The sequence below is a fragment of the Mustela lutreola genome, chromosome 4, assembly GCF_030435805.1.
Source record: "Mustela lutreola isolate mMusLut2 chromosome 4, mMusLut2.pri, whole genome shotgun sequence".
NCBI classification, from domain to species: domain Eukaryota; kingdom Metazoa; phylum Chordata; class Mammalia; order Carnivora; family Mustelidae; genus Mustela; species Mustela lutreola.
This window is the reverse complement of record NC_081293.1, coordinates 145,638,656-146,792,088: the sequence shown is the minus strand read 5'-3', so window position 1 is coordinate 146,792,088 and position 1,153,433 is coordinate 145,638,656. Positions and strand designations below refer to the sequence as shown.

Genomic DNA, 1,153,433 nt, shown 5'->3' with positions numbered 1-1,153,433 from the left:
AGATCCATAGAACAAACAAAAGCATATGTCTCGTACAAAATTAATAGCATCATTAACCTGTCTACAGGGTAAGACTAGTTCAGCTGCTAGAGCTTTAGTTAAAAGCATGTTAAAGTCACTAGGCATACAGAACCTAGAATTAGATCTACCAGTAGAGGATAATGGCCTAAATTCCACTGTAAGCTCTGTGTCCTGAGGAAGATGTTTAACCTTTCTGGAACTTTTGGTTTGAGCCTTGCTAAAATATGCTTTTTAAATAAGATTATAATGTTTTCTCTTTCTTTCACTGCATATAGGCATCATTCATTATCTCTTTCATGGATGAGGCAATAAAACTAAAGGAGATAAACTATCTGTCTAAAACTTAAATCAGTATCAAAAGTAAGACCAAAACTGGTCTCCAAGTTCACTACTCTCAAGCATACAACCTATTTGATCATAACAACAAATACCAACAGGTGAACACATTATATGAGGTTGTATCTAGAATAAAATTAGAGTGGCTACAAAATTGAATGTACATCTAGATCTGCTTTATTGATAAAGTCATTAATTACTACATTTCAACCACACTGAAAATAAGTCAGTGCAGGCCTGTATTTGCCAGGATTTGTGTCTGAAGCATGCCGGCAGACCCATCTAGAAAGTTGTATCTGTCTCTGTATATATCAAACTAGACTGACACAGTCAACCCTATTGTATTTTTGGCATATTCTAAAGGGTATTCTCCCTACACACTTAATCTGTTCTTTCCCCATCAGCCTGATAATATATGCATATTTGTTTACAGAGTATATTAACTGCAGTCGTTATGTTATATTTGGATGATGATGTACCAATACATAATGTAAAAGATGTGCTCAAATGCCAAAAAAGTAACAAGTTTGCATGGATTTGGCAGTCTTTGCATACAATAGCCTTCTTAAGAATAAAAAAGATATCCTTTGGATAGACTTAACAATTAATACTACTTATTTTCTTCTCATTTTAAAACATGATATAACTTTAAAAGTTAATTAATTAATTAAGAAAAGAGAACTTTTGAAATCCCCTCTGTCACCTATGCACTTCACTCTAAGGGCAGAGCTATGTACATTGCAGCTCTTTCTTGAAACAAAAATTCGCAAGGGCTATTCAGTGTAATTAAGGAGGAAAAAAAGTAGATCAACATTAACCCAAAGAAAAACAGAAAACTCGGAGAGACATCAATGATGGAGAAAGCTGCAAAATGTATTAACTAATCATTTGCGCAAAAGACTTCAAAGATACAAACTTCTACCAGTGACCTCTTTAGAAATGCAAGAAACATTTAATGTTTTGTTATGAAACTCTCTTGGGCTTTCTCAGTACATAACTTCAAATAATAAATTGTTTTTTCCTTTTTAAAAAAGGTAGTCTGGATAATCATTACAACTATGGTTACTGGAGTCAGACAGACCTGTTTTTGCATGTCAGTTCTACCATGTATGAGATGTGTAACTCTGGTCAATTAATTTGACCTCCCAAGTCACAGTCTCCTCATCACCAAAATTAGAGTAATAGTAATAATGGATTAAATAAAATAATTCACACAAATTTCTAATAGCACCTAACACATGGTGTCAGTAGATACCAAGTACTATTCTTGCTCATAACAATACTCATAAATATAATTATTGCCTAACTGGATATTCTGAATAATTCTAAAAGATATAAAATGGAAATAAAAGATATAATTAGAAGAGAAAAAATAAGTGACTATGCTTATTGACCAATATATAATTTATGTAACTGGAATTCCAAGAGAACTGAACATATCTTAGAATTATGAAAGATTAGAAAAGTGGCCAGGTCAATGAAGAAGTCAAACTCTCTCTCTTTATAGATGACATGACTCTTTATATGGAAAACCCAAAAGACTCCACTCCCAACCTACCAGAACTCATACAGCAATTCAGTAACATGGCAGGATACAAAGTCAATGTACAGAAATCAGTGGCTTTCTTTTACACTAACAATGAAAATACAGAAAGGAAAATTAGAGAATCAATTCCATTTACTATAGCACCAAGAACTATAAGATACCTGGGAATAAACATAACCAAAGAGGTAAAGGATCTGTACTTGAGGAACTACAGAACACTCATGAAAGAAATTGAAGACACAAAAAGATGGAAGACCATTCCATGATCTTGGATCAGAAGGATAAACATTGTTAAAATGTCTCTACTGCCTAGAGCAATCTATACTTTTAATGCCATTCCGATCAAAATTCCACCAGTATTTTTCGAAGAGCTGGAGCAAACAATCCTAAAATTTGTATGGAATCAGAAGAGATCCCGAATCACTGAGGAAATGTTGAAAAACAAAAACAAAACTGGGGGCATCACGTTACCTGATTTCAAGCTTTACTACAAAGCTATGATCACCAAGACAGCATGGTACTGGCATAAAAACAGACACATAGACCAGTGGAACAGAGTAGAGAGCCCAGATATGGACCCTCAGCTCTATGGTCAAATAATCTTCAACAAAATAAGAAAAAATATACAGTGGAAAAAAGACAACCTCTTCAATAAATGGTGCTGGGAAAACTGGACAGCTATGTAGAAGAATGAAACTCGACCATTCTCTTACACCATACACAAAGATAAACTCAAAATGGATTAAAGACCTCAATGTGAGACAGGAATCCATTAGAATCCTAGAGGAGAACATAGGCAGTAAACTCTTTGATATCAGCCACAGCAACTCCTTTCAAGATATGTCTCCAAAGGCAAAGGAAACAAAAGCGAAAATGAACTTTGGGAACTTCTTCAAGATCAAAAGCTTCTGCACAGCAAAGGAAACAGTCAACAAAACAAAGAGGCAACCCACAGAATGGGAGAAGATAGTCGCAAATGACAGTACAAAGGGCTGATATCCAGGATCTATAAAGAACTCCTCAAACTCAACACACACAAAACAAACAATCATATAAAAAAAAAATGGGCAGAAGATATGAACAAACACTTCTCCAATGAAGACATACCAATGGCTATCAGACACATGAAAAAATGTTCATCATCACTAGCCATCAGGGAGATTCAAATTAAAACCACATTGAGATACCACCTTATACCAGTTAGAATGGTCAAAATTAGCAAGACAGGAAACAACATGTGTTGGAGAGGATATGGAAAAAGTGGAACCCCCTATTGGTGGGAATGCAAGTGGGTGCAGCCACTCCACAGTGTGGAGATTCCTCAAGAAATTAAAAATAGAGCTTCCCTATGACCCTGCAATTGCACTACTGGGTATTTATTCCAAAGATACAAATGTAGTGAAAAGAAGGGCCATCTGTACCCCAATGTTCATAGCAGCAATGGCCATAGTCGCCAAATTGTGGAAAGAACCAAGATGCCCTTCAACGGACGAATGGATAAGGAAGATATGGTCCATTTACACTATGGAGTATTATGTATCCATCAGAAAGGATGAATACCCAACTTTTGTAGCAACATAGACGGGACTGGAAGAGATTATGTTGAGTGAAATAAGTCAAGCAGAGAGAGTCAATTGGACCAGAGAGAGTCAAATGGTTTCACTTATTTGTGGAGCATAACAAACAACATGGAGGACAAGGGGAGATGGACAGGAGAAGGGAGTTGAGGGAAATTGGAAGGGGAGGTGAACCATGAGAGACTATGGACTCTGAAAAACAATCTGAGGGTTTTGAAGGGGCGGGAGGTGGGAGGTTGGAGGAACCAGTGGTGGGTATTAGGGAGGGCACGGATTGCATGGAGCACTGGGTATGGTGCAAAAACAATGAATTCTGTTACACTGAAAAGAAATAAAAAATTTTTTAAAATAATAAAAAATAAAACAAAAACAAACAAACAAACAAAAAAAAGAAAAGTGGCCAGGTATAAGAGAAATGGATAAAAATAACAGCTTTCCTTAATAAGTTAGAATAGTTATTATAAAAATATTTCATTCATAAAGGCAACAAAATTTCCCCAGAAGAATAAATGGAAGAATACATATACAACAAATTTGGAAAGAAGAAAAAAGGTAAATTGATCTTAATATAAGGATGGTAATAAAGTTGTTTTAACAACTGACAGAAACTATTATCAGAAAATCTCAGTCTAGGGACGCCTGGGTGGCTCAGTTGGTTAAGCAGCTGCCTTTGGCTCAGGTCATGATCCCAGCGTCCTGGGATCGAGTCCCACATCGGGGTCCTTGCTCAGCAGGGAGCCTGCTTCTCTCTCTGCCTCTGCCTGCCATTCTGTCTGCCTGTGCTCGCTCTCTCCCCCTCTCTCTCTCTGATAAATAAATAAAAATCTTAAAAAAAAAAAAAAGAAAATCTCAGTCTAGGAATACATACTTTCAAGCACATTTATGAGTTTAATATATGACAAAACAAATATGAAAAAATCAGTAGCGAAAGGACAGAGCACCAATACTTGTGAGGAAAGCTATTTCAGAAATGATCAATTGAGGTCTTCATCTGTGTAATGACCACAAGCCTATTAACTGCCTCTGCAGCTCAAAATATCTCCCCTTCCCTGGTAACTACCATTCTCCTGGTTCTTTGATATGGAATCTGATCCACAGAGAATGAGCTCCTCGAAGCCAGGGTTCATCCAATGTGCCCTTGTTTCAGGGAAAACTGAAGTACCATATCCAAACTAGAAAAATAGGGTCACTTTAGTAGAATTTGGGTTGGGAGTATAGAGTTAGTCTTTCTCTGGATGATTCACTGGGAGAAGGAAGTAGAGAGAACACATGAGGAAGATGAGGAAATGCAATGAGAGCACAGGCCAGAGAAGAAAAACAGCAGAATCCCAATGGCATGCCCACCCCGGATCCCTGTCTCTGCCTGAAGTGTGACTGCATCCCAAACATGGGTTCTGTGAAACACCCCGCTATTAATAAGAAGCAATCTAACTTTTGAAAGCTCTAAAATTCTTGTGACTTGCATCCACATATTCATAAATAAAACTACCTTATCTACCAAAATAAATTCCAAAAGAAATACACACTAAATTTTAGAATGAAGCATAAGACAACCATAAAAATATTCATCTTGGGAAGGTAAAGAACATTCTAAACATAAAAATTCTACAAAAACAACAACAACAAACTCCATACTTGGTCTTTCATACGTATGCGATATTACTATGATTATAATCAAATAATGAACAAAGAAAATACCTGCAGCAAATATGATACAACTATACAGAAGATTTTTTATATTTCTGATGTAAAAAGAGCTCTAAAATATGGAAAAATATACTAACATCCAAAATTAAAAGCAGGCAAATTAGAGATGAACAGACAAATCAGAGGAGAAATATAAAAAGATCATTAAACACAAGATCATTAAACACATGAAAGATATTCTAAAAATGAAAAGGAATGCTTTCACACTTAAAATGCGTATTAGCGCTGGTTTCTCTTCAGATCATATAAATTTTTTGCCTTTTTAAAACGCATATTACTGTGTTAATATTGATATACAGAAATAAGTTCTCCATGGCTTGTAGTACTGTCAGAAAGTAAGTGGCTATATCCACGTGGACAGAACTAGAGGGTATTACGCCAAGTGAAATAAGTCAATCAGACAAAGACAACTATCATATGGTTTCACTCATAGGTGAAATACAAGAAGCAGTGCAGAGAATCATAGGGGAAGGGAGGGAAACCTGAATGCGAAGTCATCAAGAAAAAAGAAAGACTCTTTTTCTTTTTTCTTTTTTTTACATAAAATGTATTATTTGTTTCGGGAGTACAGGTCTGTGATTCATCAGTCTTATACAATTCACAGCACTCACCATAGCACATACCCTCCCCAGTGTCTGTCACCCAGCCACCCCTTCCCTCCCACCCTCCTCCCCTCCAGCAACCCTCAGTTTGTTTCCTGAGATTAAAAGTCTCTTATGGTTTGTCTCTCTCTCTGGTTTTGTCTTGCTTCATTTTTCCTTCTCTTCCCTTAGGACCTTCCATCTTGTTTCTCAAATTCCTCATATCGGTGAGTTTATAGGGTAATTGTCTTTCTCTGATAGACTTACTTCGCTTAGCATAATACCTCATTGCAAATGGCAAGATTCTGGTGTTTTTTTGAAGGCTGCATAGTATTCCATTGTATATATGTGCCACATCTTCTTAATTCGTTCTTCTGTTGATGGACGCCTAGGCTCTTTGCATAGTTTGGCTATTGTGGACATTGCTGCTATAAACTGGTGTGCATATGCCCCTCCAAATCACTATTTTTATATCTTTTGGAAAAGTACCTAAGTGCAAATACTGGGTTGCAGGATAGTTCAATTTTTTTAGGAAACTCCATACTATTTTCCAGAGTGGCTGTACCAGCTTACATTCTTACCAACAGTGTAAGAAGTTCCCTATCTCCACATCCTCACTAACAACTGTCATTTCCTGACTTGTTAATTTTAGCCATTCTAACTGGTGCTGTGGCCAATGTCGAAGAGGTTACTGCCTGTGTTCTCCTTGAGGATTTTGATGGATTCCTGTCTCACACTGAGATCTTTCATTCATTTTGAGTCTATTTTTGTGTGTGGTATAAGGAGATGGTCCAGTTTCATTCTTCTGCATGTGGCTGTCCAATTTTCCCAACACCATTTGTTGAAGAGACTGTCTGTTTTCCACTGGACATTCTTTCCCACTTTGTCAAAGATTAGTTTGCCATAGAGTTTCAAGTCAATTTATGGGCTCTCTGTTCTGTCCCATTAACCTATTTGCCTGTTTCTGTGCTAGTACCATACTGTCTTGATGATTACAGCTTTGTAATAGAGCTGGGAGTCCAGAATCGTGAAGCCACCAGCACTGGTTTTCTTTTCCAACATTCCTCTGGCTATTCAGGTTTTTTTTTTTCTGGTTCCATACAAATTTTGGGATTATTTGTTCCATTTCTTTGAAAAAAGTTGATGGTATATTTTATTGCAGTAAATGTGCTCTAGGCAGCATAAACATTTTCACAATATTTGTTCTTCTAATCCATGGACCATGGAGAAGACATGAAGACATGAAGACATGAAGACACAAACGAATGGAGATTCGTTTGTGTCTTCTTCAATCTCTTTCATGAGTACTTTATAGTTTTCTGAGTACAGATTCCTTGCCTCTTTGTTAGATTTACTTCTAGGTACCTTATGGTTTTGGGTGCAACTATAAATGGGATTGAATCCTTAATTTTTCATTCTTCTGTCTTGCTGTTGGTGTATGGAAAGGCAACTGATTTCTGTGCATTGATTTTATATCCTGACACTTTACTGAATTCCTGTATGAGTTCTAGCAGTTTGGGGGTGCATGCTGGTTAACCTCTTTATTACCTAACCCTGAGCACCACTGAAATATTTGAACTTTAGTATCTACATCAGCCAAGTGGGAATAATTACATCTGCTCTGCACCCCTCACATGACTATTATGAAAAACAAATAGCATAAGTCAAAGCACCTTTTATAAAGTGCTATAAACGCAGATCGCTACTAGTGCCTGGCACGCAGAAGGCACTTAACAAATGTAAGTTTTCTGTCCACTTTTCTTATACCCTATATATTCCCTCATTTGTAAAGTGTGCAATGGGATAAATACGCAGGGTGGAGAGGAGAGTTGATATCCAAGAACCTTTCCCCACCTTCCAGTTTGCATTTTTCCATGAAAGCCAAATCTCTTTCGCAGAACGGGGCAGTGGATTATGCAGTACAAATCGCCAAACCAGTAGCTTGACCGATTCAATGCTTACTACCTGGAGCAAGTGAGGCAGGTATCACAGGACACAGTACTGCCTCCCCTGTGTGCTGAGAGGGTAGTTATGCTTACATAAAGGACTCCTGGGAATTTAGAGCCTCCAACATACCTCTGCCCAGCTTGCTCCCCTAAGAAAACTGGGAACCTTAAACACACATGGATTTCAGATGGACCCAGAGTGAGGTATAATACTACCTGCTGTACTCCCATAGGTTTCCAAATGTCCAAGTTTAACTCAATAAAAAGGGGCCAAGAAATGATAAACTACTTGAGAAAGGCACAGGACCTTCTCAATTTTAAAACTGTGAGGTTCCCTCTTTTGTCATACAGTTCGGAATATCCCTGACTCTGTCTCACTCCTCCTCACCACCTAACCTCTGCCCCTCCTTCTCCTGCAGCCCCTGGGGAAGCATATGCAGAGTACAAGTTCACCAGTGCCCACACTTCCCGTGCTCTGGCCTTGACCCTGTAGCAATTCTTCAAGACTCAAGACAAGAGCCTGTTTCTTTATCCAAATTACTAGAGCCTGCTTAAAACGTTGGGCAGCTGAGAATGTAGCCTGTCCCCACAGGGTAGGAATGTATTAACCACCCTATAAAAGTTATTTTTAAAATTATATTTAAGGAACAGCAGCTGGAGAATAAAGAAAAGAAAGGCAAAACACAATTCCTTTATACCCAGGCTGCTGTCCCTCTCACACCAATCTCCCATGGCTCTCTGTGGGAAATGCATCCATGAAAATGCTTTAAGTCTGGCCTCCCAAACTGGAAACTGGAGAAACTAAAAATAAAACAAACAGGAAATGCAAAAAACCTTTTTGATCAGATTCTTGTAGTTATGTTGCTTAATTATATAAGCAACTTTGACAACCGGCTTAGAATTCTTTCTTTGGATTTGGAGGGAATTACCAAAAAATTAAAGAGATATTAAAATACCACCATATATAATGAGCTCACTGCCATTTGGGAATTGTTTCCTATCAACAAACTGTAGATGTTAATATGGAAGATTTTCCAGGAACTCCTATCCTATGGATAAGAGAGTAATCACTTGAGTGAAGCGAAAAAAAAAATTTAGCAAACTACAAAACCATGAAATAAGTGAATATTAATGCAGTCTATGTTTCATTAATCTCTAAATTGTGAGGAAAATAATTCCGCCTCTCACTGCTTTTTTACTAACACTGTATTTGCAATATATGATGGCGATTTGTTTGTTTTCAAGAAAACAATGCACTGCCAGTTTGGAATTCACCTCAATTCGACAAGATTTATGGAGAGCACCGACTGAGTGTGAAAAACAGTTCCCACTTCAAGGAATCTACACAATTATAGGAAGAAAACATGTGCATGCACACAGGAAAATAAATACACAAGATGCAAAGTGGTATGAGCTGGGAAAGGGAAAAACACCACATCCACCTGGAGATCACCTTGAGGAATGGGTAGAATTCTGACAGAAGAGGAGAAAACAGTAGAAGCAAGGGCAACAGTGGGAAAGGAGTGTGCATGTCCAGAAAAAAATAATAAGCCATCTCTCGGCAGCATGAGAAAGGGAGTAAAGATTTCAAAGGAAAATTTTTCAAAGGAAGGAAGGAAGGGGCGGGGGGCGAGAGGGATGGAGAGAGGAGAGAGAAAAAGGGAGAGAAAGAAAGGAAAGGAAAAAAGAAAAGAAAAGAGAAACAAACTGATATTAGAGAGTGGCACTGGTCTAACAGAATAGAAGAAGATAGAAAATAAGAAATTCTGTTGGGCTTATTGTATATGGTTATCCTTCATCTTTAAAATTTCAGTTTCAGTAGAGGGTTTAGAAGGGAAAGCTAGATTATAAATTGAAAACAATAAACCTGGGAGGTCCTAGAGCAACCATTTAGTGTGTTCCTACTTCATGTCAGTGTATGAAGCAAAGAATTAAGGAAAAAATAGTTTAATGTACATGAGTGTTAAGGTTAAATGAGTTTTATTGCATTTATTTAGGTTACTTATTCTTATGGAATGGATAACCTGAAAGCAAAAAGGAACCAGAAAGAAAGAAGAGGTATAGGATGATGGCAAAAGAAAAGTCATGTCTTAGTGGTGGCAAACTGAATCTAGAGGATTGTTAGTCTTGATTGACAAGGAGATACATCTCGTCTTGAGTGAAAGGTGTTGCAGTTGGTGGGGATACACAGATTTCTTGAGAGGGAGAGGATAATAGCTAAGAAAGGTCATGGCAGAAAGCACCCATCTCCTGAGCAGGGTTCCATGAGTGATTCCTATTAATGCTTGACACTCTGGAAGTAGGAGAGTTACCAATAGTGAAGGATCCCCAAATACTAGAGAAAGCCCTGTGAAAATGACTGATCATGGGGCCAACAAAGCACATGGAGACAGAACAAGGGTAAAAGACCAAGAGGATTTTTAGTCCACAGAGTAAAGCCTTAAAAGATCCGTGATTAGAGGGTACAAATGTAGAAGGCAAAACACTGAGATTAAGATGATTTAGAGTTTAAAGAGAGTTTTGGTTGGGCCCTCCCTTGCTGGAAGGGTCAGAGTTGTTAACACAGTGGGAAGGTCTACAGTGGATAGTGACATTCTTCTCATCTGAGGCTTCAGGGAGAAGCTAACTAACACCAAGGGATTAGAGAGAAGGCCAGCTAATGAACTGGGGGTAAGGGATGGCCTAAACTTGGATACCAAATGCAAATACTGAATGCAGAGGAGTAAGCCAGCATTCAGAGAGCCAATGAATTAAAGACCCTAGTGGGTAAAAAGCATTCCTGAGTATATGCTTGGAGGAACAATCAGTTATAGCACAACAGGAACAGAGGCCCACCAAAGAGGCAAAGTAGACTCAACAAAAACTTTTCTGTGCTCTAAAGAGGCTGAAGTAGGATGAAGGGAAAGGGTTTAAGTAGGCAAAAAGCTGTAAGATCAGAATGCTAGAAAGTTCACTGATATAGGCCTTATGACGTCTCCAAAGATGATAACTGAGGCATAGCAGAGGGACTATTTTAGCAGACTTAACAAAAAAAATAGATTTAAAAGAGCAAGGTTCCAGGGTGCCTGGCTGGCTCAGTCAGAGTAGTATGTGACTCCTGATCTCCAGTTCATGAGTTCAAGCCCCACACTGGGCATGGAACCCACTTAGAAAATAAATAAATTTAAAATTAAAATGATAAAAGCAGTGCTTCAATAAATATTCTTATTTTTAAAAAAGAGAGCTAGCTTGTGAATTTGAAAAAGGAAAAGAAAAAGAATGGTCACAGTAAAATAAAAATTATTTAGGTATCTCTATTTATAACAGAGTATTATATAATTATACACTATAAAATGTACTTTACATAACAATGTTTCTCTATAGTTACTGACATATCTATAAAATAATTAAGAAATAATGTTACTGTGAATTGCATTAATGAGGAGTGCCTGGGTGGCTCAATCAGTTCAGCTTTCTACAGCTTAGATCATGATCTCAGTGGTGAGAGATGAAGCCCAGCATTGAGCTCCATGCTGGGCATGGAGTCTGCTTAAGATTCTCTCCCTCCCCCTCTGCCCCACCTCACCCCTCCTCCCTTTCTAAATAAATAAATAAATAAGTAAGTAAATGTAGTCGTATTTGAGGACGCTAAGAGAAAATAAAATGCTGTCACTCCAAGGAAAACAGTAATTTCAAACAAAAAAATTTTGAATTGTGACTGAATTATTTTGATTAAAACATATAAAGCAATTATTCACATCGTCTGGGAACTAAAGAATGATTGCTTTTATTGATTTACTTTTTTTAAGAAAATAATTTATCTTCCTAAAGGTATAATATCCAAAGGTATAATAAAGGTATAATGTCTTCCTAAAGGTATAATATAGGCTGAAATGATTTTCAAAAATTGAACAGTTTTATATTTGATAAATTATACAAGATAAAATGTGGGTTATATGAATTATATAGCACACATACATTCAAAATTTAAACTGTAGGGCACCTGGGTGGCTCAGTGGGTTAAGCCTTTGCCTTTGGCTCAGGTCATGATCTCAGGGTCCTGGGATCGGGTCCCACATCAGGCTCTCTACTCAGCAGGGAGCCTGTTTCCCCATGTCTCTCTCTGCCTGCTTCTCTGCCTACTTGTGATCCCTGTGTGTCAAATAATTAAATAAAATCTTTAAAAAAAATTAAACTGTAATTATCAAAGTGTTTTAGGTAATAATGCTTGGAACATTTGCACATAATAACTCATCTCATCTCCATTGTGGTTAATGTTGAAGTGCTTACACTATTTTGTAACTGTTTCTCTTCCCTAGAAAAGCAGCCACAGAAGTGTAAATGACATCCTATGGGCATGTTGCACTATTCTCCAAGACTTAATGAATTTTTATAGTTATTGAATAAAACACATACTTCTACATATTTACTAAGTGCTACTGATTATATACTAGAAGTACCTTCCATGTTTCTGTTAAGAATAGGCTGAATTGAATTTTTTGAATTATTTTAAACTCTGCTGTTCATAAATTATCAATAGAAATGAAATGTTACAAACTGTCATGATAGAACATGTGCATTGGAATTAGCAGCATAGAACTAATGAGGGTAAAAACATATGTCCAGTTTAATAAGTAGAGTCTGGAAATAACACACATACTGACAGGCTCCAATAATTATCAAACATCAAATCTATACCAGATAGGTAGACTGGTAAGCCAGTGGGTCCAGAAGATAAGAGAGACCACAAGAACATTACTACAAAACAAAGTCAGTGAGTTACAATCCACTGACAGTAATTATTTCCTTCTTGATCTGCTCTATCTTATTGTAATAAGGTAGTGAAATAGCCACAAAGACAGAATACATAAACAAAATCTGCCTCAACATTGGACACATTTCCAAGTGATATGAAGATCTTCATCAGAACCTAAAGAATTCTAATAGCCAAGCATTGAGGCTTCTTTTCATCCCTCTTTCAGCTTGACATTTGACATTAGCAATCACTCCCTCATGATGCAAATAGTCTTGGCTTTATTTTTTGCATTTTTTCACACAAGTCTGACTACTTTTCCAAGTCCTCTTTCCCTGGTTTTTCTACTGTCAACTCCTATATCTTGTTCACAGTTTCTCCTTTTATTCATTCAACACATATTTATTAAGCTCCCATTGTGTGCCTGAAAGTGGTCAAGACACAGATATAACCAAAACATAAAATCTTTGTTATCATGGTCTTGACAGTCTAATTGGAGGGGGAGTGAGAATGAGAATGTGCATTAACAAATACACAGATAACTCATACTAAATCAATGTAGTACATTGATATATGCTCCACCACACAACTGCCAATATATATATATATGCCCAAGTCTTAATCCTCAGTACCTACGAATATGACCTCATTTGGAAAAAGGGTCATTGCAGATATAATTAAGGATCGAAAGATCAGGTCATTATAGATTGTGGGTGGGAAACCTCAATTAAATCATAAGTATCTTTACAAGAAGAGCTTATATAATGTAGTAAGTATGCATTGACCTGTGTTAACAGTGACATGATGGAAACAGAGATACTCTTCGCAACTCCATCAGTGTTAATTATAAGATGAATAAAAGAAAGTTCTTTGTTCAGCAAATAGCAATATGTGAGGTCCATTATTATAAGGTGTGACAGAGTCTGATGCTGTTCTGACATAGCTCAATAGGTTGTTTGGGAGAAAAGAAAGTTAAAACATAACATTTCATGACATGGCTATTAAAAATGTAGATACCTACACACCACCCACGCTTTCGGGTCATTTTAGCACTTTCGCCACAAAGCTAAGATCTGTGAATGAGATGTATTAAGAAAATCTCGTGCTCTCTCCTTTGAAAAGAGAATAAAAGGGACAAAATTCTCCACACACCCTGTTTCTCCCCATATTTACTAAATGCTATTGTGGCAGGGCAATCAAGACACTACAAGATCATTCGAAAGTAATTAATGCCATTGTGAGAAAAGGATGAGTGTCTTACAGTCTGTGCCTTGGCCTGGTTAGGAACACATCTAAATATGGAAAAAATAGCAGTCATTATTTCTAGGAGTAACCATCTTTAAAACTATACCATAGGTTCTGGTAAATTTATGGTATAGCTAGATTTGCAGTCCCCATTTCTTCGTAATTGGTCAAAAACAGCAAGAGATTGTTTTTTTTTTTAAAAATCATCTCAGCCAAAGTGAAATGAAAATTATATTGGTGATATGAATAATTTGCCCACAAATTTGTGGCCACATTTTAGGCACTCTATTGTTTTTAAAATGAATGGGAGAAAATGACTATTTGAAAAAGAGAGAACCATCACCACACAATCTCACCAGTGGATCTAAAGTCTACCAGCACAGAGTCAAAAAAATTGGAACTTCTTTCAGTTCAAGGGCTCTACTTTATATCTTAGGACTCCAATAATTCAATTTTGTTTTACTCACAATCTCATATGTTATTTTTTAAATTGCTGAAATTAGGGGTGCCTGGGTGGCTCAGTGGGTTAAAGCCTCTGCCTTCAGCTCAGGTCGCGATCCCAGGGTCCTGGGGTCGAGCCCCGCATAGGGCCCTCTGCTCAGCGGGGAGCCTGCTTCCACTTCTCTCTCTCTCTCTGCCTGCCTCTCTGCCTACTTGTGATCTCTGTCAAATAAATAAATAAAATCTTTTTTAAAAATTGCTGAAATTAAAAATAGTGAAAAGCTGATGGAAACTCTTTGTGGATAAAACATGTATTTTTATTAAGCTACTTTATTCCTGGCAACTGTTTCGTGGTATGGTGGTGGTAGCATTCCTTAAATGCCAACATTCTGCTGGTACCGAACATTGGCACTTTTTATAAATAACTAAGAACTCTAAAGCTAATCCATGTGAAATTCCCACCTCGTGTCTGGTAGATTGCATAACATCAGGGCAGCTGAATAGAATGCTAGGACCTCGTAATGAATATGCTGATTTAGAGGTAGATTATCAATGTACATGCCTGATAAAAGTTTAGTGGAGAAATCTGTTTCTCAGTGTCTTCGGGTTTAGTTAGTTAGTTAGCTTGCTAGCTAGTGACTTAAATTAGTCTCTTTTGGGAATATCCTCGTCTTTCCAATTTCTCTCCTTTCTTACCTTTCTTCATGATGTGACTGGGAATCAAGAAGGTGTATGTGACTCTGCAGCACCAGCCTCCTCAACAGCTCCTTTTTCTCCCCTGCAAGCAACCAGAAATTTGTAGGTCTTTCACATGGAATGAACAGATTATGACCAGGAATGTAGTTACTGGTTCATCCACCTAGTAAGCCTTTTCTTCCGATTGTAGCCAGGTTTTGAGCAGGAAGTTACGTTTCTGCTAGAGTCTGAAGCTTTTCTGGATAATCCTGAATGAGCAGACCCCTGATGCCAATGCATAGCCTCCAGTCATAGCTACATGTTTGCCCACCCCCTTCAATGCTTAACCCCAGTACAAGAACTTTTGCATCTGCTTTCCTCTTCCAAATTCCCATCTGTTCTGTTCTATGACATTTAGCATCCTGGATGTGTTGACATAAGTTTAAGGGATTTTGAAAATTCTTTAACTCTCTTAATAGTATATTCTTCTACAGATGTAAAAAAAAAAAAAAAATGTCCCTCACCATCCCGTCAGTCAAGGTAACATGCATCTAAAAATATAACTAATTGAATCCCCAATAAACAGAGAGATACTGTTTGTACTATATACTTGCTCAATATTGAGAAACTTTCCAAATTCAAAGAGAAGAAAAGCCTTGAAAATGTTCTTCCAGAGATGATCTATCACTTCTAGGGGTAGAAATGTGATGAATGGCTCTAGAATGTCATAGCACATCCCTTAAAACTGTTTCAAGGGAAACACTACATAATAATGACCAAGAGTTGATGATGATCATAATTAATAACAGCACAAAGATAAAAGACAATGTACACAGTCCCTGAAGAAACTCACTTTCCCTAGTAACATATGTGGAGCCTGTTACTAAGGCTGATTCTATGGCCACAGCCTAGAACCACTTGATCAGAACATTTTATTTATTTTTTTATTTTATTTATTCATTTAAGAGAGACAGAGATAGTCACAGAGATAGCAAGAGAGGGAGAGAGCGTGAGTGCATAGGAGAAAAAGAAGCAGGCTTCCCACTGAGCAGGGAGCTCAATGTAGGGCTCAATCCCAGGACCCTGGGATCATGACCTGAGCAGAAGGCAGATGCTTAACCAACTAAGCCACCCAGGTGCCCCTGGATTAGAACATTCTAGAATGGAAGCTGGTAATATCCATTTTCACAAGTTTCAGGGATGATTCTAACATACATATGTGAGTATCTCATGAAGGGTTAAAGACATTCTCCCTTCCCTGGAAAATTTATGAAGCCTGAACTCTACTCTACTGGACTTACACTGATTCAATTTTGGGGACCTTGCTTGTCAGAGATTAGAGAAAAGGGATACATATGTTGGATTCTAAATAATGATACAAATAACATTACTTTGCAAAACTTGGGCGCCTGGGTGGCTCAGTGGGTTAAAGCCTCTGCCTTCGGCTCAGGTCATGATCTCATGGTCCTGGGACTGAGCCCCACATTGGGCTCTCTGCTCCGCAGGGAGCCTGCTTCCTCCTCCTCTGTCTCTCTGCCTGCCTCTCTGCCTACTTGTGATCTCACTCTGTCAAATAAATTTGAAGAAAAAAAAAAAAAAAAAACCCTTTGCAAAACTTACTATATTGTGTTCCAAAAGCTCTGATTTATTATCCCTTGCCATGTAGCAAATCTCAATCACTAATGAGTAATCACTTATTGAATTATATTTCATTAAACATGAAGACTCAAAAAAAAAAAAATAAAATAAAAAAATTAAAAAATAAACATGAAGACTCTCCTTGAAGTTATTGATAATTTAAGTCTTTATGAACGCAGTTTGTCAAATTCATATAATGACCGAGTGGCAAAAGTATTTGCTTTCATGTTAACAGGCAACAGAAGGCTTCAGCAACTTTACCTTAATATTTTAAGGTAATTTCAACTATTGGGTTTTTTTTTTTTTTTTAGTTTTTATCTTTGAGGTGTAAGGAACAATGTTATATTAGTTTCAGGTGTACAACATAGTGATTTGACAATCTATACAATATGCAAGCTCACCATGATGAGTGTAGTTATCATTTGTCACCATACAATATTACTGCAGTATTAGTGACCATATTCTCTATGCTATATTTTTCTAAAAGTTTATCTTAATTTTTGATGCATCTGCCCACACTTACACACACAACTCACCTATACACCTCTTATCCCTATTCTTCAGGCTTATTCTAACATCTTTTTTAAGTATCCCAAGATCCAGTTTAATTATTTACTTTTGTTAATTTATTTACTTTTGCTTTAATTATTTACTTTTATTTATTTTACTTTTGAAAAGCCACCTCTCAGCATATCTCCCCAGAATTTAGTTTTAAGTTTATGTGCTGTTAGAAAGAAATATTTATCCCTCACTATTCAAATTTCCGTAAGATAAGACTTCCACTGAACATTTCCAGTCTCTCTCTATCCTCTAGGAGAGAAGCAGAGGATAGAAAGATGTACATGATTGAGAAGATGTGGAACAAGAAATTGACCAGGAGCAACTCAGCCTCCTCACTTCCTTTTGAAAACCTCCCTGTCTACAATGAGTACACATTCTGGTTTGCTCCTCCAAGCCACACATTTTACAAGACAAGAATTCTCATGGAGGAAAGTCTGTGGCTGTTTAAGGCTGTCTGTAACTTAGTGGGTAAGCCTAATTCTGAAGATCAAAGATAGGTATATCATCATTGCCACATCCTGCAACATATCATTTATCTGCATTAAGCTTATATTGTGATATCCATCTGTCTAAATGGTTTGTGTCTATCTCTAAATTGGCTTTAAACTCAGAAGGAAAACAAAAGTAACATTTATTGTATTCCTTCAAACCCCAAACCTATTACACAATTTAAGTAAATATATATCTAATTTGTAGCATACAGATACTCTTCTTGGCTTTTTCCTCCTATTCCTCTTTATCAACCTTCTAAGTAGACTCCACATTTACATTTAAGAAAAGCTAAGCAGGAGTCTGCAAATAGTAGCTAAAATATAACAGAGTAAAAGCCACATAATAAATTGGAAGGTTAAATGAGGCAGCAACATGAAAACATCTTTTTTTTTTAATCTTAGTCTAGGATTATTAGTAATATCATTAGGGGAGAATTTCCATTCCCCAGTTCTTTTGTTTCTCTGTGAAGAAGATACTATTAGAGTAAAATACTTTCCTCTGTCTGAAGGATGAAGTTATGAGGGAAAACCCAAGAATACATCACCCAGCCCTTCTGAATCCTGTCCAGTGTTCCTTGGTAAGGAATATTTGGGGTGGTGGCCTGTGTCTTTCCACAATCTCTTGTGCATGTGCAGGTAATTGTGCTGAAGATTGGGTACAGTGATATGAAGACTGTTATTTCCACCAACCTGAGCTATATTCTCTATAGTTTTGTCCAGAATTCAGGACACATTTTAATCTCCATTTTTCCCAACTCCTGTGCCTACTGGTTGTTTTCAAAGCAGTTGGGGAAGAAAGGGGAGTGTTATTTATTAGGTGTCCCCAGGCATCAACAATAATATTACTTTGCATTTAAGCAGGTATTTATTTTTTTCATTCCTATAGTGTCAGCACCTAAAATAGTGCTTATTGCACATTAGGCACTCAATAAATATTTGCTGGATTTGTTGAAAGAATTTGAATTTCATAATTTTCATACCTAAGGCAGTGACAGTGATATATGCCTTCAGTTTTTCAAGGGAAAGACTCAGAAAATATGAGGAACAGAAGTTCTTCTGGAGATATGTATATACCTTTGAGACTAAAAGCTTTTTAATCATTTACATTAACCATGGCCTTCATGGTAATTAGAACCCTCTCCTTATTTCTGAATTCTGTTCCTTTCCATTGATTTGTCTTACCCTCCTCGCCTGCTGCAACCTGACTTCCTCTGCCTTCCAGTCTACATGTCAGAAAAGGTTTGGTTTCCCTCTATTCAACAGAACAAGAAGTGCTGGCTGGAATCTGTTAATTCTAATTCCAAATATGCCAAATGAACATGTAGTTGGCCCTGGTTAGACCACTTACCCACCCTAAACAGCTGTGTGAGTACGGGGTCAAGGGAAAGGAGAGAAATAAAGAAAAGTTATATTATATGGCTCTAGACATGGGTCGTCTAGCCTCACAGGAATAGGAAAAATATATGTATGTATTTGTAGTTTGCCACCCAGCAATATCATATCCATAATACATTTATATCAGTAGAGATAAGAAACCATGGATATCAAAAAAGATTATCCTACTTAGGAAAACATGTAAAACATATCTAAATGCTAACCAAATATTATCTGGTTATTAAAGTGATAAGTAATTTTAATTTCTTTTTATTTTTCTATCTTTTCTGTTTTTATCAGTTCTATTTATTTTTATATATTTAAATTTTATAAATATGAATTACTTTTATGGTAATGGCAAATACATTAAAACAAATATGTCAAATAAAACTAAATAATAAATTACCAAAGATTACTAAATAATAAATTAACCTTCATTTATTGTTTCATCAATAGATGTTCTGAAAATGTGCATGCAAATTTTAAACTAAATTTAAAATTTAAGAGAGTATTTGCAAAGTATGTGCACATTCAGTAAAATATTAAATTTAGTATACATAAAGGATTTATATATATTATAGAATTAGAATATTAATCTGTTAACATTCACTTTGCTATCCTGTAGCAATAAGACAATCTTTAATTATTGAGAATAATTACTAAAGCATGATGAAAAAGAAATTTAGTTAATAAAGCATTTTTCAGATATAAGTACCAAATATTTTTTTCTAGGATTGTGATAATTACTATGACTAAAAAATTAATGTGATAATCATTTTAGGCTTATTTTTATGTCTATTTTTTAAACAAAACACAACATTCTCCTTAAAATCATAGAAAGTGTCTTAAAAGACAGTAAATAGGCAGTAAATATAGACTGCTATATGGAAAATATGTACATGGCACTATAGCTAGTTTTGTGCATTTTTTAATGAATTTCCATTGATGTCTGAATTAATTGTTCTACAATTGAGTATTAGTACACAGACTGAGGCCAGAACTCAGCTAAAATAAGACTGACTCAAAAAATGGGAAACTAGGTAGGATCTCTAGCTCCAGATTATTTCATATGTTTAAAATCAATTTCATAATCTTTATTCATTGATTTCAAAAATATAAAATGTTATTTCATATATCCATACCAATAAATTGCAACCTCATATTTCTTGATCGATAGAATCATAATTGAATTGCATTCAGTGAATCTGCCTTTTTAAAAAAATATTTTATTTATTTATTTGACAGAGACACAGCGAGAGAGGGAACACAAAAGGGGGAGCAGGAGACAGAGAAGCAGGCTTCCCACCAAGCAGGGAGCCCGATGCAGGAATGGATCCCTGGTCTCTGGGGTCATGACCTGAGCCAAAGGCAGACACTTAAGGACTGAGCCATCCAGGTGCCCCTGAATCTGCCATTTTGATACTCATAATTACTGTGGTTTCCCTCTTGACAAAATGGAGATTCTGCTTCTTGGTTGTCCATGAAACTCCAAATGTAAATTATCCTTAAAGCCTGTGATTGCACCCAGAAGGCCTATGCCACGTAGGTTTGATAAGGCTCCCACTCTACAGGGAAAGATTACATTTTGCCAGGTATAACTTGCATCCACGAGTAAAGACTTGCAGAATTAGGTCTTGGAGTTAGCAGGGACCACACCTATGTTTAACAGTTTTTACATCATCTAAGGGCTGTGAATGTCTCAGAAAAGCACTTCAGGGGGGTGCCTGGTTGGCTCAGTCAGTTAAGGACTGATTTTTTATTTCACCTCAGGTCTTGATCTCGCCGTTGTGGGATGGAGCCCTGAGTTGGTCTCCATGCTCAATGTGGAGTCTGCTTGAGATTCTCTCTCTCCCTCTGCCTCCGCTTCTGCCCTTGCTCATAATCTCTCTCAAAATAAATAAAATCTTAAAAAAAAAAAAGAAAAAAGAAAGGAAAGAAAAGCATTTCAGTTGTTTTTACTAAAGTCTGTAGGACAGCTAGAGTTAATGGTAATAAAGACAGATAGTCAGAAAAAAGGCAGGCAAGAGGAAACAACCCTTAAAAGGAAAAAGACCCCATCCTGTTATTCTAGACTTTACTCAATGCCTCAGCTCTAAGTCTTCTTACTGGAAAGACTTACAACTTGTACCTGACGGAAAGGAAAGGAAGGCAATGGCCTTGGTTGTTCCTATCCAGGCCTCTGAGGCCAGGTCAACAACCAGGAGCATATTTAAACAAAGACCTTGATCTGGTGGCCTGCTGCTGACCTGCATGTCTTACGGCAGTGGCGGCCCCAGCCTTCCTGGTCCCGAACACTAGGAAGCACCACCCTGGAAAAAGCCCTTCACGCTTTTCACGTGAACAACTACCTGATAGGTAGATAAAACCCCGACTGGGTGACAGGCACATGAAGGGTTAATCAGATTAAAACAGCCCACACCAAAGAGCCCATAAAAACCCCTAGATTTAAAGTGCCAAATTGGCAACCTTCCAGGTCCACTCCCTCTCTGGGAGCTTTGTACTATTGTTCAATAAACTTCACTTTGCTGCTCACCACTCTGTCTGGTCTACCTCTTCTTCCTTTGAGGCAGCCTGACAGAGAATTGCGGGCACCAAAGGAAAAGAAATACTGCGACAGGCCGAAGAAGGGAAGCGGGCTCTGACCACACACATTGCACGATGGGAAAACACACAGAGAACAGAGGGTATTCCCCACTCAGTCCTTCACAGTGTGTACCTTTGTGTTCAAACAGAGCCTTCCCAAGAAATAGGACAGAGCTTGGATCTGGGTGAAATCATGTATGTTCACTCTGCAGTATGGCACGATTCTATTTGTTATACCTGGGCTATGTTGCCAGTTTTCCTTCAAATTAGAAACCAAAGTAAAATTCTGAACTTACCTAATGGAAAGACATATTCAGTTGTGTTTTTCAAACTCTACTGCAACCATTTTTTTTTTCCATGCTCTATTCTGTCTCCTCCCCACCCCCACCCGGAGACTTTTTCTTCTGATGCTGGAGAGCAGGGGCAAGGAGTGCGGTGGTCCTTACACTTTTACACCTCATTAGTTGAGGGACCGCTACCCAGAAGTGCCAAAAGATGTCACTTTGATATCCAGAAGACAAGGAAAACTAAAAAAGTTGCATAGGGACACATGAAGCTAGAGGAAGGGATTACATAGATACTGAATTCAAGGTTTCTATTCCCTAGTCCAAAAGACAGACTGATGGCAGAGGCCCAGGAATCACTGGCCTTAAGCCCAGAGCTGAGCTTGTTAAAGGGTCCAACAGTGACCTTGAACACAGATCTAAAATCATGTGGGTTTGGGAATGGGAAAACACCACGGCCTTTTTTTCTTTTTCTTCCTCCCCCGCCGCCCCAAACTCCTAGAAGCACAGTTTGAGCTTCTCTCCCTGTGAGCTCCAAGATCTTAGGCAGATGTGATCCTAGACAATTTCTTTCAAAGAGTCTATCAGAGCGATAGCATTATTTGATATGGCAGTTTTGAAAAAAGAGTAATAATATGTTATTGCCCAACATCAGTTTTGTAAAAATTAAAAAGTAATAAGATGGAAATGCTAGAAATATAAAACCCATCTATTAAGTTTTATGCCTACCGTGCTTAAAATTACACATTAATCCAATTTGCAGAGTTGGTAATCTGATAAAAATAAACAAAGCTCATATTTAGATATGAACTAAATTCCTCCATCTGTCAGAAAGCAACTACCACTTAAGCTGCTTTTTCACTGAAATGCATCTATTTCAGGTCTTGCAACCACTAATGTGCTTGAATCATAAAATGAAAAAGCCTAAAATTTCATGTAAGATAACCTTTCCTCAGCATCCAAAATACTTTGCAATATGATCCTCTTTTTAGTTTAAAAATCAAACTTTGGTTTACATCAAAAGCAGTTATGAATAATGAAATTGCTGTATGGTAAGCTTGGAAACAGATCAGAGCAGAAGTGGGGGAAGTGGATGGAAGAGTGCCCTGACTTCACAACTTCAATCCTGTCTCCCCAGTAAGGCTGGATTAGTTCAGTGCTCTCCTTCCCTCCCCTATTCCTAATCTGTAGTTCCATCTTTCTCATCCAGAGGCAACGAAACTAATAAAGTTCATTAGGTAATTATTTCATGCAAATCATTATGTTAAATATTAATTAATTCTCACAAATCCCCCCAGGACGTAGGTGCTATTGCTATCTGCACTTTAAAGATAAGCAAATGGATACACCCAGAGCATTATTCACAAGAGCCCAAAGGTAGAAGCAACCAGAGTCTGTTGACAGATGAGTGGCTCAATGAAATGTGATACATAATACAAACACACTCTCTCTCTCTCTCTCTCAAATATTATCCAGCTTAAAATCTGGATTTGCGGGATTATCTGCCATTTGCTACAATGTGGATGAACCTTGAGAATATTATGCTAAGGGAAATAAGCCAGTTACAAAAATAATAATAATGTGTGATTCCACTTATATAAGGTACCTAGAACAGTTAAATTCTAGAAAGAGAAAGTAGAACAGTGGTTGCCAGGGCAGAGACTGGGGGGCGGGAAGGAGAGAGAGAGTTGCTGTTTAAGGGGTACAGAGTTTTAGTTTTGCAAGAGGAAAAGAGTTTTGGAGATTGGTTACGCAACAACCTGAAGGTAATTAGCATGAACTGTACACTTAAAAATCATTGAGATGGTAAATTTATTTTACTACAATTTTTTAAATATTTTTAAAAAAATAAGCAAACTGAGAGACACAGAGGTTAAATAACATTAACTTCACTTGAAAGTTTTGTGTTACTACAGATGCTATACCGAAATGGTTTTAATATTTTTTAAAGTAACTTAAAATTTTTTAAAGGATATACATTTCTGACCAACATCCAGTCACCCACTAATTCTTACTGATTCAACCAGTAAAATATTCTTTATTTCTAAAGAATATTTCTAAAAAATTTCTAAAAAAATCTCTTCCTTCCTTATTACCATTGTTCCTGCTTTATTCCAGGATGTCATCGCAGGGAGCTCCACGTCACTTCCTGTCTTATTTTCCTGTATCCAGCAAGACCCTTCATTCTAGACTGATCATCAGTCCCAAGACTGACATCCTTCAAATGAAGTTTAAAGTCCCTCATATGATATACATGGTCCTTCCTGCCAAGCACCTGCTTTCATCCCCTGTCTCATCTCATACCACGATCACTGTTCCATAAGCTCCAGACAAAACCAGCCCTTTGGAGGAACCAAAGATGCCACATTGCTAATCAACTCCTCTGTCTCTGAATATGCTCTTCCCTCCACGTGCAACTCCTCCTTACCTTTCTCACTGAAAAATATTTCCACTTATCCTTGAAGAATTATTTCACAAGAATCTAGTCTGGGAAGCCATTCTTGAAACCCAAGTCTACAAAGGACTCCCTCACAAGAGTTTTACAGAATGTAGAAAGTGGATGAGTTTTAAAGATGCTTCTATAATCTCCACCTCGTTAAAGAGAACAAATATTTGCTAAGCAGCACAGAAGAACTATTCAGTCAAAAGAAAGAGATTCTAAAAGAAAATAATTCAAAGTCAATCTCAAGGGTTGGTCAAAAGGAAAAAAAAATAATTTGACGTAGACCAGAAAAAGAGAAAAAATTCTATGCTACTGCAACAACACAACACATTTGAGGCTTTCCACAGAGGCTCAATTTTTGCAACAGAAAAGATAATACCCTTTTCCTTCAAGAAAGGGTTAAAAAGAATGCTGAGTCCCTGAAAATCCTAAGGGCATTATTAGTCCCAAAATGAAGAAATGCACATTAGCAACTGACAGTTTCCTGCTAAAAAATACAAAGACAGCATAATGAAGAACTGCTATGTCTAATTAAGAGCAAGATATATTTCTGGACCACATATATGAGATGTGAATACAAGTTAATCGTTAGTTAATCAAACTCACCAACTGCTGTCAACTGCTACCTGACTCACCCTGGGAGGACACGTGACTTACATGGGAGGACTGAACACAAAAGAAATGGAGGATGCATTTCCAATAATTTCAAAGTCCTTACTGGAAAAACTGGAGGACTTGAGGGCCTAAGTGGCATTTTCTTTCCCTCCAGTTGAAGGTCATGAATTTAGAAAAAAAAGTAATAATGAGGTTGAAAAGTAGCTTGAGTCAGATCATAGAGCAAAGAATTCCAACAGATTTGGAGTTTACCCAGTAAGTAATTAGGAGCCATTGAAGTTCTTTGCAGAGGAAAGTAAATTTGCATTCTACCTTATAAATTAGACTCGCATAAATTGAATTTATGGAATCAATTAAGTGTGACATAAATGTCTCCAGAATCTATTAAAACTAAATCATTTTATGAGACTTGAAAGACAAAGTATTAAATCCTGAGTGGCAATAACTCTGCTAAGCTTTATTGGACCTTGAAATCATTGGCCAAATATTCTTCAGTCCCCTATACATCACTTTTTATTATTTTTTTTTAATCTAAAATGCCTAAGGGTACTTACGACTAGTAAATGCACATCAAATCATACATGTCTTGCAGAAATGTGAGAACAATGCCCACCTCCAGTTCACTGTTCCTACTAATAAAGGTAATACAATAGGAGCAGTAACAATAATAGGGTAGTAACACAGCACAGGCACATCTACCTTTCCTGAATTATAACTCAGGAAATGGAGAAGTATCATCTCTTATACTTAGAGGGCATATTTGGGAAATGTCCATTAAAATATAGATTTATACCAGTCGCAGATTTTTCTATGGGCCTTGAGGAAGTAATAAGGTATAACAAGATGTTTATGTCTGCCAACTGGAAAGGATATGACATGTTTTAAAAGAAGCACTGGAAAAAAAATAAATAAGTAAGAGATACACTGACCATAAATAAGTATGAATTCATACTTAAAACTGAAAGTCTGGGGGCGCCTGGGTGGTTCATTTGGGTAAGTGTCTGACTCTTATTTCAGCTCAGTTCATGATCTCAGCATTGTGAGATTGAGTCCTATGTCAGGCTCTGTGCTGCGTGAGGAGCCGGTTTAAGATTCTCTCTCCCTCTGCCCCTCCCTCCTTCTCACTCGGCTCTCTTTCTAAACAACAACAACAACAAAACCCCTGAAAGTCTCAATAGTAACCTTTCTTAATTGCCGTCATTATATTTAATTAAACTGCTTGGAATTTGTACACGCTACATAATCTGTTCCAAGACCGTGAGAACAGGATTATTTTAAACAGTGTTTAACGATTCTCCAGAACAACCCCAGTGAGATTAGAATGTATAAGTAATCAACACACTGTTTCTAAAAGGATATTCATTATGGGACCCATAGATTCTTTATACAGAATCCACTGAAGCCAAGGAACCAGAAGGCCTGGGATTGGTGTTTATAAACTGTTTTCCAGTAGAAATATTACTGGCCTAAGTTTTATCAAAATAACAGCTCAACTGCTATATATACAGCTCTTGCTATATGCCTGGTACTGTACTAATACAGAAGATGACAGATAGATTGGTCGGCAGACATATATTCATTCCATCTCCACCTCAAGCAAGCACAATCTCCGTAACATCCTATGTACTAGGTACTTACTGCATTTATGTGAGAGGAAACAGAGACAAAGAGATACTAAATAACAACCACCACTACACAGGGAGGAAATGGCAAGGTTGAGATTTACGTCTAAGTAGACTGACTCCAGAGACTACTCCCAACCACCAATTTCAATGGTGCTTCTATAAAGTGTTCATTCCACTTCACCATTCTCTGTGCTTATATATACACCCTATACATACCTCCAGAGTGATGCTTCTCAAATAATGGTAAAAGAACAGTATATGTGTGTATATATAGCAACATTTTATTTAAAAAAATATATATATACTATAGTTATAGAAATATATCATCATACTAATATTAATGTAGAGATATAAGATATATCATTATTAATATATAAATAATATAAATGACTGACATATAGTAATATATTGATATCATTATTGTATAACTTTCAGTAATAGAATCCAAAATCCTCTGTGAGCCCATTTTGGGCAGAAAAGATCATTGTTTTACATCTCTTTGTACCCATATTCCTAAGATAATGATCAACACATCATATACACTCAAAGAATATATATCTGCTAATGAAAACCCATGTAAACAGCAGAGCTACTCACTACTGTCAGGTCCTTCCACCTGCTAGGTTGGCATTCGTATTGTCTTCATGACACCTGACTTTCACCTTCAACTTCTGAACTCTGATCCCTTTTCAAATTGCTATCCCTGGAACTAAAGCAGTGATAATGTAACACCTGCTATTTAAGGACAACAATGATAATAATAACTACAACAAAGACAGGAGTTAACATTTACTGGGCATCAACTATGATTTCAGTCCTTTTTACCATGGGATGTCACAGTGTCTGGGCTCTATGCAATACAGAAAGGAATTTTCTCTGAGTCTGGTCTGCATGGGACCCACAACTGCCATCCAAAGAGCTCTTGAATATGGAATGCTGACTCAGCATTTACTCAGCATTTACTCAGCATTTACTCAAGAAGCACCTGAGAGAAAACTGTAGTTCTTTGTTCTGTGAAAGAATCTACAACTTTTCTTTTTTAAAATCAAACCATCGTTCTTTCTTCTGTGTCACAGAGTATCATCTCTAGCCAGAGTGCATTTAATTGAAAGCAAAATCCTACTGCTTAGAATTTTAGCTAACAATTCAACCTACCTTTAGAATGCAATTAGAGGCAGTAACATTGAGTCACAATTTATCTCAGTGTAATGACTTCTGGCATATATATATGTATATATGTATATATATATATATATTTATTAAAGAATGAGACCAAGAGCTTTCTTCTTCACAATTAATATTTACTAAGTCTCCAGGGCTGAAACTACCTCAGTCTTTTCCTTCAAGTCTACAATCACAGCTGTAGTGTTTTTCCATTACTATAGCAACCACAGGAATGCAAGCATTGTGTTTCCTTCTCTGTCCAAAACATATAAAAGGGGCCAAAGTAGCAACAACCACCAGGAGACAGATAAATACCCTAAAAAATAGTCATAATTAAGAATTTACATTTATGGGAGTATTTTGAAAGCACATCTGACTTCAGAGTACTTAGATCATTCAACTATGACAAAATACATATTCATTCAAGTTTATTGAATCAAGATTCATTAGTCTCATTTACAGAGACTTTCCACAAAGGAATCCTAAATTTACCAGTTTTGTCTTTTTGTCTAAACAAATGATAGAAAAAAAAAAAATCCTGCCCATTAAAGTTATAGAGAACTTTCCAAATTACATAAAACAATGTCTTATTTATACCCAAAAGGGAGCTAGAATAGGACCAATGTATTAAAAAAGTTAATGGGTTGATCCCCAATTTTGTTTATACTTCAAAATCATAGTAATAGTAAGGACATTCCTTCATGCCCACAGTTGTATTTTTAATCTAAATTCATTATAAAATAACACAATCATGGTATTTTAAAAAAGAACTCAAAGGAACTTTCAAACATCTGACTCCCTTTCTGTATATCGATGGCTGTGACTTTAGAAGTCCTCAGCCCAATTTTTCTATAATTAGGCTAATTTTAAGGTGAAAGACCCTTGGCATAAATAACAGTATTCTTCGATGTAAATCAGTAACTTTAGGCTTTGGACATAAGCACATCTGTAGATTTCGTTCCTATATATATTTGGGGAAAGGAGGGGGGAGGATTTAAAATATCCTTCTCCATCACCTATTCTGATCTCTTGTTTCAGGAAAAAAAAAAAACTGATAAAAAGATAAAATGATGATACATAGGTAAATCGATAAATACCCCAGTTCTCACAAAAAAAGGTTCCCATTATTTAGTAATTGTGGGGCTTTTTCATTTCCAAGGAAGATGGCTACCCCAATTATTTTCTAAGGACACAAATATTAAATATGTATACTAGCCCTGCCAGTCTATGTAGGGCTCTTCCTTGGAACATAGACTCCAACACCAATGTGTATAATTTACTGAGATAAGTGCATTAATAGATGTACTTATAAAGCACAATGAAAACACACAGGATGGGCCCAACTTTTCCTGGAAAAGCTTCAGAGAGGGAGGAATGTTTTCTGTTGGGTGGTAAACACATTGCATTCACCAGATGAAGGTATGATTTTAGGCACAGAGAGCCCAGAGGAAGAAGTATGCCAGAAGTTGAAGCAGAAAGTGAGCAGGGACTGGGAAACTAGAAACTCAGTGACAAATTTAAAAAGGATAACTGGGGAGGGGCTCCTGGGTGCCTCAATGGGTTAAGCCTCTGTCTTTGGCTCAGGTCATGGTCTCAGGATCCTGGGACTGAGGCCCCACATTGGGCTCTTTGCTCAGCAGGGAGCCTGCTCCTCCCCTTCTCTCTGCCTACTGCTCTGCCTCTTTGCGATCTCCCTCTCTCTGTCAAATACACAAATAAATTCTTAAAAAAAAAAAAAGGATAACTAGGGAGTTGGACTGTAGTGAGGAGAGACTATAGAAAAAGAAAGCCATTACAGTAAACCAAGGAAGAAGTTAAATAATTTAGGGTAAAACAGAGGAGATTAATTATAAAGATATTTAGGAGGGAGACTTCACAGGACTTACTTACCTTGGATACATCTGTCAATAAAATAGACCAGTTGAAAATAACCATGATAACTTCTTTTTGTTGATATATAATTAACATATAACATTTTATTAGTTTCAGGTATACAATATTCCTGATACACAATATCAGTATTTGTGTATATTGAGAAACAATTACCACAATAAGCTTAGCTAAAATCCATCACCTCACATACTTACAATTTTCTTTTCTTATGAGGAGAAATTTTAAAATCTACTTTCTTAGCAACTTTCAAATATATAACACAATATTACTACAGTCACCATGCCATACATTATATCCCCATAGCTTATTTAATTTTACAACTCCAAGTTTACCTTTGGACCATCTCCATCCATAATAACTTTTAATTGGAAAAACATATATGGAAGTATATTAAACTTTGGACAAACTAGATTTGTCCAAAAAATTAGGTGTCAGATTCTCTACTTTGTAGTACCCTTCACTCATCCTTCACTCATTATGCTCTGTCTTTGCTTTCTATTTTACCCTTAAGATAGTTTAAATTCGAGTATTTAATACCTTCAGTAACTCACACTTAACAGAAATGGAAAACACATACCAAAGTAGTCTACGTAAAAAATACCACAGAAGGGACGCCTGGGTGGCTCAGTTGGTTGGACAACTGCTTTCGGCTCAGGTCATGATCCCAGAGTCCCGGGATCGAGTCCCGCATCGGGCTCCCAGCTCCACGGGGAGTCTGCTTCTCCCTCTGACCTTCTCCTCGCTCATGCTCTCTCTCACTGTCTCTCTCTCAAATAAATAAATAAAATCTTTTTAAAAATACCACAGAAAAGTAAACAAGTAATCTCTTGGATTCTCAAATAAACCAGGAACTTTAAATGTTTTATAATTATTTTTCCATAGTCCTTTGACTTCCATTCCTTCTCAGAGAGAAGAAAAATACTTTTAAATGTAGTAGTCTGGCATTTTTATAATATACTTTTAAATATTAAGGAAAGAATAGCATCTCACAATCACATTGTAGAGGGAAAAAATACTTATTTGTTTGTTTGTTTAAATAAATTCATTTTACTATGTAGTAGTTTAAGAAATAACTATAGGGGCACCTGGGTGGCTCAGTCAGTTAAGCATCTGTCTTCAGCTCGAGTTGTGATCCCCGCATCCTGGGATCGATCCCCAAGTCAGGATCCCTGCTCAACCTGCTTCTCTCTCTCCATCTGATCTTCATTGCCCCACAAACTCCTGCTTGTGTGCGCTCTTGTTATCGCTCTCTCTCTCCCTCCTCTCAGTTAAGCATCCAACTCCTGATTTTGGCCTAAGTCATAATCTCAAGGCTTTGGAATAGAGCCTTGCAATGGGCTTCACACTCAGCTTGGAGTCTGCTTGAGGATTCTTGCCTTCTGCCCTTCCCCCCATGCTTTCTCTCTCTCTCTCATAAATAAATCTTTTTTTTTTTTTTTTTTTAAGGAAGAAATGGGGAGCTTGAGTGGCTCAGTCAATTAAGCATCTGCCTTTGGCTCAGATCATGAGCTTGGGCTCCTGAGATCAAACCCCATGTTGGACTCCACACTTAGCAGGCTCCCCCTGGCTTTCCCACTTGTGCTCTCTCTCACTCTCTCTCTCAAACAAATCAATAAAATCTTTTTAAAAAAAGAAATACCTATAGCTTTGTAACATGACTATATAACATCACTAAAGAAGTTTCTGCCTTGCTAGGACAAGGTAAGACAAAACTATAATCATGTGATCTCACTAGTATTAAAGCACAAGAAAAAAAAACCAGCATATTAAAAAATATAAGTATGTATCACATTCTCTATCCTACCTTCATTAAATATGATGCTGTTATGATTCATATTATTGTATGCTATTCTAACTGCTGCCTTGCAATATGTCAGTCTATCACATTTCCGATGCAGTATGCTTGCATTAGACATCTAGTTTTCCTTCACCTCCCTGCTACCACCACAATACTGTAAGAAACAAGACTTAATTTTGCTAAGTACTGTAAGATTGCTTTCCAGATTACTTGGGTCTAGGCTTTAATTAGCAGTACAAAAAATTGGGTCTTCCCAAAACTTTGCCAATGTTTGCTAGTGACTCCCTGTCTTAATTTCTGCCATTCTGAGTGAGGTGAATGATGATTTTTGATATATTAATTTGTATCTCTTACATTGCTAGTAAGTTTGAGCATCTCTTCATACACTTGAAAGCGATTCATAGTTCCTCTTCTATGAATTGCCTAGTCATGGTAGTTACTCATTTTGCAATTTTGGTTCCCATTTTATATACTCATTACAGAAATTAAAGCCGATGTATACATAAAGGCCCCATGTTTTACATAGATAACTAAGAAGTTTAAGCATGTGACTATGTATGCAAAGTACCTGACCGTGAATAGGCTTGCAAAAGTGCTTTTTGTTTTCCTTTCTAACTTAACCTAACAATTGTAAAGCATTATTTATCAGAAACTTTATTCTTCAACATTCACATTGTCTGAGAATTTACACTAAGTGAAAAATTCAACTGAGAATCTACATACAGAGCACTGAGAATCTCTAAAGTTTCCAACAGCAGAATAGTGGAGTAAATTCTGTAATAAGTATATGGTAGAATATACTGTTGCCAATAAAACTGTAGTTACAAAGATTGTATAATAATTCATTTCAGAAGCATTTACTGAGAGCTTATGGAGTATCAAGTGCCACATTAGGTGCCAGGAATACAGACATTACATTTCAGCTCCACACAAACAGGCCAACATCTAGTGAAGAGAATACATATGCAAACAATTATTATAAATTCTTTGCATACTGTATAGACATGCTTTCATGCAATGTGCTATGAGAATTCAAACCAGGAAAACTCTGCTGGGTGAAAGGAAAGTGCTTTGAAGATGAGTCTAAAGTCCAGCTGAACTTTAAGGGATATACATTTGTCAAGTGCCCTGGCAGGGGAGGGAAACTGCATCCTGGGAAGAAAAGGAAAGCATATGCAAAGGCACTGAGGTGTGAAGGAGCATAGTCTGTTTGGGGAATTCTCCACTGTTCTTACTACTACAATCCTAGACAGGTATCCAACTCTTGCTGGAGTGAGAATGGCAGCTGGGAAGTACACAGGAGACATGTGTTGAAAGATTTTTGTGCCCTTCTTTGGAGGCCCCCAGACACTGGATACATAACTACCAGAGTCTTAAAAGCGCAGGTATCAGGCATGGGCCTGGGAGTTGGGGATGTAGTGGTGTACCAGACAGACAAACCTCTGCTGAAAAGTATGAAGTGAAGAACTGACAATCCCACCTAATATTTCAGTGGTTAATCTATCTAAGTGCACTGTGGAATAAAGAGCAGAAATTGAAGCATACAAGCTAGTTACATTACTAATAGATGTAATAAACCAGACCTGAACTACAGCAAAAAAGTAGTTCTGATATAACCATGCGAAGCAAACCTGCAGATACACACGTGCGGTAATCGGCACAATCATCTTATGAAGAGTACTTCACAACATAAAAACTTTCAAGTGAATGCTCTAATTAATTCTTACTGTGATCTCTGTGAAAAATACTATCATTGCCTCCATTTTTTAGGTGGATACGGAGCATCATTCCATTCTTTCGAGGAATGTTAGAACGGGGATGCTATCTGAATTCATTGATCCGATATTCATTCATTTATTCACCAAACACTTAATGAATAACTTGTGCTGTGATTCAGATACCACTCTGTGAGCTGGGTGAGTGGGGTGGAATTCTAACAAAATAAAGCCTTCTTCCTACAAGTGTCTGCAGTCTAGAGACAGAAACAGATAAGGGAACAGCCAATTACAATGCAGGGCAATGGGCGTTCTGATAAGGGCTAAGCCAGAACTCCTGTCCGCTCAGAAATGTGTGAAGCATAATAAAGACATAAAGCCAAACCAGAAAGGAAAACCCATTGTATGAAGGCTAGCAGGCCTGGAATTTATATTTTCTTAGAAGTCATTTAACATTGCTATGACGGCACTTCTACAAGGCTAAAGTCAGATAAGGAAAAGAGAATCATCCTCAAACACAGAGCAAAGATGACTTCATGGCGGCCATTTCATTTCTTTCCACTGACAGAGCTCACAGAAACAATATATGTAGTAACTCACAGATAAATATCTGAAACAAATGAGATAGCCATATAGAGTTTCCCCCAGTTTAAAGAGCTAAGTATTTAATAATCAATGCCAGTAAATAGACTGAAGAGGTGAAACACAGTAAAATATCAAGAACTAAGGAAACTGGATAAGGTAATATTGTTTACATTAAAGGATAAACATGTCAAATTGGACTTAATTACCAATGATGCCTACAGCTTTCCCAGCTTCATTATAATTGAAATCACTTCTCCACTTCTTAACCAAAATATGTTTGAGAATTTGTTTTGTGATACATAAGAACACCATGCTAAAAAGTGTCAATTCTAAACTGTATTAAAAAAAACAAATTCATTTTTCATATTACATGAGGATATTATCCACATAATTCTCAAGTAAATTAAGAATTAGAGTATTTTGCCTATTAGCGGTAAATAAAAAGCTTGGGGTTAAGGAAACTGGGGGAAGGGGTGGTTGGGATGATTGTCTGGAAGACCAAACCATTATTTTACTATTAATTTCACTATTAGGTCTTGCCTTAGTATAACACATATTGATGAGAATGTTCATCAATACAGGTCTGAGGGACAACATCTTTTTGTCTTTGATGAAGCCATGGTGGACTTTGAAGAGAACTGGAGTTGCAGCTGGAAAGTCCATGTTTGGGTCTACCTCTTGCCAGTTGTGTGTCCTTGGGCAAGCCGCTTAATAGCTCTGAAATTCAAATTCCTCAGGCAATTTCACATAAAGTTTTTGTGATGGTTAAGTGAGATAACATGTGCCAGAGTTTTCAAGACAATAAAATATCACATAAATATCAGTTATTTATTACCCTGTAATTGCAAAGGGCATTATTAAACTCTAATCAAAACCAAAATGGTTAAGTTTAAAAAAAATTCTTGACTAGATGCAGGCTTCATCTGCTTTCATTACCTTGTCACCTCATAATATTCATGTTGAAGATTTTTTTTTTTTTTTTGAAGATGTAGGGTTATAATTGATGGGGTCCAACAGAACACAATCCAGAACTTTGGAGAACAAGGAAATGATTAACATTTTTCAAGTACTACAGGGAAACTGTAGTAATTAAAGAGTATGTTTTCTGAGAATTTCGATACTCAAGACCTCTACATAATTAACTATTCCTCTGTCCCTTCTTGGTTTGGATTAGTAATTTTACACTCTTCTTAAGTGAGAGAAACAAAGGTTAAGTGACTGAGAGAAAGCTGAAGCTAGAAACAATCCTTAAATCTTCAGACTCTGAATCCAGACCTGTATTAGCTATGTCACAATAAACCTTTCAAGTTGCCACTGACTCAAATAAAACATCAGCCCATTTGTGCCATTGTTCCTTTATCTGTTGTGCCTATTTGAAATATTACCCTGTTTCATAACAGATAAAGAGAGTGACCTAAAGCAGGCACCTATTCCTTCCACTACCACCTCTGTACCTTCAGAGATATAAGCCACATCTAAAAAGCCTCCATGAGAAACCTTTCTGTGAAGAAAAAGGGCAAATAAAGTACCTGTAAGCACTACAAGGAGAAAAATTTTTAGGGGGAAGTTTTTCTCATTAGATAGAGTCTTATAATCAGCAAGTTGAAGTTCTAACAGGGGCAACACTAATTGTTCTTTTGAGTTCCATCATAAGCCTATTTCGGGGAAAATACATGCTCTCTGGCTGCTACATAAGTAGTTCCATTATAGGCTCAGAGATACAAATAACAACAGCAGTAATAATTACATAGCACAGAGTGTGTGTCATACACTGTCCTATGCATTTTATATATTACCCCATTTTCCCTACATATCACCAACACTAGGTCCAGGGTACCAAAAGAGTAACCAATGTTTATCCCACTACTACCCTTCAGTAACAATGTTCATCTTCAGGAAACTCTGAAGCAGCTCCTAAGGACCAGCTTCCTGATAGATACAAATTCTACCCTCCTAGCAAAACCACCATCTAGAAAACAAGCAGACCAATCTTGATCCCTTCTACTGAGTATTTAGAACCAAAAGGCAGGAGACATCCTGAGGAATAAAATTTTGTGAGAAATATAAGAAAGAAATTTCCTTCCAGGAAATATACAAATGAGAACCTAACTTTTCCTGCTCAAATTGAGGGAGGTCAATGAAATCCTACTTACCCCGAGTGTAAAAGGCTTTTTGGAGTACATAGATTTTTGCTAAGTGTTAGCAGAATCATTCACATTGAAAAAACATCTGTTTCCCAAAAAGTGCACTTATTTGTGCCATAGAAAATAGGAAGAGAAATAACTAGAGCCAGTAGAAATACAGGCACAATCGCTCAGCACTTCACAGATGGCATTTGAGCAATTGCAGACATAAACAAAACACTCTGCAACGAGGATATGGGCTCGGGTTCAAGGAAGTGAGCAGCATGGGGGTCTGTAAGATGTGTGGTCCAGTATAGACCCTGGAAGTGAAGATTCAAAGCCAGACTGATGACCAAAGGGGGTTCTGTATGACCCTGTTCCCTGACAATATTCCAGTGGGTGAGCAGGTAAACAGCTGTCTGTTTGCTGTTCTGTTTTGTTTTTATTTCTTTTAACTTAAAAGTCGAATTTGGTTGTTTAGAAAACTGTTGAGGGTGAATTCAATTCATCTCTAACCAGTCTTTGGCTGAACTTAGGGACTGACTGTCATATACCATCTTTGTGTCTTGTTAGGAAGAAGACTTTCCCAGCCTGTTGTGACCAACCAAAATTGTGGCCACTATTTTGAAAGGTCCATATGGGGCAGAGCAGGCAGTAGCCCTTTTGAAAAAATGGTTTTCTTGAATCAGCATACCCTTCTTGTTTATATCCTGAGCACAGAGTATGAAGAGAGAGGAGGGATTACTTGTACTAAGCCCATAACCCTTCACTGAGCAAGAGGCAAAAATTACTGCACAAAAGCAAATGCACAACAGTCTGACCTAATTCTGAAGCAGTTTTAATTAACTTGTAAACTAAACTTGAAATAACACCCAGCCTCAACAGAATTATAACTTACTTTTTTACTCCACGACACTATGTTGAATCTAGAAATAAAGGGATAAGGGCACAATTTGCCTTTTGAACTGGCCAAATGTGGCTGATGTGAACATAAAATAATTCCAAAACAGTAATCATAAAGCTTTTTATAATTATTAAAGGTTATATCAGAGGATAAAACTCCAGTTACTTAATTCCATGAAATATCTACTTTATAATGCTAAATGCAGGTGAAGTACATTATTGTTGCTATTTAAAATAAGACAAAATGTTAAGTTCTTCAGAGACTGCAATAAACGGTGGAACCAGATTTTCATACTTATAACTCAATATGACTATTTCTACAGAATAAGAATCTGGCTTAAGTTGTGTAATCATTTATAAGGTCCCAATGTCTCCTTCCTGGCTCTCTTCTCACCTCTCAAATGTCAAAAACACATTTCCTGACACAGCTGAGATGCATGCCAGCTCCCTGTCAAAGAAAAGTAAGAATGAGAACTTTGACACAATGGCCATCAACAGCTCTCTGTGGACCGCCACTGTTTGGAACCTGTTTCTCTCTCTGGTGATGAAACATCTTGATCTGGTGCCTCTCCTCTCGGTCCTATATCCTTTACAAGCAATAGTTTCTTTGTGGGATTTTTCGAGGTTCCAAATAAGCCATGCAATTTGTCTCTACTCTCAGCCACTACTTGGTTTTGGAACACAAACCCTTTCTTAAGATGATCAAGCACTAAAATAATCAAACCCTTAATTGTCTAGCATTCCTGTAATTCTGCAGTGACTGGAAACCTAAAAAAAATACGTACCCAAGGAAATAATCCCACTTGTAAATGTTAAGCTTAGTGAAAATTTAGGAATAAAACAATAAATAATGGGAAACTAAATTAGGAAAAAAGCAATGGGGTTTTATTTTCAGGGCTAAGTAGGGCTGTATCATTTTGCCTCGTCATTTTATTTAGTGAACTCAATGTTCATTTATTTACATAACTAACATATGACCATTCAATAAAAATTTGCTGTTAGTGACTGGGCATTCAGGTACCCCTAAATGGGAGTGAAAACAGAAGCAGAAGAATGGAGAAATACATCGTATTGTATATAATATAAAAATATTCAGGGCTAAGTAGTAGTTATTCCAAAGAGATATCCATTGGAAAAATGTACTGTGTGCATGCTACAGACGGTAGCTACATTTGTGGGAGCACAGCATAACTGTAAATAAAGATAATGAGTTGTTATGTTACACAACTGAAATTAATGAAACATTGTGTCAACAATACTCAAATTTTTAAAAATTTTAAATAATAATAATGAAAAAAACTGTGTCAGTGGAGAACTCCATGGAGAAGAGACACTGACTTCTTGTTCTCCGTTCACATCTGAATTAAGGGGAACACTGCCTGATACATGTAAGACCTTAAAAATACGTTGAATGAGGGGTGCCTGGGTGGCTCAGTGGGTTGAAGCCTCTGCCTTCAGCTCAGGTCATGATCCCAGCGTCCTGGGATCAAGCCCCGCATAGGGCTCTCTGCTCGGCCAGGAACCTGCTTCCCTTCCTCTCTCTCTGCCTGCCTCTCTGTCTATCTGTCTGTCAAGTAAATAAATAAAATCTTTTTTAAAATATGTATATATGCTGAATGAATGAATGCAATCACTCATACTAAAACTTCCCTGTGAGATTCACAGTACACATGAGCTAATCAAAGACCCTAAGAAGTCCTGCTGTTAAAGAAACCTATTTATGGGGCACCTGGGTGGCTCAGTTGATTAAGCATCCGCCTTTGGCCCAGGTCAGGATCCCAGGGTCTTGGGATGGAGCCCCACATCAGGCTCCCTGCTCATCAGGGAGCCTGCTTCTCCCTCTCCCTCCGCCCCTCCCACTGCTTGTGCTCTCTCTCTCCTTCTGTCAAATAAATAAGTAAAATATTTTTTAAAAAGAAACGAAACTTATTTACCTTCTTTTTTATCCTACAATTTTTAAAACTTCCTGACACAAAACACTTTTTGGGGGGGGGGTGGTAAATCATATTTCAAGGAGCTGATATGTTAAAAAATCTTTCTAAGGAACAGGAATTTATGGACTATCTATTAAGTGCAGCATACTGACAGAACATACAGACACAATTTGTATCCTCAAAGAGCTTAGTCACATGGTAAGACTGATATATATCAATGAGATATATACATGTATATCTCATTATGATAAAAGAAAGACCAAGGTGAAACATGTGATATTTATTATCACATTTAAAATATACTTATACACTTTATATATTATACTACTATAAATATATTAGCATAACATAGTAACGACTACTGCATCTTACTGTCATAATCTATTATAAAATAAATTATAATATTAGACAAATAACACATAAATTTTATTGAAGGCTAGAGGCTCTTATAGTAAAACCAAATTTACAGAGGGAGAGTAACAGGAGCAAAAAAAATTTTTAAATGAACTCTCAGTTTAGCATAAGATTTTTGTGAATTACATATATAAAATGAAACAAAATTCCATTTTCTCTTCTAAATCTTCCCACTTTTCCATTATATACAAAATCACCTTGAAATCAGATCATTCCAATGACATTTTTTAAAGATTGTTTATTTATTTATTTGACAGACAGAGTTCATAAGTAGGCAGAGAGCCAGGCAGAGAGGAGAGAGGGAGAAAGGGGGAAGCAGGCTCCCTGCTGAGCAGAGAGCCCGATGAGGGGCTCGATCCAAGAACCCTGAGACTAAGACCTGAGCCAACCCACTGAGCCACCCGGGCACCCTATTCCAATGACACTTTTAACACGTATGAGTCATAGCATCTTATTTTTGAGTCTGCAGCATTAGCTAGCCATCAGTTAGTATAAATTCTCAATCACAAGATGACACAAGATGACACAAGAAATGCCTGGTTAATTATCTTTTGCTTCCTTGCTCATGTTATACACAATATTGTTCTCAAAAAAATCGAGAAAGTTGACACAAACACATATATTACAATATGTACAGCTGCTCAGAGGTAAAACTGAAACTAAAAGTTTGAGGCATTCTAACTGCAAGCACTTTTCTGATACTCATAGAAAGAGCATGTCCCAATCATCTGCTATCTCTAAAGTGTTACTCTATTTTTTTTTTTTTTTTTTAAATACCACTGTTGAAAATCCTAATGGAACAACACCTCTATAAAAAGGACTCAGGGCTTGGACTTAGCCAAAAGTGAGAAGCAGAATTCTGGTCCTGGTGGCAGTAGACACACATATGGGTCATAATAACAAACACCAATGATTACGTCCACATAGCTTACAATACACGTCCCTAAAAAAATTCCCCCACAAGATAGAAGAAAACTAATCTTTGTTCATCCAGTGAGCAACTATATTCTAGATGCAGTGTTTGAATCTTTACATCCATGATACCATGTAGTCCTCCAACCATATTTACAAGTTCTCATGATACCTTAATTAAAAATACAACACAGAGGTGTGGAGAACATTGGTGACCATTTTCAAATCTCCTCCTCACCCAACCAAAATAATAAAATCAACAAGTGTTAAGAATTAATCCACACTAGACCCATAGCTTCAGCATTAGACAGACCGCACTCCAAGTTCAAATTACACATAAGTAAAAGAAAGAAAAAGACACATTCCAACAGAGTTTCTACCACGTGTCCACATTGCAACCACCCCACACTGTAACCAGCCTGTGGATACAGAGAACAACGGAGGGGAAACTGAAAAGGTTCTGTGAAAAAGCAGGGGGTCTACTTAGAAGAAACACAGGCCAAGTATCCCCAGGAAAAGCAAGTGAAACTATAAATGCAAAAATGATGTAAACAGGTGTGGAGCTGGTAGTTCATGGGCCTGGCAATGGGGAAGGAATATGGAAAGTCAAGGGAAGAGAAGTGGCAAAACTCGCAGGAAGTAACATTTCTGAAATTCTATAGGTAGGGGATGAGGATGGGAGATCATAGAGAGTTTGGGCTTTTTAATGGAATTACATAGTTTGGGTCATAAGGCCATCCACAGAAGGATACATTTTCAACTCGGGCCCCAATCAGGAGTCAGAAGCAGTGAAATATTCTGATACCTCGATCTTTCCAATCACAGCAGAGGTATATGATCCGAGAACAGACTCTCCAGTTAGAAAGTCGACCTGCAGTACGGAACAAATGAGGGAAGTCCATGCTGGAGAAAGAAATGGCTCAGGATGCTCCACAGGGCTTATGAAGGGGAGAAATAAAATAAACACTTCCACAGTGATGGTATTAATCAATATTTAGAGGTCTCAGAGCAGTTGCCGTAGTAGAGACCAAGTATTTTCTGCAAATAGAAATAGGATCCACTGAAAGAAGCAAAAAGGCATACAAGAACATGAGATTAACAAAATCAGGAACACACAGAACTAAGATCATAAACACCTGTGTAAGACCAGAATCGAACAATTCTCTTATCCATATTCTTTCTTGTGCATATCTGTTTTCATCGATTCCTGAATAAAATGACTTGAGGTTTGCAACATTTTTTCTCTAAGTTGTTATAAAATATTTGGTTAGCTGAATAGAAATCTATATTACTGGTCATTCTCAAAGATTATGCATATCACCTTCATGAAGTTCTGGATTAAAGAATGTTTCTAAATATTTACATTCATATGTCTGGGGTTGTGTGAATTCTACCTAATCACTATAAGCATATTTGGGGGCCCAAAATATGGGGTCAGGAAAGCCAGTTAAGTGACACCCTTCAAAAAAAATACCTTAGCCACATTTGTTTGTTTCCATGTGTTACTTGTGACACCTTGACTTGTTAAGAATTTTAACTGAAATGAAAAGCAGCTAGTTTTGCAGAATACAGGTAATGATGTGAACAAATTTATTTCCATGTATTTGCTATGCATATCCAATTACAGGCACCTATTTTAAGTTCATAAGATAAAGATATTTCTTTGTTTTCATCAAATAAAGTTTCATGCAAGACTGAATGAAGGGTCTATTTGCAGGAGACTGTTTTTGCCATTGAAAATTCTGTCTTCTTCAGGCATTTGCTGAATGATGCATTAGCAGGAGCTACAAGGGTCACATTGTTTCACACCAAATAGCCTCTACACTTTGATTCATATATCACACATGTTCTGTTTCTTACATTTCTGTTTTCACACCCACTACCTAAGTGCAAAGGGATTTGAAGACAAGTACCACAGTTTTCTAACTGTCAGCTGCTTTGGTTGTATTGATGGAGGAAGTTATGGAACATGTAGAAAATAGAATCAAGATTAAGGAGATCATATTTCTGGTTTATGCCCTGTGATGCAGTGAAGTTCACCAAGTAACAATTACTCAAAACGTTCATTTTAGATCATTCAGCTTCACTAAAAACCCCTTAAGTTGGCAAATACAATTTTTAAAAAATATTATTTATTCTAGAGAAGAAAGAGTCAGAGGTGTGACTTCATGGAAGGTGAAGGAGGCTATCAATAACAATGAATGGTTGTTACACAGAAGGAACTGATCGAGAAGTCTCCTTATCTTTTGAGAAAGTTAAAGCAAGGAAGTGAGTTTAAATGACTCCAGGAAAGTTTACTTCTTATAGATACTGAGATACAATAATGAGGATGGTAACATACTCTCTTAATGATGTTCAAAAATACATGTGCATTCTGCTAATGAGTCCCGAAACTTTTAGTAGTTATACTGCCTAGTGATTCTCAGATTCTAAAAAGTTAATTAAACAGATAACCTTAGGGAGTCTTGCCTAATACTATTAATTCACACTTTATAAATGAATTTAGATAAATTCCTAATCGACCAAATGAATGGGTTAACACATGTTCACCTCCCTAATTAAGGCTATAAAATTAAAATAATAGAACTAATTTTATAATGGAAAGGACCCTAGTAACCAAATAACCAAATAAGCCCTTTAATTCTGTAGAGGATGGAAGTGAAGCTAGAAATATTACAGACCTTTCCTATACTACATAGAGTAATAACTAATTCTGTATAGCTCAGGAATCCTGGTTTCCAAGTTCATGTTTTTTGCCACTACACCTCATCTGCTACTCTATCTGAAGCTACAAATTTATTATATGGACTTACTGTTCTTTATCCAATCTACTTTGGAGGCAACCTTCCTAACCTCCAGAGTGTCTGGGAAAAGACTTAAGTATCTGTTCTCACACCACTGCAAAACGTTTTTTGCATAATTTTTTAATGACCACCATGGAGCACCTAGAGTGAAACAACAAAAGCAGTACTATGTCGATGTTAACAAAATGAGCACGAGAAAAATCAAATAGAAAGGAGGTGACTTAGCCACAAATTAAACCAAGTTTATGATGGAAGAAAGGAGAGGGTGACCAGAGACCAGAGAGCACAATGCCAAAAACATAGGAAGCACTAAATAAATATTTTTAAATAAATTAAGAGAGCAATACAGAATAAATGGTATCTATAAAGGACAAATATGTGGATTCTTATACATTCTCCTTTTATCTTTCTATCCTACTTCACGATTCCTTAGCCACAGTTTGCTATCCACTGAACGTCTACTTACCATGTGACTCTGCTCTATCAGATTCTACTTTTCATTTCTCCTTAGCAAAAATAGTCAGGGAACACAGCTTAGTACTATTATCTCTATTCAATTAAATTCTTTTTTTCAACTTTATCAAAAATCTGAAAAACCTATCAAAAATGCTGTCTAGTAAATCCTCAGTTAGTTAACCTGTCCAATGAAAAAATGCTTTGCAAACATATTTTTGACAAAGTAGGAAAAAGTTCCATATATATTTTTTTATATATGTACATGCACATACATATGTGACCACCCAAAGTAGATGGAGAATAAAATACTAAATAACATTTAGCATACAAAGCCACTTCACCACATCTCGCCATTACATGTGGTTCTAAACATATATTGACATAAACAAAAATTCTAATTTTTCCAAACAAGGGTTTAATTAAAATAGAAATTTGGTGTTCAAAAATCATTGGCAGTAAATACTAGGGTTTTTGATGGCTAGAATATTTGCCTTTAAAGAAATACAAATCTAAACAGAAACTTTAATTTGTCAAAGAATAAAGTCAAAATCCCACTGTTATGTGGGATGAAATCCTTAAAGCGTTTTCTACACATTACAGGTAGATAGCCATGATGCTCCCTTCAAGCAATCACTGACCACCTGGAAAAGAAGGAAAACAATCACTCTTAAAACGTTGAGGATCTAATCTCAAAGGGAGGCCAACTGAAAGCTCTAAAGGACGGGAAAAGACTGTCAACATCAGCAAAGCTGTATCTAAAAGGCATCTCCATCAGTGTGGACTTGCCTTAGATAGTCTGAGGAGCTACACTGTTAGTGCCTTTCTTAGGCCCCTCAACAGGAGTTGGAGAGGATGCAGAGGAAGGGGAACCCTCCTGCGCTGTTGGTGGGAATGCAAACTGGTGTAGCCCCTCTGGAAAACAGTAAGGAAGTTTTTCAAAAATTTAAAAATAGAACTACCCAAAACCCAGCAACTGTACTACTAGGTGCTTACCAAAAGGATATAAACAATACAGATTCAGAAGGGTACATCAACCCTGATGTTTATACAGCATTATCAACAATAGCCAAACTATGGAGAGGCAGCTCAAATGTCCATAGACTGATGAATGGATAAAAATGTATTTTATTCATACATACACACGTGTGCACAAGCGCACACATACACACACACACACACACAAATGAAATAGTACCCAGCCATCAAAAAGAATGAAATCTTAACCATTTGCAATGACGTGGATGGAGCGAGAATGTATTCTGCTAAGTGAAATAAGTCAGTCAGAGAAAGACAAGTACCAAATGATTTCACTCATACGTGGAATTTAAGAAAAAAAAAAAAAACAGATGAACATATGGGGTGGGGAAAGAGGGGGGATAATACACCATAAGAGTCTTAAGGACAGAGAACAAACTGAGGGTTGATGGAGGGAGGTGGGTGGGGGATAGGCTGGATGGGTGATGGGTATTAAGGAGGGCACTCGTTGTGATGAGCCCTGGGTGTTGTATGTGATGAGTCCCTGGAATTCTACTCCTGAAACCAATACTGTACTTAATGTATGTCGACTAACTAGAATTTAAATAAAAATTTAAGAAGGAAAGAAATTTTGAAATTGAGTTTTTTAAAAGATTTGTTTATTTATCTATTTTTTTGACATACAGAGAGAGAGCGCGCGCACACAAGCGGGAGGAGTGGGAGAAGGAGAAGCAGGGAGGCTGATGCGGGGCTCCATCCCAGCACCCTGGGATCATAACCTGAGCCAAAGGCAGACACCTAACCAACTCAGCCACCCACGTGCTCCCTGAAATTGAGTTTTAGTGTTTCTTTTGTTTTTAATGTTTTCTGGTTGTTCAGAAAAACAGAGTACAGTGCACTGTCCCTCAGCTTCTTCCCCTAAACAAGCACAAGATCCAGACTGTCTCTGCAGTTGCCCAACACAAGAGATGAACCCAGACAACAGCAACTAACTACAAAGGAAAGCTCTTCAATGTTAGGTCATCTCAGATAGCACATGTCTTTGGAGGGGACCAATATACCAATATCTGTATTTTCTCTTGTGAACACTGACTGGCAAGTCTAAGCATACCTAGAGTCATCTAGCTTCTTTAGACTAATTTATTTTAAATTAAAGAGAGATTCCTCAGCTTCTGAGTCATTTGTATTAATTCATATATATCTCTCTCCCTATTTATATTCAACTAAAGAAGGTACACATACACAAAGAAATTTCCCTCTTGCCACTCGAAAAACCTAAAACCATCTGGTTAGAGCTATAAATTTAATTTATATAGGGCTCTATTCTAATTAGTATTTGGTGAAGAATTACAAACAGACATATCTAGCCTGAAAGATAATTCTTTGCTATGGTCTTTCCACATTTCACATGTCACCATTTTTCCTTATGCATAAAATACTTTTATTTATTTGAAAAACAGCACAATTTTCATAGGCAAAAAGTAGTCTAACAGACACCATGTAATTCATAGGGTCCAAGTGATTTCCAGAAAACACACATACCAATTGAATACCTGAAAAACAGATGACATTACCTAGGTCCTTTATCAAAAGGCTCCTCATTGATTTTTAAAAGGTATGCCCCCAAACCATCTCACAAGTAATAAGGCTACAGCAATCTCCTCTAAAATAGACACACCAAATCCTGCTAAATCCTACCTTTAAATCAAATATTTGCATTTAGCACACATGTTCTTGTCAGTGACTGTTCAGCTCTCAGAAACATAATCTAAATGGAATTCAGACAACTGATGACATATGTCTATGGAGGAACCTGTGTAAGTTCAGAGGACTTAGAGCAGTGCCTTCAAAACCACCCTGATGTAATCACCGGAATTATTATTATTTTTTTGCCTTAACAACATATATGAGATTCTTTTTTTAAAAATCAGACAGTGGAAGACATAATGGTTTATATACAACCTGTGTTCGAATGTCCCGTAGTTTTGCATGAGAACCATTCTTAAGGAGAAAAAAACAAAAACAAAAAACTGAGTGAGAAGAACTGATAGAATAAAGGAAATACAAAACCTTGATTCTTCCCCTCTGGGTATCCAGGATCTCATATGGTTCCACATTCTCCACAGGTTTTTGATTTTCAAAGAAAGGAATGTGTATCTTACCATGTGGTCTCTATATCCAGGCACAAAATTATGTTCCTATGTGATTTAATTAAATTCCCTTGAGTTAAAGATAACTGAAATGAATTTATATTTGCTTTTGACTTTTTCTACGGCAGTTTTTTTAGTAGTAAGAAAATGGAATTTTTGTTTTCTTATTAACATGGGGATGAGTTATCTACACCTACAAAGACCTCACATTCCCCCACAGAGTGAGTGGATAGCATTGGGTACCCACTACACCTTCTAGAAAGAAGCCACTGGGTGTTATACACAACTGATAAACTATTGGAACACTACCTCTAAAACTAACTGAATACTACATCTGAAACTTTAAGTTGGTTAATTGAAATTAAATTTTTTAAAAAGAGTCTTTCCAAATCCAAGTTTTGCAAAATCTTAATTTATTTTTTTTTAATATTTTATTTATTTATTTGACAGAGAGAAATCACAAGTAGATGGAGAGGCAGGCAGAGAGAGAGGGAAGCAGGCTCCCTGCTGAGCAGAGAGCCTGATGCGGGACTCCATCCCAGGACCCTGAGATCATGACCTGAGCCGAAGGCAGCGGCTTAACCCACTGAGCCACCCAGGTGCCCCCCAAAATCTTATTTAAAAATGTATAATCCCAAATAGGATTTACCTATTTGGTAAATAGGTAAATTTACCTTTTTCTCTACCTGCTTGGTCCCTGTTGAGCACAGTGTGTGACCTCAACAGAGAGAAAAATGGATTTTTTAAATAAAATTAACTAATCCAGATGCTGGCAGATACGTAGGAAGCTGATGGAAGGACTGTCAAGCTAAAGGCAAAAGGATAACATTTTATCACTGATGATAAAATGATGTTTTATTTTATGTTTTGTGTCTCTCTAACCTGCTCCCTAATGATATTTGTGCTTTTATCTTTTACCTACTCCCTCTTTAACAACTTTCATTTATCTTTAAAAGTGAGGATAGACCAAAAAATAAACTACTTAAATAATAAAATAAAACAAGGACAGACAAACCAATATTATGCAGCAAAAGCGTAAAGTGACATCATGGTCACAGCTACCGCAATTTTGAATGTGCTGTTAAGGTTTCCCTTCATTGAGACGTTTTACACACAAAGAAATTCTAAGTAACTACAAAGGAGAATCCAAGGAAGAAAACCGACCCAAAGATACGACATCGAGGAATTCTGTAAGACTTTTATGGTAAAGCAAAGAGGGGGTTTTGTTCTTAGCCCTTTAAAAACAATAAAGAGTAATCACATTCTGAAAGAACAGCATATCTAAATTTAGAATGTATAGTGCAAATGAAATACACTGGGAGGATCAACACATGTTAGGAACAGTATAAAATGCAGCTTGAATTAATAATGGTTTGGATCTATTTAGTTATGCTAAATTGAAATTTATCTACAAGGTGAACTCTGGTTTCCTAAGACTATGGTTTAGATGCATTAAATGTTTAAGCACATCTCGCACTTAAATCATGCTCCTGTGGCTTAAGGGTACCGATGCTCGTGTGCACATGCACGAAGCAGTGAAGTTAGGAACCACAGGTACACATTTATATTTTTAAATCAAATTTAAAACTGTGAAAAGTAACTTTTCTATAAATATTTTTTTCTCTAATTTCTATCTTTGCTGTTGTTGCTTCCCTCTCTCAATTATGGAAACTTAAGTGCAATTGTTGCCAACTTCAGGCATAGAAACCTACTCTCAGACTCACTGGTGTAGCCCAAGGTTGCCAAAACCTTATTTAAAAATAGATTATCTTGGGCACCTGGGTGGCTCAGTGGGTTGAGCCTCTGCCTTCGGCTTGGGTCATGATCTCAGGGTCCTGGGATCAAGGCCCACATAGGGCTCTCTGTTTGGCAGGGAGCCTGCTTCCCCCTCTCTCTCTGCCTGCCTCTCTGCCTACTTGTGACCTCTCTTTCTCTGTCAAATAAATAAATAGTCTTAAAAAAAAAAATAGATTATCCTGATGGTGATCCGAGCTTGCTTTTATGCACATCACAACATAAAACACGCTCATCTTTCTTGCGGCATGTGTGTGTTTGGGATGGAAAGTCCTCTGGAACAGGTCATTTCCTGTCACAATCACTTATATTTTGGCTTAGTCAGAGCACTAACATTTGCTTCACAGGCCCTCTCCCTTACCAGGCTCAACTGCAAGCTGAATGCAGTTCTTTTAGAAAATGCGGAGGGCACAGATTGCATGGAGCACTGGGTGTGGTGAAAAAATAATGAATACTGATTTTCTGAAAATAAATTAATTAATTTAATTTAAAATTTAAAAAAATTAAGAAAATTTAAAAAAAAAAAAAAAAAGAAAGAAAGAAAAAGAAAATGCGGAGTTTCTTCAGAGAGACCCAGTGGCGACTTACAGGATTGCTCCTACAGCCGGAATAATGTGTGGTGGGATTCTTATAGGCCACATCATGGCACCAGACAAGCAACTAGCAGTCACTGCTGTCCCTAGAAAACCACAGTGACAAAGCACTGTCTTTGTGGGGCCGTGTCAGAATGAATTTTGGTTACCAGTTCCTGCCTCAGATACCCACGATTCCTCATTTCACTCCTTGAACCTAAGCTTTACTATAATGTGATGATTTGGCGAAGAAGAAAGTGTCCCCACATGAATGGCATCCTGGGCTTACACAAAAATATCTCTGGTTACTAGAGCTTTGCCTTCACACTGGGATAACTTCTCCTACCTCTAACGTTTCAGTAGCACTCACTGAAATGTTGATACACTGAAAAGATGGCATCTCCTTCTCTGTGCAGCCCTTTGCCAGTCTCCCCAAAATTGCCATGCTGTATTATATAATACTTCCGTAGCTAGATTCCAAGAATTCTATAAGCTGTAATTTAATCCTAGGGAAACCAGAGGATATTAAATGATCTAAACTGTCTTAGCCAGAAATCTCTGATTTGGCTGCCCTTTGAAGTTTGTATCTGAAACTTTTTGATGTCTTAATATTGTTTTAGAAATTAGGGGGGAGAGTTGACTTTGTAAATCATTTTAGGATTGCAAAAACGACATTATGATGATGAATGGCATAAAGCTTTAAAAAAAGTTTCTCTGAATATTAAATTAATCGCAAACCAAGGCTGTCTAACATTAGCTCCTGATAACTTAGAGATCTTGTGGCATTCCAGATGCTCTATGAAACAGAAATATTCTGTCTTTATTATGAGCACCTTTCCACATCTGCAATTCTGTTATACAATAAAGTCTTGTTCTTTTGTTGCAAGATTGCCCTGGTTCATTTTTTTATTATTAATTTAAACCATGTGGGTAAAGGGTAATCCAGTAAGCCATAGGATTTCAGATCAGAGCTTTCATACAATCACATGTAACACCAAACATCTGGATATTTAGATGGATAGGCATAGGAAAAAAATTAAAAGAACCAAAGCATTGTCTGAATGAATAGCTATTAATTGTGTATAATTTTATACACTTTGAATATAACATATTCTTAGCATACCTAATACAAACAGTGGTTAGATTATAATAGAAATTAAAAATCATAAGCCAATTGCATCAGCCACATATAAATACATAATAACCAAATAGCTTTCAGTGAAAAGACCTTAAAATTATTATAAATTGCTTAAGTAACCTAGAATCACTTTTATTACATCTAAAAGCAAGTTTAACAATCCACTTAAAGAGAACCTAATATACGGTTTTCTTGGAGCTCTAAGTCACAAAGTTGTCTATTTAACATAAAACCTGACTCAAACAGTTTCCCTCCAAGGCACATTACTAATGACACACAATAATTAATATTTACCTTCGTCTATTTTTTGCCAACCCCTGTACTTTTCCTAACCCTACTTCCATAAGAGTTTTGATAAAAAAGAAATCATGATGATGTAGCATTGGGAAAAAATCTTCTTTCAAATTTCTATATTTTTTTCAAGGTACCTAAAACTTAGGAAAAATAAATAATATAAAGGAGATTTTTAAGAATCTCACTAACAAGTGATTCTCTCCTGTGTTTTAGAAGTCTGTTTAAAGCAAAGCAAGGAGGTACACTTAAGAAGCAAAACTTCTCATGCTTAGTAAAATACTAGGTTAATATTGTTTGTATTAAAATAAGACCAAGAATAGTAAAATGTCCTATTTAGTACCAAAGAGGCAGGCATAATAAAGTTAAAGCTAAAAATCATATAGAATTACATAAAGTGCCTATTGCAGTCCAGATCAATTTATTTCCAATGCATGATGCAGACACCAAGGCAGCTCTTCTAGAAGGTTTGCCTGAATGATGTTATTTGCATTCTGTAATCCAGATGCTGTGTATTTTACTGCATTTGCCAGGTGCGGACATTCAAAAGTAAAAAACCTAAAGATCAAAGAAACAAAGCCTGATCTTGTTGAAATGTTTAGCCACAAGTCATTCATACAAGTAGAGACTTTTTGTTTCATGAGGTGTTTACATCCTTTGTTGTTAAAGCTATTTATTACCTTTGAAAACAGTTCACCTTCCTTTTTGGAATACTATAGAGTGTGATAAGGTCTTAATATGTGTTAAGGGAACATCCATGTTTGCAAGGGCAACCACTACCACTATTACTACAAAAATAAATTCAATCTTTTGGGTTACAATATAAAAACAGGTCAATGTCTTAACAAAAAGGAACTCAGGCCCATTAAGTAATATGTGATAAATATGGAAACAACAAAGCTAAAATACATGAGGGGGGAAAAAAGTTCTAAAACTCAACTAGCTCCAAAGGTAGTTAACAAGAGGGGGCTGAAGCCACAGGTTATAATGTCTGCAGTAGCGTGCTCTTTTTCTGAGAGGTCTCAACAGAGTTGACCCTCTAAATCCAGCATCTCTTTATTCCTTAATTCAACAAGTACTTACTGAGTACCTGCCTTCTGTATGCCAAGCAATGTATACACCAGTGAAAACAAGCTCCCTCGAGGATCTTACAACCTACTGGAAGAGATAGATATTTTTTCAGCAGCATAGGAAAGGCAGGTGTTAGACTGAGCAAAGGTCAGGCACAAATATTAAGGAAGGATCTAACCTTCTAGTCCATCTAAGCAGACTTCCCAGAGTGATTTCTATTGACAGATTTAAAAAAATAAACATTGCATATTAGTGAGAGAAGGGGATGGGGTGAGGGACCCTGGCAGGAGGAAAAGATGGGCAACTTCCCAGAGATGAGGCAAGCCAACAAATACATGTAACCACATGCAGAAAATGAGGACTCTAAGACAAGCAATGGGGAGAGGTAATGTATGAAAAGAAAAAAAAAAAAAAAAGCAAACCTCCAAATCATGAAGAATTTTATTTCTTTTTTCATTTCTACCGTCCGAGGAAGGGAAAGTCATCTCAACTCACCCTGTACTGTTCCTTACTCAGCTCAACCTTAGGTAAGAAATTCTTAGGTATCATCTGAGAACTATACAGTCCTCAATACACGATACATCTGAGAACAGTACAGTCCAAAATGCACGATAAACATTCTTCCAAAATACAGACTTATTCTATTTTAAATGAAAGAAATACACATAGAACACTTTACACTAGCATTCAAATATTTACTACTTACTCAAGAAAATATGTATTTTTTTAATCTTTAAGACAATTGCAAATAGCAAGGGGGAAGGACTGGGATCCCATTGGACCCGTTGCTCAAAAATAGAGAAAACTATGAACTTAATCTCTCTGTAAATAAGCTTTCTACCTGTTACCTTTTATTTCCATTATTATTTATATGGTGATAAGATTAATATTAAGAATATGGCATTGGGCATCAAGCATCTAATATCTGCCACACACTCCCCTGAGGTTTTCATGAATTCTCTATTTGTTCTTCACAATAAAGACTTACAAACTAATTACAATCATTATCCTCATTTTATAGAGTAAGATATTGAGTGCCTGTGATCTAAGTAGATCACAGGTCTGATAAGTACAGTTCTAGGACTCAAAAGGAGGACAGTGGAAAGTATACAAATATGCAATTTTAAATTTCCACATATTCTTTTTTTTAAAGATTTTATTTATTCATTTGACAGAGAGAGAGAGAACACAAGTGGGCAGAGTAGCAGGCAGAGGGAGAGGGAGAAGGAAGCTCTCCAATGAGCAGGGGGCTGGACATGGGGCTTAAACCCAGGATCCGGGGATCATGACCTGAGGAGAAGACAGACACTTAACAACTGAGGTACCCAGGCACCCCAGTTTTCACATGTTCTGATAATACACACACAGTCCTAGGTAGATAAATGAATAAAGATTCATCTCACAAAACAAAAATTTCCCAGGTCTATAGGGTCCCACAGAGAAATGCTTACTGTTCTCTCGGGGATGATGAAAGAACTCCTAAGAGATACACACTCTCTGGCATCATAAGAATAGAATCATTCTCAGGCTCACCAAATTCATCCATGGTTGCAAATACATTTGTCTCTTTTTCTTTCTGGACTTCTTTCGCCAATAGGTCACTACAATAATTAGTTGCAAACTCAGTCCAATCCTTGAACATTCAGCAACTTATTATTTTCTGTTTTTTGTCTGAGTTGTCATAGATAGAAATAAACTATTTTAGTAAAAACAGAGTCCATATGGCCACACTGACACATTTTATTTTAAATAAAATTACCCGTAACACCCCATAAACCTGAGCAACAATTTGGAGATCGGGTGTTCCTAATATCTAGTACTGAATATTATCCACTTTCAAAACTTAATGGCTTAAAACAATTATTATTTCACATTGTTCTTTGAGCTGACTGAGTTCAGCTGAAGTGGTTCTTGTTTGGGGCCTCTCATTTGACTACAGTTAGAGAATGGCTGGGGCTAGGATTATCTCAAGGCTTCTTCACCCATGTGTCGTGTCTGGTGCCTATGCTGAAATGGTTGGAATAGGTAGGGGCTAACTAGATATCCGTCTGGCTCTCCATGTGGCCAGCTGAGCTTCTTCATAGCATGATTCTCCTGGCACGGTCAACCGTCTTACACGGAAGGTGACTGCACTCACACTGAGCATGCCAGGATGTTATAATTAGAAACTACCAGTTTCTTAAAAGCTAGACTTGGAAAGAGACACAAGGTCACAATGTTGTACTGTCCCGATCAAAAAAGACCCCGAGCTCACTTAGTTTCCAGAGGTGGGGATGAGACCCTACCCCTCAATGAAAGAAAGGTCAAGTAATTCGTGACCACCTTTAATCTATGATACTAAATTCTTTGCTGGAAATAAAGCCTTAATCTCTTTATATTCTTATTTTTAATTAATCTATTGAGATATTGAAATTTATTTTTTTAAATGTTAACTTCTTAAATGTCTAAAAGGAGAAAAACAAAAAGTATTGAAATTCAATATGCTTAGTCATTGTTCATAGGAATAAAGTAATTTATATTCTCTTAGAATTTTAAGTTTGAATTAGCTTATAACTAGCACGTACGGTTGACCAAGGGTTCAAATGCACTTATTCGTGTTAGTCTCTAGTCTGAAAATTTGATGGATGGTGTTATTTGGGGATTAAAACTTCAATTCAGTTCAGAAGAACTGGCAAAGATGCCAAGATTCAAGATCAGTGGGAAGAAAATGGCAATTCTTTCATAGTACTTAAAACTCTTTTGGAAAAGTAAGAATTTATGATAGACTGCATAGCAAATAATATGCTCCTTTTAAATGATTTTATAATGATAGTAACAATTTTCATACACTTCCATAGGAGAATTTTTCTTTCCGTAAGTATTTTTTAATGACTATTTAAACAATACTTGATATTCACACAGAATTTGAACCATGCTATAATGGCTTGATTCACTTCATTAGTAAGTCTGTGGGAAAACCAGTGGCCCCTTAATTTGGGACTAAAAGGTTTCTTCCTATAGCCTTTAATTTAAATTCCCAGGGAGAAATATAGGATATGACTCTTTAAAGTTACATATATGAAGTTAGGTTATCTCAATCCAGTTTTAACAGCACTGTTTTTATGCTGAATGCAATTTATGATCCAATCCACAAGAGACACTGTGCAAAGACTGTTGACAATAAGACACAGGAGCGCTATGAGTCCACCACTGGGAAAGAAGACAGATAAAGTGTATATATACATACTATAAACTACTGCATCACAATAGGGAACATATTGAATAGATATTTAAAAAGTAACATAGATCTTAAAATGTAATGTTGAATAGAAAAAGAAAATTATATCTATATAATGATAAAATTTATGTAAACTAAAAATCCACACAACAATATATGTATAGTCTTTGCAAGAACAAATACAAACACAAGGATAAACCTTAATCACTCTATAATTGCTCAAAGGGTGAAGACAGAGGAGGGAAATTGCAGATAAAATGGGGGAAATGACTTTTTTAAGTAAACAAACAGAGAAACTTTGTACTGGCTAATAACATGATTTGCTACAAGCTTGGTAGTTGTGCTTGATTTAGTCTTTTTCACCAAATAAAACAAGTTATGACCCAATTACTGTCATCTAGTTTTAAGTTACAAATTATTAGATATTATAGATTCCATTCTACAGACGGATTAAATACTACTACTTATTGGCTAAATGCCATATTGGACAAAGGAAACTATTAGAACATCACTGCATATAAAAATCAGTCATATTAAAATAATTTTTAATATGGAACCAAAGGGGAGCCTTCTAGAATCTTCCATGATCTACTCACACCTTCCCAGCCCAAGTTAATGGGCTCTTTAAGGCATATTTTAAAGGTTGGCCTATGTCCAAACAACTGCTTTAAGAGATTGACCATAAAGGTACATTAAGTTAGAGAGGATTCTCAGAATAGTGGAATAGTAAGCACCAGAAATCTGTCTCCCCACCAAGACTACAATAGCACTAGCAAAATTTGTCTGGTGCAACTATTTTGGGACTCTGGAGACCAAGGAGGGTTTGCAATCTTTAAGAGAAGGGAGGTCAATTGCGGTTAATTTTGGTCAATTTCAGCTCTTGGCACAATAGCAGCAACCTGGTGCCTACTTCCCAGCCACATAACAGGCAGCCATACAGGCATTCCAGGAACAGCTTGCACACAGTTTCTAAAAACCACAGTGGTTAAAAGGACTCTGTCGTCCAAAAATCAGGGATCAGTATTCTGATTACTGGCTGCTGCTTCTAATCACAAAGACACAGACAAAGAGGCAGGTGACCATTTCTGCTGTAACTCCCCCCACTACTGCAAGCCCTTGCCCTATAAAACTCTTAGAAGAAAACATAGGGGAAAAGCTTCATGGTATTAGATTTGGCAATTATTTCTTGGATATGACACAAAAGGTACAGGCAACTAAAGAAAAAGCAGACAAATTGCACTTCACGGAAATTTAAAAATTATGTACATCAGAAGACACTACCAGAAGATTAAAAAAGAAACCCACAAAATGGGATATTATATTTGCAGACCATATATCTGATAATTGATTAATATCCAGAATATGTAGGTAACTCCTAAAACTCAACAACAAAAACCCAATTTGAAAACCAGGGAAAGCACTTGAATAGACATTTCTCTACAAAAGATATACAAATGGTCTATAAGCACATGAAAAGATGATCAACTTCATTAATCATTACGGAAATATAAATGCAAATTACAATGAGATACTACCTCATACACCTTAAGATAGCTACTATTAAAAAACAAACAAAAAATAACAAGTGTTGACAAGGATGTGAAGAAATTGGAACCCTTGTGCACAGTGGGTAGAAATGTATAGTTGCTGTGGAAAGCAGTACAGTAGTTCCTCAAAAAGTTTAAAAGAAGAATAAATGAAACAAGATGGGATTGGGAGGGAGACAAACCATAAGTGACTCTTAATCTCACAAAACAAACTGAGGGTTGCCGGGGGGAGGGGGTTTGGGAGAAGAGGGTGGGATTATGGACATTGGGGAGGGTATGTGATTTGGTGAGTGCTGTGAAGTGTGTAAACCTAGTGATTCACAGACCTGTACCCCTGGGGATAAAAATATATGTTTATAAAAAATAAAAAATTAAAAAAAAAAAAAGTTTAAAATAGAATTACTATATGACCCAGCAATTCCACTCTGGGTATATATCCAAAAGAATTGAAACCAAGGTCTTTAATGCTCTCATTAAATGAAAATGAAATATTCATTTCATTTGTACATCCCCGTTCATAGCAGCATTATTTAAAGTAGCTTAAACATGAAAGCAATTCAAGTATCCATCAATGGATGAATAGATAGATAAAATGTAGTACATACATACAGTAGAATATCATTTAGCCTCAAACAGGAAGGAAATTCTGACATGCTACAAGATGGATGAACCTTGAGAAAACTGTGCTGAGTGAAATAAACCAGTCACAAAAGACAAATACTATAAGATTCCACTTAAATGAAGTACTCAGAGTAGTCAAAATCATAGAGACACAAAGTAGAATGAAGTTGCCATAAGCAGAGGGAGGGGAGAATAGGAATTTATTGTTCAATGGGTATCGTGCTTCAGTTGTACAAGATGAAACAAGTTCTAAAGCTAGATAGTGATGATCCTTGCACAATGTGAATCTATTTAATACCAGTAAACTGTACAGTTAAAATGGCTGAGACGGTAAATTTCACATTATGTATATTTTACCACAGAAAGCAGCGGGGTGTGGTGGGGGAGGAGGCAGGCTCATAGCAATCACAGATCTATTACAACTCTTGAAACACAGCTAAACACACACCAGTTCCTTGATTGAAGCCAGACCAGTTGCCTGAGAGTGATTTACCATGGCTATTGGCTTTGCCTTCTGGCCCGTTGTTTAGAGCTGAATAACTTTCTGTCTGCTTCATGTCTATAGAAGGCTGAAGACCCACAGACCTCTTTTCATTTTAAGGCGACTCTACTCTTAATGTTCTAGTATATGTTCTTTAAAAGCCAGGTGGGTTTCTTGCCTATCAAATTAAAATCCATACCACACTGCATAGGAATGAGCTAAAGCCAAATCACCAAGGAAAGGTAAAGCATATTTATGACATAGCTGGATAGGTGTGAGAATTTATGTTAAAATTGAAACTTCATAATATAGCCAATAATAAAGCTTTTATACATTTTTCTAACATGGACCTATATGCAGAAGATTTTAATTGTTGTTGATAGCATTATGTAAATTGGCTGTAAATCTAAAGGAATTTTGAAGAACATTTTGTTGATGTTGATAAATTCAAAGTTAATTTTACATTTTGCAATATTCTTGAATGCAACATTGTCACAAGAGTTATCACAAGAGTTAGTGAATTTATTTAACTTAGACACAAGTTTAAAACTGATGTTTTTCCTTTAAGTTCATATCAATTCTTCTAAAAACTATGAACCAGTTTTATCAATATGAATGTAAATGCTAAAGGAAAATGACTTGTGTTTTTAATTAAGTTTTTGGACAACTTTAAAGTGTATTTTAAACAATTTGGGTATATAAATCTTCTTTTTCAACTGGAAGTTTGAAAAAAGTCTATTCAGTGAAAATTTAATATCCAACTTGAGATGTGCTATAAGTATAAAATCTACATTGGATTTTAAATACTTAGTACTTAAACACTTAGAGGATTGGAAAGTATCTCATTAATAATGCTTCTATTGACTATTGAAATGATAATAATTTGTCAGACTGTATTAAATACAATATATCATCAAAACTAATTTCACCTATTTAATTTTACATGTGGTTATGTGTCAATTTCTTTCTTTTTTTTTTTTTTTTTGAGATCCAAATTTACTCTCCACTACCTGCTCTGTAAGCATAGACTGGATTCTTTTTTTTTCTTTTTTTAAAGATTTTGTTTATTTATTTATTTGAGAGAGAGAGTACAAGTGGGTAGAAGAGGGAGAAGCAGGGAGCTCCCCGATGAGCAGGGAGCCCGATGTGGAACTCAGTCCCAGGAGCCTGGGACCATGACCTGAGCCGAAGGCAGACACTTAACTGACTGAGCCACCCAGGCGCCCTGGACTGGATTCTTAAAGCATTTTGCCTTTACAGTCCACGTGCTTCCAAATTTTGTCTGAGGGTGTTAGACACTGCAGGATAAAGGGGACTCCTCTTCTTGAGGAGCTTTTGGTGTTTACCTTGCTCTTGTGGCACAGTTATCAAGAGTATGGGTGTTTGAGGACATCTGGTGGTGCACTGTCCCAGCCAAATTTCTAGAGTACACAATCCCTCAGCAACCTCAACCCTGAAGTAGCGCCCCCTGCTAAGGTTACCCTTCTTTGAGTACTCTCCCTCAGCTCTAGAGTACCTTTTATAGTTTTCCTTACATTGTCATAGCTACTCTTCTTTCTTAGCTCAATAATTCTTTATAAACTTTCCCTGCTTTAATTACCATGTGACTTGTGTCTCCTGATTGGACTTAAACTTTTGTAGGGTATAGGCACAGAATATTTTTAATAACATATGTGGCTTGTATTGTATTTATTTAAGGTAGTGTTGCTGTAGAGCATACAACTAGAGAAGGCAGGGGGAGAGAAAGTAGCAGAAAGTTTTGAAAACAATGATTTAAATTTTTAAATTACATTTAAATGAAATTAAGAATTAAAAAATAATTTCAAGCTTCAAAAGACAAATGAAGTGCTTAAATCGAAACTTCAAAATGGTACTAAAATATGAATCTACTTATTAAGATTCAAAGATTTTGATGGAAAAAGTCTGGAAGTCTTACCTTAGAAGTCACAGTATTTAGCCCACTAAAAGGAAGTTTAAGCCATACCTCAACTGAAGAGAAGAATGGAGAGGAAGAGATAGATATGAAAAAAAGAAAGGGGGGGGGGGTAAATTGGGAAGTTTTTATACAAAATAGATACCTTTCAAAAAGGCCAATGTTATGTCAAAAATAATACCAATCTGTACAATTAAACCATTGCCAAAACAAATATGAATATCTGAAAAAAATGGTTTACCCCTTACAAACTTCTAGTCCAAGTCTCAATTAGCAAAAATGAGCACAAATTAAACCACAAAATAAAACCACATTTTAACTTTCTAATGTGAATTTAAGTAAGCAACAAATATTCAGATATAAACAATCTACTGCTTAGAAGTCTGTGATATTCCTTAGAAAAAAGGAGTAATCATTATTGCCTATTAAGAACTGCCCCACCAAATGCAAGTTGGTGCAGCCACTTTGGAAAACAGTGTGGAGATTTCTTAAGAAATTAAGAAATTAATAGAGCTACCCTGTGACCCTGCAATTGCACTACTGAGTCTTTACCCCAAAGATACAGATGAAGTGAAAAGAAGGGCCATCTGTACCCCAATGTTCATAGCAGCAATGGCCACAGTTACCAAACTGTGGAAAGAGCCAAGATGCCCTTCAACAGATGAGAGGATAAAGAAGATATGGTCCATATATACAATGGAGTATTATGCCTCCATCAGAAAGGATGAATACCCAACTTTTGTAGCAACATGGATGGGACTGGAGAAGATGATGCTGAGTGAAATAAGTCAAGCAGACAGAGTCAATTATCAAATGGTTTCACTCACTTATGGAGCATAAGGAATAACATGGAGGACATTAGGAGAAGGAAAGGAAAAGTGAATTGGGATAAATCAGAGGGGGAGATGAAGCATGAGAGACTGTGGACTCTGAGAAACAAACTGAGGGTTTTGGAGGGGAGAGTAGTGGGGGAGAGGAGAGCCTGGTGGTGAGTATTAAGGAGGGTATGTATTGCATGGAGCACTGGGTGTGGTACATAATCAATGAATCTTAGAAACTGAAAAAATTAAATTAAATTTTTTAAAAAATTTAAAAAAGAACTGCCCCACTGAACTGTTTAAAGTTAGGCCAAATCTCACTGACTGTTCAGACAATACTTAATACTGTCTATATAAGCAATGTTATAATCATGTTGATTTCATGTTTGATGGGAGACATATCTAATACTATTTCTTAGTCAAAAAATCCTAATTAATTTTGTTCTGTGTGGTCTAAAAGTGCATTTAGAGATTTCAACGTAATAACTGAATATCTTCAGAACGTGAAATGAAGATCATCATATCAATCAATAACAATAGTCAGCAAAGGAACGGAAGGAAATTTTACAGGAATGTAAATTCCACAGCACTCCAACTATAATTTCAGTCATGCAAGGACCAGAATATTAAGCCATCAGAAAAATAATCCATAAGAAAACTGCTGATTCCATGTTTTTTGTACTGAATAAAGTCCTAAAATTATGTTTCAGAAAGTTTGTTTAGTATTATGTAACTACTTCGGTTATGTGGTTTTCATATTTTTTAGTCTATTTACCACAACCACTGGTCCTACATTTAATTGCTCATCACACAGAAAGCCTTCCTAAGCTTCTGAAATAATAGAATCACACAAAATTTCATCAAAGTTTAAGATGAGAATTGCATTAAGTTACATATAGATGATAAATGTAATCAAGATTTTTTTTAAAAGGATGCTCTGTGTGATCCACTAAAAAAACTAATTTAAAATTATGACATAAAGGTCTTTCCCAGAATTACCAAAATCAGTTAAAGCAATTACAAACTGGATTTCACAATGCTCTACCCACATTCAATGTTATATACATAATTTAAACAATAGTGTACCAAGCAATCTCAATGAGTTGCTGGTGGCACAAAACCAGGACACTGATTTCAAGGAATGTATAATGGGACATCATGGGCCAGAATTCTAAGCTGATAATACAACTTAAAAAAAAAAAAAAAAAGATTTTATTTATTTATTTGTCAGAAAGAGAGAGAGAGCACAAGCAGAAGGAGTGGCAGGCAGAGGAAGAAGCAGGCTCCCTAAAGAGCAAGGAGCCCAACATGGACGCTGGGATCATGACCTGAGCCAAAGGCAGATGCCTAACAGAATGAGCCACCCAGGGGTCCCTGATAAAACAACTTTTAAGGTTTTAGGAATTCCAAGTCTATACCTCAGGAACCCAGGTCCATTCTCAAGCCACTAACAGCCACATTGTTCAAACCCACTGGTCTGTAATTCTCACTTTTTGGTGTGTACCATCAGTATTCTGAGTAATCACACCTCCCATCAAGTAGCTCAAGGGGAGTTTTGCTTATTAGAGATACTCTATTATATGTACACGTGTGGGTTTTGTTACCTTTTTTTTTTGTAAAAGCTTTATTGAAATGTAACTGACATATAATTCACTGCACCTATTTAAACACAATTTAGCAAGATTTCACATAGCTGTACATCTATGTAAAACTACCACTGCAATCAAAATAATAAGCATATCTATCACCACCAAGTTTTATATTGTTTTCCAAGTCCTCTCTCCCAACCACATGCCCTCATTCACTGGCCAGGACTGACCTGCATCAGTTATTATAGACAAGTCTGTATTTTCCAGAAATTTATATAAGTGGAATCATAATCTATGTACTCTTTTTCGTTCTGTGTTTGCTAACTCAGATAATTAAGATCCATCGTGTTGTAGTGAGTATCAATAATCCATTCTTTTTATTACTGAGTATTATTCCATTGTTTAGATATACCACTGTTTGTTTATCCATTCATCTATTGATGGACATCTGGATTTGTCCACTTTGGGATTATTAAAGTAAAGCTGCTATGAATATTCATGTGCAATTCATATACTTTCATTTCTTTTGGGTAAGTACCCTAAGAGTGAATAGTTGACTCATTTGGTAAGCATACGTTTAACGTTCTAAGAAACTGCTAAATTATTTTACAAAATAGTCATATCATTTTACATTCCAAATGGCATAATATGAGTTTCAGTTTCAACTTTTTTTTTAATTTTTTATTTTTTATTAACATATATTATTAGCCCCAGGGTAAAGTTTCATCTTTCTTATTTATCCATTCTGATAGGTATATAGTATCTTATTGTGGTTTTAATTTATATTTCCTTATTGATTAATGATGTTGAGCCTCTTAGTTTTCCATCACAAATATATTTGCTTTATTAAAGTGTTTGTCCAAATTTTTTCTAGGTCCAAATTTTTTATTGTGTGGTTTGTTTTCTTAACAATTGAGTTCTGAAAGTATTTTTAATATATTCTAACTATACTTCCTATGTGTTTAGATATGTAGCTTGTAAATAGTTTCTCCTAGCCCTGTGGCTTGTCTTTTCTTTCTCTTAAGAATGCCTTTTGAAAATCAAAGGTTTTCATTTTGATTAAGTCTGATTTATCAATTTAGTATTTTTATGAATCATGTTTCTACAGTCAAATCTCAGAAATTTTTTGGATAACTAAAGATTACAAAGATTTTCTCTTACTTTTTTCTAGAAGTCTTGCAGTTTTAGGTTTTTACATTTAAGCCTAAGATCCATTTTGAGGAGCACTATATTTCTCTACACATAAATTAACTATACTGATGAAGAAATACATGAGGATAGGTCGGTGGCCAATGTTACAATCACAGGTTGTGTGATACAAAAATCTTGAGGATTGCTTTAAAGCCCTACCACCTGGGGCACCTGGGTGGCTCAGTGGGTTAGCCTCTGCCTTGGGCTCAGGTCATGATCTTGGGGTCCCGGGATAGAGCCCTCCATCGGGCTCTCTGCTCAGCGGGAAGACTGCTTCCCCCTCTCTCTCTGCCTGCCTTCTTGTAATACCTCTCTCTCTCTCTCTGTCAAATAAATAAATAAATAAACAAACAAACATTGAAATAAATCCTACCACCTGAGATGTTTCATATGTTTTTTGTTCATTTTTTGTTTTAACTAACTGAGCCACCCAGGCATCCCTCATTTTTTGTTTTAAATAGCAAATTCAGTCCTTATTGCTCCACCTTGCCCAAAAGTCCTCTACTATTTTTTTTTAATTTTAGTTATTTATTTGAGAGAGAGAGAGAGAGCACAAGCTGGGGGACAGAGGAAGAGAGAAGCAGGCTTCCCGCTGAGCAGGAAGTCCAATTCAGGGCTCAATCCCAGGACCCTGAGATCATGACCCAAGCTGAAGGCAGACGCTTAACCTACAGAGCACCCAGGTGCCCCTACTCTTTCTTTTTTAAGAGAACTAACAATATAATATCTGTCATTATTTCCTACCTGAAGAACTAGAGGGGGGGGAGGGAACAGAAGGATGTGGTACCAGGGGTGTGTAGAATATCTCACACCAAAAGAGCTAGAGGCTAACCGTGGTCTATCCCTGGAATTCAAAGAATACCCAAAGAATGTGCAGAATAAAGAGAAAAGGTAAGAGATGAGCCTGAAGAAGATGACAGAGATGAGATTAATAAAGACCTAAGTCATATAATGGATTTCTAATTCCCTCCTAAGAATAACTAAAGTCACTGAGAGGTTATAAACAGGATAGCTGTGATTAGATTTGCAATTTGAAAAGAATCACTTTTAGTTACAGAGTAAAAAATGACATGCATTATAGTGGGGTAAGAAATTCAGAGACCAGTTAGGAAATGTGAAACATTTGGAGTAAGACAGGGGTATAGGATGAAAGGTTCAGAGTGTACTGTGACCAAAGGCAAATAATCAGGAACAAAGAAAGCATATTCCTTACATGGTTAAGAGAGAGCATGTGAGGTTTAATGGTACATTAGAAGATAGAGGAATATGGAAAGTTTTCAATGGTACAGGGAATAGAGTTCATATTATATGAATAACAAAATTAAATATTGAGCAAATTGAAGGTTTTGTTTTAAAGAGTAATAATATGATAATAATATGGCCCATGGGCTAAAGGAGATGAGGGTGAATTTTAAGGACTTTGGAGATAACTGCAGGTATTGATTTAAAGCAATATGAGGTTTGGGCAGATGTGCTAAAATGGGGTTTGAAATCAGAACAAAAATCTCTTTATCTAGTTTTAAAGCCTCACAATTTATCCACAGTCAATCTATTAAGCCAACCCCATTTCTCAATTCGATCATAGTTATAGATGATTTTCTTATAAACTTAAAATATTACTCATCCCTCAAAATGTTTTATGTATTTTAAGTATGTTTACTATACTACTTTATAATACCTTCTATATTATGCAAGTCATTTCTGACTACATTTAGAATTATTTCAAGCCACATCATTCTGATTAAGTTTAGCATCTTAATTATAAAAATCTTATCCATCTATTGATTTATACCCTAGCCTATTTAAGCATTGAATAGATTAATGACAACAAACTGATTAATACTCAAATAAAGCAAATTAACATCTTCATGACTCTAATTATTTATCAATGAAGGCAAAATGATAAGAGACTGATGCATTTCCACTTCCCTTTATGGAGAATATTCTTATGATATCAAGCTCTACGGTGAAGAAAATATATTGTGTACTAAAATTTGAAATTTAGTTTTACCTATTTGATTCAAAAATTGCATTATAAAACAACTACTGATTTTTCCCCTCAGCCTAAATTAACATTGTTTTAAAAACCAAAAAGTTACATCACATCAATGAAACAAATGCTCAAGTTCAATAAAATTATCACCACCGACTTAAAATTTATAAACGACAATTCAGTAACTATACAAGTGAATATACATCCTTCAGTACACTGTGTGTGTATAATGACTGAAACCAGATTCCACTAAGAAATGATTCACCAGGGATGCCTGGGTGACCCAGGTGGTTAAAAGTCTGCCTTCTGGGGCTCCTGGGTGGCTCAGTGGGTTAAGCCACTGCCTTCAGCTCAGGTCATGATCTCAGGGTCCTCGGATCGAGTCCCGCATCGGGCTCTCTGCTCAGCAGGGAGCCTGCTTCCCTCTCTCTCTCTCTGCCTGCCTCTCCGACTACTTGTGATTTCTCTCTGTCAAATAAATAAATAAAATCTTTAAAAAAAAATTGATCTGGGTTGCAGCATGAAGCTCAGATTTAAAAAAAAAAAAAAAAGTCTGCCTTCTGCTCAGGTCATGATCCTGCGTTTCTGGGATCAAGCCCTGGGTTGGGCTTCCTGCTCACCGTGGAGCCTGCTTCTCCCTCTGCCACTCCCCCTGCTTGTACACACTTGCTTGCTCTCTCTCTCAAATAAATAAATAAATCGGGAAAAAAAAAAAAAAAAAACTAAAACTAAAAAAAAATAAATGATTCACCATACCCCTGAAAGTCATTTAGAGGATGATCTGATACACAAACATAGCACATTAATCTAAGTATTAATCATGTCTTGGCCATAAAAGAGTGAAAGAAAACACCCAGAATCAGTTGTGGTAACCAGGCCTTTAAGCATCAGATTCCCAACACTTGAAAGGTAGATAAGATGGATGTAAAGAATTTTTTTTTTAATTTAAGTGATACTTTAACCATTAACTTACAAAACTCAGGGAATCTTTGATGTTCATAGAAAGATGAATGGCTAAAGCAGACATGATAAATACGTACAATGGAACATTAATCAGGTGTAAAAAAAAGAATGAGATCTTACCATTTGTGACAATACAAGGAACCTAGAGGGTATTATGCTCAGTGAAATAAGCCAGAGAAAGAGAGCATATGATTTTTTAACATGTGGAATCTAAAACACAAAACAGACACAGAATCATAAACACAGTAACAATCTGATGATTGACAGAGGGGAAGGTTTGGGGGGATGGACAAATAGGTGAAGGGCATTAAGAGGTACAAACTTCCAGTTATAAAATAAGTCACATGGATGAAAAGTACAGTGTGAGGAATAAAGTCAATAATATTGTAATTAATGTCATATAGCAACAGATGGTAACAACCCTTCTCATGGTGAGCATAGTTTAACATAGAGAACTGTCAAAGAGCTATGTTGTACACCTGAAACTAATATAACACTGAATTTCAACTACATTTCAAAAAAAAAAAAAATAAAAATATTGAACAAATGTTAGCTGTTATTATTATTAAAAGACCTATTCCAGGGCACCTGGGTGGCTCAGTGGGTTAAGCCTCTGCCTTCAGCTCAGGTCATGGTGACCTTGAAGTCCTGGGATCAAGGCCGCATCCATCTCTCTGCTCAGCAGGGGGCCTGCTTCCCCCACCACCACCACCACCCCCGCCGCCTCTCTGCCTACTTATGATCTCTCTCTATCAAATAAATAAATAAAATCTTTTTTAAAAAAACCTACTCCATTTTTTAATACAAAATCTATCTAACTTGACTTTAAGATGATCACATCTTTATATGTACAACTTACATAAAGTTTCAGAGGCTAACAGTGCAACACAAATATTCCAGTTATGTTATTATGGATTCTAAATGCATCTCATCTTTCTTCTTGTTGACTGAACTATTCTATTAGGAATCTAACTTTGATTAAACTCACATAACATGTGGTCAGAAAGAAAGTAAAATCAAAGTAAGACTTCACTATTTCGGCAATATTGCTTTCCTAATCCATGAATTCAACTGTAAGTGCATTAGAGTCACCTGGGGAATTCAAGTGCTGATTTAATTTTTCTGGGATATTATCACATTATCAATCGCTTTCAATTTACAGCAATTCCGAGATGTAGACAGGATTGGGAACCACTCTCAGGTTTAACCCATGAACCAAAATCTTTAGCATATATAACAATATACCGGACAGGGCAACCTCTGTCTACCATTAGATACTGTCATTCCATAACTCAAGGGTGGGTCCAGAAATCTGTCTTTTAACGAGCAGGTCATTCTGAGATAGATGGTGAAGCTTCGTATTTTTCTGATACGTTTAAGGCCTGTCTTAAGCACAGATTCCCAGTCGCAGAGGAAAAATAAAACACAGAGTCAGGAGAGGAAAATCAGAAGCAGGGTGACATGTGAATGCTCCATAACTTTCATAACTTCCACAAAGAAAGAAAAGAAGAAGAAGAAACCAAAGTGAGCAGAAGTTCCATCTATGCAAGCTGTATCCACTAGGACTCTGATCCAATAAAATGTCATAGAATCTGCACCAGAAACTACTTCCCCTTGTAAAGTAAGATGGGGACTAGAGAGAGGCCTCGTGCTCTTCCTAAATACTAGTGTTTTCTTTGTATTACTGTTACTACAAAAAGTCTCAGTTGATTCCTTCAAGACTCTAGTAGCACCCTATGAACTTTAGTTTTCCATAACTTTAAATAAGATTCTGAAGATGGCCTATTTTAAGATATAAATGTAGGACTTCATTCCACAATGATTCCAACATTCATTGAAATCAACCTTCTCTTGTTAGAGAACGAAGACCCTAAAACGGAACATTCCAGATTAATATTGTACTAAGGTAAAAATAATCCACTGCTTTACTCGGGTACTACTCACCGCCTATCTTATCAGAAAAAAGAGCTTCTCCCTCTGGGTATTCATGAAAAGTGAAACTGACTACTTAAATGCCAGAAAACGCCTTGATCTGGACTGGGACATACTAAGAGAAATACTTAAGCGGGACTCGAACGCATACCTTGAAAGAGAAAAGACATAGACAAGAGGTAAACACCAGATGCACAATATATAGTAAGTTCTCAAAAGTATTGTACCATAGGATGACCGCTCCCTCACTGCCCTTCAAGGCGGGCTTCCACATCACGGAAACGGACCAATCCCGGTCCGACTCCTTCCGGCAGGTGCTGCCGCCACAGCCCACCGCCACGCCTAAAGCCCCGTGGTCTCCTGCTGTGCCGCCCCAGGCCGGCGCGCGCACGAGCAACGCGAACCTGCTTTCGCCCAGCGAGTTTGAGCACCGCAAAGCAGTGCCCATGGCGCCAGCACCTGCGTCCCCTGGAAGCTCCGTCGCCTAGTCCCGGGAGCGGTGTCCCGGGAGACTAGGAGCCGCCTCCCACGTTTGTCTGCGAGTCCCAATCCACCCTGTACCCCTCGGGCCCCCGCCTGCTGCCCCCCGGCTCCGCGGACTTGACCCAGCACGCGGAGGGCTTTGGGGTTCCCGCCGCGACCCGCGGACGACGTCTCATGTCCCGCCCCCCTGCCCACCCCGCCCACCATAGGCACGGGGGACCCCGACGGCGCGGTGCGGTCGCCGCCACCACCGGGGCAGGCCTGACCAACAGAAGCTCTCCGCCGTAACCGGAAGTCCCCAGCCCGTCTCGACCCCCGCACTTCCGCCCCCAAAGCCACCTGAAGACCCCTGCCAAAATCCGGGGGCTGGCCGGTGCGTACCGAGCGAGTCGACCAGTGTGCGGCCGGACCGAGTGCGGTCCGCCGGGAGGTGGGCGCCCCTGTCCAGAAAGTCCTCAGTCCCAAAACGGCCACGAGGCCCGGGTGGGTCGACAGCCCCGCCCAGCTCCCGGTCTCCCTCAACCTGGCTTACCTGCCCCGCGGGAGCAGCGCCTGCTAGGCGGAGGAGGAGCTCTTCCACCCGCGCGCGCTTTGCCCTACGAGCGGCGCCGAGACCAAAGCACGTAAGAGGGCATGCGCGGGCGTCCCAAGAGTGCTGCCCCCCGGGCGAGCCGCAGTGGGATTGGGACCTACAAAATTCAAAAGTGGGTCACCTTTTTTTATTTTAATATCATAATGCGAGCCATATATTGGCCTAGCGGAAAGGGATATTGATCATGAGATCTGAGAGTCCGTGAGTAAAAGTATGGCAAGAAGAGGAGCAAAATGGGTAGAAAGAAAAAAGGTGAAAAGGCATAATATGGAACGCTGAAAAAGTCTAAGGCCTTAGAGACCCAACCATTATAATATTGTGTGTGTTTGGCATGTTTCTTCACAGATGAGAGAACGCAAATTGACAATGGCTAACAACGTAAGATATTGCTCGCAGTGTTGTTACTTTATTCTAAGGGCAACACTGAACCAGCTCACACTTTCCATATACTTTCCATAGCATGCCAAGTTCAAACCTGATATCCAAACAAGGTCAAAGTTACCACACTGTGAGCTACAGTTAGAACAAAACAAATCATGAAAAAAAAAATTTTTTTAAGCTATAGAGTACAGATAATTGTCAGAAACTTTAAAAAATACTCGACCATTTTCCTTTTTTCCAGGATCTTAACAATTTAACTCTAGTTTCTGATCTTCCCTGCTATCTTCAATTGTCTAGCATATTATAACAGTACCTTGTAATGAACTGAAAGAAGTTTATCATACACTTCCTAGTGGATTCCAACTGAAGATAACCAATCTGGAGATAATGGTCCCAAGAGCCACTTCAAAGTCAACTGGCCATAGAGAAGAATAACAGAGCAAACCATAGTGCATAATCATAAATAAGCTAAATAAACCCAGGTAGGAGTAACAGAGAATAAATTTTAAAGCCTGGAGAAATAAAGAGATAAGCCGGGACTGTGTACATTTTTGACATAAGGTGTGAGGAGATTTGAGAATAGATCAATGGATATGGAGACTAGTGTGGCAACTTAATTTTAAAAGTCTTTAAGTTAGGGCACCTGGGTGACTTAAGTTGTTAAGCAGCTGCCTTTGGCTTGGGTCATGATCCCAGGGTCCTGGGATTGAGCCCCACATCAAGCTCCCTGCTCAAAGGGGAGCCTGCTTCTCCCTCACAAGCCCCCTGCTTGGATCCCCTCTCTCACTGTCTCTTACTGTCAAATAAATAAATAAAATCTTAAAAAAAAAATAAAAAAGTCCTTTAAGTTAGTAGTATGTGGGTGAGCCGTTATGGCCCTAAAAGACAAAAGTGAAACCCGGAGTGAATGTATGGATAGAGGTCTAGAAAGAAGAAAACAAAAGTGTATAACAAACCACTTTGCCAAATAAGATAACTGGTATGATATTAATACCACTTGGTTGGGATGAAAGAAAATTTATTTTAAAAATTGGAATTTTCTCTTGCCATAGATGAACACTTGTGAGAGTGCTCTGGAGAGTCATCATCCTTCAGGACCCACAGAGATAATGACAGTCATGGCTTCCACCATGATGATGGCTTTCTCCATCCATGATACTAACCAATATGGAGATTCCATAATCCTCAAATGATAGCTATAAGAAGCCACAAAGAGGCTAAAGACAGTGGCAGGATAACCAGAAAATCCTGCCCAAGGAAGGCTGATGAGTCAAGAAACAGGAAAATGGTTAGGAACCATTTCACTTCAAAGTTTCACTTTGTTAGTTTTGAAACAGCCAGCATTTTTAAGCTTAAGTAAATCACTTAAATTTAGAAGAGATAATATGGGACAGAAATAAATCTAAATGATACCCTTGGTATCCTTACTTAAAGAAAGTTATTTAATGAAAATATCTAGTGAACCCAATACAATATCCTTCACTGAAGAAAAAAGGTGATTAAAATCATCCAAACTCGGGGCGCCTGGGTGGCTCCGTGGGTTAAAGCCTCTGCCTTCGGCTCAGGTCATGGTCCCAAGGTCCTGGGATCGAGCCCCATACCGGGCTCTCTGCTTGGCAGGGAGCCTGCTTCCTCCCCCTCTCTCTCTGCCTGTCTCTCTGCCTACCTGTGATCTCTGTCTGTCAAATAAATAAATAAAATCTTAAAAAAAAAAAAAAAAAGACATCCAAACTCAATGCAAATGAAATTGAACATGCAATTCTTCGGACTGAAAATTATCAAAGAAATAATTGTGTTAGACTCTGTGCTGATATCAGAAATATAAAGACATGAGTTAGTGGGAAGCATTTTAGAGAGTCTTCTGCATAAGGCTCTTGTATCAAAGGAAATAATATACGCACAGCATTTAATACGTGGTAAGTATTCAAAAACATTTATTATTAATATTATTGCAAAATGGTGGGGGGTTTGTTTTTTTTTTTTTAATGGTGGGGTTTTTATAGTTGTCTTAGAGTTTCTTAGGAGGGGTAACTCCCCTTGATTACTCACAGGTGACTCCTGTGAAAGTTAAAGAGGGAGGGGGAACAGAATTGAGCTGCCAAGAGCTTGAGGCCATAATACTTATATGACATCTGTGGGGGGAAAGAGAGGAGGAATGAAGACAACACGGTAAAAACATCAAACTATGATGCAGACCTGAAAAAAAAAGCTCTGCAAACATACTAGGGAGCAAATATCATTTATTAGGAAGTCCCACATTAGGTAGAAATGGCCAGGATCTAGTTCCTTTTGTGCTGAGGCTAACCAGAAAGAGTATAGCCTCACCTCGAATGCTGCAGTGACTCCTAAGGCACCGAGGATGGAGCGTGTTGGCTAACTGCAGTCCTTGTAGCTGAAAAAGAAATGTAGTCCGTGCACTTCCATGGTTACCACTGGAGTTCATATTCTAATGAGGGAAACTGAAAGTACATAAGTGAAGAAATAAATACACACTGTGCCAGATGTTTTGTGTGCTTTGGAGAAAGATAAAGCAATGCAAGAGGGTTAGGGAGTACAAGAGAGAGGAAGTACTAGTTTATATAGGATGATCAGGAGTGCTTCTCTGATAAGCCAGCATCATCCAGGGGCCTGAAGGAAGAGAAGGTGAGAGTGATGTGGATATCTAAGAAAGGAGTTTTGCAGTCAGATGCAACAGAAATACAAAGTCACTGGGACAGATTATGTGCCTACATGTCTGAGGAACAGCAAAGAGACCAGCATAGCTAAAGCAGAGTGAGGAAAGGGGGAATATAAGAGATGAGTTCTCATGAGCATTCAAATATTTATTCAAATATCACTTTCCAATCAGACTGTTACATGATAACTATGTAAAAAACAACCTGTGGGGTGCCTGGGTGGCTCAGTTGGTCGGGTAACCGCCTTCCACTCAGGTTAAGATCCTGGAGTCCTGGGATCGAGTCCAGTGTTGGGCTCCCAGGGAGTCTGCTTCTCCCTCTGACCTTCTCCCCTCTTGTGCTCTCTCTGAGTCTCTCTCTCAAATAAATAAATAAAATCTTTAAATAAATAAATAAAATAGCAACCTGTCACTAACTTTCAGTATTCATGATATCACTTATACTAAGCAATTTTTTCCCATAGCACTTACCACCCTTAACACCAGAAAGAATTTTTTTGTGTTTCCAACTTGTTTACTGATACATATCAGATTCCTACATCAATGCCACAAGGGTCAAGCATGTTATAGGTATTCAATAAAAATTTGTTGAAAAAATTGTATAGTGTATTTTTAATTTAGTGTGCAATGCATTTAGTGTATAATAGAATAACAGATTATAATTTTATATATTGATGCACGTAGTACACTCTTATATGTAACATTAATTTTAAATATAATTCATTTTCTTATAAAGTAGGAGTGTCTTTAAATAAGTTAAGCCAAATCAAATTGTCCATTTTTTTAAGGTTAAAAAATGGTTTGATTTTTGGAAGTTACATATGTTTCAACTTAATATTTTCCCCATATCATAAATAAATAGTATAACATGAAAAACTTTTGAAAAATTATTAAATTGCAAAGTCACACGTATAGTCTTTAATCTCCAAATATACAAAGAACTTATGGAGTTAAGGATGACTATCAAATCTATAATGTTTATTACAAAAGAAAGTCGTATTTAAAAATAATGTGCAAAAATATAGTATAGGAAAGGAGATGAAAAAGGAAATTATTTGGGGTATTAGTTTATAACATCCTGAGGGATTTTTCTTCACACCTCTTTAGTTTTCCACATGTTTTTCAAAAAGACTTTGGAAAGGGTTCAAACAACAGCTAATGTAAGATCTAATATAATAGAAAATTTGGAAAATATATTTATTCCAAAGGCTAACCGTAGTGGAACTATTTTGTGTGAAGAGGAAAAACCTGAGACAAAAAAAATTAATATCTGACTTTAAGCCATATTTATAAGTGATACTTTAAAAAAGATATAGGGTTGCTTGGGTGGTACAATCGGTTAAGCCTTCATCCTTTGGTTTCCCCTCAGGTCATGATCTCAGGGTCATAGAATCTGTTTGAGTTTCTCTTACCCTCTCCCATGCCCTCCCCCTGCACACACACATTCTTTTTCTCTCTCTCAAATAAATAAATAAATAAATAAATAAATATTTTAAAATAGATATAAAGTAGCATATCACACCCAAAAAGCAAATAACCCAGTAAGAAATGGGCAGAATACATGAATAGACATTTTTTTCAAAGAAGACATACAGATGGATAACAGATACGTCAATATCACTCATCATCAGAGAAATCAAAAACACAATGAAATATCACCTCACACTGGTAAAAATGGCTAAAATCAACAACACAAGGAACAACAGGTATCAGTGAGGATGCAGAAGAAGGGGAACCCTCTTGCACTGGTCGGTGGGAACAAAACCTGATGCAGCCACTCTGGAAAACAGCATAGAGGCTCCTCAAAAAGTTAAAAAATAGAACTACCCAAAACCCCCAGCAATTGCACTACTAGGTATTTACCCATAGGATACAAAAATACAGATTCGAAAGGGTACATGCACCCTGATGTTTATGTCAACATTATCAACAATAGCCAAACTATGGAGAGATCCCAAATGTCCCTCAACTGATGAGTAGATAAGGAAAAGGTGTGTGTGTGTATGTGTGTGTGTGCGCGCGCGCGCGTGTCTATATGTACAGATATATCTGTATATATACTTATAAATATGTACACCCACGTACACACACAATGGAATGTTATTCAGCCATTGAAAAGAATGAAATCTTCCCATTTGCCAATGACATGGATGGAGCTAGAGTATATTCTGCTAAGCAGAATAAGTCAGTTAGAGAAAGACAAATACCATATGATTTCACTCACACGTGGAACTTAAGAAACAAAACAGATGAACATATGGGAAGGAGGGGAAGAGGAAAAGAGAGAGGGAAACAAACCATAAGAGACCCTTAATGACAGAGAACAAACTGAGGGTTGATAGAGGGTGGGGGATGGTTAAATGGGTGATGGGTATGAAGGAGGGCACTTGACATGATGAACACTGTGTGTTATATGTGATGAGCCACTAAATTCTACTCCTGAAACAAATATTACACTATATGTTAACCAGAACTTAAATAAAAATTTGAAAAAAAAATAATAACAATAAAAATAGCATATCTATCTGTTCAATCTTTCAAATCATTGTCTAATTTTTTGGGTATCAACAGAAAACACACCAATAAATAAAGAGCTCTGAGATACACTGGAAGTATATTTTTTTCTTATATATTAAGCTGAATTTGAGAGGTACAGCTCTATTCTGTTAGGGCATTTCAAGTAACAGCTTTCTGTTGCCCTGCATTACCTAGGGCAGGATTCAGCAACTACAGCCTGAGAATCAAATTCTGCTGCCACCTACTTTTGCAAGTAAAATTCCATTGGAGCGCTGCTACCTCCATTCATTTATGTATTTTCTGTGGCTGTTTTCACCTTACAGTGGTAGAACTGAGTAGTTGTGACAGAGATCACATAGCCTACAAAACCTGAAATAGGTACTATCTGGCCCTGTATAGAAAAAAGTCTCCTAGCCCTTGCCATTGGGTGTTGTCCTCATCTACATGGTCAGTGCTAGCTCTCCACCAAAGAACCCACATTCCAGGATAGGGGAAGAGAACAAAAGACCAAATGGAAGGGGAAAAGTTGCATTTCCAAAGACCAGCTTGAACTTGCACATATTATGTCTCATTTACTCTATGGTCATGGGTTAGACATGCTCAGCAAAAATGCAGTGGGTCAGAAATGTGCCCAGTTAACATATGTGTGGGTGGGTCTGTTACTAAAAGGAAAAAGGGTAAGTAGATACTGCAGAATGCTAAGCATTTTCTGCCACAGATATGGGGGGGCGGGGGAGTGGCAGTACAGTTGGAAATAAGAGTAGAAAGGATAAATTTCTTGAAACATCACCTTCATTGAATAAATATTGACGATTAGGAGCACATCACAAAGTAGAAGCCTGCCTTTCAGGAATTTTGCCTCTTCCTTACTTATTCCTAGTGAAATGTAATTCACCCCAAAACTGGTAATGCTTATATTTTAAAGAGCGATCATCAGGGCACCTGGGTAGCTCAGTCGTCAAGCATCTGCCTTTGGGTCAGGTCATGATCCCAGCGTCCTATGATCCATCCCCTCATCAGGCTCCCTGCTAAGCAGGAAGCCTGCTTCTCCCTCTCCCACTCCCCCTTGTGTTCCCTCTCTCTGTGTGTCTCTGTCAAACAAATAAATAACGTTTAAATAAATTAATAAACAAAAGTAAAGAGCAGATCGTCATATTTTATATTTGTTTTCTTTCAGTGATGAGAAATATGCCTTCAGTCTGGGCAAGGGTATCGTTAGCCTGGTATGTATGCCTCCTCTGCAGAGCCTCTTCTTACTCTATAACACACCTCAGTGTAATTGCAGTGATAGTATCTACAGATTCAGTTGCTTCAGGAGCATTTTTACACCTCCTTTCCCTCTTCCTGACACACATATTCAATGTAAACAAGATATGTGCTCACTAACTAGATATTCATTTACATGCTTGAATGCCTTATGTTAGCAAATCCCCATAAGAGGTATCCGAAGGAATGTGAAGACAGGCATATTAAATAGGGCAGAGTCAGCAACTACAGTTCAACAGTTAAATCCAGCCCACTACCTGATGTTGTAAATAAAGTTTCACAGACCACAGCCATTCTTTTTCATTTACATATTGTCTATGGCTACCTTTATACTACAAAAGCAAAGCTAAGTAGTTCCACAGAGATTGTACAACCTGTAAAAAGCCTACATTTCTATTTTGCCAATTAAAGAGAAAGTTTGCCAATCCCTAAACGACGGCATTCTGAGGAGTCCTTACTTTCATTTGAACTCAGGATTATAAGTAAAATAGCAAGAAATTAATTTGAAGGTAAGCAAGAATTTAACTCTAAGTATAGACAGACCCTAGAATTGATATTTATATTTCTTGAAATTTTTTCCTGGAGCTTCTAAGGGCAGAAAAGGTACTGATTTCCTTTGGAAATACTTTAACAAGATGAATAAGTTTAATGAGGATTAATGGTTCCTTCCAATGGGATGAACTGTTTCATGTCATTTATATAAACTTACTACATTTACTATGTATATTTACTGTGAAATCAAATATCCACAAAACCATTTTTTTAAATTTTTTTTAAAAACTATTTATTTATTTATTTATTTGCCAAAGGAAGGGGGAGAAAGAACACAAGCAGGCAGAGCAGTAGGCAGAGGGAGAGGGAGAAGCAGGGGGTCCCCCATATGGGGCTCCATCCCAGGACCCTGAGATCATGACCTGAACCAAAGGCAGATGTTTAACCTCTGGGCCACTCAGGTGCCCCTCCAAAAAAATTATTTGAAAATTAGAGATGTTTCAAAATAAGCAGAGAAAAACAATTTCACTTATTTCTGTTTCACATTTATAAACAAAAAATAGAGTGAATCATTACAACTTAGATTTTAACATTTTTGCTCTATCTGTGTCACCATGATTAGAACCTTGTAGGATAAACTGAAGTTATTGTGATATAAGCAGAAGTGTTAATCTTGGGATTTTTTTTAGCTTTTGGGGTATTTTTTAAAAATTTGGGGATGTTTTTTATTGCTACAGACATAAGACATTTTAAATAAATTCCCTAATATTTTAATATTGATATTTCAACCCAATCCTATGCATTGGGTGCCATTAATTTTGTTGCATTCTTTTGTGATAAGGTTATTGAAATATTCATACCTTTCCATAAAATCATGAAGAATTTTAGTCCAAGAAAAATGTTTCAAGTCCCATGATAGCTTCTGACACCTATTTTATTAAATTTTACTTTTAAATATCTCTCATGTTTCCCTTCAGTAATTGTCCTAATATATTCTGTTGTCAAACTAGATTCTTACAATATGAGGTATTTAATCCATTTACATTTGCATTTAAAAGAGAAAAGTCATGAGAAATATTTAACAACTAAAAATCAATGATAAAATATGTCCAAATACTGAATAACACATTAAGTTAAACAAGAACTAGAAAGCATGTTACTGCTTGTCAAAACAAAACAAAAAAAAAAATTCTCCCATTTAGTTATCCTTTAGCTACTGCTGAAATTCCAATTCATTTTTTTTTTAATTTCTCAGTCTTCTCTTTGAAAGAAGTTGAGTAAAAATCAATAGGTAATCGTAATCAAGGACCTCATATTCATTAACATCTTTCAGGAATATGTATTTCAATTCTTCTCTGCCTGAGTTATCACAATGCACATTGGAGCATAAAGAATAAATGCAAGAGAAAAGAAAATCAACCACAGGACAAAAGAGCAAGGGAGAACACAGACACAAATGGGTTAAAAGAACGAATGAATGAGAGAAAAGGAAAACTTCAAGACGATACTGCTTTAATAGTATCTAGGAGTACACAGGGGAAGGCTAGGAAGAAAATTGTGCTGACCTGTAAGAAATAGGCTGTTTCTGGGAGCTGTCCAATGTACTAACCGAACGGCTAGAACACAACTTACCTCCTTAGTAGGAATTGTCTTCAGGGATTCTTCCTTGAAACAAGGCATCTCTTTACTCATCTTTTACAGCTATTTCTTCTAAGCCATCTTTAAAACGATTTTCCAATATATTACTCTACCCTTCCGTGACTTCTTAAAAATCCCTACACCAAATAATTAAGTAAATATAGCCAGTGGCAAAAAAAGGAAACATGAACCCGTCTTTGTTAAAATATTAAAGATAATATGAAATCAGTAAAATTTCATTTTCTTATACCAAATTTTAAATTTCCTTTCATCTCAAAAACATGATCTAACGATAACTTTTAAATCTCCCTTAAATTGAACTCATATAGTTGCCACTCTCAAGTCCTGTAGGGCAGCACAAATCAATGAGGAAAACAAGCCAGAAGGACGTGAGGATTTATCTTTGTTCACAAATACCGATGGGCAATTTAAAAGTCGAAAGACTTCACAACAGAGGGCTGATCGACCCATTGGCCTATCAAAGGGTAAATCGCATTATTGAAAGGAGATTGAAGTTGTTTTGTTTGGGCGCGCGGGGGGGGGGGGTGTGTGGTGGTGAGGGTTTGCTTTGCCCCCCACGCTGGGGTTACATAGTTAAGTACATTCAGAGAAAATATTAGGACCCCCCCCCCATTTTATTGCCATCATAACTTTTGCCCTGAAGTAATTTCTTCCACTTTACATGAGTAGGAGATAAGTAGGGAAGGGAAACTCAAGTATCTGTTGTTAGGGTGATTACAACAAAACGGACTTTAGAAGTCGGGTTTGTAACACCGCAGGAGAGCTGTTTCCAGGCTCTGGAAGGAGAAAGCTGGTTCCAACAGCGACTCTGGGGAATGCGCTCTCCGCCCCCACCTACCGTGCTTACTTAAGCTAATGGAAGATCCTGCCTTTCAGTAGCGGCTGCACTGGGATACCAGACAAACAGCTCCCCTCGACCCCTGGCAGACAGGGCCCCTCTTCAGGACATCATTAAAAGCACATGCACTTATTTCACAGCCATTGGCAGCCTCCGGTGGCAAGACTCAGGACTCCTACTCTGAAGCCAAGGAGAAGCCAGAGTGGTGGAAAACATCCTCGCTTTGAAAATCCAAAGCTAAATTAAAAGAGCTACATGAGATAAGGAGCCTGAAGAATATTAGTTGGCTGCGGGGATGAGGAGAGGCACAAAAAGCACAGCAGGTAAGAGGCTAGGGGTTGTTGCCAAAGTGTCCCAGGTGGCTCATGGAAAAGGATCTCGGAATTGGAGGCCTGTCCCTTTGAGACTTCCACGCGTGCTCAAGCTTGTCTTCTTCTATCAGTTTCGAGACGACGACATTGTCAGAGCCTTCCCTATCGGTGCCACTAATCCTGTTATCATCTTGGTTATAAATATTAATTCCCCTGGCCTTTCGGAGATGGTGCCGCGTCAGATTCAGAGCTGTTAGGAGTCTCGCCCCTCGCTGCAAGAAACCGATGCGAGGCAAGTCCAAGCTGATGCGATGGCGGCCCAGGAGAGGTGCGTGGACGCCAGCGTGCTGGACTTCGTCGCAGACCTGTCCCTGGCCTCCCCTGGGCACCCTCTCCTCTGCGACTTCGCACCCGGGGTTCCCTTTGGGGACCCGGACCTTGTGCTCCGAGAGGGAAGACGCAGGAGGCTGGCACGCTTTGAGGAGGAGGATCCAGAAGAGGAGGGCGAAGTAGACGAGGGGGAGGAGGAGGAGGAGGAAGAGGAGCCTGGGAGAGGCGCCTCCCCGCTGGGCCGTCCCAAGAGGAAAAGGGTGATCACCTATGCCCAGCGCCAGGCAGCCAACATCCGCGAAAGGAAGCGGATGTTCAACCTCAATGAGGCCTTCGACCAGCTGCGAAGGAAGGTGCCCACTTTTGCTTACGAGAAGAGACTGTCCCGAATCGAGACCCTACGCCTGGCCATCGTCTACATTTCCTTCATGACCGAGCTCTTGGAGGGCTGCGAAAAGAAGGATACCGGCTGAACCGGAGCGGGAGAGAGGGGTCTGCGCCCTCCTCCCGGACGCGCGCGGGCTTGGCGTGCTTCGGGACCCAGCAGGGTGTGGCCGACAGGCCAGGAGGGACTCTTCAAGGCAGAATGTCTGGCCTTCTGGAGTTTGGTTCAGGGTTGCGAAATCCCCACAGCCCTCAAGAAGTGGCAGCCGTAGAGTTGATAGACACGCGAACGCTCTCAATTGGAGTCTGGGGCAGGGGCGGGCGGGGCGCCTTACGAGTTCGAACGCGCGGGGCTATAGACGCGAGCGCCGGGACACAGCTTCGGCCGGCCTGTTGGCGAGGAGCTAATCCTCTCCCCAAACTGCAGATTTCCGGGGCTTCTGTAGAGTCCAAACTCTTCTGTTTTCTTTTAAAAAGGAAAGGAAAGGAAAGGAAAGGAAAGGAAAGGAAAGGAAGGAAGGAAGGAAGGAAGGAAGGAAAGAAAAAATTAAATAGATGTTCTTACTTTTTTTTTTTCTTTTAAAGCCTCAAGAGTCAGTGTTGCCCAATCCCCAATCCCGGGCAGGCACGCCGCTCCCGCCCGCGCGTTTTTGGGGGGCACCTACAACAGAATCATTGGCAAAGCGTTGGGGTGCGGGTCTTCAGAGAAGCCAAGGGGCTCCGGACCTCGGGTCTGATCCTCTTTGGCTTGTCTAGAGAGAGACAGAAGGAAGGAGATGAGGACGGAAGGAGAGTCCAGGGGACAGGCGACCTCTGAGAAGGGACATTATTCTCGCCTCTCTTCCCCTTAATTTCCAGAACCAGAAACCTTGTTCGGGTCGCTCCAGGAGACCAAAGCTTGACCCCGGAGGTGGACCGAAGGAGCTCGGTCTCCGAGGGCAGGAATGCTCCCGGGCTTGCCCGGATCCTCGGCTCTCCGAACTTTGGCCACCGAGCGGGGCTTACCCCCTGCGCTTCCGGGAAAATGACCTGGTCTTCCCAGGTGCAGCGCAGTTTGAGTGCGCACTTTACAATTTTTAGCTGTAGGTAGAAAAGACAGCTTTCTTACTAGCTGCATCTAGGAACAGGTAAAGCAAAAACTCCATTCTTCGACTTTGGAAAATGTATATGATGGAGAGGAGGTTTGAAGCAGGACCTAGGCGAGAGCCTACGTCCAGTTTGGACCCTCTGCCACTCCATGGTTTTGCTTTGTGGGCGACCTGAACTGGGGTTGTTCAGATAGGAGTAGGTAAGTGAGGAGGAACCTGAGTTAACAAGTACCGCCTAACCATAAATTCAGAAGTTCGAAAGGATAAATCCTAATACTTTATTTTGCCTCTTCACATCGCACACCTTTGCACACACACATACACAATACACACACACAATTCTCCCTCTTTACCTTTAGGAATATAATACATTTTTATTAATAAGTACGATATACTCACCCTAGAAAGTTTGGAAAACATAAGTTAAAAAAAGAAAATTTAAATCACTTCACAATGCCATAGTTAGCATTTTTATTTCCTTCTACTTTTTTCTTTCTGTACAGATATAAATTGAATACGCTTAACAAATTTGAGATACTTTTGGATACAGATCTTTTTCCATTCAGCAATATAGAATGAGCACCTTTCCCCTGGCTTTAAATACTATTCATACATAATTCTGATTACTGTATTTTGTCATAACGACGTATCATAATTTAATGCCAGTTCTTTACAAGTAGATAGGTAAGATACTTCCTTTAAAAAAAAAAATGATGCAAAGAGCATTCTTTTAAATGTCTTCTCTGCCTGTGGTAATTTCCTGGTATTAGGTAACTAGAAGTAAAATTTCTTCATCACATGAACATTTAAGTTTGTGGCTACAAATGGCCAGATTGTCTTCCCAGGTGGGTTTTGCCAGTTCACACTCCTGCTCACCAGCACTGCAGTGACTTGCTTGTCTCTCAAGTGTCTTCATTTAAAACTTGTCCTAGTTCTTCTATCTATAGGAACTGAAATAGTTCTGAAATGACCACCCTACCGAAAACGATTTCATATTTTGACTGTGTCTTTTCACCAGGACTTTTTCTACTTCTACCATACGATCTGTATACACAGGTAAAAGGGAAAAAAATGTAACTAGATAAGATAAAAAAAAAAAAAAAACAGCAAAATCAGGGAGTACATTTTTTATTCTCTAGTGCCTTTAATAAAATGAACTGAAATTTGGATAATGACTCCTATGTCAGTCTTATAAAGTAAAATTACTCATTTTTCTAGACAACATTTTGGCTAATGAGACTAACATTTCTTTCTGTATTTTTAAAGATAAATTTAAAATTACTAATTTTAATATGTTGGAAGGACATAACTAATTACTTCTCAACTTTTCATTAAACAGTATTCTGTTTCCCAACTTCTTTTGGACTGCTAGTGGCTCCATCAATACTTCATGTTTATCCAGTTATTTATTTAATTGGTTTAAAAATGTGTTGATATTTTATGTATAGTGTGAATGGGTTCAAAATTTAACGATCTTGCAGACTCTCCCTTCTTTCTCCCACATAAAGTCCTCCTGAGAATTAAACATCATGTAAAAAAAAAGAAAGAAAGAAAGAAAGAAAGAAAAATCTATGAGTGTTAAGTTTTTAAAAAATGATTCAACGCTAGGAATCATCAATATTTTTTTGAAAACCAGAAATTAAAAATAAAAACTCTGTAGACAAAAGACCTCAAAATCACTGGGTCCTAAAGAGTAAATACAAGCATCCACCATCCTTAATCCTCTCCCTCACACTCTGAACCATACTGTCCTATTTTTAGTAAGCACTTGATATCCTACAGTGAATACCTCTTCAGTGTAGTAAATAATATCTAGAGATTGTAAGCGGAAAAACAATTTCATCATTATCACTAGAAGATTTATGTCCACAATTCTTGAATCTGTTAAAGTGCAAATGTTTTGCTCTTTGTAATTTTTTATATGTTGAGAAGCTGCTTTAAAATGTAAAGTCCCTTAATACATTTTCTTAATCATTGTACTGATAGAATAATTTGAAGCCAAATAAGGATTATAAACACTGAGAAATGGGTTGACTTATTTCTCACATGAAATCATCCATAGAGATCAGACACGATCGTCTGCATCTAGAACATGAATCTACTATACCTCCATGTCTTGACACCCAACTTTTATAAGCAATGTGACAGTTGTAGTTCTTTTTCAATCTTTTCATCTAAGATCCATAAATTTAGTGTACTTTTAATTTTTTTTACTGTAGTTGACACACAATATTCCATGAATCTCAGACGTACAACATAATGATTCAACAACTCTATACATTATGTTACGCTCATCACAGTTGCAGTTACCATCTGTCAGTGTAATATTTTTAAGATTTATTTATTTACTTACTTACTTATTAGAGAAAGAAAGAGAGATAGGAAGAGAGCTTGAGCGAACGTGGTGGGCACAGGGAGAGGGTAAAAGGAACCCAATCAAGCTGCTCTGGGGTGAGCACCAAGCATAACATAAGGTAGGGCTTGATTTCAGGACCCTGAGATCACAACCTGAGCCTGAGCCAAAAAAACCAAGAGTCAGATGCTTAACCAATTTCACCACCCAGGTGTCCCCAATGTACTTTTTAGTACAACTGCTTTTAGTATATAACACATCCTATGTTAAACTATATTATTCTTTATCTTTTAAACTAACATGAATAAAATATAAGTAGATATTGTTTTTTTAATACCTTCCACCAGTTAAAAAATCCTAATGTCAATTACTTCTGGAAAATTCTAATAATGTTTTTGAAATTTAAAAGTTATTTGGACATTTGAAATCTAAATATCATTTCAGATGCTGCTTGGAGGCAATTTTATTTATATACAATTCACTGACTGAAATCTGCCTTTTGGTCTCAAAGTTCCCCATACTTATCTGGTTACTATTAGTATTCAGACACGTAAAACAAGAAAAGATCTAAATGAAATCACATTTGAGACATAATCAGACTTTCCAAGGAAAGTAAAAATAATCAAAGCCTTTGCCATCAATAGGCAGCTATTCAGGGCGATCATCTTTTACGGCTGCCCAATGTGAAAGCAGATTTTGGCAAAATTAGCACTGAAAACTGAATATTATGCTAGTACGTGTAATTCCTGCATGAACATACAATTAAAACCCTTGAATTGGTATATATTATTGCATTTATCAGCCTTTCCATCACAAAAACACGATGGTGGCAGGTTTATAGCAAAGCTATAAAAATTCTGATTTGAAATCTGATAAGCAGAGTTTAGCATAACTCTCTTCTTAATTACAAGTCTCAAAAATAATTTCAAAGGTAATGAGGACACTTAAGTACATTTTACATTTGAGCTTCCAAACTGGACCTGCAGTTTGAAAAGCCAAGAGACTGTATTTAATACAAAAGGTAAATTATTTTGTTTTTATCAAAAATAACTGGTAGATTAATACTGAATTTAAGTACTAAAACCACTTTTTATAGGGTGATATTATTTCATTAAATTATCTTTAATATAAAGTAGAAAAATGTTTAAGTTTTATTATAGATATCTATCTGGGGGCAAGTTCACTCAAAGGTTCCTGAACTTTGCCAACATTCTGGGTGAAGTTAGTCCTAGTTTCTGGTCAGTGACCTCTCTTCCTGTGAATCCAGCACTAAAAAGGTTTGCAAAACAAGAATCAGCAGTTCTGACCATTTTGTTTTGACTTTGGGGTTTCTTTGAATCCAAAGCTCAAAACCAAACCTGGCAGAGGAGGATAAGGAAAGGAAAGAGGCCATGCAAACTGACATGAATAAAATACCAGAGAGATGGAAAAAACTTCAAGTCTCTATAAACCAAAGCCTATAAATTTCCACAAATTTCTCTGTGACCCCAAATTTTTAGTTCTGTGCCTGAAACATGTTCCATAAAGAAATATAAGGAAATGCAAAGAATAGTATGAATGTATTTTTACAAACTCTTTATGGTTAATATTTGGCAGAATCGCACCCTTAATCTTGCAGAAAGCAAGAACTTTTAATGCAAAACCAAAATTTAATAACTATGATGGAAATTATCATAATAAAATGACATATGGCTACTTAGTGCTTTATGGTTTTCAAAGCACCACTCACAAACCTCCTCTCATTCGATCCTCCCAAATGGATTTCAAAAGGATCTAGAGTCTCTCTATTAAATTGAGTCATCAGTGTACCATCTTAAAAATACATTCACTCATTGAAATCAGCATGATACTGAGATACCTAAAGAGGGCCAGTGGTCACATATAAGCAACACATTACTTTGAAAGATATTATTTCCAAAGATCAAAAGCACCTTAACACACTTTGTGGATGATAAATTGTACAAAAGGCTAGTAGAGTCCCGCTCCCTCAAAGGCCAAATTTTACCACCTACTATTTAGGGCTCTGTGAAAGAGATTTCCACCTGCAGTCAACATACGTAGATGACCTCAAAGCAGCTGTTACAGACAGCTTTTTATAATTTCCAGTCTTCAAAAGGGAGGAAAATATCTATGAGAATTTGGAAATAGATCAAACAGTTGGTGTACAATAAAAGGCAACAGCATCAAATACATGTGTTTGAATGAACAAATGAATGGAATATGATTATACAACTATTTTACTGCAGATAATTTTGTGATTTCTCCAAAACTTAGTAAAATCACAAGCTGTATTTGTTACCAATCATATCTTGAACTGATGATATTTAGTCCTGTAGTTTAGTGAAATGTTGGTTATATTTAATCCCACATTTAGTGAAATGTTAGAGAAGCTAGAAATGGTCTCAAGGAGAAAAACCAAATAACTGAATTATTAGGTCTAGATATAGTAACAATATCTATAATAAGAAGTAGTAATATCTATAATCCTATTTATTATATTGCTTACTTATATGACAACTCATGTTCTAAACACTGAGTTAAGTTCTTTCCATGACTATTAGAGTTCAAATAATAATTTTAGGATATAAACACTATGATTATCCTAGCAGTGATGAGGACAGTATGGAATAGAGAAGTTAAACAACTTTCCCGGCTCAAGCAGCTAACAAAGAGTAAAACTAAGATTTATATTCAGCCAAGGATTTGAGACCAAATTCTTAGGGATTGAGGTTATTTGTGAATGAGTATATGGTTATTGTTTTTAAATAGAAATTATATGGTAAAAATACATAAGTATTATTTATCTTTACTGAGGAGCAGAAATGTGGACATGGGTTTATCATGTAGTAAAGGGATATAGTTTCTGCAATTAGATTCGTAAGGTGGACTACTGGTGTAAGTTTTTGAAGAGGCCTTGAAATAATCTTCTATGGATATTTTAAAGCCAAAACTTTCCTCTAGTGGTTTCAGGGCAATCCTGCCAGAAGAGAAGAGACAAAATTCTTTTGGTGAACATAATGATTATAAAAACAGGCTTTGGAATTTGACAGAAGCGGGTTTGAATTGCAAGTACATTACATCATGTTATGGAAGCTAGTACAACTTATTTAGCCTTGCTGACCTTCAGTTTATTCATTTTTAAAATAGGAATAATAGGAGCGCCTGGGTGGCTCAGTCAGTTATGCATCTGCCTTTGGCTCAGTTCATGATCCCAGGGTCCTGGGATGGAGGCCCACATTGGGCTCCCTACTCAGCGGGGAGCCTGGTTCTCCCTCTGCCTGCCACTCCCCCCTGCATGTGCTTTCTCTCTCTCAAATAAATAATTTTAAAAAATAATAATAAAATAGGGATAATAATATTATTCCCCAGTAGGGCCCTTATGAGGATTGACTAAAATATGTATGCATAGTAAATGGTGTATCAGCATTCAGTAAATGGTACCTACTATGAAAATATTCATTGTCTTCAGCATCATCACCATCACCATCATATCCCTTCCAATTCTACGGCAACAAAAACTCTATGCAAGGCATCACCTTTAGCACCAATGGTAATATATGAAAGTACAAATTATGTAAAAAGCAGAACTCTACAAAGTACTTTTAAGTAAATTTTTTTTAAAAACGAGATAACATTTTTTCCTCCAATATTTTTTATTCCTGAAATACTTGAATGTCAGCATTTAGCTCTGGTCCATGCATCTTTCTAAGGGGAACAATACACACCCAACAGGAAAAGAGAGATCAGAACCCCCTCCTTTAACCCATTACTGCAACAGCAGATATATTATAAAAGAAAGGATAGGTAAGTGACTTTAAATCTGAGACAAAATGATTTGAATTCATTCAGAGAAGTTCTAGTCTATCAGCGGCCTAAACATTACATTTAAGTATGTGTTTTCTTTTTTTTTTCCAGGTACTATTTCTTTTTAAGTATGTGTTTTCTAAATAAGTGTACATTTACTCAAATCCAGTAATTTCTGATGGAATAGTTCTGTATCTTAATTGCAACGTAGTTGCGGTAACCCTATGTATGTGATAGAATGACATAAAACTGTATCTTCTTACACCAATGTTAATTTCCTAGTTTTGACATTGTAGCATAGTTATGTAAGATGTAACCAATGGAGAAAACTGAGTGAAAGCTACACAGAACTTCTCTACACCACTTTTGTAATGTCCTGTGAATCTATAGTTACTTTTAAAATAAAAACTGAAAAAAAAATCAGTTAATAACTATGACATTCATTTCAACATATAAAGCACCTAGCAAATTAAATTGTAATTATTTTAGGGAGACATTCACATGTGCTTGATTCTTATCCTGTTCTACAATTTTTCTTCAAGTGTTTCCTGTGAAAGTAAAGCCAAGTTTTGTGCATGGTATTATGTGTATCCTGGAATGAAAATCAGGACTCCACCCATGAAGGTCTTAGCCAAGAACTGATTATCTGATTCTGGGTTCCTTAGTTCATGCTGACTTCCTTGGCCAGATACATTCTCAAGTATGGATTTGAGTGGTGGAAGAGTTATATATCCTTATTCTGCCACTTACTGGATTAGATAATAACTCACTTAAAACATCTGGGCTTCAGTACCAGTCCTGGTCTGTGAAGTAGAAGTAATAAACACAGAGTTAAAGTATCAGAAGAGATCTCATAAAGTGCTTAGTACAGTGCCTCATACAAAGTAAACATTTTGTGAATGTTGTTATTGTTATTGTTTATGCTATTTCAATGTTGAATGTGTATATAGAGCAAAATGACAATTCAACCTTTTAGAAAGGCTCATGGAAACACATACAAAAACAGTATTAAATTGCTCCTCTTAAACAGAATCAGCTTTTAAATAGCATGGCATTTGTGCCAAATTTAATCTGCCACCACAATAGCAAATTTTGTTTTTAAAGTATAGAAAGACCCAGCTTCTGGTCCATAACATGTAATCACAATCTTTTATCTGTCAGGAAGGTCACTGTAAACCCTACATTTCTAAAATAACCTCTAAAATTTGCATATAAAGTTTTTTTTTTTATATGAAAAGGTGATACCAGAATTGGTAAATCCTCTGGGAATTTATTTTTGAGCAACTTCATCTTGAAAGTTGTGGTGTTGGTAATAGTAACTGAGAAGTGGTACTGCCTCAATTACTAAGCAGTTACGTATTCCTGACCTAGACAAACACGAAATACGAAAACCTGAAACTCAGCTCAGTCAACCAGGAATGGAGTACATAATCATGCTTTGTTTTAGGTTCCCTAAGGGACACAGGAGTCCCTGTGCACCAAAGAAGGTTAAATGCTACCTGCTTTCCACAGAGGAGACTCAGAGAGGAAAAGAGAAAAGGATCCTCCCTGGAGCAGCAGAGAAGGAAGTTAGGTCTCAAAGTGCACTCTTGGACATCCTGTGTTATTTCTGCCATTTACATTTTTTTGAAAATTTGGCACCTCGCTTTATTCTCTTTATCCAGAGATCTTTTTTTCACTGGCAAAAAATTATACCAAATCTTTAGAAAGTTTTGTACACTTTGGCCTTGATTTATTTGCAATTTACAAAGGAATTTTTGAAATGATGAAGTTGGTCTGAAATTACACATACTTTCTCAACATTTAAAAATGGGTAACCAAAAAAAAATTAAAATTAAAAAATGAAAATGGGGGCACCGGGTATCTCTGTTGGTTGAATGTCTGATTCTTGATTTCAGCTCAGGTCATGATTTCAGGGTCCTGAGATCAAGCCCCATGTCAGCTCTATGCTCAGTGAGGAGTCTGCTTGAGATTCTCGACCTCCCTTTCCCTCTGCCCTACCCCATTGCTTATACTAAATAAATAAATAAATATTTAAAAAATAAAAATGGTAATTCTTTTTTCATATCCACTATTTTAATTTTTTTTCTTCCTTACATAAAAAGATAATTAGGATAATTGTCACATCTTACTGCTTTTAAAAGCTTTGATTCAACTTCAGGTGGTTTATTTGAGGGATGGTAAACGGCCTTCTGAAATTAACTAAAATTTTTCTGACTTATGGAACAGACTTAATTTCAAATATTCTCACCATGGGTTCATACTTTTGACCAAAAAATGTGGTAACTGTAGCTAACAAGTATTTGACAAGAAGTGGTTTTGTTAATTGTAGATCTTATTGAACATGCCACACCAATTCTTTCATCACTATTCGCTTGCTTAATCTCACTGAAGTCCATTAAAATTAGAGCAAATGAGCTCAGTTAAAATATACATACTGAATGCCACTTTGTTTCAAGATGACACAACCACAAATTAAACTTCATACCCTTATTAGTATATTGCATTTACTCAAATTCAATCAACTGCTTCTAAAGTTAACATAAAGCAGGCTAAAAATATGCTCAGGACTCAAAGTATTACACAATGAATCACAGCAAAAATCTTCCCACATTATATCCACATGAAAATACGCATCATACCGCAATGCAAACCCCAAGGTCCTTACCCAAGACATCTCCAGAGGTTCTCTTTCTAGGTTATAATCCCATCCTTCCATTGTATGGTTCACATACATGCAAACATGCATACATGTAAATATATATATATCAGAATGCCTTCACTTGTATTTTAGAGTTGATGGTGCATATATATATTTTTTCACTGCTAGCTCCAATCTAAAAATGGTTTCAATTCGGGCACCAGGGTGGCTCAGTTGGTTAAGCAACTGCCTTTGGCTCAGGCCATGATCCTGGAGTCCCAGGATTGAATCCCCCATCAGGCTCCCTGCTTGGCAGGGATTCTGCTTCTCCCTCTGACCCTCTCTCTTCTCATGCTCTCTCTCTCTCTCTCTCTCTCATTCTCTCTCAAATAAATAAATAAAATCTTTTTTAAGAAATGGTTTCATTTTTCTTCATTTTCTTTCATACTTTGGTAGTTTCGCTTTTTTTTTAACTAATAGCCATCTCTTTCTTCAATATTTCCTACGTCATAATATTAATGATTATTGAACATTTCTAACTTTTTTAACCAAAATTCAGGGGAGCATCAGTGTCTTTACATATATTGAAAATAAGCCCAGGAATTACTCCAGTTATCAACTAAATATTAGCCCCATGTAAGTATATCAGACCTGAATATAATTACTAAGACTAGCAGCCAGTAAATTGTAGAAAAGAAAGTGTCTGGAATTGCCATTCAGGAAACCTACAGAACACTCATTGATTAGATGAGGGTCATTTACTCAATGAGAAAAACAGAATTTCCCTGGGAGCAGAGCTACTTCCTCTTGGAGAGATTCAAGACTATCTGAAGTTCAGGTAATTTACCGTATCAAGAAAGGTGTTAGAAAAGATTCAAGAAAGCTCTCTGAACTTTGGCTCTAGTTGGGAAGATCTAAGCCGAATTTTACAACATTAGGACATTTTGTGGATTGTTACAACTTGCTTACAGAAATTTCACAGGTAGGAATTTAGCCTAGGAAAATAATACTATGTATAAAGATGAGATTGCAAAAGATGTGTCTAGGTATTATTCATAATATTAAAATTGAGAAAATAACCTAGATAACTAAAAATATAAGTCCTTAAAAAAATGTAAGTCCTCGTTTTAAATTGTTGTGGTCAGTCAGGGGTACCTGGGGGACTCAGCTGTTTAAGTGTCTGCTTTCAGCTCAGGCCATGATCTTGGGTCCTGGAATTGAGCCCTGTGTTGGGCTCCCTGCTCAGCAGGGAGCCTGCTTCTCCTTCTTTCTCTGGCCCTGCCCCCAACTCGTGGGCATGCTCTTTCTCTTTCAAATAAATAAATAAAATATTTTTAAAAAATAAAATAAATTGTTGTGGTCCTTAAACAGATGAGGTATGAAAGAAGCTGGGCTGTGGAAAGATGATTCCAATAAATCATAAATGAAAAATTATAAAGCAAAATTTAAGGCATGATTTCATTTCTGTTTCATATGGGAATATGTGGAAATGCATATGGGTATGTATGCATATCTTTATGTATATAAACATAAATGTTCATTTTATACATGCTATGGGAGAATCGGTAATTTTTGTACTTGTATATATTTTTCCAGTCTTCTAACATTCTCTTGTAGTCAGAAAAAGAACATAATTATTTTAAAACAAGTGGGACCATATCAAACTAAAAGCTCTGCACAGCAAAAGAAACCATCAAAAAATCAAAAGACAACCTAAGGAATAAGAGAAAATATTTGAAACCATCTATCTGATAAGCAGTTAATATCCAAAATATGCAAGTAACTCATAACTCAATAGCAAAAACACATATAATCCAATTAAAAATGGACAAAGGAAGCAAATAGAAATTTTTCCAAAGAAGACCTACAAAGGGCCAACAGATACACGACAAAGTGCTCCACAGCACTAATCATAATGGAAATGCAAATCAAAACCACAACGAGGTATCACCTCCCCACCTGTCAGAATGGCTGTTATCAAAAAGAAAAAGGAAAGTGTTGGCAATGATGTGGAGAAAGAGGAACCCTTGTGCAATGTTGGTGGGGATGTAAATTAGTAGTATCACTATGGAAAACAGCTTGGGGGGGGTCCTCAAAAAATTAAAATAAAACTATTATATGAGCCAGCAATCCTACTTCTGGGTAAATATCTGAAGGAAATGAAATCACTATTTGGAAGAGACACCTGTGCCCCTCATGTTCACTGCGTTATTTACAATAGCCAAGACATGGAAACAACCCAGTGTCTATGGACAAATGGATAAAGAAAATGTGGGAAATATATACAATGAAATACAGTTTAGTCATTAAAAAAAAAAGAAGAAGAAAATCTTGTCTTCTACATAATGTGATGGGTTTTGAGGACATTATGCCACAGGAAATAAGTCAGACAAACACTCTATATTCTCACTTATATGTGGAATCTAAAAATGCCAAAGTCAGAGAAATAGAGTAGAATCGTGGCTGAAGGGAGTTGTACAGCAAAGGAAATGGGAAGATGTTAGTCAAAGGGTACAAACGTCCAGTTATAAATAAATTCTGAGGTCTAGTATACAGCATGATGACTATAATTAACAATACTCTATTAGAGACTTGAAAGCTGATGAGAGAATGTATATTGAGTGTTATCAAAACAAAAAAAAATAATAAAATTATTTTTAGTCAAAAATAGCCAGGCAATACAAATTGTGAATTATATTCTTAGTTGTTTGTCAGGATGCTATTACTTAAGTAAGAACTATTGCCTTCTAACTCTAAAATATTTAAAACTAGGTATTTAATGTGCTTTGGTAAGATATTCTGCAATATTTTTCTTTGGCTCTGCAGAGCATAACATTATCAACATACTAGAAGGCCCTCTCATGCTTCCCACCAATTATTGTCTTTTTCCCCTATAAGGATATCCAGTAACCTGATTTTTAACAGCCTTGATTAGCTTCCCAGTTTTTCTATTATTTTATATGAAGGAAATCATTAGGTTTTGGTAAAAGAGTGCTTTTCAATTATAAATCTGTCTTCAATAAAACAAGTATTCTGACATTCTTCCCAAACATACAAGAGAAGTTGAAATTAATTAGAAAGACAAGAAATAAATTTACCATTAAATACAGAGTTAAAAATTAAAAGGAAAGTACTTAGCAAATATGCATTTTAATTTTATTGACACTGAAATGGAAAATGCAAATGGAAATTTTAACAATGTTTTGAGCCTTCTTAAACACAGCTGAGTTCACCCGCAATTTACACACATACACACACACATATACAAGCCTAATAAAAATAACCATAGTAAACTACACTAATTTCTAAGGAAATTCCTCATTTTTAAACAATTAGCACCACATTTTTCTTCCTATTAGCCCCATAGGAATTACAATGCATGTATGAATGCATGTGCATATGTCTTGTGTGTATTTGTGTGTGTGTGTAAATTGCTTGATGTTTACTTCAACATTTAAAAGGATACATTAGAACCAGATAAGCCTGAGCCTCAAAACCACAGTCATATGCATATTCATTTTCATGTACTTTTCATATTCATGTTTGAAAACTGCTATATATTAAAAGAAAAAATTCATTTCTAATATAATTTCAAATTATTTCAAACTTGCACTGCTTTTAATAACTTTTATTGTTTTTAACATGTGACATTTTATCCCCATTAGCAATAACAGATGTCTAATGCATTAAAAAGGAAAATCCTGCACATATGTTGAAATAGAGGACTTTCCTGAAAGGAAAGCATGTGCTTTGATTTATATTAGTCAAAATTTAGATACTGTACTTGTGCTATTTCAGGAAATGAAAAGGTGAGGAAACAGTTATATACTAGTAAACCAGAGCAAAAGTCTCCATAGAAACCAAAACAGTTTCAGTGGGAGCCACACAAGCTAAGTTAATACCTAGACTATGGTCATATTAGCCCCTAGAGAGCTAATCCGTACAGAAGAAAACCCTGTCTCTTGGTTCGTTTGTGTTACATAGTATTTACAACTCTTTTGTTCACATTTAATTGTTAAAAACTCATCAGTCATCGACAGAATGAAAATCTGGGTGAATGCTAAAGAGAAAAGATCACAAGTGTTTACTTACTCTTCCCCAAATCCATTATCTTCACTACGAGTCAAAGGGAACACAAAGGGCAAATTGAAAAATAACAAAGGATAAATCCCATGTTATTTATTTGGCCGGTGTTTTGCCTCAGCTCTCACAAGCACTTCTGTGGACTTAGCTCCCCACTGCAGACAGTGCCATGTGACGAACCACAAGACAGCAGGGACAGCAATTAATTGAACAACTACTATGCTGCCTACAAATACTATGTCACCCAATCCTTACAAAATATTATGATAAATATTAATAAATCCATTTTAAAATAAAAAACCAAGTTAAATTAGATAAAATATCCTGTCCAAGCTCAGACAGTGGTGGAACTAGATTTGGACCGAGTTGTGTCCTTCTCTAGAGGTAACGGTGACAAATGTTGCTGTAATGGAGCTCTATGCCCTGTCAGTTAGCTGGAGGACAGCATACACTCCTTGCAAACGTGGCCTGGCATTGTCTGTGTGTCCAGTTTGGTAAGGAACTTTTGCAAGCATAGACTGAAGGACTCCTTTAAGAGTTACCATCAATTCCTATGGTTTCAATCTATACCAACTTTCAAGAGTATATTTTTTGCTAGTAGGATGGTTTGTATTTCATGCGATTTGTATTTTGTTCCCTTACTCTCATTTTCTGTATTATTATTGCTTTGTGTTCATAGAGTGTGAAAGAAATCATTTCTTGCATCTAAATTCAGCTGTTTTCTTAGATGCTTCAGAAATATGTGACACACTTGTACAGCTTCATACTGGCTAATACAGTAACAAAAAGGCTACCACCTCAAGACCACATAATCCTTGGTATTTCCTCCATGTGATGCATTTCATTAGTCTCTGGTTCATAATTAATCATAAGGTAGGCTGTCAGCTAAAGTGCCCTGTATGTGATATTTATTGTATTTATGGTGCTTGGGGAACAAAGGGGTGGTGTGGAATACATAAGCATTAGACAAATCTGTGTTTTGGCAGGTGTGTCCTACTAATCAAACTGAATATCACAACCTTTGTGCTACTGGACAGAGTTACTGTCCATTTTTTTCTTTTCTTGTTTACTTGATTTTCTTACAGTTTAGCAAAATTAAAACTAAATTGAGATGATCCTCTAAATGCGAAATGTTAACCTTAAAACGGAGAAAACTTGCTTGTAAGAGTGTCTATTTCATTATCTCCACAAAAAGAAAAACACAACTTACAGGCTGAAACTAAGTCTGGTTCATATAAGATATAATTTGTCAAGTTATAACGCCAAGAAACCCAAAACAATGTTAAGCGCAGCAGCAAGGTCAGAAATGCCAGGTCCTACTTATAAGAGGACAGTGTGGACAAACCCCAAGGAAGCATTTTTTAAGAAGAAAGGGTACTATTCAGACTACCCTAAACTATGAATCGGAGGGTGGCTGGAAACGTTTCATGGGGGCTGACAGCAAATTTACTACCGAGTGGATCAAGTGGCAAAAAGTGAATACAATTCTCAGATTTATGACATTTAATTCAAAAATAGAGGTTCTCCTGAAATAAAATTCAAACCATTGGGAGAATTTCCATGTCAGAAGATAAGATTTATAACATTTTCATCATCAGCTTAAAGTATAAGGCCATTCTTATGTCTCTGATTTTGTGGATGTTCTTTGGATTACTTCACTATTGCATAAATCTGTTTTTCCTTCATACTGACTGATTTGCACTAAGTCAGTTGTAGTTGCTTTTTAATGTTTCTATATCTTTAGTAATTGGCTTTCAATGTATGACACTGTATTCAGTTCTACTAGCTCTTCATTGATCATTCATGCCACAAGGATAAGTGGTTATGTATAACAAAAAATAAAATTGTTATAGATCAATCTTTATTCCCTTCACTTCTCTCTCCCCACATAGCTTCCCCCCTCCCCGGCCCTGTTCATGCTGTTACTCTCTTAGACTCACTGGCTGAATTTTACACAGTAGCATATAAAATTAAAAGTTTATTTTCTAGAGTCTTTCCTTCTGTGAAAATGCATGCAGATTATGTTTCCTATAGACATTTTAGAGAAAGAAACATGAAGACATATTTTACTCCATCAGTGAAGTTAGTGGGCTACATAAGTATCTCCTTTGGGGGAGAGAGGTTGACAAAATGATCAAGAAGGTGCACAATTTCCCGACTCCTCTTTCCCCAGTCAGTGTGCATGGTCATTCTTATGCATAGCCCTGAACTAGGTAAGCACACAAATGTCACAGCGAGCAGAGAGTGAAAAGCAGCAATAATGTAGGCTCAGTTTACATTGAAATTGGACTGGATCGAATTGTGTTTTCTTGCTCTATTCTGCATCCAGTTCTTGTGCTAACTTTCATTACTTACTTCACAAAAATCTATCAAATTATATATTGGATGCTTACTATGGACTTGGCTCTGTTTGCAACACCATTCTCTTATTTGGTTAAGATATCTTGCCTAAAATGAGTTCACAGTAGAATGTCCCTCATTCATCCAGCTTGTGCAGATACTGGATGAGATATGTGGGAGCCTTAGAAATACTAGTTGTTGTGATAGAATAGAAGATATGTAGCTAATATATTTTAAGTTCTGTTGTAGCTTACACTTCAATGCCCTTAGGTTGAGGCTGCTGGGAAGAGGTACATTGGCAGGCTGAGTGAAAGGGCCATACACCTAGCATGCAGACTATGATGAGGTCTGAAAGAGTAAATTCTCAGGTAAGAGCTACATTGAAGCCAAGATTCATGACTGTTTTTGTTCACTACTTGATAAAGAACCTGCTAGTTATCTAAAACTATCCATTCTCCCCTTCCTCCTTTAGCAATAGAAACTGTGAAGGTTGCATTTGATATGGCTATCCAGCTAATGACTCTATTTCAGAGGCTCACTTGCAATTAGTTGTGGCTATGGGACTATGATCTGGTAATGGGGTATGAGCAGTAGTCACAAGTAATTTCTAGATAGGGCTCTTAAAAGAGGGACATGTCTTCCCTTGGCCTTTCTCCTTTCTCAATGGCTGGAATCCAAAATTGAAATGAGACCTGGGGTGGCCTTGTGGTCTATGAGGTGGAAGTCATATTTTGAGGATAATAGAGTAAGAAGTTAAATCAACACGGCTCAGCCATTGAGCCAAACCTATAACACCTATCCAAAATTTTAATAAGGTAAATAAACTGTGCTGTTTAATCCACTTTATTTTTCAATTTCTTTATTATAGTGTCATATTCTACTTAATATATCTCTTCCGCCCAGGTGCCTGGGACAGTGCCTGACACATAATAGGGTCTCATTAATATTGTGCCCCATGAAGGGGCAGAATGAACTCACACTGCACAAGTTTTTAAGCCTGAGGCCCAGGAGTAAACACAGGCAAGGACTAAGCTAAAATTGTCCTAACCATAGTAAGTTGATATGAGAGAGGGAGTGCTACACATTATGCCTTTCCCTCACCTGTTTATAACACACCGCAGTTCCTCATACCCTAGTTTCATCTTACAAGGTATCATTCTGAGGGTTTAGAAGGGAAAAACACTTTAGCTCTACAAAATGAAAGAGGGAATGAAATGGAACAGAATAGAAATTAGCTCATGTACATTATAAAACACGACTCAAAGTATTATCATTCTGTGACAGTATAAACAATTTAAATTTGAATGCAATACAATGTTAAAAAAACAGTTATCTAAATTTAAAATTTTAAATCATAAGAAATTAAGCATGCTTTTAGTTCATCTGTCTTTTGTGACTTTCCCTTTGACAATGCAGATGTGGGCTAATAGTACTAAATTACAGAAAATGGTAACTGTTAATTGTTATAGACTTGTCTCCAAATAGGGGCAATAAAGCTTTTAAATTAAGTATGTTTTCCATTTAAGTTATTGTTGGGCTCAATGGTTTTTGCAACCTGGATTATTTCATTTGAGTATCAAGTTTCAGGGAACACAACCTCAAAATCACTTCTCAAGAACTGTCAATATCTCAGCTAAGAAAGACAGTATTGGGGCACCTGGGTGGCTCAGTGGGTTAAGGCCTCTGTCTTCGGCTCAGGTCATGATCTTAGGGTCCTGGGATTGAGCCCCACATCCAGCTCTCTGCTCAGCGGGGAGCCTGCTTCCCTTCCTCTCTCTCTGCCTGCTTCTCTGTCTACTTGTGATCTCTGTCTGTCAAATAAATAATAAAAAAAAAAATAAAAAATAAAAAGAAAGACAGTATTTAAGTATTTACAGAGGATAACCAGAAGTAGACATATTATTAAAGACACTCAAAAATCTATGACAGGACTAAACCACACAATTAGGAAGAAATTACCCTCTGGTAAAGTTATTTTTAGTTAATCATTTTTGTCACCATACTATCCTAAACCTATGTTAAATAACATTATTTTCAAAAAAGGAAGAGCCCTGTGTAACTTGTTGGGTATTTAATATACAGATACTGTCATATGAAACTGAATGCTTCCTTTTCCGATTAACTTAAGCAAAAAGAGAAAAAAAATTCTTTCAGGCAGGTCACAGTATCAGGAACAGTTAGACTTCTCTTGGAATGTGTGTGTGTGTGTGTTTCCCTTATGGACCCTAAGGATCTCACATTTTTTTGTGACACTTGTTCATATCATATACTAGATTTCTTAGAGCCAAGTTTTTGGATCCACCATTAAAAAATACACAGAACAAGATAACTAGCCTACTGGAATTCCTGACATCTTAACTGTAAGTAAAAAAAAAAAAAAACAAAAAAAAAAACAAAAAAAACACAGAACAATGCTTATATTTTACTTTATATCCTTGGTTTCTTTTGGTTTTTTGTTTTGATTCATTTATCTTGCTTATTTTTAATATAGGTCTTCCTACTGACTTTTTTCTTTTTTCTTTTTCTCTTTAAATCTTCTACCTCAAATCTTTTTCTGGAATTGTTACTTATAAATACACAATTTTTTTTTAAGATGGTCTTGTTTAAAAATTTTTTGTTTAGTTTCACAATTACTCTTGTCATTTCTATAACAACTGGCTGGACTTAGGTTGCTGTATTTCCTTGTATCATTGCTCACCACATTTTTGTATCATTCTTGGCAACTTAAGAATACACTTGACCTTTTGTTGTTGTTAAGAGGAAAATGGTATTTTCTGAGTCTTTCCACACTTGTCCATATGTTTAAGTGTGACTTTGGCTGGTAATGTGAACTTGATGAGCTATGACATTCTTTTGGCATGTGTTCTTATGAAGAAGACCTACATAGCCCTTCTTTTTTAAATGAATAATCTATGTTCTCCATCTGAATTCCTGTAGGATGGTTTCTTTATCTTCTTCAACATTTTTCTGAAAATAGTAATGGGTGTGGGCCCGTTTTCATTCACTTTGCTTGGAGTGTGCCATTCTATTCTGTGAACTGGGTTAACTATTTTTCCTACTCTGGAGAATTATTTAATGTCTTTCATTATTGATTATTGCTTCTTCTTGATGTGTCCTACTTTCTTCTTGGAAAAATGAGTTATCTCTAATTTCATAAATATCACTCTACTTAACATTGTACTGCCCCATCAACCCCCATTCCCCTTCTGATTATTTTTTTCTCTACAGAATAATTACCATCTTTGGTTTTTCCACTCCTCAGCTCTTCCTCACACATACTCCCATCATGATCTCCAGCATTACACAGCTTCAAAAGTCACTGATACACTGTTATATTCTGAATTTTACCTCCAGTCCAGACGTCTCCCACAAATCCCAGCTCACAAGTCCAATTGCCACCCAGCAATTCCACTTGGATTTCTAACTGACGTCTCAAACTCAACATGTCCGAAATGGAACTCTTTGCTCTGAAATGTGCTCCACCACAGCCTTCTCCATCTCAGTAATTGCCAATGCCCCCCTATTTTTTCTCAAATAAAAAGCCCTGAGGTCCTTCTTGATGCCTCCCCCACACACCTCATATCTTATCTTAAGCGAATCCTACTGGATCTGCCTTTAAAACATAGCTAGAATCCAGTCACTTCTTTCCAATTCTAACTCTACTGTTACTGTTAGGTCCTCCTAACCAGATTCTGTTCCCCTCAAAGAAAAGCCCATATACCCCATAGACCTTGGCACATTGCTGGGTCAGCATTATTTCTTCTACACGGGGATGTCATCAAGTGAACACTCCTGAGTTCTGACACCTGTGGTGGAGTGATATCTTCATATTGTGACCAGAATGGACCACTTCTTAAATGGCTGTGCCATCCTGAGGAATCAGAAAGAAAAAAGGATTGACGTTTTAGCAAAGAACTAACTATCCTCCCCATTTGAACTGCCACAGCCTCAGACTGGATACTTCCCTCACTACTTTCTAGCAAATATTTCATCATGCAAACCTCCAGCTCTCTGTAACAATTAGGCTGGAAGGTCTTCCTTGTCCTCTAGCTCAGGGTCAGCTGTTGCAACTTCTTCTTTGCAAAAGAAAATAAAACAGAGAATTTACAGATTTTTTTTTTTTTTTTTGCTTTACTGTAGTCTTTTACCTCCTCACCAGTATTTGTGCTAGTGATGCTATACAAAAAAAATGCTAAATATGTGTGGGTATAGACACATACACACACACATACATATATGGGGCATATATAGCTATAGCAAGACTAGATATGTTTACTGAACAACTTCAGAGTCCAGTTAGTGGCAATATTTGATTAAATATCTGTGGGAGGAAACAGTCTCCAAATCTGTTTATTTATTTATTTATAAAGATTTTATTTATTTGTCAAAGAGAGAGAGAGAGAGAGCGCACGCACAAGTGCATACACAAGCACGGGGAGCATCAGGCAGAAGGAGAAACAGGCCCCCTGCTGAGCAAGGAGCCTGATGCGGGACTCAATACCAGGACCCTGAGATCATGACCTGAGCTGAAGGCAGATGCTTAACCAACTAAGCCACCCACGCATCCCTCAAAATTAGTATTTTTAAACTAAGTGTTTGTAATCTCTGATTTTGGAGGAATACGTAATACTCCATTTTACTGTTCAAGTATATTAGCTCAAATATGAGGTTAAGATAACACTGAAGTAAATTAAGAAATATTTAGCCTGTGATAGTACCTGCATTTTTTGTACATTTCTAAAGAGAGTAATAATCAATAAATAAGTATTTATGGACTGCCCATTTAGCACATTATGGAGCCCATGAGGAATTTGGGAAGATTCTGGTTTCTTAAAACAATTAGGCATCTCAGGAAGAAAATACTAATAAATGAAACAGATTCCAATATGAGTCACTTAACACTAAGCTGTGCAACAGGTAGTCTCAATGGTGTGAATGCTGGAAATGCCATCTCTGTTGGAGTTGTAAATACACCGCACTCAAACTAACTTCCTACTACCGTGAGAACACCCAGTCTGTCAGTCTTGGTAGGAGACTGTACTCCACATGATCACTTGGATGGCAGAGAGGGTGCTCTGAGAGCAAGAGATGGATTAATGATGGGTCCTAGGTTTTTAGGCTAAGCAATGAGATAAATTACTGAGATTATGGGAGGAACAAATTATATGAGAGTGACAATAAGTTCAAGATGTCTGTGAGAAAGTGTCATATCAAGTGGACACTTGAGTATGAATCTTTAGCTCAGACAACATACCACCTACTATGGAAAATGGAGGTTATATGCCTCCTGTTACCATTTCTTGGTAGCAAGGGCATAGATAAATTATTGAACCTCCTCCAATTAGTGTCCTCACCCTGAACTTTGAGTCCTCAGGGAGTGAGACAGGAATATAGGAATAGTTCTCTTCAGACAGAACTGGATCATCAATTATTTTCCTCATTTACCCTTTAAACCCTTTTTTGCACTTAGAATTGATGTAGAATTGATGCTACATCAACATCTACAAGATATGCACAACTTAGTCCTTATTTAAAATAATAATATCAAACACATATCAAATGCCAGGCACCATTTTAAATACTCATGACAACCACTGATGATGTACATATTCTCTCTCCTTCACAGGAAGCCTGGGGGAGTAAGTAACCTATTTAAGGTTACATAGGTAGTGAGAAGGTGAGCCATATTTGAACCCAGGCTAACTGGCTCCAGAATCTGGGCTGTCATCTACTACACTGTTCTCCATGACTATTCTATTCTATTCTATTCTATTCTATTCTATTCTATTCTATTCTATTTTTAAGTGTTCCAAGATTCATTGTTTATGCACCACACCCAGTGCTCCATGCAATACGTGCCCTCCTTAATACCCACCACCAGGCTCACCCATCCCCCCACCTCCCCTCCCCTCCAAAACCCTCAGTTTGCTTCTCTGAGTCTACAGTCTCTCATGCTTTGTCTCCCCCTCCGATTTCCCCCAATTCACTTTTCCTTTCCTTCTCCTAATGTCCTCCATGTTATTCCTTATGCTCCACAAGTAAGTGAAACCATATAATTGACTTTCTCTGCTTGACTTCTTTCACTCAGCATAATGTCCTCATGATCATTCTTTCTTGTCAGAGAAGGGAGAAGTGCTCTGGACTTCTAAAATGTCTTCTAGCACTAGTAGTCTATGAGTTTACTGAAGTGCTTTTTTTATAAGTAGTTTTTCCAGTTATGCAATTGTAATGTTTTAAGAATTTTATAATAAATTAAACCAAAAATGATTATCTAATTTAATCTAAGGAAATGACATGGATTCTTAATCTGCATTCTATTCTATCCTATCCTATCTTATCCTATCCTATTCTCCACTAATACGATCCTCTGTCATGCCTATTAACTCAGGGAAATGACAAAAGCTAAAACACTTTGTGACTGAAGCTTCTGTTGCTGATGCATTCACAAATAAAATCCAACAGTCATTCTGTTTTACCAAAGCTGGCTATGAAATTCTTTCTCTCCCATTTAAAATGCATATTAAGGGGTGCCTGGGTGGCTCAGTGGGTTAAAGCCTCTGCCTTGGGCTCAGGTCATGATCCCAGGGTCCTGGGATTGAGCCCCACATCTGGCTCTCTGCTCAGTGGGGAGCCTGCTTCCCCCTCTCTCTCTGCCTCTCTGTCTACTTGTGATCTCTCTGTCAAATAAATAAATAAAATCTTTAAAAAAATAAAATAAAATGTATATTAAACAAAGTACTGTAAAATGTTTAATGAATCTCTATAAAATATCTGGGTGCCTGATTTGTCATGTAAGAATCAATATAACACACATAAGAGTGTATAAATGTTACATGAACCAAGAAGTGGAGTTGATTTTTCCTAATAATTCTATGAGAGTATAGGCTATTTTGGAGAATGGCCCTGTTGAAAAACAAACTAAACAGAACTCATTTGCAGTGTCTGTTCTTCAGATAGTCTGAGCCTGCCAATATGCTTCAATTTAACATCTCTGTCTTTCTCTTCAGAATATTTTTAACAATTATTTATCCCCGTCCCAAAAACTTGGCTGTGAAATTAAAATTGTCATTAAAGTTGCTTATGGGGGCACCTGGGTGGCTCAGTGGGCTAAAGCCTCTGCCTTCGACTCAGGTCATGATCCCAGGGTCCTGGGATCAAGCCCCACATCGGGCTCTCTGCTTGGCGGGAGACTGTGATTAATATTTGCTCTTAACACACAGCTGAGAGTGAAATAGAAGAGTATGGTTTCTTTGATAAACATTGTTCAAGGTTCTAAGACCTTGGCAGACACCAAGAAGATGAGACAAGACCAGTCAGTGGGTTCTTGTTCTTGTTTCCTCACTGTCTCACTGTGCTCTCCCTAGAACTGAATCCAAAAGAGAGAAGGGGACATCAGACACATTGAAGTGCAGGCATGGAAGGCTCAGACAGGCCTTGGAAAAACGGCAAAGGCCTTAGTACCACAATCATTCCTTTCTTAACAACTTTCTTTGACTTTCGATCCCAGCTTTCCAATTTGTCCCAGCGTCCTTCGTCTACCCTGGGGCCCTCCTTTCCTGAGGAAAATGTCATACAAACTATCATGTAAAGGTGTTAGTGAGTTAATGTGTTACCTCACCTTGAGGCCTCTGCCTTCTGATAGACTAATAGACGAGCCTGGAGAGGACAATGCCAAGCCCCAACTTAATGAGTTACCAGTGAAAGGCTTAAAGCATGACTATGGGAAGAATCAAGTGGTTTTGGAGGAAGCCTCTCCTGCTCCCCTTCAAACCACTTTTCTGCTTATTTTACTCGTTTTTGGTACAAAAGTTTAGGCCCACAGTTGGCCACAAGCAGTTTGCCGAAGGAAACTCATTCTCGTCACTTAGGAAAATGCTTGCAGGTTCCAGATATTGCCAAATTGTGGCGTTAAAAGCAGTCACAGGCAAAACTTTTTTTTATCTATAAACCCGTCAGAGGAGATAATTTCAAAAATGCTTTCAAGTTTATACATTTTTGAACTTTTTTATATTACTGATCCGATTCCTTCATTTGATAGATGAGGAAACTAATGTTTCCAAATCTCCCTGAATCCAGTCCTTTCCTCTCAGATTCATTCTCCTGTTCACATGCCCCATAGCTATTACCATGTGTAAGTTCTCATAAGTTAATTGATGTACTTACATAATGTATATTGTGAGTTGATGCAAGAATTTCCAAAATATAATCACATAGCTGTCTAACCATCCCCGTACTGTCTGTTCACAGGGTGATACTTCTAGAATATAAATCTGATCATGTCCTTTCCTTACTTAACATTCTTCAGTTTTCCCAACTGCATTTAGAATAAAATCCAAATTCCTTAGCATGGCACACAAAGTTAGTGATCTAAACTTTGTGTCATTTCCAGACGTCCTCACACCCCTTCCTTCTCCAGCCCTGTAAGACTCATCCCAAGCCCCCAAGCAGGTCACACAGGCTCCTGCACCCCTGCCTTTGCCCATGCTGCTCCCAGAGTCTTTCCTACCTTCTATCCAGGTGCCCGTCTAGAGTAAAGATGAGATAAAGGGTACTTCAGAAACATTGCAGTGTATGCCTCCTGTAATATTTATGAATATTCACTTCTGCTGAGGAGAATGGAGGACATGAAGCATAGAAATAAGGCAAAGAAAATAGATGACACTACGTATGGAAATAAGTAACAAAAGGACATCTTAGATATCACTAAAGTAAGTGGGAAGGGACAGAAACACCTGTAACATCAAGTAGCCATGGGGCTCTCAGGGAATTCCGTATTCATGAGTTCTTGGGCTCCCTGTTGGTAACGTCCTACCTAGGCCTCTTGTTCTCTGGCCCAGAAAGATTAAAATCCATAGCTGCTCAGAAGATAGGAGCCAAGTTCTGGCTGTGGACAAGACCATTTGCCCTCTGTAATAGAGCAAGTTATTTGACCTCCAGGCACCCTCCATCACTGCTCATCCTTACCTTGGACCTCTTTAACCATTCCATCAGCAAGGAAGGCTGACAGAGGCACAGAGAAGGAGAGATCACTGTGAACCTGAGTACTCCAGGACCTGGGGAGCATGGACCACCCTGCATGCTTGCAACCTATTCCAGTATATTAACTTACTTGACTTCCTTTTCTTGCTGTATGTTTTGAGTTAATAAACCATGTGACATGTGCCTTTTAATTTGGTCTGTGGGCTTATGTTTCTCTCTGGGACACACTTCCTGGAAGTGTAGCTGGAGGCTCCCATGGCAGAGAGGTAATTTCCCAACCCAGAAATCCATCCTGTCATCTCAGACCAGGTCCACATTCCTTCCTTGGCATTCTGTGAAAACATCTATGACAGCAGTTAGCTCTCCGTGTTACAAAACTGCTTTCATATTTTACTTCTCATTTGACTGGGACATCCTTGATGTCAGGTACTAAATCTTCTTACTACAAGCACCTAGCGTAATTAGAGACTGACCTCTTTTTGTTAAAGAGTCAAAAAACATGTTGTAAATAATTAGTGCCACTTGAAACCAGAATTCAGGTCTTCAGAATGCACCATCAGACAGAACCAGAACCTTACAGTCTCTCAAGTAGGGAGAAGTGAGAATAAAATGCATCACTTAAAGCTATGTCTTCCCGGAAGTATCTGAGGTGGGGAAGGCAAAGGTATTGATCTTGGCTTACAACAGGGAAAGACCGAAGTCAAATAGAAAACAAATGATGAGCTAGGATTTCTAAAATCCTTCCAGGGTTCAAAGCCTTTTGCACAGAGTAATGGCATCAGTGTCCCCAGATATCTTCCTCTCCGCCATCTTGAGAGGCAGGAATGACAACATATATCATCTTCACTCTAATTCTGGATAGACCATATCTGTTAGATGAACACTAACCTCAATTAAAAGTTTCATGGCCCTCCACCCAGTTCCTTATGTCTTGTTAGGACTTCAGTGAGAGTGACAGGGATTTTTAAAATTAAATGCCTATACAGAGGGAGAGGTAGCTACTTACAACAGTCTCTTTGAGCAGAAACCGAGGCCAATAATCTTGGTACTTTTCTGCTTCCCACTGAGTGCAATTCTTTCTGTCTCTTGTGATTTAAGCCTTTTATCATTGACCCTCACATATGAAGCCTCATTCTTTTTCTCTATCAGTCTCGGTCGGTTGTTTAGCTCTCTCTTGCACTCTTTTCACATTCTTTTCGCTCTTGATCTCTTCCTTATTTTCACTGTTCTTTCCTTCTTGTCTTTTTTTTCTCTTCTCTTTCCAGCTCTTTTGGTCCTCCAGCAGGGTCTCAGAAAACGTGATTAGGAAAGGATCTGCAAGAAGATACAAGTGCAAAGCAAAAGCATTGAGTTCCAGAGGACGCCTGGGTGGCTCAGTGGGTTAAGCTACTGCCTTCGCCTCAGGTCAGAATCTCAGGATCTCAGGATCTCAGGATTGAGCCCGGCATCGCATCGCAGCGGGCTCTCTGCTCAGCAGGGAGCCTGCTTCCCCCTCTCACTCTGCTTGCCTTTCTGCCTACTTGTGATCTCTGTCTGTCAAATAAATAAATAAATAAATCTTTTAAAAAAAACAAAGAAAAGCATTGAGTTCCAAAGGAAGCAGGGATTTCCCCAGCTGGGTTGGCACCCACACTCTACCAGAACCCAACCATAAAATTCTTCTAGAGAAATATCAAGACATGATTCATTTTAATGTATTATTAATTTACAAAGTAATTGTGATGCTCTGAAACTTTTTTCGAGAAGTAATAAGAAAGAAGAAAGTGATCTTGCATTAAACAGTGTGCATAATAATTTGGGGGAAGTGTTGGGAGTTGGTATCTTAAAAATGTTCTTTTCCCTATCTATGAAAAAAAATTTAGTTCTTAACCTACAATATTCATTAAAATATAATCGGCAACCATAAAACATAATTTCCGTGCAGTTTTTCCACGTAAAGACATTCTAAATGTTAAAATTAAAAATTCAAACTTTCAAAGGTATTTTGGAATAGTCACATATTTTTTTTAAAAAACTGTTTTACACTGCCAAACATAGTTCTAAAATTGAGAAAGCAAAATTCCGGGTCACTCAGTTTTGTACAAAATTCTACTAATGTAAAATAAACATTTTCCCTTAAAATGGTAGTATTTTGATATATTTTCATAAATGTTTTTCTTTTGCATTCTACAATAAAGAGAAAAGAGAGAATCTTCCAAAAAACCTAACGTTTGAATGCCAACTCACGTATATTTTTCAATTAATAAAAGTGACATAAATCAAACAGGCATACCCAAAATGACAGTCACAGATTGTGCAGTACTTTTGCTATTTTGTTAGTTTTCTTCCCTAAGTTTCTTTAAAAACAAAGTTCTCTAGGAAATTGTGTCCTCTTGTGGTCACTGGCAAAAACAACATGTTTTGTGCAGGAAGAATCAATCAAAACAATGGAAATAGGATTTAAGGCTTCAGGAAAAGCCATTTGTGAAAAAAGGAAATCCCTTGAAGTGCAGAGAGATGAAAGTTATGAGTAATCAGAAAAGCAACTTTATCTGGAAAAACACAAAATATAAACCATTAGATTTAGATTTAAATTGCTTGATGATGAAATAGAGAAGATAAAAATGCTTACTAAGCAGGAAGCCTGTGACCATGATACAAGCCTCCATGAATAACTACATATTTCTTCCATTATTTCTTTGGTTATTCCAGAAGCTCCTCAAAATAGGTGAGAGAGTATTTCACCAAGGTTAACCGGCAGCTAGGAGGGACACGACCTCTCTAGTCTGTACAGCCAATAAGCCAATAAAGGTATGTGTGTGGGGGTGGGTGCGGGAGGCTGTTGAAGACTCCGTTCTTTCCACACGCAGATTCCACTCGACGTGCAAGTTCAGCATATCATGCTTCTTTGCCTTATCCTCATTTGGAATGCAGAATGTCAGATATTTTAAAGATTAATTTATTTGAAAATTTGATTTGCTCATTTGAGGTGCTCTTTGCAACTCAATCTCTTATGCCATACTCTTTTTCATTTTATTTCTGGACTGAAAGTTTCCCGTTTTATAATTTTAGTTCCTTAAGGGGTTCAGAAAGAGAAATACAGAATCAGTTAAATTCATGAATTTAAACTATTATTAAGAGAAACAGAAGGACTTATTTAGTGCAAGGAGTTCAAACACCATTAAGGCTGCCTGTGTTGCTACGAATCTGCTCTACACAGTCAGAGAAATCACTTGTGCTGATACAAACTTTATATTCCGCTTTGATAACATTCTCTTACTTCACTATCAAACTAGGCAATCCCTGTGGAGTGTTCAAAACGAGATGAAATCTAAGATGTACACTCTAATTCAACTGCAGCCTTTTCCAATTTGCGCCCCCTTCTGTGTGAATGCTCCTGTGCTTTATTCATGCAATTCAGAGAAATTATTTCACAGAACTCTAAGCCATCCTGCAGGTGGTAGGTCATCCCAAGACTAAGAAGAAAGACTAGGAACAGATTCAAATACTCACCTTTTGTGCAAACCCAATTCCAAAATTTACTATCTTGCCAACAGTTCTATATAGCGTATAAATGTTTCTTTTCCTTCTCTAAAAGTATTTATAAATGATTGTTGCTAAGAGAATGCCAGTGCATATACATTCAAACTGGAAAAGTACAGATACGTACATACTTACTGCATATGCTCAGTATGAGATTCCTAACTTTGTTTCTTCTAACGGTATTTTTTTTTCCAATTTTTAACACAGCACACATTCCTCAGGAAGGACTGCGAACATGCCAAGTTTGCAGTTTTGAAAACAAAGCTCGTTTTGAAATATCCGAGTGCAAAAGAAAAACTTTTTTGTTTTCAGTTAATTTTTTTTCAGGGAATTTATTTTAGAAGTAGACAAAATGATTTAATTCCAATTAATCCAGTATTCCCAAAGAAGGTAGTTCTCCACTACTGTCCTTCAAGTCAAGCTGAGTTCAGCCCCAAAGGGAAATTTCTAAAACTGTTTTTAAGAGCCTGAAATTAGGATTCTCGAACTAAGTCTGCTTTCCCCAGCAAGTGTGGACAAGAAAATTGTTAGATAAAATGTTAGGTAGGATACAGCTACAGATGAACAGGGTGGGACAATCCAGCCACGAAATATTACAGTTTGCAAAGTAGGGAGTATCAAGCCCCAGACATTCTGAGAGGTAATTCATTTGGCAAACCACAGCCTTCTGCTCAAAAAGTAACATGTAGGCACTCAGAATCCCTCTCATTCTCATCCTCCACTCCTTCGAAGAGTTCAAGAGAAATTTCTTCTCAGAACTAAAGTCATTCATTGTGACTCTGTCAGGAAGATTCCATGCTGAGATGGTTCTGGTTAGGTCATTCATTTTAAACTCTCTTATTATAAGCATTCTGGCATCCAGGGCACGGCCTCAGCCCCAGGGGGATCCCTGGTACCCAGTGGCCAGGCAGGCACTCGCACTCTTCATCCCCTAGAAGTTTAGTGACCTGAATAGGGTTCCGTTCATTTGTTTAAGAACCAGTCTTGGAGACTGACGACTTTGCAAGTCCAGCTGGTTAATGATCTGGAGCTGCTGTGTTTTTGTGGACTCGATTTCTCCTCCAGCTCCTGCCCTCATTTCCATCCCCCAACCCCAAATCCCCTTGGTCAGGTAAGGTTTCCTTTTACACTTTGCCCACACTTTCCTGTCTTGCTTACCCATAGCCACAAAGGAAAAAGCCCAATTATTCAATCTCTTTAGTTTTAAGAATTCCACTAAAGGGAAAAGAAAAACAAAATTAAGATTTGGGATTGATTTTTAAAAAGAGAGAGAGGTGAAGGTGGAAAATTTTCAAGATTTCTGCAACCACCTTCAAATAAAAATTGTGGAATAATCGGCAATTCGGAGTTATAAAAGAGAACACTTTGTAGAGTGTGGCAGAATTCCTGCTTCCAAGAGATAAAATCCTGAAGGCGGGAGATGTAAACAAAAGGGTGACTTAACACAGTTCACTTGGTTTTAAGGATACCTGTCTGCATACTGGTAAGTGGAGCTATCCTTAATTTTCAGACAGGATCTCATTTTAAATGAGGGCAGAGCCTCTCCAGGCAGACCAGTTGGCACGCTGTGGTCATCGTTTCTGAATCTTTGTAAAAATGGTGATAAGCCAAATCCTGCAAGTTGCCTCCAAAGAAGGTACAACCCCCGTTGGCCCCCCACGGGAGAGAGGGATGCCTCTTGCCCTCACTTCCCCCGCAGAAGTCTGAGCCCTTCAGCCAGCTCCAGGCTCACCAGACCCCAGGGTTTCCGGACTGAAACTGTGAGCCCCAGCGGGGCACAGCCACATGGCCTGCCCTCCAGTCTCCTGGGCTCCGTCCTCCTCCTCCCCACACCCAAAGTCACCACCCTCGGTCAGGCCCAAAATGGGGCCTTTCGCTGAATTAATTCTCATCTGACAGTCCAGTCTGGGGAGAGCGTGAGTGGAGGGCGGCCTGCGCAGGGCACACAACTTCAGCACCCCTACTTCCCCCCTGAAAACCGACTACTGCTTTTGACCTCTAGTTTGCCTTGCAACTAACGGATGAGCACGATACGGTTATTCTATCCCAACTCGTTCCAAAAAAGAGAAACAAGTCTGGCATTGCAAAGAGGGGTTTCTCTTTCCAAGGCTTTCCTTCCAGCCCACCAACTTTTGTTGCCTCCTGTTTGCCAGAATCTGCATTAACACCCTCCTTAGGGCTCTGGGGTTCGTTGTTGTCAACGTATTAGATAGAATTGCTTAAAATATACAAGTGTCCAAGTAGCTGGAACGCGTTTGGGTCACACGCAGCGTAACTGCCCACCCCACCTCCTAGGAATGAGGGGTGGAGAAGGTGCCTCTCACAATCGTCAGCCGCGTGTGTTTGGGGGCTTGAACCCCATCTCTTTCTCTTACGAGCCTACCTTTAGAGATCACCATGTGGGGCTTTGAGAGTAGGGTTGGGATGAAATGCCCACAGGGTCCTCCACCTTGGATTGGCAGCTTAGGAGATCGGGGCCGCAGCGAAGACGCTGCACTGTTCCTCTCTGGCTCCGGTGCCTTCTCCAAGGACAGGACTACCTGCGGAGAAAGCACGAACTGTCGCTAGCACGGTTGGAGGTGTAGACTTTTGAGTGGTAGGAACCTTTAGATCGGGTCACTGTGGAGGGAAAAGGAAGGCCCCGATGCTTCTCAGGGTGGGGTGAGAGCAGGCCGGGGAGCAGATCCGCAGTCCCCGCGTCGCGGCCACGTCTTCAAAAACACCCACGAGCTCAGGGCCAGGCGCGGCTGTTTGGCCTCTGCGACTCTGGGGGCCCGTCTACCTGGCTCCTGGGGGGAGCTGGGCGGTTGCCAGTACTCCTGCCGCTGCCTCCACCCCAGCCATCCCAAAGCAGCCCCACGGACCTAGAGCGTACAGGGGCGAGATGAGACATCACCCACTGCGTAGAAGCTGTTGCTGCCGCTGCTGTCACAGCCACTCCGGGAGGAACTGACACCGGGCATCGGGGCCGAAAGGTCCCCTCCGGCGGCTTTCCGGGGCTGCGCTGGGGTGCGGGGGCGCGGCCCGCGCGCTGCGGCGCGGAAGGAAATCGCCCCGCGCCCGCCTGCGGAGGGCGGCGGAGAAGGAAGGGGGAGGGCAGCGAGGAGGCGGGCAGAGGGGCCGGCCGCCGGAGCCAGGTCGTTTTTGAATGGTTTGGGAGAACGAATTGTTAGACCCTGAGGAAGGGGGGGTGGGGACGGCGAAGGGGGGCTGGAAAGCGGAAACTTTCCTATAAAACTTCGAAAAGTCCCTCCTCCCCACGTCAGGCCAATGACACTGCTGCCCCCAAACTTTCCGCCCGCACGGAGGTATAAGAGCCTCCAAGTCTGCCGCTTTCGTCCAACTCCCAGACACCTCGCGGGCTCGCCGGCACCGGCAGCGTTTCCGAGAGGCCGAGCAGGGTGTGCTTGCGGCCGTTGGGCGCCTTCTTTTTGGACCTCGGGGCCATCCACACCGTCCCCTCCCCCTCCCGCCTCCCTCCCCGCCTCCCCCGCGCGCCCTCCCCGCGGAGATCCTCCCCGGCCCTCCTCCCGCTCCCTCCTCGGCGGGCCGCACCGCCCGGGCCGGCGCCGCGCGCGGGGGAAGCTGGCGGGCTGAGGCGCCCGGCTCTCCTCCTTTTCCCGGGCCGCCCCTCTGCCCCGGGCCTGCGAGGCCGCGCGTCGCCACCTGAGAGATGATGCAGGACGTGTCCAGCTCGCCAGTCTCGCCGGCCGACGACAGCCTGAGCAACAGCGAGGAGGAGCCGGACCGGCAGCAGCAGCCGAGCGGCAAGCGCGGGGGGCGCAAGCGGCGCAGCAGCCGGCGCAGCGCGGGCGGCGGCGCGGGGCCCGGCGGGGCCGCGGGCGGGGGCGTCGGAGGCGGCGACGAGCCGGGCAGCCCGGCCCAGGGCAAGCGCGGCAAGAAGTCTGCGGGCGGCGGCGGCGGCAGCGGCGGCGCCGGGGGCGGCGGCGGCAGCAGCAGCGGCGGCGGCAGCCCGCAGTCGTACGAGGAGCTGCAGACGCAGCGGGTCATGGCCAACGTGCGGGAACGCCAGCGCACGCAGTCGCTGAACGAGGCGTTCGCCGCGCTGCGGAAGATCATCCCCACGCTGCCCTCGGATAAGCTGAGCAAGATCCAGACCCTCAAGTTGGCGGCCAGGTACATCGACTTCCTCTACCAGGTCCTCCAGAGCGACGAGCTGGACTCCAAGATGGCAAGCTGCAGCTATGTGGCCCACGAGCGGCTCAGCTACGCCTTCTCGGTCTGGAGGATGGAGGGGGCCTGGTCCATGTCCGCGTCCCACTAGCAGGCGGAGATCCCCACCCCCTCGGCAGGGCCGGAGACCTAGGTAAGGAACCGGCGCCGCTGCGCCCCTTCGCCCCTCCGCCGCTCAGGTGGCAGACGGACTGACGGCCGGGCCGCGGCTCCCGGTCCACCTTGCCTTCCTCAGCTCCCTCTCCCACCCCGCTCTCAGCCTTCCCACCCAGCCGGGCTCCGCCACCTCCACCCCCGAGCTTCCCCGAAAAGCAGGTCGGTCCCGGCTAGGGAGAGCCCCCTCCTGCGCCCTGCTGAGGAGTGTACGTGTGCGTGAGTGTGCGTGACGGACAGCAGGGCGGACGGAGAGCGACTCAAGGGTCACGGGTGTAAGGGCGGCTTTCTTGCCAGCGCCTCCCTTTCTTCTGGCTCTAAAAGTTTTCGTTCTCCTTAAAACAAATGCTTCCAAATTCCACCTCCTCCTTCTTTCCGCCCACCCACTTCCTCTTGCCCTTGGGCTGAAATCCTTCCAGGTTGTTCAGCGTAATTTCTCAGTAGTGGTGATAAGAACAGTGCTCCCTAGTCTTAGCAAGCAGCCACGAAGACCTAAACAATAACCAACTTTCCCCCCTCTCTGGGTTTTTGCAGATGTCAATGTTTCCAGAGAAGGAGAAAATGGACAGTCTAGAGACTCTGGAGCTGGATAACTAAAAATAAATATATATGCCAAAGATTTTCTTGGAAATTAGAAGAGCAGAACCCAAATTCAAAGAAACAGGGCGTGGGGCGCACTTTTAAAAGAGAAAGCGAGACAGGCCCGTGGACAGTGATTCCCAGACGGGCAGCGGCACCACCTTCACACCTCTACATTCTGATAGAAGTCCGAACAGTTTGTGTTTGTGTTCCTTTTTTTTTTTTTTTTTTTTGACGAAGAATGTTTTTATTTTTATTTTTTCATGCATGCATTCTCAAGAGGTCGTGCCAATCAGCCACTGAAAGGAAAGGCATCATTATGGACTTTCTCCATTTTAAAATGGTAACAACCAGAGGAATTTTAAGAACATCTTTAGAAATAAAAATACGGGGATCAAACTGACTTGCAAAATCACAGTCAGTTGATTCCTTTTTACAGCCTTCCTCTGAGAGAAAAAAAAAAAAAACTTAAAATACAAAAAACAACATTCTATTTATTTATTGATGACCCATGGTAAAATGCAAATAGATCCGGTGTCTAAATGCATTCATATTTTTATGATTGTTTTGTAAATATCTTTGTATATTATTTTTCTGCAATAAATAAATATGATTGAAAATTTTAAGAACCTCAGAGTTTGGTCTATATTTTTAAAGCTCAGGATTAAGCTGGAGGTAAATACCTGCTTGTTTAACTCTGGAGGCACCCAGGAGGGAGGGGGGCACTAATATAAACAAAGCAGTGAAAAACGCAAATAAACTAGCTACTGACAGGCACAGGCATGTTATTTAGAAAGACAGCTTTATTATTATTCTAGTTTGGTGTTCAGTGGGCTTTGTAGCATCTATCCTTCATCTCTTATCATGTCCCCAAACGCAAAAACTTAACAAGTTTGTTACTCACTTCTCTTGCTTATATTTTGAGGAGGCAGCTGTAAAACAGTTAAACGCAAACAAGCAATATGAAGCCAGCACTATTTTCTCTTGTTACTGTGTATTTTTGTCAGGCCCTCTGCTGTGTGTGAGGATTTCTAAGTAATAGGTTCATTGCACTGAAAGGATGCACAAAGTTATTAAAATGATCTATTTCTGTACACGTATAAATCAGTAGGGATGCATAGGAAATAATAAAGTTTATTTCAGCAGTAAAGGTAATTCCATTTGCAAAGGAATTTGCATAACTTTTTTCATGAATGAAAATGATATTTAGCGTCTTGTTTCCTTAAAAGAAAAACCAAAGTTAATATTTTTCCATGTTGATGGTACCATTCAGGAAGCAGTCTCCTTCTTTATATATAAAGAACATACAACTATGGAGTAACATACAATAAACAAAGAACCTGAACTTTCAGTATCTTCAGTAACTATTGGAACAATCACAATTTTAAGTACTAGAGTTATTCATTTTCTCGTGAGCCCATTAGCAAATATATTTTATTCAAAAATGACACAAAATTTTTCCCTGGTTACTTATAAGTATACAAAACCCGAAGTTAAGTAAAACAGTAACAGCAAAACAAATGGGACTTGATTTTTATTGCATTCTGGTTATTTCTGAGCCAGGAAAATATTGGCTTTTATAACTCCTATCATTAGAAGTAGTAACTTTGTATTACTTCTTAACTTTTACATCTAGTTGACTGCATTCAGGTGTAATCAGGGAAGCTTTCAAACTTTCAAACTGAAAAATAATTTTGCTGTCTAATTCAAACAATGGCTATGGCAAACAACGGTGTATGAATTCAAACAGATCGTGTTTGCTCAACTCAGATTGAGGTTGTTATTGCCTGAAGGTTTTTGTTTCCCTCCCACACATCATCAGAGAATGCTGACATAACAATATTGTAAATTTACTATTCTGAATATCTTAGACCATGTTTTATGACTAGGAACCTGTAGCATTGACTTACACACTGAGAGATTAGTGAAGGCTTGGGGAATTAATTTTTGATTTTGATAGTCCTTTACCAAATAACTACATGAGCCGGGAAAGTGATTACGTGCAAGTGTACTTGTAGGGTGTGGGTATGTTTGTAGAGTGTGTGTGTGTGTGTGTGTGTGTGTGTGTGTGTAGGGTAGAAATGTAAGGTGGGTACCCTGGAAGGATGAGGGAGAGCATCAGGGTGGTAATTCTCTCTTCTGTGTGTATCATCCTACCACCTCCATTTTCTAAACTGTTCATGGAGGAATCTACTTGTTCACTAGCTTGGTATGACTATTTGATATTTCAGATTTCTTGGTGTACATCAAGATGGAGCTGACCATCATTGCTGAGAAGGTAATCTCTCTTATCTCTGATGATATAAAGCCCAGAAGTTTCAAAAAAAACTTGCCTTTAAAAATTTTTTTGGTGTTTATTCTCTTTACATTTCTCATAAGAGAAAACCCTTTGGAGAAAAGCAAATGCCATATTTATGTTGCTAAACTGAAGATAGTATTTCCCCCTAGATTTTCAGGGAAATAAATAAATGAATGAATGAAAGGTGATGGATAGCTTTACTTTGAATGAGAATAATTCATGGTGGAAATATTAGCTATTAGAATACCATTTTCAGCTTCCGTTTGTATTCCCAATGTCCTCCTCCATATATGTGCCAATAGTAATTCCTTTTTAGAAGAGAAATAAAGCCACCTGTGTTTCTCTAGCTCTACCATTATTTCCTGTTTTCAATTTATTTTTGCTACCTATTCTTATATAAAGGACAATTGGAATGAATTACCTCTGCTTCAGAAGTGAGAATTTAATGTGGTGGCTAGACCGGGGAGCTCTATCCTTTAGCCAGAATGCATTTACTGGAGAGAAGATGCTGTATAAAATTGCCTTGGGTGAATTCTAAACTACTGAGTAAGAATGTGCATCTATGTAATTTTTTAAAAATCTTTTTAATTTTGTTGCATTGACAGCCTTCCCTCATAAGAAAGCAGTACATGTTTGTCCTCATATGAGAACATATGCACACATTTCTAAGCACAACACAGATGATAATTCATGCACAGTTGCAGGTACCCTCCCTAAAGTGGTACATATTGTTAATAAAATAACGTTAAATAGCAGAAACTCACATACTGCGTGTACTTTTTTCCCACACTCAACAACGGCACAAACTTCTTGATCCTTCAGTCTTCAGGCTCATGTTCATAATAGAGCTTTTTAAGGGACACTTGGCCTCTTGCAAAAAAGTCGAGCATTTTGCACATTCCACGGTTTGGCAAACTCAGAACTGGTTATTTTCTCTAGACCGGTATCAAGTTCTTCTCAGGCATATGATTTCACTTGAAGTCCTGCCCAGGAATCCTTCAAAGTGAGCGTTTGTCCCGCTCTCATGATGTCAGGCGGTTTTCCCTGCATCTGTAATTTGAAGAAAAACAAACAAACCTGCGGGGAACAAACGCCACGGAAACCCAAACAGAACTCCGTGGGGAGCGGGAGTCTCACCTGCAGCGGGCGCGGGAGGGGGGCGCCGGCCCAGACTCCCCTGCGTGGGTGGCGGGCCGGTGCCACACGGTGGGGAGAGTGACAATGTTCGTGTCCTCCTCCAACTGCGTGGACGCCCCGGGTCCCGCGCCTGGCTGCTGCGCGGAGGCGGCGGTTCCAAATGTCAGCGGTAGCAAAAGGAGCAGCAGCAACAGAGTCAGGCAAAGGCCCAACCTCAAATTTCCAGAGACAGGCCTGTATTAGCGACAAACAGGGGTCGGGCGGGGGATCCCCAGGGGCCACTTTTCCAGAATTTTCTGCGTGTGTGTCGTAAAGTGTGCCCCACCCCCAGCACCAGCGAAAGTGGAAGGAAAGTGCACCGGCAAAGTGTAAGGAGAAATCGGTCACCTCATAATTTCTCAAAGCCGGCAACCCCACTCTATCCCAAAAAAACTTGGAAACCGAGACCTCGAAAATGCAGACAGGATTATTAATGATCCTTATTTACCGAACAGCAAAAGATAGACCCAGTAAACAGGGCAGGGGATACATTTGCCGTTTGCTTTTGTCCCAAGGCCCCAGGACGTGAGCCCACTTAATGTTCTTAGCAAATCAAAGCACGTGTCCTTTGAAGAAGGTGTGTAATTGGAGTTTAAGGCATGTATGGAATTCCCAGATGTCTATAAAGTAAGAAGGAGCATGTGGCAGGTCACTGGAAGGTGGGGCAGGTTAAAATCACTGGCACAAAAGTCCCCCCTTTATACTCTCCTTCTTTAGGAGGGCCAGGGAGATAAACCTTGGGGACCGGATGGGACAGGATCATAATGGATATCCAGCTTCTCCTATCAGAGTCCTAGTAACCATGGCAAAAAGCACATGGTCAGAAAACCTCAAAGAAAACACTCAATTATAGCCGGGATTTCGTGAGCGCCCTGCAATGAGATCGTTTGGGGTTTGCTGCAGCGCAGGCCTCCAACGGCTGTCCTTGTTTACGTGGACTGTTTTCTTTTCCTTCCATTCCCCAACCCCTCCAGTTTGTCGGTGTGTACTTATGCGTGAGCAAAATTCCAGATCAGGAAAAGAAAAAAAAAAAAATTTCTAAGACCATTCATCCCAAAGGCAGCCTTCTTGGGGGGAAGGGGGGGGGGATTATGAGCAAGTGAAATTAAATTTCTCTAAAACACGCAGTTTAAACATCTACCAGAGAGAGCGAACGTTCGATGAAAAGACAACCATCAGAATCAGCAGCACTCTTTTTTGCTATCACTGAAGAATGGAGAGATGTATAGGAGACTAAGCGCGAGTTTCAATATTGCTTATTGGGCAGTTTTGTTTTGTTTTGTTTTGTTTTTGGTCTGAAGCCGGAACCGAAGGCAATCTCATTTTCCTCCTTGGTTTCAAGATGGTGCCCTCATTTACCTGCACGGCGGAGCCAGAGGCGGGAGATGTAAGGATGGGGTCGCCCCAAAACGCTGGCCTTGGCCAAGGTTGGCGTTGGGAGGGGGCGATGTGGGGTTCCAGGAGGCTGGGGGCCGGAGCGTGGGGGCTAGAACAAAGCGCCACCGAGGCAGGCGGGGGGCGAAAAGGACCCACCGGGGGTGATGCGAGTGTGACAAGTGAAAAGTTAAGCAGGTACCTGAAGGAAGTTTATCTTGCCCAGATGTTAGGGCTTTTATGAAATGTCACGTGAAGAGAACAGATGTACGATTTGCAAATGGGGCCACGCCTGTAAATACAAGGAAGGAATATGCTTGGAGGAAAATCCAGGCATCAATCATCAACCTCCTTTTCTAGATATCTATTTTCTCCTTTAAATACTTGCTTCCGGAAAGGGAAGACACATCTTCAATCGTTAGGTGCCTCCTCCAGGAGAGGTCACAATCTTATCCCTTCCCCAGCGCCCGCTCATCCCCTAGATGAGCAGAGGAGCAGAGGGTTGGGGTGGCTGGCAGATTTCTTCCCTTCCCCCCCTCGCGCTAGCCTTCTTCACGTTCCCCATCCCCCACGGTTCTGTCTTGGCCTCTCGGAGACTTTTGATCCTGAGAAACGTATCGGGTCTCGGTTTGGAAAAGCTGAAACTAATCAATTGCCTTTTTGAAGGGGTAGAGAGTGATAAGAGGGAAGGAATGCCAGGACTGACAGACCCTAAACCTCCAAGATGCTCAGCTGGTTTGAAAGATGAGCGGGTGATCCCTTCCTCCTGGGGCCGGGTTCCAGGCTCTGGGGATCTTTGCTGCCATTGGGTAGGGCTTTTACGAAGTTAAATTATCGGTTTGATTGAGGATTCTTTAAAATCATGTGTACAAATAAGAGGCTCCCCCTTCCCCTGCCCTTCTATGCAAGAAGGAAGCTCAGTTCCTAAACAAAATTAAAATGAATTAGTAGTTGCCCAGTTGTGGAAGACAGTCCGATTCCTTTCTGTATTCTAAGAGAGATGTTCATAGAGGCTATTGTGAATATTAACGGGTGGCTCTGGCCGGATCTCTGCACATATTAAGGATTTAAATATTTGTTGACAATACCTTTAAGACTGTATATTAAATGAATGAATTGTTCTGTGGCTCTTCACTTAAATGCAACATTATTCCTAAATCACTGTTAAATTGACAATTGCACCTGGCTCATAGTTATTAGATAGCTGCCCATACAGCTCTGTACTTTTTTAAAATTAAAAGTTGGGGTGTTTTCTTACACAATATTAAATCTAAATATACTGTCGGAATTTATATTAATCTTTGGGTTTCTAAAGAATTGAAATAAATTCAAAATAATCACATTAGCTTTAAGGGTGACAGTTTTAAAAATGCGCAAGACCAGATAAACAGACACGTCTTTTCTCTAAGGGATTTAATCTAAATACCCATCCAGCCATCCCTGAAGGAACTTAACCTTGATTTATTACCTTTGGGTACATAACGTATCTGGTTATGGCCCCTACAGCGTCCTGGAGGAAGACCTCAGATCCTGCCACTCTGGGTTTGCCTAGCCAGGATGAATGTTAGGTTGAACTCCAACCCCCAGATTCTCATAAGTGTTGCTTTGGGGCTTCCAGACCTCCATTTCTAAACATACTACTGGACACAATAGTCCGAATTTCTTTTCCTCTTTTGTTTCCGAAACAACACCAATTAAAAGAATTGTTACTAATTGTTGAAAGCCAACATGCTGAGAAAGAGACGAGTCAGTACTGCACGTTAAGTAATGATAATGAACCCTTCAGAGAGGTGCGTTGATGAACCCCTACAACCGTGCTCCAATCCTGGGCAGAACCAGACCTTCCAGAGCAGCATTCTTTAAAAGTGTCCTTATAAATCCCTGTTCCATTATGACAGAAGGAAACTTCTGTTAGTCTCTTGCTAAGGTTGCCTCTCCCCTCATTCCGCCCTTGACTTCTCTTGCTACCCCCATCAACACACACCTTCTAAACCTTAACTTTGTAACATATTAAAGAGACCTGGAGCAGAGAATCCTTCTTCCTCTTCCTTCTGTCCAGGCCTCCACTGAGTGAAACTTAAAACACATCTCATAGATCAGTTTTCCTTCTCTGAAGTTAGGCACAGTCCACGACCCGGATTTTCAAATAGCCCAGGCTGGAGTCTGCAATATTTAATCCAGTCAGCTATTAAATGTCCTCCAGCTAAATCAAGAGTATAAGAATCCGTGGTGGGATAATGATACCAACCAAGAGCAGTTTGGTAAAGGAAAGGGGGGCTGGGAGGGGGCACGGACTGCAGGGATCCTTTGATTTGGAAAATCTGAACTCCCGTCAGAGTAATAACAAAGCAAAGAAACATGAAAGAGCAGCTCTTTGTTCCAGGATATGGTTTTAATGAAATACTACTAACACACACACACACACACACACACACACACACTCACGAAAAGAAAAGAAAAGGATCTACTATTAACAACCGCTTCTGAGACTCCGCTTTCCCTTTACCTATTAGGGACTAGCGGGCTGAGCAACGTGATCCCCCTCCCCCTTTTCGGCCGCCTCCTTCCCTCCCTAGTTAAGCCGAAGTGATTGTTCTGATGAGTCCCGGCCAGCACTGAATCCCGGACCACACTGCCCTCCGCATCCGGGCTCCAAGTCCCTTCTCCGAGCAAAGCCGGGCCCCGCGGGAACTTGACTGCGAGGGCTTTGCCTTCTCCCTTCCCAAGGCGGGCACCCGCACTTTGGGAGCTAGTTCCCCGGGTCCCTGGCTGGAGGCCTTCATACAACCCCAGCACATGTGGCACCAAGGGGATAGCGTGCCCCAAATCTGCCTGCCTTGGCTCCCAGCTGACCCTGCCCAGCGCTTTTTTGTTGACTTAAAACATCCGGAGGGACTGCAACTAATAGAGAGAACGGGGCTGGGGGCAGGGGAGGAGAGCGAAGAGGCAGGGGGTGGGGAAACACCAGAGAAAAAGCAACAGCATTTGGGAAGGGGGGAGCAACCTTTTAGGCAGCGGGAACGGGGCATTTTAGCAGCCGCGTCTGTCATCTGTAACAGTGGACAGATAAAAACCGTCCCAGATCAAAGAGGTTCGTTCATAAATCACCCGTAAGAAATGGATTGTGAGGAGTAAAAGACACGTGTCCAATAATCTCAGCCCTGCGGTCAGCTAGCTGCCAGCGCCGCTCCTAACTCCCCCTCTCGCGGCACCCGCGCAGCGAGCGCGTCTCCCCGCAGGGGATGTACGGGGAGGGGGGTATCTCCCTGCTAGTAGCACCCGGCTCCCCATCTGCCAACCTCCTGCCCTCCACCCCGCCGCCCCCTCGCTTCCGCCTTAGACGCCCGGCTGGGCCATCCCTGCTCCAGACTTGAGATTTCAATAAATCGGTGGACTAGATCGACCAAGGAAGTCATGGTAAAAATTGGAGTCTTCATTTCTGAGGCAAGAAAGTTGCTCTCTCAGAGTCTTAAACATCTACCCCTCGAGGTCCCTCTTAGTGTCCTTGTCCCTCTGCTGATTCCTCTGGAGAGAACTCGGAAATTTATAGTGTTACGGTGCAAACGTAACTCAGCCCGGAGAGGGAGTTCAGCGAGAGCAGGAATGGCCTGGGCGGGTGTTTTCTGTTGGGAGTTTTCGAAGTTTCGGATGAACAGTGCTTCGCAGTCAGGTTTGCCGCACTAGCGTTATCCGTAAAGAGGACTTGCTGTCCCTAAACTAGGACCCAGTGAGTCTCTCTCTCTCTCCCTCCCACCTCCCCAGCTCGGGACTCTCTCGCACCTGCTCCTCTCCTGGTTGAAAACACAAGCGAAAGCGAATGTCCAGCCCCGCGTTCTAAACTCTCCAGCCAGCTGTTCGGGCGACCCCAGAAACGCGTACTGAGCGAGCTTAGAAATGCTGTGGTTGGCCATCCCCGAAAAAGCAGCCGACAAATCTAAGACAAGATAGAGCTGGTGAATGTGTGCGGGGGATTTACACCGACAAATACCTCTTACTCCTTCCTTCTCTCTTAAGTTTTAGCATCCTCCAGATAAGTAGGATTTTGCTTATAATAGGTGTTTATGGTTCCAGGAATTGCACTTTGATCTAGGATTTTGGGGGTGGAGTGTCTAAGGGGTCTCTAGACGCTTGTCTGATTTGAATGCCTTTCAGGATGATTTATGGCAAAAGGCTCCTTTCTGACACTTCCAGATGCCAAAGCTCTTACCTTCCTGGAAGGGGTGAGGAAAACCTGCTTCCAATAGCAGCGAGGATGGGAGCTGGCGCGCCTACCGCGCCACCCTGCGGGTCACCTTCAACTGGCAGTGTGCACCACCAGCCTTCTTGAGCCCCTGATAACCTTTCCCCGCCTTCCAACTAAGGAGGAGGGAGAGATCTTCTTTTCTGATGACCCAGCTACAGAGGGAAACCAAGTCACCGTTGTAAAGTTAGTCTCTAGCAGTTAACTCTTTTATGCAATTAACCACCTGCTCCCGTCCCGTTGGTGGTTTGGTGTTAATGCGATTTGACCCCCAAATGTGAAGCGGGGCGGGAATAAGCTCTCCATTGGGACCCCTGGTGGTTTCACCCGCCGGCCTAAGCCTCTGGTCAAGGCCGCGTGGATCGAAATCTTGGTTCCCGCGGGGCGGAGGCCCCGGCAGAGCTCAGAAGCAGGCGGGGCCTCCGGGCAGGGTGGTTGGGGCGGGGTTGGGGGTGGGGGCGATGTCTTTCCGAAAGCTTCCCGCAGTCTCAGGACGGTGAGGCGAGGCCAGGAAAAATAACCCTCCCGACTCAATTACTGCGAATTCCACCGTGAAGCTGAAAAGCTGAAATGTGCGCCGCTGCAGGGGGGCAGGTCAGACAGGGCGGACGCCATTGCGATTTTAGGGGACTCCCTAGGGCCCGCGGAGCTGAGAACGCGCCGAAGACATTTGTCAACCTGAAGCTAAACGTGGGCCCGACCTGCAGTAGCCTCCAGCAGACGCTTTTCCCAGTGGAATCGACGTTTTCCAGCCATTTCTACCCCGAAATGTAGCAGACTGGGGACTGGGGAGGAGGAACTTTGTTTTCTTCTTTCCCAAGGTGAAGGGAAATTAAGGAAGGAATTAGCCGCGCAGGCTTAAAGACCAGCGGTGAAGAGGGTCGAGGCTAGGGCACCGCTAGAAAACGTCTGCTTACAGAAGAAGGTTTAGCCCTGAGTGATATTCTGGCTATTTGCTTAGAATCCCACAAGGCTGGGAATCTGTGATATTTGGGGGAAGAGTGTTTGACTATTTCAGTCTTGCTTTGACGAGTCTCCACACTCCCTCCTCCCCTTGAGATTAGTAACTTGAAGGTCAGCTGTTTGCTTTCCCAATTGAGAAGTAAACCTGATTTCCTGGGTGAAACAGAATGGATTAACTCAAGAAACTTTTTTAAAAAAGTATTTTCCAATATACAAGACTTCTTCATTCTTTATAAAATTACAAAACAAAGAACCAGATCAGAGTTTATTGGTTTATGCAGAAACCATCCTGATTTGATAAGCTTAATCATATGACAAAAGACATACCAATTATTCTTCTCCTCTCTAAGGGCAACCTGAGAATTCTTGAAAGTCACTGCCTTCTTCCTTGAGTCCCAGTCACTACATCAAAAGACTCAGGTCACCTCTTGTCTTTTCTGTATGTATATATTCAAGAGCATAAAAATATTAAATAAAAAACTTTTCCAACTTCAAACCTATCAAATGTTTAACAGCTGAGGGATATTCATCTTTAGGAGGCAGGCCAAAATGTCAATAAAAATTTAATTATTTCTGAAACATATGGGAGCACTTACAAGACCCAAAATGTGATACTAAGTATTGATATTGAGAGGAAACCAAACAATATACTTTCATATTTGCTGGTCAAGACCTTATACCCTGAAAAAGTTCCACAAGCCACAGAAATTTTTATTCTTCCTGACAGGGTTTCTAAAACTAGCATGAAAGACAGGTTGGTGGTCAAAGGGGTCATCTGTATTCTGTGTAAGGAAAAATTAGTGTTGAACTCTTATGTGTTTGGCATTTATTTTCTGTAGAAAACTGTCTGTGATGTCTATGATAGTAAATAGTATTCCAGTAGGTAATGCAGGGAAGTGCACACTGGTGTGGCCATTTTTTATTTTTAATAACTACCACGAATTGCTTTTCTGAAATGTTTCATCCAAAAATTATTTCCAGCTTACAATTCTGCCATATTGAGAGCTAGCCCTTTCTGCTGGAAGGTGACATTGGTGGTATTATTTCAGTAGTTGGCTGTGATGAACAAGACTGATATGAACTTGGAATAATCTCCGAAGTATAATTAGGGTCTCTTAGGTAACTACTTTTTCCACTGATGAGCTCTAGCTTATTTTTCACTTATAGCTTCCATAGGACTTTTGATTTCTAAAAAATGACCTCAAACTTCAGTTGTTGAATTGCAGGTTAATTTCTTGGACTTTTTTGGACCAATCCTCCGATAAACCCTGATAGCTGGTTTGATTTTGTTGTCATCATTTCCAGTTTCCCGTGGGGTTCACTTCATAATGCCTTTAGGAGTTTCTTTGGGTACCTGGTTTTCTGCTTCCCTAGACAAGAGGTTCTCAGTGTCAACATTAGCCTGGTGGTGATTTACATACCTTCCTTGACTGATAACCCATTTAATTTGCAGCGAAGGACTCTGGAGTTCAGACTAGAGTGTTTAAGGTATTTGCCCAAGACAAACTGGGCCTACTAAGTGCTCATTTCTCTACCTGGGAGCATGGTTTCAAAATTCCAACCAGGATAGTAAACTCCAGAATTGGCCCGAGTATAAGAACTACCCATTTTTTTCTAGCTGATCAGCTATTCCCCAAGACTCACTATTTTTCTCCTTTACTACAGTTTTGCGTAAACAAAGCAGATTACAGGACCATGACTGTCTGTTAGTAAGTGAGGCTGGATACCTCCCTGCATATAGATGTAACAGTTGGTAAAGTATAAAGACCAGCATCCTAGTTAGCTGTTTTATCCTTTCATTTCCTAAGAATGAAAATAGGTATGTCTTTATTTTTACTAAAAATTCTAATAGTAATATTATGAGTACAAATGTGAAATTACAAATTATGAATTACTTTATTTTGATTTTTACAACTACTGATACAAAGCCTTGTTTGTGAAAAAATGCCCCGAGTCCATTATTTTTGTCTCTTACAAGGATAGTTACCACTAAGAATACTCTTATGAATTCAAGACTGTTGGAAAAAGAAAGATAATTTAGCATGTGCAGAAACTGTTTGTTGGGCAGAAAAACCAGGAGTGTAGTTTGCCCCATGGAGTGATTATGGAATGAGACAGAACCAAAGGAGAGTGATCATAAGTGGGTTTTCCTATTCTGTGCAAATGATCCCAGAGGCCTTTTCAATTTGTGATCTGTGATGCTATTCTTATGGCTGACATGCTTTCTTAGTGGGTTTTATTTCATGAGTTACTGATGCAGGGGATAATTTGAAATCAAGTTGCCGGTAGCATCATTCTGGAAAGTAACTCCCTAGGTAAAAGAGTGTGAGAACTGTCTTGCGTGTAGAGCCACAGGTCACTCTCATTTACTCCTGTGAACGAACTACTGAATTGTCTGATCGTCCACCTTGAGTTAAATATCATGTAGATCTGCAGAGGCTATTTCAAAATCTTCACTCTTCCCCAACCAGCTGCGTGGCTGGCCACTACGACACTGCCTTCAATTAAACAGATGTGTGATTTTTCAGTCAACAAACATTTCTTTGGGCCCTCTCAAAAGTCTAAAGTCTATGTAGCAGTGACTGTGTCACGTTCATCATAACAAACAAAGGAATCTCTAATCACAGAAGGTTGGTCTCACCTGTGGATATTGGTTGCGTCTGTGCCAAAGGCCCCAAGAGGTTTTCTTTGATATTCTGGGGTGGTGCAGAAAATTAGGGCCCCCCTACCTGTGGAAGAACGGAAGTGGAGAAGCAAAAGTGGTTCACTCTGCATTTCACATTCTCAGAGTGGAAACTTTAGAACAGAGAGTAAAAGTGACGCTAGGAACATTTTCTTTTTGGCCTTTGCTACTTTTCTTTCTTTCCAGTGCACATTCATTATTCTGTAGCAACACCCTATAGAATATAGTTGCTTGTTAGACTAAGCTTTTTGTGCCTATCCAGCTCACTAGTAGAATCCCAGCATTTTGCTTAGCACCTGTCACGTGAGATTTTTGCTGATTTGAAAATCACCATTATACTATGAGAGAAACCAAGGCAGAGAGGCAGAATTCACATCTAAAAGAATGCCCCCCCCCCCCCCCCAACGTGACAATATGACAGTCCCGTACTACCATGGTCGGGTAATTCACATGCTTCTCTCTCAGGTTTAGAACGCAAACCCAAATAAGCACAAAAGTAGACATATATTAAGACAGTGAGGTTCAGGCATTCACTGTAACTTCAATATTTTAGAGTGTCTTTCTGTATGGAGTCCACAGCTGTCATTCGCCCGTATGATTTCTTTGTGTGAAGAAGTAAAGGAATCCCTTTCTTCCAGGGCTTCTGGCTTGCCTCTCAGAGCAGGGCTGACTTCAGGTCCCCATTACCCCATGGACCAGGTGCCCTTGTTCAATGAACATCCCTCCCGATGGTGGGTAGCAGCCTTGGCACCTCAAAAGCAGTAATTGTGAAATTTAATAAGAAATATGGCTTGCTTGTTATCAGTACATTTTCCTGTCTATGAAATTGATTTCACTGTATTTCTGTCAAAGACCCAAATACAGAGTCCCCACGTGTGTCTCTTAACCAAATGGGGGCAGTTTATCTAGAAGGCTCTCTTCTGGTCCAGCCAGTTAGAGTTCCATTTTCCTATGTTCCTGGGCTCTACAGAGCTCTACATCACCCCAGCACCTCCTAAAACGGTATGAACACTAGTAACTAAACAGTGCACATCAATCAGTATTTACTGAAAAACTGAAACTCCAAGTTACTTACTTATTGCGTATATATATATACATACATTATTCCAAACCCAAGAGTGGTGGTTTAGGGATTTAAATATAATTGATTATGAATTGAAAAGAGGTATTCTAAAACTATTTTAAATTTGGCATGATTCGTATGAATGGAGAAAGCTGCTTCTCCACCCCATTTTTCTCCTGCCCTCCCCCTCACTCCAGGGATGTGGTGAACTTGTGTAATTTAAGGCAGGTGGTCCACGCAGTAGGCTGACCACAGAGGATGAGAGAGTGTGCATTTGATACCCTGACTGCTGCTCTTTAATAGACTTTAAATACACTATGACTATTATTTGGCTTTTGGCTATTACATTTATTTTCACTTTCTTTCAAAGGCTTCTCTCTTTCATTTCGTCATTTTCCACACACTGAAATGCAACCCAGGTCCAATGGCACCAAATGCAGAATTTATCTATATTGTCATCAAATTAAATGCAAACGCAGTATCAAAGGGGGGCAGAGGGCACCACGATGTATGGCTCTTGGATGCTGACAGAAAATGCATGCATTTTTCTTTGCCTAGGTAATAACAATACTTTATTTTTATATAAAGCCTTTCATCTGAGAATCTCAAAGGCCTTCAAGATGTCTTTTGGGTCTGGCATTCTTCAATGGGCTGCCCTTTGTCTCTTTCAGTAAGGAAACACTCCTGCTAGACGCAGCTTCATAACGGAGCTTGCATTTGACTGTGCCCATTCAGGGGTCCAAGGGCACTGAGTGTTTCTTGAATAGATCAAACAAATGACCAGTTATGACATTCTCAAAACAACCCTGAGAGGAAGATGGTGGCAAAGGTGATTATCTAATTTGCAGATGGAGCAGTTGTGACACAGCAGGTTAAGTGACTCACCTGAGGGCACACAGTGGAGTCTTTGTTACTGCTGGAAACAGTAGTAACATCTACCAGACCATTAGTATGGCTGTGTTTTTTTGACATGCCACCTATCTGCTCCTTGCCCTTTCAGGATGAAAATCTCTAAGAAATGGCACTCCTGTGTGCATTAAAAAAAAAAAAAAAAGGTTCCAATGCAAGGAAGGAGACTAGAGTAGCAACTTTGGAATTGTTTAAGACAAAGAAATGTGTGGGCCTTCTTCAGGAAAATCAGTGAGTCTAAAATATAAAAAAAAATCCCTTGCACATAGAAAGTGGAAGTATGATCTTTAAATTCCATTCCTTATAAGTAAGAGAGCATGTGTTGATCTCAGCCGGGAAGCATCAATTTAATGTGATATGTGTTTCTGCATGTATATATGTAAATTCTTTAAGCTATTTGCACATTTTAACACTTCAAAGAATTTTTCATTTATATCTGATTTATAACTATCTTTTTCTTTCCTGAAATTTTGTTTTGCTCCTCATTTCAAGCATAGTCACTGGCTTCAACATCACAGTTATTAATCTGAAAGAGGCTTGAATCTGGATTATTCTTTGGCATCACTATATGATTTACTGTTAACTCCATGTTTGACAATTCTGACTGTGATATGCCAGTTAACACGTATGTTTTAATATCCTCTAGGGACACCATCTCATAATTTACTTTTAATTTTAAAATTCAGTGGGGCAGGGATCCCAACTCTGCTTTTGCAAGTAAAGCCGCTTCTGGATTTTATTCCAGAGGGAGTATGTATATGTATTTTTAACAGAGAAGATTTAATAATAAATGAGACTATAGTTTACACCTGAGCATAACTGTATATTTGAAACAAAATAATTTACTAAACAAAAGATTTATTTGTTTCATTTTTCTTTCCTTTATCTTATATTCCTTTTGAGTTTCTAACATGGAACGTACCTTTCCAAGTGAAGGATTATTACCAAAACAAAACAAAACAAAGTTCTGGAGCAATTCTAGTATCATACATCCCACAGCCAGCATCAGTCCATCTTACTGTCAATTATCTATAAAAAGAAAACTATCCTGGGTATGTATCTTTCTATTTTTCTAAGTTTAGAAATTTTCGGATCCAAGATATGTAATTCAGAAAGTTTAGAAAAAGCTGTTCCTTATATAACATTGGTTTGGCCATATCAGGGGTAGAAATCTCTGTGATATGCCCATTTCTTTATCTGTACATACCATCTAGGTTCTCAGCTTAGTTTTGATCTGCTCCAGAAGAAATATGCATAAACAAGCAGGAGTAATGATGAAAAGAAGTTAAAAACTCGATGATCTTAATTTGCCTGAGTTTGAGAGTCTAGAATCTGTACTGCATCTTGTCACTATCAGTCTCTGTCTTCCATGAAATCTCAATTGCTTTGTGCTCTCTCTACAAATGAAGCCACATTGGAGAAAGAAGGTGAAGTTTTAGCAACATGAAATGAAGAAAGATACTTAAGATTTTTTCCTGCTTTCTTAGATAATCTAAGAATGGTTTTTGCTCTTCTGTCTCTTAGAGCAATCAAACCCTAAATGCTGGTCTTTTTATTGGCATATGTATCTGTGTTTTGAGGTTATGAGGTCTTCTTGCATTATTGATTTGCCCTAAATGAAAGTTCCATGTGTGATGTATAGTTTAGTTAGCTTAGGGTATAAATGAAAAGAGAAGAACAAGTCTAGCCTAAGCTCCGCCACTTATTAGCTATGTTATTTGCCAATTAACTGAATTTATCTGGGCATCAGGTTCTCTAAGATTGGGGAAAATGGTAGATTACATCACAAGCATTATCTTTCTGTCATTCTATGATCTAATATCTCTGATGATGCTTCAGTAAAATACAGTTTTAAATTATCATTGCAAACTAACTTATCAAGACATTTTCTGTTAGATGCCAAATTTTAAATCTACAAGATTGATTAAAATGCTGTATTTTCTAAATAACTTTAACTTAAAAATTGTGAAATAAAGCATTATTTAAAAATCCAAAAACTCATTCTAAACCACAAATTACTAGACTTAAAAAACCAAAAATATAAAACTTAAAATCTGGGAGCAACTGCAAAAGCAGTGGTAAGTCGATAACATCTCTGCTTTTAAAAGTTGTTTGCTAAAAGCTTAACTATTATTTTCTTGTTGAAGGAAAACATTTGTTATTTATCCCTTAAATCAAAGATTATTTCTATCTTAAATCATTCATAAGATATCTTTACTCGTCAATATTAATCTTAGTCAGTAGTTCATAGCCATGGTATGTCCATGAGAGACAATGAGTATGTGTTTACGTACAATTAGCATGCTTATTACTGATAATGAAAATGATGAATACAGGAATGTATATTGGTTTCGAGGCTTCTTTAAAGTATTAGTTCACAATTCTTCACCAAAATTTCCTTTTTCACATATGACATCAAAGTAAGGGTTTATAACTTGAAACTTTTCTTGGGATTCATTCTCTGAAGTATTTCTGTTTCTTGTTTTGTTTTGTGGTCACTAACCACAGAGAAATTTGTCTTTTTTACATACGCTGGAAATAATTTACTGCTTTTAGAAATATTAAACCACACACACACACACAAAAAAACAATGTTAAAGAAACATTATGGGTCTGCCGAAGCCCTAAAAAACCAGGAAATTGAGAGTTAATGTGGAAGCCCTGATTTGGCTCTACGTCCAAGGGACTTTAGACCTCTGAAGAATGACAGGTATCACCCAGCCCACATACATGCAAATATTAAAAAAACAAAAAGCACAGTATTAACAGGAGAATGTGTTAGAGGGCACACATGATTAGTGCAATTTATCTGAGACATTAATATTCACATTGACTTACCATAAAATAATACTCTTCATAAACACCAATTCTTGCCTAACCTTAATCCATAGAGAAAAATCACAAATTCAATAGTCTTCTTGAATGCCAATGCAGATTTTGATCTGTGGTATTTAACGGTATGAACTTGACAAAAATTACATTCTCACGTACTGTTCACTTGTACAATCTTTGCATTTCGTGTATGGGGAAACAATGCTTTCAAGTGCATCTGTTTTACTGATTTCACTGAAGAGGCCAGAGATCCAGGTTATTCACAAAGATTAGGTCCCAGGAAATAAAGTCTCCTGTACGTACATAACACAGAATGCAAAAGTTCAATGGCAGTAGTGTGAATATATTTTTAAAGAGATTTTTTCAAACATTATCTTACATATAATCATGTAGAAACTGAAATTCATTAAGTCAATTCAGAGCAAATTTTTATTGATGAAAACACTTAATAACATTGTATTCAAATAAGTTAAATGATGTGACACTTTTCCTCAAGAACTTATACTTGCCTGTGGTTTCCATTTTAATATTTAATTATTATTTAGTGCAGAAAATGTATTTTGAATTTTTAATGAAAACATCTATTTTAAAATGGTTTTATTTAAAAAATATTGAGTACATTATTTATTATCACAATTAAGCCTAATTTATAGCAAATTACATCATTCTATTCAATACAATGCTTAAATTTTTAAATCTATAAATAGAGACTAATAGTTCCTGTATTATAGATATACCCTTGATGGTGTCATTCAAAATGAATTGTCATATAACAGTAATAGTACAGTTTTAAAAGTATTTCTGTTGCACTGGAGTTTTGTCCAAATAATTAGACAGTGGTAATTAATAAATTAATGTATTGCTTCATTTATCATCATATTGTTTGCTTTCTTTGTAAATGAAAAAGAAAGGTGGTAAGAACCGAATGTATCAGCTACTTAAAGTAAGCACATTTGGAATCTGAAAGATAAAGACCTCAATCAGAAAGCATAAACTGCTTCCAATTTTAATTAAGAAAAATAATTTTTGTTTTTTGATATAAACATTACCTCATCAAATGTTTTTTTTTTTCATTTTAGAGCTCAGTTTTAAAAGCAGATAGACTGTGAGAATGCAACACAATGGATGATATATTTAAGAAGTACTAATTTCTCAGTATACATTTCAATTTATTGAACACCGATAACTCGCCTGCCTACACTAGTGATTTCAGAACATACTGGTAAAATAACAATCCTTTAGTGAGATACATTTAACAACCTATTAAGTTGGAGTTAAATTATTTTTATACTTCTAAAAGGATTAACTACTGCAGTCTAAAAACAGTTTCCACAGGGATTGAATTTTTACATATTAGTTTAGATCTAAAGTCTTGCTTTCTGTACTTGAACATAGAAATGTTTAAGACACATTGCTGAAAAAAGATTCAGAAACACAATTATAATTTTTCACCTGATAAGTTCCAAATTATGGATTTGATTGGGCTGCAGTTCATGTATAAATAAATGAAATTATTCAACCTACTTTTTAACATAATTTCCCCCCATGAGCACAGGAAACACGTTACCAGGCAGAAAAATTAGTGCAAGAACAAAAGTTGTCCTAACACACTCCTAAAGATTAAACTTTGTGAGTGTAAAAATCACAGCTTTACAAATAAAAATCATTTTGCCTTTCTATTCTGGGTTTAGAGGAAGACATTTGACACATTTACATGGCAAACTTAGTCAATGTTTGGAAATGCTTTGTAGTGGCCAAAAGCTGTGCATTTCCTTCTGTTGACCCGATTTTTTTATTCCAATAAAGTTAATTAATAGAAGATGCATCAAACAGGATTATTGCAGATGTGCACATACTGCAGTGCTAATTGCTCTTATATTTTACAATCCAGTCCTGCACATGCTTTAATTTATATTTGCCTGAGTTAGCTTTTTAGAGTGAATTAGCGGCACTCTGCCACACACTGAATAGTAATGGACTTGCATCACTCGATTATCTCAGATGTGTTATTGTCTAGAATCCATGCTCCTAATTTCCTTACGACCCACACCCATCTCTTTCCTCTGGTTGGAAGGCTGATTTGTGTTAAGAAGGGACCACCAAGCTATTAACTCTAGGACATAACTGGCATTGTTCATAGAGAGCGGGGCTTATGATCATATCACATTTTAACTCTTCCACCAGCATTATCCTTGTTTCCCCAATGCTTTCAAGAGGCAATAACTCCAAATGCCTCGCATGGAAATGATAAACTGCCTGTTGTGCCTTTTCTTTGAAGGAGTTCTCCTGCAGAGTATCATATTTAAATAAATTGCCATTGAGTTTAGCAAGCAGCACAATCATGCCCATTGAGGTAGGGTCTTTTGATCATATTTTGTAATGCAATCAAGGATCACATGAGGATTCTCAATGAGCAGGCCAGCCTCGCTGTGTGCTAAATAGGCGACAGGAGAAAGAAAACATTAATTGCTCTGAATCCCACTGACATAACAAAGCACACCTGTGTCCCAGATACTCTAGACCTGAAGGCGGTGGTTACATACCAGGGTCACTCTTTTCACTTGATTGGTCAGTGATTTCAAACTACCAGGTTAAAAAAAATGCTAATATATTCATATTGTCAAAAAGGCTAAAATGTGTGCATGTAAGCACAGCATTTATGTACTTTTGGGTAAGGGAATGTCCTAGACAGGAAGCAGGAGACGTGGGTTCTAGGCCCACCTATTTGTTGACGTCTCTGCCACTGCCCGCTGTCTCACCCTCTCAGGAGTTAGCAAGACAGGCACAGTAACAGCCTACTTAGGAGAACAACTGTCTTGAGGGTTACATGAGAGATTGTTGAGAAAAACTTTAGAAATAGAAGGGACTTTACAAATGTGCTGTTCTGATAACTGTGTGGATGTGTGTGGTACAGACTGTAAATGAACGGTGTCCAATTCTCATGACCTCTTTGCAAACATTTTTACAGTATTAATGTTTCTAGAAAAGAAAAGAAAAAAAAGGACTTAGGGGTCTTTCATCTACCAAAGATAAAGAGGCACTAGTAGGGAATTTCTAACTGACAGATTAATTGAGGAAACTTGGGGACACTGTTGAACTTCAGTCAATGGATTTAAAAACAGGCAGCAGATGTGGAAGTGGGGGCTTGTAAGGAATTTCCTGCTCTGCTGGTCCAGCATTTCGACTTTCTGTTCAACTCTAAGATATCAATGAGAAAGAACTAGTCGATACCATTCCAAATCATTTCCTGCTGACAGATACTGTTTATTAACCTGTTACCTTCTCTGCTTTTTTTTTTTTTTTTTGATGGCACAGGAGTGAAATGAAAAATCAAGGAAGTTATTAATAAACAAACTTTTTTCAATCTCCTCTAAGATAGTTTTGTAGTTCAGATTTATCTCCACCCCCCAAAATAGGATATAACTTTATGTTGCGTTCCAGTGAGACCTCAGAAATCAAAATGGAAATGCCATTTTTTTTTTTTCTAGAATGTTTCTCTCCTTTCATAAAGAAGAAATGTGGATGTCTGGTCCTAGTCTAATACCTTACCTCTCTGCCAAAAGGGAATTAAATAAACAAGGGGATCGAAGTAGGAAAGCACATCTTTGGTCCTGAAGGGTGAAGACTGAGGCTCCTAAATAATTGTTAAAAAATATTTATAATTCTACCTCCTTATTATGAGTTGAAGTCACATAGCCTGAAAAATAAATGACTGAGAAGGCAAATAGGCTATGTGCCTTTCCTATTACTTTAGAGCCTATGTTAGTTAGCTGGGCTGCCATTAGAAAGGATCACAGGCTGGACTGAAACAACAAAAATGTATTTTCTCACAACTGTGGAGACTAGAAATACAAGCTCCAAGTGTGGCAGGATGGGTGTCTTCAGAGGTCTCTCTCCTAGCTCGTAGATGGTTGTCTTCTCCCTGTGTCTTCACATAGCCTCCCTTCTGTGTGCTCTTAGGGCCTAATCTCCTCTTCTTATAAAGACACTGGTCATATTGAATTAATCAGCCCACCCTAAAGACCTCATTTAATCTTACCTCCTTAAAAATTCTCTCTCAAAATACAGTCACCTTCTGAGGTACGAGGAGGTTAGGACTTCAACATGTGAATTTTGGGAGGACAAAATTTGGCCCATAACAGAGCCAAAGATTACTGAAAAAGAGTACTGGAAAAGTTTGCTTGAAATCCTTTGAAAAGAAATATCTTCCCTCAAGTCCTACTGACATTTCAGAAAACATAAAATGTATTCAGTTTACAATCCTGCCAATACAGGTGGGATTTCTGGGAGATACAGTAACGATTTTTGGATTAAAAAAAAAACAAAACAAAAACAAAAAACAAAAAAAAACCTCCAAAAAAAACCACCCAGCTGGAGAAATTAATCAAAACCTAAATTAAGGACACCTGGGTTACTCAGTTGGTTAAGCGACTGCCTTCGGCTCAGGTCATGATCCTGGAGTCCTGGAATCGAGTCCCACATCAGGCTCCTGGCTCCATGGGGAGTGTGCTTCTCCCTCTGACCTCCCCTCTCATGCTCTCTCACTCTGTCCCTCTCTCTCTCTCAAATAAATAAATAGAAGCTTAAAAAAAAACAAAAACAAACCTAAATTAAAATCAGAAGTGGATAATCCACTAAATGATAAAAATTTAAATAATCTAAGAAACATTTTTTCATTGTATAAGGGAAGAGTTACTTCAAACATCTGCTCTTTCTTTTAGATGGTTCCACACAAATAATCCACAGCCCCAATTATAACCCTGTTTTATATTCCCCTATAGCCTTTGTTTCTTGCCTCTCCAACCTGGTAGCTCTGTCCCTGTCATTCCCACCCCATTTTGCAAATGTAAATTTTATGGAGATAAAGTGTTGTCTGTTTTGGTCACTTCTATAACCCCATGATAGCCATACACTGAAAGCTAAGTAAATATATCTCGAATAAGTAGGAAGGTTGTTGCTAAACATTAGGGGCTAGGAATTTGGAGCTCCAAGTTACTCTCTATAGCATCTTATACTTTGTGCATTGCAGGAGCAACAAAAAATAATCTGGGTCTCCTGTAAGTGTTATCTAAAGCAGATCTTTATAAAGACTCAAAAAAGTCTGGGGCAGTCTCAGATCTGACTCGGACTTTTAGATTCAGTCAGATGGAATGTTTTGATTAGTAGATATACCTGTGAGCCAAACACTTTATCAGATTAAAAAAAAAAAATCAGTTGTTTATAAGACAGCAAATATCCCATCCATATCATATCACCTCTAATTCTTAAAGTAATCCACAGAGTGATGTATATAATCTTCATTATACAAATGATGTAATAAAGTTCAGAGAGGTTAAGTAACTTACCGAAGATTTCACAGCTATTAACCGACAGAGCCAGGATATCAAATTAAGTTTGTCAAGTTCAAGGCCCCATGACCCCACCCCTACACAACTTCGTTTCTACTCAAAATGGCCACTCTAATGGGGTTGGGGACACATAGCTAGTTAGAGCCTGGTAATATTTTTAAGTATCCTGCTTTCTTAGAAGGGTAAAAGAATCGTTAAAATACTTCTCTTCTCAGTACAGTCAAACAAAAATATTGGCTTGTTGTTATAAATACAACATGTGTAATTAAAAGCTGGGTGGTATTTTCTGAAAAGAAAGGAAAATTATCCATCCTTTCTCAACCGATTTTCTCATAACTTGACTTCAACTAACCTTATTAATCAGGACAATGAAGAAAAAAATTCACAAGACCCATGAGTCAGCCCATTTCAGATTCTCAGTGTCAGCATATGGCCTCAAAGCCCAGATGCAGTATTTTCACATGATGCATCTTTGACTATTTATTACAGGGGAGGCAGGAGAAGAGGAAAGCAGTCTGTTTTGTTATCCATCCAGGAACACAGTTAATTGTCTTCATTCCCAAAGGCAACTTGGCAGTTTTGGGCTTGATGCCCACATTGTTCAAGCTGCGTTTGTTCTCACGTCTCCAGAAGGGCTTTTAAAAAAATATTTTAAATATTCCTGTTTCTTCATGTCCCCTTTCCATCCTCTAGAGAAATCGTTTAAATCATATGATTGATCTAATTTAGGCAGCAACTCTGCTACAGCTCTTCAGCAGGGAGACTTTTTTTCTTTTAACTTTATGGTACTTTATATAGGACCCTTTAGTCATTTTTATATAATTTGTAGCAGTCTCCGATCCCAGAGTCTCATCTGTTTTTTAAAATGCTTTATAAATTGAATATTGTGTACACAACTGAAAGTCTTTTTTTCCAGCCATAAGCAAAGTAAGGTCTAAAATTTTTTTAAAAAAGGTCTAAAAATAAATTTTCTTTTCCATCTATATTTAATTCTAGTAATTGGATTTTAATATGGGGTAGAAACGATGTGTTTGGGGTCCATGTGTACACTCATTATATATAGAAGGTTTTCAGTCAATGGTTGGTGAGTTGAACTAATATGCTGGCCATGTGGCTGTTCACTTGCCCAGACCCCTCTCTCACTGTCACATATTTGTGAGGCCCATGGCCTCCAAAGTCTGTTTCCTTTGATTCACATCTCCCCTGTGGCTGCCCAGTCATATGACATTTTACAAGGCGCTCAATCTCTTTACACTTAGTTACCCCATTTGTTAAGTGGACAATAAAGGTATGTGTCTCGAGAGGGTGTGCAAGTTAAATACGATTACCTATCCAGGTAAAGGATTTAGACCAGGGTCTGTCACATCACACTCCCTAATAACTCCTTGGCTTTGTTATTATTGTGGTTACTACTATCACCACAGAAGATGTGGAAAAAAAAAATCACTCTTCATTTTTGAGGAAAGGAAGAAAAGCTCTCTATGGACTCTTCTCCGAGTGGTTCTGTGTATGTCTGGAGCTGAGAATCCCTCAGCTTTCTAATGCCAGCATGGCTGCCTCACATTTAGCATACAGACTTGCTACCCTAAATCTAAATTTGTTGTTAGTTCTGCCCACACTTTAAGTCCTGTCCCAGCCACTCACAAATGCAAAAGAAAGTGTATGCAGAGAGGGTGGAAGGTTGGACCTTCACTCCCAAATAACAACAGTTCACTGGGATGAATGGTTTTTCCTTCCCTTCTTCCCCTTCCCGCAGTAAATCTGATTTACTCACAGTAACTCAGGAGCAGTTGAGGTAAGGATGACTGTTCCTCAGCAGTGGAAAACTGTTTCTGATTTCATAATAATAGGAAGGTTCCTACTGGGTGGAGGAGGATGTAGGCTGGGTCACTTGATATCTAGGACCAAACATTATTCTAAAAGTCTACGTGGTTGATAATTTTCAAAACCTTAGTGACTACTCAAAGTTTAAGGGTAACAATAACCACAAAAAGCCCTATTTCATTGGTTACTGACCACACGATCTGTCCTGCCTCTCGTGGTAGCCCTTCTCAACCCCCACCAATGCCCCAGCCACAAGAAAGAGAACTAGAGCAGAGCAGGGCATGGGTGCTATGTGTTACTTGACATATGGCTAAAAACTTCAAGCGTTTGAACTTGCTATCTTGCTCATCAGTGTCACATGTAATCTACTTCATCACTCAAATCAGAGGAAATAATATGTTCCGCATTTTTACAAAATATAGGACTCCCTTGCAATTCCTGAGATCTGAGTTTGGAACTGGAAATGAACCTTTCCAGAACTAAGTTAAAACTAATGTTGTCAAGCACAGCATCATGGTTCAGAGGGAAAAAAAGGAAAACATCCAACTAAGGTTCACCATGTAAAAGATTTGCCAGTCCCTTTAGTCATCAAGGGCCTCCTTAGAAACCTTGTTGATGAGTTACATGTAAAGGAATTATAAACAAACGTATTATTAACATAAGACTTCAAAGGGAAACATATTGGGCCGTGTGTTCTTCAAATTTTTTAAATATTGTTCAGTTTTACAACTGGTTGGTTTGAAAAGTAGATTTTTTTTTACAGCATTATTGAGCAATAGTTCACAGACCATACAGCTCATCCACATGAATACAAGTCAATGATATATTCACAAATATATGTATATTCACAGATATAAGCTAGGATTACCACAATTTTCAAATAGTTTCACCACTTTAAGAATAAATTGTTTATCATTTAATGGTCGTCTCTCAGTGCTCCCATGCCCACCAGCCCTAAGCAATTAGCAATCTATTTTTGTATTTATTGATTTGTTATTCTAGACATTTCAAATAAATGGAATTATGTATTATGTAGTCTTCTGTGACTGGTTTCTTTCATTTAGCACAACATTGTCAGGGTTCATCGATGTTGTAGCATGTATCAATATTTCACTCATTTTTATGGCCAAATAATACCCCATTGTATGGGTGTACCAAATTGTGTTTTCTGTGCATCAGCTAATGGAAAATTGGGTTCCTTTACACTCTTTATCTATTATAAGTAATACTGCTATAAAAACAGACAAGTCTTAGTTTGGAGATATATATGCTTTTATTTTCTTGGGAATATAGCTAGGAGTGGGATTGCTGAGTATCATAACTTTAACTACTTGAAAACAAAGCAACTATTTGAGGAACTGCCAGAGTGCCTTCCAAAGTGGCCTTACCATTTTACATTCCCCCCAGCAGTGCATAAGGATTCCAATTTTTCCACATTCTTGTCAGCATTTGCTATAATCTGACTTTTTGATGGAGGCAATCCTACTGTGTATGAAGTACTATGTCATTGTGATTTTGATTTGCATTTCCTTAATGGCTAATGATGTCAAACATGTTTGCATGTACTTTTCTGGTCATTCATGGTATATCTTCTTTGGAAAGTTGGGTTATCTCTGTGTTATTGAATTTTATGTGTTCTTTATATATTGTGGATACAAGTCCTTCATCATATCTATGATTTACAGACGTTTTTTCACATTCTATGGGTTATCTTTTCCTTTCTTGAGTGCCCTTGAAGCACAAAAGTTTTAAATTCTGGTAAAATCCAATTTACCTATTTTTTTTCTTTTGTCGCTCATTCTTTTAGTCATATCTAGTAATTCTTTGCCAAATTCCAGGTCACAAGTATTTATCACTTTTTTTTTTTTAAGATTTACAACTTATTTTCAAGAGAGAGAATGCATACAAGAGAGCACAGGGGAGAGGGGCAGAAGGTGAGGGAAAGAGAGAATCTTAGGTTCCACACCCAGTGCAGAGCCCAACATGTGGCTTGATCTCATGACACTGAGATCATGACCTGAGCCAAAATCAAGAGTCGATTGCTTAACTGACTGAGCTACCCAGGTGCCCCTCATTATGTTTTCTTCTAAGAGTTTTATATTTTTAGTTCTTACACGTATGTTAATTTTTGTACTTGTTATGAGGTAAGGGCTCAATTTCATTCTTTATTGCATGTGGCTATCAAGTTTTCCTAGCACCATTTGTTGAAAGAATTATTTCCCCAGTAAGAGTCTTAGAACTCTTGCTGAAAATTGGTTGTTCTTAGACACATGGGATTATTTCTGGACTCTCAGTCCTATTTATTTGATCTCTATGTCTACCCTTATGCCACCACCATACTGCCTCGAATAATGTTACTTTGGAGTAAATTTTGAAATTGAGAAATATGAATCTTCCTAATTTGATTTTTTTTTCAAGATTATTTTGTCTACTTCAAATCCCTTGATTTTCCATGTAAACATTAGAATTACAATGCCAATTTCTATAAAGAAGTTAGCTGGGATCTTAATAGGGAGTGCACTGAATCCATACATTAATTTGGGAAGTATTGCCACCTTAATAATATGAAATTTTTCAATTCATGAACATAGAGATTTTTTTCCATTTATATAGATATTTTAAATGTCTTTCAACTACGTTTTGTAGTTTTCAGAATAAATTTTGAATTTCTTTTATTAAATTTATTCCTGAACACTTTGCTGTTTTTGATATTACTCTAAATTGAATTTTTCTTAATTTCATTTTCAGATAGCTCATTGCAAACTATGGAAACACTATTGATATTTGTAATGATGCTGCAAACGTAATGAACTCAGTTCATTAGTTCTTTTAGTTTGCTTGTTTTTTTTAGTAAACTTAGAATTTTTTATAGACAAGATCTGGATGTCTTTTATTTCTTTATAGTATCTAATTCCTGGACCCTCCAGTATAATTTTGAAAGAAGTGGTGAGTGGACATTCTTGTCTTGTTACTGATCTTAGTTGGGGGGGAGAATATCATGCTTTTTCATATTAAGCCTCATGTTAGTTGTGGATTTTAAGTAATGCCTTTTATCAGGTTGAGAAAATTCCCTTCTATTCCTAGTTTGTTGAAGTTTTTATCATGAAAGTGTGTTAGATTTGTCAAATGCTTTTTCTGAGTTTATTGAGATGATGTGTGGTTTTGTTTGTATTCTATTGATATGGTATATTACATTATTGATTTTCAGATATTAAAGCAACCTTGCATTTCTGGAATAAATCTCACTTTGTCATGATGTATAATTATTTTTCTATGTTGCTAGATAGCTAGTATTTTTTGTGGACTTTCATATACATATTCACCAGAGATAATTGGATTATAGCTTTCTTGTGATGGTTTGGCTTTGGTATCCAGGTAATAGCCTCACAGACTAACTTGGGAAGTACTTTCTCCTTTTACATTTTTTGGGAATACTTTGTGAAAATTTGATATGAATTCTTCTTTAAATGCTGGTAGAATTCATCAGTGAAGCCATCTGAGTCTGGACTTTTCGTTGTATATGAATTTTTGATTACCAGTCGAGTCTCTTTACTTGTTAAAGTTCTATTCAAGTTGTGGATTCTTGAGTTAATTTTGGTAGTTTGTGTCTTTGTAGGAATTTGTCTCTTTCAACTATGTTTTATAATGTGTCAGCATATAGTTTTTCATAGTATTCTTTTGTAATTGTTTTCTGTAACATCATCAGTGATGTCCCATCTTTAATTTCTGATTCTATTAATTTAAGTTCTCAGAATTTCTCTTGGTTAATATAGCTTAAGGTTTGTCTAACTTGTTGATTGTTTCAAGAACCAGCTTTTGATTTCATTGGTTTTTCTATTCTCTATCTCATTAACTTCCACTTTAATCTTTATTATTTCCTTTCTTCTGCTTATTTTAGATTTATTCACTCTTCTTTTGCCAGTTTCTTAAAGTGGGGCATTATTTTGTTAATTTGTCATTTTTCTTTTTTTTACATATGGGAATATACAGCTATAAATTTCCCTGTAGGCACTGCTTCAGTTGTGTTCCACAAGTTGTGGATATGTGTCTTCATTTGCTTTAACTCAAAGTATTTTTTACTTTTCCTTTTGATTTTTCCTTTTGACCCACTGGTTAAATAAGAGTGTGTTGTTCCATTTTTGTTTTTATGAGTTTTCCAAATTTCTTTCTATAATTGACTTACATTTTTAATTCCACTGTGATCAGAGAACATACCTTATATTACTTCTATTCTTTCAAATTTATTGAGATTTGTTCTATGACCTAACATATGGTCTATCCTGAGGAGTGTTCCATATGAATTTGAGAGGAATTAATATTCTGCTGTTGTTGGATGAAGTATACTGCAGATGTCTTTTAGGTCTAATTTGTTTATAGTTTTATTCAAGCATTCTATTTTCTCGTTCTGCCTAGTTGTTCTATTCATTATTGAAAGTGGGATATTAGAGTCTCTATTATTATTGAGTTTTCTATTTCTCCTCTGTCAAGTTTTACTTTATGTATTTTGGTACACCCTATATTAGGTGCATATATGTTTATAAAATGATTTCATTTTCCTGGCAGTTTTACCCTGTTAAAATGATAAAAATCTCTCTTTTTATCTCCAGCAATATTTTTTTATTTAAAGTGTATTTTAGGGGCACCTGGATGGTTTAGTCAGTTACGCATCTGACTTTGGCTCAGGTCATGATCCCAGGGTCCTGGGAACCTGACGTGGAGTAAGGTGCCTGCTTCCCCTTCTTTATATTTATAAATAAATATAATCTTTAAAAAAATAAAGTCTATTTTACCTGGGATATTATAGCCACTCCGGCTTTCTTGTGATTAATATTTACATGACATATCTTTTTCCAACTTTTACTTTCAATCTATTTGTGTCTTTGACCTTAATGAGTGTATTCTAAAAACAGTGTATAGTTGGACTGGGAATTTTAAAAAATCCAGTCTGACATTTTCTGCCTTTTGTTTGGGTTGTTTAATCTGTTCACACTTAATGTTATTATTGATATATTGCATTTCCATCTGAAATTTACTTTAACATGTCTCATGTAGGGGTGCTGGGTGGCTCAGTCATTAAACATCTGCCCTTGGCTCAGGTCATGATCCCAGGGTCCTGGGATTGAGCCCGGCTTTGGGCTCCCTGCTCAGCGGGAAGCCTGCTTCTCCCTTTCCCACTCTCCCTGCTTGTATTCCCTCTCTCTGCCAAATAAATAAATAAATAAAACCTTAAAAAAATTAAATTGTGTCTCTTTTACATCACTTTCTTTTGCATTAAGTAAAAAAAAAAAAAAAAAGAAAGAAAGAAAGAGAGAAAGAAAAAAAAAAACATCCCCCGAGTGGTTTCTTTTAATGCTACTTTATACATCTCAACTCCTCAGAATCAGACTTACACTAACTTAATTTCAGTGAGATATAGAAACATTACTCCTATAGAGCTCTATTCCCTTTCTTCCCTTTCTGTGATACTATTATTTTGGTTATTACATCTATAAATGTTACAAACTGACCAATATACTTTTATAATTATTATTTTGTATTGTTTTATGACCTTTGAAGAATCTAAGAGAAGACTAATAATGTCATACTATGATGATGATTTAAAGGCTTTATAGATTCTTACTTTGATCATGAACTGATTTGCAGGATGCCATTTTCTCCTTTGAGCAGCCCTACTATGATTGTTTGGTTGCTATGGTTCACTGTTGTTACCATTTAATTGCTCCATATCTCATATTGTGTGACTTCTAACAGCAAAGATTTAGGTACCAAGAAGGACTTCAGCTACTTAAATGCATCTTAATAATGATGGGTATAAATCCATAATGCACCTAATCATCAAATATAAATTAGTTCCTCAACCACTTGTCTTTTGTGGGTAAAAAAATAATAGAAATTGACAAGTTAGAGGAAACTTTGGATTTTTATTAACTTTTTGTTTTGTTTTGGAATGGGAATATCATACCAAGTATAAAATCTATCTTGTGCCTTTATGAAGCAGTGTAAGAAGGTAACTGTAAATTCTGTTTTCTGATTTCATATTTTTCCTTCTTAACTACCTTTACAACTTATGACACCTTCCAAATATTATTGTTTTCCTCCTTCCTCAACCTGAGGTATTATATTCTATTCATCTTGGCTCCTCTAGAACCTAAAAAAATCCTTAGCACATAGTAGATGCTCAGAAATTGTGTGTTGACTATTATGAACACTTTAGATTTTGATCCTTAAAGATGTGGATCAAAACCCAAGAGGTTTTGAGGAGATCCCAATTTTATGTCAAGGTTGATGCTATTTGAGAAAGTGCAAGATGATGCTTTTATTTCACATCTTCTACTAAATCTCAGCCATGTGATGACTATACTCCTACAGAAGCCAAGTGTATCTCCACAAAATTGATTCTATTTGGTGACCATATATGGTAAGAGGCACAAATGTACAGAACTGTCTGCTCAGCCTTCAGTATATGTGGAGAAAATGTAACAGGAGAATCACTAGGTAGAAATAATGGTCAAACTAGGAAGGTGTTCTGGATTCTGTAGTTGCGGCAGAGAATCAGGAAAAATGGCTAGTAATAATTAAACTTAAGAAGAGTGAGGTAATAATAGTGATGATGGTTGAAGACAGCACGTGGTGAAGTTCACAAATGGGAGAATTGAACACTTGCCCGGGTCTGTGCATAAAGCTTCTGCCTCTCCAGAGAACAGGAGCTTTATGAACAGATTGAGGCAAGAACTTGAACACTGACTGACACCACAAAGAGGTGTGAGTTTAGGATACAGATTTTAATCGCCATCTGGCATGTGTTTTGAAGACATCAATCAGAGCATTAAGGAACAATTTACATTTTACATACCATAAAATTCTGCTTTTTATATTTTTAAACTAATGTTTCATTTAATGAAATGGTTTTGTTTCGTAGTCACTTTTCTTGGAAGGAGGTAGAAAATTAACCTTTAGATGCTCCTCCTAGATGTGTTTGTTAACATATTTAATTCAAGAAGCAAAACAGACTAGTGATTTAGGTGTTTTTATGTCCTTTTTACTGATGAGGAAAAAGAAGTCCACCAAATTTAAATAAAGCAGTCAAAGTCACATAGCTAAGCATTAGTAGAGTTGGGATTCTCACCATTCTATTACACTACAGATAACAAAAATAGGAAATTCATAGACTTCAGCTTCTACCATGAAAAAGAAATTAGTTCCAGTTTTGCTTTATTGCTATAAACAACTAGAAAAGTCACCATAATATATGAAGCCTTCATTTTCAGATGTTGGAAAGCAGATAATACAGGACTATGATTTTTGAGAGAAGGGAAACAAAGCGCATCAGCTTTCTGCCTGAACTTTTCTAGACAATGAGGTAGGGAGGAGGAGCCCAAGAAGAAAGCAATAATATTCCCCAGCAGAGAAGAAAGGAAGTGAGAGTTCTGGGAGCCTGAGGCAGCTCAAAATACAAGGTACCAGAGTGGAGGTAGCTAAATGAAAAAAGGGCATAGGAGTCTGCATAGGGGGTGTCTGGAGTCTGGAATTATTAAACCATGCTTGTATAGGACAGAGCTTCATGAGGTCAGGCTTAGAACTACTGGGAAGTTGTAAGCTGAACAATTCCAAGAGTTTACTGTGGAGTGTTGGATATCTGGGTTTCAACTAGATAGAGATCTTGCTGAACACCTGGGGCATTCGGTTTAATGCCCAGCACTAAATATTAAAATACATTGCCTTAATAGTAAAGCTGAACCAGATATAAAGTAAAGGATGCTCTAGACCTTCCACAATGTAACTTAAAACAAAGATTTGAAATAAGCTGCCAAACAAAACAAAGTTCAAAACTCTTTGAAGAAAGACAATAAAATTCAATCAACAACAAAATATGTACAATAGGAATGGAAAATAGAAACAAAAAGCTGTAAAGCTTTTACTTTTTTACATGATGTGGTGTAATACTACCTGATGATAGACTCCAATGTTAAAGATGCATATTGTAAATTCTTGAGCAACTGTTAGAAAATTAAAACAAAACAAAACCTTGTCATGATCCCAGGGTCCTGGGATTGGGCCCCATAGCGAGCTCTCTGCTCAGCGGGGAGCCTGCTTCCCCCACCCCACCCCCTCCCCGCCCCAGCCCCATCTCTCTGCCTGCCTCTCTGCCTACTTGTGATCTCTCTCTCTCTGTCAAATAAATAAATAAAATCTTAAAAAAAGAAGAAAAGAAAAGAAAGAAAGGAAGGAAAAAAAAAGATAAAAGAAAAGAAACCAAAAACCAAAACTAAAAGATGTATACCTATTGGGCCAAACTAGGAGATAATGAATTTAAAACAAAGGAGGAAAAGAGAAAAAAAAATGAATAAATGAAAAAACAAAAGATAGGAAAAATAGGTAGGATGACAGATTTAAACCTAACTATATTAGTAATTATGTTAATTAGAGTCTAAACATTCAAAAGAAAAGGCAGAGATTTGGGGTGCCTGGGTGGCTCACTCTGTTAAGCATCTATCTATTGATTCGACCAAGGTCATGATCTCAGGGTGGTGAGACCTAGCTCCATACTCATCAGGCAGTCTGCTTAAGATTCTCCCTCTTCTCTTCCCCCCACAGTGCATGTGAATGCACACACACATGTTCTTTCTCTCCCTCTCAAAACAAAACAAAAACAAAACAAAAATCAAAAACTAAATAGGAGTGTTTCATTGGCTCAGTCATTTAAGCACTTGACTCTTGATTTTGGCTCAGGTCATGATGCAGGGTCCTGAGATCAAACCCAGTGTGGGTTTCCACATTCAGTAGGGAGTCTGCTTAAGATTCTCTCTCATCTTCTCTTCTCCCCTACTCACTCTCTCTCTCAAATAAATCTTTAAAAAAAAAAAACCACAAAAATTTATTTATGTATTTATTTTTAAAGATTTTATCTATTTGTCAAAGAGAGAGACAGTGAGAGAGAGTGCACAAACAGGGGGAGCAGCAGCAGAGGGAGAAGGAGGCTCCCCGCTGAACAAGGACTTGGGATCATGACCTGAGTTGAAGGCAGACGATGAACTGACTGAGCCATGCAGGCGTCCCCAAAATATATTTTTGGAATGGGACTCAGAAAAAGAAAAGGCAGAGATTGTAAGAATGAATTAAATATATACATCTAACTGTGATGCAAATTAGAAGAAAAGAATTATATGAAGAATTATATGAAGATTTTATGAGTTATATGAAGAATTATATGAAGAATTATATGAATTATATGAATTATATGAAGAATAATATAAAGCAAAAGAATGGAAAAAGGTATACCATGAATACACTTAAGCAGTGTAGTGATTGTATTACTATCTAATGAAGAAGACTTAATGACAAGGAGTGTTATCAGGGGTAAAGAAGATCTATTCCATACTAATAAAAGGGCTAATTCCATCAAGAGGACCTAAAATTTCAAAATGTGTCTGCACCTAATAACACAGCTTCAACATATCTGCTTCTACTATTGACAGAACTGAAAGCAGAAAAACAGCAATCCACAGTTGTAGTTGAAAATGTCAATAATTTACAGAAAAGGTTCATAGCAAATCAGTAAAGATATAGAAGACTTAAAAAACACTATGAACTAAGTGATGGTTAATAAAACAGAGTAACCATCAACAGTAGAACATATACTCTTTTTAAGAGTATATGGAACATTCACCAAGAAAGACCTTATTCTCAACCATAAAATAAGCCTCAAAAATGTAAAAGAATTGAAATCACATAGATTCTATACTTAATTCTTACCACAATGGAATTAAATTGATACTGAATAACAAAAACTACTTCAAAAATAACCAATTGTTTGAAAACTAAGCAATCCTCTTCTAAGTAATCCCATATGTCAAAGAACAAATAACAATTAGAAAATACTGTGATCTGAATAAGAATGAAAACAAAATATGTAAAATTTTGTGAGATCCCATTAAAGCAGTGTTCAGAGGAGAAGTTCCATTTTTCAAAAATTATTTTTGTAAAGAAATAAGATCTAAACTCCATGATCCATGTAAAGCAGACCAGAAAAAAAAGCAAACTAATTCCAAATTACGTAGAAGAGAGAAACTAGTAAAGAATAAGTATCAACAATACAGACATCAGTAAATAAAAAAATATCCAGTGTTTTTTATTTAATATTTCCTTCATTCTTAAAGTTTCCTTCTCTTTGCTTGCATTACCTTGCATGTCATCTGCTTTCTTCACTAGAGTCCTTATATATTAATTATAGTTACTTTTTTGTTGTTCATGTTTTCATTTTTTTAAAAAATTTTTAAAAATTTATTTTCAGCATAACAGTATTCATTGTTTTTGTACCACACCCAGTGCTCCATGCAATCTGTGCCCTGTATAATACCCACCACCTGGTACCCCAACCTCCCATCCCCCGCCCCTTCAAAACCCTCAGATTGTTTTCAGAGTCCATAGTCTTTCATGGTTCACCTCCCCTTCCAATTTCCCCCAACTCCCTTCTCCTCTGTATCTCTCCATGTCCTCCATGCTATTTGTTATGCTCCACAAATAAGTGAAACCATATGATAATTGACTCTCTCTGCTTGACTTATTTCACTCAGCATAATCTCTTCCGGTCCCGTCCATGTTGCTACAAAAGTTGGGTATTCGTCCTTTCTGATGGAGGCATAATACTCCATAGTGTATATGGACCACATCTTCCTTATCCATTCGTCCGTTGAAGGGCATCTTGGTTCTTTCCACAGTTTGGCGACCGTGGCCATTGCTGCTATAAACATTGGGGTACAGATGGCCCTTCTTTTCACAACATCTGTATCTTTGGGGTAAATACACAGGAGTACAATTGCAGGGTCATAGGGAAGTTCTATTTTTAATTTCTTGAGGAATCTCCACACTGTTCTCCAAAGATGCTGCACCAACTTGCATTCCCACCAACAGTGTAAGAAGGTTCCCCTTTCTCCACATCCCCTCCAACACATGTTGTTTCCCGTCTTGCTAATTTTGGCCATTCTAACTGGTGTAAGGTGATATCTCAATGTGGTTTTAATTTGAATCTCCCTGATGGCTAGTGATGAACATTTTTTCATGTGTCTGATACCCATATGTATGTCTTCATTGGAGAAGTGTCTGTTCATATCTTCTGCCCATTTTTTGATGTGATTATCTGTTTTGTGTGTGTTGAGTTTGAGGAGTTCATTATAGATCCTGGATATCAACCTTTTGTCTGTACTGTCATTTGCTAATATCTTCTCCCATTCCGTGGGTTGCCTCTTTGTTTTCTTGACTGTTTCCTTTGCTGTGCAGAAGCTTTTGATTTTTTTTTTAAATAGTATTTTATTTATTTATTTGACAGAGATCACAAGTGGCCAGAGAGGCAGAGAGAAAGGAGGAAGCAGGCTCCCCGCAGAGCAGAGAGCCTGATGTGGGGCTCGATCCCAGGACCCTGGGATCATGACCTGAGCCGAAGGCAGAGGCTTAACCCACTGAGCCACCCAGGCGCCCCATGCTTTTGATTTTGATGAAGTTCATTTTCACTTTTGTTTCCTTTGCTTTTGGAGACATATCTTGAAAGAAGTTGCTGTGGCTGATATCGAAGAGATTACTGCCTATGTTCTCCTCTAGGATTCTGATGGATTCCTGTCTCACATTAAGGTCTTTTATCCATGTTGAATTTACCTTTGTGTACGGTGTAAGAGAATGGTCGAGTTTCATTCTTCTACATATAGCTGCCCAGTTTCCCCAGCACCATTTATTGAAGAGACTGTCTTTTTTCCACTGTATATTTCTCCTGTTTTGTGAAGATTATCTGACCATAGAGTTGAGGGCCCATATCTGGGCTCTCTACTCTGTTCCACTGGTCTATATGTCTGTTTTTATGCCAGTACCATGCTGTCTTGGCGATCACAGCTTTGTAGTAAAGCTTGAAATCAGGTAACATGATGCTCCTCATTTTATTTTTGTTTTTCAACATTTCCTTAGCGATTCGGGGTCTCTTCTGATTCTGTACAAATTTTTGGATTATTTGCTCCAGCTCTTTGAAGTATACCAGTGGAATTTTGATCAGAATAGCATTAAAAGTATAGATTGTTCTAGGCAGTAGAGACATTTTAAAAATGTGTATCCTTCTGATCCAAGAGCATGGAATGGTCTTCCATCTTTTTGTGTCTTCTTCAATTTCTTTTCTGTAGTTCCTCGAGTACAGATCCTTCACCTCTTTGGTTAGGTTTATTCCCAGGTATCTTATGGTTCTTGGTGCTATAGTAAATGGAATCGATTCTCTAATTTCCCTTTCTGTATTTTCATTATTAGTGTATAAGAAAGCCACTGATTTCTGTACATTGATTTTGTATCCTGCCACGTTGCTAAATTGTTGTATGAGTTCTAGTAGTTTGGGGGTGGAGTCTTTTGGGTTTTCCATATAAAGAATCATGTTATCTGCAAAGAGAGAGAGTTTGACTTCTTCATTACCAATTTGGATACCTTTTATTTCTTTTTGTTGTCTGATTGCTGTTGCTAGGACTGCTAATACTATATTGAACAAGAGTGGTGAGAGAGGGCATCCTTGTCCTGTTCCTGATCTCAACGGGAAGACTGCAAGCTTTTTCCCATTGAAGATGATATTTGCTATGGGTCTTTTATAGATAGATTTGATGAAGTTCCGGAATGTTCCCTCTACCCCTATACTTTGAAGCGTTTTAATCAGGAATGGATGCTGGATTTTGTCAAATGCTTTTTCTGCATCAACTGAGAGGACCATGTGGTTCTTCTCTCTTCTCTTATTAATTTGTTCTATCACATTGATTGATTTGCGAATGTTGAACCATCCTTATAGCCCAGGGATGAATCCCACCTGGTCATGATGGATAATCTTTTTAATGTGCTGTTGGATCCTGTTTGCTAGGATCTTGTTGAGAGTAATAACTGCTATTTGTTTCGTATTTAGCACTTGCTTGTCACCTTGTTGACTGGTTTATAAGAATTCATTCATCTAATCGTCAAATCAATTCCATGAAATAAGAAGTTGAGGAAAATAGTAAGTACAGAGCTTATGAAACGGGTTCAAGGTCAACATGACCAGTAAATGCAATACCTTCATGTGGAAACTGACTCAGTTTCAGAGCTCAGCCTCGTAATCACTCAACTGTGTTAAGAGCCTGGAAAGAGGGGCGCCTGTGTGGCTCAGTGGGTTAAGGCCTCTGCTTTCGGCTCCGGTCATGGCCTCAGGGTCCTGGGATAGAGCCCCACATCGGGCTCCCTGCTCAGCGGGGAGCCTGCTTCCCCCTCTCTCTCTCTGCCTGCCTCTCTGCCTACTTGTGATCTCTCTCTGTGTCAAATAAATAAATAAAATCTTAAAAAAAAAAAAAAAAGAGCCTGGAAAGAAGGCTGAAGGTTAAGAAACTATCTAATGCCTTGCTCTTCTTTTTGTCAGAGATTGGACCTATCACACAAGAATTACTGGTTCATTCAATAAATATATTGTTAACAAATTCTGACCAATAAACAGGATCTCTATAGTGAGGTCTTAGAACACACCCAGTTTCACGCTGAAGAGGAAGTATTCATCATACAGGAAACACATGAAATCAGCTTGTTTCACAGGCTGTGGAATAGTGGAATTAAATGGGTTGATTAAAAATAACATGTGCAGTAAAATCACCTTAAAGACCTGTAGAAACGTACAAGATATGTCAGTCAGTGTGCTTGGTAGAATGAGATAATAGAAATATTATGGCCTGTAGAATACAAGTTATAGCTTTTCTTTACTCACATTGTGAGTTTTGACAAGGTACCCTCAACAATCCCTAATTTTTCACCACAGCATGGCTTCATAGTGCCTTTTGGAAGAGTTATTATGAGGATTAGTGACAGGGGTTTAAAACCTAACTGGCATAAAAGAAAAACCTAATTGGCATCTGATGCACAATAAATTTTGGTTATTATTATTTGTATTCTAATAGGCAACGGTACAATTTGCAGAATGAGGGCTCTATATAGAGTTCTAATATCAAGAAAAGATGTTTTGTATTACATTGGGCAAGGAGTCACAGATGCAAATGCAGATATAAGCATAAAAGGTGGTGATCCATATCTTAAAATGAACAATTTTCTCAGTATAGAAGGGTGTACTGATAATGTGTATATGAAAAATGACAGCCTTCCTTTCATCAATCATCCAACAGTTATCTAGAGCCTAATTTATTCATGGGGAAATTGTTAAGAGAGAAAATCCTATCTATGAGTTCTCATCACAAGGAAAATTTTTTTTCTTTTTTCTTTCTTTTCTTTTTATTGTATGTTAGTTGAACTGATTATTGATTATGGTAATCAGTTCACATTATATGTAAATTAAACTATCATGCTGTAAATCTTAAACATACACAGTGGTGTATGTCAACCATGTCTTAATAAAACTGGGAAATAAAGCCACATATTTAGCTCAAAAAAATGAAAGCATGACCAAATTAAGAATGACTTAAGATAAACAATAATATGGATTCACTCTAATTGTCTGCATGGTAAATTTTTAGAATCAAGTCTTATGATCATTTAAACAGGTAGCAGTTATGTTATATATACTCATACAACACATGTTAAATGAGTTAACTCAACTACCTCATATTAAATCAAAAGAAGTCAAACTCTGGATACTAAAAGATGCTACAAAAGGCCTTAACAGATTTGGAATGAAGAGTTTTGCATTCTAGACTTAGAGGTGTGGCTAGCCAACTGTTACCAGACAGAGTAAGTAAGCATCCTTGGTGGGACTGTTGGTGGCAATGTCTAGATCAGAGTTTCAAATGGGTTTTAACTCATGTGTTAGTCCAATGCAGATGTCTGGGAGTGTTGGATTGAGAATTCTGAACTTAGGCCCACTGGTCAGAAGGACCATGATCGGTAAGAGATGTCTGCCAAGGGTGGAAGCATAGAAAATACTTCCAAATGAGATATTTGGATATCTCAACTATATAATTTATCAGGCTCTTTATATTTCTAAAACAAGTGTTCTTTTGAAGGCTTTAGACATAACCATACTGAAGTATACCAAAGGGAGGATATGAGATAGGGTATGCATAATTAAACAGCAAAAACAAGGAAAATGGAGATGTTTAGAGAGTGATTTCATTTGTTTGATGAGAATTTTCAAAATACAATTATGTCCATGTTTAATGTTAGCACAAAACACATTACAAGTTTAAATGTCTCTTGGATTAGTCACCATTTTGAATTACCCACACCCTGTTTCTTTCTTTTAATGTGGGGAATCAAGTTTTTCTGGATAGTATATTGTACCACTGTTGTGACCTATTAACTGGAGCATGGAAATGAACGATCATAGTAATACTTGCGAGAAATAGTACTGCCATGTCTAAAAAAAGGAGTGTATGTAATACATTTAAGAGGGAAAAGTGACTTACACATTATAGGAAAAAATATCTGCAGATGGAATTAATGAAATAGGATTTAGGTTGCACACGCAGATGATGTTTGACATTCCTCTTTAAAATATCTCATATGGAAAAGCCAGTCTCTTCTGGTTAATCTGGCTCTGATGTATCCAGTGAATTTAATCAAGATTGCTGAACATTTACATTGGTCAAAACTATATTTTATGATTTTATTTTTTTATTTGAGAGAGAGAGAGAACATGAGCAGGGGCAGAGGGGCAGAGGGAGAGGAAGAGCGAGAAGCAGACTCTCCACTGAGCAGGGAGCTGGAGATGGGGCTTGATCCAAGGACCCTGGGATCATGACCTGAGCCAAAGGTAGACACTTAACAGACTGAACCACCCAGGCACCTGGGTCAAAACTATCCTGATAATTTAGTATGAAATGAATCTCTTGGTCTCCCCGGGATAAAAAATTTTAAGGTATAATTTTTTTTTATATTCCTAAAAACTACAGATGTTGGATATCTGAGTGGCTCAGTTGGTTAAGGGTCTGACTCTTGATCTCAGCTCAGATCTTAATCTCAGAGTCATGAGTTCAAGCCCCACAGTGGGGCTGGATGTGGAGCCTACTAAAAACCAAACCAAAACAAACCAAAACAAAACCTCATGCAGAGTCAAGAGTCAGAAAACCCAGATTCCAGTGTGAGTTCTGTCATGATATGGGCACATCTTCACCTGTGAAATTAGTTAATTCAAACAGATGCTACTGATACTCATGCTGTCCTATGTTTTAATCACAGAACACCAAGAACTTCCTGACTTGTGATTTTAGGTAGAAATTTTGAAAATCACATGAAGGCAGAAAGCTAGAGTTCAATAGGAATAGTTTGTTATTTTTGCCCAATACACTCAAGATGTTAAGCCAGAAATCCCAGAGCCATCTTTAATACTCCTTCAAGTGGAATCTATTTCTTCCTCAACCTCTTTGGACTTCATTTTTGGGTGTTTTGGAGTGACAGGCTCATTTCAGTAATTTTGGAGAAAATGTCTGCCAAATACTCATGTCTGAAGGACCAGTTTGTCTACAGTCAGTGAAAAAAAAGACCCCCATTTGTCTTTTCCTATCTCTTCTCTTGCCCCATAGACTTAGCAGAAAAGAATGTTTGTTCTTACACCCATTATCTTACACGGAACACATGTTCAAAATATGCCTCTGATTAAATACTGCATAATATTGTGATAGTATTGATATACCAGATCAATTTAGTCAGATGACCTTTGTCCTAATGCTGAAGAATACAATACAGAAAGTCACCTACTATCTATTTTAATTTACCTAAATGAACATAGATGTTTCTGTTTTACTTATCTATGAATATGTACATCTATCTATCTATCTATCTATGTATCTATCTAAATGTAATCTCAGCTGAGGAGAAACTGCATCTCCTCAAAGAATAATGGGACAATAAAGACCGAACAGCCAAAGCCTCACCCTGGTGGATTCTAATATTTAAAGAGGTAAAATAAGAAAAAGAATGTTTATAATCAAGAAGGTTTAAGCTCTCCTTGGGGAGATTGGAATAGATACAGGTGTGAACTTGGACACAGGGCAGTGACTGGAAGCTAATACCAATTCCGAATAAACAAGAAAGAAAGAAAATATATAATTTATACATACATATGTACACACACACACACACATATATATATAATTGTTTTTTTAAAAATATTTTATTTATTTATTTGACAGAGATCACAAGTAGGCAGAGAGGCAGGTAGAGAGAGAGAGGAGGAAGCAGGCTCCCTGCTGAGCAGAGAGCCTGATGCGGGGCTTGATCCTAGGACACTGGAATCATGACCCTAAAGGCAGAGGCTTTAACCCACTGAGCCACCCAGGCGCCCATATATAATTGTTTTTTTTAAAAAATATTTTATTTATTTATTTGACAGAGAGAGATCACAAGTAGGCAGAGAGGCAGGCAGAGAGAGAGAGGAGGAAGCAGACTCCCTGCTGAGCAGAGAGCCCGATGCGGGACTCGATCCCAGGACCCTGAGATCATGACCTGAGCCGAAGGCAGCAGCTTAACCCACTGAGCCACCCAGGCACCCCATATATAATTGTTTTTAAGCAACATTTATTTAAAGGAGTTGTATTTCTCAGAAAAATATTTTCCTATAAGAATCTTTGTTTGCTTAAGTTCTAAATATACCTCTAATTTTGCCAAGAGACTAAAACTTAATTATTCCAACCACTAAAAAGAAAGAATAACTACGTAATGTGATAGAGGTGCTAAATATTAATTCAATGACGATCATATTCACAATATAAGTATCAAATTGGCACACCATATACCTTAAATTTACAGAATGTTGTGTGTCGAATATATTCAGTAAAAAATATAAAGCTAGGAATGAACTAGAGAAAACTAATTAGGAATTCCAGTCCTTCTATTTAAATATTTTCTTATTTTGGATAAAGAGATTTAACATTTATTTTATGTTATAAATAATTTATACTATTTTGAAAAGCTTTCTGTTATAAAAACAAATAAATCTCAAGCATGACCCCGACATAAGTATTTTTGTTCAGCATTACAGAAAAGATTGCTTCCTATTATTTAATTTCCACAAAATCCCAAGTGAAATTCTTTAACAAAATTTGAGATTTCATATATTTTTTTGAGATTTCATATTTTTTTAATATAATTTTTTATTTTTTATAAACATATATTTTTATCCCCAGGGGTACAGATCTGTGAATCACCAGGTTTACACACTTCACAGCACTCACCAAAGCACATACCCTCCCCAATGTCCATAATACCACCCTCTTCTCCCAAACCCCCTCCCCCCAGCAACCCTCAGTTTGTTTTGTGAGATTAAGAGTCACTTATGGTTTGTCTCCCTCCCAATCCCATCTTCTTTCATTTATTCTTCTCGTACCCACTTAAGCCTCCATGTTGCAACACCACTTCCTCATATCAGGGAGATCATATGATAGTTGTCTTTCTCCGCCTGACTTATTTCGCTAAGCATGATACGCTCTAGTTCCATCCATGTTGTCGCAAATGGCAAGATTTCATTTCTTTTGATGGCTGCATAGTATTCCATTGTGTATATATACCACATCTTCTTGATCCATTCATCTGTTGATGGACATCTAGGTTCTTTCCATAGTTTGGCTATTGTGGACATTGCTGCTATAAACATTCGAGTACACGTGCCCCTTTGGATCACTATGTTTGTATCCTTAGGGTAAATACCCAATAGTGCAGTTGCTGGGTCATAGGGCAGTTCTATTTTCAACATTTTGAGGAACCTCCATGCTGTTTTCCAGAGAGGTTGCACCAGCTTGCATTCCCACCAACAGTGTAGGAGGGTTCCCCTTTCTCCACATCCTCGCCAGCATCTGTCATTTCCTGACTTGTTGATTTTAGCCATTCTGACTGGTGTGAGGTGATATCGCATTATTTTTTAATCAGAAAAAATATCAGGAGTAATCATGTGTATCATGAGAATCTAAAGTAGTCCATTACATATGGGTTGGGTTAATTGATAAATATAATAATTGGAGACAACATGTGTCATTTCTTCAATTTAAATTGATAGAAAAGTTTTGAAAATTTCGTTGGCTTACTTTCAAAAGTTTTGTAGACATTACACTGAGCATTAATATTGTTGGCTTTATTTGAGATATCTCTATGAAGGTAAAGCAAAATGTAGAACTAGGCACTTTACAGGGGAATTTGATCAATGCAGACAATGCAGAATTTTTTCCCCCAAATTTTTCCAATTTGGAAAACTGCCTCCCCCTTCCTTTCCTTCCATCTTTCCTCTCTTATCCTTCCTTCCTTCTTTCCTTCCTTCCTTAATTCTGGTAGATGAGCAGATTGCAAATGTCTAAATAATAGCTATTGCTTTGGGATAACTGGAGTGTAGAGTGGTGTGCATGTGTGTATAATCCTCAACCTAATTGTCATATTCTTCAATTTTCACTTTCATCTACTAAATTGAGTGAAAAGTTGGAAATGTGAACTGTTTCTATAAATAAATGAATCATCCAGGAGACTTGGTACTGTTAAGTGAAAAAGTGTAGGAATAGAATCCAAACTTGTTATTCCTCTTTATTCACCTTAGGTGTTAAAAAATGTGGATCAATGCTAACACCATACTGACCCTTGTTAAAGTCCAAAGAACCCATAGGTACAAAGGAAAACCAAATAGATTAAGGCTTGCAATTCACCTGGAAAAAATTCTATTCTATTTCACCTGGAAAAAAAATTCTATTTGCTGTGTAATCTCAAGCAAGTTACTTAACCTCTTTGAGCTTCAGTTCTCCATTTTAAAATATAAGTAATAAGAGCTTGTGAACATCAAAGGAAACATCATACATTTAAATACATAATATAGCCCCTGACACAGCATAGACACTTGGTGATTTTCATTCTGTTCCCTTATATTTTTCAAGATAATATTCCAGGTAAAAATTGTCTTAATTAAATTGGTCCGCTCTTATTAACTGGAATTACAAGGTAGCAGTGGGGCTAAAATAATAAGTATCTCCAGTATCATAGGAATTGAGAGTTTAGAAAAGTAAAAGTATAATTTGTGAACCTATAAGAAATTTACTTTTTTATTAGGAAAGCGACACCCTTCAATGGTTTTGGTTGCTTTCTGATATATCAGAATTACTCTCCCAATTAAGCGGCAGTTACTGCCATTATACATCATTATGTTTAAAAGGAGTATCTGGAAGATGTCTCAATTAGACAGTCCTCCCAATTAAGTGTGTCCTATAGGTTAATAGGAACCACTTCCTCTCTCTTGAATAGTGCTATTTGGGAAAAATACCTAAGGCCTGATCATTAAAAGGTCAAAATTATGCTTCTCAGTTAACACTCCATAAAATGAAACTGGAAAAATTGGCCATGACTGCTGTGGTTTTTGTCAGTCTGGCTGCAAATGCATCAAGACAACTACATTTGGAGTTACAGTAGGATGTACACTAGAGGCAAAATAATGCAGAGGGAGATCAGCAATACTCCATAAAAGGGCCCCAAACTGGCCACTGTTGGAATAATTCACCCCAGTATTTTTCTTCAGGTTTGATACAATTTATAAAATAATTTATGATTGAAAAAATAGGTAAGTTGGAGCAAAAAGCAAACTCTGAGGTGATGAAGTCTATAAGTAGAAATTCACAGATTGGGGCGCCTGGGTGGCTCAGTGGGTTAAAGCCTCTGCCTTCGGCTCAGGTCATGATCCCGAGGTCCTGGGATGGAGCCCCACATCAGGCTCTCTGCTCATCGGGGAGCCTGCTTCCTCCTCTCTCTCTCTCTCTCTCTCTCTGCCTGCCTCTCTGCCTACTTGTGATCTCTGTCAAATAAATAAAAATCTTAAAAAAAAAAAAAGAAATTCACAGATTAGTGAGTTCACAAATAATCCCACTGTGTTCAGTACAAAGCACTTTGCACTGTGACATTAACCATAAAGACACAGGAAAATATTTTCTGGCCATGAAATAGAAGACACTGAACACTCCTTGACTGGTATTACCACTAATGTCTACAGATACTGGTGATTCTTAAGTCAGAAACCTGAAATCTGGTGTACAAAATATATAGATTACAAGTGTCGAGGCTAAATGTTTTGGATCCACCTAAGAGATAGTGTTTCACTCGACTTATACTATCTTAAGCTGTTTATAGTCTGGGAAGAAGCCACTGAAGGCAAACATACTGTGCTTTTTCTGAGCTAAGCTCTCTATTCAACCTTTCATTTCTTTGACGAAGAGGATAAATAATTTTCAAAGACAAAGATGTATGAGAAAGACTTTAAAGATGAATCTTTCCCCTCTCCCTGCAATCGAGTCTCTTCAGTGCACACATACAACAAGAAAATATAAGAGGAGAACATTTCCCAGGAATATAATGTCATCTTGCCAAATATTCTAAAACATCACAGGATATTTGCATCTTTAAAATATCAGCACAACTGCCAAGAGTAGAAAATAGTAAAAAAGTCTAAAAAATAGTCATTTTCTTATTATGAACTTATAAAATTAGATTTTATATCATTATAAGGAATGTGTATACGTATTACATGTGACAATGACCTTTTTACCTATTCTCCTATTTGCCTCTCAGTAGCTCAATCTACTTCTTGGTGTGTTTATATGCATCCTGAATATGCTTGTAATAAATCTTTGTATATTCTGTGTAATTTTCTTATCTCAAAAAGCAGATGTCATTTTTCAGAGCTAAGGAATATGACAAAAATCTTGGTTTCTTCATTTGGCAAGTTCAATCTTTTCTGATTCATCAGGTAATTATGATTCTTTATTGGCATTTTGTTTCTTTGTCAGATTATACACACATGCATACTTGACAAGGAGAAACTAAATCAAGAATAATGCTGTACTGTCGATAAGACAGGACTAATATCCTGGGGAATCAGGGATTCCAATCTCTAGACCAGGTAAAATCTGGCAGTTAATGTGAAGCATTTTAGTGGATGGCTTACTAGAAAGCTTCAGGGATGTGAAAAATTAAACCAAAACCTGTATCCCTATCTTTTTAGAATGGTGTTCCAAAAATCATGCCCAGTGGCACCATCTTGGAGCCTAACCTGGTGTCAGGAGCTTGTTGGAGCCGTACGGTGCTGCTCAGACTTCATTTCATGGGACGACACTTAAGCCTGCTATCAGCAGACAGCCTCCAGTGTCAGCCCTTTCAAAGTTTTCTTCAGCTACAGAGGACTATCTGGGTTATCAGCCCTTTCAAAGTTTTCTTCAGCTACAGAGGACTATCTGGGTTATCGCCATATTTTTCCCCAGGCAGCCCACATCCAATGACTTTTCAAGGTATGATGATAAAAGCTCAATGCTAGATAATTCTGAAGGACTGTTCTAATTTCAGATCTCCTTGTAAGGTTGGCTTATGTTGTGTAGAGGCTACATCCAAGTTTGACTTCCCCTCTGGCCTGTTCTCCTATCTTCCTTTCCCTCCCCCAGGTATTAATCCCCTAAAATGTCATCTCAGCCTCTATTTCCAGAGACTCTAACCTGCAACAAGTACAATACAAACTTGTTGATTTTCTGGGTTTCCATATGTCTATTTGCTCTTTTTGTTTGATTGCTTATTTTGTGTTTAGTGACTTCTGTTAGATACTACCTTCCTTCTTAGAACTGTTTTGCCTGAAGATGTCTGTCCTTCTCTTTGAACCATGTAGCAACTCCTGTGTTCAGAGGCTAGACACTTTTGGTTCTATAGTACTATCCTTATCTGAAATGAACTAAGTAAGACCTGTGCCTATTGGCACTTACAGAATGATTATCAATAAAGTTACTTAACTCATTTTTTAAAAAGATGGATTAAACTGTACTTTCAGGGGTAAATTTTTATGTAACAGAACTTCTAGAATTCAAGTAAAACACTACATTTTAAATAATATTTTGCTATTTCTAATAAACTATTTTCAAAGAGCCAAAAATTAATGAATTAAACATCCAGCTAGAGAGCCCAGGGAAATAACAGAAAACTCCCAAAGAAAGTATAAATAATTAAAATAAATAAGAGCAGAAATTGCTGAAATAGAACAGAGGTCAGCAACTGTAGCCTGTGGGCCAGTTGGCTGTTTTTGTAATAAAGTTTTATTGGAACATAGCCACACCAATTCATTTAGTATTGAACATGGTTGCTTTCATACCACAATGTCAGGGTTGAGTAGTTGTTATAGAGACCATATGGCCCACACAGTTGAAAATATTTACTATCTGACCTTTACAGAAATAGAAAATGCCTATGATTCAGAGAAATAAAAAACAAAAGTTTGAATCTCTGAAAAGACATACATTGACAAACTTTTTTTTTTTTTAGTCTGATTAAGAAAATGAGAGAAGACAAAAATAAGCATTGTTAGAAATGATAAAGGGGTCATAAACAATGTATAGTAAGAGGAAATTATGAAGAAATGTAAGTCATTAAATGTGAAAACAGCAGCAGTGACAAATTCCTAAGAAGGTGTAACTAACTAAAACTGTTAAAATATAAGACATATGAATGGTCTTGATAACCATTACAAGAAACTGAGTTAGTAGTTAAAATATTTCCCAAATAGAAAACATTAGGTCCAGATGGTTTTCACAGTCAAGTTCTTAAGACACCAAAGGAACAAAAAAGCTGATATTATACAATTTTTTTCCAGAGTAGAGAAATAGAAAACACTCCTTTACTCATCTTAAGTGGCTTAAGTAATTATATTCCCAAATGTAGATGAGGGCACAAGAAAGGAAAATTATAGGCAAATCTCACTTAGAAAGATAAACACACAAAAACGTATTCTGCAATTAAATATGACTATTTAATGAGAACTTAATTCCTACTTTACCATGGATTTTTTCCTAATTAAATCTATTTTCTCTTTCTTAAAAAAAAAGATAAATGTAAAAACTTGATAAAATACTAGCCAAAACTCCCCTCAATTCTTGTATTTAAAAATAACCCATGACATAGGATTTAGCATTAGAAAATAAATTACCAGTCATCATATTAACACATGACAAAGAAAGTCATATGATCATCTCAGTAGATGAATATGAGAGCTAATTTTTTTACCTATTAACTTGACTGGGTCATTGGGTGCCCAGATATTTGGTCAAACGTTATTTAGGGTGTTTCTGTGAGTGTTTTGGATGAGATTAACATTTAAATCAATAGACTGAATAGAGCAGATGTCTTTCATAATGTCAGTGGGACTCATTCAATCCATTGAAGTCCTAAATAAAACAAAACGCTGACCCTCTGCTGAGAAAGAGAATTCTCCTGACTGATATAGTTCACACTGGAATATCAGCTCTTCCTCCCCAACATCAAACAGGTACTGACTTTTCCCGTTTCTGCAGCATTCTGTCACCTTTCAGACTCATACTTGAACTGTGATGCTGACTGCAAATTTTGGACTTGCCAGCCTTCCTAAGTACATGAGCAAATTCTTATTCCCAATTAATATATAATTTCAATTAGAAAGAACAGGGGTTGGTGAGGATGTGGAGAAAAAGAACCCTCTTGTGCTATTGGTAGGAATGCAAACTCATGTAGCTATTCTGGAAAACATTATGGAGGTTTCTCAAAGTATTAAAAATAGAACTATCCTAAAATCTAGCAATTGCACTACTAGTTATTTACCCAAAGGATACAAAAATACATATTCAAAGGGATACATGCACCCTAATGTTTTTGTCATTGTTATCAACAATAGCCAAACTATGGAGAAAGCCCAAATGTCCATCAACTGATGAAATGAATAAAAGAAGATGTGGTATACATATACAATGGAATACTACTCAGCCCCCCCCAAAAGAATGAAATCTTGCCATTTGCAATGATATGGATGCAGCTAGTGTGTATCATGCTAAGCAAAATAAGTCAGTCAGAGAAAGACAAATACCATATGATCTCACTCATATATGGAATTTAAGAAACAAAACTGGTGAACATATGGAAAAAGGAAAATAAAAAAGGAGAGAGGAAAACAAGACATAAGAGACTATAAGATAAACAACAAACTGAGACTTTTTAAAAAAAGATTTTATTTATTTATTTGACAGAGAGAGATCACAAGTAGGCAGAGAGTCAGGCAAAGAGAGAGGGGAGGAAGCAGTCTCCCTGCTGAGCAGAGAGCCCAATGTGGGGCTTGATCCCAGGACCCTGAGATATGACCTGAGCTGACAGCACAGGCTCAACCCTCTGAGCCACCCAGATGCCCCACAAACTGAGACTTTATTGAAGGAAATTATGAGGCTTGGGCTAGATGGGTGATGGGTATTAAGGAGAACACTTGTTTTGATGAGCATTGGGTGTTGTAAGTGATAAATCACTGAATTCTACTCCAGAAACCAATGTTGCACTGTATGTTAACTACCTAAAATTTAAATTTAAAAAATATATAGTTTCAATTCAATTACAATAAAAACTTCAGATGTCTTTTTATAGAACTTGACAAGTTGATACTAAAATTTATATGAAAGAGCAAATGACCAAGAAATGCTAAGATAAAACTGAAGGGCAAGTTGGTAGGACTTGCTTCGTAAGATATTAGAAGTTATTATAAAGCTACAGTAACTAAGATAATGTGATATTTGTGCTAAGGCTAGAAAAAGAAATGGAACAGACACATATACAATAGGAGAAATGCACAAGAATGTTTGCAACAGTACTGTTCACACTAGCAAAAATATGGGAACAATACAAGGGTCCATCAATTTGACAATGAATGAATGAAATACATTTATATAATGGAATATTATACATACAGCAACTGAAATGAATGAACTACTGAAACATAAAACAATATGTAATGTCAGCAATCCAATATCACATGAAAAAGTGTCAAAACTACAAACATTTTGTGCTTTTTACAAATTAAAAAAAGAGGGGTGCCCTGGTGGCTCAGTGGGTTAAAGCCTCTGCCTTCAGCTCAGGTCATGATCTCGGGGCCCTGGGATCCAGCCCCGCATTGGGCTCTCTGCTCAGTGGAGAGACTCCTTCCTCCTCTCCCTCTCTCTGCCTGCCTCTCTCTGCCTACTTGTGATCTTTCTCTGCCAAATAAATAAATAAAATCTTTTTAAAAATAAAAAACACATTATAAAAAGAACTAAAAAAAAGTATACCTCTAAAGATATTTATGGATGTACTAAATCCATAATAAAAGTAAGACATGGGAAGAGGGGGAGGACCAAGATGGCAGAGAAGTAAGACGCCTAAATATCAGGTCCCAGGAGTTCAGCTAGATAGTTATCAAACCATTCTGAACCCCTACAAATGCAACAGGAGATAGAGAGAAGAAGGACAGCAATTCTAGGAACAGAAAAGCAACCACTTACTGGAAGGTAGAATATGCAGAGAAGTGAATCCGAGGCAATGTCTGGGAAGAGAGACTGCGGGGGGAGGGGCCGGCTCCCAGCAACTGGTGGAGCAGCGGAGCACAAAATTGGAACTTTTAGAAGTCTGCTCCACTAAGGGACGTTACTCCAGATGCTAAGTGTGGGTGGAACTCTCATGCAGACAGTGTGGTCTCAGGTTCCTCTGGGTCACAGAGTATGGCAGAGCTCCCAGGTATCAGAGCAGGGAGGCCAACTACGGAGACGGAGCCGTGCACTGGGCTCTCAATTCAGGGTTACCTTAAACTGTGATCCAATGCAAGGTCAGATCCCTGCTCTTCTGGCAGGGACCGAAAAAGCAGTGAATTCTGGGAGATCCCCTCCTTCCTCTCTTTGAGAAGCGGTGTGGGAGCACGGCAGGAAACTCTGCTGGCTTCGGAGACTCCAAATGGGGCCATGCACCAGAGATAGAAATGCTCAGTCACAGGCTGGGTGAGCACAGAGTGCAGCCGGGAGACCAGGAAGACCGGAGGAACTGACGGCTTTTCTCTGAAGGCACATTGAGGAGTGGGGCCCCGAGCTCTCCACTCCTCCAGGCTGGAGATTGGGAGGCCGCCATTTTCATTCCTGTCCTCCAAAGCTGTACAGAAAGAGTTCAAGGAACAAAATCTCTGAGAGAAAAACCTGAGTAGATTACTTAGCCTGGCCCCTGGCAAGGGCAGTGCAATTCCACCTGGGGCAAAGTCACTTGAGAATCACGGCAACAGTCCCCTCCCCCAGTCCCTCCAGCCAAGATCAACTTCACAGACCAATGAGAACTACTGAACTCCAGATCTAGGGGAAAGCAACACTCAGAATTCATGGCTTTTCCAACATGATCCTTTAGTCTTTCAAAGTTAAAATTTTTTAATTTAATTTTTTTCTTATTTTATTTTTTAATTTTTCCTCTTTCCTATTTTAATGTTTTTAAAATATTTCATTTTTTTTTTCTTTTACAGATTTTATTTATTTAGTTGACAGAGAAAAACACAGTGAGAGAGGGAATACAAGCAAGGGGAGTGGGAGAGGGCCAAACAGGCTTCCTGCTGAGCAGCGAGCCCAATGTAGGGCTCAAACCCAGGACCCTGGGATCGTGACCTGAGCAAAAGGCAGACACTTAATGACTGAGCCACCCAGGCATCCCTAACTATTTTACCTTATTAATACATTTAAAAAAATCTTTTAAAATTCTCATTGTAGTCATATTTTATCCCTTCATTGTACTTAATCTTATTTTTTGTATACATATAGGCTTTTTAAAAAAAATTTTGGGATACAATTTCTTTCAATAGACCAAAATATATCCTAAATCTAGGACATGGCTTTGTTCTAGTCTCCAGCTTGATCATATTCTTTCCTTTTTTTTTTCTTTTTTCAACCAACTTCTTATCTTATCAATTCCTTTCTTAGAATCTTTTAAAATTTTCATCTTTACAGTCATATTCCATCCCTTCATCATGTTTACCCTTCTTTTTGTATATATATAAGTTTTTCTTTTGTTAAAATTTTGGGAGGTAGTTTCTCTAAACAGAAAAAAATACACCCAAAATCACACGTGTGGCTCTGTTTTACACTCCAGTCTGATATATCTATATATCTATATAGATATATACACACACATATGTGTATATATATATATAATATAATATATAATATTAATATATATTATATATGCATATATATGTATATGTGTGTGTGTATATATATACATTTTTTTCTTTTTTTCTCCCTCTCTTCTTCCCCCAGTTTTGGGTCTCTTTTAGTTTGTGTATACTTTTAGTGTATATTTACACTTTTAGTGTATATTTTTTAAAAATTTTTATATATATTTTTATATTTATATATAAAAATATATTTATATATAAAATATTTTATATTTATATATTTATATTTTTCTGGGGTTGTTGCTACCGTTTTAGTATTTTGTTCTCTTATTCATCTATTCTTATCTGGATAAAATGCCAAGGCAGAAAAACTCACCACAAGAAAAAGAAAAAGAGGCAGGACTGATGGCTAGGGACCTAATCAATACAGACATTAGTAATATGTCAAAACTAGAGTTCAGAATGACAATTATCAAGGTGCTAGCTGAGCTCAAAAAAGCATGGAAGATATTAGAGAATTCCTTTCTGGAGAAATAAAATCCATTTCTGGAGAAATAAAAGAAATAAAATCTAACCAAAATAAAATTTAAAAAAGCTACTAATACAGATGTAGTGGGGGAAAAAGAGCCATCTGTACCCCAATGTTCATAGCAGCAATGGCCACAATCGCCAAACTGTGGAAAGAGCTAAGATGCCCTTCAACAGATGAATGGATAAAGAAGATATGGTCCATATATACAATGGAGTATTATGCCTCCATCAGAAAGGATGAAGACCCAACTTTTGTATCAATATAGATGGGACGAGAGGAGATTATGCTGAGTGAAATAATTCAAGCAGAGATAGCCAATTATCATATGTCTTCACTTACTTGCGGAGCATAAGGAATAACAAGGAGGACATGAGAAGAAGGAAAGGAAAAGTAAATTAGAGTAAACCAGAGGGGGAGACAAAGCATGAGAGACTGTGGACTCTGAGAAACAAACTGAGGGTTTTGGAGGGGAGGGGAGTGGGGGGATGAGTGGTTGGTATTAAAGAGGGCATATATTCCATGGAGCACTGGGTGTGGTGCATAAACAATGAATCTTGGAACACTGAAAAAAATAAAATAATGTTAAGATGTTAAAAAAAAGCTATTAATGAGGTGCAATAAAAAAATGGAGGCTCTCACTGCTAGGATAATGGGGCAGAAGAGAGAATTAGTGGATATAGAAGACCCAATGATGGAGAATAAAGAATCTGAGAAAAAGAGAGACAAACAACTACTGGGCCATGAGGGGAAGATTCAAGAGATAACTGATACCATAAAATGAAACAATATTAGAATAATTGGGATCCCAGAAGAAGGCATATTGGAGAAAATTATAGCAGAGAATTTGGTGAAGGGAACAAGCATCAAAATCCAGGAGGCACAAAGAACTTCCCTCAAATCAATAAAAATAGGTCCACACCCCATCATCTAATAAACCTACAAGTCTCAGGGACAAAGAGAAAATCCCGAAAGCAGCTAGGAGAGGTCTGTAACATACAACAGAAGAAATATTAGATTGGCAGCAGACTTATCCACAGAGGTCTGGAAGACCAGAAAGTACTGGCATGTTATATTCAGAGCACTAAGAAAAATATGCAGCCAAGAATACTATATCCAGCTAGGCTATCATTGAAAATAGGAGAGACAAAAAGCTTCTAGGACAAACAAAAATAAAAGGAATTTGCAAACACCAAACCAGCCCTACAGGAAATATTGAAAAATGTCCTCTAAGCAAAGAAAGAGCCTAACAGTAGTAGACCAGAAAGAACAGAGACAATATACAGTAATAGTCCCCTTATAGGCAATACAATGGCACTAAATTCATATCTTTCAATAGCTACCCTGAATGTAAATGGGCTAAAGGCTCCAATCAAAAGACACAGAGTATCAGAATGGATAAAAAAACAAGACCCATTAATATGTTGTCTACAAGAAACTCATTTTAGACCCAAAGACAGCTCCAGATTTAAAGTGAGGGGATGGAAAACAATTTACCATGCTAATGGACATCAGAAGAAAGCTGGGGTGGCAATCCTTATATCAAATAAATTAGATTCTAAGCCAAAGACTATAATAAGAGATGAGGAAGAACACTATATCATACTTAAAGGGTCTGTCCAACAAAAAGATCTAACAATTTCAAATATCTATGCCCCTAACAAGGGAGCTGCCAATTACAAAATCAAAGAAACACATCAGCAATAATACAATAATAGTGGGGAACTTTAACACCCTCCTCATGAAATGGACAGATCATCCAAGCAAAAGATCAATAAGGAAATAAAGGCTTTAAATGACACACTGGACCAGATGGACTTACTGGACTTACTTACTCCCTTGGTGTTTTCCTCCAAATGTATGATTTCATTTATTTATTTTTTTACAGATGTTATTTATTTGTTTGATAGAGCATGAGCTGGGGGAGGGGCACAGGGAGCGGGACAAGCAGACGCCCCACTGAGTATGGAACCCAACATGGGCCTCAATCCCAGGACCCCAAGATCATGACCTGAGCTGAAGTCAGATGCTTAACCTACTGAGTCACCCAGGCATCCCCCCAATGTATGATTTTAAATAGCATCTGTATTTTGGTGACTCCGAATTGTATACTGCTGACCCAGACATTTCTCCCAGCTTTTACTAGTTCATGGGTGCCAGTTATTAAATATTCAGGTATTTTACAATCCATTTTTCAAAACTTTGGTAGCTTGAGATTAACCATAGTGGTAGTATTTTACCTGTTAATAAAACCTACCCTAATGAACCTATTTAAAACTGCAATTTTCATACTCTTCCTCTTTAACTCCTGATCCTCCATCTCCTGCTCTTTTTCCATAGTACTGTCACCTAATAGCTTACGGTTTAATATATTTGTTGCCTTTATTATTTGTTGACTACCTCTGCATGCTAGAATATAAATTTACTAGGAAAAAGGCCTTTGACTAATTTATTGTTATAACCCAAGACAATATCTGACACATAGTAAAAACTAAATAAATATTTGTTGATTGAATAAATGAAAGAAAAGGCAGGTGCTTTCTCTCACTGTGGGACAGGCATAAATAAAAATTACAAGTAACTCTCAATGTTTTGACATCAAAAACTTTAACTTGAATAAATGGCAAAGTGAGGGCAATGACTTTTCAAATTGTTTGAAAGCAGGGAGCTTTCCTAGTCCTGACCATTACAAAATTATAAAGAACATTAGAGTTGAGATACATCAAATTATACCTTATTTGTACATTTTTTTCATTGTTTCATTTCTTGGGTTTCCATTAGCAAAGACTGGACTAAGTATAATGTTCACTGCAGACAATTTCACTTAGAGGCAACCCAAAGAAAACTGTATGTATACACATGTTACATACCCCAAATTCCTGTACTCCATTTGATAACCCTTCCTCTGAAATTATGTGTTTATTTACTCATTGTCTGAAGCACCCATTTTCAGTTTGGTTAGGTATTTCCACCTAACACAGTGTTTAATGGACTTACGATTTTTGGGTCTTCCTAATGGGTAACTGAGCTTTCAAATGACTCCAGAATGTTGACCTTGAAGAAGACATTTGAAAATATAAAGTGATGACAAAAAAAAAAGCACCTCATAAATAATGTGATCATACAACTGTTTCTTGATCAGATGTCATTGAGGTATCTTATATGCTAGTGAAAGTGACTTTTCTTTGCAGTATGCTTTTAAGTGTTCCTTTATTGGTCTCTCATGCACTTTCTAGTCAAGGGATAGTATAAAGTCAATTTCAAATTGTGATTTGGGAGGCTGAAACACTAAATTATACCCACTTAAATAATTACATTTCGGGACACCTGGGTGGCTCAGTTGGTTGGACGACTGCCTTCGGCTCAGGTCATGATCCTGGAGTCCCGGGATCGAGTCCCGCATCGGGCTCCCGGCTCCGTGGGGAGTCTGCTTCTCTCTCTGACCTTCTCCTCGTTCATGCTCTCTCTCACTGTCTCTCTCTCAAGTAAATAAATAAAATCTTTAAAAAAAAATAATAATTACATTTCCCTGGCTGCAAATGATAATAAAACAGATCAAGTTCATGTACTTTGCTTATGTCCTTGTCCAATATTAGAAAAACAAATAACACTTCAGAAATATTAAGCATTATATTCATATTATTTTTTTTCTTTTGGGAAATAATAGTTTATATAAACTAGAAGTTTTACACAAAAGTATATCAAGCCAAATAGGAGGAAAGTCTTTTACAAAGTTAAACATCTATAAATGTACCTTACTCTTATTTCCAGGAACTTTGAAATTCTATTAAATAACTAAAATGCCCTAAAAGAGTCTTGAATGTGTCTCTCAGAAATTGTTCTTTTTCTCTCTTTTTTTTAAATATAGAGAAGATCCCTGAATTGTTATTTCTTTGGCTGATTACAATGTCTGTGGGGAAATATTACAGATTAATAAAGTAAAGCCTGGATTGAGAAGGGATTCATGCAAATCAGATGCATATCAGAAATAAGATTCAAAATGTTTTGTGATGAATACACTAAAGCTGTGAACCCTCTCATAAATCTGACACATTAACAATTTATAATCAGTCAGGGACCTTTGTTCAATGAGTCTCATGCTTACAGAATTCCACTGCTCCTAAGTTCTTTTTCAGACTATGCACAGTCATTTCTGCCAACATTACTAAGGACCCTTTACAAAATTGTAGGTATTTATTGTTCTAAAGTGTATCATAAAATCTTAAAGCAACCTGCTAGTCTAAAGTCCATGATATTTCATGACTTACGCAAATACCCCAGAGTTGCTGCAAGTCATTACTGTGGGCCCTCAAAATCCAAAGTCACTGAGTCTTGCTCAGGGTTCGAGCTGGATAAGATGGATCTTGCTGGTACCCAGCGGCAGGGTCAGTAAGGGTTTGAGGGCTTGTGATTTTTAATTTGGTAAATATATCGACAAAATTGTCTGCCAGTTATTATTGTATAGGTTGGGTTCTGAGACATTTAATCAGTTAGAAAGATATCCTGCTGCAGATAAGTGAAAATCTACAGCATAAAAATCATAGGTTTGGGGCACCTGGCTGGCTCAGTGGGTTAAGCCTCTGCCTTCAGCTCAGGTCCCGGGGTCCTGGGATTGGGCCCCAACATCTGGCTCTCTGCTCAGCAGGGAGCCTGCTTCCCTTCCTCTCACTCTGCCTGCCTCTCGGCCTACTTGTGATCTCTCTCTGTCAAATAAAAAAATAAAGTTAAAAAAGAAATCATGCCCCCCCCCTCCTTAACATGAAAGTCAGTGGTAGGCTGTCCAAGGCTGAGGCAGATGTTCAACAGCACTGTCCAGGATGCAAGCTCTTTCTGCATCTTTTGTGCATCAGTGTCCTTAGCATGCTTTCATCCTCCTGCTTGTCATTTCTTGGTGGCAACATGACTGATGCACTAGCAAGCATTATGTCCATAATCCTGGCAAGCTGAAACCAAGAGGGACACAGATCTATGCCAGCCATGTCTGCTCCTTTTTATTGGGAAAGAAAAAGCCTTTTTAGAAGCTCAGCCCAGCAGACTTATTCTTACAGCTTATTGGCTAGAAGAAAGTTGCATGACCACTTCCTGATCAGTAAGTGACCGAGGAGAATCAGACAACTACAATAGTTCAGACCAAAGAAGACTGGCTTCCTGGCTTAGGGGAAGAACTAACAGTTTCTGAGATCAAGGTACTGCAGGTATCACCTGAACAATCTAGGGTTCTGTCAGTAGGCAAAGGTTATTGGATAATTGTATAGGCAATGGGCAGATATTTTCATACCCACAGTTCTGCCTTATTTATCCTCAAATTAAACCACTAGCATAAGCAAACAAAGCCAAAGAACAAATTACAGCAAAGGTTGGCTGAGAACATGCTTAGGCATCCACTTTCATTCATTCCCTAGGTTTTAGGTATGAAGGGTTCTAAGTGATATTCAGATTTATTAATAACTTGACTTATAAGTATGTCTCAGTTCCACTGTATAAATAAAGTACAATATTCAAGACCTTGGCTTAGATGCTCCTTTCTGACTTTTATTAGCTATGGGGCTCTTTGAAGCATATTAAATAAACCTTAATGTTCTCATTTGCAAAACAGAAATATCATCATTTATTTGGGGAACTATATCATAGTTTGAGTATAAGGATAAAAATCTTTAATTGAAAAAATGCCACAGAGTCTGTCATTTTAAAGTGCCTAAAAATGTTTGTAGTGAGGATTGCTCAGTTATTAGTATTGCTATGTTCAGGACTTATTGCATGAATAAAGTGACCTCAACTCACCATCACTATGTGGTATTTAAAATGGTAGGAGCGTGGAGAAGCCATAGTATATCCATATCAGAAATTCTATCCTCAGTTAAGTTAGCAGCTGAACTTACTAATTTTTTAATTAGCCTATTGCTCACTTATCATGTAATTACAAAACTTAAGACCAAATAAACACTTCTCAACCAATTGGGGATCTCATTAGGAATCAGGGGTATTCCAGGAGATTTTAAAGACTAGAGGAAAGTGGGATTTTCTTGCATAATATATCAAGGCAATTGCAATGTACATTGCAGTGTAAAATTTAATGTGAAAACAAATTCCTACCAATAAATAAACAATATTTATGTTTATACATACAATATTTATGTTTCTACATATAAACCAAATTCTGAGCTATTGCCTATAAAGAAAAAGCCCATTTTTAATGATACTCTTATGGCAGTCATATTAAACCTGGAGGAGATGCCACCCTCAGCCCACTAAACAAGTCACTGGATAGTCTCATTTCCAAGTTAACATAGCAGAAATGATGTCTGGTCACCCATCATAAAAGCAAATCACATAAACTTACCATAGATCAAAGATAGAAAGAAAAATGAAATTCTTCAAAGAGCAAAAGGAGTTACATATGAAGCACAGAAAGCCTTGTAGGAATTGACATCGAGGGACTAGGACAGTACAAGCATTGGCGTTTTTTAAATATGATAAAAATAACCCTCCCAACTAAACATGATTTGCCACAGGGATTTCACTCACTACTACCAAAAGATCATTGGGAGGAGAGCCTAGACAACCAACAGACTATCCAAACTTTACTGAACATCTAAGTATAAGACATTATGCAAAGGTTGTGGAGGGTAAGTTTTATATTTGGTCATTTATTAAAATTTATTAACTAAAGTTAGTGCTGAAAACTGCTAAGTAATTGCTTTCTGTCTTTGATGCTAAAAATGTAAAATCTGTTATAGTTTTTATACAAATTTTCCAAAGGATTAAGAAAGGAAAACATTTGAAGTTACAGAACATTCCAAAGAGTGGAAGACAGCTTGCTTGGATTTTCTCTCAAACTTGAAAAATCTCCTTATTACATGTGGGAAAAGACATGTGGAAATAGTATGACAGGGCTTCCCTATGTTCACTACTTAGAGAAAATACACATCTTTATATAAAATGTGCTCCTTTCCTATTCTCCCCAGTGTTCATATAGTTTCTGTGTTCCCAGTTGAAAATCTTTCAACTTGTCTCCATCAGTCTGGATAAGAGTTCCTAGCTCATAATCCAGTTCTTTGGTGCAGTTTTACTAACATTCATTATGTCAAGAGAAGTTATTACTGCTTTCCGCTCTGTGACATCATCTTCCTCCAAGTTGGCCTCTCTAAACCAACACTTTGCAAATCCTTTTGTGGTAAAGAGTGCCAACAATTTGGGCTTACTCTAGTCAAAAAATTGGTCTTCTAAACCCTTCCATATCCAGCAGTTATTGCCCTTCCCACCCAGCACCCTAAGTAACAAACCATTCTGGCCAGTCATTCCTGTCTTCCAACATGTTTTCTTACCTATTCTTTCCATCCTCGAGCCACAACATCAAATTTCCTTCAGTGTTGGGGGCGCCTAGGAGGCTCAGTCCATAAGCTTTTGACTCTTGGTTTTGGCTCACAGGGTTGTAAGATCAAACCGCCTGTCGGGCTCTGCACATAGTGGAGTCTGCATGTCCCTCTCCCTCTGCTCCTCCTCACTCTCTCTTTCTCTCTGAAATAAACAAATAACATCTTTTAAAAAATTTCTTTCAGTGTTAACAACCAGTGCCTTTTTTTCTTTTTAAGGTATTATTTATTTATTTGACAGAGACACAGCGAGAGAGCCAATACAAGCAGGGGGAGTAGGAGAGAGAGAAGATGACTTCCCGCTGAGCAGGGAGCCGGATGTGGGCCTCTATCCCAGGACTCTGGGATCATGACCTGAGCTGAAGGGAGAGGCTTAATGACTGAGCCACCCGGGCACCCCAACCAGTATCTTAAATGTCTATCTTTTATGGTCGCACCTGATGGATCTGAGAACCTGAAGGTCTAATGACAGCATGTTGGAGAATTTCCCCATAGCAGCATAGGCTCTTTTCACTGAGGTAACACGGGAGTATTTACAGGATCCTATAGAGACTATGTCTTTTCCCTTGTCATCCAACGCAGGGAATAATCCCCTGTTAAGAAATACTTAATACCCGATTAAGTAGTACTTAATTTGCTAAATTCTTATTGACCTAACCATAAACTGTAGCTTATTTTTTCTTATCTTCCATATATAAAATTTTATGTAATTTCTTTTCCTTTTTTTCTTATCAATTTGCCAGAGCTTAAACATTAATTATCCATGTACTGGATGCTTAGGAGACCATTGAGTTTTGAAATGGCCGTAGGGATAAATGATCCCCTCATAGCCAAAAGTTGTATTCCTAACTCCAAAACCTCTAACCAAATAGTAAAGTTAAAAAAAAAATTAAAGTCAATATTTAAGAAGGATGTAAATTATGTAGTTGTTTCCTACTCATTCTAATTAAGTTTCCAATGCTATTATTGAATTAACATGCACTTACAAACTGTTTCAAATATCAGTTATCACAACTGGAGGTAGACCAATATTGGGGTGTCCTATACTAATTACTGAGGACCACTTCAAACTGATTTAAACCATTTCAATTTGTTTTAATATTTTATTTGATTTACATATTCAGCATTTTATTTAATATTCTTCTTTAACATTTTAAAACATTAACAGAGTTTGAGATAAACCAATTTTCTATTAATAAATTTCATCTTCATAATTAGGAATGTGTTACTTAGAAAATCAAAACGACATTTCAAATTTGAGAATATTTGAGATCGTTTTCATTTCACAAGTTTTCCATCAGTCGTTATTATATAGCATCAGTCGCTCATACTCACTAAAGATAGACATAATGTTTAAATTTATCTGCCCCACCCCCAGCCTCCATAGAGCCAGGCATACCCTATTTTTCCTCTTTTTTTTTTTTTAAATGATTTTCTGAACTAAATATATTTTTTTGGAGACAAATTAAATGGTTGCCATGTTCAAATGAAAGTATGAATCACCTGTTCCTGGTAACCTGGCCTGAGGCTAGTGACTTCAGGAAACTATGGCTTTGTTGGTTGCGGGAATTAGGACCTAGAGTGAGCGGCACCACAGAACCTACATGTATCTGTGGCAAAATTTTTCCATAGAGACAGGCTAGTGAGGGTAATGAGTGTGTTTTATTTCTACTCTGGGGTGCTATCTGTTTCAGAGAAATCAGGGCCAATTGACCTTTTGCCAGTTATGTAAGAAATCCCATGTGGAAATCTGTATTAGCTGGCATCATATTACTATTTTTTTCAGTGATATTTTAGGACCTTTTATAGTTGGCTTCCAAAGCAGCTGCCTAGTTAGACTACCCCCTAACATGATTCGGCTCACAACAATCATAGTTACCGAATTAACATTCTGGACAGTATTTCCTTCTAATGGCAGGAAACCCCCACTGTGGTAACTTCCAAGGGCAGAAGCTCTTTGTAGAGAAATCCCACAGTGGTGTTATATCTATCATACATTAATCTGCACAGGCTTCACAACTTCTTAGAACCTTGGAAAACAAGACTGCTTCTTTTTGTGTGGTTGGCTTCAAATGAAATCATTCAGTAGATCACAGATTTTCCCCCTATATGAATAGATGAGTTATCGGGATTTTTTTCCACTAAAAATTCTTGACTCAGTGCAGATGAGCAGGAAGAAAAGAGATTTCATTTTCTACTAGAAGAAAAGTTATTAATCATAGCAAAGAGTAACATATAGCTCCTCCTTTTGAAGATTTTTCTACAGTCATGCTATAAAGCAGGTTTGTTCTTAGCTCTTTCAATCTTCTTTTTGAAAGTGTCTTCTCCTCTCCTGGTGTTTTCCTTCAAGTATTCATAGGTATTTCTGCCTTCTAAGTTCTGTTTTTCCACAATACCCCTGTGGGTAGAGGAGTTTAAATTTAATGCACGGTTTTCTTAAGGGTATTTGTCTTTTTCCTTATGAAGTTAAAAACTTTCTTTATTTTAAATACATTGCCTGCTGTAAATGATTGGGGGTAAATTTAGGGCAGACGGCTGAATAGCTCTGATGACACAGTTTAGGAATGACTTTGGCACTGAGTCCTGTTTAAGAGTTTGCCAGATTTGAACATCACATTCTTACCGTAGCCTCCAAGACGGAAACCAGGAGACAAAGAGAAATGCTGAGACAAAGCAAAATGGTTTAAAATTTGGTGAGATATTTGAGAATATCCAGATATGCCAGTGGCTTTGCAAAGATTGTTGTGTGGGACACAGACTATTGATAGTGATACTTTTGATTAGGAATGTTGAAGGCACTCTCCTGGCCCCATTGATAGCAAGCTCTTGGAGACACTTACCCCGACTGGGACTATTGTTGCGGTTGGACCGGTCTTGTGCTTCTTACTATGAATGCAGGATATACTTCAGCAAAAATCAGCAGGATACTTAAAAGAACAAGATTATTACTCATAAGGGAATAAGGGACTTCTTATCCTCCAGGGAGGGTACCTGGCATGTCTGTGGTCCATACAGCAAGGTCATGAGTTAGAATGTGCAATTTTGGGGCTCTTCTTTTATTAGGGCCTGAGATTGGGATGTCTAAGCTTTTTACAAGCTCACTCTTTATTGATAAAAGCATGAAAGCAATAATTGGGGAGCAGGAAGGAAGAAATGAGGTCACTCAAGCGGTCTAAGTTACCCACGGTTTTGTGAAAGTAGGACCTTCAAAACAGGGGATTGGGGAGCTCATTTGTTATCTGGTTGCTTTGTTAGTAGCTGTGCCATATAGCTGGCAATAGGTCTGTTTAAGATAGATATCTTTTGCATTAGGTGCTTCAGTAATCCAATGCTTAATGTTTAGCATTTAAATACTGTAATCAAAAAGCCTAACATATAGCAGTACAATATACTAGAAGAACATCTTGCCATGTGCTTATTGGTCATTTGTATATTTTCTTTGGGGAAATGTCTGTTCAAGTCTTTTGCCCATTTAAAATCAGGGTTAATTTTGTTTTTGTTTTTGTTTTTGTTTGGTTCTTGAGTTAGATTCTTTATATATTCTGGATATTAATTCCATATCAGATACTGGAGTTGCAAATGTTTTCTCCCATCCCATGGTTTGTTTTCTCACTCTGTTGATAATATCCCTTGATGAGCAAAAATTTTCAATTTTGACAAAGTCCATCGTCACAATTTTTTCTCTTGTCTGTGATTTTAGTACCATATCCAAGAAATCATTGTCAAATCCAACATCACAAAGATTTTCCGTCTGTTATCTTCTAAGTGTTTTATGGGTTTAGCTATTATGTTTAGGTCTTTATCCATTTTGAGTTTATTTTCATATATGATGTATGGTAAGGGTCCGAATTAATTAATTAATTAATTAAATTTTGGTAGCACACATTTATTTGATTCAGCCACATTTTACAAGGTAAACTGAAACTAACACTCCTGTGTTACTTTCTAGCATTTACTTTTTTATTATATTAGTCACCATACAAGATGGCTATCCACTTTTCCCAGTACCATTTATTGGAAATATTGTCCATTCTCTGTTTAATAGTCTCACACCCTTGTCAAATATCATTTGTCCGAATATGTGCAGATTTAGTTCTGGGCTCACTATCCTATTCCATTGATCTATATTTCTGATGTCATGCTTGTACCACAGTGTTTTAATTACCAGAGCCTCATAGTAAGTTTTGATTTTAGGAAATATGTCACCAGTGACCGGATATCATTTTAATATCTTCTTTTCTAACCTGGTGTCTTTATTTCTTTTTCTTGCCTAGTTGGTCTGGCTAGTATTTCCAGTAAAATGTTGAATCAAAGTGGTGAAAGTGAGCATCTCTGTTCTGGATTTAAGAAGAAAAATTTCAACCACTGAATAATGTGGTGATTAATTTTAGGTGTCATCTTGATTGGGCTACATGATGCCCAGACATTTTATCCGTCATTGTCTTGGAGTGTTTTTGAGGATGTTTCTAATTAACAAATGAATCAGTAGACTGAAAAACTCAGGTTGTCCTCCCTAATTCGGGTGGGCCTCATCAAATCAGTTGGAGGCCTAACTAGAACAAAAATGCTGATGCTCCCATGAGTGAGGGGCATTTCTACTGCCTCATTGTTTTCACAAGGGGACATCAGTTTTTTTCCTACTTTCAGACTTAAGCTGAAACACTGGCTTTTTCTGGGTTTGGAACCTGTTACCTCTCAGGCTGGAATAACACCCTTGTCTCTCTTAGGACTTTAGCTTGCCAGATGCAGATATTGGGATTTGTCAGCTTCCATAATCCTGTCAGTCAATTCTTTATAATACTTTTTATATGTATATATCTTATTGGTTCTGTTTTTCTGGAGAAATCTAGTGACTAATGCCAGCATGATGTTGGCTATCATATATGATGTTGGGTTTTCATATATGGTCTTTATTATTTGGAGTATGTCACTTCTCTTCCTAGTTTGTTAAAATTTTATTATGAAGGATGTTGAATTTTGTCAACTGCATTTTAAATATGAATAGAGATGAACATGTGGGTTTTCTTTCCATTCTGTTAATGTGGTGTATTACACTGACTGATTTTTGTAAGTTAAAGTATCCTTGTATTCTAGGATTAGAACCCACTTGGTCATAATATATGATCTTTTTAACACTCTGTTGAATTTTGTTTGCTAATATTTTGTTGAAGATTTTTATGTCAATATTCAAAGGGAATATTTGTCCATAGTTTTCTTTTAGCATCTTTGTCTGGCTTTGATATCAGGCTGATGCTGGCCTCGTAAAATGAGTTAGGAAGTGCTCCCTCACCTTCATTTGTTTGGAAAAGACAGAGAAGGAGAGATGTTCTTTAAATGTTTGTTTTAATTCATCACTGTAGCCATTTGTTCTTGGGTAAAACACCTTATTGTTAGAAGGGTTTTGATTATTGATTCACTCTCCTTACTAGTTATAGGGCTATTCAGATTTTCTATTTCTTTATGATTCAGTCTTGGTACATTGTATTTTTAGGATCTTGTCTATTACTTATCGGTTATCCAATTTGTTGGAGTATAATTGTTCACATTACTCTCATGCTTCTAAAAATCGGTAGTAGTATCCTTTCTTCTATTTCTGATTTTAGGGTTTTGGGGGTCTTTTCTTTTTTCCTTTGTCAAGCTATATAAAGTTTTGTTAATTTTGCTGATTTTTCCAAAGAACCAACTCTTGGTCATGTTTGTTTTCTCTGTTTATTTTCCACCCCCTGTTCTCACTTCTATTTATCTCTGCATTAATCTTACTATTTTCTTCCTTCTGTAAGCTTTGGATTTAGTTTGTTCTTCTTTTACTTTTTGTTCCTTAAGTTATGCTATTGGTTTCAGACCTTTCTTCTTCTTCTTCTTCTTTTTTTTTTTTTAAGATTTAATTAATTTATTTGAGAGAGAGAGAGTGAGAATGTGAGTGGGTGGGAGAGGGATAGAGACAGTAACGCAGACTCCACACTGAGTGCAGAGCCCAATGTAGGGCTCCATGCTGTGAATGCAAGATCATAACCTGAGCTGAAACCAAGAGTCAGATGCTTAACCGACTGAGCCACCCAGGTGCCCTGAGACCTTTCTTCCTTTTTAATGGAAATATTTAAACTATAAATTTCCCTTTTAGCTCTGCTTTAACTGTATCCAATAGGCTTTCATGTTATCTTTGCTTTATATATTTATGTGCTCTGATGATTCATGTAGGTACATTTATAATTATTATATCTTCCAGGTGAATTGACCATTTAATCAGTATAAAATGTTCTTTGTCTTGTGACACTTTTTGACTTAAAATCTAATTTTTTCTGATGAAGATATAGCCATCTCTGCCCTCTTTAGGTTGCTATTTGCATGAGATATCTTTTCCTATTGTTTCACTTTTAGCCCATGTGTGTCCTTAGATCTAAAATGTGTCCCTTTAGTTGAAGATGACACAAACAAATGGAAAGATACTTCATGTTCATGGGTTGGAAGAATTAATATTATTAAAATGTCCATATAACCCAAAGCAATGTACACATTCAATGCAATCCCTATTCAAATAACAACAGTGTTTTCTATAGAACCAGAATAAATAATACTAAAATTTGTGTGCAGCCACACAATGCCTAAATAGCTAAAGAAATCTTGAGAAAGAACAAGGCTAGAGGTATCACAATTCCAGATTTCAAGATATACTACAAAGCCATAGTAGACAGAATGGTATGGTACTGCCACAAAAACAGATGCATAGATTAGTGGAACAGAATAAAGAGCCCAGAAATAAACCCATGTTTATACGGTCAATTAGTCTATGAGAAAGGAGGCAAGAATATACAATGGGGAAAAGGTAGATTTTTCAATAAATGGTTCTGGGAAAACTGTATGCAATACAGTTGCATACAGTTTCTGGGAAAACTGTATGCAAAAGAATGAAACTGGATCACTTTCTTAGACCAGATACAAAAATAAACCCAAAATGGATTAAAGACCTAAAAGTGAGACTTGAAATTATTAGACTCCTAGAAGAAAGCCAGTAATTTCTTGACAATGATATTAGCAACATTTTTCTAGATATGACTATGTAGGAAAGGGAAATAAAAGCAAAAATAAACTATTGGGACTACACCAAAATAAAAAAAAAACCAACTTTTGCATAAGGAAATGATCAACAAAATGAAAAGGCATCCTACTGAATGGGAGAAGACTCAAAGTGGTATATCAGATAAAGGGTTAATATTCAAAATATATTTTAAAAAACCCTATCAACTAAAAGTAAAAATACCACAAATAACCTGACTAAAAATGGGCAGAGGACCTGAATAGACATTTTTCCAAAGAAGACATTCACATGGCCAACAGACACATGAAAAGATGCTCAGCACAGTAATCATCAGGGAATTGCAAATCAAAAACATAATGAGATACCACTTACACCTGTCAGAATAGCTAGAATCAAAAAGGCATGAAATAACAAGTGTTGGAGAGGATTTAGAGAAAAGGGAATGCTTGTACAATTGGTGGGGGTAAAGACACTGTGGAAAACAGTATAGAAGTTCCTGAAAAAATTAAAAATGGAAATATCATGTGATCCGTAATTTCACTACTGAGTATTTACTGAAAGAAAACCAAAACACAAATTTGAAAAAATATATGCATCCTTATGTTTATTGCAGCATTATTTACAATAGGCAAGATATGAAACCAATCCAAGTGTTCATAGGTAGATGAATAAAGATGTGATATATATATATATAATGGAATATTACTCAATCATAAAAAGGATGAGATATACGTGTGTATACATATGTATATCTCGTGTGTGTGTGTGTGTGTGTGTGTGTGTGTATCCTGGGAAATTACTCAGTCATAAAAATATTACTGAGTCCTTTTGCAACAACTTGGATGGGCCTAGGGAGTATTATGCCAGATGAAATCAGTCAGAGGAAGACAAATACCATAAGATTTCATTTATATGTAGAATCTAAAATCAAACAAATAAACCAAAAAAAAAAAAAAAAAAAAGCAGAAACAGACCCATAAATACAGAGAACAAACTGATGGCTGCCATAGGAAGGGGGTTGTGGGGATGAGCAAAACAAGTGAAGTGGTGGGAGGTGAGAGATTAAAAAGTTATGGGGATGAAAGATATAGTGTAGAGAATTTAGTCAATGGTATAATTGTGTTGTATGGTAACAGATGGTAGCTACACTTGTGGTAAGCATAGAATAGAATAGTCTTGTCAAATCACTATGTTGCTATGTCGTACACCTAAAACTAATGTAACATTGTGTGTCAACTACACTTCAATTAAAATTTTTTTAAATAAAATAAAATGTCTCTCTTACAGACAGCTCTAGCTGGATCCTGTTTTTGTCTGTTTTTGTTGTTTTGTTTTTAAGATTTTATTTATATATTTGTCAGAGAGAGAGAGAGCACTCACAAGCAGAGAGGAAGGCAGAGGCAGAAGGAGAAGCAAGGATTCTGATGTGCGACTCGATCCCAGAATCCTGGGATCATGACCTGAGCCGACGGCAGCGGCTTAAGCAACTGACCCACCCAGGCATCCTAGGACCTTGTTTTTTTTCTTTTTTAACCCATTCCACCAATGTATATCTTTTGATTAGGAAGTTTAATCTTTTTACATTGCCAGAGCTGTACAATTTCCACTGTGCTCTTTCCAGCCCAAGGGAGGGAATTAGGAATTTGCCCCATTGTGGACTGAATGTGTCCCTCTCCCAAATTCATATACTGAATTCCTAACCTCCAAAGCATGGAATTAGAAGTTGGAGATTTGGGGAGGTAATTAGGTTTAGATTATATAGGCCATATAGGTGGAGACTTCATGATAGAATTAGTGCTTTATTAGAAAAAGAAGAAACAACAGAGTTTCCTCTATCCACCATATGAGGATATAGGAAGAAGGCAGCCGCCTTGAAGTCAGGGAGGAGGCCCTAACCAAAACCCAGTTATTCCGGTGACCTGATCTTAGACTTCTCCATGTCCAGATTTGTGAGAAATAGATGTCTGTTTTTTAGTCTATAGTATTTTGTTAAAGCAGTCTGAGCAAAGACAAGCCACTTCCTCCTGACCTGCGGAGAATTGTGCAAGGATTGCGAAGGAGCTGGGGCAAAGGTGAAGAGAAGCACCAGGAAATGTACTACCATTCTCTGGCTTTTTCTTGATGGGGCATTTGTTTGGTTGTTGTAATCTTTAGCTGTTTTCCAGAGTACCTATAAAGTTATGTTAGTCGGTCTGAGGATGTTTATTTGATAATTTGGTAAGGGAATGAAGCCCCGGAGCTCCCTAGTCCAACATCTTGCTGATAGAAACCCTCCTTTCCATAACTGAGAATGTTAATTTTGAGAAATGAGGGACAATGTACACTGAAACCAAGTATGATTCCAAAGTTTGAAAGTTGATCATTGTTAATACAATTAATATTTTAATCATGATTTTATAAAAATGCCTAATTTCTAATAATTCATAAATTTGATTCCATAGTTCACCATGTTCACTGTCAAATATTCTGAAGTATACATGATAAATAGCCAATTTTCATGCCTAAGTATATATACTATACATATATACAGACACATTCCTGAGCAGTTACAAAATATGGTTTTGTAATAAGCACTGTGTTTTTTCATATATAACAAATGCATTATTTCCTTGTGCCCAAAATGCAAATTTGCAAATTGCATCCAGGAACTCATCAAATCTGCTGGATGAATTATGTAATTCAATTTGGCAAAATTTTTGCTCACAGTACAAATAGTTTTCTTTGGTTTTCTTGGATTCTGTTCTAAGAAGGAGGTAGCTGGAAAAAAAGTGAAAAATTACAGGATATGATTCATAAAAATCCCACATCTTTTTTGTGTGCTTGTACATTCTTTTTTGAAGGAAAATGTTTTTGTCCCACAGCAATGATTTCTCTTCCTTCTCAGTAAGTACTCTTCAGTTGGAAAGATACCCATGCACAACATATCCAAGGTATTCAGAAAGGGGTAGCCAAAATGAGAGGAAGACGCATGCCATTTAGCATCTAGAAGAACATGTAGCATATTCATTAAATCCTTTTTTCACCAGAAAGGAATGTGAACTTTAACATGGCCACAGTATGTACTAGAGAGCAAAGAAATGAAACCTCAGCTATGTATATTCCTGCCAAGCATTAGCCCAAATGTGTTGCTCTCTGACATGTGACGGGTATCTATTTCCCCATCATTATTTGAGAGACAAGAAAATGATATCCATGTAACCCTATCCTAACTTCTAAGGTTCAGACAAGTGGAACTCACTACTATGCCATCCTCTTTACATTTGCTACCAACAGTGAGATTAAGCACATACAACCCAAAGACGGACTACCAGCACTGCATTGTCATGGGTAGATTTCAGAGCGCTGAAACAACAGAACATCAAAACAACTCCTAATTAATTAGGAGTAATTAAATCTCTGCGGATAGCATAACTGCTTCTAACCCCCTTTTCTCTCTTGAGGTAGTCTGCAAACTCTTTAACATTTTAGATTTGTGAAAACCCTTACATCAGTAACTCTACGCAGAGTGAGGGGTTCTCTTAAGCAATGGAAGACCAGCGGTTTCAGAAACCAAAGCAACAATTTCATGCGTATGAAGAATTCATGGAATAGCAGAGCTAAACAGAACTATGGAGATCAGATATCCAGTGCTCTCATTTCACAGAAAGAGCCCGAGACCATTTTCAGTACTGTCAGTGTGAAGGACCAGTTAAACAGTAGCAGTTCCTCCATAAAGATCAAGAAAAACCAAGTGAAGAATTCTTTTAAATGTAGAGATAAATTCGCCAAAGCCTGCTGGTGAACACCTCCAAGTACAAGTAAGGAAAAAAGCACTGAAAATAAGAGTGGCGTGTGGGTTGCCACGTGCTGATGCTGCCACGGGCTTGAGATCGGGTCATAGGGATTTGCCAGGGTAAGTAACCCAAGGGGTTATGCTTTAATACCTATGCAAAGATGAACACTTGGGACTTCCTGAGGCAAAAAAAATGGAACTGAAAAACCCATCCTGCACACACGTGCTCACAATTAGGGAGGATCTTTGAAAGGGCGGTTCCCTAAGTGGTAGGGTAGACTAAAAATTACAATCGCCCATGGACAACAGAAGGACAAGGAGGCCTGTAATTTCTTTGTGAACACTGGGTGGGAAAAATTTTTTCCTGATGATTAGTAAACGTGCACACAGATTTGAGACTTAAACTCAAATTAGTTATAAGATTAACAACCTACAAGCAGCAAAATGAACATCAAGATAGTCCTACATTGTAAAATTCCTGAGATCCATGCCAGAAGAAAATCCAAAACTGCTCAAAAGGGATATGTCCTCAATGCAGGTAATATGGAATTTCCACTGGTAAAAGCCCACTGAACATGAATTCACAACAAAACATTTTCAAAAGAATAAATAAAGCAATTTAAATAATTCCTGAGTACCTGAGATCATAGAGAACTCTGATAGAAAGAAATTTGGCAAACATAATGAAATATCAGTAATTATTGACTATTACTAATGTCCCAAATAGAAAAAACTAATAATGAGTGCATTAAAGCTATATTATAAATAAAATCAAGGTTCAAAAAAGTGAAATTAAATACATATATACAGACACATATGATAAGACATAAAATAAAATAGCATATATGGGAATCAGTGCAATTTAAGGCTTTTGTATTCTGTAAGAGGAAAGTACAGATGGATAATTAAGACTAAATGATGTTAAGTCAAATGGGTATTTTAATAATATAAGTAACCTCTAAAATGATAGAAATATAACGTGTAATTTCCCTAAAATAACAGAAGCATAATGTTTAACTTTCAAAGCATTAAAGAGAAAAAATAAATTAAGGCCATCAGATAGGGAATTTATCCAATATCACAAGCTAGTTCATGGTAGAAATGGGTCTGAAGACCAAAAGTTTGGATTTCCAGTTCTGCATTCTCTTCTCTGGGAATACTCTGGGAATATATCATCCGAACTTGAGAGTAAACAAGATTTATATTGTTGGCTACTTTTATAATTGTTTCTTTTTTTCTTTTTAAGATTTTTAAAAAATTTATTTATTTGACAGACAGATATCACAAGTAGGCAGAGAGGCAAGCAGAGAGAGAGAGAGGAGGAAGCAGGCTCCCCGCTGAGCAGAGAGCCCGATGCAGGGTCCTGGGATCATGACCTGAGCTGAAGGCAGAGGCTTTAACCCACTGAGCCACCCAGGCGCCCCTAAAATTGTTTCTTAAAGCTCTATATACCTGACTTTGCTTGATCTCAACAAAAAGGACAGTGATTTTATAACAGTGTATAGTATGGGGGCCCATATATGTTTCCATTCACTTTCCATTGAGCTTAAAGGACTAGTGAAAAGAAGGGACTATTTCACTGTATCTAGCAATCCTTTTATAATATTCACTAATTGCAAAGCAGTGTTTTTGACTATGTGGGATTGCTGGGTCTTGAGAGAAACATACATGTAACTATTAAAAAAAAGAAGTTAGAATGCATTTAGTTAAGTATGGGCTGAATTTTAAACTGGGGAAATTCAAATTTCACAGTGGCAGCCAAGTTTGTTGGCTTTTTTTTTATTTATAAAAATTTTTAATTTATTTATAAATTACTCTTTTTTCTGATGTACCACTCTCTTTGGACTGTATTTATACAGCACAGAGACTCTGTATAAATACAGTCCAATGAGAGTGGTACAGCCTATCAGGATTTGGGGTCTGATCAAAGAACTAAGAGTACCATTTATCAATATCACTGCTTTAAAAAGTGAGAGAGGTTGGAAATTATGTTTCGTTAAAGGGCAAATGAAATAAAGCAGAAATCGTTATTGAAGAACATGATTACCTGGGACTTGATGCATAGAAATTAAAATTAACTGATTAAAAAAGCAAATAATGACAAAAATCCAAATGCTTACAATTTAGGAAGCAATTTTTCTTTTTTTTTTTCTTCCTTCCTGCCTTTCTTTCTTTTTAAGATTTTACTTATTTATTTGACACAGAGAGAGTAAGCACAAGCAGGGAGAGCAACAAGCAGGGAGAGCAGCAAGCAGAGGGAGAGGGAGAAGCAGACTTCCCACTGAGGAGGGAATCCAATGTCCTGAGATCATGACCTGAGCCAAAGGCAGATGCTTAAACGACTGAGCCACCCAGGCACCCCTAGAAAGAAATTTCTGAGGGGATTTTTAGGGCCTCTACAAATTTAATCTCCTCGTTCTAATTCTCAACATTATGTACTTTTAACTGAATGTTAACATTAGGGATGGTAGACATTAGGGATGAAAGGGACATTAATAAATGCCCTAAATCATATCGACCCTTTTGATAGCTCTTTGCCCAAATCTTCCTGTGAATGTAATTTTATGTAATTTAGAGAACAAATATCTCTCCTATGTATTGTGTGTCTGCCTCTATGTCATAATTCAATGGAGAAAGGCCACACTTTGTTTAAAGCCTTAGTATCACACAATTCTAAACCCAAATCCATTCTTTGGTAGTATTTCTTTTGTAGCTATGTAAGAGGGAGTTCTCATGAAACTTTCATTTCTTTTATACAGTCATATTGCCAATTTTCTTGTTATTCTCCTTGCTATTATGAGAACAAGTACTGAATACATGTGACATATTGTAGGCATTCAGTGAATGCTGGTTACATTGAATATAATTGTTTGACTAACAGTAAAGAAGATAGGCTTTTCTTTCTGGCAATTAAGCCTCAATTTCCTTATCTATTAAATTATTACTCTCAAGGGAGCGTTTTGAGAGATAAATGAGAGCCCAGACTAAGGGCTTAATAACTGTTAATATATTTATTTTAAAAATAAGCAACTAAAATAAAATGTTTAGCGAAGGAGAAATCTTAAGAAGAGCACACTAAAAATACAGATTCTTTAGGGGGAAAACCTCATTTAAAATGGATATAAAATCTTCATAGCTAATCAAATCTTCATAAATGTATAATTTATTAAAATTAATTTTATCACATGATTAAATTGATTTACTTTATGACATCTTACTTTTTTAAATCTTAGACTTTTGGAATGATTATCTTTTGGGAAAAATCACAAAAATGTATGTGGGACTATATTAAATTTTACATGTACTTTATAAGCTTTCAATTAGAAGTTAATAGTCCCTTTTCTAAATATAGTAAGGACTCAAAAAATCTGACTTAACCTAAGTGCAATCTTTCCTTTATTGTATCTCTATCTTTTTAAATGCTAAAAATGGGAATTCATTCACCTCCATCTCTGAATCTTGTTCCCCTATTCTTATGACATGTGGAAGAGCAACTATCAGTCTTTTCCAAAGTACTTATTAGGATATGTGCAGAATCATCCAGTTATGGTCAACTGGAAGGAGCATGGGAATTGATACTGATATTACAAAGCTGTAATTATAATATTTGGAAGTATTTTAACTCAAAAAATTCCAAAAGTGTAAGTAGTCAAAGAAATTCTTTAGTTTCTATTTTTAACTACAAGCTAGTTTTAAAAAATAATACACTCATTCTCATTTTCAATTACTCTTTTTTCACCATGGAAACTTAAAAGAAACAAAGAACCATGAAGTAACATTTGCCATTTGATAAATCTCATTAAATCAAAGGTGTTTACCATTGAAATCGACTCTACCCACCCACTCCATCTCAAGTTTATTTTCTGTTAACAAAACATTACTATCTTTCCCCAGAAGGAGTCCAAGCCATTGTCCACTGGAAACAGTTATATTTTAGACTGTTAAACATTACAGGGGGTTATAAAACACAAAAATAAGTTTTGGTCTTGGAATAGATTTCAAGAGTTTTTGAAATATGTATTCCAAAGACATCTTAGGGTTGTAGGCTAGATTAAAGAAAGATGTTGAAATGGGGGGGGGGGACTGTTTTGTAACTTGCACTTACTGTACAAACCTAGCCACAATTACCAAATCCATTTAAAATGATAATTTAATAAAATCATAAGGTTAGCAGAGACTGAGCATATAGTCTATTCTGAAGGTCATAGTTAAAAAATATCTTTAGGGGACGCCTGGGTGGCTCAGGTGGTTAAGCATCTGCCTTCGGCTCAGGTCATGATCCCAGCGCCCTGGGATCGAGTCCCATATCGGGCTCCTTGCTCAGCAGGGAGCCTGCTTCTCCCTCTGCCTCTGCCTGCCTCTCTGTCTGCCTGTGCTCACTCGCTCTCTCCCCCTCTACCTCTGACAAATAAATAAATAAAATATTAAAAAAAAATATCTTTAGTATGCCATCTTTGCCATATCATGTATGCCATTTGGAGAGAGGAGAGACTTTAGGAGTAGACAGGGATTTAAGCCTATCTCTTACTATCTGTAACCATGGGTAAGTAATGAGTTAATCTTTTTCATGCTCCATGCCTCATCTGTAAGTGGGAATAATGATAACATGATGTAGGGGTCATGTGATGAATAATGTAATTCAGCAATAGTGCTCAGTACAGTAGAGTAACAGGCACGGGTTTGGGCTTAACCAGTATGAGCTATGATTCTTTATCCTGACCAGCATATTACATTCAAAGAGCAACTCTGTCTTAACCAATGTTTTCTTTTTTTATTAATTCTCCCTTAAAAGGGAGAAATAAAGGGGGCTTATTTGCAAAAAACCCTTGCAGTTTTTGAAGCCCTTTTGAAAGTGGAACAGTATATGTCACAATACTTTATAATTAATATTTTATTTATTCAACAAATACTTGTCAAATATCTAGTATTCAGAGTCTAATGGTGAACATAAGGAGGTAGACAAATAAGAACACTTTTATTTCAAACAGCTTTTATTCACACTAGGACTAGAGGAAAATCTAATTCAGTAGAAAACAGAAGACAAAGGGGGATCTTTCATCCTCTTTGAAGGAGAATCACAACATTAATAACATTGACAATAATTTGGAACACACCATTGAATTATCCATTCAATATTTTCAAATACAAAAAAGGAATCAGAAAGAAGGTAAACATTCCATGAGCATGTTCAACAATGGTATTGTTATTAGGTATTAATCCTTTATTAGATAATTATTTTTCACATCTGGGAAAACATCACTGGCAGCACAGTTTTAAGAAAAGAAGTTTGGCAACATGTATTTTTCTCAGCAGCTCTGGATGACAGATTTTGGTGAATGCTAGCCAAAAAAATTAAGGGCAAAACCACTGGTGCACAGAGGACAACAAAATGATCTTATTACAGAAACAGATATCAGACCACAATAGAAAAGACATTTTCATTTTACACAAAGCCAGAAACTCCAGATTATTGGCATACACATCAACAAGCCTGATCTAAAGTGTTTAATCATGAGAGTAATAAATATTGGTTTCCTGCCTGCCCTGCCCACCTTGTTTAAAAATACCAGGATCTTTGCTTTCAAATGACACAAAGTGACGAGGCTATAATCTACAAAATAATCATTCACTTGTAACAGAACTCTTCTTACGCCTAGCAACCACTGACAGGGCAATTTCATATAACCCAGCGTTTGTGGAGACAGGCACTGACGCTGCTCATCCAGAAAAAGTTTAAGAATCTTAAAATTTAGAAAAAGCATTGGTAGATTTTATCTAAAAACATTTTTTTTTCATTCCTAAGAAAGTGCACTTCCTCCTCAGATCTCAGAATTCCTATTTCCTCAGTTGTTTTATTACTTCGTTTCTACTCAATTTTAAGTTAATAAAAGCAATAGCCTGAAATTGCTGCAAGATATCAAGTGTCATAAAATGCCAACTCTAAGAAAGGGCACAGAAACGAAGCCTAAAGGACATGACTACATTGTCCCACAAAACATTTGACCCTCCTTATTTTCTTTGATGTTGCAACATTTGCCTCTAATGTGCCTAAGGCCCAAACAGAAAAATAAAAGAGCTCCAATTTTCTTTGAATAGTCTGGAAATAATCTTATTTCCAAATTATATTGATTTAAAATTACACTTCTGCCATTTTTTTTTTCTTCAAGTTAGAGTTTAGGCCTCTGAGTTTGACTCACAAAGGCATCATCCAAAGGGCAAGAGAAGTGTATATACAATTTTCTTTATGTGATTACTAGTACAACACAAGTAGGCAGTACCAAGAATGGCGGACAACTATATTGGAGACCAAAAGAAAAATTTTGTATTAATAAAACAAAATACCAGGTCCAAAATTGTAGACCAAAAGACAATAACTTGACCTATATTTTAAAATAAGCATAGTCAAAAAAGTCAAGTGGCTCTTGAAAAGGAAAAGGTAAAAAGGAAGATAAAGAGTATCCATCAGAGTTTACATAAATAGGCATGAATCAAAGCACACCTAGAAGTGTTCAGAAAATAAGTTGCCAAGGTTGTTTTTACTTAGAAAATATAAAGATTTAAGAGATTACTCTGATAGTTTAGATACGGCAATTTGGTATTGGCAGTTGGACAAGGGAAGGAGAGAAAGGTGGAAATGATTGGTTAGGAAGACTGGCACTGTATGGTGAATTCACCATGTATTTGCTAAAAGTTCCAGTTTGAGAATTAAGATGGTTTGAGAAATTGTTATGCCCCTATTACTCTATTATAGAGATTAAGCCCCCAAAGCCCCAGATCAATAGTCTAAGTTTCAACAGTCTGACCCAGCTATTTCCAGCATATTTTAATTGACTCAGTTGTTGCATAAACCATTATGTAAAACCATCCATGTATTTCATAAAAAAATAGACTGCAGCTGATTTGGAGAAATCAAGTTCTAGAGTCCTGTATGAGTAAACCATGTTCATCTAAAATATTTATACAATGGACCACATGACAAGCATGCTTTGTTTCATGAAGCAGTTGATGGAGTAAAAGTAAGGAGGCATGGGCTATGATTTTCAATGTAAATATGACTGGGAAAAGAAGACACACATAGGCACTTCCATATTTTACTGATGGTGTTAATTCAAATGATATAATACTCATAATACTTCATTCAAAAGGCAGTAAATAGTATAAAATACTGCTGGAGACCAAAATACAATTGTATCTTCTGGGAATACAAGAGATATTTGAAGAAGATAATGGCCATGTTGATGACCAGTTTTGAAGATGACAATAAAAAGCCTCCATTTCTTAGCTTAGATCATCTGGTTTTCATTTCTTTGGAGGTGAAAATGCCCTTTTTATGGAATAGCTGAATAGGTAGGCGTTGTTCCCTACTACTTCTTTTTTTTTTTTCTCCTCTAATTTTCTCAGCAAGTCAAGTGATTTCATTCCTAGAAGCACGAAAAGAATAGATGCCACTAGAAATGACGATGTCAAATTCTGACAGAGTGATTATTTCAATCTCAGAATGAATTGCTTTTAAGACAGAAACCGTTGGCTTGTTTGTTTTGTGGATGTTAGACATTTAATACTTTCACTGAGATAAACTGAGTGTAAACTTTCAAAAGAAAAATAGTAAGAAATATTTTAAATAAACCATACTAAAAACATAGATGCTGGTATAAAAAATAAGTATAAAAGTACTGATTGAAGAGAAATTTTCTCCCAGGAGACTTTCCACATGGTCATTCTATTTTACTTCCATATGGAGTCTGTGAAGAAACCCGGTAAATCCACAAAGCTTTTGAATGACCTTCAGAAACAAAATAGTACTAAACTGTTAGGAGAGACCAGCCCTACAGTTTCTGAAATTGCGTGAGGAGTTGTCCTGCTTTCAAATCCACTATACTTTCTTTCTTGGCTTTAAGTAATCTCTACACCCAGCTGGGGCTTGAACTTACAACCCCATGATCAAGAGTTTCACACTCTACTATCTGAGCCAGTCAGGTACTTCTGCTTATCTTCAGGGAGAGGTATGTGAAGGTTTTGCAAAGGGTTATAGTCAAAACTGAAGGCAAGGTTTCAATTCTTGTGATTGTTAATGAAATGTGATTTGTAACAGTTTTTCATGAGTATCTCTGTTTTCTCTAACAGTGGATTTCTATCTCTAATATCGATGTTGTAAATTTGTTAAAAATGTTTTAAAATATTTCATCTCAAAATGTTCTTCCTATTTACTAAGCAATAATTAAATAGCCTCAATTACCACTTGAAGTCCATTTTACTTATTATCCTAATAAAATTGTCTATTTTTGAATTCCATATGCAACCCTGGATTGTACTATATAATTGAGAAAATTTTCTTTCTGTACTTATTATCAAAACATTTTAAAGCCCTATGATTATTTACGAATTGGTTTCTAAAAATTCATCAGTGTTATTCATCATGTATGAGCTATGAGATTGTGAGAAAGCTTGTGTATTTAACCTTCAAAGTATGGATCAGAAAGATATATTATTGATAATATTTAGAGAGGAGTTCTAATAACCTCTTATTATTATGAGCAATAAAAATTAAATATATAAGTGAAGAAAACTATTACCACGTGAAGCCACCCTTTTAAAAAGTGCTGGTCTATTTCAAAAGAAGCATTGATATTCTCCAAAAGCCTCCATTCTGTCCCTGAGGGCTATGCTACAGCTTGTAACGGTCTAATCAAAAAGCACTGGCATTCTGTTCTTAGAACTACATTCAGCTGTGATTAATCCTCTCCATAGTTTATCTGCCTCTCTGAGTATCCTGAAGACCTAACCAATTGGGTACAGTATCACATGGGAGGATGTGTGATAAACTCATTAATGTGTCATGTATTAAATTTAAATAACCATGGAGATGTCCTAGCGATTTGGCTTTATCAGGTTGATGGTTGTGTATAGTAAGTGGCAAAATTATTATAGGCAACTTCAGTAAAATAGTATGCTTGCACTGTACAGTTTCATTTTCTTGCTCAACATCTAAAAAATATCTGGGAGGACTAGATTTGTTACTATCAAGTTGATTTTTAAAAGTCACAATTACATTCCTAATTAAAATATGATATAAGTTCCCTTGTTGGGGGTGGGGGTTCCTTTGGCTCCACTACTTGGTTTTCTGTAAGTAAATCTCTTCAAGCGATTACAGAAAATAGAAGAGCTAACAAATATGACTGGCACGAATTTCTCTGAAAATATGAACTTTTTTGCAAAAATTCATTACTATTATGAATCTAGATTGACCTTACCCTTATGCAATAAAACTAATTTTTACCTAATACTGAGTTACATACCATTTCAGATTTCCTATTTCAAAGGGTGTCTCAAATTTCTAAGATGTTAAACCAACTATTGAGCCATTTTTGTATATGTAATAAAAGTCTTTAAAATTAAAATGGTAATCCTAAGAAAACCAAATGCATGAAAAATATGGTCTGACTGTATAACAAAAGGGAGTTATATAATTCTACTTGAGTGAGATCTTTCATCTTTGATTTACAGGTTAGAGTCCTCTTTAACTAAAACCATATTGTTCTATATCTTTCATATCATGGCCTTCCCTAAAACCTTGTTTTAATTAAGGTTTCTTTCAGATTTCTGAATAAAAGCATGACAATCTTCCCTTATGGGTTTAATATATCCTTCGAGTTAGGAAAATATATAAAAAGAAACATCAACTCTTTCAAAAGCATTGTCAGATATTAAATACTGCGAGGTATTCTACATCAATGTCTTTAGGTGTTTGAGTTATATATTGAAATAAAATTTAGGGAGGCAGGGGCATAACCTACTTATATTTAGTAAATCGCTTTTCATCTCAGAAATAAATGTCCTTTATTTTTAGCCTCTGACATTAAGGCAACATGTGCAAAGGTTAAATATGCATTTTTTGCGTGTGTTTTCCCCCCACAGGAAAGCACAACTTCGAGGTTAACACAATTCAAGTTTACTTCAAATAGGCAATGCCTTCATTAACACATTTTGAAGATTTAGAAAATTCAGTGATATTGCTTCATCTTGATGGTGTCTCAGCTAAAAGATCACATCACACCAAGCAACTGTGTTAACGTGAAAAGTTAAAAATAATGAAATACTCAAATCTCCTGAATAGCCAGGGAGATTATGGGTAATCTTTAGCTTTTCTGTAAGGAAGGGAGGATGAAAGGTACGAAAAAGCATGTGCTAGAGGAAAGAAGATGGAAAGTGCAAACTAGGTTCTTGATAGATTTGGAAAAAAAAATGAAGACCATCCTCTGTGGAACATATGCTTAGTACTACTTATCATCAAAGAAAGGGACGTATGAGGGGGACCGGAGACTTCATCCTCAAATACAACTGCAAATCCCCCACGTGTGAGAACACACAGAGGGATGTTAAGGAAATAGGGTTCTTCTTCTAAAAAAATGGACATAAAATACTGCACCATTACATACAGTATGTGAGGGTCCTTTGGCATTTGGACTTTGAGATACAGGATGGTTTATTCTATTGAAAAAAGCCTCATCCCAGTTCTTCCATCTTGAACTCTTACTAGCAAGAAGTGAACCATGTGTTTAAAACAAAGGCCAAAACACAACACAAAACAAAACAACCCCTGCAATATGTCGGGAACTGCTGTCCATTCATAGCTGAAAACAAATCCTGTCAACAGTTTAAGACTGACAAAAATTATCCAATAAGAAACTGATCAGAATGTCAGGAATGAGTATTTTTCAGGTTTTGCCGAGAATTTTTCTGGCTGTCATAGCATCCATAATAATTAATAGTATCTAATGCCATACTGGATGTTATTAGTTTATACTTAGGGCCTGGCAGTGGGTCACCCAGCATATCAAAAGCATGCTGGAAGCAGTTTCTTCCAATAGTGGTTTACCGTAACTTGAGAATCACAGCGGTTACGTTTTAGGAATCTTTAATGCCCTTTCAAGTCCATCCAAAGAACAAGTGAAGCTGCTGTTCGGAATTTTGTGCCCAGTGTTTACGTTACATCGAATCTGTGCCACCCAGGCAGCAGACAAGACATGTCTGAGGGTGCTGGGTGGGGGATACACAATGATGTCACACACAGGAAATATGGGGGTGGGGGGCTTGGCACTTCACAGGGCTGGCTCCTCTTCCATAGGCTCACCAGCAGTTCTGTAAAAATAAACAGGCAATCAGAATACGGCATAAGAGTACACAATGACATTGTAGATTTTCATGCATAATCAAAGCTGATTTTTCAGCTCTCTCTGATGTTTATTTGTGTTATTCAGTTATCCATAAATAGAGTTTCTTTCCTAGGAAGTATAAACAAATGTCAAGTGGAAAAACATTTTAGATCCAAGCAATCATTGGAAATGTTCCTGTTTATATTAAAACATGTCAAAATATTTTATAATTCTAGATTCTGAAATGTACATGTTTTGTGTCTAGTACAGTCCAATAATTTATTGAAAAAATTAACTACAATATTTTATTTTAGAAGTAATCACAATGATTTCCTATGGAACCAGTTTGCTAATGAGAGCAAAGGACCCAGCTCGCTTCTGGAGGAGACTCACCAGGGCTCTAGTTTTTGCTTCTGTGCTTTCATAACTGGATTGGCTGCCTGCCGGAGGCATTTCAAATCAAATTCTGAATTTGATTAGCAAATCGCTGCTACAGACCCAACATTTTTACAAGAAATGCTCTATGGTAGTGTGTAAATAGTTTTTATTCGACATCATCTGTGTGGTGTTCTGCTCAGGCAAAACCAAAACTAATTGCTTGAAAATCTATACTTGATATTTAAACTTAATTTAGTAACACTCTGAGGGTGTTTTAAGGCAAACTTTTAGAATGATTTTTAATTTAGTCAAAGGGACAGATTGTAGCTGAAATACAAATACATTGAAGCAGTTGCATTGTTGAGGGAAGAGAACTGGGATTTGAGGTACTAAGAGAATTGAGTTTGAATCTGAGCTCTAGGATTTGCTAATGTTGCCACTGCTAACATTGTAAATATACTGTTAGTGGTGGCTTCAGTTCAAAACCATGGGGGAAAAAACGTTCCTAAGAGAATTAATGAAGTTAAAAAAAAAAAAAAAGGAGATAAAATTCACTTGTAAATAATAAACACTATGAGACATTACTTATTTAATATTTTGGATTTGTCCCTTTGTCATCTAACACATACACAAAATTATGTGAATGGCACAAAGACACAGAGTTATGTCTATGCTACCACAGGAAACTAAGGAAACACAGTATTTGGATGATGGTTCTCTTTGGGTGGTGGAATAATAGATAGATGTTTTTCATTTTCTTTTTCATACAATTTGTATTTTCCAGTATTCTATAATGAGTTACTTTCATATTAGAAAAAAAATGCCATGTTTAAAACATGGCTGTTTATGAAGACTAACTATTTAGCAATGTTTGTTTATAGATTTATAATGGAAAAAAAGCCAAGACTTCTATGCATCTATAAGTAGTTGCCATTTTAACTTGGTGTTTTTATAATAATTTAAAATATTGAAATAAAGTTTTTATCAATGAGATGGTAATAAAAAAGATTTTAATGCATTCTCTAAAGAATGAGAAGTATCAGTTATTCATTACTTAACATTACCCAGAAGAGGGAGTTCCACGAGTCCACGTGGAGAACAAAACAAAAAAATCATGTCTTAGGTAGTCATAGCCTGACCAAGAGTATACCGGATAAGGAGGCTATGAGAAGGTGTTTAGAGTTGCTATATAAGATAAAAGCTATTTAAATGAGTCATAATCCTACTAAAATCATTCCAAACTAAAGTTATCAGCATTCTGAGAAGAAAATTCTTAAAGAAAACGTTTAAGTAGCGAATTTATACGTAACATGCAAACTTATTTACATCTAAGAATATGTGGATAATACAGGTGTAGAATCCTCAAACTAGGTACTCTAATGGAGACTGAGTTTTCCTAATTTCTTTGAAAGCTTTGAGACCCAACTGACATACATTATATAAATTTAAAGTGTACAATGTGATGATTTGATACGCATATATTACAAAATGTTTACCACAAAAACACATCTTTCACCTAAGTACCATTTTGTTGTTGTTATTGAGAACATTCAAGATTTAATAATATAGCAACTTTCATGCATACAATACAGTACTGTTAACTATAGTCACCTTGCCTTACATTAGATCCCTGGAATTTGTACCCTTTAACCAACATTCCCTATTTTCCCTAACTCCCCGCTCCTAGTAACTATCAATCTATTCTCTGTTTAAGTGACATGTATCATTGTATAAGTTTAAGGTGGTTTCATTTACATTTATTGTGAAATGATTATCATAATAGGTTTAGTTAACATCCATCAACTTACATACATATCAAGGTCAATGTTTTTAGATTTCACATATAAGTGAGATCATACAGATAAGTATTTGTCTTTCTCTGACTTATGTCACTTAGTCTAATGCCCTCAGCTTCACTCACGTTGAATCTTCTCTCTTATGGCTGAATAATATTCCATTGTAAGTTTAAACCACATTTTCTTCATCCATTCATCCATCAATCGAGACAGGTGTTTAGACTGTTTCCTTGTCTTGGCTATACTGAGTAATGCAAAGAACATGAGACTGCAGATATCTCTTCAAGATAGTGATTTTGTTTCCTTTGGATATATACCTAGAAGTTAAACTGTGGTATCACATGGTAGTTCTACTTTTAATTTCTTGGGGAATCTCCACCACCACCATTTATTATCTCATCTTTTTTATGCAAGCCATTTTAACTGACATAAATGATGTCTCATTATGGTTTTTACTTGCATTTCCCTAATGATAAGGGCTATTGAACATCTTTTTATATGCCTGTTGGCCATCTGTATGTCTTCTTTAGAAAAATATCTGTTCTGATCTTTTGTCCATTTTTTAATCAAATTGTTATTTTTTTGCTATTGAATCATATGTATCATGGTTTACATATACATCATATATCACATACATACATGGTTTGTAAATATTTTCTATTTCATAGGTGGCCTTTTCATTTTGTTGATTGTTTCTTTTGGTGCACAGAAATTTTTAGGTTGACGTAGTTACACATGTTTATTTTTGCTTTTGTTACTTTTTCTTCTTTTAGTCATATCTAAAAAATCATGGCAAAAGACCCAAATCGAGGAGCTTTCCTCTATGTTTTCTTCTAAACTATAACTATGTTTATAGTTTCAGGCCTTTAAGTTTTCAGTCTATTTTGAATTAATTTTTGTGAGTGGTGTAAGATGGGATTCAACTTCATTCTTTGCATTGAATATCTAGTTTTCTCAATATTGTTTACTAAAGGATTATTGTTTTCCCACTGAATATCCTTGGCTCCTTTGGTAGATATTGGTTGAGGGTTTATTTCTGGGCTGTCAGTTCTATTCCATTGGTCTATGAGTCTGTTTTTTTACGACAGTGCCATACTGTTTTGATTACTGTAGCTTTGTAATACAGATTTAGCTCAGGATATGGGATGCCTTTGTTCTTTTTCAAGATTGCTTTAGCTATCAGGGTCTTTATAAAAAAATTATTTTTTATTAACACATAATGTATTATTAGCCCCAGGGATACAGGCCTGTGAATCGCCAGGTTTACACACTTCACAGCACTCGCCATAGCACATACTCTCCTCAACGTCCATAATCCCACCACCCTCCCCCACCCCCCACCCCACAGCAGCAAGCCTCAGTTTGTTTTGTGAGATTAAGAGTCTCTTATGGTTTGCCTCCCTCCCAATCCCATATCAGGGTCTTTTCAAATTCCATATGAATTTAAGGATTTTTAAAAATTATTTTTGTGGAAAATGCCACTGGAATTCTGATATGAATTGCACTGACTCTATAGATGACTTTGGGTAGTATAGATACTTGACCATCATTAAATCTTCTGTCTTTTTCAATTTCTTTCATTAGTCTTCTTTTTAGTATATAGGTATATAGATCTTATTTTGTATTTTGAAACTTTACTGAAGTGGTTTATTAGTCTTATTAGGGTTTTGTGTGTGTGTGTGTGTGTGTGTGTGTGTACTCTCTAGGATTGTCATTAGCAAACAGAGACAATTTTACTTCATCTTTTCTTGTTTGGATGCCTTTAATTTCTTTTTCTTGCCTGATAGCTCTGGGTAGGACTTCTAGTACTATGCTGAATAGGAGTAGTGAGAGCAGGTACCCTTGTCTTGTTTCTGATCTTAGAGGAACAGAATTCAACTTTTTACTGCTGAGTAAGATGTTAGCTTTGGGAATGTCATATATATTGTTTTTACTATGTTGAGGTATGTTCTTTCTATATCTAATTTCTTAAGAGTTTTTTTTTTTATTATGAAAAGATGTTAAATAATATCAGTTGCTTTTTCTGTCATTATTGAGAGGATCATATGATTTTTACCTTTCATTCTAGTAGTGTGGTGCATCACAGTGATTGAAGTGTAAGCATTCAACCATCTCAGGGATAAATACTGTTTGACGATGTTGAATTTTTTTTTTTTTTTTAGATTTTATTATTTATTTATTTGATAGAGAGAGAAATCACAAGTAGGCAGAGAGGCAGGCAGAGGGGGAGGGGGAAGCATGCTCTCTGCTCAGCAGAGAGCCCGATGCAGGGCTCGATCACAAGAAACAATATCATCATGACCTGAGCTGAAGGCAGAGGCTTAACGCACTGAGCCACCCTGATGCCCCATTCTTTTTTTTTTTTTTTTTTCCTTAACTTAATTTTATTTTTTCAGTGTTCCAAGATTCAAAGTTTATGCACCACAACCAGAGCTCTATGCAATACATGCCCTCCTTAATACCCACCACCAGGCTCACCTAACCCCCCACCCCCACCCACAACCCCTCCAAAACCCTGTTTGTTTCTCAGAGTCCACAATCTCTCATGGATTGTCTTTCCCTCTGATTTCCCCCAATTCACTTTTCCTTTCCTTCTCCTAATGTCCTCATGTTACCTTATGCTCTACAAGCAAGTGAAATCGTATGATAATTGATGCTCTCTGTTTGACTTACTTCACTCAGCATAATCTCTTATTCTTTAAATGCATAGCTGAAAGTGCCAGTATTTTGTTGAGGATTTTTGCATTAAAGTTCATTAGAGGTATTGGCTTATGATTTTCTTTTTTTTGTAGAATCCTTGTCGTATCTGACTGTGGGAATGAGGTAATATGGGCTACATTAAAATAGGTTTGACAGTGTTCTCCCCTCTTCAATATTTTTGACAAGTTTAAGAAGAATTGCTGTTAATTTTCCTTTAAATGTTCTAGAAGAATTCACCAGTGAAAAGATCTGGGACTGAATTTTCTTTGTTGAGAGGTTTTTGATTACAGATCCAATCTACTTACTCATTATTGGTCTGTTCAGATTTTCTCTTTCTTCAGGATTCAGTCTTGGTATGTTGTAAATTTCTAGGAATTTATCAGTTTCTTGCAGGTTATCTAATTTGCTGGCATATAACTGTTCCTAGTAGTATCTCATGATACTTGCATATGTATTGTTAGTTGTAATGGGCCCTCTTTTATTCCTAATTTTATTATTTGAGTCTCTTTTTAAAAAAGCAACTGAATTTTGTTTATCTTTTCTGTTTTTAAAAAATTCTTTATTTCCTTTATTTCTGCTTATTTCATTTGTTTCTGCGGAGTTTTGTCATCTTCTTCTGATAATTTTGGGCATGCTTTGATATTTTCCCTAGAAGTTCTTTAAGGTGTAATGTTAGGTTATTTATTTAGGCATTTATTGCTATAAATTTGCCTCTTAAAACTGCTTTTGCTTTATCCCATAAATTCTGTTATACTGTGTTTCCATTTTTGTTTGTTTCAGGGTATTTTTTATTTTCTTTTGGTTCCCTCCTTGATCCATTAGTTGCTCAAGAGTTAATTTCCACACTTTTGTGGATTTTCCAGTTTTCCTCTTGTTTTTGGTTCTAAATTTCATACCACTGTGGTCAGAAAAGATATTCGTATGTTTTCAGTTTTTAAAAATTTGCTAAGGTTTGTTTCCTGACAGAACATGTGGTTTGCCCTGGGGAATATTCCATGTGCACTTGAGCAAAATGTGTATTTTCTGGCTGTTGAATGAAATGTTCTGTACATGTCTGTTAGATGTATCCATTGTAGAAAGTGAAGTATTGAAGTCTCCTTTTACTGTATTGTGGTGTATTACTCCCTTCAGATCTGTTATATTTGCTTAATATATTTAGGTGTTATGATGTTGGATGCATAAATAATTGTTGTATTCTCTTAATAAGCTGATCCCTTTACCATTATATAATGGCCTTGTTACAGTTTTAGACTCATAGTCTATTTTTTCTTATATAACTATCCCTGCTCTATTTTGGTTTCCATTTGCATGGAGTATCTTTTCCATCCTTTCACTTTGAGCATGCGTGTGTCACATCCTAAAACTAAAGGAATCGTTTGTAGGCAGCATATAGATGGATCTTGTTTGTTTGTTACATCCATTTAGCCAATCTATGCCTTTTTCATGTTATTCATTATCATCCTTTCTTTTCAGCTTACAGAACTTCTTTCAGCCTTTCTAAGCCAGGTATTGTGGTGATGAACTAATTCAGCTTCTGTTTGGGAAAATTTTTATCTCGTCTTCATTTCTGAAGGACAACTTTGCTAAGTAAACTATTCTGGCTGGTAGGTTTTTAATTTCAGCATTTTGAATATATCATTATACCCTCTCTCCTGGCTTGCAAGATTTTTGCTGAGAAATCTACTGATGATCTTATGAGAGTTCCTTGGTATGAAACAATTTTTTTTCTCTTGACACTCTTGACACTTAAATTTTTCTCTTTATCTTTGATTTAAACAGTTTTATTATTTTATTAACATCATTTTGGATTGGAATTTTGGGCTGACCTACTAGCTTCATAAACTTGGGTATCTAAGTCTTTCCTCAGGGTTGAGAAGTACAGCCACTATTACTTTAAATAAATTTTCTGTCATCTTCTCCTTCTGGGACTCCAATAATTCACAGATTGTCTTAATGATGTCCCATAAATCCCTTAAGGGGTTTCTTCATTCCTTTTAATTCATTTTTTACTTTTTGCCCCTCTGACAAAATAATTTCAAATTATCTGTCTTTGACTTTATTGATTCCTTTTTAGTTGGTTCAGTCTGATATTGAGCTCTGTACTGAATTCTTTGATTCAGTTATTGTATTCTTCAGCTCCAAACTTTTACTATTTACTGTTTTCTCTGTTGAACTTCTCTTTTTTTTTTTTTCCTGATTTTTGTTGAATTGTTTGTGTTCTCTTATAACTCTCTGAGCACCTTTATAACAATTATTTATAATTCTTTTTCAGCCAGTTCATGTATCTTCATTTCCTTGGATCAGCTACTAAAAGTCTACTCTGTCCTTTGGTGGTGATCCCTGTGGCTCTGTGTCTGGGGCAGGAAGGCACAGTATTTGGTTGGCTCAGGCACCTCAGGTCCACAACACTGAAAGCTGTGTTGTCTTTGGTGAGCACTATGCTGGGAGGTGGGGAGATGCTGGAGTGACGGCAAGGGATTTTGGAGTCCTCAGTGTCTTCTTCAAGTATAGCACCTACGGACTAGGACAGGCCACTGTGGTGGCTAGAGTTGGTGGTGCACACCCTTGGCTGCAAGGACACTGGGTCCTGGCACCAACTCCTGTGACTGCAAGCCTTCCCAAGGTGCATAGCACTGGAAACCAGTGCTGGGACTCAGGCTGGTGGGGTGCAGGTACATAGGTGGAGGGGCTGATGCAGTTGAGCTCAATGGTGCAGGCTAGTCATAGGAGTCAGGGCTAGATGTGGGCTTCGATTTTTGGAGTATATTCCTATGGCTGAAGGGTCTCAACACAGATATGGGCATGGCATTGAGGCTAGAGATGTGAGTTGGCCAAGGGTGTGCAGGTGTAAGTTCGAAGGGCTAGCTGCATGTGGGCTCAGCAGATCAGGCAGTGACAGAAAGCAGGGCTGAATCCTGTCTTCTGGCAGCTGTGGGGGCCTTGATTGTCAGTATGGACTCCTATGGCTGAAAAGTCTTGCCATACGTGCATTCATGGCAATGGAGGCTGGTGATGGGAGTCCGGCCAGCATATGCAGGTGCATAGCAGGAAGGGCTAGCCCTGAGTGTTTGCATGGTGGTGGGTCAGTGGCAGGGTCAAGGTTGGCATCTTGCACTGGTGTAGACCAAGAAGCTGCAATGGGCTGCTGGTATAAATCCCAGGCTTCAGAGGCATGGGTGGCAGAGGGAGAAAAGAGGGAAAGACCTGGATAATTGGTGAGCATGTTGAAAACCTGTGGGGGAAAATCCTCAGTGGTAAAATCTGCAGGGGTCTGAAACAACTGTTTTGGACATTGGTTTCTTCATTGGTGAAAGCTGCTGGGGTCCTTGCAGAACATGTCACTAGAAACCATGATCACTCCCATTGCATATCTGGTACTGGTAGCCCCCACCCTTCTTCCTTGCTCCTAGCCATCTCTATATGTCTCCATTTTGCCAGTTCTCTGGGTGGGTGAAACTGAAGTGGTTTTTTTTTCCTGCAGTGTCCCAAAAGGCTGGGGATGCTGGTCACTCACTCTGCTCTTTCTTTCCCAGCAAGGAGAACTCTTTCTAGCTCAGGCCCTCTTGGTGCTGAGTAGTGTGAGTCGGGAGGATGGGATGACTCAGGCAAAATGAAACCGTTCTTCCTTCCCTTTTGGGGCAGTTATTCTGTTGTTTATTTTCCACTCTGTTGTTTTGTTCCACTCTGTTGCTAAAGTTTCTTGAGCGGACTTCTGAGCTCTCCCAGAGCTATATTTTTGCACTGATAGATGTCCAATTATTGAGCTTTGTTGGGAGACTAAAGCTCAGGTCTCTGCTCTCCCATCTTAGTGACATCACTCTCCTGGCTTGCATTTCACTATTTCTAAACCAAGGCAACAGCAAGATTATCTTTTCCCCTATACCCAGGACTCAGTTGTGGCTGGAATTTCAGAGAAAATAGTGTGTAGGGAAAATGTCCCAGGGGTCAGAGATGTACGTAATAAATATCTACACTTGGTGAAGGATCTGTGCATTCTCCAGATGTATACATGACCAGCCTGGGCTCTGAGGACATGAGTAGGGTAACTACTGTGCAGCCCACACTTACTGGCAAAAATGGATCCTCTTCTGTAGAAACACAGGGACTTTCAGGTACAATATAATATAATCTTTGCATCGGATGCTTCTCTTTCTTTTTCTCCCTTCAAAATCATTTCATACTGACCACTTTTTTGAAAATAGTCCACTTATAATCCCCACCTTCTACTGAATCAAATACACATCCACATAACTGACCAATTCTCTCGGTGTCTTGTTGCATAGAAATAGTGTTAGTAGCAACTAACACTGAAACTCCTAGATTTCAAGGTATGCTCTGCATTTAAGTCCCAGCTCTGTCACTTTTTAAAATTTAACTTTGAGCAAGTCCACACTTCTAGATTCTCAATTTTCTCTTTAAAAGTTGAAATGGTCCCTGACTTGCTCTTAGGCTTAACTGAATGAGGTAATTTAAGAGAACATGCTTTATATACTGTAAAGTGTTGAACAACTATAGAAGAATTGTATTATTTATATCTGCCATTGTGATGATTTATAGTATCATAGCTTTTCTCTTTATTGAATTCCTATTCTTATGTAACTATTTTATATGTCTACATACATCTTTAAAAAGATCATTTTTTAAGGAAATCATCTCATGAAACACTTAGAAAGTCAACTGGTGAGGAATGACCTTTTAATGGTTATTTTGGTTAAAGACTGAGAAGCAATGCTCTGGAAATGTGGGGGCTTCCCACTTCCATCATCTATGTACACACACCAAACTTACCTTGATTAACAAAAACAGAGTTGTGGAAAGAGTTGGGGAAAAGGAAGAGATGCAATTTTTACAGTTTTGAATTTAATTTCTTTTAAAATTAGGTAAGATGGAGACAGAGTAAGGTCAAGAATACATATAAAATAAAACCTACAAAGATAAATTTTAGTTCAATAGTTTAGCTAATTGAAGACATAAACTTCTATTACAGCAAGCCAACTTCACAGTGAACACTGATCATTTTTCATCAATAAAGGGCAAAGATTACACATATTTAAGAGATGGATCTGTTCAGTCCAGCAATCACAGGTTGAGAAAACTTCTATAAATATAAAGCAGAAAGAATTTAACTTGAGAAAAGATATAGCATAAAATTAAATTCTTGCATTTTCCTTAAATTCCTGTACATTTCCTTAAATGTATTTAATTTCTTATGATTTTTAAAACAGTATTTATTTATATTAATAATGTCATTTAATGACATGTTTTTTCTTGTTTTGTTGATTTAATCTCCTTAATATCTTACTTTCTCTTCCTCTTCCAAGGCAAGCAATCTAATGCTATATGTACATTATTTTGTTGGTAAGGTGTTCTTCAGAGCTTTATATTATTGTTTCGTGGGTATATATTTTTATTTTATGTAAATTCTATTTTTATACACATATATAGTTTCTGCTGCTTAATTTTCAAACTCAGTATTGTATTTATTAAATCTTTCAATGCAGTTATGTTTATCTAGTCTGTACCTGTGAAGAACTACATGGCATCTCCATGGTATACATCTGCCACGTTTTAATTACTCACTCTCTCAATAATGGATCCCAGGTTTGACTCCCTCTCTCTACCCACCATGAATACAGCTATAGTGAACAACCTAGTACATGTACTTTAATGACCCTAGATGAGAAAGTCTTCAGTATATACATATAGCATTGGGGCAGGATTACTAGGTCATATGTTTTGTGTATAGTAAATCCTACTAAATTGCTTTCCAGAATGGCTGTCATAGTTTTACCTTCCCATAGCCTCCAAAGTTCCACATATCTACTGGTTCTGACATTCCCCATGTTACTGAATTTTTCACTGACTCAAACAATAATAGACTGAGTGTCTATTATACACCCTGGCTCTGTTCTAGGTATTAGAAATATAGAGGAGACACAGAAAATATAACAGGGGTATCCGATCTAATTTTGGGATTGACAGTCAGTGAACATTAACCAAGAAGAGGAAGTGATATTTGATCTGAGACCTAAAGGATAAGTGGAAGAAAACAGAGAGGCTAGCATAGGGTCAGTGGGAGGTAAAGGAAGATAAGTATTCCAAACAGAGGGGAGGGTATTGCCAAGAGGCATGATGTGAACATGAATATGGGTCTTTGGAAAAAATGTTAAAACCACAAGAAGACACCATTACACACCCACTAGAAAGGCTAAAATTTTTAAGACTGATTTTATAAAGTATAGGTGAGGACATAAAGCAACTGGAATAGTCATTCATTGCTGGTGGGAATGAAAGAGGCACAATCATTTTGGAAAGCAGTTTGGAAGTTTCTTACAAAGCAAAACACATGGTTTCCCTGTAGCTTGGTGATTTCGCTCCCAGGTATATATCAAAGAAAACTGAGTGCTTGTGTTCACAAAATAAAAACCTGAACAAAAATTTCACAGAGACTTAGGTTCCTCAAAAAATTAAAAATATAATTACCATATGATCCAGTAATTCCAGTTCTGGGTATATATCCAAAAGAATTGAAAACAGGATCTTGAAGAGATAATTGCACACTCCTATTCATTGAAGCATTATTCGCAGTATCCAAGAGGTGGAGGCAACCTAAATGTCCATTAATAGATGAATGATAAAGAAAATGTGGCATATACCTACAATGGAATATTATTCAGTTCTAAAACGGACGGAATCATGTCATATGCTACAATATGGATGAATTTTTACGACATTATGCTGTGAGGTAAGCCAGTCACAGAAAGGCAAATACTTCATAATTCTACTAATATGAAATACCTAAAGCAATAAAATTCTTAGAAACAGGAAGTAGAATAGTGGTTTCCAGAAGCTGGGGGAATGGGGAAAAGAGAAATTGTTGTTCAATAGATACAGAGTTTTAGTTTTGCAAGATGAAAAAGGTCTAGAGAGATGTTGTTCAATAATGGGCATACAGTTAACACTTGGTCTATACACTTAAAAATGGTTCAGATGGCAAACATTATGTTACATGCTTTTCACCACAATAATAAAAAGTTTTCATAGCAGTTTTATTTATAAAGCCCTAAATGGCGGAGGACCTGAATAGATATTTTTCTAAATAAGACATACAGATGATTGACAGGACATGAAAAGGTGTCTACATCACTAATCACCAGGTAAATGCAAATCAAAACCACAATATGACACTATTTCATATGTGTTTGAACAGCGATTACCAAAAAGACAAGAAATAACAAGTGACAGCAAAGATGAGGAGAAAAGAAAACCCTTGTGCACTGTTGGTGTGTTGTAAACTGGCACAGCCACTATGAAAAACAGTATGGAGGTTCCTCAAAAAATCAGAAATAGAACTACCATAAGATCCAGCAATTTCACTTCTGGGTATTTATCCAAAGACATGACAACACTAACTCAAAAAGATAAATGCACCCCTATACTCACTGCAGCATGACTTACAATAGCCAAGACATAAAAGCAGCCTAAGCATCTATTAGTGATGAATGGATAAGAAAAATGTGATATAATGGAGTATTATTCACCCATAAAAAAGAAGAAAATTGGGGCACCTTAATGGCATAACTGGTTAAGCATCTGATTTTTGATTTCAGCTCAGGTCATGATCTCATCTTTCATAAGACAGATTCTTGCATGGGGCTCCACCCCAAGCATGGAGCCTGCTTAAGATTCTCTTTCTCACCCTCCCTCTGTCCCTCCTCTCCTACCCCCCGATCTCCTCTCTCTCAAAATAAATAAATAAATACATAAATACATAAATACATAAATAAATACGTAATAAAAGAAGAAAATCTTGCCATTTGTGAGAACCTGGATGGACCTTGAGGGCATTATGTTAGATGAAATAAGTCAGATGGAGAATGGCCAATGCTATATGATCTCACTTATTTGTGGAATCTAAAACAAACCTCTGAACTTACAGAGAAAAGACTAGTAGTTGCCAGAAGTGAGGGTAGGGGTAAGAGGTAGGTGAAGTGTGTAAAAGTAGTCAAAAGGTACAAACTTCCAGTTACAAAATAAGTAAGTCCTGGAGATGTAATATATAGCATAGTGACTATAGTTAATAATACTGTCATTTTTTGTTCGAAAGTTAAGAGAATACATCTTAAAAGTTCTCCTGACAAGAAAAAAATTTTAACTATGTGTGCTGATGGATGTTAACTAGAGTTATTGTGGTGATTATTTAAAAATATATACATATATCAAATCATTGTTTTATACCTGAAAGTAACACAATGTTATATATCAATTATGTCTCAATAAAAATCCCTAGCAAAATTAATAGCCCCAAGGGGAAACAAGCCAAACACTGATCCAAAGGTACATGGATAAACAAATTAGTGTGTGTTTATACACTGGGATAATCACAATAATAAAAATGAACAAACTAATGATGGACAGATCTCAAAAACATTATGCTTAGTGGAGTAAGAGAAGACAGATAAAAAGCTGTATAAACTTCCAATTCCTTTAAATGAAATTTAAAGTTTGGCAGAACTAATCTACAGTGTTAAAATGAAAAAAAAAATTACCTTTGGAGAAAACAGCACTGACTAAGAGGCATAAGGAAATTTTCCGGGTAAGGGAAATGTTTTTGATCTTGTTCTGGGTGATGTTCATTTGAGTACGGAATAGGTAAAAAATCATTTGGCTTGTGTATACTATTATATGTAAGGTATACCCTACTTTGAAAAAAAGAAGGGAAAAAAATTCAGTGTTGGAACACAGATCAGAAAACAAAGAGGAAAGATTTCAGTTATAATGTACAAAATCAAGGGAAGGGTTTGATCATGGAGGGCTTATGTGTCCTGTTGAGAATGATGGTCTTTATGCTAATGGAAATGGAAAGGCACTGACGGTTTTCAAGCAAAGGCATGACAGGATTTGCTGTCCAATTGTGTTTTGTTTTGTTTTTAAGAGCTCTCTGATTGCCTGTGTAGAAAATGGATTGGTAAGAAGGCAAAAGTAGATATAGCAACTGGTAAGAAAACTACTACTCTAAGAGTTTGGGTAAGCAAAGAAGGTACTTTGGACCTGCTGTCAGTAGAAGTTTACAAAAATGGAAGAATTGCTCAAGCTATCATCTCTATCTCAGATACTTTTACTCTTGTTTACTAGGTGAAGTTCTATATATTTTTCTACCCTGGCTCTGTTGTCCTACTCTGTGAATTGCTCTGCTTTTCTAGGCCCGTGATAGGTCTTCTTATATTCTAAAGCTCAATATAGCAAATTACTTGTCACTTATAGTTGGTTGTTCATGTCTACTCTTGTGGTAGGAAGAATAATAGCTCCCAACAATGTCTATGTTCTAGTCCCTGGAAGTTTTGCATGGCAAAACTGACACTGTAGATGTGATTAAAGTTAAGTACCTTGAGATGAAGAAATTAGGCTAAATCATCCTAGTGGAGCTAATCTAATCACGAGTCTTTAAAAGCAGGGAATCTTTCCCAGTTTGTAAGCCGGCTTGCCCAGCTTTCTTCCTTCAGTCAGAGAGAGACATGGTAAGTGAAGAAAGGTCAACAGGATATCAAGTTGCTGGCTTTGAAGACAGAGGAAGAGGGTCATGAGCCAAGGAATGCAGGTAGCCTCTAGAAGCTGGAAAAGACAAAGATGCAGATTCTCCCCTAGAGTCTCAAGGAAAGGACCCAAGCCCTGCCAACCTCTTGATTTTAGCCCAGAGAGACCTGTGCCAGCCTTCTGATCTTTCTGTCATTTTAAGTCATTAAATTTATAGCAATTTTTAGAGACACAGAAAACCAGTATATGAACATTTTGAGGACTATGAGGAAGCTTTGTGACCCTGCCTCTCAACAATTTTTAATCAGAAAGTGTTTAAATAAAGAATGGACTGGATATTCTCCTTCCTCATTCTGCAGGTTGGAGGATAATCCTGTAATGTCGGCATCACTGCCAAGATTTTCTCCCTCCCTATATACAATTCCTTTCTCCATTCAGACAGATACTTTGCCCCCCCCTTATTATGTTTATTCATTCAATCCATATTTATTACATGAGTACTATGGATTCTTATAATCTGAAAGTTGATATTGTCAATTAGTACTATAAAACAAAATAAATATAAAACATTTTGAAAACTCTTATAAGATATAAAAAGACTGGTTATCTCAGAAAATACAGTAAATCAAGAGACAAGAATTGCTCAGGTAATCATTATAAAATGTTATGTTACCATTTCAACAATATTTTGTCTTCTGTTTTTGGATTCATTCATTCATTCATTCATTATTTACTACCTACAGTATATTAGGCATTGTGAAAGTCTTGAGTTAAGCCAGCTAATTGCAGATTAATTAACTCAATCAATTTATTGCTTAGAGATTATTTGTCAATCTCTTGTTATTAATGATTGTTAATGATTTCACCCATGAACAGTTAGATGCCTAAGTACAGCCTCTATATTCTAATATAGATCACTGGATGATGAGCTATGTATTTAAGGAGGAAAAAAAATAAGTGGTGGAAGAATAAAAATGATGAAAAAATAATAAAACCAATCTTTATTGAGTACTTACTATGTATCAGGTTTTGTGTTAAGACATACTATTTTGTTTAATCCTCAGAACCTTAGGAAATTCTCCTTTCATTTTTAAAGACAAGGAAAATAAAGCCCATGGAGACAAGTAACTTGCCCATGATTGCACAATTATTAAGTTGAAGATGGGATTTGAACCTCTGCAAGTTGATTCTAGAGTCACACTCTATTCTTCCTTTGTAGTGGGAAGAAGATAAGAGTGAAGGAGTAGAGATGAAGATGAGAAGATGGGAAGCTAAAGTTATCATGCATCTTATTTTACTTATAGTTCTATTAAAATATGTTTCTTTTTCCTTATAAAACACTTCTTTAAAGAATTCAGAATGGAACCCTGAATATATAAATGGGCACTGGACTGAATCCCTATCATATTAAGTCAGACTTCATACAGGCCCCATCTCCTGACCACATGGTAGGCACTGAAAACAGAGATAACAAGATGGTCCCAGAAGGAGGAGGAAAAAGAAGAAAAGAAGGGATAGATTATCCTTCCTTTTATCAGGAGCTTCCAAATCTTAGGCCACTTAGCCCACTTTTCAACTGTGACTTTCTTGACACTGGATGAAAATTAAGAATAACGTTTATATTGGAATGTTTGCCTGGTTAAACAAGTGCTCAAAATAAAATGATCATAGAGAAAAATCAGAAACCTGCATAATTTATACAATATTTAGCTTTTAGAAGCCTTGGAGACACAATGGTAAGAAATGGAAAACAAAGTTGTGTTTCTAGGTATACTAGACATGAATGTGTATTTAATAGTTGTCTATATTTCTATATACATTTTCAGATACAGAAAAATGTGGTTATTAATGTCCTTGGCATACATTATAGGCCATTAAAAGTTAAGGTAGAAAATACCTGGGATTTTCCAGCATATCATTATACTTCTTTAATATTCACGAATAAGACAGTTACTCAAAAAAAAAAAAAAAAAAAAACCAACAACAACCCAGCTAGACTTGGAATCATATATTTTCTCATGCTTTTGTATTATATAATGATATGAAACCATCTCATTCATGAGAAAAGTTGCCAAAAGTTGAAGACAAAATGACAACCAGACTAGATTGTACTAAGAAAATCTAACATGATTCACACTATAATCAATAGGTCCAACTGACATTTGAAAAGTGTAACTTTTAGTTTTTGTTTTGGTTTAAAAAAAAAAAAGAGAGAGAGAGAGAGAGAAAGAGACAGGATTTCTAGAGTATATATGTGTTCCCAATAACACAATATTTGATCATCCTGAAGTTCTGATTTTTTTTTCCTTGATTTTCAGCAGAGCCTGAACTAATATTCAAGAATAAACCTAAATACTGCACTGACCTTTTCAAAGTAGAAGCATTTGAAATAGATATCCAACCAATGTAAACTACAATCTTTTAAAGGTGCGGTCTCCCACTAAACAAGAAAAAACCTAAACCTTAAAAAAAAAAAAATGACTTTAGGTCATTTAGAAGCTAAATGCTTCTAAGCACAAATATATATGCTATATGTGATCAGGTCTAATGTTTAAATATTCTTTGAACATATAAATGGACCCCATTTAATTATTTTGTCTTCTTTTTTCTGATCCACTAATTTTTTCTTTCTTGCTCAAGTCTTTGCCACCTGATAATTTGTTTTGAGACTGTATTTAAATTAATCATCCCCCAAATGCATCCCCACATATCAGCCTTTTTCAAACAATTTACTCTTCATGGTCCATCAGTAAGTTGTAAAACTGAAATGACTGTTTTCACTGTGTTGTCATCTCCCTCTTGCCACCCCCCCCCCAAGAAAAATGAACAAAAAATACTTACAATGGTTCTTAGCCAGGAGCATTTTATCCCTTATTCACTAGTGGTAAATGAGTCAGATATGAGTTGGCCAGGAAAAGAGCTGCTTTACCCAAAATCTTAGTACAAAATGAGTCATCTCACTCCAAGCACCAATATATCCTCCAAAATAATTGGCAAGAATTTCCTATAAAAAGAATCTTGCCTTCACTCTTTTCCATCCATTTAGTTTTCTGATTTTTCTAATTTTTAAATTTCCTGTGTACTTACAATATTACATTCATAACAAAGGCCAAGAACATTTCCACCTCTTTATCTCATTCTGAAAGTCTTTCCTGTATTGAGTAGGGGGACAATTTGAATAGCATGCTTCTGGAAAGAATAAATGTTCTGTGGCTTTCAAGGTTTCTCTCTCTCTGACTCTCTCTGATGAAATTCATGCATGGTTCAATAGACATGCAAAAGTCAATTTTAGAAGAATTTTTCTTTTCCTCTGCTGAAAAAGTGAGTACAAAGCCATAGAAAATAAATCAAGCAAAACTATTTTTCTTTCCCTAAGAAAAAATCAATCAAAACAGATATAATGTGTCTAATACTGATAAACAAATATGAATCCAGGCCATAAGCATCAACTCTGTTTCCCTACACATCAGAACATTCACATTCCCATTCTTTGCTACCAGAGGAAGCTTAAAAATCACTGTGAACAAAAAAAATAGATAGATAAATAAATAAATAATCACTGTGAACTGAAGCTGGGGTTAAGTCCCTGCAGATTATCAGAATTCAAACACACCTTTTACCTGACGATAAGTAAGCACGCTTATAGAGCCAATTCCTGCCAAAGTGCTGAGATTTTTATATTACTTGGGGTGTATAACAGAATTTATTATTCTTAATTATTCTAAGCAAAATTATTTACAACTCATTTCACTCAGGTTGGAATTTAGTTTCATTTCTTTATATTAAATGAATTCTAAATAATAGATATACTCCTTTTATATCCAGCACTAACAGATGTTAGTTTCCTCAGTTTTATAGCCCTCAGATGACAGACAACTAACTGCATTTGGCTTTGGGAATAATTGCAACACCTTTGGATTATGAACTTGGTTTGGTTCTTAGCTGGGAACGGCAGGGGGTTAGTCCATATTATCAAAGATGTAAAATAAGTTTTCCTTTATGTTCCAGATGCCCACATGAAGATGTCTTCTAATAAAATATTGTACAACTATTTTTTTCTATAGGTAATCTGGTCTTTAAGTGGTTATAGTAAGAAAAAAATACTTGCTTAAAAATGAAATCTCTTATTCAATGCATCTCCTGCTGTTGACCAAAGCAAGATGTTAAATCCATTAAACTCTGAGTATCCAGTAAAAGCAAGAAAGCTAAAACTGTTTAAATTGTGCATTCTTGGGAAAATTGCCAACTAAGTACTAGGTAGCAGGATCTGTGTAATTAATGGTGATGTTATTGACAGAGGGAATATGATTTCCTTCTCAGAGCAATTTCGAAGTGCAAGCTGGCAGAACTTCAGTAAAGCCTCACCTGATTCATTTTTAAATTGAGAAAATGTGACTTTGAAGACAGCCAGAGAAAGCACCAATGTTTATATATATGTACATTTGTGATGGCTTTGATTGTAGCAGACTTAAAAAAAATCCTAAACATAGCATTGTCTGTATGATAGGATGATGAACATCAAAATGCACAAACTGACAAGTATTTCTTAAAGGAGAACAAGCAAACCCAATCTTAGGTTAATATTATTTTTCTTTTCCTGAATGCTATATTCATATGAAGACTAATTGGAATCAACTTCTTCTTATCAGAAAGTGGAATAAAATCAGACTCAAGAGTCCATACATTCCTTTATACAAACTCCTGTCTCCGTTGGAGGCACCTTCTATCTTTACCCAGTCCTTGGACCACAAGGGCAGTCACAGAAAGAGCCTGTATGTATTTAGGTTATCCAACTGACTAGAAGTACTTCCAGCTTCCTCTCTCCTTTTTCCACTTTGTTATAGCAGTAATTTTGAAATGATGATAGAAGGAAAAAAATTATCTGGAAAAATAGAACTAAGGAAAGAAGTAAAGCACATAAGTAGCTCTTTTCTACAATGATTTGCATTTAAATTAGCCAATGAGGAGTGATTTCTCTCACCATGTATCTCATCCACTCTAATTCTCTGTGAACTGCAACCACATGCTCCATCTCTGTGTTTCCCATGAAGAATGAAACAAATGAATTCTTGGAGGCCTATAGCATTTGCTGTGGAATCTGTGGCTTTGAAGAAGACAAGTGGTGGAAGTGGAGGAGACAGGTGAAGGAAAGCCTGGAGAGAGGTTCATAAATGCTAATGATGAGCCTGGATGTTACTGACCTTAATGACTCCCCCATGTTGGATCCATACCTGCTATCTTCTGAAGCAAAGGGCTGTTCTACATCTACCGTCAGGGAGGCCAGGGCAGAAACAGTCTCGGTCTCCTCCTGCAACTGAGTCCCAGCCAAAGCACAACCCCTTGGCACAGCCACCATCCTTACTGACTTCCAGTACTTGCCTAGGAAAAAAAAATGCATCATACTTTAATAGGAATTTTAAAGCAGTATTAATCAGAATACTTATATAGATCCAACTCAGAGCAGTTGTTAAAACGATCTGTGTTATACACAGCTGTAATTTGGTTTCTTAAATGTTATGATTAAGTCTTTTTCTCAATCTAAGAATGCCAAGTTGTGAAGTACTCATCATCCCAAGCCCGAGTCTCTCCCTTGCTTAGAAGATAATAAAGTGAGGAACAGTCCATGGTCTAATGAACTCACTATCAGACTGATAGTTGTCTCTACAATTAAGTAATAATAAACAAACTCTGGGCATAGCGTCCTCTGGGAAACCATCAAGAGACTAAGAGGTAGAAGTCTTATGGAGAAATTGAATGAAATAATCATGTTAAAAATTGCTACTTGAGCTATTACCTTTTTATAAAAAAAAAAAAAAAAACTATGAGGGTAGAATATTAAAGAAAAAGAAAGGCCCAAAAATGCCAGCATGAATCGAATGGCAACTTTGCCAGAACAATCAGGTTTGTTAGTCCTGGATGTTCTTTCTTTCTCAACCCCAGGGTGTGTACTAGAACAATAATTGATTTAAAACTTTAATATATGCCCTGGCTGATGTTGGCACCCTTCCATATGTCAGACGGAAGTTTCATTTTTTGAGGCAGGGAAGGGAAGTAAGAGGAAAAGAGGAGGTCATTTCATGAGAACATGCCAGTGGAATAAACATGAAAGAGAGAGTCAACGGCTTTCTCGTAGCCTGAAGCTTTTTTTTTTGTGTTGAGTAGTTCGAAATCAAAGCAGGAGAATCTTCCTAGGTGGTGACATGACTTACTAGGTCAGAACTATCTCTGTAGCCTGACCAGTGAGGTAGGAATTTGACATGGATTGGTAAGGAAGATAACTGGGTTCTGGACCATGCTCTGCCACTGACCATCCTATCATGTAGGTAAGATTCTCTGGCACTTCATATCTGCTTCTCAAAATAGGGGAATGATCTCAAATCCCTTCCAGCTCTAACTAACATTTTGCATTCGGCCTTTCCTTATCTTACTGCCTTAAAACAGAATGGATGTCATATTAGTGAAGGAGACTCCGTCTCCTCAACTACTTCCCATGCCAACAGAACCTTCTGACAGTTGTCCACTACAACTTTACTTGCTGTAATTACCTATTCTGCCCTAAGTCTGAGAATCATAAAGCTTTCAATTTGGACCAAATGATAGCAATTATAACTGTGAATCAACTGTGAATAAACCCAATTACAACTGTGAATAAACCCACATTTTGAGGTATTGAGGACATAAAGATATTTCCCTCACACCAAGAAATTCATGGTCTAAATGACAAGACTCTGTGGAAAAGGCCCATGTGATCCTCAGAGGAAGTAAGTAGGACATATACTTATGATGATGGGAAAGTGAGAGAAGAGCTGGCAGAAAAAAATAGTACTTAACCAAGTATTTGAAAGACCATCAGAAGTTAGTCAACCTGAAACAGAGGGAGGTGATGGTGGTGAGATATTCCTAGCATAGGAAATAGTGCACATAAATGTGCACAGACTTGAGTCTCAGGTCTCTGTGGTCTTCCTTTTTGGGGAGCAGGGGGAGATGTGGGTACAAAGTCCACTGCTAGGAACTACTGGAATGTTTGAAAGTCTTGAGTGCGATGAGGAAGACTGCTGCAGCAAATATGTGCTAATTAACACACAATCTTGAATAACATGCGAATGATCTTGGACTTCAACTTGTAGGTATAAAGAGGGCAATTTTAAGCAGAAGAGGCTGGGAATCAGGTTTAAATTTTTAAAAGATCCCTCTGGACAGATTATGGACAATGAACTGGAAGGTGATGAGAGTGATGGCAGGCTCATAAAACTGGAGACAAGTGCTCACTGAAGAGGAGGAGTAAGGAGTCCATTGAAGATGGAGGCCTGAACTAAAAGTCAAGATTTCCAGATTGGAGACTACACACTGGACCCAAAGAAATCACTTGGATCACTCTGGGGCACAATTCCCACATTTGTAACATGATAGTGAAGGGCTTGATATAATGAAAGTGTTCTCCCTGCTGTAATTCTCAGTGACTGTGATTTTTCTGATCTCATGTTATCTTACTCTTGGATGTTAGAATGAATTTGTTTTGGAAGAAAATTTTACTTTTCTGTGAGTCCATAAACCCGTGAGGAGGTCAGTAAACACTTGCTTTTAGATAATATGGCACATCTAGAATAACCATGGGCTTTAAGTTTTAAGCATTGTATTTTTTCCTCAAGAAGAGAATTCTTGGCCATAGACAAAACAAACATCTTTACTCCCTAAACACAATTAAGACAGAAGGTATGAATCATTAATAATGATCTTCAGCAGAATAACTGACAATGATCCTTTAACATTTAGCCTTTATATATGTGAGTAGTAAGAAAGATTTTAAATAGCTAAGACCTTTTTGAATAAAATTTAATGTGTATAAAATATCCTGCTAAGTTAAGGTTAACTGTTGGAAGTTTGGTTTTTATCCAAATGTATGAGGTTTCTGACTCAGAAATAACCCAAAACTTTGAATTCAATATGGCCTCTGGTGAAGCCTATAAAAACAAAGGAAATATTCTACATTAATAATGCATTCATAGACTACTATCTCTACTTGTAAAGGAGAATAATTAAAATGAAGTGGGTATAGCATAGACTGTGCAAAATGCAGCCAATTCAAACTCCAAATTTATGGGTTATATTTTCACAAGATGAGTATTTTTTTTTCTTTCAGAAACATATGTGCTAGAAAATCCTATCTGTTGGCATGAGAATAATATGCTTATTAGCACACAAGAGAAATGAACCAAGGTTTACTGCTCGAGTATTTAGGAGCTGCTATTTATAGAGTAAGATATTAGAAACCAGCAACCACTGGGTTGCTCTCCTAAAGCAATAAAACTGTCAAAAGAGACTGGTTTTCCATTAAAACTGGTCATGCACACTCCTTTGGTCATATCCTCTATCCTTATTTGTTTTGCCCACTAAATCTCCCCACTTTTCAGCACTTTCTTTTATCTTTTCACTTTCTTCTTCCCTCCCTCCCTTCCCTTCCCCATCCCTCCTTTTCTTTCTCTTCTTTTTTTTTTTTTTAAAGATTTTATTTATTTATTTGACAGACAGAGATCACAAGTAGGCAGAGAGGCAGGCAGAGAGAGAGAGGAGGAAGCAGACTCCCTGCTGAGCAGAGAGCCCGTTGCGGAACTCGATCCCAGGACCCTGAGATCATGACCTGAGCCGAAGGCAGCAGCTTAACCCACTGAGCCACCCAGGCATCCCTCTTTCTCTTTCTTTCATTCCTTCCCTCCCCTTCCTTCCTCTTCCTTCTCTCCTTCCTTCCTTCTTTTCTTTTCTTCCTTCCTTCCTCCTCTCCTGCCCTACCCAGCCCTTTCTTTGCTTTTCTTCCTTCCTTCTCCTTCCTCCCTCCCTTCCCTCCTGCCTTCCTCTTCTCCCACCCTCCCTTCCTTCCTTCCTCTCTGACTACTTAGCCTACACTATTCTGCATTTTTGTTTTACCTGATAAAGGCAAAGGAAAGAATGAATCTAAAATAAAGGTAAAAACTAGGTAATGGATGCAGATGGTCAAGAATTAGAGGGCAGGCCAAAGATGGAGTTACTGTGTCAGAGGAGCCAGGAGAGGACCTCTTGCAGGTACTGAATAATCAGACTTCAGCATAAACCACATTGTTCTTGGTAATGAAAAATTTAGAAAAAAAAAAAAAGTATTTGCCGATGCACGAAGGTCTGTGTTAAAATTAACCCAACTGTCCAAAGTTTTACCAACCAAAGCCTCTGACACTGCAAAAGCCTCCTCATTCCAGAAACCTCACCCTTCCCCTCACCATTATGGGGGCTAAGAGTCACTTCTCAGACTTGTTCTTATGATTTGAATAAAATGTCTTTTGTTATTACACACCATGTTCTCATACGACAAGAAACTGGTAGTAAACCTTTTCCAAGCCCCAACAACTTCAGAGATTATTATCACCTGGGACTAACAAAACACCTCACTTCATGGATTCTCCAGAGTTCAGAGCTTCCTAATAGTTTTTTAAGATAGGTTTTTAAAGCTAAATGGAGAAACTTACTGCGTTCCAAAGCATTGTATATATGAAAAATAATGATGTTCTGAGAGTTGGTATATTAAGAGTGATCAGGTAGTTTTCATCCAAGTTGGGGTAATTTTAAGCTTAAAATGGGGCTAAAAATAAAAATTATATGTCACTGAAATGCTTATTTATTGGTCAACAAATTGTTTTCATCAGTAGATCTATAAAATATAAAATAGTCCTATTCAAAAGTTATTTTCACAACTAAAATTCATTCTAAAAAACCAAAAATTGAATAATTCATGTGTGCCACAGCATGATAACTACTTCATACTGATTATCTAAACATTAGAAAATAACATAAGCAGAATTATGATTGCGGATAAATAATCACGTTAGTAAATTTTGTGGCCATATTTCTTACTGACAGAATATCATTATATTTTTATGAAGAATGTTTCAATGTGGTCTAAGTATTTTAGATGTTTTCATAAAATTGCCTGCACTTCAAGGCAGAGTTTAACAGTTAATTATTTTTGAAATTGTGGCATCTTTAATTACTCTTCTTAAGAGACGATAGTGTTTTTGGTTGAGAAATACTGTCTTTAGAGGTGTAGTACTATGTGGTAATTTCTGCTAACGTGGAACATTTTCACTTCCAATTTTTAAAATACTGAAATGAGTGACTATTTCACAACAAATATTTTCATGACTAATGTCTTTTTCCTCCTTTTCTTTTTATTTTTTTTTAAAGATTTTATTTCTTTATTTGACAGAGAGAGAGAGAGATCACAAGTAGACAGTAGGCAGAGAAAGGGGAGAAGCAGGCTCCCTGCTGAGCAGAGAGCCCGATGTGGGGCTCGATCCCAGGATCCTGAGATCATGACCCGCGCCAAAGGCAGAGGCTCAACCCACTGAGCCACCCAGGCACCCCTTTCCTCCTTTTCATAGGTATCTTTCTTTGGCAAACATTTTATGTAAACCAAGCTTATCAAGAAAGTTGTCCTTATTTTTGATTCTACAAAATTTTGCTTACTAAATTTAGATGCTACAAAATCATATGACTTTTCAGTTTCATTTTATTCCAGAACAGAACATAAATTTATGCCACTAAGAACAGGAATTTTATCAATGATTCTATTAAGAAATAGACACCTTTGAAATTTGAAAGCCCAATTACAGATTTTCAAAATCAAATCCTATGGTTTGCATGTTTATCCTCAACTTGTTCATTTATTCCTTTGCTTTTGTAGGGATTAATTTAAATGTTTTTCTTTAAATTGATCAGAAACACTGTTTCTGTAACTGATATTCTTTTTTTTTTTTTTTTTTTTAGATTTTATTTATTTACTTGACAGAGAGAGAGAGATCACAAATAGGCAGAGAGGCAGGCAGAGAGAGTGGGGGAAGCAGGCTCCCCACTGAGCAGAGAGCCCAAAGCAGGGCTCAATCCCAGGACCCTGAGATCATAACCTGAGCTGAAGGCAGAGGCTTAACCCGCTGAGCCACCCAGGAACCCTGCAACTGATATTCTTTAAAAGTTTCAATCTAGTATTTTTCCTTCATTTCATAACTATTTTTTTTATCAGCTTTACTGAGTATAGTTTACCGTCAATAAAATTTACCAATTCTAAGGGCAGGTTATGATGCATATTTGACAAATGTGTGCAGTGATACATATAACGACTACCACAATCAAAATACAGAATATTTTCCTCAACCCTTAAACCTCCTTTTGGCCCTTTTGAGTCAAGTTCTTACCCTCCTTCTTGGCCCTTGACAATCACTGAAATTCTGCCACTGTACATTTGTCTTTTCTAGAATTTCATATAAATAGAACCATATACTCTGCAATCCCTAATATCTGGCTTCTTTAACTTAATGTAATACTTCTGAGATTTAAAAGATTCTTATCTTTTTCTTATCATCTCTATTTTTGTTTCTTTGTATGTAATATGATTTTTCTTTTTTCTGGATTCTTTTAAGATTTCATTATAATGAACCTCAATGTGATTTTATTCATGTTTATTCTGCCTGAGATTGATTGAACTTCTTGGATCTGTGGATTTGCAGTTTTCATCAAATTACAAAACCTTTTCCCACTATTTCTTTATTTATTTTCCCCCACTATTTTAAAAAATATTTCCCCAACTGCTGCCTTTTCTGGGACTCGAATTATAGATGTTATCCAACTGATGCTGTCCAATATACCACTGATATACTATTTTTCAGTATTTTTCTCTCTATTCTTCACTTCAATAGTTTCTATTACTTCCTCAACTTCATTTTTTGTTTGGTGTTTATTTTGTTTTGTTTTTGTCTTTTGTAGTATATACTCTGCCATTAACCCTTCCAGGGTACAAAATTTTTAAAATTTCCAATACTGTTATTTTTGATCTCTAAAACTTCCATTTGAGTGTTTTTTAGGTTCTTCATTTCTCTCCACATTATGCTTGAACTTTCCTCTTCATGTTAGGAATAACTACCATTCTTGTCTGCTAATTCTATCATGCCTTGAGTTTCTGAGTTAGTTTCTGTTTAATTAATTTGTCTTATATTTCTAGGCCATATTTTCTTACTTCATTGTATATCTGGTAATTTTCATTTGGATGCCTGACATTGTTATTCTGAACATATCTGGTTATTGAATTTTGTTGTGTTCTTCGAAGATGGTGGACTTTATTTCAGCATGTAGTTAAATTACTTGTAATTAGTGTGATCCCTTTGAGGCTTGCTGGTACTCTTTGTTAGACTGGCTCCAGAGCAGGTTTTAGGGTAAGGCTAATTTAGCCCTAAAACTAAGAGAAAACCATTTTGATATTTCTGCATGTTGCCTTATGTATTACAAAGTCTCTCCAGTTTGGCTATTAGGAATGCAAACTATTCCCAATCCTGTGTAAACTGGTTGAATTATTTAACCTACTGGTTTTCTCAGCCTTTTGGAGTTTCACCTCATGCATGTAAAATAAAACAAATGTTTAAAGAAACTTTTGTACACATACACAGAGTTCTTTCAGGGTGCAGGAACTTCAGCTCAAATATTCTTCTCATATAATATGATACTATATGTGGAAAAACTCAAAAGACTCCACTCCAAAACTGCTAGAACTTATACGGGAATTCAGTAAAATGTCAGGATATAAAATCAATGCACTGAAATCAGTTGCATTTCTCTACACCAACAACAAGACAGAAGAAAGAGAAATTAAGGAGTCAATCCCATTTACAATTGCACCCAAAACTATAAGATACCTAGGAATAAACCTAACCAAAGAGGCTAAGAATCTATACTCAGAAAACTATAAAGTACTCATGAAAGAAATTGAAGAAGACACAAAGAAATGGAAAAATGTTCCATGCTCCTGGATTGGAAGAACAAATATTGTGAAGATGTCTATGCTACCTAAAGCAATCTACACATTTAATGCAATTTGTATCAAAATACCATCCATTTTTTTTTCAAAGAAATGGAACAAATAATCCCAAAACTTATATGGAACCAGAAAAGACCTCGAATAGCCAAAGGAATATTGAAAAAGAAAGCCAAAGTTGGTGGCATCATGATTCCGGACTTCAAGCTCTATTACAAAGCTGTCATCATCAAGACAGCATGGTACTGGCACAAAAACAGACACATAGATCAATGGAACAGAATAGAGAGCCCAGAAATAGACCCTCAACTCTATGGTCAACTAATCTTTGACAAAGCAGGAAAGAATGTCCAATGGAAAAAAGACAGCCTCTTCAATAAATGGTGTTGGGAAAATTGGATGGTCACATGCAGAAAAATGAAACTGGACCATTTCCTTACACCGCACACAAAAATAGACTCAAAATGGATGAAGGACCTCAATGTGCAAAAGGAATCCATCAAAATCGTTGAGGAGAACACAGGCAGCAACCTCTTCGACCTGAGCCGCAGCAAAGTCTTCCTAGGAACATCGCCAAAGGCAAGGGAAGCAAGGGCAAAAATGAACTACTGGGACTTCATCAAGATCAAAAGGTTTTGCACAACAAAGGAAACAGTGAACAAAACCAAAAGACAACTGACAGAATGGGAGAAGATATTTGCAAATGACATATCAGATAAAGGGCTAGTGTCCAAAATCTATAAAGAACTTAGCGAACTCAACACCCAAAGAACAAATAATCCAGTCAAGAAATGGGCAGAGGACATGAACAGACATTTCTGCAAAGAAGACATCCAGATGGCCAACAGACACTTGAAAAAGTGCTCCACATCACTCGGCATCAGGGAAATACAAATCAAAACCACAATGCAATATCACCTCACACCAGTCAGAATGGCTAAAATCAACAAGTCAGGAAATGACAGATGCTGGCGAGGATGCGGAGAAAGGGGAACCCTCCTACACTGTTGGTGGGAATGCAAGCTGGTGCAACCTCTCTGGAAAACAGCATGGAGGTTCCTCAAAATGTTGAAAATAGAACTGCCCTATGACCCAGCAATTGCACTATTGGGTATTTACCCTAAAGATACAAACGTAGTGATCCAAAGGGGCACGTGTACCCGAATGTTTATAGCAGCAATGTCCACAATAGCCAAACTATGGAAAGAACCTAGATGTCCATCAACAGATGAATGGATCAAGAAGATGTGGTATATATACACAATGGAATACTATGCAGCCATCAAAAGAAATGAAATCTTGCCATTTGCGACAACATGGATGGAACTAGAGCGTATCATGCTTAGCGAAATAAGTCAAGCAGAGAAAGACAACTATCATATGATCTCCCTGATATGAGGAAGTGGTGATGCAACATGGGGGCTTAAGTGGGTACGAGAAGAATAAATGAAAGAAAATGGGATTGGGAGGGAGACAAACCACAAGTGACTCTTAATCTCACAAAACAAACTGAGGGTTGCTGGGGGGAGGGGGTTTGGGAGAAGGGGGTGGGATTATGGACATTGGGGAGGGTATGTGCTTTGGTGAGTGCTGTGAAGTGTGTAAACCTGGTGATTCACAGACCTGTACCCCTGGGGATAAAAATATATGTTTATAAAAAATAAAAAATTATATAAAAGTCTAAAAAAATTTAAAAAAATTGGCAGTTTGGCAGCTACAGTTTAAGGTTTGTTGCTTAGATTAAGGGGGGGGTAAGGGTAAGGTGGATAGAGGTTTGAGGACAGAGAAATGTGAAAGAGTAGTTTGAGAGATAGAGCAAGCTGACTTGAGAAACATAGCAGGATTATAATGGGTCCATTTGAGTTTGATGATCATAAAGTTACAGGAGGCCAAACTGCTATAATTCAGGACAATCATAAGCAGACATGTTTATTTAGGTCCAGTGTGGGAAGAAGTTTTCTGTAGAATATATCAAGGGTTTAGATTTTATTAGGTTGGTAAAGTAGAAAGGTAAGATTTTTAAGGCAGATTGAAAGGTAGAAGGGCAACTGAATTTAAGTGTTATTGTTTTCAAGATGGATGTAAAAGTGAAGAAAAGAAAGGAAACTGAATTAAAAGAAATGAGAAATGAAATGAAATGAATTGAAGAGTCTTAGGTGTGTGGGTTGACAATTCTATGGCATATGGGTCTGATGTATCCCTCTCTGGCAGAGATATGCCTGCCAGTACTGGCTTGGGATTTCTTTTTTCCCCTTAAGGTCTGCTAAGACAGTAACAGATGGTCATCTGCTCTCCAGGCTCCTACTATTTCCTTTTTCATTCTTTATTCCTATGAGTGTATGTCTGAAAAACAGAACAAAAACTCTCTTTTTTATTATCTTAGTGCAGTTCCATGGAGGAGTGAAAGTATATGAGTATTTTTAATCCATTATCATTACTTAAAAATAGTGCCCTTTCTCCATTTTAATGCCAAAAATAAGACTTATTATTTTCTTTTTTTTCTCTTTTCTGTTAACTTTCCCTAGCGGCCTGTGCCCTTGTGTACTTGATTTTATCCATTTATTTAAATATGTATATATTTATTTATTTGAATTCATATTTTGTTGAACTTGATCTCTGCATATACTAGGGTCTAAATTAGGGATACTTATCCTCCAGAAAAAAAATTGCATTTGCGTCCTTCAGAACTTGGAGTGGACCAAGATAAAACCTCTTTAGTACCCATTAAATTCATATTCCCAACTATGATGCAGACCTTAGGCCTTCTCATGCACTGATATTATCATCTGGCCCAGGGATATTCTCCCTGTTTGGGTTACTTTCTCTATTAAATTTCAGCTTATTTCTTTTCCCCCTCCTATTCCTTTACATTCTAGTAAGTCTAGTAATGTATTAAAATAGCCTGTTTTAATGTAGGCAGAATCTATCATATTTTAGGAGAGGCCTAGTTTAGTGTCTATCCTGGGATACCTGGGAATAGGAAATGTGGTAAAACTCTGTTTATATCTGTGAAGAAAGGAATAGGAAGTCATATGATTTAACAGAAAGTGGGCTTTGATAGCATAGTCACATCAGAGTTCAAATCTTAGTTTTACTGCTTGCCTGTGGAAAGACCTGCAAAAAGAGACCTAAACTTGTTTAAGCCTTAATTCATTAATGAACAAGATGAGGAAATTAATTATGCTATTTATGATATGCATATGACTAGATATAATATATATAAATACCTAGCAAATGATCTCCTGAACTTGACTTTCTAAACACGCCTTATCTCAGTGAATGGAATCAAATGTATGTGTGAAGCTAATCTGGGTGTTAACAGTTGACTATATAATCACAATGCATTCCTATTCTTAAATTAAAGAGTGTTCAGTCCTGGAAACATGCATAATTTTATTTATTTTCATAGTTTTATTAGTTTTGCCTTGGCAGAACATGAGTGAAAGAAAAATCATAATTACAGAAGCAGTTGGAATTTAAAAAAAGTCCAGACAAGACTCTATGTAGATAGCGTATTTTCCTTTTGGTTTTGGTACATTCTAGTATTAGTGCTCTACCAAACAATAATCAGAATCTCAACATTTCAAGAGAATGGTTACTTAGAAGTTCAAAATCAACTTTCAAAGACCCACATTACAAGTTTGACCTGGCTCTGATGCGAATAAGGGTTGGTGGGGTTAATAGTAGGAAAATATTTAATGCTGCTTTTCTTCAATGAAGGTCTGCCTGGCCTAGGTCTGCAACGTCAAGGCCTCTGTCTCAGCCAAAAAATCTATGACAAATAGCAGCTCACACCTGACAACAGTCAAGGTTTTAAACTCAACAGGGCAGGGATTTGAAATTCTGCCAATCCTTGCATTTTTCTGTGATTAGATATATTTTGCAAGTTTACAAGGGGCTCCAATGTAGATTCATAGCTCCATGGCTCCTTGTAATTTGGTACTACCCTTCTAGGACTAACTGACTAAACCTCAATTTACCAGAACTTCCAAAACTCCAAATCTTCAGTTAAATTAATTTTTATCCTAAACATGTCATTTTTTGAAGAAATGAAAAAGGTATACATAAAAATTGCAAAAAAAAAAAAAAAGAATTATTTGTGAGACAGAATAACATAACGGTTAAGACTACAGACTCTGGAGCTAGACGGCTTGATTTATGATGTTGCCTTTATCCACTTATTAAATATCGAACTTTGGGGAAGTTAACTAACCTAGATGTGCCTCAGTTTACTTGGCTGTAAACTGGAAATGAAAATAGTACCTACTTCATAGGGTTAAGAAGATTAAATAAGTTAATTTTATATTCGTAAGAGTGCTTAAAACAATACCTGGCATACTGAAAACAATCATAATTGTTAATTTTTTTGCTAGCAGCTTACAGGATTTGTGTTGTGTACTCTATGCCCAACATGGGGTGAGTTGCATGCTCTACCAACTGAGCCAGCTGAGCATCCCAAATTTCTTCTTCTTAAGTCTAATATTTCTCATCTTCCTCTTCAAACCATTTTTTCTTGCACCGTTCCCTATCACAGAAAGTGACACCACCATCTACTCAGTTGTCCAAGTCTGAAATCTAGAAATCCATTAATCCCCTCCATGTCAATTAATTACCATACCAACTCAATTCTACTTCTGAATTAAATTGCTCATCTATGACAATAAGCAATGCTAAATCTCCTGTCCTTACTGCAGGCATAATAATCTTTTGAAATGCAGATTTGACCATGCTCCTTCTCTGACTGAAATGAATCCCCAAATCCTTATGAGTTAAAAGTTCCTTCCCAACATTGTGGGTTATCTCTTATTCTTCTCCCCTGGATCGCAATAGGATAAAAATGGAGGAGAGAGGAAAAGAGAAAGAAGTAAGAAAAAAAAAAAAAAGATAGAAAATCAAAATAAAATAAGAAGGAACAAAAAGAAGAAAACTGAGTGTGGTTTAGGATTTGGATGTGGAGTCAAGAAGCTAGTAAAGCTTTTAAGATGATTCATGTAGCACATATTGCAATACAGGGGACAACTTTTTAATTGGTGTGCATAGCCCCATGAGGTCAAGATATTGGACAGTTTCCTTACAACAAGATATGTATACAAATTCCTTACAGCTTAGAAGCAATCTGGATTTTCTTCTCATTTGTCTGGTACAGATGCCCTTTCTCCTTGGTAAGGGGGTAGATAAAGGGTATTAGGCTAACGGGAGGAATGGTTGAGAATGGCATTTCACTTAAAAAAGACAATGGTTTTCTCCTTAGAACAAGTCTTACTTTAATAGCTTTGCTTCATTAATTACTATCTAGATCTCTTGATTGCCAAGAGAACTGAATACACTCCTCTGATTATCCACTTAGTAGGTACATCAACAATGCCTGTATTTTATTTTACCAACTAGTTATTTCTATTGGAAATAGAGTAGAAACGAAATCAACAAAATTAGCTTGCCTTTGTTTGCTTTTAACATCATTTGTTACTTCTTTTTCTTTTCTTTTCTTTTTTAAGATTTTACTTATTTGTGAGAAAGAGAGAGAGAGAGAAAGCATACCCACAAGGAGGGGGAGTGGCAGGCAGAGGGAGAAGAAGGCTCTCCATGGAGCAAGGAGCCTGATGCGAGACTCAATTCCAGGACCCTGTGATCATGACCTGAGCCGAAGGCAGACACTTAACCTACTGAGCCACTCAGGCATCCCATGTTACTTCTTAATTCATTGTGGTGCTTGAACTAGTGGATACTGACCAACTAAGTCAAATACCTGGTCACATGGTATATTCTGCTGCAATGAGAAAATTCTCTTTTCATACTAGCCTCAAAAGCTGGGTAAATTCAGAGGACCACAAATTCACTTCTCATTGACCTAAATAACTGTGTGTGTGTGTGTGTGTGTGTGTGTGTGTGTGAACGAGAGAGAGAGAGAGAAAGAGAGAGAGAGAGAGAGATTTAGCTATACTGACAAATTTTATATGCTGGAAAAATGGATGTTGTTTGACAAGAACATACATGACAAATACTCTCCCTTCCTCATTCTCATTCTGGCCTATGTAACCATTTTGCTATGATTGGCATAACAAGGAATTCTAAGAAGACCCCAATCCACTAAACAAAGGAAGAATCCCTAGAGTGGGGAAAAGATGAGTAGGGGCAGATGGGAAAAAGACCACAACTATTTTTTAAAAATGATCCTGATTCTTATTTCCCATTTTGTTGCCACAGTAGATCCAACTTAGTAGAGTAGGATGCCATTCCTCTTGAAATTTCTCAGAAAAGTTAAGTGGCTTATTCATCATGCCTTGTGAGTACTGAAGTTCCTGTCATTTTTAAATCCTCTACACTAGTGTTTTTCAACTTATCAGCTCCAAACCACTTGAGGGTTGCAGCAAAAATTTTAAAGAATCCTCAAATCCTTGTATACATACATATTTTTCTTGATCTACAAATCAAAAGATATTATGATTATCACTATTATCATGCAGGAGATCTAGAAAAGTGGTTGACACTTAAAAAGAGTACTCTTCTTACTAAACATTTAAATAAATAAAAGTAAACCATGGCTCTATACTTGTGGTTTTCATATTTTGGGGTTTCACAGATCAATATCAATATCATTCATTGTATGTTTTAGAATTTAAAATTATAGTCTTTCAAACTACATGAATTAAGTTTTATGGAAAACTCACTTCATGATTCCTCCCTTCAAAATCAGTGAACATGTTATCATGGGCCAAGACTGGTGTGAAAAAAGGCATTTGGGAACCTTGCTTCTCACCTTGCAATGCAAAAGAAGGGAAGAAGAGTATAATAGACTCTATAAGTTGTTAGGATGGGTTTTAGGAAAGGAAACATACATATGAGGATCATTTATCCTTCTCTGGGCTGACTCTTACCTGGCATCACTTGTTGGTGATTACAGTCATCAGCCAACAATTAATTTCAGCTCTGAGAATTGCCGCCTCAAAGATTAGAGACAGAAATGGTAGCTCACAAGTAATTCAAATTCTTTCTTAGAAATGATTCATCATTATGAATGATGGGATTGAATTTTGACAAAAAGACAGAAGACAAAAAGAGCTCACATATATTTTGCCCATTCTTCTTTATCTTTTCTCCACATGGGTTAGCCAAGGAGTATAATTACCTTTGTTAGTTAAAAAAAATCAACTTGGGCTAAGAAAAATAATGTGGCAAATATTGAAAGATAAGCTGTTTCATCTATTCAGTAAACATTTGCACAATGCCTACTATGTGCCAGATACTGTGCAAAGAATTCAGCAATTAAAAACAAAGAATATCAGCAAAAACAAGCCCTGCTATGAAAACACACAGGAAATGTACCTAATCTAGAATGACAATGAAGGGATATACAGCTTCCCAAAAGAAAGAACATCTGAGCTAAATCCAGTAAACTTAATAGGGATGAGGCAAAACACTTGCTAGAGTGAACAGCATGTGCAAACATGAAGCTTCTTGACCTGATCATCTCTTTCATCATCTCAAAAATGGCTGATCTTTGTATATATCCACCATCTTGAGATGAAACCAGAACCTGACCTGTCAGAAGGGGTCTTTATTACCTGTCAGAAGGAATGGTTGCCCTGCTGTACTGCCTTGTAAGGTCTTTTCTTCTGGGTTAAAAGAGTAAAACATAAACAAGGACAGGACAACAGGGATGGTCCTGCTGCCAAATATTCTCATACATGTGGCCAGGCAAAAGGCCAATGTTAATCACAGCCTCCAGCACCTGCATACCCTCAGTTGGGGGGCTCAGTTCTCAAAGAGAAATTCATATAAGGCCTGTCAGCACCTTGCTGTCTGCCTCAGGACAAGGCTATCTAGGAACTTGCCTGAATGTTTCCCACATGCTACAAATCCTGCTTCTCAACATTTACATAGTTTTAGGATACTGCAGTCTCAAACTGTAGCACAAAATAATCCTTCACAACCTGTACTAAGAGGTAGGCTGAAATTCAAACACCTCCCAAAGTTAAAAGGAGGCACCTGTGTGATGCTCAGAGACATATGTGAAGAGAAGGTTCTTCAGTTAACAAAGGCTACCTTAGAGGCAACCAGTGCAGCTGCAAAGGTCTTCCATGTACCTAAGAGTCCCCATGTTTGGTTCAATGCTCTGTGGTCACCTTCCTGAATTATGGTAATTTTTTTTTTAACATGGAAGCATTCACACATTTTCATTTTGCACTGGGATTCAAATTATGTGGTGAGTCTTAACTACTTTCCCCACCAAAGAGGAAATGGGGAGCCCAGTGAAGGGCCTGGATTCCTGTAAGAGCACTTAAAATGGAAGACTGGTTATAAAACAGAGAAAGGTAAAAGTAAGAGCACAGTTTTATAGTTTATAAGGAAATTTAGCATTGTTTGCTAGGCCAGAAGCCCATAATTTTAACTTCTCAAGCCATTATAAAATTTGGTACTTGGAAACACTGACTTTAATTTTATTGCTTTATGGACCTAATGCAGCCCCTTTCTGTTTCTGTAGTCTGGAAGAGTGGCCCCAAAGACATAGAATTAAATGGCCTCAAAAGATACACAATTCACAGAATGACATAAAAAATGTACCACATAGTGTCAAAGCCAAAGTCTGAAACAACTTTCTCTGTAGTGATTTCTACTCTATGTCCCAAATGACAAGAGATCACTCTCATATTTGTCTTTCTCTTTACCTCAACTCACCATTCTGTTCCTTCTCAACCACAACCTTACTTCTTCCTCCCTAGGGTGATGTTACTATCAGTCTTTTTTGGCAAGTATCTTTTCACATCACTAACCTTGAATATTATCAAGACTGACTGCATAATTTGCAGGGCTCAGTGCAAAATAAATGTGGGCCCCTTGCTCAAAATTTTTTATACAAATTTAAAGATAGCAATAGTAAGAGCATTAAACCATGCATAGGGTCCTTCTAAGTGTGGGGTCTATGTGACTACACAGCTGAACACCCAAGAAGCCAGCTCTGAGTCTCAGTGGCCAAAATTGCATCACGTACCCATTCCTTAACCAATCACTGTTAAGTGGGTTGTCTAGTTTAGCCTTAGACTAAGAACTGCTCTCCTGGAGCTGGGCATAAGTTCATTTTCCCCTGGTATCTGGTGACAAAGATTCACGAGGAAAACCAGGCTTCTTTTGAGTACAAGTGAGGAAGGCATTGTTGCTGAAAAGCCAACAACATTTACTACATTATATGTCCATGACTAAGAAAGGGGAGGTTTTCTTCAGAAACTCCCTTTGGAGCAAACTCTGGTTCCTAGGGCCTTGAAGATCAAATCCAACCTACTTAAATCTGCCTACACTTGAGTCCCAGGTTCCCATGCACTTCAAACCTCTCCTCTGCTGCCAACCCTTTTTACAGTTACCTGCAGGGGTGAAAAGATGTGATTCCTGTCCTCCTGATCATTATCCTCTAAGGAACCAAGACTAAGAGACTATAAAATACACAAAAAACTCAAATAATAGAAAAAATTTAAAGAAAAATGCTAATTAAAATCCACATGGTATTGCTAAGAGTTTGGGGGAATATTGGATTTACAAGTGCTAGGTACAATCCTCACTAGGAGTTAGTATTTGCAGGGGTGGGGGTTGGGTGAGCCTGGTTGTGGTATTAAGGAGGGCACGTATTGCATGGAGCACTGGGTGAGGTGCATAAACAATGGAATTTTGGAACATATACACATACAAAAAATAAAATTAAATTAAACTAAAAAAAAGAACATACTTCTCCATGAAATATAATATTCATAAATGTTAAGTTCTTCCATAATTTTACTTTACTAGATTCATAGAAAAATAAAACTAAATAAAGTTTTAAAAAAATAGGAAAGGAAGAAAACAGTAAATGATTGCTGAATTCCAACATCATTAGACGATAACTTATCCTTAGTTAAATTAGACAATATAATCAAAATTTCTAGATTATTTTATTGTTTTGGACAGACACTTAGTGGTAGTAATGAAAAAAAAATCCAAGTACTTGGAAAATATGAGAAATACAAGATTCTACATCTGGAGCCTCTGAGTTAAGGTGAGATCACCACATTGAGAGCAAGGTAGTAACACATTTAGGTGTGAATATATAATATGTGCAAATTATAATTCTAAATATGTTTCTCATATTTGGAAACTCAAATATGTTTTTCATGTGCTTTCATTTTCAGTATAAGTTTAATTAGTTGTACCTGATTAGAAATTAAAAAGAAACTTTAAAGACATACTTTGAATTTCAATGATCTTCTGTAAAGAAACAACAGCATTCATATTCGGGGTTTGGTGGAGAATATCTTCGGCAAGCGGCTCCAGCTGCAACAATAGTAGATAATAATGGGCAGAATATTATGACTTTATAGTAAATCTGAAAGAAGCAGAGCAAACTGAAACAATCCCACCCCAAAGCTTGCTTGAAGAACTAGTTAATATTTTCATTTTGCTGATAGCAGTTCTGAAAGTATAGCCAATTTTATTTTCTGTTTTGCAGCCATGTAATTGAATTCCAAGGGGCTTTTCTATTGGTCACAAAACTAATCTATGAAGTCCGTGAAGCAGGTGCATGTCTGTGTATTATTCATTAGAAATCTGAGTTATTTGTGTAATTTTTGTAGGTTCTTTACAAACCAAATTCCATCATGTCTGTATATGCAGCTGGGCCCTGCAAACAAAACCTCAGGGAAGTTGCAGTACACAGAAAGTGGGCAGTCTATTATCTGTACTTTTGCAGTGTTTTTATATTCAACCACTTTACACTTCTGGACACTTCACAATAGAAAGCCATGAGACACAGCTGCTCTTAGCCAACTGCTATTAAATAAATGGTAGAGAAAATGTTCAAACAAAACCAAAGCTAAATAACAGTGCATTTTAAAGGGAAAATAACTGTGCATTTTCATTTAACTTCTACTGTTCTTATAACTATGCAGATGTCCATGTGGAAACATGGGACGAATTCCTGCCTTGCAAATGTATAATGATCTTCTGGAATTACACTGATTTTTCAAGGACAAGCGTAGCAAACAGTGCTTTGCAAGAAATGAAGAGGAACTTTAAGTAATTTATGGAGTGTTTTGGCAGAACTAAATCTGATGATATATCCTGGGAATACCTTGATGATATAGCTTGGTATATAGCACCAGGAACTGCATAGCCAGAACATTAGCAAACAAAAGGAAAGTAATAATAACAAAGGTATTAACAAAAAAAGGAGCTTTCTTAGAAAATTTAAAGTCAATAGTCTCAAATTCAAACTGATGGTCAAATTATAATATGGTATGAAAAGGAACCGATGTCACCACACACTGTACTGAAATAGAAACTCATCTGTCTCTTCATCTGAAGAAAAGAACCTAAAAACTCAGGAATTCCAAGTTTCTACAGCATATGTGAGTGAATCTTCCCCCCAGGGTCTCTCTGAATTGATTATTCTATACTTCAGTCATGGAATCTAAAACAATAGCACCTTTCTTCCAGATGCCATAGGATAACCAACTAGCTTAGGGATATTTATACATGGGTAAATTCACTAAATACAACTTTCAAGAGTGTTTTTCTTAGCTGCCAAAGAAAAACCTTTAAAACATCAAAAGGTTATTTGCAATACAGTTTAGTGAGAAAGAAAGAAGTGTCAGTGTAAAGGCTCTGTAATCTCAAGTTCTTACAATTTTTAAAAATATTTTTGAAAAATCTGGTATTTTAGATAGTATCTTCAAGAATATGTTATCCTAGTAACAAGCTCTTAACTCAGAGAAACTAATGAATCATAGGCAGAATGATACTTGGAAAACTTATTCCAGAATTAGATAGTGTTGAGCTATCTTGCTTATAAATACTCTTTCCTTTCACTCTGTCTCAGAGATTAGAGAAAAATTTTAATAGGAATCAGATGGATTTTACTAATAAAACATTTTGAAACATCACTCAGTGTTCAAATATCTAAAAACAAAAGAACAAGGTGTATTTCAGAATATAGCTTTCAAAAAGCTTTTCTGAGACATTAGAGTAAAAACGCTGACAAACTGAAAGGTGCTGGCTACTGCAAAGAAAACTACAGGAAGATCATTAATGTAAAAACCTCACTTCTGGAACTCTCTTGCATTGAGGTTTGTGGGCTATTTTTAAGACATGGGTTATGCAGGACATAAATGTGATTCAGAGTACTGAGAGTAAAAATACAAACAATTGGAATCATCATTTGGATACGATAAAGTTCTGTCCACTTATAAAAGCAACCTAGAGAATTAAAGCAATTACACTGATAATTTAAACCTCCCAAACCATTTCCCTGCATGTTTTAGGTGAATGCCATTTAAACTTCAATAAATTGCCCCAATTTTCTTCATTTTTGAGGGTATACACACAGGGATGAATTCAGGAAGTTCTCAATGTAGGTTCTTTATTTTTTCTTTGGAAGCTCTGCAGAGAAGGTAATAGGTAATACTCTGAACTGACAAGAAGGCAAATGTCATTGAGAGTCTGTTTTCATAAAATTAAAACCTTGATAGAGGGACCACAGAACTGAGTTGTCTTTTCTATAGTGCTGATTTAATCATTCACAATTAATGTGCTTGCTTTGGCAGCACATATAATTATTCACAATTAAAAGCACTAAAAACATCTGATTAAAGCAGCTATTTAACAAATATTTATAAGTATTGGTCATGATTAGTAATCTAATAACTAACTGTAATGAAATAATGTTAAATGAATAGTCATTTTTCTTAAATTTGGGCAAAATCATTGCCTACTGAGGCTAATCAATGTTAGAGTTATTAAAAAATAAGGATGTATTTTATGTAAATCAGAGTACTTTTGTATTTAAAAAAAGATAAAACCGATGCAGATGTAGAAAATATCTCACACCCATCATGCTATTCCATCAAGTAATAATTATTATCACAGAGTAATAAGACACACTAGGTAATTTTAACACAATCTCTTGAAACATGAAGTTCTCATGCAGCTTTATTAGGTCTAAAGCTTAAATGCAACCATTACTTATAGAACTTTATAGAAATTTTCTGACTCAGTGACAGGGACATTTATTTTTCTCCATTTTTTACACAAAGTGGCAATACCATATTGATGTAGTTCAGATGTTTGGTAAGTTTTGCTTATCATGTAATTTCTAAGTATACAGCTATTTATTTTTTTAGACTTTAATTTTTTATTTTTTATAAACATATATTTTTATCCCCAGGGGTACAGGTCTGTGAATCACCAGGTTTACACACTTCACAGCACTCACCAAATCACATACCCTCCCCAATGTCCATAATCCCACCCCCTTCTCCCAAACCCCTTCCCCCCGGCAACCCTCAGTTTGTTTTGTGAGATTAAGAGTCACTTATGGTTTGTCTCCCTCCCAATCCCATCTTATTTCATTTATTCTTCTTCTACCCACTTAAGCCTCCATGTTGTATCACCACTTCCTCATATCAGGGAGATCATATGATAGTTGTCTTTCTCTGCTTGACTTATTTCGCTAAGCATGATACGCTCTAATTCCATCCATGTTGTTGCAAATGGCAAGATTTCATTTCTTTTGATGGCTGCATAGTATTCCATTGTGTATATATACCACATCTTCTTGATCCATTCATCTGTTGATGGACATCTAGGTTCTTTCCATAGTTTGGCTATTGTGGACATTGCTGCTATAAACATTCGGGTGCATGTGCCCCTTTGGATCACTACATTTGTATCTTTAGGGTAAATACCCAATAGTGCAATTGCTGGGTCATAGGGCAGTTCTATTTTCAACATTTTGAGGAACCTCCATGCTGTTTTCCAGAGTGGCTGCACCAGCTTGCATTCCCACCAACAGTATACAGCTATTTTGAAACACCATAAAATTATGACTGTTACAATGTAGTAAATAAGTACTTTTCATATTCTTTAGAATCAAATCATTTTAAATAATCAAAAGTCATTTTAGTTGGCTAAGATGCATTTATAGAAATAGGCAAGAGTATCCCTGGAGAAGCTCCTGAGTAAGAGTTTTAAAACTCACTCTGTACTCATGAGACATGAAAATCAACTTTATTATTTTCATGATTCAGAACAGAACAAAGCTAAATAAAGATTTTGAAAATCAGTACATGAGGATAGATGTATACGTTAATCAAGCAAAGGATCTAACTACTCTCGTTAGCTTTTATGTTTCCCAAATATATCAAGCATTTTCACACTTTTATGCCTTTATTTGTTCTGTTTCTGCTAAATTCAATTTTCTCTATCCTTATTTGAATTGGTGACACCTTACTAAATCATCCAAAGACCAACATAAACATTGCCCGCTCTGTGATATCTTTTCTAAAATTCTGATAGAGCAAATTACTTCCATCTCTGTGCTATCTTTCCACCAAATATTCTTGCTTACTCTACACATTATTGTGGTAAGTCATGTCTGTCATTTTCTATTTTGTTGTGAGCCATTTAAAGGCAAAGATAGAACTTGGGATGAGGTGGGTATTTTTAAAATGTTGAATGAATGAAGGAAAGATTAATTGAAAGAAAACGTGACCCTCCAGAGCTAAGAGACCTAAGTGGACTAGGTTCTCCCTCTTGCTTGCCTGCTATAGTTGGGGTATGGTTTAGAGTGAAAGACTAGGAAATACAAGTGATAATTCATTTTTAAATCAATAAATTGATTTTAATTGATTCTTAATTGATTTTTGAACTTTAACTGATTTTAAATTGAGCATCAATTTCTTTCTTTTTTAAGATTTTATTTATTTATTTATTTGACAGACAGAGATCGCAAGTTGGCAGAGAAAGAGGGGGAGGCAGGCTCCCCGCTACACAGAGAGCCCAATGCGGGGCTCAATCCCAGGACCCTGAGATCATGACCTGAGCCGAAGTCAGAGGCTTTTTTGTTTTTTGAAGTCAGAGGCTTTAACCCACTGAGCCACCCAGGTGCCCTGAGCATCAATATCTTTAAACTTATTAATTCCAGTAATGTATATATGAATAATCTTGTATAGACTTTCTACATACACAATTATATCATCCATAAAAAATAATAGATTTGTTTACTCCTGTCCAATCTTTTTATTTTTTTCCTACCCTATTGCACAGTCTAGAACCACTGTGCAATGTTAAAGCAATAAAAGTGAGCATCTTTGCCCAATTTTTGATTTCAATGAAAAATTTCCATATTTCCCCCTTAAATCTGATGCATACTGTAGAACATTTGTAAATATCTTTTATCAAGTTAATAAATTTTCCTTTTAGTTCCAGTTTTTCGAAAGTAGTTATCATAATGGGGTGTTTAATTTATTAACTGACTTTTAAGCATCTATTGAAATGGCATACTTCATCATTCTCTCAATGTAACAAATTATAATTACTTACTTTGGATTTTCTTTTGAAGATTTTATTTATTCATTTGAGAGAAAGGTGGGGAGAGAGAGCACAAGGGAGAGGGAAGAGGCAGAGGGAGAAGCAGACTCCCCATTGAGAAGGGAGCCAGGCTAGGGCTGGATCCTAGGACTTGGAGATCATGACCAGAGCAGAAGGAAGGTGCATAACCACTGGAGCTTATTTTGGAACGTTAATATGTTCCTGGCTTAAATACAACTTTGTTATGGGTTTTTGTTGTGTTTTGTTTTTAATTTTTTATTTTTTATAAACATATATTTTTATCCCCAGGGGTACAGGTCTGTGAATTGCCAGGTTTACACACTTCACAGCACTCACCATAGCACATACGCTCCCCAATGTCCATATGTTATGGGTTTTCAAGATACTGACAAATGGCTAATATTTTGCTTAGTGTTTTGGCTACTATGCTTACGAGCAAGATTTTCTTATGATAGTCCTTTCTTATAATGTTAAGTTTGAGGAATCATATAATACTGGTCTCAAGAAATCAGCTGTCAAGTGTTCTTCCCATCCTCTCCCTCCCTTTACTCTAAAACAGTATAAATTATAGAATTCACTGACAAAGCTATAGGGGTCTAATATTTTCTCTTGGTAAGTTTGGCATTCAAGATTCAATTTCATTAATAATTAAAGTGCCATTCAAATTTTCTACCTTTCTGACTTGGTTTTTGCAAAGTTGTATTTTTGTAAGAAATTTTCCATTTCAAGTAAAATTTCAACTGTTTTTTTACATAACAATTTTTCTTTAATACATTAAAATCTGTAATAAACCCCCCCCCTTTTTCATTTTGAGTACTGGTAATGCATAACTGTTCTTTGTCAATCAGTCTTCCTAGAGTTCTATCAATTTTGTTAATTATTTCAAAGAATGAAACATAGACTTTTACAAATCATATATTATACATTTGTTTTGTATTTTATTATCTCCTCTCTTTATACTTCTTTTGCTTCATTTTTAGTTTATTGCTTTGACTTTTTAACTTCTTCAGTTGTATGTTTCTCTCTTTACTTTTAAATTTTCTATTCTAATATACACATTTATAAGCTTTATATTTCCCCCACATTCACTTTATATACATGACACAAATTTTAATATTTTGTATTTTCATAATCATTCAACTCAAAATATTTTCTAATTTTCATTGTGATTTCTTTGGCTCATGAGGTACTCTATTTTGAAATTTCCAAATAAGGTTTTCCAATTATATTTTTATTTCAAATTATGTAACAATTTTTTTCAGTTTTGTTTTTATACTTCATTTTATTTTATATCATTGGTGTCTTACTTTTATTTTATTTTTCAGTAGCAAGAGCACTTACCATGAGATCTAACCACTTAACATATTTTTAAGTGTACAATACATTATTGTTGATATAGGCATAATGTCATAGAGTGGATCACTAGAGCATAATTATTCATCTTGCTTGACTGAAATTTCATGCTCATTTGATTAGTAACTCCTCATTTCTCTTCCCTCTGGTCCCTGACAACTACCATTCCATTTTCTGATGCTATGAATTTGATTATTCTAGATACATCATGTAAGCGGAATCATGTAATATTTGCTTTCTGCAACTGGATTATTTCACTTAGCATAATGGCTTCAAGGTTCATTCATGTTTCACATACTGCAAAATTTCTTTCCTTTTAAATGCTGAATAGTATTCCGTTGTATGTATAGACCACATTTTCTTATTCATTCACCTGCCAGTAAACATTTAGTTTGTGTCCACATCTTGTTCTTGGTAAATAGTGCTGCAATGATCATGGGAGTGTTATTATCTCTTCAAGATCCTGATGTTGATTCTTTTGGATAAATATTCAAAAGGAGGATTGCTATATCATATGGAAGTTCCATATTTAATTTTTTGAGGGCCCTGTATACTGTTTTTCAGAACATTTTGCATTCCCACCAACACGAATGCAAGGGTTCCTTTTTCTTCACATTCTTGCCAATACTCATCTTGGGCATTTTGGTTAACAGTCATACTGACAGATGTGAGGTGTTATCTCGCTGTGGTTCTGACTTGCATTTATTGACAATTGTGATATTAATAATTTTCTCATATACTTTGTGGCCATAATATGTCTTCTTTGACAAATTTCTGTTCAAGTTCTTTGCTCATTTGAATACTAGGTTATTAGTATATTTTCGTACTGAGCTGTTTAAGAGTTCTTATTTATTGTAGAGATGAACATCTCATCAGATATATATGGTTTGCAAATATTTTCTCCAATTCTACAGATTGCTTTTTCACTCTGTTCTTTCTTTTCCTGTAGAGCTTCTTAATTTGATGTAGTCCTACTTGTTTATTCTTGGTTTTGTTGCTGTGCTTTTGGTGTCATACCCATGAAATCACTACCAAGACAAATATCATGAAATTTTCCCTGGTTTCTTTTAGGAGTTTTTTAGTTTTGGATCTTACATTTAAATCTTAATACATTTTGAGTTCATTTTTGTGTATAATGTAAGATAAGGGTCCAATTTCATTCTTTTATAAATGGATATCCAGTTGTCCCAGCACCATTTATTCAAGAGACTATCCTCTCTCCATTATGTATTCTTGGGACCCTTGTTGAAGATTAACTCATCACATATGTGCTTTCTATTCTGTTCGCTCGGTCTACAAATTTGTCTTTATGGCCCTGCCATACTGTTTTAATTACTGAAGCTGGAGGTATGAGGACGCCAGCTTTGTTCTTCTTTCTCAAGATTGATTTGTTTACTTGTAGTCTTTTGTGGTTTCTTATGAATTAAAGATTTTTGTTCTATTTCTGTGAAAAATATCCACTGAGGTTTTGATAGGGATTGCACTGAAATGTTGATCACTGTGTGAAGTTCGGGCATTTTAACAATATCAGGTCTTCCAATCCATAAACAAGGAATGTCTTTCCATTTGTTTGTGTTATGTAATACTGATTCTGGTTTAATTCCTTGCGGTAAGAGGTTATACTCTCTATGAATTCAATTATTTGAAATTTATTGAAATTTATTTTATGCCCCCAAATATGGTTTGTTCTTGAAAACATTGTAAGAGTCCTTGAAAGGAATGATACTCTGTAGTTACTGAGTATGGCTTATTACATATTTCAATGAGGGCTAGTTTATTAAAGTATTTAAATCTATATACCTCATTTTTATTGTCTTCTTTCTCAATCAGTTTCTGAGAGGTGTGTTAAAATCTGTCATTATGATTGTGGTTTTGATTGTTTTCCAGTTTTTGCTGGATATGTTTTGAAGCTATGTTACTAGATATGTAACTCTTGAACTGTTTCATCTTCTCAGTTAATAGAATATTTTTAGCACTATGAAGCATCTCTATCTCTAGTTCTTTTTTGTCTTAACGTTCACTTTATCTGATATTAATATAGCTATATGAGCTCTCCCATTAATTTCTGTAGTTTAATTTTTTCTTCACTTCTGTATATTCAAACTTTATTATTATATTACAGAAGGTATCCCTTTAAACAGCACTTTTTAATTACAATGTGATAATCTTTGCTTTCATTGATAAACTAAATTCATTTATATGTCTTTTGTGGAACTGCACAAGCTGATTCTAAAATATTATATAAAACACAGAAGGGACAAATGTAGCCCCAAGACTATCTTGAAGACAAAAAATAACTGGGAGATTTGTTCTAACAAGTCAAGATTTCTTATATAACCACAGTAGTTAAGGCAATCTAATAATGTCAAGCAGATAGACAAACCGATCTGTGGAATAGAAAAGCATCACCATGAGTATACAGACGAGTAGACTTGTCTGTATAGGGGCCATAAGGAATAGATGAACTTTTTAATAAATGGTACAAGATCAACTGTATATCCACATTAAAAAAAACCTAACTTTTACTTCATGCTATATATAAATATTCAATTCCTGATAGACTGTGTAGCTAAATGTTGAAGTGAAAAACAAAGCTTTAAGGAAAGATTGAGGAGAATATTTGAATGGCTTTGGGTACAAAGAAAACTTTAGAAGAATGCAAAAAAAAACCCTAATCATAAAGGAAATTATAGGTTTGTACTACAATAAAATTACTTTTACTTATCAAAGGACATGATTAAAAGGATAATTAGATAAGATATTTCAACACATTTAACCAACAATAGAATCCATAAAGAACTGCTCAAATCAGTAGGAAAAATGACAATCTGAGAGTGGAGAGAAGACTTAATAAGTACTTCAAAAATGAAATATACAAATAATAAAAAAGTAAATGAAGATCTGATTTACTTCATTAGCATTTTGCCAAGACAAAACCATGTTGATATACTATCACATATCAAAAATAGTGTCTAAAATTTCAAGACTGACAATACCAATATATGGAACCAATAAACAGGAAATATACAGAACAATGAAACAGTCATATGCTACTGGTAGGAGTATGAATTGTGACAACCACTATGGAAAACAGTTTGTTATTATCTATAACAACTAAACACATGCAAATCTCACAACCCAGCAATATCTCTGTTAGATATATATTCAGCAGAAATGTGTGTACAAATGCATCAAGAAACACACATAAAATCTATTATAACATTGTACATAATGGCCCCCAAACTGAAAAATTCCCTATATTCATTAAAAGTAGAATAAATTTTAAAAATGTAAGTAGAATAAAGAAACTATGGTATTTTCCTATTCTTTTTTTTTTTTTTTTTTTTTTTTTTTTTTAATTTTTTATAAACATATATTTTTATCCCCAGGGGTACAGGTCTGTGAATCACCAGGTTTACACACTTCACAGCACTCACCAAATCACATACCCTCCCCAATGTCCATAATCCCACCCCCTTCTCCCAAACCCCCTCCCCCCGGCAACCCTCAGTTTGTTTCGTGAGATTAAGAGTCACTTATGGTTTTCCTATTCTTTTTATGAAGTGTAGTACTATACAACAGTACAAACGAATGAACTATAGCTAGTTGCAATAACATGGATGAGTCTCACAAACATCATATTGAGCAAAAGAAGTTATATACAAAGAGATATATATATGGTTTCATGTATGTAAAGTTAAAAAAATAGGTAAATACATTATGTTAGAAAACAGGAAATTGGTTACTTTCAGAAAAGAGAAAGGGAGTATTAATTGGGAAAGAAAATATGGGGCCTACTGAAGTGATGAGATTTTATTTCCTGACTTGGTTGATGATTATATATGTGCTTGATTTGTAGTATTTCATTGAGTTATATGTTCATACCTTATACAGTTTTCTGAATATTATACTTTACAGTTAAAGACATTTAAAAAAGAGAGTATGTTTTCTGACATAAGGGAATAGGGAAACTAAGTCTGGTTCTTGAGTCCATATTTTTTCTTCTATACTATTGTGCATTTTAGGAAAAAAGTGAGACTATGAGTGTTTCAGCAAAAACAACAAGTTGTATTCTTAGATACAGGCTATGAATTCACTTAAAAAGGGACTGAGAGATGTACTATAACATGCAAAGCAACATAGAAAAAATTCAGAAAGGATTTAGTTGTCAGGATCAAAGAAATTGCAGAACTTTGGAAGAATATGATGATCAAGACCAAGAGGATAAAGAAGTAGTTTGCCATATAGACCTGACCTTCCAGGAGGATGAACTATTATCAATTCCCCAGTGAGAAGGGATTGGGGGTTAAAACTCAACCTTCATTTAACTAATTGTCTTAGAGATGTTTGCAATTAGCTATACATGTTTAATTTGATTGCTTAAGTAAATCTGGTTATAATTTTATCTACATTGTGATTCATGAGTCACTTTCAAAATAATCCCTTTTATTCATTTGAAGTCACTGAAATCCTTGACCAAACAGATTGGGGGAAAAAAAAAAAAACTAAATGAGGATGGATTCCACTGGTAATCAAGTTACTACACTGACAGACTACTAAGATTATTCATACTGAGTCTGCCTGAATCCTACCTACATGTGGATAATGAAGGGTGATATCACATGGCAATAAAGAAACATCTCTGGCCAAGAGGAATGATATAAATCTAACAAGTCTTATGAGAGTATCAGGAAAACCAGGAAACAAAGGGTAAGTCATGACCATGCAGCCCACATAAGATATTAAAGGCAACTTGAACAAAATAAGAGGGACATGCAGGCTAAAATTTGAGATTATTATTGAGGTTATTGCTCTATTTAATGCTGGGGTTACCATAACACTGGGGCACCTGGGTGGCTCAATTAGTTGAACGTCTGACTCTTGGTTTCTGCTCAGGTCATGATCTCAAGGGTTGTGGGATGAGCCCAACATCAGGCTCTGTGCTAGAGGGGAGTCTGCTTGGGGATTCTCTCCTCAAACCTTCTCCAACCCTTCCCCCCATGGCCCCCACCAAATCTCTCTCTTTCTGTAAAGTAAATAAGTAAATACAAAAAAAAAAAAAAAAAAAAAAAAAAAACCTACCATGACACAAAATATCAGCTAATGAATGGAAGAAGGAAGATTATGAAAAGTCCCTCTATTCATTATCATATTCAAATAGTACCCCATAGTTTCTCTGATATTGAACTATGGCAAGTTTAGATTTAGTGGCATAATTAAACACCTGTAGCAAGAACTAGCTAAATAATTAAAAATGAACTTAATGGTGAAAAGGAGGCATAGTGGTCTACTGGAAAGAGGATAATGAATGCAATAAATTGGATAATTCACACTATCAATATTTTTAAGCCCTGAGGTAAGATTATAGATGTGCAAGACAATGAGAAAACATTTCAAACCACAGGTGAGTTAGGGAAATAAATAAATAAATAAATAAATAGGTGCATGTTAAAATGAAGTTTCAGTAACATTGAAGGGAAGTCTGCTCAGTGTTTTATGTGCAGTTTCCTAACACAATGCCCATAGTTTAGATATTAACTTTTATAACAAAGGCTTAATTCATTCTATATGCCAAAAACCTTGTTTTCTTGTCCTTGTTTTTCAAATAAGCTTAAATTTGATAGTTATACTTGGTAAGTAATCCTGTTTGATTGTCTTCGATCCTATTTTTTCCCCTCTGCATGTGTTTTTAAATTTTCTCTTCTTTAATCTGATTTGCATTTTTAAGTTGCTTTTCCTTGGGGTTTTTGTTTGTTTGTTTGTTTAGTAAAAAAGATTTGTCAATTTTTCTGCTAAGAAGACCTGTTTTACATCATGTAGCAGTGGTGTGCTGGTAAATGTTTAACAGAAATAGCTGTAATTTGTAGCATTTGCTGAATTCCATGCTATAAATATTCCCACAAATGCCTATTTCAAGATACCAGTGTGATGTGACTGAACTCAGATATGAGTAGAGATATACACACACTTGGCTTTCACAAGCCACTGAGAGCTCCAACATATCACTGATAGACTATTGTTCTGTTTATTGATAATCAGAGGAAAACTTTGCCTAATGATTATTTCCTTAATAAATTCTTTTTTCCTTACGTGAGAGTCTGTCTTTTTCAAAAATTACATACTTTGTTGTTATTTCACCCCAAAGTATGGTGCTTATTTGTTTAAGTCTTCCATATTTTCCACAGAAATTCCAATTCCTTATCATATTCCATACCACTGATCCAGCCTCATTATTTACTTTTATTCCATTCAAAGTAGCCTTTCCTCTGCTAAAAACAAAGCAAACCCAAAACAGAGCCACCCACAATTTCAAGAAGTCTTAATGTCTTTATCTATGTATTTTTACTATAACAGATAAATTCTTTCCTTTGATTTTTGCTTGTCAAAATCTCATTTTTATTTAAGACCAAGGTTAAGTGTTACCTCTATTAAAATATTCCTCCATCCTCATTTTGTATTTAACTAAATACAAAAGGTCCTATATTACATTCCTAAGGTATTTTGTTTATATTGTTTTTAATGTTACTCGTATTAGAACTTCTGGGGAAAAAAAAAAAAAGATGTCCAATAAAAAACTACTGAATGAATGGGAAGATAAATGAATGTTGAAATATGTCTGTTTCACCACTGAAAAGAAATGCTTTCTTTTATTGGTAATTGGAACCCTATGAAGTATATAGGTTCTCAGCCCACATTCCTTTTAACACCTTCTGGAAAGCCTAAAGACAACCAGTTATATAACATCTACATGACGGAGTTTTGAATTACCAGTTATCTTCTACTTTATTTGGCATTTGCTAAAACAGATAACAACAACAAAGTATCCCCATATCACTTTGGCTCAATTTCTTATAAACCTTATAGAATATAAGAAATGTAATATCATAGGCCATATCTACAACAGAAAGTATCTTTAAATAATATTTTCCAAAACATTTTTACTCTCTTTATTCCTACATTCTCTTTCAGAAAATAAACAGGATTCAGTCTAAGAAAGAAACCTTAGAAAAGTGTTTTCTGAATTATCATGCATTGTCCCTGTATTCAATTCTCCCTTTCTCTACTCATGAATTCCAACTATTTACGAGATTATAAGCTTTGCCAGATTCACACCAATTCCCCAATGGAGTCAGTCATACATAATCTAAAGGATGAAAAGATGGCAAAACTTCTTTATTTAAAATCTAAAGCAAACAAACCCCTGGTGGCCAACTTGGAGAGTACCATCTCCAGAGTTCACCTCAGGGGTAGTTGTCAACACCTATTATAGTTAATTCAAGGGACTTTTTCAGCATCCTTAGAGCAAAAAGTCACCTTGGGAGGATATCAACATATACAATCACTAAGTGTAACCACTGCTGCTGAAATCCAAGTCAGAAAAAAAGCAGCTGAGCCACTATACAGAAGACTGCAGTTATTATAAAGAGGAGGGGAAAAGAGAAAAAGGAACAGAGGAAGGCAAGAAGGGAAAGTGGGGAATAAAAAGAGATAGGAAGGCAAAAAAGGAGGGAAGAAGGGAGGGAAGGAGGAAGGAAGAGGGGCACCTGGGTGGTTCAGTTGGTTTAGAGTCTGCCTTTGGCTCAGGTTATAATCCCAAAGTCCTGGGATTGAGCCTGCACCAGGCTTCCTTCTCACTGGGCAGTCTGTTTCTCCCTCTCCCTCTGCCCCTCTTCTTGCTTGTGCTCTCTCTCTCTCTCAAATAAATAAATAAAATCTTGAAAGAGAGAGAAAGGGGGAGAGAAAGAGGAAGAGAGGAAAGAAAGGGGGAGGGAGAAAGGGAGAAGAAGAAGGAATGAAGGAAGGAGTAAAAGACAAACCTTAATAAGAGTGAAGGAGATGTAAACAAAGCTATAGTCGATATTTTAATAGCATCATATGGTGACAGATGGCAGTTACATTTGCAGTGAGCGTAGCATAACATAGCAAAAGGCTGAATCACTGCTGTACCCTTGAAACCAACGTTAACATTGTCAACGCTACTCAAATAAAAAACATTTTAAAAAAAGAAAAAACATGCCATAGACTCAAATATAAGGGCTGAACCTTTAGTACCAGAGGCTGTAGCATCATCCCAACAACTTCCACATTGACAGCATTTGTTTTTTTCTCTAACAAGCTTAAAACAGTCATTTATTCTGTTTTGACAGGTGGCCTTTTAATGGCCATGTTTCCAACTTACTACCCAAGGCTCTTCCTACTATATGTCCTCCCCTTTCTTTAACCTGCCTAAAGTTTTTCAATGTTTTCGTTTTAGATTCCATAGGAATGCCAACAGCTTAAGCTTTTCTCACCTCTTGGAAACATTTCCTTCAGGGGAGCAACCCAGGGTGCTGTTAATTGGCTTTGCATAACAGTAGGCAAATTTGTCCTTAAATTAACTGTGCCACTGTTTGCTGCCACCGCCACCAGCACAAATGCAGACTACCAAAATCATTTTCCCCGAGAACCTCACACATATTTCTATTACTGATTCTAAAAATGATGTAACTATTTGCATAAAGACCTCTGATGCCATTCCAAGCAGCCTAACTCTTCTGATTTAGATAGTCACTTCAATTTCTTGCAAACCCCAAGCTGGTTTCTAAGCTGTTTCTAAGTGCTTCACTGAAGAAGTTCAAAAATATTCATCATACACTGATTGGACTGATAAATCTAAGTTCTGATCTTTGCCAAGAAAAAGAAAAAAAAAATGCACGTATGGTATGTCTTCAAAGTCAGTTGCCTCAAGGAATTTTCTGTACCATGCTTAAACCAGTTTTAATCCAATACTGTATTATTTTGACTGACCTTGTGCATATTTCTTAAAAGGACAGGTAAAAGATGTTTTGGTAACTAGATCACTCTCATGATAAAAAATATTTAAAAGGAAAAATTCCTATTTTGGTTGCATCACTCAGATAACTTAATTTTTTTTAAATTAAGTTTTTTTGGTACCCATCTATATATTTACACTAAGATGCAGAGCCAAAAGTTCCTGCTGATTTTATAATTCCTTTGAGTTATGTAATACATATTATTCTGCTGATAATAAGTCATATGAAGCAGGATTTTGCTGTACTGACATGGCCTGGCCAAGAACAACAAGGAAAAGAAATAGCATTCAAAAAACTGGCAAAATGTTTATGAATTCTAATCTTCTACACATGAATAAATACATCTGACAAAGTGCAGAGTCCCTCAAAAAGGCCCTTCTTGACCTTCCTAATTTGAGTTCAATTGCACGTTCAGTGTTGAGAAGCCAAGGTAGGTTCTGCCAATGTTTTAAGCTAAAGCTTTACTACATTTTGCTATTTGTAAAAGTGAAATGCCAGATAATAAGTTATAATTGCCCTATTAATCACTTGAAAAGGGAGTTTGGAGGGAAACTGGGATTTGAAATTGCAATAATTGGTATTTGAAAGATTTTTAAAAAAATTCTTTTACCCAGACCTTACTACATAAAACTACTGTGAAAACTACATGTATGCACTTTTTAAAATGATGAGGTACATTCAATATGCCTTATTATATATTATTTTTTTCTAAAAGAATGAAATTTAAAACTTCAATGCAGTCATGCTGTTAGTCATGATGACCTTTGAACTGGAAAAAATATATAGAAAGCCAGACCTTGGATTATAAATTATATTGTCAATGAAAGTGAGAAGAACTCTTTGTTTCTTAAGTTGTTTCAAGTATTACATTTTCATTTCCTTTTTTCAAATGAATTATAATGCACAACACACATGTATTTTTCTTCCATTTTTCATTAACAACAAAAAAAATCTTTCTTTTCCTAAGCTTTGTTCCTCTGCATACTGATAGATGTGACACACCAAAATTTACCTTTCAAAGTTCAATATACCAAATCCATCTGTTTCCCTTAAAGTATTTTGTGGGGAAATTTATAATCTTATTTATATTCCAAAGAAACCTCAATGGGAAAAAAGATACAGAAAATCAAAGATCATTTAAACTTGTCTTCCCTTAGTTCATGATACACAAATTTTAAATTGTGCTTATGCAATTAAAGATAGTCAATGAAAGAAGACAAGGTGGTATTTAGGGTATTATAATAACTAAAGCAAATTTACTACAAGATGTCCAGATATTACAGTTGATTAAACTGTCAATATAGCCAAAAATAATCATTTCAGTTGTAATTTACTGGAATTTTTGGTGCCTACACATCCACATGGGCATGTTTAAGACCGACCAATGACATTTTTATCCCTTCCTCTATCTCAAGCCTGGTCTTTTAAAAATGCAGAGAAAAGGTACAGTAGGTTTGAGAATAGGGCCCAAACTTTAAATTAGGGGACACTGTTCTAAAGCAATGTCACTAATTACTCTACAAAAACAGTCTGTTTGAGCTCTGGGCATAGCCCGTATAATAAAATGACCACAGACATCCCAGTCAAAAGGTCATGTAGTGGAAGGAAGGTACAAAACACAACCATTTAGCTTTTTAGTATATTCAGACAAATTAAGAAAACCATGTAACTCACACAACTGACTAGAATGTGTTCTGAAATAAGTCATCTCTTAAAGAAAGAGACCACACCAAAAAAATTATTCCACTCTCACTGGAAATCCTCCCTTGGAAGAATAAAGTAGGCCAAGTGTAAAGATTACTAGCACAAAGAAATAGAATCTCATTTGAATGAATGTGCTCAAAGAGAGCCAGTGAAATCCATAATTTCCTTTCACATAGTTGGAAAAGTACTTGGCTTTTGCAACTGGGTAACATTTTTTTCTGAGCAGGTCAATCATCCATGGAGCCACAATCCACAACCTACTGTGATTTTCTGCACATCTGGCATAAGCTTTATAATGTAAATATTAAAACCAGTCTGCTTCTCTAAAATGTTTCCATATTTAAAATCAAGTAAGTTGAGACTGTAGGTGAATATGCAAAATATGTTTTCTGGTAGGCAAATAGAGCAGCTCAACATTAACTGACAAGACAGAAGTAGCATTTTTTTTTTTTTTTGCATTTCTTTATTGCCATACGTGCAAAAACAAAAAAAAAAATGCCCAGCATTATTTTTTAAATCATTTGTTCACAGGAAACTCAGAAGGACTCTAATATTTGGAAAATATTTGACATTCTGAACTTCGTGTGATCTGAAATAGCAATGCACTAATAATAATAATCATTAGATGGCAACAGCCTTGAGTTATTGTGCTGTCTAAAATTATACAACAGCGTAAAGACTTAAAGATTGCTCAAGTTTTCTTTCTCATCTTTTCCTTAGTACATATTTAATTCAATAGATAAAGCATAATAGTCATGTTGAAGTACTACAGATTTGTAAGATAAAGATGACAATAAAACTTAGGTGTTCAGCATGTAGAAGAAAAAAACCACTTTTTTCCCCCTTCATAAATACCACAGACAAAAGCGTAAGTCACTGTTAAAAAAATAATAGGCATGACAAATTTAAAAAATGATCTTATGTTTATTTTGTAAGTGGTCATATTGTAAGTTCATGAAAAAAGGTAAAATATATAAAACAGTCTTAACACTTGTATATATTCACTATAAAAAATAAAGAGTCACTCTGGAAAACCATATGAAATTTCCTCAAAAAGGTTAAGAAGAGCTACCCTATGACCTAGGAACTACACTACTAGGTATTTAGCCAAAGGACACAAAAATATGATTTAAAAGGGCACATGTACTTCAATTTTTATAGCAGCAATGTCCACAATAGCCAAAATATGGAAAGACCCCAAATGTCCATCAGCAGATGAATGGATAAAGAAGAACTGGTGTGTGCACACAAACACATTATATACAAATTACATATACTATATATAAAATGGAATATTACTCAGCCATCAGAAAGAATGAAATCTCACCATTTGCTGTTGGGGTTCCCTCAGAGGGGTGGAGGCGACCGGACCAGCCGGAGGCCCCTTCCCGGGGCTGAGCGGGATGGCGAGTGTCGCGAACCCGGACGCACCAACGGAGGACACCAGGCTCGGGGGATCTGTCGAAGCAGGATCTCACTTTATTGTGCGGGGGTACACCTTATATAGAGCAGCAGAAGGAAAGTGAGGACAGAGGGGGAAGAGCCAATAAGATCGGGCAAGAGGAGGAAGTGCCATAGGTTTCAGGAACCGAAACTGTGAAATTGGCGCCTTGTTGGCCGGAAGAGACGGCAAGCCAGCGCCATCTTTATTCTGGGCCGCACTCTGTGGAGGCACCTCTAGTTATGTGCCTTATATTTCCCCCTTTTGTTTTTGTAGGCATGACTTCTGTCTTAGGTTGCCAGTGACAAGACAACAGGCTTACCCGTCATTGAGGGTCATACAGCATAGGTATGTCCTCTGTCTTAGGTTGCTCTGTGTCTCTCATTGGTCTTACCCGTTACTGAATATCATGCTGCTACGGGGGGGGCATCTCCTTTAAGGCCTGTCTTAGGTTGCCCCAACCGATATGGGGTCTTACCCGTCACTGGCCAATAAAGATTAATGATAGAGTTCTTCATCATGGGTGGCCAGTCTCTGGTAATGTACTTGAACATTCATTAACTGAATGGCTTCCATCCTTTTTTGTATAAATTGAGTTAGCTTATTGATAAGGCAGGGGCCAAAGGAAACGACAAGAAGCAGAATAAAGATGGAGCCGGCTTGCCGTCTCTTCCGGCCAAGAAGGCGCCAATTTCACAGTTTCGGTTCCTGAAACCTATGGCACTTCCTCCTCTCGCCCGATCTTATTGGCTCTTCCCCCTCTGTCCTCACTTCCCTTCTGCTGCTCTATATAAGGTGTACCCCCACACAATAAAGTGAGATCCTGCTTCGACAGATCCCCCGAGCCTGGTGTCGTCCGTTGGTGCATCCGGGTTCGCGACACTCGCCATCCCGCTCAGCCCCGGGAAGGGGCCTCCGGCTGGTCCGGTCGCCTCCACCCCTCCGAGGGAACCCCAACAATTTGCAATGATGTGGATGGAACTAGAGTGTATTATCCTAATCAAAATAGGTCAGTAAAAGAAAGAAAAATACTGTATGATTTCACTCATGTGGAATTTAAGAAATAAAGTACATGAACACTGGGGAAGGGAAGGAAAAATAAAATAAGATAAAAACAGAGAGGAAGGCAAACCATAAGAGACTCTTAACTATAGTAAACAAACTGAGGGTTCCTGGAGGGGATATGGCTGGGGGGATGGGGTGATGGGCATTAAGGAGGATACATGATATAAGGAGTACTGGGTGTTATATGCAACTGATGAATAACTAACTAAATTCTATCCATAAAGATAATAATACACTAGACGTTAACTAAATTGAATTAAAAGAAAAAAAAAAACAGCTGTGACGATGGTCACTGAGATCAGGAAAGCAACACAGGAACGAAGTGAAAATGTCAAGAAAGAGATTGAGAATATTAAAAGGTACCAAACAAAAATCATAGAACTGAAGAATAAAATAACTGAACTGAAAAATTCAACAGAAGAGTTCAAGAGCAGGCTAGATAAAATGAAAGAAAAGATAAGTGAATTCAAAGACAGGTCAGTGAAACTCAACCCATCAAAATAGCAAAAAGAAAAAAGAAGAATGAGAAACAGTAAAGATAGCTTAAAGTACTTACAGGATACCACGGAGCAAATCAAAGGAATTACAGGAGTTTCAGGAGGAGAAGAGAAAGGACAGAAAACTTATTTGAAGAAATAGTGGTTAAAAATTATCCTCACCCTGGGAGAGAAACAGACATCCAAATATAGAAATCCCAAAGAGTACCAAATTAGATGGATCTAAAGAGACCCACACGAAGGAACATTAAATTTTTAAAAGTTAAAGACAGAGAGAGAATCTTAAAAACACCAAGAGAAAAGCAAATTTTCACAGAGAAAATCTCATTAAGTTTAAGAGTAGATTTCTCAGCAGAAACCTCAGCAGAGACCATAAAGGAGTGGCATGATATATTCAAAGTGCAGTAAGAAAAAACTGCTGATCAAAAATACCCTACCCCAAAAAAGCAGTCATTAAGAAGTGAAGAATAGATACAGTTTTGCAGACAAACAAAAGCTGAAGTCTTCATCAGAATTAGATTGCCTTTATAAGAGTTGTTAAAGGAAGTTCCTCAAGCTGAAATGAAAGAATACTAACTAATAACATAAAAATGTTTGAAAGCATAAAATTCACTGATAAAAGTAAACATGTAATTAAATTCAGAATACTCTAATATTATAATGATAGTGGAAAATCACTTATAACTCTAGTGTAAAGTTTAAAAGACAAAAGTATTAAAAATAGCTATGACTACAGTAATTTGTTAATTGAATGCACAATATAAAAAGTTATAAACTGTGATCTCAAAAACATAAATTGTGTGAGGGAAGTGTAAAAATGTAGTTTCTATATACATTAGAGTTAGGATGTTATCAGCCTAAAATACACTATTAGAAGGTATTTGCAAGCCTCATGGTAACCAAAAGCAAAAACCTATAGAAGTATGCAAAAGACACAGAAATCAAAACACAACACTATGGGAAATCATCAATGCACAAAAAAAGATAGCAGGAGAGGAAGAAAGATCTATGTAACTGCCAGAAAACAGTAACATAGCAATAGTAAGGCTGTACCTATCAATTCTTACTTCAAATTTAACAGACTAAAATCTCTAATCAAAAAACATAGAGTGGTTGAGTGAATACAAAAATAAGACCTAACTATATGCTGCCTACAAGAGATTAACTTCAGATTTAAGGATACACAGACTGTAAATAAAGCGATGGAGAAGATATTTCATGCCAGTGGAAACCAGAAGAAAGCAGGACTAAGTATGCTTATATCAGAAAAAATAGACTGTAAGTTAACAACTGTAATAAGAGAAAAAGAATGTTATATTATGACCACGAGGTCAATTCATCAAGAGTATATAACACTTGCAAATATGCACCGACACAGGAGCAGCTAACCTTATAAAAAAGCAGATATGAACAGATCTGAAGAAAGAAATACACATAAATACAGTATTAGGGGACTTTAATACCCCACTTTCATTAATGGATAGGTCAGCCAGACAGAAAATCAATAAAGAAATGCTGGACTTAAATGATGCTTTAGACCATATGGACCTAAAAGACATATACAGAACATTCTACCCAACAGCAGCAGAAAATACATTATTCTCAAACACATATGGAATATTCTCCAAGAAAAATCATATATTAGGCCATAAAACCAGTCTCAGCAAATTTTAAAAGACCGAAATCATTCCAGCAAATTTTAAAAGACCGAAATCATTCTGACTACAATGGCACAAAACTAGAAATCAATGCAAAAAGAAAACTGGAATACTCATAAATATGTAGTAATTTTTTTTAAAAGATTTTATTTGTTATTTATTTGACAGGTGAGATCACAAGTAGGCAGAGAGGCAGGCAGAGAGAGAGGAAGGGAAGTAATCTCCCCAGCGAGCACAGAGCCCGATGTGGCATTTGATCCCAGGACCCTGGAATCATGACCCGAGTCGAAGGCAGAGGCTTTAACCCACCGAGCCACCCAGGTGCCCCAAGGTGGTAATTGAACAACATGCTCCTGTACAACCAAGTCATCAAGAAATGAAAAGAGAAATTAAAAATCTTGACACAAATGAAATAGAAACACAACATGCTAACACTTATGGGATGCAGCAAACAATATAAAAAAATCAATGCAGGGAAGATAGACCCCGGGGGGAGGGGCCGGCTCCCGGCAAGCGGCGGAGCAACGGCGCACAAAATCAGGACTTTTAAAAGTCTGTTCCACTGAGGGACATCGCTCCAGAGGCTAAACCGGGGCGAAGCCCACGAGGGGTCAGCGTGGCCTCAGGTCCCGCAGGGTCACAGAAGGATCGGGGATGTCTGAGTGTCGCAGAGCTTGCGGGTATTGGAACAGGAAAGCCGGCTACAGAGACAGAGCCGACAGTAAGCTCACAGCTCGGTGTCACCTTGAACCGGTCGCAGGCTCGGTGAGCTCGGAGCAGGCTCGGTGAGCTCGGAGCGCGGCTGGAGGTCAGGCAGACGGGAGTTACTGGGCACTGTTCTCTGAGGGCGCACTGAGGAGTGGGGCCCCGGGCTCTTGGCTCCTCCGGGCTGGAGACCAGGAGGCCCCCATTTGTATTCCCGTCCTCCGGAACTCTAAGGAAAGCGCTCAGGGAACAAAAGCTCCTGAAAGCAAACCCAAGCGCATTACTCAGGCTGGCCCCTGGTAAGGGCGGTGCAATTCCGCCTGGGGCAAAGACACTTGAGAATCACTACACCAGGTCCCTCCCCAAGAAGATCAACAAGAAATCCAGCCAAGACCAAGTTCACCTACCAATACCAAGAGGAGTGCAGTTTAAATACCAAGGAGAGCAGCAGAATTCCAGAGGAGGAGAAAGCAAAGCACAGAACTCATGGCTTTCTCCCTGTGATTTTTTTAGTCTTGCAGGTAATTAAATTTTTTTCTTTTTCATTTTTTTTCTCTTCTTCTGCTAATTTTTTTAACTGTTACCCTTTTCTTTTTTAATGTTTTTAAACTAGTTTATCTAATATATATATTTTTTTCTTTTTTATATTTTTCTTTATTCATTTTCTTTTTTTAAATTCTTTTCTTCTTTCTTTCTTTTTGAACCTCTTTTTATCCCCTTTCTCCCCCCTCACGATTTGGGATCTCTTCTGATTTGGTTAAAGCATATTTTCCTGGGGTTGTTGCCACCCTTTTAGTATTTTCCTTGCTCCTTCATATACTCTTATCTGGACAAAATGACAAGGCGGGAAAATTCACCACAAAAAAAAAAAGAACAAGAGGCAGTACCGAATGCTAGGGACCTAATCAATACAGACATTGGTAATAATGTCAGATCTAGAGTTCAGAATGACAATTCTCAAGGTTCTAGCCGGGCTCGAAAAAGTAATGGAAGATATTAGAGAAAACCTCTCGGGAGATATAAAAGCCCTTTCTGGAAAAATAAAAGAACTAAAATCTAAACAAGTTGAAATCAAAAAAGCTATTAATGAGGTGCAATAAAAAATGGAGGCTCTCACTGAAAGGATAAATGAGACAGAAGAAAGAATTAGTGATATAGAAGACCAAATGACAGAGAATAAAGAAGCTGAGCAAAAGAGGGACAAACAGCTACTGGACCACGAGGAGAGAATTCGAGAGATAAGTGACAACATAAGACACAACAACATTAGAATAATTGGGATTCCAGAAGAAGAAGAAAAAGAGAAGGGAGCAGAAGGTATACTGGAGAAAATTATTGGGGAGAATTTCCCCAATATGGCAAAGGGAACAAACATAAAAATTCAGGAGGTTCAGAGAACGCCCCTCAAAATCAATAAGAATAGGCCAACACCCCATCACCTAATAGTAAAATTTACAAGTCTTAGTGACAAAGAGAAAATCCTGAAAGCAGCCCGGGAAAAGAAGTCTGTAACATACAATGGTAAAAATATTAGATTGTCAGCTGACTTATCCACAGAGACCTGGCAGGCCAGAAAGAGCTGGCATGATATTTTCAGAGCCCTAAACAAGAAAAACATGCAGCCAAGAATACTATATCCAGCTAGGCTATCATTGAAAATAGAAGGAGAGATTAAAAGCTTCCAGGACAAACAAAAACTGAAAGAATTTGCAAACACCAAACCAGCTCTACAGGAAATATTGAAAGGGGTCCTCTAAGCAAAGAGAGACTACAAGTGGTAGATCAGTAAGGAACAGAGACCATATACAGTAACAGTCATCTCACAGGCAATACAATGGCACTAAATTCATATCTCTCAATAGTTATCCTGAATGTTAATGGGCTAAATGCCCCAATCAAAAGACACAGGGTATCAGAATGGATAAAGAAACAAAACCCATCTATATGTTGCCTCCAAGAAACTCATTTTAAGCCCGAAGACACCTCCAGATTTAAAGTGAGGGGGTAGAAAAGAATTTACCATGCTAATGGACATCAGAAGAAAGCAGGAGTGGCAATCCTTATATCAGATCAATTAGATTTTAAGCCAAAGACTATAATAAGAGATGAGGAAGGACACTATATGATACTCAAAGGGTCTGTCCAACAAGAAGATCTAACAATTTTAAATATCTATGCCCCCAACGTGGGAGCAGCAAACTATATAACAAAATCAAAGAAACACATCAAGAATAATACAATAATAGTAGGGAACTTTAACACTCCCCTCACTGAAATGGACAGATCATCCAAGCAAAAGATCAGCAAGGAAATAAAGGCCTTAAACGACACACTGGACCAGATGGACATCACAGATATATTCAGAACATTTCATCCCAAAGCAACAGAATACACATTCTTCTCTAGTGCACATGGAACATTCTCCAGAATAGATCACATCCTCGGTCCTAAATCAGGACTCAACAGGTATCAAAAGATTGGGATCATTCCCTGCATATTTTCAGACCACAGTGCTCTTAAGCTAGAACTCAACCACAAGAGGAAGTTTGGAAAGAACCCAAATACATGGAGACTAAACAGCATCCTTCTAAAGAATGAATGGGTCAACTGGGAAATTAAAGAAGAATTGAAAAAAATCATGGAAACAAATGATAATGAAAATACAACAGTTCAAAATCTGTGGGACACAACAAAGGCAGTCCTGAGAGGAAAATATATAGTAGTACAAGCCTTTCTCAAGAAACAAGAAAGGTCTCAGGTACACAACCTAACCCTACACCTAAAGGAGCTGGAGAAAGAACAAAAAAGAAACCCTAAGCCCAGCAGGAGAAGAGAAATCATAAAGATCAGAGCAGAAATCAATGAAATAGAAACCAAAAAGACAATAGAGCAAATCAACAAAACTAAGAGCTGGTTCTTTGAAAGAATTAATAAAATTGATAAACCCCTGGCCAGACTTATCAAAAAGAAAAGAGAAAGGACCCAAATAAATAAAATCATGAATGAAAGAGGAGAGATCACAACTAACACCAAAGAAATACAAACTATTATAAGAGCATAATATGAGCAACTCTATGCCAACAAATTTGACAATCTGGAAGAAATGGATGCATTCCTAGAAACATATAAACTACCACAACTGAACCAGGAAGAAGTAGAAAGCCGGAACAGACCCCAAAACAGTAAGGAGATTGAAACAGTCATTAAAAATCTCCAAACAAACAAGGGCCAGACGGCTTCCCGGGGGAATTCTACCAAACATTTAAAGAAGAACTAATTCCTATTCTCCTGAAACTGTTCCAAAAATAGAAATGGAAGGAAAACTTCCAAACTCATTTTATGAGGCCATCAACCTTGATCTCAAAACCAGACAAGGATCCTATCAAAAAAGAGAGCTATAGACCAATATCTTTGATGAACACAGATGCAAAAATTTTCACCAAAATACTAGCCAATAGGATTCAACAGTACATTAAAAGGATTATTCACCATGACTAAGTGGGATTTATTCCAGGGCTGCAAGGTTGGTTCAACATGCACAAATCAGTCAATGTGATACAACACATCAATAAAAGAAAGAACAAGAACCATATGATACTCTCAATAGATGCTGAAAAAGCATTTGACAAAGTACAGCATCCCTTCCTGATCAAAACTCTTCAAAGTGTAGGGATAGAGGGCACATACCTGAATATTATCAAAGCCATCTATGAAAAACCCACCGCAAATCTCATTCTCAATGGAGAAAAACTGAAAGCTTTTCTGCTAAGGTCAGGAACATGGCAAGGATGTCCATTATCACCACTGCTATTCAACATAGTACTAGAAGTCCTAGCCTCAGCAATCAGACAACAAAAGGAAATTAAAGGCATCCAAATCGGCAAAGAAGTCAAATTATCACTCTTCGCAGATGATATGATACTATATGTGGAAAACTCAAAAGACTCCACTCCCAAACTGCTAGAACTTGTACAGGAATTCAGTAAAGTGTCAGGATATAAAATCAATGCACAGCAATCAGTTGCATTTCTCTACACCAACAACAAGACAGAAGAAAGAGAAATCAAGGAGTCAATCCCATTTACAATTGCACCCCAAACCAAAAGATACCTAGGAATAAACCTAACCAAAGAGGCACAGAATCTATACTCAGAAAACTATAAAGTACTCATGAAAGAAATTGAGGAAGACACAAAGAATGGAAAAATGTTCCATGCTCCTGGATTGGAAGAATAAATATTGTGAAAATGTCTATGCTACCTAAAGCAATCTACACATTTAATGCAATTCCTATCAAAGTACCATCCATCTTTTTCAAAGAAATGGAACAAATAATTCTAAAATTTTTATGGAACCAGAAAAGACCTCGAATAGCCAACGGGATATTGAAAAAGAAAACCAAAGTTGGTGGCATCACAATTCCGGACTTCAAGCTCTATTACAAAGCTGTCATCATCAAGACAGCATGGTACTGGCACAAAAACAGACACATAGGTCAATGGAACAGAATAGAGAGCCCAGAAATGGACCCTCAACTCTACAGTCAATTAATCTTCGACAAAGCAGGAAAGAATGTCCAATGGAAAAAAGACAGCCTCTTCAATAAATGGTGTTGGGAAAATTGGACAGCCACATGCAGAAAAATGAAATTGGACCATTTCCTTACACCACACACGAAAATAGACTCAAAATGGATGAAGGACCTCAATGTGCGAAAGGAATCCATCAAAATCCTTGAAAAGAAAACAGGCAGCAACATCTTCCTAGGAACATCGCCAAAGGCAAGGGAAGCAAGGGCAAAAATGAACTACTGGGATTTCATCAAGATCAAAAGCTTTTGCACAGCAAAGGAAACAGTTAACAAAATCAAATTGACAGAATGGGAGAAGATATTTGCAAACGACATATCAGATAAAGGACTAGTGTCCAAAATCTATAAAGAACTCAGCAAACTCAACACCCAAAGAACAAATGATCCAATCAAGAAATGGGCAGAGGACATGAACAGACATTTTTGCAAAGAAGACATCCAGATGGCCAACAGACACATGAAAAAGTGTTCCATATCACTCGGCATCAGGGAAATACAAATCAAAACCACAATGAGATATCACCTCACACCAGTCAGAATGGCTAAAATTAACAAGTCAGGAAATGACAGATGCTGGCGAGGATGCGGAGAAAGGGGAACCCTCCTACACTGTTGGTGGGAATGCAAGCTGGTGCAACCACTCTGGAAAACAGCAGGGAGGTTCCTCAAAATGTTGAAAATAGAACTGCCCTATGACCCTGCAATTGCACTACTGGGTATTTACCCTAAAGATACAAACGTAGTCATCCGAAGGGGAATGTACACCCGAATGTTTATAGCAGCAATGTCCACAATAGCCAAACTATGTTAAAGAACCTAGATGTCCATCAACAGATGAATGGATCAAGAAGATGTAGTATATATACACAATGGAATACTATGAAGCCATCAAAAGAAATGAAATCTTGCCATTTGCGAAAACATGGATGGAATTAGAGCGTATCATGCTTAGTGAAATAAGTGAAGCAGAGAAAGACAACTATCATATGATCTCCCTGATATGAGGAAGTTCTGATGCAACATGGGGGCTTAAATGGGTAGGAGAAGAATCAATGAAACAAGATGGGGTTGGGAGGGAAACAAACCATAAGTGACTCTAATCTCACAAAACAAACTGAGGGTTGCTGGCAGGAGCGGGGTTGGGAGAAGCGGGGGTGGGGTTATGGACATTGGGGTGGGTATGTGCTTTGGTGAGTGCTGCGAAGTGTGTAAACCTGGTGATTCACAGACCTGTACCCCTGGGGATAAAAATATATGTTTATAAAAAATAAAAAATTAGGGCGCCTGGGTGGCTCAGTGGGTTAAAGCGTTTGCCTTCGGCTCAGGTCATGATCCCGGGGTCCTGGGATCGAGCCCCGCATCGGGCTCTCTGCTCGGCGGAGAGCCTGCTTCCTCCTCTCTCTCTGCCTGCCTCTCTGCCTACTTGTGATCTCTGTCTGTCAAATAACTAAATAAAATATTTAAAAAAAATAAAATTAAAATTAAAAAAAAACAATGCAACTAAGAGCTGGTTTTAGGAAAAGATATACAAAACTGATAAACCTTTAACTAGACCAAGAAAAAAAGAGAAAAGCCTCAATTAATAAAATCAGATTTGAAAGAGAAGACTTATTACAGAAATCCAAAGGATCAAAAGAAACTACTATGAATAATTATACATCAATTAATTGGATAACATAGAAGAAATGTATGAATTCCTAGAAACACAAACCCTACAAGAAGGAATTTTGAAAGAAACAGAAAATATGAACAGACCAGTAACTGTAACTAGTAAGGAGACTGAATCAGTAATTAAAAACCTTTTAAAACAGAGAAGTCTAGAATCAGATGGCTTCACTGGTGAATTCTACCTAATATTAAAGTGCTAATATCCATCCTTTTCAAAACTGAATAGGTAGTAACATATCTGAACTCATTTTAGGAGGCCAGTAAATCCCGGTTACCAAAGCCAATAAAGGACACTACAGGGAAAGTAACTGTAGTCCTATATCCCTGGTGAACACCTTGTTGAGATGCAAAAACTCTCAACAAAAATATTAGCAAACTGAATTCAACATTACTTCAAAAGGACCATACATTGTAATCAAGATTTACTGCAGGGATATAAGAATGGTTCAACATACACAAATCAATCAATGTGAAACAATACATTAACACAATGAAGGATAAAAGTCATATGATCATCTCAACAGATACAAAGCAACTGACAAAATTCAACATCTTTCATGATTAGAAAATTTCAACAAATTCAGAATAGCAGGAACATATTTCGACATAGTAAAATGCCATATATGACAAGCCCAGAGCTAACACCTTACCTAAGATCAAGAACAGGACAACGATGCCTGCTTTCGCTACCTTTATTCAAGATAGTATTTTAAGTATGATCTAGAGCATTTAAGCAAGGAAAAGAAATAAAAGGTATACAAATTGGAAAGGAAGAAGTAAAACTATCTCTAATTGCAGATGACACTATATATATGTAAAACCCTAAAAATTCCACCACAAAACTATTAGAGTTAATAAACAAATTCAGCAATGTTGCAGAAGGCAAAATCAACATAAACAATCAGTTTTTATGTATCAAAAATGAACTATCTGAAGAAGAAATAAAACAATCCCATTTACAATGGTATCATAAACAATAAAACATTTAGAGATAAATGTATCCAAGGAAGTGAAAAGTCTATACACCAAAAACTACAAGATACTAAATGAAAGAAATTGAAGAAACAAGAAAAAATATGCTATGTTCACTGAGGAGAGGAGTTAATGGTAATAAAACATTCAAGTTACCCAAAGCAATCTATAGATTCAACCCAATCCTTATTAAAAGGTATTTTTTTTATAGAGATAGGAAAAAAATTCTAAAACTCATATGATACCACAAAGACCCCAAACACATGACTGGATCCTGAGAAAGAACAATAGTGCTGGAGTCATTACATTTTTTGATTTCAAATATACCACAAGTAATCAATGCACTATGGTACTGGCATTAGAAACAGACACTCAGATCAATGGAAAGAAGAAAGGGCCCCAAATAAACTCATGCACATATGGTGAATTAGTTTTCAACAAAGGATCCAGGAATATACAATGGAGGAATAGTCTCTTCAATAAATGATGTTGGTACAAAAAAGAATAAAAGTGAACTCCAATCTTACATCATACACAAAAATCAATTTAAAACAGATTAAAAATGTAAATGTAAGATTTGAAACCATAAAATTCTTAAAACATAGGGGGTAATCTCCTTGACATTAGCCTTGACAATGTTTTTTGGATCTGACACCAAAAGGAAAGGCAACAAAAGTAAGCAAACAAACAAACAAAGTGGGAGTACATCAAGCTTAAAAACTTCTGGACAGCAAAGGTGAGTAAAATGAAAAGGTAACCTATGGAACGGGAGAAAATATTTGCAAACCATATGTCCCGTAAGAGGTTAATATCTAAAATATACAAAGAACTCATACAATTCAACAGCCAAACAAAAAACAAACAACAGCAAAAAAAAAAAACAAAAAAAAACAAAAAAAAACAAAGGCAAAATCCCAAATAAGCCAATTAAAAATGGGCAAAAGGCCCAGTTAGATGTTTTTTTCAGAGAAGACATATAAATGGCCAACATGTACATGAAAAGGTGATCACTATCAGTAATCATTAGGAAAATGCAAATCAAAACCATAATGAGGTATTGCCTCATGTATTATCAAAAAGAAAATAGATAAATGCTGGTGTGGATGTGGAGAACAAAGAAAGTTTGAGCAATGCTGCTGGAAAGGTAAGATGTATAGCCACCATGGAAAACAGAAAGATATTCCTCAAGAAACTAAAACTGCATGTTTTATGCTGTATGATCCAACAATCTTATTTCCGGGTATATAGCTAAATGAAACAAAATTACTATCTTGAAGAGATATCTGTACTTCAATGTTTATTGCAGAATTACTTACAATTGTCAAGGTACAGAAACAAACTAAATGTCCATCACAGGGGTGCCGGAGTGGCTCAGTCATTAAGTGTCTGCCTTTGGCTCAGGTCATGGTCCCGGGGTCTTGGGATAAACCCCTGCATTGGGCTCCCTGCTCAGCAGGGGGGTCTGCTTCTTCTTCTCCCACTCCCCCTGCTTGTTCCCTCTCTCATTGTATCTCTCTCTGTCAAATAAATAAAATCTTTAAAAAAATGTCCACCAACAGATAAGTGGATAAGAAAATGTGGTGTATATATGTGTATGTATATATATATATGCACAATAGAATATTATTCAATCTTTCATAAAGAAGAAAATCTTGTCTTTTTTTTAAAAAAAGATTTTATTTATTTATTTGACAGAGAGATCACAAGTAGGTAGAGAGGCAGGCAGAGAGAGAGGAGGAAGCAGGCTCCCCACTGAGCAGAGAGCCCTATGTGAGGCTCGATCCCTGGACCCTGGGATCATGACCTGAGCTGAAGGCAGAGGCTTTAACGCACTGAGCCACCCAGGCGCCCCAATCTTGTCTTTTTTGATAACATGGACAAACATAGAGGGTATTACACTAAGTGAAATAAGCCAGACACAGAAAAAAAAAACATTGCATGGTATCACTTATTCTGACCACTCCCCCACTGAAAAAAAAGTAGCCGAACTTGTAGAAACAGAGAATAATAGTGATTGTCAGGGGCTGGGGGTTGGGGGGAGGGGAAAAGGAGATAATAAGATAAGGGGGGTAGTAAGGAGAGGTTGATAAAAGGTTTTAAACTTTCAGTTACAAGATGAATAAGGTTGGAGGATCTAATGTATAACATGATGACTATAGTTGATAATACTATGTTATGTAATTAAAATTTGCTAGGAAAGTAGAATTTAAGTGTTCTCACTAAACAAAAGAACAAAGGTACAAACAAAAAGTATGTGAGGTGATGAATGCATTAATTTCATTTCATGCAAGGAATCATTTCACAATGTATACATATATCAAATCATCACATTGTACACTTTAAATGTATTACAATTGTGTCGACCCTATTTCAATAAAGATGAAAAAAATTTTTAAAGCTTTATTTTCTCCCTTGAGCTAACACAATCCTATGGAAAATCTCAGGAGAAATTTTCTTTGAGTTGTTTGTTTTTCAGTGTTTCAGTGATTATTAGTTGGGTCAATATACAAAGCGTTTCTCCTCCCAAGAGTTATCTTATTTACTGAGCTCATGAATAACCTGACTGAGGGAAGTGATATGTAGATTAATTGGACAATAGTTATACCATATGGCAGGAGCACATGTAAACTTCTCCTTAAAAGCTTACCTTCTTTTTTAAAATTGTAAGAGCAACATTGTGCTTTCTGATTACATGGGATTAAAAAAAAAGTACATGCATATAATCCTAGTCCTTTAACCCTACTCTTGTGTACTTTTTAATTTTTTACCTCATTTCCTAGAAGGGCATTTACACAGGCTTCTGAGGCATCACAGATGGCTGTGAGATCATGTCCTCCTTCTAGAGCCAACACCACGTGTCCATCAGCCAATGTCATCAACTGCTTCGTCAAATGACCAAAGCCTATCATAACACAAAGAGAATATTTTAAAGTATTAAAAGAGAATATTACTAGAATCTAATATTGATTGAGCTTTTATTGTGTGTCCTTTCTCAGCATCTTCCATGGGTGAATTCATTTAATACTTACAATAACTTAATAAATCAGATTCTGTTATTGTCTATATTTTACAATTGTGGGAACCAAAATCTGAGATCCCACAGCTAAGACGTTTAACAACCAAAATTTATACCAAACAATATGGTTCATCACCAGTGCACAGTAATGCCTTTCACAGAACATTCTATATGTACCTGGATGAAAAATTTGATGGCATTTGGCAAGTGTTAATAAGGTAAATAATTACCTTTGGTTGATTTTTGTTTCTTGTCTCCATCATGTCTTACCTTATAAAAGGAAGTTGTTTTTTTTACCTATCACCTCAAATTACTTAACTATCACATTAGAATATTTTTTTTAAATGAAGCTTTTTTTTTTTTTTAAAGACTTTATTTATTTGACAGACAGAGATCACTAGTAGGTAGAGAGGCAGGCAGAGAGAGAGAGAGAGAGAGAGGAGAAAACAGACTCCCCGCAGAGCAGAGAGCCCCAATGCAGGACTCCATCCCAGGACAGTGGGATCATGACCTGAGCCGAAGGCAGAGGCTTTAACCTACTAAGCCATCAAGGCACCCCTATCATATTAGATTTTTATAGATATAATTTTTATTATAAAATAGTTGATAAATGGGGGCGCTTGGGTGGCTCAGTGGGTTAAAGCCTCTGCCTTCAACATAGGTCATGATCCCAGGGTCCTGGGATTAAGCCATGCATTGGGCTCTCCACCCAGCAGGGAGCCTGCTTCGCTTCCTCTCTCTCTCTGCCTGCCTCTCTGCTTAACTTGTGATCTCTGTCAAATAAATAAATAAAATCTTTAAAAAAATACTTGATAAATGTAAAAAATAAATAACACCTATATATATTATAAAGTATAATGATATGAGAAATACCTGTTCACTCACCTTTCAAGTTAAGGAAAATAATGTCAGTAATACTCTTGAAGCCCCTTGTGTATTTCTATTCATATCTCTCCTCCTCCCTGTGGGAAATTAGGATCTTGACTTTGTGTTGATAATTCCTTTGCTTTTTTTTTTTTTTGAACTTTATAAAAATGGTTTTATATTTTCACAACTTGCTCTTTTCATTCAATATCTTGTTAGATCACCTCTGTTGATAAATGTAGCTACAGTTCTGTGCTGTCTAGTAGGCCATATTATGAGTATAAAAGAATTTATTTACCCAATCTCCTGATGACAGATGCTTGGATTTTTATTACAAAACTCCAAAGCTTTGTTATTAAAAATGATGCCTCCAGAACATTTTTATAGCACTTCTGTGGTTCACATGTGCAACAGTGGACTAAAACCATTATGGCTTAAAATCTGCTAAATAATACTAGATTATTTCTTAAAGGCTATAAACTCTACTCTGAGAAGCAGTTTAGTCACATCCTTGCCAATGTTTGGTACAATTTGCCAAGCAAATGAGTCAATAATGGCATCTTACTGTGGTTTCATTCAGTTCTAGAAGGGACCTTACTATTTCTACATTGAATTAAAGCTTTTATTATAAATAGATGTTAAATTCGTTTACAACAAGATGAGATTTTTTTCCTATAATTTCATAGTTGTTGTGAGTCACATTAATTAGTATTTCTAATTTTAAGCCATCATTAAATTTATGGAGTATAATAAGCTTTATTGTGATGTAATTATCTATTTTGTACACAGCTGAAATTGTTTTACTACTGCTTTGTTTATGATTTTTTTTAGGATTTTTTTCTATGTTCATGAATGGGCCTAATCTATAATTGTCCAGTCCTGTATTGGCCATGTTGAATTTGATGTGGTCAGGATCACCTTCTTTTTATTATATGATCGTAAAAAGTTGGGTAGAAATCTCCTGGAAAACCATTTGAGTTTTGTGGATTTTGAGGAAGACTTTTAACTATTGATAGAATTTCTTTAGCAACTATAGGGCTACTTATGCTTTCTGTATCTTCATAAGTTATATTTTTCTAGAAATTTAAGTGTTCAAATTTATTGAACTAAAGTTATTTATTTATTATCTTATTTTGAAATTCCAATTAGATGTATGTGGTCATGATCGTTATATTCTCAATGTCTCTTAAGCTTTATTTCATATTTTTTGTCTCCTTCTGTCCTGAATTATAAGTATTGTTATTTCATATCTACCTTCCAGTCTTTCTTTCTCCACATATGTCTAATCTACTGTTTAACATTTCTATTGGTATCTTCATTTCAGTGATTATACTGTTGAATTCCAGCTGCTTTATTTGGTTAGACTCCATAACTTTTTAGTTATTTTATAGTTTTTTACTCTTTGCTCATGGTTTTAGTTCTTCCTTTTATTTCTTTACCCATAATTATTTTATATTCTGTATCTGTTAAGTCTTTATGGCTTAGTTATTACTATTTGTTGTTTCTGCTGATTCATCCTCATGATATCTTAATTCTCCTCTGTTATCTATCTATCTAGCTACCTATCTCATACACATGGAACTTCCAATGTGAGAAGTTTTTGAAGACTGAACTGAACTTGATATCTATTGTTGAAACCTGGATTGGGTGTCATTTTTTTTTTTGCCTCTACTGGATGGCTGGGATACTATCACTAGGAGAAATTTAAATTCTTAGATTGCAGGGACTTTGCTTTTTTAATGCACAGTTATTGTAAATGTGGACCCCTAAAAACCTGATTACAAATAATCATGTAAAAAATAAGATTTCCCCCCTTTTGTTTTCATTGCTTTTTCAATTCCCTCTATTCATAGCTCTAGCTTAGATATATTTGTTGTTTTTAGAGAATTTTTTTTTAAAGATTTTATTTATTTATTTGACAGAGAGAGATCATAAGTAGGCAGAGAGGCAGGCAGAGAGAGAGAGGAGTAAGCAGTCTCCCTGCTGAGCAGAGAGCCCGATGCGGGACTCAATCCCATGACCCTGAGATCATGACCTGAGCCGAAGGCAGCGGCTTAACCCACTGAGACACCCAGGCACCCCATATTTGTTGTTTTTATTCAGCAGTATTTCCTCTTCCATTAACCCTTTTTCTTAGAGTTGGCCCTTTCTTATTCCTTTCTTTATGCTGTTCTCCAACAAAACTTCTCCCTTCAGAGGCCCAAGGCTTTGACTCCCTTTTTCAGCAGTAGTCTATTAATAATGTCCAAGCTCTAGCCAGTAGAAGACTTTGTGATAGCCCAGGGCAGCCAACAGCCACAGTATTTGCTTACATTCCTTCATCTTTTTGGAAGTCATTCATAAATTTAAAAAGTAGTTTTGCTATTTTCATGTAGCAGTGTTTCAGGATGTATAGGCTGCCATATATAAATATCTCTCATTCAACATTTAAAAAATTTTAAAATTGCATCCTACTTGCCCAATTTCAAGGACAAGTGCAAAAATAAAAGATAAATGAAAATAAATAAAACTATGTGTTCAATATGGCATTTCATTTTTTTGTTGTTGTTTTGTTTTGTTTTGTGATTTACTTACAAAATTTCACCAAATAATAGTAAGTACCTTTAAAAAATTGGCATTAGTCCTATAAAGGACATTAAGGTAATTCTTAAGCCTACAAAAATTGCCTTAGTACCAATGTTCCTAGGCATATTATTTTAACTAAAATCTGACTCCAAAGCCCACATATAGTTTCTGATTCTACACATTCAGTTTGAAGTATAATCTAATTAGATTGACAGGAGGACCCAAGCAGTCCTATCAACGTCTATAAGAGGTATATATTAGGCCACTGATCACATCCCTCTAGCTGTACCACCATTTATTTATAATGGGACAACCAAGTTACTCTATTGTGCTAAAATATGATTCCTCTGGAAAAACAAGGAATTATCTAGATAAGCTAGACTGGTCAATAGGGTGAGGAAAAAGTGGCTGTCAGTAGTGGCTGTCAGTAATGAAAAATGGTTTCATTTCTTTGAACTTTTTCCTTTTCTGGACTCCTTATTTTTTTCTGATTTTGAAGGCTTTGAAGATTTGGGTTTTTTTTTCTTGCTCATTGCACCAGTTTCCATAGAGTCTTCATCAGACTGAGTGTCATCTTTATTTAACTCTTCATTGTTTTCAGAATCCAGTCTCTCGTTTGTCAGAAATTGGGATACATATATGTGGAATTGAATGCAAGTGACACTCTGGAGTAAGAATAGTTTCAAGGACATTGTTGTTGAATCAGTGAATGATACCAATATCACCAGCTTTTATTCAACCTCTCAACATGGGTCAAGTGGAGCAGCCCATTCAGTAAACACAAAACATATTCTCACCATGGTTGAAGTTGATGGAATGTCAGGAAATGAGGACAGGGAAGAATCCAGGAATTAATTGGTCTGATAAAGCATACAAAAATTCCCATTATTTGTATGTGCAATGATAGAAATCATCCCAAGATTCAGTCTTTGGTTCATTATTGCTTTGATCTTCGCTTTCAAGGACCCTGGATTGAACAGATTAAGGATGCTATAATGTCTATTGAATTTAAAGAGGGTTTGAAGATCCTCCTTCCAGCTATGAATGAAATAATTTTGGGAGCCAATCAACTTATCAGACAGGTTTTACACAATATGAGGATGTGGTGTGCATGAAGTGAGGCACTGACCTATGACCAGGTCAGGGATGATTCTCACAGAGCCAAAAAGGATATCAGACTGGGCTCATTTGATGTTGCCTGGAAAGTGTTTGTAGCGGGAGAGGAGACTGCTCATTTGCCACTTGTGGACAAGTCAGTTCTCTTTTTTCAAGATCATTCAACAACACCCCTCTTTGTCCAGAGAACTACATATGTGTGAAGCTTGCAGTTTCAGGGGGTAACATGAAAAAGCACCTGATGCTTTTAAGAAGAGCAGCAAATAGCATATGTGATGATAACCTAGTGGACCATCACATGCAGAGTAAGCAAATCCAGAGTCTTCTGCCCACACAGGCTATTTATGCCAGTGTTCTTCCTGGAGAGTTAATGAGGAGGTACATGACCCAGTTTCCTACCTTCCCAAGCTGGTTGGGGAAGCACTCATTTACCAGCAAACATGATTGTATTGTGAAGGACCCAGCACTGCACATGAGTCTCAGAGCTTATTCCAGAAAAAGGACTGTAAATGTGGATTATCTGTCACATAAAAGGAATGCACTTGTCCAGCCCATGCATGACCTCACAAGGGGTAGAAGGAGTACAGGATTATTATTGCTCTTATAGATTCCTACTACCTGATGAAAGAAGACTTTGAGAATATCATGGAAACTGACAGCTGGGGAGTCCTAGTCCCTTCTTCAAGCTGGATCACAAGGTGAAAGCAGCCTTCAAAAGAACTTACAATAAGGAAGTCTACCTTAGTCCATATTCACTTCAGGCAGTAAAGACACCCAGACACAGCACAGGCCTGGCACTTCATTTTTTTTTTTTATATGCTTGAAGAACTTGCAAGGGATAAACATTTAATTTTTAAATCAATTATATTTTTGATAATTAATGGACTATTTTTTAAGAAAGTTTGGGTTTAAAGAAAGTACAGAGAGTTCCCATGTACCTCACTGTCATTTCCTCTAATACTAATATCTTGCATTAGTGTGGTACATTTGTTACAAATGATGAGCCAGTATTGATGTATTACTGTTAACAAAAGCCAGTGGTTAGGATTCACTCTTTGTATTGTATGGTTCTGTGGGGTTTGACAAATGTATAATGTCATGTATCTACCATTATAGTATCATATAGCATAGTTTCACTGTCCTAAAAATCCCATTCTCTACCTATTCATCCTTCCTCTCCACCACCAAACACTTGCAAATTGATTACCTTTTTTGTCTCTGTAGTTTTATCATTCCTTTGTCAAATTTTTTAGCTTCTTGTTATCCATTCTACAGTACAAAGAACAATTTTTTCATTTTCCTTCATTTGTATGGTACTTATAATATTTAGAATATTTTAAATCCATGTAAATGTGAAAGAATAATCTTGAATATGGAAGTGCACACTCTGCAAGCCTGCCTGAGCTACTTTCACACCTGATCTCTGTTCTTTAAAACACTGTGGTCTTTGTTTGAAAAGAAAGGAATTCTCAGAACAAAGTTGATAGAACTAAATGAAAGCCTATCAAGTATTGAAATGACTAGACCTCCCAACCAAACTTAGTTTCTTTAATTTTGGAACAATAGAATAATATAATCTTCATCTTTGGAATGCACTGAGATATTCACCTAATAAGCTGTAACTTTCCAGAATTTCAGTTCTGCTCTAGCACTTGAGGTTAGCCAAAAATAGATTTCACTTCCCCACTGCCTTGAAGCACTTCATTGTTGATTCTATCCACTTAGCTATTTTGATAGAAGTCAAAACGGTCATTTTACAATTACTGTATGTTTCTAAATAGCTGGCAAAAATTATTCTAAAAAGTATTTTAAAATTAGATAAAAAACTTTTCAGGTATTATAATATTCCTCACTTTTTATGGACCTCATGATGATACCAATAGGAGTCTTTTCCATGGGCCACTCAGAAATGAGTATGGCCATACTAAACTCCCAATATTCTTATATGATTACTATAAAAAGAATGCTAAGCTTTCCGAAAACGTGTAATGCAAAGTTTTGTTATCTAATGCTTAGAAATGTTCAAAGCTAATGGCATGTAGTAACTAGTTCCATTCCAGAAAATTTAAAAAGCAAGAAATACTCAGAATATTTAGAGGCAAAAAGGCAAATATTTCTGCTAATCATATTGTTAAATATTCAGAAGGTTTTTACTATACTCTAAACCAGGGCTATAGTGAGAACTTAAAACACACAATAATAATAAATTGAACCAGTATGCCATATCTTTCATACTAAAGGGTCCTAACAATTGAGCATTTAGTTATCTAAAGTCATTACTGAGCAGATCAAATCACACGGATTTAGAAAAAGAGAGAGAAAGCCTCAAATCTGATTTAAGTTCACTCTTTCCCCTGGAAATAAAAAAAAAAAAAAGTCCCATAAAATACCAAATTTAGATGGGATAGTAAAAAGTGGAAGGAAAGAATGGAATGAAGCTAATCTTTGATCTCTATCCAAATTCCTCTTTCTTCTACCTACAGGGTTTATTTCCATTCACATGTTAGCCATGTGATTTTGAGCCACAGACTGAAGCAGCTGAACTTTTGAGTTATGCATGCACAAAAGATTCAAGTGAAATAAAGAAATGAATTTCTGTGCCCTCTCTTCTACTCCAAGTAAGGAATTCAAGAATAACTTTTTAGCCTTGTTAACCGGATTTCTACTGTGTCCATTACTGTTGTACGTATATATATATATATGAGGTACTTAAAAAGCCAAGTATGGCTATTAACGTCAAGGTATTATTTATCAGGACATGTGAGATAAAAGTTTCAGTGGTGTGCGTGTGTGTGTGTGTGTGTATAACATTTTTAATAGGCATAATCGCAAGTTGCATTTAGTACTTTCTACTCCAATCTTCACAAAAGCTCACCCAGCATGTTACAAGAAACTTAACCTGAACAGTTGAAAAATTATACTGAGACCATAACTAGCAATATAAAATATAATATAAAAACTATATTGTTTTTATAAGGGGGTTGGAGTGTCCTGAGTGTCAGGGCTATGGGAAAGAAGTGATCAAGTGGAAAAACGCATCTATATAACATGCTGCATCTCGGGCCCAAACCATCACCAGATAGGGTGATATCACCAGACAGAACAGGTTCTTAAGGTCTACATATATACCCTTAGCTTCTGGATTATTTGTGGGGGGGATTGGAGGTAGAGCTTAGGAGCCTGTGGAGTAGCAACATGGGCAGACTCAGGTTAGTTATTGAAATTGGTATATATTCACTGAAAATGAGACTTGACAGTCTTCCCCACTACCTTACTGCACTGACTAAAACAGAATTCTGTAAGTAATATTTTTTTCAAAGTGAAATTTGGCACCTTACACTCTTGAGGAAGTCTTCCAGAATGAGGCTTTAACAAAGTACTAACACAACTATACTACTTCTACTACACTAAAGAATCCTGCATGCAGCCTGGCTGAAAAGCATTAATTTAATTTAATCTAATCAGCATTAAATTACAAGAATGAGAATGAAGCTACATTGTAACAAGTCATTTCTTTTCATGACCAGACAGCTGAAGTGGTAACTACCAAGAATGAAATGCCACTGACAAGAGAATTGGAAGGACATTTTCACTTAGAAATCCTGTTCAGTTCTGTTGATTTACTAGAAGCAAATAAATTGTTTCCGAAAAGAACCATATAGTAAGTTGTAAATATGGCTGTGGTTCAAATTATCAGTTTCAATTTTATTTCCTGATATTCTATGGGTTATTACTCCTGGCTATATGTCATATTGTGTCAGCATTTTTATTAGTTCAGAAAAGTTGTTCGAAATGAAAAGTTGCTCAAAGGAGTCTGAACAATTAAACAATACAATTAAAGTGTATTTAATAACCAAGTTATAGGTCAAAAAAGGATTCATTCTTCAAAAGTATGTCTCAAACACTTCTAATGTTTCCCAAATAATTCCCAGATATAGTGGTAGTGAAAGGAAACACTAAGTAGCTTTATTTTAATTTCCATAAAAAACTATTTTGAACACCAATATTAATACAAGTTCATTGTAGAAAATTTGGAAAATAATAGAAAATAATGAATAAACAGTAAATAAAATAGTATTTTATATCTATGTTGTCTTATATTATATAAATGTATTATCTAATAATAAATAATAAATAAAATAGTAAAATAATTGTAATATATACAATTATAAATCCATAGTTCTACCAACCAAAGATTAGCCAATTCTACTTTTGTGGTATTTCATGTTTGTTGTTTTATTTTAAAAATAAAGCAGTATCATATTATAACTTTTTTAAACTTATACTCACAAATGTCTGTAGTGAGAAGCATTTTTTAAGTCCTTTACAATATTATTTTGAATGTATTAGTATAACAATAATACTCTGTTTTAGATATTTAAGTTGTTACTAGGTTTTCAGTTTTGTATATGATTGCAAATAATATCCTCTTATATGGTTAAAGTGACTACTTCATAGCATTTATTTGACACCAGTATTATTATATATTATTTTATAATGGAAAGAGACCTGTTCTTTTCACCGTCAACTTTTCTCTCCTTTTTTTAACTTTTCTTATCAGTGGTGAGATACACATTAATAGTAAAGCATATAAAGGAAAAAAAAAGAACAAAGTTCCCAAACTCTATATATACTTCATTTGTTTAGATGTATTCAGCAATGCCTGTTGTGGATAACTGAAACATTATTATCAAAGCCCAGGGAAATGAGATATACTCCCAGATAACCCGTTTCTTTTATGAAATTACAAAAACTACTGAATTAGAATTCTCTAGGGAAGTTAAGATGGAGAGAATTCCGTTGTACAATGAGGAACTCTCTCCAACCCACAATTTAGTTACCATTGCTATTCTGCCATCCTGTAATAGATTAGACTCTAGAATCAGCAACCAACTACCAGAGAAAGTACCTGGGTCATGATTCACTTGGTTATACAGACAGACTATCTGGTTATACAGACAGACAGACAGACACACGCGCGCACACACACATACACACACACACGACACAAAGTGATTGATTAGACAAGTAATTTTATTTCTACTTATATTAATCTCTTAACTTTACTGATGTTAGTCCCCACTGCAAGTGTTTCTCCACAATTATTTTTTTTTTCTGCTGAGGAAAGCTTCAAGTTAAAAAAAACAACCGGATGACAGAGGCAATCCTCACCCCCATATCCGTTCAGGAGAGGTAGTGGAGTACTGACAGCCTCTTTGAAATAGTGACAACCTATTATGTTATTGATTTATATAATTTTTGTAACTCTGATATAGTTAAAAAGTTTATTCATTTTTTCACACTTTAGTGTTACTCATTCATTTTTTAACAGTTTAGTTTCATTTGGGTCTGAAATGTTTGTGAAGACCTCATTGCAGATTCAATATCCTAGGGATCAAAGGAGACACAATTTTGTCCCATTTTAACTTGAAATTTAATTCTGCATATCTACTGGCATAATTTCTATAGTTAAGTCTAGAAAAGATCACTGAAGAATTACACACAGTTAAGTATAATTAGAGAATCTGTAGCCATTTTCCACTCTAAACCCCTTCATTATTAAGTTGCCATACTGTTCTTTGGGAAAATGCAGTCAAACTCAAGTTGAGAGAGAAGTTTGGGTAGCATGTGGCTGTCTCATGTATTGTGAGACTCTAGCAGGACTTCAAAGCAGAATCTGATTGTTACAGATGGGAAGTATGCTTTCCACAGAAATACCTTTTTAAGACTCATGGTGCTGTAATTCATATGGTAGGCACTTGTGATTTGTTCCTGATGATGTTGGGATCATTAAACTCACAAAATCATTGTCGCTACCATAAAATCCTTTCATCTATAGCCAAAAAGGTTTATTTCATGCAAATGAAAAATTTTCATTAAAGTATTACCTTAATAATGGGCAAATATATATATTTTCTGGTCATGTTTAAAATGTAAATTTATGAACATATTCTGAAGATTCATTTTATGTTAAGATCTTTATTTGATGTCCTCAGACTCTCTCCAAGTTCACTGAAACCGGAAATCAATTTTAGAAGAAATATGGAGATTATTATCATTAAATCTTTCAGTTGGCTTATTCTAAGCAGCCCTATAAATATTGCATATGTTTTAAAGAAGGTACTTTCAACTATTTCAGTCAAAGATAGTCTAGGAGATGAGTTTATACTCTCGGTATCTTTTGGAAAAAAAAAAAAAGAATAGTTGGTTTATATCTTAAAGTCTGAGACAATATAAAAACTTCAATGCCATTATTTCTGAAAAACAAAATTGGAGAACATTTATCTTGAAGAATTCCTGTAAATAAGATAGCAAAACGGTTGACTGGCATTTTGACTATCCATCCATCCATCTATCCATCCATCCATCCATCCTCTACCCATCCATCTCTCCATCTATAATAAACCTACAAATCAATAATTATTTACTAAATTCCTACTATGTGCCACAGTTTTATATATAAACTTGATATTTCAAATAGATATGTGAGTTTGTTTTTTTCACCTGTAAATATAACTAAGGATTATCTTACCTCACAGATTTGAAACGAGTATCTAGTCATAAAAAGGCACATAAAAAAAAAATAAGTACCATACATCAAACAGAGACTGGCACATAGCAGTTTTTAATCTTTTTTTAATATAAGATTTCAATCATGGAATTTTAGAACAATAAATGAATTTTAAGATTATATATTCCAGACTTTTCATTTTAAGGATGAGGAAACTAAGATCCAGGAAGGTGAATTATAAAGGTAACAGTTGACAATATAATTGGGTTGAGAACCCAAAGCTCTCGGTGAGTGTTTCTTACCATTCAGCCAACTCAATAGATATTAATACTGTCCATATTTTCAGACATGATCTTTACTTCAAAAGGAACTTTAAAAAGAGTTCCTAGACACCAAATTGCTTTTACAAATCACTGCTTTGGTGTGTTAAATGTAAACAAACCAGAAACATGTGGATTAAATTTCCCTTAAAATCACAAATAAAAAACCAGTGAGGGGGAAAAAAAAAGAGTCACTAGAAAATGCTTTTGGACATCATAGGGCCATTTCTTCCTACTCCTCAACAATTTTTTTTTTTTTTTTTTTTGCCAAACCCCAATTGTAATTTGATTTGCCAATCACTAGTTTTTACTGCTGTTTTAGATAATGCATTAAACACATGGGATTTATCCTCTCACCAATGCTCATGCATAACTGGCCAAGTGGGATGAAACAAGAGCAGAACAGACTCATGCTAAGCAATGATGATCCCATTACAGTAGTTTGCACTACTCAAATTCAACCCGTCTTTACTGAGCTCATACTGTAATAGTTAGGGAAATACATAGATTAATAAAATATAGTTCCTGACTCCAAGGAACTAAAATCTTAGAGGCAAGTAGAGATAAATAAAATTTAACATGAGAAAGATAATTGTTATAGTTTTTTTTTTAACAAAACTTAAGAGTTGGAAGATCCACATCTGCTAAGAGAAACTCAGAAGATAACAGGACATACTCAAATATTTACATGTTATACATTTGTCTATCTTTGCTTTAGCTTTTCATTTCTGATGCAAGAATAGTAATGTTGGTTAGTTTCAGAGAAATAATGTATGTAAAATGCATCCATCTAGTACTTGACACGTAGGCAGTATCAGTTAACTATTACTTCCTCACTCTAGGCCATTAACCTTCTCAATTATTTAACAGCTCTGTTAGATAAAGAAGCAATATCACCTAGATGGTATCATGTTTTTCATTTATTTAGTTTTTCAACTAGTAAATCTAGTTCTAGAATACTCAACTGTGCTTACAAAGGATCATATAGATCATAGTTCCAGTAAACAAAATAGGGACAGCAAAAATAAGTCTGGTGGACAGCAACTGATGTTTCTAGACAATCATGCTTTTTAAAACTTATTCAAAAACAGTAAATTGTCAAGAATTGATTGACACTTACAACATACAGCTTAGTACATGGTAGGTGTACAGTATTTGTCTATCGATAGAATGAGTGAATTTGGAATGAATATATTCAGGTGTACTTGATTGCACTGTAATTAGTAAGGTAAGCAAAATTCTCAGAATAACCACCAATAACTCTAATGACTCTTACTTTGTGTAATCCCTTTCTCTTTGAGTGTGGGTAGAACCTATGCGTATTATATATTCCTGTGGTATGGTAAAAGGATTTTTAAGTTGAATAAATAAACCAAAAGGAAATATGGGAAAGTGTTGAGCAGAAAGGGGGTGGATATATAACTTAATCATATGAACCCTTTAAGAGCAAAGAGTTTTCTCCAGCTGGTCCCATAAAAGGAAACTGGAGAGATAGATCTGAAGAATAAGAAAGACCTGATGTATCATTATTGGTTTGAAAAATGGAGGGCATCATGTAAAATGGAATGATGGTAACTTTTAGCCAGCAAGGAAATGGGGACTTTAATTCTATAACTTCAAAAGACTGAATTTCAGGGGTGCCTGGTGGCTCAGTTGTTAAGCATCTTCCATTGGTTCAGGTCATGATCCTGAGTCCTAGTATCAAGTCCCACGTCGGGCTCCTTGCTCAGAGGGAAGCCTGCTTCTCCCTCTCCCATTCCCCCTGGCTTGTGTCCCCTTTCTCGCTGTGTCTCTGCCTGGCAAATAAATAAATAAAATCTTAAAAAAAAAAAAAAAAGACTCAATTTCAGCCAGCAACCTGAATGAACTCAGAAGAAGTCTCTTCCATTAGAATCTTCAGAATAAGGAGCCAGCTTGGCCGATCTATCAGTCTTACGAGACCTGAAGCAGAGAACTCAGTTGTGTCTCTCTAGATTTGTGACCTACAGAACCATGAGGTAATAAATGGGTGGTGTTTTAAGCTACTAAGTTTTCAAGTATCTCTGAAAGTACCTCAAGTCTAAGAAAGTTGAAACTACAATTAGACATCCTAAAATATTTATCCTGTGCAAGTCCTTGGACTTTGCAGAGATATTTCATTCAATCTTCACAGCAACCTCATGAGGTAGCTACAAGAATATAAAACTTTGTATAGAGGAGCAAACAAAGAGAAGCTGAGTAACTTTTCCCAGGTCACACAACTAGAATATAGTAACGTTAGGACTCATCTCAGGCTTTAGAGTCTGAAGCCTTCTATGCTTAGATTACTGCCTGTTCAAAATAAGTGAAAAAAAAAACCCAAATAATTTTTTAAAAAATAAAGCATGTTTACTTATCACTTAGAAGACAAGGTAAACAATGTGTGTCACCACGTGCCCAAAGTATTCAACTGTTTTCACCAGTTCTTCACCTATTTTCTCCAGTAAATGCCAAGTGTTAGTAGTTGAGCAGTAAGACAGGTACCTTGATAGTGCTTGAACAAACTGTCTATTGGATCTGGGGAAGGTGGGTTGTTGGGAAACAGTAAGGTTGTGATCAGTTTTCGGTTGTGGTGAGATTCTACAAATCAAGTCACTGATGCAGATTTCCCTTATTAGCCTGAACCAAAGCCAAAATCTGGGGGTCATTCTATTTAAAAGAATGTGAGAACTCCACTCCCGGATGAGCCTAAATTTATGTAGATTAGGGGACCTTTCTCAAGCAGAGTGAGTTCTAGAATTGTGGACTCTTCTAAAGAACTGAGGGCTCTTTAAAGAGGTATGATCACTGGCCACACCTGGTTGGACACTGCAAGGCTTTTCTAATTAATATATCTTATATTTAAAAAGTCTGGGAGGTCTTACACGCCTGAAAGAGTATACAAGTAAGGAGAAGATTCTGATCATAGAGATAAGAAAGCATGACACCAGAAAACTCTAGGCTCACTCACATACAGCAGGGAGCTCAAAGTGCCAGTCACCCATCCACCTGTCATTAACTTTTTACAACCTTCAGGATTAAATACAAAGCCGTAAAGACATGGTTTCTCTCTCCAACCCCATCTTCTACCATTGACCCACATTTAGTTTTCCCTTGACTTAGAGATTATAAGCTATACAATTTGATGAATCAAATGTTGTCCACAACATTTATGAGCTTGTGCTGATGAAATAACCTGTCCATGTTCAGTCAACGCCTACTCGTCTTTTAAATTCAGCACAAGCAATATCCTAAACCTTCTGTGAAATGTAGAATTATTTCTACATGCCGCCTTATACATATTGATCTCTATATACTCCTAATTCGTGAGTTTATCCTACCAGGGTATAAACAGGGGCAGTGTCTTGCCTGGCTTTGTATATCCTTTCTCATAAAGTGCTGGGAACTCTCATGTTAATTAAATGGCTGATATATAAATAGTAGAGTGACACAAAGCTGACTTTATGGATCTGGATGCACATGTGATAAGACTTATTACAGGATAGGCTCTGTGATAAATACTTTAAAACTTATTTAATGCTCAACTCGCCCCACCCCTTCTCAACACACACATAGACAAAAGAAGTATTTACCGTTTTGACACTGTAGACATAACAAAACAAACATAGAGAGGTTAGATACATTGTACAAGGTAAAAAGCACAGGTAGGATTTGAACCCTCTTACTGTGGAGCCCCTGTTCTTAGACCATAATACCCAACCGTGTGTAATTAGAGTCTAGGATGATAAAGGCATACCTTGGAGATATCGTGGGTTTGGCTCAAGACCACTGCAATAAAGCAAGTCAAATGAACTTTTTAGTTTACCAGTACACATTAAAGTTATTTCTACACTATACTGTAGTCTATTAAGTGGGCAATAGTAGCATTTCATCTAAAAACACAGTGTATATACCTTAAATAAAAACACTTCATTGCCAAAAAATGCTAACGACCAACTGAGCTTTCAGCAAGGCATTACCTTTTTGCTGGTGGAGGGTCTTTGCCTAGATGTTGATGGCTGCTGACTGATGGGCATGGTGGTTGCTGAAGGTTGGGTGGTTTGGCAATTTCTTTAAATAAGACAACAGTGAAATTAGTTACATCGACGGGCTCGTCCTTTTGCAAATGGATTTCCCTGTAGCATGTGGTGTCTGATAGCATTTTCCCCAAGGAGAACTTCTTTCAAAACTGGAGTCAGTCCTCTCAAACCCCGTGGCTGCTTTACCAACTAAGTTTATGTAATCTTCTGAATCCTTTGTTGGCGTTTCAACAATCTTCACAGCCTCCTCACCAGGAGAGGATTCCATCTCAAGAAATCACTTTCTTTGCTCATCCATAAGAAGGCACTCCTCATCCATCAAGTTTTATCGTGAGACTGCATCAATTCAGTCCCATCTTCGGGCTCCACATCTAGTTCTAGTGCTCCTGCTATTTCTACATCTGTAGTTACTGATGTCTTGAACCCCTCCGAGTCTTCCAAGAGGGCTGGAATTGACTTCGTCCAAACCCCTGTGAATGTTGGTATTTTGACGTCTTCCCCCGAATCACAATGTTCTTTTTTTTTTTTTTTAATTTTATTTTTTAAAATTTCTTTTCAGCTTAACAGTATTCATTGTTTTTGCACCACACCCAGTGCTCCGCGCAATATGTGCTCTCCCTAATACCCACAATGTTCTTAATGGCATGTAGAGCAGGGCAACCCTTCCAGAAGGTTTTCAATTTACACTGCCGAGATTCATCAGAGAAATCACTATTTATGGAAGTGGCAGCCTTGTGAAAGGTATTTCTTATACAAGAACACTTGAAAGTTGAAATTACTCCTTGATCTACAGACTGCAGGATGGATGCTGTGTTAGTAGCCATGAAAACAACATCCATCTTGTTGTACATTTCCGTCAGAGCTCTTGGGTGACCAGGAGCACTGTCAATGAGCAGTCATGTTTCGAAAGGAATCTCTTTTTCTGAGCACTAGGTCTCAACAGTGGGCTTAAAGTGTTCAGTAAACCATGTTGTAAACAGATGTGCTGCCAGCCAGGCTTTGTTGTTCCATTTAGAGAGCACAGGTAGAGCAGAGTTAGCATAATTCTGAAGGGCTCTAGGATTTTCAGAATGGCAGGTGAGTGCTGGCTTCAACTTAAAGTCACCCACTACACTGGCTCCTAACCAGAGAGTCCACCTGTCCTTTGAAGCTTTGAAGCCAGGCACTGATTTCTCCTCTCCAGCTATGAAAGTGCTAGGTGGCATCGTCCTCCAAAAGAAGGCTGTTTCGTGTATGTTGCAAATCTACTGTTCAGGGAAGCCACCTTCATTAATCATCTTTTTTTCTTCTTCTTCTTTTCTTCATTAATTATCTTAGCTCCATCTTCTGGAGAAGTTGCTGCAGCTTGCACATCAGTTGTTGCTGCTCCACCTTGAGCTTTCATGTTATGGAGATGGCCTCCTGCCTTAAACCTCACGAACCAACCTCTGCTAGCTTCCTACTTTTCTTCTGCTACTTCCTCACCTCCCTCAGTCTTCACAGTATTGAAGACAGTTAGTCTTGCTGTGGCTTTGACTTCAGGGAATGTTGTGGCTGGTGTGATCTATCCAGAGCACTAAAATGTTCTCCATATCAGCAGTAAGGTAGTCTCGCTTTCTTATCATTCACGCGTTCAGTGGAGTAGCACTTTTAATTTCCTTCAAGAACTTTTCCTTTGCATTCACAACTTGGCCAACAGTTTGGCACAAGAGGCCGAACTTCTGCCTCACCTTGGCTTTCACATGCCTCCTTCACTATGCTTACTCATTCTAAGTTTCTGAGAGATGGCAACTGTTCCTTTCACTTGAACACCTGGAGGCCATCGTAGGGTTAGTAGTGGTCTAATTTCAATATCATCATGTCTCAGGGAATAGGGAGGCTTGAGGAAAGGGGGAATGATGGGAGAATGGCCATAGATGGCACAGTCAGAACCCACACATTTATCAGTTAAGTTAACCACTTTATACGGGTGCTGTTCATGGTGCCCCAAAACAATTATAATAGTTAACATCAAAAGCCTCTGACCACAGATCACTACAACAAATATAATAATGAAAACGGTTGAAAAATTGTATTAGCAAAATATGACACAGGAACATGAAATAAACATATGCTGTTAGGAAAATGGCATCAATATACTTGACAGTAGGTTGCCACAAATCATCAAGTTGTAATTTCACATTATTTGCTAAGTACAATACAGTGAAATATAATAAAATGAGGTACACATTTATTGGAGAGCAATTTTTGGAGAAAAGTGAAGAATTGCAAGGCACTGAAAGATGTTATGTTCTTAAAATACACCTACTATAGAATATCTATTGTCCTTTCTCTAAGAACATTAAAAAAAAAAAACAACCTATGGCCAATGTAAATAGAAAATCATTTAAAAAAACTAGTAAAGAGGAATACCTATGAAAGAAGTTCAGGTTCAAAGAAATGGAACAGACCAAAGAGAAAAGTCAAGTCTTCTTGTCACAGACTGTTTTTTACATACTGTAATATCCATAATGAATTTCATTAATTTATTTTTATAAAAAGTGAAACTAGAATCCATGTCTTCTAGAGGACTAAATAAAATAGTACAGCTGATCCATTCATTTCAGAAATATTTGTTGAGAAGCTGCTATGTAACAAGAACTGTGCTGACTAATGAGGATATAGTTCTGAGTACAACAAAGACAGTCCCTATACTCATATCATTTATTAACTAATATTAGTGAAAGCTAACATTACCAGGCAACATGCTATTTATGTGAAATACATTATTATCTCATTTATTGACCATATAACTACCCTAATGGGAGAATGAATTATAAAGAAATTAACTTGCCCAAACAACACAATCAATGGCAAAACTGTAATAAGATACTGGCTTGTAGAATCCGGAACTTGTAGTTTAAACCACTTGCCTGTGTTTAAACCCAAATAATACTGAAGAACCAGTTTAATGTATTAGTACTATAGAAATAAGCTTATAGAAAGTAATATTCATTGTGTATGACTATTGGTAATCAATTCTTAATGAAAATTAATCATCAAATAACCCTTTTATTCCACTCACGTTTTTATTTACATTAATAAAAACTAATTTTCAGAAAAAGAAATATCAACTTTGATTTTTCTGATATTATCAATTTGAAAAGAAATATATTACCACCCCCATCACTATCACTTCCTTCTTCTCACCCATCCCCACCAAAAAAAAAAAACCACCATAATTTCTTTTCAAACTAACTAAGCTGTGGAACTAAGCTTGCATTTCAACTTCAGTATAGATTAATTCATAGCAGTATTCCCCAAATTCTGCTCAGATAATGATGGCCATGGCAATATTTATAGCTACTATTGCCAAAAAGTTGATCTAGTAGTTTGTCCTACTTTGTGGTTACTTCATGACTATTTTTTTTTTAATTGATATTTTCAATGAGCACAGTACCTAAAACATAGTACCAAAAGTAATCTGGTCTTTACTTCAAACAATAAAACCTCCACTACTGAGTCTCATCCACAAATGGATGCCTATAAGTAAGAGAGATGATAGTTCATCATGAGTATCAGCTAAATTTTAAAGGTTTGTTAAGTGGTAGAAACCAAATAATTCTCTTCTAATGAATATGAGGACATGTAACTCATTGTCAAAAACATTCCTTGGAATTCCAATTCCCAAATGACCTAGGTTTTTCATTTCAAGACAAAAATGCCTAATTTTAAAAGATAAGTATCTACCCTCGGGGCCAAACTGATGATTTCTCATTTTTCCTACTATAAAAAGAGAATCAGGAACTCTCTAAATTACAGGTTTCAAGCAACCATTTAATTTAGATTAAATTAAGGAGCAATTATATGTTAAATAAATATGAAATGGCTCTGAGAGTATTTGTTAAAGATTAAGAATTCTGTAATACTTGGCTTCTGTTACACATTTGTTATTGCTGATTTTTAAAATAAATCACCATTTAATTGAAATACTTACAGAACATTTATAAATGAAAATAGCATTTGGCAAAATCTGTAAGAATCTAAAAAGCTCAAAAGAGTAGCTCTTTAAGAAGCAGCCCATCAACAGTGTGGCAGAAGGTCTGTGGTGCAAACCTGGCCAGGATTCTATATAATATTTACAAATGCCATGATTAAATTTGCCAATGTGGACCCAGTAAGGTTTCATTTTAGGTATCTGCTATAAAAAAATAATATAAATAATTATCTATTATCAAAGTGGTTTTGGTCTATAGGATGTCAGTCCCACTTGCCATTAAAAAATCATTGAATGAAGTAAAGGTAGATGAAAATATGAACTACCTTATAAATCGATCAGACACTTGAATATAACTATCATCCCTTGGGAAAAAAAATTAAATATTCCGGCACATAATGCATCATGGCTTTTATCTTGCATTTTTCCTGTTTTTCCAAGTTGGAATTGTGGGAAGTGAAAAAGGAGCTTTCCTTTGATCATGCTAGAAGTCTTGAATTTTAAGGCAGTTTCTTCGTTAATGAGGCTCACTATACAACTTATAGAAAATACTATAAAAACTTCAGCATTGCAAAGACAGAATATTTCAGGGAAGGCACTTAAGGGACCTGAAAGACGTCAAGACTGGAATATTCAGAGAGTGACGTAAGCAGAGGCCAGATTTAGTATGGGTAGATCAAAGATAAAGAGGAGTTGCTAGGACTTTTAAGATTAGCTGGGTATGTATAAGAACAAATGAAGGAGCATAATCTGTTGGTAATTCTAGAATTATTAGAGCTAGGAGGTCACGGACATCTTTCAACAAGAGTCTGTAATGGGATTAGGCAACTGATTTTCAGACTAAAGATAATTACAGATGTACCAGGCTAGAAGTCAAACTGGAATACACTTGGGATAAGCAGCTATTGGGTCTACGGCCCCTCCCTTAAAGTTTCAGTTCAAATTCACCAAAAACAGTTATAACTTCAGGATCTAGATATTAACAGCCAGCCCTAGAGCTTAAAAATTGTGGGAATTTTATTATGATGTAACCAGTGGCATTTTTCTTAATCCTGTCATAAGTGTTATAGCTTCAGGAATAAAAGCAACTAGGTACCCCAAATTGCCTAATAATAGATGACATAGAAATTTAAAGTAACTATTAAAGGAATATGGCTTTTATCATAACCATTAGGTCTCAAAAGAGTTGTGTAACTCATCGTACTTTCAACCTTAAATTCATTAAAGAGATATTATTTCTCTGAAGAGATAGCCAGATGTTCTCTGCCAGCTGCTTAAATCCTCCCAAGACATTTGCTGATTCTTACTGCCTAAAGAAGTTACCAGAAAAGATTACCTAGTCAGTCCTGTAAAGCATCAGTGATAGCATCAATGTGGCACCACTGATTATGAATTTGGAGAACCTTAATCAAAAATTTACAGTGGATATTATAATATAAATTATAGTTCAAGTTCTCTGACCTGCTGGGTAAAGCAAATTCTCATGTCCATGCTTTTATTTCTCTAAGGATCAAATAAAGGCCTTGGACTAAGTCAGTATCTCTTAAAGGTTAACCTCTGGCTAAACATAATCATATGGGTATTTATTAAAATGCAGATTCCTAAGCCTAACTCTCAATCAAGTTAGAATCCAAATCTCTGAGATAAGACCCAGACTCTGTATTTAAAATAAGTCCCTCAACTGAGGTCTAAGTGCTGTCTGACTACAAAATCTGAAGATTCCTTCATGCTCTGCCATTTGGGTTGATTTCTTGATATCTCTTACAATTTCACAGTAGTTAATGATTTAAGCCTACCAAAACCCAAGCAAAACAGATCCAGTTTATTTTGTTTATCAATAAAACAAATAGGTATAAAAATAATAGAGTACATTGGTGTTCCAGGTTTAGGCTTCCATGAAATAGTAGAAGAGGTAGCATTTCAACCTGCCCTTTCACCTCTTCCCTGCCCTGGGATGCATTCCAACCTCCCTTTTCTCACTAGTCCTCATGAAAGGCACTTTCAAGAAGGGCTCTCACAAAGTGAATTTATGTCAGTGGGTTATCCAAGATGCTTTCAAAATAGGGGTCCCAGCTCAATACTTAAATACTCAAAAAAAGTGCCATACTCAATATAAATTAAGTAACTGTTTTTTTCTAGAATTACAAAAGACTATTTCCATAAATAAATAAATAAAAGACTTTTTCCTATATTAGGAAGATTTCTCAAATGGAACTATGTCCTGGCTCTCCCAAACTACAGTCTTAAAGGAAACTGTTTTTTACTCATATTTAAGATCAAACCTCATTACTATCATTTTGGTTACTCTTATGATAAATTATAGAGTAAAAAGCCAACACAGAGATGAGTAGTTTAGATTATACTGATATAGTTTAGGTTATATTGATAATAGGCAGCTCTCTGGAAACAATCATTTGCAAAATGATACATAAGTACCCTTTTGACTTACATTTCTAAAGATAATAAAATGTTCCCTAAGCACATTGGATTTCCTTTATAATTAGGTCTTTCAATTAATCATGACTTATTATTTATTAAGTCAAAAAATGAGGAGAGTTTTCTGTGTGGTACTTGCCTCTTTATTACCTACTACTCCAAAGTGCAAGGCTTGATTTGAATAGAAGATCTGAGACAGTATATAATTAAACAAAAAGACTTGGGTTATGTCCAAACAACCAGAGAACTAGATTTAAGAGGCCATGATTCTCAATGGAAAATAACTTTTCAGCTCCTGGGATTAAAACAAAGCTTATTAATAGGAGAACTCTGGTGAATTTCAACTGTCATCATCACTGAACACATAAGGAAAAGCAGGTTCATAGGACCCTCATCATTTCAGCTGGTTGATTCAATCAAATAATCGGGTCTACTGAAGTTTTTGTTTCTGACTGAAAAAATGGAGGTAGCAACATCTTAGGGATAAATGGTCCAACTGGTTGTGTGTGACTATATTATGCAAGAATATGCTAACTTTTTAGTGTGGGAGAGACACGCAATAATTAAAAATAGTAATAAGAAGATGGCTATCTTAACTTCAGGCATTTTTAATGCAAAAAAAGCATACAACTCTTTTGTTTATTCTTAGCATAAACAAATGAAGAAAATTGTACATAAACAGACATATCATTTAAATACACCCACTTATAGAATATCTCTTGAATGATACTCTGGTTTTCTGTATCATTAGCCCCCGTACCCCCGGCTTTATGAAACTCTTAACTGGCCTTGTGCCATCATACTGTTAAGTTCTCCTCTATCCTCTCCTCCTCTGAATCTCCTAGCCAGCTCCTTTAGCTCCTTTACCTGAGAAATGGTTTCTCCCAATATTCTGCCCTCAACACTCCACCCTCCTTCTGCAAACATTGTCCGTGAGTGTATCTTTTCACTGTCATAGTTACATCCATTCACCAAGTAAAGAATGAACTCTCCATCACTACTCTCCTTTTCTAGATCTAATTCTCAATCACAAATTGCCAGAAGAGCATTTCTTTGTATATCTCAATCTAATCAACCAGGTCTAAATATTACCCATTATCCATCTTCTAGTTTCACCTCCAAAAATCCCCTTAACATATGCAAATGAAAAAAAAACATATGCAAATGATAATGCTCAAACGAAGTGGCTGGTAATCCAAGCCCCCAAATGCTATACTGTCAAATTGCTGTCCTAGATTGGTTTTCCTTATGGAGAGTGCATTGGATAACAGATTTGGGAGTTTGAATTCTATTTCTCTCTCTGTCACCAGTGTCATCTCAGACGTGTACTTTAATGTCTCTGAGTCTCCATTCTTTTTCTGTGAACTGGGGATAATAATACTTGAAGTTATGGTAAACACATGGAAAAATGTAGATATCTACTTAAGCACAATGTGAGGACGAAGTAAAGCCCAACAAATGGTTGTAAAGAACAAATGTGATACATTTGCTTGTGTCCTTTTTTCCATCTGCTTTCTCTCCTCCTCTCATCTGTGTGTAACTCATCACTGAAGAGCCAGCTCAACTTGGAGAAATTTCCTTGATCTCTACACACTTTGCCTACAGAATACCCTTAATCAGATACTGTCTTTTCTTTTCTTTTCTTGTGTGTGTGATATACACATATCAGCTAGTAAGCCAAAACAGTAGTATTGACTGAATAAATCAAATACCATTATTTCCCATACTAACTAAAGTCCAAAGGACATTTAGATTTAGCAGTACCCATGCTTAAATTTGAGTTTTCAGTCATGACTGACTGTAAACATTGGCATGTTTGAGCCAGGGAGATCAGTGCTTTGGGATTTTCTATGCTCTTTCCTCAGGAATGTAGGCAGATTTCATATTTGCGAACTTTCAAAGTATTTTATTTTAGGTTACCTTTACTGTCTCTTTTCTGTCTGCCACATGTGCTCATAGAACTTGTACGGGAATGTGAAATCTGAAGTGCACTGTCTCCTTCATTTGGGCACTATATAATCTCCAAATGTAATTTCACATGAACAAAGTGTGGACTCTACCCCAGCAATGCTCAGGAAAGCCTCTCAAGGTCCGGAAATAAACATTCTGGGATACTCTGCAGGCCAGATGTGCAGACTACAAGATGGCATGTGGGAAAGGGGAGAAAGAACCAAGTCCATTAAATCTAGCATATTCCCAGGGCGGCTTACTTTTCAAGGACAGGGAGGGGAAATCCTTTGTCCCTGGCTGCTCTTTGCCCACACGTCCTGGATGTTAATATAGTTTAAAAGAGAAAGACAGAGGTAGGTTTAAGAGTAATGGCTCTGATAAGTAGGTAGAAAGCAATCCCTAAGCAGCCCAAAGTGTTTATGGGCTTGTTTTTCTCTGAGGTTCAATAGCTTCTATATCCATTTCATTAGTGACATGATAGAATTAACCAAAATTCAATGACATTTTGCTGTATTATCTTCAGCAAACTATGCTGCCACTATGAGATGTGCTGTACTCACTACCTCATTTGTGAAACTAAGAAATAGTAAAAAGAATTGTTGTAGATAATATTGAAGTGCATATACAAGTCTCCCTTAGTGAAGGACTAATCTTTCCCCCCACATAACAGAGCTCTTCAAGTCAAACTCTAATTACTCTCTTTGGCACTTAAAGAAATGGCTGCCAAATTTCTGGCTGGTGACTGACATTTCATATCTACGCTAGTGCACTTTCAAACACAAACCATCCCGAGCCTTTCTTTGTTCTTTGGAAATGTCTGTTTCCGTCATCCCAAGAAAATGCAAGAACAGCCAAATGCAGGTGTTTGGGCATGGCCTAACAACTATGGTGCTTTGTCTTTTTAGTTTTTTTTCTTTTTTCTTTTTGAGGAGGGATCTGTTTTAATGTACAGAAGAAGTTGCAAAGGCTGATACCAAAGTCTTGACATCCCTCTGGCTGTCTGAAATTCCCTCTCAAGTTCATGGGGATTCTATACTCCATAGGCCCAGATCCATAACTGTTAAATGAAGAAATATCCAAAAGAAGACAATTTCAGTTAACAAGGAAAAAAAAACCCTTACTAAAGAAAAAGTGATTTTGTTGTTGTTGTTCCTGGAAAAAATGGGAATTTAAACAGAACATTTATTTCATTTTAATTTCTGGGCTGTCAGACATCAGCTCGAAGCCCTGATTCGGAACACATGCGAGGTCCCTTTGAAGTTCTCGCTGCCTTTTAAAAAAATGGCAGAGAGATATAAAGAAATTAAACTGCAACATAATCATGAAACAGAACTTCTGGACTCCTGATTTACAAATCATCATTAATACATTATTTCAGGACTTCATTTTCAAAGCTTCATTGTGGTGCATACCTTTTTATAATTTTCTTCCCGTTAAACTCAAGCTGCAGCTATACCTTTCCCATCCAAAAGAAAGCACTCTACTCTTATTTTAATCAACTAAAAATAGTTTATTGTGGTTTTCTGAAGACAAGAAAGGAACTGGAAAATTTACAACAATATATTAAATGGCATCTTTCTGATAAAGGCATTGCAATATAGAGTTTAGCTCTTAAAATACCCAATTCTCTTGGCATAGGACAAAAATGTACCTTAAATTTTTAGGCAGTCCAAAGAAAATATCGACTTTGTTTTCATGCTTTAATTACAAACGATCCTTACCAAAAATTTCAACTTTAAGGATCCTGAATAAAAACTGCATTTCAAATTTGGTCTGGTAGATGTCACATTTAAACACAGACAGACAGACACACACACACACATACACACACACACACACTGATTTCATACTGTCATTCGCTCACTGGTCATACATATTATTTGAACAAATTATGGGATCTTATAAATCAGTTGCCCCTCTTAAATCTATATGCAAGTATGAACAGGCTAAAAGATTCTTAGTCCCTAAAGTCATTTTCCTTATTGTATATATATTTTTTCCTGTAATCTCTTACTGGTTTTATTCTATTAAATATTCTAGTATTTATATTCCCAAATACTGTTGTACTTTATTCTACCTCTTTCCATTTTTAAAATGAAACTTTCACTCCAGGGTTTCTTCTGTGCTATAACATTAATAGTCAAAATTTCACAAATTCATGGTTTATATCCAATGTATTGGCTTTCAATACACTTTCAAGGAGTACTTGTCCTATATTATTTCAAGTTCCAACTCCATACAGCAAGGTGATATGGGACGTTGAAAGACCATCCTCATCAGTGATCAGCTCATACTGACTTGTGAGAACTGGCTGCCAAATTTTCAGAAACTTTGTAAGCTAGCCATTATTAAATATCAGTACAAACGTATTATAATTGAAAAATTACATTAAAAACAAAGATATTAATACTTAAGTTATCACTTGCTAATATTTTAGTACTTTTGCTATTGTTTATGCTCCTGATGTTATTTGCATCTATTGTATTGATAGGTGAAAAAAAATATATGATACTTTGCTACTGTAAATATCAGCTTGTGAAAGTGACTTCACATTGGTAGCTTAAATTGGCTAAGTTGGAATATTATAGCACAGACCTACTTGGTTTTTGTTTTGGAGAACTAGTTTTTATAAATTTATCTTTATAATATTAATTGTCCTCTATACCTGAATCATTCACAATAGCCAATTTAAAATTTATAATAATCACTTTATATTTTATCTTAAGTATTTTAATTAAGAATTGGAAGCTGGAGTTTATATTTGTTAGTCACACTTTTTGGGTAAGGATTGAAGGGGAGAATAGGAATATGTGAAACTATTTCTACTATTTCTACCTGCCTACAGCTTGAAACTCCTCATACTTCCTTAATACTGCCTATTATTCTTTAATCCCTTGACTGTAATTCAATGTATTGATTCTTTTTATATTTCCAACTTCTAGGATTTTAATTTCTCTTATGCCTAGAATAAAATTGCATTTTCACATCTAGTAAAACACCTCTTAAACCTTTAATGAAAACTTACAAACTCTTGATGTCAACAGTAATTAAGAAGGTTGGTATAAGATTCCTCTTATTTTCTGGCGCAGGATCAGGCACATGTGGTCCAAATGAAACATAAAGAAAACTGTACATATATAAATATATATTTTAAAAGGTGTGGGGAATAAAGTTTGTATTGCTATGTCATTACCTTAGAATCTTGGACTGTAAGTATCTAGAAGGGAGGTACCAAGTATGTCAAGTAGCCTAATCCCTTAAGTATTAAATAATCATCAGATGGGTTGCCAAACTTCCTCCCATTCTACTTTGACAAAGACCTCCATCTACAAATGAAAAACATTTCGATGTCAAGTAGTTTAAATTTTATTATTCTGATATGAATGACTGTCTTGAATACAAACAGATTTTAGACACAGAAAATTAAGATCTCTTCCTTCAAAAGGGATGTGGAAAAGATTTGGATAAGAACTGGAGAAAGTCTGACCATGGAAATTAGCCATGTGTTGAAAAGACTGCATTATTTATACATACTGCTATAGCCTTTAGTCTAGCTCTCAAGAATGCGAGATTCCCCTCAATGCCCAAAAGAGAATTTTTAAGCAGAGAAATTATTCATTTGTTGTGCTACAACTAAATACAACTTTTTCACTGAAAACTCCTCTTTGGGTAGTTTTCTAATAGTATTATTAGTATTATTTATAGTGCATGGTGGTAACATTAATCTACACAGGCTACCTGAGCTCTGGTATAACATTTTGAGGGAGCCACAAGCATATCCTTGATGAAAATGGAAGACCTAAGTCTCAGGCCTAACTAGGTTCAACACAAATCTGTCTCATCCTAAATGCTAGCAAGAGAATTTCTCTAGTTTTTATTAGAATCATTGCAAGCAGTATCACATACAATTTAACAAAAAGTTTTTAAATCAGACTAAACTGCACACTATCAACATTTTGGATCAGTTAATGCTTTGTTACAGGGAACTGTCCTGTGCCTTGTATTATGTTTAGCAACATCTCTGAGCTCTACCTACCAGATACTAGTAGCACCAACCAGCTGTGACAACTGCAATGTCTCCAGTATGACAAATATACTCGGGAATGCAAAGTCACCTTGAGTTGAGAACCACTGTAATAGACTTATTTTCAATGAAAATGTTAATCTGACATGGAATGCATTTTGTAAGTTTTTTATCTATTGATAAAGAAAAAAGTCCCATAATAATAGGACTTTCTCTCACTTATTGGGTATTTCTGTAGTTTCCAAAGAGTTTTAAAACATTATCTCATTTTTTAATTCTTACAACAACCTAAGAATATAAGTTTTTATATCCATTTTCGTAGATGAGGACACTGAAAATAACTTCGCAAAGATCACTCAGCGATTATCTTAGACCTAAATATATTTAATTCTAAAGTTCCTAGTTACATATTCAATGGAAAATTATTAAGATTTGACTATATAGAAGCAATGTAAGTGATAAGGTTCTTAGGTTTCATATTAGGCTTACTTCTAGATTATGAAGCTTTTTCTTTTTCCTGTTTTTTTTTTTTTTTTAAGATTTTATTTCTTTATTTGACACAGAGAGAGATCACAAGTAGGCAGAGAGGCAGGCAGAGAGAGAGGGGAGGAAGCAGGCTCCCCGCTGAGCAGAGAGCCTGATGCAGGGCTCCATCCCAGGACCCTGAGACCATGACCTGAGCTGAAGGCAGAGGCTTAACCCTCTGAGCCACCCAGGTGCCCCTAGAATATGAAGCTTTTAAAAGAGTATACATACATTTTTGAAGTACCAACTATTCCATGTAGCATCTAAGAATAGGTTCCACATAAAGTTTTTTATACTGCCTTTTAACATATAGAAGAAAAAAACTTGATAAAAATTATCTCTTCCTTTAGAATAAAATACATTATCATGAAAATAGCATTATAAAAACAACTAACATATACTGGGTGTACATATTATGTCTACACATTAATATATACTATGACATATATTCTAGGTATACATTTGCTCAGAACCAGTTCTACAGAAGTCACCTTTAACTCTCACTTTCAAGGTTCTTTTGGATCTGGATGATGCTGAAAATGACCCTACACTCTTATACTTACTCTGAAGACAGCACTATTCTAACTAATAGGTCACTATATTACTAAGAGTAAAAACTGTAGGAATATCTCATATATTACGCATGTTGCCCTTGGTAATTTTATTTTCTTTGTAGGATTACAGATTCCATGTCACTGGTTTGCAGGATACTGATGATCATTTGTCCATACTTCTCCAAGGAATTACCTAGCTATGACTCCAAAGGTCTGTGACCCTTCTCATAAGAATAGTATGCTAAGATATCATTGCTGGATTCTACTTTGCTATTTGAGGTTGTGATAGTTAAATTTTGCCTATCAAATAATATGGCATCGCAAAATCTGTGGGAGAATTCCTAAGCTGGCAGTATGACTCAACTGGTAATAACACGAATGATAGTATCTTGATATGCATCATAGCATCTTATGATGTGCCCCTTGTAAAAAACTTTTTTAGACAAAACTTCAACACTTAAGAATTAAGTAATTAAAAATTTCAACTATAAAATTTCCTATTATTCCTCACTTAGTGACAAATGTTTTTAATGTATAGTTAATCTGGACACTATTATTTTACCTGGGAAACATTTTCCAAATCAGAGTAGTCTACTGATTTTTATGAGAACCTCTTTCCTCTTCCTCTACGTTAAACTCATTTTTTCCCACTCAAACAAAGTTATAAAGAAAAAATCTCAACTTTCTATGTTCTGAAGGGCATTATGGTGTGCAGGATGGATTCCCCACCCTTGGGATCATTTGGCTTTTATTGGAACTTATTTCTATAGAACCCACTTGCAGTTTCTAAGCTTGGTGATGCACATGGAGTTGGGTTTCTTCTTTTCATGTGAGGATGCTCCAAATGTGAAAAGGAAAAAAGAAAATCTTCCTGCTATCCCATGTTCTCTCTTTCCTGAGGTTCATACACAAACTGTCTCATCTTTTGTACAAAAGTTCTGGTATTCTCTGATCCAGGTTAGAGCTTTCCAGTGCTTTAAAACTTTAAGACACCTGTTAAACTATAAATATCCCACCATCCTCACCATCTCAACCCTGTAGTATGTTGGAGAGAAAAACAGGCTTTCCAAAGTCTATGGAAAAGAGCTCTGGATAAATCTTCACAAGCTCTGTAAGAGACAAGGTAACCTTAGTGTATATCCATCTACTCCAAGATGTTATACTAAACCCTCAAATGCCTGGAAGCCAGTAAGAGACTTAAGGCAAGGTCATGGTTTTTAACAGGACAGAGAAAAAGGGATGAGTAAAAGAAGAGATTCCAAGAGTATCACAAGCTGTCAACAAGAGTAATTCCAGCTGGGAAATTAGGAGGCTCTTTAAGGAGCAGATATTTTATGCTGGAGCTCAAAGATCAGTATCGTTTGGCCAGTGAAAGTGAGAGAAAGAGCTCTGAAGGCGGAGTATATATATATTGGACAACTTAAAGAGGAAGAAAAAGCAGAGGATTTGAGGTTATTCTGCTAAGTATAAGGTCTTTATGCAGAAGAGTACAAACATCAAAGTAAGGGGAGTTTGTAAACAGCACAGGGAATCTCTTGAATGTAATTTTTTCCACAAACCTGACCTATATCTGACCATCTAGATTTGAAGTGATTTTCTGAAAGCCTAAAGCACTCACTTTTGTCAACCATTTATCAAACAAAACACATAAATTCGTAGAATTTTAGCAGTGGAATAAATCCAAGTATACAGGATGAAAATAAGAATAAGGTTTGGTTATTCTGTCTTTTATTACTTTAAAATAGAATCTATTTTTCCCAGAAAAACAATCTATTGAGATACTAACTAGTGCTTCTTCCTTTTAGGAAAATAAAGATTTTCTTTCCAACCCCTCATCCTCCCAGTACACACACACACATGCACACATTCTCTTATTCACAGGGAAATCACACACAGCCTTTGGGTTCTGAGTGTAGGTTCTTCAGTCTTCACAGGCTACTGATGACATTTGTTGTTCAGGGGAAAAAAAGAAGCTGCCAGGTACAATAATCTCCACCGGCATTTGTTTGGAAGTCCAGCCCTATTAGGACCATTTAATATAGATCATCACTGAGGGTGAGGAAAAGGGAGACTAGAGCTTGGTATAAAGTGAAACTCGCTGGGACAGTGGGGTGGCTCAGTCAGTTAAGCTTCCATGTGATCACCAGTGGTGATCTCATGGTCATGAAATTGATCCCCGCCTGGGGCTCCACTCTCAGCACAAGGTTCTAGGCTCAGCACTGGGCCCCAGTTCAGCATGGAGTCTACTTGAGATTCTCTCTTCCTCTGGCCCTCCCCTCCTCTAAAATAAATAAACAAATCTTTAAAGTGAAAGTGGTCTAATACCAAATACTGTTTCACATAGATGGAAGGGAGAATCCTAAACCTAAAATAGTCATCATGCCACTTTCTGTCAAATCACTTTAATTTTCCTTTAACCCTTACTGCTACCAGTATCATCTATTTTTGTTTGCTGTCTTAATCCCACACTCTTATCACTCCCCAAAAGTAAGTTCTATAAGGACAGTAAATATATCTTTTTATTTTCATACTTGCATCCCCAGCAACATTATTTGGGGTTTCAGTAGGAAACAGATGGCTCCTCAAAGAGTATGAAAAGAGAGTTTAATAAAGGGGCTTTTTACTGAGACAGAAGCAACACCTGAAACAAGGGAAAGCCATTGCAACATTCAAGCATGAGGGCAATGAAAAGAAGTAAGAGATCTGCAGCTGAAGGGAGCAAAAGGTCATGTGATAGAGGCTATAATGTTAGGCAGAAAAATGTAGCCCTTGTCCAAAGTTAGGTAGAAAGAGGAAGGGGTGCCTCGTCCTCTAGGCTCCTTCCAATATCCTCAGTGGCCACAGTCATCTAGAATCAAGGGGCTTGGTGCCTCCTAGGGCACCTAGCAGGTTGGAAAGTGGATATGGAGGGACTAACAGAGAATACTGCACACATTTAAAATGCACTAAATGAGGGCGCCTGGGTGGCTCAGTGGGTTAAGCCACTGCCTTCGGCTCAGGTCATGATCTCGGGGTCCTGGGATCGAGTCCCGCATCGGGCTCTCTGCTCAGCAGGGAGCCTGCTTCCCTCTCTCTCTCTCTCTGCCTGCCTCTCCATCTGCTTGTGATTTCTCTCTGTCAAATAAAAAAAAAAAAAAATTCACTAAATGAAAAACTAGGTTCTCCAAATGATAGGGAGAATTATCTTCTCTTATCAGGAAAAGGCAGGAGAGCATAAACATTTTGACATAAACAGAGCACCAAGAGTTTATAAAATTGGGAGCCAAAGGAGAACGAAAACGTCCCTGTGCCTTTTCTTAGCACAGAGTAAGTGAAAATACTTGCCTTCAAATGGCTCACATGAGTTGGACAGTAAACAGCAGCAACCATGATGGACTAAAGCCTGCAGACCCCTCCGAAACTTTTTAAGCATGTAACTCTCTTTGATTTCATTCAAGTCTAAGCATGACTTTGAATATGGTTAGAGAGCCTCCCACTGAATTTAGCAAGGGCGAAACTGTGAGCCAGATAAAATTTTATTTAGAATAATAAACCACTGCAGTATTTTATAAATCCAATGATTTAGAGCAATTTCAGTCCTGCTATATAGTCCCTCTTCTTCCAAATAGACTTTAATCTCCATCAGGGCTACTGTGGGTTGAATTCTGTCTCCCCAAAATTCATATCCCAATCTCTCAGTACCTCAGAATATAGCCATAGTTGGAGACAGGATCCTTAAAAATAGGTGGTTAAGTTAAAATTATACCATTATATAGGACCTTAATCTAATATTACTGGTGTTATTATAGGAGAGGGAGAAACATTTGCAAGCCAAGGAGAGTAGATTCAGGAGAAATCAGACTTGCTGAAATCTTAGTCCTGGACTTTGAGCCACCAGAACTATGAGAAAATAAATTTCTGTTGTTAAAGCCTATAGTATTTTGTTATGGCAGCTCTAGGGCAAAGGGCTAAGACTCCATCCTATGTTAACCATTAACTTTATCATCATAACCGTTAACTTTATCATCACAGTGGTGGAATGGTGCCCTTACCATGACAGCTACACTGTGAATTCTGTAACTTGTTAGCTGTTCTGCCTTATTCTTCTTTTCTAATATATAGGGAGTATGAAGAACACTGAATCTTTCATAATTATCTTCTACCTCCATTACATAAAGATGTGAGGTAGAAAATAAACCTTACTATTTTGGTAAATTTCTACTTCTTACTAAAGTAGAAAATAACCTTTATCTATTTAAAATAAATAGGGAAAATTATATTTTTTATCTAAAATATTTTAAATCTTGTGCTTATTCCAATTTTGGGGTATTGTTGGAAAGATAGGAACTGTGCCTGTTGTAATTTTAAGTATTTCAGCTTCAGACATCAGCTGAATCTCTGTTCCCAATCGTAGCCAGCATTATTCTGATTCTAGATCCTTTGCCAGTTGAATAAAGGTCACGTAGAGGTGAGCAGAATATAAGGTATCTGGCTCCAATTCTACGTAAAACATTAAAGTGACTCCAGATTGATAAAATAGAGAGAGGGAACAGCATGCTGCGCTACAAAGATACCAAACCAGAGTGAGCCAAACAGTACATTCTTGACTAATGGTGATTGGCAACGAAAGGGAGAAGAGCCCTAGGAACAAATAAAAGCTCCATTTTGATTTAAGATATAGTTAGGACATATGAGAGCATTTGGAAGAAAGAGGACTGAAGACATGAGAGTAAATAGTTAGCAAGAAGGACAAGTAAACAGTTAACATTTTCCACAAAAAAGGGAAAACTTACCTTTTTATGATTAATTACTAGAAGTCAGTGAGATAATGGTAAAAGAGAAAATTAAGAAAGTTAAATGAAATTCTTTATGGATGTCCTAAGAAATTCTAAGGAAGGAATATTTTGATGGTCATTTTGGAGGTCATTTTGAAGGAGTGACAAGAGTAAGAATAAATAAGCCCGAGAGAATTATTACAGATGATTATTACAGATTATCTATAAGCAAACCACGGATATATTGCTAGTCTGGTTCCAGAACTACCATCAGAAAGCAAACAACACAATAAAGTGAGTCAAAGGAACTTTTTAGTTTTCCAGTACACATTAAAGTTATTTCTACACTATACTGTAGTCTATTAAGTGGGCAATAGTAGCATTTCATCTAAAAACACAGTGTATATACCTTAAATAAAAACACTTCATTGCCAAAAAATGCTAACGACCAACTGAGCTTTCAGCAAGGCATTACCTTTTTGCTGGTGGAGGGTCTTTGCCTAGATGTTGATGGCTGCTGACTGATGGGCATGGTGGTTGCTGAAGGTTGGGTGGTTTGGCAATTTCTTTAAATAAGACAACAGTGAAATTAGTTACATCGACGGGCTCGTCCTTTTGCAAATGGATTTCCCTGTAGCATGTGGTGTCTGATAGCATTTTCCCCAAGGAGAACTTCTTTCAAAACTGGAGTCAGTCCTCTCAAACCCCGTGGCTGCTTTACCAACTAAGTTTATGTAATCTTCTGAATCCTTTGTTGGCGTTTCAACAATCTTCACAGCCTCCTCACCAGGAGAGGATTCCATCTCAAGAAATCACTTTCTTTGCTCATCCATAAGAAGGCACTCCTCATCCATCAAGTTTTATCGTGAGACTGCATCAATTCAGTCCCATCTTCGGGCTCCACATCTAGTTCTAGTGCTCCTGCTATTTCTACATCTGTAGTTACTGATGTCTTGAACCCCTCCGAGTCTTCCAAGAGGGCTGGAATTGACTTCGTCCAAACCCCTGTGAATGTTGGTATTTTGACGTCTTCCCCCGAATCACAATGTTCTTTTTTTTTTTTTTTAATTTTATTTTTTAAAATTTCTTTTCAGCTTAACAGTATTCATTGTTTTTGCACCACACCCAGTGCTCCGCGCAATATGTGCTCTCCCTAATACCCACAATGTTCTTAATGGCATGTAGAGCAGGGCAACCCTTCCAGAAGGTTTTCAATTTACACTGCCGAGATTCATCAGAGAAATCACTATTTATGGAAGTGGCAGCCTTGTGAAAGGTATTTCTTATACAAGAACACTTGAAAGTTGAAATTACTCCTTGATCTACAGACTGCAGGATGGATGCTGTGTTAGTAGCCATGAAAACAACATCCATCTTGTTGTACATTTCCGTCAGAGCTCTTGGGTGACCAGGAGCACTGTCAATGAGCAGTCATGTTTCGAAAGGAATCTCTTTTTCTGAGCACTAGGTCTCAACAGTGGGCTTAAAGTGTTCAGTAAACCATGTTGTAAACAGATGTGCTGCCAGCCAGGCTTTGTTGTTCCATTTAGAGAGCACAGGTAGAGCAGAGTTAGCATAATTCTGAAGGGCTCTAGGATTTTCAGAATGGCAGGTGAGTGCTGGCTTCAACTTAAAGTCACCCACTACACTGGCTCCTAACCAGAGAGTCCACCTGTCCTTTGAAGCTTTGAAGCCAGGCACTGATTTCTCCTCTCCAGCTATGAAAGTGCTAGGTGGCATCGTCCTCCAAAAGAAGGCTGTTTCGTGTATGTTGCAAATCTACTGTTCAGGGAAGCCACCTTCATTAATCATCTTTTTTTCTTCTTCTTCTTTTCTTCATTAATTATCTTAGCTCCATCTTCTGGAGAAGTTGCTGCAGCTTGCACATCAGTTGTTGCTGCTCCACCTTGAGCTTTCATGTTATGGAGATGGCCTCCTGCCTTAAACCTCACGAACCAACCTCTGCTAGCTTCCTACTTTTCTTCTGCTACTTCCTCACCTCCCTCAGTCTTCACAGTATTGAAGACAGTTAGTCTTGCTGTGGCTTTGACTTCAGGGAATGTTGTGGCTGGTGTGATCTATCCAGAGCACTAAAATGTTCTCCATATCAGCAGTAAGGTAGTCTCGCTTTCTTATCATTCACGCGTTCAGTGGAGTAGCACTTTTAATTTCCTTCAAGAACTTTTCCTTTGCATTCACAACTTGGCCAACAGTTTGGCACAAGAGGCCGAACTTCTGCCTCACCTTGGCTTTCACATGCCTCCTTCACTATGCTTACTCATTCTAAGTTTCTGAGAGATGGCAACTGTTCCTTTCACTTGAACACCTGGAGGCCATCGTAGGGTTAGTAGCTGGTCCAATTTCAATATCATGTCTCAGGGAATAAGGAGGCTTGAGGGAAGGGAAATTGGTGGAGTAATCAGAACACACACAACATTCATCAGTATGTTTGCCACCTTATATGGGTGGGGTTCATGGTACCCCAAAACTCAATAGTAACATCAAAGGCCTCTGACCACAGATCACCACAACAAATATAATAATGAAAAAGGCTGAAATATTGTGAGAGTTACCAAAATGCAACACAGAGACACAGAGCAAGCAAATGCTGTTGGAAAAATGGTGCCAAATAGTTGTTCTACATATTCAATCTATAAAAAAAAACACAGTATCTTGGAAGTACGATAAAGTGAAGCACAAACAATGAGGTATGTCTGTAATTTTGGCCTAACACTATTGCTTAGGTTCTATGCAATGGATTTACATGAACTATGAGCAAAGCTTAGTTGTTAGTTCTGTCTTATAAATGAGAAATCTGAGGTTCAGGTAAGTTAACAAGTGGCCTAAAGTCTCATATTTTACAATAGGTGGAGAGTCAGGACCTAAATCCAGTCAAGTTCTACAAGCCTTTGTTCTAATTAACCACCAAGCTGAAATTCTATCAGTTCTCGAACAGTTCCCTTTTTCCTACTGTGATCAATAAACTTTGGTCTGAACAGGTATGCTGTTTGCAAATAAGGTCACACAAGCAAATTACTGAATATATTTGTTCATTTCCCTATTAATAACTTTATATAATACTTTTAAAAATATATATATCACACTGACCTTTCCTACAAGGCAAGGGGTTCTCTGCAGAATTTTTTTTTACCCTATAGTATGATATCATACATAAATTAATGCTCTTACTATGGATGATTATACTTTTTAGAAAACACTACAAGGAATAATATCAGTGAGTCCTGGATTCAGAAAGCTTAAACTTTTAGGGTAGAGAAATGTTTTACTTAAAATAGTGTGAAGTTTCTTTTTCCCAACATTTTCTATTCCTTGGGTACTAAAATCAAAAGTATTTCTCTTTTGTTTATGTGCTAGTTTGATTACTTAGCCAACTAATTATATTCTATGAAATCCAACAACATGTTTAACTGAGCTAAGTATATTTTTATTTATTTCAGTGATGGAATTTATTCAATCAACTATTTTCCCCTGTCCTTGTCAATTGTTTCAGTTGCTCAGAGGCAATTCTATTAGGAATGAAATATTGTTGGGGGGGTTCTCAAAAAGTGCTTTATCTTCATTATATTAAAAATTCTATTCCAAACGAACCTTTGGGGAAATCTGTTTTACTGACATACTTTACTTTCATAGTTTTGTTTCAAACACAGGGAGTTTTTCCTGCCAAATCCTCATTTTTCTCCTTTTTGGCAAAAAGCTCTGTTCTGGAAACTGTTCATTTCCCCCCACCCTTCAGTGGATTTCACCATGATGATTCTCTTTAAGACACATTAGAGGGCTTTCCCCTAATCCATAATTTACTAAACAGCCCCAAGAGTGAGAAGGACCTTCACTAGGATCTGATTAAACAAATGTTTAAAGCCAGTAAAATGTTTTCAAGTTGCAAGAGAAAGCAGCATTAGTGCACATTCCCAAGGAGGGCAGACACTTACTTCACTTTTCAGTCATTGTTTAGGATGGAGTGTATTCTTTTTGAGATTAGTTGCAAAGGCTTCAGTCTCTAGGAATAGTCACCCATAAAGATAGCACAACACGACTGTGACTTAAGCTATTTCTACACATTCTAGAGCAATTTTATGTGTAACCTTCCTCTTCCACTTTAAAGCGTTATTGAAAGGGTAGAAGAAAATTAAGTAAGACCAAAAAGTTTGTGATCGAGTTGAATATGACTTACCCCTGGGAGAAATGAAAAAGAAAACTACTTGTTTAATATAGTAGATTAGAAATATATATGTGTAAGTCTAAGGATTAAAAAAGGTAAAATATATTAAAACAATTCATAGAGCTTATTTTTATGACTAAATAGTCTTCGTTATGAAAACAAGTCTATCAAATGTTCAGGAAATGGTTAAAATGAACCACATTGGTTGAAATACTGTTTGTTAATAGTCATATTTATATATGCCAAAATATCCATTATATCCAGTGAAGAGGTGGCTAGCAACGAAATGGTTAATGCAATCATTATCCACAATCATGGAGATTCATTTATTTAGGGAGGGAAATACCCTAAAGGCATGAGATTCTCCCAGTTGACTGATAATAACAAACAGGCTAGCTAGAAACAAATGGTCATACAATCTCCACTACATAATGTGTTCAATAGATGTAGTTTAAATATCAAGTCTAGCTTTTCTTTTTCCTAATGTCAGCAATACAGATAAAGAAAGGCCTTAAAGAAGGAGCTTTTAAAAGTTTGAGATATTTCAATTCTGCCTCAGCAAAAAATGAAGGAATTAAAAGAAAAAATATATTATTCACACACACTCTGACACACACACACACAAATGAGCATCTGATCTGCTGCAGTATGGGAGCCCTGGGAATAAAGCATCTTGTTGGGAATCTCTATAGTATTTTATTAAACAATCATGATTAATGTCACAAAATTTAAGTAATTTTTGAAAAAAAGTCAAAATGTGCCACAAAAATTCACTTGATTGTACCAGTGGTACTATTTCCTAACATAGCCTCAAACTTCAAAAATAGTATAAAGCATGCAAATGGAGTAAGGGGCAGAGTCCTTCCATTTCTTCCCAAGTATATTTGATTTATTTAACAGAAAAATGTTGGGAAAATTGTGATTCTCATTAACATAAGAAAGGAGCTTCCAATGGTGTCTATACACTGGGTTGTTCACATGTTGTTTTTCCCAGGGCAAGGGAGGTATTCAAACTTCTTATTGCTTCATGTCACCAGTCTAACCCAGATTGTAACTTTTAAGATGTTATCTCCTGGCTGCTCAGATAAACAGCCCATTATGTTTTTATGGTAGGCAGTTCTGAATCCTCAGGGGATTAGAAGATATTGGCTGGAGTTTGTGGTTCCCTGTTAGACTATCAAGGGGTTCATGGGATCTTGCTTGGACTGTATCTTTAAGCAAACACCTCTCTCATAATGGTGTCTCACACTGCCTTCTTGGCCATGGACTTCAAAAGCTGATTGCAGGGAGAGCAAAGAAGGCAATAACCCTTAATATAACAGAACTAGCCTAGAAGGGACAGACAGGGCAAAGGTAAGGCGTCTCTGAGGTTGGCATTTGTGAGTTTAGCCGCATGGGGTGAATAGAGGCCATCTGTTCTTAAATCTGCTAACTCATAGTTTTCACACCATCCCAGGATCAAGTACATTTCAGTGCTCAGTACTGTAGCACTTCGCCAATGTTAATGATACATATTTTAAGTTTATTTATCTTTGTTTTCTACATAAAGATAGTATGTGTAGGTGCAAGCATGTGTACGTGTGTGTGTATGTATATATATGTTTGGGGGATTTGAGTTATTCTTTCCAGACTTAAAAATAAGACTTATCACAATTATGGGCGCCTGGGTGGCTCAGTGGTTAAGCCGCTGCCTTCGGCTCAGGTCATGATCTCAGGGTCCTGGGATCGAGTCCCGCATCGGGCTCTCTGCTCAGCAGGGAGCCTGCTTCCTCCTCTCTCTCTCTCTGCCTACTTGTGGTTTCTCTCTGTCAAATAAATAAATAAATAAATCTTAAAAAAAAAAAAAAAAAAAAAAAAAGACTTATCACAATTAAAATGAAACTCAAGTATGCATTTAGAAAATGCATACATCCTTTGGGGAGGGAGAAAAGAAAACCTCTGAAATGCTGCAATTCTTTGCTTTCTTTTAAGTACATTGCGTGAAGAGGATTTTTATTTTATTTTATTTATTTATTTTTTTTATTAGAGAAACTCCATGTTTGAGATCCATAGACAGAGGAATCCCCTCTTTGGTTATCTTTCAAATAGTTGAGCATATTATCAACTATTTCAAAGAATACACATTTAAAAAAATTTATTTAAAATTTAAAAATTTTTTAAAATTTCATTTAAAAAATACACAAAACATTCTCACTTTTGAGATCTAGAAATAAGAAATAGGAACCTGAATTCTCCTGTTAATATTCCTTTATTTCTTTTTAAAAAGATTTTATTTCTTTATTTTAGAGAAAGAGAAAAAGAGAGAGAGAGTGCATATGTGAGCAGGGTGGGGAGCAGAGAGAGAGAGAGAGAATCTCAAGAGACTCCCTGCTAGGATGGAGCCCAATGCACGCCTTGGTCTCATGACCCTGAGATCATGATCTGAGCCAAAATCAGGAGTCTGACACTTAACCAACTGAGCTACCCAGGTGTCCCTCTTCTGTTAATATTTCAAACCCAATATAAAATCATTTTTTATATGTCAGGTCATGAAGAGTATGTAGCTTATTAAACATTAATATGATTTATATGGATATCTGCCTTTATCTGTACTACTCAGCAGATATAACAAATTATACTGAATAACTCAAGACTTATATATTGATTTTTTTTTTAAGATTTTATTTATGTATTTGACAGAGAGAGAGAAAGCACAAGTAGGCAGAGAGGCAGGCAGAGAGACAGGGGGAAGCAGGCTCCCCGCTGAGCAGAGAGCAGGACACAGGGCTCAATCCCAGCATCCTGAGATCATGACCTGAGCGGAAGGCAGAGGCTTAACCCACTGAGCTACCCAGGCATTCCTTATATATTAATTATAAATATTATTAACCTACTATACTTAAACTAATTATTTCATAAATTAGCTTAGCCACTATCTGTGCTTTCTCTTTCTTTTTTTTTTTTTTTTTTTTGCCTCTGTGTCTTCTAAAGTATTAATTAAAATAACACTAATGTAAATTTTAGATTAAAAGACATAATTAAAATTTCCATCCTCTGGAGCTTATAAAAGTATGATTTATTTAACCAAAACAAAATTAGCTGAAACTTGCTATTAATGAATGACTGTATTTTCGTATCAATGTCTTTAATATAATCTAGCCTAGGCTGCCAGATTCTTCATGAATCTCAGTAAATATAATGAAAAAGAAGAAAACAAGTTCATGTTTAGGTATAGGAAGCATGAATGACTTTCAGAAAAAGTGATGTCAGTGCTAACACCAAGGCCTGGGTTAACTCAATCATACTGATTGTGATTTACTATATCAGAACTCAGTTCAAATCTAAACACAACAAAGAAAGTGCCATCTATTAATGGGACACTGAATCAGCATTTTGATTCTGAGAGAGAACAGTCGATAGCTCATCCAAAAGTTGTGTTTTCAATCAGCAAAACCATAGCAAATATATTCTAAGATTAAAACATGATTTCTCATTAATAACAGTTTACATAGTGGAGATTCCAAAACCTAAGGCTTTGGAAACCTTCCCTACCCAATAACATCTAACTCAGCAATCTTCTTACCTTTTTGGTAGCATAATCTTAATTGAATGTGAAAAACTATATGCTCTCTTGCGTATTTAAAAGGGATGTCTAATATTTTTATGAACTAGTATTTTTTAAAAGGTGCATTTTAAACATACTATATAAATGCTTTAAAAATATTTCCTCAAGATATTGGACCACTTGATCCAGCTTACTCAAATTATGGAAAACATCCAGCATACAATGGAATTGGCAGTACCAGTCCTCTTTGTCATAAAAATCAACTAAATCAGGCTTAATTTTTTTCTTGCCAGGAAAAAGTTTTATTCCATTTTTCCATTCAAATATTGTGAAAGTGAATCTCAATATAGGTAGAAGGATGGCTGGCTGGCTGGCTGGATGGATACATGGATAAATAGGTAAGACACGTGCGTAGGTAGATAAGCAGATACATACATATGTACATACATACACACATATATAGAAGCAGCCTTCTTGTGAGTTTGCAACCTAAATAAAATGAGATGTTGCCTCCTTCAAGACTGATTACTAAAACTCACTTTGTTTTGTGGCCACAGGAAACCCCCTTAGAGATAATCCATTCCTTTAATCATTTTCCTTCTCATATTCCAAGTACTTTGTACATGAGGCCACTCATTATTTCCATGAAAATACAATGTACCTTAAGGATTCTTTTCATTTATGTGTCTGTCCCATTTGGCTGAGTACCACTGAACATTTCATGCCATACTTGAATTACCTTGTCATCAGTCTTTCCTCAACCAGGTAAACTGATCTACTTCCTCATCTGTGTTTCCACAGGTTACTCTAAGTATTTTATATTGCCATAGTTGAATACATGGAATATTAAGAGAGCAACCTTAATATTCCATGAACACTTACCATATTTTAAAGACTCAACTTTAAACGTTCTTAAATGAAACAAGTGAATCAACAAATGATTCAATAATTGAGAACTAGTTCTACTGAGACATGTCTGAAATAATGCTTTGCAAGGATAGTAGCTATGAAGATGTTCCTGCTCCAGAAGAGGTGATTTCTTTAAATGTACAAAATATATTCTGCTAATTTCTATACATACAAAAATCTAAATGTTATTATCATCCTTTTTTGTTTCTGAAGAGATTTTTTCATAGGATACATTTTAAGAATGACCATAAGAAGCTGTAATCTAGAAAGACCACACAGGGACATGGTCTTTTAGTAAAACTATTTCCATGACATTGCTCCCAGGTGGCAAAGTCCCTTCAGAGGAATGGGGGAGCAATATTAAAAGAACAACCAAATTTAAAATGATATTTGGATGCGGAACAAATACATTTGACTTATACTCACTTCTAAAATCTAACTGTACCCATTTAACATATGTAACAAATAACAAATTTTATTTTATTTTAAAGATTTTATTTATTTATTTACTTGAGAGAGAGCGAGAGAGAGCACAGTGGGAGAGTGAGAGGGAGAAGCAGACTTCCTGCTGACAGAGAGCTCAAAGCAGAGCTCCATCCCAGGACCCGAGATCATGACCTGAGCTGAAGGCAGACACTTAACTGACTGAGCCACCCAGGCACTCCGCAAATAAAATTTTTAAATGGAAAATAATTTTAAAATATTATACGGAGAAATATAGCTCAGCATTGATCTTTTCTGGTTGCCAAAGCAAGCAGCTTAATCAGGTCTTCTCCAGTAGAATATATTAAAATCAAATGTAAACTACAATTTGATCATTTGGTACTCTGCAGATGAATTTAGCAGAAGATAGCAGAGCCCCCATAGCATGCTTTAAACAATTTATGGTCAACGAGACTACTAAATTTTAGGAGGCACATGATATTTATCTATTCTTCTATAGATATACTCTAAGAAAACAAAGAGAAAGGGTGCAAAGTCCTAGGATTTTGAGAAACCATGAATTCTCCCAAGTCTTTGAGCATTTTTCAGATTTCAAAAATTACTCAGTAAATGAACATTTGACAGACCTTATTACTCTTTCCTCACAGGAGAGCCAAATTTCAATATACATCTAACATATGACTTATATTTACATATTTATTTATCAGCTTCTGTTATAAATAAGTATGTACAAAAATAGCACTAAAGCCATTTCTCAAAACTTCAGTCAGACCAGCTTTTGTTCAGCCAGCATATTTTTCCATGATTTAAATTTTAAAAGTAGTAAATATTAGTGAAAATAAGCTTTGAGGCATTCTAAGACATTACCAGTTATGATTTTACACTAGAAAAATATTAGCACCTGCATTTCCTTTTTTAAATTTTTATTGTTTTTTTCTTTTTCTTTTTTTTTAAAGTAAGCTCTACACCCGATCTGGATCTTGAACTCACAACCCAGAGATCAACAGCTGCATACTCTACTGACTGAACTAGCCAGGTGCCCCAGCATCTGCACTTTCTGTATTGAATGAATGCATATTGCTAAATCTTTTAGGATATCTTAGAATATCTTAAGTTATCTTTAAGTACAGAGGTAGTTTCTTTGTTCATGCTTGTGGTCTCAGAAACTGAGAATGAATTTTCCTCATTAGATGAGTTAGCTTAAGTTATCATCATCATTGTTTCTCAACAGATTTTTTTTCTTATTATTAAAAGTTTCAGTAATAGAATTTGTACTTCAAAGGTACTGGGTCAGAAGTTGTAACTCTGAACCAATGTTGTTTCTTCTTTAACAAGCCACAGGTACTGAAGAGTGACCGGGTGACCTGTTTTCACCATCACTAACAGAATGATTTTTTTGTACAAAAGATCTTTCCACTTAAAAAATAAAATCTTGTGATACACTGTGAAAATTATCTGGTCTGACATTGAGTTTTTATTATGCTTTGTGTTACTCATGAGAAACAAGAGAATCATGCTCAAGAATGAAAAAGAAAACACTTAAGGGGATCTGGGCAGTTTAAGCAGCATGAGTGAAATAAAACACCAAACAGGATGTCTCCACTCCCTTTGAACTTGAGGCATCCCATGGACCTTAAGCTACTGAATTCTCTGCTTAGTTATGTGGTGCCAGACATTCAGTGTCACTTAATGAAGATAAGTTTTTACCTTCTACTTTTAAAGGTAATGGTGAATGAATCCTGCCTAACCACATTAAGTGTTTTATCAGAGTCTTTGTAAAGTTAGAGAAAATGTGCACATTTTTGTTAGGTCTTAAAGTAAGCAGCTGTCCACTTTCTAGTTTGTAGGGTTTGTTTTATTTGGGGGTTTTATTTATTTATTTATTTTTTGTACTGGCTGCCAATAAATCCTCAACTCAGTAGGCAGAAATATTTTCACATTTATATTTCAAGAAGAAACAAAAATATTTGTTCATTTATTTTGGAAAATTAAGACTTTAATGAAAAATAAAATTTAAATTCAAGCATTAACTGATTTTATCTCATCAAATATTTGCTTTTATCATAAATAACACTTAGAATTTCCTACTTACTAGAAAAGTATCTTCTTGATTTTTCTCTTTGGCACTAATAAAACCTGTTCCTGCTCTTTTTTGAGATTTCCCTTGTTATACAAACTAATATACAGAAATATAAATATAAATATAAATATAAACTTGTTATACAGACTAATGGTTTCTTTATGGTAGTATATAGTCAAGTAGCATAGAATTGACACCTGAGACACAGTCTTTTGGAAATGAACTCAAAAGAAAGTGACTAAGCCCGATGAAGTAGTACTTAGTAGTACCACATTTGTATTTGGAATCCTTACATAGTAAACTTTAGGAAATTGGGTGGAACAAAAACTTTGATCAAAGATTTGACCAAAATTTTGATCAAATGCAAACCCTAACATTGCACTGTCTAGGCTCACAAGAGAATAGGCTGAAGAGATCTATCTGATATTATCTGAGGGGAATGTGCTCCCCTATTATTTTTTAGTTTTAAATTTAAGTATCAACTTACATCATTCATCTTATCAAATTTTTTGTATTTCATAAAGAGATAAAGAGATAACATTCTAAATCAGAGAAAATATACATTGAATCAATTAAAATTAAAATAACTCCCTTTGTGAAAAGATCTTTAGAATAGGATTCTCTTATCCTAGAGATCTAATCCTAGAATAGGATTCTCTTTAGAATACTGATTCTCTTTTATGATCATACCCTGGTCCCTTTAATCAGCAGTAAGTAGAACACTTCTACAATATCAATTCCAAGCATTCTCCTTTTTTATCATCCTCTCATATCTTTTCAGTTTACTCCTTCTATAACCTCAACTGCAATAGTTTTGGGATCTGCAATTCTTTGATCCAGTCATTTTTTTCATTTCTCCTATCCTCTTACATTTTTCATTTCTCTCTTTTAACTAGATGAAAATTCAAAGCAAATCAGACAAATGCTTCCTTGTCTCTTCCACTTTAATTAATCCTAGTTAAACTCTATTGTTCAGTGTGGCTGGTGAAAATGACACAGTTCTGCTCAACTGTCTCCCTTTGAAGTGAAGTCCATAAAACTTAGCCCTTAAAGTTGCTCTACGCCATCTTCTCCTAGTAGATTCCCTTTCCTGCTCTCCTAGCTAATTATGTGTATCTTCTCTTTGGTCTTCAGATCTCCCAAATTTCCTCCCCATTTTCATTCTCAGTGATATCCTTGGTTCCTATTTCACTATAGAAGTCAATCAGAAGTATATTTCATAAATCTCTTACAGTATGTTCATGAACCTGCCAGCATCTAGACCCATGTACTCTTCTTTCCTCCAGTTACTATGGATAAATTTTCCATGTAACTAAGGTCAAATCTTGTCTTACTACACTAGATCTCATCCCCTTCATAAATTCAAGGACATTTCTCCAGAAATTCTTTCCTCTCTCTACAACTACATCAAGATTTTGCTTTGTATGAAATAATTTCCAGCATAAATAAATATGCTGTTATTTTACTAATATTGTTTTTTTTTTAGATACTCACCTACTCTCCTCTCCCCACTCGTTGTTAGATTTATATAATCGCTTTAAAGCAAAATTCCTCAAAAGATGAATGGTCTTTCTAAGCAGTCAATTCCTCTCTCTCCTCCAATTCTCTCTTCTAATCAGGCTTTTAATTAATCAAATCCTCTAGTGATAAGGTCAGCAGTGGCCTCTGTGTTACCAAATTTAATGGCCAGTTCTTATTCTGCTTGCCCCACTGACAACATTTGATAGAGCTGATTACACTCTCCTTTTTGAAACACTTACTTCTGTTGAGTTCAGGACACCATGCTTTGCTAGTGAAAACCAGCCGCTCCTCATGTGGTTCCTTCTCAGGACTCAGATGTCATAATGTTGGAGTGGCCCAAGTCTCAGTCTTTAGATCTTCTTTCCCTGTACTTGCCCCAAGGGCATCCCACCTGGTCTCAAGGTTTTAAAAACCATCTGCATGCTGATAACAATTATATCTTTAGGTCTGACTTCTATCCTGAACTCAAAGCATATATATCCAATTGCCTTCTGGATAGCTGCACTCAAATGTCCAAGAAATATTTCAAATCTAATGTGTATAGTGCTGAATACCTGAGCATCCTTCCCCATTTCAATTAATATCCCTCCACAGCCTTCCCCATTTCAGTTAACATCAACTCTTTTTTATCTAGTGCACAGACCCAAGACCTTAGAGTTATCCTTTACTCCCCATCCCCAGATGCTAGCAGATGCAAATTCAGTTGACTTGCCTTTAAAATAAATCAAAATATAACCCCTCTTCACTTCTTCCTCTTTCCTTCTCCCTTGATGACCGACCTCAGTCCTACTGGCCTCCCTTGCTCCCTGAGCACTCTAAGGAACCCCTGTCTCAGGACCTTTGCCTTATCTGTTCTCATGCCTACAATGCTCCTCTCTATGACAGTCTCACAGCTTGTTTCCTCATCACCTTTGGGTTGTCATGCAAATATCATTTATGAGTAAGGCCATCCTTGATCATCTTTTTAAAACTGCAAACCATACTTCTCCTAGCATAACATGAACCTTTCCCTACTTCAATTTTATTCATAACATATAAAATCTTAATTACTATATGTTTACTTACTTTGTTTCATCTTTAACTACCAGAAAATGCTCTTCAAAAGAACTTTCTGTGATAAGGCAAATGTTCTTTATCAGTGCTGTCCAAGGTGGCAGCTGCCAGCTACGCATGGCTACTGAGCACTTGAAATACATAGTTCAATAAATTTAAATCACACTTAAACTTGTGTAATTGCCACATGTGTTGGGTACTTTATGACAGCATGGTTTGGGTATATAAGCTACATTGGTACAGGGAGTTGTGACTTATTTCGACTGATGTAGTAGCCCCAGGACCATGGTATTTGGTTGATGAATGGAGCAAAGGGTACATGTTAGCTCCCATTCGCAATGCCACCCCTTTGTGCAAAGCACTAATCACACAACTACAGGTGGTCACCCTGAAAAAGTGACTTGGTTTTGCAGATATTATCAGATGCAGCTTTCTCTCCTTTCTGATAGCACTACTGCTATCAGTGTCAAAGGGCTAAAACATGGTAGGAGAGTCCTAAATATGGAAGTATATGCCCATCTCTCTCTACTGTCACTGCCTTAATGATAAAGTTACTTAGAACTCCTTTATCTTTTTTTCCTTTAATCACTTTGACTACTTCAAGCCTTATGTAGGCTTTCCACAGAGCTTCAGAAGAAAAGTCAAACGTGAGAAGCATCAATTAACAGCCTGGGAGAAAAAAATATTTAAAAGATGGGACATAAACTTAAGGTCCTTAAACTCAACAGTAATTATCCTTAAAATAAATCTCATCTCTCCAACAAGAAAGAAGTTTCTTCAGTCTTACATGAGGAAGACTTAATAACACTGTATGTCTGGAACAAAATCAAATACATTTTCCTGGGCCCTCTAAATTTGTTCCTGTGAAATCAATCTCCTTTTCCCAGTTTGCTTATTTTTTCATAAAGCATGATAAGAGAATAGGTACACAGGGGCAGGGTATACCTCTTTCTGTCTTCACAGGAAAAGGCACAAGTCTTCATGGTGGAGAGTTTTGTGCTCTCAATATACAAAACAACCTTCCAGGAGAGAAGAGAAAAGAATGGAAATAGCAGAAAAGAAATGCAGCTATTTCAGCCAAAGGACTGAACTTAATAGACTTGGATCTCTATGATGATGTAAGTCCTAGACATGTCCTGTTCCTTGCCCCAACTGGTTTTCAAGGTCCATTTCTGATAAAAATATAGAAAGAAAAATATTTTTATCAGCTCTGAAACTAGGCCACCTGTGAATCCCAGCAGTAGCTCTTTTATAAATCAGACCATCTCTTCCCTTTTTTATACTTTGGTTTCTTCATCTGTAAAATGAGAATCAGAGCAATATCGCTTATCTGACAGTACTGCTATAAAGATTACAAAAGTAAATATAATGTGCTTACCGTAGATTATAAACACTTATGAAATGCGTACAGCTCTACTGTATATCTACATCTATATCTATTCCATATCTAATCTAGATAGTAAATTTTAAAGCATTCTATTAGTTGTTTCAAATGTTTCATCTTATAGGTGAGTACTAGGGACACCAACTTTTTTTTTTTTAAGATTTTATCTATTTATTTGACAGAGATCACAAGTAGGCAAAGAGGCAGGCAGAGAGAGAGATGGGGAAACAGGCTCCCTGTGGAGCGTAGTGTCTGAATCAGGATTAGAACAAAACTCTCCCACTTCCTAGTAAAATACTTTCTAATACACCACTCTAATTTTTACCATGTCCTCTTATTCCTTTTCTATTGTACACTCCTAAGAGTAATCACACCTAGGAATATTAGAGGTAGAAAGTGTGGCTTAGATTGCAAATAGGAAGCCACTTAATATTTCACTCTTCACGTTTTCTTCTTCTCCAATGTGGCAGTCATCACACAAGTCAGGTGGCAGTGTTCTTGCCACCAGAGGGAAGAGATCTGTTCATACAGAGACCTGCCAGGCTGTTTTAATACCAGTGCCTTTGTGCTATGTGAAAGGTAACTCTAGGGCTGCCCCTAGATAAATAAATGTGGCCAGTGTAAGGGATTTTAGTTTCCAGATGATAAAACTTCAAAACCTTTGGATGATCTACTTTATTGAAATCAAGAACTGACTGCAATTAACTTTCCTCTTGCCAAAAACCCAAGCACCACCTCTGAAGACAGTCATGCAAACAGCCCAGCAGCAAGCACACTGGAAAGAATAAGAAGCTGGACTCTCCAAAAACCTTAGGCTATTGCTTTGGACTGGCACTTACTAGTTATTAAGTCTGGTACTCAATGATTTACTCTTAAAATGCCTGCAGTAGTGTCTTTTCCTAATTGCTGATCTCATTTTGCACCCTAGTGCCAAATAGCTCCCCTGAGACTACTGAGTAAAACAACAGGAAAAGTTCCAATAACCATCACAATTCTTAATAAAACACAGCTCTTAAAGTAGACGACCTTCCTGGAACCATCGCAAGTAGCCTGACACTCCTCTGCTTTCTTTGGGCACGTCATGTGCCTGTCAGTTACTGAAGTTAGCTGCATTTAATAAATGATTCCCACTGCTAGCTACTTAGATGATAAGGTGATTTTAGGATTTCTTACACAGGAACTCTTATATAGATGATTACCCTAAAACAGGAAGTAAATATTGTGCATAGGGACAGTGCTATGAGGAGAAATCTTTGACTAGGAATAACATCTGAGAAAACTGTTTATAGTACATTCAGAAAGCCACAAATAAATGAACATAGCTGGCAACTCTTTTTCAATATGAGATAAGCAATTCTAAATGCACAAATATGTGCTATGAAACCCAGCTCAGATAAACCAGCTAAAATGTCCTACACCATTAGAATTAAGTAAGGGTTGACAAAAGAAATGAAATCTTCAGTACAATACCTTGGGCTAAATGGTCCCTCTGGCCTTACTTTTGTCTTTTCATCACTAGTTCCACCTATTCGTTTTCAGATTGTATTGTGGTTTCAGGAAGAGAACAGTAAACACAGGCGTGATCCATCATAGATGGTCAATGATTTGGTAAAATAATTTCTTTTCTAAAAAATTTATCTAGTTGATAGAGGAGTGAGTGAGTGAGAGAGAGACAAAGAGAGAGAGAATGACCTGGGGAGGAGCAGAGGGAAAGGGAGAAGCAGACTTCCCAGTGAGCAGGGAGACTGATGCAGGGCTGGATCCCAGGACTCTGGGATCATGGCCTGAGCCGAAGAAGGCAGATACTTAACTGACTGAGGCACCCAGGTGCCCAAAATAATTTCTGAAATAGGTAGTTGTTTCTCCAGTTTATACATAAATTCTACCAAATCAGAGATGAAAGGAAAACAGCCTGTATCAGGAGGCTCATCATAGAGTCTGAGATTCTCTCACTTTCCCTCTTCCCCTCCCCCTGCCTGAGCACATGCTCACTCTCTCACTCTCTCTAAAATTTTTTTTCCCAAATTTCAAAGTAACTAAATATTTTAGTATTTATTTTCATATAAGTCTGCAAAAGTATTTTGATATGTGAATTCTGAATCTAGTTCATGTGTGTGAAAACAATAGTATCCCCAAATTTAATGGGTACAATATCATTGATATTTCGTTACATTTGAAGTGTCATGTATTAGAAAGCATTTTTTTCATTTATTTCCATTATCTCATTTGATTCTCATAGTAGCCTTACATTTAGCCAAAAGAATATAATTCATATTATTTCTGTTTGAGAGACAAGAATATTAAGATACAGAAAAGTGAGCTGGTAGCCAATTAGATGCAAACTATAAATCAATTATCTCCAAATCCCGTGTTTTTTTCTTTCTGAAACTAGCCCAGTAGTTCTCAAAATTTGGTTCCTAGACCAGAAGTATCAGTATCACCTGGGAATTTGGAAATCCACATTGCAGGCCCCATTCCAGACCTAATAAATCAAATATTCTGGGAGTGGGGCCCAGCAAGCCTAATAAGGCCACCAGATGATGCTGATGCCTGCTAGTTTGGAAACCACTGTACTACATACACCACCATGGCTCTCCAGTTCATTTAGGAAGTGTGAGAAAAACTTCCTGTAGGTGAAGAGTACACTTTAATTCCCTATAATTTCTTTAATAACTTCATTACACACACACATGCTAGTAGACAATTCTCAGTCACATAGCTGTGGACCATATGCTTACAGTACTGGTACAGACCCTATGACATTACTTCACAAATTATTTGACTACCAGATTCTATTCTGTATTGATTTGTAAAATGTACTGGAAACCAACTGTTTTAGTTAGAGTGATCATCAAAATAAAGGGTCAGATGGAGAGGTGACTGGGTTTAACTGGCTCAGGCAGTTAAGCTCTGCCTTTGGTTCAGGTTATGATCCCAGGGTTCTGGGATTGAGCCCTGAGGAAGGCTCCCTGCTCAGTGGAGAGCATCTCTCTCTCTCTCTCTCTCTCTCTCTCCCTCTCTCTCTTTTGTCCATGCACTCTTGCTCTCTCTCTAATAAATATATAAAATACTTTTTAAAAAAGGGTCACATAGAGATTTCAGACCAAAGAAAGACAATTTTTGTCTAAGCTAAAAGCAAACTCATGTGAACAGAGTCTACTAGCATAGACTCAGTTTGAGATTCTCTGCCTCTCCCTCTCCCCTTGCCCATAGCCCCCCACCCAAAACAAATAAATAAAATCTTAACAAAAACAAAATTTGTCCCTATAATTTTTTTGTGCGTGTGTTTTGTATCCTTATTTTAATTTTTTATTTTCTTGCAATTATATTCAAGAAATATAAGGAAGAATATATTCAGGAAATACTGGAAGCCTAGAGAGGGAATATAAAAATGGATATCTAAGCTACCATTTTAGTATGGCCTTTGGGGTTTTTAAAACACCATATCAAAGAGCAAAATAATATGTTTTATTGAATCTAAGCTGCCATCAAATGCAGCACAAAATAATAGTGACCATTTTTTATATACCACTATGAAAATTAAAAAAAAAAAACAAATAACACTGCCAATCCAACAATGAAATGCCATCAAATATAAGAGGCATCACAATTCAGGAATGTTAAAATATGAAACAGTGCATCTTAGTACCAATGAAATACAGTCCACACTTTACAGCTGCAACTGGCATCCTCTTTCAGGACAAACTCTGCTTATGTATTTTCTTTTCAGATGCAATGCTGATCTGGCACCAGTTATGGTACAGTTACAGTAACTGTGCTCCTCAAAGTTAAACAGTAGTCATCCTAGCCCAAGGATTGTTTCATGACATCAGTAACTAAGCACTATAGATGGGAAATATGCCACAATTTGGTATCTGAGTTGTCATGTGGTGTAAGGGAACAGGAAACTGAATGAGAAAATGAAGGCAGGATAATAGTAAAACATGAAGCACTGAATAAATCTTTTGGCTATCATTTCAAAATACAATCATTCCCAAAACTAGTTTATTTTTTAAATATGCTGACATTGTCCCTCTTAATTAACTATGCTGTTTCTCTATGTTGACTGTTACAAGGAACCATGTTGCCTAAGACATTTATGTATATAATATAAATCTTCTGTAAATCCAATTCTCTCTCTTTGCAGGGGGCCATGTCTTTGCTCATGAATAGAACAAAGAGACTAGCATGTGGGAATTTTGAGTCAAAGACTAAGTCCCTGACTAATTCTTATGCAGAATATTCCATGAAAAATAGCAAATATTATCTACAAACTGGTTAGCTCCCATATATTTGGAAAGCTTTGCCTACTGTTTTGACTTGGAAAATTGTATACAAATAAGAAATTCACTGTTGGGAAAATTTCCTTTTATTTTCTGTATTTGATTCTTCAGAATAAGCTTCTACAGCAATTAAAAATCCTACTCATTTATTTAAGATATTTTTTTTAATTTAAGATATTTTTAATAACTTGTTGAGTCAAGTAGAAACTATGTTAAGCTAGAATTTAAAAGACATGAGATCAAGTTGTGGTTTTGTTACTTTTATCTGTTATTAAGTGAGCTAGTCACTTAACTTTTCTGTCACTTTTAAAAATTTAGGAATATAAATTTCTGCTAAATCATCTTAGTGATTTCAGGGTAATAAGGAGATCAAAGAATACAAAAATGCCAAAAAGTATGCTTTATATATTTATCCCATTTAATCATAAAAATGAAATGAGATAATGCAGAGTAGTGAGTAGTGTCTAACACAGAGTAAAAACTCAAAGATTGCCAGCAGGTATTACTTTATCATCTACTAACAACAACACACCAAGATGAAATTAATGTCCCTTTCCAGGGAAGAAAAGAACTTCAAGAAGTTGAGTGATGTTCCTGTGGTCATTCTAAGGGCCCAGCCAGGATTATGATTCATCTACTGGATGACCAGATTGTATTTTCAACTTCAGGGCCATAGTGAAGTCACTATAGGAGAGCCAACTGGGTTAACTTTGTGTAGAAGATCATCTTTTCAATTTCAATTTAATTTACAAAGTACTGTTGGAAAACACCTGAAAAAAATATTTTATTTATTTATTGCATGACTTCTAGTCCATTTTTTCCCTTAAAGTTCAGATTGGACTTGAAGAGTATTAGCACACAACAACATCCTCTCTGCCAATTTTAACTGGAAAGGAAGGGGTATGATATACAAAGTATAAAAAAGTAAAGAGAAGAAGCAAGATTAGTTGTTTGGGTATATGTCTGTCAAAGACAAGGGATGTGGAAAATGGTGTGAGGAATAGTTACAGAAGGTAGAAAGAATTCTTTCCTTACTTAACTATCTCCCTCCATGTTTATATGTATTACATACTGCCATGTACTTTTTGTTTAAGTAATCTCTGTGCCCAAGATAGGGCACAAATTTATGACCCCGAGATCAAGAGTCACATGCTCTACTGACTGAGCCAGCCAGGCTCCCCCAAGAGCTACATACTGAAAAAGAAACAGAAGTCCAACTTGACTAAAAAAAGTCATTGTCAGATAAAAGATCTGTGAAAGGATATTCACTTCAACTTTATTTATAATAGTGAAAATCTAGAAACATCTTGAAGATCCATTAATGGAAGAATAGACAAAATACATGATGGTATGTGTCCATACTGGCCTAATACAAAGAAATTAAAAGGATATATAAATATTCATGAGTGTAGTTCAAAACAATTTGAAAAGCAAAAAAGCAAGTTCCATAAACTACATGAACAGAATGATAGTATTTACCTTTGCAAGATATTGTAAATCTAAAACCATATTAACTAAAATACTATTTTATAGTGTGTGTGTGTGTGTGTGTGTGTGTGTACTGGAAAGAATACAGATTATGACAGTAGTTAGAAGAGAAGGGGAATAGGATTTAGGGGCAGTGATTAAAGTGCAGCTCACATTCATTTGCAAATTCTATTTCTTTTACAAACAAAAAGACTTGGAACAAATATAAAAATATTTGGCTAATATATTCTAAACAATAGAAGAACCAATGAATTTGTTATATAATTCTTTTTATTACTCTTCGTCTTTAAACTACCCAAAATTTTTTTAAAATTTTGAAAATCAGTGTATAATTTTAAACAAAATTTCTGAATTCCCAGATTGCATTAGTCTATCCTCTCTAAAAGGAAGATATATTAATATACAAATTATTGATGCAAAGCTTAGTAATTGTTTATAATGTCTGTTTGACTTCCAGGTACAAGACATGGAGATCTTGCAAAGTGAGACATATATGAAGTTTGTTTTACAGATAAGAAATCTTTGGATAAACCAGAATGCTCAATATTTTTTTCCAGGATTGCTTCAGAGATGAACTATATATAACAGAATAACTACACCAGGCATAATGTGAGAAGTAAATCAGCAAAAAGAAACAAACTACACTTTGCCTCAAAGTAATAAAAATTGTGTATGTATATACGTGCGCACGTGTAGGTGCATGTGTGTGTGCGCGCGCGTGTATATTCAAAGTAGAGCCTATGGATCCATTCTCGGAATGTTTTAAGTACATAAAATAAATGCAAAGTAACAAACAATACTACATTGAAAATATACCAAACTAACAAAATATGGGGGACAGTAATGGTATAATACATGTAATCCTATATTAATGCATCAAATAACTAATTGGGCAACATGTCTGATACATACTATCACTCCAAAGTAATGATGAAAGCAACTGGTCACTGGAACTATGTACAAAACAATAAAGTGATACGAAAATAGCTATCATTCCTACTGGTGATCAAGTCATCCACTTTACCTATATTATCATGGTTTGTTGCCTATATTTATAATGAAAAACACCTTCTTAAATTCATACAGCTAATAAGGGGCAAGTAATAGTTTTACTAAAAAACAGTAATGTAAGTTTTTTCATCTAAGCTCATGAGTCCTATGAGCTGTGGACCCAAATTTAAGAACCTCAGAGACAGGAGATGGAGTCAAGATGGCGGAGAAGTAGCAGGCTGAGACCACTACAGCTAGCAGGAGATCAGCTAGATAGCTTATCTAAAGATTGCAAACACCTGCAAATCCATCAGCAGATCGAAGAGAAGAAGAACAGCAATTGTAGAAACAGAAAAACAACCACTTTCTGAAAGGTAGGACTGGTGGAGAAGTGAATCCAAAGTGACGGGATAGACCCCAGGGGGAGGGGCCGGCTCCCTGCAAGCTGCCGGAGCAACGGAGCACAAAATCAGGACTTTTAAAAGTCTGTTCCGCTGAGGGACATCGCTCCAGAGACTAAACCGGGGCGAAGGCCACGCAAGGTCAGTGTGGCCTCAGGTCCTGCAGGGTCACAGAAGGATCGGGGGTGTCTGAGTGTCGCAGAGCTTGCGGATATTGGAACAGGAAAACCGGCTACAGAGACAGAGCCAACAGTGGCTCACAGCTCAGGGTTACCTTGAAACAACCGCAGGCTCGGTGAGCTCGGAGCGTGGCCGAAGGTCAGGCAGACGGGAGTTACTGGGCGCTGTTCTCTGAGGGTGCACTGAGGAGTAGGGCCTCGGGCTCTCAGCTCCTCCAGGCCAGAGACCAGGAGGCCGCCATTTGTATTCCCGTCCTGCGGAACTCTACGGAAAGCGCTCAGGGAACAAAAGCTTCTGAAAACAAACCGAAGCGGATTACTCAGCCCAGCCCCTGGTAAGGGTGGTGCAATTCGGCCCTGGGCAAAGACACTTGAGAATCACTACACCAGGCCCCTCCCCAAGAAGATCAACAAGAAGTCCAGCCAAGACCAAGTTCACCAACCAATACCAAGGAGAGTGCAGTTTCAATACCAAGGAGAGCAGCAGAATTCCAGAGGAGGAGAAAGCAAAGCACGGAACTCATGGCTTTCTCCCTGTGATTCTTTAGTCTTGCAGTTAATTTAATTTTTTTTTCTTTTTCATTTTTTTTCTCTTCTTCTGCTAAAATTTTTTTAACTTTTACCCTTTTCTTTTTTAACGTTTTTAACTAGTTTATCTAATATATATATATTTTTCTCTTTTATACTTTTCTTCATTTTTTCTTTTTTTTTTTTAATAATTTTTTATTTTTTATAAACATATATTTTTATCCCCAGGGATACAGGTCTGGGAATCGCCAGGTTTACATACTTTACAGCACTCACCATAGCACATACCCTCCCCAATGTCCATAACCCCACCCCCTTTTCCCAACCCCCCTCCCCCCAGCAATCCTCGGTTTCTTTTCTGAGATTAAGAGTAACTTATGATTTGTCTCCCTCCCAATCCCATCTTGTTTCATTAATTCTTCTCCTACCCTGTAAGCCCCCATGTTGCATCACCACTTCCTCATATCAGGGAGATCATTTGATAGTTGTCTTTCTCCGCTTGACTTATTTCGCTAAGCATGATATGCTCTAGTTCCATCCACGTTGTTGCAAATGGCAAGATTTCATCTCTTTTGATGGCTTCATAGTATTCCTTTGTGTATATATACCACATCTTCTTTATTCATTCATCTGATGATGGACATCTAGGTTCTTTCAATAGTTTGGCTATTGTGGACATTGCTACTATAAACATTCGGATGCACGTGCCCCTTCAGATCACTACGTTTGTATCTTTAGGGTAAATACCCAGTACTGCAATTTCTGGGTCATAGGGCAGTTCTATTTTCAACATTTTGAGGAACCTCCATGCTGTTTTCCAGAGTGGTTGCACCAGCTTGCATTCCCATCAACAGTGTAGGAGGGTTCCCCTTTCTCTACATCCTCGCCAGCATCTGTCATTTCCTTACTTGTTAATTTTAGCCATTCTTACTGGTGTGAGGTGATATCTCATTGTGGTTTTGATTTGTTTTTCCCAGATGCCGAGTGATATGGAGCACTTTTTCAACTGTCTGTTGGCCATCTGGATGTCTTCTTTAGAGAAATGTCTGTTCATGTCCTCTGCCCATTTCTTGATTGGATCATTTGTTCTTTGGGTGTTGAATTAGCTAAGTTCTTTATAGATTTTGGACACTAGACCTTTATCTGATATGTTGTTTGCAAATATCTTTTCCCATTCTGTCAGTTGTACTTTGGTTTTGTTCACTGTTTCCTCTGCGGTGCAAAAGCTTTTGATCTTGATGAAATCCCAATAGCTCCTTTTTGCCCTTGCTTCCCTTGCCTTTGGCAATGTTCCTAGAAAGATGTTGCTGTGGCTGAGGTCGAAGAGGTTGCTGCCTGTGTTCTCCTCAAGGATTTTGAAGGATTCCTTTCTCACATTGAGGTCCTTCATCCATTTTGAGTCTATTTTCATGTGTGGTGTAAGGAAATGGTCCAGTTTCATTTTTCTGCAAGTGCCGTCCAATTTTCCCAACACCATTTATTGAAGAGGCTGTCTTTTTTCCACTGGACATTCTTTCCTGCTTTGTCGAAGATTAGTTGACCATAGAGTTGAGGGTCTATTTCTGGGCTCTCTATTCTGTTCCATTGATCTATGTGTCTGTTTTTGTGACAGTACCATGCTGTCTTGATGATGACAGCTTTGTAATAGAGCTTGAAGTCCAGAATTGTGATGCCACCAACTCTGGCTTTCTTTTCAATATCCCTTTGGCTATTCGAGGTCTTTTCTGCTTCCATATAAATTTTAGAATTATTTGTTCCGTTTCTTTGAAAAAGATGGATGGTACTTTGATAGGAATTGCATTAAATGTGTAGATTGCTTTAGGTAGCATAGACATTTTCACAATATTTATTCTTCCAATCCAGGAGCATGGAACATTTTTCCATTTCTTTGTGTCTTCCTCACTTTCTTTCATGAGTACTTTATAGTTTTTTGAGTATAGATTCTTTGCCTCTTTGGTTAGGTTTATTCCTAGGTATCTTAGGGTTTGGGGTGCAAATATATAAACCAATTAATAACAAAATCAAATAAACACATCAACAATAACACAATAATAGTAGGGGACTTTAACACTCCCCTCACTGAAATGGACAGATTATCCAAGCAAAAGGTCAACAAGGAAATAAAGGCCTTAAATGACACACTGGACCAAATGGACATCACAGATACATTCAGAACATTTCATCCCAAAGCAACAGAATACACATTCTTCTCTAGTGCACATGGAACATTCTCCAGAATAGATCACATCCTCGGTCCTAAATCAGGACTCAACCAGTATCAAAAGATTACAATCATTCCCTGCATATTTTCAGACCACAATGCTCTGAAACTAGAACATAACCACAAGAGGAAGTTTGGAAAGAACCCAAATACTTGGAGACTAAACAGCATCCTTCTAAAGAATGAATGGGTCAACCGGGAAATTAAAGAAGAATTGAAAAAAAAATCATGGAAACAAATGATAATGAAAATACAACGGTTCAAAATCTGTGGGACACAACAAAGGCAGTCCTGAGAGGAAAATATATAGCAGTACAAGCCTTTCTCAAGAAACAAGAAAGGTCTCAGGTACACAACCTAACCCTACACCTAAAGGAGCTGGAGAAAGAACAAGAAAGAAACCCGAAATCGAGCAGGAGAAGAGAAATCATAAAGATCAGAGCAGAAATCAATGAAATAGAAACCAAAAAAACAATAGAACAAATTAACGAAACTAGGAGCTGGTTCTTTGAAAGAATTAATAAAATTGATAAACCCCTGGCCAGACTTATCAAAAAGAAAAGAGAAAGGACCCAAATAAATAAAATCATGAATGAAAGAGGAGAGATCACAACTAACACCAACGAAGTACAGATAATTATAAGAACATACTATGAGCAACTCTACACCAACAAATTTGACAATCTGGAAGAAATGGATGCATTCCTAGAGACATATAAACTACCACAACTGAACCAGGAAGAAATAGAAAGCCTGGACAGACCCATAACCAGTAAGGAGATTGAAACAGTCATTAAAAATCTCCAAACAAACAAGGGCCAGACGGCTTCCCAAGGGAATTCTACCAAACATTTAAAGAAGAACTAATTCCTATTCTCCAAAACTGTTCCAAAAATAGAAATGGAATGAAAACTTCCAAACTCATTTTATGAGGCCAGCATCACCTTGATCCCAAAATCAGACAAGGATTCCATCAAAAAAGAGAGCTATAGACCAATATCCTTGATGAACACAGATGCGAAAATTCTCACCAAAATACTAGCCAATAGGATTCAACAGTACATTAAAAGGATTATTCACCATGACCAAGTGGGATTTATTCCAGGGCTGCAAGGTTGGTTCAACATCCACAAATCAATCAGTGTGATACAACACATTAATAAAAGAAAGAACAAGAACCATATGATCCTCTCAATAGATGCTGAAAAAGCATTTGACAAAGTACAGCATCCCTTCCTGATCAAAACTCTTCAAAGTGTAGGGATAGAGGGCACATACCTGAATATTATCAAAGCCATTTATGAAAAACCCACCGCAAATCTCATTCTCAATGGAGAAAAACTGAAAGCTTTTCCACTAAGGTCAGGAACATGGCAGGGATGTCCATTTTCAACACTGCTATTCAACATAGTACTAGAAGTCCTAGCCTCAGCAATCAGACAACAAAAGGAAATTAAAAGCATCCAAATCGGCAAAGAAGAAGTCAAACTATCACTCTTCACAGATGATATGATACTATATGTGGAAAACCCAAAAGACTCCACTCCAAAACTGCTAGAACTTGTACAGGAATTCAGTAAAGTGTCAGGATTTAAAAATCAATGCACAGAAATCAGTTGCATTTCTCTACACCAACAACAAGACAGAAGAAAGAGAAATCAAGGAGTCAATCCCATTTACAATTGCACCCCAAACCCTAAGATACCTAGGAATAAACCTAACCAAAGAGGCACAGAATCTATACTCAGAAAACTATAAAGTACTCATGTAAGAAAGTGAGGAAGACACAAAGAAATGGAAAAATGTTCCATGCTCCTGGATTGGAAGAATAAATATTGTGAAAATGTCTATGCTACCTAAAGCAATCTACACATTTAATGCAATTCCTATCAAAGTACCATCCATCTTTTTCAAAGAAATGGAACAAATAATTCTAAAATTTATATGGAAGCAGAAAAGACCTCGAATAGCCAAAGGGATATTGAAAAGAAAGCCAGAGTTGGTGGCATCACAATTCCGGACTTCAAGCTCTATTACAAAGCTGTCATCATCAAGACAGCATGGTACTGGCACAAAAACAGACACATAGATCAATGGAACAGAATAGAGAGCCCAGAAATAGACCCTCAACTCTATGGTCAACTAATCTTCGACAAAGCAGGAAAGAATGTCCAGTGGAAAAAAGACAGCCTCTTCAATAAATGGTGTTGGGAAAATTGGACGGCACTTGCAGAAAAATGAAACTGGACCATTTCCTTACACCACACATGAAAATAGACTCAAAATGGATGAAGGACCTCAATGTGAGAAAGGAATCCTTCAAAATCCTTGAGGAGAACACAGGCAGCAACCTCTTCGACCTCAGCCACAGCAACATCTTTCTAGGAACATTGCCAAAGGCAAGGGAAGCAAGGGCAAAAAGGAGCTATTGGGATTTCATCAAGATCAAAAGCTTTTGCACTGCAGAGGAAACAGTGAACAAAACCAAAGTACAACTGACAGAATGGGAAAAGATATTTGCAAACAACATATCAGATAAAGGTCTAGTGTCCAAAATCTATAAAGAACTTAGCTAATTCAACACCCAAAGAACATGAACAGACATTTCTCTAAAGAAGACATCCAGATGGCCAACAGACAGTTGAAAAAGTGCTCCATATCACTCGGCATCTGGGAAAAACAAATCAAAACCACAATGAGATATTACCTCACACCAGTAAGAATGGCTAAAATTAACAAGTAAGGAAATGACAGATGCTGGCGAGGATGTAGAGAAAGGGGAACCCTCCTACACTGTTGATGGGAATGCAAGCTGGTGCAACCACTCTGGAAAACAGCATGGAGGTTCCTCAAAATGTTGAAAATAGAACTGCCCTATGACCTAGCAATTGCACTCCTGAGTATTTACCCTAAAGATACAAACGTAGTGATCTGAAGGGGCACATGTACCTGAATGTTTATAGTAGCAATGTCCACAATAGCAAAACTATGGAACGAACCTAGATGTCCATCACCAGATGAATGGATAAAGAAGATGTGGTATATATACACAAAGGAATACTATGCAGCCATCAAAAGAAATAAAGTCTTGACATTTGAGACAGCGTGGATGGAACTAGAGCGTATCATGCTTAGCAAAATAAGTCAAGCTGAGAAAGACAACTATCATATGATCTCCCTGATATGAGGAAGTGGTGATGCAACATGGGGGCTTAAGTGGGTAGGAGAAGAATAAATGAAACGAGATGGGATTGGGAAGGAGACAAACCATAAGTGACTCTTAATCTCACAAAAACAAACTGAGCGTTGCTGGCGCGAGGGGCATTGGGAGAAGTGGGGTGGGGTTATGGACATTGGGGAGGGTATGTGCTATGGTGAGTGCTGTGAATTGTGTAAACCTGGCGATTCACAGACCTGTACCCCTGGGGATAAAAATATATTATATGTTTATAAAAAATAAAAAAATTAAAAATTAAAAAAAAATAGAACCTCAGAGATAGAATGTGTCTACCAAGCATTCATCTACCTCTACTACTAAACAGTTTCTTAAGTCTGCTCCAGGTTGTAAAATCAGACAATCTAGTACACTAGTTTATATGTAAAAAATTAAGCACAATCTTAATAAGAACAAGAAGGTGGGTCTACATATTTATAAATGGGCTTTCTGCATCTATTTTTGCATTTCAGAAGTGCTGTTTATTTTCTGATTTTCAACTGTATTTTAGATAGTTCAATTGCTTAAAATGCATCACTGGACAACTTATTCTGGATCAGAGTATTAATAATGTCACAATCCAAGCACACCTCAATATACAAAAACAAAAAGCACAGCTTTTAGGCAGGGAGAACATGAGTTATCCTCATCACAAAATAATAACATGTTATTTTCTTTTAAACCATTTGTTTAAATGGTCTTAAGCCATTTGTTCCAGTCAACCCCAGATTTATTATAATAAAGGAATGCATATGGATATGGAAATAAGATGTTTCTTACCAAACTGACATTTGATTGAAGGGACCACCCACAACTATTTACCTAGAATCTTGCACAGCTTCCTAGGATATCTGTCTATCTTCCCCCCTTTTTGTTCAAAGATTTTATTTATTTATTTATTTGACAGACAGAGATCACAAGTAGGCAGAGAGGCAGGCAGAGAGAGAGGGGAAGCAGGCTCTCCGCTGAGCAGAGAGCCCAATGCGGGGCTCGATCCCAGGACTCTGGGATCATGACCTGAGCCGAAGGCAGAGGCTTAACCCACGGATCCACCCAGGTCCCCCCCCCCCCCCATTTTGTTCAAATAATAATCTCATACATTTTCCAACAAGTCACAGTATTTGTGTTGTATATTTTGTGTTCAAATACATTACCTAAGATCTTTGGTGAATGTTTAGAATTGTTGAAACAATATCACCAATATAATTTAAAACTTTCAACTCACAATGTCTCATTACTTATTCCTTACGTTGCTGGTATAATTTTTATCTCTCTACTCTCCCCCATTTTTTTTTCTGATTAGGAAACTAATTTGATTACAAAATTAGTAAGGGACAAAGTTGAGACTTTAACATAGATCTTCTGGCACCAAAATGAGTTATTCTTTACTCTCCTCGAATTTTTCATCTTTATTTCAAGTTTATTATTTAAAGGATTCACTCTCCCACTGTACTGCTTTTCTGAACAGAAATGAAATGAGTTACCTTACCATCTAGATTTTAGTAGGTATTAACAGCAGGAATTCAATGTTTTTGTCCAAAACCCATTGCTACAAAAAAACCATGACTTTCCCCTTTAATATTTATATTCTTTTTAATACTATTTCTACTAAAGGGAAATGTTGTACATGTGACCACTGTCAGAAACACAGGTTTGTGATAATTAAAATATTATAGGAGATAAGAATACTAAACCTTGGAAAGAAGTGGCAGTAATTACAAAAAAGAAAATCCTAAAACCCAATTCGAGTAGCATCAGATATAGAAGAAAGCCTCTGACTTGCTTAAAAGACAATGAGTTCATCTAGCTTTATTCATTTTAAAAAAGAAGTTATTTAGAAAGTGTGCCAGGCAGTGATCCAGCTCTGATGACACAGCACAGAAATGTGTAAGAGAGGTTAATCTGATGGTAGCTGGATGGGAAGATATTCTGGTTAATCAACTGTACATAATATTCCCCCAGTTTCCATCCTAATCTAAAAGAACTGAAACCCTTCAGCTTAAGGTTGATCTTTCATGAAATGGCATTTGGTAAATGTTTTCCAGACACTCCTTTTCTCCATGCCTGTTTGCTATGGTCTGAAATTCTATCATGAAAAGATAAAGCATTGATTTCACAATTACAGATAAATAATAAAAGATGCAACTACCAAACAGAACTATCACATTAGCTGAAATACACTCACTTTTAAAAAGTGTATAATTAGGTAATGACTATAACATACAAGTGAATGTGATCAGGTTCTTTCTAGCAGAGAAAATTAGAGACAGAGGATAGTTATGGACATATTAAGAGAGGGCTAGAATCATCAGTGAGAGAAAAAGAAAAAAGTTAACTTCAACAAAATGTAATTAATTCTGGCTCCATCTGCCTTCAACTCTATGGACAAATAAAATGTGCCAACAGAGGACATCTCGAACCACACACTCTGTATACACAGGAAGTTGAAGCACATATATCCATTATAAGCTGATGAAGTAAACCAACATAACCTCATACACCTAACAAGTTAATTTGTTGGAACTATTTGTTGACTGGCTCAACACTCAACTTTTAGAGACTTATTTTTGGAGGATTAACTAATCAAGGAATTTTTTGTACTTCCTCAGGAAAAACACAAAGCTAAGAACGAATTCATTTCTATAGGTACCTACTTCACAAGAGTGCTCTTTCCTTGTCAGACAGACATTCACAGTGGGATAAAAGGAATAAGAGGATAACTAAAAAGGATAAAACATTTTATCAAAAAGAAGATGGTAATTCAAGACTAAGATATGTTATTTGATTTTTTTCCACCAACTAATGGGTGTTTTTTACTTGTCCAAATAACATTTATTTATTTGCTGAGAGAAGTAGTTACTATCTCAAAAACTATAAAAATACCCTCTGAAAAAAGATCATTTTTTAAAAATCAGACATGGGGTCACCTCACAATGACTTCTGAATTATTCTAAAGAAAGAAAAATCATTTTTCACATGATAAAAGTAATTTGCATATAGTTTACTATGTGAAGCCAATGAAAGGAGAGAACATATAAATGTCTTGAAAAGGAAGAAAACATACATTTTTCTGCAAATTAACATGAACTGAAGAAATAATTTTTTTTAATGTTGACAACACCATAAGACCAGGGATGCTGCAATATGATGATTCAATTTTGTTTCATTTTATTGTTGGAACATGGCACTTGATTGTCATGTTAACCTTCTTAAACTGTAACCTAAAGATATCTAGATCTGAATGAGAATATTTTTAAAGGACACGCTGATAATTTCGTGGTAAAGTTTGATGTAGTATTTAGGGTAGGACATAAAGATACTTATTCCTTAGTTAATTGAATAAGTGGTTAGTCCTGGTGGTTAATTGAAAAAACAGATTTTAAATAATGAATTCAGACTATTTCAAACTTTGACATAAACAAATATGAATATTTTGTTGTAGAGAATATTTAATATGAAAAAAAATGAGGGGAGAAGAGAGGAAAGAAGAAAAATAGTACTAGCCAACAATCGACTTTAATTTAAATCACCTCTATGGCTGCACTGAAATTTTTGTCATAGTATCAAACAAGTCTTCAAAAAAAAAAATCAGATAACGAATTAGATATCTAAATACAAATATAAATGAAAACACTAGTTGTTTTGACTTAATTTATCTTTTACTTTTAGGACTATTAAAATTATTTTAAAAGATTTATTTGATGAGCTAAGACAGTAAAATTTTAGCATCTGTGACACAGTATCTAAAAACCACTCTCTAAAATCCTTAGACATTCTACTGGAGCAAGGGTGAGTTTAGGTGAAATGGGAAAACATTAGGTTATGAATTTTTTCCGTAATTTCTACCTATGTTTTACTGTAGTATTTAGCCCATTTCTAGCTTCATTTTGAGACTCCTCGGAAATGGAGACGACTTCTGGCATAGGACAGTGAAGGTCCAATAGTAATTGCCTATCGAGAACTTTCAGACCAAAGCAACATAAATGCATCTGCCACATGGTTAGAAAAAGAACAGAAAGACCTAGGGGTGAGCTATTTGGGGAGCAACTATACAGCTGTCTATTAATCCTAACCTCTACCTAGTTAGGGCGGCATCTCTAGAAAATATGGCTGGTAAACTCGGGCCTCCATGAGATAATATGTACAAACAGCCACCCAGTTGTGATGCTCTGTGGTTGTTCATTTAAGTATCACGGGACTAGTCAGTGTCTATCACAGCCTGCACCTGGGGAGTTAAGGGTCTGCATCCAACTACTCTGTTCTCAAGCACTTTACAAAACATTTTTCTCTTTAGTGGAAAAAATCCAGTGAAAGCCTCATACAATTTTATCTAAATATGAATTCAGAATAAATATTTTTAATTTAACCCCAATTATTTCAGATGGTAAAATGAATTAGTTTTCTCATCTATGCAATATGTGAACTGTTTTAGGTAGTCTCTACTACCTTTTCTTGACTTCTAGGATTTCCTTTCCTCATCGTGTATCTTTTTCCTAAACTGTAAGTACTCAGAGAGGGACAATTATTAAATCAGTTAAAATATATGTCTGTCTATTTTTCTTAGGAAACAAATCATCTTGTAAGGAAACATGGTCTGTTGAGTAGAAAAGACACAAGAAGGAAAAACAGATAAGTAGGGGTGAGGGATTGAAGAGATTATAGACAAACTTAACCGGAAAAATGAAGAGCTTACCCCCAAATGGATAAAGAAATACAACATAATAAAGGTCTCAGTGCCTTGTACTGAAGGTAAAAGGAGTAGAAACTATGTACCTTAGGTCTATGACTAAAAGAAACCACACTACTACTCCTCTTTCTATTCTACTTTCCAAGATGACATTTGATATTTGAACTCCACTTGGCAAAAAATGAACAAACAAACAAACAAGAAGATTAGTTCCTTCCAGCTAGTTCTGAGAAATGGACTCATTTGCATATGAGTCTTCCTTGCCTCCTTGGAAGGAAGAAAGACCCGAATACAGACAGTCCTCCTTCTTGAGGGAGAGTCTCGTATTTAATGGCAAGGAACACCGTTTCTAGATTTCTGTCTTTGCTCCATGTGTTTTCCATTGTCTGGGTATATATCAACTTGAAGTATAGGTCTTCTTTTCTCTTTATTTAGACTAAACTTGTCACCAGTCTTGATGTTAATTAGGATGCAGCAGGAAGACTGACTTCCCATTAAAGTGGAGAGGAATTCCATGAAGAAAGAAAAGGGATCATAAAGACATCTGATAAAACCAAACACCTCTCTATTCAATTTTACAAACTTGTGAATTATTATGTTTTGTTTGTGTTTGTGGAGTTGCCTCTTTCAATGTGTTTTCAATAGACGGCAAGGCACCAAAAACCATGGGTAAATAATAGAAGTTAAAAATAGTTACTACCTAACAATGTTACTGGAACAATTAGAGTGCAGAAAACTCTCTCATATGAGAAGCCAACTAAAAACAAAGGTTGGCATGATGCTGGTTCTTTGGTTCTTTTCAAATTAATAAAACACACTTGCTCTAAACTCATCTCTCTCAGTTAAAACTATTTGGGTTGTTTTGATTTGTTTCCAACCCCCACTAAAATACACAATAATGGATCCTTTGTGCAATTCTGCTTTTTTCCTTCTTCTTTTTTATATATATCCAGAGTACCAGCATACATTTGTATGCATGGGCTATACATATGCCTTATTTTCACACTCAGAAAACATGGGAATTATTTTTGAAGAAAGCCTCTTTCTAGCCAGATTCCATTAGGTCACATTATTCAAATGCAGTATAACATAAAATTCATTTGTTTTCATCTGGTGTCTAGTTGTTAAGGAACAGAGCCAAAAATTTAACCTTTGCAACACAACAGAAGAGGAGTAGAGAACCTGAGCATTGTCTATGGGCATGTACAGAGCTTCTGAGCAAGGGGAACTACACTTTTATATTCAAACCTAGAAGACGATAGCATATATTAGGAAAGAGCTATTTTTTTTTACCATATGTGCAATGAAATAAAAACAGTGACTTCCATTCTCTCTTCAAAAAACCCAGGAGCTTTTCTAGACTCATGACCTCTGAAGTCATTTAACATATTTTAAACAGAAGTCCTATCACTTCTGCCTTTAAATAACAAAATGGGACTCCTGAAAAGCATAAAGGTTCTGAAATGCCCCATCAAGTTACCAAAGGAAACAATTTAACTTTGTTTTTCTTAAGGGTGAACATCCTTACAGAGAGATGAATCTGACAAAGCAATAAACACAATCTGAATTATTTTCAAAAAGCCTTACCTCAGTTTACTAGACACATGTAAAAGGTGCTATCTATTTTAAAGACCTAAAAGAGATTATTATGTTTTAGCATTTCATAAATTTCTAAAAGATATACTCACATTTTGCTGTCACTTTGTAACCCCCCAGAGGAGGGGCATGGCCTTCTAATGCATCAAATCCAGCGGAAACTAGGACCATGTCTGGATCAAACTCTTTGGCCACAGGCGTCACTACAGTCCTGCACAGTAAAAAGGCAACCAGTTACACATGGGAATGGTGAATACCTTTAAAGATTGTGCAATGAAAATGACTTGGCACATCCTCAAGAAGTTCCCAAGAATAAAGAAAAGGGAAAAAGAAAATACTATTTGAATGGATCAAAAACTTATCATTTCCTTACTAGTGAATCACTGTTATTTTAGCATCCCAATTCAGTCTTTTTTCTTTCATCTTTTTTCTCTCTAAATTAAAAAAAAAAAAAAAAAAAAAAAAAGGTTTTGCAGGTACATTCTAAGCCCATCACATTACATGCACATCTGTGGCTGTTTTACCCCACTGCCTATAAAAAAGTGCTTCTTCCAAGGGAGTGACTAATGTTTTACAGAGGAAAGTCAAAGCTTTAGTGAAAACCCGGCTTGCTCCAGTTAGTGAGAACTTGGTGTAAATTTGAACTATAAATTTCTTTTGAGAAAAAGTTCCTTTTCCAACTTAAAAAAAATTTTGTTTTAAATATTTGTCATGGTAGGGGGTAATTCTTGCAAAGGAAAAATGCAAAATTCCTTTAATAAAATCCAGATTATAATGTTGAGTCCAAGGTCAGAGACACCAGGAGGAATGTGTTAGTCTCATCCATGACAGCAACCCCTGCTGGCCTTACTCAGACACTTCAGCATCTACCTCTTCAGCCTTCTCAAATCACCCTGACCCTTTTTCCTTACTGCTGGATTTGAGAGAAAATGACTAATGGATGCTACTGAGCTTTGTAAAATTAAAAAAATTAATGTAGGCTTCAAGACCAACTGTCATTATTATTTAGACTCAAATTTCCAAAGACTATTTAGTAAGAGTGGGAAAGTGCACACAATAGCAGATTTAAAGAGTGGTAAGGTCTCTGCTGTGTGTTTAGCAGAAATAACTGAACTAAATATCAAAATTGCTATCCTTGAGTAGTGACAAAATTGAGTTCTTTTCATTTTTTTATGTTTTTAAAGTGACCACATATTAGTTTTACACTTAAAAATTTAACAAGTTGTTGTTGAAATTATAAAACAAAAAAATACTTATTTGAAATTCATAAATGAATGAAAAGATAGTTCTCAATTTAGTTTTTTGAGGATTCTTCATACTGTTTTCCATTGTGGCTAGACCCAATAGACAATTCTACCAACAGTACATAAAGTTTCCGTTTTCTCCACACCCATGCCAACATTTGTCATCTCTTATATTTTTTATGTGGGCCATCTGACAGACCTTAGGTAATATCTCATCATGGTGTTAATTTCCATGTCCCTAATCATTAGTGATCTTGAGCATCATTTCATGTACCTGTTGGTCTTATGTATATCTTCTCTGGAAAATGTCTATTCAGATCCTTTGGTTCATTTTTAAAAATTGGGTTGTGTTGTTTCTATTGAGTTGTAGGAGTTCTTTATATGTTTTGGATATTAACCTCTTATCAGATATATAATTTACATTTTTTTTTCCCATTCCGTGGGTTGTTTTTTCACTTTGTTGATGGCTCCTTTGCTGGGCAGCATCTTTTTTAGCCTGACATAGTCACACTTCCTTACTTTTTGTTTCTTGCACTTTAGATATCATATCCAAGTAATTGTTACCAGAGCCCATGTTAAGAAGATTTATTCCTATATTTTCTTCTAAGGGTTTCATGTTTTCAGGACTTACATTTAAGTGTTTAATCCATTTTAAGTTAATTTTTGTAAATAGTATAAGATATAGGTTCAGTTTCATTATTTTATGTGTGAATTTCCAATTATCACAGCGCCATTTATTGAAGAGACTGTTCTTCCTTCACTGAGTATTCTTGGCTTCCACCTCAAATATTAGTTAACTGTATATGCTTGGGCTTATTTCTGGGCTCTGCATTCTGTCCCATTGTTCTATTTTTCTGTGTGTGCATGTGTGTGTGTGCGCGCGCACGCATGCTAGTACCATACTGTTTCGATGAACATAGCTTTATAGTATAGCTTGAAATCAGAAAGTGTGATGCCTCCCACTTTGTTCTTTCTCAAAGTTTCTTTGACTATTTGGGGTCTTTTGTGGTTCTATATACATTTTAGGAGTGTTTTTTCCATCTCTGTAAAAATTGCCTTGAAATCTTGATAAGGATTGCAGTGAATCTATATACGGTATTTTATTATTTTTCACACTATTATAAATGGGATTATTTCTTTTTCAGAAAATCCATTGTTAGTGTATAGAATATGCTACTGATTTTTGTATAGTTAATTTTTGTATCTTGCAACTTTACTGAATTCACTCATTAGATCTTTTAAAAAAACTATTTATTTGACAGAGAAAGTACAAACACATGGAGCAGGAGGCAGAAAGAGGGAGAAGCAGACTCACTGCTAAGCAGGGAGCTTGCTGTGGGGCTAACTGTGGGGTTTGATCCCAGGATCCGAGGATCATGACCTGAGCTGAAGGCAGACGCTTAATCGACTGAGTCACCCAGGCAACCCTGTGATGTCAGTTTTAACATCTCCTTTTGCACTTATAATTTTGTTGATTTGGGTCTTTTCTCTTTTTTCCTTGATCTAGATACTGTGTTTGTCACTTTTGTTTGTATCTTTCTGAAGGAGCAACTCTTACTTTGGTTAATCTTTTCTATTATTTTTTTCTGTTCTCTATTTCATTTATTTCTTCTCCAATCTTCATTATTTCTTCCATTCTGCTAATTTTGGACTAAGTTTGTTCTTTTTCTAGTTCTTTAAGCTATAGAGTTAGGTTGTTTATTTGGTATCTTTCTTGCTTCTTAATGCAGATGTTTATTATTTATTTATTTCCTTTAAAACTGCTTGTGCTGCATCCTGCAGAGTGTGATATGTTGTTTCCATTTTCATTTATCTGAAGAAAACCCTTTATTTCCCCCATTAATTTCTTCTTTGATTCACTCATTTTTCAGGACAGTGTTGTTTAATTTCCATGTGTTCATGAATTTTCCAGGTTTCTTCTTATCATTAATTTCTAGTTTCACGCCATTGAGGTCAAAGAAGGTAATTGGGATGACTTTAATCTTCTTGAATTTGCTGAATTATATGCGGTCTAATGTATGGTCTATCCTGGAAAATGTTCCATGTGCACTTGAGAAGAATGTGTATTCTGTTGTTGTTGGATAGAATGATCTGTATACATCTGTTACATCCATTTGGTCTATAGCATTTTTCAAGTGTATTCTTTGCCTACTGATTCTGTTTGCAAGATCTACCTATTTTTAAAAGTGGGGTATTCAAAGTCTTCAACTATTATTGAATTACCATTTATTTCTCCTTTTAGCTCTGTTAGTTTTTGCTTTATATATTTAGGTAATCTAAGGATGGACACATAAGGATTTATAATTATTTTATACTCTTGATATATTGACCACCTTATCATATATAAGTGACCTTCTTTGTCTCCTTTTTGCCATTTTCAGTTTAAAGTCTATTTTGTCTGATATAACTACTCCTGTTTTTTTATGGTTACCATTTGCTTAAAATATTTCTTTCCATTATTTCACTCTCAGTCTATGCATGTCTTTAAAGGTAAAGTGAATCTCTGTTAGGCAGAATATTGTTGATTCCTTTCTTTTTCTTTTTTTTTATTTAGCCATTCCACATATTTTAATTAGATAACTTAATCCATTATATTTATTTTTTTAAAATAAAAACATTAATTGAAGTATAGTTGACATGGAATATTAAATTAGTTTTAAGTGTTTAACAGTTGATTCAACAATTACATACATTAGGAAATGTTCATCACAATAAGTGTATTACAATATTATTGACTATATACCCTGTGGTGTGCTTTTCATCACCATGGCTTTTTTATTTTAAAACTGGGAGTCTGTGTCTCTTAATCTCCTTCACATATTTCATCCATGTTTAAAGTAAATATTGATAAGGCATACTATTGCCATTTTGTTCTATTTTCTGGCTGTTTTGTAGATCCACTGTTCCTTGTTTCTTATCCTGCTGTCTTTTTTTGTGTGTTTTGATATGTTTTGGAATCAGTATGCTTTGACTTCTTTTATTGTGTTCTTTTGTGCAATTACTATAGGATTTTCCCCTGCAGTTACTATGAGCCTTACAGAAATTATCTTAAACTTCTGACATTCTATTTTAAATCAATAATAATGTCAATAGATTTCATAAAATTAACACTTTTATTTCTCTTCCCCCTCAATTTCAGTTGATGTTACAACTGACTTTTTAAAATATATTGTGTAACTAGTAACAGAGTATTGTAGGTTTGGCTATTTTTACTATGTTTTTTCTTTAACTTTTAAGCTAGAGTTGTGAGTTATGTGCCACTATTAACATATTGCAGAATCTAATTTTGGCTATATATTTACCATTACCAAAGAGGTAATATTACCTTTTAATTTTTTTAGGTTGTCAATTATTCTTTTACTCCCACTCAAAGAACGCCCTTAAGCATTTCTTATACGGCAGGTCTGGTGGTAATGAACTCCCTCAGCTTTTGTTTGTTCAGAAACATCTTTATCTCTCCTTTTTTTCTGAATGACAGCTTTACCAGGTACAGAATTCCTGGCTGACAGCTATTTTCTTTCAATATTTTGAATATGCTGTTCCATACTCTTCTGGCTTGAAAAGTTTCTCTTGAAAAATCTGTTTATTGTCTTATTGGGGTTCTCTTGAATGGAATGTCTCTTCTCTTGCTGTTCTTAAAACTCTGTGTTTTTTACTTTTGACAGTTTACTTACAATATATTTCAGTTTATCCCTATTTGTGTTCAACCAATTTGGGGTCCTTTGGGCCTCATGAATCTGGATGTCCACTTCTTTCTCCAGGTCTGGAACATTTTCAGTCTTTATTGTTTTAAATTATATGTTCTGTCCCCTTTACCTTCTCTTCTCTTTCTAGAATTCCCATAATGTGAACATTGTTTCTTTTCATTGTGCCCCATAATTCTTACTGGCTTTTCTTTTCTTTTTTTTTTTTTTTTCCCACTCTTTTTGCACCTCTAGGTAATTTCCAATATCCTATTTGTTAGGTCATATATATTCTTTCTTCTGCAATGTGGAGTCTACTTTTGAAACTCTCTTTTGAGTTTTTCAGTTCAGTTATTGTGTTTTTCAATTCTAGGATTTTTTGGTTTTGATGGTCATTTCCTTGCTGACCTTCTCATTTTGTTCATGCACTGTTTTCCATAATTTCTTGAAGTTATCTGTGTCTTCTTGTAGTTCACTAACCTTCCATATGAGGATTATTCTGAATTCTCTGTCTGGCACTAGACAGATCTCCATTTATTTATAGAGACAATTATTGGAGCTTTATAAGTTTCGTTTGGTAGTATCGCATTTACTTGGATTTTTTGTAAGACTTGATTGCTTATGTTGGTATCTGCATGTGTGAGTAATGGTCCTCCTCTCTCAGATTTTATTGTTTTGCTTTGGCAGAGACTGTTCTTCACCAGTAAGCTCAGTTTCGGTCTGCAGGTATGTCAACTGGTAATGTCCATGGGCAGATGGGGTCTGCTATTATGGTCTGTTTTGGGGAAAGGCAACTGTTTGAGCTCTGAGGATAGGGATGGGGAGGTGTGCCACTGGCTGAGAACAGCTGGGTAAAACTGCTGCTTGGTTCCCCACCCATGTAAGGCTATAAGATGGGCTCCACAGTGGCCTGGATTCTCTAGCCCTGCCAAGGAAACATTATGAGAACAAGGGCCTGAATAGCTTGTTTGGCACACTGAAATTGTGTCCCCCAGGGTTAATGAAGATGAAACTGGCAGAAAATTTACAGCTTGGTTTCAGAGAACTGTTTCCCCCAGCTACTGTGCCTCTCAGACCCCACTAAAAATCCACTAGGTGTCTCTGTAGAAGCCTGGACTCAAGGTCAATGGATAGTATTCTAGCTATGAACATGCATTGTATGGCCCTGCATTCTTTACCCAAGATGAGCGCAAACCTTTTCCAGTTTATACCAGCTCTCAGAGCATAACCGTAACTCCTTCTCCTTGTCTTAAGATAACCTCCTGATGTCAAAGAGCTGAATTTTGCCTTGTTCTGATGTTAAGTGAACATGTGATGTATGTTACATCCGTTTACTAAATGTGCACGCTACATCTTTTCTTATGAATACTCATAAGTTTCCTTGCCCTTTTAAGTCAATATGTGTGTTGGGGCACTTGGGTGGCTCAATCAGTTAAGCATCTGCCTTTGGCTCAGGTCATGATCCCAGGGTCCTGAGACTGAGCCCTGTGCCAGACTCTCCACTCAACGGGGAGTCTGCTTCTCCCTCACCCTCTGCCTTCCCCTCAACTCAGGTGTGCTCCCTCTCTCAAAATAAATAAATAAAATACTTAAAGAAAATCAGTATGTGTGTGATCTCAACTTCTATAATTATAAAAAGAAACTTGTTCTCTCCCCCTCAGGGAGGTGGATTTGAGGCTTGCCCTTCCACACCCATCTCCTCATTTGGCTGCCTCTAAAATAAATCATTCCTTTGCTACATACCTGATATATCAGTGATTGATTTTGTTATGCATCGGGCAGATGGACCTGCATTCAGTTACAGAATCAAGCCAGAGTTTTCTCTGGTCAGTTGAATCTACCAGTTTTGCTCTGCAGATGGGGAAGCCATGGGCCATGCCCAAGTGCCACATTTTTAAGTGCTGTACTAGGGCTATTGAACAGGCTATGCAATTTCCCATGTGCTCTGGTTAGGTTAACTGGTCAAACAGGCTGAAGACTGCGTTCAGCTATAAGTAAAGATAAAATTATGTTCCCCACAATGGGGCAGAAGGAAAAGCAGCTTGAAAGCTAAGTATAAAACTCTTTGTTGTCTTAATATAAGCCAATTAGCAACCTCCAAATCCCTGATCATACATGGCCACTGGATTTGCTATGCAGACAATCATCTCTGCCCACCCATCTCATGGTTTAAGTGCCACTGTGCTGCACAGTCTCCAGGAACTATCTTAGGCTCTTCTCGCCAGATAGGACAGAAAGACACTCTCTATAGTAGGTGAAACTGTCTCAGCTCCCTTACCTGGGTGGCAGTGGGGGGACCAGGGTAGCTCCAGACAACTTTCAATTTCCCAGATAGATTCTATCTTTTGGAAAGGTCAGGGAACTATCCTTAGCCTTGGATATGAATTAATTCATCTTTCTGTCTGTGTATGATGGGAAAGCTCCACTTCTGGTACTGGCTTTGCTTTGGGGGCAATCAGCTCTGCCTGCCCACCCCTCAGGATAAATGCCTTTGGGCCATAACTTCCAGAAACTGTCTCCAGCTCTTCTGGTCAAATGGGGCCAGAAAATACTTTCTGCAGTGGGCGGGACTGCATGCAATTCAACTCCTTGCCTGAGCCTTGACAAACATGGCTTTAGGGCCTACAAAACTCCTTTGAGGATCTGAATCAGGTGGATCTACACAGCATCTTCTCTGGTCAGAGTGTACTCCTGACTTGGTTCTGCAGATGAGCAAAACCACTGGTAGGGACTACTACTTGGGTACTGCAGGTATGAATGTGGGCTGCGCAAATCTGTGTTGTTGTTGTTGCAAGACCCTCCCTTCTCTATCTACCACAGTCAGATTCTCAGTGGTTGTGCCCCACCCATCATTTCCCTATAATCCCTGTGGTGTGAGATCAGAGTAGGGGCTCCTGCAAAACAATCCACAGTGTTGAGGTATTGTCCCCTCTGGATTCTCTTTTCCCACTAAAGAAACCAGAGGCTTGGGGGAGACCTCTCTGTGTGGTGATGTGCCATCCTGGGTTAAGAGCAATGTGGTCAATGTGTAGCCACTTCTCTTACTTTTCTAATGCAGTCTCTCTTGGTCTCTGTAGTGCAGTGTAGTGCTTCAGTTTTACCCCCATGTTCTAGAATACTCTCAGTGGTGTCTTTTCCTTAAATACTTGTTAGTTGTTCTTGTGAGGGGGAGCAAAGTCAGGGACAACCTGTGTACCCATGTTGATTATGTCACTACTTGGGAAACTTGTCCAAATTTAGAATCTCCTATCCATCCAAACTGCTAATCAAAATTGAGAGTAGAATAATCAAGCTTCAGACATTCAAACTCTTAAAGAAAAATAGTATCTCAAAAACTTTTTAAAAAGGTGGGGGCAAGGGGTACCTTGATGACTTAGTTGGTGGAGTATGTAACTCTTGATCTCAGGGCTGTGAGTTTGAGACCAAAGTTGGGTACAGAGATTACTTAAAAAATAAAATCTTGGAGCACCTGGGTGGCTCAGTCAGTTAAGTATCTGCCTTCAGCTCAGGTCATGATCTCGGGGTCTAGGGATGGAACCCAGTATCCAGATCCCTGCTTAGCATGGAGTTTGCTTCTCTCTCTCTCTCTGGCCCTCTCCCCCATTTATGCTTATTCTCCCTCACAAATAAATACATAAATAAAATCTTAAAAAAAAAAAATAGGGGTGCCTGAGTGGCTCAGCTGGTTAAGCGTCTGCCTTCGGCTCAGGTTGTAGTCCCAGGATGCTGGGATGGAGCCCTGTGGTTGGCTCCCTAGCTCAGCAGGGATCCTGCTTCTCCCTGCCTGATGCTCCCCCTGCTTTTGTGTCTGTGCGTTCTATCAAATAAATAAAATCCTAAAATAAATAAATAAATAAACTTTAAAAAAATAAAATAACATCTCTCACAAATATTTTCATAGGAAGGTACTGGCTGATAAACTCCATTAAAATGAAGGCATAAACTATGAAATAATAAGACACAAACCATTCACGCTGTCAAAACATTTTTTAAATGTCAATTTTTGCCAAAATTCAAAGAAACTTACTCTTACTTTAGACAAAATAGGAGAAAGGTCTGTAGAATGGAGTAGGTTTCATTTTAATGCAACTATTTTGTTAATAAAGACATCTTACCCACTTACCAGAAAATTAGATCTATTTATCCATATATCTCAAAATATATAGAATCTACTAGCTTCCATCTGAAGAAAATGTGACTTTTATTATATACATCATTCCTGAATTCACAAAAATGGTTCTTGCAATTTCACACAGGCTTTCAAAATGCTCTATCTTGCAGGACTAATCCCATATACTTGAATTTACTACAAAGGTTTTTAAAAATGGAAAATGAGAAAAACATACATGCCCAGAATTGTGTCTGAGTGGTAGAAGTTTGCTGAATGAATTAATGATGCATAATTCTAAGAGCTGTGATGCTATGCTACCATATATGCTGTGTACTAAAGAAATACATGGTAACAGGTGTTTAACAGTGGTATTGGTAAGGTTCAATCATTTATTTCAACAAGTATATAATGAGTGTCTACTATGTTACAGACTCTTCTGCCTTAAAGACATGCTAAATTTTGAACTGAATCTTTATTTTCCTATTGTTGACTTCAAAGTATTTCATGCTCAGTTTTCTGATAAACTGATGAAACTAAGATACCACAGATCTCTTATTGTGGCAATTATTATAGCAATGTATGTGAAAATGTTTATGCTCTTCTGTTTATGCCAGTGTAGACTGATTTTTAATTCAAAAGGCCTATAACATCTGAAAGATTGATGAAAGATTAAAAAGCACATTTGGGTAAACATAAATAGGAAAAACTGTAATTTTTCTTAAATAGAACAAATCCTCAAAGGCATTCATTTAAAATTTTATCTGAACCATTAGGTTTTCTGGTTAAAGACAGCAAACAAAGTATATGTGTTTGTCTCCCATCTTTCCCTATATCCCACTGACAGGAAAGCATAAGAAAAAAATATATATATATATATAGAAATTCATGATTTTAAATATATATCAGGCAAACAGTGATAGAAATAGCTTTAGGGGGCGCCTGGGTGGCTCAGTAGGTTAAGCCGCTGCCTTCGGCTCAGGTCATGATCTCAGGGTCCTGGGATCGAGTCCCACATCGGGCTCTCTGCTCAGCAGGGTGCCTGCTTCCTCCTCTCTCTCTGCCTGCCTCTCTGCCTACTTGTGATCTCTCTCTGTCAAATAAATAAAATCTTAAAAAAAAAAAAAAAAAGCAATAGCTTTAGGTATGTGTGTATGCATGGGTTAGTATGTATTTCCTACAATCAGTGGCAGCCTAGTAGCAAAGAGAACCATTAGTACCCAGATCTTGTTTTCTAATATAGATCTCCAATAAAAGGATCCAAGGATCCTTGGAAAAGTGGTTGATTCCAAGACTGTGTTAGGGAAAACACCAGCTATTTCTGAATATCTTGTGGTGATAGAAAACAATGAAATGCTCAATTAAAGATAAGGACATGTCAATAGGGCATACAACTTAATGTGAAGAGCTCTCAATGGCCAAATCTATGAAAATCTGAGGAACAAAACAACTAATGACAGTATTGGACTATAATCAATAGAGTCAAGTAAGTATCTGAGTGTCCGCAGAGAGACTAAAAATAATGGAATAGAGAAGAAATAGCTCTGCCTTACAGAAAACTTTCAGGTAACAAGTATAGAAGAAATGAAGGAAATAGAAAATCACTGTTTGAATAAGACAGAAATAACTGGTGCAGGTAAGGGCCATGGAAGGATGCTGAAATTATTGGGTAATAGTTTGCAAAGAAAGATACTGTTTGCATCTACCAAACTATCTTTCCCAAGATATTCTAAAGGAAAAAAAAAACTTTAAAATGAAGAAATCTGCAGATACCATAATAAAGTGATCAAGGTTAATATCCCTTAGATAAGACATGTCAACCTCAATAGTCCTTGATTTGATACATGAGAAAGGCTGACCAGTTCTATAGTATTCTTGCAAAAATATACATAACCTCAAATCTAATAATGAGAAAACATCAGGCAAACCTAAATTGAAGGACATCTGACTAAATAACCAGTATACTTAAAAGTAATGGCTAGAAGGAAATAAGGAAAGATTAAGGAATTGGTACAGATTGGAGGAGACTAAGGAGACATGACATTTAAGTGAAGTGTAAGATTCTAGATTGGATCCTACAATAGGAAAAGGACATTAGTGGACAAACTGCAGTCTCGTGTGTAAACCTGGCGATTCACAGACCTGTACCCCTGGGGATAAAAATATATGTTTATAAAAAATAAAAAATTTAAAATCAGTGACCTAACAGTATTGTACAAATGTAATTTCTTGTAAATATATAACATCAGGGGTAACTGAGTATAGGATATATAAGAAGTTAGTGCTATCCTTACAACTTGCCTGGAAATCCAATAGTATTTTAAAATAAAATGTTACCAGTAAAATGTTACCAGTAAAACTTGTAAAATGTTACAAGTTTGAGGGGTGGAGAGGGAGAGACAGAATCTGAAACAGACTCCCACTGAGTGTAGAGCCTGATGCTCGCTGTACTCGGGGCTTGACACAGGACTGGATCTCAAGACTCTGAGATTATGACCTGAGCTGAAATCAAGAGTCAGACACTTAACTGACTGAGCCACCCCAGCACCCCAACAGAGATTTTTTAACAAATTTCTAGAAGAGAGAAATTGACTAGGTACACACTGAGGGGGAAAAAAAATGAAACAAACAAAAGCTACTACCCTGCATACACCCTCATGGGTCCCATTTCTTCCCAGAAGAAATGGGAGATACTCCCACCCAATGGAACTCAAGTAAAGAATAATGTGTGGTAAAAGAAAAGAGGAAAGACTGAAAAGAAGAGATTAAAGAAATGCTAGTTGGTTAAGAAAAACAGAACTGTATCTCAGCACCTTAATTACCTTCCCTCTCTTTACCAGCAACCAGTGTTTAATACCAGGCAGAACATTCAGATGATTCTCTTAAGAAAAGAAGGTGTGGGGAGAAAGCAAAAGCTTCTAGTGTAGATACTGTTGCCCCCAAATAGTCTTCTTTTTTTTGTCATTTAGGGAGATTCAGAGACCATGAACCATCTTTTGGAATGCTAACCCCAAAGTGGGGCTTGGCGGTCCATGTACTCCATCCCACACCAACTGACACAGAGCTCCCATTTGACCCATTTATACAACCACAGGAAAATCTGACACCAGTTACTACTTTCAAAAAACCATCAATGGCAAAGAAGAAATTTCCTGGCATATAAGGAGCACCAGTAGTATAAAGAAAAAAAAAGATTAAAATAAACATAAATATAAATAACTCTGAAGAAATCAGAGATAGTTCAAGCAACAGAAATAATAACCTCAAAGAGATTTAGAAAAATATTTTATCTTTAAAATGCAGACAGGCTGATATGAAAGAGAAACATCAAAGAACAAAGGAAGCAATTAATGATAAAAACTACAATTGCACAAACTAATAGAAGCTCTGAAAAAATAAAATTAAAGTAATTCCTCCTAAATGGAAGCAAACAGACAAAACATAAGTGGGAAAATATGAAACAAAAAGGATTAATGCAGAAGTCCTATCTTTAAACATCAGGATCCCAAAGAATGCTGAGAAAGAGGGGAGGAAATTTTCAACTAATAACAGAAGATAATTCTTAGGAACTGAAAAATGACTTAAGGCTACATATTTGGTAAGTCCAACTGATGCAAAATCTTATGCATAAAAGCATATACATACTTTTATACATATTCTCATGAAAGTTCAAAACCCCGGGGATCCTTAAGAAAGAAAAAAATCATACTCAAAAGAGATCAAGAAGGAGACTGACATCAGAGTCCCAATCAGCAACAGTGAATACCTTCACATCCTGAGAGAAATTATTTTTAAACTCTAATTCTGCTTCTAGCTATTACTACTAATATTCAAGTATGTTAAATTGAATAAGAATACTTTTAAGACATATAAGGACTCAGAAATCTAATTCCATGACACCTTTTCTGAATAACTTATTTAAGAATGTACTCCTGTAAATCAAGGAAGTAAACCAAAGAAACAGAGAGGCATAGGACTAAAGTAGTGTATATATCATAGGAGAATGATAGAGTCCAAGGACCTGATGAATTGTATGTGTATTTCTTTGCTAGAAAGCAAACTACTAAAGCAATAATGATAGCATATCTGCCTTCTCATCTCCAACTGACTACTGGAGATTCTGTCACAGGAGAAACAAATCACAAATCCCATTTTGGTTTTATTTCTGTGAACTGTGATTTTTTTTTTTTAAGATTTTATTTATTTATTTACAGACAGAGATCACAAGTAGGCAGAGAGACAGGCAGAGAGAGAGAGGAGGAAGCAGGCTCCCCGCAGAGCAGAGAGCCCGATATGGGGCTTGATCCCAGGACCCTGAGATCATGACTTGAGCCAAAGGCAGAGGCCTTTACCCACTGAGTCACCCAGGCGCCCTGTGAACTGTGATTCTAATTCAGAATCTCCCCAGTTGGAATCAGATCTCTGGATTTATTTCGTTTCTAGTCAATGGTAAAAGAATTGATTGCACTGACATTGAATCATGTGCTTTATTTAGGCTTAGTCACGCTAGTGATTTCCCATGATTCACTGAGGTATGTGTGAAGTAAACATACACAATGTTGTCCACTCAAAATGCATGCTCACTGCAGGGGAGCACAGATTTGGCTTTGAGAAAAACAAAAAAGTTAGATTCTTCAGCCTTAAGTGCAAAATTTAAAGCATTTCAAAGCTTTATAATCTACAGAATTATCAGTATTGCTGTAGACTTTCAGAAGTCTTTTATTGAGCCCCTGTTGTATCAGAGGCACTGGGACTGTGTTGAGATTCAAAGATAAGAACAAATTGTAGTTCTGCCCTAAAGGAGTTCATAACTTAGCAGGAAACATGTTTTTGCAGTATGGCATGGCACAAGCTCAGTCATAAACAATGTACCAAAAGACAGAAGGGCAGTCAACAGGGATAAAGAGTATAAAGAAAGTCCTCCAGAAGAAAAAACATGAAAAGTGAATTTGGACATTAGTGTAAGAGGTTGGCAGGAAGAAAAAAGTAGAGAGAGCAGTTCAGGCAGATGGACTAGCAAGGGAAAAGCTGTGGGCATTTGAAAGGTCATGGAGACTTGTGACAAATACTTTGATATGACAGGAGCATATTGTACATATGGGTAGCAGTAGAAGAGAAGATTATAAAAGGCATGCAGTACCCAGCCCTGGATGAAAGAGGACCAAGAGAGCTTGATGTTGAAGAAACCAGGGGCCATGAGATGGTGGTGACAAGTGTTTCAGGAACTGGAAAGTTGACTGAAGTATAAGTGTATCACACCATTCATTCAATTCATTTTCTTTACTCATCAAACCTTTACCAGCTTCCTGGGATATTCCAGGCACTACTGTAGGTAGGGTTTATAGCAAACAAAGTCCTGGATCTCTTGCCTTCATCGAGTTTACATTCTAATAGAGGAGAAAGTGTATAAATAAACAAGAAAGCACGTAAATAAGGGTTACGGTGAAAAATAAACATGAAGTCATGGGAGATGGTGCAAGTTAAGTATGGATACGGAGAAGGCCGCTCTGAGCTGGTGACAGTGGAACAAAGCTGCACTGTATGAAGTGAAGAGGTAGGTCAAGTGATTTATGGATGAAAAACACTGGCCTGTGGGAATAGTAAATGCACAGGACTTGAAGTGGGAGATCTTTCGTGTATTCACAAGGACCACAAGGAGGCAGTTATGGCTGATATCAAATGAATAAAGGAAAGACAGTTGGAAATGGGGTCAGAAAGGTGGCATAAAGCCAGTTCACACAGGTCCTCATAGGCCACTGTAAGGACTTTGAGTTTCATTCTGAACAAGAAAGGAAATTGAAAAGTTTTGAGTAGAACAGTGACAAGATCTGATTTGTATCATTTCTGTCCTCATCAACTAAGTATTTTAAAGTGTCTTTTAGAATTAAGAGGTGTTTTTGACTTCTGAGGCAGCAGATTCTGATCCCCTATATAATTCATAATGGCATATTATAATCATGTAAATATGAATTACAGGTGAAAATCCAAGCCTTTACTTTTCTTTGTATTTTGATTGTAGGTTACCACTTAAACGTATCAGATTATAAAACTGCACATTTTCTTTTTTTTTTTTTTTCAAGATTTTATTTATTTATTTGACAGAGAGCTAGAGAGCACAAATAGGCAGAGCAGCAGGCAGAGAAAGAGGGAGAAGCAGGCTCTCTGCTGAGCAGGGAGCCCGCTGTGAGACTTGATCGCAGGACCCTGAGATCATGATCTGAGTTGAAGGCAGCCACTTAACCGACTGAGCCACCCAGGTGTCCCCAAAACTGCACATTTTCAAATGTTACAAGGACTTCTGTTCCTTTTAGATTTTTCTCACAAAAACAAAATGCACATTACAGTGTGCCCACTTTTTCATCCATCTGTATATGTTTGTGCATGAAGAGCAGAAGAAGGATGCTCCCAAGAAAAACTCTTCATAACAGTTCATGCTTGGACAAGTGATGAAGGCAGCATATCAAAAACAGCTGCTGAACAGATTCTAGGCAGTGACTGTGCCTAGATTGTGCCTCCTATGCCTCAGGATATCCCTTAGCATCTCACTCATCACTAGACCAGCCCCCTTTGGGGGATGCACCAAGGGAAGGGATATTATGCATATTTGTGGAAGAAGGTCAGCTCTGGAAGCTCTAAGCACACCAGGTATACTGGTGTTGTCTACCAGACCCACCAGTCTCAACTTCAGTTAACTCCTGCTCTTCCTCCTTAATTTCCACCTTCCATTTCCTCACACACCCAACAAAGACACACTCACACATATATTGTCCCTTTCTATCACCACCTTCTGTTTTCTTTATTGCCTCAATTTTTCATCTTCAGTAGTTCCCTTTCTCTTATACCCATCTCTAGTCCATTATGAAAGTCTTTTGTCTACACATTCAAACTATATCCAGTAACCTACCACATCTCAACACTTCCTTTGCCATTACCCTGGCCTGTGCCAACACCTCTTATCTCAATTAGAACAACAGCCTCCCAGAAGGTACCCCTATTATCTCTTTTACCTACTTTGTACTCCATTCTCAACAGGGCAGCTGTTATGTTTAGCATATCAGATCCCAGCTATTTTTCTCAGGGTAAAAGTGAAGGTTTTTTAAGTGACTCGCAAGTCTCTGCACAATGAGGCTGCCCAGCATCAATCTGATCCCATCTCTTATAACAGTCCATCAGGACTCCATTCACAAACAGTATGGATATATTCTGGCCATCAGGATTTTTACACTGGCTACTCCCTTTGCCTGGAGTGCTCTTTCCCAGATGGTTAACTCCCTCCCCTCCCTCAAATCTTTGCTTAGGTATCATGAACAAAGGGCAGTAAGACCTTTTCCTGATGCTCTTCCCCACACTTACCCACCTCCTTCATTCCTAACTTTTATTCTGCTCTTCCCTCCCCCCCATAACACTTATTATCTTCCAAAGTGATACATGATTTACTTATTATGTTCACTATGTATTTTTTATTATCTGATTCTCCCCAGGAGATGCAAGTTCCCCAAGGGAAGAAGTTGTTTGCCTCTTTGTTGAAAGATGTATCCCACAGACCTAAAATAGTACTTCCCACATGGTGGGTACTCAATAAATAGTTGTTGAACGGAATGCCAAATGATAACCTCTCTGGTTTTTCATGTTTTTGGCTCAGGTTTTCTTAGTCCCTCACTCTTCTTCAGCATCTGCTCATTTCACAAATATATTTAAAATGCTTCTTTTAGTAAAAGGTCATCTACATTTCTTTTGTCATGTCATTGTATATGAACTTTGAGTCTAATCATCAAATAATCCCAAGTTCCTCTCTTGGCCAGCTGGTTACAAAACTGTCCAAGCATAAAAACAGAATAGGAATAATTATAAGAATATGTAAAAACCCATTTAATTAATATTTAATCTAGACATTATACTAATGAGAAAAAAAGGAAAAATGGGACTAAAAAGTCTTCACAACTTCAGAAGATATATGTGGATTCTATTTCCTCATATAATGTTCTGTTTTCCTCTCAGGGATCTATATGGCTTTTTCTGCCTCAAAAATTCTGCTTAATATAAATTTCCTCTTATCTTAACCTATTTTTGTTGACCAATTTAGATATGATTCCCAGTGTCTAATTGTTTTATTTTTGTACATATTAAGCATTAAAATAGGAACTCTGTCAGTGCAAAAGACATTATTCTCTGACCATCTTGCTTTAATGAGCACTATAACATTTCATGAAAGAGAGGGAGAAAGGGAAAGGTGGGGTTTCTACAAAAGCCTTCAAAAAAGGGGACCAAATTCTGCAATGTTTTCCACTGCATACTACCTCAAAATTGAATTATCTAGCTTTGGTGTACAACTTTAATGAAGTAGGAAGATTGATGGACAACCAACTCAATAATACCTGGTTTCTGTTCTTGCCACTGGTAATTGTATGACCTTAGTAAACTGTCTTTCCTCAGCTATCAGTTTCTTCAACAAAAAGAATGGAGCTTCACTTAGATGGTCTCTGAAGTAACATGCATTTTAAAAGAATGTTTTTAAAAGAATGAAATTTTGATGAGAACTATGTATGAACAGCACTTTCAAAAGCATAATAATAGGTCTAAGATCTCATATCACTTCATTTAAATATGTGTGTATATCATAATACCTCACAATATATTCTAACAGGAACATATATATTCTAACCAAATATGTGCATACATGTACTTAATGCAATAATATTTATATATTCCTAGTCTAAAAAGTTTATTCTTTTAATTAGAGCTCCAAATGTGACATTTAAAAAAAATATTTTATTTATTTTATTTGACAGATAGAGATCACAAGTAGGCAGAGGCAGGCAGAAAGAGAGGAAGGGAAGCAGGCTCCATGCTAAGCAGGGAGCCTGATGGATGTGGGGCTCGATCCCAGGACCCTGGGATCACGACCTGAGTGAAGGCAGAGGCTCTAACCCACTGAGCCACCCAGGCGCCCCCAAATGTGACATTTAATAAGTTTATATTTCTTCAGAATATTACAATGCCAATGCTAAGTTTAGAACTCAGTCATTAAAAAAGAATGAAGAGTTGAAGGGGCTAAGGGACTTTCCTTACCTAAGATGTGTCATATGAACAGTAATAGTTCTTACTGATTCAGATATTACTCAATGTGTCTTTGAACTGAGAGTTGGGAAGAAAATCTTTCCAAACAGTCTCTCTTCCTGGCTTTGGGACACTGTCAGTGAAGGTCATGTTATTATACTCATAGTACTATATTTTCTATTCCTCTGTATATGGAATGGTGCTGGCTTCCTAAGCAAAATCCTATACTCGGGCATAACAAGCTGGGCAAAATTATAAATTGCTAGTTTATCAAAATGGATAAAGTGAATCTTATGTAATTACCATACAGAAACATAGTGGTAATGGAATTAACAGATTTTGCTTTTGTTGAACTCTATGTCAAAACTTAGTCTAAAAAAAATTAACAGAGCAGAATTAGGAAACTCTGAGACAGGATTAGTTTGGAGTTTCTAGAAGTCACTTATGAGCTAATATTAAAATTTTACTGAAATAAACTTCTTTCACTTTGAAATATAAAATGAAATGCACGTATGTTTAAAAATGTCCCTTCCCAGTCACTATGAAAATATATAGATACCATGTATTTTAATATGCTAAAACTGTGGCTATAACTTTGCAATATTGGTTTTCAAGAAATATTTTTTTATTTATTTAAAGATTTTATTTATTTGAGAGAGAGACCGTGAGAGAGAGCACAAGCGGGGAAGAGAGGGAGAAGTGGGCTTCCAACTGAGCAGGGAGCCCCATGCAGGGCTAAATCCTAGGACCCTGAGATCACAACCCCAGCCAAAGGCAACAGCTTACCCAACTGAGCCACCCAGGTACCCCTCAAGATATATTTTATTATGATTCCAAATGTGGGTCTAGTAACTTGTGGATGATTTTAGGTGTTAATTTCCTAAGTATTGCTAAATCAGTTCTTCTAAATTTATAAAAGCTAGCACTCTGCCACATCCATTGAACAAAGGGCTGAGTCCTATGTAACCAATGCTGAGCCAAAACAGAAAGGACCAATAACTTCTCTAGGGTAATGCACTAGAACTACGGATTCCTTCTTGAACCCCTGCAGAATCGCCTGGGCTTTCCCAGAAATACATTTCCCCTTATGGTTACCATGACTACCTACAGTGGACTTTAAGCTCTAACTTCTCTTATGCCTACCTTATTCCTTCTCCCTCTTCCTTTCCATCTTTTCTTCCCTCTTCCCCCTTTTCCTCCATTTCTTTCTAATTTATTTTCTCTTTTTTAGACCAATTGGTTCTTAGGACACGGACATAATTTAAGAAGGCTTTGAGAAAAAAATTTACATAAATTGGAACAAAGAGTTTTCAATTTTGTCTCCTTCGGGAAAGACTAACTGGACAACTGAGGTAGAAAGTATATTTAGAGAACATAATCCACATATTCGGGCAAGAGAGCCAGAATAAGCCCCTGCATCATGTATCTTTCCAAATCTTTGTTTATTTTCATTTCTATAGCAACCTTGTGGTTGTAAAACATTGCCATAATGAATGGAAAATAGAACACAAATGACAGTAAAATGTTTTTATAACTCAAATAGCAGAGGATTGTTTAGAGAATTTAGAAAGACTTTTTTTTTTTTAATGGGCTCATAGCAGGAAAATTGTCTACCTAAGTCAATAGTAAAGTTCTCCTCCAGAGGGACAATAAGATGCTTGAGACACGTGCATTTTGGAAACTTAATTATGTGCCCATTTCTTGTTATTACTTTCTTTATCCAAAAAATCCCTAAAGAGATTTTACTACCATCAAATCAGTCATAGGGATTTCTCTGCTTTCAGTGGAGTGCAATGTGGAGCTTAGTGCACATATTGCATTTCCCATCACCTTATGAGCACAGAATATTCTTTCTGTAAAGTTTCAAATGGGCCTCTCTTTGGTCTTTGCACAAATGATTGCATTCCATAAAATATTACTGCATTAAGCCAAAGGGCCCTGGCTAAAAATTAAACTCAATATCCTAATAAAATCCAATCTAGAATATGTGTGTGTATATATATATATATATATACACACACACACACATACACACACACTTAAAACAAAATGTTAGCTTTTATATTTCTTCTCAAAAGACGATGAAGCTTTGTAGACATAAAAAGAAGGAAAAAGAAAGGTCAAACTTTACTGTAAGTAAATGTTCTGTGGTTTATAGAATTCACAAAACAAATTACAGCATGACATCCTTTTCAAGGAACTGTTTGTGTCTTTGGAAAAAGTGTGTATTATTTTTGGTGAAGTCTACCTTTTGATGTGGCCTTTCTGAGGAAGGCAGCATCATCAAGATTTTTTTCTCTTAATTGCGTAACAATACAAGATGAACAAGAAAAAAAAAAAGGCAAGCTCATTTAGTAATTTAAATCCCTCAGGCACAGCCAGAAAGAGACTGAGAAGGAAAGAACTTGGGAACTGAATGGAGTTCTGAAATATAGTGTGAGGATGTCTCCTCAATCAGGAGACTAGCCCCAAATCAAGAAATTTTAATTTTATTTGTATCAATGACAGGGGAGTAAGAGTTACCCCAAAGCTGAAGAAATAGTTCATTTATGGTGAAGGCAAGCTAACTCTTCTCTTCTAACAACAACAATAAAATTACCAGTCATTCTGACAACGCACCACATGCCAGGACCGGAATTACATAGCTTACATTATGTCTGGTGCTGGAATACCAAGAATAAACCTGAATTTATGTATTTTATTCACCCATCTTATAGATAATTAAACTGAGATTCAGTGAAGTGAAAAAGATTTTGTCAAGTTGATTTGGCATATAACTGCCATGAGTGGGATTCAAACCCAGATCTACCTTAATCCAAAGACCAGGCTCTCAGAAACCTGACAATCTCATTGTCTTTTAAATGCATTACTCAATGAAAAGTTATGTTTTTAAATGCCATAATTCTATGAAGAGATGAAGGCATATCATGTGCATCAAATTAATCATTTCAATGTTTCTGTGAATTAGAACGTATGCCCCATTTTATAGCAGATAGTAAAAATGAGACTGTCTGTGAACATTCACAGAAACTTATTTTCAGGCACAATTCCTTTTTATTTTTTAAAGAATTTATTTATTTATTTGAGAGAGAGAGAGAGAGAATGTCACATGTGTGCATGAGTTGGGGCATGGGCAGATAAGGAGGGAGAGGAAGTGAGCATCTCAAGCAGACTCTGTGCTGAGTGTGAGCATGACACGGGGCTCCATCTCATGACCCTGAGATCATGACCTGAGCCCAAACCAAGAGTCAGGCACTCAACCAACTTAGCAATCCTGGTGCCCCTTTTAGGCACAATTCTAACCACAACATTCATTCTACCAATAAATTTCGACTTTCCATGGTGCCTGATAGAATAAATGATATTTACTATATCTTTAGCTATGACAAAAAAATATCACCAATGACTGTCAATCGGATTAGCATGAAAACAGTTTTTAAGTATATACAAACATTTGACATACAAAGTAAAAAACACGATGATCATCTATTTTTCCAAATATCCAGAGGTCTGGTTCCATATACACAAATAGCTAGATATCTGACTAATTAATGACATTTAAAAAAAACTAGATGCTGTAGTGGCAGGGAAGTGCTGCTATAGTGATATAGTGACAACCTGAACACCTTGGTAGGACCCAAGATTCCAATGAATTAAAAACCTGAAAATTAATCATCCTTTGTGAGATATACTTATTTTAAACCAAATAAACCTCTATAGTCATCTACACAACAGCTGTACATGCTTTTATCAAAAAGATTAGGGTGGAGAGGAGTCAAGATGGCGGAGAAGTAGCAGGATGAGGCTACTTCAGGTAACAGAAGATCAGCTAGATAGCTTATCTAAAGATTGCAAACACCTACAAATCCAAAGGAGATCGAAGAGAAGAAGAACAGCAATTCTAGAAACAGAAAATCAGCCACTTTCTGAAAGGTAGGACTGGCGGAGAAGTGAATCCAAAGCGACGGGAAGATAGACCCCGGGGGAAGGGCCAGCTCCCAGCAAGCGGCAGAGCAACGGAGCACAAAATCAGGACTTTTAAGTCTGTTCTACTGACAGACATCAAGCCAGAGGCTAAACCGGGGTGAAGCCCACGCGGGGTCAGTGTGGCCTCAGGTCCCCCAGGGTCACAGAAGGATCTGGGGTATCTGAGTGTCGCAGAGCTTGCAGGTATTAGAATGGGGAAGCCGGCTACAGAGACAGAGCTGAGGAATGAGCTCTCAGCTTGGGGTTACCTTGAACCGGTCGCAGGCTCTGTGAGTTTTAAGCACAGCCGTAGGCCAGGGAGATGGGAGTTATTGGGCGCTATTCTCTGAGGGCGCACTGAGGAATGGGGCCCCGAGCTTTTGGCTCCTCCGCGCCGTTGACAGGGCGGCCGCCATTTTCATTCCTGTCCTCCGGAACTCTACGGAAAGCATTCAGGGAACAAAAGCTGCTGAAAAGGAGCCCGAGTGGATTACTCAGCCCGGCCCCTGGTAAGGGTGGTGCAATTCCACCTGGGGCAAAGACACTTGAAAATCACTACAAAAGGCCCCTCTCCCAGAAGATCAACAAGAAATCCAGCCAAGACCAAGTTCACCTACCAAGGAGTGCAGTTTCAATGCCAAGGAGAGCAGCAGAATTCCAGACGAAGAGTAAGCAAAGCATGGAACTCATGGCTTTCTCCCCATGATTCTTCAGTCTTGCAGTTAATTTAATTATTTTCTTTTCAATTTTTTTTTCTTCTTCTGCTAATTTTTTTTAAATTTTACTCTTTGCTTTTTTAACATTTTAAAACTAGTTTATCTAATATATATATTTTTCTTTTTTATATTTTTTCTTTATTCATTTTCTTTTCTTAATTTTTTTTTTTCTGAACCTCTTTTTATCGCCTTTCTCCACCCCCACCCCATGATTTGGGATCTCTTCTGATTTGGTTAAAGCATATTTTCCTGGGGTCTTTGCCACCCTTTTAGTATTTTACTTGCTCCTTCATATACTCGTAACTGGACAAAATGACAAGGCGGAAAAATTCACCACAAAAAAAAAAAAAAAAAGCAAGAGGCAGTACCGAAGACTAGGGACCTAATCAATACAGACATTGGTAATATGTCAGATCTAGAGTTTAGAATGACGATTCTCAAGGTTCTAGCCAGGCTCGAAAAAGGCATGGTAGATATTAGAGAAACCCTCTTGGGAGATATAAAAGCCATTTGTGGAGAAATAAAAAAAACTAAAACCTAACCAAGTTGAAATAAAAAAAGCTATTAATGAGGTGCAATAAAAAATGGAGGCTCTCACTGCTAGGATAAATGAGGCAGAAGAAAGAATTAGCGATATAGAAGACAAAATGACAGAGAATAAAGAAGCTGAGCAAAGGAGGGACAAACAGCTGCTGGACCATGAGGGGAGAATTCGAGATAAGTGACACCATAAGACAAAACAACATTAGAATAATTGGGATTCCAGAAGAAGAAGAAAGAGAGAGGGGAGAAGAAGGTATACTGGAGAGAATTATTGGGGAGAATATCCCCAATATGGCAAAGGGAACAAGCATCAAAATCCAGGAGGTGCAGAGAAACCCCCTCAAAATCAATAAGAATAGGCCCATACCCCGTCACCTAATAGTAAAATTTACAAGTCTTAGTGACAAAGAGAAAATCCTGAAAGCAGCCCGGGAAAAGAAGTCTGTAACATACAATGGTAAAAATATTAGATTGTCAGCTGACTTATCCACGGAGACCTGGCAGGCCAGAAAGAGCTGGCATGATATTTTCAGAGCCCTAAACGAGAAAAACATGCAGCCAAGAATACTATATCCAGCTAGGCTATCATTGAAAATAGAAGGAGAGATTAAAAGCTTCCAGGACAAACAAAAACTGAAAGAATTTGCAAACACCAAACCAGCTCTACAGGAAATATTGAAAGGGATCCTCTAAGCAAAGAGAGAGCCTAAAAGTAGTAGATCAGAAAGGAACAGAGACAATATACAGTAATAGTCACCTTACAGGCAATATAATGGCCCTAAATTCATATCTCTCAACAGTTACCCTGAATGTTAATGGGCTAAATGCCCCCATTAAAAAGACACAGGGTATCAGAATGGATAAAAAAACAAAACCCATCTATATGTTGCCTCCAAGAAACTCATTTTAAACCCGAAGACACCTCCAGATTTAAAGTGGGGGGGGGGGGCGGAGGACAATTTACCATGCTAATGGACATCAGAAGAAAGCAGGAGTGCCAATCCTTATATCAGATCAATTATATTATAAGCTAAAGACTATAATAAGAGATGAGGAAGGAAACACTATATCATGCTCAAAGGATTTATCCAAGAAGATCTAACAATTTTAAATATCTATGCCCCTAACATGGGAGCAGCCAACTATATAAACCAATTAATAACAAAATCAAAGAAACACATCAACAATAATGCAATAATAGTAGGGGACTTTAACACTCCACTCACTGAAATGGACAGATCATCCAAGCAAAAGATCAACAAGGAAATAAAGGCCTTAAATGTCACACTGGACCAGATGGACATCACAGATATATTCAGAACATTTCATCCCAAAGCAACAGTATACACATTCTTCTCTAGTGCACATGGAACATTCTCCAGAATAGATGAAATCCTGGGTCATAAATCAGGTCTCAACCGGTATCAAAAGAGTGGGATCATTCCCTGCATATTTTCAGACCACAATGCTCCGAAGCTAGAATTCAATCACAAGAGGAAATTGAAAAAAACCAAAATACATGGAAACTAAACAGCATCCTTTTAAAGAATGAATGGGTAAACCAGGAAATTAAAGAAGAACTGAAAAAAATCATGGAAACAAATGATAATGAAAACAGAACAGTTCAAAATCTTTGGGACACAGCGAAGGGAGTCCTGAGAGGAAAATATGTAGTGATACAAGTATTTCTCAAGAAACAAGAAAGGTCTCAAGTACACAGCCTAACCTTACACCTAAAGGAGCTGGAGAAAGAACAAGAAAGAAACCCTAAACCAGCAGGAGAAGAGAAATCATAAAGATCAGAGCAGAAATCAATGAAATAGAAACCAAAAAAACAATAGAACAAGTAACGAAAGGAGGAGCTGGTTCTTTGAAAGAATCAATAAGATTGATAAACCCCTGGACGGACTTATCAAAAAGAAAAGAGAAAGGACCCAAATAAATAAAATCATAAATGAAAGAGGAGAGATCACAACTAGCACCAAAGAAATACAGATAATTATAAGAACATACTATGAGCAACTCTACGCCAACAAAGTTGACAATCTGGAAGAAATGAATGCATTCCTAGAGACATATAAACTACCACAACTGAACCAGGAAGAAATAGAAAACCTGAAGAGACCCATAACCAGTAAGGAGAATGAACAGTCATCAAAAATCTCCAAACAAACAAAAGCCCAGGATCAGACGGCTTCCCGTGGAAAATTCTACCAAACATTTAAAGAATAATTCCTATTCTCCTGAAACTGTTCAAAAAATAGAAATGGAAGGAAAACTTCCAAACACATTTTATGAGGCCACCATCACCTTGATCCCAAAACCAGACAAGGGTTCCATCAAAAAAGAGAGCTATAGACCAATATCCTTGATGAACACAGATGCGAAAATACTCAACAAAATACTAGCCAATAGGATTCAACAGTACATTAAAAGGATTATTCCCCACGACCAAGTGGGATTTACTCCAGGGCTGCAAGGTTGGTTCAACATCCGCAAATCAATCAATATGATACAACACATTAATAAAAGAAAGAACAAGAACCATATGATCCTCTCAATAGATGCTGAAAAAGCATTTGACAAAGTACAGCATCCTTTCCTGATCAAAACTCTTAAAAGTGTAGGGATAGAGGGCACATACCTCAATATTATCAAAGCCATCCATGAAAAACCCATTGCAAATATCATTCCTAATGGAGAAAAACTGAAATTTTTCCACTAAGGTAGGGAACACGGCAAGGATGTCAATTATCACCACTACTATAGTACTAGAAATCCGAGCCTCAGCAATCAGACAACAAAAGGAAGTTAAAGGCATTCAAATCGGCAAAGAAGAAGCCAAACTATCACTCTTCACAGATGATATGATACTATATGTGAAAAACCCAAAAGACTCCACTCCAAAACTGCTAGAACTTGTACAGGAATTCAGTAAAGTGTCAGGATATAAAATCAATGCACAGAAATCAGTTGTATTTCTCTACACCAACAACAAGACAGAAGAAAGAGAAAGTAAGGAGTCAATCCCATTTACGATTGCACCCAAAACTATAAGATACCTAGGAATAAACCTAACCAAAGAGGCTAAGAATCTACACTCAGAAAACATAAAGTACTTATGAAAAAAATCGAGGAAGAGACAAAGAAATGGAAAATGTTCCATGCTCCTGGATTGGGAGAACAAATATTGTGAAAATGTCTAGGCTACCTAAAGCAATCTATACATTTAATGCAATCCCTATGAAAATACCATCCATTTTTTTCAAAGAAATGGAACAAATAATCCTAAAATTTATATGGAACCAGAAAAGACCTCTAATAGCCAAAGGAATATTGAAAAAGAAAGCCAAAGTTGGTGGCATCACAATTCCAGACTTCAAGCTCTATTACAAAGCTGTCATCATCAAGACAGCATGGTACTTGCACAAAAACAGACACATAGATCAATGGAACAGAACAAAGAGCCCAGAAATAGAACCTCAACTCTATGGTCAACTAATCTTCGACAAAGCAGGAAAGAATGTCCAGTGGAAAAAAGACAGCCTCTTCAATAAATGGTGTTGGGAAAATTGGACGGCCACATGCACGAAAATGAAACTGGACCATTTCCTTACACCACACATGAAAATAGACTCAAAATGGATGAAGGACCTCAATGTGAGAAAGGAATCCTTCAAAATCCTTGAGGAGAACACAAGCAGCAACCTCTTCGACCTCAGCCGCAGCAAAGTCTTCCTAGGAATATCACCAAAGGCAAGGGAAGCAAGGGCAAAAAGGAACTATTGGGATTTCATCAAGATCAAAAGCTTTTGCACAGCAGAGGAAACAGTCAACAAAACGAAAGTACAACTGACAGAATGGGAAAAGGTATTTGCAAACGACATATCAGATAAAGGACTAGTGTCCGAAATCTATAAAGAACTTAGCAAATTCAACACCCAAAGAACAAATAATCCAATCAAGAAATGGGCAGAGGACATGAACAGACATTTCTGCAAAGAAGACATGCAGAGGGCCAACAGACACTTGAAGAAGTGCTCCATATCACTCAGCATGAAGGAAATACAAATCAAAATCACAATGAGATATCACCTCACACCAGTCAGAATAGCTAAAATTAACAAGTCAGGAAATGACAGAAGCTGGCGAGGATGTAGAGAAAGGGGAACACTCCTACACTGTTGATGGGAATGCAAGTTGATGCAACCACTCTGGAAAACAGCATGGAGGTTCCTCAAAAAGTTGAAAACAGAGCTATCCTACGACCCAGCAATTGCACTGCTGGGTATTTACCGTAAAGATACAAATGTAGTGATCCGAAGGGGCACGTGCACCCAAATGTTTATAGTAGCAATGTTCACAATAGCCAAACTATGAAAAGAACCTAGATGTCCATCAACAAATGAATGGCTAAAGAAGATGTGGTATATATATACAATGGAATACTATGCAGCCAACAAAAGAAATGAAATCTTGCCATTTGCGATGGCATGGATGGAGCTAGAGGGTATTGTGCTCAGCGAAATAAGTCCATCGGAGAAAGACAACTATCATGGGATCTCCCTGATATGAGGAAGTAGAGATGCAATATGGGGGGTTAAGTGGGTAGGAGAAGAATAAATGAAACAAGATGGGATTGGGAGGGAGACAAACTATAAGTGACTCTTAATCTCACAAAACAAACTGAGGGTTGCTGGTGGGAGGGGAATTGGGAGAACGGGGTTGGGGTTATAGACATTGGGGAGGGTATGTGCTATGGTGAGTGCTGTGAGTGTGTAAACCCGGCGATTCACAGACCTGTACCCCTGGGGATAAAAATATATTATATGTTTATTTTTAAAAAAATAAACAAAATAAAAAGATTAGGGTGTGTGGCGCAATTCCGCCTCAGGCAAAGACCTTTGAGAATGAGTACAAGAGGACCCTCCCCCAGAAGATCAGCAAGGACATCCAGCCAAGACCAAACTCACTGATCAAGGAGAACAGTAGAATTCCAGAGGAGGAGAAAGGAAAGCATGGAATTCATTGCTTTCTCCCCATGATTCTTTTGTCTTGCAAAGTTAAATTTTTTTAATTTTATTATTTTCTTATTCTAATTTTTTTAACTTTTCCTCCTTCCTCTTTTAATGTTTTTTAAACTAGATTATTTTAACATACCTTTCTAAAAAAATCTTTTTATCATTATTATAGTCATATTTTATCCTTCATTGTATTAACTTTATTTTTTGTATAAAATAGGGTTTTTTCTTTTAAAAAATTTTGGGATACAATTTCTTCTAATAGATCAAAATATACCCTAAATCTGGCACAGGGCTTTGTTCTAGTCTCCAGCCTGTTAATTCTCTCCACTTTCTTTCTTCTTCTTTTTCCAACCAACTTGTCATATCAATTCCTTTTTTAGAAATTTTTTAAAGATTTTATTTATTTATTTGACAGAGAGAGAGATCACAAGTAGGCAGAGAAGCAGGCAGAGAGAAAGGGGGTGGGGGTAGTAGACTCCCTGCTGAGCAGAGAGTCAGATGCAGGGCTCGATCCCAAGACCCTGGAATCATGACCCGAGCTGAAGGCAGAGGCTTAACCCACTGAGCCACCCAGGAGCCCCTAGAATTTTTTTTTAAATTTTCATCTTTTATGGACATATTCTATCCATTCATTGTATTTACCCTTATTTTTGTATATATATAAGTTTTTCTTTCTTTAAAATTTTGGGAGGTAGTTTCTTCTAAGAAACCAAATACATGCAAAATCAAGTGGGTGGCTCTGTTCTACTCACCAGTCTAATATATATATTTTAATTTAAAAATTTTTTTGAATTTCTTTTTAGCCCCTTATTTCTCCCCCCAATTTGGGGTCTCTTCTGATTTGGTTAGTGTACATTTGTCAGGGGTCTTTGCCACCCTTTTAGTATTTTATTCTCCTGTTCATATATTCTTATCTGGATAAAATGACAAGGTGGAATAACTCACCACAAAAAAAAAAAAAAAAAAAAAAAAGAACAAGAGGCAGTACCAAAGGCTAGGTATCTAATCAGTACAGACATTGGTAATATGTCAGATCTAGAGTTCAGAATGAGGATTCTCAAGGTGCTAGCTGGGCCCCCCAAAAAAGCACAGAAGATATTAAAGAGACACTGTCTGGAGAAATAAAAGCCTTTTCTAGAGAAATGAAAGAACTAAAATCTAACCAAGCTGAAATCAAAAGAGCTATTAATGAGGTGCAATAAAAAATTGAGGCTCTTACTGCTAGGATAAATGAGGAAGAAGAGAGAATTAGTGACATAGAAGACTAAATGATGGAGAATAAATAAGCAGAGCAAAAGAGAGACAATTACTGGACCATGAGGGAAGAATTCAAGAGATAAGTGCTGCCATAAGACAAAACAATATTATAATAATTGGGATTCCAGAAGAAGAAGAAAGAGAGAGATGGGGGCACAAGGTATACTGAAGCGAATTATTGTAGAAAATTTCCCTAATATGGCCAAGGGAACAAGCATCAAAATCCAGGAGGCACAGAGAACCCCCCTCAAAATCAATAAAAACAAGTCCACACCCTGTCATCTAATAGTAAAACTTAAAAGTCTTAGTGACAAAGAGAAAATCCTGAAAGCAGCTCAGGACAAGAAAGTTTGTAACATGGGGCGCCTGGGTGGCTCAGTGGGTTAAGCCGCTGCCTTCTGCTCAGGTCATGATCTCAGGGTCCTGGGATCGAGTCCCGCATTGGGCTCTCTGCTCGGCAGGGAGCCTGCTTCCTCCTCTCTCTCTCTGCCTGCCTCTCTGCCTACTTGTGATCTCTCTCTGTCAAATAAATAAATAAAATCTTTAAAAAAAAATTTAAAAAAAAAGAAAGTTTGTAACATACAATGGTAAAAATATTAGATTGGCAGCAGACTTATCCACAGGGACCTGGCAGGACGGAAAGAACTAGCATGATATATTCAGAGCACTAAATGAGAAAAACATGCATCCAGAACACTATATTCAGCTAGGCTATCATTGAAAATAGGAGAGATAAAAAGCTTCCAGGACAAACAAAAACTAAAGGAATTTGTAAACACCAAACCATCTCTATAGGAAATATTGAAAGGGATCCTCTAAGCAAAGAGAGAGCTTCAAAGTAACAGATCAAAGGAAGGAACAGAGACAATATACAGTAACAGTCACCTTACAGGCAATACAATGGCACTAAATTCATATCTTTCAATAGTTACCCTGAATGTAAATGGGCTAAATGCCCCAATCAAAAGACATGGGGTATCAGAATGGATAAAAAACCAAAACCCATCAATATGCTGTCTGCAAGAAACTCATTTTAGACCCGACCCGAAGATACCTTCAGATTTAAAGTAAGGGGGTAGAAAACAATTTACTATGCTAATGGACATCAAAAGAAAGCTGAGGTGGCAATCCTTGTATCAGATCTATTAGATTTTAAGCTAAAAACTGTAATAAGAGATGAGGAAGGACACTATATCATACTCAAAGGGTTTGTTCAACAAGAAGATGCAACAGTTTTAAATATCTATGCCCCTAACATGGGAGCAGCCAACTATATAAACCAATTCATAACAAAATCAAAGAAACAACACTGACAATAATACAGTAATAGTAGGAGACTTTACACCCTCCTCACAGAAATGGATAGATCATCGAAGCAAAAGATCAACAAAGAAATAAAGGACTTAAATGACACACTGGACCAGATGGACATCAGAGATACATTCAGAACACTCCATCCCAAAGCAATAAAATACACACTCTTCTCCAGTGCACATGGAACATTCTCCAAAATAGATCACATCATGGGTCACAAATAAGGTCTCAACTGGTATGACAAGATTGGGATCATTCCCTGCATATTTTCAAACCACAATGATCTGAAGCTAGAGCTCAATCACAAGAGAGAAGTTGGAAAAAACCCAAATACATGGAGGCTAAAGAGCATCCTACTAAGAATGAATGAGTCAACTAGGAAATTAAAGAAGAGTTGAAAAATTCATGGAAACAAATGATAATGAAAACACAACTGTTCAAAATCTGTGGGACACAGTGAAGGGAGTCCTGAGAGGAAAATATGTAGTGATACAAGCCTTTCTCAAGAAACAAGAAAGGTCTCAAATACACAACCTAACCCTACACCTAAAGGTGCTGGAGAAAGAACAACAAAGAAAGCCTATACCCAGGACAAGAGAAATCATAAAGATCAAAGCAGAAATCAGTGAAACAGAAACCCGAAAACAACAGAACAAATCAATGAAACTAGAAGCTGGTTCTTTGAAAGAATTAATAAGATTGATAAACCGCTGGCCAGACTTATCAAAAAGGAAAAAGAAAGGACCCAAGTAAATAAAATCATGAATGAAAGAGAGAGATCACAACGAACACCAAGGAAATACAGACAATTATAAAAACATATTATGAGCAACTATATGCCAGGAAATTTGACAATGTGGAAGAAATAGAGGTATTCCTAGAGAAAAATAAACTACCAAAACTGAACCAGGAAGAAATAGAAAACATGAACAGACCCATAACCAGTAAGGAGAGTGAAACAGTCATCAAAAATCTCCCACCAAACAAGAGCCCAGGGCCACATGGCTTCCCAGGGGAATTCTATCAAATATTTAAAGAAGAATTAATACCTATTCTCCTGAAACTATTCCAAAAAATAGAAATGGAAGGGAAACTTCCAAACTCTTTTTATGAGGCCAGCATTACCTTGATCCCAAAACCAGACAAAGACACCATCAAAACAGAGAACTACAGACCAATATGCTTGATGAATATGGATGCAAAAATTCTCACCAAAACACTAGCCAGCAGGATCCAACAGTACATTAAAAGGATTACTCACCAAGACCAAGTGGGATTTATTCCAGGGCTTCAAGGTTGATTCAACATCCACAAATCAATCAATGTGATACAATACATTAATAAAAGAAAGAACAAGAACCATATGATACTCTCAATAGATGCTGAAAAAGCATTTGACAATTACAGCATCCTTTCTTGAACAAAACTCTTTAAAGTGTAGGGACAGAAGGTACGTACCTCATTATTATCAAAGCCATCCATGAAAAACCAACAGCTAATATCATTCTCAATGGGGAAAAACTGAGAGCTTTTCTGCTAAGGTCAGGAACACGGCAGGGATGTCCATTATCACCACTACTATTCAACAAAGTACTAGAAGTCCTAGCCTTGGCAATCAGACAACAAAAAGAAATTAAACGCAGACATATTGGTAAAGAAGAAGTCAAACTATCACTCTTCACAGATGATATGATACTTTATGTGGAAAACCCAAAAGACTCCACTCCAAAACTGCTAGAACTTGTACAGGAATTCAGTAAAGTGTCAGGATATAAAATCAATGCACAGAAATCAGTTGCACTTCTATACACCACAAACAAGACAGAAGAAAGGGAAATTAAGGAGTTGATCCCATTTACAATCACACCCAAAACCAAAAGATACCTAAGAATAAACCTAACCAAAGAGGCAAAGAATCTGTACTCAGAAAACTATAAAGTACTCATGAAAAAAACTGAGGAGGACACAAAGAAATGAATAAATGTTCCATGCTCCTGGACTGGAAAAACAAATATTGTGAAAATGTCTATGCTACCTAAAGCAATCTACATGTTTAATGCAATCCCTATCAAAATACCATCAATTTTTTTCAGAGAAATGAAACAAATAATCCTAAAATTTATTTGGAACCAGAAAAGACCTTGAATAGTGAGGGAATGTTGAAAAAGAAAGCCAAAGTTGGTGGCATCATAATTCCAGACTTCAAGTTCTATTACAAAGTTGTCATCATCAAGACAGTATGGAACTGGTACAAAAACAGACACAAAAAACAACAGAACAGAATAGAAGGCCCTGAAATAGACCCTCAACTCTATGGCCAACTAATCTTCGATGAAGCAGGAAAGAATGTTCAATGGAAAAATGTCTCCTCAACAAATGGTGCTGGGAAAATTGGACAGCCACATGCATAAAAATGAAATTGTACCATTTCCTTATACTACACACAAAAATAGACTCAAAATGAATTAAAGACCTCAATGTGACAGGAATCCATCAAACTCCTTGAGGAGAACACAGGCAGCAACCTCTTCAACCTCAGCCACAGCAACTTCTTCCTAGGAACATTGCCAAAGGTAAGGGAAGCAAGGGCAAAAAAGAACTATTGGGACTTCATCAAGATCAAAAGCTTCTGCATAGGAAAGGAAACAGTCAACAAAACCAAAAGACAACTGACAAAATGGTAGAATATATTTGCAAATGACCTATCAGATAAAGGGCTAGTATCCAAAATCTATAAAGAACTTAGCAAATTCAACACCCAAAGAACAAATAATCCAATCAAGAAATGGGCAGAGGACATGAACAGACATTTCTGCAAAGAAGACATCCAGATGTCCAACAGACACTTGAAAAAGTGCTCCACATCACTCAGCATCAGGGAAATACAAATCAAAAGCACAGTGATATACCATCTCACATCAGTCAGAATGGCTAAAATTAACAAGTCAGGAAATGACGGATGCTGTCAAGGATGCAGAGAAAGGGAAACCCTCCTACACTGTTGGTGGGAATGCAAGTTGTTGCAGCCACTCTGGAAAACAGCATGGAAGTTCCTCAAAAAGTTGCCAATAGAGCTACCCTACAACCCAGCAATCACACTACTGGGTATTTACCCTAAAGATACAAATGCAGTGATCCGAAAGGGTACATGCACCCAAATGTTTATAGTAGCAATGTCCACAATAGCCAAACTACGGAAAGAGCCTAGATGTCCATCAACAGATGAATGGATAAAGAAGATGTCACACACACACACACACACAATGGAATACTATGAAGTCATCAAAAGAAATGAAATCTTGCCATTTGCAATGACATGGATGGAACTAGAGGGTATTATGCTGAGGAAGATAAGTCAATCAGGGAAAGACAATTATCGTATCATCTCCCTGATATGAGGAATTTGAGAGGCAAAGTGGGAGGTTTGGGGGGTAGAAAAGGAAAAAATGAAACAAGATGGGATTGGGAGGGAGACAAACAATAAGAGACTCTTAATCTTACAAAACAAACTGAGGTTTGCCAGGGGGAACACGGTATGGAGAGGGTGTTGGGTTATGGACATTGGGGAAGGTATGTGCTATGGTGAGTGCTGTGAAGTGTCTAAGCCTGATGATTCACAGACTTGTATCCCTCGGACAAACAATACATTATATGTTAAAAAAATTTAAAAACAAAAAACAAAAAACAAAAACCCTCCAAAAGATTAGGGTCCCTGGGTGGCTCAGCGAGTTAAGCATATGCTTTCAGCTCATGTCATGCTCTCACAGTCCTGGGATCAAACCTTAAGTCAATGGGAGATTGATTCTCCCTTTGCCCCTTCCCCTGCTTGAACTCTCTTTCTCAAATAAATAAAATCTTAAAGAAAATATTAAAGTTACTTTTTAAAAACTTTACAAGTAGCATATATTTCATAACCATTTTAAAATTGGTTTGTCACATTTCCATTTGAAAACAAAGCTAAAGCTGGATTTTGACAAGGTTGTCTTACTCACAGATTTGTTTACTTGTTCACTCATGTACCCACCATGTATTCATTAAACAACTAGACTGAATCTCCTCGCCAAGATTAGGATTTCATACTATAAAGACAGGCTCCTATACTTGAGGAGCTCACATAGTGTGTGTAAAATAGATCTGTAAACAAATTTCCCTCAGTTCAGAATGATAAATTCTCTGATATGGATATAGATTTTTGCTCTTGCATTTCAAAATAGGTACTCTAAAAAATATAGCTATGCCTGTAGACACAGAAAAGGAAGTTATTAACTGTCCCTAGAATATAGAGTTAAGATTTTATAGATAAAATGACATTTCAGTTGGCTTGCTTAAGCAGTGGCTTGGTGTGTTTCAAAATTCTCAAAACACAACCAAGAGCAAAGAAAAAAAAAAATTTAACTTTGTAAACACACATACACATACAACTAAAAGTTTCATAAAACAATACTTACATCTTTACATTTTTCTACTGTGGTCTATTCCAAAAATGCTAGTCTTGACCCACAAAATTGACTTCATAATCTTTTAATATGTTGTACCTAACAGCTTAAAAAATACTAGTTTAGGGAAAGAAAAACAATTACCCATCTGAAGAAAATAATTTCAGATAAAGGGAACAGTTTGTGACAGTCATGAAATTACTGAAGACTTAACATGTAGAAAAATGGTAAAAACTTCAAAGAAGTTGAATTATGACAGGCATGGGAGCAAAGAGTTGAAAACTGAATTAGAAGAATCAAAGAGAGAGAGGAAAAGATAAGGCTGAGAGGGAAGAGCAAAATGTAGAACTAGACTGTGAATAACCACACTTTTATTTACTTCTAAGGAATATACAGTTTTCATGGTGTGACAACAGTGATCCAGCAGAGATCACTAAGGTGGAAAAACAGCATGCTACCTTTGGTCTAGGTAAAAGCAGTAATGTGGAAAAAAGAACAGAATGCAATGAGAGGAGACAGGAAAATAACACAGACCTTAGCCATGGAGATGGATAATAAGAAGCACCATTAAGAGCTACTTGTAGGAAGAGATTCCAGTTAAAAAACAAGATATTACAGCATATAATCCTAGTAGAGTTTTAACAAAATGGAATGGTGAAGATGAAATACAAACTAAAAATTTCTTTCATTTCCAAAATTTAAAGCAACCATGTATAAGGATTCATATATTCAACTAAATATTCTTAAAAATTCAAAGTTACCAAAAATAACTATTAAAAATTGGCATATAGGGCCATCTGGCTGGTTTAGGGGGTTAAATATTTACCTTCAGCTAAGGTCATGATCCTAGAGTCCTAGGATTGAGCCCCAAGTTGGGCTCCCTGACCCACAGAAAATCTGCTTCTCCCTCTGCCTCTCACCCCACTTGTATTCTCATTCTCTTTCTCAAATAAATTAATCTTTAATGATTTATGTAATGCATTAATAAATGGATTTGAAAAAAATCCGCCTTATTATTAGAGAAACATAAATTAACCAAAAAGTATGGCATTTCCCTCTTAACTCAATTAGAAAAGATTTATTTTTATTTTTAAAATATTGTTTGCTGACATATCAGATAAAGGGCTAGTATCCAAAATCTATAAAGAGCTTAGCAAACTCAATGCCCAAAGAACAAATATTTCAATCAAGAAATGGGCAGAGGACATGAACAGACATTTCTGCAAAGAAGACATCCAGATGGCCAACAGACACATGAAAAAGTGCTCCACATCACTCAGCATCAGGGAAATACAAATCAAAAGCACAGTGATATACCACCTCACACCAGTCAGAATGGCTAAAATTAACAAGTCAAGAAATAACAGATGCTGGCGAGGATGCGGAGAAAGGGGAACCCTCCTACACTGTTGATGGGAATGCAAGCTGGTGCAACCACTCTGGAAAACAGTATGGAGGTTCCTCAAAAAGTTGAAAATAGAGCTACCCTATGACCCAGCAATTGCACTATTGGGTATTTACCCTAAAGATACAAACATAGTGATCTGAAGGGGCACGTGCACCCAAATGTTTATAGCAGCAATGTCCACAATAGCCAAACTATGGAAAGAACCTCGATGTCCATCACCAGATGAATGGATAAAGAAGATGTGATATATACATACAATGGAATACTATGCAGTCATCAAAAGAGATGAAATCTTGCCATTTGTGACAGCATGGATGGATCTAGAGGGTATTATGCTTAGCAAAATAAGTCAATCAGAGAAAGACAGTTATCATATGATCTCCCTGATCTGAGGAATTTGAGAGGCAACATGGGGGATTTGAGGGTAGGAAAAGAATAAATGAAACAAGATGGGATAGGGAGGGAGACAAACCATAAGAGACTCTTAATGTCACAAAACAAACTGAGGGGGTAGGAGGGTAGGAAGAGGGTGGTGGGGTTATGGACATTGGGGAGGGTATGTGCTATAGTGAGTGCTGTAAAGTGTGTAAAACTTGTGATTCACAGACCTGTACACCTGGGGCTAATAATACATTATATGTTTATAAAAAATTTTTTTTAATTAAAAAAAATTTTAATTTAATTTAATTTAAAAATTTTTTAAAAATAATGTTTGCTTATTTATTTAGGTTTTTATTAAATTCCATTTAGTCAACATACAGTGTAATATTAGTTTCTGGTATACCATCTAGTTATCCATAAAGATTTTTTTTTAAACATATATTGGTAAAAGTGAGTTGAAATTGGTACTCATATATGTTACTGGTGGGGTATTTCTCAGGATCATTTTTAGGATTTTGGGGGGAAATCAATTGGTGGTTTGTAACAAGTACAAAAACTTACCACATCTGTTGACTGATAATTCAACTTCCAGCACTTTTTCTTTAAGAAAAACAACTAGATTTAATGGAGACGAACTTAATTCTGGTCAACATTTAAAATAATGACAGTGTGAAAGCAGCCTAAATGCTCACCCTTAGAAAACTGACTCAATAACATTATGTAGCTATTAGAAATTATATCTTAATTAAACCTAAATAATAGAAGGGTTTATAATCTTAACTTGAGTTTACTTATGGTTTTGTTTTGTTTGTTTTATTTTGAAGAGTAAGGACACAAGTAAAAATGGTTATATTGTTGACTTAAATGTCGAGGCACTTGGGTGGCTCAGTCAGCTAAGCATCCAACTCTTGATTTCAGCTCAGGTCACAATCTCAAGTTTGTGAGACTGAGCCTGGCACTGGGCTCTAAGGCTGGGTGTGGGGGCCTGCTTGGGATTCTCTTTCTGCCCCTCCTCCCAAATCTTTCTCTAAAAACAGACAAAGAACCCCAAAAACAAAAACAAAAACAAAAACAAAACCCACAAAATTTTTAAAAATGCAGGGGTCAAAATACATGTGAAAGATTAAAAAAATGCAAAATTATTATAGATTACACCTAGATTTTGTGATTCTAAGTATTTTTTATTTTACTCTTCATACTTTCATTTTCTACATTCTCTGTAATAAGTATTACCATCATAATTAGAGTATAAAAGATTTATCAGCATTAATTATAGATTAAAATTATAATCAGCTCATACAACATTTATTAATATGCAGAGTTTGTTATTCTGTTTTCTCCTTCATTAAATGGGGATGAAAAAAATACTACCTTCTGGAGTTTAAGGGATTAAATATATGAGATTAAATATATAAATACAAGAGATTAAATTTATGAGAAATTGCTATTTTTAAAGTATACATTTTTATGAAAATATTATATGTATTTTTTTCTATTATACATTTTCTAGGAAGGACCTTCCATTGGTATCATTAAAATGGCTTCTGAATAACAAAAAGTTCTCTAATCAGCATTTGCAACCAGAATCAAGAATCAAATACTGGAAGTCTTTTAAGGATCCCAATTTAATTTTTCCAAGAAGAACATAATTTTAATTAGACTTATTATTTACTCAAAATTATATTTATATTAAATATGGAAGATTTTTAATTGTCAAATCTATCCTAAAGTCATAATATAATTTTTTGTGAGAAAAATTATAGGTGGCAAATTCTGTGTATCTCCGTTTTCCAACTTTTCTCTAACGTAGTTATATTCTTATTAGCAAACCAAACAATGAATATGAAACTTTCTATTACTTAGATCAAGTTCCTATATACATAAGGAGCTTAAGAAAGAATGTTGAATACTTTCTGGGGAGAAGGAAGAATAAGAAACAAAAAGCAAAAGAGTATGAGCCCTTAAAATCACAGAAAGAGATCCAGGAGCCCACAATGCTATAAAAATCAGAAGGAGTACAGATTTCAAGAAGGAGAATGTCAAATTACTATGAAATTGAGAAGGATGATAATGGCTAAAAAAAAGTAAAAAATGAAAAATCATTGGCATTTTGGACTTGGTGAACATGTACTATCCCAAAGAATAGTTTTAATAAGAATGAAAGCAATTTCAGTAAAAGATGAAGACATATGAATAGCACATATAGTAAGTTATCTGCATTATAAAGAGAGTTTGACCTAAAACAATTCTACATCAACATTCATTTACAGTCCATTATAAGTGTATATTACATATATATCAGTCTGCATCCCCATGAGTTCTATAAAAGCCCCAGATGCCAGTCTGAGATAGGAATATGAGCAGGGAAATGTCCTGGAGAAGAGAAATTCTCTGAATACAGTCCTTTTGGGTAGTCTTGTCTGAAGTCTCAGCATTGTTCTTTGTCATCTGATTTCTAGGAAGATTTACATTTATGTGACAGAACTGTGATACACTAACAAGATATGTAACTTTTAGAATATATTATACTTCATAATGTACAAGGGTAGCTTTCAGAAATGTACTTGTGGTGATTTTCCATTTAGAACTGGAAATCAGGTCCTTTGTCAATTAGCATATGCTTTCTTGAAGAAAAAAAAATCTCTTTAGAACATTTTCTAAGATGAAAAAATATCCCAAAATGTAGGAGACCAGAAAATCTGTATTTGGCTACTGTTGTGATAAAAAGAAATCATAATTCTTACACAGAGGTGAAGTACTTAGTTGATTAGATCATTAAATGTATATTGATATTTACTATTAAAAATCATAAGTAATATAAAAGCAGAGTACATAGTAGGAAAACTTAATCTAAATTTTTCTCCGGTATTTATTGTAACTACAATGGCCTTACTACTTTGGGAAGCCTATTTCAAAACAGTAATGATAAACGCAAATGGCACTTAGCTTGTGTCAGGCCCTATTCTAAGTACTTTACTTAAATAAACTCACGTATTCTACACAGAATCCCCAAAAGTATATCTATTAACCTTTCCTAGTCTGTAGATGTGAAAAATTGAGGCACAGATGGCTTAACTAACTTGCCCAGGGTCAAATGGCCAGTAGTAAGTAAAGGAGGTATGAAACCAGGCAGTCTGGTTTCTGAGTTCAGGCTCTCAAAAATTTAATTAGGCAATGTGTTTTATAACACTGTGGCAAACTAGAAAACTGGTTCCCTGTATAAAAACATTTGTACCTGAACTGATGTTACATTAGATTGTACTGTTCATACTAATTAGAAAAAAAATGTTAACAGAAAACAAGGATTACATTGCTATGGTACTTCAAAGGAAAATGCACATGAAATTCTTTGTTTCCTGCATTTATATCACAAACTAATAAATTGAAATTAGGTTAAGATACTAATACATTTGCAGAAAATATAACTCTTTTGCCCATTCCCAAGTTCAGTTTAAGAAAAACAGAAGTTGTCCCAAACCATCTAAAGAGTTTCTAAAATCAATCAAATAGATGCCCTTTGGAGGTTGTTTATACGGAGTAGCCATGAGCGGTAGGAGGAGACTGCCATGTGGTCAACTCTGTCTGCTCCCTGAAATGACCAAAACAGCAAAACACATTCTGATTTTTAGGGTTAATTCAAGAAATGGATTCTGATTTGGGGGTTAGTTTAGGCGTCAGATTAGAAATCTAATCAGTTACAACTGTTTCTTGGGAGCTGTAAGCTTTATACAGCTTGAAACTATGATGCAATATCTCTCAGGATGAAAACTATTATAAAAGTACCTCCTTTTCACAACATACATTCTAAGAACAGCAGGATTCAGTCCCCTAACCAAGAGCCCCGGTTTGAAGATCCAACAGATGTTGGTCTGCGTGAAAAGCAGCTATCAGCTCCGCTAATGTGGTCTGTGCTGAATTCTTCATAATTAGACATTTATTCCAGTGCAGAGTCAAGGTCGTTAGAGTGAAAGGCTGTAATGCTTACAATTATATTGCCCCTCATGTTTCTCTGCATGAAGTCAAGGAAGAAAGCAGCACACAGAAGTAAAAGAAGGAATGTTTCTATTACTGCAAAGGTCTCCTGTATCTATAGAAGCTGGGAAACAGACTGAGTCAGTAGTGGAATTGGCTACCCTCTGGGTAGATAGCTGGACCTGGATTTGGCTTAGGATCCCCTTCCTCTTTTTTCTTCCCCCCTGTGCAAGGGAGACATTAACAACGACAGAATGGCAAGCTACAAAATAAGGCGCTAGCAACCACAGCCTAATTAAATTTAACATATTTAAGTAGTGAAACCACAAGCAGCTGAAAGGAGTGTTCAAGTTCAGCATGGCCACCATTTCTAAACACAGTGGGTGTGATAAACTATGAACAGTACCTTCAGAAGACAAGCAGGAAAGGAGCACTCATAGTGAAATCTTAGAGTACAACCATCTCAAATTAATAGGAATAAGAAAAGAAGAGCTGTTGACAATGGGCCAGGTTTAAGAAAAATTATTTCAACTATTTTGTCTAAATAGAGAAAATATGCATTTATGTCAGGTTCATGAGAACAGCCACTAATCAATTAGTTAAGCTTTCAAGCTTCTCTACAATAACATAATGCTGGGCAAGATAGATCTTTGGGGGATGTATATTTAGAAAAATTTGCTGTGTGTAATCTAGAGTTTAAAAAGCTCTGGCCTTGAAGTCAGATAATCTGTGTTTGAAACTTGGCTCTGCCATTCTCTCTGGCTGTGTGATGGAGGCATGTCCTTTTGCTTTAGATTCTGCCTTTGGAGAGTAGAGTGTGGTGGGATTAAAGATCCCTTCTAGCTAATTTCATCTACCTCTGAAATCTGACACCAATCACTTCAGCAACCAATTGTATCAGTTTTCCCATTACATTATAAAAGCATTATTTTAACCTGTGGTGACATTAGAAATATTTAACAATCACAACAGAAGATCTGACCAATTTGTATGGACACTGCCTTCTTTGGGGTTTTAAATGCACTGACAAATATATTGACCAAAAAAGCTAAAATGTCAATGACCATAAATTAGAGAGTTGATAGAATGGCATTCTCAATTTTTGTTTTTTCCTTACTGTAGTGGCTCCTTACTCCCATCCATGTTTTAAGAAGTACCCCTGAGTTGATTATTTACTCCTCTACTAGACATTTTATATTTTCCTCCATTAATGTTTTTCTTTTGGCATTTCATACTCAAGCCTTTACACTCTGTCCTTATTTCCTTTCATCTGTTTTTTCATTTGTCCTCATTTAGTCATTTTTATGCTTTCTTTACTCAAATAGTGACCCTTCTTCTAATCTCTTTTTCTAATTGATAATATTTTAAATATTTTATTTATTTATTAATTTGAGAGAAAGCATGTGTGAGAGCGGGAGGTGGGGGTGAGCAGAGTGGGAGGGAGAGGAAGAGGGAGAGAATCTAAAGCAGACACTGCATTCAGTGTGGAGCCCAATGCAGGGCTTGATCCCATGACTCATGAGATCATGACCTGAGCTGAAACCAAGAGTCTGCCACTTAGCCAAGTGAGCCACCCAGTTACTCGCTAATGGATAATACTCTCGAAGCATCACAGATTATTTTCTATGCTGTAGGATCAATAAGAATTTAAATCCTTTTTAAACGACCAGCATCAACATCACCATGATAATTATCACTACCATGAGACCCACAAGATTAATCACTTACTTAATATATATATCTAAGATATCTAAAATTAAACTATCATTTTTCAGTTCCTAATGTATGTAATGATATAACAACCAGAGAAGAGAGCTAAGCATTTCTCAGGAATGTGTTATATAGCTGCCACCTGACTTACTAAATACATATAGCTATATCACATTAGGCAAATTTCTGTTACAGATCTCGTGAAATGTGCCTACAACAATGGACAAAAGGATTTTTTAAAATAAAAATTTTACTCAGTTTTACTTTTGCAGTCTTGACTTTAAAGTCTCCCCAAAATAGATTACTGCTAACTTGTACTAGTGGAATTAAAAGTATGTCAGTATGGTCCTAGCAAATTAACTTTTTCGTTGGCTAATTCTGGTTTTCCTAAATGTCACAATCAACCGAATAAATTATAGTTCAATAAGTGGTAAAGATAACCAGACATGTGAATTATTCTTTGTCTAATTTTTTTTTTCCAGATAGGTAACTTCTGAGAAAAATCTAATCAACTGATTTTGAAAAAAAATCTATTCATCTGGGGGCACTGGGGTTGCTCAAAGTGTGATTCTTGATTTTTGTTCAGGTTATGATCTCAGGGTCATGAGATCGAGCCCTGCACTGGGGTTTGTGTGGAGCATGGAGCTTGCTTAAGATTTTCTCTCTTTCTACCCTTCCCCCCCAGCTCATGCTTGCTAGCTCTCTCAAAAAAAATTTTTTATTCTTCTGATTTGTTTAATTTCCATGAATTTTAATTATGTAATAGTGCTGTGTAGGGACAGGTATATATACAATAATGAAATCTAATAGTTGAAAGATTATTTCTGTAGCTTTAAGTTCTGCTGAAATGATTTGTTTGATATTTCCAATACCAATATCAGAACCTAAATTCTTAAATCATAACATTTCCTTTTTTAAAGATTTTATTTATTTATTTGACAGAGAGAGAGAGAGAGAGAGAGATCACTAGTAGGCAGAGACGCAGGTAGAGAGGGGCGGGGTGGGGTGAAGCAGGCTCCCTGCTGAGCAGAGAGCCCGAAGTGGGCCTCCATCCCAGGACCCTGACATGACCTGAGCCACCCAGGTGCCCTTAAATCACAACATTTTCAAAGTTACCTTAAAGGTAAGGATGACACATACTTTGTTTCCAATGAGGTCATAAGGAGAGCTAGTATCAGATTTATAATGATGTCCTGAATATATTTTGAGAATCATGGTTTCAGGATCAAATTTTCAGAAGCCAGACAAAAGAAGAGTCTAAATAACAGAATAAATCATCTTAGAATTGATGCTCACTGTCTGATCTTAATGGTTGTCCAGAATTTTCAGAATTGGTACAGAACCTCCAAACTTTTTTTTTCCTAATGGACTTAACCCTACTCAGGGTCACCTACACATTTATTTTGTAATGCATTAAAATTTTCCTTGTTTTAATAAATACATTCATATAAAAGTCCTGGACATGTTTAATATTTTTTAAAAGAGACTGGGGATGTCAAGTACATTTTCTGTTTCATTTCATTAATACAAATCACTCGGTTAAGATGAAACACCCTACATGTGAATCTCATTAAAGCAACACTACCCCTTCTAAGGAAAGTCAGAGCCAGAACAGCTCAGGGACCTGTTTCACTCCAGATTTTGGACATTTTCACAAACAGGTGCAGACTCCTCACACCAAAACCAAAAGAAAAGTGTGTACTTCCCATGCAAACATCGGTTGCTCTTACCACACCCATTTTGATTTGTACTGTTATATTTGAACTGATGTCATTATTTTCCCTTTATGGGTCCTTTCTATTCATTCATTCATTCTCTCATTCATTCATTCATTCATTCTCTCATTCATTCATTCATTTCAAATATACCTTAAAAGATACTGGAAAGAGAGGTAAAAGAGAAAGGGAAAGAGAAAAAAAATCCTCTACTTTGATCTCCTTAGTGCTTGCTCTAGGAGGAAAAATGTACCCCTGTTGAATTTTTATATCAAGAGCGTTCTCTGGCCATACAATTTCTCTGAGAAATTTTCCACACTTGTAGAATGTCTCTGCTTCCCATCACTGGCTAGCATAGCCACTAATTTTATCTAAGGCTCATTATGTGGTATGTTGCACACCATTTCATTCAAAATCATGTCAATCCAAGGTATTAGGGTTACACATACCAAGGCATATTTACTATAAGGCTTGTGAGGCTTAATTTCCAGAGTCCCTTAGTCACACAGACACTTTCCAAGGCCCTATACCTATTTTTGAATTTTTCCTTCGTATTCTTTTTCCGAGAATCCCCATGATTATGTAAGATTGAGATACATAAAACAGTGTCTGCCCCAAGTAGTAATGCTAACATGTCTGTGTTGTATGAAATTATCCTTCCCTGGATGCTTGAGGAAGTGGGGCCTGTTTATAAGGCTTAAGTTAGCAATCCTGTGTTCTTTTTCTGCATGGTCAATATCTCAGGCTTTGTTCATTCTCTTTGTTTCATAGTAATTTTCTCTCCCATCCAGGACTGTAAACCTCTCGGGAGGCTGTGGGGTACTTTCACATTTTCCTCCATAGCAACTAGGTTAGAGCTGAGCTCATATTAGGTCAGTTACTTATAAGGCAGCTTTCTGCACATCCACTGCTTATGAAACATGCTCCAAGCTCCCCAGGCTGAACTGAGACACTGATCAGGCAGTCAGAATAAAGCCATGCCATTTTTATATCACTGAGTAGCCATGTCAGGGAGAGCTTTGTCTGGGGACAAGTTTCTAATAAACCTCAATTTCTATGGTATTTTCCCCACAGGCATACCTCCTGCCAGAAAGGAAGATGACATTGTTGAGTGTTAGTCTTGTATTATAAAGAGGGAAGAAAGTCTAATGAATCTAAGCATTCAGAAAACCAACTTTGAGGGGGCCTGGGTGGCTGAGTGGGTTAAGCTGCTGCCTTCGGCTCAGGTCATGATCTCAGAGTCCTGGGATCGAGTCCCACATCGGGCTCTCGGCTCAGCAGGGAGCCTGCTTCCTCCTCTCTCTCTGCCTGCCTCTCTGCCTACTTGTGATCTCTCTGTCAAATAAATAAAATCTTAAAAAAAAAAAAAAAAAGAAAACCAACTTTGAGCTGATGTTTTTGTAAAAGAAAGAAAATGGAAAATAGTTTGCTTTCATAAATATATTTTAAAAGACAGAATTACAGACATTCCATGCTAACAGAATTGTGAAAAGCTGACTGGATGATGTAATATAAATCAATACACTGACTAACATTTCAGAGGAATTATATCCTATAAATCCAGGTCTTAACCTTTTACATGTACCCTTTGAAAATTAAAAGTGCAGTTTCATAAGAAGGCAAAAAAGGATAATAATTATCAAGAGATAATCATAACACCAGAGGAACTGTGGGCGGGCACTGCAGCCCAGCTCCTTGGTAGAAATGGGCAAACTGAAACACTGCAACCAGAAGTGGCTTCTTCTCAGTATACTTATAAATCCATTCAAGTTTATCTTGGGAGTCCACTCAGTTTCCCATTTTGAATTAATGGTAAGGGAACATTCAAGCTTTTTTCTAGCCCCAACACTAATTTCCTGTGTGATCTTATAAGTAACTTGTCCAATGTATAAAAATGTTTAAGGACAAAAAAAAAATATTTCATTAGATGCAGAGCTTTTGAGATAAAGGAGACACTTCTTTGTTATGCCGGGTCCAAGAAAAAGCTATTGATGGTTCATGGAAGGAAGCATTTTGTAGGTGTAGTCAATGAAAGAATTCTTCTCTCAACTGTCATTTTGGAGAGAGAATTGTCGCACATCTGCCTTTCCCAGAAGAAGAAGTACAAGAATCTGCATCACATTTGGAACATTGCGCCTTCCAGCCACACCATGGTTTCCTAAGCACATCCCACATCTAGCATATTGGAGTCAGGCTCAATTTAGCCAAGAAAGGCTACATTCTTTTGTAGTATTCAAGAAAAATATTTTCTTTCTTTCTTTTTTTTTTTTGGACTCTATTAAATGCCATAAAGGCTCACTGTCATAATACTATTTCATGTCTGGGGGCGCCTGGGTGGCTCAGTGGGTTAAAGCCTCTGCCTTCTGCTCAGGTCATGATCCCAGAGTCCTGGGATGGAGCCCCACATTGGGCTCTCTGCTCAGCAGGGAGCCTGCCTCCTCCTCTCTCTGACTGCCTCTCTGCTTACCTGCAATCTCTGTCTGTCAAATAAATAAATAAAATCTTAAAAAAAATACTATTTCATGTCTGAATTCTTTGATAGAAAAAAATACTTTTTTTATTTGTATTTTTTTATTTAGACTTTCCTTTCACTTATATAATTCAACTTACATGGACATCTTACAGACATTGGTTGAGTATCTATACATACAGTAAAATGAAAGTGCATTTTAAGCAAATGACTAAGGACTCTGTTGATTTATTGATTTGCTAACTGTAATATCATTTGAATAAATATCTGATAACCACAGTTGTGGATTAATAAAGTTCAGAATATCTGTACATCTAGAAACATTATCTTTAGAAACAAAATGACATTGCCACACCATGATACCACAGGGTCCACTTTCAAAGCCACTTTTTTTTTTTCAACCAGAAAAGTAGTATGTTTTAACATTTACTGTCTTATTTCAGGTGTGCTCTCTTATCATGAAAGATACTTGATTAAAACTCTCCCTTACTGACATAAAGACAAACTAATTTCCCCCCTTTTCCCTCAGCAAAACATAGTCATGAATAACAAATGAGGTCTTAAAACTTTGTAAGTCCATAAATGGATTTACCCATAAAACCAATTATATGTTCACACTGCAATTAGTTGCTATTTGTAAGAGTTAAAAAGAAACAAATCCATGTTTTTAATGTGTCATATCTGATCTAAAGTAAGCTTGGGAGATATGTGCACATATTTAAGCTGAAACAAAATATATACAGTGACTGTAAAATATAGCCAATTTGCTATAATTTTGAATGGCAGTAACTTTATCCTAAGAAAATTCACTGGATGATTTAATAGTGATATCAAAGAAAACTGACCCTCTTTTCCCTTTCCCTCGCTTGTTGATTCTCTGTTTCTCCTTCTTTCTTTTTTGGTGTTATGACTCTATGCTATCTAAGAAACACTCAGATACAACCAGAAGAAAATGGAGAATATGGGTCACCCAAGTGCTCAGTTTATCTAATAATGTGATATACTATAAATAATATAGAACATGTTATAGAATATATTGTATTTATTTTTAATCTGATTGTGAGAATTATAAGGGTAAATGTATTTACTTTTATATTATGTTAATTAGTAATGAACTGTTTACAATGTTGTTTGTACCCTGTATGTCAGAATTTCCCAAACGATGTTCTGTTGAGTGTTAGTTTCTGTACTATTTGTAATTATTTGGAGAGAAATAAACTGAGGAGCAGGGCATTCTATATTTAAATAATTTGAGGAAACAATACATTAAATAATACAAGATTTCCTTAAGATGAAAAATTATTCAAGTCTTAAATTTGCTTTTGCAAATTATTTATCTTTAAGGGGAGATTTTTTTTACACCACAGGATATTTTTATTGTTGAGAAACACTTCCTAGCATCCCCTGAATCTAGCGTTTAGCACAGTGTACTGTGGAAAATCCTTTTACTGGTATCTCAAATTTAGACCCATTACTGTGTTGTTTGGTCTCCCAAAGATCTTTGTGGTAGATGTCTTCTATCTGCTCAGGCTACCATAACAAAATACCATAAACTGGAGGCTTTAAACAACAGAAATTCTCACAGTTCTGGAGCCTAGCTAGCAATCTGAGATTAGGGTGCCAGCATGTGCGTATATGCACTTTCCTCAGTGCCTGCACACAGGGGTAGAAAGAGAGAAGAAAAAGCTCTATGGTGTTTCTTCACTAATCCCATCAGATCAGAGCTCTGACCTCACCACCTCGTCTAAGTCTAATTACTTTCCTCATCAACCCAACTTTAAATACCATCGCACTGGGGGTTAGGACATCAGCAAATGAATTTTGGGGAGAAAACTTTTAATCCAAAGTAGTGTCTAATGAAAAAACAAATATTGTCAATTAGCTGAGTATTCTAAGACTATTTTTTTTTTTTTTTCCTAGTGTGAGATGCTACCAGGTTCATCACTGGCAGAAGTCTGTTACGGACTCCTTAATTTCTTTTAGGAGAGATTAGGGAGTAGAGGCTCAGTTTTGTTTCCTAAGGCTGATTGCCCTGGGTTCTCCATATGGTTACCTAGATAGAGCCATATCCTTATGGAGAACTAGCCCAGTTAAGCCTGTGCAGAAGAATACTCAGAAAGGAGTACTGGATGAATGGTCAGCAGGATCATGCATAAAATTAGAATACAGTAATGTCAAGTTTACTTAAATAATGAAAAAATAATTAACTTTTTATTTCAAAAGGAGCCAAGTCAGTTGGTATCATTCATGAATTTCTTACCCAAAAAGTGATAAATAGGACAGGAAATAGGCCCTGATTCCATGTTCCTTGGTTTTTATGCCACGTGCAGGTCTCCTCACAGAGGGCTAAGGGATGAATAATTATTACTTCATTAAGATGCATAAACCATTTTTCTCAATTGGACCAAAAGAGGAATAGCAACAAGCTGCAGGAGGATGGGCTCCTTGGTGACACTACAGTCAACTCGTAAGAGGGAGACTACCTCGATTGTGCTTGCTTCTTGGTTTTGGAATGGATCGGGAACATTTTTGTGTAAGCTCTTTGTGAAAGACTCTAGAAGCAGGACTTTGTAGAGTCCCCCAAGGAATCTTTATTCCTCAGAGTGTCAGGACAATTCTCACACCATAGAAGGGTTCCTCACTTATTTCCACCTCAAAGGGGCATTAAGAATAATCCTCCTTTTAAAAGAATCCAACCAGACCTTTTTGGTGTGATGATTAACTGGGAGGTATTGTGTGTGTTTGTCTGTCTGTCTGTATGTGTATATATATATATATATTTTTTTTTTTTTTCTCACTATATCAGGTGCAATCATTTGAGCCCCTAAAAATAAATGTTCTTTCTGCAAAAAATAGGCACAAACAAAAATGTTTTGAAAAGTAATCACTTGTTTAAAAAATGGAAATTGGGCTTCTGTGTTGTAAGGAATGTATGTGCATAATGGTGAAATTCAACACTGGTAAATGATCTGACTACCTCAAAGTGAAGTTTTTGCCTTCCTACAGTGGCCTTTAACCCTGTCCTTTCCTCCAATCTGAGAAGAGCTGATGTTGATGGAACATATAATGGCCCCTTTCCTGTGTAGTAAAGTCAGCAATAAAGCTTAGTAATTAAGGGTACCAGGGAGGCCCAGCCCAGCAGGCTAGTGGTGTGGCGAACACTTTTAGAACTTCAAACAATATCAAAGTCACTAAGAAACGGGCCTAGCTCAGTTCTGGTTTGAATTAAGCCTCACTTCCACACGCACTTTTCAAATCCAAGCTCAGACAAGAAAGCCAAGGCCTTCTGGATTTCATTAGAGCCAATTATCTTATCTGTTTCATCTCAGGCCTGACCCTAAGGCTGGCAAACAGCTATTCAGTGCATTTGTGTGGTTGTTTGAGAAAGCCTCCAGTCAGCCAATGGCCCGAGGACCTGCTAATTAAAACACTGTTGCCCCCCTGCCTCTAGTGATTAAATATTTTCAAGCTTTTGTAAATAATTTTTCCATTCTTTGCCCCAAGCCTCAAAGGTCCAATACATGCAGTAATTTATTTAGTTTGTCAGAGAATACTGTTGGAAATAGGGTCATAATGGAACCTTTGGAAATTTTTATACGTCTTCGTACTTCTGAAAGTGACAGTTTATAAACCAGGCAAATGTGTATACTGTTTCTGATGTAATTATGCCCTAATGGCCTTTCTCCTTTTGAAGTGATATAGTGTATAACAGGCTTACATTTTGTCAATAATCATATTTCCTCAAATGTCAACATGATATCTAGCATCGGAATTTAATGAGATCATTTAAGTCCTAGAAATTATATCAAGGTATAGTGCCTTCGAGTTTTTTGCCTGAGGGTGGGTCACAGTCACAAAAACTAGTTTGGGAAGAAGACTAATCGAATTCTTGCTTGCTCTCTGTGGCAAGCAACAGCTAAAGAATACAATGAATTCTTTCCAGAACAAACTTCAGAGAAATCAGTGAGTGATAATATGATGCTGCTTCAGAAATGAAAATATTCAACAAGAATACCGAATTAAAAACTTTCCCTTAGACCTAATTTATATACAGTCACAGTGATCTGAGAATTTCAGGATGATACCTACCTCACAACTGCATTGTGGGGAGGAGGACATTAAGAACTTCCTTTATAGCTCTGACATGCACTAAAGCACATAGGATGCCACCACAGCCCTCCTAACACACGGACTTCCCTGTCTCTGTGTTCCTCAGGCTTCATATGGCCACAAGCACCGAAGTGCATGATGCTCCAGGCCAGCATGGACCAAATACCAACAGAGACTGTAGACACAACATACAGACACCTTTCTTCCCTTCTACCCTGGGCACAGCCATACAGACTCACAGCTCTTCTAAGCCAATCTAGTCATGTTTTATTGGAGAAAAATAAAAATTCAGGGTTTTGTTTGTTGTTGTTGTTCTTTTTGAAGTATTGTAAGAAAAAATGTCAGCAGGCTCATTAGCTGCATCCAGTGTTCACTAATATACCTATGAAAAAGAACTATGGCACTGAACAGCGCTGTTTCTGTTGTTCTTAAAATGACACTTCGGTCTTATCCTAAATAATAGGCTTTTAATAAAAACATCCACCAAAGGCAAACAATTAAACAATACATAAAGCACCAGGGGGCAACCTCGTGGTTTAGTTACAGTCTGGAGCCATTCCAGAGGAGAACATGTGGGTATTTTACAAGGAACAATGCACTTTTCCAAAGTTATTATAAAACAACAAAATTTTAAATTGGGCCTCATAAATCCTTCAACTTTGGTACAGGATTTCATGCTCAGCTCTGATAATGGGAGGAAATCTTTAAATAACGAATTTCTTTAAAACCATGTTTAGAGAACTGTGTCAAACATATTATACACAAAAACATACATACACACATACATATTTATGGCATATATGTATATACATGTCCATATACATACATTTATCTATATATAAAGCAATGATACATATGTATGTATGTATGTATATATAGCAAGTATTATTTATAATGCAATATTGATATAGATCACAGCCATTTTAGAAGACAAAATATTTCTTAAGTTGTAAAAAAAAAAAAGTTACACTAGTAAACTACTAGGTGAGTCATCCTTCTTGACAATTAATTAAATATTTTTCTCTTGGATTTTACATATAATTATTTGTTTTTTATCGACTATCATAGCCTCAAAAAAAAAAAAAAACAAACTAAATGGAATATATTAACAAACTTGGGCAGACTTTAATTCTCTGAAAAATTCAGAATGTACTCAAACAATTTTTAACTAAATCAGTAAAATATGACACACACCAGATTTTATTATTTCTAAACCTGTCTCTTTCACCTGCTATAAATTATACTGGTGTAATTGTGTTTATTGGCAAGTAGGCATCACTGAATAATTTCTGCAATGTTATTTTCAGTCTAGAAATCCTGCAGTATAAAAAGAAATTAACAGTATCAGAAACTCGCACAAAGGAGAAAACTTGGATGCACAGCAAAGTCAGGGGCCTAATGTGGTAACTTTAACAACTAAGAGACTTTTTCTGAAACTGAAAGCAGAGGGTCGTGACCAACTTTCTTTCTGTTACAAAACTTTTAAATTATAAATTTATGTCCACTCCATTTTTGCTCTGGATTGCAAATAAACTCCTCTTCACTATTTTGCCTTTGACTACTATTCAAGTAAAAATGTTCATTTGTTTGTGAAATTCAGTCTGTTATAATAACTCCAATATGGCTTTAATTTCAAGAAGTTATGAACCAACAAAAAATACACATCCTAGGTAACACAGTATTTTGTTTTCAAGTACAGCAATATGTATCTTTAATAGGTCAGATAATGTATAGATGCTCTTTTCTTGCTGGACTTTCCCACAACTGTCCTGGTATGTAAAATATCTCCAAATTGAAATGTAGGTGGATTTAAAATTCTGCTAAGATTGAAAGGTGACTCAATCATCCATTGTACCTCTTCTCCTACTCACTTTTTAAATTGCAAAATATAATGGCACAATATCATGGAAATGTATATGCAAAACATAATGGAAGTGTAAAGGCAAGAAAGTTATTTTGTTAAGACTTTCCCATTAGAAGTTATGTAGTTCATAAACCCACAGCCCTCCATAGGGTTCCACAACAGCAACGCTGCTCTTCAGAGTAGATGTTTAGACAACCAGTCCCAAGACTGTGGTGCCCACAAGAAAGATGGGCAGATCTGTAACAAATACAAGGAAAAGTCCTCACCCTCTAGAAAAGTGCCAGAGGAGTTTAAATGTCTGCATAAATGAGAACAGATGTTCATTTACAAGCTTCATCTACATGACATCAAATCATTGGGATGAAGTCCGGAAAACCGAGTCTATCATCCAGATGTCTGATGTCATGCAAAGACTTGGACTACTTTCTGAAAGTCCTACCTCCCAGAAAATGGTGTAAACTTCAGCCCTGAACCTCAAAAGTAGTATCTGAACAGATTTTCTGTGAAGAGAAGTTTCCCAAAGATGATTCCTCTATCTGGAAAGGTTAATAAGTGAATTTTTATTAGTGAACATTATATTTATCTCATTCTCAAAAAATGAACTATAAATTTAAATTTATGGCATGTTAAAAATTTTATCTCTTCTTTCATATTTAGTATCTCAAAAAATTTAGTTATAGCAAACTTCAGGTATAAAATCATGGAAATGAAGGGGTATTATTCAGTTTTAAGAAAACACATCTAAGGGAAGCCTGAGTGGCTCAATTGGTTAAGCAGCTGCCTTTGGCTCTGGTCATGATGGTCATGATCCCAGGGCCCTGGGATAGAGTCCCATATTGGGCTCCTTGCTCAGCAGAGAGCCTGGTTCTCTCTCTGCCTGCCCTTCCCCTTTTTATGCTTTCTCTTGCTCTTTCTCTCTCTCTGACAAATAAATAAAATCTTCAAAAAAAGAAAAATTTAAAAAAAGAAAACACCCAAAGGTATTGAAATTTGGTTAACAAATAGCTGTCCAATGAAATATAGAATAACTTCTATTTGGTTTTATCTTACCAGTAAATGAAGCATAATCTTAAATATTCACTAAAATTGTGAAAAAGTATGACTCCAGAGTTTAATTATACTTTTATAATAATTAAATGCATAATTCCATTTTTACAAAATGATATATTTATGCTAATGAATTGATCCGAGTTGTTCAACAGTGCAAAAGATCTGGCTTAAAAAGCTCCATAATATTTCATGGAAAGCTTTCATCTTTTGATATCTCTGAGTACTACACATATGTTGAAAGGATTCTGTGCAAGGCAAGAGTTTTATAATCCATTGTTCCATCTTGAAAATAAAAACAAGTCATTTCTAGACACACAAATTGCTGTCTTTCTTAGAACGGCTAGGGAAAAGATTTAATTGCACATAGCTACTCTTTTAATTAGTCCTTATTATTTGGAAAACTGTACCATTGTTACACAAATTCCTGGAAATTTTTGACTTTAAAATTTCTAAGTCAGAAGGGAAAAATGTTGTCTTAAAATTTTTACAGTGAATCTGACCTTTTAAAATAATAATAAAAACTATGTTGTAGCATTTGAACTACTTTAAATAGCTCTTCACTGCAGATAATATAATTCATCTTTCAAAACTTCAAGCACCTCAAGATACTTCCTGGACTTTTTACCTGAGCTCTATACTGTCCAATAATATCATATCTCTTTGATGCTCAGCTCAAAAATGAAGTTTGCAAGTTTTCTAAGGAAGACAGGTGTGCATAAGATCACTTTACTCCCAGGGTCAAAGAGCAGAATTCTAAGGGTATCTAGAGACACACACCTATAGAAATTGTAATTTTTTGATGAAAATTGGTACAATATGTTGCACAGATGAAAGAGAAAAAAAGTATTGTTAAACTATACTTGTTGCTAAAACTAAAGAGCAGATAGAAGTGACAGCTTTCTAAACTTTATTCTTATGGATCTTTTTCTCCTGACCTGTTCTGATAAAAATTCTCAAAACATTTCTACATGCTGAATATAAAGAAAAGAATCTGGACAATGAGTAAAACTGTTGCTCACACCAGCAATAAATTCATATACATTGCTCTTCATTGAAATAAAATACCAATAGATGAAAATCATTACTGCTTTGTTCCCAAGATTGATTGACAAGTTCGGATTTGAAGCCCACATCTTCTTTATTAGCCAAGTCTTTTAGAAAGAGAAAATGTGGGCTTGATTTGTGAGCTATGATAAATGGTCTGGGAAAGATGGTAGTAGGGCCAATTTGATATGTACAGTATTTCATATTGGCAAATTGCTTCAAGAAATTCCACCCTCTTTCCCAAAATGTCTTCAACATCCTTAGGAAAATACATACTATCATGAGCATAATATATGTGGTTGTCACTAACAATTGAGAATCCATTCCAAGACTGGGAAACATCAACCACAGCTCTTACAGACAAAATAAGACCCCAAATCATTTTGCAGTATTGAGTATGATTTTTAGATGACAACAAATCATTATTTATTTCAAAATTGAATCTAAATGTTCATTTATCACTCTATATTCCATTAAATTTTTATTTGGTATTTCTCCGGTTCAATTATATGCTCATTTCAAAAAAATCTAAATATATACATAAAAAGAAAATATTTATTTTAACAAAGAAGGGAAAAATATATTTCCCATTGTAAATAGTTTGGTTTCAAAAGGAAGAAAAATATATGGGTTTCATTCCATAGTCTCCCTTATTATTTCAGATGAGGTAGGAAGCACAACGAGAAGTGGCTTGGGAGTTATATGATACAAGGGTAGTGAAAATCTAGGGCTTATTTTCAATTTTAAAATAGTACTACCAATTTATATGTCCAAATGAGACGTTCGATAGATTAAATGCATTTGCAAAGAATTTTTCACTACATTATTGTTTTGTCACTCCTACTCTTGAAAGAGGAACTTTAGTTTTAGAGCTTAGGGCCAAAGGAGTCTGTCTCCACATTCACACTTGTTGCCACTGAGTCCCTGATCATCATTTACCAGCTGTGTGACATCAGGAAACCACTGAAACTCAAAAAAGGCTTGGTATCCTCATGTACCAATTGTAAGCACTCAGCTCAACTACTTGTAAAGATGAAAAGAAATGAGCTACTAGCAAATATTAAGTCTTCAGGGAATAGTCTATATTACTATGCTATTATTATCATTATGTTGTTACTTTTATGATGATATTACTTTCCCTTTTCTTAGCATTAAATTATATTAAAATATAAATAACAGACATAAAAATATTTACTTAGTTGCTATTACCAACAGAAGAGAACATATTTATTATGATCTCATCTCATTTCTTCTTTTTTTTTTTTAAAGATTTTATTTATCTAAACAATCTCTACACCCAACATGGGGCTTGAATTCCAATCCCAAGATCAAGAGTCTCATGCTCTACAAACTGAGCTGGCTAAGCACCCCTCATTCCATTTCTCAGACAAGATTTAGCAACCTCTTTTTCAACCTCTTGCATATGACAAGAACATTTAAATGCCAATGATCTAAAATTTATTAGAATATTAATGATATGTTTGTTAAAATAATGAATAGAGAAAATAAAATATTGTACTTACTAATGTTCCCTGACCAAAATTATCTCCAATCATTCCATGGTAAACTAGACCTGCTGATTAGCTAATGAACACTTGCTCTACAAATGATGACAATAAAGGGCTCAGTTCTTTGCTTTCAAGTTAAATGTATATTCTTCATTTGCCACAAGTGGGGTAGGAATCATAGAAAGCCATGATTCCTACTTTTTTATTTTTTTTTTTAAGATTTTATTTATTTATCTGACAGAGAAAGACACAGCGAGAGAGGGAGCACAAGCAGTGAGAGTGGGAGAGGGAGAAGCAGGTTTCCTGCCAAGCAGGAAGCCCAATGTGGGGCTTGATCCCTGGACTCTGGGATCATGACCTGAACCAAAGGCAGATGCTTAACAACTGAGCCACCCAGGTGCCTCCATGGTTCCTATTTTAAAGATGCTACATCTAGAAGAGAATCTAGTTTGATGAACTGAGGATAACTATGCTATCTGGCCAAGCTTCCAGTCAGTCTTGTTTTAATGGATTTTCAATTTGCTTTTATCATTAAAGTAAACAGGTATGAACCAAAGATAGGTGAAAAAGATACAGGCTATAAGCATGATGTATGTAGTCAAGTGATTGGACTGCTTTGATTATGTAACAAATATGTAACAAATTTTTAAACATTCTACTTTCTTTTTTTAAAGATTTTTTATTTATTTATTTGACAGAGAGAGATCACAAGTAGGCAGAGAGGCAGGCAGAGAGAGAGGAGGAAGCAGGTTCCCTGCTGAGCAGAGAGCCCGATGCGGGACTCCATCCCAGGACCCTGAGATCATGACCTGAGCAGAAGGCAGCGGCTTAACCCACTCAGCCACCCAGGCACCCTAAACATTCTACTTTTCTTATGTGGTTGAAGTATTTTAGCAAAGGCTACATTTGCAAGTACAAATATTTTGATTAGCGATACTTCGTAAGTCAATAAAGAAAAAATAGTTTATAAAAACATAACAAAAATTTCAACTAGATATATATTTTCTAGATTAGAAAACTCACTCAAATCCCCTTTTTCACTTGGCATACTAACAGTCCCAGAGAGATAGAGTCATTCAGAGTTTTCCCCTGAGGTAAATATTCCTGAATAACTGGTATTTACAGATCCTTTGCCTTTTGGAAATCTTCACCATCAATACATTAATTATGGTACTAAAGACTATAACACACTGGCCTGGAGAGTTGTTATTTTTTAAAAGATTTTATTAATTTATTTTGAGAAAGAGAGAGAATGTTTGCATGCAGGAGCTAGGGGGAGGAACAGAGGAAGAGGGAGAAGCAAGTTCCCTACTGAACAAGGAGCCCTAAAGTGCTGCTACTAGATCCCAGAACTCTAGGGTCATGACCTATGCCCTAAGCCAAAAGCAGACACTTAGCCAACTGAGCAACCCAGGCGACCCAAGAGTTGTTATTTTTTAAATCACAACTTGTTTGAATCTAAGGAACCCATACCAATAGTTCTATCCCACTATTTTAACTAGTTGTCATAGTGTGCCAAATGAGTCATTTATTATTTCAACAAAGGCTTCTGAATTTAAGGGGTTTGTATTTTATTTTTTGAAATTAAAAAGCCACAAAGGGATTGTCATTCATTCATTCATTGGATAAAATAGGCAAATTTCAAGAACTGCTAGTATCTTATTTCCACACTGGAAATTGCTACTCACTTTTTTAAACACTCAAAGATGCTGTCCTCATTAAATTTAATTAGAAGCATGAGCTATTGTCTCCTGTCCACTATGAAATATTTAAGTGCTTTTATATAAATGATCACTCCAACATTTGCAGAACCGTTAAAAAATTCATCTTTAGAAAAAAATGGTATGACCAGTGCTCATCTAGTCACTATAGATGAGATAGAACAATTGGAACTCTCTCTCTCTCTCTCTCTCTCTCTATATATATATATATATCCTTATAATGTCAGATATCTTCTCTTCATTCAATAAATATTTTTGTTGAATACCTTCAAAATATATATATGTATATTTCACTTCACAATATACATATGAATATATATATATATATATATATATATATATATATGATTTTTTAAGAGAGGGAGTGTGTACGAACACGGGGAGGAGTATAGGGAGACAGGGAGAGAGAGAAACTTAAGCAGGCTCCACACCCATCATGAAGCCTGATGTGGAGCTCCATCACGACCCTGAGATCATGACCTGAGCCAAAATCAAGAGTCAGATGCTTAACTGACTGAGGGGAACTCAGGTTCCCCTGGAAACAATATTTTGAAGTGATTGAAACAGAGAGTGCTTAGGAGGCATTCGACAAAATATTTATTGAATAAAGAAAAGACATCTGACATTTTAAGCAAATGAATGGGTATTCAAAGTTCCTTGTAAAGTTCTCGAAGGGCCAAGAGATAGTTAGGTTTTGGACTTTTGCTAGGTTTACTTAATACCAGGGGTTTCCAATGACACTGTAACCAGTATCATTCCTTCTTTCTTTGACTCATTCATTTATTCTTTGATTTATTCAGTCAATATTACTTAACAGCTCCTTTTTTGCCATGCTGTGTACTAAACATTTATGACTTAGACTTGGGATGAAGGTCTTACATTTTGGTAAAAGTTCATTGTGTTTTATTACTCTTTGGTCTTTTAAATCGTGAATAGTAGAAAAGAGCAGCAATGTGGTGTGAAAGATTTTAGAGATATAAACTGAGTTCACACCCTGGCCTTTACAATTAGAAGTTCTGTGCCTTATACAAAGCACTTAAGAATTAGCTATAATGTTTAATAATAATTTTTTAAATGATTTTATTTATTTATTTGAGAGAGAGAGAGAGAGAGAGAGAGAGAGAGCAAGCATGAGAGGAGAGAGGACAGCAGGAAAAGCAGACTCCCTGCTGAGAAGGGAGTCCGATGTGGGACTCGATCCCAGGACTCCAGGATCATGACCTAAGCCGAAGGCAGTCACTTAACCAACTGAGCCACCCAGGCGCCCCAGCTATAATATTTATAAAATTTCTAATCTAAGACTTGGCATGTAAGAATGTAAGACCTCAATCAAAATGTAATTATTTTATAAAATGGTAGGCTTGGTGGCAGGAAAGAAGGAGACCCCCAGGACTCCCTCCCCCCCTCCTTTATTTATTTATTTTTTTTAGATTTTATTTATTTGACAGAGAGAGAGAGCACAAGCAGGAGGAGTAGCATGCAGGCATGCAGAGTGAGAGGGAGAAGCAGGCTCCCTGCTGAGCAAGAAGACTGATGCAAGGCTCTCTCCCAAGACCCTGGGATCATGACCTGAGCTGAAGGCAGATGCTTAACCACCTCAGCCACCCAGGTGCCCCTAAAATGGTAGCCTTGGAATACCTTTTAGTTCCACATAAAAGATATTTGACATTAATGAACATTTTTAAAACTCAAGAAAAATCTTAAATATATCCTTCAGTAATTTGGGGGATAACTTATAGCAAACATGAAAACTTTTTGTTTGCTGCAATAGTCTTTTTGCTACATAAAAAATACATAATAGAAACAAGAATAATATACATGACAAATGTAGGCTGGTAAAATAAGCAGCCTCCTTACATCCCCCTATAGCTTCACAGAGAGAGGCTTTCCCTTCAAAGATACTTATCGCAGTACAGAAACAATTAAAAATTAAGAAAAAAGAAAAGGCACCATTTACTTTTCCCACCATCTCCATATTGTACACCCACAAAAGATGCCAAAAAGATCTCCAGTTTTAATACTGGTAAACAAGGTAACTACATGATATTACGAAGCATATGCTTATAAGGTAATACTACATCAAAAATTATATTGGAGTGTATTTCACTAAAGCCCCAGATTAGAAAAGAATTTATATATTCCCATTCTTTGCCAACAAAAGTTTATGGAGTATGATCTCTATGCCTGCCAGGCAATCCCACCCTTATGCTCTTAAGCCAAGATAGCAAGATCATTTCATGTGTAAATGCTTTTCACAGTCTATTCTCTCTATTATGAGTACCCCCCACTCCAATTCCTTTACCCCTTGAAAACCCCCACTCATCTTTGAAAGTACAGTCTGAACAATACTTCCTGAACAATACTTCCCTTCAGGAAGAGTTCATCATTTTATCCTCTCTATGTCTAATCATACCCATTTTCTAGAACAGTGAGTATCACTTCTTTTATGATTCTTGAGAGCAAGTCAGCTCAAAATTCCAAGTGCTTATCACTGTGCCTGGAATACAATCTGTTGTATGAATCTTTTTGAATGTATGACTTACTTTCTTGATTCCTCTATGAGAAGCTCCTAAGTACTTCTAGTCATACAAGTCGAACAGCAAACACAGTATAGTTCAAAATTAATTATTATGGTTTAAATCTGGTTCCTAAATAACTATGAACATTAAAAGATGCAGTTTTACATTTCTGCAGTCTATCTAAATAATACTGCCTCCTCTAATTAAGCTTAGAAATGGTAACTGCAGTGGAAACTATAGAAAAGTTTGCTAATATAAAGTGTCCACATTCAGGCAACAGGAAGGTACCAATCTTGAGGATATTAAGTCACTTTCAGGAGCCCTGATTCACTTAATTTTCATTCAAAAAACATAACATATACTTAATATATGTTAACATGTTACAATATATGTTATATAATAGATGTTATAATATGTTATATGTTAATATATACTTTATTATAATTAATATTAATACTTATTTAATTATTTAATAAAATTATTGTGTTCACAGGAGTTCTTTGTAAACATTCTTACCCATCATTCACTTTGTGATGTGCAAACAAGTAGTACAAAATATAAATTCTCCTTCCCTGCTGGGTATGCATAATTCATTTTTAAGTAAAGCCATAGTACCCCAAATAGTATTATGATAATAAAAAACTAAGGAAGATTGAGAACTTAATGTATCATGCAAGTTATCAAGTTAACTTGGTAAACAAATAAATTCATATGTGATATAATATTAAAGTCTATTATCCCGTTAGAGTTCCTCTAAGATACGAATAACATTTAAGTTGCAAATATAGGTAAACAGAATTTATAATAATGAAACTCTCTTAGTAATTAATATTTATTATTTATTATCATTTCTTAATAATAATGAAAGTATCTTAATGAAGTTTTTTTTAGTTTTATTGTAAATTAACCTAAAATATCTTCATAGACAACACAAGTCTTTAAGTAAAGTTATTTCAGCTATTTTTTCTATAAATAGTGTATATATTTGAATATAAATATATATATTTTCAAAGTAAAAATCTGGAATGTGTGTAGAATTTTCCTTAATATCCCAAAACCAAACCAAATATATTTACTTTCAACGTATTTTCTTGAAAAAAGCGATTTTCTATCATTTTTCCTAGGCCTGTTTTCAAATGAAAAATGACTCTCAAATGAGAAATTTTAAGTATGCATTATATATAGGACAGCAGAAACTCACCCACACTCACTTACTGAAAAATCTCCCTATTATTTCCTTACATTTCAAATGTATTAGCAATAGGATATTCCCCCTTGGGAACTTATAAATGATAAATTTTAAAATAATGCTTTTAAGGTTTCTTATGTAGTTGCTGGTTTTTGTTTTCAACTAAACAAAACACCCCAAAATCATGCATTACCAAAGGGTTAAAATCTCCTAAAATCTTGCAAGTGACTATGTATTACACAATCTGATATTTCTCTGTAAAACAGTCCTTTCCAAGAACTGAAAATATTTTTTTAATGCTAGACAATAAAATGTGCCTTTTTCTAAAAAAAAAAAATTCAATATTCAAAAAGAAAGCTTTTGATTTGTTGCATTACTTGCTTAATTTTAAAAGTTCTTTGTTTAGAAGGACCAAGTAGCAAAATACACTATATATATAAATATACATTTAAATTACTTGCTGCATTTTGTACAGAAACTGAAAACTACTAATTAATCAGTTGATGTTTAATGTGAGAGGTAAAATATTTTATGAAAGAGAAAAGTCATTTACTCTCCCATGAAATGAGATGCCTAAGCCAACATTCCAAAAGCAAGCTAGCTCTGCAGAACCAAGAATATTGAGTGGTGCTATATGAAAAATGAAATCTGTAGTCCAGTGAAGTTTGGGAAATGCCTGTTCAACAAAGTTATGTGGGTAATGAAGGCCTTATCGGAGCATCTAATATGCTAATGTCCATTCTACATGACAATATTGGTAGAATAGGCACGAGTTTCCAGAATTACTTAATAAATTTTTTCCCCTTCTCATTTTGGCAGAGAGGGCGTAGAATGCCTGGGCCATTGGCCAATATACCTGTACAACTACAAGTAGGTCTTGATGTACCTTTTTTCTTACACATATTCTTTATGTGGCTTTGGAGCTATATTCAGGTCCCAAAACAAAATGTTTTTTGAACGTTTAATGGAATGGCTCCTTTAGCCACTTTCCCTTATTTAAAGCTTACATTTCTCTTTTACATTTGGTGTCGTTTCAATGGACATTTCTTTTCTAATTTGCTAGTTTCAGAAAAAGAAGTACCAACCTGAATGCTTCAAGGTACTCTACATCTCCCATGGGGGGATCAAGGCCACCTGTCCAGGCAATATTTATATTGTATCCTTCCCCAAGGCCTGTTCCAACCTAGGAAGAAAAAAACAAAAACAAAAACAAAAACAAAAAACAAACAAACAAACAGAAAACCCCACAACACAGTGGGTAGAGGAGGGTGCAGGGAAGAAAGCAAAAAGAGAGGAAAACAAACACATGTGAGCTCTTGAAACAAACATCAAACAACATGTCAAATCAGCCCAACCTTGCTTGACAACCAGTGCTCTGGGTTATGCACTTGTTCTGCACTGGTTCTTGGTCCCATGGGACAATTCAGTAATCTCGTGTAATTTAAAACACCAGCAAAGGACAAGAAAATTAGGGGTAATCATGCAATGCAATTACCTGAAAGATAAAAATAAAAGTGGGGCTCTAAAGAAATAAACCGAACCTCATTTGGGGCTCCACTGCCAGGGAAAAAGTTCCCTTCATCATAGCGATGGAGTGAAATATACAGGATGCTGGGGTCAGCATAAAAGGCCTGCTGTGTACCATTTCCATGGTGAACATCCTACAAGGAAAAGAAAACAGATGACAAATACAGTCATGTTCACTGCGTGGAGACAACTTTTCTTATTTCTAGCTCCCTTTCTACCCCACCCTCCTTCTCATTTTCTGTCTTCTCACTATGTCCCTCCTTCTTTCTCCCGTTCAGCTTGCTTCCACACCACCCCCTTTACTTCCTGAACTTTCAGGCAAATTACCCTTTAATGCACTCATTTTTTAAACTGGCTTCTAAAAATCAGGAAACCACAGCGAACATGCCCTGGAGACTCCAGATGAGCAGTCATTGAGAAAGCCCAGTCCTTTGGTACAATTAGATATTTATACACCGGCCCTTTGTACTCTTTGCTTCAGTGATGGAATCTCGCATCCTGTTTTATGGAGGAATTTTATGACTTATTAACTGCCAACAGTTCATAACCCCTCAGGCTTAATTAACTAGCCTCATTGGCCTCTGAAGAAAGACTAATGTTTAAACTACAAACTAGTATTCTGCAGAAGGATCTATGGCTTACAGAGCATTTTCACAATTCTTGACAGAACACTAAACATACATGTATGCATTGATTTGCCAAGTCCCACCATTAAGGTCAAAGGCTTTGCAACCAGCTGAGTAAATTGGCCTTCTTGGAGCATTCAGTTCAGTTAGCAATCCCTCAGCAGTTAGAATTACTTCAAAAGAGACGCCAGATGCAAAAAAGACTTCATACTTTATTTTGGTAAAATCGTGATGGCAAGAGTTGAAGACACAGGAGCATGAGCTCATCAGCTATTAAATCACTTGGGCCACGCAAAAAGATGGCACAGAGCTTCATGCAAACTTGTCCAATCTACCTAATTTTGATAATCTATCATGGCTCTCCTCCTTAGCCTCCTTTCTCTTCTTTTTTGTCCCCCCACCTCCATACCACACCATCCCTTAAAAAAAAAAAAAATTCCTATAACATTAAAATGAATGAAAAAACTTTTAGGACATTTGTATATAATAATGATTTAACTCTTTACAGTTATTTGCTGGTTCTGTTGTTTTATGATATAGACATATACTAGAATTGCTGAAAGAGATATAAAAAATAAAACTAATAATAGCATTTTTGAAAATGTCTTCACTGGAGGACCTCAAGTGTTAAGAAGCTCAAGTAATATGTTTCCTAGTATCTCCTGAACAAAATAAAATAGAAATAAAATAAAATAGAAATTGAATCTATTTCTTACACTCAAGGCCAAACTTATAGCCATCATATATTAATTTATACTTAATATTCATTACCTCTTTGATCTTGTTAGCAAATCTGTGAAGTAAGGTGGTGGTCATCACTGCTCCTTACTGAGGTTTATATAACTTGTCTTCACCTCAATCTTTAGTCCAAAACTCTCTCACTAAATACCACCAAAGCCTCCCTTCATTGGATTCTGAAAGCCTGCATTGAACTTATTATCCAGTATAGACATACACTAATCATCCCCTCTTCTTACATTATACACATATCCAAAATCAGTTAAGGAATCATAAAATATTGGGGAAGGTATGCAACCAGAAATTTGTTATGGCTCAAGGCATACACATCAGGGGGAAAAAAAATAACTTACTGAAAATATACTAATGCCTGGATTTCTGAATGATCAAAAAAATAAAAAATAAAAAGAAGGCAGAATAGCAAAACTATTTTCCTTTACCTGAACAAAAATGAAACAAACTCACGTCTTTGAGTTTGCTGCTAGATACCGAGAGGGTGGACAAACAAGATACTATGAAAAACAACAAGGAAGAAATGTCTGCATTTTTACTACATGATAGAATTTTTAGTCAGCATTGTAAGAAAAATTTGCTCTGGCCCGTAATGGGTCTACACTTTGAAAACCAGAAAAATAATGCCTTGATTACTTATATTTCCGTAGTGATGCTGTGATGGTTTATTTAAAAAGGTCAAATAAAAGATGATGAATTGTCTTAGATATAAAATCATTTATTTTTGAAAAACATGTTGGGTACTCATTACATATACTTCTGAATAAGAAATATAATCTTGCCTATATTCTAGTAAAGGTTCAACAGACATTATTCATTAAAATACATAAATCCATTCTGAAAATACTTGGATAATCTTTGGTTTCATGTTCATATTCACAAAGTATTTAGGAATAAAGGTAAACCTAAATATGCCTTCAGTTTTGGGCAACAATTTATAGTGTAAACTTGAGAATACTTTTTCAGCTTTCTCTGCTGCAAAATATTTATAAAAAGTACTTACTACTCAGGTATGATCTCAGAATTTTCTCTCCATAACAACAAATATATACTAAACTAATGTAAGAAAATTGTTGGTGACTGTGAGGAATTACTACGGTAATGAGATGAACTGAAATACTAAAGGACTCAAACTGACCTTATTTCTAAAATATACTGGGAAATGCTGAAAAATCATTTCAATATTTTTATTGGTTAAAAATATACTGTGAAAATTTATTTTCTATAAGGATTTAGAGCCAATATATTCTCATTATAATGTTAAAAGAGCTTTAAATAAATCATCTATTTGACCAGCTACTTTGTCACTTATAATTATTTAGTATAGGCACTTTTGACAATTATTAAATTTGGTGCTTAACTAACAATGAATTTACCCCAAATCTAGGTCACATGATGTGACTTTTTAATAAATTAAATCTAAAAGGTATTATTTTCAACTGAAAGTCACATTGCATAAAGGCTACCTGAATCATACATGCAAATCCTACTTTCGGGGATGGTTCATGCCCCAAACACAATGAAGAATCTTTTGTGAGTTGAAAAGCAAGTGCACCTGCTCCCTTTCCTCACCAATCTGAATGTCTCTGGACTCTCCCCAGAAAGAGAACTGGAATGAATAAGCTCCACACATCAACTAGAATCATTCCTGCCCAAAATATTCAGTGCCCCTGAATTTGGCTGTCGCCCCAAATAAGCGGTGAATTAGAGCTCTGGCACTCTATTTACTAGGCATGTAAAAATGCTGAAACTAGTCGCTGGACAATGGAGTAGCTTTGCCCTCTCTTGGCCCAAGAATCTGTGGAGCCAATTCACACTGATGAGCTAAAGTATGTGACTTTGGGTATGCAGGAATTAAATTCTTTTGCCATTGAAGAACCTTTACTCCTCCTTTGCTAACTTGCAGAATAGACCTGTCAGCCAGGGAGAACGGATGTTTCTGCGCCACGTGGCATTTTAAAACTTCCTTCTCAGCAGCTGGAAGAAACAAGGGAATTTCCTCAAAGTATCCCTGCAGCTGCAGAATTTGGAAGACCTGAAAGTAAGAATATGCGGGCTGGTGGTGATCTCAGAGGCAACCCTTTGGACAGAACTTTTATTTAGAGGATTTGAAACAAAAACTTCTCCTCTACTACAGCCTGCTGGGAAATCAGTATCCTTAATGATTGGATAACAGAGCAAATTTACAATCAAAGGCCGGTAAGCTTACAGGACACTCCTTGGAGCTTCCAACCAACTTATTTTATAATCATATCGAATTAATCTAGAGCAGTCTTGTATTAATATATAAAAATATAAACATTACATATTTAACATAGATATATAATAAATATATATTAAAAAAACCTTTACAGACAAATCTATCACAAGCAAGCCATTTTAGCTCCTAAGACTGTTGTATAATTCATTACTTTAGAGTTTGGTTATCACAAATGTGCTTTCACAGAGACTCTTAACAATTGCTATCTCCATAGAACCATAAAATGACAGCAGAGTAGATTTCTTAGGAAGTAATACTAAAAGATTTCTAAGGATAGGACAGTTTACCAATCTCCTTCCTGCATAATTCTGACAAATTTAGAAAGCTTAGAAAAATTTCTCCACAATCCTTGGTCTTCATCTGCTATCCTTTCTCTAAGTTCTTGGCTTATGTTTCTAGCAGAAGTTATAGTACTAGAACTGTATTAAATTATTTTTTAAATTTACTATGTTAGAATCATACAAATCTATAAATACCAATTAATGAAAATGTCATTTTGTATGTACATAGGAATAGAGGTACTGATGTTCTCATTTTTATAAAATTTTAAGACCTTTAAAGACCTTGCTTTTGTAGTATATCTAGGCCCTCAACACATTTTTTTTAATGGTGAACTATGACCTTTAGTGAAACTCTACCATATTTGGAAAATACATGGAAAGTTCTTAGCACCAAAGTACTTGTGGGTAGCGACACTACAGTATGTGGAAAACATCCATTCCTACCAACCATTAGAAATGGTTATCAGTCTTTCATTCTTTTTATCTTCTTTTCAACTCAACTAAGTATTTCTTCACATGGCTTTGTTCGTACTTTCTAAAACCCTTTACTTTACTTGCTTAACTGAATCAGAGGGCTGGATGGTGAGGCCACGACTTCCCAATAAGATTTAATTATGAGTGCAGATATGAACAAGATTTAGACTATTAAGCCTTGCACTTCAAAAAAACTTTTAACATATTTTGCCTTTAAATCTTTTATCACCTGCAAAAATTAATTAAGTGCAGATGTAGCAGGTTCTCTTTGGATGCCAGGGTTCATTTCCTGTCTATGCTTTGTCAGACAACCTATTACACCTCCTCGTGAACTAGAGGCAAACCGAAAACGGGCTCATAAATCACCAGTCAGCTCTCTTTCGCCCTTTCCTGGGTTGGCCTTTCTGTATGGGGCAGATCTCCAGCTCATTATTCATGAATATACTATAGACAACATGCCAAGTGTCATCTGCATTTAAACAAGCCATTTGTTAAGCAAATTATAACTCTATTGTGTAAGAACGCATCATGTTAAAATGCAAGACTAATCTAATGCCTCTGACTTTTAATCACTCAGGGTTCCTGTCGGGAGTCATCCCAAACTGGCATACATGATCTCAGATCTTTTCAGAAAGAATGACATGCTGACTTGTTTTAATAATACCACTGTTGCACAACAAGCAACATGATTGCTAACCAAGGGAAATGGCCAATTGGTTACCAAAGCAACAGCATTCTTTCCAGCACATCTGACTATTTAAAGTCTATATTCTGTAGGGAAAAGTAAATTCAGGTTCTGTTGGGTTATTTTAACTGTGGAAGTATCAATTCATTTAAGGATCATAAAAGTTGCCCTGATCTGCGCCTTCTTCTCATTAAATTGCAGTTAACACCATGAAAGTGAAACGTGAATGTTTATGGTTTCAGAACTGCAATCTTGAATTTAATGAGTTTCCACATTCAAAGGAAACACACCCGTCAGTTGTTTGCAAGCGCTAAAAGCAGGACAACCTAACAGAGAAATACAAATACACTCCCTTTTATCTAGAGTCACTGAAAATGCAGCTCTGTCCAGGAATACATACCAGATCTACAATCAATATCTTGCTTATATTTAGTTGGTCTCTCAAGTATTTGGCGGTAATTGCAACTGAATTAAAAAAGCAGAAACCCCTGTGGAATAGAGAAGAACAGAGAAATAAGAAAGCAAATCAGCCAGGAAAACCATTATAAATAATGTTCAGAGCATTTTTTAAAATGCTATATGATCTCTGAAGCCATAAATCTGCTTCTGGGAGTACCTTGCAAGATTTTTCAGTCCATCTGCTAACAATTAGAGGCTTCAGAGACATGCACGGGGCAGGTGACCGCCAGGAACCGTGGTGCTTAGAGATGGGCAACAGTCCCTGGTACTTACATGGCTGTGGATTCTTCAGCATGATGGCCTGGGGGCCTTACAACAGCAAACCCATTCTGTAAAAATAAGACAGGTTTTCAATGCTCAGATATGGGAGGATTGCCTGGATCTCCATGTACTACAGAGCATCAGGTGTGCACAAAAAGATTCAAGTCTCTAAGAGGCCTTCAGAGCTTCTTTTCTTGACCCCACTGCCTTTTCTGAGAATGAACAGAAACAATATATATGATAACATTTTATCAGATCATGTCTCAAAAAGAAGGCTCCTACAGAGCAAGGGGAAGAACAGGGATTCAGGAGTTGTACCTAGCTGGCAAATATATATATAGCAGCTGTTATACTAGCATGATTCATTTTCAAGAACAACTTCTTATTTTATGAAAACAACATCCTACAGAGGAAGAAGAAATTTACTTTGGTGCAGGTTTGGGTTAAAATTTGGAAAGACCAGGGAAGATCCAAAGTGAAAATTCTTTAGCTGGATTTTCTTAATGGTTATTTCCACTCCATTGTCAGCAAAATGATAAATTTATACTCACACACTCACATACACACAAAAGAAACCCAGAAAGGTGAAAAAGAGAACAATGGAAGGCCCATATTTCTTCCAGTCTATAAATTTAGCTTGGATGACTGCCAAGACTTGCAACTTTATTGGATTCCCTAAGTCAATTTTTAGCCCATGTTCTGGAATTTTATAAAGAATTCCAGGGCTGAATAGCAATCAGATCTATCCATGATCAAGGAATGCCTTAACCTCCAGATTAGTTGGAATGCATCACGGAAAGCTGAAGTAACTCCAGCATGAAGGCAAGGAACTATAAATCCTTATAAAGCCAGCATGCTCAGAAAAGTTGGGTTGCTAGACATGAAAAAAAATCATTCATCAGATGGTTCACACCACCTTTCACTTAACTCCTAAGATCAAGTCCTCCTAAGATCAAGATTCAAGTAACATACACAAAGATATTTCTTTAATATAGAAACCTAAAACTTTTGAAATGATTTTAATATACCCCAGGGGTATTTTTTTCCTACATCTTACTATAAGCATAAAGATATATCAAGAAAAATAATCTATTCCCTAGGACTTTAAATATACATAAATTTTTCTAGGATGTATGGTAACCAACATACAATGATTAATTTGTTACACATTTTGATGAGCATATACATAATGATAATCTCAGAAGCAAACTAGAAGTCAAATAACACAATACCATTTTTAAATGTGGGAATCGTGAAAAACACATTTCCTATAACAGTTCTTAAAATACTATCTTTCTGGCAATAAACGACTAATATGAGAGAAACTATTTAATGAACCACACAAGACCAAACAGACTGAAATTTTAAGATTGAAGAGTGACACTTTAGTGTGCTAAAGGAATCCTGAGGATAGATTATTAAGTAAAGATTATGATAGGTGCAATATATCTTACTAGGAAGGTAACAGGATGAAATAAATATAATACAAGCAATATAATTAGCATGTAATGAATTTCTGTAATTGGATTCATAATACTAATGATCTTTTACAATTCAACTAAAACAAATACACTTTTTAAAAAAACTACTATGTTTTACAGCGAAAGGGCATGGAAAGACAATACAAAGAAGAAAAATTTCCAGTGAAATTTTCGTTGAAAAAATATTCAATGAAATTAATAATTAAATAAAAGTTGATGAAAATCCTAATGGAAAAACACTTCTTCACCCAGGAAATTGGATTTCTTTTTTCAATACTCTATGCTAACAATGCAACGGTACTTCATAACTCACAAATGCTGCCCAGGAGAAGATAATTTATTAAAGCATTCCTGGAAAATAATCCATCTCTATATATGTTTAGAGCCTTTAAAAAAACATTTACCCTTTCAATTACTAATATACTTAAAGAATTTTTGCCCTAAAGGTGTTACTATGCTTGTAGGCAAGCATTTATATAAAAGATGTTTTATTTACAATAGGAAAATTAGAAATTACATAAGTTAGCTAATACTAGGAGAATGTGTAAGTGAATTATGGTAAATCTATACCATGGAATATTAGTCAGCCACTAAAATTTTGCTATTATAAATACTGAGTAGAAGAGAAAGATATCAACTTTGGAAGTATTAGTGTTAAAAATAACAGACACATTATGATATCACTGAGTGATAGTATTGCATGGTTATTTTAAATTTATAATTTCATATTTTTTGAAAATGGTTTTACAATAAACACTAATTATTTCACAATGAAAATGTAAAACAAAGAGAAAGTTGAAACGTACATTTGAATTTGTCTTATAGGAAGAGCTGTGATCATAAAGGTAGAGAAAAATTTAAAAGGATATTCTGGGCAGGAGGGAAAAGTATGACATGGCTTGGACGAAAGGATTTTAGAAAGTATTATTTATGAATTTTATACTGTATATCAACTGGAATTTAACAATAACTTTAAAAAATAAAGAATTTATTTAAAAACATCAACCTGAATAGAAATCATGTTAAGAAACAACATGGAGGGGCGCCTGGGTGGCTCAGTGGGTTAAGCCGCTGCCTTTGGCTGGGGTCATGATCTCAGGGTCCTGGGATCGAGTCCTGCATCGGGCTCTCTGCTCAGCAGGGAGCCTGCTTCCTCCTCTCTCTCTGCCTGCCTCTCGATCTACTTGTGATTTCTCTCTGTCAAATAAATAAATAAATAAAAAGAAACAACATGGAAGTAAAAATCACATAAATAATTAGCTAGTTTATAGAGGGAAAAAAGTCAAATAGTATTTGATTTCTATTTTTCTCCTCTCTCTTATAGCCAAATTCCTTGAGAAAGGAGTGTGCCTTTCACTTTATAATTTTCCAAAGTAACCTCCACCATTCTGCTAAACTGCTTCTAAAACTGCTTCATCTGGGGCTGAAAATTATCTTCTTGCAATAACAAATCTTTTCCGGGTCATTATGATTCTGATCCACCCAAAGCTTCCACTGTGTTCTCATTAATGGCAAACACCCCTACATTTTCCCTGTCTTTTCTGAGTGCACCCCCTTTCCACAGCCAAAGCCTTGAAGAGGGCTGCTTCTTCCACAATCTGCTCAAGTGGTAGCTTCTTCCTCTCTTACACCATGCAAGCCTGCATTCAGAAAAGACGGAACTGGTGTACTCCTTGGGTCTCACTGATGCTTTGAAACGTAAAACCCAATGCACCCACCCTCCACAATACTTTCTTGTAAGAAAGGATTAGATCACACTCAGAGAGAAAAGATAAACACAGTAAGATGACTAAGACTGAGTCCTCAAGCAGTCCTGTTACACTAGAGGAAATGTTAGTCCTCCTAAGATCAATTTTACCACCTGCAGTTAGGATCCCATCCCCTCCTACTTTTCCACCATCATTTACGTTATGTTTTTCTCACTGACATACTAAATTCATATTAAAATTCCAAATTATATATATATTTCATTCAGATTTAAATAAGCTCATTTTCATCATCTTGAAAATAAAAATTTATATATATATATATCAAAACAATACAAATATATACATATGTATAATATACTATGTACCTCTATCCTTAATCCCACTGATCCCTCATTTCTACATGTTTCTTCCCCTTTAGTAAGCAAAATTCTTGAAATGGTGGTCTACCTTGCTGTCTCCTTTGGCCTCACCTCTGCCTCAATAACCTATCTCTGATTTATCTTCCACTTTCTTAGTTCATTAAGAAGTTTTTACTAAGGTCACCATGGCCTCCATGTCACTAATTTCAAAGACATTATTATGCTCTCAGACTATGGGACCCGTGGTCAACTTTAAACACTATGGGCTACATCTTCATTTTAAAAACACTCTAAAATAAATAAATAAATAAATAAATAAATAAATAAATAAATAAATAAATAAATAAAAATAAGAATAAAAACACTCTCTTCTCTTGGTTTCTGTGATTTCATGCTCCACTGGTTTATTTATCTCTTTCCACTTCCTAATCAGTCTCCCTTGAATGCTCCTACTCCTCAGCTTGCTCATCAATTATTAAAATTATTCATGGCCCAATCTTAGACTTCTCTTTCTCTTCTTTCCACACTTGCTTCCAAGGCAATGCCATCACTCTTGTGGATTCAGTTACCACCCATCATCAGATACTTCACAGATTTCTATTTCTAAGATAAGCCCTCCACTGAGCACTGGACCAAAATTATTAGCCCACCTACTCAATATCTTCACTTTAATATTCACTTGGAAGTTCACTTCAAATTTAATATATCCAAAATCAAACTTCCGATCTTCTCCCAGCCTTCTCTAACTTACCAATGATTCATCCAGTGGCTCACGTCAGAGACCCATGAATTATCCTTAATGGCTCCCTCGCCCTAACCTTCCTCCATTTCACTTTATTTTATTTAGTTAGTTATTTTTTCATGACCAATTCCTGTTGATTTGATTCTAAATATCACTCAAATCCATCTACTTAGGTCTACATCCACTCCTTGAGTATTTTGCCTTTTGAAGTTCTGCTTTTCTATCATTCCTCCAGTAATTATTCTTAGTGATTTCAATGCCATACATACAGACACTCCGTTCAATATCTTGATATTTCAGTTCTGATTCCTCGTCTTAAATGACTGTCTTCCACTTACAGTCATATTCCTAGGCCTTGCCATTTTCAATAAGACATCTATTCCATAATGTCAAACATCCTATTCTCTTACTATCCTAATTTCCAGTTAACGCCCCAACTACAACCAAGATTTCCAATTCATTGATCTTACTGAACTTTTGCTATCCATCACTCATTCCTATCACCATATTCCTTCCCTCTTTATCTGGTTAGACTTTAGGGTCCATCACTGTATTCACTTCCTTGCATATACTTTTAGATATCTTGTACTTTTCTCCCCCCAGTATACTCCCCTGGTATATTAATGCACTCAGGCTACTATAACAAAGTACCACAGGCTGGGTGACTTCAACAACAGAAATTTACTTTTCTAGTTCTGGAGGCTGAGATTAAGGTCTGAAGTTGAGATTAAGGTCTGGCAGAGTTGGGTTTGTGTTAAAAGCACTCTTCTCAGTCTGCAAATATCTGTCTTTTTCCTAGGGTCTTTATATGGCCTTTCTTCTGAGTGTACACACACAAGGCTAGGGAATTAGAGAATTCTTATATCTCGTCCCCTTTTATAAGAGCATTAGTCCTATCAGATTAGGGTCATACCCCTACGACTTCTTGTCACCTTTATCACCTCCTCCCAGACGAAAGGTCTTCAAATACAGTCACATTAGGAGTTAGAGCTTCAACATTATAAATTTGGGGGGCACATATATCCAGCCCATAAATACTTCTAGTCACTTTGTCCCTTTCTTCCTTCAACACATTCCTCTGATAAAATTACAAAACTAATTAAATATAACTCACATCTGCTCTCTTCCTGCAACTAAGCCTATATAAAAATGATATAACTGGTCTTCCTCTGAAGTCATGATTACAAACCTCAGATAGGCTCTTCAAGATGCCCAGCAATCGTACCACATTCCTTAGCCAATTAACTCTCTATTTTAGGAGAGTTATTTCTACTTTCTTCTCTTTCTTCAAATCTCCATTAACCCCTGCTCATTTTTCCCCTTTGCTGATGACCTAGCTTCTTATTTCAATTAAAAAATAGAAGCAATTAGAATAAAATTTCCTCATCTTTCCATAATCAGATCTAACCATCTACTTCTACCAGTCCCTGATCCTAAGAGCAATTAATTCCCTGTGTACTTAATCCCACTGTCTCTTACCTATTCAAAAACACCTCACCTATACTTTTCCCTTTCCCCCTGTAATCATTTGTTTCCTATATTGAATTGTTGCCTTGACAATAAAAAACATACATAAAAGCCTTTCATCTTAATAAAAACAAAATAAACAAGGCAAAGTGACAAATAATAGCGTTATACTATATTGCTATCATGTACTATATAGTACGTAAAATAATGCAAATACAAATGTGATAAATAATAAACTCTAATATTTTATTACTTATTTAATCCTAACATCATCTGAGGGCAGATAACATTATTATCCTCATTTCACGAATGACAAAATCAAAGCACAAAAAGATTAAAGAACTTGCTCAAGATTCATACCAGCAAGTGAGAGGGCTGGGATTCCATCCTAGATGGTCTAGGACCTGAAAAAAAGCATTGAAGACTAGCCACACTGTACAACCCGGCTTTGCTTACCTCTTCAGCTTCATCTTGCACCACCATCCACTTTCCTTTCTCCACTCCAGTCACAGTGGCCTTTTGGTTCCTCTAGCGTGCCTGTTTTCCTAGCCACAGGCCTTTCCACAGGCTCCTACTTCATAATGGAATTCCTTCCATTTCTATACCCTCTTCCTTTACCTGGATAACACCTCCTCATTTGCATATTTCAGCTCCATTATCTCCACAGAGAAACCATCCCTGAGCCCCTGCAGGTCAACATCAAGATCCTCTATAATACGTACTTAGCAATCTGCCAACACTTGTTTCTGAGAACTCCTCTTAGTTTATGATGACGTACCTCTTAGTGTGATTATTTGTTTTCATTATTTTCAATTATTGTGACTTATATAATTAATGTTACATCTATACTCCCCATAGTGGGATCACCCCTCTATGACTTGGCTCACCATTTTATCACCTAGACTTACATAGTGCCTGGCGTAAAGAATGATAAAATACATTTGTGAATAGATACTACTCTGGCTCTTATCCCTCTGGTGATTCCGTTGATTTGCTCTTGGCTGTAAGTTCTCCATTATCTCAAAGGTCCCAACTTCTGCATCCCAGTTTTTGTGGGAGTTCACCTATTAGAAACACATAAAATACTCTGTTCCTTACAATTAATGGAGATTTTGATTTGATTAACTATAGTGGGAAAATGTTTCAAATGAAATGATAATTCTTACAGAAATGTCTGACTTTCACAGTGGATTCTGAATGGAATTTGTTTTGTATTTTTCTGTACCATTGTCTGACATAATGGTTTATTTTATGGGATACCACTTGAACCAGTGTTTCCCTTGACTCAAGAATATATATGTCTTCAATGAATATTTTTCAATGAGCCTTTTTAATCATCAATTTACTGTATATTCCAAAACACTCAATAATCTACCAGCTTATACAACTATAAGAAAACCTATATACAATAAAGGACTCAGAGGCTCAGTTTATTATTTTCTCATTTAATGCTAATAATAATAATTTTCATTTTATGAGAAAAATTATTTTCTCAAACCTTGAGGTTTGTATGATGTTTTCACTTCATCTAATTTTTTGAGCATCTCAGAATGTGGTAGTAAAACATACCTATCTATATAACTTTGAATTTCTTTCTACTTTACTTCATAAAAAAACTCCCTGCTTTACATTTTATTCAGTTATGAAAAGTACTTAATCTAAGCAAATGAAAGTTAAAGTACTTTTCTGTGATTTTATATCAATTTAAGGGCAATGTAATTTTTGCCTTAATAATCTGATTTTTTAAATCTCTTTTCTTTCAAGTTTTAAATTCTCTTCAGTCATGAACATTACTAATCATAGAGCTTTGGCAGTATTTTAGCATCACTAACAGTAACAATGTTTCCAGGGTGTTCTCATAACCATATTTTTGTTGTGGTTGTTGTTATCTAGATCAGTATTATGGATGTTTCCTCTTGGTTCAAGAGGAGGATGTGTTCTCTGATGTCATCATATGGGGAAATGCAGGAGACTATTTGCTTCCCATACACAGCCATGGAAAGGGAATCTAGGACATTGTCTATATGTAAAAATGGATTTGAATGAGAGGGAAAGGAATCCAATCATTCTGGACTATACTCTATTTTTGTAACTCGTGAAATTTTCGTTTTCTGGTTAAATTTACCAAAATGTCAAACTTCATGTAATCTTTATATGCATAGTAAAACCCTCACCAGGCAAGTAAAGGGCTGGGAGTAAGCAAATCGCTAGAACCACTTTAAAGTTGTTTTTTTTTTTTTTTAACCTCACCTAAAGTAAAATTCTTCTACATAAGCTACGAAGTTCAAATTCTTCTACATAAGCTCAGATAACCATGGCACATATGAAACCGAAAATCTGGAGTGTAAAACAATCTGATGATTTTATTAGTTGCATTCATGAGGATGGTCTCATGGATAGGAGAAATGTGTATTTTCATTTTGCTAACATCCCCAAGTATGTATTCAATGGACAGTAAAGAACTACTACTAATTCCAACCTCTGTAGAGTAATTTTGGTTTCAGAAATCATGGAAAATAAAGGCCTAATCACAAATGACAGGAGTAACATAAAAGTCAAGAACACATTGTATAACAGAATTAGCCAATATATACAGAATCCAAAAGAGAAAAGCAAAGATTCATACCCATTCAAAAATATTAAGCAATGATCTGGACTTAAACTACATAATAGCCAGTAGTCCTGTTAGCAACTTAATAATTCTGATTTATTCTTTATAAAAACATAACTGCAGTACGTAGTACTAAAGTTCTCTGTGATATTAATAAACTGACAAGAGATTGTGTTTCTTTGTTAAAAGTAGTTTAATCAGGTATTAGATCTTTACTTAATCTTTAACTCTATTCTGGGACACTATAAGAACAAAATCAAAGAAATCTGTCCTGCTTAGAAAAATGTTTTACATATAATGTAACTGCATACTATCCAAAGACTAATTGAGCATGTCAAACCAGCTGACTGAATTCTGTTTTTAAAATTTCTCTTTTAGTGCACTGCTGGTTTAGTACTCAGTAATTACCTCCCAATGTCTAAATATTAACACTAAAGTGTTTCTAAGTGTATTTATGCATCAGTTCTCATTGAAATACTATGTATCAAAACCAAACACAGCATGGAAAAACTCTACAGCATGTATTTCCAAATAAAGATGTGATGGTTGAATTACTGCTTCTAATATAGTTGCAGAATTAGAAATTTATATGCAGTGGTTTACGTGCCCAAAATATTTCATGAGAAGCCAAAATCCCAGCTACCCCAGATCCATAATGCACCCATACTGATGCATTATCAATTTTGAAAATGACTTTAAGAAACATTCATTTATACAAACATTTTTAAATAGTTAGAAATATTTTAATCTACTTTGATATTCAGTAATAACTATAATTATCAAGTATGTTGGTGAATAAACTATTTAGCGCTAGTAAAAAGAAGTGCTGAAAGCAACTAGAATCTGAAATTTACTTGTCTATGCTAGGCTAGCACAACATAATCTCCCAACAAATCCGTATGCTTTTAAGTGCCCTTTTTAACATCTCAAGAAATGTGCTTGCCAAGTGTACACGTCTTTTATATGATGATCAAGAGTAATAAAAATAAAGCATGCATTAGCTGGTTTGACACACCTTAAAATTATTTATAGTAATAAATTTGGGATTCTTTATATTAAGTTGCATAGGGGGAAGAAGTCAGAAACATGGCAAAGATATAATGCTTTTGTAAGACTTCATTGGATAGAAGGTCCTAAAGTTTTCCTATTACAGTAAGTTTTTGTTTCTTAAAAATTACAATTATGTTATCTGTTAGATCCTGTTTTAGTTGTTGTATGGGCTTTCTTCCTTCCTTTGTCTCTCTTCCTTCCTTTCTTATTTTCTTTCTTTCTTCTCATTTTTCCTTTCCTTTCCTTTGCTTTTTTTCTGGTGAAGTGGGGTAATATTTGTTGTAACAGGATTTAAAATATAAATACTACTATTCACCTTGTCACATTAAGTACTTTATAAGTATTTCCTTCCCTCTGGTGTAAGTAAAGTGGAATAAGGCAAAAATGTCCATCAAAATTCTCTAGCACCTTGTGAAATACCTACGATGGTTTGTATGAATTTGCGGCTCTGCCCCTCATCCAAAATGGTGCCGGTTACAATCAATATAGTGGTATGAGGGTCCATTCTTTCAGCTAAAGAAGCTGAAAATTGTTCAATGGAAAGTTTTCACATTATCTTTGTTGATATCACTGGATGTTAAAATTTGGAGGGGAAGATCATACATAAAAGTTGAATGAATATTCCTTCCCTCCTACCACTTACTCCCTGATCTGGATTTAGGGATTTAGATTATCAGAAACCAACTCAGGAGCAGAGAAAGAAAAACAGTCATTCCACCTGCCTTGCTTTCCCCACTTCTGTTTACCTTGTAGGAACTTGTGAAGCAATTAGCTCAGATGCCCCTTTTCAGGAATGGCTCAGGCATAGGAGTGCTAAGAAGATGTTAAATACCTGCAATCTCAAGTTGAACAAGTTGGATATGATATAGTTTATCATTTGTTCAACATGACTTATACCAGCTCCCACTAAAAGCTCCTAATGAATAGTAACTGTGAACCTTTTGTGTATTCTGAGGTCTTCCTCTTCAGCTAACTAACATCTGTAATGAAAAATAGTCCCACATGATTTACAGCTTGGCAACAATAATGTGAATAGTAAATTCCCCTCCCAGGCTTTAATTTTTTAGAATAAAATTTTATTTAGAAATTTAAAAAAAAGGCATTAAGTCTTCTAAACACTGTAAATAGTTGGGTTTATCCTATTATCCCTACCTTTATGAGAAAGAGAGGATCAAATTATGTAATCTCAAAGACCTACTACTGACAAATGCTAGACTTCATCTACTTGTATTCAATTTTACAAGTCTTTGAAAAGCACAGTATAACAATTGTTAATTCTACATATAAAACATTAAATCTAGTTTTGTGATTCCTTTTGAAGGGAAGGATTAGAATAGGATAAAATACTATATTGCAGAATACTTGAACACTAAGTTAAGAGGTATCTCCTAATTATATCTAAACCACTTATAAAATTTGACATTGAAATTAGTAAATCAAGGTCAGTCTTCTGGTTGCCTTTTACAGCAATTCACTGGTATGCATAATATTTTGAAATATGCCAATACAGTCCTCAAAACCAGTTAACTTCAACTTTAAAAAGGACTTTCTAAAAAGACAGTTTGCTTTAGAATCAATGCTATTAATCTACAACCTCTGAGGAAAGGAAATTTCACAAAGAAAGTTTGTTTCTCACATACTAGAATCTGGGAGGTTAAAGGAGGCAGGGAGATTTGCCAAGAAAACAATAAGGGACATATGGGAATACCATTTTGTTTCTTTGAGTGAGCTCAAGGGAGCCAGAAAAACAGGAGCCCAGCATTAGCAGTTTAACTGAATGGTGGACCCCAAAGCATATGTGCAGCTGCCAGCCCTGCTCCCTGAAGAATCCAGAAGGAAGAAGCTTGATGACAGAACTGGAAAACAGTTCTTAGGAAGCCTGGCATCTGTGGCCCATAATGCCTACAGCCTTCATCCTGGCAAAGATGTAGCTACAGATAGGAATAAACTCAGTCATGAAAAACCAGTCTCCTGGTAGAAAAGAGACAAGGTATTTGATGGTGCTTATATTACACATAATTTAGGTTGTGCCTGGTACAAAAATAGTAACAATGGATCCACTATGAAGTAGTTTCTGTTGGGAGGTTGGGGGGATCATCAAGAGAGGCTTAGTAAGGCAATAATAACCCACCTAAAAGCTATTTGTTTAGTTTTTCAATCAGTGGTTTCAGCTGACACAAGATCCAACAATTCAATTCCCTGAACTTTTTGAAACATGACTAGTTTTTGGACCAAACCGACCAAAAAAATCAGGCACTTTTCATTATGTAAATAGAATCGCAGTATGAAAAACTGTTGAGAAAAAGGAATTAGGGCAAGAGTTTTTGGTTTAGTTTTGTTTTTAAGAACCAGAAAAAAAAAAAAAACAGTTTTTAAGACAGATGATCATAGCTTTCTGTGATAACAGCATAATATAATAATATGACATTATAATAATAATAATCGTTATAGGATATTATAATATTATATAATATATAAAGAATATAATATATTATATATAATATATATACTATATAATATAGGATATAATAATAATATTCATATAATAAGATAATAGTAATGAATACACCTGAGAAGAGATGACTGGGGGGAACTTCTGTCATTATACTTTACTTACATCTTACTTACTACAGTAGATTTTCATTCACTCAATGGTGGTTCTACTATTCTTGGTACCTTTTGGTACATACATATATTTATTCAGTTAAATACATGAAATTTCAAAAATTTTAAGAGTAGCAATGTACATTTTGTAACTAGTACCTAAATGTCTGGGTTTTTAGGTAGATTATTTTAAAATCTGGTCATATTATTCTAACTCTAATTGTAAATTTTCTTCTTTCATTAAATTCTAATTCTCCATGACCATATACTATAACTAGAACAGATAGCAGCAATTAAATTTGTCATTTCAATCAAAAGTAGACAATTGAATAAGAATTTCAACCAAAGGGGCTCCTGGGTGGCTTGTTGGTTAATTGTCTGACTTTGGCTCAGGTCATGATCCCAGGAACCTAGGATGGAGTCCCACGTCAGGTTCCCTGCAAGGGGGGAGCCTGCTTTTCCCTCTCCCCCCTCCTAATGCTCTTATGCTAGCTCTCTCAAATAAATAAATAAAATCTTAAAAAAAGGGAAGAATTTCAAGCAAAGAAATTAAATTATGTAGCATTATGTACATAACAGCATTGTCTGGAAAAAACACCTAATCAAATGACCACACTTCATTTTACAAGTTTTATGTATGAATATGAAATTTATTACCATATAAAATTACAAAGGTGTAAAATACTTATGTTCTCTAAATGTGTATAATACATGTGATTTGGACACTGGTATCAAAAGCAAAACAATGTCTTTTGCAGAGACTGAAAAAAGGAGGACAGTGAACATCTGTATGATGCATAAACTGGCAGGTATCAAATTTAATACTATCAGAGATTAAAAAAATAAATAAGTTAGAAGATTTTTTTTCTCATTATATGTTATTTGTGCTCTATTTTAAATATTATACTGAAATATCACAGTATAAAATGTTTTAAGTAAATGCACAATAGCCTAGAATTTATTTCAGGAAGCATTCTTTCCCATCTAAGTTATTTTTAAAATAACTTTAGGACTAACTGAATGAGTAAATAGGTGTCAGGGACTGAGAAAAGCTCAGGAAGGTTTAGAGGGGACAGAGATGTAGATAGTTAGAGTCTGAGGGCAGATGCAGCAATTTTTAGTCAGTATGAGCTAAACCACATACAAGTAATGAAATCTGGACAGTCCAAAGCCAAGACACAGATGGAAAGGCTGGAAATAGGTAGATTCAATTACCATGGAGCAGGCAGTTAAAATAACAAACTAGAAATTGAAATATTAGCCATCAGAAAAGCAGATGGGTAAAATAAAAACCTAGAAAGAAGCAGATTGTGTAGTGGGAACACCACAGGCAGTCCATCTAAGCAACAAGTCTTAACTCCTAAGTAAACAATCTAAGTAAACAGTAGGCTTACCTTTTACTTACTGTAAGGGTTTAAGTATTTGCATGTCATTTTTCAAAGCTGTAAATCATTCCATAAGGTCAAGAACAAGGTTGTTTCCCATAAAAGTAAACATGTAACTGCCAAGGGTTCTCCCTGTTTTTGATGTTTATATGTCCATTCAAAGAGGATGTGCTGAGAATATATTGCTAACATGTTTGTAATTTCCTTCATTTAAAGTTGAAGAATCAATTAGAGAGGTAAATTAATGGGACCTGTTCTAATTACTGACATATAAATCTTATGAGAATGAGAGATAAAATTTGTACCAGGAGAGAATTTCAATGTACTCTCAAAAATACATTTGTTTTGGAGAGCCAGACCTAATTAGAAGGAAGAAGGATGTACAAAAGGATGGCCTGCAAAAGTAATAATAAATCACTGAACAAACAAACAAAAAAGTATTTTTATTTCTTTCTTTCTAAGAGAGAGAGCACAAATGGCAGGGAGATGGGCAACGGGAGAGGAAGAGGGGGAGCAGGCTCCACACCCAGCCCAGAGCCCAATGTGGGTGTTGATCTCAGGACTGTAAGATCATGACCTGAGCCGACATTAGGAGTCAGACGCTTAACCAACTGAGCAACCCAGGTGTCCCATAAAACATACTCTTCTTTAAATCACTGAAGAGCTTTGGACACAAAGATTTTAAAAGAATTAAATCCTACAGAAAAAAAGCCCTTTCTAGTCTCTACTGATTTCTGAAACACAATGTCTACTATATAATCAAATATCACAAGACATGCAAAGAAGCAATATTAAAGCTCTTTATCAAGTAAAAAATAAGGTAATAGAAATATACCTACAAGGGACTCAGATATTAGAATTTTCAAATAAAGAGTTTAAAATAATTATAATAGGTTAAAAAACCTACAGGAAAAGATCATGGAGAGAAATACAATGGTGAAGGGGAGAATTTCAAAAGATATCTGGAAGCTGTAAAAGAGTACAAAAAGGAAATCTTAAAAGAGAATAATAAACTGTGTGAAATGAAAAATCATTTTAATGGGATTAACAGCAGCTTGGACACAAGAGAAGACAAAAACAACAAACTTGAAAACAGGTCAAGAGAAATTATCCAAATAGGTGTAAATAAGGAAGAAAAAGACTAAACGAGATCAGCACACACTCTAAGACCAGTGGGACAGTGTGAAATGATAAAATAAACATATAATTGGACTCTAAGAATCAGAGGATATAGAAAATGTGGTAAATAAAGTATTTTAAGAAATATTACCTAAAAGCTCTCCAAATTTTATCAAAAATTGCCAGCTAACGACACAATACACTCAATGAGTTCAAGCAAGATAAAAACAGAGAAAACCATACCTAATCACAAAACTACTAAAAAAGAGAAAAATAAAGTCTTGAAGCCGGAGAGGGAAAAAACAGATGCATTAAGTCATTAAATAGGTTAATCACCAAAGTGAGAGCTGATTTCTCATCATCAATTAAAAAAAAGGAAAAAATAACACTGAAAGGATATCTTTAAATTGTAAGATAATAATTAACATAAAATTTTTTATCAAATGAAAATATCATTCAAGGATTAAAGGAAAAGCAAAATACTTTCTTATAAACAGAAGATGAATCTGTTGTCAGTACAATTGTAATACAAGGAATGTTGAAGGAAATTCTTTAGACTGAAAGGAAATGATACCAGATGGAAGTCTGCATCTGCCCACATGAATACAGAGCACCAGAAAGATTAAATAGGCAGGCAAATATAAAAGATATTTTATAAATTATATTTATATTATATGTATACCCAACTGATTCTCTCTGAGACACACACACACACACACACACACACACACAGAAACATACACTTTAAAAATTTTTCAACTACTGAAGCAATAGAAATGGTAATTTGTTATGAAGATCTATACTATTCGTAAAAGTAAAATGTCTGATAAAATAATACTAAGGGTAGGAGGAGATAAAGAGAATAACAGTATTATAAATCTCAGTAAGTATAAAATGATTCAAGTCACACAGAGCCTATTTTTTCTGACTCTGACAGAACTGAATTCCACATCAATTAGAGAAAGATACACACAAAATCCCCAATTAGACACTAAGTAATACTCTTAGAAAATACATTTCGGGTCCTCTCCCCATAAGAAAAAAAAAAAGGGTCTGAGCAGATGAATTACTAGTAATGACAATGAATCAGTAATCAAAAACTTCCAAACAAACGAAAGTTCGGGACCAGATGCCTCACAGATGAATTCTACAAAACATTTAAATAAGAGTGAATACCTTTTCTTCTCAAACTATTCCAAAAAATGGAACAGGAAGAAAAACTTCCAAATTAATTCTATGGGGCCTGTATTATCCAGATATAAAAACTAAACCAAGTCACTACAAAAAAAGAAAACTATAAGCCAATATCTCTGATGAGCAACAGATGTAAAAATCCTCAATAAAATATGAAGAAACTGATTAATAACAATTTTTTAAAAATCACAACAATCAAGTAGGATTTTTCCAGGGATGCAAGAGTGGTTCAATATTTGCAAACCAATCAATGTGATATATCAAATTAAAAAGAGGAAGGATAAAAGTCTTATGATCATCTCAAGAGGTGCAGAAAAAGCATGTGACAAAATAGGATATTTATTCATGATAAAAACTCTCAAAAGAGTAGGTTAGAGGGAACATACTGCAACATAATAAAGGTCATATATGACAAACCCACAACTAACACCATACTCAATGGTGAAAACTGGAGAGCTTTTCCTCTAAGATTAGGAACAAGACAAAAATGTCCACTCTCACAACTTTCATTCAACAGAATACTAAAATTCCTAGCCACAGCAATCATCCAAGAGAAAGAAAGAAAAGGCATCCAAAATGATGAGGAAGAAGTAAAGCCTTCACTATTTGCAGATGACATAATATCGTTATTTCAAAAAAAGAAGAAAAGTAACCTTAGACTCTACCAAAAATTCATTAGAACTAATAAATGAATTCAGTGAAGTTTCAGGATACAAAATTAATATAGAGGAATCTGTTGCATTTTTCTATACTAATAATAAAGTAGAAAGAAATTGAAAAAACAATCCCATTTATTATTTCACCAAAAAGAATAATATGCATATCAATAAACTTTACCAAGGAAGTAAAAGAGACCTATACTCTGAAAACAATAAAACATTGAGGAAAGGAACTAAGGAGGACACCAATGAAAGTATATTATATAATTATGAAATGTAAGAATTAATATTGTTGAGATGTCTATATTACCCAAAGCAATCTACAGATTCAATGCAATCTCTATCAAAGTACCAACAGTGTTTTTTTACAGAACTGGAACAAGTAATACTAAAATTTAAACAGAACCACAAAAGACTCTGAATAGCCAAAGAAAACTTGAGAAAAGAACAAACCTGGAGGAGTCACAATCCCAGATTTCAAGATATAATACAAAGTTGTAGTAATCAAAACAGTATGGAACTGGCACAAAAGCAGACACATGGATCAAAAGAACAGAAAAAAGAGCCAAGAAATAAAAACTCATGCTTAAATGGCCAATTAATCTATGCAAAGGAGACAGGAATATACAATTAGGAAAGGACAGTCCCTTCAATAAGTGGTGCTGGGAAAACCAGAAAAGCTATATGCAAAAGGATGAAACCAAACTACTTTCTTACACCATGCACAAAAACCAATTCAAAATGTATTGAAGACCTAAATATGAGACATGAAATCACAGAATTCCTAGAAGATAACATAGGCAGTAATTTCTTTGACATCAGCCTTAGCAACATTTTTCTAAATGTCTCCTTGTGCAAGGGAAACAAAAGCAAAAAATAAACTACTGAGACCACACCAAAGTGAAAAGCTTTTGTACAGTCAGAGACACCATCAACAAAATAACAAGGCAACCAACCTAATGAATGGAAGAAGATATTTATAAATGACATATCTGATAAGGGGTTAAGATCCAAAATATATAAAGAACTTACATAACTCAATACCCCCAAACCAAATAACCCAATCAAAAACAGGCAGAAGACTTGATTAGATATGTTTCCAAAGAGGACATACATATGGCCAACAGACACATGAAAAGATGGTCAACATCAAGAATCATGAGGGAAATGCGTATCAAAAGCACAGTGAGATATCACATTATACCTGTCAAAATAGCTAGAATCAAAATGAAATAACAAGTGTTAGTGAGGATTTTGAGAAAAAGCAATGCTCATGGTTTGCTGGTGGGAATGTAAATTGGTACAGCTACTGTGGAAATTAGTAGAGAGGTTCCTCAAAAAAATTAAAAAAAAATCATATGACCCAGTAATTCTACTACTGGATATTTACCCAAAGAAAACAAAAAACATGAATTTGAAAAGACATATGCACATCTATGATTACTTTAGCATTGTTTTACAATAGCCAAGCTATGGAAGCGACCCAAATGACCACTGATAGATAAAATAATAAACAAGATGTGGAATACAGATATAATGAAATATTATTCAGCCCTCAAAATGAATGAGATCTCACTATTTGTTATAATATGAATAGACCTAGAGGGTATAATGCTAAGTGAAATAAGTCAGACAGAGAAAGTCAAATACCATATAATTTTACTTATGTATGAAATCTTAAAGATAAAGAAACCAACCAACAAACAAAAAATAAGCTCTTAAATACAGAAAACACTGGTAGAGGGGTAGGTAAACAAGATAAAGGAGTACAAACTTCCAGTTATAAAATAAGTAAGTCATAGAAATGAAAAGTATAGCATAGGGAATACAGTCAATAATGTAATAATGTGCTTCAGTGTCAGAAGAAAAATACCAATGAGTAATATACAAAATTATTGAATCAATATGCTGTACATGTGAAACTAATTACAATATTGTATGCTAATTGTACTTCAATAAAATGGGGGGGAAATGGGTAATTATTTGAGGAAATGGCCATATTAATTAGTTTGTAGCAAAAATTTCACTATGTATATCAAGTTCTTGTGTTCACCATAAATGTAGAGAATTTTTATTAAAAACAAGAAGAAAGAAATTTATAGCACTAACTGTCCATATTTGGGGGGGGGGGAGAAAATCTTGTGAAAATAAGTAGAAGAAATCTCACTTAAAATGGATTTGGGAAGCCCTGAAATGGGGTTGGGGGATGGTCTCACACACTACCACTAGTCCCAGGAAGCATACCTCACATTCCAAAATTGGAAGAAGCTTATTTTACATATCCCCGTAAGAGGAAGGAAGAATTTCTCCTGGCTCTGTAACAGCCCAGCCAATGAGAACACAGCAAAAAGCCCCTCCCAGCTTCCTTCTTTCCCCTATAAAAGCATCCCCCCCTCCTCTCTTCTCTAGATTTGCTCCTGGTCTGCCACAGTTTCACTGTCCCAAATTGCAATTCCTCTGCTAATCCTTAATAAATGAATTATGCTGGTAAAATAACTGGCTCTTTTGTATTTTTAAGGTCAACAGTCTCAAGTCTACGACCTCAGCTTCTTCCCCCTTAAAAAACTAAAACAAACAAACAAACAAAACTAAAACAAACAAAAATGAAGAGCAAATGAAACCCAATGTAAGTAGAATAAAAGAAAATAGTAACAATGAAATCAATGAAGGAGAAAACAAAACAAAACAAAAAAGAATATTAATTAAAACAAAGGCTGGTTCTTTGAGAAGATCAATAAAATTGATAAATTTCCAGCTAGGCTGATCAGGAAAAAAGGAAATGCAAATTATCACTCTCAGGAATAAGAGGGGACAAAATTATAGCTTCTATAGATAAAATAGTAATTACTCTGGAGAATAATTTGTCATTTTCTCATAAAGCTACACAAACATTTAATCTACAATCCAATTATTTCTCTCCTAGGCATTTACCCATGAGAAATAAAAAGATATATCCAAAAACAGACTTGGAAAAGTATCTTTACAACAACTTTATTCATAGTAGTCCAGAACAGAAATGAATTAACAAGTTGCATTATATTCATAAAATGGAATATTACTCAGCAATAAAGGTTAACAAACTAAATGATATATGGAATAACACAGATGTATCTCAAAAACATTATGTAAGTGATAAGAAATAACATAGGAGACATTGAGAGAGGGACAGGAGAAGGGAGCTGGGAGAATTTGGAGGGGAGATGAACCATGAGAGACTAAGAACTCTGAAAAATAATCTGAGGGTTTTGGAGAGGCGAGGCGGGGTGAGGTTGGGTGAGCCTGTTGGTGGGTATTATGGACAGTACATACTGCATGGAGCACTGGGTGTGGCGCATAAACAATGAATTCTGGAACACTGAAAAGAAATTAAGAAAATAAAAATTAAAAGAATTACAAATAAAAAAATATTTATGTGAAATAAACCACACAGAAAAGTCTTCATACAGTATACTGCCTTATATACAAAGCTCTACACAGGAAAAATTAGGTAGCTATGAGACTAACTACGATCAGTGTTTGTCTATACTGGAGACCAACTACCAAGGCATATGAAACTTTCTGATTCATTTTACAATTTGTGGTGGAAACAAGGTATATATGTATCATACCCTTGAAAATCTGTACATTCCATTCAATGTACATTATATCTTGATTAAAGAATAAATCATATTATCTATTTTTTAAATGTCAATGATTACTAGACATGAATCATAAACAGTGAGAATTTGAAAAAAGGAATCTGTCTGAATTTTTAATTGCTGTTTGTGGTAAGCAGAAGTCCCCCAAACGATGTTCATGTCCTAATCCCCAGAATCTTTGAATGCTACCTTAAAATGAAAAAAACACTGCAGATAGGATTACTGTCAAAGACCTTGACATGGAAAAGGCACCCAGCATTATACAGGTGGTCCCATGCAAATCATATGCATTCTTAAAAGGTGAGAACCTTTCCCACCTGTGGTCAGAGAGAGATGCAATGATAGAAAGAGAAGAGTTCTATGTAGGGGCTATGTGCAAAGAATAGAGAGAGGCCTCTAGGAGCTAAAGACAGCGCCCAGCTGACAGCTAGCCAGAAAATAAGAGACCTTACTGCTACAACCACATGGAAATGAATTCTGCCAATATCTGTTTAAGCAAAGTAACTGTACATGTCTCATTGGGCTAAAATCAAGGTGTCAACAGGGCTGCAGTGTGACCTGTATACTTTTTCTGACCTTTAGAGCTGAAAATAATAAATGTGTCTTGATTTAAGCCACTAAATCTGTGATAATTTGTTATAGTAATAATAGGAACTGGAGCACCAGGTGGCTTAGTCGGTTAAGTGGCTGCCTTTGGCTCAGGTCATGATCCCAGGGTCCTGGGATCAAGCCCCGTGTTGGGCTCCCTGCCCATTGGAGAGTCTGCTTCTCCCTCTCCCTGTTGCTCTGCCTACTTGTGCTCTCCCTGTCAAATAAATAAATAAAATCTCAAAACAAAACCAAACAGTAATAGGAGTTAACACTCTGGTATATTAAATGGGCTAAATTATACAAAGGTAACAGCATTATTTTTGTCCCAGTACTAACCTTTCTTCAGTCTTTGTCTGATATAGTTCACAGCTTTTCAGCTATAGAAACCATTTCATCTTTTTAGATATTAAAAAGTCCAGCTTAGTCTAATTAAACTCTCTAATGTCACATCTAATATAAAGCTATCCTCCACTGACCTGCTGACCCACAGAATCAGGGACCAGTAGTAGATGCAGTGTATACTGAAGGAGGAGGCTATATAATTTGTAGTTTACTTGTTTTCCTTTCATGCCTAGCTTATGGATCCTCCAGCTCTAGAGAGTGGGAGAATAAAAAGGATAAAGGCTGTGAATCAGCAGAGCAATTTGGAGATCTCTTTTGGTTCTTCAAAAGCCCTCTGTCATGGCAAGAATCCAAATGCTTGTCCTTCTTTCATTGGGAGCATTCACAGGTTCCTTAGAGTTATTGTCAGTGACCTCCACTCTGCAAGGTTCACTAATGGAGGCAATGTACTCATTGGCTGACCTTCTAAGCCTCATCAGCTCCTCCCCACATTTCCAGTCTTATTCTACTGGGCAAGGTAGTGAAGGAGGAGGGAGATTGGCCCTGGAAGGTAGACCTCTTTGGTATGATCCTTGCAAAATGATTCAAATTTGGCTTCCATCCAAAGTGTCCACTGCCCCACAAGCATAAAAAAACCCCTTGCCCCACCAACAGTGCCAAGTATCACAGCTGACCCCTTTTTCTTCAATCTGTCTGCATGGCAGTTTCAACCAGCTCTCCACTTTGCATTCTCCAGGAGACAAAACTTAGGCTTCTTCCATCCATATCCAGCTTCCAAACTCCTGATACCTATGTTAGGCTCTCTAAGGAATTTCTTCATTCCCCACTCTGGTGGTAGTGTAGAGTGATCCTACAAATTTCTGTAATTCAGCATGCATCAAGCTAAGGACTCTAAAGTCATTTCTTCCATTTGTTGATTTGGATTTCCTTTGACTCCTTCCCCAGCTCTTACAGATTCAGCTTAAGCTGAGGGAAGCCCAGGAAGGGAACAGAGCAGAGGAGTCAAAATACTTACAGGCCTTTTATTTATTTTTTTAAGGTTGTATTTACTTACTTATTTATTTATTCAGAGCGTGAGCAGGGGAAGGGGCAGAGGCAGAGGAATAGCAGATTCTGTGCTGAGTGCAGAACCCCACTTGGGGTTCAATCTCACAACCCTGAGATTATGACCTGAGCCAAAATCAAGAGTCAGACACTTAACCAACTGGCCACCAGGTGCTTCACTTACAGTCCTTTCAAAGAATTTTCCATTAATCACATCTCTGTTATCTAGTTCTTTGTTATATAAACTAATTGTAGGCCTATTTGACTATATTTTAATAAATTCATTTAAGTCTTTCTAGCATATGTAATTAATAACCATTGTCCTCAGCTTGGGACCTTGGACAAAATTGGAGTCAACACAATTATTGCATTCTATACTTTATTTGTTGTATGATTTCAGGATGGAGAGTATGTATTTTAAGGAATGCCAAACTGGGGGCACCACGGTGGCTCAGTGCGCTAAGCCTCTGCCTTCGGCTCAGGTCATGATCTCAGGGTCCTGGGATTGAGCCCCCCATCAGGCTCACTGCTCAGCAGGGAGCCTGCTTCCCCCTCTCTCTCTGCCTGCCTCTCTGCCTACTTTTGATCTCTCTCTCTCTCTGTCATATAAATGAATAAAATCTTAAAAAAAAAAAAAAAAAGCCCAAACTGGTAGCAAATTGAAGTGGCAATGCAGCTTTCCTTATCTATGATCAGTATTTAATGTAGTCACTGTCCTTATCCTGAAGCCCATCAGAAACATACTTCTAGTTTTTAATGCTACTATATATACAGATATATATATATGTATGCTATATAATATATATGTGGGTACATACTATTATTTTGCCTATGACTATCTCTCTAACATCATCTCCTGCAAGGACCTCTGCAGATAACTCAGATCCAGAAACATGGGTTTTCTCACAGTTCCATAAACAAGTTAAAACTTATTTACTCTACCTGACAAGAGAGATTCTATACTTGCTTTCTTTGTATAGAATATTCTTTCCCCACATCTCTACATGATTCTTCCCATTTTATTCAGCTCAGATCTCACTGTCTTGGTATTTTCAGTATTTATAGTAGTTCTTAGCACATAATAGGTGCTTAGAACATATTTATTTGATAAATTAGTAATTAAAATCAGCAACTTTCAGTTTGATGAAGCTGACTTATCACAAAGTATCATCATGGAGTTGCATTATATTTCAGTTTTGCTAATATATATTTTTAACAATTTGAGTCAGCAAAATCTACTACTAGATCCATGGTAAGCAAAATACAGAATATCAAAGCCAAAAAGAAGACATTATAAACAACCAGAGAGAAAAAGACACAATAGCTATAAAGAACTGCAACTGACTGGCAACTGATACTTTCCATATCAAAACTGGAAACAGGAAAAGCATGGAGGATCTTCAAAGTACTGAGAGAAATGGTTAACCCTGAAATAACTTTCAAGAACGAGGGCAGACAGATATTACAGATAAACAAAAAGTGAGAAATCATCACTAAAGAAAATACTAAAAAAATGTATTAGAATAAAGGAAACAACTCCAGAATAGAGGTTTCAGATACCAAGAAAAATGGCGAAAAGGAAAATGGTAACTATGTGGTCAAGTATAAAGAAACACTAATGGTTTCAAACAGTATAATGTCTCATTATTGATATTATTTTTTTTTTAAAAAGCTAAAATACTGAACTATAATAGCATATATAGTTAGGACAGGATAATTGCCTTTAAAGCATTCTAAAGTACTTGTACTGTTACTAAGGGGCATGGAGAGAATAATTAAGTTCAGGCTTTATTAAACAGGTTAAAATTTAAAAGAAAATAATGTGCATATTAAAAAAAAAACAACTAGAGGTTATACAGAATGAGAAAAAAAAATTAACTGAAAACAAAGCAAGGGGTGAAAGGCCAGGGCATACACAACACACAAATAATAGGGCAAAGAGAAAAATGAAATACAATGAAAAAATGCATTTGCTTATACTACTACTGATATTAAGTAAAGACTAATTGAGTTTCTTAGTTAAAATATAAAATCAGATTATGAAACAAAATCCAGTGATGAGCTATTTACAGGAAACAGACCAAGTACATATAAAAAAGAGAAAATTTATAAGGGATAAATGATGAACAAAGCAAATGCTAGGGGGAAAAAGGAAGTAATGTTATATTAATATTGTACAAGTATAACTGAGAACAAAACACCTTACTTGAGATAATTGTTAAATTATTAATAAAAGGTCTAAGAAGGATATAACAGTATTAACCTGTCTGTATCTATACCCAAACAACTATAAGGTAACACTTCATACCCACAAGATTGGCAAACATTTAAAAATCTAAAAATGTCAAACACAGACAAGAGTGAGAACAGTGGTAGGGTCTGAAATTAGCAAAATGACTTTGGTATTTGTTTTCTATGTGTTATCTTTTTTTTTGTTGTTTGTTTTTTGTTTTTCGTTTCCTCTATTACTGCTTCTTTTAAGTTAAATACTCTATAGTGTACAATTTTGTTATTCTTACCCATTTTCTTTTATAATCTTTAATATATTTTTTGAGTTGTTTTCTCACTGGTTGCCTAGCGGCCTATAATTAACATTTAACAATCTAGTTTGGACATGAGCCAAATTTCACCAGTATCAAAAAACATTGTTTTGGGGAGCCCGGATAGTTCAGCTGATTAAGCATCCAACTCTTGATTTTGGCTCAGGTCATGATCTCAGGGTCCTGAGATCAAGCCCCACATCAGGCTCTGCACTCATCAGGGAGTCTGCTTCTCTCCCTCTCCCCCTGCCCCAGCTCTCATTCTCTCTCTCTCTCTCTCAAATAAATAAAAATTTTTTTAAAGGAAGTTTGTTTTGTTGTTACATAACTCCGTTTCTCATGCTCTCCTTTGGGCTGGTATTATCATACAAATTACATCTTTATACACTGTGTGCGCACCAACACAGATTCATGGTTATTGTTTCATGCAGTTGCCTTTCAAATCTGAGAGGATAAAGAGAGTTAAAAACAAAAAATACAAATACACTAGCATTTATACTTATTTACACATTTAATCTTACTGGTGTTTGTTATTCAACCATACGAATTCATCTTTCTTTGCATGTCTCACAATTTTATGTTAAAAACTAGGCATTTTTCGGGACGCCTGGGTGGCTCAGTTGGTTAAGCAGCTGCCTTCAGCTCAGGTCATGATCCCAGCGTCCTGGGATCGAGTCCCACATCGGGCTCCTTGCTCGGCAGGGAGCCTGCTTCTCCCTCTGCCTCTGCCTGCCATTCTGTCTGCCTGTGCTCGCTCTCTCTCTCCCTCTCTCTGACAAATAAATAAAATCTTTAAAAAAAAAAAAAATAAAAATAAAAAAAAAAAAACTAGGCATTTTTCAACAATATAATATGGCAATTCTGGAAATCAGATTTTAATCCTTCCCGAGGGCTTGTCACTGTGTTTTTTTGGGGGGGGGGATTTTCTTTTCTTTTTTTAAAAGATTTTATTTATTTATTAGAGAGAGAGAGAGAGGACAAGCCGGGAGGAGGGGGGGGGAGCAGAAGAAAGAGGGAGAGGCAGGCTCCCACTGAGCACAGAGCCCAAAATGGGGCTCAATCCCAGGACTGTGGGATCATGACCTGAGCTGAAAGCAGACACTTAACCGACTGAACCACCCAGGTGCCCCAGACTTATTTTCTTTATTGAATTAGAATTATACTATGTATAAAATAACAACGTGTACACAGATTATATGTCACTGTTGTTTTGTTTATTGCCTTTCCTGAACTAATTCTATAAAATCTGTATTCTATCTTTAGTGTGGCACAGAAGTCTCTGCTTGGCTAATTTAGTGGTCTGTAAATGACTGGACAGAAAGTTCCTGAAATGCTTGGCACCAATAGTGTCAAGACTTTTTCAAGGGTGTATGCGTGTACATGTGCGTGGATGTGTGTAAAACACATTTTCAATATTTAGCCAGGCAGTTGGCAATTCTACCTTGGCCTTCACTTCCTCTTTGAACAGAGTCTGAAAATCAGACTAAGGTGAGAGCTGGCCTCTGGTCTTTCCTGAATGTAAACACAGCTCTATCACTCATGTGGCCATCTGGATTCCTAGCTATCTGATGGGGCTCTTTGTAGCCCTTAGCACATCTCATTTCCCAGTTTTTCCTTAGAAGCTTTTGGTTCTCCACTGTTATCTGCCATTTCAGGTAGTCATAAAGTTAACCAACTGCCTTTAATTTTTCAAGACTTGCTTCTTGGGAAAAGCCTTTTCATGTCAGGTGAACTCCAAGTCATGTCAAATAAAGACAGCCTTCCAAGCAGGGTCTGGTACAGAAGCTTCAGACAGGCCAGTAATGAAAATTCTCAGAGAATGAGGCTTTGAAGAAGCTCCAGGCCCATTCTGGCCCTTCTGGAGATTGCCAAGTTACTGGTTTTCACTGAAAAACGCAGGCTGTTATTTGTTAAGGCTACTGTGGAGCTGGAAAGGGTAAGATGAGAATAGGGTGAATTAAACCACCATAAAGCTCACTGTTCTTACCAAGGTTCAGCTGGTTTTGTTTTGAACACATGCTTCCTGAGTTGCTGGACACTTTTGGTTGATTTCCAGAGTTCTTAAAAAATTTATCTTGACAAATTCTGCCAGTTTTGTCAACAATTTTATGGAGAAAAGATTTTCAGAGGTTTAAACTGCCATTTTTTGCTGATGTCATTGTGGCAAATAACTCTGGAATTTGACTTTACATTACTTACTGAAATTTAATGTGTTTCTAGTGTAGGAGCTTGCCATTTTACTCTTAGTAATGCCACTGTGAAATAGCAGGCCTGTTAAAGACTATCCGTAGCATATTATTCAAAAGAACAAAAACCCAGAAATTAAAACGTCCAATAAAATAAACAAACTATGATATACAAGGGAATACTTCTCCACAATGAAAATGAATGACTCACAACAATATAAATTCATATGAATAAATCCTCATAACATGATTTTAAGTGGAGGGAAAGATATCTGAGGAATAATATATTTTATAATAAGATTCCATTTTTTACAAAGGTCACAACATATGGTAAAAACTATCAAGGAAAGGAAAAGAAATAATTTAAAAAATACAAGAGATTAATGATTATTTCAGAGTCAGATAGAAAGAGGTAAGTATTAAGAGAAGTTTAATAGGGTTAGCCAAGTATTATTTCTTAAGTTGGATGAAAGGCTCATAGGTGTATAGCTTATCATTATAGTCTGTAAGTTATTAGTATAACTTGTCTTTTTGTATATATCAAATATTTTATAGTAATAAGAAGAGAATCTAGACCATTTGAAAGAGATGGCTTCAACCTTTTATTTTCCCCCCTTATATATTTGTGCTACTTCTATAGGAAATTCCTTATAGAGTAGCTGAAAAAGAACAGAGGGTTATGAGATTTACAGGCTTTGCCATTTATTAAACTGTATACAGGATCTTAAAAAGTTACCTGATGTCTCTGAGCTGGTATCCTTTGGTGGTACTTTCTTTGAAGGCCATTGTGAGAATTAAGACAAATTACAGGTAAACTGCCCAACCAGAAGTAGGTACTCAATGAATAACAGGACTTATTAGCAACAAGACATTACAATATCCATTTAAACATTAAAGCAATCCAACCATCATTCAGATAATCAGGTGGGGGGTTTTTTGGGCAAAAATTTCCACAAAATAAAGCAATTTTTATTTTTATGATGATATTATAGTATTGCTAAAACAGCATCAAAATGAACCCTTATAGTAAAACTTGGGAACTTTTGGGAACTTCCCAAAGTTGGGAAGTGTTAAATTATCTTTTTCAGCCTTACTGGGGTATAAATGACAACACTTGTATATACTTAAGGTATAAAACACGACATTTTACACCATTTTTTTTAAACCAAGTATTGAACTATTTGTAACTTGAAAAAATACTCATCTCTTAGAGCTATATCTATTTCTAGACATAATTTCTTAAATGTCCCATAGAAAATAAAACCATTTTGAGGTAAGTATTCTTACAATTACAGTTTCCAATACACCTAACATTTCAGCATTTTCAGAATATTTGTGTTCCTTAGTACATTCTGAGAAATGGCCAATTTTCGCATCTATTGATTCCAGAAATTTCCACTTGTGTGTGTTATACATGAAGATATACATGTATATATTGTTAAAAGCCTAGAAAACTTGAAAGTCCCCATAATTTCCACTGAACTCCACTAGGCATGTCATTTCTTTGTAAATACACCAATTTACTGCCATAGTTTGCTGCACATGGTCTATTTAAGCATTAAAATGAAACCCACTTCCTCTGCCTGATTTATTCTAATTCCTTCAGGCCATCAGTACCTTCAGGAGAAAAACAGACAGAACCTGTCAACAGTTAGGGGTACTGTGATCAAGTTCAGTATGAAGCAAAAATTCCAGGTAATCAAATTTGTTCTCAGCATTTCCCTTTCTCATACACACTTATCTCCTAGGTCCCCTCTCTCTATGAGTTCAGTGACTTAAACCTCCAGCTATGTCTCACTTCGCAGGTCAGCACTCCACTCAGGACCACCCTATTTGAAATAAAGCTCTTAATTATTCTCTGTTTTCCAGGCAAAATTACTGCACAGTGTCACAAAATACAGAATTCTAATATGCCAATGTTGTCTCATGAAGTTACATTGATTTACTAGGACAATGGGGGTATAACATGTAAGAAATAAATGTAGATGCTGAAAACCAAAAATGAAACACTGAAGTTGTTTTCTTTTTACATCTCTTATCAGAGGCTAACTTACCAGTGTCCTCAAATAAGCTTCCCTGTTTTATTTGTAGATCTGAATGAAGTGATGACTTCATTCAGGCCATTAGTGTTAATGGTCCTGGCGAGCAAGTGTACCAGCCTTGTCATACTGGAATCTGGGACAGGTAAACACTGAGCGACATTTCTGGTTAGCCAGAAGTCCTTAAACATGGTTCTCTATATTATTCACTGTGGCTGCAAATCATTTGTCACTGTACCTTTCCCTTATGGCATTCCCATAGGCCTCCCAAACTATTTGCAACCAAGTGGCTCAGAAAGACAAACCAGCTGCTGTATCTCAAATATTCATGAAAATAAGTTGAAATTAACTTTAAAATATCTACTATTTGGTATGCCATAGTATGTACATTGAGAATCAGATGTAATTTTATTTGCAAATAGCTCAGAATATCAGCACCATGTACAACCTTCAACATTATAAATTACCCCCTGATGATTTTGCAGAATAAGAAACTGAAGCCCAGAGAAGTTAAGTGATTTGCCATCAATGACATACTTAAGTAGCAGAGTTTGGACCAAGATTTCTTGATTTTTAGGCTGGCTTTTTCTCTATTCTTCTCTTTTGAACTATACCGCTGATTGGTCAACCAAGGGGGAAAGAGTTTGCATGAATTCTTGTTCTCAACATAAATAACCAATGTTAATACAGCTGGTGGTCACCATGTTCATGCTGTATGTTGTTGACAATTTGTTTGGCTATTTTAAATAGCTACCTCCTAAAAAAAAGAATTAGGCTTCTGTTCAAAACTCTTCATATATACATTTGGCAATTCTGCATTCTGTGAAGCTAGTAACAAAGATGATTTTGAGTGTAATATGTGGGTATTCTACTTGAGAATGTTTCTGAATTATTGAATAAACTTCCACAAAATCACAACAGTTAGAAATTGTGCATGCTAACATAATCGTTTTGTTATTAAGTAGCTCTGTGCCAGTCTTACCTTTTAAAAATTATAATACTGTGGCTTAGCTGCTATATATATTTTTTAATTCTTTTGAAAACAAGACCTTCAAACATCATTTTTTTTAAATGCCAATTTATTGTGTTACAAGTGATATTTTCAAATGGAGGAATTATTGCCAAAATGCTACCAGGAGACAGCCAAAACCTCTCCATAAGGCTGATTCCTTTCCTCTTTCCAGTAGTTCATTACCAAAGGTAAAGACTGAGTAGTATGCACCATATTAATGACCCCATAAATCCCCTGAAATGAGCAGTTAATGTCCTGATGTTGAACAAGTCAACTACACAGAAGGCATGCATATATATTTTTAAAGTACAGCTCACGTTTTCAAAATTATATTTCTATTGGTTCTGACTTCTTAAAGAGTTAAACTAAAGGCTTCTGGGAAGACAGTATATTGCAAAGTGTACCTTCTTTCTGCGATTTTTTTTTTTAAAACCACAAGTGGAACAGTCAGATGTAACTGAATCAAAATTCAAAATCAAAATCTTAATTAGATTTTACTTTAGATTAACAAAACTTGTGGTGCCTATGCTGTTCACATTAATTTCCCATCCTTAAAATTGCTAAAAATACTAAATCAAACACCACCCAGATTTCCTTATGAAGTGTGTGAACTAATGCATTAAAAAGTCATGTTAGCACCAACAAAGTTTATAGGGGCAACTGCATTCAAGACGCACATGGCATACCTTTAAATAGCACTGTTAAAATACCAAATAAAATGTCAACGTCTGTCAGGTCTCTGGCTTTTATAAATTGTTTAGACTGGGAAACGCTGGGGTTTAGACATTGTTCTTTTCATATGATGTAGAAAAGAAGAGACCATAAAAAGAAAAGAACAATAAAGCGTAGATCATTTTTGAAGTTCTTTCATGGAAAAACATACCCTGGATCATTACCCTTCTAATCAACAATTTCCTTCTTCCTCCCAATCCTTCCCGTCTGGTATTTACCTTTCTCCCCCACCCCTCCCCTCCCCTCTCTCTGGGTGGTATTCTGAGCTTATACATAGTATTCAGTAATCATATTTTTTAAATTGCTTCAAAAGAGAATCCCAGGAGGACATGACAGACATGTATATACTGGGTATTTTTAACCTGGACCATAGTTTTACGCACCATTTCTGTACTCTTAAAAACACACCAGAGTGCCCTGACCACAGTTTCCACAAGAAGAGGAAGGCCTTATGAGCAAAATCCCCTACTATCTACCTACAGATGAGTTATTATCACACCTTAGCGGCCATCTTCCTGCCCTCTTCCCTCCGCCCCTTTCCTTTTATTAGCACACCACACTAACCACAATTCCCAAACAACAACATCACTGTTTCAGCTTCTTCTCTGGATTTCCCACACTTAATGCAACCCAGACCTCACCTTCAGCTCTCCTGAGGCCACTTTGGAAGCCAGCTCGATGACACAGCCAACAGCCATGCGTGCAGCACCGGACGAGTGCAGCTCATTCCAAATGGTGTCACTGTCCACCTGAGCAAACAGTCAGCACAGCCCCAAGAAAGAGAGAGGGAAAACAAGAAGGAGAACGAATAGATGAAACAGGAAAGGGGTGGGGGGGAGAAGGGAAGAGAGAAAGAAAGCAAATTTGTGAGGAAGGGCTGGCAGGGTAACAGCCTAGGTACAATAACATTAGTCTTCCATCCCGGCCAGCTGAAAAGACCTTCTGGACACGGCTTTGCTTATACTTTTTCTCTATACTGACTTCTCCAATGGAAATACATTCCTGCCATGCCTCACTGCCATTCCCTGTTTAGATTTCTCATTACAAACAATATTACATAGGCTGGATCTGGCGTAGTTACAGGCCTGCTAGAAACCAGGCCCCAGTAGTAGATAGAGCAAAAGCTAAGAGCACTTAGCTATACATAAAAATCGGATTTGCAAGTGCTAGAGGGGAAAAATTCAAATATCCTTCTGGCTGCAGGTTTACAGGGAGCCAAAGACAATTATTGGGCAAGTAGAAGTAGCAGTCAGGGAGTAGGAAGTAGCAACCACAGTTCAGGTTCTCCAACTGAATGGAAGGAGTGTGTGGTCCTCACACTTAAAAATATTCACCAAATTCAGCTGCAAGGATCAATGTGATTTTCAAAGTAGAAGCTTAAAATTTCTAACATTTAGTACAGTTTAGCAGCTGGTCTTAATGTAGACTGGTATTATTAAAATTGAGTAGGCCATTAAAATACATGGTTGCTTATATAAGAGAACATTCTTACTAAAACAGAGCACAAACCAATATTTTTGATTTACCTTTATAAAATGTTATTTACTCTTTTTCATGCATGCAGTAAGATAACATATAATAAGGACAGGAAAAGTATAATAACAGTGGTCTATGATAATCATACGTTACATATTTTTATGTATAAAATATTTCTTAATATAAAAAAACAGAATCAAATGTATGAAGTCTCTAAACTTATGACACAAATTACATGTAGCTGTAGGAAATGTAATAAAAAATTTGTGGCTATGCAAATAGCAAGACTTATTCAAATGGGTAAAAGAAGGGAAATCCCACACAAAATAAAAATTTTTTTTAAAGAATTAAGTTTAAGAAGCCTAATGACATGGAACAAATACAATAAATAACAATTATACATATTTACAATGCACTACACAATTTCCTAAGCATTTTAACATGACTTTTCTCATGAGATCTTACCAACTTAAATTCTGTCAAGAGCAATGAAGAAATAATAAATGAGAATAGAAAATAAATACATAAATAAATAAAAAATTAAGATCTCTTCAACAACAATAAAGTGGTGAAGAGAGAAGTTTCTGAATCAAATTGTCAGGGTGAAGTTACAGCTTCACTGCTAAAACCTGAATCATGGTGGGCAATTAATTAATGAATGTCTCTCTGCCTTGGTTCCCTTTCTAATGACACAGCAACTTTTTTTTTTTTTTTTTTTTTTTTTTTTTTTTTTTTTTTTTTTTAAGATTTTATTTATTTATTTGACAGAGAGAGATTACAAGTAGGCAGAGAGGCAGGCAGAGAGAGAGAGAGGAGGAAGCAGGTTCCCTGCTGAGCAGAGAGCCCGATGCGGGACTCGATCCCAGGACCCTGAGATCATGACCTGAGCCGAAGGCAGTGGCTTAACCCACTGAGCCACCCAGGCGCCCACACAGCAACTTTTTAAAGTCCCATCTGCATATGATTTTGGTGAGGATTAAATGAAAAAGTGATAAGCAAATCTTAGCTACTATGATTTCGGTTACTGGTATACCCATTTTATAATGCCTTATACAAAGTAGAGGCCTTTTAAGTGTTTACTGAATGAGCACACTATGGCTTAGAGAGGCTATTCACCTGGCCTAAGGACCTTCATACAGAACCCTGACACTAACATCACATGTCTTTCTACCACAACCCTGAAATAACCCTCAGCTTCTAAGAATATTAAGCCCCTGTCATAGTCAACATCATCAGGTCAATACTACCAGCTAAAAAGTAAAGGAATCATCAAATGGAAAATGGAATCTAATCATCTGCCCTCCAAATTAAGTTTTACTTTTACTGAACAATGTAAGCACTTATTTGAGCTTAATACAGACATATCCTTGAGGCATATGGTTGCTCAGGATGAAAAATGAACACCAACATTTACATTGTGTTGCAGTTTTTAGCCAATTTTCAACTATTACAGTGTTATAGGTGCCACAGAAAGTCTTCATTGATCAGATCTAAAATTATTGGGAAGGTAAGGAAACATAAATCAATAAATCCCAAAGACCTAATGGGTGAGTCAAAACCATATATAATTCCAAACCCCTTTTTACTTGACTTTGGAGTACACTCAAAGTTTTTTTTAAAAAAAGAAAGAAAGAAAGAAAGAAAGAAAGAAAGAAAGAAAGACCAATCAATCAATAGAAAATTTCCTTCTAAAAAGCTATAAACCTACACTTGATTAGAAAAATATTCCAACACATAGGAACAATGGCTCTTTAATCATAATACTGAGGGGCATTAGATAGCCACAAATAATTCCAAAATTCACCTTTTTATCTTTCTAGTTTCCTGGAAGTATTCTTATAGATGTAATATTCTCTGTCTATGTCATCAATTTTGGTGTATAAACCTCTACTAATCAAGATACTTATTTTAATTCAGATAACATTTGTTAGGTACCTACTATGTAAGAGATGCTAAGAGTTACAGTATATGGGAGTTATTTTTATCATAAAGATATGATTATTGATAGTATATGGGGGTTATTTTTATCATAAAGATGATTATTGATACATGGTAGGCACATAGATGCTCAATGGAATGGATACCTGAGATTTTGCCAAGTATCCATTATGGATTCCCAAAATTCAGGCTTATCTCTAAACAAGTGCTCCTTAGGAATCTATGAAATTTATCATCCACTTATTTACTTACACTTAAACATAAAAACATTTATTTAAATACTTCAACCAGTTTTATGTATAGTTTATAACTAAATGGTAATAATAGTCAAGATTTTGCATATAATCTATTCATAAACAGATAACTTATTTAATTCTAAATTTATTAACAGATGTTATCTTAGCTCAGCTGCCATAACAAAATACTATAAACTGAGCAGCTTAAACAACAGGATTTTATTTCTCCCAGTTCAAGAGGCTAGAGATCCAAGAAGGTGTCAGCCAGTTTGGTTTCTGGTCGAAATTCTGGTTCAGTTCTCATCCTGGCTTGCAGGTGTCTGCCTTCTCACTATGTCCTCACATGGCTTTTCCTCAGTAAGTGCACGTGGAAAGAGATCCCTCTCTTTTCCTCTTCTCATAAGATCACCATTCCTATTCAATTCAATTAGGATCCCACCTGTATGATCTCATTTAACCTTAATTACCTTCTAAAAGCCTTATTAAATTAAATCACATCAGAGATTAGGGCTTCAATATATGAATTTGTGGGGAAACAATTCAGTTCACAGCAAGGTTATATCCCAAAAATAGGTTTATAAGCCAATTTATAAACATGTTTTCCTAAGATATTATATTCAAAGTGTGTTCCAGGACCACTGGCTACCAAAATTAGTTACTAAAAGCTTCCCACATGCATTTACCATGTTATAGTTTAATAAGAACTCCAAGGGTAAGAAAGCATGCATGGCTCATGAACTCTCCTGACTATAATCTCTGTCACTAGAGGAGACTCCCAAATCTACTTCCTACTATTCTCAATGGCAAAAAAGTATTTCTTCTCCTGTTATGTCCCTCTCATTTGTTGGAGATATTGCCAAAACTTTTTCCTGCATTAGTGATAGTGTCAAGAAGGTCACTGTCATACGAAAAGCTCTGATTTTAACAGGTGTAAGACCTTCTGACAAACTCTAGGTAAGAAAGGATGGTGAAAGTAGAGACCAGAAGAACTTAGAACTGTAAAATAGGTGCTCTAGCATTTGAAAACTGAAGGTAGAGAAATTAGGAAAGTGATGCAGAGTTGGCTCTGGTTATGGAAAATAATTGTAAACAACGGAAACTGTTCAGATAGGTCCTGGAAAGAGGAAAGAAATGGTAGTGGAGCAGAAAGCAATCCTGCTAACTACACTACATGGTTATTAACATCTTGCTAAAGTTGTTAAAACATGCAAAGCCAATTCATAAAATCAAAACTACTATAATTTGGAAAAAAAAAAACAAACCTGGTGCTTGTATTTTTTTTTCTTTCTATACACCATATTTACTTCCCCTTGGCCTCTCCACCAATTTATTCTTCAGCCTGATATGTATTGTGTGTGTGCACAGGCACACATGTACACATATGTTAGGAGGCAACAGTATACAAACTAGGGGAGATTAGGATTGATACAAAAGAAATGTGAAGAAACTGACATTCAAAATGGGATTTTGCATCAGTACACATAAAATTCTGGATTTTGTGGTCAGAGGATTTTTTCCAAATTCTTTTACATAACAAGAATTAAGCCGATGGTCTCAGATTATAGTCTTACATTGTGACAGCATCAAGACACTCCTACCATTGCCTTCTGATATTCAGCAAAGAGATTCTTTCTACCTATTACAACCAGGCCTAGAGTTTATTGATTTAGGCTTTAGGATAGGATCCAATAAGAGGAAGAAAGAGCCAAAAGTAATCCCTTCAGGTCCAAAGAGATTGGAGAAAGGCAAACAATCCAAAGGTGCAGCAGAAGCACCCCACCAGGGAACCCCACCAGGCTTCATTTTGCAGTGAAATCAGGAGAAAATCAGCTGCTTCAAATGCTAGGCAATTAAGAACAATAAGATGGACCAGAGAAATCGCCACAGAAGAAATCGCCACAGAAGAAATCGCCACAGATTCAGAGGACAGCATAAGCATCCAAGAACCTCATCAGGTCTCCATCACTCCCTCAGATATCCAAAAGCCATCTTGGAAGAAGAAGCTCAGAGACTGAGAAATTACCTAAAAAAAAAAAAAACTGCATCCAATAATAGTAAGTTGATCTTGAAGAGATGAATATATTAGTAATTGTGGAAAAGATCAATGTAATTAGGAAAAATAGAGCAGATATATCACACTTGAGTGAGCATGACTAATTCTAATATTGTGTTTGATTTTTAAGGTCAGAAATTTACTCTGCTAGATGATAGGGAAAAGGTCTAATCAAGATACTGCACAGAAGTCCCAAAGGATATGCGGTATAAATGGCTAGTGGTGTCTAACTATATTTTAGAATTAATGTGGCAATATGCCACTTACTGCCCCCTCAGATTTCATCTGGAATTTCTACCAAGCTTTTGCTTACAGAGTATTCTGAAAAACATTATGCTTTCAAACTTTCAAATATTTCTGTATAAATGTACAAAACATGAAGGCAGCTTTAGTAGTCTGCTGAGGAACTATCCAAAGAGGCTTCATTTTACTGCCAGGATTAAAATCTATCAATTTGAAAATAGCCCTCCAAAAGTTCAACTCACTTATAAACATGTAGAGGGGTGTAGACCTAACATGTATCGAAAACTCTGGTTCAGAAATTTTAGGTAAGGCTGTCCCACAGTAAGTCTTTCTGTAGATGAAGCAAATGTGGTGAGAATAGGATGAAAATATACTCTAGAGTAGAAAAATGTACAAGCTTGGCTGAAAAAAAAGACTAAGCCATCAGAAGAGGAAGCACAATTCTGAAAAAACTACAGAACATGGAACTGAGATCCTTTTAGCCTATATTTCCAGAGCTTCATGTCTATTTAGTAGGTAGCAAGAGTAAAGAGATGAAAAAAGCTGTAAGTAACAACTGAAATAGGGAAAACACTTTATACGCTGTTAAAAAATGAGATTAATGCAAAATACTTTGGTATCAATTTGAAAAATTATGTTAGAAGATGGAGAATGTCACATTCTCTATTTCATTACTCAGAGAATCAAGGGAAAGAAGAAGGGAAGAAGAGGAAGGGAAAGAGGGGAAGAGAAGGAAAGGGAAGGGAGGAAGGGGGAAAGGGGAAAAAAAGAACAAGTGACAGGAAAAAGAGTCCAGCAATTTATAAGCGCATAGCAATTATTCATATTGGTTTCCTAAAATAGTTAAAATGCTGTCTCTATAGAGGCATAGAGTGGAAGAGAGAATAAAGGCCCAAAAAGGACCAGTTATATACCTACTCATAAAAAGTTAGCACTAGGTAATATTATTCACATCTGAAGGAAGAACATCATGTTGCAATCTCTATATCTATAGAAGAAAAAAAGGAAGATTGCTGAATCAAACTTGATCTATGAAACATGAATGGTGGAAATAATTCATTCACTTGGAGTCACAGCAGAAAGCAATTCAGGAAATAGAGGAAGTGAGAGAAACTTAAGAAGGACATTTCAGCTTTTTCATTTTTATTATATATTCCCTTATTCTATAAAGCTCTAGTCTATATTATTTATAAATAACAATGACAATAAAAATTATAATTATATTATGTTATGTTATGTTATGTTATGTTATAATTACAGAGAAGTTATTAAGATTTGGGCAGTATGCAAAGCTCACTGCCTAGATAAACTCATATAATTCTTACAACAAGCATTAGCATAGATGCTATTATTAAGCACTTCTGTAATGAAATTCAGAGAGGTTGTTTAGCTAACAATTAGTGTAGCTGGAATGAGACCTTGGAGAAGAAGGGTATAAATGCTTAATCCATATATATAGCATATTATTTTATGCTAGTAAAATAAAAATCTAAATAAACTAAATTAAAAATGAAAATATTCTAATTTTATTTATAGAATCAAAGGTCTTCCTAGTGAACTATATCAGCTAAGACCTAACATCAATATTTTATCTTTAAAGGTTTTAAAATTCTACTATATAAAATTGCTAAAATATTAAAAATATTCAAGTATCACAAGTTGTATCTGGAGTAGTTGGGCATTTTCTAAGTTGTTTGCCATTACACTAGAGCAGTAGTTACCATCTCTCCCCACTCAGGGGCCATTTGGAAATTTCTAGAGACATTTTTGGTTATTAAGACTGAAGGAGCAGGTAAGCTTCTAGCCTCTGTTGGGTAGAAGCCAGGAATGCTGCTAAACATCTTACAGTCTAGTAAAAATAGTAGCCACTAGAAAACACAGTTTAAATGCTAATCTCCGCCCTAGATCACTATATTTTCACTTTTGTATGATGACACCTACTTTGAATACACACATGTACACACACACCCACTTCATATTTGCTTTGAAAGCTGCTTTAAATCCTTTATAGAATATGGCAAGAATAAAAGGAAAATATAGAGAAAGAAAGAATAAAAAGCAAAAGAGCAGAGAGAGAGAAAGCCCAGAGACGATGCAGAGAAGAGGAGAGAGAGGGAATAGGGAGGAAATAGTTTTATATTTTCATTGTTCTTTTTTTTTTTAAGATTTTATTTATTTATTTGACAGAGAGAGGGGGAATACAAACAGGGGGAGTGGGAAAGGGAGAAGTAGGCTTCCTGCAGAGCAGGGATCCTGATGAGGGGCTCAATCCCAGAATCTTGGGATCATGACCTGAGCCAAAAGCAGACGCTCAACAACTGAACCACCCAGGCACCCCTCACTGTTAACTTTTTAAAGTTGTGTTTTATTTCTTGCCTATTTTTGGGAATACAACCAAAAATGGCTTTTATCAATGTTGTTCTTTTTCTAAATTTATCCAAATAATTCTGTCTCCTGAACAGAACTGACACTAATATAAACTTATATTAAAGGGTTGTTCTGTCCTTTTCAGTTTCTTCAGTTTCACAAATGGTAGTGACAGAACCAGGAAAAACCTTTCACAGGTCCCATTCTTTTGCTTCAATCTCAACGTATTTTTCCTCAGACATCAGTGAAATTTCTTTTAATGATTTCAAAAAAGAAATAATTACATATCAGTGATGAAAGAAAAGATCAAGGACATCATAAGATTATTGGCATCTATACGAAAGGGTGGGGGAAGAAACAGACAAGTTCTACCCATTAAAAATCAAGTCTTTGAGAAAATGTTTGTTGATGAGAATGTTGGATTTGTCCCCGCACACATGTAAGGATGGGAGTAAATGGATAGCCGGCTGCCTCTGAGTGGTCATGAGTCATTCTGTTTGGTGAAAATGTCTAAGTGCTATTTGTGAATATATCCACTCTTCCAAATGTTCACTTCCTTTGGAAACAGATTTTCAGTATCTGAAAGCTGGGTACAATATTTAAAAAGCCACTGCTTTCATAGTTTCTTTTACTTCACTCTGAATTAGGAGCATGGATTAAAATAACCAAAATCCACGGTCAGGATTTGGCAAGAAATCAAGATGTTTCCTGAGTGCCACTCCCTCCCCTTATTCAGAAGGCTCTGTGCATGTGCATATCCTTCCGGTAACCACTTAATTACTTTCAGTTTTTTCCTTTTTTAAGAAATTGTTTACTCTGAGACTGGCCACACAAAAATGGAGAGCAAAATAAAAGTGTGACACACAGTGCACAAAATAATCAGAGTTCCAAGTAAGCTAATTCTCCGAAAGCTCTGTCACTGAATAATATACAGAATTTGTGGTTTTAAATAATAACAGCAAGCTTCCCCCTAAATACTTGCTCAGATCTGCAGCAGCTATAATTTAAATATTAACTGAAATGTGAAGAACCTCTTTGGTGTTAAGGGATACTGGTGATCCTTTATATAGACAAATAGAATCCATGAATAGGAAAAAGCACAAAAACATAGCTTAGAGAGGCTTACATATAGAAGTGGTACAAATTTGGGCTCAAGTAGCAGCCACATGTTTAAAAGACTCCAGAGGTCAGACTGGGTAAGGTAGATGTAACATAATGTAAGGCAAATGAAAGGCAGGGCCCTTGATGTAATTTTTCAATCTTAAATATTGAGAATTCCCCTCTTAAAAACTCCCTGACCATGCTAAAAGAAACTTATCTATGTGCTAAATATGGCTTCTGGGGTATCAGTGCATAACTTTTGCTGTCTAGAGTGATTTACTTCTACACAAAGTGTAGAAAATTCTGAAGTAGGAAATGGAGAGTTTAACTAATCTAACTCCTAAGGGTGTGTATTTATAAAGGATTCTAGCTTTGCCTGAGGATAAGACCAGAGGAATGATGCTCAGGTTAACATTTCAACTAAATGCTACAAATACTCACAGCACTACACAAAGTTTCATTGCACATTAAAATTTGTTCCTTGAGAAAATATACAATGGTGAAACACACAGTTCAGCAATGTTTTTAAATTACTTTGAAGCTTATTAATCGTAGTAATGCCTACAGGCATTTAAAAATGTAGCCTCATATTTCTGACACATCTACCCTAGTAAAAAATGCTAAATAAATAATTAATTTGTTAACTGTGGGGGAGGGGTTTGGAGCTAAGGTCACAAGTCAGGCAAGTAACCTGAACAGACTAATAAGGGGTAAATGGATTCTTGTAAAGAGGAAAGAGAAAATAAAGCAGAAGAAATATTAAAGAGATAATGACTGAGAACTTTTAAAAAATAGTAAAATCACAGATCCAAAAGATTCAGATTATAACTAGAATAAAAATGCCATTAATTCATTTACACAGACAAAACTACACCTAGCACATCACAAATGCTAAATTCTTAAAAAAAAAAAAAAAAATTGAAGGCATTCAGAGAAAAAGACATATCACATAAAATCCTGAACTAGGACAGGAATTCTGGCACATTTCTTAGCAGAAACTATTTAACCCAGAAGACAATGGAGTGACATCTTCCAAGTTTGCAAAAGAAAAACAATGTCAATCAGAATTCTATGCTAACAAAAATATCTCAAAAAAAATCTTTAAAAGGTGAAATAAAGATTTTTCAGAAAAGTAACTGCTTAGGTATTATACTTCCATCAGACCTGACTTACAAAAAATGGTAAAGAAAATCACTGAGGAAATGAAGAGTGTTAAAAATGATAATAATGAAGGTATTCATGTAAAAGAGACCTTTTCCCTTATTTTTATTCTTTAAAACATTGACTATCTAAAGCAAAAATAATAAAACTTTTGTTGAATGGTTTATGGCATATGTAAAAATCAGATATATCACAACATAGTATGTAGAATGGAAGGAGAAGACACAAACTGATATAGGATTTTAATATATGAAGTAGAGTAATATTATCTGAAGACTAACTTTGATATGTATTAATAGGTATAATGCTAGAGAAACTACTAAAAATACAGACTAAAAAAACTAACAAGCCAGTCGTGGATATAAAAGATATAACTTTTTAAAATATTCAATACAAAGGGAAGCAGAAAAAGAAAAGTGAAAATATATGTAACAAAAATAAAACAAATGACAAGATGGTCAATTTAAATTCAACCATAGCAAAAACTACTGGTCTAGAATACTGCTACTCAAAGTGTTGCCAATGGAACCATGGTGGCCCCATTCTACAAGATAAAAAAAGCAAGCATTTAGCAACTTCTACAGCAATTGTTTAGAATTTTATACCTGTTCAATCCAATAAGAATGAGTATTTATTCTGTATTTTTTATATCATTTTTAGAAATTCTTTTTTATTGTATTTTATAAAAGCACTGCTTAATGACAGGAAATAAGTAAACAAAATCTTGTTCTTTACCACAGAATAATTTGAGGAGCACTGATTTCATAGAGAAAGGACACTCTTTCCAAACTGTACTCAGAACTCTATTTGAGTAAGAGAGGTAGAAAGAAAAGGTTAAGCCAGAGGTAAAATTAGAGATGTGTGTTAGGGAGGGTGTCTGGGTGGCTCACTCGGTTGAGCAACTGACATTTGCTATCAGCTCAGGTCATGATCTCACAGTCATAGAATCGAGTCCCACATCCTGCTTGGTTGGTGGGGAATCTACTGGAGAAAATTTTCTCTCTTCTTCTCCCTTTGCCCCTAGCACAACTTGTGCATATGCGCATGCACACACGCTCTCTAAAATAAATAAATAAATAAATCTTTTTTTTTTTTTAAAGAAATTTGTGTTAGTTTTTAAATTACTGCCCCCCCACCCTTTTTAAAAGATGGTAGTTATTTATTTGCAAGAGAGCGAGAGAGACAGAGGTGGAGGTAGAAGAAGGACTCTCAAGAGGACTTCCCACTAAGTGCAAACTTGACAAAGAACTCAATCTCTCCACCCTGAAATCATGACCTGAGCCAAAACCAAGAGTCAGATGCTTAACCAACTAAGTCACGTAGGCACCCCATGTTAGGAGTTTTATTAATAAATCATCCTGCACAAGATAAGTCATACACTAAGAGAGGATGACTACCAATAATCTGTCCAGTAATTCCACCAATAGCTTATACCTAAAGGCCTTTGTAACCCCAGAATTCGGAGAAATTGTCAGGTTTTCTGATAAGCTTCTTTAACAGACATTCCAAGGAGCCAGTTTTTGGATTCCTCTACCTTTTTCCATTCTTTTGGGTGCTAGCTTTAGCAATGGTTTCATCAATGTTTAGTGCAATATCTATTTATCTATTTATTTATTATAAATATTTATCTATTATAATATCTATTTATCTATTTGGCTGACTTTAGAGTTAGACCTTAAAATTACCACTTAACAAATTGTTCAAACTTTGACAAGTTTATTAACCATGCTCTAAATAAAAATGGAGATGAGCTCTAGGTAAAAACGGAGATGATATCACCCTCTTCATAGGATTATACTACCTTTGTCACAGGATTATTAGTAGCATTAAATTAGTCAATGCATTCAAAGTGCTTAATATAGTACAGTACAATAGTGAAAGCAGTAAGCTCTCAGTAAATGTCCAATAAGAAAAAAAAAAAAATCCAGGGTTTTGGTTCCAACATTACTTTCTATTCTGCCACACATCAAAAACAAAAAATCATCTGTGATAATGCTGCAAGCCAGAAACTACTTCTAATCAGAAAGCTACTTTTTTTTTTTTTTTTAAATTTTTTATTTTTTATAAACATATATTTTTTATAAACATATATTTTTATCCCCAGGTCTGTGAATCACCAGGTTTACACACTTCACAGCTACTTTTTTTTTTAGCTGCATATGGATCTAGTTCAACTGGAGTTTCCTGAATGAATGCTGGCCTTTTCCAAGCACATCCAGCGTAGCTCAATCATTGGCACCTGAAATAAAGCTATTGCTCTGAAATGTCGCACATGATAGAAATTAAGCTACCTGTACTGAAAGTGGATGTGAAAGTATTTAAAAGGAAAAGAGGATGACTTAGAAGAAAAGGAATTTAGGCACAGTTTCCTTTGTATAATCTAAATGCAGCTTGTTGATTCTTTTCAGAAATATTCCCAGAGTTAAATACAATACTAGTTTGCCCATTAACAGAACAGGTTTCATATGCACCATGCATGGTTAATGTGGTACAATGATTCTTCCACGGATGCCTTGAATATTTCACCCTGAAAGCTGGGAACTAAAACTCCTCAGCCAATACTATGCAGTTGAGTAGGCAGCTGCTGCTATGCTATGCTGCTGCTTGGGCCACGGGGCATTTCTGAATAATTGAGTTTAAGCTTAAATAATGATCAGATGCCCATAGGAACCTCATGAGAGACACCAGACTCAACAAAGAAACAGGTTTTCATCACAGTACTAATTCTGTGCCATTTTAGGCACACTATATAAAAGTTAAAACTATGAAAGAAATTAAGCATTTTTTTAACTTTTTTTATTACAACAGGTAAAGTACATCATTTAAATTATTCATCCATTGTGGATCAGCTATTTCTGAAGACAGTATCCTGATTTGGTAACTTAGAAATTATCTAATATTTTTAAATCACTGAAATCATTTCAGCTTGATTTAATTTCTGAGAAACTTCAGTTTTAATTTTTCTACACAGCTTATTCTGTTTAAGCTCTATACAGTATGTATAATGGCATCTGCAAGTCAAATTTCTTATTTGTTTGTTTTAGGAAATAGAATAATTACCTTTCTTAAAAGGTATTTGAGAAGTTCAATATTTTTCTATCCTCACGCCTCTACTCTTAGGGTCTAGAGCTGAAGATTCCAGTATATATTTTCTTCCCAGGAAGAGTAAAAGTGGGGGTGAGAGTAGGAAAGATTCAGAGAGAGAAAAGCCTAGTTTGTTAGTAGATTCAGTGAAAGAGATAATAAAATCAAATTAATTACCCAAAAAAGCATAAAGTAAACATCTCCGGTCAGTATCTAAAGAAAGATGTAGGAGACAGACTGGAGCACCAAGTAAGTGCTGGACACTGTCTTAATCATTTTAGAAACATTACCTAATTTATTCCCCATGATATTTTTAGTCTCTTTTACAAAAGAGAGCTTAGGTAACTAGAACAGTTACAGGGTTAATAAAGTACAAACTGGGATTTCAATCAAAGTCAATCATAGATATGGATATTGTTATGGATGGCACTGTGCTCCCCTAAAATTCAAATGATAAAGACCTAACCCCAAAGTGACCATATTTATACACAGGGCCTTTAAAAGAGGTAGTGTGATCGGTATCCTTAGAAGAGGAAGTAGAGGAAGAGACACCAGTGATGCTCGCACACACACACACAGAAAAAGTCATGTGAGGACACTGAAAAACTGGCCATCTGCAAACCAAGGAAAGAGGCCTAAGGAGAAACCAATCCTGCCTACAGCTTAATCCTGAAATTCTAATTTCTAGAACTATAAAAATACACATATGTTAAAACAACGTAGAGTTGACCAAATCTTAATTGCTGTCAAGGATAGGATAAAGGCACATATTTTTCTACCCTGGGCATTAGCATCTCAAGAAAAAAGGGGGAATGATTATTTAAAAAGTTAATCAGGTTTTTTAAGTACCTGTTTTTGTTTTGTTTGTTTTGTGTGTATTTGTTTCTTTTCTGTTCTCCCTGGATTTCTTTGCAGTATAGGCTAGTTACATGATGTTCCAAATGCAGGATGACTGTGAAGCTTGGAAAGCCATCCATTTTTACTTCATTGGGGTATTTGAGCTATTGTTTAGGAACACCTTATATTTATATAGCTGTTAGTAAACAACAATTTGTTGTTTAAGCTACCTAGTTAGTAGTATCCTTTTATGGCAGGCTGAGCAGACAAATACAGATATGAACTTTAAAAAAAGATTTTCTATAGTATGTTCTACAGAACTTTTCTTAATGATAATGTTAAGTGCCATTAGTGCAGGGCTATGGGTGCCTTCAGAGTCTGACACATAATAGATCCTTAACAAATGTCAAGTGAATTAATGAATGAATAAAAACAAGTTAATTCTGTGTAATATATTTGACAGGGTTTGACTATGGCTAAAAACTCTGAAATGTGAAATTCCCCTCCGTACTGAAGTCCCGCATTACATCACTACTTTAATGAAGAACACTTCTCTCTTCGTCAGTTAGCACCACACCTAGATGTATAGCTTTCATTTGCTAGCAATAAGTGCCTCCTTCCTCTGGCTTGACAAACAGCAACATCTGGGTGCCACTAGCGTCCCAGACCTCTGTTGTCATGGTTCACCCCTGCTCCTCATAGAAACTTCCATGTCTCATAACTATTTGCCCAAAGAAGACAAGCTACCCATGCAACTCTTTTTTTTTTTTAAAAAAAGATTTATTTATTTGAGAGGGAAACAGAGAAACAGACAGCAAGCAAGTGTAAGTGCGGAAGAAGGGGCAGAGGGAGAGGGAGAGGATCTCAAGCAGACTCCCTGCTGAATGCAAAGCTCGTTTCAGGGCTCAATCCAACAGCTCGGAGATCATGACCTGAGCCAAAATCAAGAGTTAAACACTCAACCAACTGAGCCACCCAGGCATCCCATCCCTTAAGTCTTAATCAATAAGATGTTCAGTATCAAACTAACTGGAGGCTACTATCTGATATTTCCAGAAAAATTGATATCTTTTAAAAAGTTGATTTAAATTTGGATAAAGTATTACCACACAGTAATGCTATATTTGATCCCCAAAAGTGATGAAAACCATGTTTCATTAATCACCTCTACTTCAGAGGTAATTAAATGGAGGCCCAGAAAAAATTAAATGATTTGCTCATTCACAGTCACATAGGATCTTGTCACTCAAAGTGTGGTCCATGGATCATCAACACTGACATCCTATATATGGGGTGTTTGTAAGAGAGCCGAATCTTAGGTCCCATCCAGTTCTACTGAATTAGAATCCATATTTTAGAGTTAGAGAAACATTTTTTTAAAGATTTTATTTATTTATTTGACAGAGAGAGAGTGAGAGAGGGAACACAATCATGGGGAGTGTGAGAGGGAGAAGCAGGCTTCCCGCTGAGCAGGGAGCCCAATTTGGGGCTTGATCCCAGAACCCTGGGTAAGGTAATGGCTCAAGTAATGGTTCAGGTAATGATCTCAGGGTCATGAAATTGAGCCCCATGTCAGGCTCTGCGCTCAAAAGTGGAGCATGCTTAAGATTCTCTCTTTCCCTCTCCTTCTGCCCTCCCCCTCCACTCATGAGAGCTCTCAATCTTCTGCAAAAAAAAAAAAAGAGAGAGAGAGAGAGAGAGAGAAAGAAAAAACTGAGATGCTCAGATAAGTCAAATCATTACCAAAAGGGAGACTGCAATGCTGATTTCTCTGACTCCAGGTCTGGACAGAAGAACATATCCCTTAAAATCATAAAACCACTCAGTGTGAGTTCTGCCATTATGTAGGTAGCAATACTTCAAAAACTCTCAAGAGCCCTCTATAACTCTATGTGACTTTCACTTTTTCCTCCCATAAGGTAATGCTGAGAGTCATATTTTTGGGTTAAGGACCTATGGTATTCTTTATTGTATTTTTTGGATGGCTCTGCAGCCTTTAACTCTGTGCATTCTCCCTTCTCCCATGTGATACAACATGCCAGTTCTTTGAATGTATATATTCATATGATGTTAGATGTTTTGCTGAAATCCTGAGACTTTTGAAATGGAGCTGGGATCGATTTATGATGACAATGGGTGGGTAAACTCACATGCTTTCTCTCTTTTGTTCAACACTGGGAGGAACGCATGAATGACAGCCCATTCCCTTGGGATCACTTGTAGGTTAAAATGCCCACACCTTAGCTTCTTTAGTCATGGTGAGATGAAAAAGAAATAGTGTGGCTATAGGAAGGACCTTCAGATTCCAAATAAAACCATGGATATGATGAATGAATACTGTGACCGATATTCCATATGGAAAGAAGGCGTGAACTATTAATGCAGCAGCTGGAAGAGACAGGGGGCATGCCATGTACGTTAATACTCTACCACAAACCCCCTTCCAGTATGATCAAATGCTTTCCGGCAGCCCTACTGACCTTGCATGTACAATTGCTAAGTCACTCTTCATCTTCAGAAAAGTATCCCTTTGCTGTTTATGTGCCAGTGATAAGAATAAGTACAGGAACATATTTTTTGTGACAACGTGCTACATCTTGAGACTCTAAGGATTCTTAAGGTACTTGTGGACTCAAGGATTTGCCAATAATGTATCAACTTTTGTGCACTATGTGGTCAATCAAGGAATCTAAGAGTCCTTATGATTGTCAATCACAGTAATCGCTGGTCAGTCTTACTAAGACTACATTAGAGATACAGCCAAGAAATACCACCTCTGTATTCTTTTTAATCTGACGAACATACTGTGGAAAGGATATTTCATAATATGCTAATCCTTGTAATCACTAGACAGTACAAGTTAGAGCCCTGTTCCTACCACGACAGCTTAAAAAAATTACCCTGACCCAGTAGATGTGTGAAATAAGATTCTCTTTAACTCTTCCGACAGTCGTTTGGTGCAAGGGCAGAGGTTTTTCACTGTTCTAGTTTGAATTAAAATGCTGTATAGAGGTTCGTAATTTTTACCCCGAATTAATGATGTCTGAGTGCATGGATTTAATATTTCATAGGAATTACAATAAAGAGAATGCTCTTGGTAAAAGAAATAATTGTGCTTTCTTACGGCTAGGATTATTCTCATTTGGGAAATGAGTGTTGATAATCATATGAGATTGACATTATGGTGAGTTGTGAGTGCATCGCACTGGGGTTAAGAGCTTGAGAATGGGGAAATTTCTACTTCACCACATAACTGTGTGACTTGAACAAGTTACTCCCCTCTCTGAGCCTCAGTTTCCTTTTCTGTAGAATAGGAAGCCTCCGTTACACCTTTAGTAACAAGACTTTTGGGAATGCTGTAAGGATTAAAAGATGTGAGGTAGGTTATCATTGGAAGCTGCATGTAAAGAATGGCTACTCTCTGATGTGAGACTGAATTAGTCCAGTTCTATGAAAACCAATAGGTATGCTTTAAAGTGTTCTCTGGCCCTGCTGAGGCCAGAACATCTCACCTAATAGATCATCCCCTCATTAAGTCAACCTCCTGGATCAAAGTTAAGCATTATAATTTTACTTAGATGTTTAGAGTATAGCCCTGTATAGCTTAGCTATAACTTTTTATTGATTCATTCCATTTAATACTGAAGATACTGACTATCACAAACAGAAAGTTAATAGAAAAATACAGGCCTGGACTTTAGACTCCAAACACTGTATTCCTTGTGCTATATAGCACACACACAATTGGTGATGAACAAAAGAGAAGTCATCATACTCTGCTTCATGCATCGAATGGGGTCAATAAATCAGTTACCCTGAATCTAGCAGCTCAGATATAAATCAGTAAGAACCAGCTAGAGATAACTGAGGACACAATATAATAGTGTCTGCTAAAGAGGCAGCTAAAATATACATGAAAAACTACTGGGAAATAGAACACAAATGTCACTGCATTTGCAATATACTTGAAAATGGGCAGGTGTTAGAGTATTGTATTTAGTTTTCAGCTGCACAATTTATATAGGAAATGATGTCCAAATAATGTTCCTAGGGACTGGGAACCCCCAAAATGCTGCTAAGATCCAGAGGTACCCAGATGTCTCACAGCCACAGCTTAGATAATTGCACCCTCACTTTCAAGCTCCTCCATACCTCCAAGATCAGATCTTAAAAGAGATTTCAGGATCTCAAGGTGTGACTGTAAATCTACCACACCTCAATCCAGGAGTCAAAGAGGAGGCCAGAAATTCTATGTGTTCTAGATACAGCAACCCTACTGCACAAGATAATCACATCTTCACAAGCACGAGTGAAGATGGGGACCCAGAACTCTGAAAAGTCTTAACAAACCTACTCTGTTGCCCCTATTATTCCTCCTTAAGTTAGAAACCACAAGAAGCCAGGACTCCCAGGTCATCCCTCACTCATCAGTGCTAAGCTCCAAAAGGGAACACTTCCCATTAACTACCATTTCTATCCCCAGATTCCATACCATCTTCCTTCCTTGCTTGCTTTTCTGCGGAACATTCATCATTTCACACATTTATTTGAACTAATTCATATTTATCTGTCCTCCCTACAAGAATGTTAGTTCCACAAGGATAGAATTTTTCTTCTACTGTACTCATTACTATACTTACAGTTCCTGGCTTATAATAATCAATCAATATTTATTATGTAAACAAGTGAATTAATGAGTGAGGTAGGTTCCAGTTGAAGTTGAGGTAGCTTCCGGAAGCTGTAAGTATATTAAGTCTAAAGCCAATTAGTATTGGGTATTTGACTTCTTGCATACTTGCTTTTAATAGAATAGTTAGCTGAACCTGAATAGTGCACTCACTAGCTCTCAAAATGAAGAAATGATGCCTCTGTCAAAGAAAGCTGAGAAAGGAAGACTGTCTTGTACAAATATTCTATTAGAAAAATGACTTTGGATCTTGTTCAATGAAATGACCAGATATTTTGCCTTCAGTCCATATCACCATGGACTCCCAGGTCTCTTTCACTAAAGGTCATGAATATAAAAGAAGGAAGATTAACACAAAGTGGTAAGTATAATAAGGGATATGACTGAGAACTGAAAAGAAAATAAGAAATTCAAAAGAAGAATATGCAGCTAGAGTTGCTTCACACTTAGCACATAGGAGTCTTTCAATACCTGTTTATTCAAAAATTGAATGTATAATGTTGAAATGTCTAAAGGAGAGGTAATAGATTAAAGGGAAAAAAGAGTAATCTCTTTAGCAGCAAAGAATTTCACTAAGTTCAGGCCTTGTTTTTTATTTCTTTGAATGGAAACACTTCAAAATGGTACAGGATCATTTTAAAGGATATCTACATGTGTCCACAGTAAATGCTAATTAGAGACCATATGCACCATATTATTTAGAATATGGTAACAAAATAAATTAACCAAATGATTTTGGACACATGTCATTCTCAAAGACAACAGTTTTTTAATAGTCTTCATTAAAAAATTTAAAAATATGATTAATGTATGCTTTGTTGCTAAGATAAGTCATTGTTTAATCTTTCAAGTCCTTAATTTTACTTGTTATTTTAGATCTTAAAATAAGACCTTGTATAGTAATAATGATGCTGCTAGCCTAGGAGTCAGGAGCTATCAGTTCCACCCAGGAGTTTTGAATGATTTAGTCTAAGGAAATCTGCCATGAACTGCTTGTTATGGCTCAACCATTCAGTAAACAAGATAAACTACATAAAATATAAACTATATTTTAGTTTATTTCAGTTTTGGATTTTGAAAGAAAATGATAGAATATGAAAATTTAGAAGTTACACTTTACTAAACTTTGTCTGTCAAAATACTTAAGACAAATCCAATAATGTACCAATATTCTGTATTAGATATTAGCTTATTATAGGGATGAATATCTGCATCAGGAAGTATCCAAGGTAGAAATATGACAAATGAAAGTATTAATGCAGCTTTTTCACATCAAAGTGAAAAGGTGAGATGGGACAGGATTTAGCATCATTCCAAGCTGCACAACTTAGAAGCTGACCAAAGATTCCTTTTTTCTAAGTAATTTCATTTCCTTTCTTAACTCTAAATGTTCATCTAAACTCAGGCCTTATGTTTTCTTGATGGCTGCAAGTGGGAACCAGTAGATGATTGTATATTCAAATTCATTCAGGTACTTTTTAATTTCTCGGTACTTTTTAATTTTTTGTTTCATTGAACTATAAATTTCTTGAATTCAAAGCTTAATGTTCATCAAATCCATTTACCTTTAGCAACAGCATAGTTTAAGTTGCAATTTCTTTAGAGAAATCAAATTATAGACCAGAGAAAAATTACAGAACAAGAAATTCCAGAAATGGATATATTTTCTTCTTCTAAGCAACTGAAAGACTTGCCATTAGAACTTTTTTTTTTCTTTTTACTGTTATTGGGCAAGACCCAATGTAGTGTAATGGGTAAAATAATACAATGATAATAATGTAGTAGAAAATAGCAGGCGACTTTCTTTTGGTTGACAGTATTGCTCATACAGTTTTTATAGGTGTTGTGGTCCTGAGAATGTAAAAAAACATGTGTAAAGCTTTGATGATGGCATTTTTAAATATCTCATGTTGACAAAGGAAGAATTTTAATAGCTGTCTTATATTCATGTGTACTCGAAATAAGAAAATGAAAATGGAATTTCAAAATGTGTCCTTTTCATAAAATCAAAGCAACAGAAATTTAATCACAAATGAGATACTACAGGTAAGTGATTTAAGAAGGAAGAAAAGGTTTTCATTTCTAATTGTGTCTTCCCTGCAATGAACATTAGACATTTAAAGATTATATAAAATTTTACATTTTGTAGTAAACATAGAGTTATGTATATATGTTTATATCTGTGGGACAAGTCATCTATTTCCTCACAACTATTATTGAGTATATACCATTAGCATAATCTACACAATATTTGGAAAATTCCTTTGTTATTTAGAAGGAATTTCCTAGCTTGCATAATATTTTGTACTGTATTTTCCTTAGCTGGGGCAACATTATCTTTTTGTAGAATCCACAATATGAAACAAAATTCTGAAACAATTCCATTAGGGCAGCTTCTTATGAGTTTTACTTTTTCCAGGTGCTATGCGGTGTTCCTGCTAGTATCATTTGCATTCAGTTTAAAACTAATGAAAATTCACATAGGAGAAGGGGAGATGGGGAAAAGACGGATCCTGAATCTTAGTTGATCCTATTTTGGAGGGTAGAGGGCTGCGATGCTTCTCTGATAGCAGGAGTGGAGGAAATGAAGCACTGATTGGCAAACCAGGTTTGAGCTGAGCATTAATACAAAGAAAATCAACATTATCCTGATTAGTACATGTAAGAAACACATGCCACCCCCACCTCCTTCTGCAGATGTAACAACAGGCATTGCGTCTGCTTAGGTTAACTGGGTGGGAATAGCACATAATGCATATACTTATGATAAAAGGAAGGGGCTCCAACGTACATATTTTGGCATAAACAGTAGGTTTTGTTGTTGTTGTTGCTTTAGGGAATAAAGATTCCTTACTAATCAGCAATACCTTAGTATGATTATTAAAAATATGGTGTTGTTATTATGGCCTAAACAATTAATGCCTAGATATACACCCCCCCCTACACCCCGCACATATCCCTTCCCACAAACTCATACAAATATGTTCATCTTGAAAATCATCTTGAAAATTTATTTAGCTTATGATTACTTAAATAGTCCCCACAATGCCCTTCTTTCTGTTCTGGAAGCCCCCTCTTCTGTGTTCCCATAGCACATGTGTCCAAATCAGCACAATGAATAGGCTATAAGCAACTGAGAAATGTGGTCTCATTTAGTCTTTGCATTCCCACACCTTATCTAATGACTGGCAAAAAGTCGTCTTTTTCCAGCTCTTCACTCTTCATATGATGGCATATGTTATGCCTTCTAAATTACTGATTATGGTTCAAAGAAGACCACTCTAAATAGCAGGAGAAGAATGTATTAATCAAATATTTCTGTTAATCAAATATTTCTGAATTTAACTGTATGTCTATAGATTTGGTCATAATTAATCATTTCCTGATATTATAATACAAAAGAGAAAGTCAGAGAGGTCCTTTAAAAGACTTGCCGTTAGAACTTTTTTTTTTTAACTGCTATTAGGGAAGACCCAATATAGTGTAATGGGTAAAATAATACAAAGATACAAATGTAGTAGAAAATAGCAGGCAGCTCTCTTTTGAATGTATGCATATAAAATATTTATATGTAAGTAAATTTTATATATCAGAGGAGAGAGCTTACATTTTTAATCTGACAGAATGAAAGAAAGCTTGAGACATTTCATCCAAACCTGCCTCCTGTACAGTAAGTATAGTTAATACATACCTAAAATGTCTGCTGAAAACCTCAGGGCAACTGAAATGAGCCTTAAATTACCTCCCCATAACCACCTAATCCTTCTCCCAATCTCCCCTTTTCCAAATCACAAAAATGACATCTCTAACCTCCACAATGTGTCAGATATAGCAATAATCAAATAGAATATAGGTAGAATAAAAGTTTGTAATAAAAAGCCAGTTTCGTGTTCACAGATTGACTGAGTTGCTGCTGGAGAAGGTGCCTTGACTAAACCTCGTAGAGCCTCATTTTTTGGCACATCTTTGACCAGTTAGGCGGTCCCAGATTCTGCCCATACTCAGCAATTCCTCATTCCTCCTAGGGAATTGTTCTGCCTCTTCTACAGCTCCTCCTCCACCAATTAAGGGGTCTGACACTGCCCATTGACCACGTTTATTTTTCTGCCTTTTTGGCACCAGAAGCTTGTCTTTTGTAGGATATAAGTGGAATTCTCTGCTGTCTGCAGGGCTTTCCCCAGGGAACAGAGCATGAAACCCAAACTTATATATAAAATCATATCCTGTTTGCAAACATCATATTCCCTTTGCTTCTCACTAATCTGGTCCTATAAACCCCAGCACAGCTTGAGAGCCCATTCCTCATCTAAACAAATGCCATAAGCTCCTTTATACTTTTACAACCATGTCAAAAAATAATATTGCCTGCCAATAGTGATGTGATTGGAGTTGCCTCCTCCGAGCCATAAAAGAAGTGCAGAGTCTGTTATCAATTTCTCTAAGTGTATCAAGGGAATTATGGGTCGATTCAGTTCCAAGTTATAAATGACAACTCAAAAGCCGCAGAAGCGTTTGAAGCTGGGAGCTGATGACGACATTATCATAAAAGCCTGCTCGTCCTTACTTTTGTGGGGTTTTTTTGTGGCCTATCAAGTGAAGAGGGAAAAGTAAAGCTGAGAAATGATTTCAAGATTTCTTCACACAGCAGCAGGTCAGATGGCCAGAAAAATGATCACTATTTTTAGTGATATACCCTTAGGAATGAGTACTAAAGTGGTCCTGCACTGGCTTTTATGTCCAGAGTCCCTTAATTATCTATTTCATTAGATGATGACTAAGTCCTGGGATTTGGTAAAATGCTCTCTGCAACTGATGCATTTTCTTGTACTGCAATCACACACTAATGAGAAGTGAGTCATACCATAGTAACTAACAAAATGAGAACCAAACACAAGGAATTAGAAATGCTTGTGAATGTTGCTCAAAATGCAATTCTGGAAAATGTACTTTAAAGCACCTTAAATACCATTTGCCCTTTGAGCAACTTAACCAACTACTGGCAAATTATCATAGGCAAAGAGTACACTTATCATGATGAGCACTGGATAATGTTTAGAACTGCTGAATCGCTGTATTTTACACCAAAAACTAATATAGCATTATATGTTAACTATACTGTAATTTAAAAACTTTAAAAATTATCACATGGAATTTTAGGAGAAAATTTAGTAAGTAGGGATTTTCTGATTTTACAATGTCCCTGGTAGTCTTCCCAAAAGCCAGTCAATCCATTAGCTTTCAGTAGGTATATAATTAAGCCATCCAGTAGCATGGTATAAATTCTAGAGACTAGAGTTTACTTATTGGGAAGCACTAGGTATTTTGGAATTTAAGTCAATCATGTGAACTGCAAGAGTACCTTAGCACAAGAGCAATATTGGTGTTTTCCAAGTTCTCCGAAGTGCCCCATGTTGTGAAGCTGGACCACTCTCACGTCATACTGGCTCTCTTTGTATATTTAATATGTCTAGGACTGTCCCCAAAGTAAAAATTTAGATGTTACAAATCTAGAGGATGCAGAGTTTCTCTGAGGACTTATATCAAAACCCAAGATCTGAGGGGCTAAAAGGTTTCTGAATACCTAAGAACACAATTTGGTTTCTGGGAAGAAAAAAGGTCAAATCAAACTTGTTCTCTAGGGTACCAACATGGACAAGCTTGTGCATGCACATGCACGCATCATGCATGTTCACACTTACTTGGACCTACATAAAACCACCAGAAGACCTTCAGAAGACTAAGAGGTCAATCTGATAAACAGAAGTGCCTCTCTCCAGCACTCTACAGAATTGAAGTCCAACTAATCCAGTCTTCCACCTTCTGCCTCTGCTCGCTGTAGCTAGATTTATATACTACCATTGCTGCCACCAAGGTTAAAGTCAGTGTTTGGGGACATTAGCAAGGACTTAATTTATGATACTGACTATGCTTTGTGTTGAACATACAGGGACAAAAGCAGTACTCACTCTTCATTCCTTGGGCACTTCAAAGTGTTCACTAACGCAGTTCCAGCTGAAGAATAAGAAGTTACCCTGGTACAGGTTTAGAGCAGTTGAGTAACAAGTACTTTGTGTTCAAAGACAGTGTAGTATAGGTACAATCCAAGTCAGACTTGGGAGATGGATCCTAAGGAGATGTCCTCATTTCAGGTCTGGGTCATGAATTAAGAGTAAAGGAGTGGGAGTTTGATGACCATCACTCATTTAAGAGCCATATCATGTATCTATCATATATCTCCCTAATTAGTTATTAGCTTTGTTTCATTTGCAGGTAATCAACCACTCTCTTAAAATGAGCACTTGGGATTTTAGAAAATAAGCCAAAAACCAGTGATACCTATTTTAAAGTCAGTTTATCCTCTGCTTTCACAAATGATTTTTCAAGTTCCTGGCTTCACAGTGGGTTTGCTAAAAATAAGGAAGGGTTTATGTAGGATGATGATTGTCTTGAGCTCAGGGTCAAAAAGTGAAGCTCACTGTTGAGCTGCTACAAAACAGACCATGCTATACCAGCCACACTGTTGCACTGTGAGGCTCTAGGGACTGTGGCCAGCCTGTTGAATATGAAAACCATGGAAGGACCTAAAGAACTCTTTTAGAACAGCTACACATGGACATACACATCAACTTCACACTTTTTTAGCATTTTACCCTTTCCTGTGACTTCAGGAAAATGACATCCATTCTCTGAGCCTTTAGTTTCTCATCTGCAAATTAGTATTAATAGTAAGAACTATTTTACAAAGCTCTTATGAACCTCAGTTGTATGTTAGTGAATTGTAAAATCCAAGCAGATATTGGTTATTGTAGTTGCCATTCTTATTTCTAGAAAGGGCAGAATCATAGGTGAAGGACTAGAAAGATAATCCTTGTGAAGTCTAGAATCACTAAAATGATAGAATTAACTTAAAATATGTGGGATTTCCCTGTATAAAATTTAGTTAAATTTTGCCTAAAATATGACGTACACAGTTCTTTCCCTTCAATGTCCAAGAAGCCTGCTTGAAACCTGATCTAGAATTATACAGTCCTAACATGACTTAACACTTAGTCTTTGTTACTGCTAAGGGTTAACTTTAAACAGATTGCAGGTTAAAGGATGTGTTCTAATTATCCACAAAAATGTAGACATTTTTCTTCACATGTCATTGGATTCAAACAAATTTGTCTTTGAAATGTGGTATAAATATCCTGGGTCAAAAAAGGCTTTGTTAATTACTCAAGATAAAAATGGCCCTAGGGGTTCACAAACAAAGTGTGCTACAATGCAAAGCACTTTGTGAAGATAATGCTATTTTCATCAGGAATATAATGTACTTGCATATTCAGTGTGATTCTATTGAGAACTGAATTCTACTGCAAAACTGCTAAACCTTCTTGTGTTTCCCCAGTTACATAAGTTTAGCAAAGCTAGCTTTATGGAATGTGACCTGTGCATTCACAAAGAACCCTAGAATTAGAAGGGCCCAACAGTTGGACTAATTCACTGTGTCGTCATCTTGGAATTCTTAATAAATTTTGAGCATGGAGATCTGCATTTTTACTGGGAATTGAGCTCTACAAATTACTTAACCAATCCTGAAGTCTAGGATAACTTTTATTGACACATAGCCTGAATAAATAAATCAAAAGAGATATTTTTGGCCATTTAAAACAGTAAACAAATTCATACTTACCCCAAGTCCACCACAAGGTAATGAGGAAAAAAACTTTTGAGAGGCATCACCTATACATTAAGAAGACATGTAAAAAATAAATCAATAGGGAATATAATTGTAATTTTAAAAATTTTAGTTTATTAACACATAATATCATGACACATAATATTTACCACTTGATTTAGAAGAAAATTAATCAAATTTTAAATAGGTACAAACTTAAAGCAAATGAATTATTACTATACATACAGTCTATTGCCCCACATGAACAAACATATACTTACAAATTTGAGTCTCAAAAAAATTTTAGGATCCCTACACATCATTTAATATATCACACATCTCATATATATATATATATATATATATATATATATATATATTTTTTTTTTTTTTTTACTTAAAATAACTCAGCCGGTCTCTCAGGATATCCCTCTAAAGTGATGTTTTGAGCTACAAGTTTTTGAAAAACACTGTCATTTTTAAAATGTTTTAAATATTAAAACATCTACTCAAATACACAGACTTTCAATTTCTACTTCAGATATAACTAAGACAAAGTATACTATAAGCCTCTTCAAAGTCCACATTTTTTAAGCAAGCCAGGAAACACTATAATAAGGATAGCCTTTTTGGGAAATCTATATAATATAAATAGAAATACATCTTCTTTAAAATGTATACCAAGGTCTTGCTTGTGACTGTCTCTTAGAATTGGCATTTCATGGAATTTTTAATCATTTTGTTTACCTACATTTTCATTTTCTACAGTATCTACATTTAATAGAGTAAACAAGAATATTCACTCCTAAACCTCCCTGCAAAGTAATTAAAGGAATAGACAATGATAATTTCTACCCCAAATCATTTGTTGTACTGATGATCAACAAAATGAAAAATAATGAAAATTGAAAATAGGTTTGTGGCAGACTTCACATGACATGTCAGCAAAAGTCTAGCTAGATTTTGTTGTCAAAGAAGAACATTTTTTTTAAACCTTTTTTTGTAAACAATAAATTGTGCTGATTTTTCAAATGGAATTGCTAATGGATGGGAAATGATAAGGAAAAATTAAAGTGCAAATGAAAACATAAGACATCTCATACAAATAAAGCTAGGAAAAAAAATAAGAAATCAACAAAAAAAAATAAGGAAACCATGGAAAAATTTTACAACTAGAATAATGACATCAATAAAAAATACATTAAAAGAATTTATGGATAGCCTGGAGAAGGGCAAAATTTCTGTAAGTGATTGTTGCTCATAACAATAGTTCTGTATTCCTGAATATTCTGCAAGAATGTATTAGTCACATGTGAAATTAAAATATATAATATTGTATATTTTAACCTTTGAACTCTGCATTCTACAGCCAGTGAAAAGGGATAAAGGTGATACTGCAATGTAATAAATTTAAAGTACTTTTTAAAAATCATTAAACTCTAAGAGAATAAAATAAATGATAAGCTGCTTAAGAATTTTTACTTAGTAATGTTTATAATACTATAAAACAGCCAAATAATCAATAATTTAAATTTAGTAATGTGTTAAAAAATTTTAATGCACTGAATTGACTGGATTTATTTTTTAATAATGGTACATTGCCTTATCCATGTTCTCAGATCTAGCTAGCTACAAGATAATGATAACTGAAACAGTTATCCTGAATAACAGGAATATTAATTCAAAGGAAAACCCTGCACCAGAAATGATTGGAGAAAATGTTTTTAAAGTGTCACCTTACAGGGCCTAGAGTATTTAAAGAGATAAATGGTGCCCATTTTCAAATCTACTCATTTTATAAGCTATAGATATCTCTCAAGATACAAAGACTGATAGGTCTGGTCATAACAAACTTTTATTTAAATCCTTCCTCCCTAACTCCAGAACATAACTATCAAAAACAGTAAAATCATTTTAACTCAGAAAATCACACAACTACATGCACAATGACAGATACCAACCCCTCTCCCTCTGTGCTGGGCAAGACTGGGGGAGAAAGAAGGATATATGAGAGTCAAAGAAAGGGTTAAAGAGAGGGAAAATATCTCAGTGTTTATAAATTTCTACATATTTATACATAGCAACTTTAAACTGGTCTTTTAGATGGAAGTACAAAGCCACAAAAATTCAAATTTTATAAAAAAGAAAGATAAAAAAATAAAATTAAATAACAACAACAAATTTCATAAGGAACAAAAAAAGGAGGAAAAGTTGAACTTTTAAAAGAATGAGATTTTTTAAAAATGAGATTATTCACTTAGAATTTGAATTAAGGAACACAGCTAAGTTTCTGGATTCACATGAGAAACTGAAGTAGTTCAGAGGTATTATCAAAGTTGAATTTAGGAGCACCTCCCTGCCTCAGTTATTTAAGCATCTGCCTTTAGTTTGGGTCATGATCCTCTGGTCCTGGGATGGAGCCTTGCTCAGGCTTCCTACTCAATGGGAAGCCTGCATCTTCCCCTTCCTCTGCCCCTCTCCCCAGCTCCCGTGTGCACGTGCATGCGCCCTTTCCCTCTCTCAAATAAATGAAATCTTCCCCCAAAAAGTTGAATTTAGTGCTTAAAATCAGGATGTAACAGTGCAACATCCCTATTCATCTTTACTCATGTAGCCTGCACACAATATTGAAATTGTTGCACCGATCCCTGAGAGGTACCTATGGAACTCCTCATGTGTATCTAAAGCTAACTTAAATCACCAACTGTACAAGTATTATCCATATTAAGTGCTAAAAACTAATGACATATATGGCCAATTTATTTAAATTAAAACTGTAAAAACTACCAAGATATGGAAGCAGCCCAAGTGTCCACCAACTAATGAATGGATAAAGATGTGGTATATATAAAGAATGAAATATTACCCAACCATAAAAAAGAATGGAATCTTGCTATTTACAACTCCATGGATGGAGCTAGAGAGTATAATGCTAAGTGAAATAAGTCAGTGATAGAAAAACAAATACCATATGATTTCACTCACATGTGGAATTTGAGAAAACGCCTTTGTGGCTCAGTCATCTAATTGTTGGACTCTTGATTTTGGCTCAGGTCATGATCTCAGGGTTCTGGGATTGAACTCTGAGTCAAGTTCCACTGTGGGCATGGAGCCTGCCTAAGATTCTCTCTCTCCCTCTCTGTCAGCCCCTCCCCTGCTCACTAGCTCTCATGTACATACTTTCTCTCTTTCTCCCCCTCACTCTCGTTCTAAAAAAAACAAACAAAAAACAAGCAAGGAGAACTAGAAACACACAGAGAGAGACAAAACATGAAACAGACTCTTAATTACAGAAAACAAACTGATGGTTACCAGAGAAAGGGAGGGAGTGCATTAAATAGGTGATGGAGATTAAGGACTGCACTTGCTATGCTAAGCACCTGGTGTTGTACAGACTGCTGAATCATCACCATATCATACACCTGAAGCTAATATTAACACTATGCTAATTAACTAGAATTAAAATAGAAACTTAAAAAAATGGGGATGGGTATAGTCCAATAAAACTTCATCAATGGACAGTGACAATAAAACCCTGTTAAAAACTCAACAACTGATATTTGGTGTTTTCACGGCAAACATACATGAAAAAGACCTTTGTCCAGGTTCTAATTATATACTGGAATTCACTTTTAAATCACCACATTTTAAAATGATATATTTGTTGACAATTTTGAGAAAAGCGGTTTTGTTCAAAAGTGTCAAATTTCATTAAAAATTTGTATCGCCATGTTTCATAAGTATAACAGTTTGGACTTGAAGTTTATTTCTTCATTTCTTCTATAGATATTCCTTTATCTCAAACACCTATGTGTAAGTTTATCCCAATTAACCCCAAAGTACCTACACCTATGCCTAGGTTGATTTATCATTTGAAATCATAATTAGAATAAAAAATTAGGAAGATTTTCTATTATGTTAAAAAATTATCAAAATGGACATAGCTTCTTTTCTTTAACTTCATGAGTATTTTTATCTTTTAAAACCATGAAAAGTTAACATTCAATTTACTTGATCTTTGTAGTAAACTAGATGGGATTATTACTTCATGTTAAAGTAAGGACACTGGGGCGCCTGGGTGGCTCAGTGGGTTAAAGTAAGGACACTTATTAAACAGTATCCAGAGCAAAAGAAGTACTTTATGTAAAAGATGTGCATGTTCAAAGGCTGATTCCTTCAAAAGAAATTGGAAAAAAAAAATAGATTATTTATGTTTGGATTGACTTGCCTTTACATTAACATATAACTTTAATTCTACTATACAAATTATTTCTCATGATCAAATTTTAACATGTTTTCTAAAAATTGAGTAATCTTTATGTTTCCATTTCTGTCATTTTCTCTCCAAGCTACAACTACCCACTCTACATGCATGCATATGCTCACATACACTCACCCATATACCTTTACTTCATCAATTTAGGGATGCCTGTCACTTGTTTTAAGAAGGCAGAATGGAAGCATTATAATGGTTAACTTTTAATTTCACTTTATAACTGCTTTACAAGATGCCTACCTACACATCATATACTTCCTTTTGTTTGTTTGTTTAAGATTATTTATTTATTTATTTATTTGAGAGAGAGAGAGAGTGCGCGCATGTGCACATAAACACTCAAAGTTGGGAAGGGGCAGAGAGAGACAGGAGAGAATCTCAAGCAGACTCCATGCTGAGTGAGAAACCCAAAACGGGGGCTTGATCATGACCTGAGATGAAACCAAGATTTGGATGCCTAACCAACGGAGCCACCCAGGTGCCCCCATATCCTTGTTTTTGAACTCTTTAGGGTCAGTTAACATAAACCATTTATAAACAGTACTGAATTAGGTGAAAGAGTCTAATATTTTGGATCTGATACAATAGATTTATTTGAAAGAAAGGGACAAGAAAAAGTCCTAAAATGCCTTTTTAGTTAAAATACTTAAAACATGATCCTTGTAGCATACATTGTCATGTCATGTATTATTTCATTATAAAAGATTAATGAATTTAATATAATTAGTATTAACTGTTCTGGCTAAAATTAGGTTTTGTCATAAACTTTTCTGAAATCTGTTGTTTTATCACTCATGTAAGTTTATGTCTGAAACATAAATTTTATTTTAAAATCTGATGGCAAATGTATGAGGATTATATATTAATTAAAATTTATATTTATTAATTTCATACTTTGCCATCTACTTTACTATTTAATTCCATAGTTAAGGCATTCATTAAATAGATTATACCAAGATTTAAAATGCAAGATGCCTGGCTGGCTCAGTTGGAAGAGCATGCAACTCTTGATCCTGGGATTGTGAGTTTGAGCCCCACATTAGGTATAGAGATTACTTAAAAAAAAATTTTTTTTTTAAATGCAATCTTAACTATAAAACACAGTGTTCTAGCAGAGTAATAAGGAGTTTTAACTTAAAGTAAGTTGGTTCTAAGTCCTTTGTTTGTTAAGATCATAGAAAAAACTGAAAGACACAAAAGAAATTGAAAAGGTGAAGATAAATTTGCATAAAAATGTGAAAACTTTTTTTTCCTTTTGTTTAGAACGTAAGCATTTAGTTTAAAAATGTAAGCAAACAAACTCAACAATGCAGCCATTCCTGTAGGCTAAAACATAGTGAACAAATACTATTCAAATAAAGATTAAAAGTAAACATCATGGAACTTGCATTATCATTTTTTCTAATGCGAGATTTTCTTAATCTACACTGGCTTTTATTGTAAATGACTCATTCCACAGAGCTGTTGGAAAAGCTGATTTTTTTTGTCACACTGCTTGCCAAGTATTTTGAACTGACAACAGCGTTGACTAATGATAGTGCTGGAATGTGCTGTTCTCAGTAGAATGGAGACCCATACAGACCTAGGAGTGTCCTGGGGTCCAGCTTCTGTCCATCCAGGGGGTTGGTGCCATACAACAGTGAGTGATGTTCAGAATGAACAAGCTGTATTTCCTCCAGGCTGGCTTTTCGACCTTGGATTCGCTGAAAGAAAATGGGAGAAGCCTACAGTACTCCACTGACAACATTTAGAAGAAAGTAAGACCTAAGTCACATTTAAGATGAGTAACAATGAACCAAATTTCATCATGCAGGAATGTGACACTGATTTGCTTAGGAAAGTACCATACTAATATTTGAAAAATGGAGTCTATGCAAGGTTCAGATCCTATGGATTGCTTATGCCTAACAGAGTAACTGACATAAAGCACAGTCTTCTTTGGCATAAAAAATAAATCTATAACAAAAAATCAATAGTTAATTCCTTCGTAAAGTATCTGCTTAAAAACAAACAGCAGATTAAAAAAATGAAAAACAACGACGACAACAAAAAACAAGGGCTACTGCTTGGCTGAGAAGTAAATTCATTAAAATATTATTTACACTCACCTGTAGAAGTTGTTGGAATAAATTCTTTATTACTTCTTAAAGAACATAAGTACCAATAGATTTTAATGTATTTGATTATCACCAAAATGCTGATCACTTCATGTGTGTGCACCTCACAGAGTTATTAATCTAGATCAATGTTTCAAAGTGTGTCTTATGGGGTCAGTAACATTTCAAGAACGGTTCATGAACGGTCTGTGAAGAGGTCTATATAGAAATTCAGAGTAAATATTTAGAAACTTTTATAGTAATTGGACAGACTATTTTTATGTCTATTGGATCTAACATAAATTTGGGTATCTTCTATGTTTATTTTATTTTTATAGTAATTTAATGTATTTTATAAAACCACTAGTCTGTGACAGAATAGAAATTTAACAAAAACAAAAACTGCTGTTTAGCCAGAGATAGTCCGACACACTCTAGACTCAGTCAATATTTTTATGCACATGCTAGGCAGAAACTTGAACTTCAACTAATAAAGCCTGGTCCCTCAATATAGACAAAAGTGTACATTAAGTAAAACCTCAGTTAGTCAATATGCAAAGTATTCTTCCTGGCCACATTTCTCAGCTGGCATATCTACAAGCCCAATAAATATGCTGGGTATGCCTCTGTGGCTCAATCGTTTAAGCATCTGCCTTTGGCTCAGGTCATGATCCCAGGGTTCTGGGATCGAGTCCCACATTGGGTTCCTTGATCAGCAGGTAGCCTGCTTCTCCTGCTGCCTGCCACTCCCCTTGCTTGTGCTCGCTTGTTCTTTCTTGTTCTGACAAATAAATAAATAAAAGCTTTAAAAAATTAAAAAAAAGAAATTTAAAAACATCATGCTGGCATATGAAGTTAATCAGCTGTGCTTTTGAAAATTGCTGTGCTTTCTAAATTAGCCGGGCCATATTAACATTTCACTTAAAATATGTATTACAACAAGGTACTTGTAATGTAATTCCTAGTATCTTATTAGTAGAGAACTACACTGAAATTCAAAGAGAATCCACTCAGGGAATGCTGTGCTCTCATGTTCCTGACAATGGAATCACCAGTTGACAAGGAAATATCAGGAGATAGCAACACCTCTCTCAAGACCAGGACAATTCCATACTCAACCTCCCTAATTTAAGGAGATATGGTTGCTGTTGATGTTAAAAAGAAGAGGCTGGAAAAATCTCAATATGCTAACACTTCCTAGGGGTTTACTAAGTAGAGGGCAGAGCTGTGCTTGTCGCAGAAAATAAATCATCATGTCACAGTGAGAGAGGATTGGTGGGAGACCGAAGGGGTAAGAACAAGGCAGTGGGAATGAGGTAAAACAAACTTTTTGACACTGTGCCAAATAAACAAATGTTTATGGAATTTTCTTTGTTATAGCATTGAAGTTCCCAGTTTTTGAAACCCAATTTACATTCCTAGGAATTTACATTCCTAAAAAAATTTTTAAATCCTTCAGAGAAATCATTTCCAGTTAGGTGTTGAATGATGAAATTAAACCAAAAATAATGCAGAAGATGAAGGCAAATTTAATGATGGCCACTTGGTCAACCACTGCTCTGATCAATAAACAAACATGTTACTAACATAGGTGGCTTGCCGGTAAACACCAAATTCAGAAGCATTTACGGAAGACCAGAATAAAGAAAGAGAAGTGGCAAATAATGAGATAAAATAGGCAAGAGAAAGTTCAAAGAAATATTAAAGGTTAACATTTTAACTGTGAGATTTCAGCTGGTGGAAAATCCCCCAAGATAAACAGTGGTAACTCCATGGTCTGAGTCATCTAAACTTGGAATGAGCACAGCACTGGAAACCAGACTGTGGTGACCAGTCTTAGTCTGGCTGAATAATGAACAACATGAAATAATAGGGCTTCCAACTCTCCTTTCTGTGAGTCTATGAAACTGACAGCCACTAACATTTCACATGCTGATACTGTGAAACATCTATATCTAAAACAATGTCAGTTCTATAGCTAACAATCAAACCCATGTTTTGACTACTACCATAAAGTTCTGTCAATTCTTTTCCCTTCCCTTTTTCTAAAGATATTTTTTCAACTTTAAATTGAATTTTTGCCTCTGGCATAACATTAAATACCATTAATAATAAACATATCTTTATGTTTTCAGAGACTAGTCACATATATTTACATACCATACACTTCATGCTTGCCCCAACTCCTTTCTCATTCTCCCATAATCCCACTAGCATTTATGCTGAATGCTCAATCACACATTTCAAAAATAATCTGCTAACAAGATTTAATTATTGATGGTAGCCCAAATGCTGATAAATCATAAAAGGACACCTGTTGAATCTCGGTCATCCTCTTGTGTAATATCACAAGATAGGACATCTGGTGCAGCCTATTTAGCACTAACTTACTCAGAAAATACTCTGCTCTAGTTTACACTCTTGCCCTACCTTTCACTATTAAAATGTAACACAGTTTCCAAGTTTGCACTTTGATTTCTTTGTGTCCCCTTTCTCTGCTCCCTTATGATTCCAAAGAAGTATTTTATACTTGTTCTTTTCATTATTTAGAAAAAATTTCTTAAAAATAATTACACCAAGTATTCTTATTCTTGATAATCACTGCTCTTCAATGGATGCTAGACAACAAGCCCTACAAAGAGGATGAACATGTTTCTACAAAAAGGGAGCAGTAAAAATCAACTCAGTATGAAAAATGTTTCTACCTGGAGAAATGATCTGGAGAATGCATGTTTTGAGATTTATATCTCACAGGGGGACTGCTGTGGGAACCTGGTGGATGACTAAGCTGAAAATTCTGAAATAGCAATAGTTTTCCTTCCTAACACACAGGATCTCTTGGAGTAGTTCCATTTTGTGTCACTTTTATCAGATGTCTTAAATTTGTCACATTCAACTTTTCCTCTCAAATTGAGGTTCCCAACTGTTCTCTTTCTGGTATTATCATCAGCAATTTATTGTATGTTTATGCTTAAATATAGATATTTTCATTTAAGCCCTTCCCATATTTTCTATTTCCTGTGTAGCCTTTATTCTTTCATTCCCCTCTCATGATGCTCTCTTGAGTCAAAAGTCAACAGCATAATGAGTCACAAAATAGGATAAAGTGCTCTGATAATTGTAATTTAGGGAGATACTGATTTCTGTTCTCAGAGATACTTAGCTTGCAGGATGTTTATCTAAAGTCATCTAAGATTCTGACCAAAAGGATTTTTGAGAATGTTTGAGAATATTTGAGAATATTTGAGTATATTCTGAGTATATCTGGACACTCAATGCATCTAAGGGATGGCATTCTTCTGGGTCTTTCTTGCTTGAAATCCAAATATAGGTCTTAAACACCTTACCAATATAGGCTTAGGAAAGAAAATGTACAGTTCTTCTTTCAATTTCCCAATAAAGAAGCCCTGTGATGTAGGATGTATTCACTATAATATTTTCATTCTCTGTGACTTGCATTCAAGCAGTTCTTCCCTGAGAGTAGTAAAGAAACTAATGTGCAGAGTACCTACTCTTAGTGCTAAGCACCTGGGTATCTGATCTTATTTAGTTCAGAGCCCCAAACAGTCTACATTCAGGTTGGAAGTTTGACTAAAGTTATGTAAAATGACCATATCATTGAGTCTCACAACACACCATGGTTCTTTCCTAAAGAAATAGTCTTTCTGAAATAAAGCCCGTTAATGCAACCTGATTATAAATGGAATGTTCTGAACATGAGCTACAAAGTCATACTGTGACAGGATAAAATGCAGCCTACCCACCCCACCCACACACAGAGCACACACACGGCATACATTCATATCTTTTTTTTCTGCCAAGGAGCAGGGGAAAAAGGAAACAGTTCTATTCCTTCCCCTCCTGTGTTCAAAGCCTGGATTGAGGCCAGTGTCCTAATCAGTTCTCATTGGCCCTGGAGGAATCAGAACCTTTTGTAAAATATAATAAAGGGCATAAAATCATGATAAAATGCATGAAAAAGCAGTGCCTTTGGTTAGGGAACTAGAAATAATTTAGCAGAACAGATGGATTGCATTGGTTTGGTATTATTGAGGACATGAAAGGGCTCATTTTGTGGCAGTTCCAAACTAAGAGAAAATGTCCAACTTAAATTTGACAAGTCAAAGTACCTGCCTCTGCTGGGGGAGACCCCATTTTCTTTAATCATTTTCAAAGTGGTGACATATTAGGCAACAATTTCCCCTGAAATATTTCATTTTCTGAAGATATTTCATCCAGTGTCCCTAAATATAGGGATGCTTTTTTATTTTTTTTTTTCTACAAAAATTCATCAGGTTTCAGACTTTGAAAGTTAAAGAATCATAAATGACATAGGAGAGTCAAAGTTACCTTCTGTTACAAATTCCATACTTAATATTTAATGGATCAGTTCACGGCCCGTTCATTTTTCTTAATACATTTCTCTCTCTTAAATGAATTTAAAAATCTGCTCTCATTTCTCATGCCCAAGTGTACCTACTGGAGTTTTCAACGGCTACAACCAATTGTTTCTTCGAATTTTACATAAATTTACTACATAAATTTTACTACATAAATTACATAAATTTACATAAATTTACTACAAATTTTACATTCAATCCTCTCCCCCGCAACTGTGTTCTTTCCTTCTAACATCCCTTGTGGTCCAATAACCTTTTCTTGTCAGAGCTTTTTTTACAAAGAAAGGGAGAGAAAGAAGGAAAAAGGAAATTAAGCAGACAGGTAGTCCAACAGCCTGTGGTTCTTCTGTCAGTCACATGGAAAGAAAATAAACTACAAGCCAAGAGCCCTGAGTTCTAGGTTCTGACTCTCACCTATCTTTAACATGCCCATAGCTAGCTATAAGACACTTTTCTGGACCATTGTTTCTCTATTTATATAAACATTAGGGGGTTGGACCAAATTACTTTGACATCCCCCTTAGGTCCTAAAATGGTAGGATTCTATGTGAAATAGTCTTAAACACAAAAACCCAACAAAATATCCTTTAATTTATAGATTTGTCTCAGGCAAGCAAACATAATAATCAGAGCAATAAATTACTATTGTTGAGGCAAGAGAGGAGATCTCACTATGAAGGTTTTCAAAGGAATACTAGCTATTTTTTGAAGCCAATTCTTATATGCTTAATCATAACTGAAAAATAAAAGTATTTCTTAGAATTCACATCACTATCCTATGATAACTTCAAAGTAATGAACACTTCTGCCAATTTTTAAGTTTGTGTATGAAACTTCTGAGTTAATACTACCTGTTTCTTAGATTTATAAATGCCAGCTTCTGTTACTCTCCCATCTTCAAATATTTGACTCCATTAACCTTTGTGTCTCTACTTCATTAAGCTTTGTTAAGAAGCTCAGCTTCTATTGCAGTGATTTTTAATATCTGCACCTCGGAATGAGCTGTGGAAGTTTAAAAGATATTGCTACCTGGGTCCTATTTCCAGAGCTTCCGATTAACTTTACCTGGGGACAGCCTGGGCATCAAGATAGTTAGAACCACCCTGTGGGTTTTAATGGGCATCTTAGGTACAGAACTACAGGTTAGATGGAACTGTCCATTCATTCTGCTCTTAAGTGAATTCAAGAAACTGACACTCTACTAACCCACATTTCAAACTAAAGAGTAGTTACAGTAAATGGTTATCACAATGAATGTTGGGAAGTAAAAAAGTTCTATCTGTTCTTCAAAACTAGTGCCTCCACTTGCTTGTAAAACTGTTTGTTTCAGTCATTACAATTTATGTAAAAATATTTCAGGGTGCATAGAGCAGTTGGAAAAGCACTTGAGAAAAATAGCAAATCCCATCCAATAATAAAGGTCTGAGTGGTAAAAAGTATATGTACTATATATTTTTTAATGTTTTCTTTTCACTCATTTCAAAACATTATGCTCATCAAAAAAGTAAAAAATGTTACCCTTTAGTGTCAACTGCTCAGTTTTGATGATTTCATGTAACTAAATCTCCTACATTTTAATTATCTTGTAAATAACTATAAATGAACATTTTATTGGTTTGAGTTAAACGAATGATATTTTAAATAGTAATTACATATGAAACAAATTTTATCACAATAAATATACTTTAGAACTGCAATTTTCAGATGGTTGAAAAACATGTAACTATTCATTTTTGTTAATAGGCTTTAATGCTGCTATTTTTAAAAAATCCTATATCACTTTCCAAATGGACTCAGAAGGGCAGCCTGTTTTTTTTCCTTTTGTTGGTTGTTTTCCACATTAATTCTTCCTTTTTTGCAAAAATAAAAATCAAACAAAAAAATTCTAAATCATCTTTATTCTGATTATAGGCTTCACAAGTAATTTTAATGTATTTATCTGCCTAGGTCAACTCTATGATTTACAAATATCTCTCAGAATAATGACATCATATACCATGGTTTACTCGTCACATCTAGATCATTTGTACTGCTTCTCAAGACTGCCATATCCTTTAGAAACAATTCACAAGACTCCCTTATTGCTTTGTGGTTAGATTCTAAGACACAAACACACACACAAAAAAAATGTTTTGCCAACTAAACAAAACAGTAAGCTGTTATGTGCTGCCATCTAGTTAGATTACTCTATAAAACAAATGTTTAATGAACTGAATTAAATTGCAGTATTTAGTGTTTCTGACTGATGTCAGAAAATCTCCACATTCCAAAAGTATTTCTCCAAAGAGTATTATATTTATTTAGATTTGCAAAAGGTCTTTTAAAATTACCTGTATGTGCAGGCAAAGCATGGGATATAGCCTTGAGTTTCTTAGCATCTTAAGATTTTACATTAAAGCTGCTCTCATTGGAACTGCTGAGGAAGTCCCAGAAGGGGCAACAGTAGCTTGGTTTCAGGTCCCAGAACTGTTTTGTAATTACTTTGTGTTGGCACTTGAATAAAAGAGTTAAACATTTCAGCACAGTATGTTGCTTATGGTTTTTACTTATGAATTAAGCGAAACAAAGTTATTCAATATTAGTCACAAAGAGCCAATGCAAATTCCACATAATATGTAATCCAACAAAAGCATTATAAAATGTTATTATTCTCAAAACAAATGTGAGAGCAAGCAAATGTCTGTGGGTGGCTTGGTGGGGCTAAGAGTCATGAACATTTCTGGAAAAACAACTGCAAGTGCATTTCTAACAGACGATGGGTCATTCTCTGCAATTTTTTAAGCGTAGAAAAGCACATTCTTTTTTTCAGAGCACACACATTTTGAAGCCTGGATACCTAATCAAAGGACTTGTTCCTAAAAAGGGCACCAAATGACCCCTCCAGATTCATTTCTCATGGTGATAAGAAAGCTGATGATTTTGCTTTTTGCTCCCAACAGAATCACTAAACTAAATATGAATGATTCAATAGGGGAAAAAATTAAATAGTACTGGCATGAAGGACTACTAACTACCTCAATTTAAAAGAAAACAACAGTGCCATGTCATGCCAAAAGAACTTAACCCATGTTACCACTGTAATCTAATATAATGAAGACTAATGTTTTCTCTGGCTAATAATCAGGACTAGTAAGCACAACCAATTTACACTATAGCTTACAAAATAAAAAAGCAATAGGTTTACTAAATATCCTAAGAATTTCTTCTACTCTTAACCAAAGAAAGTGCTATGTTCCAAATGAACTCCTTAGCCATCTAATTTCATATGATGCCAGAGTTGGAAAAGATCCTAGCAAATATCCTTCCTAAGAGCCTCATCTTACACATGGGAAAGCCAAAGATCAGTAAGGTTAAATGATTTGACAAAAGTATACAGATAATTAATGGCAGAACAAAGGTCAAATGTAATGTTGAACCATTTCCCTTGAAGGAATCCATGTTGATTAATTTTCCTAAATAAACTGATATAATACATAAGTCTGATTTGTGGATCAGTCTATTACTTTGAAACAAAGGACGACTTTAAATGTTTTCAACTTGCCATCTTTTCTATCATATCATTGTTTAATTGCAAAATTGACTATTCTGTTGGTTGAAGGAAGCTGACTTTTCTCTGAATGCCAATAAAATTGAGAATCCTTACCATTTTTCCCAGTGAAACAGTAATCCTAAAATGAATGTGAATAAAAACAGAAAGAGAACTAAATCTTTAACATTATAAGGTCTGGAATATTTCCCTCCTTGAATTCTAGGTCTATTATTTCTACTTCTATCTCTTGTTCAGATGGCGCTTCTGATGTTGTCAAGACTATGAAGACAACAGACCACAGCCTTTCTCATTTTATTTCTTCCCCAAGCTCAATCAGTAAGAGTCTTTAAAATCACTGCAACATAAACTAGTGACTCAAAACCCCTGGCAATTTTGTGATTATCTATTTATTTATGTGATCATTTGATTAATGTCTGCTGAACCCACCAGACAGTAACCTCCTTGGAGACAGGGTATGCATCTTTTCAGTACTGCTTTTCCAGCTCATAACACAGGAGGCTGGAAAACTCAAATTTTTGATATACTGTTTTTTTGAATGGATGCATCCCTTTAAAGCGTGGCGGCCAGATCAGCAGTCTCAGGATTACTCAGATACATGTTAGTAACATAAATTCGTAGACCTCACCCCAATAAGACTCCACTACTGCTGAATCTAAAACTCTGAGTCTGGAGCTCAGCAATCTGTGTCTTAGCATTCCCAATGATTCCCAATCATTCCCAATGATATACTAACACTTGAGCACCACTATAATAATAAACGAATACCACTTACCCAGCCATGAGTTTCTGCTTGCTGGCCAGCAATACATCCCTAGAACTCTGTTGATTCCTTCACTGAAAGCAAAGGCTAATCACTAACTATGGGTAGCTACACAAACCTGGCATGAAATAATGTTGGAAGACAGCAAATCACTCTCTGGATGTTGGGGGAAAAACCCAGCTTCTAGGTGTTGTATTCTTATTAGATTATATCCTTTTCTACAAAATCTAATAAATCCTCTCTCCTTTGAGACAACTGAGCTGAGTTCTTACTGCTCACAACCAGGTCAGGAATTTGTCTATACATAGCTTAGGAAGGAGTGATAACCTAGACACAAGGGCTGGTACTCCTATCTCTGGTGTCTTAGACACATAGATTTTACCCTCTCAGTAATGCATACTCTAGATATAATCAAGCGAGGGAAAAGCTGCACTTTAACTCCTGATAGTCTTACCTATGCAAATTTAGAAAGAAAGGTTTCATTCTCCTTAAGCCCTTCAGCCACCCTGGTAAATATTCATTAATATCCAAGCTGAAACCTAATTTTTTTCTTGGAGCAAGTCAAGTCCAACTGGAAGATACTGTCATTGGCCTTTCTCTTTAGAAGGTTCATAAACACTAACCAGAAAACCTGTTAGCCTATATAGGAAACTTTCTGCCTCTTTAGCTGGTTAATACACCCACCATATACCTAGCCACTTGCCACTTATAGTATACTTCTCTCCTGATTTTTCAACAACTGACTGTATTGAATTTCAGTGAATTGCTAAAAGGCTAGATATTTGTTTCTGTCATTTTTCTCTTCCACGTCATTGAAACTTTCAAAATAATTTGGCTTGAGACAGAAAGGTTAGCATCCTTGAAAGATGATTTAATAATATATTAATAAATGTGCATATTAGATTTAACTTGTCAAATCAAAAACTTCAAAAGAAAATCCACAACAAACATGTATCATTTATTTTATTTGCATTTATTAGAGAGAGTACTGGCTAAGGAAGTAGATTCTACTATTTCTGAGTAGGCTAAATTGGTTTGAAATAATCTCTGTATGTTCCCTTTTTATTTTTTCCCCAACTCATCCAATAGAAACAACCAGGAAAAAAAATAAGCCATATTTCTTGTGGTTCTGTTTTATCCCTTTTGTTACTTTGTTTTATTTTATTTTATTTTATTTTTATTAAATTGATTTATTTATTTTCAGAAAAACAGTATTCATTATTTTTTTATAACACCCAGTGCTCCATGCAATCCGTGCCCTCTGTAATACCCACCACCTGGTTTATATAGAACCTGAAAGTCTCTGGAAAAGGGTAATGTCTGTTTGTTACAGATCATTTTTAAAATTCCATTTTGAATATTCCTAAAAACATTTACACACAAAGATACATCAAATTCCTAGGTATATTAAATTGTCTTTTAATGGTTTTAGAAATCCCATTTATGATTAGGTCAGCATAAAGTCATAGATACCAGATAATATAGGAGCAAATAAATATATCATGGGCAACAATTTCATCACTTAAGAAATCAAACTGGTGAACTGTTTTCAGACAATGTTAGCAGGAAGAGTGTTTTACTTGTATTACTGTGAAGTTATGGATCATACTTATAAAAGCAAATCTGCTGATCTGGGCTTTCAAGTGCATTATCTGTAACTGTGTGATTGTTTACCAGAGAGACACTTATTTAGCTGACTGGGCTGAGGCTAGACTCACTCGTTCTCATCAGCCCCTCTATACTTGTGCCATTTCACCCTTGGACTGATATCACATCAGTCAGTGCTGTTTTGTAAATTGAATTTTATGCTTTCAAATAATACAGGACTAAAGTAATGTGATGAATAAGGAACTGAAAAAGAAGACTGATCAGAAATGGGTAACAGATTTTTAAACGTTAAGACTAGTGTGAGCTATATTACATTCCATTTATTTCAGCACTTTGCTCCTTTCATAACCAGTATTCCTTCAGGTAATACATTTAAGGAATACCATGATCTAACAATGCATTTGAATACTGGGATCTACCACTGTTAATTGAAGTGGCTGGGGTAAGGCTCCAGGATACAATAAAGACCTGAAAGTGAAAAAAAATGTAAACAGCAATGCCTTAGTTGGCAAAAGCACAGAAAAAAATGCCATGCTGGAAAACATCTATAGTTAATGCAAAGGTGAAACAAGAATGTTCACATGAATCAATGTTCATTAAGACCAGTTCACTACAGGTAAGTCCCCTTGCTGGTTTACTTTGTTTACTTCATACAGAATTGTGTAGACGACAGAGTGGTTTAGCCTCCAAACTGGTAAGAACTAGATTGGATTCCCTTCACTCATCTGCAAAGACTGACAACAAAACCAAAGAGCAAGATGTTAAATTGTCAGTCTGTAATAACAAGGACTCTATTTGTCTTGTGAAATTCTGTAATTCTAGTCCCTAGAACAACGTTTGGGACATGGTATAGACCCGGCAAGGGGGCGGGGAATACTTTTGATCAATAAATGTTAAAGTAATGTGAAAAAAAAAATGGGGGATATTTTTCTTTTAAAAATGTCTTAGACTAGGGACGCCTGGGTGGCTCAGTTGGTTAAGCAGCTGCCTTCGGTTCAGGTCATGATCCCAGTGTCCTGGGATCGAGTCCCACATCGGGCTCCTTGCTCGGCGGGGAGCCTGCTTCTCCCTCTGCCTCTGCCTGCCATTCTGTCTGCCTGTGCTCTCTCTCTCTCTTTCTCCCTCTCTCTCTGATAAATAAATAAAATCTTTAAAAAAATATTAAAAAAAATAAAAATGTCTTAGACTCAAACATAGAATGTTACTGGGTCTTAGGCAACAATGGATATTTACAGCAATTAAATCAAACAGCTGCTGATTGTTACATAATTTGCAAAGTTGACAACAGGAACCTTTTGGAATTGATACCATTTTTCCTTCTGAAGGTCTAAGAAATAGATTTTTCAAATGAAAAATGGGAGTCGAGGAATCTGCAAAAGTGAGTCTAAAGAAATACCAATAAAAAGTACTCAAACCTCTACCATAAAAATTTAAGAACATCAACCACTTTAATTAAAAGAAGTGACTTTTCTTGGTAAAAGGATAGTTAATCTTTAAATCCGGTCATTTTAATGGGCAAATTTGGCATATATCTGAGTTCACAATATAGTTTATAATAAGAAATAATAATTACTTAGCACTTGAGAGTTTGTGGAGTTTCTCAGAAAATTAACTCAGTAAATGACATGTATTTGGAAACAACCATGCTACCATGCATACCAAAAAATGCTACAGAGACATCATGCTGCTGTTCAGTCCATCAATTTGGACTGAATCCCTACTATGTGCACAGCCCAGAGTCAGAAGTGCTGTGCTACCAGGATCAATGATGGTTCATCCATGATGGTGTCTGTACGCCAGCATTAACATTTTCTGCTATCACCCAAATGAATACTGGCCTCTTTATGTGACATTTAAATAAGTAAAAGAGTATAGCAAATTGAGGATTACCTCACATTTATTTAGCAGCCCAGTTTCTTGTAGTCGTGACCAGATGCTCTGTATTCGTCCAGCATGCTCAGGATGGGTGGTGGAATTGCCACAAATGCACTGGTGTTTCAGCATCAGGGGGTCGTAGGCAATTCCTTCAGGACAAAGAAAACACTCGAGACTGAGTAAGGATACAAGGTAATGACACGTTAGATGACAATATGACTATTCCAAAAAAGATATTCTTTTAAAAATAAATTTACAAATAGCGAAATAGTACATATTTGCAAATTCCTAGCACATAAGAACTATTTAGTCCTGTGTATCTGGATATAAATGCAAAGAAGTTTAACCCATGGATTAATCAGTACTCAGACCCTAGCTTAGTAAATCTGTAGTGATGAAGATTATAATATTTTAAGAAACTTCATATTTTTTTAAAAACTATAATTTTACCAGTATCTTATGAAGTATGTTTAGACAGATAATTCAGTTAAGGTCAAAATTTTATCACTGAACCCACAAAATAAGCTGACTCTTTAAATCATGAATTAATTTCATGAATAATTCTAGCTTCACACTAGATCAGGCCTTGTAGTAAACTAGAAAACTTTACAACCACTTGCCTACTCTGCTTAGCAAGTCCTTCAGAGTTGTGCAGTTTCCTCCCTACTTATTGTGTTTTTCTCAAAATTTATGGCAATCTGTAAGCAATATGGATACTGTAGACCTTATAATATTGTGGGACATTTAAAGGGTTTCTCTAAAAAAATGAGAAAGTTCAAAAAAAAAAAAAACCAGTGAATAAATTAATTGTACTACCTTCAGTAGAGATTCCACAGATACTTAATTAATCAAATCTGCTTTTAAATTATCATGAGTTAACATTTCATATTTTAGTTAGACCCTATGATGAGAAAGATTTTTAAAACTCTGATGAAACAAACTATTATGGATACATAAAATAGGGCTTTTAAAAGCAACAAATTATATGATAATTATAACTCTGGTTAATTTTGAAAAGACTTCTACCCTTAGTCCAATTCCTTGGGGGAAAAACATGTTACTTACAAAACTGCCTGACATAAGAAATCATTTAACCAATCAAATATTCCAAGAAATTACCATAGAAATACATTATCTGGGGGCATGGAGTGAGGGCAGAAGAACTCAAGATCAAAATCAAAGGGCAAAAATAAGTATCTGTTTAAGAACAGATGAACACCAGTAATTTGTATTGTAAAGTAAGTTTAATTAATGCATTTTACTTACTTTTTGACTTACAATCTCATGTCAGAGGAATGTTACTCAAGAGGAGAAAATATTTATCTCTGAATTATTAAAATTATGCAGAATAATGACATTTGTATTTTGAAATGATGTAAAAATTCTAAGAAAAAAAAATGTTACTTTGCTGGTCCAAATAATATCCAATCCTAATACCCAAATGCCTTCAAAATACATCCCTATGCCACTGACTCACATTTTCATTAGTGCTGATCGCTCTTCTAAGCAGTACACTTGCACACTTGTCTATGCAACTGCCATCCAAAATCTCCATTTGGATGTATCATAGTTTTTATAAAGTAAGAATGTCTCAGATTTGAGTTTATGGATCTTAAGCCAAACACAGTGTCCCTCACTTAAGTAAAAGACATCATGAGCCACCGTTGCTCAAGCAAGAAACCTCAGTATCCTCTGGACAATTCCTCTCCAAAGAACCAACAAATAGTGTTTGTTTTCCCTTCAAAATACAGCTTGAATCACTCAATTATCTCTAGCCCAAATCACACACAATCCAAGGTACTATTATCTTTAATCTGAACTCCTAAAGTGTTGTAACTGGCTACTTGACTTTATTCCATTTGCCACACCACAGCTACCTTTGCTTAAATCCTTTGGTGACTTCACCGATAGACTATAATTTCTCAAGACATAGAAAGGCCCTTCCCCACTTCTTCAGCTTTATCTCATATACCTCCTCCCTTGATATCTCTTTCTCCCACAAAAGCCTACCTTCCATTCTTCAAAACTATCAAAATCATAACATCCTTGGGATCTTCATACATGCTGTTCCATCTAAGACCAAAATTCTTCCTTCCTGTCCCCCATAACTCCAGCCCTCATTTGGCTAGTTCCTATTCACTCTTTAAGGCTAAATGAAGGTCTCTAAATTAGATCTCCTACTTTATGTTATCATAGCATCGTCTAGGTCTTCAGAGCATTTATTACAATTATATAATTGTATAGTCTTGTTAATTGTACATTTTCTTCACTATCTGTTGAGCTCTATGAAAGTAAATACTAGAGTTACATTATTTACCTGTGAACTCTTAGCATCTATATACATGCTTAGAATACAATAGGTCCTCAAAAGTATTTTTAGTGAAATAAAGGAACAAATCTAAGAACTAGGGCACTTATCTCCATTATAAAGTCTTCCTTAATGAATCTAACTGGTAGATCTTCTTGGAATCCTGAAGTTTTTGTAGGCTTACTTCTTTAGTATTCAATCTTTTATTTTATATGCCTTACCTTCCTACTGGCAAGTGCCTCTATTACAGGTATTTAAGTTACTTGGCTTTGTATCTCTGCATGGCATTTTGCACAAAAAGATGAATAAATATTTTTTTAAGATTTTATTTATTTATTGGACAGAGATCACAAGTAGGCAGAGGCAGGCAGAGAGAGAGGGGGAAGTAGGGTCCCTGCTGAGCAGAGAACCTGATACGGGGCTTGATCCCAGGACCCCGAGATCACGACCTGAGCCAAAGGCAGAGGCTTAACCCACTGAGCCACCCAGGTACCCCATGAATAAATATTTAAAATAAAGTCAAAAGATGGGGCCTGGGTGGATCAGTTAGTTAAGCGGCTGCCTTCAGCTCAGGTCATAATCCCAGGGTCCTGGGAACAAGCCCTGCATCGGGCTCCCTGCTCAGTGGGGAAACACTTCTCCCTCTCCCACACCCCTGCTTGTGTTCCCTCTCTCACCATCTCTCTCTCTGTGTCAAATAAATAAATAAAATCTTTTAAAAAAAAAAGTCAAAAGGAAGACACACAGAAAAGGCAGAAGAGAAAATAGGCTGTTATAAAAGGTAACATTCAAAATTTAAAGATTTATAAGACATGTCTTTACAATTCAGATACATCAGGTATGTAAGTTGCTATGACATAAGAGGAACTGTTCAATACATTTTCTTCCATCCTTTCTCCCTCCCTCCCTCTCTTTTTTCACCATGATAAGTGTACTCTTTAATCCCTATCACCTGTTTCAACCATTTTCCCCACCAACCTCCCCTCTGGTAACCATCAGTTTGTTCTTTATAGTTAAGTCTGTTTCTTGGTTTGTCTTTTTTTTTTTCTTTTTTCTTTCCTTTGCTTGTTTGTTTTGTTTCTTAAATTCCACATATGAATGAGACTACAGTATTTGTCTTTCTCTGACTTATTTCGGTTAGCATTATACTAGCTCCATGCTAGTTGCAAATAGCAAGATTTCATTTTTTATGCTGAATAATATTCTATTGTATATATATATTCTATATATATCTATATACAATATACTATACAATGTATATATGTATTCAATACACAATATATACAATATATATTCAATGTACCATATGTGTGTGTATACATATATACATATACACGTATATATGTATACACACACACATGTTTTCTTTATCTTTTCATCTATTAACGGACACTTGGGCTGCGTCCACAGTTTGGGTATTGTAAATCATGTTGCAATTAACGGGTGCATATATCCTTTTGATTTACTGTTTTTGGTTTTTCCTGGGGGTAAATATCCTCTTGTGTGATTACCAGATCATAAGGTAATTCTATTTTTAATTTTTTAAGAAATCTCCGTACTGTTTTTCACAGTGGCTACACCAGTTTGCATTCCTACCAAGAGTGCAAGAGGGTTCCTTTTTCTCCACATCCTCACCAACAACTGCTCTTTCTTGTTTTGTTTTGTTTTAGCCATTCTGACAGGGGTGAGGTCACACCTCATTGTAGTTTTGATTCGCATTTCACTAATAATGAGTGTTATTGAGCATCTTTTCATATGTCTGTTGGCCATCTCTGTGTCTTTGGAAAAATGTCTGCTCATATTGTCTGTCCATTTTTAAATTGAATTGTTTCTGGGTGTGGATTTGTATTAATTCTTTATATATTTTGAATACTAAACCTTTATTGGATATGTCATTTGCAAATATCTTCTTCCATTTAGTAGGTTGCCTTTTAGTTTTGTTGATTGTTTCCTTTGCTGCACAAAAGGTTTTAATTTTGATGTAGTCCCAACAGTTTCTTTGCATTTTTATATTTCTCTTGCTTCAGGAGACAAATCCAGAAAAAAGTTGTCAGAGAAATTACTGCCTGGGCTCTCTTCAAGGATCCTTATCATTTCAGGTCTTACATTTAGGTCTTTAATCCATTTTGAGTTTATTTTTGTGTATGGTAAAACAAAGTTGTCCCATTTCTTTCTTATGCACAAAGCTGTCCAGTTTTCCAAATTATCATTTGCTGAAGAGACTTTTTCTTTTTTTTTTTTTTTAATTTTATTTATTTATTTGACAGAGAGAGATCACAAGCAGGCAGGGAGGCAGGCAGAGAGAGAGAAGGAAGCAGGCTCCCCGCTGAGCAGAGAGCCCGATGCGGGGCTCGATCCCAGGACCCTGAGATCATGACCTGAGCCGAAGGCAGAGGCTTTAACCCACTGAGCCACCCAGGCGCCCCATGAAGAGACTTTTTCCCATTGAATATTCAGTCTTCTTTTGTCAAACATTAATTGACAATATAATTTGGGGTTTATTTCTAGGTCCATTTTTTTTTTAGGTCCATTTTTAAGCCAGTACCATACTGTTTAAATTACTACCACTTTGTAACATAACTTGAAATCCAGTATTGTGATACCTCCGGTTTCATTTTCATTTCTCAAGATTGCTTTGGATATTTGAGGTCTTTGTGGTTCCACACAAATCTTGGGATTGTTTGTTCTAGTTCTGTGAAAAATGCTGTTGCTGCTTTCATAGGGATTACATTAAATCTGTAGTTTGCTTTGGGAAGTATAGGCCTTTGTGTTTGTTCTTCCAATTCATTAGCATGGAATGAATTGCATTCATTTCTTTGCATTGCCTTGAGTATCTTCCATCAGGGTTTTATAGTTTTCAGAGTACAAGTCTTTCACCTCTTTAGTTAAGTTTATTCCTAGATATTTTATTGGCTTTGGTGCAGTTGTAAATGAGACTATTTTCTTACCTTCTGCTGTATAGGAATGCAACAGATTTCTGTACATTGATTTTGCTTACTGAACTCATTTACCAATTCTAATCAATTTCTGGTAAAGTCTTCAGGTTTTCTATTTATAGTATCATGTCATCTTCAAATAGTGAGAGTTTTACTTCTTCCTTACAAATTTGGATTCCTTTTATTTCTTTATGTTATCTAACTGCTGTGGCTAATACTTCCAGTACTATGTTGTGTAAGAGTGGTGAGAGTAGATATTCTTCTCTTGTTCCTGACTTAGGGGAAAACCTCTCAGTTTTTCACCATTGAGTATGATGTTGACTGTGAGATTTTTTGTTTTTATTTTTTGTTCTATATTATTAATTTGAGAGAGAGTAAGAGAAGGGGAGGACCAGAGGGAGAAGCAGACTTCCTTCCCACTGAGTAGAGAGCCCAATGCAGGGCTCGATCTCAGGATCTAGGATCATGACCTGAGCTGAAGATAGATCCTTAACTGACTGAACAACCGAGGTGCCCCTTCTGTGAGTTTTTCACATAAAGCCTTTACTATGTTGACATATAATAGACCTATTTGGCAGATCTACTTGGCAAAGGGGTTTTTATCATGAATGCATATTGCACTTTCAAATGCCTTTGACACAGTGAAATAATTACATAGTTTTTACCTATTATGGATGTGATGCATTGCATTGTTTTGAGAATAGTGAACCACCCTTGCATCCTGTGATTAAATCCCACTTGATCATAGTATATGACTTTTTTTTAATGTATAGTTGGGTTCAGTTTGCTAATATTTTGTTGAAGATTTCTCCATATATATTCATGAGAGATACTGGCCTTTAGTTCTCTTTTTCTGTGATGTCTATCTGGTTTTGGTATCAGGGTGATACTGGCCTCACAGAATTAATTGGGAAGTTTTCTTTCCTATTCTATTTTCTTGGAATACTTTGTGAAGAATAGGTATTAATTCTTCTTTAAAAGTTTGGTAGACATTCTGACTGGTGTGAGGTGGTATCTCATTGAGGGTTGGATTTGTATTTCCCTGATCCTGAGTGATGTTGAGCACTTTTGGCAAGGATGTGGAGAAAAGGGAACACTCCTACACTGTTGGTGGGAATGCAAGCTGGTGCAGTTACTCTGAAAAACAGTATGACAGTTTCTCAAAAAGTTGAAAACAGAGCTACCCTACCACCCATAAATTATACTTCTTGGTATTTACCCCAAAGATACAAATGTAGTGATCTGAAGGGGCACATGCACTCAAATGTTTACAGCAGCAATGTCCACAATAGCCAAACTGTGCAAAGAGCCTAGATGTCCATCAACAGAGGAATGGATAAAGAAGATGTGGCATTTATATATGTAATGGAATATTATGCAGCTATCAAAAATTCAAAATCTTGCCATTTGCAATGACATGAATAGAACTAGAGGGTATTATGCTAAGCAAAACAAATCAGTCAGAGAAAGACAACTGTCATATGATCTTACTGATATGTGGAATTTGAGAAACAAGGCAGAGGATCATAGAGGAAGAGATTACTGATTCAATCTCCTTACTGATAAATGGTCTATTCAAATTTTCTATTTCTTTCTGCTTCAGTTTTGGTAGGTTGTATGTTTCTAGGAATCTACCCATTTGTTCTAGGTTGTCTAATTTGTTGACATAGAGTTTTTCAAAATACTCCTCTGCAATTGTCTTAATTTCTGTGGTGTTGGTTGTTATTTCTTTTTTATTTGTGATTTTGAGTCTTTTCTCTCTCTCTCTCTCTCTTTTGGATCAGTTTGATTAAAGGTGTATTAATTTTGTCATCCTTTCAAAGAACGAGCTCCTGGTTTCATGGATCTCTTCTATTGTATATGTTAGTTTCTATATCATTTATTCCTGCTCTAATCTCTATTACTTCCTTCCCTCTGCTGGTTTAGGATTTTGATTTTTGTTCCTTTCCTAGCTCCTTTAGGAGTAAGATTGGGTTGTTTGAGATTTTTCTTGCTTCTCATGGTAGGACTGTATTGCTATTCACTTCTCTCTTAGAACTTTTTTGGTGCACCCCAAAGGTTTTGGAATGTTATGTTGTCATTTTCATTTGCTTCCATGCAATTTTTTATTTCTTCCTAGATTTCTTGGTTGACCCATTCATTGTTCTGTAGCTTGTTATTTAATCTCTGTGTATTATTTGTGGTCTTTCCAGATTTTTCTTGTGGTTGATTTCTAATTTCATAAAACTGTGATCAGGGAAGATACATGGTATGACTTCAATCTTTAATTTCTTGAGGCTTCTTTTGTGGCCTAACTTGTGATCTATTCTGGAGAATGTTCCCTGTGCACCCAAAAAGAATGTGTATTCTGCTGTTTTAGAATGGAATGTTCTGAATATGTCTGTTAAGTCCATCTGGTAGAGCATGTCATTCAAAGTCACTGTTTCCTTGATTTTCTTTGGAAAATCTGGATGATCTGTCCTCTATGTAAGTGGGGTGTTAAAGTCCTCTACTATTATTGTATTACTATTGATTATTCTATTTTTGTTTTATGTATTTGGGTACTATCATGTTGGGTGCAAAAATATTTAAAATTGTTATATACTCTTGTTGGAAGTTTAACATTTTCAACTATAATTTCAAACTACATAAAAGATATATTAATGATAACAGACACAAAAAATACAGCATCTCTCATTGTGAAAACGTGTTTTCTTAAGACTAGAGATTTTAATCAAGTTGGTTAATTTTTATATTTCATCTCTTGACATATCTAACTTTAGCTCCATAACACTGTTTCTCTTTTAATAACATTTTCTCCATAAACCACTGCAAAAAATGTAATAAAACAGGTTATGGTAGCTGGAAGTTATTGCCAAGTATCTGGAGATTATAATACAAAGTCCAGAAGCTCTTGGAAAGACACCTGAATTTAAGGAGAAATAAATAAAGTGTGGAACTCTAAACATCCACTTACTCATCTTAATGATGTAACAATGAGGTGTTACCAGGTAGAGTGCAAGGTAAGACTTTAACCTCATCCTTCATCTCCATTCCTTTCCTCTATCTTTTATTCAGAAACAAAGATTTTCAGTGTGAGAAATAAGCCTGCCCTTTTCATTGGGATTCATATGGAATTCTACTTTTCTTTGACTCTTTCTGCCCTACTGGTTACCGTTTGCAACATAAGCCAATGGATCAATCTCTCTCTCTTGATAAATTTTAACTAGAGTTAAATAAGGATTTGGGAAAATATACACAGGAGTCTTATCATAAAGTCTTTACTGTATTTTAAAGCCTAGAAGTTTATTTTCCATCAAAAAAGATTTTACTACATTTTCTGGATATGCTTAGACTCTACTTTCTCTGGCATTCAGTTTTATTAAATGAGATAAGTTTTTGAAGCACCTACTATCTATTTTTTCCTTTTCTTAATCATTATTTGTAGTTAAGTCATTATTTATCCACAGAAACCATTCCTGTTTAAAGGTTTATACCCAGTGTCACATTACACTGTTAGGTTGGGTCTATTTCAGTCTAGGAGTTAAGCTGAGTCTAGAATCTTTATTCCTAAAACACCTAATCCTGATTCCTAATTCTTAACATTCAACTTCGTATTTTCTTTCTCGCAATTGCCTGAGGTTTTACACCTTCTCAAGGTATCTGCTCAACAACATTTATTTAATATCTTACAGGGCCAAAGGACAGAAATTTAACAGGATACATATAGATAGCATGATATCTTTCCTGAAAGATGTAAATGCAATAAATAGTCACTGGATGTTCATTATGATCTGGGTGCCAGAAAATTTTTTTTTTTTTTTTTTTGAGAAAGAGCACTCTTTTTATTGGAGAGGGCTTTTCATATGACCAACGGATGAAGGCAGCCCAGTGGGCATCCTGCATATCACACTCAAAAAGGAACATAGGAGTGGTCTACTAGAGACAGAGCTTCTCAAGTGTGCTTCCTTGTATTTTTTATAAGGAATATTTTCCTTATATTTTTTTTAAGTCTTTATTTGTTACTTTCTTTCTATGTTCTCTCATGGCCATCAGACCAGCTTCTATACAGATTGCCTTGATGTTGGCACCAGACAGGTCATCTTTAGCCATGATCAAGTCGTCCACAGTTACATTATCAGCTAGCATTATCCTGCTTGTGTGGACCTCAAAGATGTGCTTTGTAGTGTTTTCTTTGGGGAGGAAGAACTCAATCTTTCTGTCAATGCAGCCTGGTCTAATAAGTGCTGGATCCAAACTTCCTATTTGGTTTGTGGCCATGATAACTTTCATGTCACCCCTTGAGTCAAATCCATCCAACTGATTCAACAGTCCAAAACTGTTCATTGAATTCCTTTCTTACCACTGGCATTTTAGTCATACCTTTTTGTTCCAATTGCATCAATTTTATCAATAAACAGATGGATGGTACATGTTCTTCAGCAACGCAAAACAATTCCCAAACATCACCTAGGTACTTCTGAGTAAGTTCAGAGCCAACCACTTTCAAGTAAGGGGCTAAGGTTTGGTTTGCTACTGCTTTGGCTAATAAGGTTTTACCTGTGCCAGATAGATCATATAATGACCTCCTTTGGCGTATTTATACCCATTTCTTCATCAATATTCAGGATGAGTAGAGAGGAAGCTCCAGTTTCCTGAATTTCCTGGATTTGGTTGACCAACCCCCCAATATCAGCATAGGTTTCCTGAGGGCTCTTTTCTACCTTCATCACTGTGACCAAAGGATCCCTGTCAAACATGAGCATCCCAATGATGGCATGTAGCCAGTGGATGAGTATGACTGAGCAGCCTGGTTCCAGCAGATGTTGTCTTTTTCAAAGCAAAGAATGCTAACGTAGTGCTCTGAGCCCACAGATATAGACATGATGGCATTATGGTCACCAGTGATCTCTTCCAAGGTTCCTAGCAATGTGAGGGTCCCTCTCAGATCACCCATCTGATCTTTCCTCCTCTTACTTTTCTTCTAAAGGCTTCATTTTTTCCTGGTTTCTAATGAATTCTTCCTCCATGAGAAGGTAGTCTTTAATTCTAACTTCAACAATTTTAACAGGCACTGAGTATGAGGTGTCACCAGTGCCAGCTTGCTGGCAGCATCTGGTCCCTTTGTTTTCTTCTTCTTTCTCCCACTTTACTTGGTACAGGAGGTTTGGATTTCTTGGTTTTTTTTTGTCCTTGTCACGTTTCTTGCCAGCTCCAGGGCCATGAGCACCACTCTGACTCTGATCCATCTTGCTTCAGCCACTCGAATCCTGGGTGCCAACAATTTCATTTTATTACACTTAATTCATGATCTAATAGTCAAGATGAGGCATGTATAAATACATGACATGTTTCTTAAAAATTCCATATAGTAAAAAAGAAAAAAAAATGTACGGGGCTAGGAGGTCAACCTCTTAAAAATATTTTTTCAAAAACTTTAAAAAGACCTGAAATGGGTGGAATTACTAAAAGGATATTAAATGCTATCTTGAACCAAGAGTCATTTCTAATAACCTCGACTTCATACCTACAGTTAGCTATTACACTTTTTATTCATAATTCTAGTCTATCCATAATTCTAGTCTATCCATAAGTCTATCCAAAAGTCTATTATACTTTTTATTCATAATTCTAGTCTATCCACTTCATAGCTACAGTTAGCTATTATACTTTTTATTCATAATTCTAGTCTTGCCTTTTTGTTCTTTTTTCTTTTCTTTTTTGAAGATTTTATTTATTTATTTATTTATTTTACAGAGAGAGAGAGAGAGAGAGAGTGAGAGAGGAAAGAGAAGCCAGGGGACAGGGAGAGGGAGAAGCAGGCCTCCCACTGACCAGAGAGTCCAATGCAGGGCTCAATCCCAGGACCTTGGAACAATGACTTGAGCCAAAGGCAGATGCTCAACAACTGAGCCACTCAGGCACCCCTTGCCTTTTTGTTCTATATCTACTGTACTCTTTATATTCTAATATCTATAATACTTGTTATAATATCTTTCAACAGGCACATGTAAATGAAATTACCTGTTTAATTATTAATTGAGAAACTTGCTTTGTCCAGCAAAAAATAAAAAATATCCAAAAATGATTGTTTAAAATTTGCTAAACTATGTCTCTGAGTAGATAAAAAGAATTTCTAAGACTTATAATTTTTATGTAAATCATCCTATCAAGCGTATCAGACAGCTAAAAAGGAAATTGATGGAAGAAATCCCACCTTAGGCTTTCCAACTAATACTGTATGAGCTAATCTGTTGAAACCTAGGAACTGAACTAGTATTGCCATTCAACAGCATAGCCAAAGAGGAGATTCAACCAGCATATAATTGGAAAAAAGTCAAATCAAACAGATTCACTATACTTGCCTGCAAATACCTAGAAAGATTTCTCTATATTCAAGAATGAGTGAGCAAAGACAAACAAAAAAATACAAACAAAACCCAGGGCCTATGAGAATAAGCTACAGAAACTGTAAAGGGAACATCATTCCTACTAGTTAGATCACTGACTATGATTTACTATAGGAACCAAAATAAAATTTTAGAAAGCTTTTTGACATCCTCAAATGTCAAAAGACATTAGTCCTATAAAATCTACACTGCAGGCAACAAAACAGGAATTTACATTTCAAGAAACCAAATCACTGCTACTGAATATAAACTTAGAGATGTACATAAGGAAAGGAAAATACAGAAGTCAGAGAAGATGTAGCTGAACAAAAAGTTGTGATTTCCCTCAAGGAGGAATTCACAGTAATTAAATGATAGGAATAATTAAAGAATTTTTCCGTAACTAGAAAGAGACATGTATATGAGCATGTAACTGCAAATGTTCATCATAAAGATGATTTGTTTGTTTAATTAACAAGACAAAGAAAACATACTATAAGGCTACAGAAAAGAATTAACAGGCAGCCCAGAAAGGGACTTCATACCAGTATGAATTCAGACTTCCTGTCAAAGCTAAACTGAAACTGTCCAAATGCTTAAGCATTTGTCCATATTTCTAGACCTTTCAGACAAAAAGAGATGTGCCCCAATAACTCTGTGTCCAAGTATGTGTGAAAGTAACAAGGATGACACTGTCAGACATAAAAAAGTCAAAAAATTTAAAATATAAATATATAAATATGTATAGATTATATATTTACTTATAAATATATATGCTATATGTTATGATATATAATATATGTGATCAAGTTCAATTAATCATCTGAATAAACAAAATAATTACTTTTACCATCTTCAGTGAGATTTAGATGAGCAATTTTTCAAAGAGTTTTTCAGGAGAAATTTCAAGCATGTATACTGGAAGATGTTAATTTCAAAACTGATTATCTTCCCAAAAGAAATTTTCCTTACTCATAAGCTTAAGGCATTTTTCCCAAAAGAAATTAACCTCTCCATTCTGATATAGGTGGTCAGAGAAATTGCTCTGAGAGGTCTTAAAGTACACACACATACACACACACAATTACACATAAGCTTACAAATACACACATACACAAATATGAATACAAACACACATATAACTTTTCTTCTGTTAAAGACAGTCACAAAGGAAGAGGAAAACATACTGAAGATAAATCCATATTTTACTTATGGTTACCTCTCAGTGATGGAATAATGGGTGATTCTCCTATACAGTTTTCTAGATTTACCAAATTGCCTTCAATGAACATATATCCTTTTTCTCTAGTTAATAAAAATATGCTACCCCAAAATTTCACTTAATGTACTAATGATATTTTTTGTAAAATTTTAGGTAATTCATGTCTAATCACTCTCTTTTCATTCAGTTGTTCATTTGTTTGTTGATTTACTTGTTTATTATACGGTAAATATATACACTAAGCATTTTCCATGTGCTAGCCATGTACCTAAGTACTGGCAACAGAGAAACAGAAAGACAGTCTCTTTCCTCATGGAGAGCCCACTGGAACACAATGCCTGAAATAAATAATTACAGCATTTGAGGAAAAATCCAGTTTGTTATGAGAGATCAGAATAGATTTAATTTGGATTTAGCTGACCAAGCAAGGTATCCTGAAGGAAATAACATATAAACAAAAACAGGGATTAATTGGAGCCTGACTAGAGAAAATATCTTTCATAGGAAGGAAGGAAGGAAGGAAGAGAGGGAGGGAGAGATGGAGGAAGGTAGGCCAGTGCTGTTATTCTCATACTGAAATGTTCAAATGTATTTCACTTTCCATCACACTGTTTTACCCACTAAGCACCAGTTTAAAAATTCTTTTAACTAAATTATTTTTAATGGCTTTCACAATGCTGGTTTAGTTTGAGTAATATAATCCTATTTACACTAGATACTAACTAACAAGATAATATCACAAAGAAAGAATTTCTCACAGATTCTGTAAAGCAGCCTAGGGCTGAAAGACAGAAGATCTTAAATTGTACGGGGTGATAGGAAAGATAAAACCAATCAACTCATTTGCCATTAAAATTTTGTTTCAGTGAATCCCATTTGGTACAACTATGTCATATACTATCAACGACCTGTTGTGAGTCATGGTCAAGCCTCATTTCTGTTAGGAACAGCTGAGCAGAAGAGACGGCTATGGTAAAAAGACAAAATACACTGTCCTTTCCTGAATTACCAGAATTCATATACACAAGAATTCTTGGCTTTAAACAGAACAGAAAACCCACCTCAAATTTAATATTATTTTTTAAAAAATATTATTACTCACTACAATATAACATAAAATCCCTTTAAATGAATATGTGGCAACCTGGCTCTACAATACATTCTTCCTTAACACTAGCAGCATCATGATCGTAAGCTCTTCTTGTCCATCCTAGAAATATACTTACCAGGCATTCTGTAAGGCCACCAGGTAGTCGCTACATATTAGTCCATTTCTTGGTCCATTCAAGTCCTCAGAGGAAACAAACTGAACACTTTAAGACTGAACACTTTATCTTTCAACAACTGACTGAATTCAGACAACTTCCTCTGGGAACACTGATTGGTTCTTTTCAAAAAGGGAGTGGTATGGCTGCTTTATCTGGCTGCTGAGAATCTACATGGAGGGTGTAAGTTTGAAAAGGTATGCCTTGAAAATTATGTGAGTTAACTATTAAATAATTTTTTAAGTTACAGCAAGAAGTACAGCTCTCACAGGACACGTGTGAGCAAATCACCTTTACGAATTATTTGTTTTCTACTCCTTACTTTTTAGTGGAACAGCTATTGAGTACATGAGACTGTGTAACTTTCTTTTGAAAAACAAACAAACAAAAAACAAAGAAAAACTAAATATTCCCAAGGAACATACTTGAATGTCACTTTTGATTTTTTTGAATGCATCTACAACAAATAGATATTAAAAAATCAGATAAAAAGGAATTTAATGCTACTTCTAAAAAGAAGTAAAGATACTTCTTTTCAAACATACTACTTATGAGTTCACCTTTGAAATCAAGATCATTAGAAACACTAAAATCCTGTGCATTTTTTTTTTTTTTTAAAGAGAGAGCAATCACACATATGCATGTGAGTAGGGGAAGGGGCAGAGGGAGAGGGAGAGACAGACTCCTAAGCAGATTCCATGTACCTGAGAGGGGACTCAATCTCATGACCCTGAGGATCGTGACCAGAGCAGAAAACCACTTAATCAACTGAACCACCCAAGTGCGCCTAAAATCCCATTTTTTTAAAGTGTTTATTTAATCACTAGGCAAGAAATGTGCCCTATCAAGTCCATTAAACATGAAAATAATCTCAAGTTCATTTTCCTACTTGTGTTTGGAATACAAACTCTGATAAATACTAGGATGCTGACATTGTAAGAAAGAAACTAATGATCTGAAATGACCCAGCATTTGGTTTGAATGATTAGGTTGTTTGTCATGCTTATGTTAATAGGTTTATAGTCTAGTCTTTCACCTGGATTTTTCTAAGCCCTAACAACTCTGTCCATCTGGCAACCCTGTTTTCCTCAACTTGTAGTATCATTCTAATATTCAAGGAACGTGCTTTATTCATATTGAAGGAACATCTAAAAGCAGAGGAAAGGCCAAAGCATGTCAGGAAAGGGTCACTGCTCTTAACTTAGAAAAGAAACTCAATCAATAGGATTTCAATAGCAGATAGTAAAATCCATGGGAACAGCACCATGAAACTTTATAATTAAAGTTCACTTAAAAATTAAGGAAATAATTTTGAGTGAGTGGGACTGTCATTATGATAAGATGATTACTGCTCTGTGTTCTCTGAAAGTTATAGGTAAATAAAAAATACTTTCAGGAAAAAGAACTTTAGAAGAATATAATTCTTGAAGGCTACCAATCTGAATGGCTACCAAAAGTATTCCTCTACATTATATATCTGGTTTTGAGCAAACACTCTCTAAAAATGAAGGCGAGAACCAGGCATGACTGATCCAAGCAGCTTCTGCTGACACTGGGTTGTAGTCCTGGGTTTTCTGCGATACCAGGGCAGGTCTGCTATGTTCTCAGAAACAGAGGGATCCAAGGCAGTGGGTAATGTGGTGCAAGAAATATATGCAAATATACCCAGCCTATAATGCCTACGATGGAATGCTGGCTTGTGGTATAACACCTTATAAAAAGCAGTTCCTTTGCCTACTTATTAAAGAGGTCCATCAAAGTTAAATAACTTGGCCATTCCATTCACTGATTTTTAAATAAGATGATATCAAGGCTTGGGAATGTGATTTTAGAAAAAGTGGTTTAACTTTTCCAAACACAAAGGGTTGCATGCGGTCACTAAAGCCACAAAAACAAACTCTGAATCCTGAAAATTGATTCAAAAATAAATCAGATAACCTGTGAGAGCCTTTGAGAGAAGGTGCACATGAATATTCCCCTTACTGCATCCAAGTTATGGGCCCCTTAGGGATACAGTATCTTTCATTTGATCAGCCTCAAGTTTGAGAGCATGGATATCTTCTGGACCCCAGTTTTGTGACGACCGAAAGGAGTATTTATCCACATGGATATTTACAGCAGAGTGCCTTTGGAGAGTGAATAGCACCCCTTTTTTGTATATGTTCCAGACTTGACCTTCCTCTGCCCTTGGAATTATCTGGTTTGTTTTCCTCTGTAGCCAGGTTCTAAAATATCAAACACAGCTGTAGGCAAAGGAACAGGCTGGTCAAATAGCCCACCCAGAGGTGCCATAATAAATAGAAATGGAACTAATGCATGTAGCATTAAACAAGGTTTGACTTGGCACCACTCTCTCCCAGGAGTCATTTGTATGGCAGGTCAGAAGAAAACAATGAAACAAACAAAACAACATGAAAAACAAACTGGGGGATAGGCACGCTTTAGAGTCAAATGAAGCTGAACATCATAAATTTCCTAGTGGCCACGACAACTAGGAGGAAGAGATGGAGGAACACTGCTAAAGAATGTTGTAGGGATTTTGTTTCCAAAAGGGACCTATGCACCTGTTGATGTGTTTTCCAGGCCCTTGAATGATAACAATTTATGAGGCTATTAATACTAAGCCCAAGATTTATCAGATGTGCTGTTTGTCTTGTGGCCAATATAACCTCATAAAATTTGGGTTGCATTGGGTTAAAACAGAGTGTTTTGCTATTGGAGTTATTCAGAGCATTTAAATCGCCTAATCCTACAAGAACGGTGCATTTAGCCTGCCTATTAGGGAGAGTCTTTAGGGATTCCTACCAGTTGCAGAGCCAGGCTGGAGGGGGCCGTCCATTGCTGGATGAGGTAAAATGGAGGCAGCAGGGGAGGAATGTGTCCTGGAGAAAAGACGATGTTTCTCTAATCCATCCATGCCAACCACAGCCAGCTGAGCTTGGTGCACTGAGAGCGCACGTGTGTGCTGGTGCTCCAGGAAGGGCTGTTGCCAAGAAAAGAGCACAGTAGAAAGAAACATGAGAAAAGCATTGAGGGAGACACTGAGAATGACGTGTAAACAAATTAAGTTCATCAGGTCAGAGACATAATAAACGGTGTGAAGGAAAAAGAAAAAAAATAGAGAGAGAGAAAAAACAAGATCTAGTTAATAAATCCATTCAACAGATGTTTTCACACTGACTGCCAGGGCTGTCTGACTAGCTGAGGAGGAGGTGATGGCAGGAGGCCTGTCAATTTGAACTGATTGAAAGAAACAGACCTTTAACCTCAAGAGGAACATTGACTTAGATTCATTTCCTATCTTGATAGCAACGTTTTGAATATCGCTCTAGAATTTTTGCAACACAAAGTAGGAAAACAATTTAGCTGCTTTCAAATTGCTAATAAGGCTCAATACCGAAAATTCTATCTTGAATTTACTAATATTGCTAATAAAATTTAAGGGAGCCTAAAAATTACCAATTAAATGGCTATGTTTTAATACATTTCAATTTTCATATTATGGTATAATCTCAATACTATAAAATATATATATTTTATACATATATAAATATATATGTAATCTCAATATTATAAAAATGTTTAGTTTCTTTAAAGAGCATTAAATATATAATCTCAGTGATTTAACAATGTTAACATTCTTCATGCTTAAGTTATCAAATCCAAAAGCCAGGGTTTGGAAGTTCCTGGAAGATGCACTTAGGCTGCTTCTCTGTCTCTTAAAAAAAAAAAAAAAAAAAAAAAAGGCAATTAAGTTACGAAATCAAAGAGCCAGAGTTTGGAAGTTCCTGAAGATTCACTTAGCCTATTCCTCCATCTCGAACAAAGACAATCTCTAAAACGCAGAGAGGCAACTAATTTACCTATCAATATTACATAGAGAATATCTTCCCTCTTCTTTAAAATCAGGGAATTCATAACCTTCATGCTGCTTTTTACGCTTCTTTCCTTTTCCATATTCTGAACATTGAAAATAGCTGAACATTGATCCAAAAGATGATTACCACAGGCCACAGATAAAGAAACTGATATTCCAAAAGATTAATAAAGTTTTTTTTAAGTATAAGAGTAATATCTTCTAATTTTAAAATTTTACATGACTTTCTGCTTTGATCTACCTGGATAGCATTTTCTCTTTCAAGACTTGATACACACATCACTCCTCCTTAGTGAGGATTTGCCTTATCCTTCCTGTTACTAACCTAACCCAACTGCTTGTACCCAACATGCGCCATTATATGTGACACTTGTATTTCTATATAATGCAAGGCTTGTTACCTCCTAAGTGTATAAATTACCCACTTAGAATGCTAACAAATCTACATGCAACACAACTGTATTCAATGCATACTGCATCATTTTATATCATTACAACTTCCCCTGTATATGAGTTAATGCTGCATATAAATGTGCAACTTATGATTATAAATATATAGTTATAGACCATAGGCTAAGACTACTCAGTTTTCAAAAAAAATAGTAATTATTTAAAATTAATTTTAAAATAAGTTATAGTTAACATATATGTCTATGTTGTTACTGCTGTTTTGCTCTAACTGAACCATCAATCAATTGGAAGACATTTGTCACATGCTCAGGCTTTGAGCACTGGCTTTGATAAGGATGGGTTGGTCAGGATCTAGTTCTAGTTATAATAGGTTTAATATTTTGACAGGAGTCTAACTCTCTTGTTTTCTTGAGTGTCTCCATCTTCAATACCATGAGGATACAATAAATAGTAAGGTTGACATAGTCCCTTCTTTCATGGAGTTGATACTCAGAGGGAATGCAAATTTGTAATTATGACTTGGGGAATTTTCTGTGGGGAAAAGGGGCTTTGCTGCATATGATCTAAAATGCATGGGAAAAAATAGACCTGAATGTAATCTCCATCCTTTCTGTCTCTTCCTACTGTAATCTCTTTAACCCTCATCTAACCTAATGCTAAAGTCCGTTGATTGATCACCCTATTTCTAAGACAATCCATCGTATTCCTTCCTGCAAGAATTCTCTTCCAAATGCCCTCTGTAAGGAAGAAGTTGTCACAAAATTCTCTAAAAGAAATGAAGGTGTAAAGAACTTCCCCAGCCTGGCATTTGGGCTCTCTGACCTGAGGGTACCTGCATTCTCAACATTATGTTTTCTATTCCTTTTCTAGGTTCCAGCCAAATCCTAACTACTGTATAACAAATGTTGCCCCCAGGAGTACATTCTGATTATTATGTTGAGCCTTTTTTATGTTTATTACCTAGTTAGGATACAGATACTAAGTATTTCTAAGTATAATGCAATTATAAATATAATGAGTGCTATATAAGATAAGTGCAGAGTGCCATGAAAAAATGTAAAGAAATATCTGATACAGAGGTTGAGGCAACTTTCATTTAAGAATGTGATGTTTAATTTGAGTTGTGGAAGACAAGCTGAATACATGTTATAAGCAATCATAACACAGTAAAACCGAGGAACGACGAGTGAAAAATATAAGAAAATAGAGACAAGACAAAACAATTACCAAAGGACAATACTCTGAAATTATTTAGTGTTGGAGCCAAGAGATAATGAAGGAAATGAATGATTTCAGGATTATTTTTCTTCTGTACTTTTATGAGGCTTCCAAACTTTCTACATACCACCCGTATTAAAACTTTAATTAAGAAAAATAGTAAATGTTTTTAAAAATAAACAGTCGAGACTTAGACCCAAGAGCAGACATAGGTCAAATATTTTTGAACCTCTACTTCAAAAAGGACTAAAGAATAGAGAAAAGTCCGTTCACTTTCAAAAGAGTCAACTACATTATACACTTCTACAAATGAAGTATGGCTTTTAATGTATGGGGGAATCTTGACTATCCAGCAAGACACAATTTATTATGCTGCATATCTGACATCAAAGTATCACAAAATGGTAGGCCACTTTTATTTCAGATGGGTATTGCTCCTCAGCAATAAAAAATTTCCTGCTTGATGCTGAAAACTGAGGTAGTATTTTCCTATTATAGCTGGAATGGACTGAAGTGTTTCACTAAAGCTTTTATTTCTATTAACAATTTTAATGAGAGATAATTTTGTCCATAGTTATTTTTCATAGTTCTAAGTATAAAAGTATATATTTCTCTGTTGCTTTGTCAGAAAAATAAAATGTTGAAGAGTACAAAACCCGTTGTTATTAAAATTAGATGGATACCCAAGTTAAACTTTCATCTATTGAGCCCGAATGAAAAATGCCCATTAAGTGAATAATAACTCTCTCACTTCAAGAAAGCATTTTTGTAATTTTTTTTTTTTTTTAGATTTTATTTATTTGACAGAGATCACAAGTAGGTGGAGAGGCAGGCAGAGTGAGAGAGGAGGAAGCAAGTTCCCTGCTGAGCAGAGAGCCTGATGTGGGGCTTGATCCCAGGACCCTGGGACCATGACCTGAGCCGAAGGCAGAGGCTTTAACCCACTGAGCCACACAGCCACCCCAAGAAAGCATTTTTGATTAAAATTTTTAAATATACTATATTGAGTCTATTTCCTCTTTTTTTTTTTTTTTTTTAAGATTTTATTTATTTGCCAGAGAGAGAGAGAGTGCACACACAAGCAGGAGTGGTGGCAGGCAGAGGAAGAAACAGGCTCCCCACTCAGCAAGGAACCCAATGCGGAACTCAATCCCAGAGTCCTAGAATCAGGAGCAGAGCGGAAGGCAGATACCCAACTGAGCCACCCAGGTACCTCACTGAGTCTGTTTCTTAAGCATATATTAGTTGTTCTTTTTTCAGGTGATTTAATTGGGGATTTGGTTCCAATTGCTTACTTTACCAGATGGTCATTCTGGGAAATTCTTTCAGGTTACTGAGATGTGTAAGTCAACCTTTTGTTATATGAAGTATGTCGTCTAAGGCCACTATGCCTGAACATCATCTGTCTCCTCCCACTGATAAATCACCTTCACAGAGGAGTTATTACGTACCTATTTTGTAAATTCTTTTATAAATTCTCTTATGCCTAATAAGATGTCAATGTTACTGCGGTCTTGGCCTTTCTAAGTCATGGGAGACAGGGATTAAAAGTATATAGGAAAGGTCTTGAAGTTCTCTGTATGAAAAGCACAATGTTCTCCCTTAGAGTGAAATATTTATTTGGGGGTGGATTGTTATCAGAGATTAAGAGGTAATAAAGCCCCTAGGCAGAGGCAAGTTGAAGGTTCTATTTTTTTGTAATAGCAGTGATTTTTCTTTACATGTGTTTGGTTTGGTTTTGCTTTCTTGTTGCCATTGCTCAGGGACCTATTTTATGACTTCTGTGTTTTTACTTTGTTTCAGATGGTTACATTTGGTTCCAGACATGTGGGTGGTTGCTAATTATGTGCTCTGATCAATATCATTATGCAACCTCAGCAACAGCCAATACAAAATTAAAAATTATACTGTTTAATCTTTGAAGTAATCATAGAAATAATCAGAATTATCTGAATTACTTTAATAAAAGATATGACCTGGAAGAAAAAAAAAGTTTCATGGGAAAATAATTATTAAAAACAGTTAAAATTCTATTTCCAAAGTTATTTCTTTAAATAATATATGTTCCTTCTCTTTTGGCATTATGAGCAAATTTAATTTCTTGATTCACAACATTTTGAACTTCAGAAGTCTCGCTTTTCAGAAAATTAGAATTGTAGATATCCCTAGAGCTTATCTTATAAAATGCCAAGGGCTGGTGGAAATTTACATCTTCTAAAGCCTTTGTATTATTCAGGATGGGTGTGTAAGTACTAGTTAACTTAAGACTTTTTATTAACATACATGTTAGTAATTTAAAAGTAGTTGCTAAATAAATAAAAATGATGCACATAACTTTAAAATAGACAAAAAAATCTTGAAAAAGAAAAAGCGGAACCCCCCTGCACTGCTGGTGGGAATGCAGAACAAGTGCATCCACTTTGGAAAACCTCCCACTGAGAGGTTTCTCAAAAAGTTAAAACTAGAACTATCCTACAATCCAGCAATCACATTACTAGATATTTACCCAAAGAATGCAAAAATACTAATTCAAAGGAATCAAAGGGATACATGTGCCCCAATGTTTACAGCACTATTACCTACAACAGCCAAACCATGGAAACAGCCCACATGTCCATCAACTAATGAATGGATAAAGAAGTTGTGTGTGTGTGTGTGTGTGTGTGTGTGTGTGTATAAATCTACAGTGGAATAATACTCAACCATAAAAAATGAAATCTTTCCAATTTTAACAGCAGGGATGGAGGTGGAGAGTATTATGCTAAGTGAAATCAGTCAGAGAAAGACAAACACCATATGATTTCACACATATGTGCAATTTAAGAAACAAAACAAACGAGTGAAGGGGGAAAAAGAAAGGAAAGCAAACCAAGAAACAGACTCTTAACTAGAGAGAATAAACTGATGGTTAACAGAAGGGAGGTAGGTGCGGGAATGGGTAAAATAGATGATGGGGATTACGGAGTGCCACGGTTGTGATGAGCACTAGTTGTTGTATGGAAGTGTTGAATCACTATATTGTATACCTGAAACTAATATTACACTGCTGTTAACTAACTGGAATTTAAATGAAATTTAAAAAAAGAAATAATTTAGATTTATGAAAATACACCATATTGATTTAAAAAAAAAAAAAAAAAGCAAAACCAAGAAGAAACCAACCTAAAGTATTTGGAGAAAAAATAATGGAGAAAAAAAGGAAGCACTGAAAAAGCTGAACAATATAATTCACAAGGAGATGCCAGAAACAAATCCCGAATCCCTGCCTATTATTGAACATAGTTGATGTGAAGGTACTCAATTTACCAGTTAAAAGGTAGAGAGTAAAAGTGAATTTAAAAGACAGAAAGGCTTTATTCTTTGGCAGAGCAAGTTTACATTAAAAGGTTCTATGAAGACATATAAAAAATACTTTAAAAGGGGGGGGGGGAGGGGGGAGGAGAAACCTTGCACAGCCACATTCAAAAAGAGACAAAACAGACCTTATGAGCAAAATATTAGAGAACATCTAAGGGTACGTATAAAATAATATGAAAGTTTAATTAAAAACAACAACAAATTTAAAACCTAGGAATATCGGCTCAAAATGTCAGGAGCATAAACTGGCAGGACTATAAAGAAAAAAATAAAAAATTCACATCATGGAAGGAGGTCATAACAAACTTTCCACAAAACAAAGTAGGTTACAGACTTGAATAACACAGTTCTCTAACTTAGAGATATATTAAATTTGTAAAAAATAAAATATATTCTTTCAAGGACATATGTACATAATTACAAAACTTACCCTATCATAAAGCAAATGTCAACAAGCTTTTAAAAATTAGTACTTATAATGGAGTATTATTCAGCCTTAAAAACATTGTGACATGTACAACAACACAGATGAACCTTAAAGGCATTAGGCTAAGTGAAATAAACAAGTCACAAAAGACTACTACTATGTGATTCCACTTACATGACATACCTAGAGTAACTAAATTTATCAAGACAGGATGGTGGTTGCCAGGGGCTGGGAAAAGGGGGAAACAGCTGTTACATAAAGGGTAGAGTTCTAATTTGGAAAGATGAAAAAATTCTGGAGAGAAATGGTAGTGATGGGTGTGCAATAATGTGAATACACTTAATGTCACTGAACTATATCCTTAAAAATTGTTAAATGGTCATTTTTTTGTTACATATATTTTACTGTAAAAAACAATTATCACAGATCATGTATACTGACCACACTGTAGTCAGAGATATAAAGTGAGAGGAAAAGATACACTACACTCCATGATAGAAAGAATTACTATAAAATTAGCAATTCTTCCCAAATTAATTTTAGCATATTTCAGCTGATTCTAAATTTTGTTTAGGAGATAAAAGTAATATGAATTCTGAACATAAAGAGTAAGTTGGGGAGATAGACCAAACCAAGGAATTATATATACTAAAAGCTAAGTCATTTAACACAATAGATATTTATAGATCATGGAATAGAGTATAACAGATTAGCAGAATAGAACAGAGTACAAAAGGAGACCCATGACTATATGGAAAATCCATATATAACAAAGATGACCTACAGAGTAACAGTTAAACAAGGAATGTCAACACATGATGCTGGGAAAACTGGTGATCCATAATAGGAACAACGAATTTAGATACCTAACTCATAATCATGCAAAAAACAACTGAAAGGTGTGGAGAATATCATTCCTAAGTCAGGGAAGAAAAGGAGTTAAAATACTTTTATGTAACATGAGTCAGTAAAATACAAGCCACTGTTGAAAAGAGAAGAGACTGAACAAGTTAGAATGTACCCTAAGAATCTACTAGGCCCCAAAACTGGAGCTTGCTGTCCCTTCACCGGGGCCTAAAGACTGGGGCGGCAAGAGGAGGGCCCAGGATCCCTCCTCATCCCACGCATTGCTTTGAACAGACTCAAGCTCACAAAGCAGGCATCACTTTAGGTTCTGACACAAGTTCATTAAGAACTCACGGCTATGTGCTAATTAGATCTGGGCCTGAGTCCAGACCGCTCAGCCCAGAAGAGAAGATAAATTGGGGGTAAAATATTTGCAAATATTTATTGGATAACGCATTTTTTAATGTCTGCATTATATACATAACTCCTAAAAATAAATGGGGACAGAAAAATGGACAAATGGTATGAATATGCAATTCCCAGATAATGAAATATTCCATAAGCCTACAAACACATGAATAGAAACCACCTCAGTGATAACTTAAAAAATGCAAACTAAAACCAAGAAGGGATACCATTTTACACTCATATTGATTCAAAATTTGAAGTCTGACAATACCAAGCATTAGTGAAAATATAGAGCAAGAGAAACTCAGACTGCTTGTAGGAGGATAAACTGTTAGACCTACTTCAATGAACAATCCACTAATATTTAGTAAAAGTGAAAATGAACCATAAATCTACAGTGAAATTGGTGACTGAAAAAGCAAGCAAAAGCATGTATATGAAGTTAATCATTTAAGTTAAAAAATGTGCAAGTGAAGAGCATATACTGTTTAAATACGTATATGAATGTAGTAAAAATATAAAGAAACACATGGGAAAAAAGAAAACAAATTCAGAAGAATAGAAGGGATAAAACAGGAGAGAGATACAGGTAACTGCTGTACAATAATATTATATAATAATGTGACATATACCATATGATGTACATTATATGACATTTTTAGGCCAGATGTTATGTTCATTTTATAAGTTTTATTATTTTTTCTGTATATAAATACATCTAAAGTAAATTTTAAAAGTTTAAAAGTTGGCATATATAAAACACCAATATTATTCAACATACAATGGTTTTATTGAAAAGGTAAGTTTATATGGAAGAAATAAAGATTCATTGGAAAATACAAATACAAAGAATGAGTGAAAAAGCAAAAGTAGATGAGAAAAAATAAAACTATGAAAATGTTATTTTTTATTAAGTCTAAATATGCTAATTTAGGGGTACCTGGGTGACTAAGTCGGTTAGGTGGCAGACTTGATTTCCCCTCAGGTCACGATCTCAGGATCCTGAGATATATCCCCATATCTGGCTCTGTGCTCAGCAGAGAGGCTGCTTGGGATTCTCTCCCTCTCCCTCCCCCTGCTCACTCACTCTCTCTAAAATGAATAAATCTTCAAAAAAATTTTGAATTTTAATTTACTTTGAAGTCAATATATACTCATAAAATATAAATTAATTTGTACCAACTTTCACTGATAAATGAATACAATAACATGTACCATTAAGTACATTTTGTCTTTAGAATTTTAACATATTATTCAATTCATCTCAGTGAAAGAACAATGATACTCAAGGGACAGAAATGAGAGCCGAAGGATGTAAACTGGGAACTTAAAATGAAGATTTGGGACAGAAAACATATTTAAGTTTGCAAATTTTAGATAAAATCTAAAAAAGACAATTAACAGTAATTACTTCTAAACACTGATACTACGATAGCTTTATTGATTGCTACTTTTTATTCTGACTATTTTTTAAACTGTCTAATAAGCATACATTTTAAATGTTTTTTTAATGTTTTTTTAAAAACATTAAAGTTTTTTAAGAATGTTTTACTTTCTGTAAGATCAGTATTTTAACTGATTAAATATGCTAAGGTGGTGTGTATGTGTGTATTTAAAGTAAACAAGAACTGACATTAACTCAGACTGGGACAACGAAGGACTCTTAGATACAAGGTACCTATGAATAGAAACCCCCACTGCACTGCTACTATTCCAGTCCCAAACTTAGAGCCTGGAACAGAACAGGAGGTCACTTAATTTTGTGTTTGAAGAATGTATATATTACATCATAGAAATAGGACTGCTTCTAAAAAGAGAGAGAGAAAAACCAAAAAATAAGACTCTTAATTACAGAGAACTGATTGTTACCAGATGGGAGTGGGTAGAGGGATGGATGAAATAGGTGAGGAGGATTAAAGAATACACTTAAGATAAGCACTGAGTAATGTAGAGAATTGCTGAATCATTATACTGTACTTCTGAAACTAACAATATGTTAACTATGTTGGAATTAAAATTTAAAAATTATAATTAAGTAAATAAAATGATAAACTAGGAGAAAAATTATATAACTGCTTTTATATTTGAAAGAAAAATATGACTATTTGACTGAGCTGCTAAATCTACATCATTTTTAAATGTAACTTAAATTTCTTGTTTTTCTTCTTCACAATGTACAACAAAATTCTTTGCTAAACCCATGAACAACTCTAGGTCACTAAGATATCCTATTTTGTTTTAACTCACCAGCGTATTAAAATAATTACTTTATCCTATTAAAGTCATGGTTAGAATAGGGTGATTGAAATGAAGTTCCAGAGAAAGTCTACGCTACTGCAGATGATACTGGGTGTGTACAAGTAATTTAGTATTACCTTAGGACCTTAAAGAAAGGCTGAGACACTGGTTGATGACATTTGGCTAAACAGTGGTACGGTGAGGAATAGAATCCAAATATGGTACCTGTGAGCTGTAGTCTCCAAGTGGGGTACAAAAGAAAATAGTAGCCCTTCTGCTGCTATTTAAAAGACAGTTCAATGGAGAAAGAACAGTCCTTCACCAAACATAGCTGGTTCAACTGCATATCCACATGCAAAAGAATGAAACTGAACTTTTCTCATACCATACACAAAAATTAACTCCAAAAAGATTATAGAACAAAAGTTAAGAGCTAAAATCCTAAAATTCTTTGAAGAAATACAGGAGTAAATCTTCACAGATACAAGACCAAAAGACAAAAGTGACCCTCACAGCAGATAAATTAAGAGATAATCAGAGGTAAAAACTTTTCTTTCAGAAGGACACGACCAAGTAAACAGACAATCTACAAATCAGAGAAAATATCTGCAAACCATATACTGGGTAAGATATTTGTGCCTTGCACATATAAAGAATTCTTATGCCCCAATAACAACAACAATAAAAAAAACCCCACCCAATTAAAAAAAATTAAGTAAATTCCTTTAATAAACATTTCTTTAAAACAGATATACAGGCATAATACTCCATAGTGTACATGAGAGACTACAGACTCTGAAAAAACAATCTGAGAGGTTTGAAGTGGTGGGGGTGGTGGGAGGTTGGGGTACCAGGTGGTGGGTATTATAGAGGGCACGGATTGCATGGAGCACTGGGTGTGGTGAAAAAATAATGAATACTGTTATGCTGAAAATAAATTAATTAATTTAAAAAAAAAAAAGATATACAGGAGCGCCTGGGTGGCTCAGTGGGTTGAAGCCTCTGCCTTCGGATCAGGTCATGATACCAGGGTACTGGGATCAAGCCCCACATTGGGCTCTCTGCTCAGCGGGGAGCCTGCTTCCTCCTCCTCTCTCTCTCTGCCTCTCTGCCTACTTGTGATCTCTGTCAAACAAATAAATAAAATCTTTTTAAAAAATGTTTAAACAGATATACAAATGGCCAATAAACACATGAAAAGATGCTCAACATCATAAGCTAACAGGAATTTGCAAATCAAAACCACAATGAGAAATAACTTCACAACAACTAAACCGGTTTATAATCAAAAAAATATATAATAGCAATTGTTGGTGAGAATGTGGAGAACTTGAAACTTTTCATACACTTGGTAAGAAGGTACTATGATGTAGCCACTTAGGAAAGAGTTTGGCAGTACAATGAACTAACACATGACCTAGCAATTTCAATAACATGTATATACCTAAGAGAAATAAAAATATATATTTCACAAAAATTTAAACATGAATGTTTACAACATCACTATTCATAATAGTGTACAAACACCAATCAACTGATGAATAAACTATGGTATATCTATGCAATGGCATATTATCTAGCTGTACAAAAGTAAGTTTTTTGTTGTTCATTTATAAATACACAATGTTATTTGCCATTTTCAGGGGAAATACAGGCATTAAACTGCAAACTGATAAAGTACGAATACTTAAAAATGTATAAATATCCCCTCAAAATAAATGAGAGTAAACTCAATCTTAATATCTTTAAATTTAAAAACCGCAAGCCTATCCATTAAGTGAGGGTCGTAAATGAAACAACACTAAATGACTGGAAACACCACATAAGCACAGCCCAATGCCACCAAAAGGCCTCCTCCTCCTCCAGGGGCAGTGCTGGGGAAATGGGTCATCTGGTGGCTAAAAAAGGTTGTGATAAACTGCTGAAGCCAAACATTTAACAATATACAAGAGACTTTACATAACAGAGGTAAATCCTCAATTCTGGAGAGCTTGGTTAACCAGATTATTGGCAAAGGAAGAGAAAATAGAACACAGGCAGAAGTCTCCGAAGCATTTGAAACCAGAGGTGTAAGAGCCTCTGAGCTACCTGTTAGCATTCCTGGTGGTCCAATGAGCACAACTACCCTGGGAAGCTGCAGGTCAAGAAGCAAAGCACTGCTCCTTGCTAAGCCAGGTCCCCTTCATTCTGAGAGTCCCTACCAGTAGGTGACAAAGGGCTGTTCTCAAAGTACGCGGACAGAAGTTTTTAAAGGAATCCTAGCAGCTTCAATGTCATGTCCCATAGGCAGAGCCCATGCAGGTTGGTGTATGAAGTCTCAATCATCCCAGAAATACCAAGGAGAAGTGCAGTTATACAAAGAAAACAGTAAAGTGCCAGAAAGAGACACTTGTGATGCACTGTAAACATCCAATTTCATTGTGGCCTGTCTCTTCAGCTACAGAAGCCAAGTGGTCAGGCCTCCCAAGCAGAACTCCATCCCAGAGGAGGCAAGGACACCAGCTCCTCCACAAGTCTCCGAGGCGGTTGAGGCAAAACTACTTCCATTTAAAATTATTAACTAGCTCAATACATAATGTAGCCACACCTTCAGGCATTTCTTTCTTTTTTTTTTTTTTTAATTTTATTTATTTTATTTGACAGAAAAAAAGATCACAAGTAGGCAGAGAGGCAGGCAGAGACAGAGGGGGAAGCAGGCTCCCTGCTGAGCAGAGAGCCCGATGCGGGGCTCGATGCGGGGCTCAATCCCAGGACCCTGAGATCATGACCTGAGCCAAAGGCAGCAGCTTAATCCACTGAACCACCCAGGCGCCCCCTTTCAGGCATTTCTTAAAGGTAAAAACACTGGATAGGTTATCCACACTGGGAAAGGAGAGATACAAAAATCTCTCGTCTGGGAAAATACAAAACAGAAGCCTTGACAGCTGTTCCACGCCAGGGTCCTACAGGAGAATCCTGGCCCTGAAGAAGGCCCAGGCCTCAACGCAGAGGCAAAGGAGCTAGTGAAACGCGTAAGCTGCTTCTGTCTTCAGCTGCCAGTGGAGGCTGAAAAATGGCCAACTGATCGTACCTGGCAGGCAGAACAGGTGATCGCACCTGGTGCCCGAACAGGTAGCAAGCAACCACCTAGACCCCGGGGCCGAGGTGCTGTGGCCATCTACCACTGAAGCCCTGGCAACATTCCACACACAGTTTACGTAGCACTCAAAGTGCTGCCCTTTAACGATCTTCCAGCTCGGTCGCAAGCGTCCTGGCGCAGGCCCGTGCGGCACCTGGCAAAGCAGCCGAGGCCCCCATCCGCACGTCCCCGTGGCCTGCAACCCTCCTCTTTTGTGGGGACGCCCGGCCTCGCACAGCGGGTCCCGTCTCTCACCACCCACCTCAGATGCCGCAACAATTCACTACCAGATTTCTCGCGAAACTGTCAAAAACAGGTTTCTTGGCACAGCCTGGGTTCTTCGACACGCCAGTTGCGTCGGAAAGGGTAAGACGTTTCTCCCAGCTGCCAGCACTGTGTTCGCCTATCCTTGACCCTTATCCTTGTAAAATCCGGACTCTCTCCCTGGGTCATGGCCTATAGGGAGTTACGCGGCTCCTTGGAAACCAGGCAGAGGCCCTTGGCCTGGTCTTCACTCCCGTGCCTGCAGGAAGCGCCGCTGCTGACCAGCTGCTCCACCGTCCAGCCCTCGAAAGCCAGGAAGACCACCGGCGTGAGCGCCTCCTCCCGACACGGAAGCACGCAGTACACGGCACCTGGGAGGTTTTGCTGTCTCCTTCTCTAATTTTATCCTTCACAAGTCTTATTCCTGAGGAAACAGAATTCCGCTTCCTCCAACACTCCCTACTCTGTCCAGTTCAGCGCAGGTACCACAACACTAGCACAGCCGTGTCCGAGGCTCGGCCGGATGAGCCTGGCACAAATGGTCTACGGAAGATTTCCGGTCGCACAGCATCTGCTAGGAGGTGAGGAAATAGGTTCCGCCTTCCATGTGTTGGAGGTCCTAGTGCTTGCACCTGGGACACCGAGCCCCGCCCTGCAGCCACAACACAGGCCGTACCTTCCCAACCTCCCCCTTCCACTCCCTGCACCCCCCCCACCCCGCCCAGAACCACCCCAAGGCACAGGGCCCGAGGCGGACTGCGGCCTGTACTTGCAACACTAACTAGCACACAGTCCTTCTCCGCCAAGATCTCCGCAAGCCACACCACGGCGTCACAGAGAACACCTTCCGGTTCACGGGGTGAAATGCCTCCAGGCGGTCCAAAGGTACAAACTTTCAGGGCCCCTGCGTGGGTGGCTCAGTCGTTAAGGGTTAGACTTGGTTTCTGCTCAGGTTAAGATCACAGGGTCAAGATGGGGTCACAGGGTCAGCTCCACCTGATCCCCGAGGGTTCTGCTTGAGATTCTCTGCTTCTCCCTCTGCCCCAACCCCCTTTCTAAAAAATAAGTATTAAAAAAAGGGGGGGGGGAGCACAAACTTTCAGTTATAGATGAGTCCTGGAGATGTAATGTACAGCATGGCAACTATAGTCACTAATATGTATTCAAAAGAAAAAAGTAATGAAATGCTGATGCATGCCACAGCATGGATGAATCCTTGAAAAAATTATACTAAGTAAAAGAGGACAACCACAAAAGACCATGTTTTGTACAATTCCATCTACATAAAATGTCCAGAACAGACATTTTTCTTTTATGGAGACAGAAAGTAGATTCATAGTTCCCTAGATTAGAGGTGGAGAATTACTGCTGATGGGCACAGTTTCTTTTGAGCTTGAGGAAAATTTTCTAACACCGACTGTGCTGATGGTTGTACAGCTGTGTGAATATATTTAAAACCATTGAATTGTACACTGACGTGACTCAGCTATATATGTGAATTATATCTCGATGAAGTTGTTAAAAATAACTTTTTTATCATAGTGCAAAAGGTTTCTATCCCATTACCTCACAAGATAAAATATATCTTTATTTCATTGTTAGCTCACCTTTCTTAATTTCTCCTTTTGTACATATTCTGTTAACATAAATAATACATTGTTGTGGTGATATGCTTATATAATTTGGAGAGATATATTTTTACATCTGTTTATATATCTATATAATGATTATGTACATAAGTACCTGCTAAAATATTTGTATTGCTTGTGATTTTAAAAAGTTGTAGACCATAAGAGTTGGCAAGTAAAATGCTCCTTTTTAAAGTAAAACTTTGATAAGATAGAGGGTACCTTCAACAAATACATAAGACTGCTCACTATTCCTCTTCTCCCATAACAGTGGGCAGTAGTACTTCTGAATTCTAAAGTGACACCCAGTCCAGGAGAAGCTGGAATAACAAGTTTGTGCTCAACAACAACAGAAAGCACTCACTATTTCTATACTAACCTTCCAGTTCCTAGTGGTGGCCCCTTGTAGCAGAGGTCAGGCTCCAGGTAGATAAATTATTGCTCCCACATACTCACTGGTTGCTTCCAGTGAGGTCAGATCAGTCTCACTCCCTTCTTCTCAGGTTCTTCTCCTTCCAAACAAGTCTTTGCTTAGCATATTTTTCATGCCATCAAACAATATACAAAAAGGCACAAAGGAAAGGTAAAATTTTATATGTCAAATAGTGTCCTCACTTTCAGATCATGAAGAATCTATAAACAACAATGTATCTCACAAGGCAGAGCTGTTGGTAGCTGAACACTACAAAATTTTCAGGTAAAGCATCACCAGCAGAATCGGAAGGAATCCTTTTCAAGTGTAACCACCATTTATATACACGTGCAATGTGAGTGTGTATGGTGTAGTTAAACCATGGTTCTGGATCGAGGCTTAGAGGTTTATTTTAATACTATAAAACTGAACCTATTTGACAACATTGTTCCGCAATTAGTTGGAATGTTGGGAAAAGTTACTACATATATGCACAGTATGTAAATTGCTTCCGATGCATTTATAGACATCCTCAGATATAAGAGTTCCAGAAGAAAATACATTACTAATTTGGTTGTACTTTGCATTTATATCTGTGGTTCCTTTAGAAATGTTTAGGATCCAGCCCCTTTGCAGTGCTCTTGGAAAATCACCGTTTTAAATCAGTGGGGATTTTACTCCACTACAGAATACAAAAGAAACCACATTTAAATTTTGAAATTAAATAAGTAGCTAGTCCATAATGAGTAAATTCTTTCACAATAAAAAGTAAAGAAAACAAGTTATATTTTTGTTCCTTTGTTTGCTTTTTAGCTTCTACATTTTTACAATTGCCTGTAGAAAAAAAAATTTCAAGAGAATAGATTGAAATTATTTTAATTACATAACAGCCCAGAGGAAGATGAAATTGTGCAATGGCCTAGACTAGCACCCTCTGTCTGGTTGATGGCCAAAGAGCAGTGCAGCTTGAACAATAGAGCGCTGGTCTAGAAATAATAGCCTGAAGATAAAGAGAGAAAAATAGGGGTTTCTGTTGACTATGATGAATTTCCTGAGCATTTCCTTTATTCCTCCCCTTTGATAATTAGAGTCCAGATATAAAACAAATCATAATGAGGGGGATGACAAGCAATATAAATCATTGCTATTTAAGACACATGAAATAGATGGATTTATTTTGAATAAGCGTTCTTAGTTTAGGTTCTCTGGACAAATTCTAGTGGATATAAAACCCCTGAAATTGTGCACAAAGTTGCGTAAGTATGTGCATCTGTGAATTTTTTGGAGACAGTCTGCAACTTTCATCAAAGGAATTCTGAATTTTTAAAAAATGGTAAAAATCACAGCTCCTTAAAAATGCAGTAAGTAGCCTTAATAATATCCCACTAACTACAACTTTTAGGTTTCTCTATTAATAAACCAATTTTATTTCCTGAGTGGATTTTTTTTGAACCTATGTGTTTAAACATATAACAAGGCGGGTCAAATAAGTAGGGTGAGAACTCCTACAGAATCAGGCATTTAAATGTTATACTTTCACCTCTCAGCCCAAGAAAACACCTTACCAAACTCAACGTTAGGAGAACCACCATATTTCACTACCAGCCTCCAGATCCAATTACATGTGTGCAAATTACCAAATGTCAAGTTCTAGAAAATGTGTGATTTTATGTCCATTTCACCCTGTCTCCCAAAGCATGCATATGTCAAAGGCAAGATACTCCATTTCTCTTTTGTCACCAAACTAGAAGTCAGTCATTGATAGCTCCCTGCTAAAATGTTTGCTTACAAAAAAGGAAGAAAAAGAATATTGTTTAGCCTGTATTCTTTCTGGCATTTAACCACAAGCATCCTCTTAAAACAGAAAACTTTCCTCTTAAAATAGACAAGTGTTTGAAAAGGCACACAGATCAACCTGTAGCATGTAAGAAAACATCTTAAATAAACACTTGTCTCTATAAGTCAGAGTTGAATATTGCTGTTTCCTCCATAACTAGACCTTTAACAATAATCCTAGGATCCATTTGCCAAGATAAACATAACATAATACACCTCAAAATACTTTAATTTTTGAAAGGAGTGCTTTTGTAACTATTTCCTCAAACCTAAGAAACACATATCACAAAAAAACTTTGTAACTTGAACAATTCTGTAATTATTTCTTGACTTTGGTGGAATTTAATGAATTAAATCTATTCACTCATTCCCTATATTAAGTGTCTAGTAGATGTTGGGCATCCTGTTAGAAACCAGAAGATACAACGATAAACAAAACAGAGTCACTCCCCTGTAAAGTTTATAGTCTAGTGAGGGGCACAAATATTCATCAGTTCTGCACAAATAAATAAAAAGGAGCAACAGAAGTAAGGGGTATAAGAGACTCAAGAAAAACCTCTCTAAGGAAGGGATATTTGAACCAAAAGATGAAGAATGGGAAGGATTTAAGTTGACAGAGAGGAAGAAGAATGTCCCATGTGGAGGGAACAGCATGTTTAGAGTGGGTCTGGTGGTAGGGCACTTGGTAAGTAGCTTGGAACAGGTGCAGGTCAGTATGGAAATTTATAATGATAGGAGACTGCAGGAGCATGTGGAGTGAGACTGTACAGAATTTGCATCCTATCTAAAGAGGCTGAATCTTACTCCTAAAATCAGTGGCAAGTCAGTGAATAGTTTTAAGCTCCCAAGAGTTTAGGCCTAGGAATTGGCCTTTTAGTCGGGATGCTAAAAAAAGATTCATACTTTGAAAGTATCATTCCAGCAGAATAACTCATATTTTATGTAGTGTGGATAACTTAATATTCATGCACCTTCCTAAACAAACTAAAGTTATTAAAAAGAGTAAAAGCTCCTAGGTTTGTACTCCAAACCTATCATTTTGCAAGTGTGAAAACTGGGGGAAATTTACATAACATCTCAGAGCATCCTTATAAAATGAAATAATAATGTGTATCTGATGAGTATTTTCTTTAAGCTAAAACTGACTCTCTATAACAAAATAACAGTGTGTTGTTGGGTCAATCTTATACCTTATCTCTGGTCTCATGACTGATGTCACAGTCTCAAGATTGTTCAACAACATTTGCCCACTTCAGCAACCATCAAATATAGCGCTTCTCAGATTCCATGCTTGTTTAGCTCCTTTGCCAGAATTTTATTTAGTCTTCTTACATGTATCTTATTACATAGATCTTTATATGTATTTTATTTGTTGTATGTATTATACATATTTATATATTTACATATATATTTATTATATGGATTTTATTACATATGTATCTTCTTACATATATCTTTATTGTTTTGCTAAGATTTTATATTTATAAAGCTTCTTGTATTAAAACCCTACATAGTTATCAGGATAACAAGACAAAGCTTTATAAATCTATTGTGATGTCTCTTCACTTCATATCTTTTAACCCTTGGTTTCTAAAACATCCCTGGTCTTAACTCTCAGGGGTCAGTAGTTTATCAGCTCACATATCATGCTTATCAAAAAACTATTAAAATTACAACACTAGCTTAATTAATAATTTGGCCCACAGTAATGGACGGTGTGCAGATTCTGCTGAGTGGTCTCACTTGGTGCCGTAAATTGTTGACATTCACCAGGAGCCAAAATTTCCTTTATTAAATTCACTTGTCACAATTACTTCTGAAGGCTGTTGCTCCCTGTATAGGCATATCAAACTCTTCAGTCCTGCTATACAACTTGTATTGTTTTAGTCTTAACTTAGATTAACTGCAGCTACCTGCTTTAGTAGTGTTCATCAAATGGAAAAATGTATGTCTTATTAGAATAAGATATCCTTTTAGGTCTCTGATTTTTTTTTTCCAAAATATTTTATAGTTTCTGAAAGAGCATAGTGATTAAGGAGTATGGCATCTAATGCTAGATTGGTTGGATTTGAATTCTAGCTCTGTCACTTGTTAGCTGTGTGATTTCTGAGAAGTTAAATTCTCTAAAACGAAGATGATAGTATCAAGTATGTAATAGATTTTCGTAAGTGTTGAAGTAGTATATTAATATACACATTTTATAATGGTGCCTGGCATATATTGAGCATTATGTAATGTTAGTTGTAGTTATATAGTTGTTATCAATTACAGCAGAGCTTATCAGCAATAACAGACATTGAAATTAATTATTTTAAAAAATAGATTTATGATAGTTCTTTTTAAAAGATTTTATTTATTTATTTATTTGACAGGGAGAGACACAGTGAGAGAGGGAACACAAGCAGGGGGAGTGAAAGAGGGAGAAGCAAACTCCCCGCCAAGCAGAAAGCGCAATGCGGGGCTCCATCCCAGAACCCTGGGGTCATGACCTGCATCAAAGGCAGATGCTTCCCAACTGAGCCACCCAGGTACCTCTGGAATTAATTCTTTAAACTTATAATGTAGAATTAATAATAGAGCGATGTTAATTGCACTTTTGTTAAAACTCTCAGTTAAAAATATTTAATCAAGATAGCATTTTGTTAATATTTTGACGGTATATAAGAAGGCCTTTCCATTTGTAGATTGAAATAACAAACTAGTACTTAAATTGGTACAATGATCATATTGCCTGTGGTAAGAATTTTATCAGTGTTTATATCAGAAATGACTATTTTCATAAATTTTACAAGTTAAATGATAATGATTCTCAATTTCAAAAAGTTTTCCCAGGTTTTTCCTTACAACTGATCTTCAATAATTTTATCTTCCCTGAGATTGTCCTGTTTGTTACACTGCACGGTTTTTAAAATGTTTATTGATCAGCATTTATTCATTCCTACTCAGTGTATACTCACCAATCAATAGATATCTTTTTAAAATCCAAAAGGAGATATAGCTATAATAACTTAGTATTAGCAAAAGAACCTTGTAATATCTAAAAAGAATAAATGCATAATATAGTGCTTTAGACAATGCTTAAAATTTTAGTTTAAGATCCTATCTGGTATTATTTGGTTTTAGTATAACATGTTTAATTCCGAACAGAGTGAGCAGAAACAATGCAAATTTCACTAACATAAGTTCCTAGCTTACATGAATGAACTCTTTAATTTATTTTATCTCTCTGAAAAATTTAAAATATTATGCATATTTATGTACATATTATAAATAAAGTATCAAAATTGCTACTGAAAATTATATTTATAAAGTAGATCGGAAAATGTGCAATAAATGTGAATAAGGTATTTAAAATGATTATGTTCAATTATCACTGAACTTACTATATTTGATTGATTACACATCAATAAACATGCTATACCTAGTGTTAACGGTGTGACGTTTTATCTGCTGCATTCTTCACCAAAAAGAATAAATAACAACTACTTGTTCAAAACTTGTTCACAGTTTGTTCACAACTGAGTAAAAGCTAAAATTCTCATTATTATTAGATGGTAAGTTTGTCATTAGTTTTACCTGGAGATTTTAAACCACACGTCTTAGAAAATGGGGTTTGAAGTCAGGTGAATGGAGGAGGTTGCAGTAGATGAGGGAGGAGAAGAAAACTGAAAGTGTGTTGTTAATCATCTTTAGGAGTTTTAACCTCATTTTTAATGCAGTGAGCATTCATTGACATGTTTTAGAAGGTGAAAGAGCATGGTTATATTTGCATTTATGGAGGACATAATACTTCATTTTAGTTGAATTGAAACTGAAAGACTGGTTGTTGGCAGGGCTGATGAGTCATGACCAGTAGGCCATTCGGTGAGCCACACATCCTTCATTCTACCTGCCCAACAGTCCCAGAATCTGTGGATATTTGCTTTGGTTTGTATGAGTTTAACTTTGCATTTGGTGAAGAGAAAAAGAAGAGTTCTGGTGGGTTATGAGAGAAAAGATGGGACAAGATGACAAATGGAGAGGAATAAACAAGTCTGCCCTCTGTTTGGCCCTACTGGATAGTTACTGGAGCTCCAGGAGACCAGGCCTTCAGTTAAAAGGTGAAAGATCTGTTTTTGTATGAGATTTAAGGTACAAGGACTGTTCTTTTGGGCCTCCTGTGACAAAATGGGTCATAAAGTTTGAAAGAAGGCATTTTCTCGTTTCTGGCAGGAAAGAAGTCACTTAAGACTATAGGAAATGAAGGGCCTTTTGGCAATCTGATGATTGTAAAGCTTGGAGACCCAGGGATGCGGCAACCCAAGTGGTGGTGGGCATGACAGATCACGGCAGGAGTTGGTGGTTTTCAAGTGAGTGTGGACTCATTCCTGAACATGTTAAGTACTAGAGGGGCATTGAATCAGGCTCTTATTCCAGAGTAATGGAGTTGGGGAATATCATGATAGCAGACAGTGGGTAATTGATGCAAATGTGACCTAATTTACTCACTAGTCAGTCACATCGATTACAAATGAACCCCATGAGTCAGACTACCAGAGACAAGCAGGAGACTCTATTGCAATCCAGCTGACAGTGCTGGGTAGCCAGACCTAGGATTACAGCGATGAGTTGAAGAGAGGAAGATGGACCTAAGGGATATTTAGAAGCAAGAATCAAGATAACTTGATGAATTGGGAAAGTGCTCCCTACTTGAGGGAAATGGGGAGCAATGACAAAGAGCATGCATTCTGAAAGCAAACTATTTTGAGTTCATCACTCAACAGCTATATATGATAGGGCAAATTACTTAGCTTCTTAAAACCATGGTTGTCCCATATTCTGAATTTGTAAATTTTGAGTAACAGTATCTATTGCTAGTATCTAATAGAGATTTTCTTATTAAAATTAAAATGACGGACCCCTGGGTGGCTCAGTGGGTTAAAGCGGCTCAGGTCATGATCTCGGGGTCCTGGGATCGAGCCCCACATCGGACTCTCTGCTCAGCAGGGAACCTGCTTCCCCCTGTGTCTCTCTGCCTACTTGTGATCTGTGTCTGTCAAATAAATAAATAAAGTCTTTTAAAAAATAAAATAAAATAATTAAATTGAATTAAATGAGATGATCCACCCAAAATATCTAGCAGTGCTAGACACATTCTACACATTCAGAACATATTAAAAATTACTACCAAACTTGCAGAGAGTATTCAAATTATGAGTATATCAAATTTTTAATTTTAGAAAGTCCTATTAAATATGTTATTTACCACTGTTAGTCTAAAATCATATTTGTATGTATAAATATACCTACATATGCACATATGTACAATTGGTTTATGTCCATCACTGAATAGTAATAAAATATGCTATCTATACTTTTTTCTCTATTCCATGTGCTCTCTATTGCCATTCAAACTCAAGTGGCTTTCCTTGTTAGGGGCATGGCACATAAGTTTTCACATAGCTCATCAAAGAGTACTTGATCCACCTCTAACTCCTGGGCACAAATGCTGGTCATTCTGTTAGAAAAACAGATGTATCAGCAATGATGCTATCATTAATATGTTGATTATTAATAAGCTAATATTCTGAATATTGAATTGCATTTAGGGTTTGATTATACATGAATTTTTCCTGCCAGAATATGTATATATGTGCATATACACATGTCTGTATGTATACACATGTATGTATGTATTTTTGCTTTTGTGTATATCTTTTGTGCACATATGTAAGTATGTGAAAATAATAGCTTGGAAGTGAGATGATATAAATTAAAAACTTCAAATAATTAAACAAATACAAAAGTGATATAAGATGAAACATTAACAAATTGCGATCACAAATAATCAAACTCCTTCTTCCCTGATATTTCTCAGAAGATAGCTCTGTGTCTAGGAGGACCCTGGCAAAGCCCTGACTTAAGTCTTGGGATGGAGTGAGGAATAGAATCCAGAGAAAGGAAGGTGCCCTATTACTTGCATGATAGTCCCTGAAATTCCCCTGTTTGCTTCTAAATATATGAGAAGAGTGAGCCTCTTTTGTTCATCATTAGACGCCCCTGAGTCACAAATACAGATATTTCACAGTGCTCAATAAATATTTGTGAATTAAGGTATAGTATTCAGAGTTCCAAAAACTGAGTATATTTTTAAATTTTAATCTAATTCTTTAAAAAGTACCTTGTTTAATAGATACGATTGAACCCACTTCCCAAAGAGAAAATTGTTCGTTTTTTTTTTTTTTTTAAGATTTTGTTTATTTATTTGACAGACAGAGATCACAAGTACACAGAGAGGCAGGCAAAAAGAGAGAGAGGAGGAAGCAGGCTCCCTGCTGAGCAGAGAGCTCCATGTGGGGTACAATCCCAGGATCCTGGGATCACAGCCTGAACAGAAGACAGAGACTTTAACCCACTGAGCCACCCAGGCGCCCTGAAAATTGTTCTCTTATATGAAAGTGACTTGTTCATGATATACAGCACTTTATAAGTATGTGGAATTGAAAAAAAAAGTCCAGCGTTCTTTTTGCTTGGTTGGGAGTCTCATTTAACAACTATATTATTTAGCAACTATGTTATTTTCTTAATAATATTTCAAATTATACACATGTACCTCTGTGTGTTTATATGTATTTGTGTGTGTGTGTGTGTGTGTGTAGAGACAGGGTGGGTGGGAAAAGAAAGGGAGGAAAGAGCGTACTTTAATCTACACTGACTTTTTTTAAGATTTTATTTATTTATTTGACAGAGAGAGATAGAAAGAGCACAAGCAGGGAGAGCAGCATGCAGTAGGAGAAGCAGGATCCCTGCACAGCAAGGGGCCTGGTGCAGCACTCGATCCCAGGACCCTGGGATCATGAACTGAGCTGAAGGCAAACACTTAACCCACTAAGCCACCCAGGGGCCCCAATGTACACGGACATTTTATTGATTTTGTGAGCTTCTATGTTCCACATATAACTGGAAGTTGAGTTTTCACCACCGAGTGAGTGGCCATACTAGCTGGGGTTGTCCACAGAGACAGCAGCTGACCTATACTTCTGACCTCTATCTGGCACTCTTTCCTGCCTAGAATCTCCCCTCTCAGTTCCCCATTCTCAGCCCAAAGTTCGCCTTGTTGAAGCTCTCTCACTCGCTGTCTACCATTAAAGCAGACTGTAGACCTCACTGGGACTTCCAATCCCTTCAGCCCTCTTCTGGCTTTATTTCTGTACCTTTCTAGCATAAACTCCATTATCACTTCAAGCACCCAGAATACTGGTGATTTTTCAGGGTCTTTACTCAGATCTGCAAACTCCTCATCAGTCTCACTATGTGCTTTATTTTTCAATTGTTACAGAGCGCAGCTAGAGAAAGCCACAAGTTACAACAGTAGGTGCTCTTCATTAAAAATTCAGTCTCAAGCCTCAGCTGGCCTCTCAAGTCAGCTGGATAATTTGGTTCTATGTCCCAAGTTCCCTTCCTCCCTCTTTCCCCTTAGCAGCCCTTCCAAATTCCCATCATTCTCTGTAAACCCTTGACCCCACTCAGCAAATGACCTCACCTTCTACTTCACAAAGGAAATAGAGGCCAACAGACAGCAACTCCCTCAACTTCCTGCCCCCTCCTCTACATTCTTATCAGCACCCACATCCATCCTTACCTCTTTTCCTCATTTTTCAGCTGAAGCAATGTCTCTCCTCTTAGCCAAGGCTAATCCCACCACCTGTGATCTGGATTCCATCCCCTCCCGCTCCCTCAGGGACATGCTCCATCAATCATCCATGCTCCTGTATCTTCAGCCTCTCTTGGTGTACTGGCTCTCTCCCTTCTCCACATAAAAATGCTCTCTTTGCTTCCAACTCAAATAGACACACACACACACACACACACACACACACACACACTCATGCACGAGCGCGTGCATGCTCCTTTCCGCCCCCCAACCTCAAGTTACTGCCAGAACTTTCTCTTTTCTTTCTCAGCCAAGCTTCTTAAAAAAAGAAAATTTCCTCTGACTTTCAAAGGAATACATGCTCATTTTAGAACATTTAGAGAATAAAGATATCCAAAGAAGAAAATAATAATTGTCCATAATACATACCACCCCAGATGACAACTGTGAATATTTTGGTTTTGAATTTTTTGTTTTTTTCTCTCCCTATAAAAAAATTGGGTATCATACTGCATGAAGGTTTGCATCTTGGTTTTTTTTTTCCCCCCCTCACTCACTGTGACGGCTTTTCCATAGTCTTAAATACTAAATATCTCTTAGTGGTTGTTTATTATTGCATTATATATGTAACAATTTAAATACCTTTTTTATTAGACTGTTAGACTGTTTTTCAGTTTTTCTCTTCTATAAATAATTATAAACATGCTTCCTGAAGACAAACCCATGCTTTTTCTCTCCTCCTACTCACTTTTCTGCCTTAGACAATCTGTCTTCTACCTCCTTCACTTGGAATTGTGCTCATTGAAGTTACCAATGACTCTTTACCAATGTTGAAGAGATTTTTCTGGTTTATCTCACTGAGGTTTGAGGCACTTGACATTGTTAGTGATTATTTCCTTGAAATAATCTTCTACTCCAGAATCCAAGAAGCAGTGTCCCTATTTTCTACCTTCCTAGGTCCTCCCTATCATCCCTTTGTACATTCTTCTTCCTGGTCTTGTCTTAGAAAATTGGCTTTCCTGGAACTCCAACACTAGCTCTTGGCTCATATTCCTACACTTTGTTCTTGGGGGTAATCAGTGACTCATCCCTCACTCAATATGCTGTTGGTTTCCAACCTGCCTACTCAGTTGGGCTTATCTCCTTTGGGGAGCCTTTTCTACCTCTCAATCAAGCACTCTGAATTCCTTCTCCTTTTCTAAGCTTTTGTGGAATCTTAGCCCTAACTCTCTCATGGCATGCATTGCTTTTAATGTAACTGTTGGTGACTTGCCCTTCTCTTTCCACGGATTCTCAACCTCAGTACTATTGACATGTAGGGCCAGAGAATTCCTTGTTGTGTGGTTCGGTCCTATGTGTTGCAAGATGTTTAGCAGCTTTCTCCTCTATCAACCAGATGTCAGTAGCAACCCACTACAATTGTGATCAATAAAAATTTCTGAAGATGTTGTCAAATTCCCTTGAATACAAAATCTCCCCCAGGTTTGAAACTACTGGGGGCTTTACAAGGGTTGCACCTTTTTGCCCATCCCAGTGTCCAGCATTTAAATGATGTCAAAGAAATATGCCGAAATTCAAGGTAAAACTGAGAAAAATAAAAATAGGAACATATTATTCTTTTTACAAAAACATTCCATTTTTATGGTCAACTATCAAGCAAATATTATATTCTTAAGAAGTTTCCTTGATCCATGATAGGTATTGAAAATCAGCAAAGTCCTTAACCTCAAGGAGCTTACAATTTTAGAGGAAGTAAACGAGGCAGACATGCAGTCAGCATGCATAATGGATATTTAGTTATAAAAACAAGATGTTTAGTTTGCTGAGGCAGTTTGGACATTTTATTACTTCTCAGGGAAAAGAAAGCAAAAAAGGAAAACTTCCAGAGAAGCTAGACCTCTTATCGCATGGGAACAAAGTCCTCGTTGGTACAAAACCAAGAGAGATGGGGTGTTTCCCAGGCAGATGGGAAAGAGTTCAAACACATGGGTCAGGGTCTAGGTCTTCAAGGACACAAGTTTGCCCAGACATAAAGCAGATTATTCCTCTGAACTATAGGATTAATTTAGCTACTGAGTGTAGGTTCATGTTTCATTCCAGTGAAATATGTTATATTGCCCAAGATGTTTTAAATTAATTAATTTAATTAGTAAGCATGGATATATGTGTTCCATTAATCACTGGCATACGAGAGGGCAGACCTATTTCGATAAGCAGATGTGAGCAAGTAAGAGGAGTCGTGCTCCACAAGTTCTCCTGGGTATTCTCAATAGGAGCAAATTTTGCTCCCCAAAGGACATATGACAATGTCTAGAGACACTTTTGTTTTTCCCAACTGGTGAGGAGGTAGAGAAGCGTGCTACTGGCATCTAGCAGGTAGGAGTAAGAGATGCTGCTAAAATAGTAAAATGCTCAGGAGAGCCCCACACAACAAAGAATTATTGGGCTGACATTCTGGAATGTCAGAAGCGCTGAGGTTGGAAAAGCCTCATGTTTATGGATCCACAATACCAATTAGCAAGTTAAAGGATCCAGACTCCTGCAGTTAAGCAGGTATTGATAGATAGATACACAGATAAATTTAAATTAAAAATTAAGTTAAATTTAAAATTCATTCATTTATTTAATACCTTTAAGCACATGATCTCACTAGATTATTTTATCACACACCTTGACAGTATACAATATATTGGGTAAAATATGACTAAACTTAAAATATACTATTAAGAATAATTTTTCCTGTTTCTTTTTATTTTTCAGTGTGACTACTAGAAAATATAAAATCACATATATGGCTTGCATTTCATTTCTGTTGGACAATCCTTATCTATCTATTTCTTCTTATCAATAATAAAGTACTCCAGTTCCTATAAAATGTTGAAAATCTTTTTGAACCAGTGGTAATTTATATTTTACTCCTCCCCTCCCCATCTTAATTTATTATACTGGAACCTAGTAATTAGTTGCTGGTCATTAGTAAGCTATCCAGACTTTTTTAAAAATTTATTATTCAATCTGTGTATATGCAAGAGAATAGCTCTTCTGCTGCTCAGATGTTTAAAGTCAGATTTGGTATTTCAGCAGCTATTGAAATCACTAACTTTTTTATACTTGGAGCAAATTCTTGCTTCTATACTTCTAATCGTATTTTTCCCTACTTTTGAAATAACTAAAAGGAATAGAAGAATATCAAGGTTGAAACAGATGAGAAGGTCACTTGAGAATGTCCAGTTGTCACCCATGGCTGTGGCTGTCAATGACAATGTGTCAGTTATTCAAGGAGCATCTAGACCTACAGCTACAGTTTTAGTTAGAATCACAGTTTTGGAGGGAAAATGGATTGCAACGGAGCTTTATGTAGTACATGGAAGAACACTGAATCTTAAAAGTCATGAAAGGTAAGGAAGAGTCCGTAATACTTCCAATATTCCTAAACAAGGGAAGTCCAAAATCTTCCAAAATCAACAGTCATGGAGGAAGAGGAAAGTGAACAAAAGTCAGAGCAGCATAAGAGCCGTGACTTTGGGAATCTGGGACTCCTTTTCTGTGTGTGGCCAGTTCAGTCTTGCGAAGGCTGTACTGGCCTGGCGGAGCACACAGGTGTCCCTGGGTCCTAATGACAGCGAGGAGACTCCCAGGCTCTCAAGAGGATTTAAGAGATGACACTTGCATGGAAACAGGGTATGCTGCCTGTTTCAAAGAGCTGTTTTTGGTGCTGTTTCTCTCTCAGCCATTCTCCTCCCCCGGCCCAGGAGTGGCAGGGATGCCACATTAGTCAAGGCCGGACAAGGTCAGGGCTTGGCCTAGGATCTACTTGTGGAAACATACAGAAGGAAGTGGCTGAAATTAGTAATGGACTGAATGTGGGCCAGCATTACGGAGAAAGGGGAGACAAGGGAGAAGCAGCTCTGGGTCATGTTTATATTGCTCGATCTAGAGGAGAAAGTAGGAATACCACACTGCCCAGGAGGAGAGAGGGAGGGGGCATCTGTTAGCGGACAGTGCAGTTTTCGGCACTCCCCCTTGTCCCCCTGCACACCTTCCTTCAGACCTGTCGGCTAATTTCATCACATTGTTTTCTCCGCAGCTCTTCTAATTTGAAGTCCTTTGTAAATATGTTATATTTCATGTATTTGCTCACTACATCTTAAAAAACTGCATCATATTGAAAAGATGGAATTGGAAACATACCAGTGTGTGCCTCTATGTGGAAAAGTGGGCAAGAAATTCAGACAGAGAAAGTCAACATAGATTTGCTCTAACATATCTTTGTCTTCTTAAAGATCAGTTACTAGGGTGCCTGGGTGGCTGGCTTAGTGGGTTGAGCCCCTGCCTTCGGCTCGGGTCAGGATCCCAGGATCCTGGGATTGATTCCTGCGTCGGGCTCTCTGCTTGGCAGAGAGCCTGCTTCTTCCTCTCTCTCTTTCAGCCTGCCTCTCTGCCTACTTGTGATCTCTGTCTGTCAAATAAAAAAAAAAAAAAATCAGTTACTAATCTGCACAATTGGACATCTGACAATGGATTTCTACCCTTATTGTGACTTTTTGATGTATTCATTTTAATTTCAAAAGTTAATTATTTGGGAAAACTGTGTATCCTGATATATGAATGTGCATAACAACATGATGGAAATAGGAAGTCAGGGATATCATTATATTACAGCTTAGAACATACTATAACAACTTTAATTTTTTGGTTTCCTCTGAGCTTCTGTTCAGAAATAAAACACTAAGTATTATTTTATATTGAATGAACATTAGAAAATCAGAATTGGGTTTATTCTATTATGAAAAAAATATGATATACTCAGGGTGTCTGGTTTTCTTTGATTCAATTTGGAGAGTTTTAGGAAAGAATAAAATGAAACAGGTTTTGAAGAAGAGGTCACTGAAACAGATGCTATCTACCATGAAATGTTTAATATTTTCTTGAATTTTTAAAGCATTTGTCATTCGAATGGAGTGAGTGTAGGATTCATATAGTATGTGTGGATTTCAAAATATGTAATTGTCATTCAAATGGAGTAAGTTTGGGATTCATATAGGTTGTAAGGATTTCAAAAGATGTAACTTTACTCTTGAGCAGGAAGTGCGTACCTTCCACACGAAAGTTTAAAGTTAGGCAACCGCTCCCTAACTGTTAGGACAAAACCACAATTTTTGTTGCAGACAGCAAAATGTGGACAGAGATTTTTGACAAATGTCAGCATGAAATGTTAATTCTAATTGCTCCGTCAGAGTTGTCCTTGATTTGTGACAAGTTTGTTACTATGCAGATTTCCGAGCTGCCACGGCCCATGCAGGAATTTCACCCTGTGAGGTTCCCCAGATACAGCCTCCTTTCCGTCTCACCTCTTTATTCCTAATTAGCTTGTCCCTGGGTTCTCTCAGGGTAGCATTATGGTTGTCCTGAAGTGTTTTTGATTCAGACCCACTGACAAATGAAGCCATCCAGTGTTTCGCAAAACCACAAATTTAAGTCCCAAAATTGGGAAGGCCCTACAGGTGGCATCCCAGACAGTCACCGACTGTCATCCTGCTCACCACATCCTCTTTCCAAGGATGCTACAAGCACCCTCATTCATACCTGTAAACTCGCTTAAGGCTTTGGCCTGTGTGTTTTAAGTTCTCATTATGGCCCCAAAGTGCCTCTTTCTTGAAGTAATAATAGCACGAGGGCCAGGCAGAGCAATCCAGTTTATCAGTGAGCAAGGAAATTTAGCAGGTCTCTGAAAAAGGACACACCGGAGAATTGCAGAGGAGGAAAGAACCACGGAAAGATAGGTCTGATGCTGGTGCCAAGCCTGTCTGTCCCTTTCCTTGGGCCAGCAGCATTCAGACTAACCCAGAATCACGTCTCCATCCTTGCTCCAAAATTGCCTAACATGCAACTTATCAGGAACGTTTCAACTGCTTTCAATAGTTGAAGTCAGTAAACAGGAAGAGAAAGGGTAAAAGGGGAGGAGGAGGAAGGCAACTAACGTTGAAACTTTCTATGCACCCTTGGAGTTGCATTTTTGACTTCACATTATCCCTATATCCCAATGGAAGCACAGAAAATCAGAGGATTTTGTTCAAGGTTATACAGTAATTAACAGAGCCAGAATTTTAACTTGTCTGTCTCCAAGACGCATGCTCCTTTTTCTACATTCTCTCAGATTTATGGGAAATCACATCTACATAAGATCACAGAATTGTGGGAATCTACAGGGTCTTTGGACAACTCATGGATAGTCCATATTTATTTCATATATAAATTAGTCATGTTATTGGGGGAAGCCTTTACCTACAAATTACCCAAAATGATTCAGCTGTTTGTAATTGATTCTGATAAAAACAAAAACAAAAACAAAACAACAACAACAAAAAACCCACAATTTTGAAACAGCATTGCATTTTCTGTTGGGGAAAAGAAAAAAAAAAAAAATATATATATATATATATAAAATATCTAAGAGCTACTAATAAAATCATTTACCTTTTAGAGACTGCCTTCATCTAAAACTATATGTAAATACTAACCAGCTGAGTTTCATAGTGCTAGTATATAATAAATTTTTATTTTTTTAAACAGATGGCATAACAGGATAAATCTCTATGATAAATAAGAGAACTTAAAAAAATGTCTTTTTGGCACGCCAGATCACAGTTGTGTTAAAACACATGTATTCATTATTCTCATACATATCTCAAGTGACTAGAATGATAGGCCAAACCTGGGAGAAAGTCTCATTCTCTCACAGGGTTGGGTTTTTTGTTTTGCTTGGCTTTGTTTTGTTTTTGCTTAAAGAGGGGGAAAAAAAGAAAACCACTATGCCATATTTCTTTTCAAAAACACTTTTCTATATTATATATTCAGGTTTATTGATCCTAGCATAAGCTTTGCAGAAACACAAATATAACAATTATTAAAATTTTAAAATTATGTTCTATATATGTAATCGAAATGTATTTCAGAAATTAGGAAGATGATGGTGATATAAATGTAGAGTGAAACATTCCTTCCTATGTACAGGTCCTTAAGTATTTTCCTCCCATGGTGACTCTGATCTTGGACAGCTGATGTGCTTTGACCATTGAGATAATAATACATAGCCAAGTATGACAGAAATAGACACCTAAAAAGTGCTTGTTTGCCCATGGTCACTGACAGCCATTATGCCTCCCTGTATGAGCACACCAGGGCTGGCCCCCTGGAAGATGAGAGACCATGTGGAGAGAGGCCCCAGCATTTCCAGCCATTCCAGCTTTCCCAGAGGAAAGAGGAGGGAGGCCATCCTAAATGATTCAGCCTTACCTGAGCTGGCTTCTAAAAGAGGAACCACCAGATGATCAGCACGTTCAAAAGAAATAATTCATGTTTATTGTTTTAAGCCACTGTGTTTCAACTGGTTTGTTACAGACACTGGTTTGTTACAGAGCAAAAGGTAACCAACTCAGTACTGTTCCTCCAAAAATGTAAATATAAATCCAACTAAGACTTAGATCTGACTGAAAACTGTCACTAATTCACAGAGCTAAGAGACGGCTTCATCCCTAATCTCATCTTGATAAACAAATTAGCTGTCTGTTTTCAGGAAACTGAATTCTAGAAAGGCAATCCTACTGTCACCGATCTTCATGCTGCAGGGGACAAAAGGGGGTTTCAGGGAGTGTCAAATTAAGACCGTGAAGACAAGGCAACTCATTCATAAGATTACTGTGTGTTTCACTGAAATACAAAGGCTTCAAAAATACTCTCTCTGCACCTCTCTGTCTTTCTCTCTCTCACACACACAGCTGTGCAAGTAGAGGAAACATTCAAATTCCCTAATTGCTCTAAGACCTCAGAATTTTCAGAGCTGTTATCTTTCCAAAAAGGAGACATTTTTTTTCTTCTTACAGCATCCTGTGCCAGAACAAGCTTGCCTGTTACTCTATCACCATCATCTGTGAGACTATTTCCTTAAATGGGTATTCTTTTTAAGGTATTCTGGCTATTCCAGAAAAGCACGATTCTGAAGACTATTTAGTAGCATGAAACAATGCTAAAGTGTATATATATTTAAAAAAACACAGGATTTTACATTTGGATAAATTCAATTTTGTATGAATCCTATATATTTTACATATAAAATAAGCAAAAATAAAAACTTTTTAAAAATGTTTACCCAAATAGTAAAGGACTTTATGGAACTGAGATTTTTATTTTCTAGTTTCTAGTTTTCATCCTCAATTGTATTAAAATATAAACATAAAATATAAAATTAAAAATTAGCATAAGCTGGAAATCAATGGGGGAGTATCTTAATATATAAAGTAATATTCTGAGAACCATTTAGGGAAAATAAGCAAGAAATTTAAATGAAATTACAGACGATGGACATTGCCAGGAGTGCGTGTGTGTTCATTAGAGTAGTAAAAGCTGGTACAGATTTCATGTAAATAAATGATTTGATTGATAAATGGAGTTGCACACCATCGAAGTACTTCTAAATTTTGTCATCATGTTCATCTATACTAATGTTTTTTAATACACACTTCTTCCTTGCATTAAGAATCCCTCATTGAGAACATAACAAATTGCTTCACTTCTCATTAGTCTTCTGCCTTATTTCTGTCCCTGTCCCAGTGCATCTTCCTCTCAAGATTCTAACACGCAGAGAACCAGACAACCTAAGAAATTTTTTTAAAGCAACTCATTTAGTCATTTGAATGTTTGTAAATGTTAACCATTACTCAGACTTTCAGCCTAAGCCGGTACCCTAGAAATACATCCACACAGTCCCCCGCCCCATTACTGACTATGCCGAATACTTAAGCAGTAATGGTGTTAAGAAATGCAATAAGGCATGAACCAACTGTTGCCCAGGCTGACCCAGAGTCTGCATATTCAAGATTCCCAATTGACTGCCAGGCCATGCAGTGTGGGCTCCTCAGGTCCTGAAGAATAACAGATTCTGAAGATGAATTCTTGTGCAGTGTTAAAAAGCCATCTTCCCCAAAGGTGTAAGTGAGAAGTTTATTTTTTCCTTCACACAGGATGACTTGAGGAAACCTGTTACTAACATTTTCAGCCTTATTGCATATTGGAGAGTACCCTTTCTTACTGGAATGTTTTGCAAATGAAACATGACTTGGGTCTTGAACAACGAATGGGAATAAGAATAAGAATAATGAATATTGTAACAGAAAAAAACCGAAACCGGAGTTGCCTCCTCCCTGAACGCAATATCCACCTATTACTGACCACTGTGACCTTTCTGGGAAAAGGCACTTCCATTGGATAGGGCAGTGGCCGCAAGGCAGCAAAATACCACTCAGAGTAATTCTTTACAGATGCCAGGAACCGGAAGTTTCAAGGGAAAAAATGAAAGCCATTCACTCTTCCAATGACATAGGCCTTTGATACCACAAAGCCATTTGGGCTCAGAGCTCCAAGGTCAGGAAGGCACGTAAAGATTGGTGATTAGAGAAATACTATATCAGCAAAGTGTGGCAAGCTATTAAAAGAAACTATAGCTTTTATGATTGTGTCGCTGAAGCTCCCCAGGGCTATTTGTATTAGATATTGAGTTAAGCATAACCTATTTAGTCCCAGCATTCCAGAAAACATTTTGATGTCAGCTACTGCAGGAAAGTAAACACAAAGCAAAGGAGGAAACAGAGCTGATCTCAAACAGATAAAAATGGCGTAATTTAATTTTCTGAACCCGGGCGTTTTAGAGCATTAAGAATGAGGAATTTTAGAAGGTCCTTTCAACTTGAAAAATAAAGTTTGCTTAGGCATGTGGTGGAGGGGGAGAGAAAGAATACAGAGCTTACATTATCAACTCATTGAGCACGTATTAACTTCCGACCAAAAAATATTTTTGATATACTTAGCAAATGGCGCCCAGGGTTATAATCTGTGAGGATGGGAACACACACACTTCCCTCCCGCGCCTGTGACTTGATAATCATGTCATTTTGGTTTGTGCCTCTTCTCCTAGAGGGTCTAATGTTAGCATTATTCGTGACATCACTGGTTCATGAGGTGCACACTTCCACGACTATATTCACTGCACACTTCCACGACTATATTCTTTTTTTCTTAAGACAAGGCTTTAACACTGACCACGCTCAGCATGTGACAGCCAACCCGAAAATGAAAACGCTGGCAAGGATGAGCATACCAAAAAATCTGTTCAATTCCATTTGAACCAGAGAAAGGAATGCTCGAACGCGGACCCTTAGCTCATGCCAAGATCCCTGAGAAGAATTTCCTTACAGGTCCTATGAAGACTGAGCAAAACCTGGTAACTCAGAGGACAGAGTAATAGGCACCCGAAAACATTAGGAATATCAGTGTCGGCAAGACTGACCACTTGAAACAATCTTAATATAAATAGCATTGCCGTAGAAAGGAACCGGAGCAGGGACATTTTTACTTGGAACATTAGATGTTATCCAAAGGAAGAAATATCTGCCATCTTTGCAAAACAGCTAGGTAATTAGAGAAAGAGAAAAGAGAGAGAGAGAGAGAGAGAGAGAGAGAGAGAGGAAGAAGGGGAGGAGGAAGAGGAAACAAGCAGAAATGTTAATAGTGCTTGCTTCTGGGGAGTGTGGGCTTATGGGTGACTTTTATACTTCCCTGTTTTTGCTACATTTTCTGCAAATACTATGTACTCCTTCTGAAAGGAAGAGAAAATGAAAGAGGAAGAAAATCCATGAATGATAAGAAAGCACACAGGCCTCTAATGCAAAAGACATGCCCATGATTCCATCTCTCGTGGCCCAGGCCTTGCCATGACGAATATGTGCTTCGACGTGATCTCAAAGAAATGCGCTAGGATTTACCAGCTGCTGAAGGGAAATTGCTAGACCATTTTTAGAAGGCTGTTCCCCCAAATTCAGTATTTGAGACTTTGCCTTCCTCGGTCAGTCTTTTGCTCTTAGAACTCTTAAGAGTTCTTGCATTTGTGTCTTCCCTAGCAAAGGAACTCTCCTGGTTTCTTTCACTCATTTCTCCTCAAAAGTTGTTTTCATTTCTTTGTGGCAAAATTGGTAACTCCAGCAAATATTCTGTAAATCATCTCTCTTGCCCAAGGCTGATGACATTCGGGAGCATGTGAAGATGACCACTGCTGCTGTTTGGCTTGATCATTGTCTGTAACAAACGGTTGTGAAATGTTGTGAGAACCACCTGTAGTTGTGCGGCTGTCCAATTCCTCACTCGGGTAATCATGGGAATGACCTCAGGCTCATCACTGTTGTGGTTATAGAACGCTCGTATCACCACATAATACATGATGTGCTCTATTATACTACATAATAAGCACAGCATAGAATCAGTTATATAAACGTGCAACTACAACAAAGTTTTATAATTTGTGGTGAAGTTTAAGATAATGTAATCATAATTGTGTGGGCAATCTAGTCCAGTGATGAGTTTGAAATAAATGGTTCAATGAAATCATCATTTTGGAATACTATGTAAACAGAGCCAGCGGATGGTCACCACCTGAAGGAAGAGGGCAAGGAAGAGGAAAAGAAAGGATACTAACAACAAAAGCAACCTGTCATATTTTAACTGTACGTGTCATAAGGCAGCATCTGTTAGGAGAAAAGCTATTACAGATTCTAACTCTCAAAAGTAAAACTACAGTTTGAGTACCCTCAGCAAAATTGTCCTACGTGTAATACAGGAACACTTTCACTACCTAGGTACAGTATATGCAAAATACTAGCAAAATAAATAAGAGTGTGAGAGAAAACAGAGGTATTATTCTTCAGGCAAGTGAATTTTCTCAAAAAAAAAAAAAAGGAACAATTCTTAAGGGCATGCTTCTCTCATTTCTATTTCTTTTGGGTAGTTGTTAAAGAAAGTTCAGGTGAGGATAAACTCCTGCTGGACAGTCATAAACCAACCATTCATTCTACAGTCAGAATGCTAAGGAACACAAACCTGACATCAAGGTAAAAATAAACCCTGTATCTCTATCGTTGGCAACATTTTGAAAACACCAGAGAGATTATAGAGCAAACTGCTCATTCTTTTACCATGGCTCCCTGAGTCCCATTCTGGTCACTGGAAGTGTCACGAGGCTATATAACAGGCTCCTTCTGTGTATCTCAGGGCGAGCATCCACTTTCGGAATCAGTCTACTAAAATGTTAAGTACACATGGACTGTAGCATGTAAACATAGTCCTCATCTCTTGTTAACATTTTATGTGGATAGTATTTGCTAAATAGCATGGCAGAAAAAGGTAGGGAAACACAAAGCTCCCGCATAATTTTAGTATTTCCTCTATGTGCGTTATCTGGTGTCCTCTCCTCAAAGAGTCCACGTACAGACCCTCTAAGGATTCTTTTCTAACTTGAGTGGTGGTCCGAAGCCCTTGTGCAGATGGAGTTGATAATGGCGCCATCACTTCTGTCCCATCACCCCACAGAACACCTGTTGCCTTGCCAGACCGAAGTTTCCTCCATTTGTCCTGGTTCAGGAGGAGGTCTAAGATGTGGAACTGGTTTGTTTAGAATCATGCTTATGCCCCTCTTCTGTCCCTGGTAATTCCATACGTACAGCAACCTTGGAAGGAAATACTACTTCGCTCCCTTTAGGTAAAGCATCAAGAAAGCTTAGGGTTTTAATAACAAAAACAAAGGGTCACCCTCATGCCTATTTAAATGAGAGAAAACAAGGAGTAGAAGGAAAGACCTATCAAACATATCTTCTTTTATTAATACTTTTAAATAGCAAAGAGACTCTCCCAAGGGTACGGCCTCTTTGAAGATAAAGGTCCATTTGCATAAACTGAGGGGCCTCTTTAATGCAGTTTTCATTATCTTGACTCCAAAGTGACTGATGTCAAGATCAAGGGAGTCAATCAGGGCAGATACACTCCAGGACACCACGGAGAAATAAATCAGCCCATCCTCTCCACTCAGGAGAGTGCCTCTCCACGAAAGGGATTTGTGAGTCCCCTTTCTGAAACAGGAGGCCAAGTTCCATTACTGTGAGGACTGACTCTCATCCCTTAGAAGTCTCTCATTCTTTACGTTAATTGGGGTCCCCTGCCTCGGTTATCTCAGAGGCTAATGAAGTTTGGAGACAAACCAGTTCTTGACCATGTCTTGCCCTCTGAACACTCCTGGGAAACTAACCCCATCCAGCCTTTTATCTCCTTATTTTATTTTATTTTTTTTTTTTTTTTTTTTTTTTTTTTTAATTTATTTGACAGAGATTACAAGTGGGCAGAGAGGCAGGCAGAGAGAGGAGGAAGCAGGCTTCCTGCTGAGCAGAGAGCCCGGTGCGGGGCTCGATCCCAGGACCCTGGGATCATGACCTGAGCTGAAAGCAGAGGCTTTTAACCCACTGAGCCACCCAGGCGCCCCTTATCTCCTTATTTTAAAGACAGAAAATTAACTGAAGAAAATGTGTGCACGGTCCCTTGGGTAGTGAATGTGGTCTGGGTCTTCTTGTGAGAAGAGAGGGGCACAGGAAGGAGAAATCACCACGGTTCATTAGATCCTATGTGACAATTCACCCTCCCTCAGCCATTTTCTCCCATCTGCAAAGGCACGTTGGCCATGAATTGTCTATCTGTTTGCTTTTTCTTTACTTTGGAAAGTAAAGCCTTTACTTCTCTACATGGCCTCTGTAATCTGATGTGTTACATGGTGCAGTACGCCTACCCAGTCACCATAGGGGTAGGTGAATTAAAAATGTCATCGTTTGGTCTTTATTTCATAAGCTTGACTTAGTGCTGTTTTCACTTGCAAAATACAAACGTGAAAACTATAATTTATTATGGTACTAGCAATTCAAGATGTTTTGCTTGGATCCTATGTGTACCACCGGCTACCAACATTCCAGCCTGTTTTGCTTTAGTTGGCTACTAGTTTACTACCCTCAATTTCATTTTCTAAATCTGTGTTTAAAAACAATTTAACAGCACTTTGATTCTGTTTGGAAATGCAGCTATGGGTGCCCTCACTGATGCATGGCAACATTTTAAGTGTGATTAGTAAAATGTCATTTTAAGGCAGAGGACAGCGAGCAAATGTCTTCATTAGTGATTCCTTCATTCTACACATGCTATTTTATTAGAGTAAATATCGGAGGTATTCATATACTTCAGGAGTGTATGAAGGGATTATTTCAATTATAGACATTGGAGTGGCCTTGAAATCCCAGTCTCCTTGAAGTCATGAATCCTATTGCTAGAAGAATCAGCCTCCCTGCTCTATGAGCAGCCCCTACTGGACGACTGATCAATGTGTGCTGCTGCTGGACTAGAAGCATCCATTCTTTCTCATTTTTTTCCTTTTCTCTCAGTGTGCTGAGGGCAGAGAGGGATTTTTTGCTTTTCTCTTTAAAAGTAAGCTGTGTTACTTTTTTCTCTGATAATGAATATTTAGTAGAAAGTTACATCATATAATCCTATAAAGACAAACTGACCTGAAAATTGAATGATGTTATGCTTACTAAGTAATTCATTTAGAAATCTTAAATTAAATCTCTTCTCCCATTCAAAACTATTTTCTGTACATAATAATAACAGAATCTTGTTAGTTTTAATACATGAATCCTAATAACTATTAGGAATATGTTACAAGAGACTAAGTAGAAAAAAAGATATATTGTTTTGATTTGGTGATCTCTCCTTTTAACAAATAAATGTCAGAGATGACCCTTATTGCTACATATTGGTTCCTGTGGGCCCAAGGGCTTTAATACTATCTACACTGATCAAGTTTTAATTCTTTGCTACTATATAAAAATAAACTAGTGTACATGTATTGCATATCTTATCACAATATAAACATTAAAAAGCAAAAAAAAAAAAAAATCAGTGTATAAAGCATCATACTGCTAACATATTTATCACCAGATAGTGAATATGCCTATTTTCTTTACTGTCAACATCTCACTATAATGTAGGGTGTTTGTTTGTTTCCAAAGAATGATAGGACAAAAAAATTCACTATTTGCTAGTATCCAAATGATATACTTCCTTTTTTAAGATAAACTACAAATAGGTACTTTGCTAAAGTGCTTGCATTAGATACCTGATTGTCAGCCCCATCAGATGCTTTAGGTGCACTTTTTATCTGTAAAACCAGCAAACAACCAAACTCAGCCACACAATGCCAAGAAAATATTGTACTAATCAGATCTCCAATAACTAACTGTGGCCAAAAAATCTCTGGAATAAGGTACTAACAAGAAATGCTAAACTTTGTCTAAGATAAATGAACTTAGACCCAAATCTGTTTTTTTTTTTCCCACATGCCACAAAACAGTTAAGAGAGATGGTTTGTTATAGATTACATTTCACTTCAGCTGTTCGATACCTGAAGACCAGGACTGAGGAACTCAATGTCCTATGTAAGTGGTTCAAAAAGTAAGTTCAGTAGAAGCAACATTTGGAAAAATGTCATGGTCCTATTTTTTTTTTTTCCCAGAGATTTTATTTATTTATTTGACAGACAGAGATCACAAGTAGGCAGAGAGCCAGGCAGAAAGAGAGGGGAAAGTAGGCTCCCTGCGGATCAGAGAGCCCGATGCAGGGCTCGATCCCAGAACCCTGGGAATCATGACCCGAGCTGAAGGCAGAGGCTTTAACTCACTGAGCCACCCAGGCGCCCCCATGGTCCTATTTTTTAACCTCAAGTTTCACAGAAATAAATTGCTTCGTTGCAGGACTTCTCAGAACTATGCATTTCTTAAAGTTCATTGGGTGTCTCCCAAAAGCTTCCATATAATTCAAAGTCTCTAGGGAACATCTCTCTGGACTCATGTTTGGAAACACAGTTGGGAAAATTCTCTCTAAAGACATCCAGCCTTTCTACTTTGTAAGCTCTTAATGGAAGTGATACTTCTATCCTTTCCAACCTGCAGTTACTGTACTGAACATCTACTCTGTAAAGGGACCTGAAATACGCTGTCCCTTCTAAAACTCACTGTATTGGTCTTAGGAGATGAATATTACCTACACTGTCTCAATGAGGGGGAACTATGGACTCAGAGCTTAAGAGGTCACATGAGGAGTGAATGGCTAGGATTTAAACCCAAGATGTGCTGATTGCAAAATCCACCTCCTTTCCCTTACACTGTGTGGCGCAAACGGTTCCTTTTTGGCAAAACTCTTTAGTGGTTCCTCTGGCATGTCGAGGTCATGTAACTTCATCAGGCTCAAGATGCTCTACCCAGCATTAGCAACCCTGATGGTTTGATCTTTGACCACCTCATACTATGGTAACTCAACGTGAATTTGTCTAGCATGGAAAAATTAGCACATTTGATGCTAATTTTATGTAGAACACTATCCATTCTAAAGGACTGCCATTTATAACACATAGGTAAGATGAAGAATGCATACATGTTAAAATGGTAATAGAAGATAAATGTGGAAACAGTCAGAAGAAATTTGTGTTAGAGAGCAGTTGGAGACCAGCATTCATGTCAGAGGTGGTCTCTGTTTTCCTCCCCTTTACCTACAAGCCAAGTACGACAAAGTCAAAAACCATCACACAACTCCTTCTACCTCACAGTAACAAGGTATCAAAGCCCACAGAAACATCAGCATGTAATTTAGGTTATGTTCGCTCTTCGGCACTAAAATGAATGTAAGATTGGAATGAGCAACACAAAGTGACCAACCCGCCAAAAAAGTTTTGGGAAAACATTATCAAACTTCTGCGTCATCTTGGTCATTGGTTAGCATTAACTGGGACGTACTCCATGTTTACAAAGTAGAGAATTTTTTTCCTATTGGTGAACAAAAGATGACCCTCCTATGCACAAAATAAATTTGAGTCCACAAATGGATCTGAATGCTTTGTTGTTTCTGAGATCTACCAAAAGTCCTACCTACTATGCATGTGAAATTATTGTAACCCAAATAAAATGAGCATTTTTCTCAGAATTCTCTAAGAGAATTCCACAAGAGTCATTCAGAGATAAATATGTATTAACAAATATTTTATAATATCAGTAATTGTTTTTTTTTTCTTTATAATTCCTTAGTGGAAAACTATAATCACATGTTGAAAGATCACATGGAAATATACCTCTGTCATGAGTGAGGGCAGGTGAATTCCCTACAGAAATTAAACGACTCTATTATATAACTTTTTTTTTTAAAGATTTATTTATTTATTTGACAGGCAGAAATTAAAAGTAGGCAGAGAGGCAGCCAGAGAGAGGAGGGGGGAAGCAGGCTCCCCGCTGAGCAGAGAGCCAGATGTGGGGCTTGATCCTAGGACTCTGGGCTCATGACCCGAGCTGAAGGCAGAGGCTTTAACCCACTGAGCCACCCAGGTGCCCCATATTATATAACTTTTAATAAGAAAAAAAGGCATGATGCCAAAACTTTCTAGTTGCATACCCTATGTCTCATTTGCAAAATAATTTATATAATAAATTATTATAAAATAATTAATGAAATATTAAAACTTTATAAAATATAAAATATATTTTATAAAATTTTATAAAAATATTAAAAAATAATTTGTTCTTTTTTTTAATTTGTTCTTTTTGTTCAACCTAATTTAAAGAGACGTTTCTCTCTAAATAATTACAGTTGTCTTTTCTCTAGAAAAAAAATAAAGTATAATATATATTATAGCAACATTTTTTGCACAAGTGGTACTTTACCAATTTGGCTTGGGTGAAAATAGAGGGATCCTTCTTACTTTCAGAACAGCAGCAAGAATATAAAAAGTGTTCTAAGTGGGGGGACGAGAACACAGAGACTTCTGCCAACATTAGAGAATTGCCTGGAGGGAATGGTGGTTCTACAAGGGAAGAACTGGCCAACAAGTTCTGCTCACAGCCACCTCTTCAGCCCCAGTATGCAAAGGAGAGTCAAAGTTCAGAGATAACATTTTCTGGTCAAAAGGAAAATTAAGTATTCCAATATTCCTATCATACCATCTATAAACAGCTGTGGGATATGATGTGCAAATAGCTGAGGTCCATAAACGCAAACGGAAGCCACTGCATTTTCACATATTGTTGCCAGCAACGCGTCCTTGCAAAAGCTCGAACGTGCTTCGGTTCTCATCTGGTCTTCTTGAATGTGAGTTCTGAATGAACATCTCCTCTTGTAATAGCTAAGGGGGCTCTTGCGGAAAGAGCTGGGGAACAGGCAGCCATGTGCAGGGGGAGCAGACCTGGCAAGACTGCTCACTGAGCATCAGTGCCTCATTCCAGTCCCTGTTTCTATGCCTTTCTTAAGGATGCTCAGCCCATTTGATGAAGTACTGCTGTTTGATGTCAATAAATCTTGGTAAGGGGAAAAATTACCCACACAAGAATGTCTTATTCAACACTTTAGGAGGAAATTTGTGCCTTCCCTTATATGATAGATGCAAGAATGCAATTCCATTTTTCAATAAAATTTGGACACTTTGGATTATCCCCTCTCCCTAGATGTAGTATTTTAAGTCAACTCCAGCCACAGAAAAATACACAGCCAACTAAATCAACAACATCCAGCTTAAATCCAAGGAAATTAGGCATTGATGATCCAAATGGCTGCAGGTACAACATGACCAGTAAATCCATCGGATTCAGCACTAGTCCTTATGGCTACCGTGGTTGCCCAAATTGGCTAGAGCCAACATTGCAGTAAAACCATAAGCCAACAAAAGCTTTAGCCTTAGTGTGAAAATTTAAAAAAAAAAATTAAGAATATCAAGCACTTTCTTTGGTTATAATACATCCAATGTTTTCTAAAACATTTCTGTTGGGATCTTTTGGTTATAATTATTTCTTCTCTCTGAATCTGAATCATTCCACACTGACCCTTTAGGTCCTCTGCAGCAATTACCATTGACCCTTGTGACATTGCTTCTCAGCTGTATCCTACTAGAAAAGCCTACACAAATTCCAAATTTCTGAATTTTGAAAATTGTAACAGAGCCCATAGTAATCTCTGACATCTCTCTACTGCCTCCCATGTGTTAGTTTATTTTTTTCTCATGTGTTAGTTTACTCACTATTTATTCCATAGTGAGAGAAGAAAATGTATTCATGGGGGCTTGTTATAACGTTTGGAAGAGGGAATTGCCCCAAATCCAAATTAAGGATTTCTTCCTTGAGGTTCAGACAGCCTCTAGCAACAAATTTTCATGTGCCAATGGTATTTATGCTTATTTTTCAATGTAAAATATGGTGCAAACCATAGTTATAATTTAGCTGCTCCTACATACTAGTATCATTTTATGTGAGAGAATGCAGGTTTAAAGCAATAAAGTGAAATCATTTTTAAAGTGGACTATAATTGAGACTTCCCTTAAGTTAGACTAATTTTCCCCTTCTTTTACTGAGTCAGTGAGGTTTTAATTTTTGTCAGTGGAAAATGGTCTGTGCCAGGTAGCTAACAACAGTTCAAGTGTCTCATGGAAAGATATTTACTTGTCTTAACCTTTCTTCGCAACTGTTAGGGTACTTGTCATTTTGACTTCCTTTCGGCTAGTGACCTCTGCCCTGCTCCAATTTAAAGATAAACTGAGAGACATTTCTTCTGGATGTGTGCTTATTCCAGTTTTTCAGTGGAACCAGGGAGAGCTGGCTGCCCTCACTGTCTACCTCCTATTTGAGAGGACTTACGGGATAGGTAATTTAGTATCGGAAGAGGGAAATTCAGAAAGAACAGGAAAAAAAATATAATGTGCTAATTCTAAGAAGTAAGCCCAGACAAATCAAAATAAGAAAAGGAAAACTGTGAGAGATAATAAACAAGAAATCTTTCACGAGTTAGCTTTTATCACATTTTATGTGAGCATATGTGGTAGTATTTTTCAAATAATTGTTTTAACTAGGTGACTAGAATTGGGGTTAAGCGAATCATCTTTTGTACATAGTGTGTTTCTATACCAAGTCTCTAAACAATAACACAGAACACTATATAGAAGTTTAAGGATAAGCATTTCCTATGTCACTGGTGGCTTTATACAGTAGCGTCTTTCTTCCACTTTATCCCGCTGAGAATATGATAATTCTTGGTGTTGCTTTTGAAATCTAATTGTTCTCTTGTTGATAAACTATGGGAATTGATATTCAAGTGTGATCAAAATGATGACTAGAAAAAAAATTACTCTAAGTAGTAAACACCACCGCCTAATACATACCATATACATGGATCATCACATACATAATGTGTAGGTGTGTATGTATGTCTACATATATAAGCTCATACATATATTATCCTTTTCATTCCATTTGTAAATTATATAGGCTGTTTGTGGGTTTCTATGGTTTTGTTAGCTTGTAAAGGGAAATCTGATAGGCAGCTCACTCCTTTACACATTACATTATGGAAAAAAGTCTACAGAGAGTATCTAGCCAGACTTCATAGTAGATAATGGGGAAAATTTATTGCATAAAGACTAAAACGATCTTTATTACAAGAGACCACACCTCAACATGCAATGGGGGAAAGTGTCTCCCTTGTGAGAAAACATAATAAAATATGTCCATCTAACTATCTGTGAAACCCTGAAGAAATACTGGTTTTCCCCCTTCCCTCCCTTTCTGAATTCCTATTCATTTGAGTCAGGCTATCTTAGGCCATTAATTAACCTTCAGGCCTTTGAGGTCAACTCCTTGGATCTGTTCTTTATATACCAAAATGTTTTATTTCTCAGTGAATGTTAAACATACCTGAATATTGACTATATGTAAAAATAATGATATACTGTATCTGCTAAAATGCCTGGAGTTATAGAACTGAATAAAAAATTCACTAAAATAACTTTGAATAGCACAGGTGTTATTTACCCTAATACAGAAATTTCTTTCTCATCGATGGGAGTTCTTTTATCGAGGGGAATTCTATGACAGTATCAATGATAACTTAAACATACTATCATGGCTTATCTTTGAAATTTGTCATTTCCAAAAATCTTAAACTAGTCTGTGGTTTTGCATGCAAATGTACGTGAAGGGAACCAGCATGACGAATAAGTTGAGTGGAAGGTTTATTTAAGCTATAACTACTGGAAGCAATTGAACTAGGCCTACTTACTAGCTTGTATACTGAACAGCTTACTGCTTGTGATAGAAAATGTGCTGACCTAGGAAATGTGCACATAGAGAAGTAAACTTAACAAAGCTAGAAGATTCAAAAGCATGAATATTCATTATTTATATTACATCACAGGGCTTTTGGAAAATTCAACCTTTAACTAGTTACATTATGAACATAGGAGCTATTATAGGTATATCATATGTACCTAACATATTTATCTAATACCTATTTGTATATGTGAGTTATCCTTTCACCTGATAATAAACTTACTAGAGCCAGGCAGGATCATACCCACCACCTAAACAAGGTCCTGCATGTTACAGAGGTGTAAGTAATTTAAAAATGTAGAAATGAAGATTGAAACTAGCTTAATTAACATTATTTTCTGAGTATCTTTACATATAAAGGAGAGATGATTCCAGCCTTCTTTGTAAACCTAATTTTTTTTTTTTTTTTTTTAAGATTTTACTTATTTGACAGACAGAGATCACAAGTCGGCAGAGAGGCAGGCAGAGAGAAGGAGGAAGCTTGTGATGGAAAATGTGCTGACCTAAGCTTGTGATGGAAAATGAGCTGAGCAGAGAGCTCGATGCGGGGCTCAATCCCAGGACCCTGAGATCATGACCTAGAGCGGAAGGCAGAGGCTTAACCCACTGAGGCACCCAGGCGCCCCAAACCTACTGTTCTACTACAATAATTAAGAGGAAGGGGGAAATGACTTTGTGTAAATGTTAGTAGACAGAATTAAAACCACACAATCTACTGGGCAGGCTAAGGATATTTGAGCCAAGAACTCATGCTAAGTTTAGTATTGAAATTTGTGGGAGATATATATATATATAGATATATATATGGAATGAACATATATTATAATCAAACTTAGTAAATTAAGTAAATTTCACATCAAGTATGAAAAGTAAGTATTGAAGAGTCCAGGATCCCATCAATGACATTTTGCATGTCTTTTGAGCCATGGCCACTAAGTTTTATGAACTAGAGTTAAATAGATGAATTAAAAGATGGTAAGGAAGGTATTTAGAAAAAGAAAAAAGCAGGGCCACAATTGTGAAGCCACTCATACAAGGACTTCCTGACTCCTAATAGCTTTTGTCTTTCACTTTTGACTTTACTTTCTCTAAGTGCTAGCACATTTTCTTCAGAATAATTGGAAGGAATAAGAAAGACTTGGTTGAACCATTAACAGAGTAATAAATAGCTTTCTGGTTTGAAGATGAAGGAGGTATATTTTTATTTTACTTGGTAGTCTGTGTCAGATCTGAGGATTTGTTACAGATTACCACAAACTGGCTGCGAGGCTCCAAGTCCTCTCTCAACCTCTCTGCATTAGGACTGGGCTTAGAATTTGAACTCAGCCATTTTCTAAATGCCTGACCTAAGGCAACTGTTTTGCCATTCTGAAGCCTCCATTTCTTCATCTGTAATTAAGAGATGGTGACTAACTGATATAAGTTATGTTATAGTTATATAATATATTATACATATGTGTGTGTGTGTGTGTGTGTGTGTGTGTCTAAATGTAAATTGCTGGCCACTGTCTCTGGAATTTAATTAAGTCTCAATACAGACTAGCTTTTACTGTTATTATTGTCACTATCCAATATCCCTGCCAATAATAACATTTTGGCTTTCTGTACTCTTTTTAATGCTGGGCAACACTGCTTTTGCATATATTTTATAACTAACTTAGTTGTATTGTTTTCATTCGTGAAAAATATAAAAAACTGTCAGCACAGAATGCATTCCTCCTACCTCCCTGCCTTTATGTAGAAATCTATTGGTCAAGCTTGGTTTAAAAATGCTAAATCAGCATTCACTTGTTTGTTTGTTTGTTTGTTTAATTTTAAGCATTTGACAAGACTTTTTTCTCCTTAACCTGTTACAATCTTGAAGGAAATTATGTGAAAGGAAAAGGAAAAAAGGAAATTAAAAAAATAAGGTGGACATTCAACATTGGTCTACCTGCCTGATAGCTATCAATGAAAGTATAAATACTTCTCATCTTTGCATGTCAGGTTGAGATACATACACACACACATTGGTATACAGATATATATATATATATGCATACATATGTTAATGTATAAACATATACCTGTTTTTTTATCAAATTACTTTAAAAGCCAACTATCTTCTGGGGTAGGGAATAAGATTCTCAAACCATTGAAGCATAAGTGTTTCATATCAGCTTTTTGGACCTTGATCTTATTTTTAAAATTAAGAGATGCATTATTTAAAAATTGCATGCCTTTCTCAAAGGAGATCCAATCATTAGTACATAGCAAAAGACACCTTTAAATCACCTAAAAAGGATCAACTGCCATGTTAATCAAGGCTCTTTCAGTAACTCATTGTAGCTTTCCTAGCTGCCAATACTATTAAGATTCTTTTGCTGATCTGCATGAGTTAGTGATTGAAATTCTTATAGAAAAAAAAAAAAAAGAAATTCTTATCTGAGAGTAAAAACCAACTTCAAAATTTTAAAAAGTTACATCATCACAGTTAACAATAGTCAAATGTAACTACATCAAATGTAAAAATTTCCATCAGCAAAGAAAATAATCAACAGAGGAAAAAGTCTACATACAGAATGGGATAAAAATATCTGAAAAGCATATATTCAATAAGGAATTAACATTCAAAATATATTAAGAACTTGTATAACTCAACAACAACAAAATAACCTGATTTTAAAATAGGCAAAGAATTTGAGAAGACATTTCTCCAAAGAAATATACAAATGGCAAAGATGCATATGAAAAGATGCAAAAATTACTAATCATCAGGAAGTGAAAATCAAAACGGAATAAATTATCACCTCATACCAAATATAATGGCCACTGTCCAAACAAACAAAAAGTAACAAAAGGTGTCAAGGATGTGGAGAAAATTAGAATTATCCTATGATCCAGCAATCCCACTTCTTGGTATATATCCCCCAAAAATGGAAACAGGATCTCAAAGAGATAATCACACACCCATTTCACTACAAATTATTCACAATAACCACAAGGTTGAAAAAAATCATATATACATATATATATATAGAGAGAGAGAGAAAGAGAGAGAGAGAGAGTTAGTATTACTCAACCCTAAAAATGCAACTCTGCTGTCATATGCTATAACATGGATAAATCTTGTTATAGCTAAGTGAAATAAACAAGTCACAAAAGATAAATAATGCATGATTTCGTGTATGTGAGTTATCGACAATAGTCAAACTCACACAAACAGAAAATAGAATGTGGTTACCAGGTGCTGGGGTAAGGAGAAAACAGGGAGTTTTTCCAGGGGTGTAGAGTTTCAATTTTGCATGATGAAAAACTCTATAGAGATCTTTGTACAATAATGTGCATATAGTTAACACTACTGGACTGTACACTTACAAATAGCTTATATGTTAATTTTTTTTTTTTTTACTATGGTAAATAAGTCCTGTAAATGAAAGCATATTCACAAAATTTACAAATAGAAAACTCAACCCCAGGGGCGCCTGGCTGGCTCAGTCGATCGAGTATGCTACTCTTGATCTTGTTCAAGCCCCATGTTAGTATAGAGATAACTGAAATATAATTTAAAAAAAGGAAAAGAAAACTCAACCCCAATATCTTGACTCAAATTTTGATAATTCCGGGTTGTGACAACAAGTAGAGTTGAAATACAATTAAAGATCGATTTCTAAAAAAAAAAAAAAAAAAAAAAAAATTTGATTTCTGCCAACAATATCCTTCCATTTTAATGAATGAGTGAAAAAAGGCAAAATCCTCAATTTTCCTAAAAGAAACCGGCGATGTCTTTGATAAATCTTCTCCACTGACATTAAACAAAAATATCAACTATTATATATCTCAGTAGCGCTCCATCTCAGAGTAACTCAGTATACAGCAGAGGCCATGTGCCTGTGGCATAGAAACCTCAAGATCTTCCCTATGCTCAGTCTTCAGGAGGTCCAGGCACAAGATGTCAAACCCTTTGCTGAACTCTGAGTTGTACTCACAGGTAGCAATGGTCCTTGGACAGTTGATGTGAGTTATGATCATAGTTCTGCAACTTGAGAGCTAGAACATTTTGTGCTTTATATATATTTTTACCATGGTAGCACAAATGACACTGTATTTTCTCCATTTGTTTACTTGTCCATTTCTCCAAGAGACTGTAAATTTAGAAGTCCATATGGCTACCTCATTTATCTTGCCATTCTGTGGTCGTCTTCTCATTCCCTGGCTCAAGTCCCAAGCTCAAGTAGCTGTTCAGTACACATGGATTGAATTGGCCTGAACTATTACTGATTATACATAAACTGAACTGCAATTTAAAAAAATAGGTGAAGGACTCTGGTTAATTTACGTACCTAGTCACATAGTTGTAAGTTCCATGCAATAAAATATTAGGCTGATATGTAAAGAAATTTGAATTAATGTTTGTTACAAGTCAAATGATTGCTTCACTCTTTTGACATAGGTGCTTTTATTGACTTATTCTTGGAAATATCTATTTGAAATTGCATAGTTGCCTCCCCCATGGTTAATTTTTTTTGTAACATAAATTAGAATTTTATAAGGATATGTTTTTAAAGAGAAATCAGGTTATATTATTTAGTGCCTACATTCAAGTTTCTTCTTTCAAGTTAATAATGAATACTCTTAAAAAAACCTTAGGCAGATCCCTCTGAATTAACTCCTACCTCATTACTCATTTCAAACCTTACTCATGTTCTACTTTATAACATTTTCAATAAAATCGCAATACTGAAAAAGAGAGCTCTATGAGAAATTGCTGTGTTTCAGACATAAGTTCATTCTCTAATAGAGAATTTGGGCGTTCCTCAATATTAAAAATATATTCATTCTTAAAAAGTTACCACCACAGGAAGTTTTCTTATATGGATACTGCATAGTAAAATCAATGTGTGGTGGTGTATGGATGCCCTTTGGGGGGAAAAAAACACACTCTAAATATGTAGTTAAAATAAGATAAAAATTAAAAAGGAATCACACATAGAGAATGAGAGAATATAACAATGAATCTCAAAATAGAAATGATAATGAAAGATTTAAGTGCAGTTCCTCTGAAGGACTGATGCTGAAAAGCCTTAGAAGATTAAAAGCAGAGCTTTCACTTGGCTGTTGTTTGCTTGCCCTTAAACAAAACACAAAATCCCTGCAGCTCACAGGTCCCTAAGAAAATTTAGGCTTGGCATGGGTGATGGCAGCCATATTAACCATGGGGTCATTATAAATGTCTACATTGTGAATGTAAATTATGTTGTAGGAATTATGTTGGCTAAGAGGATTTACATATTTAGGTTTTGATGTCCTTTTCTTTTCCATTTAACATTTTTATTTAAAAAATAATCAAAAGGTAAGGATCTTCTCTGCAAATTATATCAAAGCGAAATATGTCAATTATTCTTTGGAAAATTCTGAATCTATCAGAAAGCCATAAATATATTAGCTCTGGAACAAAGATACTTCCTTTGAGACTGATTGTCATGTATTCAGTATAGGTCTGTCCCACTGGTTGCTCCAAAGGCCAGGAAATGTCAGAGGTTAGGAGTTGTGTCTTGGCACTTAGGACAGTAGTACACACTGACTAGATGCTCAATGTGATTGACTTTAACTCTTGGAGGACGTGATTAAGTCCATATGCAAATCCTCTTGAAGTTCTAAACTGTGCATGTGTCTAGAATTAATTAAGAATCTCAAATATGGGACTCCCAATTTTAAAATATGGATATTCAAATAGGTTTATCACACTGGACAAGTCACTTTGATTCAAAGAAATTGCTGTTAATTCAGCTGGAAGTTTAGGCAGATGTCTTCATTGCAAATCAGAGACCCAAGCTGCAGTATGTATTTTTCAATCTCTTTCTTTTCCAGTGCTCTTCATTAATTTTAAAGCCTGAAAAGTATCAGGAATATAAGAGTGACTGGAATCTGACTAAAGAGAATTTTTAAAATTTGAACATATCAATTAAAAAAGAAAAAAATTTAAAATGTCTTTGACCTTGAAAGGGAGACTAAAATACTGGGAAAAATCCTTGAAGTGACTAAATGCGTTAACCACCATCCTTTCTATGAAAACAAAACTAAAATATCCTTATCCAAAATAGCCAATGAAATATTCTCTTTTCAACAGTAAATTCACCAACAGATTTAGAGATTTTGCAAGATAAAGAAAATCACATTAAACATACACATGAACCAATAAAAGAAGCTTGATTTAAAATGACAGTTTGGCAGCTAAGTTGGGGTTAAAATGATTCAATGACAATTGTTTTGAATTTCTACTAACACAGTGGTAGCAAGCTGACTAAAAATTTCCAACGAGAAAATGATAATATTCTCGAGCCTATATTAAGCACAAAGAGCGACAGCTCTTCTTCACATCCTTACAATTCCTTTTTTTACCTTCCCAAAGCCAAAATGTTATCATTTTGTATAAATGAAAATCAAAGCCAAATGGGGAAAATGCCAAGATTTGGCTGAGCAAATAGTCAAAACTTCAGTGGTTTTATCTGCAGCACGCTGAGCGACCAAACAAAGCCAAGATATTGTCCATCTTTTTGACAGACAAAGAGTCTCTGAGGTCCAGAGTGACATGCCCGAAGGCTGGCACGTGATTGGGCTAATTAAATTAAATAGCAGGAAACAGCTTTTCCATATGCCACTGCCTGGCCACACACAAACTGTAACAGTAAATCTTTTCTACTACTCAAGGAAAAACGTAACCATTAAAAAATATACAGTATCAACATACCATCCCAGAATCAGAAGTTGAATATTCACATAACTTCCCTGGCCTGGACTTCAATGCCAGAAGTCTAAGAACTTCCTAATTCACTTCAGGGAGCCATCCAAAAGCCCATGGTAATTAAAGAGGATGAAAAAGACACACACACACACACACACACACACACACACACACACACACACACCCAGCTGCATCCACCAAAGTTTATCAGCCTTTTAAGCCAATATTCTGATTGCTTTGAAGACACACTTCTCCACTAAATCAAATCAAAACCTCAATACTTCTGAATCCAGGTTAAAATCCATTTTCTACCACTTTTATATCCTCTCTCCCCATTACCCAGATCCATTGAAAAAAGCATAAAACCTTTGAAGACTCTTGAGAAAACTCTTCTCCCATGCCACCCCCCACCCACTTCCTTACCCAATAACATAACTTTTTCTAAGTTTGCCAAAGTGCTTCTAGCTTTTGGTTAAGACAACATTGTTTTAATATTATTTTAAACTCATCCATATTTTAATGTTTCTAGAAGAATGTCCCTGGGTTGGTAGATGCTCCCCATTTTTATCTCATGATTTTCATTAGCTTTGATTTCTACTTGTCAACTTAAATAAAGAAGCACTGTTAATGAAAAAGAAAGGCAAGGAGACTGCTTCACAGGGATCCTGTATTAGAAAATTGCAAGGTAACTTCATAGAGAGACAGAAAATTCAGAATCAATGCAGACCATGGCTTATCTATTTAAAGAGAAACATTGAATATATAATACAATATACAAACTGTAAGTGATACTTAATTTGGGGAGAAATTAAATTTATGGTGGCCAGTATTCAGATGTTATAAATATCCCATTATGCTTTTTCTAACTGAATTTAAGGATCTTCATTAGACTATTTCTTACTATATGCAAGAGTTGACTGAATTAATAGACCACGAGCTAATAAAATTATAGCATAATCTTTAACTACAAAAAAATACCCAATTCATAGGGGTTCCATGTTACTCAGAAAAATAAAAAAAAGAAAGAAAACTGGAAAGGAGCAGGTAAAGAAAGAGAAAAATCTAACCTTCAAAACAGATTTGAAAAGTTTTTTGAAAATTAGTCAGTATTATTATTTTTTTACTTGGTTTATTACACATGATTATAGGACGCCAAATGTCATCCAATAAGCATAGGTTGGCAATGCCCATTTCAGTCTGTGTTTGTGTATATATGCCAGAAATCAATATGCAATAGTTATCATTATTTCTCTCTGTCTGCCTTAAAAATTTGTATTTGAATGTGAGGATGACCAAAATCCAAGAAATTCAAAGCCTAGGAGAAAATGATCAAGCCACATAGAACTGACTTGGTAGGAGCCGGTGAGTGATCAGCTTCTAAAGTGAAACCAGGCCTGAGTGAGCAGAAGCAGTCCCCCTCTCATTCTTTGCCCCCCCCCCCAAAAAAAAAAGCTCTATTTCTCTCTTCACCCCTTTCCCAAATCTCATGCTCCCTTCTGTATCCTTATTCTTGCCACAGGTCCCTAGGCTAATATTAGTAACTTCCTAGGGTCACCCATCCCTTTAAACATCCAGGAGTCAATAGATGCCCCAAAAGCAGACAAGTTAGTGGGAGAAAAACCAGGTTGAGAGTCAATGCAACTATAGACCTGCCCTAGCAAAACTTGAAATCGAGTTTTGGAATATTCAGGTGATCGATATTTGTTAAAGAAAGATAACTAATTTAAATAGTCTGGCATCTAATGAAAATTGAGTTAACATTAAAAGGAGCAAAAAATAAGAACCACGTTCAAGAAAAAAAATCAAGCAGCAGTAGCAGACACAGAAATGGCAGAGACAATAGAATTAGCAGTAAAGGGCTTTAAAGTGAATATTATAAATATGCCCAAAGACTTAAAGGGAAACATGAATACAAGAAGGCTATAAATAGAAAATATACAGAAGAACCAAATGAAGTGTCAGAAAAACACACTATTTTAAAGAAAATTTGTTGGATGTGAGTAAATGAAGTTTATTTGCTAGAAGAGTGTAGCAATAGAAATTATATAAACGGAAATACAAAGAGAAAAAATATTAAGAAAAAAAAGTGTACAGAGACTTGTAAGGTAGTGAGATGATATCAAGCCATCGACTCTAGGTGTAATGGGAGTCCCAAAAGAAAAGAAGAAATATTAGAAGAAACAATGTCCCACACATTTCAAAAATGTAACAAGTACAAACTCACAGATACAAGCAACTCAGTGAACCAAATGAAGCAGGAGAAAGAAGAGAGAAAAGGAAGGAAGGAAGGAAGGAAAGAAAGAAAACCTGTATTAAGCCAAAGCCAAAGCCAAATCATAAACAAGTTGCTGAAAACCAATGACAACACGATAATCTTAAAAGCAAGCAGATGAAAAACATACTGCATGATTTAAAGACTTGCTATAAACCAAGAGTAATCCAGGTTCTGTGGTCTTGTTGTAGTTAGACATAGAGATCAATGGAATAAAAGGAAGAGTTCAGAAATTTGCTCACACATACACGTTTAGTTGATTTCCAACAAAGGCATCAAAATAATTCAAAGGAACAAGCATAAGCTTTTCAAAAATTGGTTCTTAAGAATTTAAGACACCTGTGTAAGATAGTGAACCTCAGCCTTTTTTCACATCATACAATAAAACTGTATGGCTCAAAAATGACTCTTTGCCTTTAATGTAAAAAATACACTAGAAGAAGAAAACATAGAAGCAAATCTTTCTTAGATTGGGCATTGAAGGATTAACCGGAGAAGAAAAAATTGATAGAATGGAACACATCGAAATTAAACCATTATGCTCTGGAAAATAAAAAGCTATAGGCTAGTTGAAAACATTGACGACATATATACACACGCAACGGGGGCTCCTGGATGGCTCAGTGGTTAAACGTCTGCCTCCAGCTCAGATCATGATCCCAGGGTCCTGGGATTGAGGCCCTTGTTGGGCTCCCTGCTCAGTGGAGTGCCTGTTTCTCTGTCCCTCTGCCCGTCCCCCCACCTCATGTGCTCCTGCTATCTCAAATAAATAAATAAAATCTTAAAAAAAAAAAAAAAACTTGCAACAAAGCAGAATCAACAATTTACCAAAGAAGTTCTACAAATGGCCAGTAAGCATATGAAAAGATGTGCAACATCATTAGACATCTAGAAAACAAAATAAAACTACAATGAGATTCTATTACATATCCACTGGAGGGCATTATCATTAAAAACAAAACAAAACAAAAAACAAAAAAACCCCTAACAGTACCAAGTGTTAGTAACAGGAACTCTCTCATACCTTGCTGATGAGAATGTAAAATAATAAATAACCAAAAGTAATTTGGCAGTTTCTTACAAAGGTAAACAAATACCTAACAACTCAAGAATTCCATTTCAAGGTATTTACCCAAAAGAAATAAAGACAAATATCTACAAAGACTTGAACAGAGTATTCACAGCAGCTATTAATCACCCACACCGGGAAATAACCTAAATTTCTATCAGCAGAAGGAACATCAACAAATCACGACATATCCATATCATGGAACACTACTCAGCAATAAGAGAGGCCTGTTATTACTGGTACACTCATGGATGGATCTAGAAGCATTTTCTGACTGGGGGGAAAAAAAATCCAGCCAGAAAATATCATAGATTCATTTTATACAATTTGTTTATATGAAATTGTAGGAAAATCAAAACTAAAACTAATGCATGGTGACAGAATACAAAAGAATGATTGCCTGGGGCTGAGGGGAGAGTCGGGGTGGAGGCTTGATTAAGAGAAGCAGGAGGGAACTCTTTGAAGGGATATAAATATTCTATATCTAGATGGGTGGTGTACACATTTGTCAAAATTCATCAAACTGTACATATATAATGACTGGGTTTTTCTATATATTTTCAATAGAGTAGATTAAAAAATGAGTAAAATTTAGAAAGTTAAAGTCACGAAAATAAAACCCTCATTTCAATTCATTTAGCTCAACGTCTTAATTCAAATTATTATAGAAAGAAAAAAAAACAAAAACAAAACCCAGGACATTAGAAATTGAACTTTTTAGAATCCCTGGGAGAGCCTCTTGGGAAAAACATTTTTCATCTGCCTCTCTACTGGGAAGAAAATTATGTTGAGATACATACACATACATAAAGGCATACAATATAGTGTGATAGTTGAAATTTGTATGAGGTAAAGAAAATTTAAGAAAAGAGAATCAAGTTGAATATTTTCCCGAGTTTGTCAGAGGATTCACGCAATAAAGCAAAAAAATCAAACCACTTAAAATATGTACCAGAAAACTGAATGTCAAATTGACTTTGATTGGTGAAGTATAAATACAGAGGGATGTGATACATCACCATCATAACCAAAACATATCTAGGATGCTAAAAAAGAGAGTGTGAAGTAAGCTTATTCTTTATCATGTTAAATGGAGGTAGAAGAGCGAGGACGGACGACTGTTCAAAACGAAAGGGAGCAATTTACTAAGATGGAGGCATTGACGCAGGATTTCTTGCTCCCAGATGGAACAAGTTTAACATTCACCCAACTAGAGAGAGTAGAAAAAAATCCTCCCACCCAAAAAAAGATTCTCAGAGCATTTGTTAAAAAGCAAAGGCACAGAAAAGTTTCGTACTTTTTTTTCCCTCTTGATTCCAAAGAAAGGCAGAGCCCAGTGCAAATGGAACAGGAGAATCCCCGATGGGGTCCTGGGCAAGGCCAGTTCTCTGAGGCCTGCTTCCTGCTTGCCGGCTTTGGTGCGGAGGATGGGGCTGGGAATTAATGCTGGAGGAGAGCTGGGCCTCGACAGAGCTTATCAGAAAACTGTCTCCCTGGCCGAGATATTTTAATACACCTTTTAGAATGAAAACCATGTGGGGTTAGTCATACCTGGTGTTGTTGTAAGTTTGATGAATCCTTAGTTGAAACCTTTAAATAAGTCCTGGGGTTCTTTCTGTGGTCTCTGCAGGAGGTGGAAGGAAAGGGAACCTGCAGGAAGAGTAACTTACTCACAGAGTCTCGCAAAGGACATTCCAACCTGGACTGTTCCTCCACAAATTGTGAAGGGGCTGCAGCTGAGTAGGGTCTGGACCACCTCCTGAGGTGACGTGGGCTCTCCAAACATTGCTCTTTTCTGCGGGCAAGGACATGAACACGGTGGGGAAGCAGGGATCTAGGGCTCTTAATTGAGTGATGAGAAAGCTTCTCACTATTAAAAAGTTAAACTGAGTCTGAGACAGGTTCCTACTTGGAGTTCCAAGAAGTTCTTAGTGATGCTCCATTAATACTCACATTAATGGCAGCAGCTCATTTTTACTCTGAACCAAGTTTCATACCATATATTATGTTATTTACATTGATTAATCCATTTAAGCTTCACAGCAACCCAACAAAAGATGACAGTGTTATTCTTATTTAACAAATGAGTAAACTGAGGCTGGGCACAATTAAGTAATTTGCTCCAAGTGGTGCTGACAGAAGATGACGAGGTTGGAACACCTGTGGTCTATTGCATCAACATTGTAACCCCAGGCAGTTCCTCCCACGGATCTCAAAGTCAAGGAGAAATGCCACCGTTTAAGTTTAGTGTGTATGCAGTCAAAACAACTTATCAATATCCGGTTACACTTCTCTTTATTTAAATATGCATAAAGATGAGGTTGATTTAATCTCTAAGATTAATATGCATCATTTTTTCTTCTTTCCCAAATATACCCTTCAAAAACTATCTATAGAATACATGGATATAGGGGCACCTGGTGGTTCAGTGGGTTCAGCTCGGGTCATGATCTCAGGGTCTTGGGATTGAGCCCCCACATCGGGCTCTCTGCTCAGCAGGGAGCCTGCTTCCTCCTCTCTCTCTGCCTGCCTCTCTGCCTGCTTGTGATCTCTGTCTGTCAAATAAATAAATAAAATCTTTATAAAAAGAAAAGAATACATGGATATAGAAAAATTAGTATTATAAAACCATGAAAATTATGTTATACTGTATTTTTATTTAAAAATGTGTTCTGGGTCACCTAGGTGGCTCAGTTGGCTAAGCCTCCAACTCTTGATTTCAGCTGAGGTTGTGATCTCAGAATCATGAGACTGAGCCCCTAAGTGGGCTCAGCTGAGCCCCTCCATGTCTGCCCCTCCCCCTGCTCGTGCACATGCTCACTCTCTCTAAAATAAATAAAATCTTTAAAAAAATAAAAAGTGTCCAGTATTACAGTACAATAATGCTTCATATAGAATACAAATTATGACAAATCCATTCAGTTTAGGGAATATCTAATAATAAGGTTACCAAGAAAAGAATTTCCATCATTAACCCCTGGCTGAAAATAAAAATTAAATAGTAACTATTAGCACTAGAGCCCATGTAAAAAAAATTATTACTAAAGCAGACAACTCAGCACAATAAATAGTCCAACAAGTAAAAAATCATTCTATATTTCACATAGAAAACAAAAGTGAGCCTGAAATAATTACAGAAGAAAATGTCCTTTAGCCATTATGAAATTTGAAAGAAAGAAATGTAGAATAAAACCCAGCTCTGGGTGTTATATGCAACTAATAAACTGTCGAATGCTAAAACAACAACAACTAAACATCAATAGCAACAAAAATTAAAATCTATCAAATGAAAGTTAAGTAAGCACTTCATGGTTTCTTGGTGTGGTGCTAGGAACACTGTATTTGCACTGGCTTCAAAAATCAAAAAGACATCGCACTCCTTGGTAGGTGTGTTTTGGTGAGTGCTGTGGGGTGTGTGGACCTGGCGATTCACAGACCTGTACCCCTGGGGATAAAAATATATGTTTATAAAAAACAAAAAATTAAAACAAACAAACAAACAAACAAATAAATAAATAAATGTCTTCCTAATTAATATCTAAAAAAAAATCAAAAAGACACGACAGGTATTAATTAAAGAAAACATATAGAGTAAATTATATGGAACAAATCCCAAGTTGACTTAAGAGTTAGGGTGTTTTCGAGAAATCAGAGATGGCATAAAGGAGAGAAAAGCAAAGTAGGTTTTAGAAAAGGGAGTTAAATAAAGTCTTTCCAGATAGTGAAAAAGTTCGATGAAATTCATGAGGTTGGGGTCCCACGCTAGGAATTTGCTGTGCGTGAGTAAGTGATTCCGAATGGGAGGATGAGTGCTTGGTCTGAGTATGAAGGCAGAATTATGAAACACCATGGTACCATTTAGATGAAACAATTAGGTAGCTGTTGTAGGTTCTGTTACAGAGAAGGTGAAAACGGTATTGGTTTTTTACACTAAGTTACTGAATTAGTATAAAGATCACACTGATGTGGAAGGATGCTATTGCAATAATAAAAGAATGAATTTGTTTCACTATGAACGTATTGACAGAGGAAAGCAGAGCCAAAGAGAAAGTAAAGAGAGGATGGCTTGCAAATCAGAAACAGGAGTAAAAATTGCTTATAAGAAATAAAGGAGAGGAAATAATCAAAGGTGATTTCATGATTATCTGTCCAGTGTCTAAAGAGTGGTTCTGTTAACAGAAATGGAAAAGCCAGATAAAACAGCACATTTTACAAATTCAAAAACTTGGAGATGCAAGTGGAGAGATAAGAGGATTGTCTTTACAACTGCTAGTATTAATAAAGCACTTGATAGACTTCAAGTTGTCTTTAAGGTTAAGAAAGAGATCTTTAAACCCTTAAATCATTCAGATGTGCATATCTCTCCTAACACTATCATTTTATGGGTCTGTGTTAGATTGAGGAACAGCAATAGAAATATTCTGGCACGAGCAAATATTAACTTGTTCAGGTTCGATAGCCCACCTATGTCTAAAATGATGTAAGTGAGATCTGTTAACATAATATAAAATGAGAGGAAGATGAGCCAAAGCAGCATTCTATAATAGAAAAAATAATGTGATATAAAAGAAAAGAAAATCCATGAGCCATCAATGCAAGCCACACATATAATATTACATTTTCTAATAGCCACATCAAGAAAGCAAAAGAAAAGAGATAAGCTTAACTTTAATGATGTTACATAAGCTAATATATTTAAAATATTAATTTAAGATATAACCAAATAAATCATTATTACTTAGATATTAATATATTTCTGATACTATGGCTTTGAAATCTAGTGTACATTTTACACTTAAACAGCATTTCTCAATTTACACCCATCACATTTTAAATTCTCAGTTGACATGAGTGGCTACCGGTTTAGACAGTACAAATACAGGGGTCCTTGCAGAAATGTTGTTAGCAAAGGCACATGGATCAAAGCAAATTTGCAAACATGAGTTTGACATAAAATTTAAGTGCCAAGTAGACATGAGCAAAAATGAGTAACCAGGATAGAATTCTGCAATATATATGAAGAAAAATAACTCTGGTTTAGTTTTGAAAGGTCACCAGAGAAAAGCCATTTCTTAAAGGAAAGACAAACTTAACATTTTCTTCAGGTTGTGTTAGATACAATAAAGAGCAAGACTGTAGCATTTAAATGGTTCATTGGGAGAAAGAGAAAAGGGACAGCCTTAAACCCAGGAAGCAACAAGAGATATCAAGAGAAGTGGCAGACAAGCAAGGCGAAGATCAGCTAGAAATAAGGAAAACAGAGATGATCCAGGAGAAGGTGGAGCCCAACGGTCAGTAAGTTCTTCTCCCTTTAAAAATAACACAAATAGAAGGGTATTTTTTTGAAAGTGTATATAACTGTAAACGGATAAGAGATCTAAAAGTAAATGCTAAAATTAGAAACCTTTCAGAAGGAAACATGGGTGTACATCTTTGTGACACTGGATTTGGCAATGGTTTCTTAAATATGACACCAAAAGCACAAGCAACAAAAGAAAAAATAGCACTTAACAAAAATACAAATGTTTGTGCATCAAAGGATGCAATCAAGAAATGAAAAGACAACCCACAGAATGGGAGAAAATATTTGCAAGTCATATATTTGAGAAATTCCAATTCATATTTCGGATATCCAGTAAATATATTTAAAAACTCTTAAAAATCAACAACAAAAAGAAAACTAAGAAGCCGATTTAAAAATGTCTTGAAGACTTAAACAGATATTTCCCCTCCAAAAAGACACAAATGTCCAGTAACTAAATTTAAAGATGCTCAGTATCATTAGCAACTAGTGAAATAGAAATCCAAACAACAAGCTAATACTTCACATCCACTAGGATGGCTGCTATATTTTAAAAAAGGAAAATAACAAGTGTTGGAAAGGATGTGGAGAAACTGCAACCCCTCTTATCCTGCTAGTGGGAGTAGAACATAGTTCAGCCTCCGTGGAAAACAATATGGCAATTCCTCAGAAGTTAAACAGAATTACCACAACAATTTCACTCACTCATACCAAAGAGAATGATGTATGTTAACATAAAAGCTTGCACATAAATGTTCATAGCGGCAATACTCATAAAAGCCAAGAGTGAAAACCAAGTGTCCATCAACTAATGAATGGATAAATAAAATGTAGTATTATTCATATGATAAAATATTATTCAGCCATAAACAGGAATGGAGTACTGAAACATGTACCTTGTAAATATGCAGACACACTAAAGGCCACATAGTATATGATTTCATTAATACCAAATGTCCAGAATAGACAAATCCATACAGACACAAAATAGTTATAAGTGGTTGCCAGCGTGGGAGGGAGGAGAGAATGGGGAGTGATTGCTTAACTGCTACAGGATTTCTCTGAGTTGATGAAAATATTCTGGAATTAGATAGTAGTGATGATGTCATAGCATCATGAACTAAAACCCACTATATACCCAAACCCACCGAATTACATACTTTAAAATGGGCAAAATGGTAAATTTTATGTCCTATAAATTTTATCTCAACAACAACAACAACAACAACAAAAAGCAATGTGCAACAAATAGCTCAGAACTTGTGAAGAAAGATAATTCGCCGAGTCTTGGTGGCTACTCTATCAACAGGCTAAGCAACTGTTTAAATTAGAAGAAAGAAATAAAACAAAAGGACAGATACTACCACGGCAGTAACAGCAATAAAAATAGCAGTAAATATTGTGAGAACAACCTCTAGCTGAGTTAAAATGCAGACGAAACAGAACAATCGACCAGAAATACGAGATAGTCTATTTTGGAAACTATGAATGAAGAGTCCAGGGAATTTAGGTAAAAGCCATTAAAAGTCAGGCCATATTTCAGGAAGTGGTTTAGGGCCCCTGGACAGCTCCAGATCTTTCTCTCCCAGTCAGACTCTCCCAAAGGGCTTTAAAAATGTAGACTCCTGGGCTCTCTGTCAAGAGAACAGAATCAGAGCCTCGGGGAGGTGTGGGCAGAATTCGAATGGCCAACAGCATTCCTCAGGAGGACTTCCATGCATCTTTCAAGTGAAAAATCACCTACGAAGACAAGAGCTCAAGACATGTCTCTATTTTTCCTTTCCCGACATTTTCTACAGACTGTTTTAGGTCAGAACGGTTATCAAGTGCATCCTCCTCCCTAGGTCCAAAAAGGTTTTAAAAGGCAGCGTCCTAACCGCTTCGAAATCGGTATTTGGCTTTGGTTGGGGAAGGAAGGGAAGTGGCAAAGGACCGCTGTGACCTGGTTGATATCTTTTTCCTTATCTCCCCCCAGAAAGTTAACCCCAAGGGCAGGCATTCTGTTTCACCCCATCCTAAGACTGGCTCTGGTCGGAAAAAAAAGAAACTCACCAATTTTCATGATGCAAACGGTTGAACATCATGTGTCCAATCGTCATACTGCTCATCTATGCATTAGACCAAAAAAAAAAAAAAAAAAAAAAAAAGAGTCCTATTCTCCTACTTTATAGCAATAATTAAGAGAAAATTGATTCAAAACAGCTTGGAAATGGTGATGGGGAAGAAGGAGAGAGAGAGAGAGAGAACTGATGATTTAATAAACCTGGACAGAGGGGCGCCTGGGTGGCTCAGTGGGTTAAGCCTCTGCCTTCGGCTCAGGTCATGATCTCAGGGTCCTGGGATCGAGTCCCGCATCGGGCTCTCTGCTCAGCGGAGAGCCTGCTTCCCTCTCTCTCTCTCTGCCTGCCTCTCCATCTACTTGTGATTTCTCTCTGTCAAATAAATAAATAAAAATCTTAAAAAAAAAATAAACCTGGACAGATGAAGTTATTGCATAAATGCTGTGGGGTAATAAAGGGAGAGAATAAGGACTCCAGTGCCAGAGTGCTTAGGTTCAAATTAGAGTTAGAGTCACTAACTGGGTGACCTTGACCTTACTTAACTTCTTTGTGCCCCAGTGCCCTCATCCTTACAACGAAGACAATAATATCTAACCCATAATGTTGTAGTGAGGACTAAATGAGTTGCTAGACATGTATGTTTCCAATAGTTAAAAAAGTGAGTCTTTTTGTAAATCAAGATGGTCCCAAAAGGTTGCACTGTAAACCTTACAGTTTATAAGCCTTAAAGAAGGTATTATGAAATCAGAATAGAAAACCTTTCAAATCTAAATTGAGAAGTTCTAAAAAGTCACATTCCCAATATCTTCTTTTATTTGGCAGAATTCTTTGATTGCCCTCCCATGCTTTTAAAACCCAGAAGGAGGAATTATCAATAATAAAGGGAATGGTAATCCACCTCTCAAATTCTTCTCTTGCATCTCCAAATTCTTGATTATAACTGGTTATAATTTGTAGACCTTGATTAATCATTGTTAATTCACAATTGCATACCCATAATTCAGTGCTTCCATTATCACATAGAAATGCCAAATTTAAGTAAATACTGTTGCCTACCTATACATCCATTGAGTACTAGTTCCAAAAAAATGGTTAGTATCTGAATTCCTTTTTAATATCCTTTAGAGAAAAAAAAGTATAAAATAAAGTAAAAATTTCTTAAAGACAACCTTTTCCAGATCTATGAAAAGTAACAGTCTCCATTTCAGCAGCCACCTTCACCAATGAGAAGGTGGACTTTTACTGCCAGAACATAAAGGCTAATGTTTATTTACTGCAAGAGTTTTTTTTCCTGAAGAGAAAGTTTTTAACATGAGATTGATATTTTTTATTGAAACTTCCACTTTACACATCAAAAACCGGATATACATTTTAAAAGCGTTATTTAATTGGTTCCTCCAACTCTTTTTTGAGGATCTCTGGTACCAAGTGAATCAAGTTTATAAAAGTCCAAAGGCAATTTTTAGGAAATTATAACTAATGGTATTCCCACAAATCTGACCAAATTATGAGGCTTATGGCATTTCGGGATGATAATCCATGTTGTAATAGTCAATGATATTAGCTCCAGAATTCTCAATAACCTAATGTAATATTGTTGTGGTTTAGAATAATTTTAATTTGTGTGATGCTATTAAGGTTTAGATTAAGGGAACAAAAACACAGCAACACATTATGAAGTACTGACTGACTGACGTTTGCTAGCAACTGACCGGACGAAGAGTTGGGTATGTCATGGTGCAGGGATGTCTACAGCCCAGTTTCCTTTATCTGAGCCAGACCCCTTGTGCTTTACACTAGTATTATAAGAATTGTTTCCACAGAAGGGGAGGTCATTTAATTCGTTTTTTTTTTTTTCTTTTTACATTTATGTGCTGTTACTTTATACTTGTAGGTAAGGCTGTCACTATAATAGATAAAATTATTATGATACATGGAGAATTATTTATTTTGATAGTTATTGAGTGCCTGTTACACTGGAGGGATTATATTAACCTTTTTAAAAATGATCTTTTTAAGTTGAGCAAAGTTAGGAGTTAACATTTATTTATATAAAATTTTATATTTGGAAATCGACATCAAACATGATAACATATTATGAAAAAGAGGCCACACTGGGAAATGGAAAAGGCAAAAAATTTTACATGTGTTTGCTATTTGATAATGGCTGACATAAATAGTTTAAAATCATTGTTGGGTTAATTATTTTTAATGGTATAAGAAATAACTGCTCAAAATATCTTCATTTTCTTGTTTCAACAACGAATGGCAATCAATTTTGGTATATGAGACCTAGCGCATCAGCTTCAGATCCGATTAAGTATACCAAGTTTACACAAAGCCAAATGTATGAAAGGGGATCTTTTAAAAAAAACTTTATTTGAGAAAGGAAGAGACTTATAACAGAAGGCAAGAAGGAAACATACAAACAATATATTTACAACACAAAACAAGAGATCACCTTCAAGGGTGTAAATTATAATAAATACAGTAGATTTGAAAAGAGACATTTATCAATTAATTCTAAGATGAATTAAGTCCAGCTTTCTTTTTCACTGGTTCCAGGTAGTTTCTTGATTAAATTCAAAGACTATCAAATTCAAACAATTAATGTCCACCAACTGTACTGATGAAGCTCTCTCAAATGACATTATAAAAAATAGGGTTTTTTTTGTTTGTGATTACATATCTTTGAAGTAATATTATACAAAAGTCTGCTCAGCCACATGTTCCTCCCCAAATAAAATGTATTTTAAAAGATGCACTATCCCTTTTTTATGAGATTGAAAAAAGACTTTAAAGAAAATGAATATTTATGAGATGGAAAAAATATACAATTTTATCTTAGGAATGCCATATTTTTAATGCAAAACAACTGACAAAGAATCATTTTAATCTTAAGGAATATACTAAACAAAATATGGTGCTAATAGGAAAAGTTGCCTATTATAGGTATTTGTCAAATTATCAGAAGGACTTTCATTATATGGAAAAGTTTTAAACTTTCTAACTTCTAGTTATGTTAATTTAATTTGAATGGAGACTTTTTAAAAAAGGATAATGTATCTTTAGCAGTGACTTTTTTTAAGAAATATTTTTAAATGTCACAGCAAAATGTAAACAACACGTGCCAATAACATACAGTTGTTACAATGTCTACATTTGGCAAAACCGCTATATCTCCTTTGAAACAGGATACTACACCTTCAAATACCTTGGATTTAGAAATATAAATATTTTAATAGAAAAAACCTCACAAAGATTCTAGGTCAATTTGGATTATCCATATTAAAGGGGTCTTAATACAACGAATCTTTAACTAGCTTAACAAAAGTAAACCTATAAAACAAGGTAAACACATCAAAAGGGAGTATGAAGGAAATGTTCCAGTGAAAAGCTTCCTTAACAATTTCCCTACTTGCGGTGTTATTTTCTTAGACAATAAATCAATTCATAGAGTGCCCTTTAAAAACAGAAAGAGTAAAACACTATCCTCCGTTTTTTTTTTTTCCCCCTACATTCCTCATTACATGAATCACTTGGACTTCCTGTTTCCACAAGGCATTTCCTGTTCAGCCTCATAGAATCAGTTTTCTGTAGGAGAACAGCAGGAACCTGACAAAGAACGGACTTAAATAAACAGAGTCTTCTGTTGCCTTCAAAGTTGTTTGTATTTCATAGCATCAAAGGACACAGTCCTTCTGAAGGTGCATTATATACAAGTAGATTCCGTTGTTAAGCCTAACTTTCCTAAATTTTTATTTGCCAAAGTGGTATGGTATATGCCGAGTCACTATGGAATTCTATCTAAGAGATCCTAGTGATATGATTATAAAATATGATACACCTTCTTTTAAACATGATTGTGACTTTGTATCCGATAATGATCATACCATTACTGTGTTTTCTACAATTGTAGATACAATATAGTATCTGATTGGACCATAATGCTGCACATTATTTCTGGCTATTATCTGCATCAGCTTCATTTGATCTTTTTCGGTAGACAGTGTCATCAAATAACACAAGATAAAAGTAAAATGAGCAGTGCTAGGTGAGACATAATGTAATATTTAAAATAGTGCTGTACTTCGCAATCTATATATTTAAAACCACCTCTATTCCTAATATTTTCAATTGCATTCTATACAATAACCTAAGGACTATTGGCGTGGTAACCAGAACATTTAACTTAACAAAAAAGAGAGAGGAAGGAAGGGGCAGACTACCTTTAACAGTGTTCAAGACTGTAGTATGATACATTATGTACAACACTGTGAAAATTGAATTCTACATATCAAAAAAAAATGAAGAACTAATAGAACGTTTCATTGATCAGACTGGGTGACTATACCCAGCAGTCACTGATCTCAACAGAGAAACTAAAAACAACAGTGATTTTGTTTTCCTTAGAATTAATTGGTATGGCAGGCTTTGGGATGAATTTAAAGCCTATTAATTACTTGTATACTTATGTAGTATAATTTTAGTGTAACAAGTATTTCCTTACCAGTGGAGTTTCAATGAAACCTTGATATCTATATAGAAATCAGTATATAGAGAAATCTCTATATAGATATATCTGCATTAAGTAGAATCCTTAAACACTAAAATCAAATCATTCAGAAATATAAACAGATAGGAAATAATATCCATTTACCAAAACCGGCAATGCATTTCTTATTCAGATAATGACTTTAATTACAAATCCTGGAGCTAAATCTTTGCCTATTACCTGTTGCATAAAAGCAGCCTGCTCCCCAGATTCCATTTCCTGGATCTGAGCATCTTCATCACTGTCCACTGGTTCCTCCTTGACCTTCACCGCCCCAACTTGTCCCAGTGTGTCATCCACACAAGCACTGCTGTCGCTCCTAGTGCTGTTGCCACTAGAGGGCGCTCTGTCTTCCTGCATCGCCTGGTCCCCCTGAAGCTCTTCCTCCGCTTCCTCGAGGTGACTGCCTGGTTGCTTCAGTTGTTCAATAGATTTCGAAAGCAGCTAGAAGAGAGTGTTCAGGGGTTCAAAATTCAATAGTTCTTGGTGGTAACAGAGAAGCAAAACACACTTTCATTTCTAATGACTCTACTTTCAGTACGTTCTGGTTTCTAGTTTCTGGACGTCAATGGCAGAATGAATATGTATGCGACAAACTTCCTCAGTGATACTACATCTGAAGCAGCCCCATCCCCGCCAGATTGTGTTGGTGTGGTAGGCAGAGAACGAGGCTCGGAGTGCTTTCTTTCATGGGTCACCCTTTCACACACTTAGAAAATGGTGGGGGAAAGGTAAACAAACGTTTTCAGCGGGAACTATGAAACTTTGATAAGTGCAGTTCATACTGAGACAATTTAATCCAAATAAACCTGAGCATATTCTTTTTCAAAAGAGAAAATGTGATGGAATTAATGGAAAGGTAATGAAAACCTCCCACAATCTCATTTTTTGGACAGATGTCAGCCCCTATAAAATATGAGCACAAATGCCTTGTCTGTCTAGTTTTCCCATACCTGAATGGTCAAATGATAAAACACCTTCTTATATATACTGGTAAAACAAGGAAATATTGATTTGGAAATCTTAGACTTTAAAAAGATGTGGGATTTGGGGGCACCTGGGTGGCTCAGTGGGTTAAACCTCTCTGCCTTCAGCCGGTCCTGGGATCCAACCCCCCGCATAGGGCTCTCTGCTCAGCAGGGAGCCTGCTTCTCTCTCTCTTTGCCTGCCTCTCTGCCTACTCGTGATCTTTCTCTGTCAAATAAATAAATAAAATCTTAAAAAAAAAAAGATGTGGGATTTTTAAAAAATTGTCATAGCACTAAAAATGTTTTATGACTATATCCAAATTAAATAATAGGAAAGAAGGAAGTATTTTTAATCTGAAAATTATTTAGACATTTTCTTTATTTTACAAATTAAATTGTACTTTATCTTCAGAAGTGTATGAATTAACTGCTCAATGATTAAAAAAACAACAAAACGAGAACAGACCCTAACATAAACAACAGCAAAATATCACAGTATAAAAGCTCAATAAATGGGGTAAAATTCTCAAGATGATTTCATGTCACAGTAGGTTTCTTGTTTCGATTCACAATGACCACAGTGACTGATCATCTGCAGATCTCAGATCTTGAACTGTGGTTTCAAGAGTGATTGGAGTTTTCTGTTAATTCAGTGCCCATGTGAGCAGCACACTTGGAATACAACGGCTAAAATCATGAATACCTATTTCTCTTGGTATAGCTTAAGCTTACTGTCCCCCCTCCACACCTATGTTTTTAAGACTGAACACATGCTAAGAGTTAAAATACCAAAGTACTCCAACTCTGAAGGCTCTCTTACCCTCTTTAGGCTAATAGACTTTCTTCCAGGTCACATAACCTCAAATGGCTGTGCATATACCGATGAAACCCTTCATTTTCACTGTCTGTAAAATTAATGGGGAGCTTTCCTTCATTTGTGCAACAAATATTTATTGAATGCCAACTAGGTTCAAGGCACCATGCTCAGCATTGGGAAAACAGCCATCACCTTGCCCTCATAAAGCTTATAGTTTAGTATGTTAGAAAGGAACCAAAAGATAAATTTATTCATATTTTCAAGTATGGTAAATGAAATGGGAAGAAGCCCAGGGTATTACAAGAGCACACACAAGCTGCCACAGGAGCGGAACTGTGGGTGGTTAAGGGAGCTTTCACTGAGAAGGTGCTCTGTTTAGGCTGAGGCACGAAAGAGGAAGGATAGACAAGGAGGAGTCATTAGTTACATGCGCGAGAGGGGTTGAGATAAGGAGAGAGAGCATTTCTGTCTGAAGGCACAGTACATGCGCGGGAAAGGGGGTCCAGTGCATTGGAGGAAATGAAAGGCCAGTGGGGTCTGAGCACAGGAAGGTGGGGAGAATGCTGGAAGATGCTGCTGGAGAGAGTGACACAGTTTATAATATGTTTGGGTTGAGAATAAGACTCTAGAGAAATAAAATACAATTTTGGATAAAGCCACAAATAAAATGTAAACACCGCCAATCTTAAGTTAGACATAATCAAGCTAAGAGAACATATACCAATCAAAATTTATGTCAAAATGAAGAAGGCAATTTAAATATTAATTTCCTCTGTGCTTACAATCCTAACATCTGTTGTTCTGGGGCTGTCAGCATAAGAACAATCATCCCATTGTGCTTTAAATGTTTCTAAGTACTTTTTAAGGAAACTATTTGCAGGACTTTTGTATCCATGCTAATTAGCTCTTCATAACATAAATACATAATACCCTGCACATTGCTGTGATTTTGGGGTAAGAGACAATGTAATATTCCTGAACTTTGACTCTACAACTGAAGGATCCCATGTAATCAGCTGTTAGAAAAAGAGCATGTGACACCATAGGAAAGAGGCAGGATTTTAATAGAAAAGTCCCAGTCTGAGCTGGGACACCAGGGATAGGGACTTTGGGTGACAAGTATCTACCCATTCTTCAGAGAGAGAGCTCATCAGTCAACCCTTACCTCTATGGCTCACCTCAGATGTGACGTACAAGAGTACGACAGAGATTCTTGTGGGGAGAAGGACTGACCTAAGGAAAGGTATTAGTCAGGTGAAGGAGGCTGCAAGAGCCCCTTGGAGGGACAATCTGCAAGCAGACGGCTGCAGTTCATCTTCTGGGTGGATGCTTGGTGAGCTGTAGAACATTTCCCTCTCGCTACCAAAGCTTAGCTAGGAAAATTCATGGGAGCTAGTGCATCAGGGCTGGCGGACCAAGGACACATAGGAGTCAGGCAGACACCTCTGGGAGGTGTTCAGAAGTTCCTGCACGTAAGAGTCTGTGGGGAAGAGAGAAGAAAACCATATGGGATGTGTGGCCATGAGACAGGAACTGAGAGGGCCGTTCATGAAAGGTCCATGAGGGAGCACGTGACCACTGTTCTGGAAACGTCCCATCAAAAGTCCCTGCTTACTGAGGAATGACTCTGCAACTTCCATGTTTGACTACAGGGACTATTCAGTTACCAAGAGGGAACTGCAGATACCACCTGCTAAGTAAAAGAAAAGTCTATTGCTCTTTCCTTCTCAGTCCCAGTCCCAACATGGCCCCTCACTACCTTGACTTCCTCACATCCGATGGTCTTTATCTCTGCTCTACCTCAGCGCCCAAAGCTGTGATCATACCCTAGCCCTGGTCTTTATTGGTAGCTGTACACTTTCTTAAATCAGTTTCAAACATGATGTCTTTTTGGTTCCTTCTCAGAATATTCTGACCCCAACCAGTCCTAACGCATTCTTGCTGCCACCAATTCCCCACACCCCCTCACATCCCTCCTTGTTGGACTAGGCTCCATTCTCCATTATTAAAAATTACTCCCTTGGGGCGCCTGGGTGGCTCAGTCGGTTAAGCATCTGACTCTTGATTTCAGCTCAGATCATGATCTCAGGGTCTTAGGATTCTGTCCCACGTTGGGCTCCACCCTTAGGGGGAGTCTGCTCTCTCTCTCTCTCTCTCTTTCTCTCTCTCTCTCTCTCCCCTTTCTCTCTCTCTCAAATAAATAAAGATTTTTTTTTTTTTTTTAAATCACTCCCTTACATTGTCTTCAACTCCCCTGCCCTTTTGAATACGGGTTTTACTGGAAAAGTAAGACTTCCAACCTCAGTTAATACTACAGCTCTGCCAAACCCAAGCAGCTGAATAAGCTGGGAAACAAACAAATGAATTACCATCATGCTGAATGTTTCTCTTTAGATTCATGAGCAAAACCCTCAAAAGGGTCCTCAGTGCCTGGCAATCCTACCACATTTCTCTAGTTAATTCACTCCCACTCTTTCAATGACGATTTCAAACTACCTCCTCTCTCCTCAGACCTCGAAAATCCAGACCACCTTTTCTTCACGACCTGCTGTTACCTGTGCTTATTATTTCACTGAGAAGCAGAAGCCTCTGAAGAGAAACTCAACATCCTGCTACCATCGCATTTCCCAAGTGGCCCGTTCACCCTTCCTCGCATTCCTTAAGGTCTGGATCCTGTCTACCCCTGCAATGACCCTCTCTGTTCTCCAACACACATTTCCCCTCTCTGCTGGAATATTCTTATTTGCGCATTTTCAAAGTGATTTTAAATAAAACCTCCCTTGCTCTCCCCACCAACACCATTATGTACCTCCCTTCACAGCAAAACGCCTTGAGTTATCTCTCTTTACTGACTTCATTTCTCTTTTCCTGTTCTCTTTAGAATTCATGCCAACAAGGCTTTCATCTGCACTATTTGACCGAAAACTCTCCTGTTGAAAGTCAGTAATGACCGCATTCACGCCAAATCCAGTGGCAATTTAATTGGGATGTTATTAAGTGTCAGTGAGGGTAAAGCACTTCACAAAAGGCACAAAGACACAATCACAGAATCTTTGAAGGTAAGAGGCTGGTATTACAACAACTAAAGACCAAACTATGTGCTAACTCTTGGAATGTAACTTTCCACAGATACCAAGTAGGTTAAAGAAAATCTCAAATAGTGACCAAAGGCTTAGTGTTCACAGAATATATCATATGTACATTTTAACAAAAAACCTTCTGACCTGTTAATGTATTTCTGAGGTCACAGATATACCCAGAAACCTCATCGTTTAGTCCATGAATCAATTTTGGTCAGTATTGACAACCTCATGGACACAGATGCATATATAACAATGTTCCGTGTGCAATAAAGAAACAATGCCATTTATTCTAGTCAGTTCCTTTGGCTTCATCTACACTTATGATGTACTAAAGGAAACATGAAGGAGAAAAGTGCCAGAATGAGTAACGCTATGATAACTGGGCAAGACGGCCAAATGGCAAAATGATCTTCCAAGCGCAGAATTCCTTGATGGTTTGTTAAAAAAAAAAAAAAAAAGTTTCTTGACATAAAACAGTAAATTATGAGTACAGACTATATACATATAAAATGTAGTCACTGGAAAATTTCTAATAGCATTCTTCAAACCCTTATTTTATAAAGAAGGAAATTCATGTCCAAGAGAAGCTGAGCCATCTCCAAAAACAAACAAAAAAGAGTAGAAACCCAGAATTTTTTTTATACCCTTCCAGTTTGCATTCTACTCTGAAACAGCCATGTTCCAATGGCAACTGAATTAATATAAATAATTCCAATGTCTCCCCGAGCTCCAAATTTGCATATTCAGCTGCTTCCTTAACATCTTCCCTTAGATCTAGAATACCTAATAGGTATCAAAAACTTTAAAGAGCTCAAAGAAAACCTTTATTCGTCTCCTACTCACATGTATTGCTCACCTGGTTTTCTCATCTCAGTGAACAGCAATACCCAAATGCACGAGTCTTGTCCTTGTTTCTCTCTGGCTCATCTTTTTGCTAAATACCCAAAAACCTAATTGATGTTCAGTAACAGCGGTTTGACATTTTCCTTCCCAGGTTATGAAGCAAATGATAATGTCTACATGAGCATTAACTACCACTTTTTCACCATCTCTGAAATGAAATATGTGCTTTTGCGAAGTTTCACAAAATACAGAAGTGATATATGGGGATCTCCGAGAGATGGTTTTGCAAATTGTAAATGCAGAGAAGGAGTTAACCTACACTTCTTACTCCAGGTATCTGACTAAAGCTGTTTTTCTTTAAGCCTGCAAATCTGCCAGCGTGGAAAAATTAGCAATTAACATTAGCAAGAAAAATCTATAGACCAAAGTCACAGAAAACCTGCCTGCCGGGTTTAACTTATTTTAGGATTTTTAAAATAAAAAAACTACTTGATGTTGTCTGTAAGTTTCTGGCTCTTTCTGAAGACAGTCAAGACTCCAATTGTGTTGTGTCGTATGTGTTTTTGAACTTCAAATGTGACCATAACAAACACGGTATGGGTGAAGCCTCTTCTAATTTGTACTGTCACTGAGTGGCCCCAGATGCAGGGAGGAGCTGTCTGCTTACTCTCAGTGGGGTAGCAGAGTCTCCCTTTGGTTGAACATCTGGAGGTGATCCCCCAGCAAAGTTGAGCGGTTGCCTTGCTGGCTACAAAACACAAGACGAAACATCTGTGTGACAGATAAATGTGCGAGCCTGTGTGACTCTCGGCCGAGGGCCCATCTGTAAAACACACCGTGTGTCATTCGTCTGACACCAGGTGCACTACTTTGGTGGGGAACCCAGCTGAGAGGAAGATCATGGCTGTGCTTCTCCTTCTCCTTCCCTTTCATCTATGCTCTTCCTCATCTGTCAGTGTTTCTTGTGTTCTCCCTGCCACTGACGGCGATCGTACTGAACACCAAGAATGGAGTGGCCAATCCATGACCGTTCTGGGCTTGTAACACACACACACTCCTCTGCACTCACAATGACATGCAATAGACCAGGCAGGATAACTTATCTACGTTTCAAACACCTTTAAGCGTGATCATTCTACTCTTGTCAATCCCTGCTAGGCTCATAATTATGGCAGATCCATAATTTCGATGTTTTATATTCCATGTTAAATATCATATAGTCTACTGGCAAATGATGTAGAATTCATGAAATAATAAAGGCTGTGCTGCTAACCTTTACACATGAGCGCATTAAGCTCGTCTGTGTAAGTTACACTGTTTGAGAAAATCTGGAAATCAACATAAGTGTAAGTGCTATCGAATAAGTATCTTTAAATTCCGTATTTTGAATTTTTCTCGAGGAGATCTTTCACGTCCCCACAAATATCTTCGGATTTGGAAGGGTAGCTAAGAACAAGAGTGTATGAAGAATAAGTCAGTTACTGATGGATATCTCGTTTTCTGAAATTGTCAACAACCCATTAAGCACAAGTGTTTGCATGTGATTATTAAACTATGCAAAGTGACCTTCAACCCAACTCATCACTTTCTTATTTTGCCTCAGATTTGAAGACAGATTTTACTTGGGGAATGGCACGAGTTTTTGTTTTTGTTCTTTTTTTTTCTTTTAAATAAATGCAAAATTCTTCTTTTGGAAAATGAAACCTTTCCCTTAAGCTCCAAGGAAACTAGATTTTAAAACAATGATAAAATTCTGTCTCAAATCACAAATAGATTAGGTATGTACCAACTGTTCTCAAAAACAACATGCAGAGCATGGAGGGCTTTCAAATTGAGAGGTCTACTTAGAGAAGCACTCCGCCTCAAGCCAAAATACTCTATGCCATTTCACTTTTGTGCATTTTAGGGAAATTGCCAGAAGAACACAAACTAAATAACAAGAGAGAAATGTTTTCTAAATATTGGTTCATTATTCACACTAATTAAAAGTCTAACTGAAAAATCTTCCTTCTTACCAATATTGAAGAGATATGAAACTAATCTAGGGATGAAGTGAATTCTTAATAAAAACATGTTTGTCTGTATAACTTTAATGGTCGTCTAAAACAATGCCTGCAATTAAAATATCCTTTTTCTGGTTTCAAATCACACTAGTAATTCAATAACTTAGACGGGTGTTAACTTCTGGAAAGGCTACTGAAAATTTCCTCCTTTCAGTGTTTCCAGTGAGTTTGAGAAAGTTACCCACCTACTCTTTCATTCATTGGACAATTTTTTATTGAGCACTTACTATATGCCACACCCTGAGAAGTGCCATCAGGCAACATCTCAGAGGAAGAGGCAGAAAATAAGCAACTGAAGACTGGAACTTAATGTGTAGAGAGTGATGGGGAAAGGGGTGAGCATCTGTGTCTAATTTGTATGGGCAGGGAAGGACCCTCAGAAGAGGTGATGTTTGAGTGAAGAGAGACTCCAATACCAAGATGGGAGTTATGAGAAGATCTGGTGGTTGAACATTCCATACAGAACAGTGACTAACACAACTGCTGGGGCTGAAATGACATTCCCCACAGACTGGAGAGGAGGCCAGCAAAGCTGAAGGTCAGCAAGTAAGGGAAGGGAGTGGGAGATGAGGTCATCAATGGGGGCAAGAGCCAGATCGTGACAGCCTTGTAGGCCACAAAAAGATTGGATTTTATCCTTTGACAATAAGGAGCAACTGGGGAGTTTTAAACTAGCTCTTGACATGATTTGATTTGTATTTGTAAATGGTTACTCCAAGTGCTCTAGAAGATTAGATTGAGGTAGGCAAACGTAGAAACAGAAAGATCAGCTTTCAGAACATAAATCCCCAGCAAGAGAGTGCAACAAGACTTAACCAGAACACAAATGAGCTATTTGTCCTTCTTTTACAACACTCTGTAATCTTATGTCTTTTTATTACATAATAGCATTCCCCCCCTCCCCACCAATAATCCCCTTTCCAATCTTCAGGTGATAGTATGCTTTCTTTCAAAGATTTCTTTCTTTGCTTTTTCATGGTAATGTACAGAGCACAGTTAAGGAAAGTCACCATTGGTGATTTTGGACCAAGCCTCAGAATAGACAAGATCTCAAAGCCAATGATCTTCAAATCAATTGATTCATAAACATCTCCCTTTCTCTCCATTGATCGACCCTTGCTTTGATAATCTGGAAAGCAGCACAAGCTCTATTTAAAAATGGATGACCAAGAATAAACCCCAGAAAATAATGGCCACATAGAAATATGGGTCCCAGTGTAGCCAGATTTTCAAATTTTCAGACAATGCCAGAAATCCAGATTTGTATTTGAAATCTTTCTATTTTTAAAGATTAACCAATTAAAAAAAAAAAAAGACTGACCAATAATTGAAATGCTTGTTAAGATACTAGGCAAACCAATGAACAGCAGTTCAATGGAATGGCTCCAGTCCACAGAGTGTCCGCCTATGACCTCTGAAAATAATCCCTTATGGCCCTTCTTACTTCAACATTCTAGGGTTTAGATCATTTCGAGCTGATGTCTGCCTGTTCTTAAAATATGCCATCCTTCATACTTGTGAGTTGTTTTATGTTCTCTACATGGTAAAAAAATTTAACTACTTTGCCAGGGGTTGGAGGTAGGGGTTGGGATCGACTACAAAGGAACGACACAAGGCAAATTTGGAAAGGGAAGAAACTGTTCTATATCTTGACTGTGGTAATTATGTGACGATAGGCATTTGTGAAAACTCAGTGAATTGTACAGCAAGAGGAATGCATTTTGCTGTGTAAATTATACCTCGCTAAATAATTCAATAATTAACAGTAATACTGTTCCAAAGAGAAAACAAGGTCTGCTTCATGATGAATACAAAGGCTCAAGCTGGAACCAAATTTAGTGGTTTGGTTTACAACAAAGTAGGCTGATGCAAGATTGAGGCAAGTAGGAAATGTGTATCTTGGAAATATTTTAGCACTTCCAGAAAACCAACCATTTTCATTAACAGAATAAGGAAAATGAAGCTATTAGTGCTATAGAAGAATAGAAATGCTGCATTAAAATTTAGTAGTGCTTACCGTGTTCACGAAGCACTTTCAGTACATCTTTTCATGCACTCCTCTCTATAAACCTCTAAAACCTTCAGATTAGAGAATTACTGGATGAGGAGGTTCAATACTTTATCAAAAGTTGCAAAATTAGTAAATAATTCTGCAGGACATCATACACTTCTCTCGGCAAGGTCATCAAGCATTCTAGATGTTGCATTTCATATGAACTATTAATTATATAGAACGTTCTTTGACTAGAATGATCAGTTTGCAGGTCTATGGGTCGTTCAAGGGAAAGAACATGCCTTCCTATTTTCATTTTTAGCATGCAGCATAATGGTTGCTAGCAAATCTTTGTGGAACACCATGAACAACTCCATACCAGGAGATTATTTTTTAGAAGTGATTTTTTATTGCTGGTTGATACAACTAAGTTGATAGCAAGAGAGTAAGGGTGCATTTAAGATATGCGAGGTTAGCCCTGGATGCAATTCTGCCTGAAGGAATGGGAATACTCTAGGATCGTATGACATTTCAGGGTCGCACTAACCCCTGAGATTTCATATGTATTTAGAGAAAGGGCAGGAAGATACAAGGGACAAAAACTAAAATCAGGACTTTATAAGCAACCAAAATCTATAACAAAGAGACTGCCACACATTGCTGGTTTTTATGTCCACAAATCACTTAGCTTTATTAAAAATTCCTTAGTAAGACTTAATTATTTCATCCTGTCAAATGAAACGATTTGTCAAGGTTGAGAAACAACCGAATTATTTAGCTTCCCTCTCCCTTTGAACAGCCTGGAATCAACATCAGTCAAACTATTCACATGGCTTAATTCCCCAGATATTTTTCTTTCCCCTATTTTCTTACCTCATAGTCATGTCCAACTATTGTTTTTCTCATTCAGTAAAAGCGTCTCTGACTAGATTAACAGTGCAGAGTGAAAAGGAAAGGTCGAGGTCCTTCCCTTGGTCTTCGAGTTATGAAAGCAACACTGGGAACGCTTGTGAATGTTACCCATTAATCCACTGAAATGGTCATTTAGTTTCTTTTACAAACACGGGATTTCATCACATCTAATAATAAAGCAACAAGCCATTTTCTGTATATTATAAACCATGAACTTGTAATTATGTAGTGAAATGCTTCTCTATGAATTCTCTGTGATGATGTAAGCCGGGATGGCAGTAAGTGGTTTTTTTGAAGCTCAGCACATACCTACACAGATCTATTTACATTGGGCTAATCATGTCGAAATAACATCTATTTAAGGGCAAAGTCGAAATTTCTTCTATAAACCTCTATAGATAGATAAATAATCTAGGGGGCTTTTTACTGTTATAAAATTAAGACTGCCTTTCGGTGCCTGCTAAAGTTTTTGGACATACTATCCATCTAATGGGCAAAATGTAATCCTAAATTGTTGATTAAAGACTCTGCCTGGAAACCTACTGTCAAACGGAGAGAGAGAAATTAAACCTGACAACAGTAATGCCTACTTTCCTAAATGAAAGCCCAGTTCAAGTTTCTACTCATCCATTTTTCAAAACCTAAAACAAGGCATTTTCCAACCACCCATGGATGAGATGCCAAATTTGCATTTCAGTTGAACTTGATGAAGTCAGTAGACTTTCAGCGTCAGGCTCGCTCAGAGCTCTTATGAGAAGATTTTTCCCCAATCTAAAAAAATAATAATAATAATAAAAATAACAGTTTTGCAATGTCAGGGCCTGGCCATACTGCACCCACTTTTGGGAAGCTTTACGATCCAGTGGATATCTAAATGTACCCCCATGAGAGCCATGTAGAGAGGCTTCCGACTTACTAACCGGATGGAGGGCAATGTGAGAAAAGTTGAGCAGTGGGGTCAGGAAAAGGAGTTTCTTCATCTTGACAAATCCAAACCAATACCAAAAAATTAAGACATAAAATAAGATCATCCTCCTTTTTTGTTTGTTTGTTTGCCTTGCCTTTAATTGTAAGCTTTCTACTTTGGGCAAAAATAAAATTAGGAAAATGTTGTCTTAGGGTGCTTGGTTGGCTCAGTTGGTAGAGCATACCCATGATTCTTGATCATGTGACTCTTGGTCTTGGGGTTGTGAGTTCGAGCCCCACATTTGGTATGGAGCTTACTTAAAGTAAAAATGTATTTAAAAAAAAAAAAAAAAAGGAAGAAAAAGGAAAATCTCGTCTCTTGCTCCATGATAAAAACAACACTAAAATCCTAAGTTTAGATTCAGGATAGACGTTTGGGTCATTCAACCTATGTCAGAATTCGTGCTCTGTCAACTGCTAGTCCTGTCATGTTGGTCCACCTACTCAAACCCTGGAAATTAAACTTAGTGGGGCGCTGGGATGGTTCAGTTGGTTAAGGGTCTGCCTTAGACTTGGGTCATGATCCTGGGACTCTGGGATCGAACCCCAGGGTTGGGGGTTCCCTGCTCAGTGGGGAGACTGCTTCTCCATCTCCCTCCACTGCTTCCCCTGCTTGTACTCTCTTGCTTCCTCTGTCAAATAAATAACATCTTTAAAAATAAATACAACTCATTAAATTCTGTGATACTAAAAAAGAGTGAGTTGTTAAGTTTGAGAAGATGACATATATAACAATGCTGGCTTGGTGTCCCAGTTTACAGTGGCTCCTCCTTGTAACAGGGAGCTGGTATTATGGAAAAGATACCCAAAGTACCTTTGGAGAAGGTGTGGGAGGACACATAGCTCTTAAAAGAAGGGGAGGGAAAGATACCCTTGGAGTAACAGGCACAGCAAAGAGCAGAAACTGGTACATGGTTCTCCTCTAATCACACTTAAAATGTGAATCTTCTCACAAGGAAGCCATGGTTAGAAGTACCTGGGTTAAAATAAAGCTAATACATAACAAATAACATGGAGGACATAGGGAGATGGAGAGGAGAGGGGCGTTGAGGGAAATTGGAAGGGGAGATGAACCATAAGAGACTATGGACTCTGAAAAACAACCTAAGGGTTTTGAAGGGGCAGGGGGTGGGAGGTTGGGGGAACCAGGTGGTGGGTATTAGGGAGGGCACGTATTGCATGGAGCACTGGGTGTGGTGCATAAACAATGAATTCTGTTACGCTAAAAAGAAATTAAAAAAAAATAAAGCTAACACAAAGCATTTCCTTTGATGTTTGATAATAGGAAGTGTGACTTAAAACATGTAAACTTTCTGGAATGCTACATCTTTATAGTTGTTGTTCTTCAAATATAACTCCTTGGAAAAATATGCACTTTGCTCAATAGTGCCCCAAATAGTTCTATTTTAGAAATGCCTTCTGGGATATTTTATAAGGAAAAAAATCACACACACGCATGCACGCTATGTTTGTGTTGACCACAGGCAGCAAAGAATATGGTCCCATGGGCTGCTGTGGATGGACGATCGGGGACAAGGAGTGGATATGAATCACGAGGGGTCCTGAAGAATATGTAACACTGATGTTAGAAAATTATCTCAAGAAAAAGAATAAAAGAGATACTACTCAAAGAATCCAATTCTCTTCCGAAAACTCCCCATTTGTTCTATTCCAGCGCTTGAGGAGAATTAGATTCATGCCTTCCTTGTCAGACACAGTATCGACCTGCTTCAATAAGGGCTACAAGGACATCTGCTTGGCCTCTCCTTTACTCCGCTCGTCTTAGATATATGTTTATTATGATAAAAGAGCACTCATGTCAAAATGCCTACGTATCACAGTAATACATATATAATAAATACTTCTATCTACAGTGAACCTTGACATAGAGAAGATATCTCGTGATTTATGTGGGTTTTTAAAAAAGGTGTTGGCTGATATCCAGTCCAAGGAATGCATAAGATATTTATCACAGAGCATATTACAAAGAGAGAAAGAGAGAAAGAAAGAAAAAGAGCAAGAAAGAAAGAAAGGTAAAAAAGAAAGAGAGGAGGAGGAAGAGAGGGAGGAAGAAAGGAGGATATAAAAAGGACTGGGTGGTTCAGTGGGTTAAAGCCTCTGCCTTCTGCTCAGGTCATGATCTCAGGGTCCTGGGATCGAGCCCCGCATCGGGCTCTCTGCTCCGTGGAGAGCCTGTTTCCTCCTCTCTCTCTCTGCCTACTTGGGATTTCTGTCCGTCAAATAAATAAATAAAATCTTTAAAAAAAAAAAAAAAAAGGACAAGAGAACTCAGAGAGGTAACTAAGTAAGTCTTGTCTTACTTCCTCGAAGAAACAATTTTCTTCCACATGTCCCCTATCCAAGTACTTAACATACTGTACTACTGTTTACTCTGTTTACTGAATATTTCATTCCTCTGCTCCCCACACTGTAAGCTCCAGGAGGACAATGAATGTTATTATTCTCTTGGTGCCTAAAGTTGCATCTGGCACAAAGCAAGAATTCAATGAGTTGCTAAATGGATAAAGTATAATAAATCAGTATTTCCTTCAAATAAGTACTGAATGAAGAAGTTTCTTGAAATTTCTGCTCATGTGGGTTTGATAGAATGAGTACCAAAAATATGGGTACTAGAAAAATTCTAATTAAAGTAGAAATTTAGTGTGCATCAATGCTATTCTATTAATACTATAACAGAAATGATTTAAAGAATGTTTTCATTGGGTAGGGGGCAGAAATCTATGCCAAATTATCTCATAACAAAAATGAATGAAGACACTGAAGAAAATTTCTGTATATCATTCCAATAGTGATACAGCTAGAGATTTGCCCTTCTATTAATTAGGTAGTGCTTGGAATACTTCAAATATCATAAAAACAGTCAAGTAACTTCAGAGTGTTTTGCTTTCTTTAATCACAGTCTTATTTTACCAGAAATTCTGTTGCAATATTTAAACTTAGAATGAGACCAGAAGAAAATTACCAATACCCTCTTACTTTTTTGTTTGCTATTTTGTATCTATGGGAAAGATTCGTCTTTAAAAAGCTTTTTAAGCTTCCAATAAAAAAATGAAAGATAACTGGGAAAAACAACAGTCTTCTTTTGATGCTAGTATAAAGAAACTCTTGGTTTTTTGAAAAAACTCAGAAGTCATCATTATAAGAATATACCATATGATAGTAACAGAAATTGTTAAATGCATTTCTCATTTTAAATATCTAAAAAAAAACCCCAAAAAACAAAAAACAAAGAAACATGCAAGCCATGACTTTCTTATGGCTCAACTTCTCAAAATACTTTCCTTGAAAACTGAGTATTCAAATTGATGGGCCAGAGAGACAAATCATTCTGATGGGTTTTCCACTCACCTTTCTAGCTTGTATAACAATGCAAATACTATGTAAATCCATTCCAGTCATATTTCGAAATATCATTTTGGCACTAAGCTATTAAATACTAAACTATTAAATACTTACATCCTAACTGCATGAGACAGATAACTATATTATGCCACACAAATTTCTGCTGTAAATGTCATTAAAGTAATAAGCAAGGGGTAGGTAAGTTATTTAGTATGATTAATAATATTTATGTTGTAGAGTTACAACAGGCAGGAATGACTGCTTTCATAAATGCACTCAAACAATAGCAAGATATTAGAAAGTTTTCAAAATTTAGTAAGTCAATTACTGTATATACTCTGCTCTGAAAAGTACAGCTTTGCTTTTAATTCTTCTAAGGATTATTAGCAATTCCATTATATCATTAAAAATTTCATAGCAGGAAGGACAATCATATTTCATAGGATACAGGTTTAGAGATAAATCTACTTAGTTTTTTCTTCATTGTCATTGCATTTTTTACTTCTCCATATCTTAAAAAAGAAGAACCATAAAAAAAGTTGAGAGAGCAAACAGAAAGGACATTTTCAAATACGTTATCTGCACACCTACGTCTTTATGTGAGCATGTATTTCCTGCTATAGTAAGTTGCTCAAGAGCAGGACCATGTTTTTATGATGCCAACTATTTGGCTCTAATTTGACGTGACTCAATACAGATTCATGTGTTGTACCAGGAAAAAAATGATAGAAATTAAAGTTTCTGTGGTTATTTCTCATCAATGGTCACTCAAAATGGTTAGAGTATACATAAATATATGATCATACAGAAACTCTTTGGTTTTGGCATCTAAGTTATGGCCCTCACATAATGTGAAATAAATGTTTTCATCACCTCATAGGGAAGGGAGAGCAGTAACAATTCATTTCTTGATAATTCTATTGTGAATACTTCAGAATAGGGACAGAAATTCAATATTTTCTTTAATAAGATTCTTCTCTGTTCCCTTAGACAATTGAGGGCAGGTGAAATATTTTCAAAATCTGGAGAATACCCAATGTGCATATGCAATTGGACCAAACATATGGAATACATACTTGGAGAACAGCCAACAAGAGACCTGCTTGAGTAATCTAAACACCCAAGCTGAGAGGGGTTAATATATAAAGATCAGCTTTGTACTTTGAAGTTTTCTGGACTTCATTTTGCCTAATTAAGACAAGATTTAATAATCAAACCACTGTACAAACATGTACCTGAAAGTATAGGTTTGTTTCTAATTTTGGGAAGAATTCTTAACAGATTCCAAGGAATCAGCTCCACATGGGAGAAGGTCTCTGATAAGATTTGCTTTTCTCATTGCTCAATGCAAATGCCTGCTTTTCATCTTGGTTTCTTCCATGTGACTGAGGTTAGCATCCGCCTGTCAAAATCTCAAGTGTGATACTAAAATATAAAGATTCTGTTATCAGCATACCACAGAGTCTGAAATAATGTATTCCAAAATATTCTTTAAAGTATTCCTAGGAATCTAAGGAACTTAATTCCAGATCAAAATATTATGAGGCAATGGGGTGGGTGGGTGGCTCATTCAGTTCAGCATCAGACTCTCACTCTCAGCCCAGGTCATGATCTCAGGATTATGAGACTGAGTCCCCCACTGGGGTCTGCACTGGGCATGGAGCCTGCTTAATATTCTCTCTTTCTCCCTCTTCCTCTGCCCTTCCCCTGCTCATGCTCCCTTGCTCGCTTGCTCTCTCTCTCTTTAAAACAAAACAAACAAACAAAAACAAAACCCCCCAAACAAAACAAAACAAAACAGAATATTATGAGGCAAAAGGTAGGATTCCCAATTTTTCTTCCTTCATAAATTTTTCGCATCAGTCACCGGACAATTTACGTAGTAAATTTATGTAGTAAATATGTCGTAGTTTTAAGTAGTGCTGAGAGACCACAAAACAAACAAGCCAAACTCTACCACAATACAGCAAACATACACAGAGTCACATTCAAGTCAATGAGTACCAGGCCACTCTTACAAGAAGGAAATTGGTCTCCTCCAGGGAGACTGCCTTGGTACAAAATAATTTCATAAACTTAGAGAAATGTTGTAGCAATAACAGCATCAACCTGATGATATATAAAGAGCATGTGGTATTGTGGACTGCCATGTGCAGTGTAGTAAGAGACAGCACGAAAGACAGTGGCCATGGCCATCCATCGCCAGCGCCCATCTCCCTCCCCTGCAACCCCACATCATCTTTGAAGGCAGCAAAGGGCTGGGCTGTTTAGTTGTATGGTCTTCAGCCCGAGCTCCCTTCCTGGCTCTGCCTGTGAAAACAGAAAACCTCTTGCCCTGCCTGCAGTAAAGTGAGCGCCTGATGAAGAACCCCTTTCTCCTACTGCTATTAGAAGGGTGATTAGACCTTTACCCATGAGGCACTGCTTTGTTTCTGTCACGATGCAATAAAGCTCTTCAACAGTAAGCCAATTTTTAGCTACCTTTAGTAAACAGAATGGCGTTTCTTAATAATCATACCTCTACAGATACTTGTAGATGATACAGTAACAAAGGATAGGATATGAACCATGCTGTTCATAGAATCATGCTATATGGGACGATGATAATGACAATAACATGCCCAGGAATGAGAAGACTCGGCTTTGTAAACCTGTCATAGAGGAGGGTAGTGTCAAAACTGAGTAGACAAGTTTGCTTATGAATTCACAGAAGATGTTTTACGGGCCTGGCCTGCCAGACGTTGTTATATTGTAATCACTGTTTCTTTGTGGTTGCCTCAATAGGAGAGCGCCCAAGGATGTGGTGAGATACGGACATCAGCTTCCCACTTGGCCACAATAAGGCTGCCAGAAAATTACCACACATTTCTGAGAAGTTGCTTCAAATGCAGTTTGGAATAAAATGGGGCATGCTAAAAAATAGATAGAACATGGATACATACAAGTTGCTGAGAAATATTTGTGGGCTCACCTTGTATCTGCCTGCACCTGTGGGAACTTTTTGAGTTGTCAATCCACCACCTTCAACTCTGCCCCAAGCCTATTCTATGAAACCAAAAAAATGGGGCTCTGCACTCATGTGCCTGTATGTGCTTCTGAATTCAAACAGGTCCTCAATCATAGAAGCCCTCACCAATCAGTTATCTCAGTGTTGCTACAAACATGCTGTGAATGTAATGAGGGTAAAAATACTGATATTGTGATGCTGTCCCCAGGGCTAGGATGGCAATCTCCTGTCAACGATGATGCAGAGATACCGACATTTTCCTTTTGTGTGCCTGGACCCAAGAAGGGAACCCCACTTTCCCCACTGGTGGTTGTGACCTCCTGACTTTGACTTGGGGGCTTACTTTGTTCATGTGGATCTGCTGCTGGTATTGCTTCTGCTTCTCCAAGAACTGCTGGTGTTGCTGCTGAATGACCAGTTGAGCCAACGTGCTCTGAGGCAGAGGTGCAGACTGGGTTCGATTCAGGGGCCTGTGACGGGGTAATTTGTGGGTACCTCTAATGCCAGGGGAAATTCTCTCCTTTGCTGCCAACGGAGACTGAGGATGTAAGGGAACTCCACCTGAAAAAAAAAATATATATATATATATACATGTACACATATGCACAATTTTGCTTAGGAATAGACAAACACACACACACACACACACACACACACACACACACAAAACCCACAGAAAAATAGATATAGGAGATAAATGTGATGAAAACTAGTGATTCTACCAGGCACACATCAGAAGAAAGCTAGGCTGTAGGGGATGGAGGGAGAAGTGCCAGAACATGAGACAGGTAAGCACCTGACTGGTGACTCACCAGTCATTGGCCTCAGTATGTATGAAGGTTAAATAAGGTGCAGTGTTTCCCCCCACCACATGTCTAGAGGAATAAACAGGAAAAGTAGCCTTTCCCACAAGACCAAGTCTCAGGGACATCCTTGTGTGACGCTTTCAATCTTTAGGAGAGTCTTGAGCTAAAAAAAGACCTTACACCAGATCACGGATAAATCAAGCCCTAAAATGATCCGCGAATGGTGTCATGATTATTTACCAGCCACGAGAAGCTTCTGCTGTCGCATTTGTTCTTTCAATAAGAGATGCTGCAGGAGTGCTTGGTGGCTGCTATTAGGCTTTCCCTCTAAAGCAACGTGGGGATGGCTTGAAGTCGCTGGGATGCTGCCAGCGTACTGCCCAGGCAGAGGGACGCCTTGTCGGAGCGTCTGGGTCTCACACTTCTGTTTTTCTTTGAGTGAATTCGAAGCCTGTGTCAAGAAGTAACAGAGATGGTAATCCTCTTTCACCCACTAGGTCTGTACAGCATTAGCGTAGTTTCTTATTCTGAAATTCTCCCTCCCTCCACCCAAAAGAAAACCCCATCTGACTGATAGCTAAGTAAGGAAAATGTATGACGGCATGTCTTTTTTTTCTTCTTCTGATTTTTTTTTTTAATTGAAGTGTAGTTGACATACAATATTACCCACGTTTCAGGTGTACAACATAGTGATTCAACATCTGTATATACCAGATGTGCTCACCCTGATGAGGGCTGTCACCATCTGTCGCCAGACGAACTGATTACAATCTCACTGACTATATTCCCCTATGCTGTATTTTTCATCCCTGTGACTTACTTATGTTACAGCTGGAAGTTTGTACCTCTTAATTGCCTCTACCTCTTTTGTCCAACAGTGTGTCTTTTCAAACCAACCAAATTATTGGGTGAGAAATAAAAACAGAGTTGAACTATTGGAAATAAGTTAGTATTGAGTGCCGTTGTACTGAACATAAAGATTTCTTTTCCACATTGAAAATGATGCTAATTTTAGGCTTAATAACTGGGAAGTTTATTTAAAAAATGTTTTAGCATACTGTTGAAGTAAAAAGGTATACTGGCAATGTAAAATGGATTCAAATTGCTAAACTAATGACTCTATCATAGCAGTGAAGAAGCTGGAGATAAAACTGTCTGTAGCTCTGGAGTTTCAAGCAAAAGGAGCAATTCCTCTAATAAACTCACAGAGCTATAGGATTCCAATATTTAATTTTTAAAATAAAATTCTTCAGCCAACCCAATGAAAGGTTATATAAAATATGCAGGACTTTGACTTAAACATGTATTTTGTATTAATTCACAACAGATCCCCAAATCTCTAAATATTGAAAATGACACTTCAGATACTTTTATTTAATAACATAAACTACAAGTGAAATTAGATCAAATAAAAATGCTATTAAGAACTTGAAATGTATGATAACACAGTAATAAGGTAATAATAATTATATCATCAATAGTAATAATGAATTATCCTATTCAAAGAATTTAATGAATGGAGGTAATTTTGGTATCACAAAAGCAGAAGTCTAATACCTCAAAATTATGTGGCGTGTTTCTTTTCAAAACTCATGTTTCATCTTTCAAAATTACTGTGCACCAGGGAAGCAAAGCAATTTTCAGTGATGGAGAAATTGAAGGACAAAGAGGTAAATGGTTTGTCTTAGTCACATGGCAAGTCAATGCAATGTTTAATCTAGAAGTGATTCCTTCTCCTGGCTTCTTTTCCTAAAAAATTTCCCACTATTCAGTGGGGAAATGGAATATTAGAGATCCCTTTGCCAAAGCAATGCTAAGCTTGAAAAATTAATTGTGATGGCCTCATCCACACCAAAATGGAAGCAAAGAAAAATGAAACTTCAGTCCAAACCACATTGGTTTATTCATCCAACGGTACCAAACTGTATTACCATTGAAACCTTAAATGGTCTGGCATTAGTACTTGGTCCTTTGGGAAAAAATTCTCTCTGACCACATTAAAAGTGTTGTATGTTTGTGTTAGCTGGTAGGAATGACTTAGAACATGCAAAAAAGGGTGGACATAAAATGTTTATTCATGTGTCATAAGAAGCTTTTGTGTCATTATTTGCTTATCATCAGAAGAAGAGGAAATAGAAGAATAGAAGAAAAACTAATTTTTAGTAAGTGGAAATGTGAAAACATCATCCATGAATATTTATGTTCAGCTTCATCCCTAATTCCTTTTTTTCTTTTCATGAGAACCAACCGCTTACAAATGCTTCATGTGAAATTTCAAGGGGGTAACTGAAATCAGTTTATTTAAGCCTTTCGTCTTCAATTCTGGATATAAAACAACATCCAAATCCTGCTTTTTCCTCACTGGTGTAAGATTACTATATCATGTAAGATAACATTCCACTCTATAAAAAATACCAAATATAACCAGATATCTTTTAGACTGATTACATAATATAGAATGAACTCAATTACAAAATTTATAATTTTAAAATGTCAGTACAGGTGTGCTTGTGCATAAATTAGCCCACCATATAGAGGGCTTAAATTCTGAAAACAAATGAGGCACAAAATGGTCAACTCTTAAAAAATTTCCTGGTGTGGGCATATTGTAAAAGACATGAATTTGACTGCTAAAGTCTGACAAAATTGGTGCCAAGGGTTGAAATAAATTTCTCTTTAAACCCAATGTATCACATGACTTCCATATAAGTACAAGTTAATTTACTCACAGTTCACAGATGAATTTTTCCAGGGAAAGAGTACAAATCTTTTACAATGGCTAAAATTTATATTATTTAGGGGAATATGTGTAAAATAACTATTGCTATCTTCTGCTAGTAGGACAATTACCTCCCAGAGATCCTATTTCAGATGTCAAGACTTTTAAAGTAATTGATTCACTCTGAATCTCCTGGGAAGAATTTAATGTTGCTCTTAGAGAGGTTTTCCAGATATGTATTCCTGAGTACCTCAGAGTCCATAACTTAAATTCCGAAAATAAAGTCATTCACAAAATAAATTCTATAAACATATGCTGCTTTGCTTTGGAAGCTATGACTCTCAATACTGGCCTGGGTTGAGTCTTAGGACTGCTACTCAATGGCTCTGTGACCTTGGGCTTTTAAGTATTCCAAGTCTCAGCTACTTCTTCAGTAAAAATGTGGCCTGTAATCTCTGTTTCATGGGATAGCTGTGCAGAGGTACTAAGGTAATAGATTTGGAGGTGCTTTCTTTTCTAAAACCTATAAAACATTAGTTATTATTTTTATATAGTAGATACTGTGGAACCAGTGTAATTCTTTAATTTGAAATCAAACTGAACATCTCTGCACAACTCAGAGTGAAGTGTGTGAATTCTAGGAGAAGCGAACTCTACCAAGTTTCCCTGAAGTCTGAATATATGAGAAATGCAAGAAGAGTTTCCCTCCGACTGTATCCCTCAGGTCACTGTGTAATGACTCACGTTGAGCTGTGTTGGCACTGCCGGAAGTCCCAAGGTAATGTTGGGCAAAGAGGGAGAGGTATAAAGACTTAGCAGGTTCATGGAATCTTCATGAATTAGAATGCGTTGCTGGGACACCATTTGCTGTTGGAAAAAAATGAAAAGACAGTCTCAAAACATTATTATATCATAAAAGTTACTCTAAAATGTTCACATTTCAGAAAACAGATTTTATATTATCATAATTTGTCAAAATAGTGAAGTATTTTAATTGCTTATTTTATGATTTCTGTATCTGAAAGTTACATGTAAAATTATAATAAAATTGTGCTCATTAGACACAATCACAGAATCTGAAAGAAAGGGCTTCAATGTTTGGTGTGCAAAATTCTTTTTAAAATTCTACCTTTATCAACCATAGTCCATGTATCTACCATCAGCTGGTAAAGTACAACAATTAAAGTGACTAATTCCTACAGGTGTATTTTTGTATTACTGAGTGATGAGTATGTATCTATTACTGCTAGAATCATTATCTTTATATAGATTAAACATCACTTTACTGATGGGAACACTCACACAAGAAAATCTTAGATTAGATATCACCATATAGGACTTCTATAATTAATAGCATGGTTTTTTAAATATAAAATCTATGAATAGACAACTCCGTGTGTGCATGTTTAGATCATTCATATTCAGAAGCTAAGCTAAATGCTAAAATGTTATGAGTTCCCTGTGCCACAACAGGCTTCATTTACCCTGAAAATACCTTGAATGTTTTGGCATCACAGTCCTTTTTACAACAAATACCTTAATCCAATACTAAGAGTCATGTTTTCCCACATGTGGCCTAATATGGTTGCTTGAATTACATTTTCTGTTTAACTCTTGCTTCCCTCCCAGAACTCTTATACAATAAGAGGTACAAAGGTCTTATTAGACTAAGGAACTCTGGCCCGATATGGTCCCCAAGGGAACAACATCCCTGAAAAAGAATACTCCATGTAACAGTATGACACAGTGACTGCTTTCTTCCCAAACAAAAAGCATATGGGACTCCAATAATAGACCACCTCCAAGAGGGATATTGCACACACGGGCTTTGACTAAAGTAAATATAATAACTTGTCAAGCATGTTTGGGGGAGCTGTAGATTTTCCCCTGGACAAACCTGGGATATCAATTAACTGGGGAAAGTATCATGTGCTAATACAATGCAACCTCAGAATGTCACTGAAGAATGATGCGCCACCAAAACACAGGATGTTATTCCAAAACATCACCTCAATCATACGTTTGTTTGGAGATGAGTCGTAGCCTTAACATAATAAGAGCAGAAGGTTAAAGGAGATTTTTTTCCTCATTGCAACTTGGAATTCCAAGCTAACTCAGATTTTGTTTTTTCTCAAAAGAAAGTCAGATATTTGTGTATGAATACCCAGAGGCATAATAAAACCTTTAACATTACACTGACTTTAGATGCAACCCTTTACAAAATTAAGGTTGTCTAAAACGCCACTGAATGACGATTGCTGGAGACGATCTTTCATCATTACAGTAAGATTGCATGACTTTAGGAGCTCTGAGTAGCAATCGCCTATTTGCTCTAATTAAAAAGGCAAGCTTTTATTTTGCTTACACTCATATGCTTTTAACATTAATTTCTGGTTTGGAATATACGCTTGAACAAAAAGAATGTTTGAGGAAGTAAAAAATATTTTAACTAGCTTATTAGCAGCAAATAGTAATTTACAATAAAATGGTACTTCATTCACTTATCTGTTTTCAGAGAAGAGAAATACATGTGGAAAAACAAGCACTTCAAGTCATGTATAATATTCATTCCAGGTTGTATCTGCTTATCACAGCACTGAGACTGGACATGCACTGTGGGAAGGGCACCAAAGCCACACCACGAGCCTCACGAAAGAGGCCCTCCTCGTTTCCCAGAATGAACTTCTGCAGTATCTTCCCACTGCATCCCAGGAAGCAAACCTACACTAAAGTAAGAAAAATATTTCTTCTTGGATGTAATGACGGCAGCAGCAGACTAGCTGCTCACGTGGGCTTTGACCAAAGTGAAGACATTTGGGAATATTCTTACTATAGGATTAAACTGCTAAAGTTTCATATGGCAGTAGAGTGGCTCCACTCCCTCTAACAGCGTACTGATTTTCAGCCCCTACTGTGTGCCAACCCCTCTGCCAGGGACTTTTTGGACATTAACCCATTCTTCATAGGCATTCTGTGGCTCTCATTATGCTTCAGTTATGAAGAAACTGAGTGATTTCCTTAATTCCAGTTCCCATTGGGATCCACAATACAACTTTTAAACTGACCAAGATTTGTTGTCAGGTACTGGTGTAGAAGCTACACAGCCCTCTCTGCCACCATTACCAAAGGATACGGGAACCATAAAAAAAAAAAAAAAAAAAAAAGTATGGGTGCGGGGAAAGCTTTAGAGGGAGGAGAGGAAGCAAAATCATATCCTGAGGCTAATGGAAAAGAATAAATGTGTGCAACTGGGAACCAGCTGACCTGGGCATGAGAAGGAAGCGAAAGCCCTAGTTACTTTATAGACATGAGAGTCTTCAAGTCATGGAGACAATTCCTGAGGAAACAAGGGAAGTCTTGTGTCCCCCAGGTTCACTTGGTACATAGCTGGTTCTTCCCACAGAGACTGACTGGTATAGTATTGTTCCCATAGAACTTCAGGGACTTGGACATTACTTAGTTTACTTCCTTCAATTACAGACAAGGTAACAGGCACAGCTTTTTCATAGGACGACTAGAATCACAAATGACTTCACAGACCTGAAAAAATGTTTTCCTCAAATTATCTTCTTTACATACAACTTTCCTCAATACAGCTTTTCGATCAGCATAGTCTATCTATTCCAGGTTAGTGTTTTCCTAGAGCCAGAAGCTGGAGTTGTATTTTATCTACACTGCTAAAAGAGTGTGGACACACTTGAAAGCTAGGTGGTGAGAGATACCAATTCACTGAGAAAATGAAGGATCCTGACCAGTATTCTTACAAGACTGGAAGGTTACCCCACCTTAGTATTGTGGTGAGATCACAAGCATTTTCAGGCAAAGCCAGGATTTTTTTCAGGAAGCAGTTTTGAAACGGATCCAGCCCTTAAATCAAAGCTGTGCTAAAATGCCAACGTTTTACATCTTAGAACACAGGGAGGATGGTTTTAATCTAAAAATTTTTCAGAATCAGAAGCTATTGCTGTAGTGAGATAAAATGGAAATATTAAAGATATAAATGACTATCTTTTAACATTCATGAAACAATTAACCAATAACAATTCAGCTGGATTAGCAGCGTGGCATTGGATGGTAGATGTACAAAGATGTCCTACATGACAAAGTTCATGTGCTAGTTAGGTGCACAGAAGAGTAGAAAACAAATTCCTATGACCTGTGAGAATTACTGTAATTAGAATAGAGTTCAATAACTTCAATGGCACCGAGCAGGGTGTCAGTTTTATATCAGGCTTTGATACACCAGAAGGAACACAATGTGGAAAACAGGGATAGGACGGAGTGAGGTGTTGGGTCAGGGGAGACCTACTCACATCTCATTAATGACCTTCAAACTGTTTTCTCACCATCAGAGCAACTGGAAGCCCATCTTATGGATAATATTTACAATTCAGATAAATAAAATATACTGAACAATTATATGTTTCTCAATAGAGCTATTCATTTTGCCATTGAAATCAGGAAGCTATTCATTTCAATGAAAAGACTCAATCTCTTACAAAAAGAATACTGGAAAAAATTAGAAAAACACAAAATCTCAATGTCACTGGGATTTAGAGAGGTAAAAACCTCTCATATCACTGGTGGGACTGCAGACTGGTACAGCAATTCTGGCAAATAATTCAGGACAATAAAATAGTTACGCTATATACCGTGACCCCAGAATTCTTCTGCAGGGAATTATATCCTCCAGAAATTCTCTCCTTAAGCTCTCATTCATCATCATTTAGGGTGATGTTCCAGAGTATGTACTGAAGCAGTTTTTAGTGATGGTGAGAGCTGGAGGCCACTGGGGCATCCAACCGGAGAATGGATAGGTACAGTGGAGCACTGGCCACCATGGATTGTTACCATGATTAAAATCAAAGTATTAGGTATGTGCATCCAAAATGACATGACTAGGTCCAAAAACATATGCTTAGTGATAAAAATAAGAAACGGAATAAGACTGGTAACACTGTGCCATTTATACTCACTAAAATTCTTGGATACAAAGCAGAAAATGCCTACGATGTAGAGAGCATACAAACAAAAATACTGAAGAGAATGACTGCCTATGCGGACAAGGAGAACGGAAATGGGGACAGGAGGTACAGAGGAAGGAAGGGAGGGAGGGGAAAAGAATACTCTTCTCACTCTGAAGACAAGTCAACAGATGCCTTCGGTAGAACACTAGTTATGTAAATAATCACCTACTTTTTAAGAAGCTCATATAAAAAGTGGATATAGAATTTTAAATTGACTACATGTTCAAAATTAACCTACAATATGCACAACCATCAGAAAAAGAGTGTCAGTTACCTACAGAGTTCTGGTGAGGGGCAGTCGGGACTGGTGAAAGGAAGTGTGGTCTCAGTGCCCTGCACCCAGCTCTACCGCTCACTGGCTTGTGACTGGCCAGCTGCCCACCTTCCCTGGACGTCAGCTCCTTGGGCCTGAGACAGAAGCACGTCTGACTTGCATGATCAGGCAACACCTGTGTGTATTAGGCTGGTATGCAGGAGGACAGGCTTGTAAACCCCAATGTGCTGCAGGTTTAAAAGGCCCCAGACCCCCAAATTAGACTTAAAAAAAAAGAGAGAGAGCCACATTAAAAATTAAAAACAACAACAAAACTAAGAAAGAATTCCAAGCCAAAAAAAAAAAAAAAAGAAATCTTAATCATTTAATACTTCTTACAGTTTTCACTGTAATTTTTTTAAGTAGTATTCATTTTCTCTTATCCTTTCAGACAGCCGATAGAAAATGAACAGCTCCACATGATGCAGAATTTTTTTAGAAACTTAAATCTCTAAGTTTTTATTTTTGCTGAACATCCAAGGATGTACTACTATGAAATGATCTGGTGACAAGAAATTATCCTCTGACAGGGCTCCCTCTCCATTTAAAAGGCACTGCTGAAGGTCTCATTAAAGGTCTTGCTTTACAATATTGACTCATGTTATTCCTCCTAAATGATTCTTCTGTCATAGCAACCTCTTCTCCCCAAAGATGGGGGGAAAGCATTTTATTTTCTGCCATCTAAAACCCTAGCTCCACACCCACGCAGAATGGAGCATAACATTTACAGCAAATGTCACAACAGCCATTATGAAACAATAGGCAGATGAGTCATGTGAGCTGGGGGCAAAACAAGTGACATTTCAGATGATTTCAGAGTACTTAACCTTATTATTAGAATCCTTTTAAAAAAATCATTTGTATCTGCTGGGGAAAAAAAAAATATGATTTAAAAAAATAGCATAGCAGAGCCAGCCACTAATGTTCAAATAGAAATAAACCAGCTGCTTGGCTACTGTTAACATAGCTATCAAATAAATCTACGGAATCTAAAATAATGGTGTTGATATTCGTGGAAACATCTGAAGCCACAGGCCCGCAGTATTAACAATAAAGTAACTAGATAGGTAAAGACGTTTCTGACTGGAGCTGGAAATAGAAACTCCTGAGGTTTCAGCTCCCCAACCAAGTTTACAAATGAGTAAAACAAGAAGCTCCAACAATCCGAGTTCAGGACTGAGCATATGCAAGAAATAGAAGAGATGGAACAGAAGTGGTCGGAGCAGATGGAGACTCGCTCTCACATGTGATTCGCTGGCTTGGAGACAAACATGCTAATGAGTTTTCCCTCCTAAGAGTCAGTATTGATAACAACAACAGAAAATGAACTCCTTTCACACTTCACAATTCACCATCCGCCTTCCCAACACTGATTCCTTACAACAACGCTGTTGGAGGCGGCATGGCTGCCGTTCACTAGATAAGGAATCTAAGGTCGGGGGCAAGTTTAGCGACTTAACTGATGATGACAAAGTAGCTGGTTTCGGAGCCAGGTTCCTGGGGAGCCTTCTGAATGGAAGACCCATGCGTTTGAATTCACTGTGCCATTTCCTCAGCGGGGACTTAGGAGTAAATTCTCCTCCTACTTCTGTCTTCACCTCCAGCTATGTTATGCAGGACATGTGAATTATAAGCTAAAAATTTTCTTTTTGCCAAAGCCTCAACATCAGCCTGAGATACAGCCTTACTTTCCTCCTTCCTAAGCAGTAAAAGGGAGTAGAATCCCATTCATGGGCTCTGGAAGAATTAGGTGATGTGCTTTTCTACTTACAGGTCACAGAATAAAGAGTTCATACAAATGTACACTGTTGAACTATTTAAAAATGAAAATTCACTGGTGTTATTTAACCGAAGATGGTAGAATATGCCTATTTTGTAAATGGTAAAGTGTGAAACTAGCTTGGCTTTTGAAAGTACAGTTGATGATGTATATTTTTTCACGCCTTGAAACTATTTTTGTTGATATGAAATTACACACTATTGTGAATCTTGGAAGATGTCTGTAAAACTCTTACTAAATCCGAAATGATTGTTAATCAAGAATTGGCAGAAAATATTTGTTTTCCTCTTTTTCCAGTTTAGGTACAAGCATTTTGTGTTACACAGCTAGCATATTAATTTGTTGAGAGTTTCCATCTGAATTCTGCTGTCTCTTTAGCTCTCCACTATGAATTACATTATAGACCTCTGTAAATGGCAATGCAGCAGAAAACCACATGTTAGCCATCAGGGCTGAATTTTTTGTTTTGGGCCACAGAGAGGCTACCCATCAGTGCATAAAGGTCTGCCCACCTGGCCTTTTGGATCATAGTTCAGGCACACAATTAATTCATTATGAAGTAAGTCACTGCTTGCTTTTGAACTAGTCTTTCCAGCTTTGGAGGTGAGTGTCCTGTCACTGACCTGAAGAAATACTTCTACTCTTTCAAACTCCATTAAATCACATTTCCTTCTGTGTGTGTGTGTTGTTTTTTTTTCCCCCCTTACTGGTGGGGTGGAAAGAAAGGTCCATAGTAACAGAATGTTCAGTAAGTAGATGAAAAGGTAGGGCATTCTAAACAGATTATTTGTGAAAGTGAAGGTTTTAGGAATAAAAAATAGATTAGAACAATGTAAACAAATTCCCTTAATTTTCGTTCTCCAATGTATTTTGAAATTTAAAGATAGGATCTCATGATCTGGGATATTCAATACAACAGGTCATAAAAAGTTTGAAGTAAAGAGAAAAATCTCCCCTTTTCCATTTATTTCTAATCTCAGAAATATATATTTCTTGGTTGTTCTTCTGTGTTGTACTAAGTACTATATACATAGATGTGTATTTATAATGAAAGAATACATATATCTTCCTCTTTAGTAACAAACCATGTCTCTCCCCACCCTCTCCACCTCGGTCCCTCCAGAGAGGTAATCATCATGCTAAATTTTGTGGTCATTACACCCTTAACCTTTGTAAAATATACTTTTACTACCTATGCTTTCATGATCAAGAACCCGCACTGTTGTTTCTGAACCTCATAAAATATTATCAGATACTCTAAGTGGTCTTCTACATCTTGTAGCCCTAACAACGCATTTCTAAGAATCATACATGCTGTTGAATGTGGTTTAATGTGACATTTCTTTTTCCAGGGCCACAGAATTCATCTAGAGCTGATTCAGAATCCAGACCCTTTAGTGTTTCCGCTATTACTGAGAATCACATTCTTCAAACTGAGAGGCAATGGAAACCTAAAGTTTTTAGAACTGCCTGTGACGAAGTTGTTCTTTTCCTGGAAACTGACTAAAGGGTCACAGAAAACTGACCAGTATTGACAAATAATGGCACTAACAGAAATTCGATACCTATAACCAATAGTCCAAAAATCCCACTTACATCTCTGATTACAAATATATGTGAAGTACTTACGCTATCTCGTATCGTGTTTTAGAATGGATAATGAAAAAGAGAAAGAAAACCATGAAAAACAAGAAATAGATGAAGGGTCTGGAGATAATGTGGAGGCCTGTATTGTTATTCTTTAAGTAGCTGAAGCTGATCATAAGCAAGAGAATGTCTATCTCTTCTCCCCATTTTCCTCGGAAAATTGAAGGAAATTTTTGAAATCTAGAATGCAGGTATATTCCTCTAGAGAGGATTTATATTTGCTTTTCCAGACACCTACAAGCCCTAACAAATCTGGGCACTTTAAACCAAAATAACAGTTTGAAATTACAGAAATTTGGGCTATCACTCCATGCAAGGTCAAGCTTCTGGTTAAAACTTCTCAGGGAGAAATCCTGTGCCTGCTCTGGTCTGCATCCAAACACTTCTGGGGGTGGGGTGAGGGACTTACCAACATAGTGTAGACATGAGCTTTTGAAACTCCAGCTTAATTTCATGTTAGATTAGCCTCCTTGGTCACTACTGAGCCTGCCTTCTATCTCAGGTCTTGTGAGGCCCTAAAAACCAAAACTCAAAACTGAAGTTATACAGGGGCCCCTGGGGGGCTTGGTCAGTTAAGCATCTGCCTTGGGCTCAGGTCATGATCCCAGAGTCCTGGGAGGGAGCCCCACATTGGGCTCTCTGCTCTGTGGGGAGACTACTTCTCCCTCTTCCTCTGCCTGCCTCTCTGCCTACTTGTGATCTCTCTGTCAAATAAATAAATAAAATCTTAAAAACAAACAAACAAACCCCCCAAAACTGAACTACGCAAATGTTCTCAGAGCAAGTGACTTCATTGGTTTCGGCCCTTAACTTAACAGAAATAACCTCTGGTTTTCTGCCTTCAAATTACATTTTGGCCTGGTAATTTTACAATTTAGAAATAATTTGTTATAAGTGTGTATGTATATGAAATTGTAGAGACACAGATATTGGCATAATGTACAGAAGACATTTCTGTCAAGCGAATTCTCTCAAATCAACTGAGTTGTCTCAGGAAAGAGCAAAGGGAGCTCCTGTAAGTAGAAGTATGCTAGCAAAAGTTTGATAATTACACATTAGGAAAGCTATATAGGTGATGCAAGAATCAGAGATTTCATCAGTCTCTTTCAACCCTAAGTTACCACGACTGTATCAAATATAAGGAAAGAAATATGTTACAGTTACATATGAGAAGTTATTGTACCAGCTTTCCCTGCATAGAGCAAATCATGGTAAGGAGGCCTTACATTGACAGAAAAGAAAAAAAACAAGAGTTTCAGTCAATTGATGGTGTCTTCAAAACAGCTGATTCCCTAAGAATGGCTATTTCCAGACTGCTGCCATGGCTTAGCTTAATAACAAAATTATACAGAAGAATTCTTGTTGACTCACAAATTTATCTTTCTCTATTCTTATATCATTGGTTTCCATAAATTAGGTGTTGAAAAACAAATGTTATAATGGTTGACTGTGTACAATCAGATCCATTTCCTTTAACATTTCATTCCTCAGGAACAGAGTTCATATCTTATTTATTTTTATATTCCCATTGCCAGGCAAAATGAATGGCACTTAGTAGGTCCTCTGCTAATGTTTGCTCAGTAGAATCCTATGTAATACTTAAATTATTTTTTCATTACTCTCCAGGGCAATGGATAAAACCTACTTTGCTAGGCTGTTCTTCTGAGAGGTTTGCACAAAGTCTTTTTTTACTTGCTTTTGGGTCTACCCCATCAGAACAACCAAGAACCAAACCCAACACTACCGAGTTGCACAACTGCTGGGCAGTGTAACTAACAACTGCTGGGTAGCATCCCTAACAGTGTTTTTTTTTTTTTTTTCCTGAGGGTTACATTTCCTTATTTCCAAACCGTAATTGTCATCCAAACTTGGTAAATAAGATCAAGCCTAATTCAATTCCATACACGATAAGCCTATAAGAAAAATAACTAAGAACAGGTGGCTTTATACTTCAGAAATATCACTTTATTTTATAGGGCTATTCAAGGATCTAATTTTTAAAAGAACCAAAATAGTAAAATAGTACCTCAGCATGAGGAGTAGGTGGCAAAACCGAGGTGTCGTTTTCAGGAACGTTTCCAGCTGGCCCATTGTTTGGTGAGCTGGGACCAGACCCTGGAGAGCTGCTACTGACGGAAGATTCTGGAAGACATTGGGAAGCACAAGCCGATTCATGAAAACCATACAAGGATGAGCTTCGGTGATATTGTAAGTGACATATAGCACCAAACACTGTTTTCCCCACTATGGGAACAACAAGCCCCATGTCAGTCCACAAAAAGGACTGTGAAAAATTTTGAAACATTTCTGAATTCTGCTACCACTTTTCTCCCTGTGTTTTCACCATTAAGATACAATGCAGTACTCCAGTTTCTAGATAAGTAAGAATAAGAGCTAGAGAACATTATAGAAGATTTTGATGAGAAAAAAAAAAAAAAAAAAGGACATGGGTGTAAAATTCTGAAACACATCTTCTCCCTGCCTTTCTGTCTATATATTTTGCTTGCATATTGATCAATCCAATTTTTATCTTTGATTCTTTCTTATTTGCTTTTCTTTTAATGAGAAAAATACACATTAAAAAAAATACTTCAAGGAGCTTATTTTCTCCCAGACTCCTAACTCTGGCCTTTCCTGTGTGACTCAATACCAATTTCTCATTAATATCTCATTTTCATATCCTGTCTTTAAAAAACAAAAACAAAAAAGTACTTTTCTTACATCTGCCTTGTCAATTTAAAGTCATTATTTCTGTCTTTTGGTGCGATATTCAGACAGAAGTATTTCCTTATGTAGAAATCACTGCTGTGAACATGAGAATTCTAGGCCACAAGTACAAGCTACAACGGGATTCTACAACATGGGGAGGCAGGGGAGGTAGCAACTGATCTTCTGGGAACACTGAGAAAATCTCAGAGAAGAAATCAGATAGCAACAGGGGCTTGAAGAGAAGTGGAAGTAGTTCATGAAATGCGAACAGCAGAGAAGAAGAGAGTGCAGGAGAAGGCTCTGGGGAGGGGCCACGGCTGTGAATTGTTAAATAACATGGCTTTGGTGGGAAAAGGGGCAGAAAACTGTGGAACTTAAAAAACAGGGAGATAGCAAGTGGTTCCCATGTCAACTTTTGGGAGGAGAGGGGGCACAGGATTTGGAAACAGCAGGTACTTGAGCCTAGGAAATGGGGAAGGGAGATGCAGAGTTGGGAGAAGACCCATGATAGCAATTATCTGCTCTACGATGCCACAATGGTCTCTGACTACAGGAAAATAATTAGCTTGAAGATCTAAACAAAGCTCATCCACATTATGTGAAAGCTGGCAGAGAAAGGTGGGGGGGATAGGTGAATAAATCTGTCTCTGGTAGTTCAGATCCTCCAAAGACATTGAGAATAAGTACAACATACTAGTTTAAAAAATCTACCAAAGCGTCCACAAGTCCTAGCTCAATGACCAGAAATGTGCATCAAATAAACATACAAGTCCCTTTCTGAAAAATATGGTATTTCAAAAATAAAGAAACGTGAGGGAAACTCCAGCAAATTATCATCTCTTTAAGTTAGAATTAAGTATTAGCCAGATATGCACTGAGCAAAATTCCACTGCAATGTAACATGTGACAGTGGGGGAGAAGTTACCATCAAGAAGAGATTGATAGGAAAATAGAAGAGAACACTGGGATAAATAAATATGCCCTTGGATTGATCAGATTCTAAAGCAAAAACAAACAAAAAAAGCAAAGCAATGTATATGGCTTTCTATTTTCATCAAGTTTTCCTGTTATGAGGGAGCGTACTCTCTCCAATTAGAAAAATCTTTATTTACATTAGGCATTTGATATGTTCATCTTCTTTACATTAAAATAGATTCATTTCCCCAACTCCCCAACCCCACCAAGTACCTCTATTATGAAAGCTTAATTAAGATTTTTATTTACTTAGGTACAAATCTGTGTTCTGAAAAAAAAAAAAAAGTCTGCAGCTCTGAATTTAAATTGGTCCAAATTAGTGATTATATTTGATACTGAAAAAAATATACTTTGGTATAATAATATTTATTTATTTATATATGCATTTATTTAACATTTCTTATCTGTCAAGGAAAAAATCTTCAGATAAAGATTTTTTATTAAATCTGTATTAAATTTATTAATCTACCAGGAATGAGTAGGAGACTGCACATTTTGCTTTTCCTAAATAACTTGTCAAACTACCACATTGCATTAATATTCTGTACTTTTCTACTCCCACTTCTGCAATCTTTTCCGTATTACCTACCCAAAGTAGGTGTTCTTATGGCCACAGGAGATACAGAAAACAAATAATTTTGGAAAATTATTACCCTTTCCTGCTAAGGACAAGATCTGATCTTGGAGAAATGATAGCAACTGACTACACTGGTATAAGCACAATCTTCTGTGAGAATGGGAAAAAAAAAAAAAAAACGGTTGCCGATTACCACTTCTCTATGGATGCAACCGAAGGAAATGACCAAATACAATGCATGTAGGTCCAAGTAGGTACTTGATAAACAGTAGTCGGTATTATTATTTTGGCTAGCCTTTTTGGTTCTTGTATCCCTAAGTCTTCTCTAATTTCAGATCAGGTACAGCTGGGACCAGAAAGCTTTGTAAGACATCAGGTTGAATTTCCTAACCTGTTCACCCCACCACTAACCAGGCAGCTAAGAAAATAAGAACGCTTCCATTGGAGACTAGTGAAAATGACAGTTTCTATCCCTTCCTAAAAGGCAATATATCCCCCTCCTGCCATAAGTCCCAGTTCACTAGTAAACACATAAAGTCATTTATGAGTTCTGTAAATTTGTTGAAAAGTCAAGGTTTTGCTGTTCCACATAGTTTAATTTTCCCAGATGTATTTTGTACATTCGTGTCTGAGTATGGGGGAAGTGTTCCTCTCGGACCTCCCTCTGCTCATTTCTGATCAAATTTCATTAAAAGTTATACTCTTCTGGTTGGCATTCCTAAAACGGACTGCCTGTTTCTGAAAAGATGAAGGTGAACTTTGGCATTCCCTAGTTATGCCTAGATTGACACACAGTTCTGTTTTTCATTCATTTCCTGTTTAACACAGTTGGTGAATGCATGGCAAGGTTTACTGAGCTACTTGTGCATGTTCAATAGAATTTCCTTTTAAGACATGTTTCTCCTCAAAATAACTTTTAATACGCAACAGCCATATTTATTCTACGCTATTTATTTTCATTCCTCCTACCGGCATTTTTTAGTGTATGTCTGCACAGTCCTCAATTACCTGTCACCTCAAACATTCGCTTCTTGAATGAAGTGACAACATTTCCATCCTTCCGCCTGAGTAAGGGGCTGCTTCTCCTCTCTGCCACTTTCTGTTTTAACCTGGACCGCACCTTCAAGTTGGGCTCAGAGGCTGGGGATTGAGACAAAGAAAATAGATAAAAATTAAAAAATAGAGAGCCAGTTGTTCCTGTGTATAAAAAAACGGCTCATACTTTTCTTGGTTCCTTCTCATCTCAAATTAAAATCCCAAGCATGTAAATAAGGCATTAACTCTAAATGAATTAAACAGACAAATATAGTAATTATTTCTATGAAATCTACTTATTTAAATGGAAAGTGAAGAAAGAGTCAAAATATAAGTTTTCTACTTATTTAAGCTGACAGAACTGGGATTGCTGGGAAGTTTAATCACTAAATATGTTTGGGTCAGTGTAAGATTTATTATACGTCATTGTCAGCTCTTTTAATTCTCTCAAGGGTGAAACTCAATACCCACAAAAACAGTACCCTAATGTGATTTTAGAGACTCTGGCCTGACTTCTGGTAATAAGAAGACACCTCTGTAGCATACAATTTATGTCTAATTCTGACTTCTGGAATATTTCTTTGTCAGTAGTCTCTAGCCTGAAATCCTGGGAAAATATACTTGGTATCATAACACCAAACCAAATAGAGTCGCTATGAATAAGCCTTTCTACAGATTTAGTACACAATCAAGAAGAGAGAAAGGGTGGCCAACTCTTAGAATAGAAAGTTCTGAGTAAGGTTATATACTCCAAAGTACAAATGCACATTATTCCTACATAAGTTATTATTATTTTTTGGTTAAACTATTCTAAACAGTGATGCGCTATAATTTAGTTATTATGGATTAGATTTCTACATAATTATACTCTAAAAGAATGGAAACATTAGATTGAATCCCTACATAGTACAAATTAGTGTTGATCATGATAACAGTGCTGGGGGGAGGTAATGGAAAGAGGGTATCCAAAGACAACTAGCATTCACAGAATGATTTCTATGTCCACTACTGTTCTAAATGCTTTGTCATTATTAACTTGTTAAACCATAATCTCTTTATATTTGATTATATTAATGAGGAAACCAACACACAGAGAGGGTAAGTAACTTGCCCAAGGTCTCATAGGTGAAAAGGGATGACACCATGATCTGTATCTAGATAATCTAGCTCAAATCTACTCTTCTAAATACTGAAAATACAGCTACTCCACCTTTCCTCATGTATAAACACCCTAACAATTATAAACCATTTCCCAAAGAATTCCTAATCATCTCAGATACAATGTTGTCATGCAGCCAGAGTTTTTGATGAGTGAAAATGTTTTCTTCGAAGGAATTTTGTATTTTTGCCTGACTACAAAGGCTATCGAAGTAGAACTTACAATCTTTTCTTTCTTTCTCTCTTCTTTGCTTGTTTTTATGTTTAGACTTCAAACATCTATACTTTAGTTTTGTCTTTTTCTTTTCTGTTTCCCTTCTCTCCAGCTCTACCCTGGATTGAGAACCCCTGCATTCTAGGCTTACTTGGAATAAGGCAGGTGAAATAGGAGCTTGAAAGAAATATTCAATTATGAAAAATAAAACAAGTTAATTTGTTGGTGTTATACACCTGATTCTATGGCTGAAAACAGTGAAACAGGGCAGCTTGCAAATACTGCAGAGTGGAAGGGGGAGTGGGCAGAGAGCAAGACGAAGAACAAGAAGCTCAGTGTCTGAAGCCCTGAAATGTATCATTTTCTGGGCCCCCCACCTTGAGGCAAAGAAGGTAAATAGTTTGGGCAAAGGACCAAGGAACTTCCAGACTTTCTGGGAGTGTCAACCCACTTTATCTTAGTAGAGATTTCTGAATCTGAAATATTAGCATCGATTCACCCAGGATTAAAGGGAGAAAAATGGAACTGTATTAATTCACTTAGATTTACCTGTATATATTTATTTTAAAATTCCTTGAAACACTCTAGTTTTTGTCTCTAAAAAGCTGTCAGTCAGTAAATATACTCATCTGAAACCAAAAAAGGAAAGGAAGAAAGGAAGAAATGAGGAATCTGGGCACCTGGGTGGCTCAGTGGGTTAAGCCTCTGTCTTTAGCTCAGGTCATGATCTCAGGGTCCTGGGATCGAGACCCGCATCGGGCTTTCTGCTCAGCAGGGAGCCTGCTTCCTCCTCTCTCTCTCTCTCTCTGCCTGCCTCTCTGCCTACTTGTGATCTCTCTCTGTCAAATAAATAAATAAAATATTAAAAAAAAAAGAAAGAAATGAGGAATCCCTATGTGCTAACTATATCGGTTTCCACTGTAGCCTTGCTATAATGTGAAGACAAAAATAAAGAAAAGATTCTTAGACTTTAATGTAGATATGCCTTTATGATGAGACTTAAAGTATTAAATGCTACCGACTTGCTGTCCAGAGGAAGTAAATCAACTGATTTATCACTGTAAATGGGGTAGAAAGTACACTATGTTTTCTGTGGGAAGAGGTGACGTTGAGTCTACTTTCCAGCTATGGGATATTCAGTGAGACTCTAGTGTTTTCTGATCCTGACTCTTCACTTATGAAACCTGAAAATCGGCCCCAAATCCCCTGTTTCTCAGTCCAGTCTTCTTCCCTCTCCTCACACACTGCACCAGCTGGGGCCGGGTTTCTGCAATCAAGACAAAAATGTGCCAAAAGCTTGGAAAAACAGCATATGCCATTTAAACATTCTATATGAAATCTAGAATTCCATAAGCTTTTTAGGAAAAAATGACTTTCCAGGTCAGCACATAGCTTTCAATCTCATGTTTGTCTGCTGAAGAATGGGCTGGATATACAGTTCTTAAATTTTTTTCAGAGGTCAACACAAAAAAAGTGAACACCAGACTGGGAATGAGAATTGGGTCTGCTCTTGTTTCTATCAGCTACTGAAATCAATAACCTTGAAAAATTCATAGTTTCACTGAATGTCCATTCATTGATGCCAACAAGCTACAGGTTACTAGTAGTGTACAGAGGACACTGGTTTTGGGTGAATTACTTTGTTTCTTTAAAGCTCAGTTTTTCATGTTAAATTGAGGGCAGTTTTTTCTTTTCTTTTCTTTTCCTCCAAGGATTCCATTTTCCTTCTGTGTCTGAGCCCACAGGACTAAATCCTGGGGTTGCATCACTCCAATCCTTTGCTGGTTGGATTTCATTTGGGCTCACCTACTGTAGGACTTTTTAGTGACAAAGGATTAAGGAGGAAGGAGGAGCCACGGTATCCTTTGCTCTTTGTGTTATGGTGTTGTTCTGTCTCTTCCTGATTTCATCTCTGTCTAGAGGCCTCTCCATGCTTCCAGCTTTCCCAACACCCCAGGAACATTATCTCCTCTCCTTGCTTTTTCAGCCCTTGGGGTGGGAATGACTTCTCACTACTGATATTTTCTGGGTGCCATAACATCCCTAAGCAGTTGTAAGTTGTAAGTAAATATTGTGTAGGTTCTATTTCCTACCAAGGCTCCCATTCACAAAGTCCCACATTTTTGCAAAGTTATTGTAGAATCACAGAGATAGTGTCTAGTAGAGCAGAAACCAGTGGTTCTCAGTCAGGGGAGATGCTGACACCATGGGATGACTGGCAGTGTCTGCAGAGATTTCTATTGGGCCATGTGGGGTATAGCTATTGGAATCTAGTGGGTAGAAGCCCGGGAGGTTGCTAAACATCCTATAATGCCCAGGACAGCCCTACAACAAAGAATTATCTGAACTCAAATGTCAGTATTGCCAAGTGTGAGAAACCTTGGGGTAAGCAATCAGTAAATGGCAGTTGTTAATGACTGTGCTACACGGGGATGATCAAAGGAAATAATATTATCTGTTAGCAATTCTTAAAGAGGATGTAGAAGAATAAGAAAGAAAAGAGTATCAGAAACCAGGGTGTACTATAGGTTGCTTGAAAATATTCAATATTTCAATATATTTTATACTTAGAAATTTGTTTGTAAACAATTTTTAAAGATTTATTTATTTGAGGAAAAAGAGAGAGAGAGAGCGCATGGCATGGGGGGTGGGGGAGTGGGGAAGGAGAGGCAGATAGAAGGAAAGGGAGACAGAATCCTCAAGTAGACCCCCTGCTAAGCGCAGAGCCTGAACACAGGACTCAATCCCATGACCTGAGCCAAAATCAAGAGTCAGACACTTAATGGACTGAGATCCAGGTGCCCCATGAAAATATTTTTGATGCCACTGGTTATTTCTAAAGAAAGCAAACCAAGTCAACTTCATGCAGAAAGATTTAATTCTCAATCTTCGGAGTGATACTATCTGAGGCATCGTGATATTTTTGTCTTTATCAATTGAGGACGAAGCTTTTTAAAAACTAGGAATCATTAATATTCTGTAAGTGTAAGAGGAATTTATTTTTTCAAAATACACAATACACAGCTTTTCTAAGTAAAGGCCCATATCCACTGGTTCTAGTAAAAAGTTTTGTCTGTATTTCAATACTGGTTTTGAACCACCAGAGACATTAGTATCTCAATGGTGATACTGAAGGATAGAATGATAGATAACCATCATTTAGTCCTTGCAATGCTTTATAAACTCACTCCTAATATTTTAGAAGCCCACACACCGAAGCTAAGCATGATATATATACCCACGGAGTCGAATTAATGACCTATTGTGCTGACTCAGTTTGCAGTTAGAGTTAATTCCGTTTTTAATGCTCTGGTCTCCCCAAAGGCTGAAGATTTCCATTCCAGTGACTTACTAATGGGATGCTAATCCACAAGAGCCCAGAAAGAGATCACTAACTGGGGAGACATTCTGCTTGTATCTCAATGTTATTTCATGCCTAGTTGCACTAATTGCCTTTCTATTTTTACCCCACACCCATCATTCTCTACATCTCAATTAATCACAGAAACAGAAGGCAAGCTTTTTAGTGTGTGTGCCCATCTGAGTGCCTTTGTCTGCTGAGATGAAAACCCTGCATGAAAAATTGATCATCATTATTTAAATGAAAACAATCAATATTAAAATAAAGAGGACAGACTTGAAAGCTTTTGCTCTCTTCACTTCAAAGAAATTAAGAAGGGAACAAAAGGAACAGAAAACATATGCAAGATGCCTCACGAGCTAAATGTATTTCAAATCTTACTTCTCCTACTGACATCCATGGTGCAGAGTGAACTCAGGCATGGCAAGGTAGGGGCAAAACCGCCAGGAAAGAAATAGGAGAGTTAGGTAGCAGAAGCCTGAGTTAAACAATTAGGATTCCAATAGTAAGTGACAAGGTCCAGACTTATCATTTCACTGAAAGATTTGGTGTGAGTGTGGGGGTGTCGATTTTATACACATGCACACACTTATGGATATGGAAAGTATTTTCTGCAGAAGCAAACAGGTCTCTGACACCAAAAAGACCAGACTCAGATTTCAGTGCTAACTTTTCATGGACTAACTGCAACCCTGGGGAAGTTGTTTGATCTGTGAATCATTTTATCATGTGTCACGGAGCAGTAATGATGCCTACAATACAGACCTCATGCTGCAAAATTAAAAGAGTGGAATAAAGTGCTTAGCTGAACTGGTTGTCTGTTCAATAGATAAATAAGCGAGTGTTTAAGATAGTTTATATAAAAGACTAAGGAACTTCTGTTAAAACAAAACAAATAAAAAAAGTGGAAGGACTGCGAGCTACAGCTGGTTTACAGCTTTTGCCTAATGCAATGTTACATATTAAAAACAACACCAAGAATAGCAATAGTCCTTTTTCTGATCTTTTACTCAGTGTATTTAAAACCCTTTTTTGTGGGTGCCTGAGTAGTTCAGCAGCTTAAATAGCTGCCGTCAGCTCAGGTCATGCTCCTGGGGTCCTGGGATCAAGCTCCACATCAGGCCCTTTGTGCAGCAAGGAATCTGCTTCTTCCTCTCCCTTTGCTGCTTCCTCTGCTGCTCCCCCTGCTCGTGCTCTCTTGCTCTCTCTTGCTCATGCTCTCTCAAATAAATAAATAAAACCTCTTTTTTTTTTTTTTAGATGTTATTTATTTATTTGATAGACAGGGATCACAAGTAGGCAGAGACGCAGGCAGAGAGGGGGAGGAAGCAGGCTCCCCACTGAGCAGAGAGACTGATGCAGGGTTCGATCCTGAGTCGAAGGCAGAGGCTTTAACACACTGAGCCACCCAGGCGCCCTAATAAAGAAATAAAACCTTAAAAAAAAAAAAAAAAACACCATTTTTTGTTGGTAATTGACTCCATGTATTTTCCTTAGTCTTTTTACTTCCCTGTTTATAATTACTATTTAATTTAGTTTTCTGTCTTAAATGAAGAATGTTTGCCTACTGTGTGCATTTGTCTCTGTTCACTTTTAATCCTAAATTACAAATATCCTTTACACGAATAATTTAGACAAAAATTCAATACCCCATATCATGGTATATAGAAGTTGTTCATTCTCATTGGAAATGATCATTAAGGACAAAAGGAAGACATTTCAGTTGACGGTCAATAATACTCTTAATTAAGACAATTATCAATCAAAATTTAGTACTAGGTTAATAAGTGTATCTGTATACTAAAGAATATGTATATGTTCAATGATTTTACCTGCAGTGCACATTTAGCACTGTGAGTACAGGGGAAGCTGAGGGCTCTATTGCCAACTTCAGATGCCTTCTCTGGCATTGTCATTCTTCCCTGCTATGCCAGATATCTGTGGATTCGTCCACTCAGCCTCTCTCTCTCTCCTAGATTTCTCCTGCTCTTTCCCACCCACAGGGCTACCTTAGGAGCTGCCATATTCCAACACTCCTGTCACTTGGAACAAGGCACATAAAACCTGTCATTCATTCATTCTCTTTTGAATGCCCTTTAGAAAAATGAAGTTTCCTGCCTGAGTCGCTTCTCTCTTTTAGACTAGCTCATAGGAATTCATGCCACTGTGAACTGTTCAATTAAGTAATCCGTAAAATTATGAAAATACAATTTGGAGACACAGGAAATTCTCTAATCTAGTTGATCTAAAGATACAGGTTACTCTAATTAAAACTTTTCTTAATCAGACAAAGGCTATATATTTTCAAAGTTAGCATTCAGAATAATACTACAAATCCAACACAACTTCCGCTTTTTTTTTTGGCTCACATAATATGGACCTTTACTGTTATGAGTCAGATTTTATACATTTTGGTATTAGGGAGCAAAATTTCTAACCTAACTCTTTCTAATTATAACCACTTAACAATATGTAATTCATATTGTTATTATCATATAATTCAGATATACAAGTTTTAAAAAATCATTTCTTTGGTAATCTTAGCTTCTAGTAACTACCCATATTTATGGTAATTTATGAATGCGATTTCCTGGAGAAATTATAATACTATTCTTTTTCACTCAGAAATATTTTGTAGCTATCTATCTATCTTCTTATTGAGAATATACCAAATATATCTATTTATTAAAAAAGAATTATTCTTTTTTCAAAAGCATACTGGTAAGTATTATTCACATTACTCAATTCATAGTGTGGTCTTCTGCAGTGTTTATTTTATAATAACATTTGTTGCTGTCTTCTGATTATGTAGGTCATATATGTTCAATATTTTTAGAAATGGGACAAATTAAGTTTAGTCTGCTAACATGTTTCTTTTGTGCTTTGTACATAAAAGTGCTTGAAAATGAGAATCAAATTTTATTTATGATTATATTACTGTTTGTTCATTTAATAATGTATTATGAGTCTTTTCATGGGCAATTATATATTCTTTAGATTGATTCCATTGGGGCACCTGGTTGGCTCAGTTTGTTAAGCAACTGCATTTGGCTCAGGTTATAATCTCAGGGTCCTGGGATTGAGCCCCAGGTCAGGGCTCCCTCCCTGCTCAGCAGGGAGTTTGCTTTTCCCTCTCCCCCTGCTCATGCTCTCAACTCCCTCTCAAATAAATAAACATCTTAAAACTAAAAAAAAAAAAAAAAAAAAGAGAGAGAGAAAAGAAAAAGATTCCATTTACTGTTTTCCCTTGAAAGTATATTATTAATCTTTACCCAAGCAGTTACACATTCTATTAAAAATACCTTATATGGATATATCATATATTATTTAAGTTACATTTACATGTGAGTATGCAATATCTTATTTAAACATTTGGTAACTGGACAGTTAGGTGATCTGCGGTGCTGCTTTGGAAGACGGCACCGTGGCACATATCATTGTGAATCTATGTAGGCATCTGTCAGTATTTCCTTCCACCATTTGACATGGCAGTTTAACTCTTAGGTTCCCCACAACTGAAAACAACAACCACCACCTTGTTCTGATTAGAACAATGCTAAAGGGAATACAGAGCAAAGAGGATTACTGAATTTTAGGAAGCAGCTCAGATCAGCATGGAGGTCTAACAGGAATGAGGTCCAGAAGAGGTTCTCAGCTCTCCATGGGCATTCTCCCTCAGCATTCAGGGATGCTTCATCTGTGAGCCAGAGTGGGCACTTTTAAATCTCAAGGACCCACTGAATTTCCTCATACTAAGAGCAGTACTCTACGCTGCTGGGTAATCCCATTCCCTTTTTCATACCAGTGCTTTTCTCAAATGCCTAGTGCTCAGCTGGCTTTGTCAACACTTAGTAAAAATTGACTGAATGAATAAATGGACATACAGATTGCTACTCATTGCTAGATTTCTTCTAATACTAGGAAAAACAGAAGAGGAAATAACAATTTTCTTTGAATTTTTAGGACATTTAAAGTACAAATTCCCATTTTTAAACAGATACTTTAATCAAACAATACAATTCTGGACAGGAACAAATTATATTAAGTTATAAAATATTTCATCACTTTTTCTAGTTAAAGTGAAATCTTTTTATTTAGTTGGTTCCATTGTTTAAGCCACCTAATTTAGAGTTGTTGAATAAAAACATTGAGAACCTAGGCAGCAAGTTCCATGAGGGCTGGGAATGGGTCTAGTTATATTTCATTGCTTATTCAGCACTTCGGCTATACCAACGACATAGAATAAACCCATTAGCTACTTACCGAATTAATGAATCAGTAAATGTGAAAAAGCGGTGTTAAGTGCTGAGGCAAGTGCCTCACCAATATAAAATAGAAAGCCTTTGTCTCCCAGGTATTCATGGTCTTGCAAAAATGAGTGAAAGACTAACAGTGATCAATGCCATATGATAAGTAGAAGTATAGGCAGCGTGTGGCTGAAAGGCAGGGAGGGGACAGCCTGGGGACTATGTGAGATTCTGACAGGCAGAGGTGGAAGGCAACCTTGTCTAGCGGAAGGTGCTGGCAAACTGAAGGAATAAAGATTAAACATGCTAACAAGGTGGGGAAGGGATACTAAGTGGAAGATAAGGCTTCAAAGAAATGTCAAGCAAAATTTAGCTAAATTATGCAATACTAAGAGAAGCTGTTCAATCTGTATCTTCAAACTCCCTCTCTGTGTCTCTCTTCTTAGCACGTAGTCATGTTGGCATCTTGCCCATTCAAAAAAAAAAAGCCCTTCTGAGATATAAATATTATTAGCTACTGTCTGTATTTATACCTTAATTCAAAGTAAAGTTGTTGTTGTTTTTTTTTAAGTAGCCTTACACTTGCCATCACCACTTCCTAACCTCAAACCACTGCAATATGGCTCCAAACCTCCCTGCTTCACTGAAATTATTCTACCACACATAGTACTCAGAAGAGTCAATGTAATAATTTTGTGTCTATTCTCAGTACTTAGCAACTGCATAGACTCATGGCGAGTCTCAATAAACAGTTGCTGAATGAATAAACGCAGCTTGGGTATATCCAAGCATGAAAGGTAACTTAATTAAAGGCTAGGTTTCAAATTTTATTGAGAAGAGAACTAGCTGAACTTCAACTTTTCTAATTTCTAAGAATTTCTTGATGCTGAATGTTATGGCAAGAGGTCTTAGAGATCAGATGTGGAATGCAGAAGGAATTTCATTTTTCTGGCAGGCACCAAAAATAACATGTTTTGGATTCAAGGAAATCATAATCCCCTAAAGCCCAGAATACCTTCATATGTATCTAGACATATATATCTAGAATACTTTCTTTTACATGCTTCAATTTTTCAAGTATAAAATATTTACTAAGTAAAGACAAATTTTGAAAATCTGTATTTTGAAAATGCAGCAAAATGTTGAATTAGCACTATAATAAAACAAGCTAGATGAGGAGCATATTCAGTCTTCTTCAATCCAGTTTCTAATAAAGTTTATAATAAAGTCTTAATTCTAAATTAGTATTTCACAGCTTAAATAATGTTCTACTTTGGGGGGAATCTGAATTTATAGATATATTTATATCTTTTCTATTTAAAGGTTTCTTTAGTTCTGACATTTTACCCTTATAAATAAAAATTCAGAATACATCATTCAATTTTCTTAATACCTTCAGTAATGAACTAATTCCTGCCTATGCATGAAAGAAATTATACCATGTACTTTACAGTTTTATTTGCTTTCTTTATTAAATGGATCTTTCATATATTCTTTCAAATAGAAGTGTCATGAAGAGTAGTTTTATTTGTGACGTTAAACTTTTTAACACACTTTCTACCCAGACACTTCATAAGAGCTTCATGTGTAAACATTGATGTGAACTGATTTGCTGACAGGGTGAGGACCTTCTCAGGGGTGAGATCTGCACTGCACAGTATTTGATAGGAATGCAATTTCTCCTAGAAAACCACCTCACAGTCAGGACTATATGGCCCAGGAATTAATACCTATCACCTAATAACTCTTTGGATATCACCATAAATCTAACCTTTGTCGTCCGTATTTGTGTTCTCAGCACGAACCTTACCTGATCACATGCATGAGAGTCCGGTGTTGTTCCCAGCCCTGAATCTGCCACTAATGCTGTGATGGGGGCCAAGTACTATGCAATGTCTCTATGCTTCAGTTTTCTTGCCTGCAAATGTGGGCAATAATATCCATTCCCTTGGCTTTAAAGAGTTTGAAAGTATTGAAGAGAATGATACATGGTAAATTTAGTAAAATCACTGTCTAATCTTAAATGCCATAAATCTTATTTCCTTCAAATATATGACTTTTTTATGTCATATATTTTTTGATATATAGTTTTTGTCTCTGATGTTTATCTGAAAATTTTCAGTTTATTTCCATAAAACTATAAAATCATTGTTTAGCTTGTTACTTCATTTGTGTCATTTTCTTCTGACATACCCAGTTTACAGCCAACAAAAAATAATCACTTAGTCTCTTTCCTACCAAATATGACTCTGAATTACATTCTTAAAAATCCTTTGATAGCGGCGCCTGAGTGGCTCAGTCATTAGGCATCAGCCTTCAGCTAGGGTCATGATCCCAGGGTCCTGGGATCAAGCTCCCTGCTCAGTGGGAATCCTGCTTCTCCCTCTCTCACTCCCCCGCCTGTGTTCTGTCTCTCATTCTCCCTCTCTCTGTGTCAAATAAATAAAATCTTTAAAAAATTCTTTGAAAAAGAATCTTCCTATATTTTTGAATACCTAATGAGAGGTATACTAGAGCTCCTATTTTACTCTGTACATTTATTTATTCATATAAGATGTATTAACTCAGTGCCTATTATGAACTAACTCTCTGAAGATACATGGGCTATAATAGTCAACAAGCCATAGATATCATCCTGAAAGAATTTTCAGCTAAGTAGAGAATTCTAATTTTAATATAGACATATGTACACAAAGATATGTCCAGGTGGATTGGGGCATACATATATTTGGAATAAGGAATGGAGTGAGAGTTTAGGGCAGCCTGGTGGGTGACAGAAAGGCACCAAGAGAAGCTTCACAGAGGGGAAGTATGTATCAGCTGAGCATTTACAGAAACATATGAACGACTCAAGAATACACTTTAGGAAAAGCAGGAACCATTTGGAAAACCAGATGTGAATGGCTTCTGTAAAGAAAGGCTTTTTCAAAGGACTGCAACTTGTTGGGTTCTTCAGGGACACACTGTAGAAGATAGAGTAGGGACAGGTAAGAGAAGGTGAGAGCAGGAGTGAGGTGGGAGGAGGAGAAAGTTTGTGCATGCCACATAAGGACTTCGGCCTTGAAGGTGACAGAAGAGGTATCATGTGATTCTTAAGCAAGAGGGTAGGAAGACGAGACTTAAAATTTAAAAAGACAGAGGGTTGAGTGGACAGAGGGTTGAGAGGGTTGAGTATGCTGGAGTCAGAGAATGGTCAGTAACCGGAATGGGCACTGAACTGCCACAGAAGGCGTGATGACAGAGTGGAGGCTGAAGGGCAGTGATGGCAGGAGGCTCCCTGAGGAGATAAAGGAGAACCAGCTGCCCAGTGTGTCTTGGACTTTCCAGATTATGTCACTACGAGAAAGGTAGTTCCACCACTAGTCTCCTCAGGGAATCACACTGTTCCGTTTAGTTTAAGTGGCTTTTCGGTCAATCTTGTCATTCCCATATCTATTTATTTAGTGTTTAATTACTACTATTTGGAACCGTTAACTGCTTCAATGCAATTTTGAGCCTTGAGGTGCAGTCACTAGTATATTTGGCCCTTCAAAACCCGAGACACAGCCAGTTGCCAGGGATCAACAGCACCGGTAAGAAAGGGTCAGCACAAGGACTTCTGATCAACAGCACTGTGTCCTTTGCACAGCTCAAACGCTCCCTGGCTTCCTATTCTTGTCCCGTTTCAAAACCTTCTAAGTCATTTAAGCAGGTCTTGTTACTAATTACTTCCCTTGGCAAATTTTTGATTTTGTAAACTTTACAGTTCGGGGACGTTCTTGGTAATTCACTACTGCCTCAATGGAACACACAGCTTTATTGTCTTTATTATAGACTATCTTTGGAATACCTATTTATAAGAGAATACTCCTATCCACTTCAGACTGATTTGAAGGAAGTATTTTGCCTCTGGATATATTAAGGTCACTCCAGAACCTTCTCCAGACAAACCTTCAGTTATGCACCTTCCATTAGCCAACTTTCTCTGGATGACTCTCTGGATACATAGACCTCAAACTTCAAATAAAATGGTGAAGAAGTAGTCAGTCGAAGGATTCTGTAGCCAACATCATCCTAATAAAAACTCTAAGTTAGCTGTGATAGGCAGAATCATGCCTCCTTGGCCAAGGTAACTGTATCCTATTCTCCAGAACGTGTGACTGTTACTTTACCTGGTGAAAAAAGAATTCAGGTTGCAGATGGACTGAAGGCTGCTCACCAGCTCCTGTAAAGAGGAGATTATTCTGGATTGTCCAGTTGGACCCAGGAGAATCACACTGGCATTTTGAAATGCCAAAAAGAGAGGCAGAGGAGTGAGCACTGGAGCAATGCAGTTCAAGATTCCACTAGTCACTGCTAGCTTTGAAGCTGGAAGGGGGCCACAAGCCAGATAATGCAGGCAGCCGCCAGCAGCTGCAGACAGCAATGAGATGGAAGAGCCCCGAGAGCCTCCAGAAAAGGAGGTGTTTGGTTGCTGACACCAGAGGCAGACATTTTGAACTTTTGACCTCCAGTACAGTAAGATAATAAGTCTGTGTATTTTTAAATTTTTTTTTGTAAAGATTTTATTTATTTATTTGACAGAGAGAAAGGTCACAAGTAGGCAGACAGAGACAGAGAGGAGAAGCAGGCTCCCCAATAAGCAGACAGCCTGACTTGGGCCTCGATCCCAGGACCCTGAGATCACCCACTGAGCCGCCCAGGTGTCCAAGTCTGTGTGTTTTAAGCAACTAAGTTTACAGTAACTTATTACAGGAGCCATAGGAAGACAATATAGCAGTCTAATGAATTCCAGTGTGGGCAGTATATAGGAAGTCTGAATATTCCCAAATATTTGTCCTGACTAGATTGGGTTTTACTGTGCTATAATTTTTTTATGGCATTATTTTTAGGTAAGCAAGTCAGATATTAAAGAAAGCTTTTAAGGATAGATGCCCATCACTTAGCAAAAAGCCAGGACAATAATTTATTTAAAATTAGTATTTACTATTTTAACAGATTTAATTTTCTAAAAAAGGTAAAGGCTTTATTGATATATTTTCTTACTTGTAGAAAGATTCAAAGGAGGAAAAAACAGGCAAAAATAGAGCTTTTTTTCTTTAAATTTTTTCTGTTAAAGATCCATGAGGGTGTAAGTTAAGGATCATTTCTTCTCACCCTATAATGCTAAGAATACTTTGTATGTATTAAATAGCCATGATAAGCAAGCAATTTCCAAAACTCACTCGGATAGGAACATTTTATTTTATTTCTTTATAGGTTCCATTTAAGATATTAAATTATTAAGCCAAATAACAACTGTATGATAAGGCCCATTCTTAAGAACAATTTCCCTTTTTTAGTACAATGGAAGTTAAAGGAGGGGGAAAAAAACCAGTTTAAACCTCTAATCAGCTAGTAGTTAATTAAAATATTTATGCTTTTATATATGATCTTCATGGTATGAGATACGATTCCAGGCTCCTACAACTTAATCAGCTGAATAGAAAATGTAACGTTCCATCTGGTAAATCAATTTAAGAGACATAATTGTGCCCCACCATAACTCAATAAGACACTGAGGAAAACCATTGAAATGCTATTTCCTTTTCTTTAAAAGAGAATTATGTACAATTTCAACATGCTTTGCATTTCTAAAAGTTAAAGTCAATAGGGAGGTATCACTCTCCTTTACATGAGTTTCCCATGAGAAAATCAACAGCAAAGTATAAAGCCTGTGCTGTTATTCCTGAAACACTCTATAATAATAACTTGGCTTTAACCAGAACATATTATTTGGCAGCTAAAACCTTTAATTAGAGTTGTGGTTTGAACAGATTTTCACTGAATTTATGTTCTATCAGGGCTCAAAGAACAGCATTGTTTTTCTTACCAGTTTATTCTATTTCAGGTGGTTTGAATGTTGTACTTCAGCTAAGAGTAGTGGAAAAAAAGAGAATGTGGCTGATCCTCATTTAATTGGTTTTAATTATGATTCCATGTTTCTGAAGGAGATCTAATAGCAGTCAGGTAAGAAGAGAAGGAAGAGACACTCCCTTCAGCAATTATTACCTGAGCACTTGTTCTCTGCAAAGTTGTACACTAGGTATAAGGGAAGGAAAAATTATATATCTAAAAAAATGATTCCTACTTTAAAAAAAAATGAAAGAGCTGCACTTAGTGTTGGACTGGACAAGAGAGGGGAAAAGACAATGAAGCCATGGGCAGAGGTTTTAGCAGAATCAAGGAATCAGGACACGCCTTGAAGTGGAAGATGAGTCAATTTTTAAACCCGGAAAAGTAACAAGAATTGCAGGACACCTTGGGAATATCAGCCTGGAGTCTGCAGAAAGGCTGAGAATTCAAGATTTAGATTTTGACCACAAATGGAAAAATTTAAAGGAAAAAATGAAGATGGTCCTTGGTCAGTCTGATCACTGTATGAATGAGGAAGCTGAGTTAAACCCCACTATCAGAGCACTCACCGATTTAAATAAGTAAGAAGTAGTTAGAATGGGTAAGAACTAGAATTAAAACCTTTAATAGGGTGATGATACTTAAAACACAGGAAAATTATGGAACATGACACAGAGAGGAGACCACTGATGGGAAATTCTGTCTTGTGGGCTGCAGGCATAAAGGACATAGCAATGCAAACAGAGATGAGAAACAAATGATTGGAAGAGCAGCAAATAAAATTTAACTTTAAAGGAGAAAGAGAGTTGGTCAATGGGGTCAAAAGCCATGAAAGACAGGACAAAGAAAAAAAAAAAAACCTAAGAAGAAGCCACTGATTTAGAGATTTTTAAGTCACTGGTGTCCTATGAGAATACTGGTAAATAAGAGGAAAAAAGAGCTAACTCATTAGATACACATTTCTGTAACATCATAACCTCGCAGAATAACTTAGGTAGAATGGATGCCCAGTAAGTGCTATTCTGAACTTAATCATACAGGTAATGATGGAAAAGGCTCAAAGGTTGACAACAAAAGGGGGAGGGAAAAACGAGAACAACTAATGTGAATTTTTATTTCAGATAGTCCTGGCCTCTTCTCATGTGCCAGCATCTCCATTTCCTCTCCTGGTTCTCATGTCATTCATCCCTAGGATTTACTCAGTTCTCCTCTCTGGATTGTAAAGCTCACTTACAAAGAAGTGGAAGGTATTAGGATATTTACAATACCTATCCTTGAAAGATCCAAACTTTCATTTCTCTTCTTGCCTTCTGTAGCAAAGAGCTCTTCATTCTCGAAAATTCTCCACCTTTCTCACCTTCTTTTCTTGCCTGGGTCCCCTGAGCTTTCTTACTTCTCTCATTCTCTAAACAATCATATGCATGTCCTCCCTCCCACCTACCCCTGCTCACTGTTTTTCTGCCTGTCTCTCTCTTACACACATACACGCACACACACAAACACAAAATTTTTCTTCTAAATGGCTCAAAATGCTCGAAACTTACTAAGTTTTCTGTGTGACTCAATGAAAACTTCAATTCTGAAATTTCAGTCAGTTTATTGTCATCTTTCCTTTGTTTGTCGTATTCCTATCTTCGTTAGTATAATCAAAGCACAACTCATCAACTTTGTTCTCAACATCTTTATATCAGTTGATTTTAACATTTTTCCATCTCTAGTGAAATCTACAAGGCAAGGCTAATACCCACACATTTTGGTGTCAAAAAGATTGGAATTCAAATTCTACCTTTGTTGTCTACTAGCTGTGTAACCTCAAATACATTTATACGCTCTCTAAATGTTTATTTTTATTTTTACGGAAGTGATTTAGTTAAGCTCTGTTTTCCATTCTTTTCTTTCCTTCGGACCTGCATACAATAACCTGGGATCCATCTTTCCAAAGCTTTTCTTGTTTCATTCTACTCCCATGCACGGAAATTCACTGTACTGACTTCTTTGGTCCTCTTCTTACACCAGGCTTCAAGAGAAAGAGAATTCCTACAGACTGAGTCTCAGGGGCTTGTATCATCTGGTACTACCTCATCTGGCAAAGTTTCCCCCAATGGTGACAAAAATAAGTCATCTACCTTCAGATGCTCACTCCTCATCACCCCTTTTGTGCTCCTCCCCAACTCTCTACCTAACCATGGCCTCTGATATGCTGTGAACCCATTCTCTCCACGACGACTTCCCTCCATACTCCAGCTTTCACTCCTTGCTTACACAAGTCTAAAACACTTGAAGAACTTTAAAACACTATCCTCTTAATCACATAATATCTATATCCATATCAAATCTTTTAGGGGAATAAAATGGGATGGGTAATTATTTGAAAAAAACAATCAAATGAATGTATAAACAGACATGACTTCTGTTTGTATTTATTGCATGTGTCTTTACAACTAAAACCATTATGAAGGCAGAGAATTTGTTTAATAGAGCATCAGAGTCAAAAACAGCATGATACCAAGTGATAACAGGACCAAGGAAATCATTGCTGGAGTTTTTCAAGGTATAAATTTTATGTTTTTATAAATTACAAAATCTCTCAATTTGGGCATTTATCTTTAGGAATATTTCACTTTAGCTTTGCACACTCAAATGTCATGTATGACTATTATTTCAGGTTTTTCTTTCCCTGTTCCTGAGAAAACTGTTCTACTACCTTTAAAGGAATTTGAAGATTCTCTCAATAAACAACATAAATAAAATAGGCAAATTAAAAGAAAAATAAAGTTACCTACCATAGATTAGTGCCCACACATAATAGACATTTTCTTTTCCTTTCCTTTTTTTTTTTTTTTTTTTTTGAGATTTTATTTATTTGAGACAGAGTGAGCAAGTGAGAGAGGGGAAGACACAGTGGGGGCAAGGGACAGAGGGAGAAGCAGAAGCAGACTCCCCTCTGAGCAAGAAACCCAACTTAGGCCTCAATCTCAAGACGCCAGGATCACTATCTAAACTGAAGGCAGACACTTAACCAACCGAATCACCCAGGTGCCCCAATAGTAGACATTTTAAATCACTTTAATCAGAGATGAAAAGTGAAGCAAATTTTATAGGGTAGAGTTTGAACCAGAAAATATACTTCTAGAAATCTATCCTGTAGAAATAATAAGCCATTTGCCCAAAGATGGAACTTCTATAATATTTACTGCAAAATTATTTTAATGGCAGACACTGGAAATACCTTAAATGTCCAATGCTGGAAGGCTATAAATGAATTATGGTATAGCCTGTATGTTAAATTATTATTTACTCAATAAAAAGACATGGGATATTCAAATTTGATATTAAAAGACATCATAAAGTGAACAATATACTTATGATTCCAACACAGAAATTATGGTTTTTTCAATTTTATTGATTTATATATTTTGTACAATTTAGATGGGGACCTTTTTAATAACAACAACAAAAAAACAGTAAATAAATGATATAGTAAGCCAAATAAACAAGTAAGGAAAATTTGTGTGTAGCTAAGGATAGCTTCTTCAGTTGAACGAGTTGAATAGCTCTGACAATGAGAGCAAAGGAAAATATATAGAGCTGTTATCATTTCAACAAGTAAGTATATTAATTCTTTAAGAGAGAGAAATATTATCCTAGTAACATCCAAAAGAAAATTATTTTGCTTGAATGTATATGTAGTGGTAATAGAAAGATAATGCATGTATTTTTTTTTCTTGAAGAATTTATTTACTTATTTGACAGAGAGGGACACAGCGAGAGAGGGAACACAAGCAGGGAGAGTAGGAGAGGGAAAAACAGGCTTCCCGCTAGCAAGGACCCCGATGCAGGACTTGATCCCAGGACTCTGGGATCATGACCTGAGCCGAAGGCAGCCGCTTAACAACTGAGCCACCCAGGCTCTCCAATGTATGTCTTTAAGGAACATTTTCTAAAACCTAAAGAAACAGTCTTCATAATTTTTTCTTATAGCTATGTTAAAAATAAATAATAAATGTAAAAAAAATAGTTTCTAGATGGCATATTTAAAGATATATAAGGTATCTCTATAAATTCTTATGTACCCACAAGCTTATCAAACTCCCTACAAAAACGAGTAGATTTCAAAAACAGTATTTTCTTGTACAGTGATGGCAAAGTCATATTCTGGCACTAATTTTATATTTACAGTTTCTCAGAATTCCAGAATTGATCAATAAATTAGTTGTTATATTTGATTATAGCAAATATATTTGGAAATTCCAACTTAAAATTATATTTTGTTTCTGGAAGAGTTTATTTTTAAAATGTTTAAATATTTGATGCAGAAAGAATACACCAATTTATGGTTTTAAATAATTTGCTTTCAAAAGGAAATGTCTGTACTAGTTGGACTTACAAGGACTAATCCAAGCTCATATGCTATTTCTAAATTTTTTTTAAATTTTATTTATTTATTTGAAAGAGAGAGAGCACAGAAGGAGAGTGAGATGGAGAAGTAAATTCCCCAGTGAGCAGAGAGCCCGCCGCGGGCTCAGATCATGACCTGAGCAGAAGGCAGACGTTTAACCAACTAAGTCACTCAGGTGCCCCTCTAAAATATTTTGAACCCTATTCATCATTAGACTGAAGTTAAATGATAATCAGTACAATATAAATTGTAATAATTCACTACTTTTTATTTGGATGAATCAATGTGGTCCTATAACTTTAGCATAATTGCCTTTTTCAATGAAACCAGGCAGATATAAAACATAGGGATTGAAAGACCAGATTTCACAGTCTTCGAACCCAACACTGCACTTCAAACCTGGCATTACACTCACCCATGTAAATAAAAAGAGAAGTGAGGAAAATTACTGACCTTTCTGGGACTGTTCCCTTGTCTAGAAAACTACTGAAAAACAAGGAGAAGCATTTCAAGGGTGACTGCATAGAACCATTAAGGTATATAAAGAAAATGCTTAAAATCGTATCTTGCACATAGTGTTATCTATTACTTTCACATAAATCTAACAGCTGTTAACATTCTCCTCAAAATCATTATGTAATAAGCATATTTATTAAACCTGTATAAGTTATTCCTGCCAGTAGTAATCTCAAAATCCATAAGTTACCCACTTATCCCTTACCAACTATCACAGCAAGGGAATTTGTTGTTCTCTTGTTGATCAGTGTTTTACTATGGAGCAACACAATGTCTGAAGGAGGTAAACATCATCATCATGTAATTAATCATCATTCTCCTCTTGATATGACAGTCTGTATTCCAAAAATGATTTATATCCCAAAGTTCTCAGTGCATTTCTCTGGCAAAAATTCATTTCATAAACCTTGCAGGATCATCTTCCGTAATATTTTGCAAAATGGGGGACATGAAATCAATCTATTGTGGTGTAACCAGCATTTTAAAATAAAATAAATAGAATAGTAAAGAAACTATTATACATGATAAAATTATTGTGAATTTTTATTTGTTTTTAGGATGTGTGTGTTTTCCACACTGTGCAGTAGGTCATAGCTAAAAAAATTTTGAAAAACTCTGATGTATCACAGAAAAATACTGTGATCTCTATTGTTGAGACCAAAAAAATATACAACACAAATCCTGCCACTGAGTAAATTTCATTATTACAAAGAGAGGTGTTTACATGGAAATAACATAGGTAACAAAGGAAAATTAAGGGAGCTGAATTATAAAGATTTCAGCATCACTACTTCAGAAGAAAGAGGAATTGGAAAAGGGTCCTACAAATTGTAGTGCTTGAGGTGACTTTTGAAATGAATAGGAAATTCTGACCTGAAGAGACCACTGAAGAAAGTTCCAGGGCATGTCTGACAATCACGTAATATTTTGAACAAGAGATTTAATAGGATCAGATCAATGAAACAAGGAACTGGTTCATGGAAAAGATCAACAAATTTGCTAATCCTTTCATCAAGAAAAAAAGAGAGAAGACTCAAATAAGTAAAATCAGAAATGGAGGAGAAATAACAAGTGATACCACAGAAATACAGAGGGTTATAATAAAATGTATGAAAAATTATATGCCAACAAATTGGACAATCTAGAAGAAATGGATAAATTCCTAGAAACATACTACATCCCAAAACATCCCAAAACTGAATCAGGAAGAAGTAGAAAATTTTAAAACACTAATTACTAGTAATGAAAGTTAACCAGTAATCAAAAAACCCCCAACAAACCACAACCCAGGACCAGATGGCTTCCTGGTGAATTCTGCCAAACATTTAAAGAAGAGTTAATACCTACTCTTCTTAAACTCTTCCAAATAAATAAAAGAGCAAAGAAAGTTTCCAAATTCAATCTATGAGGCCTGAATTACCCTGAAATCAACTACCAAAAAAAAAAAAAAAAGAAATCTGTAGGCCATTATCTCTGATGAACATGGATGTAAAAATCTTAACAAAGTATTAGCAAACTGAATCCAACAATGCATTAGAAATCATTATGATAAAGTGGGATTTATTCCAGGGATGCAAGGGTGGTTCAATATTTGCAAATCAATCAATGTGACACATCATATTAATAAGAGAAAGGATAAGAACCATATGATCATCTCAATAGTTGCAAAAAAAGCATTTGACAAAGTACGACATCCATTCAGGATAAAAATTCTCAACAAACTACACACAGAGGGAACATATTTCAACATAATAAAGGCCATATATGAAAAACCCACAGCTAAAATCATACTTAACGTGAAAAACTGAGACCTCTCAGGTCAGAAACCAGACAAGGATGTCTGCTTTAACCTTTCTATTCAACATAGTACTGGAAGTCCTAGCCACAGTGATCAGACAAGAAAAAGAAATAAAAGGCATCATAATTGGTAAGGAAGGAGTGCAATTTATACTATCTGCAGATGACATGATACTAAAAAGAGAGAGAGGGAGAGAGAGAGTGCTAATAGAATCAGAACTGTCTTTTAGAAGGATGAATGCTGGTCACAATTTCATTCTCTATCTGGGCCATTTAGAGAGCAGCTATAAATTCCATTCAAACGTTCAGGGTAAGCCTGTGAGGCAGTCTCCCCACCGAAGTAATCCATCTCTCTGGAAGAGGGATGCTTTCAGGGTTGGTACATGATCTAAGCTATTCAACTGAATTAATCCTGGGAATTTATCAGAACTGTTTGGTAGAAAGTGCCTGGTTTTCCTATTTTTGTTAAGCAATTAAAAGGCAGGTCTAGGGCTCTCCTGGGTTATCCCTGTCACCATTTGGAGAGAGCATTACCATATGTAATGTCCAGCAGCACTAGTATAGGAGCTCATACTTCTTTTTTTTTTTTTAAGATTTTTTTTTTAAAATTTATTTGTGAGAGAGAGTGCGCATGAACACAGGCAGACAGAATGGCAGGCAGAGGCAGAGGGAGAAGCAGACTCCCTGCCGAGCAAGGAGCCTGATGCGGGACTCCATCCCAGGACGCTGGGATCATGACCTGAGCCGAAGGCAGCTGCTTAACCAACTGAGCCACCCAGGCGTCCCGGAGCTCATACTTCTAACAATAACATGTGATCACATTGAACTAAGATCTAAGCACATGGAAACCAAAAAAAAAAAAAAAATTTTTTTTTTTCAGTTAAAAGAAGCCCTCCAGGGGCACCTGGGTGGCTCAGTTGGTTAAGCAGCTGCCTTTGGCTCAGGTCATGATTCCAGAATCCTGGGATTGAGCCCCCACATGAGGCTCCCTGCTCAGCAGAGAGCCTGCTTCTCCCTCTTCCTCTGCGTGCTGCTCTGCCTACTTGTGGTCTCTATCTCTCTAATAAGTAAATAAAATCTTAAAAAAAAAAAAAGAAGAAGAAGCCCTCCAAATCCCCTCCTCCTCCTTCTTCTTTTTTTTTTTTTAAACTAAGCTAATTTGCATTAGTTTCTTACTACTTAAAAATTAAGAGTCCCCCAAAAGTCTCATTCTATTCAGACTGTATCTCTTTGGGAGATGTGATTTCAAAATTCTTCTAAGGCTGTGTCCAAACTCAAAAGGAAGGGTTTGCTGTGACTGATGAGTGATGTCTCCCTTGGACACCAGAGAGATTTTGCCATGTCACTCAGGCTGTGTTTCTGCCTGCCTTTGTCTGTACTCGTGCTGTCGTATGGGATGGTAAATAGCTAGCTCCATGTGGATATTGAAATTTAAATTTATTAAAATTTTTCAAAAAACTTGTCTCCTTATTAGGCATACTAGCCACATTTGTGTTTAATTTCAAGTGGCTACACCTGCCTCATGGCTAGTGAATTAGACAACACAGATACAGAATTTTCCCACCATTATTTTCAAAGAACCACATAAATACAACTGTAGCAGGCTAGCAAATGCTGAGAGCTTGTTCCATGTTATCTACTTTAAAATATATATAATAAAATTAAATTGGTAATTTCAATTAAATATGCTGACTGCTTATAACTAAAAAATTAGTATTTCTGTGTCTTCTGTCTGTATTCTTTGGGGGGTTTAGATCTTTGCTTTTACTCAAGAATGTTCAAAATCTGGGGGCACTTGGGTGGCTCAGTGGGTTAAGCCCTTCAGCACAGGTCATTATCTCAGGGTCCTGGGATCAAGCACCACATCGGGCTCTCTGCTCAGTAGGGAGTGCTTCCCCCTCTCTCTCTGCCTGCCTCTCTGCCTACTTGTGATCTCTGTCTGTCAAATAAATAAAATTTTAGGAAAAAAAAGAAGAATGTTCACAATCTGGAAATGTAAAATAATAGTTCCTCAAGAAATAAGGTGGTCCAAATACTAAAGTAAGCTAATTTTCAATCACCCTTTCAGGAACCTGTAGATATACCTTACTCTGAAGACTGTGAGCTCATTAATGGCAAAAATTCTTTCTTATGTATATTGATTTCTTTACTACCCACTAAGATATGAAGCACGCATCAAGTGTGGTTTGTCAGATAAGGAATGAATACCTCATAAACACACTTTTTGACATTTGTACCCTCTAATTGGGAAGAACAAGATAAAAACGTCAGTATGAAATATGATATCTAACAATTAAAATACAATTGCCAGCTTTTATAGCAAAAATAATAGTGATATGAGAATACAGATAAGGAAAAAGCCAGATACAGGTTTTTTTTTTTAAAGATTTTATTTATCTATTTGACAGACAGAGATCACAAGTAGGCAGAGAGGCAGGCAGAGGGGGCGGAGTGGGGGAGGGAAGCAGGATCCCTGCTGAGCAGAGAGCCTGATGCAGGGCTTGATTGCAGGACCCAGGGATCATGATCTGAGCTGAAGGCAGAGGCTTCAACCCCCTGAGCCACCTAGGCGCCCCAGAATGCAGGTTTTTAAAAAAATGACTTTTGAATTTATCTTTTTTATGGATAGGTGGTGAAGAATGTTTAAATCTTGAGATAAAAATAAAAAATAACAAGCTCCAAAGCAAATGGTTCTAAACAAAGAAGAGAAGGGGAAACAAAAATAAAGTGACTCTAAATAGGTAAATTAAGGTCATTTGATGAAAAGCCTAGCATACCAGGATAAACTTATTAAAAGCTGCCTTAATACTAAGATTTTTGAGCAAAAAGATAATGGTTTCTTCCAGATTTATTTGCTATAAAGGACCCCTTCATTTCAAAGTAACCCTGTGAGTGGCTGAAAACTTAAAGAAAATATAATTGCAAACATCTCATCACTTACTTTCTGTCCTCTCTTAATTTATTTCATTAGATATGTCTAGAGATATATAAGTGCATATATTTTCATGAAATCTTTCCCCCAGTGTTTCAAGTTATAAAATTGTGAATATTACAAATTAGGAGTCTTTTTTCAATCATTCTCATGATTATACAACAGATGGCTAAATGCTTTTAAATCTTAATTATTATTTTTTGCCAATTTCTCATTCCAATCTTATCTAAAATGTCCTGCCTCTTTGTAATTGAACATTTTATGGGGAGTGAAAAATATGTCATTAGGCTTTGTTACAGTTAATTATAATGAGTTTGAGACATAATTCTGCAAGAACACCAACATTTATTTCTTATTTATATAGTCTTCAAATTATTAACATTTTTTTTTATATTACTCTTCATGAAACATGATATTTCCTTCTTAAACTTGTACACAATCTTAGGAATCATTTGTTCCAAATCTTTTCTTTACCTCAGAAATCTGAGATCCAAAATCATGAAGTCCTGTGTTTAAGGCCGTATATTAGTGACAAGGTTAAGACCATAGTTCTAGAATCCTTTTGGTATTCCAAGTCTTGCATTATTATACCATCTGGCTACAACTACTAATTCCTACCACAAATGCCATACCATTATTCCTAGTCACTCATACAGGAAATATGTACAGAGACTGCCATATATCGGGCACTTTCCTACAATACCTTTACGGCTTATCATAATTCTGCAAGGCAATTATCTTCCATACTTGACACTTGAAAAAACTGAGGCTCAGAGAAGTCCTTTTAACTTGTCCACGGCTACATAGCTCTACGTGGTAGCCCCTTCCTAGAATTCTCAGCCAGATCTAACTCCAAACTATAAGATTACTTTCCATGCTTTGTCTTTCTAGCCTATATCAGCTTTTTCATAGTAGTTTCCCCCCACAAATAAACAATGTGAGTTAGATTTTTAAAGTTCTTACAAGGTTGTTTAATTATCACACAATTTGCAATTGGTACTTGCTCTTGGCTCTAAAGTAGTTATCATCCATATTGCACATACAATCTGTGAGACCAGCTTCTTGTTTATTGAATTGTGAAACTTAAACCATTTTGTTCCTTGATTCTAACTTAATCGCAACTAACTTTTGAATACATAATTCTTAGGAACATTAATATGTGTTTTTAAGTCATTTTTATATAAAAGTACATATAAATTTATATTTTTTCTATATGACAAGAAATCTTATCATTCTAAACCATTTAATTCTTAGGTAAATGCCACAGTAATTTATCAACTGTAGCATGCACAATCACTAAGAATAACATGCAAAAGCAAAAACCACTGGTGGTTGAACTATGAAAATATCATCCATTAGAACCATTGAGATTATAAACATGTTTGTTTAAAAAATGAGAATTTTAGAATCAATGACCTAGTTTAAAATAGCCAACTTCAGGGGCACCTGGATGGCTCAGTAGTTAAGCGTCTGCCTTTTGGCTCAGGTCATGACCAGGGTCCTGGGATCCAACCCGTATCAGGCTCCCTGCTCAGTAGGAAGCCTGCTTCTCCCTTTTCTACTCCCTGTTTGTGTTCCCTCTCTCACTGTGTCTTTCTGTGTCAAATAAATATATAAAATCTTTTTTAAAAAATAGCAAACTTTTCATAATTAAAGTGATTAAATCTATCAGAAAGTCTTCTTTCAAAAAGTAAAATTACCTATGTGGAAAATGAAATTCTGTTTTAAAAGGGAGCTAGACTCTAACTTTTGGAGGGCCATGATTGGTTTTTCTTACCTTATCAAATCTTTAGAGTTTGATATAATGAGGAAAATAAGAAAAACACAGAAAAAAATTCTTGTAATTCTCGAATCTTGCTTACACACTAGTTTATACACCATCCCAAACCAATGTTTCATCAAATATATTTTCAATGTACCAAAATCAATAGGGTGTTGCTTCCAATTAAGGAGAAGAGAAATATGACATACAGAAGAGGGCATAGAATAAAATATCATAGAATAAATCATTAGGCAAAGACATCAGCACGAAGTATTGGATTCCTTCCAAAATGTGATTTAAAATTATTTCAGCCTATTCTGTCACAGTTTTTAGCACATGGATTTGTTAGTCATGACCAAGCTGAGAAAGACAGTCAAGCATTTATGCTAATCTTTAGAACATCTATTATAATTAATTGGTAAGAATTATATTGCTTAAATATAAATCTGTCACCTCAAAAAGTTGGAAAGTTGTGTTTAAAAAATTTTTTTTTAATATTTTACAGGTTTAAACGTCAATGGTTGACTTCTGGTATCAACTCCAACATGTAAAGAGTTTGGAAATCTTCACTTCCATCCTCATCACAAGAAAAAAGCTGAGCAAAGTAAAAAATCAAAGTGGTTTTCTTACAACCTTCAGAGAATAGAGGTCTCAGAGTGCTACCCTGAAATCTGGAGAGCCAGGAAAATACAGAAAATCACAGCTGAGCTCAGCTTACTGGAAGCAGAAGCCCACTGGAGCCAGTAAACCGGTAGGAACCTCTAAATGTAATTTTGATGAGTTGCTGGAGGCACAAACTGCTGGAGATAGATATAGACTAGCTTGCTTGACAGTTAAAACCTTCAGGGGTCCAATCTTAGCGAGGACCTACACATTTATGGGTTTTACTTATAAGAATCCAACCAGGTTCTCTCAAGAGAAGATTAGTGAAAAGTTCCCTCCTACACAAATGAGGGCCTGGGGTAGGGATGGAAGAGAGGAGAAAAGTAACCATTTTGGAAACACGCTCAAGGGAAAAGTAACAATTTAAAAATACATCCAGAGGATTTTACTTCACAAAAACTTGCCCTAAAAATATTTTACCAGAACTTTATCTGACCGGGATGGCAGGGCAATTTCAAAAAATGAGATTTAATTATAAGATATAGAACCCTGATGCTCCCCAACATTTTACCACCATATCAATAGGGTCCCAATATAACAACAATAGATTATAACTGAAAAAGCTGTAAGACAGCCTATTTATGAAGACTTTTAAGGGTAATCCTAAGAAAGGGGAAGAGAACAGATAAAACCAACTAGAGGACACGAAGCCTCTGTCAGCTACAGCTAGGGTAAACATTAAATGCAACCCACTTCCAGCCAGATTAACATAAGATCTCACACCAAAATCCTCACCACTCAGTTTCTATTTTCTAATATACCACATCCAGCTTTCAACAGAAAATTGCAAAGCATGCTAAAAGGTAAGAGAAAACACATTCTAAATAGAGACAAAGCAAACATCAGACGAGCCTCAGATATGGTGATTCTGGAATTATCAGAGAGAGAACTTAAAACACCTATCAGTAATATGTTAAGGGCTCTCATGGAAAAAGCTGACAGCATGTTAAGAAGGTAAATGGAAGCAGAGAGATGGAAACTCTAAGAGAGAATGAAGAGGAAATTCTTGAAATCAAAAGCACAGAATGAAGAGTGCTGTGATGGGCTCATCAGTTGACTGGAAGTGACTGAAGAAAGAATCAGTGATCTTGAAGACACATCAATAGAAACTTCCCAAGCTGAAAGGTAAAGAAAAAAAAAAAAAAAAAAAAAAAGAACATAATACCCTGGAACTCTGGGACAATTACAAAAGATGTGTACTGGGGATCCTAAAATAAAAAGAAAGAAAGGAACAGAATATTGGAACAATGGCTGAAATCCACAGGTATAGGAATCTCAGGGAACATAAAGCAGTATAAATATCAAAAGCTAAACACCTAGGCATATCATATTCAAACTACAGAAAACCAAAGACAAAAAGACCATCTTCAGAGAAACCAGAGGCTATTAGAAAGCAACTTGCCTAAAGAGTAACAAGGATAAAGATTATATCAGATTTCTCATCAGAAACCTTGCAAGCAGACAGAGTGTAGCCAAGTGTTGTGTAGCAAAGCGAAGCAAGAAAAAAACCCCAGCAACTTAGAATCCTGTATTAGGTGAAATCATCTTTTCAACATGAAGGAGAAATAAAACCTTTCTCAGACAAACAAAACCCAAGGGAATTTGTTACCAGTAGACCTGCCTTGCAGGAACTAGTAAAAGATAAGAAAGATAAGATACAGGTCAGAAACTCCCATGTATGTAAGGGAAGGAATAATGACAGAAAAATAAAATATTTTATTATTCTTATTTTTAACTGATCTAGTAGATTATTCAAAATAATAATATCAACGATGTATTGGGTGATTTTTGCTTATAGAAAAAAATGAGATGAATGACAGCAAGGATAGGAGGGAGGAATTGGGAATGTACGGTGCAGTGTTATTTGAAAGCAGATGCAGCTTAGCCACAATTATGTATTTCAAGCTCTAAGGAAATCACCAAATAAAAGTTTTTAAAGAGGTACAATTGATACACTAAGAAGATAGAGAACATGGAATCATATAATGGTCAATTAAGTACAGAGAAGCTACAAAATGAAGGTAAATTAAAAAATAATAATAATAAAGAGTAAGTACAGGATTAGAAAACAGTTACACACACATGGTGGTAATAATCTAACGATATCAATAACCACTTCAAATGTGAATGGTCCAATACACTAATTATAATAGACTGTCAGAGTCGATTTAAAAAAAGACCCACTATATGTTGCCTATAAGAAAACTATTTTAAAAATAAAGACACAGGGCACCTGGGTGGCTCAGTGGGTTAAAGCCTCTGCCTTGGGCTCAGGTCATGATCCCAGGGTCCTGGGATCAAGTCCTGCGTTGGGCTCTCTGCTCAGCAGGGAGCCTGCTTCTCCGTCTCTCTCTGCCTACTTGTGATCTCTGTCAAATAAATAAATAAAATCTTAAAAAAAAAAAAAAAAAGACACAGATAGAGGCACCTGGTGGCTTAGTTGGTTAAGTGTCTGCCTTCCGCTCGGGTCATGATCCCAGGATCCTGGGATAGAGCCCCAAGTTGGGTTCTCTGCTGAGAAGGGAGCCTGCTTCTCTCCCTCAACCCCTTCCCTGGCTCATGCTTACTCTCTCTTCTCTCTCAAACAAATAAATAAAAATCTTCAAAAAAATAAATAAATAAAGACACAAATAGATTAAAAGTAAAGGGGTGGAGAAAGACATAACACATGAATACTAGGTAATTACAAATTAATACCAAAATGGGAAACTATCATATGCCCATTAGAATGTTCAAAATCTAAAAACTGAAACTGAAAATACTAAGTGCTGGTGAGTATGTGGAGCAACAAGAACCCTGATCCTCAGCTGGAGGGTGTGCATAATGGTGCAGCTACTTTGGAAGACAGTTTGGCAATTTCTTACAGAACTAAACATAGTCTTACTATAAGATCTAGCTGTCACAGTCCTATGAATTTACCTAACTGAGTTCAATACTTACATCCACATAAAACATACATGGGAAGGTTTACAGTAGACTTATCCATACTTGGTAAAACTTGGAAGGAGCCAGGATGTCTTTCAATAGGTAAATGGATGAACACACTGTAGTTCCTTTAAACAACACAATTATTACTTAGCAATGGAAGAGTGAGCGTCCAAGCCACAAAAAGACATGGAGGAATCTTAAATGCATATTGTCAAGTGAAGGAGGCCAGTCTGGAAGGCTACGTACATTATACCATATGATTCAAACTATATGACATGGTACAGAAAGCAAGACTATAGAGACAGTAAAATACCAGTGGTTAACAGGGGTTGGTCAGGGGGAGGGATCAATCGATGGGGCAGAAAGGAGTTTTAGGGCAGTAAAACTATTGCATTATATTGTAATGATGGACACATGTCATGATATTACTCTTGTGTCAAAATCTATAGAACTTTGTAACACTAAGAACAACTTTAATGTAAATTATGTACTACATTAATAAGAATGTATCTAGTGGTTCATTGAGTATACCAAATGTACCACACTAAAGCAAGATATAAGTAAGAGCAAAGACTGGGCTGGGGGTGGGGGGTGGATGGAGAATGATCTGGAAGCCCTGTACTATCTGCTCAGTTTTTCTGTAAATCGAAAACCATTCTAAAAATTAAAGTCTCATAATTTAAAAATAAAGTCAAGGGCAGAAATTAAAACTCAGTTTGGCCCCAGTGAGCACAAAGCATCAATTAGTGTTCCTCCTATGTTAGATGACAGAAACAAGTCTGCTGCTATTTTGGGACACAGTATTTGGCTCTGAAATGCCAGAGAAATAGAAAACTGACAAAACCCTTTATTCCAGTGTTGACATTAGTACTGCAAGTTGTACAAAGCTTAAAAAGAAGGCTTGTCACTTTCTCCCCAGTTACTTGTTTAATCAATAAATGTGGCAGAACGTTAGACCTTAAAGACCTTCCACAACAATAAGAGATAGAGTTTTAACTTGATAAAAAGAAATGAAACTGAACTCCTTCTCAACTAGAAACATACAACTAACTACATACTCCCTAAATCCTAGGTATGACCCTAAGCTCATTACAGCAATACTTCATCGAATTCCTAAAACAACTGTATGAACCAAATGCAATAATTATTCCCATTTTGTAGATGACTGAGTCATAGGCTGAGGAGGTTCAGTACATTTCCTAAGACTGAGGATCCAGACTTCAAACTGGTAGGTGGATTCAAAGCCTGTTGCTACTGTGCCACATTGCTTCTTAATTCTGGGAAAACTGGTGTAATTTTATCCCCAAAAGATTATTCTAATGATTTTAAGCAAGAGTGACTATAACAGTAGAACTAAGAGTACTAAGACAGGTAAAAATCCTCCAGTTTTTTTTTTTTTAGTCTGGAGTAAGATTCAGAGTGATATTTTTACAAGCGTAAGTGTTCTTTTCATGTTATCTGTATAGAAACATGTGCGCATGCCCATGCGTTCGTGTGAGCACGTGTTTGTGTATCATGAGAAAAACACAGAATTAGAGAGACAGAGGAAAGAAGAAAGAGAGATTTTAAAACATAAGGTAAAGGTGGGGGGGGCGGTGCTGGGAGGCTCACTGGGTTAAGGGACTGCTTTCAGCTCAGGTCATGATCCCAGGCTCCTTGCTTGAGGTGAATCTGCTTCTCTCTCTCCCCCCAGCTCAGTGCTCTCTCTCTCTCTCTCTTTCTAATAAATAAATAAAATCTTAGAAAAAGAAAAAAGATTAAAAAAACCCTCCTCGTATTAATTCTGGATTATACTAACGTGAATAGGTCACTAAGGTACCAGAACATAACTTCTAACTGTTATTCTGGGGGAGATTTATAAAGCTATCTGTCTCACCTCTGCCTTCTCTCCAATTTACTCAGTGTGGAAAATGACACTGGCCTTCCAAAACCTTAACTTATGTTTGGACCTCTTCCATAGGAGTCTGACTCTAGTGTTGCTGACCATTTAAGATGAATATTTCAGCGGGGCTGGAACAGTCGGCTTGGCCTGAGCCAAGCTTTCTATGGCTTGCATGCTTTAAGAGGTTAATCTAGCCCGCCAGTTCACTTTGTTTAAAAGTATTAAATGGAAAGACTGTAACATTCAAAGAAAGGCAAAGCTCACTAGGTAAGACCCCAATAATATAATGGAGCATAAAACCTCTAGAGCTTTTTACCATAACATTTTATGAAACATATGTACACACTCACTGGAACAGAATCCAATTCAAATGGTTCTGCAGGTCAATTCAAAGTCAGCACATATGCAGTATCTTTGGGAAAAATATGCATTATTTCAAAAGTGCCTGGACCTAGCTGCTTCCTTTATTTTATAGTTTGTTATCAGTCTAGAAATATACTGTATTAGGGGGATAAAAGGTCACCTACCACAGTATAATATAATTTGGCGCCAAAACAAAAAGTTCAATAATGTAGTACAAATTTCAGTATCAACAAATCTTTGTGTTGCGGAACAAAAAGAATCACAGAAGGTAATTCTAAAAGGAAGTGCTAATTTTAAGTGTGGGTGATAAATATAAAAATTGAAAACAATGATTTCATTCTCAACTTCACAACTAATTATGAAATCCTTCAATGTGCACTGTGAAAGGAGCAAAAGAATCTCAATTCCTACATTTAAAAGAAAAATGAATTAGGAATGGGCCTGACTAGAGCCACCGATTTTGTATTATTCTGATGTTTCCTAAAAGCTAGGCGCAACCCTGATCCTCCTAAGGGGAAGGAAGTAAAGGTCCACTTTGCATGACAAAGGTCAGATTTCTGCAGACAAATGAGACCTCTTTGATTGACTGTTCCTAGGTTATCACTGGCTGGCTGGGTCCTAGGAGGTCAAGAGAGGTTCCAAACTGTGCTCACTGCTTAAGGGAGACACCCCTGGGGCCACTTTAATCATTTTAAGATCATTACAACTTTTCTTATTCTGGTTCCAGCTCTACTCCCTTAAATCTTGCTAATGCATACTGGCAATTCAGTCCTGATGTAGATTAAAAAGAAATTGGAAGTATTCAGTACTATGTGCAGATGGATCCAAAGAGAATCCACTCATTTAATAACTTCTTTTAATTCTAAGATTGAGTTCAGTGAAATTCAAGTAGACCACAGAGGGTGATAATAAGGCCCCAGTAGGAAAAGCTGACTCTGTTACAGCTGTCCTGGTATTTACACTATGTCATCGATGCCACTGCTCCAGATTTCATTTTATACAAGGTAGCTTAATGCAAAAAATATCTTCGCTTCCCCAATCATTATGTATCTTTAATTGTAATTATTATAATGTTTTACTTTTTTGTAATAGCTATTAAGTGATAAACACACAAGAAACGCTGCAATAAAAATCATCACTTGACTGCATGCATTTCAGTGCTCTTCTACTTAGTGCAAATATATGTCTAAACTTTCTCAGTGGACTGGAAGTATATCAAATGGACCATATTGATAAAAGTAAGAAGAGTTCTGTTCTGCCTATTTGTAATTAATGAAGGATATCTCTTAAGTACTTTAGATAATGTGTACAAAACATCTGTATTTAATTATATCGTCCTTCTCTTAGATGATGGGAATTGAATTAAGAAATATTTTGAAACCCCTATGCAGATATAAAGGTATTAATGGCTGTTCAAAAGAACTTCCTTGGTACAATGCTTGAAGAGTTCAGTTTTATAAATAAATGGTCTGACGCTTAATTAATATCAGATTTTCAATTTTACAAAGGGAATAACCTTAAAATATTAGGCTGATACAGAAAATAGAACATGAGCAAAGACAAGGGCTGGATCTTTTCACTACTACTATGTATCACACAGACACAGAAAATGCCTTTTCTATTAGTGCAGATCTGAATAAAATTTTGTAGTGGACAGCGTTTCTCTTTGAATTCTGTTGTGGACTGAGATTTTTTACAAGAATAAATTAACAGCTCGCTAGTCATTCCTTACAGAGAAAAAAAAAAAAATCCTAAACTGTTCTCATGGAAACTGGGACACAGAGTATGGGTTTTCAGTACTTGTTCTTAAGTATTGAAAAAGATCAGATTTTCTTTCTGGATGCTTTACTGGTTCCAAATGCCACTTCTTTTCAAAGTCAGTGTCAGCTCTGCAGTCAGTTTTCAGTCTCCCAGTGGTAAGAATATATTCAAAGGCTGTGTGCACAGCAGGGTAGAAGTCTTTCTCCATGAATGTAACTATATCACTCATCAGTAACCTCCTGCCATAAGGGGACTTATGTTTTCTTTCCTTTTAGTGACTCCTCAGGCCCTTGAATGCCAGTCACTGCCCTGAGACCTGGGGCAATAGTCACATAATCTCTGTCAATAGTTCCTACATAAGCCACTGGTGCAACTAAATGTCAAGACAGCAGATCAAAGTCGGCACATTCTAAAACTCATGTCCTTTATGGATCAATTTTCATAAACTATACTCTGTGTTTTAGAAATACATGGAAGCTCATTCTTTGCTTTCTTCCTTTTAACCCAGACAAGTTTATTTACATGAAAGGCAATCTGATTTGTACATAACAGTGTCAAATGCTAATGCAATACATAAATCTTATTCTCCTCTTTGCATAGCCCTCTGGAGGTATTTTACTTCTTGGAAGTATTTTATTATACCTATTGTCTTATAATAGAAATGCAAAACTCCTTGGGCTATAAAAATAAGAAGGCAAAGACTGGTTTGCAATACTTCACCATCCTACCCCAGTGCCTGGTACAAAAGAAGGTAGGTAGTACGCTCCTACTTATGATGGATTTTATTTTTAAATCTTCATTATGCTAAGGTAAATTATGACAGACAATAGCTTTAGCGTGTGTTTTACAATCTATATCTATTTTTGTTATTCATGATTGCTTGGGAAAATGAATATAATTATTAGAAAGCATTTTTGCTCTGTAAGATTCAAATACAAACTACATAGATCTAGTCTTAAGTAAACCTGAGTAAACTACAATGGACCAAACTATCTTCTCTGAATATCTTTTCAGATAGTTCTAGATACAAAGATTTTAAAATTTGCTTATTTTCCTTAAAAAAAAACAACTGTACTTGGAAAACATAAGATTTAGAACAGAATGCACAGCAATAGTATTTATGCTTATATCTACCTGAACTTTAGATATATTTATTACAGAGGTAAGAGCATGCAACACATTAAATATTCATGTATCAGGGGTCTGAAAATGGAGAAGATGAGCAAACAAATACTAGCCTTAGAGCCAGAAGGTGGTTTACTAAACTCCAAATAGAAGCTTCATTGTCTCAGTTGCCCTAAGCAAATTTTTATATAATTACATGAGATCATTAGGTACAAAGCATCACTCTGAGTTCTCCTGTAATCTGTGAGACATTAGGCAAGTCACTTACTCAGAAGGTAGCCTTGGTCTTATCTGTTTCACCACTTAAAACAATTAAAATTTACAAGTGCTAAAATGTGTAAGAAAAAGAAAGTTTATTATTCCTATTTTTGCAGTAAATGGCTAAGGCCAAAGGAAAATTTAGATAAATGGGGGAAATTACAGAGGTCCTCATTAGTGGAGAAGATTTAAATTTTTGGAGAAATTGAATATTTATCTTCCTTAATTCTACTCTTTGTTGGCTTTGTTTTCTAATTCCACTCTTTGTTGGATTTGTTTAAAATCCAAATACAGTGAACTTTTAAATTAGAAAAGTTACTTTGATTATATCCTGAATCAACTGGTGTTGAAATCGGGGGTGTACGTGTCTGCATGCACATGTGTGTTTGTGCTAAGGGGAGGGGTGGAGGGGGCAGAAGAGCTGTGATGCAAATCCTTTGGCTTTCCTCTAGAGGATGGCCCAACAAAACTACAGGTACATTATGGAAAAGCAAGTGGAGTCTTGCTAAACCAACTTACCAGTTTTTCGAAGGGGGAAATCATCCTTCGTGTCCTGTGCTCCTGGTAATGTGTATTTGTAGGATGGAGATGTTCCACTCAGGGGTGGAGAGCTTTGATCCAGTGACGTGTGGTGGGCAGCCCTACCAAAGAAAAAGAGACTTCACCATTTGCTCTGGAGTTTTTCCTGCATGTTGGTCAGCAATAATGAGTTGCACATGCTGTACACGTGTCTCAGCTGCCTTTATGTTCTTTCTGTCCAGTGTGTGCAATCACAGCCTCACAGAACCACGTTCATTTCAGCAGTTCATTTCAGAATGTTGCAGGAACCCCAAGAATGACCACTGTGTGTCCGGTCACTCACTTGTACAGACCTTGCCTCACTAACAGAGAATTCACCGAGAGCCCAAGTTTGGATCATCTGAGATCACTGTGGATTTCTCTTAGGTGCCACACTTACGGAAAATTCACCACCCAAATCCTTTTTAGTCAACAGGGTAGAATAGTCAGAGTAGAAGTAAACATATATAAGAGACTTCATTTGCAAAAATTGTTAGGTAATACACAGAAGTACAAGAAGGTGCTTTTCTACCATAGCAAAACTACCTTTATCACAGTCACAGATCCCCTGGCTTGAACAGCACTTCCAAGGTAAAGGCTGGCAATCACGTATTTCCCCAACATGAAACTAGTTTTTAAAAATGTTTCCTCTCCCCTACATAAATATAGTGAAAGAGGTGGAGCTGTACTCCTGGGGAGGAGTCTTCAGAACTGAAAGTCAATTATCCAGTGGACGTGAACACCCACAACTATGATATGTGAAGAAAACAACCAACAGGGAACCAAGTTGTGAACACCCACAACTATGATATGTGAAGAAAACAACCAATAGAATCACCAGCGTGGTGATTCTACCAGTATCGTTTATCTGAATCACACATTCTCAAAAATTAACTTGTTTAAGGACACTTCATCTATCCTTAACTGGAAAAAAAGTATTAAATTCAGATTCCATAAATTAATGATTTATGGTGTCTGGTGTTGGACCCTACTGAAGTTCAAGTCAGCACAAAAAAGGATTGCTAAGTAAATATTTAATATACCCAAGGGGAGAGCTGAAGAACTTTCAGCTGACATGCTGTTTGCCTCTAGTTAGTTGTTTCCCACTTAAAAAAGGTATTGCCTCTTCTTAAAATGAGCTTTAACCTACAAGGAATATGAATTAGTTAGAAATTATGTATGTAATTTTAGGTAACAAAGTGGTGTTTATTTCTAAATACTTTGTGATGTTAACTGAACATCTGAAAATTTTCTTCAGGGACTGGCTTCTCAAGTCAACTGACATGCCTGATAGAAATTACATAAACCATTAAAAAGTATTTATGCAGCACTCTGGAATCTGCCTTAGTCATTTTTTTTTTTTTTTTTTTGCATGCTGAAAAGGGCAGATACTTATAAAACAGAAGTATAATAACTCTTTAACTAGAACTCCTGGGATGCTTACAGTTTCAGTATAGAGCAATCAAGTATATATTCCCTTATCTTTGATGAGCTGAAGAATCAAAAAAGTGTAAGTCTAAAACCTGATGGTCATTCAGTAAACATATAAAATGAGAGAAATGAAACTACTGTCTATTATCCAAACATTTGCTTATCAGTGTTTGTCCTGATTTTTAAAAACACCACATTGTTTCTATTTTCCTGAGAGGAGAACGGTGTATCCCATCGTTCTCTTCACTGGACCTGGGGAAACATGGTTCCGGGCATCCGTAACAGCAGTGTCTGATGTTGTCAGCTGGTGTGTGAGAGAAGTCAGTGTGTTCAGCTCACAGTGTGACAAGAGAAGAAGTCAGATGGTCAGGGGTAAACTTGTCACGAAGACTCCGCTTTACTTCCTTGCCTCCGTTCTCTTTCTCTTCCCTCCCTTGTCTTCCTGCTTTTTTTTTTTTTTTTTTTTTTTTTTTTTTTTAAAGTCGAAAAGCTTCTGGTCTTTTAAAAATAGTTCAGATCTCCACCTTCTATCGAGCCAAGTAAAATAAAGTCTCAACCTGCCAAATCTTCAGAAATTATTGTAAAGATATCAGATGCACCATCTGAGAATAGAAAAATGCAAAATAGGAACTAATTTCTATGCCCCACCCCACATTTCTGTTACTCATTCACCAAAAAACATTATCTACTTCCTTGCCCTCAAGATGATACTTGTAACATTTATTAAGCAGTGCTCTCTGTTGCATACTTGACTGTATTATTTCATAAGACCTTTCTAGCAACCCTAGAGGGCAGGTACTATCATGACCTTCTCACTGAGAAGGATGAGAATTCAAGGAGCTTGTCCACCGCCACAGAACTGAGAACTGGCAGACCCCAGTCCAATGCCCAGGCTGGCGGAGCAAAGAACCCGTGTTCTTGACCCCTGGGAAGGAAAAAGATTAAACACTGAACATACGTGTACCAGAGCTTGGGATGGCGGCTCACGGAATGATTTTTTCCATTTGTTGGAGTGTCTTTTGTTGCTGATTTACTCAACAGGAATTCTTGAAGCTTCTGCTTTACTTCTGTACTTGCCACTGCCCCTGAAACACACACATACAGAAACAGATGTTGATGTGGGGCTTTGTCCTTCTGTATCTCTGAAGTATTTAGCAAAAATTAAGAAGTAACACCACTGGTCACTGCATATGAAGCTTTCCTATTAAAAGAAGAAACCAGAGTCTAAACAGGCTTTTGAAAATGGCATAGGTAATGTTTTTAACTACTGCTCAAACCGCCAATTTTCAAAGGACTTGGATGATTTCTTTAATTGCTTCTGCAGAAGGGGGAGTCCCAAAATTAAGAATAATTTTTTCCCGAGGTAAAAAAAAAAAAATGAGGAATAAAACACTGCATTTTAAAATTAAGAGTCTTAGGGGACCACATAAATGATTGAACACAATACAATGATCTTCCTGAATTGCTAGTTTGAAAAACTCACATTTTAAAAAACTCTTTTGAGCATTAAACAAATAGATATCACTGACAGTTTCAGTTCTAGTCATCTGATCTTTAGTGCTACATCCTGATACTGAACTGACCTCAGACAAAGGGAATTATTTGGATCTGTCTCCCTCTTGTGGATAGTTTTTTTAAACAAATGTTCTGCCTTAAATCTTCCCTAAGTCTGGGGACTCAAAAACTAGATGGAGGCAAAGGCTTGACTTACAGAGCAATTATTACTTGAGCAGAAGGAAGGTACAGTGAGGAAATGTGGAAGTAAGTTTATTAATAAAACAATATGGCATGGCTAGATTGCTTTAGTAGAAACTCATTTTTAAGGTTCAAAACAACAGAAATCAGTATCTCTGCCAAACAATGCTCGGAGGACTTCCCCGAGACACTGCAGACCGAATGCAGAGAGATGGGATGTGAATGTCAAAAAAGTTTTAGACGGGGGTCCACAATTTATTCTTTAACTAAATGCAGACAGTTTTGACAAGTTTATTTTATTTTACTTTTGACAAGTTTAATTCCACTCCTTATCAGGCTTCACTCTGAATGACGACAAGCTAAACAGGAGGGGAGAGATGCATCTTTTACCCCTGGTGCCTCTTACTTTCTCGTCCTCTATCTTTGCCTCTGAGAGGAGGAAGCTGCTGTTCTCTGCGGTGCCTCTCTACTTCCTGTTCTTGCCTCTGCTGCTCCAGTTTCTGCTCCTTTTCTAGGAGTTCTTGTTGCTGTTTTATGGCTAGAAGTTCCTGTTGCAACTTGCGAGAAGAGAAAGACATGAGAGTGTGCAATTTCTTTAGGCTTCATTGTCATCACTGACCCAAATCAAACTGTTAGGAGCTTCTGGAACTTGTTTCTGTTTAATTTACATTTTTACTCACTTTTTGGTAAATTATTGAAATCTAAAGACAAACAACTAATTCCACAGACGGTCTTCATGTCATCAATCAGCAAGTTTTTAGGTAGCTTCATTAGCTGTGCCGCCCCACCAAAAGCCACTCCCAAACTTGCTCTAATCTTTATTTCCCTGAGTAGCTTCTCTTTGTAATTCTGAAATATAAGAAACAGGCAAAGGCAAGAATGGCCCAGAGGTCTGTTCTATCAAGTCCCTCCCATTATAAATAAACAACTGAAATCTTTATTTCTTATCCTGAGAAATGGTATGAAAATATCAAACCAAAGGAATGGTGAGAAATGAGTTAACTTAAGGGAAGTCTACCTGAAACAGAATAAATGTTAAAAATCAAAACCTGGGGCATCTGGGTAGCTCAGCTGTTAAGTGTCTGCCTTCAGCCCAGGTCATGATCCCCGGGTCCTGGGATCAATCAAGTCCCTAATCAGGCTCCCTGCTCAGTGGGGAGTCTGCTTCTCCCTCTGCTCTCTCCCTGATCATTTCTCTCTCTCGAATAAATAAGTAAAATCTTCCAAGAACAAACAAACAAACAAACAAACAAACAAACAAAAACTTCAGGGCGCCTCGGTGGCTCAGTGGGTTAAGCCTCTGCCTTCGGCTCAGGTCATGATCTCAGGGTCCTGGGATCGAGCCCTGCATTGGGCTCTGTGCTCAGCAGGGAGCCTGCTTCCCCTCTCTCTCTCTGTCAGCCTCTCTGCCTACTTGTGATCTCTCTTTCTGTAAAATAAATTAAAAAATCTTAAAAAAATTTTTTTTAAAAACCTTCAAAACCTTATAGAGAATGTTCTCGGATTAATGTATCTATACATTCATGGTAGGCATGTCTCTCAAAACAGCAGAAGCCTAGTTCATTCATCCAGCAGGCAAAAACCTTCCGATTAGAGATGGGTCAAAACAAAATCATTTCCATTAAAGTACTGTCAGGTCATCTGAACGCCTTGACTTTAGTTCCAAACAATAGGTAACGTGAACATGAAGGATTTTTAAATTTTTTTTAAGTTGTTGTTTTTTTTAAATTTATTTGATAGAGACACAGCAAGAGAGGGAACACACGCAGGGGGAGTGGGAGAGGGAGAAGCAGGCTTCCCACCGGGCAGGGAGCCCGGTGCAGGGCTTGATGAGGGGTTCGATCCCAGGACCCCGGGATCATGACCCAATCCAAAGGCAGATGCTTAATGACTGAGGGACCCAGGTCCCCATAACAATGGATTCTTAGTAACTGTCTTGACATGTCCGTTTTCTCTCAGATGAAGAAAGAGGTATCTGTGAATAATAATAAATGTGCTCACTGTGGAGTAACTAAAGATTTTGAGTTCTACTTAAGTTCTGATATTACTAGATATGAAATCCAGGCACCTTACTAAACTACTCAAAGCCCTGGTTCCTTGTACATAAGAGACGTTATCTCCATCACACAACATGTTCAGAATGCACATGAGATTTAGTTTGTAAGTTTGAACCATTCTAATTTTAATTATTATTACTGTTTTTAGATCTCAGTCATAATGAAGTTGGTGTAATTTGTTGTTTATATTAGATACCTAAAAATCTGAAATTTATGCTGATAAGTAAGAGAACAAAACCAAAAATCTTTTGGAATGGCATCAGTTACTCTGGAGTGAAAGGAAGCCAACTTGGCATGGCAACCATGATAGCCTCACCTCTCCCTGAAGGATATGGTTAGAAGCATTTCTGGTTACTCTTTATATTAAAATCTTTGGCATTTTGGCTCTGATATATCAGTCCCTTATTGGATGACTTTAGATACTGCACTGTAAAAGAAAACTTTATAACTTCACTTAAACTCTGCCTTAAATATTAATTTTATACAGCTACGGAGATTGGTGAAACTGATTTCAACAAAAGCCCCAATCAAATTGAAATTTAATCTATCTTAGGAATCTAGAAAAGCATACAATTTAATTTCCATAGCTACTATTCATTATTGAAGACTTCAGGACTGACACTGGAAAAAAAAAAGAAAGAACAAAACATCAACTGCTCATTTTCAGATGTTCTGATACACGACACAGGGAGGACGATGTGGTAGTTCTGATGGCAGACAAGGCAAGACTACAAATCTTGGAACAACCATTTACTGGCTGTGTGGTCTTGGGTAAGTTTCAGTATTTCTCTCTGCCTCAGCTTACTAAGTGGAAGAATGGGATAACAACATCTAACTCAACAGATATTGATTACAGAAACCAAAGATTCAAAATGCTAATATAAGTAAAGCTTCATGTACTGTGTTCCTCATAAACATAAAATCCAAGTGAATGTTAAAAAAAAATCAACTCAGCCCTTCCCATAAAAAACATAAAGTAAAATAAAACAAAAAATTTTAAAAAGTAAAAAGCTTCCTAAACTTAGAAGGAAATTTAAAATAGATCTTTAGTTTCCGAGAAAACAGCCTATGCCTTTGGAAAATCCTTTCAAAAACTAAATTTTCCTTTTAGCTATCTCAGAATCCTTTTTCTGTCAAAAGCCTCCTCTTTTCTGCTATTTTCCAGATGTCAGCACCTACTGTATTACTTTGTTTGAGCTAAAGTAATACTTAATTACCTACTTGTTACTATTAACCTGTGAGTAAAATAGAACAATACCTTACCTCAAAAATTTTCATGTTAATCTTTACAACTACAAAAGATACCAAATATAAATGAAAAGAAGCATTACTATTGTCCTGTATTCAGTGTAACATGAATCAGTACCACAGCAAAATGAACTATATAGGTACTTTTAAAAGTATGGCGAAGAATATAAATTTTATTCATCCATCATTGTCATCTTAACATGCCAAGAATGAATGGAGAAGGAAATCTAAACATCAGTGCTCCTGATATTTTTTCAAGGGTCAAATAATAATGTTTTAAAAATAAGTCAAGGAACACTATATCAAAAACTAATGATGTACCATATGGTGACTAATATAACATAATAAAAAAAATATGTCTATAAACTAAATGAAGTTTTCCTATTCTACAAAATACAGCCATGAGCTACTGGTTCCATATGAGACCCAAAACAAAATCCCTACTCTTAGTGTTAAGGTATCTTACAGAATAATAAATTGCAAGGGTTCTTTTAGTAAACTTTACTAAAGAAGAAAACTGATTTTTTTATCAGATGTCAAAGTTTTTTTTGGAAAAAAAGATAAAAGAGGCCTTTCAGGCTAAGAAAGTGTATCCTAAAAAGGATATAGGGATGAGGATAGTATTTTTACCTTCTCAGACACTAATATTAAAGTGGTAATTTTTTATAATATTAACATAGATTGGTTATCTATATTAATCTGACATAAATGTGTTTGTATATAACACGCAAGTGAGTAATAGATCAAGTATCTAGAACGTGTAATTTATCGCATTACTAAGTTAACATGTATTTACATCATTTTGAAGGAAATAGAACTAAAAATGGGAATTTTATGTAAGTATTGCTGACTTTTATTACTGTCATAATAAATCAAACTAAACATCTACTTAATCAGACCAAAATATCTTTATGTTTTAAATGTCTTTGTCAAGAACTTGATAGACATTTCCCAAATAAAGCTAAAGCAATATTTATCTGAAAGAAACAAGAAGAAATTGATATCCAGATACATCTAAAATGACTTGACAACAGAATAGTCTATCATAAAAAATTCTGGGACATGGATGTATTTCTCCTAGAATATTTTAAACAATTTGGATCTCAAACTATCAACTACTCCCAAAATTCTTTCAAAAAAATTCTTATCTGCAGTCTATTAAACTTATATAAAAAGTATTAAGAACATTTGCATCAGTTTCTTCATATGTAATTCTCTTGAACTTTTATGTTATCACTTTAAATGTGTACATTATAAGGTCTTCTTCAAGGGGAAAATTAGGATATATTCAGAATACCCTTTTGGGGAGGCAGCTGGGGCAATGGGTAAAACAGGTGATGGGGATTTAGGATGAGTACCGTGGGATGTAGGAAGTGCTGGGTCACTACACTGTACACCTGAAACTCATATTACCCTGACTGTTCAATAACTGGAAGTTAAAATTAAAGCTTAAGAAATCCACATATAGGGGTGCCTGGGTGGCTCAGTGGGTTAAAGCCTCTGACTTCGGCTCAGGTCATGATCCCGGGGTCCTGGGATCGAGCCCCGCATTAGGCTCTCTGCTCAGTGGGGAGCCTGCTTCCCTCCTCTCTCTCTGCCTGCCTCTCTGCCTACTTGTGATTTGTCTGTAAATAAATAAATAAAATCTTAAAAAAAAAAAAAAAGAAATCCACATATAAACCAAAAACAAAACAAAAAAGACTCTCCTTTTATCATTTCTGATAAGTAATTTATGCAGACCCTGTAAAAATATAAAATGGTTCTTCCCAGGCTCATGGTTCTTCTTGGTGGAGAACAGACAGGGCCAAAGAACAAAATCATATTGAAGACAAACTCAACAGAGGTTGGAAAGTTGCTTTTCCCTACTAAAGGTGCTGTACACTAACGGATGAGAGTGAGAGAGCCCCCCCTCCCCCCGCCCCACCAAGAGCAAAGCTTTTTTTCAGTCAGCATTCCTACTACTTACCCAAGGTGCTCACCAGTAAAATCACAATTTCTTTCAGGCCATACTCCCGCATCTTAATCATGGTGAAACTCACTCCCACCCCGTCCCAATGTTCCTTGTTATGCCCACGTCCTGCTGCAGCCTTCCTGGGTGAAAAGGTCAGAGGCAAGGAAACATCTGCTACCTTGATGTGTTCCTGGAGCTGAGCCTGGTGCTGCCGTGTCAAGTTCTCATGTTGTTTCTGAAACTCGGCGATCAGGAGCTGCTTCTGGATTTGCTGCTGTTGCTGGATAAGGAGTAACTCTTGCTGCAGTTGCTTCTCACGGACAACAGGATCCACCACAGGCATCATCATCCTGAGGTCGGTCCTCAGGTCTAAAGGTGAGATGGGCTCCAGGCCCACGGGAACTTCTGATTTCACATCCACTAGAGAAGCAGGAGGAAGAAGAAAGGGTGGGAGGGCATGACAGAGGATAGGAAATGAGTATGTTGATTTGGAAACAAACAAAAAATAAAAAACACTATACCCTATACGAACAGTGTCAACAAGTGTAGTCATTTTTACAACGATCATAAAAGGTCTTTAGTGTATCAGTTTTGGTAAAATGGACCATACGCTAACTTTCACCCAGCAAGCCACTTTCACGAATCTTCTGAATTTCTTTTTTCAAAGAGATGAATCCTGCACCCACCACCACCACCCCGCCCCACAAAAAACCCGAAAACCAAGAACCACAAAGAGATGAATCCAGTTATTTCCTGGTATCAAAGTCATTCACAAAACTTACTCTACTGGACCACTTAGTAGTAAGTTAGGCAAACTTGGGACAAAAATATGCTACTCTACTGAAGAAGAAATGCCAAGTTATAAGAGAGAAATTTCTATCACAACTCAATTTCCATACTTGCAGGCAAGTTAGTTTGTAATCAGAGTCAGAAGATATATTCTAAGATATATTCCTCAAGAATTAAGGAATTCCTTAAGAATAAAGCTTTCAACAATGTATCTGTGGGGCTGTTTGACCTGGCAAAGAACAAGTACAAATCTGCATGCTAAGATGTTGAAAATGGTGAGTGGATTAGTTAATCAACCACAAGTGTTCAGTCTTTCAATGATGATAAACTATATTTCAGTTACCTTATTCCTAAAATGAGTAAGGCATAAAAATGATGAGGAAGCTTAAAACAAATCAAACCACCAGAGAAACAAAGACTAATGAGATTAATTAATTTGACAAGAATAATTATAAGATATTTAAATTTAAAAAAACCGATAACATATAAAAAATTCTTACTACTTCTATCAGATCATTTGTAGGACAGTAGAAGCACAAAAATTCATAGACAAGGCAGATAGGAAGTAACAACATGGAGTTGTTAAAAGAACTAACTGGGATAATCCACTCTAAGGACTTAAAACATACAGAACATTTCTCAATAAACGCTCTGGGTTTTTTAAATTAATAAAAATGGAATTTTCCTGTGTATAAAAATATATCAACACAGTATGGCTAACAAAACAAAAATATTAAGAGCAAGTATGCAAATAATATTGCATGAGATTTTCATTTAATACTAGAAAATAAAAACACTAAAACTTCTAGAAAAGTGGAAAAAGAATATAGAGGAATATAAATAATCTTTATTTTTTAAGAAGATTTTATTATTTATTTATTTGTCAGAAACAGAGAGAGAGAGAGAGTGCACAAGCAGGGGGAGCAGCAGGCAAAAGGAGAAGCAGACTCCCCAGTGAGCAAGGAGCCTGATGCGGCATTTGATCCCAGGACCCTGGGACCATAACCTCAGCTGAAGGCAGACGCTTAATGACTGAGCCACCTAGGTGTCCCTAAATAAACAATTTTTAAAGATCTACCTTTACTAGTAAAGAAATGCAAATTCTAAGTCAAAGTAAGGCATCATTTCCAAACATTAAGTATCATCTGTACGATCCATGTATAAGCATATGTGTGTATAATACCCCATTGTGTGGCATAAGCATTTGAACAAGTAGATAATTACATATCGCAAGTGGTATTACCAAATGGTTAAAGCTTCTGAAAAACAACTTGGTGTTATGTAGGAAGAATCATTAAATATTCTACCATTTGATTCAGGTTTGCGAACTGTAGGAATATATCTTAAGGAGACAATAATTATGGGAAAATACAGTTCAATGTCATACCGTCCACTGAAGTATTATCATTTTAATTGAAATCCACCAACTACAAGGAAGCATCTAAGTAAAATATGTCACATCCATATGGTGGAAAAACACATACTCATTAGAAGTAATGTTTATGGGAACATGAAGAATGCTATTACAACATTAAATGAAAAAACAGTAATAAAAGTGACATATACCCTCTGATAACTCTTTAAATAAATACAACTTAAGCCAATACACATTCACATTTATGGAGAGCCTTAAATTCTAAGGGATGTAAGATTTGGTAGGAAAGAAAAAAGACAAAACTTCCAGCCCTCTTGGAGCAAATCTTCTAGTGCGTTTTCCTTTGTATTAGTCTCTGAATCCTTGTAGCAAAGACTGGTGACATACAGAACAGAACATAGTTATTTTGGAGTGGAAGTAGAAATAATTTCCCCTTCTTACTTTTCTGTATTTTTCCAAATTGCATTTAATGCTCTGACAACGACTATAAGTAACTTAGATTTGTAGATTCCAGGTTGGGAACTGCAAAGTTAATTTTCCGTGTGGATTTAAGAGCTATTTTCAGTGAGTCGAGAAAGGCTAACAGAAATCTTGTCTGTAGAAGTTAAGGCTGCAAATACTGAATGAAACATTAATGTCCTTACTTATCACTTGAACTGCATATGTGTACAGGGCATGTGGTATGCACCTGTGGGTGGGGTGGGAGGGGACGCTGGTATCAATCTTGGGTTGTGAACCCTGGTCAACTTTTCAACGTATTGATCAGAAGCTTGCATTGATGGTAATACACATGTCACTTTAACGGAAATGGTAAAACAATTTATTAATAAACCATAGTTTGGTGGACAGTGTCTTCTAAAACACTGATATTTATGAAAAGGAGAGATAGTCATTGTGACAAGTTTGGGATTAAATGAGGATGATGGCCTGTATGATTTTGTAGGAGCAGAGTCTGTTGTAGAACTTTCAATCAAGACTGTGGAGTAACACGAGATTTTGAGCATTAATTTATAGAGTTGGTCTAATTCTAACCAAAAGCAATGACTGTTAATGATATATTTCATTTTTGCATTATAAAGGCCAAACTACAGCCTCCAGTGTTTACATATGGAAATCCCAATAAACAAAGGTCAGAACGTAACCCTATAAAGACAAAATGTAGAATTTCAGGAGACCTTGGGGTCTTTTCTTGTTGTCATTCTTCTTATCCATAAACTGTGAACATAAATCCCTAAGAAACCTCTCCCACAAAACAAGATAAGGGGGAAGAAAAGTCCCAGAACTCTCCAAAACAGCTATTGTAAACCTCAAAGGGTAATTTGACTTCTTAACCTGCTATCCCAACAGAAATGATTGTGTCTAACTGCTTGCCTTTGTTCAGAGACTAATCACTAAATTGTGAAAAATCACCCTCGACTTACAAAAACTGCTCTTGATTATAAATAATTGCCCAAGACTGAGAGAAAGCGGCAAGCAAGATCCCAGTCTTTCATCCAATTTATTCAGCAGCAATCCACATTCCATTTGTCTAGACTAAATATAGCAGCGTTTATACAAGAAATCAATAGTGCTTGCAGAGAGGAGAGCAAACGCATGAATATTTCATCAAACGCAGAGAGAAATGGCAATCAGCAAACCGTAGAGGTCATCTTTGGCCTGCTGGATTAGTTCTTTTATTTGGACAATAGCTCATCTCTGACTAATCATAATCATATCATAACCATTCTTTCTATTTTTAACATTAATTGCATTGTGGGTGACAAAGACTCATCGTATTCCAAAAGAAATGATGGATTTTTCTTACAGCGTCTGTCACAGGCTAATAAGCCTCCCCAGGACTAATAATAGTAACACAAGACCAGGGCTGAGTCTCAACAAGTTACAGTTACTTTCATATCATGAAATGTGAAAGAAAGGGCATTGTCTACAGCTGCTGTATTATCATAATTAGAAATAATCAACTTAAAAGAAAAAACTAACAACCAATTTTAACAGCGAGGAACTGGAATCATCTCTATTCATAACATCCTTGTCTAGGAACATCCAAATTTCTTATAAATTACTTTGAACAGGTGCCAGTGATACATAAGTTAGAAAGAAGTTGGTGCAACAAACTGTAGATATTAGCAGCACTAGTTAAAAACAAATCATGTTTTCTTAACAGATCTTAATTACTTTAGCTTGAGACCTCATAACTTTATTTGGACTCACTATGATTGTCTGAGATTTCAACTACATGCCAACACATATATATGTTATATTTATATTATTATTCTAATAGCAAATGCCCAGTTACAACATTTCAAAATATATATTAACTAGTCTTAATTATCACTTTACAAAGCCTTGTTCATTCTTCCTCCAGTGTCTTTCTTAATTGTTTCTTTGATAGTTATTTATTCTTCTGTTTAGCCTTAATCAAGTTATGCAATTTTGTTTTAGAAATAGTTTTTAATGAACATGGAAACAAAAATCTCCCACATCAAAATAAAAATCTCAAACCATATAATCACATCTATTTAAACAATACCCACTTTATAGTTGTAACTTAATTTCTTCAACAAATTTTTAAAAATATTTTTTAAAAGTGTTAATTCAGAGTTTGAAGGATAACCTAACCACCATAGAGTATTTAAGTTTTCACTTTAGATACTGTTATTTATAGCACAGATAAGTAGGGAGAATTTTCATATGTTCAAGACCAGAAATCTTTGGTTGCTCTTTGTCAGCTAACTTACAAACAAGAATCCATTATTTTTAAGACTGTTTTAGGTGAACAATTTGCAAACCCGATGGATGGAAAAATTCAAAGAATGCACATTTTTGACCATTTACAACTATCACAACTATAGCTGAAGACTTCACCCTGCCCCACTGAAATGAGATCTCAAAGTAGTAGCGTGCAAACTACAGGTTTTCACAAACCATTGGCACAGGCACAATCTCACCACCATTTGTAGGTACCAACTCAGCTAAAAGTTGTAACTTGAAAAAATGCAATAAAAACTAGCACCATGTTTATCTCAGTTCATATCATAGCTACAGCAGCTACAAATCAGCATCACCAACAGCGACAGCATCACCAATGCTGTCCAGAGCCAATTTACATGGAAATTAAGTTCTTTACACCAAGGAAATTGTTCTCCACAACCACTGGCAAGTGGACATATCATCTACAAGTACTAGAATTGGGGAGAAACAAATGTTCTGATCATCTGATCAGCTATCATAAGCCGTTCTCATTGCGAACCTTCTTGAACAAAAACTGAAGATGACATCTGGGGGAAGGGTAGATGGCAATCCATAAGTAGCACATTACAGTCTTTGTCCTAACTATCGTGCTGTCAATCCCATCCTGAGCAATCCTAAAGAGTTGGCTCTGCAATGGGGGATAGATTATAGCTTCCCTGCCACTTGTCATGGTTATTTTGATCACTGAAGAGTTTTTTTTTTTTTTTTTTTTCAGGTAGAATCCACAGATTTTGGGAAATAAATGAAGAACTCAAGTCTTTTTTCTTTCCTCAACTCCATAAACTTGATTTAACCCCATTCAAATCCCTTCAATATTCCCTTTTTCTGAAATCTCGCTAGCACCTTCCACCCCCTTCTAAGAATGTTTTGAAACTACACATACACAACTTCATAATTTTATTTACATTTTTGTTCCTTATATCCTATTGGTTATATCAGAGCACAAAACTACCTGATGCTTGTTTGTATCTTGTTTATCTAGTACTTTGTCTTAATAACATATTACAGCACAAATTCTTAAGTACTATACTATCTTTTTTTTTAATTTTTTTATTTTTTATAAACATATATTTTTATCCCCAGGGTACAGGTCTGTGAATCACCAGGTTTACATACTTCACAGCACTCACCAAAGCACATACCCTCCCCAATGTCCATAATCCCACCCCCTTCTCCCAAACCCCCTCCCCCCAGCAACCCTCAGTTTGTTTTGTGAGATTAAGAGTCACTTATGGTTTGTCTCCCTCCCAATCCATCTTGTTTCATTTATTCTTCTCCTACCCACTTAAGCCCCCATGTTGCATCACCACTTCCTCATATCAGGGAGTACTATACTATCTTATGAAAGTATCAGAGACTGCTTAGGGCTGTACGTATCTAAAACAACATCGTAATCATTGCTTTTATGTATCATCAGGTTGACATCATTTTTAGTTAACCCCTTTATTCAGCAAGTATTGGTAAAGCTCTATGAAATAACAACAAAAAAAAAGTTTTTTAGTCAGCAACAGAAGTAAGGAAAGCCTTTGGAGAACTCATATTTTGCTGCAGAAGGTCAACCCATAAACTTATGTAGAAAACATGACACATGAAAGGCAATGATGTTGTATTCCAGAATCCCACCTGGGTCCTCTTCTCTTTTCCCACCAGGACTGTCCATGGTCAGAAGAATCATATGGGAATGAAATTAGAAATGCCTGTGCACATATGCACACATACACACACTCCCAGTTAAAATCCTCAAGCAATTACTTATTAGGTCTTTATTCATTGCTTGAATTTCAGATAAATATTATTTGACTGTTTAAATTATTGATAACTGAATGAGTTTCCAACAATACTAAGTATTTGGAAAAAAAATGACTTCAAATATTTTTCTATTTAATGTGCCTTTCACATGTCCCAGATCCCAATGTACCCTTAAAACTCAGAGTACTGACAGGTGACAACCACCAAAATGGGGTGGGAACCCGAGTAAAATTATATTAATCCACCCATGCTGTTTGTCTTAGCAGGGATCACCAAGAACAAGCCAGAGCGCAGAATTATTGAAACAATAAGGCTTAATTTATAAATGATCACCCCATGTTATATTATCAGAAATTTCAGCCAGCATTTTGTAAGCTCAGAAAGTTTTCATCTCAAATTTGAAAAATGAAGAATTAAATTACTAAATGTAAATAGAAAAGAACAAATCCTCCTGAAGTTACTTAATCAAAATTCTTTAATATTTCATCTAAAATAGCCAATAATTGATTTAGATTTTTAAAAAAAAAATCTTATTTATTTATTTTTGAGAGACAGAGAGAGGGAGGCAGAGGCAGAGGGAGAAGCAGGCTCCCAATGTGGGACTTGATCCCAGAACTCTGGGATCATGACCTGAACAGAAAGTAGACGCTTAACCCACTGAGCCACCCAGGCGCCCAACCAATAACTGATTAAAAAAAAAAAAAAAAAAAAAACACAGGACACCATTTATTGAAGGCTTTTCATTGAAATGTGTCGTGTTCTTTCTGTCTTGGAAAGCACATTTTCTCTGAATAAGTAAATTAGTAAATTTGAGTGTGCCTAACATCAAACAGGGAAAGGAAAAAACAAGTAATACATTCTCAGCCTGGTGACAAAGCTGCCCAAATGTCCCTTTAGTCATACAAATATTCTTAGCTTCCACTGTCTCTACTTATGACAGCATCATCATGAAATAAAAAAAGAACTAGAAAATTATTGAACATGAAAAGAACAATTTTTATAACAAGAATTATTTAAACTGATTAGTCCGGAAATATAATTCTCCCTCCAAATGATTCTGTTCAAGTTATACATGTCTTTAGTTTCTTCAAGTGCATGCATACATGGCATAAATGAAAAGAAAATAAATGCAAGAAGCAATCTGGGCTTTGATTTACTATTCTCTTATTTCCCAGGGGTCTGAACAGGAAACAAAAATAACCACAAATGACTAAAATTTCAGTAGGCCTTGAAATATCAACATTTAAGTTAAAGAAAGCTAACTTTTTAATCAAAGCCTTACTATTTTGATTTACTTAATTCAAATTCCCTCTCTGCAAATATGCTTTTGAATTAAGCAGTCATAACAAACCATAACACAAACATGAACTGCCAACTCATTTGTAATACCCACTTAGTTCTAAACTATTGCAGTGTTTGCTAGCTCCTCACTATTTGAGAACCAAGTAAAAGCTTCATTGAGCTTCTTGCAGTATGGAAACAAGATCAAGCCCATTTCTGTGACTTCCAGGTAATATGAGCTAAGCACCTAATCCATATTACTTTGTAATTTGAGATAAAAATTTAACCTGACATAACAGTACCTGTAAATGAACCCTTCAGTAGATGGGAAATCTTAGTGCTTTAAAATAGAAAATATAAATATTAATCCAGAAGGTTATTTATTTAGCCACATAGAACACTCATCACCTGGGATGAGCAAACTGACTTCAACAAGAGTTACAATGAAGGGGGGACAGACTGTTTCCTTCACCATGGATTTTTCCTACAACTTACATGTTCTTCTAGGTCACAGATAATAATTCACTTGTTACTTTGCAAAGGGCTAACAGTCCTTCCTTCTTATTATGAAAATCTAATAGTTGAAGCAACAGATTCCTTCTAACTCCATGTCATCTGACACGTAAGATAAATTCAACACCTAAGTTTCAGTTTAATGAATACCGATTGACTAAATACCTCTCTCAGCAGATACCCCTCTCTAACGACACTCTTCAGGTCCCAATTACATTTGTGTATTCAGCAAATACAATTTTTTCAGAGAACATATCCCCACCCGTCTATCAGGAACCCTTGTTTGTGGAAGTATGCAACTGTGTTCTTTCATGATAGAGAAAAAGAACTTTGATTGGTTCTTGTATCCTGCCAGGAAAATTACCTTTAAACAGTGTGGGGGGAAAAATTCAATCTTTTCTGAGAGTTTCAATGCTTAATATATTCAAGACAACAACGTGTATTAAAAGTGCAGGAAAGCGGGAGGGGAAAAAGAGCAGAAATGCCAGGCATGGTGCTTCCCTTCTTTTCCTCTTGGCTCCAAGCCACCTTTACCTTTCTACCCTCTAATCTTCAATCCTGCAAAATGAGAACAGGATTTCAACCAATTTACTCTTTTCTTTCTTTCTTTTCTTTTCTTTTCTTTTTTTTTTTTTTTCCTTCTCTAGGTCTGGGCTGTTTGCTAAGTTCTGAGGAAATCTTTATTACAAAACGAAAATTCTTAAAGTCCCACTAAACCCTTCTAATATAGGATTGCACTGGCTTTTAAAAACATTTCTTTAAACAGCTGGACACTTTCTTCAAATAAAATTTTATGAATAGCCCCAACATATAAAACCAGCACACGCAAAACTCTTCAGGAGGAACCAGCGTCTCTCACCCACTAGCTTCCGCTCTGGCTGCTTCCCCTGGGAATCCAGGCTCCAAGGAATTCAGTTTGAAAATCACTCTTCTAACGGCATTAGTTCTTTATTTGCTGAATTCAAATCAGAGGCAAATTATATTACTGCTCTTTCAAAGAACATGCATTACTGTTTTATGGAATTATGGGAATTTGGAATTTTTGAATTGGAAATAATAAAGTTTCACTTTGTACACACAATTTGGGGGGAAAAGTAAATGTTAAAAAATAAAAAATTCATCTAACATTGCATAATTTCAAATCTAGCCAGACAAATGCATTGGCACCTGTGTTTATGTTTTTGCCACATGGTGACACCACTTTTGCTCATAAGTAGAAATACCCACTATCCTTTGTCAGGAAGCAGTTTGAATATGTGAGTTTTAAAATAATTATGCAAGCCTGGAATTATGCAAAGTTTTCAGGGCTTGAGCATTCTAATAAAATGTGACTTCCCTATGCCGGATTCCAAATTTGGCTTTCTAAACTTGGTTAAGAACAAAGATACCATAATGTTAGTCAGTCTGGAGAGTTGCTTTCTTTTAATTTAAATTATGAAGCCAACATCAATACCAGGGCTTATGATGTGCCAAACACTGTTCTGAATGTTTTATAAAATAAATGTTAATTCATTTATTCTTTTGTACAACACTATAGGAGTTTGGACTCTCCGGGTACACGGGATAGACACAATTATGCTCCTTACTCACAGATGAGGGAAATGGAGGCCACACAGGTACTTGGCCAGAGTCAAATAGCTACTAAGTGGTACAACAAGAATGGGAACAGACACCATTCGAGCCAGAGTCCACGATCTTAGCCACTGCACTCTCACTAGGGAGTTCTACAAAATAGGGATCCAATTTAATCTCTGTGCAAATGTAGTTGGCATATACCTTGGTATAAGTGAGTCTGAAAAGTTTTTTGTCAAAACAATATCAATTTTTTTTTAATTTTTAGAGGTAAAGAGAACAGTCTACTTGTAATTGCCAATACATACAACAGAGAGATTTGTAGTAGAACACATTTCTGCATATTTTGACACATTTGTGTATTTTCAGGTGAGTTCAAAGCATCTTTCTTAACACCTGTGTTTCGATGCCTTTTTAAGAAACAATTCTGTATTTAGGAAGTGCAAATTTGGTATTTCATCCTTTTCTTTTAGCCATAGAAATTTCTGTTGAGTCTAGACAATTTTTTTTTAAATCCATCTAACTTTCCAATATGAAATCCACCTGAATTTCACAGGTAAAGAGTGCCTAATAATGAAGTTATCCTTAGTACTTGATTAACTCAATCCCCCTGGATTGTATCAGAGGTGGAGATACAGACTCATAATTAACAGTAAATAGTGTTAATGAGATTTAAATGTGTCCATAAATTTTTAGATTACTTTTTTAATTGAAGAAAGTACGTAGTAACAAAAAGGAAAAGGCAGCTGTTTTTTGACAGTGTGAGAAAAGATTTGACAGGATAGACTGGGGTGTTTTTTTTCAGATTTCAGAGCTTTTTTGGTATATGATTCCCTGTGCCTTATGAGGGATGATCTGTGGCCATTAAGGCACAACTTAGAAGATAAGTGAAGAGTCCACTTCAAAGAAAGGCATGAAGTCGTCAAAAAATCTGATTAAAACATATATATATGTGTATATATATATATATATATATATATATATATATGTAAAAATAAGTAGAAATCAGTATATCTGTTTCTGTGCATTAATTAAAAACCCTCATAATCTGGCATAAGAAAGTATAATAATTTTTCTCTGTTGGTTTCTATTTAATTAGATGTCATTAAAATTTCTATTTCTGGTAGAAATCATAGTATGTGTTTATAGGAATGGCCTGTATTCAGAGAACTGTCAGCATTACAAAACGCTTCTCAATATTTTAAGCACAGCTTTGAGATGATCAGTCTACAACTTGAAGTGGTACACTTTGTACAAACAAAGTACAAGAAATAAGCTATTTAAGGTATTAAAAATAAAGAGGATTCCACAGAGCAGGGGTCAGCAAACTATGGCTCATGGGCCAAACCCAGCTAGTCCTCTGCCTTTTTTTTTTTTTTTTTTAACCACCTATGACCCAAGTATGACTTTCACATTCTTGAATGGTTTAGAAAGAAAGAAAGAAAGAAAGACAAGACATGTGAATATCATTTGCAATTCAAACTCCAGTGTTCATAAATAAAGTTTTATTGGAACACAGGCACTCTTACTCATTTGCACACTGGCTATGGCTGCTCTTGCACTACAAAGTCAGGGATGAGTGCCACAGAGGCAGTATGGCCAGCAAAACCTAAAATATTTACTACCTGCCCCTGACAGAAAAATACAATCCCATCAACTGCAGAGAATCTATAGCCAATTTTTTATTGTCACACAGTGATATTTCCCTGTGATAACCAAATTTCGAAGCCGTTACCCTATCCTCTACCCTACGTAAATAGGAAGCAGAATAGGCTGACAAGGAAAACACCATGTAAAAGAAGTTCCAACATATTTCATTGGATTGATATATTAGTTTTAGGCATTGTTGCTTGTTCTTCACATTAAGCAGTTAACTGGAAAACAAAAATATAAATAAGCATGATGGCATTTTTAAGTGAGCACTAGGTACTGAGCACTAGTTACAATTTCTGCATGAATTCTTTTCCTGTCACACAGCAGCTTTTTTACTATCCCCAGTTTGAAGGTGATGATAAGGAACACCAGACAGGTTTAAGTTAATTTTTGTAAGGTCACGTAGACAACATCTTTTTTTCAAGGTGCTGCTTTATCTTGCTTACTTAAATTCATGGTAAGTATTAATTTAGAATGATGTTAAATGAAAGCCACTTTATCATATGCCATACTAAACAATTCAGGTAGGTTTTCCTTCTAATTTATCTCCTTTCCATGAAGCAGGGTTAACATGCTCTGCATGAAGCTAGATCTAGAACAAGTATTTGCTCAATTGAAATTTCTTTTAGTAAGATAAAGAACATAGACTGCTCCCATTTGCACAGCAGTTGCTATATAACTATATTACTATATTTCATATATATATATTTTTTTTCAAAAGACCAGGATATTTTATAGAAATCAACATTTGAATGAGTTCAGGAAAGGAATGTTTAGAAATTACAGGATATTGTGCTTATTTGACTTTAAAATTTTTCTTAATAATGTGTGGGTTGATTTAGCTTATACTGAATATTTAAAAACCTTGAGGTTTTAAAGAAACATCACATGTACCTCAAAGCTACAATAATACTACTACAACGTTGGCTATTTTGCCCTAGTGATAGATCTGTAGCCAAACCACTAAAGAAATTCGGTGCCTCAAACAAAATAGCCCTTTAGTTAGCATTGTAAGTGGGGGGGGGGGGGGAACTTAGGGAAAAAAACAGTTACCCAAATGTTCTTCCAGATATTAATATAATTTTAAATTAATGTAACCCAAGATCATAGGAAATACATTGCTAATCACAGAGCTTAGCAAAGCCATTCTGAATCTGATGGTTTCAATTTTATTTTCCACAGAATTCATAACATAATGCAGATCAGACTGGGAGAGGAGACTCAGCAGCTTGAGAACTCATTTGTTAAACAAAAATTTAAGTCCTAGTTTTTAAAAAAAAAAAAAAAACGCTTTAAATCAATGGTTTGGAATCTGTAATCATTGAAAGAAATTTTAAAAAGTAAATATTGCCTTGGTTGAAACCAAAGATAAAGAAAGAACAAAAACTAGATGCAATTTGTATTTAACCTAAAAGAAATGCACTTGTATGGGGCTACTCGGGTTTTCTTTCCCTGCCCGGGTGTAGGGAGAAGGAAGGAGCTAGAACCCTGTGTGATTTCTGAGGTCAGTAAGGAAGTGAGTTCAACCTGCTGTGCTAGTCACGTGTCTATTTGATTTATGTAGGCTGTTCAATTGGGTTTCTTCATTTCAAGGTAAAGTTGGCAGGAGGCAAGATGTAGTCAAAGCCAAGGTTCAGAAATTTCTGGGCATGTCTGGAGAGCAGGTGGGACCGGCACAGCAGATGTCCATTTGCATAAAAGACTCAGGCACCTCCTAAGAAGAACTCATCTTCAGAAAAGAGGAAGCCAGGACTGACACACTTGACCTGATAACCAAGCCTCAGGGTCTGGGGGATTCTGACTGTGCATACACAGTTCCCTCCCTTCTCTGTGCACCCTCACCTCCTCGTCCCAGGGTATAAACCTCATTTCCACCTTTTATGTTGTTTTGTAAATGCTTTCCCCAAACTCATTGTTAAGATCATATTGTTAAAAACATGTCTGTGGGGGTGCCTGGGTGACTCAGTGGGTTAAGCCTCTGCCTTCGGCTCAGGTCATGATCTCAGGGTCCTGGGATCGAGCCCCACATCAGGCTCTTTGCTCTACAGGGAGCCTGCTTCTTCCTCTTTCTCTCTCTCTGCCTGCCTCTCTGCCTACTTGTGATCTCTCTCTCTCTCTCTCTGTCAAATAAATAAATAAAATCTTAAAAAAACAAAAACCAAAACCATGTCTGTGTTTTACCTGACTCAGTCACGGGGCCCCATTGTTTTAGAGAACAAATAAATGTATAAATTAATATATCAGTCTTCTTTCCGTCACTGGCTCATGCCCAGTATCTTGCCAAAGGATTGAAGCAGAATATGGCAGAAAGAGAACTGAGTTTGCAGTTCTAATCTTGCTCACCCTATTTCTGTGAGACTTTGGTTCCTCTCGTAGAAAAGAAAGCAAAGAGGCTGAAGTGATGATTCTCAAGCCTCTTTCTAGGGCCAGGGCTATTCTCTCCCCACCCCAAAATTATATAGAATATAAACTAGTTTCTATCAGAAAGTCTACCTCATGAGGGAGGCAATTACTCTTGGCCTTCACTGACCTCTTTGGGTAAATCAATAACCAGCAGAACAGATACTGACCAGAGAAAAGAAGGGGTCTTCGGAGAAAAGAGAAGAACTCCTACCAAACAGGAGAAAATGATAGAGAATGTAAAACAGAAAGTTCTTTAGAAAAGATTTATCTAATTAAAAATTATCCTAGGGCAGGCTTTGCCTAAGATACAAAACCCAATTATGGTCAAAACTGTTTTATTCCTTGATTATGCTATTTGGAAACTTTGCCTCAAACCCTCCATTGTAAATAGCAAAACATTAACTTTCCATTTTCTGTTTCAATGAAAATGTCTTTTTCTACAAGAGTTGTTTCTTAGTGGGGTGTAAGGAACAAAAATACCTATATTTTGTAATTCATTGCTTATAAATAGGAATAAACACTTTCCTCACAAGTGATACTACAGAGCAAGACAATATCCAATTTGAGAAAAATCAGGTATATTATTCTGATTTCTATGAAATGTGGTAGATATGGAAGGCACGCTCATTGCTTAATAAAGTCACAGAATATTGCCAGTAATTAGGAATTAAAATTTAAAAAAAGACAACTAAAGTTGAAAAATAAAACTGAAAAAAATTACCCATATTTTAAATATCTTAGAATCTCCTTTTTTGGTTAACATAAAAAGATAACATTACTTACAAAGTCTCACAGAGGTAACATTAAAGCCTCATTACCGGTTTATTTTTATTATTTCAGGGCACTCCGAGATGAACCAAACCTTTCTTTTTTAGCTAAAATATCCCACCCCTCCCTCTCCCCAGCAAAGTACCCTATACTGTCCAAAGCATTTGGTCCTGTTTAATAGCTAAAAACTCTTTTTTCCCACCTCTCTCTAGTTTGGCTCCAAGTCAATGCTGTTTTTCTCATTCCAACTGTTTTGGACATATGCTGGCCCAACTAACAATGGTAAACACAGCAAGCTGTCTCTGATATGGTGCTGATTAAGTCATCTTGTGAGCAAGCAGAGTTTGGATGTTAAGATGCTAAGAAAGAAATGACTTTCAGAAATTCTCCTCCCTTTGAAAAATATTTAGATTCTCAATTTTAAATTATATGATAAACAAACCATGGGATACTTTGGAAAATACATTCTTCCAATGTCAGCTTAAGCGTTTGAGACACAAAGAAAACTAAGACATGCTTCTTATAGTCACAGATTCTACTGTTGAAAATTCAGAATAAGGGGTAGCATGGGGAAAAGTGGAACCCAAAGGTGGGCTTAAAAATGAAAGAATGGCATTTCCTATGTGTAACAGGAAAAGAAGGTATGAAATTGAAATGAGGAATACTTTGAATTGTATTTTAATATCCTATTAGCAAAATACTAGTACAAAAGTAGTACCTTAATCAATAGAATTAGGAACAAAGACCCAACCAACACCACAAGCATGAGGTCCAAATGACTGGAAGGAATATAAATATTGTAGTGCATGTAATTGTTATTTAGAATGAAAGTAATTATTTTTTAAAAATTAGCATCTTAGATTCAGTTTTTATACATTAGAAGTAAGCACTTGTTTTTCACTTAGCTTAATTTGTATATGATGACTTCCCCTCATTATGCAAATGGAATAGATAAAACCAAATTGTAAAATAAAGACAGGAATAGGTCTTCCTTAAAAATACATATGTCAGGGTACCTGGGTGGCTCTGCCAGTTAAGTGTCAACTCTTGATTTTGGCTCAGGTCAAGATCTCAGGGTTGTGAGATCTAGCCCTACATCAGGCTTCACGCTGGGCATGTGGTCTCCTTAGGTTTCTCTCTCTCCCTCTCCCTGTGCTCCTTACCTCCCAATAAAAAAAATAAAAATAGAATTGCATAGGTCCTTGGAAGCCTAAGCAGAGCTGGCAAGTCAAAAATAGGACCACTTCAAACTTAGTATCTCATTTGTTGATCCATAAAGCTCTCACCAAGTTATGACTACAATTTGATAGCCATGAAAGCAAGGCAGATTAATTCATTTATTTTTTTTAAAGATTTTATTTATTTATTTGACAGACAGAGATCACAAGTAGGCAGAGAGGCAGGCAGAGAGAGAGAGGAAGGGAAGCAGGCTCCCCACTAAGCAGAGAGGCTGATGAGGGGCTCGATCCCAGGACCCTGAGATCATGACCTGAGCCGAAGGCAGAGGCTTTAACCCGCTGAGCCACCCAGGCGCCCCTCAGTTTTCTTTTTTTAAAAAAAGAGTTTATTTATTTGAGAGAGAGAGAGCACAAGCAGGAGGAGGAGGGACTGAGGGAGGAGGGGAAGCAGACTCCCCATTGAGCAGAAAGCCCGACACAGAGCTCTCACCCAAGACCCTGGGCCCGTGACCTGAGCTGAAGGCAGATGCTTAACTGACTGAGCCCCTCCCCGGGGCCCAACTTAACTCAGTTTTCTTATTTCCAAACTATGCAGGCCCTGAACACAGAAAAGGCGAGGACTCATTGCTATCCAAAGATTTACAGTCTTAGTAGGTTGGGAATCTAAGGGAAGAGAAGCGAGAAAGTGAATGAATGGTATAGAATATGGTAAAGGCAATACATCAGTGATGTTGATAGGTGCCAATTTTTGAGCGTTTTCTCTGAGAAAGGTATTGTGCTAACAAGCACTTTATATTATGAAATCACAGAGAGAGGAAAAAATAATCTGTCTGTAGGGGTTGTAAAAAAGGTTTGTGAATACAAGATATTAGAGGCCAGTAGATGGGGAAACAACTAGAAGGCTAACAGCAACAACAAAAAAATACCACAAGAAAAGCATTTAATAATTAGGGCTGCCCAACATGAAATAGAAAGAAAGGGATGATGCATTTCAGTAGAGTCAGCAAGATTTGAAAACCAACTGGATAAAACAAATAAGAATTCTTTTTATAGTATCACTGATATGTTTAAACTGTGGTAGCAGAATTACGGCAATATTGAATTTTTTATTTATTTTTAAGTGAGGGAGCAAAGAAACACAGGATTTTTTTCTTAAAGGAGCAAAATCTTCTGACAACAAAAATGGGAGCGCATAAATGACAGTATACTATTTTCTTAGTAATGAAAATTCCCTAACTGTACAAAGCCACATTATAATAGGTTTAGAAATTCTTGCAAGCTTCTGATCAGTAAATATAATCAGACTAAATAAAAGTTCAGTAAAACATGAACTACATAAAAAAATAATAAAATTATTATTTTTAAGTATAAAATTCTTTTTTTTATTTTTTATAAAATATAACATAATATATTTTATCGCCAGGGGTACAGGTCTGTGAATCGCCAGGTTTACACACTTCAAAGCACTCACCATAGCACATACCCGCTCCATCTTTTTTTTTTTGTTAAGGTTTTATTTATTTATTTGACAGAGATCACAAGGAGTTAGAGAGGCAGGCAGAGAGAGAGGGAGAGGGAAGCAGGCTCCCTGCTGAGCTGAGAGCCCGATGTGGGACTTGACCCCAGGACCCTGAGATCATGACCTGAGCGCAAGGCAGCAGCTTAACCCACGGAGCCACCCAGGCGCCCCTAAGTATAAAATTCTTAATAAAAAGAACTGTGACACTTGTACATGACATTATAGATCATTTTGGAAAGAAATTTAAGGGGTTCTAAATAAGTGGAAATACATCCCATGCTTTTTTATTAGAAGGCTTAATATTACTAAGAAATAATACACTCCAAATTGATTCACAGATTCAATGCACTCTCTATCAAATTCCCAGTCTTATGTTGTTTGTTTGAAGGAACTGACAATCTGAACTTAAAATTCATATGGAAATGGAAATGAACAGCATTGCAGAAATAATCTTTGAAAAGAGAATAGAGCACAGAGATCTCACACTGATCTCAAAACTCACTACAAAACTACAGTAATCAAGACAGTGAAGCTCTGGCATAAAGATAGATGTGTCGGAGTGCCTGGATGCTCAGTGGGTTAAGCCTCTGCCTTCGGCTCAGGTCATGATCCCAGGGTCCTGGGATCGAGCCCCACATAGGGCTCTCTGCTCAGCAGGGAGCCTGCTTCCCCTACTCTGTCTGTCTGCCTCTGTGCCGGCTTGTGATCTCTGTCAAATAAATTAAAAAAAAAAAAAAAAGACAGATGTGTCAATCAATGAAAGGGCACTAAGAGTCCACAAATAATGTCTTGTATTTATGGTCAATTGTTTTCTGACAAGAGTATTAAGACAATTTATAATAAATACCTAGTCTTTTCAACAAATGATACTGGGACAGTGCAATATTTAGACATACAAAAAATGAAGTTGGAATCTTACCTCCCACCCTACACAAAAAATGAACTCAAAATGGATAATAAACTTAAATATAGAGCTTAAACTATAAAGTTCTAAGAAGACAACATAGAAGTAAATCTTTGTGACTTGGATTAGGCAATGGCTTCTTAAATAGCAAAATCAAAAGCACAAGTGAAAAAGATAGATAAAATGCTCTACCTCAAAATTAAAACTTGTGCTGAAAATAGTAGCATCTATCCTCAGAATGGAAAAGCATACTTACAAATCATATATCTGATAAGGGTTGGTATCCAGAATACATCAAAGAAGGTTCTAAGAGTTTAAATTCAAATGACCCAATTAAAAAAAAATAGACTAATGACTTGAAAAGACAATTCCTCAGAGAAGATATAAAAATGACCAACCAACACTTGAAAAGATACTCAGCATCATTAGTCTTTAGGGTAATGCAAATTAAAACCACTGTGAGATACCACTTCATACCTACTATAATGGCTGTAATCAAAAAGATCAGAACAAGTGTTGACAAGCCCATATGACCCCAGCATTCCATTTCTATGTCTATATAACACATCCACACAAAAACATATATATGGACATTCACAGCAGTATTAGTCATAAGAATCAAGAGAGAGAACAACCCAAATGCTCATGAACTGTTAATTAAAATGTGGCATATCCATATAAAGGAATTATTATTCAGCACCAGTAAAAATAAATGTAGTATTGATATGTGCCAACATGGATGAAGCATTCTTCTGAGCAAAGGAAGCATCACCGAAGACCAAATGTGGTATGGTTCCATTCACATCAAATGTCCAGAATAGATAAATTTATAGAGACATAAAGCAGATTTCTGATTGTTTATGGCAGGGCCGGGGGAGTAAAATCAAATGGGAAATGACTGCCAATAGGTGTGAGTTCTTTTAGGGTAGACAGAAGTATTAAAAATTAGATTGTGGTGATAGTTGCATGACCCTGTAAATCTATCAAAAAAATTTAATTCTACATATTAAATGAGTGAATTTTATTTTAATTTTATCTCAATTAAGTTAAAATAATCTAAACCAATTATCTAAATATACTGAGATCCAGGAATAACAGAAACTTAATACACAGAAAAAGATATTTCTTCGTTTCAGAAATACAAAAGGTAACTTAAAAATTATTGTTTCCTCTAGAAATTTTAAAGCTGGATGTTGTCAATACCTTATTAGTGTTTAGCAATCTAGCGGTGAAAGTAACATTTTTAATTCCATATGCTTTACTACTAGTTTCTTTTGGAGCAACATGTATGAAAACATCGACTTAAAATGCCACAACACTGACTCCAACTTTTTAACCAAAACATCAGGTTTTTCAGGTAAGAGAAAAAAAAAATCATTTTCTTACTCCTTTCCTCCATGACACTTTGTGCTTTTCAGGGCTAACTGATAAAATATGTAGGGACACATGTGGTTGGCTTCATGGGTTCCAGCCTCTTAACTGTAGAACTACTTCTTTTTTAATGTTTGGAGGAGAGCATGTGACTAGGTGAGGTCCCGGTGAAATTTCTCAACATGTATTTACACTTCCAAGCCCTTCTTTTCTGCCCCTTGCCTTCCCTTTAACAACCGCTCTCTCCTCACCCACCTCAGGCTCCCATCTCTGACTCCAGGCAAGCTGAATCCTATGGTCATTACAATTCTCATGTTATCAAAAATATTTCACCTCTGTCCATTTCCCCACTATCAAAACACAACTGCCCCTCAGTGAGGTTGCTTCATCTGTGCAGTGATTCCTTCAAAAATACGTCATGTTGATTATGTGTCAATCACTACACAGAGGGACAAAACATCGAACCTGGCACAAAGTTGGACAAAACACTGAACAAGGCACCTTCAGTTACACTATGGTGAGGAAGCATAATATCAGAGATATGCACAGGGCGTCCTGGGAGCACTTTACACAGCCACGTTTTCGAGTTGGGCATATGCAGGAAACATCAAGTCTATTATTGTCATGAGAGATACAGAGAGGATGTTGGTGGCAGAATGACAAATGACCAGGGCGAGGAGGAAGCAGAAGGCAATATTACATGGCAAAGAGCTTGAGACTTTAAAAAGTCAACATTTACTGAGTGAATATTCAGTTACAGAAACTGTATTAAATGTTTTTAAGTCTATTTTGTTCAGTTAATTCTCACAACTTTGTAAAGTCTTTAGTATCACAATATCCATTTTAGAGATGGGATCTCAAGGTTTGGGTTATATTCCAACCTCAGAGTCTTTCAGCTGAGAGGTAATATATATGGAAGGCTAAGCCAAATCAGTTTGAGGCAGTTAGGAAATGATTTTTTTATAAATTATCTGGAGGAACCTTGAGATTTCCAGAAATGTTTGACAAGTTAATTTTTAAAGTAACTAACAAATAAAATATTTGCCTTTCGGGAAAGAAAGGCAAAGTGATTAAAACAAATGGTACATGAGGAAAATGTATTTGTCGTTATATATTCCCTGGCATATTTTAGATTTCAGATCACATTGTATAGTATTGATTCAAGTGAATAAATTATCAATCAGAATAAGTCCAGGAAAGTATAAGATTTGAGTCACTTGACCCATCTTTGGTACTTAAGCTCACTTTTAGGTACTGAGGCCAGCATTACTAACAAGCAAGTAAAAAACAAATAGATCCTAGAATATGATATCTGAATGAAAAAGTATCTCACAGACCAAATGAAAATTGAAAAGAAGTTATATTCCCAAAGCTATGACTAAATAGTTGTCTCTATTTTGGCTAAGGCTCTAGGAAAATAGGCGTCAATTACTCCCGCATTTTAGACCACCCATGCAGGATGGCAAAGGAACAAACTGACAACCAGCATGGGCATCTCAACACTGTTGGCTTCTCAACACTCAACGTTGTAAAAGAGTTGCAGTAAAACTGGCCAAGGGGTTGGAGAAAAGAGATGGAGAATTCTTGAGAGACAGTGTCAATGCATTCCCCATCTTTACCCCTTCCTCCTTAGTGACGTAAGGCTTACTTGTCCCTCTCTTTAAGATTAGTCCAAAGGGCTTCAAAGAACACACTTAAGAGAGCTTGCTAGGCTAGGCTTCCTGAAGTTTTAGAGACCGGGTACACGGGTTTCTGACCCACGCCGAAGAAATCTAATGGATGAAAACTAGAATTGAGAAGGTAGTTGAAACCTCATGGGAAAAGATGGAACACCTGATCAGTAGGCCTAAAGTGTGGGTGCATCATGGAGACCAGATGTGGACCAGGAGAGAAGGACAGTGACAAGACTGGCCTTGGACTGTGATGGAAACTTCCCAGGAGGGATAACTAATCAGTCAAGGAAAAAACTTCAGCAAGAATATCCCAAAGATGGACAGGCTTGTGTCCAAAGTGTGAAGGAGCATTTGTAATTAGCCATTTGTGGGGTGCTTCACTTAGTTCAGGAACTGGGGGTGAATGCACCCCCAAGGGAAAGAGCCAGCCTTAATCACCTGTCCAAAGCAAGCTGTCTGGTCACAGGGGAATTCAACACGTTAAGACCTTTCCTGCTTTCTTGTCTCTCTTCACTGCCCTCCCCCCACTTTACAACTGGATCAAGGTGGTGGAGGAGGGACAAAAGCCCAAAGCTGGGGAAAACAGGGACGATGGCCATACACCTCTCTTTCATTGTATTGCAGGCTCATCCATGAAGCTGATCTAAGTTCAGAAACTTTTACTTTGAATGAAGTTTCACTGTTACACTGATAATTACTGAATGGAAACAATACAGGGTTAAAGTGCCTTGAAGACCTCTGATGATTGGAGAGGGACCAGGAAAGTCATGGGTGTCCAGTTTAACCTCAGTGTTGGGTCATACATACTTCTCCGGTGCTAGTTTGAATGGGAAGAAGGGAGAGAGACTCAAGTTGGTTTTCTTTTTTTTTTTTTTTTTAATTAATTTATTTATTTATTTATCAGAGAGAGAGAGAGAGAGAGATCACAAGTAGGCAGAGAGGCAGGCAGACAGAGAGAGGAGAAAGCAGGCTCCCCGCTGAGCAGAGAGCCTGATGTGGGGCTCGATCCCAGGATCCTGAGATCATGACCTGAGCCGAAGGCAGCGGCCCAACCCACTGAGCCACCCAGGCACCCTCAAGTTGGTTTTCTGTTGGCACCCTACAAATTCCACATGCTTCCTATCAAAGTAAAAATAGTTGTGATAAAAAAAAAAAAAAACAATTAGGCCAAAGAGGGACTAAATCTACCCCTGACACTGACATTATCAGAACCAAACGTTAGTGTGTTAAGAAAGGCACAACCTCAATTTTCACACCTGTAGATGTGTCCAGATGGTGTATAGATTTAGAGAATGGGTCCTGAAATACAGTCATGAAGTGAGCCCTGATATACAGCTTTTAGATGACTGACAGAACAATGCTCTCAGACACCATTCTTGTCACCTTTTACCTGTTATGTCTCTCTAGTTCCTTTATGTATCATGGCCTGTGAAACAAAGACCAATAATTGGAAATATGCTACATTTAGGAATAGGTCATATGCTTTATTTTTAGTATTAGGAACATGAATGTGTTTTCTGAGGATTCTGAAAATAGAATATGTTAAACATGACAAGAATAGCCATCATTAATGATTGGGTCAGAAAAGATAACTGGTTACATGAAGTTCTGCATGACAAAGACTGTATCCAGTAATTTTGGTTGATTATGAAAAGAAATGCTTTCTATATCTACAGATTGAAATTTAGCAAATAAAAAGAAATTCTTTAAAGAGCTTTTTGAAATGTTTAAAGAGTTTGTGCTTACTAATTCCAGGTCTCATATATTTTAAAATGTTTTTAATGTTAGAGTCTTTCAAGTTTCAGCAGGTTGTAAGCACAATTTTAAAAACAGAAATAAACACAAGTGAATGCTGAAACTGAATTAAATATTTATTAAGCTCATAATATGCCAAAAGCCTAATATGAACTACTAATTACGTGTAAATAAGTAAAATGTTATCTTATTTTAAATTATTAAAGTTAACAGTATGTTTGCAAAATAGTGCAATAGTAGAAAATACAGTAGAAAGACAAATCCCTTTTCCTCACTCCTTACTGCTTACCACTTCTCCTAGAAGAAATACTTACGAACAAATCCCTATTTTTTTTCCCCTGTGTTCTTCATGAAGTCTATCTTTCATGAAGTGTTTTGTTTCTATCCCTGGTGTCATAGATAAAACATACCATTGCTGACATGAAGAACAAGCATAAGAATTATATTTTTATTTTCATTTATAATAGAGAAAATTTAGGAAGAGATGACTTTAAAATATACCAGAAGTATTCAGGTTACATATAAAGAAAAACTTACCATCTTGCCATTGCTTTAAAGTTGTCAAAGTCCCAGAATAAAACACCAAAATTATCTGCAGAATCTCCTTTGACCTACATCTGCTTTTTAAATTTTAAGTCAGTATCACATGGAGAATACATCTAGAATGTTGAACTAACAGGACTCCAAAATAGATTCTTCTGGATTTAAAAATAACTATAATCTTACTATTCCTGAAGTAGCTGGGAATGGGAGTGCAGAATAGTCTCTCTTCACTTATAACTAAATGCTAATGAGATCCATTAAAATTGCTCTTGAATCTGCTTGGATTCTCAGGTAGATTTTCTTGTTACAAGATATTCAGAACCCCTCTGAATAAACAGTTAAGAGCTTTCTGAATTTACTATATAGCAAGTAAATGAAGATGGCTAAGCTTATAAGAAATCAGACAGTACTTATTAGACTTATTTAATTACTCCAAGGAATGATTTAACACATTACCCCTAACACTGTTCCAAATGAGGTGGAATCCATTCGTTTTCTGCTGAATTATGTAGTACTACCAACAATTTAACAGACACGTGAAAATGTGTGGGGGAAACACTCTGAGAAACAGAAGTTTTATTGAGTTAAATATTAAGATAAGTGACAGTAAATTTTAAAATATTCAATTTACTTCCAGAGGAACATTTTTCCATATGCGGTATTTGGCTGCTGACTTCAACACTGGAATGAGACAGAAATCAGGGAACCTAATTAAAGACTGGGAGAACATCTGGAAACTCAGTAAATATTATTTAGATAGTAAAGATTCTTTGGACTTTCAATTCCATATGACAATACTGTCATAAGAGAATTTAACCTTCTTCCAGTTTTCAGCCAAAAAGTAGGATAACTGACATTTATATCTCCCTGTGCAAGGTATACCTTCTCTTCCATCTCTTATTTCTGAATCCCCAGCACTCAAGTCCATGCTCTATGAATAATTATTGAATGAACAAGTGAATGAAAGGCTCAATGAAAAGTAATATTAAGGAATCCAAGTTTATGTTGAATTTACACAAACTCCTGTGACCATTTCTGCATATATGAAATTTGTATTCTTATCCTATCTTTACATCAGACATAATATAACCCCCTCCTAACATGTATTTCTAGCATGAAGTGTTACTTAAAAAGAATACAGCCATCATTTGCAACTATAACTTTTTAAAAAAACATTTTAAGGTTTTATATATTTATTGTGGGGAGGGGTAGAAGGAGAGGGAGAGACAATCCCAAGCAGACTCCACATGCAGCACAGAGCCCCACATGGGGCTCAATCCTACAACCAGAGCTGAAATCAAGAGTCCGTCGTTTAACCAACCACACCCCCCAGGTGTCCCACACCTATAACTTTTTTGAACTGCTTGAGACAATACCCCAAAACTTTTAAAACACATACTTAAATGATCCTTTAATAGAATTATTGGTGATTTATACTTTCTCCAAATGAAAACCATTACATATTTATTTAAAAAAAAAACCAAGAAAACAAAAAATATTCCAGGATTTTACCATTTAGAAACAATAATGGTGAGATCTACTTGCAGAATATATTACATAATGAGACCAAACTATGGAAAAAAAATTTTTTGAACCTTGCTTTTGTGCTCAATATTATTATACATCTTATTATGTTATTAAAAATTCTCATAAATAAAATAAAGAATGTAGACTTATAGTAATTAATATAACCATTATATTACCTATGCACCTTTTAATTATTTTCAATTTCTTGTTTTTTAAAAAAAACTTTTTATTATACTTGAGAAATGGGTATTGTGGAAAAGTATGAAATAAAAATAAAAATCAGAAAATATAAACATGAATTTTTAACACCCAGAAGTTACCATTGTTAACCTGTTAACTGCTAAGTGTTAAGATGTAAATATATCTTGTTGGATCTTTTAAGTATACACATATCCACATATATGTATTTTTGTGTGTATATGTGTATTAAAAGAAGATAATATACTCATATTATTTTGTAGATATATTGTTTTTCTAGGTTAAGTAATCTTTACCTTTTATTTTAAAATAATTTCATCTCATATAGAAGCCATAGCATATTCATACACTATTTCTCCAAATCATCCATTAGACTTGGTTTGTTTAAATTAGCTAAGGCCTCATTTTTATTACCCAGATTTGATGAAGACTTCCCTATTTTTTTGCTATTAGTAACAGTGCTGAAATGGAGACTTTTGTGCATACGGCTTTTTCTATAATTAGAATTGTTTCCTTAGGAGAGGTTCCCAGAAATGGAATTAATGAATCAAATGCCATGAACTTGTAAATCTCTTGATACCTACTGCCAAATGACTTTCCAAAAGCACTGTACTAAATTACATTTGTAATAGCAGGGTATGAGAATTTTTTTAAAATGAGCACAGTTAAACAGTAAAGGAGTCTTTTGAACAGAAATTTAATTTGATGTCAAGAAACAACAAAACTACAAAACTGATACTTACATCATTTACCTATCAAGTTCGAGTCAGTTTATTAAACATGTACTACACACATAGAATTTGACTAGGTACAAAAGGTGCACAGCACAGTTCCTGTTCACAATAAGCATACAATCTATTGAGCAGCTATAATCCATGCCAAGATGCCAATATAATGTTGGAAGACAATGACAAAGATATACTCCAAACTTTACATGAGCAAACACTGGAATCACCCAACCCAGCCCGAGAAAAGAGAAGGTTAATAAAGGCTTCTTAAAAGCTATAACAACATAGTTTATCTTGAGGATTAAGTAGGAGGTAGCCAGGACAATTAAAAAGTAGGGAGAGGGCATCTGCATGGCTCAGTCAGTTTTAAGTGTCCAACTCTTGATCTCAGCTCAGGTCTCAATCTCAGAGTGGTGAGTACAAGCCCTGCACTGTGTTCCATGCTGGGCGTGGAGCCTACTTAAAAAATAAATAAGTAATAAAATAATAAGAAGTAGGGATGAAAAAGATGATAGTCATAGCAGAAGGATCAGCACGAGTTTTCCGAAGAAACTCTAACATGGTATAAATAGGGGCAACTGCCCAAACTTTTTCCTGTCTTCCCTCAGCTTTTATGGCAAGTATCATCCCTTCAACAGACTTCCAGCACCAGAGTTCTATAATCACTTCTTATCCATGGAAAGCATACTTTAGCCCCTCCAACTGTCCTTAGGAGGAAGGAGAATAGTTAACAGCCTCTCTAGGGGACATACGAGAAGTATATGAATTTATTTCATGGTCACAATAACTAATGACACTATCGATATTCACTGATCAAGGACCAGGGAAGTTTAACGTTCCCACACAACAAAGAATGGTTCTCCCGAAAAGGCCAACAGTACCCTTAAATACTGAGCCAGACTGTAAGTTCCCTGGAGACAAAGATGGGATTCTACCCCTTACCCTCATCACACCTAGAACACCTACATACATCATAAACATACAGTGAATACCTCTTGATAGATTAAAATGAAATCAGCATAATTTCAAACATAAGTAAAATGTTCAGAATGACCCACCAAGTGTCTTATTATCTACGACGTATGTGCATCACCACGAAGGCCATTACCAGAGAAAGAGGATGTCAGCTCCTGCTCTGTGAAATAAAAATCAATGGCAGTCACCCATCTGTTTGCATTAGCAGAGAAAGCAAACCAGCCTTAATTCCCTCGATCACTTGCCACAGGGGCAAAATTTCCTAGAGACGTTCAAGATATGTGAAAACTTATTTTTCAATCATTGTGGCTCTAATCCCCTACCAATGGTCACCTGGACTGGAATCACAATCTTCTGAAGCTTGAGATTTAACATGAGGGCTGGACAAAATGAGATACAGGTACAGTTTGTTCTTAATTGTTTCATTGGACTTTTTGAAGTCTGTAGCATGTATGACCCTTAAAAGTTTCTTCTTAAAACAAAATTGCCGTGATTTATTTTTTACTGAATCTTTACACACCATTAAAACACAGTCAGGTAGCCTTTAAGACAACCATACTGCTCTTGGGGAGAAAACACCCTAAAAACCCAAGGTTCTTAAGATTTTTATTTTACAATAAAACAGGCCACAGGCAAATAAACACAGTTCTGAATTAAAAGTGGCAGGAGCATCAGGTTTCAGAATTATCGTAAAACAGGAAGGTTGTGAGGGTGTAACATAGGATGAAAGCTGCCTCAGCCCTGGAGCCTTCCTGCTGACGTGGGCCATGCCAAGATACACAGTGGTTTACACACAACACAAACACACAGGAAGGTGCACGCGCACTATACTTGAAGGAGTATCTGGGATAACTCTTATCTTTCATAAAGTCCCCTTTAAAAGTAGAAGATAATAAAATAAAAGGTTCAAAGAGTTAACTCCACTAGTTCTGAAAATAAAATGCCAGTACATTTGGATTACAAATGGTTTTCAAGTATGTGCATATTAGCAGTTTCTATTAAGGTAATGCCATCTGGGAGAATAATCTCTCCTTGATAATTCTACAGACACACATACATACGCTGAAATGCCTGGAAAAGGTTATACCTCCAGTTTTGGGGTTGAATTTCTCTCTGAACAATTGCTTTGAGACCACACCTCAGAGAAAAATGAAATATCTACGTTGGTAAATATGACTCAAAATATATGTTGTGGCCAAGAAAATATACATTGTGGTAAAGAGTGCTGTACCTACAGTTAGAGCCACATTCCAATAAAAGGAGTGGGAGAATGTGCCAAGTGGAGGTAGCAGTTAAACGGCTCACCAGAAAAATAAAGAAAATGGGGTCATTATTTTTCCTTCCCTGAAATAAAGAGGCAGCTTCTGCTTAGTTTGGAACAGTCACTGTAAAAAGGGAGGCTTGTGTTTATTCAACTCTGTTCTCCGCAGTGCAGTTCATTAGGTTGTTTTTTGTTTTTCATATTTCTTTTAAATTTTTTTAACATTGTTACAATAATTTGTGGGTACTGTAAAGCTTACTGAGGGGGTGGTAACTAGTGCTGTTAGAATATAAGCAAAAGGCAACACAAATACATGAAAATTATTTTCAAAATACTGTGTAGACTCAAAAACAAAAATTTTTAAAAACTGGGAAATCTAGCCCTTTTCCTAGACAGCAAAATTGCATTACTAGTCTTTTTCACCTATAATCCTCCAGGGCTTGGTATGTGAATACTTGATATCCTTAAATAAAACATATGGACAAATTCCGTAAGAAGGGTGAAACTTCCATGTGTTAGTCACCACTTGAAATAAATTCCTATATAATTTTAATCACATTTATTACAAAGAAGTATTTGAAATTTACAAGTCAAATGCTTAATCTTTGAACACGCACAGGAGCAAGAGAAAATGAAGCACAAAAGTAGTTTTATTCATAAAAGATGCCAATAATAACAAATATAATAAAGGTAAGCTTAATTTCTTTTTCCTCAAATAAATACACATAAAATACATTTCACTTTAGCCTCCCATGACAAGTGTTATGGACATCTTATTAAGATATCACACCATCATTTACCGTAAATAATGGGTCAAGTGAATACAGAATCACCATAGAAAAACTATCAACCCCAAACATAGTTCTTAAAGCAATTAAAGCAATGTTGATTCTGTTTCAAACTTGAACAACAAATTAAGAATTAGTATACTAAATTTTCAACAAAAATATGATGTTTCACACTATAACAATAGAATTAAAAAACTAGAGGTTCAGCAAGATTGAATCCGATCACACCAAGTTGCACTGATGGTAACACATATTTTAGAGTTGGATCTCTTTTGATACACATTCTTCACTTGGCTTGGAAGATACTACATTCTCATGTTTCCTCCTACTGGACTTGCTGCTTTTTCTTGGTCCTCTTTACTGGTTCCTCTTTTCCTTGCTGACCTCTTAATTCTGGAATTCTCCATGGCTTAGTCCTTGGTCCTTTCCTCTATGGGGAGTGACTCCCTTGGTGAGCTCATTTAATCTCATCATAAATATCATTATGTGTTGGCAACTTGAAAATATGTGTCTCCAATCTAGACTTCCCTCTTGAACTCTAGACTCATATACTCAGCTGCCAACAAGCAATCTCAATTTGTATGTTTAAAAGATATCTCAAAGTTACCATGTTTAAAAATGAGTTCCTGATTTTCCTCTCAAACTCACTCCACCTGTAACAGTCTTCTCCATATTGGTTGTTGGCAACTCCCTCCTTCAGTTGCTGAGGCCCAAATTTTGGAGTCATCTTTGCCTTCTTCCATTCTCTCTCGTCCTACATCAATTTCATCAGAAAATCCTATTGGCTCTGTCTTCAGATACATGTATTTGACATATATGTATGACCATTTCTCTAACTTCTGTAACTCCACTGCTAACAAAATAGTGTAAGTCAACATCTCTCTCAATGGGATTACCAGGGTCCTAAACTAACTCAGGTCACATGATCCTCTGCTGAAAATCCTATAGTGGCTAGCTGTTTTGTTGAAAGTAAAAACAATTATTCTCATAAGTCCTATGTGATCAGACCTTTCTTTTCCTCTCTAACCCCATCTCCAATTAATCTCTCACTGACTGTGCTCTAGCCACACTGGCTTCCCTCCTATTCCTTAAAACATTCCAGGCGTCTCCCATCTTAGTTCCCAGAAAACTCTTCCCTCAGATCAATTTGTGCTTTAATCCTTTACCTTCTCACACAGCTTCTTACAACTTTCCCTCCATTCCCCACCCTGTAACTCCCATCTCTTGGCCTTTTCTCTGCAATACCTACTAACTGATATTGTAAAGTTATAAAGGTATTAATTGTATTCTATTTCTGACAACCCTTCTTAGGATGTAAACTTCAGGAGTGCAGCAACTTTCATCTGCTTTGTCCACTGGTACATGTCAAGCCCTCCACAACAGTAGTACCTGGAACATGCCAGATACTTACTAAATATTCATAGAATGGAATGAATGGGATAGAATTGGGAAATCTTAGAATAGAATGGTGTGGAATGGAATGGAATGGGATTGGATACAAAAGAACAGAATAGGCTGGTACAGCAGTTGGCTCTCCTGCTTTGCTATCTACTCTACTTAATATCGCTGACCCTGCCTTTGTTTCTAATCTGTAAAACAAAACATAACAAAAACAAACAAAATAACCCAGCTGAACAGCAAAAGAGCGATGGGATAACTATAAGATGATCTAGATTTTTCAAAGATGCCAAATATCCAAATTATAATCACAATAAAATTGATTTGTAGTAAAAATATTGCCTTTCTAAAACCTAAGGTACTGCTCAGAAGGCCATAACCAGTGAGGTTCTGCGTATTCCTAAATGAGAAAAGTAAGAAATCTCAAAACCATACACAAAGACAAGTAATTTGGGCCAGAATAAATGAAATGACCACACCTTACTTCATTCTTTATTCTTTCTAAAGATTTTGCTTATTGATTTGAGAGAGAGAGAGAGAGAGCATGAGCAGAAGGGGAGGATCCCCAGGGAGCAGGGAGCCTGAGGCGGGGCTCAATCCCAGGACCCTGAGATCACGACCTGACCTGAAGGCAGACACTTAACCGACTGAGCCACCCAGGTGCCCCTACACCCATTCACTTCAAAGTAACCCTTTTCCAATAAGTAATAGTGTAATACAAAGTATGGCTTAAAAAAAGAAAACCATTTTATTTTGAAGCCACAGAGAATTGCAAAAATTGAACAGAGAGGACCCTGTATACTCTTCACCCCATTTCCCCAATGGTTACATATTACATAATAATAATATTTAATATCAAAATCATTAAGTTAACATTGATACAATTTTATATAAACGGAACCATACAGAATGTGTGTGATTTCTTGGGATTGGCTTTTCTCACTCAGCATAATGTCCTTGAGATCCAGCCAAATTGCTGCCTTATCAATAGTCCTTTCACGAGGCACCTGCGTGGCTCAGTTAGTTAAGCATCTGCCTTCGGCTCTAGTCATGATCCCAGGGTTCTGGGATTGAACCCTGTGTTGGAGTCCCTACTCAGTGGGGATCCTGCTTCTCCCCCTCCTTTTCCAATGCTGTCTTGTGTGCTCTCTCTCTCTCAAATAAATAAGTAAAAATCTTAAAAAAAAAAAACAGTCCTTTCATTTTTATTTCTGTATAGTATTCCATGGTATAGACCTACCACACAGTTTGCTTAAACATTAACCTGTTGAAGGACACTGTAGTTGTTTACTGTTTAGACCTATTCCAAATAAAGCTGCAATTAATAATGTTGCACAGTTTCGTCTGTGTGTGTGAACACAAGTTTTAATTTCTCTAGGATAAATTCCCAGAAGTGCAATTGCCAGGTCATATAATAAGTGTATTTTTATATGTTTTAGGAAAAAGCCAAACTTTTTCAGAGTGGCAGCATCATTTTACATTCCTATTAGCAAAAATGTATGAATCCAATTTCTCTGTGTCCTTGCCAACATTTGGTATTGTCATTATTTTTAATTTTATCTGCTCTAATAGGTATAGATTGATATTTCATTGTGGTTTTAGTTTTATTTCCCAAATGGCTAATGATATTTAACATTCTTTCATGTGCTTATTTGCTACTTGTATATTTTCCTTACTGAAATGTATTTTCATGTCTTTTGCCCTTTTTTTTTTTTTACTGTTGAGTGTGAGAGTTACTTACGGATTCTAGCTATGAGTCCTTTGGTCATACATGTAGTGGCAAATCTTGCTTTTTCTATAGTCAGGGTTTCACCCATAGACTCCTAACATATACACTTATTAAAGCAATGAACCCAAGAGCTCATTATACAACAGATAAAATTATACAGAAATGACTGATAAAAATTCTTTTTGTTTTTGCCGTTAGTCATTGTCCACTAATATTTTTAACCTTTTTCTCCTTCCTGCCCCAAAAAATTAAATACAAAAATAATTTTAAATAAAAATATGTGCCAGTATACATGCTTCATCATTCATGTACACTAATTCTGTAGATGCATGTACTGTGTATTAGGATAAATCCATAACATACATACACAGGCACATGCATGTACACACATTATTCTCAGCTTTTATATTCATGGAACAAAAGCCTGAGGGTCAAATCTTGTCCTAGTGTCACTTGGTAGAATACGGACCCATGGGTTTCCTGTTACTAAGGTCCAACAGTAGCTCCTATTTTACAGAAAATAAAACTTCTCTCTCTCTTACATAAATATGACAAATACCTCACATTCTTTCTGATAATGAGGAGTTTTTTTTTAACATGAATTCTTTGTTACAAAATTAAAACCTGTCTATTTTAGCAAGCGCAACCTGTGTTTATGTGAGAGTTTCCAGCTCTTGTGTTTTCCTTAAGATTCTTTCAAATGTTAGGTCTTCTGCTCTTTCAATCACAGTACTTCTCCACAGCAGTTACAGAGAGATCATCATCATTGTATTAGCAGTTAGTGTCTAACCAGGGAAACAGAACAAAGGCTAGCTACCCCAACAGAATAAAATGAATATGATGGACTTCACTGGGGAAGTACTGGAAGAGACAAAACAGAAAACAGAGGAAAATAAGGTAACCCAGAGATTTAACAAGTACGACTATCTCAAAGATTGGAGAAACTAAGAGAAGACAGAGTACACTGGAGCCCAGAAGCTGGCAAGAGGGAGCCATAAATCCAGAAGGCCATCACTGTGCCACCTTTATGGGCAACAAAACCAGGACCACAAGATTGGTTCTGAGACCATGGAGAAAATGGAGCCATTTGGACTGATTTGGAGCCATTATCTACACTGGGACCATGGCAGGAAGGGCTTCCTGAAGGATAGGGCACAGAGTGGGGCAAGGAGTGGGAGGTATGACAGAGCTTTGTTGTCTCCCTTTCTATCTCTACCCAATACTTCCCTTTGGCTAAACCAAGAAGGAGACGGTTGCCGAAGGATCATGGGAAATGATGTGTACCAGCATCAGCCCCATGCAAAACAGAGCACACAGCAGGGCAAGGGAAGAAAGTGACCACTGGAACAGTGATGAGAACGAATGTATGGTAAACTGAGCTGAGGAAGTCAAATAAGCCAGATTTCAGAGTCAGGCTGCATTTTAGCAACTCTATAAAAAGATTCAATAGAACTCAGTACTACTATGGATATATATTTAGTCCTATTGATAACCTTGGAGTACAATTATCCATGAGGTCTATGATCTCCAATTCTCCCAGGCTGGCTGTAACAACCGAGCAAGACTAAGGAACACACAAATGGACAGAAGTTTCCCCGTGAACACTCTTGGGTGGGTAAAAACGGACTGTGCCCCGAATGACATGGTGATTCTCCAACTCTGCTCCCACTGGAGCCCTTTTTGTGAACGTGTTTACATTTCCTAATGTACTACTGTTTCACACCATGGAAAATACCATCATACAACACAAAATGCCAAGGAAACTAAAATCTGGTTCATTTTAAAATGGTATGATTTTCTATCGGCTTCATCCTAGGCTGTTCAAGTCAAACAAAAGAATGGGAACAAGGAAAAGGAAGGTACCAGAATGGGTCAGGTTGAAAGAGGAGAAGCTACGGTCTATTCAACATGTCCTTTAGGGTCAAGTGCAATGTTGGCCACTTGCCATTAGGTAACTTGCCTAAAACTTAAATCAACTTTGAGAGGTAAGAATGTTTATTCCAGGTTTATAGATGAGAAAATTAAGAGTCAGTGAGGCTGAACACCTTGCTCAAAATGTCTCTCACTGAGGGTGGGACACAGGGGGCTATTTACATTCCTTACAAAAAGCCAACTACTGTCTACTACACCAAGAATGTTTCTGTGACTTTATATGCTTAAATCATATTTTACTCTGAAAAGATTCTTTTTTACTTGAAACAAAATAAAATTCCTAAATCTAAGGAGAACATGTCTTTCTAGCATCTATGGAATCACTAGGCAAGGGCATGTAGTGCTTGGCAAAAGGGACAGGAAGAAAAGCATCCAAAAATTTAGGAGATATTCAAATTATTCTCTCTTACATATTCCTACAGAATAAGATCACAGTTGTGTCAATATGCATAATGTAAGTGAGAATAGAAATTTGTAGTGGTAAAAAATAAGTCAATGTAATCTGAGGAACTAAACTTACAAGCACTAAAATCAAGAAACTGCCTTCTAGAGACTCACAGTCCAGAGAGTAAGAAAGCCAAGGTGTTCTTTTTTTCCTCCTCCATGATTCTGACCACATACAAATAAGGGGATACTTAGGGGATCTCTTAGTGTACAGTGAACTAATAGATAGAATTTCAGTAATTACCATATCATTACCTTGACATTACAGTGCACACATACCCCTTTATTCATTCATCCCTTGCTCACCATTTTATAACCATTACACTTCCTGTAATCTCCACATGGATGTTCACTTGGCATCTCACACCTCATACTTGGACAAAGGGTGTGCTAGGTGCTGGGACTGCAAAGTACTAACACATGGTATCTACTCCCAAGGAACTTTTTAAACCTAACACAGCGGTTCCCAGCTTTCTCCTTAATGGTGTCCTTAGCATCTCAGTATTTTTTTTTTTTTTTTTTTTACCAATCCCCTAAGCCACAAGAAATAACTATCAACTCAGTTTACTGATTTGTCAGGTCTAAACAACTTAGTAACTATTTTTGTCCTAACATTGTGGGCACTATACAACTTTTCAAACCTTGGAATCAGATTAGAAACCACCACTTTATTTTCCTATTCCAGAATAATTTTTATAAAGTACTTGATTTTTATCATGGCAATTTCCAAAATCCAAGTTCTGCAAAGCTATGATGTTATTAAACAGAATGATGGAACACCGGGTGATATTTACGGGAAATTGCTGAATCAGAGTATTGCACACCTGAAACTAATCTAACACTGTTTACGAGCTAACTAAAATTAAAATGGAAACTTAAACAAATAAAATATAAATAAAAGGATAAAAAGATTGAATGTTCACATTTCAAACTTCCTGGAGTTACTGTTTCATATGGTGTGTGACTGATGTCTTTGTGGGTCCCCTCAAAGTTTGAGATGTCCCACAGCACTCCTGCAGGTCCACCCTGTGGAACCTAAGCAAATACTTTGCAAACTAAGTCTCTTCTTAACATAGGCGCTGTGGGCATTGTGGGTTGGGTAATTCTTGTTATAAGGGCTGCTTTCTGTATTGCAAGATATTTAGCAGCATTCCTGGCCATCACCCAGAGGATCCCAAGAGAACACACTCCTTTCAGCTGTAACAATGAAAAATGTCTCCAGACATTGCCAAATGTCCTTCAGAGTGCAAAATTGCCCCCCTTTAAGATTCACAGGTTTAATGGAAAGCATAGACAAGTAAATGAATATTTGCCAAGGGACAGCATAACATTTATGATAAAAGAAGCCATTTGGCAATGACCTTCCTGGTGCCAGTCCAGTGGTAAAGTCTTAAATGCATCTGACTCATAGGATTACCCTCACTTTCTTAAAACTCTGTCTCCTTTTGCTGCTAATACTGCACACTTACAGTTTTCTGTTCTCTCAGTAACCATTGTTTCACAATCCTTTGGTTGGATCCTCCTTCTGGACTTTCCATGGTGGAATGGCCCAGAGCCCAGACCTCAGATCTTGTTCAGTCTCTACTCACAGCCATGTCAGTGGACATGTCAGTACAATTACTATGTACTCTCTATGCTGATGATGCCCAAATTCCTATCTCTGTCCACACCTCTCCTAAACACGCCTGTCCAACTCTTCCCTCAACATGCCCAGGTTGATGTTTGGTTGAATTTTAACACCTAACAAAGCCAAAACCAAATATCATGTTTTCATTCCTAAACACACTCTTCACCAAGTGTTTACCGCAGAATACCATGAACATGCACCCAATTATTCAGGCCCAACGGCTCAAGTGTCATCCTTGAGGGTTCTGTTTTTCTTCACCCTAGACCAAATCTAATGAATCTTGTCAACCCTATCTTTAAAATAGCTTTCTTTTAATTAATTAATTAATATTTTAAAATTTTCAGCATAACAATACTCATTATTTTTGCACCACACCCAGTGCTCCATGCAATCCATGCCCTCTATAATACCCACCACCTGGTACCCCAACCTCCCATACCCCCGCCACTTCAAACCCCTCAGATTGTTTTTCAGTGTCCATAGTCTCTCATGATTCATCTCCCCTTCCAATTTCCCCCTACTCCCTTCTCCTCTCTAACTCCCCATGTCCTCCATGCTATTTGTTATGCTCCACAAATAAGTGAAACCATATGATAATTGACTCTCTCTGCTTGACTTATTTCACTCAGCATAATCTCTTCCAGTCCCATCCATGTTGCTACAAAAGTTGGGTATTCATCCTTTCTGATGGAGGCATAATACTCCATAGTGTATATGGACCACATCTTCCTTATCCATTCGTCCATTGAAGGGCATCTTGGTTCTTTCCACAGTTTGGCGACCGTGGCCATTGCTGCTATAAACATTGGGGGTACAGATGGCCCTTCTTTTCACTGCATCTGTATCTTTGGGGTAAATACCCAGGAGTGCAATTGCAGGGTCATAGGTAAAAATTCTTTCAAATTTGATTGCTTCCACTCACCTCCACTACTGTCACTTGGATGCAAGCCACCATCAACCTTAACTCACCACTGTGACTGCCTCTGAGTATCCTGCTTCTACTTTTACTTCTAACAATCCATTACAGCAGCAAGGAGGGTTTTAAAGCATAAATAAGATCATATTACTTCCCTGCTTGAAACCACACTTGGAGTAAAATCCAAAGACCTTACTATGGCCTGAATTTGTGATCTGGATGCCCCTCTGGTCTCATTTCTCATGGATCCTGTCTCATAAACCCATTTTCTGTTCCTGGAAGGTATTGAGCAAGCCCAGGCCTTTTATATGTGTTATTTTCACGCCCAGAATGCTGTTCCTTCAGATATTTCTGTTGCTTGTGAATGAAACCAGAATATGTTATCCCCAAATATGTCTCTGTGATATAAAAATTATTTTGAGCTGAAGGCAATTAAGAAGCAACAAATGCAGGAAAAGCTCTCTCAACCCTCTGCCTTTTTTGCATGAAGGCAGGATATAAATTGTCCTTTTCCTGGAAACAGACTCTTATCCCAGAGACAGCACAAGAGGAATCTGCAAACACACCTTTCTCCATTAGTTTTCTCCTATATATTTACTTTCCTACAGTTTGTGACCCCCGGGAGCTTAAAACTACTATCCCTACTCCTATCATTTTTCTACAACTTTATTGTTCTTTATTGAATAATCTTCCTTAGTTATTGTTGAAGATAAGCTGGAGTTCTAAGTCACCACTTTGAGTTACTCTTTGTTAACGGTTTCTCTCTTATGATGTACACTATGCATTAATAACTTCTTCTCTTGTTAATCTATCTTTTTAATCCCCCAATTTTTTAAAAGATTTTATTTTATTTATTTATTTGACGGAGAGAAATCACAAGTAGTCGGAGAGGCAGGCAGAGAGACAGAGAGGGAAGCAGGCTCCCCGCTGAGCAGAGAGCCCGATGCGGGACTCGATCCCAGGACCCTGAGATCATGACCTGAGCCGAAGGCAGCGGCTTAACCCACTGAGCCACCCAGGAGCCCCAATCCCCAAATTTTTGAAGATGAGTAGAAGTAAAGTTTTGCTTCCCTACACTCTATACTTAGGTACTCGCTTCTTCCAAGTCCTGCTCAATAGTGTCTCTTAAGATAAATTTATTTTTTATTTTTATTTGTTTACATTCTATCTTCTCCATTGTAGTGTACACCCCCTTGAAAGCAGGAAATTTTTATCCCCCCCCCCCCAACCAAGACTATAGCCATTACTTAAAGTGGTATCTGGCATTTAGTACTGACTCAATGTGTATTTGCTGAATACATGAACAGCAGGATGGCTAAAGGCATGAGTGAGCAGGTCTGCATGCTATGCTGCAAGAATAAAGAGGGACAAAACATTTGAGTCTGAATGGATTGATGGTTAGGAAAATCTTCCTAGAGAAAGTGAAGCTTTAGCTTCATCTTTAGAAGATGAGAAAAGCTAAAGGGGAAGAAAAGCAATCCAAGTTGAGAAAATGGGTTGGTGGGTCAGTGCTCCAAGGGTGAAGCTGCAAGATGTGTTTAGGAAACTGAGCAGGTGAGCAAAGCTGGGGACATGGGGCAGCAGTCCTCAGCCATTCCGTATCTCCACATTGAGAAAATTCACCATTCTCAAGTCCAACAGAAAATCTTTCATGTGGTTCTCAAATGCAGATGCATGCCCCTCTACTTAGGGTATATCAGAATCTTATAAAGGGTAGGGGGTGTGAAACTGTGAAGAAAACCTAGGGAGAACAAGTGCTTAAGTAAGTAGGCAGCATCTACCTCAGTCAGTTAAGCATCTGCTTTTAGCTCAGGTCTTGAGATTAAGCCCTACATCATGCTTCCTGCTCAGTGGGGAGTCTGCTTGCCTCTCCTTTCCAGCCCTCTCCCTGCTCTTGCTCTCTCTCAAATAAATAAAAAAAAAAAAAAGTAGGCAGCATTTGTCAAAAAATAACTTTAAAAGAAGAGTGTTTATGTGTGCATATTCCTACATACCTGAAGATTTTTTAAATTACCTTGAAAGTGATGGGGGCATTTTGAACCAAAAATTATCATAGTCAGAGAATTTTCTCAATTTTATTAATAGTATTTGAAAATGTGATACTACACATTATGTGGCATAAATACACCATGAGTTATTTTGTCAGTCTTCTATTATTCAGTTTGTAAGCCACTTCTGATTTTTGTAATCATAAGAAAGAGTAATCAACATACTACTTTATTAATTTTTGAGCATATTACTCCCTTAGGATAAATGCCTAGAACAAGATATACTATTAAAAGCTATAAATATTTTAAAGCTCCCATATCTTCTGCCAGAAGAGCCTCCAGAAAGAACATAGCTCTCATTGTTCTCCCAAAAGTTTATCAGTGCCTTTTTGCCACACAGTCATCAATGCTGAGTATTTTTTAAATTTTCTCTAATTTAATACATTTGAATAATACTTCCTGATGATGTTTTTTATTTTCTTGATTACTAATGATGTCCATCATTGTTCTATATGTTTTCTATCACTTGTACATCTCCTTAAATCATCTGCATACATCCTTTGGAAAGACAGATCTTGGGAGTTTCCTGTATTGCACAAATATCACGAGCACTTAACAGTTTTCCGTTGTTACTACAAACATTCACTAACTTAAGCATACTATGGGCAAGATGGTATTCTAAATGTTTTAAAAGCATCAGTTCATTTAATCCTCGCATCAGTCATATGAAAGTGGTTTTACTAGTGTATTTATTTACAGATGAAGACAGTACGGTATGGAGAACTTAGTAGCTAGATCAAGTTACAGAGCTATTAAAGGACAGAGGTGAAGTTTGCCTCAGACATGTTCTTAACTTTTCTGGAGGAGAATATTTGAGGGGAAAATGAGGTTAATTTTGTACATGTTGACTTTCATGGGGTTATAAAATACCTAAGTTAATGGTTCTCAACTAGGGATAATATTGTTCACCGGGAGACATTTGGCAATTTTCTGGAGACCTTTCTGATCATCAAGACTGGGGAGGGGTGCTTTTTGTATCCAGTGGGTAAAGGCCAGGTCTGCTGCCAAACAACCTACAAGGCAGAGGGCAGTCCCCTACCACAAAGAATTGGCCAGTCCAAAATGTCAATAGTGCTGAAGCTGGGAAACCTCCATCTACGTAGCTAGATTTAATACGGAGTCTGGAATTCAGAAAAGTGGTCTAGGTCATAGAGATTTGGCACGAACGATCTAGAAGCTCACCATAAAAGGGTGACATTTTCATGTAAACATATGCTGCATGCTACCTCTCTGCTCACCGGCAGCTTGTATCAAGTTTATTATTAAGCTTTCAGAATTAAACTGACTCTAAAAGCTGAACATTTAGCCACACAAAATTCATTTACAGAGCACCCTGTTTTTCAGTAATTGTACAGAGAAATTAGGATTCCTGTTCTTGTTCCAAAAACAATAATGCAAAACAAAATCCCATATAATTATTATGTTTGTCACCAAAACGCTTGCAAGCAAATGGGGTCATTGCTGAGTAACACAAAATGGAGTATTTTAGACAAATTAGGCAATTCCAACAATAGGAAACACAGAATTAAGGGAAGAATATATTAGAATTACAAGAACATCATAAACAAACAGACAATTAAGACACACTTTGAAACACTGGCTAATGAGCCACCTTGTAAAAGGATTATTGCCATGTCATGTCGATAGCAAGGCATACTTGACAGTTCAAAGACTTTCTTCAGGAACTTAAGTGCTACTTTTGCTATTTTGGAATCCTGGCTGGCAGGCCATGTTGTCAAGGTCACGTTCTGCTGGCAGGCAACAAAGTTAAAGGTACTGGTCCATGCACATTAGCAAGGGGGCACGGTGCCAGCTGGAGGGTACAGTAAAGGCCGGGTGCTTCCATAATAATAATAATAATAATGAAAGAGCATTATAACTGGTTGTATTTTAAAGCAGTTTTTCATAAAAATCAGGGTTCCTTGGATATCTGAAATATTTTGTGTTTCTTTCCAGCTAGAAAAATGAAATGACCATGACTACAGAACCCATGCATTTTAATGGGATGGAGTGTAAGCTCTGGAGTCAGATGCCTGGATTCAAATCATACTCTGCCACTTCAAACCAGTTGTATGATCTTAGGCACATTATTTTAAAACTGCTTTGTGACTCAGTTTCTTTATCTCTAAAATGGAAGACATAGCAATATTTATCTCCTAGGGTTCTTGCAAGAACCATGTGAATTAATGAGAAGTTCTTATAAACATTTTACATACATTAAATGCTCACACTATTGAGTATTTTAATATAATTTTTGCCTTAGTCTGCCTGGACAGCTGTAACAAAATACCACAGCCTGTGTGACTTAAATAACACACCAAACTTTATTTCTCACAGTTCTGGAAGGTAAGAAGTCTGAGGAGATTAAGGGTTTAGTGTCAGGTACACTCTGGGGGCAGTGTCTGGTGGTTTGCAGAAGGCTGCTTTCTTATTCTCTCCTCACATAGTGGTTGGAAGGGGGAATGGTGTAAGGAAAAAGAGAGGGGGTACTCTCTGATCTCTTCTTATAAAGGCACTAATCCCTTTATGAGAATTTGCCCTTATGATATCATCTAAACCTTATGATTCTTAATAGAATCACCTTGGAGGTTAGGCCTCCGACATATGAATTATGTTATGCCGTCCAGAATAATTTTGAAACAAACAAAAATATTGCGGCAGCTAAGTTCCTTTCTTAAAGATAACAGTCTTAAGTCACAAACAAAGAATCTCTCCTCTAGTTCTACATACCTGCTTCATGAAAATTCCCTATTTGTCCAAGGATGTTAATGTCTACTCTAAACTTAGGTTATCATAATTTACTTTGTTTAATATAATACTGACAAGATCTTGAACTATTATGTAAATACCTCATGCCATTTAACTCCTCTTATGCTTATACCCTGATTTCTTCAAAGGAATTTTTTATAGTATGCTTTGGCCTGGCTTGACATAAGGACTCGTTTTAATATCAGAATATGCCAAGTCCTTGTGTGCCTCCAAGCCTGATGCATCATTAGGAGTCAGTGAATATTTGTTAAATGAAAGAAGAGAAATACTGAATCACATTCTGTTGATTTAATGATGACAGTATTATACATTAAGAAACAAGGTTCTAACTTTATAATTCTTTTCTTGTATCTTATAGTCTTCCTATTTGCTTTTCTTTCTTTCATTTTATTTTTTTCAAATTGGCACATGGTAAAGTGGAATATTTTGGTGTACAGGTCTATGAATTTCAACACATGTATAGATTAATATGACTATACTCACAGTCAGGACACAAAACAGGTCCATCACCCCAAAAACTCCCTTAGGCTCCACTTACTCCAACCACTGGCAACCACCAATCTGTTTTTGGTCACTGTTTGACTTTTAATATTAAATGAATTTTTTTTTTTTTTACTTTTTCTTTTGGAATTATTTCAAATTTGCAGACAAGTTGTCGAGATAATACATCAAGTTCTCATATAGGATGCACCCCACTTACTCTAATATTAACATCGTACGTAGCCTTGGGACATGTGCCAGAACTAAGAAATTAACATTGATAGAATACTATGAAGTAAACTACAGATTTTACTTGGATTTCATCAGTTTCCCATTAGCATCCTTTTCACTGTTCCAAGATCCAATCCAGAGTGCCTCGTTGCATTTAGTGGCTGTATCTCACTGATCTTCTCTGACATGTGGTGGTTTCCAGTCTTTCCTGGGGTTTCATAACTTTCACGCTTCTTAAAGATTACCACTCAAGTATTCTGCAGAAAGTTCTTCGATTTGAATTTGTCTGATGTTTTTGCATTATTAGACTGAGGATATGAATTTGGGGGAAGAGCACAAAAAGGTAAATGCCTTATCACTCCCACAGAAGTACAATATCTTTACACGTATCACTGGTGATATTCTCTTTGATCTCTTGGTTAAGGAGGTTTCTGCCAGGTTTGTCCCCTGCAACATTAACATTTCCCCCTTTTTGTACTCCATTCATGGAGTCCTTAAATTTAGAACCGTTAGTAAGACTACACTACTATTAGCATAATTTATCTACAACCCTATCTTGTGAGAGGCATTACGTGAAAGGTGTTTTGCATTTACTCCTCGGCATATCCCTGAGACAACTATTATCATCCTGATTTCATAAGGGAATTGAGGCTCAGGGGAATTAAAATACTGCTTCACTAATAAGAAGTAGAAGCAAAATCAGGTCCACGAAGAGTGGATTTCCAAACACACGCTCTCTTCTCACCAGACAGCTCTTTCATCTACCCCCAAACAAATATCAGTGAAAGTAAAGCAATAAATTCCTGTCACTGTTGTCAAGTATGCAACTCACATATTTTACTTCTCCACTTTAACATACCAACATATTTGAACTAGCATGTTTATTTCGTAAGGCTGTGGCTGGGCTGTGTGATAATTAGCAAACTGACAGACAGGACCTGTCATTAGTGGGGATACCAGACAACATAGATAAACATCACCAAGTCTGGGAAGAAGAGGCCTAAGTGGAAAGTGAGATCCCATGGGAGAAGGAAAGAGAATACATGACCAGAAAAGAAATTCAGCGGTGAATGCCAAAGAAGTATACTGAAAATAATGGCAGAGAATTGTCAGGGGGAAAAATACCCTACCTCTCTTTTTCCCATCGGATCAAGGCTACAGCAAAATAACTACAGGATAACGTGCGGGGCACAGCACAGAGCCAAGATCATGCCAGGTGCTGAGAGAAACAGAGTCTGGGAGCTGTGGAGGCCTGGAGGTGTGGCCAGTCAACTGAGGCCTCAGGAAAGATGCTGGGCCTCCTCTTTACCTGCAGTTAAAACTGAGATGTTCAATTGCAGGATCTGGGCATTTTCAAGAGTTGTAAAGTCTGTGGGCATTTCACGGTTAAGAACTCAGATATCTGTATCTGTATCTCCCTGGCCCTTCAGTACCTCCACCACCACATCATTTTTAGGTCAGATTGGATTAGACTTGTTTTCCCTCTGTAGGCAAAGCCCAGTGGTTTTCCTCATATTTAAGGGAATTCCCAGGACCTCACAGTATTATGGCTACTTCTGGCTCTAACTTCCTGTCTCCACTAAATTACTGTTTTCTGCTCCGCATTTTTCACTCTTATCCATGCCCTGGCATCGATCCTGTTGTTAACGTAAGTGAAAAGAAAAAAAAAAAATCAAAAACTATCCTTTTGATCCCTATAAAAATAAACCCCTCATTTGTGGCCTTTTTGTGGTAATTTGATTTTATTGTCAAGTGGGGGAGAGGAGTGTAGCATAAACACTGTAAAATATGAATATGTGACACATCAATTTCTTAAGTTCTTTGGTTTCATACTCTCATTACTTTTCCATACCTTCCCTCCCATTCCACCTCTTTTTTCTTCAGTTCCAATCCTCTAGGAACAACAACAGATACATTTCTTCCATTCTCCTGGCAGAGAGAGTTGGCTCTCTCCTACAGCAGTCCAAAAATCCACCTCTCCATTTCTTCCACTTTTCTTTTTTTTTTTTTTAAAGACTTTATTTACTTGAGAGAGACGGTAAAGGAGTACAAGTCTTGGGGCAGAGGGCAAAGGGAGAAGAAGGCTCCCCGCTGAGCAAGGAACCTGACCCTGGCCTTGATCCCAGGACTCTGGAATCATGACCTGACCCAAGGGCAAACGCATAAACCAACTGAGCCACCCAGCTGCCCCACTTCCCCTTTTCTCAGTTAGAAGATGAGACTGCGGGGAAGGGAAAGCCTGGAGGCAAACTTTATTCCAGTTACACCTCAAATGCTAGCTTTACAATGATTCCCATTAACCACATGTCTGTAGAAGAGCAAAAGTATGCGTTGTCCCATAGAACCCAGATAATCCCAGGAGGGTTAGGAGAGTGTGGAAATATGGTAGCGGGAACGACATTCTAGTAAACAAACTGCCGGACGAGCCGACAAAGTGTGTACACAGACATGCTCACAGTATCTCATGCCAACATTTCTTTCCTAATACGTGTGTAACTTTTTTTTTAAGTTTGAAAGTTTCTACAGAGAGTAGTAACTATATGATTAGCATCACTAATACTTTCACCAGTAAATTCTCATGAATTTATGAGGGCTTAGGCAGGAATTGTATTGAGCATATTAAGTTAATTATCTCCCATTTTCTTGAAATTCAAGCTTATTTTTTTCAAGCATATGTTTTAATTAACACAGTAACATCTTGGATATCAGAATTGTAATCAAATGAATCATTCAGCATGGTTTAAATTTCTGTGTAGGTAAAGGTCAAATACCAGAACTGTACTAGATGAGCTATTTTAATTGGGAAAACTTAAATTCTCATTTTCTTCAACAGAATATATTGACATAACTGAATGTCTCTTCAGTGATTGTGGGTCATCCTGAAAATTAAATATTTTACCTTTTGTACACAGAACACCATCCTGTAGAATAGATAACTGTTCCCCAAATCTAAGTGGTCCTTCCATCATTTGGGTTCTCTTAGACTAGGCAAAGCTTTTAGTGCAAGTGGTTTATTTGAGAGATGATTGTATAAAACACCAGCAGCACAGTAGGGAAATGAAATAGTAACGGAAGGCAGCCAAGAATAAAGCAAATTACAACTAGGGACAACTGGAGCTTCATCCCTCTAGGGAACTCTGGTCGCCAGGGCACAACACATTCTTTAGACTTAACCAAGGGGTAAGGAAGCTGAGATATTTACACATCAACTCCTGTCAGTCATAGGTTGTAGGATACTTCCTGGTGGCATTAATTCTCTGGCACTTCAGACCTGTCATGCACCTGTAATAGGCATCTGGTGTAGGCTTGAGCTACCAAAGAAAACTCTCAGGCGAAGGGAGAACTGTGCTGGCAAAAGCCAACCATAAAACTGAGAGAGCCCTAGGAGATATGGGTGGTGTACCTACACTTTCTGCTACAAGTTCTTAATAGGAATTTGAGTCCCTTTGTTTACCACTTCTAGTTCTGTCTGCTTCGTTGTGGTTGATCATTTCAGATTGTTTCTTACCTGCTGGTAGGCTCCCCTCTTGCTTTCTTATGTTTTGTTTTATGAGATCTGTGTATTTAAAATGCACATCTCAAAAGCTATTATAATTAGTTATGAAAGAGAATCATATGCTTTTTTGCTTAAGTCCCCTACAGACTATTCCCCAGAGAAGCATTTGTAGACCGAAGGGCAAACTTGGGTTTTGCAAAGATGTTTCTGATATCTTTGTGTTCTAGCATTTCTTACCAATAAAATGAGATTGCTGAAGAGTTGAGTTCTAGAAAGAGGAACTATTACCAAAGAAAGGAATGCATGTAGATATGAATACATAACTGAAAGAGATCACAAATGTCCACCACAAAATTTAATCTTATGACATTCTCATTAAACTTATGATATGGATCATAATGAGGTTCTTCAGTAGTCTATTTTAGGAAATTTCTTGGGAAGGTTTCAATATTATCTTAAAATACCTCATGTTACAAACAATAATAAGAAGAACATCAACAGTAATAGGCATGACATTAATTTGGGGTGACTTAAAAACCGTATGACTTCTGAATAAAAATGGTTGACTGGCCAAATACATTTATTTCTCATCCTTTCAAAATACCATAAAATGTCAGTAAAATAATTAAAATTCTGTAAGCCTATAATAATAAAGGTGATGAAAGAGATCACAAAACTGAGCAAGAGAGTTCAATGAAATTTTAAAATGGACAAGTGAAATGAACAGTGATAAATAGCCCCATTGAATGGAGACAGCACCACCAGAACTAAGTGCTGGGAGGAGGTACCATCTGCTCATGCCACAGAATCCCCAAGAGATTCAGAACTTAGGAAGATGAGTGGTCAGGTGCTGGGTCCAAAGTAGGGGTGCTGATTTAAGGTCTGATTACAAAGCATTTAAACTGCCATGTCCTCTCCAGAATAGCCAAGAGATTTCTCCCCATCTCCAGGTCTCTTTTCAACCTCCACACCTACCACACCTGTTACCTCTACAAGACGAAAGAGTTCTTCCCTGGATGAATTGAATGGAGGGGGAACCCTTGTCCTAGGAGAAAACCTGAGATGCATAGAGAGCTGGAAAGCGGCAGATGAGGTGCACATCTCCCTAGTCTACTTGCCAATCTACTTGCTGAGTGAGCTCTGGCAGCTAAGTGTCTTCCCATCCAACAGAAGCCTACAAGAGTTCTCTCTGGAGACACTGAACAACTCATGAGAAGAAATCTAAAGACACTGGTATGCAAGGATTCCCCAAAACACAAGCACACAAAGACAGATACACTCAATCAAGGAGCTGCTAACAACTCAAGCCTCCCACACAGGAAGCCGTCCAGTCCACAGTCACCACACAAATAATGAGCTTCTCCTGAGCAAATGCACACTCTTAAATATGAAAGCTCCCAACATGCAGGCGAGATCAAAACAAATGTTAAGCGTGTGGGGGACAAAGCAAAAGCATAAACTGCGGGTAGAAAACAGAAATTGAATTAACTTTAATTAATATTTTCTATCCAAAAAAGCTGCCTAGGACATGAAAATAAGAACAGTATGCTCTGATAAAAGAATGTTCTTAAAAAGTGAAGAACTTTTTGAAGCACTGGAAAAAATGAGGCTCCAAATTGAAAGGCTCCACAGAATACCCAGCAAAATGAATAAAAGGAGACTACGGCATATGAATGTGAAATTTTAGAACAGAGATAAAGAGAAGAGTCTAAAAAGCTTCCAAAGGAGATGAGGAAGCCACATAGAAAGGGAAGAGAATCAGACGGGGGCTAGAATTCTCAACAATTTTCAACTGGTGCTCTTTGCCCAGCCACATAAATGTATTAATAATAAGGAGAGAAAAATGACATGTTCAGAAAAACTCAGTAAATATAAGCTATGATAAAATGTTCTTCACAAAAGAAAAACCGATGAAGAAGCCATAATGATCTAAGAAAGAGAAGATTGCCCAAGAGAACAGCAAAGGAAATGTGGAGGATGAATGCCATGCCTATAGAGTAACCAGCTCCCAGGAGAAAGAGTTGGAAACTCCAGGAAAAGACACAGTTGAAATGTTGCAGGTTTGGATGGTATTTTTTATAGACACATGGCAGAGATATTTAAGCCCAGAAAACCATGTAAACTGGGGGTAAATTTACAATCAAGGCTAGAAAAAGGGCAGAATGGAACAAGAGGCATGGCTGATTCAGGAGTAAACATTTAACTAGTCATATGAATACTAGTTGACTTTACTTAAGATTATAATACGGCCCCTGGAGTGGGTGGGGAAGAAATGTGCATGCACGTGCCCCTGTGTATATATGTGTGTGCGTGCATCTGCACATGTGAGCATAGCATGGGTACATGGTGGGTGAACATAGAAATGGATATTAGGAGGAAATTCCTCATTTCCCCAAGCAGGGAAAACAACAGATAATGCTTAAAATTTATAAACTCAGAATTTCATATATGAGTACATTATTTAGATCTTTTTTTTTTTTTTTAAGATTTTATTTGTCAGAGAGAGAGAGAGCTCAAGCAGGGGGAGCAGCAGGCAAAGGGAGAAGCAGACTCCCTGCTGAGCAAGGAGCTTGGTGTGAGACTCGATCCCAGGACCCTGGGATCATGACATGAGCCGAAGGCAGATGCTTAACTGACCAAGCCACCCAGGCACCCCCATTATTTAGAACTATCAAGGTCAAAGACCAGAAGCAAGAGCAAAAACCGGTAAACGTAGCTGTCCCTGGAGACTGAAGAAGAAATTGGAGAGATGCAGCAAGTGACTGCTACTTTTATTCTAAGAATTGTTACTTTTTAAACTAAATGCATGCCTTATTTTAATTTCTAAAAATTTATACAGAATTAATATATAGCATTTTAGTAATTTTACTTGTCAATTCATAAGAGAACCTGAAATTCAAGTTAGTGGTTAAGCCCCCACTACAGTTAATATCAGAGCTGAGAGAGAGGAGGGATAAAATGGATGTTTATGACATTCTATAAAAATTGCATTACTTAATAAGAAAGTATAAATTAATTTTCAGAACTGGTATATCTTAATAAATAATTAAACCACTTCTTTTCCCATCCCTCTATTCTGAAATAATCAAATATTTTAGTCCAGTTAGAAAGATATGGTTAAGAGAGCTGTGGATCTCACTGTAGACAATACTATTCCTGGATACAGAGGCTAAAATATGATCTTTTAATTTGAAAATATTGTAATTCTTCAGATATAAAGCAGAAGAGCAAACAAATGCTTTGGGTGAGAAAAATCCATTTTGCAATATTCCTTTTCAGAATCACCAACACTTTGACACAATGCAAAGAGTCCATTTTTCATCATTCATCAGCTTTTTAAATGCATTTCCTTTGCTTGTATATTGAAACTGAGTTCAGTATAACTCAGACAGTACATTGTGGTTCTGGGAAATTAAAGGCATAAGTTTTGCTTACACAAGCATATAAAGACAGAATGACATTTTTACAGTTGATGAATCAAAAAGAAAAGTATGAAAAGAACAGAGGACTTTTTCCTCCCTATTTCCTTATTTATAAGAAATTCATAAATTTAGCTATTAAAGATCATCAAAAAGCAACATACACACCTTGAGTTAACTTCAGAGCTACTTGATATTTTTTTTCAACCATAGAAAAAGAGGTGATTTTCTTTTAACTTTGTAAGTTTCCAAATTTCCCTAAGAGTCTATTTCTTATTTGGTTCTGAATTATGTGCACATCAGAGAAAAGAATTTGAAGAAATTAAACTATCATTTAACAATTTCTCCAGTTTATGTCATTTGCTTAACCTCTTATTTTCTCAATTAAAATAGCACTTTGATGGGACGCCTGGGTGGCTCAGTCAGTTAAGCGGCTGCCTTCAGCTCAGGTCATGATCCCAGGGTCCTGGGATGGAGCCTCATACCAGGCTCCCTGCTCAGAGGGGAGCCTGCTTCTCCCTCTGCCTGCCTCTCTCCCTGCTTGTGCTTTCTCTCTGTCTCTCCCCACTCTCTCTCTGACAAATAAATAAAATAAAAACCTGCATACACCACAATAAACTGAAGACCAGTAAAGAATCCTATTATTTGTGGGTTTACTGAGCACTAACAAAAACGTAAAATAATAATAGGGGCGCCTGGGTGGCTCAGTGTGTTAAAGCCTCTGCCTTCGGCTCAAGACGTGGTCTCAGCGTCCTGGGATTGAGCTCTAAACTGGGCTCTCTGCTTGGTGAGGAGCCTGCTTCCTCCTCTCTCTCTGCCTGCCTCTCTGCCTACTTGTGATCTGTCTGTCAAATAAATAAATAAAATCTTAAGAAAAAAAAATAAAATAATAATAATAATTGGAAAAGCTAAGAACAATGGTAACTATGTTACGAAGTGCGGGAAGGAAAAGGAAAATTAGTTATTCTCATTACCATGCAATAAGTCAATACACAAGGTATAAAGTGAACAAATCAAACATCTATTTAAAGTTATAGATGTTGTTACTGAAGGATAAAAGTCAGAAACTGTTAAAATTGGCTAACATGGGAAGCGGGACTGGGCCTAAGTTGAAATGAGATAGAGAACAAGTTTCTTTTTATCATAAACCTCTCTATACTGATTGATGTAAATTTTTTAAACTATGTATCTATATTTCAACTCACAACACTTTACAAGAACATGCATTTTATGTACATGTATTTTTATCTTATACACACATACATATATAAAATTAAGCACCCAATACTTTTACCAACATGAAATACATCTTCACAAGTTTGTAACATTAGGGGAAATCCCTTAGAAAGCTGGGTGCACCCAGATGTTGAGTTTACAGTGCATAACCAATAACCTGTTTCTGAACATTTAATAAAATAAAAAGTTAATGAATGTAAAATAAGAAACTTCATACCCTTTTAGAGACTTTTCAGTAAGAGTTTCTTTTTTCGTTTTTTTTTTTTTTTCCTGGAATATTTTGCATTCGTTGAAAAATTCCCTGCCATCTCATTAAATGTATAAATCATTCATTGGAGCCACACAGCAGAAGTGGCTTTTAGCAAGGGTATCATTTTTTTGTTCAACACTAGTAAGTAAAACACTGTTTATGTTCTGAAGCAGTCATGGGGTTGGCTAATTTCACATAAGCGAGTCTCCCTCAGTTTGGGGAGCAGCTTCCACAGGATGTTAACAATATTATTTTCAGAGATAATATATATTATTTCAGACATAATATATAAGTGCCCTATCCTTAAAGCATTAAATGTCTATTTTATAAAAAGTAATTAGAATATAAATTAGATGGGGGTGCCTGGGTGGTTCAGTTGGCTAAGCATTCGACTCGATTTTGGCTCAGGTCACTATCTCAAGGTCCTGGGATCAAGCCCTGTATTGGGCTCCACGCAAGGTGTAGAGTCTGCTTGAGATTCTTTCCCTCTCCCTCTTTCCCTCACCATACTCATGTTCGCTCTCTCTCTCTCTAAAATAAATAAATACGTCTTTAAAAAGAATGTAAATTCAGGGGCACCTGGGTGGCTCAGTGGGTTAAAGCCTCTGCCTTCAGCTCAGGTCATGATCCCAGGATCCTGGGATCGAGCCCCAATCGGGCTCTTTGCTCAGCGGGGATCCTGCTTCCTCCTCTCTCTCTCTCTCTGGGTGCCTCTCTGCCTTCTTGCAATCTCTGTCAAATAAAATCTTAAAAAAAAAAGAATATAAATTCAATCAAATTTCATAACTAATCTAATTTTAGAGGTAAATAATGTCACAATAAATACTGAACTGTACCACACTGAATCAAGCCTTTTTAAATTGGTGAATTCAACTAGTCCCCGTCACTTTTCTCAATAATATATGAAGGCACTTCCTTCTTAACTGTAAGACTAGTCCATTGACTTACCCAATCTGTTTTGGCATCTACTTTGGAAACCTATAGAGAAATTCACCTGTTAACTATCAATTTCTCCAAACTAAGTGGTTGATAGCAACAATGCAGAATGGACAAAAGTACTACCTCTGTTCTCATTCTGGTCTGGACCATCGCCCTCCTTTTATATTGGCCGATTTCCTACCACTTTCTTTCTTTTTTTTTTTTTTAAAGATTTTATTTATTTATTTGACAGAGAGAGATCACAAGTTGGCAGAGAGGCAGGCAGAGAGAGAGAGAGAAGGAAGCAGGCTCCCTGCTGAGCAGAGAGCCCGATGCGGGACTCGATCCCAGCACCCTGAGATCATGACCTGAGCCGAAGGCAGCGGCTTAACCCACTGAGCCACCCAGGCGCCCTTTTTTTTTTTTTTTTTTTTTTTTTTTAAGATTTTGTTTATTTATTTGAGAGAGAGACAGAGAGCGAGCATGAGAGGGGAGACAGAGGGTGAAGCAGACTCCCCATGGAGCTGGAGCCTGATGTGGGACTCGATCCTGGGATTCCAGGATCATGACCTGAGCCGAAGGCAGTCACTTAACCAACTGAGCCACCCAGGTGCCCCTCCTACCACTTTCTGATTTGCTTTTATGTCCTACGTCAATTGATGACCTTTCGATGAGGAAGGAAAAGGGGAAAAAGATGACTTATCTTTTTTTTTTTCCCTGAAAGATTACCATAAATACATTTCACCATTACTTGGACAATTCTTTTTTCCTTTCTCGTTATTTCCAGTCTCTTATTCTCAATTATCTTCTTAGCTGAAGGAAATTTCCACTCATTGCTATTTTGTTTAGCTCTTTGAAACCCTCTTTTATTGAATCACATAAGGAAAAGGCTTTACATCCAAACAAACATTTCATGAGACAAAGACATCAAGCAAGAAAACAGAAATAAGGGTACCTGGGTGGTCGGTAGATTCAGCTTGGGTCATGATCCAAGGAATCCCGGGATTGAGCCCCACGTTGGGTTGGGCTCCCTGCTCAGCAGGGGGTCTGCTTTTCCCTCTCTCTCTGTTCCTGCTCCCCAGTCCCCAGCTCATGCTCTCTCTCTCTCTTTCAAATAAACAGATAAAATCTTTAAAAAGAGAGAAAATAGAAATGATACGCAAGTACCCTAGAAAAACTCTGATGACTGAAATGCCTATTTCACCTCAGGTTTTTCACTTCTGTTTTCCCTTTGGGAATGTGTATCATTCCAAATATACATGCTCTAGACCAGGCTGAAAACTGATGAAGTTGAAAGACAAAGAAAGATTACCTTCTAACGCTTCATGTTCTGACAGATGATAAGCTATATTCCGTACCAAATCCCCACTCTCACTGATTCCTATCTTCTTGTGTATCTACCACTACCATGAAATGTATTGTTATTCATATTATACTGCAAATTATTTATACACTGGAGACATTATACCACTTTAGAAGTGATTTCCTAGAATAAATCCAAAAAGAATGCTCCTAATATAGGATTACGAGTTGGTTAAGTCAGTTTTAATGCTCTATGAGAGACTACTGAGCAGTCAATAAAGGGACAGAGAAGAATAAGCATTAGTCTTATTAAATATATCTCAGAATTCTGAGTAAAGCACCAGAAAGTCCATTCAGTCTGAAGACCCAAAAAGAATTTTTTCCACTTCCTTCATTAGGCTTATAAATATATTGGTTTATGTTGATACTCTTTTTGTTTTATATAAGTTGCTACACTAATATGCTACACTATACTATTTATACACTATACAGTATTCATCATTTCTACTTATCAGTACCAAAAATATACTTCCTGAAAAATAAATTAATTTTGACTTGAAATTAGAAACAACTAGAAAACAACTCATGGAAACTATATTTTGTATAGAAGACCGTTTCCATAAAATATCAGAATAGTTTTTTAAAGGAAAATTGTTTTTTATGGGGCACCTGGGTGGCTCAGTGGGTTAAGCCTCTGTCTTCAGTTCAGGTCATGATCTCAGGGTCCTGGGATCGAGCCCCGCGTCGGGCTCTCTGCTCAGCAGGGAGCCTGCTTCCTTCTCTCTCTCTCTGCCTGCTTCTCTGCCTACTTGTGATCTCTCTCTGTCAAATAAATAAATAAAATCTTAAAAAAAAAAAAAAAAAAAGAAGACCGTTTCCATAAAATATCAGAATAGTTTTTTAAAGGAAAATTGTTTTTTATGGGGCACCTGGGTGGCTCAGTGGGTTAAGCCTCTGTCTTCAGTTCAGGTCATGATCTCAGGGTCCAGGGTTCGAGCCCCGCATCAGGCTCTTTGCTCAGCGAGGAGCCTGCTTCCCCCTCTCTCCCTGCCTCTCTGCCTACTTGTGATCTCTCTCTCTCTCTCTCTGTGTAAAATAAATAAATAAAATCTTTTAAAAAATTGTTTTTTATCTTCCAAAAAATTATTTTTTTACTCTCTACATAGAGACATACAGAACAAACATTCCAATAAGTTCAGAACTCAAAAAGGAAAGTCATATAAACATTTTTCATTGTTTAAATTCCATATGAATATATTAAACAGGAAACTCATAAATTTTTATTTTAATAAAAGATTTTTATTTGGGGGCATGGCTGGATGGCTCAGTCGGTGAGGTGTTTGCCTTTGGCTCAGGTCATGATCCCAGAGTCCTGGGACAGGGCCCTGCCATGGGCTCCCTGCTCAGCAGGAAGCCTGCTTCTTCCTCTCCCTGCCACTTACCCTGCTTTCTCTCTCTCTCTCTGTCAAATAAATAAGAAAAACCTTCAATTTTTTTTATTTTAAAGTTTTTCATTTTAATTTGATTGAATAATTTCTGTAAAAATTATTTACCAAATATTATTACTGTTTTGTGCAAAAATATCACTTTTTATCCTAATTAAAACTCTCAGAATGACTTTCATATTGTGAACCCTAATTTGGAGAGAACCAAAACAGATATTTTTTCAGTATTATCACAAACCTGACAACTTCTTCATTGAGCCACAATATTTCTTTCAGTAACTTTTAAATCTAATTTTGTGATATTACCCAAAGATACCCAACAATTTTCTCAGTGCTTCAACATTCTTTTTCAATAACGTGGATTTACTTAATTAGACATGAGCCCAAAAAGCCAAACGAGGAGGTGGTTAAATGGGAAAAGAAAAGATGGCAAAATGTAAATCATTCGGCTTTAAAACTATGCGAAAACCCTGCAAGTTTTACTCTCCAACATTTTTTTAAATCAAAAATTAGTAAAAGGTATAGTTTCAAAGAGTGAAAGAAAGTATCAGAATTACTACCACTCTCTGACCCCTCTCTCTTAATGTTCCTCTATCCTTTTTGTAACTGTGGTCCTAGAAGCTGCCCGATGAGACTCCTGTGGAAATGATCTTTCGCTCTCACATCTGTATGAATTTCTATGTATAACCTCAAGAATTCTTTAACCTACCATTCCTCTAAAAGTTTATCTTTTTCTCTACCAAATCATTTTGCAATTGCTGTCTTTTATTGTTATCATCTCTAGAATGGAGAATGTTGCTCTAAATGCTGGCTTATCTTTCTTCCAAAGACATTTTCGTCAAATTTCTTATTGACTAGACTGAACGCTTTTTAAAGCTCCCACCTAAGACCCCTTCGCCTTTGAATTAGTTACTATCCCACATGCTCCCGACTGACCCCATGTATCCTTTTCTCTCAGGCTGTACTTCAGGATACTGTTAAGATCCAGTTGAGTTTTTTCTTTTCTTTTTGAGTTATGTAGGCTATCCTAAGTCACAGATCCTTTGTACTACAAATAGAATGGATACAGTTAATTGAAGGCTCCCTGCTGCTGTATGCAGTCAGCTACAGAGGTCTCTGGCATCTCAGCGAGTTCTTATAACATGGAGCCCAAAGGCAACTTTAATTCCTCTGATGCCCTTATGAGATTAACTTTGATAATATGTTTGGTGACACATTGACAAGAATTGGCTTTTTCTGCCTTTTACTTCTATTGTATTACAACTACTAGAGTCTGAGTCCTCAGATGTAGATACAGAGTAGTAATAAAGGTAGTGTCAGTTGAAATACCTGTGACAAATTTTCCACTTCTCATAAAATACCATCTTTTAAAATATTTGAGCCTCTTCATACAGGGTGGCCATTGAGTTCTACTAGTTTATTTTGCGGTGTTCACAGCACTGTCCCGTTGGTGTGGAAGGGGTCAGTGGAAGGACCCAGGCATCACTCTAGGAGACACATGAATTCCCAGACAGTAACTTTAAAATAATATTATATCATTACCACGAAATATCATACCTCAAGAAGTTCATACCATAATCCATGATATCCTTCAGGTTCCCTTCCCACGAAGGTGGCAGGCTTCCAGAGGGAAGCGATTCTTTGTGTGCTCCATCCACAGATAGGACCTACGACCATGAGCCCCATCTAGTAAAGTGCGATGGCTGAGGGACATGGAAAGGCACAAAATGGAGAAACTACAGGATCTTATGCCTCAGGCAGCAAGGGGATATGGACGGCTAAAGAGGCGGCACTGGCGGTTAGTACTTAAAGTCAGGTGAACCAGAAATCATACGTGGTTAGTAAGAGATCCTTGCAGGAAAACAGTTTAGGAGCTGCATATTCTCAAAGTGGAATGGAACCGAGGTCAAATAACCCCAACTCCAGAAAACAGACAGTGCAGCCTCCTTCTCTGCTCTCAAGGCCAGACTTAATTTAAAAAAAAAAAAATGGCAGTCCTATATTCATAGAGTAAGTATTCCTGCGTTTATCATGTCATCAATATATTCTGTTTCAGGAGCATATCTTGTTTTATTTTTTTAATATCTGTTTTTTTTTTTCTTTTTTAAAGATTTGATTTATTTGTCAGAGAGAGCACAAGCAGGAAAAGCAGCAGGCAGAGGGAGAAGAAGGTTCCCCACTGAGCCGCCGCCCCCCACCCCACCTTGCAGGATGTGGGGCTCCATCCCAGGATCCTGCAACGATCATGACCTGAGCCAAAGGCAGATGCTCAACTGACTGAGGCACCCAGGCATCCTGAGCGTTTCTAATTTTAAATGATACCCTACATTATACATGAGAAAAGGGGAGGTAGGAATATATAAGGTAGCTTTTAAAAAGAGGTAAAACAGTAAGTTAAAAAAGGTAAAACAACTCAGTGTTGACAAAAACATGAATTGAGCAGGATGGTTTAGAATGAACATTATTTAATATCCATATGGATTATTTTACTAAAGACTGCAGATGCATTACAGTATTTTGGAGAAATTACTTCGTAATTTTAAAGGTTTCTCCTCTGTGATTACCTAAGTGATTAAGAGCTTTCAAGAAGGGAAAGAATCAAAGAATCAAAGATTGTTATTTCTGTCACTTTAAAATATCTACCCCAATGACACTTTTTATCAATCATTTATTTTAAATCCCCAATATTATTTGCTATATACTGCATATTTGATCCCCATCCAAGTCATTACATGTGCTAACACATTTGCTCTGAAATTAACTGTAATTTAGTAATTTTTGTCCTATGAGAGCAATTGAAGAAGGAAACTATAACATGCAAACCTATGAGGCTTTAGTGACCTGGGCTGTTTTACTAGTTTTTTCTAGTTCAAAATGAACAACATACTAAAAACTTACATCTATCACTATTATTAAACCTTAAAATGATTTTGGAGTCTCTTAAGATTTCTTAGATGGTATATTAAAAGCATTACTCTACATTTAGAAAAGGAACTTTCCTTCTGTATATGTATTTTCTATCTTCATTTCATATCATACATATTGAAATCACTAAATTTTATTACAAACACCTCCTACCTGAAATCTTTTAGACAAACTCTCCATTTATATTTTGAACCCGGTGTTGAGGTGGTAATATTCCATCATTAAGCAATGTTATAATTCATATCTACTCACTCCAACCCACTCTCTAAATCTCTGTCTGGGTCTCTCAATCTCTGAAGAGACCCAGAGAGAGAGAAAGTACACAGACCTACTCTCTTAATGTTCCTCCTCCCCCAAGCTTGAACTTTATTTTCACATGCATTACTACCCTTTAAAATCTTATGCCATTAGTTTTAGATATAAATAACTCAAACCCCAACATATAACATACTGCTCTCCTGAAGCCAATCTTTGTATGAGTTGTGTCCTTGCCTTAACTTAGACTAACTACTGAGAATACAGAGTGTGAGCGCCTCTCAACTACAGCGCCGCTAGCAGGCCTCATCACAAAGTAGATGGGTGGCTGAGGCAATTTCAGTTCCCTTAAGTAAGAAAAGGCAAAATTAAAAAAAAAAAAAAAAAAAAAAAAAAGTAAGACAAGGCAGTAGTCCACATCTGAAATTTACAACTGATTAGTAACTCTGAGGTTCAAATCCCTGCATAACTTAGGGTTTTCTTCAAGTGCAAAAAATGGTTAACTTGCAGTTCCCAAAGAAAGACAGCAGTTAATTACATTTGGATTATTCTTCTCATATTCACTCTATATGTAAATGTATGTATACATGTAGATGTATGTGTGCTGGGTGTATGTGCCAAGGCCCCATTTCCACTTATCTCTCATACTTGATTACTCTGACAATAGCCAACCCAGCCAGATGCTGAAGTTTCCATAGGATGCCTTTTGTCTCTCTACACTTTCACTGCCTAAGGTTTTTCTACTCTCCTCCTTCATTCCCTCATTCAGTAAAAGTCAGTCAATGCTCCATTCCAGGTCCCACTGTACATCTGTCAGTCCAGATGCGTAACAAGACAAGCAATGGGAAGAAAACACTCACACAAGTGAGTGTTTCAAGTTCATGGATTTCAAGTTCCATGAGGGCAAGTGTACAACAGTCTTTGTTTTGTTCCCTCATCGATCTTAGGCACCTACGGTGCCTGGTACATAAGAGGCACTCAAAAGATACTTGTCAAATGAATGAAGAGTGGCATCGCATTTACCCAGTCATGAATGCTAGAAATACAAGAATCATTTTAGGTACCCCCCAATTTTTGCATTGATTTTTGATTTCTCTATTTGTGGTTCTTCCAGTTCCTTCTCATTGTTCTGCCACTATTTCTGTCCAGGCACTTAACAGTTAAAAGCCTATATTATAGTTACACAACCCATTTTAAGGAGTATCCTGTCCGCAACCTATCCTTTGGTTGTGGACAGGATACTCCTTTGGTTAGAGACTTCTTTTTCTCCCCAATATTTAATTTATTTGTTTGAAAGAGAGAGAGAGAGAGAGAGAGAGAGAGAGGAAGAGAAAGAGAAGGAGAAAGAGAGTATGAGCAAGAGCGTGGGTGGGCAGAGGGAGAGCGAAAGAGAGAGAAACAGACCCCCTGAGCAGCGACTCCACTATAGGGCTCAATCTTGGGAACCCTGGATCATGACCCGAGCGGAAGGCAGATGCTTAACCAAATGCGTCACCCAGATGTCCCCAAAGTTACATTTCTATGAATAAAATCTTGCCATTTGCTATGGTGTCGATGGAGCTAGAGGGCATTATGCTAAGCAAAAGAAGTCAGTCAGAGAAAGACAAGTACATATGACTTCACTCATATGTGGAATTTAAGACACAACACAGATGAACATAGGGGAAGGGAAAGAAAAATAAAATAAGATAAAAACAGAGAGGGAGGGAAACCATAAGAGACTCTTAAGTACAGAGAACGAACAGGATTGCTGGAGGGGAGGTGGGTGGGGGGAGGGTTAAATGGGTGATGGACACTAAAGAGGGCACTGGCTGAGATGGACACTGGGTGTCCATCATGTGAGTGATGGCTCACTGAACTCTACTCCTAAAACCAATACTACACTTGAGTTAACAAATTTGAATTTAAATTAAAAAGAAAAAAGAAGTAGTATTTCTGATCATCAGCTATACAGCTTAAAATCCTTCAGAGGTTTACAACCATCATCTTTGCACAGAATTAGAGGCCCCCAATCGTATGTCTCCTGCCTGTTCTGTAGCTTCATCTCCTGCCATGGCAACATCACAGATCAAGCCCTTCAGCCATTCTCAAGCACACAGAACTTCCCTTCAACGATCTCCTTTGAAACGCCTCTCAGGCCCTCCCCATCTTGCATATTCTGGCTTTGGCATATATTACATACTGTTTACTTTGTCTCTTTCCTAAACTCTAGATAGTGTGCTCTGAAGCAAGACATAGCAACATCCACTCCAGAATAAATTCAATGGTCATCCCTCAGCGCTCCTTGATTTAAATAGTGCTCAGTTTCCTGAGCTCAGTGAGCTCAGTTTCCTTACTTCTTCTTTCCCCACCACCTACAAAGAAGGTTCTAGAGAGGAACAGACGAAATATCATACATTGAAAGTTCACCGCACTTAATACTCACAGGATGTTATTATTGCTTGACCCCCTTTCAGTTGCCTCAAGAGAAGGTCTAAACAGGTGGGGCAAGTAATAAGAGCGAGGCATTTTGTACGTTTGTTTGCTTGTACGCGGCCCATTTCTTATTTCAGTATTAGCAAATGAGCTGTACGATGCTTCTAAGTGAACATTAAGACACTATGTATGTCCTGTCCAATTGTAGGTCTGGGAAGAATCTGACTAGGAAAAAATGCTCAATCCTCAGGATCAAGAGAAGAAATGAAAACGTGGCCAGAGATCTGGGAGTGTCCTCTGAGTTTACTGTTAGAAGGTTCTAGCTCCTCGGAGTCTCTCAGCCTGAAGCCTCTCTCCTGGAGTCCTCCACATCCATATGTCGTCTCTGATAAAATTCCATCCCTCTATCTAAAGAGGTATTTACTTAATCAGACACTTTATGATTTAAAATCTTTCAGTGTGTGGCTCTTACTTCTGAATGGCCCTAAGAGTTTTTTTGCGCTTGGAAGAGCCAACTTAGCCATTCACAGAGAGGCAATCTCTCTATAAATGAACAGATTTCCACACGTGGGCTGTAATATATGCATAACACATTTCTCTCGGTGTTAATTTTGGTCTAACATCCTCCTGATGGTCTTGATTACCTTGGAGACTTACATCCTGTGTTCATATATACGTAGTTGTTAGTCACTTCTACTAAGTTGCCTTACCACCATTTCTCAAGAATGATAATAGAAAACACAGTATTTTAATAACTCATTTTTCCTTTCAACAAATGTTTATTCAATCTCCTGTTTCAAGGCACTTTGCTAAGACTTAGTTAAATCTAAATCCCATGTAAAATAGGCAAATTCTGTGAAGGTCCAGAGTAAAAATAACAGAAACCCTTTGAGGATACCCAGCAGAAAGTTTTATTAATTGAATTTCTATCTTTTAATTTGTAAGTAAAAACATAAGTATCTTAATATAGATTTCCTTTAACTGGTTTTATTATCTTTTTTCTAGAAATTGGAAGTCGTAGACCACTGTTTATGATCAGTCATATTATTTATACTGCCCTAATGCAAATACTGTGTGAATCAACCGGATTCTGAGAAAGCAATAGGATACAAATAAACATGGTGAGACAGTGTGGCAATAAATGCCTTTTGGAGTAGTGTATTAACTGTGAATAGTAACAGTAATAATTTAAAAAATTAGAATTATTAAAAGCTTTGTCTACTTTGCTTATTTTATTCCTGGTGTGCTAATCACATAGATGCATAACTGGGCTCTGATTCCGTGTAAACAATCTATGTTGTGACAAATTTCAAGGCATATGGTTAAGTCAGATATCTCCCTCTGGGAATTAAAATGAAACTAGAAGTGTTTGCTCTTAAAATCCGTACCCTAGTAGATAGCATCCAACACAGAATCAAACATCCCATCTAATTTTTCCAATACCATGTTTCCAAAAGGAAATTACATTAAATTCCTCCATTCAAAATGCAAAAAGCAAGACATCCAAGAATGAGATTTCCAGCAGAATGTAATTTTAAAGACAGGATTTTTTTTTTCCCATTACTGGAGATATCAAACATTTTAAAAGCCTGTTCTTTCATAATTGGATTCCAGATCATTATTTTTTTGGCCAAAAAGAAAGGTTTTCTGCATTCTTAAAATAATTAGGCAGGATTTCAAATCAAATTATCCAATTTCAAAGCTCTATTTTTCTCTCTAAAATGCCTGTTAGGGAAGGACTGCTGATGACTAAGCTCTGTGTCATTCTCATGGCTTTATTAGGAGAATGTTCTAAGTCCTTCACTTTCTATGTAATCAGAACTATAATTTCTTCAGGTTATTTTAAGACCCAGCTATGGCTAAAGCAGGAAACTCAATTTTATTCTGAGCTCTAGACATGTCGACACAGCAGAGCTGGGCTCCAGCTCTCTGGGCTATCTTCTTTCATAAACCTTGCTTGGTGTCGGACCAAGGCTTCAGGCTAGTTGTACTCCACTCTCTGGATATCGGGTAACTCTTTCCAAGACAGTGAGGGTAGTAGGACTGTTATTTTGGAAAATGTGTGTTGACATATCATCACTCGACAAATGAAGAGCTTAGTTGTCCAGAAACTACTACTGACTCTTCCTCACATCAATTTGAAAACCATATTCAACAGAAGGGCAGTTGAGAAACCAGGTGCCAGAAACATTTGATAAAAAAGCAGAACAGAAAGCTCTAACTACACATGTCTACTTTAGTTCATCATATTCTCTTAGAATTTTATGACTTAATTAACCAACTCTATTTAAGCAGACTGGCTGCCTCTAATTATGCTAAAAAAATTTCTGTGCTACAAAGTGGTATTAATAGTGAGTGACATTTCTGCAAGTAACAGGTAACCCATTTCTACAACCATGAACTCTATCTAAAGTAAAGAAAGAAGAATAGGACAGTATCATAAATAGTAAATAATAATTATCTGCAAGAGATTGTCTTCAGAAACAAAAACAAAACATCATTACATTAGTATTTTGATCTACACTGGAAGGCTCTCATAGATATGCATAATTAATCCTTTTTAAAAAGATTTTATTTATTTGAGAGGAAAGCAAGCATGAATGGGGGAGGGAACGGACAGAGGGAGAGGGAGAAGCAGACTCTCCACTGAGCAGGGAACCCAACATAGGGCTGGATCCTAAGACCCCAAGATCATGAGCTGAGCTGGAGGTAGATGCTTAGCCACCTGAGCCACCCAGGTGCTCCAGACATGTATTTTTACTGATATAAATTTATTAATACTTTCAATTTTAACAACACACTGACATAAAAATTCCTTCTTGCTTTAAATTTTTAGGAGGCTCTAACAATTTATCTTTGCTATTTTTTAATTCTAGCATTTTTTTCTTTAGATTAAAATACTCTTATTTACTACTTTTCTATTGTTCCTATAACAGTAACATGACAACGTCATCATAGATCTATTAATTGAGCTTACCATCTTCATGTATACAGTTACACATTTAGGGACTTTTTTTCTCCACTCAACAATATATCTAACCCATTCTTCCACATTAATATACGTAGACATTATTTATTAATCTTAATGACTATATAGCATTTCAGAGTATGGATTATGGCAATTGATTTTTATATTGTTCAATACTTAAACCACCTTCAATATTCATCACAATAAATAATGGTGCAAATAAATATCCTAGTATACAGATTCTTACACATTTGCACATTTTGTATAGTATTTACATAGAATTATTGGATTGCAGAGTATGTACATTAAAGATTTTGATAGTACTTCAATTTGTGATTCTCCAAAATTTCACAAGCATGCTCTTCCACTAATATATGAGAATGCCCTTTCCTCCAGCCCTAATTAACACTGTGTACTAGAAGTCTTTTTATTTTCACTAATTTAATGGACGCAAAAACGGCACCTCATTGATGTTTTAAGCACGACTGAGAATGACCATCTACTCATTTATAATATTGGCCATTTTGGGTTCTTTCTCTTTGAATGTGTTCTTCATACCTTTGACCATCTTTCTATTGAGTTACTGGTATTTTTCTTATTGATTTTATATAGTTTATATTTGCACTTTACAGATCTTCACTTTTTGGGTGTTAGATACATGTCAACTCTTTTCCATCTGTCTGTCATTTAGTGAAAAATAGTGGCATCATTTATCATGTAATTTTTTCTGACTTAGAATGCCAAGTCAAACGTCCCTCTTTTTTAACTCTCTCCAGATAGGATTACACTGACAGAGATCTTTCCTAGAATGAATTGCAACAACCTCACTCATAAGTTCGTTAATAGAAATGGAAACATTTTTCCCAAGGCATAATATCTAAACTATAGCTTCTGCTAGTCTCTTTTTCATTTTGGTCAGTGAAGTAAGGCCTTGTAAAACCAAGCTTTAGGTTCATTCTGCACAAAGAGTTTCTTAGTCACTTAACGGAGCCAACAAATGTGTGTTAACCTAGTAAACAAGGCACTGGGCTTCCTGATGTAAAGGATTCATTCTCCATCATAAAACTGCTTTATGGGGGGCACCTGGGTGGCTCAGTGTGTTAAAGCCTCTGCCTTCAGCTCAGGTCACAGTCCCAGGGTCCTGGGATCGAGCCCCACATCGGGCTGTCTGCTCAGTGGGGAGCCTGCTTCCTCCTCTCTCTCTGCCTGCCTCTCTGCCTACTTGTGATCTCTGTCTGTCAAATAAATAAATAAAATCTTAAAGAAAAAAAAACAAAAACTGCTTTATGGGGCAGGAGACACATCTTGTAACCTCAAATATCTAAATTCATATGGGAATAAACATTTCAGATGGATGAAGTTTCTCTCTTAAAATATTATTTTAAATGCCATTTTACTGTTTTAAGGGACTCTTCCTTGATTAGCTATATCCCTGCTTTTAAAGATGCCCACAATACAGAGAACACAGGACCGTCAGTTCCTGCTTTGTGATAAGGAGGTTCTCTAACAACGGCTTGTTAGGCATAATGGCGGGCCTGTGAAATCAGGCTGCTCTTTTTGATTTTAGTTCTGGTTCCACTGTTTCACTATTTATGTGTGTGTTGTGGGGGTTTGGGGGGGGGTGCATCTTTCTAGTTTGTTGGTGTGCATTGTGGCTGTGGGTAAACTTAGCTCGAGTACCATCCCTGTGCCTTTAATGTGTGCCTTCTGATCTCAGGTTTGAGAATCCAAATAGCCACATTTGTTATCACTCCTAAAAATGACTATTTCACTTTTGTTGGGGTCACACATTTATTGGAGAATTAGACAAAAAATGGTCTCCTAAGAAAAATGCACATACACAAATATATTAGTGTATGGTCGAATTTCCAAGGATTCAGGGATTGCCTAAAGCCCATTCATGGATCCCTTGTGCTCTCCTGGTTCTTTTTTGGCTCACTTCAAACTCCTGATTTTGGTTCATATCGAAAAAGTTTCTGTGGCATCTGGGTGGCTCTGTTGGTTAAGTGTCTGCCTTCAGCTCAGTTCATGATCTTGGGGTGCTGGGATCGAGCCCCATGTTGGGATCCCTGCTCAGTGGGGAATCTGCTTTTTCCTCTCCCTCTATTCCTCTCCCCATTCATTCTCTCTCTCAAATAAATAAATAAAATCTTTTTAAAAAATTTCTGAATAACTGAATCATTAATGAAAGTCAGTATGGTTAGAGAAGACTAATCCCAATAAAGTCAAGCACTGTGGGAGACAGTAAACCAATAAATGTGAGAATATGTGAATATGAATAATGCCTTTTTAAATGCCCAATTAAAACATATGAAGCGTGTGATTATCTGACGATGGTGACATTTTCTCATGTTATTTCAAAAGGGAAGACAATGAAAACTATGTGTGCATACTGTATAGCACTGTAAATGTGAGTATGAAGACTGAAAAAAGAAAATGAAGAGGGTCATTTGTATTTTTAAAACACAAACTTGTACTTTAGCCAGATGAGCTGTCATTCCAATGACTACTTCAGAAGTAGGCAGGAGTTCCTTAGCATGTGAAAGATTCTGTCCTTACTGCCCCGTTTCTTGTCAAATTTGCACCAGAAGCCCACTTTTCATTCCGTTGTCATAATCCTGGCAGATAACAGATGAAAGGAATGGGGGAAAAAATGGAATAAGAGCCTCTTTAATTAAGAAACCTTGGTTTTACTCATACTCCTCTACCTGCAAAGTCTTGTCCTTAAAGATTGACAAGATGATCTGATCAGCAGTGAGAAAAATCTGGATGAAAACAAGGACACTGAAGGCAGTAGAAAATAGCTAATACTTTAGAACAAATGTGTAGAGGAAGTGTGACGGCAGCTGGGCAAGACTGAGCATGGCAGAGAGGAGGAATGGAAAGGAGGAGGAAATGACTCAAAGCAGTCTCTGCATCTAAGGACCTTACCTTTTAGCTCATTCATTCGCCAAGTTCTGGGTTCTTGATTGGTATCACGCAAACAATCACACACACTTCACACCAACCTACAAGTGGAGAGTTGTGAGGAAATATAACATCCTTGGAACTCGCTTTTGGAAGGCATTCTCTGAACTTTTCTCATTCGTACAAACAGGCAGGTGACTCATTTCCAACCTCTAAAATGAGGTATCTGTGGAACCTCCAAATGGACAGTGGGAGTTGTAGATACAGGTCTAAGACTTAGGACTGAGGTTGGAGCTCCAGGTGGAGATCTCTGAGTTATCAGCATAAAGCATGGAAGTAAGAACCTGAAAGTAGCCTCTAAAAGGGAAGAATGAATCTATTTAGCCCATAGCCAACAAAAAACTAGGGTCCTCAGTCCTATGACCACAAGGAGCTGAATCCTGTTGACAAGATGGATGATCCTGAAAAGGACCTCAAGCTGCAGATGAAGACCTACCCCTGGCCGACATACTGTTTTCAGCCCTGAGAGACCTGAGGACCCCACTGCCCATGCTGAACTCCTGAGGCACAGAAACTGAAAGATACTTAGTAGATGATGTTAGGAAGGAAGGAAGGAAGGAAAGAAGGAAGGAAGGAGTCAGAAACCTGTGAAATGAAGCAATCATGAAGGTGAAGCCCATTAATTGACATCAATGCCCATAAAAGCACCTGGTGCTCCATATAACCTTTCCAGATGTGTTTGTCTTTAAACATGATTTTTTTCTATGTGTCAGGGTGCCAGTTTTGAACCAAAAGCTTAGGAATCAAACTATACATTCATGTTTATTCAAAAAGAAATAAAAATGTATAGAGAATGCTAATTTTTTTTTTTTTTTAAGAAAAAGAAGTCTAATATCAGATGTTGGTCTTTTAAAATAATCTTTCTACATAATTTTTTACTTTTATGCTAAAAGTTGCTTGATTTTTCAGCAAAGCCAGATCAAATGTTCATTTACCATTATCCTAGAATTTAAATTTGACATACGTAAAAACGCTCCCTAGGGCTCTTTTCTAAAAGCAGTAAGGAAGGCTGAGTTGGGTTTTTCCTATTAGTGTTTTCAAGGAAATATGATATTTGGTAGGACTGTAAGTTAAGTTAACATTTTTTTTCTGAAAGATACTGTAATAACTTCAGCAATCCAGAACATATTAAAGCCCTAAGCATTTGACCTCTTATTAGCCAAACTACATTTTCTATGGCTATGAACTTAAATGAATATATATTACACACAAGAAATCCTTCCTAAGAGTCTTCTGATCCTTACTTTAGAAACCAGAGTAACTTGATCATTTGCTTTTTTTATTCCCTAACTACAGTGCACATCCTAATAATTTAGGATATCAGAATGTGATCCACTAGAAAGAGGCCTACAGATGGATGAAAAATTTAAAGCAAAATGCCATTTTTGTCTGAAGGAAATAGCTGCCCAAACCCTAGTCACTGAAGGATATCCATATTCAAAGTATGATATAATTAATATTCATAAAAATAATAATATACCCTTAATAAAAGTATCATAACAAAGAAAGAGAAGATCTTCCTCAGTTTTATATCAAATCAAATATTGGCTTTTAGAATATATTCTTTATATATCTTTAGGTTTATATAACCCAATGTAATGGGACTAAAAACATATAAGGTACATATGTAGCTTAAATATCAGCTGTTCAAATGATTTTCAATTTATTCATTCATTCAGTCATCCCACAAACATTTGTGGAGCGATTATTACATGCCAGGCATTCAAGGTCTTATATGAATTTCCAAGGTTTAATTAATTCAGAGATTTCATTTTTATTTTGCAGATACTTCCTTAGATATTAATGAATGGTTCAGGGATGGAACCAATTTTGTTCTCCAAAATCATAATGCATTTTTATCTCATGCCCAAGACAGAGGACTGATTACCATGATTCTGTTAACCAGCTATAACTCTTGGTCTAGAATATTGTAGCTCACCGAATGTATACCAAATTCTACCTCATACACCGTTAATACTTAAGCCGTGGATTCCACATAATAATGTCTAACGCTGTGGAGTTAGAAATCTTTGCAAACTGGCTTTCACCAACTACCCAAGTAGCTAAAAAAATTTTCATTCTCAGAGTACTGAATATTTGTGAATGACTGATGTGTTTTTGGCAAAGAAGTGAATACTTCAGTAAGGCACACTATATTCAGCAATGAGATACACTTAACATATGAAAGAAAAATTTCCATGCATTGCATTTCAAAAGATTGGAATGAGAAAGAAGGAAAAAATACTGTTGTTATCTTGATTGCAACATGTAGCTCTGGCATCATTTAAATATCACCCAGAGTACGTGTAAAACCCAATAAAATAAGACTCTAGAACCAATAACCAATATAGTCTCTCTCACTTTCTAAACTCTAACAATATTAACTATAAACCTGAGGTTTAAAAGAACTTATTAATAAAAAAGTTTCTAAGGACTACGCAGTACTTAGTCCAACATACTATTTTTGCAAAGATAAGTACTTTAATTTAAATACATGGTCAGAAAAAAGATAGGTGGAAATGATGCCTTATCTATTTAACAACTCACTTGCAGCAATTAAATATATAAAGTGTTAAAATTAGTAAGACATTTGAATAAACTTTCTGCTTCTTTATAATAACTTCTGTTACAGTGTTACCCAAACTGAAATTATTACCATATTTATTAGTCCAAAATAATACTTATTTTTAAAAGTGAAATGCAATTCTAAAGATCAAGAAAATTCAAATGTAGTCATGGGGCAAAGAGATAGGAAGGAAAAAAAATGAACACTGATGATAAAGTCTTATATTTCTGATTAACAGCAAAATGATAATCTTCATTACTAAAATGGAAACAAATAATATCTGGTTCTAAGCTACAAAAGGTTAGTACGTAATCATAGTTTTCCTTCTGCCTTCTATTACTATTAGAAGAATGGCAAAGGAAAACAGAAAATTAAATCAATTATAACTATAATACATGCATTATATATGTACACACACACACAGTGCACGCACGCCAAAGAGACAGGAGGGAACTGTTCTGATTGCTTTAAACTACCAAACTAAGCTAAGGAAGTTACAACATTTACTGAATAGTTCTTTGTAAATGGGTCTGACCAGTGCTTTTGTGAATAGATAAAACATTCAAAACCAGTGAAGCACTAGCACAAGCTTCAGAAGAAAGTTATAACAAATCAGAGCAGAATGAGTTTCTAAGTCTAAAATATGTAGTATTGAGGTGCCTGGGTGGCTGCCTTGGGCTCAGGTCACAAGCCCAAGCATCTTGGGATCAAGTCTTGTGTTAGGCTCCCTCCTCAGTGGGTAATCTGCTTCTTCCTCTCCCCCTGCTCATTCTCTCTCTCTCTCTCCCTCACTCTCTCAATAAGTTAAAAAGCCAAACTTTAAAATATGCAACTGAGAGACTAACACATTACTGTGGCAATTTGCTCCATCAAAATTACTTTCGGAGTCCAAGAAAGATGATGCTATGACCTGATCCATTTCTAGTGATTAAAAGGGAGACTCCCCTTTTTTAAAGCTGGTAGGGACCTTAATAGTAATCTAGGACCTCCCCTCATGGTTGATAGATGTCAAGACAACTAAATTACCTATTTTCACACAGAGAGTGCCAGACCCTGAGCTAAAATCCCCATAAAGTGTAGCTCTGTGAGACTGGGGGCTGGTGTTTTTTCATTGGTTTCATTTTTCCTGAACTCTTTTACATACTATTACTAGGTTCATAAAAACACGAATGAACATATAAAGTGATACACCGAGTTTTCTAGCTATCACATCTACTATGCCATGCAATATTTAAACTGTTCTTGCATACACTGGGATTAGAATCACATCCAGCATATTTCTGGTATGCATGGACAAATAAAAAGGTAAAGAACGTTCTGGTCCCTTAGCACTCAAATGATGCTTTCTAAAGACAAATGACTAGATATTGGTGTGTGAAGACAACAAAATATGTAGACTAGGAAAGGCTTGTGAAATCATCTGTTAAAAGAGTATGAAAACTATGTCATTTTCAGTTTGCTGGAAAAAGCAGTTTGGATGCAATATTCAAAAGGTCCTTCCCAATGGCGTGAAAGTCCACACTAGCCTTTATTCTGAAAACAGCCAAATGTATTTTGGATTTAGGGGCCTTTGCACTGGCTGTTCCTTCTATCTGGAATGCCTTTTCTGGGCATGGCTGGGCTCTTCAAGTCACTCAGGCCTCAGCTTAAAAGTTATTTACTCATTGGTATTTTTACGGACCCACTAGTAGTATTCTGTGAGGCTTTAGGAGAGAGTATCTACCTTTTTTCCTTGACTAAACTGTCATCCCTATTTCACTCAACAGTACTCTAAAATCTGAATCTTTTATTTAAATCCATCTCAAATTGTCTTTTGAGAGTCGGTGAGCTACACAAAGATTGAGTACTTCTGTCACCTAATTTAGTTAAATTTAACTAAAATTCTTCCCAAACCTTAAAAAAAATTCCTTCTCATCCCTCTGTAAAAATGCAAGACCCTGCATACATTACACACTGGCTTTGTAGATGTTTAAATTGTAACCTGTCTAACTGAATAAAAATGGTATTATAAAAATAGATATTTCCATGTATGATTTGACTATGAGTTTATAAACTGAATACATTAATTGTTCCCAAACCATTTAATTAATAGTATGTCCTCTGATCGTGGTATGTGATGCAATTCTGTCACATGAAAAGTTATTAATAATAACTCTGTATTTTGGTCCTTTGATCTATTTGTCTATGTCCCTTACCCAACCCATCATTATTAATAAGCTTTGTATGACTTCGTATCTATCCTTCTTCTCCTCATTTGTTGTTCAACAAAATTGCCACTTGTGCATTTATTCTTACAATGAATTTTAGTCAGCATGTGATATTCTCTGGTACCATTTTAAATGACCTTGCGCTGACCTTCAGTGCACCTGTAAAGCACAGAATTTGATATGGGGCTACCAATGAGGCAGAGAACTAAAAGGCTGATAGAAGTGGTGTGGAATTAAGACTTACTATTTACTATATAATACCATTTAGTACATTTTATTTTTGTATTAAGCATGAATTATCTATTTCTTAAAGATAGTTGGCTGTTTTGATGACAAGGAAATTTATAGATTGAATTGGGAATAAATGACCTTTTAAAGACAGTCTTCCATTTTATGAACAGAGTATATCTCAAGTTCATTCAAGTATTCTTATTTGCTCTTCAATAATTTTACCAATTTCCTCATCAAAGTTTCAGTTGCTAAGTAAATGGTATCATCTTTTATCACATTTTGTGTGATCTTTTAAATTGTTTTATGCTGACCTTGTGCTGAGTAAACAACTCTTTTAAATTTCAAATTTTTTTTTTACTTAAATTCCAGTTAGCTCACATACAGTGTAATATTAGTTTCAGATGTAAAATTTAATGATTCAAAACTTCCAAACAACACTCAGGGCTCATCACAAGTGCACTCCTTAATCTCCATCCCCTAGTTCTCTGAAGAAGGCATACAGATGGCCAACAGACACATGAAAAGATGCTCAACATCACTCCTCATCAGTGAAATACAAATCAAAACTATAATGAGTTATCACCTCATACCTGTCAGAATGGCTAAAATCAGCAACACAAAAAACAAGAGGTGTTGGCAAGGATGTGGAGAAAGGGGACCCTCCTGCACTAATGGTAGGAAGGCAAACTGGTTCAGGCACTCTGGAAAAGAGCATGGAGTTTCCACAAAAATTAAAAATAGAACTACCTTACAACCTAGCAATTGCAAGACCAGATATTTACATGAAGAATACAAAAATACTAATTTAAAGGGATGCATTCATCCCAATGGTTATAGCAGCATTATCTTTAATAGTACAACTATGGAAACAGCCCAAGAGTCCAGCAACTAATGAATGGATAAAGAAGTTCTGGGGTGTGTGTGTGTGTGTGTGTGTGTGCGCACGTAACGGAATACTATTCAGCCATTAAAAAGAACGAAATTTTGTGTGTGTATAATGGAATACTATTCAGCCATTAAAAAGAATGAAATTTTGACATTTGCAATGACATGGATGGAGCTAGTAAGCATCATGCTAAGCAAAATAAGTCAGTCAGAAAAAGATAAATACCATATTCTTTCACTCATATGTGCTATTTAAGAAACAAAACAAATGAAGGAAGGGAAGGGGAAAAAAAGAGTCCGTTTCTTGATTTGCCTCTCTCAAGTATAGAGAACAAACTGATGATTACCAAAGGGTAAGTTGGGAGTGAGGTGGGGATAGTTTAAATAACTGAACTTGGATTAGTTTCTTTTCCTCTCAAATTCTTATAAATCTTAGTGTATGTTCACGTCTTGGAACATTGACTAGAATCTCCAAAGACAAACTTCCTGATGCTAACAAAAACTGTTTAAATTTTACCAGTAAATACAAAGTTTCAGACAGTGTTTTGTCTGATAATGCTTACTTTCTTCTAGTCTTAGTTTACAAAGAATTTCTATCCTAGAAGAGTATTGCATTTTATTGAATATTTTCCTCTAATGAGATGATCATATTATTTTTTTCATTTAATCTAATCACAGGGTAACATTCACTGATAGGATTTTCTCCTTTAACCATTCTCTCATTCCTGGAATTATATCCCTATAAAAGAAAACCCATAAATGGCTAGTAACATATGAAAACCATTCAACTCTACCAGGAACCAGAGAAAGTAATGCTGTGCTATTTTTCACCTCTCAGCTTGGCAAAAATATCCAATGATGGCAGATATATGTGAAAAATAGTTCTCACATATATGATTGGTGAAGTATGAGGAAAATCTCTACTGCATACTGGTTCATTGTCCAAGGAAGTTGTCTGGGGCAGTAGAAAATCAAGTAAAAAGATGCTCTCTCCCATGTCTACAAAGCAATTTAATATACTTTCTCATCATCTAAAAAACTGAGATTTCCCTAGAATGAATTTAAACAAGGTTTTCTAAAGTTACATTCACATTCAGGTTCAGGACTATCTTCTGAGGGAAAAAAAAAAAAAAAAAAAAAGACCACTGATCTTTCTAGTCCAATGATACAGGAGAATTTTCATTTAATTATTGGGATAATGGACAGTGAGAGTTGACTCTTGATTAAAATGTGAGAGAAGTGATTACAGATTAACAGCATTGTTTTTATTATGTTTAATTACCTCTTACCTGAGATTGTTTATATTGTTTTCCTTCTTACAGTACCAAAGTAGGTTAACTTGGTACCCAAATATTTTTTTTTTACATTCATATGTTTACCTTTCAGGAAAGAAAACAGATGATTGAAATCAAGTAACTAAATTTATAGTTGCAAAAATCATAATCTTTGGAAATTTGCTTTAACTAATTCTTATTAATGCTTAAGTAATTTATTTAACTAATTCTTATTAATGCTTAATGCTTAAGAATGAGAAACTTCTAAATCCAAAGCCAACCAGCTTTGACTTGTGCCATCTCAATACAACTATTATAGCACTTAGATACCTACCTAGGACTCACGATGATGAGAACACATAATTGGCAAAGTCAGGGAGAGAACACTGGCAAATATTCATTCCTGTGCTCTACAAAGCTGAGTTCAACAGCCATGTCACAAAATTTGGCTTTATTATTCAATCCCTTTCTTGGCCCGCATTATAAATATATATGCGAGTGAACTAACTCTGTTATTTTTCTGAGCCTTAATGACTTAATGTACCCTTTCTTGTGCTGAGTTTTAAGGCTAAACCAGAGCAAAGACTACCCAGAAAAAAACCTGCATCTTTTCCTACTTATATTACACGTATTCTCTTCACTGTTCCTCTCCCACTTGGACATGAAAATATTTATTTCATTCTTCTTGAATAACTGTGTACAGAGATTAATCCACTCCTTCCATCTGTCTTTCTTTAATAAATCACTATGTGAATTCCCTGTCCTGACGTTTTACTTTAGATAGTTTTTTAAATTACTGATCCTCTTGGCATTTAACATTTGGTTATTAAATTGTTTACCAAAAAATCTTTTCCAGTGCCCCCTTCTCAAAAAATATAGCCAATTAAACAATACCTGAATCAATGTAGAATGAGTTCTTAAAAAGGGGTAAAAGTGTTCAAATTGATACTACTGTCAACCAGAAGAAATCTATCCATTTTTGTCTTATCTAAGAAAACTGTCTCTACATAAAAATTTCATGAAGAAGAAAAATGGGAGATAATGTGAAACAGTGTTTGAATAATATAAAAGTACACCTGTAATCATTTTCACAACCAAATTTATTCTCCTTGGACCAAAAAGAATGCATTTATATTCAAGCAGTCTTAAATTAACTATTTCATACTTAATATGTTGAATGCAAACACATCTCTTATGAAATTTCTATTGGAATTATTGATTAAAAAATCAAGTCAAATACGAATGTTACAAAACTCCTTCCCTAAAAATAATTGAAATATTTTTAAAATCATATACATAAGTCAAAGCACTGGAGGTCATTCTTGACTTATATTGTACAATGAATGGTTTCAATTTTTTTAAAAAAGATTTTATTTATTTATTTGAGAGAAGAGAGAGTGAGAGAGAGCATGAAAGGAGAAGCTCAGAGGGAGAAGCAGACTGCCCGCAAAACTGAGAGCGCAACGCGGGATTCAATCCCAGGACTCAGGGATTACGACCTGAGCCGAAGGCAGTTGCTTAACCAACTGAGCCACCTAGGTGCTTTAATTTTAAGCCAAAGGCTCTGACATCCCAAGAAGTTTACAGTGCTCAAATTTACAAAACAACAAATCAAAAGCCTGAGGACTTATTTTCTACATAAAAGAATGAATCATTTTTTAAAAATAAAAATTTTATAAAAACAGACTGTGATACCACTGTATTCTTTAATCACTCATTCACTCATTTAAAAATAGTCTCAGGGATCAATTATGTGCTAGGCACTGTAGGGAATAAAAATAGAAGTAAAACATGATCCTTTTCCTCACAGAGCTCATAATATAACTAATGAGGGGGATGGGGACACACATACATAAATAACCACACTGTGAGACAGAAAAGTGGGAATTTCTAAGATAGTAATAAAGAACTATGGAGGAGGAGATGTGGGGAGAAGATACATAACTAGGAAATTGTTGCAGGGGTTGGGGGAATTAGAAGACATTTGAACTGTGCTTTATAAGAGTTAGGATTTCTCCCAGCAAAGATTAATTGGAACAGAGCAGCAGAAGGGTATTTCAGAAAAAGGAAACAGCTGGTTATTAGTGTACACACACACACACACACACACACACACACACACACCTTATACCCACCAGATAAACCAGAAATCTGACCTAAAAATACAGTTGTGAAGTACTCAATAATTGAAATGAATTGATTAAATGAGATAATCCTTGTGGGGGTGGGGGATGTAGTTATTAAACATTCCCTCAAGCTACACACTGTGAAGCCAACAAAGCATGATGTCCAGGAGTTTGGCTCAGTCCCAATATTCTTGAGGTTAAAGAAAATGGTAGAGGATCTCCTTCCCCTGGTTCCCTCACGTACCCACCGATAAAGGCTTCCTCATCCCTTAAAGAAGGCAGAACTCAGTGGAGTTTAAAATAGCTCCAGAACACTTCCTGCTCTATTCCAACTGTGCTTTCATTCCTTTTGACTTAGACCAATTGGAATGTTGAGGGAAAACCCCATGAGGCATCAAGCATGTGAGATCATGTGTCAGTCCCTCAAAAATGTTTGTCCATCCTACTATGTGTATCCAACACTTCCCTACCCATGAGAAAGCAGAACATGTGGGGGAAATAGCTTTTAGCACATTGACGTTTCCCCCTTTTTACAAACAGATCTAAATATTTCCTTACTCAACTTTTGTAACAATTAATCACAACTCTATCCACTTCCAAACACGATGAAGACAATGTATTCTAAACATTTTGTTTAGATGTTACACTTCTATATATCTACAACAAAGTTGCTATTTATCCCATGATTTCCATGAATTAAATACTGGGTACATTGTAAAGGTTTAATACAACCCATGTAATGAATATTGTATTACATAAACCCTTAAAGAAGTGTGCAATATTGTAAATTTGAGAAAATTTTTACGGACTTTTCTTCTAACTTCAGGGAATGAAGATACACTGTTCCATTCTTCTTAGCCCCCAGGGAAGAGGAATTCGTCACTTCACTAACTCTAGGATGGCTCATACTGTTTGAGTAAGAAGTTTAGGCATATTTGAGGTTAGAGCTAGAATGCTGGGCAAAGATGAACCTTTGGGAAAGAACCAAGGTAAGTGGTTAGAAAGGTCCTTAATTCTTGCCAATAGCCTCAATTCAAGGGAGAGGTCTCCTGATTCCAAAATCTGTCTGTGGAAAATAGAGAAAATCTACAGCTAACAGCTTTCCCCTGGCTTTCTCACCTACCCCCTGATAAAAGCTTTTCCATCTCTTACACAAGACAGAGGTAAGTGGAGGCTAAAATAGCTCCCGGGCACTTTCTGTTCTCTAACTGTTTTCATTCTATTTGTTCTAGATCAAATGGAATGTTGAGGGAAAACCTACTTCTATTGAGAAGACATTCTTTGTATCTTAGCCTCCTCAAAAGGCTTTATTTGAATCCTCTAATACAGCCTTTGCTACTATCAATCACTTTCTATCTCATTTTTCTTTTATTTTTTCTTAGTACTTAACTAGTGTCTAAAGTAGGCTTATCCATCCATTATTCAATTGAACAATCAGTCAACCATAAGTCTCCTGATTTGTTTCATAGTTGTATCCTCTGTGACTAAAACAATACCTGGTACATGGTTGGCTCTTAAATATTTTTGAGCAAAAAAAATGAAGAGATGAATAACTATTTCACCTCAGCCTCTAAAACTTCAAGCAATTACATCATCTCCCCAAACCTTCAACCTGCTAATTAAGAGTGGTCGGGATGCAATAAGTTCCTGCAATTTCTTCTACTTCCAATCCTCTGAATTTATTTACATCAGTAATTCTTTGAGAATACACTTGAATTGCCGTGTGTTTCCTGTTTGTCTGTTATTTTGCAAGTTCCTAATGGTCTGTGGGTTTCTTATATTGCATACAAGCACAAGAAGATTTATCTTTTAAAAACATAATATGTTTTTCAGTAAATAATTCAGCAATAAAATTATGAATATTCTTATAGAGCTCTAAGTTTTCCATTCTAAAGCATTTCAATTAATGTGTAACATGAAATGTATTACCATACCACTTTAACATTTCATCATCTAGCAACAATGAGTGAATAATCAGGAAACACAAAATGCAAATATAAGAGAGTAAAATCCCAATTCTAATTTTAAAGCAATAAATCAATTACCAAGATCTGAATTAAACTTACAGTCTAAGTAAGCTAAGAGATCAGTTCTCAAATGTGAAACTGTATTCCCTTTTACATGAAATATGTTGGATTAAACACGAGTTAGTTATACCAAAACAGCTAGCAGAGGCTTCTACTTTCTTTTTTTTATATACTGAAATTTTTTGTCTAATCTACTTAAGTCAGCACCTTATTAATTATAGTCATAATATCTTTTATAGCTAAACTTCATATATCATTACAATAAAGTCAGAAGCATAGATGACATAATTTTACTGATATCATAATTTATTACTAAGCATTATTTATTATGTACATTCACTTATTTTTCTACACTGTATAACCAACCCATATATTCATTGTATTTGTAACTTATTTTTTTTAATAAACCATCGTTTAGACCCAATCTTCATGGAATTTTAAAAAGCACTGTATATCTTTTGGAGGAATTTTAGAGAATTTAGATTTCTTAGTTTTAAAAAAGTTCTAATTATATTCTTAATAATAGAGTCATTTTTGCAAAGTGAAAAAAAGTGTGTGTGTGTATTAAATGCCATTTTCCCTGGAAGGGTCAACAACAAGGAGCCCTGTTTATGAGCTATATTAACACCAAACAGAGAGCTTAGCAATGTCTGTTTCTAAAAATAAACTCTGTGTGTCTCTTGTTGTCATCATCAACCAGAGTCCTCAGTGCTCTGTGACAGAAAGCATCAAGGCTGCTTCTCTGCCTTTCCACAAGCATTCTACATCAATACCCCAAGTCCTCCCTTTTCTGTCAAGGTGGCAGAGATAAAAAGAATTCTGCAATCACCCTAAGCACACATTTAAACATTATTGCCCCTTAAGCAGACAGTTATCATGTTGTTTTGGCAGCAGGAAGGAATCTGTGGTTTCACTTGAATGTTATTCTTCTTTATTTAAACTACTAGAAATAACCCAAAAATGACAGAATGCTCTTTCTATAAATAATCATTCCAGTGTAGAGTTATATTAGGAGGTAACTCAGATGGCACGATAACGCCTAACAAGCTAATCTTAGACCTGCGATGCCATAAGATAGAAATACCCAGGCTAAGAATAACTGACCCAAAGGAGTCAGCCTGCTAAAGAGAGCTCCAGACCAGTGGGCATCTGCAGATTTTAATGCATTTAATGATCTTCTGAAAGCTTCTTTCCCCTGGAAGGCAATAAATTTTGTTGGTCATTAACTTGACAATCAATAATGCCGCCACAATGTATTCATAGAGATGGCTCAAGATTCTCACAGCCAACAAGATTACAAAACTTAGTTGATGAAAATCCAGGCATTGGCTCTTGAAAAGTTGCATTAGTACCTAACTGGTGAATTTAATGCATAGACTTAACTCAAGGTAAAGATAAACATTGCATCATGTTGGCACATAAAAACATCGCTATCCAGTTTTCACTGAAAATATTCAAATTGGACCCATATTGGACCGATATACACATTAAAAACAGAATAAAATTTTGTCCGCTAGATTAGTCTTTTGCCTTAAGAATGTGACATAGTATGTTGGGATCAGGATTTGAGAGAAGACACAGACTCGATTGACGCCCTATCCATCCCCATTTCTAGCTTAAGACTGAAGGGGGATGTGGGTGTAATTCTAATATTTTGGTCAAAAAACACACTGAACCCCATGGGGCCAACATTTGGGGGAAAAAATAAACTGAAAAGGTTCTTCAGCTAAATTACATTAGAAATAATGTGCTACTCTGTGCATACCTTACCTTTATGACTTAAAAAATGTCCTGCGAGTATTGGCAAACATGCCAAATGCTTTGGGGATACTGGTTCTGTCCACAGTGTGTACTCATTCCCCTGCATTATCATCAAGTCTCATGGAACTTAGGAGGCTGCCTGGACTCTCTCAGCCCTGGACAGTGTTTCTTCCTCAATTTCATTATCAAGCCCTGGGAATGTGCAGTAAGGCTCCTCTACCAAGCCCTTCAACACTGTTGCCTGTTTGTGCCTTAAACCTCCCCAGACTAAGAAGTAAGCCTATACATTTATTTATAAATATAGATGATTCCATATTTTTAGCACCAGATAGGAAACATATTCTCCTATGCAAAATATCTTTGCCTTTGAGAAAAAGAGGCAGAGACATGGTAAACAGGAACAGAGACATAGCAAACAAACCAAGTTCAAACCCGACCCTGCCAGTTCCTAGCCATGATCACCATCAGTAAGTTCCTCTGAACCTGTTTCCATTTCTGCAAAATATGAATACTTCTGTAACCACCACAGACCTCTTCAAATCCCAGGAAGGATTAAATGATAAAACAATGCCTGGTACAGAAAAAGCCTCTGAAACATTAGCTTATTATGTTAACAAGAAGAATGACAGTGATAAAAAAAAAAAAATGATGAAAACATAGGGCTTCAACCACTGACCTTCTTAAACGGAGATGAAACAATTAGATCAGAGGGGAATGTGGCAGAAAAACCATGAAAATGATAACTGATTGTGATATGTTTTTAAATCTAAAATGAGTGGTTCTTGACACAAAATCATACGTTGGAAACACCCAATTGAATTTTATTCATAAGCAGGTTTAAAAAGTACCCTCAGAGAGAGAGAGGGAGAAGCAAACCAAAGGACAGACTCTAAACCACAGAAAACTGTTGTCGGGGGAAGGTGGGTGGGGATGGGTTGAGTAGGGGATGGGGATTAAGGAGTGCACTCCTCAATGCGATCACTGGGCGACATATTTAAGTACTGAATCACTAAATTGCACACCTGAAACTAATACTACACTGTATGTTAACTAACAGGAATTTAAATAAAAACTTTTTAAAAAGCACCATCAAGAGTAAAATTTAAATCATGTTCAATTCACCAAGAGCTTTTCTAGTTCACCTTACATGCAGTTCCCTGAAAACTTCCTGGGTAAAACCTGTTTTTATTAATGTAAGAACTCCTAGGCCACAACATAATTTAATGGAAATTCAGTGAAATTTTCTTGGTTATGTCTTGTTTTGTTTTTAATCTCAAATTTTAAAATTTAAAACTATTTTAACCCAGTTTGGATATATGTCATGCCCTAAACACCCACCAAAACTTACCTCAAGCCATTGAAAAAGACATCCATGGGGCTACAACTGTGTCAATACTGAATATAAATTATAAATGAAATGTTTCAATGTAAGTGGTAGGCCACAAGGGGAAGAAGTTAAAAAAAATGAAGTTCTGGGGTATTTCCAACCTTATCAACATGCAAAGAGTTTAATCATAAGTAAATGACTAGTTACACTCTGTGGTTTGGTAAATTTCCTTCTTCCTTAGATGTAATTTTCATTGGATTTAATTATTGGGTATTTTAAAAGCACTATATATTAAAAAACCTATCACTTATTTCACTATGGAAAACTGAATACTAAAATAATGAACAGAACTGATACTCTTCCAAAACATGAGAATTGCTTAGTTTTGTATTCATGAACCATAGCATCATAGAGTAACCCTAAACATAATGTTTCTGATAATATTTAAAGTGTAGGTCATTTAGTATTGCAAAAATTCATTTAAATTAAATTTGTTTTGTGCAAGTGACTTCGTAGGGGTAGAATGGAACTAGTAGATATAAGGTATTTTCTCATCCCTTCATCTCTTGATTGTTAATCTCCCAAAAGGAGAAAAGGGAAAACTGCCCATAGTAAGGACACCACACATCCAAGCCAACCACTGGCATTTCATCTTCATTTCAAGAATGGGACAGACCACAGCACTGCCACTCTGATTTGAAGCACATGCCAAAATATCTTTGAATTTCATCTACAGAAAGCTTGTTTTTAAAGTCATTTTCATGGGCTTTTATTCCAATTAAATTGTTTTCAAAGTATTCCAATTCAGAAAAAAATTGTTAAAATGCAGTTACTATTCCAGATTGTTAAAATTGTTCATTACTCTGAAGATGTAATAATTATAACAACATACTGGCAAAGAAATTGCATTTTGAATATTTTAAAAATAAGCCTCCTTCAGTGTACTGCAAATTTTATACATTAGATAAATTTCCCTTAATATTTTCTGTATTCTTCAAAGCCAACATTAAAGGAATATTTTACTCAAATTTATAATAAATTCTAGTAATACACTAGTCTACAGCATTGGTTTTCCTCTTCTAAAAAAATGATTTACAACCCTAGAGAGATCCAGTGTTCTTCCATAACTATTCTTTTTAGGGTTCCTTCTAACAACAGACAGTATTAAGAAAGGCTTTCTATTCAATACCAATAAAAAACAAATTATCAGTGTTAAAATGATGCATGCATATCTTCATGAAAATGAAGTAACACCCACAATTCAACTGAAAGAAATCACATGGTCTACTTCCTTCATTTAATTATTTATATTTAGAAATACAAACTAAATAAAATTACAAACAAGGGTGCCTGGGTAGCTCTGTTGGTTAAGCATCTGCCTTAGGCTTGGATCATGATCCCAGTGTCCTGGGATAGAGCCCTATATCAGGTTCCTCGCTCCCTCCCTCTCATGCTCTCTCTCATGGTCTCTCTCTCAAATAAATAAATAAAATACTAAAAAAAAGAAAGAAAGTAAGTAAGTAAGTAAGTTAGTTCCAAAGAAGAAAATTCCAATCACCAACATACACACTGTAGCAAATACTGCTTGTGCCTCGCTAAGATGCGTTCTTCTCCGCCTTTCTTCTTCCTTAAAAAAACTAAAAGGTGAGCTGCAGCATCGACCCTTCTAGGTTCAGTATGACCTAGGAGCTCTTGTGGTAGTCCCATTTTTCTCTCTGTGACTGGCTAATACTTGGGGAAGATGCTGCTATTCTATCCAATAAATTAAGAAGGATGATTTACTGGAGAAATTCAAGATAAAACTTCCTAAAGAAAATATCCAAGGAAGCAAAATGTCTCTTCTGTGTCTCCAGATTTGGTCTTCCATAAATAGACACGTCAACTCGTGTCTTCTGGAGAAAACAGACCTCTGACGACACCAACTCCAAGGCCAACAGAGGGGAGCGGTTTGAAGGATCTGATACTGTTGCCATTATTGACCTCCTGGGTGCTGCCAACTACTCTGCTACTTCACTAAGGGATAAAATTTCTTGTGTATCACTTTGGGGAGGATTTTCTGTTGCCTACAGCAGAAGACAGCCTAATTTACCTACTATTAACAATTAAACACCATGAGGATTTGGGCACAATAGCTTTGTGGGTGGGTGTGTAAAAAAAACCCTTCATAGAGGCACCTGGATGGCTCAGTGGGTTAAAGCCTCTGCCTTTGGGTCAGGTCATGATCCCGGGTCCGGAGATTGAGCCCCTGCATCGGGCTCTTTGCTCAGCAGGGAGCCTGCTTCCTCCTCTCTCTCTCTCTGTCTGCCTCTCTGCCTACTTGTGATCTCTGTCTGTCAAATAAATAAATAAATAAGAAAAAAAAACCTTCATAGGAAATATGGGCATATTGTAAAAATTCATGTAAGATGAAAAAGCACAATGAAAACAAAAGCACCCCCACCCCAGCAACAGGATCACCACCACCACATACACGAAACTTTCCCTGATTTCTTTCCGTCTATGTATTAATTCTTCTGGGAGATGGATAGATAAAGAAAATAACCCTTCAGAAAAGTGAGATCATATCATTGATGTTATTTTTCTTTAAAAGATATGAAATTTAAATGATTTTAATAGAATTAAAAACTGTAACTGAAGGTACCATAAACATCCTAAATTCTTCCTTCCTATATGAGGTATCATTTCCAAAAAGATCTTCCAAGGGTTAAAGAAGGAAATTATTTTAAAAATCAGTGTTTGGTCTCTCTCTCTCTCTCTTTTAACCTCTGCATTTCTATTTTAGGCAGCAGGGAGTCTGTCCGTGCTCAGAAAGAAAATATCAGCACTTTCACACATCCCTCCATTTCTCCTCTCTCTAGTGCCTCATATTGGTTATGTTTATGAACATCGCCCTACTTTATAAAACTTGCTTTCTGTCCTGTAACCAAAGTCTTATATATATATGTGTGTGTTTAAAACAGATTCACTGTTTGCCCCATTAATCTTACTATGCTTTCTCTACTTCTCAATTTCATTTTTTGCTTTTACATTCATCTCTTCATTGTGTGGGCTTCATTGTCAAGCAGTCTAGTTTATGTTTGGAAATTTCTGACCTACCTACCCATTTTCTCTCTATTATAATAACCCTTGCCTGGACGGACCATCAGATTACACTTCTCTTTGAACACCAAAGATTTTTCTTCATTATCCTCTGCCATTAAATGTTGGAGATTCTTGATAAATCTTCTTGAATCCCATATATACGCTTCCTCCCCACCTTACCCCACCACAGATCTTTGCTTTACCTGATGAACACCCCAGAAGAATTATTATTTGAAAATCAAGAGCCCATTAGGATATGACTCTGTGATGAACATTTGCAACAAACTGTCCTTAAAGAGGAGAGTCCTTTCCATCTATCCATTTATTTTTTCTTTTCTGATGAAATAATCTTTCATCTTTTCACAAAATCATCTTCTGTTTCATTGCTTTAGAATATCAGCTTCAGGGATATAAATAATCTCTTTGTTATGCTGCCATTGTCTTTCTTATTAATTAACGTCTCCCCAGTTGCTGGGGTCCATCTTCCTTTTTTCATTCCCTATGATTGTCTTGAACCTTTCCCCTTTATTGGTAAAGGGTTTCACTGATGTCTATTCTGCTTCCTGCTATTTCTAATGAATATTTTTGTTCTATAATTACCATGGTTTTTTCATTTTCAATTTGTTTCACTAGATCTAAAATATCCCTTTTCATCTCATGCTATTGTTTTATCATCTCATCTCTGAGCTCTTGTTTTATGGAATTTATGTTCTTATTAAGGAGCTCTATTTGTGGGGAGCAATTATTAGACAATTCCATGGATTCAGTAAATTGGTGTTTTCTTCTTGTGGAACATCTAAGATTAGTTGGAGAAGGGTATTTTGTTGAAGAGAACTATGGATCGTTTTCCCAATTTAGACTGTTGCTCTGAGGCCTTCATTTCTCCAGTGAGGCAATACTTGTCCTCATACCTCCATTTCACTAGTCTCATTCCCAGAATCATTTCAATTATTTCTACCTCACAAGATATAACAACAACAGCAACAACCACTAAAGCTGAGGCTATCTACTCAGTTTACTTCTCTTCAGATCTAAGAATGTTAGTGAGAATTTTTAGGAAGTCATCATCTTGTCAGTAAAATTCTTAGGAGGCCTAGGATGCAGGCCCTGTTAGGTTTCTCTGTTCGGATCAAAGCCCCCCGGGTCCATTTCTTCCTTGACTATTAGCTTCTGAGATGTTAGGTCATATCATTTTCTGTACACACTTAATGCTGAATATTGTACCCGTGCCTGTGCCCGCATACACGTGTGTGTGTGCGCGCGCGTGTGTGCGCACGTGCGCGTGCAGGGTGAACGTTTGCCAACTTAGACAATTCTGGGATCTCTTCAGTATCTATCAGTGGTGGGAAATTATGTAGCGTATTTTCAAATTCTCATTTTCAAAATCAAAATCCTTTGAAATCCTTTTAAATTCAGAATCTGGGTTTATTTTAGTCTTCTGAGGCATTTTATTGAATCTTCTTTCTCAATGGATGAAACAGTCATTCCGCTGGTGTCGTCCACAGAAATATAAAATACTCATTCTTGTCCCCATCCTCAATGGGTCTATTTATAACCAGCTTTCTGATCACCACCTATCAGATATTCAAACTGATAACAGCCACATAAGTGAAGATAACTTGAGTTAGAGAACAAGCAAAAGAGTAATTATGGGAAATACCAGAAGTGATTCTTGACATGACAGGAGCATTTCACAGACTTACATTTTCATAATTAGATTCTGCTTTCCAAGTAGACATAAATGGCTACTGAATCTAAAATGTTCCTTTCCCCTCGACAATGCACACCAAAGGGGGGAAAAAAAAGATTCCGAAAGGGTGAAGATATGTTTTCCATAAAAGAAATTCAGGATTTAGATTTAAATGCTTTTCTTTTATACCCTAAAATAAGAATACATAGTAAAAATATGAGTTTTCCTTATTTTAAATGTATTTTACATTAATGCTGTACAAGCTCTAGGAAAGTCTTTTACAGTAATTGTTCCAATATTGTCTGGACAGTTCTGCTGTCCAACATGTTAAGCAACATGCCTGGCAAAAGGAGAACGCCCCCAATTCTGCCAGCTACTGCTAAGTGACCTGAGTCAATATTTGTACATGCTTCAGTTTCTGCCACAGTTATCACTTATACTGGCCCACACAAGCCACAAAAGTAGAGACTGATCTAGCAAAATGAATTCCAAGATTCAACTCTATAGAGCTTTTTAACTAAAAACACATTAGCAGCTTATGCTGTAGTACCTAGTTCTACCTAACATGTCTTGCCTAGCTGGGTCAATATTGGGGGGGGGGGGAAGGAACCAAAAATATTTGCAATTCAACAGTCTATAAAGAACTCTGAAGAAAATCATCTTTATTAATGCACAGTATCCAGTTTAACTAAAATAGAAAATGGAAGTTCAAAGCAATAGCTAACAACAAAACAAAGCTTTTTAAAACAATTAATCCCAAGAAATCTGCTATTGTGTTTTCACTGTTCAATTACATGTTCTGCAATTCTTTGCATTGATTATTACATAATGAGACATTTTACAGAATACACATGCACACACGTGCATGCACATTTATACGCACACACACACAAGCTGCTCTGATTTACAGTCACAATTTGCACAAGGAAAAGACTGGTTCTTATCAGACCAGGGAAACAAAAAAAAAAGTAGCTGATGTATCAAACAACCAAATAAAACTTACTATCAAAACAAAACATCACTGTTCCATGTAATATACCATCAAATTCATCTATCTAGTTTGTTTGGCAAGATAGGGCATGGTACTGAAGAGCCAGAAGCCCAGGTTCACTCACTTAAAATATAGTTATAATAATAGTGAGCCTGCACTTTAATAACATGTTGTTAGATCTGAACCTCATATGAATGCCAAGAGGTGAACAGGAGGAAATCTTTATTGTTCAGTTTACAGATGAGTAACCAGTTATACAACTGGCTTTCGCTAGAACACAGAGCTCTTGACTCCCAGAACAAATAGCGTTCTCTCCACCACTCTGCACAGCTACCAGATACCTCTTTCAGATCCACAGACTCCATCTATTCCTAGGCTTATCAATCATACCCATGCCACTGGTCCAAAAGGGGGTGGAATGAAATTTGTAGATAAATTAAGACAAACACACCCCAAATTTAGCAATTGACTTAAAGGAAAACCCTATTGAAATGGGTCACCAGGATCCCCATCACTTCCTCCTACCCATACGTCTGTGATACTCAAAGTTTACTGCACCTTAGGTTTGCTCGTAAGATTTTAAAAATTCGGATATTCAGGTTAGTTCCCATACCAGTTAAGTCAGAAACTCTGGGGGTATGACTGAGGCTTCAGTATTTTGTAAAAGATTCTTGATGACTCCAAGTTTGAGAGCCAACGCCTCAGAGGAAGTACACAATAAACACTGGGGGAATTGAATTTAAGGCCATATCATATTGAACAAAATCAAATATTACACAACATGGTAGTATAGATGCACATGATTTCATATTTCAAATTTTAAAAATAAACAGAACCTGAAGTTTTCTTATTTCTACCAGACAGGTTTGGGAGTTGATGTCAATCTACATCACTTTTCATTTAATAGCTGGTGCTTAAAAGATGCTTCCCTTCCTGTAGAACCGACAACCGTATGGACAGTCTGAAGTACTTCCCTGCTTGAAAATATTATTGCCTTAGTGTCAGGAAAATGGCAATCTCAACTGAAAAATGGAATAAAGTTACATGTGATTACCAAAGACATTGAAAACAGGGAGGCTTGCAAACACCTGTAGCCTGTGGCAAGAGTTTCAGTGTCAGCAGCCAGTTCCTGCTGGAAAGACACAGCTTTGTTTCTACCATGTGGAAGAAACATTAAACTTGCTACACAGAGGCAAGGACTGAAAGGATTAAGTGTAGTACTGAAAAGACCCCTAAAATAGTTATTTTTAAAAAGTCGATCCATATTTAAAAAACAAAATGCTAAATTAAGCAACGAGTTCCATTTGAGACCCACCCGCTGACCCCTCCCCAAGCTTTTGTCAACTTTACAGCCAATGACCATAGAAAATAAACCGTATTAAAATCCTCATACGTTTGCTTCAGATAAGCGGATACTACTAATTAATAGAATTCCTCTCACATAAGTACAAACATCTCAAATGACACAAAACCGATCTCTTAGTCTGAGTGCAAGAAAATAATTGGGTCAGGAGAAGTATCTCAAAATCATCACAACTGACCGAGCTTTAAAAGAAAACTTGCTTCAGACATAGAGCCGTAAATGGGAAGGTGCTCAGCACTGAGCAGACATGGTGCCAACCTGTGGAATATTTCTTTCACGTCTAGCTCTACCCCAGCAAATGCTGCTTTATGTTGCCTTCTTTGCAGGGAGATCTCTGTGGTGATCTAGACTTAGGATTGAGCCCACAAAGGAACTAAAAAAGACGTGAGAGAGAACTTTAAGCCAATTTAAACGGAATCATTCCAAAGAGGACGGAAATTTTAAAAAGCCCCCAAGCTTTAGGAACTGGCTGTAGGATTAAATATGAAGAGCAACAATTACAACTAAGTGATACGGCCGGGAGAGTCTGCTCTTTTCACAAATAGAAATTGATAATGCTGACAAGCTTGATCTCCCCCAGCACATCCCCTTGAAGGCACAAGTACAGACGGCTGGGAAACAAGAATCTGTTACTGTTATTCTTTCAAGGGCCACACCTGCATGTAACACCTTTATGTGTGTGCTATGCCGTCCATCTGCCTGACAACGCCAGACTCTCCAAATGTTGTTCGAGAAAATTATATCAACCATCTGCTAATAATAATTGTATCCCACCACTAAATAGTTTTATTTGGGGCTGATGAGAGAAAGCCGCATTGAAAACTACCTTTGCAACTCCAAGCAAACCCATTTTGGAAGGCAGGTCTAGAAAGAGCTGTGTTTCCGGATGCACACTGTAAATCTAAAAGCATCAGGCTAGCGCAGGCTGCAGTCCAAACTGAAGGAAGCTCCACTCTGAACTTACCTGATTTTAAAAGTCCCATTAGAATCCCTTGCCATCAGCACAGATCTCCTTCTTCTAGTTGCACAGTAAGGCAAAGCACCCCCAACTACATTTCACTTATCTCAGTCCCAGCTTTCCCCAGAAGCTTTGAGATTTCATTCAGAAGCTGTCGTCCCTAAACACTGAATATGCACAGAAACGGTAATGGAAGGGATCTAAGTTAAACCCTACAGACGCACCAGGAAAACAGCAACATCAACACCAAAAGCAGCAAATCCTTGAGAGGTGCTTTCTCTTAGCTCCATTTCCCAAGTCAGCCTCCTTTCACACGTAAAATGTCTCAGTTATGGAAGAGGAGCTTACCTGAGCTGATCATACTGTGCATTCTCTGCTGAGCCAAGAGCTGCTCTCGTCCAGCCACCCCATCTGAGGAAAAACACGAGTCACTCTCGTAAATTGTCTGCAGCATATTCCAATCACTCTTACTTCAGCTACATGAAAGATTCATCGCTGCTCAGTGCACGGGCCCCAGGAGCTGCCCTCCCTGGTCCTCCCTCCTCCCCGAGGAGAGGCAGCAGCCGACCAACTTCAACAATGATTCCCTTGCTGTTAAGGTGGACATACACTTCTCTCAAAGACCTGGACACTTTTCCTATGTTACCAACCTGTGTACAGAGCAGAAAGGACCGAGTGGATGCTATGGCTCTCTGGAGTTTAGGTTCTCCCGGAAACTAAAAGCAGGTGGGAAACAGGAATGTGCTTCGGGGTTATTGCTTTGTCAGAATAAGTAGAAAAATATTAACTCTACCCACGAGAAAAAGAAACCAATTAAACCTGGCTTATAGTTCTTCAGGCTGCTAGAGTTTCGTGGCAGGAACCCTGAGTCCTGCAAGTGGCTTCGGCCGGCGCCCTTCTATCTGTGTGTGTGTGTGTGTCTCTTCCCCCTCTCTGGTCTCTCTCAGCTCAAGTTGGCGAAAGCTAGTGATAATCCATTTGCATATGAATCAACAACGGCAGGGCCCACAGGCACAGAAATAGAACAATGGTCGGCCTGAGCCAAAAATAGGTCAAGCATGGCCGAGTGATTGGAGCCTGCATTAATGCATTTAAAAATACCCCAGCAAACCCAGCTGTCCAGCCTCTATCTTTCAAACCATAATTCTCTATTGCAGGGCCTTAAAAGCAATTAACTCTTTCCTCCCTCCAAGCTTGCTTTACACACTGTATTTCCACACGGGAGATTCGCCTCCAAAGACAGGCAGGCAAAAAAAAAAAAAAAAAAAAAAAAAAAAAAAAATTAAGAATCATAATTCTAAGAGGGCAAATGCACATACATTTAATTTCATTTTATTTTTATAGTATGTGTTTTTGGAAGAGAGAGGAGAGAAGTGCAGAGCTCTGTATTGGTTCTAAAATAATACTGGAAGCTTTTGCTCATAATGTGGTTTCTGCCTCACCCACGCACAGCAATCCTGGTGTTCTATTTTTGTTGCCTGTTTCTCGGGCTACACTGCAGTTGGCTGTAGCACTAGAAGCTTTTCTGCCTTCGAGTTTCAAGACTGACAGGAGATTTAGTAGAGGTAGTTTCAGAAAATAAGCACACCCCAGAATAAAATGTTTATGAAGAACTCCCTTGATTTTTTACTTGCTATTTATGTAAGGCAATTGTCCATTTCACAAACCCTAACAGGATCTCAGTACCACCTCTCAATTCTATTGCATCCAGTTTCTATTCTATCAAGTTAAAAAGAAAACATAGCTCAGATCTGAAAATGTCCCCTCTATTTCAGCCTCTGAGGCTAAATTCAATGTGGAAAAGAAAAAGGAAAGGAAGTGTGGACGCTGTTTCATGGATAGACGCAGAATCACTGAATATAATGTATACACCTGTAGATCAACCAATAAATATGCTGAGTCCCCAGCTAGGAATATTCTGCATTCACCTCTACCTGAAAGACAGACCCCACTTTTCTATAGAAATAGCATTTATAATAGAGGATAGGCTCCCAGACCAACAAACATTGTGGCATTCACCTGTAGAGTAAATGAACTGTACTGCTAAACATTATATAGTCTCTGGTGGACGCTTATAGCACCATTTCTCTATGAGAAATAAATTCTGTATCACAAACTGGGTTGGAGTGTCTAGCCACTCCCAAGGGCACACCCAAAACTGATAATCCACTAGTTCTGAGAACTCTTCTCACTTTTCTAAACTAGATCAGCAGGGAGAATGTCATTCTTGGCATATTCGTAGCAATAGAGAAGGAAAGGGGAAAAGCAGAGTGTTTCAAGGTTCCCAGAACAATCAGATGAAGGAAGGATCTTGGCCAACCACAGAGTGTGGGGCAGGGGAAAGAGAACAAGGAGACATAGGGTTCGGGTGGAAGGGAGGAAGACTGTTGAGTTGTTAGGCAGATAACCCACGGCTGAAGAAAGTGGCACTGAATTGTCCTTCTTTCATAGATTAACTTCTATCTCTTGCAAAATTATATTCTGACCGATAAATTACAAGGTTTTTAAAAAAGAAGTTATTCCGAAGTACATGTGATTTAAGTCAAAACAAGAAAATCCTATGTTCCTGTCAGTCAAAAAAAAAAATTAATTCCATTGATATTATAACTAAACTTTGACTCAGTTAAGAAATCATTATATAAAATTCAAGAGACGGAAATCCTGTGGAGTTGGCAATTTATCTCAGGGATGATGGACCTAAGCATCACATTTTGGACCTGGGGAAAACTTAGAATTTGCTACAATGGTGTTCAAACTCTGTCCCTCAGGATGCTGTGGAACCTGGGAGCGGACTCACAGCACTCTCCAAAAGAGATTCTTCCCCAAACCACCACCGCAACCTTCCTTTTATTTTGTTTATACCGGAATATGCAAGAGTTCTTTTGAACAACAGCTTCTCAGAGTAAAAAGAAATCCACTCATTTAGGACAAATGAGCTCCCTATTTTAGACACAAAGAAAGTAAAAAAAGGTGTGCTGAAGGTTACTGAGGCTAGGAAAGCACTCATTAATGAATTTATGACAAAGGGGACTTGCTTAGTCTGGGGCAGGTGGTCTCTAATGCAACAGGCTTTCCAACCTGTTCGGGGATTATGATCAGAGAGATTCAGAATAAATTTTAACATGATCTAGTGATGAAAAATAGAACCACCCAATGTTTCAGAGTGGTTTTGAACAGAATATGCAAAACTAGTGATAAACATGTAAGAGGAATAACATAATCTCACTAATGACATAATAGACATCCTTTTTCATTTTAAATTTAAATCATATCCTCAAACCACAATTGACAAAAACAGTTTCCCAGCTTTTATCATCATAAAAAATAAAATAACTCCAAAAGAGTTAGTAATTATCCTATTTCTCAGAGGTTCCAGGAAAAGGCGTTCCACATAAAATAATGCATTGTGACTTCTTCATGTTGACCAAGTTATTCCACTTGAGATTTATTTACATTTCATCCCACATTTTTTCAGTGTTTATTTGTTTTTTCCATTAGCGGTCTTCTTTCACCTCTTAACAATGAAAAGTTAGTTTCAAGTGAAAAAACATGGGACATTTATCATAAAATAGGTATCACTTGTTTCTCAGAGGAAAAATAAGCATCATTAAAATCACCCCAAGTATATTGATTACTATGGTTCCATTAACCAACAACTTCAATATTAAGACTACTGCATAATTCCTCTCACATCATCTCAACAATGTCTGTGAAGAAATGTCACTAAGTTTCTTTTTGGGCATTTATAGAACCAGTTTTACTGACTTGGAAAGAAAGATTTTAAGTTCTATAATAGAAAAACCATAGTAAGCTAACTCAAATGCCAGTCTAGAATAAATAGGCATTTAAAAAATGTCAATATAATAAACGTTAATTCAATTTAGTAAAAATGTTGGAAGCTGATCTAAAAATCACTTTACATTCATTTTACACTCATTCAATAATTTTTAATATAATCTACTGTTGAAAAATGAAACCACTGTCTAATTGTTTCTCAGTGGTTTCAAACAGAATATGCAAAACTAGTAATAAACATATGAGAGGGACACCAAAACGTCATTCGGAAGTGATTATGACAATTCCGATGCTTATTAGCAGGTATATAGGCAAAATAAAAAGATGTATAAAAAACTATCTAGGGGCTCCTGGGTGGCTCAGTGGGTTAAGCCTCTGCCTTCAGCTCAGGTCATGATCCCAGGGTCCTGGAATCGAGTCCAGCATCAGGCTCTCTGCTCGGCAGGGAGCCTGCTTCCCCCCTCTCTGTGCCTGCCTCTCTGCCTACTTGTGATCTCTGTCTGTCTAATAAATGAATAAAATCTTAAAAAAGAAAAACTATCTATATGGCATCGAGGTATTTCCAGAAATATCCTCAGACCCCTAGCTCACAAGGACATTTTCTTAGGTGCTGACTACAGATGCACTGGAAAGAAGCAAAGAAGGTCACGTAATCTGATTTATTCTAAAACAATAAGGTACTCTATGCTCGTCTGTAATCAGACGCAGACTTTTCATGCAGCATCAAATCCTATGATTCTGGAATCTAGATGCACTAAACTTTAAAACTTGTTTACCTAAACTATTAATTGCACTTTATAGGAAAGCTACAAATTATTCACCAATACCTGTAATTCCTCTCTCGTTCCCTGATGCATTCACGATGCATCTTCTCCCACCCTCACGTTTCTCAAACTACTGTCAACAGTTATACCTGTTTGCCTGCAGGCGGTAGACTCGGTACCCGCAGACTCCCAAAGAACAGGGAATATAGAGTACAGTATACTAATTTTTATTTCTAATTTAAAGAGCTTCTTTATCTGAATTTTCTATCTCTTGGAGGAACATCACCAATTCCTATTAGACAATGGATATTCAATTTACAGTGATTCCTCTCCACTGAAACAACCTAATTGGTTACCAACTGGTCTTCTGATAAGGAAATCTTGCCTCCACCCAAGAGCAGTTAACGGGTTTGGGAAAACACATGAGCAAAGAAAGTCCAGGGAGACTGATATGAAAACAAAGCAACATCGACAAAAACTCTTAATAATCGGTGGCCTTGATTTGATTGATAATAATTTCTTCTCTAACTTTTCCCTTCAAATGGGAAGTGTTGATCCGTGATTTACGCTGTTTCTAGGGGACTACAGAGTATCAGGGTCACCTGGGAATTTGGTAGAAATGCATTTTATTGGCCCCTATCCCAGATCTACTAAATCACAATCCCTAGGAGGAATCTGTACTTTATATGCCCTCCAATTCATTCTGACACACAACAAAGTGTGAGAATCAGTAGATTAGATCAACCTTTCCAAAGCAATGATTAGAGGGCTAAAGGTAAATGGATAACGTATCTTTTGTGGACCCAATTTTAAACTAGCCAGTATTACTAGAGAACAATTTTTCCAAATGAAAATCATTAAACGAGGTAAAAGACTGCTGAAGACCCTGGCCTTTCAAGGTATAAAAAGGAGGATCATCCCAAAAATGATCTCTGTGATGGCAGACGAGACCAGCATTATACACTTAGTATGATAGGGATGTGGGCACTGATCTTCTTCACAAAGCTTTGTTGTTCTAGGTTCTGTTTTTCTAAATATTTGCCAGTTGCACATTAGTCCCTGTATGCAGAACTTAGAAGAGTCTGTCCAGGCGGAGAATGTATTAATGATATAATATTCTACATGTAATATTGCATTGTTATTCATTCTACCTTGCATTGTTATTCATTCTACTATAGTATCTTATTAAAATTTCAATAATATACTTCAAATCAATAATAAATTATAATTTTAAAAAGCTAGGTGCATGTCTGAAAAAATTATATTTTGTTGAAATCAGTGAAATGTAATTGCATATCTATTTTTTGTCTTTATTTTTCTTGGTTTGTAGACAGGTCAGAATCAGACTGTAGCAGAAATGATCTCACAGGACTCCTTAATGTGGTCATCACCATCTAGTATAATCTGAACAAACAAAGTATTCAATATATTTTTTTTGTAGTATTTTAAAGATATTAGTCCAAAGAAATTAACATAAAAATGCATTGTGGGTACTACACTTTATAGTATTGGATCTAGTAACTGCAGTGATGGCAGTTTCTAGAAAAGTCTGGTTATCAATTGCATTGGCTCGTGTCCATATGTTCTATTTTTAATTGGTAAATTCCATTGATTATACCACTCTGACTCACAGTTCTGAAAGAAATATAGCTTCAGTTTTAACCTTCTCTCCCTGCAAAAGTCACTTGAGAAACTTACAACAGTATTTTTTTTTTTACACTTTGTATCATGGTACTCTAAAATTATTTCACATAGAAAAACTATTTCATATTAGTGTATGTACCAATATGCCTGAATGGAAATATCAGTAAGCATCAACCAGAAATCTTGCTTTTGCTTTAAATGGCAGGTAATGGTTCACACTGGTAATCAAACATCATTTTCTTTCTAACAGCATCGACTCTGAAATACAAACCAACCTTGACTAAACTAACCTATGTTTACTAAACCATGTATGTAGAAGATATTTATGAGACCAGAGAGACTCTAGATAGAGATCTTAGTTTTAAGACAAAACATTATTTTTGGCTACAGGACTATGAAAATCAAAATTCTGGAAGAATTCCAGTTAAGTAAAATTAGCATTCTGAGCTTCACTCTTTGGTATGCCTCAAAAATTTAATTTTATGTTATTTCACAAAGTAAGTGTCCTTCTTATGTAGCCACACCTTAGTATTTATCATCTTACAAATAAAAGGGATTCTAATCACCAAAAATCAATAGTGATACATAACAACTGGATGAACACTGTATTTGAGAGCTAGGATAAGATTGATTTCCACATGCTAATAAGTATAGCAGACATAAAAAAAAAAAATCAACCCAGAAATGTCATTTCTTGCCACAAAGGTCAAGCTGATATTTACCATAGCAAACCACTACCTATCACCACATTAAATCAAGAGAATGCCAGAAAGCTTGCCACTGAAAATAACAACATTTTTTTGATATTGCGATTAAATTCTGACTTAAACGGTCTAATTGGATGCCAACTACCATATTTAAGAAATGACAAATGCCCAACACTTATTTTTTACTGATCAAAAATATTTATAGCAATGGTGTATAACTAAAGTACAAACATTTGCAATTAGCCATACCACTAAGTTTATCAGACATCCCATGGGTAAGGAAGGAATCTTTGCTATTTCAGGACTGACTATTTCATGTAACAGATTTTCTTTTCGTGAACATTTGTCTGATAGATATTTTTCTATCCTTTTACTTTCATCCTTTGCATCCTTTAAGTATGGCTTTTACAGATACCAGATACCTCTTTATTTTCCCCCTTTCATCCCAAAGAAAAGTCTCATGTTTGGTAACTTCACGGAAGAAAATAGTGGCCCTTGCTGTTTCATCATCTTCTCCAGAGCAAAAAAAAAAAAAAAAAAAAATAGTAAGTCTATTTTATCTTTCAAACATTTGCCCCATGTTACTTCCTTGGCAAAGCCTTCCCTGATCTAAGCAGTCATGAATGAGAAGACCTAACTCTATCCTAACTTCGGTCATAATAAGAGTCATTGGCTATTTCAACAATTGGGCTCCATGTGTGTTCGCCATGCTAGGTATCAGCAAGCCAGGAAGAGAACCGTCATTCACTTACATGCCTACTGCACTCTGCCTAGCAAACAGTAAGTGCTCTATATGATAAGGGAATCTATGTAAATACACATGATGTGTTGATTTTGCACAGGTAAGTGTCAGGCAAACAGTTTCTATCATCTTAGGCATCAGCCATTCCAATCTCACCACCCACCCTCCCCCAAATCTATCTCCAGACTTCGTTTTCCTATCTTGGGAGGTTACCTCACACACCCAATACCAACATCACCCTGGTCAGATAAATACGATGATGACATCACACACAATACTTTTCAGGACAATATCGTAACCAATAATAAGATCTGTATCATTATAAATTCTACCATGCTTTATTTTCCTAGGAGTAAACACAGGAAATTAAAACATTCAAGATCATAGAGAATTTATTCAACACATTTCCATTTTGACACTGAAACTATTTTTGCTGAAAAGGAGTTTTGAAAATGTCCACAAATGTTGCTGTGCTCTTGAGGCTCTCCAGGCTCTTCTAATGATGGCCAGCCTGGATCCAGGGCACAATGACAGGACTCTTCTGAAAACATCAAAGCTCTAATCAAACAAGTCCCACTTTATATTCTCATTGACTTGAAGATTCCCTTTTAGTTTTAAAGGGCTCCTACCTGGTCTACGTCTTTTGAAGGAGGGGACTTATGTTCACATATTTTCTAAATCAAAGAGAGATAGATACTGGAAAATATGGAAACTTCAGCGTCAGATATTAAGTTATACTCAATTCATGAAAAACGTAGAATACCTTTCTTACGAAAGGCAACTACAGAACACCCTACACGGTGTGACTCATGAGTGGAGAAGGGGCTGTGGATTCAGATGGAATTTGACTGGAACCCCACCCTCTGTCACTTAGTAGTCAGTTATAAGCTGTAGAGCTTGGATAAGTTACTTAACCTTCCTTAGTCACAATTCCTTCACTTAAAAAAATATTAAACTTGGTGTCACTTACGGAGGACCAGATCACTGAGATCAAGACCTTGAGAAGAAATGGGAGAAGAAAAAGGCTGAAAGAAAACATGTCCTCTACAGTTACCATCTGGACAAAATATTGGCTCTATTTGCAAGGGGCTTTCATGCACAAACCTTTAACCAAGATGTGATCTTTATTTTATCTGCGTTTAGTGTTGCAGATGAGTTGTGAACCCAGCTGAGGGAGGAATGCCCGTCAAGTACTTCCTCGGATATAGGATAGGATTGCTGCTTGACAGGAGGAGCTTCACATCGCAGCTAACAGTGCTTTCTGCTACATAAAATTGGTTTATATGCTCAAATTAGTATCTGCTGAATACTGTAGTAAAAGTGCTTCATGACTGTCATCTGTGCAGCTTAAGAAATAAGAAAAAAAGAATATATACATCACATCTGATAGGAAACATACACCACAAAGCTATATAATTAATATATGCTGAAAATGGTCCTGAATTATCATACTTTCTAAGTCCATGAGAGAAGAAAATACTCATGTTGCGAACTTTGTGTTTTCTTGGTTGATACTGCTTATGGAAGGGTTCATGGAAACATTCACTGCACTTCTCTTCAACTTCATTCTTCTGCCCCCTCCATGCTCTGCCTATTCTCTCACATTTTGTTCCTCCTACGCCCCCAAACATATGCAACAAAAAAGGGAAGGGCGTCCTAATTTCCCCAAGTCGTATCAAATTAATAAAGACTAAGAAATCATGATTACAAAATAAACATAGCAAATATTTTAGAAAGTTAACGTCTGCACGGTTGCTTTAATATTTAGAAATATGAATATACATTTCTACCACTATGGCAAGAATATAATAGGTACTCATTACCCTGTAGTTATTATTACTATAGCACATTATTGTTTTTTTAAAGGTTTATTTATTTTTATTTGAGAGAGAAAGAGAAAGCGAGCACAGGAGCATGGGGAGTGGCAGAGGGAGAGGAAGAGAGAATCCTCAGAGCAGACTCCCCGCTGAGCATGGAGCTGACCAGGGGGCACAATCTCACAACCCTGAGATCATTGCCTGAGTCTAAATCTAGCATCAGACGCTTAACCAGCTGAGCCACCCAGGCACCCCTTATAGCGTATTATTAATACGCACATCAAGAAGCAAATAATCGAGGGCCTACTTAGATGTCAGTATTCTGAACTGAAATAATCCCTATTCCCCAAAATAAGCTATAATATTATAAAACAGAATAGAAAAGCCACTAGTTTCTGTTATTTCCTAGAGGAAAGAAATGAGGACATCAAGTTAGATAAGAAAAATTAGAATGGAAACTTTCATCCCTCTCCAGGCTGATAAACCATGTATATTCAACAAGACATTGATTTCTAACTGGAAAATAAATGGAATTAATGAGCAAGACGTGATTAGTATGTGTCAGGGTATTTGCTACACTTACTTTCTGAGGTCAACCCAGATATTTTATTTTATAAAAGATTTTATTTATTTCTATTTGACGGAGAGAGAGAGAGCGTGAACATGCAAGCATGGGGAGCGGCAGGCAGAGCAGAGGGAGGAGCAGACTTCCCGCTGAGCAAGGAGCCCCACAAGGAGCTGGAGCCCAGGACCCTGGGATCATGACCTGAGCTGAAGGCAGATGTTTAACTGACTGAAGCACGCAGGCACCCCTAAATCATGTATTTTAATATGGGAAACAGGGATTAATAGCAACACTCACATAAAACAGAACCTTCACTAGGTACAACAACATACATCTGTGTTTGTGATCACAACCTAGGAGTATCACCAGACCACAGTGCATTCTCCCTAGCTAATGTTTTCATTCCAGATGGCAGGGACTGTTTATTTTAAAATCAATAAGCTAACATTAATTATTTCACCTGAAACTGTAACAACCCGCTTTTTGGTAATGAAGTGGAGCCTGTAGTCTTCCTATTTTGGCTCTATCTGAAGGAAATTCTCAACAGTACTTCCTGTAAGTAAAAGAGACCCCTTGAGAGCCAAATTCACTTATTTTATTTTTTTAGATTTTATTCATTTATTTGACGGACAGAGACCAAAAGTAGGCAGAGAGGCGGGGCGGGGGGGGGGGAAGCAGGCTCCCTGCTGAGCAGAGATCCCAATGTGGGCCTCGATCCCAGGACCCAGGGATCATGACCTGAGCTAAAGGCAGAGGCTTAACCCACTGAGCCACCCAGGTGCCCTAAATTCACTTATTTTAAATACAAGACTTTACTTGGATGAAAATTTACTACTTTTTGATTATTTAAATAATGAATAATTATGTATTGACTTGATGGAGGCCAACCCTAGTTAAAGGAAACTGGAGTCTAGGAGTAATTAATATTCTGAAGGCTAAACAATTAAGAAATTTTCAAGTATAGGTTAATGCTGTTCCCAGTAAAAGTAAGGGAGAAAACATTAGTAGTCAAGGACATTTAAAACTCTGAGGCTTTTCATTTTATTTAAAATATGTAGTTGTCCCTTGGACAACATTGGTTTGAACTGCACGGGTCCACTCATACATGAATTTGTTCTGATAAATATAGTATTATAAATTTGTTTTCTCTTCCTTATGATTTTTCAATAGCATAGTAAATTAGCTTGCTTGACTGTAAGACTACAGCATATAATATATATAAAACATACAATATGTTACCTAAAACATAAAATATGTTTTAATCAACTTTATGTTATCAGTAGGACTTCTAGTCAATAGTAGGCTATTAGTAGTTATGTTTTGGGGGAGTAAAGAGTTCTATGTGGATTTCTGACTGCAGGGGTGGCTGGTACCCTAACTCACATGTTGTTCAAGGGTCAAATCTACTTCACTTGAAATGGGATCAATCATACACAGAGCATCCCAATTTAAAAAAAAAAATTGTAAGCCAATATGAGAGATAAGAAATAAGAACCCATACTTATTATCAAGGTCGATGCTAACATGGCTAGCTTTGTGTCTCATGGTATAAGATTAGTTATATTTTTAATATCCGGTCATTAGAGTGAACCTAAAGTAGTCTTTTCACTACTGTCATATAAATTGTGGATTATCATAACATCACAAGAATGTGTGAATCATTAAACATAGAGTACACTGCCTGTCAGACATCCCAAGGTCTATGGTTCAAATCAGTTGATAAGAAGCAGCAAGATTAAAATGGTACTCAAAATTATGAAGCTGTGCCATTGAGTATAATGTACATGCAGTCATGATATCTGATCAGTTTCTGTAATAACAAAATCTATTAACTTGGAACTTCAACATAATTACCAATGTAGCATCGTTCTTAGGAACTCAGACAGAAAAGACAGGAAGAAACTGATTTGTAAATAATTTTAAATGGCTATTAAAAAAAAACAAAACCTCCTCCAGGAATTACTATGTACATTCAGGAGCAATTTGGACTTTCCAGAATAAAACTTCTTAACAACTGGTGACCTGGATGAGAAGGCACAGTGGATACCCTGCCCACTCTTCACTCCAAGCCCACTCTTCCCCAGATTGTCCTACGCTCACAATAATGAGGTCAACTGACACAATCCATAAATGAAAACACATCACTATCAAACAGATCTCCTTTTTGGGTTCATTTTTCTTGTGATTTGTTTTGTTTTTTACCTTGCCTCATTTTTTCATTAGGCTGTTGAGGACTACTGTAGCCCAACTGTATCTCAATGCTTTTTAAAATGTGTCATTGCTTAGGGGAGCTTGGGTGGCTCTGTTGATTGATGGTTTGACTCTTGCTTTTGGTTCAGGTCACCATCTAAGGGTCATAAGATCAAGCCTGGCATCAGGCTCTATGCTCAGTGCCAAGTCTGCTTGTCCCTCTCTCTCTGCTCCTCCCCCACTCAATCACTTTCTCTCTCTTTCTCTCAAATAATTAATAAATAAAATTTTGGGGCACCTGGGTGGCTCAGTGGGTTAAAGCCTCTGCCTTCAGCTCAGGTCATGATCCCAGGGTCCTGGGATCGAGCCCCGCATCGGGCTCTCTGCTCAGCAGGGAGCCTGCTTCCCTCTCTCTCTCTGCCTGCCTCTCTGCCTACTTGTGATCTCTGTCTGTCAAATAAATAAATAAAATCTTTTTAAAAAATTAAATTAATTAAATAAAATCTTTAAAATGTCTAGTTGCTGAACTCTCTCTCATTTCAGCAATCACTGTCTGTTCTTAGAGACAGGCATTCACACACCATCCTCTGATGCCTTTGTTTACTTGCATACAAATTAAAAATCAGTTTTCTTCTTGCCCCAAACCTAAGCATGTATTCCTGAACCATTAATGCTCATGCTTCCACCCTACACTTCTTTCATCTTTCTTTGTAGCATCTATGAAATACATAATTCAGTGTCTTTTTCTCTGACTAAAGTTCTTACTGGGAAAACTGTAGCAGTAGCAAAAGTAATCCATCTGACCAATTTCTTTAAAAAAATAGATTAGCCTTTGTTCTGCTTTTAATTATAAGAGTTTCCTATGTTTATACAACAAATATTGTTTCCCTTGACAAATACTGGTCCTTTCATAGGGTTCTTGGGAAGAAGGGGGTTGGGTGTTCAGGCAAAGTGAGCAGGACTAGTGTGGCAGTGGGTAAGGGACAGTCTGGGAACTGTAGGGCCAGGAACACCCGGCTGTTAATGTTCACTCTCAAACACCATGATCCTGTGGCCCCAGAATAGACATGTGTTTGAAATCAAGCACTGTGTCCTCAAAAAGATGCCCTACTTCTCCAGAAAAAATAAGATAAAATAAATAAGGGCTCAACATGAATTAGGAAGGAATACTATTCCCCCATAATTATGAAGGCGTATTCTGGAAGAAAGACATTCCTTTGTAATTCTTGTTTTTAATCCTCTAATACTATTTTTTATACTTTAGTCACATCAGTTTCTAATAGTGAAAGAGCAGAATATCATCTCACGTATTTTGTGCTACAAGACAACAGAAATCAAAACAATATCCAGACAGGGGAACATAGTTAAAAAGATAACCCTGGAAGGTGGCAACAAGAGACACCCTGTAACAGTGTAAGACGTATGCTGGCGTCCGTCAGAGAGTGTCAGGGGCCACGGTTCTGCTCCTTCCAGTTCAGACTCCTCTTCTTCTTGCCAGAAAGAACAGAATCTGATCATTTCTGTTGCTCCAGCTTTACAGAGGAAATGGAGAGCAGGATCAGAACTAAAGAGGCTCTTGGCTACCTGCTCATGCCTTGGGAATACACAATTTACAACAGGCATTTGATGAACATACTGGAGAAAAACTAACTATCTCCCTTTAAAAATGGTAGCAGTAAAAAAAAAATAAAAATATAAAAATGGTAGTGGTGAAGACTTGGCACTGAAAGTGACCCACGGGCAATTACAGACACACAGACTAATCATTTTTCTGCAAATAGTAGCACGGTCTTGACATGAGGAAGTTAACAACCAGACAAAAATCATCAGGCCATAACGGGGCCCCTCAGAATAGACAGTCCCGTGTTCAGGCCATGAAAGACAAGAAATCTAGGCTGGACTCAGAGCCACGCGGTAAAGGTGAGATAGGAACTAAAGATTCCCATAAGGAGCCTGCATTTGTCAAATATAATCCTGCCTACTTCCATAGTAAGATAAATCATTGTATGGTTTATTAACACACATTAAATCATTTTATGATCTTCCTAAAGCCCTGAATTTAAAAGCACTTTTTTAGGTTTTTTTCAAGGATGCTGAGGTAAAACCTGACTACTAGGCACAGAAAATCTGCTCCTCAGAGTAAACAGAGCCAAGTATAACCTTATAAATTCACACCATAGCATTCAGGAGTTCACAGCAGAGTTTGGTTAAGAACACACATTTGAGGGGCGCCTGGGTGGCTCAGTGGGTTAAGCCGCTGCCTTCGGCTCAGGTCATTATCTCAGGGTCCTGGGATCGAGTCCCGCATCGGGCTCTCTGCTCAGCAGGGAGCCTGCTTCCTCCTCTCTCTCTGCCTGCCTCTCTGCCTACTTGTAATCTCTCTCTGTCAAATAAATAAATAAATCTTTAAAAAAAAAAAAAAAAAAGAACACACATTTGAGTCACCAACCAAAATAATATCCAAGTAGTAACCAAGTAAGTGAAGTCCTTTATTTATACTTTTTAAATTCCATGAATGAAATGACAGGCCACTCTACTGTGTGCCATAGCATGTCAGCTATAACATGATAATTACATTCCAGAGAAAATTTGTATTCTGTTAATACACTGTCTAGATAACAACCTTATGGGATGATAGGGTTATCAGCTTTGCTCAAAACCTGTGTTAGTAAAAAAAAATAAATAAAAAAAGAATAAAAAAAAAAACTATGTTAGTTTGTAGCTTACCATCTTCATCAACACCATGATCATCATCTAATATTATTATTAACATTTATAATTATTAGTTGAGGAAATAAGTTGGATACCTCGCACCCTGACCCCCAAAACCAAAAGCTACAGTTCAGCTTGGCCAGAGGCTATCAAGGTGGATGGATAAATGCAGGAGACAACACAGACTCTTGTGGAGGAGTGGTGGGGGGTGAGCCCATGCTGAGACAGGGGGCGCCCTGGGGCAAGGGCTGCATTTCAGGGGGGCCTTGGAGGAAGAGCATTTTGCCATGAGCCAATGATAGCCAAACAAGGCTGGGCATGTGCACTGGTGGTGAGGGACAGACAGACTGCAGAGAGGCACTGGTTTTTAATTTCTTAAGTTCAGTCAGTATGGCCCCTGTAGGCAATGTAGCTTTTTCCTTTCCTTTTTTAATTCACAGTTACCATATTTCTACTCCTCTGGTTTCCTACACTAGGGAAAAAAAAAAATCACACAGGAACCAGCATCCACTTTCCATTTTTATTATCCCCTATTTACCAATCGTGTTTGATTTCATGTTTGTTACAGGAGCATGAGTTGTTACGGAACCATCTTAAAGCTTGACCACCGCAAAGCTCCCTTCCTTTCTCTCATTCAGTCCATGGCTCTGACACACAGAAGGTGCTTTCCTCAGTCGACCACAAGCGCCTCAGACAGACTCCTCCAGATCTAGCCCTCGGATGCCTCTTTTACTTCCTACTCCCCCATCCTTCCTAGGAACTGTCTTCCTAGGAAGCCCATGGCCCATAGGACGGGGAAAGGCACTGACTCCTCTTCAGGATCAGCTTGTCTGGCTTTAGAATATTTTACAAGGTCCCTGATTGAATTTCAGTGGTAACCTCTTGTTATCTTAGAGGCAGAATGGTACAGGGAGAAGCCCACGACTATAGGGCATTCCAGCTTTAAAACCTGGGGCAAGTTATTCTCAGTTTTATACATGTTGGCTATTGTCACCTACCCCTAATAGAGGTGTTGCATTTGTAAACAGTAGTTGATCAGTAAAATAGTACCTAATTATTATGTCTTAAACCCTCGATACTGCTTACCTTCATCTTAAACAAAATGGAAACAAATTGGTCAGCAACAGATCAAAAGAAAAAAATAGAATGAAGGAAAGTGTGTTACTAGAAACAGGCAGTTCATAATTGTAAAGAAGTCAGAGGTTGATTCATAAAATTAAGGATAAGGAAAATCTTCATTAATAGTATGAAGATTTATAACAATAAATTAGCAGAATTAAAACTTCTCCAAGACTTGTAATCTAGTATAAGTGAGGATTGGCATAAATAAGCTTTCTTATACACCTCAATATTATATAATAAGCTATTGGCATCTTACATGATATTAAAATGTTAACAATGTTAATGAAAGCCTTGAGTGATGGTTAAACTAGATAAAGTGCACCCCATTTAAGAAATCATAGATGAAGGGGGCATCTGATTGGCTGAGTTGATTAAGCACCTGACTCTTGATATTGGCTCAGGTCATGATCTCATGGGTGTGCCACTGAGCCCAGCAACAGGCTAATGCACTGGGTGTGGAGCCTGCTTAAGATTTCCTCTCCCCCATCCTCCAGCTCTCTCTAAAAATACATAAATAAATAAATATTATTTTTAAAAAGAAATCATAAATAAAAGACAAAAGGGAATTTAATATTGAGATAAATTGTGTCCAAGGGTAGAAAAAAATCAATATTTAATATTAATATCCTTCTTCAATCCATAAGCAAATTCTATAGTTTGTATGGCATAGCAAAGCTCCAAGGAAAGTCATAGCAATTTTGAAGGAGATCAGAATGGGAACATGGGCCTTTCTGTCCTTCGAGACATATCTGGTAAGCTATTATAAAGAGAAGCATCATTTGTTGAGATATAAATTAATCTGCAAGTTAACAGAATAGAGCAACAAAGAGTAGGCACACTTATGTATGGAAACTTTACTTATGGCAGTTCTAGGACCCCAGAGAAGTGGAGATCTTTAGTAAATAGGGCTAAGATAATTGGTTCTCTATGTTAAATTACCGCGGGCCTAGATATTAGATCTTTATATTAAACAATACACACATAAACACACGCACAAATTAACTCCAAGTAAATTGATGATCTATATACAAATTGCAAACTTAAAAAAAATGAGGAAAAAAAATGTAAAGGAGTATGTTCAAATCCCCAGATTGGGATAGAAATTGTTCAATAAGACACAGAAAAACACAAATCATTACAAAAAAAAAAATGGATATATAGGACATAAGAATATAAGTGTTGTGCAAATAAGCCATTAAAAAAGAAAAAAAATTAATGATACATTGAGAGAAAACTTTTACAGTGCATTTAATCAGCCAATGATTAGTATTCAGAATATAATAATAATATTTACAAAGCAGTTAGATAAGATACTACCAATAACAAAGTAGACAAGAGATAAAAATAGGCATTCACTAAAAAGGAAATGTTAATGTGCAATCTATATATAAAACATGTTTAAGATTACTAATAACCAGGAAATAAAAAATTAATCCCTAACAAGGTACAGTTATATATCCAGAGGACAGGTAAAAACTGAATCTAATAATACCAAATATTAATAAGACTGTTGAAAAATAAGAACTCTTACACATTGACAGTGTAAGTTTATTTTGTCACAAACATTTCATTTAATGCAGGCTAGAGTTCCTGAAGAAATTACCATTTGAAGTGGCAACACTTTGTGTTTTCTAAGGCAACTAAATATTCATAAAATCCTAAGTGGAATCTTGGCTAAGCTTACCTTTCTCTTTTTTTCTTTTTTGGCTTAATTTAAACTAAATGTATTCTTTTCAAGATTTTCTCATTGTAATTCTGCTATCAACAATGAGAAATTACTATGGCACCTGAAATAAAAGTTGATTTCCAAATTAAGTAATGAAACATAAAAGGAAAGAGCTAATGTGCAGCCCATCATCTTGAAAGCACAGCATAGAATTAGTAAATGCATAAATTGCACTTAAAAGTAGTTTCTTTTTCAAAGATGATTACTACTTTAAGAAAAGCTTCATGTCTGTTGATAGCCCTCAGGTAATTAAAGTATGGACTGATCTTTGTCTCTAGTTTCAAAAGCAAGAACCGTTAAATGCAGAAAGAGTCATGATAGGCAAACATATTTTTAACTTAACAAAATGAAAACTACTGAAACTTTTATTTAAAATATCTGAATAAACAGACCACTGGCAGAAAGGGCAAAAGGTAGTTATGCTCAGTAGATGGGTATTAAGAGAACAAGGAAAACTTAGTTACTCTAAAGTTTTGTTGATTTTCATGAATGTTTGAGGATCAATATAATTTAAGAAAAATGCAAATATTAAAAAACCAACATAACATTAAATTCAGAAAATCACACTTTTGTAATCTGTGAAGTGATAAGACCCTCACCAGTTTATTTTCGAAGATTCACGAATACTAGTCAGTGTGACCAGAAATGAGTTTTGAGACTATCTTAAACTCTTCAATTACACACATGCATTTTACCAGGAGAGAAATACTTCTCCATATGCACATAATTGGACCTTAACAAAGACCCCATCTCAATCATGCTTTGCATACGTAGTCTTCAAATTCCTGAAAGAAATAAATATGGAGTATTTGTTTGCTTGCTTATACAGAAATGAATTAATTCCTCTGCTAGCTTTGGTTTAGAAAATTTGACACAGTGGCTATTGGGCTTCCTTGGACAGCTTTTAGCCACACCTACGGTCAACTGTTAAACTCTAAGCTAAGTTCATGGGGGTCAGCTCAGTTCTCTGAGGCTGTAATTATCCCCCTCACATTCAAGTTCTTGGGGAACTCAACTAAGATATTATGTTAGTTCAGAACTGACTGCAATGTAACCAATGACTTGAAACTACTGAATGAAAGATTCATCAGAAGGGATGTTTCTTTTCTCTCTGGAGTCAGAAAAAGCATGGAGCTCAGTGGTGAGCAGGGTTCGCACCTACCTAAGCCGTGCTCCGGGGCCAGGGTGTTCAGGCCCAAGCCCTGGAAAATTCCTGTCATTAGGCATAGGAAATCCTATTTTTCTTAGCAGCAGAATGTTTCCCTAGGAATGATTAGGTGACTATTTGAAAACCGATTTGGCATGGTAGATGAGATCTCCAGGTGGCAAACTTAAATAGCAAAGCTTTGGAAACAAAAAAAAAGGGTTTAGCTAACTGCAGGCTTTGCTTTTCTTGGTGGGAATACAAAACTGGAGCCAGAGTTTCATTGTTCAGAACAATACAATATATCCTAGCACTGTGTGGACAAAGAATGAAAAAAAACAAAGAACAAGAGAGAGAGAGAGAGAGAGAGAGAGAGAGAATGTTATTGGCTGCTAGGAAGGAATACTGGGGAAGAAGTAAAATATTTAAGTGGAGTTTTTTAAATGAAGTTTTACTGTGTGGTATTTGTTGGGCTCTCCTCTCTTACTCTATAGCAGTCTGAAACACTAATACTTTAAACACAAAAGTGTAAGGAGTTAAATTTGCCTTTTTGGGGAATTATAACAAAGTCCAGAGCCTGTCATACTGGTTTTGGGGACAGATCCGAGGCTCGCCGTGGTGGTCTTGCCACATCTGTGCTCCACAGGGGCAGACCCATGCAGTCATGTTATTAAACATTCAAACCGTATAACTAACAAGCATGGGTTTCAGTCAACATTCTGCCATCATCCTTCTAATTATAATCTGGTTTCCCAGAATTTGCTGGTCAGAGTTCATGAGGGTCTTGTCCCCTGGAGAAATACTTTTCATTGAGACTATTCATTTGACATTCTGGTTGAATCCATTTGTCTTTGCGGGCATTGCTGATGTGAATCTGTCAAGGTGATGTCATCCTGTGGGGACATGGTGACAGACCCTTGCAGTTAATACAGCTACCTATACCAAAAAATCTTTAATTAGGGTTTTCTATAAACATTACCCCTGCAGAGTGACAAAATTTAAAGGTAATACCTGCTCTTTCTATTTAAAATTCAACAGCATCCAAACTCAAAATTAAGAAGTTCAAATTGGGGCTGTAATAGAGAAAATTCTTTATTTCAAAGAACTGGCCTGTTACCCATAACGGAGACCAAACACGCAATGGGAGGTTTGTCTTATAAATACATAGTTGAGTTTCAAGAGACAAGACCTAAACCGTGCTACAGGAAAAAAAAAAAAACAAAAAACAAAACAAAACAAAAAACCCCACATGTAAAAGGACTCTATTGCAAATCATTGTATCATACGACATTCCTCAATAGGGCATTTTAATTTTAAGGTCACATAGAGCTACATGCCGAGGAAATAATGCTGAAATCGCAATGGGACGCTCCAGAATACTAGTGATCTTGGTGGATTTTGCTGATATTTTGTTGTTTATGACTGACATTACAGAAGCTAGAGCCTAACACAGTCATTCCAGAAGAAAATTTCCCTGCAATGAACAAAGCCCTTTTGTGCTTCTGGTAAAACATGACTCCACTAAGGCAATTAGCTGTTTTAAAAATAAACTAATTCATTTTGGAGATCTGATGTATAATTACGCAGCTGCATGGACTGGGGAGGCATGGTGACTGGCTGGAGTGTTAGTAAAATTAGAAGAAAAAAAAAAGCATCACCATGCTGACAGCTAAAGCATTGATTTAATGTCCAATTGCCACCTTTGCATTATGAGGAGCTACAGAACGAAACTCTTACTGAAATAATACCAAAAATTTCTGATAATGATAGTACGTTAACTCCAGGGATGGAGGGGATGGTAACTAAAAATATTTATCCAGAGCCTTGCTTTGAAGAAGCTTGGCATTCTCTGGAAAATCAACTCTTCCATCTCCACAAAAATATGACTCAGAGAATTTAACTCACTCATTCCACAGACAGAACCATTCTGTACTCCTTCTAGAAGCAGAACATTTGGTGATATGACACTTGTGTGCATTCAGGGGCAGTTACCAGAAGAGGAAAGGGCTCTTGGTCCATTTTCAGAGATTTGCTATTAAGGAAGCAGCTTCCTTGCAGGAAGATCGAGGCCTGGCCATTAACCAGAGCAGGATCCTTCCGAGTTTTTGGGGCGAGAGGCTCTACCTGATCTTGACATTGAACCTGTCCTTGTCTGCAGCCTCAGCGTCCACAAATCCCACGGGGTAAATTCACATCACATGATGAACGCTATTTTAAAATTCTACTAACACTCATTTGACTGCCTTTCAATTACATTATATACTTCCCATGAGGTGAAGACAGCAATATTTGCACACTGTGTCTTTATAGACTCTTTCTGTTGGCCCTTCCTTCCTTCCTTTTTAACCTTTCTTTCTTTTCTCCCTCCCTGTCTTTTTGTCCTTCCCTCTCCCCCACTTTCTCTCTCCTCTTCTTCCTCCTTCATTTCCTTCCTGGTCTCCACCTCCCCTCCTTTCTCCATCAGACTCATAGCATTTTCAATCATTTTTCTTCCTCCAAGCATTCCAGATTCTTGCCGTGAATCATGTTAAGTATCACTGTTTTTGCATCTCTGACTTTCAGGTTCCTAGTGTTTCTTTTATTAAGAAGTAGTTCTCTAATATCCTGAAACTAGAGAATATGAATTTCAGCTCAAGGTAAACATACAAAATAATCTTTATTTATTTCACACTTGCTTTTAAATTATGTGAGAATGTAAAGGTTTATTAAAGTTTGGCGATGAACTGCCTCCTGCCCCAAAGGAAAAACTGTAGTTCAAAGACAATAAAATGTGTACAAATAAAGGAATATATTAAAATTCTATGGTTATAAAATTTTACTTCCTCAGTCTCATTTTAATACATTCTAAAAATTAGATGCAACCTTTATTTCTCCAAATTTCGTTTCCCTAGGTCTCTGATTTCATCAGCTAAGCAGAACCTTCCCCAGAGATGACTGTAGCTAAAGTTTCCCAGAGAAACACAGATGCTGCAGGGGCACCTAAGGGGGCAACCTGCAATGAGAAAGCACAACTCCCGCCTCGAATGTTGCTGATATTTTGCTCAACACGTTATTTAGATCACGTAAAGCTTACAGAAAAGGTATAGGAATAGAACTTCACATACCTTACATGCAGATTCACCAATTTTTATCACTGTGCCACAATATGTTGCTGTTTCGAAATTTAATTTAACTTACACAGAATGTTTCCATACATGCATCCACAAAAAAGCTGGGAGATATTACCAAGGCTCAATATCTCAGTGTCAGACAGAAAGACAGAAATAACCTTCCCCAGGCAAATACTGGGATGCCATCCCCTTCCTCAATGTCTTCTGAGGCGGCCTAAAATAACACAGGATAAGAAGCCGAGAAGCATGAGGGCGTGAGAGTTAAGAGCTTAGTTATTTTATTTTATTTCTGCATTTTAACTGATGTGTGTGGAACAGCATAAATTCACACAGGAACATTCTCATTTATTCTATGTTATTTACCGCAGGGCTGATACAGTATAAGATCCCTCTTAGACTCTGTCTACCCAAGGAGATCAAAGAGTTTGATTTTCGAAGCATCTAAACACCATTTAGAACTATTTAAAATAATTTCACCTGCAGGTTGATCCATCAGCACGAAGCTCTAAGGAAAATATTATAACAAAACTCTAATCAATGAGAAGTAAACCAATTATCTATTGCAATAGCTGTGAGTAATTACACATGCTGTCCAAGGAGAACTTTTGTAGGAGGGAAGTCAAGGTTGCCAGAGAAAACTGGACACACCTTTTGTTGCCACACTTGCCCCAGAATTTTCCAAATCAACTCCTCCTTATAAGGTCAGAAGTCATTTTAGTTGCTTACGCCACTGAACGTGCAGCATGTTTTGGACCTAGGGCTGTGCACGTGGGCACATAGGCTGCGAGTACACAGATGAGTAGAGAAGAACTACTGTCCTGTAGAGATATGTCAGACTGATGTGTATACAGTCCTGCCAATTGGGCAGAAAATGGAATTGGTTGGGTCTTATAAAAGGATGAAGCAAAAATAAATAGCCTGAGTTAACGTCAGAGGTATGCATGCCTTGCGCTAAGTAAGGTTCTAACATCATCACTGCATGTTGTCTCCTCTCAGCCTAGTAACATAATCTGCTGAGCTCTGCAAACAAAGAGCTGGCAGAGATCATGAGAAAGGGTGACCCAAGAGCACAAGTATAAAAGTATAAAAGCAGTGACCAATTCCCCCCCAATACCCTTCTTTAAATGGGTATTTGTTTCTGGGACCAGAGATTCAGCCAGTCCGGTGACCTTAGCTCCCCATAACTCAAAAGACACTGACTGCTTAACTTCGTTCTCACTGGCTTTGATATACCTCACATCTGTCTAGATTCCTGTGCATATGAATGGCTGTGCATCAAGGATGGTTTGGAAATTTCAAAGTGGCCTGAAGTTATGCATTTGTTTAATGAGTACCCAGAAAGTACCCCAGGCACTGCTCTCAACATCTGGGATAGGTTGGAGACAAAGTCTATACTCTCATGGAGCTTATATTCTTTATTCTAAACAATAAACAGGTCCACAAAGAAGTAGGATTCGGGATAGTGATTACTGTTAACATTGAAACAAAATACAGGGTAATGGGTTACAGAGTAACTTGGGAGGCAGGGACCATTTAGAAAGAGTGATAGAGCAGGCATCTCTCTTGAGCTGGGATTCCCTCTGCTTCCCAAAATGAAGAAACAAGCCTTGTGAACATGTGGGAAAGGCACATTCTAGGCAAAGGGAACAGATCTCTGCCAGTGGAACTACAGTCCAGAAAGGAGTGGCAGGAGAGAAGAAGATGCTCTTGGAGGGAGGAGCAATCCTTGCAGAGCATCTGTCAATCCTTGCAGAGTGCCACAATGGAACTCAGACACAGTTTGGAGGGTTGGGCATGGGCACAGGGATGGGCCTTTAAGTGGGAAGGAACTCCATTCTAAGAGCCTTCATGCTGCAGAGCATGTCCTGGACCATGCTGGGGCAGTGCCTGTCTGGGTGGCAGCTAATCGGGGACAAAACTAGAGGTGACTAGATTAGAGGAAGCTGTCTGAATATGATCTGTGCCATTTCTTACTGTGGAATTTGATTTGAAAACTGCCAGTAACAATCTTTTCTTGGAAGTAGGCAGGGATAGATAATATAAATAAATATAATCTAAAAGCAAAAACAGGACTGAAAATCAAATCTTCCAGCAAAAGGCAGTGAAATCAGGGCTTCAAATCAAATCTTCAGGTCTAGAGGAAGTTCAAAGCAATTACGGAACACCATCCACAGCAGAGCGGCGGTACAGAGAGAAGTTTGGTCATGGACCCATTAGAGGTCTCAGCTTGGTTTGTCTTAGTACTAGAATGTAAAACATGGCAGTGGGCTTCAGAAAACCAGAATCCAAACAGTCACTTACAGGTTATTTTTAAAAGGCACCTGAATTAGCATGTCTAAACTACTTGAGTCTTCCTAGCATCTCTTTATCCCACTCCCACAACCTTCAGGTAATAGTGTTTGATTTTCTTTCCATGGGGTGGATACCTAACAGGACCCCCAACCCAGGGACCAAGTAATGAAACTAAACAGCAGGCACCTGATTTTAGCTGAACAAATCTCAGTCTGTCTCCAGGAATTTGAAACCAGCAGAGGAATTTGAAACCTCAGCAAAGAGGTAGAAAAAGGTTAGGAACTGAGTTCTAGTTGGATGGCATTCCAGAGAGAGGGTACAGAGAGCCCTGTTGTGGAGTTCCCACCTAATTCATTTTCCCGATAGATACTTGGTTAGTTGGCTCTATTGATTTCAGAAGTTGCTGAGAGCAGAAAAATTTTTAGCAAATATCATGATCAATGTTTATAAATGTCATCCTGCTTTGTTGTCTGAACAACAACAGACTTGAGGGCAGGATACATAACCCCCAAATTACTCGAAAGCAATGGAACACTGGGTAAAACACAAAAGATACAATGTAAAAGCAGGAAAGCTTGTGGCCAAGACACAATTACCTGGATATCAAACACAGGGATGGTCAGGCCATCTAGAGGTAGGGCAACATTTTATGCCGAAAGCACATTCAGTTCATTTGCAAATATTTATCAAAATACCTACCCTATGCCAGAAACCTACCCTATTCTATTGTCAGTAGCTGGAAATACAGTAGTAAACAGGGGAGAAAAGGTCCTTACTCTCTTCAGGTTTCCATTTTTAGACTTTGACTCAATAGAAATTTTGCCTACATACTTTCTCTGTCAATTATTGGACATAGAGTTTCCACCTGATAAGCATATGATCTACAAACTTCAGAGTAGTCAAGCTAACTGGAAATCCCTCAGGGATACTGTTTTAGAGACAAATTCCAGCTTCAGGTATTCATTCTGATGGGAATGGAAATGGAAAGGAAAGGAAAGTCCCAAACTTGAGTAAAAAGAGGACATGGTAATAATATGGCAATAATAATATGGCTTTATCTCGGAAGTCTGATTCTGGGAGGTATGAGAACCAGGTCTTTGCAATATAAACGAATGCTGTATATCAGGGGTAAAGAAGACCATGGCAAATTTAACCCTCTGCCCAGTTTTCCAAGTATTATTGGAATACAGACACACTCATTGGTTTACATATTGTTTATTGTTTTCCTGTTAAAAAGCAAAGTTTAATAGTGACAGAAGATTGTACGGACTACAAAGCCTGAAATATTTAATATCTGAACCTTGTTATAGAAAGTTTGTCAACTCATACCTTGAGAAATTCTCAGATAGGCTATCTAATGCTCTCATGAAAGCTCCTTCTGCTTCTGCATTTTAATATTTTTTCAAAGAAATTAATTTTAATTTAATACTAAGAGACAGAAAACTCCATAACTGGTCAAGCACAGATACCCAAGGAAACATAAAAAGAATCCTTGCAAATTATAGTAGCTTAAAATCAATGATTGTTTTTTGATTCTCTAGTTTAAAGAAATAACATACTTGTTTTAGAAACCAATGAGCATTTATAAAAGTACTACCAATTAGCAATACATAGAGATTACCTTGATTAAATTTCTGACATATATCCTCGTAGTCCTCCTTATAATTGGTTTATTAAATTCAAGAAGATACTTATGTAGGTGATACAATTTTATTCTCAAAGTTGATGTTACCTATAACTCATTAGTTCTAAAATAAATAAAATGAGTAATACACCTATAAGTGCTGAAGTCTCCCCCAATAAACTGAGCTATACACTGGAAGGGACTGTAACTCTTACTCATTTTAATTTTCACAGAAAGCAGGATCCAACCTGGTATTTAGTCGGGACTCATAAAATGTTGATAGAATGAATGATAAAGAAAGCTACTAGACAATTATGTTTCTACATAGGTCCTACTCGTGGGAACTTTGTGAATTGCCCTCATTCATGAAGTACAATGTGGTTCCATTAGGTTGTTACTATTGAACACCTACACACTTTCTCTTGCTTTGGTGAGCTCCTTGTTAGATGTGTCACCCTTTAAAATGTGTTTTTTCCCTTGTTAATGTAAGTTTTTCAAGGTCAACCCACAGTTTCCTAAAATAATAATATCTCTGGTGTTTCCCAGAAATAGCATATACAAATAGGACATTTAAAAATGGTTCTTTGGGGACGCCTGGGTGGCTCAGTTGGTGAAGCAGCTGCCTTCGGCTCAGATCATGATCCCAGCGTCCTGGGATCAAGTCCCGCATCGGGCTCCTTGCTCCGCAGGGAGCTGCTTCTCCCTCTGCCTCTGCCTGCCATTCTGTCTGCCTGTGCTTGTTCTCTTGCCCTCTCTCTCTGATAAATAAATAAAATCTTAAAATAAAATAAAATAAAATAAAATGGTTCTTTGATTTGTGAGATTTGTACTTGATGGTGAATAACAGTGAGAAGTTCCCAAATTTGAACATGAGAATGCTATGCTCTTCTCCAGAATGAAAATGGCAGAATATTATAATAAGTTATCACTCTTCCTCAGTCAACACTGTAACTCTGTCGATACATAGATCCCATACACGTAAGTAGTCCTCTGAACAAAAATCTTCTCAGCTCTTTCTCCTAGGTTTTGATTTGGTCACACTGGCCCCTGAAGTAAAACTAGAAGTTACAAAATCTTGGTGGTCATCAATGGAAAAACTCCAAGATCACCACAACTATGCTTGGGTCTGAATCAATAGAGAATAGGTTAATATAAAGGTTGAGGGAATGGCTGGGTGATGAAGAATCACAAATAAAAATCTGGAATAAGACAGATACCAAAGGTAACAATGATCTCATCTTTTAAACACATATAGTATGACAATACAGAAATATGCTTTAAATTTACTTTGGTATCACCTGTTTCCCACCAGGTCTGGAGCAGTCTGGAGACTCTGTGGAGATGAAAAATAACCAAACACTTTGAAAATAAAGATAACTCAAGAATCATCAAGCAAAGATGAGAAAATACCATTAACCTAATTGTATTTTCTCATCTTTACAGATTCCATTCATTCATCATTCATGAATTGATTTTTTGTGAGAAATAAATATTGGTTTCTAGCCAGGCTCTTTGCTAATCTTTTGGGATAAAAGAGACATCATATCCATCCTCATGGAGTTTATAATCTAACCAGGAAAAGAGATATTTAAAAATTACTCCTCCTAATGACTAAAACTAAAACAATTTGAATATCATAATAAGTAAAATAGTGTCGGATTATAACACAAAGAGAAAAACAGGAATATAAAAGAAGACATAGCAAACACTTCACACATATTACAAAAGGTTTTGTTAAGAAAAGAAAAAGGAAACATTTAAATAAAATGGACAAATTCCTAGAAAGGGAAAGCATATGAAATTGATACATGAATAACTAAGAAAATATGAACAAGTATGTAACCATTTAAAAAACTGAATTCATAATTAAAATTTTTTCCACAAAGAAAAGTCCAGACTTTATCAGTAAACTGTACCAAAAAATTAAAGAAGAAATAACATTAAATTCTTCCAGAAATAGAAAATTTAGGGAACACTGACCAACTCATTATGTAGATATAGATCTCTTTTACCAACTCTAATTAGAGGATTCCAAGACATGAAAACTGTAAACTAGTTTCATTCATGAACACAGAAAAAAAAAAAAATCAGAAAATAGAAGAACTGAAATCCAGACAAAAATAAAAAGGATAGCTTCAATTTCTTTCTTTAGTTATAGGGATATTCTAATTAAAACCCAAACCATATTCCCATTGGCATAGCTAAAATTACAAAGCCTGATGACACCAAGTATTGATAAGGAAACAGAGGCACCAGTCCTCTCATGCAATGCCAGTAAGACTATGAACTGGTACAACCACTCTGGAAAACTGTTTGACATTGAGTACTAAATTTCAGTGGACTCGTACACTATGCCATGACAAGTCATAAGGTTAAAAACAGTATTCCTCAAGGTCCATGAACAGGAACATTCTATCAGAGTTACTCATGATTGGTCATAATTGGAGTACAGTGGGTCTGATACAGGGATGGAGTGGATACTACAGAGCAATGAAAATTAACAAACTCAACTTAAAAACAACACTGTGGATGAATCTCACAAACATGGCGTGAAAAGTCTGGTCACCAGAAAAAGTATACCAGGTCGTTACATATATGTGTCATATGAAAACAGGCAAAATGAAATGAGATCAATAGAAATCAAAGCAGAGGTTACTTATAGGGAGGAGGGCAGAACAGGGACTGGGAGGGCACCTGAGATGGCCACATTACAAAGTGTGTCATCTGCGGGATTATAACTAGATGTTCACTGAGTACTTTTCTCCATGTGGGTTTTACGCCATTAAAAAAAGTGAAAACAACCAAAAAAGGGGTCCTGACTTTTACCAGCACATTTTAATAACAATAATAAGGTGAACCTGGTATCTGAATAATTTTTATTATTGTGGTATATATAAAGGATAGATGAGAACAGGAAGCCTAGATATGTGAAAAAGGGTAAGAGGCTGCAACAAATAATCTATTCATCAGGGACAGATCAAATGCTGGAGGGTGACTGTGGATATGGAATTGCTAGAACATTATTACTTGAAAAGTTAAGATATATCGTCTTACAAAAAAAATTTACGATTTCCAGCCTATTCTTTTTTAAAGCTAAGATTAGATGCTTTAAACTCTGAGGTTTCTGATAGATACATAGATAGATAAATAGGTAGGTAGGTAGGTAGATTGATAGATAGAATTAAATGATGAGCAGACTGATAGTATTAAATGATAATTCTAACTACTCTGTCAAACAAAACTACCTCTTAATATAGTGACCATGAGCACATTACTCCACTTCTCCAGGCCTCAGTTTTTTTCATCCTAATATAACACTTGGGAGGAATAAATAAGATAATCTATGTAAGATGTTTAGCACAACAGCCCTTACTGTGAGCTATCATCATCATCATCATCAGATAAAACTGAATAGAGTTGTATTAAACAGTTTTAGTATCATAAATAATCTTTAAGTCAAATAATTCAATTTAATCAAAATGTATTGCTTTTTCTTAAACAAAACAAGTCACAAGCATTCAAACATTACTGTTTGAATCGACCCTTAGCCAGCCTTCATCTGTACTTTGTAAGCAATAAATGGGCAAGGAGTCTTGTTTTCCCCCCCTAAAAGACTGCTTTTGGTAAAATTCTTCAATTCCACTTAATCCTGTTGTTGGACAATACTGATAAGCTCCCCAAATAAAACAAATCACAGATGATTTGGTTTTGGTTGATTGGGGAACAAAAATCAAACAAGAAAATACATTTTTTTCCTAAAGGATTAAGAAAAACATCGTCAGTAATGTAATGAAAATGATACTAAAATAACTGGGGCAATGTCTCTTTAGATGCTACCCTAGAGCTACTACTAGTAGGCACTGTCACTCCTAAAAGGTGACAGTTCCAGTTCAGATTTGCCCATAAAAAAATAAAATAAGAGAAAATGCAGTTACTTTGTCTAGTACCAACTGAGGTGTTATTTTTATATAAAAAAAAAATCGGAATCCCATAATCTTATAGCACAGACCTTAACATGGCTGCTAACCAGATCATGTGCAAATGTCCTATAACTAGGTTCCAATTTTGTAAACCTTTTAGGAAATATTGGACTTAACCAAAACTTCTTGAGCTTTTTTGGTCTTTTGCGTTCATTGTAAACAAAATATTTAGAAATCCTTCAGTTACAGAAGAATCATTTGCATTGAATGTCCTCTTTTTTATCACTTTAATTTATACTTTACTAAAATTACCAGGGTCTGCCTAACAGACAGAAAAATAATAAAAAAATTTTATTTTTAAATTTCATCAATTTTGTAATTTTATAGGATCAATCTGTGTCAAGAAAAGATCATTTACATTCTACAAATCAATTTGGTTTTGATTTCCAGCATTTAATCAAGAACTTAGGACTCAAAATTTTTTCTGACCACAAAGTCCCTGTGTGTCTGAGAGAAGTGTATGTGTATATTTATACTCACACACGCACACACACACACACACACACACACCCCTTTTTGTTAGACTCTGTCTTGACTTTGTTATTCTTTTCCACAGCTAATAGAGTTCCCCACAGAAAGAGTGCCACTAATTTAATTTTCTCTTTTGGCTTTTTCACTCTTCTCTAGAAACCATTGTTTATTTTCCAGAGTCCATTAAACAGGTTGAGTTGAAATGTTAGTCACAGTAGAGCGTTCATTTGTTTTTATTTTAGAATTTATCTGCTCAACCTACTTTACAAGAAAACGTAGTAGCCTTTCTCTCTTTTTCTATTAGTTAAGGAAAATCCACTCTTGACACCATAGAATGAAGCTGAAAACCATAAAACACAGAAACATAGGAACTTTGCCCCTCCCAAGTGCAGCTGTCATATACTATCATTCCACATAATTCCATATAATTGAACAAATAATTGTTTACTCTGCCCTGCATCCAAGCCAATTGTCGAAAGCTTTGTTCCCTTTATTATTTCCCTGCAAGCACCAGTGCTAGTGGTATTATGTGGTGGTAGGCTAGAATTCGACCTTGTGCACATAGACTGCTCTGATTATCAGAAGCAAACATAAAGTAGAATCCTTTCACATTAACTTCATCATAAGCAGTGTGCAAACTTAAAGATCTGAAATATTTTGATAGAGGAAAATCTATGTGGTTTGAAGATTCTGTAGGTTTGATGACTGCCTTTCTCAAATATAAGGATTGGAAGATAGGCTGTAAGATAACAAGCAGGCAATTTCCTTTCATTTTAATAAGGAAGTTATACAATGCAGCCCAAGGGGGCACACCATCCTCAGAGAACTCTATTAGGCTTCAACACAATCCCCCAAATCTATACTCGTAAATGTTATTTTGTAATTTGAACACCGTGAAAATTAAATCAGCACCCTAGGTGGGCTGACTCACTGGCAAGGAAGCAAAAATTGGAGGCCAAGGGCCATTTTCTATGGTTACCATTAGTCAAGTATAGTCAGTAAAATGAAGCTTATCTTAACTGTTAAAAACAAAAAACAACAAAACAAAACAAAACAAAAACCTGCCTCTCCAAAAAACAATGTCCACAAAAAAACTTGAAAAGTAAACCATTTGAGCATGTATACTACCAAAAGGCAATTTTATTTATCTGTTCAGCATTTTCTTAGACAATTTTTTACTATCTCAATATTAAATTTTGCTTCCTCCGCAATTTCTAGAATATCTTTTTAAAATCATCTGGGAGCAAAAGAGTTAATTCTTAACCCTTTAATATCTAAGTAATCTGTTATGATATAGTAGGAAGTAACTGACCTTAGGCACATGAAGCTAAGGAGAAAAAGGAATCTGGGGTCTTCTGTAAGCCGTAAAATAAATACGGAGAGGTAGAAAGGCCCAAAGACACACCTAACCAACCTGAAAGTCTTGCTCAGCTGAGAACCTTACTTCTTAGCATCATGCCAGCTCCTAACAGCAATCCCTTGCAGTAGCCCATGGCAGAACTGGGTCAGGCATGTCTTGGTCAAAATTGGTGCTGACCACAGCTTTAACTAATAGCCTGGGAAAGAAAGTTACCCTCTTATGCTCAATTCAACTCCAAAGAAACCAAAGAAACAGGATGAGGTCTGGCTTTACCAAGGAAGAAATACAGCAGCAGCCAGAGAACAGTACTTACAGTAGGCATTTTTTAAAATAATGAGTTTACATGGAACTCCATTTTTCTTTCATTGATCAAAAGTATTAAGGGGCACCTGGGTGGCTCAGTGGGTTGGGCCTCTGCCTTCGGCTCAGGTCGTGATCCCATCATGACTTGAGCCAAAGGCAGAGGCTTTAACCCACTGAGCCACCCAGGCACCCCTTCTTTGTGGAAAGATTTTTAATCTTTTTTATTAATTATTTTTATTAACATCTTATGTATTATTAGCCCCAGGGGTACAGGTCTGTGAATCATCAGGCTTACACACTTCACAGCACTTACCATATCACATACCCTCCCCAATGTCCATAACATAACCACCTTCTCCACTCCCCTCTTCCCCCCAGCAACCCTCAGTTAATTTTGTAAGAGTAAGACTCTCTTATAGTTTATCTTCCTCCCGATCCCATCCTGTTTCATTTTTTCCTTCCCTACCCTCCAAAACCCCACTCTGCCTCTCAAATTCCTCATATTAGGGAGATTATATGATCATTGTCTTTCTCTGATTGATTTATTTCGGTCAGCAAAATACCCTCTAGTTCCATCCATGTCATTGTAATGGCAAAAGTGAGTAAGGTCTGTTGGAGTAGGAAAGTCAGGTTTAGTAAGAAAAAATCCTTCATGGGAGTGGCAAACATGAGCCAAGATCTTTGGTCCTCTCTCTGTTACTGATTTGGGTAGAGGCCAAGGGTTTAATAGATATTAATTTGAAGTTTCGGCCAACTAAATAACAAATATCTTTTTTTTTTTTTGATTTTATTTATTTATTTGACAGAGAGAGATTACAAGTAGGCAGAGAGGCAGGCAGAGAGAGAGGAGGAAGCAGGCTCCCTACTGAGCAGAGAGCCCGATGCAGGACTCGATCCCAGGACCCTGAAATCATGATCTGAGCGTAAGGCAGCGGCTTAACCCACTGAGCCACCCAGGTGCCCCAACAAATATCTTTTTATTTCAAGATATTCTTTTGCTACTCTCAGTCATGAGGTAGAAGACGGCAGTAAGAAACCAATATTCAGTCAAAAGGATTGGCTATGAGCTTTTCAGTCAGTCCAGTCTTTGTAAATTTGTATCCCATCCTTACAAAGACAGTAAATCTTACTTGCTCTAGGAAAAAACCAAAAAGGATATTTAAAATATTAGCAGGTTAGTTAGTACTAGTATTATCACAAAGTGATGTGAATTCTATATTTATTGATATAGTTTGGAGTTCACATAATTAGGGGGCTTTTCAGTTTCCTAGTAACCATTTTCTTTCAGAAACATTAGCCATATTTCCCATATGTGAATCTAAGTTATCAAGCCTAAAAGAGCTCTCCTCTCACTCATTCGACAGGACTCTTCCTAGTTACGTTTTTCATTTCAGTATATTCTTTTGATCATTTTCTGTAGAAATTCACGGTCAAACATCCACATTTTAGTTACTGGCACCCCAACAATGACGGGGTGACTGCTCCTTTTGATAATGTAACACTTCCCTGGGGCAGAATGCCAAAGATTTGTCAGCACAACCGCACCTCCTCTTTGATGGCGAAGCAGCAAATGTCACAACACAACAAATGTGATTCAGCCCTAACATTTTTATAAAACCCAACCCCATCCGAGGCAAGTCTGCCCATATACAACCTCCAAGTGAGAGAAAGAGCACCGTACTCTTCAGTGTCCGCGTGGGCATCTATGTCTACACATAGGTCCTATTGAGCCCCTCCCACCACACACACGAATTTAGAAATTCTTACCACCTGAAAATCTGTGAGTTCAAACACACGGGGGCCAGTTTAGCAATATGTTTGACCAGTCAATAAAATGGAGTTCTTTGTAAACTTAGTATTTTTTTTTTAAACTTACCAATGCCTTAACGAGGATATCAAATTCAGTTGGTAGGAAAGAAAATTACTTAGAGCAGAGTTTTATAACATCTAGTTATGAGACCATCAAGGCCCAAATGCAAAAGTCAACCAATTTGTAAATATGATGGGTCACTTGCACAGAGGCAAGCAGTCACTATCAGAAAGAAACAATGAAAAGCCTAAGAATAATGAGAATATTATAAATTATAATATTTACAATTTATTAATTATAAATTAATAAATTAATTGTAAATTAATCATTAATTTATTAATTTACAATTAAATATTGTAATATTTAAAGCCATTGTTTGGCAATTAATTTTAGAAGTTAAAATTTCAAAAACAGGGCCACCTGGGTGGCTCAGTGGGTTAAAGCCTCTGCCTTCAGCTTGGGTCATGATCCCAGGGTGCTGGGATGGAGCCCCACATTGGGCTCTCAGCTCAGCAGGGAACCTACTTCTTCCTCTCTCTCTACCTGTGATCTCTGTCAAATAAATAAATAAAATAAAATAAAATTCAAAAGCAATTACCTTCATAATGTCCCCCAAATTTTACTCCGTAACTCATTCCTTGAAACAAACGCCTTTTCCTTTTCACTTAATGGCTAATCTTTCTATTTTATCTGAAATTAAAAGGTAAGGCAGTAGAAATTGAGGGGGTGAAGAGTAAACCGTTCACTCAACATACTATAGGAAAAGTGGTTGCAGACGGCACACATATCTGGGGGTCTGGAAAAAAACAAAGCAAATCAAACCAAAACAAACACGGGTATTCTCTCCTTGTTCATTAGAGAAGGGGGAAGATGAGGCGTGGATGTCTGAACTAATCAGAACCTCTGAGACTCCATGATCATCTGCAAGGAATCCTGGGAAAGGAAGTCTCATTTTTCCTACTAGTTCAAGATCTCAAGAAGTGTGGGCACTTGAGTTGTTCTGCCACCTGGCCATCACATAAAACCTGAGCACGAAGCCAACACTGTAGTTCTCAAACAGCGGCTGAAGAACACCCAGCACCAGTTCTGTGACTGGAATACAGCTCTATCTGAAGCAGGTTCCACAAGCTCCAGGATTTTTGTTTCTGTGAGCATATTCTTTTTTTTTTTAATTGATTTTTAAAATTTTTTTATAAACATATAATGTATTTTTATCCCCAGGGGTACAGGTCTGTGAATCACCAGGTTTACACACGTCACAGCACTCACCATAGCACATACCCTTCCCAATGTCCATAACCCCGCCACCCTCTCCCTAACCTCTACCCCAGGTCCCCCCTCAGTTTGTTTTGTGACATTCAGAGTCTCTTATGGTTTGTCTCCCTCCTGAGCCATATTCTTTTAACTTCAGTCAGTGCGCGCGGGACATTTTAAAATCTGTCATCAAAGAGAGGAAATGGCCCATCACTCCATATTCCATTTAAAATCTGAAAAGCGATTTTGACAGATTTAGGTGAGGCACTTTAGCAATACTTTAGACTCATCAGCAAAATGCAGCTCTTTGTTGGCTCCGTATTTTTTAAAACTCACTGATGCCTTAACAAAAAGAGAAGGGGTTGTTAGTCCCATTTCATAATCATAGAATGAGACAAAGCGGAGAGAAGACCTAAGCAGAGTGGCCACATCGTCTGAAACTTAGTACAGTATCAGTCATAACCTTAGTTTCTAAAATCTGTCACCAGCTCCTTTTCAGGTTTGTGAATCTTAGGAATGAAAGTGGTGAATATATATGAGCTCAAGAGCTAAATATGATCTCAATAACAATAATGCCAGTGGGTTAACTATGTTATAGGATGACATTATCTCCACAAAACTTATTCTAGTTTGTCTATGCTTACTTCACAACAGATATCAATGCAGAAATGAAACGTGGGAGTTATGTTTATATAACACGTAATTACATTTTTATACCAAGGAAGTTTGGGATATAGAAACCCACAAATATTCATTAATAGGTTACACCTGCCTTACAGGTAAAAAAAAAAAAAAAAAACTGCTTCTGCTTTTAAGAATAATTTCTTTGCTTCTTTATTTTATCCTTTGGTTTCGTGTTTTCTGGTTATGGCTGACGTTTTCAAAGTTGACACTCATTGATGATAAAGGAAAATTTTAAAACAGCCAGGAAAACACTTTCTAAAGATGCTTTATGGCTCTCAGTAATCTAATTTGTGGGAAATGCAGAATGGAGCACCACAGAGTGCTTTTCAATAATTTATGGTGGAGATTCATCTCCTAAGTTTAGAAACATGATTTGTGACCCAACTGTGCTGTGAACCTATTTGTGTAATTAGACGGCTGGCTACAATCCTGAACCTGGCCCATTCTTCCTGCACACTCTTCTGGGGCTGCAATAGATTCCTGGAGCCATCCCTTAGAAAATGAATAAATGAAAACAGTTATTTATACTGTATTTTAAAAATTCTACTTACTACTAAAGCACAGAACTGGCTGGTAGATTTTCATTGTTAGAATTTTTCCTTCTGAGTTTAGAGGAGAAGAGATAAACACCAATACAAAATGATTTTGTTTTCATTTCATTTTCATGCTTGAATACTGCAGGATTTTTTGATCATGTAATGAAATCAATGTCCTGACTAAAAATTCACCTTAAATGGGAAAAGGGACTAAGAATATCACAGCATTTCTAGTTCTAGTATTTCATTGAGTGAGACTTAGCATTGAGAAAACTATTTTAAAAACTATTTTTAAAATAATCTTGAACTTAGAGTGAAAAAAGTCAGTTATTTATCTTTTTGTATTTACATGACTATTCTTAAGTTGTAGAATGCTAAGTTTCTTATAACAAACAGGAAGAGAGTTGGTCTTTTTCCTACATTCACTTCCACATCCCTCACTCTGTTTTATTATCCAAATTTTCATCTTTAAGTGAAACAAACAGGCATTCAGCTTTAAAAGAAGAAAAAGAAAAGGAAAAATCCAGACAATTATGTATTATGAATTATGTATGACCTGTGTCCTCAGGGACAATAAACTAGAAGAAATCAGTTAAGAAGAAACTAAATTCTGATGCCATCCTCCTCTATTTTTAGGTAAAAGAAAACTTTTAGTTTGAATATTTGTTGTCAGCAAGAACTAACATCCACAATGAAAATTTATTTATACTGTTCTATTTTACACAGTCACCAAAAAAATGATTATATTTAACCCAGTCATGAGATCAATGGAATTGTTAAAGTAAACTTGTATAATTAATTACCAAATGCCACTTTTTTTTTGGAAAAATGCTAAAAATAACAGCTACACAAGAGGCAGAAGGCAATTTTATTTAATCAGGAAATTAGTAAAGCGAGGTTCCTGCTGCCCAAAGGTCGTCAAGTGAGTAATAAGTAAAGTATAAGAATAAAATTTCATTTTGCCCTAGTAATTTATATTTTTAAACTGTTTTCATGAATATATTCCGTTGGACTTAATGTAACATAAAAAAGGATCTGGGAGTAAAAGCCCAAATACTTGGGTTTGACTTCCAATTCTACTGGCTTTGTGAACTTGAGCAACTAATTTAAATCTTCTGAGCCACAGATGCCTAAAATGGAAAGTGGAGGCAATACCTGACCTATTTATATTACCAAGTTAAGTATCTGAAAACATAGCACTTTGCAAATTGTAAAGCATTATTCATATATAAAATACTGCTATTATAAAAATTTTTTAAAGCTTTAATCTCGAAACTGTAGCGACCCATCTAAAATTAGGCAGTTAATTACACTGCCCAAGGAGGGCTGCAATTCATCACATTATGAATTCAAAGGTGTTTTTTGAGCTGAAAAAAATTTTTTAAATTTCTAACCTTGTAAATCTCTAGCATTTTGCTAAGATTAATAAATAGATGAATCCTAGATATTTTTTGGTTATATCAAAACTGGTTTTTAATTATTCTATAATTAACACTGGGAAATTTTAGTAATTCTATAATTATTAATTTAGGCAATTACAGTTTCTGAAAAATTTGTCTGCTTTCATATTAGATTATGAGGCTCTTGGTGCATAATTTAATTCTGAGAACCTCTCTGTACTTGCTAACTATTTCTGCAATTGAATTGGAAAGGAGCACTGTCTCCATGTATTCAAAGCTCAGGAATCCCTTCCCTTCTGTTTGGAGGCAGTCTAAATGGACTCTGGTTTTCATCTATAGGTTGCTTGGGCAAGTGTATCATTTAAACTAGATCTTATTCATACATGTTCATAATTTAGTCTCTGCTGCATACAATAACTGACATTTACTTAAAGCATCTGTAGGAAAAACTATGGAAAATACAACAGCAACAAAAATATTCTATACAGTGACAGTGAACCAGTTAAACTAATTAGTCAAGGAAAGCTTTTGACCAGAACTGGTAAATATGTGTCCAAATATGTGGGAGGCCCCAAGCTCCCAGCCAGTAGGACAGCACTCCCAGATAAGCATTACTGATTTCTTGCCGCCAAGACTCAGCCTCTTTCTGAACTTCAGCAAGCTGCTACCAGTTCTGTAGATTTGACATGCAAGGAGAAAAACATTTACTTATTTTTGCATTAAACCATCAAGAGCCTGCAGGAGCCTATAGGGTATATAATTTTTATCTGTTTACCAGATGAATTTTATCTCCAGAATTAACACACATTCCCCTCTGTGTCAGTGCTGATGCTGGTCTTTACTGCTTTTATCATTATTACACCTTGAAATAGATTAATATTATCAGAAATAACCCAGGGTGAGAAATGCATAAAAAATAAGAAGCAGATGACTATCTTCAGTAAATAAAAAGATAAACTGCAAATTCCAGTCGGACATACAAAAAGCAATTTTTTTTTTTTTACTCAGAACTCAGGAATAGAGACATTCCTAAGGAAAATTCTGATAAGAAGACATAAATTTATTCAATGAGTACCTTATAATTTATGTTGTAAAAAGTCCCACAGCAATGAGGAAAAAAGTGAAAGATGATTAACGTGCATTGAGAAACAAGGGTCACTCTTTCTTGGCTTTTTCTGTTGGAGTGTTACAATAGCCAAGTCCAAATTTATATTCTATACTGATGCTACTCACAGGCTGCTAGTCACGTGCTCTCCCTGCATGAGTAAACGGCAAGCCTACCTGCCTGTAGTGGCACATAAAGTTCACTCGACAAATCAAGACCAGACTTTAGCTTGTTAGCCCAATTGTATCACAAGTGCCTCAGCTACAGCTTCTGAGGGTCACTTTTGATATTTCTGGTTGTTTTCTAAGAGTATCATTTTTACAGGTTTTTCCTGACCAATGTTCAGACTGCCACTTATACTTTGTACTTTGGCCATAGTCCTAGTGCTCATTTTGGCCTATTTCTGCTCTCGAAAGATTGCTGCACAAAGCTCAGTTTGCTGCCATGGCTTAGCCCAGGACTCAGGTCGCTGCCTGATGCTCCGGTCACATCACTCCTCAATCTGCTGCTGGCCTCTATCCTGTAACGTGATGACCTGCTCTGGAGCCCTCACGCCACCCTCACAAACAAATCAAAGCTGCTGATTAATAAAGCAGATGCTGACTCCATCCTTCAGATACATCCCACTGCACAATTACTTCAGATGTAATACTTTTTATTTTTTTTTTATTTTTTTATTTTTTTATTTTTTATAATTTTTTTATTTTTTATAAACATATATTTTTATCCCCAGGGGTACAGGTCTGTGAATCACCAGGTTTACACACTTCACAGCACTCACCAAATCACATGCCCTCCCCAATGTCCATAATCCCAACCCCTTCTCCCAAACCCCCTCCCCTCGGCAACCCTCAGTTTGTTTTGTGAGATTAAGAGTCACTTATGGTTTGTCTCCCTCCCAATCCCATCTTGTTTCATTTATTCTTCTTCTACCCACTTAAGCCTCCATGTTGCATCACCACTTCCTCATATCAGGGAGATCATATGATAGTTGTCTTTCTCTGCTTGACTTATTTCGCTAAGCATGATACGCTCTAGTTCCATCCATGTTGTTGCAAATGGCAAGATTTCATTTCTTTTGATGGCTGCATAGTATTCCATTGTTTGTACTACATCTCTTTTAGGTTCTGCACAAACCTTAACACCCTGGGATATGCATCTACTGTAAGCATTGCCAGATTGGGGCAGATTCAGTGAAACCACCATGCTATTCTCAAACCCACAGTTCTCCAGTACCCCCACTTCCCCCTGAGCCCATGTCATGGAGTCAGACTTCTTCCTCAGGATGAATTCTTTCCTAGGGGTCTCAAAGTTCCTCCTACAATATGCCTTCTGTTCTCTAAGCCACTCCATATCTCAGTTTACCCAATATGCCAATAGGGCTCCCAGGCCGGTATGTTTTTTTTTTTTTTTTTAAGAAGTTCCATCTCCAGATAAATCAGTGGCTACAGATAATGTGGAAACAAGGTATGTGCTGTTGGGAGATTCCACATGGGAGATTTGTACAATCTGTAGTCCTGGTCAGCTGGTCTTCCCTATTATTTATACATACACATATATATGTACATATATAATCCACATGGAAACAGAAATTACATGTAACTCCACTGCTGTCTTTCCCCTTCTTGATACTTTCCCTTCATTTTGTATGTCTTACTGCATTGTACTCAAAGGGGAAATGTAAGAGATATATGACCAAAACTCTCCTTTCCTTCTGATTAAGAAACTGACCAATCATGGGGTGGTTCAGTTGGCTGAGCCTCTGACACTTGGTCACATCAGGTCTGACTCTGACTCTCCACTCAGGTCATGATCTCATGGGTCATGGGAATGAGCCCCAAGTCAGGCACCAAGTAGTAGGGTCTGTTTGAAGATTCTCTCCTCTGCCCGCCTCACACCTTGTAAAAGTGCATGCGTGCTCATGCTTTCTCTAAGATATATAAATCTTAAACAAACAAACAAACAAAAAAAGCTGACCAATCATAATATAATCTCAGGAGCTCTGTCTCTTCTCAGAAACATAAAGAAAAAAGAAGCATAAGGTAAAAATTTTGTACTAAATAATAATTTTAGTTATGGTATACCTATGAAGAAATAGTGGAAGTACAACTGAATTTTAGACCTCTGTGTTCAATAAGAAAAAAGGAACTCTTGAAATAATAAAGCATTTCTTAAAGTCTTAAATTTATTTACACATGGTTAAGTGAAGAATGATAATGATGGAATCATAGGTTAGTCTTACAAAATAGCTGGATCCTTCAAGGAAGGTTACTAAAAGTGTCTACCCTGTAACTAGCACTGTGCAAGAGTAATGAAGGATAAAAATAAAGTGTACATGTTCTGTTACACATTCTTCCATCAATGAACAAAGTCACTTTTGGAGACATCTTATCTACCATTTGCCAAAAGTAAAGGCTCCCAGCAATATAAATGGTGCTGATCTTTTGTTTTTAAAACAGAGGCAAAGTTGGTAAATAAATATCAAACCACGGGAGTTGAACCAGTAATCCTAGATGAAGGGTGTAATAATTAGAATCAGACAACATCATATACCAATAGCCTCATTTAGTAGACATTTCACAATATTCTTGTTGATTTTGCTTGCTTACATGTCCTAGGCGATCAGAGTTTGAAAGACTTGCAAACATAGTAATTCATTCCATAGACACCTTTAAAAAGCCTACTATTTGTCAGGCACTGGCAGGGCAGTGTGATTCCCCTTACTCTTCCACTAGCTTCAGCTTGAGTGTTTCCAGTAAGGGAGTATACTCTTGGGATATTTGTTTCATTTGTTAGCATCTTTGTTAAAAAGTATTTCCCCAAGGGCACCTGGGTGGCTCAGTGGGTTAAAGCCTCTGCCTGCGGCTCAGGTCATGATCTCAGGGTCCTGGGATCGAGTCCCGCATCGGGCTCTCTCTCTGTAGAGCAGAGAGCCTGCTTCCTCCTCCTCTCTCTTTCTCTGCCTGCCTCTCTGCCTACTTGTGATCTCTGTCGGTCAAATAAATAAATAAAATCTTTTTTAAAATAAAAAGTATTTCCTCACTCAGAAACAACTTAAATTCCCCAAATTAAGGAAATGGTAATACATTTTAGTACATCCAGTCAATGAAATATTTCCAACTGAAAATATTGAATGTCATGGAAAATAGCTATGTATATAAATATATATAAAACAATAAAATATTATAAAAAGTATGATGTTGGATATATTGTAGGTATAAAATGGAGACTTTCATTATCTGGGATAGTAGAGGCAGTAATAAATTTAAACTTCACAATCTGGGGAGGGAGGGAGTGAAAAGCGGAGGACCTTTTCTCAAGTTCTCAAAATTAAAATATAAAAATAAGTTGATTTTAACATGTTTAATAAATTTTAGTTATACTTACAACTCTGAGCTCCTTCTTATAACAGACAGAGAGTGAATTAATTATTGTGCTGGGGTGTGAGAAAGAGTAGTGAAGTTTTTTTTTTTTTTTTTTTAATATAAACTCTTTTTATTCTAAGGCTACATATATACAGAAAAGTGAGCAAACCAGAGATGGAAATCTTGGCGGATTAACACAAAGTAAGCATACCCAGGAAACCCACCAGAAAAAGAAATAAAACATTTTGAAAACCACAGCACCTCTCCTCATGCTTGTCTCTGTTACTAATCCCATCTAAGTAACAACTACTAGCTAGACTTTCATCACCATGGATTGGTTTTGCTCATTTTTTTAACTCTATAAAAATTAAATTATATACTACGTACTTTCATGTCTCACGTCTTTCTTTCAGCATTATATTTGTGAGGTTCACTGATACTGTTGTACGTACTGATGGTACATTTACTTTCGTTGCCATATGATGTTCCATTATATACAATTTATCCATTCTAATTTTGAAGAACATTGTTTTGTTTCCACTTCTGGGCTATTATTAATAGAACTGTTATAAACATTCTGTACATGTATTTTTGGTAAGCACATCTTGGTGCACACACTTCTGTTGGGTATGTATCTAAAGGCCTGATGCTGGGTCATAGGGTATGAATACATTCAGATTAAATATAAACTATTTTGAGTTTAATTGTATCAGCAAAAAGTTGAATTCCATAACACAGTCCGCGGTTTTACCAAAATGTTCTAGGGCTTTAACAATTTTCCCAAGTGTTTTCTTACTCCCCTGATATACAAATTATTTTCCCCATCCTTCAATTTTTTTTAAGTATCAACCATGCGAAATATCCTGCTGGTTCTGTCTTACCAGACTATCAGCAGGTTAAACTCTAACAAAATTGCAGGGACTTTGTTGTTCAAACATTTTCCCAATATCATCTCAACAAGTTAATAAGATCCTGCAACTTTTCCAAACTTTGCACCATATTTGCATTATTTTTTTTATATTTTATATTTTTGAAAAGAGTCCTTTCCAAAAATTGACAGAACACTGGCCAAGAAGAAAAATGACCAAAAAAATGAAAAGAAATGTTAAGTAAGAATATTTCAGTGGAAGTGAGTTTTATAAATACTCTACTTGCCATGAAATAGTATCCTTTTCTTCAGCCTAATAGCTGGTAGAAACTAAGAAGGAACATTCAAATAACTTGAATACAACAGTATGTATAAAAACAATCTTGTAAGAAAATACACCAAACTACTTCTTGATGGTAGTATCCAAAGTGACACTTTTACTTTAGTACTTTCTTTTATTTGTACAACAAATCTTCATTATTTGTATAAGCAGAAAATACCCATAAGGGTTAGACTACAAGTGAAATTTCCTTCCTTTTCAACATCTTCTCATCAGTCTAAGTTCTGCTTTATGTAAATACACAGAATAAATTCAGCGTATTTTCCATATAAACTCTCTTGAAATAATTTTTAACTGTTCTGATTGTTTCTTTTTCATGGGACAAAACCTCCAGATCCTCCTACAGTTCTTTCTATGACATGATTTTAAGAGCTTGTGTGATTTCACTACTCTCCTTTAGACATGCTCTAGTTGTGTTCTTCCAGATTTATATTGTCCTAGAAATACATACACAATAGGAACCAAAGAAATCAAACCTGACAACTGCGTTAAATTTATGGTAGCCTTCCTAGATGCACAAGGTAGTTAATGATAAAGTTCTTGCTACAATATTCAGTCTGGATAGTGAATTACAGTTTATGCTGTATTTTATAATATATAATATACAGTGTATACAGTTCATACAAATAAAAACATTTCTCCTGTTCAGAAAACAACACAAAGTTTGTAGTTTAAATTTTGATGGCTAAGATCATTACTCTGATGTAATCGAAATTTTAGACTACAAATTAGTAATAGCAGTGATGGACATAACTGCATTTCTGCTTTTCCCCTAAATGGACTAATAATGCAAAGAGTCCTACAATGGTTAAATTCGAAACATTATTTTTTTAAGATTTATTTATTTGAGAGAGAGCAAGCATGAGCAGAGGGAGGAACAGATGGAGAGAAATTAAGCAGACTCTGCACTGAATGTAGAGCCCAACACAGGGCTCGATCCCCCAACCCTGAGATCATGGCCTGAGCCAAAATTAAGAGTCAGAAGCATAACCAACTGAGCCCCCCAGGTGCCTCAAGTTCAGCACATCTTAATTTCTTCTGTTTTATAAATGGTATAACATTATTAAGTATTTATTTTTAATTCTAAAAACAAAAATCTAGTAATATTACAGACCATAATTTTGACAAGGGAGATATAAATGTTTCTGTGAAATATAGGAATATTAAAATAAACAGCAAGAAGCATATCTTCACATAAAGGTTATTTTAGGTGTCAATATATTTCATCATTAGTCATTATAAACTCTCCTATTTTTATTTTCATACCACTGATTCATATCTATATTTTGGATTTTTTGGAAGGTCAATGATGTCATAGATATAATAGGTCAATAAACATTGTCATTATTTTAAATACACCAATACTTTTATATTACTTTTAAGGGTTGTGAGAAAGAATTTATCAACATGGAAATTCAGCATTTATTTAAACATTCAGAACTTTTGAGAGAAATGTGAAGCTCACAATGTCATAAACATTCACTGGATGATATGTACACAAATATTTATTGAGGCAATTTTTTAGAAATTGAGAAAAATTGAAGACAGAGTGAATACTCAATATTAGGAGGAAGGTTAAGCATATGGATAAGATGGAGCTATTAAATTGAGAGTATTACAGTTTTCTACATATGAGGCTGCACTTAATATTTCATAGAATTTTTAAAAAGTATCTTGCAGAAAAATATGCCTATCTCTCTCTCTCTCTCTCTCTCTCACACACACACACACACACACACACAGAAGCACATTTGTAAATGCAGAGCAAAAAGTTTGGAAAAAACATATTATTAAGTGCTTTCTACAAGAACTGGAAGTATAGGGAAAGAGGAACTTTTTTATTTTTTTAAATTCACTCATAATATATTAAAATACAGTTTATGTGGAGACTAAATTAAAGGAGAAGAATTGACTCCAAAATGTACCTCTAACTTTTATTTTCAAGGCTTCTCAAATTTATACTAAACACATTCCTTTTTCTTTCTTTATTAAACCTACCCCCACCTCAGCAAATGAAAGAATAGTGACCAATACTGATGAATGGCTGGCTTCAGAGCAGTGATGTCATGTACAACAACCTAGAAAACCATGAATAAAATCTGAATATAACAATAAACTATTTATTTTTGGCAATCTTCTGAATTCCAAATTAGATACAGTTCTCTAACTTTAGTGGAAGCTCTGTGTATGTGTCTGAGAGTGTGGGAGCCAACAAAGGGTAGTGTTTGTCCCACTGAATTTAAATGTCTCTGCATATTATCCTCTTGGCTGGCCAGATGACAGAGGCCCTTGCCAGTCCTACTCTTTAAATAGAGACCTACACTTTTTAAATAGAGCTTACTTGTTCCAGAGAAAGGTTTTCTTTCCTTGTGCTCAAATTTTACTCTTTAAGGAGCAAATGAGCCTCTCTGCCATCAGTAGCTCATGCACATTCCCAGGATGCGTTTGACTTATGAGCCGGTTTTTGTTCAAAAGGTTAAATTAAAATCTTTTTATTCTCTACTTTAATTTCCAGCACCTAATGAAAAGGTCAAACCATTTTCAGGATATTTCCAAATATTGCTGTCAACTATCTTTTCACCCATTTAACTATCCATGCATAAAAGGTGTATTTGATTCGAGGAGAGCTGAAATTTCAAAATAATGCCTTCATTCCCAACTGTCTGTAAACAGCTCACCTCCAGGCATTTAAGAACAGATAGGCCTCGTTATAACACACAGAAAAACAACTGCTGGTGCAGATGAATAGTATTAGGTTACTTTCTTTTTCAAGGGTAGCATGTGCAATCTAAAGCACAATGATGGGAGCCATCCAGTTCTATATATTTTAGCATCATGTATACCATCACAACGTAGTCACAGCAATTATGCAGTCTGCAGAAAATGGGCAGCTTCTCAATATGTAAAGTCAATTAAAACCATCATATAGAACATAATGTAAACATATGAACAAATTACCCAACTCATTCAAAATATATTTCAGTGGAAAACGAGGAAGTAGTCATCAAAAAAGTTCAAGGAACGCAACTGTAATTGAATTAACATTATTACTTAAAGTTGTGACTTGAACTAGTAGAACTAATTTCACCTTCCATGATTAGTGAAAGTTGATTACAGTTGTTAAATATGTAATCTATTGCCATGATATGATTATTGTCTTAAGAAAATGCAAAATTTATTTTTGTAGCTCTGAATTCTTGTTTCACTGATATGGTGAATGCAGCAGCCTCTTGCTTTCTATAATACATACATTGGCAACTAGGCATGACTTTTTCAGGTCATAAAATGATTAAGCTCTTGGGTAATTTGAGAAATTCAATTACAGGTAACATTTCCAGCCCCGAATCTTGCATTGGTTATATAAATGAAAGAAATGAGAAAGATAATTCTTAGTATATATGAATTAAGTGCATGAAAGTCATGTTATGACCAAGATTATTAATGGTACTAGATGATAATGAACAAGAAGAGGGGTCAGCAAATCCCCACTTTTTGAAAAATGACAACAGAATAGCATTACTGTTCACAACTTATATTTTGGTACCAAACACCTATCTTAACATCACAGTTGACACTATTTTATTGATTCACTAGTGCCTCTTTTGGGCATGGCAGAGTTTGAAAAACTATTAACCTTTAAGGAAAAAAAGACATTATGACAAAGTCTAATAATCTGACTCTGTTGTATCTATGATACCATCATCTCATTCCATATCCTTAAAAAGTGAATATATTTGGAAACAGAACCTTAAATACTAAAATAAGTATGGAACATACAGTGTTTAGAGGGTAAAGTACAGTAATTAGGTTTTCTTCTTTTCCTTAGAAGATATGCCACTCAGTATGTAGAAAAATATATACTGAGGCATCTACTTAGAGATTTCATTACTGCTGTTGATAATAAATCACCATCTTCATTAGTAGCTACAATAGCCTGAATGAAGCTTTTCTTTCCTCCTCTTGCTGGATAGATAGATACATACATACATCCACAAATCATGGCAGTTATTTTTATGTGTTCATGTGTGTGCATACAAATCTAAACTGGGTTCTAGGATCATCCAAAGCATTTTTAGGTTCTGAATTCTATTTTATACATGAAGGATCCTACTCTGCTGATTAACACAGACATTAAACGCTAGTTTCAAATACATGTACACACATAAACACACACATAATCTTGAAAGCCCATGACCATTATTTAAAAATAACATGTTTTTGGGTCCCTGGTTGGCTCTGTCTTAGGAGCATGCAATTCTTGATCTTGGGGTCATGGGTTTGAGTACCGTGTTGGGTGTGGAGATTACTTAAATAAATAAATATATATATATATATATATATATATATATATTAAAAAATAACCATGTTTTTAAAAATGAACCAAAAGAAGCATCTGAAATGTCAAGACTTTTAAAAAATGGTCCTCAATGATAATATTAGTGCTTACTTCCTATTGATTCAACTCTATTCCCTTCTTTGATGTATATGGATATGTTCTCTGTACCATAACTAGTTTTTAATCTAGTTTTATGTGGAAGGTGAGATTTTTTTTCAGTTGGTCTTCTTCAGTTTAATTTTCTGTCAGTTAAAATACAGTTACATTAAATTTCTAAATAATTTTCTTTAATAAAAAACTTCCTTGAGACGAATGAAAACAAAAACACAATATACCAGAACTTGTGAGATGCAGCAAAAGCAGTCCAGAGGGAAGTTCATAGGAATAAACAAGGACATTAAAAAGCAAGAAAGATCCCAAAAAACCTAATTCCACACCTTAAGAAAGTAGAAAAAGAACAAACTGAGCCTCAAGTTAGCAGAAGAAAATATAAATGCTAGAACAGAAGTAGAGAACAGAAAAACAGTAGAAAAGATTAACCAAACTATAAGTTGGTTCTTTGAAGAGATAAACAAAACTGACAAATCCTTAGTTAGATTAACCTAAAAAGAGAGAAAGGACCCAAATCAACAAAATTATAAATGAAAAACGAGACATACAACAGATACAGAAGTACAATGGATCATTACAGGCTAATACAAACAATTATGCCAACAAACTGGACTATTAGAAGACATGGAACAATTCCTAGAAACATACAATCTCTCAACACTGAATCAGGTAGAAATAAAAAGTCTGAATAGATCACTTGCTAATAAGGAGATTGAATCAGTAGGGGCGCCTGGGTGGCGCAGTGGGTTAGAGGAGATTGAATCAGTAATCAAATATCTCCCAACAAAGAAAAGCCTATGACCAGATGGCTTCATTGGTGAATTTCATTAAACATTTGAAGAAGAACGAACACAAATCCTTCTCAAAGTATTCCAAAAAATTGAAGAGGAGGGAATTCTCCTAAACTCGTAGACACACGAGAAAAGAAAACTACAGGATAATTGATCATAATCAAGTGAGATTTACCCCTGGACCACAAAGATAATCTATACATATGCAAATTAATAAATGTGAGATGTCAGATTAATAGAATGAAAGAAAAGGATCATGTAATCATCTCAATTGACATGGAAAAAGCATTTGACAAAATTCAATATCCATTCACGATAAAAATACTTAAAAAATTAGGCATATAAGTAAGATATCTCAACATAATAAAGGTCATATGTGATATGACCATAATACTATACTCAATGGTGAAAGGTTCAGGCAAGAAAAAGAAATAAAAGGTATCAGAATTAGAAAGGAAGAAGTCAAATTGCCTCTATTTGCAGATGACATGATTTTATATATAGAAAATCCTAATGATTCAACAAAAAGCTGTTAGAACTAATCAATGAATTCAGTAAAGTTGCAGGATACAAAAGTAATATACAAAAGGATACAAAGAAATTGATTTCATTTATAGTAACATCAAAAGCAATAAAATACTTAGGAATAAATTTAGCCAAGGAAGTGAAAGATCTGTATGCTAAAAACTACAAACATTGGTAAAAGAAATTCTTTTTTTTTTTTTAAGATTTTATTTATTTATTTGACAGAGAGAGATTACAAGTAGGCAGAGAGACAGGCAGAGAGAGAAGAGGAAGCAGGCTCCCTACTGAGCAGAGAGCCCAATGCGGAACTCGATCCCAGGACCCTGAGATCATGATCCGAGCCGAAGGCAGCGGCTTAACCCACTGAGCCACCCAGGCGCCTGGTAAAAGAAATTCTTAAAAGACACAAATTGAATAGAAAGATATCCAATGTCCATGGAGGATTAATATTGTTAAAATGTCAATTCTACCAAAAGCTATCTATAGATTCAATGCACTCCCTATCAAGATTCCAATGTCAATGTTTACAGAAATAGAAAAAATAGTTCTAATATTTATATGAAACCACAAAAGTTCCAGAATAGCCAAAGAAATCCTAAAAAAGAAGAACAAAGCAGAAAGCATCACACTTTCTGATTTCAAGCTCTATCATAAAACTATAGTAATTAAAACAGTATGGTATAAAAACAGACAAAAAGAAAAAGGAAAAATAATCAAGAGCCCAGAAATAAACCTGTGCATTATCCATTCAACTAATATTTGACAAAGGAGTCAAGAATTCTCAATGGGGGAAAGGATAAGCTCTTCAGTAAGTGGAGCTGGGGAATTAGATATACCCATGTAAAAGAATGAAACTGAAGCTCCTCCCTTACACCACTCACAAAGTTAACTCAAAATAGATTAAAGACTTAAACATAAGACCTGAAACCATGAAACTCCTAGAAGAAAACAGCAAGAAAGCACCTTGACATGGGTCTTAGTAATGAATTTTTAGGAATCCCACCTAAAGCACAAGAAACAAAACCAAAAATAAACAAGTGGTACTAATAGCAAACTAAAAAGCTTCTGCACAGCATAAGAAACCACCAACAAAGTGAAAAGACAACCTACAGGATGAGAAAAAATATATATTTGCAAACCCTGTATCCAAGGGTTTAGTATCCAAAATATGTAAAGAACTGACACAAGTCAATAGCTAAAACAGAACAAAACAAACAAAAATCCAATTTAAAAAGTGAGCAAAGGACCTAAACATATATCTTCAAAGAAGATATATGAACAACCAACAGGTACATAAAAAGATGTTCAACATCACAAGTCATTAGAGAAATGCAAATTAAAACCATACTGAGATATCATGTCCCATATTAGGATAGCCATCATCAAAAAGACAAGAGATAACAAATGCTGGTAGGGATGTGGAGAAAAGGGAGCCCTTGTGCATTGTTGGTGGGATTCTAAATTGATACAACCAAAAAACAGTACGAAGTCTCCTCAAAAAGTTTAAAAATAGAGCTATCATATGATCCCATATTTCCACTTCTGAAAATATTTCCAAAGGAAACAAAAACACTAACTTGAAAAGATATCTGTACCCCCATTCTCATAGCAGCATAGTAGCCGAAACATGGAAACCTAAGTATCCACCAATGGCTAGATGGAAAAAGAAATTGTGGTATATACATAACATAGAATATTAATCAGCCATAAAAAATGAGAAAATCTTACCATTTGCAACAACATGGATGGACCTTGAAGTTATTATTATGCTAAATGAAATGTCAGAAACAGGAAGACAAGTACTGTATGATCTCACTTAATTTGGAATCTTAACAAGCAAATAAACCACCAAACTCACAGAAAAAGGTATCAGATTTGTGGTCATCAGAGGCAGATATTAAGCTGGGAGGCGGAATCACATGAAGGTGGCCAAAAAGTACAATCTTCAAGTTAGAAGACAAGTGAGTACTAGGGACACAGTGCACAACAGGATGACAAAAGTTAAACTGTTGCCCAATATATAGGAAAGTTGTTAAGAGAGTAAATCCTGAATTCTCACCACAAGGAGAATTTTTTTTCCTTTTCTTTTTATTCTAGCTATATGAGCTGATGGATGTTACCTAAAACTATAGTGCTGATCATTTCACTGTAAATGTAAATCAAATCACCATGCTGTACATCTTAAACGTATTCAGTGATATACATCAATTATTTCTCAGTAAAACTGGAAAAAACAAATTTCCCTGATGTCCTAGACACAAAATTAATGCTGAAATGTAACTTATCTTCTGTCTGTGAAAATTTATGATCAAATGCAATGAGAAGAGTTTCTTTCAGAAAAAAAAAAAGTCAAGTCAACAAACTACTTTAGGTGAAGGAAGACCTTGCCATCCCTGGCTAGTGATCCCTGAGATTCTATCTCATTTCTGTGGAAGTGAATGTGTATCGGGGCAGGGACTGCTGTGAATTCTGTTTCTATGTGTAATACCCTAGCAAATCAGGGGCTCCCAGTGAGTTGTGTTGATTCAGGAGAATAATTCAGATATAAGGACTCAATCAGCCATCAGTCTGGGTGCCTGGGGCATACACTGTAGCTGAATGTCCCAAATGGGCCCCCTTGTGAATCGTATTAGCCCCACATCAAGTCATCTTCTCTAGTCTGAAGCTGTACTTTGTGGCTGGGGTTGGAACTGAAGGAACCTCTGGGAACATGGACAAACCAGCTGCTAATTAACCAGACACTATCTTGACTCTACAACCACTGAAAACTCTAGAGAGAAGGAAAAAAATATAGATTTCCCATGGTACTACAGCATAGAGAATTATAAATAGATATAGCAAAGCGACAGTATGGTGTCAGCTACTTCCACTCAAAAGGCTAAACCTATTACAGACATAGTTTATTCAGATTACTCGGAGAATTATACTATTTCAGATAATGCAGGCTCTTGTATTTCCATTGAAAATGCACCATATTCAACTGACTGGGGGCCCCCTAATGGAGACGAAGGTGAGCACAGGAATACAGTGAACAAAGTAGGGGTGGGTGGATGGGGAGGGTGATGTACGATGATCACAAGAAATAGAAGCCCTAGCTCTGGAAAGTAGGCTAGCAATTAGAGAAAAAAACTGTGTACTTGGCTTTTTCTACTGTCTCAAATTTCTTATTTACAAGTCTCAATGTGAATGTTAAAGGTAAATGAAGTATTGTATCTTCTAAGAAGGATAAGTGTGACGGAGAAAAAAATGAGTTTTTCTAATCCAATCTCCACAGCTAATACCAGGGTAGAAAATGCTAAATGCTGATGGGAAAGAAACCCTCTGAATGATATTGCTGTGCATTAACACAGTCATTGGCTGTCCTCCGTCATCTTTAATTTGCTCTCACTTCGCAGAGTCTCTGAACTGAAAATCTGTGACAATTAATTTCCCCTCTGTGTCTCTATAGCTCTTCTAACGGTGTAAGTTCCTCTCGGTAGAAGATGAATGGAAGGAGAGTGGAACCTTGGTGTAATTTTGCCTTCTTTTGTCTCAGGTTTCTAAAATGAAGTCTTCTGAGACCCTCACCTCAAAACAGGTAAATATCGAAAAGTATCTTGGGAATGTAAGATAATTTGCAATATATATTATGCAATGGGAAAAGTAAAAGCTAAAATAAATCACAATATATTATTTCCAAGCAAGTATCATACCACTACATAGAAAAAAAATGTGTATTTTAAAAGATTTTTTATTTTATTCTATTTTTTTTGAGAGAGAGAGCATGAAAAAGGAGAGGAACAGAGGGAGAGGGAGAAGCAAACTCTCTGCTGAGCAGGGAGCCAGCCTCCAGACCTTGAGATCATGACCTGAGCCCAAGGCAGATGCTCCAACTGAGCCACGCAGGTGCCCCTGAAAATACACATTTTGCATGTGCATATATGTGCACATTTGAATACTTTTAAATCCTTCTAAATATATATACTTAAAAATTTAACATGTTATATTGTCTAATGAGTACTAAAATATTAAAAACTCATAAAATGTAAAGGTAAACCCAAAATGGAGGGAAAGACAAATAACAAATGCCCAAGTGAAATATTGCAATAAGAGCTGACAGATGATATGGGTGTTATGTGATGTACTACATTAAAAAAAAAAAAAAAGATTGGATGTCTACCTAGCACTGGACATGAAAGAGCCTATGATATTGCTTGGAGCAATAGAATGATATGGTCTTAGACATATAAATGTATAAATGTTAGATCTTGAAACAGCTGAGTCAAGATCTGGGTTACTCCTCCAGCATTTATGAAAATCTGTTATCACTATACCCACTCTATAGATGGAGGAACAAGGTCCAGAGATGTTCCTTGACCTGTTGCCAACATCTCCAAGAGCAAAGAGTAATAGTATTGTTGGAACCAAAAGCAAGATTTCCTTTCCCCTAACAAACTGAATGGACTTAAAAAACATTAATCAGGAAGACTGAAGGTCAAGCAGTTTTCAAGATAGGCAGTATTTAAATATAAGATGATCAAGGCTCAAAAAAAATCCATATAAGGCTGCAGCAAGAAAAAGGATCACATAGATTACAGAGTTCTACAAGTTTTGTCAGGTCTGGTGATTACGGCAAACACAGTAGTTAGGCTTAGAGAGTTACCAGCATCTGAGAAAAACAGAAGTAGAGACAGAGAAAAAGAATCTAAAGCTTTATAAGTGATATTTTTCTTATGATGTGCTATGTGCACTTGATACTTTCAATCCTGTGTTTAATTGCTGGTCTCAAAACCAACTAAGTTGATTTCTCAATTGGTCTCCTTGTCAGTGAGAAAAGAGTCATAATGAGGGGCAGGACCTCTCAAGTTGTTGGACCAAGAAATGTCCAGGGTTTTGTAGAAGAGAGAAGAGGAAGGCAGTAGTAAGCACATCATCATTTTTGGTGAAGAGGCTGTTGGGAACCTGATAAAGTAGAAAGGAGACGAGCAAAAGATTTTGAGTCTTTGAATAACTACGAGATTATAGTAAGATTGACAGCCAATCAGGGTTTAATTTGTTGCCTTGATTTAACCAATTTTAAACATTACAAAGTTTAACATTATGAGGACGTCAAACTATAATCTGCTTCCAGTATTTATATAAGACTATTTTTAGAATTTATGAAAATGAGAGATGAAGAGAGAGGCAGAATGGAAGAAATAGAGTCACAGAGAGCGAATGAGAGATGGAGAGACTAAAACAGCTCCTGTACACGACATCCTTCCATTTTAATTCTCTGGGATTACCAGAAGAGAAATATTTAGCTTTATTCAAAACCAACAGATCTAATAAATAATGAGCTGTGCAAGATAAATTAACCAGTTGTTAAATGGGGCTATTTAATGCATCCAAAATCACATATGATGCACACTCTATGTAAGTCTGTATACTAAGGATGAAGTAAGAGCATGCAGGCACACACTTTGTGTGTGGTAGCTGCAGTATTCAAAAGTAATTTTTGCACTCACTGATTCCCTTAGAGCCTAACATCGCTGTGATGTAGGCAGGGATAATTTAGGACTTCTGTTGGTTTAAAAATACTATTAAAAGTTTAGCCTCATAAAGTTAAAGCAATTTAGAAGTTTAGGGAATAAAAAGTGTAAGTAACTCAGTATCCCAGGGCTAACAACTGTTAAGAGTTTGCTGTGTCTCCTCCTAGACACACTTTTCTACACACACACACACACACACACACACCATATATATAGCATACAATTTCTTTTCACTTTTGCAATCTGTCTTAGACCTTTCCATGTCTAGATATATATCTCCATCCCAGTCTAATGACAGATATACCATAACTTAACCCTTCTCCAATTGTTTTGTGAATATAAATAAAAAGCCTATAATGCATGAGTTTGAATAAATGTATATTTCTGCACCATAATTAATTCTACAAATTTGGGTTGATTGCACAGTATAACATTTAAAATTTTGAGATGATAAACTGGCCTTCCAAATTTTTTCAATAATATATCTGAATGCCCTGTTTCTTATACCAATACCAATACAGTAACACCAATATTCCAAAAACTTTTACCAATGCTTCACGGTGAACAAGAATAACATACTAATTTTTCTTCTTAAACCTATGTCATATGTTTATTGGTCATTTGCATCTCTTCTATGAATCATGTTTGCATATCCCTTTCTCCATGTTAATACTGAGCTTGTGATCTATAAGAACACTTTATATATAACATATATTTGTGATATATGTTTACACATTCACCCAGTATTTAATATATGTTAGGTATATTGTCTATCAGTCTACAACATGTGAAATTTGCAAGCTTTTTCTTTATGCCTTCTGAAGTATATATTTTGGTGATGGGAATTTAAAACAAACTAGCAAACAAACAGATTACAGGTGAGCACCTACAGACTCAAGGGTTTAACTGACTCAGCCATGGTCACGTAGGTATATACTGGTGATTCTGGGAGTCTGACTTTAGTTGGCTAAAGTTTCTCTGGCTAGAGCTCAAACAAACTACAGTAACAAAAAAGCCATATGATATTTTTGGCAGGCTTTATTTCAAGGTTCTTGAATATATTATACATATATAAACACGAACACATACCACACACACATAACCATACACTTTTAAAATTCTTCTTTTATTCTCACACATAAAAGGCTACTTTCTACAGATCATTTTAGCTTCAGATGAAGTGAAATTGAGTCTAAAATCAATTTTAATTAAAATCAGCTCAAAAAACTTGATACTGGATTTCCAGTGTTAGGAGGAGATTTGCAGAGTTTTAGCTAATAAATAAAACCTCCAGTCCACTTGAAAGAAAGCCTTAGAAATCCGTCTTGCCTCCCATTAGCCTCATCCTGAAGAGAATCATTAGCTAATAATATGTATGGAAGTGGAATTAGTATAGTTCGATTTTTCATTGGTAAATGATATGAACCAGAGTTTGAACTTCAGGACTAGCATGCCTATTATTTCTGTCATATCAAAGCTATCTCTTACCCATCTTGTCTTTCCTCCATAAGTAAACAATGCTACACCATCATCTACATTTCATTATCAGGCTACTCCTAAAACAAGGATAATCTGGAGCTACAATCTGTGCGTTAAAATAAAGCCTCAGTTGGCAAATGCAAACTTTTTATCAAAACATAATCTACTGAGTTTACAACTCAAAAGGTACAACCACTTTTAGCAGATATAAAATGTTTTACATTCTTTTCCTTGCAAAGAAGTGAAATATTTGTTGTATGTGTAAGGCATCAAATAGTCCCACAGGACAATTCCATGATTTAAACTCAGTAAGGCAGATGGATTCCTAAAGGTCTGCATATCTAGAAATTAGTGTGAAAACAACAACATACGAATTTTTTTAATGAAAAAATGAATAGAATGAGGAATTTTTCCCTCATTTATACCATTTTTCACAAGAGTTCCTAGTAGGATTATACCAACTTTCAACAACTGCAGATTTTTCACATTAATATTATTTACCTAATCATTTGAAACAAGTAACCAAAAAATAATATTTGCACAATTTTATTTGAAGTAGAAATTCTTCTCAAAAACATAATTTCAGTTGAATTTAGAACGAGCAAGAACACTTAAGACTCTAGCAGTAATAGAGCCTATAAAATTTACTTTTTTAATATATTGCTTCAATATCTTCAAAAATTTACTTTTTTAATATATTGCTTCAATATCTTCAATATCTCAGTAAGAGCCATCAATAGAAGCATTGCACACTTATTACTATTTGTACTATTATACATTGTGTGATAATATAGCATTACTATTAGTATATTATTAATAGCACATAACTATTATTAGTACTAATTACTATAGTACATATAGTCTAGTTTATATAGTCCATATAACCACAGATTTTGATCTCATCATAACATAGCCCTTCTTTTGAGATGTTTCAAGTGCACAAATTGAATATTCAAATTTCCAACATAATCCTCAGTGTTCGGTAGATGGAAAGTAGCATTATTCCTGATTCCAGGTGAAGATGCAAAAAAGCACATTAGAATGCTTTAATACAGGCCCCAAATCCAAGAGATTGGGGATAACTTGTATCACCAGACTTGTGATGAAAAAACCTATGTCAATTCCCACAAATGTTTCTCCATTCATCAATTCAGCATTTACTGAGCATCTGCCAGGTGCAAAGCTTCAGGCTAGGCTCCAGAAATCCAAATAAATAAGTGAAAATCTATGTCGTCACCAGAGTTCACAGGCTATCAGAAAAACAGGTAAGTATAACAGTTAAGCAAGGACATGGTTCTACTCAACAGAGAATGGATAAAGGAGCTGGTAGGGGGTACAAACAGCAAGAAGGCATGGATGCATATTTTATTCAGGACCCTTCAAATAGCACTTGCCCACAGAAAATGTGAGGAGGACTACGTAGGAGGTGAGGATGAAGAGGTAAAAAGGACACACTACAGAATTCTCACTTTATGATGTAGGCAATGGTGTTCTTTCAGCCCAGTGTTCTTTTTATATATACCAAGTTCTCAATAAATGCTTGTTAAATACACTGACTGAATGATCTTTTCATAATAGGTAAGGAAATTAATGCCAAAGTACAAATAAATATATAATTCACAGCCATACTCAGTATTGCAAGTACTATACAGAATTGAAACCAGTACGTAACTCCATTCTTGAATACAGCAAGTAGCTTTTCAATGATTATTTATTAAGTCATCATAGGAGTATAAGAGAATAATAATAATATTGGCAGCAACAATATATACAGCATTAAGGATTTATTATATGTATTTAAGCTATCTGTTTTCAAAGACCATCATAGCTACGATCTTATTTGGTCCTTCCTTGATTTGGAGTTCACAGTGTTACTGCGGATATAGTGCATGTACTAAAATTACCCACAAAATTAAAGCATGACAGCTTTTGATTAGGTATCAAAATTGGTGTCATAGACTAGGAAGGAAGAAATGGTAAAATTGCACACGTATGTTATAACCATATCATGGGAGTCAGTTCCCTAATTCTCATGGCTTCATCAGGGTGGGGCTCTTGAAAATGTAAGAGGATTGATCCAAGGAATCTCACCCACTTTTGTGACCTCACAGAACTTACAAAGTCAGAGACATTGCCATTTAATATATTATTTTGTGTAATCACTCTATCTAATCATTAATTTATTTCATCCCTTTGTAGGTTCCTTAAGGTCTGATTTTGTTACATGTTGTATCAATAGTGCTTCATGCATATAGAAACAGTTTCTAAAACAGTGTGTGCATCATAAAGGCAAACAGTGGGTTGTAGACCAGGATGGGATGGAAAAGGGCAGGGGTGGGGAGGAGAGTACAGGAGGAGAGGAAGATAGCTGTGTCATGGCGAGGGCAAGGTTAGGCTGGGCTAGAACAGAATAGAATATATCAGAGTGTACTACGTATGGTGAGGTTATTACATAATGAGGCTTATGTTTTAATTATATATATGTGTACAAGTAATCATAATTTAAAAATTTTTATTAGTGTAGGTTGTGGCCCACATGTTTGAGAAACACTAGTTTAGGAGGAAAAGACTGGGTCAACTTCAGACTGGGTCAACTTCCAGGTTTGCTTGGCTGGCTCTATGGTCTTTGACAAACGAAATCACTTAGAAGACTTAGTTTCCTAAAATTGAAATAAGGATGTGAAATAAGGATGATATTCTTCAGATTATCGAACTGTTACAAATTTAAAATTTTAATGAACTAATGTATGAAACACCTATAAGAATTCCTAGGGTGCCTGGGTGGCTCAGTCAGTTGAGCATCTGACTCTTGGTTTCAGCTCAGGTCATTATCTCATGAGCCCACCATCAGGCTTTATGCTGGCATGAAGACTGCTTGAAATCCTCTCTCTTCCTCTCCCCCTGCCTCCCCCACCCCGCCTTTCTCCCTCTCTTAAAAAAAAAAAGAATTCCTAACACCCCAGAAGTAGTCATAAATCACCAGTATTATTTTATGGTAGTCCCTTAGGTAATTTTACTTGAATGCAACTGAAATAATTCTCTCAACATTTCTGTTAATAGTGAAAACATAATCTAAAGAGAAATCCAGCCTACTGAGAAGAGTTTATATTTGATGTTAGCTCTTAAGACTCATTGGAAATGTATCTAAATAGCATAGGAATTCCATGATTTGGTTCAGAGAAAATTTGAATTTCTGCCTCTACAAGTTTGCCTTTGCATTAATTCTTGATTTGCCTGCAAAAAAAGGGGGAAAGTTGTATCAAAAATGTAATCTATATCTCCCTTTGTTCTTATTGCAAACATTACATTATAAAGATAAGCTTAAATAAACACACACTGGAACACACACAAACTTTCACTGGCTATCTGCAATTGGGAACATAAAAAGAAGCACCAGTATCCAATGGAAAGTAACTTTCCTATAAAAATGAAAAGATGGGTAACATATTTGTAACCAAAGAGAAAAAAATACATTCTTGAGATATAAGCACTTGGCCAAGTTAAGAAGATGGTATGGAAAGAACTTTTCTATAAAAATGGAAGGATAGGTAACACCTTCATAACTAAGGAGAAACAAAAATTCACACTCTTGAATTATAAGCACTCACTTGAATTAAGGGAGGTGGTAGTAGGAGACATAAAACAAAAAGAAAGATAAAAAGGAGAAAAGAGACCAATAAATTTCTTATGAATTTATTATTCTTTTTTTTTTCATTCAACAAATTGGAAGTATTTACTGAATCCCTACTTCATGAAAGATATTCTAGGCAAGGGCAGGGGGATGACACACTGATTGCAAAATAAAGACCTGCCTCCCTGAACTTTATGTCCTAATGCAGGGTAAGAGACTACAAACAACTAAATAAGGACACACCCTACTGGTTGTGATAAGAGCTGTGAAGAAAGCAGGGGAGGAAAAAGGGAAAGTGGGGTGGGGTGTAGTAGGGGTAGGATTGCTGGTTTAGACAGAGTGGTCAGGAAGAGCCTCCCTAAGAAGGTGACAGTTGGGCAGAGATCTGAAGATTGTTGCAGATGTCTGGGAGAGACGATCTATGTATCTAACGAGGAGCAGCAGGAAGTACAGAAGCACCAACTTCAGAGTCAGCTTGGCATGTGGACAATACAGCACAGAGGTCAGAGTGGGAGGAACCAGTAGCAGGGGACGAATGACAGTGAGGCACAGATTCTCAAGAGGCCCTGGGATGCATTTCTGCTTTTGCTCTGAGAGAGATGAAAAGCTACTAGAGGGTTCTAAGCAAAGGCGAGGCACAGTATGGCTTCTGAAAGATCACTAAGGCTGCTGACTTTGGAATCAACCAGGGCAAGTTGGAGGCCATGGAATTCGAAGCAGAAGCAAGGTCAAAGAGAAAGCTATTGCAATAATCCAAGAGCCACAGTACAGGCCAAGATTGGCAGGATTATAGTAGAGGGGGAGCGACCAGGATTCAGGGATAGGAAGAAAAGGCAGAAAAAAGAGTCAAGGAAGATTGCCCGGGTTAAGACAAGTGAAATTCTAAAATTAAAGAATGAACAAGTAATTTAAAAAATAAGGAGGGAAAGGAAGGAAAGAAAAGGGAAATGAGAAAAGTAGATTTAACATGCCAATATTTACACTTACAGAACTCAGAGTACGTTTTACCCCTGCTAACAACCAAGTGTTCACTGGCTATTGCAGGTGGGTGGTTAGGCAAGGTCCTGCCACGGAAAAGATGAGGCTCTGGGCATGAACAAGCACCCATGTTCCTTTAAGGGCTTAACTTACTACAAGAGCAATTTAGGAATAGAACAGAGCCTTCAGTTTGAAATAGTTATTAAAGGCAAAGCATATTAGGATGTTGTCGTGCCTGCAACAATCGGTTTTTGCTCTCCAGCTGGTTACTGCCAGCCAGGCAATGAAGGTAATTGTAAGGATCAAAGAGCTGAGCTCCTACCGAGAAGCAAGTGCATACGTTGCCAATATTTCATCATTCAGAGCTACATTCCTTCTTCTCCTAATATGAAAGCTATAAAAGGAAAAGAGGGGGAAAAAAAACCCTCTGAAAGTGCTATTGTTAAGACCAAAAACTAATTAGTCATTGCTTCCCAAAGTGTTATGTGAAATGTCTCCAGAAATAATGGTCTGCTTTCTCAGATTTTATAGGTTTGCTGAGTCTAGTGTTCTCTGGAATTTCCTGTTTCCCTTGCTAGGGAAGATTGAGTAAACTTTACAAGTCATCTTGAATAACACAAACCTTTCAATAAAGGCAATCATTTGTGGATTCATAAAGTATACAACTAGCCTTGAAATAAGGATGAGAAGCGTAAATAAAAGCAATCCCAAGATTGTGTATATGAGTGTGACTAAACTTTTTGGTTATTATAGGCCTGAGGTAGTCATTTTACACTCTTTGAAGATGATGAATGAAAAATTCACATTTCCTTTCAGGGTGTTCACATGTCAAATAAATTATGGTCTTAATATCATAACCCAATGCCCCTAATGTTTGTAAATAATTTGCAACAATTCGACCGTTAATTACATAGCTATCCCTGGATTAAAAAGTTGCCATTTGATATTAAGTACCATTGTCACTGTATGTTAGAAATATTCAGATTCTATGCTTCTCACTAAGGTTTAGAAACAGTATTAGCATTTGTATAAATGCTGTCACTGATATGGAAACTCACTTGGAGAGTGACAAATGACTTTTGCACAGCAGCTGCCTTCAGAGGTTCCCACGTAGAAAAAATAATAAATATTTGACATTTCTCTTCTAAAGCTTTTGATGTATGCCAATCCATTCCCTGAAATTACTCAACCTGATTTAGTCACATAATTATGCCTGGCTTATTCATAAGAAGGATTATACATGTGTTAATACCAAAACTCAAGTGTACATAAATAAGTCTTCAGGTCTGCCGTTGTGTATCTACATATCACTACTGCACTAATATATAGGGGGTATATTCCCCACTGAGAGCTAGCAATTAATGTCCCAAATGAAAAAAATATTTCTCTTATCAAAGTTGAACAATATATGCTGGCTGGGTAGAAGGCAAGTTGATTTGAATTCATTAAAAAGGGATATAATTACTTAAGTACAAAATAGACCTGTGATAAGATATGTGATGATTCCATCTATATACATAGGATCACAAGAATAATATAGAAGAGACTTGTAGTTTATTCTAGAAAAAGCCCACACCGTGATGAAGCTTGCCAGGGAAAAACGTTCTCTCAAGACTTTCTATAGATGTAATGTATAATGAGTATTTAAATGTTAATTCTCCAGAATCACAACCCCCCTAGCACTTTCTACTTCCTGCAAAAGCACCAATAATTTAGTCTTGACTGGAAAAGGAAGACCCTTCTTTGGAGCCATGGATAAGATTTAGTTAAATATTAAACTGTGCTGCAGAGGTTATCCACTCTGTACTCTGAAAACACAAAATTCTATTTAGCTGACAAACTTTATCAGAGGAAAATCAAAAAGCAGCTCTCTCCCCTACACGTGGCACCTTCCCACTCAGCTATGAATGGGGAAATATGTCATACCACCTTTAGCTTTGTATTTTTCTCTTTCATGGTCAAATACCTGCTGAATAATCTTAGCTCTTATTCAGTAGTTTTCACAACAGAGTTGTCATACATTTCGGATGCAAACTGTCATTTTACAACTATTTCTACAATTGCCTGAACAAAATTTTCCAAAACAGTTTTGTTAGTACTTTTGCATTTAAAAATTTTTTAAATCTATTTAAACACAGTTCTACAACTTCTCTCCAAATTCATGTCCAAGTAATTTTACTAAAACCAAAGGTTTAACTTACTAAAGTGTTTTTATGACAAAAAAAAAAAAAAAAAAGATGGGTAATAAAATTTTTTTCACAAATCTTTCCTGGGTAACCCAGAGAAATCTCTGTCACATAACACGAGTACCATGTAATTTGAATACACACTAAAATGATCATTAAAATCATTAAAATCACACTAAAATGATCATAAATAATCATTAAAATCATCATTGTTATTGCTTAATTAGATCATAAAATAAATCATTATCAATGCTATTGCTTCATTTAACTACTAAAGACTAAGGACGGAGAATACTCCTTAGATTTTTTTTTGACAACCTTGTTGTAAAAGTCATATAGTCATGCAATATCTAAAAGGCTGATTAGAAACAGTGCTAAATGCCTTCCCCTTCTGAGGGATGTTATCATTATACAGGATAAGAAAAACAATTTTGAAAAGTAAAAATTTTCTTATAAACATTATGTATCAGTAAGCATATAAAGCTACAACTTCTAAAATTTATATCAAACTTTATATTTTTCTATTCATTCTGTCCTCCAAATATTAAAGGAAGATTAGTACTTTTGCTATTATAAAATGTGAATAAAATAACCAAATTCAAAGTGAAGGAAGGCCCTATTTCCTCAATTTTTATACAGGAATTTAATTACTATATTGATAGAAAGTAGAGAAAGGGAAAATCTACTGTGTCTCAGTGACTGTTATATAATTTATATATAATTACTTTACTTAATCTTCATACCAACCTGATGAGGTAGATATAATTACTCTCATTATACAAATGAAGAAAATAAGACCCAAAGACTTTAAAATAACAGACCAAAATATACACAGTCAATAAGACATAGGAAGGGTATTTGAGCAAAATCCATCTACTTCCAACTACTTTTTACTACACCATGATGAAGGGGGATGTTTTAAAAAAAAGAAATCAGTAGACTGTCAAGTGAATAACAGTGAACATTTGGAAACTGTCTGACTTGAGTGAGAAGTACCTTTTATTGTTACATTAAAGATCAATAAAGTAGAATACCATAATTCCAAATCAAGGAATGACAAACTCATGTTTCAAGATTAAGAGTGAATATAAAATCATAACATGATATTTACAAGTAATATATATCAAAAGGACTTACATAACTGAGAAGTTCTCTTTAATTAATTAATTAATTAATTATTTTAAGTAGGCTCCATGCCCAGCATGGGCTTAAACTCTTGGTCCCAAGGTTAAGAGTGGCATGCTCTACAGACTGAGCCAGCCAGGCACTCCAGTTAAGGAGTCTTCTCACTAGTCAAGGAAATATTTATATTTTGATTGTGCCAGATAGTATCCAAATGTGTTTGCAAATTTCCTTCCTCCTTGTAAATGTACACAATTCCTCCCAAAATGAGATGGAGTCCATTCCTCCTTTCCTTGAAGCTGAGTTGGCCTTGTGACTTGCTTGGTTCATGTACTGTGGTGTGAGTAGTACTATGACAGTTCTGAGTGAAACGGTTAAACATTTATAGCCTCTAAGATGCCTAGTACCACAAAACCTAGGCAAAAAAGAAAAAGATGCTTAGTACCTCTAGCTTTCACCCCCTTGAGATCCTCCCTTGTGAAAAAGCTTGGCACTATGAATGATAGGAGTTCACATGTTAAAAAGCTGTGGAGAACAAGAGACCCTCCTGGACTTGCCATCCTTGGCCCCAGCTGAATGATAGCAGAGCAGAGAAGCCAGCCTGCCAAGGACTGTAGAAAATGCAGAACTAAGAGCAAAAACTGATCGTATTTTAACTCACTGTATCTTGGAGTGATTTGCTACACGTGAAGTGAAAATGAATATAGTGGTTGATTAAATCTGTTCTTTAAGCTACCTCGGTAAGCATCTTGTAACATCTTATGAATAAAGCTTTCTTCTAAAGGGACACCTTACCATTTACAATGATGTGGATGGAACTAGAGGGCACCATGCTAAGTGAAATAAGTCAATCAGAGAAAGACAATTTTCATATGATTTCACTCATATGTGGAATTTAAGAAACAAAACAGAGGATCATAGGGGAGGGGAAGGAAAAATAAAATAAGATGAAATCAGAAGGAGGCAAACCATAAGATAATCAGTTATAGGAAAAAAACTGAGGGTTACTGGAAGGAAAGGTGTTGGGGGATGGAGTAACGGGGTGATGGGCATTAAGGAGAGCACTTGATGTAGTGAGCACTGGTTGTTACAAGCATCTGATGAATCACTAAGTTCTACCTCTGAAACTAATAATAAACTGTATGTTAATTAAGTTTAAATAAAAAAACATTAAAATAAATAAAGGGACATCTAGTACCTAGAAATGAAACTCGCTCAACATTGTAAGAGAAGCAATAAATTAGAATTACTGATTTTCTAAAAGAATTAAGCCTTAAACTAGATAGGATATATAGATATATATACACCCAAAAGTAGAAAAAAAAAAATCAGAAGTTATTTGTTCAAATTTTTCACTAAGCAAAGGCATAAAAAGCTAAGTTTGAAACATTCATAAAAATAATCAAAGTCTTTTTTTAAATAAAAACAAAAGATAACTGTTCTGAATAAACTGTAGTACTCCAGGTAATTGGTTGTTTAAAAAAAAAAAAAAAACAAGTATTAATAAAATCCACTAGTTTAAACCTGTTATAATTTTAGTAAAGTGTATCTCAATTACCCAATAGCCGTCTGCTATAAAGTGACTTTTGATAGAAAACTGATGTCTTTGCAGCTATTAGCTCAGTAGAAACCTTTCCACATTAGTCTTTGGAGGCACACACAAGACTATGAGATTGGAAATTTTAAGACTTAGCCCCTCCCTCCTCACACTCAGGGCTGGGAAGAAGCAGTGGAATTATTAACATGAAATTCAGATAGGAAATGAGTCTAAAGAGAGGAAAAAATAGCCTTCAACCCAGTGCATTTTGAGGTTAGTGGCAGCTTTTTTTTTTTTTTTTTTTTTTAACACTAATGACAGGTTGGGCTGTAGCCTGCTGCTACTTCTTTCTCTCTCCAAGTCCAAACCCCACGGTGATTCCTTCCTTTCCCATGACCTATTGCCAGACTTCTGCTTTCTTTCCCCACAGGCTTAGTTTCCCCCTCCTTTGAAGATTCTGTTTTATAAAATCAATGCTTCATTCTTGCCTATAAGAGTGCTCTTTGGAGACCACCGTTAGTGGTCAATTGACGGAAACTGGGCAGAGGAGAGTTGATTCAGATCTTCTACATGTGTATAAATTCATAATCTACTCACAATTTGCATATGCATTCTCCAACCAGGTCATCTCACCTATCAAGATTAAATCTGTTAGCTGCCGATGGTTTCTCCTTTCTATCTTTGCTCCCTGGCGAACATTGCCCCATAATTTTTTAAATAAAATGGCCTAGGATTGCAAGAAGTGATTTGATGGGGAAAACCGAGGAGAACAAGAAGAGTTTATTCATAGACTGTTTCTCTCCATTTCATGGTCTGCTAGAAGATGAACTCTAGGAAAAGAAAAAGTCTTTATTGTACTCAGAGAGCGAACATACTAGAACTAAAGCATGCACTTACAGATGTGAGAATGTGTCCTTTTTCCATCATCTGGGAAAGTAAGCACAGTCAAAGTACAATGAAAAGATCTACATTTAGACACAGTGAGAAATGCAAGAATATTCAGTAGCTCCTAAAAATAGATTACAACAGAGAATGACATTATGCCAGTCACAGAAAACCCAGGGTCAAGGCATTAAAGATATACCCAGACCGGGAGCAACCATCACGGGGATCCCTTCTGGGGCCAGTCCAGGGCTCAGCCTCCACAAACAATAACAACCAGACTTTCAAGATTTAGTGCTGTCCTTACAAGAGACTGTTTTCACTCAGGGCCCTCATTAATCTTGTGCATTCACCCCGAGCCTCATCACGTGGCAAGCTAAGGTTAAGAGTCTGTTCTTGGGGAGCTAACTGCTTACTTGTGAGGTAAACTCACTCATCCATGACACTGAGCTACCAAGAGGGCAGTGAAAGAAATAATTTAGGAAATTATGTCCTGGAAGTTTCACGTTATGAACATGTGAATCTATCTTCCAGCTTCAAAGTTTGGAAAAAAAGTTCCCTGTATCTTTCCAGACATAAAAAGAACTGTGCTTTTCTTTCTTTGTTGTTTTAAGAGATATTATACCAGCTAATTTTAAGGCAAGTCTTGAAATATAAAATTTGGGGGAAACTGTTCTGAAATTTACTCACTTCTTAAGTAGCCACTTTTAATCTAATTCATTTTGTAAAATTACTTATGTGTGAAATAATTTCCTAAAAACACTACAGAATCAATTAGCCAACACAATGAGATTGCTATAGTTTGTGAATAAGAATTATCATTCAGAATATACAGACATGAAGAGTAAACTGGAATGGGACAGAGTAAAGAAGAAATTTTGAATAGTAAAAACGAATGCAAATCCAGTTAGCAAGTTGAGGTGATCTAATGGGTGTCTAGCCATATCCAGATTATAGCAATAGCTTTGCACGAGGCATCTTCTCTGCCTGGAAAGCTTTTCCATCAGATCATTGCAGAGTAAGTAGCCTGTTTCTCATTCAGGTATCTCAGCGTTTAAATGCCCCACCTCCTTGGAAGGCCCATCCTTGCCTGATCTAAAGCAGGCTTCCAGGCACTCCCGATTACTTTATTTGTCTTAATTTCTCCAAAAGAGTATTACTACCTGGTAGAGTTTGTTCATTTTATTCACTTCTGCTCCAGCTCCCAACTAAAACATGAGCTCCATAAAGAAATCTTATCTTTTCATTTTTCACCACTGTAGTCCCCAGAATCCCTTGGAATGTCTGGCAGAGATTAGGTATTTTATAAAATCTGTGGAGTCAACACATAAACAAAGGAATGGATGCCTTCAGAAGGGCTTACTTTGTTTGTTGCATAAATTTTATGAGTTTTTAGTAGATACAGAAAAATCTGTATCAAGAAGAAACTTTGGTATCTCTGATATAAGGCTGTAGCTAAACCCATAAAAAGAGCAGGAACTCTGTTTATTGTAGATTATTCTGCCAGGCCCCATACTTCAAACCCAGAGTGATTTACTAAGATTTTACTGTTACAGATGACATGAGCATACTAAACTGATATGGTTAGCTCCAGCAATCCACAAAAAATAACACAACAGAAGTCAGTGATTTCTGCAAACAAAATAACTACAGGAAGTACACCTATTCCTGGGCCTGAAATTCAGACTTCATGTCAACAGTCTAGAAAGGTAAATAAATCATCCCAGGTAATCAGATAGTGTGCTTGTCCCAAGTGCGGGAAAACTACATTTAGGAAGAGAATGTTTGTTCCTGCCTGGCCTCCCAAACAACTCTGGCAATTTATCTCATCTCAGTGGTTTATGGGTTTTGTTTATTTCATTGAGGTCCACCTCTCTGTCCTATACACTTCTGTAGAACAGCAGATCTTTTCGTTTTTACAAAATGGGGCTGCTCTCCCGGTGCTTGTGCCTGAGGCTGGAATCTGCAGGTGCAGGCCTCCAGGATTCATGGGCAGCCATCCCTGGAAACCTGCACCCTTCCCCAAGTGCAAGAAACAGGCTGCAGAAACTTTCCCCAGTAATGGCGTACGCTTGTAATTTTTAATGAACCTACCCAGTGACATATCCTTACAGCTATTTTCATAAAGAAACCAGAACATTTTTATAAAAATGGAAATATTTTTAGGAGATGTTAGCAAAAGAAAAGATTTATTTAAAAAAAATGGTTTCCAACCCTCTTCAAAGGTTTAAAAGGCTTATTTCAACAACAGAGTATAATTTATCATTAGCAGCATTCTCCTCTGTATAATAACGGGAGCAATAAATAATACATGAAATGGAGTCACTGGCCCTTCTTTGGAGATTCTGAAGGGTGTCTGGAGAGGAACACAGTGCCACAGTTTTGAAAACACTAAAAAGCCTCTTCTCACTTGGAGTCAGGGGAGCCTGGTCTTTTCCTGCCACAGACCTGAGTCGTATGTACAACTTTCCCTTAGCTGTGACATTGCGAGAGCAATGACTTAACTTCTTTAAGACTTAATTTCTTAAGGGACAGTGATAACCACCTCTGAGAGTTATAAATTTTGAATATAACATATTTCTTAGTACATCAAAAATGGACACTTGTGTTTGTTATTATTACTCTGATTGAAATGTTATTATCATTATTAATGACAACCTTGAAAAGGCATTTTTTTCTCAATGGCTGATGACTAGTTTTGTGTGTCAACTTGATTACGCTGAAGGATGTCTAGACTGCTGGTAAGATATTCTTTCTGGGTTTGTCTATGAGGGTATTTCTGGTACAGACTAGCATTTGAATCTGTGGACTGAATAAAGGATGCTCCCTCGCCAACAGTGATGAGCGTCATCCAGTCGGCTGAGACACTGAGCAGAACAAAAGGCAGAGGAAAAGATGAATTTGCTGTTTTTAGCTTCCGATGGGGCATCCATTTTTTTTTTTTTAAACATATACTGTGTTATTCGTTTCAGGAGTACAGGTCTGTGATTCATCAGGCTTACACAATTCACAGCACTCCCCGTAGCACACACCCTCCCCAGCGTCCACCACCCAGCCACCCTATTCCATCCCCCCCACCCTGTAACCTTCAGTTTATTTCCTGAGATTAAGAGTCTCTTATGTTTTGTCTTGGTCCCTGGTCCCATCTTGTTTCATTTTTTCCCTCCCTGCCCCCATACCCTCGTCCTGCCTCTCAAATTCTTCATATCAGAGAGATCATATGATAATTGTTTTTCTCTGATTGACTTGTTTCGCTTAGCATAATACCCTCTAGTTCCATCCACATTGTGGGGCATCCATTTTTTTGTTTTGTTTTGTTTTTTGCCCTCAGACATCCTGATTCTCAGGACGTAAGATTCAGACCAGAACTTTCACCACTGGCCTCCCCATTCTTAAATCCTCTGACTCAGACCGAATTACATCACAAGCTCTCCTGGCTCTCCAGCTTTCAGACAGCAGTTCATGGGGGCTTTCCACCCTCCATAATTCAGTGAACCAATTCATATAATCAATCTGTCTGTACATATACAATATTAAACATATACATATATATTTAGTACTGAGTTTAATTTGAAATACAATTTTACTTTTTATTTTTATAATGCAGTGTGCATTATGGCATATCAAAATAATTGATTGCATAATCAGAGAGTCCAAGGTTTTGTGTGTATGTGTGTATATATGGATATCTGTACACACACACACACACACACACACACACACACAGAGCAAGAGATCTGATAGACAGATACATAGATAGATCTCCTATTGGTTCTGTTTTTCTGGAGAACCCTGACTAATACACTGGCCATATGTTCCTGACAAAGACAGATCGGAGCAAGTCAATTCCGGTTTTCTGGTCATACAATAAAGAGAAACAATGTTGGGAAACAATCAAAATGAAACATCAGTTTCCAAATAATGCTTGTAAGTAGTGAGGAAAAAACTAACTTTCATATCTTCTATGGGGTAGAGAAAAGGAGGAAATCTAAAGATGGCCCAAGCTGGCCATCCAGATATATTCCACTGTCCACAAAAGTTCTCTGAGGTGTACAGGGCAGAACACACTATACTCAAATAAAAGAATGCTTGAGAAATAATACTTGCTTTCTTGAATAAAGTTTTATGGTAATTGATACTTATAAATTAAAAAAAAAGAAAGAAAGAAAATAGGTAGAGTTAACATATTTCAGCATGCCAAACATTCATTTCCAAACTGTTAGCATACCTAGAGCAGGAAAACAAAAATTTTATGAGGAATCAACACAGGATGGACTACTTGTACGTATATTTACCAGATAACAATAATCCTTACTATCCATCGGCTATCACAAAAAAATCAATAAAGCATGGAATTTTATCACTAAAAATGTAGGAAGGACATGGTAAAAAATAAAGTCTTTTAAAAGGAATAAGCTTGGTTTTATGAAAAATTCCCTATGTTTCCAAGGTCTGGTGAAGTCATCCTTAAACAGAAGTACTCATCCATGGATATCAATTTGGGAACCACCTACATAATCTGTTAGATTGCCTGCAAAAATTTTATTTCATGAATTTATTGAAGAGAATTTTACATGTTTGTGGGGCTGTAGTTTTTTTGGTTTTTACATTTTTATAATTTTTATGAGCAATTTTTTATTTTCTGAAAGGTAAAAAATAGTATAAAGCTTTATACTAGGATTTATTCTCCTGAGTTTTACTCTCTGAGGGTGAAATTTCAATATCCAGCTTCAAAGTCTTTGCACTTCAGCTCTCTATCAAGCAAGAAGGAACTTCTGCTTTCAACTTAGATGGGAGGAAAAAGAACAGAATTTACCCTTCTGCCTGAAACAACTAAAACCCTGAGACAGACAAAACCCCAAACAAAAACAATGGTTTTTAAGATCTGAACTCAAGGGAACACAGGATACTAATCCTTAGAGATGGAAAACAAAAGAAGGGTGCCCTACAGTTGTCCATGTTTGTTGCCTAGATGTTTCCAGGTGATGCCACAGGGAGGAAAAGCCAAGAGGAGCCTGGTGGTCTACTAGATGTGAGGAGACAGATCTGAGATTCCAAGAGAAGGGCAGCTCATGTTTTCAGGACAGAGTGCCAGAAAGATGAGGGCTCCAAAGAGCTAGAATTCTGAAAATAGATAAAGGGTTTCTACTAAATATTCATCTGAGTACCAGTCAAAGGACTAGCAGATATCTGTGAGGAAACTGCTTGAGACATAGGAAAGAGCCACCTGAAAACCCTAGAAGTAACTGACCCTAGAGGTAACAGCACACACACAGGCTACAAATGGTGCCTGCTCCTGTCACCCAGGCCACTGTAGTATCAGTAATGAAAATAATTAATCCAAAACAAAATACTCATCTAATCCTTATTTTACTTTACTTATTTATTTGACGGAGAGAGACAGAGAGAGAGCACAAGCAGAGGGAGCAGCAGAGGGAGAGGAAGAAGTAGGCCCCCCACTGGGATCATGACCTGAACTGAAGGCAGACACCTAACCAACTAAGCCACCCAGGTGCCCCCATACTAATCGGATCTTGCCAAACAAATCTTAAAAGCAATAACCAAAAGACTAAAACTGTTTACACGTAACTCTACTGTTTCCTAGAACAAAGCAAGTTTTAAAATAATATAAAAATACCCAGCACCCAACAAGTTAAAATTCAAAATGACTGACTTCCAGTAAAAAATTAGCAACCACTCAAAAAACACAGAGAAATATGACCCATGGTGAGAAAACCAACTAACTGAAACTGACATAGCACTGAAACAGATGTTAAAAAGCAGGCAAGAGATTAAGACAGTCATTAAAACTGTAACCCATATATTAAAGAAAAGTTAAGTGGAAATATGGAAGATATGAAAAAGACAGGAACTGAATTTCTGGAAGTGAAAATTACAATGTGTGAAACAAAAAATATACTAGATGGCTTAAGTGGCCTAACAGATAGTGCAGAAGAAAAGATTAGTAAACTTGAAGGCATAGCAATAGAAATAATCCAAAGAGAAATACAGAGAGAAAATGATTAAAATAATAATAAAAGAATCAGTGGGCTACGGAATAATGTTAAGCAGCCTAATATTTGTATAATTAGAATCCCCAAAGGAGATTGGAGGGGGACAGACAAATATGTGAAAGAAATTATCCAAATTGAGGAACTCTATAAGCACAGATCCAAGAAGCTCAGTTATCTCTAAGCGCAAGAAGCATGAAAAAAACTAAACTGAAATACATCATAATCAAAGTACTCAAAACCAGGGATAAAGAAATTATAATTTACTAATCCAGAGTAGTACATGTACAGAGTAACCAAGAATGAAAGCAGCTATCTCACTGGAAACAATAAGAGCAAGACGATAGTAGAACAGCTTGCTTAAAATTTGGGAGAAAGAAGATACAAAGGTGACATTCATTAGAGATTCTATAGATATTACAAAAATAAAAAGACAATTTTATGAACAAACTTTTTCAAAAAGTTGGATGATTTATAAAGGAAATGGACATACCCTTTGAAACACTAACAACCAAAGTTCACTTAGGAAGAAATGAGTAATCTAAATAATCCTATACCTATTACAGAAATAGACCACTTTGTTTAAAATATTCCCACAAAGAAAACTGCAGCTTACATGGCTGTACTTGTGAATTCTATCAAAAATTTAAAGAGAACTTACTATCAAGTCTATAAAGGTCCTACAAAAAAAATTGAGGAGGTAATACTATCCAATACCTTCTATGAGGTCAGCATTACCTTATCATACTAATGCTCAATAAGGATTTTACTAGGAAAGATAAATATCCCTCAAAAACATAAATTCAAAAATTCTAAATAAAATTTTCATAAACCAAATTAAATAATATATAAAAGGGATAAAAATATATCATGTGAGGTAGGGTTTATCCCAAAAATGCGTGAATGGTTTAACATTTGAAAATCAATCAACATAACTCCCCATATTAACAAATGAAATTAAATAAATATGATAATACATTAAAGATGGAACAATAGTATTTTCATGCTAAGAATCCACAAAATATGTACAGATACCCTGATTTGCTTCAGGATCAAAACTTTTAAATGATCTCTGAGAGGAATACATTGGCAAAACGTTGAGTAGATATAGCCCCTAGGGAGGGAGACAAACCATAAGTGACTCTTAATCTCACAAAACAAACTGAGGGTTGCTGGGGGGAGGGGGATGGGAGAGAGGGGTGGGGTTATGGACATTGGGGAGCGTATGTGCTATGGTGAGTGCTGTGAAGTGTGTAAACCTGGCGATTCACAGACCTGTACCCCTGGGGATAAACATATATGTTTATAAAATAAAAAATTAAAAAAATCTGAAACTGATACTGTAAAATTTCCTTAAATACTGCTTTCAGGCAGTGTCTAGCATGGAAGGAAGGAAGGAAGGAAAAGGAAGGGAAGGAAACGGGGGAAGGAGGAAAGGAAAGAGAGAGGGACTCAAAATAAGACAAACCCTGAATAAGTATTCTTTTAGGAGATTAAATTTTTTTTTTAAGTTTTTTTTTTTTTAAAGATTTTATTTATTTATTTGACAGAGAGAGATCACAAGTAGGCAGAGAGGCAGGCAGAGAGAGAGAGAGAGGGAAGCAGGCTCCCCGCTGAGCAGAGAGCCCGACATGGGGCTCGATCCCAGGACCCTGAGATCATGACCTGAGCCGAAGGCAGCGGCTTAACCCACTGAGCCACCCAGGCGCCCCTAGGAGATTAAATTTTTCCTCTAATCATTATGAGAATGAAACAAGCCTAAACGATAAATAATGTCAGAGATTGGATAAAAACCCAAAGTGCCTCACTAATCATTTCATCTGTCAGCAGCTAAGCGCCTCCCTTCGACTGCCCCTGGGCCAGGGTGTGAGGGCTGTACAGACCGAGCAGTGGTCCCTGAAGGGTCCACGGGAGCTGGTGAAGCAGAAGGGGTGCTGTTGAGAGGTCCTGGCAGTGGTTAATTATTAGACATTATGGAACTATTTCAGTATTTTAACAAACGGCTCAACAGCACCAGCGTGAACTGGCTGAATGTTGGCCCTATGGACATGCTTGTTTAGACTGAAAAACATACATATTAAGCAAATGAGAACCACCCCCAGTCCATTAGCATCACTGCTGATCTAAGAAGTAAGTCCATTAGAGAGTCAGGAAAAGCAGTGTTCCAAGAGCCTGCTCATCAGAGCTCTTGCCCAGCATGGACCAATTAGCGGCAGTGGAAACTCTGTCAGGCGACTTGATGCCTCTCCGCATCAGTTCTCTCACCTTGTGAAATAGGAGAGAGGGACAGGAAAACAAAGAGGAGAGAGACAGGGAACTACCGAGTAAAGAGAAAAGAAAGAGGTGGACACTTTACAGAATGCAGAGGCAAGGGAGAAAGCTTTGGGACACATGGTATTGGGACGAAATCCAAAGGGATTCTCTAAATAATAATAGATTATTCTCTAAATAAAGAGGGAGAGAGCAAGACGTTGAGATACAAAATATCAACATCCGCCTTCTTCTATTTTCCCATTAAATAATAAATTCAAGCAGGGTAGTCCACAAAAAATCACAAATAACCTTTCTCTTCCTTCTTTTGTCTTTTTTAAAATTGTTTATTTCACTTAGCATGTTTCTTTTTCCAAGATTCATACATGTTGTATCGTGTATTAGAAATTTATTCCTTTTTTTTTTTGGAGAGAAAAAGACAGAGATAGGGACAGAGAGCACAGTGGGGAGGAGAGGGAGAAGCAGGCTCCCCACTTAGCAGGAAGCCCCATGTTGGGCTCCTTTCTAGAATACTGGGATCATGACCTGAGCTGAAGGTAGACAGTTAACCGACTGAGCCACCCAGGCACCCCAACTTCATTCCTTTTTATGGCCAAATAAGATTTGATTATATGTATATACCACATTCTGTTTATCCATTTTTTTCTCTTAAATTTTTTTGAGATAAATTAACATTTACCATTATATTAGTTTCAAGTTTATAACATAATGATTCAATATTTTTGTACCTATTTTGAAATGATCACCAGTCTAGTTAACATCCATCACCGCAAAGTTACAAATTTTCTTGTGAGGTGGCCTTTCTTGTTCATTCAAGTTATATTTTTTATTTTTTTCTAAGAAATGTCTGTATTCACTATAACAATGTTCTTTTCTATATATGAGTCAATGTCAATAATTTTAATACATTGCCCACATACTTTGTCTCCTCATTAAAGAATAGACCATGTAAGGGCACCTGGGTGGCTAAGTGGGTTAAAGCCTCTGACTTCGGCTCAGGTCATGATCTCAGGGTCCTGGGATCCAGCCCCACATTGGGCTCTCTGCTCGGCAGTGAACCTGCCTCCCTTCCTCTCTCTCTGCCTACTTGTAATCTCTGTCTGTCAAATAAATAATAATAAAACCTTTTAAAAAATAATAAATAAAATCTTAAAAAAAAAGAATAGACCATGAGTTTCATAAATCCAGATGCAGAAATTTGTGCTATCTCAGAGTTCACTTCTATATTTATAATTTATTTCTTACACATATCTAAAGATACTTTAGGTAACTTAGGCAATCTATTTTTGGCCAAGGCAAAAAAAAAAAAAAAAATCAATAGTGATGATGGAAGAGACAAATCTATCTCCCACTGTTTCATAAGAACAAGTATAAGAGTTCCTTTGTTGTTGCTGTTGGTTCCTTTAAGGGACATTTTCCCCAATCCTAAATTTAAGAACTTATCCTGTGAATCTTAGAGTAATGACAGTATAAAATATAATGCTTATACCTTTGCTACATCTTTTAAAAAGCACAATGAAAGTGATTTTTTTTCTTTAATAAATGAAAGAGGTAACGGAAGTTCTGTTTAGCTCAAATATTTTTCAACTTTTTGTTTCAGTACATTTAAAAAGTAAATGCTAAATAACCACATTTTAAAATGCATTAAGTATTTAATATCTAGCAGCACTACAGTTATGGTACACCTCAGTCTTAAAACATTATTTATTTACTTCTAATTTCTTCCCTCTAGCCTTCTAATTTCCTTTGAAATGAAGTTTCTCATGTGTGGTCTTAGTCTGAAGTCAGTTTATTGGCAGTTTCATTTAAATTTTATCATGACTGGTTTATACGATATTCAAGGCAAAATACAGAGTATTACACTACACTCAGCTGAACACTAAGACACAGCATTTCCATGGAGTTCATCATTATTATCTCGTAACACAAATACTAAATATCTGGAGTTTCAGGCTGCATAAACATTAGCCTCAGTTCTATAAAGATAGGAAATGTTATTTTACTCACTTAGGTGTCTAAGTAGACAGAACATTGATTCCCTCGCCTATTCATCATACACTTTATTGTTATCTATTCCTCTAAGTATCCATTTATTTCAAAGATTTCCCCAGCAAGCAAATTTTGTAACATAAGAATGAACATGGTTTCCTATGTTTTATAAACAGAGACACATGTAATAGTCAATGGAACTTCTAATATATATGAGAGAGGTTATCATCCTCTACTAATGTAGCAAGAAAAAAGGGAAAAAGCTCAACAGGTTAAGTCCTTGTAGCCCTAACAGAAGTTATGGCATTAGTGTGGGAACCTTTAAATATTAATGAGAACACACAGTATTACGTGGTTACACTCAAGGAATCCAGAGATGGATTCTGGGCAGAAATGGTTATTTCTCAGAATTCTGTTCTTTTTCTTACAGTTTTTTTAACTGGACCTAGAGAATCAGTAGTATATATTGTAGTCATCACAACTTCTTCCTCAAATTAAATTTGCTGTGTCTGCAATTCCTCCTGCTCTACCTTCCTTTAGTGATCTCACTGCATGAAATACCAATTCATGGTGGAAATATTTATAGGAGATTATATACGATTATTTTGCATCTTCTTCAAATTACAGTGACACCTTCCCTATTTGGTCGATAGTTAAAACTAATGAATGCTTTCAAATAATATAGTAATAAACATATATTATTGACTCAGAAGTTTTATAATTTACTTAAGCCAAATCACATTTTTAATTAATCTGAAGATGGCCCTATTTTAAAACCCTGAAGAGATGTTGTGATAATGGGGTTGAAACTGTTTCATATTACACGAGTTTCTAAAGTTTTTCAAATTGATACTCTTTTAAGTATAAAGAAATGATCCATTTCATTACACTATTGTTTCAAACTCTCTCACACTTTCACTAGAGTCTTCATTTTTGGACTGCCCTTTCTTCTAACATGTACATAACTTTGATCTCACAGTCGAACTAAGAAAACACAGGGCTGTAAGTCCTATTGCCTGTGCATACACTTTTTATTTTGAACATTTGCTTTGTTTTCTGCCACAACAGTAAGGAGAGCTCAAGCTGCAGAGCAAGTCAGACAGGGGTATGAGTCTCTTAGCAACACACTGCCTGGCACCTTACCACACCCCACCTGAACTTCAGGGTCCTCATCAACAGGAAGTTAAATCCTTTCTCCATCATGGCGGGCCTATAAAACTAAACAGTCAAACTAAACCACGGTGAGGCCCATAGCACAAAGCTCAGAGCGAAGCTGCAAGCAGGCACTACCATTATCCGTCACAGTTCGAGGAAGACTTCCTTCGCTGAAACCCACGTCTCGGCTGGTATGCTCCAGTATACCTCTGACTAGGACACTCCACCTGTCTTTTATGTAAGTTATTAAAGTGTTCTCGATGAGCTCTTTTTTCGTTTTTCTGGCTAGGAAATAAAAGAATATATACATAAAACATATCCCTATTACTTGTTTTTCAATAAATGTTTCTCCTAGATAGGCAGCATCTAATGAAAGGCCAAATCCTGGAAGTAGGTTCCAGTAACTCATGTAGAATGACTGGGATCTTTCCCAGAAGGGAGTTGCCCACCAGCACTCTGTGTCTACACCAAATACCCCAAGCTGAAACTCCTGGCTTATTAGCTTATTAGCACTTAGCAAACATTGACAGACAAGCCTATGCTGCAAACTGCTTCTTGCCGAGGAGCTTAGCGCCTTTTCTCTTGGCAAGAAATAGATTTCCAAAATGAGGCTTTGATTCTCAAATACTTCCTTGATGGAATTATAATTCTCTAGAGCTGCCTTTTTTTCCCCCTTCCTATCTTAACATCTTTCCTACAAAATGAAGTTTGCTTCCCTCACTAAAACAGTGCACTTTCGGTAAGACTTATATTTACCACATTTTTAAAAAGACTATTTGCTTGATAAGAACATCCTTTGGAGTACTTTTTCAATTAAAAAAAAATTGAGATGGAAACCTTGCCATGAATTCCTATTCCCACACTCTTGCATTTCATCAGGTCAAAAGAAACTAAATTTTTTTCTTCCTGAAGAAAAATATACTTAAATAAATATAAAAGTAGGTAAGGTGACAAGAACAAATATTGAAGAGTTCTATTCCTTTCAACTTTATTGTGTTTGTTGCTTTTTAGTCATACACTTGAAAATGAGATTTTAAAAACTAAACTATTTTTAAAAAGCCATAAAGTTGATTCTTTAATCCTTATAAAAATATAGTTTCTTAACAGTGGGGTGTGTGTGAGTGTGTGTGTTTGTGTGTGTAATTGTCCTGCTCAGGAAGCATTCCCTTTCAAAACAAGATGCTATACATTCTGAGCGCAGTTTTGGAGAAAGGTTCTTATGACTGAAGTCAGAATTAAGAGCCCCAACAGGATTGCCCATCCAGCACAATTTTCTTTCCTCATCATTAACACTGACCAATGTCCTATCATTTTTTAAAGGAATACATTTGAAGAAAGTTTCTGTTTTTCTTTCTCTGCAACAAACAGAGGCAATACCTTCAACCCGAAACATTATATATTCACCATTAGAGTGAAAAAAACTAATAAAATCCAGTATTTCAAAAGAAATATTTTGGATCATAATTTAACACTGAAAGAAACCAACAGAAATTCCCCCCAAAATAAAGAAAAATGCTGAATTAATAACACAGGATGGAAATAAAACAAATATTTTCTATAGTTAATTTCCCTCCCTTTTCTTAGTTAAAATAATTCACTTCATTATGTCTCTGCATTAAAATAAGCTATAATCCTAATTACAAAGAGCTACCAAGATTTGGGGGGAGAATATTAATTTAGCCAATATTTGTGGGTTCCTTCCCACCTCCAAAATCACACAGAAAACATACGAATGTATAGCTTCCAAAAAAATACAATCATACCACTTTTTCCAAAATTTCTTTTATTGTGTGGAATCATATCCCTAACCACAGTATATGTCTTTATATTTGCTGATAAAAAAAAGTAGACACAAGAAAGGAAATATGCTAACATTTTAATATAACACAAGTGTAATTAAGCAAACACTGTCTTCTAAGGGGGAAGATTAAAACATCAGATTTACAGCATTTCATGTGGTAGAAGCAACTTCTGAAGTAAGAGCAGTTTCTGAGGGCTGAGAGGTGAATGCAGACGGTGTCACTAAGCTTTCAGTTAGTCTCAAAGAGGTACCATTGTGGCTAATTATTTTCTTCTATGCTTCTGTCTATAAGCATTATACTTTTCACTTTTCTATGAAAAAAAGACCCATAGTTAATGAGAACCATAAAGATTCCTTAATCAGCTTATATTGTGAAAGAGTATTAAAGTCTCCACTTTCACAACAGGCACATGAAATACACACTTTTATGATATATTACTAGCACAGGAACTTACATCTCTCTCCCCTTGAACCACCTGCACATTTTAATAGTCATGTATCGCCAGGGTACCAGAAACTCATAAAAGTTTAACCTGCTAATTAACAAGTAGGTAAAGTTCCAGCCCTGTACCATAATTCGTTTGCTTCCAAGGCATAGTCAGCAAAACCTAGAGAATATTCCCTTGTTATTGTTTTTTTTTTTTCCAAGGCAGCTATATTCCAGGCGTGATGCCTTATCAAGGTCACCGAGAAGTAAAAGCACACAAAAACAAATAAAAAAACATGTCTTTATGGAGGGCATAAAGTTAGTGAAAATGTGGAGGTTTAAAAATGGATTTGATTATCTCCAAAAAAAAATCGCTACCTGATGGATTTTATTTGGACTCAGTCACTCTCGCTCCAAATTCAATCCGTTCCTTTCCTAGTGTGGTTTCACTATAGGTCTGTGCTGTTTGTTTTCTTCTATTCCCTAGAGGCTGCATTAGAAATTATTATACATTAACTAGGACTGTTTGTTCCTATGTAAATATCCAAACTGTGAACCCAAATGTGGGGCCCAAGAAATACAGAAATCTAAAGAGAATACTGCAAGAAAAAAAAAAAAAAAGCCTCCCAATTCTTTCCTGTAACAATGGTGATGGCTACTAACGACATTCCGATAAGATGACTTCAGGCTATGTAAGTTTCATAAACGGCCCATTAGTGTCAAGCCCTTGGTCTCAGTCCCAGCACAGCTAGCCATACAAGGAATTACTACCATATTAAGAAATTGGTTATTTTTCTGAACTTACAATACCAGGCAGAGCTATTTTCTTTTTCTAGTGTTTTATTTATGTGAGCTAGCCTCCTAAGGGGGTAATTAAAAGATTTATACCAGAAAGCTAGTGGAGGTATTATATGATGTCTGACTTTTCTCTAAGTGAGAGAATATCTACATACATAAAGGCCAACAGACAGGCACAAGTTAGGATGTGGTTCACTCATTCCTTCTTATTTTATTGTGTGCCTTCTATAACATAAGAACAAGGTACCGTAAGTACATGATTAAAAAAAACAACAGCAGCACATTCCCAGCCTTCATATATCTTATCCTCTAACGAACACAAGTCATTAGGCTGGTTCTTCAACATTTGCTGATTTTAACAGAATTCATTCCTTTCCAGAGTCAAATTCACAGACTACGAAGAAGAAGAAGAACAACAACAACAACAACAACTAGCACACTGAGTACAACTCTGTGCCACATGGGATGGAAGAATTCTATGTATCATCTCATTTAACTCTCCCAATCATTCCACAATGCAAATACTATTTAAGTGCAATGCTGAGTATCCTGACCAGTAACACACAACTGAATATGACCAGAACACACACCTACCTCTGCTAGACTCCAAAGCATTTGTGCTTATAACTTCATTATCTCTACCTGAAAAATGATTTACGATCCAAACTTCGAGGATCTCAATCTATCCTAATAAACAAATGTTCTTATATTATCTAGACAAAAGGAAATATAATCAGGTTTCCTTTAATAACTGAGGGTAGCAGCATTGTCTTCCTTAACAATCTCCAGAGTGTAGTCCTAACTGATGTCTAAAAGACCACTTTGCCAGCTTTACCACTCTTCTATGAAACCAATGCATCCCTGCTACTCCAACATTTAACTCATAAACGCTTCACAGAACTTTGAGAATTTGAACCACATGTAATTTACTAAGTGCCTAGCCTTGGTGTGCTGGGGATCTTGTGAGCCACGGGACTATATTGTTTGGAGATTTTACTTCCTGAACTGACCAATCATGAAAGGATGGGCACGGACTTGGATGTTCCTGTTCCTATCTCCTGTTCGCCCATTTTTAGGTTCTCTGTTTGCTTAAATACTTGCCATTCCATATTTAGACTGTTACAGCAGCTTGAGACCTCAGAGTGGAATCAAGAGAGAAGCAAATTTTAAACGTACAGTGGTATTTGTCCCTGGTAAACAAGGGTTACCTCCTGCAGGGGATGTTCTAGGATTCAAGGAACACTTTCCTTTGGCAGAGAAGGAGTGATTCATGGGTTATCAAAAGAGATAATCAAATAGAACTCAGAGGTCATTCCAGAAAAAGAGCAAAGAACTCAATGTACAGGTCAGAAAACATACAGATTATGAAAATTGAGTCTTCTATAGTAATTTGATTAGGATATGTCTTGCCCCGAAAACAAGAGCTTTAAAGGTAAGAACTAGTTCTATCTTGCTTACCATTGGTATACCAACTCAGAGTTGGGACATAGTAGATACCCAATAAATGCTTATGATGGAGGCTATTCATTCATTCATTTACTTACATTTGCTTACTCATTAATTCATCTTGCCATTCAATTCTAACAAACGTACATGGAGTAATTACTGAGATTAGGCACTGTGTTGGACTTTGGGACTACAGAGGCCACAACCAAATATACAGCAGGCCCTGCCTTCAAAGTACACACAATCTAGAAGAAAAACACAGGAAGTGAAGGAACGTAATATGGTGCTTAGTTATATGACAGAAAGAACTATGGGATCACATGGAAAGAAACAATTTAAAAAATAGTAAGATCTGTTTTTCCTCTCACCAATAAAATTATTAGTGATTGAATCCTGAGATTTATATGTCACTCTATAGTAGTGATGATTTAACCATAAGAGTGACTGAATTCCTTTATTGTATCTTCTGTATGTCTCTATTCAAAATAAAATGGCAAATTAGCAATATCTTAAGATGTAAGGATATACGTCACTGTATTTATACACTTAACTGGGAAGCTTACGTCTGTAAGCAGAGTCGATAGAATTCCCGCTCCAAATTTGTAAATAAAGAAATTTTGTATCCAACTCGCAAAACATGCAATCAGATGTACAATAAGAAATGAAATGTAAACATATTTTCCTAGCCACTAATTTGCTATCAAGCAAGGGACTTTAAGGACCAAGCCGGCTCTGACTCACAGCTATGCAATTCTATGATTGTGTTTGCTTAAGCTGCAAGCCAGTGTTTTATATAATCACTCTGTTTAGAACATCAGATTTCCCGTGGATTTTTTTTTAGACTTGCCATGCCACCCAAAATTTTCTCTCCGAGGGTTCATATAACGTATATGGTGTGTTATGGAGCTTGTTCTTGAAAGAGATGCCCAGCCAATGAGAAGGGCATGAAAGCAACCATTCACTCAGCAGTCTGAGGTGCTGCTGTATACTAACAAAATTCATTCCAACCATCAGCGATCTTAAATATTAACCAGTCCCCACCTTCAGATTCATTATCCACATTGCCAGAAGAGTGAATTCTCTAAACCGACAATCTTATCACACTCGTCACATATCTGAAAGCTTTCTGATGATACTTCAACAGCTACAGGATAAAATTCAAGCTAGGCAGCTTAGCAAACAAAAGCCTTCTTAATTGGCCTCTGTCTTCTACTCAGCCTCACCCCCTACATCCCCCAATCTTGCATTAAGATGCTTAAGGAATTTACAAAAGAGATTGTCAGGAGAGGAAGGAGACAAGGCAATAAATAAGTGCCACAGAGGATTATATGAATAAAGTCTGATGGAAGTTGAAAGAGGAAACAACAGATTGAGAAAACCAAGGGAGACTTCTTAAAACATAAGTTTAATTTTAATTGGGTCTCTCAGAATGGGTAAAATCTGGATAGGAGAAAATGGAAAGAGGATCAGAGAAACACCTGTATAAATAAATCCCAGAAGTAGGTAAGGACAGATTGTGAACTAGGAGCAGTAATCCTGGCCAAGAGAAGTGTAGGGAACTGAAGAGCGTGGAATGAAAATGACGAGGAGGATGGGAGAGGGCTTGGCACATGGGGTTCTTTGAAGGCTCATGCATTTAATGAGTGTAGTCTAGAAATGCACGTAAGGCAGATTTTCAAGCATGGCTTCGACAAGAGGAAAGAGTATTGTTCCTTGCTGATCTAGTGCTGATGAGGCATTTAGTTTTTTCCTGGCACCGACACACCCACTCCAACCCCATCTCTTGAAACAGGGCTAAATGGAAGCCACTAAGTATTAGGATGCAAAGCATAAAGACCTCAGGTTACAGAAGGTCAAGAAGGGCTGGGTCTGTTGCAGGAGAACAGGGCCACACCAACTCCCAGCACTTCTGCTCCTACCTCTTCTCCCCAACTACTGAATGTTGTAGACGTCTGCACAATCTTGTGAAGCAATCACGTCCAACAGATATGTGAAGATTAAAGAGGAGCTGTCCTTTCTCTGAGTACAAATCTCTTTCACAGCCCCCTAGAGGACACCATCAAACCATTTTATTTGGGTCTGTTAGTCTATAAATTCATTTGCCTGTAAATTCATATCTGCGTCACCCTTTAAATAAATGTGCAATATTTCATAAAAATTCCAACTCCGAGTAGCATTCAAAAAGCAAATATTTGACATGCCACAGGCAAAAGGGACTAAAGAGTAATGAACGCTGGGCAAAATATAAGATTTATTTCCTCCAAAACAGCCACAAAATGATTAAGTTTAGATTTAAGAGTTTCCCATCATTTTCATACCACAACTAAGGTTTCCCAGCCTAGTGTACACAAATTGGACTGCTGTGTTTATTTAACATCTGATAGCTTAACCTAAACACTCAGGCCCTGCTCCATTAGGAAAAGAAAACCTAAGAGGAAAGTTACTTTTGCAAAACGCAGACTTGATTTACATGACACAATCTCCAGTTCTGGAAGATCAGTGGAGGATGCTCTTCCTTTTCTGGGGCCTCGGGACTACCTGCTTCCATCACACAGCTGAGTTCTCCCTCCTCCGCCTCACGCATCCAGCGAGCCCTGATTCAGCTCCAGCCTCCTCTACTTGAGTCACACAATGCCACATCTACGTCAAAGCAGGGCTCTCAGATTTGTGTGACTCTTTGGTCATTCCAGAAACTGGCTCCTACCTTCTTACCTACTCTCTTTGGCTCCCATCCACACCTCTTGGACACTCTCTCAGTCAATGTTCACATGTTCAAGGTCATCTGATGTGAGGAAACAACATTGCCAACCTCGGGGCTCCCAGAATTACACACTTGTCTGAGTCCACACCCAACCCCACACCTGTCTCCCAGATCAGGACTAGGGTGTGTCCTCGTAGATCACTAGCCCAGCCAATCGCAGAGCAGGGTACTGGCAACAGCAGTGCCCTGGCAACCTTACACGTTTCTAACCTGATGATTCAAAGGATCTCACCACAGGCCTTTCCTTTTTGGTTGTGGTTGTTAAATTGAGTCTAAAAGGGGGGAAATTGGTTCTTTGTCTACATCTGCCCAAAGCCTTATAATTGTTTTTGTCTTTTTGCCTTCATCCAAGACACGGCTCCAGAGCAGCTCATTCTTCCTGCTATCTCATGTTGTCATCTCTGAGGAGCCATAACTTTCATTGAAATAAAAATAATCAAAGAAAAACTCACCCATCACCTCTCCAGATCCCTGCAGTTTCTGATTCTTTGCTTGGCCTCTGGGGGGAACAGGCCCAGTGTAAGGGGACCCTGGGCGGGTCTTCAAACAAGGGTGGTAGAAGGTGGATCTGCGACCCCCACCAAACAATATTGCTGCTGTGCGTCCTTCACATTCCCCAGCCAGAAGAGGTAGAGAAAAGAATAGGACTTCAAGACTATTGGATCCGAGCTGCCCACTACACCAGTGCCTGGCCATGTACTGCAGCCCTGTTCCCCACTTCTCTCCTGGAAGGTGGCCTATGAATATCCTGGAGAAAGAGAAGGGATTTGATATCCTTGCTGTCACACTCTGCAAGGCACACAGCAAACCCTCTGCTGAGGCTCAAGGGAAGAAGCTCATTTTTCTTGATTAGAATGTTCTCCTAATGCTCCTCTGAGAAAATGTGAGGCTTGGGGAAAAGGAGACTTGCGGAGGAGTACATTTATTTGAATGACAGCCATGTTCTGGGTTGCTATGATATATGCTGCCACACTCACATTTACTACTATGAGGTGCCCTTGTCAACAAAACAACAAATAAAAATTGAGCTTTATTGTGTTTTAAACAATGAGTGCCATTTATATCCAGCTTTTAAATCTATACTTAACTGAAATTTTCCATACACTTTGGTTTTTCCTTCTGTACCTTTTATATTTCAGAATTTTCTATCAGAGTAGTGGAGATCTGAAAGAAAAAGTGTCATTTTTTCCGTTTGAGTGATGCTGGGGATAACTCTCACCCTTGTAAATTTGGTACAGAAGGGTGGATTTTTCAGTTCTCCCATATTGTTTTACTCAGTACCACCTGATAAAAAGCTTATAGAAATTAGCTTTGCCACACACCACTGACCTGCAGAGTCATTTTTCAGCTTCATGAACAAGTCCAAAGGAGAGGAAATTATTTTTTATTAACCAGGTACTAAAAACTAAAGCCTTTTTATAAGGGTTGCTTGCTTCTTTCCACTGAGACCAGTAGGCAAAGGAAAAGAAATCCAACTGCAATAACTTTGCCCATAGGCAGCTTTATTAAAATCTATAAGGTGAAATTTTTAATAGAATCAAATCATCATAAAATATGTTAGGTATTTATGGTAAATACAACTATTATTATACACCTTCCTCCTGTGACACCACCCTTGGGAGAAAAGGATTTTGTATGTTCAAAATGTGCTATTGTAAGGTGCACTTGGGCTCCTCTAGTTAAGGTCAAGTTGCATTTTCCATTATAAACCCGTTTCCAGGGGTTCATTACTTTGTCATAAAAATCTGCTTGGGGCTGAAATATGGCATAGAGAGTCTTAGCTCAGCAGCACATTATTTTTAAAAATGTATAAAAATTGGCTAAACTCAGTTTAGTCACACTTAAATGATAAAATTATGATGGAAATATATCTTAAAGAATTCAGTAGGCTAACCATCGAGTTGAACAAAGGATCACAACCTAATCTAATGTCTTCTCACTTGTCAAATCTAAGGACGTATAAAGTCCACCACAATGCTTATAAGCAAGGAAGCTGGAAAATATTATAAGCTGTCAAAAGACAAAAGAAAGAAGAAAAATAAATAAACTCAATTCCAAGGCAGTGTTTTATTTTCTGAGGTTTAAACAAGAGTTGTCCAAGGACAAAATCTTAGTTTGTGTCATCGGAAATTATCTGAACATAACATATCTAACATATTGCACAACTACTCCCTTCTGCCTCTATTACCTTTCACATTCCAGCATCCATTTGTACCTGTGTGCACCTGTTCTATTTCCATTCATGCCTATCAGCTCCCTGAATCACCTACTTTCATGCATCTCAAACCCATTCCCTCTGTTCCTTTCTTGCTCTGCCCAAAGACAGGAAACACAAATTTACTTTTTTCCAATATAACACTGACTTCTCTCCTAAGAAGGGGATGTGGGGGTGGGGGAGGGCGGCGACACACAATGAGGGAGGGAAGGCATTATATCATAAGCCAAAAAAAAAAGGAAACCAAAGGAATTTGGTTTACAGCAAGATGACAAACATCAGCCTAAGGAAATTCTACCATCTAAATAAACAAAAATGAATCAGGAAAGGTTCTATTTCCAAAGAGAACATGCTAACTGAAGTACTTTTCCCAAGTAAAATTCCAGTATTTAGCAGTCTTTAATGTATTGGCTGAACACAATTAACACCACTAATCAGACACCTGGAATTTTTCAGCCTGGTCTCCATAAATGGGTGTGAAACTTAAGGGCATCATCTCTTAACAGTGCCAGTCAGGTGTAAAAATTAACACCTTGACCTCTATCCTTTAAACAATTTACAGGGATAGACTTGGGTTCAAATAAAAAGGCAAGGGAAGCCTCAAAGGGTAAATAAAATTACAGTGGAGAATGCATCACGGGAGTGGAGAATATTAACTCCTCTTTGTTTCTGAACTCTTGGGGATAGGAATACCATATTTGCACATCCCAAGTCTCACCCAAGAGGTTAGTCCATTTATACTACTTGTTCCCTCTACAGCAGCACCTTACTAACACCTGTGTAATTCTTACCATTTCTGCAATCATCTTACATCTATTTTTAACCTATTTATTGTTTGACTCCCTCACTAGAATATAAGTACTTTAGAAGTAGTGACTTTGTGTTTCTTATTTGTATCTATTCCCAGTGTCTAGTGTCTGCTACACAGTGTTCCTCAATAAACACTTGTGGAAATAAAGGAAAAGGGAACTGGGAATGAGAGGGAGTGTGGGAGAAATAAGAAACAATTTGACAGTCACTGTCAGGACAGTCTACATAACTAGCATAGTGTTAAAAGACTGCCTTTTTCCTACTATCTTCCTAATTGAATAAAAAGTGTATTTCAAAAAATATATATGTGTATATATATTTTTTCTCATCATGTGAGAAAATATAATCAGAGGTAGAATCAACTGCTAGAACAATATATAAATTTTCAAAAGGAGGTATCTTTTTCTCACCTAAAATTTTTTTTTCACCTAAAAAATTTTTCTCACCTAAAAACATTTTTATTAAATGTTACAGAGTCAATATGAAGTTTTACAGCTCTAGAATCTTTGAGGAAAAATTAAAAGCTTGAGGCTTCTTCTCTGAAATAATATAATGGTCTTGGAGGGAGCAGTGGTTGAAAGTTTCATGATAAAGAAGTAGTATATGTATTGGCAATATCAAGTTTTCAACACAGAGCATATATCTTTTATGTCATCATAATTAATATCAAAGAAATCCAGTCCCCGCAGAGAATGATTGCACCGGAGAACACTCTAGCAGCTAAAGAATGCACTCCTTCCCAAAAAAGTGCGGAGATATTCACAATAATTCCCTTTTGGAAGGCTTACGTTGTAAAAATATAAATGTGAAAATGTTTGGCGTAATACATTTCTTCTGCAATTCCACCATCTACATACACGAAATTACCACATGAAATAGCCACACACATGTGTACCTCATTTTTCAAAAGAGAAAAGGTATAAAGTGAGTCCCAATCCAAATAATCAGCTTTATATCTATATAGCATTTCACTCATTGTCTCATTTAAAGAACATAACCTTGTCAAAGTTGATAAAATTAGCCCTATTTTAAGGTTGAATTACTTCCCAATAACTGAACATAATCAAAATTTTAAAAAATAAAATAAAATAAATAAATTACTTGCCAGGTCATACAGTTAATGGCAGAACCATGGTTCAAAGTCTGAACTTACTTCAAATACCATGCTCTGTCCATTTTATCATAGCTGCCTCTGCATATAATAGCATTTCCACAAAAAAATAAAAAAATCTCTCTTGGTAGGCTGGCAAACAGTGTAATTATCTATTTAAATTCACATTGTAGACACATAGATCAATGGAACAAAACAGAAAACCCAGAAATGGACCCACAACTATTATGATCAACTAATCTTTGACAAGGCATGAAAGAATATTCAATGGGAAAAAAGTCTCTTCAATAAATGGTGTTAGGAAAATTGGATGCTGAGCAATGTGCAAAAGAATGAAACACATCACTTTTTACACCATACACAAAAATACATTCAAAGTAGGTGAAAGTCCTAAATGTGAGACAGGAAGCCATCAAAATCCTAGAGGAGAACACAGGCAGCAACCGCTTTGATATAGGCTGTAGCAACTTTTTACTAGGCACATCTTTGGAGGCAAGGGAAACAAAAGCAAACATGAACTACTGCGACTTCATCAAAGTAAAAATCTTTTGCACAGTGAAGGAAACAATCAGCAAAACTAAGAATGCAGATATTTGCAAATGACATATCAGATAAAGGGTTAGTATCCAAAATGAACAAAGAACTTACCAAATTCAATAACCAAAAAACCCAAATAATCCAGGTAGGAAATGTGCAGAAGAAATGAATAGATATTTTTCCAAAGAACACATACAAATGGCTAACAGATATATGAAAAGATGCTCAACATCCATCACCAGGGAAATACAAATCAAAACTACAAGGAGACGTAACCTCACACAGGTCAGAATGGCTGAAATTAACAAGACAGCAAACAACAGGTGTTAACAAGGATGCAGAGAAAAGGGAACCCTCTTTCACTCTTGGTGGAGATGCAAAATGATGTAGCCACTCTGGACAACAGTATGAAATTTCCTCAAAAAGCTAAAAATAGAGCTACCCTACAACGCAGCAATTGTGGTACTAGGTATTTACCCAAAGGATACAAAAATACTGCTTTAAAGGGACACCCCCCCCCCAGTATTTATAGCAGCATTATCAACAATAGCCAAATAATGGAAAGAGCTCAAGTGTCCATCAACTGGGGAATACATAAAGAAGATGTGGTATATATATGTGTGTATGTATATACCACACATAATGGAGTGTTACTCAGCCATAAAGAAGAATGAAATCTTGTCATTTCCAATGACATTGATGGAACTATTACACTTAGTAAAATAAGTCAGAAAGACAAAGACCATATGATTTCACTCATATGTGAAATTTAAGAAACAAAACAGATGAACATGGGGGGAAAAAGACAGGCAAACGATAATATAGACACTTAACATGGAGAGCAAACTGATGGTTGTTGGAAGGACGGTGGGTTAAATGAATGATGGATACTTAGGAGAGCACTTGTGGTGACAAGCACTGGGTGGTTTATGTGACTGATGAATCTATATTCCACTCCTGAAATTAATTTTACACTATATGTTAAGTACCTGGAATTTAAATAAAAACTTGAAGAAAGATAAATAAATAAATCCACATTGTAAAATTAGTATCATTTTGATGGAAAATTTTCTGTAAATCGTATCGACTATCATATTAATCAGATTACTGTTAAATGTCCCAATATTTGTATACTTAAGTCAATAAAGCTTTTGCTTTACATTGTTTAATTATGGTAAATGAAATTTTAAAAATTAAATATATAACAATTTAATAAATCCACAAATAACTCTTCTGATTTGTAAAATGTTCTTTGATATGAGAAATTATACACACTCACACATTCAGCAGTTCTCTTAACTCTTCACCTTACTGTCTCCTAAGTAAGAGGAGCCCTGTTACCACATGGCATGTTGGAAACCTATGAAATATAGTTCTTACACAGTGAGTTTCCACTCAACAAAGGAATTGAGTTTTGTTTAATCGTATTCAATTCTGGAATTTGCTTCTGAATAATTTGTGGAACTTTACATGCACGTCCCATTCCCTTTAACTCCTGAGTCAGAATTTCCAAAACAGGGCCCTTATATACATATTTTTAAAAGAACTCCGCAGGGGATTTCTGATTAAGAATCAAGATTCAGAACCATAGCTATGAAGTATGATATTCATTTCCTCTGACGATTTTTTTGAGAAAATATTTGATGGCGTTATAGAAAGAGGATACGGAGCGGTATCTCCAAGGATTTCAGCCTCTGCCCCCTCCCAGCATTTCACGATCTTTCCCTCGCGATAAGCACAACGTTCCCAGCCTCCATTTCACTTTGTTAAAATCAACAAGGCACTTACAGAATTTTAGAAATAAACTTAGGATAGATTCCCTGCTTGAAGCGTCCCTTTAACAAAGAAGGTATGATTGGAAAGGATGGCTTCCTCCGAAATACTGAAGGTCCCCTGTAGAACTGCGGAGTGAAGATTATTTAAAGACAAGTACACAGAAACCTGACACTCATTTTTAATGGGGAGGTAGACTGTTGTTTATTTAGCTTTTGAAATCTATCCTAAATTTGGCTTTATGGAACTAAAAAAGTCTAGCTTTAAATTAACAGACTGCTTTCTACTGTCCAAGGGATAATTTGAACTTCACTGAGACATGTCTATGAATGGAAATAAAAATAACTCACATTAAACTCTAAGTACTTCCCCACACGCGTTTCACTTGCCACGAGGCCCATTGTTTCATGCGTTGCTTTTAAGCAGCCTGTAGGAAATTTTCACTGAAACAATTTCCCATAACCAAGGAAAGGAAGGCCAAAATGATTTCACTTAAAAATACATATACTTCCGAAGCTTTTAGCATCTAGGGTATTAAAAGCAGCTCTGTCAGAGTAGCAGGAATGGGAAATGGGAGGCTCACATAATACTCTAAAATTCGTAGCTTTAATTTTAGCTCACTCTTCTGTACTTCTAAACAAAAATCTACTCCAGATAAAGTCTTCCGCTCCTTGTCCCCTCATCTCGTCCTCACCTCTTCCATTGCTTTAAAAACTTCATTTTTTCTAGAGTTATTGGGAAATAATTGACCTACTTCCCTGTATAAGTTTAAGGCATGCAACATAATGGTTTGAATCAACGCATATTGTAAAATGGTCACCACTATTGGTTCAGCTAATACCCACCTTCTCAGATACAATAAAAACAAAGAAAAAAAGGGAAAAAAATTCTCCTTGTGATGAGAACTCATAGGATTTGCTCTCTTAATGCTTACCAACATATTACCCACAGTTGTGTTCGCTAGAGTCATCATTACATCCTAGTACTTATTTATCTTATAAGTGGAAGTTTGTACCTTTTGATGGCTTTCCTCTAATCCCCCTCCTCCACCTCTGAAAACCACAACCCTGATCTCCTTTTCTATGAGTCTGTTGGTCTGTTTAGCTTCTACATGTAAGTGAGACCATACAGTATCTGTCTTCCTAGGACTCGGTTCACTTGGCGTACTGCCTTTGAGATCCATCCATGCTGTTGCAAAGGGTAGCATTTTCTCGTAAAAATTTAACTTTAAAATCTTTTCATTTTAAACCTAGAAACGTTTCAAATATCCAGAAAAGCAACAAAACTAAAGAGAAGCATGCCTGATTTAAAACAATATTTCACCATATCTGCTTCTTTTTTTTTTTTTTAAAGATTTATTTATTTATTTATTTGACAGAGAGAGAGAGAGAGAGAGAGATCACAAGTAGGCAGAGAGGCAGGCAGAGAGAGAGAGAGGAGGAAGCAGACTCCCTACTGAGCAGAGAGCCTGATGTGGGACTCCATCCCAGGACCCTGAGAGCATGACCTGAGCTGAAGGCAGTCGCTTAACCCATTGAGCCACCCAGGTGCCCCTCACCATATCTGCTTCTAATCACTTTGGCTACCCCTTCTCTTTGCTCTCCAGGCCAAATCCATCTTATGGAAATGGCCCTGACTGGTTCAGGCCAAAAGATCTCTCCTCCAAAATTCCTTTCCCTCTAATTCCAGTTTTAACCAATTTAACATTTTATCTCTTGGACAAGATAGGTCTTACAAACTTTACTAGTTTAATTTACCATGCACGTTGGCCTGAGTTAATTTTTTTTCTTGCCGACCCTCACGTTTTCTTTCTCATCTTGAGTCAATTTATGTTTTTCTTTTTGAAAACATTCATTTTATCTAAGTTTTGAGAAATTACAGTACACAGTTTTACCTATTTCATTATTATTTTAAACCCCTAGCGAAGCATTGTTACAACCATTCCCATTCCTAATAATATTTATACATGCCTCCATACTTTTTCATATAAATCTTGGTAGAATTTTAGATATTTTCAGTAATTTTTTCCAGTCATGTCAAAATATACATTCAGCACTACCCCCCAATCCCGTCCTGCCTTTTGAGCCTTTTAGTAGACTGAATGTCAACCTAGCGCATAAACAGCTGGAAAGGATGTTCAATTGTTTCTTTTAGCCATCCTCTGACTCTTTTTTAGGCTATGTTGAGACCCTCCAATGGGAAAGTGAAATGCCATGTCTGCTAGCAAATTAAAAGCATGAAACATAGACCCCCCCCAACTCAAATGACTTTATTCTCTGCCGTTAATAAGGCAGAATATAAAAAATGTCAATAATAAAATGGAGCAGTTATTGTTCTGCTGAGAAGGTGGAGAAACTGAGCCTTCAGCTGATTGTGGTGAACCGGAAACCAGAACTGAAGATCTCCAGCTGCCAGGCCAGGCCTTGTCTAGGCACAAAAGGTGAAAGATCTTAACAAGTATCCTGTGGAAAAGGTAAAGCAATTTCAGTTTTTATGAGCAGCAAAAAGCAGGGTACAGAATACACTGAAGCGGAGAGACATTAGCAGCCATTATAAAACTACTACAGGAACTCAGAAATGACATGCACGGTGGCTCGCCTAGGAGGTGGCAGGCAGAAAAAAGCAAGAAGCCAGAATAAAATCAAACAATCAAGAATAGAAGCAAACCTTGAGAGTTGCTATGAACCAGTAGTTCCTGTGAGAGACAGGACTTGCTGACCTTACTAGGATCTTATCTCAAATTCTGAGGAAGCCTCAGGCTGGCTCAGAAACCTCCTCTCCGGTTCTAGCTGCAGAGTCCTGGGAGCAGTCAGCTACCAAGAGTCACATGAACATCGTCTCACTATTATCGGGGAATTACCTGCAAATGTAACTCCATTTCTTCCCAAAAAAAGCCAAGGAAATCATGGTCAAATATTTGAACAAATTTTTGGTTCCCATGCTTGTCTCATTCCCCACTGCCTCTCTTCTCAATTGTGTATGCCTCTGTGTGTGTGTGTGTGTGTGGTCTCTGTTTCTCCAAGGGCAAGCACAACTGAGATCTAAAATTATCTTATTTTTTTCAAAACAACGACACTAATTGATATGTGTAGAGAACATGTTATTCGTGTTCACAAAATGCCAAAATAAATCTTAAAACTATATCCTCAGGAAGTCACACAGTCTTTAAATCGTGCAACCATGGAGACCAACTTTTACTGAACTCCTCCTTTCCTTTGCTACCCTCATAAAAAGCAGAATTGTTCCATCTCAGAATATCCCATGATATTAACATTAGTTCACAGTTCCTTCCTCACCATTGGTCCTTTACCATGGAGTCATCAAGTCCAATCGCCTCTCAGATACTCCTTTCCCTGTCTCTTATGCATACCCTTGACCACATAAACTGCTCTCCATCTTGAGGCAGAGACCACTAGCTAATTACTAAAGGCTTCTCTCCTCCTACACATCTCAGGCCCCCCTTGTGCTGAGATGAAATAACAGCATAGCCAATGGCGAGTGAGCAGATGTGACCTGTGCGGGTCCGGCTCTGGCCTCTACAGAATGACCAGGAGCGCCCCACCATTTGCAGCTTCCTTGGACTGCCTCAGCAACTCTGGACGCCATGTGCAAAAGATCCTGAAACTACCACCCATGTGGACCCACAAGGGACTCCAGAGAGGAAAGCTGTTGTGCTGATTTAAACTCCTTTAAGGAGGACTCTTATGGGCTAAAGACTGTTAAGAACTCTTATGTAAGTGAGAAATAAATCTTTACTGTGATACTCCACTGACGTGTGGTCTGTTAGCACGCCGAGCCTAGCTTAACAGACAAATGAACTGACAACTTGAAACAGAATGAGACCATAACAAAGGGTCCGAATTTTCCTATTAGCTTAGTGGCCACCATCAGGCATCAAAATACCCAAATACACAGCAACTGGAAAGCTGGAGATCTGTGCCACACAAGCAAAAGACAAGCCTACAATGACTCAGAGAGTAAGTGCCCTGTGAACTTGCAGCTCTAGGGGAAGCAGTCCACAGAAGATCCGGACATCAGCAAGGGTTATTTATTCATTCCTTCCTGCTTAGCACAAGGTATAAAAAGAAAGAGACGAGCTTAGGCAAAATTAACTGGTTTGGAGACAAAAATGAAAGAGAGTAGAGAGTCTAGAAACTCGAAAGTTTGCAGGCCAAAAAAAATCAGACCTCATCTGATCTCCAAATAGCAAAAATAAATATAAGTTCATATTTGACCAACGCTGTACAACAGCATCCATTAAAAATTCCCAACTGAGCAAAAAGACTTTAGGACAGAAATAAGTCTACAGCAAATCCACCCTGATGACTTGCCCCAACCTTTGTTCCGGATGGATTCAAGGAGGCCACCACTGAACGGAGAACACAGCACAGGAGACCGAAGGAAAGAAAAAGACCGAGTTAGGAAGTGTGTTTAGAAAATCACTGAACTAACCAGAAGCAGTGTATCAGAAGCCCTCTACGTTTCTGAAAGAACTGCTAAAGCAACAAGGAGCCTACTGTAAAAGACCTAAACTATCAGATGAGAATTCCCATAAGGCACTCAGAAGCTGGTCGTCTTCCTTCATTTCTCTTCTCTCCTCACAAGCTGTACAAAACAATACTGGGGCTCCAAACATGGCTTGTGGGGAGTGAGCTCCGAAAGTTACATGACCCCCACAATAGGCACCTTCTTCCTCACGTTCATGGAGGATCGTGAACATGGGAGAGCTCTCCAGAGGACTGTGGCAGGCACCACAAAGAAAATAAAATATTCTGGGGACGATTTGGGGAGTAGCATCATTTGATTTTATTAGTGCCACAAATACACACACCAAGGTGATTTTGGTCAGAATATCTATCTTGTTTCCATAAAACATGTCTATGTAGTTAAATGAAATAAAGTCTTTTCTCCTGGACAAGATGAACCCCACACGTCTCCTGTGTGTAACTTAAAATAATATTATAGAATTTAAAAATAAAATTTCACAAATCCTTTAAAGTACAGAAATCACTCAGTCACTGCAATCTATTGTGAATAGAAGTTTTCTCTTCCTTTTTCCCCGCCATGGATATTTTTTTTGCCCCTACAATCTAATTAAAAACACAAAAAACATGAAGATGTTTTTCAAATGAGTTGATATAACCTGTTTTACTCACACACACATAGTCCCTAACATAACATATAACCTCTTCATGCTATTGGAATTAGTATTTAAAATTGACAAGGAAGGAGATGCTTTTGTTCAATCATTTATCCTAATATGGATTACCATTATTGTCTTATTTATTTTTGCCACTGATAGGAAAGATTTTTTAAAATTCGCACTGCCTTACTTATTTCTAAAAGTCTAAAGATAAGCAATGTTCCTACACCATTGGCTTGGCTAGGAGTACTATTTCAGTTGGAATTTCTCTCTGTTCAGCCTACCTCCTTCCTCATTTTCTACAAGTAGTCAAAATAGCAGAGTATCACTTTTGGAGTGACATGGCATTTCAGGAAAAGCCCACACGACAACTGTTTAAAATATTCTCTGCAAGCTTTTGACTGAGAAATACAACACAGGCAATTTAGAAAACGGCTTTAATTGTGCTAAGATTCTATAATAGCAGAAGAGAATAAGAAGTGGGATTTTTTTATAAAAAAAATGGACAGGATTATGAATTCAGCATTTAACTGAGCACCTTCTATGTGCAAGACTTCTTACTAGGTCCTGGCTGGAAATACAAACATGAGTAGAGCAAGAACATTTATGAGCAGAAAAGATGTCACAGGACATCCCATGTCACAGACCCATCCCACGCCAAACACAGGAAACGTTAAGGTTATAAAAACAGATCTTCTGAAGCTAGGAAAGAGATAGATACTCTTTTGAGCTGAAGATATACACTTCCTCTTTAGATCTTCCATCCTCAGAAGCTGAGGGTCATCGTTCCTTATCTATCAGCACAAACAGATCAGAGACTAATAATCTCCACAAAAGGCCAGATACCAGGGGGTGCAAAGACATGAAAAGACTGACAACGGCTGGACTGCGGGCGTGGGGGAGGGAAGAACAGGGTGAGATTGCTAAATGGATAGGACCCATGAGAGACATCTCTGCCAAAAGCAGAGAACGGATTTGACCACGTGGTGTGTCCCAAAAGAGTAGTACTCAATTCCGCGAGAACTCAGTCAAGGAGCTGAAAAGGCTAAAGAAGGCAATCTAGAATCTTCTTCACTCTGGGGACTGAATGGGAAGTTGAAGTTGAAGAGACTTCAACTTAGAGGCCATTTAAAAATAAAAATCACAAAATGAGATTCCTAGTCCAAGGGATTCAATGACAATAAGATCCCATTTACAGATGTCAAACTGCAGTTAGTGTTAAGTAGAAATCAAGTGAGATGAGGAATTCCAGGGAATGAGAGAGAGAAGGAGGGGTGCCTGGGTGTTCAGGAGGTGAAGCGTCTGACTCTTGATTTTGGCTCATGTCATGATTTCAGAGTTCTGAGATCACGCCCTGCAACGGGCTCTGGGTTGGGCCTGGAGCCTGCTTAAGATCCCCCCTCTCTCCCTCTCCCTTTGCCCCTTCCTCTACCTTAAAAAGGAAAGACAGACAGACAGACAGACATGGGAGAACTGCAGATAGAAGCTACAGGTGCTCCAGGTGCTCAGAGAATATAACAAGGCTGTCAAAGGCTTACCTACCTAGGCTGGCAAGAGAACTGAAGAGTCTACATGAGTGTACAGTGTCAGAGGTACAAACAAGTGATCTCTAGGAGTTCACAGTTAGTGACAGGGGAAAGTTTCATTGATGAGTTAAGCTGGGCCTTTAAGGTAGATCAGATATTACCAGAGATATGAACAAGGAAGATAAAGGAAAGGAAATCAAAATCATGATGACCAAAAGAAACAGAAAATGAGTAGGTATCATCAACTGAATATTTAATGGTATAATTTTGCTGGAACAAAGGATACACTAAATAATAAAAGTGGCTTGAAATGTAGCCTTGGGCTATATGGATTGTGATTTCTTTTGACAAGCAATGGGGAAGCTACTAAAAGTTTTGTAAAAAGGAAAGAGCTTAGTGAAAGGTCCTGTGGTAGGGAATTCTTTCCACCAGTTCTTTGAGGATATCTACAATGGCTGCAATGTTCTAAAGGGTGCTTAAAAATAAAAGAATCAGAGTCTTCAGTCCCTTGGGTTTGTTTGTGCAGGTTGGGAGGCTGTGACATTCACAAGCATGCTGTTTAGAAGGTATTCTCTAAAACCAACTTAGAAGAAAACAGTGATCAGCAAATAGTTCTAGGGAAATAGTATCTTAACTATGACTATACTCCTTAGTCAATTCGAAATTTGTTCTAGTTAGTGAGAGGTTTTCAAATACTACTCCCCTCTGAAAAGAAGCAAGAGAAAAGGCCCCAAACTCAGGCCAGAGAACAATAAAACATAACAGTGGTGACATACACAAAATAGATTTCAAAATTCATCCAGGTTTACTTCAGTATACTAACACACCCTAGACCTAAATTATAAGCTGGCTGTATTCACTAGCATACTAACATAAATGTATTCATTTCTTATGGTACCATTATCCAAAAGGGAAACAATGGGCTTTGAGAAGTGCACATGCAGAGAGAAGAAACCTTCATTGAATGTACACCTATCTAGTATAATTAACAGTCTCAAAATACTTCTGCATTTGAGAGTGCTTATTTCTTACCTGGAGCTATAATGCATATATTTGATTTCATCTCTTAGCCTCTTTTTGCAGCAAGAGGCCTATATTACATAGAATTAAAGTCTCCAGAATGTCTGTAATAAGGAAATAAACCTTTTCTGTTTCAACACTAACACTCCCTGCACCCAGAAGAACTCAAACACAAAATTTATAAGATGGTGGGCCGAAAAAAAGAAGGATCGAAGAACTACCTTCAAGCACAGACTCAAATCAAATTTGCAAGTGGTAAATAAGAACAAAATGAGCTCACTTTTTATCCAACCCTGATGTTTTCTCTCCAAAAGCCTAACATCACCTATAAGGAGAAATGCATTTATCTTTTTATCCCCTTGAAGGACTGAATGGGAAATACATGGAAGGAATTAGAGACAGAAACAGAAAAATAAGCCCCCTTCTGCTATAAAAAGATCAGTACTAAGTTTAAACTTACCTTATTTCTTTCTTTCTCCTCAGTTCTGACATCAAGCAGCAAAGAGACCTATAACTGATCCTGGTTACCCTACAGGATCTCCCAAACACACACTTGGGATCCTAGCTCTGCCACCCCTACTAGATTTATTGTGGGACATTTCTTTAATATCACTAAGCCTCGGGTCCCCGATGTTTAAAACTGGAATATTATTACATATTTCAAGAGACTGTTTAGAACTCAGAAATGATGTAGGTAAAAAGTATCAAATATTAGAATTTTAAAAAAATTTGTTTCCTATGTTTCCCTTCTTAAATGATGCATATTCCTTTTTAGGAAACAAGTTTATTGTAGAAAAATTTTTTAAAGTTACCCATAATCTCCCTATCTTAAATAAATGGCTATAAACAGTTTTATATATTTCAGTTTTTAGTATGTGTATGTGTGAATATACACATATTTTCAAATAATATTTTACAACAATATTGTAAAACATGTCCAATATGTTCTGTAACTAGTACTTTCTAAGATTTAGAGAAGGGAAAGTTTGCAATAATGTCACCTATTCATCCTTTTATTGATTTCTTCCTTCACTTTCATGCTAAAAAGACCTTCTTTGCTTTGATGTAGGATAAATATCTACATTATCTTCAAGCTCTTTCCTGCTTTCTTTTTTTACATTCAATCTTTTGATCCATCTGGAATTTATTTTAGTATATAATGTGAAGTAAAAAACTAACTCTATTTTTTTCCAAAGAGTTCGCCAGTTTTTTCCAGAATCATTTCCGAAATAATCTTTCCTTTCTTTACTAATTTAAATGCCTCTTTTATCCTATACCTGAATAGGGTGCCAACATGTTTTAACCCATGTGGCTACTCTGAAAGCCTAATAGTGCCTGTCTAGCGTATTCTGAGCTCATGTCCGGGCCCAGCAGGGGAGGGTGCCCAGGTCACGCAGCAATGGATGTCTGCCATGGCAAGGAAGATGGGAGGAGCCAATAGCTGTGCCACAAATATGCCATCCTGGCACTACTGAATTGGCTGCTGTGTTTTTCAGCTCAGTTCTATTGCAGCCTCATGATATATTTTGACATCTTGTAGCCCAGGTGCCCTTTTATTTCCCTTCTTAATCAAATTATTTATGGCGGTTCTTTAAAGTTTATTCCAGATGAATGTTATTACTCTCTTTACAAGTGTCCCAGAGAATTTCATTAGGATTATAGTAATAGTATATTTATAAAAAACATAAAGATAAATGACATCTGTACAACAATGAGTCTTTCTAGCCAGAAACTTAAGTTGCTCCATTTTGTCATGCATTCTCTCAATTAGAAACGTACATGTTTATATATGTGTATTCATACATGCTACACATACACATATGTACGCACACTCATAGCCAGGTTTCGCATTATATGTACAGCACTTTCTTATTAGGCTTTTCCTATACTTTTTTTAAAAGATTTATTTATTCAACAGAGAGAGGTCACAAGTAGGCAGAGAGGCAGGCAGAGAGAGGGGGAGAAGCAGATTCCCTGCTGTGCAGAAAGCCCGATGTGGGGCTCAATCCCAGGACCCTGAGATCGTGACCTGAGCCGAAGGCAGAGGCTTAACCCACTGAGCCACCCAGGTGCCCCAAGGTTTTTCCTATACTTTTTATATTATTTATTGTTATTGTGAATGGAGGTGCATGTCCATTACATAATCAATACGATTATTCTGAAACTGTTATATGTATTTTATATCCTCCTAACTTACTAATTACCATGCAATTTCTAATAATTTTTCTGCTGATACACTGACTTCCTATGTAAACAATGACATATCTGAATACACAAAAGCGCTATCTAAAATTTCATTTCCTTTAAGAAAAAAGATGTGGGTGGATGCCTGGGTGGCTCAAGTAGGTTAAGCACGTGACTCTTGATCTCAGCGCAGATCTTGATCTCAAGGTGGTGAGTTCAAGCCCCACACTGGGCTCCACGCAGGGCATGGGGCCTACTTTAAAAAAAATAAAATCTTTTTGTTATCATCACCGATTTACCACTCTATGTAATACACTCCATAGACACAGATTGATCTACTGTGCCTAGAGCAGTGCTTGCCACAGAAAGATGTTCAATAAATATTTGATGAATGACTGTTGCTTGAAATGAAATAATCCCCCCAAATAATGGGACTGTCTTCTTCATATTTCCAACAGTTATATCTCAAAATTCTGGTTCAAACTTAGTACATTGGCTAGAACATGGGGTTAGATTTTTTTTGTGTTCTTTACTAAGAATGTCCATGGTAGTTCACTATTACATATGACTGATGCTTAAAAACTGAGTTGGGAATAACTTGCTACTGTTAAGAAAGCATTTTGCTATTACTAAATTGTTTCTTTATTCCTTTTTCTTTCTTTCTTTCTCTTATTCTTTCTTTCTTCTTCATTTCTGTTTGTTTTGAAAGAAAGAATGGATATGAACTCCATTTAAGAGATTTCTTAAAAGAAGATTACCATGGAGGTTTTCTCCTTTGATCTACCGAGGTGATTTACTATTTCATTGAAAATAATTTGGGGGGAAGGAGGTGTTCAGGCCACCTTGAGATGCTGATATTAACACTTCCCAGAAAAACATCACTTTTTCGGTGTTTTTAACCAAGTCTGTATTTAACTTCAGAGAACCACATTTGTATATAAAACGTGAATAAAAACAACTTTGTATTTAATACCTTTTAGTAAAAAGGCATTAAATTTTTTCATGAACTATCCAAGAATGCATATACCTGAGGCAAAAAAAACATGAAACAATCAAACCAAACATGTAAAACATTAAAATATTTTCTAGTATTAAACATGCTGCCAAATCCTGAAATAAGACCCATAATATCAGGGTGTCTTTTTTTTAATCCTAAAATTTACTCTTCAGTTTGTATGCTCTATTAAATAATTTCTAATCAATATTTTTTTTTGAAAATTATTTCTTTCATATTCTTTTCATAGCATTATATACTTAAGTTTTTAAATTAAATAGTTTATTTTCACTCTTCCTTGATAACAAAACATAGGTCTGAAATTTGCCTATTAATTTTCATTTTATCCTATCCCATACGTTTTGACACATGGTCTCATCTCTGCCACTATTTTATTTTGATTGCCTTTTTGAGCCAAAAATTAAGAAAGGTGGTTTTCTTTTGTTGTCTCCAGTATTTTTTATTTAAAGCTTCATTATTAATTTCTACTTCATTACTTTGTGTGAAGACAATGTACACTGTGCTCTTTCCAGTTTGAAATATTTCTTCAACCACATTAATTCCTCCAAGCCTTTTCCCAAACCATTTGTCAAAGACCCAGAATAACTGGGTTTCCATCATTGTTAATCTTCTTTTTCAAAAGCTTTACTTTATAAATATGAAGAAACAGCTTTATAGAATCACAGAGCTGGGAGTAACGATATTTGGGGGACCCCAGGAGACTGAGCGCGCTTTCTCTCCAGATGAGGATCACTTTTGCAAACAGTGCATTTGTTTAAAAAATAACCAAATAAAGTCCCCATTAGAGAAGCCTATAGCTCCTTAGTTTGAGTTCTTCTGGAATGGTGATGAAAACCCATGTGTAAACAGATTCCAACAGAGCAGGACTTCAGCCTTCCTTTCTACTCTGAGGACCAGATCTGTGCCAGGAGAGCCCATGGGCAAAGGAAAAGCCCTGTAGTCATTGGCTGCATCCTTCTTCTCTGTTCAGACAACTCTCTTCTATTTAATCATGGACCCCTACCAAGGTTGAACTTATAACAAGGTAACTTAAAACAAGGTAAACTTATAACAGCTAATGTCTTAGTCTTTTCCGTGGTACTCTGAATTTCCAGACTGCCAACAATGCAATTTAATCAGTGCAATTTAATTTGCCACTCTTTTGTTTTCAGTATATAAAATGTCACAATTGTGATTTCACTGTGGATGTATCTTTAACGTATATAAAATAAGCTGATTTTTCTCATTTAATGCTTTTCTGACTTATAGTCTATGAGTTGTTAGAGTAATTTCCGTATTTGTACTTAACTGATACATTGTAACCCATCATTATTTGATTTTAAACATACACTGTGTCATGGGCACCTGGGTGGTGCAGTCTGTCCCACACTTGACTCTTGGTTTCAGCTCAGGTCGTGACCTCCGGGTTATGGGACTGAGCCCCATTTGGGTTCCACACTCAGCGAGGAGTGGGCTTGGGACTCTCTCCCCCTCTTCGTCTGCCCCGTCGCACAGGTCCCTCTCTCTTTCTCTAAAATAAATAAATCATTAAAAAATAAAAACATATTGTGTCATTTTTGTTTTAGACCTTTTGAAAAGAGGCTATCTTTAAGCCTAATATGAGAGAGCCTCTTTGTCTTGAAATGTGGAACTGTGATGCATCTGTATTAACTGGCATAATTTATTTATGTACTGATTGATTGGTTTTTAAGTTTATTTATTTATTTATTTTTTATTTTTTATTTTTTATAAACATATATTTTTATCCCCAGGGGTACAGGTCTGTGAATCACCAGGTTTACACACTTCACAGCACTCACCAAAGCACATACCCTCCCCAATGTCCATAATCCCACCCCCTTCTCCCAACCCCCCTCCCCCCAGCAACCCTCAGTTTGTTTTGTGAGATTAAGAGTCACTTATGGTTTGTCTCCCTCCCAATCCCATCTTGTTTCATTGATTCTTCTCCTACCCATTAAGTTTATTTATTTAAGTAATCTCTACACCCAGTGTGGGGTTTGAACTCACGAACCCAGTGTCAATAAGTATATGCTCCTCCAGCTGAGCCAGTCAGGTATTTCTAACTTGAATAATTTAATATCTCATTTCACTTAAGGATTAAAGACTTTACTTCAGGAACTCAACTGGTTTTAGAGCAAGATTAAAATGCCTTATTTTACTCATTCTACTCCATGATGTCCCAGCATGAGGGACATCATTCTAGTTTTCGGTGACTTTTTTAGTGAAGAGTCCTATACATGTAAGTCCAAGGGTGTTCCAAGTGGTATGAACCAATCCATTAGGAATTCTGCAGTCTGTATGGAATGGAGACCCCTCAGATCTGTTCAAACTTATAACAAGGTAAACTTATAACAGCTAATGTCTTAGTCTTTTCCTTGGTACTCTGAATTTCCAAACTGCCAACAATGCAATTTAATCAATGCAATTTAATTTGCCACTCTTTTGTTTTCAGTTTATAAAAAGTCACAATTGTGGTTTCACTGTGGATGTATCTTTAAAGTATACAAAATAACCTGATTTTCTATACTTTAAAGTATATAAGGTATGGTTCAAACCATAGGTGAGAGTCAGGAAAGAGAGGCAATGTAATTATTTCCAAGAATACTCTGTGAGCCCCAGAGAAACAACTACACAATGAAGACAACAATCCTCCCAGTAAAATAGAAAAATAAATATTGAAAAAAATTCAGTAAACTTGTGACAGGTTTTGAAACAAAGACAGAAAAGAGAGACATACTTAATCTTAAATTTTTAAAACTGATTGTGAAGTCAAAATTTTTTGTGTCTCTGCTGAATAGAACATAATTGGTGGGCTACCCGATGCCCTACCTAACTCATTTTAATTTCTGATATAGAACAGAAGGATCCATGAAAACTAGTATTAATTTCCCTAAGAAGATGCTCACAAACTAATTAAGTTTCTTATTGCAAAACAAAACAAAAACTTGTTTCTCCAGTATACATGAATTTGGGGGCTTCCTGCTACATTGGCAAACTTAAATGTTTACTCTACTGAAAAAATTGCTAGCAACCAAATGGCAACCACTAATGTAAGACAATAAAGTTACAATTTCAATACATACTTATCAAAGAATCAATATAAGCTTACTAGCAACATACTAAAAATAATGTAGCTGTTAGATTCATTACCTTAAGTGCATCTTCTATTATTCAGAGAACCGAATTTTTGAGTGCTGATTAAAAAAAAAGAAGAAGGAGGAGGATCCCATTGCTAAACCAAGAAGTCATTTGAGTTATAAAGTTATAAATTTCAGTAACTGTACCTCAACTAAAAACATAGATCCCTATGTGTAATAAGAATAATGATTTTTAGATTAAATCTTTCAAAAAATAAGCTTCAGTTTTATTTTGGTGTTTGAATAAAACTAATGTGCCCGTAGATCAAATAACCAATTACAGTTTTAGATAAAATTGAACTTAGAGAAGGCTTTCCATATTTAGTTCTACTAAAAACAATACAGATGTCATTTAATAAAAACAAGTTCCCTTTGCTATCTGCTTTATCGCTTCAAGTGCTCAGACATATTGAAATAAAGCCGTTTTGTTTTGTTCTGGTATGAGCTCTGCTTTTATAAAATTCATATGTTTATTCCAAAATAGAGACTATGCATAGACATAAACATATTTATATGCATATAAACACATATGCATAAATAAATATATATGTATGTTAGATATGGATATATATAAAATTTACTTTACTCAGGTAAACATCCACAGGAAAAAATATTAGATTACTAAAACTTAACTATCTGTGGTTAGGATCTTTTTTCCTTAATTATTCTTAATGTGAATTTAATCCACACTTAGTTATTTTTATCTGGCATTATTACAAAAACAGTATACTGCATATGATCAGCAATGAAAAAATAAAATAAGTATATTTTCTAAACACATATGAAAAACAGTTTGGTAGGGCTCCTGGGTGGCTCAGTTGGTTAAGCAACTGCCTTCGGCTCAGGTCATGATCCTGGAGTCACAGGATCAAGTCCCGCTTTGGGCTCCCAGCTCCACAGGGAGTCTGCTTCTCTCTCATGCTCTCTTTTTCTCTCTCTCAAATAAATAAATAAAAATCTTTTTTAAAAAATTTGGTAAATGTATTATATATAGACACACATATATATAATATACACACATCAACATATAAATATGTATCCACATACACACTAAATGATTTATTCTCTCAGAAATTTAACTGTGGCATTTGTGTTTATGCTAAAAATTACATTGATGTTCACTCAGACATTCATACAGTTGAAACTCTTTTAACTTTTGACCTCCTAGTTACCTAGTTACTTATTTTCCTAAATCTGCACTAAATCACCCAGTCATATTTGCTAGTCCCTGAATACAATCAGCATGAGCTCACTAGACAAAGAGTGGCACCTAATTTAGCTAATACATCCCTGTGCTTCTTCAAGTCTCCAGATTTACTAGTTCGGTTCCACCTACTGAGATATCTGAGCCCTCCTTTAAGTTTTCTGGAATGAAAGTTAAGTATTATTTTTGGAACCTCTTCCATGTTCCCTTGTCTATTCAAAGGACCAAGTTTCTACTTCAAATCTTAAGAACAAAAGGTGAAATAATAAAAAGCAAAATCCTTATCTTTATATGAATAACTAGATTTAAAAATGCTTAAATATAATGACATCCTTAACAATGAATCATTATTACATTATTATCCCTGGAGGATGAAGCAGGAAAGATTGATCAGAATAGCTGCTCAATATGTATCTGTAGCCTGCCTGATTTACTGAAAGAATAAAATATGCTGAACTGTGGAGGCTGATATTTAAATTTTAAATCATACTAGACACCTTCACCACATTCACTCAGATAAGAGGATTTAGGACTTACTCTGAAATTATTCTTTATTACTCTTAAACTTCAACCAAAACAAGTATCATACATATATGTGGACACTGCATATATTTTCCATTCTTTTTTTTATTTAAGATTTTATTTATTTGACAGAGAGAGAGAAATCACAAGGCAGAGAGGCAGGCAGAGAGAGGAGGAAGCAGGCTCCCCGCAGAGCAGAGAGCCCAACGTGGGGCTCGATCCCAGGACCCTGGGATCATGACCTAAGCTGAAGGCAGAGGCTTTAACCCACTGATCCACCCAGGCGCCCCTATATTTTCCATTCTTAAAAGAAAAAAAAAAGTGAAGGAAATTTTCCTGAGAAATAAAGAATATAATTAATAAATATTACTAACTAGTAAAAGACCTACAACATGAACTAATGCTCATTTTAAAAGGAACCCTCTACAAAATCTGGATATCAATTTTTTAAATTTTATTTATTTATTTGAGAGTGAGAGAGGCAGAGAGAGCACAAGCAGAGGGTGGGGCAGAGGGAGAGGGAGAAGCCGACTGAGCCCAGGTCCCTGTGATCATGACCTGAGCCAAAGGCATACACTTAACCATCTAAGCCACCCAAGCACCCCCAGATATAAGTTTTTTCTGTTTTTTTTTTAAAGATTTTATTTATTTATCTGACAGAGAGAGAGAGATCACAAGTAGGCAGAGAGGCAGGCGGGAATTGGGGGGCAGCAGGCTCCCTGCTGAGCAAAGAGCCCAATACAGGGCTCAATCTCAGAATCCTGAGATCATGACCTAAACTGAAGGCAGAAACTTAACCCACTGAGCCACCCAGGCACCCCAGGAGTTTTTTGTTTTTGTTTTTGTTTTAAGAAGGAAAACATTACTGATGAATTAGAGTGACTGTAAAATAGAAATTCTAGGTCAGAAATGAGCAAAATGTGGGCCCATCCTAAATTTCCAGGCAATTGACTGGATCTTAGCCTCAGCATCACTGGTAGCTCTTTCTTCAATCAAGCAAAGGGAAGGGAACATTACATTAACATCACAGTTAATAGCCAGAAGCTAGAGTCAATATGATGCCAGAATTACTTCATGATTTCTGGGATCCCAGAGCAAAAGAAATATATAATAATTCATTCAATAATTCAGCAGTAAAAGTGGAAATGTGTATCAATTTGGGGTGGCAGAGTATGCAATATGGTGAAGATGATGAATCAGGGCATTCTGTGTGTGAAGTGGGAGGGAAGTATACATTTATTCTGTGGTCAAAGTCATGGCATGAGAGCAAGTTTAGTATGATTTTTTGGTAATATTTATGTGCCAGATGCAGAATTAATACAAATGTACATTTTCAAGTCATATATAGAAGAGAAACTGTAATTCTACTTCCAGACTGAATTTATTTTGGTATGAATTGTGATTGAGCAGAGCATAGTGTCATTTGGCCCCAGCAACATCAGTGTCCTGCTCTAACTGCTGCCTTTCACAGCGACCTTTCCCTGCAGAGCCTCGCTTCTCAGACCATCTTCTCCTTGGGCTCATTCCCAAGCCCTGGTGCTCTTCACACACAGCAGCTCTGGGCCAGGAGTCACAAAGATCTCTTGGCCTCTTCTTAAAAAAAAGAAGACCCACCTTACCAAATACTACCTCTCAATGTCAATAATCAAAGCATTTTTTTTTAATTTTTTATTTTTTATAAACATATATTTTTTATATACATATATTTTTATCCCCAGGTCTGTGAATCACCAGGTTTACACACTTCACAGCACTCACCAAATCACATACCCTCCCCAATGTCCATAATCCCACCCCCTTCTCCCCAACCCCCTCCCCCCGGCAACCCTCAGTTTGTTTTGTGAGATTAAGAGTCACTTATGGTTTGTCTCCCTCCCAATCCCATCTTGTTTCATTTATTCTTCTACCCACTTAAGCCTCCATGTTGCATCACCACTTCCTCATATCAGGGAGATCATATGATAGTTGTCTTTCTCTGCTTGACTTATTTCGCTAAGCATGATACGCTCTAGTTCCATCCACGTTGTTGCAAATGGCAAGATTTCATTTCTTTTGATGGCTGCATAGTATTCCATTGTGTATATATACCACATCTTCTTGATCCATTCATCTGTTGATGGACATCTAGGTTCTTTCCATAGTTTGGCTATTGTGGACATTGCTGCTATAAACATTCGGGTGCATGTGTCCCTTTGGATCACTACATTTGTATCTTTAGGGTAAATACCCAATAGTGCAATTGCTGGGTCATAGGGCAGTTCTATTTTCAACATTTTGAGGAACCTCCATGCTGTTTTCCAGAGTGGCTGCACCAGCTTGCATTCCCACCAACAGTGTAGGAGGGTTCCCCTTTCTCCGCATCCTCGCCAGCATCTGTCATTTCCTGACTTGTTGATTTTAGCCATTCTGACTGGTGTGAGGTGATATCTCATTGTGGTTTTGATTTGTATTTCCCTGATGCCGAGTGATATGGAGCACTTTTTCATGTGTCTGTTGGCCATCTGGATGTCTTCTTTGCAGAAATGTCTGTTCATGTCTTCTGCCCATTTCTTGATTGGATTATTTGTTCTTTGGGTGTTGAGTTTGCTAAGTTCTTTATAGATTCTGGACACTAGTCCTTTATCTGATATGTCGTTTGCAAATATCTTCTCCCATTCTGTCAGTTGTCTTTTGATTTTGTTAACTGTTTCCTTTGCTGTGCAAAAGCTTTTGATCTTGATGAAATCCCAGTAGTTCATTTTTTCCCTTGCTTCCCTTGCCTTTTGCGTTGTTCCTAGGAAGATGTTGCTGCGGCAGAGGTCGAAGAGGTTGCTGCCCGTGTTCTCCTCAAGGATTTTGATGGATTCCTTTCGTACATTGAGGTCCTTCATCCATTTTGAGTCTATTTTTGTGTGTGGTGTAAGGAAATGGTCCAATTTCATTTTTCTGCATGTGGCTGTCCAATTTTCCCAGCACCATTTATTGAAAAGGCTGTCTTTTTTCCATTGGACATTCTTTCCTGCTTTGTCGAAGATTAGTTGACCATAGAGTTGAGGGTCTATTTCTGGGCTCTCTATTCTGTTCCATTGATCTATGTGTCTGTTTTTGTGCCAGTACCATGCTGTCTTGATGATGACAGCTTTGTAATAGAGCTTGAAGTCCGGAATTGTGATGCCACCAACGTTGGCTTTCTTTTTCAATATCCCTTTGGCTATTCGAGGTCTTTTCTGGTTCCATATAAATTTTAGAATTATTTGTTCCATTTCTTTGAAAAAGATGGATGGTACTTTGATAGGAATTGCATTAAATGTGTAGATTGCTTTAGGTAGCATAGACATTTTCACAATATTTATTCTTCCAATCCAGGAGCATGGAACATTTTTCCATTTCTTTGTGTCTTCCTCAATTTCTTTCATGAGTACTTTATAGTTTTCTGAGTATAGATTCTGTGTCTCTTTGGTTAGGTTTATTCCTAGGTATCTTATGGTTTTGGATGCAATTGTAAATGGGATTGACTCCTTAATATCTCTTTCTTCTGTCTTGCTGTTGGTGTAGAGAAATGCAACTGATTTCTGTGCATTGATTTTATATCCTGACACTTTACTGAATTCCTGTATAAGTTCTAGCAGTTTTGGAGTGGAGTCTTTTGGGTTTTCCACATATAGTATCATATCATCTGCGAAGAGTGATAATTTGACTTCTTCTTTGGCGATTTGGATGCCTTTAATTTCCTTTTGTTGTCTGATTGCTGAGGCTAGGACCTCTAGTACTAAGTTGAATAGCAGTGGTGATAATGGACATCCCTGCCGTGTTCCTGACCTTAGCGGAAAAGCTTTCAGTTTTTCTCCATTGAGAATGATATTTGCGGTGGGTTTTTCATAGATGGCTTTGATGATATTGAGGTATGTGCCCTCTATCCCTACACTTTGAAGAGTTTTGATCAGGAAGGGATGTTGTACTTTGTCAAATGCTTTTTCAGCATCTATTGAGAGTATCATATGGTTCTTGTTCTTACTTTTATTGATGTGTTGTATCACATTGACTGATTTGCGGATGTTGAACCAACCTTGCAGCCCTGGAATAAATCCCACTTGGTCGTGGTGAATAATCTTTTTAATGTACTGTTGAATCCGATTGGCTAGTATTTTGTTGAGTATTTTCGCATCTGTGTTCATCAAGGATATCGGTCTATAGCTCTCTTTTTTGGTGGGATCCTTGTCTGGTTTTGGGATCAAGGTGATGCTGGCCTCATAAAATGAGTTTGGAAGTTTTCCTTCCATTTCTATTTTTTGGAACAGTTTCAGGAGAATAGGAATTAGTTCTTCTTTAAATGTTTGGTAGAATTCCCCCGGGAAGCCGTCTGGCCCTGGGCTTTTGTTTGTTTGGAGATTTTTAATGACTGTTTCAATCTCCTTACTGGTTATGGGTCTGTTCAGGCTTTCTATTTCTTCATGGTTCAGTTGTGGTAGTTTATATGTTTCTAGGAATGCATCCATTTCTTCCAGATTGTCAAATTTATTGCCGTAGAGTTGCTCATAGTATGTTCTTATAATAGTTTGTATTTCCTTGGTGTTAGTTGTGATCTCTCCTCTTTCATTCATGATTTTATTTATTTGGGTCCTTTCTCTTTTCTTTTTGATAAGTCAGGCCAGGGGTTTATCAATTTTATTAATTCTTTCAAAGAACCAGCTCCTAGTTTCGTTGATTTGTTCTATTGTTTTTTTGGTTTCTATTTCATTGATTTCTGCTCTGATCTTTATGATTTCTCTTCTCCTGCTGGGCTTAGGGTTTCTTTCTTGTTCTTTCTCCAGCTCCTTTAGGTGTAGGGTTAGGTTGTGTACCTGAGACCTTTCTTGTTTCTTGAGAAAGGCTTGTACCGCTATATATTTTCCTCTCAGGACTGCCTTTGTTGTGTCCCACAGATTTTGAACCGTTGTATTTTCATTATCATTTGTTTCCATGATTTTTTTCAATTCTTCTTTAATTTCCCGGTTGACCCATTCATTCTTTAGAAGGATACTGTTTAGTCTCCATGTATTTGGGTTCTTTCCAAACTTCCTTTTGTGGTTGAGTTCTAGCTTTAGAGCATTGTGGTCTGAAAATATGCAGGGAATGATCCCAATCTTTTGATACCGGTTGAGTCCTGATTTAGGACCGAGGATGTGATCTATTCTGGAGAATGTTCCATGTGCACTAGAGAAGAATGTGTATTCTGTTGCTTTGGGATGAAATATTCTGAATATATCTGTGATGTCCATCTGGTCCAGTGTGTCATTTAAGGCCTTTATTTCCTTGCTGATCTTTTGCTTGGATGACCTGTCCATTTCAGTGAGGGGAGTGTTAAAGTCCCCTACTATTATTGTATTGTTGTTGATGTGTTTCTTTGATTTTGTTATTAATTGGTTTATATAGTTGGCTGCTCCCACGTTGGGGGCATAGATATTTAAAATTGTTAAATCTTCTTGTTGGACAGACCCTTTGAGTATGATATAGTGTCCTTCCTCATCTCTTATTACAGTCTTTGGCTTAAAATCTAATTGATCTGATATAAGGATTGCCACTCCTGCTTTCTTCTGATGTCCATTAGCATGGTAAATTCTTTTCCACCCCCTCACTTTAAATCTGGAGGTGTCTTCGGGCTTAAAATGTGTTTCTTGGAGGCAACATATAGATGGGTTTTGTTTTTTTATCCATTCTGATACCCTGTGTCTTTTGACAGGGGCATTTAGCCCATTCACATTCAGGGTAAGTATTGAGAGATATGAATTTAGTGCCATTGTATTGCCTGTAAGGTGACTGTTACTGTATATGGTCTCTGTTCCTTTCTGATCTACCACTTGTAGGCTCTCTCTTTGCTTAGAGGACCCCTTTCAATATTTCCTGTAGAGCTGGTTTGGTATTTGCAAATTCTTTCAGTTGTTGTTTGTCCTGGAAGCTTTTAATCTCTCCTTCTATTTTCAATGATAGCCTAGCTGGATATAGTATTCTTGGCTGCATGTTTTTCTCGTTTAGTGCTCTGAAAATATCATGCCAGCTCTTTCTGGCCTGCCAGGTCTCTGTGGATAAGTCAGCTGCCAATCTAATATTTTTACCATTGTATGTTACAGACTTCTTTTCCCGGGCTGCTTTCAGGATTTTCTCTTTGTCATTGAGACTTGTAAATTTTACTATTAGGTGACGGGGTGTGGGCCTATTCTTATTGATTTTGAGGGGCGTTCTCTGAACCTCCTGAATTTTGATGCTCGTTCCCTTTGCCATATTGGGGAAATTCTCCCCAATAATTCTCTCCAGTATACCTTCTGCTCCCCTCTCACTTTCTTCTTCTTCTGGAATCCCAATTATTCTAATGTTGTTTCGTCTTATGGTGTCACTTATCTCTCGAATTCTCCCCTCGTGGTCCAGTAGCTGTTTGTCCCTCTTTTGATCAGCTTCTTTATTCTCTGTCATTTGGTCTTCTATATCACTAATTCTTTCTTCTGCCTCATTTATCCTAGCAGTGAGAGCCTCCATTTTTGATTGCACCTCATTAATAGCTTTTTTGATTTCAACTTGGTTAGATTTTAGTTCTTTTATTTCTCCAGAAAGGGCTTTTATATCTCTCGAGAGGGTTTCTCTAATATCTTCCATGCCTTTTTCGAGCCCGGCTAGAACCTTGAGAATTGTCATTCTGAACTCTAGATCTGACATATTACCGATGTCTGTATTGATTAGGTCCCTAGCCTTCGGTACTGCCTCTTGTTCTTTTTTTTGTGGTGAATTTTTACGTCTTGTCATTTTGTCCAGATAAGAGTAAATGAAGGGGCAAGTAAAATACTAAAAGGGTGGCAACAACCCCAGGAAAATATGCTTTCAGAAAGTGGTTGTTTTTCTGTTTCCAGAATTGCTGTTCTTCTTCTCTTCGATCTGCCGATGGATTTTCAGGTGTTTGCAATCTTTAGATAAGCTATCTAGCTGATCTCCGGCTAGCTGAAGCAGTCTCAGCTTGCTACTTCTCCGCCATCTTGACTCCTCCTCCCAAAGCATTTTTTATAATCCTGCCTATTCTGCATTAAAAATAAACTGTGCTACACAGACATTTGCATGATACAGTCTTTTTATTATTTTTCACAGGCATTATTTTATTTCATCTTCCAAAAAAATGACATCAGGATTAGCACGGGAGGACAGATACTAATGCCCTCTGTCTATATGCGGGAATTGAGAGACGGTTGTTAAGTGGCACAATTAGGGTCATATAACTGGTTAGGGCCAGGAAGGATTCAGTCATAGACCTTAGGTTCTCACATCCCGGGCTCTCCGGGGCCAACCCTCCACCAGCCCGGGGAAGTGTGAACACAGTTCCACACCAGGACTTGAGGCCGATGAAAAGAAGGGCAGACGGGATTAAAGCATCTCTTGTCCCTGCGTAGGTGCCAGGGCAGGGTCCCACCTGCACCACCTGTGTGGGGGCCTGGCTAAACAGCAAGCAGAGGGACAACTTACGAATAGCCTGCTACACAGCAAGCCCATTATATAAACAGTCCACTTCATTCTTGTTAACAATGTTACAAAGTAGATGTTATCATACTCATTTTACGGAAGAGGAAAATACACCTCTGTGAGGTTAAGTAATCCTGTCTAAAGCTACGTAGCTAATAAGTGGAAAATGAAAGCTCAAAACCAAGTAAGCCTAACTGTTTAACTTCAATGCCCATCCTCTTTCCTTGCAACACTGCTGTCTCCTACTACATATGCTAAAGGGGCAAGAAATATAGAAAGAAATTTGGAGTATAATATAAGTAAATATATAATTATATAATATTATATATTTATGTTACAAATAAACATCTAAATTTATTTACATAAAATAAACTCTATTTTCAATTTATATAAATAAATGTATATGACAAATATATAAACACATTTATAAAATATATATATAAATATAAAGATAAGATATTGTATATTTAGATATACTTATAGAATACACATAATAAAGATGTTATATATTAATGAATTATTATATATTATTACTATATATAAAATACAGAGAGAGAAAATAGTTTAGTGAATAAACATTCATTCAGATTAGAAGAAACACATCTAACAGAGAACTAGTCACATTTTACTTCCACTTAAATTTTAATAATTTTTATGTTCTAAAAATTTTATAATACTAATCTACAAACACCTGCCTTTTTTTTTTAAGAAATACTCAGGTTAAGTACGCAATTATGAAGTGCTTTTCATATTTCTAAAAATATCAAATATCAACCACAAAAAAAAATTCTGAGGTTCACAAGTATAAGTTTACTATTTCTCTTTAAAAGTAGCCCGTCTTAAATGCCAGAAAAAGTACATTGTGGATTTTTTCCCAAAACAAATGATATTTCAAGGCAAAGCTTTAAAATGTCAATGATTAGTAAAGAAGTTACCTCAAGAGTTCAGGTTTTCATGTGTTTCTTTCAGAGCTCCTTCAGTTTCACCTGGATTTCAAGAGAAGTAGCGTTGCAAATGTGGCACTTACACCTCATTTCCTGGCAAGAATCTCTAAACTACTATGAAATCCCATTAAAGTAGAAAAATGTCTTCAATTTTCAAATAAAAGAAAGTCCATCAGAATTGCTGAATTACTTGGACAAAAAATTCAAGAGAATAGTTGTTCATATCATTGTAAAGACCCTCCAAGCCTGAATATTTATGTATCCTAATGATCCCTAAATTAAGGTAGGTGGTGTGATTAGTCCCATTTTAGAGATGAGTAAACTGAGACACAGGGATATATTTAAATAATCCTTTTATCTTTCTCATGTTAGAAAAAATATATTGGAGGCCCTCGCTAAAATTTTCCTGAAACAAGACAAACTTTGCATAAATGATAACTTTAAAAAAAACACTCACCTTTGCTTACTACGCTACAAAAGCAAAATGCTCATTAGAGCTCAGCTAGAAAGTACTACAACTGCGGATTAAAAACTCAAGTCTTTTGACTCTATTTCATTTATATTTTGAACCAAAATTAAGCAAATGTTGATTAGAAATGAAATTTCTAGTTAAAATCCAAGACATGAAATTTCTAGTTAAAATCCAGTTTGGGGCAGAGAAATCAGTTAATTGCTCATAACCCTGGTGCTTGTAAAAAATGACTTATCCCTCTTATAATCTATAATACATATCTCCTATCATAGCATCACTAACATGATCACCAGTGCCATTCAATGTAATCAAGTCTGCCAGAAGCTATTCGGCTGGTTAAGAAAGAGTCTTCTATGGGCCCTAAGAGATCATGGACTAGACAAGGTCTGGACTGAGCCCAGGTCTCTCATGATTAAAACAGCGCCAGAAATCATTACAGCTCTGTCCCTCTTATCTTCACTAAAAATGTTCTCAACCTTTCAAGAATGAGGCTTAGAGTGGGAAAGGGTGCCTATACTAAGTCAAACCTTTAACGGGTCAAAACTTTTGACTTCTGAAGTGATCTTTAGCTACAGGGAAATCCAGACCTGGCAATCAGGTTACTCGTGCCTCACGGGGACTCTGCGGCCGGTTCAGCCTGCTCTTGTTCACAGGATTAAGCAGCCCTCTGAAGACCAGCAGGCCAGCACTCTAGATGCCTCACTGTGTCCATGTAATTTGTTCTATCTGGACACTTAACACTCCCACGGGTGTAACCACTGTGCTCGATCTTCCTAGCCCACATTTGTTCTCAAATCTGCCTGCTTTTTGGAATCAGCAGGAAAGCATTCAGAAATACCGATGCCTGGGCCTCACTGAAAACTAAATCAGAATTTTTTAGGTGAGAGCTACCTTACTGGGCTATCTGAGCTCATTCAGATTCCATGAATGCCTCATTTGTAATGATAAAATAACTAATATATGATCATCAGTGTCTTTGGAGACTAAGGCTCAGTTCCGATTCAAAAGGGTCCCAGAGTAGGCATAAGATCTGCCCCTATCCGGATTAAGCAAAGACATATGACTAATGTCAAAAGATCTCTGAATTCTGGTTTGGTTCACCACCAGGTAAGTTAGTGTGGGAAATGGAAACAGTATGTATTTTCTTGACCTTAGCATCATGTCAGGGGAAATCGAGTCAGAGTCCTTAAATTATCTTAGGTTCTCCAAGAAGGAAAAAAAAAAAAATGCCTCCATCCCATAATTATTTAAAAAGATATGAGAAAGGAGAGGAAGGTAGTCTGTGACAGAATACAACAATTAATAATTTACCCACTTTTTTCTGCTTTTGTGCCTGTATAGTACTTTCAGTGTAATTAGTTCCTAATTTTATTTGGGTTTTTAATAGAATTCCTAGTACATTCTCACCCACGTATTGCAATAGATGTAACAGATATTAAAACACACTTGCTATCTTATACTAAAATAGTCAACGAAATTTATATATACAAAAATGATACTTTATCCCAAGCGTTCATTTAACTCCTTTAATCAGAATTTTAGGGGAAAAATTTCATTAAAATATGTATCTTGCTTCTCAACATTAATTTTAGCAGTTAATAATAAAGGTGCTAGATGCTTTCTACAGAATAAATAAATAAAAATCTCCTGCACCAACACATCCACATAAAAGTTGTTTTTGAAGGGGAAAATGTGTATCTACGTATTGTTAAACTGAAATCCATACCTCGATTATTGCCGCCGAGCAACTGGCAAGGTTTGTTTAGCAAATTTCATGCCAAGCTTCTGAAGTATGCACCCTATCCCTCTCCACACATAATTCAATATAAACACTTTTCTTCTGACAGACGTTTTGAAAGATCAAAGTGCAGAACAAAGGCAAAGAGTGACAAGAAGCGCAAGTTCTGGACCATTGAGATGAATGGATGGATTAGCCAGAAAATTCACGATGACACCTTGGACCTGCAGAAGTGGTTCTGTTTATGTGATTACAGTTTCAATGCTTAGGAGACCCAAAGCTCTAAACAGCAATTTTCTTCTTTGCCCCTACAGGAAACCCTGCAATATTTCAACAAGCTCATCCATCAGTGTCAATCAGTGCAATTCACCTGACATCTCATTATAGGCTTTAAGTAACTGGATGTCATCTAGAAGAGGACAAATAGTTCATTACACAAACCATTATGGACCAAATAGAACCCTTATGCAAAATGCATCAAACAAAATCCACGATATTGCCGGCAAGGGCTAGATAAAAGTCAAATAAAATAAACGGACTATTGTGAAATATGCTTCTTATGGAGCACAATGATCCAATTCCCTCACACTTATGATTTACAGACTTACATTATAAGAAGCAGTGTTCAGCTTGCTAAACAAAAAAATATGGTTTTATGCATATATACTTGAAATAGAGAATTAGATTAGGAGTGAAGTTTTAACTACATGGACTTCTCTGATCTGGGGGTAGAAAAAAAGGAGAATGTTTGGGTTCACTAGTTGGACTTCAATATTTTCAGCAATTTCCAGCCACCCTCTAAATTAATGTTTTCAGCAGTGTCGTATACCATCACGTTGATTCCAGAATATGGCAAAACATCAAAATCCTGGCCAGTGTTACTCCTTTCACTGCTAGCTTGAAAGGATATGCAATTAATTATATTGCAGATTTATGGGATTCTAACTAGAACCACACTGACTGGCTTGCTAGTGAGCACAGGAAGAAGGTAACCCACTTGGGGCTTGAAGAACCTAGAGGAGTACATGCACAATGGTTTGCAAGAATAAATTACTTTCTTAACAGCTTATATTCGTCTATTAAAATTCATACTTTTTTTTTCCTTTTCAGTATCATTATCTCTGTGGACAAGTTCTATTGTAGTTATTAAAAAAGGGAGGGAGGGGACCTTCTTGTATCTTTTTAAAAGACTTTTAAAAAGTTTTAAAGATTTTTGAAAAAAAAAAAACTCTTCTTAAATATGCTTTGAAGCTACAAAAAAAAATTACTGCATTGGCAGGTGGAGGAAAAGTTGACCTTATAATTCCTTCCTACCCTAAAATGATTTAAAGATTCTCTATAAACCTTTTTTCCCCCCTCAGAGCAGCAGTTATACTAATGCAAAGACTCCCATTTCAGAATGATGGCAAGGACAGACTCAGACAGCAGCACACTTTCTCAATCATTGCTCCTTGATCGACCATGAGACACTTTTCATGACTTGCTCAGCACCATTCTGAAAAGACTTTTTTGAATAAGAATCCTGACCCTCTGGTGTTGATCAGTCTAGTGTACAGCCTCCTTCAGTGCAAAGCCCACAGCATTTAGGGGAAATTTATTCCATGCACAATGAGAAATCCCACCAAAGGAATCATTAAATCAATAAAGAGTAGATATGGAGCTCAAGATAAAACATTCTCCAGATTTCGGGATAAGGCTTTTAACTTACAAAGATTTAAGAGAGAAAATGAAAGAGAAAGAGGAAGGAAAAAAAAAATAGATCTTCTGTAAGTTAACCCTCTTGTTTCATTTCCAGGTAACATGATAAACATGTTGCCACAATATTCTCAATATTGCTACAGAAAATGATGACATAAGCTGTTAATTATTTTTTTCTTGCATTTCAGTTCACCAAAAGGGAATTTTTGAAGTATAAAAATGGTTTACATAAGCATCTCAATATTCTACTGTTTAATGAGAGAGATGGGCTCAAAATAATTCTTTAGCAACACCATAAGATTTCATGTTGAATTCAAAAAAATCAGAGGAATACATAGCATGATCTAGTCAACTGTTTTTATGGTTTGAGACATGGAAAACATGGAAGTATTTTTCACTTTAAACACCCAAAGGAACAAAGAAAGATACCAAAACAAAGGGGGAAAAATTAAGAAAACTCTAAATGTCCCATATGTAAATAGTGTGAAAACACTTAGCCAGGAGGTGGATGTTGAGGAGCTTAAAAAGTGGGTTTAGTAGATTTTTAAACTAGTAGCAGAAGAAAAAAAAAGGATAATTTGTCATCACTGTGTCTAGATATTTATAAAGATCTTGCCAGTAATATAGTCAAGCATAAGGGTGTGATCTACATGGTGAGTTCAACAATTACAACACCTATTCCTGATCAGAGGCACCATAAAAAAGCTCCTCCTTTTCTGGCATTGCCCCTTGGTATGTGAGGGCTTACCCACTTTTCCCTCCTTGAATATATGTTTGAAACCTGGATGTCTTTTCTTCTTCAATGTAAGTCAAGTGTCTCATCATGAAGCTCAGACACTGGAAAGTCTAAGTCCTTACAACCAATGCAAGGCAGCAGAATAGAAAAAGCATGAAATTAAACTGATGGTCTTTTTTTCCCCATAAAATTAATCTAAACTTTTTTTTCCCAGAAAATAAAGCACATCTTCACAAAATAATATGTTTTGCTTTGTAAACAAAGAGTTTATGGGAGAGGCAAAGTTCTCATCAATGATACGAAGTAGAGTCCTCATACAGAACCACGTGTTTGATATACATTAAATTTGATATATGGCAATGGTAGCACTGGAGATCACTGACTCATCTGGGACCCTTGATTAACCATGTGGAAAACAAAAATAAAACTGGATCCCCACCTCATACATTTACACCCACACACAAAGTTCCAAGGTAGATTTAAAGGTAAAATATGATAGGTAATTTTAATGTAGAATAAAACACAGTAAGACAACTTTATGACTTTTCATGAGAAAGAAAACAAGACATAAAATAGTATTAATTGTTAAATAAAAAATAACAGATTTGAATCCATTAAAATTAAAAACTTGTGGGGGCACCTGGGTGGCACAGTTGGTTGAGCGTCAGACTCTCGGTTCATCTCAGTGTCATGGGATCCAGCCCCTCATCAGGCTCTGCCTGGAGTCTGCTTGGGATTCCCTCTCCTGTCTCCCTGTACCCCTTCCCCTACTCTCTTTCTCTAAAATAAATAAGTCTTTTAAAAAATTAAAAACTTGTGATTATCAAAGGATACTATAACTCAAGTGCAAAGACAACCACAACTTGGGAAAATATATTGATAACATAAAATTGGCACATGATTGTATCAGATTATTCCAACAATTTCTATAAATCAATAAGGGATAGAAACAACCCAAAAGAAAAACAGACAAATGAGACTTTTCCTAGGACAAGGAGCACTATGTTGAATAAGTACCTCCAAAGACACTCAATCTCATGCGTATTTGGGAAGTGCAAATTAAGACCACATGAATATCTTCCATATGACAAAAATTAAGAAACCTTAATATACAAGTGTTGGGGAAAATGTGCAGCAACAGGAACTCTCAGGCACTGAAGATAAGTGCATAAATTGGTTCCAAACATTTTCAAAAATAATCTAAAATTATAAAATTTTATGTACCCATTTAAGACACAACAATTCCACTTCCAGGTTTACCCTGGGGGGAAAAAAAAAAAAAAAAAGAACCTACGACATGTACCAGGAAACATGTATAAGCAGCATGTTCAGAGAAGTATTAACTATAATAGCAAAAACATAAAACAATGTAAATGCCTAAGATGAAAATAGATAAGCAAAGGTGGTCTGCTCAAGTCATGAAATTAATAAAGTACAGTAAAAAATGAGTAAGTCCTAGCTATACATTATAACCTAACAATGAATTTTAAAATAATATTCAGTGTAAAAAAGCAAGTTGTAGAAGATTACATATATTATCATGCTATGTTTACAAAGCTCCAAACAAACAAAACTAAGGATTGTTTTGGAATATATACAGATGCAGTCTCTTTAAAACAAACAAACAGACAAACAAAAACATGAGATACATACTTAATGGGAGTAGTTATCATGGAATTGGACTGGTGTAAAGCACAGAGTACTGTAAGTACGGATAATGACCTTAAGTGGGGTGGTGGGTTCAAAAGTAATCATTTGATTATAAATTACATGTTCCATATTTTCCCATATGTATAAAACTCTACACTGAAAAATTACAAATATAATTGTAATATCTAATGCTAGATTTATACATATAAAGGAAAGAGTGAAAAAGCCTGCATACCTGCTCTGTTTGATTTCTAGTCCATCTTTACCATTTTATGTCATTCAAACTTAGAGCGGAGATATTAAAATGTCTGATTTTGTTCTCTTGAATCAGGAAGAACTGGAGACCTTGGGCCCATCTTCTTGCATGGTGCAAAAATCAGAGGAACTAAGTAAAAACTGTTCCTTCTGGCCCCTACTCAGCTTAATTTGTTATCACCCTGCCCCCCTTAGTATCTGAGTTTGCAATCCCTTAGAATGCACTAGAATTAACAATGGCTCTTTCAGAATGCTGGAATCAAGTATTATTTTATTTCTTCTTTTTGCTTATCTGTGATTCTTACTCTTCTACTGTGAATATCTATTACTTATGAAAAAGAAACACAAGCATTATTTTGATGGGTATTGCAAGAAAAAATGAAGATATTTTATACAAATGGAAAAAAAATGAGAAACAAGTTTTCTAGAAAGGTAGCAAATGATACATGTTAAGAACTGCGTGTTTAAAAAAAAAAAGCCAAATTTATGACATTTTAATGAACATGATTAAAAGATTTTCTATAGTTTTTTCTTCTTAACCTAAATAAAGCAAACATTACATAGAAAATATGGCTATTTAACTAAAAGCATCACTTTCACATAAAAAAAAGAGTAATTCACTGGAATTTCAAACTGAGAATGGAATATGAGCGAGGTCAATAGCGATGGGCTTTCCTTTTAGAAACCTAAGTTAAAACTTTGTAATGGCAAAGATGGAAAGTGGCCTTGTAGCAACGACCTACAGCTCTGCCAAAAAATGTCATCATCTGTCAGCAACCCATGTTCTTAAATTTTCTTGAAGAATAGAAAGGAAAAGGTGGTTATGGAATTTATGCATCCCACCCTTTGGCTCTTAGCCCTACTCTCTTGGAGTGTATTCATGTGAAAGTTCACTAGCCAAGGAGGTTCTTGGCCAAGTGTGACTGAAAGGCCAGAGCCCACGGAAGAATAAGTACAAGTCTTGACTGACATTGTAGCAAGTTATTTTGGGGCAGAGATCTTCCACTGGAGCAAATTCTAGGTTGTATATCCAAGACAATTTTCATGATCTAGAAACCTTTATTCCCACGGTCCAAGGCTATATGGGCCATTATTTTCCTCTACCACTTACAAGATACTGACAGTTCATAACTGACCCTGTGTTTTGTGATGGAATTTCTACTTCCATGAGTCACTTGGTAAAGAACTTCTGCAGAAGCCTTGCCTAAAACTATTCTGCAAAGTAACATCATCCATGATCCCTTTTCCTTTAATTTATCTCCATCACATGACACCTAAAGCAAAGGAAGTGAAGGAAACAAAGAATGATAGTATTGGGGCATGAGGATACCAATCTACCATTTTGTTTTTCAGTCTTAATCCATAATTCTTTTTTTTTAAATTTATTTATTTATTTATTTAACAGACAGAGATCACAAGTAGGCAGAGAGGCAGGCAGAGAGACAGGAGGAAGCAGGCTCCCCGCTGAGCAGAGAGCCCGATGTGGGGCTCGATCCCAGGACCCTGGGACCATGACCTGAGCCGAAGGCAGAGGCTTTAACCCACTGAGCCACCCAGGCGCCCCTTAATCCATAATTCTTGATTGTTTTGTATGCTCACAGAAAATTAGAAAAGAGTAATTGACAAACAAACAAGCAAACAAATGGAACAGCGGTGCCTCACTGGCTCAGTCAGTGGAGCATGCAAGACTTGATCTCAGGGCTGTGAGTTTGAGCCCCACATTCGGTATAGAGATTACTTAAAACTTAAAAAAAATGTAATAAAATCTTTGGAAGCAACATAAAAGGGGGAAAAGAACTAATATGAGATAATGCAACAGGCATTATGTTACATTTATTCAATTTCTCTTGAACTCTATTTGGAAATTACTACCATTATTTCTATGTTAAAGATGAGGAAACTGAGTTTTTCATTCGAGGAATAAATTAGTTATAATTTACTGAATGACCAGCAAAGAAGTAGTAAATCTGGTGTTCAAATTCCGTAGTATGAGTTCTTCCCATCGGACTGTACTTTCTAGAATATGGAATTGTGCAAATTCAGGCTTTACTTGCCTCTGCTTGAAATACGGACTTCATAGTCACGCATCTAAAAAATGAACTCATTGCCTTATTCCTTTGATGGCATTTCCTATTCCTAGGCTAAGTATTACTAGAGAAAGATCAAATAATGCTACAAAGAATGATTTACAGTAAATTCATGTTAAAGTTATTTCCTTATTTCTACTCAGTAATTTTCAGACAATTCTAGCAGATCTATGCCGGGGATGGCAAATGTGTGGAGCACATGATCACCAACATCAGGAACTGCTCATCAAGCATAGCTCTTTCCTCTGCATACTAAGCTGGCCTCAGAATCCTTCTCAGCACATCATTCCATGAAGCCACTACCAATCAATCAGTGTTAGCACTTAGTCTAACCCCAGTCCTACCTCACTCACCACAATAGCTCCAAACCTATCAGAACACCAGTTACTGAACCTATCCCTGCCGTGTTTACTCCCAGCAAGTCGCCCTGCAGCCTAGAAGGCATCTAATTAGAACACATTTACCTTGCCCCTTCTTGATCTTAAACTCTTTCCAATCTCTGGTTTGTCTAAGAAGAGGTGCTTTTCTCAAATTCACCATTCAGCCACGTTTCTCCTTTCTATCCCATCTCCCAGTCATCCCTGCCTTCACATGTTCAGCCTTCTTCAGCCTTTCACCCACTAGGTGCTACTCTACGCCTATGTATAAACACATGCTCCACAGTTTCCTCCTCATAAAAATAAATGATTTTCCCCTTGAACTCTGCTGCATTTTAAGTGAACCCCTTGGGGATCTGGTTAAGCTGAAGATTTAGATTCCTTGAACCTGGGGGGCAGGGAAGGGGCAGCTGAGATTCAGAATTGCTACCAAGCTCCCAGGTGAAGCAGACGCTGCTGGTCCACAAACCACACTCTGAGTGCCAAAGCTGTATATATCTCTCTCATTTTTGAGTCACTCTCTCTTCTTTTTCTTTTACGATTTTATTTATTTGAGAGAGAGAGAGAGAGAGAGAGAGGTGCATACGCTGGGTGAATGGCAGAGGGAGTGGGAGAGGGAGAAGTAGGCTTCCCACTGAACCGAGAGCCCAATGTGGGGTTGTGCCCCAGGACCCTGGGATCATGACCTGAGCTGAAGTCAGAGGCTTAACCAACTGAGCCACCCCAGCGCCCTTCTACCTTCTTTTCTAAGACACATCCCATGCTGGTTCCCTCCATGTTTTGATTGCCTTTTTTCTTCTTCCTTTAACTGACTTCTCTTCTCCTTCCTTGGACCTAAACTTTATTTCTAATATTAATAAAAATAATAGTATTCTTTTGAATATTTCTTATGTGCCCATTACTATGCTACAAAACTTATATTATCTTAATTCTCAGAAGAATCCATGAGAAGTTTTTCATTTTAAAGATGGTAAATTGGGGTACCATCTTCAACACTACATAGGGAGCTGCGAGGGGGATTCAGCTCCCAGCAATTTAACTCAAAAGCCTGGGAACTTCACCTCAGCCATCCGGCCTCAAATCCAAAGCAGTGGGTAAGCCAGTGACGCCAACTTTGCATGTTGGAAGTAAGTGGCTTAAAGTGTGATGAAGAAGGTGAAAAGGCTGCTGAAAGGCAGACTGTGAACTCCTGCAGGGTATCTGATAAAACAACACGGGAAGGGGAATGGATTGCTAGTGCAGAGTAACCTGATACAGCCCGTCCATTCAGAATTAAATTTCCGAACCTGGGGCATCTTTAGGAAAAGCTGGATCCTGAAGAAAAATATTCATGGTAAGGCATTTCACTAAAAAAAAAAATCAAACTCTGGGGCAGTTCATATCCTTACAGTTCAAGTCATTGGTCAACCGACACAGTGTAATGTCCTTTATAGAAAATGCAAAAAAGCAGGACTCTCAGAATTGAGATCCTCCACACACAAAATGAGGAGACACCTGGTAATGCTGCCTTACGTCTCTATTTATGCCTTCCTCAATGCTCAGTCCACTAGCCTTCTCTAATTAATCCTTATAACACTGCACTTCTGAGAGGCAAATTAGAAGCAGAAAACATCTCCATTTTATAAATAGGAAGCAGATGCAGTGACTTAGTGGTACTTAGTAAGTCAGTAACAGAACTTCAAGTCAAGCCTAACTTAGATTCCACTAATTTATCTACACAGCACAGCACCAAATGTAAACTTTAAAAGAAACAAAAACAAAAACAAAACCCCACAATTCCTCCTTTCTTAAGACACTGAACAACAACAAAAATTGTTATTTTGTTAATCTAGGCCAAATTCTGCAAAACAGGCAAAACTGGGCCAGTTCTTTTTCTAGGATTAATAACGTTTCTTCTGAAACACAAAATTACTAGACAGATGGCTTGCCTATTAATCCTCACAATTAGCTTTAGAAGTACCTGAGCTCAGACACCAGGAAGTTACAAAAGATATATACCGCATTTGACATTAAGAAAAAGTAAAGAAGGAAATTATATGAAAATCCATTGTGGCTAAAATAAAAGTCATGGATTAAAGGCTTTATGAAAAACTGCCTTATTAAATTCTACCCTTCCTTAAAATAGATAAATAGAATTAGTATAATTAATGGTTGTAATTACTTTCATAATGTACTTTTCTTGACATAAACATTCTTTAATCAATCCAAAATGCAAAAAATGCTCATTAGTGAGTCTACTATTACAATAACCTTTATCAACACATGTCTAAAACTCATACCTTCTAGTACTTGAATCAAACTAGAATAAATGTTTTTCCCCATAAATTCTACACTTTTGGTAACTGTCAAGCATAGATTTTTACTAGAAGAAAGACACAAACTAAACATAACAACACATATTTTCTGACCTTTAAAAACATGTCAGAACTCTCACTATTCAGGATTGCTCTACCTTCAAATACAAGACTCACAAATAATTCTTCTGAAGAGATAAGTGCAATATGAGAACAGTTACATGGAATTAAAATCAACCACGTGATTAATTGATGTATTATGAAAAGAGAAATTTCACCATTCCTAGGCCACTTCTCGCTCATTTTTTAAAGAGAAATCACTGCTTTTTTACTTAACATTTGTATTCATAATAATTCCAAGCGATTTATATCTGTACACCATTGTTTGTGTATATTGCTTTTTCAAGCCTTTCATCGCTTCTCAGACTTTTGGCTAAGATCAAGTGCTTTTTCAAGCCTTCAGAAATCTGAAATCCTAAATCTTCAAATTTCTCAGTGTTGAGAATCTTCATCATGATTTTGATGATTGGGCCACACTGTGTTTCCAGTTACTAAGAATCATATTTTTTATTAAAAACCAAGTTTCTTCTACATATATAACATGAACACATATCAGTTGGCTCTAACTCAGTCATATAGGGCAAAGACGGTTGCAGCACATAAACATCATAGATTTCCATTCTGTGACAATAGAATCCTTTAATTGCCTCAATTCTGTAGTGAAATTTGGAAATGAGGACTGGAACATCATTATTGCTGAGAGTCCACATAGCCGAGTACGAAAGGTTAGATCATTTGCAGCCTCACAGCTCATTCCGTTCTCTCAGAAACAATTCATAATCAGTGAGGAGAGCTATGGCTCCTGAGAGAACTGGGAAATTCACTGGTGCTCTATTTGTTCCCCACAAAGCGACGACTCCTCGGGAGCAGCAAAAGCTAGCTCAAGACAGTAGCCAGTGCTGAGTCAGCACTTGTCCTTGAACCAGAAATTCCAGAAGGGTGGGAAACTGGCAAGTGGAGAAGGGAAGAAATAAGGAGGACTTGTAGGAAAAGAACATATCATATACTGACAATGGGTCTCCTGAGTGTATCAGTAATAAATTGGCTTTCTTCCAAAATGTTTCTCTCTTTCTCTCTCTCTCTCTCTCTGCAATAAAGGAAACAGTACATTAAAGTGTTTTGTGGTCTATGGACAATTTGGAAAATCACACATTTGCAACACTATTGCTCTATGAATTAAAGTTAAGGTCTTTTCCTTAGCCAGAAGTAGTATTAGCTACATAATCAACAGAAATTCTAACCCTCAGTAAAATTTTATGCCTATTGAAGCAGTTAAAATGTTTCCAAAATAAGAGAAATGAACATTTCTTTTGGTTTCCCTGGTGTAATATAACTGAATGTAATTATTTACCAAATATACAGAATGAAAATATTTAAACTGAAATTTGATTTAAAAATTTAAGTTCTTCCTTGGGGAGGCAATGCTACCCAAACAAGAAATCAACATGTACTAGATGAGTTGTTTTAAAGGGATGGAAAGCAGTGATTTGAATAACTTCAGGAAAGAGGTGTGAGTAGAATAAGATCAGTTGCCGTCTAATTTCACTTACCTGTGTTTTGTCTGAGATCTTCAATGAGCACCTATAACTTAATATTTTAAGAGAAGAAAACCCAGTTTCTCTCCTTGCTATGCCTGATAAGAAAAAAGAATAAATCCCTCCAGCTTTTGGAAACTTTACTATATTCTATAAAATGCATTATGGTTATTAGTTATAGGGTAGAGAGACAAAGAATCAGCTAAGGGAAAAAAAAAACTTCGCAAAACTAAAATATTTTCTTTGAGTTCTCAGAAGAGAAGAAACGCCATTCAGCTCCTGGGAACCAGATGAGTTCTGAATGTGCCGAAGGAAATGAAAAATTTCTTATAACTGTGACATGTCACACAACTGATACTCTTCTGCTACATTTCAGATAAAGTCAATCTATCAGTCAAGAATTATAGACCAAAAAATGCTCTAGACACCATGAGAGTAAATAATTAAAAGGAAAAAAATCGTCCCAGTCCTTGGAAAGTATATGCTTTTACTGGTGAAGAAAGACAAATAAGTAAAAAATTCTTAGCAATGTAGTGTATAATAATTTTGAAATGAGTGGGACCCAGAGCACTCTACTAAGTAAAGGAAGAAATTATTCTTTCCAGAAAGAACATGGGAATCTTCAAGAAGAAGAGGAGACTACAGTAGTAGAGACTTGGGAGAAGTAGAGACTTTATTTGATTAAAGTGATAGAAGAAGGGCATTGGAGGAGAGAGAGGCATGGAAGGGGGAAATGGTGATTCTGAAATTTCCACAGCAAATGGGGAGCCTCTGGCAACTTTCGGCTAAAGAGATGTATTGGAAATGTAGGGGGAAAATCAATCTTTTCAAATGGGATAACAATCCGTAGGTTAACATTTAACAGTCCACTCATGAGGTTCCTAAATGTTTGTAGAACAGGGAAACAAAGTAAGTAGATGCAAAAATTATTAGCAATGAAAACACAGACTGAACGAACAAGAAAATATAAAGGTCAAGAGAAAGAACTCAAAACTTGACTTCTTCTGCAAAATGAGAAAAATTATGACCCAAGGAAAATCACTTGGTGTCAGATGTGATCAATCTGTTCAAAAATGTTTAAAAGTAAATGAAAATGTTGGAAGATATTCAGGGCAGAAGGTCAGGACTCAAGAATAGAGTAGTCCCCATCTAAGCTGGAATTATAGTTGAGTCCAAGGAGAACTTTCTTAAAACAATCTAGAGAAGAGAAGAGCCGAGGACTACGAAGTGAGAAGTTGATGGGGATCTCAAAGGAAAGGGACAGCACAGTGGGCAACAGGCACTACCGGCAGGAGAAGGGAGTGTCCACAGAGAGGAGCCTGTGTTCGGGGAGGAAAATGAGATAGAAAATGCTCTTGGGTTAGTCACCAGAGTTACTCGGGTAGATCACTAGAGACAGACAGCACATCCTGAGGTCATGGCTACGTGCAAGGTCACTGAGCCATATTTTTCTGTGCACTTCTGAAAAATTCCTTCTTAAGTTTTTGGAAATGTGAAGGAGAGTGAAGGAAATGAAAGTAAAAGAATGAAGAGAAGCTAGCTTAAGGACAACAGCAAGTATCTCTTCTTCCCTTCTCCCATACCCCACCACCAATTTAAAGTAGTACAGCAGAGTCACTAAAGGTGCAGGCTTTTGTGTCAGACTTTGTGGGTTTAAATAATAACCCTGTCATGCATTACTGTTGTCTTGGGGCAAATCGCTTCGTCCTGAGTAGTGACTAGGAGACGAGTACTTTATTTCTTGAATATGAATTGTGGGACAGGTCCTTTGCCTAGACTATTTCATTTTAACCTTCAGGTTCTTAGGCCATGGTCTCACAAATCAGTTTTCTAGTTCAGGATGATCAGTGAGAATGCATATGCCTAAAGTTACAGCTGAAGTCAGGAGCCAAACCTAGCTCTGTTGATTCTAAAGCCCGTGTTCTTCACTACTCAAGGATACTAACAGGGAATACCTGAAGGGAGGAGGTCCTTACATGGTCCCTCTATTGGGTTCCTAAGCATAAGCACCATAACCGAGACATGAGTGCTTAGATCTTTGTATCTGACAGCTCTTATTTAACATATATTCAAACCACAACTGTCTTAAAGTCAAAGTCAAATGCCAGCAAGACTCAGTTAGGTAACACATGATTTGAGGGCACTGGGGAGCTCACCCCAACTGTGAGATGGTTCTTGAGAATTAGTCATCATTCAGTAGCAGTCAATGGTTGCCATGGCAAAAAGCAGCTCCATATTTATGGATCTTTGATTTTTCAAAATCACATGGAAGTGAGATTTTTACACTGACAATTCAAAGGGTTCTAAAATTACTAGGTAAGGCAAACAAAATATTAAATTCGTTTGGGTCGGGTCACTACCTCAGCATGACCAGACAAAGGTTCATTTCTACTCCAATGTCACTAACAGAGCAATGCTTTTCACATGTCTTTCCACTTTCTGGCAAAGAAAAAAGTACTCAGAAAGTGGTATTCCAGGGAATGGTGCCTAAAACAGTAACTCCTATGTTCCTTACAAAATAAATACCTTGTGGCACCTGCTGACATATTTTGTGTTACATTCAGCTTAACAAATAACTTGAGTGATGAACAGGTTCTACTGAGAGCATTACCAACACTGGTATATTCTCCATACATGCCAGAGAGTGTTCTTGGTGCTTTCTATACAAGAACTCTTTAAGGCATCCCAAGAACTATATATTATTATACCCATTATACAGAGAAGACAACTGAGACAGAGACAGGTTAAATAACTTGCTCAAGGTCACAAAGCTAGAAAGCTCCAGAGAGAGGATTTGAATTTAAGAAGGCTGGCTCCAGAGTCTGAGCCCTTCACAACTATGGGCACTACCTTCCTAAATCTAAATGAGGACAGTCAGGGGTTGATGATGCTATGGAGTTAAACTGCCCTCTCGTCCCTCACAGGTGCTGTGATGACATTCATGATGCTTTTATTTTTAGCATTAATGTCATCTTAACCACCTAAGCAGGAAGGAATTTTGTGTGGTAGGTATAAAATATCTCATATGTTGTTTTCCATGATCACTTTGCTCATATCAAGACCACCAATATATATTTATATAACTGTGAGGCATTATTTACAAATGTAAAAGTTCGTATTATTTTAATTTGCTACTGAAATGCATTAAGCTTTGATCAATGCATGCTCTACTGACTGAACCAGCCAGGTGCCCCCCGATATTTGTGAATGTAAGTACAAGTATTTGTAGATGTAGATATACAAAGTCTCCTGGAGGTCATGATATTATTCAAAGGTGGGGTGTGGGATTTTTGTTTTTGTTTTTTTGTGTTTTTTTGATGTTTTAACCCTCAGTAGTCCATTACTGTATTTGATTAGAGGAGCAATTCCTAACAAAATAATATTAAGGGATATGTAAACATACCTACCAAGTTCTTAGTGTTCTCATCTATTCCCATATTTCATCACCAATGTTTCAAAAGTTCCAGCCCTCAGAAGGAGAAACACTCATTTGAAGATGTTTGGATTGCCTTTGGCTTTTAACAGTCAATGTCAGCTTGCATAAAACTAGAAATACAAGTTATTAATGTTTCCAAAAGTACTTTTAAATATCCCATGAATCATTAACAGCTCTCTCTCAATGTAGCCACATTTAATAAGCTGAAACCTATACCTTTAAAGAAAAAATAAAAGAGCTTTTTCCTCTACTCCCAACATGCAGGTAAAAGTCAATTACAAAATCGTTTTAGTCTAGATTACTGCAACTGCCTCCCAAATTTTCTTCAGTATTCCTTTGAGCTCATGTCCAAAAGGACAGACAGAATGATACTTCTGAAAACTAAATGAGATGGTGACATCACTGCTTTTCTTTTGCTCTTCAAAGCCATCACCGAACCTAGAAACAAATCCATGCTCCTCACAAAAACCTTTTGGACCTGCCCCACTACCCCTCTCTCCACATTTTAGCCCACTTCTTATAGATACATGCTCAGTTCTGAGAGTAAGCTGAGCGCCTTCCTGGTTCAGGGTCTTCTCATACTCTGTTCCACTGATAGAAAGCTATTCCCCCAATTTTTTATTGGCCAGGGCCATGTGAAGTCACTTCTACAGAAACATTTCTTCCTGACTACCTAGGCTTAATTTGATCCCTAGAGTTATTCTCACTGTCTTCTTCCTTCTTTGAACTGATTTTGACTCATGATGATGCTTTTCCTTTTTGCTAATCTGTTGTTTGGTCTGTGTCTACCACTGGCTAGAATTGCACAGAAGCAGAAACTGTGTTTGTGTTTTTCTTACTGTATAGGTGGAACGTAACAGAATGCTTAGAACACAATAAACATGGAGTCAAAGTTCAATAAGAGAAATGAAAAAAGGAGGGAGAGAAGAGAGAGAAAGAAAAAAGGAGGGATGGGAGAAGCACATTTAACCACTGTACTCATGCAAATGGAATTTTTTTTAAATCATTGGACTGTATGTGCAGACAGTGTGAATGTCCAGAAGATTCTCAATTTATTTCTTACTTTTATTTGTCTATTCTTTCAACATAAAAACTGGGCTGGATATGTAGGAAGAATTCCAAAGTAAAGATAAGATACAGTGAGTAGAGCCTAAAATTGTTTCAGATCCCTATATTAAAATCAAAGCTTATAAATCCGGTGTGTTGATAAGACCCTAGAACAGTACAAGTTTCTGTTTTTTGTTTTTTTTTTTTTAATGCAAAGACCATCAGGAAAAGACCATCACTTATGTGTAAGAGGGGGCTAGTCATTACTTTAAATGACCAGAAGGTGTAGAACTACTAATTAGCTTAACCTTTCAACCATATTTGTTGATTTCTACTGTACACAAGACTAATAATAATCATTAAATGAAAAGAACAGGGGAAAAACAATCTTCAGATAACACAATTCAAAAAATTTTTTACAGTTTTTTTTAATACTTGCAGATTTTTAAGTCCTGCATTCCTAATAATCCATACAGTCATCTCTTCTTGAAGCCTAATTTTTCCAGTGTAACTTTATAAACTTACGAGGTTTAGGGATTCATATCACAGTTTCCTGGATCTCCCCCCTCCTCTCATGTACAAATACTAATTTTGTTCTTTGACTTTTGTCTTTACCTTAAAATGAAGCTTTCTAGAAGAAAAATGTTGTGAAAGTCTTAAGTGAAATTATTCCTATATACCACTGTAGGTTAGGCCAAAAGATGTTTCTAAGGCATAGATATTCAGCGGACAGAAAGGAAGGGATGACTCAGCCCAGCGCACTGCTGAAGGAAGGACCCTCAGCTATCAAGGTCCTCACACAAACCCCTGAAATCCGAAGGTTCATCTAAACCAATGTGGCATCACTGGTAAGTGCAAGTCACTGCAGTTTGCTGGAGGAAGAGAAGGTCTCTGTGAAGAAACTGGTCTTTCTAACAAAAGAACACATGTGCTGCCCTCTAGAGGCTGTAAGAAAAAAAATGAATCAACCTGAAAATTGTGAAAAAGGAAAAAGTAAAGGGAAAGAGGACAGAAGACGCTTATATCCATCTTTACTGTCCTTCTGATCTAACACATTACAATTAGTGTCAGACTTTAACTTTGAGAAGTAAATTAATATTACCTGGCGGAGATTCTGAATCTTATGTAAGCATTTCTCTCTGAAATTAATTGTGGATCTTTTTCTAAAAAAGAGTTTCGTTTATTTATTTGAGAGAGGGAGCATATGGTGGGGGGAGGCAGAGGGAGAGAAAGTCTTAAGCCCACTGGGTCACTGAGTGCAGAGCACCTAACCAGGGCTCCATCTCAAGACCCTGAAACCACCGCCTGAGCTGAAGCCAAGAGTCAGTCACTTAACTGACTCTGCCACCCAGACGCCCCTTTTATTAACTCTTTAACAAGCATTTTTTTTTAAAGATTTTATTTATTTATTTATTTGACAGACAGAGATCACAAGTAAGCAGAAAGGCAGGCAGAGAGAGAGGAAGAAGCAGGCTCCCAGCTAAGCAGAGAGCCCGAAACGGGGATCGATCCCAGGACCCTGAGATCATGACCTGAGCCGAACGCAGAGGCTTTAACCCATTGAGCCACCCAGGCACCCTGTTAACATACATTTAAAAACAATTTTGGGGTTCCTGGCTGGCTCAGTAGGTTAAGCTTCTGCTTTCAGCTCTGGTTATGATCCCAGTGTCCTAGGATGGAGGCCTGCTTCTCCCTCCCCCTGTTCTTGCACTCTCACTTGCTCCTGTACTCTCTCTCCCTCTCAAATAAATAAATGAAATTTTAAAAAATAAAATAAAATAATTTCATTGAGAAAACTTACCCATTTTGGGGGGTATAATTCAATGTTTTTTAAAATTAATTTATTTGGCAGAGAAGAGAAAGCGCGGGGTGGGGGAGGTGCAGAAACAGAGGGCTAGAGAAACTTAAGGTTACTCTATCCTGAGGGCAGAGCCAAAAGTGGAGCTTGAACTCAGGACCCGGAGATCGCAACTTGAGCCAAACCCAAGAGTCCAACACTTAACCGACTGCACCACCCAGGCTCCCCAATGATTTTCCAAAATACATTTAATAAATAAAGATAAGTAAATAAATTTACACCAGGTTATACAACCATCCCCATAATCTAATTTCTGAACTTCACCATCACACCCAATAAGATCTGCCTTTCTAACTAATGCTAATACCCGTTCATGCCCCAGGCCCAGGAAACTGCCAGTCTGCTGTGGATCTCTAGAGATTTGCCCCCCATTTCATTTTTGAAATATGGAAGTCTGGAATTAAATATTCCCTAACACAGACAAGTCTTCTTTTTTGTAATGTTTCTCCTTCAAACTGTCCTGCATTGATCAATGTCATTAAGTGGGAGTTGAATCCCTTATTAAATGAAACTTTTGTGGGAAATACCTATAAGTATCTACTATTTCTCAATGTCTCAATACAGCATATGTTTAACCTTCCACAGTTTTAAAGGTGATGTCAAATCTCTCTAATGTCTATATAAAAATTGATCATGAGTATAGTTTACATGTGCTGCACAAAGATCCATTTCAAAATAAGATTGCACATCCTAAAGTTTGATAAAGGATTAATGGTTATTATATTTGTCTTTATTTAATATGAGCAATCCATTTTTAACTGACAATTGAAAAAAATCTTAAAAAACACTCCCTCCTTTGGTAATAAGCTTTTAAAAACCACCATTTTTAATTTGTCAAAAGCTTTTTTATAGACAATTTTCTTTTTTGTGTAGAAAGTTGACATACCATGTTACATTAGTTTCAGGTGTACAACATAGTTATTTAACAAGTTTATATATTGTGTTCTGCTCACTGTAAGTGTAGCAACCATCTGCAACCATGAAACATTATTACAATGACTATATTCTCCATGATGTACCTTTTATTCTTGTGACTTACTCGTTCCATAACTGGAAGCCTGTATCTCCCACTCCCCTTCGCCCTTTTGCTCAACCCCCTCCCCTCAAGCAACCATCAGTTTGTTCTCTGTATTTATAGGTCTGACTCTGCTTTTTGTTTGTTTCATCATTTGTTTTGTTTTTTAGACTTCACACATAAGTGAAATCATATGGTATTTATCTTCCTCTGTCTGACTTATTTCACTCGGTCTAATAACTTCCAGGCTGAAAACATTTTAATCCTAGTGGTGTAACACAGACTCCTCATAGAAACTGAGATTCCCTTGAGAGCCCAGATTCTCAGGAGGTAAGACCTGGAGCTCTACTCCCTTCTCTGGAGCAGGAGTACCATCTGAAATTTACCATGTTACCCTAGGCAGGGCGCATAGTTTTGTGTACCTCAGTTTCCTCATCCGTACAATGGAAATAGTTTACGTGGATTTAAAAGTGCTGAGATAAGTGCCTTGAACACAGCCCAGAGTGCTACATACAATCAATACAATCAAAATTATCTGAAAGTTATTTTACCAAGGATAATTACCAACATTTAAAAGTGAAGAATGGATCTGTGATTGGTAGCAGAAAAATGACTAGCAATAGGCAGACTGAGGATTCTGAATCATCAATTTATAATTATTTATATCTCATGCACTGTGGATCTTCAGGGCCAAGCTGCAGTTTTGGTTCACTTCCAAGCCTAAGGACCAAACCAAGAGGAATTCAAAGGCTGGTCTCAAAGAAGACAACAACGCACATCAGGGCACATCAGGGCACATCAGTGCAATGTGCCAACAATATGCTAATGCCCTTTAATGCTTTTTGTAAGACTTTTTTTTTTTTCCTTAAGCGTTTTTATTACCTTCAGAGTTTTTCCCTCACCTTATCCAACTGGTAAACTGCCTACTTCACAAAGATCAGATTATGCAATCACAGCAAGGTAGAAATGGAATAAATTTAGGTCTGGATAAATAAAATAAATCAAACCAAAGAAGCAACCAAAGATGGGTATCAATAGTTTGATTTTTAGGTTTCTTTTTTTTTTCCCTAAGCAATGTATGCTTTAAAGCATTATTAAGTTAGGAACAGTACATATCTTTGTGAATCCACTTTCATTAACGTAACAAGGCCTGCTGACTTACCTCCACCAAGGGCAGTCCCTAAAAGCACAAATCGGCACATTAATTGCGATTAATGCCTCTCCTTTCAAGCACCAAGGAGCAGTTTTATAAACAGCAAAGTGTGTTAATTTAAACAAAATATAAAATATCAATTCTTTCTAGGTGGTAAAGCTTGGTCTGCATATTTTCATTATTACATAATGGTTACCTTTAGGCCATAAACTGTGAGGTCATAGTAAGGTCACCATGAAGTGGCAAATGTAATAAGTGGGAAGAAAAGTAACTAGAGACCATATTTAAGATGACTTTTTCCTTAGCTGGGTAAATGAATGTTCTTTTAGTATAGCTCATTCAGTAGTGCTGCCTTAATATAGGTTTTCTTTTTAAACCACTCATCTATACTCTGTATCATAAAATGTTTTAAAAATTCCTTTCTAGAGCTTTTGCTCTCCCCCTTACAACACACAACCCAGAATTTGTTATGGCTCATGAAGTGAGATTTAAGTTAACGGTTAAAGCCATCCTTCACTTAGAACGTGTATGTACTTATTATATACAAAAGAAAAGAATTATGAAAGAGGTCACTGTTCTGACCACGAAGAATATGTTAAAATAAATAAGAGAAATAAAATAAAATGACCAGGTTCTCTGTGTTTCTAAAGGACTTATCCTTTACACCAGCAGTTAGTAAATTAATACAAGGCATTGGTAATTTTAGAAGCTGTGTACCAACTACTTCACTACAGAAAAGTACAAAGTCTGTAGAGGCAGAAAATAGCTTAAGATCTTTCTCTCCAAATGTGTTGGTCAATGTGATAACTGTTTTTCATTTATATACTGTTGATACCCAAGATACAGCAAATAATGTCATCAATTTCCTTCAATTACCTCATAAAGGATTCATTTGCACTCAGGGAATAAAAAGGTTGTGACAGTAGCTTCAGGATCACTCAGCAGCAAGAATCAACATTAATAACTATTCTCAGAGGCACAGAGGGAGGAAAAAAAGTCATTTACTTAACATTCTTTAATTCTTTGTGGTATAACAAGACTATGTCATGATTTAGGGTCAAAAAGCACAGTTCTTTTGCTCATGAGAAAAGCCTTTCATAATCTACACATTGTTCCTGACACTTGGAGTTCTGAGATCTCGGGCCACCTTTAAATGCAGTATCCCCCTGCTGACAGCTCTCACACAGCCTTCAGAGGAAAAAGAAAATCCCAAGATTACTTTACTCCTGAGACTCCAAGCAGCCTGGGCCTTACTGCATAAAGCTGTCTCTTTATACAAGAGTTAGATAGTGCTGAAGAAAGTAACTTTTGTATGCCTATATTTTAACACAGGGTCATGGATAGCTCATTAAGCATTCTTCCTCTGGTTTGATTACATAAAGAGTTGGTTTTGTAATATCATAGCACGGGAAGGTCAGTATGGTTATGAGAGAAACCTTAGATGCTGTGACAAATCCAGTAACTATCGGGGTATTTTGTTCATAAAAGTGAAGCATTTCTCAAAATATTTTGCTGATTTGTTAAGGTACTGGGAGATAGTATGCTGGCTGCCAGGCTGACCTTCTCTGTGACACTAGACAGCGTCAAAGGATTTGACAACTGTACAGTTCCACTGGCTAGGCTGTCAACAGATTTTCTTAGAAGATACAGATATGTCTTTCAGAGTAAGGTGGAGACCAAAACAAGGATATTTAAAAGCTGAGCAGCACAGGTATTGGCACTAAGGGCTGGGGGCGAAGACAAATACCAGCGGGCTACCTACTCATGCACCTCGCTTCAGGAATTTGGTATAAGCGGTGCAGATGCACTTTTCAGGTAATCCTCCTGCCCCCACCCCACCCCTAGCCTCCGAACCTGAGCCAGCAGTCTAACTATCTTAGCAGAAACGACTTTCCTCTCATGTTTATGTCTCCTCAGAGTCTTTAACACAGAGAGTGATTCACATCTCTCAAGGCCAGGCGTCTTGGAAAGGAACATCAGAAGTTTCCAGCTACCTGATGCTGTGGCGACAAATATAGAGCTGCACTGCCCTCCAGAGGTGACTCCTTGGCAGAGACTCTTCATGGGCTAACGTGGTCAGGACCCAGTAGTTATGCTAATGTCATCCATCCTCTCTGCAACTGTACTCCTGCCTTCTCAAATGCTCTTTTAAATATATACCTAAAAATCAGTAAAAACCTACTGTTTTCCCTTAAGCAGAGTATTACATTTTCTTGGCTCTTCCCTCTCATCTCCTTTCCTTTTGTCCTTTTCGAAAATAATATTTGCTACAGCTTCTGTTAAATGTTAAATATTAATTTTTCTGATGCTTCGGAGGGGCCTGTTTATTCATGTATATTTTTCAGAGACATCAGACTAAAGAGGCAGCCTAGGGAAAACTCAGCTGTTCGGAGAAGCCTCAGAGATGACTTGAGGGCATCAAAGGAGCTCTGGAGAAACAGTATTTTGGAGTCTAATTATATTGTCATCACTTAACTGAAACCTGAAGGGTGCCCACAGCTACTGTGAGAAAAAATACACATTTATTTTGAACACTTTTCTTCTTGAGCTTTTATTCTCCATAGTTACATAAACCACTTCTGTCTCACATGCCACCTCAACTAAGGGACAGTTTTGTGGATTGTCACTTTCCCTTTATTCACTATCAGTTCAAAATTTTTGAGACTTAAGGCAAAGCTAATAATTTCATGATAAGAATTATAATAATCGGTATGACTCAATGACTAAGGACTCAAAACACACAAGTGAAAAACAGCAACTCTCAGACATTGAGCTGGGAAAGTTAAACTTTATCTCGTTATAGAACAAGTATTTACATAGGGATTTGCAAATAACAACTTAATTATCTTAACATGTTTGAAAAAAGTATTATTGTTACTATTTACCTTTTACAGATAAGACACAAGGGGCTAACATCGCTCAAGGTCACAGAGCTGGGATGTGATGCAGCTAAGTCAAACTCAAGTACTTTGGCTCCTCAGTACTGGTTCCTGAAATTGAACTTAACTTAAATCATAACTTAAATACACAGATTTTTTTCCTCCCACATAAAAAAAAGCCTTAATAAAATAAAATAAAGTACTTTAAAATAAAGTCTAATACTTAAAGTCTAATACTAATACTTTAAAGCTAATTCTTTTCAGGGATGCTTATAAAAAATACAGGGCACACAGAAAACTTTAAAAATATTAAAACCCTGATAGATGGAAATACAGTATGAAACAATAAAATTGTAAATCAGCTTTTTGATGACTTGTAAATATTTACTAGGTCACTATCATAAAGGGATGGAATGAGAGAAAATACTGGAACAACAAGGAAGAGTTTTAATTATTTCTCCGAAAAATAAAAGTAAATTATATAAGTAAATCAGCCATTGACCTATCAAAGTCAATATCAAAAGCATATTTTAGCTTATAAATATCATGCAGCTATTTGTCATTTTTCAAATAAATAATTACGATTATTTTTCCACAGTAAAAAAAGAAATGCAAAAAAACTCACATGATTTATGATGAATACTAAATTCATTTTTTTGAAAGGACAGTTAATACAAGACTTTAGATTCAGTCATAGCAGAAAACATCACAAACTGAGTCATTTAACTCAGAGAGGGATTATAAAATGCACTTCAATACAGTATACATTTCCATATAATGTCAAAAGACCATGAACCAACTAAGTGTCATACCAACTAAAATACCAAATAAAATTTGAACAGTGTGGAAAAAAAATGCACTTCAGGTTGAACTTAAAAAAAAATGTTCCTGCACCAAGCGTAAGCGAGCCAGCTACCCAGCGGCTGGGATCAGAAACTTAAAAGCCCCTGAGAAAGCAGGTCGGTAACAACAAAGCAAATGCAGTCCATGCCCAGTGTCGTTATGGGGATTAAACGGGGGTCACCACTTCACGGCAGCACCTGCACAGCTATGACATAAGCTTATATCCTACATAAATCATACCCCCTCTGTTTTGAAAGCAAATAATAAAAAAGTTGTTGCATGTCTTTGGACCTTATTTCTGGGAAACTTGGATTTTTCCCTCGTAGCTATGGAATGTACTAACCATCCCCAGTGGGATACACTTAGAAATCCCTATCACAGAACACGCGTATAAATATCTACCTTCTCACTTCCAGCATGATTTGCATCTCAAATGTCACTAAGTTATTATTATTATTTTTAAGCTGATTAAAGTGATGAAGAAAGGGAGAATGAAAAGGAAGGAAAAGCAGAAAGGGAGACACCTGAAAGAGGAAATTAAAATCCCAACACTGATGAGACACATGACTGACCAGCCAGTGATAAAAGGAAATCAAAATCAGATGCCCATTGCTGTTGACAGTTGCTGAACACTGCTTTGCACAAATGCCAATGAATCTGGTGCACGATTAGTTCCTGGGTCATTTTTTTTTTCGTGGAATACAAATACTCTAAATTCCTGCCCCCCTCCAAATATACTGCTTTTCACACCCTAGTATTATTACTTGAGATCAATGAAATATTTCTAGAACTTACTTGAGAAAACACATGGTGACTGCCCTTACATCACTAGATTATACACATGTACAAAAATCTGAACAACCTATAGATCCAGCTTCCTACGGGGAAAGCCTCAGAGTAGAAGATAAAAGAGTAAGAGGTTAAAAACACTAGAAACCTACTGAATTAGCACTACCATAATTTTATGGTAATACTACTACTACTACTACTACTAATGAAGGATGACCAGGGCTGGGACACAGAAGTACTCCATCAGCAGGTAGAGTAGCTCCCAATACAGAGGCAACGTTTAATCCTCACATGCATTCTAATGCTCTAGCTTCTAAAGGAAGAGCAATGGGGCGCCTGGGTGGCTCAGTGGGTTAAGCCGCTGCCTTCTGCTCAGGTCATGATCTCAGGGTCCTGGGATCAAGTCCTGCATCAGGCTCTCTGCTCAGCAGGGAGCCTGCTTCCTCCTCTCTCTCTCTGCCTGCCTCTCTGCCTACTTGTGATCTCTGTCAAATTAATAAATAAAATCTTTAAAAAAATAAAATTAAATTAAAAAATAAATGAAGGAAGAGCAAGACACATGTACTGAATATTTTTAATACTGAAGACCAAAGAGTGACTTGAGTAAGGGGTCTTTTAAAACACTCTTTTATTCTAATATTCTACCTAGAAAGATATATCTTATTTTCCTCAGAATGATGATATTCCTGTTTGTACAAAAAGTGAAATTCAACAACGTATTTTTTGGTCAGAAACTCTTTTGTGAAAAATATAGCTAATACAGGTGATGGTAGGATAACGGCCAAGACACATCAGTGAGGCTTTAATGGTTGTGAAAATTATAAAATCACTATTACAAAGAAGATCAAATATGTCCCTCCATTCAGTGTTCAGTATTTAAATATTTACTGGGTCCCTGTTCTTGAGGACTTACATTTACTGGAGAGAAATATAAATTTAAAACCCATAGTAGATATTAGCTATTGATCTCTGCTACAGAGAAAAAATTAGCCAAGAAGACAAAGGAGCCGTGTGTGTGTGTGTGTGTGTGTGTGTGTGTGTGTACACTCACTAATTTAAGGTAGTCTGGTGAGGCATCTCTGGTGGGATGGGGAGAGCTGTGTGGTATATCTGAGGCCAACAGCAAAAGGAAACCTCCTAGAACATGTAAGGCATATCATGTGGTGTTTTGTGGGCCTCAGGAAGGAGTGACTTTCACTCGGAGCAAAAAAAAAGCCACTGAGCAAGAAGTATGAGTACTGCGTTTTCCAGTTTGGGGGGAAAGTAATTGTACACAAGCTATAGGAATAGTATATAAGGCACGGCGGCCAGAATTTGCGCCTAGAGACTGGCACATCTGAATTTAAAATAATTTCTGTTCCTCAATGTTAGAGCTGAAAGACCCTGTCCTAACTACTGCATTTCTCAACCTCCACATGAATGGCCTAATCCCTATACTGCAGTACAACAATGAGATTAAATAATACAAACGGCACCTAAGATTGTTCCTGAATAAATAAGAACGGACATTTGAATAGTGTTGTAAGCAGCTGGAAGATGTGTTTGATGTGAACTTAGGCAGGATATGCACAAATTTTAAAAGGTCTAAAGAGAAGATGGAGGGAGAAAGTTGATGTTAGACAGGCTTTGAATCTTGAAAGATGCTAAGGGGTCTTGACGTCTAAATAAATCTCCGAAAGATGCCAGTTCAGAACAACAGATGTTCATAAGGAGAGTCTGATGTCCAATACAAATATCTAATATGGATAATTAAATCATTGTCCCTAGAATAAGTGATAAATAAAAATAGTGGTATTGCTCAGTAAAAATTAAGTGTTTCTTAGGGCAGATCTAACTGAATCCTCCCAATAACTTAGAGTAAGATATTAAACTTATTTTTAAAATGAGAAACTCAAGTTTGGGGAAGGTAAAGAAAATGCCCTAAATCACACATCTAGCAAGTATGCTCACAGTCAGTTCATAGTAAGTGCTCAATAAATGTTTCTCAGATGAATATATGAAGCTTTACTCCAAATATCATGTCTAAATTATAGATATTGCCTCTATAATTTGTTGAGCCAGATAAGTGTTTCCCAAATTCTTCCAATGATTCAGAATCATCTGGGGCGCTTGTGTTTTCCCGTTTCCCACTGCAGGACCCAGAATCTCTTGAGGAGAAGCCTAGAAATCAGTATTTTTAACAAGTAATCCAAGCAATTCCTATGATATAGAGAATCTTGGGAAACATTTCACTGGGTATTTACTGAATAAGGGCTCTTTTCTAATCTGTAAATGCCACCTAGCTCTCTTTCAGAAAGTAACAATATATGGCCCTTTCAAACCCTCCACCCACTTCAGAACCCAATACTTAATCTGTATTTTGCAAGGATAGAGGGCCCTGAAATACGGGTATAAAACTGTTGCAGGGTCTTAAAGACCCCTTTGTTGATTTTAGCTGAATGGGAATAAACACACTATACATGGGAGTTGTCGTTCTGTTTTCCCATTACAGGCTGTATATCCACGCAAATGTCTAAGGAAGGATTTTCTAGTACTGAAAGTTTTCACAGACTTCATTATTAAAAACCACCCTTCCCCAGCCCCCTGCAGGGGGTGGTAATCAAGGTCTCATACTATGTAGAAACTTTTCTTCATGTATTCTTCCGGGGTAACATAATTAAGAGTGTTGCTGAAATGAAACCCCCATTTCCTTTACTTTCTGGTAGGAGTGGGAAAACACTCATCATTTGGAAAGTCTTCATTATGCTTTAAAAAATACATATTGCCGTGTATCCTGGCAAGTGCTGAATGGTATGCACTCTGCAGTGCTGATAAACTAGGGCAAGGTTAGACACATTAAAATGGTGAGGAACTATTTTTCACAAAGCTTTGTGTTTGAAAAAGGAATTCTATAAAACACTTATTTGAATTGGTACACAGAACAAACAAGAACAACTTTTTTTTTTTTTTTAACTCCCGAAACCATGATATGATGTAAAGAAAATGACTGATAGGTATGACATTGTCTTTGTGACACCAGATCCTCCTGGGAATGGCCCCTTGGGAATTAAAAGAAACTGGGGAACACTGTTTAGACCTTGGAAATGAAGTAAAGTGGCAGAGTGGTTATTCTACTCTCCTTGGACCAAGAAAAATGATCTGAACAGTTATCCTCTGGCTCCCAGTCAGTAATGGGAAACTCCCATCCTCTCTTGCTTTGAGACTTCAGTGACATTAACGACATTTATTAATGATGAGAGTCACTAATCAAACATACATACCAGTGTCTACCATAAATATATAAGATTTGAGTTTTCCAATCCCGTTGACCATTAGTTATTACAAAGCAGCCATATCCTACAGATTTCAGGAAGATTCTGAAAATATTTTTTTTTCTTTTAATGACAATAAAAGAACCATGTGAAAATTACAACTCTTTCACCAAAAATAAACAGGTCTCAGGAAATTTTCATAGTCTTCTTTTAGTCCAACACAAATAATAGGAAAAATAGAAAATGGTGATATAATTGGAGATTTTAGTATCCAACAAAAACAAAATCAGAGACTAAAAAAGCATGTGACAATACTTGAGATTTAAATTATCCAAATTCTCTCATAAAGAAATAGTCATAGAGATTTAATGACAATGACTGATACTTGTTTCAAAGTACTGTGGAACTAAATTACTTTGAAATCATCTAGCTCTATTCATTTGTAACATCAAGCAATCAATTCCAAAGGTTTTACGAAGTCTTCTAAAACGAAAACACTTGTTTTCATTTTAACACAATTACTGCTATCTTAAGAGGAGGAAAAGAACTTTCTTCATTATGAAAAAGAACATAATTTTTCTTTAGCAAATGATTTTTAATTAAACTAGATTGAATTCAGAAATTCAGAATATTTTTTATATTTTTCTCAATTAGCTTTGTTATACTCCAGTCTCTCTAGAAAAACTTTAAGAAAAGTAAGTAAGTGTGTAAAGACTTAAAACATCTAAAACTATATGGTTGCTGTTGTGTTTAGGATGTAAATACTACCCTACATGAGGCTTTCAGAGAAACAAGACAGAACCATTAACTGGAATTCTTAGAAAAGATTCAACTCTAATGCATGCCAAGGGCCAGCAGGGGGAGTAAAACCCCCAAAGTATGGATAAAATAAAAGAAAAATGCTAAATGGAGGTACAGGGGGACAACCTGGAAAGAATCAGTCACCCAACCAAACAAGGAAGATAAAAAGATTCTTAGGGCCTTAACCTAGAGATAAAAGGATTTTGAATTATCTCTCACCCACCTGGTGACAAACAAATTCACCTCTTTCTACATATATTCTCTCTTCATGAAGTCCACTCAGACCTCAAAACCTTGTCATCTTTTTTTATTTTCTGTTGATTTTAATAAAGAGAACAAACTGCCCTACTAGCAGATAATCATATACTTGTATTAAACAAGAATTCATTCACCTAGCAATTTCTTGAAATCCACTGTGTGGTCAGCTAGGAGAGTAAGGATTCCTGTATCATTGACCTCTTAACCAGGCATTTATTCTAGCACATGAGAGAGAATGATGCTTAACCTGATCTGCATGAATTAACTATTCTGGAAGTACGGGTGAGGGGCAAATTTCTAAAGGCAGTGAAGAAGTAAACCAGGAAAAAATTTCTGGCAATAGGCTAAAATACATTCCATGCTCCTCATGTTTAATTTGAAGACATTTTATGCATAGGAACAGAGCATTATCTAGAAGAAAGGAAATTCTGGCCTTTAGAAACATAGTAACTCTTTCAGGTCACAGAATTATGAATGCATCTGATTAAAATATTACCTATCACGCCTGCCAGGAGCATCTACTACCACCTGACAGGTGTTTGTTGGCTGGTTATTTCACTCACTAAGGCAGTGAAGAGCTACAAACTTCATCCTCTCTTATATGCATTAAGCTGCAAAGCCATCCAAAAAAAAAAAAAAAGGTAAGGTTATCAGGTTTTAGCAGAGATGCCAGATCACCCAATTCTAATTATGCATTATGCAAACTTCCTGTTGAATGACCTCACAGATTACTCTTTAATAGAAGACATTCTTCATCAAAAACCATATCTTCTTGTGGATTTTACTTATCAACACTCAGAGGTTGGTGAAAGAATTTTTTCAAGTTAAAAAGAGAGTTTTGCTAGAAAATCTTCAACTGTGCAGTTAACACTGAATTTGATAAACAGTACATTCCCAGTAACAGCCACCAAAATTCCAAGTTAAATCTGTGCCCTTGGAACAATGCCAAAATGCCACAGCATATTTGCACTTTGAACAAATTGCACATTTTTAACTCCTATTTTTTTCTGCCAAAACAAAGGCTCAAATATGCAGATTCTATCCTCTCTGAAAACTTTACAATGGTAATTTTGGATGCAAAGAAAATGCTTTCAAAACGAACAGAGTGATAGATTGATTTGCAACTTTAGTTTTAATACCACCTGAACTATTTCTGGAAATCATATATGAAAACGGATACTGTGAAATTGTCACTACTATCATCATCTGGCTTTGAAATCAGGCATTTTATTAGATCTTTCTTTGCTAGTTGGCCAATATCCTTAACCTCTCAGCCTCAATTTTATTATCTGTCAGATGTTGATAATAATACCTCGAAGGCTTGTTGGAAAGACTCAATGAGATAATAAATGTGTCTAACCTAGTTCCCACCGCATAGTAGCTAATCAATAAATGATACCCCTACCATTATATCCTATTAGGCATTATCACCTACTGGGTTCAAGACATTAATCATGATTTGCAAAAGGAAAATAATAATTTAAAAAAGACATTTCTAAGCTTTCACTTCTCATCTGAAAAATGCCTGATTTAGGGCATTATATTAATGAGAAAACTCTGTTAAGAAGTGAATATTTTCTCTCATATATATATCTCATACATTATCTCATATCTCCCACTCTTCCCCACAAATAATTACTCATTAAGACCCCCAAGAGAGTTGAGTTACTGCAAAAAATAAAGGTTCCCTATATTATTTCTGGATATATAAGACTACTTTATTTCTTTAGTGGGCCCTATCATAAACATCATCCTCTCCTACTTTTTGATAAAACAATACTGTAATTCTTTCTAGTGGAAGTAAATACATATATAAAGCTAAATTTGTAAGATTAAAAATAATTTTTCTTAGGACAATAAAGATTAGCACAGATAAAAATCTATGTTTAAATGGTGGTTGTTTTACTGAATTCAAATAGAGAAGATAAATAACTCTCCCAACTAGGGCCAAATTTATTTCTTATGTTTTATCTTTTGCTATCTTTTTAAAAAGAATATATTTTACAGGTGCCTAGATGACTCAATCGATTAAGTATCCACCTTCAGCTCAAGTCATGATCTCAAGATCCTGGGATCAAACCCCATGTAGGGCTCCCTGCTTCTCCCTCTTCTTCTCCCTGCTGCTTCCCCTGCTTGTAAGTCTCTCATTCTGTCTCTCTCTCTGACAAATAAATACATAAAACTCTTAGGAAACTGAAAACAAGTAACTCTTTCCCAATGTAGTCCCAATTTGAGACTAGCACTACCCAGCCCTAGGAGCACCTGGGTGGCTTAGTCAGTTTTAAGTGTCTGCCTTCAGCTCAGGTCATGATCCCAGGGTCCTGGAATAGAGCCCCACACCGGGTTCCCTGCTCAGCAGGGAGTCTGCTTCTCCCTCTCCCTCTGCCTCTGCTCCCCACTCATGCTCACCCTCTCTCACTCTCTCAAATAAATAAATACTTTTTTTTAAAAAAAGAACGTATTTTAGTCCTATCCTATTAAAAACAAAAATATGCAAATACTAATTTGGCTTTTAGATTTAATTTTGACTTAAGGTATAGTTCCTTCTCTGCACTGTCAATGTTCTGCAAATACATAGATACAGCTGAGCTGCGCACGCCATATACGTGGGCGATTCTTCTATAGATAATCTGAATGCTATGATGATTTGAAATGTGCCTAATATTGTTTCCATTAAATTGTGTCTAATGTATTATAACTATGCATTAAAAATTTATATTCAATAAATTCCTTTGGAAGTTTTAAATAGCAACTTACTAATTACCTTCCTTGCAAAAAGTTCATAAGACATGAAGTATTTACTATTAAATAGCTTCTACATTTTACCTTAGGGAACGCCAAAATGTTTCCCAATGCATTGAGTTTCCCGATGTTTCCCAATAACTTTAGTGACCCAAGAATTTAAAAAATGATGAGTAAGATACCACAGAGATATGTAAATCCCAAGCTGCTGAGTTTGTTTTGATTAAACAGCCCAGCTTTTTTTTTTTTTTTTTGAGAAAGACAAAATTAAATGTGCATCTCCCTTTTCAAGAGAAGATGGTAAGCAATTAGAGTACAGAGATGATCCAAATCACAAATAAATGACTTGATGAGTTGTTACTGGGAATCTTTTGTCTGGATAGGGGCTTTCATTCTTAGAAGAGTATTTTGAGCACCATGTTGAGTGTCCTTGACAAAATTTCCCTCAAGAAAACCCAGCTGACAATATTAATTTTTTACGTTTTTAAAGACGTGTAATTTGGGGCGCCTGGGTGGCTCAGTGGGTTAAGCCACTGCCTTCGGCTCAGGTCATGATCCCAGGGTCCTGGGATCGAGTCCCGCATCGGGCTCTCTGCTCAACAGGGAGCCTGCTTCCTCCTCTCTCTCTGCCTGCCTCTCTGCCTACTTGTGATCTCTGTCAAATAAATAAATAAATTCTTTAAAAAAAAAAATAAAGACGTGTAATTCTTCTCACATATTCAGTAGGTCCCCTTAATCCTTTGCTTACCAAAAATATAAATATTAAGCTTTTTTTTTTTTTAAAGAGAAGTAAAAAGTGAATCAAACTAAGTGGACATGCATTTAAAAATGAGAGACTTTTTGTGTGATTTGTAACAGAATAGAAATAATAAGGCAAATAATTTATTAGAAGCTTTCTATGTGTTTTAAATGTTTTACACTGTTATCTCATTTAAATCTCTCAACAACCTGGAAAATGGGCATGACTATAATTCTAATTTTATAAGTGAGGAAATTGAGGCACATAGGGACTGAGAAACTGAGCTTCTTAGTTAAAAGGAGAAAAATAAAAATTTAGGACATCATTCTTAAGATACCAAAATTACTATGAATCAGAAACTTCCATTTCCTGTCAAAATGGAATAATGGACTCTTCACCTGAATCAACCAAAAAATGGACAAAATGTATGAAACAATGGTTTTAAAGCACTAGAACATCAGGCAACAAAGCACAGTGATCCCTAAGAGATGCAAAGTATATAAAGTAGGCCCAAAGATTGTATAGCTTAATGTCTTGAAAGGTTTTCTGGTAATCATACAGTAAGTACAAACCCAGAAAGAACTCAGCAGACTTCCAGAGGTTAAGAGACAAAGCTGAAAGTCTGAGGACAGCAAAGTATTCACAGGACAGAGTACTAGAGAGAAGAGTGTAGCATCAGCAACAAAAGGAATTCTAGAGCTATACAGGACTTCCCTCAAATAATCATTAATCTCAGTTCATATGTGTAAGAAAACCATTATAAAAGATTAGAAGAAATAGTCCCCAACTGTCACAAAGAGCTAGAGAGAGTGCTTATTTTTACCAACCAGACAGGAAAGTCTCATGAATAAGGGAGAAATGAATACAGTAAACTGAAGGGGTTTCCAACAGTAGTGAGAAATAATAAGCTGTAGACTCCAGTAATGTCTCATTGGAACCAAAAGGATAAAACAGTTTTTAATAATTTAACCGTGTCCTTGAATGAAGCTCAAGTATACTTAGAGGAATACAAAAAATATTCAGCTTTCAAGAAGGTAAAATATACAACATTTGGCATGTATTAAAAATTACCAGGTATGCCAGGAAGCAGGAAAATATGACTCCAACTATGGAGAAAAGTCAACCAAAACAGACTCAAAAATAACAGAATTAACCAAAAAAACACCATATTAAAAGAGTTATAAAATGATATCCCACCTGTTCAAAAAATTAAGTAATGACATGAAAGATGTTAAAAAGAACCAAATGAAAGTTCTAGAAATTAAAACTACAATGTGTCAAATGAACACTATTGGATGGGACTAACAGTTGATTAGACATTTCAGAAAAAAGATCAATGGACTTATAGACATAGCAACAGAAACTACCAAAATGAAACACATAAAGGAAAGAGAGATTTTTAAAAATAAAAGAGCATCATCAAGACATGGGATCATTTCATGTGGCTAAAGTAGATGTATTTGAAACTCCCAAATGATGGATGATATTTGAAGAAAACATGGCCCCCAAAATGTCCATATTTGGGGCACCTGGGTGGCTCAGTGGGTTATGCCTTTGCCTTCGTCTCAGGTCGTGATCTCAGAGTCCTGGGATTGAGCCCCGCATCAGGCTCTCTGCTCAGCAGGGAGCCTGCTTTCCTCTCTCTCTCTCTCTGCCTGCCTCTCTGCCTACTTGTGATCTCTGTCAAATGAATAAATGAAATCTTAAAAAAAAAAAAGTCCATTATTTGATGGAAAACATACACTCACAGATCCAATTAACTCAATAAACACAAAGCAGAAGAAACATGAATAAAGCTACCCCAAAGACTATTATAATCAGTTGTTCCAAAATGATAGTAAAGAGAATAAAAATTTTAAAAACAGCCAAGGGGTGCAGAGAATGGGAGGGTGGGGAGAAGACACACTTAAAGTACAGAGGAACAAAGGTAAGTATTATGACAACATACTTCATAGTATGTTGAAGTATGAACATTGTAACCAAGAAGATAACACAAAAAACATTTTTAAAGTACTGATAGAAAAAATATATGTATCAACATGGAATTCCTTATCCAGCCAAAACATAGTGTTGAAAGTGAAATAAAGACTTCTTTAGACATAAAATTCTGGAAGAAGTCATCACCAGTACATCAGTATTCCAAGAAATGTTAAAGTTCTTCCCATGTAAGGAAAATGATATCAGATGGAAAAATCTGATGATCTACAGAAAGGAACAAAAAGCACTACATGGAAAAATAGAAATTTTTATTATTTAAATTTCTTCTAAAAATAATGTAATGTATAACTAAAACTCATAACAATGCAGTATAGAGTTTATAACTAATGTACAAGTAAAATCTATGACAATAATATCATAATGGTCAGGAAGAGGTAAATACAAGTATACTTTTGGTAAAGTTCCCATACTATACATGGAGTGGTACAACATCATTTGAACACAGGCTTTGATACATTAAAGATGTGTATTACAAACTCTAAAGGAAGGCTAAACAAAGTTGTAGATGACAAGCTACAAAATGAGAAAAAAAAAAGCGGTAATTTTTAATTAGAGAAAAGAAGTAAAGAAGAGCACAAGAAAAACAGTAATTAAATAACAACATGGTAGATTTATACCTTACCATATCAATAACCACACTAAATGTAAACAGTCGAACATTCCAATTAAAAGGCAGGTTGCCAGATTGAATACCAAAACGAAGTTACACTAAATGCTGTGTTCAAGATTATTATTATAAATATGACACAAATAGGCTGAAAGTGAAAGGACCAGAAAATATATAATAACACTAGTCAAAAGACAGCTATGACAAAAGCAAATTTCAGAGCAAAGAATACTACTAAAGATTAAAATTACATGTGAAACATTTGCCTATGAATGTGGTACCATATTTGGTGTCACAAGGCAACTCTCAGTCAATTCAAAATGATTCAATTCATTCATTATATTCTGACCCAAATATAATATAATAATAATAAAATAATAAATGAGAAATCACTAACAGAAATATAGCTGGGGAAATCCTCAAATATTTTGAAAACAAATAAAACACTTATGAATTATCCATGGGGCAAAGAATAAATCAAAAGGGAAATTAGATATGAACAGACACTTCTCCAATGAAGACATACAAATGGCTATCAGACACATGAAAAAATGTTCATCATCACTAGCCATCAGGGAGATTCAAATTAAAACCACATTGAGATATCACCTTACACCAGTTAGAAGGGCTAAAATTAGCAAGACAGGAAACAACATGTGTTGGAGAGGATGTGGAGAAAGGGGAACCCTCTTACACTGTTGGTGGGAATGCAAGTTGGTGCAGCCACTTTGGAGAACAATGTGGTAATAAGAGAATATTACCAGCAACTTTATCCCTGCACATTGGAAGACCTAGATGAAGTAGGAAAATTCCTTAAAAAATACAAACTACCAAATTCAAGAAGAAATGGGTAATGTGCATAACACTGTATCTATTAAAGAATTTGCATTAGTCATTAAATCTTCCTGTAAAGAAACAAACAAACAAAAACCCTCCAGGCTCAGGTAGAGTTTGCTGTTGAATTCTACCAAATTTTTAAGGAAAAAAGAATGCCAACCTTCAGAAACTCTTCGAGGAGACTGAAGACAAGTGACTCTTTCCCAATGTAGTCCCAGTGTGAGATTAGCATTACCCTGATACCAAAATCTAACAAACACATTACAAGAAAAGAAAATTACAGGGTACTGGGTGGCTCAATTGGTTAAGTATCTGCCTTCTGCTCAGGGCATGATCCCAGGGTCCTGGGATTGAGCCCTGCATCAGGCTCCCTTCTAAGCAGGAAATCTGCTTCTCCCTCTGCCCTCCTCCCCTGTCTGCCCCCCTTTACAAAAATAAATAAAACCTTAAAAAAAAAAAAGAAAAGAAAATGACAGACCAATATTCCTCAAACAAAAACCATCAGTATATAAAAAGTATTATATACCCTGACCAAGTGGGATAGATCCCAGGATTGCAAGATTGGCTTACATCTGAAAAGCAATTAATGAAAGACACCATATTAATAAACGACAAAACCACATAATCATCTCAAGAGAAGCAGAAAAACACTAAATCAATTCTTGATGAGCTAAGCGGAAACAGGTGCAAATTCTCAATGTATCTAACAGTAAGTGTTCCTCGTATAGTCAAATATTTACTAAGTATCTATGCACTGGAGCCTAATTCTTGGCTCAGAAAACATTAGGGAAAAAGAGACAAACCCTAGCTTCAGTACAGTTTATATCTTTGTAATTGTTGTCATTATCATTGTAACATCATCATCATTGCTTTTACTCTGTTCAGATCCCTCTATGAATAGTAATGGCACTCTACCACACGCTTCAACTTGCCAACATACTAAGTTGCCATTGCATATCCAATTGATTTTACATACATACTTTGTTTCATCAGAGGCTTATGCACATTCTGTTTCTAATTTCTAAGACCTGAACTACCTTAAATACAATAATTTTCTTTCCCTTCTTGTTAAATAAAACAAAGGCTCTTATCTCTATGATAGTTCTAGATAAGAAAGAAAAATAATGAAAAATAATAATCCCCTACACTTGCATAGTCCTTTATAGTTTTCAAAACATTTTCATATTGACTGTATCATGATCTCATTTGAAAAATTCTATGAGGTCACTAGAGAGAATAAGCATTATTTTTTTTTTATAGATGAGAAAACCAATGCCCAGAGACATTAAGTGATTTATCCATAATTCACAGCCATGTAATTTCTTCACAAACATAGATGCTATTCTGAAAGAATGTTTTAAAGTTTTATAAAGGACTGTTAAAAAAATAACCTTTTTAAGTTCTGTATTAACTTAGAAAAATAATCATCTCAATCAATTTATTTAACAGAAATGAACTCAAAGTGCTAAAAAGTATTTTGGATATTCTTTTACCCAATTTCAGTAGAACTGCCTCTGCACAGCTGACAGGAAGAAATGAAGAAAGGTTTCCTCTTCTATAAATAAAATACAGAAGTTTGAGGAGGAGGGGGACACTTAAAGTTGGTTGATTTGCTGTTCCTCTTTTAAAAATCACTAAATTGCATGTGAAAATAATTCAACATACTAAACTGCTCATGGATTTCTCCAAATGGTTGCAAATATCTGGAAAACAACCTTATTCTGTTACTATTTCTGCAATAAATTATATACATTACAAAATAATGTCATTGGAGAAAAACCAACAAAAGCATTAAGAGATTATGTTTCTAGGCACATGCAGAGCTCATTTTACTTTAATTATACAGTTCTTTAATTTGGTAATTATAAAATATTCCCTGACAAAATTAGTTTTAGTTATAAACTTAGGTATGTAAATTTCATAGAGCTACCACTTTTTCTGACACACTGTCAGAATGTCACAGTTTTTAAATAATGACAGTACGTGGTATGGCACACCACTACTTTTTAAAGAAATACATCCACAAGAACTTAAATGTTCAGTTGGCTTCCTCAAAAAAAAAAAAAAAAAAAAAAAAACAGATGAGGAATAAATAGTGGCAATAGTTTGCCTGCTTATGGAACATGAAATTAACAGGATAACATTTCAAGTTTCACGCATCATAAGCCCTACTATGTATATCGATACCCACCTCAACTTGAAGAGTGACATTTTAGAATGATTTAACATGAAATTAAGCTAGCAATTATAATTGACTCTCTCTCAAATAGCTAGAACTGCAACCAAATTTCTACCTGTTTTATTCCTTAAGTTATAAAGAGAAGGATGCTACATAAATTCATAATGAAAAGTGCCTAGGTTAAAATGAAGATATTGTTATTTACATTATTAAATATTGTTAACATTAGGCTAACAAGCTTCTGTTTACAGAATTCACTGTACAGCCCCTTTTTTGCTGAGCTGTATATATATATGTGGCTACGTTTGCATCAGTGTTTGAATGTGAACACATAAAAAGTAAAAAAAAAAGGTTAAGATACAACAAATCGGTAATTGTAATTAGATAAACATTTCATGAGGAAGTCGAAATGAGGCTATACCAAAATAATAATAATAATAGTTATTTGAACCTAATGTAATATAGGCTATATGCAGCTATTGTTCCCATTTTTCAGATGGGGAAACTGAAGCACAAGAGGTTAAAATATTTGTCCAAGGTCCTATGGCTAGCAATCAACTGAGTGAAAATCTGGTCCCAGACATGCTGACTAAAGATGATTCCCTGATTTTCCTAAGGAAAATGGTTGTTTTGAACTATATATTTTTATAAATATTTTATTTGTTTAATTCATATAAACAATAAAATAAACAAGTAAAAAAATGCAAGCCACAAAATGTCTGTGTGGCTGAAAAGCTTTTTGAATTATACTGTTTTATGACTGACAGACACTCATCCCTTACATTTGGATTAGCCTCCCAAACATAAAATTCCCTACCCCACCACTGCATCTGGCATAATCCCCTTCCCCACTCAACTCTTCTGCTGATAGGGAGGGAAAGTAATGATTTGGAATCACCCTACACACAGCGTAACCCATAGTCCTGCCCTTTTCTTCTTTACTTTCTTCTGTGAGGGAATTCTAATCATTCCTAGAGAGATCCGCAGCTCAGTGTTTATCCCCAGCCCTTACCTGAGAATAAGTCTACTTTCCCTATTAATTTCTTCCATAATGTTCTTCCTAGACTTTTAAAATTGACATTTCTCATTCTCACCCTTCCTCCTCTGGTTCCCAGTAGACTCTTAGAGGCTAAGGAATTAAACGTGGAACCACAGTCTTCTGCACTGGACCAGGCTTAGCAGTAAATCCATCTGTATCAAGAATGCCATGGGCCTCGTCTGACCTTGAAACATGTCCATGAGCAATCCAGGATGAATCAGAAGGTGGGATCTCTCACTGTCAGTCCTTACAGCCGAAGAAGACTGGAATCTTGGTGGCATAAAGACTGTGCAAGACTAAGAAATGGAAAGAGTCAAAATGAACTGAGTCCAAGAAAAAAAAAGAGAGACTGATTGAGTCTAAAGGAAGAAAAAGGATCTGTGGTAGAACAAAGATAGTATCCTTTTCTTGTTTAGTTGTTATATTGCTTCTCTCTGAAGCCATTGTTAAATTGTCCTAAATTTTCTTCTGTTCCCTGCATTAAAGGTATTTCTTCTGAGTCTTTCCCTTTTTCCTTTTCGTTCCTTCATTTGCTCACTACCTCCCTCTTTCCCTCTCCTTCTTCCTTTTTCTCTCTCTCTTCCTTCCTGCCTCCTCCTCCCCTTCCTTGCTTGCTCGCTTGCTTCCTTCCTTCCATCCTTCATTCCTTCCTCTTTCCAGATCAAGAAGCTTAATTTCTCTCTTCTCTTTTGAAACATCAGGACTTCAGGCCACAAATGGGAAGCAGGTTGACAATTCTTACAGTCAGTAGGTAGACTTTCACCTAATCCCCAGTTTATCAATCTGATTCCTCACCCCCAGCTTCCCATATCCCAGGTGTCCCAAAGGCTCAAAAATCTGTGTAATAATTTCTTCAGATAGGTCTAACACTATTGGGCAGGAAGAAGGGTAGTCTCCCTACTGTGTAGGGTGGTGGGGCAAAGAGGGGAGAAATGATCAAGTGACCTGATTGCTACTTAAATAAACTTTCAAAGAACCACTATATATAGTCATTAGCCTCAACCCCACCTGTAATCCCTGGATCCCTTTGAGTTTAGGGGAACAAAGTATCTTGCTTCTCAATGTCACTCTCCCTGTAGACACTGAGTTTGAGTTTCCTCCCTGGTTCTAAGTCAGTGCTCTTCCCATGTTCCAGAAATATGTTGGTATCCGTTCTCTGTAATTATCTCCTCTCCTACTGTCTGTCTCCTAGGAGTTCATACTTTTAAATGTCTATTGTTACTTTAATAGAGTTTCTGGAAGTAATAAAAATAAATACATGTTTTCACTAATATACTTGAAAAGCTTTGATATTTTGAAAAAAGTAATCACCACCAATAACCTTTAATAATATATGATCAAATACAAGAATATCCTCGTTTTGGCAAGAATGCCTCTGGCAATTCACTCCCTGATTCTGTCTGATTGATGTATATTTTCTTACGTAATGAAGGTTATACTATGTCTAGTTTATTAATATTTTCCCCTAGCAATACAAATTGACTTTTGTCATGTTTTTTTATCCATCTCTAGTGAGATTTTTTCTTTTGATATATTTCTGTAATTAATTACTAATGACACTAAGTCACTACCTGGCTGAGGTGAATCATTCCTTTAAGCAATTGCTAAGTTTAACTTGTTACATTTTACCTAGACCTTTTCCCTATATATCCATAGTAGGACTGGTGTGTAGATACATTTTTGTGATATGTTCTGCTAAGTTTTAGATTCAGGATTATGTGACCTTCAAAAATATTAATTGGGAAACTTTCTACGAACTTCTATTTAGGCAAATAAGAATTTACTTCTTAAAAATTTGAAAAGCTTCCTGGTACAAACGTTTTGAGATATTGCAGTTTTTTACTCCAAAATTATAAGTAGTCAGCCACTAAAATTTTGCCTGCTATCAAGTTTCATAGAGAATGAGCCTCTAAGTTCTATTTTTATTAAAATTTGAATTTCATTTCAACTTCTTTGTTTTCAAAATAACTTTGCTTTACACTCTTTCCTAGTTATATTTCCAAAGATTTTTAAATTATTATTATTATTTTAAATATTTATATATTTACTTGAGAAAGAGAGAGAGAGAGAAAGCAGAGAGGGAGAGTCAGTGGGAGAAGCAGACTCCCCACTGAGCAGAGAGCCGGATGCTGGAAGCCATCCCAGGATCCTGGGATTGTAACCTAAGCAAAAGGTAGGTGCTTCCCAGATGTTCCAAAATTATTATTTTTAAGAACGAGCTCTTGGATATACAAACCCTCACCTTTCATGGTTTCTTTAAATTTTGTTTTTTACCTCATCCAATTCCCCTTAATATTGTTATGTTTAAATTTTATATTTTAAAAAATATCCTAAGTTGTGCTTTGCTTTTTATAGTTTAAAATGAAATAATTTACCACCACATATTTGCCTGTGAATGCAGCTTTGCTGCATTTCAGAAGGGTTTCCCCCACCACTGAATAATGTTTTTATTTTCTGAATGATTCATAATTGCAGTTTTAATTGCTTCTGACCCAATAGTTCCAAATGGCTTATTTCTTCCAAGTAATTTTTTATCTTGTGTTATAGCTTTCTGCTAATAATTTCTGGTTTTATTATATTATAATCAGAGAATACGGTCAACCTAATATTTTGGGCACACAACTTAATCCCTAAGAATACAAGAAACTAAATCTGACATGATAGATAAGCTTCTCACTCTCAAGTGAATATTTTGAGTCAGGATCTTTATGTAAGTTTATCTTTTCACAATAGATGTTTCATCAAAGGGTCTTCCAACTTCTGAAATACAGCTTTCCCAGTGTCTTATAAGGTGCTTGTTGGTTTCTTTGCCCTAAGAAAATTATAGCTCATGGTCTACTGTACATGAAAAGGAATAACTTCCTCTAGTTTCAACACAAAAGACAAGCCAAAATGAGAAGTGGTGTTTTAACCACTTAAATAACCACCACCTTGAAGTTTTTAAAAAAATATTTTACAGATGAATTAATGGGAATCTACAAAGGCTTAATGACTTGCCTGCCATCTCACATCTAAGACAGAGCAGCCAGGGCAGAAAAAAAAATTTTTGGATTCTTCTGCCATAGTCCCCTTCCAATGTGTTCTCCCCTTTTATTGGCCCAATTATAGAATATATTCATAAATCTTGTGTATTTCTCATTAATTTGGTTAGAACAATTATATGGTAGAAGAGAAGCAAAAATTAAGTTTAAGGTAATAAGGAGGGCACATGGGTGGCTCAGCCAGCTAAGTGTCTGATCCCAGGGTCCTGAGATTAAGCCCCATATCTGGCTTCCTGCTCAGTAGGGGAATCTGCTTCCCTCTGATCCTCCCCCTGCTCATGCTCATTCCCAAATAAATAAAATCTCTTTTGAAAATAAGGGAGATTTTTAGATTTCTTTAAAATATAGGGAAAGGATTTTTAGAAAACACACGCACACTTAAAAACAGCTACACACTGTAGACTTGTGAAAAAATAAAAAATCACCTTTGAGATGGGGATGAGGAAACCTCTCAGGGGAACTCTGGTTACGTAGGCCATGTTATAATATTTACTGGTCAGTCTTGTCTCCACCAGACTATTTTAGTCATTAGTTTGAAATGTTTAAGTGAGGAAATAATCAGAAAAGTTATTTCATATCTGTGTAACGTTCCCACTCCTCTCCTAGAAAGAATTTTTATTAGAGCTCCAAAGAAAACAATGGGCAATATTTTTAAACAGGCTTAAACTTTTCAATTTATGTGGTCAGGGGAGGTGTACTGAGCCTGACAGAAGTTTAGTGTGTGGGTTCCAGTCCTGGTTCTGTGACCTCAGCATCTGTGACTTAGCTCTGTGACTCTAGGTGTTTCTCTAGACCTCCTTTTCCTGAGAGGCTGTGCACAGATGGTCCCTAGCATGTCCCTGAACTCAATTTTTGTGAAACCTAACTTTGCAAAGGATAGTGTCTTTTATTTCAGGTAACATTTATTCAGAATGTACTAGGTAATAGATAACAGCATAAGAAAGAGGAGTTCCAGTCCCTACCTACAATGAACGCACAGTCATCCACTATTTCTTCACCTCAAAGAGGATGACTACATTATTATATTTAAAATAGTCATTATGCATATTAATACATTTTTCTTATGCATGCAAGAAGCATTTTGTAACTTCTCTGAGAATTACTTAAAGGCGATAAAAAAAGAAAAAGCTAAATATTTCTGTTACAGCCCGCAAGCTATAGCATAGGTTCAAAAAGTTACATTTTACCACACACCTAACAAAAGGTGGTGCTATATGCCTCAGCTCCATTTCTGTCTGTGGTTGTCAGAGCTATTTTAAGTTTTAATTGAAAATACGTATTTCCTAAAAATAAGTTAACTGAACATATTGCCTTTTCTTTTTGTTAAAAAAAACCAAACTTTGTATTATGCCAATAATGTCAGAGATTAATAACAAAGGTAAAAGATAATTAAGCAGGGACATTTAAAATAAATGGAATTTGAAATGTACTTCATGCCTGATTGTTTGCCTAAAATTAAACAACTAATCTGAATATGACTGATGGGAATGTTGCCTGAGGAACAATTTAAAAAGTGCAACTCTGGTAAGTTCAATCAGGGTAGGTCTCTTCTTATTTTCCATTTGCCTTTTGTTATTTATACCTGAAATGCAAAACCATATGATGGGTGTCTCACCTCCACTTACAGATGGTGGTGACAGGGAAATCAACTGTTAATTGGTCAGCTCAAACGTCTGTGCTCCTTCCTCCTCGATCTTAAATTTCCTTATGATCTCCTCAGGATTATTTTGGTTTTTTTGTGAGTAAAACCCAGGATGCCACAGTGCTAAACTTACAACTTTGCCATTTGTTTTAGATTATTCTTCCTACATGCTCCAATTTGCATAGCTTTATTGTTTTGTAGATTCGAGACTTGTGAATTTATTACCAAGGCACCTGCCAGTGTTACTGTATTTAAGGAACTGTCAGCAGTTTCTATTTTGGGGTTCTAAGTTGGCTACAAAAATTCACTCTGGGCTGAATTTTGGCATGTGTTATAGGGTAGAAACGAAGAGGGAATTATTTTTAGAAAAGGGGGAGAGAGTGGTGGGGAAATAGTTTTTTGCTTTTTTTTTTTTTTTTTTGAGGTATAGAAATATAAACTAGAAAACAGAAGTTAATGGTTTCAAAAGTATTCTGGAAAATTAACCCTCTTGGCTTTTCTGAAGTTAGTACCTTTTTGTAAAGTATTTATTTATTTATTTATTTATTTGACAGAGATCACAAGTAGGCAGAGAGGCAGGCAGAGAGAGAGAGAGAGAGAGAGAGAGAGGGAAGCAGGCTCCCTGCTGAGCAGAGAGCCCGATGCGGGACTTGATCCCAGGACCCTGAGATCATGACCTGAGCTGAAGGCAGTGGCCTAACCCACTGAGCCACCCAGGTGCCCCAGAAGTTAGTACCTTTTTCAACCTATTAGTGTACACTGCAGACTCATGCCTTGAGGGACTATGCAAAACATTAAAATTATCTTTTCTATTTACAGGCAAAATATCTTGTGTATGCATTAATTTTAATAATGGGACAGCAGTTGTGGGGGGAAAATCACCCATTTAGTGAAGACTAGACTAGAACTAACAAGTTTCAGATTCCTTACAAAGGACAAACATCTGAAGTATGACCTTCAAGTGTGTCAAAAGGAGGTTCTTCTTATCCTTCTCCACTCTTGCAACACATAATCACTATTAACACTGAGTTTCACAAAACTGGGAGGAATCAGGGATGCTTTGAGTTTCATCTAACTTTGAAACCTTCTCTCCAGAAAGATTCTTCACAATCCAGACCTTTATTTGGCAAGCAGAAAAAGAAAAAAAAAAGAAAAAAAATATCCAAGATCCATCAGCATATCTGAAACTTTTATAGAATACTATAATCAGAAACTTCTATTTTTCCAAAGCATCAAGGCATGGAAGATGAGTGTCATGCCCTTTCTGTTACCCACACTCATGTGAGAGAATATATGCATACATATCTTAGAATGAGGCAATAAACAATAGTTTATACTTTATACCCAATCGATCTTAGAAGTAAAATACATACTATTTCCAAGACAAAATGAGTAAGAATCTTGTAGCTAGCTAGATGTTGTATCAATTAATAAATGTCTTTTGAGCACCTTTTGGGGCAAGGCACTAAGCTAGAGAGTTGGGTTAGTAAGGAATGTAAAACTCTGTGGCATGGATGAAAGTACAATGTGAAATGAAGAAAAGAACGGGGAGTCTACAGAAGACATCATCTGCATCCAAACACTGTCTATGGGAAGTATACTCTAGTCCACAGTTTTGAGCAAGCTGGTCCCTCTGGCAGGTGCATCAATATTGTAACACTGGAGACACTGACATAATCAGAGACTTACATCAAACACCAAATCACACAATCCATCCCATTCTCTCTTCAGACCTTACCCTCCAAGTAGCCTTTCAGTTATAATTAGATTTTCCCTGTAGAGTAACTTTCAGTGAGTCAGCACTGAGTAGGCTCACATCCGCATTTTAAATCATTTGGAGCAAAGAATGCTTCTTATAAACCAATATATTTGCATTTGGAGTTACACATTAATATTGTGTATCATTAATTGTGAGTTTGGTTAATGAAAGCCTGTCCCTGTGTGAGAGTTCTAATCCCAATATGCTAACCAAGTAAGTGCCTAGATCTCCATTGCCAAGGCCCACACACTACAGTCTAGGAGTCCAATCCTGACACATGACAGGAGTTTAATGAATGAGTAAAGGCTGAGCCACACTGTAAAAACCCTGGAGGGTAGCCTGGCCTCTCCTGGTAGCCCACTCTAATTACTATGTAGTTTTTTTCTCCAATTTCAACAGGAACTAAAAAGTTCAAAGAGAAAAAGAGTCATGGTTTGAATTTTTACAATTTCATTTTATTTTAATGAACTCCAAAAATAAATGAGCTAAAGCAAAAAGGCTTCTAAACCATACCTCATTTCCACTCTGATGTTTCCAGTTTCATAAATACTGCTTAAATAAATATCCTTTAAACCATGATAGATTTTTTTTTTCCTATTTCTGTGGCAGCCTATTGCTGAAAGATACCTTAGAATACCAACCTCCCCCTTTACAAAAAAGCAAACTGATGTGATTATTTCATCTGATCCTGTAACAATAAAAAAAGGAAGTAAGTACCAAAAGTAGATTAAAATAACCAAGAAGTTGTTCCTCACTAATTAAAATCAGGAAGTTTGGTTAGTTGGATGTTATTAGGAAACAAAAAATTATTTCAGAATAACTCATATGTATTTTTTGCTGTTGATCCAACTTTGGTTGGTATAGGCTCTTCAAGTTTATCTTCAATTTTCTGGTTATTAATAGTTTTAATTAGCTTTTTCACATTTATGGGATGATAATAAAAACAGCAAGTTCCTCAGAAATATGTGTTTTTCTATTAGTTTTTGTTTTCTTAAGCATAAAAATTTGTACCCCAAGAGTGAAGTGTTGCCTATTTCATGTTTTGTTTTATTATTGTTTTAATTAGTGTAACATTCCATGTTTTGGCTTTTAGTATCAAGTTTAACCATATGTAACTGCTGTATATATAAGCCAACAGTGGTCAAATATCAGCAATTTCATAAGGCTCAAGCTAATATTTACTAAAAAATGTAGTTTTTACTGAAAATTAGTTACAGGATGACATTATATTTTCTGGTCAATTATATCTAGTTTCTTCTTTCTTTCTATCTAGTTTCTTTTCCCTCACTCCTTCCCTTCCTCCCTTTCTTTCTTTATTTCTTCCTTTCTCTCTCTTTTTTTTTTTTTAAAGTAGGCTCCACACCCAGCACAGAGACCAACACAGGGCCTGAGATCAAGACTTGAGCTGAGATTAGGAGTTGGTTGCTTAATCAAATGAGTCACCCAGGTACCCCTAAATACTGTTTCTGATATGTAAACCAAAAATAGAATATGTCAGTACAAGGGTTAAATTTAATTTAGCAAATTAACTCTGCTTATCCTAAAAAATAATTTGATTGCCCTAAAAACAACTACTTATAATCATACAAACAATCTACTTACAATCAATTAAAAATAAAAAAGAGATGTGTCCTTACTAAAGTCCAATAAATACTATTTCACTTATTTTTTTTATTTTTATTTTTTTTTTAATTAATTTGTCAGAGAGAGAGAGAGCGAACACAGGCAGACAGAATGGCAGGCAGAGGCAGAGGGAGAAGCAGACTCCCTGCCGAGCAAGGAGCCCGATGTGGGACTCGATCCCAGGATGCTGGGATCATGACCTGAGCCGAAGGCAGCTGCTTAACCAACTGAGCCACCCAGGCGTCCCACCAATAAATACTATTTCAAATGTAAAATGAGCTCAAATAAAAATCAATGTAAGAATTCATTTACAGATAGCTTGTCACATATCTCTATGGTGTTTAATGGGTCACTGACACATGGGAAGTGAGGGGCATCCCCCTACTCTTAATTGTTTTTATAGATACCTTGAGGTACTCTAAATCACAAAAGGGTGAAATGATGCAAAATAGGACCCTGAGGAGAAAGATCTATGTTTACCCCAATGATCTTTGTTTACTTCATTCAATTAACAACCCAATATCAGCTGTCTCCTAGATGCCAACTGTGAAGACTTCAGATTTCTACAAACTCTCCAATGTACAAAAGGCAACATAACTAGAAATAAATGACTTTCAAAGATGGACTTACATGAAAAAACGTAGCTTATACAGTATACAATTTGTAACTAGACCTTCCTCCAGAATTTTTAAAAATCTAAACAGTTTAAAAGTGCTGAGAAATCCAAAACATATATTAATTTTGGTGACAGACAACATGCATTGTGAACAAGCTCCTCTTCCTAATCAGACCCTTTGTTCTGGGGACCAAACACAAGCCAGCATGTTTTACTATTTGTGACAAAAATCAGAAATATATAAATGATGAAAAGAAATTGAGAACTGATAGTTAGCTCCTAGACAGAACATGATCTATCCACCACATTTGCATAAAACAGCTGAGAAAATAACTGCTTCTCAATATCCCTTTATAAATTATGCTTCTGGGACATCTGGATGGCTCAACTGGGTAAGCACTGTACTCTTGATTTCACCTCAGGTCATGATCTCAGGGTCATGAGATTGAGCTCCAGGTCAGGCTCTGTGCTCAGCCCAGAGTCTGCTTGTCCCTCTCCCTCTGCTCCTCCCCCTCGCTTGCTTTTTCTCTCTCTCTCCAGGAAATAAATAATTTTTTTTTTTTAATTTATTTGACAGGCAGAAATCACAAGTAGGCAGAGAGGCAGGCAGAAAGAGAGGAGGAAGCAGGCTCCCCGCTGAGCAGAGAGCCTGATGTGGGGCTCGATCCCAGGACCCTGGGATCATGGCCTGAGCCGAAAGCAGAGGCTTTAACCCACTGAGCCACCCAGGCGCCCTAAATAAAAATTTTTTTTTAAAGATTTTATTTATTTATTTGACAGAGAGATCACAAGTAGGCAGAGAGGCAGGCAGAGAGAGAGAGAGAGAGGAGGAAGCAGGCTCCCCGCTGAGCAGAGAGCCCGATGTGGGGCTCGATCCCAGGACCCTGGGATCATGGCCTGAGCCGAAAGCAGAGGCTTTAACCCACTGAGCCACCCAGGCGCCCTAAATAAAATTTCTTTTTTTAAAGATTTTATTTATTTATTTGACAGAGAGATCACAAGTAGGCAGAGAGGCAGGCAGAGAGAGAGAGAGAGAGAGGAGGAAGCAGGCTCCCCGCTGAGCAGAGAGCCCGACGTGGGACTCGATCCCAGGACCCTGAGATCATGACCTGAGCCGAAGGCAGCGGCTCAACCCACTGAGCCACCCAGGCGCCCGTAAATAAAATATTTTTAAAAAATAAAAGTAAATAAATTATACCTCCTGCAAGCTCTCCATGTCCAAAACGATTTTTTTTTTTTACTTTTTTTTTAAGATTTTACCTTTATTTATTTGACAGAGAAAAACACAGTGAGAGAGAGAACACAAGTAGAGGAAGTGGGAGATAGAGAAGCAGGCTTCCCGCTGAGCAGAGAGTCCAATGTGGAACTCAATCCCAGGGGTCCAGGACCACGACCCAAGCCAAAGGCAGACACTCAATGACTGAGCCACCAATGTGCCCCCCAAAATAATTTTTAAAAAATCCTACAGGGCATCTGGGTGGCTCAGTGAGTTAAACAACTTGTTCCTGATTTCAGCTCAGGTCATGATCTAGGGCTCTGTGCTCAGCAGGGAGTCTGCTTGGGGTCTCTCCCTCCCTCTCCTTCTGCTCCTCCCCTGGTTTGTGCTCTCTTTCTCAAATAAATAAATAAATCTTTTTTTAAAAAATCCTAAGAATGTTGTCATTTGTAAGACAAATGTATTCTTTCAGGTAATTTTACTGAAATACACATTATTTGAAGAACATAAGTAGGAATTTTTAATTTGAAGTTCTGAAAAGTAAAACCAAAACCAATATGCCAGACAAAAATGCAGTTTGAAATAAGACAATAGGTCTTTATGTTTACTAATAACAAAAACAATATTAACTAAAATTAACCATGAACAATTTCAGTTCTACGTCAGAATCTTACTGGTTGAATATGTCACCAGAAAACTGTTTTCACTATTAAAACAACTGTGTATCAAGAATAAAACTCGGCTGAATTTATTTACTTTTGTGAAGCACCATTAGTTACAGCCAGTGACAAAATCAGTTAAACATTCATTTCAAATTATTATTTTTGCCTTTATTACACTAGATCATGTGACTGTACCACAAACTGAACTGAAATATCCCCCAACTTGAAAATTTTATGCACTCAATTAATTTTCTTTTATTAAGTTTTTCATTTTAATTCCTATATAGTTAACATACAGTGTTGTATAGTTTCAAGTATACAATACGGTGATGCAACAATTCTATACATCACCATCAGTGGTCATCATGATAAATGTCCTCTTAATCCCCTGCACCTATTTCACCCATACCCCCACCCATCTCCCCTCTGATGTGTTTATTTTGTTATTTTCCTTTTAATTTTTATTTATTTATTTGACAGAGACATAGCGAGTGAGGGAACACAAGCAGCGGGGCAGGGAGGGAGAAACAGGCTTTCTGCTGAGCAGGGATCCAGAAGCAGGGCTCGATCCCAGGACTCAGGGATCATGACCTGCAGGGAAGGCAGATGCTTAACAACTGAGCCACCCAGGTGCTCCTGATGTGCTTTATTTTAAATGAGTACCCTCAGTTAAAGTTATTATTTTTTTCAACAAGAACATTTTTTACTTGAAGCATACTTCAGAATACATGGTTCTGAAAGATATATATATATATATATATATATATATATGTAGATATATATATATATATACACATACATATAAACATTCCATCCAAGAATATTTTCCTCAAGTACACACAGAAGAATCCCCTGGTTAAATCACATGAAAAGAGACATAACGAATAATAGAAATTGAAGAAGACTGAAATCATACCAAGTATATTTCCAACCACAATGGTATGAAAGTAAAGATCAACAATAATACAAAGCTGGAAATCTACAATGTAAACATTAAATATTTAAATATGTCAATATCAAACAACACACTACTGCACAAGCGGCGGGCCAAATGAGAAATCAGATGGCAAATCAAAATACATCTCAAAACAAAAGAAAAAAACAGTTTCTCTTAAATCCCACACATACATATCTCTGTCTCAGATATACTAAGTGATGCCAGTCTTCTTCTAGAGTCTAATAATCTCTTTAGTTCATTTGGCTACTAAAACTTCCAACAATATTAAGTCCATTATAACAATTATACAGTGTTTAGTGATGTTCTTTCATTAATTGCTTTATTTCTGGCTGTTCTGGTAACTGCAATGGTAAACTTGGCAAGATAAAATCAGTACTAGCTAAGAAGAATAATTAATAACTCAATGTTTTGTTCATAATGTCAGCAAGAGAAACTGTAGGCCATTTCTTTGTTTTAATCATTGCTTTTAAATTCAAAAAGTAGGGTTTTATTTTCAAAAGCACTGAACTCCAAGAATTAAGGTAATTGTAACTATTTCCACTTACATGCTTTGTCTTGATCTTTCTCTGAGGAGTCTATTTTATCTCATAGACTTACAGTTACTGGGTCATTTTTATTACCTTTTGGTATTTCTTGTTCCTTTTCTGCCAGGCAATAATTCAACTTGTACTTGTAGGTCAATTGTCCTCAATTTAGCTCTGCACTTACATACATGCTAAGTTCTGCAGTTTACACCATTTGGAGGAAAGCAGAAAAGGAAAAGTGTTCATTATAGCTTTAAGAACTTTCAGACTTTATCAGTCAGAAATGAAACTTTATACTATTTTCAATTCGAGCTTAAAACAATCTGTGGTATTTCAGCATTTGGAGTGGATGTCTCACGTCACTTATCACATTATACCCTGCATTATAATTATTTCTGTAAATACTAAAGTTGTTTCAGGGACCTCTAAGCTCCATAAGAGCAAAAGCTATTTCTTATTCATCTCTTTACACTTTACAAAAATGCCCCAAGTTTGAGGTGCACACAAATCACCTCGGAATCTGGTTAGAATGTGGATTCTGTTCAGCAGTTCTGGGATGGGGCCTGAGGGTTGCAATTCTGACCAACCACCAGGTTTGCTGATCCTGCTGATCAGAAAGCCACACGGTCGGCAGACAGGTAGACAGCACCGAGTCCAAGCCATGAACCACTTACAGGTATTTCTTTTAATTTTCCTTGAGAGAAATACCTGGTTAGCTTTGGTAGAAAGCTACTGAGTGCCAACAATGTACCAAATACAGCTGATAACTCTCGCGTCCGAAGGAGGTAGGTACAATTTTATCTCCATTTTACAGGTAGGGAAATTGAGGCACAAAGAGGTGAGGTAATTTGCCAAAGTCACTGAAGCCACCTCTGCCTGACTCAACGACGTCAGCCCTGAATCACATCGCCATGTTTCCTCTTAGCATCTCAGAGCCATGATAAATGAGGTCGCCTGGGACACACTCTCTCCCCTTCTCTCTCAGAGAAAATCTTCCCACCTATCAAGGCCTGGCAGGTTGCAACTTCTCCGACCTCCCTCCGTTGTGTGCAATTTCCCCATTTCCCCTGAGGCTCTGGGGATACTTGTGGATCCTGTGAGTATTACAGTTATTTGAGTGGTGTCCTCTCATCTCCTTTGCCAGGTGTCAGAAGCTTAAGAGATGGAATTTGGTCTTACTCAATTAGTGATACCCCAAAAGTTAGAGCATGGGAGCTTTTATTTTTAGAAGATTTATTTATTTGCGAGAGTGAGCAAGCAAGAGAGCATGAGCAAGGGGAGGAGCAGAGAGAGAGAGAGAAGGAGTCTCCCCGATGAACATGGGGTCAATCCCTGGACTCCAGGATCACGGCCTGAGCCCGAGGCAGATGCTTAACTTAACGTAACCAACTGTGCCTCCCAGGCACAGACACAATGTCCACACACCACTCCCAGAGATTCAAATGTATCTGGTCTGGATTAGAGCCTCAGCACCAACATGTTTGTGAAACTCTGCAGGGGATTCTAATGGGCTGCCAGGTGAGAATCCTGGATCGGATTGTAAAACTCAAAGGGCATGATAAAGGATAGGATGTTCACTCTGAGGGAGGTGGTATCCTTTGTAGGATTTTGACAAGCTCCCTCTGGCTGATGTGTTGAGAACAGTCAACAGGGGGACAAGTGTAAAAGCCAAGAGCTGGGCTATCAAGTAAGAGGCCACTGTAATAAACCAGCTAGGAGAAAACCACAGTCAAGACCAGGGGAGTGGCTACAGAGGTGATGTGAAATAGTCAGAGGTCTAGATATTTTTTCCATGGTAGAGCCAATACGAATTTAGACCAACTATATGTGGGTCTGGGAGATAGACATGGGTGAAGGATAATTCCAAAGTTTGGGGACTGAACAACTCGAAGACTTGGTTTGCTACTTACTAAGAGACTTTCGAAGGGATAAGAGGTGTACATTTGACACTATTCATTCCAGAAGAGGACCAACTATCTCTGAGGTCAGTATTATAATGGAGGCTGCTTTTCAATAATGAAGTTCTTTTCCCCATCAAATACTCTCCTTCCTGTTGTTCTTCATGAAACCTGGTCCCTTCTCTTTCCCAAACTCCAAGTTCTTCCCAGAGTCCTCCTTTCCTCTTGTAGATTCTTCCCCTAGCTTTTCCCTATACTTACTGGATGATGTTTCCCCAGAGGGGGCACCCTTCTTGCTTCTTCCTGCTTCCTGAGACTAGCTGCTATTTTTCTCTCCCACAGCAACCTCACATTTTGCCCTCAATCCTGTTCTTAAATCCTGCTTACTCTTATCCCTATCTGTATGGTTTTGTCTCCTATACCCCTACCTGGAAAAACACTGGATGCCCCTACTGAGTCAGCAACCAGCATGCTCCACACCAGCATACTGTCAAGGTAAAAATAAACAAACACTCTGTCTCTGTCTAGAGCATCTTATTTTCAGCATGAAAATATAATCTTCTGGTAAGTAGGAGATAGCAGCTGCAGTGTATGAGAAGTAATATGCTCACATTAAGTAAACCCTGAAAATTATTTTCCTTGACAACCAAAGATGTATCTAACCATATTTCCAGAGGGAAATTGTCCTCTGCAGTAACTAATATGGTAATCCACAAAAATTTGCTACTCTGTGATAGTCTATGATCATGAAAATTACACTCAATACCCCTTCGTTGATATCTAAAAACACGTTTTCCTATGCCCAAAGTCCGTGATTATGAAAAAGAAACAAACTGAATAATCCAAATTGTGTTGCTCACATTCTAATCCTGACATACTAAACTAGAAAATATAATTTTCTGATTACGCCACAACTTTATAGATGAACAGTGTCTGAAGCCGTTAAATCTACCACAAAGAAGGGATGATTTTAATGTTAGCTTTACCAATGGATGAGATTTTTTTTTCCTACATGTCACTGTCAGAAGATGTTTTAAATAAAAGGGAAAGGATCTTAGAGGCTTAGAGAGGTGGAAGCTATACATTTCTTCTACTAGAAATATTAAAGGAATTCTCACCTGAAAGACTATAATAAATTTAGCTAGTTTGAAATGTTATATACCTTTTTGAAATTGAGACTAATACATAATGGAAAGCAGAAATGCTTCAGTTTTGCCTTGCTCTTTATATAAATTCTAAATGAAGTATTCACAGTTACAGCTCTCCAATTTAAAAGAAATGGGTAACATTTACAGGGTTCTATTGTACATCAAGGCATACAATTCGATTGGAACTTGGCTTAGGTGAGAAAAGAAAAGTTAATAAGGCAATTGTTCATGTGCTACCTAAATCAGACAGGAATGTGAACCTTCCACAAGACACAGTATATAGAGTTAGTCTTAAAACGACTAATCTCTCCAAAACTCACCAGTACATACCATTTCAATAGCGTGCTCTAATCCAAATGAAGCAACCATTTTCATTTTAAATTAAAACCATTAAAATTTTAATTTAATTTAATTTCCAATTTAATTTTATTATTCCTATCATTCTACAATACACACACACACACACATGCACGCACACACACGTACACACACACACTTCTTTTTTAAAGCTTACAAAATAACTCTGTGGTTAAAATGGAATGATCTTTAGCAACATTAAGGCATCACCCCTATTTAATGTGGCCTGTTCTTGAGTTTACCATCAATTCTGAGATCATCTTCGCTTGCCCTCTTCTATCTCACATAGCACATGGGATGTGAGGGTTCAAAACATGTAAGACAGGTAAGAAGATGAATGAGGTAGGAGGACTGATGATGAAAGGAAAGCATGAGAAGATCATGAAGACCTGAAGACCTGAAGGCTTGGATTTAACCAGAAAGTAAAGAGAATAAAGGGAGGAGACAGAAAAAAAAAATTGTTGTAGATACTAAGAATGATGTCCGTCTGCGCCACTGTTTACAAACCCAAGTCTGATCTGACTGTAACAGTAAGAAAATATCATATGAAATTTGTAGAACCTCCTTAGACCTTCAAGTGTGGATAGTAAGATCTATTAGTTTGAACCATATGAAACTGCCTGACCTACAAAAATCCCCATTGCATTTGATTCAGCCTACAATAAACATCGGCATAGTCAATGCTAATTATTTCTGCTCTCTCCTCTTCCCAAGCATGACTTAGATAAGTATGCTGGAAAACGGGCAATTAGCAAGTTCCTCTAAGGAGGCTATGGGACTGCCAGAGCTCACACTGCTAGCCATACATGGAATAGAGAGCAAAAAATCAGAGTTTACTCCCCAGCCCAGGGCTCCTTCCACAACCCCACTGCACCAGTGGGAGGGCCCAAAGAGAGAAACAAATTGAAAGGAAGAGCAAATGTCAAACTTATCTGCACACTTCAAATTTTACTGAGGGATGAAATTATTTCTACCAAAATAGAGTACCAGAGAACAATGAATTAAAAATGAGTCAGCGGAAAGAATGACAGTTCTCCCAAGTGCTACGAGTTAGTGGCATTTTTTTTTAAGAGTAAATCCCAAGTTTGTCAAATTCAAGAGTCCTTTGCTGGTGATTAGTTAACATGACTGAAAACAAGGGATAGTTTGAAAGCTACCCATTCAACCACAACACATCTTTCAGGGTTGGACAGGAGAGCCAGGGCAAAGGATCTTACACCCTCAGTCATTATCACCATCCTAAAAAATAAGAGCTCATATCATTCACAGCACAGTTCCTCTAGCTGAAAGTTAAAGACAGATTTCCAAGTCCCATGGAAGCATTCACTAGTGGATTTAATGAGACATCAACCTTGGAGCACATCAAGGAGAGAAAGATAAAGAATATGATCAACTATCTGATCAACCCAGATTACTCACATTAACAGATAATATGGGCCAGAGAAGAAAAATGCTCAAAGTGGATTTGAAAGATCAAAAAAAGACAGATGTCTTTTTTTTTTTTTTTAAAGATTTTATTTATTTATTTGACAGAGATAGATCACAAGTAGGCAGAGAGGCAGGCAGAGATGGGGGGGAAGCAGGCTCCCTGCTGAGCAGAGAGCCCGATGTGGGACTTGATCCCAGGACCCTGAGATCATGACCTGAGCCAAAGGCAGTGGCTTAACCCACTGAGCCACCCAGGTGCCCCTTCACAGATGTCTTAATAGCCTCAAACTTGTTGAAAGAATTTAATAGGCTGTTACTATATACATTACTTTTAGGATCACTGGGCACCTTAATGCAGCTAAAGGTCCTCAAGTCTTTTCTCCCACAGATATACTGATGAGCTTGTTCAAAGCTGGGCAGCTTATAGGGAGTAGCAAGTGCTTGAAAGCACTTGGTATGCAGAGTGAAAGGAATCATCCCCCACCCCCACCGCCATGAGTCATTAAGGTTACAAAATTTGAAACTGAAAATCAGTCAACAATAACAACAACAACAACAGATACACTAACTAAAATGGATTGTATATCTGGAAAAAAAAAAAAAGAGTATTACTCTTCTCATTCAGTCTGGGCTCCAAGACAAGAAAATCAGAATGTTGTGATTGTCTGCTATTAACGGCAAGGCTGCTATATTTTTTTGTAAAGATTTTTTAAAAATTTATTTGAGAGAGATTGAGAGTGAGAGCATGAGAGGGAGAAGGTCAGAGGGTCAGAGCTCCACAGACTCCCCATGGAGCTGGGAGCCCAATGCAGGACTCAATCCCAGGACTCCAGGATCAGGACCTGAGCTGAAGGCAGTTGCTCAACCGACTGAGCCACCCAGCCCCCACCAAGGCTGCTATTTTAAATTGCAAAGAAACTTTTCAAAAGTTTTAAATAATGGCTTCACTAGTATTTAGGCCTTGCTCTAGATGGCAAATACATCTTTTTCAAAATTGGGTGGCTAAAAACTTTTCTGAGGAATACAGTAGAAGTACCTCATAAATGTAGTCTTGTATATTTTTGCTGGAGTGAAATTACAAGCAATATACTGGTGAGTTGTAAACGTCAAATAAAGAAATTAAATTTAGCATAGTGTTTACAATGGTGATTTCTCATTGCAATAATTATGGGAACTCATAAAATTTAGGCTTTGTGAGAAAAGCAGATTTGTTAGACTTATTTTTAAATTTATGGGCATCAACAAATAGGATAGTTTCCAAATATTTTATTTGATCTGATTTTTAAAAATCTGGCTGGCAATTTGCTTAAAGCATTCATAAGTTTCCATTTTATTGGTGGCTAGATGAGCTTTTATTTGTAAATACACTGTCTATTTTACACTGTTTCTTTGGCTTTAGAGTTTACATTTGAAATGTATAAACGTGAAAAAGAAAGAGATAAGTAAAATCTATTTTAAGCTCTGAGAGGCAATTTTGAAGGTTTTACTGAACCCCAAACTAATCGGCGCCAGCCATAGAAACCACACTTGTCAGCAGCAAATAATAAAGAGATAATAAAGAGAAAGTACCAAAAACTAAATATTGTACAATGTTTTTGTTTCAACTATCAAACGTGTTGAAGGTTATTAGCTTAGAACTGTAAAGCAAACAACAATTATGACAAGCGTTCCTAGACTAATGTTTAATGTTTATTTACACCAGCACTTGTCATACTTTTATGGACAGAGGACCCTCCTTCTTGCCACCAATGTGCATTCAGGTTGAGGAAGTCTGGGAGGAACCTGCGAGTCAACATTTCTAGCATCTTCCTGTGTGATGCCAATGCTGCTGGATGCTGACCTGAGGTCCAGACTTGGAGTAGCAAAAATCTGTTACATATTGAGCACAGCACTAGGCATATATTTTTACACATAATCCTCTCCTATCAAATAAGGGAATGGAGACAAAAAGAGGTTTCATACAAGTGGCAAGTGGTAGAACCAACAAACTATGAGCCCAAGTCTCTTTGAAACCAAGACCCCTTGTCTATAATATTTCATCACCCTCATCTCTCAAGAAGACTCTCTCACCATCAGGAGGGAATGCTGCATACAAATAACCTGCTAATCCAAGATAAATGGGTTCAACTCAGTTCTAGAGCAGTTTAAAATTCAGACACTCAGGCCTTACCACCTCACCTTATCACCCATATATTTCCTTTCTGATAAATGTGGTAGGAACTGAGAAGTGTAAATATTTTCATCATCTCCACAGTGATTCTGGAAATCACCAAAATTACTCATCTGTTATGCTGTCTGAAGAGAAAACCCACTGCAATTAATGTCATCTGCATTCCATTTGTTACTGAAAATGGCAAATATGAGGCTGATCAAGTAAGTGGACTAGAGGGAAACCATTTCACCTGTTTAAAAAAAAAAAAAAAAGGTAGACATTTAACATTTTCTCTTGGATGACAACACACAAATTGTAATCTTTCAATTAATCTCCAGACCTGAGTTATAGTCCTTTGCATTTCTCCCTTATTTCACAAAAGGCTCTAATCCAACAGATGCTGGCATCTCCAGCAGATGTATGCAGGAAACCAGTCCATTCTGAGAGCTTGCTCAGAGGCCAGGACACTGGGATGAGGCTGGCTCTGATATGCTCCTTTTCCTCTCTACCTTTATGCTATCACAACAGCAAGCATGTGTTATCAGAGAACAAATGATTAGTCAGAGCTCCTCCTGATGACCATGCTATTTTCTGGAGCTCAGTTAGATAGGGCAAGTTTCTCTCCCCATTTCCACTTTTTCAGAACTTTTCAGAAGAACCAACCATTGTAAAGGGTTTTTACACTGGGCCATTTGTAAAAGATGGCATAATAAAATACAGGAAGAAATCTTACCAAGACAAAACTAGTTTAACAAAAAGAAATGAAACAAATACTGGGTTTTACACCATCAATTCTCCCCAAAGTAGGAAGTTCCATCAATTTTAACAACAATTTCACAGGTTTCCACAAGTTTTTCCCCTGTCTCACCATTACTTTCAGGCAGCTGTTGATTCAGTAGCATTTGGAGAAAACAGATTCAACACCAGGATAGCGTGTCATCAGGGACAAAGCGAAATCAGTCACTCAATCCGTATTTGGGCAAGATCCATGTAAGCATGACTCTACCATTTCTGTCCGCATTAGAAGTGACCAGATATTCATATACCATTTTTGTTCTCATGTCTTCAAAAATCTACTTTAAGATTCAAGTTTATCAGACAGAAGTCCAGCATACTTTATATACTTTGGGTAAGGGGTTGCTGATAAAGAGAAATGCTCCCAAAAGAAGATAACAAAGTTACTTCTTAGAAAAATAATAAATCCATGAACTATTATTGCTTTAGTTAAGAAACTCTGGCTGTCAGAAGTAAATATAGGACACAAAGCACATCTTTCATTCGCTATTACACACACAGGAATATTTTTAAATGGGTACTATTTTTAATAGAATCCTGTTCCAAAGAGGACTCATAGGGATTCTGGGGGGTACAGTGCAGCGAAAACCAGCACATAATATATTACTTCCCAACGAGAAGATTGTAAATGTCACACTTCTCAATAGGTACATATTTACATGCATATTTTGGCAGATAACCTTTAACTGTGTGCAAAATTATCAATGAAATTATTCATTAATATGACACGTAAGAGTCCTGACTAATAGAAACATGTCTTCTATACACATTGCGTGGCATCTGCTATTCAGTGTGGTCCCTGACCGAGCAGCAGCAGCAGCAGCCTCACCCAAGAGCTTGTTAGAAATGTAAAATCTCAAAAATAAAAAATAAAAACAAGAAAAAAAGAAATGCAAAATCTCAGCCTCACCCCAGACCTACTGAATCAGTGTCTGCATTTTTTTAAATTATTCTTAAGATTTTATTATTTTATTTTTATTAATTATTTTCGTTAACATATAATGTATTGTTTGCCACAGAGGTACACATCTGTGAACTGTCAGGCTTACACACTTCACAGCACTCACCATAGCCCATACCCTCCCCAATGTCCATCATCCAGCCACCCTCTTCCTTCTCTCCCATGTATCTGTTTTCTAACTGAATCCTCATAACGACCCTAGATAAATACCCTAAATACCCTAGATATTTTTCTCTTCATCATTACCACTTAATGGGTGAAGAAATAAGAAATATAATAACTTCTCTGAAGGTTATATAAACAGGAAGGGACAGATTCAACAAAAGCCCTGTTGTTTCTCTCAGTTGTGTTGTCTTAAAGCAGAATGTCTTCATTCAGAGCCCACAGATAAGTGTTGCATAGTATGCAAAGTTCAGTGCACCTTCCTCATGATGAGGCTCATCACCTTCCACTGATTTGTCAAAGAATTCTATGATCCAAAACTGTTTAACAATTACTTCCTGAAATCCTTGTAAATATGTATAGGGGCAAGTGACCTACAACAATTTTTCTTTTTAAGATTTTATTTATTTATTTGACAGAGAGAGACAGAAATCACAAGCAGGCAGAGAGGCAGGCAGAGGGAGAGATGGAAGCAGGCTCCCTGCTGAGCAGAGAGCCTGATGCCATGCGATGCAGGGCTCCATCCCAGGACCCTGAGATCATGACCTGAGCCTAAGGCAGAAGCTTAACCTACTAAGCCACTCACACACCCCAATGATTTATTTTCTTAACATTAATACTTTATTCCTTGAAATTTGAAGAGGGTCAGGATAAAAAAGTCATATTACAAGCAGTAATTCATATTTATGCATTTCCTTTGAAAAACCTGTGGTCATGCAGTTTTTCTCCCCTGCTTATTTTAGGATGCTTTAGAACTTATATAAAAGGAGAAATGAAAATGAAGGACACTCTGTGCTGAAACTTCTAAGTCTAACTAAAAGTTGGCTCATCACTACAGATTTTTTAAAAACATAGTGGTCAAAAGCATGACTATTGGAATTCACCTGTTATCTAGGTTTGAATTTGAGCACTACTGGGTATTATGTATGTAATCTTGAGCAAGGCATGTGGTTTCCTAAACCTTAGTTTCCTAATGGAAAATGATGATAATGATAGCATCAATCCCTATCCCTATTGTTTTATTATATAAGATAATATAAGCAGTGGGCTGAGTGAATTGCTTGGCAATGTAGTAAACACCCCAAATTGCAGTCAATTATTACTAAAAGTGCTGTATCTTATCAGTGATTGTTATATTATAAATAGACTTACTGGAGTTTTTCCAGGGTCCAAGAAAGCTATTCAGCAGGTTTTCTAATCTTTATAGATAAAAGGATGGGCATTTAAGAAGTGAGCACTGGCTTAAGCAAAGGGAAGGAAAGGAAGAAGAAACTTAAACTAGTTTCAGTTACATTTTTATTATTAATCAGTGGTTCTCAAAGTATGGTTTCTTCTTAGAAAAGGCAATTCTCGGGCTTCTCCCCAAACCCACTAAAACAAAAACTCTGGGGCTGGGACCAGCAATCTACTTTTTTATAAGTCTTCTAGCTGATTCTGATGCACTATAAAATTTGAGATGTGCTGATATACACAAAAAGGAGCCCTGAGCAAGGACAAAGATACTCCACCCAGTTTCTGAAGGTCCATCTTTGGTGGTGTGTGGACATCTGAAGATGTAGTTAAATCTCTTGTGATTTGGGACAAGGCATCTAAGGATCTTCCCAGGCAGAGGAAATGTGCACCAGCATGAAGAAGCAGCTCTTAATTTCCAGAAGTCAGGGTGTTTCCTCCTACTCACATCTCCACCTCACCAAAGGGGATTAACGTAATCATTAAGTTACATAGTGCTGTGAACATTTGCATCAAAAGGACATATCCCTGTTTTCTACAGAAATAAATGTCAAGTCTCTGATCCTAGCTGAAGGCCTGTATTTTACTAGGGCAAAATGCACATCTGTTCAGGTTTAAAGCAGAGAAGTGTTTACTAACAGGAAGGAGAATGAGAGAGTATAAAGCACAGAGGTTAAGAGTATCGATTGTGAAGTCCTGCTGCCTATTTTCCTAACCCAGATTCCTTAGTTATGAGCTCTGAGACATTGAGCAATTACTGGATGACACTTTGCCCCAGTCACTTTAGTCCGAGGAGATAAGAACAATAGTAACCATCTTCTAAGATGCCAAGGATTAAAGGAATTCACATATGTAGAACATACAGAACGGTGCCTGACACCTAATAAGTGCTCAATAAATGTTCATTTTTTAAAAAGGTAGATGAAACAGAACAAAAAATTTGGGCCTCCTCTTTGTTACTGGTCTTATCAAAAGGAATCCATTCTCTTCAATCTTGAGGTTTAGACAAATGCCTTGTTTTCATACTGTGTGTGACACCCACAATAAGGTCACAATCTTTATATGGTCACTGTTACTTCATTATTTCATATACTTTTGCCAGGTTTTTTTGACCAGATTGCTAAGAACCACTGAAGACAAAGATTTCTTAAGTTTTCTCACGTTCCCCATTCTGCCTTCCCTGTAGACCACCTAAACACATATTTATCTGTGATAATACAACATGAAAAATAAAAGTGTGGATTACAGAATACAAACTTCAGAATTCATTTATTTTTAACAAGACAGCCACAAAGTTAGAAATATATTTGTAGCTTAAATAATCCTAAACTTATTCTGAGTTTATTGCTAAAAACCCATTGACACATTGAATAATTTCTATAGTATCAAGCATAACCATTCAACCCAATTGTTTCATGGAGCTAGAATCAAATCACCTTCTTAAAATATTGTAAAAAACCTACTCTTCAATAACATAAAAATGTGTTTATGACATTGAACATAAAGACCGATGAAGGTTGTACTATACAGCCCTTCTAAAACCCTTAGGTTGTTTTACTGATGCTCCAACAGAGATAAAAAAGAAAGTTATTACCTGAAATAAAACCTCAGCATCAATTTACTGCCACATTTCCAGGCATCCCCTATCAAACATAACTATAAATAGTAGGATCCTCAAATGGCAAGTCCAGTCTAATTTATAATTTATTTCCCCACTATTTCTGTCTTTCTGTCCTGGAATGCCTCAGCCTGAAAGAAATACCATCATGTTTTACAAGCTGGGTTTAGAAACAGTCACTGCAGATCTACTGCAAATGGGACATTGTTTCCTTGGCTGGACTGTGATGTGAAGATAGGGCAGGCACATAACTATCTGCAGAATACAATGGTTTCCTGGCCCACATTTTCCTCCCCTCTCCCTCACATTAGAAACAGTACAGCTATGAGTTTCTATAGAACTTGTCACCAGGGAACTGTCCAACATACTGTGGCGAAGGAATTATTTCACCTTGCAAGAAAAAGAGGATAGGAGGATACTAAAAAGAATAATCTCGTGCTTGGATGCTGGCCATCTAATTAAATTCAGAAGGTTATTGATTCTGTCCACTTAAATTAACTTTAATTTTATGTATAACCAAATTATAGATTCAAGTGAGCCAATATATATCCCTGAAACTCCTCCAAAATGTATCGCGTGTCACTAAATAAAATTTCTTAAGTAAATATGATTGAAGACTGACTTGGATTTTTTATTGTTTTTAAATTTAACATAAAATTCCTAGCACAAAAGGATAAACTAAGGCAGTATATTACGTTTAGCACAGGCCACACAACTTAGCAACAAAGAAAACAGAAACTTTCTAAAGCTCATTAAGAGTATGTTATTATTCCAGAGATTTATACAATAGTTAAGAGCAGCATTTTAAATTAAATTCACAACGTGTGTAATAATCTGTCACCTAACTCATCACACATTATAAAAGCATTTACATATATTAAAATCCAAATATTCGAAGTTCACACATGGTGACAAGGATATCAAATCTTGAATCCTAAATTTGGATAGCCAGTATCTAGTTAGATATTCCACATCTTTACTAAATGCTGAACAAGAGGAAATGAACTACGTTTTTGGATCTGTGCCTTAATAATTCTCAATGTCAGGTCATAAATCTCCTGACAGAAAAATATTAAATTCTAAAATCACTTCTCAAAGAATCTCCAGCATTGTTTTCTTCAGACTATTTGCTACAGAGCACCAATTTTATTATCTCTGACTTAGTGTGGATATAATGGAGTCAGAAAAAACACAGGATAGACCAAATCACTTATCCACACATTTCCACCAACTTTCCATTTGACTGCCTTGCAGATCTATTTCTCATATAATTATCACTCATGAGTATTAAATATTTGTCTCTGAAATTGGTTTAAACATTCTTAAAATGCAAGGATGACAGAAAATGCAGATGATGAAGAAATGTTTTCTTTGTAAAACTGAACTAACAGTTCCCAGAATCGTCTTTGAAGAACAGGAAAGGGAAATAAGCAACCACGCATTTAAGAAAATACATATCTTCCATATAATTTTCCAAATTTCCATGAATTACAGGAAAATAAATCTGAAAAAGTTTTAATGGCTGTGGAGAATAAAGCAGATAGAACTTTCAGAGCACACAACTTTTTGTCCTTCTAGAAATTAACGTACACTGTCCCTAATCAACCTACTAAACTGTCAGTAAATTGTGTTTCTTGAACTCTTTTAACAGGACCATTTTAATCTTCTCAGAGAAGATTGTGTAGGGCAAAACAAAGATTTCTTACCATGATTAACGTTTAGAAGCTAAAAACAGACATCCAAGAAAATTGAGATCAAGCAACTTCCTGACAGAAACTGACCTAATTCAACAGTCTGATCTTTATCAGTCCTTGCAGAAGACTCAGTGGGCTATGAAGATTCTACTAAGAATAAGGCACCCCACAGAGATCACAGAGCCCTATGGGCACTATACTTGTGAAAGAATCAGGCTTGCAAAAGATTAGAAATTACCTAACATCTGTTAATAAAAGACCTGCTAAGTAAATTTTAGAAAGTCCATACAATGAAATACTATGTATCTGTGAAAAAGAAAGAAGAAGGGAGACTTCTATATATGGAACTCTGAGAAATATGGTAAGGGGAATAAAAAACAGGGCACAGAAAACGTGTTATGACATGCTAATATTTAATACATACAAGTGTACTCACACATACCCACACACACACAACATGACATTCTCGAGGACCACACAAGAAACAGGGAACAGCAGCAGATTCTGGAGTGAGGAGAGGCACAATCAAGGGAAATGGGCAGAGATAAAAACTGCTCCTACATCTTTGAATTTTGTACTGTATATCTCACACATAAAATGCCATATACAAAAACATTTAATGGCACTGATGAGAGGATAATCCGTATTCAAAAATGTTCAGGCAAGTGAACAATCCTTCACATCTGTGGAGCATCTGTGTGCCCCACAAGAAGTCAGGACAAAAAGGCCCATGGTATTCCCAGGGTTTCCATTTCATCTTTTCCTCACTCACCGGGAAGCTCCACATAACAAAGACTGTTTTAACTTTGGATAAACATCTTTTCCACCCACACTGTTCCTTGGATTGTTTCATATAAATTTCCCGTGGTAGCACAAGGAAGGTAGTTGGGTGGCAAAAGCCATTTCCCTTCTGTATTAATCTTCATCAATCTCTTTACAAAAGCTTCCCAGAACAAGCATGCATTCGCAGTAGAAAAGGTGCCTGCATTGAAAAGGCAGAGCCAGTCCCTAGCCCTTTGCTTGTAAACCCTTCCATAAAGAAATTCTGAGGCCGGGGCACCTGGGTGACTCAGTGGGTTAAAGCCTCTGCTTTCGGCTCAGGTCATGATCCCAGAGTCTTGGGATCGAGCCCCACATCGGGCTCTCTGCTCAGCAGGGAGCCTGCTTCCTTCCTCTCTCTCTGCCTGCCTCTCTGCCTACTTGTGATCTCTCTCTGTCAAATAAATAAATAAAATCTTTAAAAAAAGAAAAAGAAAGAAAGAAATTCTGAGGCCAATACTACACTGATACCCATATCTGAGAGAAAAATTCTCCATTTGGTGCATCCCTCCTTGACAGTACTACAATCGGAAGGTACTGAGTAGATAGGACAGAGCAAAGTGTTGCGAGTGAGGACTTTGAAAACAGACTATCCAAGTTTGAACCCTGAGTTTGCCACTTACAGTGGAAACAGGCAGCTTCCATCACCTCTGTGTGCCTATATCCCTCTCTGCAAATTATGGGTAATAATACTACCTAATCTGAGAACACAACTTTGCATTCTTCAGGTTGCAATCCATTAGTGTGAATAACCAAATCAATTTGCTGAGTCACAACATTTCTTTAATTAAATGATACAGAAAAACATGGAATAGAATAAGGAAGAAAATAGGAGTTTTAAAAACATAGTACAAGTTGATCATGGATACTTTTCCATTCATATATAACATATAGACTGGGGATATATGTGCCCTGTATCTCAGTTTTTCATTGGGGGTCAGTTCAAATGCTTAAAATTCTATTCCAGTTGACTAAGGAAAAAAATGTATTAATAAATACCAGCACTTAGTACACTGACTAGCACTTAGTAAGCACTCTAAGGATGACCTCTTGTAAACTTTATTACAATAAGAGTAATCTATTTTTGTCATCATAATCATCTGCAGAGCTCAGAGGTAAATAAGTAAAATCAATATATAACTGATGGCTGCAAAAAATATATAAAAACATAAATCTTACTAAAATTTAATCAATGATATTAAAATATACTGAGAAATAACTGTGAATGATCTCTTGGAAAATTAAAAAAAAATAAAATGGGATGAAATAATATAGTAAGTTTGTGTACCATAGTTTGGGTGAGAAAAACATTGAATTTAGGGAACTTCAACAATCTGGTGAAAATAAATTGTGTGTGTGTGTGTGTGTGTGTGTGTGTGTGTGTGTGAAGGGGATACTTACAGGTTCATAATGACCTGGAGAAAATATCAACTTCTCATTCTTCTGATTCTGTGTTTGCAAAGGAACAATCCATTATTACTTCTGCCTCTCAGCGGCAGGAATGTACAGAAGGAGGGCACTGAATCTCATCACAGGACAGAGATCCCTCCAACTCTAGATGTTAACTCGTGTGCACTGAGACTAGATGGGAGGGGTTAACATGAGCATCATGTTAATATGAGCATCATTTACTTCTATGCTTCTCACTGTAATTTGAAAAATAAAAGAGACATTCTGATTTATTCATATGTTCCTTGGGAGTCTGGTGAGCAAGAAGCTACTGCTGAGGCACAGACCAATTCTTTTTTTTTTTTTTTTTTTACTGACCAAACCCAATTTCAAGACCACCTGGCTAGAATGATACGGACACACTAAGAGATCCTGTCACCCTGGGAATACTTCCTGGGCCACCAAACATTCTCCTCCAAAGCAAAATGTATCCCAGTGGTTTTTTAAAACTGTGTTTAGTGGCAGAACCCAACATTAAAACTCATGATATATGAAACAGAAAACCAAGCTTCCTCTAGCTGACAAAGTCATGAGGGGAGCCTGGGAAACTTTTCCTGATCATTCCCCAGTAATTCCTTCCCCTTTTGGATGGCAAAATTAAAGGAGCTCTGTGAGATAGTTTGAAAGCCTCTATTCTATCTCGGTAGCTCTCAAACGACAGCAAGCATCAGAAAGATCAGGAAGGCCTGATGATCAGCCATCCCCAATGAATGCAGATGGTTGAAGGCCAGGGGTGAAGCCTGAGAATGTGTACTTCTTTCAAGCTTTCCAGGTGATGCTGATGATCCTGGTCCAGTGGCCACACTCTGAGAACTGCGCCCTCCCGTATCCTCAACACATTTGCTTAATATAACTAAAGCAAGAGTCACCTATATTTTACTCCTTTGCAACTAATCTGGAAGTTTTAAAAAATACCTTCATTACAATAGCATCCCCCAAAATTCAAGACATAAAAGTATTTGTATCTGAGGATTATTTTTTTCAACAAAGCAGTTCTTAAATCCTAGTGATGTAGCATCATTAATGGAGAACAAACTCACTAGGGCATGAGAAGGTTCTAATGAAGTGCTATAAAAACAAATTTTCCTAAAAGTTCTTTAGGTTCTGTTTGCTTACAGAACAATAAATGTTCCCTATTTGGAAATAATCCCCAAATGTTCCCTCCATTTAAATTGCATGAATTCTTAACATACATGCCATACATACTGTAATCTGTGACTGAATGGAGGCCTTTCTGTTCTCAAGGAGAATGGAAGGATGCTATTTTCAGGAACAGTGAGGCTACCTTTCCCATTTTTTTCTGACTGGCAAAATACTGCAATAAAGTATTGCTCAACTCAGACTGAAACAATTTTCCCATCTGTCAAAATATTTTAAATAGTATCAAGCTGGTATTACTTTGTCAAAACATTTCATCAGAAACAGTATCTAAATTTAAATAAGCAGTTCCTCGAACTATGTAAGTAAGGTGAATAAACTGTCACCGACACAATATATTTTTGGGGAAATCTGCAGTCTTGTTAGAAAGACCTTGAAGGAAATGGGTGTTTAAACCAAGGATAAATGTACACTGGGTAGAGAAAAATGAATACTGCATAAAGGGCTGAACATTTCATTGTCCTAGAAATGACATACTTTGATTCTTTCCAAACAGTATAAAACAACCCCAGCTTTACAAATAATTCTGCTCACCCTCAGTAACCCTACGATTTTGCAATAAAATATGAATGATATGATTGATGTAGAGACCTTAACTAGCATAAGGACCTTGGGATCTGGAGTTAATCTCCTTCTCATCCATGTGACCTGGCACAAGATTCCTAATGTTTCTGGGCCTCAGTTCCTACATCTGCCCACACAGGTAAAACCTACCTTATAAAGCGGACTTAAGTTATGACACTAAGAAGGCATCTAATGACTCAATGACTCAAAATATGTTTTCATATTCATCCATTAAAAACTCAGAATAATCTCCACAATTTGGGTTTAAATTGGGAGACAGTTTGAATAAAAGGGAAAATAATGGCTAGAGAGTTTTCATATCAATAATATATATATAACTTACATTCTGGATTTATATATTCTCTAGTACTTTTTGCTATAAATCTAGCACACAAAAAGCACTAACAGAATATTCTTTCCAGGTCAGACCCACCTAAGATTTTTCCATAAAGTAGAATTTTCTCCAATTATCTACAGATGCTACCAAAACTTTTGCATCTTAAAGGAATTTAAAATTCACTCGTATGTCTTAAATGCAGGTCACATATCACTTTAGGAGGAAGTATGCTATATTTGTAGCAAATATTACTGTTTACTATAAACTCTCCAAAGTTTAAGTAAATACAGAGCAGCATTGAACTTTATTCTCATAAGAAGAATTTCCTTTCTTATACCTAGTTAAACAAACCTACATGCCTATGAATGAAACAGGGTTAAAACAGTGAAATTTTTTCCTCTTTGATGTTTAAAATACTCTATGTAGACTTGGTTTTACAAATTTCACATTCTAAGTAATCTAGATTGCCGGAACAAAGTTCATTAGAGGAATTAAGAAGTCTTTAACCATCAAAATTGGTTCATAATACTGTTAAAATGTTTAAACTAGTTGGAAATACAAATGTAAACTAAAGCAAAGTCCTAAAAATTTTACCTAAATTGAGGAAATTGTTTTTGCATGAAGTTTTTTTAATCCTTCTTCAGAATTATAACTTCTAACAGAGACTAACTTATTTGTAACATTGTCATTTTCATATGTGTGTGTATTTGCCTGCTTCAGAAATAATTCTCTACTTGTACTTTTTGCATGACTTCAAGTATTTTAATTATCTAGAAAGTACGGCGGGCCAGGTAAAGAATCACAGACTCATAGCTTTCTTTTCACACAATGATTTTTGGTGTTAGCAACTGATATACATTGTTTTTCTGTGTGGGATTACTGTTTTGAAAATATCACTGTTGATTGTTAAAATTTTCTAATTGTTACGATTGTTACAATTTTATAATGTCAGAAAAGGTTTTTGGAGTCCAAGGACAGCTAAGCACCTACTGTGAGAAAATGACACAGTATAGCAAGAAGAGCACTGACTTAACAAAAAAAAAAAAAAAAAAAATTTGACTGTTAACAATTACCATTACTTCTACAGAAGTCAAGTTCTAGTGATTATTGTACCGAGTCTTCTCTATTGTGAATCAGGTAGAAGTCTCATTTATGCGCATGCCTTTTGTTGTCTTCGACTGATCAGTGTCAATGTCCATGCAGATGGAGGTATCAATTACTTGCCCATGGACACGAAACTCAGAAGTGGGTGAACCCAGGACGTATGGCTTCAAGACAGGTAGTCTCACCGACCCTCTCAAAGAGTTTACAATCTAGCTGGGGACCCAAGACATAAGCACACAACAAGTTTAATAATAAAAGTGAGAAATAACAACTCAACTAATTAATGCAAGACATGTCACAATGTGAACTGTGCAGTGAGGACAAGGCGTGAGGTCACTGCTGGTTCAAATGACCATAAAGAGACAGCTGCATTAAGAGGACTCCTGAAGCAGACACGTAGAACTGGAAAAATTTGATTTGAGACATGTTTCACATGTCCAGAATAACAGGAGCCAGAAAGCAGAGTGAGTATACATACAACACAGTTGAAGTGAAGGATTGCTATTTTTGAAAATACTGATGAAACTAAATAGTTGAAAAGATAACGAAAGTCTTGAATTAAAGTCTGGTTAAGACTGGCAGGAGTTAAACTTCCTTTCCAGCACTAGTATCCATCCAAGAGTCATTGAGTAGGGAAGTGCCTTGATTAAAAGGTGTTTGAGAAAAATATTCAGCAGTGGCATAAAAACTGGTAGGTGAGGAGACCCCAGAGCTGTAGAAAGGCTTCAGAATCTACTGGTCAATTTCAAAGACTCCTAAATTACTCATTGTTAGTTAAATGTGTCTTACTGCTCTCTGTTATTTTCTTACAAATGCTACAAACTTCAGAACCACATAAATGCAGTTTGGGAGCATGTCTAAAGCTGCTTCACTAAGATCTGCTTCTGAAAACATGCTATAGTAGATACTATTGATGGATTCTCCCACATCTACTTGCCTCTACCATGCAGAAAATCCTGACCAGACTTCAATTTCCAACTGCCAGTGCCTGTACTTCTTTTCCAGTGGCCAGAAGGGCTGGGGACATAAACCTCCGCCCTCACCGCCCCCACATGCCCAACCCTGAGTCCTGCCCAGCAGTCCTCAACCAATGGCTAGAGTCAAGAGTTGGCATATAAATATCTCAGTTCCCTCCCCTGAATAGAATATTTCTGATGTGCATGTTGTGCATTTCCCTCCTCAGTTACCAGTAGAATTAAGCTTTAGTTATCCAGCATAATAACTTACTTGGTATCTTCCCCCATACACACTGTCACCCCCACTGTCTTCCACTCTCTTTCCCATTTTCCCTATTAGAGTTTCTTGGACTATTTCTAAATAGTTTAAATTTAATCCTTGCCTTGGGGCCTGCTTGGGGTGGGGATGAACTCAAGCTGGTGTTTCAGCCTACTCACCTTGGCTCAAGTTACTTCTCTTGTTCTAACAGTCTCTCAAGACCCAGAAAGTACCCCTTTAACCCCCATCCATATTCAAATTTTCCTGATCAACTCAGCTCATTGAGCCAGCTTCCTTTCCTGAAACTTGAAACAATTATACCTTTACTTTTATGTGTTCTGTATCACGTGGTGTGTTACCTATATATCTTACCTTCTCATCTACTAGGCACTCACCTTAGGGATCAGAAACTTTGCTCCTCTTTATCTTCCATAGCATAGAACAGACTTCCATGCCATTCAAATGGCTACTGATCACTACTTCTCTATTGCCTTACAGAGCAGAAAACCTGATGATAAAAGAGGAGTCATACTTTATTTAGCTTAGGATTTAAATATGGTTCTCTGGACACACATGGTTTGGCAGAATGAGAGAAAAGGACCAGTAAATCTGAATCTAGCTTTCTGGCATCTAAGCAGAAATCCACTATTCCAAAACATGTTTCCAGTTTCCTAGTTTTTCAAGGTTGGTATAGAATGTAGAAGAAACCAAGAAAATTCATTTCTCTTTTACTCAAACCTAGTATCATTCATACATTTTCTTATTCAACAAATTATTTATTGAGCACCTGCTACTGTCAGGCATTAGCATAGCAGACCAGTACATACCAGAGAGAAAACAAGGTTTTTGCTGTGTGTCACGTACGGTTGAGGGTACAAGTGAAAGAAGATTAAAAAAAAATAAGAAGAAGATGAGAATTATAAAAAGTGAGGCCATGAAAGAACAACACAGAGTCCAGTAGACAAGAATGGCCAGGAGGGAAAGGGGCTGCCCAAATGGTCAGGAAAGGTCCTTCTGCCCTAAAGAATAAGCAGATAAGCAAGAAATATTATTTTTCCTAGCAGGAAACATCACTTAGAAATGCAGGCTCTTAAATATTTTGCCCTATTCCAATAAAACTGAGGACAATGTTTGATGAAGACAGATTCCCTAATGGGGGAATATGGAAAAGGGAGTGGAGAGCACAGACGAACATCCAGGAGAGCACATTGGTTCTGACAGATCTTCCATTCAGAATCCCACCCTTCCATTGTTTGAAAATTCCTCCTGGGGAAGTCACAAGACTTAGATAGGTAAAACTAGATTACCACTCTGTCTCCATTGATATTGACATATGTTCTTGAGTTACTAAGCATTAATTTAATGTAAAAGGGTAGAAAGTGTTATGGTCCATGGATTTATGATAATCTAAGATTCAATGATCCATATTTCCTTCTTGTCACAGAAAAACTACTTCTCTTCAACCCTCATGCAGGATTTATACTATAATGACTTGTCTATGTGTGCATCTTCTAGACTATTAACCTGTTGGATCTGAAGAAAAGGACAGCCTTGAGGTCCCCACAGCATGATTCATTTTATCTGACCTATCCAAGACCCTCAACTAGTGTTTGCCAAATGAATTAGTAACACTATCAGTATTTACTGAATGCTTAGTATTTTCCTGGCACTGTGCTAATTGCAGTTGGTACTGCTTATGGTTGTGAGCTCTGGAATCAAACAGCCTAAGATTAACACTTGAATGTGTCATTACCAGCCCTAGACCTTTGGGAAAGTAATTTATAATCATCATTCCTCAGAGTTCCCATTTATAAAATCCAGATAATAATCCCTAGCTTATAAATTGGTCCTGAACATTAAATGACAGAACACACTTAGCATTGTAGCTGGTATATTGTAAATGCTGAACTTTTTTTTTTAAGTCTTGCTTATTTAAGTATTCTCTACACCCCACATAGGTGTAGTGAACTCACAACCCCAAGAATCAAAAATCAAATGCTCTCCTGACTGAGCCCACCAGGTGCCCCTAAATGCCGAACTTCTGAACTCTTACATAATCCCAAGATAGTACCATGTAACACATGAGGGCACTGAATCTTGGAGACTCAGATCACATTACTCATAATGGCAGAGCTCAGATCAACCAAAATCTATGGGACCCCATATCGGTCAGGGTTTAACTTAGCCTGTTATATAACAAAGAAACCAAAAAATACAGTGGTTTAAACAACAGAGAAGTTCATTTTCCCCTTGTGTAGCCTTCCAGATTGGCAGTGCCCTTAGTGACCAATACTCTCTTCTCCTCTTGCCCTGACATTTCCAAGAAATGGTATGGTTGAAGCAGGATCAAAACCACCTAAAGTTCTAGCCAGTAGCAGAGGGAAGAACACAAGAGAGTAACAAGTAAACATCTTAAAGCACAGATCCAAGAAGTGACACACATCACTCACAATCTGTTTATAAGAACTTAGTCACATGGCCACACCTACCTCAAATGGGGACTGAGAATTACAAGGACTACCTGGTCAGCCATGTGCTCATGTGCAATTTCATTTCCAAAGAACAAGGGAGGAATGGATTTTAGTAGACAGCTAACAATCCCTACCTACCATGGACTCCTACCCTATGCCTTCACCATAAAGAATTTAAGGTCTCATTCCATAACTACCCCATTGCCATCTTTAAAAACTTAACAGATTATTATGCTAGCTACTTGACTATGTTACAGTGGGGATACATTTACTACACTCTTAATAATTACATGAGCTTGTGTTCTGCCCTTTCTGTGAAAAACCATCAATCTCTTAATGGCTAATTTATGCTATTGCATCCAGTAAAATTATATGCTTTTAGGAGAAGGTGCCAAAGACCAATTGACAAAAATCACCCTTAATATTATATATGTGGGAAATTAGGATCCCCCACAAAAGTTACTTAAGTCTGAAATAGTCAGAGCTAGTAAATCATCCAGATATAGAACCCCAAAAAGAGAAGAGAATAAAACTAACACTTGTTGAACGCCTACCAATATTCTAAGAGCCTTAATTAATTCAAACAAGTAATTCCTGAGCACTCACTATGCCATAAACACTGTGCATTACTAGAGACCAGACACTGTCTATGCCTTCCAGAAGGTTAGGGTCAACTTTGACATAAATTATTTAATTTTACTTTCACTTACACCTTAACAAAGTAGACATCATAAATGAGAACTCAGAAATGTAGTCAATTTGTGAATGTCACTCACTAGTTAATGGTATCATTTAAAACCAAAATCCCCTTGGCTCCAAGACCAATTCCCTTTCCATAATGTCCTGACTTCTCATTCAAACCACACCACACATAACAGCAATGACTTAACCCAAAACGAACATATCACACACTTAATATCATTATCTGAAGTTTTTCTCATTTTCTGACTGAAATGATGCATAAAAACTACATATGCCAAGTGAGTCCCCACTGGAGCCATGATTAGAGAACCGTGCACATGGGCATACGTCACAAGTGGCAATTAAGTGCATAAAATCAGCAGCACTGACCCAGGAGTGTAAACAAACAAGCAGACTGGGGAGTATTATTAATCACATGCACACTGTCTACTTAATTGCAGCTTGAGCTCTTAAAATTTAGAAGAGAAATTTCCCCTTAAGGAAATTTCCAAATGATGGTAAGACCTCTGTTTTCAATATCTCAGTATTTCAGATAAACATATGACAATACATATGATTTCAAAAGCAGCAGAATCACCAAATATTTAAATGAATTACTTTGTCAAATATATAAGCAAAAAATCCTGTTAGAATATTTATACAAAATCCATTTTCTTTTATACTGTATTTTGTCGTAGTGGAGAAGGAACAGGGAAACACAAGACCTTATCATCTGAGAACACCTAACTAACAAAATAGACCTTTTCCCATTGTATCATTTGATCACCCTCATTATTAAACATTAGTACCTATTTGGGAAATAGGAGTACGGGCTGGCAGATTTACTTTGATCCCTTTGTCTCTGTAGCATTAAGTTACAAGTAAAGATACATGGTGATGCACTCTATACACACGTTTACTATTGTACATTTTATATGTAAATTCATACATTCAAATACAGTAGAAGTCACAGTTTGGGTCTCTTTCTATATTTAAATGCTTGGATAGTAATACTGAAGAAAAGTATTAAGTTGTTTACTATTCCCAGTGGGATACTAAATGAAAACTAAGTAAGTCTCTGGAATAAAATAGAAGATTAAATCAATTTATGCAAAAAAAAAAATGTGTGTCTAGATTGTTTTTTGCTATAACTACATTTAGCATAAGGTTAAAATAAAGACAACTTTGTGTTCTATTGTAAAATTCAACTTCAACTACCATTAACTTGCTCCATCTGAGAATATAGACATTATATCTTCAAATCACTTACACAACAGCTCACAATATTATTACCTTAAAATGTAATTCTGATGCTTATATTGAGAAGCTGTTAAGTTCCAACTGAATGAGTTAACTTGAAGGAATATTATTTTAAGCAATTTTACACAGAATGAGTATTATATGGTCATCCAAATGTACATGCAATAAACATTTTCTTTTTAAAAACTGTAGTGCACGGGTGCCTGTGTGGCTCAGTGGGTTAAAGCCTCAGCTCAGGTCATGATCTCAGGGCCCTGGGATACAGCCCCCCATCAGGATCTCTGCTCAGCGGGGAGCCTGCTTCCCTCTCTCTCTCTCTGCCTGCTTCTCTGACTACTTGTGATCTCTCTCTCTCTGTCAAAATAAAATCTTTTAAAAATAAAAATTAAAATTGCACTGCAGGAAAAAGTGGTTTCACCTAAAGAACAAATATGTTTTCATTTCTTAACTTCAGTTTTAAAGAAACAAATTAATTTCTTGAACTCTACTTAATATTTTTGACAGTATTTTTCTCAGCCTGGTTCATGAAGAATTGTGTGAGTGCTTCTTTATTAAATAGAATCCATAATTTCAGAGTTTTCAACTGAAGTTTCACAAACATTAATAAAATGACTGTTGCTCCTAAAAGTAATTTTTTGTCAGTTACATACCTGAAATCCTATTTGTCTTCCAAATTATGTAAGCATTTTTTTTTCTAGTAAGCACAGATCAGGTTGTGCCAAGCTTTAATAGAACCTACTGTTTAATTAGAATAGTTTTGAATATAGTATAAGAACTTTAAAATTTATATTTATTAAGATATTTATTTAAGATACCTGCAAACAGAAACACAATTGGTTCTTATGGTATGCCTTATTCTTATTTTAAAAAAAAATCCCACCTATAAATGAACACATTGCTTTATAATCTTTTTTCTACTTAGCATACAGAAAATATTTTCAATGTCATGACATATTCTTCTGCAGTGGCTTCTACAACCTTCTTTTAAAACATCCTTTGGTTCACTGTGTTTTTTCATTAAAGCACAAGTAAGTCAAAGGAAACCTGATTCTTACAGAAGTATGCCTTCCACCAGTTAAAATCACATCTTACCCTTGACATTCCATCTGGAGAAACACTGCTCTAAGAGGAAGAAAACTTGACTTCTAGGGTGGTGATACCTGAGCTCCTGGGAAGTTACTTAATATCTCTTGGGACCTAAAGTATTTCATTGGCAAAAGTCTAGATAATAAAAAATATCTAACTTGTCACAAGAGTCTCCTGAGAAGCCTTCAAAATTTAACATCTATGACTAAAATAGGCAGCTCACTGGAATGGAGCAGGGGAGGAGTGTTTGCTAAGGTGAAGGCGAATGGTGGGGGGGGGGGGGGTCGGGGGGGACTTTCTCTCTGCAGCCTAGAGCCCTACATGATTGATCCTGCAGACTTCTCTTTACATCAGACCAACCATATTTTTCAACCAAGCAGGAGCTTATTGCTGCCTTCTTGAGCTGGCACCCACCCATTTTCCAAATTGTGTCAAGCCATGCATTTTATTCAGTGACAACCTTTCTTCCTCTAAACCCCTCAAGATGAACAAATACTTCCCCCCCCAGACTGTAAAAAATCAAATTATGTCACCTAATTTCAAGGAAAAGATCTGCCATGGCAGCCAGACCAAAAACACCATTTGTATGCAAAGAGAGTTAAAGTACTGGAAAAGTACCCTTGCCAGTAGAGTGTGGTATCATTAAACACAGAACTAAATTTGAAGCAGAAGTAGTAGAAAAAAATATATCTTGAAATGTGATAGGGTCCATTACGCTTCTTGATGAGATTACTTGCCTCTCCAATACATTACCCAAAGGCGCTTACAAAACTGAGGGAATATATTACATTGGAAGTATCAGGACTTTCTAAGTAGGTCAAATTTTGAAGTAAAAAAAATACTTCAAATTTTATGCAGTGTTACCAAAAAAAAAAAAAAACTTAGGAACTGTACAGCGAAGGTGCTAATCACTTTTTAAAGTAAATTTAAAAGAAAAAACCTCTTACTCTTGCATAAACATTAAATGTATCACTTTAAAATGCAGAGTCACACACCTGAGGCTGTTCTTTCGCTGTCATCTTAATTCAGTTTTTCATAATAAACTGAATTTTAATTATATAAATATCTTTATTCATTTGAAACTTTAAAAAGTTGGGTTCTAGAAAAGCCCCAAATCTAACTCTTAGCATTTTGAACTAAACAGATTCAGTCCAAGCTATCAATATAAAATACTTTTTCTCCTTCTTACTGGGTTTTCATTCATGGTGTTATTACAGGACAGAGTTCTGGTATAATGTTTTCAATAAAATTTTAGTTTTCTTATAGGTAATCCTAAAATATCAGCTTTACTATTTCTGTAACTTTTCATATGGGAATATTGAGACATCTAGCAGCTGCCGCATCTGCCTAGTGCCCCACACAGCAACGCGATTACGTAAAAACTGATTTAAAGACCCATTTAATTAACTCAAGTACAAGTTGAATTTTTTTTTTTTTTAAGTTAACTATTTTCAAAGTAAAAATTTCTTTGGAAATCATCTCCAGTGGGGCACCCGGGTGGCTCAGTGGGTTTAGCGACCCACTCTTGCTTTCGGCTCAGGTCAGGATCTGGGGGTCCAGAGACTGAACCCACAGGTGAGTGGGCTCTGGCTCAGGGCAGAGTCTGCAGCAGATTCTCTCACTCCCTCATCCTCTGCACTTCCCCCTACTTGTGCACATGCGCAAGCTCTCTCCAGAGATAAATAAGTAAATTTTTCTTTTAATCCTCTCAAAAGGGGTGCCTGGGTGGCTCAGTGGGTTAAGCCTCTGTCTTCGGCTCAGGTCATGATCTCAGCGTCCTGGGATCAATCCCTGCATTGGGCTCTCTGCTTGGCGGGGAGCCTGCTTCCCCCTCTCTCTCTGCCTGCCTCTCTATCTACTTGTGAGCTCTCTCTTGTCAAATAAATAAATAAAATTTTTTTTTTAAAGATTTTATTTATTTATCAGAGAGAGAGAGGGGGAGAGAGCGAGCACAGGCAGACAGAATGGCAGGCAGAGGCAGAGGGAGAAGCAGGCTCCCTGCTGAGCAAGGAGCCCGATGTGGGACTCGATCCCAGAACGCTGGGATCATGACCTGAGCCGAAGGTAGCTGCTTAACCAACTGAGCCACCCAGGCGTCCCAATAAATAAAATATTTTTAAAAATTAAAAAAAAAAAATCCTCTCAAGAAAAATGTAAAAATATAGACATTTTCATTTCTAATGTTACGTTGACAGAGGTTAGGATAAATATGGACCAAAAATATACTTGTGAAAATAAATACTACTAACATAGACCTGCCATGTTAACATATCATCTGCCATGATACCTGAATAGTCCACCCTTCAAACACCACTTTAGTTGCAAGCAATGAAGCCCCCAATGAAGATACCATCTGGGCGTGAATACATTACGCCAATAATAGCGTATTGTGAATTACTGTGAATAATACAAACTTGACACATTAGCACCAGTAACTGGCAGGCCTCTGAGAAAAGGGAATGTAGAACTCTAACAGTTGTGTGTGAAATCCCTCAGGTTTAGGCCCTAACAGGTTGGAAAAATGTTCGTGAAGGTTAAAAGAGAGAAAAGCTCCAAAGGAAGAGAAAATGTCTTTAAAAGATTTTAAGACCAACTTTTTATTTTGAAGAGGAAGAAATTTAGGATCAAAGAAACCAACAAAAAGGGAAATGGTGAATGGCAGACCTGGAAACCAACTTTGCTGATGTTACAATCGGCCTAGCACTGATGCCTCTTTGGGTTTTTTGGATAATTACCCTCTCAATCAGCGGTAAAAATTTGTTCCAAGTCATACAAATTACGAATCAATCCATATCATATTTACTGTCACAACCTAGTTTTGAATGTTAATCGACTACAGTAATGCATACTGTAAAGCCAGATGAAGTATATGGAATAGAAATAAACTGATAGAGCATTTTAAAATAAAAATAAACAAAAAGCAACAGGAAAAGTTCATGATTTTTTTTTCTTAATCTCAACATTATCTGTGGGCATTCCCCAAACGTCGTATCTCTCTTTTCCTTGCATGCAGTCACTACTCCCAAACCACCCTGAAGACCCTCAGACAGCCATCTCCAGTTCTGCCATCTTGACCATGATTAACCCCGCTCTGGAACCGCCCTGAGAGAGAAACTCTTCAGTGTCCTGCTGCCAGGACAAGGGCAAATCCAGATAATGAACATAGTATCTCACTCTTCCTGAAGGAAGGCACAGATACAAAATCAATCTCACTCTGTATATTCCTTGTCTCCTCTCCTTCTCTGTGTTTGTTAATAAAACCTCCATTGTATCACCATGTTTAAAACCCTGCCCTTTTGATCTTAGGCTCATCCTTATCCAGGGGCACAGTCAGTCATAAAAGAGGTCTACTTATTTCTAATGATGTCTCTGTCCTCACCACATGCCTACGTTTCTCAGTCACTGAACTTGTTTTATTCCTTCCACCCTTTGCCTTGGAAATCCATCCTCAAGGCACAGATACTTTTTTTAAATTGTGGTTACAAAAAATAAAAAAATAAAAAAAAAAAACCCACACAGCAAAAGATCTACTTTCATAACAACTCTGAAGTGTCATGTAAAGAATGTTATGTAGTATTCACTATAACTCCAATGTACATCGAATACCTAGAACTTTTTAATCTTGCCTGACTGAAATTTTATACCCGTTGAAGAGCAACTTCCCATTTTTCCCTACCCCTAACCCCTGGCAACCACCATTACTGCTTTATTTCTCTGTGAGTTTGACTCTATGTCACTTGGATAATATATGGAATCAGGCAGAATTTGTCCTTCTGTAACTGACTCATTTCACTTAGCGTAAGTTACTTAAGGTTACTCCGTGTTGTAGTATATGACAGGACATACTTTCTATGGGGAAATAATACTCCAGAGCATTTATGCCACATTTTCTCTATCCGTTTTGTCTGTTGATGGCCATTTAGGTTGTTTCTGCCTCTTGGCTATTGTGAACTGAATATTGCAGTGAATACAGGAGTGCTAAAACTTCCTTAAGATCCAGACTTCAGTTCTTTTGGATATGTACCCAGAAGTATGACTGGTGGATCATATGGTAGTTCTAGAACCTGCATACTGTTTTCCACAGCTGCACCATATTGCATTTCCATCAACAGTGCATAGGGGTTCCAATTTCTCCACATCCTCACCAACATTTGCTATTTTCTGTTTATTTTTTTCTTATTGTCCACCTAATAGCTGTGAGGTGATATATCATTGCTTTGACTTGTATTTCCCTGATATTTAGCAATAATGAGCATCTTTTCATACACCTGTTAGCCATCTGTATTGTCTTCTTTGGAGAAACAGCTATTCAAGTCCTTTGCCCATTTTAATCAGGTTATTTGTTTATGTTTGCCAACAAGTTGTAGGAGTTTCTTACATTTTTTGGATATTAACTCCTTGTAAATAAGATACGTGGTTCATAAATATTGTCTTCCATTCTGTAAACTGCATTTTCATTCTGTTGATGGTTTCCTTTGCTATGCAGAACCTGTTTACTTTTGCTTTTGCTGTTTGTGCTTTTGGTGTCATATACAAGAAATCATTGCCAAGAGTAATGTTTGCTTCTGTATTTTTCCCCCCCTGGGAATTTTATAATTTAACTTCTTAGACTTAAGTCTTTAATCCATTTGAGTTCATTTTTGTGTATGGTGTAAGATAATGGTCTAATTTCAAATACACAGGCATATGAAAAGCTCTAATTTTAGATCTTCTTTACCTATACGTATGTATGTAGTAAAACTTAAACACAAATTAAAGAACAATAAACAAAAATTCAGAATTGTGTTTACTCTTCCGGGGTGGGGAGTTACAGAGGAGACAGCACTGATAGTGGTTATATTAGTTACCTAAGTTGGTTATATGTACCTAGTATTTCATTATATTTATACATACACATAATTTTAGATTATTTTATAATAAAGTGAAAATAAAAATTTTTAACTCTTTTTAAAGAGTAAAAAAGTAACTTTATCTTTTTTTTAAAAAGTGCTTTTTAAAAAAATGAATCTAATAAATTTTAAAATTATTTTTTAATTCCAAAACTTCCCTAAAATACACCAGCATAGGAACTTTACTTAAAAGGTTCCAGCTCTGATGTAAAAAGTCTGACATCCATTGGGTGGAGCACTGCCCTCTATTTCTAACCATGTAGATAAATTCTATATTGAAAATTAATTCTACAGAGGCAGTTCATACAAATGTACTTTATTTTTATTTATCCACTTCTTTCTACCAAATCTCACAATGACAGCAAATTTCAAAAATTACTTGCTCACCAACTTACTGAAAACACAGATAATGAACAAAGAGATCCCCACTCTCTTACAGAAAATCTCTTGTCAAGAACTACTACTGCCAGTGCCTCATGGAGGTGCTACATGGTGCATCATCGTCCGTGTTGTTTCCCAACCTCAGCACTATTGACATTTTGGGCCAAATAATTCCTTGTTGTATGAGGTTGTCCTGGGTATTGTTGGATGTTTAACAGCATCCCTGGCCTCTTCCCACTAGAAGCCAATAGCACAGCAGTCCCCAGTTGTGATCTTCACAAGGTTTCCAGCCATTGCCAAATATTCCCAAATAATACAACTGCCCCCTGGTTGAAAACCACTGCCCTTGGTGAATGACACACTCTAGAGAGAGGTGCCCTTAGCAACAGCACCCAGCAGCCTGGAGAGTGGAAATACAAATAGGAAAAAAGTGCTAAGTTCAAGTAATTTACACATTAAGGGAAATTAATTTAGACCAACATGAATAAGGTAATTATTATTTCCTTGAGTACTATACAGCTACATGAAAATAAAATAAGGAAATTTATAAATATACTGCCACTGAAAATAACATGACTCCAGTCTTCACTGATATACTAAGTTAGTCAATAACAAAACTGATTGTCAATATGTCAAAATGCAATATGTCAAAATGCAATAACATTTTAAAGAAATTAAATTTTCTGTCTATTGTGTGCCAATAAGCTCCACATTACTAAATCCCATGACATTTTTTTAGTAATTTATTAGCTCTTTAATTAGCATTAGACATGAATAACCCTTCATTTCTCCTAAATAGTCTATCTTTTCTGTATTCCATTTTCTCTGACAGCTAACCATCCATCGCCTTCACTCACCAATTCTCCGCTACCTGCCTTCTAAATCATGTTGTTTCCCATGGTTGGGTTCGGAGCCCTCCTCAGCTGTTCTCACTTCATACCATCTCCCCAGGAGATCGTATCTATTTCCAGATCTTCAAATACCATCTATCTGTGTGCCATCAGTGGCTTCCCTGATGTACTCCCTTCAACGTTCCAAGAGCATTTCAATTGAAATGTCCAAGTCTGCTCACCTTTCACTTTGCACCATCCTCATACGTGACCTTCCCTAGATCCAGCTGTTCATGCCATAGGATCAGAATTAACATTTTCCTCACCCTTATTTTCACATCAAATTATTTATCAAATCCTAAGTCTTATACTGGATTTCTCAGTTCTGTCCACTGTCCTCCTTCCCCACTGGCACTACTTATTTCAAGCTACTAAGAGTTTTCTAACCTGTTTCTATGTCTTTTGCTTTGTGAGATCCTATTCTCTACTTTTTAACTAATTTAAAAGTAGTATTCAGATCCTTCCAGGGTCAGCTTTCAATCATTTCTGATTACAATTGTAACAATATGCAACTTCCCCTCCATGACCTAATAGGCTCAGCACGATCTTGATTCTGTTACTTACACCTCTAAGCAACTCTCCCGTTTTTAAACATTTCAACCATGATGGCCTTTACTCTCTTCCTCAGAGAAGTTAAACTCCTTACCACTTGGCACATGCGACTTAGAAAGTCTTTCTTCTGACTTAGAAAGTCACAAGAGAAAGTCTTGTGACTTAGAAAGTCTTCCCTGTGACTTGGAAAGATCATTCTATGTCATTCAGATTCATCTTAAAGTGAGCCACCTTTTGGTAGAGACTTTCCCTGATCCCTCAAACTATACACTGAATGCTATATAAATTTTTAACATGTGTCATACAATTCATAGAAAGCCCTTATGAGTTTGATATCATTTTACAGGTAAAGTAACTGAGGCTTAGGAAGGTTAGTAAGATACTCCAAATCACAAAGTGAGAGAAATTGGGCCATGGCTCTCTGATCTCTTATTAACACACACACTCCCCTTCCTAATGTTGTCAGTCCAATGAAGACAGGATATATTCTATGAACTAGAGCTTCATTCACTTCCTGCAGTTTTGCTCCCCCACTGTCTGTAAGCTTCCTGAGGGTAGAAGCTGTGATTATTAATCTCTAAATCTCCAGGGCAGATGATACTCAAAATTTGTGATGAAAGAGTCTAAAGAACAAAAGAGAGACAGACAGACGGACACACAGGACTCATGTCAAGGAAAAACAAATGCCTTTTTTATTCAAGACTTTTAATAAAACATCTAACCCCCAAAACAGCAGTGACATCAAAGAAGTGACAAATATTAAAGATGAGGACAGAAAAAGTCCATTCAGAAGCATGAGGGCACTGGTGTCCTATCACTGGCGGGGGTGACCAAAGCCATCAGAAATTATATTAGTACCTAAAGAAGGTGACCATGACAAGCCTAATGGCTGTTCTGCCTCTGTCTCTAACCATACAGAGATACAGACATTTCCAACTGTGAATCCTTTACAAGTTACCAGCTATGTGTTCTTATGAGATAAAGACATTAGAGAAAACACAGGTAATGGAACAGTTCTGCAAAAAAATGGTTTGTTGTCACCAGTACTAACTAGCCTCTTTGCTTTCTCAAAAATTTAAGAATCCAAGGATGCTTTGTAACTATGATCTTTTCCAACTTTACTCCCTCCCTGGAGCAGTCGCAGCTCCATTCATCCCCTACTTTCTCTGAAAAAAGATAGCAGGATTTCAAATCTCTTCCAATGTTTTTATAAGTAAAGCTTGGCTGATTCTATCAAGATGACAAAAGTTCTGTAGCCAATGAAGGAAAAATAAAGATGAAAGATTGCTGAATGCACCCCGACTGCCTGATAAGAGAAGTCAATTATTTTATATGTGATATTCTCATTTTTAGCTGGAAATTCCAGACAGCGTCCCTTTCAGGAAAGGAAAATTTTTTAAAACACCATTACTCCCCTGGAGGAGGAAAAAAAAAAAAATTCTCCAAAGTTGTGAAATTAACCTCTTCTTTCATTCACACATTTGGTTCTATTTTTACAGTTTTACCAGTAATCTAAAAGAAAAAGCATTGAAAGTCAATCCCAGGTTTTGAAAATGTCTGACAGTGTATGACCCAGTTCTCTTCAGAACCTCCCAGAAGAGTCAGCCAATTTTTATTTCGGCAGTGCATCAGTGTTTATCATTTGTTTTACAACATGGCTGCATGTTCTTAAAAATTGACGCAGATGAATTTCACCCATCGTTTACAAAAACTCAAGAGAGACAAATGGCCTTAAAAATTAAATCCACCACTGAGGCATGGTTAATTTACTAAAAGAGCATTTCTTTTTTTCCCTCTCTCAGTTCAATATTTACTTCCTTACAGCAGTAACTCCACCCCCACCCCACCAGCCTCTTTATTTGTCAAGATTTCTGACAAATTTCCAGCTTATAATTAGGCATTATGAACATTCACTGTGGGAAATCTATTGCTAGACAAAAGATTTTCCCTCCATTTTGGTTTAGAGAAACAGTGATGACTTTCACCTTGGGAAGTCTAAGAGCAACATCGTGGATGCATTTTGACTGCATATGGATGAACAAACTGATTTCTTAGGGACAAATGCTCTAAACAAGTGATTAAGTCAGACAGATCTGAAACAAAATCTTGGTTGTCTCCTATAGCTGGGTAATCAAAGGCAAGCTGCTTCATCTCTCTGTGCCTCTGTTTCATCATCTATAAAATGAACATAGTAACACTAAATTTCATGCAGGAATACTAGGGGTATTAAATGAGAAAACCACCCAGTGCCATGCCAGGTACACAGTAAACGCTCAGTCAGTAGCAGTCATTAGTACTTATATTAATGACACAGAGTAAGAATTTCCACAGAGTAGGGGAAGGTCCTCACTTCCCCACTTGTGGCCAACTTCAGAATTTTACCATCCTCATTACTAATGAGAAAAGTATCTAGGCAGCTTGCAGCCCTGGAAGGCCTGAGTAGGCCTACAGAGTCTGTCTCTGAGAGAAAGGACAAGAGTTCAGATGTGAGGCAGCCTCCCAGGCCTAGCAGCATTGCATACATCCACTGACAATACATCCCTTCTCAGGGATGAGAGAAGCCCAGGACTCCCCCCTCAACTTGACTTCTCCTTGCTCGTGAGCAGAGACACATTTCTGTTCCCTCTTCCTCAGAGAAAGAGAATGGAAGAGACAAGCTCTGTTACTCTTAATTCTCTCTCAGAGAGAATTAATTTGGTGAGTAAGGGCAAGGAGCCCAAGAACAAGTAAGATGTCTCCATGGACACTTTTTCCAGTCTCACATCATCAAATAATCAAAAGAAAACAATGTCAGAAAACAAACAAGTATGCTCAGACACATGTTTAGCTTTCTGTCTAAACAGAGCCCATCCCTTCTATCACTCTAATCACTTCAGCAAACAGCTGTGGAGCTAACAGAGTGAGCACTCTCTGTTCTCAGCACCTTGCCAAGTCTTTACACGTACAAAGGGTCTCATTGTCTCCGAGCCTCAAAAAAATCAATACTTCCATTTATCTTCATTTTTTCAGGTGAGAAACCAAGGTAGAAAAAGATCAGGAAGCTTCCTCAAAAACAATGGATTGCATGGAACCAAAATTTGACCCCAAATAATCTAGCCCCAGAGTCCACAATCTTTACTACTCTCCTCTATTCCGACTCCCATTGGCCAAACAACTAGAAAGTTGATCTTGCTTTTGTTGACTCAAAATTCAGCTTTCTGCAATGACATTTCTCTAAAACTTATACTACTGAATGGATAGGAACCTTGAGGCGATTCTTGGCCTCTTTCATTTAACGTTCAGAATTGGCATATTTAAAATATTGCAATGCTACAGGACTAAAGTGGGGAGCATGCCACAGAGGTGTGCATGAAACGTGGACCCCGAGTCCCTAACTCCTGAAGCTGTGTGACAGAGCATGGGCAATCTAGGCACTGTGCACTCTACTTCTGCTTGTATTTGAGATTTTCCATAATAGAAAGTTAAAAGCAATGCAAATTTAAACCACAGGCTAGATAACTAAAGACCTTAAGCTGTTTCAGAACCCAGAGGGACATCTGGGTTCGCTAACTCAATGACTCTACTGACAGTTACAAAGTCTGGATTGCAAGAACTAAGAATGCAGGAACTTATCTTTCAAAAATTATACTAGTACAAGAATACTGCCCCCCGAGTTTGACTGTGACCTATGTGGGGCAATGAAGATATTGCAGGAGTTGAATCTTCTGCCCACTCATGTTTGCTGTTCCTGGAGCTACTGCTGCTGATCGGAAAACCTTCTGCTTCCCCCTTCTCGTAGCAGGTTTATCTTTCCACAGCCTACACACTACTAAAGATGATTTGCATGATCAAACCTAAAAACTTCTACCCTTTATCGTTTTTACAGTTCTTCTAAAAGATTAAAAGGAAGAAACTTACCCGTTCTGCTGTACATTCCCTCTTTGCCAAAGTGTGCTGTGGTTTCGAAAACTAGCCCAGTCCTTCTGAACTTTTCTGTATCCGTTATAATATTAAAGAGCCACAAGGAAGGGAAGTGGTTAGTCAACTTGCTAATTTTATCAGTCCCTCCCACTGGTTAAATAGTACCTGATGCTACAGACTCAAAATCAGTTTTCCAGCTCACTTCTGTGCTACAGCACGACTTTATAAAAACAGTCTAACTTGAGGGGAAAGAGAGTGACAATATCTAGTTCGTAGGCATGAGACAGTTAATGAATGAACATTTTATTACTATTAATAAGAAGCCTAACAGACTACAGAAACCAGTGATTTTACAAAATGTGGAGGAGGAAGAGACAGAATGTCTGTCAGCTCCATACTCTCCAAGCATACTCTCAGCTGGGTGGGAAGGGAAAGGATTTTTTAATGCAATCACAGGACGTGTGGGAAGTCACTGGTGTTTCATTTGTTGATAAATTTTCTGTCCTGGAGTAAAGCCAGTTTACCAGATATAGAAACTTCCACAACCTGGGGCCCTGGCTTAGACATTAGCAATTAAAACAGGACCAAGTAGCAGACATGTGCCTCTGGACGAGGGAAAATTAAATAAATGTCTTCTGAAGAAATACTCCGACCTGTTTTCTAGGTCGTAAATACCTGTAGTAAATGAAAAGAAAATACAGCACCTAAAGACAGATTTTAATGAAATAAAATAATTCGGATCCAATTCAGAATTAGATTTTCTATAATCCAAGAGATTGCAATATACAAAACACTGTTTCCCCAGAGCTTTGTAACACATAATTTTCTGAGCTATTTCAATGTGTGGCATTTGAATTAAATCTGGAGTACTCACTTGGAAGTGTATGTCCCACTGTATCAGGAAAAAGATTTTCCCCAAATCAAAACATTATTGAAGTTCACTAACCCTTGCTTGCCTTTGATTGGCTGAGTAACTGAAAATGAGTCTCTTCAGAGAACTTCTATAAGTTTTATATAATCACATGTGGTGATGGTGATACAAGATGCAAGAAGAGTAAAATTTGGTAAACTAAGGGAAGCTAAGGAAGCTAGCAATTCATTGCAGTCATTTCTCCTTTCTTAGTATTCCCCCTACTCACCTAATCAAACAAGGAAAGGAAAAACTTTGGAGAGCTATTGAATTTATTTTCCATCTCCATAAGTTTGTTTTCTAATTAGAGCTAAGAAAATGTACTAGACTGAAGTGAAATACTAGTCATGCCTTGTTCTGAGATGCCAGCTACAAGTTCCTTGAAGAGCAACAATTGCATAGTTTAGGCCCTCAAGGTCATATCTTTGTATCTGAGTTTAAGAGGAGGAGAAAATACCTAAAATCAACATTTCACATCCATGACTCTCTCACTTACATGTGTAGCTTCTGCATCTTCAACGAAGGAAGAGGAAAAGACACAGAACTCTTGAGCAAAAGAGAATTAACTCTCTTTCTCAAAAAAGAGCCTCCCCAGGCTTCTATATTGAGGTGAAATTCTTCAGCCTCTTCCAGAAGCCTTTCTCCATTCAAACATACCAACCTGCCTCCCTCTGAAACCCTAGGGCATATTTCATCATCCTCTCAGTCTAATGATAGAGTATTTCTATGTAGTATCTTTCTAGAAGACTGTAAGCCTCCTCAGGACTTAGATATATCCTGATGCCTACCCAGAGCACTAAACTCATCAAGCACAAAGCCCCTCCCATTTAAAACAAGTATTTTGCAATGCTCTTTTGCTAACCTAAAATGAAACTCATAGATTCTAAATCCAACCTCTATTCAGCATATTTTTCAAAATCAATAAAGAGCTCTGACACAAGAATCTTTACACATCTCAGAAGTCCTCCAATGTTTGCCCTACTACCCTGTGAGTAAATCCAGATGAAGAGATGTAATAAGAAGTAGTCTTACAAGAAAAGTAGGCAAGTGAAAGACTGGACAGTTGAGTGAGCATGAGAATAAAATCCAGTGTTAAGACAAGAAGCAATGAACCAGACTTATTAGCACATTAAGTAAAAGGAAAAATAAGATTAACTGAAATCCAGATAACATGCTAAGGCAAATCGCAGACCACAGACATAAAGAAAACATGAAAAATGATTACTATTCTTTGTAGGAGCTGAGAACTATTCCTTATTCATAAAAGATTTCAAAGGAGCATGAACTTTCCTTTTTTCAATACTGAACAAGGGAACTACAAATACATACAGTTAGAGCTGTGTATGTTGGTGAAAATACCATTAGCCATGTTGTTGTCAGTGACATGATTTTCCAAATGGCGAACAATTCATCATAGAGCCTCTAATAATAAAATGTGAAATTATATAATAGTTGTAGTCCTAGAAAATCAGTGTATACCAAAATGGAATAAAACAGTTTTTATATGTGCAGCCTATTTTTGTTTTTTAGGCTCAAATAATTGTAAACAGGTGTTTCACCCACGATCCAAAGAAATAACTGAAATGCATAACATAAAAATTTTTCCACGTGTAGCAATGTCCCTAACATTACCAAACCCTTACATCCATGAGACTAGCCCTACTAAATACTAGAAGCACCCTTTGAACATTGTGGCATCTAGAAAACATTCCCATTATTTTCTGTCCCTTGCCTTAGAGACCAGGGCAACCTCATTAAAAACTACCACCCTAGCAAGTCCACTATCCTTGGCAAACTCACCTGCTTCAGAAGTCAGGCAGGAACATCAAGAAGTGAAGGAAACATTAAATAAAGACCACAAGTTAGGTAATGTGGGCTACCATCAGCTTCTATCCACTGTGACCCAGAGATTAAGAGTAGTACAGAGCCTTCCATCTTTCAAGAGAAAGTAGACATCCAGATTTCCTTTTTTTTTTTTTTAGGTGTTATTTATTTATTTATTTGACACAGAGACAGAGAGAGAGCACAAGCAGGGGGAGCGGCAGAAAGGAGAGTGAGAAGCAGAGTCCCAGCGGAGCAGGGAGCCCGAGTAGGGTTCGATTCCAGGACCCTGAGACCACCAACTGACCCAGAAGTAGATGCTTAACTAACTAAGCCACCCAGGTGCCCCTGGACATCTAGATTTCTAGGTGAAATTTCATTTCAAAAGATTCGTAACACTCTAAGGATCATATACAAATTTTCTACAGGCTAACATGATCTCTAACATTAACTACTTGGTCAATTAGAAAAATAGCAACATTTATAAAATACAGAATGTCAAAGATATGATATTTAGTGTAACAAGCAGGTGACCAAGCCCTTTGATCTCATTTTGTAAAAACAATTATACATGACTTATATAGGACTGACTCTGGAGTATCTGCTAACATGTAAACAGGAATTCTCTACTGAGAACCTTATGAACACATAAGGTTTTATAATAAGTAATAAGCAACCAAAAGTATACTTAGTTTTAAAACATTAGAGGACAGTAGCTATGAAAATTTCTTTGAACACAATCAGAAAGGTCCACAGTTAAAATATACAAACAAATAAAATTCCTCTCAAATACTAAATTAAGCTCCACGTCAAGCGCTGGTTAAAGACCAGATATAAAAATTAAGCTGCCTGCAAATCAGAAGAAGGATGTGCCCAAGTAAAAGGATTTATTACCTTGTGCTCCAGATAATCAGACATTATTTTATCTCGTTTATTAGATAGCTGGAGGCCACACAAGCCAGGATCTAAGACTGAATGTGTGACAACGAAAACACTCAAATAACTGTTGATTAAAAAAGATCTGGGGCTTTAAAAAAGTAAAAAAAATAAATAAATTTCCCTATAAGCTAAATAATAATAATTTTAAAAGTTAACCTTCAAAATGAAGGTGCTTTGTAATAGAGCTTGAAGTCCGGAATTGTGATGCCACCAACGTTGGCTTTCTTTTTCAATATCCCTTTGGCTATTCGAGGTCTTTTCTGGTTCCATATAAATTTTAGAATTATTTGTTCCATTTCTTTGAAAAAGATGGATGGTACTTTGATAGGAATTGCATTAAATGTGTAGATTGCTTTAGGTAGCATAGACATTTTCACAATATTTATTCTTCCAATCCAGGAGCATGGAACATTTTTCCATTTCTTTGTGTCTTCCTCAATTTCTTTCATGAGTACTTTATAGTTTTCTGAGTATAGATTCTGTGCCTCTTTGGTTAGGTTTATTCCTAGGTATCTTATGGTTTTGGGTGCAATTGTAAATGGGATTGACTCCTTAATTTCTATCTTTTTCCTATTTATAAAATTAATATTAGAAGCTAAGTCATGTTTGAATTCAATAAAATTATTTTATTAACTTCTTCTAAGGCTTAAGAAATACCCTCTTCTGGGGCAACTGTATGGCTCAGTCAGTTAACAGTCTGATTCTTGGTTTCAGCTCAGGTCATGATCTCAGGGTCCTGAGACTGATCCGTAAGTCAGGTTCCCCACTCAGCACAGAGTCTCCTTGTCTCTCTCCCTCTGCTCCTCCCCTTACTCACTCTGTCTCTCTCTCTCTCTGGAATAAATAAATAAAATCTTTAAAAAAAAAAAACCCTCTTCTTTATAAGCCAGTTTATCCTTCAATCTGTTGAAAACTTAGACCTTATTTTTTCCTCAAGTAAAAGCTTATTTTCTCCCAAATTAGAAACATTTCAAATCTGGTCCTCTTAGGGACCAAACATGACATCCTTGAAGAATAAGCTAAGATCTTGAAAAATCATACATAGTAAGACCATTTAAAATGCTCAGGTATACACACTCAAAATTATGCAATCACTACTGGTTTGGGGGGAATTTATAAAAATGTACCACCAAGCTGTATAGAAAAGAACTTTTAGAATCATAGAAATCTGTGTGGAAATGATGATCCAATTTTTGGAAATGTTACTTTTTCTTGTTAGAGAGTAGAGTCATGCCAGTGCTTACTTTGAAAGGAAATTCACCCTTTCTCCAGTGTTCAGCTATATGCTGACTAGAGCTTCAGTCTTTAAATATGTTTTCAAGTTTATTCATTTCCATTCTGCAGAATCAGAAGATTATACAGTTTGTGAACTAGAACTTTCCTTTCAGTTATGTATTTTAATTTTGATGACAAAAGCAGATGTTTGCAGGTTTGAAAGTTTTCTAGTTTAACACTGTTGGGGAATCCAGGGTAAATGCAACAGTTACCACTTGCCCAGCATAAAAGGTGATATGAAAATCTCATAAGAATAGTATCATGCAGCATGTCTTTCTGAGGAAAGCATGCCAGATGTAGTCTCTTTAAAAATGCTTTAAGTATTTGACTAAATTTGCTGCTAAGGTGATTATTTTTAGACAAGATCTTGCTTACTGACATATATTGAAATAAAATTTTTAAAACTGCCATTGAATACAATATATTAAATACTTGCTGGGAGGGGGTGTGTGTTTGTGTGTGTGTGTGTGTGTGTGTATTCCTCAGTAAATAGGACACACAGTATTCAGCTTCACGAATAATCAAATAAATGCAGATTGTGAAAGATTAACATTTTTACTTTCAGTTGAGGCTAATATAAGATGATGATAAGCATATGAGGTGAAGAGTATTCTCTATACTACTGATAGGAATGTAAATTGGTAAACCCTCCCTGGAGGAAAAAATTGTCACAGTATATCAAGAATCTTTTTAAAAGTTCATGCTTTTTGGGAGTGACTCTAAGAATCATTTCTAAGGGGGAAAAAAAGATGTGAAATGATGATTTATGTAAATGAACTTCCATTACACTGTTATTTTAAAATGTTGTTGGACACAAATTATCTCTATATGCCCAATATAAGGAGAATAATAAAAGAAATTAGGGTATAATTATATGACAGATTATAATACAACTTCGACAAATTAAGATATTGAAAATATTTAATGATGCTAAAAATTTATAATACAATGTTAGGTAAAAAGGATACAAAAAGGTGTAGTACTATCTTGGAACACAAACATACTCCATTCACAGCCTTCCACCTTATACATAAAATGTATCCACATATTCAAGAGAAAAAGACTAAAAGCCCAGTATGTGAAGAATAATTCTCTCTGGATGGTATAATTACAGATAAATTTTATATTCTTTTTACCTTTTCTTTTTGGCCAACTTTTCTACTTTGAGCATCAGGAAAAAATATTTCATAAGTCTGAAGACATCAAAAAATTGTGCAGTACTTTTCATGAATATCAGAATCTTCTCCATTATCACAGCAGCCTTTACTTGGTCTTTTGGCTTCAAAAGTATTTTTTATTGTTACTTTGGCTTTGTGGATTTCTCATTTTATTCCTTGATAAAGTGAAGCTTGCCTGGCAACTCAGACAATTTAGGGTGAAATCAACTTTATGTCAATGTGTTATGTTATGTTAATGTCTCAGCTGGTCATCTTAGCTACTCCACACAATTCAATTACTCTTAAAAACAGACTGCTAAAATCTACACCCAATTTATTGCAAAAGGAATAAGCAAATTTTTACCTGGGATAATAGTAATAGTGAATGTTGAATTTAAATCAAGTGAATGAGAAAGGAATCCATCTTCATCTAGTCTCCATAATACCAAACACTTGAAAATTTTAACTCATTTAATGATCTCAGTAATCTTGAGGGTTAAGTTTTCTTCCATCTATTTCACAGATGAGGAGACTAATTTTCCCAAAGCCTGGTAAACTGACCAAAGTCTCGTATTTGGTAAATGGAAGACCAGAACTAACTACAGATAATTTTGACTACAAAATCAATGTCTAGAATATAAAAAGATTTTTTTTTTAGACTCCAGATAGTTCACCTGTAGTAATCTTAAAATTACAGACAACTTAAAAAACCAAATTTTTGAAGATTATGAAATAAATTAGATTCTGAATGAGAACAAAACATGCTTTTGTTCTCTGCAGTTACTATAATAGAAGATGAAATAAGCAAGAACTGGCAAAAAAAATCAAAAACAAAAACAAAAAATAACACACAACTGAATATATAATTGAGATGATGTCTTCTGAGCCAAAAATCGAAACAAATGACACAGAAATGGTCCCAGAGTCTCATGCTTCATGTAGCCATCATTTGTCCAGTGTTTAATGGGGATAAAAAAAAAGTTTAAATTAGCAGATCTGTGCTCCCTTCGGCAGCACATATACTAAAATTGGAACGATACAGAGAAGATTAGCATGGCCCCTGCGCAAGGATGACACGCAAATTCGTGAAGCGTTCCATATTTTTGGATGAATGGATAAGGAAGATGTGGTCCATATACACTATGGAGTATTATGCCTCCATCAGAAAAGACGAATACCGGGGTGCCTGGGTGGCTCGGTGGGTTAAGCCTCTGCCTTCGGCTCAGGTCATGATCCCAGGGTCCTGGGATGGAACCCCACATTGGGCTCTCTGCTCCGCGGGGAGCCTGCTTCCTCCTTTCTCTCTGCCTCTCTGCCTACTTGTGATCTCTGTCAAATAAATAAATAAAATACTATTTAAAAAAAAACAAAGAAAAGAAAAGACGAATACCCAACTTTTGACAGGACTGAAAGAGATTATGTTGAGTGAAATAAGTCAAGCAGAGATAGTCAATTATCATATGGTTTCAATTACTTGTGGAGCATAACAAATAGCATGGAGGACAAGGGGAGTTAGAGAGGAGAAGGGAGTTGGGGGAAATTGGAAGGGGAGGTGAACCATGAGAGACTATGGACTCTGAAAAACAATCTGAGGGTTTTGAAGGGGCAGGGGGTGGGAGGTCGGGGTACCAGGTGGTGGGTATTACAGAGGGCACGGATTGCATGGAGCACTGGGTGTGGTACAAAAACAATGAATACTGTTATGCTGAAAATAAATTTAAAAAAAATTTTTTTAAAGTAAAAAAAATTAGCAGATCTTACATATAATTTGTAAATAATAAAGAAAATTCACATTTTTTTTAATTTAAAGGGAAGATTTTAACTAATATACAAGTCATATATTGTCAAATCAAATAACAGAAGAAATATATGAGGACAGAAGTAAAAACTGCCTCATTATCTGTACAACAAAAATAACCATTGTTGATGTGGTAACCTCCCATACTTCTTTCTATTCACACACAAAACACCATAGTGGTACTTAAGAAAATGAAGGCTGGTTAAATTGGCCAAGTGGTATAGTTGATGACATGAGATGAGTTTTGACCAGACATGTGTCCAACTCCCACAGGAGTGTTTTTTCTACCTCTCATTTGCCTAGGGTAGTGGGGTGGGCAGAATACTCCACAGACATAGAAACTGAAGTATGGCATCACTTTGTCTGTTTTTCATACTTGTCGAAAATCCAAAGTCTTAGATGGTTGACTCTGCCCTTTACTACTACTTCCCTTTGAGCAAATCACTGAATTTCCCCAGGCTGACCTGTAAATAATGGTGTTAACTTCCAAGAGGTCTTAAAGAGTCAATGACTCAGTCACTAAATGGAATTAAATTTTAGTACTTAAAATTCTCCGTTTTAGAACAACACAACACTCAGCATAAAAATGCAATGCTAACCTTTAGAATTTTAAATGAACTAATTAAGATGCCATTTGAGCCATGTGTACTGTACAATGCAACCCATTCTGCAAAGAGGAACAGATAATCAGTTCAACAAAAAATAGCCGGCTGTTACACTTTCTGTGGCATAAACTTCATGTTCCACCAAGTTTAAAAATAAATCTTTTACTCACCTTTGATTTACTCTCTCTCTCCTTACGTTATTACTATGCCCTACTATGGAATGCCTCCCTCTGCTGGGTTAAAGTGTACTTTGACTATTAGAACATTGAGGATCAGAAAAGGGTCAAAGAGTTCCACATGTTCTTTATTTGTTTCTAAATACAGTGCCTAAAAACCACCTAGATTTTCCAACATTTCTTTCGGGACCTTATTCCAAGGTTGAGAAACTTAGATCTTTAAAACAGTCCTGGGTTCTAGCTGTTTACACAGAGACTGTGTTGTACTAAGTTAAGATTATACCCTGTACCAGGCAGCAAAAAGGAAGTAGTGCCCAGACCCATTTCTTACCGGCCCATTGTGAAATGCAATTACAATATCCTTTACTTCCTGGGATACAAAGGGACAAGTCCCTCACCGAGTCATACACAAGCCAAATGGCCTGCATTCCTTTAAAGTAATTTCCACCAAGTGATAATCACTTTCTCCCAGTGCAAATATGTGACTTCCCTTTCTGGAAATGGTCCGGGGACCTTGCCATGTCTTGTTTAACAATAATAATTGTGTTGTTTCACTCCTGTCTATTCCCCTAAGAATTAAACTGTTTTTATTTCTCAAGACTAGGGAGTCTCAGGGACCATTTTAGGATTTTCCTAAGAAATATCCATAATATGCTACCACTAACTCGATGTCTTAGAAATGTTATTAAATGCTCTGGCCTTTATTTTCTTATTTATAAAATGGGGCTAATAATGCCTATTTCACAGAATTGTTATGAATATTAAGCAAGGTCAATTACAGAAAGGGCCAGCACATTGTAAATGGTCAAAAATTGATTAACCACAATACTACAAGTAAGCATAAATAATATTTATATAGTTTTCTCTTCTCTACTCTGAGAAGGATATGATAATGACTGTGTGTGTGTGTGTGTGTGTGTGTGTGTGTGTGTGTGTTCTTTCAATATTTTTTAAGGTGGCTGTAGGCTCATTCGGGCACTTTTTCTACAAGCTTTACCTTACGGTTTTTTAAATCCTTTTAAGATCCATAATCCTATTGAATCAGGAATAAAATGTATACTTAGTTTCAGGCAAACAATAGTTCAACAAAAGCCCCTTCAATTTTTAATTACTCCCTCTTTCTTCTTCAAGTTCACTCCTATTCTCTGATTTTTTTAGTCTTGAAAGCCAGTCAGGGTACATTATTTATGTTATATTCAGTAGGGAGGAAAAGAAGAAAAGGAATTTTATTCAGGACACTAACTCTAACCTTGAAATGTTATTTTCTGAACATTTGTTCTGCTCACTGAGCAATTTTTGTCTTCAAGTCAGATGTCTAAATACAGTGCTTGAGCTCTGCTTAAAGGCTAAAAATATAGACTTCGGCACAAGGTGATGGTTACAAAAGAAGGTGTTTAGAATATGGTTCAATAGAAGCTAAGGTAATTGAGCATTAGCTATATAGTTCAGCCTGAAGAATTTCTGATCTACATTGAAGCTTTGGAGTCAAATCTCAGGCCATTATCCTTTGAAATACATTTTCCTTGAAAAGAGAGTCAATTAAGTAAGTGGTTTCCTGAAATCCTCCACCAGGTCCTCAGTTTTCATCATTCGAAGACTGAAAGTCATGGAAACCTTTGTCAGCCTTTCTCTTTCTACACAGAGTACCTATAAAAACATGTTCCACCAAGCATACTGAGTCTGAACAGGAAAACTGGCCACAAAGCTCATGCAGTATTTCCCTCCTCTAGAGAACAATCTGTGGATAGAAGCCAATGAATAATTATGATGTTCACTACTACCATGTACAACATGGCCATCGTACAGAAAGCTTATTATCCTCCAGGATACAGAGATGACTGTGACTCTGTTTCAATCTCACAGACAGAGCTCTGCTCTTCAATCTCACACTTGGTCTTCCTCAGGCACACTAAAAATAAAGCATCGAGGTTGGAATGGGAATGGTAAAATAAAAGAAAGAATTATCCTAGAATGGATAAACCTGATTCTGTTTTCCAATGACAGTGAAGACCTTTTAATGTTTAAAATTTTATTCCTTTTGAGAAACTGGAAAAAAAATTGGATGAAGAAAGGGAGATTAGGTTACATAATAAAAATTTTGATGTTCTCATGAGGCAAGCATTGCCTGAATGAGTGAATGAATGCAATGAGTCATAACAATACTAAAAAATCTCAGTACATTATCACGAAATCCTCTTTAAGGATTTAAGTATATTTCATGAGGCTATCCCAACATTTTTAATACTTTCTCTCCAATGCCTAGAAATGCAACAGAGGTACTTCCTTAGCAAGTATTTGCTGAATGGATGAATATTTTCCTTTTCCTTCCTTTTTAACTTTTTGATCATTTTTAAGGTTAATGCACAATTACTTTCTCAAGCCTCTGAGAATTCCCCTTTCGACACTAGACAGAAAAGATAAGTGAAATGGAATCATAATCCCTTAATAAAATTTTTGTGTAAAAAATAGTAGTTGGCCAATTTACACATAGAATGTGAATTAAGCCTTTGAGAAAACTAGCTTCTAGGCAACATCTGTCCTTATTAAAAGGGTAAAATGCAAACACACATTCATACTGGAAAGACATTTGACCAATTTTTTGCATCATCTTCATCATGATGTCATTGGGTAGAGAAGATCAGAACATAAAAATTTCCCTAATCATTTCATTTATTCTTATCCCATAACAATCAGAATTGCCTAACCACTATTTTTTAGTAAGAATAAGGGTTAAGTTGGTAATATGAAAGCCAGGTAGGCAGATAGTGAGACAAAACAGCTAACACAGGGACAAGAAAAATTATATTCTAAAGGAAGTCTCTATCTGGACTATGTTGTGTCACATGAGTTTAATAAAATGTAGTATAATAGGGACGCCTGGGTGGCTCAGTTGGTTAATAAAATGTAGTATATTACATTTGAATGTTTTTTATAAATAAGGTTTTACTCTATTAGAATGATTCTGGCAGAGTTTAAGTTGTTCTTTATTTTACAGTGAATTAAATTTTATACATATCTGAGATAGCAGTCCAATATCTTTCAAATTTATCTCTAAAATGGCATAAAGTTTACTTCAAAACTTGGAAACTTCTACATCCATGTTTCTGAGTTTCCAGATTGGACTTTCAGAATGGAATACTCACTACTATAGCAGAGGTAGCTCTTGTTACAGGATTAAAATGCTTCAACAGAAAAAAAAAAAAAATCACTTTTCACTCTTGCGCTACACCAAACACTTCTTCATACCTTCCAAAGTGACCTTTTAAAATCGAATATATAAAATGCATAAAAGATTATGTCCCTCTTCATATGCACATATTCACAATATCCTAGGGCATTACTTCACCAGGAAAATTCCTGATATTTTAAAGTCAATTTTAAAACAAACAAAAATACTTAAGAAATACCTGCATCTTATAGAATTTTAAGTACTTCTCTTTTACCATGTTACATAAAAGGCATATCTAAATTTAGACATATGTAGATAAACATGCCAATCCCTGAAAAACCCTAGACCACAGAAGTTCTAGGGAAAAGTCTGTATTATATTAAACATGAGACTCCATTTCCTTGTTTTGAATTATTGGTGCTGCTGTGGCAACAGCACAATAGAGAACTTTGTTGCACTCTCAGCAGAGCTATTTATATTATTTAACCTCTTCCCTGGGAGTTCTTCCTCTACTGAGTTCTTCCATTATTTTAATAAAGCAGTCCATTCAAAGATTTTTTTTCAATTTTTTAAAGTCATTGCTAAATGTGAACAAACAACACATGCCTTTAAGCTGTTTAGGGCAAACATTCTAGACACGAAGCTAATCTTCTGACATGTTTTAAGTACCAAAATACCCATTTAACGGATCACGGAAATAAAAGGATAATTTCTTGTAACTGAAAGGAACGGCATATGATTTCTAAATGCTCTAAAATTTTACCAAAATATCCAGAAATGGGAAACTGTTAAGTCATAATTAAAACAATTCAAAGGAGGAGCTTTCTACAAAATCGAAGTTCAAGGTGGTATTCCTTCCTGATTGGAGGATGTTGAAAGTGTAGGGTTAAGCAAGTGCAGTGACACAGACTGGGAAAAAAAAATAACCATAAACTTTAGTTCCATAAATGCACACATCATAAACTTTTTTTTAATATGTATCCTCAAGAACCAGTAATATTAACCAAACAAAGAGAAAAATTCATCAATGAAATTTAAATCGGTGACCTGTTAAACCATGAACATTTTCTTTGGTTAGAAAATTGGCCAATCATTTAGTTAGATCAAGGGTAGGACCTTTCATTAAATCTTTTGAACACAGTAACTAAAATTTAAGTCCCATCTCTGGAAATCAAGACAACTGAAAGAAGTTGTTAGGTACTGAGAAAATGAGGTAGGAAATATAACTACCTGTGACTCTTCTCCAATGACTAAGAAATGTCTGGAGTAGATGGTAGTGCAAGGCAATATAGCAGAGGAAAGCAAAGTGGAAGCAAAGGACTATAAATAATATACATAAATGAAAATTCCACCTTTCTAGATTTATTGGTCATTTCCTGCACAGACCTGGTCTCCATGTACAAGGAAGTCCCCATTTTTCATCAACTGGCCAAGACCTTTCCCTCTTCTATCCACTTAGGCTTGGTGTTCCACCTGTCTGCCCTTCCCTTCTTTTTTTCAAATGTACTTGTTTAAATATTTTTTTAAGATTTTATTTATTTATTTGACAGAGATCACAAGTAGGCAGAGAGGCAGGCAGAGAGAGAGGGGGAAGCAGGCTCCCCACTGAGCAGAGAGCCCGATGCGGGGCTCGATCCCAGGACCCTGAGATCATTACTTGAGCTTAAGACAAAGGCTTAACCCACTGAGCCATCCAGGTGCCCCAAAAAATGCACTTGTTCAGACTTAGATCAGTTATCTTGTCTGTCAGCTTGCTCAGTGTCACCCCATTCAAGAGAGCTCGTCCCTGCTTCTTCAATGTCACGGGCCATCATCCCTACTTCTGCCTGAGTGCTCCCATTTTATCATTATGAAGGTGTTTTTATCTAGTTCTCTCACTCAAGTCAGGGCTCCTCAAGGGCAGAGTCCACAGAAAACTCATTCATTCATCCTTGTATCTTTTTTTTTTTTTTACTGATACTATAATAATAGTATCAAAACAGATTTAAAATTAGTAATAAAAAACCATAACATGTTTTTAAAAATTACAACCTTCCAAAGTATTTTAAAATGTGAACTTGCTCATATAATAGAATGCAAGAAGACATTTAGGGTCTAAAAGAAAAATAATAAGGATACAAAAAGAAAAATTTAGGAGAAAAAGACAAAGAAGCCACTTTTGTCACTGTCTGCTAGGACTATGACCAAACTTAGTAAATATTCTCCTATAAAAACGTTTGAAATGAATATTATAAAGGCTAAATGAATAAGCATTATTTCTGGTTTTATATTTGGCTCATAAAAAAAGTAAATTGGGTAAGCTGTCATTCCAACTATTCATTATTTCTTTATAAAATGTAACACCACCCACTTTCTATGGAAAAAAAAATCACATATTCTCTCTTATTAAAACCTATGCCCTCTAGAGGTGCTCTGTCAAGCTGAGAAATGGCATGTCAGGAGACATAATACGCTTCAGAGACAGATGTCCCTATTCAAAATGCATGTACAATGATCAATCACAACTCAGAACAGTCCTGAAAACTCAAGTGCCACACTTAAAAAACAATTACAGAAAGACATGTTAAAATAACATCAAAAAGCTTGATACACGCTGAATGCATTACCCAAGAAATTCAACAGAGTGTTTGCAGAACATATGAGGATTTTGTTTTGCTAAGTTTCCACATAAGAATTTTAAAAGTACAGTTAGAGGAAATACTGTGCCAAAGTCCACACCTGCTCTTGGGTGAACTCCCCTTGCCTTATGCTACAAGTTAGCCTTTCAATATCCACACCTGGCCTATCATTAATTTCATTTCAAGTTTCATAAAGAATTTAGTTCTCGTCATTCGTAAGCAGGACTTTGATTTTATTTCATATGTGTGTAATCTTAATACAGAGCAGTGTAAACATATTTTCGAGATTATAGGATTATACATGCCTATCTCATTCATTATCAAAAAGACATGTAATATTCCATTGCATGAAAATACCCCAAATTATTTATCCATTTTCCTATTGATGGATATTTGGTTTTAATTCTAGTTTTTCAGTATTATGAACAATGCTGAAATAAACATTTCTGTACATGTCTTGTGTACACAGAAGTATCTCTGTGATATACCTCCCAGTGGCATTGCTGGATGGGCCCTAATAAGGCACACAACTTGACTACATACTTACGAATATACTGCTCTCATAAGTGATACTAATTTACACTTCTCCCCAGTATGGTAGAATTTCCTACTGCTCCACATTCTCACCAATACTTGGTATTGAACTTTGTTATTTTGTCAGAACAATGGTTGTACGTAATTGCATAACACTGTAGCTTCAATTTGCATTTCCCTGATCATGACTTTAGGTTGTTTAGTGGCCATTTAGATTTCATTTTATCAAAATTGACTATTCTTATTTGTCCTGTTTTCCCTGGGTTACTTATTTTTCTTTTTGATATCCTGAATGTTAACCATTTGTCATATTTATGGCACACATATCTTTCCCCAGTCTTTGACTTGTTTCTTTTTCTTTCACTGAACAAATTTAATATTCATAATTATTGTTCATAATTATCAATCCTTTCCTTTGAGATAGTGTTTTGTATTTTCCTAGAAAATTCTTCCATTCTCTGTATCATATTTTCCAAATTCACATTTAAATGTAAATCCTTAATTCATTTGAAATTGCTTCTGTGCTTTTATGAGGTAGGGATACAAATTCAAATTTTTATCCCAGTACCATTTATTGAATAACTCATCTCTTTGATGATCTACAATGACATCTCTGTCATATATCTGGTTTCCACATATAAATTGGTGCTTTCTTGGCAATGTGCTCTAATCAATTTGGCTATGCATCAAGTATAATATTAGGGTTTTGTAAGAAGTCTACATATGTTATAATGCCATTTTTCCCATTTTTTTCTCTTTTTATTCACGACTCTCTTTTCTTTCCTTGGCCTTTTATTTTTTCACATAAATTTGAGAATCAGCTTGTTGAATTCCATAAAAAAATCTGTTGGGTACTTGATTAGAATTCCATAACTCAATTTGAGGAGAATTAAAAATTTAGTAACACTGATTTTCAATTCATGAGGATAGTATCTTTCTCTATTTACTTAAATCTTCTCAAATGCCTTTCATTAAAGATCATCTTTCTACAAAAAGGTATTTTTTATCTTTTATTTGATTTATTCCTAGGCTCTTTTTTAGCATGTGCCAAATGTTACAGACATCCTCAATTGTATTTTCTAACTATGGAAATACATTGTCTTGATCTTTGTATCCAGCGTTCATTGTACATTCAGTGCTCCTTGTATGCATTTTGATTATGAATCAATGAATGACAAAATGTTGGGATATTTACATAAGAAATAAAATCCTGTTACAATGATAAACCATAAACATACTATTGGGCATTATTTTGTTTTAATTTCAGTTAAGATAAAATTAACATGGGGGAAAATCCAGACACACACACACACACAGACACAATACTTAATTTTAAATATATTCTGTACATATTTAGTATTTTAAAATACCAATATATTATAACATGTTCCTATGAAGAAACAATTAATATGTTTACAAGGTTAACATATAATCAAGAGACTGAAAGGAGTGTTAATTTCCAGATGTGAAAAGTGCCCACCCAACACTGCTAAGGTTTTTAAGTAATGCTTCTCTTAACTGGAAATGTTTGATCCAAATGTGATAACTATACTTGTAGTATGGCTAGCACTCATCTTAGAAGAAAATAAATAAATGTTGGCAACACTGCTATTCTTTAACAATTTACTGCATTACTAAAATTCACATTTCCAAAGTTCTATGTAATCCAAATCAGAACTTTTGGTGGTAAAAGAAAAACAGCATTTGATGCCCAGTCATTGTTCAGCAAATGCACTATTCTACATTACCTGAGAATTGTTTCTCAGGCATTTTACTCTGTCCCCCCTCAAAGTCTGAATTTAGATTTCTTACTTCATTCAGTCACTCAATGATTTATCAAATATTTATCAAATTCAGTCTATATGCTGGGCACTTTAATACATTCTAAAAATACATTAGTAAATGGAATGTGCTTGGCTCCCAGTCTCACAGAGGCTTACGGGCTCCTGGAGAAGACAGATCTTAACTAAGAACTCACCATTCTGTATTAAAGTGTTATGACAAGGGAAGTGCAAGGTGCTATGAGTACAACTGGGGACCCAAGAGAGAAGGCATCATGGAATGCCCATCTTGAGGAAGTGTTGTTAAGAGGCTTCAAAAAAATTAGGAATTAGGCAGTAAAACAAAGTGTTCAGCCTGGGGGAAAGTCATGGGGTGCACAAAAGTTCAGATCACAGCATTTCTAGGATCCAGGAAAATAAAGGGGAAACTAATATCAAATATTTGTTGACTTCTCACTCAAAATACATGGCAGCCTGAAATATAAGGGCTTTCTGGTCCAATGTGATGACAAGGAGGCAGAAATGGGAACTAATGTTCTAAGCTATGGATCCTCTCTTTCCAAGACAACATGTCCATACCTAAAATGCACTTACACAAGAAAGCTGGGATTAATTCACAAATAGCTCCTACACAATCTCACTTTAATATACATGTCTATACCAAGTGAGTATACAGGTATACAGTCACACATGTGAGATTCAAATAACTCAGATTTCATTATTCTTTTAAAGTCATATACTATACACTTGCAGGAACTATATTTCCTCCCCTAATTATAATTTCTAAGGAAGTTTTACCATATCATGGCAAGCAATAATGGTGAGAGATGATCAATAGTACATAAGGATGTTTGCAATTCAGACAAACTTCACAGAAATTATTTCTTGAACATTCTGTATAATTATTAAATGCACTAAGTATTCTTGACAGATTGTGTGTAGTATAGCAAATCAATGTTGATGCTACATTTGTTCTTATCAAATCAACACAATTACAAGAAAATTTGAGTAACTTAATTTCAAAAAAAGTAAGTAAAGCTTTTAATTTACTTTTTTTGTCTTTTCATTAAAAATTGAACAAAATGCCAATTTGAAGATACAAAATGCACTCAAACGTAGCTGTTTTCTATTTTATTTGGCTTTTCTAAAGACCATTGTTCAATATGATTCAGAAGGTACACATAAAATCTAATCATAATGCCAGAAGCAACCATGACTAATAAGAGAGCATTTCCCATCTTCTTCTTTTCACCTAAAAACAATGCATTTACACATATGTGTACATACATATGTATTCAAAAAATCATTCTTTAAGTTTATAAACTACTTTTTATAAAAACAATGTCATTTAAAAGATTTGGTACATGACCCATGTTATGAATGTATAATATTCCACAGAAAAATTAAAAATGCACCATAATGACTTGGCTATTTTCTACATTAGTAGGGCATTCAGATATTTTTCTGACTTTGCTTTTTATAAATAATGCAGCATTGAATCTTTTTATTTCATGCTTGTTCTACTAATAACATGGGAACTTAATGGCAGAAAAAGTGATAGAAAAATAAACCACCTTTCTTTCCTAAATCATCTATTTAAAAAAATTGTATACAAACATTTATTCAAGTCCAACTCTATGCCAGGCCCTTCGTAAGTATGGAGGACACAGAGATGAGTAAGAACAAACACACTTGCCAGGAGGTCATTGTCTATCATAGTCACTTTCAACTGGGACAATTTTGCAGAGGACATCTGGCAACAACTGGAGACAGTTTTCATTGTTATAGTGTAGCAGTAGAGTGCTACTAGCATGTATAGATAGAGGCCAAAGACACTGCTGACCATCCTGCAGTGCACACAACTAGCCCCCACAACAAAGAATTATCGAGTCCAAAAGTTCAATACAGCAAGTGTTGAGGTTCAAAAACCCTGTTCTACTCTTTTTTTATAGTCTAACTCTGTCTCAATGAAGAGTTCATCTCTCCTCAATGACAACATTTAATGAGTTATACCAATGAACGGGTACAAGAACAATTACCATGAAACTACATATTTAGGTCAACAGAATGGCTGAACCACAAAAAGCCATTCCCAGTTTGACAAGGAGGCACAATGGTTCATATTTCAAATACAATGACTCCATATATTGATCAATGAACCCTGAAGCCTGGCAAGTGTGAAGATTTTACATCTGGAGCATAGATTCCTGACTCTGTTCAATGTGGCTTCTTCTACTCTCCTTCAGACCTTTAGAGTTTAGGATTATCTCAGGCAAGAAAATGAAAACAAGGTATTTTTAACTACCTGCTCAATTGCTTGGAAAATTACCTCTTAAAACATTTAAACACCCACTTCTCATTTTTTCCAAAGTCCTAGAGTAGCCAAATGATATTAATCACTGGAATTTCTTGATGAGAGATGTAATTTTTAAAGAGTTTGTTTTATTGTTCAAGTTGTTTATTTTGGAGTGTGTGTGTGTGGGTGTGTGTGTAGTATGTGGATATATAATTATCATTAAATACTGTATATATGTTACATATAATATATACATTATATACAATATATGCTTATTATGTTATATAATACATAATATTTATACTTTATAGAATATGTATGAATATTATAAATAATATATACTATATATTATATTATACTATATATTATAATATACTATATTATATATTAAAATATATACTATATTATATATAATATGTATAGATATATACATACATCTGCAAGTCAACCATAAAGTTGCTACAAACCCTGCAGCATTATCTTCTCTGAAATTCTAGAAGATTCAATTTTGATAGACCCACATGAGCCTTCAAAGAGCAGCAAACTCATCACAGCAATTGAAATCTAAGTAATTATAAGTTCTTCAACTACAAATGCAATATTTATTAGGCAAAAGAATCCTGATTTTGGGTAATGCTGTATATAATGAGATTGTACATTTCCTTTAATCTTCCATTTGTTCAAATAACCATAGCACAGCTGGTGGCAATAAAAGCTACTCAATTGTTTTCTCACTGTCTAAACTTGGAATAAATGGTCCAGCTCCAGAAAAGAAGTTGTTCTTTTGTCTGATAAGTTCCTTTCAAGTGGTTATCAATTTAAGCAGAGAGGACAAAGCAGCCCATCAGTAAATACCTCATCAGATAAACATCAAATACCAACCACCCCCATTACTGAAAACATTGGTTTGGAAAATAAACAAGGGCAAAATGGCTCACTGCTTTTAATCAGTGTAATGAATACCATTAACTCAAACTGCAAACTCCCTATTCACCAGAAGTGAATTATTTAGTTCCAATATCTTTCCAATGGTTTCTTTTTCTCTTTAAACTTTAATTAAAATCAACCACATTTGAAAACTGAGGATCCTGAGCCTAAGAAAAGATTTTCAGCAACAAAAGTTTTTTTAAATTTAGGTTCTGGGAACCTCTCTGGCATTTGAAAATTCTTCAACTCAGCTGGAAATGCGATTTGTACAACTTAAACATTCATAAAGGAAAATATAAAATTCAAGCTCTTCAACCAACTTTTGTGAAGAAAATTCTTTGTGCTGAATACCATGAGTACATGATAAATAAGGCAGCCATCAAAGAAAGTATCAGCTCAAGAATTTTGTTTATCAATTGCATGTTTATCAATGAAACATGGAACTGATAACTTTTTGAAAATAACGATAAAATAAGGGCACCTGGCTGGCTCAGTCAGTTAAGTGTCTGCCTTTGCCTCAGGTTGTGGAATCAAAACCTGAATTGGGCTCTCTGTAGATCAGGGAGACTGCTTCTCCCTCACAATCTCCCTCTGTGCTCTCTCTTTAAATAAAAAAATCTTTTTTCAAAAGAAAGTAACTATAAAATATACAACATAATTAACATTTTTAGAAGAATCTTACAAAAGCTAATATACCATTCTCTTTGCTTTCTGAATATTCTCATAGGTTTAGTGTTTTTATTAGCTCTATTAAATATGAGTTCTCATGAAGATATTAATTGATCAAAAATGTACATTTTCAATTATTCCAATAGCTATGAGTACTACCAATATCAGTTAAGACTGGCCGTGTTCATCATTCCTGGTGCTCAGCATTTTACAATTCAGTACTGAGAAGAGGAATCGTAATATTGGAAATATACTATAAGAATGGCTTCATGGGTTTTTGTTGAGATTTTCATAGTATGTATTCAACTAATATTTATTGTCTACCACATACAAAGTTATGTAGAACATAGAACCAGAAGCACAAAATATTTCCTGTTGAGGAAACATATGACAAAAGTGCCCTTTATAGAATATACTGGACACCATGGGGAAATAAGCCCCCAGATTCAAGGAATGTGCAGAGATTCTCTTTCTGATCCAACTCTAATTCCTGTGTGTTGAACCAACCCCACCACAATAATTAAGAAAACAGCTATCAACTATGAACTAATAAAATATTCCTCCTTGGCAGTTATTTTGACTTTTTTAAATAAATGTCTGATTTTCAAACTTAAAATTGTGTGAAAGAAAGTAACATGACCAAATAGTTCACAAGACACTGCTTCCAGCAACATTTTTGTGCTTATCATGATTTTTGCTTTGGTCTCCCTTCCACAAGCATGGAGATTGTAAGTGATAGTGTATCCATTCGAAACACCCAGTACTGATTTCTCCTTAATCTGAAGAAAGGAAGAAGTTTTCTTTGAATGTTTTCAGGATCTATTTTTTTCACTACCTAACACAGACTGAAATTAATCAAATTCACCATTTATAGTAAAAAGTCCTCATTATTCTTCAATAAGTATCATCTCTTAAGTATATGTGTTCTGAACTTAACAATGCATCATGATGGAAAAATATACAGATACTCCTCGGCACAATGTTTAAATATCCCTATAACAACTAAACAGTTTTCCCTTAATGACACTAATGTGTATGACAAAAAGTAAATGAAAAAGATTTGGGCTAAATACCACTGAGATGTAGTCAACATTTTTAAAGAATATATAGACCTAAATTCCTAAATTCACTTACATGAACACTTTCACGTACAATCTGAAATTTTTTCTAATTGAAACCTAAATTTGAAGAAAGGCTTTGAAATGTCAGTAAGATAGTAATTAATTAGAATGTAAGAAATAAAATTCATATAGTAGGCGTATGTGGGTAAGACTGCCTTAACAAAAATTATCTTTTCTAAAATAAGAATGTGTCAATTCTTCAAAATGAATGAAAATGAATTGCTGGCCTCTACATCCATGTCCTTCTTACATCTCCCATACCTCATTTCATGATCATTAAAAAAATACTTTCCTTGTATAATTGCAAAGTAAATTTTTTTAAAAACCATGATGTGTCTACGACTTCTTTAATTCATTAATAATTATATATGTATGTTAAATCTGTTTTGCTCATCCTTGACACATTGGTTATTTAAGAGAGTGTTGTTTAATTCCCAAGTATCTGTGAATTTACCAAATTCCCTTCTGTTTTTTATTTCTAATGTCATTATATTGTGGATAGATAATACACTCTGCATAACTTCAATCCTCTTAAATTAACTGAAACTTGTTCATAGTCTATCTTAGGGAACAGACCTTATGCACTTGAGAACAATGTATAATACATTGCTGTTGGCTGGAGTGTTCAAACAGATGTTTGTTAGGTCTAGTTGGTTTAGAGTGTTATTGTTATTATAATCTGCTATTTTCTCATGTATCATCTGTCTAGTTTTTCTATTCATTATTAAAAGTGGGGGATACGGTATCTCACTATTATTGTTGGACTTTCAATTTTTCCCTTTATTCAGTGTTTGTTTCGTATAATTTGTGGTTCAGTTATTAAGTACATTAATGTTTATAACTGTTATGTCTTCTTCATTGACCATTGATCATTTTTTAAAAAGGTCCTCTTTTGCATCTAGTACAAGTTTTTGTCTGATATTTGAATTCCCTTTCACTACTGGTAGCATGCTACTTCTTTTCCCATCCTTTTATTTTCCAACTGCTTGTGTCTTTGAATCTAATGTTTCTTAGTACATATTAGATATATGGTGTTTTCTTATCCATTCCATCAATATCTGGCTTTTAATTAGTTTACTCAATCTACTTATATTAAATAAGTTACTAATAAAATAGAATTTATGTCTGCAATTTTGTTTTCTATGTGATGTCTCTCGTTCCTCTATTCTTTCTTTTCCTTGTTCCTCCATTCTTCCATTACTGCCTTATGTTATGTCACACAGATATTTTGTAGTGTACAATTTTAACTCCCTTGTCATTTTTATAAGTATATTTTGCTCTTTTTAATCCCAGGGGATTAAAATTATCTTAATTTGCAACAATGTAGTTCAGATTAATATCGACTTAATTTCAACATGATATAAAACTTTTGCTACTATATAGCTTTGTTCATTCCTCCCTCCTTTATGTTATTATTCTCATACACATTACTTCTTAATACACTATTACCCATTACATCATTTTATAGTTACTGTTTTATGCAATTATCTTTTAAATCAAGAGAATAAGAGTTATAAACAAAAATACATTTACATAGTCTTTTATACTACCTACATAGTTACCTCTATCAGAATTCTTTATTTCTTCATGTGGGCTTGAATTGTGGTTTTGTATCCTTTCACTTTGGCCTGAAGGAATTTCTTTAGTAGCAGGTTTGCTAGTGACAAATTTGCAGTATCTTAATTTGTTCCTAGAATTTGAAGGATAACTTTGCTGGGTATAAAATTCTTGGTCGACAATCTTTCAGCACTGAGTATGTCATACTACTGCGTCTGAAGAGTAATGGTTTCTGAAGAGTAATCATCTGTCAATCATACTGAGGTTTGCTTAATTTGATGAGTTTCTTCTCCTTTGCTGCCTTCAAGATTTTCTTTGATCTTTGTATGACCAGTTTAATTATGAGGTGTCTGGGTGTGGGTCTCTGAGTTTTTCATACTTGGGGTTTGTTGAAATTTGTGGACATGTAGATTAATCCTTATCATCAAATTTGGGGAGTTTTCAACCATTATTTCTTTAAATATTCTTTCCTATCCTTTCTTTCTCTCCTTTCCTTCTGGAATGTCCATTATGTACATGTAGGTACACCTGACAATGTCCACCGGGTCTCTGAAGACCTGTTCATTTTTCCTCTTTCTTTTACTTATCTGTTCCTCAGATCAAATAATTTCAATTGATCTATCTTCAAGCTCACTAATTCTTTTTCTACAACCAGCTCAAATCTGTTAAGATACCCTAGTAAATTTTTCATTTTGGTTATTGTGCTTTTTAACTCAAGAATTTCTATTTGATTCTTCTTTTTATAATATCCAACTGTTTATTGATATTGTATATTTGATTGAGAATACATTGTTCTCATATTCTCCTTTATTTCTTTAAACATCATTCTCTTTAGATTTTTTTAAACATTTATCATAGCTGGTTTAATTCCTTTGTCTAATAAGTCTAATGTCTGGGCTTCCTCAGGGACAGTTTTTATTGACCCCCCCCCCATGTATGGGCCATACTTTCCTTTTTTTTCTTCCTTTTTATGCATATATATAGTACATTTTTGTGAAAACTAGACATGTTGAGGAGCTTGGATGCCTGTTTGTTGAGCATCTGACTCTGGGTTTTGGCTCAGGTCATGATCTCAGAGTCATGAGACTAAGCCCTACAGAGGACCCCATGCTAAGTGGAGAGTCTGCTTGAGACACTCTCTATTCCTCTGCCGCCACCCCCCCGACACTCTCTCTCTTTCTCTAAAATAAATAAATCTTTAAAGAAAAAAGAAAAAACTAGACATGTTGAACAATATAATGTGGTGATTCTGGATATAAGATTCCTTTCTCATCTCCAAAGTTTGTTGTTTTGTCTGTGTGATATTGTTATTGCTTCTGCTCCTGCTATTTTTGTTATTGTTTGCTCAGTGACTTTTCTGAATTCTCTGAAGTTTGTATTTTTATTTGCAGTCACTGAAGTCACTGTCACTGCTCAGTCAATTGGTGATCAGCTAGTTTTTAGACAAAGATTTCCTTAAATACATGAACCAATATGTCTCCCATATTTTGTTAAGTGGTCCTATATGCATTTGGGGGCAAAATTTCAATGTTCTGGTGGACAGTTTACAACACTTAGTCTTGACTTCCTCCTTATGCAGAAGCTCAAGATCAGCCAAAGATAAAGATTAGGGTTCTCTCTGGTCTTTCCCAGGCATATGCACATCTCTGCACATACCCCCTTAAGCAGATCCTGAAAAAAGTTCCTTTGTTGTATAAAGGAAGACACTGAATCATCATCAATAAAAAGTCTTATGTGACCCAGAACTTAATTTACTGTGGATATGTCCTTTACCATTAGCTTGTATTTCTCTGCCTGGCTCTGAATAAGTCATGGTTTTATGCTCATCAGAACAAACTTCTCTCTGCATATCTTGTAGGTGATTTAAAAACGCAGAATCCAATGCAAGCATTAAAAGTCAAAATGTTACAAGGTTGCATATTTCAATAAAACCTTGAAGATGATAGGGTTCTGGAAATGCCAAAGTACTTCCCTCTTCAAATTAAAATTCTAAACAGTTGTACAAAAGCTCCTGAGTTCAGCATCTTCTGTACCCCAATCCCTAGACAGAGGTTTCATGGTTTTCACACATGCTCAGCACATATAGCACATTTAGAGAAGGGCTTATAAAACCATACATTTTTACTTCAGAGGCTTTTCCAGGGACCCTCCTAAGAGAGGATAATTGAATTTTTCCAGTGCTGCTTTCTTGTACAGAGATCATCTTACAGGTTCTCTTCATGAGGATGAGAAAGAGCACAGCATTATATCAAACATACCCAATTCTTCACTAAAAGTCACCAGAGACTCTAAACCAGGACATTTCTGGGATCAATCAGTTATCTTTCTATTTTGTCCCCAGATATAGCTAGATAAAAAGGAATTAGCCAAATAAGAAAGCTATCCTTGGAACTTGATATATCAAAATCAATTCATACATTTTTAAAGTTCCACTGGACTAAATTTCTCACAAATTGAGAGTCTGCTCTTAAGATAATTCATTGGATATTATGTTATGCTCATAAAAATTAACAGGTTGGTATTTTACATGTGGATACTTTTAGTTAATAAATAATATCTGGCTTAACATAAGCTGACTGATGATTACAGTTGAATGCCATAGACCTTTCCAAAGGATTTTATTTAACCTGACAAAAGGTTTAATTTCTGAAATAAATAAATTGACTCTTATCAAATGATACACAGTTATGGTAAGAGGTCATTACAATACTACTCTATTTTCAACTCCTTGAAAAGGAAAAAAGTCTCAGGAATGGGAAAATCTATTAATGAAATGTAAAGTGCAAATTTAAGCACAAGAAAGACAAAAGGTAAAGTTCTCAGGTTAACAACCATTCAGTTATGTTAAATTTAGTATGTTTTTAATTAGGCTATTAAATGTGTATTTTAATGTACCACAGGTGAAATGCAGAGTAGTTAATGTTTCCATGAGAATTTAATTTCTACACTTCCTTACTTTCCCATGTTTAAATATGCAACCTTTGAGTTGGGTTAATATAGCCCTTTGCAGTTAATTGCTTTGTTTTGGTTTTATTTTAAAAAGAAAAGAATAAAGCAACCGACAGTATTTAGTATTATTCATGTTTAAATGGTCCTTGTTGGTTTTAAAAATAATACCTTAGCAAGAGGAAAAGACTAGAGGATGTGTTTATATCTTTGCTAGCACCAACCTGCTCGAGTAGAGATAATTTTTAAGCCAGGCTGTATTAATAAGTAGCAAATCATCATGTTAAAATAAATCAAAAGAAATGATCATTTAATTACATTTTATTTATAGAAAATATAGCCACAATTGATACATTATATCCTTCTTATAATCACTAATTTACTTCTGTAATAAAAACAAAAACTAAAGAGTAACTTTTGACTTCACTGACTCCACTCTACAGAAACTTATGACCACCATCAGAAAAAGGTAACAAAATTTCTCTTCTTGGTGTTTATGAAAAGACTATGCCCCTAAAACTTTAGCTATCTTAATCCTCTGCTTGTTTTCTCTATTAGCCATCTACCTTTTTGTTGGTACGCTCTGTATACCTTAAATACAGAGTATAAACCTTATTTTACAGGGGAAATGAAGATGAGACTTCTTCCCATTAGTCCCACAGAGTTACAGCATGATGGTTTCTGGACCTATGTGCTTACTCTATACTATATCACCCAGTTAACTGGATTATGATCCATACTGTGGGATCCTTAAGAATCTATTCCCAAGTAAGTGGGAGAGAATGGTAGTGCTGGCTTCAGAAAAGCTGATTAGGGTTCCCCTTAGAATACATTTTGTTAAGTAAGAAGCAGCTATAAAGTTGTCTAACATGTCTACTCCATGTTTTAGAGCCATAAAATATCTATCATAAGGCTGGTTCAGTTGATTTAACATACTGATTCTACTTTTTCTGCACACAGCTGTTGATCTAGCTCTGGGTGACTTCCCAAAGATAAGCTTAGCCATCCCAGCAAAGTCAATGTCCAGGAAGAGAGCACTATAATGTCCCAGATCAACCTATTTTGTACAGCCATGCTCTTTGAGAATAAATGGCCTGGTAATTCATTCTGTCCTAGCTACTCATTTACTTCTACCCTTACGCAGTAACCAAGCTTTTAAAAGCAAATCTAAAACCCAGCTACTCCACTTTGTAGTTCCATGACTTTGCATAAATTGTTAGTTCCCATACACCTCAGTTTTCTCATCTCCAAAGTAGAGAAAAAAAGAACTTCTCCTAAAACTGTTGTGCTGACTAAATGAGATGTCTTTAAAGCTCTAAAAATAGTGCCTGCCAATGAATAAGCAGGCAACAAATACTAGCTTTCTCCACAGCAGTATTATAAATACTAAGAAGCATTATCAAAGAACACATCTGATTAGCAATGCCTCCACCAAGTTTAAAAGGCAACCATTGGGAACTGATAAAAGGCATAGACCAGATCTGACTTCTTATAGCGATCACCATTCACTGTTCATTCAAATATTTACTAAGCATCTGAGAGCTAACTAGATTCCACACAGGGAAAAAAAAAAAAAAAAAAAAGTTGACAATTTCTCTAAAAGGCTTACATTACTAGGGGAACAGAATACAAATACACACATCATCATGACTGGGGGACATCATAGCCAATGCCAAAGGACGTAAAAGTGCTTAAACGCGGGGATCTCCATTCTGGTAAAAGGGATTATGACACCATAATATTTCTAAATAAATTAAGACTGTTTTATTCTAAATATATTCCTTTGATAATATTGGACTCTGAAGGAGATCTCAAGGGTAAATATCAAATGCCTTTATTCAGTGAATGTTTACTGATAGCCTATTATGTGCTAAATACCTCACTCCATTAAACCTCACACAACACTCAAGGATTAAAAAAAAGAAAAAGGCTTGTCTTTGTAGATCAATAAAATCTTACTTGTTTTAGGGAAAAATGCAATCAGTCTATTTTGACAAAATTTTAATCCCTACTTAAAAAATTCCTAAGGAAAACTGCAGGATTCACCTCAGTTTGTATTAACTAAAAAGTATTTATTCTAAAAGATGTGAATCAAATTAGTACATTGTTTGAAATACTAAAGTTGAATGCAGAAGCCTACTGATTTATAAGACTATTTTTGTCACTTTTTAAATGGCTTTCCTTTTTGTTTTTCTTTTTCTTAAGAACCTGCATTTTAAAAGCGTACACTGGATTTAGGACCACACAGACCTTGAATTAACTTGTTAGCTAAGGCAAGTTATCTGCACCCATTTCCTCCTCTGTAAAAATCTGTAAAATAGGAATTAGAATAACTACCAGCATTTTTCTTGTACACTGTGGTTTTTTATTTCATTGTGTCAACTTGTTTACAACTAAATCTCCCTTACTAGATTGCTTCTTAGAAACAGATACCATGTCTTGTTCATTTTTACATTCCCAGAGTACTTAACATAGTGCTTCACACATGGTGGATAATAACTAAATTACCTAAATGTTTAATACGTTTCCCCCTTCTTGGATGACAGTGAAAGCATCAGATCTACCTTTAACAAGTAAAATAATATATTTTTATTTCATGTACTTTGCTTTTGATTGTTATGGAGATAATCTCCATATCCAATGCCACATAAGATTTAGTTAAAACTCAGGTAAGAGAAATATTCCTTTAAGGACTCCTGGGTGGCTCAGTCAGTTAAGTATCTGTTTTCAGCTCAGGTCACGATTCCAGGGTCCTGGGATTGAGCCCCATGAACCCCCACATCATGCTCCCTGCTCGGTGGGGAATCTGCTTCTGCCCCTCCCTCCTGCTCATTATCTCTCTCTCTCTTAAATAAATAAAATCTTCTTTTTACAAAAAGAGAAATAATATTCTTTTGATTTTTACTTATTCATTTTTGACAAATAAAAATTATAACTACTTAAGGTATACAACATGATAATTCTCTGTATACACTGCAAGGGACTACAACAATCAATTTAACTAAATAACTATTACCTCCCATAGTTACCACTGATGTGTGGATGCGTGGCATATAATACCTTATTATAATTTACTAGAGTCCCCATGCTGTACATTAGAGCTCCAGAACTCATTCATCTTATAGCTGACAGTCTGTACCCTCTGATCGATAAAAGATTATCTGAATGTCCGATAAGTCATCTTAGATATTTGAAATCATTGCTCCCCTCTAATCCCCTCAAGATTCTGATTCAGTAGGTCTGAGGTGGAGTCTGAGAGTCTGCATTTCTAACAAGCCCCCAGGTGATGCTGAAGCTGCTGATCAGCAAACCACATTCTGTTGGCTGGCTCTAAATGACTCTTAAAGTTTGTGCCTGGTGTTCATTATTTGGTCTTTGCCAAAGTGTTTTCCTGGACGCTGCTTCGGTATTAAACAATTAGGCAAAAGCATTATAAAGACATACTTTTGAAAGTCCTAAGACAAGCTTTGTCCTATTTACTTGGATGTTTTTGAGGACACTCATTATTTATTATGTTCTGTGGGGCTTCTCTAGGAGGACTTAACACAGAGATTTCTCTCCGGACTTGGTATTAGAAAGAGCGGGGGGCTTCCTTCTGTGCAGCTGGCTTGTTCTTACATCACAGACGGCACCCATCTTACAAACCTATGGTGTTTTTCTCTTTTTTTGTGGCTGCTTGAAAACCCAGAGACAGCTTTGTGGGCCCTTTTTTACAGAAGATGAGTTGTACCATAACACCTGTTTTGTATGTGCAACCTCATCTTAAATAATTCATCCACCTTTTTCTTCCCTTATTTCTTACTGGCCCTGATTTCATTACTTTTTGGCTTTTGCATTATTATATTTATATCTTATAAACAGACCTAAAATCCTGTTTGAAATGGCAAAGGAATGGAAATTAAAAGGGGGAAAAAATGACAGATTTTAAGCAGAAAACACATGCATCACAGTTCTCAGACATTCCATCGTCTATTACACAAACTACAATGCACCTTGCTAAAATTTTTTTTTTTAAGATTTATTTATTTGAGAGAGAGAAAGAGAGCAATGGGGAGAGGGACGAAGGAAGAGGGAGACAGAAACTGAAGCAGACTACATGCTGAGTACAGAGCTCAATGTAGGGCTCTATCCCACGACCCTGAGATCACGACCTGACCCAAAACCAAGAGCCTTTAACCACTTAACCAACTATATCACCCAGGCACCATGCAGCTTACTAAAATTTTTATTAGCTGACTTAAAGTTATTTTAAAGAAAATTAGAGTTTCAAAAATCTTTGCTATCATTCCCATTACTGATGACAGTTGGGACTGTCTCTTACCAATAAAACAGAACACAAATTGGAAAGGTAGGAATAGCCCATCACTGGCTGCCTGATTGGCTTAAAGCTCTGTAAGGGATATGTCATCAATCTCATCACTCAGTCTGGAGGTTAAGAGCCACTCCAATTCTTCCACCAACTTCTCTGAAATCCAGTTACAACTATGAACTCCTACAGAATTTCATTTCTTTTTCTTTAGTCTTTTTCCTTCTTTCTTTCTACCTTTTTTTTTTTTTTAAAAGAGAGAGAGAGAGAGAAGGAGGGGGAGGGGAGAGGAACAGAGAGAGAGGGAGAGACAGACTCAAGTAGGCTCCATGTCCAGCATCCCGATTGGGACTCGATCTCACATAATTTCTCACTAAAATTATAACCTGAGCCAAAGTCCAAAGTTGGGCACCCAACCATCTGAGCCATGCAGGTGCCCCAGAATTTATTTTTATACTATTTTTTTGCTATCTTCCCCAATGCAATATACAGTGTTGTTATTTTAACATTCAAATTTTTATATTTGTATCTCTCACTTTACCTAGCATCCAACTTCCCATGTAGTCAGAATCAATATTACTTTTTGCTTATTAAGTAACAGCATTACTATTTTTATGTAGGAACCCTACAATAGGGGGCACTGCATAATAATCTTGGATACTCAACATAGAGGTAAGAAATAAAAAAAATTTTAAAAAAAAACCCTAAAAATCTGGACTAACAAAATTAGCCCTTCAAGTTATTAAGAAAAGCCCTTTCTGCTAGCATGGCAGGGTTTCTGAGGAGCAACTGTAACTATGACATCACCTCAGCAAGTAAGATTTTTTAAATAATGCTTTCAAAGCCTTCTTAATCATTTCACTCCATTGTAGAAACCCACCAAAGTTCTAAGTCCAAAGTTCTAAGTTCAAAGCTGTCTGTAAAGCTGCTTGGATTTTAAGGCTATCAAGAATATGGCCACAACCTATTTTTCCAAGCTGAGTGATTTTCCATGGTTCTTTTACATATTTAACTTTCCAGCCAAAATAATTCATTTACTTAAGCTCAAAAGGCTTCTCTATCATCCTCTTATCTTGCTTGTAACATGGGGTCTGCCAAAAGTACTGTCCATGCCTGTCACAATTCTAAATCCTAGCCATCCTCCAAGAACCAATGAAAACGTTCCTCCTTCATGAGGGTGTCTTTCCTTAGAATGGAATCTCACTCTGCTACATTTATACCAGTTATTCTGTCTACTGAATCATTACAAAATACTGCCTTTGATTACATTATGTTTTTTTCTGTATCAGACATCTGCTAACTGCATAGCTCCCTGAAGGAAGTTAAGGCTACTTTTTTTTTTTTTTTTCAGATTTTATTTATTTATTTGACAGACAAAGACCACAAGTAGGCAGAGAGAGAAAACAGGCTCCCCGCTGAACAGAGAGCCCAATGAGGGGCTCCATCCCAGGATCCTCAGATCACAACGGGAGCCTAAGGCAGACAAAGACTGAGGCTTTTATCCACTGAGCCACCTAGGCACCCCAAGGCTACTTTTTTGTTAACATTCTAAAAACACCTACCTTACTACCTTCAACCTAGTCCTTAAATGTCTACTGAAGAAACCCATCAACAAAATCCCGGTAGCCATGTACCAGCAGATCGTGGTAAAGCAAATTAAGTGTTATTTATTTATCTGTTTGCTATATGAAACAAGTCTCTTTTAATCACACCTACCATTTATGTGTGTGTGCATATGTATGTATGTCTTTAAGTATACATTCATGACTTTGCAAAACACACATTTCTGTATGTTTAGTCTGCATATTCCAGTTTTGATTAATCATGAAAAAGGTTTCCTTCACAGAGACTGATAAGAGCTAATCATAAAATGCAACTGTACATAATAGTACTCACCTTGGTACTATTGCATTTAATAGAGCACTTAAAAATTCCTTTCAAAGTACAGAGTGCTCTAAATTACAGGATTCAAATTATTTTAAATGTGTGATTAAATATGCTATAAAATTATTCTTCTGAACACTTATTTTATTTGTTAAAGAACATATGTTCTTCCTCAAAATAACTTGCTATTTTTGAACTATTACTCAGCCACACACACTTCCTACAAGCAGCAAAGGTTACCTCACATAAACCTTGAATTTACAATATTTGAAAGACTTTCCTCTGAAAATTCATGAGTCATAGGTGAATGAAAGGGGCAATCTTGGAGTTAATTTTTCCTTAACGGAACAGTCCTGAAATAAACCCCTTCATAGACATAATTTTGTTTGCTTCACAGCAATGATGAAAACAAGGATCAGTATTCTTTCCATTTTTCAGAGGATGCAATCAGGTCTTAGAAGAGCTACGTGAATGGTCCAAGGATACAAAGCTAATTAACGGGCACCAACTCCTTACACTATCACAATTAGTGTAAGATTTGAGGTTCTGATTAGTCACCTTTCATTTCAGTACGAAATGTCTTTAGATAGCCACTTCTTTAAATATAGCTGCTTCCAAACTAGCCAATGAATGTGTTATTTTTCTTTCTTCTCATTATGTGTTTGGTCATTCCTTTTTCATTTGATTCACTGACCTCGTGTTAAGTTGGAAACTTTTGAAGTATATCAAAAGATCAGAGAAGTTTACGTCAATGTACCATGTTTAAGCACTGGCAGAGGCAGTGCTGTGAATTTCTAACCCGTCTCCTTTTCTTCCAGGGCATATGGCCAGTTAAGTGCGACCATGTGATTAAACTATAACCAAGGAAATGTAGTCAGAAGTGGTAGCTAGTACCTCCAGGTCTGGACTAAAAGGGACACCCTTTGAAGCAGTCTTCCACACTCCCCTCTCTTGTTTACAGGCCAGATACAGAGCATCCCCTGGGGACGACAAGGCCTTCACTGACAGTGAAACCGGGCAATGAAGAAGCTGGAATTCCTAAAAAAAAAAAAATGGGGAGAGTAAAGGCTCCCAACACCTGCCCCACTACCACCAACACTAATTTGAACTGGATGATGACACGGTAAGAAATAATCCTTTATTGTACAAAACCATCAAGATTTAGGGCTTGTTAGTTACATTCACCTACCCTAATTTAAACATGAATGAATAACTATTCCTCTTTTACTAAACATTCTATAAACAAAAGAATGTGATTTCAAGTATAGATTCCTCAGCTATTATTATGTTTCATAATCAATGAAATGTTTTCATGAGTTGCTTTAGTGTAAGGAGGCTTGAAACAAAGAAATAAATCCCAAGTGTTAAGTAATGGATTATACTATGTATGGATATACATAGCTCCTTCAAAACATGACAACAGTAAAGTATTCTTAAGTCTGGTATTTTTAAAGTCACTCGTATATCTCATGCACTTGAGGATATACAGAATATACATACAAGATATATACATGGGTAAATCCTATATATGGGATAGAGTAAATTCATTATAGAGAATAATAATTCAATTACTCTATTAAAGGGACATTTCGGTGGCTCAGTCCAGCAGCTGCCTTCAGCTTAGGTTATGATCCTAGGATTCTGGAATGGAATCCCACATTGGGCAAAGCAGGGAGCCTGCTTCTCCCTCTGCATGCTGCTGTCCCTACTTGTTTTCTCGCTGACAAACAAAATCTTAAAAAAAAAAAAACCTATTAAAAACCTAAGATTTATATGGATAGCACTCACATTTTAATGGCAAAGCAAATACTATTCGTCACCCATGAAGACAGGAGAATGGTGATACCATTCCCAACTTTCAGATAATGACCTATGGTTCTCCAGACTATTCCTGGAACTGGTTGCACTGTACTGACCAAAGCCACCCCTGTGGATTTGAGTTATCGACACAAACAGTTGTAGTTAATTTCTCCCATTCCTGGGGCGCCTGGTAGCTCAGTGGGTTAAGCCTCTGCCTTCGGCTCAGGTCATGATCTCAGGGCCCTGGGATAGAGCCCCACATCAGTCTCTGCTCAGCGGGGAGCCTGCCTCCTCCCCCCTCCTGCCTGCCTCTCTGCCTACTTGGGATCTCTCTCTCTCTGTGTCAAATGAATAAATAAAATCTTAAAAGAAAAAAAAAAAGAGTCCAACAATTTCTCCCATTTCTGCTCTCAGATATTATATAATTTTTTTTTTTTTTTAGTCTAAGTTACCTATTGAAACAAGAACCTCATGAAGGCAGAAAATCCTAACTTCTCCACATTAGATATTGCACTGTGGTAGCAAATACTGAATATTCTCAAGACCAGCTTACTGGTACATGAAACCATTTGCAATATGTAAAAGGCATTTTCTTTAGTGATAGAAGGAAAAATCAAGAGGAATATGAAAACGTAGTACATCATTTTTGGAAAGCACACTCTCAAGGGACATGAGGATGTATGCCTCACCTAATTTCCTTCCTTTAACTCATACCTCAATGATAACAAAGCAAGTTTCTTATGCTAACTTCATAGTAACTTGCAGAATTGGGAGACATCTAAATCTGTAAGCCACACAGACTTATAAAGCCCTTCAGCTATTATCACTCAGAGTTAAAATACATATACCTAATGTAAATGTTATGAATGGGAGTGACAGCGTTGACTTGACACAATATTAAAAGCTGCCCATCCATTTTTTAAATTGCAGGCAAGATCTTATCTGAAAAAGTTCGAAGGACCAACTGCTAATGTTGTTTCCATCAATGTCACAAAATGTATTCTTAGAACCTCCCCAACCCTCTACCTGACCCAAATTCCACCCTAGAGCTTAAAAACTTTGATATTTGGGTGGTAACTCATTGACTAAAAAATATTTATTGAGCACTGACTGTGTGCTAGGTCCTTAACTAAGTGCTAAAGCCACGGAGTAGTCAAATAACCTTGCCTGCCCTCCATTTGAGGACGGATTTAAAGAATAGGCACATCTTAATGTGCATAACAATGAGAGAAATGGGATGATGGAAAGACAAGTGTTAACAATTACCAATAGCAACAGAAGGTTTCAGAAACACAAAAGCTGGGAGGTTGCTGAGTTTAATTCATTCTCTCAGCCTCTTGCTGCGGATTCAGGCTGTACTGGAAGAACATGCAAGATGTATTTTTCGTTGCCCAGGAAATGTTTTCTCTTCTACTAAAACACTACTTTCTTTTGGGGGAGAGATAATCACTTCCTTCTTGATGTTGCCTCTAAACCCAATACTGTTTGTTTTTCTGTTCCTTCTGATTTATCTCACATAAACCCAACTTCAATGATAGAATAATTTACAGAGAGAGCCTTTTCACAAATGTTAGACAAGTATGATTTATCAAAATACAGGAGGTTTTTCCTTCTTATTTCAATAGGCCACTGCTGCTCCCATTCTTTTTTTTTTTTTTTTTTTTTTAAAGATTTCATTTATTTATTTGACAGGGAGCGAAATCACAAGTAGGCAGAGAGGCAGGCAGAGAGAGGGGGATGCAGTCTCCCCGCCAAGCAGAGAGCCCGATGTAGGACTTGAGCCCAGCACCCTTAGGATCATGATCTGAGCCGAAGGCAGAGGCTTTAACCCACTGAGTCACTCAGGCGCCCCTGCTGCTCCCATTCTTAAAAATCTTATTGGCACGGGCTTCGTCATGCAATTCCATCTATATAACATGTAGTTCCCTCTTTTGTTCACAGGAGATTGTTACTTTCTTCGGAGCTGGAAAAACATTACTTTTCTTTGCATTTCTTCAGCTCCTAGGACAGAATCTTGCCTGCAGTTAGCAGACATCTTCATAATGGATGAAATCCTTATTTTAAAAATATTTACAGTCTCTCATCTTAGTTTTCTACTTACAAAGGGGCTAAAACCTATTCATTAAAAGAATGATTAACAGATATAAGAAAGAAATATTAAAACACTAGGTATCTAATTCTTAATGACTTAATTGGTGTTTTCTCCCCCAAAAAATAGAAAGATCATTCACTGATAAGGAAGAGTGAAATTGGGGTTGGGAGGACAGATGGCTGTAAAGAGCAGGAAACACTGAAAAGTTTGTCAACTTACAGCTTATTAAATTTTCTTTTAGGAAAGGATTAGTCCTTTATTTATTTTTTTAAAGTTATATATTTATTTAAGTAAACTTTAAACCCAACATGGGGCTAAATCTATAACCCCAAGATCAAGAGTTACATGCTGCCTCGACTGAGCCAGTCAAGTGTCCCTAATTTTTTTTTAATTAAGATTTTTAATTTTAATTCCAGTATAGTTAACCTATGATGTTATGTTAGTTTCAGGTGTACAATATAGTAATTCAACAATTCCATACCTTACCTGGTGCTCATCATGTTAAGTGCACTCCTTAATCCCTGTCACCTATTTCACCCATTACCCCCACACCTCCCCCTCTGGAAAACCACCAGTTTGTTCTCTATAGTTAGGTCTGTGAGTCTATTTCTTGGTTTCTCTCTTTCTTTCTTTCTTTGCTTCTTTGTTGTCTTTTTTTCTAACATATGAGTAAAATCATATGGTATTTGTCTGTCTTTGACTGACGTACTTCTCTTAGCATTATGTTCTCTAGCTCCATCCATGTTGTTGCAAATGGCAAGATTTCATTCCTTTTTATAAGTGAATAATATTCCACTGTGTATATATAACCCCTTTTTTTTTTTTTTTTTTTTTTTTTACCCATTCATCTGTCTATGGACACTTGGGCTGCTTCCATAATTTGGCTACTGTAAATAATGTTATAATAAACACAGGGGAGTACATATCTCTTTGAATTAGTATTTTTGTATTTTGGGGATAAATAGTAGTGCAATTCCTGGATTGTAGGGTAGTTCTATTGTTTAACTTTTTGAGGAAATTCCATACTGTTTTCCATAGAGGCTGCGCTTGTCTGTATTCCCAACAACAGTGCATGGGCATTCCTTTTTTTTCCACATCCTTATCAGCACTTATTGTTTCTTGCATTTTTTATTTTAGTCATTCTGACAGATGTGAGGTGATACCTCATTGTAATTTTGCATTTCCCTGATGATGAGTGATGTAGGGCATCTTTTTATGTGTCTGTTAGCCATCTGGATGTCTTGGTTGGAGAAATGCCCATCCGTGTCTTCTACCCATTTTTAAATGTATTATTTTTTTCAGGTGTTGAGCTATTGAACGTAAGTTTTTTAGATATTTTAGATACTAATCCTTTATCTGATATGTCATTTGCAAATATCTCCTCCGACTCAGTAAGCTTTTAGTTTTGTTGACTGTTTGCTGTGCAGTACCTTTTTATTTTGATGTAGTCCCAATAGCTTATTTTTACTTTGCTTCCTTTCCCTCAGGAGACATATTTAGAAAGATGTTGCTAGAGCTGATGTCAGAGAAATTACTGCCTGTGCTCTCTTCTAGGATTTTTATGGTTTCATGTCTCACATTTAGGTCCTCAATCCATTCTGAATATACTTTTTTATACAGTATAAGAAAGTGGTCTAGTTTCATTCTTTTGCACATAACTATCCAGTTTTCTCAACACCATTTGTTGAAGAGACTATCTTTCACCCATTGCATATTCTTTCCTCCTTTATAAAACACTAACTGGACAATATTGACCATACAATAGTAGGTTTATGAAATTTTTATCTGTTTTAGAACTATATCCTGAAATAGGAAAATATAAAGAATATAAAATATTAAAGACAAATTAAGATTTCTTGGGAGTTTTGTGATAACAGATATAAGAGCTTTTAACCCAACTGAATCTGTATGATTCCAGCTGCAAGAAGTCTGAATTTTAGATTCAAAACTAGAAATGTAGATGATATGGGGTAGAATAGTGATTATTGACTTAATTACAAAGCAAAAATAAGTCACTTCTATTTTCAATTGCTGCAGAATAATTGCCTTTAGATATTTGTTTGAATAATCCAAATGATGCTGGATAAATGTTGACTGAATGAATAAATTAATTATTGAATAAATTAATCTAACTCTTTGAAACACAGCATTTAACACAATGATTGGCACGTAGCAGATACCCAACAAATGTTCACTGAGATTGACTCTCCCTTCCACAGCCTGGTAAGAAGATGTTTTCAGAACCATTTCTTTCAGACTTTGCTAGCATCTCATATTTCAGCCGCATTCATCTCATGTAGTGCATGAGAGAAACTGACCTCCATTAGAAATATTCAGCTTGTAAGACAGTTATTGAATGAGAGTAGAGTAGCATGCCTCAATCCAATGAAATCCTACATTTTCAAGCACCCGTGAAATTATCCATTAGTGTTTATAAACACTCATTTGATACTTACAGAGGTAAAGAAATAAGCTAAGCATGAAAGAATGTGCCAGAAGATGTTCTGGAAGTTGTTGGCTCAAAAACGGCATACAGTATCAGCCAAGTTCCACATTAAAATATCATATCCAATGAAGGCAATTTTCCTTCCTCTTTATCATACAGCTCCTTCTCAGAAAACTCTTCTCTAAAACTTTTCAATGTTGTAAGAGCACAAAACTAGTTAAAACAGTTTATTCATAACGTGAATATTAGTGGTCTGGTGTTTATATGCTTCTCCATTACTAAAACATGGAAGAAAAGTTAAATTCTTTTCACCTCAGCAACTTTAGAACCTATTTGTGATTTAAAAAATTAAAAACATCAAACAGCAAATTCAATTAGTAAATCTGCAATTGCTTTTTTAATCTTCCATATTTTAAAAATTTAATTATCCCAGACAAAACTTTATTAGCTAAGTTATACATAATACATTTTTATGTACCTAAATATATTAAAGCATTGTAAAGGCCTTAAAATAAGCACAGAATACAATTTCCTGTGTTTCCAAGGGTCTGGAAGGAAAGACTATTCAAATTCTTCCTGTATCTTCAAAGTCTCCACAACATTTAAATTTTCAAAATCTTCTTAGTTTTTATAGAAATCAACTAACCTACAAGAAGCACATGAACAAAACATTTACTGGATAGTCTTTAAAACTATTTGTATTTATTTTATATTTTTTAATTATTTTTTAAAGATTTTTATGTATTTATTTGACAGACAGAAATCACAAGTAGGTAGAGAGAGAGAGAGGAAGGGAAGCAGGCTCCCCGCTGAGCATAGAACCCGATGCGGGGCTCGATCCCAGGACCATGGGATCATGACCTGAGCTGAAGGCAGAGGCTTTAACCCACTGAGTCACCCAGGTGCCCCAAAACTATTATATTTTAAAGCTTGAAGTTTATGATTAGTGGTTCAGAAGAAGAATCTTCTCTTCAGATCAGTTTATTACTCTTCACTATCTTGCCAACGTATTTTTCTTTTTTAAACAATAGGGATAGTCCTGCAAATCTTTGGTAAAGAAAATGGAACAATATTTTGCAAAGGCAAGTATCACTCCCATGAACTAACCACACAATCCTAAAACAGGAGATTGTAAGATTTCTAATGATAGTGAAGAGCTAAAGGACAGAGTACTACCCCCATTTCCTTCCACTCTTCGGCATGAAAATCCTCTAAATACTTATCTCTGCTCAGTGTTCCAAATTTCTCTTGTCCCATATTCCCTTAAACCCCCTCTAGTCTGACTTGCAAGCTCATCATTCCACATAAGCTGCCCACCACCTGCCAGATCAGTAGTCAGTTCAGCAGCACCAGTCTCTTAAGCACTCTCTCTCTCCTCCTTGGTTCAGTCTTTTCACTCGGCTTTCCAGTTACTACTCATCCGTGATTTTTCTCCTGCTTTGGTTCCTCCTTTTCTGGTTTGTTCTGTACCCAACACCATTGAAGGAGGGTATGTCCCAGCACTCAGGACTTGGCCTTTTCTCTTTACCTGTTCACTTTTAATCCCTCAATGACTGCTCCCATTAAATGGCATTAAATACCCTTTCTATGCTAATGACCCCTCAATTTTTATCTCCACTCCAGGCTGCTTTTCAGAACCCCAGACACAAACATCTAGCTACTATACATTTTTGTTTGGATGAACAGTATCTCAAACTCAATCTGCCCAAACTGTTCCTGGCATTCCTCCAAAAACTGTTCTGACTTCCCCATCTCAGTTGATGGCACTTCCATCCTTTTAGTCACGTAAGCCATGATCACTGGATCAATACTTGACTTCACTTTTCTATCACACCCCAAGTCCAGTTCATCTGCAAGTCCTGTTGGCCCTGACTTCAAAATACTTCTAGAATCCAATCCCTCCTAAACACTTCCACTACTGCCAACCTTATCTGAGCCATCATCATCTTCTTCTTCTTTTTTTTTTAATGTTTTGAGAATAGTTGACATACAATGTTACATTCGTTTCAGGTGTATAATACAGTGGTTCAAGTTCTCTATACATTATGCTAGGCTCACCACAAGTGTGGTTACCATCTGTCACCATATAGCACCATCACAATACCACTGACTGTATTCCCCAGGCTGTTCCTTACATCCCTGTAACTTACCTCACTCCATAAATAAATCAATCTTCTTCCTTCCACCCTTGTCACACATTCCTCCAATCTACTCTCCCATAGAGCATTTCCTTCTTCAGCTGAAACTCTGGAATGGTCCTCCACTTCATTCAGGGTAAAAGCCATAGTCCTTACAATGGCTTAAAAGGAACCCAGGTCTCCCTTACATCACTTTCTCCCCTACCAACCTGTGTGACTTACTATGCTCCAACCCACAATGGGTTGCTCCATTACTATGCTCCAACCCACTACCCACAAACTGCCGTGTGCATCTATAGAAATAGAAAGCAGATGAGTGGTTGTCAGGCTCTGGGGTGGGGGAGGAAAATTGGTGGGATGACTGTTTTATGAGTATATGGTCCCCTTTCAGGGTGATGAGAATGTTTTAGAACTAGATAGTGGTAAGGATTACACAACAATGTGAATGTACTAAGTGCCACTGAATTATACACTTTAAAATGGTTAAAAAGATAAATTTTATGTGGATTGTACCATTTTAAAAAAATGCCGAGTACACTTCCAACCTTTGTAGTAGGTACTTCTTCTGCCCAGAGTGCTATTGTCCCAAATATCCACTTGCATAACTCCCTTCCAACCATGTCTTTGTTTAAGATCAAATTCCCAATCAGGCCAACCCTGATCACCCTATTTAATGCTGCAAGCTGCTCCTTACTCGTATATCCCTTACCCTACTCAACTTTTTTTTTCCCCCAATACTTATTTTCTAACATAGCAGATCACATACTTATTTAGTATAAACATTGTTTATTATCTCCTTTGCTAGCATGAGAGCTCCAAGAAGCAGGGGTCTTTGCCTATTATGTTTAGGGACAGATTCCAAGTGCCCAGGTAAGTGCCAGGTGCACATAAGCAGTCCATAAATCTCCTGTGAATAAATGCTCTTCAGTGTTCCTGGAGATGGACAAGGACTGAACCAGTTGTGGTCATTAATTAATTTCTGGAAACTGTTTAACTGAAAACTGGAAGAAAATACACATGTTTTTAAAAAAGGGAAAGAAACCCAAAACCATTATTTTAAAAAAATATTTATAATTTTTATACCTATTTTTTAAAACAACTATAACAATTTATCCTGATTTACTTAAAATATATATATTAGGCCTACTCTAAGGGAGGCAATTTTCTAGATGTTAGGAATTCAACTGTGAACAAACAGGCACGATACTTCCTCTTCTTAAGTATAGTGGGGATTTTATGGCGAATTCACTGTGGCAGAATAACCCCCTGAGAATGTAAGTTAGCCTTCTTTTTCACAAATTTAGTGTCACCAAGGGGGAATAAAAGATTTTTTTCATCTGTGCAACCCTTAGAAGTTAACCTTAAAAGCTACCCCAGTATTCTTAAAGTTGGCCTTTTCGAGTGATGGGTCTGAAAAGAAGTTTCAGCTGGGTGACTGCCCCAAAGACAAATCCTAACGGGGCCTCTGCACGGTAATGCCAAACCCCATGGGGCTCTTGAGCTAGTTTTTGTTTGAAAATGGAGGAGCAGCTGAGGTCTCACAGTTAGAAGTGGCCCCATCCCTTGGGTCAGGGTCTGGGTGGGGGGGGGGGGGGTGGTGAGTTCCAGACACTCTGAAGAGATAGGGATTTCAATTTTGTAGGGTATAAGATACACGAGCGCATTTGACGCCACAGCTTCTAAGGAGACTGTACCTCAAGGGTTGCCTGCTGGCAGCCATGAGGGAAAAAGAATTAATACCAAGCACTAAAACTTTGGAGGCTGAAGCAAAATTTCCCCAGCTGTCACTGACGGGGACAGCGATCAGGGAAGCCACCCAAACCAAACTGACACCACATGCCTAAGTGAGGAGCCCAGGAGAAGTGACCAACATGGACTGAGGATTGAGTCTCATCCCATCTCCATTTGCTAGAAGCAAATAAACCTCCAGATGCTCAAACACATGTAGGAAGAAAGGAGAATCTCCGAAACCAAGTGATATTCACTTTCTGGTCAGTCTTCATCACGAAAGAAAAACTGAAGACAGAAGTCTTTCAACATCTGACTAAGCAGGAAGAAGGCGAGGATATTATACCATTTGTCTGTAACTGCTGCTGTAACTAATGTAGAAAGTAACTTGTCAAGAAATGAATGAAGAGTAACTTAACATAAGATGAATGGAAATCTGTTTGCATTTTGCAGTAGTTTTAATACTTTTCTAAGGAAAACAGCTCTTCATTTCAGTTGCCAATATGTATGGTTTGGGGTTTTGTTTTTGTTTTGGGTTCTGGAAATTTTTTGTCCTATTACTAGCACTGCAGTTTCTGTTGCATATAAACAATTCCATCCCTACCACTCCAGCAACCCCTTCCCCCCCTTCATAATTTGCTTCCAAAATTTTTTTTAAAAATTTTTTACCCTTGTTTAGCTCTCCACTTGCTCTTATTTAGGACATTACTTATTTTATTTTAAAAACTTACTTCTAAGCTCTTTCCTCAAAGAATAAAAAGCCTTACTGTCATGCTGGGTTATTCAGCAACAATCTATTCCCCTCCATGGGATAAACTCAGCCTTCACCCCATAGTTTATCTGCTCCGGGAGCTGGATTACTGCCTCATAAAACAGCACAACAGTACTATTATCACATAATCATTATCATTACCTCACTTGCAGCCATACAGATCCTTCTAATCCTGAACATCTTGCCTCTCGAATCTTGCTATAGCTATTCTCTCCTGCTGTGAAACTGGTGTGTTCCATTTTCACAGAAGCTTAATGTAATCACAAATGGAAAAATAAAATACATTTTTTAACTAGGCTGCATTTATTGATACCACTGTGTTATACAGCAATTTAAAATAGCTCCATATTTCATTCCAGTAAACAAAATAAAGGTGGAGGTGACAGTGAGGTTTGATCTTTAGCCTAGGTCCATGTTTTCTCCTCCAGTCTTACTTTTTTGGCTTTTGTCCTATGCTTTAGGACTGACTCAATGAGACACTTCCATGGGGGGGACTCCTCAGTCAGTAAAGGAAATCGTCCCCACCTCGAGTGGAGTTTGGAAGAAGTGCTGCCATTCTATTGAGATTTGCCCAGAGCCTAAGAAGTCATGGCTGTTTAATTGGAACTTTTTGTGTTGCTCAGGAAAAGTTACAAGGAATATCCCAAATGGGTTCTTTCCCTGATCACTTTGACAAAAAAAGGAGTCATTCTCACCTTATGAGGATGATAACATAATCCATGCATTTCAAAGCTTAAAAAAAAATAGGAGGACATTGGGAGATGGAGAAGAGAAGTGAGATGGGGGAAACCAGAGGTGGAGACAAATCATGAGAGACTGTGGACTCTGAGAAACAAACTGAGGGTTTTGGAGGAGAAGGGGATGGGGATTAGGTGAGCCTGGTGGTGGGTATTATGGAGGGCACATATTGCATGGAGCACTTGGGTGTGGTACATAAACAATGAATTTTGGAACACTGAAAAGAAATAAAATAAAATAAAATGGAAAAAAAAAAAGGCACTGAACTTGAGTTAAGTGCCACAACTAGAGCGAAGAACTAGAGAAAAGAAAGTTAAGAAAAATTTTATACCACCATCAGTAAAACCAGATCATCAAAGAGTCCACATTTCTTTATGTACACAGAACTTGTTAATGTATATTTTCCCATCTGGTGTTTGTTTTTAACACTGATAACACAAAATTAGGAAATAAAAACACACATTAAAAGAATGAATGAACGAGGGGCACCTGGGTGGCTCAGTAGGTTAAGCCTCTGCCTTTGGCACAGGTCATGATCCCAGGGTCCTGGGATGGAGCCCAACATCAGGTTCTCTACTCAGCAGGGAGTCTGCTTCCCTCTCTTTCTCTCTCTCTCTCTGCCTGCCTTTCTGCCTACTTGTGATCTCTGTCAAATAAATAAATAAAATCTTTAAAAAAATGAATGAATCAAACAGTGAAAAAAGGAAAGGAAACTATGATCACCATAATTCCGATCAATCTGAAAATTAACTAAGATATCTCAATCAGTATTTCAGTGTCTAACCTTCCACATCTTTTCATACGCAAATAGCTAAAATGATATTTGCTTTCCCAAAACTGAATCACCCAGGATGTATTGTTCTGTGCTCCTTTACTCACTTAACAATAAAGCATTAAGACCTTCTTTAACAATAAATGTGATACAGATAAATTTATCTTTTCTAATGAGACTTTTCCATTCTAAGAGTACATAACACCAAGAAGTTCATAGAAAATGAACTGCACAGATGTGGGAGCCAACAGAAACATTTAAGAGAAATATGAGGTAAGTGCCCCAAATGAAGATATATGGGAAAAGTAGAAGGCAAAAACAAAATGAAATAAAATTTTAAAAAAACATACAAAGCTATGAAGTATATACACATGAAGTACAACTTTAATCAAAGTTACTCTAAAACACAAAATAAAAAGAAAATACTTAATACTGGCCCTAATCCTTAAGATAGAATTACACACCTATCTATCTACCATAAATTTCTCTATAAAGAAGAAAAGGAAGAACACCAGAAAAATTGAGCAACTATAGAGTGATGATGATACCTTATCAGATTAAATCATTTCAGGGGTTTAAATATCCCTAGGTTTCCTATCCAGTCATTTTTTTTTTTTTCCTCAAGTCAATCAGACTCCTGCTTCTTCCAGGACCTTAGGGCTTATAATATCTGATAAAATTCTTCCATGTAAAAAGTTTATAAGGGCTAATAAGAAAATGGTAGCTGTAAACTATAATTTCAATTCCTGAAGCTGTATCAAATAGCTACATACTCCAGAAACTGGGCTATATGTTCAGAAAACTTCTCAAGGAACAACAGCGTACTGGGGAAGAACAGGAATCAGAAAATTCTAAGTCAGAGAATGTGACAGAACACTGTATACTGAGGAATGACAAGTAGAAATCCCAATGGCTCCCTTATCATGGCCTAGAGGAAAAACAAGATTTAGAAGGAATTGAGATGAGGAGAGCATTCTCGTCTTTGGAAACCAACTCTTCAACGGCCATAACCTAAAACTCAATCCATGCTTAAAAATTTGCTAAAATCCCAGAACTCAGCTGGCATTATATAATAGAAGCTTCCCAATCTCCTGACAGACTCATACTCTGCCTTATCCTCCTCCATAATCTATCTAGCACCCTTCATGGCATAGACTAGAAAGCTACTGGATTTTAAGAAGCAAGTTCAACTCTGCCATGAGGTGTGGTCTGTACAGTGAGCAACAGCATGCAGTCAGGTGTATAACCATGACAGTTCTCAGGCAATTCAATGTCAGGGAACATGGAGTGTTGGCATGTAAACATGGGTTGTCAGGCAACCAAAAATTAGCAAATAATACCAAAAAATGGTGTTGACTTAGGCTTTTTTTTTTTCAAGATTCCATTTATTTATTTGACAGACAGAGATCACAAGTAGGCAGAGAGGCAGGCAGAGAGAGAGAGAGAGAGAGAGAGAGAGGGAAGCAGGCTTCCTGCAGAGCAGGGAGCCCGATGCGGGGCTTGATCCCAGGACCCTGAGATCATGACCCGAGCCGAAGGCAGCAGCCCAAACCACTGAGCCACCCAGGCGCCCCATTGACTTAGGCTTTTAATTGAAAGATAACACTGCATTTGAAATCATTAATAAAATAGGAAGAAGATTTTCTTTATTCTTTCGTCTTACTATGACACTGAGGCCTATCTATTGTGGAGACCATAAAGCAGCAGCCTGTGAGAAGGCCACAGTTCATTTCCTAGAGACAGCTATAAACAACACCTGAAACAGCTGAAAGTCAGGGAGAACACAAACAGTATGAGGTGGAGGGGGGGGGGGGGGGAAGAGCTTTAAGCAATGGAAGGAGAAGATACCTAGAAGGAAAAGGTACCTTCTCTCTGCTTAACACCAGGGAAGACTATAAACCCATCTATGGCAATAACAAGACATTCCCCAGAAAGAATCCCCAGAGAACATGTTAGTAGATCACATTTTCATTTGAGAATTTCATTTGAGCATGAAATTTCATGCTCTCTCTGAATTTTCAGTATATACTTAGTTTTGTAGAGTACCAATTAACAAACTAAATGACTAAAGAAACATAGTTGATAAACAGCATAGCTTGAGCAGAAAGTATTTGTATTTTGAACTGGCCCACATTTTAGCCCCAGCTAAGGAACTCACAGTCCCTTAAGACCAGATGGGATTGCCTCCTTCATTCCAGGCCTTTCCTTGGAAGCCCCTAGTCAGTCAGTCTCTCTCTCTCTTTCTCTCTCTCTCAATCTCTCTCTCTGTCTTTTAATGTCCTAAGTCTCCTAAGTATATCTCCTAATTCCTGGAGTAGAGTTTTCATGATCTGGACCCTATATCCTCCTACGGTAGTGTGTTATTGAATTTCAGATGGTCAGGGAAGGTCTCCAAGATAAGGTGACATACAAGCCAAGACCTGAAGGAAAAGAGGAGCAGCAAGTATTGCAAGTATCTGGATGAAGAGGGGGAAAGAATGCAAAGGCCGTGGAGTAGATGTGTGTGTGCAGGGTGCAAGCACCAACAAGGAGGCTAGGGTACAGTAAAATGAACAAAGGATGGGGTTTAGGAGATGAAATCAGAAAGGTGGGGGCATGATGCATATCACTTATACCACTGTAGAAAGAAGGGGATTCTGTTTTGAAAAAGTAAAAAGCCACTGGATAGTTATGAGCAGAGGAATAACATAAAAAGACTTTTAGTAGGAGTACTCTGGCTATTGTGTGAGAAATTAACCATAAGGGACAAAGGTAGAAATAGAAAGTTAAGTTAGGAGACTAATGCAAGAGTCCAGGTTATATTTTTTTCTCAGAGAAATTCTCCCACCAGCTGTTCAGAGAATGGAATAAAATATTTTTCACATTTTCATAGTAAAATCAGGTACTTGAATAACCAGTACATTGCAAATTACAAATGACTGCAATCTTTTAATAAGTTTCAATACAAAGAAGGGCCTTTTTCAATAGCAGAACATGCAGCATGGAATAGAAAATCATCTCACAATGCAAACCCAGAACAACAAAAGATAATACCCAAACACATATGAAATCAAAGAGTCTAACCTAGCCAAGGCTTCCATCAGTACCCGAGTAGGAAGAATGGTGAGGAATACCATGGTAGTTTTGATTGTGCAATATTTGCAGTTACAAATCCAAGAAAAAGGTAAACATTTTAAAAATAATTTACTCCAAAATGCCCATTTAGATCCTAATAGTATTTTCACTTTTACCTTTATAAAGTTCCGAGTTAAAAGACCTCTTGTGGCATTATAAGGAAATGAGACCAGAACATGGACTTCAGAAACACTGGAATTTGCTCTCTTGGAAGATGTCCAAATTATCCAGAGAAAATACACAGCACATATCATAGTTAAGGCAAACTATACAAAGAGTACTTCTTTTAAGAATGTTACCTCTTACATTTCATGCAATATTCCTTTAAAGGCTGTTCATCTTTATTTACCTTGGAACTTTCATCCTGTATTATGATAAAAGGAGATTAAAATTCCGGGAACTATTAACTGTTTCCAAAAGGCACTCCCGTTCTCCTGTGGCAACTTAATATATTTGAAGCTGAGCCCATTTTTGATTAAACTATAGGAAGACTCTCCCAGGTCTCTACAAAAATTTATCACTGTATTTCTCTTTCCTATCATCTGAAATGTTTTTGAAGAAAATCAAAGGTACCTCTAAAATAGAACTTTATTTTTAACTTCTTTTACCACTTGAAAAGAGCAGGGTTGTCAATGACGCTGATCTATGGGTGAAGGGAAGAAACCAAGGTGGCCAGGAAGGCAGCTCAAAGTTTTCACAAAGTCCTTGGTCAGCTTTTATGTACATCAAAATGAAACGTATGGCCCCTGGTGACTGAAAGCCTTCACAGGCTCACAGCCTCTCTCTAACCTCCCTCCATGCGGTGTGGTTCCAGGGGCTCTTCCTTTCCAAGTCAGGATTCATATTCCTCCTTTGTGACAGTACGGTCTGTTCAAAGTAACCCAGATAAAATGGGGTTCCTTCTAGTTCTCACGGCAGTTTAAACGATTTTAAAGGGATGTTATCCTTCTGCTTGCGATAATTTTCATTTTCCTCCCATGTGCTGGGGATATTCTATTACTTTTTATTTTGGGCATTGTCTTTTGCGTGGGGGTGTGTGTGTGTGGGAAACACCAAGTACCAAATTTGACATTTGGAAGCCTTTTTGATAAAGTAGGCAATTTCCAACTGTAAGTGAAAGGCCACTAAAAAATCTTTAAGATACACTTAAAATACCCATTAGCAGGAGAAGGATCGTACCAGGGTTAGAAATTATGGGAAAAACAACTTGTAAGCATTACCATTATGAAGCTGAGTGCCTAAGGCAATGTTCCTGACCATCACACAAGCCAGTGATTTGCCTCTGGAGTCTGTTCCACACCTCCCTAATAGGCCTAGAAGCTACAGACAATTAATTATTAGATTATGTAACTCCCACTGCTGGAAGTTAGCGGAACAGTGTCTGGTTTTACTGAAAGTGTGCTGCTTTTCAGCTAGGGGTGCAATTTCCTCAGCTCACTCATCTGCGTCTTCCTGCCACTTAATCCCGGCTTCCTAGGGCTTTTCTTTAATTGGCTCAGCCACCTTCTACCCTCAATCAGCCTGATTTTATTCTTGGGTTCCCAGGTGAAGATGACCGAATCTGATAATCGTGGCACCCAACTCCTCTAGCAGTGTCAGATGTATTTATCCACCTAAAACCTCTATATTTGGAGGGGCTGTCTTTCTGTAATTAATGAAGGCACATCTCGGCAAGCTTCTGAAGTCTATGGAGTGTGGGGAAGTACCAGAAGAACCACTCACAAGACCAGAGTTAAGGTCTTTTTTTTTTTTTTTTTTAAAGATTTTCATTTATTTATTTGACAGAGAGAGGTTACAAGTAGGCAGAGAGGCAGGCAGAGAGAGAGAGGAGGAAGCAGGCTCCCTGCTGAGCAGAGAGCCCGATGCGAGACTCGATCCCAGGACCCTGGGATCATGACCTGAGCCGAAGACAGTGGCTTAACCCACTGAGCCACCCAGGCGTCCCCAGAGTTAAGGTCTTTACGGAGCTCTGGAAAACACACTGGTCAAAGAGGCAAAAGCCCTGACTTGGATACAATTTATTTGACCAGATATTTTTGCAGGCAATGCCAACACTATAAGCTTCCCTCAGTTTACTTATCTATAAGTTGGGGATGAAATCACCTACTTTGAAGAGTTTTAGTCAGAGAAAAAAATGAAATAATAAATGGTAAAATGCTTTGCACACTACAAATGCTAGAGAAATTGGGGGATTAGGGTATTATTGGTATTCTCATAACCTAATTTCCATATCATTGGTAGCAGTAAATAGCTCTTAAGAACTTGATGATATTTTTATATTAAAAAGTTAATTACAAAGACCTTCATTAGCATGTGCAGTCAAGTTCACTGTTCTAACTGGTTCACCAAAATTTCTGTTCCTAAAATAACATGGAAGAAACCACAATAAAATCCTGAATAAATGTTAGTTACAAAGCATCAAAATGTATCAAGGAATAACCAAAAGAATTTGTGGCCGTTGGCATTACTCAACTTAGCTATCTGCTCCTGTTGCTTTTCTGCCACACTGATTCAGGGATACTATGCCACCTCCCAGGTTTCAACCATTACCTTCTATAAGAAAACAATAATGGGCATATGCTGCCCACTCCTTTTTCGAGGGCTGTAACTCTCAAACTGCCTGGAATCACCTGAGTTCCTTTAGAACTTGCCAGTTCTAAAACCGAGTTCACATCTTAGACTTGCCTATTTTTTCATCAGTGGCATCATCAATCTCTCAGTCACCCAGGTGAGGACTTCACTCTTGCTGTCAAGTATCATCCATGCATTATTTTCTTTTGTTCTGGCCATCGACTGCCCAGTGTGCCTTTATCATCTCTCTTCTAGGCTAATAGATAGGTTTCCTTCCTCTTCATCTCAGAACCCTCATATCCTATTCCTAAGTGCAGGATTAGCTTTCTTATGAAACACCACTTTCAGGTATCACACAAATAATCAATTCAACAGTGCCATGGCAAGCTTTAGAGTCCTACTCGGAGTAATTTTCCTTAATTGAAGTCACTCAACAGCAAGATGTTTCCAAGTGTTCATAACGTGCATTTAGGCTCTGTCAGTAATATGTAACTAGATATCTCCAAATCAGTAAAAATACTTAACATCGTGCTAAAAATAACTGCAAATCGTGGCTTCTACAAATATTATTTATGTGTACAAGACGTAAGTGACTGTTTCACAGGAACTCATAGTAACCAATTTCCCTGGAGTTTCCCAAAAGCAGCATAACCTGGGATTACCAGCCTATCAGAGATGTGAGATCAACATGTACCAGCAGAATAAGCAAAGGAAATACCTAGTTCTGGTCTTAAGTAAATTACTATTATGATGATCAACTAGTCCAGTTTGGCAGGGCTAAGAGTTTCCAGGGACAAGGGCCTTTCAACTTTAAAACCAGGGAATCCCAGGATGCCTGGGTGGTTCAGTTGATTAAGTGCCCGACTCTTGATCTCGGCTCAGCTCTGGGTCTCAGGGTCATGAGTTTAAGCCCCATGTGGGTTTCCACGCTGGGCATGCAGCCTATTTAAAAAGAAAAAAAAAAAGAAAAAAGTTGTGGGTTGCAAATCTCAGACAAACTAGGATAAGGTGGTCATCCTGGTTAAGAATACGGTGAGGTCCATGAAGCTGAAGAAGAAGCACAAAGCACAATCAACCAAGTTAGGGGAGTCAAAGCCATGGGAAAGAGGGCCAGGGTTACAGTGCAAAGGCCTAGGACCACTCACATGGACCATATTCAGGCACAGCTTACTATGTCAAATGCTTTACCCTCCCAGCCCACAGCTGTACATGAGTCTTAATTCAGTCAAGTGTATGAACTGCCATCTGACACCACACAAGGTTGCAAGTCTGTGTGTTCACCTCATCTGTTTGGTTCATTCCAGGACAAAATTCCAGGCGCATCCAAAGTGCACACAGAAAACTCGATTTTATAAGCCACAAACCCAGGTGTGTTTGCAATGTAAACTATATTAATTTCTTTGAAACTAAACTTAATTTTTCCTTTAAATCCCCAATTCCAGTTAACAGCAAACAACGTAATTGAGTCACTTCAAGTAAATGCAATCAAATTAGTGATTACTCAATTATTTCTGATTTAAAGTCTGTCAGCTCGGAATGAGACAGTCAGGTCTTTCTTCTTTAAGATCTTCTGAGCCCTCTGGGGTTCCTGAATAAGACCTAAACTTCCTCTCAAATTTCCGCAAGCAAGAGAATCACTTGGCAAGCCAGATCACTGGCAATGGCCCCACAGTTTCAGACTCGGTACCTCTGGGGTGGGATGCCCCAAAATTTGCATTTCTAACCAGTTCCCAGGTGATGCTGACGTGGTTGATCTCAGGGACAGTACTCTGAGAGCTACTGCCATGCATATAGAGGTCTTCCAGGTGACCTCAGCTCCTCATTAGTTTTTCTTCCATTCTCTGAATTGTCTCAAAAACTCTCAAACGCTCCATGTGGCAAGAAAACAATTGCCAATGAGGTGGAATGAATGTCTTAACCATCTGGACCTGTGGACAGGTCAAAGAGAAAACACAAGAAAATGTGGGGTTGCAGGAGCACTTCAACTAATACCCCAAAATTATCATTTTGCTACATCTATAGTGTTATTTTCTCAGCACTGTACATATAGCTCCCCTTAGATGTATTCTACAGCTTCAAGTATTAGTGTCGAGTGAAGGAAAATGACTTGACCAGAGTCCAGAAACTTCTAAGTCAGGCTTTACCTCTTAATAGCCAGCCATGTGTCCTTGGGTAAGTTTTTTTAAAATTTGTCAGCTCTGTTTTCTCATCTGTTAAATAAGACTGATACTATCTTCCCTTCCATAGCTCTCTCTTCAGAGAGCTAGTAGTTCAATCTTTACCAGCAAACCACTGCTTACGGCACACACACACTGGACCTTTGGGAGGTATATTTCCAGTGTCAGCTTGTGAAAAAGCGATAAACGTGTATTTTTCTTTTCCTGTTTATACCACATAAAAATGTTATCATTTGGACAAAATATATTAAAATACATATAAATGTGATTTTTTACCAAATTCTTTTACCTGCAGGATTGATTTTCAATCTAAAAGTGGGATAAGAATCATCTGGGATATTTGTTTAAAAGGCAAATTTCAGGGCCTTACCCCCCTCAGTAATGAGAACACAAGGTCTGAAGAAGGATCCCAAAGGGGCATGTTTTTTTTATAAGCTCCAGGGGTATCCCAAACAGGTGGTCCTGAGATGTCACACAGATCTATGGGCAAAACACAAACCCCACATTCTGGCTTTCAAGGCCCTCTACCACCTGGTCACCAAATTCCCTCTCCTCATCTCCAGCTGCTTGCTCCCCAGTGTGAACCTGTCCTGAACTGAAAAGGTACCATCACTGTCCCACAACAGAATCTTTGGAGTTTTGTTTTATCTCTTTGCCAGGTTTCCTACAATATAGCTTGAAAGCTCTCCAATGTGGGCCCTGAGTTGACAAGATGAAACAGATTCCATAGCCTTTTATACTAGCAAACTTAGCAACTGTTTCAAGGGCACATGCTGGCAATGAGTCAGGACCAACTGAAATCTTGTAAGAAGTGGCAGGGAAAGGGGTCAAGGGAGAAGGATGAAGGTCTGTGCATACATCATTCCCCCACAGACTACAGAATAATGCTGAACATTTTGCCTAAGCAATTTCACTTCAGTCACAAAATCTTACTATGTAAAAATAACTTGTTTTATGAATTAGCTGTCAAATCCTTGGAGAAGTCAACCATGAACAATTTGTTGTTGGTTATATTTCCATTATTGTCACCATTTAATCCATAGTTTAGTGATTCATGGTTTTCTAAGAAAACTTGTTTGAAGTATAAAGAATGAAATCCGTTAAACCAAGTATGACCCAAGAAGATTCATTTGTCTTGGGGGTCTCATCAGTACTGAAACTGCCATGACATAATTAATGGTCCAAGAGATGAAACTAGACTCCTGTTCTGTCATGTCTCCTCTATTTAAGTCTTTTAAAATGAAAAATAATGAGGAAAGGTGTAAAACAAATTGCTTGATGTGCCAAGAAGCAAAATAATCCCATTAAAATAATTAGTATTTCATTGCAAATTATTAAGACACTGCTGTTGCTCTGGAAAAAAAGCTCTGTCTAGGGTGATCCCCTGATATATAGATGTGGGCATCATTTACAACAGGCCATTTGAAAGATGTACTTTCTGAAGCTTGATAAGAAGCCTCTAGACACGCTTCTCTCAGAATTAAAAGGCTGCTTTGGGCAATAATCTTTCAAAAGTTCTAAACTATTGACAAATTTATTGTTTCTTTAGTTTAATTAAGAGCCTCCTAAATAGCTGAAAGAAGAGTAGAGTACTCAAAACTGAATCTATATTATGGGTCTCTGATCCCAGGTTGATAGAAATTGTGTATGCAAACATACCAGACTGGAAACAGCAACAGAAAATGATGACAATAGTTGATCTGTTCAGGGACAGGACACTGGGTATTAAATTTTCCACTGTTCAACAAATAAAAATTAAGGATGCTAACATAACTCAACTTGACTCTATGACACAACAGGTCCACAATCTTTGTCCCTGAATGGTTAAACCATTATTTTAATCCAATCTGATTTAACACAATGTACTTTTTTTGAGCAACAACTATTGGAAAGGCATTTTGCTAATGTCATAAGGAAGACAGAGTCAAGGATTCCTGAGAATCCACGCCATCAGGGAACTTGAAATATAGTGGGGAAAAAGACATGAACAGAAATGACTATGGCAGAAAAGTAAAATATAGAGCAATCTGGAAAACACTAGGGAGGAAGTGATTAGTTCCAAATAGGAAAATAGGTACATATTTTACAGAAAAGATAGGAATAGAAAGAAGACTATAATTTTCCTAACATGTGGAGGCTTGTAACAATGGTGGAAAGATGATCTCAGGATCCACTAGGGACTACAGTAGTAAGGGAAGAAGCACTGAAGAGAAGTTACAATCATACTGTGTACTACCTATACTGTAATCCTGGGAGCTCTTGGTTTTATAACTTCTAGCAGCATGCTTGGCAAATAGCAGGTACTCAACATATTTTGGTGGAAGACAATCAAGCCTGATGATAATAAGGAAAAAGAATACCCCAGCCAGGACAGCCATGCACAGCTAAGATTCTGCTTAGAAGGTAACTAGTGTTTTAAACGTGAAGGTGCAGGCTAAGTCTCATTTTATATATGCTTAAATGTCATAGTTCATAATTACAATAAGCAGCACAAATCACAAATGTGCTCATTATTGCATCTTTTTTATTTTTTTGGTGTTATCATTATTTTTTTCTTTTAAAATTTAAATTTATTTTCAGCTTAACAGTATTCATTGTTTTTGTACCACACCCAGTGCTCATTATTGCATCTTTAATGGAAATTAACTTGCTCTCATTTTTCTACTAGAAACGTCTTATCTAACTTATCAATATGCATCTTTCCATATGTTCATATATGATCTTACATGTTTCTATTAGTTTTAAGAAGGGAATACAAATATTTCTTTGATCCCTGAAGGATAAGAAAAACTCAGCGGCTATTACATTAAAATCAAACAGTACTTCAATTAACACATAGACGTAATAGTTAATTAACAAACACCCTTAGAAGAGGGTACTTAAACCAAAGCCAGTGTAGCGAAAAACACTGTAGTTCCATCTGCATCCATTTCTCCCATTCTCTATCTTTTAATTCATATGCAGAGGCTCTGGGACCTCATCTCTCATGCACCCATCAAAAAATTAAAAATCACTACTCTTGGGGCGCCTGGGTGGCTCAGTGGGGTAAAGCCTCTGCTTTCAGCTCAGGTCATGATCTCAGGGGTCCTGCGATGGAGTCCCACATCGGGCTCTCTGCACAGCAGGGAACCTGCTTCCTCCTCTTTGTGGCTTCCTCTCTGCCTACTTCTGATCTGTCTCTGTCAAAGAAAGAAATAAAAATCTAAAAAAAAAAAAAAGAAGAAGAATCACTACTCTTACCATTCCACTTTAACTATTACCCATTCACTGAAATTAACTCAAAATATTTTGATTTTTAAAGGTCTTTAGTCAGAAATAATTTTTATTCCTAAGAAGGAAAGGCATTTTCTCATTTTAAAGGTCACCTGAAAATCTAGGCAATCTACTAAGACTATGTAGCAGGTTCATAGGCTGTCCTCAACACTAGCTTATATGATGTTCCTTCTTCGGGAGGAGGGCACAGTCCCATGTGAGGAGATATAGCTTGATCATCATAAAGTATGGAGAAATTCAGATGCAATGAATTACCCAATGAATCTGTGCAGTGAAAAACCCTGCACAGCTGAACACGGTAGTCCCACTTGAAGGACAATCGACTTTAATTCTTGTGGGATGACTTCAGGAGGGAGGCACAGAGCACATCTCCATAAGTCACAATGGCTCCTTGCTCTTCTGGGACACTGGCTGAGGCTGTTGGAAACTTTAGGGAATAGAAGAGCATATGTTACATGTAAAGTGAGCCTACATCATCCCAGCAAAGGGCTGTCTGCCAGCAGGTCCCTTCCCTCTATGCTTGTCCCCAGCGGATTTTCCTTTCCCAAGTATAAACCAAACCCCAGTCCTCATCTCCTTTAACCTTAACTGCTGAAGCTTTTGCTCAAGACTAAGATATTTTCAGCCATTTAAAATTTCTGTAATGTACTCTTGCTTATCTGGAATGCATCCTTCTGCTTCCCAGATTATTTCTGCCTGAGGTTATGTAGTCTCTAACAAATAATTATGTTGTGGGAATGCATTGATTTCATTAATGGCGCTATTACTGCACCCAGTAAAAATGCTGATGATGACAGGCCTTTTAAACCAACTTTTAAAACCACTTTTAAGAGTTTTGCTTATTTGTGCAAGATCTTTACCTACTTTCAAGAGAAAATTTGAGAAGGCTTAAAACACAAAAGACCAAAACCCATTAACACTGCTTATAAAACTCAAGTCAAACAATAAAGAAGAAATGACATAAGAAAACCCAGACTATAGAACCCCATTTGAGAACAACACATAACTGGGTAGCTCAAAAAAAAAAAACAAAACAAAACAAACAAACAAACAAAAACCCACAAACAAACAAAAAAACCTAGTAAGTCATTTAGAATGAACACCATTCTGGTGCTGGGATCAAAGAGGAATTTATCACATAAATCTTTTTGTATAATTCACCAGGCAACATAGTGAGTAAGGTCTTTAACAGCAGCTTTCCTAAGTCCTGCAGAGGCATCTTGCAGGGTCAGCTTCCTGGCGATACAACCCGGGCAGCTGCACAGCACCTCAAGACTGGAAGAGCCCCATCTCTGCTTTAGTGCTCTGCTGTTGTTATCCTGAAATCCTTTATTTTTTAGAACAAGGGTTTTCACATTCTCATTTTGCACCGAGCACTGCAAATTACACAGCCCATTTTGTCATCTTTCATACACCTTCTTCTGTCAACCCCTAAATTTCTTGTTTGAGGATATTTCTCCTTTGGCAATATAAAACACAGTACTTGCAGAATTGATCCTACATTCTTCAAGTATTGAAAATAATCGCATCGATATATAAAGACCCCCCCCCCAAAAAAACCCCAAACTTAAGAATACGAATACTAAACATAAACAATAGACTTTTTTATTTTGTAGAAAAAAGAAAAGCCACTATTTTTCTCCCTTCCTATATTAAGCTCAAGACACCTTTCAACAGAAATAATGTATTTCCTGTGATGTTTTTTAGATGCAGTTAGATGTCTCAGCTCAATCTGTAAAGAGACTTCTAGTTTAAAATCAATCACCCAGTTAGATGAAGTATAACATCATCAAATTAAAAAGTTTTCTCTCTGAATTGTGCATTCCATGATTCTCCCCTTGATCTTCCTGTCTTAAAAACTACAATCTTGGGGGTACCTGGGTGGCTCAGTGGCTTAAAGCCTCTGCCTTCGGCTCAGGTCATGATCCCAGGGTTCTGGGATGGAGCCCCGCATTGGGCTCTCTGCTCTGCGGGGAGCCTGCTTCTTCCTCTCTCTCTGCCTGCCTCTTTGCCTGCTTGTGATCTCCCTCTGTCAAATAAATGGATAAAATCTTAAAAAAAAATACAATTTTAAGGTATTCATAGAGAAGTAAAGTATCTTCAGAGGGGTATCTTACTCTGCCTTCCGATCTGTTATAATTACTCCTTCCGACCAGAGGGATGGACCCTTAGCCTATTCTTTATACATTTTGGTGTAGAATTGAAAGATACCTTTCCCATATAGAACACATCAAGTAAAACAGAACTTGGCAGCTGCTGTCCATATGACTGATGAAAACTGTTTCTGCATGTAACTGCACTAAAGGCCTCTATTAGCATGTTAAGTACGGCACCAGAACTGTTGCTGTCGGATGTTGCTCCAAGGTACCATGATCCCAGCAGCCCTCCCTCCTAGCTTAAACCACCACAGCCTTCCAAGCGCAGTGCTAGGCATGAGATATACCATGGGGCAAGACACCTCAGTGTGCCTGTATCTAGAATCTAAGTGCATTTTGAGAGGTGCCATGTATATGTGATGGGGTGAAATCACAATGGAAAGAAGCGGAGAAGGTTTTTCAAGAATGTAACATTCAGGAGCACCTGGGTGGCTCAGTGGGTTAAAGCCTCTGCCTTCAGCTCAGGTCATGATCCCAGGGTCCTGGGATGGAGCCCCACATTGGGCTCTCTGCTCAGCGGGGAGCCTACTTCCTCCTCTCTCTCTGCCTGCCTCTTGCCTACTTGTGATCTCTCTGTCCAATAAATAAATAAAATCTTTTTAAAAAAAAAAAAAGAATGTGGCATTCAGACTTTTTAAAAAAATATTTGGTTTTATTATCAACTCATAATGTAATTTAACAGGTGCAGGCTTGTGTATGAGGCTAGCAGTGCATTAACTATGAATTAATGAAGCTTAAGCTTAGGGCTCCTGATTTGCCTAGGCATTTTTCAAGAATTGTTCACTCATTTTGTTATTTGTAATTTCGCATCCTTTCTCTTAAAGAGAATGACCCTCACGCCCAACCCACAAAACGTAGGTCCTCCTCTGCATGGGTCATGTTGATTTTGGACTCTCCCCAGAGTTCCTCTCAGAATGACAGGCTCACACAGCTACACACAGTTTGTTAACATTAGTTCCATTTTACGAACTCAGGGACTGATAACAGGACTAGTTTAGTAGGCTGCAAGCTTTATCCTGTCGGTCTAATTTCCTCAGACAAAACTCTCCTCCTGAGCTCAAAAGTCTTTGCGTTAATTCCAGCCTTCCCCTAGTAAAAACATAAAGATAATGGCAGGAAGGCACACACATTTTTATGTCGCTTCCAGAAACAAAGAGAGGGAAAGCGTCAAAGAAGAAGGTGTGCTGAGGAGGAAGAAGTCATGAGACTGCAGCTCCTTTCTTGAAGGAGAGCTTCTCCTTTCTTGGTCTCACCCCACAGCCAGCTTAAGCTTTCTAGACAACCTCACTGGAGGGAAGGAAACATAATTGGCCTTTTTTTCTCTAGAAGTATTTCCTTCTAATGTCACGGGTTTCCTTTCTAACAAAGAGAGAGAGCATGAGGACTCTTGTACTGGTGAAACTGTATGTTGGGGGATGTGGTGTTACAAAAAAATGGCTTTTAATCAAAGGATTTATGAACCTATCACAAAAAGGGAGTTTTAAGTTTCATTTTCATAAGTTCATCTGCCTTATTTAACAATGAATTTATCCACAAATTACAAGGAAATTACTTAAAAACATAATTATTCTGTATAGGAAGTCACTTAGAAACAGTAAAAATCACAGAATCAGAATAGAAATAGCGAAATCTTTGAGTATTAAGCAGTCACCTTTATTCTACGCAATGGTACATGACTAAAGGTGGGTTTAAAGGTGTTTGCAGTTCTTTTGGGAGGCCTGGGTGGCTCAGTCGGTTAAACTACTGACTTCAGCCCAGGTCATGATTCCAGGTTCCTGGGATCAAGTCCCAAATCAGGCTCCTTGCTCAGCTGGGTGCCTGCTTCTTTCTCTGCCTCTGCCTGCCACTCCTCTGCCTGCTTGTGCACTCGCTCACTCTCTCTGAGACAAATAAATAAATAAAATCTTTAAAAAAAAAAATGTGTTTGCGGTTCTTTTGCCACCAAACGTGAACATTTCCACCAGATAAAGCACACTGATTAGGAACTACAGGCTCAAGAAACTAATTCACATGATGCCACTTCTAGCAAAATTTATTTTGATTTATTCTGGAAAGAAATGCAAATAAATCTTTGGAATACATATAGATTAAAGAAGATTGCCATAAGACTTAAATATAATTATTATAACACAAGGAGACGTGAATAAAAATGTATTAGCGCATTGGCTTAGGAAATGAGATATTCAAAGCATTTAATTCATCCGGTAAGCACTAGCAGGTCATACTGTTTCATATCAGGAGTGCAAAGAAAAGTTCTCAAAATATTAGGAAAAATTCTTTGAAAGCTATTATAACATTACATAAAAGCTGTAAAAATAATATTATAACAGCACTTCACTTCTAATAAAGGAAAAATGACAGCAGGCTGCATTATTAGTTGATGGTGAGGGACCTTTGGCTAGGCGATTCAAGAGGATCTTTACAAAGAACTTTCTCATATAGATTTAGCAGTTTTATCAGATATAGTTCCAGGCTCTTTATCTGCACCTAAGAACAAAGTTGATAGCAAATTATTATCTTTTGAAATAGTGCAGCCTTTAAATAGTTGTATTTTGGCAGCATCTAAGAAAAACTGTTGTACAATGCATTTTGGGTACTACTATGTACTTTTAACATGTTCAGTTTCCATGAAAATACCTCTTCTCAAAATAAGCTTTTCCTTTGTTCTCCTGTATACCAGGACATTCACAAGATATCACTAGCATCTCACGCTAAAATAGCATCTCATGCTAAACGTGAATTTTTATATGTTCTTTTAAAAAAATTAAGTCTTTTTATTCAAATAATTGGATGCACCAGAAAACTAAAGAAAATACTCAAGTATTAAAAAGTTTCTATCAGCAGGTGAGAGATCTAAATAAATCTGCAGCACCCCTAAACATAAATTTTTTGATCAATATTCCACATATAAGGCATTCATAACAGATCTGTGTGTAGGTACTCAACTTTTAAATAACTCTACTTGAATATCTTGCCCCTCACGTGCAAAACGTACAAAATTAGGCTAATCTACACATTCTCAGCCTTAACCCTCCTTTCCTAACACGTCTCTCCTTCTCTCCAGTTTTGCTTCCCTCCAAATTACGGCCAGAATGATATTCCCAATCCACAAATCTGATTATGTTATTGCTCTGCTTAAAACTCTCACCATGTTTCCAACTGCCCTTCATTCACCTGAATTTATTTGGCTCACGACACTCACTGAGGTTTGCTCACAGCTCATCTACCTCTCCACTCTGTCTCATAGTCTAGGCTGTGACCAGCCATGCTGACTTGTTCTGAACGCTATAGATGGATCAAAAATGTCTCTCATCCTGCCTTAAAACTCTTTCCCAATACTAGCTCCTACTCCTGCATCTTAAATCTCACTTCCTCTGACACCCTAAACTAGCTATGTTCCCACAGCATTCCGTACTTCCTTTCTCATAAACCCTACCCCACCACACACGCTTTTACTGTTCAGGAGGGGGATGCTTCTTTTCCTACTCTTGAAGTTTCTCTCACATGGGAGAAGCTACTAGTTTGACACTCTTACTCTTCCCCCAAAAAAGGAGTGACTGACCTGGTGAATTTTTAAAAGGCAACCCAGTGTCATTCTCTCAGGAGGAAAGAATGATTCTACACACAGTGGGCATATGGTTGGCTTTTCAATGCTATTAACATCACAGAGACCAGGTATTTCTCCCCATAAAGGAGCCTGTAGTTGCCCCCAATACCAGAGCACTGTGAGCAAATTTCTCTTAGAATTAGAAAGGGTTTAAGATCAGGAAGCCCACTTGCCCCCTGAGACAAGCCACACAGTTTCAGACCATCTCTACCAGCATAAAGATGAGAGTTTTGTTTCTCACCCACCATACTCTTTCCTTTCATTTCTCAGTTTGCCCAGAAATCATAGAGGGACAAGGAGGGATTTTTACTGAGAACAATCAAACTCCCCAAATTATAATACCTATGGACGGTTTTTGGTAATAATCTATAAACTCTGAAAGATGGGGGATACATGTTTCATTTATTACTGTAGTCCTCACAACCTAGTAGGTGCCTGGCCAATAGTCAGTGCTCCAAAAATTATTGTTTATTGAATAAATGAATGAACAATTAGATGGCATCCTTCTACCTTATCCATTCTTCAGGCACAACTATTGTCTCCCGGGAAGTTGTAGCTACTCTTAAAATATGTATGGCTTCCAAATCCCACCTAACATTTTCAATCTAATAAATTCTAGACCTGTGACATCAATCTGATATACTTTAAAAATTTTTATTAATAGCACTCTTTTGAAATAAACTCTAAATTGGAAACAGATGAGCTAGCACATTAAGAATTCACTAATTTGCAGATCATTTTTCTCCATTAGTTCATTGCAGAAAAATCACACATTTAAAAAATAGTTCAAACAGCAATTTCAGCAACATTTTAGCCTTAACCTTCACATACTCTAAATTTATCCTATCCCAGAACATACAATAAAGTATAGACATGTTATGGTTAAATATAGTTCAAGATAGTTAAAAAGAGGCAAATGGGCATGTTGGGAAGTAGATTAATGGGTTAATGAATTATATTATGAGTCAAGTTAGGGTAGATTAATTATATTCTGAGAGTTTCTAGAAATTTCCTGTAATTTTAACATTTTTACTGAGTAGAAGAACAGCTATTAATATTTTAAATATACTTGCTCATAAATTTTATAAAATTATTAATGAATGTCTAAATATATTATTTTAAAAGGACTGATATATTCCTGAACACGCCTTCTTATTTAAAAATCAAGGGACACAAAATAAAATAAAATAAAATAAAATCAAGGGACAAGCTCTCCCTCTGAGAAAACAAATCTTTAATTTTTATGAAACTTAACAGAAAAATATAAATCATATAATAGAATTAATCTGTCAGAGAATGTTTTTTTCTTGTAAAGTATCTGTTATTTTAAGTGAAGAATGCCTGCATAAACTAATTTGTGGCAACTTCATTTTTATTCATTCAATTATATTTAAAAGTCCATGTATATGCATGAATACATAATTAAACGTTCTTGTAAGATTTGTCTCTAGACTTGAGGAAAAAAATATATATATTCTCAAAATTTGAAAATTATGATGCTACTGCATAAAACATAGTGGAGGATTATATGTCAATAACTTCCTTTTGTATTTATGACAAAAGGGAAAACATTCCAAAAAAAATTGTAAATGAAGATCTAAGTTGTACAGGACAGGAACAAAATGTGCAAATAAGCAGAAGTCTTTTGGCATGTATTTTTAAACGGGAGGTTTTGAAAACTCCAAATTTAGCTTCATAAAAAGAGGTAGTGCAAGTGTGAAGCATGTGGTCATTTTGGCATACGCTGTGTATAACTTCTCTCTTTACCTATATAAGGATATAATAAAGCTTCAGAAATGTGCAAAGCAGAAATCCTCCAGTTCTGTTTATTCACTTTCAGTCAGGTAGTAAAATATCCTAATGTTCCATGAAGAAATCTTCAAAATGCACTGCTAAAATAGCCTGCTAAAGAGAAATCAACAACTTCTTTATTTAGATACTAAGCAGTTTAAAGGAAAGGATGGGTGGGGGGTTGGATTTTTTATTTTTGAAGCCAACTATGTCTGCAAGGATCAGTCAGTTTTACTGAATTTTCATCATCTTGACTTTGTTGCACTTTTTTCATGCTGTCATGCCCCTCTCTTCCTCTTCTATCCCCCCACATCCTCCAACTTCCTTTCAAGCTTTTTTGGGGGAGGGTGTCTCAATATCCTTACTTTTTTTCCATTTCATCTCCTCTATATTATCTTTTCTCCTTTTTCTGATTCCCTCTAGCCTTCTCTCACTACTATAATTATATTATATTTATATAGCCACATATTTCTTTTAGAAATTCAATTTCTAAAACATTCGCCATTCACTGCTGCTTCTACAGTTCTTGGCCACACTCTGTAAAGAAAATGTAAACTAAGGCCTCCTTTCTCTTGCTTATCTAAGACACAGCGGCAACGGAAGGAATGGCAAAGAGATTCTGTGTGTGATGTGTGTGTGATGTTGCTGTCTCAGTCTCAAGAGAATACCAAACTCTTCCTGGAACAACCTACAGACTATATGGCAAAAGCATCCACAGGGGAGAAAAAAAAAAAAATCAAACCTTTAGGTAACCGTATTTGTGCTGACAATTTAAATGTGAAATTCTGCCTATTTCAATGGTGCTACATGACATTCAGTTCGATTTTGAAGAACTCTGGTTTCTAAAGATCACTGGGATTTCAAATTTAACTTTAAATGGATTTACAGAATCCAAATCAACCAGTAACTATCGGCATATGAATGAAGCTGGATACAAACAGCTCATTAAGTAGAGTCTTTGACCATCAAGATACCAAAACCATTCCTTCCCCTCTGACACTGAATATACAAAAAGAGGACACAAACTAACCTAATAATCACCAAGTGGAAATCAACTTGGTAAATATTAATGACCAGTAACATTCACCACTGTCACAATGCCACCTAGTTATAAATCTGAATAACCAACACAATCAAGATTTGACCTAGAAATACATTTAAATAAAATGTCCACTGTGAAGTGTGTAAACCTGGCGAGTCACAGACCTGTGCCCCTGGGGATAAAAATACATTCTATGTTTATAAAAAAATAAAAATAAAAAAATTAAATTAAAAAAAAATAAATAAAATAAAATGTCCAAAACCAAATGAACTTAATTGTATAACTTTACTAAAAAGGTTTATTTAAAAGATGTACTATTTTCCTGAATAGGATGACTAATATTGTAAAGATGTTAATAGTACAATTGCAAACTATTCTGAAGAAAGACTTTATAAACTGAATTTAACTTCTTGGTTCTGGAAGAAAAAGTATGTAAGAATCATCAAGAAGAGTTTTAAAGAGAAAAAATAAACTAGACTAAAGTAGTATGATACTAGTAGAGAAATAACATCATTATTAAATCTTTTTTTTTTAAGATTTTTTTTTAATTTATTTGACAGATCACAAGTAGGCAGAGAGGCAGGCAGAGAGAGAGGAGGAAGCAGGCTCCCTGCCGAGCAGAGAGCCTGATGTGAGGCTGGATCCCAGGACCCTGGGATCATGACCTGAGCCGAAGGCAGAGGCTTTAACCACTGAGCCACCCAGGCGCCCCAGAGAAATAACATCATTATTATAGAGTCTACAAACACACATGTATATACAAATTTAGCACAAAATGAAAATAAAATCAAACTGTTCTATTATTCCTCACACTGTTAAAATGATGAATTCCACAGGAATTATTGTATTTAAAAATGTATCAATTAAACAAAAAGTAGAAACAATGTAGGAGGTGTTGTTATTTATTTGTATTGGAAATCTTGGGGTTAGGGAGGTGTCTGCCTGCCTGTATTTGCCCTCAAACGAAGCTGTATAACATGAAATAAGTTGTTTATCCATCATCTATAAAAGAATGATTAGCAGTATCTTGTCATGGATCAAATGAGAACAGGCTCATCAAATGCTTAGGTGCCCAAAAACATTACTTATGGTTTCTATTCTTAGCATAGAAACAAAAGCCAGAAACCATAAGCAAAAGAAATGATAAATATGAATATATCAAATCTTCAAGATTCTTTTCCAACAAATATCACAATAAAAGTAAAATTCGAAGTATGTAATGATTTACAATGTATACAAGGATATATTAAAAGCTTTTTAAGGGGTCCCTGAGTGGCTCAGTGAGTTAAGCATCCCACGCTTGATTTTGGATCAGGTCATGATCTCAAGGTGGTAAGATGGAGCCCCATGTTAGGCTCTATGCTGAGCATTCAGCCTGCTTAAGTTTCTCTCTCCCTCTCCGTATGCCCACCACCCCTACTCCACCTCTCCCTTCCCTCTCTTAAAAACAAACAAACAAACCAAAAAAAAAAAAAAAAACCCCTCTTTAAATCAATATGAAAAATAAGCACCTTCAGAAAATTACAGGAAATGTCATAAGCCAGCTATTCCCAAGAGAATGTAAAGGCCCCACAAACATATCACTAATAATCAAAGAAATAATATTTTTTCTTCTGATTAGCAAAAATTGATTATTCATAATACTATAAAAGAGTAAAGCCAAAAAACTTTTTCATGCAATATGATGAGACAATAAAAATTGGTAAAACCTTTTTAAAGAGTGCCTTATAAATGTGTATGCATTTAAATATTTAAATTTAAATATGCTCTACCTTTCCCTAACAGTTCTATTGGCAAGAATTTTGCCTAAGGAAACAGAGAAGTACAAAAACATACAAAACAGGTATTTTTTTCACAGTGTTGTTAAAACAAATCAATAACATAAGAGGTAAATCTGTAATTACTAATACAGAAAAAGATCAATAGGTCAGCATTCAGTAAGAAAAACAAATTGAAGAATAGCACTGGCAATATAATCAAACATATGTAGTGGCAATATAGGTTTATAATTACAAAGGAAAGTTCTGGAAGAATACAAATTAAACTGTAACCAGTGGTCATCTCAGTAGGATAAGATTATAAGAAGCTTTCACTTTTTAATTTATATTATTGAGTATTGTTTGAATACTTTTCAATATTTAAGAATTGCTTTTACAATATGGAAAAAAAAAAGACCTTTCCATTTTGGAAAAAACAAAGGATTAAGAAACTCTTAATAATTATTCTCCTAGTCTCGGATTCTCACATAATGCTAACAACTACCTGACTTCTTAAAACATTTTTGCTTGGGTTCAATAAGGTCCTTGTCAAGAATTAATAGATACTTAAGTGGGAACTTCCTCTTTAAAAGAACTACAATTAGAAGAGCCACTTATAATAGAATTCACAAGCATGTTTCTTAGAGTTTAACTTGCAAGTAACATCTCCACTAGGACTTGAGAATTATAATCCACAGCAGGGAGAACATTTTTTTTTTTAAATCTTAGTAAGAAGGGGTCTAATTTAATCTGATTTTCAAATTGTTTCTTATACTTTAGAAGTGAAGGACTTCCCTATAGCCTATAAAACCTGTGCTTTGCAGAGTAATTTTTAGGAGAAAAATAATTTTTTCTCATTAATGGTAAACAAATCCATTTCTTTCAGAAACTAGAGTTATGTGAAAAATTCATAATTAGGATAGTAGAAACAAGATACTCTTTTTTATCAATAAAGAGTATTCAAATATTCTGGAAAGCAAATATTTTGCATTTTCTATGGTTTTTAAATTTTTTACTAAAGCAAGCTCTAACTATATTTAAATATGGAAGGCCACCACCCAATTTAGTGAACAATTTCACTTCCTCAGGAAGCAGAGGAACAGCCATATGACTGGATATTATACCCCTTACAAAGAATTAAGCTGGATTCCTCCGAGAAAACTAACTTCCCTATCTCTGTGGCATAAAAAATGAACATTACTTGTTCTTAGTTTAGAACTCATTTCTCCTGCCAAAAATTGTACGTCCCTCAGATTCTCTTAGGAAGCCTCATGTTGCAAAGCAGAGCATTCCACACCAACATTTTCCAGATACCTGATTTTGAGAAAGTTTAATGCACACATCTGTAAAATGGGAAAACATCACCTGCTATGTAAGGATGTGTGAAAACTAAATGGGATGCTGAGGCTAATGTTAATGCAAAATACAACAGAAGGGCTCAAAATATGCTACTTCCTTTTCAGCTTATTTGTAGCCAGGATAATTAAGAGTGAGCATCCCGAGAAAGAAGGAAAAAATTGTGAAATATTACAGTAATTGTAACTGTATAATTATAGTTCTATGATTTTCGAAGAATGTGTTTTCTCATCCTACATGAAAAAGAAGGTGCTTAAATTTAAAAAAATGAAAGTGAAGTCACACAAAGGTAAGTGGCCACTGACCAACCACTTCACAGTTCAGTTTCCCTTTCTTTGTTATAACAGTAAATTCATAAAGGAACAAAAACAACATACCACCAGGAGATCTTGAACAAGAGAGAAGTGATGGAGCAAGTGTTTGGAATCTGATCACCTCATTCCTGGGTTATTGGGCTTTCAGCGAGCATCTTCCTGTCTGCTGCATCATGTCTAGATTAAAGTCCCTCAAGCCCTAGAACCATGACTTCTCTCCTGCTCCAGAAGATTCAGTGATACTCTGATGTCTACTTAAGTTTTCCTGCCTGATAATCAAGGTTCCAATCACACTTACCCTCTCCATACTGAATCTCAAACACAGATTCTCTAGCTGAGGTTAAGTCTGTTTACTCCCAGCAAAACACCACGTGGATATCAGTTTCTGGGCAGGATTCATACCGTCCTGATTTAGAACACTCCCTGTCACTTAGTTTTGTGCAAGCCAATTCATTCTTCAAATCCAGTTCAAAACGTATCCCTCCCTCAACAAAATCATGGATGTGTATGGATTTCTACATTTAGAGCCAGTTCCACAGAATTCATCACATCTACCAGTTTCATTTTTCTGTTCATAGTATTAGTCTATGACTTGCTTTGCCTGGCATGGTCAGTTCAGAATAGAGTCGTGGCTAATACTACTATATTTTGAATTCTTTAGAAAACCTTTATAAGGATAGTAGCAGCAAATTTCTCCATGAGTACAAAAAGATAAGTATTTGTTCAGGTCTCCCCTCACCCATTACATATGTTCCTGGTCAGAATTAGCATAAACATAATATTCACCCAAAAATCACTGAATTCTTCTCTTTATTTAGGTGTTGTTAAAATATCACTTTCCAAGAACAGTATACATTTCTATACTTATTCTTGTTACTTCCATACATGCACCATGTACTATGCATGCCAGGCATCATGTAGATAGCATGTAATTCTGAAAACAATCTAGCAAAGGAGGCACTTTTGTTCCTTCTTTACAGATGAGAAGATGGAGACTAAAAGGGCCAAGGTCACAGAGCAAGTAAGAGACCTGCCTATCTAATAAGGCCCTTGGGATTGCATGGTTTCACCCCTATACTTTCCTTCTGTCTCATATTTGACCTTACCTTCTCAGACTCTTAATGACATTTAAAGTTTCAAACAAATTATTATCAAAAGGAAATTTTTTTGAGATCTGTAAAGTTGTTCATGGGGTCCAGTTTTTTGCATATCACTGAGAACGCCAGTGATATGCAAGTGCTGGGCGGGAAGACTTTTCAAGTAAAAACAGCCATGAGAAGGCAGAGAGAGTTGTTTGTTTCTTGTTTTTTGTTTTTTAAAGACTAGACAAGTCTCAATTATGCTTTTAGCCCTGGACAAATGTTCTTCAACACTCACCAAAATTTTGCAGATGGCTGAAAACAAAAGTAAAAAAAGCATCTTTTCTCACTCTTAACCCATTATTCCAGCAAATGTTCAAACAATAAAATATAAGTTAAGGAAACTTTAGTAGCCATCAAACAAAGTCATCAGTATTTTCAAAGTGACTCAGTCATCTAATTGTTTTCCATATTTCCAAGCTCACTACAGAACAGTCCCATTGTACAGCCCTAAAGCAAAAGTCCAATGAAATATATTTTCAAAGAAAATAAACACAACATTTTTAATGAAAATTACTTGTATCTTTAAAAGTAATTATAAGGAAGATCTACTTTTAAAAATCGGGAAAAAATATGTAGATTCAAAGAGAAGGATGTCAAAATAATTCTCCTACCTTATTAACTAATTCAATAATAAAAATTAAAACTACAGTTAGATACTATGTTCCCTATCAGCCTCATTTTATTTTTCAAACATAGTAGCTAGTACTGATGACCAGATAAGAAGCCAGACAATTTTTTATTACATCAACAGGAGCACAGATTTAATACAAACTCCTGGAGAATATTTTGGCAATATGCATATAAAGACTTCAAATGCTTATATGTCTCAACTCAGCAATAACATTTTTAGGAATTTATTTTAGGTAAATGGTAGAAGATGTGCTCAAGAATTTATGGGCAAAAAAATTAATAAAGAATTTATAATAGTCAAATACTCAAAATGACCTAATTATAAAACAACATCAGTAGATCGTTAGAAATAAATTATGGCATGCCTACAGAATGGATGCTAAGCAAATATATAAAAATCCTATTTTAGAAACACTATTTCATAACATGAAAATTGTTTACAATCTGCTGTTATGTGAGAAAAAGTTAAAAATAGCATGTACTCTAATTTGTTTTTTAAAAATGTTCAAGGTCATATCTTCATTGGGAGGGGAAGAAATAAGACCCTAGAAGATCCACTCTGTGTGGATGGTAAACTAAAGGTAATTTTTATATCCTGAGGTCAGTATGGTGACTGGATTTCAGGGAGACCCATGGGCCCCCATCTCTGACATTCACTCCCTTGTGCTGTAAACTCCCACAGTGTATCAAGGTTGGTAAAGTAGGATCAGTGAAATCCCAAAGGAATAGTATATCACTTCTAGGGGCAGTTCATGAAGATATTAGAGCTTCTACTTCAGTCTCTGCAGTTTCTGGGATCACGCCTCTCTGGGAGCAGCAAGCAGCCCTGTAGAGAGGTCTACATGGCAAAGAAACTGAGACCTTCTGCCAATAGCCAGTGAGAAACTGAGCCCTCCAATCAATAGACATGTCAGTGAACCATCTTGGAAATGGGTCCTTAAGCCTTGCTCAAGCCTTCAGGTGACAACAGCTCTCGAGAACAGCTTGATTGCTACTTAGTTAAGACACTGATCTAGAAAAGCCCAGGTAAGCACTTCCAGATTTTTGACTCTCAGAAACTGTGAGAAAATAAATGTTGGTTGTTTTAAGTTATTCAATTTTAGAGTACATAGTAGTGGTATTTAATAAAGTGTGTTTCTCTATATATACCAAAACTCTTTGGATAACTTTTACTACTTTTAAAATTAGAGGGTGCCTGTATGGCTCAATGGGTTAAAGCCTCTGCTTTCGGCTCAGGTCATGATCCCAGGGTCCTGGGATCGAGCCCCACATTGGGCTCTCTGCTTAGCAGGGAGCCTGCTTCCCCCCCACCCCGCCTGCCTCTCTGCCTACTTGTGATCTCTCTCTGTCAAATAAATAAATAATCTTTAACAAAATAAAAATAAAAAATAAAATTAGAAAAAGAACAAAATGTTATTTTAAAACATTAGACATTGTCAATGTAAACCTGATACAGATCTTAAGATTAACTTCAGTGACAATTTTTCAAGGTAAATATTTCCAAAGGATCCTTACACAGGTAACACCTATACTAGTACAGCAGCACAGAGATACTACAAATAAAATTCTCCAGTTACAGTAAACTTGAAAGCCTAAAAAGTATCTGGAAAGGTTCTTTGCAAATAAAGAATCCTCAATGCAAATAGGAAAATAATTTTTTAAAAGAGAATAAGCTATATCTAAGGAAAGTGGAGAAAAGAAACACTAAATATATAAGCAATTATTTTTTTTAAAAATAGTAAAACATCTACATTCTAATAAATAAATAAATAAACCAGGAGACAAAGACAAAAAATAAAATGAGAGATAAAACCACTACTACCAGGGGCACCTGGTAGCTCAGGTGGCTCAGACCATTAAGCTTCTGCCTTCATCTCAGGTCACGATCCCAGGGTCCTGGGATGGAGCCCCAAGGTGGGTTCCCTGCTCTGCGGGGGGTCTGCTTCTCCCTCTCCCTCTCACTCCCTCCCACTTGTGAACTCTCTCTCTCTCAAATAAATAAAGTCTTTAAAAAAAAAAAAACCTACTACAGAAAAGATTAAAAGAATTATAAAGAGTGCTATGTATAGCTTATTGCTAAATTTTTTTTTTAAGTTTTGGAGTGCCTGGGTGGCTCAGTCAGTTGAGCATCAGACTCTTGATTTCAGCTCAAGTCGTGCTCTCAGGGTCCTGAGATGGATTCCCACTCTAATCTCCTAAGTCAGCTGGGAGTTCTGTTTGAGATTCTCCTCCCTCTCCCTCTGCCCCTGCACCCCCGTACCCTCCCACCCCCATAAGCATGCTGTCTCTCAAATAAATAAATCGTGTTTTAAAAAACAAAAGATGAAACAACAAAAATGGTTAAAATTTTTTTTGAAGATTTTGTTTACTCATTGGAGAGAGAGCACAAGCAGGAGGAGGGCCAATGGAAAAGGAAGAAGCAGGCTTCCCTGCTGAGCAGGGAGCCCGAAGACAGGCTCAATCTAAGGGAGCCCGAAGACAGGCTCAATCTAAGGACCCCAGGATCATGCCTGAGCAGAAAGCAGATGCTTAACTGAGTCATCCAGGCACCCCTTAAAAAAAATTTTTTTTTAAGTTTCAGCAAAATTAAAAGATTCACCCAGAAGAGAAATATGTATCAAAAGAGACCAAGAATTCTAGAAAAAAATAGAAGTAAACAACTATTGCCATATAAAGTTTCCAGGCCCTGATGATTATTTTTTTAAAAGGTCTTATTTATTTATTTGACAGAGAGAGATCACAAGTAGGCAGAGGCAGGCAGAGATAGAAGGGAAAGCAGGCTCCCTGCTGAGCAGAGAGCCTGATGTGGGGCTTGATTCCAGGACCCTGAGATCATGACCTGAGCTGAAGGCAGAGACTTAACCCACTGAGCCACCCAAACGCCCCGGCCATGATGATCTTAATATGCTAGTTCTTTAAACACTGAGGGCATAGAAAAATATGGAGATTTTTTAAAAATCTATTTTAGGGTGTTCAAGTAATCCTCACCTTTCTGCTAGCTGATATGGTAGCCTGTGTGTTTGAAAAAGTTCCCTTCCTCAAGATACTTCACTACCTTCATCTGCAAAACTACGTGACAACGTGCAGATTGTACGATCATAAATGATTTGTCCAATAACCCTGACACTGAAACCTGAAAAAGAGCTGACAAAACAGAAAACTACCAGTGTTATTTATGAACACAGAAGCAAAAGTGTTAGATGAAATATACATCAAACACAGCAGAGTATTAAAATAATAATAAAACATGTCCAGTTGAGTTTATTTCAAGAACTCCAGAATGATTTAATATTAGGAAACCTACTAATAAATTTATGACACCAATAGGTCAAAAGCAATTAAAACAGAACACTCCCTCAAAAAAAAAAAAAAAAATACAACTATCTAGATATGTGTCCCTGGGCTAGCAAACCAGGATAGTTTAATGTAAAGTTAGTATCCTATTCAGTATTTAACAGAGTTGTTTTCAATGGTGTGAGATGTACATACGCCCATCACTAACATTAGAATGACAGCATGATGCCTTACCAATGCAATAACAAAAGAGCTAAGACTTATAAATAGTATAAAGGAAGCTTATAGGTGCACATAATGTGGTGGATTATCGTTTAAAAAAAGAGATTTAACTTATTTTGCTTCTTTCTTTCCCTCTTCCTCTTCTTTCCCCTTGCACGATCTTTCTTTCTCTCTCTCTCTCTCTCTCTCTCTCTCTCTCTCACACACACACACACACACACACATTCATGCACCTCATGCTGCTACACACCTAGAAATAAAATTATGGTTATCTAGTGAAGAAAGAAAGGAAAGAAAAAGGTCTTCTGAAAAGGTGCAGGACAAAAGAAGCCTTAGTAAAGAAATTACACAATTCTAGATAGCCATCTTACATATTAATTTGATATACCAAGATGAGTGATATCTCTATTTTCAAGGAACAAGATGTGTTTCAGAAACTGTCTAAATATGTATTTATATGACTGACAATAACAGCTTGGAATATGCCAGTGGAGCCTAAGGGTCTATAACATATATTTTCAGCCCAATACATGTCTATTCTTTCAGAAGACAAAAGCAACAAAGTCCCTCATTGGATAAAGAGAACAGAAGATTTCCCTTCATCTACCTTCTTTGGAGTCCTAACCTCCAAAAGTTACAATATTCTGGGACCACATTTTAAGTTCTGTGAACAAAGTACCCTTTTAGTGCCAAATGTCAAAAGCTCTTTGAGGACAAGGACGCAGTCATTTCTTTCAATCCTTAACATTTCCTTATTAAATCACTTAAGCAAAGCAGACAACTTAATAAGCTACTAAACCTTCATATAGGGAAAAAGGAATAATGCACCCACATTATAGACAATAGATACATGTGACAGAGATCACTTTCCACCTATACTTTTCCATTCCATGGCATCAACAACAGGATCTCACACATTAACAGAAAACTTAAATATATTGACTAAATCAGGCTATTGCATCGTGCTGAGTTATATCTGTCCGCACAAAGAAAATACTGAAACTCTAGGTGGTTTATGTCTCCCATCTAATGATGTTAAATGCCTTGCTCAAATGGGTCAAGCAATAGTAGATTGCACATTTGAATCTTTATCTTAAGTGACAACACTATGTGAGATATGAAAAAAAGGGGGTTAAGTCATTGCTTAAATATAGAATTTTATAAGAGAACAGAAATGACCACTTGATTACCAAGTAATATTTTTGATCCATAACCACCTTTCACTTCTAGGAAATGGCAAAGAACATCAACTGTTTTCTAACAGATAGCATAAGCCCTATTTTAAGCCATAGTACTTAAGTACAAGCTTTTCTATCATTTTATGTTACCTTTCAAGAAAATACTTAATGGTTCCATATGTAAATAATTATAACAGTATAATCTCCCCAAATGGCCAGAAATAATAAAATGTTTTCCATGATCCTCAGTGTGCTTTCAGTGGACAGAACTACAAGCCAGAAGTCTTTATAATTAATGCTTTGCTTTATTTCCTGCTGTCTGTGAGACAGTGTATAGGTATGAACTGCTGCATTCATTACTGAATTTCATGATCTTATTGCTTAGTTTGTTAAACACATAAAAGCAGGATGCAGATTTGGTAAATATGGTGACCATTTGCTTCCTACGCTGTGTCATATCATCCAAGAACTTACCAGCTTCTCAAAGCACTACGTGTCAGTATCATTCTTAACTACATATTGGAAAAGCACCAGAATGAGATTTTCCCTATTGATAGGACTTTTACTTTTAAAGCATATTAGTTACAGTGTATCTAATGAAGTGGAGTGAGAGAGATGAGATCTGTTCACATATTAATCTGAGCTTAAAATAAATTCTAAAAAGCATCACTGTGTTATATAAGAATGGACAGAGGCATGTGTTTATCTCTGGAAGAACAGCTATGGCTAAGTCGAATGCCACTTTTCATAGCTGAATGGGTGGAATTAAAGAGCATGAGTCAGACAGACCATTAAAACAACAGTAGCTTCAAATTCTGACTCTGACACTTTCTCTATGATGTGAATAATTATACTCCAAAGCCATCGCTTCCTTATCTGTAAAACAGGATAAAAATATATACCCTGTAATGTTATGTTGTTGTGAGGCTTAGATGCAGTAATGTATAAAGTGATTAGCAGAGTTCTTGGTACTACAGTAGGAGTAAATAAACCTGCAGCTACTATAATAATGAAATTGATGTTCTAACATCACTAATCCTATAGATGAAATAACCTCTCCTCTTTAAGCTAGGTGAGGGGGGAAAAAACTGTTATGTGCTAAATTCACAATGCTGGAAAGCTTCGAACTACAGAAAAATTATGACACAAGAGATCCTTCCAAGGTGCTCAGCAATCTTATTTGAGGCTGGTAGATGTCCCAAGAAATAGGGAATACTTATCACATGTAATGGATGATCAAGGCCTCAAAATGCTTCTCCAAGAAGTGGTGCCACCAGTGAAAAATAGAACTGCTAATTTCACATCTCTTAAAAGCAGGCTGTATCTGACCTTAGGTCGTCAGAGTGTGAATAGCCCAAACATTTAGCTTTGCTGTTTTATCGGAGTGAGAACTGGATGAAATTAGAATTCAGCTAATATTAGTGACTATGTTTACAGTAATCTTCAGTCAATGAGAATCAGTCATGGTTACATCAACTAATAAAGAAAATTCCTTCTTAAAAATCCCAGTCATAAAAGTAAAATCTCAGAAACATCATATTAATAATGGTTTGTAGATAAACAATAATTTAATAACTATTATTAGAATTTATAATAATTAGAGCTATATAGAAGAAAGTTAAACTAGCCAAACCATCTTTCCATAGGTAAAACAAACATATTTATAAAATATGGAAAATTATGGACCCTCACATATACACTAAATATTTTTTTTTAAAAATGGAAGCGTAGGTCATGAATACTCCTTATCATTATTTAAATGCCAATCTTAAAAATTAACCACTGGCATACAATAAACCTTGAACAGTACTCTTTCCTGTAAATAGGAATTTCTTTTGAAAGTATTCTTGGTCTTACCCTAGAGGGAAAAATTATTAAAATAAATTAACATTTTACTGGGTCTCTAATTGGAAGTGGCTGTTCTCAACAAATATGTTTATCAAACAGTGTGACTGGCAAAATGTATTACTGTAGCTGTAGTTATCCAAATTACATGCTGTCTAAAGTAAAAAGGGCAAAAGCCATCTGGCTCATATAACTTGCATTTTCTAGACAGCTTGCAGCTGGTTCTGATTAAGCAGCATCTCAGAACTCCAAGGGATCTATTTTTATCCCTGGAAGTATATTTTTAGGGCTCACACATCCAAGGCACAAGGCATTTGCCTTAATAAATGAACAACTACCTTCAATAAGGAAAAGGTTTACATAAAACCGTGGATGGTCTTCAGCTGTACAAGATGGGCTACAAGTTGAATATGGTAGTCTAAAACCCAATGTTGAGAACCTCCTCCTCTTTGGATGTTCCAAGAGAGGAACAGAAAAGACACCTCATGTGTCTTATGAAATAATTAAAAGAAGACAGCTCAGGGCCCCCCGGGGGGGCTCAGTTGGTTAAGCATCTGACTCTTTATATTGGCTCAGTGCATGATCTCAGGGTCCTGAGATGGAACCCCATGTCGTGTTCTGCGCTGAGTAGGGAATCTGTTTGGGATTGTCTCTCTCCCTCTCCCTCTGCTCTTACCCCCACTCATACACTCTCATGTGTGCACTCTCTCTCTCTCTCAACTAAATAAATAAAATCTTAAAAAAATAAAAGATAGCTCAATAAGATATTTGGTTGTATTATCTTATTTATCCTAAGAAGTTGGTATAATTATTAGCCCATTGTACGGATGAAGAAACAAGGTTAGAGAGGCAAAATAACATGTTCAGTATAAAAATTGCAGTGAATAATGCAACTAGGACTCATCCTGTCTCTTCTGGCCCCAGGGTCTGAGCTCACCACTGACAGGGTTAACAATGGATTTCAGTAATTTACTTTGTCATAATAGAATTTAGTAATATTGTATAATAAAGTAATCATAAAGGATTGTGGAAGAAACATTAGACGCTCTAAAACTGAATCTTATAATAATAATAAAGATGGTGAATAATAAATAAAGAAATAGTTTTCTTTATCTTTTTTTTTTTTAAGAGGGGGTTAGAGAGAGATGGGGAGGGGCAGAGGAAGAAAGAGAGAATCTTAAGCAAGTTCTACACTCAGCAGAGAGCCTGGCATGGGGCTTGATCTCACAACCCTGAGATCATGACCTGAGCTGAAATCAAGAGTTGGACTCTTAACTGACAGAGCCACCCAGGCACCCCTGTTTTCTTTCATTTAAATCTCCATAGCAGTACCCCTCATCATCCTATTCATCATCATCCTAATCATCAAATTAGAATAAAGATGGTCTTGGATGCTAGATAAAAACATAAAAAAAAAAAAAGACAGATTGCTGAAAAGATAAGCATTCTAATTTTTATATTCCTCTGTCTAAAGAAACTCAGTGAATCACTGATCTCACTAAACAGCTTAATCTTTTAGAAACTCAAAGATCCTCTTCCAAGAGAATCCTTGAATCTAAACCTTTACCTCAGGCCACTTCCCCCTTTGCTCCCTCCCCTGCCAGGGGTCTTTGGTGCTTCAAATATCCACTCCCTCCCTCCCCCTCCAGAACTCCACACCTTTCCATGCCTCCTCCTCACTCTTCCTTCTCAGCTAAAGGCTTCCTCCTGACTTTCCTCACTCCTTCCCCATTATATACTCACACAACACACTGCACCCACCCAAACAGAAATAATCACAAGGGCCATACTTTACATGATCAAATCTGTGCTTTATATTGCTTTAAACATTGTTGATTGATGTCCTTCCAATTGGACTTCAGTGTCCATCATTATAGGCACCAGGTCTTCATTGTACATTTTCATCCTCAGAACTGAGCCCAGTAACCATCCCTCAGAACTGCTCGTTGAATGCATAACCACAGAACTCATTCTTCCCAGGCACAGACGTAGTAGGTATTTCTTTCTGTTCGTCATCCACAGACACCAGCAGACCTCTCTATGTAACTCTGTCATACAGACCAAGTCCAATCACAGTCACAGATACTATGACTGTATCAGAAGGAAGTCATGAGGATGCCAACATCTTCACCACGTACATTCTCACTTACAAAGGCAAAACTCAAAAAAATTTCAGATCTCTTTGACACTGGACTTCCCTCAATATATCCAGCACTCTTAGGCTCAAAACAAACACCAGGAACTCATCCACTAAGTACTATATTTGTACTCAAGATACAGTATGAGGGCCTGAAAAATCTATTTTTTTCTTTTAAGTCTTAGATTTGCAGAAGCACCTGGGTGGCACCATCGATTAAGCCTCAGACTCTTGGTTTTTGGCTCAGGTCATGATCTGAGGGACATCAGCTGGAGCCCCACATCAAGCTCCATGCTCAGCAAGGAATCTGCTTAAAACTCTCTCCTTCTACCTCTGCCGCTGCTCTCTCTCTCAAATAAATTAATCATTTAAAAAATGTCTCAAACAGTTAACAAAATCAAAAGACAACTGACAGAATGGGAGAAGATATTTGCAAACAACATATCAGATAAAGGACTAGTGTCCAGAATCTATAAAGAACTTAGCAAACTCAACACCCAAAGAACAAATAATCCAATCAAGAAATGGGCAGAGGACATGAACAGACATTTCTGCAAAGAAGACATCCAGATGGCCAACAGACACATGAAAAAGTGCTCCATATCACTCGGCATCAGGGAAATACAAATCAAAACCACAATGAGATATCACCTCACACCAGTCAGAATGGCTAAAATCAACAAGTCAGGAAATGACAGATGCTGGCGAGGATGCGGAGAAAGGGGAACCCTCCTACACTGTTGGTGGGAATGCAAGCTGGTGCAGCCACTCTGGAAAACAGCATGGAGGTTCCTCAAAATGTTGAAAATAGAACTGCCCTATGACCCAGCAATTGCACTATTGGGTATTTACCCTAAAGATACAAACGTAGTGATCCAAAGGGGCACATGCACCCGAATGTTTATAGCAGCAATGTCCACAATAGCCAAACTATGGAAAGAACCTAGATGTCCATCAACAGATGAATGGATCAAGAAGATGTAGTATATATACACAATGGAATACTATGCAGCCATCAAAAGAAATGAAATCTTGCCATTTGCAACAACATGGATGGAACTAGAGCGTATCATGCTTAGCGAAATAAGTCAAGCAGAGAAAGACAACTATCATATGATCTCCCTGATATGAGGAAGTGGTGATGCAACATGGAGGCTTAAGTGGGTAGAAGAAGAATAAATGAAACAAGATGGGATTGGGAGGGAGACAAACCATAAGTGACTCTTAATCTCACAAAACAAACTGAGGGTTGCCAGGGGGAGGGGGTTTGGGAGAAGGGGGTGGGATTATGGACATTGGGGAGGGTATGTGATTTGGTGAGTGCTGTGAAGTGTGTAAACCTGGTGATTCACAGACCTGTACCCCTGGGGATAAAAATATATGTTTATAAAAAATAAAAAATAAAATAAATAAATAAATAAAAAATGTCTCAGATCTGTAATATTGGGACTGGAGTCAGTGGGCTTCTCTGATGAGTGGATTTTTACACAGGCACAAAGGTGGTAAAGCACAGCTCATTAAGGGCTTTGCAAGCTGCTTTAAAATGTAGGTGAAATGTTGTGTAGATGGTTACTGATGAGATTCTCAAATCATTAGTCCAAGACCGACATTTTCTCCTTTTATTATTAGACATTCTCTTTCCACAGCTATAGTTACATGCTTTTGTGTTTCTAGGAGACTCTGCATGCATTTTAAGTTAAGTATGGTCATTTTCACCATCAGGACTTCAAAGGAAAGGCCACCCTGTATAAAAATGTTAGGGAGTGTTTCATTCCTATCCTTGACGTCATTGCCATGCTCTCTTTACAAATAAATACCTTCTGATGGTAAAAACAGATAATAATGAATGGTTGCCAAGTTTCCTCTCCTCCGGACTATCATGGAGGGTTAAGTGTTAAGATGATGAAGGTGGCTACAAATAAAAGGGATAATTTCATTATGAATAAATAAAAATTGTCAATTTATAACATGAAAACTCAGGCCCAAATTTAGAAGGGAAAGGAAGAAAATCTCAATTTAATTCATTACCTTGAGCTGACAAACACTATGCATATTAACTTAGTTTTGGTTCCACATAATAAAGCAACTTCCAAAAAACAAAACAATACTTTCCTGATTCTGGAAGTCTGTGTGTCATAGGTTGCAAAGAAAGAAAAGGAAGTGACTGGTTTAAAATAGGCCTGCTAAGTGACTCAATTAGATTATACTGAACTCTTTTCAACATCCTTTGGTTCTAAAGGTAAAATGTGGGTTCTATTTGAAAAAGGTTTAAAATGATGCTACAAGGTGATTTACGTTGCAATACCTTAAATAAGAAAATCTCTTAGCCAGAACTTACGTTTTTGTTTTTTTGTTTGTTTTTTTAAGATTTTACTTATTTATTTGACAGAGAAAGACACAGTGAGAGAGGAAACACAAGCAGGGGGAGTGGGAGAGAGTGAAGTAAGCTACCACTGAGCAGGGAGCCCAATGCGGGGCTCGATCCCAGGACCCTGGAATCATGACCTGAGCCGAAGGCAGAGGCTTAACGACTGAGCCACCCAGTTGCCTCACTTATGTTCTTTATTAGGTAAGTGATAACTGCCCAAAGGTGATGGTTCTCATAAGCAATTTACTGAATTTGAATTATTTGAAAAGTAGCTATCTCATTATACATTGAGTTTCTCCACTAGACTATAAGTTCCTCTAGAGTCACATCTGTATCTTATTCAAAGGGAGTACTGAATATAGCAGAATATCTGGATTTTACAAGGTGCTCAATAGATGTCTGATGAGCACAATTAAGTGTGAAAGAATTCCCATTATATGCCTCACTATCCTCATTATATCAGATACAATGTTTACAGTATATATTACATGTAGTTGTCCTTAGTAGGCAAAAAGAGAACTAACACCAGTGTCAAAAAAAAAAACAAACTACATACTTTTTTTCACTTAAAATCTGCTCCCCCTTCTGATCTGAACCGAAGGAAATTTGAACCAACTCTTCTTACTGTATACCATCAACAAAAATCAGAGCTGCATTTCAGTGATTCAATTCCACAATGTGGTGCAGATAATAACTGCAGCCTTCCATTCAGCTCACATAATAGATGTTCACAAACATAATTAATAAACAGAGAGCAAAGTGTATCTTAAGTAAAAGTCAGAAATGCTTAGTAAGAGATATGGCTCTGGAAAGAATGCTGCTTTCAAGGTCAAAGACTTGGGTTTTAACAAAAAGTCAGCACTTATTAGCAATGTGACCTTGGGTTAGTCTCTCCCTAAAATAAGCATTCTCCTATATTAAATGAGGACCATAAACTATTTAACTCATCAAGTTACTATGGGAATTAATGCATGATAAGATATCAAGCTCTTAGCCTGGCACCTGTTATATCAGTAGGGGATCAATAAAGTTGTAGCAAATCAGAATGTAAAAGATCACAAAACCAAAAAAGTCACTACCTACCTCTTCCCATTAAAATACCCATGCTTACAATTCTGTTTGGGTGGTAACATACCAGAAGTATAATGGAGCTTGGAAATAATTCCTCATAAATAAGAAATATAAGATTTAAGGAGAGGAAAAGAAGCTAATTAAGGCATGATAATTACTTATGCATATTCAATAGATTAGGACTTAATCAATGGGAAATTAAGTTGTATACAATAAAAAACAAATGCAGGGGGGCCTGCATGGGTCAGTTGGTTAAGCATCTGCCTTCAGCTCAGGTCATGATCCCAGAGTCTGGGATCGAGCCCAAGCCCCACAAGCCCCACAAGCCCCACAGCCGCAGCGGGGAGCCTGCTTCTTCCTCTCCCTCTGTCTCTCCCCACCCTTGCTCAATCTCTCTCTCACTGTCTCAGATAAAGAAATAAATAATCTTTTTAAAAAAACAAGTACAAAAAATGCACATCTGAGTAAGGCAAGGGTCCTTTTCAGACTCAGTATTTTAAGACTGTTACTCAGGTTTTACATGCTATATAATATACATGGTAAATTCCAGTCTCTCGTTTTTCATTAATTCATGCTATTCAATTATTCAACTTTCTGTTCTTTTTCATTGACATCCAGATCAAATTTCTCTAAATTTTCTTTCCATACTCTATGTTATCAATGATGACTTCATTACAACTTACAGTGGATATACTAGGACACTTTGGATACAAATGATTAAGCCTACCACACAAGTTAGAAATGATTTCAGATTGGGGGAGCTATTTTTTGTTTTGTTTCCTGCAGGTGATGGTAAAGTAGAAGAAAGAGCTAGCCATTGAGATAGAAAATACGAAAGGTTGTGATCTGAGTAACTGCTAAGAAACATTTGAAGTTATCTCAAATAGAGGATTCAGTAACTTTTCTACATGTTTATTATACCTGCTCTTCTCTCCCAAACTTTTCTTAACCTATCGCTCTTTTTTTTTTTTTAAGACTTTTTATTCATCCATTAAGAGAGAGAGAGTGTATGCACAAGTAGGGGGGAGAGGCAAGCAGGCTCCCAGAGCCCAGTGTGGGGTTCAATCCCAGGACCCTGGGATCATGACCTGAGCTGAAGGCAGATGCTTAACTGACTGAGCCACCCAGGTGTCCCTTATACTTCCACTCTTAAATTAGGTACTAAATTGCACAGGTTGACCTGAAATCACCCACAGACAAATCATTAGTTCTTTTAAAGGGAATCACTTAAAAGTACTACAAAGCTAAATGGTACAACTAAACTGTGTTTTTCTTTCTTTCTTTCTTTTTTTTAAGATATTTATTTATTTGTTAGAGAGAGGCATAGCAAGAAAGGGAACACAAGCAGGGAGTGTGGGAGAAGGAGAAGCAGGCTTCCCGCTGAGCTGGGAGACCTACTAGGGGTTCGATCCCAGGATCCTGGGACCACAACCTGAGCTGAAGGCAGATGCTTATCAACTGAGCCACCCAGGAGCCCTCAACTGTGTTTTTCAAACACAAATATAAAGATTTAATACACATAACTAACAATTATAATAAGTGCATATGTGTATGTAATAAGAGACATGACTTGAATAATAAATACATTTACTTTCTTTTTTGTGGTTAAGACTTCCCACTTTTCATTCTCCTGATAATTTCTTCTTTATACTTCTGCTCATTATTGAATTGGATACATTCTTATAAAATGTCTCAGATCATCTTTTTGAATGAAGAAGTACATAGATCAAATAAATATAAACACTTGGACTAAATTTATTATCAAGTGTCTGCTACTCCTCTCCCTACATTTGAACGTGCTCTGAGGTTACAGAACTTGGACCACTAAAATCATTTCAGCATGCCTCCCAAAAGAGAATTTTTAGAAGGCATCCATTTATTCAAGTCAATGGTCCTATGTATATTTAAATTATTTTTTATGATTCAAATAAGAAACCAACTCTTCATTATCTTTTCATCTCGTGTAACCACAAGAATAATCATGTCACTGGAAGGGCTGAAATTCAAGGAGTCTCTCTGGGAATATTTATCCCCCCACGTTTCTTTTCTTTTTTATAATGGGATCCTGGCCAAAAGTGTTCTCGTACATTAAAAAGAATTACACAAAAGAGAAAGTCCAAAGACAGTCATCCATTGGGATTAGTTTATTTACGTCACTGAGGTCCTGCTTATTCCTGACCTAATCTATCAATACAAAAATATTTTTAAATAAAGCATACATTATAAAACAGAAATAATGAAATGAGCTTTATTGTGCATTTAAATAGGAGGGTTTAAACAACTGATGTACATAGAGTTCCAGAAATGACTACTCTTTGATGTGTGTTTATGTTTTATTTTCCAAAACTCCTGAAAGCCTTTTATCCCCTCTTGTCACCAATTAACAGCTACAGTGATAGAAACTATAATTCATATGCCAAAGATGATCAGTCTGAAGTTTCCATGGCTATAGAACACGGATTGTTTTCTACAATTTCAATCAGGTTTTCAAAAGGTTTTCAATCATGTTTCCTTGGTTCAAGAATTTCTCAATGACCTATCATCAGTTTCAAAAATTAACATCAATAACCCATCTACATTTGTTTTAAGTGTATGCTAAATCCAATCAAATCTCAGAAGTATTATCAATGAATGTTTGAGAGCCCCCCCAGAAGAATAAGAAGTATGTGTTCCAATTTTTCCTTGAGTGCTAAACCAAAAACAGATGCTTTTTTAAAAGAAATAAATCAAAGGCAGAATTACATGGAGACTATCACAATAATATTCATAACATGTACGTGATGAACTTGAAATTCATCTGAGAAATATTTCATATTAAGGAAAACTATAGAACTTAATTGAGAAATAAATAATATACAGACAATAATCCTAAATGAGATTATAAGATTAAAAAATCAAATGTTCTCAAGTTATTTTATAGACATACAATAACAATTACAATTAAAATTAAACTTTCATTAGTTTTAAAAATAAACAGGTGAAAATATACTACTCTCCTCTGTGCTACCAAAGTCTTGTATTCACCTCTCTTTTATGGTTTTTATCACTTTATAAATGTGTCTGAGGGTTTTTTCTCATGTCTGTTTTCCTGGAAAGACTTTGATTACCAGGGATGGGGAAACTAGGTAATTTTTATTTCTCTTTCCACACTTTTTCTGGTATATCATAGATGCTCCATGATTTCTTTAAAAAAAGGTCAGAGCCCACTACATTTAAAACTTATTATAAAGCCACAGTATTTTTTTTTTCAAGAGAGAGAGAGTGAGAGCATGCAAGCACAAGGACAGGTGGGGTGTACAGAGGGAGGGGGAGAAAGACAATCTCAAGCAGACTCCAAGCAGAGGGCACACCCCAAGGAGGGCTTGATCTCACAACCCTGAGATCATGACCTGAGCCAAAATCAAGAGTTAGAGGCATAGTCAACTGAGACACCCCAGAGGCCCTAAAGTGTTAATAGTTTAAATAATATGGCTTTGATACTTATTTTGAAATATATCAACAAATAAGAATATAAAGTCCAGTATAAAATATCTAATAATATATATGAATATAATAAAAAGGAAATTCAAAACAATAAGGAGTGGGAGAAGTACTTAATAAATGATAATGAGAAAACCAGTTGGTGATTTGAGGGGAAAATGGGTCAAAATTTATACCATGTAATATAATACAAATGTGGGGCACCTGGGTGACTCAGTGGATTAAAGCTTCTGCCTTCGGCTCAGATCATGATTTCAGGGTCCTGGGATCAAACCCCGCACTGAGCTCTCTGCTCAGTGGGGAGCCTGCTTCCCCCCTCTCTCTCTGCCTGCCTCTCTGCCTACTTGTGATCTCTGTCTTTAAAAAATAAGTCTTTAAAAAATATATACATATATACATACATATGTATGTATATATGATCTCTGTCTTTAAAAAATATATACATATATACATACATATGTACACAGGCATAATATGTCTCCTCTTTCATTTTGTATGTGTGTGACTGTATATATATGTATAAATATATGATCTTGTTTATAAAAATTAGCAAGAAATAAAATTGAGTATTTTTGAAAGAATAATAGCTTTCTAAACCTTGAGTCAAAAAAAGAGAAAAAGATGTAAAATTTTTGTAACAGTTTAATCTTTAACTTTTACTAAGAAAAGTAATAGTTGTGGTAAAAGGAAAATAACATATTGCAGAAATATTTATAAATACAAGATATCAAAGGTTTTTTTCTATGTTAAAAGAGGGGATAAACAATCTGACAGAAAAACAAAATAAAAAAGAAAAATAAAGAAATAACATGGACATACACATGGGAATCAAATTATTAAGTGCACATTAAAAAAAAGAGAGCATTCAAGCATTTTATTTACCAAAGTGAGGCAAATTAAGGCAATGCTGAAATACCATTTTACATTTAACTAACAAATATAAAGTCTAAGAATAGAATTATCCAAGTTATACAACACTGTCCTAATTCTTAGAAAAATAAAACTGATAAGCCCATACATTACAGTTGGCAATTTACAGTAGAAAGCACTTGACAAAATACTTCAAAAGGCATCTTTTTAAAAGTCACATCGTTTGACCCATGAAATTATTTGAAACTTTTAACATCATAATGTCAAGCCAGAAAGCTTAAATCGAATAAACAACCACCCACCAAAAAAGGGAATATTTGAACAGATTTTTGTGGTGACGTAATTTATAGTAGCAAAACATTATAAGTCTAAATCTTTAACATCAGAGGAATGATTAAGTCAACTACTGATTATCGGAAAACCACTCATGGAAACCATTCATTAAAGAGTATAATACATGAAAAGGGCAATTTATTTTTTTTCTTTTTTTTTTAAGATTTTATTTATTTATTTGGCAGAGAGAGATCACAAGTAGATGGAGAGGCAGGCAGAGAGAGAGTAAGAGAGAGGGAAACAGGCTCCCTGCTGAGCAAAGAACCTGATGCAGGACTTGATCCCAGGACCCCGAGATCATGATCTGAGCCAAAGGCAGTGGCTTAACCCACTGAGCCACCCAGGCGCCCTTGGGCATTTTAAATTGAAGCTGAATATGACGTGAAACCAAAAGGAAGCAAACTGCACAGATTGGTATGGTGAGAAATATCTCCCTTCTGTTGGTAATATTATTTATTCTATAATTAAACATTTTTTTTAATGGTTAGATAAATTATTGGTAGACGTTCAAAACTAGAAGACACAAGGATCATATATAAGGCCAAAGCTAAAAACAAAATTAATTTCTCTGAAAGAAAATTACAGCTTCTGAAATGTAGTACATGCCCTGGCATTTAAATGGAGAAAAGGCTAAAAATAATGGGAAAATTACTACAGTAAGTAAATGAAAGACAAAATAAAAATGCCTATGGAAAGTATTCGTTCCATGGAGATCAAGGACTAAAGCTGAGTTTAAGCTAAAAAAACTCTAGTTAATTGGTCCATTCAAAGAAGCTAGAAAACAGGAAAGAGAGTAAAAAGACAAAATAAAATTTCCCCATGACTAATTTTTTTTCACTTTCCCCCACCAGTCAATCCCTCTTAACTCCTTTGCACCAACAGTAGCCCACTGGTGTCTAACAACAAAAAGCAGGGTTACAATCAGCTTTGTTTGTGTACATTCATCATTTGCATACAAACTTTAATATTAGCTTTAAAAAGGAACACTGAAAAAGAAAAAGGAGACACTGATGCAGAGGTCTGGAGAAAGGGCAAGCTACACCTTAAATCTGTATAGCATCATTTGCAACATACAGTGCTCCTTCTCATTTCAGTTTCATTAAATGGAATAAAAATGAGAAAATTTGTTATGCCACGGGTGTTCACACAACTCTACCAGGATCAGCCACTGTGTTGAGACACATCTGGTGTGCCAGAAACAAACTAGGAAGTGGTGTGTAGGAGGAAAGAAAATTAAAAGTTGTCAAACATATTTCTTTAGGCACTCAACATAATCTGTTATTCTAATTATTTTCCTGATATTGATGTAGCCAAGTTAATTATTATATAAACTACAGTAAAACTTTTAGGTTCCCCCAAAACTCTTCCTTCTCTATTTTTTACATGACATGTCCATATAACACATCATATACACACTGTATTAGAAAATTTTTCTCCCTGGGGTATTTTATGCCCCCTGGGTAGTAGATTATTCTGCATTCCTTGAAAATACCCAACTACCTCACAGAAGATCTTTGTAGTCCAGTTTTCCTAAAAAACAGTGTTCTAAGAAAAACTCTTAAAAATACAGGTAAACACTGATCCACTAGCCCAATTAGGAATGTGAAGACCATTCAACAGCTAAGATAATATAAAGCACATATGATGTTTCAGACACTGCTCTAAAGTGCCTTCCAGGTATTTATTTCACTTAATTCTCACCAGATTTTTGAAGGCGACAGCATTAATTAGTATGCCCATTGTGCAGATGAACAAACTGCAGCAGAGACATTGTGAAAGTCAGTTGGTGGAACTGAGTTTCAAGTCAGGTCCTTTGGTCTCCACTGTGAGACTCCTCTGGCCCAATGCCTCCCAATGTGCACCATGACTATCTCGGTCCTACTCCCTGTGTCTAAACTTCTCAGTTCTCACTGTAACAGAAACTTGCCAGGCCCACTGAGTGGGTGATTCACACAATGTCTGTTCGACCACTTCTTCAGAAACAATTAATTTTACAGGTGATGGTTTCAATGCCAAGAAGGCACCGAAACATCTTAAATCTTAACATCATAAAACTTAAAATCTGAAATCCACTCTGCCATTCAGTACCTTTTTATCTAAATGCCCTCCAACCCACTGAAAGGAAGCTAAAGCCAAGTGGGCATCATACTGGGGGGGAATCTGCAAGTGTCCAGAACATTACCATGTTTGATTACATTTAATTGACCTCTGAATGGAGTCAGTGTCTACACACAGGTGCAACATGTTTTACAAGGCAAGAAATCCTAAAGGAAAAAAATCCCTTAATAGGAAGGATACTGTTACAGGTTCTCTAGGCTGCCGCAGGTAACTACTTAAACTGTTAATGTATAAGGTAAAGAAGAGATGATCACTTAACAAATATCTGGGGGAGGGGGAGTCATGAAATCTAGTAGCTACTTAACCTACATAAAACTAAAACTCAACTAAAAATGCCAAGACAGATCTGTGACTTGAAATTTTACTCAATTCAGACCTGGAAGAAGACAAAAGCAAAACAAAATAAGATCATTTGACTCTGCCTATAGATACATGGGAATGAATTTATTAAAATATAATGGTGCATGCTGCAGAGCTTAAGCAAAGACAGCAAATTGACAGGTGAAAGTCTTCCCCCAGCTTTCTCTTAAAAATATCAGAAGAATACCCTGGTGATGACAGAGAAGAGTTCTTCATTTCCCGTTATTGAGAATATTCTGAGCATATGTTTAAAGCACTCTCACCAGCCCTGCTTAATTCCCATTTATTTTACTCAAATGAAAATGGTCATTTTCCTAGGCTGAATTCACTACCCTTGCTTTTTCAACTCTATTCAGGAGAATAACGGGGGGCATGACTCATGATGCAGAAGGAAAAATGTAAACAACACTGGTATCAGAACGGGAGGCAGGAATGGAAAGGCAAGAAAAAAAGAAGACAAGACAATGACACCAGAAAGTGACCTACTTGAAAAGAGGGGCTTCCTATGTATCAATGGAGGGCTGCTCTCATTGGCCAGAGTCCTCGGAAAGAACCCTGGTGGCAGGCCTTGGCTTCCAGTGCGGTCTCTCAGAGGTGCAGCCCCGGATGGCCCTTCCTGAGAGTGGTCCTGCATAGGGGTAGGACAGGGACCTGCGCTCCACACTTCTCCATCTGTGACTGGGTGTCTAAGTTCCGTACAGAGCTGTGGGAGGCTCGGGAAGCCAGCTGCAGCCTTGAGTCCAACATATGGTCCAAAGTCCAGCATTATTCGTAAGAAGGCAGTAATTTTGTCCCCTTTCTCTATCCTACGTTTATTTCTTGATGGTTCCAAATGTGAAGCAAACGGCATAGTATATAACACTTTGAAATCCCAACCAAATGTAAAACAAAATTTTATTTTATTTTATCTATCTATCTATTTATTTATTTATTTATTTGGCTGGTCTTCCAAATTCACAGGAAGTATGGACTTATTTTAAAAGCATTAAGGAAAACTACCTAAAGATACAAAATCTGAGACAGGAACAGGGGCAGATCCTAAGCATTACTTGGGGCAGAGAAATGGTCCCATAGACCAGCTCTGCTATAAAGTGGTCATAAGTTCCAGCCAAAGCTTCCTGTGCCAACTAAGTAACTGGGCCCAGCTCCTGAGTGTAAAATGAGAGGACCGGACAAGGCCATCTTCATGGCACCTATGGGCACCAACATTCTGTGATGTTACAACTAAAATTAACTAGCTTTGGCAGTACTTTCAATGTGAAAAATGAAAACCCACATCAGTCCCACATCCTAAGACTGAAGTCAACCCAGAGCCAGAGAAACCTCTCTTTCAGAAAGAAGAAAATGTTGATCTACAGTAACTTCAGAAACTGGTGAAGAGAGAAAATAATATACTAAGAAATTAAAACAGGACATTGACCTCTTTGAGAAGATCAGATACAAGAAGAGTTAGTACTGTACTAAGGGAAAAGTAGTCTTCTCTTGTATTATTTTTAAAGTAGGTATGTCCTTGGAAATATTATTCAAAATATTGAATCCTCAATTGCCTAATGGTATTAGTCCACTTCCAAAACCCAATAAAATCCAAAATTAGCTTGCAGATGAATGATGGCTTTAAGAGTTTATCCAGAATCCAGTGTGATCGTATAGATGGTATGGGCCAAACTCCTCAGAAAATGCCAAGAAACATTTGAGCCAGGCCAGAAAGTGCTGAAACGTTCCACTGACACAGAACCCACAAGTCAACATGAAGCTTTCACTGGAAGATACAGCCTTTGCATGCAGTTTTCCAGGGATCCAGCCAAAACTCAGAGATCACTGAAAAAAGCTCTCAAAACCAAAATGATTCCAAATAGAGGTTTACATGGCAGGGAAATTCTGAATGGAAATTTATCCTTCACAACCAATGGATTCAATAGCTGATCCCATTATATCAGAGGATTTTAATTCTTCCTGGAAATTCTCTACAAATTACAGGTAACCGCAGTCTGAGCAGAACTTCTGTGTATTTTTAAACAAGTCAATTGTTTCAATGAGATAAGTACATTTTTTCCACCAGACAGATAATTGTTTTCTTGTTCAATTGCATTACATTTGTGTATCCAGGTATAAAATGTTACAAATGGAAAATTACTGAGAAGCAAAGCAGTCATTAGTGTGACCTATAAATGGAGCAGAGATGTCACAAAAGTTTTGCTAATGCTTTTTTATGTTCCCAAATATATATTTTTTACTTTTTAATCTCTTCTATACCTGACCACAGAGCAAACAGCAAGAGCAGATCTTCATGCCCATACACAACACAAACAACTAAGATGTCAGCTGACCAACAAGAATGACTAAGTGACTTGCATTTAAATATACACAAAAGTAAAATAAATTCAAGGATAAATTACTCACCTTCATAAGAAATCTAGAAATTTGGGATCTCTGGGAAGTAAAAATAAATAATTTTCAAGTATCATACTGGAATTAGGCAATATTTCTAGATATTACTTTGTAGGTAGAGGAACTGTATCAGAAAATTACATATCTGTTTATTGTTGTTACATTGTCTATTTCCTGAGAGAATTCACATCTATTAACTGTCCTCAATTAAGAAGAGCAAAGCAAACAAAAGAGACATTAAATACCAAAAGAATCAGCACTTTGTTAGTTAAAGGCAGGTTATTTTCAGATGGAATTTTTTTCTTATTAATTATTTTTATTAACATATAATATATTATTTGCCCTAGAAGTATAGGTCTGTGAATCATCAGGCTTACACATTTCACAGCACTCACCATAGCACATACCCTCCCCAATGTCCATAACCCAACACCCTCTCCCTACCTCCCTCCCCCAGCAACCCTCAGTTTGTTTTGTGAGATTATGGTTTGTCTTCAGATGGAATTTGCACAGAGATGGTCACTGAGAAAGAATGACCACAGACAGCGTGGCCTTACATACCAGAAAGGATGAAGGCAGACAATTAGAATTACAAACCATATCTAACTCACAATGCTTATCCTGGGGGCACAAGTTCCATTTAATAAAGAAAACATCTTACTTATGTTAGTATTTTAACGCCTTTGGATTAAAGCTTATGGCACCTATTCCCCATCTGTTCAATAGTTTCTGTATCACATATATTATATCAACATACACGCTGTACATTTTTAAATAGAAAGATCATATTTTTTAAACTTCTTAGAAATTCATTATATTTCAAATTGTACAGTCAAAAAATTGTTAAAGGATATAAACTACAATGTAAATATCACACATTGATCAAATACCCAAAACTGATTAAGAACAGGTATTATGAGATTTTATGAAATTATAGCACACATCTAGAAACATATGAGGAGGTGCAGTAGAATGCTGTGTAAGGCGTGGTAATCCTCCAGGGTCGTAATCAGTGATTCTTCTCATTTAATAAGTTGATTCTATGAGAAGATTTTAAAAGTTAGAAGACTGTGTAATAGAATAAAAATGCCATAAGAACTGAAATTTCTTGGGTGCCTGGGTGGCTCAGGTGGTTAAGCTGCTGCCTTGGACTCAGGTCATGATCTCAGGGTCCTGGGATCTAGTCCCGCATCGGGCTCTCTGCTCCACAGGGAGCCTGCTTCCTCCTCTCTCTCTCTCTGCCTGCCTCTCTGCCTACTTGTGATCTCTCTCTGTCAAGTAAATAAATAAAATCTTAAAAAAAAAACAAAACTGAAATTTCTTTACAGCCTAGGAGTTTAAGGAAAAATTCTGCTTGTGTGTTTTCATTTTCTGTTTTTTTTATAGCTATGTTAATTTAAAGCTATATAAAATAGGATTAGGCCCTCTATAAAGAGATTTTTAAACACACTTTTAATATTTAGGAGGAAATGTGTCAGTTCAAAGATGCTTTTAGACAAAGTTACATAAAAAATTCAATTTATTTAATATGTTAAAATATTCTGATTAATATTAAATTAATAAAAACTTCCCAAAAAGTGATGAGAAAGACTTGCTATAAAATTTATTTTATGAATTTACCCAAGGCCACTTCTGCAGCTTAGAACAACTTTTTGACATGTACATACTTTTCCCAGAATTTTTCAGCTGTAAAAAAAAAAGTCCTAAAAGTCCTTAAACCAACCTTCATTTTTTTTGGAAAAAGAAATCAAAGTCCTAGGAATTAAAATGAGAAACTGGATTCTATATGTCTACTTAAATGCCAAGTCAAGATTAGAGCAAAAAAATCCTAATTTCTGTTTCATTTTTCATTTAAGGTGAAAAATAAAAGTGAAGTAATCGCCTAGAGATCTCACAAATCCAAAGCACAACATTTAGAACTGGGGAAATAGGAGCAGGGAAACCACTGCCTTCGTGGAACTTACACTCACACAGGAGACCGACAAACCCATGTCAAGAGTGAACTCTGTCACCAACTAGGTTTTTGTGTACAGACTCTTCTATCTTCTCTAGGTTCCTACTTCCCACCTGACCCTCTGCTCCTCTCTCTCACTCCCCTGTGGGCTCTGTTCTGCCAGGTGACCTCTGTTCACGGACTTGTCCAGGATTCCAAGTTGCCACAATCCGCCCAACCCACCCAAGCTACCTACCTTACTACAAGCGCTTCAGATAATTTCACTGGAATCTCCCATACCACTTCAGAGTCAACAAAACCAAAACCGAACATAGGCTCTCTCAGAATTGACTGCCTGTTCCAGTTCCAACTTCCCCTGTTGCTACTAGTATGATCCTCCAGAATTCTCAGCCCCAAATCTTAAATCATCTTTAATTCCTCCCTCACCTGTAGCATCTGGATCCAGTCGGTCTCCCTAGCCTACGTATATTAGTCAGAGTTCTCCAAGAAACAGAGACTTATTATAAGGAACCAGCTCACGCAATACGGAGGCTGGTAAGTCCGTCATCAGCAGAGCTGGTGCCTGAGCTTGAAGCTAAAAGTCAGCAGACTTCAGAAGAACCAGGAAGAAAAAAGGTTCTAGTTCAAAGGCTGCAGGGCGGAATTCTCCCTTATTTGAGGGAGGTCAGCCCCATGTTCTATTCAGGTCTTCAATGAATTAGATGAGGTCCACCCACATTGTGGAGGCTCAATCTGCTTCATTCAGTCTACAAATTTAAATGTTACTCTCAGAACAGAACAGAGTAACAGAAATGTTACCCTTACAGAAACACCCAGAGTAATGTTTGACCAACTATCTTGGCACCCAGTGGCATAGCCAAATTGATGTCAGATTAACCATCACATCACGGTTTTACTTTTCAAACGTCACACTCCTTTGCGTCACACTCCTTTTTCTCAATTCGCAGTCTCATTCCCATCATCTTAATTCAGGTCTTTATGACCTCCTTCTGGTTTTCAGCACAAGGATGTAAACCAGCCCCCTCCTCATCCTTCAGTTCCACATCACTGGATATGCTGTGGACACGTTTATTTTCAGAATTGTTTTTAACATATCATTCCTGTTCTATTACTATTCACAAAGACATCTTACTCTAAATAGATCCAATTATTTTTCTTACAATATATTGTTCTATATAATCCAGCCCTACTTGCCCTCCTGACCTGTTCCTTCTATCACTCTCCTAATTTAGAACTTATATTATAACTGGCCAAAAACTTAACTATCTTTTCCCACTTATCCAGACCCATCCCTTCCACAATGCACCCACCTTCTCTGGAAAGCACTGTGCACTCTTCTTTGCCTACCTCAATTCCATCCCCCTGCCAAGGTTTGTCTCCAGCTTCAACTCCTTCCTGAAGTTTTCCTAATTCCCCAAACTATATAAATCTTTTAGTTTTCTACTCCTTGTGTTCATTTTAGATAAACATAAGCATTGCTACTCTAAATTACTCTGTCTTGTTCACAAATTTCTTTCTATCTTTCTTTTTAGAAAGTGAGAGAGAGAGAGAAAGAGAAAGGGAGATAGCACGAATTTGGAGGGAGGGGCAGAGAGAATCCCAAGCAGGCTCCATCCCCAGCACAGAGTCTGACACCAGACTTGGTCTCACAACCCCGAGATCATGACCTGAACCAAAATCAAGAGTCAGACACTTAGCTGACTAAGCTCCCCAGGTCCCCCTCACGAATTTATTTCCACTGCACATCCCTTTTTCCCTAGTCCCCATTCTCACCTGATCACCTCCAAATACACATCTTCTGTTTATTTGGGGATGAAAAATCTTGGAATCTGTGCTGTGCAAAGTACTGTGTAAGGCAGTAGACACCAAGAGGTGTTGCACCCAGAAGCCTTACAGTCTAAGATGAGAGAGATAATTATTGTAATAATTAAGGAGCAACATATTGCATATAGAACAAAGGTAGATACAAAGCTCTAAGGGAAGACAGAGAATATAACAGAAGAAGAAAGTAAATTGGCTTAGTCAATGATGCGGTACAGGATAAACTCAATGGGAGTAGAGGAAAAGGCACTTCAAGTACTGAAAATAACCAGTGCAGAAGAATAAAAACAATGAAGAACACACACACACACACACACATGCATATAGACATATAAATGTATACACATACATATATATGTATACATATAGAAAGAGACACACACATATATACATGTATATTCATAAAGGGTGAGAGGAGACATTTACCATGATGGCAAACAAACTAGATATTCAGGATCATAACCCAGGCATAGAACTGCTGAAAAACAAGAGATTAAATACAGCAAAAGAATCACTAAATAATAGGAACAGAGCCCCAGAAACAAAAATATCTGTAATATTGAGAATGCTAAGTCCAGATCTTGAGTGGAGCAGAGGAGAAGCAGGCATGGCTGGAGCATGGAGCCATACCACTTCGAACCACAGCAGTTGGAAGTCCCTAAAATAGAAGTAAAATTTTATTTGTCCCTTATCCACGATAATAAAGAACAAAAATTTTTCATAATTCATTTGACAGCAACTCGAAGTTCATCTGGCAACACAAACCTGCCTCAACAAATAGGAAGCTATTTATTATCTTTATCTCATTTAGTATTCTTATCCACGAATTTCACTGCAGAAATAAACATTAAATGATTTTATTATGAGGAACTGTCCCAAATCCATTAAAAGTGACATGACATAGTCAGTTAAGCATCTGCTTGAGCTCAGGTCATGATCTCAGGGTCCTGGGATCAGCCCCACTTCAGTGGGGAGTCTGCTTTGCCCTCTCCCTCTGCCCTTCCCCCACTGCTCATGCGCACTCTCTCTCTCATAAATAATAGAAATCTTAAAAAAAAAAGTGACATGACATTAACACAGGAATTATGTTCCATATACCTTTTAAAAATCTGATAAATCCTCAACTCCAAAACACACCTGGCCCCTGGGGTTTTGGATAGGATTCTATGGACCTCAGATTTTGAGATTCCACAGAATGAGTCAGATAGAAATAGAGGTCTCTTGCCCCAAGAAAGGTTTTAGAGTTCATGGAAGATCTATTTAGAACTGCTTTTGTTAAATGGAGGATAAGTTCTCAGTGCCAAACACATTCTATTATTGACCACCTTTGTGATCCATGACAAAATTTATTTTACTTATATAATATTAGTTAAAAACAGAAAATAAACTGCCAACCATGGACTCTTAACATCAACCTTTTTACTCCCCTTATAATGCCAAGAATGCCAAGGGAAAAAAAAATTGTAAAACAACATTCTCTTTGCCTCCTATAACCTTAATAGATAGTTTCCTGGAATTGTCTATTCAAACAGAAAATTAATTTCCATGCACAGCTGGAAATACCACATTGGCAAGCAAAGAAAACATCAAACACCAGTAGATTAAATAAAAAGTGTAAGAACTATAAAGACTCAACAAAACAGAATTTGCTCAGTGAGATGGTCCTATGAGGACAGCTTTTCACCGTTTATTTAATGTATGAATACATCTCTTAAAGTGAAGTAGCAATAATCAAGGAAGCTTTGGATCCAGAAAAACAATGAGAGGATTATATCACTCAACCAGTTTTCCTACTGTTGTATGAAAGGAGAGGTTAGCACTCCCCTTGCCAAGGTCCTTGGGCCTGTGCACCACAGGTACAATAAGACACTGCACCAACTTTGTGGCTTCTCATCATGGCTGGGTTTTGTTTTTTTTCCCTACTTTGGGATGATGAAAAAGTTCTGGAGACACAGTGGCAAATGGTTGTGCAATAATAATGTGAATGCACTTAATGACACTGAAGTGTACATTCTAGAAGGATGAACATGGTCAATTTAATGTTATATATATATATAACTGTGATAAAATACAATTTCAATAATATACAAAAAGCTCTTGAAATCAATTAAAAATAAAGTCTAAAGGAAACATATGCAATGGGCACAAACGAATTCAAAACAGAGGAAGAAAATCCAAAAAATACATGGAAAAATGTTCAAAGCTACTAAGAAGAATGCAAGTAAAAATGATGAAATATGATCATGTGTCATCTTTCAAATTAATTAATGAAGATTAAAAAGATTTGAGACTCAAAAAAAGAAAAAATGCAGCTTTTCTAGACCTACCAACAAAATGGGGCCCTGTTTCCATGTTGCCCTCCACTGGCTTCCCTCCTGGGTATCCCTCTTCGTACTGATGGCCATCAGGACAGCAGGCTCATGGTGCCCTCTGGGGACCACTCCCTGATACCCCACCTGCATTGGGCAATGACTAGTATGACCAATACCCAACTAATAACCAAATTAAACAAAATAATACCCTTTGTACAAACTCTTCAAAAACATGAGACAGAGAGGCAAAAAACCAGAACATCACCTGTAGGAACTACAACAAGCAAGAGGCAGTACCGGTGTGGGAATGACAAAACCACACATAGCATCCAGACCGTCTGCCCCCTGGGCTCTGCTGCCTTGATTCTTAAGACATTAGAAGAAAAAGTAAAATCCCCCAGCATGGATGCTTTATAAAGAACAACAGAGAGAAATTTCAGTAAAAATCAGTGTGTTATGAAAGCAAGAGAGAGTAAAACCTTCCACATGGACTTGATCCCTGCAGGGTGTCAAAACATGCGAAAGGCTGGGCTCAGGAACATTTGTAGACCAAGCATAATGGGATTCCAACGTGGCACACTGCATCCCAAGACATGGAGCTGCATCTCTGGGATCTTTGACCAACAACCCCAAACCACCAAGTCCTTCAGTACACCTGCTAGGATATCCCACAAGCAAAGTGAGGGATCACTTTAATTAGCTACATATAGGAGGAAGTACTTAGATGGCAAACTACACGGTATAAAACAGCTCAGTAAATACTTGTTGAACTAACACATGTGGTAGAAGCTAATAAATAAGACCTGTATCTAACGATGACATTTATTAGATTATTATTCCAACTTTGCACGGGGCATAACTGGTAGAGAATACAGGCTTTGTCTATAGAGCAAACAGGAAAGCTTCTACTCATGTCTAGTTGGCATCCCCAATAGCAACCAACCCCCAGCATTGTGCTTATAGGCTCCTTGGAGATTCATTTCCCCAGAATCAGCATCTCTGGCTCACTTTCTAGTGACAAAAATACAGAAATTTTTAAGTACGGGAGTGAAACATAAATGATGCAAAGGTGATCAAAACAAAGATGTTAACAGAAGACAGACCTGATGATACATAAGCCACCTCAGAGAGACCCACTCAAGTAAACCAGAAGCCAGCCTCTTCTAATATCCTATCTAAGAAATGAGAGGATTCCATCAGCAGCTTCCAATCTTCTTCAGCTTCTACTCACATCAAAAATGTATTTCATTTTAAAGTATATTTATACATATATAGAAACATACTTATCTATACAAAATGCATTTTCCCAAGTTAATACTGAATCTTTCCCAAGTTAATACTGAATCTTAGAACACATGTGTACCCTGGTATCTTATAATATGGTCTGTTCTATTCCATTGATTAAATTCAACCTATGAAATTGATTCCATCACCCAATAAGAGTTCATGACATACAGAAAACATAGGACTAGATGATTTCTTTCCAGCTCATTAAAAGAAAAATCATGATTTTACTTAGATGCAATCTAAAAATATCTACCACTCCTAAATACTAGTTCCTCAATGATCTTTCTAAAGCTAATTCCTGAATGAAATGATACAACCCCTGCAACATTTTTGCCTCCTTTTCCTCTTCACCATAAATACCCATGACCCTTTCCACTCAAAAGTCTTTAAGTGATTTTTCCGGGGTGTACGACCACTGCCACACCTCATGGCAGAGGTGACTGCAAGGGATTTTGCCCAAAAAAAAAAAGTTAGACATCTACCAAAGGAACTCTCTTAGCTCATAATAAAATATATTTGAATCTTTGTAAACCACCAGACAGTCACTAAGCAAAAGTCAAAATGGAACTCAGACGGCAGCAGCAAACCACATAAATCTTGATTTTAATTGAATGAAAGATATTTCATAATAGCTGCATTCTCCCTTCAAAACTACAGAATTTGCTCCCTGAGATAAAATTATTCTAACTTTCTAGAATAGCATCTTTGTCACTTTTGTAGATTTTCTTAATTGGATGCCTTCTGTTGTAAGACCCCTTCCCTTCATCCCACCTCATTTTCACCATCTTTAGTAATGACCCAAACTTGCGGGTGTGCAGGTGAAAAATGAGCTGGCTTTGAGTCAAACAATACCTTCCAATCACAACTGGATTTATTTTTTTCTGTATAGAGCTAGGGAAAGGTTGTGTTTACTTCTTCCCATTATAGCTGAAAACCATCTAAAACATTGTCTCCTCAAAGGCATTACAGTCTAGACATGGAATGCTAACAGCATCATTTGTGCTTGTCATTGACTTCAAAATGCTTTATTCTGTAAACCTTGTCTTGGTTTCTAAGTCCACAGAGTAAAGAAGAAATTCCACATGTATTTAGTAGTATTTGGATATTTTATTCATTACAGTTTATAAAATAAAATGGAAAACCTCAAAGCTTTAAATTTAAAAAGCACTTCAACTCATAAATATGAAAGAAATATTAATGTCAAAAAATTAGGTCCATTGTAATCCTGTAATCAAAGCAATCTGTGTCTTTTCCAAACTTGGCAAGCCACAATTTTATTTTTAATTTTTGAACTACTAATTCTAGAGGAAAAACAAACACCATTAACTTCCTCTTCAGTCACTAGCTGTCTGTGCCATGTGTTTTTATCGCTTCCTGCCACAAGGAAATACGTTTGAAACAAAGAATGATATTCAAAAGAGAGTTCTTAGGGTGATTCCAAAGTCATTCTTTCAGGAATTGAGAAACAGTGTAAACATATTTAAATAATAGTGCAGAGTGATAAAACTATTCGGAAAACCTTCACATTTCTTTTATTATGTGTTAATCCTCAAAACAAGTCTGCCAAGGTTATTTGAGAATAAACTGAATCGTCAAGTTAAACAACTTTCCTTCACCAACAGAGCTAATAAATGGCAGAGCTAGAATCTAAATCCACTGTTTCATACCCAACCTCATGGCAGAAATTATATCCTACTGCTTTCCTGATGAATCTTTTGATCAAATTGTAGGTTTTTATTTTAGGTCTTTTTAGCCTATTGGTCTAAACCATCACGGGTTCTGCCTTCACTGAGGATATAGATGATGAGAAGAATGTGAAGATGGATTCTACCTCCTCGGTTGTGTTCTACACTTATTTATTGAGTTCCATGTTCTAGGCAGTACACTAAATACTAGGGATCCTAAACAAGAATGTAAATTATAGTTCTTACTCTAAGCGGTTTGTAAGAAATCTAGAAAGGAAACTGTTTTAATCTGTTCAGGTTGTTATGACAAATTATTGGGTCATTCGTGTGTGTGTGTGTGTGTGTTTGTGTGTATATATTTCCCACCCCCCTCCTCATTGTTCTAGAAGCTGGGAAGTCCAAGATCAAGGTGCTGGCAGATTTGGTATCTAATAAGAGTCTTCTTCCTCATTTGTACATGACCATCTTCTTGCTACATGCTCACATGGCCATTCTTGGTACATGCTCATGGAAGGCCTTCCTACAAGGGTGCTAATTCCATCATGAGGGTCCTACTCTCATGACCTAACCTAAACTTAATTATGTCTCAAAGGGCCCCATCTACATACCAATACATTGAGAGCTAGAGCTTCAACATACAAATTTTGGGGGGTGACATGAACATTCAGCCCATAACAGGAACCCAACATGTAAAACAAATCATCATGATCAGTTTGATATATGTAATTCCACAAACACAATCACTTAATTGCATTCAATAAATATTTATTGATGGTGAAAGGGAAGTACATGTTTGACAGTGAATGAAATCCATGAGATAAATAAACTTCATGCTTCACAAATGAGAAAACTATGGTTCAGAAATGATAATTTGTCCAAAATCAAAAAGTGAGCAAGTGAGGGAGACTGGATTTAAACATGAATCTACCCAGCTTCAAAGCTCAGCCTCTTTCTGCTCCAACAGGAGAGCTGTAACCAAGGGCAACCACAGCCTTCCTCACTGCCTCTTCTAGGATGTGTATAGTATGGCTCTCCCTACCAAGAAAGAGAATAGCTCCAAGAGCCAGGTAAAAACACACACAGCATGTACAAACCCTCTGAAGAAAAGATGACTAAGGCCTGAATGATGATACAATAAAAGCAGGTCAGGGAACTAATTAAGGGCACATATCCTAAAGTGGCTAGTCGCACCTGTAAAAGAGAACATTTTACCTAGTAAATGGTAGAGCCACTGGTTTCATGGCAGACATGGTACCCACAATAATTCTTTAAAAATATTTCATAAGCTGAGTAACAAGAGAATAAAGATACATACATATTTGAAAGTTTAAATTAATATTAAAAGGTATTTTAATGGTGAAGCAGACCAATCTGGGATGGAGACACAGATCTTATTTATCTTTCTTCAGCTCTGGAAAAAAATCACTATGACTCAGTGAACATTAAGGCTGTAGCAAAATTTTAAGGGTATACATCTTTTCTGGAACTTTACATGGTGGGTACTTAATAAATATGCTGTGAATGAATGGATGCAGGCAAGAAAGAATGAAGCAAGATTCAGATTAATTGGTCACAATCAGAATGTGTAATTCCATATCCCATTTTACTTGGGGATTTTGAAATTATTTCCTCACCTTCCAATTACATGTCTACCCAGATTTACTTTCAAGCTTAATGTGTATAAGAGCCAAAGGAGCTAGACTTTTTAGTTTTCCGAAACCAAATAACTACTTGCTAATATTTCACTTGCAATTTTTGAAATTTGGGGTTCATAAAAAGAGAATAAAGAAATCTGTACCTATGCAGTGTAATAATGCAGAAAATCTTAAAAACAGGTAATTTGGCCTATTTGTGGTGCAGATTAGGAAGGATAAAGAAAAAAGAAAAGCAGGATCTTTATTTCAATGTACTATTTAACAGCCATTTCAATGATAATGTAGAGGTTTTACAGAACAATATCTCTACTCCATCCTGTGTTCTGGTCATGGTTTTCCTCTTATTTCACAATCTTATTAGTAATGTCTTTTATCTTGTAATATTGGGAATCTTTTTATAAACCAGTTTATATCACTTTTTGTCAAGACAAGCAATATGTGTGTATATATGAGCCTATACACATAAACACATATATATTCATATACATTTATATAAATGCCTAATTATGCATATATATAACTATATACAATTATATATGTATATGTCTCTCTCCTGGGTGTGTTTTCTCTCTCCCTCCCTCTCTCTTCCATATATACATACACACACATACACATGCGCACGCACACACACAAACACACACATAACTTTATATAGAGAAATTTATATATAGAAATTAGAAATTTATATATACAAACTATATATTATCATACATAAATTAGAAGTTATAGATAATAAAATTATATACATAAATTTTATATATAATTTGAAAATGAGATCATCCATATATTAACTAAACATTTATTTACGTTAATCTCCTTTATATATTCTATACATGCTCACATAAAAATATCTCAAGCTCACACAAATATGAGAAAATCCCCTCTCTCAAGAATTCACTTTAATTAATTTGTGTCTGGGTTTTTTGGCACTTGGTTTGCACCAAGTAATATGTGAAAAAGGATGGCCTGGAGAACCCGGTGGAACTAAGTGTCATAATGTCAGGCAGTACTGGCTGTTTTCCTAAACAGTCAGTGGTAACAAGAGTCCCAAGGTAGTCACAACTACGCACCTGTGCTCTGAGACTATCAGAGGACAAGTTTTACCATGCCCCATCAGGCCTCATAGACCCCTAAGGCTTCTGCTAGGTGGGTTCAAGTGGGGCCTGAGAACTTGTATATTAATAAGCCCCCCGGTGACTCTTAATCAGACAAGCCTGAAAAACACTGCTATCACACGGGGGAAGGGGTACATTGAGAGAGAAGGCCAGAAATGTGGTTTGCCCTAGACTATGGACTCTGGAAATGCTTTATGAGTACAACCATTTTTTACAGACCATGGCAAGCCATGGAGATTTTTGATGAAGGAAATGATTAGATTTGTGCTTTAGCAGCAGTAACTTTACTAGGCAGCATTGCACAATTAGGCTGAATGAAGGAGAGATTAAAAATAGACCAGCTGGAAGCCTATGACAATACTTGTAGCCAGAAGCAATGAATGCTAAAGGTTGGCAACAAAAATGGAAAATAGTGTCAATCAAAATCCAAGCCAACTTGATGTGGAGCGGAACAGAGAAAAAGTTTCAAAAAAGGCACCATTGTTTTAAGCACAGGTGGCTAAGGAGATATCTATGATGTTCATAAAAAGAAAGGTCAAAAGGATTTAGTCTAGCTGCAGTATTTGAATTCATAAATGTGTGATTAAAAGAAAGACCATGTGCAAGGGCAGGAAATAGGGTTTCAACCTCAGTTCTACCATCTCCTTGCTAGGAGGTACCAGACACATCTTTTAAGCTCTCTAAACCTAGTAAACTCATTCATAAATAACAATAGTAAAACATATTCTGTAGGATTGCGGTGGAGAGTAAATGAAACTATATGTAACACTTGATCCTTAGGTTTGTGCTTAACAGACAATTTCAGTTTTTGCCTGTTTTTACTTTCACTGACATTTTCTTTCAATGACTTAAAATCATTCCAGATACACAGTAGGCACTCAATATACACGTGTTGAATGAATGAATTACTACTGCTATTACAATTCTATTGAAGACTGGAAAACGATCATGGGATTTGGCCATTAGATGGTAATTGGTGTACTCAGAGACTGCTTAAATGCCTAGGGGTTTTGAACACTCGAATGAAATAAAAGTCCAAGTGTTTGCTCTGGTGAGGACATTTGAATTCAAGTGGTACTGGAGAATAAAAGTTTCTTCGAGTTTCATTCATTTGATTTTTCTTTATTCTGCATGTTAAATCAATAAAAGCTTCCAGTTAGAAAAGTCTGCTTTATTATCCTTAACAGTTTTAAGAACACCTTATCCTTTATTTGGAATTTACAGTATATGATCTCATTTAATCTTCAGCCCCTTGAGTTAAAGAATTCGGTTACTACTTGTCTTCATTTCTATTTTAAAGAAGAGAAAACTGAGAATCAGGGAAGATGAGTGACTACTAGGGCCTGAGTGCAGGAGTGTAAGAAGCCGGAATTACACTGAGGTCTTTGGATCACAGGTTTGCTGAGCCCATTCATGTTATTTCAGATGTGCTCTCTTCCATGCTTACTCCCACACTGTTTTCCCTCCTACAGTCTGGAAGTGAAGCGCGGGGAAGAGTGTTGTGAGCCTGAGGAAGTTGTGAGAACACTGCTGCTTCCTCAAAACCCAGCCAGCGCCAAAGAGCACCCATCCTCCTGTGAGGCCACTGCCTGTCAAGATGGTTATGATGGCAGTGTACCTGTTCCTTGTTGGCTTCAACAGAAAAAAAAAATCTGTTGCTCTCTTAGGGAAATTTCAGGACTGACTCTTTGGAAAGTTTCCCTGTAAAAATGACACATCTTTAAGTCTGATCTTAACCAGCTGGTTAAACAGAAAAATTTATTTTCACATTGGGTTATTACTACTTTGTACCACTGCCGATGATGTTGACTGCTTGAATTCATATCCTGGTCCCATTCCTAAATAGATGCACAATCTTGGACATCTATCTTATCTATGTCTCTGAGAGTGGTTTCTCATCTTTAAAACATGGATATTCTGGAAAACAGCCCTCACTCCATAGGGCTTTCATTATAATTAAATGAGATACCATATATAAAGCTTTGGCACACTTGGAATTTGAACTATAATGAACACTCAACACATGGTCTTTTTTTTTTTTTAAGATTTTATTTATTTATTTGACAGAGAGACACAGCAAGAGAGGGAACACAAGTAGAAGTGGGAGAGGGAGAAGCAGGTTTCCTGCTGAGCAGGGAGCCCAATGCGGGGCTCAATCCCAGGACCCTGGGATCATGACCTGAGCCGAAGGCAGATGCTTAACAATTCAGCCACCCAGGCGCCCTTACATGGTCATTTTTACTCACCAAGGTGTGGTATCTTAGTCTTACAGGGAAAGCTATTCAGTCCCAGAATGAACAAGATATTTTGCATAAAGTAACCAAACATGACTTCGTAACAGTAACCTTCTTTATGGAGAAAAAAGTATACAAGATAATCAATGAATTTTTCATTGACTGAAACTGCCACATTCATTCCACCAACGTTGAATTATTAATTTGTAAATTAACGCAGATTTTCAGTTCATAAACTGAAATGATGGAGAGAATAGCTAGACCCACACACAGTTGAGATTCAAAAATCTTAAACATAAAAAACAGTGAGTTTAGAAACACAGAAAAAGGGTTTTTTAAGCATATGAATATATATTATCATGTATCCTTATAACAATTATAACTTATAACATTCTAAATGAAATTAATTTGCATCCCTTCAAAATAGAAGAACTAAGAGTTCAGTAAGACATTATTTCCTTTCTTAGGAGGTATATAGCATCTCCTAATTATAATCACAGGAGGTTTAAATGAATACCCACACCCAGGGCTAACAAGAAGACCAATTAAATCAAAATTGTTGAGGCTGAGGGTCCCAGTTCAGATTTTGTTTTTGTTTTTTTTAAGCTCTACAATGACTTTAAGGCATAGCCCAAACCAAGGATCATTGGCTTGCCTAATATCTTTCAAACAGAATGATGGACTTTTTTGCTTTGTTGATTGCTGTCTGTAGATAAGTTGTTTTACTTCAAACCATAATACTGCTTATTCTGAAAGATAATCTAGATTTTTAATCCAAGTTAGATTTCCCTTTATTCTAATCAAAAGTCCCATTCCATTAACTTTCCTAATAAAGTTAGGTGGGATGAGTTACGTAAGACCACATTATACACAGCACTCAATTACAGCACTAGAAAAAAACAAGACAGGCAGGTTACAGATTAGGGTTCTGAGGGCTCTGTAGTATTTCTTTAAAGAGTTTATGTATGATGCTAATTTGGTAGTACCTGGAGTTCTAAATCAATGAGAAAAATGTGATTCTAAGAAAACCAGCACAAGAACTACAGCCTTATAACATTAAAATATTTGACACAACCACACTGCTATTCTGAAATCCTTTGCATTCCATACCAGAAACCCCTCTAACGAATAATGCTGGATCCAGATTGTGGACCAGTGGGGGTTAAAGGAACCAGAGAAGCACAAGAAGCTTGATCTGGTTATACTGGCAGGGAACAAGAAAGACTATAACTTACATATTTCAACAGCAATAATTTTATTTTTTTCCTGTGTTGTTTCATCGTGCTTTCTTATGCATGCTGTATAAGAATATGGAAGGAAATGAAATTCCAGGCACTCTGAGGGAAGCAGGAGGAAAAAGACATCCAACAGCCAAGACACATCACCATTTATGTGTTATTTATCCTTTCAATAACTTAGTTTACCAATGGTTTAAAATGACAGAAATACTGGACTACTCTAGATATCTTCTTACACTGGCATAAGGTCTCCACAGAGCAGCCCTCTTTCGCTCCTAACATGGAGTAAGGTGCAAAAATGGAATCTAACAAAAAGCCCAAGGATCTGAAACTCAATCAGCTCACAAGAGGAAAGAGAAGAAAGATTTGTTAGATTTGTCTCTTTTGAGTCATTCAAGTTATTAAGTAGAACCTTAGGCACAAGTGGAAAAATTTAGGATGGAAAGATGAGTTCATTTGCTTCCTTAAATATCTGAGGATTTTTGTTTTGTTTTGTTTTGCTTTTTTAATGAATTCTGTGTTAAGTGACCAGCAGCCTTAAAGAAGGATAAGATAATGTCCCTGAAAGTTTCAACGTGGCTTAGTCCTTGGCCCTTTCCTCCTCTTCCGTTTTTGTCTTTAATTAATAAGGCCATGCTTGCTAATTTCAAGCTACCCATTTTTTTTTAAAGATTTTATTTATTTATTTGACAGACAGAAATCACAAATAGGCAGAAGAGGCAGGCAGAGAGAGAGGGAGAAGCAGGATCCCTGCTGAGGAGAGGCCAACACGGGGCTCAATCCCAGGACCCTGGGATCATGACCTGAGCCAAAGGCAGAGGCTTTAACCCACTGACCCACCCAGGTGCCCCTACCCTGTTTTACTTCTTTCTTTCTTGCTTGCTTGCTTGCTTGCTTGCTTTCTTTGAGAGAGAGAGAACATGAGAGGGGAGAAGGTCAGAGGGAGAAGCAGACTCCCCATGATGCTGGGAGCCCGATGTGAGACTTGATCCTGGGAGTCTGGGATCATGACCTGAGCTGAAAGCAGTGGCTTAACCAATTGAGCCACCCAGGCGCTCCCCTCCCCATGTTTTTCAACTGTGACCTTTCTTTAGATGATTCTTACATTCCTCTCCTCAGGACCAAGTTCTCTTCATCAGCTCTACATCTCAAGCTAACCTCCTGATGACCAGCAGAATGGTGGTTAAGAATACACACTGTAGGGACGCCCAGGTGACTCGTCAGTTAAGTGTCTGCCTTTGGCTAGGGTCATGATCTGGGGGTCCTGAGATTGGGCTGGCTCCCTGCTCAATGAGGAGTCCACTTCTCCCTCTGCCCCTCCTCCTACTCATGCTTGCAAGCTCTCTCTCTCAAATAAATAAATAAAATCTTAAAAAAGAAAAAAAAAGAATACACACTCTAGAATTAGGATGCATAGTTCTGAGTCTCTGAGTCCTAGATTTGTTCCACTCAATTTACTGTGAGACCTTGATAGAGCAAGATTCTTAACCTCTCAAGGTCTCAACATCCTTCTGTGTAAGGTAGGGATAAGAAAAGTATTTACATGTCAAGAGTTATGAAAAGAGTTCCATGAAATAAAGAAAATAAAGTAATGAAGCCCCTTGCTTGTAGATAAAATTCAGTAAAAGCTGACTATCTTTTCTATCAATATCACTTACTCACACTATTCTATTATCATTCTTGAACTTCATAGTTATTTTTGCTTTTGTCTTTTAGTCAGTCAATCACCATATCCAACTATTCTTCTTTTGAAACACTTAAAATAAAACTTTCCCTTCCATTTCTATTTTTCTCACTGAAGCCTGCTTCTAATATTTACAGGATATAGATTAAAACTGTAGATAGAGGTCCAGCTATCATGTTTCTGAACTTTTAAAAAGTGTACATCAACCTATCAGCTGTTAAATAAAATTTGTTGTACCCTACTACCTTTGCTTAAAGACAAGGTTTAAATTTAGATTTTCCAGATGCTTCTGAATTCCAGGCCAGAAAGTCTGAGCAGAAGGAAATTTTGTGCCTAAATGTGGACCCTTGGCTTTTGCCTCCAGCCATGACCACCCATCTTCCCTAATCATGCCCACCTAATCTTTTGAAATCTTATCTATCTATGAGGGACATTTCAAATACTTCCTACATCCAAATTTCCCTTGAGCCACATATGAACTCACCCTCCTATGAGTACCCAAATTATTTTGTTTCTATATATCTTAATGGAACTTAAAACATTCTGTCTTACATTTTTAATAGTACCTGTGCCTTTGTTTTCCTAGTTATGGGTCACTTCTTGACCAGAGAGTCCCTGTGCTCAATGCTAGCAGCATGTAAGAATTTCTCCATGAGCCTTTAAAAAAAAAAAAAGACCTCTAGGCTCCACCCAAAATCAAACATGAGATGCAGTGGGGAGTGGGCAGGGGTATTCTTCTAAAGCTCTATTGTTGATGTTGACATGCGGTGAATGTTGATAAGAATTGTATAAGATTATAAATTCCTTGGAGGGCAAGATCTGTGCTTGATTTTGTACTCAACAAATTCTTTGGAATTGAATTTAAGCTGATACATGTTTTCCCTCCTACAAAACACTTTCTGGTCCACAGGCTGCACATACCCTCTATAGCTACTGAAATAATTTATGAGCACTGAGGCATGATGGTGACTTGTGTTCTAGAATTATGTAAAAGGAGACATACGAAAGAATTAATTTTATAGCCTGTATCAAACGATCTCGTTTACCTGTATCTTTGTGTTTACTCTGTATGGTACATCTTACTGACAAAATAATGAACTTATTAGAAGTATGGTCAGTGTATTATTCTTAATACCTAGCACAGTGTTTGGCATATACCTGGCATGAAATAAAAGTCTGGTGACTGGGTGAGTGAAGGAGCAAATGCATGAACAGATATTACAAACCAGCAAGACTTGATATATTATTTTTTTTTAAAGATTTTATTTATTTATTTGACAGCGAGAGATCACAAGTAGGCAGAGAGGCAGGCAGAGAGAGAGGAAGGGAAGGAAGCAGGCTCCCTGCTGAGCAGAGAGCCCGATGCGGGACTCGATCCCAGGACCCTGAGATCATGACCTGAGCTGAAGGCAGCGGCTCAACCCACTGAGCCACCCAGGCGCCCCAAAGACTTGATATATTATTTCAGTCAGGTGTGGGGAGGGTGAATAACGACCCCTCAAAAGATATCCATATTCTCATCCCTGGAATTTGTGATTGTTATCTCATTGGTCGAAAAAGGTGGGGGGGGGGCTTTGCAGATGTGATTAAAGACCTTGAGATGGACAGATCATCCTGGATTACCCATGTGGGTCCTAAATACAATCACATGTATCCTTATAAGAGGGAGGCACAGGGATATTAGACACAGACAGAAGAGAAGGTAGTGTGACCATAAAAGCAGATATTAAAGTGATGCTGCCACAAAGTAACACACAAAAAAGCTAGAAGTGGGAGAAAAAAAAAAAAAAAAAACCATTCAGAGGGGGAGAGGGGGACACACAAGAAGACGGGCATGGCAAATGGTGTAAAAATGCCTCAAAAGGTTAAGCAAGGCAACACAGTCATTTACTATTGGAGATGGGACAGAGTAGGAAGGTAGCATAGAAGGAACAAGTGGGGTGGCATAATTCCATTTACTCAAAAGTGAACAAGCTTGAGACAGACACATTAGAAATTGTGACAAAACGAGTAATGATGCGTCTTCTCACCAGTGTGGAAAGACCTACAGACATCAGTGTTCATGGTGACATTCACAAAAGCATAGCTATAGGTCACAGCTGAGAAAAAAGCACAAATTTGTACATAATAATTCTAAATGAACACTATCTGTTTTAGTATCTCTTTTATAATTACATCTTTTATGTATTGATATAACAAACGCATGACATATTTTCCAAATAAAGAAACTGGGACGAAGAAAGATTTAGTGAACAGCAGACAGATAACAGGTAACACTTGTTTCCAGAGCTGAGCTTCTGTTTAAGTCCCTGGGCTTTTACCAGTAACTTCAAATATGCATTTGTGTAATTTCTCAGTAACAGATAAGATAACCAAGAATTCAATGCAAAAGATATGGATTCACTTAGAACTGATGAGTGTGAATACTTTTTTTTTTTTTTATGGAGTGAGGGTAGAGGTAGAGAATGATAAAGAATATAAGGAAAGCAGAAGCCAAAAGACCAAACCTCTTCACCTTAAATATTGGTTAAGAACCTTTAACCACAGCAGGATGTAAACATTTCCATAATGATCCTAGAGTTATAACAAGCAAAATAAACAATCCAACCTTAACATGTCCCAATTCCCCAAGGACCCCAGGTTCAACTTGTAGTTTAAGAATTAGTCACTCATTTAGACTGAAGCAAACCCCTATGGATTCAGGGAGTTTGCGATCAACTAATGGGTTATGGCGTTATTGTCAGTGGATGTTACCCCACAGGAGGCTGGACCATTGCATCACTCAGGGTAAAGACATACTTCTTTTGTGTGTGACAAACAAGAGCCTACCCAAAGAGGTTCCACAGGGAACTGTGAGGGAAAGATATGCCATGCTTACCTGTTCCACATCTGTTCTTTCGTTATCTTTAGAAAAATGAACTTCCTGGACAGAAATGAAAGCAACCCCACATGACTAGATAAATGCCAAATAAGAGATCATATCATCTATCTAGTATCATGCAGCAACAATGTCAAATAATAAAGCCTAAGCACATCTTCAATGGAGACACACAGAAAATTTAGGATCCTCATGTAATCTTTATGAAGACTTCAACTACCATATTAAAGTGCTATGAGTTCATCACTTTAAATGAGAAGAATTGAAAACATATAAATGCCATAAATTTTAAACCAGCTGTTTTCCTTTATACATACTGCACAGAAGGTCACTGGAAACCTATTGCATAAAAAACATTACTGTTAATAGTACAGTCTGCAGAATGCATTAATTTTTAAAAGTTTAAATGAAGTAGGACCAAATTTAAAACAATTTGCTGCTTAACCACAATTCAAAATCCTTTTACTCTTTCTTCTATTCTTAACGACAGTGTGTATTTTTCATGGGGCAGGAGGTAGCTTATAGGTATTGGAACAGGGAGAGTCCAAGTTACTAGAAGGCAAAAGGCTGGTCAGTTGGTCTCTACAACTGTGCTAGCTAAAGTAGCTCTAAACTTAGAGATTTCACATTTAGGGAATTCAATAGGTAGCCACAGAGGTCATAAACAATAACCACCCTATTGCAATGTTTATTGTTCAAGGTATAGGGAAACCACCCTAGAAGGACAAAAGCATTTCAGTGGGTAGCACTGAATAGCTCAAAACCTTCATGAAGAGGTAAAAGGAAAAGAAAGTCAACAAACAAATAAATAAGAAGAAACAAAGGGAAAGTTCATGATTTACCACAGAGATCAAGCAGCTTCCTTTGGCTCAGATATTTTCAACTGCTTCCTTTCCCTCCAAAGACAGTACATCAGCCTCCTCACAAAATGCCCTTTGTTCTTTACTGATTTGGCTCCTTTTATGTGCTAGGCAACATATTAGCTAACTAATCAAGCAACCATGAGTAAAATCACCAATTGTCTTATTTTATATTTTAAAAAATCTTAGAAAAAGGTCTTTTGCTTTCAAAAAGCTTCATTTATTACTGTGCTATGAATAAGAAAACCTCCACCTCCAGGAATAAGCTCCATATCTGGTGAGGTAACAGATGTGGGAGGAGCCCGGGAGCGCCAAGGAAGGCTTCACAGAACAAGAAGTTCAAAGAACGAGATAGAGCCGCCTTGAACAATAAATAACCAAGTGAAGGTGTAACAGTATGAAAGAGAGGGCACTCCCAGCATGAGACAGTTTCATTCAAGGGTCTGTAGGCAGAAGAGCAGGACCTGGGGAAGGCACACAGCTCCATGTCTTGACCAGAACCGGCTCGTGGTTTATTGAGGAAAAATAAAGACAAACATGAAAAGGGTCTGGAGTCCTTATGTACCTCAGGGAGAGGTTATGGAGAGTCTCTGACATTTCTCCAACAGGGCAGTGACTTGGTCAGTTAGGGTAAAGGAGAAGTAATCTCAGAGGAGAAAACAGACTTGCTACCCAGAAGTTCAAAGCCAATCTACTCCTTCTTTAGCAACTTTATAGAACTTGAGTTTATGTACCAAGGGCATTTGCTTTATCCAATCTCCCTTCCTTTCTTTCTCTTCCTCTTCATATATTTTATTTTTTTTAAACTCATTTTATAAATCCCAAATCCATCTAGGCAGGATAAAAGAAAAAAGAAAGAAAGAAAACTAAGGTAGGAAGGCAGATGGGTAGGCAGACTATCAGTTCTCCCAACAGAAGGGGAAATGAACTCTACTTTGACATATTTTATTGAAATTCAGAGATTCGATAGCACACGTTATCCAACACAAGTTATAGTATGTATTATTTTTCCTCTTTCTATAATTGGCTTCCTGACTTTTTCTACTAATTTCCAGCTCCTTTCACTAAAATACTATTACCTTTAAAATCTGTTTTCTAATTTATTGTTCCACTTTAAACATAAAACCAAAATAATATATATTAAATTTTCCATTAAAAGTGAAGCACATTAGTGGCATAGATACATTTAAAAAAAAAAAACATAAAACCACCCAGAAACAATTTTTACAGCTTTGAGCTAATTAATTTCCAAAATATCCTTAATCATAACATTACTTTTAATACTTGATGAGAGGAGACAGATTTTCAGGAAGAATGATTTCATAATCACTGGGTTAATAATTTATTTCAAAAGATAGTACTCCCTGAATGATAGTAACCATCCCCAAATGTCCACACCCATGAATACATTGGACAGGCATTTGAGATTCCAGCGACATACCCAACAAGTAACTACAACGACTTCCTATACTTTTTTCCTACCAGATAAAGAGTCTAAAAAGAGGGGTTCTAGTAAAGTTCTGGCTTTGTCCATTTGTACAGCAGTCTTAGATCTGCAGAAAGCATTTGGAATCTCAGAATCAAATAAACAAGTGAGGTAATCCAACAGCCTTTCCTGTAACAAAAGACCCAGGTATCACCAGCTGTCATTTAAGATGTTTATATTCTCAGAAAATCCAAACCCACTACCGGGTTTTTCTTAATACTTTGTACCTATGTCATTTCAGCATTTCTTTCTAAAGAACATCTCTTTCTGAGGTCGAAGTTAAAAGATGAGCGCCTGCATAGGTGGCCCTAGGATTATCTGCCCTCTCTTAGGACTCACAGAATTCCAAAGAGGGCAAAATTATTAGGGCAAATTCCAACTTCAAAGGAAATTCCCCAGCCAGGCCAGTTGCCAATGAACTCTAATATCAATACAAAGAGAAGCTCTTCTTGGAAGTTAAGAGTCTGGGAGATAAGGTTAATTAAGCCATGCCCACTGAGGAGCAACCAGCCACTGTAAGAGGAAAGAACTTTCTTCATGTAATCAAATCCCCGAAAGTAATCATGAAAAAAGACTTAAAACAATTTCATAGTCCACCTCAGAGTTCTTCTACTCTCTATAAATCAATATAAGAGTTTAAGGAAATACTTACCAATCAATTAAGTCACAAGTCTCTTTTTGGGGGGTATTAAAGTACCTGAAGCAATGTACAAATCTACATATGAGACACGTGTAGATAAAAGGTATTGATCATAATTTGCAAGGATAGGCATGACAAAATCAAAGCCATAATAATTGCTCACCTATTAGAAACTCGGGATTTTTTTTTTTTCAGAAACTCAGGATTTTATGAATCTACATAACAAAGATAGAAAGAACCAAGAAAATAAAGAGGATGGGAGATAATTAAAATGTAATTGCAATACTTAAGAAAAAAGAAACACTTTGCTCATAACAGAGAACACTGTGCATTTCTTCAGAACTTAAAGAATTTATTCTTATCTTACTAACGATTTTATTTAACATGGTTCTTTGCTTTCTAACCCTATAACAAATTAGAACTAATAAATTATAAATGGAGAAGACTGCTCTGTACACTGACATTCTTAAAAGATAACCAATTAAAATTAAATCAATAGAAAAACATATAAAGTAAAGCATTTGAGTATTTAGTGGACCTTACATGGTCCTACGTACCTCTGTATTCCCTAAGACTTATTACATTGGAAAACAATCTCACACTCAGGTGTACATGCACAACTCTGGTATCATTAACAGCAAACCCCAAAGTATACACAGAAAAAGAAAATTCTGTAAAGGCTAATATCCTGTTATAAACAAAATGTTGACCTTGTGTTTTGTGGAGGTACTAATATTTGCTCCTGGATCTTCAAAACTAAAGTCTAGCATTGTTTTATAATTGTCCTCATGAAAAATCAGTGTAAAACAAGTGTTTATCAACCACTGCCTATCTGACCTAGATTTTCATCATAATATTTGAAACTACAAAGTTGTTCAAAAATGTGATGCAAATATGCAATGAAGAGCAAATGTTAAGAATGGGGACTATTAAATTATTTCTTCCTCAGCATATATTTAACTATAATTTCAGATAAACTGACGTGACTTTTCCCTTCTGCACACAGCCTTCAGCAGCAGCTGGTATGACTTTTATACACTAAGTAAGGACACATAATATTCTATACCATGCATATTATTCCCATTTTCTGGAAGGTTCCACTAACAACAAGAACTTGAATTTTCCAGTAGCTACACAGTTTCACTCTTTCACATTATTCACAAAGAAAAGCTTCCTTAACCATCTCTTAGAAAATGTAGAAAGCTGATTTTTCTCTAATTTCACTGTTTCTATCTCTTTAAAAAAAATACTTAGCTTTTGACTCACAGGGTTTGTCAAGAGTACATTATGAAATACTCCTACCTCTTGAAAGCAATGTTGTCTTTGCACTCCCAGGTGTAAATAGTCAAGACGAATGGGGTAGGAACTGGCCAGCTACTCTCACCAAACTTGTTTCCTCCTCTTCCTGGACCAGTGCTAGACTCCTTTTCCCAGCCTCCTCTATAGTTAGGTGGGGTTAGGTGACTAAATTCAACCCAAAGAAATGTGGGTGTGCCTATGGAAACATCCACATAAACCCACTTCTTCCATTTCCCTTCTATCAGCTTGATCTAGAGATGTACATTGACCTTGGAATCCAAAAGCAGAAGGCAAGTCACAAGTCAGAAACTGTCTGGGGCCTGAATCACCACTAGAATCACCACTAGCCTGCCACTCAGGAAAGTCATTTTCATCTTTATGTGAGGAAGAAAGAACCTTCTTTTCTGTTTGAACTACATTATGGGGATTCCTTTAGTAGTGCTATGGACACAGTAAGAATTATAAAATGGACATAATAAGAATTATATAAACTGAATTACCCACCAACATTATTTGTGAAATGTAAAGTTGAGAAGAAATAAATGCACAAAATAAATTTAAATTGAACATTTTGGTAAAAGATTTGTGCCTCGGCATTGGAGAATAAATAAAATGCTCTTTATGTTTCAAACTTGAATATCAGATTGAGAAGTTCAGAATTAGCAATAGCAAAAGAATGAGTCAGTTAATTACAAAGTTAAAGTAGTCAAAGAAAACCCAAAATAATATTTAATACATTTAACATTCCTTATTTCCCACCAATATTGTACTCCCATCATATTCTGTTATAAAACTTTAAGAGACTGATATAGAATATTCTTCTTGAACACAACTTGAAATAAATAATTAGCTGGGAGACTGAAAATGTTTTAGTTATACAGAGCTTATTGAAATGGGATTTGACCTATTATTTCATTAAAAAGCCAACTGGTCAGACTCATCCGGGGAAGCCATAACCTACTTCACTTGTCCTATGACTCTATTTCATTTACCATTCATTTTCTACAGTAACATAGTGTGAACGAACTGTAGAGAAAATACCCACTTGGACATTTTGATTTTTGTTTGTAGCTTTGTCCTGGTTTTAGTTCCCTACTTAAGGACTAAATGGCACCACAGTGGGCAATGCACTGGAGTAAAAGTGGTGAATCATTAAAGAGTTCGTAAATTTTAAAAACAGGGGCAGGCCTTCTGGGCCCCATATGCTGCTAGAAAACCCAATGTTGTGCTGTATTAATTGAACCGTGAAACTTTTATTAGTCCTCTTTAAAAATGCTTGCAGTGAAGCTTTTATTAATGCTTGCCCTCAAATTGTTTATACTACTTAGCATTTCCATAACAATTTATATTTCAAAGAACTTTTTGATCATAAGTTAAATCTACTACATTTCTATAAGAGAATGCAGCTGCTTAGCAAAACAGAAGCATGAAGGGAAAACGCAATTAATTTTTGCCTAACATTTGGCAATGGGAAAAGGAACAGAATATTAGATCTTCCCACAAACCTTAACTTCTGTTTGTATAAGCCCAGTCCTCCCACTCCATACAGGTGGAATGATTGTTATAAGTGTTCTCACAGTGGTGAAGAAACGAGAAATTAGTTACCTTTATACAAGAGCTTTGAAAACTAATGTTACAGGACTTTGCAAGAGCTATAGCAGCTCTACTATTCAAAGTCACGTAGATGCCCACAAGGCCACCGCATTGCCCAAGATCAAGAGGCATCACACACATTGTGTTCTATGTTTCAAAAAATTCCTTTGGCTACATTTTTGTCAAAATTACATTATACAAAAGTAAAAGTCATGCTGGAATTACTCTAAGGTTGATGCAGCTTTTATTTATTCACTCTTAAAAATGTCCAGGCTTAAGTCATGTTTTCTATATTCTTGGGGTCATACTAAAAATCTGATCTAGGTTAAAATAGATGGAAATCAGTTTTGACTTGGGATGGGGGATGTCCTCTTTCTATATCTTTGGGTCACCTCCACATAAAAACATGATGGCCTTGGAGTGCCTGGGTGGCTCAGTGGGTTAGTCTCTGCCTTCAGCTCAGGTCATGGTCCCAGAGTCCTGGGATCAAGACCCGCATCGGGCTCTCTGCTCCGCAGGGAGCCTGCTTCCTCCCCTCTCTCTCTGCCTGCCTCTCTGCCTACTTGCGATCTCTCTGTCAAATAAATAAATAAATAATCTTAAAACAAAACAAAACATGATGGCCTGGAAGCAGAGCATACATATAAAGGCAAGAGAATTTCCCCACAAATTATTACCTCCTAGAGTTTTCAATAGCACTAGCTTTTCACTTAGCAGAAAGCAAAATCACTGAGTTATACATTAGCTCACAAGAGAAATACGTATTTCTACATTGAGATAGGATTTAATGATGTATTTTTGGTTTTTCTAGAGTCTTCAAGTGAGAAATTATAGTGTTTGTTAGACAGATTAAAAAACACTTCCACACTTTGCCAAGTCACAGTGAAGAGCATTATGCAATCTGTTATCTAGTACCCTCTACCCAAGTCAACAGCATAATTCTCTTTAGGGGAGGAGTCTGAGAATTTGTATTTAAAATAAGAGTCCCGTGTGATATTTATTAACTGACATGTTTGGAAAACTCTAGATTAGATGAGCCCTAAAATCATTCCTTCTGGGATTTGGCAATCCTGATAAAAATTACATTACTAGAAATGTCATTCACACTGCTGTACAAAGGAAATTAACTTCTGTTCCTATATTTGTTAAAATAATACGGTGAATGGACCAAAACTACTTACTCGTCTGTGTCTCCCACTGAAGAGTGCTGTCCACAAGGGCAGACCAAGATTTAGTACTCTTTGCGTCCATACTGAGTAACACAGAGCCTGGCACAAAATGCTTAATGAGCTTTGAATGACTGACTATCGCAACTGCCGCAGCTAGCTGCCAGTTTCATCCAGACAGTCCTCCCTCCATTCAGGCTCTTCAGTGCCCAAAAAGCAACACCCAGTGCTCTAACTTAGAACATTATTGAGGCACCAAGATTAAAATAAAACCCAGTGAATTCTATATTCAAAAATCAGCACTCATTGTTTGACTGAATACATGATCAAGACAGCAATATTTAGTACTTGATATCAACTATAATTGAACAGGGATGGAGAAGTTTTATGGGGAAAACAAGAATTCACACGATCCCCGAACCAATTTTCAAGACAAACATAAATACTCTGTCCAAAGCACTGACTATTAAAGAATTTCTGGAATAACTGGAGTGAGTCTATTTTTCTGGTGCACAATAACTCCTTGGAGCCCTTGGCAGAACAAAAGCAAAACAAACGGATGGTGATTGCCTCAGGGCAATTTAAGTCTCTTTTTAGATAGCTTTTCTTTTCTTTTCTTTTTTTAAGGATATGTAAGAAAAACACTTTTTCTAAATCAAAAGATTAGGTTATTTCTCACCAGTAGAATATATATGGCACCATAAGATACAGGCTAATAATAGCAGAACAATGTTTTCATGTTTATGGCCAGAACATTTTCTTTTACGTATGCAAAGTGCATTTCAGGTCTCGATCATAGTTTGCATTTGTAATAAATAGAAAAGATTCCCACCCACCTGGCCCATTTGCTATGACATTCCTCAATTCGTATTTCATTCATAAAAACTTCCCAAACAGAATTAAGACCTCTGTATGCTGCTCTCAATAGAGCAGAATATTTTTTAAAAAGTACACAGGGAAACTTTAGTGATTCTAACGTCCAATGAACTTCACTCAGTAGTTGTCTCATTTATCACCCACTTTTTCCCTTCTCCTAACTGAACAAGTATCATGGCTGGCAAGAACTTCCTGATTTAAACAGCAGCCTCAAAGGGTATTTTCATATTATAAGATCAATATTCTTGAAGGGAATGATGATTTCAACTGTCAAATTTTACCACCTGTGAGTCAATATCGGGTATATACAGAATTAATCTAAGTATTTGGTATTATTTTACTTTATATTTTTTTAAAGAGTCCAAAAGATTTGTCCATCTTACATACTACAATACCTTTATATATATAGAAACTCTGAGTTTAAAAAAAAAAATGCTACAGGTTATCATCCTGAATATAAAAAGTTGAGCTATACATCCTATTCCTTCCTCCTCCATATGGACCTCGAAGCAAGGATTCATGTCCACTTTCTACAAAACAATCTATGCTAGGTAGACAATAAGACTTCTATTTAACTTCAAATCCCCTTTAACCATGTCTGTTTCTTCTCCCTCCGGAGGGGTTAGGTACATGCACGCTCTGTTTTCCTTCTCTCTTTTACCACACAAAGTTCAGTAATGTTACTTCCGGCCACTGGCCCCTTACATACCCACAACATGCCCAGTATGCTTTACCTTTTCAGCAGTTATCTCAACAGCAACAGAAATCTCACCCTTCTCCACACATCAGACAAGAAAACTAAAAGTGGTATCACCCTTACACCAACATTCCAAAAAAACACAACTTTTAGAATGAAATTAGATGTGATATGGACCTACCTGAGAAATCCTCTAAGGTGCCCATAGCTCACATTAAGTATAAATATTTCTCTCCCCTGTTTATCTTCCTGTTCTTGGGTCCACTTTTCTTTAAGCATGTAACATTTTAAAATATTTATTGCATACTACTGATTCTCTTCTTTAACTACCGTTGTCAAAATATTCCTGTATTCACTGCAAGCTAGCTACCTTTAGGTAAGCTTTGATGGCCTAAATTGGGAATCTAATCATTACAATAATGTCGTTAATGGGATTACGTGTTTCTCATTACAGACGAGTGGGGCCAGGTGTAAAGGTGTTAGACAAATGGTAAATAAAAACTACACAGACACTGAAATTGCTACACTTGCACTCTTTAAAAGGGAGTTTCATAAAATGAGTGTAATTATAATTTGGATCCAAATTTTTCCTGTCTAGTTTTATCCTTCATTAGCCATGATGGCATCTGCATTTTTTGGTCCATTTCAAGATTACATATCTTGGTAAAGTTGCTGTTTCAAATGTTTCGCTTGGATATAGCTGTTGTCACTGACATAAATTCTACTGCTCATCATTCAGTCTGCCCTGTCACTCTTCTGTGAGGCCAGTAAGGGAGGTAAACTGACAATATGGGGAGGATATGATAGAGGTGGGTGGAGAATGAAGGGACATTACACCATTGTTTTAAATATGTAAAAAGTCTATTTTCTGGTCTGGAGAATTAAAGACAAACTCCTATATAAATCTTAGACCATAATTTCCAGAAATGAAGGAAGTTTTCTGCCACTCTGTACTTAGCCAATTTGTTCCTACTCATTTTTGTATGGTTTTTTCAACACATTCCATCGCAAGGAAAGGGGGGAAAATATTTGACTACAATAGTTCTAAATTAAATGACTTTTTAGGGGCGCCTGGGTGGCTCAGTGGGTTAAGCCGCTGCCTTCGGCTCAGGTCGTGATCTCAGGGTCCTGGGATCGAGTCCCGCATCGGGCTCTCTGCTTGGCAGGGAGCCTGCTTCCTTCTCTCTCTCTCTGCCTGCCTCTGTGCCTCTATGCCTACTTGTGATCTCTGTCAAATAAATAAATAAAATCTTTAAAAAAAAAAAAAAAAAAAATGACTTTTTAAAATTATGCCATTTTGAAACATTAAATTTAAAATAAAATTATATTTAAAATGCAATATATATAAATATAAAATGCAAACATTTTAAATTAGTAGATTTAATAGATTAAGAGCTTATGTTAACCTTAATAGAAAGGATAATAACAGTATGCTACAAACGTGATAAGCAATGTAGCTCCCCCACAGGGCTGTCTATGGGGTGCAGGTGGGGCAGAGAGCAGCAGGGGAAGGAACAAGTATAGCAGGCTAGACCAGTGGTTCCCAAAGTACAGTCTCCAGGCAAATAACATCACTCGGGACAACTTGTAAAACATGAAATTCTAGGGCCCCACCCTAGACATTCTGAATCAAAAACTACAGGAATGTGGCTAATTTTTATCAAGACCTCCCAGTGATGTTAATGTGTGCTGAAGTTTGAGAACCACTGGGCTACGGGAACTCAGAGACAAACAGCCTAGGCAACTCTTCAACTGTTTACTCAGGTGACAATGCCAATTACAAATAGTGACTTTAACTAAAAACTCTGGAATATCTTTACTATGTCACTTGGAATCAACAGTCACAATTCTATCCTACAATAATTTCCAGTTCCATATTCAACCTACAAGCTGGCAGGCAGCCCATTGAGGATGTGAGGAAAGGTTGATGAGACAGTGGAATATCAGAGCAACATATCTGGGCGTGGCACTCCATGGATCAAAAATCTTGGCAAAAGATTTCCTTTTGTAAATCCTGAATATAATATTATACCAGTTTCAACCTTGGGAGCTGGATAACTCAAGGATATCAACACACTAAAAAGGTTATTTTTTTTTTTAAAGAAGAAAATAGAAATAGAAATAAATTATCCTATAATGATCCAAGCAGAAAATTCTTTTTAAAATTTATCCATGATTAACTCGTGATATCAAACCCTACTCCGTCACTCTGAGGCCTGAATTATGTTTGCTCCAAAAGTGACACTCTGTTCCTACAGGAATGGGTGTTGGCTCTGCTGATCACAACACTAAATGAGCCACATATTACACTAGACTCAGAGGAAGCAGGTGTCGAGATTATAATTAAATACATATATAGGAAACAGGAGTGGTGGCAAAGAAGGCCAGGGAGGAAAGATATCCTTCCTGTGTGTCAAAAAAATGGAGAAGGTGTAAATCCACAAGCTGCTTTCCAAGCCCCACAGCACAATTTAAAAGCATACAGACATGTATTAGGTCAGAAAGACTATGGGTGTGAATTAGATGCCTACATCATATTTAATAAATATTAGTAACGTCACAAAATCCAATCCAATGCTACATTAGGAGCAGAAGGATTAAAGCCTGGTGCTCAGATAACAATGCAAATGAAATTAGTGCCTGGAAAGCAAACCAGGTTATGTAACAGAGGATTAGCTATGGAATACAAAATTCAAAATTCATCATATTAACCAATCTTTGTCAGGAAAAAAAGTCCTTTCATGACTTAAATTGCTTGCTTTGAAGCAACACAAAGCAATGTCTTTCATATAAAATCTGTTAATAGTTTAAGAAGGAACCAGACTGACCAGGCTGCACTGGCGAGCTCATCATGGGACTCTGGAGAAGGACGAACAAGACGGGCTGCAGACTCACAACCTTCCTTCAGCAGTCAGTGTTGGTCCGGGAGAAGATGGCAGAGGAGAAACCTAGAATGGACAAAAAAATTAGATGTGTATGATACAGGTTTTGTCAAGCCACACAGGAAGACAGAGAATTGGCTTTGCATCTCAGCTCAACCCCAGGGGGGCCGTGGGTCTTTGAGGCAGTCATACCAACCTCCCCGGGGTCATACGTCTTCATCCATAAAAAAGCAAATTGACCAGTCATGCTTTAAAGCACAGAAATATCAAGAATATCAAGGAATATGATAGGCATGGAAGGAATCTGTGAGGAAGAAAGCACTTCCCAAAATTATAATTAGTTTCCTGTATACTATTCACTTGAATTTGTTTGCTGTTATCATTACTATACAAATTAAAAATATCTTTTGGAATTTGGATGTAAGTGTCTCATTGCACAGTATGATTAAATATCACTGTCAAAGATTTCCTTCTAGAGACAAGAGTTCTTAGTGAAAAGAATGTAATGGACCAAAATAAGGACCAAGTAGGTCATGAACTATAAGAGTGAGAAAAACTCCCTATTATAATTTCCATTTCTTCTTGAAATCTTTTGTAATTTTGTTCCAGCCAGAAGTAGTAACAGCCATAGTCCTTCCAGGAGTGGCACTTACAGGATGGACTTCTTGAAAGGAATTTAAGGGACTTTCAGCTTTTAATTTGAATGTAGTCTCACTTCTAGATACTTCAGCAAAGGAAAAGCAAATGGAAGGACATTTTCCTCACAGTTTACTGGAATGTCAAAGTTTAAAAAAAGAAGAGGAAGAAGAAGGCTTTAAAATTGTACTTAATGAGTTTCTTACTAAAATAGTATATCCCAATTGCACTATTTTTATAGAAAGAATGCTGTAAGACTGAGAATTGTACTTCTTTCTCTTGAGGATCCAACATATTTATTGGGACTTAATTTCCCATCAGTATTTTGAAAGTGTTATTACTATTTTTGCCCAAATGTATAAAGAAGGATATAAATACATACTTCCTTTGAAGAACTATATAACACCACCATGAACACCTATCATACTTTGAGTGGTCTCTACATAGAAATAGGCTAGTAACTAAAACAGTTAAGCAAGAGTCATCAGCTAAGCAGGCTAATTCTCATCTTATCTTTGGTCCTGGAAAAGTCTTCAAATTTAGTAACAATAAAATGTATACTTTTATAAGTCTCCTTCAAAAATGACAGTGATGTGCTTCTTTTTTACTTACTTTGCACCTAATTACACTGATCAGCATTATTTTAAGAATCTGAATTTCCATGTTGATGAAAAACCAATATTTCTACCCCCAAAAAAGATGAAAAATGAAAAGCAGAAAACTCTTTTAATTTCTGTATCAGCAGAAGCATAGTGACACTGGCTTTGAAATGAAAAGATATCATATTTTAAAGTAGTAACACTCATGTGTATAGTTCTTTAGAGTCACAGAGTACTTGCAGACACATTGCCATTTTAATACCATTTTCATGTCAACCATGTTAATAGAGACTAGTAACTCTCCCCTCCCTTTATGGGTGAGAAAAATGAGGTATCATCTACTTCATAACTAAAAGGTAATAAAACCAAAATTGAAATTGAGTGAGATATGAATTTATAGACTTTAAAATTAATGACTGTGGTCTTTGAAGATTTTGACATTTTTACTTTTTTACACTGCAGTCTGACATGTTTCATAAATGCTCTTGATACCCTCTTCTCAATGTACAGTTTAATTTTAAGAACAACAAAAAGAGATAGGAAACCTTAAGAGTAGGAAAGTGAAGTAGTACTGAATGGTATCTTCCATCAGGGGCTGAGTTAGTCTGTGTTTTAAAAAAAGTCTTAATCTATAATGTCACTGTGTTCAACTAATACTTGTTTATGTACAAATACAACTCAATTTAACCAACAATTTCCAAAAGTTCAATTGGGATAAGAGTAAAGCCAAAGTTTTGCTACTTATCCACCAATCTAAGGGCGCCTGGGTGGCTCCGTTGGTTGGGCAACTGCCTTCGGCTCAGGTCATGATCCCGGTATCCAGGGATCGAGTGCCACATTGGGCTCCTGGCTCCACAGGGAGTTTGCTTCTCCTTCTGACCCTCTTCCCTCTCATGTTCTCTCTCACTGCCTCTCTCAAATAAATAAATAAAATCTTTAAATAAAATAAAATGAAAAAGATACTTCTTTTCCACACACCTGCCATTTATTTCCCCAAACATACATAACAAATGTCCATGACATGCTGATTCATGGCTAGTTACATAATTGTTGGGTTTTGCCTTCACAGAGCTAGACCTGACTTGCAAAATGCATCTCTGATGGAAATATGAATTTGGCTTCCCAAACAGCATTAAATATTTAAAATGTAAACTACTCTCTCTGCCATTCAGCCATGCTAATAGCTGCCTAATCATGACATACTCTTCTAATATTATGAAAGTCTTGTTATCTGAATACTGTAAAAAGAAAATTAATATGCATTTTCTATGTTGATACATACCAGTTTCCACTTACTGCATCTCCATTCCCGATGAGCCACATTAAACCAAAATTATCATGACGACTATAGTAGTTGTGTAACTGAACTATGGTCATTTAAAAATCTTTCCTAAAATGTTTCAGGAGTATCCATCCTTTATACATACATGCATCGTGTGAGTGTAAATGTGTGTATGCACATACACGCACATCATCAACTAAAGAAACTTCTCTTCCAGGGCGGCTGGGTGGCTTAGTGGGTTAAAGCCTCTACCTTTGACTTAAGTCATGATCTCAGGGTCAGGCTCTCTCTGCTCATCAGGGATCCTGCTCCCCATGCCCCCTTTCTCTCTGCCTGCCTCTCTGCCTACTTGTGATCTCTGTCAAATAAATAAATAAAACCTTAAAAAAAAAAAAAAAAAAGAAAGAAACTTCTCTCCCCTCCTGGCCAACAAAATCAACAGATTAACAGCCTTGTTTACACCTTTTAGGGACAAAACTGATACAGAATTCTACACAAATTAGGACAGTTTTTAAGCTGCTTAGAAAAGTAAGAGGAGTCAGTGGGAGAAAATCTGTCAATGAGAATGGGCTATTTATTCTTAAATCTTGCCATACTTCTTTATCCAAATGAGCCACAGAGAAACACACTATTTTATTAGAATGGGGAAATTTTCCCGTAGTACATTAGCCATTCTTACGATAAGCCTGATGTGGAAATAATAGGAAACTGGCCTTCAAGTGGGTAGATAAATGAAAAAAAGAAGAAAAAAGCAAGTAATACTGATTGTGAGTACAAATTATCCAAGCAGATACTTGCTTTCAATTAATAGTTTCAATTAATTTGCACATTAATTTGTCCATGCTGTAAAAATATATACATGAACATTTAAGGAGATAAACACAAGCACAGCAAGAGCAAAATTGCTGCTATGAATCTTTTACCTATTGAGATCCAAGAATAGTTATTTTGGTTCCTGAAGCTATTCTTTGAGCTACACAAATCCAAAATAGGGAACTAGGAGTCTTGCTTCAAAAAGATCAGTCCTGACAGGAAGTTGCTCAGCTGCCTAGAAGTAAGTTACTGCTATAATATCTTGGGATGGTACAAAAGTCCAAGGGGCTGACATCCTGCAACGCCCTAGCTTGCCCATGCAGCCAGGGAAAGAGAGGGCACTAGCACATGACAGTGCCCCAGCCCACAGTGCTCTCATTAACAGCACTGTGGGGTTGCTTCCATAGGTCCTTTAGCCATTCCACCTCCATTACCTGTTCCATAGAAATCATGTGGCAAATCAGCAGAACCTTGCAGACCTCAAGAATTTGCCCAAGGATGATCTCTTCTGAACTTCTCAACAGTCCTTTGGAGTATACTAATAAGCCATTATTATTTCCATTTTACAGAAGAGGAATTGAAGTCTTAGAGAGTTTCAGGGATTTGGTCACAGACAGGTAGGTGGTAATATGGAAGGGCTGGTCTTCTGACTTTTAGCCAAGTGTTCTCTGTAGCATCACAACAAATTACAGGCCACTCTAGCAGACCTGCTTAAATAGCAAGATTGTGTCTACCTACACATTACAATTTCAGTAATGACTCATTAAGTAACAAGTCTCCTTTACTAAAGAACCTTTCTAGCCATTGAATAGACTGAACTCAGTCACAAAAATAAATAAATAAATAAATAGAAAATTTGGAATGAATGTCTACATGAACTCTCACAGTTTAAGCTTTCATGACCTTAGACTTCATAGTCCTATCACAATCTTTTTTGGTTTTTTAACTACAGTCTGAGCTTCTTACTACATATTTTTTCTCCTTATGGACAATTGGTATTATTTTGGACAATGTGTCACTAAGAAAACAATGCTTTTGTGGGAGGTGGGGGATGGGTGGCTGGGTGATGGACATTGAGGAGGTTATGTGCTATGGTGAGCTCTGAATTGTGTAAGACTAATGAATCACAGACCTGTACACCTGGGGCAAATAATACATATGTTAATAAAAAAATGCTTTTGTAATTTTGTAACTAACGAAAACTATATCTCTCTAAAATATCTTTCTGAGAAATAAGGCAACTTATAATGCACAGCTCAGTCTACAAAGACATTTACATTCATCTGCAGGTCCTTTCTTTTCTTAGTTGGAACAATTATAGCCTCAGTTCCACTAAAGAGTAGGTTGGCTCCATGAGCTGACTCAATTCCTAACATCTACTGTAAGAGAGCTTATTGGTCTAATAAACCTACTGTGCCCGGGCACTGAGTATCATCAGACCCACAGTCTCTCTCTTATGCCTCAGAATGTGAAATTTTGTCATAATTTCATCTTTAGAGGAAAACACTAGAAAATTACTCTAATTTATTTATTTATCTATTTATTTGGAAGAGAGAGTGAGCAAGCATTGGGGGAGGGGGCAAAGGGAAAAGGAGAGGGAAATAATCTCAAGCAGACTACACACTGAACATAGAGCCCAATGAGCGGCAGAAGCCCAATGCAGGGCTCGATCCCATGACCCTGAGATCATGACCGGAGCCAAAACCAGGAGTCAGACACTTAGCTAACTAAGCCACTCAGGTGCCCCCCAAGTAATTATTCATTTTAGATTCTTTATCAAGCCTTCTGTCTGACATCCCTGCCTCTAGGGACCATCTGAATCAATGAATGAATGAATAAAATTCAGTGACCTGCATATTCTCCACTTGGTATTCATGTTCCTTCGTAATTCATTTCTTCCCACCCCACTTTCTCTCCTTCCTTCTTTGCCTCACACATAAGTCCTGTGTCTCCACGCAGCCTGTCATAATGTTCAACATTATCAAGGACGGCTGAGACACAGGCACCAAATAATCAACACAAACACGACCTGAATGGCTCTAGTGAAGCACATTGGCTGACTATGTGTCCTAATCATTCCTGGGTAGTACCACTCATACTCAAATTTCCATGTTTTAGTACCTCTTTCTGCAAAGGATACTAACATCTCCTCTTCGTTACCTCCCGGACCAAATTCTTTAAGACCACCTTCAATGAGAATTCTTAACCAGCTACTCCAAGTAAAAGGTCAGCTTCCTCATCTATATTCATGGTGCCTTGTACCATACCCATAAGGACACCCCTGGGGTTAGATAATAATAACCCCTCTTATGTTAGCCAAGTACTTTTATCCACCCTAAGACTATGTTCCTCTGTTCAGGGGTTGTACTGTGTTCATCTCAGTAATCCCCACACCTAGCACAGCACCTGAAACATATAGATCCACAATAAATACTTGATAAATGAGTCGACAAAGGGGAAGGGCTAAACAAATGAATCTATAATTGCCTGGCTTTAGGGCAGACTCATTCAATGTTTTAGTATGAAGCTCTGAAGGACTAGAACAAAGTCCTTGGATTTGAGACAGAAAAAAAGTACTCTGCGGTTTGGGCCACCACCTAGGAAGACTAGACCCAGATGGGGTGGATACCTTCATGGATCAGGGGTAGGGACCATACACCAAAAAACAAATTTTCCTATGAGTGACATTATTATCCAAGATACCGTCATTTTCTAGGCTTTTCGACTGAAGTGATTTCTCAGATCTCTGGAAGGGTTCAGCTTTTCACCTTACTAGCCTCAGCTTTTTCTCTTCTCAAGGAAATCCATTTCTTTATTAGACAAGCTGTATAAACTCCACAATTCTATCAAAATAACCAAACCACTATTCACCAAGACATAAGAGAATGGGATATAGAGATTTAAGAATCCTTTTTCCCCTTCAATTCTAGTAACAGAAGCAGGACTGTACAAATAATGCTCCTGACGATATTTAAAGCTGTCTTAAGCAACAGGACCCTGGAGACTCTGAGGACTGGGAAACTGATGGACATAACGAGAGCCACACTAAAGATAAAGTCACGTGATTTAACCTCACCTGATACCACAGCAGACACTGGGTGCTCCAAATCACCAACACACTGGTAAACACTGGCACATCAGCTCCTTTTGGTTCATTCTGGTCTCTGGGCAGTTACCTATGCAAGACTCCCCACCTGCTTGGTTTCACTCCCCACCCGCTTGCCGGATGTTTGCTGACTTCACCTTTGAGCACAGCTAAGAACAGAACGTGTCACCCAGAGAGCCACACATCTCACATGGATTCTCCGTGCTTACATTTTGAGAGAAAAAAATAAGCCCCACTCTAAGACTTTTAGGAGAGCCATTTAAGCACAGGCTACAATGTAGGTGTAATATAGAGCAGGGAATGCAGCTTGGGAGGTTAGTTATGCATGCATTTTGCATATTTAAGATGGAATTCAGTAGTCTATACTATAAATATAACTCAATGGTAACATCTAAAAATACATATCACAATCAGGAGTGGTCTGCTGATTATTTCATTCCATAAGAAGTTCTGCCAACTACAGTACCTACACTAATAAAACAGACCTTTTCTCAGGAAGGCTTGCTTTTTTTAAAAAACAAAAACAAAAACAAAAACAAAAACATTGGGTTTAGCCCCAGGGACTCCAGTACCCAAGGCATATCCTAAATGGCTTCTATATAATGAGAACCATTTTATCAAAAACTCTTACTGCACTAATTTTTATTGGATCATCTTTGAAAGCCCCTACCTGCAACTTCCCTCCTTGGACAATAGGGAATAGGGGAGTCACAGCCACCATTATCATCAGTTTGAGTTTAAAACTAGAATCACAATACCCAGAAACTGCAGGACATACAAGGCTCCTTTTCAGTCATGGCAAAAGGGTTGTTAGAAAAAGAGCTTTGTCTACCTGTAAATACGCACGAGACAGAAGTCCAAAATAGAATTGTGAAAAGGAAGTAATAGTCGAAGTGAAGGAACTTGTAACAGACAACCTCTGATACCTGGGCAGCAGGAGGGCTTTGTAACTCTTACACTATAACCTTCCCTGCAGAACACTGCCCGATCAAGCATGCTTAAAAGAACCTGGCTCCCGGTCTACTCCCTTGCCAGTGTGGAGGCACGGGTTATGATCAGCTAGCCAAACACAAAAGATCTTTATCTATCACTGCAATTTAGATTAACACAGTTCTCTTTTCCAAACTTCAATATTGAATACATTTTTTTTTTTAATGTCTGTGATTTCTTTAATGCTGCAACTCACCTCTTGAAGATCTGATAATCCCTTCATGCAGCAAATTGCCCATGTAAAATGTCTCACTAGCTGGGTGGTATGGAAGTCAATTAACCTCTCTGAGCCTCAGATGCTTAAACATGAATTATTTAACTCACCAGGTCGTTGGGAGGCTTGGGGGAAAAAAAAGTCATCGGTAAGGAGAAAGTCACAAAAATGTTGACGATTATTATCATTATTAGTATAGGAACTGCGTTTTACTTCAGGCCAAGTTCCATCCCAGGAGGAATCTGCGATACACGGTGTCTCTCACCCTGGAACAGTTCTGAGGCACAGCTATTAATCTTTCTCACTCCACTAGGGTTACAACAGGGATCTAATTACTAAAGCTCTTCTAGTTTCTTTGCTTCTTTCTTTTAGTAAGCAAATGCGCATTCTATGGAAATACAGTGTGTCATCCCTTGCTTGTGAATATATGCTATTTACCTTAATCTTTCACTGACTGATGTTGGGAAGATATTTTTTAAATCAGTTCTTGGCTATTGATGGAAAGGAAAGCATAAGCATATCAAAAACAGTAAGTTAGGAACCATTATCATTTTGTAGAAATCGGAAACAGGAAGTATAGTCCCTAGCACTGTATAAGTCCTAAAAAGAACTTTTCTATTGTTTCAACAGATCACCTTGGGAACTTCAGTAGACTCGAAGGCCTCTCCCCCTATTTTGAGGAGGATTTCACAAATAATCTTACCCACTGTTCTATCTATTGCTGGTGGTCAATTCGATTTTAAGCCAGCCAAGACGTATCTCCAGACAGACATGCACCTGAGGGGAAGAAATGACAGCAGCAGAATTCCCCACACAATGAAGAAGGAAAACAGGATGAGCCATGAGCCACGAGGGCCACTGCCAGAATTGGGCAGGTGTGCAGGCTATCTTCCCAATCAATACACACATTGTCACTGATTCCGTTTCTATCTTTGACCCTCTTTTCTACTAGCCTTCTCCAGAATCTCTTCCAACTGAACAAGTCATTTACTTTGTTGACCTCTTTCTGAAGAAACCCCCCCTTAACTAATGAACCAACCTCCCACCTTCCATCTTTTTCGTCTTCTTATCTCCTCCCAAAGAAATATAGTTTATACCTAAGACTTATCTCGGTTCCTTCCCTCTTGGGTTCTTTTCTTACCTAGGCTTTTTCTTTCTCTACAGAGGCTTTGTTTGAATACACACTGATATCTTAGGATACCCCTCAATTTCCAGAATACATGGATATGTAAGAAATACATCATTTCTTGAACTTTACCCTACCAATTATTACTGACTTTTCTGACACAAACCTCGCATTTATATTCAGGTTAAGATGAATCCAGGTTCAGGGTACGTGGGTGGCTCAGTCATTTAAGTGTCTGCCTTCAGCTCAGGTCATGATCCTAGAGTTTTGCTCTGTGGGGAGCCTGATTCTCCCTCTCCCTCTGTGGCTCCCCCTGCTTGTGCTCTCTCTTGCTTTCTCTTCTGTCAAATAAATAAATAAAATCTTTAAAAAAAAAAATAGGAAAGGTCAACTGAGGTTCATGCCACATTGTTACAACAGTTTTAACGATGCTTGAATGTAATGTGTACCTACTAGGTGCTCACTAGGAAGATTCAGTACAGAGCCCAGAAGGTAGCTCGGATAGTTCCTGCCTCACAAATTTCACACCCAGGATCTCCAGTGATGTGATCCAAGGACTCCCCTGAAAATGCAGATTCAGATACTTGGCACTGATCTAAGAACCTCTTAGATTAGAATCTTTGGGACAAAGGCCCAGAAACAGTGTTTTTAACAAGCTTCCACAATGATTCTTAACTGAGCTAAAACATGAGAACCACCACATATATGAACAATTAAGAAATAAAATAACAAAACAAAGAGAGAGAGAGTAACATGGTGAACAAGTACACTGGCTTTACAGTCTGATTGACCTTAATGCATATTGCACCCTTCTGATTTTCTTACTGCGTTCTCACAGGGAAATTATTTTACTACTCTGACCTTCCTTTTGCTCCCAGTAAGTTGCTGACTCTAAGACCTACTCATAGGGACAAAAAAACAGTATATTTAAAATACTTAGCACAGTGCTCAGTCAATGTGAGATATCGTTCTGACAGTCAGGGCCCCTGCATTGCAAAGTGGCCCAGGAACTGGGAAACACTGCAGGCTTAAGAGGCATCATTTCTTAAAAGGAACAGGACATCACAAGCACAAAGGACCTTGGAAGCTTTCCTTGGACTTCAGAGGTAGAAGGGAGAAGGTGCCTTGGAAGAGCTGGCATACAGCTTTAGGGTACTGAATGTTATTCAAACACGTACAGTTGGCCAACATGTCCTCCTTCCTGTGAAGTTTCCTAAGTCCTAACCTCAGTGAATTGTAAATAGCGTCAAGAAACAATTTTAAAATTACCTTGTTGTGTCCTTCAACTATTTCGTGATGAAAATGGTATTTGTATTTCCATACCATAAATTATTTTCAGTGTTAAAATAACCCTCCAAGTTATCTCAAGCTCTGTGCTCCTAACAGGATGTTGGTAGTTTGTTTCATGCAGCACATTCCATTCCCCAAAAGATGACAGAATTTTAAACAGACTGCTTCTCAAGTACACCATGTTCTTTATATACAAAGTGATAGTGCTGACTCCCGCCAGGAGGGTATTCTGGATGGTGACACTATTATTGCTGATGGGTCACAGGTTTCCTACCATCCCTAAGAGGAACTGTGTGAGAGACTTCCAGTGAGGGCCGGGTAGGCTGACTTTAGCCAAAATGAAGACTGACCTGCTCCAGGAAGCTAGGGGCTCATGATAGGATCAAGAGACTTGATCCCATTAGCAAAACACACTGATCAATTAATCCAACTGACTCTGAGCCAATCTTATTAAACCTCATTATTCCTATGAAGAATAAAGACCAATTCCTACTCCATTTCAAAAAATAGAGAGAAGTTTCAAATAACAAAACTTGCCAAAATAAGTTAATAATTACTGAGTATATAAATACAATCTCAGAACTCAAACTCTGCACTCAATCCACAGGACATTTATCTCCTCTGAGTAAGAAATCCTCCTTAGACACTGAGTATCTGCATAAAAACAAAGGGGCTAAACCAACTCATTTTACTGCAGGCAATTTCTATTAATGTCACATAGGGGAAGAGATGCAGCCTTTGCTTTCATATTCCAGTTCTGCAGGAAAAAATATTCACATATATATGTATATATATACCCACATATTAAAATAGACTGAGACAGATCAACATATATAAATAGCTCAATGCAACATCTGTAGCAGTCCTTAAGATTGTATTAAAGTCCTTGCTGTTTATCAGGTTGGTAAATCATATCAGCTCCTAGTTATTTAAATTGCCAGTTGCCGGGCAACCACATCTTCTGTCAACTGTCATTCACTCTTAAGTTCCTCTGCAACACTCCTTTAAGAAAAAAAATAGTGAAAAATCCTTGAGATGCTTATTTTGGGCATCAGAAATGCACTTAATTTTATCCCTGAGCTTAAAGTCTGAGACTTGAGTGATATTGAGAAAATAAACATGTTCAGTGAGTTGGAAGAGGGCCAGTATGTGGTACAGGTAGTGATGTGGGTGAGTACTCAGACAGAAAAGTTGAGAGATTCTGTGAAAGGAAGTTTCTCTTTTGGAACCTGGTCCACAATAAAGGCATATAAGTGACAGAAGCTTTCCAAAAGAAGATATGGACTCTGGGGAAAATAGGTGATTCTCAACAAAACTGATGTCTAGTTATTTTTATAATCATGCAGTCATCACTGAAGGATGAATAAGCATTATAGTCACAGGAATCAACCACTCCTTGCTTCTGACCAAAAAGAAAGTTACAAATAAAATAATGTACTACCATCTCATGAAAATTTCGACTATGAAAATATTGTTTTATTTTCTTGGATATAAACTGGCATCCATTTTTTTACTGAGCACAAGAGTTAAGTTATCTAGCAATAGTGTAAAACTTCTCTTCAAGGTTAGGTAGACTCCTCAGCCATGAAAATAATATAATGCAGTATTGATGAAATTCACTGTATCAATACAAGTAGTTCTAGAATTGGGGCTCCCTGTCTCTCTGGGCCTTAGTTTTAAACTACATCACCCCCTGAAGTTCTTCTAAGCAATAAAATTTCATAAACTCATCAACCTTTCAATTATATAGTTCTCAACAGCCACAGCCTATATAAAACTGAGCCAACCCAATAAATTAGATTTGTGTTGCTACATGTCACAAATACAGAAACATATACATCTGGAAACAAAACAAAACAAAAAAATATTAAAAGGAACAATTCACTTTGTTGCACAAACATTTAAAAAGTAAAAAGGAATATCTTCATGACTTCAGGGAGAGGACAGTGTTTCTTCAAGACAAAATTTGTCAACTTTGAAATTAAAACCCTTGTGCAATCAAAGAAGCTCTCAAAAAGGGTAAAGATAAATCACATTGAGGAAAAAATATTGCAATGCAAATAACCAACAAAGAATTAGGAATAGGAATATTTTAAGAACACCCATGAATCAGTAAGAAACCAAACCAAAACAAAAAAAGAACAATTTGGGAACAGGAAAGGAATGGGCAATGAACTGAAGGGAGAATTTCAGCAGCCAATGACTATATGAGAAGATGCTCAATGAGATACCAATCATACTCATCAAATAGGATATCATTTTTAAATTGTATAATCCTAGTGTTGGCAAGGATATGAAACAACTGAGATTTCTACATTTCAGAGAGTATATTCTAAGCACATACCACTTAGAATAGAAACTTAAAACTATGTAGTCAAGAGGAAGATTTTAGCACCCTATGACCTGTGGGAGGCAGAATAATGATGCCCCAAAGATGTTCATGACCTAATTCCCAGAACCTGTGAATATGTTACATAGCAAATGGGGTGAAGGTTGCAGATGGAATTTAGTTTGCCAATAAAGTAACCTTAAAATAGGGAGATTATTCCAATTATTCAGGTGGCCTCAATGTATTCAATAGTGATGATCCTAAATGTGGAAGACCGAGGCAGAAGAAAGTCAGATGGAGATGTGACCATGGAATGAAAGAGAGCTACAACAATGCCGGCTTTGAAAGCAGAGGAATGAGGCCACAATCCAAAGAAACTGCGAACTCTTTACAAACTATGAAAGCAAGAACCAGATTCTCCCCCAGGGGTTCTGTAAGAAATACAGCTCTGCCAACACCTGAGTGTTAGCCCACCGAGGCCTGTGTCAGACTTCTAATGTCCATAACTGTAAAAAATAAATTTGTGTTGTTTGAAGCCAGCAGGTTTGGGCAATTTGTTTCAGCAGTAATACAAAACTAATAAATGACCCAGCAATTACTCTCACAGGGAAATTCTCCCATGTGACTGGTTGGGCAAAATCACAAGAATGTTCATAGCAAGATTACTTAGAACAGAAATTTTGCAAACAATCTAAATGTTCATCAACAGAAGAATGAATATATAAATACTATACTAATATAAAATAAAAGTATACTCTAGAGTAATAAAAAGGACCTTTGGCTAGATATATCAACATGAATACATTTCGAAACTTACTGTAAATTAGTGAAATAACAAGCTCAAGTATTATTTATATAGCATACCCTTTGTAGAAGTTTCAAGAACATACAAAATGATATGGTAATATTTATGGATAGATATATTATGGCTAACAAATAAATAAATGGGTAAGAATGATAAACACCATACCCCCAACAGTCGCTATCTCTGAGTGACTGAAATGAACAGAGCCCTTCAAATACATCTTAAATGCTTTACTTCATAAAACAAAAAGTCCTGAGGTAAACAGAATAAAATGTAAAGATCTGATAGGACATATGTGTAGACTATTAAATTTATTATTTAAATTATTTATTATTAAATTTATTATTCATATTTTTCTCCATTACTGAAATATTTTACAATAGATAACATATGCTTCAATGATGTGCTTCCCACACGTCCACTGGCAAAGGGGCAACTCAATTCTCCCCAAGTTCACAGAAAATGATCTCACCCAAGTAAGCATCCCTATTAACTTGCCAATTAAATGACAAAAATACCAAAAAGGATATATCAATATTTGACTCAATTTTTGTAACCTTCCAAATGTACACTGAAGTAAGCAGATTTTTGTTTTCATTTTCATTTTAAGCAATTTCATCTTACCTCTGAAAGTCAAGAAGTAATTCACGTTGGGAGGACTTCTTCTGAATGTCTCCAAATAGGCACACCCAGGTGTGAAGAAGTCTATTTGTAAGTGGGTATTTATGAAATGGACCATAATAAATATGCTGTCACCTTTCACACCAAAAATTGAGATGGTCCATTTAGAAATACAGTGTTTAAATAAGTTGCCAGATGAAATGATATTCTAATTATCATCATCAAAATCCTCCATCAATATGAATTAATAAGCCTATTTGCTAGAGACCCAAATAAGGAAAAATAGAAATCTCCTTTCTGTGGTTTAATATGTTCCCTTGATTTATACTTCTATTGAACATGTTTCAGTTCCTACTTTTATCTTTTTTAAGTGGCAATTCTCTAATTCCCTGAGGGCATTAAGATTAGGAAATGACTATTCCGCTTCTTAGGAAAATATAAGAAATGAGGGGGTTTTCCATTTTGACTGTTTTTCCTCCTGGACTAAAAGTCTTTAACTCTTTTTCTAGGAAGCATCTGTAACTTAAAATACTGGCACTAAATTGTTTTTGCTAGAAAAAAAATTCTAAGAATAATGTATAATAAATATGATTGGTGAGAGTAAAAGCATTATGTTACAGTTGTTATTAACATAAAGCTTATTTAACCTCTAAAAAGCCAAGATCCATTTCTTTTAAGCCTGAGAAAGTTAAATTAATTATATTTAGTTCTGGGTGGCACAAGTTTAATACCTGAGCCTGCCAAAATACCAACCACAACATAAAAAGCAATCATAACACCTCTAAAGAAAAACATATTCCTTTGTTCGTTTCTGGACCTAGCCAAGCCTGAATCCAGATAATATACTTCAATCAACAATTCTGAATATCTGGGGCACCTCGGGGGCTCAGTGGCTTAAGCCTCTGCCTTTGGCTCAGGTCATGATCTCAGGGTCCTGGGATCAAGCCCCAAAGCAGGCTCTCTGTGCACAGGGAGCCTGCTTCTCCTCTCTCTCTCTGCCTGCCTCTCTGCCTACTTGTGATCTCTGTCAAATGAATAATTATTAAAAAAAAATTTTTTTTCTGAATATCAAACATGAAGCTATGCCATTATTATGTTTAAAATAAAAGATAAACATATAATTCCAGTTTATTTTAATTTATATAATACTATTTGGAGTATTAATATACCAAGAACTTTCATCTAAGAAACAGTGACTTAAGAATTATTCCAGCCAATCAAAGCTAATCTCTTTAACTGATGCCTCACATTTATGTAGAGCATTGCTACCTACAGTATTCCAGAATCACTTTCCCTTTCATAATCTTTTTTCCTTCTGTTTCCCTTTTCTCCAACCAATCAGCATGAAGAAACTTGGGTTGGTGAATCAACATTCTTCCATATTTTCTACATGTTCCTTCTCTAGAGAAATGTCATCTCTTGTTCTTATCCACTTCTTCTGAGGGGTCTTCCTTTTCTGGCTAGGATCACTTCCTCTTCAAGTACCTAGGTTGAGTTCCTAGGTCAAGCTCCCTAAACTCAATGGAGGAGGGACCTCTGAAACTATCCTGGCTGCCTTTTTCTCCTTTAGATGAAATTCCCCACTCACCTCTGACACACAGATCACCTCTACCCAAAAATATCCTTTATCAAAGACTCAACAAATCCTTCCAGTGATAAGTAGATTATAGGCATTTAAAAGGTGTTCTCTACAGGGAGTTGAGATACGCCTCTCTGTAAGTTTATTTATTGCTTTACTTCATTCTTCTTTTGGTAATCCAAAAATCTCTCTGTTATGTCGTATATTCATTCAATTATTTGAATGCTATCATGTTTCCTTCAAATTGTAATTAAATACCCTCTGTTTTTCCAAAAAATCATTTAACCATATTACTTTCAGCCCCATAACATGCACACCTCCCACTACTGATCGATGTTAAGCTACAGTATGACTGACAGATGCCTGGAGGGTACAATGGTATGTATGAAATAGCACAGCCCTTCCCATTCAGTCAGTCTAAGAGCAAACTACTGCTCTCGGTCCCATACATCACCCTGGTTTATTACTTCAAATTATTTATCTCCAATAACATTATCTTACTTACTGGGTGTGTGCTTCTTACTGCCTCTTACTGGGTGTGTGTCTCCCACTGCTAGACTACAATGTCCATGAAAGTGAAGATGCCATCCATCTAATTCATAGGAACCAGAGAACAAGACCTGACATATGATAGACAGCCAATATATACTGTTGACTCTTTGAATGAAATCCACCTAAAACACTGCTTCTCAACAATTTTCACCTGACATACTCATAGATGTTCTAGGATCTCTCATTGACTAAGTGCCAGCCATAAACTGTGGAAATACAAAATGAGTGAAACTTTAGTCTTTGTGGATAGGGAGAGTCCCAAGGTTGGTGATGACAAGGTTAAGTTCTAAAGGAGAAACAGAAAGATTTCATTCAAAACATGTATTTGTAACAAACACTCAGCACTGCCATGCCATTCTGTTTCAACTTTTTAGACTTTAGGAGATTTGAGACTTCAAGAAGTTTGGAAGAAATGTATTATAGGTACAGAGAACAACATTGGTGAACAATGTAAAAATAAGAGAGAGGACATTCTAGGAACTGCTAGCCAACTGAGGTGATGGCTAAGGAGAAGGTAGGGAGGAGAAATGCAAGGAGTGGACTAGGAGTTAACAGGGCAGATTGTGAAGAGGGCAGTGGGAGCCTCTGAAAGGATTTAATAAGAATATGACCTGATCAAGCTAACATTGGAAAAAAAAAAATGTGAGTGTCAGAATGGTGCACTCAGCAGAGGAGGGTATGAGCAGGGCCAGGAAGATGGGTAAGAAGCTGCTGCAGAATTCCAAAGAAGAGATGACAAGAGAGTGGGATATGAGGATTGGGGGTAGACCACAGAGAAGGGAGCACAGGAATATTCAAGGCAGGAGAGCCAACAGGGTCAAATAATAAAAGGGTGAGAGAAAGGGGAAGTCAAAGGTGACCCCCAAGCTTTCTGACTTGGTGAAACAGAGGAGAGCCAGTCACAGAAATCAGGAGTCAATAATAGTAGACAAGAAGCTCAGAAGACTTCACTTTCCTTAACAGAGAAAAGGGAAACACATCAGTATGTTAATGGAGCCCTCTGAGAACTGCTATTTTTTTTTAAGATTTATTTATTTATTTGACAGAGAGAAAGAGATCACAAGTAGACAGAGAGGCAGGCAGAGAAAGAGGGGGGAAGCAGGCTCCCTGCTGAGCAGAGAGCCCGATGTGGGGCTTGATCCCAGGACCCTGAAACCACGACCAGAGCCGAATGCAGAGGCTTAACACATTAAGCCACCAGGCGCCCCGAGAACTGGTATTTAAAAATGATCTTATCTCTTAGCCTTTTTTTTTTTAATTTCCAAATTTTCTTTAAAAAATGTATTATTCATAACCAGAAGGTCTTTTTATTTCGAATTTTTTTCAATAAAACTCCTATTGTTATTTTGCTTATTTACTTTCCACTGAAGAGTCTGAAAGTCATTAAAATTGAAACTAGATGACCCATGTGGATAGATTTGGGGGTTTGGAGATTTTGGTTTTTGGCATAAATATAATCAGCAATGTAAGACTGTGGTACTACCAGGAAGTCATATCAACCAAGGCCTTTTTCTTCTTCTAATGTGGTTATCTGCCACATGCAAGAAAATGTCTGTGTCATGCTATGACAAGCTCATATCATGCACAGCCAAACTGTGCACAAAATTAATAGGTAAAATAAAAGGGAAACTCACTTCCTCTAAACTAATTTAAGTTCCTTTCAGTTTTCATTTAGTTACAGTAACAAATCATCTCACTTACATACTTAACATCTTGACATGGTAATTTAAACAGATTCTGTCATCCCCGCCAATAAACAGAACTCTTATATAACACGCCATCTTCATAAGAAGTTGACCACAAGCACCACATAATACACGGAGTTTTTTTCAAAAGTGTCTTAACAACTGTAGACAGTTGTATGGCAAGGGTTAAGAAGCAGTCTAACTCCATCTCCCGATCTATTTGAGGACCTTTTTGTCCAGGTTTGGGGGGAAAAAATATTAGCAGTATTTGCTACAAAATGCAAATATGCCACTATAGACATTTATTCATTTAAATCGGTAAGTCTAGGTGCATAGAATACACCAGGTTGCAAGAGATGAGGGGTAAAAACTCCCTGCTTTTGTGTAACTTACCTTTGAGTGAGAAAGCAGCAAAGGGTAGAGTTTTCAAATATTTCCACAAGCATTCTATAAATCTAAAGGAACAAAGAATGGAACTGAAGGACCTTGGTGGAATTGAATAGCCAACAACTAAATCCAATGCTTCTGCACATGCTGCTGATATAATGGGAGATTTTAACAGAAAAGGCCCCTTCAGCTTGGTGCAGTATTTGCCGGTGTAGGTCTGCTCCACAGACTTGGGGCCAGGAGGAGCTGGCCCACAAGACGTGAGCATAAAACAGAATACTGTTGACCTGTCAAACTCTTGGGTGTGTGTCAGGGGGTAGAGGAGGAAGAATGAGTGGGTTCCTCTTCAAGGGAAGTAGAAGTCAATGGCCCTATGGGCCACCGGAGATGAGCAGCAGAGGACAGGGTGAGCTGGGAGGCTCTCAGATTCACCTGGGATGAGCTGGTCCCCCAAAGGACAAAACTATAAGGCCAGTTGTCCCTTCTGCTCAAAGAAGAGAAACAGCTGGAGAATTAACAGAACACTATTTCCCCTGCAAGATGAAGAAAGAACAACAAAATTCTTCGTGGTGATGCTGACCTCATCCCAGTAACAACAAAAGAGATTCTCAAGTGGGCTGGGACAGTGCCTACGACTCCAATGCACTTAATGTTCAAACGTGCATTTTTTTCAAAAAGGAGAAGAACCTCAAAGGTAAGAATGAGAACTGCCAGAGAGGGTAGGAAGGGAAGAATAGGAAAGGTAAGGGGTCCCCCTGTGGGTTACTCCTCTGAGTAAGGTGCTTCCAAGCACCTTATTTTTTAAGGTAGAGTTTCACTGGGTCAAATTAAGTTACGTTTTTAGGCCAAATGAAAGTACTTCCAAATCCCTTCCATAGCCCCATAGAACAGGTGCAGAAATGGAGGACAACCTTAGACCTGTGGGTTCTTTGTATCTTAGCCCCATTTTTTTCTAAGCAACAGAAGAGTAACTCCTGCACAGACAGCAGATAGGGGATGGGATTCTTCAGATAGTAAAATTCTGATTTTACTCAATTAGAATTTAGGGAAAATACCGAGACAAGGAAAGACTAGGATCAATTTGAAAATTAAGAAACCAAGGATTTGGGGCGGTTGGGTGGCTCAGTCGTTAAGCGTCCAGCTTCAGCTCAAGTCATGATCCCAGTGTCCTGGGATCAAGCCCTGCATCAGGCTCCTTGCTCGGCAGGGAGCCTACTTCTCCCTCTCGCACTCCCCCTACTTGAGTTCCCTCTCTCGCTGTGTCTCTGTCAAATAAAAAACAAAATCTTAAAAAAGAAGAAAAAGAAAGAAAGAAAAAGAAACCAAGGATTTGGGGGCACCTGGCTAGCTCCGTTGGGCAACTGCCTTTGGCTGAGGTGGTGATCTCAGGGGCCTGGGATCCACACCTGCATTAGGCTCCCTGCTCAGTAGCGAGACTGCTTATCCCTCACCCCTCCCCCTGCTTGTGGGTTCTCTCTCTCTCTCTCTCAAATAAATAAATAAGAACTTTAATTTAAAAAAAAGAAAAAGAAAAAGAAACAAACAAAGGATTTGTGTAGGGAAATTGGTGGAAGAACAGAAGGCAAGCTGAGGACAAAGCAGAAGCTGACATCCCCAACCCCCCCACCATGGGATATATGTGACATTCCTCAGGCATTCCTGGCTGCCCTAAAGGAAAAACAAATACTTAACTTGTAGAGATCACAATCCTGCAAGACCTGAGTCTCCCTCAGTTTACAAATGTCCTAGTGATTTCCTAAAAGATTTTATTTATTTATTTGACAGAGAGAGAGAGATCACAAGTAGGCAGAGAGGCAGGCAGAGAAAGAGGAGAAGCAGGCTCCCCGCCAAGTGGAGAGCCCGATGTGGGGCTCAATCCCGGGACCCTGAGATCATGACCTGAGCCAAATGCAGTGGCTTAACCCTCTGAGCCACCCAGGCACCCCTGTCCTAGTATCCTATTGATAAGAAGCTTTCTTATCAATAGCCTAACTTCCAAAGACCCGTAACTCAGTTCCTAAAGCCCTAACATCATCCTCCCCTCCATAAAATTGAGGGAGGCTGAGGCCAAGAGAAATGGAAATGAAGTTAAATTTCTTTTAAACCTAAAGCTCATTGATAAGGACAGATGATAGCAGGAGTATGACAATGCCTCCATGAAGCTCCCAACTATCTTACTGTTAATATCTTTTTTTTTTAATTTTATATTTTTTATAAACATGTATTTTTATCCCCAGGGGTACAGGTCTGTGAATCGCCAGGTTTACACACTTCACAGCACTCACCAAAGCACATACCCTCCCCAATGTCCATAACCCCACCCCCCTTCTCCCAACCCCCCTACCCCCAGCAACCCTCAGTTTGTTTTGTAAGAATAAGAGTCACTTATGGTTTGTCTCCCTCTCAATCCCACCTAACCAAAGAGGCACAGAATCTATACTCAGAAAACTATAAAGTACTCATGAAAGAAATTGAGGAAGACACAAAGAAATGGAAAAATGTTCCATGCTCCTGGATTGAAAGAATAAACATTGTGAAAATGTCTATGCTACCTAAAGCAATCTACACATTTAATGCAATTCCTATCAAAGTACCATCCATCTTTTTCAAAGAAATGGAACAAATAATTCTAAAATTTATATGGAACCAGAAAAGACCTCGAATAGCCAAAGGGATATTGAAAAAGAAAGCCAACGTTGGTGGCATCACAATTCCGGACTTCAAGCTCTATTACAAAGCTGTCATCATCAAGACAGCATGGTACTGGCACAAAAACAGACACATAGATCAATGGAACAGAATAGAGAGCCCAGAAATAGACCCTCAACTCTATGGTCAACTAATCTTCGACAAAGCAGGAAAGAATGTCCAATGGAAAAAAGACAGCCTCTTCAATAAATGGTGCAGGGAAAATTGGATAGCCACATGCAGAAAAATGAAATTGGACCATTTCCTTACACCACACACAAAAATAGACTCAAAATGGATGAAGGACCTTACTGTTAATATCTTACTAAAAGGAAAAACCACCTTAACTTGACAATGGCAAGGCCTCTAGTATCTTGTAGGTTCTCTTTAGCAGACTAAAGTTCTTTCAAACCCTCCTTTTTTCCTTACTTCCCCCCAATCCCACTGTATATAATCTGCAACCCCTCACAGCCCAGTGCAAGGGCTCTCTCTGACCATAGATCCTGTCCCCGTGCTTTAATAAACCACCATTTTGCACCAAAGTTGTCTCAAGAATTCTTTCTTGGTCATTGGCTCCGGAGCTCCCCCACCAAACCTCACTTATATTCTAAAACTTCATCAAAATCATGATTCGATAACTGATAGAGTATTGTAGGCCCTATCCAATATTTGCCTTCTGTATTCAAAACTCTGCTTACATGATATTTAAAGTCTATAAGGCAAATATTTTTTTTTTTAAATAGTATCTTAGAACAAGACCAGGGCTGTGGTCATTTTACATTAGTAATAATGAAATGACACAAGTAACTAAGAATAAAGGATATATTAAAATGCAAAGAAGTTAAAGATGAGCTCCAAGCCCACTCCATGCACCCCCCCAGCACTCTGAGAGTGCTACAGATTCTCCACCAAAAAACGCAAAGCACCTCTGAATGCCCTAGCAGTTTAACCTTTACTATGATGAAGGAGGCTGTCTCAGTATCGAGACCACAAGTACCCTGTAGGGTTGAAAACTTTCTCTATTTATTCAGGGATGTTAGTCCTGAATGTTATAACTTCATATTAGAACTTAATATTCCTTTCTGAACACCGAAGTTTTAAACACTATTACTATTTTAAACACTATTACTATGCAAAATTTTGTGCCCAACCAAATGAGCAGCTCAGAACAGAGCACTGCCTGTGGGCTCTGATGGGTTTTTAGACTCTACGCACCTGGGATCAGAGGCAGGATTTTCAGATAATTTTAAAGCCCTTGCTAGGGTGCTCAGAAGACGTTCCAGGCTTTCAAGTTTATCAGTAGTTGTAGGGGGTGGAGAATCTTTTTTCAAATAGATAATTTTTCTGCAGTCTTGAAAGTGCTTTTTAACAAACCATAATCACCTCAGTCAGATGTACTGCAACTAGCAAGGGAACAATACAGTTTACTTTTGAAAGGACTCTGCAAAATACTCATTACCAAACAATAGAAGCTGTGCTTCAGCTTTAAAATGCCTGAAGCCTAGGGTGGGTTGCTTGCTAATCAGGGCACACAACTTTCCACCAGCTGAAGAAGCTTGTTTTCATAGTGGCTGGTTTATTCTAAAGCAAAGCTCTGCTCATTGAGAATTTTAGTTTTATAAAGGAACAGGAAGTCAAATTCTACTGTAGCTACTTGATTAAAAACTTTCCATTCAAAATATAAGTGACCTCCAAATTAAATGCTATGTCAACAAAACAGCTTTGTTTTTAATTTGGTATTTACTACTAGAGATATTTATAGAAAGAACCAGGATATATATATATCCAGTGGCATAAGCATATAGATTAAAATGTTTGTTAATGTAAAGAAAAATTAATTTCATTTTTTCTAAGTATGGCATACCAGTAATAACTTTAAAAATTTCTAAGTTATCATAATCGTAGATGCATTTATTCATACAGCTAAATAAAAGGAAAATCTTAAATAATCCATTGTCCAAACATAATTACCAACAATTCCCTACATAATATAGATCACTGATGCAATTTTCTAATTGTATTTGAATTAAGATAACAATAAGAGATGGGATGAAATCTAGATCCAGTCAAAGAGTAACATAAGTTCTTCTAAGTTCTGGGGAAGATGATGTTTTATTTTGGTCTGCTCAAAGTGAAAAACCTATAAAAATAACTTGTATGCTGGTATTCCAATTAAAAAAAAATACAACAAAATCAATAATGTTTAATCTCTTCTTTAAGACTAATTCTGTCTTTGTGGAGATAGACCATTTCCTTGCTGCCAAGAATCCCTAAGCAGGGGACCATCCTGCCCCCAATGGCTCGTCATCGGAGCCTCCACTCTACCTGGGAAAGGGCCGCCTCTAGGTCTAATAGAGATTTCATTTTAGCAGTATGTGAATTGTTCCTGGTCAATGAGTGCCCCAGCTTGGGCAGAAAAAGAAGGCCTGCATCCTGCCCTTCTCTTTTTCATGGACTGATGTTGGATGAAGTTTCAAACTTCTCCATGGTGTTGTATTCATTTTCTCGAGACGCCATCACATATTATCACAAACTGGAGACCTGGATCAACAGGATTGATTTTCTCACAGAAGTTCTGGAGGCCAGAAGTCCAACATAAATTTCAAAAAACAAAATCAAAGTGTCAGTACAGTCACTCCCACCAGAGGCTCTAGGGGAGAATCTGTTTCTTGCCCTGCCCAGCCTGTGGTAGCTGTGGGTATTGTCTTGGTTGTAGTAACATCACGCCAATCTTTGCCTCCAGGGTCACATTGCTTTCTTCTCTTCTCTATGTGTCACACGTCCCTCTGCCTCCTTCTTATCAGGACATACATGAGTGTATTTAAGGCCCATTTGGATAACCTAAGGATAATCAGAACAATCACTAAACTCTTAATTTAATCACAACTGCCAGGTCCCTTTTTGGGCCATTTTGTAAAGTAACATTCATGGGCCCCTAGGTGGCTCAGTCGGTTAAGTGTCCAATTCTTGATTTTTGGCTCAGATCATGATCTCAGGGTTGTGAGATGGAGCCCAGTGTCAGACTCCAAGCTGGACATGGAGCCTGCTTTAGATTCTCCCTCTACCTCTGCCCGTCCCTCATCCACATACTTAAGCTTGCTCTTGCTCTCTCTCTCTCTCTCAAAAAAAAGTAACGTTCACAGGTTCCAAGGATTAGGATGTATATGTTGTATAGGGTACCGCTATTCAGCTTACTACAGGTGTCTCGTACAATCCAAGATATTACAAAACAGTTTAAAAACCTGGCAATGTACTTCTCTATGACACTCAGAAAACAAAATAATAACAAAACAAAATATGTGAAGATTATAAGTAAAGCATCATCTGTTCCATAATTTCTTGGTGCCAGAGGGTAAAATAAAATGTCAGAAAAAAGTCCAGATTATAATGATATGATGATGATATCCAATAAATTAAATATTTAATATTCTTAAGCATACTTTTCACTCTCTAAAATACATAATTTTTAAAAAATATTTTTAAGTACATTTGATTAGGGGCACTTGGATGGTTCAGTCAGCTCAGTGCCTGACTCCTGCTTTCGGCTGGAGTCATGATCTCAGCATCATGGAAACAAGTCCCCCAGTGAGCTCTGCACTGGTGAAAGTCTGCTTGAGATCTCCTCCCTCTGCCCCTCCACTCATTTGCATGTGTGCTCTCTCTCTCCCAAATAAATTAAATAGATCTTTTAAAAAAATACATTTGATTACCAGGTTTAAAATTGGAGGATTACTAGAACTGTTGAGAAACACAGGTATAGTGGTCACACACACTCGTCGTGACCCCCATGAAGCCTCATGCTAGAAATCATTCTCTAGAGTGCCAGGAAGGTGTAACGAAGAGAAAAAAGTACTCTGAATTGAGTGAGTCATGGATTTGCATCCCTGCTTTGCCCCTGACAACATGAGTGACTTCAGACAAGCATTTATGGTCTGTTTGCCAAACGGTGATGTCAGAGATGTCCCTGGGCAAGTCCCTGCCAATCAAGATTCATAATGAGGGGCGCCTGAGTGGCTCAGTTGTTAAGCATCTGCCTTCAGCTCAGGTCATGATCCAGGGTCCTGGGATCAAGCCCCGCATCAGGCTCCTGGCTCAGCAGGAAGCCTGCTTCTCCCTCTCCCACTCCCCACTTGTATTCCCTCTCTAGATGTCTCTTCTTCTCTGTCAAATAAAAAAAAAAAAAAAAAAAAAAAAGTAAAATAAAATAAAAATCAATTTTCAAAAAAAAAAAAAAACAAGATTCATAATGAAACTGAAGTTGAACCCCTAATTCCTCAGCTGGTGCAAGTCCAGAGTAATCCTCTCTCTCTCTCGTTACCAGTTCGTAGGGAGGTTGCAGCCTGTCACCGTTTCTGCTTCTTGAGTTCTCTCCAGCACTGTTTATTTAAGCTAAGAACCCAAGTTTAACACAAAAATAACAATAATAATCATCACCATCATCATTATCAGCAGCAGCACCAGCCCCATCTCTATGGAAATCTTCCCACCTTCTCACTCTTTGGTTCCCTTTCTTTTTACCCCCTCATCTCTGTTCCACACTCTCTCCATCTCAGATAAACCCAAGAACTCCAATCCCTTGTCACACTATTCTGCCATCCAGTTCTCACTATGAAGCCTTGGCACCAGCAAGGAGAAGAGAGGCCTTGGAAGGAGAGAAGGCGAGGAAGGCATCAGGTATGTCAAAGCCCATGGTCTCCCCAGAACTTTCATCAAGAGTGCAGACTAACACATTTTTCTTCCTAAGGGTAAGTTTAATTTTCATTGAATTGATAAGTCCTTGCTATATTATAAATGGGGTCAATACTACCCACTTTGAAAGGTAATGATAAGAATTAAAAGAGAAAATAATTTAGTATACTGTCAGGTACATATTATGAGCTCAATAAATATTACTATCATTATAATTATTAATGTTACTATCATGCTATAGGGATTTAAATTAGATCTGTTTGATATAAACCACATAAAAAAAATCTATAGTCAAGGGTGCCTGGGTGGCTCAGTTGGTTAAGCGACTGCCTTCGGCTTAGGTCATAATCCCGGAGTCCTGGGGTCAAGTCCTGCAACAGGCTCCTGGCTTTGCAGGAAGTCTGCTTCTCCCTCTGACCTCTCCTCTCATGCTCTCTTTCACTGTATCTCAAATAAATAAATAAAATCTTTTTTAAAAAATCTATAGTCAATATTCATAAATGTACTATAAAAATTATTGAAGTCAGAATCACAGTTTGATTCAACACTATATTTTAAAGGGTTGTCATGCATAAAAACAAATGCCAATGAATTCCATTCTGAAAACAATTTTGCATAGTTGTATTTTTAGTTTCTCAGAACTGGCCTGATTTTCTCTTTCTTCGGTGAACAGAATTCCCTCTGAAATCCCTAATGTAGCAAATAAAGAGAGAACATTTCTGGTTTCAGTCAAATATTATTTGGGTTGAGGGTATGGATGGGCATGGAGAGGAGGCTGAAAACCAGAAACACAAATCTGATTCAGAACCACTCTAGGTTTTTAAGAATGACCAATAATGTTGCTCAACGAATGTGGACAACTTAAAATTGATCCTCTTCTTTTTCCCTTTTATGCAGTTCCTATAACTAATTTCTGCTTTTAAAGTGTCCAATCCAATTTCTACTGCCTCAAATAGGGCCGTGCATAAGACTCTCTAAGCTACATTCAGTCCACGATTTTGATAATGACAGGTATAAGTATAGCTAATGCTGGAAATTAACCACCAGCTTCACTGGTTTTGATCCATCAGAGTTATAAAAGAATTTATACGGTCACCCAAAGGCTCGTTTCTTTTCCTAGTAGTCCTTTACTAGCACTTCTTAATTAATATACACTACGACGTTAGTGAAAAATGATATGCTCTCTCCAGCAGAAATAGGAATAAAGCAGGTCAATTTTGTCATCGCTTAGCCACACGAGATTTAGTCTCTGAAATACCAAGCTGCTTGGTAACGGGACTTGAACTTTAAAGCATGAACACAGAGAACACTATGGTGCCAAGGAGCCAGTGCAGCTACAGGAAACTTCCACAAGGTTATTCACACAATGGCTGTAATGGACCAATTCCGGGAGTGTGAACATTATAATCAAGGCTAAATTTCACTCTTTTGGCCCTGCCTGAGAAGGGGCACTCAGGCATTCAAAAAAAAAAAACAAAACAAAAACAAAAACAAATTGTGCATGCATGCATGCACACACACACAGGTACATAGATTTTTAAAAAATAACTTCAAACATGCAAACAGAAATGTAATGCCACAGAAATGTTGCATGCTTCTCCTAGCAACTTCCAATAGTCAAATGGTTTTCTCTGAGTAAGAGACATGAAAGCATTTACAGAAACATGCTGCTTTCCCTTTTTTCTACAATAATCGTTTTTTCCACTTGAGGCTTTTGGTTATCTGACTCGAGTGTCATTTTAAAAGCAAAACCACCAACAAAAAATGAGCCCATTAACTCATTAAAAATGTGTTCATGCTTACAGCATAAACTAAGCAAAAATGGTCATATCTGCTGAATAACGTGGGTATCCTACAACTGCAAAATTAAGCCCAGGGATAACAACCAGGAAAAACAGACATCACAGGAAGCTAAAAATAAGCTGATGCCAAAGCTACCAGACTTAGCTCCGAAGTGTCCCTAAAAATGACAAGAAGTCATGCTGTGTCTAGTTTTAAGTCATGGATATTTGACAAGTCCTCTCAGATGTCATCTAGAATATCACCACTGCTTAACAAAAGCCCAGTGGATTTTTTTTTTCTTTCTTAAGAGGTTGATATGAGGAATGAACAGCTCTAAATATATTATAAGGCTCTGACATGTCCGAAGACTACAATTATTTTCTGTGATTAATCCTGTTTTTTACTGACATGCCATGGGTATGTTGGAGGGAATTAGTTCTGCTTTGAATGGGAGTTCAATATTCTGGTTTTTTTTTTTTCTTATTAATTTCCAATGCAATTTATGGCAGAAACTAAGGATGAGAATTTGGCGGGTGGGGAGCAGAAGTTTGAATCAAGATTTGCTTTCCTTGACAGACCGCTGGTACCAACTGTTTCCATGGTGAGCAGTTTCATATATCTTTGAGGCCAGAGGACCTAGTTAGGCCAGGTTCTGAAGTTCATAGCCAAGTGATTTAATTCTGAGAGTTCTTTTTAAAGACTGTTAACGTTAGGACGCTTTACAAAAATAAAATCAAATAAAAAATAAAGTCCCCTTATTCAGGAGAGGAGGAGCAGGACACGCTGGGATTCTGATATAAAGAAACAGTATCATTTGAAAAAGCTGTTCTTCACTCTCAGCCTTGCACAACCCACCTCACTAAAGACAGATTTAGGCTAAACTCTTCATTTTGTGGATAATAAAACTAACATCTCACAGATTCAAAGAACTCAGCCAAAGTCGAATGTTCTATACCATTTTCTGAGTGATCTTAGTTGAAAAATCAGACTGTCTTTTTTGGAAATTCATTTCCTCCACTTAATTCAGGGGATAGTAACTTATCTGACTCCACAGAGAATAAGCTAAAAACTTCAATCACAACATTTGAATATATTCATATATGATCAAAGTTTTTACCTATTATTCTTCCTATTACTACAATCTAATGAGAGTTTCTAAACACCTTGAATGTAGTTATATTTTACTTCTGTCGCTAGCAATTTGAAGACCGTTGTGAATTTTGGAAGCTACTAATTGTCTCAAGAAAAAAGAAATAACGTCACTGGGACACATTGGCACACTGAAGGCAAGAAAAAGCCCTTAATTGCTGTGACTTGGGAGCAAAAAGAGGGAAGCAAATGAACGTGCAATAGAGAATTTTTAAAAAGAGGCGTGTGAAGGTGTTAGAGAATGGAACACATTCAACTCCTATTTCTCGAAGTCTGTAATTACCACCTGGCCTAAAGAGCAAGCAGTGTTTCTCCATAATCTATCTGTTGCCATTAGCTGAAATAGCTCTTAAATACTTGACGTCAGCCTCTCCTTAACCTAAAACAAATAGGGGAAGGATCTGTCTTATATTTTTACTCCAATTGTCTATCATTACATCATAATTAGTACATTTTGTACTGCTCAGATTACAAAGACCACAGACGAGTACGCATGCCCGCCTGCCTGGACCTGCTCTCTTTAAGGAGGTCTGTCTTTCTTTCTAAAGTCCTTTGTTAGGATTGAAGGCATCCATAGCCTCAGATGTTCACTTTTACCCTCCTTCCTTGTCCAGAACAAGTTGCTTTCCTTCTGTAGGGCATAGAAATGGCAAGGGCCAAAGCTTTGGCCCAGGAAAGACACCGACATTTCTTTCTCTGCCTTCAAAAGATACTTTCTACAACTGACTTCAGACAGTGGTTCAATAGTGTACACTTTACCTCCCATTCCGCCCTACAAGTGGTCTGGTTAAAAAATAAAGGAAGATTAATACTTCTTAATTTCTGGGGTACCTGGGTGGCTGGCTCAGCAACTGACTTTAGCTCATTCATGATCTTGGGGTCCTGGGATCGAGCCTTGCATGGGGCTCCACTCTTCACTGGGGAGTCTGCTTTCCCTGTCCCTCTTCCTCTCCACCCACTATGCTGTATCTCAAATAAATAAAATCTTTAAAAAAAAATACTTCTTAATTTAATTTCCTAAGTAGGAAAGAAACCTCCTACCTTCCCCAAAACCAAGAAATTCTGATTTATGCTACTAAATTGGTTTTTCAACTATAACATTCTGATTTTCAACAGACTGTGGATATCTCGCCAGCAACCAAACAGTGCTATCAATCAATTAATCAAGTTCATACTAACAAGTATTGGGCAAAGAGTTATGACTATTCTATTTTTAAAGCAGAGAATCCACTTATAAAAAAAAAATAACTGGAATAGATTTTAAGTATTTTTTCCTTACATGAGTCATCCAAAACTACAAAATTTACACATCCTTAAGTTTTCTTTTTTATTTAGAAGAACACAGAAGCTTTATAATGTATCTCTTACAACAAAGGTTCATTCAAGATTCCTAACACTTTTAAGTGAAAGAGATCAGATTTGGGAAATAGACTAAAGAAGACCAATCTGTAAAGATTTCTAAACATTGAAAAATAAGGATTGACAAGAAAGACATCTCTTCACCAATACAAATCAGGCTGTTGCACTTTGCAATCTGAAATTTGTTCTGAATTTGGAAGTTGCTGATGGTTTAAAAAAAAAAAATCACTGGAACAAGTTGGCATGCTGAAGGCAAGAAAAAGTTTGTAACTGAAATGACTTGGAGGCAGAGAGAAGGAAGTAATAAACATGCAAGAGAAAACTTCAAAAAGAGGCGTGACGCAGATAATCACATATTATGATTCCATATATATATGAAATGTCCAGAGGAAAAAATATCCATTAGGGCCAAAAGTGAATTAATGGTTGCCTAGGTCTGGGGGAATGAGGAGTTCTAAGGAGCATGGTATTTCTTTTTGAAATACCATGTGATGAAAATGATCTAAAATGTTCTGTGGCTGCAAAGTTCTGTGACTGTATACTCTACCATTGATTTCTATGCTTTGTTTTTTTTTAATTGTATGCTTTTTTTTTTAAGATTTTAAAGGTTATTTTGAAGATTTTTTTAAAGATTTCTAAAGATTTTTTTGAAGATTGTTTTAAAGATTTTTAAAATATTTTTATTTATTTGACAGACAGAGAGATCACAAGTAGGCAGAGAGGCAGGCAGAGAAAGAGGAAAGGAAGTAGGCTCCCTGCTAATAAACAGAAAGCCCGATGCAGGGCTTGGTCCCAGGACCCTGAGATCATGACCTGAGCTGAAAGCAGAGGCTTTAACTCACTGAGCCACCCAGGCGCCCCTAATTGTATGCCTTAAATGAGTGAACTGTATGGTATATAAATTATGTCTCAATAACGTTGTTACTGAAAAAAATTTAAAAAGAGGCCTACAAAGGTGCTGGAAAATGGAACACCAAGAGAAGCAACTGGAAGGGAGTAATTTAGTAATGGAATAAAACATTTAGCAAATTGGGCACTAGGAACAGCATCACCATGTCTTGTGCCACTAAATCCCCATGCTTAAGTTTCAATGCATGGGGCCAACAGGACTCTTTTCCACCTCTGAGCCTTTACATGTACCATGTAATATGATGTCTAACCCACTCTTCATCAGTTCTTTTGTTTTGTTTTTGTCTAGCCAAGAAGTAACTATTCATCCCGAAAGTAGATCTTAGCTTAAATGTTAGTTCCAGAGAGTTTAAATACATCCAATCTAGAGATGATGTCACTGGTCTCTCTCATTTGAACCCCGATATTCTCCTTCTTACTTAACACTCAATTTGCCATTGCACTTGCATTCACTTGTGTTTACTTTCTATTGCACACTTTTCCATGGACCATAAGCTTCATGATGGTGGGGACTGTGCCTCCTTTGTGCCAAGCACGGTTCAATGGACAGTTCATGGAGGAAGTAAATATTTGAATAAATAAATGGATTAAGACTAGATGAGTAGCCACCACAACTAATGCCTTATAGAATTCCACGGAGTTGAGAAACCCCATCCCATATAAAACTTATCCGCAACTACCCAGAATCCCCAACTCAGTTGGAGCTAGTACTAACACAATAAAGACTTCAGAAATCATCCAGCCTCCCCCATTTTATTTCAGATGAGAAAAACCAATGTCCAGAGAGATAAGGTGAGCAGATCCCTATTAGAGCCAACAGCACACCATTTCTGCTTAGTAGTCCAAAAAGAATTTGGGGCCTGTACAAACTGCTTCATGATAACTAGATAATAAAACCATTCCCCTAATATATCCAGTGGTTTTCCAACCTATTTTCTGAGATTTTTTTGGTAAAAATGTAAGTTTCTGGATACCTGGGTGGCTCAGTTGGTTGGGCAGCTGCCTTCAGCTCGGCTCAGGTCATGATCCCGGGATCCTGGGATCAAGTCCCACGTCAGGCTCACTTTTCAACGGGGGACCTGCTTCTCCCTCTCTCTCTGCCTGCTGCTCTACCTAATTGTGCTGTCAAATAAATAAATGAAATCTTTAAAAAAAAATTACACACACACACACACATATATATATAAGTTTTCTCAAGTTATGGCAAAGTACAAAGGTACTGGCTTAGATTAATTATACATAGGAGCTCCTGGTCTCGTCCCACCTTGGTACATGGCTATGTAGATAGATACTGAGAACTCTTGACTTCACCCACTGCATTCTGATTGCTCAAGAAAGAAAGAAAAATACCATAAAGCATTACCTTTTACTAAAAGTGAAAATATAGTTTCAGAATTGTTAGGGATCTCAATCATCCACTAAATTTTTTTGAAGTATTTTATAACACAGTTTTGAACATGTATCAAAATAGACATGGAAATCAAAAGTAAGAAAATTAAAAAACTATGATGATCAAATTTTAGATGAAATGAAAAAGAGTTAAAACCATAAACTGAGGTTCTGTGAGGAAAAAGCACAGTACCAGAATAACTAAAAGAATGATTTCAAAACTCTTCTCCATTTTCTCTGCATGGGGTCTGAAGTTCTGGCTTCTGAAGTTACTATGTGTTAAAGGCTAGCTACTTTAGGTCCTGTTAAATAAATATGTAACCTGGAAAAAATAACATAGGAAGCCTGTTAGCACTGATAAACAGGTTAACCCCAAATTATTTCATCAGATTAGTCACTGGACACTATGAAAATCAGCAAGAATAAGGTCTTCACTTAATGATCCTGAGCTGGTAAACTTCAAACTAAAAAAGCAAAGAATGGGGTTTGCTATAGTCTGAATATCTGTGTTCCTCTAAAACTCCTAAACTGAAATCCTAACCCATCCCTCCCACATGACAGGATGAGGTAGGGCTTTGTGGAGGTGATTAAGTCAGCAGGGTGGAGCTCTTAGGAATGGGATTAGTGCCTTTATAAAGGCCCAGGAGAAATGCCTCAGTCTTTCCACCACCACGTGAGGTTACATCAGGCTCCCATCAGACACTGAATCTGCCTGCTCCGTGATCCTGTCCTTCCTAGCCTCCAGAACTCCGAGAAATGAACTTGTTTATGAGCCACCCAGTCGATGATATTTTGTTACAGAAGCCTGAAGGGACTAAATCGAGTCAAAAAACCAAAGCCAGTAGCACAGTGGGGGTCCCTGGACAGCCTTAATGCCTAGAGAAGGGGCGAGAAGAAAGGGCACTACCAGGGTTGCCAAATTAAACAAATGATGATATCATGATAATACAGATGCCCAGTTGACTGTGCATTTCAGATAAACAGCAAATACTTGCAGTCTAAATATGGTCCATGCAATATGGGGGGAAACCTAATACTGAAAAAAGTTTTGTTGATAAGCTAAAATTCCAATTTATTTGGACATCCTGACTTAATTGACTAAATTAATCTAAATCTGGCAATTTAGACACTAATGAAAAGGAACATAAACTTACATGTCACGGGACTTTGGTTGATATCCCAGCTCTACCACTGACCTTATGCAAGCTCTTTACAGTCTCTGAGAATCACCTGAAACCTGAAAGGGTTGTTACAATGCCAGAATTAAATAATAGCAAAATACCAATGCATCAATATAACCATCTATCCACTTGCCCTCATGCACTTAATACTTCTGACTGAGGATGGCTTGGATTTGGAAAACATGTTTGTATGCAGGTTACCAATTTTACTCCCAATTGCTCCTTCTTGAACCCAGACAGGACACAACACAAGGTACCTAAAACCTTGGCTTATAATAGAACTACTAATATTTTAATCCAAACCGAAACAGAATGACTTGGAGAAAATGTTTGTAGCAAACTGATAGCCAACATTTAATAAATCCCTCACCCCCAGAAATTGGTGGTTTTTCCACAGAAGGATTGGACTCTCCGTGGCCAATAAACTAAATTGAAAAATCCCCAACCAACTGTAATAAACACAGAATTGAAAGCTAATAAAACACCACAGGGCATTTCAAGGTAACTCAGCAGGGGAGAGCTCACCAATATTAGATGTGTTTACAGATGGTGACTAAAGATATAATAATTAATCTGCTTTTGAACTAATGAACAAATCACATGCTTCCTTAAAATACAAAGCACAAAGCTCTTAGCTGCTAATTAAGTTCAGGAGTGGAATAAACACTTGATTTGCGGTAAAGGATAAGGCTCATAAACAGTAATATACAGCTATCCAAGTCCTGCCTGTCTGGCTCAGAAAAACAAGTGCCCTATTCAGAGTGTAAAAATTGACATGACACTATCATTCACCTGTGGTTTCCAAGTTTTAACAAGATCCAAGACCATTTATTATTTGACATAGTAAGTGTCAAATAATGTGCTTCCTTAAGGATATTTTACAAAGGAATTATTCTAAATTGGTTATAAGAATGTTAAATGTAGTATTTTATAATGATGATGATAAAACATTTAAAGCTTGTACAAGTTCAGCCATGGAAACGGAAGTAAATTTACTAGAGATCCAACAGATTGGTATTCTCTATCTCCTTGGTAAGTGTTTAGTGCAGCTGACAACATGTATAAGTAAGAATTCCGAATGCAGAATTTAATGGAGATTCATGCTCACATATGAGGGTGAGAAGCGGATAGATGGGTAGACAGACAGATAAACAGACGATAGACCTGGGGTCGACAAGCTATACCCCAAGGGCCAGATATGGCCTTTGGCCTGTCTTAGCAAGGTCCACAGTGAAAGGGTGGGTTTTACATTTTTTAATATTTGAAGAAAATCAAAAGAAGAAAAATTTTTCAAGACACATGAAAATTACGGGGAAGTGAAGGAAAGGTGAGGGCATTGTCCATCAATAACCTGGCCACACCCATTCAGCTATTGTCCATGGTACTTCTGTGCTACAGCAGCAGAGAGGGAAGGACACAGAGCCCAGGCCAGAGGGCCCACGAAGATTGAGGTTATCTTTCTTGTCCTTTACAGAAAATGTATGCCAGCTCCTGAGGCAGATGGAGAAGTACACAGACAACACAAACTGTAATCCTCTCTCACCTGCAAGCTGCAGTGGGGTTTCCTAGCATGTCCAAGCAGGGTCATTCCAAGCACCAAAGTCCTTTTGAATGTATTTTAGAAAATAATACATATTATCATGAGCTAGTCTTCCTCTCGTTGCTATACTTGATGACAGGTATGTTTTCCTTTAGAAAATGGATTTTCATGATAGGTTCAGCAACTCAGATTGGAGCCAGACTTCTGCTCGTCTCTCAGCACTGCATCTTCACTTCTCCCTCCCTTGCCCTCATGGTCCACTACCTCTGATGTTGCCAGCTCACCCCTACCCTTCTCAGGTCTCTGATCCTTGCCCACACCGCAGCCAGGCCTAGCCAGCGTCCCTGGGGCAGAATGGCTGCAGCTGGGGCAAAGGGTAGAAGAAGGAGGGGGATTCCCGTTCCTCAGGGCTCTCCCAGCGGTGCTCAGTCATGAGTCCGTCTCCTCCGACATACTCTTCTCCTTCCTTCTCATCAAATCTGGATATTTCTCAGAAATACAAGTAGATTTTTAACTTGGTATTCTGAATTCAAGGAAGCCCTAGTATTCTTCTTGTGCACTTTGGACTTTCTCTCCAGGCCTAGGAGAAAAGAGTAAGGAGGGTAGAAAACCTCCCTTCACACCACTGTCATCTACTTCCTCTGCTGCTAACAGTTCAAAACAAAACTTAGAAAACATCAATCGAGTTATCTGTTGCTTTGGGGGAAGAAGTATAAGAAAAATGCTGTGACACTATCTCTTGTGTTAGACTGGGTAATGGAAAGACAGAAACGTTGTCAGGAACAACAGTTGTGGGCAGAGCAAAATGGAATAAATCAATCTCTCAGATTCTCCAAAGAAAAAGAAAATAAAAGAAGTGATAGGACATGGCCAAGGCTAAGAAACTTCCCCCAAAAGTTTATCAGATTGCCATCAAACCAAAGGCCATCAGATTGCTATATATATATACATATATGGAAAGTCTCTCCTAGAAGGCCTTCTTCTGAGCAGATTTCCCTTCACATACCTTTGGCCAAAATTCGGAGTCAAAAGTCTGCACCTAAATCAGTTGCTGGCCACTTCAAATCAGATTTCTGGCACTATATATATATATATATATATATATATATATATATATATATATCTCACATATACACATATACCACATATACCATATATATATATATATGTGCATATACACATACACACACACACACACACACACACACACACCATCTCTACCCCCAAAACTTTATAGGGATGACAGCTTATCACTTGGAATCACACAGAAAATTAAGAGAGTTGGGAAGGACAGTTCAAGGTTCACTGTTATATCCTCTGTGCTGAAAATACTTCCTGTATAAAGTAGATGCTCAAATAAATGGGTCTATCTTACTCTCCATTGTATAGAAACTGGAGGCTCAGGAGGGAAACCACATGACGTTTTCAAGATCACAAAGCTGGTCGGACAGAGCTAAAACAAAAACCCAGAATTTATGACCTTCCCCTTGCCCAAGGCCATTCATTGCTCTCTCGTGGCATGCCCTGTGGAAAACACGGATGATTCAACCAACAGATATTCTACCTTCTTCATCTACAGATCTCCAAAAGAGCTTAGCATGGTGCTCAGACAAGGTGGGCAACTGCCTTACCTCCCAGAAGATAATTCACCAGTGGTGTGGAGTCTAAGCCAGCGCAAGAAATCTGATTTGAAGTGGCCGGCGATTGATTTAGGTGCAGACTTTTGACTCCGAATTTTGGCCAAAGGTATGTGAAGGGAAATCTGCTCAGAAGAAGGCCTTCTAGAAGAGACTTTCCTACTTATTACGATTAAAAGGCCACTGCTCATTCTTTATCTTCCAGAGTTTGTTTTGCGAGAGTAAGATTGCTGTGGCTTCAGAGGACATTCTACGGCCATGAGGCTCTGAAGACTTCAAAGACCTAACCTAACCTAAAACGGAGACTTCATTGAGCTGCTGAATGAACCAAAGCTGAAACTTCTTGTTCCAGACTTTGTGAGAAGCTAAACTGCACTATCACTCAAGTCGAGTAATCTCTTGCTTGCAGCCAAGAGCATGCTGAATCACATATCCATTCTCAGCAGATGCCCCAGTCCCTGCCTTATCCTTTATGCCACTAGAGTCTTCACCGAAAGTCATAGGAACTATAGGTATCATCATGAGAAAAAAAAAAAAAATGCTAATTCTTATTGCCAAGACAGCAGGAGGGCTCCACGAACCCAGCTTTACCCCAGTGAAGCACTCGTCTATTCCAAGCCAAACTCCAACTGCATTTTCCCAATAGAAATATATGTTGTGTGGGCCCCAAGATGATTTTAGAGCAGAAACTGTACTATATGGTTTAAATAAGCTTTCGTAGGTTGGCCTGGAAACGTAACATTGTTTCTATGGAAAAATGTTTAAACTCCAAACAACTGTGTTCCGAATGAACTTTTGAATGCAACCTGTTTTAAATTTGGAGGTTGCATATTTACTTATAATTAAAATACACAGGGATGAAAATGAGTTATCAGATGCAAAAATCACATTTGGACTTCTGGTTTTAAACTGATCAGTAGTGTCCTTTTGCCATTTTGGATAAAAGAGCTCTAAATGAAAAGGGTTTTGACATCTTGCAGTACCAAATAAAAATGCAAAATCAGAACTCAGATAACCTACCAGATTCCATTTTAAAGTAACTTTCTGTTGGAGGAGGGGGTTACCTTACAAATTAAATAGTGCCCATCATGCCAGAATCTGTCATGGTAACCAATGTCTTTAGGGCCCACTGGGAAATATTTCAAGCAGTCATTTGAATGAGTATATGAAAATCTTCCACCAAAACAAATTTTAAAAACCAAAATAGAAAAAAAAAAAATTCTATTTAAGGCTGAATCCAAATCCTCAGAGTTTTGTGTTCAAGTCAACCCAGAACTATAACTTGCTCCCCTCCCCACCCCCCACAAAATCTCCATTTCTTGGTCCAGATACTAAATTGGGATAGAGCAGAAAAAGTACTTCCCAGTGATTTTAGCATTTTGTTTCTCTTTCATCAACTGTAAAATGAAAATAATACCAGCTAGATCCCAGATCTACTGTGACATTTACAGGATAGAGCATTCCCTAGTGTACTTGAAGTCTAGTAAGCACTCAGCAAGTGTCAGTTCCATGACTTTCTGACTTCTCTCTTACAAGAGTCCTGCCCTCATCTAACATATCCAGATTCACACCAACCTACACACATAACTGAAAACAGAGTTTATTCTTCTGGTAAATATGCATATGGTCTCTAAAGAAAATCATAGCATAATCTTTCAACTCTATGTGAAAATGAATTAACATTTCTCTCCTTGTAGAAAATATTACGATGGAATGCTAAGGGGATTTTTCAATACTGTAATTACTGTAACTTATATTTAAATTCTGCTGAAAATGTAAATCGGGATGTTAGCTTCTGGAATTGGCCATGTTGAAGAAACAAAGGGGTAGCTTTGCTGTATAGAAGGGTGAAAAAGAAATTAACAACTATAATTCAAATTGAGATTTGGTATGATACTGAAAAGCTCACCTTTGCCTCAACATATCCTCATCTTTTCCTTGTGAACTACAAAGTTTCAGAGTTTCCAAAACTATTCTTTTATGATACAGCAACTTCTTTTTTACTTAAAAATGAATTGTAATGATTAGTGAATGCCTATGAAAACAATGATGTACGTAGTTAACAGAAGGCAGTAAAAATTAGACCTCAGTGTTCTTAACGCTTTGAAATTAAGGTTGAAAAGCAGGAATTCATTCTTTCGGTTAACTTGACTGCCACACTGAGCATATCTCTGTGTACTGCTCCCTTAAAATGTTCAATTTTGGGATGCCGATTAGAATCTGTGTTCAACTCCTTTATCATTAATTTTGAAGTGTTATTTGCATATTGCTATGGTGCTAATCTTACCTTGGTTCCAGGATCTGTCCTTTCTCCGTTTATTAAATCCACCAACTGACAGAATGAACCCCAGGTAAATCAAAGAGGTGCCTTTGTTCTGTGTGATTATCTTGCAAATTAACCAAAGCTGCTACAACAAGTCTCCAGAATTAAACTTGATCCCTCACAGGTGTAAAACTCTGGGAGCAACGTCACTCTACACAGGCTGGCTATCTAGATTTTTGCAAAGTACCAGTCCCAAATATTCTATCTCAAAAACAATTTAATATTTTGGCAAATAAATAAATAAATAAAATAACAAAAAACAAACATGTATTACAGTGAAATTGAGTCGAACAATTTTCCTAAGTCATACTTCCCACTCACAAAATGTAAGTTTTCAAATAAAATAATTCAAGTTAACTTTTCCCACCTCTCATACTCCAATAACCTTATTTATCTGTCAGGCTTTATCCCAAAATTGAGATTTATCAGTGACTAAAGAAGTAAATAAACCACAGTTTCCTCATGAAGTTCTCTACACCTCCCTCCCCAAAGTGCAATTTTGTCTTTCTCACATCTCTGTATCTTCTAATACATTTTAAGTCCAAAATGTCCAAAATCTACCTTACCGCAAGCCTGGAAGTAAACTCTCATCCTCAAGTACCCACAAGTTTTTGATTCCTCAACAAGCAGCGAGCTCTACAAATCACCATCACGCCCAAGAGAAGAGCAAATCAAATTGCTTTTGAAAGATACAAAGAGAAGAAAAACTAAAAGCTCTCATTCTTAATCTAAAAACAATGCATATGTATGAGCAACACTGAACTCTAAATATACATTTGTATTTCACCCACACTGCTTATGACTACAGATTTTTGCCAAAAATATTACATTTAAGTATAATACCTCAACTTTTTGAAAATCTCCAAACCCCCTATCTTTCCTCTCTCCACTGCCTACCCCCAACCCAAATACATTACTACGAACTCCTGGGTGAAGGACAGAAAATCTCATACAGAAGATTTAAAACTGAGGAGAAGGAAGCTTCCCCATGTAGGGGAAGAAAAAGGTTTGGGCTTAGGGACCATTTCTTAGTTTAAAAGGAGCAGGCTTTAGAGGCTGAGATAGGGACGCTGGCTCTGCCTCTAATGAACCATTTAACACCGAAAAACTGACTTAACCTTTTTAAACGTCGGGAGTAAGAGGATCTTAGCATCTTCTCTGATCACCATGTACACAAATTCAGTAAGCCACTGCCTATAAAGCACAGTTTCTCAGTCTCGGCACTCCCAGCATCGTAAGCCGGAGAACTCTGGGTGGGGGCTGTCCCGGGGATTGCAGGGAATTTAGCAACATCCCTGGCTTCTACCCACTCGATGCCAGCAGCTCTCCTCCCTTCTGTTCACATGGTCAAGCGTACCTGAGGGGCAAAACCTTCCCCTGTGGAATACCGTGGAGTTATCTGGCTGATGATAAATGTTTATATCTCATTTGTAAGAGTTGTCATCACTGTTACCCATTAGATACTGGTTTCCAGATAAAAATGGAAGTATCATCCACATTTCAAACTTCCTAAATATTACCAGTGAACATTTTCTCTGGTGGCAAGGATGGGAAGCATGGCAAGACCACAGTAAACATCCAGGATTTGGATCAGCACCTGAATGAAATGTACTTTCAGTATGACACCTATGGTCATCTTTTGTAGGAAGGAAAGGAATTTGAAGGAAGTTAAAGGGAATCTAAAAAAACCTACAGTCTGACATTTAAAAAAAAGAGTGCCGCAAAGCATGACTTCGCAGTCCCAGTGTTAATCTGTAGCAGAGTTGTGACCAAAATACTGACACATTTACTCCTAGTTCAACAGATATTTCATTTCACCATGACAGGCATTTAGGGAAAATCCAAATTCAAGTCAGACTTTCCAGGATCTATTCACCGTCCAAGTGCATTTTCCCACTAATTCCTTTCGGTAAACTAGCTTGGCTCCTCAAACTCTCTTCCTGTCTCCTTCACTGTATTGTGCCCAGTTCTTCAGGAGACAGACAATTCTCTAGGGTCTAGAAGACACAAGACAAATTTAACCAAGACAAGTTTGGGTAGCAAGAAACGGGTAACTTCAATCTCTCTAGTGGGCCATAACAAACATTTTCTATGGCAAATATCCTCAGCTGGAACAGAACAGAAAGTCTTTCATATTTCACTTAACCAATGTACATTGCTTGGTCAGATCAGTTTTGCCTCTAAGACCTACTCAAACACTACTGCTTGCTGTATTTTCTAAGAATTTTTAGTATTAGAAGCATGCAACACGATGTCTATGCCTTCCAAGGAAATGGCATGAAATGGACTTATTATGCACTCTGATTTCAAACAGAACTTCTTTTCTATTACAGGGTTGTAACCTAGCATTTACTAAAAGGTCCTTGTTAGGGATAGATTGTAGAGTTTGTTACTGTGTTCCTGAATAGGAGAATATAAGCAATGAAAAATTAAAACAAGAAACATTAGTTTTTGCTGGCCCTAATTACGGTAATTAAGGATAAATTAGTCTAATTCTAGAGTAGCTTTAGATAAAATATTCTGAAGGAAAACAAGTTCATCTTTGGTATCCCCATGCTGACGCACCTGTGGTCCTCATGGTGTGCCCCATTCCAAGTCAGAACTCTCTATTTAGTACAGCATATTTCAGATGCTTCCAGAATTCCCATAATTACCTATGTTGGTCACTATCCTCTTAGAACCCAGATACATAGCTTCCAAATCAATCATTAATCTGATGAATTAATCTATATCACTGTGTTAAGGGCCCTCTCTAACAAGAATATGCAAAACAGAGTCTGGCAGAAAAATAAACAAGGACTTGGCACTAGTAATTTTGACCTGGTTACTATCTGTGAGCCTTCATCCTTAAGCTGTGCCCTAGTATCATCGGTCTCATAGGCTGCTGTACCTCATACAGCGCCTCGCCCACAGTGAACATCAATAATGACAACTATATTACTAACTGCCCCATCACAGCCCATGTTGAAACAGATCCAATAACAATTTCCAGCTAGAAAATAAAGAAACTATATTAAAATCATTTTCAATATAAAAAAGGGGTTAAAGTATAACAAAGAAGAAAACAGGAACCCTCTGTTCTGCACAAGAGGAAACTGTGACATGGCCAAAGTGAAAGCACCATGTTGACATAACAACTCTTTGCAACGGCTTTCACTCCCTTAGGTATCGGTGGTTACTTTTTCCATGTCGGAAACATAAATACCAACAGTACTGCAGCCCTGATTCCCACGTATAAGTGTCTGAAGGGACAAATCAAGAAAAAAGTGTGAAGTCGCAGAGACATGTCATTATCTGGGTCATTTGTAAAGTAGGGATAATAAAAGGATGCTCCTCGTAGGTTTCTTATGATGAGTAAATGAAGTAATACACATTTAGCAGTGGGCTGGCCTAGGGGTGTCCCATAAATGTTGGACATGATTGTTACTCAGAACAGAGCAAAATCTTGACTGCACCCACATAGCCAGCGCAACCCAAATAGATTAAGTGATGTTGCAAAGGAATGCAGTGGAGGTAGAAAAAGAACCCAGTTTTCTCATGTTCTGAAGTGGATGAAAACATGGAATAGGGGAAAGAGCAAGTCCACAGAGCACTATCGTGGGCTCGCCCTCAGTCTTTCGTTCTCTCCTCTAGTGGTAGTTTCCGAGAGCTGCTCTAACTACCAGGTCGCTTAAAGCAACAGATATTTATCTCTCACTGTTCCAGAGGCTAGAAGTCTGAAATCGAGGCGTCAGCAAGGCCATACTCCCTCCGAGACTCAGTAGAATCCTTCCTGGCCTCTTCTTAGCTTCTGGTGGTGCTGGCTATCCTCAGCATCCCTTGGCTTGTGGCTGTATCACTCCCATCTCGGCCTTGACTGTCATATTATATTGCCTTCTTCCTGTGTCTCTGTTCTCCTCTTATTGTAAGGACAGTGGTCAGACTGGATTAATGGCTTGCCCTACTCCAATATGACCTCATCTTATCTTGATTTTAACCACAAAAACCCTTTTTCCAAATAATGTCACAATCACAGATTCCGGGGGTTAGGACTTGAATATATTGTTTTTGGGTAACACAAGTCAACCCACAACACCTGTCTCATCTGGAGACATTTTGTTTTCATTTGGTTTGTGTGGGGTTTTTGTTTATTTGTTTGTTATTTTTTTGGTGAGGACTAAGCTACAAATGTGAAATTCATTGAAATGATATTCATGCTAATGAGTCAACTTAGAATTATTATAATAAAAAGGCAACTATGTCTACTTAACCATGTTTACTTCCCAAGCTCATTAGTGGTTCCATGTGGTGAGAAAAATTTCCCACTCACTTTATCAAATTTAGCACATTTATTTAGTCTGAGTCAATGTCTGTAATATCCTTTCATACATTTAATCCAGCTTTTCCCAAGGTCATGCAGCAAGATAGAAATCATAGATCTTTTCCCTGTGAGTCAATCACTATAAAACATAGCACTGAATTTGGGTGAAAGGAAGTTAGGTGATGAAATGTGCCTGGAATTATACAGAGTTGTTTTCTTCCCATGTAACACATTTTTATTATATTTTGTTATATATACACTTGAACTAAAACCAAAGCACCACTAGTCTAGAATGAACTATAATTTCATCTAAATATTTTCTGTAAGGAAGTAACTTATTTTTTGAGACTGAGTAACAATCACACTTTCTTTCCAATCACAATTCAAAGTAAAAGGGAGTTTATATTACTATCAATATCCTTTAAGCAAAGTGGTATTTAAAGGATCAAAATGATCACTTTTCCCTTATAAAACATCAGCAAGCAACATAAGAGATAACTTTTCCAGTCAAGTATAATCTCTCATTATTGCTGAATTTTTGTCAGATTTTCTCAGCCTGAAATTTTTCTAATATAAATTTGGTTAATTTGGATAAAGAAAAATTTGCCCACCTTGCCTTAAGAAAATGAACTAACCGGGCGCCTGGGTGGCTCAGTGGGTTAAAGCCTCTGCCTTCAGCTCAGGTCATGATCTCAGGGTCCTGGGATTGAGCCCCGCATGGGGCTCTCTGCTCAGCAGGGAGCCTGCTTCCCTTCCTCTCTCTACCTACCTCTCTGCCTACTTGTGATCTCTCTCTGCCAAATAAATAAATAAAGTATTAAAAAAAAAAAAGAAAGTGAACTAACCATATGTGCCAGACACAAAGCAATCCATGTTAAATTTTCATAAGCGTCCACCAGAAAAATAGCTACCGAATTTGATCTTGTGGAGAAGAGTGTCTCAGCATGAAATCACAGGGAACCATGAGAAAGCTTTAGATGTATCATCTGGATGAAATTTTCACTTTAGAAATAAACATTATATTTTATATATTAAAAAACCCTATAGACACAAGTCAAACATGGGACTAAGGACAAGCACACGGTACAGAGAAGTAGCTTAGGGTCCGTGTGGAGTCAGGTCAAACTGCCTGAGTTGGAAGCCATGACTTGGAAACTACAAGAAACTCAAATAGCTACTCAATCTAATCCTCAGCGTTCTCAGCTGTAAAAGAGGGATGATGATAATAGTACCAACGTCTAGGATTTTAATGAATAATAGATGAAATGACTATAAAATCTTTGGCATAATGCCTAATGTTATTATTATTAAGAGCACAGATCCACACCTGGCAGGTATGGCAAAGTGCCTGGTTTTAAATCACAGCTGCTATGAATTACTGGCAAGGAAATCTTAGGCAAGTAACTTAACCTCTGTGAGCGTCAGATTCTTCAAAAGGGGAAAATCATAGTAACTACAAGAATATAAAATAACAATATATGTGAATTGCTTAGCCCAATACTGGAATACAATTAGATCTCAGAAAAAAATACATACCTCGTTATATCTTCATGGTAGAATTTAATTATGCAAATAATTTAATAATTGGCTTTTCATTTACATGCACTGCAAATTTTTTGTCATTCAATAATTATTCTCATAAATCCAAAACAAAGAATGATTCTATGCCTAGAGGGCCAGAAATATTTTTGCAGGTATGAATAGTGCAAGATTGATCTAGGCAGGGATTTTAGAAATAAATTCCCTTTAGATCCATTCTCAGGGCTCCCCTGTCGTCCACGAACAGTTTACTTAAATTTCACTCTTTTCTAACATTTTTTAGCTGCAAAGAAAGAAACTAACATATTTCAAAGAAGGCTTGATGTACGGTCTCACTAAAACCAGAAAACGGCCAAGTAATGTGTGTAGTTATACTTGTTTAAAGCATTCTGATACAAAAAGTATTATCAGGCAGATTCTCAGATTACTTTTCTCTGTGCTGGTCTTTTTCACGGGAGCCTTCCCAGCAGCCACGCTTGGAACAGACAGCCTGTTAACACTGGTCCTCTTTCAAGTCCAGGATTGCATCTCAGCTCTTGGACTGCTCTGTCCAGACTGACATTGAAGAGTGGACCCTCTCCTCCACAAAGGGCTGCCTGAAGGCTTTACTTACCTATTAAAAGTAAAGTCTAGATGGGGGCAAGAAATTTCTCCTAGGCTAGTAGGTAAGGAGACTAAAAAGGCTGCCTTCCAGATAAGACAGGCTTAAATTGTTAAGAAACTGAAGTGCAAAGGCTGGAGCTACACAGGGCTTGAGATCCTCCCTTTGAGCAAACACATTAATTGGCTAACCAAAGCCATTTTCTCTTGTGAGCCATTCTCTCTTTATTCTTTGCTGTCTCTGGCTACAGATGTTGGGAAGCTACATAATCACTTTTCAAACTCCTCTGTAGCTAGGAGCGGCCAATGAGGTATAAGCAGACCACTGCTAAGAAGTACTAAGATTCTCTAAAGCTTTTGCTTTCGTGACTAAACAAGACACCAAATGCCTGGCACTGTCCCTATCCTGCCCCTCCCCCTTTCTCTACCTGGAGCAGGAACATGAGATTTAGACCAGCGGAGGTGGCATGCACCCGTCATCAATCAACAAACACAAGAACCAGCTGTCTGAGCAGGGCCACGACAGTGTTTAACAACAGAAATACAGAGCGAAGCATTATTCTTCCAAATATTAAGGCTAAGACCTCAAGATTCTCAGCCAGATGGGTGAGGCGCTATTAGATTGCAAAGGAGGTAATGCAGCGTCAGACTCAAAGATGGAAGCTATAATGGCAACTAGGTGGCTAGCTGCATGTATTTTCAATACCAATATCCGTATTTAGCCTCATCAGTTTCTCTGAATACTTAGACTAATTATTTAATTTATATTTGAAAAATAGAGAACAGACCTGAAATGTGAAACTACTATGCAAGCATAAAACAGTTCTTTATTTTACCATATTTCAATTCAAAGAAAAATGGGGCTATCGATACTAATAATGAAAAACTAATGGAACTGAGACAGGATAAGCAAAATGTTATGCCTCTCTTTGATTGAAGTATATATATAAATATGAGTGTGTTAAAAGGAAGAATCCAAGTGAAAAAGTCATAAATTATAATGCTGAAGAAAGTCATGTTCCAAAATAAGACTTGTTTTCTTCAGCAGTCTGGATAACATTTTACCTTGTGTTCAAACTATCCATGCACGCAATGAATGCAGCTTAGTCAACCTCAAATTGTACCCCATTTCTGATCATCTTGTAGAAACTCAACCCGTGTCCATGGAAATGTAGCATCACATTGCACAGCTAAGTAAAGCAATAATACTTGCCATTTAAACGCATGCGATCCCTTTAAATTGACTTTTTTTATTTAAATATATCCACCTAAAAAGCAGGCTAAAATACAACACAATATTTCAGAGATTAAGTCAACATTAAAATCTTCCCTCGTCAATCACAGTACTCACCTCTCATTCTACAATTTATTCATAAATTAACTGATTCTGACTTTCCTTGAGCTCATCCTTCCCACTTCTTAAATTACAATTCACTGATGTAAATGATTTTAATGTACCTGTAGTTGAATTTTTCATCTTACGTTATTATTCCTCATTCTTACAAGAATAGAGCTCCTTCCTGTGTTCAAGGTATATTTTCCCACAATGCTCTCTATTTCATTTCCTACCATTTTTTGTCACCTTCTTCCAACAGTGACTTCTACCTTCTTCTGTACCACCAATCTTCCCTCTCTACTGGCTCCTTTCATTAAGACTATAAATCCATTCAAATAAAAACACAAACAAACAAACAAAAAAAGCCCAAACCTGCGAATGTCTTCTGGCTACCTATAACCTAGTACCTAAAGAACATCCCTTCTCTGCCATGCTTTTCAAAAGAGCAGATCCCACTTGTTTCCAAATATTCTGTATATACAACCATTGTGTGTTGATAAATATTTAGCAATTGGTTCTCCTAAAAATAAATATGTATATGTGTTTGTGTGTGTGTATATATATGTGTGTTTATTATAAATCTTACTAGTATAAAAGATATAACATGCAATTATACATAATAAAAAAATACAATAGTCTTTACCTTCAAATATATAGAACCAAATGGTTTCTCTTTTTTTCCAACTGGTTTCTTGTAAAATGCTTTCATTGATATTTATCAAATCTGATATGTTCTGACATGAGTGTTGGTTTTTATTTTCTTTTACATTCATAAACGAGATGAAAGTTAAACAATGAAGATGTATGTCAGAACTGCTCTTGCTCATCAAAAATGGGAGAAACTTCTCTACTGAGCTGGATAATATTTTATGTATTTGGAGAATATTTGGAAGAATATTTCTTCAACTTTTTGTGCCATTTATAATGCAATTGCTACATATCCAACATACTTTTTTTAAAATAGTTTACTCATTTATTTGACAGAGAGATAACAAGTAGGCAGAGAGGCAGGCAGAGAGAGAGAGGGAAGCAGGTTCCCCACCAACCAGAGAGCCTGATGCAGGGCTCAATCTCAGGACCCTGAGATCATGACCCGAGCCGAAGGCATAGGCTTAAACCACTGAGCCACACAAGCGCCCCTACTCAAAAGAATACTTTTGAGTATAGGCTGTATTATCAACAATATATATATCCCTTTAAATCTAGACAACAGAAAACAAATTCTCACATTTGCAACTTTGCCAATTTCTATGATATAAATACCTTCACTGTGGCAAATTTCAAGACACCAAAGTGAAGTCAATGAACACAGACTCCAGAAGAGATATGCAGGAGCAGAACATTATATGGTGCATCCATTATCCAGATAAAATAGATATAAATAATCTTAAGAGTACAGACAATTAAGAAAATGTAGTAAAACAAGCAGGTAGGGTGGATTTTGAATGTAATATTTATTTTAATGTGATTTATTTAATTATAAGTATACATAATTCAGATAACAGCTATGGCTATGTTTAACAACCAGCTTGCACAATTGCTGAAAATTTAACAATCTGACTCTCACAAATCCCTAAGCCAGCTCCAGGTCACCACTGCATGAATATATGGCTTAAACACCTACCACTCTACTGTATCGGCTCTTGCTAGAGACAACATGGACTTACAGTTACTAGTCCACTGGAAATTTTGTAGACCTGTTATTAGATCTCTCTGTCGCATTAACCCTTTCCACACACCTTTCAACTACTCTGTCATGCTTTTCTAAATTCATCTTAGAATTTATTTCATGCACCATTCTCTGTAAATGTTCATGTTATTCTAACCTCAGTCCTTCTCGTTCATTTTGCAAATCCAGCCTCACTAATGGTTTTAGTTAAGCAACAATTTACCAATGACCTCAAATCTCTATCACTTAGTAGACCAGACTGTTCTGCTAAATATCAGAATGGACTGCACAATGCCGTATGAGTTAGGTCCCCTTCTTATTTATTTACTAATTAAGTAATTAGTTGGATAATTATTTGTTTATGTCAGTCTCTCCCAGTAGGCTGTAAGCTTCGCAGGCACATGAAACATTATGAGTCTTTTCTTGCTGTATCCTCAGAGCCTAACACGTTATCTAGCATAAAGTAGTTAATAGAGTTATAAATTGAAGCAAGTATCTCAAACTCAACAAGTACAAAACAGAATTCAGTAAATGTCCCACAAAACGCGTGTCCCTTCTGAATCCCAATCATACCAAATGGTGCCAATATCCAACACTGCCCCATCTAAAAATATGCCAGACTTGCCCTTCCCCTTATTCTTATCAACTCCTTCATAACAATCTGCTTTCCCATCTCCTCAATACACTTCAAAGCTGTTCCCTCTTGCTACCTTAGCTTAGACTCCCTCTTGCGTGGACCACTACAGTAGCCTCCCCAACTCCTTGCCTCCTGTGTTTCCTTATTCCAACTCAAGTGTATACTGCTATCAAAACAATCTCTTTAAAATGAGGACTACGGTCATCTCTGTTTAGTAATCTGTCAGTGGTGATCTACCAGCCAGAGGATAAACTCCAAACTCCATCCCCCAGCACTTACAAAGCCATTTATGGTCAAGACCTCTTCTGGTTTCCCAGGCTCATCATCTTCCACTTCCCCAGAAGGAGCCTACACTCCACTTGCACCCCCATGGCTGTAGTTCCCCCACCCTGTTTCACATCCCTAGGTCTCTGTACTTTGACTTCTCTCAGCCTGGAATATCCTTTTCTCAATTGTTCACATGGTGGTCAATGCTCTTTGTAAGCATCTTTGCTACTGGGAAGCTTTTTTTGACCACCGCCAAGGAAGACCCCCTCCCTCTCTCCTCTCATAACACTCTGATCTTTCTATGACTATATTTATGACCTTCTATAGTGATTACTTTGGAATATTTATTTCTCCTGAACTAGACAATGAACACTCGCCCCAAGTTGACTATAATGACCACAGAGAAAAGCACATAGTAGGAACTTAGCACTCCTTGTAGGACTATAAAATGACAAGTCATTTATTCTGCAGAGAAAATGCACATCTAAGTAGAGGCCGTCCCTTTTTAAAACCAGTCACCTTGAAAGTTATCCACTTAGTTTAATGATGGTGGCACTACTCCAAGTATTTCTGGAAGTCGACTTAGAATTGTCTGGGGAATGTTCTTTAAATTATCTCAAGTGAGGCCAAAAAAATATCATTCTGAACAGATCTGAGGCCTAGGAGGAATCACAGCACAAGTGATACAATTCTCTGTAGAGAATGAGGAATAAAATATGTAAAAGATCACATAATGATTGATGTGAGGGGACTAATAAATTGGCTCAGAGGCATATCTACAGACAATCTCAAAAAATACTTTGAGTAAAGATCATATTACTTAAAGACATTTACAAATCCTTAAGATGATTTCTTTGATAGACAATATTAATGTAGATGTATAATTATTGGTAACTTGCTCGATCCACTTCGAAGCCCTTCAAATTAACATCTCCCGAAGAATATCCAATGTGAATAGTTATCTAATAGAAACTGGTGATTAAAGAAATTTAATGCACCATATTAAACAAAGTCAAGAAGATTTATTTACTCCTAGACTTTTCAGAGATGTTAATATCTTGATATGACTCTCCATGATATCCATCAATGGTACATATGGCTTTTCAAATTCTTTTAACTCCATGATCTTTTTTTCTTGCAGATGTTGTAGGATTAATGTTCCATATACTTTGAGAAGTCTGTTGCATGGGACCAGGTGCATCTTTAGGCAGTATGCCTTGTAATCTGAAACTCTACTTATACCCAGAGCTACAGATGAAGTTACTGGGAATTTATTCTAACTGCCCTACATAGTTATCCTATGGATCTTTACAACATATCCTTATAACAGTCTTAAAGTGTAGATAGTACTAGGATCCCCAATTTATACTCAAGGAAAGAAAAGCTAAGAAATTTTATAACTGGTCAGATACCACCCAGCTAGTTAGAAGTGGAGACAGAATGTCACCCTGTCACACCCAGCCGATGGGCCCAAAAGCTTAACCTGGACACTGGCTGGGTTCTTACCTGCACTGCCCCTTGAACTTACCAAAAGCTCTCCTGGAATACACTGTCCCTTCATAAATTCCTATTTCAACAGAGCTAATTCGTACCTATTACTTTAAGGTTCAATTTATCTACTTTCCCTGGGATGCCTTCACTGCCAACTGACTAAAAATAGCCATCCCCGTGGTACATTATTCCTTTCATGGACCTTATAAATTTACTATCTTGTACAAACTGCTCATAGAGGCCAGATTTGCACAACCTCAGGGGAAAAAAAAGTGTTTGTCTGGTTAACGTATCGCTGATAACAGACAAGTTAACAGTCTAACCTCATTTTTACTGCTTTATCGGGGTACATTTGGGTAAAAACCATAATAACAACTTTAAACATTTCAAAGTATTTTTGAGAATATGATCCCTTCTGTGTCTCAACTTGTAAAGGAAGAAAGTAAGTTATCTTATAAATGAAGAACCTGAGTTTGTTTTTGTTTGTTATTTATTTGACAGAGAGGAAGAGAGACCATGAGAGAGGGAATACAAGCAGCGGAAGCAAGCGGGAGAGGGAGAAGCAGGCTCCCCTCGGAGCAGAGAGCTCAACGCTAGGCTTAATCCCAGGATGCTGGGATCATGACCCGAGCTGAAGGCAGACACTTAACCACTGAGCCACCCAGGTGCCCCAAAGAACCTGAGTTTTTAAAAGTGAAGGGGCTCAGGGCGCCTGGGTAGCTTAGTGGTTTAAGCCTCTGCCTTTGGCTCAGGTCATGATCTCAGGGTCCTGGGATGGAGCCCCAAATCGGGCTCTCTGCTCAGCGGGGAGCCTGCTTTCCCCTCTCTCTCTGCCTGCCTCTGTGCCTACTTGTGATCTCTCTCTATCAAAAAAAAAAAAAAAATCTTAAAAAAAGTGAAGGAGCTCAATAAGCAAATCAGTATACCTCAGAACAGTATTTAGCATATAGTAGGTACTTAACAGAGGGCTAGGTAAGGGCCTGAGTAAGGCTAACTTAAATTTTGATATTTTTCACACTTTAATGCTCCTCTTGCTATGGTGTACCATCTGCATATATAGCAGATACTGTTGATGCCCACCCCACTCCCCTGCCACATCCCATGGCCATTACTACTCAAATGTACGCCCACACACTTTCAATTGCCAACACTAGTATTTCGTCACCTGAGGGTTTTCTCTGGATCTCTGTGGCAGGTGGGAAGCAGCCTTCAACTAAGAAGTAACTGGTTCTAAGGTGTAATACCCAAGAAGCTCTCTTGCTTTTTGGGTAGACAATTCTAAAGGATACCTTCTTGTAGCCTGCCCAAAAGAATAAAGCTTCACTTACCCAAAATGGTAGCTGGCTTAATACACATCCTTTACTGACAGCATTCTTTGCCTCCTAAATCAAACAACCTGCTCTCCAGTCTTTTGTCTTAGTCTGATTCTGGGAAATGAAATACGGTAGGATGGTAAAGTATTTGTAGTTTCAAAAACCAAGGGTAAAAAAGTCAGGGATCACATATAAATAATATAGTATAATCACATTTTTCAAAGAGGAAACATTAACCAGACACTATTTGCCACTGCACAGTTTAAAAAAAAAAAAAAATCCAAACTGGAAGTTAATGTTGGTACGTGAACTTGAACTTATTAATTTTCTGACATGAAAAGGAAAGAAGATTGCTTTGAAAAGTACAGAAGACACTTTAAAAATCTGTTGAGCAAAGTGCCATTTTAATACCCACTTTAGGCCTTCTATCTAACACCCTCCTCAGGTGTATAGGCTAAGAAAAGTAAAAATTCTCACATTCTATTAATCTACTCTTTTTCAAACAACTTTTTAAAGGCTGAGGGGCAGGGAGAAGAGACATCAGGTTGTTTTAATGAAGACATCTAATTACACAGCCTTTCTTAAACAGCCCACAGATCCCTGATTTTCATTAAATCAAATATAAGCTATTCCTCCCATATGCCTACATTTGATGTCACTTAGTATGTCCATTCATTTGTTCAAAATTTGCCAAACACTTTCTATGGAGAATTCTGAGGATTTACTTGTAAACACAGAAAAACAAAAGACACACAGTTCTCCCCAAGGAGTCTGCAGTCTAGCTGGTGAGGCAGAAAAATGAATCATTACCATTCAGGATGACAGCAGATGCTAAGGGTGCGTGGGGTCACAAAGGAAAAGCACCTAATCTGCATAGGGCAGGAGGAATGAGGTGTGGAGGGAGCAAAACTGGAATAAGACTCTTACAAGATGTTTGCTTTAAAATATGGTTCCCTGGGACGCCTGGGTGGCTCAGTCAGTTAAGTTGCTGCCTTCAGCTCCGGTCATGATCCCAGGGTCCTAGGATCGAGTCCCACATCTGGCTCCTTGCTCAGCAGAGAACCTGCTTCTCTCCCCCACCTCTGCCTGCTTGTGCTCTCTCTCTCTGACAAATAAATAAAATCTTTTTTAAAATTTTGTAAAATAAAATATGGTTCCCCACACCTAGCTTACCATATTTTATTTGAAATTAAAATTAAAAACTACAAAACATGAACACTTAAGTGCACGGTGAAATTAATAATAAAAATTCATCACACTTAATCTCTTTTCACTTTGGGGTGCTCCTGGTTGGCTCTGGAAGATCTATCAAATGCCCGTCATAAGTAATCCACCAGCAATGGTGTGTAAGAAACTCCAGGGAAGATGAGATCTGAGCTAAAGCTGGAAGGAAAATCAGAAATTCTCTAGATGGGTTGAGAGAGGGAAGAGGGGTAGGATTCTTCTGGCAGAAATGTGTAAATGGATATCACTGAAAGACAGCATGGCACTCTTAGAAGCTAGTAGATTAGAACACCTGCACGAGGGAGAAAAGAGGCAGGTGGGGTATTTGAGAAGACAAAAGTACCAGGAAATGAGACTGGAAACACCAGCAAAAGTGTTACAGACCCTGATTTATTTTTTGAGGTATAATTCACATATCATAGCATTCACCCTTTTAACCTGTGCATATCAATGATTTTTTTAGTTTATGTATGTACAACCATCAGCTGTACAACCATCAACCCTCTGTAATTCCAGAACATCTTCATCAACCCCTAGAAGAAACCTATGCTTTAGTAGTCACATCCCATTTCCCCTCTCCCAACTCCGACAACCAATACTGTATTCTCATCCTGATATTTCAAATGGAATTATACAATATGTGACCTTACAAAAGATGCTATAAGGCAGGATTCTTCCACCCATCCTAATATTTTCAAGGTTCATCCATGAGTACTTTATTCTTTTTTCATGGCCCAGGATTATTCTGTTGTGTGCATATACCATATTTTGTTTACTCATTAGCTGGTAGACATTTGGGTTGTTTTCACTATTTGACTATTAAAAATGGCTATGAACATTTATGTACACCTTTCATCTAAAAATACGCTTTTAATTCTCTCGGGCATACATCTAGGAATGGAAGTGCTGTGTGATATGGTAACTTTTTAAACTTTGTGAGTAACGACCAGACTGCTTTCCAAAGTGGCTGAACCATTTTACATTCATACCAATGCTAAGGAGTCTGAAGTCATCCAGAAGTCAGGTGAGCCACTCAAAGTCTTGAGGTTGGGTAGAGTTATACTGAAATTCTAATTTAATTTTTTTAAAGATTTTATTTATGTATTTGACAGAGCGAGTGAGAGAGAGAGAGAAAGAGAGACAGAGAAACAACGAGAGGGGGAACAGAAGCAAGGGGAGTGGGAGAGGAAGAAGCAGGCTTCCCGTTGAGCAGGGAGCCTGAGGTGGGGTTCGATCCCAGGATCCCAGGACACTGGGATCATAACCTGAGCCAAAGGCAGCTGCTTAACGACTGAGCCACCCAGGCACCCCTGAAATTTTAATTTTAGAAAGGTCACTCTAGAAGCAGTCCAGAGAATGATTAATTTGGATAATACGAGGCATCAAAGTCAGTTAGGTATCTACTGCAAATAAACCAGGTGAGACAAGAGTCTAATTAGGTTAATAATGATAGCAATGGGGAGGAGGAATTGGAATTGAAAAGAAGAGGAAGGGGGCGCCTGGGTGGCTCAGTGGTTTGGGCTGCTGCCTTCGGCTCGGGTCATGATCTCAGGGTCCTGGGATTGAGCCCTGCATCGGGCTCCCTGCTCCGCAGGAAGCCTGCTTCCCTCTCTCTCTCTCTCTCTCTGCCTGCCTCTCTGCCTACTTGCGATCTCTGTCTGTCAAATAAATAAATAAAATCTTTAAAAAAAAAAAAAAGAAAAGAAGAGGAAGGAAAGGAAAATCACTTTTTTTTTTAAGATTTTATTTATGTATATGAGACAAAAAGAATGAGATAGAGGAGAGCATGAGCGAGGGAGGGCAAAGCAGACTCTCCTGCTAAGCTGGGCGCCTGACCCAAGGGGGCTCAATCCCAGACTCTGAGAGTATGACCTGAGATGACCTGAGCCCTATGACCTGAGCCGAAGGCAGCTGCTTAACAAATTGAGGCATCCGGGCACCCAAGGAAATTGCTTTTAAAAACAATTAACTTAAAATTTAAATTACACAGTTAGAAGAGTATCATAAACTTCAATGCCTAAAAGATCAGGCAAGTAATGAAAATAAATAAAACACAAGACGTAAGCAATGGGGAGTGGAGACCATAACAAGAAGGAAAGAGCACGCCTAATCTAAGAAAAAGCAGCTATCACTCAGCTCCACCGTCCTCAATGTTATGCGGAACGTAGATGTAGTATTGTCAGATCTGCTCTTTGGTCAAAAAAAGCCAAAATCTGGATTTCATATTAAATATCGTGATTTTTAAATACAGCCAATTAACGCAATGTGTCTTTTCAATTCTGTGATATCAACAAAACATGCCTACGAGTTACAGTTTTTGATCTCCCCAACACGAAGTGAAAGGAATGGTGAGCCAAGAATCAGCATACATACACAGGGAAAGGGTGGACTGAAGATCCCACAGAGGAGATTGAGTAGAGGGCAGAGGCAGAGAGGAAACTGTAAGGGTTTGACATCCCAGAGGCTCAGTGATGATTGATTCCCAAAAAGGGAGTAAGTAGTAAACAGTGAAAAATATCACAGGGAGCCATTTCACACTGGGACTGAAAAGGGAATAAGAATTTGACAATTATGGGGGCGCCTGGGTGGCTCAGTGGGTTAAGCTGCTGCCTTCGGCTCAGGTCATGATCTCAGGGTCCTGGGATCGAGTCCCGCATCGGGCTCTCTGCGCAGCAGGGAGCCTGCTTCCCTCTCTCTCTCTCTGCCTGCCTCTCCAACTACTTGTGATTTCTCTCTGTCAAATAAATAAATAAAATCTTTAAAAAAAAAAAAAAAAAAGAATTTGACAATTATGAAATACAAAATATGGGAAAATGAAAAAAAAATTGGTGAGCAATTTAGTTTTCTCTCTCTTCTCAAACCTTGTTTTCTTCAAAAGTCAGCATGAAAATTATGTGCCTCAAATTTTTACTTATATTTCTCAGAGAAGAGTCACCATTAACTATGTTGCACTCTTCAGCTGACAGATACTAGTCCAGTTTTTTTTAATGACGTCCTACGAAGAAGTTTTTTCTTTTGTTTGGTTTTTTTTATTAGATTTTATTTATTTATCTGATATAGATCACAAGTAGGCAGAGAGGCAAGCAGAGAGAGAGAGAGGAGGAAGCAGGCTCGCTGCTGAGCAGAACACCCAATGCAGGACTCGATCCCAGGACTCTGAGATCATGACCTGAGCCAAAGGCAGAGGCTTAACCCACTGAGACACCCAGGCGCCCAAGAAGTTTTTTATCTCTATGGTGCACGATCTTTTGTTCCTCTCAAGTTTACAGTTATAAAAATTAACTACTAACATGTCTTATAAACAAAAGAATTGTGAGAACAGCATATATAGCTTTGCCTGTGTGTTGTAGAGACGCAAACTAACAGCAGCTTACACAAGAGCAAAGTTTATTCCTCACTCACATCAAGTTCCAACCTGTTAAGCAGCTCTGCCTCAAGAAGTCATCACCATTGCTCCAGGCTTTAAAGCCTTAAAAAATATCTGGTTGCTCTGCTATCCTTAGAATGCTGGCCTCTTGTCATGGTCTAAGAGAGTACACCACCATATCCACATGCCAGCAAGTAAGAAGGGAAGACAGAGCACACCCCTGTGTTTTCATGTCCCATCTGGAAGTTATACAGATCATTTCTGCTTACTGCCTATGGCCAGAATTTTGCCACATTGCACAATTCTTTGCTGCAAGAGAAGCTGAGAAATACCATCTTTATTCTGTAGGGGTCTGATCTCAGCAAAAATTCGGGAGCTCTGCATTTGAGGAAGATGGAGAAAGTAGACTGGAGATAACTAGCAGTCTCCACCACAGAACAGTATTCAATTTTTTAAGATTCTGTTCTTAAAATTCTATAAATAATTTATATTTTGGTTCAATTTTACAAGAGAATATAAATCTGGCCTAACCTTTATGCTTAAATATTGGAAACAGAGCAATGTAACATTGCCACAATTTTGGCTTCAGCGTGCTGGTATTTATGACAGTGCTGAAGAAAGTTAAAGTTAATTTTAATTTGTTCTTACAAAATTATTTTCCTAAGAATTCTAAAGCAACTCTAGTCTTCTTGCCATGCTTAACAACTAGCTTTCAAAAGACTACATTAAAAACTCAAATTATAAAATACAAAAATCATTGACATATTCCTACAGCATATGGAACTATACCACCTCAAAGATTCTTTTAAATTAACACAGTCAATTGTGCCCTTACTGCCAGAAAATGCTTGAAGTAACAACATGCTTGCGCTAAAGCAAGATGTGCTCCTGAATTTTGACACTCTATTCTCATATTAGTTCACAGTGTTATATTTTATCATTCAAATACTAGAGAAAACTAAAAATAAAATAGTTCACCAGCACATAGTTCATGACTACTTGATATGTGAACATTCTAAAAAGCTACCCCTGAACTATAGATTCTCCTAATATAAAAAGGAACTCCATAAAAAGCAATACAATTTAAAAGACAGTGACTTTAGTTGTTTTACGATCATTCACATCTATAAATTCAAGAATATATTACTACAAAGCTACCTGACTTCAATCCTTCTTAAGAAACAAGATCATAGGACACAGGACTTCCCTATAGTAAAATCTTTCATCCACATAAAAGTATGTAAATTACTATGCTCAACCAATTTCACTTCTTAATTTATGGCTGGCTTGCTTTAAGAACAATTTTGAATAGTTAGGGCAATGATTAAAATCATCAAGCATAATATGGGGCATAAATGACTATTAATACTTAATTTTTAAAAATATGTAGCACAAAGTGTTCATTATAGAAAGTTTGGAATCTACTGAAAATTAAAAAAGAATACCACAATAAACTGCATTAAAGTGAGTATTCAATACTTAAATCACCTCCAAAATTATCTTGACCAACAACATTTTACATGGAAGAGAAAAATGAATGGAGGATACATACTTCTAATCAAGATAAAATAATAGAGATGGGAAATGTACTCTTCTTGCAAAAAATGAAAGAGCTGTACAAAATATATGAAACAATAGTTTTTCAATACACTGGATATCAGGCAATAATCCCTGAGAAACAGGAAACATAATGCAAACCCTAAGAAATGGGAAACTGATGACATGAGCTCTATGACAAATGGCTCAGGGAAGGAAAAACAAGGCAGAGCCCAGCACAAATCCTGAGCTGAAGAGATGTATCTGAGAATCTAAGGCAATCAGAGCAGCTAGGTATCTCCAAAGTACCAGAGGAAGGAGAGCTGAACAGGAGAGATGCCCAAAGATCTGTAGATAACTCTCAGTTATTCGGCAAAATACTTTATCAGCACTATAAGGGAAACAACACATGGCCAAATAAAGAACCACCATAAAGGACTAGAGGGAACAGTACCAAGCACTCACTCAAGGCTGGAAATTGTGCCTATTCCCACCAGGAAGACTGGAAAACATTATAATTCACAGGGATTGGGCTAAAGCTAAACAAGACCTGAAAGGATCAAACTTTTTCCAAGTAACTAACTGCATCCCATTAAAAAAAATGCTTAAGAAGATTTATAGGGATATAAAAATATCCTGCACTGTACAAGGTAAAATTGACAATGTCTGGTATCCATCAGAAATTACCAAGAAGAAAAGTATAACCCTAACAAGGAGAAGAATCAACCCAACAAAACTGGTCAAGAACTAAAATAATGTTAGAATTTGTAGACAAGGTCATTAAAACGGTTATTATGAATCTATTCCATATGCTTAAAAGAGACACAGAAGATTTTTAAAACACCTAAACTTTAATGTATGTGATTAATAAAAACACAAACACTAAATGTGATTACCAGTAATGAACTTAAACACACAATAAGAACTATCCAAAAATGAAATACACAGAGAAGAAAAAAAAAAAATTTAAAAAAAAAAAAAAAAAGAACACCAGTGATCCTAATATATATGTAATTGAAGTTCCTGAAAGGGAGTAGAAAGGCAAGGGGAACCAAGCAAATTTGGGGGAAAATAATAACTACATTCCTTTCAAATTTGATAGAAATCATAAATCCAAAGATCCAAGAAGATCAATGATCCCAAATTACAAGAAACACAAAGAAAGCAATACCATAATCAAACATACCATAATCAAATTTTTCAAAACCATTGAAAAAGGGAAAATGTTTAAGGACATGTTGTACATAAAGAGGAAAAAAATAAAATAAAAATAAGGACAGCAGCATATTTCTCCTTAAAAAAAAAAAAAAATGCAAGTAGGAAAACAGTGGAGTAACATCTTTAAAGTCTGAAAGGAAAAAACTGTCAATTTAGAATTCTATATCCAACAACAATCTTATAAAATGAAGGTGAAATAAAGATATTTTCCAATATACAAAGGCTGAAAGAATTCATTAGTAGCAGACCTTTGCCGCATGAAATATTAAAGGAAGACCTCCAGGCAGAAGAAAGATGATACCAGATGGAAACGGTATGAAAGCATAAAAGGAAACGAAGGAATGAAAGAAAAGAAAAGCACTTAAAATGGCAACTACATGAGGAAATACAAAAGATTTGGTTTTATTATGTAATCTCTTTAAAAGACTATTTGGTGTTTAAACAAAACTAAGGTGGTGGTGAGTTTATAAGATATGTAAAAAAAATAGGATATGAAATAAAATTTAATGTGTTTCTAATAGCTACTCAAAATTATTATTTTCTCCAAGAACATTTCAGATGTGCTATTCCAGAGAAATTAAAACTGTAACCATTATTCTAAAATCCCATTCCATTTGGTCTACATTTTCTCATTTGGCTTGACCATTCTTAGCATTATACTTTTGAATATACAATTTAGGAGAAGTTTATTACATTTGTTTTCATAAAGAAGTAGCAACTCCAGAAAGGTGTCCTCAGTAAACAAGCTAGCTCATACAGTTTCACAGCGGCTTTTGTTGAAATTTATAAATAAAAGCAAATAATTATTGTTTCTCTACAATGCTAAACTCATCAAATATTTTAATGGAGGTAACTGTCAAAATTTGGGTCAAACAGATAAGTAGATTAGAAATACATTTATAGGGGCACCTGGGTGGTTCAGCTGGTAAAGCATCTGCCTTTGGCTCAGGTCATGATCCCAAGGTCCTGGGATCAAGCCCCACATCAAGTCCCTGCTCAGCTGGGAGCCTGCTTCTTCTCTTCCTCTGCCCCTCCTCCTGCTTGCATTCTCTTTCTCTGTCAAATAAATAAAATCCTTGAAATAAAAAAATAAAAAATAAATAGAAATATATTTATAGCACAAGTCACAAAACAAAGTTTTCTTCCTTGTTCCCTCAACCTGCCTAAAATGAACAAAATGCATAATACACATAATTAGGTATTTTTAGGAAAAGATTTATCAGCAAGTTGGAGCAGAAGATAACAAAGCAGTGCTACCTTCTCACCCTTAAGAGGCAGATGAAAGCAATCATGTGGCCAAAGCACAATTCACAAGTCATGAGCATAAGATTCTGTATATTGCTACTGAGTTTTTCTCTTATTATATGACATTTATCTAAAAACAAATCTACAAGTTCTCTCAGTGAGTAGCCCTGTGCTGGAATGAAAGTGGAAATAAAGAAATACAAACAAGATGCATCTTTTGGGTAGTAGGGGGAAAGTAGTTCCAAGATAAAAATTTTGTATTGACAAAACTGCCTTGGAAAGGGAGTTAACTCAGTCATAAAGTATAGTTTACAGGCTTTTGGATATATAATCCTGAAAGGAAATTCTGATGCATATTGAAATTTGGGAACTAATACTTTAGACTAAAAGAATGAACAAAAGCAAGTTGCCATACTGAAGTCTGTATTCAAATTTTACTATGTAAAAAACTATTAAATCTCAGCAGTAGAGAATGAGTGGAAAATTTGTGTTTCTGCTTGGCAGCAAAGTTCACATCAATTTATTTGCTATTTGGTCTCTATCTAGTTAGTTTCTACCATTACATATCACTAGATTCAGCATTCTCAAAAGAATTAAATGAGATAATACATGTGAATATACCCACTACTGAGGTTCAGTAAATATGTGATGAATTTTAACCAAAGTCTTCCTCTTGAAGTGCTACAACTTGCATAAAAGACCTTGGCCACTTAAAGGAAGCATTTCCTATCTTTCTAAAAGGAATATTTTGGTGTATTGATTTCATGCAATTGATACCAGCTGTGAAAATTGTTAGGTTTGGATTGTATCTTACGTAGGGATTGAATCATCATAAGTTTAAGTGTGGATGATGCCACTTCATTCTTCTTCTCTACCAGAAAGGATAAAATGATATGAAAAGTAAAAAAGTTGATAGAAGAAAAGGAAAACTGAGACATTTTTAAGAATATGTAAATGTGGTAGGGCACCTAGGTGGCCTTGTGGGTTAAGTGTCGGACTTTTGATTTCAGCTGGGGTCAGGATCTCAGGGTCGCAGGATCAAGCCCTGAGTTGGGCTCTGCGTTCAGTGGGGAATCTCCTGGAGATTCTCTCTCTCCCTCTGCCTATGCCCCTCCCCTACTGCAAGCACGCTTGGGCACACAGGCACACACACTCTCTCTCTTTCTCTTAAAATAATAAATAAACAGGGGCCCCTGGATGGCTCAGTGGATTAAGCCTCTGCCTCTGGCTCAGGTAATGATCTTAGGGCCCTGGGATCGAGCCCCACATTGGGCTCTCTGCTTGGCATGGAGTCTGCTTCCCCCTCTCTCTCTGTCTGCCTCTCTGCCTACCTGTAATCCCTGTCAAATAAATAAATAAAATCTTAAAAAAAGAAAAATCTACATTTAAAAAAATAACAAATTAATAAATCTTAAAAAAAGAGAATACATAAATTTGAAATCAAAATACCAGCAGACATTAGTCTGTCAAATCAAATACGGAATATTATAAACACCATTATAAACAATGATGATAATAATGATGATCAAATACAGAATCCAAGTTTAAATGGCTTATTAGGAAAGAAAAGGTTTAAAACAATGAGAATAGCAAACACAACGAAACCTGGGCAATTAGAAAAAAGAAAGTAAAAAACACATATATATATGTAAAACTTACCTATAAAGTAGTCAGTGTCAGGCCTCTACACTAGTAAGGATATGATAAAAACCCAAATCAGATGATGGGATGAATGAAAGGATGACACGCGATGTTGTTGGTCATTTGGGAAAAGAATGAAACCAATCTGATGGAATATATATTGTCGTGTGTTTAAAGGAATATAACTCAAATAAATAAATAAAATAACTGATTTTATTCATCCAATAACAACTTCCAACAACATCTAATTACAACCAAAAAATGTAACAGTGTTGGTGATGTGGGCAAAAGAGTTTAAGAATGGAGGCATTATACCTGAATCTCAGCAGCCTACCAATCATATGACACTATTTTATAATTAAAATTAAGTACAAGTAAATTCAGGCTCTCAGCTTGACTACATTTCAGATGTTCAAAGGTCACATGTGCCTAGTGACTATGACAATTGGAGAACACAGATACAGAATAGTTCCACTACCAAAGAAGATTCTATTAGACAGCACTGACCTATACAAGCATTAAAAGTGCCTTGTATATGAAGCGTGAGATCGAAAAGAAAATATGCACATGCACACACACACAAACAAAAGCCAATAACTCCTCTGCTCTTTCTTTCAGACCATTTACTGAGTATTTCTCCGATAAGAGTTGCTGTGCTAGGCATTTGGAATCCACAGATTAAAACAAAAATAGTCCCTGCCCTTAGGAGTTCACAGTGCCATACAAAATAACAACATAACAGCTGGTCAATCAGCAAACACTTCTTAGGCCCCAACTAACAGAAATGCACTTAGGTCTGTAGAATAAAACAAACAAACAAACAAAAAACAGTAAGCATGTTCTCACTGCCTTCACAGGGTTTACAATCTATTTAATGACACAACACAGAGGAAGACAAAATATTTTAAGTGGCAATTAGTGTTTGAACTATGTATTTCAAACTGAAAAGTCAGATGTGAAATTTTGTTTTTCCATTTTGGGTTTTCACTGGGATGACAATATAAAAGTATAAAATAAATATAAATATATTGGAATTAAGTTCTGAATAAGCATCTGTAAGACAAAATAACCACCATGGAGTTTTCATTCCACTATTTGCAATTGGTATTTTCAATCATACAGTTACTAGGTGAAGGCAAAACAACACACAGCTTGTTAAACAAATAAATTCCAATGAGGAAAAAAAAGGTGAGGATGAACTGAGTCACTATAGAACACATGGTAGTAAGGCATCCAGAAGTCCCTGCACTATAGTGGTTAAAATCATCATCGTTCTTGAAGGTGATGCATACATGTTATCTGTGTGTAGTTTCTACACAATCTGTTCTCCATTCCTGCGATCTCTGGATATGACTACACATTTTTACACATTTAAAAAAAAAAAGGATACACATTTTTTTAAAGATTTTATTTATTTGAGAGAGAGAGAGACAGAGCGAGAGCGAGCATGAGCAGGGGGAGAGTGGCAGAGGGAGAAGCAATGTTACTCCTTTTAATTTCACCAATTCTGCCGTTTATATTTAATGTTGGCTCGTTGGTTTTAGTTTTATAAATTTGTGAAATCTAGAAGTAAAAATGTTTTCACTGTATTCCATGTTCTTACATACTTACATAAAATGTTTAGTAAGAATAACTTAGCTTCATACTGGATAGACCAGTAGTCTTAGCTAAAATCAGACCATTCTTCCTATGGTGTTTTATTTGGAAGGGTGCTCATGAGGAAACCAAATCTCTTCTTCCCTTCTTTCCATCTGGGTATGAGAGGCTATAGATCTCTAGTGGGCTACAGAGGAATTGCAGAGACCACAATAAGATTTGTATATCATTTCATGTATTAAATATAACACTATATTTCAAAAGTATAAATTAAAAATGCTGTTCTGGGCACCAAAAAATGCAAATTCCTTTCACGGCTTTACTCATAGTAGCCTTTTATTATTATGGATTTTTCCAATCCATTAATGATAAAACTCAACTTTACATCTGTGTAAACCACTGCCATAGTCCTAAATTACGACAGGAATTCAGAGATGAATGAGATCATTGTGAGCTACAATAATCAGATGAAGCATCACAAAAGTGTAGGGGCAGAAACTGGGTAAAGGAGAAGAGGAGCAAAGAGAAGGTACACCCTCTAAAAGGGCACACTTTTCCAAATCCAACTCTAGAGGAGTAACATTCTGATTTTGGCTAAGAGATGGCTACTGATAGTTCTGGAGGCAGCAGATTCAAAAAAATGCATTGAGAATCCTAGACTGAAAGAAACTTGTGCTATTTGGTACTCTTTCAATTGCAAAAGACAGAAGCTCAATTTCTGAAAAACTCCTTGCTCACATAATGTAAAACCACAATATCATTGGTAGAATGACCTCAAGAATGACGGGATGCTGGAACTGAAAAACGGAAGCATTGCTTCTGTTTGTTCCCCATCTCCTCTCTCCTCCCCCACACACTCATTCACATCTTGACTTTTCTTTACATGTCAGGCTGCTTGTTCAATATCTAAAACCTAAGTCACTAGCAAGTTCCAAGCTTAGGGCTAATAACCTCAAAGTCATACAGCAAGGAGTGACAAGAATGAAAAAACAAAAAGGCAATAAATAAATAGGGCTAGGTCCAGACTCTGAGAGCACCTGGTGCCAGGCTAAATGGTTCGGGCTTTTAGGGTCAAAACTGGCCTAAATTAGAACATCTAAGTCCTATACAAAAAAAAAAAAAAAAAAAAAAAAAAAAAGTTTATTTCAAGATTTCCTGAGCTGTAACTTGTTGGGGAATAGGTTACAGTAGCCCACCCTAAGATGCCACACTGAGTGGTCCATAGGTATGCACCTGACCTAACACAATCCAGTCACAGTGCTGCTTCATGGTATTCTGTTTAAAATGTTTACATTTTGACTTAAATGCCTAGGGAAATCTTAAAGTCCTCCTCATACTGCGCTGGGATGTGGGGTACAACTCTGCAAAATTAACAGAATACAGATGAGTCCCACACTGAGCTTGTATCTTGCAGGAGAACAGCAAGGGGATCTGAGCAAATGATTGCGATCAATGGAACTAGATCCATTTAAAGAAGAGATTTAAGTACATAAAACAGAAGAGAAAAAAGTAGAATATCTATGAATAGAATTCAGATGCACCACAGAGTAGAAAGGGGGACTGAGTAATAGAAGAACAAAGGAGGAATATCTCAATAGACTTTTCAAGTAGATCAAAACAGTGGCATCTACTGAAAAAGCTATAGAAAGAACCCTATGGCCAAAGAGGCAATGAGAATTCATCATGTTTCCTAATTGAATTTAATAGAAATCTACATATAGGAGAGAAAGGAGACACAGAGCTTTATATTTCTGCCAAAATGATAAGTAGAAATAAAAATATACAGCCTCCACTCCACATTCTTACTTTTAGATGGAAGACAGACCTATAATCTGCACTTCCTGCTGGGAAAAAAGAAGGCACGACACAGCACACTCTCTCATTCCTCCCTTTAACCCTCATACTCCAGTATCCAGTTCTCATAAGATGAACGAAGGAACCCAAAAGCAATTGTAGTGCCGACATTCACTTCAGTGGGAAAAACAAGCCTGTCGCCTGGAAGCCTCACTTACTGCTTGTGAGTAGGGGATGTGTATGATGAGACTATGGGCTTTGAAATCAGAATTAGATTCAATTCCTGGTGCCACCCATATGTGAAGAACCCTTAGCAAGGTATTTAAACTTTCAAAAAGTCTCCTTTTCCTTGGGAGGGAAGCAAGGGAGGCAGAACTGGAGAAACAAACTCAGTTGCCAGAGATGGGAGGCAGATTAAATAAAACAACTCCTGCAAATTGCCTGGAGCTAGAGCAGTGTTCAGTAGACGCCCCTGCCCCTACACCACAGATTGAGCCACAATTGTAGCTGGATCTGGGATGGTCTCTGAAAAATAAGGGGAGGCCAATTTGTGGACCTCCAAATCACAGTATTGGTTTACACAAGGACTGGTGGCAGTAGTCCTTTAAAAATCTTTCATACGTGGAGCACCTGGGTGGCTCAATGGGTTAAAGCCTCTGCCTTCAGCTCAGGTCGTGATCCCAGGGTCATGGGATGGAGCCCTGCAGCAGGCTCTCCGCTCAGCAGGGAGCCTGCTCTCTGTCTGCCTCTCTGCCTACTTGTGATCTCTGTCTGTCCAATAAATAAATAAAATATTTTAAAAAAATCTTTCATATGTGGAATATATTAAAAACTAATTATGTGAATGCCTAGTATAACATGTTTGTTAATGAGACTCATCTTTTTAAAGGCTTCTACCCCTTTTTTACCACGACTGTTGCAGGTTTCTTGTCTTAAGAAGTGGAAGAATGAATCTGGTGGACAAAAGAGTGAAGTGAAAGTTTATTAAGTGAAGGTGAGAACCAAAAGGAAAGAGAAAGCCTCTCTAGAGTGAGAGGGGTCCCCAATGGGTTGCTACTGAGGGCTCTTATGGGCTGATGGCTTTTATGGTGGGTCTTATATAGAAAATTGGCCAGGGAACTTGGTAAAGTTCATGTCAATAACATGGTTTGTAAATATCATGAGAATATCCTGTCTATACTTAGAAGGAACAAGGTGTTTTTATAAATATCATGAGCACAAACAAGGTTTTGCCTCCTCTGTTTAATATCTCCTGGATTTCTCCACATGGGGGATTTCTGTGATCCTGGTTACTAATTTCCTAGGTGAGTCTAGTCACTTAGCCCCCTAACTGTCTCTGGCTACCTAGCCTCTCCTGTCCCTCACTCACCACCATCCCTAAATGAAACCTCACTACCCCCATTCCCCTAAATCCTGCAAGAGTTTTCTTCCTCTGGAATTTCATGACTCCAGCTACTATCCAGTTCAAGTCTGTTTCCAGATGGTCATCATGCCTACCCTGGTCAAAAACTTCAACATTTCACTAAGCTCACATTTTTGTCCTTTCCTTTGGCAATAGACACTTGTCCTCCATCCGTTAGGGGCCATGAGCAACTGAACCCTGTGGTTACACATGAAAAATGCTTTCTCTTATAATACAGAGCTCACCTTCTACTACAGAAGCTGGTGTGCAAAAGTGAGAGAGAACATTCGACTTGCTTCTAATCAATAAAATATGGCAAAGGTGATGGATGTCACAGTCTTGATTAAATTATGTTACATGACAAAAGTGATATGTGATGCCCATTCATTATAAAAGATGGTCTTGTACTGTAGCAACAACTTTTCATTGCTGACTTTGAAAAGTAGGCTGCCACGTTATAAAAGTGCCTGGTCAAGAACAGCAGGCAGCCTCTAAGATCTGTGAGTGGTCCCTTACTGATAATCAGCAAGAAACTAGACTTCAGTCCTACAACCACAAGGAGATGAATTCTCCCAACAATCTAAGGAAGTTTAGATGCAGATCTTACCCTAAGTGAACCTCAGCAGAGCAGGCCTAACCAAGACCTGCTGAGATCCCTGAACACAGGATGCGACTGGGCCATATATGGACTCCTTAGCAATGAAAATGAGGTAATAAATGTGCATTGTTTCAAGCTGCTAAAAATTTGTGGCAATGTGTTACAGAGCAACAGAAAACAAATAGAGTCAATATCCTCTCATAACATTTATTTAATACTTAAATTAACTAAAGTTAGTTTCAATAACTTGCTGTCAAATATCATGAGTGATATCTGAGTGAACCAAATCTTATCCTTCCTTTACTGGCCATTTCAAATTCCACTCATCACTATTCTGTTCAAATTAGACTAGTCCACACTAATCATATCTTATCATAGGTTCTGTAGAAATGGGAGCAAACCACCATTTCCAGCAATTTCAACTCATTTCAGTTTCACCAACAGCATGCTATACTCTCCCTGGTACAGCAAAAAATATTAAAAATGGGTGTTTTCCTCTCTTTGAGGCTCTAAATGTAATTTGTTACAGTAAATGGCAAACCACACTTGCAAAGTAACTTTTCTCAGTATTTCACACTTAACAATGTTTGGATGAACTCCTATAAACCATACATTTAAAGAAAGGCCAGTAAATAAATAAAACTTAATAAAGTAGAGAACAGCTGGTAACATCTCCTCATTAGAAAATGACAAAAGTATTTTCATCAAATACACAAAGCCTGCATAACATTACATATTACTCTTTTCTATGAAAATACAATGCTTTCTTGTCCATCGTGGATAATGTATTCCACTTCTGAATCTAACAATACAATATCAGAAGTCTTGGCTGTTACAAATCATGTGGGCAATTACCTTGAAAAATTCCAGTGAGATCTGAAAAACAGGGAATTTGAAAAAAATTAAGAAAAAGTCATGAGTATGTTCTCCACAGAACAAGCTGCTATCCTTTCTTTTTTTTCTTTTGTTTTATTATTAAGTATGATTTATCTAGATACAATGTATACATGAACAGAAACAACCAGATAATTGCAGAAACCCTCTGTTCACTTTTGAGTTCTTTAAGCTCAGCCAAAGAAGCAGAGCTAATAGAAGATGGGTGTCCTGACACCCAGAAAAACATGATCTCTAATCGATACTGGCTGGCTCTGGAGTGGATGGTCCATTACGATCCTCAGTCAATATTCTATCTTCTCAAAAATCACATTTTGAGCTCTCACCAGTAGCCTGATGATCTTCAAGCTTGATGATGGTGCTGATAAAATTCAAAGCAGCCTTGACCATTAAAAGGACAGTATGCGATTTATAAGGTAGGGCCAGTGGGGACAGAGAGATGTGTGACATAGGGATTGACTGCAAGAATGAATACCCCTCAGAGATGTGTATGTGTGTTTTAGCACTAGCTACTGGGGTCACAGTTCTCCCCCATCAGCAGACACCAGTAAGGGCCCCTTCCCTTATGACCCTCTTGGCAGATATAAAATCTGATCAGCATATCTACAAAGCTAAGCACTTTAAAAATCCAAGAGTGTACAAATTTTTGAAAGTATCGTTCAACATAGCCACAGGAGCAGCTTGTTATTGTGAACAGAATACAAGAAATATAGATGTTACCCTCACCTTCACACTGATTCACTAGTGTGTGACCTTGGATCTATCAGGGTACCTGCTGCCTTCTTCTGAAAATGAGAACAATATGTCTTCCTACGTGCCTCTCAAATGTTTTGAAGAATATCTGAGAACGGTTAAGAGTTATAATAACAAGCCAGGAAACAATTGTACCTATCTGCAAATGTGTGCAGTAAGAATTAAGTATGACATCTTTATTGAAAAGAAAGGGCTTCAAACAATAAAAGCCCCCCACCAATTTAAACATTAATATAATTACATTTTTTAAAATATCGAAGCAAAAATAAAAAGCCACACTTGAATGTAATAAAAAATGTCCTTAACTACAATATTTCACTAATGAGAAGGTGCAGATGCTACATACAGAAGGATTTTATGATGTCCATATGCTTCTCAAATGACTCTCCTTGTTAGCTATTTCTCCATATCTCTATTTAAGAATAACCTACACCTTCCCCGCTGAGCAGGTGTAAATTGCAGTATTATATGTTGTAATATTTAAACAAATTCAAAATAGAAATAATTTTAATGAAAAGAAATGAAAGCCATACAGCCATAAAACATCTTTAGATGTTGATATTAATACAAATCTGAATTACGTGTATCACCGAAACTAGTAGGTTAAACAACTTATCCCGTCAGTTGGCTTTATAATTTAAAATTCCTAAAAATCCATATATATTCCAAACATACACCAAATATATATAATAAGTTATTATTATTATTATTATTATTATTTGTCAGTAACTTCATAAAACAACACTGTCTACCAGAAATATAGACAAAATAGTGGTCATAAAACACTCAATCCTAAAAGTCTGTTACAGTGTATAAAATTACCTTTTTAATTTCAGAAGTGCCATCATTATTTTTTGAGGATGGCAGTTTAATATACCAAACACTCTGTAGCCAAAGAGCGTTTGGTCTGACTTTCCAGTGAAGGCCAGACCAAAAGGCTGAATTGCAGAGGGAAAGAAATAGGAAGACTGAGGTTTTTAAAAAAAAAAAAAAAAAAAAAAAAGGAAAGAGAATACTTCCTTCCTAACCATAAACTGATACTTCATTTAAATCTCCTAATTCCTTTTGCAAAATCCTCTCAGCATCTAGCCCTGTCTATTCTGAGTGAAGATGATCAAAATCAGGAGAGCTGGGAAAGCATCTCTCCTTCTAATTATCAAAGGTCAGACTGAGGATTCCCACTCTACCTGCACCTGTTTGTGACTGAAACATAAAGGAAAACATTCACTTTTTCCCCACACAGAAAATGACATATTCCAAGAAAATGAGCTCTTTTTGAGATTTGCCTCATTCAAACAAAATGGATGAATAAATAAATTACAAGAAAGTTTTACAACTGACTAAATTATTTGTCCTTTTGGAAATACAATATTCTTATTAAGTAGTTTAAATGGAAATGCTTTCCAGAAGGCACATGAGTGATTTGGTTTTTGGGTAAATTGGTCCAAACTGGAATAGTGGTTTAAAAGGAAAAGGAGGACCAATTATTTGTGGTAAAAAGCAAATACATTAAACAACAAGTTTTCAGTCATCAAAATTTCCATAATAAACACCAAAGAACCAAAGAGTAGTTCAAAAGATATCTTTTCCAAACATGATATTTTAATTGTCCTCATTTACTAACTGCAACTTATTCTGTGCTGTTATTAATTACAGGATTTAAAAGATTTGCAGTGCATCAGAAAATAACATCCAGACCTTTCCAAATGTCAAATTGTTTTCTTTCTAAATCATTTAAATTATTCTTTCTTTACTATAAATTCTCTATGTACTTACTCCCTTCTTCTAGCTTTTAGTAATGCTTGCAAGATTTGAAAACATTGATGTACTCTAAATACCTGTAATTCCTAAATCCTACCCTTTTTGAGAAACCTCAACACACCAAACGTATTTAGTTCTATAAGCACTGTTATACCCTCTGGGGAGAAGAACGTTAACTCTTCGGTTTCTTTTCCAGTTAAGTTTAACTTTTTAAGCCCTTCTTACCCCACTCCCACGTTTTTCATACACATACACATCATTATGTGTATACACACCCACAATATACACAGAAGGGCAATATATGTAGATAGCTCATTTCTCACAGATTTCAAAATGCTTTGGTTACTTAACCTAAAAGTTCCTTTTAGGAGATTATACACACCTCCCGGCAGGAAAACAAACGCGACACATCTTTCCGAAATTAGAGCGCAGGAGCCTCACTAGAGAATTTCCAAACCCTTATCACCTGAACCGCGTCCTCAGCTCCCCGCTGCAGGCCACCTCTCCTGACAAACCTCGCCTCGGATCTGGGGAGCAGCTCACCAAGAACGCACAGGCAGGCCTCTGACACCTCTCACTGCGGACAAGTGGGCGATGGCTTCAATGCCAAACGCTGCCCGCTAGGCACTCAGGGAACGCCCCCTGTTCTCTGCTCCCCCTAGTGCCCCCCTGTGACACCCTCGAGGCATTTAATTATCCAGTTTAATAAGTTTACGATTTATCAACCTCCTTCCAATACCTAAAAAACACTGAATTATTTCCCATCTCCCAGGCTCCGGAACTTTTCTTAAAACCCAGAATCCTGATGTATAGACTTGAAACTGAAGTCCCCCCACGAAACATCAAAGGTACCCCCACTAAGTACTGCTCCCCTCAAGCAACACGTTGGCAGTACAAACTTTTCATTCATAACTCGGCTCTAGCATAAAGTGTGTGTGTGTGTGTGTGTGTGTGTGTGTGCGCGCGCGCGCGCGTGTGTGTTGAGGAGGGGTGTCGTGTCACCGACCCCTCGCCTGGGCATGTCGTAGTCCACGTCTTTTTGCTCAGCAAAAGAAATCACCTGGCACTGAACTTAGGACAAAGGTTCCCTTAAACCCACCAGCCTCTGGGTTGGGAGACGCAAGGCAAGCTGTGTTGGGGTCCGGACTGGGATGCTGTTAACCTAGGGAATCCAGCGGTACAACCGGGGGACGCTTGGCCCCCAATTCCCAGGGCTTTCCCCGGGCACCAGCCGGGGACCCGGCTGTGGTGCCACTCACCTCCGCCCGCGCCTGCTGAGGCTGTCGCGCCTTCCTTCGCCCCGCGCCGGCGACCCCCTAACTTCTCCCCCTTCTCCAAACAGCCATCTTTCGCTGAGAAGAGAATGGCGAGGTTGAAGCAAAGGGGGGGGGGGGGGTTTGAAAGTTGACTCGGGGACCGCCGCTGCTCCGCCAGCAGAGACTTACCAGCCGCGACAGGCGCCTGAGGAGGAGACCGCGGTGAGGGCGGCGGGCGCGGCGGGGCCGGCTCGGTGCGCGCTGCGCGGTGTGCGGGACGCGCCGCCGCCGCCGCGGCCACCGCGCGCGGGGGGGAGCTCGGGAGGGCGGTGCGCGCGACTGCGAGCTGCGAGCTGCGAGCTGCGAGCTGAGCCGGTGGTGGCGCGCGGAGGATTTACTAAAAATAGCAACTCTTGGGGAGGAGGGGGGGCGGAGGTGGGAGGGAGACGGAGAGGCCAGGCCGGGAGCCCCAGCGCGGCGGAGGCTGGGCGGGGCCGGTGGGAAGGGAGGCAGGGCGGCCGACGGGAGCGCGGGCCCAGGCGCCGGAGATCCGCAGGCCCGCGAGCCGCCGGCCGGGGGCAATGAAGAGTGCGGGGACACCTGGGCGCGCGGCCGAGGCGCGGGGAAGGGCGCGCGGGAGGCAGCAGGACCCAGAGAGCCGCCTAGGGTGGAGCGGAGGAGAGCTCGGGGCTGGACCGGCGATTACTCCCAGGGGAAGGACTGGGTGCCTGAGAGGACTTGGGTTTCTCAAGCGAATCACGCCCACGCGAGGCGCAAGGTGATGGTCGGGCGATCCGCTCTCCTCCTGCGGGGCTCCTCGGCAGCCCGCGGCCGCGACCCAGGACGGTGCGAGAGGGAGCCGGGCCGCCGCCGCGCCCGCCCTCGCTCGAGGAGCCCTGGCCGCTCAGGTGCGCGCCTCGCAGAGCCCGGGGGTCCACAGCTTCGCCACTTCGTTTTGAGAGAAGGGCGCGTTGTGGGGCGGTACCTGGAGGGTCCCCACATACGCTTGCAGCTGAAGGAATCATTCAAGGGGATTTTAAAAGAAAACGCTACATTTAGGGGTTTTTAAGACCAAATGGGAAATGGGAGGAAATATGGTGATTGCTTGGAAACATGGTTTAGTTGGTCGCGTTTTAAGGCTGAACAGAGAGCACCATCTGCTCTGAGACCAACCCTGATGGAAGGAGGCAGAATTAGTAGGTCCGAGAACTGATGAGGTGATTCCTTTCAGTGGTTAGTATTTTTACCTTGCAGACCTTTTTTTTTTTTTTTTCTACTGCTATAACTTAGTCCATACTAGTATCACTTAAACCTATAGAATCCTTTATACAGAGTGGAACCCTGAAAGATGTTTTTAAAATTTGTAATCCTCTCTGCCTACTTGTGATCTCTGTCAAATAAATAAATAAATAAAATCTTTTTAAAATTGTAATCCTAAACAAACTTGTCTAATGCTAACATTTGATCATTCAAAGAGTATAATATTATGGGGTGTATAATGTGACAAATGAATTAAAGCTATGTCTCCACATGTACATTTCTGTTTTCCACCACGTCAACTAAAATACAACTGCTCATATCATCATACATCTTTACGGATGTAAAGAACAAGAGACAGTTAACCTAGTGCCCTCATTTTCAGTGAAGAGAACAGGGATCCAGAGAAGTGATGTGATTTGTCCAAGGTCTCACAGTTAGTGGCCGGATTCTACTTAAACTCTGCTATCAATGGAAAAAGACCAGGATAACTCAGAGAAAGCGGGATGGTGTCTAATCTAAAATTGTTCAGCATTTATAGTAGAATGAAGGCGTGTTGTGGTCAGATTTAAACTTTACTTTTCTCTAATCGGGAATTCACAGTACAGAGGTGGTCAGCTAGCTTTACTTAAAAATAAGCACAATCCTAGAGCTGTTGGTGCTAGAGTTTAGTTTGCTTAACTTTCTGTCTACACTAGGGATTATGCTCATCAGGAGGATGAATCTTTTTTTTTTCTTTTTCTTTGTTAATTCTTTTTATTAACATACAATGTATTATTTTCCCCAGGGGTACAGGTCTGTGAATCATCAGGCTTACACATAGGCTTACACATTTCACAGCACTCACCATAGCATGTACCCTCCCCAATGTCCATAACCCAACCACCCTCTCTATACCCACCCTCCCCCAGCAACTCTCAGTTTGTTTTGTGAGATTAAGAGTCTCTTATGGTCTGTCTCCCTCCAGATCCCATCTTGTTCCGTTTTAGGAAGATGAATCTTGATAATGGGATCTCAGTAGTGAATTTGGTTGTGTTGAATGTTGACTAAAAAAATTTAGAGAGACTTCTCATTCACATGTGAACTAGGCCTAAGCAGGTATAAACATCTAGTGACCTTTAACCCTTTACCTTCCATAATAGAGTCCTTTCTGAAACTGCCACCTGTCTAGCCTTTTTTTTTTCTTGAATAATGATTGTGTTTGCCTACTACTGCCCAAAAGGAAACAATTTTTCCTCTCTTGTGTCTCAAAGAAACCTTCCATAGGAAGTGTTTGTTGAAACCCCCCAAAAATGTCTTTTTAAACTCCAAAAAAAGACAAAGTGCTGGGATTTCACTAGGTGTTTGTGTAATAAAGATATGTACAGAAGAATTTGAACTGAAATTTGTTTTCTCCTTTTAGGGAGGTGTACAGGGCATAGCTAATATTCATCTATCTCTATTTCCACCACATCTGGGTCATTTGACAATAGGGAGCTGAATTCCTCATCAATTCTCTTAGATACTCAAATGCCAATTTTAAGCAAGGCACTTGCTAGGTGCTACTGGAGGTTCAAATATTTTAAGATAAGGTTTAGTGGGAAAGATTAGAGTTTCTCTTAAAAGTCCTAATGGGGCTTTTCTGTTCAAACTGATCCATTTATGATATAGTATTACAATTTCTTTCTGGTTTTACGCTCTCCTCAACTCTGAAGACAGAGATTACATAACCATACTTTTGTATTTTTTTAATAGACTACTTTTAGAACAGTTTTAGATTTACAGGGAAATTGAAGTTATACAGAGAGTTTCCACATATCCCCCACATACACACATAATTTCCCATTATTGACATCTTATATTAGTGTCATATATTTGTTAACAAATGGTGAGTTGATGTTGAGACATTATTATTAACTGTGGAGTCCATAGCTTTCACATTTCCTTAGTTTTTACCTAATGTCCTTTTTCTTTTAAAATTTTATTTATTAGAGAGAGAGCACGCATGCAAACTGGGGGAAGGAGAGGGACAAGCAGACTCATACTGAGCATGGACTGATACAGGGCTCAATTCCACAACCACAAGATCATGACCTGAGCTCAAACCAAGTGTTGGATGCTCAACCGACTGAGCCACCCAGTGACCCCCTAATATCCTTTTTATATTTTAGGATCCCCCCCTAGGAATCCCACATGGTATTTAGTGGTCATGATTCTGTAGGCTGCTCTCAGCTGTGACTTTCCTTATCTTTGATAACCATGACGGTTTTGAGGAGTGATCATTAGCTATACTGCAGGGTGGCTCTCTACTGGAACTTGTCTGATGTTTTTCTCATGTTTAGACTTGGGTTATGGGTATTGTGAGGAAAATGATAGAAGTAAAATACCATTTTTAGTACATCATATCCAGGGTACATGTACATACTAACAACGTGATTTATCACTGCTGATGTTGACCTGGCTAAATTAATGTTTACCAGTTTGTAAATTTATTCTCTGTCTCTTTCCCATACTGTATTCATTGGAAGGAAGTCCCTATGTGCAGTCCACACTTCAAAAGTAATTTAATTAACTTTTAATATTGTATGTAAACTACACATGTATGTATGTACATCTGTTTTTCTTATGCATTCATTTACACTTTTTTTCTCCAAGGATCAGCATAGTGCCCTCACCATAGTAGGCTCTTACTGCTTGCCAAACTAGGTTTGAACAGAATTTTCTCTTCCAAGAAAACTGATGAAATTTGTACATATTAACAGAAAAAAAAGTGTCTCATGCTGAACCTCAAAACACCCCAGATGTTTGAAATTTCTTTCTAGGGAGAGGTACTGCATATATTTCATTATTGTCTGAAATATTTGTGTCACCCCCTGGGGACCAAATCAATAGCCAGCTTAGCCATATGACTGACTTTGGCCAATGAAATATTTGCAGAAGTGATGTGCGCCACTTTCAAGCAGAATCTTAAAAGTGGTTTCTTCTGTGGTTCCTTCATTTCTCTTTGCTTTCAGTCACCAGTTTGCAATTTTGGGGGCACCTGGCTGGCTCAGTTGGTTAAACATTTGCCTTTGGCTCAGGTCATGATCTCAGAGTCCTGGGATCAAGCCCCACGTCAGGCTCTCTGCTCAGCGCGGAGCCTGATTCTCCCTCTCCCTCTACTGTTCCCCCTGCTTGGGCTCTCTAGCTCTGTCAAATGAATAAAAAAAAATAATGAAGAAATGAAGACCACCTCCAAATGATAGAGGATATAAACACAAATAAGAAAGAATACAGATATTTGGTGATTTTTTGTTATCCAGTCTGATTGTAAATTTCCTTTTGGATTCCTAAAACTGGATTATTAAGTACTGTGCTTCATTCAGTTCTCATCAGTGATCTCCTTTGGGGTATAGCCTTTTAGGACCTATTTGTATTTAGTTAAGGCTCAAGTTGTTTTAAAATGATTTTCTAGGGACTCCTGGATGGCTCAGTCAGTTGAGTCCCAATTGGGTTCCTTACTCAGTGGGGAGTCTGCTTCTCCCTCTGCCTGCCAATCCCCCCTGCTTGTGTTCTCTCTCTCTCTCTCTGACAAATAAATAAATAAAATCCTTTTTTTAAAAAAAGTGATTTTCTATCATGTTTAAAAGTGAACACCACTTTTTATGCATGAAAAAGTCCCATCCTTTTTTATGACATTGTCCAAATTACCCGAACACCTGCTATGTGCAGAATTCTATAACACATACTATATAGTTTTTTCTGTATGTTAATTTTATGGTGATGCCATTTAATTATTTTGTTTGTATATTATTTTTTTTGAAACTTTCTTTAAATTCCAGTCAGTTACCATACAGTGTAATATTAGTTTCAGGTATATAATATAGTGATTCAGCACTTCCATACATGGGTGATGAAGGGACCATAGCACTTTCCTATCATGTGACTTTCCTTTAGTTTGTCAGTGCTCATCACAAATATACTCCTGTGGGTGCCTGGGTGACTCAGTGGGTTAAGCCTCTGCCTTCGGCTCAGGTCATGATCTCAGGGTCCTGGGATCAAGCCCTACATTGGACTCTCTGCTCAGCAGGGAGCCTGCTTCCTCCTCTCTCTCTGCCTGCCTCTCTGCTTACTTGTGATCTCCGTCTGTCAAATAAATAAATAAAATCTTAAAAAAGAAAAAATGCTAACTAATACACTCCTTAATCCCCATCACCTATTTCATGCAACCCCCCACCCACCTCCCTTCTGGTAACCACCAGTTTCTTCTCTATAGTTAGGAGTCTGTTTCTTGGTTTGCCTCTCTCTTTTTTCCCTTTGCTTGTTTGTTTCTTAAATTGTATACATGAGTGAAATCATATGGCATTTATCTTTCTCTGGCTAGTTTTGCTTAGCCTAATATTCTGTAGCTCCATCCATAGTGTTGCAAATGGCAAGACTGAGTTCCTTTTTATGGCTGAGTAATATCATATATACGTATATACCACATCTTCTTTATCAATTCATCAGTGGATGGCCACTTGGGCTATTGCCATAATTTGGCTATTGTAGATAGTGCTGCTATAAACATTGGGGTGCATATATCCCACTGAATTAGGATTCTTGTATTCTTTGGATAAATACCTAGTGGTACAATCACAGGATTGTAGGGTGGTTCTATTTTTAACTTTTTGAGGAAACTCCAGAGTGGCCGCCACCAGTTTGCATTCCCACCAACAGTGCAGGAGGGTTCCCCTTTCTCCACATCCTCGCCAAAGGATGATGCCATTTAAAAAAGTACAGATATTATATTTAGAAGTAAGAGATACAGAAATTTATCAAGAATAATATACCACCAGAGGTGGATTTACCATGGAACTAATAAAACTTGGGCCCCCTGGACTCTCATGTGCACAGGTGCCTGTATTCATAATTTAGTATTATTTTACTTAAAAGGGTCCCAAATATGTATAAGCTTCAGACCCCACCAAACCTGACTCTTTCCTTATTTACTACCAGATCTAAAAGGGTGAAAGCAAATAGCACTAGAGTCCTAAGAATAACAGGTAACACTCCCATAATCTGTATATCTGACCTTCCAAAAAGGGCTCAGTTTAAGGTGGCACTGAAATTTGGGTTCCTCAATCAGATTTAAAGTTGAGTTTGCATGTACAACAATAATAAGAGAAGAATATGTATCTCATCAGGTACAGCCTCCTGAGCCTAGAAACTACCCCGTCTGCAAGGCCAGTGTCTACCTACCCACTGTGGCACTTTCCCATCATGTGGCTTTCATTTTGTTTGTCACCCAGAAAAATGTTTGAGTACATTATTAGTCCTCCCCATAAAAATTCTAGTTTTTACTGAGATCATTTTTTTTCCTGGAAGTCATTTCATTTTGAAAATAATTTTCCTCATGGTTGCTGATAATACTTCCTCGGGAGATTTAAGTGACTATTTCATTCTCAATTAATTTTGTCCATTTCTAGGTCTGCAACAATGGATATTGTATTGCTCATCATCTGTTCAGGAATTCCCCATTGAAGGGAGAGGTCTGTGCAGTAATAGAGGTTGTAATATGACCCATTAAGGATTTCTTTCCCTTGCTAAATTTTGAATGGAAACTGGATGAATATGCTGCCTCTATTTTTAATAATTCCTTTCTTATGCAAAAATGTGTGGGTCATAGTAAGTTTTAATCACAACCTATTGCTCATTTATGAAATACTTTGAACTGCAATTAGTCCCATGCAAATGTGAAATGCTGTTCTCATGTGCACATTAGCAGGCTGTCACACCGAGTTTTTGAATTATGAAACCATCAGAGAAAAACCTTTCCTTTTTATGCTTTCACAGTGAGTTTCTTTTAGAAGAATAGCTTTCCTATCCATTTTTTGTAAGTATTTCATACTAAGGTACCTCACATCTATAGCTAATCAGCTTACATTGGAAGAAAAGATTTCAAAATCCAGATATACATTTAGAGGTGTATGCCTATGTTTATACATACTGTTGGTAGGTAAAGTCCTCATTAGAAAATAGTGCTAAACATAGATAGGTTTTATGCCACTTAAGTGAAAGGAAAACATGAACAAATTAATGCTATTTGGGGGTGGGGATTCCAGTATGCTTAAAGTAATCATTAAGTTATATTTCAGCTCTAATATAACATTACCTTATGATGTGACAGCATAAAGTTCATGTTGCCTTTTGAACGTAGAGTGTTCACACAGCTGCATAATGTTGTTCACCGTATGAATAAACATACACAAATTTTAGGATGCCTTTTTTAAGGGAATCTATTTTCAGTCCCTCCCAGAATTAAGGTTTGCTTTGAGTTGTGAAAAATCTGAATAAACAGTGGCTTGAGCAAACTAAAAATTTTATTTATTTGTTAAAACCATAGACATCTGAAGATAGGAAGCTACTGGTATTAGTTTGGTAGCTGAAGGGTAGAAAGGCAAGGTTTTGTGGTTTGTCAGGGCCTTTTCCTTAGTATCACAAAATGGCTGCTGCCATTCTAGCCATCAGATCAACTTTCTATAGGATAACGAAAGGGGGGATATAAAAATGGTAACACATGTACCCAGGAAAACAGCCTTTCCCTGCAGTTCTAAACAATCTTTTCCTTAGTTTTCACTGAACTTTGTCATATCATCAATCCTGCCTGCAAAAGAAGCTGGGTTGTAAATTTTATTTTGTATTTATTTATTATTTATTTTTCCAGCACCAATACTAGAGAAAGACAAGGGGGAAAGAGTTTGAATGGGTGAAGGAAACAACCTGTAATATCTGCCATACCCCCAAAGTTTGTTTTCAAAAACATTGATAATGACTTGACCAGAAAATTTTCAGAGGACAGAATCCTCAAGCCGACTCCCTGCTGAGCATATAGTCTGGCCTAGAACTCTATCTCACAACCTTTGAGATCATGACCTGAGCCAAAACCAAGAGTCAGATACTCAACTAACTGAGCTTCCCAGATGCCTCCAATTAACCAATATTTTTTTAAAAGATTTTATTTATTTATTTGACAGAAATCACAAGTAGGCAGAGAGGCAGGCAGAGAGAAAGGAAGGGAAGCAGGCTCTCTGCTGAGCAGGACCCTGAGATCATGACCTGAGCCGAAGGCAGTGGCTTAACCCACTGAGCCACCCAGGCGCCCCAACCAGTATTTTAAAAAGAAAGTGCTTAATGAGGCTCTTGATCTCAGGGTCATGAATTCAAACCCCATGTTAGGTGTAGAGCTTACCTTAATAAACAAACAAACAAAAATAAATAAAATTTAAAGAATGTGCTTAGTTACAGAATTTCATGAAGTTTCAGATCTTCACTATCCTGATTTTAGAATCTGACTATCTATCTATCCAATCTGACTCAATCTTACAAATGAGGAAATTCAGATCCAGAAGTTTTAAGTAACTAGCCCAAGACCACGGTAGGTCTGAATTAATCCAGAACTAAGAGCCCTAATTTAATACATATCTTCTATATCAGTATTCTCCTCCCCATGTAAAAACCCCTGTGTAATTTACCTTTTCTGTTTAAGTACTAAAAAGAGAGAGAGAGAGAAAGAAAAGGAGAAAAGGAAACTATGCTTATCATCGCCTCTAACTTACGTTCTTCCTCTGAGCCCAAATTCCATACATGGTAACATGTATGTTTTCCAATACATTTTGATATTACTTGAATTAGTATTTAAAGTCAGTTTGCCATTATAACCCTCCTTGTCCGGTTTCTCATTCTAAATCTTCTGCTGTTAACTTTGCAGTTGTTATTTCTGAACATTAAGAACAATATAACACACCTTCCTTCTCTAAAGATAATTATAATTTCCTGTAAAGGAATACCTTCTTTTCTATAGTTCCTTATGGCTGCCTAAGAGGACAGGATACATCCATAAAATAACTTCAAGAAAATTCAAATTTAGAAAAAGATTAATTTGGGGAGTGATTATTAACAAAAAATTATTTGTTTTACAATAGTTTTGATCATTGAAAGCTATAATCATGTACTATTAAATATAATTGGAATATGTAGGCGAATTTTTCTTAAAATTTATGAAGTGTTTAAAAATCTTAGTCTCTTCATGAGCTCTTCAAGTGACTTCTAAATTCATAATTGTTATTTTCATGCAATTCAGGAACACATTAAAGCCTTAAGTAAATTAATTCCCATTATTGCTGTTGTCTTTTTTCTTTTAACAATTTGTGGTAATGTGAGTATACGCTTGAAATATATAAGCATTACTTTTTCTAAGCAAAAAATAGTAATAAGCTTTTAAATTATCCGTCATTGGCAGAAAATTCTTAGAAGAAAAAATACCAAGATTTTATAACTAAATTTTCATAAATTACCATGTCACTCAGAAAAGTATGGAGACATGACAATGGTGGAACAGAGCCGAGGATAACATAGATTTGTCTTAAGGGTGGTAGTGCTCAAGTCTTTTCCTGACCAAATGATCAACTTTACCATGAGCCCATAGGACATGTGTTTTACTCTATAAAAAGAAACATAAAAAAAGACCTCCGATAGAAAGACAGTGGACAAATAACAACATGACCATGAATGAATTCTGATGACATGAGGAATATATATGCTTTTTTAAAGCTATACACAATTACAAATAACTCCCCAAATCTCAAAAGTTTATTTCATGCTCATGAAACTGATCCTTGGTCATCCAGCTCTCAGTCTCCTCCATGATGTGTCTATTCTATGGTGTCAGCACATAGAGCACAGCTATCTTGAAATTACATTATTATGGCAGAAAGAGCAAATCTATATGCACGCTTGCACTGCTCTAAAAACTTCCTCATAAAAGTTGCATTCATCAATTTCCCTCATATTTCATTAGCAAAAGCAAATCATTTAGCCAAGTCTAACTCTAATGCTGTGGGAAGTATAAGCCTCCCACATGGAGGAGCCTCAAGTAGTATTGATCATAATATAATAATTATATTTATTTAGGATCACCTATATGCTAGGCACTGGGCTAGGTGCCAGTACATTGATTACTCCTTTTCATTCTTACAACAACCCTGCAGTTTGGGTATTAATGATTGTCACCTTTAAAGAAGAAGATATTGAGACAGAGTAAAGTTAAGTAATGACAAAGTCCCACAGCTCACAAGTAAACATGGGAGCCTAAACTCAGACACAGACAGCCCAAGTCCAGAGCTCAGCTCCTAACTAGCATGCTGAAGTAGCACACAAAGCTCGATCACACAATGTATGGAATATGCAATACAGAAGACAAAAGATGCAATATTGAGAAATATGAGATAAACAAAGGAAGCTCATAAGACTTCAGCACTAAGTTAGCAAGTCTTGGTGATACACATATTCAGCAAACTTGATTACTTGCAAAAGCAGTCCATGTATGCTTTGCAATATCCATAATAGCACAGAAAGAGATATTTCTAGAGATGAAGGCCAAGAAGACCAGGAAGGATAATGTGAAACAGTTTATATTTTTCAAAAAAGACCAAAGATCAAGACCAAGGGAACCCTAAAAATTAACTGAGATGCGGATCCCTGGCCCTTTAGGCTAGTAGTGGTTAGGCAATTGCTTTCTTTGTACTAAATTTATCACCCTGGAATGAGTTTAAGAGGAATAGTCAGGAGAATATAGAATTAAAGCCCAAATATACACAATCACATGAGAGGTATAGAGAATCGATCAATAAGTTTATTTTCCAAACACACAACTTAACTTTCACCCTATCAGTTCTTTCACTATGTCCCATAGTCAATGAAATAAGAAAGAATCTGATATGATTATATGTTAGTGCAAATAAATTTCCATTAATTTCCTCCCTGTGGGGAAGATCTCATTGCTGTTACCATAGAATTGTTTCTAGGGACTAAATGTGAACAAATGAATAAGTAATGCTGTTTGTTACCTGCCTTTTCAGTTTATTGGTAGCACTCTTTCCCTACTAACCAACCTAACTCAACCCAGTCCTCTCTCTCTTGCTCCAACAGGCCCAGTTTCTTCTCCCTTTTCTTTATCTAGCTCTTGAACATAAAATTATCCACATGTGTTTGCATATGCACTTAGAACTTAATTATCACTAAAATTTAGCATATAAATTTTGTATATATATATATATATATATGTATATATATTTTACATATATATATTTCTTTCATACCTATTGTTCGGGGTGCCTGGATGGCTCAGTGGGTTAAGCCGCTGCCTTCGGCTCAGGTCATGATCTCAGGGTCCTGGGATCGAGTCCCTCATCGGGCTCTCTGCTCTCTGCTCAGCAGGGAGCCTGCTTCCTCCTCTCTCTCTCTCTACCTACTTGTGATCTCTCTGTGTCAAATAAATAAATAAAAATTAAAAAAAAATCATACCTATTGTTCTAGGGTTCTAATTCTGGCTGTCTTATATACTAAAAAAGGGGAAAGCTGTTGTTTGTTTTTTGTTAAAAATTAAGTCAGGCTTCAAATATAAGCCACATTTTATGGTAAACCACTTATCTTGAATAGACAAATAGATGACTGAATGGATAAATAGATGAATACAATATTGACTGAGCACATTATTAAATGTGTAGATTCTTTTGGGATTCCAATCTTAACTGTTCGTTTATGCTCTGCTCTTTATCACATGTGCCTTCGTGTAATCGGTAATCAGTAGCTGAGTTTTACAGAGTCACATTTTCAGTTTAATTTCAAAGTAATTTCAGATTCAAAGTAATCGGATCACATTTTCATTTTACAGTGAATGTTTCATGCATTCCATCCGGAGCTACTCTCTTCTCCATCTGGCTCTCTACCCAGAAAATTGGCCTCTGCAGACTGTACCACCTGGGCTTCCTTGCCTTTGGGCTCCTGGTTGGGTTTTGCCAGTGGGAGGCTTGGAGAAAGAAGTTACACTGGATATTTAGTTCCAGCGACTCCAGCTCTGCCTGCTGGGCCATAGTTTGGCAAAGACTACGTTCTTCCTCAGCCTGGAGCTCTCGCAAATGCAGCTCTCACAGGGTTCTGCTCAAACACTCGCACCCCTCAAGACCTCAGGCTGAGGGATATTAAGAACTTGCTGCATTGGAGGTACTTCTCTGTTACTTGTTGACTTCTCTAAGCTGTCCACACCGCTATACAGAATGACTCCAACCTTCTTTACCTCTTTGCTTGTGCCATATTTTGTTCTGCTTAGACTGTAACATTGGCTAAAATCACCTGTCCTAAGAATAAGGTTTTAAATCAGTCAACCACAAAATGCTCTCACTGCAGCTACCATATGGTTCCATCCAACACAAGAATAAGACTGAATAACTGTTTTAAGGCATATCAGGGAGCTCACCAAAGTCTAGAATTCCAATGTTTTCCAGGAATCTGGGATTTTCTGGGATGCCTGGGTGGCTCAGTCAGTGAAGCATCCAACTTGTAACTTTGGCTTAGGTCATGATCTCAGGGTCGTGAGATCAAGCCCCACGTTGGGCTCCATGCTCAGTGCAGACTCTGCTTGAGATTCTCTCTTTCTCTTTCTCTCTGCCCCTCCCCTGCCTGCACCTCTCTCTCTCTCTCTCTCAAATAAATAAATAAATCTTAAAAAAAAGAATCTAGGATTTTCCTATCCAATGTCATTTGAGGTATGTAGGACATGTGTATATTCCTCCAAGCTTTAGTTTCACCAACCAGGGAAGGATCACTATCTCTGTGTGTGTTTGTGTGTGTGCGTGCACACATGCATGCACATGTGCGTTCACGTGTTTCAACTTAAGATGCACATGTATGTCTTCAATGGACATATCTAACACAATAGTATTATTGACATGACTTATAACAAGTTGCGCTGAAGTGGATCATACAAAGTATGTGAATTATGGACCCCCAAAAAATCTATTTTGAAGTAGTTGTCTCAGAAAAGCATTCTGGTGTATTCTTAGTGGCCACAATTAAAGAAAGTAATATTCCTGTCAGTCTTCAACAGAAGGTGTTCAACACTCCCACCCTGCAAATTTAGAAGAGATAGTCTAACACCTTAATGAGGTGTTAGGAGAACTGGAAGAACAAGAGGCTTCAGATTTGAGGGTTACCACTGGATATAAAGAGAAAGGAAAGCTGTGGTTCATCTCCCATTTTGTTATTTCATTAGCATGACGGTACATATAGAAGCTACCAAACAATGGAAACAAGGAAGTTTGTTGGAAAAAAAAAAAGTCAAAGAAATCACCTTTAAAGATGGCAAATTAATCAGCAAAATACTTCCAGCTGGCTCACTGAATATAGGTTAGTCCCCTAATGCAGTAAAGAAAAGGTTAAACTATTTCTGTTGATTTGGAACAGCATGGTCCCTTTTTATCCCTCCAGGTTTTTATTTGTATTTTTTAAAGATAATGTCAGCATTATACCTCTTCTGGATGCTTTTATCTTTATAAAGAAATGGACCCTCTCTAATGAATCCAGAGTCCTGTAAATCCCCTGTCCCATCAATAACATCTTTTTACTCTTCAAAAAGAGACTTTGATCTTTTTTTTTCCCCTTGGACAAGAATTTTCTAGTATCACTTGAAAACCCTTGAAAAATAGAACTCAGTGACTATATTTTACATGGTATTACTCATCTCATAGCAGTTGCATATTGCAGTGCTTTAAAAAGGCATTTTAAATTTGTAATGTACAGTAGTCCTCCCTTTCTCTGTGGTTCAGCATCCCACAGTTAGCCTCGGGTTCAGAAGCAAGTGACCCCCCCCTTGACGTATCATCACTGTCATTATGTCTACATCAGTCACCTCACTTCATCTCATCACATAGGCATTTTATCTCACAACCTCCCAAGAAGGAGGGTGAGTACAGTACAGTAAGATATGAGAGAGAGAGATTACATTTACTTAGCTTTGACTACCCTATATTGTTAGAAGTGTTCCATTTTATTACCAGTTATTATGTTCATTTCTTATTCTGCCTAACTTCTAAATTAAACTAAAATAAACTTTATCATAGGTGTGTAGGAAAAAATTAGTATCTATAGGGTTCAGTACTACCCATGGATTCGTTCATTCTCTGAGTTGAGGGTCTTGGAATGTATCCTCTGCAGAGAAGGAGGACTTCAATCCTTCTTAAGTATGTCTCATTTCTCCCCACTGCCTTGTGTGTTCCTCGAACTTGTCCATTTAACACTCAAGAACAAAGTTTTATTTTCCCTAACTCTTTGGCTTGCTAGTAAGAAAGGCATATCTTTTCATCTTTAAAAATGAAATACATCCATGATTTTTAAAATATGTTACTTTATAGACTGAAAAAGACTGAGGTAAAAAAATAGGACACAAAAGACATAAATTAATGTTAAGAAAAAGCTTACTGGGGAAAATATTCCTTTCTGCTTGCTTTTCTCACTTAGAGGTTTTAAAAGGATGAAGATTTCCCCAGAAAGGACTGGGGAATTTCAGAAGAACTAATAGGATATATTCATAAATCCTTATATTGAAATGCTATTTTAATATATTTCATCTGGAATTATTAAGAAATCCTCTTTCCTCCTATTTCAATATGATTTAACCTCAATGGCAGCCAAAATATTTATGCTACAACAAATTCTTTTGATGACTAATTCCTATATTTCATAATAATGACTTTTCTACAATTTTATTTAAACTTAGGGTCTATGAAGAAAAAGTTTAACTGTTTGAGAGCATTCTGCTTGGAACTTGAATTAAACATAGTGGACTGAACATGTAGTTGTCTTGGGTTCTCCTAAAATCCTATTAAACTGACAATAATGATTTTTTTAAATAACAAATTTATGAAATGAAATGAAAACAGAAAGAATAAGAAAGAAGAGAAGAGCTTCACAACATGAGAGGTTGCAGAATGAGATGGATGAATTATAACAGATTCAGAAGCTAAGAGAAAGCTTAAATGAAAAATGAGTCAACTTATAACTCAAGAATCGGAAATAACACATCCCCTTAAACAGGAAATCAACTGGTAGATACAGTATTGGAGATAGGGAATTAGATAATACTGGCTCTGAAAATGTTCAGAAAGAATCTGCCCTTAGGAGATAACTTAATTGTGAACCACCAGGTGCCTAGGGAAAGTGAGGAGACATATCTGTCATATTACATTGACAATTAGACCTTAGAGGAGACACTTGAAGTGCCAGTGCCCACTGTCCAGTTGATGCCCAGACTTGAGGAATCAGATTAATACTCCCAGAAATGGACTAAGGAAAATGTTCCTAGACGTCTTATAGGTTGAGGGTAGGATTTCTCAAAAAAAGAAGGAATAGTATACTGTGGATGTTTGAAAAAAAATGATATTCTTGTTGCATTGTGCAGGGTGCGGGGGATGGGGGTGAAGGAGTTGGGGGAGTGGAGGGAGATGGGGAGTGAGACAAAGATGTTAAAATAAATAACATAATAAAAACCTGGGGTGTGCCCATGAAGGACCACCGATAATGGGTTTAACATTTTGTTCTATTCTATTTGCACTATGTCGGTCATATTTCGTTGTGATAGCTTTCGGTTGCTTCCAATGCTTTAACAATTCTGATATATCCTTGTAGCCTGGCATGGGTGATTTGTAGGGAATAAAAACAAGAGCCAGTGAAGGAAATGGTGCCTGCACATAGAGAGTCCTCTAGAAGGGCACCTGCCAGAACAGAGCAACATAGCAGTTCCAGGAAAAGGGTCAGCCACAAAGGGAGTGGTGACCACGAGGAGGAGAAGCAGCTGAGGGCAAGCAACTCAGAAGGAGTGTGAGAAAAACTCTCTCAATCTCAAATATTCTGGAAGGAGGTGACATTTGAGGGAGTGCTGCAGCTGGTTTCCTCAGAAAGCAGACTCTAAGAAAGAGGATAGTGTGCAGAGAGCTTATTAAGCAGAACTCTCAGAATCAACCCCTTGTGAGTAGGGAAAGGGAGAAGCCGGGCTGTAGTGTGACCACACATGGCCTCGACTGAACCCACAGCAAGCTTTAAAGCTGGAATGGCCCTCTCCAGTTGTCCTGAGTCAGGGCGAGGAGGCTGAGCCATTCTTGTCCTTAGTTCAAGGGAATGAATTTGGGCAAAGCAGCTCTCTTCAACCAAAGATACCTCTTCCCATCAGCTGAGGGAATAAGTCACTCAGAGCTGAATGGGGAATTTGGACAGCACAGTATAATATCCACGATAGTAAAGAAGACTGAAAAATGTTTAAAATAGAACATAATTTACAGTAGAAGGCCGCTAAACTGCTTTGTGAGAAGAGTCGATTTGGTTACGTGCAGGGAGAGGCTTTGTTTTGCAGAGGGTGGAGGGTAAGCAACCCAAAACCAAAAGTGAATTATCTGGGGAGTAAGCAGGATTCTGAGAGATAGTGACGGTGGTGAAGGAAGAAAATGAAGGTGTGACCGCTAATAGCCTCAGAAAAACTTTGAGGGGAAAGAACAAAGAAGGGGGAAGTTCCTGGTCCATTTTATCTATGTGGGGTGCCATGTCAACTTTCTTCTCTACTACCAAATCTACAAAATCTGCGGTAAGTTTTTCATTATTCACCACTACATTGTGGAACTGGATGTTTTCTGTTGTGTTTCGTTTTGTTTTGTTGTGAACTACAACAAAGTGTGAGTTCTGTCTCTGAGTGGCCAAGGCCACTCAGAGAAGTGGGAGGCTTAGACTGCTCACCGGTGGCTAGCCCCAGCTGGCAACAGATGCATTCTCACTGAACATGATGGTGAAGTTGAAAGCAAAAGCAGAGAGAAGATCTGGGTTCAGTATTATCATCAGACAAGCTTCAGGCATGTCAAAACACCTAAAACCAACCTGTCTGGACCATCACTGTCTAAAAAGACAACAACTTTGGAATTGGAAATTTTACCTCACGTGCAAACTGAGGCTTATCTCTTTAAATACCACCCATGTATGGATGGCTCCCAAATGTGTCCACCAGCCAGATCTCTCCATTCCAGGCTTTGTGGCTGCCATGCAACACACTCACTTAGCTGTCCCTAACCAGGCATCTGATCTTCCCTTTGCAATCCAGCACCACTGACAGTTTTTCCTACCTCAGTTAATAACAACTCCAAACTTCCAACTACTTAGGCCCAAAATCTGGGGCCCAAGTTTAGGCCTAAGTTCATGTTTAATTGCTCTCTTTCTCTCATAAACCACATCCAAACCATTAGCAAATCCTGGTAGCTTTACCTTTGAAACCCATCCAGAATCCGACTACGTCTTTCTACCTCCACCACTCCTCCCAAGTCATCATTCCCTCTCATCTGGATCCGTTCAGTAGCTTCTTAACGCATCTAACCGCTTCCACCCTTGTCCCTCTACAGCTTATTATCAGGACAGACAGCAACACAATAAAAGCCAAAGTTTTGGCAATAACCCACATATATCCTGTAGTTCTCCCTCTCATTTTCTTTTCTTTTTAAGATTTTATTTATTTGAAAGAGAGAGAGCAGGGAAGAATAGCAGAGAGAGAGAGAGAAGTAGATTCCCTGCTGAGCAGGGCTGGATCCCAGGACCCAGGGATCATGACCCCAGCTAAAGGCAGACTCTTAACCATCTGAGCCACCCAAGCACCCCCTGCCTCTCATTTTCCATTGTTCTCCTCGTACCATGAACATGCCAGGCACACCTCTGCACAAACTCTTTGCTTTTTCCTCTGCAGCAATGCTCTTCTCTCAGATAGACGCACAGCCCTCGTAGCCCTCATCCTTAATCCTTCAGTAGTTACTCACAAGTCACCTCCTTAAAACCGACACCCCGCCCACATTCTGACATTCCTTGTTTCCCTTCCCTCCTTATTTTTATGGTACCTCTCCCCACTTAAAGTACCATATTTTTTTTTTAAGATTTTATTTATTTATCAGAGAGAGAGAGGGAGATAGAGCGAGCACAGGCAGACAGAATGACAGGCAGAGGCAGAGGGAGAAGCAGGCTCCCTGCTGAGCAAGGAGCCCCATGTGGGACTCTATCCCAGGACGCTGGGATCATGACCCGAGCCGAAGACAGCTGCTTAACCAACTGAGCCACCCAGGCTCCCAAAGTACCATATTTTTTACTTATTTATTTGAGTACTACATATCTTCTCCCACTTCCACTTAAGGCAAACTCCATAAGGTTAGAGATTTTATCCTATTCTGTGTTGTATCCTTTACTGCCTGGAACAGTACTTGGTACATAGCAGGCATGTGATAAAAACTGATGGAATGAATTTAATAAGCTAATTTCACATGATGATTATTCTGTGAGTATTTGAGAATGTTAACATCTTCATCTTGACCTTTACTTTGAGGATTTTATCAAGTCTCCATACAATATATCTCCTAATTGATCTTGTGCAAATAACAGAGTTTCATTTGGCAATTTCACCTTCTGGTATGTTTTGACTCCAGGTTGTTCGGGTTTGCTCAGGTTAAGGCAGGTTACTTGCGGATCATTCTCTTACTATGAGTACATGCAGGAGGCAACATAAAAGACAGCTGTCGTCCAAACCCCAAATCCCACACCATTTCTTGCACTTCACTCCTTGTGTAAACAGAGTTACATGTAACATTTCTAACAGAATGGAATCATTTGGAGAAGGTAGAATGGAAAACCGAGTGGGTAGCTTGAGAGAAAAACACTGGAAGTCGTAATTTGCCTTTCATAAATTCACACAAGTGAGAAATTCATCTAAAAATGGAAATTCTAAAACAACCAGGAAAAAAAAAAATGACTTACGAACCAAATTTTTGTTTCTCTTTCTCTTCTTTTGTAAAAGTGGCTTTCATTTCCTGTAGTTTCCTCCCCCACCAGGGTAACATTGGTAGATGCCCTCCTGGAGCACATCTGTCCTTTCATTACCATAAATCAGAAGCAGCGAGTGCCCAATTCTGAAACCAGATACTGTGATATGTTTAAAAAGAATCAGACAATACTCTCCTTATTTTTCTTAATTTTTCCAATTGGAAGGAACAGCATTGGAAAAGCCATAATACCTCTTCAATTCTCACACCACTGAAGCTGAATTTGTAATTATTCAGAAGGAGGCCAGACTAATGTTTGTACTATCTCCAAAGAAAGTCTTTGTTAAGTAAATGAATTTTTCACAAAATTTCATGAAAACTATTTAAACTATTTCAGGCCACTATTTTCAATAACTTTAAGCATTCAAAAACACTCATTTATACACAGCTTGTTGTTATGCTGTTCAGAAATGATTTTGATATATTTACTAAAAGCAAGTCAGCAAAGGACATCTTTTCAAAAGCCAACATTTCTCTCAGACCTCGTTATGGTACCTTCCATTAAAGAGGAAAAAACTGAAATTATTTGTGAATATTTTTAAGCTGAGGATTGTTCACATTAAATAAAATTAGAGTGATTTTTCTGTTTTTAAACAAATTTTAAAACATCATTAAAACATCCAACTGAAGTTATACAAAAATACACGCCAAATACTATATAGGTGGGGGTGGGGGAAGGAAGGAAGGAAGGAAGGACAAACAGAAAGACAAATGGACTGAAGGAAGGACTGAAGAAATAAAGAAATAAAAACATTAACATTATATTTGAGGTAAATAAAACCAAGTATGTTACAACAGATTACTTGGATGGATAACTAAAGCTTTCCATGAAATGGTTCTTTTTCAATTCATCCCCCCCCCCAAAATATAATTGTGTATTTTTTCAAGATTTCATTTATTTATTTGAGGGAGAGACAGAGAGAGAGAGCATGAGCAGGGAGGAGAGGGAGAAGCAGGCCCCCAGCTGAGCAGGGAGCCCACGGGCCTCAATCCCAGGACCCTGAGATCATGACCTGAGTCAAAAGTAGACACTTAAAACTAAGCCAGCCAGGCACCCCTATTTTGTGTATTTATTACTGGTCTGGAAAATTTCCCAAAGATGAAGACCATAAAATTTAGATCTAATTTAAATGAATTGGACAAGGCATGTAGTTAAGAAAAGCAACAGACTAGGTTTGAAAGTTTTAATCCTAAAACTTCCATTTGTCATTTTTGAGTTGCAACATAGCATAGAAGGTTGAGAGCTCTAGAGCCAGGTAATCTGGGTTCAAATTCTGGCTTTACCCTTTAGTAGCTCAGTAAGCAGATCACAACTTCTCTGTTCCTCAGTTTCCTCATCTGTAAAATAAAGGCATAATAGTTGTATATACTTTATAGAGTGCTGCAGAGATTAAATGAGTTATTGCCTATAAAGTACTATAAAGTATAGTACTTGGCCCAAAGTAATTGGTCTGTAAGTGCTAGCACTAATTATTGCTGCTATTATTATTATGACTGAAACTCATATATTATCTTTACATTGAGTTTCTTCATGTACTTAGTGAAGATAAATGGTCTGTCACACACCTGCCTTTCAAGCCAAGGCAGCAATGTAGCTGAGGCTCACAGAGGCAGACTGAGCCTAGTCTGTTAAATGCAGGGTGAATAATCAATATTGAGATAAGTAAATCAAGAAAAAAATATCAGAATAATACAACGAAATTCTATTAAAGATATTTGAGCCTGTATTCATTGGTCAGATATGATAAGCCAATGATGATTCCCCCAAATAAGACTGATATTCAACAATCTAGTACCATAGAGGTTTTTATATAGGTTCCTGCCCGCATTTATCCTGCACTCTGAGAGTGTTGGGATAAAGGAAATAAATTATACCTTTATCAGTAAAGTCACAGCTTTAGACCTTTATTCCCTGAAATAAAAATAAATCCATAGTCCCTTTAGTGTTCTTCCACTCTCAGATTAGAATTAAGTTCTTGCCTTTATTTATTTTTATTTTTTTAGATTTTATTTATTCATATATTTGAGAGAGAGAGATGGCACGAGCTGGGGGAGGAATAAAGGGAGGAGAGAGTCTCAAGAAGACTCTGCACTGAGCGTGGAACCTGATGCAGGGCCCCATCCCATGACCCCAAGACCACAACTCAAACCAAAACCAAGATGTGGACACTCAGCCAGCTGAGCCACCCAAGACCTGAAGTTCTTGCCTTTATGATACACAAGGAAAATAGTCCAGATCACTTGATGTTCTGATTAAAAAAAAAAAAAATTTTTTTTAAATGTGCTATAAAGCCACATACAAGAGAAGAAATTCAGGGTGCGCATTGATCAACAACTGTTTCTTTTAGAACATCAGTAGTGTATATATATCCTGTCCTTTGAAGTGAATTCCTGCATTTAAAAGCATCCCTACAATTTACAGTATGTTT

The 1,153,433-nt window shown here is 36.8% G+C and overlaps 3 protein-coding genes, 1 long non-coding RNA gene, 2 other non-coding genes and 1 pseudogene across 21 annotated transcripts; 5 read left to right on the top strand and 2 right to left on the bottom strand.

Moving 5' to 3' along the window:
* Window positions 1–78,891: 78,891 nt before the first annotated feature.
* FERD3L (Fer3 like bHLH transcription factor) lies at window positions 78,892–79,414 on the top strand. Its single transcript, XM_059171310.1, has one exon. The coding sequence runs from the start codon at window positions 78,923–78,925 to the stop codon at window positions 79,412–79,414; it is 492 nt and encodes a 163-aa protein (XP_059027293.1). The 5' UTR covers window positions 78,892–78,922.
* Window positions 79,415–111,587: 32,173 nt separating this feature from the next.
* Window positions 111,588–113,686, top strand: TWIST1 (twist family bHLH transcription factor 1). Its single transcript, XM_059171309.1, has 2 exons — window positions 111,588–112,462; window positions 113,017–113,686. Exon 1 carries the CDS (start codon window positions 111,809–111,811, stop codon window positions 112,418–112,420), a length of 612 nt encoding a protein of 203 aa, XP_059027292.1. The 5' UTR covers window positions 111,588–111,808; the 3' UTR covers window positions 112,421–112,462; window positions 113,017–113,686.
* A 78,577-nt stretch (window positions 113,687–192,263) lies between these two features.
* HDAC9 (histone deacetylase 9) lies at window positions 192,264–1,132,445 on the bottom strand. 16 transcript variants are annotated; one of them, XR_009352864.1, is made up of 29 exons: window positions 1,132,268–1,132,443; window positions 1,132,082–1,132,174; window positions 1,059,928–1,060,047; window positions 733,010–733,072; window positions 643,909–644,150; window positions 638,881–639,031; window positions 637,738–637,864; window positions 635,310–635,431; window positions 599,524–599,655; window positions 596,281–596,396; window positions 586,232–586,354; window positions 583,009–583,219; window positions 582,306–582,523; window positions 564,128–564,391; window positions 496,048–496,225; window positions 479,159–479,292; window positions 466,437–466,557; window positions 460,594–460,643; window positions 434,377–434,484; window positions 403,244–403,299; window positions 402,912–402,999; window positions 397,450–397,569; window positions 396,994–397,091; window positions 333,992–334,110; window positions 265,339–265,472; window positions 232,967–233,051; window positions 215,161–215,308; window positions 206,879–207,004; window positions 192,264–195,507 (listed from the first exon to the last, which is right to left on the bottom strand). XR_009352864.1 is itself a non-coding variant. In XM_059171295.1 (28 exons), exons 3-28 carry the CDS (start codon window positions 1,059,950–1,059,952, stop codon window positions 195,468–195,470), a joined length of 3,267 nt encoding a protein of 1,088 aa, XP_059027278.1. In that variant the 5' UTR covers window positions 1,059,953–1,060,047; window positions 1,132,082–1,132,174; window positions 1,132,268–1,132,444; the 3' UTR covers window positions 192,264–195,467. The 16 variants fall into 16 exon arrangements, 15 of the variants coding, with proteins under 15 accessions (XP_059027278.1, XP_059027279.1, XP_059027275.1 ...); XM_059171295.1 differs by lacking the exon at window positions 206,879–207,004 and having other exon boundaries at window positions 637,744–637,864; window positions 1,132,268–1,132,444; XM_059171296.1 differs by lacking the exon at window positions 206,879–207,004 and having other exon boundaries at window positions 638,881–639,022; window positions 1,132,268–1,132,444.
* Window positions 482,854–490,310, bottom strand: LOC131829474 (26S proteasome regulatory subunit 4-like; annotated as a pseudogene).
* LOC131829475 (uncharacterized) lies at window positions 568,247–570,198 on the top strand. The gene is made up of 3 exons (XR_009352865.1): window positions 568,247–568,396; window positions 568,614–568,791; window positions 569,810–570,198. It is a non-coding gene; the product is annotated as an uncharacterized LOC131829475 (long non-coding RNA).
* Window positions 944,151–944,257, top strand: LOC131830903 (U6 spliceosomal RNA). The gene has a single exon (XR_009353436.1). It is a non-coding gene; the product is annotated as a U6 spliceosomal RNA (small nuclear RNA).
* Window positions 1,034,188–1,034,311, top strand: LOC131831046 (U6atac minor spliceosomal RNA). Its single transcript, XR_009353561.1, has one exon. It is a non-coding gene; the product is annotated as a U6atac minor spliceosomal RNA (small nuclear RNA).
* Window positions 1,132,446–1,153,433: the final 20,988 nt, after the last annotated feature.

What these genes read in the sequence shown, in the direction of transcription:
- TWIST1 (XM_059171309.1), top strand. Translation starts at nt 111,809, where the DNA reads ATGATGCAGGACGTGTCCAGCTCGCCAGTCTCGCCGGCCGACGACAGC.
- HDAC9 (XM_059171292.1), bottom strand. Translation starts at nt 1,059,952, where the DNA reads ATGATGAGCTCGCCAGTGCAGCCTG. An exon ending in AGCAGATCCACATGAACAAA is followed by an intron (nt 564,392 to 582,305) that starts GTAAGCCCCCAA and finishes ACTCTCTTCTAG; the next exon opens with CTGCTTTCGAAATCTATTGA. An exon ending in AGATATTGATTGTAGATCTG is followed by an intron (nt 397,570 to 402,911) that starts GTATGTATTCCT and finishes TTTTCCTTGTAG; the next exon opens with GATGTTCACCATGGAAATGG.
- FERD3L (XM_059171310.1), top strand. Translation starts at nt 78,923, where the DNA reads ATGGCGGCCCAGGAGAGGTGCGTGGACGCCAGCGTGCTGGACTTCGTC.